General features: G+C 40.4%; 46 protein-coding genes and 2 long non-coding RNA genes across 104 annotated transcripts; 24 read left to right on the top strand and 24 right to left on the bottom strand.

Annotated features, from left to right (window-relative positions):
- Positions 1–49915: 49915 nt before the first annotated feature.
- LOC103463869 (uncharacterized) lies at positions 49916–55260 on the bottom strand. The gene is made up of 3 exons (XR_533553.3): positions 54626–55260; positions 53878–53980; positions 49916–53520 (listed from the first exon to the last, which is right to left on the bottom strand). It is a non-coding gene; the product is annotated as an uncharacterized LOC103463869 (long non-coding RNA).
- Positions 55261–90975: 35715 nt separating this feature from the next.
- LOC103463870 (chymotrypsin-like elastase family member 3B) lies at positions 90976–95221 on the top strand. Its single transcript, XM_008407536.3, has 8 exons — positions 90976–91403; positions 91506–91594; positions 92487–92584; positions 92691–92819; positions 93704–93840; positions 94578–94720; positions 94813–94965; positions 95095–95221. Exons 1-8 carry the CDS (start codon positions 91361–91363, stop codon positions 95110–95112), a joined length of 810 nt encoding a protein of 269 aa, XP_008405758.1. The 5' UTR covers positions 90976–91360; the 3' UTR covers positions 95113–95221.
- Positions 95222–108136: 12915 nt separating this feature from the next.
- On the top strand, positions 108137–114889 carry slc34a2b (solute carrier family 34 member 2b). Its single transcript, XM_008407537.3, has 13 exons — positions 108137–108793; positions 109898–109945; positions 110036–110167; positions 110254–110382; positions 110532–110675; positions 111336–111447; positions 111529–111724; positions 111806–111901; positions 112155–112266; positions 112715–112882; positions 113146–113262; positions 113344–113468; positions 113904–114889. Exons 2-13 carry the CDS (start codon positions 109900–109902, stop codon positions 114447–114449), a joined length of 1923 nt encoding a protein of 640 aa, XP_008405759.1. The 5' UTR covers positions 108137–108793; positions 109898–109899; the 3' UTR covers positions 114450–114889.
- An 11005-nt stretch (positions 114890–125894) lies between these two features.
- On the bottom strand, positions 125895–147731 carry LOC103463872 (protein sel-1 homolog 3). Of its 3 annotated transcripts, none has more exons than XM_008407539.3 (24): positions 147500–147731; positions 143609–144124; positions 142338–142464; positions 141663–141784; positions 141365–141480; positions 141012–141061; positions 139245–139368; positions 139011–139149; positions 138715–138861; positions 138436–138641; positions 136584–136763; positions 133929–134051; positions 133605–133745; positions 133391–133453; positions 133124–133300; positions 132888–133015; positions 131281–131364; positions 131091–131172; positions 130766–130841; positions 130543–130664; positions 130235–130356; positions 128815–128929; positions 126512–126575; positions 125895–126345 (listed from the first exon to the last, which is right to left on the bottom strand). In XM_008407539.3, the coding sequence occupies exons 1-24, from the start codon at positions 147585–147587 to the stop codon at positions 126107–126109; spliced, it is 3351 nt and encodes a 1116-aa protein (XP_008405761.2). In that variant the 5' UTR covers positions 147588–147731; the 3' UTR covers positions 125895–126106. The 3 variants fall into 3 exon arrangements, with proteins under 3 accessions (XP_008405761.2, XP_008405762.2, XP_081462715.1); XM_008407540.3 differs by having other exon boundaries at positions 143609–144128; positions 147500–147695; XM_081606589.1 differs by lacking the exon at positions 143609–144124.
- Positions 147732–148013: 282 nt separating this feature from the next.
- Positions 148014–149881, top strand: psmb11b (proteasome 20S subunit beta 11b). The gene has a single exon (XM_008407542.3). The coding sequence runs from the start codon at positions 148271–148273 to the stop codon at positions 149429–149431; it is 1161 nt and encodes a 386-aa protein (XP_008405764.2). The 5' UTR covers positions 148014–148270; the 3' UTR covers positions 149432–149881.
- Positions 149882–153540: 3659 nt separating this feature from the next.
- cdh24a (cadherin 24, type 2a) lies at positions 153541–199201 on the top strand. Its single transcript, XM_008407543.3, has 14 exons — positions 153541–153875; positions 158964–159709; positions 169778–170072; positions 173677–173796; positions 174132–174299; positions 181766–181947; positions 184094–184350; positions 184473–184609; positions 184758–184879; positions 186616–186733; positions 186868–187176; positions 187369–187561; positions 187673–188072; positions 195155–199201. Exons 2-14 carry the CDS (start codon positions 159089–159091, stop codon positions 195959–195961), a joined length of 3729 nt encoding a protein of 1242 aa, XP_008405765.2. The 5' UTR covers positions 153541–153875; positions 158964–159088; the 3' UTR covers positions 195962–199201.
- A 3686-nt stretch (positions 199202–202887) lies between these two features.
- On the bottom strand, positions 202888–208435 carry cltrn (collectrin, amino acid transport regulator). Its single transcript, XM_008407545.3, has 6 exons — positions 208162–208435; positions 207706–207764; positions 205052–205134; positions 204819–204935; positions 203406–203600; positions 202888–203317 (listed from the first exon to the last, which is right to left on the bottom strand). Exons 1-6 carry the CDS (start codon positions 208226–208228, stop codon positions 203194–203196), a joined length of 645 nt encoding a protein of 214 aa, XP_008405767.2. The 5' UTR covers positions 208229–208435; the 3' UTR covers positions 202888–203193.
- Positions 208436–212038: 3603 nt separating this feature from the next.
- On the top strand, positions 212039–239770 carry reps2 (RALBP1 associated Eps domain containing 2). Of its 2 annotated transcripts, XM_081606590.1 has the most exons (19): positions 212186–212659; positions 218828–218951; positions 219986–220152; positions 221503–221611; positions 221715–221821; positions 221913–222054; positions 222141–222204; positions 223163–223334; positions 223406–223465; positions 223679–223757; positions 225004–225078; positions 225645–225693; positions 226397–226533; positions 226808–226869; positions 226958–227047; positions 232686–232772; positions 232878–233014; positions 235077–235182; positions 238693–239770. In XM_081606590.1, exons 1-19 carry the CDS (start codon positions 212480–212482, stop codon positions 238759–238761), a joined length of 2016 nt encoding a protein of 671 aa, XP_081462716.1. In that variant the 5' UTR covers positions 212186–212479; the 3' UTR covers positions 238762–239770. The 2 variants fall into 2 exon arrangements, 1 of the variants encoding a protein (XP_081462716.1); XR_014087353.1 differs by lacking the exons at positions 235077–235182; positions 238693–239770 and having other exon boundaries at positions 212039–212659; positions 232678–232772.
- Positions 239771–243136: 3366 nt separating this feature from the next.
- On the top strand, positions 243137–311397 carry nhsa (Nance-Horan syndrome a (congenital cataracts and dental anomalies)). Of its 5 annotated transcripts, none has more exons than XM_017304493.2 (9): positions 243137–244014; positions 294432–294584; positions 295393–295505; positions 296924–296974; positions 299497–299689; positions 301364–301495; positions 302457–305276; positions 305696–305819; positions 308161–311397. In XM_017304493.2, exons 1-9 carry the CDS (start codon positions 243705–243707, stop codon positions 308780–308782), a joined length of 4518 nt encoding a protein of 1505 aa, XP_017159982.1. In that variant the 5' UTR covers positions 243137–243704; the 3' UTR covers positions 308783–311397. The 5 variants fall into 5 exon arrangements, with proteins under 5 accessions (XP_017159982.1, XP_008405769.1, XP_008405768.1 ...); XM_008407547.3 differs by having other exon boundaries at positions 296927–296974; XM_008407546.3 differs by lacking the exon at positions 296924–296974 and adding an exon at positions 297152–297214.
- A 5932-nt stretch (positions 311398–317329) lies between these two features.
- rai2 (retinoic acid induced 2) lies at positions 317330–329694 on the top strand. Its single transcript, XM_008407557.3, has 2 exons — positions 317330–317547; positions 325750–329694. The coding sequence occupies exon 2, from the start codon at positions 325756–325758 to the stop codon at positions 327358–327360; it is 1605 nt and encodes a 534-aa protein (XP_008405779.1). The 5' UTR covers positions 317330–317547; positions 325750–325755; the 3' UTR covers positions 327361–329694.
- Positions 329695–335701: 6007 nt separating this feature from the next.
- LOC103463879 (Scm polycomb group protein like 2) lies at positions 335702–349084 on the bottom strand. 3 transcript variants are annotated; one of them, XM_017304213.2, is made up of 15 exons: positions 348813–349084; positions 346973–347055; positions 346469–346543; positions 345833–345903; positions 344107–344341; positions 343930–344018; positions 343609–343852; positions 341303–341565; positions 340528–340621; positions 340200–340403; positions 339953–340114; positions 339743–339871; positions 337888–338109; positions 336662–336819; positions 335702–336579 (listed from the first exon to the last, which is right to left on the bottom strand). In XM_017304213.2, the coding sequence occupies exons 2-15, from the start codon at positions 346992–346994 to the stop codon at positions 336454–336456; spliced, it is 2094 nt and encodes a 697-aa protein (XP_017159702.2). In that variant the 5' UTR covers positions 346995–347055; positions 348813–349084; the 3' UTR covers positions 335702–336453. The 3 variants fall into 3 exon arrangements, with proteins under 3 accessions (XP_017159702.2, XP_081462719.1, XP_081462720.1); XM_081606593.1 differs by having other exon boundaries at positions 346973–347065; XM_081606594.1 differs by having other exon boundaries at positions 336662–336816; positions 348813–349078.
- A 2492-nt stretch (positions 349085–351576) lies between these two features.
- On the top strand, positions 351577–400974 carry LOC103463880 (cyclin-dependent kinase-like 5). Of its 2 annotated transcripts, XM_008407560.3 has the most exons (18): positions 351577–351725; positions 355529–355740; positions 359316–359350; positions 378848–378893; positions 379540–379676; positions 379773–379893; positions 380381–380440; positions 381980–382070; positions 382171–382360; positions 386767–386847; positions 387777–387943; positions 388815–389859; positions 391044–391145; positions 391494–391599; positions 392889–393012; positions 393229–393334; positions 395369–395530; positions 396589–400974. In XM_008407560.3, the coding sequence occupies exons 2-18, from the start codon at positions 355647–355649 to the stop codon at positions 396946–396948; spliced, it is 3027 nt and encodes a 1008-aa protein (XP_008405782.1). In that variant the 5' UTR covers positions 351577–351725; positions 355529–355646; the 3' UTR covers positions 396949–400974. The 2 variants fall into 2 exon arrangements, with proteins under 2 accessions (XP_008405782.1, XP_008405783.1); XM_008407561.3 differs by lacking the exon at positions 391044–391145.
- Positions 400975–400976: 2 nt separating this feature from the next.
- On the bottom strand, positions 400977–405746 carry LOC103463881 (retinoschisin). The gene is made up of 6 exons (XM_008407562.3): positions 405353–405746; positions 405018–405043; positions 404712–404928; positions 402373–402514; positions 402088–402283; positions 400977–401404 (listed from the first exon to the last, which is right to left on the bottom strand). The coding sequence occupies exons 1-6, from the start codon at positions 405405–405407 to the stop codon at positions 401252–401254; spliced, it is 789 nt and encodes a 262-aa protein (XP_008405784.1). The 5' UTR covers positions 405408–405746; the 3' UTR covers positions 400977–401251.
- Positions 405747–407031: 1285 nt separating this feature from the next.
- Positions 407032–427958, top strand: LOC103463884 (AP-1 complex subunit sigma-2). 11 transcript variants are annotated; one of them, XM_008407570.3, is made up of 7 exons: positions 407034–407169; positions 408926–409104; positions 410850–410958; positions 411644–411781; positions 412762–412792; positions 419000–419062; positions 422842–423622. In XM_008407570.3, the coding sequence occupies exons 1-6, from the start codon at positions 407113–407115 to the stop codon at positions 419050–419052; spliced, it is 567 nt and encodes a 188-aa protein (XP_008405792.1). In that variant the 5' UTR covers positions 407034–407112; the 3' UTR covers positions 419053–419062; positions 422842–423622. The 11 variants fall into 11 exon arrangements, 9 of the variants coding, with proteins under 9 accessions (XP_081462724.1, XP_008405792.1, XP_008405790.1 ...); XM_008407568.3 differs by lacking the exon at positions 422842–423622 and adding an exon at positions 420331–421424; XM_081606598.1 differs by lacking the exons at positions 412762–412792; positions 419000–419062; positions 422842–423622 and adding exons at positions 427519–427704; positions 427818–427958 and having other exon boundaries at positions 407032–407169.
- On the bottom strand, positions 427629–431120 carry LOC103463882 (synapse-associated protein 1). The gene is made up of 9 exons (XM_017304465.2): positions 430783–431120; positions 430561–430679; positions 430404–430470; positions 429807–429880; positions 429572–429711; positions 429331–429452; positions 428237–428289; positions 428001–428130; positions 427629–427902 (listed from the first exon to the last, which is right to left on the bottom strand). Exons 1-9 carry the CDS (start codon positions 430973–430975, stop codon positions 427775–427777), a joined length of 1026 nt encoding a protein of 341 aa, XP_017159954.2. The 5' UTR covers positions 430976–431120; the 3' UTR covers positions 427629–427774.
- Positions 431121–432111: 991 nt separating this feature from the next.
- shroom2a (shroom family member 2a) lies at positions 432112–478274 on the top strand. 7 transcript variants are annotated; one of them, XM_008407575.2, is made up of 13 exons: positions 432112–432618; positions 434097–434298; positions 446551–446699; positions 458055–458156; positions 458462–458479; positions 459000–459122; positions 460534–462889; positions 464689–464762; positions 471926–472441; positions 472972–473526; positions 475727–475910; positions 476005–476277; positions 476949–478274. In XM_008407575.2, exons 2-13 carry the CDS (start codon positions 434101–434103, stop codon positions 477219–477221), a joined length of 4821 nt encoding a protein of 1606 aa, XP_008405797.1. In that variant the 5' UTR covers positions 432112–432618; positions 434097–434100; the 3' UTR covers positions 477222–478274. The 7 variants fall into 7 exon arrangements, with proteins under 7 accessions (XP_008405797.1, XP_008405799.1, XP_008405800.1 ...); XM_008407576.3 differs by having other exon boundaries at positions 432117–432618; positions 475742–475910; XM_008407577.3 differs by lacking the exon at positions 458462–458479.
- Positions 478275–478378: 104 nt separating this feature from the next.
- cldn34a (claudin 34a) lies at positions 478379–482898 on the top strand. Its single transcript, XM_008407583.3, has 2 exons — positions 478379–478489; positions 480031–482898. Exon 2 carries the CDS (start codon positions 480098–480100, stop codon positions 480824–480826), a length of 729 nt encoding a protein of 242 aa, XP_008405805.1. The 5' UTR covers positions 478379–478489; positions 480031–480097; the 3' UTR covers positions 480827–482898.
- A 3844-nt stretch (positions 482899–486742) lies between these two features.
- Positions 486743–489310, bottom strand: cldn33b (claudin 33b). Its single transcript, XM_008407585.3, has one exon. It carries the CDS (start codon positions 487792–487794, stop codon positions 487096–487098), a length of 699 nt encoding a protein of 232 aa, XP_008405807.1. The 5' UTR covers positions 487795–489310; the 3' UTR covers positions 486743–487095.
- Positions 489311–491235: 1925 nt separating this feature from the next.
- Positions 491236–530443, top strand: wwc3 (WWC family member 3). Its single transcript, XM_008407586.3, has 23 exons — positions 491236–491682; positions 507088–507197; positions 507854–508054; positions 509213–509289; positions 511451–511530; positions 513925–514054; positions 514769–514918; positions 515672–515745; positions 517924–518172; positions 518289–518378; positions 519275–519840; positions 520523–520643; positions 521394–521474; positions 521570–521656; positions 522640–522835; positions 522926–523075; positions 524783–524901; positions 526134–526281; positions 526368–526532; positions 526642–526734; positions 527784–528014; positions 528576–528703; positions 529773–530443. The coding sequence occupies exons 1-23, from the start codon at positions 491537–491539 to the stop codon at positions 529837–529839; spliced, it is 3459 nt and encodes a 1152-aa protein (XP_008405808.1). The 5' UTR covers positions 491236–491536; the 3' UTR covers positions 529840–530443.
- A 615-nt stretch (positions 530444–531058) lies between these two features.
- On the bottom strand, positions 531059–541049 carry traf3ip2l (TRAF3 interacting protein 2-like). 4 transcript variants are annotated; one of them, XM_008407589.2, is made up of 11 exons: positions 540832–541047; positions 540555–540621; positions 538595–538703; positions 535090–535733; positions 534965–535007; positions 534031–534095; positions 533860–533957; positions 532629–532697; positions 532334–532450; positions 532175–532249; positions 531059–532078 (listed from the first exon to the last, which is right to left on the bottom strand). In XM_008407589.2, the coding sequence occupies exons 3-11, from the start codon at positions 538657–538659 to the stop codon at positions 531932–531934; spliced, it is 1323 nt and encodes a 440-aa protein (XP_008405811.1). In that variant the 5' UTR covers positions 538660–538703; positions 540555–540621; positions 540832–541047; the 3' UTR covers positions 531059–531931. The 4 variants fall into 4 exon arrangements, with proteins under 4 accessions (XP_008405811.1, XP_008405809.1, XP_008405812.1 ...); XM_008407587.2 differs by having other exon boundaries at positions 540504–540621; XM_008407590.2 differs by lacking the exon at positions 540555–540621.
- Positions 541050–542416: 1367 nt separating this feature from the next.
- On the bottom strand, positions 542417–559187 carry chd1l (chromodomain helicase DNA binding protein 1-like). Its single transcript, XM_008407591.2, has 25 exons — positions 558969–559187; positions 558652–558764; positions 557948–558054; positions 557754–557865; positions 557634–557665; positions 557365–557446; positions 557091–557253; positions 554677–554832; positions 554482–554574; positions 554299–554395; positions 554036–554109; positions 552819–552929; positions 551555–551669; positions 550083–550236; positions 549806–549995; positions 549095–549240; positions 546559–546722; positions 546257–546465; positions 546030–546128; positions 545854–545924; positions 545384–545498; positions 544151–544259; positions 543823–544074; positions 543635–543716; positions 542417–542784 (listed from the first exon to the last, which is right to left on the bottom strand). Exons 1-25 carry the CDS (start codon positions 559060–559062, stop codon positions 542665–542667), a joined length of 3060 nt encoding a protein of 1019 aa, XP_008405813.1. The 5' UTR covers positions 559063–559187; the 3' UTR covers positions 542417–542664.
- A 5160-nt stretch (positions 559188–564347) lies between these two features.
- LOC103463892 (vesicle transport protein SFT2B-like) lies at positions 564348–568854 on the bottom strand. The gene is made up of 8 exons (XM_008407593.3): positions 568109–568854; positions 567930–568019; positions 567369–567454; positions 566700–566781; positions 566489–566524; positions 564881–564939; positions 564761–564790; positions 564348–564672 (listed from the first exon to the last, which is right to left on the bottom strand). The coding sequence occupies exons 1-8, from the start codon at positions 568172–568174 to the stop codon at positions 564633–564635; spliced, it is 489 nt and encodes a 162-aa protein (XP_008405815.1). The 5' UTR covers positions 568175–568854; the 3' UTR covers positions 564348–564632.
- A 308-nt stretch (positions 568855–569162) lies between these two features.
- LOC103463893 (vesicle transport protein SFT2B-like) lies at positions 569163–574748 on the bottom strand. 3 transcript variants are annotated; one of them, XR_014087356.1, is made up of 10 exons: positions 574352–574748; positions 574209–574250; positions 574032–574118; positions 573696–573781; positions 573497–573578; positions 572632–572667; positions 572462–572520; positions 572352–572381; positions 569654–572255; positions 569163–569449 (listed from the first exon to the last, which is right to left on the bottom strand). XR_014087356.1 is itself a non-coding variant. In XM_081606603.1 (9 exons), exons 1-9 carry the CDS (start codon positions 574634–574636, stop codon positions 572219–572221), a joined length of 744 nt encoding a protein of 247 aa, XP_081462729.1. In that variant the 5' UTR covers positions 574637–574748; the 3' UTR covers positions 569163–572218. The 3 variants fall into 3 exon arrangements, 1 of the variants encoding a protein (XP_081462729.1); XR_014087357.1 differs by lacking the exon at positions 572352–572381 and having other exon boundaries at positions 572382–572520; XM_081606603.1 differs by having other exon boundaries at positions 569163–572255.
- Positions 574749–575873: 1125 nt separating this feature from the next.
- Positions 575874–585511, bottom strand: tmem45a (transmembrane protein 45a). 3 transcript variants are annotated; one of them, XM_008407597.3, is made up of 7 exons: positions 585288–585511; positions 584330–584430; positions 579195–579402; positions 578896–579108; positions 577758–577942; positions 577530–577672; positions 575874–576246 (listed from the first exon to the last, which is right to left on the bottom strand). In XM_008407597.3, the coding sequence occupies exons 3-7, from the start codon at positions 579388–579390 to the stop codon at positions 576150–576152; spliced, it is 834 nt and encodes a 277-aa protein (XP_008405819.1). In that variant the 5' UTR covers positions 579391–579402; positions 584330–584430; positions 585288–585511; the 3' UTR covers positions 575874–576149. The 3 variants fall into 3 exon arrangements, with proteins under 3 accessions (XP_008405819.1, XP_008405818.1, XP_008405817.1); XM_008407596.3 differs by lacking the exon at positions 584330–584430; XM_008407595.3 differs by lacking the exons at positions 584330–584430; positions 585288–585511 and adding an exon at positions 582002–582185.
- Positions 585512–591648: 6137 nt separating this feature from the next.
- On the bottom strand, positions 591649–600556 carry lnp1 (leukemia NUP98 fusion partner 1). 5 transcript variants are annotated; one of them, XM_081606604.1, is made up of 5 exons: positions 599733–600556; positions 596057–596290; positions 595552–595650; positions 595109–595311; positions 593547–593633 (listed from the first exon to the last, which is right to left on the bottom strand). In XM_081606604.1, exons 1-4 carry the CDS (start codon positions 599940–599942, stop codon positions 595144–595146), a joined length of 711 nt encoding a protein of 236 aa, XP_081462730.1. In that variant the 5' UTR covers positions 599943–600556; the 3' UTR covers positions 593547–593633; positions 595109–595143. The 5 variants fall into 5 exon arrangements, with proteins under 5 accessions (XP_008405821.1, XP_081462730.1, XP_008405820.1 ...); XM_008407599.3 differs by lacking the exon at positions 595109–595311 and having other exon boundaries at positions 591649–593633; positions 599733–600555; XM_008407598.3 differs by lacking the exon at positions 593547–593633 and having other exon boundaries at positions 595019–595311; positions 599733–600554.
- A 4680-nt stretch (positions 600557–605236) lies between these two features.
- On the top strand, positions 605237–614502 carry tomm70a (translocase of outer mitochondrial membrane 70 homolog A (S. cerevisiae)). The gene is made up of 12 exons (XM_008407602.3): positions 605237–605564; positions 608526–608699; positions 608871–608997; positions 609083–609192; positions 609699–609847; positions 610758–610965; positions 611072–611206; positions 611895–612002; positions 612141–612257; positions 612507–612604; positions 612683–612805; positions 612886–614502. Exons 1-12 carry the CDS (start codon positions 605331–605333, stop codon positions 613037–613039), a joined length of 1737 nt encoding a protein of 578 aa, XP_008405824.1. The 5' UTR covers positions 605237–605330; the 3' UTR covers positions 613040–614502.
- Positions 614503–615694: 1192 nt separating this feature from the next.
- tbc1d23 (TBC1 domain family, member 23) lies at positions 615695–629269 on the top strand. Of its 2 annotated transcripts, XM_008407603.2 has the most exons (19): positions 615695–615835; positions 616735–616846; positions 617911–618016; positions 619123–619327; positions 619410–619533; positions 619614–619738; positions 619816–619862; positions 621009–621112; positions 621215–621337; positions 621901–621993; positions 622078–622248; positions 623068–623110; positions 623277–623383; positions 624014–624156; positions 624329–624373; positions 625663–625751; positions 626058–626193; positions 626326–626520; positions 627627–629269. In XM_008407603.2, exons 1-19 carry the CDS (start codon positions 615801–615803, stop codon positions 627709–627711), a joined length of 2088 nt encoding a protein of 695 aa, XP_008405825.1. In that variant the 5' UTR covers positions 615695–615800; the 3' UTR covers positions 627712–629269. The 2 variants fall into 2 exon arrangements, with proteins under 2 accessions (XP_008405825.1, XP_008405826.1); XM_008407604.2 differs by lacking the exon at positions 624329–624373.
- A 1269-nt stretch (positions 629270–630538) lies between these two features.
- On the top strand, positions 630539–635448 carry nit2 (nitrilase family, member 2). Its single transcript, XM_008407606.3, has 10 exons — positions 630539–630649; positions 630813–630931; positions 631099–631219; positions 632237–632325; positions 632427–632520; positions 633192–633266; positions 633336–633414; positions 633522–633620; positions 634531–634586; positions 634897–635448. Exons 1-10 carry the CDS (start codon positions 630622–630624, stop codon positions 634995–634997), a joined length of 861 nt encoding a protein of 286 aa, XP_008405828.1. The 5' UTR covers positions 630539–630621; the 3' UTR covers positions 634998–635448.
- Positions 635449–635543: 95 nt separating this feature from the next.
- LOC103463898 (ICOS ligand-like) lies at positions 635544–643574 on the bottom strand. Its single transcript, XM_008407605.3, has 5 exons — positions 642166–643574; positions 641759–642082; positions 640414–640686; positions 639520–639684; positions 635544–636874 (listed from the first exon to the last, which is right to left on the bottom strand). Exons 1-5 carry the CDS (start codon positions 642347–642349, stop codon positions 636807–636809), a joined length of 1014 nt encoding a protein of 337 aa, XP_008405827.1. The 5' UTR covers positions 642350–643574; the 3' UTR covers positions 635544–636806.
- Positions 643550–647179, top strand: LOC103463900 (uncharacterized). The gene is made up of 6 exons (XR_014087358.1): positions 643550–643650; positions 644105–644279; positions 644427–644896; positions 644992–645166; positions 645256–645750; positions 646622–647179. It is a non-coding gene; the product is annotated as an uncharacterized LOC103463900 (long non-coding RNA).
- Positions 647180–647929: 750 nt separating this feature from the next.
- gtpbp6 (GTP binding protein 6) lies at positions 647930–650916 on the top strand. Of its 3 annotated transcripts, XM_008407613.3 has the most exons (10): positions 647932–648418; positions 648498–648635; positions 648707–648777; positions 648856–648986; positions 649254–649324; positions 649404–649562; positions 649638–649846; positions 650193–650341; positions 650447–650599; positions 650690–650916. In XM_008407613.3, exons 1-10 carry the CDS (start codon positions 648067–648069, stop codon positions 650814–650816), a joined length of 1560 nt encoding a protein of 519 aa, XP_008405835.1. In that variant the 5' UTR covers positions 647932–648066; the 3' UTR covers positions 650817–650916. The 3 variants fall into 3 exon arrangements, with proteins under 3 accessions (XP_008405834.1, XP_008405833.1, XP_008405835.1); XM_008407612.2 differs by having other exon boundaries at positions 647930–648418; positions 649404–649846; positions 650447–650593; XM_008407611.2 differs by having other exon boundaries at positions 647931–648418; positions 649404–649846.
- plcxd1.2 (phospholipase C, X domain containing 1, tandem duplicate 2) lies at positions 650864–656194 on the bottom strand. Its single transcript, XM_008407608.3, has 6 exons — positions 655944–656194; positions 654502–654638; positions 652562–652690; positions 652336–652491; positions 652070–652253; positions 650864–651297 (listed from the first exon to the last, which is right to left on the bottom strand). Exons 1-6 carry the CDS (start codon positions 656023–656025, stop codon positions 651026–651028), a joined length of 960 nt encoding a protein of 319 aa, XP_008405830.1. The 5' UTR covers positions 656026–656194; the 3' UTR covers positions 650864–651025.
- A 1245-nt stretch (positions 656195–657439) lies between these two features.
- plcxd1.1 (phosphatidylinositol-specific phospholipase C, X domain containing 1, tandem duplicate 1) lies at positions 657440–662788 on the bottom strand. 2 transcript variants are annotated; one of them, XM_008407615.3, is made up of 7 exons: positions 662401–662788; positions 662096–662228; positions 661127–661269; positions 660914–661042; positions 659557–659712; positions 659228–659408; positions 657440–658624 (listed from the first exon to the last, which is right to left on the bottom strand). In XM_008407615.3, exons 2-7 carry the CDS (start codon positions 662202–662204, stop codon positions 658380–658382), a joined length of 963 nt encoding a protein of 320 aa, XP_008405837.1. In that variant the 5' UTR covers positions 662205–662228; positions 662401–662788; the 3' UTR covers positions 657440–658379. The 2 variants fall into 2 exon arrangements, with proteins under 2 accessions (XP_008405837.1, XP_008405836.1); XM_008407614.3 differs by having other exon boundaries at positions 662096–662244.
- Positions 662789–664033: 1245 nt separating this feature from the next.
- jade3 (jade family PHD finger 3) lies at positions 664034–676996 on the bottom strand. The gene is made up of 12 exons (XM_008407616.2): positions 676784–676996; positions 674174–674238; positions 673523–673582; positions 673337–673419; positions 673113–673270; positions 672846–673036; positions 669971–670182; positions 668823–668990; positions 668619–668735; positions 666915–667367; positions 666424–666541; positions 664034–665415 (listed from the first exon to the last, which is right to left on the bottom strand). Exons 3-12 carry the CDS (start codon positions 673569–673571, stop codon positions 664619–664621), a joined length of 2346 nt encoding a protein of 781 aa, XP_008405838.1. The 5' UTR covers positions 673572–673582; positions 674174–674238; positions 676784–676996; the 3' UTR covers positions 664034–664618.
- A 135-nt stretch (positions 676997–677131) lies between these two features.
- Positions 677132–684410, bottom strand: rp2 (RP2 activator of ARL3 GTPase). Its single transcript, XM_008407617.3, has 5 exons — positions 684101–684410; positions 682298–682966; positions 680896–681010; positions 678733–678818; positions 677132–678615 (listed from the first exon to the last, which is right to left on the bottom strand). The coding sequence occupies exons 1-5, from the start codon at positions 684257–684259 to the stop codon at positions 678532–678534; spliced, it is 1113 nt and encodes a 370-aa protein (XP_008405839.1). The 5' UTR covers positions 684260–684410; the 3' UTR covers positions 677132–678531.
- Positions 684411–697202: 12792 nt separating this feature from the next.
- Positions 697203–730232, top strand: slc9a7 (solute carrier family 9 member 7). Of its 2 annotated transcripts, XM_081606613.1 has the most exons (17): positions 697203–697482; positions 704950–705152; positions 705226–705303; positions 707681–707757; positions 707850–707962; positions 708064–708169; positions 709283–709424; positions 709558–709663; positions 710424–710512; positions 711857–711970; positions 713247–713358; positions 713446–713599; positions 717462–717530; positions 720319–720382; positions 722128–722210; positions 723395–723500; positions 726528–730232. In XM_081606613.1, the coding sequence occupies exons 1-17, from the start codon at positions 697203–697205 to the stop codon at positions 726789–726791; spliced, it is 2160 nt and encodes a 719-aa protein (XP_081462739.1). In that variant the 3' UTR covers positions 726792–730232. The 2 variants fall into 2 exon arrangements, with proteins under 2 accessions (XP_081462739.1, XP_008405842.1); XM_008407620.3 differs by lacking the exon at positions 717462–717530.
- chst7 (carbohydrate (N-acetylglucosamine 6-O) sulfotransferase 7) lies at positions 729831–740848 on the bottom strand. 3 transcript variants are annotated; one of them, XM_081606611.1, is made up of 4 exons: positions 740749–740848; positions 739091–739207; positions 735627–738231; positions 729831–733288 (listed from the first exon to the last, which is right to left on the bottom strand). In XM_081606611.1, the coding sequence occupies exon 3, from the start codon at positions 736931–736933 to the stop codon at positions 735662–735664; it is 1272 nt and encodes a 423-aa protein (XP_081462737.1). In that variant the 5' UTR covers positions 736934–738231; positions 739091–739207; positions 740749–740848; the 3' UTR covers positions 729831–733288; positions 735627–735661. The 3 variants fall into 3 exon arrangements, with proteins under 3 accessions (XP_081462737.1, XP_081462736.1, XP_008405843.1); XM_081606610.1 differs by lacking the exon at positions 740749–740848 and adding an exon at positions 740593–740695; XM_008407621.3 differs by lacking the exon at positions 740749–740848 and adding an exon at positions 739820–739947.
- tubgcp5 (tubulin gamma complex component 5) lies at positions 739226–753850 on the top strand. Of its 2 annotated transcripts, none has more exons than XM_081606609.1 (23): positions 739226–739936; positions 740043–740096; positions 741569–741677; positions 741910–742006; positions 742094–742173; positions 742246–742381; positions 743142–743259; positions 743561–743650; positions 743845–743938; positions 745226–745478; positions 745932–746134; positions 746914–747029; positions 747318–747586; positions 747676–747874; positions 748653–748841; positions 748941–749123; positions 749690–749774; positions 749851–749971; positions 750844–750986; positions 751960–752085; positions 753164–753252; positions 753354–753454; positions 753563–753850. In XM_081606609.1, exons 1-23 carry the CDS (start codon positions 739803–739805, stop codon positions 753607–753609), a joined length of 3036 nt encoding a protein of 1011 aa, XP_081462735.1. In that variant the 5' UTR covers positions 739226–739802; the 3' UTR covers positions 753610–753850. The 2 variants fall into 2 exon arrangements, with proteins under 2 accessions (XP_081462735.1, XP_008405844.1); XM_008407622.3 differs by having other exon boundaries at positions 739228–739936; positions 750835–750986.
- Positions 753851–754328: 478 nt separating this feature from the next.
- On the top strand, positions 754329–787722 carry cyfip1 (cytoplasmic FMR1 interacting protein 1). Its single transcript, XM_008407624.3, has 31 exons — positions 754329–754632; positions 765415–765536; positions 766710–766799; positions 767189–767266; positions 767824–767925; positions 768016–768197; positions 768747–768843; positions 769153–769281; positions 769749–769853; positions 770765–770856; positions 770972–771089; positions 772407–772529; positions 772642–772767; positions 772848–773014; positions 773523–773670; positions 774444–774597; positions 774690–774846; positions 776574–776670; positions 777039–777115; positions 777489–777597; positions 777681–777800; positions 777906–778105; positions 779730–779817; positions 784486–784629; positions 784714–784804; positions 784913–785043; positions 785126–785198; positions 786010–786104; positions 786227–786465; positions 786563–786710; positions 787088–787722. Exons 2-31 carry the CDS (start codon positions 765420–765422, stop codon positions 787250–787252), a joined length of 3762 nt encoding a protein of 1253 aa, XP_008405846.1. The 5' UTR covers positions 754329–754632; positions 765415–765419; the 3' UTR covers positions 787253–787722.
- Positions 780950–782952, bottom strand: fndc9 (fibronectin type III domain containing 9). The gene is made up of 2 exons (XM_008407623.3): positions 782845–782952; positions 780950–781768 (listed from the first exon to the last, which is right to left on the bottom strand). Exon 2 carries the CDS (start codon positions 781693–781695, stop codon positions 781090–781092), a length of 606 nt encoding a protein of 201 aa, XP_008405845.2. The 5' UTR covers positions 781696–781768; positions 782845–782952; the 3' UTR covers positions 780950–781089.
- nipa2 (NIPA magnesium transporter 2) lies at positions 787671–794043 on the bottom strand. 3 transcript variants are annotated; one of them, XM_008407628.3, is made up of 6 exons: positions 793819–794043; positions 792990–793211; positions 791385–791441; positions 791045–791135; positions 790662–790822; positions 787671–789838 (listed from the first exon to the last, which is right to left on the bottom strand). In XM_008407628.3, exons 2-6 carry the CDS (start codon positions 793126–793128, stop codon positions 789183–789185), a joined length of 1104 nt encoding a protein of 367 aa, XP_008405850.1. In that variant the 5' UTR covers positions 793129–793211; positions 793819–794043; the 3' UTR covers positions 787671–789182. The 3 variants fall into 3 exon arrangements, with proteins under 3 accessions (XP_008405850.1, XP_008405848.1, XP_008405847.1); XM_008407626.3 differs by having other exon boundaries at positions 793828–794040; XM_008407625.3 differs by lacking the exon at positions 793819–794043 and adding an exon at positions 793314–793799.
- Positions 794044–795046: 1003 nt separating this feature from the next.
- On the bottom strand, positions 795047–798990 carry nipa1 (NIPA magnesium transporter 1). Of its 3 annotated transcripts, XM_081606612.1 has the most exons (6): positions 798727–798990; positions 798549–798629; positions 798390–798480; positions 797728–797885; positions 796742–796977; positions 795047–796612 (listed from the first exon to the last, which is right to left on the bottom strand). In XM_081606612.1, exons 1-6 carry the CDS (start codon positions 798848–798850, stop codon positions 796469–796471), a joined length of 834 nt encoding a protein of 277 aa, XP_081462738.1. In that variant the 5' UTR covers positions 798851–798990; the 3' UTR covers positions 795047–796468. The 3 variants fall into 3 exon arrangements, with proteins under 3 accessions (XP_081462738.1, XP_008405851.1, XP_008405852.1); XM_008407629.3 differs by having other exon boundaries at positions 795047–796977; positions 798727–798984; XM_008407630.3 differs by having other exon boundaries at positions 795047–796977; positions 798549–798596; positions 798727–798978.
- A 523-nt stretch (positions 798991–799513) lies between these two features.
- Positions 799514–861035, top strand: herc2 (HECT and RLD domain containing E3 ubiquitin protein ligase 2). 4 transcript variants are annotated; one of them, XM_017304349.2, is made up of 91 exons: positions 799514–799658; positions 802503–802611; positions 805250–805343; positions 805443–805574; positions 808520–808742; positions 810115–810215; positions 811570–811711; positions 812199–812303; positions 812397–812568; positions 814238–814411; positions 815408–815596; positions 816047–816198; positions 817157–817314; positions 817436–817549; positions 817632–817883; positions 818583–818776; positions 819679–819879; positions 819963–820191; positions 820503–820627; positions 820787–820965; positions 821047–821231; positions 821717–821872; positions 821956–822141; positions 822265–822441; positions 822802–822905; positions 823017–823167; positions 823822–824036; positions 824128–824260; positions 824424–824551; positions 825137–825332; positions 825421–825554; positions 825978–826154; positions 826252–826388; positions 827120–827271; positions 827878–828069; positions 828152–828339; positions 829009–829201; positions 829289–829471; positions 829555–829739; positions 831264–831411; positions 831508–831704; positions 831798–832028; positions 832112–832250; positions 832721–832867; positions 833207–833349; positions 833458–833725; positions 833812–833954; positions 835704–835802; positions 835890–836058; positions 836147–836272; positions 836350–836458; positions 836736–836875; positions 836972–837162; positions 838141–838246; positions 838972–839063; positions 839149–839324; positions 839427–839538; positions 840834–840915; positions 840990–841224; positions 841302–841479; positions 842089–842170; positions 843040–843211; positions 843314–843458; positions 843584–843809; positions 844553–844724; positions 844856–845042; positions 845179–845322; positions 846153–846344; positions 846423–846576; positions 847024–847131; positions 847212–847343; positions 847910–848068; positions 848202–848320; positions 848647–848772; positions 848845–849000; positions 849535–849849; positions 849939–850153; positions 850470–850647; positions 850725–850886; positions 852284–852375; positions 852472–852611; positions 853766–853953; positions 854058–854255; positions 854346–854429; positions 855195–855336; positions 856763–856957; positions 857113–857225; positions 858813–859003; positions 859091–859196; positions 859295–859507; positions 860143–861035. In XM_017304349.2, the coding sequence occupies exons 2-91, from the start codon at positions 802540–802542 to the stop codon at positions 860413–860415; spliced, it is 14490 nt and encodes a 4829-aa protein (XP_017159838.1). In that variant the 5' UTR covers positions 799514–799658; positions 802503–802539; the 3' UTR covers positions 860416–861035. The 4 variants fall into 4 exon arrangements, with proteins under 4 accessions (XP_017159838.1, XP_017159836.1, XP_017159837.1 ...); XM_017304347.2 differs by lacking the exon at positions 799514–799658 and adding an exon at positions 799747–800064; XM_017304348.2 differs by lacking the exon at positions 799514–799658 and adding an exon at positions 799747–800064 and having other exon boundaries at positions 829292–829471.
- A 2318-nt stretch (positions 861036–863353) lies between these two features.
- Positions 863354–921830, top strand: oca2 (oculocutaneous albinism II). Of its 2 annotated transcripts, XM_008407632.3 has the most exons (25): positions 863354–863717; positions 866040–866133; positions 876738–876972; positions 881355–881456; positions 882191–882382; positions 882526–882583; positions 883483–883555; positions 883955–884112; positions 884767–884849; positions 885705–885858; positions 889613–889684; positions 889936–890001; positions 890314–890370; positions 891073–891197; positions 891811–891949; positions 895295–895427; positions 898134–898281; positions 898552–898609; positions 898812–898920; positions 907111–907238; positions 907870–907929; positions 909855–909959; positions 911266–911359; positions 912347–912440; positions 921011–921830. In XM_008407632.3, exons 3-25 carry the CDS (start codon positions 876746–876748, stop codon positions 921096–921098), a joined length of 2523 nt encoding a protein of 840 aa, XP_008405854.1. In that variant the 5' UTR covers positions 863354–863717; positions 866040–866133; positions 876738–876745; the 3' UTR covers positions 921099–921830. The 2 variants fall into 2 exon arrangements, with proteins under 2 accessions (XP_008405854.1, XP_008405855.1); XM_008407633.3 differs by lacking the exons at positions 863354–863717; positions 866040–866133 and adding an exon at positions 867428–867749.
- Positions 921831–928820: 6990 nt separating this feature from the next.
- gabrg3 (gamma-aminobutyric acid type A receptor subunit gamma3) lies at positions 928821–983178 on the bottom strand. Its single transcript, XM_081606614.1, has 9 exons — positions 979851–983178; positions 979521–979666; positions 964705–964772; positions 954428–954648; positions 950554–950636; positions 943903–944040; positions 942087–942239; positions 939431–939630; positions 928821–937156 (listed from the first exon to the last, which is right to left on the bottom strand). Exons 1-9 carry the CDS (start codon positions 979901–979903, stop codon positions 936878–936880), a joined length of 1341 nt encoding a protein of 446 aa, XP_081462740.1. The 5' UTR covers positions 979904–983178; the 3' UTR covers positions 928821–936877.
- A 1679-nt stretch (positions 983179–984857) lies between these two features.
- On the bottom strand, positions 984858–1018587 carry gabra5 (gamma-aminobutyric acid type A receptor subunit alpha5). 3 transcript variants are annotated; one of them, XM_008407637.3, is made up of 10 exons: positions 1018444–1018587; positions 1016597–1016681; positions 1016361–1016485; positions 1013729–1013796; positions 1012889–1013109; positions 1005647–1005729; positions 995240–995383; positions 988646–988798; positions 988151–988362; positions 984858–987295 (listed from the first exon to the last, which is right to left on the bottom strand). In XM_008407637.3, the coding sequence occupies exons 2-10, from the start codon at positions 1016677–1016679 to the stop codon at positions 987005–987007; spliced, it is 1380 nt and encodes a 459-aa protein (XP_008405859.1). In that variant the 5' UTR covers positions 1016680–1016681; positions 1018444–1018587; the 3' UTR covers positions 984858–987004. The 3 variants fall into 3 exon arrangements, with proteins under 3 accessions (XP_008405859.1, XP_081462741.1, XP_081462742.1); XM_081606615.1 differs by lacking the exon at positions 1018444–1018587 and adding an exon at positions 1018120–1018365; XM_081606616.1 differs by lacking the exon at positions 1018444–1018587 and adding an exon at positions 1017977–1018069.
- gabrb3 (gamma-aminobutyric acid type A receptor subunit beta3) lies at positions 990458–1051728 on the top strand. Of its 2 annotated transcripts, XM_008407635.3 has the most exons (11): positions 990458–991814; positions 1021264–1021311; positions 1024902–1024993; positions 1025123–1025190; positions 1038783–1039003; positions 1040184–1040266; positions 1040695–1040832; positions 1042063–1042215; positions 1045097–1045341; positions 1046600–1046683; positions 1047849–1051728. In XM_008407635.3, the coding sequence occupies exons 1-11, from the start codon at positions 991720–991722 to the stop codon at positions 1048194–1048196; spliced, it is 1575 nt and encodes a 524-aa protein (XP_008405857.2). In that variant the 5' UTR covers positions 990458–991719; the 3' UTR covers positions 1048197–1051728. The 2 variants fall into 2 exon arrangements, with proteins under 2 accessions (XP_008405857.2, XP_008405858.2); XM_008407636.3 differs by lacking the exons at positions 990458–991814; positions 1021264–1021311 and adding an exon at positions 1023275–1024820.
- Positions 1051729–1080044: 28316 nt separating this feature from the next.
- atp10a (ATPase phospholipid transporting 10A) lies at positions 1080045–1124144 on the top strand. The gene is made up of 21 exons (XM_008407639.3): positions 1080045–1080977; positions 1085001–1085205; positions 1086209–1086294; positions 1090749–1090855; positions 1090933–1091064; positions 1092429–1092559; positions 1094441–1094693; positions 1094775–1094992; positions 1095069–1095263; positions 1100002–1100557; positions 1107382–1107485; positions 1107859–1107985; positions 1108907–1109091; positions 1110332–1110683; positions 1113615–1113691; positions 1115327–1115452; positions 1115553–1115753; positions 1116763–1116843; positions 1116960–1117064; positions 1118642–1118817; positions 1118997–1124144. Exons 1-21 carry the CDS (start codon positions 1080553–1080555, stop codon positions 1119568–1119570), a joined length of 4416 nt encoding a protein of 1471 aa, XP_008405861.1. The 5' UTR covers positions 1080045–1080552; the 3' UTR covers positions 1119571–1124144.
- Positions 1124145–1125475: the final 1331 nt, after the last annotated feature.

The raw sequence follows: 1125475 nt of genomic DNA on the forward strand, positions 1-1125475 counted from the left end.
GCCAGTCTGTGACATGTCTGAGGAAAATGTCCCAGAGTTTTGAATTGTTTTTGGATGAGAAACAATGTGTGGTGTAGCCGTCCTCATGGTTCACAAATGTCCTGAAGCAGCAAATGCACCACGTTAGTGCAGACTGCCTTGATTAGGCTGATGAGCTTCACCTGTGCTTAATGTCATACAAACATGGACAGACAACTAAAGAGACCACAGAGAGGACACACAGTATTTGTGTTTTGGAAGAAAACCATCTTTAGCTAAACCACAAATGTTCTTACCTTCAGGAAAACCCACATTTTAAATCGAACTCTACCGATCACCATCGATTAGGCTGGCTGTCCAGTGAGGCACTGGATGGAGCTGTTGGGCCAACCAGGTCAGATGTTGTTTTCAGGATGACGAAGTCAATAGAGGTCAAGGTGAGCTAACCACACCATTGTTTTCTCTTTCCTCCCCAGACCAGTTCACGTAGCCGTCATTGCAATTCTGTTCGTTTTCACACACACGTTAAATGTAATGTCTACTGGCGTTATTCTAACCACATATAACACAAAAAGACCATTATAGAGCGTCCACCAACTTTCATGTGCTTGGCATCCCAGGGTTACAAAATTCAACTCATAAATAACATAATAATGATGCTATTTGCTGTCAATCTAAGCTATTCAAAAGCCTAACTCTCATCAGCATGCTGGATGCTTGAAACTCAAAAGCTAGACTTTGACTTTTTTCACACCTGATAGTCCCGTAGACTCGGTTCGTTCGGGGAACAAAATTGCAACATTTGTTAGACTTCCAGCTGGTGTGGTTCAGTTTCACACTGCACTGTGTCAAATAAACCAAACCCTTTTTTATAACCTGTTCCTCCTCTCGCCTGTGGTTCCTTCAAGAACCACTGAAGGAAACGACATGAAAACCATACAAGAAGAGCTCAGCTTTCTTTCTTCACAAAATGTAAACAAAAATGGAATATTGTCATGTTTTGGGGTTGTAGGATTTCTCTTTTGCCTTTGTGAGAAAGACCACAAGCTATTTCTTCCACTGGCGTGTTTGTTTTGGTTGTATTTACCCAGAGTTCCCTGCGCTATGGATACATTTGAACTGCGCCAGAGTTCACTTCAACCGACCGAGACCACAGCTCACTTTTTTTGGCGTTCACACTAACAAACCGGACTTTCTAGGCAGGCGAACTAGAGTTCAATTAAAGCAGGCTAACCACTGCTGGTGTGAATGCACCCTTAATTTCCAAGAGTTAAATACTTTGATCAAAATACACATGGACTAGAGCAGCAGTGCATCTTCCACACAATGTTCACAAACACGACAGGACTTCATGTTTCTCCAAAACCCATTGATTTCCTGATGTTTAGACCTGAATTGTGAATTTTCTTTCCATTCACCAGCAAACTTATCCTGACGTAACAAAGCGACAGCAGCTTAAGGCAGAGAATGTTACAGTAGATATCCCAAGGTGTGAATGTTAGCTTAGCAGCATTAGCCTTCTTATTCTCAGTCCCATTGTTCATTTCAGTCTCTCCTTTCTCAAACTCATGTGTGCATCCCGGCCTGCATGTGTCTCTTCCATCGTGATGGGTGTATCATGCCAAGGCTCCCAGTCAATGTGTTTCTAATTACATGTTTTTACTGGAAGCCCCGGTTTCCTGTGTTGCCTCCCCGTTTGTGAGTGCGGGCCAGACTGGGCTCCGACCAGCGTCCGCGGAGGCGAACGCCGGCCCTGCCCACTGCGCAGGAGTATCATTACCACGCCAGTCCGGGTTTCTGGTGAACCACTGTCACGTTAGGAATTGCCCAGACACGCTTGTCTGACCCCTGTGTTTGGCCAGCGTTGCGGGGCAACAGGTAGGTTTCCCCCCAGATGGACCGGAGTGATGTGGAATGTGTGTGCCCAGCGTGGAGCGCCATGTCAAAGGATTTCAATAATGTGGGACAGGGTGTGTTTGGGTATTCTGGGCTTTCACCTTTTTTTTTTGCACTGCCAAACATTCTGTCAAAAGTCTTACTTTTGGACCTAAATAATAATAAAAAAAACCTCTGACTGATAAATAGGCGATGATAAAATGTCTGAGACCAAACCGGGGAATCCCTCATCTGAAGATAAACATTCATTCTCTCTGTAAATATCCCCCCTGTGCTCTCTTTTGGTGACTTCACAAAGATTGTTCTTATCTTATCTGATCTTCAGACTGCACTTCAGGCCAAAACAGCAAAGGAATTAGGTTAGGCAGACGAAGATTATTTCATTAGGAGGAAATTGGGAGAGGAACTATCATCAGACAGCAGCTACAGTGGGGCAAAAAAGTATTTAGTCAGCCACCAATTGTGCAAGTTCTCCCACTTAAAAAGATGAGAGAGGCCTGTAATTTTCATCATAGATATACCTCAATTATGAGAGACGAAAGGAGAAAAGAAAATCCAGAAAATCACATTGTCTGATTTTTAAAGAATTTATTTGCAAAATAGGGTGGAAAATAAGTATTTGGTCAGCTACAAACAAGCAAGATTTCAGGCTCTCACAGCCGTGTAACTTCTTCTGTAAGAGGCTCCTCTGTCCTCCACTTGTTACCTGTATTAATGGCACCTATTTGAACTCGTTATCAGTATAAAACACACCTGTCCACAACCTCAAACAGTCACACTCTAAACTCCACCATGGCCAAAACTAGAGAGCTGTCAAAGGACACCCGAAACAAAATGATAGATCTGCACCAGGCTGGGAATACTGAATCTGCAATAGGTAAACAGCTTGGTGTGAAGAAATCAACTGTGGGATCAATTATTAGAAAATGGAACACTTACAAGACCATTGATAATCTCCCTCGATCTTGGGCTCCATTCAAGATCTCACCCCGTGGGGTCAAAATGATCACAAGAACGGTAAGCAAAAATTCAAGAACCACACAGGGGAATCTAGCGAATGACCTGCAGAAAGCTGGGACCAAAGTAACAAAGGCTACCATCAGTAACACACTACGCCGCCAGGGACTCAAACCTGCAGTGCCAGACGTGTCCCCCTGCTTAAGCCAGTACATGTCAAGGCCCGTCTCAAGTTTGCTAGAGAGCATTTGGATGATCCAGAAGATGACTGGGAGAATATCATATGGTCAGATGAAGCCAAAATAGAACTTTTTGGTCAAAACTCTACTCGTCGTGTTTGGAGGAGAATGAATGCTGAGTTGCATCCAAAGAACACCATGCCTACTGTGAAGCATGGGGGTGGAAACATCATGCTTTAGGGCTGTTTTTCTGCCAAGGGACCAGGACGACTGATCCGTGTAAAGGAAAGAATGAATGGGGCCATATATCGTCACATTTTGAGTGAAAACCTCCTTCCATCAACAAGGGCATTGAAGGTGAAACGTGGCTGGGTCTTTCAGCAGGACGATGATCCCAAACACACCACCCGGGTAACGAAGGAGTGGCTTCGTAAGAAGCATTTCAAGGTCCTGGAGTGGCCTAGCCAGTCTCCAGATCTCAACCCCATAGAAAATCTGTGGAGGGAGTTGAAAGTCCGTGTTGTCCAGCGACAGCCCCAGAACATCACAGCTCTAGAGAAGATCTGCTTGGAGGAATGGGCCAAAATACCAGCAACAGTGTGTGAAAACCTTGTGAAGAGTTACAAAAAACGTTTGAACTCTGTCATTACCAACAAAGGGTATATAACAAAATATTGAGATGAACTTTTGTAACTGACCAAATACTTATTTTCCACCATATTTTGCAAATAAATTCTTTAAAAATCAGACAATGTTATTTTCTGGATATTTTTTTTTCTCTTTTTGTCTCTCATAGTTGAGGTACATCTATGATGAAAATTACAGGCCTCTCTCATCTTTTTAAGTGGGAGAACTTGCACAATTGGTGGCTGACTAAATACTTTTTTGCCCCACTGTTGGTGCTGCCCACCCTGACTTCAATCACAGCCTATCGGGTTTCTTTGCAGCTTGTTTCTGCTGCCTCTCTGTGGCTAAAAAAAATCTGTAATTACTACATACTTATACATGTTCATGATGACATGCATAACCATATATCTAGTGTATTTTATAATAGTGTAACTGTGGGATGGGGTAATGTCATGCAGTGTTTATGGCACCTCTGTCAAAATAACACAATTTCTGCACCTGCTTATGAGAACAAAACTTTTTATCTTTGTAAAACATTGATTATTAGACACTTAGAAATACTGAAAATGTCTCCTTTAGGTTTTCAGAGCTTAAGAGAAAAAGAAAATGCACCTATGTTTTCTAACTGCAGTGCCTTCACTTTATTGTACTATTGGGATTTTATGCACTACCAGCACAAAGTGGTGCATAGTTGTGAATTTGGAGGAAAATAACTAATGGGTTTTCAAAAACTGTGACAAACAGAAATCTGAAATATCCTCGAAAAAACCGCTTTGCTTCGATAACATTAACTTGCAAAGACGTGTGACGAGGTGGGAGGTTGACTTTCTGTCAGAAAAACGATGCTAAACACGCAGACAGAGCTGCAGTGGAATGGTTCAGATTAAAGAGCCTTTATGTGTTGAAACGGCCCAGTCAAAGATCTTCATCCAGTTGTGAATCTGTGGCGAGGCTTGAAAGTTGATTGTCTTTGCAGAGAAAGTCTGTAGATTTGCAAAACCGCTGCACATGCCAGAAAGAACCTTTCAACAAATGTAACCAGAGGAGAAAAGGAAAACTTTGACTTCAGAGAAAAGTAAACAAACAAGAAAATACAAAATTCAATAACTTTTTGACTTTTGCCAAAGCTGCCTGTGATGAGCTGCCAGAAACTGAACCCTGGGCTTTTTTTTATTACTTTACATTTAAATAATACTGAACAAATCTGCAGCTAGGATCGCTTTTTTTGTTCTTTCCATGTAGGGATTTGTTTTTCAGGTGAGCAGTGACAACGGAGTCGACTCCACAGGTCTAGTCAAAACATCAGTGCAAATGTGGTGAAAGATCAGACGCAATTCCTTTGTCTTTTTCCTCATTTGTCAGACAGTTGCTCATCCTCCCCTCCTCTGCTCCCCATCCCATCCTCTATTATTGTCTTAGCCCCCATAATCTTTGGGGGGTTGGGGGGGACCTGTGTTACATGCCACAGCACAAATGACACCAAACTCCCGCTGGGTTGGAGAATCAGACGGGAAAGACCGGGGAGAACACACACAGCGTGAACTCAGACAAGGATTCTCTCTGAACACACTCGAGAGCAGGAGGATTAAGTCATTAGGCTGCTTTAAAAAAAACACACGAAACAAATCAAATACGCAAAAAACCCTTCCAGTACCTGTTTTTAATCACGCGCATCGCCGTATTTGAACCAGTAGGCGTTCGGTCTCTGGAAGCGAACATAGCCAGTGACATAACATTGGCCTTATTGTCGTACCCCCCTTTTCACCCCCTCCACCCTGCCCCGCCCCGCTCCGCTCATGCTGCATTTCTGTTTTAAATTTCTGCAGCACGCCTTAAAATCGAGTCCCGGGGAAACCGTACACCGCTGCTGGCGCCTGTTTCCTGTCAGAGCGCCGGGAGAAAGCGGCGACACTGGGATGCACACCTTTCATGTGCTGATTTGGGTTTCGGTCCAGTGAACAAACACACACATGCGCCAAACTCGCACAAGGATGCAAACTTCACTGAAAAAAAGAGCGAGAGAGAGAGAGAGGCCTCCAGTGTCTGTTGGCCCTCCTGAAAAGTGTTTGGTGGGATCATGGTGTGTGTGTGTGGGGGATGTTTCTGTCTGGGCCCTGTGAATCGGCCACACACACACACACACACACACACGCACACACACACACACACACACACACACATAGCTGCGCATGTATAAGGCAGACATGCTCAGAATGATAATCTCTGGATGCACGGACGTGATGCAAGGGAAGCGCCTGTTTGTCAGAACAGCTGCTGAGGCCTGAACGCATCCATCTTCCACAGGAAGTTATTGGTCAAACAAACGTAGTGAATCTATTGTTGTTGGCCTGCTGACCGTGACACCGTCTGTCTGCCTCCCTGCTCTCACATACAGTAAACAACGAGCGCTCACTCTCTCTTCCTCTCGTTAACAGGAAGCGCACCGCGGACAGATGATCGAGGTCTAGAGAATAATAGACGGCCCAACACTCCCACACACCCGTTTAGGTTCAGCACTGGATAGTTTTGAGGATGGATGGATGGATGGATGGATGCGTGCACGCATTCACACACTGTTGTTTTGGAAGCAGCCCGTAGAATTGCATAGAATTAAATTGGTTCTGATTGCAACTCTTAAGCGAGGCAGAAGCAGATTTCACTCTTGGATTCCTGAGGTCTGTAATCTGAAAGGAAGAGTCGGGCGCGCTGAGGCACGAGGCGTGTCCCTTCCTGCTCAGCCACAGAAATGTGAGGAAAAGCTAGAAGGCAGCCGCAGAAGGGTGAAGAGAATTCACACAGATATTAATGGAATACCGACTTCTTATTTGGTTGGTTTTGTTAATTTATTTTGTACATTTCATGCAGTCAGGAAGCACTCGTGTACAGTTCTATAGTCGCATACTGGCTGGGAGCTGCAGCGGTAAATAACTTTTATTAAAAAAATGTTTTCTACATATTTGTTTCAAACTGTAACCATGTTGTGACCGTATGATATGGGACAGATAATCTGTGAAAAAATCAAGTTCCCCTTCCTCGTAGTACTTCTATTGCCGTCTGAAGAAATGCACTTCCTGTTCAGAAACAACCAGAGCCAGGAGGAGGGACTTAGCGCTGTCAATCATGCCTGTGTACTGCTAGGCAGAGGAACAGCTAACTGTTGCTTAACAACTGTTTTAGCTGTCATCATCAGTGGCCATGCTAACGAGCCTTAGCATTCATGACAGGCTCTGCTATCAGGACAAAGCAGCCCGTACACAAGCATCACCTCCTCCTGGTTCTGATTGGATGTTTCTGACTGAGCTGAGGCAGAGAAGCTCTTTTTTATTATTATTTAAGATTATTTGTCTCATACTATACTTTCACTGCATACAGTTTTAACAAATATGTTTTAAAAAGCAACATTTTAAAATAAGTTACATACTGCAGCTTTAACCAAAACAGCCCCATGATTCCCTGTACTAAAAATCAGACAACTCTAGGAATGTAGCTAATTATTGATGCTTCTGTACTGAAAGACTCTCATTCACTTCTCATATTTTCTGAGTTTCCTGCTGTACTTTGATGCCTTTAATACATCGGAGCTCTTTTCACAACCAGAGGGAACCTGATGCTAGAGCAGTGGCCCATGGCATCACCCTGCAGCCAGTCTATTGCAGGTCAGCACACACAACTGGGAGGAAGTCAGAGTACCCGGAGAGAACCTACGCATACACGAGGTAAACATGCGAACCTGCAGAAAGAACCGAGAACATTCCTGGTTCAAGACAAAACGACTGCAGCGCTGCAGAGGCGCTACGTTTACTGTCTGTAAAGAAACCGAGTCTGTACAGGACTGTGACAGCAGCCCGGCCCGTCGTCCTGTATTTTATTAAGAGGACAAAAACAAAAAAAAACAAGATGGCACACATGTACTACATCAGCCGGCTCTGCCTCCTTGCCTGTCGACAGAAGCCAGTGATTTATAGGAGGCTGCGTTCATGTTCACTTGTTGGGAAACGGATAAAATAGGGAAGAGCAGCTACCTGTCCCGCCCTCCTCCCATCCCCAAGCGGTGCTGTGTCAGGCATCAGCCTTGATCCCATATCTCCAGGAGCCGGGCCCTGTCACTCTGAGGAATGAGTGAGTCCGGCCCAGTCGGACTCTCCATAAATTACACTCTTGTTATAATAAAAACGCTGTCTGTGGAGCTGAGCGGGTGGAAATCTAGCTGCCGGTTAGCACAATGAAAGTCAAGGCGGAACAAGGCAGAGAACCGTCCCTTTGTCTAACATTACAGCAGAGTTTTATTGTCGTTTTTTTTCAGGACAATATCTGGACGAAAAGCATGAAAAAAAAGGAGAAATGAAAGACTTTGTTTAAATTCTCAGGTTTCATGTGGCGGTGGGTCCGTCCTTGAAGCCGTCTTTGATGCAGCCGCCCTCGGTCTGTGTGCTTCAGTAGCACACAATGGTGTTTGCTCAGGGCTTTCCGCTCGTTTCTCCTGGTAAATGTGGGCAAGCCCGTATGTTTAACCTCTTCGCCAAACCTCACATCTCGCCCTCCGCCTACCACACAGCTCAGGCCGATGTTATCGCCGGGCCACTCATGCGCAGCGGCAGCGGAGGGCCCATCGCGCTTCGTGGCCGCTCTTTAACAGCCATTGTGCTCAGAGTCGTTTCAAACACTCTTGCGGTAAATGATTGAGGGCGCTCTTAAGCTCCATTAGGCTGAGGGGGAGAGTTATTTTCCGTATTTGTTTTCCTCAATCGGGAACACAACCAGATGCAGGTGCAGACTGAGCGAGAAGACTCCCCGGGGGGACGGAGGACCACCAGACGGAGGTCACAGTGGAGAAGCTGACCTGGCCTGGTGGAACAGCGGAGGCAATGAATAAGATTTGCACTTCTCAGTGATTTTTCTTTTTTTTATACTTTTTATTTTTTTTAGGGATAATCTGAACAGATAAAAGTTGTTTGAAGGTGAAAGTTTGGAACTCGATGACATACAAGCAAATGTTTTCATGTTTTGTCAGCAAACCTCAATGTGTTTCACGTCTTAAGCAGTCATCCCACAGGGAATAAGTGTGAAGTGGAAGCAGATTGATGCTTTTCAAACTATTAAAAAAAAAAAAAAACTGCTCCAGAAAGTGTGGCTCAAGTTTTTATGATAAATCCTTGAGTTAATAGTTTGCACAGGGACCTTTAGCTGCAGTTACAACTGCATGTCTTTCGGAGTGCTTGGCTCAGTGGATGTTTCTCTCCAACTCTTAGCGAAACAGTCAGATTGGATGCAATCTAAAAGATTTTCTTTGAGGATTGTCCTGTATGTATTTCAGTCCGTCTGTCTAAACTCTGACCAGCTTTCCTGTTTTTACTAAAGAAAACACAACTAGCTTTCTCTCTAACTCCTGGTTGAGTTTCTCGGGGTTGTTTTCACGCCTGGTAGTCTGGTAAACTCAGTTCAGTTTGGGACCAAAATTGCAACATTCATTACATTTTCAGCCGGTGTGGTTCGCTTTCACACTGCACCGTGTGTGAAAGCGAACCGATGCGAGCCTTCTGGAGCGCTGCCTCGATCATCTTGAGGCAACGGGTTAGGGTTTTCGAGACGAACCCTTTGAGAAACCTGTTCACCTCCTCGCCTGTGGCGGCATTGCACCAACAACTTCTAAAGGAAACGATGTAGAAACCTCTGAAGAAGACACAGAGCGCAACTTCCTTCATAACAAAACGTAAACAAAAATGTAGTAGTGTCAGAGTTTAGCAGTTTGGCAAAAGACCTCAAGCCGTTTCTTCCACTAACGCTAGACTCACTGTTTAGTTGTATTTACCCAGAATGCACTTTGATATAGTCCACTTCCTGCTTTTGGAGAGCTTTATATTCACTAATCCAGGCCCAACTGAGAGGGCATCGGTTGTATAGGATTTTTATTCAGGGAAATCAGATTCATGAAAGCTGAAAGTGTCACTTTTCAGGCTTTCATGAGAAACTCAAAAACTTTTTCTTCCACTTCACAATTACGTCTGACTTTGTGTCTGTCTCAAATCTCTATAATTGAAACAAACAAAATTTGAAAAATGTCTAAGTGTGTGTGTGAATACTTTGCAGCTTCTAAAAGAAGACGATGAAAAAAATTCAGTTGCGAATCCTGGAATAATGAATCTGAGTTAGAAGTTGTTTTTGTATCAGATATAAAGAGCAATTTGAAGGATTAGTTCTAAACTCCCAGTAAACACAGCACTTAACAAATATTAACTTTCACTCCAGAATCTCTTTTTAGACAGGAATGATCAATGCCTGTGTTTCAGTGTGCACAAAGCCTCTCAAAAAGACTGTCTCTACGTGCGTCAGGTAATAACTCTTACCAGCTAAGATGTACACGTTTCATGAAAGAGTTGTGGCTCATTCAGCTAATATTTATAATGCTTCTTGTCTTCAAAGCGTTTCAAGGTTTCAGTAGTTTCAGATTTTCGTCCTTACATCCCTGAAAGTCCCAAACAAACCAAATTGTAGTTTACCTACATGTCACGGACTTTTCAAAACAAATTAGCATTCCGCATCGCAGCGGCATGAGGGCCGGCTGCATCCGTCGGATTGTTTGGCGCTCTTTTCGGCTCAAACACGGCCGCGTTTGAAGTGTGCCCTTTTCTCGTGAAGAGTCTGTGTTTGGAGTTGGGAGCACGATTTCGCCCAGGTTACCTCTGCAACAGCTTTTGATTCTGGCCCTTTGTTCTCCAATCAGAAACGTGTTTCTGTTTGAGCTTCATTAAAAGCACGTCCTGAAACCGGAGCCGCTCCTTTGTACGCTTGCCGAACAGGAACCGAGCGGGGCTCTAACTGGAAGCAGATCGTGCCCAGGTTTCGGTGAACTGGCCTGCAGATGTACGTGTGTCTTGAGAGCGAGTCTCGTTTGCGAGCAGTGTGTGTGTGTGTGTGTAACACATCTGTCCTTGTGTAACGCTATAGCCCAAAGTGTCAGTCTCTCCTCGAGAGCGTCCCACATGGCCTCACAGCAACACATATTCACTGGGAATGACATCATTCACCCCTCAGACATATTAATGATTATTTCATTCGCTCCTCTTGCCAAGGAGACACCCTCGCTGCAACACAGCAGCTCACTTAGCCTACATTTTCCACAGGAAACAGGCCTGAAGTGGCTCTGTCACTGCCTGCTGAGCTAACAAGCTTCTAAAACACACTTCAGACATTTCTGGATTTGCTTAAAACCGATGCGTTTCGCCAGAAAGCCCCTCGTCCTTGTCAGCAGGTTCCACTTCTCTGACCTTTCGCACCAAACGAGGTGTTAAAGACTCCGGGACACAAAGCGGTTTGCTACCATCTTCATCTCATTTTTTCTTTTCTCTCTTCCCATCATTAAAGGAAAAGTGATCCCTGCACAGCAGGTGGAGTAATGCGACTGGTACCGATTCTTTCTTGCCCTCAGAGGAGTTACAGAGACACCTCAGAGCTCTTGCGTTCCCATCGTTGTCGAGGCTTCTCAATCTGGCCTCCCGGGAGAGAGAAATGTCCGCGCACCAGACGCGGGGAAGAGCTTCCAGATGTGACGTGTCAGCGTCAACGACATTCGATGTCGAAGTGGGGATGTCGGGGTTGGGGAGCGGGGAGGTTAACTTACCGATTGGCTACAGAGTCAGCAAGAGTATCACGAATAAAACCTCCCATCAGCAGAAGATTAGGTTTACGTCCTCATACATGGACTCTGGATTGTGTCCATGTATTACAAAAAAACACCAAATCTGACTACGCATTTTTGGAATGGTTTCTAGTGCAAATATCTTGGTGCACTTGAAATAAGACAAAAGTAACTTATAAGTAACTTTTAAGCAAGAAACGGAAGCTTGTTTGAAGTCGATGTTTCCTTTAGTATTGATGGAAAAAGTGCTAGTTCCACTAGCAGATTATTTAACTTATAACAAGACATTTTTCCCAATTCCTAAGTGAAATAATTTGCCAGTGGAACAAATACATTTTCATCAAATTTAAGGAGTTATTGACTTAAAACAAGCTCCTAAAAAGTGCTGCACACTGTTGGCCAGTTGGCAGAAAAAAAGCCACAACATATTTCCCTCAGACAAAGAATAAGACATCAAAATCTGACCATTTCAGAGAGCACCAAATAACATTATTATAGCAGGAATCGCATTATATTGTTGTAACATTAACATGATTTTTTTTTTGTAGCTTTTCTGTTTGAAATAAAATAATTAGATCGTGTTTTGTATTTTTGTTTTAAATGTGCTAGCGCCATGGCACAGTATATTGTCTGGTAGTATAATATCAAGAATTTTACTATAGGGTAATCATGCTGTAAGAATTTCATGTCTATGCAAAGCCAACATTTGTTATTGCTGCAAAGCTGCTCTGCATCCAACAAAAAGAACACAACATTCTATTCCTTTTTCTGTAACAATTTATTTTGTCTCTAAAGTCAGTATAAAATGTGATTTACCGAGAAAGACAATGGTGGGATTTACAGTCAGATGACAGCCTTTGGTTTGTCTTTGAGCCAAGGAAGGAGCAGCCTCATTGAGTTGTTCTTACGAAGGATTGATCGCTACGCTCGCTACTTCCCTCTTCCGACGGTAATGAATTTGACTTTACTAAATGAGGCCGAAAGGAAACTGCATCCTCTAGAAAAAGCACTTCGTCTCATGCTAGACTGACAACATGCTAAACACCGAGACGCGCCAATCCATCTTGTGGGAGCGAGCGACCGTGAACAAGCTAGCTAACGGGCTAACGTCAGAACTCTTTGCTACACAGACACGTTTAACTTCGCACCCAAACGTCTGTTTATATATAAGCTGTTCAAACATTTTGTTAATATTTCTCTGGCACATTTTGTAAAGTAAAGAACCGAACAGATTTAACTGTGAGCTGTTTCCACTGCTCTGCCTCGGTATGTTTTGTACCTGCGGGCGTTGAAAACCAAATTGGAACCAAATGTAGGGTTCAGAACTGTCTGTAGCGAAGAGTAATAAACCAGAAAGTTAATATGATGTCTTATTAAATCATGCAACTTTGTGCATTCACAACAAATGCAGGCTACTGTGTAACTATGCAAGTGTGTGTGTGTGTGTGTGTGCGTGTGTGTGCGCGCGCGTGTGTGTGTGTGGTGGCAGGTTTGTGGGACAAGTAAAAAAAAAAAAAAAGCACCTAGTTATGGGGACATCTGGAAAAGATGTATGTAAAAATACTTAAAATATTTTATTGCAGCAGCATGTAGTCACCAAAAAAATGTAGAACAAAATTACACTTTACCTATATTTATTCAATGGAGCAAAACTCAGAAGCTAATAAGCCTTTACCTATTTTTTTTTATTTTATTTTTTTTTTAGAAAACTTTTCCTAAACGTGTTTAATACAGCAACACACCTACATCACACAACTAAGAGGAAATTGTCAATTTTCCTCTTAAAATCCCATATTTCATTAATGAAACACAAACTCTGTATTTAAAAACACAATGTCTTTCTGATAAGGTCACCCTTTATTAGTCCAAGTGGGAAATTTAAGCTCGATCAAAATACTAGAGATTAGATTTGAAAATGAATAGCACTTGTTTTCAATTCCTAAGATTCATACATGTGCACCGACTTTCACAAATAGCAAACATGTGGCATAATAGGACTTTTGGTGTTTTACGGCAGTTTGCGTACGCTTTCCCGCAACGGGAAAATTGAGTTTCTAGATCTTACAAAACGGTTATTGTTAGGGATATGGATTGTCATGGATAGCTCACAGAAACTTCACATCTGATTTTCCACTGAAAACATTGGACATGAAACCACTTGGAGTCGTGATGGCCGTAGTTATGATGACCGTAACTCCGCACATTCTTGCACCTCTTCTATCCTTTTCCTGACCCCCCCGTCTCTTTCCACTCTCTCCAGACGGTTTTCGTCTTCCCCTGGTTTCTGTTTCCACACCGTCGTTTCAAAACTCTGACTTTATGTGTGTCAATGTAATTAAAAGGATTTCAACGCCAGCCTTTGTGTTGAATTCAGATTGGCCTGGGATCAGTTGTGTTTTGCCCAGTTTACCCAGCAGGAATCAACTATGTGTCAATTACTGAGTAATTGGTTTGCACTGTAACCAGCTGTTATTTCTCGAACATTGAGAATGTGCTCCCGGACCGGCGCTTCTCTGTTCTTTGTGCGCCTGCTGTGTCCTCTGAAGGGCCAGGTTGGCTGCTCTGGTGGGTCTGGTTCCACTGGAGGGTTCTTCCTGTTGAAAGAAAGCGCTTCCTTTCGCTTGCCACATGCTTTGCTCAGGAGGAGGGATTGCTGCAAAGTCAATGACTCAAAGCGACTCCAGACAGTTGCTACAGATGTGTAGTATAAGATTAATTTCACTGCAATGTGCTAGAACTAAATAACCAGTTCTGCCACATTTATTTATCATTGCTATGTGTCCTGTCCTGGGATCAGAATTGTTGTCAAGCTGAGGCCCAACAGAGGTACTTTCACAAGCCGATGCTCCATTTGCTAGAGTTATAGAACTTTATTAGAAATGTGTTTGTGTTTATTTCAAATGTAATGGATGAAATGGAAAGGTGGGGGGAATGTTTAAAAGGAAAGGAGTAGAGAAAAGAGAGAAGCATAGAGCGAACACAACCTTGAAGTCTGCCCTTAAACCTATAGAAAGAGGGAAAACAAAACCGAAAAACCACACCAAACAAACATATTCATATATAATAGTAATAACATCACTGGAAAGTACCTGGCACATGATAACACAAGATCTATTTAGTGGCCTTTTCTGTTCTACCATCACTTACATGATCACGTGGAGTTTAGTAGCCTCTACTAGGGCTCTGACTACAACTGCATGCATGTTTCACACTAAGCTTTTTCTCCACAAACAGACCAGGTTAAACAAAAGATGAAAGGTCTTTTGCATATCTCTAAAGAATGGTGGAGGACCTGGGGATCTGCTGTTTCTCTTCCAGAGACCCAAGGGACCAAGAGATCTTTGAAATATGAGCAGATTCTAAAAAAAATCCGGTGCCCTCTACCTGTTAACTGAAAATGGGCAATCATTGAGTCTTTCACCAAAGTCATGATCTAAAACATGTGGCCCAACGAGCACAGGAGTAGTTTTAGAGGCAGAGGGACGGAGCAAGACTAGCTGCTTTTTCATTAGAAATGGGCACAAAACTTTCTGCTAATGTCAAAAAACCAATTTCACAGTTGGAGTGTTTCCATTAAATAAGAAACACAATTAAAATCCCACATGATTAACTTTGTTCATGCAATAAGCCGTTTAGAAACACGGTGCCCCATTGTTCTCCTACCACTTCCTGTCGTCTGCTTCATCTTTTCCGCCGGTGGCAACATCCGGTTGTTGATCATGTGACTCGTGTGATGCAAAAAAAAAAAAAAATCTTTCCATTGCAGGTTTGCGAAATACAAAATAATTGATAGTTGAAAAGTTTTTTTCTAGCGCAAAAACTTTTTATAGAAAAATGTGAGTTTTTTTTTTTCAAAATTGGCATGCTTCCATAAGCCTTCCCGTGTTCCTAAGAGACGAGGTCCATTGGACCTCAAGAGGTTTTTACCCTGTGGGTCGCATTGACTAACAAGCGTTTTATTGTTGGTGTGGTTTCGGGAACTGACAGTCTGACAGGACAACTCCCCCACGCCCCTTCGCTGTTGCCGACCGTGACATCTGCTGCTCTCCTCCTGAGCGTCGCGCTAATTTATTTTCAGAATTCCAATTTGCTCAATTACACGGTCGACGGAAACGCAGCTAGCAAACACATTGATGTTACTAACTTTCCAAAGGAGAGAAACACTTGTGTGGGGCATCGCCGTCCTCATGTGTTAGCCGTTACTTCGTCAGCTGCACAGCCTGGTCTGCCACACACTCTGGGTAAATGGGCTGTATAGATCAGATCAGGTCCACAGTCGGCTTCCTGCTGGGCACAAAGTCTCTCTCACAGGCATGAGGCCAGATGTCCGCCAGATGCTGTCGGCTTTAGCCCCCTTCAAAGAAACAATTAGGACCAATTATCGCAACATATAAATGAATTTCATCCATGATTAAAATGCGCGGTGGGGGGCTGGAGGGACGAGCGGGACGCCCGGCCAGGTGGTTGTAATCTTGATGGCGGTCTCAGTGGGGCTTCGCTCTGAGCGGGGTGAAGGCAAGAAAAACCTGCAGAGATGTTTATTCAAGCACTTGTGAGTCAGGACAAGTGCTCCCCGACTCACAACAAGTCCCAGTTCACCCTGCTAGTAAAGGCATCTGTCCCTTAATACCAGTTTAATGAAGCTCATTCATTTTAATGGAGCCTCATTTTAAACTCCCTGCAATTAAAGCGTGTGTTGCACTTGACTGAGAGGTTGTTGAGACAGTTGCGAGCGCCCGGTTCTGCAAATAAGCTGTTCTCCCCCACCCTTTAATCAGCCGGTGGGGTGTACGCAAAACGCCATAATCTCCTCCACAGCGGTGGAAAAAAACAAAAAGAGGAGAAGGCCCCTCAGCTCGGGGTGGGAGAGATCAAAACCACGTTTCAAGAGATGAAAACCACATTTAGCTAAGTGGCGGGGAGGACGACAGGTGGCTCCGGCATGTTCGAACCGTAACAGAACAATCAGGCATAATCGGGTTTGAAAGGTCGAGAACACAAGGAGGAACTGCGGAGTGATACAATGAGATGCTGATGTCAAGCGTTTGTCAGGCCGCGACTGGAAACCGCTCGTATCGGTGAAGGATCAAACTCGGGGTAAGTGTCCGTGAGGGCGAGCTGCCGAATGTGTGTTTCTGGTATCCTGCAGAGAGAAATGGACGTGCAGAGGACAGAAAGAGGGAGAAAAAAGAATAGAATGTGAGCTGAGGTGAAGGATGAAGACCTCTGAAGTCGTCCCTCTGTGCCTCCCCCCTGCAACGTCTCCCAAAAAAAGAACCAAAATAATAATAATAGTTTACAGTGAAGTCGATCGTTTAAAGCAGGGCTGTCCAAACTATTCGTCACGTGGGCCAGAATTGTCAACTACAGAAATATAAAAACTTACAAAGTGTTTTTGGTCTAATTTCTAGTGCAAATGTCTTTGGGCATTTGAAATAAGACAAAACCAGCTCATAAGTAACTTTTCAGCAACATTTACGAGCTTGTTTTAAGTCAATAATTCCTTAATATTGATGAAAAAGTGCCAGCTCCATTGGCAGACATTTTTCTCATGTTACATATTTTGCTGATGTTAGTTTTTCCCTATGTGACGTGTACGAAGATATTTCAACTAGAAACTAGACCAAAAGCACTTGGTAAGATTTTACGGTTTTGCAGTGCAAATATACTTGAGCGGCTAAAAGAGAGATAATAAACAATGTCCTGGTTACCATGACAACAGAAGAAAACCAGAAACCTTGAAGAAGACCATCACTTTGTTTTCCATCCAACATTTTTGTAAGTGGATTTTCATTTAAAAGTCGTAGTTTCATCCTAACGTATTAATTCTTGAATTTAAATCTCTGTTTTGAGCATTTTTAAAGGGACACGCACGCACCGCATGTGGGAAAGACGCCGCTGTGACGATGATGCGTTCTGACGCCCAGATGACGGCTGTGATGAAGGACGCTGCTATATGTGGTCTCTGGTCCCAGAGGTTCACAGAGGTGATGACATGATGTCACACACAAACCCTGCAAAAAGTCCCACCAAGGGGTAAAACAGCCGAGAACGTTTTTGGCTTTGAGTTCATTTCTAGATGTTATATAAAATCCAAAATAAACATGAATGTAAAAGATTTTTTACCAAAACACAATCGCTCAAATGAAAATGAAAATAATTTTTAAAAAATGACTTGTGCATTTGTTTTTGGATCTGGTTTGAAATCGTTGCCTTTGCTTTCTTGGTCAGACTCGGTCAGATTGAACGTGGAGCGACTGCAGTCCTCCTGCAGATACTCAATTGAATTTAGGTCTGGGCTTTGACTGGGCCATTCTAACACATAGAACAGCATGAATAAGCTCTAATCTAAACCAGATCAGAAGAATTGAACTGTTCAAAGCTGCAGTTTTGTTTTAGTAACCTGTTTTAAACGTCTCCAGTTTTCTCCCTGACCTTTAAGATGCTGTTTGTTCAAATGTTGTCTAACAAACCTTAGATGCCTTTAAATCAGAGGCATCTTCAAAAGCTGCTGCAATACGGACTGCTACAGGAGATCCCTCTTGACCACAGCCATCACCATCTATAACAACTCTGAAGAATTTTTTAATTAATATGAGCCACATTTAATTTTCCTTTAGGATCAATAAAGTATTTTTGAATTTAAATAACATTTAAATTTAAAGGACAGCTGGATTTATTGTGGCACTATATATAGAATATGTAGAATCTTTTTTTTTTTTTTTTCGGTGACTTTCAAAGGCAGTCCGTCACATTGGCTTTTATTTTGGGGGAACATATCTAAGAGTTTTAACTTTAGATACTTTCCAATATATTGTTTCCCTCCCACTTCATTACTACGTGACGCATGAATAAAATTTGTGAATTTGAAATGTGACAATAGTATGAAACGTGTACAGGTTGTAAATTTCTTTTTTAAAAATCAAACCAAATTATTGTTGGTTCACCTCAGCTGGAACCAAACCATCCTCCTTGTGCTCAAATGTATTCCCTGAAGATTTATGCGTTCGCTAATCAAGATTACAGAAATCCATCTTTCCGGGTGTGTCACTTACCCAGCATGCCTCGCTGCTTCCTGGCGTCAGACTGTATAACGTTGATGTACGATCTGTGAAGCGCAGCCTTGTTTTATGTGCCGCTCGGTGACACGGGACGGTTGTTTTATCTCTCGGCGCAGAGTCGGCTGATGCTCGTTCTTCTCCCCTGAACGCCTCCCTGCCTGCCCGCCTGCTGAGGACCTGATGAAAGCGCGGAGCCACCTTCCCCAGAAGGTGAACATCAATCAGGAGAGCAACATGTCAAACCAGGAGGGCAGCGCAGAGTCATGCTCTGGGTGGAGGAAGGCCACTGGCTCCGTCAGATTCCTACGCCTGACGAATGTTTCAGCAGTGCTGCTGCTGGTGGACAGCATTTCATCGCATTTTGCATATTTACAGTTTTCATTTAGAGCCATCACAGGAGTACAAAGGATGCGTGCCACATGATGATGTCTTCTTTCAGGGTGGAATAATTATGATGTTGAACTTGAACTATGCAAACATGTTCACCATGCCAGTCTGAAAATCCTGTGTAAAACCACTAAAGCTTCACTCTGTCACAGTTCGGCCTTAGAGATTTAAGAGCAAAATGTAAAACATGAACCTTCAACCTGCAGTCTACTGCTTCCTAAACTCTCTGCTTCTAATTTCACAATAGTTGTTTTAAAGGGGCGGTATTATGTAAAACTGACTTTTTCGAGCTTTGCATCATGTTATAATGTTATTCCCTCACCAAAAACAGATCTGGAGTGTTGCCTTGATTGTTTCATGCAAGTTTAAGAAATTCTTCAATCTCCATGGCAACCGTTCAGCTGTGGAAAACGCCTGGTTGGACCTACAGTAACTCCGCCTTCAAGACGCAGCTCTGAGCTGCAGTTTCCAAGATTCAAAACTTGAGCCTCATAGAGCGGCCCCTCGCCCCACTCAGCTCCTTCAGACTAGCCAGCAGCTAGTCTGAAGGAGTGGAGCTGAGCATCAACTGAGCTAATTATAGGAACTACTGCTCAGTGAAACGCTCTAAAAACGTTGTTAAAGTGTTAATAGAGGAGCCATATTGTGAGGACTTCCTGAAGGCGGAGTTTCAGAAAGAGGAGTTTTTTAAAGAGACAGAGGCCCATTTTCAAGGTTTTAAATTATTTAAATTATGAAATCTAATTTCATTAGCCATATTTTATATTTTACATATATATATATAACATATTTACAACAACTGAAGTTAACTTAGGTACTTGATTGTGCTGTAAAATATGTGGCTGTAAAACGCATAACGGCCCTTTAAGGTTGTTTTCATGATTTCCATTCATGATTGTGATAATCAGTGTTTACTAAATCTATATAAAAATCTTTATTCCCTGCTCAAATAAATACACATGATACAACATTCTTTCTACTGTATGTCTTTATTTGTGCGTACATTAAACTGCACAAACGGGGCACTTAGTTGCAAACCAACCCTTTATTGGCCCGATGAATGAAACCAAGAGGACACGCACGAAAACACTCCAGGTATTTTCTTGCGTTTCACCAACACACTCGTACTTTGAAGAGACTTTTCAGAACATCGACACGCTGACAAATGATTCTGTTTTAGCTGCCATCTCCCTCCTTTTATTTGAAATACTTTTTTGATCATACAAAGACAAAACATCCATTTGGAGGCGATCGCATCAAGCAAATCTAACATTTCAATTTGGCTTTTTATGCATTTCTGCACTTCATCCACAGAGCTTATAGTTACTTTCAAATCTGTGAACACAATTTCTCTCTTTCCCCTCCCTCACTCTCTCTCTCCGTTTCCTGATTACTTCCACACACACGAAACAAGCCCAGCTGGAGACTGTAAAAATAAACTCCATGTTTAAAATGGGTAGATTAGCCCTTTTACTGTAAAAGGTCTAATCACTATATTCACTCAGATCGACAATCTGAGTGAATATAGTGTGGTGTGTGTGTGTGTGTGTGTGAGCCTTGTAAGGAAACGTATAGAGGAGTGTGAGGAAGCACTAATTGGTAAGAGAAGACCTGTCGCCATGCCGCCAGACGTTTCTGTGAAAGCACTTAGCTCCTCACACACAGAGGTGTTGGAGGCCTGCGTCAGATCCCCGGACCAAACCAGACTGGACCGGACCGGCCCGCTCTCTGCCACCACACCTGGCTTCCTTGTTTCACGCGCATCTGGGCACAGCTGCACGCTCACGTCTTATCCACGTCGGTCCATCCGTCGTACGCAACAGAAGTGAAACGTACATTAAAAACAGTGTTTGTTTTTTCTTATTCCCAGAGTTTTATTGCATAATGACTCGACATTTTGGAGATTCCCTGCGCACGTTTTGACGTCTGTGATTGAACATCCAGAGCCAGTGTTTCCAACCACACGCAAATTGTTTCTGGAATTCCAGACTGAGCTTTTCTACCACCTTGTAATCATTTCGGTCGGTGTGCTTTCCCCTCGGAGCGCTTTCCTAGGATCTTTCAAACCGTGCCATTGGTGGGATAAGATCTACATGATGATGATGATGATTGCCCGTTTGCCTTACTCAGATTTTCAGAGTTCGCGTTCTCAAGGCCAGCTCTCTCTCTTTTTTTTTTTTTTTTCTGTGGCGCAGTATGAAACCTATTACTCCTCACTCATCACTTCTCAGGAGGCAGACGGGGGAGAAAGAGAGAGAGGTGGAGGCCTGGAGCGAACCTCTGGCGAAACCCATCTGAGAGGTTTAATCACAAGTAAAGTTTTGTTTAATAAGCAGTGGATCGTATATCTCTCAGAAGCTGTTGGTGCTGGCAGTCTGATCCCCTCCTGGCAGAAGAAGAGGTCTGGCCCACGGCTCCCTCCCCTCGTCAGCGCCCGCTGATGATGAGGTGCGCTCCTGCAAGACACCTTTAACTAGGCCAACAAAACGCCAAGAGGCTGCTGGGTAAAGTAAATGCAGCAGGCGTTTATCGATCAACAGGCCTTACCAGTCCACCGGTCCAGCTTCACGCCAAATGGTTCCCCGTTTGGTGTGAAGTACTAGTTCTACTAGCAGATTTGTTTCACTTATGGGCCGGGGGGAATATATTTATAAATTTTGTTTATAGAAGTATTTTTTTTTTTTGCAGTGTTATACAAACCACCTAAGATGTTCAGAGGTTTGTGGTTGCCAGGGTTAGAGTTGGGTTGGAGAAAAAACAACTCCAAGTGTATCGATACCTTTCTGAGCTACCAGACCTTTTTTTTCTCTCCTACTATGAGATTTTTCACTCTGCACTAAAATGTGCACAGAAAGATTTTAATCATTAAACTCTTCTTCTGTACAATTTCTGTATGTGATTGTCTAGAAATATCAGATAAGTTTTTTCTCTCTCTTCCTGTCCAGGCTGCACAGCTCAGCGTCCTTCTCACAGCATTTGCTTTCTCATATTAAGTTGTAAAAAAAAATAAAAAAATCTGAACTCAGTTGTTGGCTTCTCCAACCAATCATCAGGTTACATACACAGTTAAAAAGAAAAAAAAAAGCTCCACACACAGAGAGGTTGCTTTTACTGGTGTCACAGGAGTTTGACCTATAAATACATAAAATGGGTGATTTCATTCTGCAGAAATACTCCCAAGGACCAGCTGTAGGTTCACAAGCAAGACAGGATCTGTAAAACAGAACCGTTTGGCACAATGGAAGTTACATGTGCACTTTCACGCTCAACTGTATTGTTTCTGCGGCCACATCCGTCCGTCCGTCCATCCTGTCAATTCACACGTTTGGTGTTGGTAGCTCGTGTTCCCAGATTTGTTCGTGTTTTCACTGAAAGCCGATACGCTCCTGCTGGTTGTTTTGTGTTTAATGACATCATCCGCCCGGCCACTCTCTGACGCTCTCAAAACATCAGCGGGGGTTTTCGCTCGCTCCTGCTAAACCCAAAAACCCCCCCGACCCCCACACCCCGCTCCGCTCCCGAGGTCACGCATGTCCCGTCGCTCCAACACAAACAAAGACCCGGGTGCTCCACAGCCACAAGCATGACTTTACGACGCCGCGTTCATTCAGTTTAATCTAGCAGTAAGTTTGGCGAGAACCAAGCAAAAATTTTAACGTGCCTTGACAGTCGGAGAGGAACGTTACCCTGAAAAGTACACCATGCAGGTTCTATAAACTGCAGCTGATGTGAAGTGTGACCTCCGCTCTGCACTCCGCATCTCAGATATCAGATGCCCCCAGCACGATATTGAAATATAATTCATTTAGGCAGTTATATTGTTGTGTTTTTTATGCGTTCTCCTATACATAAAGTGGCGAATGAGGTAGAAAATATTGAACAGAATGTTATTTCCTAATCAGTAGCATGTGCTAGCAAACTCATTTTCAGCTTGAAACACATTACAGTGAAACAGTGACTTGCAGAATTCTTATATTATTTCTTCATACTAACATCTTTTAGCAATGTAAACTGAAAAGTATGTATTTTAAGCCATGTTTTCTGCTCAAACTGTAGAGGATTACATTCACATGTTGTTCCAGTTCACCCATAACAAAAAGCTCGTTTTAAATCAATTTCAATCTTTGATCGATTTAAATCCCGTTGCCTTTGCTAAGATAAACTGTATTGAAATGATGAAACTTCAAAAACAGCGGCTGTCATCAGAATATTGATCAGTTGAAACTTCAACTGAAAAGCAGTCGCATTGGGCTGCCTTTTGTGGTCACTTTTAAAGCACTATACATGAGGTGGCTGTCCATCTTTAAAAAAATCCTGCAAATATTTTAAACAAGATATTCAGTCATCTCAGTGTCCGCCTGAGAAGTCGCACTCTGACAACGGTAGCATGTCTTTGCTCACATGGAGCAAAAATCAAAGATGTCGGGATGAACTGCGCTCACTTTCAAGTTTGTCGTGTAAAAATGGATCACTGCTCAGTTCAAAAATCTTGAAAACGTTATCTCTACTTTTTGTGTTTATGCACAACACTGACCTGTAGTTTAATGTAATGCATGCTCAGTAAGTTCTCATATTTCTAACTTGCAGTCTTCACTATATTTCATATGTGGCTGTCGTGTTGAATACTTAACTAGTGGGTGTATGACCAGGTCCATCTTCCAGACTTTCGTCTTAAGGAGGTATTGCTGTAATTCCTACCTTGAATTCAGAAAATCCTACAGAAGAGTACAAAGTGAATGCACCAGTAGCTCTTTATGATGCATTCAGTTGTAACAGCTAATCTCTGTCCCTTCGGTCATGATCGCTGGAGCTTTCATTTTATTCAGTCTTGTGCTTCCCATTATGTCCTATATGTCTATTTAGACTCTGGTTTGTGTAGCAGACCTTTTTCCTTGCAGGTTTTTTGTTTTAGTTTCCATAGATCCTCGTGTATTTTTTCTGTTTAACGTTCAGCTTCCCTCATTCTCTCATCGCTGCTCCCCTCATTGGCTGTCATTGTGAAGCGTGTCAGTGATCACTCCTCAGTATTTAAGTACTTTTTCTGTCATTACTTGCTGGATTCTCTGTGGCTGACCCATGGTTTCTCTTCGTTCCAGAGTTGTCTCACTAACAATTCCCAGCTTTCTGCACCGTTGTCATTTCACACAACAGAATGATGACTCTCGCCACAAACAAAGCTGAAAAACATTGGTAATCCATTTGAAAGTGGGAGAAATTGATATCAGCAAAGATAACTTATTCACAATCCATTCAGAATAAAAAGGTGAGCTGCTTTGGCTGAGTTGTTTTTTTTTCTTTCCCCAGTTTCAATATGTTGTAGAACGAGTTATTTCCACGTTGGCAGTACAGATATATTGTTACGCTTATTAAGGGAGAATATTTAATAAAGTGGAATCACAAAACTTGATGCTTTCACTAGTATTTTTAGGAAAACTAAAAAGTATCCCATAACGCACCTTTGCAAACGTTATGACAAATACCTTTCCAGTGGAAAAATTCTGACATGAGAGAATCATGGACTGAGCTGCTCTGGTTTCGGGCTCGAAACTTTTTGTTTTGAAATGTGCCTTGAAAATTAAGAGTTGAGACGCCTCCACTCCTGAGTACAAACACGAAACATTGAGGTAAGACTAGGTTATGAGGGCAAGTAGTGAAATGGAATCCAAGCAAAGTGCCAAAACATGAGCAAAAAATGTAGGGGTCAGTTAGGCTTGATTTGTTGCTGCTCAATGCACTGAAACATTGAAATGCTGTGAATTTTATGTAACCATAGCAATGGGGTGAGAGCAAGGTGGGCTGAGAGATTAAATTATTTTCCTTGCAATCACCGTGTTAAGCTGAGGTATTCGGTTTCATCCCAGAAACGGGGCAAAAAAACAAACTAAAAGGTTGTTGGTTATTAACAAAAAAAGTGAAAATCCAAAAGTTGCAAGTTATTGTTGCTACGTGTTGGTCCCATAAGTGTGTGAATGTTATTGGGTGAATGTGTCTCTACAGTGAATTGTTTTGAGCTTTCAGCATTCCTAAGAAAAGTGTCGCTTAACTTCAGTCCGTTTATCACATTTACATTCTGAAACACATCAATTTCCAACAATGTCAAACTAATTCTACATTCATATTTTATTTTACCATCACTATGTACTATCAATTGGGCAGAGAGAAGGTTGACAGATATTGACGATGTAAAACACATAAATTGCAGCTCGTCCTTCACCAGTTGGTTGTACTTCATTTGTTGAAAGGAAAAAAATTGTTAAACATAAAAAATAAATCAAATTGTTCAATGAAGTGAAACTCTAACTCGAAAAATCCCCAAAATATTTTTTTATGAGCTATAAAAAAAATAAAGGCCAAGAAAATAATCTTAGCTGCACTTAGAGGTTGTTGGCAAGACCTCCTTTGCTCCAAACTTTAATATTATTAAGTAGACGGTGGAAGAAGTGAAGCCTAAACTGAACTACCATTCTGAACCGTTTGCACATCCTCAGAGAAATACTAGAGACGATTCGACACGCAGAGCAGAGCCGCTCCTGCCCACTCCACTGGCTGGAGTGGACAACCCTGACCGTCCTCTTCATGTCTTGGGAAGGTAGAGAGTCTTCAGTCAGAGTCTTCTTCAAATTCACTGTGGTATAATCAGAAACTTTCTCATTTATAAATACAAAGCTCAGAGCCAGAGCATTTCTTGTTTTAACAAGATATAAAAACCCGTCATGCCATTCTCTCACCATTTCCTCTGGACGACACCTAGACGTCCCACAACGTGCTGCAACTTCTCTCTTTTAAACAAGAACATATTTTGATTTCAATTAGACATAAATCTCTATGTGAGTTACAAATCTCAATGAGAGAACTTTCTTGTTTCACCTTCACACGTCTGTCAAACCTTCATGCACGCAACATACCCCCTCTGGTATCTAGGATCTTAATGTGGCTCGCTATTCCCGGCTGCTGCGGGTCATTTCACGTTGTCGACTCTTCAATTAAAGTTCCGTTGTGTTCAAGTTCTGCTGAAGGAGAGATGAAGGATGTTTGACTTGACTAATAGCCTCGCCGCTAATCTGCGCTGTTGACTGACGCTGTCTCCAAAATGCATGTTTGCACGAGGTCCAGCCGTCAGCGTCTGTCAGTCAGTCAGCTCTGATACGCGTCACGAGGCGACATGCGTCCCAGCGTTCAGGCCCAGAGTCGCTGCAAGACACACAAACACAGCTTCTGTCGTCACTGACTAAACTTTAGTGTTTTCTTGAAGTCAGCAGAGACGATGCCACGGTGTGTCGCTGGACCTTTTTTCTACGACCGTTCTGTGTCGTGTCAGACTTTAATACGGGGCTTGTTCTTCTGATCCGGCTGATTTTTAGAAATGTTGAACTTCAACTTAGGACAGTATGATCAACCATTGATTTTTATGAAGCTATGCCGACACAGCTTTTTATAAAAAGTGGTGCATTTTAGACAGCTCTGCTTTTTAGCCACTAAAATACACGGATGGTAATTCGAATTTATGGGGAAATATGTAGAAAAAGATCTAATGCACTCCACACCAAAGCAATGCAGGATTGGGAATACTGAAACACAGGAGCTAATCGGTTAACCCTACTTTTATTTACTCAGTGCATTTTTTTTTTTAAAAGAGGCCATTTTTCAAATCCTTCCCTCATTTGTCATTTAAAAAAAAACCCGTCTGATTTTCTCATCTGTGTGGTGACATTGATACAGTGTGTGGGGTCTGAGTGGTGCGCTGAACGATGTGTTCCACTCCCGTAATTACACAGTACGAGGTTCTCCTCTGGACCCTCAGGATACGTCGCCGTACCTCTCTTGACGAGACGGGAGTTTCCCATTACTGCGAGCAGCCTGCTGTTTCAGGTGTTCAAAAATGCTTTTAATGGAGAATGTGTTCCCTCAGCTTTTCCCTCGCGTTGTTCGAACAAGACGGCAGGGTTATGGGTCTGCTGGGAGCCTTTGATGAAGGATAGAAGCCGTCTGATGGGGGAATCTGCGGCGTTGCCTCAGTCGTAAAGAGTCTGTGCTCAACAAGCAGAAGAAGAACCATAATGGTGGCTGGTTAGTAATTGTGCAGCAGAGTTGGGGACGGGAAACAGCTGCCTGTAAGAGCAGCGCTTTTATCCGAGCTGGCAGAGTTGAATATAATTGAGGTAGTGATGACAGGGCAACAGATGGAGCTTTGTGTGGGAATAATTTAAAGGAGCAGCGTTATGAAAATACACTTTTTTTGAGCTTCACATCATGTTATGATGTTATTTTCTCATCAATAACACACCTGGAGTGTTGCTTTGTTTCCTTCGTGGATGTTTGAGAAATCCTTTAATCTTCCATGGCAACCATCCAGCTGTGCAAAACGCATGGGTGGACCTAGCTCCGCCTTCGAGGACTAAGCTCCTCCTCTGAGCTGAAGTCTTCGAGCTTCCGCCTCACAGAGCGGCCCCTCCCCCCTACTCAGCTCCTTCAGACTAGCCAGCAGCAATTAGCAACACCTGGAGGAACTGAGCATCTGCTGAGACCATTATAGGAGCTACTTCTCAGTGAAACACTGGTAGAAATGTTGTTAAAGGGTTAATAGAGGACTTTAAGAAAGAGCAGATGTTTTTAAAGAGGCACAGATCCAATTTTAAGACCCTAAATTATAGTCAAATTTCTCTTAAGTCATGTTTGATATATAGAGCATTTTTATAACAACTGAAGGTAACATAGTTACTTGATTGTGCTATAAAACGGCACTGTGGCTGGAAAACGTATAATTCTGCCCCTTTAACTCTCCTGGAGCATTTCATGTCCGTCATAAAACATGGCAGTCCTCCTCTAGAGGACAGTTTCGTTACCTGAACTTTGCCCTCACAGTCCTGCACAGCAACAGGGTGGCATTGAGTGGTACAAAACATTTTGTGGGTACTTTTGGACTTAATCAGTCTTTATGGAACCCTGGCAACATAACAGCAGGTTTTTCCATCAACGCAGAGTCCAACAGAGCTGACATCATGCTACAGACTGTCAACAGGCAGACATCCATGGGTGCCATTACGCGTCTCTTTCTATTACCTGCTGCCGAATTTTGTTTTACTTCTGCTCAGTGTGTTAAAACTATGCTCTCATTTTGAGTGAGCACCAAATATTTTGGTTTAAGCATTCCAGCCATGTTGAGCAAGATGGTTGACAAAAAACTGACTCCAGGAGTCCTGAGCAAATTTTGTAAGATTATCTTCTCGGATTAATGATCTAAAGGATTTGATGGTCTGAGATTCTGTTCCCTTCTGTTTGTTTCCATTTATTTCCATAAGGACGACTTAGCAGGAGGTCATTACCGCAGTTAACACACAAGTCAAGACTCTGACTGTGTGCCGTCTCGGCTGTGACTACGACAGGATACCAGAGGGGAAAAAACAAGAGTACATTTCAGTCAAAAAAATTCTGAAATTGAGATTCATCTCCAAAATTGTCTAGAAAAAATAAGGACATTTCAGAGTTTTAGGTCAATAAGTTTTGATTGTTAAAGATTGTTCCAAAAATATATGGAAATTTCGGGAGGGGGTTTCTAGCACATTTTTTGACTTTTCAAATTCAGAATTTTTGAGAGAGACTGCAAAATTTTATGGTTTTTTTAGCAATAGTTTATTTATTTTTTTTCCCCCTCTTTACGATGGTGCCAATACACCAATGTACTGCCATTGACACATCTTTGCTGTAGTTTATTAATTAAACTGAAGTTATCCTTTTCTGGGACATTTAAATCCACATCCAAATTTTCTTAAACAGTTTTAAATTATTTGAATATTGTATGAAATGTTGTTGAATGAAAAAGTAGATATATTAAATCACCCACTGTTTGACATGTTCATTCAGTAATTATAAATGTACATGTTAACCAGCCACAGGAGTCTGGTCATCTCTCTGAACAGAGAGAAATAAAATGGAGTACGGTGTCTTTTTAAAGACATTCTTTGACGAAAATGAATGAAGCTATAATGTCGTTTTGAGTGCCAAGCGTTTTGAGCCCTGTTCTAAAGAGTTGCTTTGCTACGAAAAGATTCTTAATCTTCTTTTAACTCAATAATTTTATATTTTCTTCAAGAAAGTTAAAACCTTTTGGCTCCGTATTCCCTCGGATCTGAGTGAGCTTCATCCACTCACTGAGGTCTGTTTGGCGACTCGTCGTCTTCGCAGCCGCGAAAACCCTTCTTGTGTCCCGGCCTCGCTCTGTGACAGGGGCTTTTAGCACCGCGAGAGCAGTGAAGCATTAATGGCTCTGTTCACAGAGTTCAGAGCGGCTCCGCACCGCGCTGCCGACGGCAAAGTCAAACCGCCCTTCCTGTTCCAAAGATGGAAATCGGCACCTGAAAGAGTCCGGCTGAAATAAAAGAACAATGAAACACGAAAGCTCGCGATGGGAGAACTCTGGGGAGCACATTGCGCGTCTATGAGTGTCTGGAGGACAAGGGGATGAAGGACGCGGTGCGGTCCAAAAGGCCAATCAGTCACGCAGTGGGTCACGATCCAGAATTCCTCTTTTGAGCACACTCCTCCAGACTCGGACCGAAAGCGACTGGTTCTGTTTTAGTGCGCGGGTGTGTGGCTGTCTCCGTCTGTCTGTGTGAATCAGTGAGTGTCTCCAGGCTCCAGAGTAGATAAGAAAGGGCAGCGAGAGGCACAAGGGTATCCATTACTCACCGGACGCCTATGGAGAGCAGGAGAAGGCGCACCTGAATCGGGTTTAATGGTGGAAATGGATGCACGGTTCCCCCACAGAGTAATCCCCTTTATGGCCGGGGCTCACCTGTGATATATGGAAAGAGGACAGATGCCAATGAGGGAAGCAGTGGGATGCAGAGGTGATTGGACAGATTCTTCTGGGTGAAGCAGGGGTTGTGTGCAGCTTTGAACTCGCGCCACTGTCCGGGGTCATGCTGAGGGTGATTAAGTGCTGCTGTGTTCCCGGAGGAGAGGGAGAGGGGGAAAAAATAGAGAGAGAGAGAGAGAGAAAGAGAGAGAGAGAGCTCGTTCTCAGAGCCGACTGACAGGAGATGGTCTTAATGACCAGAGTTGTTAACTTGACTTCTGCTTTAACTAATCAGACAAGAATGCTCTTGTTATGCACATTTTTGTTTTTATATACGTCATAAAAATCAAAGCTGAAAACCATTTATTTCAGGATTTCCTAAATAACTAAATAGTGACGGCTTTTATCCTCAACTGCATCTGGATTTTCTTGGTTGCATGAATCACAGCATGAAAGGAAAACCACACATCATCAAAGAATAAAATCAAAGTTGTTTGTAGTGTTCATCCGTCCTTAAATGTTGCCTAGTGTAACACCAGCGTGACCTGAGCTCATGTCGGCTTTTTCTAACGAACAAAATATTAACGCCGCAACAGGCCAGCTGGATAAATGTCAGTAAACTGCTGCCGCCACCGTTTCTGCTCCTTGTTTTTCTCCTTTGCCATTTCATTCCCAAGTAGCTTTGGTTGCTTCATTACAGATACAAAATGCCACACGCTGTGATACATGTTGTTCCGAACGCACTCCAGCACGTACCAGATAGCCGGACCGTTTGGCAACTCCTCCGTTTCTCTTTCAGACTCATTTTCTTTCACTGACTTTTCAAAACAAGACCACACAAATGCTTGGTTCAAATCTTCCAAAAGGGTTAGAAGTGTCAGCAGATGTTGCGAAATGGGAGCGTTTGTAAAAGCAAAAATATGCCAAAAAATAAGATTAAAATTTATCTTTCTGTTCTTTCAGATTTGGAACCGAAGTCCAAACAAAACAAAGATGCTAGCTGCTAGCTTACATTCTACATCCAGCTAGATTCAGAGATGTTGCTTTAAAGCCAGACAAAAACAAAAACCAATCTCTTTCCTGTCAGTAAATGACTCACTATCCTTTTCTCGTGATTGTAGCACATGTAAGAAAAGAAAATCATACTTTTCTTGGTAGAAACTCTAAGGGTAACAAGCGCAGATTTAACACGAGAGTAGCAAACCGATGGCACTACGAATATGTGACTTGCAGAGACAAAGACACGATATGACGGTAACATCTGAGAGCCTTTTCTTCCCGTCTCCGTCTGACTGCAAATATAGAAGTCAAAAATATTTAGAATTTAGGAGTCAAATGAACCTACTATGTCTGCTTGGCTCTGGATTTGAATTGCTATGGTCTGTTGAAGATGGGCGGCGTGTAGCTTAGCTTTCCTCACTTTAATGTGGCGTTGGAATACATTTGAAATAAGAAAATGTCCATTTGAAACAGTAAAAACGTTTGTGTCACTAGTTGGTTACAGGTTTAAGGGAGAAAGGAAAAGTTTCAAAAACATTGTTTTGGTGTTTAAAAGAAAATATCTGAGCAAATTCCTTTGAAAGTATGAGATTTTATCACAGACTCATAATCCAAATCACATCAACAATTAAGGAATAAGTGTATATAAAATAAGTATTGGTGCCTTTTCTTTTTATCTTTTAAACTTTACCATTAAATATTTCAGTTTTACTCAGAAGTTGACGCCTCAAAGACTTCCAAAAAAAGATTCAGAAAAGCCTCTTGGAGTTGTTTATTTCCAAACACTTTGTGATCATATTGTCTCATGAAGAATTTATGACAAAGCAATAAGAAATGTAAGAAGGCGTAGCTGGTGTAGAGGCCTTCGCTTTATTTTTTAAATATTGAGACACTTCTGCTGGACTGCAATAAAAAGATGAATATCTGGAACCTGCAGCTCTCCTCACATGCAATATTGTTTGTCTACAGGGTAATTCATACGCTGTTGAAAATGAAACCTGACCTTTTTTTTTTTTTTCTTCTATTAGTAAGGCATTACTGCTTTGGTTTCTTCATAGTGATGTCACAAGCTTGTTTAATGGTGGATACATTTAACCTGCATCTCTGTAATCGTATAGAGTTGCGTTACGGCTTTCACCGTTACTTAAATAAGTCAAACACTTGTTCAGTTCAAACCCACAGAGGCCTCGTAGTGATGATCCTTCACACCGACCCGAGCTTCCCCCACCTGCAACTCTTTACCATCGGCACGGAGGGGGCAGTCACAACACCGGGGACCTCTACACTATCCCTTTTTACCATGCGCTTTAGTGCTTTATTGCTTCCTTCGAAAGAAAAGAAGCACAACAAACTGTAAAACCCTCCCCTCTTCTCCCTCCTTTCAGCCTCCTCACCACAGCTTTCACTGCCTCCCTCCTCTTCCTCCTCTTCCTGCTGGGAAGAACAGGCCTGTGGTTGGTAGGTGCCCCCCTCACCCCACCCTGACCACCCTTTCTCTTTTTGAAGGCTGCTTCTGCTGTGAATAATTGGCTGCGGCCATCGTTATCCTCCCAATTAACACTCGTTTGTCTTCATTGAATTCAATTAGTGCCATATTCTTGGGTGACCAGCAAGGGAGTCATGCCAGTGGGAGGCTGGGTCACTTCCCTTCACCACATCGGAGCGCTACAGGTCAGCTCTTGTTCAGGACAAATCCCCATACATATGCAAGATGGCTCCTTTCTATGTCGGCAAGAACAGAGCAGCGAGAAGCTAAGTAACCTGCAGAGATCACATTTACATGATAGCTTTTTGTTTTCTGGTGAGCCAACAGTAGAGTTAACTGAGAGGAGTGATTTATGTTTTCATAATATTTTGAAGGACATCTCGGACATAAAGTGTTAGGCTTCTGTGGTACAACTTATGACCCTTCAGGGAACGTCAGCTTGCCAAATAGCATTCTGGGGATTTTATTGAAAAGAAAAAAGTATTGGTATTGATTGTCGGCCTTTGTTTCACGGGAACAACCGGTTGGTGACTACATCTCTGGTAGTGAAACCTTTGGTCCTAAATCAGGTAAGTCTATGGATTCAGAATATGTATTGTGGTTCCCAAACATCTCTGCATGTCAAGATTGCCACCATGTCAACAAATGACAGATGGGGACATTTCATCATTGCCGAGGCAAAAGAGAAGCTTGTCACTAGTTGTTGTTGACCTGCTTTTCTACTACCTGCCACTTACCACCATATGTCCATTTGCCCTGTCTGTAGTAATGACCACTCAGTGTCATTCAGGCCAGAGTTTGCTCAAGTCCCTGTTGCCAGAAGCTAGGCCTGTCGACTTGTTTCTAAGGAAGCAATGCTGCTAGAGTGAAGGCAGAAATGTTGATTGTCAAAATACACCATTGCCATACCCATCCATCTGGACAGGACAAGATAGATACCCAACATATCACTCTAGTCAAGACATGTCAAGACTTTTTTTTTAACAAATTCTGATGCACATATCCTGAAGTCCAACCCAGCTAATATTTTCTTCATTACCATGTATAAATCTTACGCTACTAAAGGTCGGTCCCCACAGGAATGTATTTTATTTTGAAAATACTTGGTTACAACTTCACACAATGAGCAAATGTATACATTAATCTAACAAGGTTACCAGGTGTAGCAGTTTTACTGATGTTGTATTTGGGTGGAGCAAGACGTCGCCCTTAAAGCCATGCAGAAGCTGTGGCTAAAAGCAAATCGACTTAAGCTAACTGCATTTTGAGCGCCAGGCAAAAAATGAATCAAAATGTTAATTTTAAGAAAAATCATGAATTTTAATTTATTCTCCAACTAGATTCAGTTGGCTAAAGCTAGCAAAACCTTAACTAACTTTCAGCTAACTGAATGTTAGCCACATTTCAGCTACTTAAAGCCAATTGACTTGAGTAACTGAAGTTAGCTAAGTGTACTTAGCTAATTTAGCTAATTTTGAGTTCAGAATTGAATCTAATGTTTCTGCCTCTTTCTGCTGTTGTGCAAGGCTCTCTCTAGAATGCAGATGAAGTCAAAACCGAACACAACACATCTTAAAGCACATAGTAACACCCCTCACACTGGCAGCTCTTCAGTCTTACCTCTTTCCCCCCACAGGGAGAAGAAGGGATGTTTTTGTGAGGAGGAAGAGGAGCAGAATGACCGAAGCTCTTACTCCTCTGTGAGTCTGACAGCAGGGAATGATGGGGAAACCCGATAAGATCACTGAGCTTTAACAACCCTGACGCTTCAACTGAGAAGCCTGGTTTACTGTTGGTCAAATGAACCATGAGATGAAGCCAGTTTATGAGATTTTACTTCCTATCTTGGTGTAAATCTACACTCCAGACTGGAACCTGTAATGAAATCATGAAGTCAGTTGTGTCTGTAAGGTCTGACATGCATCACATCAGAGACTTTGTTTTTTTCAGTCAAGACTTGACTTGGACTTGTTGAAGATGACTCATGTGCATCTTTGCTTCATTAGACAGAGTCGAACATGCAGCAAAGCAGCAAAACAAACAGAACAACAGCTGATGACGATAATACACCAATGCTGCCTTTTACACTTTGACCTGAGGATGTTTTTGTTTATTGTTCTTCCAACCGTGAAATAAAAATGCAACACACTCTGCTTCTAATTCTCTGCAATTAAGGTGCAGAAAGTAACACTTCTCCTTTTTGTTGTTGTTTTTAGCACCTTGGAGCACTGCTTGCGTTGTGTGTGTGTGTGTGTGTTTATGTTTGTGCGTGTTGTGAAAATGTGTGTCAGTGTGGTAAATGAATCTGCCCTGGTGGCTTTCTCCGCTCTGCCTTCTCTCCAGCTTCTTCTTGTGATTATCTCAGTTTTCTCTCTGTATTTTAACCATCTAATTTTACCCCTCCGACTGATCCGTTGCCAAGTCAGACTTCCCAAGTAATTTGAGAAAATCAGTATTTTTAGCTTGTTCTTTTGCGGAGCTGTTGATCCTTGTGGAAGAAGTGCATTTCTGGTTTGGGTTTTTTTTGTTTTTTTTTCGGAAACCTCACCATCACACAGAAGTTTGAGTTTGACATCGTAAATGAGAGTAGGAAGAAGAAACGTTTTCAGCTGCTGTTGAGGGCCTTCCTGCCGAGGCGGCAGCGCAGCCAGCGAGTTCCCTTAATGTGATGCTAAATCAAATCATCATGCTCTGTAAATTCTGGGATTATCTTCTGGTCTCTCTTAGAGCTGGGAGCGCGATCAAGTCGCCCTGTGGTGCGCGGGTCTGCGCCTGCACCCTGAAGCTGGTGAACGTTTCTGTCATCAGGAGTCCCAGTTTGGCGTTGGGAGCGTGTGAGGTCCGCCAGGCCCCCCGGACAAGCCCCCGCATCTCCTGAAATCACCTTCAATGTGGATTGACTTTTTTGCTCCGCTGGCGACAGGGCAATCCCACTCTTCATTTAATGGCTCGTAATTACATCAGAACAGTTTAACAGTCGCACTAAATTCAAGCTGAAGTGTTTAGGCCTCTCGTCTCCAGGATGCAGGAGACACGGGGGCCCCCTCGGTGCTGAAGTGGAAGAGTTTCTTCACAGGGTTCCCTCAGAAGGACGGCCTGTCGGTGTCTTTGCAAGCGCAAACGGTGGAAAGAGGATCTGGAAAGCGGCGTTATTCGCAGAGCATATTTGATTTCCAGAAGACGTTGAAATACCGACTCCCGACGTATCGCCCTCCAAACACGGCGTCGCTTTGGAACAACTTTCTCAAACGGCGTTAAAATTTCATGACTTGCATCCAAAGAAATGAAATAACACACCCAGTGGGATATAAGTGCCCACAGTCGAGAAAAGACGAGACGGGTTTTAAGGGACTGGAAAGTTTTTTTTTTTATGAAAAGGAATATATTTCATTCTGACAGACAGGCCTCAGCGATGTGCTTTTCTATCCTATAACCCCCGAGTTATTTTATTTCTCAAATTTGCCGTAACAAAGCCAGGAAATTTTTATGAAAAAAAAACAGAACTGTTCTTACATTATTACTCAGCCGAGGAGCAGATGTGATGAGGGTGAAAAATGAGCAGAGAAAACAAAGTGCTGGTTGACCAGAAACATCACTGATGGCTTCACATGCAGTTCCTTGCAAACGTCTTTGTACCGCTTTTACATTTTGTCGTTTTACAACCTCAAACCTAATGATATTTTATAGTCCATTAAGAAGTAATGTTTATTTTTCCATTTGAAAAAAAAAAAAATTATTTTCTTTTAAGGGACAGCATTTTGTAACTTTTTTTTAAAGCTCTGCATCGTGTTATAATGTTATTCCCTCACTAAAAGTATACCTGGAGTGTTGCTTTGTACCCTTCATGCATGCTTGAGAAATCCTTTAATCTCCATGACAACCATTCAGATGTGCAAAACGCCTGGTTGGACGTAGCCCCGCCTTCGAGGCACAGCTCCTCCTAGCAGCTTCAGTTTCCAACTCAGAAAGCAATCCCCACCAATCAGCTCCTTCAGACTAGCGGCAGCAATTAGCAAACATCTGGTGGAGCTGGGCTCATTATACGAGCTACTCGTTAGAGTAGCGATGTTGCGATGACTACCTGAAGGCGGAGTTTCAGACAGAGCATGAGTTTTTAACGAAACAGCGGCCCAATATCATGATTATGCTATAAAATGGCACTATGTGTCCAGGAAACACATAATACTGCTCCTTCTTTTTTCAAAAGAAATCTGAAAAGTGTGGGTCATATTTCTGTTCAGATTTATGGGAATACTTTTGCCCTGGTATTATGGTATGTCTCCACTCCTTTTACAGAAAGTTTATTTTTCGCCATTCTTTGTTAAAACAAAAATAGCACGCAGTTTTTGAGCTTGTGCAATTTTGAAACCTCCCAATTCTTAATTTATTTCTGTACCTTGACTAGGCCATTCTAACACATGATGACGTTTTGACCTAAAAGCCTGTCGGCTTCGGTGGACAGCCAGGTCTCGTTTGCGGTCCAGTCACTGCTCTTTTCAAATTCAAACAACAGATTGAACGGAGTGATAATCGAAGCCTGAGATATTGTCTTAAAACAACATGGGGTATCAGTGCGAAGGAGGCTGAACACTTTCTAACACGTACGTTGTGTTTTTGCGAGGCGTAATGTCTAAAAGCGTGAGCTCACCCCATAGCTGGTGGACATGCACCACAGTCAAAACACGAGGAAACAGATCTGAAAACAAAACAAGCTTGCATTCAGACCTTTCAGGGGATGTTCACTGGATCAAACACCATCTCCTCTCTAAAGGTCACAGGGTTTTTGAAAAAAAAAAAAAAAAAAAGCCCATCTGGAGGAACCTATGACACAGGGGTGCAGAATATCAGGTAACACTCGGGTTGTATTTATTTTTTTTCTCCACGTGTCAACTCTGGAACCGTTAAGCTCTTGTATGTGTGTTCTGTCTCTGACAGGCTTTGATTCATAAAGTTCCCCCTCCACTCTGTTGCTTTTGATTTTTCTTTTTGACAAACAATTCAGTCTTGGGGGAGATTGATGCAAGATATGGTTTATACGGCAACGACTTCATTTTCAACAGCTACTTTGGGTTTTTGAGACGGCCTTCCCTTCTAAACAACAAAACTGTTCAAAACGACAGCAGCTCTATCTTTGCTGGCCGTAAATGTTTCTCTTACCACCACTGTGACAAATGGCTTTTGGTAGCTTGTGACAGCTCAACAGGACACTTTGATTGTATGGAATTAAATGCAAGCAGCTGCAAGTCTAATCGCGGAGCGTGCCATTTGGCTTTAATTACCGAAATGTCATGAAGGAACCACAGCCAGCGCCGCGGAGCTGAAAGAAGGGACAAATGTTTCAGGTTGTCCCAGAGAGGTTGTGGGAGTAGAGTGAAAGACAAGTCGGTGTAGGAAATCTTTATTATCCATATCGGTGATGTTTGAGGTAAATGGCTTCACTGTTTTCAGGCCGTTGGTCCTGTGATGAAACCGTTTCACGGACAGATGGCTTACAGTTTTAGAAGTTCTCTGTCGGGAGAAGTTTGTCTTCGCTGTGGGCTCCTAAGTCCAGAAATAAAGCTTTGCTGCGACAAGTTGGGTCAAGACAGCATCTCCATGTTGTATAGTCATGTCTTTACAAGTATGGAGTTATATCCAAGGTTTAGATGGCTAACTAAAAAAAAGCTACAACTTCCCATTATACCATCCAATGTCATCTTTATTTGTTCTGTTGTATTCTAAAGTCCTACTGTAGCTCACTGTAGCTCAGAGAATACAATTTTTAGGGTTAAAAGAAAAACCTTATTTCTCTAATAATTCCCCTGTTTTCTACTCGGTCCACCACACTATGTTGTAGTTGGTCGACATCTTTAATTTCCTCTGTCATGTAACATTTTGATTGACGCTACAAAAAAAAAAAAAGAAAAAAAACGGCAACATTAAACAAAATTTAGTGTGTGAATAAAACAAGCGTGGTTGCGGAATCGCCCTTCAAAAGACGCAGCGGATTAGGCGTGGAGCGCAGCCCCACCCTGCAAGCGCTCCGGTCTCATTACACTTGATTGATTAGTGTGTAATTAGGCCGGTCGCTGATCACGGGGTTGACAAAAATATGGGTCGCGTCCTGCGCGCTTTCGGACCAGAGAACCGCCGCAGCCCGTAATGACACGACGGCCCGTCCGCACAGTAGCTTTCCCTTCTCACAGGCGACGTCCACCCCCACGCCCCCTCTCCCCTCGAGAGCGCGGGGGGAATTCCACGCGGTTTTCTGGCGACAGCTGCGAGTGGGAACAGGTCACATAACGCCAAACGGGAGTGGCTCGGCGTTTCGGGATGGCAGCGTCAGAGCGGGAGGCTGATAATGGAACCAGACTGATTGTGAGACCTTGAAAGACCGCATCCATTAAGAGGGGTTTAAATGCCCAGGTCGGTCGGCACGCCGTGATGAATGCAGGCGGTTCGGTTCCGCCAGCGTGTTGACTGCAGGCAGCTGCGTCACAGATGGTCACAGTTTCCTATATAAGAGCTGCGGCTTTGGCAGTCACTTCTACAGAATGGTTATTGTTAGGCAGCACAAACCAGAAGAAGCAGAAGAAGAAGAAAAAAAAAAAGGTCTACTCTTATTGAGCTCACTTTTCTTCTAAAACTTTAGCTTTACTCACCCAGTGGGGGAGAATTCATTCCTTTCTGCTCACTACCTATTACCAGAAGTTAGTCAGTCTGGTCTCAGGCTTCCTGTGGAACCCTCCCAACCCAGAAGGTGAGATGGAGGGGAGTGCCGAAAGCCCGGAATCCGACATCATAAATAACAAAAAAAAAAAAAAAAAGTCTAAATGTTTCGGACCAACGAGACTCTGTTGACTGACCGGAGTTTTCCACATTCCTCCGCTTTAACTGATTCCGTCTTCTCCCCAAACGGACTTTGTTTTTACGGTGGAGCATAAACCATTGTAATGGCGTGCTGTTTTACCGTGAAGTAGTATATCACACAAATAAACATCTTCAGAATAAGCCTGACTGTAGGCCGTTCATTGGATTCACTGGGTTAAAGTTACAAAAATGTTTCCATAAGTAGATTAAACTGTCAGCGTCGGCTCTGCCGGAGTCTGGGTAATGTATTCTCATGTTGGAAATAAAACCTTCCTCTCCCTTTTGGAACTAGATTTTGAATAACCTATTGGAGATATCAGAATTATAACAACGTGGATGCCACAACCTGTGAGAACCGGGACCGATTTCTGGGTGCTCTCGTATATCAAGTAGCTCAGGATTTTTCTTTTCTTCAATAGAAATTATGCATGGAATCAAAGACTCATAGATTTTTGATGTGAAAGTAGACAGTGGTTTGAAACTTTGAAGCCTCTGAAGTGTCAGAAGATAAAAGAAGGCACAAGGAATGAGGCTTGTAGTTCACTGCATGAACCTCATTTAATGACATCCTCTCTTAAAAGCCTCAAACTCCCTCATGTTCTCACCTTGTGCTGCAGTTTCCTGCAGGTAACGTTTGTTTCCTTTGGTGTTTGGAAGGAGCAGCATCTTGAAACGGCTCGGTTTCATCTTGCACAGCTTGACGTTTCTAAATCTGTCACTGAGGTATTTCAGGAGTCTGCGTTGCTTTATGGCCGCTACAATTTCTGAAAGGCGCCCCAAGTTGACCCCAGCTTCACTTCCTGTCAGTCCCCACAGGCCTGTGAGCAGAGGAGCTACGAGTCAGGTGACTTCTGTACGACCCAATTAGATGCTGACCTCTAAGGGAGAAAGTCACTATGTGGAAATGTTTAATTTTTCCAAGTTGAGCCTCAAGTCTACAACAACAATTGTCTTTTAATGTAACATTTATTTCACCGTCCAAAAGGTCTGCTATAGGCTGCTTTGTAATATTATGAAAATTGATCATGATATTTAACAAGTTGTTGTTGCTAGGTAACCAAAGAGTTGGCTGATGCCACCAACCGAGCCAAGTCGGCCGTGAGAGATTTAGCAACCATAGCATGTCTTCTGCGTACGGTTCTGGATCGGAGTTCAGGGAAATTATTGAACATTTTATCAGATGGATTTTGTTTGTATTCACAAAAGACCAGTTTAGTTGGCTTTAATCAAACTCTACTAGTTTGCTTATCTAGAAGGTCCTTGGGGAGGTGTGAATGCATAATCGAACTCTTCATACGGACTATCATTGGTCCGTATAACATTGGTCTCGGTTCGGTTGAAGTGAACTCTGACACAGTTTGAATGCGAGTGGACCGGCGGCCGCTCAAAAAGCAGGAAGCTAACTGCAGCGCAGGGCATTCTGGTCAATATATTACGCCCTCCTGTGTGGGGTTAGCAAAGGTGTTATTGGTTACCATGACAATGGATCTGCATGTAGATTAAAACTGACACAGTGAGTGAGGAAAAGCAGAATATAAGCAGCCTAAAGTTGTTTTATGCCTGTTTATCAGTTTTATTTTCCCTTTCGTGTGGCGCTGTAATTTTTTTAGATCTTCAATAAATGACAATAACATTAATCGCATTGTTTGTTTGTTGAACATGGCGATGTTCATAACAATCAAAAATTTATCCCAAATCAAACCAAGTCTACCAGACTATCAGGAGTGAAAACACCCTTTCTCTCAATATTGATCACTTGTCTAGCCAGGGCACAAGTCTATGTCGAGTCTCAAACTTGAGTCGCCATCTCTGTTTTGAGACCAACTCTGCTATATGTACCTAATCCCACAAAAGTCCCTCAAGAAATACACCAATCTGCCAGCAAAGCAGTGGTCCACAGCTGAAGCATGCAGAGAGCGCCAGCGCGTGCCAGTGAGACTTTCCAGCTCCTGCAACCAAGTCAGTGTTTGCCACCGAAAACCTTTTTGCGGCTGCTCTCATCCCCACACCGACGTAATGTCAGTTCCCGTCGTTTGCTTTGGGGGCTCTCAGACATCGTTTAGCATAAACTGAGGGCTGGCTGGTTAATTAGTTCCAGTGCGCGATCCGGAGCCACTGAAACCGAACCGTTCCATCCCTCTGTCTGAGGCTCTGCGGGGAAGAAGAGAGAGCCGCAAACGAAAGTGGAACATGAATCCCGACAATGCCGAGGAAGGAAGTCTGTGTCACTTTAATGAAGAGACCAGAGGAAGTCCTCTCCAAGTGTTTTAATCATTCTTCCATCTTGCTTTCTTTCTCTTGACTACTTAAAGGTAAATGAAGTCTTCCCAAATCGGTAACTGCAGAGTAAACATTTCTGTAAATTTTGAGGTTTCAAATATACTTGCACTGAAGCAAAGACGGTGATGCATGCTGTTATTTCCAGGTTTGACGTGAAACATGTGTGATGGATCCGCAGTGCCACATATGGTACAGGTGGAGAGATGAAGTCCTTCAGCTTTCATCTCGCATGCAATCGCAATGCTATGGATGGGTAGTGATGATTAATGCAGCCCTGTGATATATGGCACCGAAAAATGGAAAGGCATATTTATGAGGTCCTTTAATCTCCCTTGACAACGGCCCTTGTGTGAGCCAACGGGCTCATCTCCCGTGGCCGCCGCGTCAGACCAACTGCTCTCCTCTGCGCCGTGAATTACGGCTGTCACCTGTCGGGGATTTCACAGGACGGCACCTCATTTGAGGTCAATTTCTGTCTTTCCCAGCAGATCAGCCGGTCCGGTGGAGAGAGGCAAGCCGATAGAATTTGGGATTTTTGAGGAGCATGGATTATAGGATCAAAAGCCAGTGGCGCTAATCCCTCCCTGTTATTAAAGATGATCGCGCTATAAATGACAACACATGCAAAAACTTCTCCCAACTCCAAACTCTTAGCAGCGTATGTAAGTACTTAGCCGAACCAGGCTCGGGGGGAGAGGTGGAGGGGGCTCGCTTGCTTGCTGCGGAGCTGGATTAATCATGAGAGATGAGATGTTGAGCCTATAGTTACACTCTAAGTTCCTTAAGGTTTTTTTTTCCGTCTTTCTATATGAGGAAGTGCAGACGTCACCGTTAAATAGAAGAAGGAATGAAGAAGCAGCGGCAGCAGCAGCAGAGAGGTTATGGGAGCCACTGTCTCTTCCCAGTACACTGCAATTATCTCCTGGAGCTCTCGGAGCTAATTGGAAGAGATGTGGGATAAATCCCTGCCTGGGGGGATTGTGCTAATTCTCCACTTTCAGCTGACCTAATAAGAGGGACATCTCCTGGATCTGGAATGGTGGTGGAACAATGCAAGACAATATCATGTGTTAACATGCATACCTCATGGCCCTCAAGATGCTAGGAAGTGCATAACACGCCGTCTGTGTTCAACGGCTTACAAGCTTTTTTTGTTTTTATAATATCCGTGCGTGCGAGGGTGTTATTTCTGGGCAGTCAGCCCAGTACCTCTCCAGCTGACGCTGCCCTCGTATTACTTTGTCCGATGAACATCCCTAACAGCACAGACACTCACTTCACGGATTCCTCCCGAGCAGCGAAGTGAGGACAACCACAGCAAGGGCTCCTCTGCGCATATGACAAATCTAATCCTTCTTCTTCTGACTTCTAACGGGGAAATCTCTATCCAGGCGCAACTTTAATCACATTAACCCCCCTTTTTTGTCCTGCTCTGTGCCAGACCTGCGACTTGAACTTGGTCCCGGGGCTCTGCTGTGTTGGGTAGAGCCCAAACGGAGGTTGTCCAAGAATGTTAGCTCCGCTGCACACTGCCAGGTTTTTGAGACCACAATGTGTCACGGAAATTTTCTAGGAAAAACTCCTTTTATTCTTTTCTTTTGTGGCAGATAAAGAAAATGGGACAGCAATGAAATTCTGAAATAAACATCTGCGTGGAAAAAACCCCCAAAAACTCCATGGCATAGTGTTTGTGTTATGGAGCACTCTTGAAGAGTTTCCACAGTTGCATCAGCACCAACTTTAGAGTGACTTTAATTGTTTCCTAACACCAATAAAGTGTAAACAGCAGGATGTTTTGTTATTTTTTCGTATGTCATGTCCACTTCTCTGCGTTTTTCAACGCGACTCAAACAGCATTCTGAATAAACTCTCCGTGGCTTTACATGCATACAGCTCCATCTATTACAATTTGCTCTCGTAAAGACGGAAATTCAAAATCGTTGCTCGTTGCATCCAGTTTGAGCCGTTTTGACTCATTGATCTGAATGTAGCCATTGCCAAGTTTATATAGGTGAAGCTTTTGCTATTTCCTGACACATCGGCCTTACCTAAACAGAATTTCCGATTGTCTTTCCTATTTTGAAGAGTGACTAAGAGAAATGGGTGTCATGTCATCTTTACACACTACAGAAACAGGAAGTCATGGATAAGTAAAGTTTCTTAGACGCTCTGATCCAGGGGCGGAGCCAGGAGTGACCCTAGCCACTCATTGGTTCCTCTCCTGCAACGTGATTGTTCCCATGGTGATGTAACTCAGAAGCAGAGCTCATCTCTGGAACATGCAGTTCCCCTCAATGAACATGTGGTGGCAGCAGTGAAAACATTAATTTACTCCTGTATGTATTAGTACAGCAAGGCCTTCAAGAAAATATTAGCAGTCTTCAGTAAATTACTTTGAGAATATGTATATTGTGGTTCTGGCACGATCCGTTGCTGGCCACCGCCGTGAGGAACGGTCCCAGCCTGGCCACCTCTATGAAAGCTTTCTGGCTCCGCCACAGCTCTGATCTCATTTTTTTTTTTTTTAATTTTGAAAGGGATTTAGTTACAAGTTAAGTTTCTAATTAAGCTATTGACAGAAATCTGAATAATGTAGCAAGTGGAACAACTGCTCCTCCATTTCTAAAAGTAAAGGACCGAGTTTGTATTTCTGCGCCAGTGGTTTTTGATCCAAAGAAATCTGATGACTCCCTGTATTCTGACAAATTTACAAAGTCTCTGTTAATTCTCATTGTACAAGCTGCTGTCAGCTCAGACCTGTTTGTTGCTCTCCAACGCTTTTAGAACTGGTATCCTGGAAATATAAATCTGTCTTTAAAAGGGATTATTAATCAGCATATGGTCAACTTGCCAATAAAAAACAACAAAAAAAAACTATATTTGATCTGCGGCTAAAAAGAAAGTGTTCTAATAATGTTGCACTATAATACTACATCCCATTGTCCGTTAGGAGTATAATAATAGTATCCCACAAACTTTGTGTAATAAGCTTTAAATTATTGGTTTGTATCTGATGTGAATCGGATCCACTTTTGCTCCTGGTATAAAATAATTACTGACCACTCATGACTGGGGAGGGGAGAGTGTGCAAGAAAAGGTTTGGCCACAAGGTGGAGTTACTTGTTCACTGTCACCCATGAAGCTAAATGCAGTGTAATGGGAACACCTCTAAGGTAAGCACTGTCCCAAAAACGTCCAACTCGGTCTGCATGCTAAAAGCCGCACTACCTCTGTCTCTATTACAAATGTACGCAAAACTTTGTCAATATTCAGCTAATGTCGAAAATACACAATTTCGCAATTGCTGTACTCCCATTAAAGAAGAAACGCAATTAAAATCACATGTGAATAAGTTTGTTCAAGCGATAAGTCATTAAAAACCCCCATGGTCCTCCTACTACTTCCTGTCGTCTTTCTTCTTCATGGTTTGTGCCGGTGGCAACATCCGGTTGTTGATCATGTGACTAATGTGATGCGAAAAAAGTGTTTCCATTGCAGCTTTGTGCGATAAGACATCTTTGATAGCCACCTCAAACTTTTTAATGACAAGTGTTTTCAAAATTTGCATGTTTCCATAAAGCTAATTTATTTTTTGAAATGTCAAATTTCGTAAGTATGTGATCAATAGAAACGCCAGGCTGGCGGGATGTGTACAGAGAGGGGCGGAGTGAGGGCCGCAGGTTGGTTAGGGCTTGGAACCCGTTCATAACTGCTTGCAGTTCTAGTAAAATTAGTAAAATGTTGTTTCTATGTTACACTTGACTCAGCAGGTCACTGCTTTACAGACACCAAGGATCAGAACCTGTCCAGGATTACTAATCGGTGCAGCACTCATAAAAACACCAACCCTGGATCCATTGACAACGTCCCATAACAACAAAAGTATAGAGTTCCTTAAACGTCTGGACAGGGGAAAAAGGCTAATGTGATTACCTGATAATTACTGTAAAGATATCCGACCCACAGATCCAGTGATCTGTCAAGCTGCTGACCCATGAAGGAAGGATGTTATGAGCTCCAAATCTCTCTCAACCTCCTAATCCAGCATGTGATCAGTATTTGGGTTTTGTGTATATGACATGGCTCTGGATGGCTCAGATCACGGGATGTGCAGCGTGTTGGGAAAGATGCACTTTGAAGCCACCCTGAGAAACGTCAGTTCTGATCTCCATTCCTCATCCTTTCACTGAGCTTGTGCTGGCTATTTATTGTCAATAAACTGTGTAATTCGATTATAGTTATACTTTTCGAAAACGAGAAAAAAAAAACACAATATCTGATGTTGCCTGGGGTTTGTCGGATGCTTTCATGCGTTTTCTCGTGTCGTGGCTTTCCTCCGCCGCGTTTTCTCTTTGGCCTCATTGTTTCCACTAACCTCCGCAACACTCGGAGAGCAGATTTACGGCATTTTAAAATAATCAAAAGAAACGCGAAACCCAGAGACGCCCTCCAACAGATGCAAGCAATGACACGCAAAAAAGCCTTTCCAGATACCGGCGCATAATGCTTTTTAATGGTCTTGTTTAACAAGCAGGGGAAGTGGTTTCCCCCCCCCTCGACTCCCCGCTCCCCCCGTTTCCCACAAACCCCCAGAATGCTGCCCGACTGAGGATGGGGATATCCTAGAGTTCACTGGGAGCAGCATCAATCTTCCTGCCCCCAAAAGACATGTGATTATTCAGTAAGGAAGGGCCGTGTCAGAGCTCACTAAACATGCATCACTCAGGATTGGCTTTCCTGCTTGTGCCAAACCGCCGCGCCGAAGTCGAATGCCTCCAAAACAATCTGCAGTAATTTGATGTTTTCTTGAGCGCAGGCCGAACGCAACGCATCGCATGAAGACGAACGCTCGGATGGCTTTATTCCCACAGCGTCAGCCGAAACTCCGCTCCTCACTGTGACGGCTGGAGTCAAACAGATGAACTTGGAACCAAAGAGAAGGCTGATGCACTGCTGAAGGATCTGTTTTGCTGTGCACAGAGTAGACGGGAAAAGGTCGTATAAAATGTCTTTAAAATGTTGTCACAACCACAAACTTCAATCTTTTTTTTTTATTTTTATTTTTAATGGGATTTTATGCGATGGATCAACACCAAATAGTTAATTGGTGGAAGGAAAAAGGAGCATAGCTTTCAGTTAGTTTTTTTTTAAAGGAGCAGTGTTATGTGTTTTCCAGCCATATAGTGCCATTTTAAAGCACAATCAAGTAAATATGTTACCTCCGGTTGCTATAATTATGCTGCATATATCAAATATGACTTAAAAGAAATTTGACTTGTAAATGTAACTCCTTGAAATCGGGTCTCTGGCTGTTTAAGAATCTCCTGCTCTTTTTTGAAACTTCAGGAAGTCATAACATCGTTCCTCTATTAACTCTTGTACAACATTTTCACCTGTTTCACTGAGAAGTAGTTCGTATATGAGCTCAGCAGATCCACAAGGTGTTTGCTAACTGCTGCCGCTAGTCTGAAGGAACTGGGCAGGACAGTTGCAGGGAAGGGCTATTTTGTGAGGCAGAAGTTCCAAGGAGGAGCTTCGTCGTCGAAGGCGGAGCTAGGAGTACTCACACGTTTAGCACAACTGAATGGTTGCTACGGGAGATTAGAGGATTTCTCAAACATGCGTGAAAGAATCAAGGCAACGTTCCAGGAATGTTTTTTCATGAGGGAATAACATTATAACATGATGTAAAACTCAAAGACATTGACTTTGCTTAATTCTGTCCTTTTAACAAACTCTAGAAAGTGTGTTTTCTGCACATTACTGTCGATATTTTGTAGAACTACTTCTGCTGCTGAAATGTTTACATCCAGAACTAAATCATAGCTAAATGGTGGAATGATGATATACAAAGAATATCAGCAGAAACGTGAAGCTGCAGTTTGAAGTAAAGCATGAAAAATATATACTTTTACTCATCAGCTGGAGCTCTAACAGCAAAGCAGTGAAGTAAAAAAAAAAAAACAAGCACATTTTCAAAAATGTCAAAAGCTTCTGACTCGCATACGTGAACTATAGGTGAGATGTTTCTTCTTCTTCTTTGGTCTCCAGCGCCCTGAGGCTGCTCTGTTCCTTCACATCCAAAAGAACCAGAACCAAACTTCAGAGCTTTGTTCAAGCTAAAGTCGTTTTGGTTCAGCATTTCAAAGTGTGAATGTCACACTGCTCATAATCGGTGTGAGACGCTCTAAACTCCCTGTATGCTTCCAATCTGCAATATCCGCCCCTCTGCAACGCAGCAGAGAGGAAAGGAAACATTAAAGCAAAAAACCCCCCGAGGTTCCTATAAGACGCTGTGAACATTATTGCACGGCGAAGCTTTTTCAGAACTCAGAAGGTTTTCCAGCTCTTCTTTCAATTCCCTTCCTCAGGCAATTAAAATGTTTACTGTTTATGTGAGATGCTTTTGTAGATTTAAGACGGTTGTTCACATGTTCCATTTTCAGTACGTGTGTCAAACAGGAAGATTATTTTTGACGTTTTGGAAACTGGAGGCTTAAGATGGTGCAAGACAAGAGCACTTTGGTCTTAAATCCTCCCGGACTAGTCATTAGCTTCCGCATTCAGAATAATCTGGGTTTATACTAAAACTCCCTGGGTTCTCAAACTATGGTGGAAAAACCACTGGAGATATTTTGGGATTTAACTATTTAAGATATGAACATATTAAAAGTAACTGAAACAGAAAATGTCTCTGGTAGCTGCTTCTGCTTGCCTCTGAAAACTTCAATAATGTTGGAGATAACGTTGAGTCTTCTTCAACTGTGGTCAAGTTCCAGGCTCAAAGAAACCGCAGAGGATTTAATAATTAATCTGTTAAGTAACCAGGGTAACCAGAGTAACAATATATTTATTTTGTACTTTCAAATACCGGAGCAACATTGTTGCAACTGGACAATGTATAGTTCAGCGTTTGATGGATTTGATGAGGTTCAGGTGGTCAGAAAGTGGAAATAAACATTTTTTAATTTTACTTCTGCTTTCACCAAAGTTAATATACATGGCAACTATACTGGAACTTAAAGTCAAATTTAGAGAGAAATCTCCATCTTTCTGACTCAGAATTTTAGCTTATTTTTATCTTTTAAACTTTAAACCTTGACATGTTTAACTTTTGAATAAAATCACTGCGTCCTTTAATCAATTTTACTTACTTTGGTTGCTTCATAATTTGTTATCGTATGATTTATTTATTTATTTTATTACGTAAAGCACTTTGAACCGGCTTGTTGCTGAAATGTGCCACACAAATACACTTTCCTACAACTTTTTAGCAGATTTTCATGTCAAAGATCATGAACTATCCCTTTACTTAAATGACAGGCTAGTCAGTATTTTGTAATTTGACTTGTGAAACAGATCTGCAGGATAATATTCTGCTTAGCTTGAGCAACATCTTACAAAAAACCCTTTAGAGCCTTTTCCACCGGTCTGATTCAAATTTCACTAGTAACAGCTCTCTTTCTTTTTTTTCCCCCTTATTCATTTCACTTCCTTCTCCTCTTCCTCTTGTGCCCTCTCTTCCTCCTCCCCCAGCCATGTTAACGATCCTCCCATTTGGGGCTTCCGATATCCCGGCTCCTCTGAGTGGATCCTGCTCGGCAGAAATAGAGTTCAGAGCAGCAGAGCCGTTTCCCCATCGATCCCACGTCTGACCTTCCTGTAACCTCATGTAAAACAATCGCCTGGGTGCCCGAAGTCCCGCGTAAGCAGGAGGAGCCCGACGGTTAAACATAGACGGGTAAAGAAAAGGAAACTTTATCACACTTCCCTCCATGACGGCCGTGAAAACAAACCGGAGACAATGAGGACTAAACGGGTAGTATTAGATAAAACTGACTTTTTTGAGCTTTACATCGTGTTAAGTTGTTCCCTCGTCAAAAAATGTACCAGAAGTGTTTCCCTGATTCTTTCATGCGTGTTTGAGAAATCCTTTAATCTCTCATGGCAACCATTCAGCTGTGCGAAACACCTGGGTGGACATAGCTCCGCCTTCGAGGATGAAGCTCCTCGTCTGAGCTGAAGTCTCAAAGCTTCTGCCTCACAGAGCAGCGCTCAACCGCTCAGCTCCTTCAGACTAGCCAGCAGAAATGAGCAAACACCTGGTGGAACTGAGCATCTGCTGAGCTCATTATACGAGCTACTTCTCAGTGAAACGCTGGTAAAAATGTTTTTAAAGAGTTAACAGAGGAGCCATGTTGTGATGACTTCCTGGAGGCGGAGTTTCAGAAAGAGCAGGAGTTTTTAGAGACATTTCTTTTAAGTCATATTTAATGTATATAGCATTTTATTTTACATAGCATTTCAAATTATTCAACAACTGAAGTAAACGTAGTTACTTGATTACGCTGCAATATTTCACTAAGTGCCTAGAAAACGCATAACGCTGCCCCCTCAACAGCCAGAGCAGGCGAGCGGCCGCTCCACTCAAGAGCCCCTGGATCTCTGCGAAGCATCAATCAGGAAAAGTCGATGCTCGTTGAGTTAAAGATGTCCTGATCTCTCAGGGTAAACTGATGGATTAACCGAAGGGTGAAGAGGTGAGGCAGCAATATGCCACTGTGAGGCGGTCTCTTAAAGCGCGACTGTGGCCGACTTGAAGATGACAGACGACTCGAGGGTCATCACTCTGTGACTAAACACTGTAAGCACCACAAGTCAAACCCTGGGGGGCTGGGAATAATAACAACACGCCAAGAATTCATCGCGACCAGCGGCCGGCCTTCCCCTCCTTGAACCCTGGGCTTCATGAGTGATTTCCTCCGCGAAAAAAACCTGGATAATTAACAAAGGTGTTTGCTCACCTTTTTCATTTTCAGCACGCGCTCGGGTCACCTTTGCGCACATCTGTTTCCACGCTGTCTAGTTATCACGGTCCATGACCGCAGCGGGAAGTTCGCGCCATAATAGAGATCACAGTGATGGATGAGCATGGGTTGTGAGAGGCCCGTGGAAATAACTCTGGATCCGGCTTATGAAGTTTGACAGGAGTCCAAAAAAGCCTCGGAGAACCGAGGCAGGAAAGGTGAAACCAGACAGGTCGGGTCAGCAGAAGAAGAAAAGAGTTAGCCTCTCAGTTTCTGACTCGACTGTCCTCACAAAACTATTTAAAGCTTCTCGCCACTTGCAGTCCTCATTAAGCTTGAGCAAACAATTGGGTGTGTCTTAGCAGGAAGTGGTTAGATGCTGCGTTAGACCAAGAGTTGGGTTTAGGGCTGCGTTCCAGAGCACTTCTGAACTTCCTCTTTACTATCTCGTTGCTAAGGTTGGACAATTGTTCCCTGGAGACTTCTTTTCACTCCGAGTTCATTAGTGTCTGTGAGAAGGAGACATGCAGACGCTGACAATTTGGTTGGGTCCAATTACAATAAACAAAAAAACAAAAACAAAAAAAAAAACCACAGCCATCTCTGACGTAACTTTAAACCAACAGGTTGTTGGCATCCTTAAGTTGTTTTTTTCGGCATTTCTATTTACTTAAAATTGCAGAAATTATAAATTCAATAGAAATACACCAATAAAAAAAAAAAAAAGATGTATTAGTGTGTTCATTTCTTTACTGAATCTTTGGCTATCTCTTTTAGCTCGTTCAACAAAACAATTCAAAGTTGAGTCTAAGAGGCCTTCCCTCTGCCTGCGATAGTTAAACGACTTCTAAATCACAGAGCGCCATCTTATCTCACAGAGCCATATTTTCACAACAATCCTCCTGCTGTTCCTAGAGAATGGACAGTACAAACTCCAGTTATCAGGCACATCTCTTGTGAACCCGGTGTTTTGTCTACGGGGTGGACACCCTGTCCATTTTTAAGGTCACTTTGAGTCCAGTTTCGCTGCAGGTTACTTCTGGTTAAAACGAAGACGTTCCTTCCTACTGTCCACCCCATCCCTCATCAGAATGACGGGCTGAATAAAGGCACAGTCAGAAAATGGTGGGTTTTTTTGGGCCGTTTCAATATAGGTGTATTTAGCAAAACTGCGGTGGAAACACTTTTTCGTTTCATACGAGTCATCTGCAACAACCCAAAGTTACTACTGGCAAAAATGACAAAGACGACAACAGGAAGTGGTAGTAGGAGGATGATGGTTTGTGCGTTTTCATACAATGTGCAACAGCTCATGGATTCAACAGAACGTGCTCTTCTGTAAAATCGCCGACTACAATTTCCCCAAAACGCCACATACATACCATCACTGCCTTGTTTTATTTTAGTGACTCACATTTGATGTTAATTTGATTCTTTTACTGCAAACACGGCAATTGCGAGTGTGTTTTTTTGACATTAGCAGAATAGAGACAAAGATTTGTGCACATTTGTTACGGAAATGGAACTAGTGTTTTTCATCTTTTTTTTTTATAGATTAATAACATCAATAGAAATCAAATAACGAATAGGGAGAACAAACAAACCAAACTAACAAACATGTAGGTAAACATTAAAAAGGGCACATTCAAAACAAAACACAGAGCATAGTGAATTGGCGTCACAACAAAAATGAAACTGATTAATATGTGAATTAGGATATGCTTTTTTTCTTTTGATCTTGGCAGCTATTTTCTCATTTCAATTGTTTTTCTATTCTCTAATTAATCTAGCATCACACATATTTTGGAAAAAAGTGGAGAAAGGAGGGAAGAAAAAAAAGGAGGAGATAAGCAAACAAAGAACAAATAAATAAATAAATAAAAGTATATGCCAGAATAAATAATAAAGGATAAGGATGAAACACTATAAGTCCTATTATTTGGCTCTCTCAATTCCTAGTGTTTTTCTAACCCTCTAGGAAATTTATTTTGAATTGCTTTCATCAAGTACACAATTACAATACAATAACAATACTACAGCTTCAAAAAAAAAAAAAGAAAGCACCGCTTTGTATTATTAAAGTCTATAAAAGTTTAAAATTATTGCTTTGACACAACCACTCCCCACGAAGAGTCCAAACTCAAGTTAATTACCAATACTTAATACAGTTCAGAAATAGCAACAGAGTCAAAATTATTGCTTTTCTTCTTCAACCCCAGTATAATTTCCTCCTTTGTGAGGCGCCCCACCACGGCTGTCAGGCGTCTGTAATGAGGAGAATTAGCACCCCCTCCGGCTGTTAATTGGTTTCCTTTGTTAAAAGTAAAGGCTGGGAAATTGCTCACTCTGCACGTTTCAGATAGCGTCGCCCCGTTCGCCTCTTTCTCTCCGGGCTGATTAGCGGGCCATGCCGTTGGACATTCACTACTTCTCTGGGACCGTTAACACATTAGCTGCTGCCTGTGACCGGGGGACACGGAGGAGCTATCAACAGGCTGCAGTAATCCACCAGAATTACACGTAGGACGACGCAATGTAAAGTCACAGGGTGAGGGTTCAGTGCGGAGCCGAGCCAGACTTTCCAGTCGTTCGTCAACGCTGGCAGCCCAGCTGTGACAAGCGGGAAGGGAGAGGCGGGACTTTGACTCCGAGCGAGGTGTCCTTAATGCCCCCATCCCCAGCTTACTGACTTATAGCTTCAGCCTTACATAACAAACTAGATAATGATGTCATGTCATGTCATTTTTATTTAATGTCTGCAACTGATTCTTATGCAAGAATCAGTAGTTGCACAACACTTTATTGAAAAGTGTTTTCAATAAAAAAAAAACACTTTCTTTTTTTACATATTTGTGGAAACTGTCGTGACAGTATGGTATGAGATGAACAATGTGTGAAAAAAATAAGCTCCTCCCCCTTCTAGTGCCAACTAGAAATAACCAATCAGAGGCAGGAGGCAGGTCTTAGTCACCCTTCCATGTTGCTGCTTATTCACCCCGCCTCCAACTTCTCTCTGCTAAGCTGCAGCTAGCACAGCCTGTCATGAATGCTAAGGCTAGTTAGCATGGAGACCAATGATGGCGGATAAACGGTTTTCCTGTAATGGCAAGTTGTTTCTCCGCCATTAATTTATGTAGCAGCGAGTGCACGAGGCTGGTTGACAGCATCTCTCCTCTTGGTTCTGATTGGTTGTTTTTGGTCGGGACGAATAAAGAGCGGTGCATTTCTCCGAAAGGAAGTGGAGGAGATTCTCTCTTTCACAGATTATCTGCCTCCTAACACGCTGTCACAACATGGAGACGGTCTTAACGACTATATTAAAAACTTTTTCTTTTTTTAATAGAGGTGACGTACTGCACTTTTAAGGAGGTAAAATGTATCACCTGAGTGCTGATATAGGACCTCCTTTAAGTTTGCACTTAAGAGAGACAAACTATCTTAAAATCTTTCCATCCATGATCTGAACATGCTGATCCTTGCAGGGTGGTGAGGGGGGCTGGTGGTGCCCATCTCCAGCAGCCATCAGATGGGAGGCGGGGTTCACCCTGGACAGGTCACCAGTCCATCACAGGACCCTGAAAGCTAACAATGAATACAATGTATGAAAGAGAAATGGTGGATTAACAAGGGGAATAAAGTCTAATTATTTTCTAATTATATTTATTAAGCACTTAGTGTTGGGAAAAACACCAGTTAAAACTGAACAGCTGCTCAAGTTACGTTTATGAATAAAACTATATTAAATTGCAAAAAACAAGAGCCTCCATGCAGTTATAACATGAAGTTGAATGATTGTTATAATAATAATAATAGTGATCATAAAAGTCACAATAAAATTGATCAAATAACTATTTCTGAAACCAACGGAAGTTTGTTTAATATATGTACTGCACTGTTTATAATTAAACGAAGATAATTAGCATTTTGAAGCAAACTTACCACCAAGTGTGCATTACCGCCACCATCTGGTCTGGAGTGTAAACTGCTGATTGGGCCTGTAGAAATTCTACCAGAGGAATTCACTTCAATTGGCAGAAGTCGCCTAGGGAGAAGTGAAGGGAGATGAGAATCCAGCAGAACTCCACAGGAAAGCAATGGCCTCGCTACAAATATTCACCACTTGGCGTTTATTGCCTAAAATCCTAATGCCCGATAAAAAAAAAACTAAAAAAAAACTGATGTAAAGTGAAAACAAGGCGCTGTAAGTTACTGTTGTTTTCAAATGTGTTGCTCTAGATATCAGCCAAATCCCGCTCTGTGTCAACAATTGCTGGCCTGCCAACAGTAATGATGTGCATCACTGTAATGCAAAGCCTGGGAACAATCCGATATTCCCGTTGAAGTCGGCAGAACCGACGAGTCTGTCATTCTTGGTAGCTTTTTGTTTCGACTTAATTTACCACTTAATCTTATCGCCACAGGGACTTGGAACTGTGTCCAGCACTTAGGTGTTACTGGCCAGAAGTAGATAAATGCTGTTCACTATCGGAGCCAGAGATAACAGGCGATGGCAGGAGAGCCGGGCTCCTGAACGCAGCTCAGCCACGTCTCAGGCTAAACGCAGCGATTAAACAGATCAACTTGTAGCGCTTTTGTATTTTTGCTGCGCTGTAACATCCGTTTTTATGACATGAACACAAGCAAACACATACACACACACACACGCAGGTTACAACCCCAACTTTACCAGGTTTTATCTCGAGCAGACCGTTTTGCGGGTCACTCTCGCTCCCCTCTCTGACGAATGAAGCCGTGTCGAGGGTGTCGGCTCCCGCTGCGGCTCTCAGGGGAACAGCTTCGCTCATAATCCACACGAGAGTCATTTGAAGTAGATTACCGACGATTCTGTAACAATTCACATCTGCAGAAACATACCCCTCGGCTCTGCTGTATGTTACAGGAGCCTCTTTCTGCTCTCGATACACAAACACGTCTAATTAACACGTGCATGGGAAACGCTACAGACCGCTAATTCCTTTCTGGCCTCTGCTCCGTATTCCTGAATAAGACACAGCTGTCTTCCCATTTGGGACTTTCAAATCTGCTCAATCAATTCATCATCTCCTCCCCGTTGCTGTTTCGCTGCCATCATCGACACACCCTCTTGCTTCGGGTTTTTTCCCTCTCAAATAGCTTCCTATGGCTCCTCTCATTGGCCGGTTTTTGTTCCCGATTTCGATTTCCACCTTTTTCGTTCAGCCTGTTCGACCATTGGATGTTTCTCCGTGCGCGTGCGTCACCTGTAGGTATTACGTTTTCATACAAACCCCTGAAACTTTCGCACGTTTTGCCATTCCACAACCGCAAACTTGGGTGTATTTTATTCAGATTTGATCTGACAGACCACTACAAAACAGTGCATAAAAAAGGGAAAGAAAAATAAATAAAATGTCTACTTTTTACAGAAAAAAAATCTTAAAAGTGTGGTGTGCATTTATATTTTAGTAGCACTTTGGTAAATATAAACTTCCCCACCTTACAGAAACATATTTCGCTGCGATTCAAGTTGGATTTTTTCATTTTTACTTTACCGGTTTCAGACATATAGACACAGGAATTTTCTCATCTTTGCGAATCTCAGCCGGTGAGAACTTCTGAACACCAGTTCTCACAACTTTACTTTGACTGGGCCGTTCTAATACAGAACATGCTTCGATCTGAAACCAGGGAGTGTCAAAACTCATTTTCATTTTGGGCCTTATCCATATCACAGATGTCGTCAATATGGCCGGTTGTGGCAGAATGTATTGGTAAAACTACCCATTAGCAAACTTTTAAAAATATTTATAATTATCTGTGTCTGTTCAATAAGTACACCTTAAAGATGAAATAATATCAAACATCTTTTCACACTGATGTATCTTGGCAGCATGCAGAAAAAACCTGCTTTGATTTTTCATGGATAAAATAATAGTTAAGCACACAACTGTTTATCTTAAAGGCTTTCTTTATGTGGCCCCCATAAAGCCTAGAGTTGATACATAACTTAACGATATTACATCTTTTACCTTCCCCAGCTTTCTCATAGACCTGTCCAGTATTAACTAGTAATGTTGCAACCAGTGGAATGAATTGAATAGTGTGCAGAAATGAAAATCTCCCAGAGAGAAGGCAGAGAGCAGGCGGCATTTACAAATACCAAGCCAAAAGAATTTGTCTGGCTCCACCCTGTTTATGAAGACAGATTAGCCTTGACCTTTCACCTACAATAAGAGCAACCGCTGTCTGTCCTACCAGGCTTCTTTGCTGAGTTTTAACCAGGATCAGTCAGTTTCATCGGCCCCTTTGCCTTAAACCAAGCCAGACCACCTGAGGCCACGATGGCAGATAGAGGCTGAAAGAGCAGATGTCTTGAGTGGGAAGCAAAGCGACACACTGCCACCCAATTTGGCCCTGGCTCGGCCCTGAGAATCCGGGCCCAGACCCCGTCGAACCCGAGTCGGAGCGGTTCCAGTGGCCCCTGGGCTCTAGTAAAAAATTGAAAGCAGTTGGAATGTGAACGAGAAAGCTGCGTCTTGTTCGGGGCCGGGGCCTGCCGGGTAGCACCTGTCACCGGACCGAGCGGGCCCCGGAATCCTTCTGAGCCCACGTCGTAAACAAGATTTTGAGAATGCGTACATATGCGCTCAGCTAAACCCGACTAAACGGTTAAAAAGGGGGATTTTGAACATCTGTTCAGGATCATGTAATCTTCACTTGTTCTTAGATTTTTGGCTTGTTTTGGTGTGAAGGATTAAGTTGGTCCGATGTTGTTCTGTGAGAATGATGTCTCATTTTCAGACCACGGAACTTCCTCGGTCGACCAACATGAGCCGACCGAAAGGCACGACGCACGAACCGGACGAGTCGATCGGAGCGTTTAACACTCTTCTCCCCTCTCCTTTTTACATGACTATAAAACATCATTTTGTTTTTATGTTTTATGTGTGCTTCTTATTCCCACTTTTATTTTCTTGCATATATATTGTTTTCTGATGTTTGTTTTTCTGGTTTTTACAAGCAAACAAAAAAAATCTGAACGAATATTCCATTTGTTTTTTTTTACAAGTCAGCAACGTTTTTTGTTCAAAGAGCCACTTCTGACCTCACAAAACTCTCATAGAGCTGCAGCCAGGGGTGAACGAAGTTTTAAATAATTGGGGGCACTGTGATGCGCCACAGCAAAGATAAACAAAGTTAAAACAATCCGAACAGGTGATCAACTCCAAACCACTCGCACCTTTTTACTCTCCGTCTCTCTGTAATTTAAGCACACCCGTTGCCATGGCAGCCTCCTGCGCTCCACAAGCCGACCAGAGATTACGTTAAAACATAACATTTAGTCCGTTACGATATTACGTTTTCAGGCTTGATATTTATTTTGCGATCATTAATAAGCCTCCCTGAACACAGCGGTGGACGTGCTGCTCTCAGCCTCCTGGCAGCGTTCAGTTTGTCACCTAAAGCCGAGATCGACTCAAAACCACGTGTTGCACCGCTGATCTAACAAAGCACAAACAGTTCCGAAACAATATGAAATGGGAAAAAAGTTATTTATTAACTGATTAAGTCTGTTTTAGATTGTTCTTGAAAAACGAATCAGTCACGGCTGATTAGTGGGCGCAGTCACGGCTGCACAGTTTATCCCACTGATTTTTTACAGCAGACAGCCGCTCCCCTCTCTTGCAGGTACTGCGTACCCCCTCTAAATCTTTTAGGGGTACGCAGTACCCTGCCGCTCCCCCTTACTTTCACCCCTGCCTATGACTGCTGCTCGTGGGGAGAGACATTTCAGTAAAATAAAACTAATAGAAAAAAATTAAGCAATCTACTTGCATACTGCATGTGGACTGTTGCATGTAAAATAGATGAGCAGTAAATATTATGCTAGTATCAGTCTTGAATCAAAGAAAGCAAGTTGCAAGCCTTTAAAATTGTAAAATTTTTTAATGGGTCAAAAAAAGACTTGTGGTGGCGCAGGGGTTAAGCACAACCCACATATGGAGGCCTTAGTCCTCGACGCGGCCGTTGCCAGTTCGATTCCCGGCCTGGCGACCTTTGCAGGGGGGCCCAATCTAATATTTTGTCAGGAGGCCCAAAATTTCTGGCGACGCCTCTGGTTCCAGCTGTCGGCAGAAGCTCAGAAGTGAAGTTAAAAGCTGAATGAAGCTTCATATCAGGCAAAGGAGTCTGAAAATAAAGAATCAAAAGAACTCTGTGAAAAAGGGGAGTTTTAAATACAGCACTCATCTTTCAGAGAAGCAATCAACTAACTGCAGTGCATTATGGGTAAAAGTGGCAGACAAGTTTGTAGTTCCCGTCTGATTGAACCATTCCTGCTCTTGGCAGGGCTCAGAAGTGAGAATAAAAGCTGAACCAAGTTTCAAGTCAGAAAAACTGAGTTATAAAATAAAGAAATAAAAAAAATAAACGAATGTGATGGAAAAAGGGACTCCATAATCAAAATGCCAATCTTCAGAATAAGATACAAGCAATAATCCTGCATCCAGTGGAAGCGATCTGAAGAAATAAAATAAAATATGGCCATGCTTCTTATCCTTTTCAAAAAAAGTAAAGCAAGTAATTAAAATGTTCTGAAAATAAAATAAAATACTGACCTTTTATTTATTGGATGCCATTTTTATATTTTAGTTTATATAAACTTGCATTTTAGAACAATGCAAGAACATAAATGAACCATATATTTGTTTAAAACTGTATGTAAAGCTCAGTTTGATTAACCATCTGTAACAACAATAAAGAGATTTGGTAAAACACAATGGGCATCAAGGTAAGGTCAGTGTCTGGCAAAAAACAAGTTCCTGCAAGGAGGAGCCAAAATGTTACCGCTTGGGAAATTCCCACCACACTTTCTCAAGAACTAAAACACGACAAAAACAATATAACAGCAGAACTAGCATGACCTAGATTAAACATATTTCAATATATATGCAAAAAAGAAAACCATATAAACATATTTTATAAAATGCATAAATATATGCAAGCATATGTCAGTTATGACATCACTCTCTGTGATGTCATAATATCATTCTCTTGTTATGACATCATAAACAGTCTTAAGTACTTGAACTTTTTCCCCAAGAGATCATTCAGTGGAGCATTGAAGAAAGACAGTGGAGCATTGAAGAAAGAGTGGCTACTTGTGAAACTTTTATGATGGAAGATCAAGAATTTGTTGAAGAGCTTGAGGAATTTTATATGAGGATTCAAAGAAGGAGGCTGCGAGGTTTAAATGCAGAAGAATTATTGACTGAAATGGCGGAACTAATGGAGAAAATTAAAATATTTTATGATTTGGATGAATCAGAAGAAAGTGAGATATTGGAGGCTGCAACAAAACATCTGAGACCTGAAGTGAGGCAGCAGGAGAGTCCACCCTGGAGTATGTGGACTTTCTTGTCTGATTGTGGGGAGTCTTTTTTGAGCAGCTTCACTTTTGGTTTGGGTTTTGGTACAGCAGCAGGCATTGCTCTGGTTGTGTGTAACAAACTCTTTTCTTAAACACTTGTGAATATGGATGGTGCTTGCAGAACCTGGCTCTTGGGACGTGGAATGTCACCTCTCTGGGAGAGATTGGGAGAGGGGTTCCTGCCTCAAGTGGAGGAGTTTAAGTATCTGGAGATCTCGTTCACAAATGAGGGAAAATGGGAGCGGGAGATCGACAGGTGGATTGGGGCAGCGCCTGCTGTGAAACAGGCGCTGTACCAGTCTGTAGTGGTGAAGAGAGAGCTGAGCCAAACAGCGAAGCTCTCGATTTACCAGTCGATCTTTGTTCCCACCTCATCTGTGGTCATGAGCTGTGGGTCATGACTGAAAGAACGAGGTCCCAGATACAAGCGGCCGAAATGGGTTTCCTCCGCAGGGTGTCTGGGCTCTCCCTTAGAGATAGGGCGAGAAGCTCGGTCATCCGGGAGGAACTCAAAGTAGAGCTGCTGCTTCTCCAAGTTGAGAGGAGCCAGTTGAGGTGGCTCGGGCATCTGGTCAAGATGCCTCCTGGACGCCTCCCTGGTGAGGTGTTCCGGGCACGTCCCACCGGGAGGAGGCCCCAAGGAAGACCCAGGACACTCTGGAGGGACTATGTCTCTCGGATGGCCTGGGAACGCCTTGGGGTTCCTCCCGAGGAGCTGGAAGAAGTGGCTGGGGAGAGAGAAATCTGGGCCTACCTTCTGAAGCTGCTGCCCCATGACTCAGAAACAATAGAGGAAAATGGATGGATGGACAAAGGTTTTTGTTACCATGCAGTTTCTAAGGGCTCGGCATGTAAGAGGATGAGGAGGTTCTACAAACAACTCTACGGATGATTCTTCACTTTCACTTGTTTTGCGTGACCTGTGGAGGGTCAAACAGAGTTGTTTACTCTGTTTAATTCCCTGAAATTGATTCACTTACCTGGAGATTACATTGTTTCTTCGGTGGAAACTGAAATCCTGGGTACGCCTCGTTGTCTTCCTGCAAAAAAGGAGGACAAAGGTTACTTATCTGACAAAATTAATACAAACATGATAAAAGAAGAAACTAAATAGATTCCTCAAAGTGAGGTCCTAGCTTGGGGCCTTGGGACTTTCTGTTTGGACGTCATCTACTGGGTCTTTTGGACCTTCTTTCCTGCAATGAAGAGAAAAAAAGACATTACTCACCTGGTATGTATTTCTTCTTTTTGTAATGGACAACCAGGTTGTTTACTTGTGATTTGGGGTTTTTGTTTGGTTACCTGCAGCATCTCCTGAATTGGGTGGTTCATTTGCAGGTACTGGTTATAAAAAGTTTTATATACTTTGATTGTAATGTGGGCTGCACAGTGGTGCATGTGGTAGCACTGTTGCCTTGCAACAAGAAGGGTTCGATTCTCGGCCCTGGAAGACTCCATGTCTTTTTGCATGGAGTTTGCATGTTCTCCCTGTACATGCATGGGTTTTCTCCGGGTACTCCGGCTTCCTCCCATAGTCCAAAAGCATGACTGTCAGGGTTAATTGGTTTCTCTAAATTCTTCCTTGGTGTGTGTGGATAGTTTTTTGTCCTGTGTCTTGGTTTTGCCCTGCGACAGACTGGTGACCTGGCCTCTTGCCTGGAAGGTTAAGTTGTTGCATGGACTCATTGAGTCCATGCAACAACTAAAATAAAATAAAAAAGGAAACTATTTGAAAGTGGTGAGGATTTCGGCTGGTAAAAAGTTTAACATTTTAACATGTCCAGACACTACGCCATTTCTATGGAAGCAAACCGAAAAGTTTTTAACAGTACTACTATGTCAAATAATGACAGTCTTGTGTATAGTTAGTATATTGCTGCTGTTGTATGCAGAAAAAAACAAATACATTTTGCTGACAATATCTTGGGTGAGTTTAGGAATATTGTTTACCGTGGAAAAGTCTTGACCAAATACATTATTCATATAGAACTTTTAATGTCAAGACATTTTTTCATTTATGTTGCCGCATGTTACGCAGAGCGGGCTTGTAATGTGCGACTCACCTACCGGTCAGGGATAAATCCATTCTCCTTTCTCTTCTTTGGGCCTTTTCCCCTTTGCGAAGAAACTTTCCAAAGACATCTGATCTGTTTCTTACTCATTTTGCTGCTTGTGGGCTCAGTGTTTTTTTTTTTCTTCAACCCTGGTGGTATATATATATATATATATATGGTAGCTCTTGAATTGTTACAGAATGGAGCTGTATTTCTTTCAGTCTGCAATGTTGACACCTTGAGATGCCATGAGACCTAAATTCTGAACATCATGGCATGGAGTGCATCCCAGTTTTCCATGTCTGGCATATAACCATTCATTTTAGCTTTTAAACTGGTTATATTGATCCTATGTCCAGACAGAGGGATAATCAGTAGCCCAGCATCATGACCTGTTTGTTCTGAAGATCCTGCAGCTTCCACTTCTCTTCCTAACATGGCGCCTCCTCACCTTGACTCTCATACTGATAGGAGGAACCACAGAGCTCAGTTAGGTTAAAAGCACATTTTCTGAAGTAGAGATATTTTTCCTCCAACAGTTTCCAGAGGAATCACCTCAAACCAGATGTTGGACTGGATTTTATTTCAATGTCATTTGTGAATGGTAGCTCTTCATTTTCAACAGTGGAGCTATAAAGGTTGAAAAAGGTTATTTTTTTTGGAGAAAGTCTCATCAACATCAATATTTCCACTAAATAAGAGGCAAAAAACAAAATTATTTGATAAAGGAAAATCCTCTCAGACTCTGAGCCTGACAGCACCAAACTATTTTTTTTATATTATACAATTAATTTAATTTCACACAATTATCGCGGTACAAGCCATTTGTTTGTTACTCAATGAAACGTATTTACCGTATTTGATGTTTGTTGTATTCACAAAGAACGAGATAATTAGTCCAAATTTGTCGTTTATTTAATGTTCAGAAACTACAGGCTGTAATGAGCCACAGCAAATATAAAGCAACCTGATGACCAGATGATCAACTCTAAACCACTCGCACCTTTTTACTCTCCGTCTCTCTCTGTCATTTAAGCACACCCGTTGCCATGGCAACCTCCTGCGCTCCACAAGCCGACCAGAGATTATGTTCAAAACATAACATTCAGTCCGTTACAATATTAGGTTTGCAGGCTTGATATTTATTTTGATATCATTAATAAACGCTCCTTGAACACAGCGGTGGTTGATTAGTTAATTTTAAACTCCTGCTCTGCTCGTTTTGGTAATGGAACCGAAATGCACAGAATTGCACAACACCTTGTTGAAACAATAATCACTGAGATTATTATTATTTTTGTTGCGTCATTCATTTGAACACGTTTTGTTGATTTTTGTTGGTTTTCTTTAATAAAGTTATGAACGTTTTGATAAGGAGTCAGAGGAGGACGTGCTGCTCTCAGCCTCCTGGCAGCGTTCAGTTTGTCACCTAAAGCCGAGATCGACTCAAAACCGTCCGCGATCCACGTGTTGCACCGCTGCTCTAACAAAGCACGAACAGTTCAGAAACAATATGAAATGGGAAAAAAGTTATTAACTGATTAAGTCTGTTTTAGATTGTTCTTGAAAAACTAATCAGTCACGGATAACTAGTGGGCGCAGTTGCGGCTGCACAGTTTAACCCACTGATTTTTTACAGCAGACAGCCGCTCCCCTCTCTTGCAGGTACTGTGTACCCCCACTAAATCTTTTAGGGGTACGCAGTACTCTGCCGTACCCCCTTACTTTCATCCCTGGCTGCAGCGAACAATGTTCCTAACTATGGACTTCATGCAACTACATATTTTGTTGAAAAGCTAACCAAATTTAGCTTAAATGTATTTCCTTTTTCAGATATTAGAACAAAATCAAGCCTCCGCTGTAAAAGAAACACAATTTTCTAGAATGCGGTGAGCATTTCCTCTACATATAGAAAATGAGAAAAGATATGCAGCATAGTTTGAATCTGTCATGAGCTGGTAGGTTGTAGTGAGGAAGTGGACGCAGCTTGACCCAGGATGTGATGAAAAAATGATGAATTTAATGATAATGATCCCAACAGAGAACAGCACGGGGAAACAGGCATCAACGGGAACAGACGACATCAATAGACAAGGACCCGACGAAGAACACAAACAGGTGAGACTAAATACACACGGGGCAATCACGGGAACGAGACACACCTAGGAGACAATCAACGGGGAAAGACGCAGAGACGGGACTAACAGGGAACAGGATCACACAGAAACTCAAAAATAAACACATAGAAACACGGATCACGACAGAAGCCAGTTATTTCAAAGAACCTGTTGTAGATATTAAAGTTGTTTTGCATAAGAACTCCTTAATAAAGGTGAGCAATACTGCAGAGTTTGATACAAACCCGATGGCCGGTTTTGCCAATACTGATACTTTTTTTTTTTTAATTGGCTCTAGTGGCCTTTATTTGACAGCTAGTTGACAGGAAAGTGGGTAATGAGAGAAGGGAAAGACATGTGGCAAAGGTAGCCAGGCTGGGAATCAAACCTGGGACAGCCACGTCCAGGACTGAAGCCTCCATATGTGGGCTGTGCTTAACCCCTGCGCCACCACAGGACACGTTTTATTTGAGTTGATCATATCGTCAAACTTCTTGCCTTTTTAGGTGTTTTGGGGTTTTTTCCATCCATTTTCATTTCATCCATTTTCTTCCGCTTATCCGGGGTCGGGTTTTTTCCTTTGAATTATTTTGTTCAAACCTAAAACAGAATTTTCAGTTTATAAAACACTTTAATGCTGTATGCACATGATTTGTGTACACTTTTTTTTTTTCCTAATTAGAGTGCAAAAAACAAAAAATCGTTTGAGAGCAAGTCGAACCAAAATCTTTTTTTGAGGTCTAGTTGATAAGCAATACAAAAGTAAAATACAATTTTAAAGATTGAACTATCTGTCTTACACACGGGTTGTATTGAATCCGGTACCAATACAGACATCGATATTGTCGATATTTTTGGATCAACTCGCCCACCTCTACTAACAGAGAAACGTCTAAAATGACTGCTTCTTTTTGCATCCACAGTCAAAAACATTTCCTTTTACTCTCTGGAGCTAGATGAAAGAATATTCATGTGTTAGAATGGTCCAGTCAAAGTCCAGACCTAAACCCCAAATGAAAATCTGTGGAAAGACAGGAGAACTGATGTTCCGGTCTGACTGAGCTTCACCTGTTCACACAGAAGAATGGGAGGGGGGAGTAAAAAAACACAATACGGTCTCCAGATGTGCAAAACTGGTAGAGACATTTCCACAGTCAGTGGAAATGTGGATAAAATTTCTGATTAAATCTGCCATTGAGGTTTCCTATTTTGGGTTTATTGGATTTGTAATGGGTGTTGTTTCTTGCCTGAAAATGCTTTAATAGACCGAAGTCAACGTCAACAGGAAGTAAAACCCAGCAACCATAAAATGCTACAACAAAAAAGAAAAAAAGATATGATTTCCTTAACACTTTTCCAGAGTTTTTAGTGGTGACGGTTAAAAAAAAAAAGAAATTGCTGACGAGAACATTGATGGACTCAACTTTATGGGCTGACGTCTCATTATCGGGCACGCATCTGGCTCCCGCAGCAGCAGTTCCCGATTCGTGAGTGATCTTTTTTTTTTACTACCTGACGGTTCGCTTCATCGGCTTCCAGCAAATAATGACATCTGCAGGGCGCAGAGCGGCCCGCACGGCAACCCCCGGGTTAAAGCTGTAACCAGGGCCGAAAATATTTAAAGCTCAGTTTATGTTAGTTTTGACGGAGATGTTGTGTGTGTGTGTGTGCGCGTGCATGCGTGTGTTTATTATGTCACATTCTTTCACACGTAGTGAAAAAGCAGAAGTTTGGGAGTCCGTGCATCCATTCAGTGGAGCATTACCATGTTCTTTGATGGACTTCATTGGGCCCAAAGGAAAACGACGTAACTCTGTTTATTTAAATGCGCAGCTTTGTGGGCCCTTAAATGCTCCTCTGTCTTCATTCCTCGGTCATCGTTCCTCCATTCACGGCAGGAAACAAAAAACCTCTGACCCCCATTTGTGTGCCTTATTTGTTGTCCATTCGACTGCAGACTTTGTGCTTCAAAGATTTCTCGATTTAACAATTTTCCAGTAAAATGAGTTTCTCTTTTTTCTTTTTTTTTCCTCCTCCCTTTGGCTTCCTGGGTTAGGTTTGTATGCCGTCCTGGTGGGAATCTGCACCTAAACATCTTTTTTCTTCTTCTTGGGAATGCTTACCTGATTGACACTAGAATAATACATTTCAGTCCATCTCCTTTCTCTTCTTAACTTGTAGCAGTTCTGACTGTAAGCAGAGGCAGAGGTTCCCAGCCCGGGGCCCCTGGGGGACCCGGGGGTCTCGTCAGCTGTTCCTACTGCTTCACATGACAGGATTTGGTCTTTCAGAAAAGTTAGAACATGAGAAGAACAACTTTCTCCAATCTCTTCTGTTTCTGTCACACTTGAATGTTCAAGATCATCAAACAAATTTTAATATCAGACCACGATAAACTAAAATAAGATCTAAAATCAGGCTTCTCACAATAACCGATGAATCAATTAATTGATCGCACAATAAATTACAAAAGACTCAATCACTTCACTGTCTACCAAAAACTAGATGATTAAAGTCTTGAGTCTGGTGATTTGGTCTCAATTAGTCCTTTTTTTTTAAGGACAATTTTGCTTATAGAGACTTTATAATTCAATTTATTTGTTATTTCTGTTGTTTTATTTATTTTGGATTGTCAAAATGTCTTCCAGTTCCAGTGTTAAATGTTCATTGCTTCTACGTGAAACCGATCCCAATATTATCATTTATTGCAATAATTTCTGGGGCAATTTATCCTCCATCAGAATTAGTTATTGTGACAGGCCAATCTAAGAGGTTGTTTTCTGTGGAATATGTCATTTACTAAAAACTCTTTAAAATGCAACCACCCATGCGTTTTAAAGTAAATGCTCTCTAAAGAGCCTTCAGTAGCAATAGTTGCCATCAATCTCTTACCAATAACTAACAAAGAGAGATTTTATGGATAAAATTCAGCCCACTCTTCTCTACAAAGTTTTAATTTTTGAGAATTAAAACTACGTTTCAGGTCGTGCCACTTCATTTTAGTCGGATTTGGGCACAATTAAAATGAAGTCATGGTTCCCTCAGCTTCTGCAAGTCTTCCAGGTCTATAAACGGCAAACCAAATCCCTGACATTGGCACCACCATGTTTCACCGCCATATTAGATCCCGTTTAAAAAGTTGGTCGTTTTACTCCAGATGTGCTGAAAATGCCTTTCAGTACATCGGGTGTTAAAACCTAACTTTGTCTCAACAGTCTAAAAATTATTGGTAGGGTTGGGCGAAATGGACTTAAAAAGTGTTATCACAATATTTTTGTTGTATTATTGTGATAATGACAAAAGTGACGAGAACTATTTATTGCTTCTTTTTTTAGGTGATTGTATGACTGTGACTTGGTGGCACAGCGATTGTTGCCCCACAAGCGCAAATACTGTTTTAGAAAAACATGTTCATTTCTAATACACTTCTTTAGGAAGTCAGTCACACAAAGAAGTGTAGTTTTTATTATTAAACTTGCATTTAATGATACTTTCAAGTGTACTGATGTTCATTATTGCTCAGGATGAACAAACAGTGGAGAAAATAGTAAAACCGACATCACAGACAGCTTAGACATCATTAATTAGAATTTATCATGACAACAATAAATCAAAAATTCCCACAAAAATTCATCACGATACATGATAAACAATACAATAAGTCAAACAGTTTGTGTGTCAAATGTCTGTCTTTTTGTTCTTTCCGGGTTTCCACTCAGAACACCGACGCCATTTTGGCCCATTGTCTTCCTTACTGTTGAATCATGACCTCTGACCTTACTGGTACAAGTGAGGCCTGCGGGGGTTTCATTGTTGTTGGTGGGCTCTTTTAAGCCTCACTGGTAGAGTCGTGTTGTGTAATGTGTTGTAATGTTTATCTATAAACACAAAATCATTAATTCAGATAAATGGGAATTAGTTCAAGCTGGACATGTAAACTTCAAAATGTGTGGGTGGTAAACTATGATTATGAAACAATTCATTTTAAGCTAACTGAACTGCATTTAGAACTAGTTCTTGATGAGGTGAATTGGAACAACATCATTTTTCCTTAATAAATTCCACCATTGTTTGGATTCAGCTTTTATCTGTGTGTGTTTTTAGCATTTATTGATGATCTGAAACATGAAAGTGTGACAAAAAGAAAACAGGAACATCAACAGAACCACACCTCTAGTGCAGAACTCCCAGTTTAAATTCCCTCTGCTGTGTGAGGCAATTCATCTCAAGTTTTTATGTCTTAATTCAGCTCTTCACTTTATGTCTTTTTTTTAATTATTTTATTTGATTTTCATCTCTGAGCCAAATCATATTAACGTGATTCAGGGGGTCACATCCTGAAGCAATCAGCATAATAAGGTCAGAACTTTAAGACTGGAGTTGCATTGAAAAAGATAAAACACTTTTTAATCTTGTGAACAATGCTGGCTGTTATTAATCAAATGAAGAAAAAAAAAAAGCCATGAGAGTTTTAGACCTTTCTTTAAAACTTTACAGTGAATGTAGCTTTTTAATTTTGCTGTCCCTTAACCTTCTAAAACTTAAGTTTAAAATCTCCGTCTGGATAGTTTTTGCTTACCTTAATTGTACGCAGTTCTTTAAATGTCCTGTGAGTAAATATATTTGCCCATTTGTTCATAACAGCAGGAACTTTCGACATCTAGCAAGTTATTTTCGCAATTTACCGACTATTTACCGTTGGAATTTTTCACAAAACGCAACGTGTGGCCGAATTACAGTACTGCAAATTCAGCTGCGTCGACAACGTTCAGCCTCGACGGGTTAAAAAAGGTCCAACCAAGGACTTTGCAGGTGGCTAGAAAACCTACAACACATACCGTTGCTTAATCTGTTGTCCTTGATGGGGGAAAAAAAAAACAAACTTGAATTGAAATTGGCTGCTGTGTCCTCCTGTATCTGCTTTGGGCATGTGGGAAAGGCAGCCTCCGCTGGCGTTGCTATGTGGGCAGCTTTATGAGGTATAGCCAGAGCTCTGCTTTCACAGGATGATTGAGAGACCTTGAGCGGCGACCATTTGCCGGCTAATTCCCCCCACAAACAGCTAAAGTCAACACCGGTATTGTGCAGCTGAGTGCAAGGCCTTCCAGTACGACTCTTCTGAGAGGAAGTCTTTTGTGGGCTGACCCTTTGCGACCTCTGACTGTCAGGAAAAAACCTCCACGAGGGTCGACTCTTAAAACGACAACAAATAACGACAAAAGGAGAGCCTTTTTTTTTCTTTTTCTATTTAACCAACTCCTCCTTTTTTAATGATCCTCGACGTTTGCCAGTTTTTGGGCTTTTGCAAGAAAATATGACCTAAGCTGTGACCGAACCGCAGAGAGGGCGTTAAAAAGGCCCGAGCAGAGACAGACGTGGAAGTGCGGTAATATGAGGTGTTTTATGACACCGTCAGGGGATGGCCCCGATAATCGTGAAATACTGTAGCAGCGCCGGGGCCAGAAAGTTAGCCTTCAATAGCCTGGGCAGTGTTTCCCATCACTGGGTTGTAAATTATTCTGGCAGGTGGGCTCTAAATTGAGGGCCACACAAGACAAAAGGCTGAAACTGAGAATTGGCCTCTACCAATAAACACATAGCGTGGCCATAACTTTCCAGAGCATTTTCACAAATCAGACCAGTTCATTCGTTGAAGGTTAACCACAATGGAAAGACCAGGAGTGCTGCTTTAGGTGTCCACGTGAAGACAAGAAAAACTGCATAAGCTTAATTTAATTTCTGGGTTTGCTGGAGTAGATTTACTTATTTGACCTTCAGAAAACCTTTTCTTTTTTCTTTTTTTTAATCAGACTGTCTTCTGTCAAAAACAGTGAAGCAACTACAATCCCCAGAAAACTCGGTTTGTTCTGACCTGTCAAACGATTTATTTAAAAAATATTTTCTACGTTTTTATAAGAAAAGTAGACGACCCTTTGATTTCCACTTTACATGTTGGGGGGAAATTTCTTCAATCTGAAGACAAAAGCTTCATTATCTGTTCTTTACATAATGTGGGAATCTGCAAGGAAGAAAATCACACTGACACACAAATTCTGTATTTTCTACTTTTTTTCTTAGATCTCAACTAAACTTGAACCCATCTTAATGTTTCATTCAGTTTTTTAGTGAACTATTCCCAGTGAATACTAAATAATGCCAAATGAGTGAATAACTGCAAAACCACAGTAAAGTTTATTCGTTTGAACATTAAATATTTGACCTTTGTAGCGTATTCAATTCAGTGCAGCTTGAAAAGTATTCCGTTTATGTTTTACACAAGGTCCCAACTTCATTGGAATTGGGGTTGTATAATAATAAATTAACAAAATATTCTAAAAAAAAAAAAAAAAAAAAAAAAGAAGAAGAAGAAACTAGTGAATGGATATGTAGGTTTTCTGATAAATACCTCGGCTTGATTTCGGTTCTGTTCCGGGTTCTTTAAGGCTCTTAGCTTTGTCACTTTCGGCTGGAAAGTGTCATCTGTCACGATTCACACATTCTCTGTCCTCCTGGTGAACTTGTTCTCATTCTAGATGCCTGCTGGATGTTTTTTCTGTTCCTTTTCTTTGGAAGTCAGGCTGGAATTGTGAGTAATGCAAAAAAAAAAAAAAAAATTTAAGGTGGATAAAACAATGCAATCAATTCTTTATAAAGTTGATCCAGACTTGGTCAGTCCGCTTGTGGAGAAGTTCTGGGCTCTTGTATTGTGCTGGTCACCAGACGGTCGTCTTTGGTTTTCCCTCAGAGGGAAAAGACACAATTCAAAAGAATAAAATCAGACAACCAGCACACTACGTGCAATGGAATATTCTTCGCAAAGTTAGCAAAATCCTCTTAGTGGAGGATTTTACATTTTACAAAATGGTATAAAACATTTCGAGTAAAACATCTGGAGCCATATAACTGAAGCCAACAACACAATTAAAATGAAAACAGAGCAAATAGTCTCACTTTCAGCTCATTAGCATCTATAGCAACACTCTGCTCTGTAAGCTAACAGCTACTGCGGCGTACGCAGAACCTGACTTGTCGTTCAGGTAAACTTTATCCAGTTGTGATTTCACAACAAGTAAATCGGAAGACATTTTGTCTTGTGGATCCTTCAGTCTGCCTGGCTAGCTAAACTAAAACGGCAACCAAAGAGGGTTTGACGAGGCAGACTGGCGAGAAATATGTTAGCATTTCAGTTTTTGAAGAAGTCACTGCACCTCTACTGGACAGACAGTTGCAAATTTCCTTATGATGAGCGACTTTGAGGGAAAAGAAGAGAGGAAATGTTGGGTTTTTGTTACTTTGTTTAGACATTTCTTCTTGTAAACAGCCACTGTTATGATCAGGTGAGATGAGACCCTGCATTTGTTGTTGGAAACAGAAAAGGTGCAGCTTTACCTTTGGGTTATAATGGCAATAAAACCAATGTGTCCATGTGGACTGGTTTGTGTTACTGTACTAGTATATTCAGCAACCTTCTGAAGACCAGTGGACCTTATGAAAACCTAATGTTGTCTAAAAATGTGGTATGATCTAAATTTAGGGAGAGGCTGGTGTTATGGAAATGTGCCGATCCGATGTTAATATCTATATCAGTCTAGATACTGAAAAAAAAAAAATTATACATCTGGTATCAGTGACAACGATCCACCCTTGTCGACCCATAAGGGTGGATCTATTCAGTCTAATTCTATGCTTGGTGCTCTGAGCAACGTCATGAACCATTTGAAAGAAGGTTTGTTGCAGTTTATTTTTTACATGTTTGACCAAAGAAATGAAAATTCATCTATCAGATTCTTTTTCATTTACTTTACATTGACTCTTAATGTTGTGTTGTTTTTGTTTACACATTTGACCCAGCTTGTGAAGCTATTGGTACATTTAAATGTGCTGTACTGGTGCAGAGTTGTAACTCGGTTCATTTCTGTTTAAAAAAGAAACACCTTGAGTCAGTCCAGCTCTGCTCCTCTGCATCAGCCAAACCTCAGATATCGGTATTGTATCGGACAGAATAAAAAAACGTGGATCGGCGCGTCCCCGGTTAGGAATTCGCTGGTCGTGTTCCAGCGGGTGCCGGCCCACTGTTTAGGTAGAAACCAAGCAGAATATTTGTTTGTGTCTGTGCAGGGCGGCAGCTTGGTGTCCTTATGTCTGTGAGCTAAAAGTTAGACTTTTCTCTGCTTTTTATGGCTGTTGTGATATTAAGCCAAACATGTCAGGGAATCAGGATTTTGAGGAAAGATGATTTGTTGGGCGGTTCTTTGTCCAGTCTGCTTTCTGAGCATCACTGTTGTCTGTTTGTTTCTGTGACTTAGAGGAAGATTTGGAAAATTGTGGGGGGATCAAGGGGGGTTAAGTTTTAACAAATAATATAGTTTGTATTCCAGGTGGTTGGGCTTTGGGTTATGGCTTGATTACTCAAGTGATATTTTTGGAGTAATCATAACCCTAGAGATGTAGGAAGAGTGAGGTTTTTGGTGAAGGATGATTTCCTTCGACTTGTATTTTTGTGGGTGGGTGTGTTTGTGTGTGTGTGTGGCCTGTTTGGAACGCTAACCCTACAGCATAAGCCTGCCCACCAACACTGCTGTCATCAACGAGACCAAAAAAAACGGAGGGCTTGTTTTTCTGGGTTAACATCATCAGAACATGTTAGCATTAATTATTCAGATAAGTCTTATTCCTAGTGGTAACAGTTAAGGTAGGCTGCCACACGACATGCTTTATATCAGCCAGTGACCCCGCAAAGAGTTTTCTGGTTTCAAGTGTGTGTGTGTGAGCGCACATGTTTCAGTGTGGGAGAGCGGGACAGCTTTTAGAAACCAGGGGCTCATAAAATGAACAGGATTTATATGGAGTGAACAGTATGTCCAGAACCACTTCTGAGTTATGTGTCCAGTGGAGGCTTGTTCTTGGTCACAAAGCAGGGAGGGGCAGCAATAAACTTCTATACTCTGGCCTGTGTTTAGCTGTTCCAGGTTTTTATTTTGTTCCTTTGAATTTACAAACAACCTTCAGATTGAATGCGAGGAAAGATTAAGGATCGCTTCGCTCAATGTCCAAACTTGGCGAAACTGAGCTGGATTCGCATGTAAAGTATGGAGGAAAATATAAATCAAGATGAATTTTGATCAGACAGCAGAGACGTTGAATTATTACTGCCGAAGTGAAATGCTGTGGCTTCTTCTGGGTGCGCATAAACAACACAAAAGCTCAAATGTCAGTGATTGTCACGTTGGCAGCGAGCCAAAAAGGTGATTATATGTTTTGGTCAGGTTTTCCGTCCAAACTCCAAACAAGTTGGTTAAATAACATAATTGTGTATTTTATCCCCTTTTACCTGCTAATGGGCGCTATTTGACTTTGACTGGTTTACATAGCACATTTTAGCAATAATGTGATTCAAAGTGATGACTAAAATGAAACGAAGAAGGAACAAAATTTGGGGACGTAATTAAAAAACTGGACAGAATTAGGAGGTTCTTAAAGAGACAGAGGCCCAATTTCAAGATGTTAAATTGCAAAGTCAGATTTCTTAAGTCACATTTTAAGGTAACATAGTTACTTGATTCTGCTATAAAATGTCACTATGTGCCAGGAAAACACAAAATCCTGCCCCTCTAAGGTTAAGTGTCATAGTTTGGAGTGGCATTGCATTATGCAATGTTTTTAATCTGTTAGCATTTTTTAAATTTTATTTTATAAGCTAATTTACAGATGCCCAGACGAAGGTGACTTCATAGCTGGCTGCGGGTGCATGCACTTAGGTTATTACCCAGATTCGTCTGCCAAAAAAATTCATAGCATAGCAAAAGATGTCATGTTTGAGCAATAAACGTTGCGTCGCTGTTTTGACAGTCGAGTCTGTAGGCAAAACAGGACATTTAACCAGAATGAATAAAAATTTTATTTATTCCACAGAAGGTGCCACACCAGGAACACCAAGCTGGATTCTGGCTGAAAGCTGATCTCATTTTTTTTATTTATTTATATACATAAAGGCTCTTACTGGGAAATGCTTCTTTTTCTTCAAAGCGAGTGGGCTGATGGGTGGATTTGTGTTGAGCGGGGGGGTCAGTGACAGTGAGGTGGAGCGGGGTCACACAGAGGTCAGCGGGACAAGCCCGGTGGTCTCCAGATGCAGAGAGTGACGGCTCTCTCTGAGGGCGGCCAGAGGCTCGGAGGTTATCGCCGCGGCCATCGCCTGGCTCTGGTGACATGTTGTGACTATCGCTGACGGGCGGCTCGAAAGCAGCGAGTTGCGTAAAATAAGAGCGGCGGTCACGCGTGTAAAGACCCTTTTAGTGCTGCGTGTGAGCCACGTCACTTCTCTTCCAGGTTCGCTCTCCCTCCGCCAAGAGGCTTTGTGTGGGTCCTGAACACGCTAGGGAAGTCTACCTGACAATGAAAGGGCCTTGGACGAGGTAAGTGATATCCGATGAAGGACGTGGTGAAATTTGCCAGAGCTTAGGCTTTTCTAATTCAAAATGGCTTCACACACATGCAAATACACACACACACACACATCAGCTGAAGCTGATCCAGGAGGGGTTTTTCCTCCGCCCCCACAACTTTTTAAATCCTTGGGACTCTTTTAAGGCTGGTCCCCGAGTTAAGAATGAGTCATGGGCGCTCACAAAGGGCCACAGTGACAGCCGGGGCTCAGCAGAGCTCCGATAGCAGCAGAATGCCACTCTGGGAGGGGGGTTAGGCACTTTATATTCCCTCCACGCCAAGGTCCTAACCCCTTGTGTCGGCCCCCTCACCCCTCACCTAACGTCTTCTCTAATGTGGCTTTATTGACTGTGACACTCGGAGCAAAGAGACGATGACCACACAATCAAAAGTGCGCCCTGAGAGGAAGGGTCGTTGGGAGTCGGACTCTTCCAGCGAGCTCCAAGAGCGTGACCAAACGCACCGCTCGTTTCTGTGAAATTACCAGGAGATCAACTGAAGATCGTGTTATAACATTAGACCATCGTTTGGTTTAATGAACGCAACTCGGCCCTGAACTCCTTAAACCGTCCGTTTCATGGAGCTTTTTGTTCCCTGAGATCACTTTCCAACACTTTTTGCTGCACATCTAAGCCTCCAGAAAGTGGGTTATCAGTGAAATCGAGCTCACTAATGCTCCGCAAGCATTGCAGAGATCAGCTGGATTATGGTGAATCTAAGACTGTGGTGTGTTCAGCTGCCTCATAAAGCTCCTTCCCTGCAGATTTAAACTTTATTGGTGTGTGTGAGCGTGTGTGTGTGTGTGCGTGTGTATGTGTGTGTGTAGAGCAGACAGACACAGTCGCTGAGTGTTTCCGACGGCTTTGACAGCTCTAATTGTGCGTCTTTCTTTATCCCAGCTGTAAATGCCAGGCAACCAATCCCTTCCCACTCCCCCATAATGAGACTGCTAATGGTCTGCGTGACCTCTGACCTCATGTTTCTGGTGGGGTCTTCACCGGGCCACAGGCCGGCATCATAATCGCTTCCATGAACTACTCAAAGACCTTTCAAATGTGACTTTTAGCCCTGCCACAGAGGTAAAAAAAAAACGTTCTTTTTTTTTTTTTCTTAAAACAAGCCAAGCCTTGTCGTCGGGTTTGATTATGTTCGTGAGCCGTTGTTTGTTTTCCTTTATTAGTTTACGACGCGCTGAAATGATCTGTGTTTCACCGTGGCCTTCTGGAAACAATCCCGCTGCCATTGTTGCAGCCCTGTGTACACAGAGTCGCATTCACACACACCATACAACGATCAGAACATGGATGAAAAAATAAATATTCTTCAGATTTAGTTTTCTTCACTTTCCTCTGGCTTCTTTAGTTGTTTGTATTTGAAAAATAAATAAAAAAAACGTTGCAGGAGCCTCTAAAATCTTTCATCTCAATGTTTTTTGTTCCACATCAAAACCACGTAAACTATTGCTGTTACTTTGATTAATCATGATATCGTCATAAAGCAGGACATTTAATCGTAATCAGGACCTGGATCAGTAGGAGTTGCTGCTGTTTGACGTCAACTGGACAAATACGAACATCAAGCAGCGAGAAACTGAGGCATCAACATACAAAAGCTCAGACGTTAATATTTCACCTGAAAATGTTAAGGTTCATATTTCTCTATGAAGACAGTGCTTATCTGCTGAGTCATAATTCTGTGATCCAAACAATTGACACACTTGTTGAACCTGCCACCGTGTCGTGACAGTGTGATGTGAGACTCATCATCTGAAAGAAGCTGAGCTCTTCTGCCAGCGCTAACTAGAAACAACCAATCAGAGCCAGGAGGCGGGTCTTAACGCTGTCAATCACAACCTTGTGTGGCACTCCCCCCCCTGCTACGGTTACAGCTTTTAAAACTTTGTTCACATGGAATTTTTTTATTACATTTTTTTCCCAGAGACCACCATCTATGTCTGCAATTCACCAAAACATCATGTTTGTTAGTTACATCTTTATTTATCACGTCATATTATTCAGATTCTTCCTGGTATTGTGCAGCTCCAATACACTCACAGTGAAATCCATTATATGTGCAGTGAAAATTAAAATAAAATGACACATATCTATTTTGATCTCGGATAAACTCTGTTACGTTCCCAAGAGCTTCGTACCTGCCTACATCATATATATCTTTCCTGGTTGCAGTCACGTAAAGCGGTGTCTTTAGTGTCCTTGTCGTGACCCCAGATGACCTCAATGTCTGCTTCCCCACACAGTGACTAGCAGCAGCATGGGAAGGCAACGGTTAACACACGTCTCGACGTTATTTGCGGTAAACAGTGATTCAACATGAATTCGTGTCACCAAGTGCAACATTAATAAAACTTTGACTTTAACATTACATCATGTTTCGCCACGATTTATGTGAAGTCACATTGACGACAGCTTCCATTATTTCACCCTCCTCCACTCCATGACATCACAGCGCTACGTCTTTGGTTATTGTTTTTGGAGGATGTACCCATTGGAGAAAAGATGACACACCGAATGCCATAAACAGACCTAAATATGAAGAAGTTTTGGCAACTATAACAGAGGATAATTCACTGCCTCGATAAAAAAAATAAGCCAGACCACCTTGCAGCAGTAAAATGGAAGGAAAAGTTTAGAAAGGCTTTTAAAAAATGTTCAGTCTTCGACCTTTCCCTGTAGTCGCAGCTATAAATCATTTTGCCATGTCTACTGCCATGTTTTAAAATGAGGGTGGTGGGTTTAGGGTAATGTGCAATACATTTTATCTTTTTTAATGCATGCAATAAAGCTGTTCGTTACGCTGCAAAAATACAAAATCTTACCAAGTAATTTTGGTTTACTTTCTAGCTCAAATGTCTCAGTACACTCGAAATATAACAAAACTAACTTACAAGAAAATGTTCTTATTGATTTAACTCAATAATTCCTTAATATTGGTTTTTGATAAAGTATACTTGCTCCATTAGCAGATCATTTCCCTCAAGACGTTTCCCATCGATATGAAGCTGTGGACTTAAAACAAGCTCCTATATTATTCTGAAAAGATACTTATAAGTTAGTTTTGTCTTATTATTATTTGTCTTATATTTCACTTGAATTGCTGCATCTCTCATAAAGTTGCCAAAATTCTCTAGGTTTCATTTAACAATATTAAAAAAAGGTTACATTTTCACATTTTTCCTTCCTGTTATGCACTGTTATGCACTACTTTGTGCTATTCGATCACAAATATTAATAATAATAATAATAATAATAATAATAATAATAATAATAATAATAATAATAATAATAATAATAATAATAAAAACAATAACTAATACAGATGTTAGTTTTTGTAATACAATAAAAATGTGAAAAGGTTCAACGGGTGTGGTTACTTTTACAAGCCGCTGTAAGTCAATCACATGAGTAGCAAATGAATTAAAACGACTTCTGTCCACCTCCAGAGTTGCTCACTACTACCATCTAGCGGCGGCTGCTGTGGTCGCGTCCTCCTCCGCAGAGAGGAGCAGCACCTGCCCCAGATGGTGGCTGCTTTTTAGACTGAGGAATCGCTTTCTTATGTTTCCATTTGCTGGAAACACTCTGAGCTCCACAAACAAGAAATCTGAAACCCCACTCAAAAAAACCCCAAAAAAACAATAAAACACGGCAAAAAAAAAAAAAAAAAAAAAAAGCGTTGATGATTTTCAGCTGACGCAAAAAAGCAAAACCTCCCAATTAAACCCTCGACTCGCAGCGGCAGGAGGATCGTTACTCCCTCGTCCAAATATGATCTCACAACAGTGGTGCGAGAACAGAGCGGCCGGCGCCAGAAAAACAGGAATAAAAAGCAGCAAGTGTTTGCCATATGAACACAGGAGCTGCTTACTCTGATGAAGTCAGGCTTCTCCGGTGTTTGTCCAGCTGCCAGTCTCATTAAACAGAAAGTCGGAAGAAAAACTCTTCTCCAAAGACGTCGGACATCTTGCAGGCCTCTCTCCGTGTTGGCTGTTGACGATTGGGTGACAGTAAAAGAGAAATGTTCAATTGCTCCTCTTTATTTGTCAACACATCTGTTTGCCGCTACACAAACACTGATTTGTGTAACAATTTCCTATATCAGAACCGAGAGCCTGAAACACTGAAAATCGGGTGATATATTGCATATTTTGATGACTTTTGAAACACTGCCCCCTTCTGGATGAGCTTTGAAAAATCCCCTAAGAGGATCCTGAAGTCCTTAAGGTTCACGCAGAAACACTCTCATACCACCGGTGTACGCTTGAGTGTGTCAGCGTAGTGCAACGCGTCGTCAGAAGCCCCCGGATCACTGGAACAGGTGCACGTCTGCGGGGGCGATAAATCTCGTCGCTCTGGATATGAGCGGCTTTTGGAAAATAAATAGCCTGAGCCATCATAATAAATCCAGTGTTTTAGTGGAAGTCGCTGTTCACACCTTTCCCCCCTTACCCTTCCTCCCCGCTCCTACAGGAGATTAATGCCGCTCAGAGTATAATATAGAACATCTGCTCAGCACTAAAGAGGCTGTCATAACATTTCTCAGACGGCCGGCGTGTCATTCCCCTGATCAGATGACTCTGCGAACGATTTGGAGACGACCTGAGGATACACTCTGCCCTTAGAGGAACTGCGTGGAGACGAACGTGCGAGTTTGGACCGGATGATCCAGATGAACGCCGGAGACGCCTGGAGACGGACAGCGGCACTGTAGGCCCACTACCGGATCAGAGAGCACCTGCTTTCTGATGGAGAGCAGATCAACTTTAAGTCATCTCAGTGAATGGAGTTAAAGGAATCACTAGAAAACCACTTTAGGCTGAAAGGGCTGTCTCACTGACGTCTTTGGTTTGCTTGCCTTCGGGAATATTGCATCACATTTAAAGAATTTTAAGCAGTTCAAGCCTCTCTGGGTAAATGCAAAGAGTCTGTTGGCCAGAGCTAGAAACGTGGGCTGGAGTTTTAAAGGTAATATCTCGTCAAAGATACCAGAAACTGCGTAATGTTAGCGGGGCAGGATTATGTACACAATCGACTTTCTTGAGCTTTATATTATGTTCCATTGTTATTTCCTACTCAAAAATGTGTCTGGAGTGTTGATCTGATTCTTTCAAGCAAGACTGAGAAATTCCTTAATCTCCCATGGCAACCATTCAGCTGTGCAAAACACCTGGGTGGACCTAGCTCCGCCTTTAAGGCAAAGCTCCTCCTCTGAGCTGCAGTTCCTAAACTTCCATGCTTCTGGTCTCACAGGACTCCCCTCCTCCGATGACCTCTTCCCCACTCAGCTCCTTCAGACTAGCCAGCAGCAATTAGCAAACACCTGGTGGAACTGAGCATCTGCTGACCTCATAATAGCAGCTACTTCTCAGAGTAATGCTGGTAAAAACCTTGTTAAAGGGTTAATTGAGGAGCCATGTTGTGATGACGTCCTGAAGACGGAGTTTCAGAAAGAGCAGGAGCTTCTTAAAGAGACAGAGGCCCAATTTCAAACTGTTAAATTATGAAGTCAAATTCCTTTGAAGTCATATTTAATATATACAGCATTTTTAGAATGACTGAAGTTAACAAAGTTTCTTGATTGTGCTATAAAGTGGCAGTATGTACTTGTATATGGCATCATACTTCCCCTCTAAGCACAAAAAATGTATATTTTTTAATGTTAAAACAGGGTTGTGCATAATTGGGAAGGACAGAATGCATGTTCTTCAATTTCATATTAATCTTTTTTCTTTTTTACAGATGAATAATCATGTCCATGTTCGGAATCAGAGGGCCTGTTGACGACAGCTACATTTTCATCACAAATGTTTGAAAAACTTTGTTGATATTCCACTAATGTCGAAAAAAACACAATCTCCCAATCATGACGTTCCTACTAAATAAGAAACAGGATTAAAATCACACTTGAATAAGTTTGTTCACGTGGAATGCCATTAAAAAACACACCACTATCGTTCTGCTACCACTTCCTGTCATCTTCTTTGTCTTTTACGCCAGTAGCAATGTCCAGTTGTTGATCACATGACTGTGGTGTGACAAAATGGCTTCCTCTGCAGTCTCGCGAAATACACACATTTTGATACAGCCAAATAATCACCTCATCCTAGCACGTAAATGTTTTATTTATTTATTTATTTTTGCGTTTCTCCAGTAAGCAAATATGTTTTCGTAATTCCGACTTGCGCAATTATATGGCCAGTAGCAACTCAGGTTCTGACTGTGGCGACACCTGGCTGCTCGGACCCTAACGCTGTCATCCAAGTGTGTGTACGGTGGAGAGAGGCTGGGTGGGGAAATCACTTCCACATGGGCTCTAATGTAAACACACACTCTGATTGTGTTTGGGGTGGGGGGGAGAAGTAGCATGTTAATCTCCACAATCCTGACCTCCACTCCTTGATTTCCAAAAATAAAAATAAAAAACCCAGAGAGGCAACGAGACATTGTTTAGGACGGTGGGTGGAGGAATGAACACTTTCAAATTTCATTATTCCTAACATTCATATCCGCAGCTTCCTGACACGTTGTGTGTTTCTGCTGTTTGGGTCGGAAACGTCGAAGCGTGAGCCGCTCGTGTTAATGTTTCTGCACGCTACACAGAGAGCTCTTTGTGCCTGAATCCAAACTTCAGTGGGGGGGTGGCAGACTGCGAACCCCGCGCCCCCAACCGCCCCACGACTTCATGTCAGCGACTTTGTGGCAATATTTACTTAATGTTCAGATGACGTTCTAAATATACAGGTGTATTTACCTGCAGTGACGAGGGAGCCGGGGGAGGAGGGTGGATCAGGTTGTTGAGACGCTGGCTAGGCGGCGTTGTTCACCAGCGGGGAGGTGATTTGTGTGTGTTTGTATAAGCCTTGGGTTTCAGACCCGGCTTAGTGTGTGTCATTTTCATTAGCATGTTGGCGCTCCGGTCCAGGCCAAGGAACTGGAAGGCTAGCTAAAGTTACAGACTTTTACCTTGTGGTCACCAGTAGGTATCCATTTAATGTAATAAAAACTACAGCTGTACGTAGGAAGCCTTTAGACTAGACTGGATGATAACTTTCACGCCATGTGTTTTTACCTGTCTTCGTGCATCTTTTCAATTTTTCCTCTCCAAGAAGTAATGATGTTTTTCGATGCATGACATGCGTGAGCACGTTTTTTTTTTTTCACAGTGCATCTAAAGTGGCCTCTTCTTCCTCCGTGGCCTCGAAGCTGGAGGATCAGCCAGCTTGCAGGAGATTTATGAACTTCTTGCAGCGCCGTATATTAAACCACCTCCGCCCGCGGCTCTGCAGGGGTGTTGGAGGTGTCAGGAAAAGTGTGAGGAGAGCTCCAGCTGGTCAGTGGCCTGATTGTGAACCCAAAACGAAGTAAAAGATAAAAAATTACATATGAAAAACATCCCCAAATGTCTCTTAAAGCTGCAGTCTGCAACTTTAATAAGAAATATGTTTATTATATATTTGTTAGAACTGTCACAGTAGCTCTGTCTCCTCTACCAATGTGTGCAAAGCTTTGTCTATATTGAGAAAACACAATTTTAACAAGCTTGTTCAGGTCATTAAAAATCATGTAAACAGCTAGCGCTCATCATCAATCAGCCATCAGAGGAGACGTTGGTGATTTTACAGAAGAGTTACGGATTCAACAAGTTCAAATGAGACACAACTTTTTATGAATGCTGCGAGAGCTCCTGTGGAGCCAGCTGCGCAACAAACTTTCATCCTCCTACCACTTCCTGTCGTCCTCTTTGTCGTTTTTGCCAGTAGTAACATCTGGCTGTTGATCGTGGGACTTGTGTCATGTAAAAAACGCATTTTGGTACGGCTGCAAAAAAAGTTTTTGGCAAAAAGTTTTTTTGCGGCCGTACCAGAAGTTTTAATAAAGTTGCTATAAAGAAAATTAGAAAATCCCAGACGCCGACGAATCGCTCTTTAAGCTTCTAATACGCTAATTCACGACATCTAAGTTAAATGAAAACACGTTTACATGGTCAGTAATAGGTTTGTGATTATAAGGCGACAAGAAGCAAAAGCGGAGTTTAACCAGAATGAAGAGTCTTGCAAAACTCTGCGTACTGTAACATATGTCTGCTCTTTCTTCCTGCACTAACACACACTTCCTGTGTTTTTATAGGCAATGTTAATTCACAGAGAAACACAGATCATTTATCAAACATTTTCAGCAGAAAAAAGGGTAAAGATCACACATGCAGCCTCATTAGCAGTTCTCCACCACTCTTCCTGATGTATTTATATGTTAAGCCCTGAGGTGTGTGTGTGTTCCCATTTACAGTTTCATATCTTCATTCCTTTCTTTCCCCTCTTCATATATTTCTCTCCATGTTATTTGACATGATAATATGCCATCCTCCAGGGTAATATAACATTATGCTTTGGCTCCACTTCTAATAATTGTTGCGTTTCTGCCAAGACTCCCACAGCATTGTGTTTGGTGAGATGCTTCAATGTGTAAAATGGGAGCCGTTGTGAGGCACAGAGTGTCTTAACTTGGCCTGAAAGCTGTTCAGGAAAACGTTTAAAGATGTGCTTTAGTGTTAAGGAATCGATACATTTTCTTTTCAGATGTGGAATTTTAAATTCAGTATGTTTGAAAGCTGTATGTTGCAGATTTCTTAAATGTTTCAGATCAAGCTAATTTTAAGATCAGACAAAAATGACAAGAGTAAATGCAAATTGTACACTAAAAAAGGAAACGGGTGATCCAACTTTAAAAAAATGGAGTCAAGTAGTCAAATTAAGTTTATGAGTAAATGTATTACGTTTATTAAGTTGTCATGTTAAATCAGGTTTGACAAATTTAAAGCGATTACATTAACTGAATTTTTTATATTTGAAACTGAATTCTCTTTTTTTCTGTGTATTTATTTTTTATTTTTTTTATCTCTCTAGCTTATTTTTCCAGCCATATTGGTTTGTTTTTGGAAACACAAATAACTTGTTCAAGATCATTTCACTGTGTTTCAACTGTATTTCAATCCAAATTTTGACCAGACCACTCCACAATCTTTATGGTTCTGTGTTTTAGAGCAATTTAGGGTTGGACTTCCTTGTTCTTGATCTTAACACTCCTTCCAAATGTTCTGGTAGAGCGAATAATCTCTGGTTCCATCAATGACGGCATGTTGTCTATGTCGGTCTATATATTATGTGTTTGACTGGACAGATAATGTTCATTTTCTGAAATGCTTTGTTGGTTTTACACCAGATGTGACGGGAGCCACACCTTTGCAAAAGTAACATTTTTTTGTTGTGAGTAAACAAAATATTTTCTCACAACTCTCAAATGTGAGACGAGAACAAATGAAGAACTCTGCTGAGGAAACCATGGAAACCAGACGGTGCAACAGACGAGACTACAAAAGGTTAGTGCTGGCCGTATGGCATAATTTGACATTTCAAAAATAAATTTGCTTAGTGGAAACATATTAGTTTTTGAAAAAACTCGTCTTTTGATAAAAAGTTTTGGCGCTAGGATGAGGTGGTATTGAAATTGGTTTATTTTGGAAAATCGCAATGGAAACACTTTTCCCCATCACGAGTCACATGAACAACAGGATGTTGCCACTGGTGAAAACCGCAAAGAAGACGACGATACACACAAACATACACGTATGTTTGTGTGTATGTTTGTTATACACACAAACATACGCTGTTTGTGTGTATAACATAAAAAATTTAGAAAACTTCAAGAAAGTGGACGAATTTGGCTTCTGAAATCAATTCTTATCCTGTCTAAAAAAGTCTTCTTCCCCTGTTTCTGAACAGGGGAAGAAAAATAGAGCGCCTTAAAACTTAACTACTAGGATCAACAAAGTTCTTAGATTTCATCCAAGTATCTTTAAGAAATTTAAGGCAGCGACAGATGTAGAAACATTTCACACAAAAAGCACAAATTTAATCTCCCTGAAAGACAATGAGATAAAAAAAAGAGAGAGAACGAGCGCCTGATTTAAAATGTCATCTTCTTACAAAGCCTGCCTGATACGTGAGACGCCTCCATGTGGTTTCTTCATTTCATTTCGAGTGAAACAACAGAATTTCCGTTTTCATGAGAGCTAAGAAAAGTCCTATCATGACAACGTAAAACTGTGAAATATGGGCGAGCTGAGTCGATGTGAGGCTTTCTTATTATTAAACAATAACAAGAAATTTAAGCCTTTGTGGCGAGAAGGGACCAAAGAGGACGACTCCCTGTCTGTCTGTCTGCTGTTTTCCTTTTTCTTGTTTCTGTCACTGCCCCTCTGGAACTTTAAGAGCTTCTCTCTGAAACCTCAAACTTCAATCCAGCGGCATTTCTTTTTTCATTTCGCCTCCGTTAGGTTTGTGTTAAACGCCGTGCCGTCTAATCCGACCCGACAGTTCGTTTCGGGGTCATTAGCCGGCAGAAAGTTAAAGATTAACCCTCATTATGTCAACGTCCCTTTTGATGTTCTCGACCCTGAATTACGAATCTGTTTGGTCCAATTAACTCTTACAATCACCAGGTGGCACCCCAGAAAAGTTACTGCCACAAACCGTTACCCGTTAGCTCCCCCCTTACGTACGAGCAGAGCTCATTTCCAATCTATCCGCTTTTTTACCGCCGCGGGTTGAAGTTGTGCTTCTTCGCCGGAATCAAACCCTGATGTTTCGCCTCCACAGTTCTCATTTTCACTCCCACCCCTCTCCCCGCCACCAACAAACCTAATGAAATGCTTCTACAACATCGGGAGCCTGTGGCTAAGCCCACTGTTTGATTTGTGATTTAAAGGAGCACTGATAATCACGGCGCCTCTTGTTGTACGTGACCGAATCGATTTGTGTTTATGCGCCGCTGATGCTGGCCAGCGCGTGGGGCTAAACTGTTTTTAATCCGAGCAGGGAGTCTCCGGTTTGGACGGCTGGCGAGTAAATGGAATGAGGAGGAGGTGAGAGAGAGAGAGAGGGAGAGAGAGAGAGAGAGAGAGAGAGAGAGAGAGAGAGAGAGAGAGAGAAAAATAGGAGGCCCTTATTGAATCAAGCTGGAAAGTGATGCAGCAGGAGTCCAAACGGAGTCAATTACTGGTAAAAAAAAAAAAAAAAAATCTATTTCTGAAGCGGCTGGTGGGGGTCCAAGGTGTTAAGGTCGGACATGGTGTGAAATATAAGATGATGATGGTTGGAGAAGATTCGTCTTTGATGAACCTGTGGAGCCGTGGCTGCTGGGGCTGCGCCTATTTGGATTTAGGTTTCCTCTGTGTATCAGACCGGGGTTCTTGTTATGAATTTTTTCTCCTCTCATACGTTCTCTTGACCTTAAAGTTCACGACAGACGACAAAAAAAACAAAACAACCCAGAGTCGTCCCTTCCTCGGACGGTGACCTGTCAATTGAATCAAAAGGGTTGAGGGCAGAACACAAATTTGTCTCTTGGTTTTATTTAGCTGAATTCGACCTTACAGCAACAAGCTGGGATACGTCCGTTTCCATCTTTGACATGAGCCAAAATTTTAAAAAGGCCTGAATTTGAGATGTTTGGCTAAAACAAGCCCAATATGGCCTTTTAACATCGTAATACGTAACAGACAGCAGCGGGCATGTTTAACATTCTTCTGCAGTGCCTTCCAGAAATGAGAATTTGTGGACATTTGCTGTGTGTTTGAATCTGGCCCGTCTGACCTCGAACCTTCGCAGAGCCGCCTTTTACTGCAATTGAGTTTTTTCTGGAGAACATCTCCACCGGATTTGCATTTAGAGGCAGATATTTCTTCGCTAAAAGCTGGAGTTCAATGAGATTGGACAGAGGTTGTCCAATCTGATAATTATACTATTATTATTATTATTTTACTTTTATTTGATCAGGAAATTCCCATTGAGTTTAAAACTTCCTTTTCAAGGCAGTTCTGGCTGTGTGGACAGAGCTGAGTAAGCAAAAAACTGAAGGTAAAATTCCCCAATTCTGCGTGGGAAAACAGAACCGAGAGCAAGAGATGATCATTTGAATGTTGGGAAAGTATAAAAACGTGGTCGGCTTCAGTGGTACAGCTTACTTAGTGACGGCGACCCTGATCCTCCAGTATCTTTTTTTTTTTTTTTACTTTTTCTGCTCCTGAAAACCAGCCAATATTAACATTTGTGTTAACCTCTCAAGTCTGTAATAACTGCTGACCGACTACACGTAGAGTCAGGGCTGCTGCTTCATGCTGCAGACGTTAATGGCAGGACATCGTTTAGAGGTCAATGCCGTCCGGCTTCTGCATGTGGGCCTCGATGCGGATCAAACGCAGAGTAAGAAGCTCCTACGATGTTCTGAAAAAGAAAAAAAAACCGTCAACTGAGGCTCTGGGCCTTGTCGTTTGTTTCTAAATCTATTTTTTTTCCCTTTACTTTAGGAACTTGTCAGTTCGTTTTAAAGTGCATAAAAGTTAGGGGCCAGAGGAGCTGAGTGGAAGATCACACACACACACACACAGTCAGGAGCTTCAGCAGACTCTCTGACACCAATTAAGACATGATATTTAAAAGTTAGATGTCAAGAAAAAATGTTGCTAGGGTGCAGATCACATAACCGCAGACCTGTATGTGTTGGAAGCAGGCTTTCTTACTGCAGTCATTAAACACACCCCACACTAAATCTCAGGTATCGGTATCGGAGGTGAAAAAAAGCGGAACAGCGCTGTTTGGTGTTGGTCTAAACAAATCAAAAATTGAGGCTGTGAAGTGACAAAATGTGGAAAAGACGGAATGCTGCACCTTATTTTTGTTCAGTGAAATTCTTTGTCTGGCTAAATCCCACCAAGCGAGCCACTTGCATCCGGAAGAGGAACGCCGTGCAGCAGAGTGTGAAATGAGGCAGGGCTGTGGAGGGGAAGCAAGAAAAGATTCATACAGCAGAGCTTTTCGTGGCTGAGTAAATGTTTCAAAAAGTGCTCAGGAGGAACATCTGCTGCAATAATTAGATTAATCCCGTCTCATCCATCCCATCCCAACCGAGAGGAGGATCAGCAGTAAGGACGGAGGAAAGAGGCTCAGTTAGAAAACCGAAGGCTCAGAAAACACATGCTGCTCTTCAGCTACCGGGCGCAAAGTACAGGAACCGGAGAACAAGAACAGGAAACGGAAATTTTAAGTAATTTGAAAGAATTTGCTTCTTTGTTCCGAGTTTGACAGCGCAGTCACACCTCCCCAAATGAACCGGACCTTTTAGACAAATGAACCAGAGATTGATTAAAGCAGACTGAACAGGATTGGTGTAAGTGAACATTGTACGCTGTTTGGTTGGTGAAAAGGATCTGACAAAAAGTTAGCAAGCTGGGGAACTTGTGATTTTGTATTAAAAAAAATCCTGATGGGAGTTATTTTTCATTTTTTCATTCATTTTGAATAAAAAAAAAACAGTTATTTAAATTTTTTAAATGATGATCCTGTTGCAGCCAAATGGCACATTTATTTGAAGCCAATTCATACATCTTCACCAGGAGGAACTAACGGTAGATGGCACAAGAAAACCTGGTTTCAGTACCCAACTGTGTTTCTTGATTTAAAAGTCAATGGTCACACTAAAAAAAACACACACAAAAACACACATTGCATTTTTGTCTATTACTTTGTGAAAATGATAGCTTAACCTGACCTATAAGTAATGAATTTATTGGGCAAATACATCTTAACCTAATGGCTGTTAGTAACTGGAGACCAGCTTTTTGGTCACTGAATGTGACGTAGCTCTAAAATGTGATTTATGTCTCAGAGGCTTAATTGGCAGCATTTCCTGTGTCTGCGGCCCCTCAGCAGATTTCTGACATATCTGAAAACCATGGGAGATGCATACTCGGCTCTTGAACCACGCTGCCTGGTCTCAGACCATTTATCTCTGTCTGGAGACGCCACCGAATGAAAGGCAGGCCCGCTTCTGTGGGCAGCCATATTTCTCCCCTGGAAATATCAGTTTTCATACCTTCAGCAGAACAACGGACGGAACGAAACAATCAAAAGACATTCTGGAGGTTTAGAAAAGGTTATGACTCAAGACGCGGTTGAGGAAAAACTCGCACAATTTGGAGCAAATTGTTGTTCTTTTTAATCATGAATATGTGCAACGGACCTGTATGTAAGAGGAAACCTTAATGATTGTTACTGGTAGTTAAAAACAGAGCCTCGCTTACTTGAGGTCAAGCTAGCAAAAGTAGCACCTTAAGTCTCTAGTCTTTAGACATGGCAGATTTCACCAACATTATTCAGTGACGATAAATGCAGCCAACCTTTGTGTTGATCTATCACTTAGTTATGTAACATTGACGTTTTTTAGCTTTACATCATGTTATAATGTCGTTCCCTCATCAAAATCAAACCTGGAGTGTTGCTTTATTTTACGCATGTTTGGGAAACCCTTTAATCTTCATGGCAACCATTCAGCTGTGGAAAAACTCCATGGTGGACCGAGCAGCGTCTTCGAGATGCAGTTTCCAAGTTTCCTCCACTCAGCTCCTTCAGACTAGCCAGGAGCAATTAGGTGGAACTGCACATCTGCTGAGGAGCTGGTTTCACTGAGAAACCAGTGAAACCAGTGTTGTTAAAGAGGAGCCATGTTGTGATGACTTCATGAAGGTGAAGTTTCAGAATGAGCAGGAGGTTCTTAAAGAGACAGAGGCCCAATTTCTAAAATGTTAAATTACGAAGTCAAATTTCTTTTAATTCTTGGTTGATATATACAGCGTTTTTATAACAACTGATGGTAATATAATGATTCAATTGAGTTATAAAATGCTACCGCTTGCCTGGAAAATACAAAGTACTGCGTGTTTAAAAGTCTTATGGAGTCAATAGAAGTTTGTAAATGTAACATGAAAGTTAAGGGGGTGCAAATACTTTTACAAGGCATCATAAATTTAGTTTTCAATGCTTTACTATTCCTTCAGCATTGTGAACAAAGCAGGCAAGCAGAAGCCCTGGCTTCAGCCTATTCCTTCTTTGGTAAATTATGGGTTTGTGTAAGCCGTATTGTTTTTGTTTTCTGTGTTTGTAATTTACCAAAATAAAGTAAACCTGAACTGAAATGTGGTTCTTGTTCTCTCTCTGCGTGGCTTTCCGGCTTCCGAGAGTGGAAAGGTTGATGAACTTTGCTTAATGAGAGTCCCGTTGTGAAATATAATATTTGTATTGTAAGCAGCGGTCTATCATCAACATGGATACGATTCAGAAAAGTGCCACTAGTTCTTTTCCATGTTGTTGAGCTCTATGGGATTGATTGCTCTTTAGAAACCCATTCATAATAAAGAGTAACTTCCACTTGAGTGAGGCTCCCGTAAACGGCGACGGTGACTAATTCATTGTCAGCTATCCGTTTCCCCGGCCCTAATCCGAATTATTCACAGCTCTGTCACTGCCGTGTTATGCAAACATGCAGCACATGTCTATTCCATAAATCTTCTCGCCGTCTCTGGCGGAGGTGGGAATTATTTGGACATGGCAGGAAAAAACAAGCGAAGCTGCCGAGGCGCTGTTGATTTGATTTGCCCCCTGAAAGAGGGGGAATTTATAGACGTGCCGCGTCCTCTCCAGAGAGCGACGTTGGTTTCCCTGAGGAGGAGAGGAGACTGTCTGAGTGGGGCGTGAAGAATCGGCCCCAGACTCAGCTGGAGCGCCGGCCCCTACCCCTTTTTGTGAATGCATAACCCGCTATTAAAGCAGAGACGGTTGTTACAGGACCGGTTCTCTCCAAGGTAACCCAGAAAGCTGCGTGGTTCTGAGAAAAAGGTTGTGTTTTGCTGCAGTTCAGGCTTTCAGTCTTAAGTCTGTTAGTGAGAGCTCTTTTGTTTTTTACCACTTGGCTTGCTTAAAGTGCTCTGCACACAAATTGATAGAAATGGGACAGTATCATGGATTTTCCAGCCGCTTTACCTTCAGTTGTTATAAAAATGTTGGCTATATCGAATATGACTTAAAAGAAGTTTGACTTCATAATTGGGCCTCTGTCTCCTTAAGAAACTCCGTTTCTTTCTGAAACTCCGCCTTTAGGAAGTCATTGCAAACATCACTTCTCTATTAACCGTTTAACAGCGATTTGACCAGCGTTTCACTCAGAAGTAGCTCCTATAATGAGCTCAGCAGATGTGCAGTTCTACAAGGCGTTTGCTGATTGCTTCAGGCTAGTCTGAAGGAGCTGCGCAGAAAAGGCGGTGTGTTTAGCACAGTTTGAATGGTTTGAATGGAGATTAAAGAATTTCTCAAACATGCATGAAAGAAAGAAAACAACACTCAAGGCATGTTTTTGGTGATGGAATGACGTTATAACGAGATGGAAAGCTCATAAAAGTTGGTTTAATGGTTTCTCCCAAAGCAAGTTTATTTTATTTCTTACATTTTGCTTCTAAATTACAAATAGTCCTAAAATCTTAGTTGTGCATACAAAGAACAATAAAGGTCTTTGACATTTGTATCTGAAAATGTTATATTTTATGAAAGCACATAGCTGTTTTTTTCTGCAAGAACACAATAACGTTGTATTTCGCAACGTTTGAGAAAATATGAATTTTTCTTAGAAAGATGATCCTATTTTCTTGTGTATTTGGAAAAACTTGCATAACGGAAAAAATTGCTTGATAGACAAATGTAAACGTTCAAAAACGTAGCTTTTTAACAGCTCTTTAAAGTGAAGTTCCCTTCAAAGAGTCATAAATCCCATCATCAAACAAGATGTGCTCTTCACCTGCAAGTAAATGACTTACACAATATATTTGCGTCATTATTTTGTTCCATAGAAAGAAACTGCTTCAGTTTACAGAACTTCCTGTGCAATTTCAATGTTTTTAAGCATCTTATTCCATAAGAGATTTCCCTGAACTTGACCCAACTTACCCAGCAGCCTTGGGAAATGTCCCATGTGTCGAGTCACAAACGGATAACCGTTTTACTGAAGTGGATTAGATTTATTATTTGCCCAGGGAAGCTGGCAAACACCACCAACATTTCTGAGCATTTTTTAAAATTAGAAAATGGGATACTTTTTGTTCTGCAATTCACTTTAATTAGGCATTGATTGTTAAATTAGTCACCAAATAACTCAATTCTGTTGACATTTTCTGGCTTCTGAGAACTGAAATTGAGTGGAACGGTGTAGTGCAGAAATGTCGCCTTTTTTTATAATTTGCACAGGAAACCAAACTGAAACAACAAACTCAATAGATGTTGGATGTTCAAAACATTACCTGACAGACAAGGCAGTCACTGAAATGGCTTAGCTGAGTTATGAGTTTTTGGCTGGAAAGTTGACACATCTGTGGAAGTGGAACTTTTTCTCAGCCGGTTGTGATAAGGCTGCGTCTCAGTTTTTATTCTCAGAACAACGGCGATATAAAAGGAGCAGAGCGGGACAGAGCAGGATTATTTTTCCTGTTACATTGAAAACATGCTGCAGACTCTAGTCGTCGTCCTGCTGCAGGTAGTGTTTGGTGAGGTTTTTTTTATTTTTCTTAAATTATTCTCTCATTTTAAAATACAGTTGTCATTGTAGACTTTATTGACAGAATAATTTGTTCTGATGTTTTCCATAGTTTTTGGGTGTGGTTCACCTGCAGTGAAGCCAGACACCAGTAGGGTTGTGAATGGAGTGGACGCTCGTCCCCATAGCTGGCCTTGGCAGGTAAATCATACGGCGCCTCGCAAAAGTATTCACACCCAGGGTCTATTTGTCTATATTCACAACCACAAAAACAAAAAAACAAACAAAAAAAATTATATATATATATATATATATCTATGTTTACCTTATTAAGTAAAAAAAATGTGGTGCATTTTTATGTGTGCCAGTCTGGATTTGGCCGTTGTCAGGCCACCAGTGCTTGCCTAATGCATTATTTACAGCGTAAAGTTTTATGTAGATGAGGTTATTGTATGGGACTTTTTTCCATGACTTTGACATCTCCCCTTAATTTTAGTAAAATAAACTCTTCATGCTTCAGCATTTTGGACATTATAATGCTCCTGACTCTTAGAGCAGTTCAGAAATTGTCACTTCCTGTTTCAATGCGACTGTAGGCCAACGCACCAAGCGAGATCCATAAATACACGGCTGAGTGACTTGGTGGTGTATCAGAACTTCACAGAACTTCACTGGCCTGACCCCAACCCGATAGGATGCCTTCAGAGTGAGTTAGAGCTGAGACTGGCCATGCCTCCTCATCCAACGTCAGTGTCTGACCTCACAAATGTGAAAAAATGGCAAAATTGTGTTTTTACGTACTATATTTGCCAATTTTTCATTGCAAAGTAAGATGAGTTCAGTCAGACTCAAGTATTTTGTAGACTCTAAAAGGTTTTCTTCTAGGATTGACCTACATTTAGCTACATCCATCTAAGTGCTAAGTGATGATGGTCTGACATGCGACTTTATAGTGACTACTTTGGCTAAAAGTAGTCAACTTAGTAGCCACTCTCTACTAAAATTGAGTACTTTCACCTCGCATTGTCTTATTCATGCACCATCCACCATTATCTGACTTGTTGGAACATAAAATAAGGCATAACTTTCACAGATCTCCCTGCAAGTGCAACATGGCTCCCGCTTCCATCACACATGTGGAGGAACGCTGGTGGCTCCTCGCTGGGTGCTGACTGCTGGACACTGCATCTGGTGACCACCTACTCACAATACCGTCAATACAATGTGACATAATAACGCCAGGTGAAATGGTGCTGCCACATATTGATGAGAAGTGAACGTGTTTTCTCTTGTGAAGGCCAGGAGATGTGTACCGCGTGGTTTTAGGGGAGCATGACATGAGCCTGCAGGAGGGCACAGAGCAGATCAGAGACATCCTGCGCATCGTTGTTCATCCTGAGTGGGACATCGACCACGTGGCCAACGGGTGGGTGTGTTCGGTTTGTTTGGATGAACCAAAGAGTTCGACCACCTAAAACAGATTAACGAATTCATGGACGAGATGAAGCAGCAGAGGGCTATTTTGCCGCACAGCAAATACATGTCGATATCGCATGCATATTAATTGCGTTACGTATTTTGACCTAGAAGCCTCTCTCTGGCAGAGGGTTACTAGCTCAAAAAAGCACGTTTAACGGTCTTGTACTGCAGTCAACAATGCTGAGTGGCAAGCGAAAAGATGAGTAAGGAGCAAATTTTGGCAAATTTCACTTTAACAAACACTGCGGTTCAAGCGAACACCCCGTATACAAAGCATATAGACCTCAGTTCCTTTGCCATGTGTCTTCTTACTGCCCCTTTCCTGCCAGATTACTGTCAAATAAAGTCCATTGGTGCCAAAGCAATCCTTAAAAACAGGTGTAAAAAAACCCAACCAAAACATAGTGAAGGACGTTTGGATTAAACCAGGGTAGTACCAACATAATGCAACGTTGAATTATCCTTCCACCAAAGCACAAGCAGTTTATAGTTAACATTTCTAAATTACATTTGAAACAAAGTTACTTCTTTTAAACTCTCCTGACTATGAAAACCTAGAAAACTGAGAATCTCCATCCAATTCGGTTTGTGGCAATAAACATTTTCTTAAACATTTTTTGAAAATGTGCATTTCAACACTTCAAGCTTACAGAGTTAAACATAACGACTAATCGCAACTGATCACAGCGCTTGAGTATGACAAATCTGATCCCCTTCTAATCGATTGACTGCAGTAAAAGAAACACACATGATCAGAACAATAGACGGCACGTCAAAGTGCTTACCTTCCTGTTTAGACAAACTCTTCATGTGACAATGCTTCTCTCTCAGCAATGACCTCGCCCTGCTGAAGCTGGATAAGAGCCCCATTATGAACGACAGCGTCGGCGTGGCTTGTCTTCCTCAGGCAGAAGAGATCCTGGCCCACGGGACCCATTGTTTCATCTCCGGCTGGGGCAACCTTTACAGTAAAGTCCCTGCTATTCCTCTGGACTAGACTATTTTGAACATACTGTTCGATTTGTCAGAACTTTGCTGTATGTGCTAGAGAGTGTGCACCATGCAGGGCCAGACTGGGACTATAATCCAAGACAGGAATTGAATGCCGTCCCAGGCCACAGCCATAGAATTAACGCAAACCATCACGACTGAGTTGAGTTTTAAATCAAATTGTGCACTTTACCATCAACAGCAGATGTAAGTTCTGCCCGTACCAGCGGTCAGGCCACCGGGAAACGTCCCGGTGCTCCCGATGGCCGGTCCGGATCTGGTTGCATCCACTGGTGTAACTCCAGTCAACGTGTCCCAGTGATTAATCCCTCTGACGTTGAGGAGGATGCAGTTCTAGTCATGGTCAGCATTTTCATAACAAAATTATTCACGTTTTGGAATTAGTGGGAGGAGCTAAAGTTAAAGAGTTTTCTCCAACCTCAAAAACTGGGAGCTCAGCAACAAAGAGAAATCTTCAAAATGCCAATCGAAATATGCAAAAAGCTGCTCAGCAATTCTAAAAACAGGTTTAATTGAGAGCTGCAGTTTCCAAGTCGAGCTTCCTTCTCACAATGCAGCCATCAGCCGCGACTTCCCCCACTCGGCTCCTTCAGACTAGCCAGAAGCAATTAGCAAAGTTTGATAGGTTTTTCCATAATATTATCAGCTGAATGCTGAATGTGTTTACATATCGATGTTCTCTGTGAATCATCAGCCCACGGCCCCATGCCTGACATACTGCAGCAGGCCTCGCTGCCCGTGGTGGAGCACAGCGTCTGCAGCCGCAGTGATTGGTGGGGCCACACGGTGAAGACCACCATGGTGTGCGCAGGAGGCGATGTCATTTCTGCGTGCAACGTGAGTCAACGCATCAACAGAATCCACCTGTCTGAGCTTCAGCAGCTACATCCGGACTCGGTTTGAGGCTCCATGCTGTGTTTGTGTCACAGGGTGACTCCGGGGGTCCTCTGAACTGCCTGGGTCAGGATGGTAGGTGGTACATTCAGGGCGTGACCAGCTTTGTGTCTTCCGCCATGTGCAACGAAGTGCAGAAACCCACCGTCTTCACGCGCACCTCTGCCTTCACCGAGTGGCTCAACGAGGTAAAGTCAGCGTCTGGCCGCGCGTCTGTCCGTCTGTAGAGATAAAAAAAAGTTTTTTTTAAGTACTGCAGCTGGTATCAACAATTAGCAAGACACGTGCAACGTCTGTTTTACCTGTTGTTTCTGCAGGTGATCCAGAATTACTGAAGTCAACCAGGAGACCGAATAAAACAAATACGTTCAAGGAATTTGTAGGCGATCTTGAAAGACTTAATAAAAGCTTCCGAAATCCTCAATAAAAATAAAATAAAATTGATTCGATTCTTCTGATGTTTTCAGTATGCTAACCCGTCAGCTGCCACGACCTTTCGCTGGCGTAACAAAGTTTAGCGCCGCAGTTTTCCGCCAAACTCTCTCCTAAAACGTCCAGAGCAGGTGTACGCAGCTTCCCAGCCTGCTCTACCTCTCCACACTCCATCACTCCTTGCTGTGTGATAAAACAAGAGACGGACGACCGACCGCCTGGTGGGTGGAGGACTCATGAGTCAGGAGATTCTATCAATCACTGCCAAGGTCAAGCAAATGACTGCGCAGGTGAACGGACTGTCTGATGCCTTCCGGCAAAAAAAAAAAGAAAGAATGCTGCAGAACCTCTTCTCAGATCAGATAAATCGTAGCAACGGGTTACCTTGATGGAGAGACGTAGCGGTGCTCTGCATGCTCGAGCTGATTTTGCCACAAATTTGATAAGATTAAGGGGAATTTCAACGCTCTTTTCTTTTCTAACAATAATCAGACACAAGTATTGAAGTACTTTTAGGTCAGTGAAGGCTAAAATAACTACAGTGTCTTTCTCGCACAGCATTCAAATCTACAGAACTCGGTCACAGTTTGTCACAGTGCTGCCTCTAGCTCTGATGTGTTTGATTTAGATTTCACTTGAGACAGTGAGGCATTGATGAACACGGAAATAAAAGTAAGAAAAATTTGTGGGGTCTCAGTCAGTACCCTGTGGGTCAGTCAGTAACCTTATGCTACAATTACAGTCACAGGTTTTTCGGAGTACGTCCCTACCAGCTTTTCACGTCAGCAGTCAGTACATTTTGCACGTTCTTCTTTGCTGGAGAGCCTCTGAGATTGTTGAGTATTGAAATCTTGTTGCAGATGCTCAGTTGAGTTTAGGTCTGGACTTTGACTGGGCCGTTCTAACGCATAAGTATGCTTTGAGATTAAGCCAGACGCCATTTGATTGTATCTCTGGATGAAACTCCTGGAAATCGAATCAGACACAGAAAGCTTTGTGTGTAGATTTCTGAATCCTCTTGCTGAAGACTCCGGGACTGCGGAGGCCTCGGTCATGACCTCACTTCCTCCATTTTTTTCTGATGCGCGGGGGAGTCCTTTGATCACGGCCACTTCCTGTCTTCTCTGTTACATTGGTAAATATTGATTTCAGTCTCATCCCTTCACTAAACGATGCTCCAGACAGATTAACATCACATTTACAACCACTTTGTCGTCTAAATCGTGATGCCTTCAAAGCCTCGCAAGGTTTTTAACCTTTCAGCCATACTTCAGTTAAGAAGCTCCCAAAACTAAAACTTTTAATCAGGTTGCACTTGCTTGTATTTCTCAGCTAATATTTCAACTGGGAAAACTTGAGCATAAAACGTTTTTTGTTTTTTTTTCCGTGTGCATTTAGAATACACTGAATTAAAAACAGACCCTAATATAATATAAACGAAATAATCATCTCCCAAAATATGATAAGGAAATTTATCACCTGCTAAGTCGATGAAAACAGCTGCTCCCTGTTAGTCGGGGTCGTGGTTAGGATACTTTAGGTCAGTGAGGACGATTTGGAATGTTGTAGAACCTTGGATTTTCCCACAAACTCAAACCAGTCTGGAATGGGAAATTCCAGACTCTGATATAAAATATCAGTCAAGAGGTTTTTTTTTTTTTTTTTTGCATCGGTTCATTGCAGTATCACATTTTCACATAATTTAAATATACTTTGTATTTAAGTTAAGTTAAAAGAGTTCTTTAAATCTAAATCTGCCAGGGGCATGAATAATTCTGGACGTGGTTATATGTGTTGGACTTACCTTCAAATGAAGCTGCTGAACTGACTTTTTTTTGCATATACTTCTGTCTCCATCTGCTGGTAGGTGATGGAACTACACAGAAGAAGACACTGAACAAACACACTGCAAAAAGTGTGTTTTTGTAAAATATCACACACATAGGATTAGTTTTTCTGTGTGTGTTAGCTTCTACTGGTTGTACGGAGAAGCCAGAATGCAAACGCATGTCGTGAAGTGAAATGTTACAGCGTTTGTTTAAAACTAATGAATGTTTACGCAGTATTTCCCAGCACTGCAGTTGTACAATCTTTGTACATCTTAATTAAAAATCTTTTATGCGAACCACAAACAGGAGCCTTAAAGTAGCAGAAATACTGGATTAATTATGTTTTTCTATAACTAAACTCTTAATGAAACACTTGGTCGCACTTAATGAAAATTCTCACCATCAAACAGGATCACAAGGTTGCAGCCGAGACTCGGCGCAGATTTTTATCGTTCATGTTCCACGCAAAGCTTCGACAGGAAGGTTTCAGCAGCTTTCTGCCCTCTAAATGTGTACAGAAGGCTTAATACGGCTTGAACCTTTTCACATCTGATCACATTAGCCACAAGCTTTGGTAGGATTTTACTATTTTAGTTTTTTGGGGGGTTTTTTGGCAATAGTAAATCTAAAAATATGGCATGCATTTAGTCTGATATCCAAAATAAAATCCAGAGAAACTGAACTATCTTCAGAGCCATATTTCAGAAAACAAATTCAGAGCAGAACGCAGTTACTCTGAATAAACATGCTCTATGACCTTTGGACTAATTGATAAGTGTCAAGTCAGCTGTCCTCCTCATAACTGTTTAGGCCATAACACAACATTTTTATTTATTTTTTATCCATCATTTGTAAAATTTAATTTTACAAAATGACAGATGAAGCTGTAAGTATAATATATATGTGTGTCACAATAATATATTGGATTTATTCACTTTTTAGTAATATGTTAATTTATTCAGCTGTGTTTTGTAGTAACCATGTTTTTCTAGGATGTTTTATTCTCTATACTTCATCTGCTTAATAATAAAAACAGTGGGAGGCTTTATTTGATTGAAGAAAATATTACTCTATTTTCACTTGCGAAGTGAACGCTTAATAAAATGAAAGGAGTCAGATTCTGACTGGGTCCCGACGGAGGGACTGCCATCTAAAAAGCTCAGTTTTTAAAATAAAATTTGAGCAAAACTGAGCAATTTTTGAGTAATGGAGATAAATAAAAGCAAAAGAGAATAGCTTTCATCAAGAACACCTGCCGGGGATTGAACCCCAGCACCCCATGCGTGATGCGTGGAGACGCTAACCACTGAAGCTAAAGTGGACTTCATTAGATGATTAAATGTATGAATGATAGTTTCGCATCCACCTCACAGGAAACGCTGCTGCAACAGATTAAGTGCCACGGTAACATTCCTGACAGCATCCTGTTGGCACTAATGTGAAGCGCAGCACAAATAATTTGTCCAGTTTGTGTCATGTGAACGATGTGTCATCTTATTGAGATAAATTATTGACCGTGGCGAAAAGCAGTAACACAAGGAGAAGTGTCTGTGGAAAATGGACGTGACGGCCTCAGAGGTTTTAATAGGGAACATTAGTTAGCCTTCAACATCTCGTAGTTAAATATGTTGTGCCAAAATGTAAAAAGTGTGGCACAGGTGGAAAAATCAACTGTTGGTTCATGGACTTTATGCAAAAGAGTCATTGCTGAAACGGACCACAAGAGGTCCTGTTTGCAGCTTGAAAACAAGGCCTGACAGGGAGACAGCAAACATGTGGGATGAAGTGGTCAAACCTCAACATTAATTATTGCTTTGATCATTCAAATCAAAGCATGGTTACAATGGCCCAGTCAAAGTATAGGCAGAAAATCAAAAATTATAATCTGGGATTGAGTTTGGTGTTTACAGACACTTTCCATTCGATCAGACTGAGCTTGAGTTTTGTTTTTGTTTTTGGAAAGAAGGTACAAAGCATAAGCTCAGAAAAAAAACAGCTGTCAGCACAGCGCTGGAAAATAAATGAATAACTATATAGCAATATATATCGCGATAGGCACATGATCAATATCAGCAGATTATAAATCTGATTTGAATATTCAATAATTCCACTGAATTCCGAGCTAGAACCGCACTGCATTCTGGGGGATGTAGGCAGAGGAAAGACTTTAGCCGCTCAAACTCTCAAGGAAAGCTAAGCAAAGCTGAGTGGCATTAACTAACTCAATTTCTCTTTGGCAACAACCTGTTGTGTAACTTGCGCAATAGCAATTTCATATTTCGCCACCATGATTCATAACTGCTTAAAAAAAAACAATAATAACATGGAGTAACAACTGGATGAAAAAGGAAAGATCACGGAACCAATGTGGCAGAATTTTATCAATTTAAATAATAAAAAAAACAACTAATCAGTAATTATCGATTTTGACGGATATGAAACGCTTATATCGCGATGCGTTTGAGTCAATTTGTCCGGTGTTCTGTTCTACGTCAGCACCTGGAAAACCGTGTGTCTGTTTCCTCACACTTCGCAACTATGCTCCATTTTGTGAAACCCAATTCAAATACAAGGAAGTTTATCGTTTTTATGTGAAATGAATGTGAAAAATGTACTTTTCTAAACGGGAACTGCTTTTCGAGTGCTCCGTTTTAGTCTACAGTGTCCGAATTTGAGCTGTGTCCTTTTGACGGCACCAGAACGGTCCTCTGTTCACCGGGACACGCTTTTAGCAACATGTCCTCCCTCCGTTAAACACTGTCTACTTCTGAGTTAGTTGAAAGGATTCTTCTGGGCCACACGTTTCCAAATAATACCCACAAAAAAAAAAACTCCAGCAAACTGAGCCTCGAAACACAGAATGACACTGAGATGTTGTGTCATTACTACCGTTGTTACCGTTGTTAGTGTTTTATTTTATTTTATTTTATTTTTTTCGGTTCGGCCTCTTAGGACAGCGGAAGATAAAAGCGGCAGAAACACACCGACCTCCTCCCCTCCGTCTGTGGTCATTTCTGTGTCAGCCTGATTGGAACCTCGATAGTTGTTCCGCCACCCGCAGAGATTCAGCCAGTTTGGACGAGTTCCACCAGCCAGAGTTTTATGGTTTTTACTGCGCGGCCCACGCACGGCGTGTGTATAGTACTACAGGGCTGGCCGAACACGCGGGCGAAAACCGTTTGACCCTCTGTGGACTGTGCCAGCATGGCAGCACGGCAAACAGCTCAGCCTCCCCTGCAGGCAATCATTGACTTATATTCGATAACTGCACGAAAATAAAACAAGGAACAGAAAATGGTCCAGAACTCATTTGGAACCGTGTGGGGGAATGAACGCATGATTATGTGGGTGGAGAGGCGGTGAAAGCAGCATTCCAAAGGTTACAGGTAAGCCTCGACTGATCCTCTTCCATCATATGTGGGTCTTCCCGAAGTCACATGGAGAAAAGTGCTGCCTCCATTCTAATGGGTTAGTCAATAAATAACCGAGGTAAATGTAAAATGTTTCCTTCTTTTTAGATGTATCTTTATGTTTAATTGGTTCGCCACACAGGGGGCTGTCAGTCATCCTCGCGCCACGTTATTGGGAAGACTGCGGAAAGGTCAAGGCTGGGTGGGGGGGATAAAAAAAGATAAAAAAGCTTTGAAGAGAATCAAAACGCCCATTACGAGACGGCTCTACTGTTCGTTACTGCACAGAAGCTGCTGCCCTGGGAATCGGTACATACGGGCAATTATCAGAGAGATAAATAAAGATATTTAATCAATGTTCAGCCAGAGATTGAGTGCTCCACCTTGTGTGTATCTCCTTTATCTGTGCAGCTAATAAAGTCACTTAGAATTGTGCCCCATAAAAATCCAGTAATAGTAATAAAGTTTTAAACCACAACAGAATGCATTTGTCAAGCATTGATTTTTATAAACAATTATACAATTATACATTCCTTGAACATTTTAAGGTTTTGTTACATTACAGCCGCAAAATGTCATGTATTTTTAGGATTTAATGTGAAAGACCAACACAAAGCAGCACATAGTTGTGTGATATATATATATATATATATATATATATATATATATATATATATATATATATATATATATATATATATATATATATGTATGTTATGTAATACTTGTATCTGTAGAAGTCACACAGAGAGACCTTGTGCTACGCCAACGCATAATAAATTTGCCGTAGGAACTTTATAATTATTAATCTGAAAAGTGCGGCATGTATTTATTTCTCTCCTTCCAAATACGCCTAAGAAAATTCAACGCACCCAATTTTCTGTAGAATTTAATACAGACATCGTCGATATGGACACGAGGTTTCATCACAATATTTTGTGGTAATATTGCGATCGCGATAAAAGTGACGATGAGAAGTATTGATTACATCTTTTTTGGTAACCGTACTACTGTGCATGTGTGTCACAGTAATTGTAGTCCCACAAAACCCAAATACTGTTCTTGAAAAACATTCCCATTTGTATTGTGCTTAATCACATTTCCACACTTGTTGATTCTTTTATTGAACGTTGTACAAATAGTGAAAATATCAATCCGCACATTACAGACAGTTTTGCAGATGGGTGTTTTAAACATTTTATTGTAATTTATCGTGACAACAATAAATCACAATTCTTATCTTGACAAGAAATGTATCACTATAAATGATAATCGATAAAATAAATGCCCGACTCTAATATCAGTTTTACGACGTTAGAGAACATTAATTAACAAACAAACGGCGTCATGAACGCCAAGAAGCAGAACAGAAGGGTCTGACAGAAAAAGATGTGGAAGAGTTTAATGCAGTTTGGTTGGACAACAATATCCCAAGCTTTAAAAATGTCACAGAAAACTGTCCAGTCCATCATATGAATATAAAGATGCTCACATGTCTGGGTCAGTGTCAGCCTTGAATAGCACCAAGCTGATGATTTAGATATTATGTCAAGATTATTACCAGATGGTTTACATTTGACACTTTCTGAAAAACATAATGGAGTTTAATGCTCATACTATTTTATTTGCCTTAATGCATTGTCACATATGCATTGGGTAATTATTAACACAGAAGCTGTTATTATTATTATTATTATTATTATTATTATTATTATTATTATTATTATTATTATTATTATTATTATTATTAACACAGAAGGCAATCACCTTTAGATTTGTGTTTGAAATACCTTTGAATTAAACAAGTAAAGTGTTTGAAGTTAGCATCTGAAACCAGAAATATTCCATTGAATAATATTCAGTGAGCACTACTGTATTTAATTCTTCCACTGCCTCTTTGAATGTTCAGTATCAACTTAAATGTTTGTTTTTGGTATGCGTTTCACACAGGAAGATCATTACTGGTGCACCTATTTAACAATTCAGGGATTTTGAGCTTCATCCAACTCTGCTGGAATTAACCTCAGTAATATTAACATGAACGGCTTCTAACCTTTTAACAGGACTTGTAATATCCAAGGAAATCTGGGATTTAAAACTTAAATTGATTCATTTGGGGGCCGGGGGGTTTATGCCTAACATCTTCTGTTGCAGTAATAATTTCTCCTATTTACCCAGTCACAAGACCCAAGCAACATTTTTAATCTTATGTTTTGGTTCTAGAGTGTTACATGAGTCTTGAATCTGTCATTCATGACACTTCCTGAATGAACGAATGAACATCTGCTTCTGTTAAAATGCTGTGGTGGTGTTTTGTAGATGTCAGTTAAAATGAGGCAGCATCACACTTTCCTCTCTTGCTCATGGCTAGAGGGCCTGATTTTTTGTTTCAGTCTTGAAGTTTTCCCATGTTTAGGATAAGTTTGGCCCTTTGTGTGGAGATTTTGCTAAACGTTAAGCGTCATCCTGTTGGGTTTCATCAATTAGTAATATCTTTCATAGAGACGGGTTTCCTCTGATAATGTTTCGGATATGAAAACACATAAACGCTGGAAAGTATTCACACCATTTGAACTATTTTATAGTTTGTCATTTGACTTTTGTGTGCTATGTGCAACAGACTAAAATACAGTAGTTTGCAAAAGTATTCACACCCCTTTAACTTTTCCTCTCCTTTTAGCATTTAATTTGTTTTCAAAAAAAGTTTTGAATCATGTATAATTTTCTCTCCCGACCCCACTAAGGGACAAGGGTGCAAGAAAATGGATGGATGGATGGATGGATGGATGGATGGATGGATGGATGGATGGATGGATGGATGGATGGATGGATGGATGGATGGATGGATGGATGGATGGATGGATGGATGGATGGATGGATGGATGGATGGATGGATGGATGGATGGATGGATGGATGGATAATTTTCTTTTTACGTTATAATTGCGTACCACTTTGTGTTGGTCGTCCACATAAAAATCCAATTGAATATTTTTATGTCTGTGACAAAATATCTAAATACGTGCCAAATTGTGAAAAAGCAATACATAGTATTTTACAATTTTCCACAACAATGCAAGGTCTTGCATGATTTCTGCCCCCAAAAGACATACCTTTCGAGCTTTTTTCTCTCCCATCTTATTTTGCAAAACAGCTAAAGATGAGTCAGATTTTCATAAAATTGTCGCTCTGTCTGCATGTCCAATGTTGTTCCCCTACCGGAAGCCTCTGCCCCAGCCTCCAGTCTTCTGCAGCAGCGTCTCTAACAGGATTGCATTTAGCTCGGCCCGTTATCCGCTGAACTCTGAGCAGCTCAGCTGCGCGCTCTGGGGCTATCGGAGTAAAAGGCAGCAAGATACAAATATTAGAATTATACACTCATTTCTTTTTTTGCTGCCAATGTCACATGAAATCTAAATAATCCCCAGTGAAGTTTGAGGCTGTGGAGGGAAAAAGAGGAAAAAAAAAGTGAGAAAAAGTTCAAGGAGTTTGGACAATGTTATTACCTAAAGGAGCTCAACGCAGCGTTAAAAAACAAACAAGGAGACATATTTTTAGTCGATGTGTCATGTCTCTACTTCATCTGCTTCTCAGAACACACCTCATGACTTTTTTTTTTTTCCCTTGTAGATATCTTGTAATCATCCTCATGTGTCCCTGTATAGTTTGTCTTCTTTGGTCTATTAACATTATGGGAGGGTAAAAGGGGAGATTTTCTGATTGTGTAATAGGTTTTATGAGATCATACAACCTATTTTGATTTTTTTATTTTTATTTTTGAAGTTTCATAACGTCTAACCCATACCATAATATTTCTGCTCGACTCTGCCTTTAGTTGCAGAATGCACTCATCTGATTGGCAGTTTAGGGCACAGCACGGTGTAATCATTGATTTCTGGTCGTGAGCTATTGTTTTGAAGCTAAAATGGGGGAAAAAAACAAAACAAAACAAAAACAATCACATACTGTATTTAAGCCCCAAATCTAGCAAGATTAGTTTATTTTTGGTGTTGCATTCAGGCACGTCTGCAGTCTTCTGACTCATGTTTTTTTTAGGTCTTACAGCGTAGAGAAATTATTTTTATTGAAAACTATTAAACATATGTAAAGCCTGGCGTTTTTGCAAAACAAACCAGTTATGTGGAAACAGAACCGGTAGCAACGTTACTGCATCATAATAATCACAGCATTCATGTATCATTTGAAAAGTATTTTTTGTCTATTTAATATATATATCTGTATATACACTTTTATTTATCTTATGTCAGATGTTCAAAGATTTTTTTCCCCTTCAACTCTGTGAACTCGTTTTATTGACGCCACATTAAATTTATCACGATTATTTTACAGCATTTTGGGAGTAGCTGAAACACGACCAGGGTTTAATCATTCACTTATACACACAGCGTTTATTTCAGATGTAAAACGATATGTTGTTACAGTGTAATCGGCGCAGTATCTCACTATGACCATAAGACAAATTCAGGGAGCTATAAACATATATGTGTGTGTGTGTGTGTGTGTGTGTGTGTGTGTGTGTGTGTGTGTGTGTGTGTGTGTGTGTGTGTGCGTGTGTGTGTGTGTGTGTGTGTGTGCGTGTGCGCGCGTGTGTGTGTGCATGCGTTTGTGTGTTGTTAAATAGTGTGTGTTCTGAAACAGTGCAGTGAAAAAAGTTTTTTAAACTTACTGGCTTCTTCTGTTTTCCATGTTTTGTTGCACTTAATCTTTGAAATGACGCAAAAAAATTTGATTTTTCATCCGTATCTCATTCAGATTTAATTCCAGACTTTGACTATGCCCCTAAAATCTTTCCCTTTTTTTCCCTTTAGTCTTTCAGTAGAGACATAACACATCGACTAAAAATATGTCTCCTTGTTTGTTTTTTTAAATCTGCGTTGAGCTCCTGTAGGTAATAACATTGTCCAAACTCCTTTAACTTTTTCTCACTTTTTTTTTGTCCTACTTTTAAACCCAAGTGGAGTTAGACTTTAGGTCACAAAATGATGGACAAACTTTCTGTGTGGTTCTATTCATTTTTCTATGATATTTACTGAACAACATAAACAAAAAGTCAATATCTACTATTTAAAGACAGACATTCAGATAATAAAACATGTTGAATACAGCAGTTATAAAGCTAAAAAAAATAAAACTGTGGAAGAAGAAAAGACAATTTAACTTAAAAAACACAAGCATTGAGTTGTAAAAAAAAAACATCTTGTCAGAGAGTTACTAAATAAAATTAAGCTTTTCTTTCAGTGTTATTAGTTTGAATGAAAAAAGAGAGAGTAAAATTAAGTTGTTTACTAAAATTGTTCCATCAGTTATGGCGAGTTATTTATGTCTTGAGGCCCAGAGAGTCACATTGTGATGCTGGTTTTATGCCAGATGTGATGGGAAAATTCAATTTTTATCTATATAATATTACCCAGAAGCCTTAGGGATCATTAATATGTTTTTTATTTAGCTAACGTGAAACATTTTCTGTGTTCTATTAGGTCAGCGCTGTTTTACTGCATTCAAACTCGCCCAGGGATGCAAATTTTTGTTCATTTCTCCAGAATGAGTTGTTGATAAGACGGTCTGTCAATGTCAAATTTATTTATGTAGCACTTTTGAAAACAGGTTAAAAGAAACTGCACCAAAGTACTGTACAAAAACAATAACAGAATAAATTGATGAAACATTATAACTAATGCTAATTTTCATAGGTGGTTCACTCCTTCGAGGTTCTCCACTGTTCCATATTAGCCATATTTACTACACTGAGTCTTTTACTTTTATTTAGATTATTGTTTCAGCCTTTCTATGTGTCAGAGTAAGATGGATGTGGAGAGATGTGGAGTCGGCTCAGAATGTTGCTGCAGGACTTTAAACCACCAGAGACGGTACATTGCTGCAGTTTTAAACCTGCGACATTGACTGCTGCTGCATTTTATAACTGAGTTAAACCCTGTGTGGTCAAGCCACAGCCTCGATCACTAAACTCCCTAAAAGTTGATCATCTCCGACCTCGGAGATGATCTGGTCAGCGGCTGCTAACAAATCAGTGAACGCTGTTAAGACCAGAGCAGATAAATCCTCCAGATTGTGGAATAGTTTTGCCTCCTCCTTTGTACTATCTTCTTTTAAGAAACAGCTAAAGACTTATTTATCCATAGTGGCTTTAAAGTTTTATTTTCCACTTTTATGTTTTTATGAGCTGTGTGTGTGTTTTTTATGGCTTTTGACCTGTGAAAGGTATGCTGTCTGATAATAAGCTTAGTTTTCTACGAACAAATGCCAAAGGCAGTTATTAGCAAAGTTAGTTACTAGATCAAATTTTTCAAGGCCACCAGCTGATTATGAGGAAAGAATAGCCAAATAGTTTCAGCCTCAGAATGAATACCTGCCTGCTCAGGCTGTGGCGTTTAAAATGCAACAGATGAAGGACTTGAGTTTATCTCTGACGTTCGCTGAATCAGAGACAGCGTCTCTGTTTAAGGAATCCATAATTTAAAGATTCCTTCTGCAGAATTTCAAATAAGCCGGGGTCAAGGGTTGTTTCTCAGCCAGGATTTAGTCACTGAATACACCGAGACAGTAAACGGAATATTTACTTTGGATCCAGATTTATACATCTCTCTTCGGCAAGCAAAAAAGAAAATAAGTTTCCTACGGTGCAGGATAAAGGGACGGCTTCCTTTAGGGCAGAGGTTTTATTAAAAAACGTGATGTTACATGTTTGTGCAAAGTTCTCCTCTTCCCTGTAGAATTGAAAGGTTATTGCAGAACATTCTGGGATTAATATTCAAGTCAGGTTTATTCGTGTAGCACATTTCAGCAACAAGGCAGTTCAAAGTGCTTCACACCATAAAAACATAACACCGTAACCAATTCTGAAGCAAGCGATAAACATTTAAATTTGGTCAAAATCCTCAAGCAAATACACAACATTATATTCACCAATGTCCCACTTGTTATTAATCAACTCTAAAATGGTGGGTTTTTAGTCTTGATTTAAAGGAGCTCAGTGTTTCAACAGTTTTGCAGTTTTTTGGAAGTTTGTTCCAGATTTGCGGCGCATAGAAGCTGAATGCTGCGTCTCCATGTTTGGTTCTGGTTCTGATGCAGAACCAGGAGACATGAGAGGCCTGGGAGATTGATACAACAGCAGAACTTTCATGTATTGTGGTGCTGAACCATTCAGTGATTTATAAACTAACAGCAGTATTTTAAAGTGGATTCTCTGAGCTACAGGAAGCTCAGGGTAATATATATAAAATAAGGTTTTCTTACACTGAAAACCTTATTTATATATATATATATATATATATTACAGATGAGGTAAGGTAATTTTATTTATATAGCACATTTTTGGCAACATGGCAATTCAAAGTGCTTAACATGAGTTAAAAGGAAATACAAACAAAATAACAAACCAAAGGAAAGAAAAAAAAATACTGTAAATGAGAAATACTTATCTACAGTATTTCTCATCTGTTCTTTCATTTTCTCCAAATTGGGCAATGATATGTCACTTTTGAGATCATTAAACCAGCTTCATGATTATTTCAGTTCCACTGCTGTCTTTATTCCCAGCTACCCAAAACGCATGGTTAATTATACATTTTATTTAACAAGGTGGTGGATTACATTTTCACATAGAGCCACACTGGTTTGGATAGCTTTTTTTTTTTTTTGCTCAATACATAAAACCATAATTTAAAAATGATTGTATTTAATCAGTTTTTCTTTGTCTTCTTCTTATTGTTGTTATTTGTTGAAAACTTGTAAGTGTGACAGTAAAATAAAATCTGAGGGAATTTATAAGTGAAGTCACTGCAGGGAACTCAGCAAGAAACCTTTCTTTCAACTTTTAAGTATTGAAAATAGTTCCTTTTCCAGCAACCAGAGGGCAGCTTCCTTTATGACACCACCTGAGGCTCCAAACGTTTCCAAGCTACACTAAACATTTATAACTGCTCCGTGTTGGTATTTTTTTTAGCCTTATTAAGAAGCAGTAAGGTCTTCTATGAAGGTCATTTTAATGGAAGATGATTCAAAGGAAGTCCCCTGTGTCGTTTTTGTCAGCACGCAGCGTCAGTGTCAGCGAAGTGAGTAACTATTATTAATCAGATTATTGGCTCTGTTATCAGCCAGGCGGCGTACCGTGTGCGCTGCTGCTGCTGCGGCGCAAAGTTTTTCCCTGCTTGTACTCTGGCCCAAGGTGCGCGACCTTTGAACCGAGCGCGGCGGGCGCGCGCGCCGCAGCTGTCTCTATAAAAGCGGCGCGGCGCCTGGGAGCGAAGCGTCAGGTAACCCAGGTGAACACGACGGCTCCAGACACACAGGCGCTCCTCTGCAGGTGAGTACACTCTGCCGTTTCTTTCGCTTAAACACATCGAAACGAAACGGGGTTAAGACGTTTAGAAAAGGAAACTTCCTTATTTACGATTCTGAGCTTAAGCGATGCACCTGCGTTTTAAAATGCGAGGTGATTTCTTTGATGATGATTATGATTGTTTTTGGTTTTTAATACCGTTTGTTACAACATAAAGAGCCTTTCGTATCTCATACTCCTGAAGTTGTCACGCCTTTTACTCTTGAATTGATCATAACTGAATCATTCTTCTTTAACGACGTATAAGGTTAAATCAAAATACAAGTTACTGATTTATTTATTTTTTCAATTAATTATAGTTAAACGTAACAATTAACCATTAAGGAAACTCTCACACTTTGTGACAACCAACCCCAAAACAATGTTGGTCATCACTATTAGTAAGATGTTTCAGGAGAAATTGGGATTTCTTTCTTTTTAAAATCACTCTGACTGATGACAGATTACTTTTTATGTGAACAGATTGTCCTTTTTTACTCCAGAAAAATATTTTAAAGAGTTGAATTTATTTAGAAAATGGACTGAGATAAGCACCAGCAAGTTTTGATGGCATTTAGACAACATTAGAGACTTTAGTACAAATATCTTTTCACTTAAAATATAAAACTGTGTTTCTGGTGGAAGAGGTTTATATTAAAATCTTCCCAATTCATAATAAAAACGAGTCAAAATCTGAATCAGAAAGTCAAAGATCAGCAATGCTATTGGAAAAGCAGTATTGTAACATTTCCCCCCAAATTTTTCTTACAACTTTAAATTGAGATTTTTCCAGATAAAAACATGAGTGCATTTAATAATGGACACCTGGCTAACGGTGGTAGTTCATATCACAACATTAAAAACTGCATGGAAAACAACTTGTGAAAATGACAAGATCACCTCGTCTGGATTTTTTTCATGTTTCACAAAACAACCACTGCCAGCTCAACAGGTTTTCATATCGCTCGAGTGTAGCATTAATAATGAATGTGACGACCAAAACCCCGGTCATATCAGGTCTGCTTTGTGTTTCTTTTAAATCCATTCATTCGACTTCATTCTGTTAACTTCTCGTCATTTTTCCAACAGTCATGGCACCGAGACCACAAGAGGGGAACGACTCGTCCTCCACCATGAGTAGGCTCTTTTTTTCTGGGATACGTCTAAAGTCTTCCAAGCTGTCATTAACACCTGTGATTTCCAATCCCTCTGCTTGTCTTTCATTAGGTGACAAGTCTAAGGGTAAAGATAAGGAAATGCCACCACCTTACTCCACCTTGGACCTGGAGAATGAGGAGCCTCCTGAGGAAGATCCCTGGGATCTCCCAGAACTCAAAGACACCGGGATCAAGTGGTCAGGTGAGGCAGCTCGCCATTCTTATCCCATTCCTTCTTCTAAAAGCTGACTCTGACTCAGTGTTTTGTTTTTCTTTCCTGCCGCACAGAGCTGGATACACGAGGGAAGATAATGAGAGTGCTGACTGCCATCGTGAAGCTGATTCTGCTGCTCGGATTACTCTACCTGTTTATTTGCTCGCTGGATGTTCTCAGCTCTGCTTTCCAGCTAGTCGGAGGTGAAAACCAAATTAGTGCTGTGGGTCACTATGACTCATTGTGTTCCGTCTTTGCACATTTGTGCTCTATATTAGACAATAGGGTATTTTCGTGGTGTGTAGCCTATGAAGTACTTCCCTATTGAACCTTGAGGTTTGTGTATGTACAGGCAGAGCAGCTGGGGACATCTTCAAGGACAGCGCTGTGTTATCCAACCCTGTGGCTGGGCTGGTGATCGGGGTGTTAGTCACAGTGCTGGTGCAAAGCTCCAGCACCTCCTCGTCCATTGTGGTCAGCATGGTGTCTTCTGGATGTAAGTAAGACAAGGACCGTCGATATGAGGGTCTCTCTGAATGACAATGTTGAGCTAAAATGCCTTTTCTCTTAATAAAGTGATACTGGGCTGATGTCAGTCAGGCTGTCTGGACAGGTAGACTCCGCAGTCAGCTGTGTAACACTTTAGGTTGTAATCTTGGTTTTGGACCACCATAAATATTTCTAAACATCCACATTTAAAAATAAAAACTTTCTCGTTTGTGTGAAGCACCAAGTAGTAGAGGACCAACGAACGCTCAGAAATATTCCATTATTAATTTCACTTTCTCAGACATCTCATGAAAAGGACTGGAAAGTGGAAAACTTAAATAGCTTTGAAACTGTAACTTTGTTAACTTTGTAAATAGCATAATAACGGTCAAACTGGCTGATTTAAATTGGAAAAGCCCTGTGAGCAAAATAACAATTATGAAGTAGTGTTATAATTTGTTACTTGATTGGTTTTTATGAACAAAACCTTTTGGTAACATGTTAGCCCTGAAAACACTTGTTGGTCACATGATCTTGCTTCTGAATCTCAGAACATTGAACTTATGTTCTGAACTTATGTTCATTGAACTTATGTTCTAAGCCAAAAAGTATTTAACGCCAGCAGGATTATCGATACCTATCAATTAATGCTTCTGCTTTTGTTCAGTGCTGGACGTCAAATCTGCAGTACCGATCATCATGGGGGCCAACATCGGCACGTCAGTCACCAACACCATCGTGGCTGTGATGCAAGCTGGAGACCGAAATGAATTCCGCAGGTAAACAGGAACCAGGACGTAATAAAATACAAAGGGTGACCTCCAGCAAAGTGTTTATCGCGTTGTTTTCTTTACCTTTAGGGCGTTTGCCGGCGCCACCGTCCACGACTTCTTCAATTGGCTGTCCGTGCTAATCCTTCTGCCTTTGGAAGCAGCGACGGGCGTCCTGTTCAAACTCACTGACCTCCTGATCAAGTCCTTCAACATCGAGTCCGGAGAGGACGCGCCCGAGTTGCTGAAGGTCATCACGGACCCCCTCACTAGCTCCATCATCCAGGTGACAAAATGAGTCGAGATGGGAGGGCTTGGATTTACTGCTTAAGATTCGGGCAAATGAAACACTTCCTTGTCCTCTCAGCTGGACAAATCGGTGATCAATGAGATCGCAACGGGCTCTGACGCTGCTAAGAACAAGAGTCTGGTCAAAAGATGGTGCAAGATAGAAAAAAACACGGTAAGAAATCAACAATTGCTGCAGCACATGAAGAAAAATCAGTTGCAAAAAATAGAGTCTTGGAAAGATTATAGAGTCTATTATCCTTCCTCTAAATCACTGATATTGTCCTTCCCGATCTGTGACCAAAGTGATTCCATTGTGTGAGGTCATGTTCTTTAAAAGGAATTAATGTTGTTTGCTATAACAGGAAGGTGATTGTCTGCTGCTGGATTGCTTACTGTGTTCCCTCCTTTTTTTGGACATGTCTCAGACTTTCTGGAATGCCACCGTGGAGAGCTGCTCTGCAGGTCAAGTCTGTTGGATGGAGGGAAACGAGACCTGGACTGAGATGAACCAGACATTGACTAACTACCTTGAGAGATGTAATGCCTCCCTGAATGTTTTTTTATTCCCTTCTTTTTGGGGGGGGGAGGTGGTTGAGGGACTACTACAAAGCAATCAGGACAACCTGATCCACTAAAACTCAGTGAAACGTAAGCGGGCCATTTGGTCAAAAAAAGGCTCCTCTGATGTCTGGACAATGCCAACCTTTGAGATGCTGCAGTGGCTCGGTTTATGCCCCAGATTCAGTATCTATCTTGCTGAATAAGTCTTTTCATGCAGCCTTTCTCTAGCACAAGTCCATTACGTGGATCACTTACTCAAAGTATTCTGCTCACGCTTAAAGTAAATCACTTGTTTGGTTTTGTGTGCTTCATTTTTACTGCTTTCTCTTGCGCAATACGCACTTCCAGTCGTCTCAAAAGTTTGAAATGTCTAAGAGAGTTTACAGTGAGGTAGCTCATTGTAAATGTTCACACTTCTTTGCAGGCAAGCACATCTTTGTCTATGCTGACTTGCCAGACCTCGCCATAGGCCTGATTCTGCTGGCTCTCTCTCTGCTCGTCCTCTGCACCTGCCTCATCCTCATTGTCAAGCTGCTCAACTCTATGCTCAAAGGACAGGTGGCTGTGGTCATCAAGAAAGTGCTCAACACAGGTACAGACATTAAGCGCCACACTTTCACATGCTTTGTGAAGCCTGTTTGATAGTCAGCGCACCTGTGTCGTTGTGGTGATGCTTGATGAGCAGCACAGGCATAGCCCTCCTGTTGCTCCTGGCTGGACTCCAGGTCCGACGGTACTGGAGCGTCGCTCAGAGAGCTCAGGCACAGATTCTGCTTTGCCAAAGTACTTTTCTTTTTGGTGCTAGTCATCATACGCTACCAGCTCATTAGATCCAAACTTGTCGTTCTGTTTCAGACTTTCCCTTCCCCTTTGGTTGGGTTACTGGCTACATTGCAATTTTGGTGGGAGCAGGGATGACCTTCATTGTTCAGAGTAGCTCCGTCTTCACATCGGCTATAACACCTCTTGTCGGTAAGTCGCCTCAAATCCACTTAAATTCTTTTTGTTTAATTTTACATCCAAACTTAAATCTTGTCCATCTTCATTTGCCAGGTATTGGTGTCATTTCCCTTGAGAGAGCTTACCCGCTGACCCTGGGATCAAACATCGGCACAACAACAACCGCTATACTGGCCGCAATGGCTAGCACTGGAGACAAGTTAGGCAGCTCGCTGCAGGTATGCTGGCTGCGCTGATGTCATGTTGGTTTATGCTTGATTTTATTGTGACTGGCAAGGCAAGTTTACCAGAGTGATCAATAATAAATATGATCACATCTAAAAATAAGAGAAAAGAAATTAGTGTGGATAAAGAGTGCTTGATCATAGGATATTTATTATTTCTAGAAATGACCACAATAATGAGAGTGAAATGCCTGTGTAAAAAACCATCAAAATATTGCAGCAAAAGTAATGGCATTTCTACCCAGCCATTCTGGATAGCATTTTTAAACAACTGAAGGTAACAGTTACTTGATTGTGCTTTAAAATGGCACCATGTGGCTGGAAGACGCACAATACTGCCCCTCTGATCAGCTTCTCACACTTATCTTGTGCTTAATATCGCTTATTTGTTAACGTGTGTATGTAATGTGTGTGTGTTCTCTTGCCTAGATTGCTCTTTGCCACTTCTTCTTCAACATCATGGGGATAATCCTGTGGTATCCAATCCCCTTCATGCGGGTGCCCATCAGATTAGCCAGAGGCCTGGGGAACAAAACTGCCAAATACCGCTGGTTTGCAGCTCTCTACCTCATCCTGTGCTTCTTTTTGTTCCCCCTGACCGTGTTTGGACTGTCCGTAGCCGGCTGGGAGTACCTGGTCGGCGTCGGCGTGCCCATCGCGGCCCTTGCCATATTCGTGATCGTCATCAACGTGATGCAGTCGCGATGCCCCCGCTTCTTACCCAAGGTTCTCCGCAGCTGGGACTTCCTGCCCCGGCCCCTGCACTCCATGGCGCCGTGGGACAAAGTGGTGACGACCTCCATGTTCTTCTGCAGCAAATACTGCTGCTGCTGCTGCAAGTGCAGCAGCTGCTGCCGAAAGGACGAAGAGGCGGAGAGGATCTCCAGGGCCAGCAGGAAGAGCCTGGCGACGTACGACAACCCCGCCATGTCCAGAGACGAAAAGATGGAGCACGAGAGAGCGACGCAGTTCTGATTTTGTCGGGGGGTTTTCCTGTGAGCTGGTGCAATATTTAATGCAACTGTATTCTCGTGACACATTTCGTAATTGTTCATTCCTTCTCAGGTTGTGGTAAGGTGTTGATTATCCAATGACAAACTGTAATATACACTGCCTGTCGCCATGGAGACTACGGACAAAACTGTCACACATGCTCTCATCAGGCCCGCTGTGTTGGGGCGTCTGATGTTTATTTAATGTTTCCAAAATCATTGTACATACTAGCTGTCTTCTATAAGTTCATATATAGGTTTCTGTGAATACAAGCTTTTTTTATTATTTGAAATTATTTTCACATCTGAACATTTTGGATTCCAATGTAGCATTTTAAATTTATTATTATTTGCCTATGCTAACACTCGGTGTTTAAAGCTGTGTAATATTTGTACATTTAAAAAATTGCTATTTTTAAAGTACTACTTTGTCGTCTTTTGAATATGGTTTGTCTGTTATGTTCGGGTATTACAGCTTGTGATCATTTTTCTGCTCTACGTGACATATTTAGCTAATTTGAGGGTCAGACAGAGCTGCTCCAGCAGGTTTCACACGACTGATGAGGATGTCACACTGAAAAAGAGCAATGTACTATCTGTATTTGGGTCTAAGTTCTGCTGCAAATATCTTAGTACCACTTGAAATGAGACAAAACTAACTTACTAGTAACTTTTAAGCAAGACTTAGGAGTTTGCTTAGAGTCAATAATTCCTTAATATTGATTAAAAAGTGCTAGTTCCAATAATTATTCCACTTAATACAAGACATTTCTCCCATGTTATAAGTGAAATAATCTGCTAATGAAACGGATCCTTTTTCATCAATATTAAGGTGGGTTTTTTTTTACTTAAAACAACCTATATCTCTTGCTGAAGTTACTTGTTAGTTTTGCCTTCTTTCAAGTGCGCCAAGATATTTGCACCAGAAACTAAACCAAAACTACTTGGAAAGACATGGTGTTTTTGCAGTGTAGCATTGGTGTGCTGAACGAAGTCATGAACGCATTCCTGTGTTCGCAACATTCCTGTGTTCACTGATGTAACAACAGGTTTGTAGAGAGATGAATGTCATTCTGAAACCACTTAATTACAATGCAGGCAAAGCAACAAAAACATGCAGCTGAAGAGGTAGAATTTGCCCTCATATTACACTAGAGACCATTTTTATATGTAGAGAAGGCATAAAATATATATAGACAATTCAGTTTTAGATGAGACAAAGGTTGCCAAGTTCTTAAAGCGGTAGTACAGATTTTTTTTTTTTTTTTACAGCTGGGCTTCGGTTGGAAGGTTATGAGCAGTTGGCTTTTTGTCTATAAAATACTAATCTGTTAGCATATTATATTTCTATGCACACTTATAAGAGATTTTAGAGGCTAAAGCTTATTGATAGATAAAGTCGGGGCAATCTAAAAGTACGTCTATGCTTTCCTGAATACCTGTAACCTTTCACCCCACTTAAGGAAGTTTGGTCAAACTGGCACAGGAGCACATTAACCATTAGCCAAATTATAGCAAATACCCTGAAGGTTAAACAGACTTCAGCAAAGCTGGCCTGTTTTTCAATTCTTTTAAACTTTCAGTCTTTTCTTTTTATGGAGCTTGCTGGAGCTGGGAATGTCTTTTAAACATTCTAGAAAAGGTAAGAGGAAACGCTGATGTTAGCCGTGGTTAAATATGCTAATTCTGCTAATCGCGCTGATGTTCAAGACGTTTTAAAACGTCGATCATTTCTATCCATTTTAAATGAGTGAAACCTGGTTTTAAAGTAACTGTTGTCGCACACAAACGGTTGGACTTTGCGTCAGGTCCGAATATAAATAATTAATGAACAAAGAACATATTGAATGCTGTTTATTTTAGTTCATAAAGTGAATGAAATGAAATCTTTGTCACCAGTTCAATTTTACACAATAAAAGCAAAAAAATGGAAATTGGGCTAATCTCTCTATAAAATACCGTAAAAGACATGTCACACATAACTGACTGATTATGATATTGTGACACTTTTTGATAACATGCATTAACTTTCCCTTTTAAAAGAAATTACAATTGGCCCTTTAAACAAGAGAAGTCGGTGACCCGAGGCCCATAATAAACGCTCTACCACCCACACTGCCACACCTGCACACCTTCTGCTCAGGTATTTCTAGGTGAGACAGATTTGCTGGACTTCGTGTACATTACATTCAGTGTGAAATCGCACTCTGTTCTATTCACATAGCCATAATGCAATCATAATTAATTTCTAGCTATCAGTTTCAGTGCAGTGGAAAAATCTCGGGTATAGGGGAGCAACAGCTGAGTGGCTACAGTGTATTAGCTGTTCCACATGAGCTATATGAAAGATTGTAAACGCGGAATTGTTCATACTCATATTCCCAAAACCCGATGCTAAACAATTGTTGATTTGTCACTTTATTGGTTAACAGCTATCATTTATGCCTGTAATAAGTGTGTAAAACAAATGCAACTGGTTATGAACTCAGGCTGTGCGCGCTGTGCTTATCAGGGTTAAACTCAGGACTTCTGTGAAGGACTTTTATCATCTGCAGAATTCAACCATAAAACCTACTGGATCACGTAAAAAAAAAAAAAAAAAAAAAAAAAAAAAGCAGCTGCAACGATTCAGTGCAGAAGTGTGGAAAAATGCCAAGTGCAAATATTCAGCAGGACTTTATCAGTTAGCGCACACAAAAAGCCAGTATGGTCCGGCGCCTGTGTATTGTGTATTTAATTTCAGATGCTCTCCGGTTTCACCTCAGAAATAACCGGAACAGTTGGCTATAGGGGGCTTTTATTATGAAAAGTTCAACAAGTCCGTGTCGGCATAGAGGACTTTCTTTATTTGATGTCAGGATTAAGTGACGGTGTGACATTCAGCAGGTCAACTTTTAAACCTCGAAATGACAAATAAAACTTTTGACCGCGTGGCTCTGACTGACTGCGTTTGGGCGGACGAGAAATGGGTGGGGGAGGGGGGACCAACAAAAATCAAATGGATCAGCTGATGAAAAAATATATATAATTTATGGTTTGTTGGATGTGCAGCCCTTCAAATGTTTCACGGCCTTTTAAGTGAGCCGTGTCGCGCAATAAACTGAATAACTAACACTCAAGGTCAGTCGCGCTATCAGCTCATTAAAACTTGGCAGCATAACTGCTCAGCTGGGGATCATAAAGCGCTTTTAACTCCATAACCACTACAGATCACTGTTTTTATTTTTTATTTATATTTTGTTCACGTTTTCTCAAATTCTCAAACGTGCAGTAGTTACATTTTTTTATTTGATAACTTAGTTCAGCTTTGGAGACGATCTCAACTCGTTTTATGATTTTGTTAAACATGTACTGGAACATTCCTCATAATCTTTTTTTGGGGGAAAAAACTTTTTTTACTTAAGAAATTAGTAGCAAATGAGTACATTTCCGTCATTTACTTGTTACATTTGGATAATAAACAGCAAAAGTAGCATTTTGGTAAGCTGGAAACAGTTACAGATTTGTTCCTATAGAACGTTCCTGTTTGTGCTGTTTAAAGTCCTTTAGAGTTTTTTTTTTCTCTGTCTGAAGCATTGAGTACCTTTGCAATGAACTTTATTAAAATATTGCTGCACACTGCAGCTCAGCTGGCTAAAATCACGCTCCCATATCTTTCTCTTGCTTACAAAAAATACTAATTCAGCTGTTTTCAGATATATCAAGTGGCAAAGAAATAGACTTTTTGATTACTTAAAGCAAATTCACCACCAAGTATCGTCCTTTTTAGATTCTCATGAGAGCTGAAGCGTAAAAAACATACTATTCTACAAAACAGCGTCTGAGTTCAGTGGATTTTTTTATGTTTTTCCTTAAGATTTATGATCAAAATAACAATAAATGAATGCCGTAGATAGTATTATATCTGCAACAACTGATGAGTCTCATAGCCAGCTGCTGGATGAAATATTTACGGTCGGATTAAAACAAAAGTAATGAGATCATGTGACACAACCCCGATTCCAATGAATTCGGGACGTCGTGTAAAAACAGAGCGCAGTGATTTGCAAATCCTTTTCCAGACAACATTCAGCTGAAGTCGCTACAAAGACAAGACGCTTAACGTTCAGGTGGAAAACTTTTGGAAATATTCACTCGTTTGGAGTTTGATGCCTGCAACATGTTCCAAGAAATAAAAGAATAAAATAAAACCACTCAGTTCTTGGTGTGTGGTTTCCATAAGACTGTTGTGTTGTTATGTGAAAAGACCAAAACAATGTTTTTATTGTTCAATTATTAAAATAACAAATATGGTATTTTTGCCACAGATGTTCCTGTGAAAACAGGTTTTAACAGGTTTTGTGTCAAGTGAATAATGCTGTTGAATATATTTTTACACATTCATTTTAAAAAATGTGGAATGTGTAAATCCTAATTAAACATAATGCAGAATCTTTTGTGAAAAAAAAACTGACTAATTTTCCTAATAAAACCATTGTTTTATTATGACACTGTTGCGTCATGATGTAAACTGTTAACATATTAACAATTTAAATCATGTTTGAATGTAAATTTTTACTATATTTGTAAAAATAATTTTTTTAAAAAGTTACATTTCTATTTCCCAATAAAAATAAATAAACAGTTGTGTACATATAACCCATTTCTTCTGTCTTTGGAATCAGACATTCTAAAAATAGAAAACTGTGTCAACTTACTGTACAAGTAAAAAAAAAAAGAAAACCTTTCCAACTACAGCAGATACAGGTTGTATCCATTTGCATTTTTTTTTCTTATTATTATTATTATTATTACATTCTTGACTCCAGGAGAATTTGTGCTGTCGCGGCGGCAGCAATTCGCTCCATCAGTAATTAACGGTGTTGGTCAGAGCATCCAGATGGACAATAAACCAGCTACGTGGGCTCCTATAAACCAATGCATGATGGGACAAATAAAGTTGTTTTATGTAAACAGGTGCCATAAAGCAAAGGCAGGAGGACTCGGGGAGCACATGACCCTGAGAGCGGCTTGGAGGTTGGAGAATATGCTAATCAGCTAGCAGCATCCCTCCAGCATGCTGATGTGGGACCCGCAGTCCTTGTTTAGTTGTAAATCCGACGCGGGACTTTCACCAACACAACCTGGTACTTTTGTAAACCTACAGCGGAGCTTTAATTTGGCACTAAATTATAAAGTTAGCTGCTCTTCACCTCCCCTCAGAAGAGCTGGCGGTATCACCAAAAGCCTGCGCTTTGCATCGTTTGCTAATCTGGCTGACAGGTTTACAGCAGCGAGCTGGTTAGCGTGAAACTGCTGTCGACATCTGAGGGTCCGCGGGAGCCAGGTGACAAATAAGCACACGATTCCTCCCCTCTCTTGTTTTTTGGTAGGGAGATAGTATTGGTTGCAACATGTGGGGAGAAGCACAGTAAGTGCTTGCTGAGTCATAAAAACTGTCATGTTGCGTCATTTCTACTCCTCTTTTTCCTGCTGTAAAATGCAAAAATATAATCTGTCATGAACAGTAATATGACAGAATGGTGACTTTTGGAGGGGGGAAAGTCGACAAACTACTCCCTGCTTATGTTGTCTGTTTTGATGGATTTCATACTTGAAGTATGCGGAAATCTTTCTACATAAAAAGATATCCACAAGTCAGAGTGTTCTCCTGTGTTGTTCTCTTTGTCTTTCTTGTGTGTGACATTGAAGAGGAAATGGTTCCAGTGGTTTGGAGGGAAATGTCTCATCTTAGCAGGGGTGGCCCCAGAAAGGTTTGGTAGGATGGGGGGCCCGATGGGTGGCACACCATAAAGAAATTCAAATTCAATTTAAATTCTGAAATATTTTATTGATCCCAAATGTGACGCATATTAATTCCAGGTTCTCCGGTACAAATTGGAAAAATGAAAGAAGCTCCTCAACATTTATGAGACGGGTTTGATAGAGGCAATACCAATAACGATTATTCTATTGATTGTTATAAAGAGTGTGATAGCTCTAGTAGTCATGTCTCTTATTTTACCCACAATCCCTGCGCATTTACTGTCGGAATTGTATTCATAGATTGTATTAAGCTAAACGTAAAAGTATAAATTGAGAAGAAGCAGAGTTTGTAAATATACCGGATACTCGGACATTTGTCTGTATTTATTTTTATTTTTTGCATGTTGAGAGAAGTGCTTCTCTTACCTCGAATATTTTTAAAAAAAGCACACATTTCTAGGAAAAACTATTTTTGTGCTGAATTCTTGTGCTGATGTGGCCTTAAAGTGAAGCTGAATACTCAGGGTTTGAATTAATAACGATATAAATGTGCGTCATATCCGCAGTATTTAACATTTGTATAATTTAATACTACATTAACATGATTTGCGTTCATTTTTTCCCTAAATCAAAGTGCAAAAAATTATCAACGTATTGAGAGTAAGCAGAATCTGTTTCAACCTGAGACACTACTTTACGAAAATAAGTTAAAATTTCAAGAGGGAATCTAAAACTAAAGCATCGATTTTACCACCCTAGTATTGATCTGATAATGATACCGACTTGGTGTCAATATTATTGATATTTTTGGATCAATACGCACACTTCTAGTAGCGATGCAAGTTGTTTTTGATCTGCTGCTGTTTTCATAAAGACAGACAGATTTATTTTAGATTTATTTATTTAGATTTATGATTTATTTCTGTGGTCCAAACTCAACTAAAGCTTTTAGATTTGCAATGTAAATCCACTTATCAATACCTGAAGCATAAGAAATGTATGATAATTGAACAAAAAAAAAACAAGTTTCTCAATTTTTCTGTCGAAGCTAACGTAATGGTATTGGACAAGTTCTGAACATTTTAATATAAATTTGATTTTTAAAAAAAGCTTATTTTATTGGCGCAGAGTTATTCCACCTCTGAGTCAGGCTCTCCGCACCCTGCTGGGACATCAACAGACCAACACATTGAGTCCATATTCACTTCAACAGAGTGATAAACGTAGTACGAGGGAGGGCGGATTCATTCTGAATACCTCCTTTATTCGCGCTCGCGCTAAGTGATGACAGCTCAGACTGAGTAACCCAGAAGTCCAGCAGCACCAGTGTGACCTCTCCTCCCTGGGGACCGACTGGCTCCCTCTCCCTGAGGAGCAGAAGTTACTCTCTAACTGATGACCTGAGTTGTCTGATGTAGCAGAAAAATCCCCTGATGCAGTCTGTGTGGGCACAGCACACAAACACAGAACATTTTATTCTTCATTTTAGCTGATGACAGATTTGTGGAAAGTGCTGTTCTGACCTCGAGTCAGGCTGGGAGTTGACGTTGTATCATTTTGCGAAGAAAATGTCTTATTTGGCTGAGCCGCAGAACACCTGATAACATTCCCGACTGAAACCAGATTACTGACTCGCTCGCTCGCCCTGTGCAACATTAGAGAGCAAACGTGTTAACTTCTTCCTGTGTGTAGGGGGTCAGAGACGGACCTCGGGACTCTTTTGATCCCAAAGAGCTCTGAGGAACACTTTGGGATCAAAAGAGTTCCTCAGAAAGGAATGTTTCCAGAAACAAACCCGTCTTCAGGCAGCTAATTAATACAGAGAGACAATAATCTCTTAACAGTTATTAGATAGCAGCCTGTCTATTCTGGGGTGTATTTTCATTTGAATTGCCTTTTATCACATCACTATCAGCAGTGAGTATTCTTCCCAGATGTTTCCAAAGTCCAGCTGAGGTTGGACAATCTTCTTTTGAAACGGTCTCTCTGGAGGAGTGATATAATGAGATGGCAATTAAATGATATACGGAGCACTTGCCGGGAAAATTCTTCCCTTTGAACCTTTTCGCAAGTTGTAAAAGGGGCGGAATGATGCAAAATTTAGCTTTTTGAGCTTTATATCAGGTTATAATGTTGTCCCCTCACCAAAAACGGATGCTGGAGTGTTGCTTTGATTCTTTCATGCATGTTTGAGAAATCCTTTAATTTCCTGTGGCAACCATTCAGCTGCGCAAAACGCCCGGTTGGATCCAGCCACGTCTTTGAGTCAAAGCTCCTCCCTGGAGCTAAAGCTTCTGAGCTTCCACCCCACAGAGCAACCCTCCACACAACTCTCCCCACTCCATTCCTTCAGACTAGCCAGCAGCCATTAGCAAACCACCTGGTGGGACTGAGCATCTGCTAAGCTCATTATAGGAGCTACTGCTCAGAGCAACGCAGGTAAAAACGTTAATAAAGGGTTAATAGAGGAGCCATGTTGTGAGGACTTCTTGATTCAGAAAGAGCAGGAGTTTCTTAAAGAGGCGGAGAACCAATTTCAAGGCCTTAAACTGCAACGTCAAATTTCTTTTAAGTCGTATTTGATATATACAGCATTTTTATAACTCTGTTTATAACTCTGCTATAAACATTGTGCTATTTTTCAGTTTCCCTTCTTTTCTTCCGTATTCTTTTCTTTTCTTTTTTTCTTTTCTTTTTTTTTTTTTTTGCAAATTATAATCTTAAAATGTGGCAACTGTTCAGCTCCCTTGAGTCCAAACTCACTAGTATCAGTTTTATTGCAATTACAACTGCAGGTCATCCCACATCCATGGAAAAACAACAATAAAAAAAAAACAGCTAGCATCAACTTTCTGAACGGGTTTCCCCAAAGGCCTCACTTAGATTCTATGGAAATTTTATTCATTACACTTTTCAGCCTTATGTGTGCCAAGCAAAACAAAACAAAACAAAACAAAAACCTAAAGGAACAAAAGAACAAGGTCAAATATAGGAGCAAAATTAAAGTGGCAAAAACGAAGCTGGTTTAGGTACAACGTGTTATGAGACACGGATTCAAATATTACTAGGCTTCTATAATAATATTACTAGGATCAGAAACCTCCCACAATAAATCCAATCTGAATGTTATTTTTAAACCACAGTGCAGGTGTCTGATACATTAGCAGTCCCTCCATGGAAAACGAGACATTCAGAAAGTAATAGCATAATATCTGTGCTAAAAAGAAATCTGGAAAAAACTGTAATCATTAACAAAAAAGGGGGGCTTGACTTCAGATAAGAAGGTAAATAAATAATTTTTCAATCTGTCCATAAAGTGATGATTACGTCCACATGGACGGATGATGGGATCAAGAACTGGTCTGGAAGAGGTGTGTAGGAATAGTAACATGCTTCTGTTTTACGTACCCGTCTCTTGTCCTCTAATGAGGAACAGATTTCAACCGGGATGTCGGAGTTTTCCTGAACGCCACACCTGTCGCTAGTCCGAGTAAAGAAAATGATGAGAGCTGCTGCTTTACAGGAGATCCTCAAACGTCCAGGTTTAATGTAAACATCCTGTAATTAATCACTGAATATTCGTCTTTCACTAGTTTTTTAGGTTCTCTGGTGGATTGGAACCAGCTGAAGCTGTAAGAACAGGTACACTCTTCTCTCTTCTTAGTTCAGATTTAAATATTCTAGTTTTACGTTCTCGTGTTTTATTTTTCCCCAAAATAAAACTCAGTAAAAGTAAAAATATTCCAGAAACGTGGAACATGGATGAAGTTCTTGTAAAATAAAATTAAAAATAAAATAGCATTCATTTAATTGGGGACATATGACATGTTTCTTGTTAAATACAATTAATTAAAATGAAATCAAATAAGGCACACGTCACTCTTGTTTCTTGTTAAATAAAATGAAATGAAGTTAAATAAGATCAAATAAAATTATGGACGTATCACTCAAGTTTCCTAATTTAATTTCAATAAGACGAAATAGAATTAGCGACACATCACTCTCGTTTCTTGTTAAATAAAACAAACTAAACTAAATCCAGTGCTCTAAAAGAGAATAATCACAGCAATTAATCAATTTAAGTGACTGAAGTCTTGAAGTGAAAAGTACATGTGAAACTGTTTGCTTAGATTCAAAAACCTGGGTTTTGGGTTCTCAGATATTGTTTAATATAAATAAATAAAAAATGAAATCATAAGTAGATCACCCGTTTTCCAGCCATGAGAAGGAACAGTCATAGTATTTGCTATACAAAGACAGTTTAAGGGCTTACACTATGTAGCTCTCTTTAGCTCATAATAATTTAAGGTTTTAATTTAATTTTCTCCATTTTTTTAACCTCTTCTGTAGCCATTATGAGCAGCAAGTCTGAACTTCCAGTTGTCACTGTGGAGCTGTTTACCCTGTTAACTATTTTTTATTTGTCTTTAGCTCTTCTGCTACAACACAAGCAAAATGTGTCTATAGTCTTTGTTTCATAACATTAAAAAGCTGAACTCATATCTTGAACAAAACAAAACAGTCAGATGACTCATGCTTTAAGACAATGGAGGCATAACATTTTATTAATTTAAATTACACACAGTCAGTTTTAGGTGAAGCTGCTCCACGTCGAGTTGTTTACACGGCGCAGCTCCTAATTTAGCTAATGACGGCTACCAGCTACAAACTGCACATTATCACATCCTAGACACTCAGACGTGTAAATAACTGTTAGAAGACGTGACATGCTCCGTCCCTTGTGCTGGCTGGCAGGCACAACAACAAAATTACAGGGTATTTCCCGTTGCATTTGTTTTACTGACACACTGGATTAACAGATATGGTTTGTTTTATCATCCCTGGCAAAAACACAAACTCTTGCCAAGTGGTTTTGCTGTTTCTACTACAAACATCCTGGTTTACTTGAAATAAGACAGAACTGGCTCACAAGAAGCTTTTCAGGAAGATGTAGGTTTTTTTTTTAATTCCTTAATTATTTTTATTCCACTGGCAGATTTGTTCACTTATAACAAGACATTTTTTCCTCATGTTTAAGTGAAAAAAAAAATCTGCCCGTGGAACTCTTACTTTTTAAAATCAATATTGAGGAATTGTTGACTCAAAATAAGCTCCATACATTGCTGGAATGTTGTTAGTTTAGTCTTTCTTCAAGTGTACTAAGGTATTTGCACTAGAAAGTGAACCACTAGATTTAGTGTTTTCGCAGTGTCGCCCAACCCCAAAAAAATCACCTGTTGCTATAGTTACCTTCATTTCCAGCCACTTATTACCGATGAGTACAGCTGGTATCTCCTTATCTTATTGACCCAAAGCACCTGCACAGAGACTGGGTCAATAAAGAAAAATGGGAAATTCCAGCGTTGGGGTTTCAGACCAAACATCAGGTATTTGTGCCCCACATTCTTTCGCCGTATTTCCTTGTCTCCTCCTGAGCAGCGTTTATCATCACTGATAGGACCAGGGGACAAGCCTTAATAGGTGACTCATTAGAACGAAGCTGGTAAAACATCTCCCCACATTATCATCTCTAAGGTTGAATCTTTTTTTTTTTTTTAATGCACAACTATTGACTTTATATCTGTTTCTGACTTGCATGCCGTACAACAGAAGGTTCAAACTCCTGCCAAGCATTCACACCATAAAAAATACAAGCAGCAACATGAACCCAGGGACACTTGACTGAACTCTGTGATAAGTGGTTTATTTTCCATAAACATAAAACAGTTGATACTGCTACTGAGGAGACATTATCGGCCATCAGATAAAAGCTGCTCTCTTTCATCATGACTCGTATCTTTATTATTATCTGTTATTAAAAATGAGTCACACATGAACAGTTTTCCGAAAAAAAAAAAAGCATTTTTATTTTTTCTTTCTTTTTCTTTGCTGAGGTTATTGAGTCGCTGTGCTGGGAATGGTCTGTCGTAGGAGATGGTAGAGCAGCGTGGTCCAGAAAGCGGTGAGGCACGCGCCCGATAGAGTCACGGCCAGATCGCCGGCCTGGCTCAGCCGCCATCGCTCGTTTACGGTCAGCCATGAATTCCCCGCGGCTCTCCCCGGGTCGTCTGCCCGGTCCGCTTGGCTGACAGACGGCGTCCTCCTCCGAGGAGCAGATGCCCTGCCGCTCCGCTCTGCAGCGCGCACACGTACACAGGTAAAAGACACGACAAACATGACATTAACAAAAAAAAGAAGGAAAAGGAAAAAGAAGACATAGTGAATTAATAGGTGGGAAACTCTGCCATCTTGTGGCTACTGTTAGCAAGTGGCTGCACCAGTGAGCAAACGGCAACTTACCCAGACAGCCCTGCAATGACACGACGACTACGAAGACAAACATGGAGACAATGGCGGCGTACGCCTGTGGAAAAGACAGATTAGTCATTAAAATGCGCCGTGTTTTATCTCGCACAACACTGCAAAAACACTAAATCTTACCAAGTATTTTCTATCTAGTGTCCACAAAAGCGGTTTTGTTTCTGTTGCCGTAAGCTTCCAAAGTTCACTTTAGCATATTTTTAATATAATTTTATTTACTTATTTATTTTAATCTTGTCCTAATGAGGATAAAGTGCTTGAGTTTTTTGTTTCACTGTTTTCATGTTTTTTTAACATTTTAAAGTATTGAGCACCTAGCAACTTTGAATCATTTTATATTTATTGTGCTCAAAGTTTTCTGTAACTGTAATTGAATCTACCTAGTGGTAAAAATAGTGCTGATTGATTTGACTGACTAGTGTTAAGTAACCTTTCAACAAGATGTGCTTGTTTTAAGCCAATAATTCCTTAATGTTGATGAAAAAGTACTGGTTCCATTGTCAGATTATTTCACTTGGAGGAAAAATGTCTTATTATAAGTGAAACAGTCTGCCAATGAAACGAGTACATTTTTCATCAATGTAAAGGAATTATCGATTTAAAACAAGCTAATATCTTGCTGAAAAGCTGCACTGAAAAAAGAGAACAGGTGATCCAACTTTTAAAAAATTATTTGTTAAAAGTAATCAAATTAAGTTTTTCCAAGAAAATATATTGCGATTAAATTTTTGTGTTGAACAAACAAAGTTTGACAAGCTTAATGCAATTACTTGTAACAAATTAACTCTTTCTAGGTTAGTTTTGTCTCATTTCAAGGGCGCTACGATATTTGCACTAGAAACTAGACCAAGATTACTTGGTAAAATTTTGTGTTTTTACGGTGGGAAAAAAAATCTGTAATGAATTTAATGTCCAATTTACAGTGAAGATTTCAGACCCCTCCAAATTCTCCACCTTGCTCTAGAAATGAAAGTCCAAACCATCTTACTGGACCAATGCAAAGCGGCCCGTCATTGTGTAGGGAAAAGAAAATGACACGTTATTTTTGTTGCTCATTATTTTTTCCCAGATAGCTCAAGCTCAGACAGATTGGATGGAGCGTGTCTGTGAAAAGCAATTTTCAAGTCTTGCTGCAGATGGATGTAGTTTGATCTAAACATTTCCAGTGTAGGGAAGGTGGAAGACTTTGCAGGTTTTTGCAGTCTCAAGCCTCCCTGTGCACCTTTTCTCCCTCAAGGTGACACACAATGTTAGGTTGTTACACAAACATAGCATGTAGGCTAAAGATAAGAACCGTGGTTTAATCTGACCAGAACTCCTTCTTTTTACATGTTTGCTGCATCTCCCAGATGGCTCGTGGTAATATAAAAAGTCAGAGAAGACTTCTTGTCGCCTACAGCGATGCACTGAGAGTACTTCTGAAAAGACCAACATGCAGGCTGTGCTTAGAAATCTGATGTATAAGTTCATATGCAGTTTAAATGAATCTGAAAATAAATTTCTCATGGCCTTAGTAAACCATGATAAATTGTTTACACGATACCATTCACAGCTGTGGAGACACTGGTACAGGTTTCTGTTATTACATTTTGATTATGTAGCTTCTACATTGTAGATATGAGTGTGTTTGGCTGTTATTTATTTTGTTCTTTTTCTTAGTTGGGCTGACTAGCTAGCTGGCTGTCTGACTAGCTACCAAGCTGGCTATCTTGCTAGCTACGTAGCTATCTGTCTATCAAGCTAGCTAGCTAGCTAGCTTCTCTAAAGGTCTTGGTGAACGAACAGGATGTACATATCAAGTGGAGTATTTGTGGAAGTGAAAGTGTTGGGCTTCTCTTGGCACTCGGACAGTAATTGTGATTACTATACAAGAAAAGAAATGAAACAAGTTGTATTTCTATATAAGATGTAATTCAGTCAGAAAAACAATCTTTACTAATTAAGCGGCTTCAGAAGGCCGTTGGCTGCACATTGTTTTAATTTGATGTATCAGAACAAAGACGGCTAAACAAAAATGTACGCCGCAGTTTTCAGACTTTGATTTGAAAACCATACAACATTTCCTTTTCACTTCACAACAATGTTTTATTCTACGTTAGTCTGCCACACAAATCCCAATAATAAACAATAGTGTAAGTAAGAAAATGTGGATGAAGAAAAAAAAAACAACCTGGCTATAATTAAAACCTGAATTATTCTGAGATACAGTAGGACAAAAGCTTGAGGTGTGCTACTTTTCTATTCTTGCTGCACACAGTATGGGACGGCTGTCTCATGCTCACCAAAAGGAGCTGTGCTCGGCTCTGAGTCACGCTCCTCCAGGCTCTTCCCATCTGGAGTCCGAGCAGAGCTGCAGAACAGGGCGTAACGGCCTCATCATCCTCAATCTCCGCACATCTGAGCAACGAGACAAAACAGTGCGAGCCGTGTTACATCATCATGTAGCACAGACCTACCACGGCACATTAAGGCCACTGTAGATGGAAAAGAAAAAATGGAGTAGATTTAATTTAGATCAAATTCTAGTAGATCAAATTCTAGACTCTTAACAGGTAAAAATAGTGCACAAAAATCCGTGTAGGACGGCGAAGTCCTAGCGCAAAAAATTCGCGTGACAGGTGGACGGAGCCTGGTGCTGCAAGGTTGGAGACCTTGTCCTGTTAGGCGACGGGGCCTGGATAATACCCGTGTAAAATGGACGGTGGAGTCCGGCGACGACAGGCGCTTAAATTCCATAACAAAAGTGTGTTTTTATCTTTAATCTTTTTTTTTTTCAAAATTTCTTTCTCTTTCTTACTGTTTATTCAATGTCACATGCTGTTTTTATTTTTTCTTTAATTATGTAAAGCACCTTGTAATGCCTTGCTACTGAAATGTGCTATGCAAATAAAATTTGATTGATTACGCAAAAAAACCCCCGAAATTTTGAGATTGAGTTCAGAAAGTTTCTAGAAAAAAAAAAAACATTTCTGAGATTGAAGTTGAAAATTTGCTAGATAAAATGGATAAAAGCATGAACATTTTCTGAGCTTCAAAAGTCAAATATTTGCGAGAACTAGCTCAAATTTTGAATTTTTGAAATTTCTTAGATGAAATTCCTAAATGTGTAAAAACGCAGACATTTTGAGACTAGTTTCAGATTTTTTTTTTTTTTTTAAAAGAAAACAAGAAACTTCTGAGCTTCAAAAGTTGAATATCTGCTGGGAAAAAAACTCAAACATTTTGAACATTTTTGAAAATGTTCCAAACTTTTTTTTTATTAAAATTCAGAAATTTTCTAGGAAAAGCTTAGAAATTTCGTAGTTCCAAAAGTCTACAAATATCCCAGAAAAAAAAATCAAACTTGTTTATTTTAAATATTAAAAATTTTAGATTAATATCAAAAAATATTTTGAAAATATTTTGAAAATATTTTTGTAAATTTCTCAATTTCAAAAGTTTAAACATTTTTGAATTTTGAAATTTCAAAAAGTCACAATTTTTCTACTTTTAAAATCAGAAATTTATACATTTGGGGGTTTTTTTCCCAGAAAATTTTTGATTTTTGAACCACGGGACATTTCTATTTTTTTTCCAGAAAATTTCAGTGACTAATCTCAGCATTTCAGAATTGTTTTGGCTGAAATGTACCTCTTTCCCCCCCCTTCTCTACAGTGGCCTTACCACGCCGTCGTATCAGATAAGAGCAGACACTTCCATTACCTGTTTAAAATCTTCTCCATCACGGCCTCCACTCCGTCGCCACGTGACGCATTGAAGAAGTCAAGGACGCTCCGTGGAAGGACGTGCCCCTTTTGAGCCAAAATGGCTAAATTGAACATTCCCTGCAAGCCAGTGTGGAAAAACAGAAAGATAACAGTCGGCTGATGCCTTATTCACTCAGAACGTCTCCAAATAATAACGGCATGTAGCGCCGTTTGTTGTTTTTATTGCGCCGGGCCTCAAGCCTGTGAAAGTTTAATTAAGTTTATCATAGGGTGATGAGATTACAGCTCAAGTAAATCTGTCACCTGAGGGCTGCCCGCCAGAGCTGCTCTGCTATACATTGATACGGCCTGCTCAGCCAAGGATAATGAGTTCCCCCGTGTGCCGGCGGAGGAATAGTAGTAGTAGTCTCCTATTTCCAGCAGGGCTATATAAAAAAAAAAAAGACACATATTTGCTTGTTCAGTGACCAGACTGGCAGAAAAAGAGACGGAGAGGTTGGAGCAAAACGAAACGAGATGAACTCACTGGATGGATGAGGATCAGAGTTTAATATAGAGTGGTTGCGATATCTCCACCGACAGTCATAACCGACGCCCAGCTCCTTTTTGGTCGGGAGAGAGCAGAGCAATAACGAGGGCGTGTTATCAACCGCTAATAATTTCCCTCTGGGATAGTCCTCTTCATTTAGCGTGTGACTGGAATTGTGAGCGATTTGTCCATTAGCTACAATCACAACTCCAATTATGATGCATTAAATGCGGAACTGAACCAGAGTGGGATTAAAAAGGCGGCGGCTGGAGCATCGGAGGAGGCGGGGGGAACAGGAATTAGTGTGTGTGTGTGTGTGCACCTCACACAGGTGAGCAGCATTACTCTGGGCTAAAGCCAGGCCGGTTTCAGCGGCCAGGATGTACTTCACAAGCGCTTCCTCCCTGTTGGCGGCGCCGCACAGCACAAAGGCGGGAGACAAAGAGCTCAGATCAGAGGGAAAGGATTGCATCAACACAAGAGAAATAAAAGTGACATTTTTTTTTTCCTACCAGGCTCCCTGGAGGTGGGCCTGAAGAGCCTCCCTCATCATGAATCCAAGGTGGCCGTTCTGTTTGCAGATGTTTTGCAGTAATCTGTGCAATGAGTTGTATGAAAAATATGATTTAGAACTCAGCAACAAGGATTTGAATGTTTTTTGCTGAGATCGCATGTGACGGACCAACACAGCGTAGCGGACGATTGTGAAGCGGGAGGAAAAAGAATGCTCGCTTTTCAATTTTTTTTGTTCTTTTCTTTTCAACAAAATGTCGTATAAATATAATTTCATCCCCCTCCAGTCAATATTTTTGTATAACCAGCTTTCGCTCCAATCACAACAGCAATTCTTCCGGGGGTAATGTCTCCATCAGCGTTCCCCTTCTAGAGACTGAAAATTATTGACAATTCCTCTTTGCAAAATAGCTGCTTGCACCGTCACAGGCTGGTGGGAAACAATATTTGTCTTGTGTATTTTTTTTTGCTAAACACCAAATGAAATGCCGGATTCATTTAGAAAATCTTGACACTTCAGTCAGATTGCAATGGGAGTGTCTATGAAAAGATTTTCTTTTGGTTTTAGAACCAAGCATTAACTTGCCTATCGTAGTTCTGGCTTTGTGTTTGTTTTCGTGAGGGCAGAAGATGAGTTTGGACCAATCCATGATGCTGCCACCACCATACTTTATTGTGAAGCATGGGTTTCCCTGTCTCGTCTGTGTGCCGACTCCAGCCTCAACCTGAATGGATTTTGCTGGACGATCTTCGTTTTCGGTGCACCATTTCCTGTACCAAACGTTTTTCTCATACTCAGTTTTCTATAAATATGCTTGGATGCAGAACTCTGAGCAACTAGCCTACTGACTCAGAGTGAGAGACCGTTTAAAGGCTCAGGAAACCTTTGCAGGTGTTTAGCTGTTGACGGTGTGACATCGTAAGTTTCTAATATTTAGCTTTTTCACAATGTTACCATATATAGAGACACTGAACTTTGAGTTTTCATAAAATTTCCAATAAGTAAACGTTGGAAGTGCTGCAGCCTACGTTTATTAAACGTAAATTAGTGAGCAAAATATAACATTTTTGAATGATGTACTTGTATACACTGAGATGTACAGGTAATTCAGTCAAACTACTTTTGATATCTATTAGGTGACCTCTTATGCACCAGTTACTACACTTCTTTATTTAGGTCTTTCCGATGACACCAGGCTAAATACTGAAACGTCCCAATTCTCAGATGTTAATGGCTAATAAAAAGTTGTTGTTTTTTTACTTCTACTTCACCATTATATGATCATTTGTGTTGGTATATCGCCTATGAATTATGTTATTTGTGATTGTAATATAAAATGTGAAAGGCTCAGGGAGTAGATCAGTTCAAAAAGCAGCAGTAGCAGCAAACCTGCTCTTTGTACGCTCACTGGAGTTTGGTTAAACAGAACCTCTCTGTGCCAGACAACAATGCAGTGGCAACAGCTCATATTTTTAGATATGCAAATTCTGCTTTCTGACCTTGAATTAGCCACCGTCACTGAAATTGGATGGCACCGAGCTGCAGGCTACGGTGCAACAGCCCGTAACGACGCTTCCTACACCAAGCTAATGAAAAGCCCCTTACGTCACGGCCCTCTCCACGTCCCGAGAAACCCCCCGCAGGCTTCCTGTCGAAAGGTACCACGCCACCTCCACCGACGCAGCCGCGTGGCCGAAGCGGGAGGCGTTCAGGAACTGCTTGAACGCGGCGGTCTGTGGATGGAGGCAAAGGCACGGATTAGAAAGAGACAAACGATTGCATCTGAGCTGCGGAACCGATTGTAAGGGTCTGAAAATCAAAAAGGAAAAAAAACAAAAAACCTCGTTCTTCCACGGCTTGTCTGGGTTTTCCCCGGTGAGATGATAAATTCCCAGGTTGAACATCCCATCATCGCTCCCATTCAGGGCAGCTTGTTCAAAGTATTTTGCCGCATTTCTGTGGTCCTTCAGCACAATCCCATGGTACCAGCCTAAGCCGTTCAGGGCATTAATTGAGCCCTGAAGCGTGGGGGTGGGGGAAGCAGACAGTGGTTTTCACAGTGAGCTCCTATATGGAGTAAACACACCGATTGATTGCTGTTCCCTCACCATCGCAGCCGCTTTCTTCAGCAGCTGAAAACCTTGAGTGTAGTTTCTCTTCACTCCCTGGCCCTGAAGGAATCAACATCAATCAGCAAATCAATAAGTGTCAAAATAGAGGTGGCGCGCGCACAGAAACGCAAACCCACACACACACGCATGCACTCAAACAGTACTGTGTTCAATTCAGTCGTAAAATAAGGTCCTTATGATTTTGCACGACCTTCATTAGCAGGATGGAGTAGTCGTAGACCGCCTCGGGATCCTTCATTTGCATGGCACTCCTCTCAAACCACTTCACGGCGCTGGCGATGTCTTTGGAGACTCCGTTTTGTCCCCAGTAAAGCATCGTTCCCAGACGTCTCTAAAGTTAATAGAGTTTTTATTAGTCTGTTCTGGACGCAGACTCCACCGCTGACCGCAGAAGAGACGCTACACTCCCATGCTTTTCATGCACCTTTCCACCAGACAACCACACAGAACTCATTTGACTAATAAATGCCGTGAATTTGGACTTTTGGTTGGGGTGGATATGCAGCCGACATACCTGAGACTCCAGGTCTCCCCTTTCCGCTTGGTACTGTAGATACTGAAAGACGTCGCTGGACTCGTCCGTCAGGGAGTTCAGATCGTCTTCGTTGCCTAAATAGATAAAGTGAGGTGTGTATTGCTGTAGGGAAGAGAAACACGGTGATTACGGTGGTTAAACTTGTTAAAGCACAAAGTGGGTTTTTGTTAATAATCAAACTTCCCCTGTAAACACTCACAGCCATTAGATATGACACATCTCCCTCGCTGATTGCATCATTATCATTAATTAGGCAAATTTAATATCCAATCAGTGTGAATCAACCGCAGTGTTCATTTGTCTACCAGCTACTGAGATACACACCTGGTTGGACGTTCAATATCAAGATGTACATCGTATAGATTTTAGGTTTTTTCCGAAGCAGTTAAACTTTTCCTTTTTTTAAGGTTGAATGATAAAAATAACGTATACTTTTTGCGACTAATTCTAATTCTAGTTTTAAGAAATGGTTGAATCTGTTGTCTAATCATTCATCCCCCAACAAAGAGTATTTGAAATCCCCGATGAGTTTAATCTAAGATTCTGATTTCCTTTTATACCAAATGTGAAGATGCAGCATTAAATTACTATGCATCACAAATCTGGAACAAACTTCCAGAAAACAGCAAAACTGAGAAAACACCCATCTGTTTAGAGTTGCCTTTGATTTATAGTTACTGAAACCATTGGCCAACATGTTTGATGTATTTGCTTGATGACATAACATTTAATGTTCATTGCTTGTTTCATAATTGGCGACTTTATGATGTTTTTATGGTGTGAAGCACTTTGAACTCCCATGTCGCTGAAACGCGCCACACAATCAATCTCGACTCGCGCTGAAAGAGCAGCAACATCAGAACAAGCCGATTTAAAAACGTGCGAACTAAACCACAAGCCGAGGAGTTCGGGGAAGTGCAGAGCTAAACAGAGACCCAGATGTGTTTTTAGTTGCTTTGAATATTCATGATTTATTCCACAATTAGTTTCGAGCACAAAAATATCTCTCCTCTGAATAATGAGGACAGCGTGGGTGTGGTTTGATCCGACTTGACTGACAGCTCTGCAGTCACAACAAACATCGGTACAGAGTTGAGCTCCGACTGACATCCCTTTTTAAAAACACATCTCTGCATTTTAGTGAGTTGTTGAAAACGTTTCTAAACAGTAGATGACTGTTGCACTTTGATCTAATTTTGTCCTTTGGGTCAAACTTTTAAATACCTCTTTTTTTTTGTGTCATCATTACTGTTTTCGTGCTGCATCGATTCCCCGTTCAGGCTGAAGCAGACAGACGGGTCTCTCTGGTGTTTTCATACACCTCTCTTCATTAGATGGAGCTTATTGAAACACTGATAGAATAAACAGGAAATCAGAAGGAAGCAGGCTTTTCTCTCGTAGCGGGGCCTCTTATCTTCTGAGTGCTCTTTGGCATTCATCAAGACGGCTTGATTTCTAAATGAAGATTTAGAGCTCATCCATTCTCCCTTCTCCTGTAGCCTCCTCTCAGTCCAGCTGGCTGGACAAACAAACATGCAATTAATCATATTTTTAGAGTCGGTGCGTTTTAGAAACCCGCCGCCATGTGTGACGCACGTTTTATCTGCCGGGAAAGTAAAAACTCCCTATTATCGCTTTTGGATTCTCGTTCTAACCAAGAGATGAGAAGCAGATCGATGCTCAGATCAGTTTGAACGAGAGACGGGAAGCTTAGGTAAAATTTAAACTGTGTTAATCACATCTGCTTTGCTCATTAGGCGTCGAACCGAATGGCAATCGCAATTTCTTACGGGGTGTCACTTTAAGTTGTGGTTTTCTTCAATTAGAGTGAAACGGACCGGCTGCCGGGTCTGGTTTTAGAAAGAGCCGACAGACTGACAGCAAAATCAATTTCATCTTCTTTCTGAAAAAGAAACAACAGCAATACGCAGAGAAAAGGCTGTGCTGACCCAAACATGCCGGACTGCTCGGCCTAAATAGCAAAATGATGAAACCGTAGATCATTTCTAGTAACGACCACGGGTTATGATGGTTTTGGGTTTTTCATTCGAGTTTAGTTTTGTTCTGTTGTGACTTCCGTTGTGAGTTTTAATTCATTTTTAGAGTGGCGTTGCTAGTTTTTATTAGTTCCCCATTAGTTAAATATTGTTTTGTTCTTATTAGTTATAGTAGTTAGTTTTTTCCTGCGGTGGTTAATTTTTAGGAGCAAAATTCAAAAAGGTCAAAGTATTGTATTATGACTATGCATACATCGACTGGGTAATGATTGATCAACAGAAGATACAGTTTTCAAAAAATGTATTCAATTATTGTTAAACAACCAACTGACTGGAATTTTATCTCGACTTTTGCTGTAGACATTTTGCGGACCAGCATTAGCACTGCAAGGAGAAGTAGCTGATGTAAATTGTTTAAAAGGCTAATGAATAGATTCATAAACACAAGAACAAAGGATATTACATATTTCAGTATATTTTAGTTAGTTTAATAAACACACAACATAATTCCAGTTATAGTTTTTCTTCAGTAATCACCATTTTGACTTTTTTCCGTTAACTAAAATGTTTCAGCTTTTGTCATTTCGTCAGGTTCTCATAATGCTAACGATTTAACAAAAGTCACAGTGAGTGTTACCTTATGTTCATGCATTCGCGATCTGTCGGTGCTGCTCTGCGAGCCGACGTTGGAGTAGTAGCCGTAAGCCACGTCCAAGTCTTGAGGAAAACCATCGAGTCCGTGTGCGTGCTTGAACCCCGCATGCATCAGGGCGAAACGGTCGTCACCAGCTGCACCAATCAAACTGTAGGCGTGACCCTGAAACAGATCGAACATTAGGTGTAAAATCCACTCTTTCACAAGTAAGTGTAATATAGAAAGTTCAAGCTAAAGTATTCATAGCCCTTTAACTCGATTCGCGTTTTGTTGAGTACAAAACTTTATTGGGATTTACTTCAGCAGAGTAACACAAAGTAGAGCTTGACTGTACAATGGAAGAAAAATGACACATGGTGTTTTACTTTTTTTTTCTTTTTGCAAAAATATTTAGCTCCCTTCTTTCTCATATACCTAAATGAAATCAAGTTAACAGACAAAACATTACTTGGTAGACAGAATCGTTAAGACCAAGATCATGGAGAAAGTTCAACAGAACTCAAATTTAAGACTTTTAAAAACCATTATGAATTACCTATGTCATGACGGAAACGAACAAAAAGAAAATCTCTTATGTTGTAATGCCAAACTTTTTTAGCATCATACGACTTGGCAGCAGAAGTGAGCCAGTGGCGAAGACAAACATCGTCCAGCCACCGGGCAATAATTGCTGTCCGAGTCACAAGGTGAGAAGAAGTAAGAGTGGAGGAAACAAAGAAAGATAGAGAGAATTACAAGAAAACACCCGAGAAGTCTGCTTTTACACCTGCAGAAAGTAAGAGAGAGAAAAACAGAGAACCAAGAGACCATAGAGAAAACCTACAACATCACTGAAAAGTTCACATTACAAGTTAATACAAGATAGTGGCAACTACAGCCCCAACATAGAGTTTATCTGAAATCACCTGAATCACAGTGAACATGAGCTGAGTCAGTTTGACCAGGGTGAAATGAATTTCTAGCAGTTCTTGTAAAGGATGAACTGACATTGGGGTAGAGCTTCAACTTAAAGAAGAACCTGTATTGTAAACATGCAGACGGACTCGTAATGGTCTAGATCAAACCCTTATATCTCATAATGGCCTAGTCGAGACCTGAATCTAAAGCCGTTTTCGCACTGCAAGGAACGGAACGGTTCCAGCCCTGTTGTGTTTGCATATACACCGAGAGCGCCATCGAAGCTGTACCTGATATCATTATTTTTGAAACTAAACAATGGTTTCGATGTAGCGGCCGAAGCCTTTTCCTCAGAAAAGCGGCGGAAAACTCTCTTTCCTCCGATCTAGCTCATTCTGTACTCATTCATCAGCGAGTAAGCGGAGGAAAAAAATTACCTCATCATTAGACCAGGTGATTGCACTATATTGAAACAAATCCATTGCTAATTAAAACTAATAATAAAAATATTGAAAAGAGCACTCTTTACAAAATAAAATACAGTTTAGTGAGAGCCAGCTGTCAACGGAAAATCAACGTCTGACTCCATAACAACCAGCGGCCAATCAGCTGCTGGTTCTAAGCAGAACCGCTTGGCCGGCCAGATTGGAACCACAGCTCTCGTGATTCCAAGGGGCCGGGTGGAACCGGTTCTAATGCAAACACGGTCGAAACCGTTCCGTTCCGTACCGTTCCGTACCGTACGGTTCCTTGCAGTGCGAAAATGCATTAAACATGTGGCAGTTTGAAAAGAAAATCTAAGAATTTAATTTTAATTTAAGAACATTTTGAAAATGACGCATCGTTCCCTTCCACTTCACCTGAGAGCTCTACTTTGTGTGTGTCCTATTAGATAAAATGCCAATGAAAAACACAGTGTGCAGGGCTTGGATTTGACCTTTTCTCGATCGGCTGGGTGACCCAGGCCAGACAGGTAGATGGTGGCCAACAACAGAGACGCTCTGTGATTCCCAAAACAGGAGGACGCCTGCAGCAGGACCATCGATTCGGACGGGATCTTTATCTGCTTCCCTTCCACCAGGAAGACGGCGCCAACCGTCAGCTCGAACAAAACGCTTCCGATGTTCTTCATACTCAAATGTTCTGCAGGAGCAGATTAACGCCGTGAACAGCTGGATAAAAACGTGTCTTTACTTGGCATGTAAATCTCTGTCACCTCTCTGGATAATCTCCTCCACTCCCTGCAGGACACGAAACAGCATGTTGTGTATCTGCTGCGTTTCCACGCTCCACGTCTGTGTGCACGTCGGCTCTCTGTTGTCAAACTGACCCCAGCGTCTCAGAAGGTCGTTGGAGCAGACGGCTGAAATAAAGGGGGGGAGGAGAAGAAGACGTTCCCTGTAGCTGTGCACTTGGTGTGTTCGCACCTTTAAAATCAGACTCGCACAAGGTGTTTCTCTGTAGATTGGCTGCAACGTCACGTTTTCAGGACGGGTCAAAATAGTGTCTCACCTTCGTTGGTCGGGGACAGACGGCGACTCTCGGCTACTTGGTGCAGAAAAGCTTTTGCAAACGTTCTCGTTTCCTGACACGCCATGTGAGCCCTGTCCAGCTCCTGTGCTGTCGACATGGGGTGAAGTTGATTTCTTATCTGGAACATGAAAAGCAGTGGAAGTTAAAACAGGAACGGACAGTCGAGGAACGGAACAAACGCCCGTTTGTGATTTGCAGAGTGGAAAATGTCACCTCGTCGGTTCCGAGACGATAATACTTGAAAGGTCCAAAGTAGCCGGCGAAGCCTGGCATGTACCTGCCTCCTCCAATCACAAAGTATCCGTCTGTGTCGTCGAAGTGGATGCTGTTCCTAAATCTGAAAGATTTTTAAAAGCATTTAAAGCTGTGTGTAAATAATGAGATACCAAACAGATTTTTCCCTCAGCGCCTTGCTAAAGAAATCACACCCTCACCTTCCTGAAACAATGGGCAAACTAATTTTTTGCCAAAAGCAATTTGTTCTTTTACCTCAAGTAGAGGCAAGTAAAAGGGACAGGGTTTTATATGTATATATATTTATTTATTGTGATAAATCACTGGTGACAAATAATGACTTAGGCCAATAGGAAGGTGAGGATATTTATGTTACCTACTGGAATTTTGTTTAACAAAAAGTAAAATTCTGAAGTGGAAGATTTTCTTTTTTTTCTTTTTTAGAAAAACTGGCATGTATTTGTTTTAAGCCTCCTGAGTCATTCCCTAGGTGCAGTGTTGGTTTTCCACCAGACATCGCTCTTTGAATTTAGTTCAATAAGCTCAACTTTGGCTTAACCTGGGCAAAGTAAAGGACGCCATGTTGCTTTATTTTAACAACGGCTTCCTTTCTGTCCAATCAGGGCCTGATTTAAGGAGAATAATTTAGTAATTGATTAATAAGTAATTATTTTAGTTGTTGATTACTTAATCAGTTATTCTCACGTTGAATTGCTTAATTTGGGTTAAAAAAATGGCACATTCTGTAGTGTGTTTCATTTAAGCGTTCTTTACGTTCTTTATACTATTTCAGAAACACATTAAAAATGCAAATAAACAAATTAAATTTTACTGTCTAACATTCAATAACAGCATTGCTTTAGGGAACGCCTGGTCATTTGTAGCAAAGGATTCATCTGCAAAATAAAATACTTCTAACATCAACATGAACATTTTTTTTTTCTTTGCAGAATTTGAACCGGGTTAAGCCAAAACTAAGTTGCCCGATGCGTTCTGGGTAAAAAGCATTTTCAGATAAAGATGTTTTAAATGCAAATTATATATTATTTTGTACAATTTTAGCTTAATTGATGTGGAGTGTGTGATTGTCTCTATTTGAGTCTGTATGCGCCTGTTAATGATTAATCAATTACTAATTTACTCAACGATTATTTCAGTAATTGATTCATCACGATTAATACAATTAATCGTCTGAGCCCTAGTGGAGTGAAAAAACTATTAGTTATGCTTTCAACAGATTCTTCCACCTGAGCAGCAGGTCTCTGGCGCTCCTCCATAGATACCATCTTAAGGTGTGAAACAGTTCAGGTGGACGATCATCTGCTGGTAGGGGCTGCATTGTGTTGTCATATTGATTAATAACGTTCAAAGTTTGGATGTTTGTTTTAACTACATAACCCAGCTTAAGTCTTTAAACCCTTGATCTGTGTGCTGTGTTCCTCCATGATGCCGTTAACCCAGTAATGTTTTCTAAGGCCTTCACAGACTGGATTTATTGATTCTGAGATGAGAATTTACTAATTTAGTGGTTGAGAAAGACTTTGGGGCTTGGTTAAGGGTGTCGGATTAAAGGGGGATGCTAGGCATATTTTTTCAGAAATAATTTGAGATCTTTTTCAGACCATAAAAGATTTTATCTTCTTCACAGTTATGCACCGCACTGTGTTTGTGACCTCATGACAAAACTTAAGGGCAAAATTTGTGCTTTTCCCCATTGATTTACATAAACAAACTTTTTTTGCTTACACGTATTCAAATCTGTGGCTCTTGGCGTCCCAAGTTACGTTCAGCAGCACCTGAAAGTCCAACATGACAAGGTAAAAGCTCAGCAAAAAAACAAAAAGAAAGCAAAAAAAAAAAAAAAACTACTGAACTGTGGACAACTTCAAATTGAAAACACAGACCACAATTGCTTTGAACCTCCCAGTTGGAAAGAAACCATCGTTCAAAATCTTACAGCAGGAAACAAAGAGCCCGACCAGCAGACGTGGCTCAGGAGGAAACGGATGATTGTGCTCGCTCAATTTCAGCTTCAATTCCTCTTCCGCCCACCCAAAACCGCATGTTGGTGCTTGCTTTTTTTTTTTTTTTTTTTTTACCTTGGAGTCCAGTATGTAACAGTCCAATCTAATCCATTTCCACAGGGGCAACATTAAGTGGGTTCGAAATGCTTCATCTTCCCCGGTTGTCAGGCGGGCCTGAATTATGATGTCTCCTGCACAGAAGATATGACAGTCATATATTTCGCCAGAGGAAATCCAAAGCTCTTTATTAATACATAACACAGTCTGTTCCTGAGTCGCGCAAAACACACATCATCACTCGCGATGGTCTCCCGGCAGCCCGGGCCCAAATCCTCCGTGGCGGGATGTGTCGACACAAGCCGCTGTGACCCACCTGTTTCTGAGAGCTGCATCAGCACCGAGTCAAAGAGATGTTCCTCATCCACATGATGGATGATCCCACAGTGCTTCTTCTGACACCATTTTAGCAGGTAGATCCACACGGAGAAAGCAGTGCTGGGAAAAAACAAACGACAAGGCATGATTGGACAAATCATTTCTTCACCCAGTCGGGCGTGAGGGTTGAATTTAAAAACACTCTGCTTGTCTGCTAAAAAGAAAAAAAGAAAGGCCTGACCTTGCTTTCTTGCACTGACCGTAAATAAAAAGCTTATATGCTTGGGTGAAGAGGCTTGGCGGAGCTCATGAAAGTCATTTAGAAAGATGGCGAATTACAAGTGAAAGCTGCGAGGGCTTTTTGACAGAAGCTGAAAGAGAAACAGCCACTGACCTGTGGCAGTCGACCTGCTGCTCTCAACACACACCGCTGCGTTAGACACACACCGTCGCCACCTGAAGCGAGCGTCTTTATGGTGTTTGACGCGTAAAATAGAAAAAAGGCTTGCTTTCTATCTTTTATTTATTTATTTTTGAAGCATTTGCCACAGTATGTGCAGAAGCAGCATGCGGTGCTGAGGGGAGGTTGTGTTGCCCGCTGTGTGGGCGAACCTGGAGCAGAACAAGCGTCGGCTAGAATGAGGTAAATTAGGAGTCGCTGAGCGAAGCCCACCTGGGCTCGGTTACGGCACGAAGACGGACTCTCTCCAGGGTGCCGCTGATGAAAGGCCGGAACCGGCGGACCACCCCGAAGTGCTCTCCGGTGCTGGCCAGGGGGAACTTCAGCAGATCTACCACATCTGTGCAGAAACACGGGATTTTAAAGACTCAGTTAGGAACACATGGTCCAAAGCAAACATTTGTTCCAATGCTAATTTTCTTCTACTTTTTGTTTCGTCACACTTAAATGTTTCAACATTTTAATTTTAAATGCAGAATATTTATTGAAGGAAAAACTATCCAAATGAACCTCACCCTAATTGAAAATGCCTGCTTTGCTAAATCTTGCCATTTTTTAGTCAGTCTTCACTTGGATTACCAGCCTAATAGCTGCTAGGCCTGTAAAATCATTTAAATAAACCCTGTTGACAACATGAAATAGGTTAAAAGCCCTCAAAATGCTACTTTGTGCTCAGATCTAAAAACGTCCAGTGTAGACATCTCGGTATGAGTGGATTATTTGTTAGGTAAAGGTAATTTCATTTATATAGCACATTTTCAGCAGCAAGGCAATACAAAGTGCTTTACAGGAATTAAAAAGAAATGCAAACAGAATAACAAACCAACCCTAAACAGGAGCACCTAGTGCTCCTAAACACTAGGTGCTCCTGTTTACATACAGGAGCACCTAGTGTATGTACTCCTAAACACTAGGTTTAGGAGTACATACAGGAGCACCTAGTGCTCCTGTATGTAAACAGGAGCACCTAGTATGTAAACTAGGTGCTTCTGTTCAGGGTTGATGAGTATCCTCTGGTCTATTTCCATTTCTGGGTTGGAAGATTAGGAGTCTAAAAAATAGTCTAATAATGTTGATCCAAAGTAAATAAACTAGATACTCCTGTTCGGGGTTGGTAGTTAAGTATAAATAAGTATCCTCTGGTCTAATTCCTTTTCTGGGTTGGAATATTAGGAGTCTGCAACGTAGACTTTGCTAAGGTCGTTTTTCTGGATTCTAAATTTGTTCTAATCCCTGTTCTGGGTTGATAGATAAGTATAAGTAAGTAATCTCTGGACTTTCTAAGTGTGCTCTAAATTTGTAAAAGTGATGAGTACTCCTCAGTTTCTAAGTAATAATAAAAACTGTTGGCATCTGCTGCAATCTTCAGTAGCTTCACTGTAAAACATTGCTGCTCAGAACAATGTTGACGTGCTCAGTGCCTGCTTTCCCCATTGTTCCGGTAACGTATTGAGAGAAAACCACAGAGTGATTAAGGGTGCAACCTGACTCATATGGACACTGATGGATCCTGTCGTTGGACGTCAGCCACGCCGCGAGTTGAGCAGACCATGACGGGCACCCAGCGGGGGCCGTCCCCGGCCACAGCGAGAGCCGCACAACCCGCTGCACTTTATGAATTCCCGCCACGGAGCCGATTTCACTGCCTTTTGTCAAATAATCCAACCAAGCTTGAAGTGTCACGTTCTGGGTGTCTGCCGCGCTCCCGTGGAAACGGCGGCGGTGGTGATGGGACACGGACGGAGGCAATCTGAGCAACACCTGCTGGACCCGGAGCGTTTGAGGTGTGCTGCTGATCCATTTTCTCCTGAAGACCACCAGATCCGTCTTCCTTAATGTTGACAGCACGACTTCCACCGCGAGCTGACACGGCCTGGAGCACTGATACCGCACACGGACCACTGAGCCATCTGCCACTTTGTCAGGGACCGAGTCGAACCCTATGAAACTGTCAGGTGCGGCGGCGTCCCTGTGGGTCGAAACGCCTCGTAGCACAGAAGCTGCCTTGGTGAAGTGAGGGGGAAAAAAATTAATCAGTGTTGTACAAAGAAAAAAAAAGCTGTTTTTAAGTTATTCCACTTTAACAAAGAAGACAAATTACATACTGGACCATCTGTTGCTTTATTCTGAGTCAACGTGACAGATTTGACAAGATCTGGATCCATCTAACGATTATTTCAGCAATCGATTATTCTGACAATCGATTAATTGGATAAAAATATGGCCGCATTCCTCCTTATTTAACCACTTAAGTCTTTTTTTTATACACTAAGAATTTAAACATTTTATTGCCTAGAATGCAGTAACATTTTTTTTAGCTTGCGCATCATCATTTGTACCAAAGGATTCATCTGGAGCAGAAAAAATACTTTCTTCATCAAGATGTGAAAAGATCCTTTCTGCTTGACTTAACATCCACAAAGTTACCTGTAGGTTTTTGAGTTGACCAATTAATACTTGGATAGCAAAAGGTGCTTAATAAGAAATTTATTTTATTTTATCTGTATTGATTCTCAAGGAAGTATCATTTACATGACCTTAGGCCTCTACATCACAAAACTAACTTCAGTATTTGAAATAAGGTGGACAAGTAGACCATTACATTAGAACAGTCAAAACAAAAATACAATTTCAGTTCCCTGAGAAGATAATCATGCAGGGAGTAAAAGAGAGAGTGGAAAAAGAAACAAAATAAAAAAATAAGTTAGAAATGTAAAAGGCAAGCCACAAAAAAAAACCCAAATACACCAACGAAAATCATAGTATTAAATAATTATGAAGTATGTCTGTTATAGGAGAGTGGATTATCGAGGAGATTTTATCAGGTTTGGCCTCTAAAAATGAAATCAGATCTTGTAAGTTTTACATAGTCTACCCAACTCTGCCACCACTGACAGAATTGTTCAGTCTTGTGATTGACAGAGGCTGTTATTTTTTCCATTTTATATGTTAAATGTTACGTCGATCCAGTTGTCTAAGGTTGGTTTGTCCTGTGATAACCATTTTCCTGTAATGTTTTTCTTACTTGCTATTTAATAAAATAGTCATCCGATATGTTTCTTTTTGAAGCTTCTTGAGGAATAATGCCAAAAAATACGCAAGTTTGATCTCTCAAGGAATGTTCTGTTTGCTTACCTTGTAATTCTCTATTTATCTCTTTCTGTCATGATCCGTGGTTCTATGTGTTTATTTTCTAGTTTCTGTGTGATTCTGTTCCCTGTGGGTCCTGTCTCTGCGTCTTTCCCCGTTGATTGTCTCCCAGGTGTGTCTCGTTCCCGTGATTGCCCCGTGTGTATTTAGTCTCCCCTGTTGTCTGTATTCTTCGTCGGGTCCTTGTCTATCGCTGGTCATAGTTTGTCTACTGAATGTCTATTCCTTGTTGGTTGATGTCACCTTCTCCGTGCTATCAGTTTCCTCGTGCTGTCTCCCTGTTGTTCCTTTTGAGAAGTCCTTATCATTAAATTCATCATTTACCGCTACATCCTGGGTCCTGCCTGCGTCTTCACTCACCGGTAAACACCGCTCCCTGACACTTTCCAGTAATCTTTTATAATTGAGCAGTCCCAGAAGACATGATCATGGTTTGCGTTTTGATTTCTACTTTTTCTCCCACATGTAGGAGGATTTCCATCATCGTAGCATTTCTGAGCAGGTGTGATGAAGAATCTTAACAGATTTTTCCAGAAAATAATTTTTAAAACAGAATTTGAACCAAGCGAAGTTATGCCAGTTTATGTTTTTGTCTTGTATGCAAAATTTATTTTGCACAGTTTTGACTCAATTACTCCCAACTATGTTGTTCTTTCAGAAAATGGCCTGTCTTTGAGTCTGTATATTCCCTAAACAGTCAATTACAAAATTTGTTATTATGTCAATTATCGATTAGTCACGATTAATCTATTAATTGTTTCAACCCTAGACATATTCTTCAACTTTAAAGATCAGCCTGTTTCGCTACGACTTTCCTTCCTTACTCTAGCTGTCCACAAACAAAATAAAGAACAAGAACATAAACACTATGAAGACTTTTAACTACAACTTTAACTTTGTATCATGTCATAGTTTATATCAGTTTAAGTCTGTTATAGGCATGGACAGATCAATTGGCTCCCTTGGTAAGCATCTGCAACAAAAAATCTTCAAATAAATTCAGAATTTACTGCAGCATGTTGAGAAGAGTTTGATTTTAGCAACACAAGTTGCATAAATAATGCAACCATTAACAGCGAAATATAAATGACTATTGTCTGTGATGCATAACTATAACAAATTGAATCTTTGCGGCTCTCTGAAGTACTGAAGCAAAGAGTGGCATCTTGTGTTGACCAAGTCTCCATGACAACCTTTTGATATAATCTTAATCACTCTTGATTAAGAATTTTTTTAGAGCTGTTTTAGTCTGTTCTTTCCAACATAAACATATTTCTCTCTCTTCTAAAGGCTCAGGAAACATTATTAAAGGTCATGGCATCGTGAACTCACCAGGAGACTTTGGAAATCTCCACCAGTAAACTCAAAATAGGTCATCATTACATCTTTTTTTTAAAAATTAATATTAAAAAAAATATGGCCAAATTGACAGAAATCATTAAATAGTCCAAAACCAATCTTTCATCACACATGCTTGGTTTTTCTGGGTATTCCAGCTTCCTCCTGCAGGAGGAAGGATTTTATTTCTTCACCAAATATATGTGCTCAAAAACAGCATTGTATTTTCATACAGATGTAATAAAAGATGCATCTGTTTTAGAGCTTTTGATTCATCTTTACCTAGGATGGAAACAGACTTTGAGCAAAAATTAGACAAATTAATCCTGCAAACTAAGTTGATCAGATATCGACTAGTCATCATCTTGATAAAATGGCCTACGTTATTTTTTAGCCAAAATTGATTTTGGCAAGAAAATCACCACCTCTTTATTTCCAAAATATGTTTTAGGCACCAAAAAAAGAAGTCACTTTTGACAAAAAATTACTTTCGGCATTACTTTAGGAAGGTAGTGACATTCAGCTGGGCTCTGACAGCAGCTTTCTGTAGTGTAAAATAACACTGTGGACAGAGTGACAGTAAACCAACATGTAATGAGGTAAAAACAAATTAAGAGTTACATCAAAAAAACTTTTTAAAGTCATAGAAAACGTTTAGATTTAAGAATACCAACACATTTAGGTGAATGTAAGGTGAACCTATTATTATTTAGTCACTTTCACAAGTGTGTTTACTCATGACTGAATGTAATATTATTAAAATGAACAGTTCTGTCAAAGATGCTTTAAAGAATATAACATGTTTGTGAAGAAACTGATCAAATCTAATTATAGTTTCATATTCAGCAGCTAACGTCAGGGAGGTAAAGTGAGACAAAGTTGCTTACCAAAAAGAAACAAGCTGTGAAGGCAAATCCAGAAACGCTGGTGTGAAACCAAGTCATTATGAAAAGGGATTAGAGCAAAGTGGGACATGAAAATAAATATTTAAACTTTCGGTTCATTGTTTCTCTAATAAGCAAATGTAGCTTCCTCTGGCTATCCGACACCTGCCGGTTGCGTCTCGGACAAACAGCAGTTGCGCGAGCACACTCCCTGCAAAATGCGGCTCTACCTGATATTCTGGTGTGGCAGGTTCAAGGTTCAGTGTGAATCACCTTTATAGAGTGCTGGAAAGGGCTTGTCTGTGCAGCGCTGCCGCGAAGCTTTGCATTGACATCGTGTTATTCGCACAGGAATTTGATCCGTAGGACTGCTGCATCAAAGAGTCTGAGTTAATTTAGAGTGCTCGAGCCAAGGCTTCAACATCACCCCACGCTCTCTCTGGCCTACGCCCACACAAGACTTTGAAGCAATCTGATGTGAAAAACAACCTGATATCACAGCCAAAATTAATTACCCATGGGCTATTGACTTTATGTGTTTCAAAGAGAATGAAACATTGGTAATGATGCGGATGGGTTGTTTGAGTGACCACACAGAAACATGAGCCCGACCTTCTTGTCTATATAAACGATGATTACTGCAAGCATCGCCGCGGGCTTCAGATGTACAGTCTCTATTAGACGGCTGACATTTGACTGAGGGCTTCAAAGCTCTCGCAAGTTATTTTAGAAGAGCATTTTCAAGACATTCAAAACTTTGAAAGTTTTTATTCAATGGCTTTGCAGGACTTGTGCAATTTTGGAGATATCTTTCAGGAAAGTGTAGGCACTGCAAGAAATGTAGCGGCAACTGGAAAAAGGAAATCTTGTAGCTATGCAACTGGTGTGGCCTTGAGCAATAGCACAAGCCTATTCCATTTTTATATTCCAGAAGTGGGTTATCTGGATGAAAGCCCGATACAGTTTGGGCAAATCAGCACAATGCAGAGCTCAAGTGGAATCCCATCTCCAGAAACGCTCCCAATACCATTCTCTTTGCCTGAAAGAATTCCTTTCACTTCCTCTCAAGCCGTGCCGCTTCCCTTCCCCATGGCTCATGGGACCACCACCCTAGCTTTCATGTTCCAGGGTGGCGTCCTGGCTGCGGCAGACACTCGCTCCAGCTGCTCGGGCCTCGTGGCGTGCCCGGCCTCCCAGAAGATCCTTCCCATTCACAGCCACCTGGTGGGCACCACTTCGGGAACCTCGGCCGACTGCGCGCTTTGGAAACGGATCCTCTCCAGAGAGCTGCGTCTCTACCAGCTTCGCTACGGACGGCGTTTGTCCACGAGGGGGGCTGCCAAGCTGCTTTCACACATGCTGCACCCTTTCAAGGGGACTGAGCTCTGCGTGGCTGCAACGCTGTGTGGGTGGGACGGAGGAGAGCCGGATGATGAATGTCGTGACCATGGAGGCTCAGAGACGGATCATGGTGAAAGCAGAGAGACTACAAAGGCTCACCTGGAAAAGACTGCGGGTGCCCCTGGTGAAAAGGTCTCTGTTTCCAAGACTCAAAGCTCTTCTTTCACAAAGCAGCAGTGTTCCAGGAGAAAAATAAGTTTCTCTGGTCCCAGTCTGTTTTATGTATGCAGCGATGGCACTCGCCTGGAGGGATCGCTCTTTTCTGTTGGCTCAGGATCACCCTACGCCTACTCTATCTTAGACCAAGGGGTTCGGTGGGGCCTGACCGTGGAGGAGGCCACATCAATAGCAAGGGAAGCTGTGTACAGGGCCACCCACAGGGATGCGTACTCTGGGAACTTCGTGGACGTCTATCACGTCACTTCAAAAGGATGGACTCGTAGGACGCGCGAGGACTTGAAAGAGGAGTATTACAGAGAAAAAGAGAGACGAAGACTTGAGCGAGAGAGACGAGGCACGGCTTTGTCAGGGTAAAGACGAGAAGCAAACAAAAGGAAACATCAGTGGAAAAAGAAAAGCAAACACCGAGCTGTATTTTGGAGAAACAAGGCTGTATCTTTGGAGGAAATACTAAATTAATGAACAAGACAGGCAGTTGCATCCTCCAGGCTATCTCTCCGAAGATTTGGGCATGCATATCATTCCATTTAATAAACAGCTGATGTTTTGTTTGCAGTGATGATAAAAGTGCTCTTACAGCGTTGAGCGCTGCTGGCTGCCATTTTGATGTAGATGTTAAAGGATTATAAATCATTTCATCTGGGATAATTACCACCTACCTCTTAATGTGCTTTAATCACATAAACAAGAGAGAGAAGCAGACAATGAGTAGTGTGAGGACCTCAAGTTGAGGCTCGTGATGTATTGTTGTGTGTGGGGAAACACATTAACTCCAGCAATAAAAGAGCAGCATCAGAAAACTGATTTGTGCCTACTGTCGGAACACTTCTGAATTTTCGTTGACGCGTCAATAAATTAATGAATAAATGAGATTTGGCTGAACTCGCCTGTTCGTTTTGTGTGAGAGCCGTGCTCATAAATACAAGTTATTATTCAAATGACAATGACTCTGCGGAAAGACGGGGAAAGAAATTGGGTGGTTAATCCCATCGTGAAACCACATCTTCTTGAATTTCTAGTGAAAACACTTGCCTAGAGGTTCCCACATGGGAGGTGTTTTATGGTACGTGGGCAAGCGTTGCTTGGAAATCTGTTTTCCCATGAAGATGTGATGAGCTAATTCATAAGTATTTTGATTTATTGTGTGTGACAAAAATTTAAATGGTGAACACATCCATATGTGTGCAGTCAGCGTGTCTATATGCTATTAACAGTGTAAAATAAATCACACGCAAGGATGCCTGACAGCAGCATGAGCAGAGATGTCCTCTCCAACCAATGTCTGATCGACTGCGCCTGTGAGAGTGAGAAGGAGAAGCATTATTCACCCATCTGATCTATGATGACCACCATTGGAAGACCAATAATGGAGGGATTATTGAGCACAAGCAAAAAAAAAAAAAACAAGCAAAAAAAAACAAAACAAAAGGAATACAGTGGCTTGCAACAGCATTCGCGCCCTTTGAATGTTTCATGTTTTGTCACATTACAAGCACAAACCTCAGCAACTATTCATTCTGTATTGCACAAAATTTGGCCTTTTTTTGAGAAAAACCTTAAGAAGTCTTGTTTGCGGTTTTCCAAGGGGATGCAGCAAAAGTGAAAGAAGGTGCTCTGGTCAGATGAGGCCCATATGCCACCTTTTGGCCTGCATACAAAGTATAATATACAGTATGTGGCAGAAAACACACACTGCTAAGTACCCTGACAATATAATCCAAACTGTAACACAGGGTGGTGAACATCATGCTGTGGGAGTGTTTTTATAGAGCAGGATAAGAAAGATTTTAGTTCATTTAGCTCCAATTCGCAACAAATGCCATCTGAAGGCAAGACGGAGCAGTTACATTTATTTACCGAAATATAAAAGAAAATCAAATAACAAAAAGATTTAGGTAAATCTAGAGCGGACACCTGATTCTGGCAGGGTTAGGGACGACAGCCACCTGTGAACAGCTAAACCTCAGTCTGAATGATAATTTGTGGCAAGATTTGAAATCTGATGTTCGCAGACACTTTACATCCAGCCAACACTGAGAATGTTACGATTCAGAGAGCCTTAATGCGATCCATAGAGCATAATAGAGCAAAATAGGAATAAGCTCAAGGGGTATGGATACGTTTGGAAGGCATAGCAACAAAACAGATGGCTCAGACTTGAAAGCTGGTAGGGAAAGACTCATTTAAAGACTGAGAAAAAGAACACTTAGGTTAAAAAAATCAAATGAGCAGCAGAACTCTTCCAACAAAAACGGAGGGATGAGCTCTGAACATGTTTTGCGCAGTCCACTCTCAAACCCTCCCTACTGCTCCTTGACTTCACTTTGTGCCTGCTCTGTACTTGGCATTAATAAACCTCTGCACACTGCTGGGTACAAGAGATCTGACAAGTGCCCTTAGGGTTATGCTATCTCTTTGTAACTTCCTTTGAGGATCTCTAGTTTCCCAGTTACCGCAATGACTCAATCAGTCTTGACTGGTCGAGACTGCACTTTCTAAAGGTACAGCATTCTTAAGTAGTGCTGCTCCGAGGCCTTTTCATTGGTACCCAAATGTTTCTTCATGATAAAAACACAAATATTTCATTATTGATTAAACATGAAGCAATCCAATATGTTGGCAGACATAAGCTGCAGATGAAATGCAATTGAAAAGCTGATAATCATCAGTGTGATTAGGTCTGTAAAAGCATACAGGTGCGGTTTATTTAACACAGCGCCCAGAAGGAAAGGTGTTGGCTATGAATTTAGAGAAGCAACGGTTGCTGCCCATAAATCTGGGAAGGGTTAAAAAGGTCATTCTCCTACAATCCCAGATTTCTACAGTGAGATTATTCACAGCTGAAAACCGTGAAATTCACACCGAAGCTATGTTGCAATAGAGTGACTCAAAAATCCTCAAATTAACGTAGGAGCAAATAGCCCTTGAGGAAACGGCTACTTCAAGTTATAACAGCTAAATGTGTCTACGGGGTACTGGCGTGTACTTAGCTTTTTACAGTTTGGGTTTCAAATGTTTACTTCATAAATAATAACATGATAGTATCTTTTGGGCAATTTTGATAAATTTGATAGCTTGGTAATTTTTAGAATCTGGTAAAGATCAACTTTATGCCTTTAAATTTGAAAGAGGGTGTACTTTATCTTTATCTGTGCTAAGATTAACTAAATGAATCATTTAGATGAAATAAATCGGTGTGGGCACCAGATATTATTGCCACAAGAATATACAGCCAATTGTGCTGACAATCTTCCCCGTCTGTTCCTGAGTCACGGCGATACTGAAGTGTCCACTCCTAAAATAGGATGCAGCACAAAAGCTTGACAAGGGGGATAATTAGAGTCAAGCAGATGACATCTTTTAAGCAAATTCAGAAAGCTGTTTGTCGTATGGTGCCCTTAAATGTAGAACTAAGTGCCAATTTTCTGGCGACGCTTGAGAGGGGTAGAAATAGAAGTACAAAGTTTCTGATTATGATTTTGTGCACGGGTTGCGCTCTAGTGGATTATAAGACACAGAAGAACATTAAAGAAAACATACACCAATCGGGCCAAACAGCTCCCTGCTCCCACTCTGTTGCCAAAAAAGAAGAGTACCTTCAACACTTGTTTGGACTCTTGTTGAAACTTGTTGAAGGTATCAGCAAATCCATGAAGTCCCATAACTTGTGAGTTGGGACCTTTAGGAATCGCACTGGTTAACCTTGCTGGTTAACCGAAGATCAATTGGTTTGAATTCTGGGAAATCTGGAGGGCAAGTTGACAACACATCCTCATTGTTGTCCTGCTTAAACCATTCCTGAAATGTATTTTTGCTGCAGGAAACATTTTCCTTCTGAAAGGACCTATGAAATTCAGGGAATACTGTTCCTGGGAATACTGCACGCAGTCGGCAGCAATGCTTAGATGATATGTGTTGAGGCAAAGGGAAGGACAGACACGGTGTTTCCCAAACATTGCCTCTGCCAGCTTGCCTTTTTCCTCATAGTGTGTATCCTGGTGCCATGTGTTTGGCAGGTAAAAGCAGAAGAAAAACTTCTTCCATTGCTGCTGGTCCAATGGTTAGCAGTGACATCCTGACAGGTCTGTCAAAATACAATAGCCACTCTCCGTTCTGACACTTTTCTATGAGAACCAGCTTCTTTCCCAGCAATTTGAACTACGGAACAGAAGCTAATCCGGGTCAGGCTTCCTCAAGTTGCTTTTGATGGACCCTGACTGCTGCGGAGCTGGAACATCCCACAAGAGTTACGGCTGGTGCTTTGAACGGGATGTCTATCACAATTTAGACATTGTCTGACTCACTCAAATCCTTCTGCTAGCCCATTTTCCCTCCATCTATCACATCAACTTTCAGGACAAGATCCTCACTGCTGCCTTATATATCTGATTCACAAACAGGTTACGGTGATGAAGACCTTATAAGTGTTATCAGATAAAAAAAAAATGAAACCTGCAACCAATTAAAACGGATATTTATGGGTGTCGAGAGACAGTTGATCCTGTCTGTGTTATTCAGTGGTCACATCTGTCAAAAATAGAAGGCTTTTAGTGTAACTACGGCTCTTTTTCTGTGGCAGTTACAAACTAATGGAGAGCGGGGAAGAGAGAAAGGGGTAGAAACGCACAGCGAGGGAGGAAGCGAGGGATAGACGGAGCGTGAGGGAGACTGGGCTAAGTGGACAGACTTCACGTTGAGCTCGCATGAACCTCAGCATCATTCCCCCTCCCCACCCCCCACCTTCGCTGGACTCATTTCAGCTGCGTTAAACCGCAGGAACTCCGCCGCGGAACACACGGTAAGCTCTCCCTTACCCTAATGAATCACTTCTTTAAAAAAAATAAAAAATAAAAAAAAAACAGAAATCTTCACAGTGAGGTGGCAAGTTTCCAGCAGTCGCTCGTCTAGTTTATCGCTCGCTTGTTTTATCTGCGGGGGCTCCCATCTTAAACCAGGAGGCGGTTTACAAGTGTTTGACTGTCAGTTTGAATTGGAGCACAGATGCAGCGTTTGTTTCCACGAACATGTGCGAACTGTTTAGGTGAAATTTCAGGCGGCTGGGTGAGGGGTTGTTGAGAGGACGCAAACTATTATTTTTGGTTCAGTGAACTGAGCGCCAGCGTCTGACAGACGGCTCGATTTCATTATTCATTTATTTATTCATTGGTAATGTTTGTGTGTATGTAAGCGCGAGAGCTTGCCCGCCGTGCACGCGCGGTACTCTCACCTGCCGCGTGCGGAGACGCTCACTTTCCTCCAAAAAACGCTGCTGCTGCCTCAGTGAGCGCGTGGACGCCGGCTATCTGCCGACAGCTGTGTTTTTAGGACGTCGCGTTCATTATAATAGTTAGCCCAAGTGTGTTTAATCACATTAACATGCATCAAGTAGGTCATTTTCCCGGTTTGCTCTAACAAGACAAGGTCGCGCTCCGGGGGCTGTTTATTGTATCAAGATGCTAATAATGGTTCACAAGTGACTGCGTGTTTGTTTTCGTGCGTGTGTGGGTGTGTGTGTGTCAGGGGGCTTTGGTGTGTAACCCAGAGCAAAGAGAGGCTGCAGTGAGGCATCGTGTGCTGTAGGATATTTAATGTCCTTTGTTTTACTGTTTATAAAAAAACCCTTAACTTTTCTAAATTTTGCCACATTATGACTACAAACTTTTATGAATTCTGTTGGGATATTATGTGCTAGATCAACTCAAAATGGCACCTAAGTGCAAAGCAGTTGGAATCATAAATATGCTTAAACATTTTCTTCAAATAAAAATCTGAAAAGTGTGGGATGCAGAAGAAGTATTCTGACCCCCCTCAATGCTTATAGGACCACCTATTGTTGCAATTGTTGGTGTAGGTCGTCTAGGTTTTGTCTCTTTCATCCTTCATATAGATTCTTCAAAATAGTTCAAGAGCAGTCAGATTGGACAGATAGCATCTATATATGTTTTCAAATTGTACATCTGGACATTGACTTTTCCATTCTTGCATAGGTCTGAAACGATTAATCAACTAATTTAGTAATCGATTAACCGATAACAGGCGTATGCAGTCTCTAAAAAGGCCATCTGATGAAAGAGCAGTAATTAAGCCCGAACTGAACCAGAATATTCACATTTTGCACTCAAGATGAAACCTTTTTTTTCTGTAAATATGTTCTGTGCTGCCACCACCATGCTTCACTATAAGGACGTTGTACTAAAACTCCAGAGTTAACGTTCCTCCACACATACTTTGCTTGTAGGTCAAAAAGTTTAATTTTAGTCTAATATGAGCAGAGCACCTTACTCTGATGAGCTCCATACAGCTTATTTGCAAACTGCAAATGTTTTTCTTCAAGCTATGGAGTTCTTCTTGCCACTCCTCCATCAAAACTGGATTTGAGACTTGTACAAATAGTCGTCGCGTCGACTGAGTTGGGGGATTGTTGGCGCACCTCTTGAATTGTGACAGGCCTCTTGGCTGCTCCTCTGATTGACGCTCTCCTATCCCGGCTTGCTGGTTTAGGTGGACAGGCTTGTCCTGGTAGGGTTGCAGTTGCGTCATACTCTTTTCCACTGCTGGACGATGGATTGATCAACTCTCCGCAAGACGTTCAAAGCTCCGTGTTTACTTAGAACAAAGCCTCGCTTTAAAATTCTCCCTGATTTGTCTGCTTCGTTCCTCGTTCTTCAGGTTGTAGTTTCTTTGTACTTGTGTTCACTAACAAAACCTCTGAGGCTTTCAGAGAACAGCTAGATTTATTCTACACACAGTTGGACGATTTACTAATTAGGTACTTCTGAACTCAGTTGATTGAGCTGGATTTTATGTAGGGGCGTCAGACTGAAGGGAAGATGAAAACACACACAAAAAAAGAAATTACACTTTTTACATTTTTATTTGTATAAAAAGAGAGAGAAAAAAGCCATTCATAATTTTCCTTCCACCCCAAATGTACTCCGTATTACTGCGTTGAATTGATTTATCACATGAGAAACCCAATAAAATACATTGAAGTTTGCGAATCTAATGTTCGGGGATCAAGTGCAAAGCGCTGTAGGTATATCATCCTTTTAGGTGTGGAGGCGGTTTTATTTGACAAATAAAGTACACGACTGAACACTTCGTCAGCACAATGAGTTTGCTGTTGTATCACTTAAGCTGTCTGAGTGTCAAACCTTGACAATAATGAGGAGACTGATGTGCTGAGTACAGTGTGGCTCTCTTCACCCGTCTGATTTGGATGGACTTAAGAGATTTGCCCGTGTGCACTGAGAAGGGAAGAGACTGTGGGGATGGATGAGAGGACTGAGGGCATTAAGACGAATGGTCGAGGCTGGAGGAAAAATAAATAAAAAAAGCAGGAGATGTGCAAATGGAGCAGAGCTTGACCCCCCCAACACACTCCTACCCCCATTCCAAAGTACTTTCACCACCACTCGCCTCCTTTGCTCCCTCCATGCCTGCCATTTCCCCTTTTTCTTCCCCCCCCCACCCTATGTAAAAGGCCTGACATGCACAGGCTATTTTTAATAAAAATGAAATAGCCTTGTTGCAGTGAAGCGACTCAATGCAGAGTGGAAGTGAGACTGAAACAGCGATTTGCAATTTGGAGCTATGTCACCACTCATCATTCCATTCCGAGCCAGCAACAGCAAATCGTCCTCGCGCTTTCATCCTCTTTCCTTGCCTTACACTAGACACACACACACATCTCTAAAGACTTCAAACAACGTTGAATGACATGTACTGCTGGCAACGTGGGCTTTGGAGTAAAGCTGGCAGAGAGGAACGTACGCCGCGAGCTCAGTCTCTGCTAATGCACAATAGCTGGTGAAGACAAAAGTATTTTGGAGGAGCCACTTCTTGGATTTTTCAGCGTTTTTTATTTTTTTGCAAATTATTTTTTAAGATGCTGGCAAACAGATGTAGAACATCAGGCATTACATATGGACTGCTTGTGTAATTGGTGTGCGTAATGAAATGAGATGTACAAAAAAAAAAGAGGAACTGGAAGGTGGGTTTCCTTTAGAGAGAATTCAAAGCAAGAAGGGCGGAAATTACTTTATATGCCTCATGATCAAATGCCTACTTGTTTCAAGTGGGTCAGTATCTGGAGAAAGGGAGGAAGAGGGAACAAAAAGCATGTTTCATTTCTACGTGTCCTTCGTTTAGTATGGAGAATATCAGTGTGGATAAATCGGACCGTGTTATGGTTCTCATTATGCTGTACTATCAAAGGCTGCTACACTCGTACAGGGACGCTCGGCCTTTAAGTGAATCAAAGCACATGCTTATCTGGACATGAGAGGAACTATGTTTTGTCCTATGTCAGTCTTTGTTGCTGCTGTGTTGTGGGAAAGTATTTGTCATGTTATAGTCAACAGAAATAACCCAAATGAATACAAAAACTGGTCTTTCAAATGATTAGCCATTCGTGAAAGAAATGAAGCAATAAAAAGCAACCTGGTCCTACATAAAGTACTGCCCACCCTTTAAATCTTGAATTAACTTATAAATATTCTACTTTTATGAAATGCTTGGTTCAATTTCACTATATAGTCACACCTTTCAACCTGAGGTCTGGAAAGTCAAGAATAGGACCTGTCTGGCAGCAGGAAGTATGCTGAAAAAGCTCGATATCACGCCTGAGCTAAAATATTTAACCACACATGAGAAACAGTCTGGATTGGGTTACAAAGATATTTCTGACAGCCCTGGAAGTGATTCTGTTTTACAGCATCAAGTGACGCCAAAAGCAACAGATCGTGTGCCATTCTCAAGAAATTCAAGAGATTAACCAGACGAAGCATCCCCGGAGAGTGTGGCCATCCAAAATTACTCCTGAACATCGCAGCACATCAAACTGACAAAACACAAAGAAACCCACGATGTGACTGAGTAATACAATCCTGTGAAGAAGAGTTGATGTTGACTTTGTAGAGAAAAGAACCACAGCCATGCAAAGAAAACAATGGAAACAACGTGCCTATGTGTATATATATGACTCATATGCTTCAGCTGTGTGGAAATTATAGCGCACGCTTCCATGTGTGCACAAAGGTGAAAGCAGACGCCAGAATTATTCTGTTCATGCCAGGAAAAAGTAAGGCAGAGTGATGGATGCACGTGGAACAAAATGGGGTAGGGGGAGAGAGAAAGTGCAATCATGCATTTTCAACTGAGTCTAGTTACTGACACCTTCCACTGCATCAAGCTTTCACAGATCAATGGCCCGCTCGTATCTGACTCGTATGCAAATGAAACTGAGATCATTAAACTTTTGGGAAATAAGAGCAAGTCATCGATTATATTATTTATGAGCCTAATTAATCTCTGAAGGGGGAACTTCTTCGTCTGTTGGGCATTGTAGCATGTGGGGGGCCGTCTTTGGGGACGGTATGAATCAATTCCTGTCCAGGCAATTGTGTGTGACAAGGTGCAGTAAAGTACCTGAGCTCCACCTCTTCGCTGGGCCCTTGGGCTCTAAATTAATTGAAAAATTCAAAGTCCTCACACTTATCTCTCTTGTCTGCCGTTGAGATCAAGAGCGAGATCCACCTGCGACAGCACGAAGTAGCTCTTCCCCTTTTTTCTTGTTCGTAAGAGTGGGGGGGGGATACGTTCTTATTGCACCACTCTAGAAGAAAAGCACTGCTATTTTTACTGCAGCTGGCAGAGTGCTCAGATGAGCAAACAAAGCTGCTCAACAAACAGCAGAGAAACATTCATGTAGAAATTTGTCTTAAAATACCACCCCCCTCTCTCCACACCACCCTCTGCGTTAGATAATGAGTAAGATGTCAACTTTTATTCGTCTTTTTTTTCCTCCTTCCGTGTGTCTCGAAGCACTTGCGAGCCATATTAATGAACGTGTTCCACATCGCGCTAATTATGTCTCCTCTCTTAGGTGATCCTGGGCAAGTATGTGCGCCGCATGGAAATGTGCGAGGAAAATCTCCGAGATGAAGGCGGCGCGCTCTGAGGAGAGGCGAGGCAGAGAAGTCAGGAAGAAGCAACTGTAGTAAAGCTGTCATGATCCGTGAACGTCTCGCTGCGGCGCCGCACGTGGCGCTCCTCTTCCTCTTCCTCTGTCGGGGGGAAGGCTGCGGCGTCCCGCAGGCCACCGGCCTTTCAGAAGAAGATGAGGACTTGCGAGTGACATCAAGCAAAAAGCAACAAGTCTTACCTCACCCGGAGTCCGCAGACGTCTTACTCGAGCGAATCAAAGAGCCGGGAAGACACGGCCACGATGCCGGGGCTGACCTACCACCAATGCCAAGCCTGGCCTTCCAACTAAGCAGCAACAACCTGGGCGACAAAAGGGACACGCTGAGCCGCCCTGAAACTTCTGCTACATCCTTCATGTCTAAACTTAGAACAGAAGTGACTGATATTGGTAGCAAAAGGAGCAGTTTGAGTAATGGGGATGATGGCGGCGTAATTGATGGTCACTATCCAGGACCAAGTTCAGAGGAAGAGGCGTACTCTGTCAACGAAGTCGGTGAGGTTCAGCCTGGAAGGAGTTGGGGTGGGCCTGAACGGGTCGAGGACCCTCAGTGGGGCCGGAGCCCCCGCCGCCGCAGGAGCTGGCTCTGGAACCAGTTCTTTGTGATCGAGGAGTACCGAGGGCCCGAGTCGGTGCTCATTGGGCGGGTAAGCTATTGTTGTAAACACTCTGCATGCCCATGTGAATCTCCTGCATCTATTTGTGTGATATTATGTTTGTAGTTTACTCCTCAGGGCATTACTTTTTTTCTCTTTTTTGGCAAACACATTCTTGTCATTGATATAACTCACGCTCAGAGTAATTTAATCAAAACAAACACAATTGGCCGCTGCGCTTGGTAGAGGCATTTGTATGTTTGCATTATCCATGCTCTGGAAGTGCACAACTTTTCACTCAGTTTCACTCCGTGTTCACTCACAGCGCGTCTTGCACTCAACGTCTCTGCTTTTACGCTTCGAGGTTTGCCCGATGGACTGTGACATTTCTAGCCAGAGTGGAAAGGGGAGATTGTATCTATGTACAGTTCTGTGGAAAAAAGTGTTTGCCCTCATTACAAAATTCTTCTGTCTTTCTTTTGTGCCACTTTTATGTTTCAGATCATTATACACATTCTAATATCAGACAAAATAACCTCAGTACACATAATGTGACATTTTCAAATGATTTATGCATGGAAAAAACAATCCATACCAACCTGGTGCCTTGTTGAAAAAGAAGCATACTCTGTCACCTCCTGTTGTTCAACAATGACTTAACTGTGATGAACCACATGTTTCTCTGGGTGCATTCACATTGAACTTTATTCCGATTTATCTAGAAAGTCCGGTTTGTTTGGAAAGGTGTGAATGCGTCATTGAACTCTGATGCTTACCAAAAAAGCAAACTCTTGTCCGCCTACAAACCCAGGTCTCTATCCGACTGAAGTGAACTCTGATGTTGTTCCAATGAATATGTGGATGCAAGTGGACCGGGTACTGCTCCAAAAGCAGGAAGTGGACTATAGCACAGGGCATTCTGGGAAAATACAACAAAAACAAGAGTCTAGCGTTAGCAGGACAAGTGACTCGTGTTTTTTTTTTTACCAAAGACAAAAGAGAAATCCTACAACAATCCCAGTTTTGTTTACATGTGAAGAAGGAAGTTGCTCTCATGTCTTTTGAGATTTTCATGTTTTCCTTCAGTAGTTCTTGGTGCAGCGCCACAACGGGAGAAGAAGTGAACAGGTTATTTTAAGGGTTTGAATTGTTTGCATTGGGAATGGGAACCACATCAGCTGATTTTGGTCCCCAATTGAACTGAGTCTGTCGTACTAGTAGGTGTTAAAACACCCTTAAAGAGTTCAGTTTCACCAGGCACAACCAGTCTCAGAATATAGAATAAACCTGTAGAATCAGGAAAGCACCTAAATAAAACTTGTCTCTCAGCATAAATGATGCTAAAATATCACAAAAAGCAACACATCATTCCCAATTCTAAAGAAATTCAAGATTAGATGTGAAGACAAACTCATTGGCATTTTTGAAATTCAAAACATGGAACAAACATAAATCTTCTCAGGAGTGAGCAGCCAACCAAAATTACTCCAAGAACTCAATATTGATTAATGTAGGAAGTCACAAAAGAACCCAGAGCAACATGTAAATCACTGCAGGCTTCACTTACCTCAGTTAAGGTCAGAGTTGATGACTCACCACAAACATAAATGCTGCTCCTGAAAAACATTCCCCAGTAAAACAAGTTTTTACTGGGGAACAAGTCCAGTAAATTCGAATGAATTGGAATTTACTGGACAATGATACATCAGAATTCATATCCTGATGAGAAATGTATTACGATAAGTGATAAATGATACGATAAATGCCCACTTCTATCTCTAAGTGCCCAAAAACCAATTTTTTCCCCAACACTGTATGTGATTTCTCCTCTGTTTTATCTTCAGCAAGACTGCATTAAAATAAACAGCTAAACTCGACTTGTACATTAGGAAAGAACCCTGAACTGTCACCCAGACGTTGTTAGCTATGCTTGGCTGAAGTGGTAAAATTGGTGTGCCAACACGGGTGTCATTTAGACCAGGGCACCCTGGGAGCACATCCCCACCACTCTCCGAAATGGCCCATTTCGTTTCCATTACTTTTTAAAAGCATAATTTGTTAAAAATGCTCTGAAAAAATGGCTTGTGAGAAGAAGCGGGGTTTTGAGTGGAAGCACATCTCCCCTGGGTGTGTGAGAGAGGAGGACCTGCATGCTATCTCAGCTGCGGCAAAGTACATGCCACAGGCAGCAGGGTATAATAGCTGATGTCAGAGTGTCCAGAAGCACTCATAGGTTACAGAATATTGGTGTTAGAAGGACTACAGAGAAAGTTTGGTGTTTACGAAACCCCTGCAAAAGTGATTTTAAACCCCCCTTCCTCCACTCTTCATCGCCAGAGCAGGCTGGAAGCTCGTAGCCAGAACATTCAGACCTGCAGTTTGAGGATGGAAAACAGGAAAAACACACAACTGCTATCAAATACGGCTAATTAAATCTTGATTGCATTACATTTAGTCAAGCGCTCCTGAATTCATTCTTGTTAGTCACCAATATAGACGGTACAAGGACAAGGCAGTTTTTTTTTAATAGCGGTAAAAGTTAATGGTAATTTATTTTTAGAAAGAGACAATAAAACAGGAGGCTCATTAGAATTGGAGGATTTTAGAAATATTAATTGGTAATAATTGAATCCCTGTGTTTTAAAGGTTTAACAAACCACAAACTCTTTCAATAGAACTCCTAGTGTTCCTAATGCCAGCAAATATAAAAATCTCCCTTTTTTAATTGTGTTTTTGTATATAGAATAAATGTTTCATAAATATTAAAACTTCTTTTGAAGCATCTTTGATCATCATTCGGCCTACGCTGTATATTAACAGTGATTAAAACACAACAGAATCACAGCATTTGCACAAATATTAATAGAAAAGCATGACATGATTTCATATTAATCTGTTAACTGGCGGTACAAAGGGGGCGCGGTCAGTTAACAGGTTAACATATATTGACATAACATGTTGATAATTTAATACATGAGCACATGCAAAACAATTGGATAAACAGCCTCTATGTGTAGCTTTACTGTTCAACTATAAGTCTTATTCTTTTTGTCAGTTTGTTCTTTTCAGTGCAGGATTGTGGCGCAGCAGGTTTGTTGGTTCATTAATTAGTCTTGCTATGTATTCGGGTCGTAAAGTTGCTGTTAGCTGTTTAATGGACATGTCGAGTGCAGCTTTAAAGCAGATTGATGGGTGGAGGTTCAGATAGTTTCTGTGCCGATGCTGTGGAAATATTTCAAAATGGACAAATTAGTCTCACCTATGAAGCGAGGGAAAAGTCTTCTTTCAGCCAGCTGTCCAGCAGGGTGTGGCAACAGGTGGGGAAGGGGTTGCTAACATTCAATGGATAATCAGATGTATGCTAATTGTTTTAGCTGACCGTAGCCATTTAAAATAACTAAAACTGAAACTGTTCATATCAGTGCCATACAGTGCTACGCTAGCAGATATTTAGTTTTAAATTGTGCTAAATAAAAACTGAAATAATCAAACTGGTCACATTCAGACTGTAAATGCAGACATGACTGTGGCTCTGTGAATAGTGAGGCTTCATTTAGCACGAAGCTAAGCTAAAGTTCAACACTGTGTCACTAAGAAGCCAGAGGTGACCGCTGTGATGCGTGCAAACTCTGACCAGAATACACGCCTCCAAGGTTTAATATCTATTTAAAGGATTTAGTATAATTCGCAGCGCACTGATCAGAGAAAAAGAATCAAGTTGGTGACATCATGTTGATGTCTGGTGACTGTAACCCAGGGGAATCGCTGCTTTTTAAATAGATCCCTCTCGGAGTTTAATGTTTGACAGCAGTAACCTTGCGGCCACTGAAAGTAACAGCTACTGCTTCTCTTACACAGATGGTTAAAAGTCCATGTTAAATGCTATATGTAGCATAAAGTGTTTTTGGTTTGGCTCAATCATGGCGTTCTACAAAAAGATTTATTCACCACAGCCTTAAACAGGGTGATAATTCAATAACGTTGTAGAAAAAGAATAATTATCACCAGATATCAACACATTGTTAGCGTCTTTTCAGCCCTCGGATAGAAGTTATCCACAAGAACACGGCAGCTACTCTCCCTAAACTGAAACTCTTAAAACCAAGCGCGATTATAAATAGTTTTCTTTGGTTCTGACGATCCGCTGCGTATTTAGCGGTGCTCTTTAAATGGGAGTTCCTTTGTCATAGATGATTCAGTTTGCACCAGCTTCACCGTCGAGAGGATGGCGGTGCGGACTGGGAGGTCTGAAGTTACCATAGTGACACACCAGTCAATCTGGCAGTGACTGAATGGTGACTCACTATTGGCCAGTTTACTCCCTGAACAACACTTGCATGCCTGTTTCCACAAGAGGCTAACTGAATTTTACTTGGTAAATAAAAATTTGTGTAAATGTAACAGTAAAACTCAAAATAAGTCAAATATTGCAGAAAGTAATTCACCAAAATACATTTTCACTACAGTAATTGTCTGATGTGGCAGTATGTGATGTTCAGGTCAGATATTTAAATGTTTATAGTTACAGGAACTCGAATGATTCAAAGGTCAGCCTTAAAGGGTTGACCCTTTGTGGCCTAACATGATATACAATGAAAGGTATTTATACCTCTTGAACTTTTTGACATCAATAAACACAAACTTTAATGTGTTTTACTGAGTTTTATGCTACGGATCAAGGGGCCTGCAAACTCTGTAAGAGCCATTTTGCCCTCAGCCCAGCAGAATAAAACTTTAGGGCCGCAAATGTTGCAAGATCTTTCATAAATATCTACCAATCTATAAAAAATGTGTCCTCACGTTTGCAAAAAACATCATTGTATTTCTATTTTTAGATTTTAAAACAAAGAAAAACATTTTTAAAAAAACTGGAGCAAAATGGATGGACACATTTTCTTTGGGATATTGATATTTTTGGAAAATACAACCAAAAAAATCCTTTATTTCTTCTAAAGTTGGTCTATTTATATCTAATGTCCATATGACTTTTTATATGTGGTGTTTTTACAATGTGAAGCATTTTGAACTGCCTTGTTGCTGAAATGTGCTGTGCAAATAAACTTGACTGATTGATTGTTTGGGCACATAATCTGAGCCTGTAAATCTGACTCAGATTCTGAAAAAAGTCTGTTCGCCCCTGTTTCAGAGCGACATGAAGCATAGCTATGAATATGAACTCCCCAAAATTAAAGACAAGTAGAGTCCACCTGTGTGTAAAATAAGGTCTACACAGACGAAGGCCAACATTGAAAGAAACCCGGTCAGGAAACGTTTCACTGTTGGTGTGAGGATGGATGGACAGTCCTGAAAGTTACCTCACAGAAAGTTATGAGAACATTGTGAGGAGAAAGGAGGATGAAAAGAGTCAGGAAGAGCACTTTAATGCTCTTTAATTTTTAATGATAATCAGACGTTTTCCTACTACAAAGCAGCCCAAACTAATTGACAAAGCCACTAACACAGAGGTGGGAAATATGGACTTTAAGTTTTATCACGATATTTTGCGGTGCTATGATGATAACAATAAAAGTAACGATAACTATTTATCACTCTGTTTTTAGGTAACTGTGTGGCACAGCAGTCATAGCCTCACAAACACAAATATTGCCCTTCAAACACAAACTAATTTGAAATACACTTCCATAGGACACCAGTCACATAAAGGGATACATAAAGATTTTGTATCCCTAACAGTGTAAGCCGCGTTTATTTACATTTTTGAATTTATAGATACATGTTGATTGAACAAACTGTGAAGACAAATAGTAAAAAAAAAAATAAAAAATAGCAATCCTGAAAATATGGGCAGTTGTAGGGGTTTCTAAACATCGCTATTTTTAATTTGGATAAATTTATCACAATAAGTGATAAACGATATGATAAATTTCCCAGCCCTACTCTGAAGCCATCTGATAAAACAAAAACGATGACCATACATGTTTACTCGTCCCTGACTGCATTCCTCTCAGCATCCATACTGAAAGTCACATTTTCTAGTTCAATTGAATTGCGGGCCACATAAAACAGGCGGCGAAGCAAATCTTTGCCTTCAGTTATTTTGACATGTCTATCTTCTGGAATGCTTTCTATCCAAATTGGCAACATGAACGCTAGCAAAAGAAAAAATAATAAGGCCAAATACCATCTTGTGTATCTCTTAGGTCCTGTTAGCCGCTGAAATGTAGCTCAGATCTTGCATCTGAGCAGCTGTGCCCCCCTCCCCTACCCAACCTCCACTTGTTGTATCCCACACTTTAGCTACGACAATAGCCAGCACCGGCAGCCTTCGTCTGCCATCAGCGGTGGAGATGATTTAGCTCGGGGCGCACGTGAACCGTGCGGCCCCCTGGGGTTGGCCTGTATTATTTCACAGCGAGGACCTCTTCTCTAATGCGGCTCCTGGCAGCCTGACGACACTCGGAGCAGGCCTCCATCAGCCGCAACGCTAACAGGGACCGCCGCCAAACACTTTGGAGCTCCCAGTAAACCATGCAGTGACAGTGGAGATTGGATCCTCACCAGGGCCGTGTACGCCTCATAAATGTTTAATTTCCCTCTCTGATTGTTATTGATACAGGCGGGGAGGGGTGGCGGGGCGATTGGTGGCAACGCGAGGCTGCTCTTGCCTTTTGTCTTTATTTTTAATATTCATGTAATAAAATGCTGCTGCTGCTGCTGTGGAGGAGTTGAAAGCGCGAGGTTTCCCCTTCGCTAAAGCGGCTCACTTTGTTTTGCCAGAAATAGATGGAAGATGTGAGGAGAGTTATCAGCAGCTCAAATCGCAGGTGCCTCAACCTGGGTGAGAGAGTTTGTCTGCCGGGAGCAGAAATAAACCCGGAGGCGGATGCGGCACACCAACACCAGTCGACTGGGGAGGGAGGGATGAAGGAGGGTGGGGGTTACAAAGAGGAAGAGAAAGTGACATAAGAAGGTATCCTCCTTTTCCTCGCTTTGTTTGGACTGGGACGGATAAATTTCCTCCCAGCCGCGAGAGTGTTTTTCCATGCTGACTGAAGCGCAGCGGGACTGAACCAGCAATTAGACAGTGAGGAGAGAGGAGGTCTGGATTGGAAGTGGGAGGTGGTGGATGGGGTTGGGGGGAGAACGAGGCTTCGACAAAGATGTCTCTGGTGGAGAAGAGTGGGATCAAAGCTAGTTTTAAGGAAGAAAGGATGGAGAGGATGTGGGTGCAGGGATGGATAAAGAAAGCAGCACTTTATCTTGCCGTTTGTTGTGCGTATGTAGCGTTTGGAGTGTATATAATCCCTGCGCTCAGCCCCATCAAACCTACACATGCAGTTTGTTTGCCCTCTGAAGTACGCACACTTCATGTTCAGTGAGCACAACCTGCCACGAAGAAGTCTTCAGACCGCTTGTTTCACTTTTTGTCCTTACCACAAACGTGATGTGTTTTATTAGGATGGTGTGCAGTAGGTTCTGATAAAGTAATTCAGAATTATGAAGTGGAAGGCAGGATATAGGCAAACCTGTCACAATACGCAATTAATCACATGATAAATTGAAAATGAGCTCGATAATTTCCATTCTGACGATTAATATTTTTTTGAAGACACGTTATAATCCATTTCATTTATGGTTTTATTTTTGCTTTATTCTCTGTTTTTGGTTGTTTTATTTGGGATATTTAAAATATACAGAAGTGTTCCTTTATTAATCTTTGAGAGGGGCAACTTGCATTGTTGTCGATATATCACTTGAAAATGATCTCGAAAAGACAATACTATCATTCACAGCAATAATTAATGGGGCAATTTATCAGCCAGCAAAACTAGTTGTGCACAACCCTTTTTAGCCTGATGCCCCTAAATAAAGTCCAGAACATTCTTAAATTGGTGTCAAATGTTTCTGCTGCTTTGTGCAGCAAAAACTTTTGTTTGTGCCGTTATCTTTATTAAGATTTTAATAAAATGTTTTTAGAAGTCATCAGCGATCAACCTGCCCTCCGCTACCCACATGACCAAATTAATTAATTGTGTTACAAATGTGCTGGTTTGTGCATTTTGTCCTCTAATTTTTGTTTGTTTTTTGTAAATATGGAGGCTTTGGTTGACCTTTGATATCTGTGATCTCTGGAAACTATTTTTATTAACATCTTCACAATGATCGAAGCACAAATGAAAATTTTAGTTGTGCAAATGTTTGACACCAAATTTGATTGATTTGAGGAAGGCAATTGTGTCCCTAATTATTTTATCAATCATATCACAGCAGGTTTTATTTGTATGCTGTCAAATTGCATCAATGTGAAAAGATGTTCCACATTATTTAATTTTACAGACTCGTCTACTGCAGAGGCAGCTATTTATTTAGAATCTAAGTTTAACAGGAAGTTTTATTGGCATTTTCTGCCCCGACTGGACATTTGGGGACATTTGCATTCTCTTTGAGACCCAAAATGAAGATGAGTTTGACGCCCCCGCCCTAAGAAGTGGTTCTACAAAGTATTGACTCAGATGAATAAACTAGGGGTGAACAGATTGCAGTTTACGGGCGATCCCCAATTCCTTTTTTGTGTGTGTTTTTTTCCTGAAATGTTGCAAAATATACAAATAAAGTTGCTGAGTTGGCAACAGTGGAGCGACTATTGCAGACATGACCTGGTGGGCCGTCAGCCAAACTGCTTTCACAGCACAGCAGAAGAGAACAGCGGCTGATTTTTAGACCTTTGCTGAGGTAGATAAGATCATCTTCACATGTAATTATCAGCTGATCACAGATCTCCCAAAATTAAGGAAATCGATGCCGATTTATCCGTGTATCCCGAGAATAAATGTAACACAAATGTAAAGACATTAGAAAATCCTTTTCCCTTCCTCTGTCACAGTTTTGCCTCTACATTGTGTTGGTCTTTCCCATGAACTGTAAATGACAAATAAGATGACCGAACGTGGGAAACGGATGGGAATACTTTTGTCAGTCATATTAGATATTACCAAACAGGTTGATCTATTAATAGGTTTTCCGTTGGAGTAGGAGTTTGCCTGCGTGGTCGTTTGTGGTGATGATGCACCGACTGTTCTTTGAATCCACTAATTCTACCCTGGTAGATTTATTTTTGTTCACCAGCACGTCTCCTAGCTGAAAATATAATAATAATTAAAAAAAAGAAGGCTTGAATAAATATATGCAAAACTTGCCACTCACATTTCAAAACAGGCTGCAACTTAAAGTCAAAGCTTTAGTCGTCTTGAGTATCTGGGGTCGGCAGCAGAGGTTGCGAGTGAGCTTTGTGGATTATCAGCATGTGCAGATATGCCTCGAGGACGGAGAGACGCGAGAATGTGTGGTCAGAAGCCTGGATGTGATGAAGGCTGAGTAATCTCTTTCGCCTCCTATTGCTGTATGTTTGGCCTTTTACCTATCTATCTATCTCGCTAATATCCTCTCCCTGCCATTAAATGCTGAACCACAATTCTGCACCAGAGAGCAAAATAATAATAATAAAAAAAAAAAACAGGGGACAAGAAAATAGAGTTGAGAGGAAGAGAGAGAGAGAAGAGGGTGAGTGGGGAGAGAATAAGAAATGTGAGCAGATGGGCAATCTGTGTAAGCGAGGTAACTTGATGAAAGGAGCAGAGAAATAAGAGAAAGAGGTGGTTAAAGGGTGGAGGCAGATGGATGTAGAGGCAGGACAGGGAAGAGGCAGATGGGTAGAAAGGGCTGAAAGATTATACAGACGGATAGTGGCTGCGTTTGCAGGATGTGTCTGTGATTATACGTAATATGACATTTGCAGGGCCACTGTCCGCATCAACGTTGATTTTTTTTTTCTTTTTCTTTTTTTCCCTCTCGACGATTCCGCCAGTGGCGTGTTTGGTCCAGTGAGTTAATTAGCTGCATGCATCAGTACTCACCCCTGGCCCCTTATGTATGTTCCACACCTGGTGCTATTTCCTCTCACATTCACAGATTCACATCCTCCCCACACTCCCACCCTCCATCTCGACACGACTCACCCATTTCGCAGCAGTCTGGCGTTTCGCGTGCCAGACCGCCGAGGAGCGTTGATGAGTGATACCTGGGTCGAGCAGCCCGTGCTCGGTGTCGCCCCCCAAGGTGCTGCTTGGGATTGTCGTCTGTCTGTGTTTTGTTCTCCAGCTGCACACCGACATGGACAGAGGGGACGGGCGCACCAAGTACATGCTGGAGGGGGAGGGAGTCGGCTCTGTGTTCGTCATTGACGGCAACACGGGCAACATCCACGTCACCAAGGCCCTGGACCGCGAGGAGAAGGACGAGTACCGGCTCACGGCGACGGCCACCGACAGGGAGACGGGCCGGGCCCTGGAGCCCTCCTCCGAGTTCATCATCCGGGTGCAGGACATCAACGACAACCCGCCCATCTTCCCCGATGAGCCCTACGTCGCCGTGGTGCCGGAGATGGCCAACATAGGTATGGCACCGGAAGGGGAAGAAACGTGATTCTGGGAGTGGCGGAAGATTGAGACCATCTGAAATACGTCATCACTTTTAGTCACTTCTGCCCAAATCAGTAGAGCTAGAGATCCCTCTGTGGTGAATGGTAAACTAAGAAGTGATCAGTTACCCAAAATAAACTTTAAAGCTACAATATGTAGCTTCTGATGTTTGCATATTTGTTAAAACTGTCAGCGTGTCGTGACAGTATGAGACAGTTAATCTATAAAATCGATCTCCACCTCCTCCATGAACTGCTTTAGCGATCTGCAAAAATGCACCAGACAAAAACAACCAATCAGAGGCAGGAGGAGAGTCTTATCGCTTTCAATCACCCTCATATAAATGCTGTTAAATGTGCTAATGAGGAGAAACAACTCACTGTCAGGAACACTGCTTATCCACTGTCATTGACGGCTATGCTAACTAGCGTTAGCATTCATAGCAGCTCCTCAACTGATGGGGAGAAGCTATAGAGTAGCAGAGCGCAAAGGGAAGGGTGTGAGCAGCACTACATAAGCATGATTGACAGCGCTAAAACCCTCCACCTGGCTCTGATTGGTTGTTTCTGCCCAAGTTGTGTATTTCTGTAGTTGACACAAGTGAGAGTTTTAACAAATATGTAAAAACATATATATATTCTAATAAAAGTTTTGTTCTGTAGTGTTAAGTGATTTAAGTGATGATGTGTTCTGACCTAATTGCTTTTCTTTAAAACACAAAAGCTTGTAAACAACAAATAAGTGTAGGTGCTTTGTTTCAGCCAGTTTGCTGCAACAAGTGGGGGAGGGGGAACGCTGCACTACTCACTGACCCTTACAGACATTCTAAAGGTCATTGTCTTATTATTAAAATGGCTTTGATGATATGACATAAAATGTGATCTGTTTTGAAACTGGATCTAAAGCCTCAGAAAGCCTTGGTACCAGTGCTAGTACTCGGTCAATACCCAGTAGAAACTACATGTGCTCCTGCTGGAGGTCAGATTCTAACATTCACCCAAGCTAGCTCGCCATTAAGCAGCAAGTACAACCTGAGCTAAACCTTGTGATGATATAAGGATCTTCTTTTCCTCCACATTTGCTCATGCTAGTCGACGTTTCAGTTGTAAACATTTAGATTTAGACTCCAGCCGTTTTCTTGTTGGTATATTCTGGCTAATTAAAATCTCCACACATCTGCCTTACTTAAATGACATGTTCTCTTGTCTTTCCCTTCTTGATCAGGAGCTTCGACAAGAGGAGAACATCTTGTCATGTTTTCACACCAAGGAAACAAAAAGTCTTGAATTAGTAACTAGACATTCCTGAATTTTAAGCTCCAATTACATTTATTACATTGGAATACACACGCCTACCGGCAATTGTGACATTTTTTTCGTTGCTACTCCATTATGAGGGTTTTCACCCCGATGATTTTTCTTATTTTCCTCAGTGCTGCAATAAAAGGTTAATTCCTTTTAAGACGGGCAACAGATTTATTTTTTTTTTATCAGAGGTGCCAATTAGTCTGCAGGGTGCTGCATCTGATCACGGACTCTGCATTAGAATTCATCACACATTTCATCTGAGGAGCATAAGATTATCTCACAGCCCGTCCAACAGCAGCTCGCGCATTTCAGCCAGGATTAAGTGGTGGACTCAAAATCAAACCAGTTGTCGATTTTCAGATAGCCTGGAGAAAAAGTCATGTGTTTAAACTTTTCTATACAAAACTTGAATATCAACTTTTACTTCAAAGAAATTTTATTCTGGTCTCTTAAACCGATATTAATTACAGGTCTGCTGTAACTTGCTGGGTTTTCTCAAAGCCTTTTCATTTGATGAATTCGTTCTTTGTGCTTGTCCCTGACTTTGGCAGCATTTCGTCGATGTCTTCAAGCCTAAAAAAGCGTCTACGTCAGAAAGATGCAAGTTTTAGGGTAACATTTTCTACAAAGTCGGTGAACGTGTGAACCTGCATGTCCTGGTTAATCGTTTTTACTCATTTTATTGTAAGTCGTCCTTTAATCAACTCTCGTCCCAAATTTGAGATCTCTACAGAACTTTCAGCTGCGTTTTTCTCCTTTTTAATCAAATTTCTCTGTTTCAGTTTGACTGCAGCAAAAAGAAAAAGAAAAACGTTTGAGCCAGATGAAAGAGCAACGCATAAACTCCATAAAATTTCTGTCGCTCTAAAACTCACAGAAGAGGTTTTTGTAAGGGGAATTGATGCAGAGTGGAATCGCTAGGTTTGATACGGGAGATCTTCACCGATAGTTTCATGCGAAGTTGTTCTGAAAACCATTTGCTCTGGCTGATGAGCTACATCAGGATGATTTTCAAGCCCCAACAATGTTCCCTGCAGAATTGCTGCATCCTGCTACCTCTGCTAATAAAAAAAAAAAAAAACAATTCCCAGGCAGACCGACTTACAATACCACCAAGGGGGAAGCTTTGAAATCAAACTCTGTCTCAAATATGGAAAGCTGAACCCCTGGCGACCTAAATGCAACTACTGTAATTTTGAATCTGATCGGGGAGGTTATTTGGGAAAAGCGAGGTTCAAACAAACTCGGAGTCTGTGTGGCAGACTGGGTTAACATGTCTGGTCCAGAACGGCTGGTAGTTCAGTTAACTCTGAGGAAAACTCAAGTTTGTAAAAAGTGTCAGACGTATCAATTCACCATGGCAACTGCTGGAAGGACAAAATGACAATGCCGGTGCGGCTTGACGTCATCCAGCTAGCTAGCAGGTTATCTTCACAGTTAGTTACCACGGTGATATGTTCAGAGTTATATTTAGTTTTCTGCATGTAACTAAAACTAACACAACTAACCAACTAAAAGTTCCACCAGCAGATTATTTCACTTATAGGATGGGAAAATGTCTTGTTATAAATAAATAAAAAAATCTGCCTGTGCAGCTTGATATGAAGGAATTATGTGCTTAAAACAAACTAATATTTGCTGAAAAGTTACTTGCATGTTGGTTTTGGCTCATTTTCAGAGCAAAACCAGACCAAAATTACTTTGTAAGATTTTATGTTTTTCTTTTGCAGTGAAATAGCTTCTTTGCGACAGACTGTTAATAACAAAGATCTAATTTAAAATAACACCGGTCAATCCCCTCAGGGTTTTTTTTTTTTGCCTTTTTATGCCAGAATGACTCTTCAGTGTTAAGTGGCCTTTAAAGCAACAAGCTGGGCTCAAAGAAAGTGAAAGAAAGCTGTCAAAGTTCGAAGACAAGCTTTAGAAAACTTTCAGAAAGCCCAGAGGGAACCGCTGATCATCACCGCGCCACCAGTAAATACAAGGAAATCTGGTTCTGCTGAGGCTAAATATAAAGAAATTGGCTTCAGATTGCTGTAAAGTACTATGTAGAATCAAATTTTCACTTGACACATTTTCTTTCCACACTTGGGCTAAACACACCGCTCCAAGCATGAGATCAAGGACGACATTCGTAACATTTTGTGAGCAACAGAGAGGCAGGAGGAATTGCATTATCCCATTTGGCCTAACAGATTTAACCAGATTTGGACCTAATAATAATAATAATATTCAGATTTTAATTTGGAGCGTTGCCTTTTGCGCTTCACAGGCACTTCCATAACCCGGGTCACGGCCACAGACGCCGACGACCCGACGTACGGAAACAGCGCCCGGCTGGTCTACGGGATTTTACAGGGCCAGGACTTGTTCTCCGTGGATCCTCAGACAGGTTTGTTCACCGTCGGCAGCAATTAGCGCCGTTTCATAAACGGTTTCTCCAGCTGATGGGAACACTTAACAAAGTTAATCCTCATCATATGGTTATGTTTTATCCGTTCCCACCATATGTTCGGCAGAAAACTAGATTTCTCTCTCTCTCTCTCTGAGTCAGTTTAGGGAAAGAGCGGTGGCCCGGAGTCACATGTTCGGAAATCTCTTCATTTTAAAATGTATGACTCGCTTTGACGCTAACGCGAGGAGACGGCGTGTCACTGTGAAATCTGGAGCTGTTGTGATTCTTCTTTTTCTTTTTTTTGTTGTGCTCCCCACTTCCTTCTCCACCAGGCATCCTACGGACAGCCGTACCTGATATGGACAGGGAGACACAGGACGAATATCTGGTGGTCCTCCAAGCCAAAGACATGGGCGGACATCTGGGTGGGCTGACGGGGACCACGACCGTCACCGTGAAGCTGAGCGACGTCAACGACAACCCGCCCCACTTCAGACGCAGTGAGCGCACCAAGCCTTACCGGATCGCCACGTCAGCCGCAGTGGCTTCCGATTGTAGCCGTAGCGACGAGTGCGTGAGGATCACTGGACAATAGAGCGTCCTGCGATGACAGAGAGTTCGGATATTTTCTACCTCGTTTGGGTTCAGGATGAGAGATGAGTGTTTCTTACCGAGTTGTTGTTATGGAAACTCGCTCTCGCATAGCGTGAGCTGCAGAGGAAGTGAAGTCACAAAAGTATTGATAACCCTTTGTCAGATTACAATCATAAATATGAACGTACTTTAATGGGGTTTTATATGATCGGGCAGCAAAAAAACAAAAAACACATTTTCATCATTTTGAATATGAACTGAAAAGTGTGGCATTCAGTTGTTTCCAGCCCTGCTGAGAAGTGCAGTTAAAGAGGATGGTAGAGCCTCTGTGGACAGCAGCTTTTAAGTCTTGCTTCAAATTCTTTTTCAGATTGAGATCTGGACTTTGACTAGGCCATTCCAGCACATGATTGTGCTTTGATCCGAACCATTCCACTTTGGCTTTGGCTGAATGTTTTAGAGTCGGTGTACATCTCGCCCACAGCTTCATGGGTTTTGCTGCTCCTCGCAGGTTTTCTTTCATGATTTCCTCCAAATAAAACAGTTAAAGGGATCCTTCACTGCGATCTCTTACAATCTGAAGCTTCACTTGTTGGTTTGGAAGCACAGCTTCAACACTATTCCTTCAGTTTTCTGCTGTTTGTGGACTGGAGTTCTCCGTTAACTCTTTGGGGTCTCTTAAAGGGGCAGTATTATGTAAAATCGACTTTTTTTGAGACAGAGGCCCAATTTCAACCCGCTAAATTACAAAGTCAAATTTCTTCTAAGACTTATTTGACATATACAGTATTTTTATAACAACTGAAGGTAATTTTACTTGATTGTGCTATAAAATGGTTCTATATGGCTGGAAAACACACACCACTGCCCCTTTAATTTTGTGCTCCATGTGTTTCCTTTGACTATAAAAATTGCCTTTAATAATATCCATAAAATAATATTTATTGACATCATTTTTTCTCTGTCATCTGACCAGAGCATCTTGTTCGACTTGTTTGCTGTGTCTCCTATTTATCTTAAGGCTAACTGTTATCTGACTGGTTTTGATCAAAACGTTGGTTGCGGTTGGTTCTTTTCTGCTCTTCCCTCGTTCTGATGAAGAATTGAACTCTGATCTTTAAATCTCAGTACGTTCGCTGCTCTAATCTGCTCCACGAGTTTGTCTTCGACATTCTCACTTTACTTTTTGGTTTTCCTGATGCCTTGTTTTTTTTTTGTGTGTGTCTGTTCATCACATAAAATCCCAATAACATACACTGGGACGTTTGTGGTTATAACATGACGAAATGTGGGAAAAGGTTGTGTGTGGTCGGGTGTGAGTACTATTTTATTTTAGATTATTTTGTTTTATTTTATTTTGTGAGACACTCTATGTAAGCATCCCATAGTGGTCCCTAAAGTTTGCACGGACTGCGTCTTGATGCAGAAGAGTGAAAGATCATGTCCCTTTTTTTCCATCAAAGCTTTTTCCCGGTTCCCCGCTATTAATATTTCATCTTATAGTTCAGTGCTTTCTGCTTCAATAGACAGCAAAATCAGTGCAGAATGTGTCCAACACTTTCAGCAAAACCCTGCATTTCTTTATATACTACCTCTTCCCTGTATGCCCCCCCCGCCTCCACTCACTGCCATTCATCTTAATGTTTAAAGCCCCCCACACCCCTCGCTCTTTTTTCCTTATGTTGATATATTGTGCTGCAATACAGGCGTTTTATGGAAGCGATATTATAATTCCAGACAGCACCAGCATGTTATTTATTTACTGATATCTGACGATATATCCCCACTTCACTGCAGGGTGTTATTTTCACTTTGACAATAACGCCACAGTTTTAGCGAACGGCTCATTTGGCATGCTCTTTGAAAGCGAAGGGTGCGTTTTTATTTATTTTTTTATTTTTGGTTTAATGTGCCTGTTTATGAGGAAGAAGCGCCGATTTGATTAAGGTGAAGTCTTTCCTCTGGATTTTTTGCTACCATGCCGCATCAAAACGAGCGGCGCTCATTACGGGATGCCAGGTAGACAACACGACCCGCCGCCGGTCGCTAGCTGGCCTCTCAGCGCCTGCAGAGCGGATGCTGCTGCCTCAGTTAAACAGCGACAGCAGAACAGATGAACTCTGTCAGGCTGCGGATCTCCGTTTGAAAAGCTTCAGTGTTGTGCCAAATACTGTAAAAGCTACATTTAGGTTGACATGCAGTGGGGAAAAAAAAAAAAAAGTTTGCCCATTAAAAATGTCAGATTTGTCTCTTAAATTTGAATGTCAGTTTGAATTTAAATGTCAATCTGGTCAAAGTACGGCGGTGGTAGCGTGATGTAATTGAGGCGTTGCTGTAATTGAAGAAATTCCCAAAGGAGAAAAGAAAACCTGCTTCCTTTGGGTTTCAGTGCAGTTCACTGATCTGAAGCAGAGGTGGGCAGATCATCCAAAATATCAATTATATCGATACCAAGTCAATATCGGTATCGGATCGATTCCAGCGTGATAAGATTCATGGTTTAGTTTGTGTTTGTTCATTTATTTCAAATTGACTATGCATGACATATAATAGTTAGCCAGTATATAATTCATATAAATATAATACATTGCAATGCAATAAAGACAAATTAACAGAACTCTTCCATAAAAAAGAGATTTATAATAATGGGATAGAATAGACTTTATTGATCCCCAAGGGGGTATTGCTTATTCGTTGACAAGCCAGTCCATGTGAGGTAATAAATATCAAAAATACAAAAATAACCATATGAGACAAAGTTAATAACAAATGACAACCATTTTTATCTAAAAAAAAAAGGTTTTTTTTATTTCCTTTTGCAGTTTTGTTTTTATCTTTGTATTGTAATCTCTCAACTCTACTTCAAAGAAGATTTTGCTCTCAAATTATATTATTTTGCATTTTAGTAAAAAAAATCCACAGAAAGTCGTTTTGTTTCTTTTTATCATAGAAGTACATCATTAAAGTATTTTGAAGCCGCCTATAAAATTAGTCAAAATTCTGCCTTAGGTTTCAACAAAATACTTCAAAGGAAAAACCATAAACATACATAATGAAGTTTGATGATGTATCAAACTTGGATAGTAAAAAGTATCGGTATTGGCGATACGGAGCTTGTATTTACCTGGAATCGGATCAATACAGAATCACACACCTCTAAATCGAAGAACACCAACAAATGCATCTCTGATTGGCTTAAAAGTAGCAAAATTAAGGTTTTGGAGAGACCTAGTCAAAGTCTAGATCTAAATTCAATTGGCATGCATGAACACATGCTTTTCATACTTCATAGAGTGTAGCTAAATTGAAACACTGTTGCAATGAAAAGTAGGTCAAAAGTCATATGCAGTGATGCAAAAGACTCACTGCAGTATCTTTGCAGTGTTACAACCAGTTATTAACTTTAGAGTCCAATAACTTTATATATATATATATATATATATATATATATATATATATATATATATATATATATAATATATATATATATATATATTTTTTTTTTTTTTTTTTTTTTTTTTTTACATAGAACAAAGTTAGTTTGCATACTTTTTTCCTTAGGTAAATGTTAATCTTTATCTAAAAACGTAACGTTTTGACATTCAGTGGTTTTAACTCTCATTGTTTGATGTTCTTCCCTTATGAAGTTAATTTAATGTCAATGTCCATTAATAATTAAAGAATTTAGCTTTCTTTACAGTATATACATATTGTCAGTCGCAGAAATGTAAACATTGCAGATGTTTGACACTTACGACTTCAAGCTTCAGTTTAAATTCATCTCCATGTTAACACAGAGCGATCATCATCCTCATGTCTGTTATTCTTAGCCTGTTCAGTTTCCATTTCCTGACCAGAACCACAGAAACGATGCTGAATGTTTGAAGATAATTGGTCTGAAACCAGAAGTTTTTCAGAGTTTGAGGACGGACATCCCAGAGGAGCTCCGGGCTTTTTAAGAGACGGCACGCCGAGCGGAGATCAGAAATCATTACAATAATAGTCAAACAGAATGGCTCAAATGTTTAAAGTGATTTAAGAGTTCAGATAGAGTAATACTGCAGAGAAACCAGAAACTGGCATAAATTATAGAACATAGCTTTTAAAGAGCCCTGCAAAGTATTTAAATCCATTGAAATCCGTCACATTTTGTCACATTACAGCTTTAGTGAGTTTTACTGGGATTTTAAGTGATTGCCTGACACAAAGTAGAGTGTAATTATGAAGAGAATTTGTTTATTGTTATACAAATGGTAATTCTGGCAAGCATTTGTACTCAGCCTTCATGTGTCAATAATCTGTACAGCCGCTTTGTGCTAGAAGACGTTTTTGGTGAATTTTGGTGATTCTAGCTTTGCACAGCAAAAGAGTAAACGAGCTCAAGTGAGGTTAGATTGGATGGAGATTATCTGAGAACGTCTGTCTAAGACTCCAGGTTAGATATGTCTGTACTTTGACTTGGCCGTTTCCGGCGCTGGATGTACTTTGAGTTGACTCGCTCCATTGCTGCACCGAATGTTTAGGGTCGTTGTTTCCCAAAGCAAAAACGCTTACAAAAAAACAAAACAAAAAAAAGGTTGTTTTTTTTTTGTTTTTTTACAGACTTGCTTTTTAAAATTTTTGCTACATCCCTCCATCATGGCTTGTGGTAAATTGCAAATGAATTTCCTATTATTTTCCTAACGGCTCTTCTCCTTCATGAAATCCAGATTTGTGAAACGTATCAACAGACACGTCGCACACCTGTAATCTCACCTAACCCGGAGATCTCTGCACCTCCTCCAGAGTCACCATGGGCCTCTTGGTGGCTGTTTTTATACTTAACGCTCCTCCTACTCCTGCTTTAAACCTCCACCCACCTGAGGCCATCACATGGCTACAAAAGAGGATTAAAAACATAAAAATTAAATTAAATTCAGACGGGTTTTTTTCTCAGAATTCTGACATTTAACTAAAGAGCTCTGATACTATTTATGTCCAAATCCAAACCCAAACATGCTTAGCATGTTAATTATGTTGTTAGGAAATAATCACATGCCACACTTTTTAGTGTCTTCATTCATTATAAATTTTGAAAACCACCTTTAATTTTCAATCTGTTGCATAAAATCCCAGTCAAATTTACAAGTCAGTTTGTGGTCGCAGTGTTAAAAACTTTCAGGCGTATGAATGTAAACAATCCAATTAGGAAAACAAAATAAAACAATCTTGGAGGTTTTTTTTTTTTTTTTTTTACTGAAATATAGATTATTGTTTTAACAAATGAAAAACTCCTGTTTTCAGGAACTGTTAGTTCAGGTCAAGTGAAATTTACTTGTACAGCACATTTCAGCAACAGATACCAATTATGAAACAAGCTGCAAACAATACAATTTGAAAAATGACATCAGAATTATGAAGCAAATATTCATCAGATACATTGATCAATGTTCCAGTTATTGTGAATCAAACGCTGACCAGCCAGGTTTTTAGCTTTTAGTTTAAAGAAACTTAAAAGTTTAGCAGTTTTCTGGAAGTTTGTTCCAGATTTGTGATGGGTAGAAGCTGAATGCTGCTTCTCCGTATTTCGTTCTGGTTCTCTGTGTTATGTGTGAACGTTACGCTCAAAGGGAAAACTCCCATGGTGCTCAGAGTCTGCAGAGTTAACTCCATGCGTCTCTGTGCACCATGATGTATCCATCTTTCTCGCTTTAAGACACAATTAACACATTTTTTATGCATCCATGCCACACAACGGCCCTGTGAAGCTGTGAAAAACCAACATCTGATGATATCGCAGTGAAAAGACGAAGAGGGTCAGAGCCCGCGCTGTCCGGGGCGTTTTTCTTTTTATTGTCAATAAATTACAGTAATAGCTCCACATCTCACTCCCTTTATCATAAAGCTGTTATTGTCTTAAACTTTAATTCTGTTTTTTTATTGAATACCTCTTTGCAGTTGTTACAAATTAAAGAAATATATTAGGTCTTGTATACCATAAAACGCTTAGAACAGCAATCAACAGGGTTGAGGCAGCATAGTTGGGTTTTATTGTCCAGACTCTTGGTGATCAAACTCCTCAAGGTCATTCTGGTGGACTTCAGCACAAACCTGAAATCTGTCGTTGCGTTTAGCTTCAGGGCTGCAGCTAACGATTAAACTAAACTAGTGACAAACATCGGCACATTCTGCAGAGTTTTCATTTAACCACTAGAGCTTCTTTTGTGCAATATAAGAAATACATTTAAAAATATTTAGATAATAAGTCCTTTTTTAAATAAGAAAACTAAAATAATTTAGCCTAAAATGCAGTAACTTAGCATTTATTTAGTAAACGCTTTATTATTTGTAGCTAAAATATTCTTCAAGTATCTGAAAAGCTCATTGACTTTACATCAATACAATAAATATAACCTGCAGATTTTTGGGGGGGATTAACTAATTAATAACTGGACGGCAAACGGTGATTAATAGATTTGTTTGTCCAGATTTTTGAACCACGTGAAGCTAAAACTGCCACTTTAGATCACAGAAGTTTTCTTTTAATCTTAAATGCAAAATTCATGTATTTTTTTGTACAAGTTTGGCTTAATTAATGCTCCAAATATGTTATTGTACTGACCTTTTTCTGAGTCTGCGTATTTCAGTTAATGATTAATCATTGACTAAATTAGTTGATGATTATTCCAGTAGTGGATTTGTCACAATTAATCTGTTTAATTTTGTAACCATTTCATGTCCAGAAATCCTGTTTTGTGCAGGAGCAACGTTAACAGTCGACCAACAGCATCTATCAGAAATGAAAAACATTTATTTGGATACTTCAAGCTTCATGTATGTTGAAAAAGCTACTACAAGAACCAAAAATACTTTATTAATATACACAATATGTACCTAAATTAAAAATCACAAATAGCAGTCTTTTTTTCCATTTGTTTCATTATTTTTGGTTAAAGTGAATACTTTCTAAATTTTTATTACTGCCTCATAAACATGTTTACTCCCCTCCTCTCCAACCACAGCAGCTCTGTATAATTCATTTTTTCCCACAGAAACAAGGTGCTGTTTACCTACATTAGCATCGCCTCGAGACAAAATGTTATTCCTCGAATGATTTACTGCGATTGTCGCACCGACCAATCGCTCCTGCAACACAAGCAGACCTGTGATATACTGCGAGAGCCGTGATAGAGAGCGAACAATGCTCCAAACTTCATCATGAAATCTGCGCAGGAGGAGCAGCTGCATGCATTAGCGTAATGCCAGCTTTGTTTTGAGCCCAAACGGAGCCAGACAGCGTCCTCATGAACATTCAGTGCCAGCTCTCAAACTGCTCCATTCATTGTGACCTCCTCCTCCCCCCTGCCGCCCTGCGCCCCCTCCTCTGCTGCAGGTGCGTGGTCGTTCTCTGTGTCTGAGCTGGCTGCACCAGGTGTGGAGGTGGGCCGTCTCACTGCCACCGACCCTGACCTGGGAGAAAATGCACAACTGGAGTTTACCATCCTGGACGCGGAGGAGGCGGACATTTTCAACGTCACCGGCAGAGCCAGGGAGGCCGTCATCGTGCTGAACAAGGTGAGCGGCGACGCGGACGCACGCACGCACGCTGAATGCGCGAGAAGCAGCTGAGGTGTATCATGGGAAAACGGGCACCAAAAGCTTTTATGGTGCCCTGGCAGGGTCATTCGTACCCCACTGACCTCTCCACAGTTTGTCAAGCTGTAACCACAGAGCTTTGGGTGTTTTATTGTGGTATTATGTTGTAGACCAACACAAACTAGAGCATAAATATGGAGAAAGTTATGCATGCAAAGCAGAAATGTGTGGCACACATTTTATTAAGCCCCCAAACTTAGTAGATTTTCAGAAAGATAAGCTAAAAAGTTAGAAAATAAAACCCAGTAAATAATTCCTTATTATAGATTTTTTAAGTACTAGTTCAAATGGAAAATTATTTGACTTATAAAAACCTTTTTCCTTGTCTTAAGTCAAATAATTTACCAATACTAAGAAATTATTAGCTTAAAACATGTAAAGACATGTTGCTGAAATGTTTAGTCTCATTCTAAGTGAGCTGAGAATATCTGCAACAGAAACTAGAGCAAAAATTCTTAGTAAAGTTTTGTGTTTCTGCGGTGAGCAAATGAAAATAGTATGGCAGACATGGCAGTCCACCTAAATTGACAAACAGGCAAGAGGCCCCGTGGTGACTCTGGAGGAGCTGCAGAGATACACAGCTCAGGAGGGAATATGTCAACAGGACAACTGTAGGTCATCCGCTCGTCAAATCTGGTCTTTATAAAACAGTGGCCGCAAGAGACAAATTTCTTTTACAGACATCTGAAGATGATGAGTCCAATTGTGAGCCTCCATGCAAAATGCCGTGTTTAGTAGAAAAGACTCAAACCAGACTGTAAAAATGACAGAGGCTCTTGCTTTACAACGCTATCTAGGTAGCCAGCTAGTTTTATCTAGCTAACTACACTGCAAAAACACCAAATACTTTTGCCTAGCTTCAAGTGCAAATATCTTATTACACTTGAAATAAGACAAAAGTAACTTACAAGTAACTTTTCATAAAGATATAGGAGCTTGTTTTCAGTATTTCACTTGTAACATGGGAAAAATGTCTTTTTATAAGTGAAATAATCTGACAGTGGAGCTAGGACTTTTTAATCAACATCAGGGAATTATTTAGTTGAAACAAGCTTCTACATATTGCTGAAAAGTCACATGTTGGTTAATTTTGCTTTATTTCAAGTGTACTAAGATATTTGCACTGGAGACAAGGCCAAAATTACTTAACAAGGTTTTGTGTTTTTGCAGTGTAGCTAGCTTTTACGTACAACATGGGTAAGTGTAACTTTATCGCCCGTTAGCTGGGCGATGTTCGTCTTAACCATTGGCTCCTTTCTGTTGCCAGCCCATACAATTCATTTATTTGCAATTTTTTTGTGTGTATTTCTGTTGTTTTACAGGCCTTAAACTCTGTAATGATCTATAAAATGGCTTAAAATTTTTATATTCTTTGTGACAAGACTTTAAAATCGAGGTTGAAGCCTGAGCTCATTCACAAAGAAGAAATGTCCTGAATTTCTCTGTAGATGTGCGAGGCTGATGGAGACATACACCAAAAAGCTCGCAAGCGCAATGGTAGTGAAAGATGGTTCAATAAAGAATTGACCCAGAGGAGCTTTGTACATATTTTTAAAGCATGTAATATTTTCTTTACCCACAACTTTGTGTTGGTTTACACACAAAATCCCAATAAGATGCACAGATGTTTGTGGTTGTAAAGGATGAAGCTGGAAAAAGCTGAAGGAGTTTGAATAGTTTTTCAAACCATTGCATCAGCAACACTTTAAACACCTTCTGCTGATAGTCTTAGCCTACCGGTGTCCTGAAGGGAGTGATAATGATGAACTGGACATCAGCTGGTCAGAGGCTCACTCATTGAAAGTGAGGCCCTGTTAAAAGAACACGATTTTGACTTTTAGGGCTTTTGACAACATTCGGTGAGATTATCGAAGAAGGATTGAAGGAGAAGATGAGGCTCGTCATTAATTAGACGGAAAGAAAAAATCACCCGAGCCGCATAAGAAAAGTATGAATGGAGGAAAATTCCGTAAATGAATGATGAAGTCTTCGGCTGAATCAGAACCAGAGCAAAAAATAATTTGCCGTCTCATTTTTTCTTCTTGTTTTAAAATTTTTTTTACAGCTTCTGGATTACGAAATGCGCAATTCGTATACGTTTTCCGTGGAAGTGGCGAACCCGGTCGTTGACCCCCGGTTCATACAGAAAGGGCCCTTCAAGGACCAGGCGACGGTCCGGGTGATGATCCTCAACGCTGACGAGCCACCGCGGTTTTCCCAGGCTGTCTACCACCTGGACGTGTCTGAGAACTGCCCCCCCGTCTGCGCCGTCGGCCGCATCCACGCCGTGGACCCGGACACGGGACAGAGCAGCAACATCAGGTAGTCGACTCACCGTCGCTCACACACACACGGGCACGCACGCACACACACACACGCCACTCACACACTCATTAGCTTCTTTACACTTGCGATTCCTGACTGTACCTTGTCCCGTATCCTAGGTACTCCATCGATCCACAGTCGGACCCCGAGGCTTTGTTCCGCATCGCCTCCGACAAGGGCTTCATCAGCGCTGTGGTAGAGTTGGACCGTGAGCAGGAGCAGTGGCATAATATCTCAGTCATCGCCACACAGAGGGGTATGACAGACTGTGCCGCCGCGGGGCACCTGGAGCGCCACGGCGACACTGACTCGTATTTCACCCAGTGGAGAGCAAACGGTGGATTTTTCTGTAATAACTTGAACATTAGCGTTCATTTCCCCCCCTTCTCTTGTCTCCCTTCCAGACAACCCAAATCTTGTGTCGAGGGCTGTGGTTGCCATAGAGACACTGGACCAGAATGACAATGCGCCGGAGTTGGACAGGCAGTACGCAACATCAGTATGTGACTCCAGCGCCCCGGGTCAGGTCTGTTCTTGTTCAGCCTCGGCCTGATAATACACTGCTCTTCGTTTTATACGCTCAGTCTCTACAGCCACTGTACTTCCTAATGTTTTGGTTTTTTCTAACTACACAATTAAAGCCTCCACATCGTTCACTCCCTGCTTGGCTTTATAAATTATACTAATAACAAGAGCTAAACATTTATCTAGCGCTGCAGTTTCCGAAACTGAACTAACTCGGGTGCAACATGCAGCCACTCCTGGACTCTGCTGATGCAATTAGATACTTTAAAGCGGAGGCAGAAATGTTGGGTTTGCATCAGCAGTGCTGAAGAAAAAGCTTTCTGTGGAGATGAGAAAGGGGGACTGTCAGCTCCTGGAACGGCTTTTTCTGCGAAGAAGTCAATCCGTGAGCAATCAAACGACATGATTATGGGATTGTTTCACAGTTTGTCCACATTGCTTTGTTTTTTTGGTTTTCATTTTCTCACTTTGACGGATTTTTATTGTTATTTAGTGTGACAGACCAACATCAAGAGCTGCATATTTATGGAGTGAAATAGAAATTAAGCAGATGTGGGTCCAAACATCGACTAAGAGTAGCTTTACTTCAATAGTTTTACTGACTTGTTGTGCGTACCATTTGTAGTCGAAGCTCAAACATTTTAACTTCCCAGTCAGAAAAGTAAGCTGGAGCACTCAAGGAAGTCGGACTTCCCACTCCGAACAGTGGGAGGAACTCTGGCTAGTCCCAGTTACGATGTCCAAGACTTGTCGTTTCAATATGGCGGCTCCTCAAATCAACAGCAGTAAGGTGTGCTGGAAACATTCTCCAGTCTGACTGAGCTACTTTGAGAAGAAGAATGTCTGTGTGAAGTTGGATGAGACAAACTCTTCTCCTGTAACTGCAGCAGAATTTGGTGCTGCAAAATGTTGAGCTGGAGATGAATAAGAGCACATTAAAGGAAGCACACCTTTAACAGATTATGAGTTTGTCTGGGCTATACAAAACATGTTTGTTACGTTTTGGGTTTTTTTTGCAGAAAACCAGTGTTAGATAATGAGAATCGGTTCTGCCTGTTCCTTTCTGACTGATGTTTTTTAGGGCCTCTTGTCACTTTTAACGCCCCCTCAACTAAACCATTTACACTCGCACATGAAAATGGCCGCAAAACAAAAGATGCAGTTATACAACTGTACATCTTTGAAAAGCAGAAGTGGAACCTCCTGCACAAACAAGAATGCAGCAAGTGGTTTCTAAATGATAAGCCAACAACAAAACACTAGTCTACTCTAGCAGCCATTGTACACAGTGCATACAGTGGTAAACTCACATTGGAAAAAAGAAAATGGAGGTCCAGCTTTAAAAAATTTTTGTTCATTTGTGACATGTAATCAAGCCAAACATGCTGGAGCTCGTTGCTCTAGGTAACGGGGTTGGGCTCCCCTGGGGTTGCTAGGTGACGGCAGTGCCTACCTATTGGTGTTTCAAACATCCAGACACCAAGAAACATTAACTTATTTTTTAAGTTTTTGGGTTGTTGTAGAAGCAGTAGAAACTCAAATGGAAGTACAAATATGTGCAAAATTTGAATTTTGCATCCTAGGTTCCCTTTAATGCTTGTAACTTGTAACAAGACATGCAGAAGTTCAACTTTACTCCATATAAACAACAGATTACACTCTGCCGGTCTGTTAAACTACTGTTGGGGAATCCCCCTCAGCTCTATTAAAATGATTCTCCGGCTCTTTGCTCTGCAGGTCGTCCAGGTCCTGCGAGCGGTCGACAGGGATCAGGGAGGACAGGACTCTCCAGTCCACTTCAGCATCCCTCCTGAGTCCAGCTCCGCTCTCAACCTCTCCATCAGAGAATCTGGAGGTCACCTCCCCCGCTTCACCCTACAGCTGCTTTTCACATTTCACGCAGAAATTCGACGCCCGTCGATTAGCGACAAGAGAGCGCTCTGTGCTTTGCTGTGCAGTGACATGCTTGATGTGTTGTCACATCATCAGGTGTGACAGCCAGCCTGGTGCTGCAGTCGGCCTTGGAGCCACTCCCTGGCTTCTCTTCCTCTCCGCTCGCCCTCGACGTGCCGGTGGTGCTGCGTGACGGGGCCTCGGGGCTGACCAACACTGGCACCGTCACCGTCACCATTTGCCCATGTCTGCAAGGCGGCATGCAGACGGAGAACCGGGGCAGGCAGCGGGACCCGCGGTGGGAGAGGCACGTGGTCTGCCTGCCCGCGCCGTCCGCCTCGCCGTCGCTCATCTTCAGTTTGGTCACGCTGCTCGCCATGCTGGCCTGTGTCACCACTCTGCTGGGTGAGTTCTGGGGGTGGGGAGGATTTTGTGCGACATTTCTGGGAAACAGAAAACCTCCTAAGTATGTTTTTTTTTTTTTTTTTTTCATTTTTGAGTGACTTGTATTTCGAAAAGACGCTGAGAGGTTGTGTCAGGCTTGCTTCTGGAACATCAGTGGAGTATGTGGGCATGTGTCTGTTCTTTGCCCTTTAGTGGTGTGTGCTCTCTCGCTGTCATTGCGCCATCAGAAGCGAGACTCCCACTCGCCCTTTGAGGAGGATGATGTCAGGGAAAACATCATATCCTACGACGACGAGGGGGGAGGGGAAGCGGACACGGCCGCCTTTGACATCGCGGCGCTGCAGAGCATGCACAGGATCCAGCACATGCACAACAGCGGGAACATGTGAGTCGCTCGCTCGCGCGCCGCCGTGCCTCTCGGCTGTTTGCGTGCGTGGTTGTTCTTCGATCGCTGTGATTTTTCTCTCTCTCTCTCTCTCTCTCCTTCGGCACGCAGATGGTACACCCAGCAGAATCCGCCCCGAGCCAGGACGTACAGCTGGAGCCGTCACCCGCGCCCAGCTCTGGGCCCCCAGCAGCGGCCGGGCTCAGCCCCTCTCTATGGGCGCCTCTGCTACGGCGTCCACACGCTGCCCGTTCTCAGAGACTACCCGCTCGGGCCGCTGGAGGCGGGCCTCCAGCTGGGTCGGGTGACCCAGGGCTTCACGGCAGGTCACGGCGCCAATTGTCTCCTCGTCCCCGGCCGGAGCACCTTTGAGCCTCTGCTGCGCTCGCCCGAGACGAGCCTCGGTGGCTTCGAAGCGGAGCATATGCTATCAAAGAGCGCGGCCGCAAACGGGAACCAGATCGGCGTGGTGAACGCGGCTGGCGCCAAAGGGAAGGAGGAGCAGGCCAAGGTCAGAAAACTCTGCGGAGCAAAACAGTTACTCACACCTCGCTGTTTATGGTTTGGGGGTTTTTTTTGTTTGTTTTTTGTCTTTGAACAAGTTCCAACATTATTAGGCCTGTGAGAGAGAAAAAGCAAGTAAAGTAAACTCATAGAAAAGTTACTAAAAGGTCAGCGTACCTTACAGTGTCAAACATTTAAAGCGATAGTTCAGGATTTTTGAAGTGAGGTTAGTTTTATTTGGTTGTGACTTTTTCTTAGTCTAACTCATTTTTAGTTAGTTTTTAGAGTGTGTTTGCTAGTTCTTATTAGTTATTGTTTAGTTTTAGTGTAGTTTCCATAGTAATTTCAAGTTTTGGTGTAGAAATCAAAAAGGTCAAAGTATTGAGATTATATGTGTACATCAATTGGGTTATGAATAATCACCAGGAGATACCATTTTCAAAAAAATGTATTCAATTATTGTTGAACCACAAGCTGACTCCGGAATTTAAGCCCAACTTTTGCTGTCGCCATTTTGTGGGCCACCTTAGGAGGAGTATGGAGTGCTGTAATTTGCCGACAGAAGCTTGTATTGGGAGAAAAAAAATCAATTCCACGACAGTTTAAAAGGCTAATAAATGGATTCATAAACAAGAAAATGAAGGATATCGTGTCTATAATTTCAGTACGTTTTAGATAGTTTTATAAATGTACAATACAGTTCCAATTAGTTTAAATTTCTCCACATTAATTTCAGTTCAAATGTTTCCTCAATTTAAGTTTTTGTTATTTTGTTAGTTTTAGCTAACTATAATGACCTCGGTTAGAAGCAGCTAATACCTTACCTGCAGGAGATAACCGTTTTATCATCTTAATGTAGTTTAGATCTAGATTAGTTGCAGAGGTCAGAGAAGAGACTAGACCAAATCGAACTTCCACCATCATACAACTATATTCTAAAAAAATATCACAGCAGTTTATGCCAACTCAGTTTTATGAACTTTGAAACATTAGTGGGTTATTTGCGACAGAAAGAAAAGGTCAGAGGTGGTGTGCCAATGATAGCATTCCTGTTGGAAACATGTACTGAGCAAAACAGATAAAATGTTTCTTATCCAAGTGTAATAGAAAAACAAGGGAGTGTAAAAGTTAATAAAAACCTTCACACATTGTTTTCAGAAGTGTTGCACATAGAAGTAGCTCCTATAATGAGCTCAGCAGATGCACAGTTGTTAAAAAAAACTGCAATATATAAATATGACTTAAGAGGAATTTGACTTCAAAATTTAATGCCTTGAAATTGGGCCTCTGCTCTTTCTGGAACTCCACCTTTAACAACGTTCTTAGGAGAGTTGATTGGAGAAGTAGCTCCTGTAATGAGCTCAGCAGATATCAGTCCACCAGGTGTTTGCTAGTTGCTGCTGGCTAGTCTGAAGGAGCTGAGCAGAGAGCTAATGGGGGTGGGCTGCTCTTTGAGGTAGAAGCTCAGACGCTCAGAAACTGCAGCTCAGAAGAAGAGCTTTGTCCTCAAAGGCGGCGCTAGGTCCACCCAGAATGGTTGCCACGGGAGAATAAACCATTTCTGAAACATGTACGAGAGAATCAAGGCAACACAGCAGGTATGTTTTTGATAAGGAATTGACATTATAACATGACATAAAGTTGAAAAAAAGTTGATTTTACCCAACATAACCTTTTTAATAACCTTTTTGCAAATGTTTTACTAAGTAAGTTTTTCACTCAGATTGATTACTGATGACGCACCGCCTCCCACCGCCATTCCCCACATAAATAAAAATCAGCTTCCCTGTAAATAACCGTAAACTGCAACAACCTTCTTGACACTCAAGTTATTTTATGACAGTGAAAGTCTGTCCACCCTCTGGGACGAACTAATCTGGATTTATACTGAGTGAAAAGTTAATCTGGTGCAGCTCCAACATTTCGTGCTTATAACCCTTTCACAGAACCTGCCTTAAAACTCGTGAGCTGCATCTGTTTAAAATGCAACACTTTATCATCAAATCAATACACATCGTTTATGTCAGGTATATAGTGTGGCCCACAGTTATTGGCAAAGATAACTGCGGCTTTAAATAATTGTATTTTACTGCAATGAATATATATCTATATATAAATCTTAAGTGCATGTATTCAGTAGAGTAGAAACATTTATTTTAAGAAGTTGTTCAATTTTAGTATTACACAGTTGATTTATGAAATGTAGTTCAAGCATTTTTTTATGCTTTACGTTTTAGTTTGATTAGTTTCTATGGTCTTCTAACTAGAAACTCATATTTATACACAGTGAGGATATGAGTGGTAGAAACATACAAAGCCAAGTTGCCATAACAACCACTGTACGCCATATACATGCCAGCTAGTTGTTTGAGAGGCATGGCGAAAAAACCCCAGCATAAATATAAACATGTAGAGTTTGCTAAGGATTACGATCCTGTGATTTGGTCGCATGAAGGTTGGGTCAATACTGACTTTTTGGCCCATATCAGAACCACTTAAATACAGCTGGATGCATATCTGCTGTTGTTATAGAGACCTATGTTTTTTGGTCTTTAGCGTTTAGTCTGGGGACGCACTGATCCACTTTTGTCACTTCCAATACCGATATTTGAGGTTTGGTATCGACTGATACAGATCCGAAGCAGAATAACAGTTCTGAGTTGACTTAAAACAATTTTTTTTAAAACACAGTTGTAAATGTACTTAATTAGAAATGTATTAGATAACTCTGCACCAGTACAGCACACTTGAAAACACCAATAGCTTCACAAGTTTGGTCAAACATGTAAAAACTAATTTGTTCAGTCAGAACAATTAAGAGTAGAAGAGCCTACGTAAAATAAATGATAAAGAAACTGAACCTGAAAATAATAGGTTGACTACTTTGGTCAAACGTAAAAAAAAAAAAAAAGAAAATGCAACAAATGCATTTGAACTTCACTTTCAAATGGTTTAGAAAGTGAAATCAGGAATTTTAAATATAATGTAAAATACATAATCATATATCATGACGTCATTCAGAGCTACAAACATAGAATTACGCTGAATAGATCTGACACATTGTCACCAATACCCGATCTAGAATTATAATTTTTTCAATATCAGAGCTGATACAGATATTAATATTGGATCATGTATCACTAACTTTATCCGAATTTGATGTTATAGAAGTATAAAATTTGGCCAGATCAAATGTAACTGTCATGATCCGTGTTTCTGTGTGTTTATTTTTGGAGTTTTTTGTGTTCAGTTTCCTTCCTGTGAGTCTCCGCCTCTGCGTCTTCCCCATTGATTGTCTCCCAGGTGTGTCTCGTTCCCTTCATTACCCCTGTGTGTATTTAGTCCCACCTGTTGTCTGTGTTCTTCGTCAGGTCCTTGTCTTTGCCTACATCTTTGTCTGTGTCTACGTCTTAGTCTTGGTCCCTGTCTATGTGCGCTTATCCAGTAGAACTGTGAAGTCCTGTATAGCGTAAGCTTCTATTTCCAGTCCTGCTTATCAGTTGCTACCGGTGTTTAGCTGTGTGCTAGTCTCTCCGCCGTGCTGCCTGTATTGGACTGTTCCGAGCATCATTATTATTAAACATATCATCATCTTCACCATAACCTGGGTCTCTGCGTCAATCCTCACCACTACCAACCACCATTCCTGACAGTAACCAGTGAATGAAACATTGATGGAGCTGGTCATAATTTTTCCGTGCAAAGATTTCGGGATCCCAAGAAAAAAAATCTGAATTGATAAATAAGAATTTAAGTGTTCTAAGTTCTGTGATGTTGTGGGCCTGTTTGTTTTGTTCCTCTCTCTCCAAACTCCCTGGGAGTCTTGTTGCGGTGCACGGCATCAGAGACTCTTTCTGACTACTTAGATAAAATATGGTCGACTCTGTCAGACAAATGAAAATAGGTTGTCACTGGGTCCATCAACAGAAAAGCGACCCGAAAGATTATGGCCAAAATCGATCCCAAAATGGTTCACCAGAGGAAAAGCCCACTTTCTTTCATGGCCACCTTCAGACCTAAATCATTCGGAAAACCAGAGGGGTGAGATGAATAAAAAATAAGATTGGAGTCTGAACTCTGGTTGATTTAGAGAAGTAAAGGTTCAGATAAAGGCTCACATTGGGAAATAGTTTAGGGGAAAGTCGAAGAGCCGTCCTGTTGGCGAAAGAGGCATGGACAAAGTATGGGTTCAAATAAATATACCAGGAATGCGTTTTTCTTCCATTTGCAATAAATCACAAGATAAGACAAAATTTATTTTAAGCCTTTTCTTTTACATTCTTAACAGGAGTTCCCATGAATGTAATGAGCGCCGCATAAAGACGGCTTTGGACTGATTAAAATTTATGAACCCCAGGCGTGGCGAAGCTTCACGTTAATGCAGGAGCCTGTCTTCTAGTCGTATTTGCATGTCGGCGCTGCCATAATCAATCATTTGCATATAGGAGCATTGTTTATTGCTTGATGTGGCAATAAAAACAACAGCCGGGGCAAAAGCACTTCACCAGCCGTTAAACTGAGGCTGTCGTTGGAGGAAGTGAGAAAATAAAGTAGGTTTTATTAGGTGGCCTCAGCTGTGAAATCACAGACAGACGAACGGAGAAAACAGGCTTGTGGCAGCAGTATATAAAAATAAAAAAAATCACAAGGTCTTCAATATCGTTCTTATGTGTGTCTTCAACTATTTATAGTGCATTCCAAATAAAATCCACATAGATAAAAACAAAAAACAGAATAAATAGCCTGATAAGATTTTTGTACCAACTCAATTACTTACAGTATAGTTTGTGCATACTGTAGTGTGTGTATTTATAATTAAAAAAAATTATACCCTTAATAAGAAATGCAGAGTCTGTGAAATTAGCTCTTTCATATTATGGTAAATTTTTGTCGCTACATATTTTTCATTTTAACTTTCACGTCTCAAGCTTGAGTGCTCTAAAAAATGTGCTTGCATGATCAGGTGTGTGTATCAGACGGGCGACGTCGTCACAACACATTCGTCTCCGTCAAACAGAAAATGTCGGATTATGAGGTCGGTGCACTGGGAAAGGTGAAATCGCATACGAGGCATGAAAACAAAAATCCTAAAGTGAAGGGAAGAAAAACGGAAACCAAATGCCTCGGCCAAAAAGATGTTGTCAGATCAAAACATGAAGGGATCAAATTAGATGTGCATCTTGATGAATTCCAAAGTTTCTGACAATCATCAAGTGTAACGGTTTATTGATTAAAAGGATTCTGAAGGCAGAAATGTGGGCTCACTGTAACGCATGTCCATGTGTACTACAATTTAGATTCAATGCCAGAGTCCAACCCAAAATTCAGACCAGGTTGGGCCAAAATTGTCTGCTTGATGATTGGCTCGGGCTGCTACACAGCTTTTTTATAATTATTATTATTATGTAAAATCGACTTTTTTGAGCACTACATCTTGTTATAATGTTATTCCCTCATCAAAATCGTACCAGGAATATTGCTTTGATTTTTTTTTTATACTCGTTTTAGAAATCCTTTAATCTCCGTGGCAACCATTCAGCTGTGCAAAATGCCTGGTTGGACCTAGCCCCGCCTTCAGCGATGAAGCTTCTCCTCTGAGCTGCAGTTTCTAAGCTTCCGTCTCGCAGAGCAGCCCTCCCCCACAACTCCTCCTCTCGGCTCCTTCAGACTAGCCAGCAGCAATTAGCAAACACCTGGTGGAACTGAGCATCTGCTGAGCTCATTATACGAGCTGCTGCTCAGTGAAACATTGGGAAAAAACGAGTTTCAGAAAGAGTAGGATCTTCTTAAAGAGACAGAGGCCCAATTTTAAGGCGTTAAATTACAAAGTCAAATTTCATATATAGCAGTTTCATAATAACTGAAGTTAACATAGTTACTTGATTGTGATATAAAATGGTACTATGTGCCTGGCAAATACATAATTCTGCCTTTTTTAATAAGCCGACAATACTTACAGCACACACCAAACTAAGCAAGAATGCACAGTAATAAGTTGTGTTAACCAACTTATCATAGTCTAAATAGAGGAGAAAGTATTTACCCTGCTGAGTAAAGAAAGCAACAAACAAAGAAAGAATTAAGATGCTGAAGTTTATTAGACTGTGACAAGTGCAGCGCGGTGCACAGCACACACATGGCCCCGCCCTCCTCCGCTCTCGCCAATCACACCACCCAGAATATTTAATCTTTGATTCACCCTGCTGTTACAACAAGCAACAAAACAGAGCTGGAAGATGTTAAGCAAAATCTAAAAACAAGAGGAGTTACACTGCAAAGTCAGCAGAGTCTGGAAGTATTTTCAACTGGTAATTGATGACAACAGGACATGAGTTGGCTTGGTAGAGTGCAGCAAATGTGTCACTTCGTCTTTGTCCTTTTCCATGGATTACTGCATCGGTGCAGCATGTCATGGAGGAACACAGCTTGCGATTCTGCTGGGGTGTAGGAGGTCCTTTAGTTTGTCTGCATTGTTGGGTCTGGTGTCTATCAATATCTCCCTGTTCTTGACAGTGCTTGACAGTGTGGGGTTCAGGTCAGGGTTGTCCAAAATTTTCTTGACCTTATGTAAAAGTCTTCTTTGAATCGTCATCTCCAGAGGTTGGAGATGAAGACCCCCAACCACTGGAGTGGTTCCTGGAACATAATCGATTATGTTCAAGCATAATCGATTATGTTGGACTCTAAAACATTAATAACTTTTCCTTTATTTTTACAGTAAATTGCCACAATAATCGATAGAATAATTGATTACTAAAGTAATCGTTATCCGCAGACCTAAAATAAACAAAAACTCTTGAAACCTAAGCCTTTGTGTTTGACAAAGCTGTATGTTTCAATACGGCCCCACAACATGGTGCAGCCACCACCATGCTTCACTATTGACACAGTCCTCTCAGGTTTGAAAGCCTCACATCGACTCCTTCAAACATTCTTGCTGTTACTGCAGCCAGCTTAAATCTTCACTTCCTGTGTATTTAACTTGCTGAACTGAGTCAGCCGATTGACAATTTAGTTTATTGAGATGCGCTGACGTATTTTTTTCTCCCTCTGACTCGTCTCATTGCAGCCTTTCCTTTCCTTCTCCAGCCAAACCCAACAGGCCCAGAGTCGACAGCAGCCAACGTCCCAGCAGACCTGACCTGCGAGTCGTCATGCCAAAGTCGCGCCAGCTTCTCGTCGAACCAGCAGGATGGCCGACCAGGGTCGTCCCAGACCCAGGTCAGCACCGGCGCCACCAGCACCACGGCAGACGACATTGACACCGACTCCTCCATCCCCTCCATGTCGGAGCAGAACTACTCCACCAGCAGCCAGATGAGCAGCGTGAACTCCCCCGCCTACGTCAAGTTAGACACGTACAGCATAGTGGGCTCACTGAACCCGGGCGGGATAGGGGTGTGCATCAACGGGACCGGCGGCGGGTTGCAGTTGCTCAACATGGCAACGCTGAAGGCTAGAGACGCGCCCCCGCAGACTTTAACCGCACCGGCGGGGTCGCTCGGCAACTGCAAAGCCGCGACGTCCGAAGCCCCGAACCCTCAGCCGCTCCGGATGGAAGAACTCCTCAGCATCCGTTTGGACCGGGTCACCTCGGACTTGTCGCAGCCACCCTACGACTCGCTGCAGACTTACGAGTTCGAGGGTCGCGACTCCAGGGCCGAGTCGCTGAGCTCGCTGGAGAGCGACGGCGACAAGGAGGGCGAGCGGGCAGCAGGGGGAGGTATGGACGAGCTCAACCAGAAGTTCCAGAGGCTGGTGGAGATCATCCGCGAGAGGCAGAAGGAGAAGAAGAAGAAAACGACGACGACGCAGAGCGGCGAGGCGACGGAGACCACAGAGACTCGGAGACAGAGTGAGAACACAGAGAAACAGCAGCAGAGATGGGATTTCTAGATCCTCTGTACCAGACGAGCGTGAGAGAAGAGGAAAATCTTTGATAATGACAGAGCTTAAACACACACACACACAAAAAAAATTTCTCTGACACAAATAAGCTTTTATTTTCTCCCTGACGTCAAGAATCAAGGCAACCTGGTGGCAAAGATCTGTGATCAGTGTGTCGCTTTCACCTTCACCGGGTTTAGAAACACGAACCCGTCACTTTTCACTCTAACTATTAATAATGTAGACATTGCTTTAAAAGTTAAAGATATAAATGTTTATATATATATATATATATATATATATATATATATATATATATATATATATATATATATATACTTATTTCAGTCAGTATATGACGTTTTTGGCTCTTCAGGGATCCGCTAGAATGTAAACTGGAGAAGCCACATGAGTAAAATGATAAAAAATATTCATATCACTTAAATCTTTCCACCTTACAACAGGGCTGGATAATAAATCCATAGCAATATCACAGTAGACACCTGATCAATATCAATAGATAATACATCTGATATTCTATTCATTCAAATTAAAGGATATTCACTGAACTCCAATCAAAAACCACAACATTCTGTGAGATTTAGGCAGAGGAAAAGCTTTAACCACTCAAGCTCCACAGCAAGCGAAGGCTGGTGGAATCAACTGACTCACTCTCTCGTTGGTTACCTAGCAACAAGATATTTGAACCAAAAAACCTAGTCAATAATTATCAATGTTGACAATTATCGATATCGGCTGATGTGAAACGCTTATATTGTGATACGTCTTTCAGCCGTATCGTCCAGCCCGATCTTACGGTAACAAACTTCTGTGTGTTTTATTGAGATTTTGCGTGATAGCTAGACACAAAGCAGTGCAGAATTGTGAAGTGGAAGGAAAGCGATGCATAGTGTTGAAAGGTTTTTACTAATGTTGTTCTGCGAAGGCCTCAAATGTTTGTTCAAAAATAGAAACGAACAAGCAGCATCATCAAAACCAAGTACATAAAGCATTACGCCAAGCTTTGAACATCTGACAGAGCTCTAATCAATCAATTATCCAAACTTGTCACAATAATGTTTCCTGGACAATATATTGTCCCAGAAGTTATTGCGATAAACAATAATATTGTTGTTTAGAGACTTTTTTCATGTAATACTGTGGCAATGGCATAATAATGCTCAAAGATCAACAAACGTTTCATTTCTAACCGTTGGGGGTGATGTGACCTGGTAAAACCATCCACTTTGGCTTAAAACGCTTATGTAGTAGGAAAGGGACACTGCAAATCACCCTGAACGCACCGACCCAGTGTTTAAACTTGGTCCGGACAGTCAGGGTCAAAGTTCATAGAGAGATACAGAAGCTGCAAAAGAGTTGAGATTGGAGGCAGTAGAGGTTCACCTTCCCTAAATATACAGCTATAGGGACAGTGAAATGGTTTAGGTCAAAGCATGCTCTTTTGCCATAATGGCTCAAAGTCGAAACCTTAATCCAAGAATCTGACAAGAAAATTGCTGTGTAAAGACCCAGTATTTCAGCGCTTTAGAAAAGAACAGGAGAAAACATCTGTAGATGTGCAAAGCTGGTAGATTTGTGAGGTATTAACTCAACATTAGTGGACACTAAACTTTATTATTTGCAAAGAAATGTGAAAAATAAGTTGTATTTTCCTTTCACTTTACAGGTATGTGCTGAAAAAGAATCACACTGAAGTTTGTGGTTGTAAGGTGACAAAATGTAGAAAAGTTTAAGGGATGGATACTTGTGTAAGGCATTGCAAATCCAGTTTAGTCTGACATCATACATTAACTATGTTAAAAATAATAATTTTCCATACAAACCTGTTCACTTTGAACGTCAACGATCAGTAGATCGAGACTATCAATGATGCTTTTGTTCTTGCTAAAGTAAAAAAAAAAAAAAAGGTAATTAGCATCCAAATATATAGATAAACATCAAGCTCAGCTGTGGTTGTTCTTGACCAGAAAGGGTTTTTGGGCCCCGGCTATTTACTGGACACAAGAAGCGGTAACGAAGCGCTCGATTTGTAGCTAGCGAAACGTCGAGAACCTGCACTAAATGATGTTCACCCACACAAGAATTATTTATATTCCTCCCTATTGTGTGTCTGGAAGCTTCCTCACCTTCTTGTAAAGAGATTTATGCAACACGGAACACGGAGACATTGTTCTTGTGACGGCCCCAAGACGCAGAAAGAAAAGAAAAAAAATCTTCATTTGCTCAGAGAATACTTAGATGTTATTCACGCCTTTGACAGTGAGTCATTTTTAAAGCAATTTTAAAAACGCATTCATTATTTAGAAAGGTGCTGGAATAAGTTATTAAAAATAATGACATTATTTTTCAATAATATGATAAAAAATGAATTTGGCTCCCCGCAATTGTTCCCACTCTTCATCCGCTGTGGGAATTCAACCCTTAATCATGTCGGTCTAATAGGATTGGAAAGCTTTCAGACTCATTTTGAAGGCACTTTTTTCATGTTTTTGCATCCTTACGTTTTTGTTTTTTTAAAATGAGAATGCAGAGACAAGGATGAGGGCCAAATGATGACACAGTGATCACCACGCAGCTCATTGTCAGACTGCATGGGCATCTAGACATAATGCTGCGGATTGTGGATGGAAACATGGCTGGAAATGATCAGCCAAGCTCACGACGGAAACCCATTTAATATAAAACTGGACTGCTGTTGATCTTAACCATTCCTGTAAATCACATCAGCAATCATCAGTAGAGAATAAAATGCCACAAAATAGAACCACTGAATTTCAAACGTATTTTAGAAAAATGTGTTATGTTTAAAAGGGAGAAAAGTCCTGGTTATCAAAGCAAGTCTTTGTCGGTTCAGTCGATGTAGGTCGAGAGGACAATGCTGCCACCTACAGGTCAACATATAGAATACCTCGTTGTGTTAAAACTGCTAATCCTTCAGGCGGAAGGGACGCCATGATGGATTTAACCTAAATATTCCTGGCATACGGTGCATACGCTGGAGAACCTGAGGAACAGGGCTAAAATATGGAGGTAGGAAGGCCTGAGGGCTCAGTTTTTTTCTCTTTGGAAAAAAACAAAGTATGAATTTTTGTCACTTCAGCTCATAAAACTTCATTTTGCTCTAACAAAACAGTTGTGGTTGTGATTTCTTGCGCAGCCTTCAGCGACATTAAGAAATGTGTTCAACGATAAAACGTGTCTTGAAAATAAAACCTGTTGGAAAGTTTAGCGGACAAATGCATTTATTCATGAGTTTATGCTACAGTTGGTTGTTTTTGGTGCCATCCGTTCCATTTCACCCAGACGGAGGATTCTGGAATATCTTCATCTCAGCACATATTGAAATAACATGATTATTGTTGCTCCATGCAGATTGGGAACCAAAGTTTGTAGAAATAGGGTGGGGGGAAAAGATTTTGATGTGAACCATACTGAATGTTTTGAAGCCAAAAATTCACAAAACGAATCTTCACTGCATTAAAGAAACACGGATGTATTTTTTACTTTTACTAACATTTATGTATAGTCATTCAAATCACAGTTGATAAAGTTTAGATTTAATCTGCAGGATTTTTCAAAACTTCTGTGCTTTTAAAGCTCACAAGAAAAAAAAACTGCTAATCCAGTGTTCCATGTTTTTGGGACAATGAAGTCACAGGAGACGCAAGCAATTTTAGAAAGGTGTCAAAAATCGATTCTAAATGAATGGAGTTGATAAGGAGTTTTAGTTGGACTCAAAACTTTGAAACTCTCCCTTAACAACAACAAAAGTCTTGCCCACTAAGGTTACCTTCAAAACCCACCCCATTTGGAAAACTAATTAAACCAACAACCTAATTGAAATAATACCCTCAAAATATCATACACCAGAAGATTCAGAAATAAACACAATTACTAAAAATGACCAAATTGTGACACATAAACACCAAAACACGCTACTGCACCAACAAAAGTCAATAAAGTAATCGAAACATGAATTGCTCAATAGCAGTGAAGATTTGGATTTTATTCAAACCCAATGGCTAAAATGTCAATTTCAAATAAATATGGATGTTCTGAAACATATGGATGGCATTTGTAAGTCCAGTGATCATTGTTTTATAATTGTCTGTCACTGTTATCCCAGACAATGTCCTTTATGTCCTTTTAAAAAGAAATATGAAAAACGGTCAAAAGACCGTTTTTCCGCGCCTATCCCGCCAAAGAGGCGCAGTACACAGGCCACACTGCTCACTCAGACCCCGAAGCCGAAGCGATCACCGCTCGTTCAGTCCCAGAGGTGAGTAGGTGTCCAGCCTGGCAATCCAGATTAAGACCGCTTTGGTTCTCTGGCCCAAAGTCCAGGTAGGATTGTGTTCCAGGACCATGACCGTGGAACAAAATCCGATTCAGCACAGCTGGAGCTGAATAAAGTGGGAGCTCAGCAGGGCAAAATGCTTCCTCACCAGCCGTCGGGAAACGTCTCGTTCAGTGGTTCTTAACCTGGGTTCGGTGAGTCGGTCTCAGGGGTTCGGCGGAGCCTCTGCCGCGAAGGTAAAAACACAGTTGTGTAAAGTCGTGATGTCGCCCCGCTTTGCCATCATTGCTGCAGAGGATCACGTTACATTGCTTAGCCAATCAGTGCTGCGTAGTCGCATCTTTTCGGGCCTGCTACTGCCTCTAGTGGCGTGAGGGAGGGTAACACAACTAATATGACATTACTAAATCAGAATACGGCAAAGTCTTTATTATTTATTATTAATTTTTCATTCTCTTAAGAATGTAAAGCTAATTAAATGATCTAAACAAGACCTTAAAGTGGTTCCAGTTTCTCTCGATGTCCAACCTGTTGAAATTGTGGAAAATTGTAAATACCTTGGGTCGTTCCTGGACAGTCAGCTCAACTTTGCTGAAAACACTGACTGTATTTTGAAGAACTGTTCTCAGAGACTCTACCTTTTAAGAAGACTTGGTGATCTTGGGGTGACCCAACTAGACTCTAGTTGTGTCATTCCTATGTCTTGAATTTGGGGGGGATCATATTTTATTTATCACTACAGAAGGGTTCAGTGAATGCGCATATGAAACTGGTGGGTTCGGTACCTCAAAAAACGTTAAGAACCACTAGTTCATACAAAAGCAGTCGAGCCAGCATTGTATTTACCACCAGAAGGGGGCAGTGTAGTTAAAGACATATTTTAGGTTTTTCACTAACCCTACTTGGACTCTTTCTGATGTAGCGCTTTACAAACGTATTAATATCCCTTCAACTTTTTCACTCTAAAAATATGAATTAAATTATTTAACCCTTTAACTAGTTAAATTAATTGACAACCACAAACATTTGTTTTGGAGATGTGATTTTATGTGATAGAAGTAATAACTAAAAGTAGTGCAAAGTTGGGAAGCGGAAGTAAAATTATGCTTTTTTTTTTATACTCCCCCACCCAAAAAACAAACAAAATGTGGTGTACATTGGTACACAACCCCTCCAATACTTGAGTACCTCTAAATGTAATTCAGTGAAAGCAGCTATCTGCCTTCCACCTGACCACATGTGCGTAATTGAATCAAAATAGTCTCTAGAGCAGTGGTCCCCAAGCTACGGCCCGCGGGCCGGATCCGGCCCACCGCCACATTTGGTCCGGCCCACTGAACAATACCAGAGAGCGTTCAGATTTATTTATTTTTTTTTCATATCTTGTATTTTCCGATTTTTCTTCAACCACCAGGGGGCTCTTTAGCAGGAAGTGTGTCCTGTAAACTGTGGGTGTTTTGTTTTGAATGGTGCATTGCTGCCATCTGTTGGACTTTTAGGGAACTCCGTGACTTTTATGTTCAGTACGGTTGTTTGCTAGCGGTAGAGCGGATGAACACACGTGCATTCTAGGTGTCCCTCAATGAAATGCATACTAGTCAGTCCCAGTGACCGTTTCACTAACGGTTTTTGCCCATGTGCTTTCTGGGTAAAAATCAACCGAGAAACCACTGCTTTAGAGGTCTAAAATGGATAAAGACGGACCCCAGAAGACCTGTGTACGGAAGCCGAGAGCGAGTGTTATGGTCATATACTTTTTCCAAACTTTTTTCCAAATAGTTTTCTCGATATAAGTTGTGGCATACATTTGAAGGATGGAATCAGGTTTAACACAAACACCAACCAACTAGTGATCTCAAGAAAACAGGCTTTGTTATCTTGAGAAAACCGTGGGGAAATTAACTTATCGAGAGAAAACCGTGGGGGGGGGAAAGCATGTGCAGAAAACATCTGCTCTAGACTTCTGTACCTGTGACGGTAACTGCAGCCAAAGTTTGATTTATAAAGTGCTGACACAAGAAATAAAGTACATTGAGCACTGTCATATAAAAATACAATACATTAAAGTTTGTTGCTGTAACATGAACAATGTGTAGATGTTTTCATCTGAAAACTGATGAAGTGCCCGTTTAATGTAATTTCTTCCTCACCTAAAAAAACACAATCTCTTTATTCAGCTTCCTGCAATAAATGGTTATTGCAGTTAACTGTTTTCCTACATGGCAGAAACAAAATCTTACATATTTTTAGTCTAGTTTCTCATGCAAATATTTTAGTACACTTGAAATAAGACAAAAATATCTTACAAGTAACTTTGCAGTAAAGTACAGAAGCCTGTTTAGAATCAATAATTTATTATTGACAAACAAATACTAGTTTCTCTGGCAGATTATTACTTCTAATATTTAGAAGTAACAAAAATCTGCCATTTTTATCAATATTAAGTCAATAAGTCCTTAAAACAAGCTGCTATATTTTGCTGAAAAGTTACTTGTAAGAGTTTTATCTTATTTCAAGTACTAAAATATTTGTACTAGGAACTACACAAAAAATATTTCGTAAGATTTACTGTTTTTGCTGTGAATATAGGGCACTTTTTGTAATAACAGACGCTACGTTTGAGAGAAATCTTTAATTAAAATTCAGACATCACACATGAGACAACATGTTTGAATAAAGAACAGGTATAAAAACAAAAGTGTGCTTTATGTGCCGGGTTTGGCAGAAACAAAAGTACATGCTTTGCAGAGACCATCTGAGAACAAAAATTAAAGCATAAAGATCATCTCTGTAGTAATATTACAATTTTGCACATTATTAAAACATTACTGTTTCCAACTTGGTTTTAAACAAAGCAGCTAAATATTTTCCCATTACATCTGTTTACATGGAAGACTTATGTCGCAAGATTTTATTTTTTCTTTTACATTTGTGTATTTCGGTCATATTCTGAGAATGAAGTGTTGTAAATGCCTTCATTTCCAGCCGTCCTCTTCATCTGCGCCTCTTCATCATCGTCCTCCTCTTCTGCCACCTCGTTCTTCTTGCTGGAGCGGAGACCAAACAGGATCAGGCTCAAGTTATCAGACTTAATTGCAACGATTGGCACCAGTCCATCCACAATCAGCAACATACCGTTTCTTCTGGACCACCGTGGACACGAGCAGAAAGACGATGCCAGCGCCAACTATGCCTATCACCACCCCAAACACAATGAGCCACGAAGGGGTCGCAGGTTTAACAGGGGCTGTCAGGGTGGGCAGGACGCCAACAAACTCCAGAGTCGCATCATTGAGCAGGAGGATGTTGTTGATGCGGCTCCTGGACTCCCTATTGGACAAAGAAGAAAAGAAGTTTCAATGGATACTTTTCCGCACAGTGATGACATTGTGGACAGTTGTAGCAAACTGAAAAGGTCATAGGTCTCCTTTTGATGTACAGTAGATGAATGCCCAAGGCAAACACTATGCTCCACTGAACAGAGCAGAAGTGGTGTCCAAACAATCTTCAGGTTCTTAAAATTTCCGCGCTCTCTTCTAAGTAGGATGTTCATTTATGTGGATTTATGAAATACTCTTGGAAGACAGAGGACATTGTTGGCCAATGGATGGGGTCACAATGTCGCAATGGCCTCTGTGGTGGGGGTAGAGTTTGAGGACTTGGGAAAAGACAAACTACAATTGTTTAAGACAAACTTTCCACTCCAGAAGAGCAGTGTAGCTTACAGTCAAGGAACTGTCTTTAGACCTGGGGCTAAAAATGTTCCTGTATTCTCAGTACAAAGTCGAGCTTGTTCCCAGTGCAGGTTTGTCCCTGCCTGAGATGCTGATTCTCAGCAATCGTGTTTGTGGTGTTTATGGACAGTAGCTCAAGTTGTCATTGTTGAGAAAAGAGTGTCTGGTTTGGGAACCTCGGGATTCTGTCATTAGCTTTTTGTAGACTGTATGGTTCTACGGGCATCCAGGACATCTTTCCGGTTGCACAGAAGCAGTTGGGCAAGGGTGAACTAACCAGACTGAAAGACGGTTACTGGAAACGTAAACTACTGCCTCAGATGTCAGTGCTTCCCTTCAAGGGTTTAAGTTTTGCTCCTTAGTGATTGTAAGATGGAACGAGACTGGGATGGAACGGTGGAGGCCTCGTCTGTTATGCCAGCGATGCTTCGATCTTTTCTGATGGAAAAAAAAGAGATCCAGGACAAGTAAAAATTGATCTCCCGGTCTGTCTGCGCTACGACTCTCAACTACGCTCAGGAGGTGTGGATTACGGCTAAAAGAACAAGATCCTGGGTGGAAGTGGCCGGGATTAGCATCTTCACGAGAGCCTGGAGGTAGGGTGGCTTGCTTCTAAGGAGCTCTTGCTTAACGGTTGGGGTTGCAAATTAAAGTAGTACCATTGTTCCTCTGCCTTGATCACGTTTCTGACCACATCCAATCAGAGGAAACCTTGGGGCAGACCCAGAACACCCTGGAAGGTTCTTTCATGGATGGATGGACTTGATTTAAAACAAACCAACTGCATCTCTAAATTGTGTGGTTTTGTGATTACCTGACAGCCAACTCCACGCTTTCTTTGCCTACGAGACGTGAGGGGTCGCCAGGTGACGTGACCACAAACCAAAAGGACACTCTGGGAGTCTCATCACACACGAGGATATTTGACACGCTGGACACAAGACAACAAACATGACGTCACCTGCACAAACCACGACTCGCATATCTAAAAAGTTTTTTTTTTCTTTTTTTAAATGCCTAAAAACAAACATATGGGCGTTTCCTTACTTAAATTCTAGTTCCAAGTGATGGCTCATGGCAAAAGCAATGGCTGCTTGGAAGAGGAACCGTTGATTTCTATTCCACTCATACTGTAACATAAACCAGATTTTTAAAAAAAGAAAGAGCTGTTTTTTTCCTTATTACAGACACAAAGGTTTGTGGGTGACAGCATGGACCTTGTCCTTACACATGATGACCACATCTATTTTATGAGCATTTTGGATAAGCCTTGTGCATTTCTGTGTTGTAAAACTTTGGACAAAATGTTCAAATAGTTTTCACACAAGTTCTGTTTTTGGAAGATGCAAAGAAAATGTTGCTAATTTGAGAAATGATGTACATATTTGATTAGTCTTTTTAAAAAAAACAACTTGATTTTGAGTTTGATACCAGCTAAACAAACAGGTAAAGCTGTTGCTCTCTTAAAAAAAAAACTCAAAAAGTTTGGCACCTTGGTGGAAGACAACTTGCTTTCACAACAGACTTCATTTTCTCTCTACTTCCTCTGACATGGTTTTATTGTATTTTTTTTTTTCATTTTCTTCTGCTTGAGGGCCTTCATTGGCCATAACACGCACTCCTTTCGAGTTGTTGTGTTCGTGTCGTGTTTATGACTTCATATTGCTCAGCCTTAATGGTCTATGCACACGTGTGCAAATTAACCAGGCCACATGCCTGCATTTATTTATTTTGTCACATCATTTCACAAAGTGAGAGACCTAAAATGAAAAGGCAGAAGTCATTAGAAACATCCCTCTAACTCATGGGCTGCCTCCACCGAGGGACGTTTCTCTCTTGCGCAGCCCGATCCTTGCTCTAATATTTGGTTTTGAACTGCGTGCAGATAACAGGACAGATGGCGTCTTTCCAGATGGATGCCCCTGCTGCGATAAGCGATAAGATTTTGATCTGCTGCTGAGCCCAGCGGCCTTTTTTATTGGGTGGGCAATCTGAACATGAGCAACCCTGTTTTTTAATGTTTGGTTTAAACGGTAAATCACCACCAGAACTAAATATTACATTGTTGGTTTAATATGTGCAAAATGTGAATGGAGTTCAGTCTTTGAGGCTGAGTTAGCGCAAATAAGAAAATCTTTAAAAAGGAAATGACCTGACAACGAGGATGGCACACTTTTTAAATTATTCCATAAGACTGAAACTTTTCCAGCATGCCGTGGATAAAAGGTAGTTAAAAGCTGATTTAGTTTCAGATTTAGATTGATTTATTCTTAACAAATGAGACAATGCACATTAAGTAACATGAATACAACATGTAAATATTTAGCTAGATTTAGCCAGAGAGGCTAATTTTCATCTATAGTTCCCTAGAAGGTTGATGAAGGAGATTTTTTTTTTTAATTACAATTTAGGTGCATAACGACATGCATGGCCTATGATTTATGACAGAATTCAATGTAGTGCTAAAAGTAGTGTAATTTACAGAAAACATTAATAATAAAAATAGAAACCAGTCACAACCATTAGACGGGAAAAAGTAAAAACAGCCAATTTAAAATTTATTCAAAACATGCTGTGATTCCAGCATAGCAATAACAGACCCTCAATGAATCATCTTAAAAGACTATATGAGAGATGCAAATAAAGCACTAAAAAATATAGGGCCAAGAACAGAACTCTGTGGAACTCCATACTCAAGGCTACACAAATATAATTTAAAGGTTTGTCTCTGTTGTCTTGCATCCTCGTTGGTTATTCAAATAAAAATCCCTTTAGACTTTTAGTGGAATAAAATGGTGAGATTGAATTAAAAGAATAAACAGGGTAAACATGAAACTGAAATGTGGTTTAAGGTATGATTTAAAGACTCAGTCACAGTGAGAGTCGCGATGTTGTTTTGACAAATCTATAAAATGTCTCTTGAGGCTGATGGTGGAAAACCAGTGAAGACACTCCCTTCCCAGGAGACTTTGAGCCACGACTCGTAAAAATTATTGATTTGCAGAGGTTCTGAAAAGAATAATTTTTCAGATCTGACTTCCTTGTTGCTCAGACAGAAGAGATCCATCCAAACCTGAGTTTAGAGCTCTGGAAGTGTAGCCTCTTAAGATGCTTTTCAGTACCTAAATCTTATTATAAATGGTAGAAAACATACAGAATACCTTATTCAAATGAATTAAAGCAACATTGTGTGCAAAACACTAACTTTTGTGTGAAGATGCTGTTACTTTTTCAGCTTCAGGAACTGAAAATCTTTCAAACCGGTGGTCTAAATGACATTAAAATGTGTCACTAAAGTGCAAAAAGAAAAGTTGTTCGATTCAAGATGTTAATTTATCTCAATATGCAGCTTGAACGGTTGCTGGGGTTCATCAAATGGACCTAATATCTGTTTGTATCGAATTCGGAGAGGATTAATGACTGAAAGATGTCAAACTGCAGCAGATTTTGGATCTAAATGAAAATAAGGACTAAATGTCCTGAAAGAGTTGTGAAAAAGGTAGACGAGCTACATAGGCTGATCAAATGACACAAATGCCTCAAGATTAAATTATTTTTAATCTCAGGATCAAACAGATTAAAAACTGAAGTTCATGAAGTCACTTTGGGAGAGCGCCATATTTATATTTACATACATTTTTATGTAATCTGTGGAGGAAGACTTTTTAAGAAGATGCGGTAAAACAAAAATATATACATACAGCTTTATCTCCCAGAGCGGTTTTGATGCTGAGTCGAACTTTGAAGCCCTCGGCAGCATCTGAAGCAAAAATAAATAAATAACAAGAATAAGAAGAAAATGTATTTTTAACAGATGTTTGAAATTTCTGTCCCAGATTTGAGATGAACTGCTCAACTTCAGAATAACTTTTAGATTAATTCACAATATTTTACTAACTTCTGCCGCTGTGAACTAATGAGAGTTTTGCTATCACTGTAGATAAATAATGTAACTGTTTATTACGAGGCAAGAATCTGAGTTATGTCCCTAATCTGACTGCGTTCCAGTAAAGGGAGATTAGAAGCTGAATGCCACTCTGACCGCAGGAAAAAAATAAGGCAATAAAGTCTGAGAAAGGGGTTCATTTCACAGAGCTTAGTGTCAAATTCAAATGGATATTATTTAACTAAGAGTGAGAATTGAGCTAATCACTTACTTGGTTTGCAAAGCTGTGCAGCCAAAACAGATGGCAGGCAGAGGAAGAAGACGATCCTTCCCAACATTTTTCCCAAAGCAGGTGAAACTTCCCAAGCGTTCGGCGTTTTCTAGTCGTTCAGCAGGAACGTTCCTGGATAAAGCTGATGTTTAATGGTTAAACCAGGACACACCTGCACTCATCTGTCCGCCTGCGAGGTAATGGCAGCCTCTGCTCTGTCCTGCGTGTGGCTAAAGAGGGCTTCCTAGAGAACCTGGAGAGAGACCCACCCACTGGGAGGAAAAATGTCTACTTCAGTTCACGTTGGTCAAAAGTGTGTATGTGCGTGTGTGTGTGTGTGTGTGTGTGTGTGTGTGTGTGTGTGTGTGTGTGTGTGTGTGTGTGTGTGTGTGTGTGTGTGTGTGTGTGTGTGTGTGTGTGTGTGTGTGTGCGTGTGTGTGTGTGTGTGTGCGTTTGTTTGTAATACCTTGTGGGGATCATTTTCCTGACATATACGATGTTGTGGGGACCGAAGCCTGGACGCTGTTTTTGGGTCAGGGGTCAGATTTAGGACTAAGGTGTGAATTGAGTTTTGGTTAGGCTTAGGGCTAGGACAAGGGTAAGGTTTAGGTTGTAGAAATTAATGGAAGTCAATGGAAAGTCCCCACAAAGATAGCCAAGCAAACGTGTTTGTGCGTGTGTGTGTGTGTGTGCATGTGACTGTGCGTGTGCGCGCGCGCGCGTGTGTGTGTCTGTGTGTGTGTAACCCAGAGCTCCACACCTTTTCACAAAAAGTTGCAGTATTCAGCTTGTTTTCTGGAAACTACATCCCGTCTCTATTGAAGCATTTGCTTACTAGTTCTTAAACAAAATAAAAGTTGTGTTTCTAACAAAGTAAAACGCTGGTTTGCACACAGCTCGATATCTTGAGTCAGACTCTGCTTTTTTTCTTTCTCTCTCCTGCCAGAGACAGGTTGTACTGTTCTGGTTCTTCTCTCTTTTGTATTTCTCTGTTTCAAAGCTTAGACCTCACTATTTCAGTGAGCTCTGCAGGTTCAAAACAGCCCAAAAAAAAAGGAAAATTGCTAGACAGCAGAAAAATCTCAGTGACTCATTAAAATCTCTTACAGCAAGAGTTATGTAAATGTAAGGTTAATTATCCATCTCACCCTGATGGCTTTTTGGTTAATTTTTCAACTACTTTATCGCGATTTCTGCTTTTCGGCCATTAAAAGCAGTCTACGTTGACACGGGGGCCCGGTTTCTGCCTCACAGGCTGCGTTCCAGCGACAGCAGACTGTACCCTGAGTGTAAAGGTCAAACCATAGTTAACTACCAAACTGTGACCCTACAATAAATGACCTTTGCTCCTATAATGCTTTACGGGAAAACAGGAAACACCCGGGGATGACGAAGCAGTGCGAACGTTTTTTACTGTACTTGTATCATTTTGAGTTTTGTCACGTTCCAGATACAAACTTTTATAGGGATTTTACGTGATAGACCGACGCAAAGTTGTATGTCAATGTGTGGAAGAAAACTCAGATTGCTTGGAGAGTGAACATCAGTTCTCAAATCTTAGCACAAATTTGAGTTTTTGACTAATCTAAGCCATAATTTGCCTTTTAATCTAAGATATTTAATTGTATCTCTGTTCAGTGTTGTTGTCGTGTTTCATCTAAACATTTTACCACAGGGGCCAGAATTGTCAGGTTTGAAGTCATCACAAAAACTACTGTTTTTTTATGAATGAACCCTCCTGTTGTCCTCATTTTCTGTGTATAGGGAAAACACATACAAATCTCGGTCATTTTGACCCAAGGACAACAGGAGGGTTCAATTTTTGTCCGGTAATCGATATAAAAAATATACAATAATGTAATGAAAGGAGTAGGAGGATTTCTGGTGAAAAGTGATCTGTAATTGACAACATAAAAATGACTTGTTTAAAATAAAGGACAAATAAAACACAAAGTCCCAATTCTTTTTTTTTTCTTCATCTGCATTTGTTGTGTGTATTCCCAGCAACAGAAACAGGATGCGGGTCGTTCTTGAGTCAAAACGTCCTGCTTTATTTAGCCCGGCGTAACAAACAGGGGAGGTCAGTTTGGCTCTTGAACAGAAGCCACTGAACGTTTTCGTTCTTTTTCACATTCAAGTTTAAATGAAAGCAGAAAATGTGGTTAATAAAAAACACATCTTGGGTTTTCCATATGAAGCTGATTTTAATTTGTGTACATCCTTGCATCATGATAATGTCATCCAAAACAATTTTTTTAAGGAAGCTGCCTGTAAAGCTGAGCTATATTTTTTGCCATTTTTGTCAATTTGATTTTCTTCTGGGTTTGTCCTATCAAGCTTCCATATCCCCGGTGAAGAACGGTCCCCACAGCATGATGTTAACACCTCCACGTTCAATGGTGGGGATGGATTTATACTGAGGTTAAATTACAGAGAAGGAGACTCTATTACCACTGACATTTCTGCAGGCAATTGGGTAAGCTAGATATCATTTTGGGGTATCTCAGTTTTCAGATTTTTATTCTTGAAAAAACATTTGAAAATCATGTAACATTCTTCTGTTTGTGTGCTTCTTGATGTTGCTTTATAAAATCCCTAGAAATACAGTAATTTCTGTGGTAATCATGTGACAAACTGGAAAATTTTGGATTCCAACTGTCCAGCTATTCTGCTCAGCCTGTGGAAGTTGTAAGTTTTATCTGCATCATTTGTGACTCTGTTGATGTCATTGCCTTTAGGAATACATTTTTAATTATGCTAAGTGTCATATTAACTAAAAAATGGAAACCATTGTCTATAATTCATCTCTGGTCTTGTTGACCATTTTATGTGTTTTGTAATCCAAACAAACCATGAGCTATTCTTTGCTTTCTTGTTTCCACAGCATTTGTTCAGCATACACGGCAGAAGGCCTTAATATACCCAGAGACAAATATATTGTTACACAAAGCATTTTTTTTTTAAATGACAGATTTTAAACTGTCACATTAATATTTATTGGTGGATAGTCTAAACTTCAAACGGCAATACATTAACGTTTACAGTTTTAAAAAAAATGCATTTTTATCTCTCTTTTCTAGATTAAACCAAAGACCGGTCAGTTTTCTTTTACACTGCAATACACAATCACCCATCCACACGCAAACACACACACACACGCGCACACACACACACACACACACACACATTCACACACCGATCTTTGTTTAGCGTAGTGTGGTGGAAGCCAGCTACCTTCATGATCACATGTGACTCATCTTCTCTCCTAGCTCTGTGTTTGAACACATTTATTTACAAAATACAGACTATATTTTAGAAAATAACGGTTTGCTATAGTTAGCAGACTATAAATTATTATAGTTTGACAAGTTTTCAAGTTTCCTGTTAACATCTATATTGCAGGTTCCGTTTCTCTTTAAGTTATGATTAGAATGACATAGTTGACTGCATGCCAACAATCTGGCTAAAAGAATCAATTTGCATCTGTTACATATCACATTATTTTTAATTTTAAGAATTATGACTTTTTCCCTTTTTTCTTTTTTACATTAAGCAGTTGGTCACCCCACTGCCTCCATCTCTCTTGAGAATCAAGCCCGTGTCATAGCAAGGTATACATATATTTGTTTGTTTAGCTGTGCCTAACTATGATTTTTTTCTGGGGGTTGCCACTCTAAGAGAGATATGACCAATAATCATTTTTTAATGTAACAAAAATACACAAAAACAAAAGTATGTCTATGACTTGGGGAAAAAGGATCAGGGGAATGCAGGGGAAAGGCAAATAAACAAGCCAATATAACGATGAATAATAATAATTTTAAAAAATTGCTTAAGCAAGTCATGTAAGTCATACAGATTTTTTTTTTTCGGAAGACATCAGGTGAACAACATGAAGAAATTATGTTATTTCTATCGCCCTTCATATTTTCTCTGCGTATCAGAGTGAAAATACACGTCAAACACAGTACTATTATGAATTAATACACTTTAAAATGTGTACCATGGCAGCAGAACAAAAAAAAAATCCTTATGTTGGAGTAAAAAAAATAAAAACGGACATTTATTTCCTGTGCTCTGTCGCCCCCTTCAGGCACAGAGCGGTATTACTACGATAGGCCACAATAGGCGGTGGGAGTGGACAAACCCGAGCCGAGCCAGCAGCTTGGCGGTGCGTCCTCACGGAGAATCACTCTTGTTTGGTGCTGATACCATCCGTTGTTCGCCAAACAACGAGCCGCTGGAAGGATGTATTGATCTGTTCGCCCGCAGAGTGAGCGCTTCCCCCAGCGGATCCCTCCATGCGTCACCCCCGGGAATGGATCAGGAATCCGCTGCGGCGTCTGGGGCCAGTTTGATCTCCCTGACCGAACATGAGCAGAGGTATTACTCAGGTCTCCACGCTCTGTGCCAGGCTGACGCTCCGGGAAAGCTGTCGTCCTGCAAAGTGGCGGAGCTGTTCAAGGCGTCTCAGCTACCTCCAGAATCCCTGCATAAAGTGAGTGATCACATGTGGCGAGGTGAGAGGAGCTGCGGCTGCATTGGCGAGAGGAGCCCGGGTGGCAAGCTGTGCTCAGTTAGGGTGTAGGTTTTATAGGTGATGAAACAATCTGTCATCATAGCCAGGCATCTGGATGAATGTCTTCACTATCAGCTGCTCCTCTCAATTCGCAGTCAGATGTTCAGGCCTTACGTTTTTTGCTTTAAGTTGTGATGTTGAAGGCGATTCCGCATAGGGCTGGGCATTTATCGGCTCTTTTGTCATTTATCGAGATACATTTCTTATCACGATAAGAATCTTGTTTCCTCGTTGTCGATAAATTCCAATTAACTGTAGTTTAACCCCTCCCCAAAACGGTCCGTATTGTCTGGGATTGATAGTTTCACTATTTTTGTCCCATTGTTTGTTCAACGAAAGCATCAATAAATACAAATAAATCTGAAAATACAGTTGTGGGATGTAGTAATACAGACCACACTTCTTTACCTAAAAACAATTTACGTGACAAATGGTAATGATTTTCAAGGGCATTGCTTGTGTTTGTGGGGCTGTAATTGCTGTGACACCAAGCCACATTGTACAATTACCTAAGAAAAGAATGTAATAAACAGTACTTTTATCGTTTTATCGTTATCACAACAGTACCGCAAAATATCGTGATGAAACTGTAAGTCGATATCGTCTACCTCTAATTGTGCTTGTGTGAAGGTCTGGACTGAGCTGATACTGGGTTCAGCCATAGTAATCAGGGCTTCTGTCCCTTTAAGAGGTTCCGCTAATGCCTACAATTTCTCACAGCTGTGAATGTGAAACTTGCTTCTGTTGAATGAACCATCTCAGAGAACATTGACCATGCAATTTATTACAGTCATGTTGTTATTGGGAGCTGCACAGACTGATGCTCACAGCCTTATGTTATATCAAATGTAACATTTATGATTTTGATATTTGTGATAAGGCCCAAAGCTTTTTGTCACATTACAAGTGCACACCTTGTTGTATTTCATCGTCATTAAACGTGGCAGACCAGCTCAATTGATAACCATAGAAGTGAAAGAAAAACGATTAAGTGACTTTAGAAATTTGTTACACATAAAAAATCTGAAAAGTGTGGCGTGCTTTTCAAAGTCACATTTACAACTGTTAGCTAATTTGCGCGTCTTGACATCATTCACCATTTTTCTTTAAATGGAGTTGATGTCCACAAACATCAGACGGAGACAGATTTCTAAGCATCAATTTTTATTTATTAATTCATTTGACAAATTCCTTATTGGATTTTGGTCTGGGTTTTAACTGGGCCATTTTAGCAAATTATTACGTTTTGATCTAAATCCTTGTCCTGCTGGGAGGTGAACATATTTTCCTCTAGCATTGCGCTTTTTGCTCCCATCAACACTGAGCAACTTTACTCTCCCTGCTAAAGAAAAGTACAACTTTGACCTTTGAGATTTTAACTCATTCTGTTGCATGAGAATGAGTTTGTACCTCATTCTTATGACCAGCAAAGGTACATGATACCTTTACATGATATTTAGAGCTTGCAACACTTTTCAGTTTTATTTGTAACAGGAAAAACAAACATAAGTTTATGGTTGTCGCATGATGTGTGGAGAAGTTCAAGGGATGTAAATACTATTCTAATGCACTAAAAACTACAAAAAGTCATTTTTTTAAAATAGCAAAAAATCACATCTTGTCGTTTACCCAACTTATTTTTTTGATGTTGCATAAAACAAGTTTTAAAGCCTGATCCCTTGATTAAAACACATCATCAGATCCTTTTGCTGAGCCATCACAGAAACAAAAATAAATAAATAAAAAATGTTCCTGAGCCCCGATGAACACAACGCAGCATGTCGCTGCCGTTTCATGCCCACACTCTGTCCCAAAAGCGCCGACACTCCCATTGTGTGTCTGTGTGGGTGTCAGGAAGTTTGGCACAGAGCTGCGCTCGCTTCCTTCCTGCCCGTCCTGGAAAGCCGCCACCTCTCGGGGTGCGGCAGAGTGCAGTGGGTGGGGGGGGGGGGGGGTGATTGACACAGAGCCCTCTGAGCCGCCGCTCGGCCCTGCTGCAGGATGCCTGCAGGATCACTCTTGGACTCGGTGCGTTCTTCTTCTCTCATCATGTCACACATGGGGGGTTATTTCCTCCTGGCTGTAAACGCCCAGATAGATCTCAGGTTATAGTTTTACATTAATATTTAATGCTCTGTTAGGACATAAACAAAGAACCATTTTTGACAGGTCCTGTGTGAATGTTTCATGTCTGCACTATGATGTCGACCCACATTACTGAGGAAGGATCTTTTCTGTCCGACTCGTGTTCACAGCTGATAAGTGGAGAGGCATGACACTCCCTCCTGCCGCGGGGAAACGAGCCGACATGCAGACGGACTTTGGGTCCCGCTGCTGCTGGCTGAGATCATTTCATTATTTTCACCTCCAACCAGACAAAAAATCCCCAAAGCATTTCATCAGGGCAACATAAAAACACTTATAACGGCCAGAGTGTGTGTGTTTGTGTGTGTGTGTGCACGCTCCAAGGCATGTTCAGGTAAAATACCGTTGTTCAGAGATCAACAGCTGCCAAACTGGTCCGACTGAACGAGGTGTGAGTTTAGTTCTGGTGGTTTGATCCTTTTGCTGTGTTTGACTTAAATATGCATCAGTAAGTCTTTATGCAGTCATTCAGTTCCAGTAGTTTCCAAAATACAACTTGGACCTCTGCTAGGGGTCAAAAGATAAGTGTAAGGGGGACCCTTCTATCTTGTATCTATGGTACTTTTTTGGGGGGGGAAAATGCATGAAAAACATTGAATTTTTTTTAAGCGGCAGCATGATGTAAAATCAACTCTTTTGAGCTTTGCATCATGTTGTAATGTTATTCCCTAATCAAAAACAGATCTGAAGTGTTGCCTTGATTCTTTCATGCATGTTTGAGGTTAGGGTTAGGGTAGGGTTGGGGTTAGGGTTAGGGTTAGGGGTTAGGGGACTAAGGGGTTTGAGAAATCCCTTAGTCTCCATGGCAACCATTCAGCAGTGCAAAACGCCTGGGTGGGTCTAGCTCCACCTTCGAGGACGTAGCTCCTCCTCTGAGGAGTTTCCAAGCTTCAGAGCTTCTGCCTCGCAGAGCAGCCATTCACCGTGACTCCCCCAATGGGCTCCTTCAGACTAGCCAGCAGCAATTGGCAAACACCTGGTGGAACTGCACATCTGCTGAGCTCATTATAGGAGCTGCCACTCAGTGAAACGCTGGTAAAACGGTTAAAGGGTTAATAGAGGAGCCATGTTGTGATGACTTCCCGAAGGTTGAGTTTCAGAAAGAGCAGGAGCTTCTTAAAGAAACAAAGGCCCAATTTCAAGGCATGAAATCACAAAGTCAAATTTCTTTTACGTGATATTTGACATGTAGAGCATTTACTTGATTGTGCTATGAAATGATACTAAGTGGCTGGAAAACACATAATACTGCTTCCTTAAAGTTTCAGAGTAATTGTGCCAGGCATTTAATCCCAGGATTATTTTTCATTAAACAAAGATGTTTCTTTCTAATAGTAGGACATCACTTTAAACTTTATAAAACCATACTAAAAACTATTAATTAATAAATAAATAAATAAATAAATACAATTCAGTTTTCGTGTACATTTTAATACAAAACAGGATGTCAAAAATTAGTTGTACCCATCTCATTCAAAAATCAGAAAACTCTTTATTGGCATTACAACAATGGCACCCTAATCTTTAGCTTCCTTCTCAAATTCTACACTGATATTTAGAAGAGACATGTTGGTGAAATTAAAAGACAGAACGATTCCTGCTGAAGTTCAGGAGGCTTGTTTTAAGTTCTGCAACATATGCTGTTTTATGCCTTCTGTGTGGTTGCCAATGGAAAAGCTTAGTCTGAAAAACAATTAAGAGCTTTAGCTGAATAGAGTTTAAAAGACTTCCCTCTGAGTTTTTGGAGGAGGAAAAGGACAATGCCGCATGTCTCTGGCAGCTTGCAGCATTTCTTTCATTCAAAAATCTAATGATTTCCTTGTGTTTGAATTCATGGGTGAGAATTGCATGTTGTTTTTTTTAATGCCAGTATTTGGTTATGAGTAGTATAAGAATCTAAAGCTGCTTTCTACACATGTATCTTATATCAAAAGCTCTGTCAGGCTTAACATGTGAGGACATGGATATTTTGAGGAAGTTTTAACTAATTTGTTCAACTTCCTACCTGAAATTTGATCCCAGCCTACTTCCATTTCATTCTCTTGTTCTTAAACCTTCAAAGACTGAGACAACAAATAATTGTCAGCAAGATTTTGTTTCTTTAAGAGCTCAATTGTTAGCTCAAGGAAATCTTCTGTTGGTAGATTTCATTCATTGGGAGCCATTTTACTGCAGTAGACTATAGTAAATTATTTTAAAATTGGTTGGCTGTTGAAACAGGAGCAGGAGCCACCCGAGCAGCTAGCTTGTGCAAATGTTCATCAGAACGGACAGAGCTATCGCAAGATATTAGCATTTAAGCCAATATCTTATTAAGCACAGTAAGTGCACAGGTGGCACTTAGCTTAATGGTTTGATGTATTGTATTACACTGTGTAGTGTTTTTATAATTATGTACCAGTTGAAAGGTGCTACAAATAAATAAAACTGCCTTGCCTTGGCTAATAGAAGATGCTAAAGCTAGCTTGGAATATAAGGCGTAATCTTTTTATTTTTATTTTAAAACAACAGAAAATCGCCGTCGTGCAGTGACCACTCTCTCATGTCATGGCAGCAAAACTAAGACATATTTTAATGCTGTTCTAACATCTTCCTGTATTGTAGTTCGGAATCAGACAAAACTAGCACTAGCTGTTCAAACAAAAGGCTTATGGACAACAAAATAAAGTGATGAAAATGTAGGAACCAAAGTGCTGGGGGAACATTTAGAAGGGAAGAAGAAGTGAACTAAAACGTTGGCGTTGTGCCATCTGCCTTGAATATGTTTAACCTCCTCAGGACACATCAGGGACTTGTCAGTCTGGTTTGTCAAGGCCTCGGCCGTCGCTCCTCAAATAATCTCCTCATCAGTCCTTCTCACACACGCATGCACACGCACACACACACACACAAATAGCGCAGACTTGACCTCCGCTGTGTGTTCCGCTTCTGACTTGTTTTGGATGTCCTGTCCTCCTGTTGTATCAATACAATGCAGGTCAAGCAGAATTAATCTCTCAGGCAGTCCTGTACTCAACCGGACCTTTCACGTCATTAGGCAGGAAACACAAACTGTCTTGTTCATATTTGCATAAAAATAAAGTTTAAAGAAAGAAAGCAGTATTTCTGTAAAATGCCTTTTTTTAGGAAGAATTTTGCTAAAGTAAGTTTTTTTCAAAGTTATTTCTAATGATGAATTTAAGTGTTATGAAGCGAGGGAGCTAGAGTTGATCTGTTGTTGCCACAAGAAAATGGATGCCCTGGAATATGCCTTTCTGTTTGTTTTGGTGATAAAAGTTGGTTTTAGTTTTCAGGCAGACTGGGCTTATTTCAAACATTTGTTGGGAAGTCTTCAACAATCACAAAAACGCACGTTATTGTCCGTCAATTGTGCTACAATAGGATTCTGGAACAAGGAGGAAAAAATAGAAGTTTATGATTTGTTTAGGTTGCTGTGAACAGCTATGGATTATGTTTTTATTTCTTTATTATTTCTTTTCTGAAATGAACATTTCTTTAATGAGCTAAAGTACTTGTATGAAAACTATGAAAAGACATTTAATCATCAGTTTTTTAGTGTTTCTTGACCGCCCTACATACACCCTAATCTTCTTTGCTCCCCTCAAAGCGGCCATTGTCCCTCTAATCATGAGAGTGCCGCATAAACCAATCCCTCTGCGCTGCTTATCCCTCACACACCTTTTGCTCTGCCTTTATTCTGCTTCCACAGCCTGTAGTATTTAACTACCCCTTCATTTAATCCCAATCTAAAATGACCACAAATCCCTAGCCATACATACCGTATACGTCCAAACATGCATACGGTATACTGTAGCTTTTACGGTATAGCCAAGCATAAAACCATGCTTTTCACAGTATGTTTGGCCAAGCATTTATGCTAAAAACTCCATTTTGTTTTCATTTGAATTGTCTTTTTATTATTATTATTTCTGTCTTTCCCAGGTGACAGAGATATGTGGCGCAAAGCACCTGGGTTACTTCGGTACAGCCCAGTTCTACATCGCCCTGAAGCTGCTAGCGGCCGCCCAGTCCGGTCTGCCCGTCCGCCTGGAGAGCGTAGCCGGCAGTGAGTGTTGTTGTCGCTCCGAGAGAGAAGGCGTCTTACGGGAGCAAAAGGGGATCAGGAGATTACCTTAACGTGGCGGGATTTCGGTCTAATCTGGATGAACAGGGGAGTTGCTTGGCGAGCGCTAAGTGGGTTTGCCCTCGTTTGAAAATAGCGAGCAATCAGTCGCACCCCGACTGCAGAGGGAGGGTGTTTTCCCTGCAGCGTCACAGAGATTTCTGGATTAGAAGGGGAAGTGAACACACACGCACACACACACACACACACACACACACAAGCACACACACACTTTGGCCCGCAGCAGACCTGTTGGTTAATATCCCCTCCCTGATAATTCCCCTCATTAAATGACTGTAGGTTGGAAAATATTTGCGAATGAGCTTTATGTGCTTGAAATGTCATAATGACAACACGTAGCTAACAGGGTTGGAATCCTTGAAAATGCTTCAAGGTTTGGAAAGTGCTGGAAAGTGAAAGTGCTTGAAATTTAAGCTGCACAGTTCAGTAATGAAGTTGTAATAAACTATTAAGAGGCCCGAAAAAAAACTCTTTAGGGAAAATAAAGTGATTATTTAAACTGTCTATTGATTTGAGCAGGAAATCAATAAACAACCCAATTTGTTCAAAACAGTAAATATTTATTACTCCTCATGGCTCAATGACTTATTGATCTGTGTAACTGGAATAAATGTTGTTTTGTATTTTATACGTTAAATTACATTATTTAAATTAGGGATTTTTTGTGAATTTTTTATTCTCGATTTGAGACGTTTCAAAACTTATTATATTTTAGTTTATCTTGTCCCTGCTGTGGAATGTGGAATAGTACCAAAATACTTTATTAATAATAGTAATACAAGATGTCATGTAATAGTGAATTGAAACTGTCTCCTTTAATTCATTTGTATTATTTTTGTCTCTAAATTTTGGAGCTGGGCTGGAAAAGTTTGAAAACTACCTTGAAAATGCTCGGAAAGTGCTTGAACTTTACTGTGGGGAAATGTGTCCAAACCCTGCTGACGCCGTCTCTGCAGATCTACCTCTGCCCAGATTCGCTGGGCTTAAGAATGAGCCGGAGATGCGATACGCCGCGGCTCCTCCCGCCTCCGACCCCCAGGGGGCGCCGCCTGGTTCTGTGGCCTGGAACGCTGCAGACAGGAGCTCCTTCAGACACCTGGAGGCCAATGCAGACAAGAAGCCTGTAAGCGAATATAAAACACGTCCTGCCGATGACGGTGATTTTACCAAACACAGATATATTTACTATCAACAACATCTGACTTTAAAATCGTTACTGCTTTATATCTAAACTGTTTTACAGCCAAATTGTTGGTGCCCTGTTGGGCGAAAGACAGTTACGCTAGCCTGCTGATGTTAATTTTGTATTTTATGGCTGGATTTGAACTGTTCTTTTTTTTTTAAAGATTTGAATGAATTTCTAAACAAGTCTTTTACTGTGCAAGTTTAGACTTCCTCTACTCTACGCACGGTCAAAATTATACATATAGGCTCAATGTAGTGAGCCTATATGTATAAGGCTCACTATATAACCTTATAGTACAGGTTGTATAGTGAGCCTATATTAGGCTCACTATACAGCCTATAGTGATCAGTATAACTGATCATACTGATCAGTTATCAGTATGATAACTGATACTGATATCGGTTATCAGTATGATAACTGATACTAAAAGCTATCAGTTATCATTCTGGTCGAGTTTGTTTAAATTGCCAGTTTCAACCATCTCGCTGCAAAAACACAAAATGTTAACCAAGTATGCTTACAGATAGTTTCTAGTGCAAATTTCTTTGTATTTTTGAAATAAACCAAAACTGACGTACAAGTAGCTTTTAGCAATTTTTAGAGTTTTTGTTAAGCAAATAATTCCTCAAATAACTTGTTGAAAAAGTTCTAGTTCCACTGGCAGATTATTTCACTTATAACATGGGGAAAATGTATTGTAATAAGTGAAATAATCTGCCAGTCGAACTAGAACTTTTTAATCAATATTAAGGAATTACTCGTTTAAAACAAGCTCCTATGCCTTGCTGATAAGTGAGTTTTGTCTTATTTCAAATTTACTAAGAAATTTACACCAAAAATACCTTGTAAGACTTTGTGTTTTTGCAATGTTCAGTAATGTTTTATTTATTTATTTATTTTGCCAAAAGAATATTTAGTCAAAAAAAAAAGAGTTAAGCCATTATGTTAGGAAGGCGACGATATGTTAGAAATCCCTCCACTTTCGACCCTGTTTAAAAGTAAACACACAGCCTACATTGCTTTCTCTGCTTCACTTGAAAACACCCACAATCCTCCGCTGCGTCACCATCACAGTCACAAATATGACACGGTCAAGCCCCTCCCCCTCCAGGAACACAAACTGTAACAAGATGTTAATTAAAAACGATTATTATCGGCTATCGGACCGATACGATATGTTTTATCGGCCTGGCTAACGTCGGCCGATACAAATACTAGAAAAATATCCTAAAGTGAACCATACGAGGGGAATCTTCACTCAGTGTTTTGTGCTGCTTCTGTTTGAAGGAGCCGTGGTCCCCACCTCGATCGCCGTGTGGCTCGCCGCCTCGCTCTCCTTTGGCGTATCGCAGCTATCCCTACTCAAAGCAGAGGAACGGCGTGGACGCGCAGATCCGTGAGACAGCTTTCTTCCAAAGTTTCTTTCTATCAAACGTTTGCAATCAGTCGGTTTCTGTGTGTGTGTTGTTTTATTTATTTTTCCTCTCCTCGTCCTGCAGCCTACGACGGCAAACTCTCCTCACGGTCGATCGTTCAGCTGGAGCAGCACTCCTCGCCCGGCCACTATGTGAACAAACCCGCTGCCGAACATGCAGCCGTGGCTCAGGTAGAGTCCTTTTTTTTTTTTTTTTCATTTTTAAATAGAAGCGTTATAGCATCTGTGAAGTTTGACCTAACAGTTTCACACATCTGCTCAGGCTTCTTCTGCAGAGAGACTCAACCAGCCGGCCACGCTGAGCTACTCTGACGACGACCCCTGGAGGATCACAGCGGAACAGCTGGACTATTACACCAACCAGTTTAAAACCCTCCAGCCCGACCTGGGGGCTCTAATCATAGGTATGGACTAAAACCAAACTTTTATGTCTAAAAAGCGTTTCATGAGGCTCTATTGTCTCTCATTTGCTTTTTTTTTTTTTTTAAAGGAGCTGTAGCGAAGAACTTCTTCACTAAATCCAAGCTGCCTATCCCGGAGCTCTCCCACATTTGGTGAGTGCTGGCTCAGCGCACCACCTGTCCTTGCTCTGCCCTTGAGGTCACGTTGTGTGTGTGTCAGCTGAGTTTGGCCTCTGAGGCACACGGAGTCCTGGTTTTGAAAGTGTCAGGACAGGAAGTGCACTCGTCCTCCTCAAACTGGTTTCAGCGCCTGGCAAAAGTATCGGCAGCCGCTAGACGTTTTCCACATTTTGTCACATTCCTGCTTCAGTGCATCTGAATGAGGTTGCGTGTTTTCTTTTACTTTTAATTCCAACAAAAATATGAGAGATTTAGACATCATGGAGCACAGCAGACAGGTCAGAGTACGTAGGTTTCTGTTGTGGAAGTTAAATCATGAAATGATGCAAGCGAGGAACTAGTGGGTATTTCATTTTGGGTTTTTAACAAAGAAATTCAGGGTTACAAGTGTAAATATCTTTAAATTGATACTTTTATGTTGTTTGGGATTCTTTTATTTCTTTTTTACGTTTCTGCTTAGTAATTCCTATAAGAAAATTATGTTTTAACTTTATATATGTGGATATATGTTGTAGAGCTGAAAGGAAATGATGCAGCAAATTATATTAGCTAAAAACATAAATAACATTCTTGAAAGACATTCCCATTTGGAATGCACTTTTTTTTAGGACACCAGTCACATAAAAAGTGTGATTTGTGTCATTAAGCTGCACACATTTAATCATATTTTTAAATGTTTTGGCATTTACTCATATTGTCATTGAACAAACAGTGGGGGAAAAAATGTTAAATTAGCAATCCCGACAATACAGACAGTTTTTGGTTTTAAACATCATTAATTGCAATGTATTATGACAACAGTAAATCAAAATCGAATGATAAATGATACGATAAACGTTCAATCCTCAGTATCTTTGCAGAAGCTAACAGTTGTAAGCTTACGGTGGTTTTTCTCATCTTTTCAAGTCTTTCCGTTCTCTTTCTTGTTAAGGGAGCTGAGCGATGTGGATCGGGACGGAGCGCTGACCTTCACCGAGTTCTGCATAGCCTTTCACCTGATTGTGGCCCGGAAGAACGGCTACCCGCTTCCAGAGAGCCTCCCCCCGACCCTGCAGCCGGCGCCGGCTCAGCACCAAGAGGAGCAGATCCCCGACACTCCCGAGGTAGAGACGATTCCCTGCGACTTCCGGCTCTCATCCCGCGCGGAGCTCTTTAAACTTTACTTTGCCTGCAGAGTTCGGAGCCTCTGATTGTCTTCGAGGATGCGGAGCCGAGGTCCTGTCAGGTGGTAAAGGTAAAACACTTTTCAAGGATGCTGATTTGGGGTTTTTTTGTGTTTTTTTTTAGTGTGGCCTGTAGAGGGCACTAGCAAGCTTAAGAGAGGAGATTCTGAGTCTGGGTTGCAGCATGTTGGCTCCAGGGAGAAAAACCTTTTAGTTCCTTAAATGCACTGTACATAGAGAGAACGTATCGGTTTTGTCAGGGGTCTGTCCTGTTCTTTGTCTAGGATCCAAACAGCGTAGCAAGGCTTGACCCAACCCTGGCCTCAAGGAAACAAGAACTGCAAGAGGAATCCCTTAATCAAGGTAAGTATGGTCTAAAATGTTCTTTTTTTTTTTTAATTCAGAGACTGGATTTTGCACAAAAAAAAGCTCTGTAAATGTCTACATGGTTTGTGTCCAGAATGTGTGGGGTCTGCAGACATGTTAACTACCATGTTTTTTTGTTTGTTGAGGGAAAGTCAGCCCTGATGATCCTCTCTACCAATGTGATTGTTCACTGCAGTCAGTGTGCATTATTCACTTTTTCATAGAAAATATAAGAATTCTTCTAAAATTGAATAAATTTGTCCGATTTACTGAAAGAGCTGCACACTGGTATTTTTAATGTTGTTTTTCTGAGCTTTATTTTCCTTTTTTATTTTCAAGGTTTAGATGAGAAATGTTGAAAGTCAGAAGCAACAAATTTATGTTTACGTGTTTGACACATTTCAGCAAGAAGGCGGTTTAAAGTACTTTGTTTCATAAAAAAAACACAAAAATAAAAGGTCATAACAATTGACAATTATTATTATTATTGTTGTTGTTGCTTTAAGTAACTAAGATGCTGCAAAACTGGTGGCGTGCCCATAGTTCTTACTCTTCGCCATTTATTATTTTTAAGCTTTTATGAACTGTGGTCAAATCTTAACTTGCACAGGTTACTCAACAGATTGTTGCTAGGTGAGTGAGTGAGTGAGTGAGTGAGTGAGTGAGTGAGTGAGTGAGTGAGTGAGTGAGTGAGTGAGTGAGTGAGTGAGTGAGTGAGTGAGTGAGTGAGTGAGTGAGTGAGTGAGTGAGTGAGTGAGTGAGTGAGCGAGTGAGCGAGCGAGCGAGCTGATTCCATCAACCTTCTTTAACTAGCTGTGAGAGGCTGAGCATCTAAAATCCATTCTCTACCCAAATCCTCCCAGAATGCCGTGCAGTTCGGGATCAGAGTTCAGTGAATTTATTGAATATTCCATCAGACATATTGATCACATGTCGGTCGCGATATAGATTCTTATTGATTGAGTACCAGTCATAGCGATTGAGTCGTAACGACTTGCCAGATCTGAGCAACAGATTTGTGAATCGGTGTGAATAATTTTAAAACTGAGTTTTATTTTAAAAATGGCCAGAAAACCATTGAAGCTGTGTGGGTTATTTCATCAGTCAACCTTAAAAACGAATGGTTCAATCAATGACTTATGCATGCGAAACCCTGATCGGTATTTTATAGTGCACAAAAAAATGTGCCGTCATTTCAACACTGAGCTGATGAAGGGTTTATTTTGTCTTGTCGTCCCTGCAGACGGGAGCGTGACGCGTTTGGGGTCGTCTCGAGAGAAACCCACTCTACAGCTGGGACCGTTTCCCGAGAAGCCGGGTAATAATGACTTAAAAAAAACAAACACAGGGTTTTTCTTTAAACACTGTTAAATATTAGTCATATGTAATATTCTGTAAACTGATTTTTTTTTTTTGGGTGGGGGGGGGGGGGGGGGGTTACACAGCAAAAACAAAATCTTACCAAGTATTTTTTGGTCTAGTTTCTAGTGTAAATATAGTTTAATTGAAATGAGACAAAACTAGCTTACAAGTAACTTTTCAGCAAGATACAGCAGCTTGTTTTAAAATCAATAATTCCTTAATATTGATGAAAAAGTGCGTGTTTCACTGGCAGATTATTTCACTTACAACATGGGGTAATTTTCCTCGTATAAGTGAGAATAATCTGCCAGTGGAGGCAGCACTTTTTCATTATGGAAGCATTTTGCCGATACGTCTTATAGTTATATGTATTTATGAGTGCTGATTATGTGCAGGTTTGACTGAGCTGCCTAACCCGAGCGCTGGCTGGTGGCTGAAGCAAAGTAACTGCTTCTCATTAACAAAAGCACTTAACCAAAACTGAAAGTGTCACTGCTGTGTTTCTGTTTCATGTCGCCTCAGAGTCGCATCAGGAATTAGACCCGCAGATGAGAACAAAAACGAGACAAAGGTAACGAGAAAATTAGAAAAATGGTTGCACTTTTAAAAGAAACACGCTTGAACTTTTTCACACTTTGTCATGTTATAACAACAGAATCTATTGACGAAACCCATTACCAAACTGTTAAAATATCATCAAATAGCTGCCTCTGCATTCAGCGAGCCCTTCTTACAGTTAAATATTACTATTACTGAACATCTTTTCATATTGACATAATTTTTCACCGTACAGATAAAAATTACTTTGGTTTGACTGGTAAGCACACAATTGTTAACTTGAAGCAGAGGTCTGCAGCTTTTAACAATCCAAAGAGCCCTCACCACGCTTCGCCTTCCACGCAGCTCCTCTAGACTAGCGGCAGCAGCAATTAGCAAACAGCCGGTAGAAGTACAGGTCTCGTTATACGAGCAACTTCTCAGTCAAATGCTCTGAAGAACGACGTTAAAGTGGAGGAACACTGTTGTGAAGAGCTCTTGTCTCTTTAAGAGCAGGAGCTACTTAAAGAGACAATGTTTCACCAATATGTATATATACAGCATTTTTATAACAACTGAAGGTAACATAGTTACTTGATTGTCCTATAAAATGACTACCGTCCCTTTAAATGATGATTTAGTTCAATCTGAGGTCATCCAGACACTTGTAGGTGAAACTATTGAGACTATTTTGTAGGTTCACTCATCGTCCGGCTGTGCATTTTGTCCGCCTGCAGGTCGTACTCCAGCACTTCCATCGACGACGCCATAAAGAAGGTGGAGGAGCCGCCCACGCCTCCGCCCCGCCCTCATAAGACCCACTCCAGGGCCTCCTCGCTGGACCTCAACAAGCTCTTCCAGCAGGGCGCTCCAGGTATGACCTCGCCTGGCTCCGCCCACAATGTTCCCCCCGCCGACACGCGGAAGGCGAAGCAGCCCTGTGCTGCACTACGCCCGACTCGTCAGGTTTTCACCAGCAGTTCTCTTTTCGAGGGGACAAAAGCAGAAGCGGTGATTTTTTTACTGCTCCGATAGGTGGAAGTCAGGTTCTGGATGTGAAATAAATGTTTTATTTTAGTCCTGCGTCCAGAGAACAAAGACCTTGAATGTGGAGCTGAGCCCTTTGGTTTTTTTTTTGTCTTTTTTAGGGGTGAAAAGCGGATGGCTGCTGCCTCCTCCAGCTCTGCCTCCCAGACCGTCGGCCTCACAGGTGAGTTCCTCTGTGCCGATGTGGGAATTCTTTTCTTGTTTTTTTTTTTTTTTTTTTGGAATCAGAACATTACATTTTCTCTTTTCAGGTTCCTCATTTCCTCAAGGTGTCGGAGCAAGCTTCCCAGAGTAAAGTTCAGCAGCCGAACTTTGCTGACTTCAGTCACTTTAGAGAAGAGGTGAGTTTTCAAAAGATCTCATTTCTCCGTAAGCCGGATTTGGTTTTGTTTTTAAATGGAGCAAACAGAACCGGAACCTGTTTCTGCAAAAACACTGAAGTTTACCAAATATTTCTGGTCTAGTTTCTGGTGCAAATATCTTAGCACTTGAGATGAGATAAAACTTGATTACAAGCACTTTTAATAAAAAGTGCTGGTTCCTGTGGCAGATTATTTAACTTATAACTTAGTTATAAGTAAAATAATCTACCAGCGGAACTAGTACTTTTTAAACCAATATTAAATGATAAACAAGCTCCTATATCTTACTGAAAAGTCACTTGTAAGTTAGTTTTAGGTGGAACCAAGTTATGTTTTTTTATTATTAGTCATACTGTAATATACTGAAAACTGAATTTGGGGTTTTTTACACTGTAAAAACACAAAATCCTACTAAGTAACTTTGTCTAGTTTCTAGTGGTAGACAAAGTCTAGTGCTAGACAAAAGACATAGAAATTTGTTTTAAGTCAATGATACTTTAAAACATATTAGTTTCACTAGGAGATTGTTTCACTTATGGGAAAGAAATATTCTTACATATATAAAATAATACGAGAGTGGAACTAGAACATTTTTAACCAACGTTAAGGAATTGTTGTCTTAAAACAAGCTCCTACTGAAAAGCTACTTGTCAATAAGTTTTGTCTTATTTCAAACTTAATAAGATAATTGAACTAAAAGCTAGATAAAAAATACTTGGTATGATTTTGTGTATTAGTTGTGAGCCTTAATCATCAAATTTACCGCTTTGTGTGTAATTAATCTGGATACTTGATTTCTTTTTATTTTTTTCTTTTTATTTTTTTAGCTGAGTTACTGAAATCAACTTTTTAAGGATATTTTATTAAACATGTATACTGATGATCGCCTCATATCTTGGCTAAAGTCGGCACTCCTCACCCCCAGCATACCAAACCACAGGAGACGCCGGGAAACAAATGAGTTATCCATTACTCACCTGAGAATCAGGCCGCCTGACATCATCATAACTGGCTTCATAAATTTCTTCAGTGTTTAGGAAACGAATAACTCCAGATAAATTTTTCCCCTGGGTCAATCGGCGAGCGCAGCCTCATCTGTTTATCCCATATGCTCGCTCGTGTTTTCCATCATTCTCCTGGTTTTTTCCCATTATGAAGCATTCGTCTCCGTTCGTCTCATTTAATCCCGACTTTCTTTAGTTCCCATGGAGACGGCTCCGCTCCTCCACCGTACAGTTGACGTTTAGCTTCATAAAAGCCAGCCGCAGCGGATTATCCCGCAGATTCGTGTATGCTGTGTGTGTATGGTTTTTTTCACTTGGTGAGATAAACTGTAACCTGAACCGGCCCCGGGTCCCGGGCCCCGAATCCTCAGAGAGAAATGAGAGATGTGGGAAACAGGCAGGTAAATCCGAGAGGTGCTGATGAGTTTACAGCCTCATACTAAATCCTTTATTCAAAAAACAAAAATAAAAAGTCCAGTCCATATTTTCTAAAACTCCTTCACATTTCATCCAGGTCTCTAAAGTGACCAACAGGTTTGTACAATGGAGTATTGGAGCTAAGAAATAAAAAAGATAAAACTACAAGAATAAAATAATAAAAATATAATAATATGGTCAGAATATTATGAGAATAAAGGTATAATATTCTAATTTTATTCTTGTAATATCACTTTATTATTTTGTTATTGACTTAATTTTTATATTATTTTGACTTTATTTTCGTAATATAACATTATTTTTGTAGCGTAACTTTATTCTCATAATACTACGACTTTGTCATCATGACTTTTTTCTCGTAACTTTATTTTTTAAAGTTTTCTTGGCTTGGCCCTGATACTCCATTGTAAAACCCCGTTGTCGTCACTTTAAAGATGAACAATCTGGATGAAATGACTTTATTCTCATCATTTTTATTTACTTTCTCTGTCCCGCTGTGCAGTCGCTGCGATTCTGAAGCGGTTGGATTCGGCCGTCAGGACTGCTAATGTCGTCAACTTTGCACACATTTCAGCTGCAGTGGATCGATAAGATGAAACCTCACAGAACCTTGCAGTGATATTTATACCACTTCATTTTTTCACTTAGAGCCTCAAAGTGTTTTAATGGGATTTCATGTGACAGACTGACACAAAGTAGTGCATAATTGCGAAGTGGAAGGAAATTGATTCCAGGTTTTTAACATTTTCCACAAAATAACATCCTACAAGTGCAGTGAGCAAACCCTCTTGGGTCCATACTCTGTAGAAAAACGTTTTTTTCAGTTTAAATTTCGGCCCGGACTTTGGGCCTCTCTAAAACATAAATATGCCTTGATCTAAATCCTTGACAGCTGACCTTTAAATGCATGTCTACTCCAACACGCCTGAATCATCTCTCAATGTCCTCATGTTGTGCAGAAGCCTGGTGCCGGACCCGTTCATTTAATTCAAGTGTGTCCAGAACTCTGATGCCTTTGAAAATGCACTTGGACTGAAGTTGGACCATTAATCTAAACAATTCTGTTCCATCTCTGGTTCCGTGTCCTCTAACCGGGTTTCATCCAGAACCTTCCTTTGTTCTGCTCCATTCTGCTTCTCATTCAGTCCAATCAGCTTGGAGTGAACGAAAGGAAAAACATCATTGTTGGTTTAACACCACACAAATACACACACACACACACACACTTCATTTTGGATGCAGGCCGAAAAGGTCAAAGTTGATCCTCGTGTACCCAGAGCACATACCACAGACTGACTGCTCCCTCTACAGGAATTGGGGCAAACTGCACTTCCATAAAGACCTGGTGCATTGGAATAAAACAAAATCTTGCAAACTATTTCTTTTCTAGTTTCTTCTAGTAACGAATTCTCAGTACACTTAAATTAGGACAAACCTAACTTACAAGTAACTTTTCAGCAAATTGCTAGTTTCACTAGCAGATTATTTTACTTATAACAAGAAATATTTCATGCTAGAAGTGAAGTAATCTGCCAGTGGAACTACTGCTTTATTTTTATTTATTTTTTTATCAATACTGACTTAAACAATCTCTCATATCTTTCTGAAATGTTACTTGCAAGTTAGTCTTCTCATTTTTAAGTGTACTGAAAATGTTTCACTAGAAATAGTTAGTGGGATTTTGTAAGTTTTGCAGTGCGACTTCTTACGACAGAGCATTAAAGCCACACCAAGAAAATAAAAACATCATCAAATTACGAGAATAAGGATGAAATGATACAACAATAACACTTTATTATTGTACTGGTTTATTCTGGTAATATTATGACTATTTTTGTCATTTTATTTTAGTTTTCTTCTCTTTATGGCCCTAATACTCCATTGTAAATAAGATACCTTTTTTGTTTTTTTTTATTCAGGAGTTTCTGGGCTAAAAACAGACCTTTGTCACACTTTTCAGAATTTTTGTCTGTAAACTTCTTTCCTCCTACAAAATTCATTTTATGCAGGAACGTGGCATAAAACACCTTCAGGTTTTTGGTTGAAATGTGGCAAAATCTGTAGCTGTTGAGGGAGCAAGGTGTTATGTGAAGCAAACTTTTTTTTTCTTTTTTTCTTGCTCCTCTTCAGTTTGGAGGAGCTCTCTATTGGTTTTTGCACCTCATTAGTCCAGCTGACCTCGTCTGCTTTTTAAAAAGCGACTCCTCTCACAACGTGACAGTGACGGCGCAGCCAGCGGCTGTGACCTGTAGCTGAGGCGACCACACATGCTGCCCCTGGGGCTAATAAAGCTCCGCAGCTACTGCACCAACCGCTCCGGTGCATTAAAATGTTTCCAGGCTGCGGTCGTGTTTCACATGCAGTCAGTGGGAGAGTCGGCTGCATTCTCTGCTTAATATTTCTTGAGGTTTCTTGGGTGTGTTTAGGAGCAGAGTCAGTTTTTTTTTTTTGTTTGTTTTAAACCTTTTGAGAATTTTAGCCAGGTCTAAAATGGCGGCAGCAGCACTGAACCTTTAGATTGCAAGTGCAAACTCGAGGGCTGGGGGCCGAATGTGGCCCGCCAGCGCTCTTCACATGGTCTTCTAGATTCTGGAAGAAACACAAATGGAACCTTCAAGATAACAACTGTGTGCAAATCGGTCTCTAAGGATTTTTGTGGAAATTCACTAAGAATCAGATTTTTTCATACTGATGCATAATTGTTAGTTTATTACTAATTTTCTGGAACAAAAATTGTCAAAAACATTTGATTAAAGCAGCGTTTCTCAATTCTGGTCCTCACGCCCCCCTGCCCTGCATGTTTTAGGTATTTCCCTTCTGCTACACACCTGGATTGAATATTTTGGTGATTAACAGGCCTCTGAAGTACTTGATGGTCATGCAATCATTTGAATCAACTGTTCTGGAGTAGAGGCACATCTAAAACATGCAGAGCAGGGGAGCCTGAGGACTGGAATTGAGAAACGCTGGATTAAAGTGATGCTAACTCCCACCTGTAGGTGGCAGTACCTTTTACCTCTACTACACTGCTGCCTCAGCCTTACTTGAAGTCAATTTATAATCTGAGATTGATGTGGAGAGCAATAAAAAAAAAACAACACACATTTAACCATCACACATATCACAAAATTCCCTGCACATATTTCTAAAGTAGTGCCATGAAATCGGTCATTTTGACTGCAAAGAAAAATCATTTAAAAAATCACAAATTCCTGGAGGGAAGAAGTACTTATTTATTTATTTCTTACATTTGTGTTGAAACAGTCAGTATATCATGAGACAGATAATCTGTGGGGGGGGATCACGCTCCTCTGCCTTCTCCCAGTGCTAAGTAAAAACAACCAATCAGAGCAAGGAGGCGGGTCTTAGCGCTGTCAATCACCTCCATGTGACTGTTCATTCTGAATGCTCAGTCCAGTTGGGATCATGGCCACTGATAAGGCCAGATAATTATTTTTTCTGCAACGATACGTTGTTTAGTGCGTATACAAGGTTGATTGACAGCTCTAAAACACTCCTCCTTGTTCTGATTGGTTGTTTTTTGACCGGGAGCAATGCAGCTCAGGGAGGAGGCAGTGGAGCTCAAACTGTCACAGATTGTGTCGTATTATGACGACACAACTTGATGACAGTTTTAACAAATATGAAGAAAGAAAAAAAACATCAATTTTTTTATCTTGCTTTAACCGGTTCATCAACACTTTCCTCAAACTGAAAACTGAGTGTGACGGCCGCGCTTTAGATGAACTCGTCCGCGGAAAGAGAAGAAATGAAGAAGTAGGACGCGTGAGGCCCTTCTTTACACTTTTGCACTGTTAACCTCTGCTAACTGAAAACAGGTGGCGATAAATCAAACATTGCGTCTGCAAGAGAAGAATGGCTGAAATGCAGCAAGTAGGTGTAGTAAAAGTAAGTTAATCCATCATGGCTGCCCTCCTTCCCTAAAGCTCCTGGAGAGCAGTACATCACCTCCCCGGTCTTTCACCCCCGCGCCCCCATCCTGCAGGGAAGGTGCTGATTTACCGCTAGTCGGAGCAGATGCATTTCATCCTGCCTCTTTTATAGCCGCGCTCTCATGTCGTCTCACCCTATCATGACATCAACACTCCCGTCCTGCAGGAAAAGTCCCTCCATCATTTTGCTTTCTCCTCTGTTTTTTGGGGGGAGGGTTACAGGAGGAGAGCGGCGTGAAGCTGGAAGAGCAGGGTCTGGCCTCCAGGTTTGGACTGAGTTCTGAAGACCTAGGAAGCGCTTCCCAACAGGTGGCAAAAAGACAACAAAAAAAGAGACTGCACTGGTTTGTGTATTTTAGTGTTGTGTTTCAGCTGGGAGGAGCTGATTTATTTTTTATTTTTATTTTATTTCAGGACGTCTCCGGCACGCCTCACGGTCAGGCGCCACAAAAGCCGATTCGGAGGAAGTACCACCCGGAGAGCCAGAACCTGGAGACCGGAGCGCCGCCCCCTGCCATGCCGCTCCTACCGCCTGCCAAAACCAGCCAAAGGTTAGTGACGGATTTTCAATTCTGACGCTTTCCCTGATTCAATCAGGCAGAAGTTTGAAGTTTGAGAAGCGGTTACGAAACTTTTGCCTTCCACGATTCACGACTCTCGGATTTTTCCACGTTTTGTCACGTTTCTACCACAGATTCAGTGTGAGTTGGGATTTAAAGTGACATAGTGAAGTGGAAGGAAAATTGTACCAAATTTTTAGTTTTTTTTTTAACTATTGCTGTGTGCACATTACAGTGCCTATAAAAATTATTCACCTCTTGGATGTTTTACTCTTATGATTGTGTTTACAAATCAATCATAATGAACAAAATGTGTCCCTTTTCATAAGAAATTACCACAGAAACCAGATAGATATAGATCTATACTCAACTGCAAAAGTTGAGTATCAATGACTCAACTTTTGAGTCATTGATACTCAAAACTTTATCACTTTTGCAGTGATAAAGTTAAGTCAAACTGAGGATCATGTGATGATGACATGTAGATGAATAAGTTTTAGTTCCTCAAGAGTCAAAACAAAGAAAAAATCTGTCAAAAATTATGTGTTTTTGTGACCTGAATGAGTAAATAAACCTCTGTTTGTCGTCGTGTTAACATGTAGCTCTTGTTGCGCTGCCATCTAGTGCTCAAAACATGTATTGAGCCAAAAACACGTCCATTTTTTTCACATTACATTTAAAATAAATGCAACAAATAAATACAACTTGATTTCCAGCAATAAATAGAAATATTGTAAAACTGCAGAAAAAGTGTTAACAATTTTAACCTTTTAATTGCAGTGAATTTACCTTACTGTAATAAAATGTGAATACATTTATTCCTGTGGAAGAATCCCACATTCAGAATGAATTCAGCAGAATGACCAGTTCTTCACTTACCGGAAACCATAACAGAAATATGACTTAACATACATGCCCATTTCTGTTAGCTACTCTCAACCATGGGAAAGATGAGAGAACAGCCTGTATAAGTTATACAGATGTGTGTTGAGCTTAGAAAATAGCTGCTCCCATATCCACATTAAGTGTGATGGCTGCATAATTTAAACAAACTGGAAATGTGACAAACAAGAATGAGTTTGAACCCATGTTTATGAGAGGCTTTTCTTGCCTAAAATCAGAAATGTTACCTTTCTAAGAGTGAATTCACACCAGCCTCGTTTAATCCGCTTTAACTTGACTCTATAGTTTGCTGTTCTAGAAAGTCTAAGTGGTTTGGGCCATAAAAACCTATGCTTTGGTTTTGTTGAAGACCGCTCCAAAAGCAGGAGGTGAACTATGGCGCAGTGCATTCTGGGTAAATACAACCAAAACAAACTCGAGCGTCTAGTGTTGGCGGGAGAAATGGCTCGCAGTCTTTTACCAAAGACAAAAGACATTTGCTAAAATCGGACAACGCTCTATTTTCGTTTGCATTTTGTGACGAAGGAAGTTGCGCTCTTCTTCTTCAGAGTTTTTTATGTCGTTTCCTTCTGTAGTTCTTGGTGTAGCGCCGCCACAGGCGAGGAGGGGAACTGGCTTTTCGAAGGGTTTGGATTGTTTGACCTAAATCTTCATTTTGAAATTAAATTACTCCAGTGAAAGCTAAAAGCGGGTTTTTAATACACCTTGTTACCATAGTTACCAGTCAGTTTGATGGTTGCTTTCCGAATGCGGATAATTGGCTTTAATAACTTGCAGGTACTTCATTAACTGATGGAGATTTTGTGTACTGGGGCAATGTTTTCAGGAATCTGGATAAGTCCACACTCGGTTGTGTAATGTGGGAGAATCCATGAAATCCACCCAGAATGGACACTTTATCTGATATTAAAAAAAAAAAAAAAAGACATAACGACTTTAGCATGTGTGTCCCTGTCTCCTTGCTGTAAAGTAGACAGCGGCTATCAATAACAACGCTGACTGCCTGCAGACGGATACGGCGCTTTTACTGCGCAATGTTTGGAACAATTCGTTCCATTTCCAAACTGATTAAAGGGACTTTTTATATACTTTTGTACCTGGAGAGTGTGGAGCGTAAAGGCTAATAAATCTGACTAAATCCCTCCGTCAGGCTGCTGTCCCGACAGAAGAGAGAAATCCAGATGGCGATCCGTAAGAACCGGGAGACCAACGCCGTGCTGCGGCGTCTCAACAGCGAGCTCCAGCAGCAGCTGAAGGTGAGAGCCACTTCACTCAGCATACGGTCGCCTCGGTTACCGCACACTCCAGACAACAACGAAAAGAAAATTCAATAATGAAAAAACATTTTTTATTGTCCTATATTGTAGCTGCTGTGTCCTTTCTTCCTCGTCTATTTTTTTGCTCATATACTTCAATTCAATATAAAAATAATAATAATTTGAACATAAAGTAAAAAACATATCTGATCTTAATTAAACAGGGAATGCATATACTTCCTCTTTCCCTAAAGTCCTTCCATTCCTTCTTGTTCCTCCTTCCTCTGTTTTGTTGCCTTCCTTCCTCTCTTTATTTCCTTGTCAATTTTTTCTTCATCAATTTTTTCTTTTTGTCTGACCTCTCTGACACCCCTGTTTTTTTCCTTCTTTCTTTCCTACTTTTATTTGTTTTTTTCTTTACTCATTTATTTCTTTTTGCCTTCATTCATTCTTTCTTCCTACCTTCCCTCCTTCCTTCTCTTCCTTCCCTCTCTGGTTCCATTCCCTATGTAAACCCTGACCATAGTAGGAACATTTGTCGTTTATTGGTAATGAAAATCAGTATTTTGTATTGTAACATAAGCATTGCTAACCTAAAACATTTCCAGTTGAGACTAGAAAAGTCTCTGCCTCCTTCATGATGAACAATCTGGCCTGGGATCAGTGGTTACCCACGGAGAGCTTTGCTAAGGGGAGTGTGCGTTTATCTATGTGAACCTGACGACATTCCAAGACCTCCACCTCCCCCGGGGTGGTGTAGAGGGAGACCCGGAATGGGAAAACTGTTCCCTCGGGAGATTAAAGGCAGTGACGTTTGAATCTTGACAGTTCAATCCAACAACGGGGACAGAGGCTTACACCCTGGTTTACCCACGGACGCGCTGTTTGTGTGAATCCTCCTTGTTTTCAGCCAACAGCCAGCACTCCCACCGGTCCAATTCGGTGAAAAGTCCCCCCTACTCCCACCCCACTGAACCCCGACCTCTCTGCTCCGTCACTCACGGCAGAACGAATGGCAAAGACTCGGCTGTTTGCGTTAGGGATCTGCCTGTGGCACACACGGCCTCGCTGCCAACACATGCTGCATGCCTGTCATTTTCCCCTGTAAGCGATCCGAGAGTGAAACCTTGCGGCGCTCTTTACGACAGAGGCTGGGGAACACAAAAGAGGAGAGGGGTGAGCAACAGGCGCTCCCCTCCCCTCCCTTTTTTTTTTTTTTTTGAGATCCAGTTGGATTCCTCCAAGAGTTTAAGCTCTTTAATAATCAGATTTTCGGTTTTGCTCAAAAGGTCACCTGGGTATGATTTACGCTCATTCTAATTCCACTGCGTCCCCAAAGCATTCGAGAAATTCTGCAGAGACAGGCATACGTGTCTTTATATAGAGCCGGGCCTTATTGGAATACCGAACGGGCCCCGGCACAACTGTCCTCTCCAAATTAGAGCCAGGGCCCATCAGGCATCTCCACTGCAGGGACACTGCAGGATGGAGAGAAAGCTTTATGTCTGACTTTACGGTGCGAAACCTTGCCAAGTATTTCTAGCCCAGTTCCTAGATCAACTATCTTAGTACAGTTGAAATAACCTATAAGTAGCTTTTCAGCAGGATATATCAGCTTGTTTTGAGTCAATAATTCCTTAATATTGATGAAAAAGTGCTGCTTCCACTGGCCGATTGTTTCTCTTATAACAAGGGAACAATGTTGTGTAATCAGTGAAATAATCTGCCATTGGGACCAGTTTATTCATCAATATTAAGGAATCATTGACTCAAAACGAGCTCAAATATCTTGCTGAAAAGCTTCTTGTAAGTTAGTTTTGTCATATTTCCAGTGTGCTGACATATTTGCACTAGAAACTGGACCAAAAATACTTGGTTAGGTTTCGTGCTTTTGCAGTGGAATCATTTTACGGCCCTCGCAGAAGGAAGTAGTTATATTACGTCATTCCGCGTAGCGACAACCAATAACGGTTATGAGACACCTACTCACTCAGAAAGATTGGGTCGGTATTCCCTGAACGTCGGCTGGTGCTGGACATGAAGCAAATATTCCAGCTTCACTTCATAATTTATTCCATGTGTGGAGATATTACGAGGGAACCCACCCTGGACTCTTTCTTCAGGACAAATCCATGATCCCCTCAGCATTTGAATTCGGAACGTATCCGATCTTATCTCCGGGTGTTTGACAACTTCATATTCTTCACGTCATGGGGATTTTCCTGGTTGAGGTAGTTTTTTGTAAAAAAGACAGGTTCTTAGAGTGTAAATTTTTCCACATTATTTATGGAATTTTACGTAGACCGACAGCTGTTAGTGCATGGTCACAAACTGGAGTGAAATCACGTAGTTTACAATATTTTTTTGCAAATAAATATCGACATTTGATCTCATTCCCCTCAATAAAATTCCTTGCAAAAAAACTGCCTTCAAAGGTCATGTAAACACACTGCAAAAACACAAAATCTTACGAAGTAATTTTACTCTAGTTTCTAGTGCAAATACCTTAGTTTTGTTGTATTTCAAATATGCTAACATACAAGTATCATTTAAGCAAGATCTAGGAACTTGTTGTAAGTCAAAAATTCATTAATATTGATTTGAAAAAGTACTAATTCCGCTGGTAGATTATCTTATTTGCGACAATATTTTTTTCCCCACGTCGTAAGTGAAACGATCTGGCATTTTCATCAATATTAAGGAATTTTTTACCTAAAGCAAGCTCCTGTAACTTGCTGAAAAGTTACTTTTAAGTCAGTTTTGTCTGATTTAAAGGGAACGAAGATATTTGCACTAGAAACCAGAATGACGAACACACTTATTTATAACCAAACATTCACCAGATACAGACACCCACCTTCAGTTTTTGTTAATGTTTCAGAAGTTTTACATTGAAAGAAATTGATTTGGGAAAAATTGCCTCCTTTTCCTGATTTTTATTTTGTAATTGTTACTTACATGAAATACTTTCATTTTGTTCTTCAAAATACCAACATTTCCAAGTATCTTTTACATTTTGGACCATCTGATGATGTAAGTTTTAAACATTAATTGATGTTTTGATCACTAACATCAATTAATTGACGTATGTTTGTTGTTTTTTTACTAAATACTAATTTATTCTTGAGTAATTTCATGGACTGTTACTTTCTACTTTCACTTGAGCAAAAATGCACTAAGCTAATGCTATGTACCCACCTGGTTCACCCAGGAGATGAACCTGCTTTTCTTTTTGAGTAAGCGAGTGTAAAAAGAAGTGACGGGATCAGATTGTTGATATCGCCGCCACATTACATTTGTCATCACATCAAATTGAGCTTTTGGCTCAGTGTTACTTTTCCGTTTTGTTCAACCCTGTGGGTTTATGAGGGAATAAACAAGGCAGCCTTTTGAGTTCGCTCCTGTCGTCACCATGGTAAACAAAGCAAACAAGGGTAAACGTGCCCGAGGTGGAACTTTTGTTCCGTGTGAACTTGATCAGAGCTCGTGCTTCCTTGTGTTTGACTGCAGGTGGTTCACCAGGAGAGAGTCACCTTGGAGTCCCAGCTGGAGCTCCTGCGGCCCCTGGCCTCGACGTGACGGGTCGCCGAGGTCCGGCTGGGGTCGCCGAGGTCCGGCTGGGGTCGCCGATGTCCAGCTGGGGTCGCCGAGCCAGCATTTGCGTCAAAACCCATCAGCTCGGATTCGGTTAAAGAGAGCAACGTTTTGATGCTGAAGTTTAGGTTTTTCTTATAAACGCAATGTAAATCTCAAAGGGCTCAGACATTTTAGAAGCAAAAATCGAATTGTTGACTTGACAAACGGGGAATCCTTGTTTAATCAGGAACCCCCGAACCCAATCACTATTAGATTTAATGATGTGAAGGAAAAAATAAAATTGTGCTTTTTTTTTTTAAATATCATTGTATGTCAGCACATGTAAAATATGACGACTAACTTATTCTTTCCTTTCTGATGTCTTGTTAGTTTCTACATGTAAACGTTTGCACCACATGTAGTAGTTTGCACACACTCCTGTGAGTCTGAATGTCCATTTCCTGTGGCAATCACGACAACTTGTGTTTTTAAATTTACAGGGCGTCGCATTAGTCCCAGCATATATCATATGAAGCAGATAAAGGTGCTACAGATTCCATTTTCCATCTTAAAAATATAAATACAGCGGGAAAAGAGGTAGGCAAAAAAAAAAAAAAACTTGAGTATGTGAGACTAAAATGCAGAACGACACACTGAAGAATGTTAACTGATTTTTATCAGATCTGCACAATTCACTTGAAAAGTTGCTGTTTTTGATTTAAACCAGTCTTTTTTAATATATTCTTGTAATTTTTGAACTTTGATGCCAGTTTTACTTTACCTCCTCCTGACGATATCCCATATGCGCTAGATGAGTTTGAGCCCACATCTACAGCTTGCTTTCTGCCATTAGTTTGATTCACAGGATGATCGAGGAGTTGGTGAGCTCCATGTTGGCATGTCTGTTACTGCATGTGTGCTAAGATGTTGTGAACTGGATTGTGAAAATAACTTGAAGTCATGCACCGACGAGATGCAAATCAGAACAGTCAATAAAGATGTCTATTTTTAATGCCTGACTGATCCTTTTTTTCATTGCTGCAAAGCTTATGTGTAAATCTGACTCGTTACTCTGAACGATGCAGATGTTGGAAGAACCAGCAAGAGCTTCCAATCGGATGCTAAAACGATTATTCTGACAGAAATCTCAGGAGTTTTCTTCTGTTAGTATTTACAACCACAACACAAGCAGTGGAGGATATTGTTTCAAAAGTAGTTGTGAGCTGCAAAAATTTTATGAAAAACTCAAATTGTCAAATTCAAATGTATTTATTTGTCAAGAGACATTAATCAACATCATACAACGCAACTGTGCACAATTTAGCTAAAATGAGCAAATTTTCATCTGTAGTTTCTTCAGTTGTTAAAACCAACCTAAAATTGGTTATTAAAAGATTAATAGTATTTTTAGGAATATTTAAATTTGTATGTATTGGGGGCTTTCACTTTTTTAATTTATGGTGATGATAAATCCTGTCACATACCCTTTCACATTACTTCAAATGAAGCAAATTTTTTAAAACATTCTTAACATAACCAACTGCTTAAAGGGGTTAAATCCAATTAATTTATTCGATTAAAGTCGACATTGTAATTCGCTATACACCCAAATATTCACTGGACCTAGCTTAATTGTTAGCAAAACCTTGACCAACGTCAAATTATATTCACTTATCTATTTCAATTAATTACAATGTTACAGTTTACACTGTTCAGATTTAAAGTCACAGAAGATGCGTTTCCATTAGCCATAATATTGCCCAAACTGAAATTACGAAAATAAATTTGGAAAACGCGCGCGCGTGCGCACACACACACGCACGCACACACACACACGCGCACACACACACACAAATAAAAAAACACGTTTTTCGATGAAAAATGTATATCGAAAAAAGCGAGTGGTTTTTCAACGGTATCGAAATAGATGTATTTCGCAAAACTTTAATGGAAACACTATTTTCGCACCCCACGAGTCACGTGAGCAACAACCAGACGTCACCACCGGCGGAAACGACGAAGAAGACGACAGGAAGCGGTAGGAGGTGGATGTTTTTTTGTTGTTGTTTTTTTCTGGATAATGTGACGCTGGCTCGTCGCTCGGAGTGAGCCGGAGTGGACGAACGAGCCTAACAGCTTGCTGTTCCTCCAAACTATAACCAATATTTACCTGCTGCATTAACCTTCAGGGTCTCCTCTTATACTCATAGGTTTTGTTTCTTACGCTTCACGAGAGAGCTGCAAGTATTCATGCAAACAGACAGCTTAGCTGGGGGCATTTCTCACTCAACTATAAATACCACTTAAAAGTGTTCGCTTTGCATCGCCAGATGACAGCTGCACGGCAAGGGGAAACTACTATATGCCAGTTGTGTGTGTGGGCTCTAAGTATACGCCTGCTTAATATAATTGCAACCCCAGCTGACTCCCACTTAGTCTGCTGCTGGGTTATTACCATTAATGAAGAATCAAGCTGGAGACGGTGAGACTTGACGCTCTCAAGCACCAATCCACAGTGACAGAAAGGTCATTAAAATGTGTCGAAGTAGCTTGAAGAAGTGGAAAACATTGCAGTAACTTGACGCTTTGTGTCTGTTCGAGCCCACACGCTGAAGCCAACTCTTCTCACAATGTAGATTACCAGCTTTTATGTGTTCAAGTTTGCTCTTTTGTGGCCGCAACATTACTCTAAGATGACGACATACGCCACGTCTCTCGTCCCTCCTTTGTCCCCAAGCCGGGCGTTTGCAAAGGTTGCACTTCTGCTGTGGACATTAGCTAGGCCACGGGGCGCGCTTTCGGACCGCCACCTCTTTCCATTCTGGCTCCGTCAGCTGGTGGGATTTAGCTAAACACTCATTCAGCAAAAGTGAATGTGGTCCAGTCCAGGCTGTCGGTCCTCCACACCGGGGTGAAAGCAACAATCGCCTATTAGAAAAAAAGGCAAAAAATGCACTGAGGTGGGAAGGAATTCCTGTTAATAAGAGGAAAAACTTAGCATAAGAATTTAAAATCTTTTAACTGCCAACATTTGTGAGAATTGGGATTAGTAACTAAATTCTCCTTGAAGGTGTGTCTAACATTTTTTTTTTTTTTTTTTAAAGATTTTTACATATTTGTGAAAATCATCTGCCGGTCTGTTTCTCTGCCAGTAGCTCACCAAACTTGATTGACAACGCTAAGGCCCGCCTCCTTTCTCTGGCTGTTTTTGATCAATCATTGCTTTCATCTTTTATCTATTTTTTCTTTCTTTTTTTTTAAATTGGGGATGCACGATATATCGGCTTTAACATCAATATCATCCGATGTTGGTTGTTTTTTAACGTATTGGTATCGACCTCTTAAGTAAAACCAGGCCAATTTTAATAACCAATATTTATTTCCATGTTGTTGCCCTTTGTGTTTCAGGAGGGAAGGGGTTTGGTCATGTGATACTGATTATAGGAGCTTGTTTTGAGTCAACAATTCCTTAATATTAATATTTTTAATTCTACTGGCAGATTATTTCACTTATAACAGGACATTTTCCTCATGTTTTTAGTGAAATAATCTGCCAGTGGAACCAGTGCTTTTTAATCAATATTAAGGAATTATTGACCTCTTAATGCTCCTAAATCTTGCTGAAAAGTTATGTAAATTACAAAACTTTAATTTTGTAAAGATCTCGAAAGATCTTCCTTAACAGAGGCGGCCCAAGCCTTTTTGGGGCCGTAAGTGCATTTTCATTTGAGTCCCCCCAAGTCAACATATCAACACCAGATTCTTTATCATTCCCAAGTTATTTTATATATGTGGTATAGCTACGATAATTAGCATTAGCATCATTTGCAATTAGCTGCATCATAACAGTGTTATGGTTGTTGATTTTAACATCACAGGAGTAGCAACCTAAAAAAATTATTTAGATTTTAAAATTCAGAGTGGTGTTTAGGTGTGCCATAATACTTTAATTATTTGAAACTCAAAGACTAAATTTACAATAAACAAATGAACAAGTTTGATATCTTACAAATATTTCCCCAACAGTGGCAGCAGCTAATGGCAGGAATAATTAATTAATCTATTATTTGTGTGAAAACTATAAAAGAAATATAGAAATCATTTCTCACAGTTAGTTTGTATTATTCTTTATTATTCTAAATATTGATTTCCCCCCACCCCCATTATGGTGCCTCCACACCACCAGGGAGGCCCACATACAAAGCAGCTGCTTAACCCTCATATGCCTTGGGCCAGAATTGTTCCCTAACAATGTTTTACTTTAACAACTTTTCACAGTAATATTTTTTTCCCTCATTATTCAGTTTGGATTAAATATCTTTTTCTCCTTATGAATAAATGTATTCGAAATGAAGGTCAGATTTATCACGTTTCAGTTGGAAATGCTGCTGTTACAATAAAATATAATTTTACTTTAAGGCATTTTGTATGTTGCTTTTAGGGGTTTCAACCTTTTTTTCCCCCCCACCAAAAGTGGCACTATACATAGCACTTAAGAATGGTTAATACTCAACACTGAAGGAGCGGCACTTAAGTAAATACGTTTAATAAACCTGTGATACAAATAGGTTGTCTACGGTTATTTAATTTCTCCTTAGTGAACTGGACTGACCGTAGTTTGCTATCTCTCTTCATTACACATTCACACTTCAGACTCCGGGTCCCCTTGGAAATCCATTCCAGGTTTTACCCGCTGCCTCTTTTTTAAAAACCACCTCTAGTTTAGAGGAGTGAAAAACACACCAGGATTAGGGCAGCAGATGACCCGGCGCAGCAGCCAGGAGCACACCAGTCCTCTCCCTGACAAGCGAAAGGGATGGGGGGCATCAGCCGCAGCTGAGCTCCGAACGGCTGGACCAGGGGGAGCGAGGGGACACAGCAGCTTTTTGCCCCCACTTGGGTGACTTTGCTGGATTTCTTACCCCCTTACTCCTCTCCACAACACCATGCCATTTGCCAAAAGAGCCGTGAAGCCCCAGTTACTGTGCAGGTATCGAAGCCCAAGCGAGGTGGTGGTGGAGCAGCAGCAGCAGCAGGAGGAGGGTCTGCTTTTCGAGGATCTGGTCTCCATCAGTAATGTGGCTCTGTCCCGGACCCTGCGGCAGCTGTCGGACCTGGCCAAACATGCCTGCTCCATTTTCCAGGAGCTGGAAAACGACCTGGCGTCCACCAACCAGCGGGTCAGGGGGCTTCAGGGGAAAATTACCCAACTCCAGCAGTGCTGCTCCGAGCTGGACCCCAAACAGGAGGCAGTGCGTGAGTATAGCGCTCCACACTCGCACACGGCGCGCGCGTCTAGCTTCTTTCTCTCAGGAGAGCATGCACGAGGACGCAATTTTTTCTTTCTTTTTCTTTTTAAACAACTTTTAGACTAAACTTAAAGAACTTTATCTAACAAATATAGCTAACTGTAAAAAGCTTCAGCTCGCTAAGCTATGTTTATTTTAATATATTCGGAAACACGTTTCCATTTTTAAAGTTAATTTTCGTTGTAGCAGTCTTCAAGTTTGGCTCAGTGGTAGGGGCGTATGACGTTGTCTTCACCTCATGTCAGCAGCTCTGTAAAACCAGCTATTACGCTGTTGTTTCTCTTCCAAAGAACGTCCTTCAGTAGCTCTGTCATTGTGACTTTATAACAAGCATGTGTCAGCTAACACTGCCAAATGACGCACTTCGCTCCGTGCGGGGAAGCGCTTCCACTGGTCCTGTTTTCCCCTCTAACTTCATCAGAACTCAGAGCCGGCCCAATAAAACACGGGGCCTTGAGAAGAGTTTGATTCTGCCCTCTCCACCCCCCTAATGTTTATGAACATAATTTTCCAGCTATATGTTTCAACTCTGAGCATTAAAAAGTAAGGATGTTATGGTGCATTGATTTGTACTGACAAGTCAGATTAAATTTTTTAATTTTTTTTATTTCTCAGTCAAAAAAACAACAAAAACACTGGGGGAAAAAACCCTGGAAATGATATCATTATCAATAGGTTTTCAGAGTTAGCTAAAATGTTTTTGCTCCATTTTTTTTCTTTAATATTAATAAAACACAATTGCAGAGGTCATCAAAAGACACAGACACATGCACAATTTCTTATTTAAATCAAGAAAACATGGTGTCAATCAGTTGTGTTTTAAATAGTGAATTGACATGTAAAGGTCAAAAGGTCAGTTCCCCTCCTCTAAATGCTCACACAATGACAAGTCAAACAAATACAAGTCAGTCCATAAATACCCGTTTGTTTGGTCCGGCAGCCGTTTTATTTGGTTATATTCACAAGCAGAACCGCAATCTAAATTTTTTATTTATAAAGTTTTGAGGCTCATCCTATGTAGCGCCAAGTAAAAGTTGAAGGTTTTCTGTGTGAGAAGTTGAGCGATCTTTGGGGCTCCTCTGCTGACCTGGGATGCTAAACAGCAGCTTAGTTTGCTTCTATCTCAGGCTGGCTGCCCAAAGTCAAACTCTGTAGTGTTGTAGGAGTTAATCCTCGCATAAATATATATATTTTTTCTTTCTTCCTGCTTCATACGGTAAAGTTCGATTGGCCGATTTGGCAGGAACTCATTACCCTGATACCATGGGAAGGCGGTTGGATATTTATAAAGGTGTGTATTTGTGTGTGTGTGTGTATGAGCGCGGCGTCCACAGCTTTGGACACACCCCAGCAGATTTTAACCCACTTCACTTTAGGTTCAGCAAGTCCTTGCACGTTCCCCCAGACCCCTGCTTCCTGTGGTCTCTAAATGGGTAATTTTGCCTTGAGGTATTTATGTGTGGCATGGATAGCTTTCTACTGCAACCCCCCTCCCCCAACTTTGAAAAAAAAAAATAGAAAGAAAAGCCTGACCCCTTTTAAAGCCAATTTAAACACACTGCAGTACGCAGTCTGCAGAGATTCTTTATTTCGACAGCGAGTTGCTGGTTTGTTTTGCTTTCATGCATAGTTGTGCTGTGATACGCAGGCTAGCGTTTCTGTTCATTCTTGCAGACTGTTTATGTCTGATTTCAGAGCTGTCAGTTGTTGTTTGCGAGTACTTTCCCTGTGAGGAAACTTGCAAAATTATTTCTAGAAGAGCATACATAAATATTATGCAACATCAGGGTGTGGAAAGGTTAAGCCTCGAATTTCTGAATGGATTTCTGGATGCGATAGTATCTTGCGTGCCATGTTTTCTTTTTCTTTCTTTCTTTCCTGTTAACCCCCTTTTGCTTTTAATTGCTCTTAATTGTTCTTTTCGTTGTAACGGTGTCAGGCGCAGTCTTTAACAACAGAACCCCGGTCCCATCTGAATGACAATCGGTGTAAATGGAGCAGTCCAAGGCACGGAGGGGTGGGTTGGGTGGGACGTCCACGAGGTGAAATCTAGAGGAATGCACCGCTGAGGAGTTGTTTGTCACGCTGAAGGAGCAGGCAGATGTTAAACCTGCTGTTAAAGCCTTGGAGCTGCTCGTTGTCATAAACAACCTGCAGGTAACATGGAGTTAGCCTGGGAGTGCATCAGATAAACAGCATTTGAGGTGACGTTAAATATAGCCGAAGGCCATGAGGTAAAATTTACGTAGGCGAACGTCGTTTCTTTTTTTTTTCTTCCAAGATGTTGATTTATGTAGATTGTCACAACTGCTTCCCCGCTTCCGCCGGATGCACGGCACCTTTTCAAAGTAAAAGCAAAAGCCCTTTTGAGTCAGAACTTAACGAAACACTTTTTGCTGAAGCTAGAGTCTCTTTGGAGTGCATCTCTACCAGCTTTGCTCGTCTAGAGTCTGAAGGTTTTTGATAAAAGTGGTCAAGCTGAGTCAGATTGGCGAGAGATCATCTGTGAAGGTTATTATGCAAGTCTTGCCACGAATTCTCAGTAGCGTTTAGGTCTGGACTTTGACTGGACCATTCTAAACATAACAATTTTTTGATCCAAACCCTTCATTGCAGCTCAGATCAATGCTCCCCTTAACTGGCCCGTAAACAGTCTTAATAGTGTTGGAGTTGTGTCATACCGGATGTGTTCTGGGTACATTTTGCTTTAATCGAACTCTAGTCCGTTTGTCTAGAAAGTCCGTTTTGTTTGGGGAGATGTGAATGCGCAATTGACCTCTGATGAGGACCAAACCAGAACTAAACCTGGCGCCTGGCAAATAGCCCCCCCGCCCTATGTTTGGACAGCTCTCCCATGACACCCCATCGACATCTTCCCAGGACTACCATCAGATCTCATCAGGCAGACTGTCCCACCTTGGAGTTTCTAGCCGGGTTTCATGTTACCCCGGCTCAGTTTGGAGGAGTAGCTGTAATGCTGGAAGCCTTCTGGCTTCTCTGGTCGCGCAGCACATGGCTGGCACTTTGAGCGCATTCCTCATGGCAGACTGTGCCCCAGGAAAACAGTAGTTACGCAGCTCAAACTGAGTTAAACTCAACAGCAAACAGGAGAGCAATAATAACTCATCATCCCTCTCTCGCGCTGTCAGATTCTGCACAGCCATTAAGAAAAAAGAAGAAGCAGAGTCTAATCTTGTGATAAGACATATCTGCGGCGAAACATAAACAATCCATAAAACTGTAAAAGTCAAGATGATACTGAGCTGTTTCTATCTTTGCAGGATGAGTATAAATATGTCCTTGCTGTGTAATTTTTGGAAAGAATTCATGACCTCACGTTTAAGAATATAGCACCAGAAACATGCCTCCTCTTTTGTAAGAGTATTCTTCGATGAACTCTTAAGAAAACTAGACCTTCTTGAAGAAATATATATAAAAAAATTAACCAAACGATTGAGAACGTTGTCCTGAAGTCACTTGGCAACACCTGTAGTTGCCCATTAATGTCATTCGGTGGTTTTCAACACGTAGAATCAATGATTTACACATGTGGGGGCCGGGAGCAGGAAGTTTCTCACTCCATTACTTGAAGGTATTTCAGGGCATCCCTTTGCACTGTTTTCCATCTACCAGATCAGCTCATGAAAAATGACTGAACCTCGTTAAATAATGCGCTGCAGTTGCTCTCTACCCCATCATTAGCAGTTCTGTGAGCTTCAGCGCCCTGGAACTCAGAGTTTCCCCGTGTGGACGGCAGTAGCTCTGCTGCTCTCCGCTCCACAGGAAAGCACGCTCGCTTGCTGACTCTGCCTGCTGAATTTGATTGACCCAGTCCATCCATTACTGGGACTTTGATGTGCTAAGTGAGGCCGTATCGACGAGTCAATGTGCATTTTATCCGAGGCCAGTGTCGGTCAATGCTGGAGTCATCCGTAGAGCTACGGTTAATGTATGTTGTCAGTGCGAAATTAAATTTGCATTTAACGGCGTCATATCGGTTAGTAAATAAAAGTCAAACGATCTACACATCTTTGCTATTAAAAGACACCCATAAGTATATTTATACTTTGCCACAAGACATGTAATAAACACACGAAAGTGTGTGGAAAATGGTCAGATGAGACCAAAACTTTGTTTTTGGCCTTTATGCAAAATACCGTGTGTGGCAGAAAACACAATACAGATCACTCGCAATAAAATACTAAACTTCAAAAAGCTCCCACATACTTCATCTAAAGCCCAACAGTCTTACAACCAGGATACGCAGTCGTGATTACGGGCCATTTGCATTCACACACACCTTTCATACTATGATATGAAAGGTGATGAGCCTTCTGCTTCAGCGTACGTCACGCCCCTGTCCAGAGACATGGGCGTAGACAGACTTTTTGTCACTCAACTGTACATTTTCAAATGTACATATTGAGCAAAATTTCTGCTGGATTCCCTCTATCTTCCTGGGTCATCTATTTTGGTTTTACCAAATATCAAAGAGCACGCCACACTTTTCTACAGACGAGCCTCCTCCCATTCAGTTTCTATCCAGGGGTTTTTATTCATTTCACAGTTTTATTGTTGTAGTAGTTATTTTGTGAAAAACTGTCCAAATGTATAAGTCAGACAAACATTCCTCAATCATATTCGTGTCTCCTGCAGATAGAAAAACCGAACAGTGGAAGCAGACTATCAACACTGATGTTAGGGTGCATTTTCACATAAAATATGGTAACAAACTTCTGATCAATCATACAACACTCACACAACGCAGCTCTTTCAAAATAATTCGATTGAGGCCTGGTGTCGAGTTCGGATGGCGGATGCCTCTCTGTGAACAAAATGACGCAATTTCTGTCACGGGTCTACGTTAGTGGTAGCCGATTTCTAAAGTTGGAATAAAGTATACCGAGGCCTCAACGGGGACAGGGTCACTGGTCGGATTTTTAAAACCAAAAGTTGTTTCTGGAGCACCAGAAGTGAACCCACCTTCACAGAGAAAATCCTTCACAGCTTAGAGACTGCAAAATGTCTGTGCAGACCTAATTATGAAGTTCAACAGATACAAAGACTTCTAATAACTCACACCAAGAAGATGATAAAGGTAACTTGGGTCTGCAGCCTCTAGCTCTCTTTTCTCTTTCATTAACAGAACCATTTGCATACTTCTGCAGGTCCAGGCAACCAGCTATTGATATACTAGTCTTGCTAATTACAGTGCAGATTTCAAAGTCTTTGCTCAGTCATTCCTGCGCCCTCCCTCTCCATCCTCCCTTTCCCAGGCAGGCAGCGAGAAAACCTCAGCCAGCCTTGATGCTGCAACTTGTTTCCTTTCATCTGTCATACGGCTGATGTCACTCCTTTCTGCTGCCTTTTGGCATTTCGTTTTGAACTAAAGCACATGCATTGATGAAATATTAAAAGTGCTGTTGGTGTACCATGCAGGACTGAAGATCTCCTACACAACCGGGGTCTCTGTACCTCCGGTGGATCCCTGGGCAGCAAATCCAGGCGGTTTCTGCTGAACTGCTCTGTCAGGTCAAGCATTCCAGAAAGCCAGTGGCCAGGAAACCACACTGCTGCTTCTTCACTTCTGGGACCTGTTTCCCCTTAATTGGCCCTTAGTGCTTGTGTTATTAGGTTGGAGGGGGTAGAAACGAGAGGCCAGGGTTCGTTTATTGAAGGAGTCATTCCCTTCAAATGAAGGGTGAGGCGTTTCAGTGCTTGAGAGAAATGTGTGACTTATTACATCTTGCGTTCCTGCGGTGAGACCATTGACCAGAACAAGTGTTCCTGAGTCAGTTCTAATCCTTTGGCTCGCAGCCTGTATATTTTCAGGTGAGTGTGCTAACATTTGGACAAAAGGCGCCTCTCTGCCGGCGCCTGTGTGAGAAGAGTTTCTGCTTTTGTAACGTCAAATTCCCTTAGAGGACGACGAGTCTTAGTTTGTTGTTGGAAATGGGAGATTTTTTTTTTGTTTGTTTGTTTTTTTTCAAGGTTGCTGAATTTGTGGGTCGTGACAGGTTACCTCACCGCCCTGAGGTGTGGAAGTAAAATGTCTCCCCACACATGTAAACTTAACCCTTATTGGAAACATTTCCCCATCACTCATTGTTTATGTAGTTCTGAGTATGGGACTGAAACACCAGGGGTATAATTAAAGTCCGCACTAAAGTAAAAGGCTGTCTGGGGGGGCTAAGTCATCTACCCACTGACCTTAAAAGCCTGTCGACCTCCTCACCGCCTCCACGCCCCCATCTATACACACACCACTGAAACAAAAGCTCCAACACGGCCACCCCCATTTTTTTCTTATCACCGGCCTTTTAAAGACCTGCTCGCCCAATTAAGAGTGGATTTTGACATGATATCGGTTGACCACAGGTCAGCAAACCTGCAAGACGCAGAGCAGGGTCTGGTCTGACTGAACTGCCACCGTTAACTAAATAAAGTAAACAAAGCCTTTGGTTCAGGTTGTTACTCCTGACTGGAGACGAAGTGAGCCGTGAAAAGCTCTGCGGCTACTTTTTTGAAGTCTTTCTCTTTTTTTTTTTACTTAATAAATCTGCTGCCACACTGTTTCCTTTCTTACCAAGTATGTTGGTATCTTGGTAAAAAAGATGCCAACATCTACATTCATCTTTTATCCATCCCAAATGTTGCTATCAACCAATGTTCCAAGCTGCAATATCGGTATTGTATTGAACGTGATAAGGCTGTATCTGCTGAACACCTGTAACATTAAGCCATGTGAAATAAAACCCTTTTTTTTCTGTTTTTGGCCGCTCGCCATCTGCTCAGCCTTCAGTCCAAGCCCCATCTGGAGCCGCTATTCCTAATGCTGATGCAGAAACGACTCTTGCTTTGCCAAAGATCAAATTTATTTGCTCTCCAGATCTTAACTTCAGGGAGTTTGTGTTTCACCGCCTCTCGCCACATTCCTTTCCTTGGCAACCTGGAGAAATATTGACAGCTGAGATGGACCAAAGAAACCATAAAAAACTGTCTGCTGCTCTTTGTTTCACCGCGGCAAGACAGAAGCATTTCGCTCTGCTCGCGCCAGCTTCTTTTCCTCCCTCAGCTTCTGTACTTGAGGTCATTCGATATCCCCCTCGACTAACGGCTCCGTCACAAAGGCATATTTAAAGGTTATGTAACAGAACTGCGAGTGAATACGCATCTCTGGATCAGGAAAAGGAAGATTAAAAAAAAAAAAAAGAAACGAAGGAAGGCTCTTATGATCTCTCCTGTTCCTGACTGTTGGAGGAGATTAGTAGGAAGCAAGAGATAAAGGATCTTACATTAATTGATGAGTCACAGGTTTTAAAGATAAAAGCTTTATGGTAAGCAAATCCCCCCCCGTGCTCTGTTTAAAAGGCTTTACTCTTTCCAACAGAAACTTAAACCGGAGCAGTGAACCATAGAACGTTTTACGTCCGCAGCTCTCGTGTGATTTTAAACTCTTTTGAAAGACACCCTCATGCAACTCCACCGAGCAGACAGAGAACAGAAACTGATATTGAAGCTAAATCCCAGGAAGGAAGCACATGTGGATCTGTAGTCTCTGCCATGCAGGTGTTTAGACTGGGATCTGGGAGGAATGTGAACCCCCCCCACCCCCCCATGCCGCTGCGTACAGCCACACACACCAGCCAGGTTGAGTCTTTTAAAGTTGAAAGAGCCTCTTCATCCATCATCTTGCCATCATGTCAGTGCTGCAAAAATGGGAAGCACCTGTTGGATATCAGGGTATGTGAACATAACTTCACAGGTTTAGGGTTGGTTTGGTTTTTTTCCCCCTCCTCTGGCACTTAGATTTTCTTTCCGTCTAAAACCGCCTGTTCCCATCTTAATCCCGTTCATCCGACTGGAGCAACAGGTTCGTCCAGATTTGGATTACTGCACACGATGAAAACAGGCTTACGAGAAACGTTCGACCTCAGAAAAAAACACGTAGTAAACGTTACCACGCCGACGCCACACTAACACACTCACTTGCGGCGAAGGTTGAATTATTTATTCATTACATTAATGGATGAAGTCGCATAAAAAACGGTCAGTTTAATAGGAAATACTCTCCCCACAGTGTGGAAGCAGAGCCTGGGTGTTTCTGGAATTTGAGTTTTTTTTTGTTGTTTTTTCCTCACCAAGGAGCCATTTAAGAGGGAAACGCTGAAGCATGGGGTGGAGACAGCGGTGGTAGCCATGTTGGCCACAACTGTCACTGAAATGTTTTACTGCTGTCTTGCCTTTCCTTCTGCAGTTTCTCTGCATGTGGTGCTGCATTAGCCAAAACAACAACAACTCTAAAACAGGAGCCTCAGTTAGTAGGGATCTTCAGTCGAGTTCAAATTGCCCCTACGGAAAAAAATCCGGAACTTCACTCACTTAAGGCCAAGTTCTTTTCTTTTTATTTTTTTTCACGCTGTTATCTGCTCTCCGCTGTTCTAGTGGCATCCTGTGGGCCTTCTGTTGTCACACTGATTTGTGCTTTTAGCTCCGGTGGTTTATGTAGGTTGGGACTGACTGGTGGAGTGTTTGTCAGTGAGCATCAGTGACCTGGATACTGACGTCTCGGCGCGCCGGCTTTTGTCACTTTTACTCTCTCTCTCTCTCAAAATATTTCTAATTTTGCCTGTAGAGCCAGCCACAGTTTTATATTTCCACTTCTCAAAAGTTCACCAGAGTGTCGTCACTGGCACGAGCGTGACGAAGAGCATGTTAGGCCTAGTAAAAGTCCTTTAACCACCTCCGCCGAGAGAATATTTAGCTCTCAAGATTTTATCAGGCAGTAAGTGAAAGTGGAAGTTAAACAACATGGAATAAGCCTCATAAAAACAGATAATTTTACCTTTGAATGTGAAGAAGTCTTTAAGAATGTGAAACGTTGCTTCAGTGACTGAGTATTGAGGATTTTGTCTGGAATAAGAAAAATAGTTTAAGTCCAGATTTACATAGTTTTGATTTTCTTTGCCTTCCAGTCCTCTTCATTGTGCTTAAAAGCCCAAACATGTTCACCCTTGTTTGACTTTTGCTTCTTCCTTCATTGCCTTCCTTTTTAAGGGACCAGTTCCTCACCATCTACATTCATCTTTTATCCTTGCCATTAATTTCTGTGCCTCTGCTCCCCCGGGCATTTTTTATACTCTGTTCTCACTCAAAGCTCTCACTCTCTGAGCTTCTGGGTCTCTATCATTTTTTTCTTTCTCTCTCCCAGTTTCTTATTTTGGGAATCAGCCAGTCCTGCTCCCAGCAGCCCCACTGGCTAGAGTGCTGGGATATAAAAATGGATGACCTGCCCTCCATTATGCTCCTCGTAGTGTGCTCAGCTTGAAACATTTAGCTACCCTAAAAAGCGGTGCTTTCATGCTCGGCGTGAAGATGCGTTGATTAATATTTGATTCAGTTTCCCCAGGCTAATGCGTACCTGAATCACACACCTGCCGGGCGCCTTTCTAAATCCAGAATCCAAGCTTTTCTGTTTTCTTGGCTTGTGGCTCATCATGGCAGTCAAAATGCCACCAGCTCAAAATAAAGAATTCATTAGATTTCCCAATAAAGCTTTCAGTTTCGGTCTGACCATTTTCACTAAGCTCATGACACAAACTTCCACAAACAGAGAGAGAGAAAAAGAGAGAGAGCCTTTATAAGAACAGGAAACTTTTATCACCAAGTCCGCCACCGCGTTTCCAAGAAGTTGTTTCTCAAGATCCAGTTTCCAACATACAGACTCACTGCTCACTGGGGAGCTGGTGGGGACTTCCACCGACATCCGAGCACTGGAAACACTGGACTGAATGAGGCGCTGCATTGTTGCGAGGCATGGTGCAGAAACGGTTAAAGGCCCGCACCCCATCTGTTTAGATTCTGACATACCACGGCATTTTGGCACTCCAGAACCATCCTGGTTGGCAAACTGCAGCGTAATCCGCCATTAGAGACTGCAAATACGTTTACTGGACACCCGAGAAGCCAGGGGATAGAAAGTCCGTCAGTCATCAAGAGCAGGGATAACACCCACTTGATGAGCGGCATTGATGGCTGGGAAGAGGAGTAGAGGAAAAAAGTAAGACGATATTTTTGGTCAAACCCAGATTTATATCATCCATCAAAATCTGCTGAATGGTTCTTGTGATGCGTTGCCCAGTCTGTGTTGGCAAACCCCTCTCTACACCAGGATTCATTTATTGTAGAACATGTCGCTGCGAAGTTTAGACTTCATGTCTGGCTTTGTGTGACGCTAGATCACATCAACGTTTATCAGGTTTTCAACTCTTCCTTCAAAAAGCAATCATAAAGTCTGATTAGTGTAATTTGTCCCAAACATTAACTTTACAATACATTTACACAGTGCTAAGCCCCTTTTGGTCACTCGCGAGTAAGTCGCGATATTTTCCCGCCCGGTCTCAGGGTTTCGGCTGTCTCCACTGCCAGACCCCATGAGAAATAATTGCTGGAAGTAACGTTTTATGGCGAGCCATTCATGGGAAAAGCGAGGGCCGGTGTCTGCGGTTGCGTCACAGGACTCACGGACGGGTTGCCCTGTTTTGGATTAAGGACTTTGTGGAGTCTGAACGGAGTATTATTTCTCTCTGGCTGCTCTGGAGATGGCAGCCGGTTGGGCTGAATGAGGAGGAAAGCACCCAGAAGGTGCGCCTGGGTCCTTACTAGCCGAGAAAGTCCCCATGTGTTGGCTGCCAGCCTGGAGGCTCGTAAGCGCCGTGGAAGGTGTCTCTCATCAGAGGCACACCCTGTTCATTTAGGAATCCTGCTAAAATCCAACCAGATGTGTCGATTTGTTTCGTTTGCTGTGATTCTTTTTTCTTTTCTTACAAACGAACGGCCTGCAGCTCTTGGATTAAGCAATATGTTATTCAAACACACTAGAAGATTTAGACCAGGGAAATTGTTTTTGATACAGAATGAGACAGGCATATCTCAAAAGATAAAATCTTGTAAGTTAAAGGAAAAGTTATATTATTTTGTTAAAAAATATAAATTTCTCTGTAGTCAGTTGAAAAATGTTTATTGGCAAAAAATCAGTCAGCCTTTGTGCATGTTTTTCACTGGTGTTTTGATGATTTATCGTCGGTGGTGAACTCTCTTTGAGGTTGGAAGGTCTCCTGGCCATCGCCCTCATCTTTAGCTCCCTCCACTGATTCTCTAAGCTGATTCTTTAAGTTTGCACTCTGGCCTAGCCGCTCCAAAATCCTAATATTAACTCCATTCAGAAGAGAAGTATTGATCAATTCAACCCTATTGGTACTATAAACCTACATATGTTAGGGGGATTAATAATTAACTCTGTTTATTAGTATATTTCCTTTAAGGATACACACATCAGTGTGCTGCTGGCCTTCTTTCTCCAATTTTTGAAAAGCATTCACCTGCCGATATTGACTTTAGCTGATTCTCATGCGTCTTTAAGAACTGTTTGCATAAACAATGTAAACAATCTTTGTAGCTATGCTGTTGCATCTTCATTATTTATATTGGGAGCAGGGGTGATGTCACACTGTGTGCCAGAGAGGGCAGGTGCTGTAAAACAAGGTTTTACTTCTTTAAAACGCAGCTAAAATAATTACAGAGATGACATTTTAAAATCCCGTTAGCATTTTATTTTAGCAGCTAGCTGGATTAGCCTGGTTGCCACATTGAAAATGCAGACCTTTAATTCTGTGTTTTCCAAAATCCAACATGTTCCTTGACAAGCTCGAAAGGATAAAAGCATCCTTAATGTAATACATGAATCCTTCCTGTTATCTGTGGAAGTACTTCTTGTTACTTTTGTTTCACTGTTTGCCTCTTTTCCTTTGGCAACAGCTCGGCTCAACTCGACTCGGTTCTTAGGCTTGGTACGTTCACTGATCAGAAAAAAACCTGGATTATTTCCGACCGACCAGTCACTGCTCAGGCCTGAAAATCAGCCTTTCAGGACATATATATATATATATATATATATATATATATATATATATATATATATATTTTTTTTTTTTTTTTTCAAACTCGTTTGCATACTTAGTGGCTCTTTGTTACTGTAGCTTACACCACTGAATAAAGGTGTTTTTTTATTTATATTAGGTAAATAATCCACATTTATCTATCTTTATTTGTATTTTTGCAAGGTCGTTCCTCCTCTTTGAACACTATAAATTTGACTAGACATCCTTTCAAAGCAGCCCGGGTGACATTTGCATTTAACCTCTGCTACATGTTGCGTCAAATGTGCTCAAATGCAACTCGGCCTTTCCCAAAACCGCAGCACACAATCCGCTTTGCACGCAGTTGCGTCTGTATTCACAGCTCCGAGAATGGGAGGACATGCAGGGATTTCCGTCCTGATGAGTTTCCACCTGCCACGTTACGGAAGCAGGTGAGCCCTGAAGAGAAAGTAAACAGAAACATGCCTGCATTATGATACAGACTATAAAGGCAGATGAAATGAAAAGCGGGTTCTGAATGACTGGCTGCCTTAAGCAGCCCGACATTAGAGGTAAAGGTCTGGCCTGCACACCAGCTGGCTGACTGGCTGGCTGCTGAGTTTCTTTCGGGGGCCCCTTTACCGTTCCAGAGTGGGGTGGGGGTGGGCACCTGTCCATTAGAGCTGGGAGTCTCTCTCCTCCACCTTAACACCAGCCCCAGTGTCACGGCTCTCCTGCTGGGCCGAAGTCTGGTACCTTCATCACCCAGCAGCTCATTACTAACAGAGTCCTCTGTGGCGGCGCTCATTCATCAATGGGAGGTCTCTCCATTCACTTTAATGTCCGCGCTGTTACCTTGGCAGCGCTTTGTGTGAGGGGAGTAATTTCCCAGCTACAGCCACTCGGGGAGGACGCATTCATGACTAGTGGTTTGAATTCTTTCACTACATTGTGTCCTCAAAGTGTGGCTGGCCCCCGTGTCTGTTTTATAGACCCTGCCACTCTTTCCCTCAGACTGAGCGCCACTGTGGCACCGGCCCCTGGCGGAAACGCCTCGTTTAAATCATTTCCGTTCGATTCCCATCGTAAAGCTGTTGTGTCGTTTGGCCCATGATGAGCCAGCCATTGTTAGCTTGCTCAGGGTGGGCTGAAGAGGTGAAGAATAGTCGTAATTCCTGGTTCTGATCACTGAATAGATCTAAAGGGTCAAAAATCAATTTCAGAATGCATTTCAGTTGTACTTCTTTGCCGCTCCTACTTAATGTATATTGCATTATGTGCCAACATGGTCACCGTATAGCATAGCTAGCCAGCTCCTTCTGTCTGAATGGAATGAGCTAGCATGAACATGAGGAGAGCGTGATTGTTGAAGATTTAATATAAATGCACTTTGGTTAAGACAGTCTGTATTTTATTTTCAGTCAGAGGTTAATACAATATGGTTGAATGAATTCTGTTTAATTTTAGGTAAAATTATATTTTGAATAATTCTTAAAGAACCAAGCAGCTAACCCAAGCAGCTAACATGTTTAAAACTAAATTACCATATTTTCCGCACTATAAGGCGCACCTAAAAACCTTCAATTTCCTCAAAAGCCGACAGTGCGCCTTATAATCCGGTGTGCCTTATATATGAACCAATATTGAGCCACAACACATCTAGCAACTACGGTAAGCAGCCGCCGACTTCATTTTCCCCCGTAGAAGAAGAAGTGTGCGGTGCATGCTGGGATAGTTGTCAGAACGCTGGTTTGTTAATAAAGTTTGATAATACATTTAAAGCCAGGGGGGAGGGGCGGGGGAAGAGAGACAGACTGCGGCGGCGGCGTGTCGGTTGGTCTGTGTTACCCAGAAAGCAGTTGGGCACAATATCACAATATCACAACACCAACACCGTGAGTGAAACAGTGACTGGGGCAGCCTACTATATAAAGTACTCGGGGACTACTTCTTTACAAATGTGGATGTGTAATAATAGAGTACGGAACACATTGGCAACCCAAACTGAAGCGTCTATTCTGTGTGCCTTATATATGAAAAAAGTTTTAAAATAGGCCATTCATTGAAGGTACGCCTTATAGTGCGGAAAATACGGTCGGTAACATAGATACTTGATTGTGCTATAAAATTACACTATGTGCCTGGAAAATACACAACACTGCCTCCCTAAATAAATGTTATATTTGTTTACATGATCTTTTCCTCTAGTCAGTCACATCATTTCAACAGAATCTCTAGGCTGTTTAAATAGAAAACAATTGGTTTCCAAAATGAAAATAATTTATGACTCAAATCGTGACCCAGAATCGAGTCAGAATCGAGTTGAATCACCCATCCAGTGGAATGTCAGGTTTGAGGAGTTGCTCGTTGTCAGAGGTTGCAGCGGAAACCGGGAGCAGACAAGGTGGATCAAAGACGGCTCGGTTCTGATGGAATAACACTTTGTAATTGGGAGCATATGCTGCAGCTCTCAGGAGATCCATGCTGCAGACAGAGAGCTAGGGGTGAACAAGGAGATATGCTGTGAAAAAAAAATTTTGCTGGAGTGTTTTTCAGAGCTTAAAATCACAATAAATACCCAGCTGCATACCCGGGCAGATTACAACATCTTAGCAGAAGCAACAACAGCTTTCTGTGTTTGTTTTTTTTTCTGCCCTCGCTCCGTGTGTGGTTTTCTTTTTCAGCTCACCAGCTCCCATCAGGTTAACCCTCCGTCTGAATGTGGGAACCTGTAAGATGCGACCCGGCGCAGGGGGCCATCTGTGACTCTGCAGATGGCCCCCGGCTTGTTAAAGTGGGCCACTATAGATATGGCCCTGTCATCAAACCCGGGGACGGGACAATGAGAGATTACGGATGTCTGATCTCTTAGTTTAAACGCGGTCTGAGGACTGCGGGACACGGGGAGGGGCCCGGTGCTGTGATCTTTGTTTTTTTGTTGTTGTTTTTTTTCTATTATCATCAAGGAAATATGAAGGCACAAAGTCACAGAGAGCAAGCAACGTCTCACTCTGAGAAAACTCAGTTGGACGATTTGGTCGGTTGTTTCCATGTTTCTCATGTTGCTTTCTTTTGTTTTGATCTTTTATGGTGGCTTTCAAGAGAATGGTAATCATTTACAGAAGCCTGAGCAGGAAAGTGGAGGTCCAAAAGAGAGAAAAAAATGCTTTGCCTGTTTTTACCTCTTCATTTTCAGCCTTGCATCAACCTTTGCTTCTACTCTTTCCTTCTCTTCGCCATGCCCAATTTAGTGTTTCTTGTTTTTTGTTGATATTGGTCATGAGCCAGAGGCCGATCTGCGTTCTCATCCTGCAGAGCAGCCAGACGGAGATGTTGTACCCTGGTTCAGAGTGTGGTTAGCAGGCAAAAAAGAGCAGATCTAGAAGATAGTGGTAACAGAAGAAAGGAATTTCATGGATCTTTTATCAGCGTGCCGACTTTTAAGGACTTTTATTGATGCAGTAATGTAACTCAATCTTGTTTGGTAGTCATTAGTTTTGGGGGGAAATCTCCTTGGTGTACTTTTTTTTTTTTTACCTTTTTTCTAGCTTTTTTTTACAGGCCTCGGAGGTTTATTAGAGGATATCAGTGAAATAACGGTCTCATGAAGACCAAGCGTCACACCAAACAGGACAGGGAGAAATTTGTTAAGACGTTTACAGTGGCAGTAGTCTATAAAACCATATCATCTCTTGCTTTTATCATCTCACCGTTTAGTCCATCTTCGTACAAATTTACAAGGAAATGACAGGCCACCTAAACCACCAGGGTTTCCCCCAGAAAACCTGCTAAGCCTGATGGTTGAGGCGCGATGGCGGTCCAACAGAATGTTTTTGTAGATCGGTGATTTGCCAGAAAACTGCAATCAGTGCATTTCTAACACTGATTGCTCAGGTGTGTCCAGCACTAGTCTTCAAGATCTACTGTCTCAAATCATATAATTGAATCGTACCATCAAGTTTGGCAAAGGCCTGCTAATAATCCATTTGGTTCAGGTGTGTTGAAGCAGGATTGACTCTATGACCTGTAAGTCAGTAGATCTCAAGGATTAGGGTTGGAGTCTCCTGTCCATTCATACACACAGGACTCAACCTTGTATTCAGCTCCTGGTTAAAAGACTGCTGGATCCAGGGTGTATTTAGAAGGTGTTTATTAGCCACTGAGCATTAGCTTCAACAGGCTGAGGCAGGTTCTGTCATTCGTCTCATTTAGCATCGCCGAGGCGCTGACTTCATACTGTTTAAGATTATTTATCTCTGCTGGGGAAAAACAACATGTGAATATCTGTCTCTTCATCTGTTTTGTAGTATCATCGCTCAGGGCCAGATCAGTGTCTACATTGGCATTGTGTCCAATTCTGACTTCTTGCACAATAATCACTTGACTTGTCCCCCTCCTCCCTTAGCTTTCGTGACCTCTGCCTCGACGATCCTTAAGAAATCCGAGATGTTGGGAAGGTTTCGAGAAGAAGGTTATCCCAGAGTGATTTACCTCTCTGTGTAAACCTCCCCCGATCCGCGGAACGCCTCTTAATTTATGTGCACAAACGTGGGAGGGGATAAGCCATTCTAAGGAATCTGTCAGGAGAATTTTGAATCCAGATCACCGGGTTTGCTTTCATCTGCATTGTTGCGACACTTTACTACACCACTGCAAGAGTGTGAGTCACTAATTGCAATTGTTACTTATTTTTGATTATGTCCTCAGAGCCGGATGTAAACTGTGACAACTGATAAGTTTTCACTGTGTAATGTGGTCTAGACTAGGCCTGTCAACATAAGCAATAAATGAATCGCATGATCAATTAATAGCATATATTTCCAATAGCATATCTTACCATTTTTTTCTTCTTTCTACCAAAACCTGGATGACAGAAGTCTTGAGTCTGATGCTTTGGTCTCAACTATCTAATTTTTTGAAGGACAGTTTTGTTTTACAGAGACTCCATAGCTCATTTTATTTGTTGTTTCTGTTGTTTATTTTGGATATTTAATGTCTTCCAGTTCCAGTGTCAAATGTTCATTAGAATATAAGTTTATTGATCCATGAGAATGCACTAAATGCCATTATCATTATATTAATTGAAAATAGCCTCAAAACAGCAATACATCGTTTATAGGAATAACTTCTGTGACAATTTATAGTCCAGCAAAATTAATCATCGTGACAATCGGTCTAGTCTAGACCAATATTTTCAAAATACTTGACAATTGCTTGACTGCGACGTTTATTGCCCTCCGATCATGTGATGTGGCGCCACACACACTGACTCAGGTCTCCTCCTGTACAGTTAGAACGACTCTAACCTGACTTCAGCCTATGGAGACGTCACCTTTACAGACGTAATTAAAGGGGTCGAGTCTGCTGTTCATCCCCTCAGTCACCACGCGTTCAGCGCTCCCATTATGTCACAGCCCGGAGATGCAACGCTCCTTCCCCATAAGTGTCATTTCTGCAGTCGTAACAGCAGCACGCAGGAGCGCATGCCTTCCCGGTGATGTAATACTCGTCCGGTCATGCCAATAAGCGAAGAACTACAGCGAGGTTCTCCTTTGAAAGGCGCTGGGGCAGCTGCGCCCCTCGCTCTCCATCTGTGAAGTGTGTACGTTCAACGCAGGCCTTTGTTGCGGGGTGCTGATGGAATTGACCCGGGGTCATGCCGCTGCGGCTTCCCCCTCTGTGAAAATATACACACTTTGCTGGCATTTCAATACAGTTTGATTTCAACCAGGTGTCTCCGTCCCTCAGCAGCTTGAGGAACGAGAGGCGTTGGCGTCGGAGTGGATCGTAGGGAGAAGCAGAAGCAGAGATGCATGTTGACGGAGGAATAAGGAGCGGCGTCGACAACGCCATCTGTCTGTTTGAGTGCGTTGAGATGGGGTGTCAGGCGAGCAATCTGTTTTCTTCCTGTCTGTTGTGCTGTTTCACGGGAAAGCGGGTGTTTATTGTTTGAACCTGAATGGCTTCACTGCTGTGTATTACCACTCTCGCTCATCGGCCTTGAACTTGTTTGGTGCCTGGGTGATACATCAAGATTGTTTACCTCATAAAAAAAATCACCTTCCGCTCCGACCAGATCTGTGTCGCTCAGGAAACCAGAGCCGGTTTGACGCGTTCCGGAGAGATTTAACGCTTGTTTGCAGTCGAAGGAGCACAGGTTTTAATGTAAACAGTTACCAAGCATAAATTAAAAAGATCTGTGGTGTGATTTGAACAAATATTTCAGTCTCAACATGTTTTTTGTTGTTGTTGTTGTTTTACACATCTTAATGTCCAGTACTTTTACTTCCTGTGCGGCGTTTGTCGGTTTGAATGTAGTGTGTGAAGCCCTGATCTGGTATGGTTTCCATGACAGCAAGCTCACTTGTTAGAAATGTGGCACCGATCAGATTTTTGTAGCCAATTTCCAACGTCCTATTTTTGTAAAATCTTGACCCTTTGGTAAAACTTTTGAAGCTGAAGATGTTTTTCTAGTCTTTATCATTTATAGTTTAGTGGAAGTCACTGACTAAAAACAAAAGGCAGATCTCTGTTACACATAGAACTCACATTGTATGAGTTCCTGGATCAGAAAACAGTCTGATCTTTACATTTCCAACCAGCTAAACGGAGGCAACTAAACTAAAAATCCTCCACTTTCGCTTCTCTGTCAGTTTCTCTGTGAATGTCTGATTTTTACCACAAAAGCAAATATTTTTTCTCAGTAATTGCTCAAAATCAAATCTAGTCAGCCTTGCTCATCTGAAGATAATTTTCTGTTTTCACTTCCAGTTTCTCACCAGTAATGAGCTTACTGCTCGATTGTATTGGCCGTAGCTGTTTAATAAAACCCCCCAAATACACATTGAAGTGTTTTGTAGCTGTAGCGTGATTTATTCAGCCGGTTCCATTTGTTGACTAACACTTGTAAATTAGTAGCCATTAAAAAGCACAAACAAAGTGATTTACACATGTGTTACTGTTGCGTTACTCTGGGTGTTTCATGGGTTTAATGAGTGAGTGGGTTGTTGGTGCTGCAATATCATGTTGCTCAAATGGTCATAGGAGGATGTTTGTGGGATGGGCCCGATCGCCGAGACAAAGGGCCTTTTCAGACGCTCTCTGGAGCAATTGGAAAATTTATGACAAGGTTTCAAAAGGTCAGTTTCCTCGTCAGATAGTGAGAGCTCACATGTAGCTTTTAAAATGTGAGGATGGATCAAGTATCTGCATGTTGTAAACTTTTAAGGGGGCAGTATTATGTATTTCCCAGGCATATAGTGGCACATTATAGCAAAATCAAGTAACTATGTTACCTTCAGTTGTTATAAAAATGCTATATACATCATGTGTCATCATGGGTGACTTAAAAGAAATTTGACTTTGTAGTTTTGCACTTTGAAATTGTGAATCTGTCTCTTTAAGAAGCTCCTGCTATTTCTGAAACGCTGCCTACAGGAAGTCATCACAACATGGCTATTAACCCTTTAGCAAGATTTTTACCAACGTTAAAACTGAGCAGTAGCTCCTATAATGAGCTCAGCAGATGCATAGTTCCACCAGGTGTTTGCTGATTGTTGCTGGCTAGTCTGAAGGAGCCTGGATGGGCTGCTCTGTGAGGTGGAAGCTTGGTAACTTGTGCTAGGTCCACCCAGGCATTTTGCACAGCTGGATGGTTGCCACAGGAGATTAAAGTATTCCTCAACCAGCCATGAAAGAATCAAAGCAACAATCCAGGTATGCTGTTATAAGGGAAAACCCTTATAACATGATGTAAAGCTAAAAAAAATTGATTTTTCATAAAAAGAAATCCCATCTAAGAACTCTAATGATTGCTTTATATCCCTAATGTTTTCTATGGGGATTTTGCTTATTGAGATTCCTTGTTCTATCTCTGCAAAGTGGTTCTTGAATGCCTAAAACATATGGTTCATCAGCCATTGCCATCATTCTAAAAAAAACTTTAAAAAAACACTTGATTTTCAAACTGCAGGGTGAGGGGGAACAGGGGCGATGGAGGACTCCCTCCCATTTGGATTTTTGCTTTCTGCGGACTCACAGCTACAGGAAACTGGAGGTGTGATTCAGTCACTCTGCTCATGCTCCTCGTCAGATATCGCACCACAGATAAGCTGCCTTTACGCCACGGAGAGTGACAAGCCTTGGAAACCCCAATCCACTGAGACTTCATTTCCTTCCACAAACAAACTGCGGAGGACCTATAGGGGGGGGTCCCAGTTACACCATGATTACCCCGTGATCTTAAATGCACTTGAGGTTCGCCATACAAACACACACCACACACACACACGCAGGCGTGTGTAGATTAGATCCGGGATTGTGGCAGGGGTTAACCAAGGTAAACATCACAATGACCCGCCTGTCGCTTCCATGTCATTTGAGTGGGATCCCACTAGGACTAGGGAGCGTGTATACAAGCTCCCTAGTCTCTCTGGTATTCCTCATTCTGTTTGAAAGTCGCCTGACGTTTTCTACATTGTTTGCAGTTTCCATCCACCCTGTGGGCGTATGATTGCGTTGGAGCCAGATTCTACGAGTCTGTTTGTAACGTTTCAGCAGAAATCACCAGTTCCACATGAGCATCTTTATATTTGTTCAGGGAGACGTTTTGTCCATTTTCTTTTGCAAATCAGCTCAAGCCCAGTCAGATTGGATGGCAGATGTCTCTGAACAGCTATCAGTCTTAACACAAATAAATTCACAGTGGGTTTTAGGTCTAGACTTTGACTAGGCCAATCTAACGTGAACGTGTTGATTTAAGTCACATTATTGTAGTTCAGGCAATGGGTGGGCGATATGGACTTAAAGTTTTATCTCGATATTTTGGGATACTATTGTGATTACAAAAGTGATGAAAAAAAAAATCTGATTACATTCTGATAACACAGTCACATAAAGCAGTGTGATTTACCATATTGGAGTGTAAGAATCCAATATGGCGATGCCCAAGTATCCATTGTTCTGTACCTCTTACAAATCTTGTTTTAAGCTGTAACTTCCACACGCAAACATCTCTTTAAATTTGTTCAGTTTAGAGTTGATTTTAGAAGTTCTCTTACAAGTGCGTGTTGTACGATACACGTTTTCACCACACTTACTGTTGTTGATGTGAGGAGCGGCCATATTGGATCTCGAGGTCAGCATTTAAAAACAGGGTTTCCCCCCGAAAACCTGCTAAGCCCTGTGGTAGAGGCACTGGAACAGTCATCCAGCGACCTATCAGGTTTTTGAGTTAAAAAATGTTTCAGGTTGACAGAAATTTTGAAAATATGATTAGGTCATTGTAAATGTGTTACTGGAAGACATTAACAAAACTCAAACAGCAACTTAGAAAAGGCAGACATGAAAAAATTAATAAATAAGCAATGCTTAGGGTGTAGTAAAGCCTGGTGGTCCGCCAAGCTTATAATACTCTCGGGGAAACCCTGAAAAATATTCTTTGGGACACGTTCCAGTTGATTTTTCTGACTCTGTGAAGTCAGAATTTCAAAGTTGCAGCATAACTCGCCCTCGGTTATCTGAGTATATGTCTTTTAAAAGTAACATCTTATTTAAGGATGTCAGAAAAAAGGGGGATGGACACAAATGTCTGGCAGTTAGTTTCTGTTTCTAAAACTCATTGAAAAACATTATTTTCCTTTTCTTTTCTTTTTTTCACCAAAGTACCCTATTTTATTTTGGTCTGTCAGATGAAAACTTTTTTAAATGCGTTGCAGTCGTATAACATAGATTATATCAAAGAGGAAAATTAACCTGAAATCCATTTTTGATTGAGATAACTTATTTACGTGACATCGCAGCACCGCAGTTAAATTTTTCCCTGTTTTGTTGTTTGTGTTTATGCAAATAACCAACACAGATCCTTTTTATCTGGGACACTCCTCGTCCCTAATCTGCTGGGGGGTTTTTTTTTAAAGGGGATCCCGCGTTAGGTGGCATACTTCTACCCCTGTAAAGTTCACTGTCAACCCATTCAGAGACAAAGCATGTGGGGAAAACCTCATTTCTTCTCATTAGCATTCAATCCAAATCTCAAGCCCCGCCCACGCCGGCGTGCGACTGACATCTGGTGTGTGGTTGACTGATGTCACCGACTCAAGCTGGCCTTTAATCGCGTTTTTGTTTAAAATATCTGCCGAGTCAGACGCTGGCCCGTTTCAGTCTGGGTAATAGTCTTTTTTATTAGGATTCACTTTCAATTAGTAGTTTCTGCATGAAACCCGACATGACTCAGCTAAAACCCTGCAAAAACAAAACAAAAAAAAATCCTTCCAATTATTGTTTTGTAGTTTCTAGAGCAAATAACTTACAAGTAAGTTTTCAGTAAGATATAGGAGCTTCTTTTAGGTTCATAATTATTGAATATTGATTTTTTAAAAAGTACTAGTTCCACTGACAGATTTTTTTCACTTAAAACATTGGAAGAATGTCTTGTTATAAGTGAAATAAGCGTGTATATCTTAGACGTTGTAAGTTAGTTGTCTTTTTTCAAGTGTCTAGTAAAAACTAGACCAAAACTACGTGGTAACATTTTGTGTTTTGACATTGCAGAGAAGAAAATCCATCAGTCAATGACAGGAAGTTGCTCTTATTAGTTGATATAAATCACACAAGTTCCTCTCTTTTTAAATCCAAGTTTCTTCCAAATCTATAAAAATATTTCCTCGGGCAAACTGTGTGTGCAGACTGCTCAGACCGAGCATGTTCGCCAAAACACCAAAGGCTTTCTGAAGCTCATCCCCCCACCGATTCGAGTTTAGCTTTTAATGGCAGGGAACGGGTATCGGGAGTGATGTTCGAATCTGAGCCTCTTGAGCTTCCTTAGAGCGTTACTCTGCATCTCCCGGCCCTCTGCTGCGTGATTAGAGGTCCTGTGGACCCGCAGGCTTCTGCTCCGCCACTGGATTTCCACTGAGGCCTGCCAGGGCGGGATAAGCTCGCCGTGATGTCACTCTGCTTCGGCTACAAAGTTGATGTGATTACCATCTTAGAAATCACTGTCGGGCTGCGGCGAAGCAAATTACCGAGCTTGTTCGCGCTCTCTCTCTCTCTCTTTCCCTTCCTCTCTCTTTCTACATCTTCCTTGTTCTGGCGGGCGGTGGGGTTGGGGGTCAGGTTCACCCTGCTCTGATACATCACGTCCACTGGAGCCAAACTAATCACAGTCACTTCCCAGGATCATTCCCACACTCAGACGGGGGATTGTCTCTCATGCTTAGTGAGGAAAACAGAAATGAAGGCAGTTTCTGCCTTCATTTCTTTCCCTCCTTGCAGTCAGCCTAATTTTTTTTTCTGCCTCTCTTTGATCTGCGAAACATGTGCCAATTATAAATCACTTGTTTTACAGCGTTCTCCTCTTCAAGGGGAGCTCGGCCTGCACTCGTGGAGCTCCAAAAGTGGCTTGTACGCAGGCTTTTCAGTGCTCCCTAAAAGCATTGTTGGCTTTTCAGCGCTCTCGCATTCCAGCTGCAGCTCTCCTGACCACACAAGAAGGCCAGCGGTGATGAGTCCAGGAGAGACGCACGAGTTTGCCGGTTATCGAGCACTTACTGGTTGTTCTGGTGCTCGCCCTCTTGGCTTGGCGCGAGGATCCGAGGCATCGGTGGGGGTTCTGGGGGGGAGCAGGATTAATGAACCCCTGACAAGGTTTTGACTCTCGGAAGTCGAGGAATTACAGTTTAATTTACGGCTGGAATTAGTAAAGCCAAGAGAAATGGCTTAGGGGAGGAGAGAGGGGCGGTTTGAAGATGAAACCACACTAACAAACCATTTTATCCATTTATGAGATAAAAGAAAACCCCAACTCATCGTGAGAGGAGAAGCTGGAGGCTACGCATAGCTGTATGGCAGTTGCTGAGTCTGGGGTCTTTATAACATGTGGAGAAAGGAGAACCCAACCCTTTTACCCTTAACCCCCTCCTACACACACACACACAAATGGAGTCCCAATGTTATAAATATGCACATTTTGCCTTCTGCAACATGTAAACGAATCTTTATTCTTGGGCTTGGTAGAGTTTTTCTGTTTTAAATCATTCTTTACTCTGGGACTCCGGCACTCCAGCAGAGACTTTACCGACTGAAAGAAGAGTTATTTGTAGAGTTACACTAAAAAAAGTTTTTTTTTAAATCATCTGGCAACCAAAATGAAGCTACGTTTACTCAAGACAGCTGCCAGGAAACTGCCGGCATTTCAGATGTTGATTGAGGAAACGTTCCACGTTTAGACCGCGCCGCCGAGACACCTCGAGTCAACGAGTTGTCATGCCAGGCCACTGTAGAGCACTGTAGTTTAAGAGCACCATCAAATGCGCTAAGTGTAGGAAACCACACAGACTGCTGTTACTGTTGCTACTAATACAAACAGTGCTAACCCACTTGTGATGCTTACTGCTGTTTTAAAATCGTAACAGTTAAAATGTTGCCTATGTTGTCGTCTTGCAACTACGTTACCTAATCACACCTAGGCGCTGGAAGTGTGGCACAGGAGTATTGCGATTGTTTGCCCAAGTTGTTTATGCCTGTACACCAGGGGTGGGCAATCCTCGTCCTCGAGGGCTGGTGTCCTGCAACTCTTAGATATCTCTCTGGTCCAACACACTTGACTCCAACAGCTGAATCACCTCCTAAGTGCAGTCAGGTTCTCCAGAGTCCTGCTAACGACCTCATTATTTGACTCAGGTGTGTTGAAGTAGAGACACATTGAAAAGTTGCAGGACACTGCCCCTCGAGGCCTGGAGTTGCCTACCCCTGCTCTAGACATTATCTTCTAATCTGTCACGTTTGGTATGCTCAGCAGAAACTCCATGCATCAGTTGCAATATTTGTATTGATAAACTGAATACATTGTAGGACAGATCCCATTGAGACTTCAGGTTTGTGCAGCACGCCACAGATAACCTCAGATGTGTAACTTTGAAGCTTCTAGCTGAGTTGAGACTCCGGTGTTTAAAGCCTGAGCAGACGTTAGCAATCACATCAGAGTTGAAGGTCAGTCGTAATTACATCTATCCTTCCAAAAAAACATTCATTATGAAATTAAAGTGGGCGTAATTGTGCCCAGGTTGCCTCTTGCTGCTAACATAAGAGTTTAGTTTAGACTGTAAGGTTGCTCCCTGGAAGTCAAGTTGCAGGAGATTTCAGGAGAGAGCAGGAAACTCCGGCTGGGATTCATGTCTAAGTCGGAACGGAGCTGCCAGATCTCCAGAGCGGGCGCGTTACCAGGCAGAGCGAGCTAAAGCTGCCTTGTTTGTATTTTTACTGCCCCACTATTTGAGCCTGGGGGGAGACAGCTCGTCATTCTGTAGCTACACACACTCTGGAATATTACGGACACTAATGCTGCCTCTGGAGAACGATGATTTCCTGCAGACTGAGACAGAGAAAAAAAAAGAAATGAAAGTCTACCCCAGTCAGATAAAATGAGAAAAATGTGCTGATTTATAGTGGGGTTTTTTAAATGCGATGTCATTTGGGTTGAGTAGTGAAAGTGCTCACGTGATGTGCATGTGTGTGTGTGTCACACTGTCAGCGCTGTTTATTTAACAGATTATGTCTGTAAATGGGTAGGAGCAGCGAGGAGGAGAGGAGAAGACAATGAAATCCTCTTGCTTGGCTGCCTTCGGTATTGAGGTCGGCCCCGCCGTTCTCTCTGCTCTGCTCCCTCACACACACACAAACACACACTGACTCCACCGCACACGGACGAGGCGAGCCGAACACACGCGCACACACACACACACACACACACACACACGCACAGACACACAGGAACAATGCAGAGCAGCACCATTGGCTGCCAGACCACGCACTTCTGGCCAATGGGAGCACATGTTGATTGTACTGTATTAAGTTTTTCCCTGATTGCCTTTTCAGTGGTTTATTTGAATTTGGATCAGAAACTGTGGAGGTGTGTGCTGCCTAACGTTCAAGAAACAAATGTCCAGTGCTTTGCAAAAGTGCATCTTTTCTATTTTTTTTTATATTTTTGTCCCATTAGAAACAGAAACGTCTCTGTGTTTCAACAGTACTTTGTACCTCTGGGTTTATGTTCAGCGCCGTCGTCCTGCTGGACGGTGAATCTCCACTCAAGTCTGAAGCTTCCAACCAGTTTATTCACCTTTATTTACCATCATCCAGCTTCTCATCAACTCTGACCGACTCTCATGTTCCTGCTCCAGAAAAATACTCCCATGTATCATGCTACCAGCACCGTGTTTCACAATGAGGATGTTCTGCTTAGTCCTTTTTTTTCTGTAACACATGGTTTTTTTTGCTTTTCGGTTCAAATTGGTCATCTTTGGTCTCATCTCATCAGAGTACTGATAATAAAGACGCAACTTCTGATCGTTTTCTTTTAGCATTATTCCTTCTTCGACTTGATCTTCCACCTTAGTTAGGAATTTCTTCAGTTTCTTCTCAGAAAAAGAAGCAACTCTCTTGGCTTCTTTTTCTGATTAAAGCTCTCCTTTGCTGAAATGTTTAATCAGATTAATTGTGACCAGTTGGTTATTGAAATAATCGTAAACTAATTTGGCAATCCATTCATCATTAGCTGGAGCATACAGACTATGAAAAAGGTCATTTGCTAAAAGAGCAACACTCTCAGAGCAGTACATTAAGTCAAATAGTGTAAAAAATATGTAAATTTTGCAATAAAGTAAAAAAAAAAAAAAAAAAGTTTGTCTGTAAATTATGTTCAACCCAGAACTCCTCAAGTAGCAGTTTTAGCTTCACCTGGTTTCAATTCTGTGCAATGTTATTGCAATTCAGGCATTGCAATGTTTATTTTGTTACTTAAAAAAAAAAAAAAAGAATTGAATGATTTGTTTAGTGTATTTCAAATATTTTAGTGGCTAAGTGAAACATCTGCAGAATGTGCCCAAAAAAGGTTTTATTCGATTGATCGATTGATCGATTAATCGTCGGTTACAGACATTGACCTTAACAAAGTAGAGCTACTTTGTTAAGGTCAATGTCTGTCTCTCTGTGGGTTCAAATACTGGATTCGAATGTGAAATGAGCTTCAAAAGTTAAGTTGATATTTTGCATCAAATCCTAATAAAGAAAGTTGTAATTTTGGTGGCTGTGATGTGATGCAATGTGAATTATTATGGAACTGGGTATGGATACATTTGTGAGACTCTTTAAAAACATATATATCTTGGCTTAAAGTGTCTCTTTAGCTCAGGTGTCGGTTCTCTGCTGTCAGCTTTTTTCTGATGGCTTCTGAAGAAGCGCGGGGCGTCGTTTAGAGATTTACCCCGGCCTCCGGTTGCATAACAACCTCCTGTCATGCAGAGCTCAGGTCCTGGTGACTATTTTTGCTGCTTTTCTTCAGCAATTGTTTGGTGCTTTTGAAAGACAAGAGCAGCTGAAGGACAGGAGCGTGCAGAAAATAGCCCCTAATTGGTTAAAATATCCTGAATGCATTTAGTCTGTGACCTCACGGCGCTTAAGTAATCATGGAACCATTTTCCAAATGGAGGGAGATTGTGCTGCAGCACTTCAAAAGACAAAGCTCGGGTTGCTCTGGCAACGATCTGAGTTTACGTTAAAGGGATTGAATTCTGCCCGTGTTATGATGTGAACCAAACATCACTGCAGTGTGCGATTTGCCCCAACTGCTTCTCAACTGGTGTGTGTGCAGGCGTGCGCGCGTGCGTGCGTGTGTGCGTGCGTGTGTGTGCGTGTGCGTGCGTATGTGTGTGTGTGGTGGGGGAAAGTTGTCAAAAGTCTCCACCGGGTGTGAGTTTCCATGTTTTTTCCACTATAATGCTTTAATTGATGATATTAGACGCAGTGTTGTACCACTCAGAAGGAATGCAAGCTGCTATTGATTACTGAAACATGTTGAATGAAACGTAAAGGTGATAGGTCATCCCACTGTTGCATTTCTTTGGCGTTAATGAGGTTTGGCTAAAGACAGTATTCATATTCTCCAGTGTGTGAACAGAGTTGCACCCAGATAATAAAACACACACGTAGTTAATGTGCAAGTAACAAACAGTTCCTTGCCAAAGCATTCGTGCCTTTTTGAATTTTCCCACTCTTTAGGACGTTTACAAACTCCCAAATGGATGCTGGGATTTTATGTGACAGACCAACACATAACTGTGAAGTGGAAGGAAAACGATGGATGAATTTAGATATTTTAGACAAAAAAACAAACATCTATGAGACATGCTTTGGTTATGAAGACATGCTTTGGTTGCTCAAGAGGCAAAGCGTATCTTCATGAGGCCTGGTAGACTTTTGGCTCGTCTACCCAGAAACATCGGGCGGGCCGCGTTCAGTTCATGTCAACACAGATTATATTCAACCTCTGCAAAATGAGAACAAACTGGGTTGCATCATAGCAGATCGGGGTATTAAGTTTTGCCCCTGCTCTTTCCTCGGCCACGGCTTCCTGTTGCTCTTTCCACCTGAACACAAACTCCCCCGGTTCCTTTCAACTGAAGAGAAAAGATCACCAGGCCGTGAAGCTGAGTGTGCTTTAGTGAGGAAAATGTCATACAGACTGTATACAACTACCTTCCTATGTGGGTTTACATGTCCCTCTGTCGGATATGAAAACATTTAATATGTAACGATGGTGAGCCGGTAAAGACCGGTCATGTCCTTGCACAGGTGGAGAGCAGGGAAACATTTTAGGGAAAAGGGCTTGTAAACAAGATGAATGGATTCTGTTGGAGTTTTGTTTCCTGGTCCATGAAACAAGTGGAATATTCTGACATCGATGAGAGAGGACAGGTCTTTGTTTTCACACCCCTCTCTCCTGGCAGAGCAAAAGTTGGACAGTGACTGATTTTCAGAAATGGATGTGAAATGGTTTGTTTACAGAGTGGAAGGAGGAAGGGATGAAATGGAAATGCAAAGGTACCAGGCACCCTTAAAAAGTTTTCAAAAACTAACGCGTTAAATGTCCTAAATTCAAACACGTAAGTTGTTCTTAGACACATTAATCACCAGTCTTAAATTTTGTCATGGTGGAACTTGTTAATCTTGTTTTGATTTTTTTTGTCAGGCAAAGGTCACCGCTAATTTACCCTTGCTAGCTAGCTGGCCAGCTTTTTTGCATCTACCATGTGTAAGAGCAATTTTATCGTCCGCTGGTTGGAGGATGTTCCTTTTTGCCATTGACTCACTTCTGTTGCCCTCCCATACAAGGCTGCAGAAGCCTCTGTAAGCTGGTTTGTTGCATTCTGTGCAACAACAACAAAAAAAAAACTTTTAAGCTAAGCTCTTTGGGTGTTAAGGCGGCTGCAGAGAGCAACATGCAGCGTGAGAAACACAAAACTGCTGTCAAGAGTCACAAAGACCCCAAACATTTTTTTATTTTTGCTATTTTTGATACAACCATCCCTTAAATTTTTTTTCTCTTAAATTTAATTTAAGGTAGCATTAAAAAGATCTTTAAAAGACTTAAATTGGCCTTGCTGAAACATGCAGATACTTTGAGGTACGCAATGGCGATTCAAAGCTCGCCATCGGTTTGAGTTGCAAAAGACCTTTTTAAACGAAGTGTCACTCTTCCTCCTAAATTATTTTTTAAGAGTCAATCTGTTGTTGTTTGTAAAGCTTCCTGTTCCATCCCCAACATCTTCGCCGCTTAGGAAACCAGGAATGCCTTCCGTGTTGTGACACGTCTCCATCGGCGCAGAAATGTGTGGCTAGACCGATCCGCAGCCGCTGGCCGCCGGTCGGCACTACACCCCGAGTTTAAGGGATTCATTATAACGCAGCGTGTGTTCGTCAACAGAAAGAGCGAGAGATGTAAAGTTGTTTTTTAAGTTATGGTTCACACAGTTGGGTTAATGTGTGAATGCTACACAAAGCCACCGCTAACCAACCACAAACCGTCCAGCAGGCTTTCTTGGAGCGTAACACAGAGCAGAGCTTATGAAGTTATGGGAGCATAATGAAGAAATTCCTCTCTCCGCTCGGCCTTTTGAAGATGCCCCCTCCTCCTCTCTTTATTAGCACCGTATGCCCACTTCTCTCCCAAATCCGCCCTTATGGGAATAGACAGGCAACACTCCTGGGAGCATCCTCCAATCCCCCTGGATCCTGCTAAGGCATGCCTATTGGAGAGTGGGGCTGCCGCGATATCTATATAAGGTCAAAAAATCCTCTGATTATTGAGAGAGCGAGCACGAGGGGAGCAAACTGATCGTCAGATAAAGGAAAAAAATGAAACATAAACAGGAGCTGTGAGAGCCGGCTTTGATGTGCACTGCCTTGCACTCCTGTACGTCCCGCTGGTTCGTCTGCTTAGGACAGCTCCTGACTTTAAAGCCCCGTTCCCGTGGCGGCCTCCATGTTGCACCGCACCAGACATGTGGACGCTCGCGCATGCTGAACACACACAAAGAAACACACTTTCCCTCTCTCGCCTATTGAAAACCCTGCTGCCCAGTCGAGTCTCCGTGGTTATTTGTTCACTTATTAAGAAGCCCCCTCTTCCTCACCACGTCCATTAACTTTCAAGCCTGTCTTTTTTCTTTCTTTCTCTCTTTCTTTCTTGTAGTTCATCTGTTTTAACTGCAGCTGCTGAGTAATTCATCATTAAACATCTCTTTTGTTTGTCTTGTCTAATTCATCAGCTCTAACTGATCCGTTTGCTAATCGTTTGAAGCGGCGTGGCTCGCCGTCAGTTCAAATGACGGCGCGTGATTTAAAAAAAAATAAAAGGGGGGTTTGTGTGGCTTTCGCTCGGTTCGACGGAGCGTCTTGCCCGTCTTTCACAAAGCTGCGCTGGACCCATTGTGAACTCTGTGCAGAGGAACAATCAGACGGGGAGACAAACTGGGTAATTAGCTGCTGAACGGAGCAGAAAGCACAGCTACCAAAACAACCGGGTGTTTTTTTTTTTCCCCTTAGGTGTCAATGGAACCAAATAAGGAAGCTAAGAAAGTTATAAAATAACAACTAAATAAAGTCAACACTGTGATCATTTATGTGTCGTCATTTTTCTTCAAGCTGCTCAACAACAGCTGTTTTGTTTCCAGGAATGGTTCCACTTAAGCTTAATTGCCGAACATTTACAGTGCCGACAAAATACTGCATAATTGTGAGGATAAATAAAAATGAAATGTGGTATTCACTTCTTCCATTTTTCTTGCACATAAAAATCTCTGCCTCCTTCATCCTGATTCCTTTAAAATCAAGTGAAACCAATTGGCTTCAAAGGTCACCGGTTAGAGGTCGGTATTTATCGTATTGTTTAAAATTTATCGTGATAAACAGTAAAAGATTTTGACGTATTGTTGTCACTGTACATTCTAATAAATAATGTTTAACTATTTTTGTTTTTAACTATTGATGTTTTACTATTTTCTCGACTGTTTGTTCAGTGAAAGTATCGATATATTAATAAATCTGAGGCGCACCACTCTTTAGATTCTTGTCAGCAACGCTACTTGAACACCATGTTTGTTTTTTCCTTCCATGTTACAGCTACGCCCTTATCTTTTCTCACTTAAAGTCCCAGTAAAAGTTTGCGGTTGTGACAAATCTGTTAAGGTTGAAGGGATGAGTAGTTTTCCACAGCCTCTAGACACACGGCAATTAGCTTGTTTATCTGGGGGGAAATTGGACCTCGTGTTGCTCTGACTGGACTGATCACGACGGTCAGTAACTGAGTGTTTGATTTCATTAGGCGATCGGAAGACTCAGAGGAAACCTTTCCGTCGTACATACATGTGATTAGGTGGAGGCTCGGCTTCCAGGAGCTGTAAACAAAAGGCTCAAAAAACAAAACGCCAAATGAAACTCTACACCCCTGGGAATAACCGCCACCGGGAAATCCTATACGCTTTCACTTTAAATCGTTCCGATTGGGTTTACTGCTTCTGGAGGAGCTGGGTTTCTGCCTCCCGGCTGACTTTTGATATCGGGAGGGGACGAGCGGCAATAATAGCCAGTGTTACAGAAGGGTTATCTCTCTCTCTCTGTCTGTCTGTCTCTCTATCTATGTCTCTCTATCTCTCTATGTCTCTCTATCTCTCTTTCTCAAAAACACACGGTGCTTAGCGGCACCAGCACCCACTCTGATGTGATTACTAATTTTAATGAGAGTCAACTGTGTTGCATTTATAGATCCATGAGAAGTGATCTCTGTGCCATGAAGCTGGACGAGCATATCCTTCACATTCACACTGCAACTCAGTCAGCAAGAGCTATTCATAACCTTAATGTAGTTTTATTTAGCTTTTTCTGATTATATCTGTCATATTATCTTGGAGGACACTGTCTGGGAGGGGTAATCATATGACTTATCGCCTTGAAATAACTTCTCTGGATTGTTTCCTTGTCATTGTGGATGCTCATAGTGATGGTCAAAGATGGCAGCGATTTTGCCCAGAATGACTACAAATTTTTAGCTTTATGTTTTTGCTTTGTGTGACGTTTTTATAGCACACAAATTTAACATCTTCACCAGTTCCATATCCTGTATTTGCAAACTTGATTCTCTTTTTCTTCTCCACATTTTGTCACACTACATCCGCAGATTAGAGGGAATTTCACTCTTTCACTTGTAAAGTTGGAGGTAAAGAGTTCTTTAATATAATTTTACAAATTAAAATGTGAAAAGCAGTTGACATGTTTGCCTGCATCAAAACGTAATGCAGTCCCCCTTGAAAGTTGAGACATTCTATCGCAGCCATCAATGCGCATTCACGCATCGTTCGCAGATTTTGCGTGGACTTGCGATTTTCGCCAGTCGTTGCAACTTTTCCACAAATCAGACCTTGAGGTTTCCTTATTCTCTGTCCAATTCAGTAGCTCTGCTGAATTCTGGCCAATCCTCTCAGCCCATTTCTAATTTTTCTTCCTGTTTCATGAAACGTCTTGAAAGTCAAACCTACACAATAAGACTTTGTGACATTTGCTTCTCTTCTCTTTTTTTATTTATCTTTTTTTTGTCTTGGCATGTCTGCACATTTGCATTTAACAATAGCCTCCCCCACTGTTACCAACTCAGCTATATGTTGTGACATTTCAGACAATAAAAATCTGTATAGGTCAAAATTGGAACCGGCAGGTCAGGATTTTTAAAGATTGATAATCGACGATTGGCCATAAAACTGCAATCGGTACAGTTTAATTGCCTCGTAATTATGTATATTTTTCTGTATTTGTTCTTAATTATGACAGGATTGGTCCTCCAAAGTTTTGTGAATTCCATAACCTTTAGCTTCTTATCTTAAAAAAAAAACAAATATAAAGACTAAGTACCATTTTTTCCACCAATTTTACAACTATTCCCTAATGTGTTTTGATCTATCAAAGTTCATCGTAGTTTGTGTTTGCAACCTGTAACATGAAAGCATTTAAGGGGTGTGAATACTTTTCCAAGCTATTTTAATGTCAGTGTTTCTCTCCATCCTTAATTTTCGTGTTTCTTTTTGCTCCTGTTGGTGTATTATCTGCACTGCTGCTGGCATGGTGAAATGCAGAAGGTCAGGGTGAGGCTCACCTCTATAAACAGCCATCCTCTACACACGCGCGCACACACACACACACACACACTCTCAACGCAGCCACTCCTGGCTGTCTGACAGCCACACCCCTCCCTACGCCACTCTGTGCAGTTCAGCTGTTTGTTCAGCTGGAGCAGCAGATCCTCCTCTGGCTTCAGCCGGGAAGTTCGACTCCATACTTCCACGGGAATCTCTCCGGAGCGAGGCGGCCGGCAGCGCGCTGCAAACACATGTTATATTTTTCAGCCCTGATTTGCTCTCCTGGGCTGAGACCTTTGGGAAGTGATGCAGAGTAGATTTAAGGGCTTGCATGTTTTTATTAGTTGGCTGCAGCTCCCACAGGTGCGTTAGGGGGGGAAAAGAGCCCAACTTGCTTGTTATGATTACGACCCAGCTCTTGGCTCCAGCATGATTTCTTTCAATGTTTTTTGTTTTCTTTTTTTTTTTCTCACGTTGTTTTGCTCATTTTTCCCGGTCTAGCCGAGACCCGGCGTGAAATGACAGGAAACGTAAGGAAGTGTTTCCGCTGTTAAGCCTGAGAGAATCCAGGATCGGTGATAACAGTTCTGCCTCACTCGGGGGGCCAGTTGTTATCTTAACGGCGTATGCTCCGCTTCACAGCTTCAGTTCGAATGTCTGCTGTCGTTCCTGGAAAATGTAATGGTCTATAACCCCGGCCTCTGTGCTGACTCTGCAAAGCGACGTGTGGCACTAAAGTTGAAGTGTAAAACTTCGGACCTGATCTCTGGTTCTCAGCCTCGGTCGAACTTCCTCTGACTGCCATCTGACTAGAAAAGACGTCTGGTGGAGGTTGGATTCCATTAGAAACAAGCAACAGTGGATGAAGATACGTTTTTTTTCTCCGATCAAACTGAGCTGGTCTAAAAACTGAATTCACTAACTCTGGTTGTGTGCTTTTTAGAGAACGTATTTTTCTGCTCACAATGTAAAGGAAACACGAGTAACAGTCTGTTGCAATCAGATCCACAGAATGCACCCCAACATCAAACTCATTGTTAATGCTGCAAGATAGGGAGAGAGAGCAAGACGTTATCAATTCAACAGCAGACAAAGTTGTTTAAATCTGATGCTGTCACTGAGTGACGAAGTCAGAGTGAACTGAAATCACCAGGTTTGAGCTCACAACAAGATTACTCCTATGACAGATCTTGGTTTTACAGGGAACGTTTTTGAAGGCTGTTCTTACATCTTGCACTTCTACTGAAGCAGCTCAATCTGGCATTGGCAGGTCAGAGCTTGTGAAAACCTGACGACTGGAAATCAGCCAACAAATCCAGATGCATCCACCTCCCAATTAAACGGCATCTTGAAGACCTATGGACTCCCACCGGCACCTCCAGACGTCTAGCGGGCCCTGCTGCGTCTTCGTTTGTAACGTCTCCGTTTGTCAAGAAGTGGAGAGCGGCTGGTGTAAAACCGTCGCCACGCATCCTGCAGAGTGTCACGGGGTGCCTCTTCTCCGTGCCCACTAATTGTACATCTTGACCGGAGACCATGACCTGTCATTACCAAAGTGCTGCTGCTGCAGTTCGGTGCAGTGGGCAGAGTTTGTCAAGTCTGAGCGTAAGAAGTAAACCAGACGTGCTGTACGAAAGAAAAGACCTGAACAGCATGGAGGAGTTTACAAAGAAAAGGATAAAGCAGTTTCTCTCTGTAGGGCAAAGCTGCTCTTTAGCTCCAGCTTTATGGCCCCAAAAGCATATTTTGCTCTTTGAGCTGGATGGCGCCTGTCTTTCGTAGCATAATCACCCAATGACTGCTGTGATTTCAGTGCCTATTGGTAGCCATTCCTTTAGTTTACCATTCACTAAGCTCTTGGGGAAAAAAAAAAAGAAAAGAAAAATCCCTCCAGGGCAAGCGGGGGCTATTCAAGAGTCAGGCCTACTTTCTCCTCTCTGGACCGTTTCTCTCTTTGTCTCAGTGAACTCCCCTTGGGGGGAAAAAAACGTATTCAGAGCGAGGCGGTCGGCGCGCGAGTGAAGCCCAAGTATGGCCTCCATAAAGTTCCGTCAAACACCCTGGGGAGTGGGAGAGGGGATTTTTGAGATCAGAGGGAGGCGGAGGGGTTTTGGTTCCTCTCTCCGACTTGGAAGATAAGATTTTATCAGGGAGCAGAAAGCAGAGCTCTGGTTTAATGTCATGAAACACGACGCCGCCTCTCGTGCGCTCTCCTGAGGTTTAGCCTGAGCAGGTAGAAAAACTGTGTTTGGTTAAAATGAGACGTTTAGCTGATATCCTGCCTGCAATCAACTAATTGTGTTTTCTTTGTCTCTTTTTTTCCCTTTCTCCTTCCATGTCCCCTCCACCCCCTGGTGCTTCCTGCTTATGATCAATAGGTAAGTACCAATAGAACTTAAAAGTACATCTGGAGCCAATCTGTTTTTCATTTAAACATTAGCTTGGTAATTTCCCGGCGCTGATCTCACACACACACGCACACACACATGCATAATGTACAGAGGACTCACGGTTCACTGCAGGGGTCCTCTGGAGTTTCCTCTCCACAGCTGAGGCATGAACTGTGAAAGAGCGAGCGCACACCTTCACTGGAGGTTACGTCTAATTGCACTACAAAAGGGTTTACTCCCCTTGAGATATTTTCATATTTTGCTACTTTACAGCCACAAAACGGAGTGTTCTTTAATAGGAATTTTATGTGATCAACGTATTGTGCAAACTGAGAAATACTCAACATTTTTCTTGCAAATAAAAGTGTAAAAAGCATGTGATGCTGAAGATTAACTGCAGATGGCTGCACTGTAGGCAGGAAGTATCTCCAGCAGCAGTCAGTCTTCCAACTTGTTTGAAAAGGCCTGTGACTGAAGAGGCCAGAGTCAGACGTCCTGGATGACATCATCAGCTGTTGACAGGCAATGCTAATCCACCTCACTTGCTTTTGCCGTTCCGCTTAATATCTCTGTCTGGCTGTTCGTTTTAAACAATAATGCAGGATGTTTTTTTAACGACTTGTCACGTGAAAATAAAAACTTACGTGTGATTTTAATTGTGTTTTTTATTCCTTAGTATTATACGGCAATAGCGGCATTAGAGGAGTACCGACAAAGTTTTGCGTACGTTTGTAATGGAAACTCAGTCAAGCGATAAGTGGAGTTTTTCCACAGTTAATTCACATCCAGGTCACCATTTCACAGTAATTTTCTGCAGCGGTGTGTATCTTTTTGGTATTTTTTTGTTTTTGCAGCAGTGTGCTGACTCAGAGAGGCTATCAATAGACAGTCTTGTTTATTTCCAGTCTGTCTGGGAGCAGAGGGCTGGTCGAGGGCTGATCTTCCCACTCAAACCTCCCAGTCAGCCTTTATGTAACAAACCCAAAAACACGTTTTAACGTAGACTTTGACTCGCCAGTTTCCTATGAACAGCTTGTCATGCCATCTGGGTGTGGCGTTGGGAGCCACCGGGAGCTGGTACGGTCTGATCCCCTCCATTGTTTCCAGTGAAAGCACTGCTGGATTGGCTCCATCCCTCCCCCTGATAACTGCCAGTCGTCCAGTTCATTCTCCCTCCTGCCTCGGCCGACTCGCTGTCAGGGAGAGACGTGTGAGGGACGGTTCAACCCCGGACCAATGCCATTCCCTCCTAATGACTTTCCCACACACACACATACACATACACACGCACACACACGCACACACACACACACACACACACACACACACACACACACACACACACACACACACACACACACATAACGGGGTCAAGGCTGACCTCAGACGGTTAAAGGGAGGTTTCCACTGCAATCCCACCGTCGCAAACCGGGCCCTCGTCTTTCTCCTTCCCAAACCGCAGCGTTCCCCAAACGTCTGCGTGCTCCACTTCCTGTTTGGGTTTCCTCTCAGTCTGTCCTGATTCTTCTGCTCCATGCGAGCGATGACTGATGCCTCTGAACTGGAGAAACCAGAGTCTCGGGTCGACACAGCTCAGTGTTTATAGAGGAAACAGTGGAGGAAATCTCTAGAGACTAAACCCTCCAGACGCTTTCAGAGCAGTCTGCGTCTTCCTCTCCACCTGGCAGCAGGTCACCAAGCAACCGTCCGAATGTATGAGGGGACAGAGACAGTGTCCCACTGTGGACAGAGACACCTGAACAAGACAAACACTCTGCCCTCTCTCTACCCTCTGCGTGTCTCCTACTATGACTGAAAACAGTCGTGACATACCTTCCTGTAGCTTTTGACCTTTGACCTTTCTAAGTTCTTGACAACAAGCTGATGAATGAACTGCTGCAGATTACATGGTCCTATTGTTTTTAATGGGCAGTCAGCATTTTTCAAGCATGATGTTGACGATGTTGTTTTGCACTTCAACGTGTTTTTCTTTTTTTGAAGCATACCTAGTGTTACTCTGCATACAGAAAGAGTTTAAGTCAAGGAAAACTTTAACATGAAGATCCAGTTCGGCTTTGCTCAAATAGAAATCTTAAAAAGTTAAAAAGAAATATTTAAATGAATCAAATGCCAATTTATTGTTGTCCCTCAAGACACGTGCCAAACTGGAGATTAAAGACAAGTCAAGCATCAAAGGAATTAAAACAATAGAATACATTTTAAAATGAAATAAAGGTGTTGGCTTACCAGAGGGACTCACAAAATCTCACAAAAGGTTCTGCAAAAGACTCCAGTCGCACTTTGCTTTGTTAACTTCTAACGTCTTGTAAAGGATTTATGTCCCATACTTCCTCATCAGCGCCACTTGCAGGTCTGGGAGAGTAAAAGCAGAAATTTTGAGCCATTCTCGTCGTTTCCGTGTGAATGAAAACATTTCTGGGAACGGTTCCATGTTATCAAAAACAACAACAACCTGTTTTAGAAAAAGACGTTGCTTAGATACATTATAATTCCTTAGTATTCATTAAAATAGGTACTATTTCCTCTGGCGAACTATTTCACTTATAACAAGACATTTTTCTCTCATTATAAGTGAAGTAATATACCAGTAGAACTTTTTAATCAGTATTGGGGATCACTGACTTGAAGCAAGCCGCTACATCTTTCTGAAAAGTTGCTTGTAAGCTAGCTTTGTCTTATTTCAAGTGAACTGAAATATTTGCACCAGAAACTAGACCAGAAATGCTTGGTGAGATTTAGTGTTTTTGCAGTGCAGTACAGTGAACATGCTCATTGTTGGATCAAATTTCTTTAACAAATGTACATTCACTCAAAAGTGTCACATTACTCTTTTTAAGTTTAGCATGTTAGGTATGTGTGCTCCTCTTCGTCCTGGGTGGGATGAGTATTCTCAGCATATCTGTCCCCCACATACCCCCACCCTGTATACCTCACCCCTGATCCTCTATTTTAAGGAGTGCGCTTGAATTCCTTTAAATGTGCAGATGAAAACAAGAATGACGTCAGACTCACACCCACAACAACGTCATGCTCACGGACCTGAATCGGTATCGCGTAGCTTCAAAAGCTTCAGCTGAGCGTGTTGGTTTGGCCGAGGCGGGACTTGATGAAAGATTAATCTGGTTTGTTTGTTTCTGGCTTTGTTTGGTGGACGGCTAAAGTCGCTGTGCTCTCGCAACATCCTGGAAAAACAAAAAAGAAAGACAGAAACGCTTTCCTTTCGCCGTTTTGAATCCTGCGGTCTTCCCGTAAACGCTCAGGCTCCCGCCGGTGGAGCGGACCGTGAGGCTCATGTTGCTGTTTCTCCTGTTCTGACTTCAGGCTTTTCCGTTATACTCTGCCTTGTGGTCGACTACCTTTATTTCCAGTAAATCCAGGAATGCTCTTTTTTTTTCCCAATTCATTCTCAAGAATTCCCGCTTCCCTCGGAGTGCCAGCGAGACGGGAGCGCAAACCAAACAAAACGCCAAAGAAATCAAAGGCCGCTGTGAAGCTAATCGGTGTACCTGAGAGCCCCTTTGAGCGCGGGCCAGCACCCGTCACACCCCTTCCTCCTCCTCTGTTGAGGTTTCTGCATAAACGTGCGCGAGCACTTCAAAGGTCTAACTGAAGCGGGCCGAGCTCGGCGGGAGAGCCATTACGTCCCAATGGGAGTCAGCTGTGACCTCAAACGGCGTTAAATGATGTGAGGGTGTGTTTGCAGAGGCTGCGGCAAATCGGCAGGACGGGGCTGTAAAGTGAGCTTCGTGCTGATTTAAAGGCCGAAGAAATTTAAAAACTCGAGAACAGGCTGTGACTTTTTTTTTTTCTTGCTTTGTTTTGTTTGTTGCCTATTTGCGATGGATCAAGACCTCAGAATCAGTTCCTCGTGTTGTCGAGGCAAGATTTTTCACGTCGAATATATGAATATATCCTTACTCAACATCTAGACTTAATTTGTTTTTATCATGTCGTCACCTTCCTAAAATAGTCATTTTTCAGCCATTTATTTAACCGAATTCCCTTTTGGCAAGAAAAAAAGAGACATAGGCCATTGTTTTCAGAAGGTGATGATATAGAGAAGGATACGGGTAGTGAGTGATTTTCCAATGAGCTGGTGATTTACTCGAGTGTTTAATGACGTGAGCTGACCTCCCTGTCTGTATGCAGACATCATAATGAGGTGTGTAAAGGTCAAAAGGTAAAAAGGTCGCCCCTGCTGAGTGTGCATGTAGATGACCGAAATTTAAAATTTGCTTCCTCTGTGGGCTCAATGTCTGTTCCTTTCCTTTCCTTTATTTTCTTTTTGTTTCTTTCTGTCAGTCAGCAGCCACAGCAGTGAGTCACAGAGTGGTAAACAGGAGGCGGGCCGTGCGGGAGTGAGAAGCGTTGCAGAGTGTTTGTATTTCCGACTGGCTGCGAGGTCATTCAGAGGTCATCCTCAGATGTAAAGGCCAGGTTAGAATTGACAGAGCGGTTATGTAGTGAGGTAATCGTAAAGCCATGTGACTTTTCCTCCCAAACATTAGAAGTCCCCACTGTGAAAATGACTTTTTTTTCTGCTTGTGCAATGGCTACAGCAGTTGTGTCCATTTAAAAATATTTTGCTCGCTGTACTGATGTCTTTAAAAACAGACGTACTTACAGGTGCCTTCTATTTTCTTCTGGATTTTGCGGGCGTATTTATGCAGGGCTACTCAACTTCCATGAGTCGGTTTTTCGGCCACAGAGCAGAACAGATGGTTTTGAGGCGCTGAGGCCATGAAGATGTACGCACTGAAACATTAGCCTCCCTCAGTTTGGTTGCACTTCGATACAGCAGGTGAATGTCCCAACGACACCTCCTGCTCTTATTTTCCGATAACATGGAAAATAAAAGCTCATCAATTGTTATGTCCTACAAACTTGTGAATTCGTAATTGTCGATCGCTGTCTTTACCGTACTGTTGTTGTACACCGTACAACACCGTGACATATCCTGCGGCCAGAGGCATTTCACAGGAGCTTGGCTCGGTTGGTCTTATGGATGAAGCTGAACTTGGTTTCCGATTCCAGCTTCTGATTCGGGAAATGGCTAAAGGGCGATTCCACCTAATTTTTCACTACCTTCCGCATCTTTAATCTACTTTATTTAAAAAAAACTACACCTGTCCTAGACACTTCAAACTTGGACTGGATTATTCTGCTCTAATAGCAGAATATTTAAAACCGTGTTTGGGATTTGTGAAGGTTTTTTCTTTCTAGGTGTTGTAGTTTTGGAATTAGAGAAGTTCTAGTGTGATCCAGGTGCAGAAAAGGGTCTGAAATCGCACTTTGAAGTTTCAGAAATCGGAAAAAAGTTTCACAAATCACAAACATTAGTTATTGTACTATTAGAGCAGAATAATGAAGTCCATGTTTGAATTGTCTAGGGTGTTGTAGTTTTGGAACTGGAGCAATTCTAGTGTGATTCAGAGGCAAAAAAGTGGTGAAATCAACCTTTATTGAAGTTTCACAAATCAGAAAAAACCTTCACAAATCCCTAACACGGTTTTAAATATTCTGCTATTAGAGCAGAGTAATCCAGTCCAAGTTTGAAGTGTCTAGGTGGTGTAGTTTTTTTTAACTAGAGTAGATTAAAGATGCGGAAGGTAGTAAAAAAGTAGGTGGAATCGCCCTTTAGCCATTTCCCGAATCGGAAGCTGGAATCGGAAACCAAGTTCAGCTTCGTGTCTTATGGGCTGTGAAAGGTATGTGCAAAAACAAACATACAGAAACTTAGTGTCCACTCATGGACAGTTCTTCGGTCCGACTATGCTGGGCCCTCGAGTCCTTCAGTGTGGAGGAACAGCTTGTCTCCCATGGATGACAAAGTTCCTCTCCCTGTTTCTTAGGAAAACCCTACAGAGGAAACTCATTCCAGCTGCTTGATGCTAATTTTAATCTGGAGTAAATATTCAGCAGCAATTTTTGCCAGGAGATCACTAGGAAAACACAGCATCTTGCTACATCGTTTTTTTCTTTGTTTGTTTTTTATGCTGCTTCTTCGTCTTCTCTCTCCTCCTCATCGCTGGTCTCAAACTTTTGTTTAAATTCAACGTAAATCATAAACGTCTTATAGCCCTCCGACAAAATAGCGCCGCTCATTACTGCGCAATAAACCTCCACCGCACACTCCCGTGAACATTACACAGGCGGCGTAAGGTTTTTACGAGGGAAATGTTTCTGAGGACGTCAGACATTTAAACGCCTGCCGTTCTCTTCCCTCCTCGTGGAGAAACAGAAATCCACTCGCTGGCATCAAGCCCACTCAACAATATGCCCCACTCAACAATATGCCCCACTCCAGAGGGTTCAGAATGGAAAGTATTTCAAAGCGACCGCAGCCTGCTGTCAGACTTTGTAGCCGTAATATGGAGCAGCTGAGAAAGCAGACCCCGTTCACACAGCGCCCCTCATCTACAGCTGGGAGCAGCGCTGACCAGCACCAGGCTCCCAGAACCCAATCAGGTTCTGTGTGTGTGTGTGTGTGTGTGTGCGTGTGTGTGCGTGTGCGTGTGCGTGTGCGTGTGCGTGTGTGTGTGTGTGTGTGTGTGTGTGTGTGTGTGTGTGAGTGCGGGCGGGCGAGCGGGCGGGCGTGCGTGCGTGTTTTAAATATCGATGGCATTAGATATTTTATAGTCCAGTGCTCTTCAAACCAAAGAGCCGTTCAGGCCCTTGGTGCACTAACTAAAACACATTCATAACCCCAAATTTTGTGAAAGTACAACTTAAAAACTGTTCAGTGAATATCTACCATAGGACACTTTTAAACAGCCACCATTTTATTTTAAAGCATTTTGTTCTATGGGATGTTTGTGGAAAATAATTTAGAGAAACGGCAATAAAAGAAATGGTTTCCAACATAATAGCGAGAAGAAAATAATAATGACTAATTACTGTCTCGGCCCAGACTTTATAAAAGGCTCTAAAGGGCCTCAAGTTTTTGGGGGCCACAAAACTTTTTTAATTTTATTTTTTATAAAAGCATATTTTACAAAAATCGCAAAACATGCCATATTTTATATCATTAACATTTATATTAAGTTATATCAATAACTTGAAATAAGTTATATGTCAATAACTTATTGATATAAATCATCATTAAGTTATTGATATGACATCTACCCATGTCAATAATAATTCATTCATATGAATTATTATTGACCCATATCAAGTGAGGTGTTTTAAAACCTCAAGGGGAAAAACTTGCTAAAATCTGCATCTGTTTTATCTATTTGAGAAATTTGATGTTTCTTGAGCCTCAGCCAGTTGGTGTACACCCCAGCGACCCCTCAACCTTTGACCTTTTCCACAGATTGGAAGCTTTGAGCTTCATGTCGGTAGTAATGGTGGACCAAAATGTGCTCAGCTCTCTCTCTCTCTCTCTCTGTCTCTCTGCGGGCTGCTTGTTGGAAGGTTGTGTTGATAGACTGAATATTTATAGCTTAACATCTGTCTCACTGTTTGACATCAGCAGAGCGTTCTGTTGAAGGTGAGGTCATGGCAGCTTTCCCTCATTCTTAATGGAAACTGTGATATCTGATGGGATTTCCCCACACACACACACACACATACATACATTTCCTCACTTCCACTCCTCCTCTTTTACCTCCCGGCACACGGGCAGACAGGCAAATTGGAGGTCCCGGCACTTGCCCAAAAAAAACCCGAGTTTAAAGCGCCGTCTCCCGCGGCGCTCGTGGGATCTCGCTGCGCCGCCAGACGACTTTTCGTGTGTGGGCTTGCAGCGCTGCCAGCGGCGGCCATCCTGACCTCCAGTCAGGAAACTCAAGCAAGCCTTCTTTTGTGCGAGAACAATTATACACACCTGCGTGTCTTTTTTTTTTTTTTCCTGCTGTGGTAATGTCACGCCCTCATTTCAAAGGAGCGGTCGACTGAAACGGCTCTAATTTTTTTTGGCCACACTGAATAAAATCAGCTGTGGAGGGAGGCGGGGGGGCCTTCTCTCTGCCTCTCAGACGCGTAATGACCGGCTTCTTTCTGAGCTCTTCAGGAAGTCACCTGGTGAGTTGATTACAGCTGTGCAGTGAGACCTGCGGGCTGCTGAGGGGCAACATCAGGCCAGGTGAAAAAAGAAAAAAGAAATACAGTCCATGTTTGAAAAGGTTGAGTAGAAAACGAGACAGGGATGTTGGCAGACTTTTACGCTCTGCTTTTCTACTGCTCTTTTATAGCCTTATCTGGGTTTTAGTATCTAAAATCATTTTCCCCTTCAGCTGATACAAGAACAGTAAAGTTACACTTGGCAGCGGCAGACGCCTTCAGTAAAGATGTGTAAAAAAGCCTTCAGATAAAATAACCTTTTATGGCAGTGCCATTATTTAGTGTGGGGAAATTCACATGGAGAAATGTTTTTTTTTTTCTTTTTCTTTTTTTTTTTTACAAAGTAATCCACGTTTATTACCAGATCTCAAAAGTCCCAATAAATCAGAAGTATCTGATTTATATACACAGCTGCAATAAAATATCAAGACTTTCTACACGCCTCTACCAGAGGAGCCAATAGACGTAGAGGAGCGCGACATCAGCCTGTAAGGCGGTCCAGTCTCCACTGTCATCGTTGCATCTTCAGTAGCTGCTTCATGAAACAGGAGCTCTGGCTGAACGCGTTCGCACTCATCACTTCCACGATGAACATTTCAACATTTCACCAACTTCCATCCCAAACAATGCCGCTGCATTCGTTCCACTCAGGCTTTCCCGTCAGCAGATTACCCAGAGACCCGACTCCTTCCAGAGTGTAAACAATCATGCAGCCCACCTGCTGCGGCCGCTCATCATCATTATCATCATCATCAGTAGCAGCAGCAGCGATCAGCTGGCCGGATGACGGCTCAGAGCGGATTAGCGAGCAGACGGGTATTATTGTGTGTTTACTGGCATCAGGACTCTGGTCTTTGTCTTTTCCTGATCAGACGTCAGAGTGGACTTTCTCCAGCAGCTCACTCTCACCAGGCAGGATGGGTCAGTTCAGGCTGTGACATCAGATTGCAGCTTTTTATTCCGGTTAGTGTCTGTTGGGTGTTTTTCTGGGCTTGTTGTTTTATGTCGGCGTTCAGGTGAGTTTTACAAGCTTTTGAGCGACTTCAATCGTCATTCTGTAGAAATCCATCTGACTGTTTTTTTCCTAATAATGTTAAAATTTACTCTCATGTTAGGTTCAAAACCAGTTTGTAATTGTTCAGTGTGCATGTAGATTAAATATTGTCGTTCACGTGAAGGACGCCAGCGTCCTGCATCCTGTGCTGCCTCTTCAACCTCCTGGTTGCGGGTTAGGCGGTCGGCGGCTTGGATTAACACTCCTCCTCTCCTCCAGCAGCACACTGCGTTCAGATTAGCGGTCACCCGAGTCAGGCCCCGACCGGACCATCTGGGTGGGGAAGGCAACGTGGGGGGAGGTGTGTGCGTGTGTGTGTGAGCAGATGTTTCAGAGAGGTTGAAGGGTAATGCAGCTACAGAGCTGAGGGCGACATTTCTGGAAAAGGAAGGAGGATTTTTATTTTATTTTTTTCACTTCCTACACTGCAAAAATACAAAATCTTATCAAGTATTTTTGGTGTAGTTTCTGGTGTAAATATCTTAGTGAGCTTGAAATAAGACAAAACTAACTCACAAGCAACTTTTGAGCAAGAAATAGGGCCTTGTTTTAAGTCGGTGAGTCTTTAATATTGATGAAAAATTTCTAGCTATAAGTGCAAAAACACAAAATTTTACCAGGTATTTTTGTTTTGTTTATAGTGCAAATATATAAGTGCCCTTGAAATAAGACTAAACTAACTTACAAGTAACTCTTAAGATAGATAAATTCAGATATTTTTTCTAGATGATTGAAAAGTTACTTGTTAGAGCTTGTTTTAAGTCAACAAGTCATTAATACTGATAAAGTACTAGTTCCATTGGCACTGATAACAATGAAAACCAGTCTTATAATTTAAATCATCTGCCATTTGAACTAGTATTTTTCAAATGGCAGATTTGAAAAATATCTGCCATTTTAAACAGGAGCCTGTTTTAAGTCAGGCAAAAATATCTGCCTGACTGAAAACAGGCTCCTGTATTTGACTAAAAAGTTACTTGTGAGTTAGTTTTGTCTTATTTCAAATGCGCTAAGGTATTTGCGATAGAAACTAGTCACTAATACTCAGTAAGGTTTTCTGTTTTTGCAGCGTGACACGGGGAGACTGTCAGCCTGTTCTCGTGGCGTTTCCTTGTAATCTGTGCGTAAGGCGTCTGTGGCCACCTTTGCCCAGGCTGCTGGCAAATTGTAGGTGTGTGAGAGTGTAAGTGTAGGTGAAGAGGCAGTGGGGGTTGAGCCGGCTCCTGTCTGGACCAGTACCGACTAAATTACAGGACGGAGGCAGTCTGGAGCTGCGGGATCTCAACCCCCATCAGCAGGTTATCGGGATGATCCTGCTTCCAGATGATCGTGAGGAGGAAAAGGAGAAAACTGTGGTTGATAGTGGTGTGATTTCAGGAAGAAAATGTGAAAGAACTGGCAAAAGGAAGCTTTTTTCCCTCCCCCTCATCATCCTAAAAAGGGCGATCGGTCAGAGTGAGTGAAAGCTTCAAGGAAGGGGGTCAATGAGCTGACAGGAGCCCGGTCTGTTGTCTTTGGCCTCATGTGGCACAACAGCTGAGCTGTAAATTACCTGTAAAGGTTTCCCCATATGGGCTTCTGTCCTCGCAAGCATTCCTGTAAAAGTAAAAGGAAATGGATTAAAACTCCTGAAAGGTTGAAGGTGTAGAGTCGGATCATCCCTCCTCCTCTAATCTCTGTTCTTGTCTCTTTATGCTTCCTTATTTTCATTCTTTCGTTGGTGTTTTATTCAGATCATCTTTGTCAAACTCCACCCACTGCAACTTTTTCTTTTTATGTGGCCGTCTAGACTCCACAAGCACACGTAAATACAACATTCAAGATAACAGTTATGTGCTTAAATCTGATTTTATCCATCAGATCAAGGACATTTTTTTTATATTCCCAAAGCTGCATTAGTCACTCCCTCCAGTCTTTTGCGGAGATTCACGTGAAAATGATATGCATTCTGCCCCAACCAGCCCTTTAAAAACATTTGTGATCCTGATACGACCTAAAATGCTGAAAATGAGTTTGAATCTTCTGATTTAGATGGTTAGGGTCGATTAAGACCCTCAATCAAACCACTGAAGTAACTCTAAGTGACTTCAGGCTTGTAAATATATCCTATAATCACGTTTTGATAAAGTATCAGTAGATTTTAGAAAATGACAAACCTGCAGAGACACTAAGCGGAGGAGAGAGCAGCAGCTCCTGCTCTACTGCCGTCCTTGTTGTTAAATAGGTTGTTTGCATGGTGGAGAAGTGGAGGGTGTCACTGTAGGGCCAACAGTTCATTTCTCAGCAGGGTGGAGAAAGGATGGCTCATTTCCCCCCCTCTCCTACCACACACACACCACTTCTGACTCCGTATCTCTCTGCAGCTCTCATCTGAACGTTGTTACGCAGTCATGTGTCACTTTTGAAATATCGCTGCCGTTTGTTGGGGTTTGTGTTGCTCCACTTGTGTGACACATGATATGAAAAGCAAAACAGGAAACAGGGTGTTCCCCAGTGTTTTTATTAAAATCAAAACCAGAGCCAGATGGAAGCACTGACTCATTATTTACAATAAAGATGTGATATGTATTTAATGAAATTCATTATTGCAGTCGTAGTTTTTACGCTGCAGAAGTGTTAAGTGTCATAATGTCACTTTGTCACATTGTAGCTATTGACCTCAATGCATTTTATTGGGATTTTAGTTGTTAGGCCAACACAAAGTACTGCATACTTGTTACATAGATTATTTTTCTTACAAAAACATTTCGGTTTTTGTAAGAAAAATATGAAACCCCTAAATAAATCCAGTGAAACCGATAATAGAAATTTATCAGACTAAATTATCTAATTTGTTACAATGTTATCAAAAACATATCTGAAGTGTTGACTTAACTCTTTCATGCATGTTTGAGAAATCCTTTGATTGCCATGGCAACTATTCAGCTGCTCCCACTCAGCTCCTTTAGACCAGCTGACAGCAATTAGCAAACACCTGGAGATGTAGCAGCTACTTCTCAGTTCAACGCTGATTAAAATGTTGTTAAAGGGTTAACAGAGGAGCCATGTTGTGTTGACTTCCTGAAGGCTGAGTTTCAGAAAGAGCAGGAGTTTTTAAAGAGACAGAGGCCCAATTTCAAGGCATTAGATTATGAAGTCAAATGTCTTTTACGTCATATTTGATACATACAGCAATTTTTGCAACAACTGAAGGTAACATAGTTTCTTGAATGTGTTACGTAATACGTAATACTGCCCCTTTAATTTTGGGTGATTGGTGAAGGGCTGACACTCGCATGTGAAGCCGATCTTATCTTCCTCCACGAAGGTTTGAAAATCCAACTTAGCGACTTTGTCATTGTATTTAGTGAGTTTTCAGGCAAAACAAATCGGAGCGGTCCAAAATCGGAATCGGCAGGTTAGGCTTTTTAAAAATCAGTGGTCGGCCAGAAAACTGCAGTCGGTGCATGTGAAGAGGCCAGACCTGCATTCCTAAGAAAGTCTGTGGGAAAAACCCACGAAAATAAACTGAGGTTTGAGGTTGTGACATGATAAAATGCTTAAGGGGGGATGAAAACCTTTGGAAGTGACTGTTGCTCAGATTAAAATACTCAAAACGGAACAGAAAAAATGCAAAGCCTTGCTAGTGTTAATTTATGTCACCACAAACTGGAATTATCTTCTAAAATGTAAGTTTTATTAATATCTAAAGTAATAAAATGTGAGTTAAACATATATACTGTAAATCTTAGCTTTGATATGTTGATAAGCTGCCAAAGTTAAGTATCACGGTAGCTTGTGGTGTAAATCAGCCGTTTTCATTGAGCTCCATCTGGACTGTTTACTCTCTGCTGCTGGCGCTGAGCAGGAGACACAACACAGAGCCTTCTCAGCCCAGCAGGGTCAACACACTGAGGCCTTTTCAGGTCAACCAGGGCCGGCTCATGGAAACCGTCACCCTGTCTTTGATAAACTCAATACCTCTACTTGCACTCATTTCCCTTTGTTTCTTCGTCTGAGATTTAGCAGCGCTGTTAGCAAATCACTCAGAGTACTCAGCAGTCGGGTCCACGGCCACAGGCTAAGGTTTAGCGGGTCGCCCTGACCTCTGCTGCTGAGCTATGTCTTTCTTAACTGAAAGAGACTAAAGTTAGCTCCTGGCTGCGCCACAAAGCAAACCAGGAGCGCGTTGAACCAGGACTGGCCCTCGTCGGACACGGGGGTCACACAGAACGAGCTTCAGCCGAGCCGGCAGGTCAGAGACGAGGCCGGGAAAATCCACCAGGTGGGAAAAGACTCAGAGATGTGTGGCTGAAGAAAGCAGGCTAAATGATTCACAGGATTTCTTTTCTGTGATGAAATATTGATAGACATAAAAATCCAATTCTCCACAAATAAAATCTTCAAAGACCAAAATTTTGATTAATTGATAAAAACAATTCATCGCCCAGACCTTTATAGAAAGTTTTATCTCGATTTCTTGTGTTTTTAACATTTTACACACTCACATCTCATTGCTCTGCTCATTTGTCATGTCACTGCCCCTCTGTACTGACTCACCTCAGTTTGCATTTCATAAAGAAACGGCTCCTGTCAAAGTGCTGCCTTTCATGCAGCACCTCCTTGGATCTGCTGTAACTTGAGCTCTGTAACTGGAGGTGGAGGTGGGGGTGACGTTAGTGGTCACAGTGCAGGTACTGGTCAATATTTGCAGGATGAAAGTCTCACTATCTGGTTGCGTTGAGACCAATTGTTTGGCCTGAGGCGGTGGATGCCGTTGCCTTAGTAAACAGACCATGTTTGCCCTGGACCTGAGTGGCCTGAGTTAGATCAGATGTTACTTAATCTCCTGGAAAACCAAAACAATCATCTTTGTGTTCGTGCGCCAAAGAATGTGGCGTCTCTTCTGTCAGAAGCTGGGCCAGGCAGTAGGAAAAGCTGACGGGCGGTAGCCCAGGGCTGCACTATTTGGGAGTCGGCTCAAAGATTTTTATTTTATGTTACCTTTTTTAATGAATGGGTGTTTTGCAAACATTGTACGGTATGTAAAATCCATAAGCTCAAATCATGTGAGTTGTATTATTTTATGATTTTTATGTATATAAATAATATAAAATTATTTGAAATTATTATCGGTGATGAAGGCAAAGAAGTTGGTTTGCGAATTGCCTGTTGGTTTGTAGTTTGACTGGCTTGCTTGGTCTTAGTGAGACCAGAATAATGGATTATCAGACATTTATGTAATTAATTACTATAGTGAATTTTCACCAACTTGTGATCTGTTAAATCGTTCCTGTTTATTATTATCCCAGATTCTTGTATATCTGGCCCTGGTCAGAAGCTGTGACGTTGAGTCAGTGTCTACCCTCAAACTCTGGGAAGCAGCTCAAACTAATAGATGTTTTTTTTTTTCATTGCTTCCTATAAGAACAGAACAATTAGCGACGTTTCCACTGTGTTTGTCTCTCCGACAGCGGTGTCCGACCTGGACGTGGAGAGTAAGCTGACGGCACACTTCAGAGCGCCGTGGCGCCTCCAGAGGAATGTTTTGCACCACTCCACACGGCCAGCATGTGTGGAAGAGCTGCACAGGCAGGCCAACCACAGCCTATGGTCGCTGAACCAAGGTGAGATGTTAGCGCCTGACTCATACTTCTGCTGCTCACCGCGGCCCTTGTTCAGGACGATTTTACGTCATTGTTCAATTTCAGATTTATAACTTGACATTAAACGCACTTTATTTATTAACTGGTGCTCAGTTAATAAATAAAGTCACTTTTTTTCACATTTTCAACTTTGATTTTCTTTCATATCTTCAGTTTTAATATGTTCTCTTTTTGCTTTGTTTTTGCTGAATGTTGTCTATCCAACTTACTCTTGAGATGCAATGAAATCTTTATTGATTTCAAACATGGAAAATGTCAAGGAGAAAAAGATTAATAAGAACAAAACAAGAAAAAGACTTAATAATCAAACATATACAGCAAAACTTTCATATCCATTTGGAAAAGGATCAGGAAGAAGCCAAAGCTGATTCAATCTCCCAAATATACTCCACATTATACATATTTTCACATTTGGTTTTTACCCCATGTCACAATTTCTACTCTTTCAAAATTACAATTAATTAAAAAAAAGTACAAAATTTTTGTCTTGTGTTTATTTTTGATTTAACATTTGAGGCGACACCTTGGCAAAAAGTCAGATTGTTTTGAAGTCTTCCTGCTTTCAAGCGTCTGCGATTCTGGTGTTATTTTGCCCCCTGGTGGAAAATGCCTGTAAATGCACCCTCAAAAGTTCAATCAAAAGCTTCCCGCATCAATAATTCTCACAAAACCTGTAATCACAAGTACATCCATCTTCTGCCTTCTCTCATAATCATGTTTGTTGCATGCTGTTATTAAAGTGTGTATGTGCGTGTGTGTGTGTTTTCAGATCACCAGAGGAGGGAGCGAAGAGTGACCATCTCAGCCCTGCCCCCCATGCCCATATCCCCCTCCCCTCTCATCGAGCCGACGCAAGACGGTCGGGGCAAAAGTCTAACAACGGTGAGGCGATTGTTGTCGTTATCTTTTCCCGTTAGTCTGCAAGAACAACAATCGATACGTCAATGCGTTAGGCTTTGGACGTCCTGCCAGTCAGCTTGTTTTATCTCTAAATGCCTAATCTGTGGCGTTTTAACCGTAAAGTCACAAAAACATCTGATATTTAAAGTCAAGTAATGGCTTTTCTTTACAGATATGCTTATACCTCTAGATATCTTCCTAATCTTGTCACGTTTGGTAGTCCTTAACTGGGGAAGTGGAACTTTGGTTTTCGAAAATTATTACAAATACAAATCAGAAAATGGTGCTGAGCTCAAAAATAGGTTGGAGAGAAGCTTCTGAAACAACGGCAGAAAATGTAACAATACAGTACAGCGTTCCCAATGTGGGACCTGGTGGTGGCAGAATTATAGTTTGGGGATTTTATTTTCCCCCTCAGCAGGGAAAGGAAAACCTTTAAGAGTTGATAGGATGAAGCTAAAAACAGGACAAACTTGAAATAAAAAAATAACAATAACAATAGAGATAAGTAAGTAAGTAAGTAAGCTTTATTTCTATAGCAGTTTTCACAGACCAGGATCACAAAGTGCTGCACAAAGTATAAAAAATAAAACAAATTAAAAACAACATACAAACAATAAAACACAGTAGTACACTAAAAAGCAAGATTAAAAAAGTGGGTCTTAAGTTGTTTCCTGAAAGTGTCTATGCAATGTAGAGATCGAGTGCAAGGTAGCTCATTCCATAGGCGGGGCGCCACAGCTTTAAAAGATCTGTCTCCACGAGTCTTAAAAAAGGTCAGAGGAACCGTCAACAAGTTCAGATTCGACGACCTGAGGCTCCTAGTCGAAACATAAGGCTGTATGAGGTTCTTAATGTAGTCTGGCGTCTGTCCATGAAGAGCTCTGAAAGTCAGTATCAGGATTTTGTAGTGCATCCTATAAGACACAGGCAGCCAGTGCAAGCCTTTGAGGATGGGTGTGATATGTTCCCTCCTGATACCAACGATTTGAATGAAACAGTTTTTTTGTTTGTTTGTTTGTTTTTAAGAATGGCCCAGTCAAAGCCCATACCTGCATCCAGTCTTACTGAGCTTGAGCTGTTTTCCAAAGCTTTAGATACCTCAGCAGACCTGCATGGACCACACTTTTCACATTTTAAATACTTTTTTTTTTTTTAAACGTTGCTCTGTTTTGTGTTTGTAATGTGATAAAATGTGAAACTGCTGTGAAACATTTTGCACAAAAACCAGCTGACATCTACAGATTGGCCTCAATTTAGTAATCCGGCTAAATGTGTATAACTTTCCACCGGCACATGAAAGATTTTGTTTAGTTCTTTGTAATATAGTGAAGTTTAGCCATAACTCTATTTTTAAAGTGACGGCATCTTTTTTGTTCCCCCTCCTCCATCCATCCAAGCAGCCAGAGAGACACTTTAGAGATGCATCCACTCAGTTAGCTGACGCTCAGGTAAAGATGGGAACGGAGACATGTTTTTGTTTTCATGTCACTGCCGTGTGTTCCGGCCTGCGTCATGCCCCTCCGCGTCCTCACCTTCACTCGTGTCATTGTTTTTAATTTTTTGTTGTCGTTTGCTTGTTTTCTGTGTGTCTCCGTTTGTCGTCGTCTCTCCACCCTGTCGTTCAGTTCGACTCCACCCGCTCCTCCTCCCCCACCGAATGTTGCAGCCTCTCTCCCTGGAGCAGAAAGGTACTGATTCCGGTCCTAATCCCACCGGTTCCCTCCCGTTTGCTTTCCACCTGTCCTTTCATCTGATTTGCATGACCAGTCTCTGCTTTAGATGCATGAACTCTCGGTTTCGCTGCCCTCTTGAGGTGATGAAGTAAAAAAATAAAAATAAAATAACAGAGGGTGTCGGTTTGATGTTTTTCTGTGAAGTTTCAGTTTGAAGTATGTGAGGAATGTGTGTGTGTGTGTGTGTGTGTGCGTGTGTGTGAGCCATATTCACCCTACGTTAATGAAAGGGTTGACGTTTTGGGAGCTTGTGTCTGTGATTACCCATGATCCTCCTCTCTGCACTAGCCGACAACCTTTGAGCTTGTTTGTTTGACCAAAAAGGCCTGATGCGCGCGGACAAAGACAAACACGAACCGCCGCTACTCCTCTTCACCTTCCTCCTCCTCTCCCCTCTCCCCTCCTTCAAAAGGCTCATCCTTCCTCTCTGAGCCTCTTCGAAACAAATCAGCTGTAAATGGTCCCCCCCTTTGATTTCTTCTTCTTCTTCTACTCATTGCGAAAAGTTTCCAAGGAAACCGGTTTCTTTTGTTGGGCCCGTTGGTCTGCTGGGAACCGGGAGCACAAAGGCTGGAGAGGCGGCTTTAAATGGGGGCGTGCGGGGTGGGGGGAGACTTTGGGTTGCAGAGGTGGGAACCAGTTCGGCCTGAGAGTCACTCCCAGTTTCACATATTGGAAACTCGAGCGAAGGCAGAGAAATCCTCAGCTTGCTAGACATCGGAGTCGGTTTCCAGCGCGTGTCGGAGGTCCAGGAGGTTTTGCTGCAGCACAGAAGAATTTGATCCTGACGCGTTTTTCCCGGAGGCTCGCCTGCTGCCGCCGCACATTCTCACAGTATGACTGCAGGCTGCGTGTCGACTTCAGAATTCATCTTGTAGTCTAGAGATTGTGACATGTGTGTGGAGTGAGTGCCAAAGTTTTTATTGGTCTGAGCTTCCTGCAAGCTGGATCGTTTTCTCTTTTACTTTTTTTTGCATGAAAGTCTGTTGTGTTTCTTTGAATGCTTCTCTTGCTTCCTGCTCTCACTTGCTATGAAGCGTGCTGTTCATTTCCATTACTTAACGGATTCTTTGCACTGCTGTATGAAACTCAGCTACTGGAAGGGTGGGTGTGTTTACTGATGTATTCTCAGTGTTCACACTCCTAGCGACGTGGTTCTCAAACTTTTCTCAGCAAACGCCGCCTCAGTACCGGGTTTTCCAAGCATCACCACCGTCCTGACCGACATATTAAAACAGCACACTGCAAAAAAACAAAATCTTACCAAGTAATTTTTGGTCCAGTTTCTAGTGGAAATATGTTAGGACACTTGAAATAAGACAGAAGTAACTTAAAAGTAACTTTTCAGCAAGATGTAGGAGCTTGTTTTAAGTCAATAATTCCTTAATATTGATGAAAAAGTCCATGTTGCATTGGCAGTGTCCTGAAGTATTTGCACTAGAAACTAGACCAAAATACTTGGTCAGATTTTGTGTTTTTGCAGTGCAGTACAACAAATCAGAAGATCTAATTAGGAAAATCTGAGGTTTCTTACCAACTCCAATTTCAAAATTAAATATGGCTGCTTTAAATATGCAACTCGGTGATAGCTGCGCAGTACAGAATCTGTTTGTTTGGAGATTATGTGTTTCATGAAAACGTCAGAAAATATTCTCTTCCTTCACTACTTTAACTCCTCAAGTGAAATGTCGCTGGTGTCGCATGTAAATGCGTTTTTTTTTTTTTATTAGCATGTTTTGCTAATAGCATCTACTCCAGCCTCTGAACAAGTCACTTAGCTAATCTCACTCATTTTTTAATTTTGACGATGAATATAGTTAAATTGTATTCATTTTTATTTCCTACATCTGAATTCTGACTTCTAATGTAAATGAGTGGCATCATATTCTGTTCTCGGTGGATCTTGGTTCAGACTCTGTTTCCGTTGTGGTTTTCTTCTGATACGTCTCTGATGAAGCACTTGAACAACTTATTCTTTTAGACTTTTTTTTAGTTCTGTTAATTTCAAATAAATAATTGATGCCAACATTTCACAGTACCGATTACCACCGGTGGCATTTGCAAAGCAGTTTGAGAACCGTGAACATAGAAAATAGCGGGATAATCACAGACTTTGTCCACACTTTAACCTCTCTGAAGCTGAGTTTTTTTTCCTTCTTCTTCTTTAACTCTGCTGACCCATTTTCCATGTAATCCCACCATAACAGTCTAACCATGCAAATATCCATCTGTTGCAGGCTGCGCCTACTGACCCCGACACTGACGGGGTGGCTCTAGGTCACCGGTCTAAGTTTCCCATCCCTAACATCCCCTCCACCCTGGACAAGCAGACTAACTGGTCTAGAGCTCTGCCGCTGCCCACCCCAGAGGAGAGAATGAAATGCAATTCCCAAGTCATCGCCTCATGCATCATTCCTATTAATGTGACCGGTAAATTGAAATCACCAAGATATCTCAGTTGTCATCTCTTTGTTTACAGAGCACTGGAAGCTGTCTTTACATCTTTTAAAGAAGATCTATGATGCTATTTTTTTTATATTTAAACATATTGAAAACTACCTTAATATTAGCAAAATGGCATTTTCCAGGAGAATGTGAACTTGTAGCTGATTAGCTGCATTGAATGTAAAGTAGGAGTATTTTTTTCAACATTAAATAAGAGCAGAATTGTTATGGCAACAAAAATTACTTTCAAAATTGAATCACAGAAGTTTAACGTGTTAGCATAAAAAGCAGAACAGTAGAAGGCCTCATGCTACTATTAACATGCTAACATACTTAAGTTAGCAACAATTTTGGGTTATTTGATAAATTAACCATTAAAATAATTGTGATGTTTGTTTATGATTCAAAAGACTATTCAAAAAGTTTATAAAATCTCTTCTTTGGGAAAAATAGAAACCTGTCTTCTTTTTTTAATACTTGGTAGAAAACAACCATGCTAGCTGTCGCCCAGTTAATTTATTCACTTTGAAATCCTCATAACAATATAGCTTCTCACTAGCAAATTAAAAATAAAAGTCTTATAGTAACATTATTAAAAAGTTGTAGCAAGGCTGGAGATGGAATATTGAAATTTTTCTACTTTTAAATAAAAAGTCAGCCATGCTAGGCTAATCGTCTTGTTTCCTGTTTAGCGAAGTGGTTAGCACACAAATGTTGAAGGAAAAACGATTTCTGAATTAATTTTTACGTCTCCAATGAGTTATTAGAATGTTTCCAAACACCTAGCTAGACTTTGCTAAAGCATAAAACTAAATTACTATGCATATTATTATAATTAACCCTTTTAGTTTTGACCTAAGAGTTGAGAGGCAGAAGCAAATTTACAAGAAGCTTCAGTATATTTCACATTTTGACTCATTTTATTTCAATAGGGTAACCTTTTTGGTTCAATGTTTCAGAAAAATCCTCATCCTCAAAAGATCCTGGGTTGCGTGAATTACGCTCACAGACCCTAACTATAAAAGTCCGAGTCATGCTTTGTGCTCGGTGAACTCTGTTTCTCAATGACTCTTTGCGTTTGCTAAGAGGCCAGGTGCTGTGACATGAATGGCAATTAGTTTTGTTCAAGCGGATAGAAAGATCTGCTTGATGTTACTTACTCTCCCTCTCGCCGACTTGAAAACAGGAGGTTGTGTGCCAACATGGGCCGGGTCAAAGACAGTTGAAGGGGGGAAGAAATGCACATTGTAAGCAGAGTCCTGCAATCGCTATGGTGCTGAAAGCCCCAACTTGTTGTCACATGATGGTCATAACATGACGGAGGGGCAGCAGGAAGGTTAGTTGGTGAACTTAAGCAGAGGTATTCAGAGTTTACGGCGAGATTTCTTCCTTTTAAACGCTTGTTTACAATTTCTGTCATAGCTGTCAGAAAATATTATACCTTAGCAACCAAAAACTCCAGGCAGACACTGTGGCTTTATGCCTCTCTCAGATCTCAGACCGCCTCTGCTATTTTTGTACGCCACCTTATTTAGTTCAGTCATTCGATATATTTATTTCAACTTTTGCCGTTTTATGTGACAGCGTGAGAGTTAAAAAAAGGATTCTCTGCATTTGGGACCAAACAAAGATTCCTCACATGTCCTGTCTCCGCTGCAGGGGTTGGCTTTGACAGAGATGCTAGTGTGCGCTGCTCACTCGTTCACTCACAGTCTTTGCTTCAGAGGAGACGGAAGCTGAGGAGGCGGAGGACGGTCGCCGGTTTCCCCAGACAGGTGCAGCAGGATTTTGGTATGTATCTTTTTTTTTTTTAACCTCATGTCATGTTGGGGATCTTTTTCCACAGCGTCTTGCAGTAATTAGTAATTACTACTGCAATAATTACTGAACTTCTTGTTTTTTTCCACATTACAAAATGTGTTTTATTTGGATATTTCTGTGATGGCCCAATAGAAAGCTGTGCATAATTGTGAAGTGACAGATAAAGCCTGTGTGGTTTTTAGGAATTTTTCTAATTTTTTTTTTCTTTTTACATAATTGTACAAATGTTTAAACCTTTTTGGATGCTGCCATTTTAACTTCATGTTGCTTCTTGTCTTTACCAGCTTTGACCGTCTGTAGTCTGATTCAGTTGTTTCATACCAACGCATTTAAATTATACAAACTTCAGTTCAGTCTTTGTTATGGGACAATACAGTTAAATTCAGTGAGTAATGACATGTAAATAAAAAAAAAGTTATCTATTTATTTAAATTATTGACTAAAAGTAAAGGGGGCTGAATGAATGCCACTCTTTTCAAATTTTGCTGAGAAAAAATCAAAGTAAAAATTTTGTATCCATTTTCTTTCACTTCTCAAATATCAACTACTATGTCTTGGTTTATCACATAAAATCCCTGTAAAATGTATCAAAGTTTTACAGAATAACGGGTTCGTCTCCATTACATAAAAATCTTTTTTATTAATTATCTTGAAGACACTGTATTCTTTAACAGACATATTTTTTAAGTCAATACTTTAACTCAACAATTCACGGCAAAAACACAAAATCATACTTTTTTTTTTTTTTTAGTTTGTAGAGCAAAGTTACTTTTTACTCATTTTAGACGTAGTACGATAGTTGCACTAGAAACTAGACAAAAAAATACTCTGTAAGATTTAGCGTTTTCCCAGTGTTGAAAGATTATAGAAAATAAAGTCTGGATTTAAGAATCTGTAGCTAAAACTCTTTCAATCCTCCTTTCTTTTCCAGACTCTGATGACTCCCCTGGTTCCAGGGAGCGGACTGTCATTGTTCACACCACAGCCGATATAACTCCTTCCACTGAGGAGCTGACCAGCCATCTGACCACCAGAGACTCAGGTTGCCAGACCGAAGACTTTTTGACGTCGGGAGTGCCGTCTCGGAGGAGGCTCAGGGTCCAGAGAGGTCAGGGCGTGTCGCTCCTGCTCTCCCATTCGGCAGGCAACATCTCCTGCCTCCCCGACACCGCTGACCCCATGTTCTCCAGTTCAGTGGAGGCCCGTTTGCGGTCGCGGAGTCTGCCCAGAGACAGCAGCAGGATGATGATGATCCTGATGGATGATGAGCGCAACGACAGCGACGATGAGGAGGAGCTGGCACCCTTCGACTCCGAGGGTTTTCTTCCCGGGCGCAGAGAGAGAATCCTGAAGGAGGAAGAAGAGAGTTCCGATGATCGGGCCGTGTCAGAGCGGCAGCTGGTGGGGCTGAAGTTTGCGCAGCTGTCAGAGAGTCCAGAGCGCAGCTGGATGGAGCGGACCGGCGCTCAACTGCCCAGGAAAGCCGACATGGGTAGCTGCGAGATCTCATCCAGCTCGGACACCTTCAGCAGCCCCGTTCACTCCGTCTCAGCCGCAGGGGTGCTGGGCAGCCAAATGGACCATAAGGACGACCACCAGTCTTCCAGCGGGAACTGGAGTGGCAGCAGCTCCACCTGCCCCTCCCAGACCTCAGAAACCATCCCCCCCGCAGCGTCCCCTCCACTCACCGGCTCCTCGCACTGCGACTCTGAATTGTCCCTCAATGCCGCCACTCACACTGCCGAAGACCAGACCAGCTTCCTGCTGGACAACTACCAGGGCCTCAGAACCCAGCGAGCTGGCTCCTTCTCCTCAGCAGCTATGGATATATTAGAGGAGGTGGGAGTGAGTACGCCCGTGGAGGGGGAGTGGGATTTCCCCAACGCGGAGCCGTCTTCCTCTCAGGGGTTCAGCCCTGAACCAGGCAGGGAGGCCGAGAGCAGCCTGGGCTGCCCCAGCTTCACCAGCATGGCTACCTGCGAGAGCAGCTTCTCCGACAAGCCGCCATCAGAGAAAGCAGACACCGTCTCTTACTACTCTGTGGACACCGAAGGGTACTACACCTCCATGCACTTTGACTGTGGTTTAAAAGGCAGCAAAAGCTTCACCTACAACTATGCAACCCCAAGTTCTGATTGCGGTTTGTCGGACGCGAGCGGCCAGCTGACTCTGGGGAGACGCTGCCTCTCCTTGAGAAAGTCAAAGGCCAAGCCCTCCCCACCAAAGAGGAGTTCCTCCTTGAGGAAGATATGCAGTGAGGGACACATCCCTGAAAAGAGAGAACCAAAGATTATCGGTACTTACAGACATCCAGCATCTCTGTCCTCTAAAGAGCGGAGAATGCAACTGGCTCTGTCCGGATCACAAGGACTCCTGGAGAACTCCTCACTAGGGCGAGAGCCCCTCGAGGTCTGGGCGATGGAAGGCACGTCGGATCTGACGGATTTAGGCATTTTAAGCTCCAAAGACGCACATTCATTTAAGGACAATGGCATTGTGCAGTCAGACTATGCAGATCTCTGGCTTCTAAATGATTTGAAGTCCAGTGATCCCTACCGATCTCTATCAAACTCCAGTACAGCCACGGGTACGACTGTGATCGAATGCATCAAGTCACAGGAGAGCTCAGAGTCCCAGACTTCCCAGTCTGGCTCAAGAGCCACCACCCCATCACTTCCATCAGTGGAGAGCGAGTTCAAGTTGACGTCTCCAGAGAAGCTGGCCGGACTGGCGAGTCCGTCGAGCGGCTACTCCAGTCAGTCTGAAACCCCCACCTCCTCATTTCCCTCCACTTTCTTCCCAGGACCTCTGTCCCCAGCCACTGGGAAGAGGAAGCCCAAAGTCCCAGAGAGGAAGTCGTCTCTTTCCTCTCTGTCTCTGCAGGCACGATCTTCCAGAGACGTAGCGACCTCAAAGAAAGATCTGGAGCTGCCTATGATTCCTCCTTCTCACCTCGACTTAAGTGCCCTTCACAGTCCAAGCAATAAAGGCTCGGCTTATGGGAACCAACTACCAAACCTTCTCCAGATCAAGCAAAAAGATGTGCCAACCGCCAAAGCTGTCACATCTCCGAACTTGGAGTCCTTCACTGCCCACTCTCTGTCTATAACACCCTCAATTCTTCAAAAAGTGCAGCTGCGGTCCATCAGCAAGCAGCCTGAAGACCTGCATGAGAGCAAAGCAGCCTTGAGACTCCAGTGTCCATCTGAGAACTCAACCAGCTGTCAATCGCGAGATCTCAAGAGTCCTTCACCGCACAATTCCCATAATCATCATATTTCATCAAACAACTCAATCCATGCCTCAAACGAAGGGCTTTCAATGGCAAATAGCCAGGGCACAGAGGTATTGTCAGGGAGCGCGACAGCTGTCGGACTGCAGTCAGAACCGTGTTTGGATGGTTCTAACATCCCCAAGACATTGACTGTTCATGAAGCAGAGCAGCGCTCAGAGTCACCGGTAACATCCATCTGCTCCAGAGAGTCTATCCCACACGTAGACGCTTCAGGTCAGCAGCAGACCGAACTGCCCGAAGCGGAAATGTGTCCTTGCCCTCCGGTTTTACACAGCTCACCCAAGAGGTCCAACTATGTGGACAAAGTGCCTGCCGTTGACAGTCCTCTGGAGACGTCCCAGGAGAGCTCCATCAGCAGTGAAGGGGAGAACGACTCATCAGGGGTTTCAGCCGAAAGTGCCTCACAGGACAGGAAAGAGGAATCCGCAGAGGAGGCAGACGATTGCTTTAGCAAAGGCAGGTTCTTCAGGCCTTGTTCACTACAAACTATTATGATCTATTCCAGATTGATACATGGATCATTTTAATAAAAATAAAAGCATAAGAATAGTAAAAAAAAAAAAAAAACATGTAACGTAGAGGCTATATATTAAAATCAAAATTTCTCCGTTTTTTTATTTCTGTAAAAAAAATTTTTTATTAAAATTAATTTCCAAGTTTTTTTTTATTATGCCAGCCATTTTTTTACTTAATTATGTACACTTAAACCGTTACATATACTGTTTATGTTTAAACATAACCTATTAATACTGTAGATAGTCAATTTTACCTCAATAGCAATAAAGGAATTACAAAAAATATTAATATTTTTGCATATTATGGACTTGTTATAATCTGCTAATCACCGTATTAAAAGTTTTTCTCTTTTTTTACAGACTATACAGAAAGTGATAGCTCTGTGTCGTCACAGCTCGAGGAGTCAAAAAAAGAGGATGACAGCGTGTTTCTGTCACCCACCAAGTCCCGCACCACTGAGGATCTGTTCGCTATGATTCACAGGTGAGCGTTTGGACAGAAGCCCTCTCAGTCCTGGTTCACACAAAGTGACAAACCAGTAGCTGTTTGTGGCGACGGTGGTAGGAGTCAGACCCGCAGTCCGTGGGTCGCCGGTTAGATCCCTCCTCCATCATGTTTTTGCTATCATCAACGCTATATTCCGCTGATTCCATTTAAAACCAGGGATGTCACGCACGGAAGCTTCAGCTCCCCCTGCTGGAGAGCATTAAAAGAACCAGCTCTCCAGTAGTGATGATCACTACCATTAGTTTTAGTTGTCAGCATAATGCACTAAATCTTAAATATATGCGTGATATATAAAAGAAAAAGGGGGTAAAAAGGGTGCTTTGCTGCTAATTCACTAGCAAGGACCACGCCACAAAGGTTTAAAGATTCATTGTAGGAAGGGGTGAAGAAGACAGGATGTAGGGATGAATGAGTTTGGGGGTCTGGTCTTTGGGGAAATTTGTTCCGCTTATTTTTCCGAGCCTGCATAGATGGCAGCTGCAGCAAAAAGGAGTAAAGCATGGTTATGAGATGGAAGGAAGGAAAAGGGGAAGAGGTAATGGGATGAAGGAAGGAAAAGGGGGAGAGCGGTGAGGTAAAAGAGGTGGAGGGTGGAGTTGACGTAACAGACTGAGAAGGATGGGTGAGCAGAGTATAAATAGTCTGCTTGTAAAATTGGAGGTGTGGTTTTGGGCGTGGCCCTGCTCAGTGGCGTAACTACACATTATTCAGGTGGATGCGAAAACATAGATCGGCGCATAGATTAAATAATTGATTATTTAATAATCAAACCATAATAGTCTACTAAAACCACAATAAGAAACTTAATTAATCAATCAAAAATAAGTTCTGTACCATATCAGCCTCAGGAGATGATTGAGGGATGAAGAGACAGATGTCTGGTTCTTTAGGTTCTGATGGGTCTGGAGTTCCTCTCCTGATCCATTCTGTTCATCATACAGCAGCACACCACGCCAGGACGAACACATTTGTTTAAATTGCCTGTGTTCATCCTCACTGACATAATTCAGTCTGGGATTTGCGTCTTCCTTCTCATGTTTGTATCTTTGCGAGAGGTTTTACTTCTAAGGGCGGTGGAGTATCGGGTTGAGGACGGTTTAAAAAGACACGGGTCATAGCAGCTCACTGGGCTGTGTAGAGTCCGTCTCTAGGTGACAACAGCGTCGGTCCGTAGAGTTCTGGGGTCCTTTAGCTCCCGGCACGAGAATTTAGCTGACCTTAATATTTCCTGTGTTTAATTTTGGTCATTATTGTTACAGTTAGTGTTGATATGTATGTGATAGGCGTGTCTGTCAGACATTTATAGAATACGGGACGCAGGGTCGCAACTACATATTATTCAGGATGCAAACATATAAATCGGCGCCCCCTTCCCCACCCAAAGGAAGGTACGTTAAGGTGAAGGAGCACACGCGCTCCATTTCTCAGGTGGATGCGTACACAACATATGATCGCTACACGAAGGTACATGAAAGGTAAAACTCGCTACATTTACCCCATTATGGGCGCGAGGTGAAGGAGCGTAAGGGCACTGAAGAGTATGCGAACACATCATCGGCGCGCCGCCCTCTCCAGACTGGGTTTTGTCGCCCCCTCTGGTGCAGCGCTCCTATGCGTTGCGTGCACGGCATGCCCACTTTTTGCGTCCCATCAGGATGCAACATTTAACAGCCAAATACGAGACGATTCCATATTTTAAGTGACGGGTGGCAACCGTACCCTGCTCCCAAACTTAAGTTAGCATATTCATTTGATTTGTCAACACTATGACAAGTAGATAACAAGGTCAGCAAAACGTTTTAATTAAAAGAAAAAAGCGAGTACGTCAGCTATGCTAGCTTGACTTTGACCACCTGACATGTAGATTATGGTGCAGAGTTTGGTCTGTTTTGGTTCAGTGGAAAAAAGAAAAAAAAAAGTAGCTAATCTACAACAGCGATCACTTAATGTTCTGTTCTTTATGTGGGAAATGTTTGCGTGTCTTTTAGTGTTGAATCCTAAAACATAAGTGGTGTTGTCAGTTGCTATGGCAATGCGTCTGAGTGTAGCATAGCCAACATAGAGAGTGAGGAAAAAAGAAGTGCTTTTGAGTTCTTCAACAGTTTTCCTGTGCTATTTTTCCTTTGTTGCGGCGCATTGCGCTACATCGATAGTATCTATATCTCCTGGTTTCAGTTTGGTAACAGAACTGACTGACTATGGATGACATGTAAAAGAACAGTCTTTTTCCCCTCCAGCATTACATTTCCAGATGTAAACAACAACATCCAACACGTCTTTACAGCTTTGACTTCATGTCAATTAATTTCATTCGTAGATCCAAAAGGAAAGTGTTGGGGAGGAAGGACTCCAGTGAGCTGGCAGCGAGGACCCGCCTCAGCGCCTTGTCAGGCAACACCCCGCCGCCTGGCAGCAGCGTCTCCTCCCCGGTCCCTGCAGCGTCTCCCTCCTCCTCCCCCGCTGTGACCCCACCCGCCCCACACAGGGCCTCAGGGCCCATCTACAGGAACGCGAAGAAGTCCAGCACCTCCAACGAGGAGTTCAAGCAGCTGCTGCTTAAAAAGGGGAGCCGGTCGGACTCCAGCTACCGCATGTCGGCTGCTGAGATCCTGAAGAGCCCCGTCACTCCGAAGTCGCCTGGAGACTTTCTGACCGAGTCACCCAGACAGTCGGAGGAGGCCCCCTCCCCACTGCAGCAACTCCTGTTGGACCAAGAGCAGCTGTCCAGCCCATACCCCAAAGCCAACGTCGAGAGCTTCTCCCCGAGACCCTTTCTCGCATCTGCCGCTTCCAGGCAGGGCCGCTCGAGGATCCCGCCGCCTGCCAGCAGCAGCCGTTACAGCGTGCGCAGCAGGCTGTACTCCACGCCGATGCAGGCCATCTCTGAGGGCGAGACTGAGAACTCGGACGGAAGTCCTCACGATGACCGCTCCACGTAGGACACGGAGCACAGCAAGGATAGATCTATACGTTTACAAAGACAACTGATGGACCACGATGAAATATAATACATAAATATATCAAATATGCAGAAGGCAGGGGAGCAGATTCAATCATTTTAATAGTAAAAAGAAAAATCAGATTTCTAGCAATTTTTATGGATGAATTTTTAAACATTTTTCTTTTTATATTTCAGTCCACAAAATGTACACTTACTAAACTATTTTTAAAATAAATCCCTGTTATTACAAAATGCCTTTATTAAGAAAAGAAAAAAACAACAAAAAAAGAAACATCCGAAACCAAAATATTCATTCTGCCCAATTTAACTCTTTGCAGTTCAGATTATAGATTTAAATTGTTTACAATTTTTGTAAACCGTGCCAACACAGATTAGTTAGCACAACTAGCATGACATAGCTCTGCGTATCCCTTGATAGATTTCTGAAAAAAGCTGACAACATTTCAAAGTTTGTCCTATGACTGGCAAAAGTGAAAAACTCAAAGCTAAAAACAGAGCAACTTAGATCCCGTTTAGTGAAAGTCTCAGCCTGATTCTACATTAAATAGCTCCCCATATCTCAGTGATTCATCTGATCTCCCTAATAATGTGTTTTAACAATGTTAAGACTTCTGACAGTAACAACTTCCACACCGAAGAGTTGTTGTCAGCGGGATGTGTCGGGGCTTATGTTTGATTATCGATTATCTCTAGTTTTAAAGAGATATTTTGTTTGGTTATTTGAAGACAGGTAAACCCAACGCCTCATGACAGCACATGCGCTTCGTCTTATCTGTTCTGTTGTCAGATTTAAAAAGAACAAAAAACATAATAGTTGACCTTGATTTTATATCCTAGAGATGCAGATTTTTTTACCTTTTATGTATTCTGTGAATACCTATGCAAGAAAAGACACAAAACTTGTACATTTCCTCAAGCCACTTTAACTTTCCCGCCAATCAACACGACACAACTAGCTTCAGAGAAATTATCCCTCCGTCTTTCCACTCATATCGTTAGCAACAGCAGTTGGAATACTTCAACTCCTAACAAGGACATATATAACGAAAGGCAGCTACTTGTTACAATATTTCAGAGTCATCATAGAGAGTTACCAGTGACAGACGGTGGAACGGTCTAAACCGAACACCAAGCCGACCATCTCTGGAGACAGGAAAGACGCAGGTGTTATCATGGGACACGAAAAAGTGCTCAAAAAGCCAGAGGCGGTGGAAACGCAGCGTGGAAAGATACAATGAGAAGGTCATGTGTTTAAAAGAACAGTGGTCGTTTGTGGCTGATGATGTGGCATGTTTTTGAATAGTCGAAAGAGGCGATAGGAAAGTGCTCAGTAGGATCAAATATGCCTTACTTTACTCGACAGGAAACAATACGTGACAAAACGTTTTCCCGGGGGAGGATTTTTCAGGTTTCTAACCAGAGGATGTAACATGTGGGGCCGGGTTATCAAGAATGGGAGGAATCTGTTGGATTCTGGGGCATTTGTTGCTGTTGTATGCCAAATGTTCTTTGGTGACTCCATAAAATATTTTCTATGTTGTTAACAACTTAAACATTTATTTGTTTTAATCCGATTGTTTAATCGGATGGCCCCTGTTTAGTTTTTTTTGTTTGTTTGTTTTCTTTTAACAAACTAAAAGTGACATTTTAACAATGAATTGCTGGAAATAACAAAGAAACATATTCAGATACCTACTTTTATTTTGAAAGACACATTTTAGTTTTCTGATTTTCAGGCATCGCATTTTGATATATTATAATAGAAACAATAGATGATTCAAAGAGCTATAAGCTATGCCCAACCAGTATGCAACCGACAGAATAGGTGTCGGTGCAGGTAGATTTTTGGCCTTAATGACACTCCGTACATGTCGCAGCCATGTAACAGGGAACTCAGTGAGATTAGCCTCTCAACTTTCATTCCACCTAATCCCCGCACCCCCTTTTTTGCACTGACGGAGAGATTTTTGTGAGGTTTCATTTGTCCCTGGCTGCGTGCCGTACCTGGAGCTATTTATCAACCCTTCCACTCAGCTGTATAAATAACTCTTCCTGAATAATTTTGTCGTGATGTAAGAGTGGAGTTGTGTAGATGCTTCTGCCAAAGGCTGCAGGACATGTTACAGGACCTGTTTGGAGCATTGGACTGTGCTTTTCTCTTGTTACTTGACTGAAATGTTCTTGAAATCACAAAACAGTACTAAAAAAAACAGAGCCACAGCTTATGGTACTAGATGCATAAAAAAAATTGGACATGAAATGAACCTATACAAACAGTACTGTGTTTGTTTTTTTTCTTTCTTCCTCTCTTTCTTTTATGTGTACAAAACTGTAAATACATGAACTGTTCAGAACGATCACAAAGGTTATCTAATTGTCTCTAATGTAAAAAAAATAATAATGTTTTCAGAGTTTACATTGATTTCAGACCTTTGTATATTTTTGAGTTGTGGAACACTTTGTCTTGTATTTATTTTTAGTAAGCATTGTGGGCATCCCATAGAAAGTCTTTATCTACTGCTGAAGCACAACAAACTGCTTAGCAAAATGTGTATGAACAGACAAATAAATGTGACTGCTTTAAAAATACAACTTTTGAGTTTGTGTGGTCAATTCCAAACAGCAGGCGGTCACCTCAACCTGTTGCTAATTTTTACCAATTTCATCCCTTCCTTCTGTTATTTTGCTAACATGTGGTGCCTAAAGCTGCAGTATGTACGTTTTACAAAAAAAATATATATTAAAACTGTCACTTTGTCGTGACAATATAAAATGCGACAAATAATCTGTGAAAAGACCGCGCTGCACCACTACCGGTCAAAAACAACCAATCAGAGGCAGGAGGCGGGTCTTAGCACTGCCAATCAAACTTGTATACATTACTCCGGGAAAACCGTTTATCCTCCGTAGTCAGTGGCTATGCTAATCATAGATGCTAGGAAATCAAGAAAGAAAGAAATGGAGAGATGGCAGAGGAGGAGCTCGATTTTATTTTCACAGATTATGTCTCATACCATGCTCTCACTATAGTGGCTACTCTAAAAAAATATGTAAAAACATATTTTTAAATATAAGTGAAATGCTCCTGCTTTAAACCATGGAATCTAAATTTTGATTTCTTAGTATTTGTTGCATTTTCATGGATTATTTAAATAAATAGAGAAAAAATGCTCAAATTTGTCAGCAAGCAAAATTCATTTTTATGTTTTATTTCAATTTATTTTCGTTCTGATCCCTATTGTTTCTTATAACATATTAAAAAGAATGACCACTGATTAAAATCAAATGAAATAACCCTCTTGCAGATGAGATTCTTTGGCCCCAATACAAAACCTGAAATAAACTGGCAAGAAACAACCCAAATTCCAAAATGGCAATTATTAGCACATTTGTGGAAGTTAGAGCTGACAAATATTGCCGAGCCAATATGCTGAATGTGAATCAACAGGTGCTTCAATGACGTGTTAGTTTAAAGGATGCACTCATGTGACCAGGACTTTCCAGCTTTTAAAATTTTCACATTTTCCCCTCTCCGCAGTTTTGTTTGCACCAAAACCGAAAACAAAACCGACTGATATTAATAACTTTGGAGGAAATTTGTTGCTTTAGTCGTAGTAAGGATAAACTGAATCGCTTTTGACCCGAGTAGAACACTAGAGGGCGCACTTCAGGTGAAACCACTCAGCATTGTTTTCCAGCTGTAATTCAATGCAAATTGATTACACGTTCCTTTCCGCGGAAGACCTACGTTTCTTTCTGCACATGTCGTTCTGTGTTCCTGCTGCACAGCTGGGACAGAAAATTCCCTTTGTTGTTCTGGCTGATGTCAACGAGGCCTTGGGATGCACAAAAACGCCTTGTTCACTGGGTCCTTGCATGTCAGCTGAGCGAAGATTGAGAGGGAGCGGTTGGGGGGGCAGGGCGCGGACAGGCTGTAGTGGTGGAGGAATCGAAGGTCATCTCTGCTCTCATGAGGAAGCATCATTAATATAATATAATATTCAAACATTTGAAGCTTCCCTCTGGAGACATGCTGCTGTGGTTGGTGTCCCAATCTAAGCGTCTGCCTCACCAGATGTGTCGGTGATAATCCAGTGTTACAGTGACAGCCCATGTGCTTTGATAGTTTTCATGTGTTTGATCGTCAAGGGAAGGGGCAGATGGGGTTCGCCAGTCATTCCCTACATGTAGATGTAAAGAGACGTTTGGAGATGAATTGATAGGAATTAAAATGTTCATGTCATCATTGATAGACTTTCTTCTTTGCTGTAGCAATGCCTTTTGGCAACAATTCTGAGACTGATGGGAAGTCTTTATGTATTTCCCTTTAAATGCTGCCACATTTGTATGGAAAATGTATTTGTTGGTGAAGCAGAAGGGCTGAAACTGTTGATGGTGTCTATAAAAAAAAAACTTGCCAGATTGTCTCCAGCAGTGCTAATCTGCTTATTCTGCTTGATTGGCTTTCTTCATTACATTAGATTATAACAATTTGAAGAAAGAAGACATAGAGGGGTGTCAAAGGTGTGTGAGAGAGCCAGAAAAAAACTGGTAGCCCCTCCTCATTCTGGTCACCTGCTTGGTCACTCACTGAGGAAAAATCTTTAATATAAAGCAAAGCGATCACTGACTTCAGACTGAGATTTCTATTCATCTTTCAGTTTGATTAACGAGCAAAGTAGAACAATGGTAAACTTTATGAGAATTCTCAAAGATAATCTCTGTGGGGACAAAATATTCATTGCTACACAATGCAAATCATTGGGTTTTTTTTAAAGTTATTTTATTGCTTTTTTGCAAAGTTATTAATCAAAAAGCCTAAAAAAAATAACATAATCAGATTTTAATTACTTTTTTGTCATTTATAGTTTAAAGATTTGTGTCCAGGGTATTCTGCGCCAAAAAAAGAAGAAAAGCTTCACATTTTCTGCAGCAATAATAATTGTTCACTATTCAAAGCCAGACATATACATTAAGTTGTCCCTGAAACTCCACTTTGAGAAAACATAAGAAAAATGTCAGCGGGTTGGTGTTAAATCTTGACTGTTGGAGTCAGATTGGAGATTCTTTGCTGTTGAGACGGCCTGCAGGTCATTGCACTGAGTTCATCGTGTCATGAAAAAGTATCCCACCCTCAAAAAAAAAACCACTTTAATTATCTTGGCTTGTCATACAAATGGCGATATCAGGCAGAGGCAATATGAGTAAATGTAACGTCTTCCAGTCAAGGGAAAACAATCTACCCAAACCGATTATGTGAAAAAGCAATTCCTATCATTACTAAATCAGGAACAAACAGCAATTAGCCACATTTCTGGCTCAATTTTTTCTTTCACACACAAGCTTGATTGCTACCAGTCCCTGAAGAATGAAGACGTCTCAGGACACACATACACGCTTGTCTATGGAGTGTAGTCAAAGATCTCTACAGGCATCATCACATTGTGACCAGGTCTAAAGAGATTCAATAATAGATGAGAAACAAACTCAATTGGTCTAGAAAGAGCCACAAAGCCATTAAGGCTTTGGAACTCCAACGAAGCCAAACAAGAGTCATTATCCACATATGGAGAAAATATGAGGAGTGGTTGGCCTACCAAATATATTTCAAGTGCATACCAACAACTTCAATTTAACTTGTAACAATATGGGTTTGTGATTCTAAAATAATAAGAAAAAAAAACTGGGCAAAAGTGCGAGAATGTCCAGTGATGTTCAGTATGTGAACTTAAGCTCAGGCGCACTTGTGATATGCAGTTGGAAGATCCACAAAGTCCAATCTTAAGTACCTATGAAAAAAAAGGACAAAATTGCAGTTTTGGACTGATCTAGTCCAAATTTAAATCTTCTTGAGGTGATCTTATGTGACCTGAAACGATTAATTTAGGCTTGGCGAAAGTAAAACACGTAAAAGACTCATTTCCAGTAATTGGAAAACGATTGATGATAGCTGCAGTTGCCAAGTGCGGCACGGTCACGTTTTAGGTTTGAGGAGTAATTACTTTTACTCATTGGGCCAGATTGTTTTGGATACCGTTCTCTCCTCAATAAATGAAATAAATTGTGTGTGTGTGTGTGTTTAATCAAATCTTTGTTGCCTGTTGATAACATTCATTTGGTCTGAAGCATCTCCCCAGCCCCCGCTTTTGGTTAAAGAAAACCTTAAAGCAAAAAAGAATGTGAACAACACATTCAGCGCATACCTGAGACGTGTGTCTTCAACTGAGCGATGCTGACTCCATAAAGCGATTGGGGGGGAAGCACACTGCAGACGTAGCCACACCAAAGTCACCGTCGTGCCACCCGGGTATACCGCGTGGCTCATTATAGTGTATTAAACAGCGTCCCTGCGGAACAATGAGAGGCCCCGGGGCCCCCGAGGCAGGGCCTGAGGCTGGCTGGAACCGATATGGAAACCCAGGGGACCTTGCTCGCTCAGGCCGATCACCAACAGAGTCACATCATCAGCTGCCATACTCCATTCTCCTCCGCCACTGTCATCGGCCCGTCAGACCAACATGGAGCGCAGAGAAGTGAAGGCGTCACAACTAAGCGGAGGCCTGTCTGCACTTCGAGCAAACATGCTGTTAGCTTAATACGCTTCAAATGTCTCTAACTAATCCGGCATGGTTTTCCCTGCAGCTTGTTTTCATTAGTACACAGTGGGTTTATATATAAAGCTGAGTCACAACACAGACTGCCGCACATATTTTGTTGTCATGTCCTGATGACAACAAAATATGTGTGGCAGCTCTTGATGTTTATTATTGGGAATACGCGGTTATTAACCTATGAATAATATGAAGTAGAAAATTATCTATCATGCACCAATCAGGTATTATGACCAGTCAAGAGAATAAAATGATTTTCACTTTATTGGGTGGGATGTGGCAGCAAAAGAGCATTTGTTTCCTTTAAGCTGATGTGTTAAAACGCAACAAAAAATGGGGAAGTAGGTAAGAAAGGGGCCAGAGTGAAAATGCTATGAATGACTTTGTCAGTGTATCTCAAAAATTGCAGCTTGTCTGTTGTGTTCCTGGTCTGCAGTGGTCAATATCTCAAAAAGAAGAAATGGTGAACCTTTAACAGAGCCCTGGGCAGCTGAGGATTAGCCATTGAGGTAAATGGGGAGTGAAGGCTGGTCCAACCAACAGATGAGCTACAGCAGCTGTAGATTTTCTTATGAACTTCCACTTCCTGATAGAAAGTCCCAGAATACACAGTGTCTCTCAGCGTGTTGTCTGTATGGCGCAGACCCGTCAAAGTGAAAGCGGTACGTCCCGATGGCCGTGGTCTCTTTCAGTTGGATAATGCGTCCTTCCACAAAGTAAAGAAGATTCAATACAAGTGCAACAATAAGATAAAGGTGTTGTCTTGGCCTCCCGTTTCCAAATATTTCAGATCAACCATCATTGGATGTTGTTGACAAACGGATACCGTCTATAGAACCGTCCCTTCACAGAACACCTTCAGGAGTCTCATGGACCTGAACTGGTCAGCACTGTTGGCAGAAGCAGGGTATTGGGTAAGTGGTCACACTGTAGGTGGAGATCAGTTTATATGGTTTGCCAATAACCAGGTTTTATGTTTGGTTTCCTCATGATAACCCAGAACTATTCAAGTTTACAGTATTGAGACCCCAAGGATGACAACCCTATAGGTAAAGTGCTGAATATACTGAAGGTTGGTGACTGGCAAAGTAGATCATATTTATACCAAGTCAGCTGGTAAAATAAATGTTGTTCGTCAAACTCCAAACCTATTTCTATGGGATGCTGCCTAGCAATAGCTTACAAAGGAAACAACAGTTATTTAACAGATTATCATGGTACACTGCCACCCAACTCGTGAAACACCCAACACTGATGTCTCTCGTTGTAAGTTTGATATAAGTAAATGTTTTGACAGTGAAGAAAAGAAACAGAAATTACAGAATCAGCTAGAATTTTGACATTTTTAAAAGAATGTCAGAATTCTGACAAAGTGGAAATAATTTATAAAAAAAAATGTAATTCTGAGATTAAAGTCAAATTTTTTTCAGTAAAAATAAACTGCTCAAGCATAAGAGTCTTGTATTTGTGTACTTTAGTTCTACTGACAGATTTTTCAGTGAGTTTGGTGACTGATTTTTTTGTTAGTTTTTGTTACAATAGTTTTTGTGTTTAGTTTTGCTTTTTTTTTGTAGGAAATGCTTTCTGTTGAAACCCCCAGTCTAATTGTAGAAGGTAATGATAATTGTAGAAGGTAATGAGGCCCGTATTTTGTTAGTTACTTATGTTTTAAAGGCTAAAGGTATATTTACTGTCCACTTAAATGAATAATACACAAGTGTTGAAATTAACACCATAAAGGGGGGGTGAGGGGGAGGAACGCCTACAAATGGTGGAGGACAAGTTTGCTTGAAAGGACAGCAACAAAATATTGAAGTTAGCAAAGAGTTACAGAATTGTGCAATTAGTTTTTTTTTTTTTATTGGTTGTCGCTGTCCTCGTGTCCTTTAGGCCCTTCCTTCATTATTCTCCTCTTCTTTGTGGAGGACAGAGCGGAGGAGGAGGGGATGGGGAGCCGCTGACGATGCTGCGTGCGCAGCTTCAGTCTGGAGTCGCTACGACGGAGCCGCAATGAAGAGATAAATAGCGACGATATCTATTTATTTTTGGAGTATTACGGTTCTAATTTCTTTATTAATTGGAGCGAAGCGGTCCGAGGCGAAAGGCACTAATGTACTCTTCTGCTTAGCGGGTGAGTTACCGCTGGTGTTTGGAGCAAAACTATCACATGAAGGCAGAATGACATTAGAGGGACGAGGGGGGGATAAGATGAAACGGGGTGAGCTATGGCTTTTCTGGTTTGATGTCTCTGGCAGGCTGTAATATGAACTGACATTAGCATTTTTTATTGAACAATAGTCACCAAGCTAATGCTGTATTCTTTAGCTTCTAAGCGCTAACACGGCTCAGTTCATTTCGTTATTTCAGACGGTGCGGACAGCTAGCTTGTGCTGGGAAATAAGGCGTACAGTGTTTGACGGCTGAGAGGGAGAGGAGGGAGGGTTTCGCTCAATAACGCGGTTATTATTATTCAGGACGGAGACATCCTTGTCTTTGATAAAACGCTTAAAGTCCGGGGGAGCCTCAAAGCGACGTGCGGAGATGTGCGCAGACACGGCGCTCCGTCTGCCCTGCTTTTCACGACAAGCCGTCGGCTTACGGACCAGACGCACCAGGGTCCGGGTGCAGACGCACCAGAGACCGGGCTCAGGGTTGTCTCTGTCTCCCTCGGGGAAATTGGAGCTTTTATCGTTCAGAGGGAGAGGAAATCTCCTCGGATGAACCCGACAGTGACACAGTCGGGGTCTGTCGCAACAGCCAGCCTTGGGGTTAGCTGTGTTTGTGTTCTGACAAATTACAGTCACACGGCTGGAAAGAGAACAGCACATCCAGGCACCTTCTTTGTTGACTTTGTCACGACACAGCCACTAATTTCAGTATGTTTTAGTGTAATTTTATGCGACCGAACCAACTAAAGTAGTGCTGTGAAGTTAACTGAGTTCTGTCCCATTTACATTGATACCAGGAACGGAAAGAGTATAAAGATACGGAGCAAAGATACTGGAGCTAGATTCCCCACACTTGCACTCCAGACATCTGACCTTACAGCATAATGGTGGGAGTGTCATGATGTGGAAACCTTGGGAGAGAGTAAGATGAAGCTAAATGCTAAAGAAAACCAGTCTGGTTCACCTTCCGGCAGGGCAATGACCTAAAGCCTACAGTGAGAGATACAAAGGTATGGTTTAGATTAAAGCATATTTATGTGTTAGAATGGACCAGTCTACCCAAAGCTATTAGAGACACACCCTTAAAGACTAACAGCTGTAATTACAGCAAAAGCTGGTTCTACAAAGAGAAAAATGCGCTCCACACATATTTAACTGTAAAAATATCTTAAAGATCACATATCTTCCCCCTTCGCAATTGCGCGTTGAAGTTTTTGAAAAAGGTTCAAGAGTTGTGATTCGTATGTGACATATTGTAAGCAATCTCCAATATAGCGTAGTTCGCTTACGAGGTTTTTTTGTGATTGTTGTGGCCTCAAATTACTGGTTTTGCGATTACTTTTTCAAAAAGTTGTGGTCAAAGTTGCAATTTTCTTAAGCTTTTATTTTTGCACATAACATTGTCTAACAAAACAAATTTAAATTACTGCACGTAATCCTTCCAAATAAAGACATAAAGTAGTTAATATTTAAAGTGCACATAACATTTTCTGGTACTTTCTTGAACTAGCACCCTTAATACAAATAAAATCATAATCTGATTAATTGTAAAAATGCAAAAGAAAAATTATATAATGGTCATTCAAGTTAACACAAACTGTATATACAGTATAGACAAAATCATACACACATTTCAAAAATGTTTTTCCTCAGAAAAAACAAACAATAAAGGCAAATATTACTGTTTCATTTTGCAGGTCAAGATAGGTGGCAGAACAGGAAGTTAAATTAGAAGAGAGGCTGAGTGGATTGGTCAGAATTTTGCCGCGTTGCAGCGATTGGTCAGAAAATACGGAAATACCGAAAACTTCAAGGTGATTGGTCAGATTTGTGGAAACTTGGCCAAAATTGGAAGACCGTGCAAAATGTGCAAATTATTCCTGAATTAACGTTAAGAATTTTGATCGTAACTTCCTGGAGGGACTGCTTAATACATACAGTTTTATTTATCCACTTTTAAAAAAGAAAAAAAAAGAAAATGTGTGCAGAGTCGCAGGCCTGACTGACGGGCAGTTACACCGATCGCAATGATGGCTATTTCAGTTGTTTTAAGTGGAGGTGTTAAGTGATTATCATAAAACTGAAGTCGCCGTGGCATTTAGCGGATCGACCTGGGGAGAAATGAATAAAACAGAATCTGGGCTGATGTGAAAGGAGATGGGAGTCCGCGTGTCTCTCTAATGAGGGATAATTGGCTAGTGGAGCAGAGGGGGGCGTTGATGGAGGTGACCTTTAGATCGTCTGACGTCCTCCGGCCATCTCCGCTGCTTTTGTTTCCTCTGGCTCAACTCAAGCACAAAGCCGGAGAGAGGTCTGTCAGAGAAGAAGCGGCATCTGCAAAGCTCTCAGACTGCAGCGTTAGCCTAATGCAGCCGAAGCTGAAATTAGTGGAAGAGGGGGAAGCGGGGGAGGCCGGGTTGTTGTTTTCTTCCTGCTCTCGACTTGCCAATGGCGTACATTTCATCAATGAGGCGAGGAGAAAGGAAAAAGAAAAAAAAAGAGAAAATGTGGAAATGATTACAGTAAAGGGGACATGGGAGGGGTCTCATTTGGCTCTCTGTTTGGTCTCTTCTGGCCTATTTACTCATTTAGCTGCCTCTGGCGTAGGAACACAGACCGCCTGCAGATGACGTGTGAGGTTTACGAACAAAATGTGCCGCTGATTTACTCCGCGCTGAAGGAACACTCTGCAATCACTCAAACGTTTTTGACTCCAGGTTCGCCTGGCGTTGCGTGCTTGCGCCGTTAGCTCACGTTTTTAATTGAAGCCGCATCACGCTCGGACTGTTTCAAGCAGCCCGACCTGCAAACCCTGCTATCGTGTGGCAACGGGGGGAAGACTTGTTCCAACAGCACATCGGATTTAGGGAAGATTAGGAACTTGACTTGGAGCTTTTCAGGGAGATAAAGTTAGGTTGAGCTCGGAGAAGCCGCACATGGGGCCAGGTTGTTCTTTTCTTAGCGACAACAAGGACATGCATGTTTGCTCGGACAAGCAGGACAGGAAAGAATAACACAAGTCATTTAGCTAACTTGTCTCATATCACTAGGAGACAACATGTAAAACGAGGCTTTGCACAGGCCTGTCACAGTAACAAATTATACCGGATGATAAATCGTTCCAGAAATTATCGCAATAAACGATAATGTTGTTTTTAGAACAAGTGTTGATATTGGCATGATAATGTAAGTTTGCCCTCTCAAAGACCGATTTTGATCAGAGCACTCTGCACCGAAGACATTTTAAATACCCAAAATAAATAGATGAAACAATCACAAGCAATAATTAAAACGGAAATTAAAACCACACACAACAGAAACCATAAATAAAATGGATTATGAGGAATCTGTAAACGGCATTGTTTTTCAAACAATATTCATCATCATAATGGGAGCTGTCGAGCTCATTTTATCATGTGATTATTTGCTTATTACAAGCACAAACTTGAGTGTATTTCATTGGGAAATACACTTTCTTGGACTGGAAAGTCCAAGAAAAATCATAAATATTATAAACACACACACATATATATATATATATATATATATATATATATATATATATATATATATATATATATATATATATATATATATATATATATATATATATATATATATATATATATTAAAATATATATTAAAATCCAATCTCATCATTTGTGTGAAGACCTCAGAGGTTTGGTAAAAGATTTTTTGAACAAGTAGGATAGGATAGGAAACAAACGGCACAGGTCAGGTGTAAAGTTACACACTCCCTCCCCACCATGAACATGTTAGCAGCAGCAGTGAGCTTCACTTTTGCCCTGTATTAGGTTTCTAATAATAGGTTTCGGATAATCGGATAATAAAAAATAAAAAAAATCGGCACATTCTGTGGACTTTTTTTCACTTGAGCCTATTTTGCACAATATTAAAAATACATATAAATGTACATAAATAAATTATTCAATTAATTTTAAATAAGGACATACACGTTTTATTACCTAAAATGCAATAACATAGCATTCCTTTGGTGAATCTGATCATTTGTAGCAAATAATGCATCTACAAATAAAAAGAAAACACATATTTTTATTTGTAGATGTCACATGTTGTCAAAGCAACATGTGACCATCTCAGTCCTTTCTGCTTGACTTGGCATCAGCACAGTGTAGGACTGGTCTGTTGGTTGTTATTGTTGTTTTTTGATTAACCAATTAATAATTGGACAGCAAAATATTATTAATAGAAATTTCTTTTAAAGAACTTGAACCAAGTGAAGCTAAAATTATGCCAGTCAAGGAGTTCTGGGTGAAACATATTTACAGACAAAGAAGTTGTTTTTTTGTTGTTGCTTTTTTACCTGAAATGCAAAATGTTTTTGTACAGTTTTTGCTTAATTACTTTTCTGATGGTGTTCTTTCGGGATGTGCAGTCTAGTTAACCATTAATTAATTGCTAAATGAGTTTACGATTAATTTGATTAATTCTTTCAGGCATACGTAAAGCACAAATAAAGTTCGTGGTTGAAACATGACAAAATGTGAAAGGTTTATAGGGGTATATTAATACTTTGCAAGGTGCTGTAAATAGTGCTCATGTCACATCTTTGATCTTCTCTATCTGAGACAACATTGACACAAAGAGAAGGCAGTGAGGTGGATAAAGTGATAAGGAGGGGGGAAGCGATGAGCACAGCCTCTCTGTGTACTTTGGATCGCTTGAGCAAGCTGGTTAGACTTCCTACTTTGAGTTTGACATTGTTCTCACATGATTCAAGTGAACTGGAGGCAAAGCAGTGACCTGTGAACAGACCCAAGGAGGGGAGAGCAGGCAGCTGATAACGTGTCACTCGAATGGTGATTACTTTTCTGCATCAGGTCATGTGATCTGGACTAATGCTAACACAGCTTTTAAATTTTCTCCCAGAGCTGATTTATCTGAGCCTGAACACTTATTTAAAAGAGGGTTGTTTATTTCCTCTCTGTCTTTACTCTGGAGTTTAGGACTGTGTTAAAGTCCCAACCGCGAAAGGCTTCTTTCTTGGGCATTATCGTGTAGGCCTCATGGCCGTCTTATCAAGCAGGAAATATGTTGCCTGAAATTTCCTGGAATGCATGCGAGGCCAGGGCATCTAAAATAATGGAGGAGGGAAGCGTTTCCGATTCATATTCCTAAATTAGATCAAATTTTTTTTCTCTGTGTGTGTGTGTGTGGGGGGTGTGCGTGTGCGTGCGCGCGCGTGTGTGTGTCTGTTTTGCGCCTTTGATGAAAAGGGATCGTAAAATGAAAGTGATGAATGAACAATAAAAGGGTCTTGCCCATGGATTTTATTCAGCAAATGTGTGGTTCCTTGAGTCAACAGTCTGTCCTTCTGGCCCTGGCTGAGATCCCATGACTTGCACAATGAGTGAGGACATTATGAGGACAAAGAAGAGAGTGTGGCACATTAGTCTGTTAGTTGCATGTGTGCTGCCATGACAAGCTGGCTCGTCGTTCATACTTTTTTTTTTTAATGCTCAAGTACAAGTTTTGTCTTGACAGTGTTTTAAAAAAAAGAGTTTTGAACATGCAGGACATTGTAAAAAATAAAAATAAATATTCTTGTGCCATGACGTTTTAGATTTCTAGATGATGGATGTGTAAAGCTTTTTATTTTCCTTTATAACCTTCTTTTGAAACTTGTTTATCTTTATCTTCTTTGGTTAATGTAACTCAGACGATTCATTGGTATCATCCAACGGCAGACATCAGGGGGCTCTGTGCTTATGATAAATAAAAAAAAAGAAATAAATTCCTTGCACACATTTTGCTCTGTTTTACTGTATAATTTAGACCAGATCATTATTTAAATAAATGATCACAAAAGCAGACAAAAAGAAAGATAAAAAGAGGAAACTATCGTAGTTCTACCAGCACATACTTTCACATCAGCTAGATACCGGTCCATCAGAGTTAAAACATTTACCAAGAAAAGGTCACAAAGGAAAACCTGACCCAGTTCCGATCAATACTTTTATCCCTCAGTCCGAGCCGATATCTCAGTGGCTGCTGCGTTTTAACACTCTTATCCTACAGTGTGTGCTTTGTCTCACTACATGACACCGCTGTACAACACATGTCCTACCTGCGCCGACTCCCATCCCCCGTCCGTCCCCCCTGTGATAATAAAACGTCCCTTGGGTGCTTGGAGAGATGATCACTCCAATATCAGCAGAGTCAATTATTCATACAGATGGGTGCAAGCAGGATAATGGTCAGCTCTGGAGAAAAGAAAAAGAGGATGGGAAAAGTTTGATGTTTGTGACACATACCAACATAGGCAGTACCTTTATGGTGCATAACTCCATTAAATACATTAAATACACCCACGCAGTTTCAATTTTCTAATAAAACCGTGACCCTTCTCTTCCTCCGTGCAGCTTTCATGTAGTGTCGTGTTGCCTCAGTGAGCAGAGAGGAGTAGGCATGTTTCCCTTAGGCTAGTTTTATATTGTTCTGTAGCATAGATGAGACATTGTAATAAGGCTCTGATGGATTACTCTGGAAGCAGATGGTGGCTCGGTCATCTTGTCCTGCATTCATGCGTGAAAACATCCCTGAGCATGCTTTAACACAACCCAGTAAAAGCCTTTTGAAAGTTTTCACACCCTCGAAAGTGTAGCTGCAGTAGATTTGCAGCTAATGATTATTTTAGTAATAGATTATTCTGGAAATTAATGTATTAATCGGTTAAAAAAAATTTTTGGCACACTGCAGATTTTTTTTAACCACTTATTTTAGACAATATTTGAAATACTGTTAAAAAAAAAGTGCTATCAAATTATGTAAAGAAAATAGGACAATCTATAAGAGCAAGTGAGTTTTTATCACAATAAAGGGATCTTTAAAATGTTCTGGAATAAATATTTCTAAGGAGAAAAACTCAACATTTTGATAACTTTTAAACTCCCATCCCTCTTTACTGGCTGAAGGTGGAAACAGTAGGTAAAAATCCCTTGGAGGAGTTTGTTACCGTTTGAGGGGAGTAAAAGTGAAAAATGGCCAAAAATTCCCCTTTGACTCAAAATGGCTGCCTCTGTATATTTTGGGACATACTATAAAGAGACTTTTTTCTTGATTTAAGCAGGGTGTGGATCACCTACATACCAAATTACAGATCTCTACAAAGTACTGTTCGGCCTATCTTAGTTTAGGGGGCGCTATAGAGCAGTTTGACCACGCCCACTTTCAATTTCACTAAAACGTTTGATTTGTCGGGATTCTGATTCAGTTGTGGAGCTTTTATCCCTACTAATGTTTGGATAAATGTTGAATCTGACCACTCTTTCTCGGGATCTTGGTCAAGTTCATGTGAATTGGGTGATTTCCTGCCATAGACTCAGCACAATCCACAATAGGGGCCATTACAGTATAATCTGCTTTATCTGTTCTAAAACCAGTTTTAAGTTGTGTTTTAGTATCGTTCTCTCCTTGGAACACAAAAGTGTAAAGTAAGTTCAACAGGAACCACCAAGGAGTGAGTCTACCATTACATGAAAACAAACCACCAGTGTAATGGTCACAGTGAAGCAGTTTAACATTGTCTGCTTCCCTGGTGCATTGGCAAACAGTGTCTGGGGTATTGCGGGGCCTCTACACCTTTTACCTGAACAGCTAGGTGGTTGAAAATTGGACACCTGTACAAACTTGTGTTCCAACACGACAATGATCCAAAACACACACCAAACCACTGGGTTTTAGAATAGATGTAGCTGGCTAACTTTGAGCTCAGCTAGCTTAAAGTTAGACCACGTCTATGCCAGGAAACAAGTCCATTTAAATTAAACTGCATTTCCAAAAAGAAATGGGGTCAAATATGTAGTCAGAGTTATGCCAATCATTGGCAATAAAACTGCCTACAAAAACTGTGTGGAAGATACGCATTTTGTTAAGGGACGTCCATCCAAATTATTACTGAGAGTAAATGTTTATATTTGAGCCTTTATGTATGTATGATTTTGCTCTGGTGTGGATTAGAGACAATACACAAAAAACTCTACTGAGTGAGCTTCCACATTGATCTACTGACCGAACACAAGTAGTTCTGAAGCTCTGCTCATGATCATCAAACATTCAGGTTTTTGTTTTTCTGGATTAGCAGGAAGAACTAACTAACTTCATGATATTTTTCACCTTTTTAGACCATCATGGAAGGCAACGATGATGTGCATCTGAACGCAGCACAGCCGCAGAATGATGCTGAGGAGGGAAGAGGGGAAGTCCTCGGTAAAGTGGAAGGTGGAGCAAACCCTCTCGCCGGTGACTCCGTGACCAAAGGAGGGCTCTCTAACCACATAGATGATCCATCGCCATCGGTGGTCGGTCCCGCCGCTGAGTCTCCTGGAGGAGTGGCCCTGAAAGTGGCTACCACCGTCCTCCACCCGGTGTGTCTGGGAGAGAGTCCGCTGATGCTACCCATCCACCTCCAGATGGCCGGAGCGGCCGCGCCTCAGCTCGGACAAATAGGGGCGGCGCCATTTTTGATAGCAGGCCAAAGCCCGGTGTCACTCCCATTGGTCCTGGACCAGCAGGTCCTCCAGCACATGAGTCCGACCATCATCCCTCAAAGCGCCACCTGTGCGCAACTGCCCCTCCAGAACAATGTCCTGTGTCAGAATGCTCTGTCGTTCAGTTTGCCTCCGGCTATAGACCCAAAGGCAGCTGGACAGACACAGGAAGCCAACTTGCTGTCCCTCCTGCAAAATCCGGCATTTGCAGCCATCCTACAGGATCTTTTCCCTCCCCAGGCAGGATCTTCTGCCTGTCAGTCCCCAGGCTCTGCCTTTTTTCCCCTTCCTCCCCTTACACCTCCCTACACCTCCCCCTTGGCTCCTCTGGTTCCCCCTGCCACTCTCTTAGTCCCCTATCCCGTGATAATTCCCCTCCCAGTGCCTCTGCCCGTCCCTCTCCCCATCCCGATCCCCATTGCTCAAAGCGAGGACTCAAAAGGGAGCATGCCAAAACCAGTTTGCACTGTGAATAAAAGCACTCAGACGTCACCAAGAGATACTACCTCTCCCTCTTTATCTTCAAAGAAGTGCACACCTCAACCACAGCCACAGAACGCGTCCCTGTCCTCACCGCCTCTAGAGGAAGGACAGGTCCTGGACCTTTCCGTCAGGGCGTGTCCGATCGAACCAAAACAGGAAAATCTCAGTCCTCACCAGGACAACGTGCTTGATCTGTCCGTGCCCAGCGTCAGGAAAAAGTGTGTCCAGTCAGAGAAGAAAGTAGCTTTAGAGTCTGGGCAAGGTGCCACCAATGCCGCTTTGTCACTGGGCGTCGAATGCACGCCGGGTTTAGATTCCAAACTCCTGGGCAGCTTGACCTCACTGGAGTTCAGCCGGCAACACAAGTGGCTGGTTGACACTGGCGTCACTGGATCCAGCTCTCTGAACCAGGAGGCGTCTCTCGGCGGAGCCGGGAACCTGGAGATAGTCAGCACGTCGCAGACGGCCAAGGTCATCGTCTCCGTGAAGGACGCCATTCCTGCCATCCTGTGTGGGAAAATCAAAGGCCTTTCAGGGGTTTCCACCAAGAACTTCTCCATCAAACGGGATGGCAGCCAGGGGGCCTCCCTGCAGCAACTCTACGCCATGCCGTCATCGTCTCATGGGGAGCATGACCCCAACAACCCCCATAAAAAGGTCACTAAAAGCAGAGCCATCAAGCTAAAGAAGGTCAGCTCCCAGGAGATCCACTTCCTCCCAATTAAGAAGCAGAGACTTGCTGCGCTGCTGCCTAGGAAGTGAGAGGGCTCCCAGGAGGGAGGAGAGGGGAGATTAATGGCTGCATGGCTCCACCATCTCCCCTGATAGTATAATATAACACTCACATGAGGGGCATTCTGCACTGAGAATCAAACATTCATCTGTCCAATCAGAGAGCAGCTTTGGCTCAAAAAGCAAAGCTTTGTGTGAGATATTAAATTTCTCTGAACTGCTGTGTTTTTTTCTTTAGTAATGCGTGAGAATACGTTGTGTTATACTGAAATGTGTTGTGTATGGCAGCTTCACTCACTCATTGTGTGTGTCTCAGTAAACGGGAGACGTCGATTTTGTAACACGTCACATAAACCCAAACAATCCCTTTCAGACGCGGCTCCCAATTCCTCCGTCCAAGCTTTCCGTTCCACATGTACGTTTTTCATGGAAGTGCACTGAAAACCTGGAAAAAAAAAAGTGTATACTGGGTTGACCAAGACTGTTCAAACATGTCACTGGAAATTCCCACTGACATCGAAGCTCACTGGAGCGAAGCGCTCCCTCCTGATTGGTCGGGGTGATTTAGCACGACAGGCTAACGAAGACTTAGCAAAGACCGCAGCCATAAATTCAATGGACAAATCTTGCCAACAGCTGACAGTCGCAAAGCAAGATGGCTTCGTATTTTCCTGAAAAGCAAAAGCTTTTGTAATGGTTTTCACTTTTAATCCGTGAGTTGATCGGAACGTAGGGAAAACTAATGGAGTGGGTGGGAATAAGAGCTGCTTTTGTTGTGTCACGATGCCTTGCGAACATATTTGTGTTGTTTTGTTTTTTCCCCCACATTTTGTCCGTTTATCACCACAAACTAGAGTCTGTTTTATTGGGATTTTATGTGATCAATCAACACAAAACAGCTCACAGCTGTAAAGTGAAAGGAAAATAATATTCCTAACATAATGGCCATTTTTTGCCAGGAGATTTTGGCAACAAAATAAAGAAATATAAAGGGTTCTTTTGAAAAGATAAAAAAGACATCACTTTTGACAAAAAAAAAAAGTCGACTTAGGCCATTATTTTAGGAAGGTGATGATATATTTTACAATAAAAGAAATCTGAAAAGTGTGGCATGCAGATATCTAAAGTCACAACTTATTTAAGTCTTTGACCCCATTTTGTTCTCAGTTTGTTTCCCTATTAACCTCTGACCAGCTTCCCAATCACATCACCACATCATGATGCTGCCACCACCATGTTTTATGGTGGGGAATGTATGTTCAGAGTGATTGGAAGAGAGTATATTTGGTAAAAAAGAAAAAAAAAGAAAAGATAATCACAATGTAAATTTTCCTTTCATTTCACAATTTTGTATTTATTTGTGTTGGTTTATCTAATAAATAAATAAAACCCCACTAAAAACAAATCAAAGATTGCAGTTTTAACTTGATAAAATGCGGAACATTTCAAGGAGTTTGAATACGTTGCAGATCCTGTAGCCAAAGTTGATAAAATGCCTCACAGCATACATGTAAAAGCCTGTAACACCTTACTGTTTGTTAACTTATTAACATTTATTTAACCTCCACAGTACGGAAAGTATTTCCTTTACATTAGTGGAGAAAGAAAAAAAAAAAAACTGTATGTGTTTGTTTTGTATTTGACTCGTCTGTTATTAGTATTAATCTGACATCCTGCTTTCTTTTACCCTACAGGTTGTGTAAAAGTTGCTTTTTTTTTCTTGTTTTTGCTGTTTCTCTCAGTGGTAAGGACCAGAGTTGTGAATGTGGAGCGAGTCGTTGATTTCAGTGCACTTTGTAATAGCTTTCAGTTGAAAAACGCTCCGCTGAAACGTCACCCTTGTCGTTTATGATGAGTTCAAGGGGTTGTGTAAAACGGACGAGCAGCAGGCCAAGAACTAACAGCAGCCACATGCAGACTGTCTGGATGAGCTGAGATGGAAAATACCTTGAAGCTCCACGTTTTTCCGTTTCTCTATATTTATGCCTTCGTTCCTCAGCAATCCCAGAATATCTGACGCCTGCGTTTCTCTCCAGAAGAGAGCGGCTTTGAAATAATCACTTTACATGGACTGGATCTCCCTCTAATTTATGATTTGTGCACCTTTTTATTTATGCAAATGTGTGTTTTTTGTTTGTTTTTTAAATGTTCCAGATGGTCAAGCCAGGAGACCAGAAGTGAGGGATTATCAACAGCATTTTTATGTCAGTGTCTCTACGTCTCCTCATGGCCGCAGTTTAAAAAATAATAATAATAATAATAAGGGTGAAGGATCACATGTGGAAATGTGTATTTAATTATTTGCTATGTGTCGTGTGTGTGAGCTTTTTTTTATATGAGAGCAAACTAAATTTTTCAAGCCGTTTCAGTGTGTCGACTTGATTCTTTGGGATTTCTCCTCATTTCACCTGTCGACATGCCCAAATGTTCTTAGTTCATTCATGTTACATTTTAAGTGTGAATCAAGAAGTTGAGGAAACTAAAACAACAAAAAAAAACAAGATGTATGGATCGCTAACAGACAACCAGATGAGGTTAACAATATAGCAACCTTGAAAGACCCCAAACAAGATATATAAAAATAGAAAGTCAAATGTAGCAGACACACACACATGAACAAAAAAAATACAGGAGGGGATTTAGGAACACTTTTTAATGTCAATGAAAAGTAAAAAGTTCATAGCAGGAGAGGAAGAATGTTTAGAGGAAGAATCTCAGCTGTTACCTTCCTCCAGGAATGTCAGAGCTAAACAGAACATCAAGCCAGACGGAGAGAAAAGAAAAAAACTGAGAAAACATAAACACTTGAAATAACAGCAAGAGTGATCAGAGAGCAGATGCGACTCATTGAAATTCAGCTTATTTTTGGCTTTCGGAGAACATTAGTTGGTGCAGATGCAAACACTTAATACACTTTTAGAATATTCTCTACAAAATGTTCTTAACATGGAAGATGTTAGCTAACTGCAAAGGACTAAGACATTGCTAGTTAAGCAGGTAGAAAACATTCCAAAAAAAATCCCTTCAAACGGTTTGGACATTAATGCTTTAGTTGAAGATGTCGGACTAGTTGAAATTTCTCTGACAGTCAAATTAGTGGGTCGATGGAGATAAAAGGGAGGTAGATGTACTTAAGGTCATCGTCTCTTAGCAACAGTTTCCATCAAAGCAAAGTGGGTAGCTATAATTGTTTTGCACCGCAATGGCCTCTCAGTCGTCATGGTTATAACAACTGATGCAAGACTTTTCCAGTTTAGTAAGAGCATCGAGCTGAACGATTGAAGGATTTTTCAAACATGAACCAAAGCAACACTCCAGGTTGTTGATGAAGGAATAACATTATAACATGATGTAAAGCTCAAAAAAGTCGATTTAACATAATCCTGCCTCTCTAGTCTCCCGTGGCAACCACTCAGCTGTGCAAAACCCCTGGTTGGACCTAGCCCCGCCTTCAAAGACGAAGTTCCTCCTCTGAGCTGCAATTTTCAAGTTTCCGAGTTCCTGACCACTCTCCCCCTCAGCTCCTTCAGACTAGCCAGCTGCAATTAGCAAACACATGGTCGAACTGCGCATGTGGTGAGCTCATTAAACGAGCTACTCCTCAGAGAAACGCTGGTAGAAACTAAAGGGTTAATAGAGGAGCCATGTTGTGATGACTTCCTGAAGGCAGAGTTTCAGAAAGAAACTTTTAAAAAGACAGAGGCCCAATTTGAAATTAAACTACATAGTTAAATCTCTTTTAAGTCATATTGGATATATATATATATATATATATATATATATATATATATATATATATATATATATATATATATATATATATATATATATATATATATATATAGCATTTTTATAACAACTGACAGTAAAATGATACTATGTGGTTGGAAAATACATAATACTGCCCCTTTAAGGATTGTGCTCTGTTGATTAATGTGCTGCAGAAGCATGTTGCCACCGGTGCAGAGCTTTAATCCACATTGGGCAACATGTGCGATGACTGTTAAGACCAGACTAACATGCTGCAGGAAATACAGGGATGGACAGCAGATAAACTCTGCAGAGATATTTTTCTCAATAAATCCTCCAGATTGTTGCATTTGGAAGACATCTTGTACAGGAAGTCCAACATCGAGGCATCCCAATGCCGTCTCCATCTCACACTGTCTAACCCATTATCCCAGACATGAACGAGATTTAGAATCAAAACATCCTCCTCAATGAACTTCTTGCAACATTCCCAAACTCCACAATCTGGTCCATGACGGAACACCGTCTGGTGATACTGCAAGGACGGCCAGGAAACGTTTGTGAGTTTCACAAAGTCCTCGTGTCAAAATAAATACAGTTCATTTGAATAATCTATTAAAGCTGCTGATTTGTTGTCAAACTGTTTAGACGCGTGTTTATATTGACGGTGTCTTCAGTCAGAATGCGAGACGGGTGAATGTAATGTAATCAACGTACTTCTCCTGACGCTGCAGATGAGTTGATCCCCCAACAAGTACAAGTATTTACATTAGGCTAAATGGCGGATGACATGCTTTGATTAATGGGGAATTTCCTTACTCTATTTATCATGTAAAGCACAGATTTCTGGCCACGTCTCTGCATCTCAAGCTTGTGTTTCCACAGCGCTACTCAGAAGTTTACAGACTCATCATCGGCATTGCAGATGTCAAATTAATTTGAGGTTTTTTAATGCATTTGAACCGTTGTTTGTTTTTTTTCAGGGTGATCAGTGATTTCTGAATACATGAATTTGGTGCACAAGTTTGAGCTCAAATATATACATACAGCCCCACCAGTGTTTGGGTAAATGCCACATAATACGTTCTGCCTTAAAAACATGCTTTAATGAGCTTTTAGCATAATTCTGGCTGAATATTTTACTTATCTTCCAATCAGAACTGGTGGAGTTCATTTTAATGGATTGTTTTCTTTCATTAACCTTTGGTTAAAAGGTTGTTACATAATCTTAATGTTGGCCTGTTTTATTCACTCCAGAACAAATTTTAAAGAGTTATTTTGGACTGTTGTCCATTGGGAAATCCAGTCCTGTCAGATGTTTTGAAGCATTGGAATAATAGAGATGGAAAATTCCTAAACATCCTTCAAATGAACCTCAACTTGAGTCGACACTTTGACATAATTGAGTTTTCCCACAGGACCATGATCTGAAATGCATCAAATCCGATGGCGGAAAAAATAAAACACAAATGTGTCTTACGTCCATAGACTCCAAAAAAAATAAAAAATCAGCCATCTTGGATTGAACTCGCAGTTTTGAACTCGTTCTGGCTGTTTACACTCTTCATTTCATCAAACTCATCTTAAAGGTTTTGATCTTGAAACTTGGTGGGTTTGCTCATAAGGCGTGGGGGATCTAAAGTTATCAAAAATCCTGACGTTTCGTGCATGCTGAAGGGGCGTGGCCAGATCTTAAACTTTGACTGTTTGCTAAAAAATGTTTTTAATTCTGACAACTCCAACAAAGAAAGTCACAGAGGCACAAAACCTGCCGTGACTGACCCTGGTCCCAAACAAAACTCAGTGGTAAAATGGTGACATGTGACCCAAGCCCCGCCTCGTGACAACAGGAAATGTAACATTTTGCTATGAAAGGTCCTAATTTGACCCTCTTGTTCTAATCAACATGATACAACTTTGAAGCGTCAGACATGATGGATATTAATCAAACACCTAAAAGATGTTTATACACATATTTGTTGAGCGTGGATAAGTCAAACACAGCGCCCTCTAGACGCAATAAAATGGGAAGCCCCAAGCCATGCTTTGACTGAGGATTATGAAATTCGGTACACATATGTAATTTCTTAAGACCTACAAAAAAGTCTCTTGAAACCATGGTCCAAACCTCCCAGGAAGTCGGCCATTTTGGTCCAAAGCCGCCATTTACTTACGGCATAGCTAACCAAACTCATCTTAGAGCTTTCCACTTACAGACTTAAGGAATAGGGAATCAAAAAGTTGATCAAAGAAAATTTTACCTTGTGTCAAATTCTTGCTTAAAAAAAAAAATCATAATTCCACTCATCAAAAAGAATGATTTATAAACCCAAATCAAAGACATCCAGACCGAGACACAGTAAATCAAAGCCTTCTCCTTTCTGAATATTCCTCATTAGTCAAAACAATCCCTTGTAGCTATTAAAAGCACATGTAGTTAATGGTTGTAATTTCTTTATAGAAAAGAAAAAAAAATACACATTGTAAGCACATCCTTTATCTACTGTGACATAATAGACAAGTGATGTTTTGCAAAACCGATTTTTTTTCAAGTACTTTAGAGAAGATGCGAGAGAGAAAATCGACAGCACTTCCATCCTGTGTTGAATATATTATGGCACAAGTTTTAAGGTGGGGGGTTGGGTAACGGGAGAAAAAACTTTTTTTTTTAATAGGTGTATTATAAACATTATGCTACAAAAGTTTCTACTAACAAAGACCACATGAACCTGAGAAATGTCATAGGTAAAGCAAGGCAGGATCTAGAACTGGAAGAAAGTGAACTAAAAGCACTGCGTTAAGTATTAAAAAAAGACCGGAAACCACTGTTAAATACTCGCCCTCTTCCCCTTTTTTTAAGCTTCACATTTCTATCTTATGCATATGATTTCCTTAAAATATTAAGTTTCTACAAAATGTACATTCTGTTGCTGATATTCATGGTTAAACCCATAAAACTGTACAGATCTGTATACATAGCTAACAGTGATTGTTGTGGTCAATAGTAAAAACACTGAGGTTTCAGGCAGACCAACAAGCTTACATGAAACATGACTGATTAAAAACACACACACACACTCACTCACTCACACACACACACAAAGAGCAAAACTTAACATAAGAAGCCCTTAGAAATGTCTCAAATCTGCATTCTTAAAACATTCTGCTTATTGAAATTGATAAACCAAAGCTTGTGACTTAAGAGTTTGACACTGAACTACACGAAAAAGGTAGAGATGCTCCGAGAAATCATGGTGACCAGAATCCACACGCTGATCTTTTTTCTGTGAGCACACCATTGGTAAGAGTTGTTGAAAACAACACTCTTCGGTGTACAGGTCATTGCTGAGTGAAGAAGACAGAGTTGAGAAGACAAGAGTTATAAACGGTGAGGTGGTTGAAATCAAGTCACAGGAAGCGCAGAAGTTCAAGAGACTCATTTAAAGCGAAAACGTATCGTCTACATGTCGTCAGATGAGCGTCGGGCTGCGGTGGAGCGAGAGAGAGCAAGACTTTCAGGAAACAATTTAAGGCTGCATTCTCATAGGCGTGAAACACATTGTTCTGTCTGTGTTAGAGGGGAGCGGATCAATGCTAAATATCGATACTAAGACAGTATCAGTAGCGCATCGACACTAGTGTAACAAAATCGATACTTTAGTTTCAGATTCTCTTGAAATTTGATTTCTGTATTATAGTTTTTCAATTCTAAAGTAAAAGATTTGCTCTCAAATTGTAATCTCTTGCAGTTTGTTTATTTAGAAAACAAAACACACACATTTGTTCTGTTCTTCCATTGTTTCTGTTTGTCATGTAAATATGTAATTCAAGTATTTTAAACACTTATAATTATCAAAAAAAATTTTGTCCTAAGTTTAAGCAAAAATAATTCAAAGGAAAAAATCAAAAATGCCTATATATATATATATATATATATATATATATATATATATATATATATATATATATATAATACCTATTAAGGTATTGTATGCCTTATGTAGATATTGTATTAGCATCTATATCTGCAATTTTGAAATGATATTTGTGTTTTTCTAAAACAAAAACTGTTAAACACAACTGACTTCTCATTTCATAAATTTACTCGGATTTTAGGGATGTGATGGGGAATGATGACGCTTTCGTCAACAACCAATAACATTTCTGTTTTTATCAGTTCTTAACTGATAAAAAAAACCTTCTTGCAGTAACATTGGCCACTTCTTATATAAAAGCAACATTATCCTTTTCAGCCTTCCGACTTTTTTGCGATGGAATAATTTGGATTTGTAAAAGTTGGCATTTTGGAAGACAAGAATATACCTTCTCTCAGAAATGCAGAGCCCGTTGTCACAGGTCATGCTAACCGAGATAATACAAGAAGCTAAAGCAATTTTAAAGTTAAACTTCCTGTTTTACAGCAACTGCTCTCTCACACACATGGTGTGACGTTGCCTCTGACATAAATAGCTTATAAGCAGGAACTGTAGAATAAGGTATATTATACCTAATAAAGAGAGATTGACAAAAACTGAAGATCAGACATTGGCTACGGGATTCTGATCGGAGCATCTTTACCAATGAGAGGCAATTTCGAACCCGCTAAGACACAAAAATATAGTTAATGATTCCAAAACCATCCAGCTCATTAAAAAAAATAAAAAATAGATAACGTTATTCCTGGCAATGACACTGACAGAATCTGTGAAAATGTCTGTCTGCACAGCGCGGCATCCTTCAGGCAGATGATATACTTATAGGCAGATAAGTAGGGAATGAAAATAACTAACGCAACAGTACAGACAAAAGCATAGAAATTCTCTTCTGGAGTATGAAGAACGTTTCATGTTTGCTTTTTGTTTTTCTCAGTATACGAATCCTTTCTCATTAGGTAGAAATTCAACAGTAATAATAATAATAATAATAACAATAATAATAATAAAAAACATTCTCCATCTTTGGGGATCCAAAAATCAGGATCAAAACATTTCAGCTCCATTAAAAAAAAAAAAAAAAGGGGAAAAAAGTCGTCGCCTCTGTGATGCAACGTAAACACTACAGGGATCATTCTTGCTTTGGGATTTCTTAGAAGTCAGCGTTTGTTTATTAGACTTGAACGGCTTTTTATTCGCTGATGAGGGGGGATGAGGTAATGCGTCAGCGATGCACGGCGCACTTCTTTTTTTTCCTTCCCTCCGCCCCTCTGCTCTGGAAGTCGCGTTGAAGTCGTAACATCGAAAAGTGCCCCTTCTCCTCCAGAAGGAGTCTAGTGTAACATGTAACCCCTGCGTGGCCCCATGAGTCAGGATCCAGAACCGCTGGCTCTTTCTGGGCTTATTGCTCACATGTCTGATAGAGAATCACAGCTCCTGTTTACAGTTTGCCTTGTTTCAGCCGCTCTATGTGGTGGCAGAGCTTCAGAGCCGGCCCCAGTTTCAGACCCATGTACTTCATGATCATGTCGCTCCGTAGAAGCATCAAGGCCTTTCCATCGATCTCCTACGGAAACAAACAGAGAGACTCGTTACTGACGTAGACAAACCGTCACGCAGACTCCCAGAGTTTCTCCCTGTCAACTTACATGTTTTCTGAATAGCTCTGCGTGAGGCGCCAACGCCGTGGGGTCTGCGTCCCGGACGAACTGCATCACCTCCTCAATGGACCAGCAGGAAGGGTTTTTACTGGGCAGCTGCACATTCTCTCGATCCATCGATTCGGAACTGGTGGTGGAGCTAGCTGCTGCCGAAGAACGAACACACACACACGCACACACCCACACACACGCAGACACACACACAGAATACATGTAGCGTTCTTGCGGAACAATGTCTAAGCAAATTTTGCTGGCCGATTAATTACCCCAGAAATTATTGGGATGAAAGACAATATCGTTTGTTAACTACTAGCATAAAAATGGCATAATAGTGCAAGTGCAAACTCTCAAAGATCAATAAACTAATTTCTGAAGAACATTTAAGACAGGAACAGGCAGAAAATGTTAAATAATCAATATAAATAAGCAAACCAAAAACAAATAAGATGGTTTCTGAAGTGTCTGTTCTTTAGCAATTATGGATTCTGTTTGCAGCTGCGCTTCCATTGCAAACGTGTGCAAATTTTTGTGCTCTGCTAATGTGGGGGGAAAAAACAAAATAAAAATGTGCAATTGTTGTGTTTCCATTACATAAGAAGTGAAATTAAAATCTCGCATAAGTAAGTAAGCTTGTTCATTAAAAATCATGGCAGTGACCATACATACGCAGCGTTTTGGGGAAATCTGAGATTTTCCAGAAGAGTTATGGATTCAATATGTTTGAATGATGCACAACGTTTTATAAACTGTGATTCTGTGAGAGCTCTGGTGGAGCTGCTGCACATTATCCAAACAAACAAAAAACAAAAACAAAATCATCCACCCAACATTACGGAATGTTGGGTGGATGGAAACGCCATAAAATTGGCCATCTACCATTTTGGCCTTTTTGTATTTTGTTGATTAAACATCTCAGTGCTCGTGGACTGTCGCGCCTGTGTGCTGGATTCCCCCCCATGGCTGGTGCCGTTTGTCGCTTCCTGCGTGTTGAGCCCGATACTAAGGAAACGAGAAGCGGCGGAGCAACTTGATGCACCAGAGTGAAGCTTTTTGTCGTCAAGTCTCTTTGGTAGAAAGAGAGAGAGACGCGACAAAGACAAACAAGCACGCACCTGAAAACGATCGCCTTCACTTGAATTATTAATGCGATCTATTGATTTACTGCTTATCGCGACACGTTTACGTGTAAAGCAGCGACGGGACTCGTGGCGTACCTTCGACTCGTCTGAGAGGCTGCGTCGAGCTGAGCTCTGCCGAGTTAGACGAGTGGCGGCGCATCGTGGCGCTGCCGCTGTGATGGTAGAGGCTGCTGGCCTGAGGGTGGTACTCGGAGGAGCTCCGCGCCGTTTGGGGTCGGGGAGTCATGGAGTTGGAAGCAGAGTCCATGTATCGCTGCTCCTTGATGTGGCCGTTCTCTTCGTGTGGCAGAGTCTCTGCTGAAAGGGGGGAAAACATAAAGAGGTTTTCAAAACCGTCGGCCTTTTCACGGTGTTTGGTTTCAGTCCGCGTGCGCTTCTAATCCTGAAACTACACGCAAAGGCATTTCTGCTCCCGAAATAGAGCTACTGAGCAAAAACAGCAGCTCTCTGCGCTGACACTTTGCAGACGCTTAAACGCATTTCTGACACACGCATTTATGGGGGAATCTATATTTAGGTAAATTACAGACAGAGTAAATACCAGAGCTGTTTGCGTCACATAGGTTGTGTGAGGAGAAAAAAAAATGTCTGGTGAAATGTTACTGCAGAAGAAAACAGCAGATCTTTCATTGACCTGTCCTGATCAGTGATCAGCTGGGAAGCCTGTCGCAGTAAGCAGTTTCTCTCATGATAAACTAAAATGAGCTCGATAATTTCCACGCTGACGATTCATATTTTTTGAAGAGCTCTTTTGTTTACAAAGATTTCATTTATTGTTTGGGCTGTGTGTGGTTTTTATGTTTTGGTTCTGGTTGTCATGTTTTATTTTGGACATAGAAAATGTCTTTCAGTCAGTGTGGTGTGTTCTGTACAAAATTAAAGTTTATTGGTCTCTCAGAGGACAAGCTTGATTACGCCGTTATCAATGTTAATTGAAAATAGTCTCCAAATGATAATATCATCGGTTATCGCAATAATTAGTGGGACAATTTATTGTCCAGCATAATTTGATATCTTGACAAGGTAATGCGCCTGAACCTAAAACTCTACCAGGTCACAGTGATAACAACAGCCTTCAGTGTAGAAGTCCTAAGTAAAACTCAAAAGTTGGCCATTTTCAGAATCAGCTTGGTTTTATTGACATTGCCGATACCGATACTTATTAAGTATGATATCGTCAAACTTCTGGCATTGAGGCGTTAATGTGTGTTTTTTTTTTTATTTTATTTGTAGAATTATTTTGTTAAAATCTAAGAAACAATTTAGATAGTTTATAGGCGTCTACAAAATACTTCAGTGACATATTTACACGATAAGCAGAAACAATAGAAAAACAAATAAAATTTTTGTGCTTTTTTTTTCAAAATAAAGTGCAAAAAACTATCGTTTGAGAGAAAATTCAAGCAAAGTCATTTTATGGTAGAGTTGGAAAACTGTAATACCAAAATAAAATAAAAACTTCAAGAGAAGTCGTGAAAGAAAAGTAGAAATCTTACCAGGCTAGTATCGATGCGATACAACGATATTTTGGATCAATCTGCCCATCTCTAGTTTTTCTACTAACAGGAGGGCTGAACATATTCAAGAAAAGTTGCTCAGTTTAATCATTTTGATCTTCCACCCTGAACATGGTGAAAGGCTGACAGGCTTTTAAATTAATAAGCTGGAAATGCCAGGCAATTTTTTCCCATAAAGATTTTTATTTACCCATTCTTTGTTAATGAAAATAAAAAAACTGAAATATCTTTCAGAGTTTCAATGGTGAGAATTGGCTACATCAGCTGGGCTTACAGCAATCTGCTTTCTGAATTCAGCGCAGAAATACAGCAAACGGAAAATGCTAAATTGTAGCAGTTTGCAGCATTTCCTGGATTTCCTCTAGGCTTTTTATAGAGTGAAATAAAAAAAAAATTAGAAATATGAGCGGTACCTTCAGATGGGTGAGCCTCGGCTCGTAGATGTTTGGGGGAGAGAGGGGCGGCGTATGGAGGAGAGACCCCTGAGAGGCTGCGTTTACCATCCCGGGCCAGAGAGGGAACATCAAGCGCCTCTTCTTTCACTGGAAGCCAAGAGATTTAGGAAAAAACTCATTTTATGAACAGTACAAGACCGCTGCGTGCAGCTCGGCCGATTAATTTACCAGACTTGTTCCTGTCGTAGGAGGCGTAGTGGCTGAACGGCTGGCTGCTGAACAGGTTGTCACACTGAAGGTGACGGCACATGCTCTCTAGGAAGCGTAACACGAAGGAAGCACTGGAGGCAGACGGCAGTTTGATCACACGGACACCGCCGTCTGTTCTCACTTTGAAGACATTTTCAAGCTAAAGTCATTAAATATGCTCCTTTTTTCCCTCCCCATGATGCAAAACCTTATCTGTATTTTTTACCTTTGACAGCTTCGCCTCCCCCTGAGTCACTCTGCAGAGCGCTGAGAAGGACTTTTGGCTGGTAGGCGCAGTCTATACATGACTGGACCACTTGTTGGAGCACGGCGTTCACTGGCCCCGGCCCAAAGTGGTCCGGAAGGCGCTGCATCTGCTTCCTGTCCAAGTGGGGGCCGCAGTTCCCGTGCTTATTCACGTACACGCACACTGAGGGCGGGACAGGAACACAAAGAGGCGCATTGAACGGATCGGGCCCAGCTGAGCGGAGTCTCTAAGTCGAAGCCAAACGTCCAGCGGCGCCGCAGGGAGGCAAACGACGGTGGAGCCGTACCTGTTGAAACCACCGAGTTGAGGCAGGGAGGGTTTTCTTGTGGAACCTGGATGCCTGGCAGCTGCGTCGGGCTCTGCAGAAGCTTGGACTTTCGCTACAGAAACAGTAGAAATGCTTTAGAATTCAAATAAATTGTTGGAACTGCAGAACAGGGTATCTAGAAATCTCAGAAAGACACATTTAAGACTTTTAATGCCACTATGAATGACATTTAAGACCGAAATATGTATAAATATAGGAGGTGATTGGGGGATCCTGATATATTACAATAAAGGATAGTAACATTTTTTTAAATTCTGCAGTCTCTTGTTCTTCTCACACTGCATGTGACTCTCCAGAGCTGTAACACACGTTGTGACCTAGCTTAAAAGTTGAATTTTTGCACAGAATGCATCTATCTTCATGTGGATTGGCAACAGAAATGAGCGAGAGTCGGAAACAAACATCGTCAATCAATAAATTTAAGCCTGAAAGAGTCGACACACGGATGGTGACGTCGCTCCCTCTTCGTTTATCAGCGGCAGTAAAACGGGCGCTGACATTTTTGTCTGTGAAATTTTGCGCTTGTACGACACAAGAAAGATGAAAACCTTTAAACTTTTGATGCTGTCTTTTGCCTGACGGGGGCGGAAACTACATTTATAAAAATAAATACTTTCATGATCAAATTTAAAACCTGTAATTAATGTATTTATGGTCAACTTAAATTAAGACACCAAATAAAGAACTTAAAACATTTTAAGGCTTTAATTGATATGATTCCGGGTTTGCTCACCTTACTTCCTGATTTGGGTCCTCTTTTCTTGTGAACCCGGGGCATCAGCGGCGTGTCGTTGGGAACCGCTCCATTGTGGGAAGCCGCGGCCTCCGCCACGGCTTTGAGCAGAGCGAGCGTCTCGCTCTTGGGCCGACGGCCTCTCACCCCCTTCCTCACGGGCAGTGCGGGTAGAGTGGGGTATCTGTAGGGCAACTGCATGGAGCGCCTGCTGGGTTTGGAGGGCGACGACGGCAGGATCTGCAGGTTCTTCGGAAGAGTAACTGAAAGCACAGCGGAGAGAAGACGAACATGAGGAGAGAGGACAAAACTTCTGTCACATTTCAATTTATCTCTCGGTTTTGATCAAAACACACACAAAAAAAGTCTATCAATTATCAACTATAAAACAAAAGTGAAGACAGATTTACTAAATATCGTAGAGAAAAAAAACAAATGTACTTTTTTCAGTTTTAGCAGAATATCTCTTTTTAATAATAGGTCTACATTTTCATTTGATAAACCTACAAATTCATCTAAGTTCATATTTAGTTTGTCAGATTTTGAACCCGTTTCAGGCATAGTTTGGAACTGTGCTGTTGTGAAACTCTGAAAACGTAAAGCTAGTTATTTTAAGAAATTATCTGGAAACAAAGATAGACGACTAAAAATTAATTTAGCAATTTTTTCCCACCATACAGTTCTGGGAGTGAGTCAAAAGAACATTTCTGTTGTTGTCCACTCCAAACCTGTGGCTTATTCCTGAGCAGAACGTTGTAACAGAAACATAAAACCCTTCAGTGAGGATCGTAAATCTCGATGTATTTTGTTGGAGAGTCTTCTGCTCTCTCTACCCACTCAGTCTGAGACGCGGCGTAACAGACACAGGACAGACCTGCCTTAATGTAAACGGGTGAAATGTGAAGCACATAAATTGTCCTCCTGCTCCGTCCCACCCAGACAGCCACACTAACACACCGTCAGAAAGCGCTGCGTCGTTTCTGCACATCAATTCTCTCGGCTCAGTGCTTACCATATGCCTTCCTGCATTTCATCCAAACTTTCCAAGACATCCAAAAGGAAATCTGAACCTTCAAACTCACACAGACTTATTTGGAACTTCAGGCAGAGAGAAAAAAAAAAAAAATACTCATCCAGAGCAAACAGATGGTGTATGAAAATATATCACCGCTTTTGTAGAGCAAATCTGACATGCTAAAAGCAACAATCTTGTTTGCCTGTTCTCTATGCAGACAAAACGCATTAAAAAAATGAAGCTCTGCTGTTTTTTTCAACCATCTACCAACATAAATCAATACATTTTGACATTACATAGGTGGGATTGTTAAAATGTTCAATATAAACAGCATTCTCAGTTTCTACAGATAATTTATTCCAGGCTTATACTTTTTCGGTAGGTCAATGCTGAAATTGTTGGTAATTTTCAGAAATCTTCAACCATGCATTTGCTTAGCAAATATTAATAAAATAAAGGTAAATTCTTTGAAGTACAATTTGTGACCTTTTTTCTGCACAGTAAACAACTCTGACCCAAATGAAGAACCTTCTGGAACCCCACAAGTAAACTTCAACAAAGGTTTTTCCACAAACCATGTTTTTTTACATTTTATTTGGAATGTGATAAAATATTACATTTGTTACATTCGTCTAATAATGTATTATTAGACGATTGCTAATAATACGATTAGCAATCGTATTATTACGATTGCTAATCGTACATTAGCAATCCTATTATTACGATTGCTAATCGTAATAATAGTTACGATTAGCATCGAGTTGTCAGAACATAACTTAATGGTTGATCAGAAAGGATCAACAATCAATGCAAAAATCTTTATTGACACGACAGTCAACATATCCTACTTCTAAATTGTTGAGCAGCTTTTTATAATGTTTCTACTGGCGTTTTCAAAAATATTTCAGTTTTTTGTAGCACTAAGGACAGGACCAGTTCAACTTGATTTGATGCTCAAAAAGTCCCCAAAAATTTGTGAAGCTGCCTTATTTTTTATTTTTGAAAGAGTCAAAAACAAAAATACTGACATGAAAACAGTTAGAACTCAGAGTCTGATGTGTCACAGAAAGCTACAAAAGCACATAAAATAAAAGCACAGAATAAAATAGGGAAATGAATAATTTCCCCACACTTTCCCAGACATTTAAAGGACTGTAAAGGAAGGTTTAAGTTGCTGCGCTGCAACTCGACGGGGAAGATTGAATCAAACACTGTTTACAAACAACAACTTCCTCCCACAACCCTAACATCTGACGCAAATATCTGCTGCCACCTAGAGTCCAACACTTACCACTGTTGCCTGGTGGCTGGAGACTGTGCTTGGTGAGGGAGCACCAGCCCACGGGGAAGATGTCCCTGGAGTCGTACTTGCACCAGTAATCAAAGGCCCCCCTCCAGCCGTCGAACATGATAAACACCTCGTCGCCTCTCACTTCTCCGATGGTGGCGGGGCAGATGAGGTACGGGTTCTTCTTGTCCACCGCCTCCAGCTTCATGCCTGGCTTGAAGCCGTTTTGAGGAGATCTCAGAGGTTCCTAAGGAACAAAATTAATATGTTTAAAACGTCGGAGCGCCGCTGTGATTTCAGAGTTTTTAAGGAGTCGGTACAAACCTTTTTGAAGGCTGTCACTGGTGCCATCTCTGCTCCGTTCAGGGTTCTCAACAGGAACATGGGCCAGGAGGAGGCATTCATACGAAATCCTGCAGGAGAGAAGAAGAATCTAGGACACGAGCAGCTGCAGGACGCTTTTGTCTGAGGTTCAGCGATGCGTCGCAGTGTCGGGCTTACCCAGCGGCGGCTGCAGCATGTCTCCGTTCTTTTCGCAGGTGCCGATAGGCTGGATGTCGGACGAGTCCACCAGCCTCCAGAAGTCGTTGCTGTTGTCGCTGCCGTCCAGGCGGAGACGGAGACGAACCCCGGTTAAGCCCATCACCGTGGCGATACAAACCGAGGTGGAATTGCGAGGGTCGTGAGCCTCGAGCTTCATGCCCACTTTGAAGTCGTTGGAAGGAGGGACGCTAGCCTGCAGACGCAGTGTGATAGGTTTACGACACTTATACCTCAGGCAAAAGAAGCACAGTTTAGGTTAACAGTATAAAGTCACCCAAATAAGACCTAGATAAATCATTCATCAATCTAATATGTTAGTATCTTAAGAAGTGTAATATAACTTTGATAACTTATTTTTGTGTTTTTCAAGCCAGGCCTGATTAAATATTTTTTTTAGTAAATGTAAAAACAAAGAACAAATTACACCTCGTGAAGTAAAACCTGGACATATTCAGGACGTTTAGGGACTAAACCTTATACATCAGAGAATAGATTTTAAAATACTTCTGTTAGTTTATAAAACACTGAATGACAAAGCACCACAATACATTAACCCTCCAGCAGTCAATTTGACCTCACAAGCTTTTTACACAGGGTCTGATCCAGCGTGCGCTTTTATAAGGGTTTTTTTTTTGTGTGGTTTTGGGAACTGACGTTCTGACGGGACAACATCTTGCTTCCCCGTTGTCCGACCGTGACGTCTGCTGCACTCCTCCTGAGCATTAAGCTAACACTTTGCTGGAGGGTTAAGGATCTGCTGTTATTGCATAAATCTTCCAGACCACTCAGGTCTTCTGGTTCTGGTTCCGCTCTGCATCCCCAGAACCAGAACCAAACATGGAGAAACAGCACTCAGTTTTTACGCTCCACAAATCTGGAACAAATTTCCAGAAAACTGCAAAATTGCCAAAAAATTTAGTTCATTTAAATCACCTAGAGTTGTGATTTATCAGTAAGTTTGGAGTATATTTGCTTGATGATCTTGGAGTTGGCTTTTGACAAAATGTGATGTTTATTTCTTGTTTCATAATTAGTTTCTATGTGATATTTTTTATGATGTAAAGCACTTTGAACTATCTTGTTCCACAAAAATGTTACACAATAAACTTGACTCTGCTATTAGATGTAAGGCTTTAAGTTATCAAAGCAATTTTTCTAGACTAAGCTCAATATTTATAGAGACATGAAATAATAACAAATATCCAAATCGAAAGCCTTCCAAGACGCAAACGTCTAATTTCAGTCTGGATTCATATGGGTCCCTCCGTATTTCAGCCGTTTCTGTCTTCAAGTGAGACGTTTTAAAGAAAACCTGTTGAAACCGACCTGCTCTGGTGTCATTTTCCCCGCACTTTGACAACTTACTGTTCAAGGCTATTTTCTATAATCGTCTTGTAGGAAAATGTGTTTACACGACATAAATAAATAATATCTACTAGCAGCAGGTCACATAGCTGGTTTGGTCTGTTATATTTACTATCTCTCACAATTTATCAAAATTACTACAAAGAGGAATAAAAACCAAATGCAATAGTTAACTACACGAGGCTGAAATGTTTTCTTTACAGGTAAGAAATGGAGGTGTGAATTTAGTGAAGAGCCAGTCATATCTGCAGCTTTTTAAACTGTCTTGTTTACAGACGTTTTTTTCCAAAGATCAAACTTCAGCTTCAGTAAAGCTTACCTGACGAAAGCAGCCTGCTGGCGCCGGTGTGGACGAGGTTTCCTTCAGGTATTTTTCCCAGCTGAACACATCTAGATGAAAAAAGTCAAAGTGCTGACGGTAATAACAGCTGAAAAAACCTGAATGAAACATTTGTAGTCCATGAAAGATTCCACTTCATGGCTTTAATGGATTGGTTCGGATTGAATTCTTAAAATTTAGAAGCTAACATGCTTCCCCACAGTAAATCCTTTTGAATAAATGACACACTTGTATTTCCTTGTACTTATTTTAATTATGAAAAAAGGCACCTGCTGGTTAACAATAAATATATATTAAAAGAAAAAAAAAAATCAAAAATACTTCAGCAATTTTATGCCGTATGCTATATCTATATCTCAGTCAGATTCACGAGAGGGGTGTTTTTTCTGCTCATGTTTCGGGTTCATGATTATACAAAAACCGACGCACCATAACCTGTGCCGAAAAAAACCCACATCTATTATTAAACTAATGCAAGGAGACGAATGTTTACCATGTCATACTTAAAAGAACTTGACTAAATAAACACATTCAAATGAAGCAAAATCAAGTTGGAAATAAGACACGAGAGAGACATCAAATCTAATAATGAAATGTCAAAACAGTAACGTTTACCTTTAGTTGCTGCAGGGGTCGTACCTGGCATTGGGAGCGGCTTTCCCAGTTTCTCTTTTTTGCCATCTTTCTGGTCTGAACAGAGAAAGTGCAAAAAGAAATGATGCCTTTATCTGGATGACAAGTTAGAATAAAATGTGTAACATATCAATTTCAATGGATTAAATCAATCAGGTAATATTATATAATCCTAAATTTGAAGATTTTGTTGGAAAAAAAAAACAACGTACATTCTAATATGTGAAAATACTGATATGAATACAAAGCACATACAGACAATATTTAGTTCTGAAGTGATTTTAGTGACACAAAACTACATGACGTCTTAATAGCAGTTAGTGAAATTGTTTCCCACACACTTTAAACTCAACTGAAGCAGCCAGGTAGATGTTTCCCAGCACCTAACGCTTCCAAAACAACATTTTTAAGCTCAACCCTGGATCTGTAAAACCTCCAGCATACTGTTTACATCAAACAAAGTAGGAAAAAAAGCCAAATTCTTGCCTTTTAGTGGAGTCTTTCCCATGTTGACGGATGAGGATGCCGTTAGGACGATAAACGGCGTGCGGGATGTTCACCCAGTTTGTCTGCGAAAATCGACAAACACAAGAGATTAAAATCAGAGATACTTAATGCTTCAAATCAAATCCATCATCCGAATTTCAAGGTGCGCAATGTCGCAATCGTTTTGCGTAAATGCAATAATGAGAGGTACACTGCGTTGATGTTCATCATCAAGTGGACAAAATATGGTGCAAAAGTGGCATCAGCAAGAACTGGACATCTTTCCAAAATGGATGAAAAGACAGGAGGAAAAAAATCTGTCATTAAAAGTCCAAAGAAGCCTCCAGTGAGACTAAGTGAGCTGCAAGAACATCTGGCAAACATTGGCTGTTTCACATTACAATAACCTGTTTTTCCTCATATCTCTGGAGTCTTTGTTAAATTTGCAAATAATAATACAAAATCTCATTTGAAGTCTCCTAAAGCTTGTGGGAAAATGTGACGCTATTCCTGGATGTTATGGCCACAAACAGCAGATTAAAACAGAAACACCACGCCCACATTTTGAAGCATGGTGGTGGCAGCATGTTGCTTTGGGTTTGAACCATTGCTAATGCCTGTCAATTTCTGCTGGAAAAAAAGAGCTTAGTATGAACTTATAATAATGTTTTGAAATAGAGCCCAGAACTGAATCAGAGAGAATTTCTCTGATTTGAAATGACTGGAAACTGTAATAAAATAAAATAAAGTGCTTCAACAATGTATTAGTTTATACAACTCAGACTGCAGTTCAATTAATTAAGTTACACATAACTGAAAATGCTTAACTTGATGTTATTTTTTTACATCACAAAAACTTGAAATTTCAACAGGGGGGATGAAGATTTTTTTTATTTCCACTGTAAACCTAAAAAAGAAAGTATAAATGTGCCGTTTAGCGGCTACAGTAGTGTGGTTTTCCAGTAACCCACTCCCACTGAGACAGGAAGCGTGCAGCGGACCGGGGCTTTTTCACGAGCTCCAGAGGCCAGGCCCGTGGGGTGTGCTGGGACGGCCCGTGGGGTGTGCTGGGACAGCCCTCGACTCTGTGTACATTCCCTCAACTTCTCCATGTTTCAGTGAACGTAACTCTCCTCTGAGACCAAAAATGTCACAACAATGTCTGCTGAGAATAATAATAGTAATAAAAATCTCACAACAACTAAAGTTAAGCTTCTATGTTTTTTTAACTTTTGAGTTAAAAAAATGCTAAATATTTCACGTTGAAGGTAAAAAGACTTTGTATTGATATTTTTTTGAAGTCAAATTCATGTTACTGATATCTAGGTACACTGTTATTACTAATATTAGTAGCTAAAGTTACAACATAACCGAAACATTTCACCACGTAGAAAAGCACTCTTTCGGGTTTGGCATTTCACAATATTTAACTCTCAAACTTGTTGTTCCTTGTCCACCGTCGGTATGTGTCACCCATCAGCAGCCTGCTAGTGTTTACTTGGTACCAGACTACGGGGATAAATATCGAGACGGGTTTACTTTCAATTAATTATTGCGCTAACATTTATTTCTGCATTACATTTGTGCTTCTAAAATACGTAGACGACGCCAACATGAACCACTTGCAGGTAATAGTCTGGGCCCAATGTTGACAACTGGAAGCGCTCGGTTGGCTAGCCACGGCTGCTGGCTAATAACTGGGCAGGCTAACCTTAGCCTTAACCTTCTTACAGCAGTTTCTTCCACATCATGAAGCAGAATTACGTGTTTTTGGACTCGACTAGCTCTAAGTTTAAAATTTCTTAAAATGTATATCATTTACTTTAACGAACGAACTTACAAGTGCCGTCTTTTTTTCGACTGAAGATCCACTTTTTTCTATTCGTCAGCTGCCATTTTTCGCAAATGTAGTGTATGCTTACACGCATGTAATTTATGCCGAAGATAGTATTGTAGCGAGGAAGAGTCACGAGACGAGAAACTGGACGACGCTGTGCTCAACAAGGGGCTTCTCTACTCCAATAAACACATGTGTGGTTCACGAGCCTGTCCAACCAGAGAGAGGTTTACTCAACTTGTCCAATCAGCGTCTAGACTGCGCCGGGCAAACTTTTGGGATGCGATAAATAAATTGGAGTTATCCATCTTTCTTCGATGTTTTTTTCATACAGGATCTTTGTCATGGATTCTCCTGCTGTGGTTCAAAACAGAAAAAAATGGAAACATGGATGTAAATTACATTTTGGCAACTTTAACAACATCTTCGTGAATGAAAAAAATCCTAATAATTGCGCTGCTGAGGAAATACGTCACGTGACGTGATGGAAATTACATAACCCGTAAAAGCGTAACAGTTATCTAAATATATATATATTTATATATAAACACCCACACAATAAATTGTAATAATATAAAACAGATATTTTCTGTCTTTGGGAAACATTAAGCATATGGAAAAACGTGTGCTAAACAATCACACTCTGCGTAAGAGCACAGTCGTTACATTTCAACAGTGAATGTTTGGAAAAGTTTCCACAGGTCACAGTGCAAACTTTCATTATTATAAGAGCTAACGGTGCGTCATCACATGAACCAGTCTGCAAATGATTCATAATCCAAGTCCGGTTTCTTTTCAAACTGCCGTGGTTTCCCCACCCACCTTTTTTCCGTAAGAGTTTACATCATCTGCCCTATTAATCAAATTGATAAGTCGAAAATTATCAGTTCAAATCTGCGAATCCTTTCTCAGAAATCTTTTATTGTTTGTGGAAATGGACATGAAGCACAAACTGACAACAATACAAGTTGAAACAATATCTTTTCTCTTATATGTGCACCACGTTCAGTTAAATCACAGTTTTACAACACAAAAATATGTTTACTCAATATATTTTTCTACAACTCTTTTGTGTTTTCTATATTGTTTTCAGTTTTCTGCATTTAAAATACCTGTCTGCCTGATTTTCTTTTTAACTACTCTTCTGGCTAATCACTTACTATTTTATTTATTTTTTATAATAATTGAAGTATTGAATTTAAATTTAATTTAATTTAATTGTATTTGAGGTTACCTATATAATGACCAGCAAAAAAATCCATGTCAAAAATGTTAATATTTTACACCTGCAGCTTACCAATCAAACAAGGTTTTGTTTCTCTATTGCTATTGCAAAAAAAAAAAAAAAAAGAGAGAGATATGCTCCACTTCTACTTATTGGTTTTTTTATACTTGGATGAAGTCATGATTGTTTCACTGGACTTTTTGCATTTTCATCTTGTTGCATTCCCTGCAGGACACGATGGCTGAATTATTTCATAATTTTTCCATTTCATTGCATTAAAATGCTTTTTCGACATCATCAGCAAAGCTTTAGAATGTGAAATTTACAGAATGTTGACAAAAACACTCCTAAAATTGACATTTTCAAGTATCAAGTTTGATTTTTAAAAGTTTGCATTTATTTTTCAGTTTAATGTCTACTGTTAGATGCAGTCAATAAGACGTCACTGCAAATTTTCCTAAATTTCCAACATTGATTGTTTTGTATATAAAATGTTAGACTGATTATTATTATTATTGCAGTATGTAACAAAAATGCACACATAATAGTTAAATGTTTTTTCATGACTTTGCAGCAATTCTCCATACTGTCCTTGCATGTGGCAACGGTGGAAAGAAATGAAACCTTTGAAACAAGGAAGGAAAAGCACTTCCAGCAAAACCAAACATGGTCCAAAATCTAAGCCCATAAAGTTAGCAGTGGCAGCACCTCAGTTGACAATCCCAGAAAATACATAAATATACAAATCACTGGTCCAGTTAGTTGTAGCTCCTTCAATAGTTCTGCCTACTGAGTGTAAGCAGAGCTGTTTTTTTTTTTTTTTTTTTTTTTTTAGTTGTTTGTTTTTACTTTTATACCTGCCAGCGTTAATCGTTTGTACGTAGGATATTATTTTCCCAAACGGACAAATAACAGGAAATTGCTGATTTTATCTCTCAGTTACAGGTCAAATCCTGAAGGTGGCAGCATACGCCAGGAGAAACGCAGAGAAAGTTTTCCAGAGTGCTAAAGTTGGCATGAGACATAAAGATAAACACAGATGCTGCAGAGATTTAGCTTGTAATTTTCCCAACTCTAACAATAACTGGGAAGTTCTACCTATTCACAACTATGAGCTCAGCATAGATTGAGTGTAGTGTGAATGCCGGGGCATTCACACTACAAAGTAAATAGTTAATAAGCCAGCGCAAACACCTGCCCCTGTCTTTTGTCATGTTTTATTTCACACTGAAGGAATTTATGGCCCCCCACATATTTTTTAATGATATACTTTTCCTGCAGCTACAAGCCCTCGGTAATGACCCCTGGGTGAATTATGTTATCATAGTGGACGCAGGGTGTGATTTTGTGAATTATGTAATAGAGAATTTGGAATAATCATTTCCCACTTCACACGAAACACCCTCACAGACCGCAACACTGTTCTTTCCCCCTCTCTCCCCGTGAAGCCGTAGAACTCTCTCTGATTGGCCCTCACGGAGGGGGCGTACACATAAACAAGCGCTCGGACGTCTCTCATTGGTCGACGGCGGCGCCCGTCAAAGCTGTTGCCTGGGCGATGCGCTTGCAGCTTGTCAACCGCACGATCCAGTTACTGTAGCCGCTTGCTGCAATGAAAACATCGTCGTTGGTGGGTGGATATAAGTATGGGCCTGGTTCCATCATTTTTTGCCCCCCAAAACACTGACTGAGTGAGTAGTTTCTGTTATCTTATCGAGACGAGACTTGTCAGCTCTTTGTGGAGCGAGAATATTTTAAATACCAAAACAAAAATGGGAAAAGCTTGCGGTTTGTTTTGGGCTAATTTGTTGTAAGGTATGTTTGAGGGAACCAGAATAGACACAAGTGGTTCTGTGAGAGCCCAATTAGAGCGAGACCAGGTTAGAAAGCTGCTAATGAGGCACTTCATATTAAGTTATCCTGATAGCCACTGTCTGTTTGACTTGTTGGATTTTATTGCTCTGCATTAAAAATGAGGCTGTTACATTTATCCTGTGGGCAGTCGCTGCTGCTAACACACATACACCACACAGGCTCCCACACACACAATTTGCCCTGATGTTTAGTGCGTTGAGAATGATAGAAAGGCGTCAGGACGAGTCCATGTGAAATACTAGTATCTGTTTTTCTTATATCTTCATTATTATGTTGCATTTGTGTTCTACTTTCGTGGAGCCTTCAAAAAATATTTTGTGACGTTGTTATACAGAGAGAAATACTCATCAGTTTGTCTAATTTTAATGAGCACAGATCCGTTTCAGCGTCGGTAATAACTGTGATGGCTTATGGAGTCCTAATAGTGCCAAAAATTTTATCAATAAATACGTCAATAATCACTTTTTACAGTGCCTTTGCAAAACTATCCCCACCTTTTAATCTGTTGAGTGTATATATATATATATATATATATATATATATATATATATATATATATATATATATATATATATATATATATATATATTTAGTGGGTGTGTGTGTACGTTTAGATTTTGTGTGTTATACCATCACAGTAGAAATGGGAGGAAATTGCTGAGTTTTCAAAATATAACATATGTAAACAGCTCAATAGTGTGGCATGCATTCGTTTTTAATCTCTTTTACTCAAAATAAGTCAGACAGGTTATGAAGAAAGCAGGGTTAGAATTGAAAACAGCATTTCAAAGAGCACCGTTCAGTCCAGAGAAGCAGCCACAGTAACTTTGGAAAAGCTGCACCAACACAGAGCTCAGGTGAGGGAATCTGTTGACAAATCTTTAAATTATTGAAAATATGACAGAATTTTTCAAATGTAATAAAAAAAAATTCTCAGAACTTCTCAGAAAAATATTAGACATTTGGTTAAATTATTGTCAATAAATTAAGGAGAGCAGGTATTGCCAGTTCTTGGATTGATAAATGACAAAAACAATAAAACCACCTGAAAAAGAACAGAGCTGTTATTTAGAGTAAGACCTCTGACATTTGAGAATAACGAGTTTATTTATATAAATGTTGATATAAAAGTTAGTTTAATTCCACTGAATAAGGAACATTAACTATCCTTAAAAAGCAGACTTTATTGATAGCTTCCGGATCACACGGTTTTGTTTTCGTCTTGCGTTTCAAAATGACACAGCGGCTGGTAGCACTGTGCACTTCTGCATGTTCTGCTTTAAACTAAACTATGTTTGTGTACAATTTCCTGTATGTCATTAGTTAAATACGGTTGAGAGAAAATACAGAAAAACCTAACTACAGTATACGCTTACCTAAATATGCCTTATTAATCCAAAAATAACTTCTTTTTTTTTTTAAGTTCCTTGTGTTTATTTTTACATTTTTACCATAATGATTAAAGTTTATGGTCGGGGTTACAAGTGACTTTATCAGTATAATTGCCTGCTAACCAATCAGAGGATACATTTAAACAACTTAAGTTTGAATAGGACCAACTAAACAACAATAAATGCCGAACTGGTTTTCTACTTACATTAAATTTGAACAACGGATACATTCCTTTATTTATTAAATTATTGCTTCCAATTGGATATTAATGAGGACATATGCAAATAATCAATTGCTGATTTATTTATTATTATTATTATTTTGGCACTTTTGGCACTCGATACACACCACATGTATAGGCTTTGCCGTCAATTTGACACATTCCCTCCATTACCACGCATGAGTCATTCTGTTTATACAGACAGAAATATAAGGTCCAAGGCGATGCTCAGTGCCTTCCTGATCATATAAGCCTTCTGGATGTAAGGAAATGGTTTAAATCTGCTCTAAAACCTAAAGGTTGCATGCCAAGTGATACGATAACACATGACTGCAGGTGACTAAATTAAATGTGTGTGTGTGTGTGTTTAATAATATGTCCTTCTTTAAAATTGGCAACAGTTGCTGTCAGTTCACCCTCATCGATGCTTCGCTGGCTGAGTGAGATAAGACCACACAGCAATATTTAGCGATCGGGGAGACAGAGTTTATTTTTGGTGCCAAGGTTTTGCATAGTGATGAGCGGCCCCAGTGGCCACAGCACCGTAGGAGACTGGGAGTGTGAGTAGGCAATGGTTAAGTCCTTGAGCTCTCCAGCAAGGGGAAGATGAAATGGGGAAAGTGGTATCTGGAGCCTTATCTGATTCAATAAGCATAAAAAGAGTGCGTGGATATCAGAGGAGGAGCTTTAATCACGTTAAGGATGTGTGTGTATGTTTCTGTTTCGTTCTGCTGAAAAAGTAGGAACAGTAGAAGAAGTCTGATTGCACATCTAAAGCTCAACATTTTCTTATTTTGTTAATAAAGTTCTTGTCGGTTTTTGGTACGTACGCAATCTTTAGAGTTCCCCACAGTCTGTGTTGCGTGGTGTCTTCAGTTGCTCCTGAGCTGTGTTATTTATGCTAATATTCCTAATAATATAATCAGTTATAGTCTAATGGGTAATACTTAAGACTTAAGTTATGAGGCAGAACGTTCGCGGTATAAACTGGGAGCGAGGAAATTGAATAATTAGGGCATTTTACAGGCGAGGGAGGTATGTTAAAAGAGGATTATAAATGGTGGGATCCACTGGTTTTGGGACTGTGATTTAAAGCCTTCGCTGTGCTCATTTAGATCCTTCTTTATGCCCATCTTCTCACCAGACTTCAGCTTGAAAAGGGGGGCAGAACTGAACTGTGTGAAGAGTTCACTTCATTTCTGACAAAGATACTTGCAGTACGATAACAGCAGTAAAGGCGCCATGTGGTTTGGAGGGGTAGTTTCTCAGTTAAGCCAGCCAGCAATCCCTGGATGTCATACTGTAGGTATTTATTATAAAATCCATTGGTCTGAATGGTAATGTCTCTGCGTTAGGGAGCCTTATATGCAAACATTAAAGGAAGTGAGAGAAATAACACGTCAGTTATAAACAAGGTTTTTTCCACTGAGGGTTTATAATCTGATTATTTCACTAGTAGTTTCTCGTTAATATGAAGGAATTATTTACCTAAAACAAGCTCCTATAACTTGCTGAAAAGTTACTTGTTAGTCAGTTTTGTCTTTTTTCAAGTGTACTGAGATAGAACCAAAAATAATTGGTAGGGTTTTGTGTTTTTCCAGTGTAGAAAGTCTGTTGTTATATAACTTTATAACAGAGATAGGTGGCACTTTGTTAGTTTTTGCACCATGACTCCAAATTTACCCCCTTATTTTGTGTTGAGTGAACCAGAGGTTAGTTAGGGGTGGTGCTGAGTTACTCTATCCTTAGTTCAGTTGAACAGATTTTTTTCTGGCATCTCATTTTAAGGATTTTGAACATTAGGAACGGCATGATGGTGAATTTAAGCAGTTTTGAAAACTGTGAAGTGTAGTATGCATTGGTGCTAGTAACTGCTCCTACTGTAGATAGTAGTTTACACCATGATTTTTGTCATGATGATGGTTTAAGCAGTTTTCCCTAGTAATACTGTCTGCTACCATTAGAGCTGTTTACGCAGTTTTAATCTGGTGCTGTGCTTTTCTGCAGGTGAAGACGAGAAGGCATGAGGTCCACATTATGGATTATAGCAGATGTGGCCGTCTGTGGGGCTGCCAGCTGGCCGCCGCATGCCGTCTTGTAGCCAGGGCCCCCGTGCCTCAGCTCCATGCACCTCACACATCATACCTTTGACTTGATGAAGATTCCTGACATCTGTGATGTAATGAATAAATTTGAAGTCCTTGGAATTGTGGGTGAAGGTAAGGTTAACTATTTGTTTTTATTAGACTTGTAAAAAACAGTGAGTACAAACCAGAAACCAGATCAAGCTTTTTGTTTTTATTTCTGGTTACAACCATGATTAACCTAAAGATACTCTGCATCTAATCATGAGTCTGAGCTGTCTTTGCAAAGAACGTTCAAAACATCCTTTAGATGTGCAAAACACAAGTAATATCGACACACATAATTTTCCTTCTACTTACCAATAATATGCCGTTTCCTGTTGGTCTGTAATATAAAATCTTAATAAAATACAAATTATTTGTTTTTAACCTGTAAAAAAATATGAAAATGTTTATTGGGCACTCCAATTGCTTAATTTATTTAAATCATTGAACTAGATGTCTACAAAGAAGTTTAACAGAATTGCGTCTCACAGTGTCGGAGTAGCTGTTTGACTTTAGTCCTATTTTTTGTAGACATTCGCTCCAATTGTTTTTGGTTGAGGCGTTTTCACAATTATTCCCTCTGCTTTTGGATGCTGCGGGCCAGTTGCTTTTTCACGTTGTTGGTGCGTAACCGTAGCAACAAGGTAGCGTTTTCTTACAGCCAGGAGTATCTGATTAGCATCTCAAAAGCCAAAATAATACCTGAACTGCGACCGCCAAAATCCCAGATGAGATGAAGAGGAGGGTTCATGGACGCGGGGCAAAACCAGAGAGCAGAGACAGAAGGAGGAAGTTCAGTCCGTCTCTTTCATCGATAATAATGGGCCGTAATCAGAGCCCTGACTCAGCCTCTTTCTGCCCGGCATCCTAACCACACCGACCAGAGATACAAAGAGGAACAGCAAAAGCAAACCAGGTGGATTAGCAGAGCTCGCCAAATACTCACGGTGTCACCCAGGATATGTTACAGTGGAACATCGTTTCTGCTGCCAGGAAGTTGAGCCCTTAGCATGTTATGATGGTCATGATGCAGCAACAGTCTTCAGTCAGAGGCCTCTTCTGATTCACTGCAAAACTGACTGCTACTGGAGAGTCTTCCTGCCCACAGTGTCACCATCCACAATGACTCTGTGAAGATTCTTGCATAAAATGAGTTATATCCAAATATCCAAAATAAATAAACAAAAACAACAGAAAAAGCAAATAAAATAAATGACGAATTCTCCGCAAACAGAATTGTCCTTCAGAAGAAAAGAGCTGGTTGAGACCAAAGCAGCAGACTTTTTGTATCCTGTTCTTGGTAGAAAGAGAGAAAAACAATAAGTCATGCAAATGGAAATCAACAAGCTCGTTTTCATCTGTCATGCGATTGATTGATTTGTTGCTTATTGCAACAGGCCATGCAGCAAGTTTTATGCAGTTGCTTTACGTTGCAGTGAGTTTTGTATAAAACACGCATTCCGCATTTCCAAAGTGTCCTCAGCTTCAGTGGACCACCGTGGTCCGAGAGTTCGGTCCCTCTGAAAAGCTCCTTCTGGCTCGTCTTTTGCCTCGAGCGGCTCACTCAGTGTAAAGTTGCAGCAGCTCTGAAGCGAGGCCACCCACTTGTCCCGGTTTTCAAGCTCCTACACTGACATTTAGAATGTGTGTGTAGCGTGCCGCTAGAGGACACGGGGAAACTTTGAGTTAGAGATTTAAAAAGCTGAGTGCCTCTCCAGCGATGAGTCGCTCAGGAAGGAAGGAGCCCTGCGCTTTTAGGGCCACATTAAAATATAAAGCTGTACAAGTTTGTCTGTCTCACGTCAACTTCAGCCTCTGCCTTCGCGCTTGTGGTCCAAACGTGTTCCTCTTGGTTCAGCGCTATTGATTTTGTCCTCCATTGATCGGGGGTCCAGTCAATTTTGCTAATGACTTAGGGCTAAGTGCTTTATGTAGGTTCACCCCAGCAATTAAAAGCTCTCTTATGTAACTATCTCTGCTATTTATTTATTTTTTTAAATTTTTTTTAAGAAGATGGTCGTGAGTAGGAAATACATTAGTGGGGTTAGCGTCTTTTAGCACACATTCTAAAACGATGCTTTTGTTTTTCTTGCTTGGTGTTTGGTGCAAAGTTACAATTCCTCACAAATGTGTTCATAACTCCTTGAACTTTTCTCATCGCAGGCACAAAATTCAAAGTTTTCCTGTCCTTTATATTATTTTGTTACAAAATATAATCTGAGGAATTTGTCACGCATTTGTATTCCCAGAGAAATAACGCTATCGTGCTGTGGGGGCGATTCTTTTCTCCAGTTTTGATTGAGCAGTGATAATCCATCAGGATAAAAACTCTTTTTTTGTGTGTATTTTCTCCATCTAATCCGACTGACTTTGAGCTATTTTGCAAAAGAGAATGGGGAAAATTTTGACAAATGTGAATTTTAGAGACGATATAAATGCTTTAGAGACTTATGTTAGTAAAACATTTTCAAAGCTATGGTTAATTAATTTTCTACGTCAGATGATGTACTACTTAACAAATCAGTTACTATGTGAAACTCACAACTTAAACTCATGGGTTTTAATATTAATGCTAGAGCAAGGTATTGTATTTTAGAGCAGAAGCTTGCTAATAATGAAGAAGCAGTTTATCTCATTTTACATCATCAATTAATTTTTATTTTTTTTTTATAAAAAGAAACAACTTTGGGGATAAACTTGAACATAAGAATTTACATCAAAAGAAAATTATTCCATTAATAAAATGTTTCTTTGATGCATTTGATTTAAATTGATGAGTACTAAATATTTAGCGATTGATCACAAATTAACAAATAGAAACTTCTATGCACCACAAATCTGGAACAAATCGTGAAACAGCCGAATCACCTTTAAGTCTAGACTAAAAACAACCCACATGTTTAGAGTTGCATTTGTGCCACAATAAATGAAACACTAACCAACAATTTGATGTGTAAATGACGAAAATGTGATGTTTCGATTGTTGATTTTTTTTGTGTGTGTGTTTTTATGATGTAAAACACTTTGAACTACCTTGTTGCTGAAATGTGCGACACAAATAAACTTGACTGATTGATTGATAGAAGCAGCAAAAATATTTGTGGTGTCAACAAGCACAGGGTTTTGTCCTCAGCATGTTAAAGTTGTCGGCGTTTTGCTGTTTTAGATTTGCAACCCTTTAGCCTGGATGTATTTACTGCATATTAGAGCAGCTTCCTGCTGAGACGGACGACCAGCTCACAAACTGGAGAAGGAGCACAGAGCAGTTTGTCATGTGCCTGCTCAGTCCAAGTCTGGTGTCCCCCAGGGGACACAAGTTTGGGACTGCCAGGGTCGATAACGTCAGAACCACACCAGCTCGCCAACACTCTGTCCTATTACTGAACACCCTGTGCTTTTCCAGGTTAAAGATGTTCTTAATGTAATCACATTTAGGTGTAAGAAGTTGACAAAAACAAACAAAAAAAGGTTTAAAATACTTTGTTGTTTTTAGACACTTGCTTCGCTACCTTGACCGGTGCATTAGAAGTTACATATATGCACTTATAATTATTTCTATCAGCTGGAGGATGTTACTGCCCGTTCAGTTAATCTGAATGCATGACTGGGTGTGAGTAGAAATAGCTGTGATAAGTCATTATTAACATGTTTTGCTTTTGTTTCAGGTGCTTACGGTGTTGTTCTGAAGTGCAGACAAAAGGTAAGATCAAAACTTTGATTGCATTCATGTCCTTTATATTATTATACACATAAAAAATGGTTTCAGAATGATTGCTTAATTATTACTTTAGGACGGATGTTCCAATCAGGACTTTTGGTACATTGATACCTTGTATATGCTACAAAATAACACAACATTTCACCTGTATTACATGTTTTATGTTAGTACTTTTTAGATTAAGGATTTTGTAGATCTTTTTCTTTACAGGAACTGATATTTTCCTCCAATTTGACCTAAAATAACATACCAAAATAAGGTTAACGAAGCTAAGAAAGCTGCTATAACATCTCGTAGCATGTCACCTGAAACGCTCCCATCTGAATCATTCATTCTGAACATATATTTGACTCCACACTTTAGGTTACATGCATCTCCATGTGAATGAACTGACAGTTTTTGAGATTATTTAAAGCTTTCGCAATATCCGGTTTCAGATTTATTGGTTTGTTAAAAGGGAGCCATGCTAACAGTTTGCACACTCTCACTCAATGATTCGTGGGTTCGATCTGGTCTTCCGTCATACTTTATCGAAGCACAACGCTAACCTTAGCACATTTAGTTTTTGTTCTAATATTATTCATTGATAATGTGTTCCATGAAATATTTCAGTGCTGTTGCAGATACTGTTGTGCAGACAATACTTTGTTTTCCTGATTCATAAACGTAGCACTTTTTATTGAACATCATAAATGTTAAGAGTAGAGTTTTGGCTGCTCTCTGTGCAGTTCTCCTGGGACACCTCTGCTGTTGTCCGCTCCTTAGTAAGGAAAGTGGCTATTTGCTGGCCGAAAAGTCACCAGAAGTTGCTAGATGACCTCAACACCTAATTTGCATAATTCATAGTGTCCCTAAAATTGCAGCAGACGTCGTGGGAGAGATGAATAATATTTTGAGCGTGACAATAAGGGAGTAAAACCTCAAATTTATCTACAAATGAACTTTCTTTTAGTTGATCGCTGATCCATCCATCCTCAAGTGGATCAATCCATCACTTACTTGAGTCAATTTTGTTTATTTTTTGTACATGATTTTCTATTTTTAGAATTCTTTGTCAGCTTTCCAATGGGGGTGCTTTTATTTTCTTTTTAAACCTATAACCATAGTAGCGATTGACAATTATATATACTCTTTTGTGCACCATCTATATTTCATTAAGTCGACCAAAAGGAGACAAAAAAAATGTAGTGATTTATTTTAGACAAAAAATATTGCACATTTTCATTCTGCTCTTCGCCAATGCCCGATCTAGAAAGTTTTTATATATCGGACCGACACGGATATTAATATTGTATCGGTGCATCTCTAGTTATGTAAGATGAGGAATGTTTTGAGTGAGGCATTTAGAGGGTTCTGTGACCTGACCCATTAGTCTTGATGTAGGAAAGTACCAAAAGGCTTCTAAACGCTGGAATACTGGTTGTAATCATTTTGCGTGAGACGGAGCTGCGCTGGGAAAATGTGTCTTTTAATTTACTCCTTCTGTTTTCGTTTCTGCCAAAATGGCTCCCGGTTCGTCTTGTTGTCGTTTATTTTGTTTTTGTGTCCCCTTTTTTCGAGAAGCAGGGACACAAACACTGCTGCATAAAAGAAAAATAGGAAGCCCATGAAAAGTAAGACAGCCCACACTGCAGTAACAGCCCTGTCATCTTAGCTCGTTTAAAGGAAGATGCCGTGGCAGAAATTGACAGCAATCCAATATGAGTGAGAGAAATTGCCTCCTACTTACAGAAATCTGTAAAAAAAAAAAAAAGGAGACAAAACATTTTCTCAACCTCCTTATTCAAAGTTCTTGATGGTTTTGTTCTCGCTCTGCAAACTGTTCGTCTGCCCTCATTACGTTGTCGAATCAGCGATATCACTCAGTGCCGCCGCATTTTTCAATGCCAGGGAGTTGAGTTTAAACCTAAGAAATGTAACACTAGTTTTTCAGCAAGCATTGTGAAACGATTGAGGAGAATTTAGGGGTGGGTAAAGAAAAAAAAGGACAGTGCCGGGGCAAGCCGGAAGCACAGCCTGTAATTACTGGGCTTTATTATTCAAATTGATTGATCACTCAGCCAGGCAGCTGCAAATGCCAATGTCTCCATTTTAAACAACAGGACGCACATCAATAGACCTCATTTCGGTTCACACAGCAGATGGAGTCTGCTTTCTGCCGCGCTTCCTTTGTTGTGTTTACTTGGGCAAAAATCCATCACCGGCGATCGTGACGGAACTGTTCAAAATGTTAGAACCGAGTAAAGGCCCCTTCTGCTTGATAGAAAGATAATTTCTCCACTAAGTTCTGCCCTTCTTTGTCACGTTTTCTGTGTTTTATGGGGTGTTTAAAAATACACTGCCTCGTATAGGTGGCGTGTGAAAAGCATGCGGCTCAATTCTCTGGCCGCCGATCAATATGGACCGCTGCCATCTGGAAAATCTTTGCATTGTTTGTGTGAATGAACTGCCACGTCTTTCTAAGAGCTAACTCGCCAGATCCGGCCTGCATAATTACGTGTGCACAAAAAGCACCGCAGAAATAGCACGCGTGCTTTCAACACGTACAACCAGCTGACGGTTAGCATTGCAGCACAACACGTGAGCCCACAGAGGAGGGTTCACGATGCTGCGACTCTGAACCAGGAAGAGCTCCAGGCTGGAGAAGTGAGTTCACTGCATGAATCTGCAGCTGCTCGTCTAATCACGATGATTAGATGCAAAGAATGCGCGGATTTGGATGTAGAAGGGAAGTGAATACTCCAACACATACTTTCAGCAGTTTCCTCCTGGTAATCCGAATCTATTTGCGGACGCCGCATCTGCTGCACGGGATGCGTGCATGAAGAGAGGAGGCAGCTGGGACGATTATGGCGTGAAGATGGGAACAGGACGAGGGGGCTGATGCCACAGTGTGGAGGGTTCAGGTGTAATCTTTTGATTGTCTGCGTGGTAGCCCTCGCTGATGCTCACTAGTCTGGACATGGTGAAGGTGACCAGGTTCAACAAACATAATCAGATTTTCACACGAAGAACTCAGCTGGAAAAAAAAATGGAGGGGAAAAAAATGCAGTAGATAAATATTGCAATGACAATGTTTGTCGCGATTCATAAAAACAAACATCTTGCTCTCTCCCTGCTTCCAGTACTCTCTTGATTTTCAGCATTTTAGGTAAATCTGTGTCATATTCCGGGATGATATTGACATGAACAGTGAGATTTAATAAATATATATATACTTATATAAGTGAAATTATTGCACTTATAGCTGTTCTTTTAAATATTAATTTTGCGCATACACACTACAATGATGATATATTTGTGATTTGTATTGCTGCCTTACCAAAAACACATACAGATCAAATTCAAAGGCCTTTATTTGTTGATATATAATTTGGCAAAACCTTTTTAAAGCACTAAAACTTTGACATTTTCGTAAAAGTAAGTAACTTTGTTTGCCAAAAGTGATTTTGAAAAAAAAAGAAAGAAAAAAAAGTCAAACAAATAAAGGAAAATGATGGCCTCTTAAAAAAACAAACAAAAAAAAAAACAATAAAAAATTGAAAATCACTTTTGACAAAAAATTACTTAAGCCATTATTTTAGGAAGGTGACAATATAGGAGAATCAAAAGAACTGCATTTAACCTTTTGTATGATCTTCCTGTCTTTATGTACGCTAGATGTGTCATTGAGAGAGCAGTAGCTGTAAAGAAATGATGTTGGGGGTGAAGGGTTTAAAGAGAAAGAAGTATAGAGAGAATACAAGACAACACCCTAGAAGTCTGCTTCTACACCTGCAGAAAGAGAGAGAGAGAGAGAAAAGAAAAACGGAGCAGTCCAGGGTTTCAACTAACATTTCTAAATCCAGTGTGTTGCATAACCAGCAAAGAAGCTGGAAGCTTTAAATGCTAAAAAAGAGCAGATGTGCAATCTGTTCAGCCTTCCTGTTATCTGCCAACTTTGAATCTTCAATCTTTGTCACTCCCTAAAGTATGGTGCATATACACTGATTAGTAAAATGACTGATTTTTGAGTTTCTAACTGTCAAGCTGAGAATAGCGTTCTCTGTGCATCTCCATACTTTGATATGTGACAATTTCATGATTTAATATAAGTGAGGGCAAAACGTGTATAAACCTACTCTTTAACTTAAGCTTTGTTGTCTTGTTGCATGGTCCATTTCTTGATGTTTTCTTGAGAACATGCTGGGAGATTTCAGAATCTATCCTTCCTCTGACTTATATTCAGCAAAAGGAAACTTGACCTTTTACAATAACAGTATTTCGCCAATTCACAATGAATCTTTGGGGATTGTTTCTCTAAATCCAGACATTTATTCAGTCTTCCACCATGGTGGACCCACAGAATTAGCCAATATAAAGGACAGAAGATTTTATTTGCATTGTGACTTTACAGACGGTAACACACTTTATTCTTGGACCTCTCTGTGTTGCTTGAATTTCCTTATTCTGTATAGAGTTTTCTCTTTTGCTCTAAATATTTCAGGAATGATTCTATAACCTTTGCATGCCTGCTGAATATCAGCAATTGTTTAGTTTTTTTCCAGAAGTCTTTTGAAATTGTGTTTTTGTTGTGTGATGATGACTCGCACCCCGAAACGTTTGACCTGGAGGTCAGACTTTTGTAGCTCTTTATTCCTTAAATGAAACGTGGCGCCCACTCACAATGCTTGCCTTTCCATTGGTTTTTAAAACTTGAATGTAGTTTCAAGCTTGAACTAGCGTTCTCTAATCGCGGAGGTTTGGATACTTTTGTCACAATAATATAACAGTAAAAATTTGTCATAGTAGAGTCTGTTTGATATAACTTTATCCACAACAACAACAAAAATAAAGAACCTTTTTATACTTGGATGAGAGTTGATCTATAATGATTTACGTTGAATAAAATTGAGTTCTAAGGTGCTCTACCTGCTTTGACTTCCATATACAGAGTAATTAGTGTTTTCATCATTTGAACATGTTCACGTTTTGTCATGTTGCAACACAAAACTCAGTTGTGTTTTATGGGGATTTTATGTGGTAGTGCATAATGGTGAAGTGGAAAGAGAAGGATACACAGTTTAAAAAATATTTACTAACCAAAATGAGAGCCATGAATTAAAACGAAGCTCCCAAGATGACCTTCCAGAAACATCTGTGATGGAACCAGTTTTTCATATTTATTTTTATTTTTGGCTGTTCTTCCAGTCAAATTAGGTGAAGAGTGTCTCTTTTTCATTACTTTTCTGGATTTGGGTTTGGACTTTGACTGGGCCATTCATGGCATTAAAATTAGCCAAGTGCCTCAGAGCGTTTTTTTAGGAGTTACTGTCGATGATAAACTAACTTGGAAACAACATACTGAACTTGTATGTAGAAAGACAGTAAAATCAATCGGTGTTCTGTGTATAGTTTGTTATTTTATTAACCGGTCTTGTATGTTTACATGTTATGATAGCTCGATATATCTAATAAAACAATGTTTGGAGTGCTACATGTCAATAACATCTCCATACGAGATATAAGATTCTACTAATTCTGAAGAAATGTTTACGAATAATGACTTTTTCAAACAGACTGTCTTCATCTGCTCCTCTTTTTTTTTTTTTCAAACTTAAGGTTTAGTGTGATTAGATTTAATGTGAACATGTATTGTATATTTATTTTTATGTATTTGCCAATAGTTTTTCAAATCTATTGGCAAATAAATTAGAAAAATTAAGCAAAATGCACTTTGGCATAGATGGGCTTTTTGGATACATACACTGAAATGTGTACTTTTAGAGAGACAAAAGTGTGAAAAAAAGTAGAAGTGAGTATGAATACTTTTCCAGAGCGCTGCATTAATGACTAATGTTTTCAGCCACTCAACCATTCCATCTATCCTATTGCAGAATCCATTTAAATATGGAGTTAAATTCTTCATGTGCTCAAAGTGTTACTTTGCACACAGATGAGATTTGGTCTTTTCTCACCAGAGCATATTTTATCACAACTTTTTGGTGCAGAAAGTACCCAGATTAAAAGTGCAACATTCTGCTAAAGTACATCAGATTGAGTCGAGCGCACTGGAACACGAAGAAGCTTTTGTTTTACTCCTCATCTTTAATTAATATTTTTGTCAATGTAAATTATAGATACCAACAAAGAGGATCCGGCAGTTCATTTGTGACACAAAATGCTGTGAACTCGGTGTTCTGTGGTGACGTTCTGGTAGGAAATGAGACACTGCTAGATTGAAACACTGAGAATGTTGTTGCCAAGCATGGTTTCCAATACAAATGCCGGCATGCAACAGGAACGTGCACACACTGAATTCTCGCTGTGTTGTAGCAGCCTGATTGAAGAGCTGGCATGACCTCAAAGAAAATAATGTTGCCTTCGAAACATTGTCTCATGACTTTTTGTGCTTCCTCAAATTTCATTTTTAAACTTTTAATGCTCCCTTTGAGTGTTCAACCTCTTGTGACAACTTCCTCACCAAAGATTGTTCTTGTTAAGCGTTGTTGCATTTAGGTCCTTCCTCATTATCGCTATGTGAAATGAAATAGAGGTTAATAACCTACCTCGAGAGTGAAAATTCTCAAACTTAGTTATTAGCTAACCCTAACCCTAATGGGATGTTCACTCAAAGAAAAAGGAGAACTTTAAAAATGTGAGGATTCCAACCACCATCTAAAATCTGGTGAAACTTTTAAAAGTTTCACCAGAAACATCACATCAGCCACATCAGCCACATTGGATGATGTGGCTGACAAACGCACCACAATAGAAGCGGTTCATATCTGTCTTTATCGATAACTATTGATTTGTCTTTTGTTTTAAATATCTGAAGTACATCCAAACTGTTGCTGTTACCTTTTCTGTTTGTTCCACCGTTTTCACTCCAGGCTGTTTTTTATTTATTTATTTTTTTTAAGCAGTTATGAGGCACGGTGGTGAAACCTTAAACTGCTGCTGCGCAAGTTACTCGAAAGGGTTGTTGCTAGGTAAGCACAAGTTATTCAACAAGTTGTTGCTAGGCAACCAGTGAGCAAGTGAGTTAGTCGATGCCATGAGAGGTTGAACGGGTGAAGTCTTTCCTCTGCCTACATTCCCCAGAATGCTGTGCAGCCCTGGATTGGAGTTCAGTGACATTATTGAACATTTCATCAGTCATATTATCTGTTGATATTTATCAAAGTATGTAAGCAAAACTTTTTTCTTTTTTTTATTGAATTTGAATGGAATCACGTGTCTATTGCAATATGTTATATTGTTATTGATTTATTGTCCAGATCTGGTTGTGTTATGTAAAAAACAAAAATAATAAAAATAAAAGTTTTGCTTGTATACTCTGGTAGAACTTTGTCAGTTCTCGATCACAGTAAATCATTTTCAGATCTTACTAATTTGTAGCTTTGAAATAAAAAATGGATCATTTTGAGAACATGTGGTTCTGGAGATTTGCTGTAATTAAACCTTAGATATAAGTCCCAGAAGCGATACCAACTTTTTGCTTGCGTTAGTTTCATCTTGGTTTCAGTGACTCACGTTAGAAGTCCTGTTTAATCTGTGTACGCCACAGAACACGCTTCATTCATCAGACGTCTTTGCAAACATTTTTTTCCATCGACTAAAAGTATGTGACACACTTTTCAGCCGTCTCTCTGCGGTATGTTTGCATTTAAAACTGTCCTGGCCAGGTTTGGTAAATCTCGACCTAACAAAATGAGACCCTTTTTTATTTCCAACAAAGAAGCCTTTGTATTCACAAAGGCTTCTCTCCAGCAGCTAATCTAAATCCTAAATAAGTCTTCAACATGGTCACTGGTGGTTCCGTAGCATGTGGCTGTATGTGAGCTGTTTAAGTGAGTGGGTAAACATTAGTTGGTGTGAGTATTTGGTGTGAGTATTTGTGTAAGCGTGGGACAGCCCTTAGGAATGCACACGGCGGCACCCTGAATGTGCTGGGCCTCTTATGAACTCGTTCCCAAACCCACTTCATATACGCAGAGGTAAAACATTAACTGTTCCTCATATGCGTGCCATTTAGACGATCTGTTAGGCCCTTTTGTTAGTCGGACTAAATGTATCAAACTGAGCATCATGTGGAAGACCAGGAGCTGCAAAGATATTCCTCGGCCCATCTGAGCTGGGACATCCACCAGATTTCTGAAATACATCCAAACTGTTGCTGTTACCTTTTCTGTTTGTTCAAGTTTGTCCATCCCTGAAAAGCTGTCTGCCAACAACTAAAAACAACAACTGCTGCAGATCAATATGCTATTCATCAATACATTTCCATTGGGAGCCTGTGTATTTTACATTTTTAAATATCCAACCTGAATAGTAACTTTACTTTTTGGTGACGTTATTCCTGGTATGTCTGGTTATGTAGAATTTGTGGATTTGAAGCCAGCAGATAACACACCTTTTGAAAACATCTACTCAGTGCAATAAGGGTGGGCAATATCGACTTAAAGTTTTATCGTGATACTTTGTCGTGCTTTTGTGATAACGATAAAAGTGACGATAAATATTTACTTAATTAGGTAAATCTAGGTGTGGTTGTGACTACATGGCACTGCAATCAAAGCTCCACAAACACAAAAACTGGACACCAGTCACGTACAAAGGTGTGATTTGTATCACTAAACTTCACCCAGTAACTGCATTTAATCACATTTTCAAATTTATGGATATTTACTCAGTGAAAAAAACAGCTGTCAGTCCCAACAATACAGACAGTTTTTGAGGAGGTTTAGACATATTTGTAATGTCTAAACCTCCTCAAAATCTAGAATTTATCATCACAACAATAAATCGTCACAATGGTAAAATCATGGTAAAAAATGTATCACGATAAATGATGATGCTAAAATGCAGTACTGTCAAAAGTTCAACATATCTAAATTAAATGAATAAATAACATGTGAGGTGATTCAGTGATTTGAATTGGCAATGCTGGAGCAGAAACTCATTTAAAACGTTTTGACAACTCAGACTAAACACAGTCATAAATCTATTAATTGTTTCTCATGATAAAGGTTTGCTGCAAAGTCAATGAATGTCCTGAATCTGGTTGAATTATTTTTGTAATGACTTGCATTGATTTTATTTGAGTCTGGATCTGATTGGATATGAATCAGACCAGTCCAGTTGGTCTGACTTTTAATTGGACCAAATTAAAAGTCCAATTGCTGCTACTGTAATAAACTCCTTTCAAGGGAAGTATATGTATGGACAGAGTTGGAATAAAAAGACAAACATTTTTTTTCTCACCGTCTGAAGTCAAGTCACACTGAACTTTTCTTGTTTTAGCTTAGGTTGAATTTCCAAAATTATTTCTGCTTGCTAAATGCAAGACGAGAAATTTTTTTGTAACTTTCCTCAAATTCAATGTTTTGCATAGATTTTGGTCCGCATCGGGAAGCTTACAAAAAATGTAGGACACTTCAAAAGAAAAATAAAAAAAAATGTTCTTAAGTTTTCTGGCATTTAACAAATAGAAATAATTTTGGTAATTCCAACTAAGCTAGAACTAGAAGAAGTAAAGTTTGGTCTGATGTGACTTCACAGTGAGAAAAAAAAGGCATTTGTGTCTTTGTATTCTGTTAATGTAAATATCTTGTTTCACCTGTATATATACAGTTTAATAAAATAATGTAGACAGTGTCTTATTAAGAAACACAGAGAGGCGCATCCTGGTCTGTTGCGTGCGCAGACCCTCTCGGTTCACAGTGTGCATTTTAGCTGTCATGTTCTCAAGTCGTGCGTCTTGCTGTGTGCTCCTCACTGCTGATTCTAAATTGCATGTATGAGCATGCATAGTTGTAAGTGTTAGTATTATCGCTCTGACAGAGTGTCAACCTGTCCAGCGTTTCCACCGCCTCTGGATAATATTGGTATATATACTAGATAATAATTGTTTTTTTTAAAAGTAGCGTGCAGTGACTAAACCTCTAATATGTCACCCATGGTTACAATTAACTTAAATTTTGGCTGCAATGAATGCTATAAGCTATACATAACCAAAGCTATGTCCTTATGGGCTGGTTAGTTTCTCTTTCTTATTTCATGTCATGTAGTGATGATGAGGAAGGACCTAAATCCAAGAGGAATGAGTTGGTGAATGGCAATCCAGTGGGAGGGGAAAGAGGCCATATGTAGGGGAAAATGTGCAAGGCAGAATAATAATAAGTACTGAACATAGTAAAGGAAAACAAGTGAAGTTTAGTGTGATGCCAAAGAAACCTTCAAATCTTAAAGACTCGAAGCTCAACACCAAAGATAAGTCAATAAAACACCAGCAGAAAAAGATTACTGTAATGTCAATAATGATGTTTCTCTATATTATTGAGAAAGCTCTAAAGAATTTTTGATATGCTGGTTAAATAAAAATGTACATATATATATTATTGTTTTTTTTGTTGTTTTTTTTTGTCCTGACATTAAAAAATGCTTACAGGAGCAGTAGCCCAGAGCCCCGAGTTTTTGGGGGCACCAACAATTAATTTAAAAAAAAAGATTTTTTACAAATACATGTTTTACAAAAAATGTACTCTACATGAAACTTAGTGACCAAGCGAGGTGTTTTAACAATGGTAGTTTTTGTTTTTTTTAATATATAAGCAATTACTGCGACAGACTGGCGACCTGCCCAGGGTGACCCCGCCTCTCGCCTGGAGATGGGCACCAGCAACCCTCCCGACCCCACTGAGGGACAAGGGTGTCAAGAAAATGGATGGATGGATATAAGCAATTAAATCAAGAGAATTTTGAAATGTTAAAATTAAGGTACATCTTTCAAATTAATGCAGAAGATGCATTAATTTGTACCCACCGGCGTGCCGGGTTACCTATTAATGTAAAAAATGTGTTAAACGTGTAAAACACATATTTGCTGGATAGGGCAACAGTATATCCCATGTCCTTTCAAATTTCGCTCTGGTTGTTTTATTCTTTTATGAGAAATCTTTGTGTCATTCCCTACCAAAAACAAATTTATTGGTTGAGGAAAAACTTTATAAATCTGAATCTTCCAACTGTAGGAGTAACTATGGGCTTAACTGTTTGAACAAGCATGAAAAGTCTCCAATACGGGGGTTTAAAATAACAGCAACAGACTGCGGTTTGACGGTTCAGGCTGATGATATGCAGGCATGAAAATTAAAAAGAAAGAACATTAGTTCAAGTCGGACGGAAATACCTTTTGACAACGACGCCCCTGATTTACATGACATGCAAGAAGAATGTCAGCAAGATCATCAATTTCGCTCAATAGGGGAGTTGGGACTTTAATTTACTAGCCTAGAAGAAAAACTTGGGAGACATTAATATAAACTATTTAACGGCTGACATGATAAACAAGTCATTGTATGAGTCGTCGTCTCTGCGCATCAGAGCAGCAGAGACGACGAGCACATGATCACAAGTCACACTATTATTAGGAAGTGAGCAAGAACATATGTGGCACATGCCAGAACTAGTCTGCAGGCAGTGCTCGCTCGTTGTGGTGAACACTCCTGGCAGCTCCGCCGTGGCGTGGAGTGGTATTTTCCTGGCGCGGGTTGAGTTCACAGAACCCCCGAGGGCTGACGACACATGCCAGCATGAAGGCTTTCTATATGAACATGTTGAGCCAGTGAGGAAGCGGCCGCTGCCATCTAGTCGGAGCTGTGTTTTTCAGAATGATAGCATCAAGTACAAAATATACCACATTACAAACTATATATCATTAAAAAAAAGTAAATCAGTCAGTGCAGTAAGTGTCATAATGGGTGGGATTTTAAAGAGTTTTTGTATTAAAATGTATTCAGTGTTTATATCATTTTCACTTGTGTTAAATTGCTTTCAGCCTAAGGCGTATGACTAATGCGCATGCTAGCTTGGCGCAAGTACCTCTGCTGTCAGTCAAGTTGATGAATGGAACACATACAGAGAAATGTTGTCTCGCTTTTACCACTTTAGAGATCGCCCTGCTCTTAGAAGTTTATAGGGCCTTTTGGAAATTCATTCAAATGTAAGATTTTTAGGCAAAAAAAAAAAGTTTTGTTCTTTGTTTTCTATGTTCACGTTCACGTAGCAGCAGAACATTAAGGAAGAGTTTGGTTTTTATTTCAGACTAATGGTGCATTCACACCAGCCCTATTTAATCCGCTTTAATCGAACTGTAGTTTGTTTCCAGGCAGTCTGGTTTGTCTGAATCGAACTCTGATGCGGACCGAAAAGGCGAACTTTCACTAAATACCTCGGTCTTGGTTTGGTTGAAGCGTGGTTTGAATACATATGTGAACGCAAGCAGACCCACGGCTGCGTTAAACACAGAAAGTGGACTACAGCGCAAGGCATTCTGGGTAAATACAACCAAAACAAATGTGAGAGGTTAGGGTTAGGCTTTTCAAATGGTTTGGATTGCTCAGTTGAAAATCTGAACTGTCAGCTGAAAATGTAACAAATGTTCCAATTTTGGTCCACAGAGGAAAATTCTAATTTGTAGTCTGAATTTCAACTAAAACAAAATTTGCCTTATTTTATTATTACGACGCTATAACATAAAACTGTTGCTTACATTACATAAGAAGTATTCACCCACTTGGATGTTTTACCCTTCTTGTTGCTTTTACAAATCAGTCATGATCTACAAAAATATGGATTTTTTTTTTTACCAAAAATGAAAATAAAAAGATGATTTCTACAAAATAATGTAATCTAAATAAAACATTTATATATATCCTCAGGTCCTAATAATACAGTATCTTATATCCTCAGGTCTTAAATGTTGTATCCTGTAACAGAGCGGTGTAGTTAAAGAGTTATTTCTGTTTCTTTCTGCTTCATTGTTCCTCTCATATTGTTCTACTTTCCTCCCCTGAGAAAGAAGTCTTATAATTCCTATAGTTTGCATTGCTTTTGTCTGCAGGTTTACTCTGTGATGAAAACAAACACACTACAATCTAAAATGAGCTATCATATACCGACTGGATCTCTTAATCTCAGAACGTTCTATGTGAGATCCAGTGAGTCACCCTCCATCTGTGGTCAACTGTTGTTTGTCCTGATCAAGAACAAGACAGGATGTTTTTATTTCAGCATCACTCGAAGCTATTTTTGTTTCACAATCAATCTCCCTTTTGCAGCAAAAAAAAAAAAAAAGGAGCTGATTCAATCGACATAGACGCCGTTTTCTTCCAAATAAGACGTTTATTTAGTTGGAGGAGAGAGAGAGAGAAAAATGGAAAGATTGCCACCTCCTTTGACGGGAGCAGTTATTTTTGCAGCCTGTGAGTAGAAACTGGGACAGAAGAGAGAGAAGGACTTTTACATCTAGCCTTAAATGGGTCACCTTGAGTGGAAGAGTTGCAGACGAGTTCCTATCAGGAGTCTGTGAAAAAGAAAAAAAAAAAAGAAAAAAAGATGGCGAGGGGACTCGTGTTTGCTGTCTGTGTCGTGAGGTTTTGCTTGTCCCCTGAGAGACACAGGCTATTTAAAGTCCGTCTTACGCTGAGGCCTATCCCACTTGTTGATGCTGCCTGTTGTACTGGTAAATGCTACCAAAACAAAACAGGTGAGTCTAGCAGGGGGAAATGGCTTGAAGTGTTTCGCTAAAGACAAAGGAGAAATCCTACAACCGCTAAAATCTGACGCTGCTCCATTTCTGTTTGCATTTTGTCAAGACGGACATTTTTGTGTCGTTTCCTTCAGTGGTTCTTGTTGCTGCGCCACCACAGGCGAGGAGGGAAACAGGTTTTTCATATCGTTTGGATCGTTTGACACAGTGCAACGTGAAAGAGAACCACACCATCTGAAAATATAATAAGTGTTGCAGTTTTGGTCCTCGATCGAAGCGAATCGTCTCGACTATCGGGCCGAGAAAATACTAATCATACTATACTATTACTAACCTTATTTTGCAGTGAAGGGGCAAAACTTTGTGTGTTCAAAAATACATAAATAAATGTTCAACTGGAGCACTTTGTTAATAAACCGATCCATCATGCTGCTCTAGCAGAAACTCCGGTACAGATGTTGCCAACAGGGATGCAGATGGAGGAACATGGAGGGAAAATGTAGAGACAGGCGGTGTGCTGCAGCAGCCCCAGCTGCTCTAAATCCACCCATCACTGTCTTTGTGTATTTTGGTTTGAGAAACCATGCTGTAACATCAGCACTGCATCAGATATGAATAAAAACTTTTTTTTTTTTAAAGCAGCATATGGTTTCTCCATGAACCCAAACCTATTCTGTGCCTGTAAATGAAAACAACACTGTCATTTCCATGTTGTTAGTACATCATCTTTTCTGAATGAAATTTTTCCGCATCACTGTGTTTTCCTTTTTTTGTTTTTTTGGCATTGTTGTATACAGCATTGTGGTATTGTTCAAAACTAAAGACAGATATGGTTTCAGTAATCATTTGAAGATGAGTGATATTCTGTTAACGCTGGCAGATCTGGATCTAAGTAAACTGCTCCAGCTTAGATGAGTTTGTCCTAATTGAATGAAAATGTAAAATAATAAAAGCAATCAGCAGCTGCTTAACAACAATAAAGCAGTAATGTTGTGATTATTCCAGCGGTATAAACTTGTCACAGAGTGTGTGGCCTTTGATCACTGCTTATTAACTATCTGGGAAGCTCTTGAAGCTACGCACCAATCAGTTTTAGAATTTCTAAACTCCAGATTTTTACAAAGTTTTGACTTGGCAATTTGGGACAATTCAGATTTCTCTTTTAATAAATGTTTCTAATTAACAGAATTAAATCTTTTTTTCTTTCCTGCTGTGTGAGATCAATAATTATGGGAAGAATGGTTCAGAGCGATTTATCGCCCAGGTCTTTGACATCTGGGCGATAAATTGATTTTATTGTTAAATTTTCTGTTTTTGAACATTTTATTTTTGGAAAATTGGGATTTAAAAAAGATTTTTTTTTTACCAATGCACTCCTTGATTTTCTATACTTCTATAGTTCTTGTTTGTTAGCTCAAACAACAACCACCATCTTTTTTGTTTTACATTCTGTATTTATTTTGGTCATCTCACAGAAGGATTAATTGAAATAAAAGCCTATTTTTAACATATTTTATATCAATTGTATATTTTTAAGGAAAACATTAGGAGAAAAAAATATTGATTAAAATTGGAATTTGAATCGTAATTCTGAGATTTTATTTTTAAGTTTTATCGCCCGACCCTAGTAGCATCTTTTATGAGAGACGAAAGACCACCTACCTTTAATTTTAAGATTTCCAAATGGCTGTCAATATTTCCAAATCCCTCATGTTCCATAAGAGAGAGACTTAAAATATAAACAAATCAAGATTTATCTCCAATATTAATGTTTAAAGATTTGTGAAAAGGTCCTTTAGTCTACATAAACTGCCTTTTATGTCGTCAGGTCTTGTTACCTTTGCGCTGGATTTACATCGTCTTGTAGAAGTATTCACATTTTGCCACAAATGTGGATTTTATGTGACAGCCCAGTACAAAGTGGTGCATTATTGTGAAGTAGAAGTAAAATTGTGAAGCTCTGGCCCAGTCTCAAGTCTTTTGACGCCTCTAACAGGTTTTCTGTCCATCACTGCCTTCTGTTTAACTCCAGTCAGATTCTTCCACATTTCCACCGTGTACTTGGTTTTATTTTTTCTTTATTCAGACATCACTGATTAGAAAGTATGCTTTGTCTTTGTAGGGACAGATTAACATAGTTCATATTTTTGAAGTGAGCTAGTAAATCTAGCAGAGCATTCGGTTTGACTCCAGGGGCTGAATCTTTACTATTCAGGTCATGGAAGAGTGACAGAGTTTTTATATTAAATAATAATCCAACCCGTTTGGTTTTTTTCTCCCTCATAAATTAGCCACACGGTCTCCCACATGGGAATTCCCCAAGATCTTAGAATAAATTGTTCTACAAAAAGGGTCAGAGCATCTACACTGGTCCCTCAATAGGTGTGTGAATTATTAACAAACGTAGAAAACCAGTTTGTCTGGCATGAGACGCTTGTCTGTTGAGATTAGCGAGCGAAACGTCTGCAGGATCTGCTTCCTGGCTGCAGCTCGTTCTACGGTTTGCACTTGAAGCAGAAATAGCTTCAACTGTTACACATAGATGATGTAATGTGCTTCGTATTGGACCAAATGAACTGGACATATGGGGTTTCTAAGGATTTTTAAAGTGACTAGCTGTGAGGTTTGGTTGGTTTTCTGGAAATTAAAGTTGAATTTTGGTGCATTATGTCACTCAAACCATAGACATTTAGGTTGTGTGATACGGAGCATATTCCTTTTAATTGTCTGATAAAAACAGAAATGAACCTGCAATTTTAGAGAATGAATTTAATTAAATTTGTTTTTGTTGATCTCAACACTGGGCTTTTTTACATATATATCAAAAACATCATCAGAATTGATTGATTGTGTAAAATAATTTAATGAATTCAGTTTAGAAAGCCATATGCTACCTTAATTTGCATTCATAAATATAGTAGCTAAAGTACTTGGCATGTACTCTAAAACTTGCTGAGTTTAAAGCAACCCACTTAAGGTCATTTTGCTAACCTAGCTCTGCATGTGTTAGCCTGATTCTTGCCTTCCTACACAATTCTGCTTGAGAGTCGTCTTTTTTCAGGGCTCGGTCTGGGAGTTCAGCGAACAGCTATTTGGAGAAGCTGTAAATGATGACATTGATTTTCTGCGCTGCTTTAGAATTGCCTGTAGTTTTAGCAATGGCAACGGAGGAAGTGAACGGAACCGTTCAGTTCATGTTGGCCACGATTCCAAATGTTGAATTAACATTGACAGCCGCCTTGTCTGGCTCAGCATTTTTCTCTGCACAGTGGAGGATGGTTGTTTCTGATAAGCGTCATAGCGTTGAACTGGTGTGTTACATTACGTCATGGCTAAATGTTAGCGTTAGGGTTGATTTAGCTCAAGAGGGTTAGCCCCAGCATGCTAGTCTCGACTTTTACATTCCATAGAAGGGTTTTAAAAATAATTTTTGTTGCTTGCTGTGTTGTTCTGGTGGCGGTCTGCAATGCTAAATTGAAGTACGTCCTGGGCACGATGATAGTCCATCACTGGACAACACAGACACACTAAACAATTATAACTGATCCATCTATGTTTGTCTTTCAGAAGAAGACAGAAAATCCGCTGATAATATGCAAATGCAACACAGAAAAGTTCCTAAAAAGATTTAAACTGATGACCTTGTTGTTGTACATAAACAACGCCAATGGTTGTCACCATGGGGCATTAAAATGAACGACTCTGCATTGCAAATGATCAAATTTAAGAACAATGAACTCAACCACCTCAGGTTGTCCAAAATTAACTTATTCACAAACAACTGAAGCAAATAGTAGTACTGACCTGTGGCCAATGTTTTGGTCAAAATGTGAATGTTAAATATTTATAGCTAACACTAGCTTATGCAAGTGTTATTTAGCACAGCTTAGTGCTTGCTAACACTAGCACACCAGCTAGCATTGTCCATTTTTCTTAGCAGGAAAATGGCTAATGGTATAGTTATTAGGCAAAATATTTTTACATGAAAGAAAATCTCTGGGTTTGAGCTTGAATCTGTAGTCTGCGGTGTGATTTAGTGGCCTGCTGACCAAAGACCTCCAGTTAAAGAATCAGACATTTGAAGGGAAAGTGTTCCCCTTTGACTCCTGTTATGACTGAACATTGTCATGTTTTCTTCATGAACACCTTCCACAGCTCTTTGCTTTTTCTCTTCCTTCAGTGTGAACTAAGGTAATAAAACAGGCCATTGAGATTGCCATTATCCTTTCACTATCTTGCATCGTCTTACTTAATGGTGTGGAACCATTAAAAATTATCGTCTGTGACGAATAACGAGGCTCCTTCTGGTCTCTTCTTCAGCCCAACAAACTGGGTCATAATTTCTGACCCAATATTTGGTTAAAATGACCCAGCTGTTGTCCCCGACAACATAAACACAACATTTGGGTTACAGAAATATGATGTATGAACACAAACTTTAACCATCATTTTTTCTCTTTCACACTAACAGGCGTGCAGTCATCTCTCTTCATTAAATTGCAACTTACAATTAAGTTTGTACTTCACCCTTATCATTAATGGTGTGATAGCCAGATTAAATGTTTTTAATGATACAACATTTTGGAGTTTTAAAATGTTAGAAAACGCTCTTTGAGGCATTTCGATGAACAGAAACATGGAAACATTACAATGAACGTTTTCATGAACTTTCATGTAGCGTACATGCAGTACAGCATGTGTTATGTACTGCTCATAATGTATTATGAGCAGTACAGCTCATATAATGTAATCCAAGCTAAGTTTTTTTTTCAGCCTTGCTGTGCTGCTCCCGCACATCCATTTAAAGCCCGATGTTTCAACGTGCCGCATCCAGAAATCTTGATTGCTTGTTACCTACTGAGGAAGTCTATTTTTTCCTCCATTAGTGAGTAAAGGTTGGATAAAACACAGGTTATTTCGCTGTTCCTCGTTTCTTCTCTCAGCCAGGCTTGCATAAGGACAGCGCAGTGATGCATACGCAGCTCTGACCCCGCAGTGTGTCGTCTTATATCTCTGAGTCGGTAGGAGGGCTCTCTGTTCTCCCTGATCCGAGCTGGAGCGATCCGGTGCTGCCGTTGGCTTCGTTTGGAGGGAGGGATGGAGTGCTGAACTGGAGCACAGCTCTGAGCCACAGGCAGAAATACCATGTCTAAATAGGACATGTCGAGAAAACGGGGCTGCTGGTGGTGGGGCATAGAACTTTGTGAACCGATAACAAGAAGTGACTTTAGATGACAGAGGCAAACTGCTGGCATTACCTCATGTCTGCCATACCTACGACAGACAGTTTCTGTTTCTATACCACATTTCTTCTGTGAGGGACATTTTAATGTAAAGCAATGTCTGTTTAATGTATTTCCATCTGTGCATCAGGTGTTGCTGAAAAAGACAATTGTCTAGTTTTGTTTTTCCTGGCCATGCACTCATGAGGACAGCACAAAATTTATGGCTGGTATATATAATCCTGGTGGCAAATCTAGACTTTTGCCACGCAGTAAACCATTTGCTCCGCTTTGCCTGTAAAGGCACATTATCATGCTTTGAACACCATAAAGTTTAATGAACCATGTTTCAGCTGCCGTCTGTGCAGCTTTCCCCTCACACTGACTGTTCTCGTAATGTGACTGTAAAGCTACAACAGTGAATACAGTTTCTTTCATCATGGCTCGCTAAGCGTGCAGCTGACATAAGGTGATAGAAGGTAGACCAAAACCTGAAAATGTGTAGTTCAGTTTGTCAGGGACACCAATGGCAACCATTGATCAGAAAGAACCGTTAGCCAATACAAATTGGACTGGACATCCCTGAGATCTAATATGATAAATGCTGGTAAAAAAACACTTTTTGGTTTGTTTCGTTCCAATGCTCTTGTTGTAACTATATATGTCATATGCTAGGATAAACAGCATTGATTTCTCACAGAGTGAATTTTCTTTCTAATGCAGGAAACCAATGAAATTGTGGCTATTAAGAAATTCAAGGACAGTGAAGGTAAAAAAAAATCCAATTAAGACTATTTGTTGAAATTCTTGCAAAACATAAGTTCTATCCAATATATATATATATATATATATATATATTTTTTTTTTAAATGTAACAATATGCTTAAGCTAGTTTGGCATCTAAATTTGTGAATAATTTGATCACTTTTAGACCCTCCCATTAAGTAATCAGACATGTTTTCTTTGTCAAATGTCAGTATGGACTATAAGAGGCTTCTTTAAGTGGTTTGTTGACTTAAATGTCACAAACTTTTAAATTCCAAAACAAAAATACTCTGCAAAAAGGCCAGGTGTGACAACCGGTAGTTTGTTACTGGACACACTTTTTGAACTAGTGCGATCAGATTAAGTTTAGATTAATTTACATCTGAACTGTAAGCAATGACCAGTTCATATTTGGTCTATGTTTTTCAAAGAATCTGTTTCTGGAAATGTGTTCCAGAAACAGACTACCTGTTGCTACCCACGGAGAACCCATTGGAGTATTTTTGTTTTGGAACTTTAAAGGCTGGGAGGAGAGTCGTTATGACAGAATCCCCTTAAAATAATATTTCACCCTTTGCTTGATTTGTCCCCCAAATGGAAGTTCTTCTATACAATGGATTTGTTTCCCCCTCTCCCTTCCTTTCATGCAGAAAATGAGGAGGTTAAAGAAACAACACTACGGGAGCTTAAGATGCTCCGCACCCTCAAGCAGGAGAACATTGTCGAGCTCAAAGAGGCCTTCCGCAGACGAGGGAAGCTCTATCTTGTCTTTGAGTATGTGGAGAAGGTAAGTTTCTACAAACAAGACGTGGTTTTTAAACATAAAAGCCCACCTGATCTGACCTGACGTGGCGTTTTTTTGGATTTCCTTGTTCTCTTTTAGAATATGCTTGAACTGCTTGAGGAGTTACCCACCGGTGTCCCGACCGACAAAGTGCGCAGCTACATCTTCCAGTTAATCAAAGCTATTCACTGGTGCCATAAGCACGACATTGTCCACAGAGGTAATGTCCAGATTCACCTTAGGTTTTGGGCTTTTTATGTTTTGGTGATGAGGCAGCAAAAAGGCCCTCCAGTCTGAGAGAAACTCATGAAGCCACCAGAGAGCAGATCACAGTAGAACTGAGCTGTAAATTTCATCTTGAGTGAAGTCTAGTTTGAAAAGGTTAACTGACGGATCCCGACGCCATTCTGTATTGTTCACGAGTGAAGCTTTGGGTGAATGGCTGGCAGCAGATCAGGACACCAGATGGCCCATGTGAGCCTTTGGCACCGTAGCAACAGAGTAGGGATCCAAAGGCCTGTCGTTTACCCGGCTGCAATCTGTCCATTTTTACTTGTAGAGGGCTTTTTTGTTGTTGTTGTTGTTGCTTTTTGTTTCCCCCTATAAAGACGAACAGTGCTGTTTTTCTTTTGAATGAGATGAATTCAAGCAGTGACGCAAGCCAGTCCAGGTCGTCTCACTCCCCGGTCTGTTTTCTTCCTCTGCAGACATAAAGCCAGAAAACCTCCTCATCAGCTCCGATGACGTCCTCAAGCTGTGCGACTTTGGTGAGACACCTCTCGTTAAATCCTCACGTTCGGTGCAGCTGCGGGAAAAAGTTGCCATACAGTCAAGAGTGTTTCCAACAGCGGCCATATTTGGCTGACATATCAGTGCTTGAGGAGTTCAGGCGAGCTTCGTCTGGTTGTCTAAAGCTCCGCATGCGGCCCTGTCACACTGCTCTACTTGCTGTCTTCGCTCATCTCAATTAATGAAACGTGTTGGGGAAACAAGAACCTAATCAGGCTTTTGATTCAGTCTCGTGGCACCACAACAAGCAGAGGGGAGGGACGTAAAACATGGCAAAGCTGACACGACGCAGGCAATCTGGAGTGAGAGACTGACGGCCTGCTGTTTGCTCTGTGTCAGCCAAAAGGCATTGAGAGAACAGACATAGGGCAAACAGTCTCCGCTGCGAAGGTTCATGTTTGGGCGCGCGTTCTCCTGCGGTGTCGTTCTCACCGTGCTTTGTTTTGATTGCGGAAGAGACCAGCAAGCTTCCAGAACATTGTTGTTAATTCTCCAGTCAAGAAAGTAGCTTTTCGTTGTTCTAAAAGCTGCTAGAAACAACTAAATGATGTAACAATCAAACCTGCGTGGTTGGCTGCTGTTGGAAGACACACTGCACGAAAAGTGGCATATTTGACCCCGTGTAATACAAATGTATTTTTAATGTCACAATTCCTATTGACCCTTGACCCAGGCTTTGAACCAGTAAAAATGTGAGAGTTACTTTTTTGTGCTCTGTTTTGTTTTCTTAACTGTTTAGGATTTTTTTTTTAACTTTCTATTTTTACCCATCATTTAAAACATAAATTCGGTAAATGGCCTGAATTTGTAGTTGAAACAAGTTACATACACTGAATAATAAAGACATAGGCCTTTTTTTCCTTGCTGTCTGAAGTTAAATCAGACCAAACTTCTGTTGTTTGCACTTAGTTAAAATTTCAAAAATTATTTGTATTTGATAAATGCCACTATAATTATTTTGTTCTTTTGTTCAAAGTGAAACAATGTAGAGAAAGCCTCTTTCTGCATTAGTAAATTTATTTTGTTCTGTACATGCAGAGCGAAAAGCAGTTTCATTCTCGTTTCCACAACAATTCAAACCTATTGAACATTTTAATATTTTGTCATGTCAAACAAAAACTGTGTAATTGGGATTTTATGTGATCACCCAACACAAAGTAGTGCATACTTGTAAGAAATCTGAAATATGAATTTAAAAAAGGCATCTAATCTTGAAAATGTGCTTAAACGTCATGATTTGAAATGTACATGAATGACGAAAAACATTTGTAAAAAGTTGCCAGGAACACATTTATGACTTTCACAGTCCTATTTCCAATTCAGCCAAGCACATCCTCCATGTCAGTGCAGCATTTATTTTAATCATTTAATACATATCTCACTTTCTCACTTACGTATTAGCACGGAGGAAGAACCTGATCTTGTACCATTTAAAAAAAAAAAAGAAGCTCATCCGTGTGTAGAGCGTATTAGAAACCTTCCTTAATTACATCGCTCACCCTGTCTTCACTTTGCAGGTTTTGCTCGTAATCTCTCCGAAGGGACGGACGCCAATTACACCGAGTACGTGGCTACGAGATGGTACCGCTCTCCAGAGCTCCTGCTTGGGTACGCCCGCCGTCTCGTTAGCTTTGCTCGGCGGTCTGGTTCAATCGGCCGTTGTCGAGCCACGCCTCCGTTCATCAACCCCTTAAATCCTTGCTGGCAGGGCTCCTTACGGGAAGGCGGTGGACATGTGGTCGGTGGGCTGCATCTTGGGCGAGCTGAGCGACGGGCAGCCCCTGTTCCCAGGAGAGAGCGAGATTGACCAGCTCTTCACCATCCAGAAAGTGTTGGGACCCCTCCCTCCAGAGCAGATGAAGCTCTTCTATAATAACCCCCGCTTCCACGGGCTCAGGGTAACTACCTCCATCTTCTTTATATATATATATATATATATATTTGCCTTCAACTGCTGCATCTTTTTTTTTTTCTGGCTGAGTTTTCTGTGCCATGACCGTTTGGATCACTGTGACTCATGGTGTATCATATATCCTGTATGCACTGTGAAGGAAGGCTGTGATAAGTCTTCTATGGCAGAATGGCGGCTCATCAAACCTCTGTTGTCCTTTCCTTCTCCTTCCCCTCTTTGCTGCAGCCGGAGACATTTTGAATTGTTTTCAAACCGATCCTCTTGAAAAGTGATGTTTTTCTTGAAAAAAAAAACATCTATAAATTTCTTCAAAAGCTTCCATGAACAGATTAAGATAAAACATGTTCATGATTTTTTTAAAAATATATATTAGATAACAAGATTTCAGTTTGCACAGTTCTGCCTGTTTTGATCTCTGTATAAAATGAGCTGTTTTAAGGCTCTGTCACTTTAAATACAAACCGGCTGCTGCTGGCCACGTCCCCCCAACTCAAAGTTTACACTCGCACTTAAAGATGGCTTCAAAAAGATACACAATCACACCATTGCACATCCTTGAAAAGCAGAAGTGGAACCTCCTGCACAACAAACAAAAATGCAGCTCTCCATACGTGCTCAAGCTCCATTTGTGTTGCTAGGTAACGGTCTGGTCTTCCCTGGGGTAGATCTGCCTGCTCATTTGTGGCATTACATTCGGAAGGTTTTTGAAACGGCTCATTTTCGAGACAACAAAAACCATTAACTTATTGCCAAAAAATGGCTGGGTGTTTTTTTGGGGGAGGGTTTTAAGCACTTAGGTTGTTTTTAGAAGCAGTAGAAACCCAAATGGAAGTATAAAAACATGCAAAATGTGCCTTTTGCATAACAAGTCTCCTTTGATTCTTGCAAAAACATTTTTGTCATGTTGATCCTGAATTTAGTGTTAATATCAGGTCATACTCTCCAATAAGACGTGTTTGTGTTTGACATTGAGATCCAGAAATTGTAGTATTTGCTAAATGGAGAGAAAAAAAAAATCTCACCCTCCACCAGATTTCTGTGCGCGTTTGTCGTCTAAATGTGCGCCCACTCATTTAGTCTATAAGCCTAACTCATCAGTGGACGTTAGTTTTTAAGCCCCTCTCCTGCAATTATCTTAACAACACGAGGAGATTAAGAATGCAAAAGAAAACAAAAAAGGGAACTGCTTTCGATTCAAACATTCAGTGTTTGTAAAATGATAATTAAAAAAACAAACAAAAAAAACAGCCAGAAACACAGGATGTTTGATGGATGTGTCGCGCTGGCCGTCTACTGCTGCTTTCAGACGTGTGATTTGAAAAGAGCAGCTTGTGGATGTGAGAAGCACTCACAGTCGTGACGTCTTCTGTGGTGTTTAAAAAAACGTTTAAAGCATCGTTTAAAGCAGCATCCACTGGCTTCCATTACATGCCTGTAAAATGTACACAGAGAAGATTTACAGGGACGGGGAATAACTCCACCACTAGTTGGCTTAGCAGGAAAACCAGCCCACTTAACCTTTTTTCATTTTGTCATTTTAGAGCCCCAGACTTCAGGGGGTTTAATATACATGCATATATATTACATTTTGTCACATTAAGATCGTAGACTTCAATCGTTCTTTTGTTTGTTTTTATTTTAGACAAATACAAGTTGGAAGGAAACTTATATGTTTGCGACATATCCCATATTGTCCCACAGTGAGGAAATGCAGATGTATCAGTAGCAAGAGAAAGATGGACACAGACATGCAGATTCACATAAAAGTAAAAAACATATGCACATATAAAAACAGAAAAATAAGAGTAAGAGACTGCACAGTAATGGCAAATTTACAACATATGAAAAACAGTGCTGTGCAGTCTTTAAAAATAGCATAGTTTGTTTAAAATTCAAATTCAAAAATACTTTATTAAATCCAAAGGCAAATTAGATGTTGTTGTAGGTCATTAATTCAGATTCTTCAAAGAGTTCAAAGAAATTTTGAACTCTTCAGTATTGCATCAGCTTTGTGAATGTGGACATTTATTTATTTCAATAAGAAGTGATAAAGCTGGTAGAGACTAAAATATTTGCATCTGTCATTACAGTAAAAGCATCAGGGACATTTTTCTTCCACTTCCTGGTTATGTTTCTACTGGCCTACCATGTGAAATCCCAACAACATCCACTTGAAAGTTGTGTTTACGCCGCCGTCAAACTTTGAAAATCTTTAAGGGGAAAGGAAATAGTTTTTTTTATTTCATTTTTTTTTTCAGATGTGGCCACAAGTGACACAATCACTAGAAACATATGGTAAACGTGGCCAAAACAGCACAAAAACACAAAGAGGTGTTTATGTAACCATTTTCCTGCCAGACTGACCAAACATGTTTAAGGAAGAATAATGCCTCACAAACCGTGGCTAATTAAAGACAACAACTAAAAAGCTATTTAATTATATTTTCTATTAAAATTCAAATCAGTCTCAACAAATGATATTCGTTATTTCTTATTATTCTTAAAAATCTGTTTAAGGTGCATTTAAAAATCAACTGTGTCAGGGAGTCTAAATTGCATACATCCCATAGATGAATGGGAGGAATATATTATGGAATTGTATTTATTCTCTGAGTTACATTGTTAATTTGTCCGTTGTAAATCGAATGGTTGGATCTGGTCAATTATAACCAACAATTAATTTCCTTATTAATCACACTAACATATTTTAACAATAAAATTAAGAAAATAAATAAGCAAGCATGAAAGCTAACTACTTAAACGAAGGTTATTAGTGGAGTGAAGAGTGTTTTACTGTTTATACTAGAGATGTGTTGATCAGGTTTTTTCCTGCCCATACCGATCACCCATGAGGGCCGATCACCGATACCGATCACATAATTATTTATTTTTTATTTTTCATCATAAACACTACCGGTTACATTATGTGGAAAAAGGAACCATGAATTCACCTTAATTTAGACAAAAACTTAATTTAGACAAAAACTTGTTTTTAATAACTTTTTCCAAGAACTAAACAAAACAGGCATTGTGCAAATTGTACTGCTATCGGTAATACTATCTTTAACAGACTGATAAGAGGCTAAATAATGCAAAGAGCAAAATAAAACCTCTCAACTTTGCCAAAAAAATTCAAGTATAAAACTTAACATTCAAAGGTGAATACAGGTTCCATTACAATAAACAACCCAGAGTTACTGAATGAAAACTTCCTGATAGCATGGCGGCTAGCTGATTACTGCTAGTTCTGAGTGGCTGTTTCTGACTGAGTGGAGTAATTATGCAGAGCAGGGAGGAGATCGATTATTTTTTTAGAGATTATCTGTCTCATGTTAGGACAGCGAAGGTTTTAATACGTATGTAAAATGTATTTTTTTAGGTTAGATGCTGCAGCTTTAAACAGAGGTTTGGTGTGAGAGTCACTACCAGGTGGAGCAGAAGCAGCGCTCCGTCTGTGAAATAAGACTACCTGTAGCGCGTAGCAGCGTCTTACATCGCAGCTCGAAGACTTAAATAATTTTGCGGGTTATTTGTTTAGCTTTCTGACCGTCATGCTAATCCGGGTGAGTGTTTGTAGCTGTGCACTGCTTTACTTGCTATCTGATCCTCCATATGTATTTTTTACTCCAGTGAGCCTCGATGTAGCCAAACTCCTTCAAGTATGGCATTGTTTTTATGTTTTATTAGCTGCATTGTGTTGATGCATTTTGACGTGCTTCAATTTTCCGCCACAACACGCAAACTTCCCCATTCACTCAGTGCGTTATAGTTCCACATCGCTTAGGATTTGTTGCTGCGCGTTTGCGCAGTGTGAAGGAAAGAGGAGACCAGCTGCACAGGCAGGCTGTGAAATGAGATGCAGGTGATCGGTATCGGCAACAAGAGCCAATGATCGCCGATCACCAATCATGCACTTTTTCACGAAAATCGGCCGATTATGATCGGTTACCGATCGACACACCTCTAATTTATACTTATTTAGCTGTTGGGAAGAAAATATAGCACACTTTTTCCAGACTGTTTGCTTACATTTTCAGAGGAATATCACCACCAGCCGGAGCGAGTTTACTCCTTCAAGGGCTCACATGTATGCACTGAGATATTTTTAGAAAGACAAAAGAACAGCGGCTGTTCTTCTGTCTTGGTCAGAGTGTGAAATCTGTGCATCTGTTTGTGTGCGAGGTCAGTTTTATTGTGTTTTTTAAAAATAAGCTCACGTGTTTCTAGATGTCCAGAAAGGAGAAAAATTCACCAAACTGTTAAGATTCTTTGTTAGATAGTATTTGGTTTATCTTATGTCTAGTCCATGGTGTCTTCCTTGGAAATAAACAAATTGTGGGGTCTATTCAGTCAGTGGTCTCAAATAACGTTCTTTAAAATACTGTATTTTAGTTTCCTGCTGTAAACCACCCCCAAACTTTGGAACGAAGGTACCTGGGGATCATCGGCGGAGGCCTGCTCGATCTGCTGAAGGTAAGAAGAAAAGGGCTGGCAAAGATCAATTCTGCCTTGCTGAGCTGGTAGATTTATTTTTAGCTTCTTGCTTTCACCTCTTTGCCAGTTCCAGTCAATTCCTCCTTATAGTAACATTATAAAAAGAAAAAAAGAAGCAGAAGGACAAAAAGAAAATCCTAAATTTCATCAAAATCCGGTTTTCCTAATAACTCGATCCTCGCTCTGGTGTTTACGTCGTGACTGCAGGATGCCTCCACGCCGCTCCGGCCTCTCTCGGCTCATATCCTGGTCCTTAGCCCTGTTGTTATTGCTGCGGCTGCACTGTAAACAGGAGCTCTGTGTCAAGAATGTGGACTGCGCTTTTTTGCACCCGGGTGTTTTTTGTTTTTTTTTAGCAGATAAATGACTCACCACTAACACGATGTCACCCCTGGACCGACTTCACAGAGGACACACACGTCACCCTCGTTAATAATCAGCCTTTGGAGATGCGGTCAAACATTTATTTTGCAAAACTTTTCATCGATTCCTGCCACCGCATTACCGAAGAGAGTTTTGTTCTTTGTCTGCCTTTTTGAGAGAAGCGAGAGATGTTGCTGTCAAAGTGAGTTTTAGTTACGTAGAAGCAGGACGAGGCGAGTTCACGAACCGTCCTCACGTCCATGTCTTTTATTAAAGGCTACAAAGATAGGTTATTAAACATGCCGATAAGAGAAAGAGAGAGAGAGAAAAAAGGTGTCATAAATCATGTTTTATGTCAATGTTTTGCCTGTTTAGTGACTGTAAGACACAATTATGTGCAGCAGCAGCTTGACTTTCATGATAATGAAGATGACTCATAAAAAGGCATGACTGGATGTTCCAGCTTGTTTGTGAGGTCTTGATGTGCGGTGTGTGTGTTCGGAGGACTCATTGGCTCCCCCCCCCATCTCCCTGTCCCGCATCAGAACCTGCTCCTGCTCAACCCGACGGAGCGCTTCCTCACAGAGCAGTGTCTGAACCATCACGCCTTCCAGACGCTGCGGCTGGTGGACCGGCCCGGCCCGCCCACGCCCACACCTGTACGCTCAGCCAAGAGGAAGCCTCACCACGGCGACAACACCACCCCCAGCAGGTCAGCGGCGAGAGCCGGAGCTGGTTCAGGCGTGTCAAAATCTCCCGGGTGTTCAGCTGTTTTAGAGCTGCAATATGTCACTTTTTATTTTTTTACATATTTGATAAGACTGTCTATCACTATGTTGTGATGGTTTAATATAAGACAGATAATCTGTGAAAAAAATTTAGTTCCTCCAAACTCCCTCTAGTGGTTCTAAAGTCATCTGCAGAAATGCCCTGCTCCCGGTCAGAAAGGCCAATCAGAGGCAGGAGGAGGGTCTTAGCGCTGTCAATCAATCTCGTGTCATGTCATGACAAAGTGACAGTTTTAACAGATATGTAAAAAAATATATTTTTTAAATTAAAGTTACATACTGCAGCTTTAGTTGACATGCTATTCTCTTTGCAGTTCTGTAGAAGTCACGGTCAGCTAAGAGCTAACAGTACCAATAGGAGTCAGCGCCACATCACATTTTAGCTGTGTTTATCCATTGGAAGCATTTTAGGAACAGTTTGTTATGACACTTATGTCCCAAACTGAAATGACTAACTATTTTGTAAAACCTCTGTGGGCTTTTCTTTTTTGTAAATTGTCTCTAGATCATGCAGTTGGGTGCAGTTGGGATGTAGACCATCTGAATAGAAATACTTAAGCCTTGCCAGAAATTATGACTTGAATTTCGGTCTGGAATTTGGCCTAAATATTTTCAACATTTTGAAAACCCGTTTAAATTCCTTTACAGGCCTGAATTGTAAGAGTCACAAGTTTGATATTTTTTTCTAGATCAAGAATGCAAATATTTCAATCTGTGTTTGCCAATGCACCAACGACTCTTCAGCGTATTGGTTGAGTTGTTAGCTCTAGATGCTCACGGTGTCCTTTCACCCAGGAGCCATGGCGGGAAGAGCTCAGGAAGCCACCGGTCCAGCAGCAGGGAGTGCTCTAGCTTACCCCGACAGGAAGACATCCTCCCGGGCAACGACAGCTTCCTCAACGGCAACATGTCGGCGGCCATCAACCTCAGCCCCACCCTGCATCCCAAGAACTACCAGCCGCAGATCTTCAACCACTCCACTGCCTACAGCATGGACCTGGCCGGCAGCAACCTGCCTCACCTGCTCAGCCCCAGCGAGGCCAAGGGCAAAGGCGACTTCGAGATCAGCCTGGGCTCCAAGGTGCTGGACGGACCCGGAGCCAAGTACCTCAAATCCAACTTCCGCTCGCAGCAGAACCGCCACTCCTTTGTGGAAGGCAAGACCAACACGCTGCAGTCGGGGGACAAACACAGCCGACACAACTACGTGGACTCCCACTGTTCAGCGCCCTCCTCCTCCAAGTTCGGTTACCTGAACCTGTCCAAGAGCTACGGCACGCTGAGCGACGCCAAGTCGGTGGGAAACCTAAACGACGTGCACCTGTACGCCGACGAGCCCACGTCGCGCTACTTCCCGTCCAGCTGCCTCGACCTGACGGCTCCGAGCAGCCCGGCGTCCCGCAGGTTGGAGCGGCTCGGGCCCGGCACGACCGGCCGAGGGGGCATGCGCTCGGAGAGAGAGAGCAACACGCTGGACTCCTCGTACAGGCGCTCATCCACCCGCCACAAGGCCTCGGAGGAGGCCAAGTCGCCCGATTCCCTGGACCCGGGAGACGGCAGCACGGAGAGGAGCCACGGCCACTCTCTGTCCGCACCGCGCGACCCTCTGTCATACGGTCAGGGCTACACCAGCCCTTTCTCCTCGCAGCAACGGCCGCACCGCCACTCCATGTACGTGCGGCGGGATCACCAGAGGACACACGGCGGAGACGAGGGCCTGCTGGTCGGCCAGGGAATCCCCACCAGAGCCAGCAGCCTCCAGCTCCTGTCGCCCCAGCTCCAGCACCGCACGCTGCCGCGCCACTCCGGGAGCTCCTCCAGGGAGGACGACATGAGCAGGGTCAGTGATCCGCCCACAGTGGACCTCTCTTGATCTAAGGAAAGCCCACACCCACAGAGGCCGTTCATATCACACACCTACACCAGATTGCGTTGGATAACTCTGCCTCAGTCTCCTGTTTGTCCAGCAATGCCGCGCAGGATTTCTTCCTGCAGCATTGCAGCACACAGGCCTGTCACAATAACTAATGATGAATTGTCCTGGCGATTGTTGCGATAAGTGAAGCTGTTTTTTTTGTGTTTTTTTTAGCTCATTTAAAGCTGCACTATGTAACTCTTACAAAACATATGTTGTTTACATATTTGCTAAAACTGCCACTTTGTTGTGACGGTATAAAATGAGACAGCATACACACAGCCATGATGACCTTGCTAAGACCCGCCTCCTGGCTCTGATAGGTTGTTTCTAGTTAGCACTGGGAGAAGGCGGAGGACCTGGATTTTTTTCATAGATTATCTGTCTAATGACAAAGATGTAAAAAGCATGCTTATAAAAGTTACATAATGTAGATTTATGTTCACGTTCAAGTTTCTTTTTAATACGTATTAATGAACATTTACATGTAAATACCTGAAATTATAGCCAGGTGGTTGATGTTAAATCACAATAATAAATACAGGGATAAAAACGGCAAAATAATTAACAATGGCTTGATAATGCAAGATAGCTTCAGAAAAACCAGTAAACTTTAATTTTCCACACTTTACACTGGAATTGGAAGATATTTTACATATAAAAAAATAAAACACAACCAGCAAAAACAGTAAAATAAGCAAAACCATATATAAAATGTATGATTAAGTCTCTGAAAACATTACCCTTCAAGAAAAAGAATGAAATCATCTGAATGGAAAAGATCAAGCTCATTTTAATTTATCATGCGATTAATTGATTAATTTATTAATTTATTATTGCGACAGCCTTAGCTGCATTCGAAAAAAGTCAGGATTTGTCCTTAGAAGTGAAGCTGGATCTGGTGACCCACTTAATTGCGTAGACAGAAAAAAGCAGCAAAACATCTAAATAAAAAAAAACAAAACATGTTCTTGTTAGGATGTAGGATGAATCATCCGATCCGTGTGCTTACATACACAAATGGCATAAATGGCTTTTGCGCTTGTGTGTATTTGCATGTGCTGTGATGCTGAGCTCGTCTTCATGCTTGGCCGTGTCTCCATTGACAGAGCGAGCAGGCACCCACTGAAGTTCCCCACAGCAGACCCCCAATAAGGGATTCCACCAGGGACAACACTGCATCTTTTCACACACAGCGGCAAAAAAGCGAGGTCCGACATTCTGCTTCGCACCCACCATTCCCCACCCACATCCAGGCTTCCGAGAGAGCGGATGTGGGTGGATGCTGCTGTCATGAACTGCTCTCTGTCTCTCTTTCTCCATCTCTCTCTCTCTGCATCAGATGCCTCTTTATTTTTCTCTGTGTGCTTTGCTTCCATCTAATGTGACTCCTTATGGTAGCACAGTCAAGTTCGTCACTGCAGCTGTTTTATTATTATCAGTGATTGTAGGTAAAAACTCCCCCACATTCTTTTCCAATAAAAGTTTTTTTTTTTTTTTCTGATGAGACGCTTTGCTCGGCAATAGGTTTTATATTAGTGTTTCTGCTGTCAACTCAGGTTGGCCTGTATCATGAGCAGCAAGCAGAAGACGGAGGCTCTTCCAAGGAGAATCGCAACATCTACAGTGAATCCATGCCCAGGAGGGTGGGCAGCTTCTACAGAGGTTTGTTTCCCACTGCTGCACCGTGGAGGCAAACATGGTGGCTTAAATCTGTACCCCCTGGACCTTTTTTTTAGGGAAGTTTAGTGAAGGTGCAGTAGTTCATATTTCCGGGCATTTTGTGTCATTTTGTAGCATAATCAAGTAACAAGCAAGTGTTAACTTCAGCTGTTAAAAATAAATCCTGTATATATCAAATATGACTAAAAATACATTTGACTTTGTAATTTAACACCTTAAAATTAGGCCTCTGTCTCTTTAAGAAGCTCCTGCTCTTTCTCAAACTCCTTCAGGAAGTCTGCTTCAGGAAGTCATCACAGCATGGCTCCTCTGTTAACATTTTAACCAGCGTTTCATTGAGAGTTAGCTCGTATAATCAAATCAAAATCAAATCAGATTTTATTTGTGTAGCACTTTTCAGCAACAAGGCTTTTCAAAGTGCTTTGTATCATAAAAACACGATACAAAGTCATAGAGCACACAGTCAACAACTGAAACACATCAGACTGTTTAATGTTTCACTGATAAAGCTTCAAAAGCAATTCTGAACAGCTGGGTTTTTAGTCAGCAAATGAGCTAAGCAGTTCCACCAGGTTTTTGCTAATTGCTGCTGGCTAGTCTGAAGGGACTAGCCAGCCTGCTGTGAGGTTGAAGCTCTAAAAAAAACCCAAACTGGATTAATAATAATGATAATAGTAATAGTCATAATATACTATACAAAACTCTAACAGAACATTCTGTGCAGTTATTAGGAATAAATAGGAATATCAACACAGGGTCATTAACATTCATTCATTAACCCATAATACTTTGTTTTCTTTTATTTTCCAAAGTGCTGGACTGCTGTAAATACATTTAACCCAGAACTCCTCAAGTGGCCTAGTTTAACTTCACCTGGTTCAAATTCTTTAAAAAAAATCTCCTATTAAGCATCTGATGGTATCCAGTTATTTTTACTCCGAAAAATAATCAACAGACATCAGAAATACATTATATTGATGTTAAGTCCAGCAGGAAGGTCTGAGCTTCTCACATGTTGATGTTAAAAGATTTTCTTTTTTTAGCTGCAGATGCATCCTTTGCTACAAATGACCAAACGTTCACAAAAGAAATGCTGCTACCACATTTTAGACAACAAATGTTTTATTTTACTATTCAAAAATGAATTGTATTATTTATTTGCATTTTTTATGCATCTTTAATATATAACAAAAAAGATTTAAGTGGTGAAATGAAAAATCTTGCATTTTGCATCTGTTTATTCTGCTTTCCGTCATTTGTTTGCCAAACAGTGCCATCTCCCCGGCCAGACAACTCTTTCCACGACAGCAGGGGCCCGGGTCGGGACTCCGGCTTGTCTGGGGACGGCAGCAGTTTGACAAATCACTCCAAGCGCCAGCCTGCCTTCGACCCCTGGTACATAGATTCTTTCTTCGCTGAAGAACGTTCTTTTGCTGAAGAAAGACAAATTAATTTACCATTTCTAATGACAATGCTGCTACATTCAGTTAAATCATCCCCGAATTACATGGCGGCTTTAGCGCAAGTTATTAGATCTTTGTTACTTGTTTTTTCTTTCTTTTTTTTATCTCAGTTGGGATTCAACCTCTGTGCTCTTTGTTTTATTTTCAGGACTGGCCCAGATACTGTTGTCCTGAATGCATCGGAGCCATCCAAAGAGAAGGAGAAGCAGGGTTTCTTTAGAGCAATAAAAAAGAAAAAGAAGAAAAATCAAATGGTAAGTGAAATTCTTTAAAGACATTTCATGTCAACATGTCATTTCGACAACAAATGACATGTTTGTTGTCGAACATGTCATTTGTTCATGTTCGACATGAACAAATGATGTTTGTTCATGTTTGTTCATGTTTATGCTGTGCATATGCTGTGCATAAACAGCATAAACAGATCTGCTGTTTATGCACTGACTGCATTGTTCAGAGACAACAAGGATTAAAAAAACTATAAATATAATCTGGGGAAATATTGCGTTATTCTTTCGCTTCAGTTCTTTCCTGGTCCTCCAGTGTAAAGTATGAACCAGCATGTCATCTTCTCCTAAGAGGTTGTAGTAAGACGTTGCTCAATTAAGTATGTTCAGGAGGACATGTCCATGAAGTTCAAGCAGCTTGCTGTTCGCTGACATGGAGGGGAACTAAAAAGAGTTCTTCATTGGATCCTTCAGTAGCATAATGATCCAAATCACATGTCCAAAAAAAGGCAGAAATGGCTGATCAGACACAAAAACAATGGACATCTGAGGTCTAATCCACATGCAGTCAGATACCTGCAAAAATAAACACATTTTCATGTGTTTTGACCTTTCATTCACATGAAAATACTGTTTAATATCTCTAAAACAATTATTTATAGAAACTCATTGTTTTCAAACAATGTGTCATGAATAGTGATCTTTATAAAGACCTGGCTGCGTGTATACAAGGCCTCTGTCCCACAACCTAAATAAAACCTAATAATCCAGAGAGATTGTTATCAACATTCAGAGGTCCCTCTCTGCACTCTCCACCCTTGTGAAATCTAAATAGAAATAGAAAAGTGCTGCACTGTTGGTGGTGCAAAAAAAAAAAACTCTATTCCACTTAAGTTAATGTATCAGACAGGTCCCTTTTTTGTATTTGGCTCATCTAAAAGCGATTCAAGAGTGCTTAGGCTTCGGCTGAGCACATGTGATTCGCTGCTTATCAACATAGCGCTAAACCATGAGATCAAGCTTTGCAAACCCACTGACTTGATAACAGAGTATAGATCAGAAAGGGAGTGGGGGCGGGGGAGGAGCTGCGGGAATAGTTCCTAAGCCACCATATTTTGACATATTAAACTGTCTACCACCTCTGCAGCGCTAATGGTGCAGCATGGAGCCAGTGTTTGAGACTCCATTCACATTTCTATTTATAATCGGCAGTTTGTTCAGATGCTGACAGTGGGTGGGTGTGAGTGGGGGGGAGATACTGCTGATGACAGAGCACAAATAAACGCAATCTGGCCTCAGGGAATCAGGCACCCAGAGCTGGTGGAAAAAAATGTATTGTTTGGAAATAATTTCTCCGCTGGGTTATTTATTTCATGGAAGAGAGAAGAAGTTGGCACGTATTTTGCTTTTTAGATAAACAAATATTTTAGATAAAACTTTTAGATTTAATTTCCTACAATTAAAGAAAATCAAAGCAGAGATGAGTAACTAATGAATCTATATTAAAGTGAACTCACTGTAGGCTAGTATGTTATGTGTTAAAATATTAAGAGTTTCTATTCACTATTAAGTATTATCTGTACTTACAGATAAGTAGTAAACCAAAGTTTTAATCATTTAAATTTTTTGTGGCTTTTCGTGCAGGGTTTTCATAATATTACTACTGTATTCTGGTAATATTATAACTTTATTGTGGTAATGTTATGACTTTATCCTTGTATTATTTTGACTCTATTGTCATATGATTGTATTCTTGCAACATTATTACTTTATTCTTGTAATTATATAAAATAAAAAGAATATTCTGCCGTAGAGTACACCGAAATTCAAAGTCCAAATAAACAGAACTTCTGTAGAACTTCTCAAACAAGATGATGACCACGCTGAACTATTTTTGTCATATTAGTGACAAAAATATCCCCTTTCCAAACATTAAATCTTCAAAAACATTCAAAAATTTGGTTCATGGTTGAAACCAATTTGTCGCCCAGCCCTACAGAAGGCTCTCCTCAGTTTGACCACTGTGCATTTTGACTTGCACCTCTGCTCTCTGAATGCCAGGTGGCCAGTGAAGGCATGGACGCAGTCATCCAGAAGAGCTCCAGGTCCTCTGGTCACCAGAGCAGCCGCCACAGGAGCCGCGACAAGAGCAGAGACCGCAACCAGGAACGAGACCGGGACAAGGACTGGCCACGGGAGAAACTCTCCGATTCACACTCTCCAGTGAGTCTCCCACACACACACGCACACACACACAAAATGTGTTTTTACCAATATGTACTGCTTGGTGATCTATTTTTTAATGTCACTTTTTTATAAAACTGTTAATTAGTTTCTGTAAAAGCAATCAAACTTCTTTTAAGGAAAGTGTGTTGTGGTCAGTTTTTCACTTTGCTATTTTGGTTTCTAATCAAGATGTTCTCTGTCTTTATTTGCATGTTTTTAAATCAAATTTATCAAATTAAATTTTGAGTCTTAAATGAGGACAACGTATCAAACTTCCGGAAAATTCAAAATTTCCAAACACAAGAGTGGTTTGTAAAGAAGATTTAGGCAAACTGGTAGATGTATGGGCTGGTTACTGATTTCAATGTATACCACAGCTTTAAAAAGTTACGATTAAATTCTTTAGAAGTACAATTGAATTTTAAGTGGCTAAAGCAGAATGTGTGTAAAGCAGCAGAGTGCAGGCTAGCTAACCAGTAATCTAGCTTATTGACCAGCTAATATCAGCTTGTTAGACTCTGACTGTTACTCTACGAAGACCAGAATGGCAAGTAAAACCTACATTCACTTAAAAACTTAGTAAAAACTATGTCTAGAAATGTGGGAACATCTAAAATCTCCTGATTGAAATGTAACAATATTGCTATCTGCTGTGTGTGTGCCTTTTTGCCATCCTATAGAGAGCAAAAAAAGAAAAGGATTTTGTGAATGAAATGTAACAATACTGTCACCAATGCAAAAAATAATACAATAGGCAGTGCCATTTATCTTTTGAATAAATGTGAAGTGGGAAAATTAAGGAACTCCTGCAATTTATTGTGAATGGCAAGTTGTTGCTTCAGGCAAAATATTTAAAACATGTTTAAAGTTCAGTGTTGCTATTCATATTGGGGGCTTTGTGAAACATGGAATGTACACAGAATATGAGGAACACAGCAGAGCTAAGGACATGAAATTTGAGGGGGCTGTTGCCCCCTTTTATCCCCCCTGTAGATCCGTCCCTGCTCTGCACTGAAAAACCCCATCGCTGGGTGGTTTCTTTGTTGGTCTTTCAGAGTCAGCCCCTGAAGTCCCTGCGTAAGCTGCTGCACCTGTCCTCCTCCTCCTCCAACCAGACGGCGTCCTCCGACATGCGCTACCAGCCGCTGCCTAACTCGGCCTCCGCTCAGGGCGGTTTCTCCGAAAGCCGGGGTCACTCAGGGGTCAGCACACCCCAGCTCAAGAGCCGACAGGGAGCCTACCCGCTGCCGGGCCAGCTGGAGCCAGGCTGGCACTCGTCCGCCCTCGGGCGGCCGGAGGGCAACCCGTACCCGGAGCAAATGGGCGTGAAGGGGGGCCAGAACGGGCACGGCTTCGGACGCCCGTCCCGGTCGCGCATGCCGAACCTCAACGACCTGAAAGAGACAGCGCTGTAGTCGTCGGTCCCTCGCACTCCTCCCACCTTGGCATCCCGCTTCCCTTCTGTTGCTCCTACACCTCTCACCTCTCCACCTCTCCCTCCTGAACCGGACCACACTCAACACACACACACACACCAAAACACCAAACCTTCTGTCGTAAACACTGCTTGCAAACGGGCCGAAAGCCTTTTTATGTCGTAATTTTTTTAAGCTTCCATGTTTGATAGACTTTATATTATTATTACTTCTGTAATTCTAAAATCAGATTTGTATTATAAAGTAAATATGTTACAAATTCAGTATATATATATACATATAGATATATATGTATGGATAGGTAAAGTGTAGATTTTAAGTGCAAGTATTTTTTGCTTTTATTAAATATAGAAATATGGTACATTTTACTGTGTAGTATTAACTTAAGATTAAACTAAAGCATTCTGAACACATCAAGTCGAGCCAGTTGTTACTGCTCACGTCAGACCCGATGTCCCTCTCACCCACGATCCTAATTCCTTTCAGGTGTGTCGCCTTTTGGATGTAGGTACTCTGTCATTCTTTTGCTACTAAAAAAAAAAAAAAAGAAAAAATCACAGCTACACCGACAGTGAGATGGTCTAAACATCTGACTGCTCATTTGTAGGACATTAAGGTTATTGTGTCTTTATGAACTGCGGCCATTTTAGAAATAATGTAACCGTAAACTAAACTTCTATACTCTGACCTACACCGCCCTCTGTGGGTCATGATAGAACACTGCATTGACTGTTTCCTAACAGTCACGTCGTTATTCCTGCTTCAGATCATGAATCGGTCTGACGCAGTTCAAATAGACCGAAACGTCTGATAAATGTTTATGAGCTCATTTAGGTAAAAGTGTTTAAATTTGATCAGTTCATTAAACTTGCTGTGCTTTGTGCACATTTCATGGATGCAGCTAATGGTAGAGGACATCTGAAGCTGACGATGAAGTTTTTTTTTTTTTTCCGGTGAATAAAAGAACATTCACAGTGGCTCGACTTCAGTCCATTTTAGAAATGCACAAACTCACTCCAAACCCTCAAACCCCTAGCTGCCGTAGAAATGAGAAAAACGTTTCTGACTCACTGTAAGAAAGTGTTTTTACAGCAGCTAGAGGATCATAAAAGCCATTTATACTGGTGCAGTGACACTCAAAAAACACTTTGTGTTTTTTATGTGGATATTATCAGTATTTTATCTTTTAGCATAAATTACTATGAACCTTTAGTTATTAAGGTCTGAGCAGTTTATTTACCCTTATTTGCGTCAGTTTTGTCACATTCTGCTAAAAGTAGCAATGTGTGTGCTACTTCCAGCCTCGTTCAGCCTTTATTACCACGACTTTCTGCTCTTTATTATTATTATGTTTTGTTATTTATAATTTCAAAATTATTTGAGCAACTATTTCATCTAGTTATTCAGCCATAGCACCCTTATAGTTGTTGGCAACCTGGGTAAAGATGTGTAAAAGGTCTTGGAATGAATTATGTCCCTTTAATGGCATAATCTTACTGTGAATTGTTTTTTTTTAAGCCAACTTTTACATTTAATATATTTATTCAGAGTGAGGAAAAGTCTACAGTAATGCAAAATAGTTTTTAACAAAATTGTCGTTATTACTGCTGGCACCTCAGAATTTTATAAAAATCTTTTAATATTTATCTCTCATCTTCATGGGATGACACACAGGCCCATTTCCTTTTAACCCACCCAGAATAAATCTCCACTGTTCACCTCTTACAGAGCATCCAGGAGCGTCATGTTTTCAGTCTCCACGTCTCCATGACAACCATTGTACGCTGTCCACACACCAAACTGTTATGTGTGAGTAATGCCAGAGAAAAAAACATTTCTGGCGAAACATATCAAAACTGGCGGCTTCACCTGGAACCACTTGTTTATGTTGGATGAAATTAAGGTTAGGATTTTCACCAGTAAACACTCCAGATGGGGTGTGGTAGGAAACAAAAAATTAAAATAAGCACCTCATACTCTCTCTGTATGGTATATTGGAGGATCTGAGATGCTGTTTGCTGCTTTTGTCCTCCCAAGAACATTAAGAGTGCTTGGGCAGTCTTCAAAATGAGAACTAGCTAATTGCATTGAAACTAGAGACACAAACAATCAATTGACTTACGATTAACTGTCGATTAAAATTAGATCAAATGGATTAAATCAGTGTTTCTCAACCCTGGTCCTCACCGCCCCTTGTCCTGCATGTTTTAGGTATTTTCCTTCTGCCACACACCTGAATTGTATCTCTGGGTGATTAACAGGCTTCTGCAATACTTGATGGTCATGCAATCATTTGAATCAGCTGTTCTGGAATAGAGGCACATCTAAAACATGCAGAGCAGGGGGGGTGGTGAGAAACACTGGATAAAAAAGTTCAGATTACATAATTTATACATTAAGCAATACACAGTAAACCTTCATAGAGGCAAATAAGGTGGTGAACAATGACATCTGGAATGACTTCACAACTGACATGTTTCACACATTCACACCGCCAAGGATGCCCTTAGCTTCCTGTAGACCATCCACTTAGACCTTTTTTTTAGTGTTGTAATTTGGCCTCCATCCAGCAGAGGGCGATGCTGGTGAACCCTAAGCGGAATCAGTCGAAACAGAAATAAAAATGGCGGTGGCACACCAGAACGGGAAAGAGAAACGTTGTGGAGTGTGGGATGCAAAAGGAACTTCACGCGGTTCTGTTTTAAAATATAAACACATAGTAGCCGACACAAAAATAATGCTAACGTTTAACATCGTTTTTCTTAAATTCAGCATATTGTGAAAAATGTAGCCCTTTATGTTGACACGAGAAAAACTCAAGTTTTAAAGAAAATGGTCGCTCATCAGCTAATCGTTATAGTCGTTTGGTAACTTCAACTTTAGATTAACTCATTATTTTTGATAACTTGTACTCCTAATTGAGGCCTAAATTGCCCATATCTACAGTCAGAGCAATAATCAAAAAGTGGGTGACAACCCCAATTTACCTGGTGAACACACAAACAGTAAAGGGAGGTAAAAAAAAATTTAAATACTTTAAAGCTTTGGGAAACATCTTTACCTGGCATGCCAGTCATTTTTAATGTAACAGTTCGCTCTTGTTTACAATATTCCATGTCCTTTAAATTGCAAAGCATGCTTTTATTTTACTTTTTTTAATATATGTATTATTTAACCCATTGCGTTTCAATGCAGCGTTTTCAGGTACCGACTCTCTGACCTGGCTGGGAGTTTCTGCACTGCTGTGTTTCTGGACTGATTACCCACAGCTGAACCATTTGGTAGGAGCTTTTAAGATAATCTCAGAGTGAAGCCCACTGACAGGACGACGTGTACTGTAACACTGTTTTGTTTCCTTTGTTGTTGTTTTTTTTTATTGTTGGAAATGAAGTGCCATGAGAGCAGCTCTGCAGAAACAAGTCTTAACCCCTTTTTTTTAAATGTTGCACCTTGAAGAGCTGTCGTGGCTCAGCAATATTGTCCTGACTCATGTAAATTCTTTCTCACTTCCTTTTCATCATATGCACAATGTGTGCGTGCGTGTGTGTGTGTGCGTGTGCATGTGTGTGTGCGTTTGAGAGAGAACCGAGACGTGTAACACACCGAGTCAGAGACGCGGCCGTGTCGTGTTGTGCGTCCGTACGGACTGTACTTGTCACGGTACGTCGCTCTCTTTGAAATTTACCGTTTTTTCCGAAGGAGCACCATGTATTATATTAATACTGACGTGTGACTACTTGTTTGGTAATATTTATAACAGAACAATGTTTTATCAGCTGTTTAAACGAGATCAAGTGTTAAGTTTGTGCTTTTTGTTACAGACACGATTTAGTAGCATAGTCTGTGTTGACCTGCTTATTATTGTTTTCCTTTATCCTTTATTCCCCCCCAAACAGGGAGAATACAGATCCCTAACTTGACATAAGCGTAATGACTTTAGAATATTCATGTTTTACATCTGTGACTGTAAATCTCCAATAAAACAAGCTCATTTGATTCAAACAATGCAAAGCTTTTTCAAGTTTTTAATCCTCAAAAGCGAGATGCGACCATGTTTCCGGGTTCTCAGACCACTGATCCAACACTGCCTTCATTTCGTTGGCGATTGAAAATGAGTGGATGTCTCCAGCAGGCGTGTTCAAGGACAAATGTGAGATACTGAGTGTGTCAGTATTGGATCGATGCCCTCTTTTTTTTCGGGCCGTTTTCTTTCCCCCCCTTTTTTTTGGGTTGTTGGCAGGAAACGGGTGAATGTGGGACGAAAGAGCGGATCCGTTCGTCTTCAGATGCACTTGTTCATACACATCAGCAGCTCCATCCTGACGGCGATGCGGGTGTGCCAGCCCAGAGGCAGCAGGCGGATGTAACGCGCTACGATGGGGGGCCGCAGCAGGTTCTGCACGGTGGAGGAGCGGTCAGAGTTCCCGTAGAAGACCTGAGGAAAAGAGAAGCGAAATGACTCGTTTTGCTGTCGTTGTTCCACACATTTTGTTGCAGAAAAGACAAAAAAGCATCTTGTAAACCTTTGAACATTTGGTCACATTTCAGCCACAAAACCTCAGGGTTCTTTGACAGACTATCTCAAACTAAGCTTGCAAATGTGAGAGGAGGAGAAATATTAGCTCCTATTTACGACGAAAATGAAATCCAGCCCAATCCGGTGCTTTCAGATATCAGATATCTGAGTGAACCTCTGAGTGAGGGAAGAGAGGTAGAAATGATGGGAAAGTGAAAACAATCCTGGAAGTCTTAAGACCTTATTTAAGTGTCCGAATGGCCTTGTCAAAGTCCAAACCTTTATCTAATTTATCTAATATGGCAAAACCAGAGTTATTTTTGCAGAGACGAATGGTAATAAGCCTCAGTCTGGTTTAGACATCCCTCCATCATAGCTGTTTTTGCAACAAAATTTGTTTCTCCAAAGTGTTGAGCTGAAGACAAATGTCTATAAATGTCTTGTTTCTAATCCTTTTTTGCAGTTTCTATGGCTGAGGTGAGGTGGCAGAACCAGTACCTTTATTATGCACTGCATTAGCAGCATCACAAAAAGAGGTAGCTCTTGCTAACGTTGCAGTTGTGGGTCACTCTTACGACCTGACCGGCATCTGGTGGACCCACCCTGTTGTTTCCTGTTTGGTCTTTGTAGTAGATCCAGTTGAGCGTCTCCACGGTGCGATACTGGATGCTGTATTTGGTGATCCACTCGTCCGCGTCGCAGCGGCCCTGGCTGAGGATCCCCGAAACCACCCCGACCTCCTGCAGGTCGATCTGGATCCACTGGTGTTGGTCGTTGAACTTGGACAGCCAGGCACACCTGTAGCAAAAAAAAACAAACAAAAAAAAAAACCGGATCCTGTTTCTGTTGCAGAACGTGCAGCGTAAGACGCTAACTGGGTCACTCACCCGAATCCTTGGTTGTTTAGGCGAGCCTTGCTGGGGGTCCAGGAGGAGTACCAGCTGGTGTACTGGTCCTGGCTAGAGCAGCTGATCTGGTCGGAGGACACGGATCCCGATTCGAAACCCAGGGGTCTGTGGTACGGGCATTCTGTGGAGGAAAAAGTTTGTTTTTTTTTCTTCACCTTCCAGCTTTAAAACTACAGTATGTAACTTTTATTAAAAATATATATATATTTTTTTCTTATTTGTGCGGCCGCACACAGTCATAATTTAGAGCGCTAAGACCCGTCTCCTGATTCTGATTGGTTGTTTGCAGTTATCACTGAGAGAAGGCAGAGGAGCTTGATTTCTGTCTCATATCATTCTGTCACAAAATACAGACAGATTCAACAAATATGTAAAAAAAATAATTTCTTCAAAAGTTACATACTGCAGCCTTGATACAATTCAGTTTGTTTATAAATATTAACAACACATCAGAACAAATAAATCCCATATATACACAGTGACATGTAGTCAGTTCAAAGGTCAGTGACATGGATGTAAAAAAAGCAAAGAACTTTTTTTTTTTTGACTTGTTTCTAAACAGAATCAAAATCGAGAATTGTTAGGAACTGGAATCGGAGCTGAAACTGGAATGTTCAAATTCAAAAGTTGCCCAACTCTATTTATGCTAGTTTTGCCCAAAACCCATTTTGTTTAATCGTCCCACGCTCCCCCTGCAATCGCTCTGGAACTAACATGAAGTCAGTTTAAAAAAGCTAATATTGAAGAAATATTTCTCTTTTACATTCTCAACAGAACGCTCTCTTCTGCATTTTTCGGTAAGCTGAATACGTTTTTGAACTTCTTGATAGTAAAGAAAGGGTGCAGTCTTGAATAAATCTTATGGCGTAACGGACCAATATGATTGGTGACCAAGATTGGTCATTTACAGAAACTGTTAATATATCAGAAACTTTCATCCATTTTGTCATGTTTTCACCACAAATCTGAATTTATTTTTGTTTCATCGACTAAAGTAGATTAAAAATAATTCAGCCACTTGATCCTCAAATCAAACCTAATTGATTTTCTTAAACAGTCACCTAATTAGTAAGCAGTAAATTCCCTGTGTGTAATTTAACATCAGTATAAATCCAGTTGCTCTTTGAAGAAGTTTGTTAAAGAGCAAGTTACTGTATCCAGATTTACAGTGATCCGGCTTACGCTGAGCTTTGATACCGAAAGAATAGCGTGATGAGACAGGAGAAGATAATTGGGGCATTATCTGATGCACGCTTCCTGCGTACAGGGCAGGCCTTATTTTGAGCTCGCTAATCTGCTCACCACATTCCCGCACAGGTAATGGGATTACCCAAACAGCGTTTGTCATGCCAGGCTTGTTCAGCACAACGGCTCATATCTACATCTGAAACTCATTGTTGATCCCCTTTCATTCGTCATCCTGCGAAAAAAGTCGTAAAATTGTAAAAGGTGGCAATGAAATCCACTGGAAACAACTACCGGTCTGGATGGGGTGTTCGTCATTAGCATGTGTTGGTCAGGGGCGTGTCTAGATTTTTATTTTTTATTTTTTTCTTTAGGGGGCCAAAACTTGTATAACAGATTTAACACCAAACAAAACACATGTATCTGTTTAGTTTGTGAAAACCATGTAGTAGATTTGCTTGTTGCAGAGGCTTAGGGCACAGGCTAATTTTCTGGTCGCGCGGTTAGCTAATCTATGCTAACCCTAGCTTGAATACAGCTGTATTTTTAGCACCGTTACGCTAACTCTATTCAACTGATCAACTTAAAAATCTAAATTATTGAACTGGTACAGACTACAAATTGCAAACAACTGTTTGCTTACCCTCTTTTTCTCCGTTATAGTGATTTTGTGTGTGTGTGTGTGTGCAACAGTCTGAGGCTGATTTTTCTTATTATTATTAAACAGTATATACATCAACATGCCATTGGGACTAGAGATGGAAATGATCCACTTGGCTATAATCTCCTGTATTTAGATGTAAATGTTAATTAACATGTATTGTCCCATTTAAAAGAAAAACATAAACTTAAAACAATGAACAAAAAAAATCACTAATTGCAGCTGTAAAACAACAAAAGGCGCATTTCTGTCATTTACTGTCATGGAGCGTGGAAAAAACGCTAAATCTACGAATGATATGACATGAAGAAACTGATTGACAGCTTTGGTCAGGGTGGGCAAATTATATTTCAAGGGTAAGGCGCCCCCTTAAATCTCCTCTGTAGCTACACCCCTGGCGTTTCTCCTTCAAACCCTCCTAATAAATGGAGGATATCCAGCAGAAGCCAGAAGAGGCTTGCAGACTCCTCACCTGGCATACAGTTCAGTATGTGACCCTGAGGTGGTGGCAGTGACGTCATCGACGGCACGGGCGAGATGGCAGCTGGGGTGCGCGTGGGCGAATCCACGGACTCGCAGTCACAGGTGCAGGCCTTGACGTTCCGCGTCCACGTCTCGATCACCTGCTGCTCCTCCTCCTGCAGCTCCTCCTCCTGCAGCTCCTGCTCCTGCTGGACGGCCTCCTCTTCCTGAGGAGCGCACGGGGGGAGAGAGGAGTCAGTCCAAGGTCACTCACCTTAAATCAGATCTCAGCCTTCTAGTACAAGCCCAATCTCACCTCCTGTGATCTAACCGTGATCACGGCTGCACAAGTGTTAAAAAAAAGCAAAAAAAAAAAAAAAAAAAACAGTCAGAAGAACGGCTTGCGTAAAAATTCAATATGCAAAGCTAAATCTCACAGAAAAAGAGAACTAACCCATCAGAGAATTTTTAATTTTTTGCAAATAAACATATCTTATTAGTCAGTGTGTGTGTTAATAAAACAACATAAAGCAAAACTGCACAGTTCAGTCACAAAAAAAAGTAATCGCTTGTGTCCTACAACATAAGCAGTGATTGATGCAATTCTCTAAAGAAACATGAGGAAAATGTTTCACGTCCACAGCGACTTACCCTGAGAGAGGAGCAGGAGGAAGAGCGCAGCAGCACAGTGAGCCGGGACCTCCATCTTCTTCTTCAGCTGTGCTGGAATGACATGTGTGTGATACCCAACGCTGGTGGACAGGATTACTATAATCCACGGGCCTGTGATGGCCTCATAATACTCTTTAGTGGCACTTAGTCGCCTCCCTTTGGACAGCTCTGTTATACAGCCTCTGTGCTTGTGCGGACAGCTTCATGTCAACGCTGAGCAGAGAAAGACCCTCTGATAAGCGGTCATCAGTGGCCTGAGGAACACGTTTTTTAGTTCAACACTGGTGACAGTTTCTGGTTTGTGTTCTTCGATCGCCTGCTGCCGTCCAGCAGGAACGGCGTAGAAAAACGTCACTCTGTTTGTGACATACAGTGCATTTCAAAAAAAAAAAGAGTTCCTCACAGGATTGTAACAGTTAGTTTTTAATGTCTTTTGTTTTATGTTTTAGTCCACATGCGTCAAACTCATGGACTGGAAGTCTGAGCTTTTTATGTGGATCCTTAAAGGCTAAAGGTGATAAAGAACCAACTAATGACTTGAAATACACATAGAAGTTTAAATGCATTTTTTTAGCAGGTTTTTAACAATTTCATCAAATTTCCACAAGGTAATGACACTTAAAGTACCAGAAGTATTTCTAGATGTATTTTTTGTCATTAGATTGGAAACTTTGTGCCTTTTTTTTTTTTACATAGGTGTCCACAAAAAGTTGTTCATGATCTTTTTACAAAATGTTTTTTTTATTATTATTTGTTTTAAAACATCAAAATAGACATGAAACAGTAGCTATTTAAAAATGACAAATTTCTAAATACATATCCAAAATTATAATTGTAAATGTTTTAGTTTTTTTCAGTGCGTCATGTAACATTTGTGGCATGTTTTATTTAGCTGAACTGAGAGCCAAAAAGGCTCTTTGGATGGTAAAAGTGGCAGCCCACACAGCTCTAGACTCATAAGGGACGGATAAATAAAACCTTCAAGGTAACAACTGTGTGCTTAAATAATAGTTTATGGGTCACATCAAAAGTAGTTTTTATCTGTATATGTTTTTAATGCTATGAATGTCAAAAAGTGCAAGGTGTATGAATATTGCGCTAAATAATCTCAGATGTTGATTGTTTTTATTGAGGCCAATTTAGGGAACTAATCTATCTAATTGGAGATCAGAGTTATCAGCATTCAAACACATCATTCTTGTACAGGAAAAGATCCAAATTTTCAAAGCAGTCAGTGAACTAATCTTTATTAGGGCAATAAATGTTTCTCTTCTGACATCGGTTTTTAATTGCTTTTTACTGTTCCACTTATATTTGTCACAGATTATTGTATTATTGTATAGAAAATTGTAGATTTGAGGAAGGTTGGATCTGAGATTCACCCATTCACAATAGATTCCAAGCTGACCTAAATACTGGTCGATGCAGACCTGATTCTCGTTTCTTTCCCTTTAATATATGCTTAATTAAAATGTCATTGTCAGTGTCCTACATTAAATAAGCATTACTTTCGTTAAACGTAGTAAAATCAAAGTATCCCCGGCGTTTTTGGTTTGAAATTTGATGCTTTTAAGTCGCAAAGTCGTGATTTGATTGCTGTCAGAAGCATCCAATAAGATTTAGAGTATTGAATTGAAGCGCTTAAAAGGTGGGCACTGTCGACACGTATTAGCCAATCACAGCCATCACCAGTTTGTTGGTAGCCAATCGGAAGCGAGGTTTCACCTGCCTGTGGGTATATGGTGGAAGTGAGGCTGCTCATCTCTTCAGACGGAAATACAGTGCAGTTATTCATGGTGAGTCGCTTTAAAGCTGTGTTGTTGGAATGTGAAATTAAAATGGCTTAAAATTATGGGTGGAATGTCGTGTTTTAGACGGTGTGTCTGACGTGAAAACTTGCTAGTGCTAACCGGAGAATAACGGCGTTTAATGGTACTTCCGCTCCGCTGTGTTCATAACGGTATGATGATGTTTAACCAACTGGTGATAATTGACCGAATAGTTTGGCAGCTAGAAGGACTTTGTCATAGAAACACCGTGAATGTGCCATGTTTATTTTAGGGGTTATTATCTTAACTGTTTAGGTAAAGATTAAATCTATACTAAAACAGCGTTGTGAAAACGGTATAAACAGTAACCTGGTGTGACAGTTTTTATAATAGATATGTTTTTACTTTTTTATAGCGGGTTACTCTTTTGTACAAGAAAAATATATTTTTTTAATTAATGAATTAATTAATTTAGGTCACATTAGTTATTGATCTCTCTGCTTCTCCTGGTGGCTGTAGTTGCCTCCAGAGACGTCACTACAATTGAATATACGGGTGGTTTTGCCCCAAGGTCTAGGTTTTTTTGGGTTTTTTTTACACATTTTCCAGGGGGTTTTTTTCTCCTGTTTTTTGTTTCTCTCTGAACTGTAAACGTTTCAAATTAACAAGCAGATTTTTTTTCCAGACAAAGATACAATGAGTAAAGACAAAAAGCAATTTGCAAATGATTCATTAAGTAAAAAATGCACACAAAAAATTTTTAAAAAATCAGGAACAGTTGGGGAAACAAAGTCATTGGCATGTGTCAGTCTGGAGAGAGTCCATTATCTACAGAGCATGGGAGAATGTTAAACTTCCCCAGGAGGGGATTACGCAAATTACTCCAAGAATTCATTTAAGAAAGATTCCCAAATTCTTGATGGGAGTTGTTGCCAATGGGCAATTAGTGATTAGTTTTGCAAAAATACTTGCAATTGGATAGCAAGTGAGTTTTAATTAGGTTTTTTATACAGGGCCAGGTTGGTTTGGATACGTTTTTTTTTTTCTATCAGAAAGTGAAAACATGGTTTGAAAAATAAATGTTGTATATTTAAGCAGATTATTTTTGTCTGATATCAGAACTTGTTTCTGATCTTAAATATTGTGACACAAAAACCAAAACAAAGACATTTGTAAGGGGGGAAATACTTTTTCACAACTCCATTATGATGAAATTTTAATGTATTTATTTTAATACTTAAACTAATGAAAAAAATGTGTCTTGATTCATTACACACTGATTAATATATTGTTTTTCCAATTTTTTTGTTTGGATCACAGCTCAACCCCCCTCAACCCCAATAAATTTAGGTTAATAGAAAACAAGAATACATGAGGTCAATAAAATTATTTTTAATACAGAAATGCTATGTTGTAGCTTTTCAAAGGCTTGATTGAAAATACTTTGTTTTTAATCAGTTTTATAAATAACTTGCTCATTTTTAATACTTAATTCAATCTAGTATTATTTACATTAATCCATAGTCTTTATGTAATTTTTAGTGAAATATAGAATTATGGATTGGCATCTTAAACATAACAGTCCATGTCGACGTTCTTCATTTGGCATAACTTGTCAGAACCAGAATGGCTTCATTCTCCTTCACATAAAAAGAATTGGCTCCTTTTTTTTTTTTTTTTTTTTACGTTTATTGTTGTATTGAGCGACTGTGTCTCCTTGCCACCCACTCCTTCCTCTCATCTTTTCATTCACTTCTCTTGTTTTGTCATCCCTTCATTTCAGATGCAGTTCATGCTTCTGTTCAGTCGTCAAGGCAAGCTCCGGCTGCAGAAATGGTACGTGCCTCTGTCTGACAAAGAGAAAAAGAAGATCACCAGAGAGCTGGTGCAGACCGTCCTGGCCCGGAAGCCTAAAATGTGCAGCTTTCTGGAGTGGAGAGACCTAAAGATTGTTTATAAGAGGTGGGTGGTGATTAGGGCTTGTCCAAGAACACTGATCTTATCTGAACCTTCTTTGACTAATTGGTTATGTGGTTCGGTCGGGTGGATCAGGAATGGCTGCCAGCAATGAGATAAAACCATCATGAATAGACTACAAGTAGGAGGAGTATCAATTTTCCCCTCATTATATCCTGTTGCTGTGCCAACGGACGAGCAGGCAGACTATTGGTGAGACTGGGTGGCCCAGCCTCAACAGATTAACATGGGACCGAAGGTGCCTAAGCAGACAGGTTTATTTACAAGCTGTAGTTAAGTAATGAAAAGGTTGTTTTTTGTTTTTTTTTTGTCACCACTGTTTTTCTGGACTGCCAACTTTTCTTATTAAAGTAGCTCAAACTCAGTCAGACTGGATGGAGTGTGTCTGTGAACACCAGTTTTTAAGTCTCGCCTCAGATTCTCGATTCAAGTTTGTTTCCTGAATACGCACGGAGTGAAATGAAAGGGAAAAGCAGGTTTTGATCCCTTATGAGTAAGGTTGAACCTGCATTGAAAGATTAAGGACGTATGAAACATGTTGGCTGTATTTCTACATTTACATAAATATATTATAAATTAATGCAGTACAGTCACCGAAGTGGACTTGAAATACGACAAAACTAATTTCCAGGTGACTTTCCAGCAAGATATAGGAGCTTGTTTTAACTAAATAATCCCTTGATACTGATTTAAAAAGTACTAGCAGACATTTTTGGCAGACTTTTTTTTTTTTTAAACGTAATGTAATCTGCCAGTGGGACTCATACTTTTCATCAATTTTAGGTAAGTTTTGACTTAAAACAAGCTCTCATGTCTTTGTGAAAAGTTACTTGTGAGTTAGTTTTGTTTTATTTCAGGCTTACTAAGATGTTTGCACCAGAAACTACACAAAAACTTGGTAGTATTTTGTGTTTTTGCACTGGCATGTCTCCTTTGTCTTCATAATGTTTGTCTGGATTAATGCTGAGATTACATTACGCACAGCTGGACTATATTTAGTAATTAGCTCCTTCAGGGAATCAGCAGTATATTGTTACTAAAGCTAAACGTTTAAGGACATAAATCTTTATAAGAATTATTTTTATGAAGTAAAGCATCCTATTTATCATGTATTTTTTAATGCAATGACTTGCAAAATAGAGAAGTAATGAAGTGCACAAGGAAAACCCCCACAGAGTTGAATAAATGACAGGAAACGTACAAGCAAGAAACTGCCTTTTTGTTTCTGTAAAGCAGGCAACACCTTTATTCTTGTCTGAAACCAACTCTGCAGACCGTCGTCCCTCGCCGCCTCTTGCTCGCCCCGCCCTGTGGCTGGAGGGGACCAGCTGACCAGCTTCTTTATTAGCCAATCATCACATGCTTAAAGAGAGCCTCTGGGATTATCGGGGATAAGGATCTGTGGCAGGGGCTTAACTGATTCAGCATCCTCCTCTGGCTCCTGGTGTTTTAATGAACACGCTGCGCACAATAAGCAGCCATCTTTAATAACGGCCGAGGACTCCTCTCTCAGCAGTATTTAAGTGCAGAGGGAAACCGTACTGTATATCACTTCTGTGTTGCGTGTAAACTCATCTCTTCCTACCAGGTGCTGCACTATGTCAAGAACATATTGAAAGTTTACCCTTTACTACTGTACTGATGTTGTAATGATGATTGTGATTCTAAATATTGTGTTTTTATGGTAAAAGAGGTTTATTTGAGCGCTTTGTGTTCTTGTTGTGTTGTAGATATGCCAGCCTGTATTTCTGCTGTGCCATAGAGGACCAGGACAATGAGCTCATCACACTGGAAATCATCCACAGATACGTGGAGCTGCTGGATAAATACTTTGGCAGTGTGCGTTTGAATCTCTTGCTCAGTTTCCATTCATGTTGTAATGTTTTTAGCCCCAGATATCTGGGAAAATTGACACATTTTAATGTGTTTTGGCCTTTCAGCCACACAAAAACTTTGTTTGACATCATTAAAAATGATTACTTATAAAAGTTCCGACCAAATGGGGATTTAAGAAAACTTCGTGTTTGTGTGTGTGCATGGGAAAATGGATATTTGAGGTCCTGCGCACTGCAGTCTGCAACAAACAAAGAACCAATATATTATCCACATACTTGTTTGACACCAATCGACATCATCTTTGGTTTTATTCACTTCCTATTCTAACACAATTCTTAAAAGTAGTTTGATCTATATGTCCACACACACAAACCTCCTGGTGCTGTGTTTAATTTAAGTTTTAAGTCGTTTTAAAGCAATCTGATTGGCTAAGAGGTGTTAGCTTTGCGTTACACTGCCCTCTATTGGTTTGGCATATTTAAAACAAAGTTCACGAACCCTCTCATTTGTGCGGGTTCACGTGGACAAAGTCTCTTTTGAAACCGATCCCATGCGTACAATGTTATTTTTAAACAACATAGATATTTATTTTTATAAAGACGCAGCTACGTCTGTAAAAGGCCTAAGGCTGCCACCAGTTGAGCTTAGCAATGACCACAGCGTGTACTGTGTACATTTACTTTTTCAGGTTTGTGAGCTTGACATTATTTTCAACTTTGAGAAGGCCTACTTCATTCTGGATGAGTTCTTGCTGGGCGGTGAGGCTCAGGAAACGTCCAAGAAGAACGTCCTGAAGGCCATCGAGCAGGCGGACCTACTGCAGGAGGTAAGACCTGCACTCACTGGTAAAGCAGTAATTATTATAATTAACATTTTAGCTTATTTCCATTTCATTTTTTTACATAAGTGACAAATAAAATGCATATTTTACATTATAGCATTGCTGCATTTTAATAATGGTTAAATTGGTGAGAAATTTGGTTATTAATGACGATAGTAATAATAGGTCTTGTTTATAAATGATAATCTCCTTTTTATAGTTTTTGCTTTTTCATTAGATTTGAATATAAATTTTAAGTGTTTGTCAATCGAATAAAATGAACAAGCTTTTAAAACGATGACGGAAGTGTTACAGGTCACTAACTCACTGTGAAAGGCTGTAAATGTTGGTGAATGGGAGTCGGTGTGTGTGTATAATGGTTTCTTGTTATAATCATTTATTCTGTCTAGAAAAACTGACTTGGTGTCAAGATTGAAAATTCACTTTCCTACGTGACATCAGACAGGATTTTGTCCTAAAACAAGTGCAGTTGGAGTTGTGTGTGCTGAAGCACATTACTGTCTTCGTTAGTTTTGTTGTTGAGAAGCCATGTAGTTTTGAAAAGACTATCTAGAAGTGCTCTGCCACCACTTTGTCTGCAGGATATCCATTTTTAAAATCTTAGAGGAAGTCACAAATATGGCAATGTATATCATCCAAACAAAAACAGTAAATTTGGGCTTTGACTTTTTTTATAAAATCTAACAATCTTTGTACATGGTCAGTGAGTGCAAAGGCATAGAAATACCCCACATTTATAACCAAACAAATGTATATGGTGGTGTAAATACACCACCACATATCTGCTGTAAGTTGTGGTTAAATTCTTTCTGGTTCTTAAATATTTCCTCATTTTATTTTTTGTAATTTGTCTTGTCATGCTCTTCAGTGTGCTATATGTTTCTTGCATTTAGGTCGCTTCATCTCGATTGAAACTGACATGTTTCTCTCTGTGCTTGTGTATTCTTTGCTGTTGTGATTTACAGAATATAGACTTTCAGATGCGTCTGTTTGCAGGTACAGTTTGTTAAACTCAATGTAGGCCTTCCTGTAGTCTTAGCTCGGTAGCCCTAGATAGACTATAGCCATCAGAATTAACACACCAGCAATGGACAAATTTGACACCTGGATTATGACATAAAAATGAGTTTCTGGTGTGTTATCTGCTTCATACTGACCTCATAGCAAAGCTTATATGTCTGATGGAGTCACAGATTTCAAAGGGCAAATATCATCATAGCTTAAGGCCAAAAAAAAAACCTACAAATCTTGTAAATATGAAACGTAAATAAATTAAAGTTGGTATAATAATTAAAATTTAGCACTAGCTTGAAATTGTATTGCACCAAAACATATTTTGGTTAATATTACTCACAGTTGGAATAATCAAGTTGACTGAAATGACAGACTGCGTTCTTGGAACATTTTGCCAGATGCATTACTGTAGTGTAGCAAAGCCCTGGTAAGTAAGGCATATTCTGATTACATGTTATTTAAAAAGTGACACTTTCAGCTGCTTCTATTCACTCCCACTACGTTTTACACATTAACAGGATAACTTTGGTAGTAGAGTTATCCTGGTGTCGCAGTAGATTGTTAGAGACATCACCAAATAAATAAATGAATAAACTTGTGTTTGAGCAGGTGGTTTTGGGTCAGGGTATGTTATAATTACCATGGAGTTCAGTGTTCACACCTAAAGTCATCACTCTTCACAATATTTTTTATTTTTTTTTGGTGAAGTTCTTGTTTGCCTTTAGCTTGGGTGTCTTTAAAAAAAATAAAAATACAGTTCTCCCTAAATGCAAGTGAAACTAAAAAAAGGTAAACATGATGATATATGCCCTTTAAATGTTAACTCTGTAGCATGATGGAGCTTTTGTTCACATGTTTAGAGGGCACCAGTAGGTTAACATCCATAGTAGTTCTGGGATCAAGGTTTCACATATTACTACAAGAAAACTCTAAGTGGACAATCCAACTTCACTGTGATAAGGGACAAGCATATTTAGCACAAACATTGGGAAAATTTGTGTTTTCTTTGTAAATGGTGGCTCATTTGTGGGTTGAGTAAAGTACATGGGTTGCACCCAAATAAATTTGCCAAATCCTTTCTGACAATCCTAAACACCATATTCTGCTTTTTGACTCTTGTTTGGTGTTCTTTAAGGGACTCGATGATTGAAGTTTGAAGAAATAAGACATATTCAAAAGCTTATTCAGGGGACTCAGTGGTGCGTGGGAGAACTATACACAACCACAACAGCATGACGCCTCTTCCTCCTGCTGGTAACCAGCTTGGTCACACACTGCTGTAGTACGTAATGCATTTCTTTAACCAGAATTTGTGGGAAACGACCAGCTTGGTTGTGTTCATCATTTTGAGATGAACAGCATTCCAGAGTTTGTCCCACCAGTGTTCAATGGGGATCAGGCCAGAACAAAACTGTATCCAATGTATTTCATCTTCTCCACTCACAAATCCTAGATGTAGTGGTGCAGGGATGGTACCAGGCCAAGGCGGATGTTGCGGAGAAGTGATTTGATTGACAACAGAGTGAATTCGTTGATTGGTCTATGAATTTACGTCACTGTAAAAGTGAATGTTGTATTTAAGGAATGGCACATTCATCGTCAACTGGATGGGGCAACCTACAATAAACAAATGTACTAAGATATTTTGGAGAAAATGGTCGCCCAACGGTACACACATAAATGACATCTTCGGAGCATCGACCTCGGCTCCTGACGCTCACAGCCCACTCACATTCCCATATTTACACCCACGAAGAGGCCCAATGGAGACGCACCAAACTTTGCAACAGCTGAACCAGACATTAACTCACTGGAGTGAGACCTTACAATGGAGCAGGGGCTTTGGAGGGTAGTTTGGTGCTTTATAGACAATTTCAGACAGATTCAACTGACTGTCCATTAATAAATGGACACATTAATAAATGGACTAAGTTTTGGATATTAATGGACTTATTATTTAAGTCGGACAGAGAAAAGAGAGATTTGAAGCAGGAGGGAAGGGAGACAACCGTAGAAGCGCTCATGGAAACGATTTGCCAAGAAAATATCACACACTACTTGATATTTGCCGCAGGTCGTCTTTGGTCATGGAAGTTCCTAATCGGCGCTCAATGTATCTGTAACACCAAATGTCCACAGATCACCGATTCAAGCTCATGACCAGAGATTTTCTTTCACGACAAGAGATTTTGGCTAAGACGTCTGATAATCACCAAACATGAACCCTGCTTAGCAGTGGAGAAATGGAATTGCTAATGGTTGCAGTATTTCATGTCAATATCACTCTGCACAGAGATTGCCTCAAGTGATGACGAGCCTTGTTTTTTCCAGTGAGAGAGATGCTGCCTCATAGCATCACACTGCCTCCACCAATAAGATGTTTGGCAAGGTCAAGGTGGATTTGACAAGCTTTTCATGAGCCTAACCCACATACTCAACTCGACTGCACAAATGCATTTTGCAAAGAAATTATGGCACCATTTAGGGTGAAATATCCAACGGTTTAAAATTTATTGCCAAGAAGCATTGCTACGACAAAGACGTGGTTGATAAAACCCAATTTACAATGAATGTAACCAGTTAGGCAGCAGGCTGATGGGTTTGCTGTATGTCTTTCCTCAACATTTGGTGAGAGAGCGCTCCAAAAGGCCCCAGCTAATGAGTTCTTGGAAGGGAAATCGGGTCACTGCTGACCAGCCCATTAACATCCACCAGAGAAAAGCAGTGTTATTTAGAGAGAACACAGGGATGCTCTTTTTCTTTATACACTGTGACGAAATGCTACACGGGTTTGGCTTTTTGGTGACAGAACCCCACAATATGTTACTGGCTTAAAATATACCAATAATGCACAAACATCCTCCTGGTAGACTGCACATGAATTAAAGATGTCCATCTTTAGTCATTTATCTTGAACCAATTCTATCTCATGGTGAAAGTAATTGTACATTAAAGTATAAAAACTGGGGGCATCAAAATATCTCCAATTTTACAAAGTGGACCAAATTCAACTATGAATTTGGTCCACTTTGTGAGGCACTTTGTGAGTGTGAGGCAGTTGCTGCCAGGCAAGTCCAAAATGCCAGAGGACATAATGGTGAAGCAGTCTGTGTGTTTCCAGACAGCTGGGCTGTCTGTGCACAGACTGTCCTCTGATCCTTAGAGAGTTGTGGTAAGTTCTTCCTCAGCTCTTTCCCTTTTAGTGTATACAGTAGATCAGTGGGATGGTGTGTGATATTGGCAGACATGGCGTGAAAACAAGATGTCCATTTTAATCACCCCGAGAGGAGCAGAAAAAAATTGATCGGCTCAATTCTGTATTTATAGAGCCAGAGTGAAGACTGGGGAAGTTTGCCAAATGAGGAGATCTTGTAAAGCCTATCTGTGCCTCCATCCATTTAATTGGTAACTAGACTGGTGAAGTCAGTCAGCCAGCATGGGTTTTTGCAACTCTGCGTGCCGTGAACTTCTTGATTGCATGCATCTCTGTCAGTCTGACTGTCTCTTACCTCTGAGCAAAACGTACATCAGCACTAAAAGGGTTATAGCTGGCATGAACACGGCTATACATTTTTCCATACACACACGCAGCCCTACTAACGGAGATTAAAATATAATCCAACACTTTTCGGCTATAGACAATCTTTTTGTAGTTTACTTTTGAAGAAGAGTTGAAAATCAGATAAATTGGAATGTTAAATTATATAAATGTTGGTTTTTAAATGTGGAGCTGTGGAGACCAGGGTTGATCTTTATACTGACGGCAGCAAATAAAATTGGTTAGCTTTCTGATTATTAAACAGGAAAATGATGTTGAAACTACTTATATTTATGACATATTATGTTTTGGTCTGAGATTTACTATTTTACTTTTGATCCTCAAAATCTGCAACATCAAATTATAGAATTAAAAAGATGGACCTGTTCATTTTCTTTCCACTGCACATTCTCATTTCCTGCTTATTTTTAAGGGTCTCTGTTGCCCATGTTTGAACTTTCTGGACCAATACATTTTTAAAAAGGTCATACTTTATCTATTTGTTTTGCAGCCACTGAATTTAAAAATAAAAAAAATTAAAAACTTTTTCTTAGAAATCATAAAAATGAGGATAGTAAATAATGAACTTTGGTGCATTCAAGCTGCTTGGCTGGCAATGACGTTGGCCCCAGCATACTTTTTTCTGGCAGCAGAGTCTAGAACAGGGGTCACCAACTCTAGTCCTCGAGGGCTACCATCCTGCAACTTTTAGATTCACCTCTGCTCCAAAATGTCTGGATTCCCTCACCAGCATGCATTCCTCTCTGCAATAGGCTGGAAACTAGCAGCTTATTTGAACCAGGTGTGTTTGAGCAGAGACGCATCTAAAAGTTGCAGGATGGTAGCCCTCGAGGACTGGAGTTGGTGACCCCTGGTCTAGAATGTCAACTTACTGGTAAAAAGATGGTTGTGTGAGGCTGAGCGATGCCAGCTAGAAATGGTTGAACTCACCTATACTCTTCAACATCATGAAACTTGAACTGGTGATGACCATGCCACACTTGACTATACCTTTACCCTTGCAAAGCTGGTGACATTTGTCCAGTTCAAATATGTTTTGTGTATTTAAAAGACTTAGGACTTTGTCCCCCCAGTGGCATTTTGTTGGAAGGTGTTATAGGCCTATGGATACTGGGTGGGGCTTTAAGGTTAAAGGACCTCAGCATAAAGTCCAGCTGGTCTCAATGCATGTTGGGCTCCACCTTGTCCCCGCTGCTGTCTGTGGCATTCGTGGCCCAGAATCGGGTGGCGAGGACTGTGTCTGGTTTGGAAACTTCAGAATCTTGTCATTGCTTTTTCCAAACGATATGATTTTTGTTGGTCTCTTAAGAGCCAAACTTTCAGAGTGCATGAGGAAAATTCACAGTGAAGCTGCCAAATGAGAGTTGACTCCTCATGGCCTATGTCTGAAGGCATGGATCTCTAACGGAACCAAGGAAAAAAGGCCTGGGGGTCAGTAACTACATGAAGCAGAAAAGTTTAGGTGTTTTGTTCATTGATGATGGTGGGATGAAGATGAAAAGATGAATTGGGGCCTTGTCTGCAGTAATAGAGGCACTGCTGCTGTCATTGCGATAAAAGAGCTGAGCCAAAAAGTAAAGCTCTCGATTTGCAGGACTGTCTATCCTCCGACCTCTAATTACGGTCCTGAGATATGAATTACAGCACAAAGAACAGGAGCAGTTTCCTTCTCAAAGATACTGAGAGGAACTCAGATTAGAGCTGCTGCCCCACCACATTAAAAGGAGTCATTTGATATAGATTAAGCATCTGATCAAGAAGTTCAGAGTTATATCAGCTGCCCAATGATCATACACCCTGGAAAGAAGTGAACCAGCGTCAAAACCCTGAAGTCCTTGAAGTAGAACATTAAGTTGCCTATCTCATTCTGCACCATTACAAAATTGAGCTCTTTACTGGGTTAAACATTATATAAAACCTGAAAACAAAAATCTATAATGCAATAAAGAACCTAACTCATTTATCTATAAATTGTTTTTATTGTGGTGCCTCCTCTTGTTATGGTTGTTGTATAATCAAAGCAGCAATCAGACCACATTAAAAGAAGACCTCCTGTGGCGAAGTTGCTGCAAGTTATACAAGAGGAAAACAATTTAACTAGCAATCTGCTTGACAGCACAGCGTAGTAATCAGGGTACACAGCTGGTGTTCTTAAAGCACTTCTATTACAATGAAGTTGTATAAGACAAAAAAAAAACAGAGGAGAAATCAGAATATAAGCCCTGCATGGCTAAAACAGTGCAGGGGCAGTTGGGGCTTATTTTGGACCCGTTGCCTTGTGTTTCTAGGCATTAGTAAGGACATAGCCCAGTAATTAGAAAACATACCACAGAGGATTTGGTGTAAGCTATTTTGATAGGGGCTGTAATGAAATTTTTTCTCAAGACCTGACCCTTCCTTTGCTGCCAGCGGGCAGATATTCTTTAGGATTAATGAAGACTGTGAGCAGACACCTGAGAGAGATTGAGAAGAGATGAACGGGGCGTAGATGTTAAAGTGGTCCACACTTGATCCCTTTTTTTTTTCTTTTTTTTTTTTTTTCCTTGAGCACATTCCCTAGACGAGTTGTAGAGTAGGTTGGTAGATTTGATCAAACGGTCTTTGTCCTTATGGAAATGTTTGCCTCACAGGTGTGATGGTCCCAAATATGGCGTCAGAAGCCTCTGGTCTTTTCCAGAATTAGGCCAGCTAAGGTGAATACTTTGTGTCTGTGGGTATAGGTTGTCTGTACCACTAGAGTCTGTAGGTTTTTGTTATTTTATTTTGTATGTCTTTTACAGTTTAAGAATATGTCTGTATCTCAGTTTCTAGTGCCATCCCTGGTAACTTGGTAGTGGTGTCTTCACGGTTGACAGTGTACAGTTGTGTTGTGAACAAAAATCTGTCTTTCTGTGTATTTTTTGTTTATGTTGCCATCATTACTGCCACTTTCCACTGCTCACATTTGGGTTGCCTTTGTATAACGGACCCACTCACTGATGGAGTTAAAGCATTGCAAACTACAAAATGTTCATAATGTCTGATTTCATGGAAATGACTTGCGTTGCAAATATATTACAATATTAACTTCTTCCCATTTTGTCAGATTACAACCAAAGGCTTCAATGTAATTAATCTGGACTTCTATAGAAATATACGTCATCAGGACAACTGTTGAGTTGAGTCTTGTACAAAGTGATTTTTCCATGATATATTGTTTGTTGTAGAGTCAGTTATTGCATAATATTGAATGCAGTGTCTGTAAAAAGTATTCACACACCTTAGAAGTTTTAGCCTTTACATTTTTTGTAGACAAATTAACGATGATCAACAAAATTTGGCTTTTTTTTATTGCAAACATAAATTGTGAAATTGAACACTGATTTCTACCAAATGACAAAAAGGTTCACATAAAATAAGTGCATAAATATTCACCCCCCTTAAAAATGCCTGACCCAATTGAATAAAGGTCTAGCCAATTGGTGTTGGTCTTACACTGAGTGGAATGTAGAGTAGTGACTGTAGTATAAAGACAAGGGTCAAAGTTCACCTTACAACAGAACATGTATTCTAAACAGACCAGTTAAGATTAAGACTTTCTATTTTTTTTGTTTTGTTTTTACTCTACATCACAATTCATCACTACTTACTCTCAGGCTGTTACATTGAATCCCATTAAAACACATTAAAACATAAAGGTTGTGGTTGTAACCTGACAAACGTTTAAGCAACAAGAAAACATTTGTTAGGATTAAAGCTAAGCTAAGGTACCCCACTTTACCCTGAAACGTATCATGTAGACGAGGATATTGTGTGACACCTTTGTCTAAATGGATAATTTAATATGAAGGAAACAATGAAGTCGTTAAATGCTGCATTTTGCCTGCTGCTCCTTGTCCTGCATGTCCTGCTGCTGAGGAGCAGAGTGTGAACGCGGTGGAGGCTGTTACCACTGAGTGTTGTCTTGTTTTCTCTCCCTCAGCCCTGTCATGAGTACTTTAATGTGCCTGTGTACTGATTGGCTACCATCTGCTGCTGCTGCCGCTGCCGCTGCTGTCCGCTCTGCATGCTGCGCTTCTCAGTGCCTGGCACCTTTCTTTCTGGCCTCTGAGCACCTGACGTTATGTTCGGGGGTGTATCGTCGGTCTCACTTTCAATTCCACTCGAAACATGACAGCCGGGCTAAAGTGTTGTCCAGGAAGTAAACCACAACTAAAATTCAGTGGTGGATTTTTTTTTTTTAACTGCTCCTCTGGAACAAGAAAACATCACTCTTAAATTGAGCTAATATATTAATGTAGCTATTACAATTGTTTGTTTGATGCAATATTGCATGTCTGTCAAAGGTCTGCTAAATTTTGTATAATATTTTTCTTTCTATATGTGGCACATTTGTGTATTTTTCTTGCTGTAAAGAACAAAGTTTGCATCTTGTGTCGTCATAATCCATTGTCTTTTTTTTTTTTTTTTAATGAAGCTCAATTTCCTTTTATTAGACATTTTTGCTCCATCTTTTTCTTTTTGAGAAGCTCTGACTAAAAATCTAAGTGAAATTCCTGGTTAATTAACAGGCGACATTCTTGGAACAAGAAGACGTGTTTCACACTCATTGATTTTTGGTTAAATAGGACACGTTAGCTCAGTGAGTCACGGGAGTCGCTTGTTCTGCCCGCCTGCGCAGCTCCCCGTCACTCCGTAGGGAAACACTGCCCCCTGTTGGAGATACGGCAGCACGGCCATGAAGGGAGTTCTGTGTTTCGGTCTTCTATTTGCTCTCAGGACCGGAGTGTTTGCATTTATAGAAAAATATTTAAAAAATGAATACATAACATCTCACTGTGTACGGTCATGTTTGCATTTATAGAAAAATATTTAAAAAATGAATAAATAACACCTCGCTGTGTACGGTCATGCCAACTCTGAAGCTACTTAAACACAGACTGGAGGTTAACGTTAGTTATTTTATGCACAGATGTAGTGTTTTTTTGTTTGTTTTTTTGGTTCACAGAAGATTGTTTTTTTTGTCAGATTTTAATTCATGTTATCCATATGAATATAAAACAAGTTATTAATTTACATGTTTTGGGGTTTTTTTCTGTCAGACTTGTTGCCATGCCTAGAAGTTGTGTAACATTAAAATAAGTCTGAGACAATAGCAAAGACTAGCAATAATCTAGATTCTTCTGTTTCACATTACTTATTTTCTTATTTTAAAACACATTTTTTAAAAATCGCTAATCAGATGTGAATAGATATGCAATTTCCACTCTTAAGGTAAGTGTTTATAGATTAATTATATTAAAATTTATTTTGCACTATATAAAAGTTTTGGATAAATCAAGCACCACTTATTCTCAACAGAAAAGTGTAATAACAAACGTAACAATCATAATTGGACCATTATGATGAGTTGAGTGATGCAATAATTGATTTTAAAAGTATATATAAAAAAATCACATATTTGTGACCATTAAGTGAGTTTGTTTTTTTTTCTAACTTTTAATTTAAAATTTGTGATGCCATGAAACACATTTATTAAACACTCAGGAAGATGTTTACAAACATAGTCATATTTTTTTGTTGGGTGTTGGAAAGAAACTCAGTTGTGCCAAACATTGTGTAAAATATCCATACTACTTAAACTTTTTAAAAACATTTTTATGAGATTGCATATTTTATCTGCACTTTATGTGAAAGACCAACTTGAACTTTGGTCCATTCCAACAAAAAGGTGTTGACAGAGCTACATGTAACTCTTTATATCATCCAGTGAGGCTCCAAGTAATATTTGACCACAATGCTAAAGAATTAATGTTTTAAACTGTATAAGTATTTAAAAAATACATATTTTATGTAATGTATACAAAGCATTATCAGAAAAATACCAGCAATAGTCAAAGGAATATGTTTTGTAAAAATTTACTTTTTTTTGTCTTTTGATTGCAAAGTATGCATCTATTCAAAAGAATTATTTTCAATTGAAAATTTTGTGTTCCTTTTGTGCAAAACCAGTTTGATAACTTTATGTTGAAACCTAAAAATAACAAAAAATAAAAGTGCTTTTCTTTCATTAAAAAAAATCAAACTATTTTTGATAAGCCAAGCTCAATCAGCTCATTGGTTTCATGTAGTTTGTTTAGCTGGACCAAAGTCCAAAATGGCTGTCTGGGTTGTAACGTTAGCTGACGCCTGGTCTGACGCATAAAATCCAAGATAGAATTTAGTGACGTTTGTAGTTCTAGTCTGATGCAATGTGGAAAAGACTTAAGAGGCATAAGCATACAACATGCTGTAAAAAAATACATTAAGAAAAGTTCTTGTGTAACATGCTTCTCCATGGTGTAAAGTTTGAGCTTTCTTCTCTCAAAGTGTAATGTTTTTACAGATGTATCCCAGTTGAAATGTTAGATCCTTGTTCTGTGTGAAGTCAATTTTCTGTCTCACTGCTCTGATGAACTTCCTCTCTTTACCTTTGTGCTGAACGCTGGTTTAGGACGCCAAAGTAAGTGTCTCTCCTTCTCCTTCTTCCACAAACTGATCCGTACGAGCCCGAGAGCACAGCTCTGCAGAGTCACAGTAACCTCTGACTTCGACGTTTCAAAACATGAACAATCGAGAATAAAAAAAAGACGGGCCCAATTTTAGGAAACATTTTACTGCTACGCACGATGACACGAACGCCAACCTGTAAGATGGGTATTTGTTGCATGTTCTTGGTTTTAGTTATGGCAGAAATGTGACTCAACATGTCGGAAAGCTAAACAGAGAAAAATTACAATATTTCAACATGTAGAGTTCTTAAATAAACACTGATTAGAAAAATATTAAGAGACATGCATAAACTAATGAGAAGTTAATCCAGCCCAAAACAGGGGTGAAATGAAATAGAAAAGTCGACTTTTAAATCACAAAACAGTCTTAAAGGGGCAGTATTATATATTTTCCAGGCACATAGTGCCGTTTTATAGCACAAGTAACTAAATTACCTTTTAATTATAAAAATTCTGTATATATCCAACATAACTTAAAAGAAGTTCAACTTTGCAAATTAACACCATGAAATGAGCCTCTGTCTCTTTAAGAAGCTCCTACTTTTTTCGACACTCCACTTTCATATGCTCCCCTTTTACGCATTTAAAATCGTTTTACACCTTTAAAATTGTTCTTGGGAGATTCAAGGATTCCTCAAACATGCACAAAATAATCAAAGCAATGCTCCAGGTATGTTTTTGATGAGAAGAATAAATTTATAACATGTAGAGCTAAAAAAAAAAGTTAATTTCACATAATACTGCCCCTTTAACACAGATCAGAAACTTCTGAAACTCCCTTACTTGCTTACTTGGTGACATTTTGGTAGCAGTACCTGCAAGGATGTGGTGAATTTAGAAGCGCTTCTTTTTTGCACAGCAGCAAATAAAATAGATAGGATCCGTTTATTGTAACATGAGAAACCGTGTAAAAGTTCAAGAGGTCAGAACGTCTCTGCAGGGCGCCGTGGTTTCAGTGTTTTCTTACCGCTCTCCCCCTACAGGATGCAGAGACCCCTCGCAGCGTGCTGGAGGAAATTGGACTCACATAAACACTTTCTCCATCATCATCATCATCCTCATCATCACGCTTTGACCTCAGATCCCTGTCCTGTTCTGGCTACTGTTCTTCATAGACCTGATAACTGATTCACCCTCCAGCTAACGCAATCACACATTCTGACTGTGAAGTCATATCTAGCAGTTACTGCTTTCTTTTTGTTTTTTTTTCTTTCTTTCTCAGTTCTTTCAGTGCGCAGTGTATTCATATACGGGGGGGGAAAACTGCAATTTATTATGCTTTTTATGTTTTGTTCTTAAATAAGGGAATATATTGTGTCATGTTATATAAAGGGAAGTCTAAAGTATTGCATTAGAACCAAAGAGTAAGAGCTCATCATTGGGAGGTTGTCAATAGCCGATAAGTTTTAAACTGAAGATTTGTGTGAATTAAAACACACTCACTGTGATCACCCAACAACGCGTCACTGTTCAGTCCGGAATAAATGCTGTAATAACTTTGTTTACAAGCTCATGCCGTTCTGATCTGTCAAATTTTGGCTTTACAAAAATGGTAGATTTACAGTCGAATGCCTTAAACCACTGACTAGTATTTATGTGAGGTTTTTTTTATGGCAACAATGTAGCAGGTAAACGCGCTGGGTTGGTTTTACTGCACGTAAAAGTGCAAGAATCAAGCCGACTGTTTTTCATTTCCATGTTTACAATTGTTTCAACTAAAAGTCAGAGACATGCAGCAACTGTTAACGCCGCCTGAAACAAGAACTATCCATCCATCCCTGGTTCATACTCACTTGTTCCTGTAGAGGGCTGGTGTCTAACTTTAGACCCCCACATTAATTTAGACATAATTTCCTACCTCACAGCTAATAAAAATATCTGGAACTAAATGTGGCAGCCAGTTGCCAATGATGCTCTAATGTGGTTTTGTAAGACGGATCAGGATGCCGTCAAAAAGTGAACTGATCCAAGTAACTTAATTCAAAAGTGAAACTTGTGTTTTATGTAGATTCTATAGACACTTAACGATGTTTAGTTTGATAGTGACAACTAAAAGCTAGCAGAAACTCCAAACTCATGCAAATCTTAAACATTATCTCAAATTAAAGTTAATGGAAAGTTGATTAAGAAAAAAATGTGGTAGAAAAAGGCAAACAAGCACCTGAGTGAATCCCCCCCCCCTTCTTCAAATTAAATGTTTGTGCAGAAACAAATTTTAATAATCAAAGTTCATAAAGATGCGGATGACTGAGTTTGTTGAGGGAAAGCTCGACTGGTCTGCTCAGAGCCACAACCTCAATCTGGAAGGACATTTTTCTGATTCATCAGAACAGAGTCTGCAAGTTTTGCCCAACATCAGTGTCCGACCTCACAAATAAGACCATTGGGGAAATAGTGAATTCCTCCTAAACTCAAAGCTTTCCTACAAATATTTGAAGCTGGTACTGCTTCTACCATATCTGATGCCAAACGAATCAATACTTTTGGCGGTATATTGAAATATTTTTCACTTTTGAACTGAACTACTAAAATTAATTATCATTTCAGATATTCCTGTTTGCTAAGTTGCACCTGTAAGCAGTAGAGTCCAAGAAAGCTGAATTGTGTACTGCCCATACTTTCTAAATGAAGAGAAATCTCACCGTAGGACTAAACGATGACACACTGTGGAAACTTCCTACTGACTGTGATCATAAAAATAATTTTTAAAAAAACCTTACGTGGTGAAACTTTGTTTATAAGAAGCAATAGAAACATAAACCTTCAGAGTTTTTATGCATTGAAACTGTCATTTTTAAACATTTGATCCGAAAAGTAAAAGCTTGACACATAAAATGCCTTGGACGCAGGACTGTACAAATTCCTTGTTATAAATGTGCATTCTTGTGTATGTCCTATTTTGATTTATATGCTGATAAAATCCAAATTGTGCTGTTTACATCTTTTCTATGCCTCCTGATGAGCGGTTTCTTGTCTAAAGAGTTTGTGTGACATAGAATCTGTGGCACTTTGTGTTGTTTACAGTGAAATAAAAGCCGTTCATTACCAGAGTCGTGTTTATTGCTCGGTGTGAAGCAACTTGAGATGCTTTCTTGTTGTGAGGGAGAACGATGCCGTCCTGAACAAGTTTACACTCAATCGTCTTTTTTTTGTTGTTTATCGATGACTTTTATAGGAGTGATAAAAAAGAAAATGTAATTTAAGGGGTTGATGGAATTTTTTTTTTTTTTTACAAAATTCATCGGATGGATTGTTCTATTGGTTATTCTGTCGATCAATTAGTCGGGTAAAAATAAATTAGTGGACTATGCAGATTTTTCTTTTAACACAATACTACATACTTGGAAATAAACTTAAAAAAAGAGGCAAACTAATTACTATAAAATTTCTGAAGAAACTTAAATGGGGCCTGCCAAAGTGTACCCATTGATTGGAACCCAGCGTTCTGGTGTTGAAAATTAGCGTCAATGCTAAAGTAAGCTACAATGTACTCAATAACATGTGGAGAGTCACAAGCATGTTAAGTAACATGGACCTACTCCATTCAGTATGTTAAAATGAGTGTTTAAGCTAAAATTAGCCAGAATGCTAATGTTAGCCTAAATTCTGCCAGTGGCATGTGGGCTATCACTAGCATGTTGTCTTACATTGACTTCCTCCATTCAGTGTGCTAAACATGGCTAATAAATAAAATAAAAATAGCTAAAAAGCTTATTTTAGGGAAAAGGCTAATGCTACTGTTTATGCTAATGTCAATGCTCTGTCTTCTAATTTTTTATTTAACAAAAGTAAAAATCAGATGTTTACTTTGTGGCACTTGGTTACCAGAAAAGGCGCTCATCTCTTAGCAACAGATTAACAAAATATATTGTCATTGTTTAAAAAAATACACAAGATTTCTTCTGCTCTTTTTATACTACTTATCTTATGCTACTTAAGAATTGTGTAGTGAATTTTGCAGAAAAGTCAAAATGTTTTTGTTTTTGTCATTGGTGGTGAATATATTTTAAAACATTCAACACAAAAGTAAAAATCGGATTTATAATTTGTGGCAGTTCATTACCAGAAAAAAACGCAGTAACACTTTATTTGAAGGGGGGTGAATAAGACTGTCATGACACTTTCATAAACATGACATAACACCTGTTATGAACATGAATAAGCCTTCATGAATATTTATAACTGTCAGAAAGCTTCATTCGGTAAATTAAGACACTTTTAATACAAAGTTGACATTGAAAATGTCTTTATGACAACTTGACATTAACCAAGAAATTATTACTGTTTAAACTTTACCTTTAATAACAAAGTTACCTAATTTTTAAAATGCAATCAGTAATACTTTTAGAACACATTTATATCAGTAATGATTTCTTGGTAAACATGAACATGAAACGTGAACATAATTTTTATTTTTTTGTCATTGGTGGTAAATAGAATATAAAAGACATTCAACACAAAAGTAAAAATCTGATATATTCTTCGTGGCAGTTTTCAGAAAAAAATGCTCATCTCTTAACACCAAATTATCAACAAGTAATATTGTTTATAAGACATAAGTTCTTTTGAAATACTGCTTATTCTGCTGACTCGTCCCAACTCGACTTTTTCCCCGCCAGGAAATTCTGGGTAAAACACCTCACAGAGTGTCTTCAGCGTTAGTCACTGCGACTCCATCAGAATACAAGCGGTTTCAGGTTGGAGATGAAAGGAGGAAACTGAAACGGCAACAACTTCCTGAGCTTTATTGTCCAAACGAGGTCAGGACTTTCTGATAGTCACGGCCTTACAAAGGACGTTAGCCGGTAAGTCTAGACTTCTTAGAGGATAACTAATGTGTTGGTCGTTCTCATCGTGATGCTGGTCAAGCCGTTATCACAGTTCCTCGTTAAGCAGCTCTTCGATCTCTCTGTCCCAGGTTTCATTGTGGATCTTGGTATCGGCCAACACGTCATACTCCTCCAGCTGCGCCTGCAGCTCTCTCGCCCACTCAGGAATGATCTCTGAACAAAAAAAAGACAGAAAAAAAAACCTGTAAAATAAACTCTAAGCAGAAATGGTCTAGAAATTTTTTGTGCTCCGGTTGAAGCCAAAAATTTACTGTGTTTTTTCGGTTCCATTTTGTCTAAAATCAGACTTTTGCGCATCTCCTCCTCATTAATCGTGGACGACGTTAAAGCATTAATCACAAACTCGGACATGGGCAGCCTGGTGGAGACCGTCCCTTCGACCTTCGCCGGCACAAACAAAATGTGGGATTAGTTGTATTTCATATAATTGTTTCCAAAGAAAAGCTTCGGCTATGTTCACGCTTTGAAAAAAAAAATTATGAATTACCTCATTCTGTGTGGGTTTTTGGGCAGTTGGGGAGCACGGATGTTTAACTGCACCTGGGAAAATGCGACATCAAACTGTGAGTGTTTTTGCTTTTTCAAAGTAACAAACATGCATGAGAAGGTGTTCTGGCCAGATGAGACTTAGAATATCACTTTCCAGATGGGAAGCTACATGGATGTCACCCTGAACACGTCACTCCAGTGGGACCGTTATGAAGTGGTTGTGCTTTCCTCCATTGATCGAGGAAAACGCAATAAAGGAGGAAAGCCTTTTAGCGACTAGGAAAGACAATTAACAGACACCCAGATCTGCAAGATCAAAGTATATTCACGTGTTTGAATTGTTTAGACCTTAAGTAAGTGAAAGGGAGAACAGGAAATGTTATTTGTTAAGGTGTGCGTCATAAGACAGGTATCCAAACGTTTTGTCACATGGGCCAAAATTGTCAAGTCAATGTGATTTGGGGGGTGAAAACAGAAAAAGAAAAAAAACTATAAAGAAAAAAAAAATATATATATATAGTGATTTTTTTGTTTTACCAACTCAATAATAAACTAGATGAGACTACATTAAACGAGTAAAGTAGTCCCACTTTTTGTTGGAAGGGGACGTGTGAATTTTTGTAGATCCAAAAAAGCGTGGTTATGCTGAATATACTGAATTTCTATTGTAAGACTTTAAACTTGTAATGAGTTCACTCTGACTGAAAATAAAAAGTATCCTTCTGCATCAGCAACCTGAATTAGCAATCGTGGGCCTCATAAAAATCAGTCCAGGGGCCGCAAATGGCCCCCCAAGGCCACACTTTGAACACCTCAAGGGTTGCTTTCGCTTTGGCTTTTACTCAGATTTGAGTGAGGGGTGATTACAAATGCACGCCACACTTCTCAGTTTTATTTGTTAAAAAACAAAAGGAAAGAGAAAAAACCCTCAAATGTCTAGTCTTAATGTAAAAACAATTACATTCAAGTTTAAGGAATATGTATTCCTTAAACTTGAATGGATTGATTCTGTTTTAAATGTTAACCAGTAAAAAAAAACAAACAAAAAAAAAAAAAAAAAAACTTAAAGCTGCACATGACGGCGGATTGTACCTGTCCGATCAGAATCCAGACATTTTGGGTCCCGCTGTAACGTCAGAGCTGTGAGCTGAGCCGATTGTTTAATCAAAGACACTCGATAGAAGTAATTCCTCCAGAAGTTTTCCTCCTTCAACCTAAACCCAAAAAGATATTAAGAAAATAAAGCATACTCCATTCACTTAGGTTTTTTCTTCTTCTTTGAAATAAAACACTCCAAATATTGAACAGTAGGCCACCAGTGAAGAATTCTCACTCTCTGGGGACCAGATGGAAGCGCATCTTCCTGAGGAGCTCGTCTTCCTCCAGCATTGCCAAGGCGACGGGATACGTTTGCTCAAAGTCGAAATGAAACTGCACACCAGCGGGAGGGTTTCGTAAAAAATTACTTTTGTTCTGCCGTCCATTGAAATCAAACAACAGGGTTACAGTTATTTTTTGTTTGTTTGTTTCATCACTACGATATACTGAAGTTTTATGGCGGTACTGACAGATGAGAGGGCTAAGATTTGCTCCTGTATGAGGTCCTCTTCATCGTAGCCGACCCACGGTGGCACAGGCACACCTACAAACAATACCTCTGTTATTTAGACTGTGAATACAGGCTCTACGAGCTACCATTTTTAATTCAAAAGGTACAACAACGGCCATATTCATTTAGCAACTCCAGTGAAGATGTGTGAAAAGCCATAGCGTAAATCCATCTTTTTTTGATGGATTTAGACCTTCATTGCTATAGTTGCTTAAATGGATACTAATGTTACTATTTTTTTGTTACTTGATACTTTCATTGCTACAGTTACTATTTTTCAGTAGGATTTCATACGAAAAAAGAGCGAGCTAAGCAAGGCTGGTGGCATCAACTAACTCACTCACTCACTCACTCACTCGCTCTTTGGTTACCAAGCAACAACCTGTAAACTTGAAGCAGCAACTTAACGTTTAGCCACCATGCCTCGTAGCTGCTTAAACACACACACACAAAACACGGCTTGGCGTGAAAACTGGCTAGAACAGGAAAGTTTACACTACCAGTTTGGTTGTATTTGAGATATTTACATATCTAACCACTAAAAGTGGCTACTTACCAATTTTTTTAGTTTCTCTCTCAAGAACAAACTTGTCCTGCTCTTTCTGAAAATCACCCAGGATGGTCTGAGGGCAGGAAGATAAATCGCAGGTTATTCCTCCAATTATTACAAACAAACAAACAAAAATCAAAGGACACACAGAACGAGTTCTCACCTTGTCTATAAACTCGTTTAGTTTGCTCTCCTCCATGCTTTTCTTGAGGCGTTGTGCCGTTTCTACAACAGACTCCGTCAGTTTCTTAGAAGCTTTGCTGGCAAAGTTAAATATGGAGTCTGCAAGGGGAAAAAAGGTAAAGCGTATTCAAGCTTACAGAAAAATAAACGAGCACATAAAAATAACCAGAGTAGAAAAGCCCTCTGCTATAAGCTAACTTACCACTTAAACTGTGAGTTTTTTGAAGAAGCTGGGATAGTTCAGTGTCTTTTTCGGCAATATTCATTTGTTTTTCTTCGTCATATTCCAACGGATTATCGTCCCTCCTCTTTTCACCAACAACACGCTGCCGTTTTTCTTTAACTTGATCATTTTCGTTTTCTTTACCCAGCCAGGCTCCCCAGTTCTTTAGCATATCTTTAAATTGAAGGTTCACAAAATAAACTCCCTCCCAGATAAACTTGTGACTCTTTTAGTTCCCCTATTGGAAGCTGACTGCGTCTGGTCGCTAACTTATTTCCGTGAAACGGATGGAAACGTTACCTGTATGGCAGGCCGTTGTGATATATAATTGTGTTTTTATACGTCAGTTATTAGCGTGCCTCCAAAGCATTAGTTAAACAGGGGGACTCTTTATGGACTAAAACCATAAGTCCATAAAACTTCTTAAAATGACAAACGTACACACTGTGGTGGATTTCAATGTGGCTTTCTACTCAGGGTGATACCCCACAGGTGGATGGCAGGGGGGGGGTAATAAGCAATCTCCTGCTACTTCATTTTCGTCTTGTTTTCTAGCAAACGTCAATTTGTTACATTGACGTTTGCTAGACGTTTGCTACATAGACCTTTGCTATAAGAAGTTTATTTAATATAAACTTCTTTATAAGTTTATATTATAAACTTATAAAGAATTGGGTAAGGAGGCTAAACCAGAACAAGCAAGCTGAAAAAAATAAACAAACAAAAAACTACAACCAAACTGTGGGGTATTCTTTTAATTAACCCGGTTACAATAAAATAATACAAAAAAATAATTTTAAAGCATCTATGAAAATGACTTTTTCTTCAGAGATTTAAGACTGTACTGTTCTTTTTCATGTTCAAGACTGTATTGGGGCCCACCATAGAAATGCTAATGTAATATTAAAGTATTAATATCGGTTATCAATTTGCCCACATTTTCATAGTTCACTTTTTAAGTCAACCTGGACAAAAATCTTTTACAAAAATCTATATTATAAACTTATAAAGAATTATATTTAATTTAATAAAAAAAATATTAAAACAGTCATAACAAAGTAGCAAGCTCACAAAGACAATAAAATATGTTTTTAGTTTATTCATCTTCAATCTATTTGATAGATTAACTCTCACTTTCCATTATCTTGTCCATGTGAGCGACAGGATCTTTGGCACAAGGCAGTCCCTGACATTTTCATCAATTAATTTCCTCAGAAGCATACTTTAGCAGGCTCCTTTTAATTTTCTTCAGAAATGTTCTGGTTAGTTATGTTCATAGAATAGAATAGAATAGAATAGAATAGAATAGAATAGAATAGAATAGAATAGAATAGAAAGCGATCCTATTGATGGTCAGTGGTTTGTGTTGTTGCGTCTGATGTCCAGTAGGGGGTGTTTCACCCCAATCCTCGCCAGAGGTCCACCTGTAGCTATCCAGTGGCTGGTGTTAACTAACTAACTAACGGTAGATGGCACGCGTGTGCCGCTCGTGCCACACCGGTTATCCCTGTTGTCCATGGATGAGAGCTAGGTTTAGCTTAGCTCATTTAAACTCTTAGAAGTGTGTCAGCGTTTCTTTGTGGGACTGTATGTATGAAGCAGGAGACGGACTGAACTGTCGCGGTCCGAACTGGACACATTCTCGACTGGAAGTACCGCCTGGCGTCTAATTAAGAAGACCAAGGAGTCGTTTGGTCACAGAAACTGTTGGGAGAAGATGAAGTATGCGTAAAGAGGTAAAGCTGGGATATAGCTGCCTGCCACCCGACGAAGCTCTCCTGTTCACCCCGGTTTATCCATAAGTTGAATTTCCAGGTAAGTCCAGTCGTACCGCTGCGAGAGTTTGGGAATAATATTTTTCGCAAACACAGCCTGCGAAAAGGGAAGTTTACCTTTTGGCAGAGCTTGTTCTTTTTTCTATAAGGCTTTCTTTGGTAAACAAGTAGGTCTGTGTAACTTTATTTATTCGTCTAGCCGAGCGTGTTTTTTTTTTTTTTTTCATTGTCAGTCGACGACAGTGATAATGTGTTTAATTCTCTCTCATGTAAGAGCATTAAGTTTAATTCAGAGCGTCTGGACTATGACAGCAGCTCTGTACTTACTGCCACACATTTACATCCGTCCTGCACAACTGCGTTTTATACATAAAAATAGCAACAAAAAAAAATCATCCCCCTCAACAAGGGAAGTTACTATTTAATTAGAGTATTCGTGCTCTTTTCAGATTAAGAGCTCTATAACTTAATGCAAATAAAAAAATACTCAGCTATGCTCAACTTTCTGTATTTTTAAAAATTTATCTAACTTAAATTTGTTAAAAGTATTTTAACGCTTTGCTTAAAACTATTGTAATGTATTACTTTGTAGTTACCTTTAATTATTCCAAGGGGTTAGTTTTACTGTTGTTTTCAGGATCCTAAGAATACAATGCAAATTAGTTTATCTCTTAAACTGACTGTACAATATAGCAACATTCTATTTTATATGAATGAGTTGTTACAATTGTTGTCAGAAGTTAACAAATGTATTTCCCTTTCAGTTTTCAATGCCCACTTTGCCATAATAACTCACTGTTTAACCCAATAGTGACATCAGTTTTCCATTGTTTGTCACAGATAGGGGTTTATGGTTGCATTATGGAAACAATCACCAAGAAACCTCTGCTTTAGATGCAGTTCAGTACACAGCTTGATTTCTAACCGAATTAAAACCGTATAGCATACTGGAACATAATGACATGTTTTGATGTTATTTGAAAACTTCAGTTAAATGGCATTTTTGTCCATAACAGAGACTTGCCAATGCCCAGCTTTTATCCATTTACTGTGTGGGCATAGGAATAACAAAAACAAAATCTTGCCTAAAGCAGTCATTGCAAATTGGGAAATAATGGAGGAGAAGATGGAAGTGCAACATGTGTATATAAAGAAAGCGTGATTTATATAGGCAATTACAGACACAATGCTTGAGATTTTTTATCGGTTTATCTAAAATGATTGCGGCGACTCTTGTGTTTTATTGTCAACATCTTGACGTCGAGTGAAACTCTTCAAAATTTGTAGCTGGTTTTAATCAACATAACACCGAAGCTGAGGCACAACAGTAAACAGAAACCGGAGACTGGGTCAGAAAATAAACCTCTTAAACCCCGTTCCTTTGGTAAACATCAGTTTGTAGTATTTGTACTAGAACCGCTTTGAGTTATGTGATCTGTGTCTGCTTAGTGGACATGTTTTAATGTTCTTGTTTTTTTCTCCCTTTTTCCTTTTTTTGTTGTTGTTTTTGGTAAACAGTATAATGGACGCCGAGGGAGCCACTCGTTATCCGGAAGCAGAAAGTTTTTGGCATGCGTCGCAGAAATCTGCAGATTTGGATCAAAGGACGAGAGATGCGGAGAGCTGGAGGCCGGTGCATGTGTTTCTGTCGGGAGGCGCACCGTGGGGGTTTACGCTCAGAGGAGGGCTGGAGCATCGGGAGCCTCTGCTCATAACAAAGGTAAATCCCAACAACACACACACACACACACCATGCCTTATACATTTCAGAGCGAATTAAAGTTAAAGCTTATTGTCATATGTGGTACTTTGCAAAAGTAGCCAATTGCTATGAGATTGTTTTTTTAAATTTTGTCACACTGCAACTACAAACTGCAATGTGTTTCAACTGGATTTTACGTAATAGACCAACTCAAAGTAGCGCATAGTTATGAAGTGTTAAGTTGATAGTATTGTCAGGAGTTCCTCTAGGTCTTGCTCCAACATTATATTATATTGTGTTGGTCTAAAGTAATAAGTACTCCGCAGTTTTATAAAAGTAGCTTGTGGAAAACTAAGTTTGCGCTTCACCCCAAACACACCATCTCCAAGAGAAACACGGTGGTGGAAGCATCATGCTTTGGAGTACAGTTTCTTCACCAGCGATGGGGAAACCGGTCAGATTTGGTGGGAAGGTGGGCAGAGCTAAAAACAAGACAATTATGGACGAAAATCTGTGAGAGGCTACAAAGGGTTTGAGACTTTGTCTGGTATCTGTGGGTGATGTCGGGATAGTCAAAGCCAGACTTAAACTGTGGCAATGCTTGAAAATCAATGTTTAAACATCCTCCATCCAAAGTAGTTATGCTTTAAAGAAAGTGAGCTAAAGGTTTGTCCTTTAGTTGTACAAATCTTGTAGAGACACACTGCAAAAGACTTAAAATCAGAGCTGGGTAGTAACTAGTTATAGCTACCCTGTTTGTTTGCTATATTTACTAGAGTATCTTATTTTGGAGAGAAAAATACTTTTTGTAGTGTTACTGCACCATAGTTGGGTAAAATTCCTGGATAGTTTACTCACTGCAGGTAACCTCCCCAATGGAGAACAAACATATTTTAAAGAAAAATGCACAAGACGCAGACAGCTGCAGTTTGCGTCAGAGTGAGACTTCTTGCTTGTGCACAAGCTTCATTTTTCTAAGGTTATTTTGTTTCTGCTATATGATCAACACTGTGTTTTGTATTGAAATAAAACCTGATTGGAAAAATGTTTCTTCTTCTTTGAATTTTGTTGTATTTGTTATCTGTACAATGACATCATTGTAAAAAGATCTAATCAGATTTTATGACCAGCTACTGAGTACTCCAGTAGTCTTTATACAGAATACGTTTTTAGTCTGGGAAGTAATGAGTGAAGGTATATGGGGGTGGGAGAGGTGTTTCTGAATACCAAATCAGGCAATATTTTTCAAGTTTCTGTTTGTAAAATATAGAAAACTATCATTTTTTTTCTGCTTTAGCAATGTATTACTTTGTATTGCTCCATCACATAAAATCCTAAAGGAGTAGGGATGCTTTTGCAAGACACTTTTGTTGCAAAACTCTGAATGTTCTGATTTCTTTACAGCTGACTGTATTCGACAAGCAGAGTTTTTTCCCCATGTCACACATGGGCAGCAAACAAAAATGTGAAAGTGCACGGCAGAGATGAGGATGACTAATTTTAATATGACGAACACAGAGCTCTCTAGTGGGATCTCTGACATGAACCAGTTGTTTATAACTGTAGGAGTGAAGTATAATGTCAGCCTGTAACCTGTAGGTCACACCTCATCAACTAACACGGCAGTTATGCTTATGCAGAAGTCCAGACATTTTTGTAATGAAAAAGAAAACACAAAGAGAAAAATAATCATGGTTTTGAACTTTTGAATTTAAAAGCTGAACATCGTGATCTCACCATGTCTTTTTAATTCATTCATGCATTTGGACGTCTTTGTTGGAGTAGGCCTGAATGACTCTTGTCATGTGTGATTTGTGGAAGAAAAGCTCATAAACATAAAGCGAAGCAGAGGCTGCAGTTTGTCACTGCTGTATGTCGTCACCTTGTTAAATCGCTGTGTTTGGTTGCAGAATGTGCGCAGCGCCGGTGAGAGGGAGACTTCCTCAGAAATCTCATGTGGCCTCACTTCTCTGCTGCGTGTGTAATGATTTACTACGAAAGACCTTGCTTGTTAATTTGACACAGTAAAATACCAGCAACTGTTAGTGAGGAGCTTCTGGTTCTCTTGAGGTTTTTTTTTTTTTTTGCCATATCTGCATTGCTGCAAAGGGGTCCAAAGTTCACTACAGATGAGTAAAACTCCAGCATATGTACACGCAGATTTTTACAGTCTGGTTTGTGTTGGTCTTTTGCAGCATGATTAAATGTGTTTTTAAGTTTTAACTTTTTAACTTTTTGCAGGTTTAAAAGTATAAGTGGAGGCAGGTATCAGTGAAAGGTGGATGTCAATTATTGACTGCAGCTTAGTGGTTGAATTCAGACTCAAAGTAATTGTTAATGTTTGCTCTCTGAGCAAAACAACTAAGCTCCGAGAGCTGACAGAAGGCAACCGTTTTGCATCAGATGATAAGGTTTGGTTTTTTCCACGTTCTTATGCAGATCTTGTAAAAGTATTCACATCCTTTCTGATTTCTTTGCTGTATAAGTAGAGAATCACCGATTGGATATTAATATTTGTATCAGTCCTGATATTGGAAAAAAATTGTAGATCAGGTATCGCTAATAAGGTGTCAGTTATATTAGGGCATGTCTATTTAGGCCCTGTTTACATGACAATGATGAAAATGGAATTTTTGTTCCATTTCTGTTAACACATTTACATGAAGACATTTACATAATTACACTCTTTGTTTACACAGTAACGGTACGCATTGAAAAGGTGCCACTAGTTGGCGCTAGGTTCTTTTGAAAGTCAGTGCGCATGTATTTAAAAAAAAAAAACGTTCTACTTGAAAGCACATCGATTCGCGTTTCCCCATCAGATGCCGTTCTCCCAGATATTGGTGGAAAACATGCACCATGTGTGTCTGATTAGGGCGCAGTTGGAAAAAGGTGGGATAACTTTGCTGAAACGCGTTGTTTGAACTTTCACGGTGTCCCTACTTCTTTAGATAAGCACACATGTTTTGTCACCTAGGCGGTGCGGAGCGGTGAAGAGACGCTGGGGGAACCGTATCTGATGGGAAAACACGAATTGTAGTAACACCAGCATTGCCAGTAGTTTCTTCTTCTGTGGATTGTAGGAAGCAGCTATATTTTGCGTCATACTATGCATGAGCTAGGGATTACCTGAAAGAAAAGATAAATTTGTTCTGTTTTCAAAACAACGGACACCGGTTTGTTTCAGAACCATTGCACTCTGGAACCTGTTCTCAAACTGTGCTGTCGTCAGAGAAAACATCCGGTGGTTTCATGTAAATGCACAGTACACAACAGAATTCTTCCATTTTCACCAGAAATTTGTTGTCGTGTAAACGAGGGCCTTAGTCTAGTGTTAGGGTTAGAGTAGGGTAGGGTATGCTTTTTCCTCTGAATGATGTTACGCTTTATTTGTTTTACATATTATTTGAATTTCTAATTATGCTTTCTGAACCATTTGAAAGAAGGTTTGTTCCAGATTATTTTGACAGTTTCCTTATTATTTATTTTACATTGGCTGCTATGCACCTAGTTGCACTGGCTTATCAGATTAAAATTTGTGAAGACGGTCTGTCATATCTAGACTTCGCACACATTTTTTTTGTTGTTGTTTTTGTTAAACACCACAACCTTCCTCTCTGTTACTGTTTTTTGAGTTTTCTGTTGGATGTTTAGCCTTTGTGGCACTTGGTGTAACTTCAGCCTGAGGAGTATAGCTAGCGGTACCAGGAACAGGGAAGGAATCTTGGAGTTTCGTTGGATTTTCTGTGAATTATCAATGGCAGCCAGGAGCCTGTTGGAATGACAGGATGGGATGAATTAAGCGAAGCTTGGCGCTATGCATTCTTTTAGTGTCTCTCAGATAAGAGTTAAAATGAGTTTGATTTAGTATGCTGTCGTGAAATGGATTTGTTTTAAAATGTTTGAGGCCTGTTCTTTTCCTCTTTGATTTATGATGATCTAGAACAGCTAGAGGATGATGTTTTCCCTGTAAGATGTCGGCAAATTTTCCAGCTTTATGTAATTCTAAGTGTTATATTCAGGTAGACTGACTGGATATAACTGAGTAAATAAGGTTTGCAAACATCTTTGCATTTTAGCATATGAACATTCCTTGAATCCACATTTCTGTCTGTTGCATTCCCACTTCTTTGCATATTTTCCAGCTCGATTCAGGGAAATGTAATAACAAAGGTCCAACAGTCTGATGACAGGTTCACCGTATTGGTTAAAAAAATATCCTGGATCTAATTAAAATTCTCCAGATTCCTCTCATAGCTCAGGTTATGCTCAAGGTCCTCGTGGACTTAAAGTTCTTAGTCTCAATAAACCTAAATAATCCTGTTTTACACGAGACATCTGGGCACGCACCTCATACATGTGTTCCCTCTGTGAGGAACAGCCTTTATAAGGGAAAAAGCACTGTTGGCTCATTCTGAACCAGTACCAGACGACGTACTGCAGAAATAACTCTGTTCTTACACGCTGCGATAAATCACCCCCAGGTAAACAGGTTTTACCAATTATTGAAACTTTTGTGTGGCAACATTGTGGGCTAGTTTTGAGTGCCGCAGGCCTGCTCAGCCTCCAGAGAAAAAAGGATTTAAAGAGCACAGTATGTATGCTGATGGCTCAGATAAGATTCAAAATGGATAGCTGTTGTTTTGTGTGTGCGTGTGTGTGTGTGCGTGTGTGTGTGTGTCGCTGGAGGCAAGTCCTCATAAAACAGAGTTGTACTGCATGTTAAGAGAGACTTGTACTGCTTAAAGTAAACAGGTTCATTCATTATCAGATACAGTGAAATGGTAGCAAAAATTGGATTAGCTAACATTAGCATGAAGTTCAATAAACTGCTTTGTGAGTTTAATTTAGTTGAATTTTCAAAGTGATTTTAATGATACGTGCACAAAAAAGTTAATATCGATAACCACAAACAGACGTTACTCACCATGGTTACACTAAAATCTGGACGCTAATCAAGGGAAGGTGGGCAATATTGCAAAAATGTCATATGAAATAAACACTGCAGGTAAAGTGCATTCTTGCTACATGAAAGCTGACGTAGTCAGAAACTACACTTTTCATGCAGACGTATGCATGCCTTTCACTCTTAAAAGTTCTGGACAAAGTGCTCATCATGACTTTAGATCGAGGGAAAATACTCTTTTACCCCACAGATGATGTTCACAGTATTTATTAAAGGGGAATGTTCTTGTACTGCTAGTTCAAAAGAACTCTATGCGCTCTTAAAATTATCCCTTTTAAGGATATTATACACTTCTAAAGCTTCCTTGTCTTTTTGTCTATGTAGATTATAGTTCATGTTAGTGACCTTGAGCAAGAACTGCTTCCTGGTAGAGATATATCTAGTTTTGTTTTAAAACGTCTCTCCCTGAATGTGTTTTTCAACCTTGATGGTGTACAAACACACATTTTCTGACCTTCTCTGGTGGGTTGACTTACACCTGATGATGTCACAATGGTAGTCTCTTCTTTGAGCCCTTCGTCCTGGCTCAGAAGAACCCAGACCAACTTAGAAACTCATAGAAGAAGCCCAGTTGGGCTTATCAATCCTGATTCTAACAGACTCAGAATGTCTGTTAGAATCAGACAGTATTATGGCAGTATTATGTAAAATCTACTTTTTTGAGCTTTACATCATGTTATGATGTTCTATCATCAGCAACATACCCATACTGTTACTTTGATTTTTTTTATGCATGTTTGAGTTTGACTCCCCCACTCAGCTGATAAAAACACTTAGTACCTCCTACGAGATATAGTTCCTCCTCAGTGTTGCAGTTTCCAAGCTTCTGTATCACAGAGCAGCCCTCCTCTGCGACTCCACGACTCAGCTCCTTCAGACTAGCCAGCAGCAATTAGCAAACACCTGGTGGAACTGAGCATCTACTGAGCTCATTATAGGAACTACTGCTAAGTGAAACATTAGTAAAGAGGTTAAAGGAGCCATGTTGTGATGACTTCCTGAAGGTGGAGTTTTGGAAAGAGCAGAAGTTTTTTAAAGAGACAATTTCATGGTGTTAAACTAGAAAGTTAATTTCTTTTACGTCATATTTGATAAATACAGTATTTTTTTTAATAATAACTGAAGGTAAAAGTTACTAAAGTTGCTATGTTCCTGGAAAATGCATAATACCGCCCCTCTAAAGAATATACAATTACTGTCAAAACTTAAAAATCAAACATGAACATAAAAATGTTCTCGAGCTTCATTGATATGACACTTAAATAAATGATGGTAATCAAAAACCTTGATGTCCATAGCAAAGTATACATGAAGCTATGAGAGAATCACAAATATTAACCTGGCTGCTTTTATACGCCTAGGAGTGAAAGGCAGTTTTTAGTGTGGAAACATTTTTATTTTTATGAACCACAAATGAGCAGGAAGCTGGTTCAGCAGAGCCCTACCTCAGGCAGGGAAACGCCAAGAAGCAGAAATGGATTTTAATGACGGGTAGAACTGGAACCAAATCACCCCCCAGTGTTCACCGTCATGTTTACCTTTCAAAATATGAATCTTTTTATAGCAATGTAAAACAGTTACCTTTTTTATTATGTAAAGCTTCTTACCAGAGTTGCACTTTTTAAATTAATTTTAAAAAATCAACTGGATGATAGAGAATTACTTTTTTTATTCATTATTGAAAATGTAGTTCTAAAATGAGCTTACAAAGCTCATCTTAAGACTTTGATGAATTTTATTTTTTATTTAACCTTTATATAACCAGGTTAGTCTCTTTGAAATCAAAGATCTCTTTTATAAGGGTAACCTGTGCATGACAGCAGCAGCATAGTTACAATAAAAACAAACATGCCTTGAAATTTGCTCACAGAAACACTCACACACCAACCAAGTAGTCCGGAATCTCCATATTTTTAAAAGTCCTTCAGTGTAACATTTGAGACATGGATCCCGAAACATTGTCTTCTATACTCTTAGGCGTTTTCTCAGAATACAGAAAGGATTAACAGCGAAGGTGTGCGCTGGAATTGGTACAAACTTATTTGTTTGTGTCAGAGTTTGACTGTGACTAACCCAAATCCCTGTTGGATGCTAAGACGAGAAGAGGAAAAATTGTATCTTGTTTTAAATAGTTCTTTCCAGAACTTAAAAACCAAATGCTAACCTCAGAGTTGTGAGAACATATTTATGGAGATCTTTTGGTCTTTGAGACCTTTATGCCCAAGGACAAAAATATTTTCCTGCTCCCCATTTTCAACTGAATGCATTAGCCAGATTACATAAATTTTTTTATAACAGCTTGGATCAAAATGATCTCTGCCAATGTTTGATAATGAAATCTGTTAGAGTCCTTCTTCATTAACACTTCATTTATACCCTTTTGCAATGCATTTTGTGCATCTGGATTGCTGTCTAATTATTCGTACATCTATGTAGTGTTTTTTACCTTCAGCTTTGATCTTGTCAGCTGAACCACTAATGGATTCATAATGGAGTAATGGTGGAGTTATTAAGCCTTACTCTGATCACTTCACCTGTATCAGTGATTATTTGTTTGGATGTTCAATCTTATCTGATTAATTTATTTAAAATAAAAAGCCATAATGAATTGAAACAATGTGGCAATGTAATGTTGTTTTATAGGTGACGGATTATATCTCAAAATGTAGCTAAATCTGTATGTTTAAGTAATTGATATAGTTCCTGTTTAAATTTGGGATTTTAAACAATGACATTTTCCTTGGAACCAGGAAGTTTAATTTATTTAATTACACTTTATTCTGTTAAGAAGAAACACTGAGAGCTTACCGCAACGCAGATACTGGTTTTTCCATCACTTACTTTGGATTACAAAATACTTCCAAGTCATTGTAAGCTTTGTTTCTACATGAACAAAGGATCAAATGATTGTGTAATACGCAGTAAGAAGTCATTCTAGTGACAAACCCACAGAGAATTATCAGCTTGCATTGTTTCATTGCTCCCAGCCTTTTTGTTGCAACCCAGTGTGGGTGTCTGAGAGTTTAAGACGTTACTTCAAATAAGCAATGGGCAGAAGATAACAGAAAAGACTTTGTATTTAGCATTTCTTTCTTAAAACTTGTTTGTCAAAATATTTCCGTATATTTCCGTAGGATGTTTAAAGGAAAATCTCATTTACTTCTACATCTACCCTCCACTCCACCTCATTTGGGTGGTTGCTAAGGTATTCTTCTAAGAAATGGGACACTCCTTCAGGAAATTCATACACAACCTTTCGTCTCTAATTCCTCATTGTGTTCAGATACAACGTAGCGTGCCTGAATGCGCCATGTAAACAGTTAATGGTTGTTGGCAAAGAACAACCACTACCAACATGATGCATCTTAGGCCTGTCAGGATAGCAAAATTTGCTGGATGATAAATGGTCTCAGTAATTATTACTAGAAAAGATTATGTTGTTTTGAGACTGCCTTAAAGTAATGCATTGATAATGACACAAAAATGCAAGTTTGCCCCTTCAATGACCAATAAACTTTAATTTTGTAAAAAAAACACTTGGTACTGGGAGACTTTTTAAATATTAAAAGTCAAACACAAAACCACAAGTAACAAGTAAGATGGAAATAAGTACCACACACAACCAAAACCATTAAAAAAATGGATTATGATGCCTCTGAAAAAATATTAATCATCAAACTCCTGTTAGTTTATCATACAATTAATTGATTTATCGCATCAGACTTAGTCTGGATGTGTCAAATGCAACAGTGTTTTTGTTTCTAACTACATATTTTTTTCTTATCAGAGTTTACGTGTTTAAGTGTTGTTTTTTTTGTTAGTTTTTTTTTTCTTTTTGTTTTTTTTTCCTTGTATTTCAGTAGATTTGTGACTAAATTTGTAATCTTTTAAAGAAAATGTTAGAAAAGCTCTTCCCCTTCACCCACCCACACAACCTCAGGTCACAGGATGTCTGAATCAAAGTGTTGTGTATTATTCCTTTTTTTTTTTTTTTTTAAACATTGTATTCGGATTATCTATTATCATTCTTTAATCTTACTTTCAAGCAAAGATCAACTTTGAAAAGGGAGGCCAGATTTACTTCTTAAATAGCCATGCAAATGCAACACGTAATTATTGACTGTCAAGTTAGTGAACAACTCACTTGAAAGAGCTTAACATCCGCCTTACTGCTTTATATACACAATGCTTGTGAACTAATACAAACCTAATGTCTGAAAGGTTGCGTTTAGGTGATAACCAATAATGTCAGTCAGCTTAGTGACGTGTCAGCTTGCTGCCCAGGACATCTGTCAGTAGAAATGACACATTCCTCACCCTCAGTGGCACCACATCCTTCCCTTCATGACACAAGGCAGCTCCTTTTTGAGGATACGGTTTAGGATACAGCTGCTTTTGGACTGATTACAGCCTGGAGGAAGACTGACAACAAGGGAAATGCTCAGGCCTGTCAGGAGTCCGGAGGAGGGAAAACTGTTTAGAGAAGCAGACACTCTCCAGTTTTAACATTGAATGAACTTGAGCTTCATGTTTTCTTTAAAGAAGCTCCTGCTATTATTTAAAGTGTCTTCTTCCTATTGAGTAATGCTTCCTGTAAAAAGAACAGATTAACAAGTAGCTCTGGGAATGTTGCCGAATCTTTTGTGCATATAATACAGTTTCTAGAAGACTCTTTGCACTGCACTGTTGATATGGCATGATCTATACTTGAGCATAAGTCAGGGCTGTCCGTTTCACACTTATTAAGCTAAAAACTAATATTTATTGTGCCCATTTGCTTAGTCTGCACTGTTCAATTAAACATAACCTCCATCTACTGTGCTAACACAAGCAATACTCTTAAATTTTTTGGAAAAGCTGTGCCACAAAGTATAGTTCTGTACAGGGCAGCAAAATAATGTTTCCTTGCTTTTTCTTTATCTTTATATATTGTGTCTAAGCATACCTGTCAAGACTCCCGTTTTGACCAGGAAACTACAGTTTTTTACCCCCCTTATTATTATTTTCCCATAAATATCCCGTTTTGTGCCCCCCACTCTCGTGTTGGTTGCTCTACCTCCCCACTTTTATGCTAGTGTATACCATCTATCCCCTCCATTATGTCAGTCCCCCCTCCTCTAACAACGGATGGCGGCACTTCCCATATTCTCAAGTCCAAAACTTGACAGGTGTGTGTCTAACCTAACCATAAATGTGTCAGTTGCTCTGTTATTGTAAGCTGCAGTCTTACAATAAGCACAGTGGTAGCTACAAAAATCTGAATGATCCAGGAGGAAGAAAAACTTTTGGTCAATTCTATCAATTTTATTTTATCAGGACAATAACACACACAAAAATAGGAAGCAGTTTAAATCCTACATCAAAATTTATGGGAGTGCTTAGTCTTAATGCGTTGAATTTTTCATCATTTAACATGCTAATGATGAATCAGAGCTGATTGAAGGGAAAACTGGCCAAATCCACCATTTGGCTGGTCAATACTGCTCTAGTTGTACTATTGGTTTCTGGAAAGTAAAAAAAATGTAGGTGACAAGAGATAAGGAAACAAAATAGTGAAAGTAAATTAACTGCTATCTTTTTAGACAACTTAAAGGCTCTCGATTACTAAATGAGTCAACCTTATAGTTAGGCCAGGTGAGAAAGACACCTTTTTCTAGGCCAATAATCAGTTGTTGTTGGCATTTAAATGTGGACAAATGCATTTGTCATGGTTATATTTCCTGTCTTTTTCACATAGATAGTAACTAGTAATTTTTAGACTAAACTTTCATGAAACCTAAACAGATGAGCCTACTTTTGCTTTGAGTGACAGATTTGGATCACCAGATGGACCCAAAAAAATTTATGAAAACATTTATTCTTTAAGCAACTTTCTTACTTTGCCTCTTCACTAATATCTTATGCTTTACTTTGATTATGTCCTCTGCTTCACTGAAATGTATCTCACGGCTTTGTTGAACAGGAATACTTTTCCATCTTGAGTAATCCCAGGTGTTTTGTATCCGTTTTCAGCATTGTAACTATGTGAATGTTTCAGGCTGTTTCTCCACAAAATCCACTACCATATCAGGACGAACTCAGGAATCTTGCCAGCCAGCCTGAAAACTGTTTGTCCAACCTCACTTACCGCTCCCTTATAGAAAAATGAAAAGAACCATGGTTTGATCTCGGCTGCTGGAGGTTTTTCCTTTTTTTTTTTTTTTTTTGCAGTGAGGGTAAAGGCCCAATAAGATATGAGAGTTGGTAAATCTACACATACTTCTCTGGTTGAGTCACAGCACCCTGTTACAGGTTGAGAGAAAAACTGATAATCAGCTGCAGAGCTGAGCTTTTTGTGTGCTAATGTGCCAGCTGCCAGGCAACGTCTCACGGCCTTTCTTTCCACGCCGAGTAGTTGTTGTTTTTTTTCCTCGTCTCAGATCAGGCTTTCTGCGTCAGTGTGAGGACAGCGATGACCTTAACGATCAGCACTTATGACGCTTCAGAAATACCAGGCTGTAGCTGCCATCAGCTTTAAGATGTTCTATCTCAGTTTGTTCAACCTTTGTGTCAGCGTGTCCTCTGAGATATTCCAGCAGCAGAAGTTGTGAGTCCAGTGTGCTGTGCTCTCTTCACTGTACATCCCCTTGTGTTATTTCAGGTGTCTGCCTTCAAACAAACACAACGCTGTTTGTTTTTTCATTATGCCACAGGTTTGGAGTGCAGCTTTTTGAAGAATTTCGCTGCCTTTGATTCTGGTCCTTAGAAGCTCGCACGCCTGCTGCTTATTTTGGGAAACAGCATATTTTGTCTGTTGTTCATCCATAATATGGAAACGCATTTAAAATCACAAGTGAATAAGTTTGTTCACACAGTCAGTCATTAAAAAACATGACGCGCCATTATCCTCCTACTACTTCCTGTTGTCTTCTTTCTTTTCCGCCAGTAGTAACGTCACTTGTGTGACGCGAAAAAAGTGTTTCCATTGCAGTTTTGAGAAATTAACCACCCGAAACACCGCCTCATTCTAGCAACAAAACATTTTATCGAAAAACAAGGATTATTTTGAAATTACCGTGTTTCTATTAAGCAAATTTATTTTTGTAATTCCAGTTTGCACTATTATCTGGTCAATAGAAACAAAGCTATTGCCACTTTTATCGTTGTCACAATAGGACCTCTAAACATCGTGATAAAACTTGTATCGCCCACCCATGCATCCCACATATACACAAGTTTTCTTACTTTGTACTGACGTATTTCAATTCATTGAGTTCCAATGTTGTCGATTTATGTTTAGGTGCATTTTTATGTTTTTGTTCCAGGTGGAGGAAGGCAGCAAGGCAGCAGCTGTGAGTCTCCAGGTGGGAGACGAGCTCGTCAACATCAACGAGGTTCCCCTGAGTGGCTACAGACAGGAGGCGATCTGCCTTGTCAAAGGCTCCCACAAGACCCTCAGTCTAGTGGTGAAAAGGTAGGTGCTCAGTCTCCTCCTGGATCTGCTGCCATCATCACCTAATAAGCATAAAAGTTCACCATGGCAACAGCTCCAAACACACCTAGGCGACGGAGAAGCAGAGATCCTGAGCCCAGCAGCTGCCCATCTGTAATTCAGTCTGTTCGTTCTGGGATCCGCTTCACAGAGCTCATGTTAGCTGGATGTTCCTGTTTAGCCAGGCTTGCTCTCAACTCTGCTTCCTGGTTTGTGGCAGAGTGTAAAAGAAGGAAGAGTGGGTGACATCATGACTGTCCCACGCAGGCAGGTGTTGGGACACACAAGGGGAAGTCATTTTATTATGTGACTCTGAGATTTTTTTATTTTTTTTTAAGTTCAGCACACCCTGTCAGTTCGTTTTGTGCTCTGTGTGATCAGGCAATACAGGTTTGTATAGTTTTGTCTGACACCAGTATCTTAACTAAACGCCTCGCTTGTTTTGCCCAGAAATATTCTAAACCCATACAGAATAGTAAGCTACTATTGTCACTAGAAGACACTTCTCATAGTGTGCTGATTCTTGTGTAATTCTTTAGGTTTGATATGTGGGTTAAACTGATGAATCATTTGTCAACAGAGCAGCCGTCTTAATATTGGCCTTGTGTGCGTGTGAAACACTGGTGGCATTGTCTGTCATTGCCATCCGCATTTCTTTTTGCATTCTATCATATCATAGCGTAATCTCTGAACAAATTCACTCGTACAAGGAAGTCCACTCACCATTTGTCTCTGCAAGGACAAGGCTCGGATTCTCACTTATTGTTTTAGTCTTGAGAGATACGTTGTTTGTAGGATCTGGAAACAAGTATGAGGTATTGTCTATTTCCATCTCTGGTCCTTTATGTTTTAAGAAACACAGTCTAAATTTTACTAAAGAAGGTTTTTAGATTTGCCAGATTGTCTGTAATATTACATTTTAGTTTTAGAAAGTATTTTTAAACCATTTTTAGTTGAGATACACTGATCTTGCTGTCTCTTGCCGATGTCGGATTCCGTTTTTTTTTTTATTGTTCCACCTGACAATTCTGTCAGATCCTAGTTTTTGATTCTAAAGACTACCTTTCATCTGATATTTATTAAACTCAGAGTGTATCTAACTACAGGTGATCTGCTGAGGTGTTTTTCAGGCTGATTACTGTGGGAGTTCTTATCTTAGATATATTGAATCCAAAGGGAAAAGAAATTAACTTTTTCAGTGTTTGACCTTCAAATCAGAGCAGATAAAGAGAAAATTGTTTGATTCTAACTACTGAACAACTGAGTCATATGTGTTTGTAGGCAAGAAGATTAGATTATTCTGATTTGGTAATGATGATGATAATAAAAATACAATGTAATTATAAAACCCTCCTAAATTTGAAAGAAATCTCAAAGTGCCGCATTAAAGGTAAAATGAGACATAATAAGAATCAAGCAAACAATAAAATAGTAATAGTTTTGTTAGTAACCTTTGCTGAATAGAAATGTTCTTTGAAACATTCTTAAGTCTTCAATGGCTCTCTGGCGAGGGTGTTTCAGAGCCGTGGGGCAGCGACGGCAAATGCTCAGTCATCCAACATGTGAACTTTAGTCCCAGTTGGTAGAGTTGGTGAGTGTTTGTATAATGGATCCCAATGAGAAGGATATTATGGTTGTCTAAAGCAGCTGAGGTCCAGGAAGATGAGGAGTGATGGAGAGCCCTGCTAGCAGGTTGTTGGTGACTCTGATCGGAGCCGTTTCTGAACAAAGTGAAGACCAGAAATCAGACTGAAATTTTACAAGCGAATTGACTTGCTTGAGTTGGTCCTTAACTTTTCCAGAACCCTTTACAGCACAAGTGTCAAACTCCAGTCCTGGGGGGCCACTGCCCTGCAACTTTTAGATGTGCCTCTGCTGCAGCACACCTGAATAGAATAAAGTCATTAGCAAGGCTCTGGAGAATTGATCTACACAAGAAGAAGGTAATAAAGTCATTTCATTCCAGCGTTTTGTACCTGTGGCACATCTAAAAACTGCAGGACAGCGGCCCTTGAGAACTGGAGTTTGGCTTTACAGAAAGGATTGGAAATGGGATTTGTCACATCAGACAGGAATTTGAGATTGTTGGCTCCATGGAGATAAAAATCCATACAGAAAGTTAACAGATTTAATCTGTTTCAATTACCTGCATTTCTGCCGTCAGAGATCACAGCTGCATGTCTTGGAATGAAAACATAGATTTTGCAAACAGATAGAGAATCTATGTGAAACCGAGTAGCTCCCCGTACGGGCGGACCTTTAGATAAGTCTCACTATTTTGGCAGTCTAAAATATTCAAGTAGATTACAGGAAAATAAAGATATATTAAAGAAAGGTATTGGTATTTTAGTATTTTGTACTGACTCTGATGGTCCATGAAACTCTTCTAAAGTGGCATTAATCCCCCTTTCTTGGAGGAATGTTACATAATCCCACATCAGCTTTTGAAAGCTATGGCTACTAAAGTTTTAGCTCAGGGTGGTTTGAGTAAATGTTCTGTCTGGCTCTATCAGGGGTCTCAGTCAAGGAATTATTTTTACTCTCGGTGTTACCAAGAAATCTTGGTTAATGACTTTCTAGACAGCAGAGGAATCTTGGTTTTCACATGATTTTTGCCTGACACATTTTTCTTTTGAACCTGTGGGAGGAAATGGATTACCTTCACAATACATTAAGCTGCTGAAAAGCAGAAGGCACGAGTGGGGGATTCTGGATATTTTTACTTTAATATGCTTGTAATTCGTAATGGAGTGAGACATTACCTTTCAAGGACAAGTCTTAATCATATTGTGTTTAGCAGTTTCTGAATCCCACAGGCCTCTCCATTTGCTCAGATTGTCTGTGTTGAGGAATTCCTTTGTTCGGCTCGTCTCAAATAGCATCTCGAGTCAGTCATTTCCCAAGGCCATAATAACAAGTCTGGGTCACATTTAGAATACTGCGAAGTGATAGTGGGTCATTACTGAACCTCAAAGCTTCACTTCAAGTCCAATTTCTCCTACTTGTCATTCAGTTGTGGTCTGCTTGTTTGCTTGTTTGTGTTTGGAAATGTTCTATCCTCTGGCGTTCACATCGCTACCTGTAGTTTTCTTGGAGCCCTGTTGTTTTTTTTTTTGCTCTCCACCTCTACCTGTGCACGTCAAATGTTATTTGTTAAACACCTTCCCATTCAGCTGAAGGATAATGTTGGATGGTTATCGGAAAGCTGTCAGAACCTGCCCCTGTGTACAGGTGTGGTTTCTCTACACACAGCATAAGGGCGGAGCTCGGTTTCTACACTTGTGCTTTTTGCACATGGTGACTCATGCGCTGTGGTTGGTGCAATGTCATTTTTGCAAGGGGACGGGCAGAACTTGTCGCACGTCACATGGAGATCAGATAGGTGTGGCTATATGTGGGAAAGCATCTCACTCTCCCGAACGCCTTTTCAAAACTGCTTTGATCTTTTTGCTGTGTGAAGTTAAGTATCATTTTATAGGGCCTTGCAAACGTAATGATACCTCTTGGACCTTATCACATTTACATATTTACCTTTACAGTCACAAACATTGAGCTATTTTATCAGAATTTTTATTTGATCAACACAAACCAGAGTATAGCTGTGAAGTGGAAGTAAGATCATTTTTAAACTTTTACAAAATACAATCTGTGTGGCATACATGTTTAGACAAAATGAGCCAAAAAGAGAGATTTAACCAACTGTGACGAGTAAAAAAATTACCAAAAATCTCTGAGGGATGGAGTACTCGGGCATGATTACAGAGCCATCAAGTGTTTTGTTATTAATAATCAACAGGGTCGCAAGAAAAAAAAAGACACAAACGCACTGCCAAGAATGTGAGTAGAATCAAGCTACCATTAACCTGTTATCTTCCAGTTCTGTCATATTCCAGAACTGCAACCAGATGTTCAGAGACATGGGCAAGGTAAGAAAACCCGACAACCACTGAATAAGACGCGTCAGCTGAAGCATCTAGACGAGGCCAAGAAATATCTGAAGACAAATTTTTGAAAGGTTTTATCGATAAAATCAGATTGATGGACTCGGTAACGGACACAGAGCTCTACTTTGAGTCAGACACCAGGAAGATGTGGATTGGGTGCTGGTAAAGGGCTACAAAATCAACTGCCAAACTTACTGCCAGTTTTCAGAAGACACTTTCTTCATCAAGAGGTCGAGGAAGAAGTCTGCATCCTTCAAGAAGAATAATCTTTATGCAGGACATAGTCTATCACATGCATCTAAGTATTTCTCTGTGTGGCAAGCCAGCAAAGGCATAAAAGATGAAAAATCTATTAGGGATGTCACAATCTTTTTTTTTTTTTACCCCCTAAGTCTGAGTCATTTGATTTTGAGTATCGGCCAATACAGAGTCCCAATCCGATGCATAGGTCTCCAGTGAGTAGAGAAACGGGCTTAAGAAGCAGCCCTGTGGTACACCATTGTTGAGTATGATGGTGGTTAAACCATCATGGCCTGACATAAGATATTAAGATCTGTAGGTCAGAAAGTCCATGATTATTCCAAGATTCCTACCTTGGTGTTTACCTTGGGAATGGGCAATGACTTAAATCCTAAAATATTCAAAACTGAAGCTGTTTTGAATGTTTCATTTACATTCCACTTTACCATTATGTAGCTCTACACTTTGTCACATAAATCCCATTTGAAGCTTTTGCTTGTAAATTGAGAAATTCAAGAAATGTTAATATTTCTGCAAGGCAATATGGATAAACTACCTTTAAATCAAATTGATTAAAGGTGTTTAGCATAAACATGAAATATGAATAGCTTGATTGTACTGCACAATTTAAGGCGTATTGTCACAATACACTTGAATTATCCTGTTGGATTTGGAGTGAGTTGTTTACTGTTGATCTGGCTAAGACTAGCTATTCATTGCTAAAACCTTGCAGAACTAGTATCAGTAATTTAACTTACAAAGATATCTAAACCTGATATTGTTAATTTTTACTTCAGTAGACCTTATAAAACAGTGACATTTCCTTTTCCTATGGTCGCTAAACTCAGACAGTTTATATTTTGTGGCAATGCTACACACCCATACCCTCATTAGACATTTACTGCCGTATGAATGATTAAACTTCACACTCCTGTGGCATTGTGTTTCCCCCTTCTGGAATCAGCACAAAAGTACCAGAGTGATTTCTGGGTTTCACCATTTTTCTGCTGCTGGCACAATCATCTGCTGCTGCTAAGTTCTGTTTTAATGTTGTTGTCCTTGTAGCAACAAAATAAACATTCATACACACAGAGTTGCTGTTTTAGATTAACAAAAGCTTCAGCATTTCAGAGCAAAATCCAGTTATAGCAGGAAAAGATTACAGGGGTATGTTACAGTGTAAGCACTCAGTAGGGGTTCTGGGCAGTGGCTTACATTTAGCGAGCCTTATTTTTCTAATTAAGCCTACGCAATACGTTTTGGAATGCAGATAACTAAATTCCTTTAAGTAGATTTCTTAAAATTGTTTGTATCTCAACATAAATTATAGTTTAGAGACTAAAACTTTTGTTTTTGTAGTTTCTAGTCTTGCCTTTAGGGAAACTTTGACAGTCTACTAATAGTGGCTGCATTCAACTTGGCAATGTACTGTTTTACTTTGTACATGAAGCCATACAGAGTCTTTAAGGTAGAATTATAAATTATACAGATTTTTTTTCCACATGAATTTTCACAGAATCCAATAGATTTATGAGGAATTTACCAAAGTTGTGGTAGATTTTTTTTTCACTGCTTTTTATCATTCTTTGATCGACCAATGCTGATTTTAGTCAATTTTGATTCCTCTTTTAACCACTGTATAATGATATATATTCATATAGTTCAGTACATTTTCCTATCCTGCTGTTTTGATCTGGCTTTAGTTATTTATGATGGTAGTACGCACAACTCTTGACTATAGCATCTTGCATTACCGATTTACCCTCTTAGCATCACCAAAACAATTGTCCCCATACGTATTCTCCCTCTCCTTCATTATCATCTCCCTGATAATGAAATGGCTAGCTAGTTTGAAGCTTACCCTCGGTCACAGCTTCGACCTGGAAGAGTGTTGTAACGGTGAGTTTGGGAATGGTGCACAGATTAGAAAAGGGCTGGATTTTGAAATGCTGCGTGTTACGAGGTGTGAGTATGTGAATGTTGGACACAGTGTTTTTGGAGTGTGTAAAAAGCTGTTTCAGAAATGGTAATGTTTGGACTAGTTATGTCGAGTAATTGTGTAGGTGATGAACTCTGTTGTTGAAGGGTTGTCTATGATTTTCTTTTTTGCCATCTTCAGCCATGTTTTTGACTCATGCTTCATGTGTAACATTAGAAATGTTCTGTCATCAGGTAACGCCTATAAAAGATTCTTAATGGGGAACATAGCCCTCCGGGATCCAGAATCAGAGCCAAGTCCTGGCTGACTTCGCATATAAATATTTCACACCTTTTTGCCATTTTGACAGGTTGCTCACACTAATTATTTTATTTTAGGTGCACTCCTAAGCTCTAAATAATTACTTGTTGATAAATTTATGCCTATTGTCATAATCCAATAAAATTTGAGGTGGCATTTAAAACATGTGTAATGATACCGCTGGAAGCGTCGTCCTCAGTCTGAAGGTTTCCAGGTGTTTCTGGGCCATGGGTCAGCACAGGCGGCTCGTGACTCGGCAGCTGGTATGCCACTCAGCCCAGGAATGTGCTGATCATTGCATGGTGCTCACAGTTCACCTCTCTCACCTACACCATGACTGGTCTGATTGTGGGGTTAGCTGAAGAAAGGCCTTTGTGAGCCTCCCCAGGGAGCAAACGGGTCCCAGCAGCTCACCTGCAAAGTGCAGGTTTGGCAGTTTGAACCTTAGCTTTTTTTTCTTTTCTTTTTTTTTTTGCTGCCGTCCAATACTGTACATGATGCTGCACTTTCCTCCGTCACCGCCATGCTTTTCAAGCTGGCTGATAATTACCAGCTGTCTATCATTTTTCTTGACAGCATTCCCCCTTTCAGCTGAAACTAATAGGTTTAGGAGTGAAAATATGTGAAGGTTTAGAGTCTGACTTTCCGTAACATCTCAGGGGATACAGTACAAGCAATGTTTCTAGATGGATTGCCTTTTGTTATTTTCTTACTTCACAGTATTGAAACATAATGTTATTGAGGTTCTTGAAGAAAAATGCTTACAATAGGTTTTTGTGAACTTTAGTGCCTTTTATGTCAGCTTTAGGTTGCAGTATTTCTACACTAATCTGCATCCCATAATTCTAATTTGTTTTGTCCATTAGAAAACAAAAACTATGAACTGGAATGTTTTCCACTTTAAGAAAACAAGAAGATAAAAACATGGGAAAATTTTTAACTTCTTAGAAAAACTGTTCTGTTTTGTAATTTCTTATATAGTTATAAAGGAATATAAATTAAGAATTCTGAATAGATATTTACCTATTCGGCATGAGCACTTGAGGAGTGTTTTCTTGTTATTGGTCAGGTTCAATTTGCACGAAAAATGCAAACAAATCTGTAAACAATGATCCAAGCATTTTTATTTGAAACTGAAAAGCAACAGTTACTCCTTCTGCTCCTGGAATAATGTTGCATTGATTAAGGAGATATAGAACACGGAAGGTTATCTGTAACCTTTTAGGATGTTAATCAATTTTTAACTTAAGGAAAAACAATATTTTGAATAAATAATCTGATATATTGGTCAGACTATCTTCAAGAATAGTCATCCTGCAATCAGCTCCTTTAAAAAGTTGCCATTTTTAGCTTACCAGCTGTAGTTTTAAATGGTATTGAGATTCTTTCTTTTTCAGATCCCGACTGTTTTTAATTACCAAAAATATCCAAATGACATTTTTCATCCTGCTGACCAGCAGTATGCAGCAACAAGTGGCAACTGTTACTCTGTTCAGAAGATTTCAAACAGTTAAAAAATGTGTCCAATTTTATTGTGGTTGCTGCACCATAATTAGTTTACTTGAAACCGTGTTCTTAGATTAAAAAGTTGAATTTGATCGTATCTACAATTACCAGTCAATACTTTTTGATATTGATCTGTGTTGACCAAGCAGAGGTAACAATCCCCGATGGTCAGCAGCTCCGCTCTTTACCGGATACTTTCAGGAAACCCAAGCGCTCTCACACACTATAGATAAAGCCGTTGCCATGGTAATTGTTGAAATGCATGTGTGCCTCACAACAGGGGTGATGGCAAGACAAGAGTCTGGCTTTTCATCCCCCCATTAGCATATTAGCCCCTTAGAGCCAATGAGACGACGCAAGGAAGGGGGAATACTCACAAGGGACTGGCTATGACAATGACCCTCCTCCCTTTTGGTGCACTTTTCTACCCACTCTCTGGGGGAAAAAAAGCCCCTGAAGAAAACCTCCCATAAGTTGTATCTACTTCTGCCAGGAGAACTTGGTTTTACTTTCAGTGTTGCCCATTTCAGGTTGAAATGTCTAAGTCGTCAGACAATGTGAGTTTCTAGGTAATGCCGGTGCTCAGAAGTCTGTCCTTTTTATCTTGGTCTGTCTTTGAAGTACTGGGACCATTATGCCTGACCAGCACATGGATGCAGCTGGTCCCACTTTACAACTCAAACTAAATTCCACTTTGATATTAGTGGACTGCTTTTAGGATTTACATTTGTTGTGGTTATTGTTGTTTCTGTTCATCCACGTGTTTGGTGAGTCTGACTTCAAAATGTATTTATTCATTTACATTTTAACATTAAATAGTTGGAATCTATATCTTTCCTTGCTGATGTTTTAGTCTGCCTATTTATACATCAATGAATAATTGTGGATAACGGGGCCTTCTTTGGTGTCCTTTGACCCTAATACTTTGTTATTGTTGTGAAAACCTTTCGTTTTACCTCTCGGTCTGAGGCCATCAGTCATTTAGGTTAAGCCGTGATCAGTAAGAATTAACATTTTAAAACAAAAAGACAAATTAAACTTTAAAGAATTGCACATAAAACAAATGATAAAAGTTTTTTGACTTTTTTTGTTGTATTATGTGATTTTTTTTATTTTTTATTTTTTCTTGACTGCTCAGTCGAGCGTACGCTCGGTGTTCAGTCGGACTTCAAACTGGTCACTCAGAAAGCAATCTCTTCCCCTGCCCCCCACTGCAGCCATCCAATTCACTTTCCTGACATATCTGTGCTTGCCCAGCTGTAGCCCTGACGATAGGCCTAATAAAACCAGGTTCATTTGCATACCAATAGCATGCGCCATGTGTGGTTAGCTGCCCCAGAAACAGGCTTGCGACAACACAAGGACGACTTGGACTCCATGTTGGCTTGTCTTTGTTTTTTAAATAGGCCTTATCTCTAATCCTCAATTCATTTTAGGGAACTGACCCACTTTGCAGAGGCTTTAATCTGTCTGTCTGAAAAAAGATCATAGGGTGTCAAAACTGTATTAATTTGATCCATAAGCAAGAGTCGTGTTTCCAAGAGAAACAAGCTGTTGGTTTTGGACAGTTCCTCATTACTTCAGTGAAGCAGCAGGTCCTGCTAACCTCACTTTTATGAGCAAATCTTCTCTTCAGTGAAAACCAAGGCAAGAAAACCTTTGTCTACACATCTGCACTATTATGTTAGTAATGTTTTATATTTATTCAACAGATTTATTGGCTGAATATACTTCAGATAATGCCATTATAGAAATTGGAACCTGATACCCAGTAAAAGAATTCAAATGTTTTTGATACCGATTATTATTCTTTTGGTTAGCGGTTCACCATTTGTCCACCACAAACTACTGCCTCTGTGGCTGCCAAACTGTGTCAGTTTTGAGCTCGAGTGGGGGCAGAAAAGATGTCTGGCATGCAGACGACAGCTTGAATAAAGCGGTGAAGTGGCTGATCTGATTGTGAGCGAGATTCTCCACTCTAAGCCCCCCTGACTCATGCTGGGCTTGTGTTCCCCCAGGGACCATATGGCCGTCTGATTATAGCTCACCTCAGCTTCACCCTCCTCTGACGATGAGAGATGGTTGCTGCAGTTTTGCAGTTGCCTGTAAATTATCCTGTCCGTCTTACCTGGGCTTTCTCATTTGTTCCAGCGTCATTAACTGAACACCGAAGTGTGTTTACCAGAAGGGGGGGCTGTTACATAGAGTATGAGTTAATTACTATTCAGAAATACTGCATGTTCCTTTGAATTACAATCATTTGTACTTCAGTGCGATATGTCTATAACCACTGTTTTGTTGAGTTTGAATCTTCTGTCTGCCAAGTTCATACAGGTTTTCTGTGCGATCTAGAAAAGCATGATATTCCGTCCAAATGTAACGTTTTGGATAGTTATGGAAACCCAGAAGAAGGAAAAATGTTATCTTTTGATGCAATTTTCTCTTTTTCTTAAAGAAAAGCAGCCAAACTTTTTCACAAAAGCAAGTGGTTCAAATTCCCTGTATGTGTCAAGAGGAAAGTTCATATAAACATTGCATGACCTTGGCTTACTTTGTAAATTTAGAGTGATCTATGAAAACTTAGAAAAGAATAGTTAAGCAGCTATGCGGAATACAAAAAGTTGAATATTAGTAATATATTTATTGCAGTTTTATTTAAGATTCTTAAAGAGATAGCTTAGTGAGATTTTCTGTTTTGTTTTTTATTAACGTGACTTTTGTCTTGTGGCTATGAGCTATTAGTATCTTGTACATATCTGCTAACTCTCTTGGCATCCTTAATATAAAATAGATTGGAAAGTAGAAATTAAAATGGGTTGATTATTCCCAGAGGGTGAACTTAACTAGTCTGAACGGGGACAGCTCCAAAGTCGATTTCTGTAATCCTTACAGATTAATAATCCTTTAAACTCCTGTCTCATTTGCATAAATAAATTATTTACATATTAGTCAATAGTTACAAGGAAGGCAGTGGTAGGTCTGCAGTTCATGCCAATGAATTTCCCACGGGAAACGCGTAAGAGATCAGAGGAAAATTTCTAAGTTCCTGTTACAAATGTCTTAAGTGGTGAAATGATTTTACTAAATGAACACCATGTTTGATTGAAGAAGCCTTTTCTCTGTGATTAAAACCACAACCCTTTCATGTTCCAAATCATTTGTTTAGTTTTCCTTTTACAGGTGCGCTGTTTATCGCACGCATTTTGCAAAGCATCATCCAATTTTAGTTTTTTATTTTCCTTTAAATGGCTGCAGACGTTAAAGACAACCAAAAGTATAGCATCTTAAAACTGAAGCTACGTTCAACCTGTTCAGTGTTCACAAGCATATCAGTATTTCAGAATGTAAAATGGTGTTTGTGTTGTCCTGCTGGTGAGCTCTGTGTGTCTTCCTGCCCTTGCTGCCCAGGAATTTGAAAATGGTGGATATTGTAGCTCAGAAAATGCCCTCAGAGAATGACGTGCATGTGGCGAGAAGCTTTCTTACGAAGATTTTGCGAAGTTCCATGAGGTATGATTCTGTCACTTCACTGTAAAGAAGTAGTGCATATGTCCTGTCCACTCCCCCCTTCATCATGTCTGCCTTGTGTACGTTACCATAGAACTCATTTGCTTAGTAAAGTTCTTTGACATCAGCTTTCTGTCTCTGGCCGATCATCACCTGCATTGTCCTGTGATTCATATCTTTCAATAAAGTTCATTCCATTTGTGCAGCATGCATTTTCATCCAGTTAGACATAGAATGCGTTTTGTTTGTAATTCTGAGCAAATGTGTTAATTTGTGTTTTGTGTTTGCCTTGTGACATGCTACCTCAGAAAGAACGGCTTTCAAGGGTATGTGACTTATGGCTAACTATCATCTGCACAAAGCTTCTAAGAGCTAAAACAAATCTAAAATATGTCACATTTATTCCCACTGTGACTGATGGAGTGAATAAAAAATGGTTTAAAGAGTTTGTTTGGATTTGTTTAAAAAGTTGAGTCCTTACAGTGCAACATACCATTTACTTGAAACCTCAGCTCCAACGTCTGGCCTTATGAAATATCCATTTTCAGAGCTCAGACTGCTCAGGTTTGCCAAAGACCTGTAGGAGTGTACCAAAGTTTAAGATACTAACACACACATCATCTGACACCTCAAAGCAAATGTGTTTTTAATACATACTTGTGTGCTCAATTTAAAAAATGTAAGTCAAACTCATGCTCAGACTTCTCACAAGACAACTATTGCCTTATTTTTGAACCTTTAAGTTTGCTGATAAAGTCGACATGGGCTGGTTTATAGATGGAAAAACAGTGTTTTTCATCAGAGTTTGGTCTGTAACCCAGTCTGTGTTTTTTGCCCTCTCTGCAGACGGAATGAACCCATAAGCAGGCCTCACTCCTGGCACTCCACCAAGTTCAATGAAAGCCAATCAGAAGCTGGAAGAAGACAGTCCCCGCCCACCACGGTGTGGCACCCCAGATATGATGCAAGGTAACTGGGATTTAGTTGTTTTGCTGCCGATTCTGATTTTGGGGTGTTTTTTCATTTACAGTACATAATTTCATGATTTTAGTTTTCAGAACTTAGAGTTGATTACTTAACATTTAATCGTTTTACACCAACAACTACTGCCTCAAACATGTATATTTAGTTTGAGATTACATGTTTCACAGTATATATATATTGTATAAAAAATATGAATGTAATTCAACTGTTTTTATTTAGAAAAGAAACTCAACTATCATGTATCCTAGTGTTGCTAAAACATTCTAACAAATAGATTATTACAGGTAGAATAGTTTCTTTGAGAGTATTTATTTATCATTATTTTTATTTCGATGCATACATGCAGTAAAGAACCAAATAAACACCCTCTACATTTTGCGATATTTTACAAATCAATATTCATTATACATGTTTCAACAGATGTTAGCTCTAATAGACACATGCTCTAATAAGGTGGTGATGGTGGTGTGTAATTACAACCAAAAATAACAGCCAACATTGTCTCTGCCAGCAGTGTGCAGAAACAGGACAGGCAGCGGTCAAAGTAGCATTAATTAATGTTCCATATCATCCGATTACTCAGACATATTCTCTAATGGAAATTCCTGTTAAAGTAACTCAAAACAGTTTGAAGGAAAATGTTTGTGGGTTTGAAGGTGTATCTTTGTCAGATCTTAGGTTACCTTGATACCAGTGACTGGATCGTGTCCAGATCTTAAATGAAAAAGTAAAATGCAGGGTGCCTGCGCATCCTTCAAAAGTTTAAAAGTTTAAATTCATGTATTTAAATTAAGGCCTTAAAACATCTTGAATTCATGAAATATAAGTCCGCCTTAAATATATTAATTACATGTCTTAAATTTTGCCATATTTGTAGTTTTCTGTTTCATTCAGATTTTTCTGTCAGTCCAAAGTGTGAGTTGTGCACAGACATCTTCATTGCATTCTGTCATTCGAGACAGTCGGTAATTAGCTGCTGGCTAGCTTTTTTAAGTGCAAATTTACCCCCAGCTGGCTACATGGCTCTCTTCTGTTGCCAACCCATACGAGGCTAAATGTATTCTGTGCAAAAAAAAAAAAGAAAAACTTTTAACTTTGGGATTATGGGGGTAAGGCTACAGAGAAGTATGAGAATCACACAGTCACTGCCAAGAGCCCCGAACAGACCCCAGAAATGTCAGTTTTCATTAAGATCTGTTGATTGCAATACAACAGCGCCCCCCCAACCATCTCCTGTATTTATAGTTTGTAGTTTGTTTTTTTTTGCCTTAAATTTTATTCAAGATGGCATGAAAAAGGTCTCAAAAAGTCTTAATTTTGACACCCTGGAACCTGCACATACCTTGCTATAGGAAAACCTCATTACTCATATGTTGTAACGTTTAATTTCTTGCAGCTCCAGCTCATCAACTACAGATCTCGCCTCTGGCTGGGAGCAGACAAACCTGCGCAGAGTGTCCGACCAGTTCAGCTCTCTTGGCAGCATGGACAGTCTAGAACACGGTCACATGTCGCCTGCTAAGTCAAACAACAGCATGGAGCACCTCGGAGCAGGGAAACGAGACTCTGCCTACAGCTCGTTCTCAACAAGCTCAAGCACTCCAGACTACTCGCTCTCAAAAAGCAACGCTGCCTCGACAGAGAACGTGGCATATAAGGTCGGTCAGTGGGATGCAAAGCACAGCAATGGCAGAAACAGCCAGAGTCTGGCTGCTGAGGGAGGCAGACAGGATGAAAGACTTGCATATTTTCAGATGCCAGGAGTTAACTCGGGCCACGGTGGCCCACAGGTTGAGGATTTGCCTGGGTCCAGGCACTCTTCTTCAAGCAGAACCGTCTTTGGACCTGTGTGGAATGTCCCAGAGAAAAAGAAGACTGTTTCAGCCTCTCCCCCTCCTCCACTTCCGCCTACACGTAGTGATAGCTTTGCTGCAACCAAGGCGCATGAGAGAGGGAAGGTAAAAATTCACCCAGAAGTACCTGATTCACACCTGGCCTGTAAGGTTTCTGCTGAAAACCGTCGCAGTCACAACATTTCTCCAAAGAATGACAGTGAAAATGTTTATGGTGCATCTGATAAATACAGCCATTCCCAATTTAGCTCCAACAAGCAGTATTCCCCCTATTGCACTGATGTTGGGCAACAACAAGCTCCCCATGCTAGCCAGCTCTTCCATCCAAGACAACATAGTGACAAAAGCACTTTCCATCCTCAACCCTGGTCTGTATCCGTGCCAAAGCAACAAAGTGTAGGTGGGTACCACAGCAGCTCGCAGGAACCTCCCACTAATGGTTCTGCTCAACACTCGACCCAGAACCAGAGAAGAAGTCTAAGCAGCTCGCTGTCTTCTACAGCTACTGACCAAACCACAGAGGTCACTGGACCGAGCCGATATTACTGCGTCACCACATCCAATCCGCCTAACGCCTCACCATGGTCTGATGCACCAAATGACCGGAGGAGCGGTACCGGTGCAGATCCACCACAGGCTGGAACAGTCACCAAAGTCAAATATCATCTTCCTCAACAACATCAACTCCCCTCTCACAACAAAGACAGCAATGCCTACAGCAAGCACCAAGTGACGACTGTTCCGGAAACTTCTGTACTCCAACACTTCTGTGACGAAAGGGAAAGCCATAGAGGACACGGCACTCAAATGGCAGACCCTCCGTACATCAGTAACCTTCCTAGGAGGCATCCTGAGCAAAGACGGTCTCTGCCAGCTCAGCTCAAAGACTCTCACCAAGACATTAGACTTCAAACTCATGTGAGCAACAAGATCTGCCCTCAGACAACTCCGATGCTTCACTCTCTGTCCATGGATACAGGAGGTCAAGAGGAGAAAACCAGTGGCTCAAACTCTGAGGAGTACTTTGAAAGCAACCAGGTAAAACGCAGTGAGCGGTTTGCCACCACACTGAGAAATGAAATCCAATTGAGAAGAGCAAAGCTGCAGAAAAGCAAGAGTGCTGCTGCTCTCCCCGAGGCTCAAGGTGAAGCAGAAGAGCAAAATTCTTGGAAATCTACTGAAATTTCCATCCCAGCTTCTGCAGATGTGTCCTTGCAGTCTAACTGCTACAAAGATCATGTAAAGGAAGCTCAAGCCAGGGTGCTTAAGGCGACCTCTTTCAGGAGGAGAGATCTGGAGCCTGTTTTGGTGGACCATGCTGCCACTGAGGTCCAGTCTAACTACCCGGCTCACAAAGATGGAAGTGCTCTGGCAACGGTCACGGAGTCAGGAACAAATCATTCCACACTTCACATAACTCGCATTGGATCCCGAAAGCGTTTCCCTACAGAAAAGAAGGTCCGGTCGTATTCTGAACCAGACAAAATCTATGAGGTAGGGGCTAGTGAAGTCCCGACTCTTACTGAAAACACAAACTCTTCACTAGACCAACAAAAACTCTTAAATGAAACTATGACTCCAGGGTTTCCTGATTACATGCCGCCTAAAAGCCAATTGAAGTATCAGGTTTCTAGCTGTGCAACAGAAAACACAAAGAAGGAAATCAAGAGCACTGAGGTTTCTTATTCCTCACCATCTTCCCAAGACAAGCAAAGACTCGGTACATTTGCTGAGTATGAAGCAAGTTGGAAAATACAGAGACAGCATCCAGAGAAAAAAGCCTCTGGACGGTATCATTCGGCCGAGAACATCCTAGATCCAGGACCAGAGGACCTGACCCAGACGACGTGTTTCCATGAGAGATCCAGATCATCGCCCTCAGCAGACATATACGGCCAGGTAAGTTAGAACGCCTGTAATTTCAGATGTTCATTAGTTGATAAAATCAATTAAGTGAATTCTTGGTTTATGAAGTTTTAATTTTTGGAAAATGTCGATTTTTTTTTCACTAATGCATTCCTTGAGTTTCCATAGTTCAGAGCACATGTGTCAAACTCCAGTCCTGGAGGGCCACTATCCTGCAACTTTTAGATGTGCCTCTGCTGCACCACACCTTAATAGAATAATTAGGTCATTAGCAGGACTCTAGAGAACTTACCTACACAAAAAGGAGGTAATCAAGTCATTTTATTCCAGTGTTTTGTACCTGTGGCACATCTAAAAACTGCAGGACAGCGGCCTTAGAGGACTGGAGTTTGACACCCCTGGTTCAGAGTGATGTCAGCACGCCCAAAGCCCACCATCTTGTTTGACAAGCGAGTTTTAGAACTTCTATTGATTTGGACTTTGAATTCAGGTCAACTCTAGGACAAATATAAGGGTCAGGCTAAGATTTTTATTTATTTTTTGACAATTATAAATTAATTCTTAATATTAGCAGAATAAAGTCAATTGTTGGAGAGTGAAGTAGTAATTTTCTGAAAACTCCAACACACAAAAAAGTCCTCTTTAATTACATATTTATTCTGGCAATATTATGACAAGATTCTCGTACCCTGGTCCTCATACTGTGCGATATAATTCACACAAGGTATGATTGAAATAAGTCGCTTTTTGAAAATATTTTATACATATATATTTTTCTAATAAAGAGTGGAAAAAATGTATCTGAAATGGAAAAAATCTGAGATTTTTTTATTTAAGCCAGTGTTTCTCAACCCTGGTCCTCACCACCCCCCTGCTCTGCATGTTTTAGATGTGCCTCTATTCCAGAACAGCTGATTCAAATGTTTGCATGACCATCAAGTACTGCAGAAGCCTGTTAATCACCCAGAGATACAATTCAGGTGTGTGGCAGAAGGAAAATACCTAAAACATGCAGGACAGGGGGGCGGTGAGGACCAGGGTTGAGAAACACTAATTTAAGCCAGTGTTTTTCAACCCTGGTCCACAAAGCACACTGACCTGCATGTTTTAGATGCTCCCCTGCATCATCAGCACACATGATTTCAATTGTTGGCTGATTAACAGGGTTTTGCTGAATTGCAATTATCTGAATGGGGTGTGTTGAAGCAGGTGAACATCTAAAACATGCAGGTCAGTGTGCCTTGAGGACCAGTGTTGGGAAACACTGATTTAAGCCATATTGCCCAGCTATCATAAGAACAAAATTGAATTGCTAGCAGTCATTATTAATTGTAGGAACACTTGCCTAGTAAAGTTAATGCACTTCCTGGATTGGCTGCTTTGCAAACACCATTCAATACCACTGGGCACAGGTATTTCAGCTTCCAAGCTGCATTTTCTTCTGAATACTTTATATATGCTCTCCGGAAAAATTCCGCGAATAGGCAAATTTTCTGTGACTAATTTAACTGAGTTAACATTTCACAGAAAAATTTATGAATACTGAATCCGTGAATAGGTTTGATTAAAGCATGACAAATTCATCACGCCCTTCTGATTGACTGTAGAGAAAGCACCAGAAGAAACGAGCCAAGTTAAATATTAATATATTTCTGTTTGCAAAGACACACCCTCATACTTGTAAATTACCTTGTAGGCATGAACCTGCTTAGTTCTGTACAGCAGCAAGAAAACCACAAAGCTGCAACATGAGCTGGTTACAAGACGTTCATTTGAGTCTCTGGGATGTTTGAATGTTTTGCATAAGACTGTGTTTGTTCATCCTCTTACAGAAGATTCCAAAGCCCAACACAGGATATTCCATGAAGAAGAGCGAACCTGATGAAAAGCTCATCACAGACACAAGGTAAGTCTTGTGAGCATCAGAATAATTCTGCCAAAATACAATGTTGTTGTTTTTTACATGTATGTGCACATGGGAATGTCTCTTTAAAGTTTTTATAGTCCCACTAGAAAAGTTGCACTACCTTCATCAGATTATCAGTAAATACCGTGTGATCTGCATCTTACCGCTGTTGCACTTTTCCTTTATCAATGAAAGAGGCCTTCAGAGGAACACTGGAGTCTTTATAATGTATAAAGGCATTAACGGTGGCAGCTGTGACAACAGAAGCCGTCTCTCTAGCCGAGCTTTGTGTCGATTACTGTAGGCTCAGCGGCGTAGGCGAGGCATCTGAATGTCTGTGACAGTGAGGAAGTGTTTCTTCAGCTCTTTGGGAATTTAATAGAGGGCCCAAGTTCACAGAAGCAGCCAAGAGGCATGACATTTTTACCAATAAGGTCTGTAATTGTTTTTTTGTGCTAGTGATTTAGTTCTTCAGAAAGCAGCATGTTGTTTAGGACTCTGCTTTAGTTCACGCTAACACAACTGTGTAAATGCAACTGTGTTGCAGTAAATTTGTGCAGTAGATTGATCTGAATTCATCATGATTCACATTTTATTCTGCTTGAAAAGTGCTTGTATTTAAGTCTGTTTGGCACAATAGGAGCGATAAAACAAATAGTTTACCATCTTCTGCATTTTATATTGAGACTTGCTGAGCATACATTAGCAATGAACAATTGTATATACTTACTGTTTTGTTATTTTTGTTTGTAAGCGTCAGAAGTACTTTAACTTATCTTCACAATAATAAACTTGATAAAATGATGCTGAATATACAAACCTACAAGTAGCATGGGGGTTATTTGACAATATTCCCACTGTTGGCTCTATGGAAGCAGCTAATATCAATATCTTTATAAATATTAAATGCAGTTATTGTGTGTTGTTTAGTTGTGAAATTACACTACTTGATGTCACTGGTGTCCCAAAGTAGTTCCCTGTTCTTTATTAATTTATTTTATTAGTTTGGTCCTTGAAAGAGTGATTGGTGATAATAGCCAACACAATATTACCACTTTTATCATTTTCACACTAAATGCCACAAAACACTTACACTTTCTAGCTCATATTGCTATCCCTAACATACAAGTACAATTGTAAGTCTTGGCATTTGAATATTTTGCTTTAAAAAAGTTGAAATGTTAAATCCGAGGCCACCTGTTGTCAGTCTCCTGACATTTATGCTCTTTTGCACATGTATGTTTTTCATTTGTTTGGTATTTTTCCATGATTTCATCATTGGATGTTGAAAGCTAGGCAAATCCATCCTTGTACCAATCAGGCTTGTCATGTGATTGTGGTAATTAAATAGCCACTGTGTAAAACTCCCAAATGCTTCACATACCTATAGGTTAGAGTAGTTCTTGGCATAACTAAAGCACCGGCAGGGTTAGGTTGATCTTGGTTTACAACCCACAACTTTTAAGAAGACATAAACATGTAGAGTTTGAAGAGAGGTTAGCAGACAGTCTAAAAAAACACCTAACTACATGAAAAGAAAGCCATTTTAGGTAACGGTACCCTCTATGTTCAAAATAGCTTCTGTGATTACACAAACTAATTCTTCGACTGAGTATCATGATGCGTGACTCACGACGTGACATTTGCTGCCAGTTTTTCAAGAATTATCTGAAACTAGAGTGTAAAGTAACTGATATTGAGCAACCTCATTGTTGAAGCAACTGCATACCACCCTCACGTTTGGGTTACAACAGCAGCACAGACAGAGGATGTTATTGTTGTGGCAAGGTCTGGTGGATGAGCTCATAGGCCTGCTCCACCCAGATGGTGATATTGATACAGGTGGAAAGTGATACCAGCAGGTGGCTTCAGTCACTGAGCGCTGACAGGCAGGACGCTCCCTTCATACTCTGTGGGATGGAAATTTAAGTCACATAAGGTGAGGCGGTTAATTTCCTGACAGATATTTGGCTCATTTAAACTTGCTGACAATTTTAAGAGTTGTTTGATTTTTATAATGTCAGTTTAGCCTGAGCATTCATCTTCAGCCACAGGTTGTGCCGTCCCTGGCAGAGGTAACCTCCATCACCGGTTTGATGCCTACCCAGCTAGCACTGGGTTTTCCATCACTGCGGTTTACTCTTCTTTGCTCGGTTGTTTTAATTCAGCCATTGTGGGGAGTTTTCAACCATAATCAGCCTGCTGTGCTTGAAAAAGATTGAATTCTCTGCTCTGACAAGCAAACGTGAAGTAATAGATTTCTTAGATTTTTCAGTAAGATTATTCTAGTAATAAAAAAAAAACCTTTTTTCACTGCAGATTTTTAATTTACCGTATTTTCCACACTATAAGGCGCACCGGATTATAAGGCGCACCTTCAATGAATGGCCTATTTTAAAACATTTTTCATATATAAGGCGCACCGCATTATAAGGCGCATAGAATAGACGCTACAGTAGAGGCTGGAGTTACGCTATGCATCCACTAGATGGAGCTGCACTAACGGAATGGCAACAAAACAGTCCGACTCCGGTTGGCGAGGAGAGCCTTCCGCGACTGGGCCAGGGCGTGGCCGGACGATGGTGACCCTTCTCCGTTCGCGCACAGCATGTTCATGGAGAACGTGGTGCTAAATGACCTGCAGACCTGATTCTTGATGGTCAGTAGGTAGATAGGTCAGTCAAACTTTATTAACAAACCAGCATTCTGACAACTATCCCAGCATTCACCACGCGCTTCTTCTTCTACAGGCGAAAATGAAGTCGGTGGCTGCTTACCGTAGTTGCTAGACCTGTTGTGGCTCAATATTGGTCCATATATAAGGCGCACCGGATTATAAGGCGCACTGTTGGCTTTTGAGGAAATTGAAGGTTTTTTGGTGTGCCTTATAGTGCGGAAAATACGGTAATCATGTAAGCTTTTTTTATACAATATTTGAAGCATAAGAAATGCAAATAAATAATTCAGTTCCCTTTTTTAAATAAACATTTTATTTCCTAAATGTAGTATTCGTTTAGTGAATGTTGACCATTTGTAGCAAAGGATGTATCTGCAGCAAAAAAATACATCCAACATCAGCATGGGAAGCGCTTAGCTCTTTGTGCTTGACTTAACAGTGTAGGGATGATCTGATTGTTTCTTTTGATAAAGCATTTAATACTTTGATAGCATAATGTGCTTAGTTGCATTTACTTATTTTACAGAATTTGAAACAAGTGAAACTAAAACGATGCCTCTTAAGGAGTTGTAGGTAGAAAATAATTACAAGTGTTTTTTTTTTCTTAAATGTAATTGTTTGTAGTTTTCACTTAATTGCTTCGCTGTCTGTTATTTTAGTAAATTGCATGATTAAGTCTGTATACTCTAGTACAGTGTTTCTCAACCTTTTCTGGGCCAGCGCTCCCCTAGCCTTTATCCAGGTCCCTCACCGCCCCCCACCAAAGAATTTGTGGGCTACTTTGCACTGACCATTATTTTATCATTTATATTACTATCACTATTGTAGATGTTTTGATTTTTATGCTTGTTTCTGTATTTATCATCAAAAATAATTTCCCAGAGAACAAAAAAGTCATGGGAATAGAAATTATTTTCACAAGTGTCTATGAAAAATGCAATGAACATTCAAGTTAAAATCTGTAGGCCTAACAGCAGCCAATCAGACTGGAAAAAATATTATTTTGTGCCATTTTCTAGTTGTTAAATGTTCCACAAAATGACCAGATAAGATGTTCAACATGCCAGTTTAAACTTTGAACTATTTGCAAAACGACTGAGCTCTGCAACATTAAAACATGGATAGAACTGTAACTACATTAATCATAACTCTTCTTTGTCTTGGTTTCTGGTGGCGCAGCTCTGTGCTGCCTTCAGGAGAATGGGACATCAGAGTATCATCCATAAAATTTCACCCACATGGCATTTATTGTGCAAACCAGACCTTTCAGTGGAAAAAAAAAGTTTCAGATCCTTTTAATGTCGTACAAATATGAGATAGAAACATAGATTATATCTTTATACAGACCTGTCCATTGATTTATAGATTAATCGTTTTACTGGACATAAATTTGGACTGGTTTGTAAGATACATTTATTCTCAGTACTAGATGTGGTCTCAACAAACCCATGGCACTTCAACAATATCATTTTACCTTTCATCTGGAAATAGTGTCTATTTATTCTTGCCATACAGTCTCTGTATTAATTATTGCTCGAAAGGTCTTGCCATGCCAGTTTATTCCTCCGTATTTACTTTAGTTTCTTAGTTTATTCTTGCATTTTGTTCTTCATTGATTTCCATTTAGTTTCCTTTGATTAATATTATCCTCTCCTGGTTTATTGCTATGTCCACTTTAGTTTCTTTCCTGTTGCTAGATTTATTTTATCATTTATTGACCATCAGTAATTTTCACTCATCACCTGCTGCGCCGCCTAATCGTCATGTTTCACATCATGTGTTGATTTTTCACTATTCAGCGTTGGGTTCTCTGTTTTTATGCCACAATTCACATCTAGTTCGTTGCTCCGATTTGTCCCGCTTCTCCTGTTTCAGAGTTTTGTGCAATGTGTGCGTCATTTTATTTATTTTTTTACCCTGTAAGATTCAGGGTGGTCAAGAAACGTATCGATGGGGAAAAGGCAGACTGACATATACCTTTTAAAACAACGGAAACAATTTTGCCCGGTACGCTAGCTGAAGATAGGCACCAGCACCCCTCCCGACCCCACTGAGGGACAAGGGTGTAAGAAAATGGATGGATGGATGACATTTAAAAGTGCTGTGGTGCCGTTGTTCTATCACACCCGTTTCATACCGGACCACTTACAGCACCGGTGTTAACGCTATAAAATATAAAATGAACGCTCCCTTTCGTGGTATCCCCCGTGGATGGATTTCTTTTTCATTTTTCAGAGGGATAAGTGAGTGGATCGTGATTTTAGTAATTACATGTTTATAAGAGCGATTTTCTGTTGTCCTTCCATGGAAGCGTGCAGCATCCAGACGGACAATAAAACTCTTTTTAATATAAGTTGCTGCTTAACATGATCACAGAACTGGCAAAATATATGTACAAAAATACCAGACAAAGTGAATCTCAGCAACGTCATCAGCCGGTGTAGCAGGAGAACGGAGCTGCGCCAAAAGCTAACAGAAGCTACAAACACTGAAGAGAAGAAGAGCTGCCATCGATAGTTGCAGCCAAGCATGGTTTAATGTTACACAATACAGTTTTACCAAGTTGCTCAAAGTCTAAACTGGCATTGTTCTGCATTTAAGGTGTAAAGTTTACCTTCGACCAAACGCCCCCAGAGGAATCCCAGCGCCCCCCTTCCGTAAAAATTTCCGCCAGCGCCCCCTGCCGTCCTCTGAACGCCCCCTGGGGGCGGTACCGCCCACGTTGAGAACCGCTCCTCTAGTAGATCAACGAAATTTGATTTCGTGTATTTTTGTTGTTAAAGGACAAACGCTTACAAAGCGTGTTTTAAGTTTAAATAAATCTGACTGTATTCTTTTTGTAGTTCCACTGACAACCAGAGGTCCCCTATAGCTCAGCGCCTCATTATGACTGCATTTAATATTGGTTTCATGCTTCCCAATTGAAACCTCCTCACATTATGTCACAGGACAGAGGGAGGCTCTGAGCTCCACCAACAAACCTCCTTCAGAGCGACCTGTTGGAGCTTGTAAGGCTTTAAATCAGGAGCTTTGAGTTGTGGCGTCAGTCTGCTCCCGAGTCGCCATATTTGATCTTGTGACTCCAGAATCAATTGAGCCTTTTAATCACGATTTACCTGTTAATGACTCTGAGCGAAATTTGTATCAGAAGACGCAAGGAAATGTAATCTGTGTGTGTGAAACCATGATATTAGCCTGTTTGCTTTTCTCTTATGCACACAAAGCAAGCTGCAAGGATCAGTTAATGACTGCTTTTAGCTGTGCTGGGTGCGTAAATTATGCTGAATGATTGAACACTTAAAGGTTTACGTCTGTTTACAGTTCAGCAGCAGGCCTTTAATGACTGCGCTTCCAGTGACATTTGCCTTACGGTGCACACTGCAAAAACACAAAATCATACCAAGTATCTTTGGTCTAGTTTCCGGTGTTAATATCTTAGTTTTGTCTTATTTCAAGCGCACCATCTTATAACTTTTCAGCAAAATATAGGAGTTTGTTTTAAGTAAATTATGTCAAACTTATGTAAAAAAATAAAAAATAATTTTTTAATATAAATTTAACTGTCAGTCTGTCATAACGGTGTGATATGAGACAGATAATCTGCGAAGAAATTGAGGTGCCCCGCTGCTCCTCCTTTTTCCAGGACTAATTACAGAAATGTATAGCTCTGATCGTCATCAGAGAAGGGCCTTGGCAGTGTCAATCATCTTGGCGTATGTGCACCTCAAACACTCCCCCTTTGATGACTGTAAATAAACTGTTTTCAATAAGTTGTTTCTGAGCATATTTAGCAGTGCATACACAAAGTGATTGACAGCACTAAGGCACTCCTAATTGCTCTGACTGGTTGTACTGTGAGGAGGTGGAGGAGATTGATCTTTTCACAGACCGTCTCATTTAAATATGTAAAGAACTTTTTTTTTTTTAATAAAAGCTACATACCCCAGTTTTAAATTAATTTTAAAATGTACTGGCTCCACTAGCAGATTTCTTAACTTATAAAAAGACATTTTTCCCACTTTGTAAGTGAAATAATCTGCCAGTGACATGAGTACGTTTTCATCAATCTTAAAGACTTATTTACAAGCTTCTATTTCTTGCTGAAAAGCTACTTGTGAGTTACTTTCATTTTATTTCAAGTGCAGTAAGATATTTACACTGGAATCTACACTTTAAGATTTTGTGCTTTTTCACTCTGACCTTTCCTATAAAGAGTTAAATCTGGGACCACAATTCAGGCAGGAAAAAGTGATCTGCTCCGTGCAGACTTTGCGGGAACTGAAATATTCCTCTCCGTGCTGCCAGCTGAGCCGCTTGCTGAGCAGAGGAAGACGTGTGTCTTGTCATGGTGGCATAATCACAGTGGCTGATGCAGAGGGAGGGGGTGAACAAGACCCACTCTACAGTGTATTATTTGAATAAGGTGCAGATGATAGGCTCTGCCTGCCCGCCTGTGTAATTAAAAGCTTTCTGCTGTGTTCCTCAGGTTCTCCAGCAGCAGCAGTCCAGGTGACTGCAAAGTGGGAGAGCAGCCAGCAGAGATTGGGAATGACTCAGCGCCACCCCCTGCACTCATGACAGGAGCCAATCCTGACTGCAGACAGAAGTCTACTGCTGCTGCCACCAAGAACCACAAGTCTGTTTCTCCCAGTCCCACAGAGTCTTCCCACACTCAAGAAATCCACTTCACCGACTCGCAGAGCGACGACGACGACGTCCTCGCCCAGCGTCCTTCAGACTTTGAACCGAACATCACTTTTTGTCCCAATTCCTCTGCAAAGACTGACTCTGAGACGGGCAAGGGACTTGTGGACAAAGGACAAGAGGCAGTACATCATCTATCAACATCCAATCCCCACCCTGCCTCCTCTCCCCCGGCTTCCTCCCACAGACCCTCGGGGCTTTTCAGCATGGAGGGGCAGCGCTCTCCTTCTCCACAGTTCTCTCCACAGAGACTCAGCGACAAGCCTCCAGTCTCTCTGCATGACGACGAATCCCACAGGTAACGTTTGGATGAACGGTTTACTCTAAAAGAGAGAGAGTTTGAGTTGCCGCACGCACAAAGGGAGCATAATGAGTCACTGTTTCTGTCCACGCAACATGTGAGTGTCATCAAGCTGTGGGGGGATTCTCTTTTTTTTTTTTTTTTTTTTTTTTTTTTTGCCTTTTTTTTAATTAAGGCTGCCACTAGTTTGGGATAATTCTAACTACTTAAATGTTTCTAAGACAAACACTGTTCTGTTTGTTCCTTTTTTTGTTCTTATAAATCCAGCCAAATTAGTGTCATCTGTTGTGAATTTCAGACGGCTTTTTAACTGCGGCTAGTTGAAACCAAGAAATGGGTGGGAGGAGTCTTGACTCGTCCTGGATGTTCCAGCACATTGGGCATGGAAAAAATTCCAGCTGCCAGCATGCAGCCAAAGTTTGAAATCAAATCATTGGCTGCAGCGGTTGCAAGAAGAGACTTCTTTTTTTTTTTCCACACTGAAATATCTTTTTAAATATCTTTTTGTTTGGTTTTCTTTGTTTCAGGGTGGAGCACTTGATAGGAAACCAGAATACAGCAGCGAGGAAAGTTCCCATCAGGATTGTACACTCGGAGGGAAGTGAGAAGGAGAACTCTCCGTTCCTCCAGCAGAGCGACCTTCCTCACGGTGAGGCCGAGAGCCGGAGCCCGGTCGGGTTTGGCGCTCCGCCGGCTCTGGGACAGGACTCCGTTTTCTGCGCCTTTACCCGGCAGAGGGAGCCCGAAACCACGGCGGGTACCGAGACACGGCAAGCTGCCCAGAGTGACCCCTACATAACCACGGTGGGAGATAGCCCAAGCTCCAACATGAAGGAGCCCGGTAGCAAGACGGAAAGCACGGAGCTGAGCGAGGAGGAGGACCAGAAGAGAGAGGAGCTGGCGAGGGACATCATGGGGAAGGACAAGTCACTTGCCGATATTCTGGATCAGAGCAAGATGAGGACCACCATGGACTTGATGGAGGGGATTTTCCCTCAGGAGGAGCAGCTGTTGGATGGAGCCCACCAGCGCAGGAAGGTGCAGACGAAGCAGAGCAACCCAAACCGGCCCGTCGAAGAGAGGTGAGAGTCACTCTGTCTTTCATAGCGAACGGAGTCAGACCAATCAGATGGTTTTCACCTGATATGCTGTAAATCAAGGCTGTCCAAACTTTTTGTCACATGGGCAAAAAAATGGTCAGCTCAAATGTACTACTTGTGGGCCAAAAAATATAATTTTTAAAAGGTAAAATCACCTGAAATGTTGATTTTGACCTACAAAAAGATAAATTATGCATGAACAATTTTAATTAAACAAAATAATTAAATTCATTTTTCAGGATCTTGGATCCATAACTTCAGATATTTGCATGTTTTCCTTGTTAAATGAAAGTTTGCTTATTATTTTGGTGCCAGGAAACCTCCCACAGTCTTAGCGCTATGCTCAGGAGGAGTGCAGCACATGTCACGGTCAGACGGTGGGGTGGGGGCGGCTTTGGGCAGCGGAGGACGGAGATTGTTCTGTCAGTTCAAAAAACGACTCAAAAAAGAAAAATTCAGAAACGTACACACAAGATCAGTGCAACTCCACCAGAGTCAAAAACCGCTGGGGTCCAAATGCACCAGGCTCTTAAGACCGCGGGTGAGTTGAAGAAAGCTGAAACAATATTTTGTCTAATCTCAGCAATAAAAACAGACTCTTGGTCAGTATTTATTTGAAAGCTATTTTTGTATTTAGCCAAATTTTAATACAGCAATTGAAATCAGATTTGGGTACACACAGGTGTACTTTCAAGTTTAAGTGAATAGATGGATGCGGTGCTAGTTACCATGACAACAGAAGGAAAACAAATTATCAACCTATTAACAAAACGGCATTGAACTTGATACATTATTTTTAATAAAATTAGACACAGGTTAGGGTCATGTTTTCGTGCAGGGATGGGGATGGCCTTGTAATTCCTTCATTAAACACTGCTTTTAAAAAAAAAAAGGTTTAATGTGAATTAGAACATGTAATTTCCCTTTTCGGATTAAGAAAGTACTTTTGAACTGAATTGGACTCTGGAGTTTGCACAACTCCAGAGTCCAAACAAAATGATGGGTGCCCAGTTCAGAAGAACTATCTCAGTCGCCTTTATAGTCTTGTCACTTATCAGAAGATCACCTCTGTTGATCTGTTCACATGTTTGGTCTTTTTAAATCGGACCGTAGAGATTGTTCCTTCTTCAAATAACTAGCACCCGCTCCTCATCTGATCAGTCTTGCTTGATTGCTAACATTTTTGTATTCATGAGCTCAAATTTTGGTGCCATTATGTTAGGATCTTAAATCTTGAAGGTTAAAATTGTTGTTGTTGTTGCTAAACTTTGAGTAGAATTAACAAAACTGTCAGTCTTAGTAAAAGGGATTGCTACCGTTTTGGCAGGAAACTGATGCAGCCACACTTGTTGGCTTCCATGCTAATGATGTGGAAGAAGCTTTCAAATTAAACTGTTTAAATTAATCTTTGGTAAATTTTCTTACACTCCTATGTGATAAAGATGCAACCATCACTCAGGCAGCAATGGTCAGCAGGTCAAAAAGCTTCTTTTTTTTTTTTATAAGTTCAAAGAAATTAAAATTTCAGAACGGATGCACTGATCTATAAATGAGTAAAATTAGAGTAAACATCAGTTTGTTTAATTTAAAACTACATTAAAGTTTTTCAAAATCACAATATGCAGATCAGACCTCCCCAAAAAATGTGAAATGTTATCGATATTACCAAAAAAGTAATTATTTTCCTGCTTAACGCACCAGTGTTGATCCATTTTCCTGCAGAATCTCTTGAAAGAGAAACGGGCCCACATCATCACATTCTCCACCGTGCTTCAGAACGGGCCTGAAGCATTTTTTTTTTTACATCTAAATGGTTGCTATGGAGACCTACTAGCCCCAAGATGACACCTTTTGTTGCTGTTTAACAGTGAGATCTGGGGATTTTATGACTTTCCTGCTGACTTTGCAGTTTCTCATCATCCTAATAAACACTAGATAAAAGAATTTGACCGATAATTGCCACTTGTTTCCCCACTGACTAAATAAACAAAAGATGAATAATTTTAAAAATATGGTTGGCACTGTATTTATAGTTTTTTTTTTTTTTTTTTATCTTATGGTTTGAGGGCAGCTGTAATTATTTTCCTCTGAATCAGTTATGGCTTGGAAAGCTGCTCTCCTCTAACTAAAGGAGGTTAAATATACTGCGGGTTGTTTTTCCTCTTTGATCAATTCCAGCTAGTATTTTTCATTTCAGGGAAAAAGAGGACAACATGGCAGCGGCCGTCACCATGGTGACCAGTTCAACGTACTACAGCACCTCTGCCCCCAAAGCCGAGCTGCTTATCAAAATGAAGGACATGCAGGACCAGGACGAGGAGGAAGACTCCGAGGACGAACTGGACATCGGTTTGAACAATAAAAAGGTACAAAGATGTTTTTCTGATTCTTGCAGGATTCTAGAAGAACTTTTTTTTTTTTTTGTCCTTAACGTTGGTGTTTTGGGACACTCCGTTGCAGCAAGAGCTGATCGACAGCCTCAGCAAAAAGCTGCAGGTGCTACGAGAAGCTAAAGAGAGCCTTTTGGAGGACATCCTGGACAACAACGCGCTGGGAGACGAGGTGGAGGCCCGCGTCCAGCAGGTGTGCCGACCCAACGAGCTGGAGAAGTTCCGGATGTTCGTCGGCGATTTGGACAAGGTGGTGAGCCTGCTGCTGTCCCTGTCGGGCCGCCTGGCCCGGGTGGAGAACGCCCTCAACAACCTGGAGGAGGACGCTACGCCTGAGGAAAGGGTGAGCAAACCGCTCATTACTGATGTCACCGTCCTAAAATGACGGCCTGAGTCAGTTTCTGTTCAAAAGTGATTTCTCCCCAAAAAAATAAGTAAATAACCACCCCGTTACTGCCAAAAGAGGATTTGGACCAAAAAAAATCACTTTTACTTGGACCATTATTTTAGGACGCTGACTATATATTCAATGACGGAATGAACTTTGTACGGCCGCTGACTGCAGTTCAGGAAGAATACAAATTTAGCCAACAGAACAGGTTTTATTTTTAATTGGGGCAGAAAGATTACAGAAAAATGTTATTAAAATACAAACCGTTTATCTGTAAATAAACACACTTTTTGCATTCAGACTATCCAGCTCCAAACAGTGATCTAATTCCTGTTTTTATTGCTCTGAACTGACTACAAATACTTCCTTTAATCAGGGAGATTTGAAAAACACCTAAAGTTTTGCCACTTTCAACAAAAAAGAAAAATCTGACTACTTATTGTGCTTAATTAATCTATCACATTATCAACTTGATTAAATGTTAATATATGTGTGTTTTTATTAAAAATGACTTTTTTGGGCCTCAAGTTTGTTTAACCTGACAATTTTGGCCCATGTGACAAAAAGTTGAAAGTCTGAAACTGTATTACCTGATTTTTTTTTTTTTTTTTTTTTTTTTTCAGCGCACATTGATCGAGAAGAGGAAGCTTTTGATCCGGCAACACGAGGACGCCAAGGAGCTGAAGGAGAACCTGGACCGTAGGGAGGGCGTGGTCTGTGACATCCTGGCCAACTACCTGCCAGAGGACAGCCTCACGGACTACGAACACTTTGTGAAGATGAAGTCGGCGCTCATCATCGAGCAGCGAAAGCTCGAGGATAAAATCAAACTCGGCGAGGAGCAGCTCAAATGTCTGATAGACAGCCTGCCCATAGAGCAAAGACTGGCCATGTGATTAAAAAAAAGGCAGAAGAAGAAAGGATGGTGGTCATTTAAGGAAAAAAAACTGACCAGCTATGAAAAGTTTCGTCATGTATGCTCAGGCGTCAGTTCAGTCCTGTCACCAGCAGAGGGAGACAGAGATCAGAACCTGCAGATGAAAAGCCAGTCCAGAACAAAGGAGTAGTGTTCTCTCTGCTTCGCCGCTTCACCTTTTCCTTGTACCGTTTTGGACCGGACTGCATCGTCTGCACCGTTTGGACTGACTTCCTCTCCACCAACCACTATACCCAACTTTCTGAAGACCATTTTTACATTTTGTTTTACTAGTAATTTATTGTAGCCTTTTGAATCTGCAAAGTAAAGAAAAGAGGCGGGTGGGAGGGGAGTATTTTGTCCGTTAATCCGAGCAGCCATGCTACCTGATGCGTGTTACAGTATTTATCGTGTTCTGAGTTTATTTTTTTGTCACGTGATCTATTAAAAATCCAAATATTTCAGGTAACTTAATGCAACGCCCTTTAGCAGATCAACTAGGAGCCTTTTCAGCCGACTTCTTGTGGCCTTGCTTTCCTCTCTGAAGAAACGTTTTTTCACACGGCGCCGCTGAACAGAAGGAGCGTCCGATTCAGACTTGAAGCAAATGTCCTGTTTGCAGTGGAAAACGTCACCATCATCACCTTCACTCACTGCTGCTCTTTTTATTTCACATTAACATGTTTATTGATTATTACCACTTATATATTTTGACCAAGTGTTTATATAATGTTTTATGACTTCACTGTGTTTTGTTACACACAGTGTCGAAACTGAATGCACAATTGCAGTTGTTGTTACTTGAATAGTACTATAAGAAGTTGTTTAGGTGGAGCCAAAAATCGCAAAGTAATTCAACCGTTCAGACTTTAAAGCTGTTTGGCTTCTTATGGTTTAAATCAAGCTGCCGGATGTTTTGAAGGTACACACTTTGCTGCAGTTTTACACACTTTCATGCACCGCTGCATCCTGACACTAAACACTTCATCAGCTGTGCTCCCTCGTATAAAATAAAGAGTCTGCTGAAATCACACAGCTGTGGGAGGATTTCTTTGCTGTTCACTCTCCGGAGTTAACCATTAACTCCACCACACCCCTAAATCCACTGATAAGCTTGAAGGTGAAGACTTTTTCAGGAAGTAGAACATTATTAAGTCAGATGTTGCTCATAGCTGAAGGAAAACCAACAGCGTTGCTCTTGTGAATGCAGCGTCTATGGAAGCAAGTCTGAACTACAGAATCATCCAGGTGAGTAAGAGGAGAAAATGTAACTCTGTCGTCTTATTTAGCTGTGTGACCTTCAAAGATTTAGATAGAGAATCATTGACACGGTTCAAACAGACTGTACCTGAAGGTGCGCAATTTTATTCTGGATGGAAAATTCAAAATTCCTCTAAATATAACCTTCAAACAAGCAAAATCATACTTTGAATTTTGAAATGTATTGCTAGCTCCTTATTGTGATTCATAGTTTACTCTTTACATGACAGTAGGAAATGTATTGACAGTAGCAGGAACAGTACAAAAGGTGCTCTATATTAAATATGTACATAGGAATACAATATAATTAAAGCTGAACTTTGGCCTTGTTACATGATGACAGGTGGAAGATTTTAACATTTTAGAACCACGACTAAACATTTTGTTGGAAACTGGTAAAAACAGAACTGGGGAATTTCCTTTGGCTTTCAATCCATGGCAGAAAACATTTTATGTTTTATTGCGTGGACTTCATTTACTTTGGTAATGAATGCGGAGAGTGAACTAGGGCTCATAAATGGTCAGCAGGACACGGCCTGTAGAGCTGTGGTTCTGGAAGGCCCGGTTCTCAACTCGTCGGATAGTTTTGTGCCTCTCTTGGCCTCAAGGCCACGACTCGTTGAAGGCACTGGGTTTAAGCAGTTTGGACTAGAACATGTATAGATTCTGCAGTTGTTTTCTTGCATTAACAATAAAGGTATTTAAAATTTTGTTGCATTTTTTTTTTTCTTGGCAATTTTGGAAGTATATTATCGAACACAACTGCAATCAAGTCCACACAATTACAAATATTGCTCTTAAAAAAATCTAAGAACAACCTGCTATGTTGAGACAACAGTTGAATTAAATAACTACTTATTTCACTATGAAACAACATATGACTCCAAGTGACAAAGTTTTATTGCTCCTCATTTCACCAATAGTTTAAAAGTAGCCACCCGCACTACTTTTAGTTTTTAGGGGTTTGTTACGAATATCAAGTAGTTTATTATAAATTAAAGGTCTTATGACAAAGTCCATCTCTCGATAAGCTAATGCTACAATCATTGCTTTTCCTCGGCGTCTTCATCAGAGGTGTTACATGAGCATGGTTCTTTTCTCTATAATTCAAAAAGGATGCAAGTTTTGCGACAAAGTTTACAATGGGATGGCTTAGATCAAACCATTTGCATGCGTTAGAATGGTCCAGTCAAAGTTCAGACTAATTCATTCGGGAGCTAAGCTTGAGCCGTCTTGCAAAAAAGAATGGCTAAAAGATATTAGATCAGCAAAGCTTGTGAAGCTTGTAGTTCCACCATCCGTGTTTCTACAAAGTCTTGACTCAGGAGGGCTGAACTGTGCGCCACACGTTTCCCCTCCTTTCTATTCCACTGTAACGTCAAGCACAGCTTCTTGTCGGTCGATCACCACAAATCCCTAAAACTACATTGGCGATTGTGGTTGTAACCTGAGAAACAGTTGAAGGAGGTCTGAAGAGTCCACGTACCTGTGACTTATACAATCTCGCATGCCTTGTTTTTTCTGTTTAGCAGAAGTAATGGCCCCCTGCGGCCTCTCGTCTCTTTGAGCATCAGCAGCATCACCCCGGGGGCAGGAATGATCTACCTGGCTCACACAGCACACCGCCAGTTCCTGGGTCTCGTGTTCGGCTTTCTGGCGTGGCTCTTCATCGTGACGACAACCGGCATCAACGAGTGGCGCCTCTGGTACGTGGACGACGTGTCCGTCATCACGTCAGGCGTGGCCTGGGTGGGGATCTGGAGGGCGTGCTTCTATAGCCACGTCCTCCCGGAGGCCGAGTACTGTCGCGGCATCGGCGTCTCGGACAGCTTCGTCCCTGCCGAGATCCCCTCGGCTCAGGTCCTGATGATGCTGGCGGTGATCACCGGCCTGCTGGGGAACGTCAGCGCGGCGGTGGCCGTGAGGTTCGCCTACTTCTCAGTGGAAGACCGCAGAAACATGAGGCTGAGCTTCATGGTGGCCGGGACTCTATATTCGGTCACGGCGGTGTTGTCCTTGGTGCCTCTGGTGTGGAACATGGCCTCCGTTCTGAACAACAGCACCATAGACTTTCCTCCGGAGTTCAACCTGCCCGTCGCTCCGGTCCGGCAGAGTGTGGGAGCGGCCATCGGAATGGGAATGTTTGCTTCCATCCTGATGCTCATAAGCGGAGTGATTTTCTTCTGCTACAGGCATTCATCGCAAACCGCGGACTCGCTCAGCGGCCACTGGACGGTACCGACACTGCCGAGAAAGTCTGAGCTGCCCAAGGGTGACAGTCAAGCGATGGATAATCCGGGGTTCTACAGTGAAGAAAGATTGTGATGGTTCTACACATTTTAAGAACATTTCTGAACTACCAAGCAACCATGCCCGCATGTGAAAGATCATAACATTCCTCCTCAATGGCAGGTGCCAAAAACTCAACAAAGACATAGCAGGAATCACCCTAATGGACGCCATCTCATGTGCTACACGCTCTCTGTGGCAGGAATCCAAATAAATATAACCACCAATAACTAGATTATTCAACGTTTTTTGCAGGAGATGACATTTAAAATGTTATTTCCGGTTAAGTTGACATGGCCGTCTTGTTTCCAGTGACCTTTCACGAATACCACCTGACCACCTGACCCTGATTTGTCAAGCTAGAGACTCCTGAAGACCAGCAATGGTCTCCTGGACCAGGCTGGTTGGAGAGGATACCCTGAACCCTGGAAGAACGCAGACGAGACCTCTGTGAACCCAACTCACCTCTAAAGTACATCCCACATGCAACATCTGGCAGAAATATTCTCAGACTTGGAACTGTTCTAGTTTGTTTTTTTTACTCTAAAACCACAAACTTCAGTGTGATGTCTTGCTACTGTATCTGATGGCGTGAATGCTATTGTTCCATTAAGTTCTCGGAGGTTTTTTAGAGAATAAATCCTGAAAGATCTAATAAATCTGGCAAAAAACTTGAGATTGTTGTGGAGGTTCGTCCTGTAGCACTATCCCGACAAAAATCAGCCACATTTGCAATGTCATTTTTCAGATCAAAGCATTTTGATATCTTAAAACAGAAGGCAACAAAATGATTGTGCTATGGCACCACATGCCTGGAAAATGCATAATACTGCCCCTTTAACAGAGGAGCTGGAGGATCATCTGACCCCTGATGATCGCTGCTGGCCTTCATAAATAAGGTGTTAAAATTATAATTAAAAAATAAATAAATAAAAGCGATAGAAAAAAGCCAGAATAGCTGACTTTAATATGTAAATAAAAGATACACGAGACATCATGTGCTGCTCGTTACGACTGGGGTGAAGGTCTCAGACGGATTCTTATCCTCGGATGGTCATAAACTGGATTTCTGCTCCGTTATCACACAGCGCCCTCAGCAGTCGGCCAGCCTCTGGGCCCATGACGACAAATCGGTGTCATCACAGCTCAGGCCGGGGAGGGAGGCCGAGGTGTGGGCTTCTGACGGCCTCCGTGTGAGGACGGGTATCAGCGAGTCAAGTTGACTGGGGGCCTCGCTCATTTGACCTGTGTAGGACGACAGCGGACATGCGAGTACGTAGAGGGGCCCGCCTTACTGGGGGTGATAGTTGCAAGGCAAGGCATGCTCTCTCTCTCTCTCACACACTCCAGAGTAAGCACACACACACACACACACACACAAACACACACTCATGTGCACACACATTGGTCCAGCGGCTTGCTGCACCTCTCTGGAGGAGGCAGGCGGGTGGGAAAACAAAAGCTCTTCTTCTTGACTTCACTTCATTAGAACTCGGCTCACTTTAAAATCACAAAGTGGACAACAGCTGTGAGGTACTTTAAGATTAACACATTAACACTGACATAATGGATCAAGAACACTCCGGTAGACTACATATTTAAAGAGGAATTAATACAATCCTGTAGTTCCCTCCCTGTGATGAACACACACACACACACACACACACCTCTGCAGATAACGCTTGACAAACACACACGGTCCGTCCAGGTTGGGTTATCTAATCTGTCTCGCTTTGTCATCAAATTCATCGGTTAGAAATCATTGCCAGAGCACTAAAAAACACAACTCTGATGATTGATGCAGATGTTTCCAGTGTTTGTATGTTTTGTTTTCCTGTAAGCCAGCTGACTGGATGACCCTTTTGGGTAACACTTTATTTGAAGGGGGGTGAATAAGACTGTCATGACACTTTCATAAACATGACACAACACCTGTCATGAACATCAATAAGCCTTCGTGAATATTTATGACTGTTGTCATAAAGCGTCATTTGGTAAATTATGACACTTTTAATACAAAATTGACATTATTCAAAATGTCTTTGTTATGACAACTTGACATTAACCAAGAAATCATTACTGATATAAATTTGTTATAAAAGTATTACTGATTGCGCTTTAAAAATTAGGTAACTTTATGTTATTAAAGCTAAAGTTTAATCGTTTTACATTAGCAGATCTGATTGAAGATTGACCGTCCTTTCAGATCTGTCACTACAGGAAGAGCAGATGAAATCTGTAAACGTAATTTTAAAAAAAATCTCCTGTTGGGAAAAACTCCATTGATTATGTATAAGAGATTTGTATTAGCTTTTCAGAAAGTACATTTTTTATCCAGTGTTTTTCACCAGAAAATGGATCTAAAAATCTTACAAACTATTTTCCTTGATCTAGAAAAAAAACTTTTTACTTTACTTTCATTTATAAGAATAATATTTGGGTCACTCTTTCATGATTAATAGCACTAAGTACTTAGTGTGTCTTAACTTTTACTATTTTAAACGGGCAGTATTGTGCATTTTCCAGGCATAGAGTGAGATTTCTAGCACAATCATTGTTACCGTAAGTTATAAAAATGCTGTATACATGACATAAAAGAAATTTAACGTCTTGAATTTGGGCTTCTGTCTCTCTAAGAAGCTCCTGAAACTCCACCTTCGGTACGTCATCATAACATTTCTCCAAAGTCCCATTTACAGACAATGTTTCACTGAGAAGTAGCTGCCATAACGAGTTCACCAGGTGCAGTTTCACCAGGTGTTTGCTAAGGCGTTAGCAACGAGCTGCGTTGAAAATGGGCGCTCTTTAAAACATGATTCAGCTTAAGCAACTTTCTTTGTTGTGTCATTAAACTGCGTTCCATGATTTAATAGTTTCTGTTGTCTAGGGTTAAAAAAATACAACTAAATATAGATATGTATAATTGACGTGCAATGGGTTAATTTCCAAGTCTTAAACAACGACATTGGGAATGTTTTGACCTGGGCTGTGTCTCAGTTAGACAATTCCCCAGCTTGCGTATGAAAACTGTTTATCAAGCCCTCAGAGTAAGTTTGTTTGTTTGAATTCGGATGTATTTAGACATAATCTGTCAAGACGCTTTCATGTCATTTCCTTTGAGTTGTGTCACTGCCCAGACTCGCAGGAGCTAGAAGCATACTGCAATCCACAGGAGAATCTCCACAGTTGATTTTGGACCCTTCCTACAGCTAATAGCTTTCAAAATGGTGGACTGCAGTCCTTCTCTGGGGCCTGTAATGTATGGAGGATCCAAACTGCCAAAATTAAAAACAAATGCAAAAGTTAACGGGCCAACAAAAGCACCTTTTTCTTTTTAGACATTCCAAGTCGATGTTCTTTATTTGGGAAAGATTGTACCTGAAATTGGCGACAGGGACAAAATATTTTAATTTTTGTCCCTGTAAATTCAATTAGTGACATCAAAATCCACTCCTGATTGGCTAATCACTCCCTTGTGACGACTCCTCTTCTTTTCCGTCTGAGAGAAACGAGGGAGGGCGCGCTTTGTGTTGGTAAAGGAACAGACAGATCCAGAAACTTGTCCATCAAAGTAACCAAACTAGACTGAGACAGAACCAAGAATAATCTCCTTGTTTGGACTGCGGTCGCGCTGAATGTTTACAACTGACCGAAATGGGGTTTTTTTTCTAACTCATGCTTGTCAGTAATATGTAAATGAATTAAAAGATAATAGATTGGAACAAATGTTATGGTAAAAACTGAAATGAAAATCTTTAGACCACTTTGTTGGTAACCCGCAGAAACATATAAATAAGGCTAATCAAAGTGCAAACATATAATCTTACAGAGTATTTTTGGTTTAGTTCCTAGTGCAAATATCTTAGTACACTTGAAATAACACTAAACTAACATGCAAGTAACTTTTCAGCAAGAGATGGATGCTTATCTTAAATCAATAATTCTTGAATATGAGAAATAATCTGCCTGTGCTTGTTCCGCAGGCAGATTATTTCACTCACAGCTTGTACTTTTCCATCAATATTCAGGACTTATTGACCTCAAGTATGCCAGGATACTTGAACTAGAAACTAGACCAAAAACACTTAGTCAGGTTGTGTGTTTTTGCAGTGCAGACATTCTCTCACTCTGCTCCAAGCGCCTGTGGCTCTGGGAGTCTCAACAGAACCACCGTCAGTCAGCCAGTCCCGTCTCAGGGCCCCTCGGGAGACATGCTCCTGTGACAACATCATTATCTCTTATTAACTTCATTCTGGAAGAGCCCGCTCCTCAGAAAGCACAACTGATATAAAGGAAAGGTTTTACGCAGCGTACGACGCGTTGTGCACCGCTCTACCTGTGTGCATGCAAAGCCACGCGGGCCGGCTCGGACCGCGGTGAGCGGTGACACACTCTGACCCCTGGCAAATTTGTGTAATTATGTCAACGTGTGCTACATTCTTCGGCCATTAAAGTATTCATTAAACACAGCTTAGCTCTGTGAGTGACCAGGAAATCTGATGGAATTAGCCTCAAGCTGTGTTTCCACCGCCGCAGACACACCTGACGGCTGTTTTTAGTCCCTTCGGCCCCCCTCCTGACCTGACCGGTCGTCTGAGGGTGGCTGTGGTTTGGCCGGTGCCTAAAACCTCTGACATAACAGACCACAAACCAAGACACTGCTGCACACGGCCTCGGGTCTTTCAGCATTTTACCAACACAAAATTAACCCTTCGGTGACTCCTTTGTTTTGTATTTACCTTTTTTTTTTGTAACAATTTGTTTTGTTTTTTTCTGTGCTTTTTATCACACACATATGCTTCAGATCATCAACCTCATTTTAATTACAGACAAAGGAAGCCTGACTGAACACAACATGCAGCTTCCAAATGGTTTAACTTGTTTTGGGAATATATTCTTTTCTTGTTAAATCACAAATTAGCTCTGATGATTAGACTTGTAGCTTAAGGTTTGCTAAAGACACACCCAGCTCTGACAACCGCCAGACCCGTATAATCAATGAAAACACTTAAAGAGTATCTGATAATAAACGTAAAGCAGGCTAAACGGTCGCAAAAAGCAATAAATTACATTGTGATGCAAAGAAGTTCAAGGACAAATGAGAAACAGAGTCAGTGACAAATGGGGAAAACCTGGAACGGCAGCGGCTGACCAATCAAAATCAGTCCAGAAATCATCAACATGTCATCCAGAACAACATCAACGGCTCTGCAGACCTCCTCTAGCCCGGCTCAGGTTAGTGTTCATGACTCAACAATAGGAAAATAGACTGGTCAAAAATGGTTAAAAACTAAATAAATAAAAAGATCCCCAATAGTTTGGGAAAGTAGATTAATAATAAGTATGATGTAGAAATGAGCAACAAAAACAGAAGGAATCTGTTTGGGAGCGCAAAAACCTTTGAAGAGGCTAGTGCATCTACATTTTTCTTTTTCTCTTTTTTTTTTTAATGAATATCATTATTAACCGCTAACTTTTGGTAGTTTCCCTCTGTCAAAAAAACAACAACAAAAAAACAACACAAGTGGATTTTCTTTCCATCTTCTGTGGGAATTATTACATTTACAGCATGCGTGTCTTAACTCGGAGGGAAACAAATAACTATGAAATTTTGACAATATTTCAATGTTAGATTATTTTAAAAAGTGCTGTAAATTGCTCTTTTTAGTTTGAAAGGCATATAAAAGTAGATGAAGAAAAAAAAAACAAGCCAAAATGTATTAGCACATCAAAGGTTATGCAAAAAGAGGTTTCAAAAACACAATCAAATGTCCAGGTCACAAGACAAAATGAAAGAAAGGCTATATTTCTTGCATGGATCTTATAAGCAAAATGCTTACCTTCAGACCCGATCCGAATCAGACGATGCACCTCACCAGAAAACCAGAGCGAACTCACAAAAAAAGTGGTTCTAAGAAACGATCTGAGCTTCAGAATTAAGAATAACAGACATTAACAGAAAGCCTAACAAAAGCCTTTAATAGTTTATTTTTCATTTTGAAAGTGATAAATGAAAGCCAACCCATAACACAAAGTATATTTTATAAAACCTCCCTTTACAAAAAATATTCACTTGTACTAATCACAGCAGGTCATCTTGTAATGCGACGTCTGATTGTGCATGTGAGTGTTTAAAAGAGCTAAAACATTACAAATTAAAGCCTGTGTTTTTTGTTTTTGTGTTTTTTGGGGGGCTGGATCAGCTATTACACATTATCTTGCATTTAATATATAAAAATCAGTGACGTCATTGGTGCAAAGCAGTTTGAAGTGCACCTCTACAGGTGATCGTGCTGTTCCGTTCGTTAAACGTACTCAGAGCGTTTTCTGAGGTCACGGTCTCTCTTGGCGTGGCACCTTCTCTGTGGCGCAGGGTGGTGTTCCGCCTGGGAGCACCAGGTGGAGGTCACCATGATCAGCCCAGCCACCACCAGGAGGAACCCTGCTGCCCAGCCGCAGAACAAGGCGTCTCCGAACTCCCACCGAGGCACCACCTCAGGAACCTTCTCGTCAAAGAAATGCATCACCGCCAAATGAGCGACGTAGGAGACTGGGACCAGACAGAGCACCCCGGACATCATCCCCAGCACCCCTCCAGCGATGGTCAGAGTCCTCTTGGTTCGGTGGCCTTCATAGTCTTTGCAGATGTTGATCAGGTGGAGTCCAGGTATGGCGACCACGATTCCCACCAAGCCCACGGCGAGGGCGGTGCACATCAAGATGCGGGCCAGTTTGAGGTCACTGGAAAGGCCCAAAAGGCTGTCATAAGACCTGCACTCCATGCCGCCAATGTCCTGGACCACACAGGTCTCCCACAGTCCCAAGTCGTAACTCTCGGTGGGCAGCAGAGAGGTGGACTTGGTCAGCCACTGCGGCAGGATGGTGCTGCCCAGAGCGCAGAGCCATGCCCCGACGTAGACCAGCAGACCCAGCAGTTCCAAGACGCAGGCAGGCGAGTCCATGCGTCTCCTTGCCTCTCCGGCCTCCACGTTCAAGAGATCCATGAGAGTTCCCCTTCACCGGCTGCGCCTGGGATGGAGAGGCCTCTCGGAGTCCGGTCGGGACGGAGGCTGCTCAAAGCGCCTGGTAATTAGAGCTGACTGTTCTGGCTCAGGGCTCGGCGCTTGTTCACAAACACTTTCCACTCAGAGGAGCACACATCTTCTGATGCAGGAAGGAGAGGGGGCTTGTTTGGACCTCCCCCTTTGCTATCCCGCCACCATGCCAATGGGCAGCAGGAGCAGAGGCAGAGATGGCTTCGTTTAGATGAAGCCATTGTCAAGCATTTCCCCAAGCTCCAAGCCACAGGAGAGGTCATTAGACGTAGACAAGATATCAATCTATGTTACGGCAGAAAAAAAAAAGACTTCTTTCATGTTTGTTTTTGCATCCTGTGTGTTTTATCCTGAGATATGTCAATGCATGAGGACAGAAAGCCAAGCAGTTTGTTCTGGACATGTAAGAAGCAACTATTTCCAGATGTAAAAGTCCTTAAAATGGAACAAAGACATGCAAAATGGCGTAGAATCAGAGAGAAACACACACAAACAGGCTTCCATACATTCAAGAGAGCAACAGAACTGGGTTGCAAATTCTGTCGTGTTCATCAGTTTGGGCTAACTGCTTTTAGATTCGGGCTGCATGTGACTGAATGTGAAACAACAGAGCAGCTTATTGTCTCGTCTCTTACGAACACAGCAGAGCCTGTGGGAAACAATCGTAGGAGGCTGCAGATCAAAGTCGAGATGTGAGAAAATGTTTCCCGTTCTTAAGAACATTGTTCGAACCGCAAACAAAAAGGCAATAAAATCCCCAGCTGAGAGTTCTGATGTCCGGACAAAGACTCAGACAGAACAATGCCAAATCAATCTCCTCGTGGAAGAGAAAAAGGAAGCTTCTGTTTGTATTCAAACAGTGTGAGAGGGACAACTTCAGAAGAAACTTCCCATGCTGTTTAAAGTAAAAAAAAAAGAAAAAAAAAAAGAAGAGGAAGCAAAACCCCACTTCTTTGTTAACTTATTTTCCTATTAAATTGCTTTTGTGTTGTTGCTGTAGCAGACACTTGTTAAAAACTGAGGAAATGGGTGGCAGCAGCGCCGCTGCAGTTCCTTCATTCGGCCGCATGAGGGCGACAAACACGTGGGATTTCTTGTGTTCCACTTCAGTCAAGTCCAAATACACCCAAAAATCAGACTCTAAAAAACATACAGGAAGAACTATATTGGAATGGGTTCGGGTTTGATTTTGTTGTTGTTATATTTAAGGTATGCAGGAAATGAACAAATAAATTCAGATGGATAAGTGAATTTATTGTTGTAATTCCGTTCAGCCATTTTTGTTAACTATGGAAATATATATGGAGACTTTACCGACCAACTGATGCATTTCAAGTGTTTATTTCAGTCAGTTTTAATGAGTTTGACTGAGAGCTGTTCAAAACACCACATTCTGCTTCTCTGAAAATTTGAATACAAATGGCAAAAAAGAGAGATTTTTTTATTACAAAAATATCAACTGTTGGGAAAAAAAAGAAATCGAGTCGCTCCTTCACCCTGACGTTCCTTCCCTGGGGGGGAGGGGGGGATCTATGTTTTCGCATCCACCTGAATAATGTGTAGTTGTGCCACTGCGTATCAGCGCATTTAATCGATCATAACACGCTTTTTTGTTACTGGAAACCATATTTAAGCATCTATCAAAGCTACATTTATAAACAATTGTATTTTTTAAGTATGTTTTTAATACATAGTTCAGCATATTTCAATATGCTTAGTGGCTATAACAATAGAGTAGGGATGGAATATTCTGTATGATGAGCATATTACAAAGCACACAGTCGTTCATAATTTATTTAATAAATCATTTAGTAATATCAATACATATTAATATAACTATACAAACACAAATAAATGATTAATGATTAATAATGACACAAATAAATAATGATTAATACTGAATAATATATATTGGAGATATATATATATATATATATATATATATATATATATATATATATATATATATATATATATATATATATATATATATATATATGTTTTTCAGCCGACGAGTTCTAGCTTCAGAAAGATTCAGCAGATTGAGTCCAAAATCCGATGCGAGATTCATCCGTGCTGCAGTGAATCCGTCTCTCTTTAAAAATATCTCCCTCTTCTTCCTCACGTCGTGTCTGTATGAAACCTTCAAAACACAAACGGAAGATTTGGGATGTATCTTACTTTTGACAGAGTGAAAGAATTACATAATAGTCTTTACCACCTGTGTAAACTTTGCTAATGAATGTTATAACACATAATATAAGTTTTATAATATATGTTACATTGTTTAATTTCTAATGTAGGCTCTTATGTCAGATAATCTAAGTCAATGTTAGAGAATAATTAATTTTTTTTAGATTTACGGAATCTCAGTTAGCCTTCGTAGCGGGGCTGAACCCCGTATTACACCAAGCACTATAGCTAATATTAGCTGGTATCTCGCGGGTGGACATAAATACAGTAAAGTAATATTCTAATCACAAAACATACACAATAATATGTCCATCTTACTTGTGAAATGTTGTTTGTGGAGCCCTCACATCAATAGTCCATCGATCCTAACAACAATACCCCGCAGTGCTGAGGCATCTTCTGCTGTTTTGGTTGAGCAAAGTAGGAGGGACGACCGTTCCAAGATGGCCGCCGTATTTCCTGCGCCGGAGCAGCCAATGCGGGGTCTACTCTTATATTATGTCTATGGTGTCAATGAATGTCTGCTAGAAAAACTGTCAGAGAAATGTGTTCCCCACTGTTTTGTTGTTGTCTTTTTTAAGTTTTCTGAGAAACTAAATTTTCCATTTCTTGCTTGAAATATATCACTGTGTGTGAAATGAATTTAATCGGTGTCTGCAAAGAATTTAATTTGAATTAAATTACTGAAATACACTGAATTTTGTTGACTAGCAGCAGAGAAACCGATACACTTCACTGAGATGCTATTTGGATAATAGACACAAGATGGCGCTGTTGTACCGCTGCCACCGCAATCACAGCAGCAAACTTAGTGGGAGGAGTCCGTGTGTTTAAATCAAAGTTTTTCCTCGTCTTTATATTAAATATATTTACTGTTTTATCTTAGTTATAAAATACTTGTTTTTAAGTCAAACTAAAATGTGGTAGTGTCCTACTGACCAATACGTGAAAAGTTTTTCTTTAATTTTTTTCTGCTTTTCTTAGCTACTCTTGGTGTGTTTATATCTTCCACTGGTGTAATGATAAAACTCTGAAGTGGCGCGACATTTTAAAGTCACTTTAAATCCCCTGCTCGGGTGGTAGTAATTAGTTCTAATGAGAGTGCTGATTCGCAGAGTTTCCCCATTGGTCGGAGGAACTCGCTCAGTCGTACGTCCGAGCGTTTATGCAAATCCGCCCCCAAATATGGACCGACACGAAGGAATGAAATATGGTGGAGAGGCGAACATGGAGGACCGCGAGAACGCCGCTGGACTGTTTTTAGGGGAGCAGTAGTGGAAGAAAGTGGATGTTCCTCCCGCGGGACTTTTTCAGCGGAGAACCTCGGTGGAAACTTGCTATTTTCGCGTTTCCTTTCCCCATCGCGTCGAGGTGGAGTCGCTTTGTAATGCAGTGAAGACCGACGACTCTCTTTTTTTTTTTCGGGGGAGATAAAAAAAAAAACAAAAAAAAAAAAACAGGGCAGGGGGGCTTCTGCCAGACTCACCGTCTCGACACTATGCCGTGGGTCAGCAGCGGTAAGCGGAGAGAGAGCTCGGAGCTGCCGCTGCCCGCGGGCTGGGAGGAAGCCCGGGATTACGACGGCAGAGTGTTTTACATCGACCACAACACCCGGCAAACTTCGTGGATTGACCCCAGAGATAGGTAGGTAGGCTGGAGGCCTGGGGGTAGTGGGATTACACACGCTCACAGAGGGTATGTTAATTCAACAAGTTAACTTTCTAAACTATGTGCGCACATGTAAGGGCTGTCTGAAAACGAAATGTTTCCCCCAGATATAGAACGTGTGTGTGTGTCAGTGTGCTCATTCTTCCCTCCATTTAATCAGATTCCAGCTTGATGTGGCTGAATTAGCTGGGAATCTCTGATCAGCTGAGATTGAGCAGGAGTTGTGACCTCCTGAAACAGGGGTGTGTGCGTGAAACGCCCATCATATCAATGCACCATGCTGGCTACTTTAATGTGTTCCCATCGTGTCCCTCCACACATCAAGCCTGACAGTGTTTTGACAGGGAGTTGGGGCAGCAGCAGCAGCCTCAGCCTTTCCGGTTTGTTGTGTTTCAGAGGAGTTTGGTGTCACCAGACCAGCAGCCTCTGTTGAACCAGTAGTAACCCAGTCTGTCTGGTCAACCAAGGCATTAGTCCTGAGCCTCAAGGAAGCGCGAGCTTGATACTCCAATCACCTGAACTCATCAGTTCACTCTTTGACTTGATGACTTTCAGTGACCTGAAACATTCCTGGCTGACGAATCTCAACAGAGAGCCATTGTTTTGCAGCTCTCCCTCTCCTCTTTCACACAGACACCTCCTTCAGATGAGCGGCGCGTCAAGAACTGGCCTAAAAAGTCTGCTTGTTTATGTCAAAGTGGTCGTGATTGTGTGTGTGTGTGTGGTTTTTTTTTTTTTTTGACTGGGGTTAAGGAGTGGAGCAGCAGTAGTAGAGTAGCGAGCTTGAGACTCCAACTCCCAGAAACCTTCGTGGAAATATGTGAAGAATGCTAGTTGGGCCAGTGGGAAAGCTGCAAGGATGTGCTTTTGTGGGGACTTGGATTTCACCAGCCCAGAAACGGGCTCAAGCGGGGGAGTTGAAGCAGATTTACGAGATTACTGGGAATTATTGCAAGTACTTTACCTCTACTGTAATGTAAGGGAAAGGTGGAAATCATCAAAGCAGCCCTTTATCGTACGGCTAGAGACAAGAGTCTTGTCTTTGTAGCTCATTTGAATCCTGCAAGGCGCAGAGTATGATAATGGGGGGGGGGGAGAATGTCTTTCACCAAATCCATACATGGAACCCATGTTGACTTGTAGACATTTAAGTAGTAGTAATTGATATTTTCAGAGTTCATTCTGTTTTTATTTAAACTCTGGCTGCTTTTTTCACTCACTTTACACCTAGTCCATAATACCCGCAGGTTGTTCTTGGAAAAATGCCGCTTCATTCTGTTCGTGGTACCCTTTTTTTCTTTTTGGTCCCCACGCAAAAGAAAAACGATGATTTTACAAAATGAAACGATGGCTTAAGCAGTCTGAGCAGAGTAAAATATTTTCATCTAGGGGAGTTGTAATGCTAGAAAAACGAGTAAACGTGCTGTTTAGTGTGTATTCAGAAGTGGAACAAAGGTTTCAGAAATGTCAAACTGTTTTTAGAAAATCCATGTTCAGTGCAAAATAAACCAGGTGAGACCTCTCGATACTCTGTATTTAGAGCCATATGAAAAGAATAAAATGGTTTTGTTTTTAGCACCAAATGCTAGTAAGAAGCAAACACTTGATTTGTGTTTTTCTATAGTGTGCAGCCATGCTTTAATTGTAAAAATGTAAAACTCATTAGGGGAACAAATTCCTTTTTTTTATTTTTTTTAACCCCAAGTGCGTATGCCACCCCGGTTGGAATAGCACCCTGGGCAACAATACCTATTGCCCATACTTGAAAACTGTTTCAGATCTATTAATATTTTTATTGATTTAACTTATAACTTTGCTTATTGCCAAAGTATACATCCTTCTGTAGAACAAGTTTTTGACTTAAAATAGTTTAATTTTTTTATTTTTTATTTTTTGCAAATTAACTTTTTGGTCCAAATGCTTGTAATATCCAGCATTTATTTTTCTTTGAAATGGGTCAAATTTTTTTAGTTCTGATCTCATCTGACCACAGCACCCCAAATAGAACAGGGTTTTTTTTTTTTTTTGTGATGATGGATTTTTAATGGTTGTCATGCCAATGAGCTCTCCTACCTGAACTGTGGATCTTTGCAAATCTGATGGACTTCTTGGCTGCTTCTCAGATGAATGTATTATGTTTTAATAGGCTTTATTTAGGAGCATCAGTGTTGGGGAAGCCATGAATGTAGATGCACGCCACACATTTCAGATTTTTATGTGTAGAAATTTCTGTAAATTTTTTTCCTTCTGCTGTGCTGCTTTGTTTGCATAAAATCACTGAAATATATTCATCTTCGTTGTAGTAATCAGGGACATTTTGGAAAAGTTCACAAGGTAAAAAAAAAAACAAAAACTAAGAAGGTAGTGACACAAATCTGCAGTTTTGCCGGCAAAGGGAAACTTTCAATTCTCAAATTCCCAGGAGATCACTGCCCAAGAACTTGTGATGCAGGTCAGAGCACAAGAAAGGTGGAAGCAAACTGAACCTTCATCTGTCACAATGAGCAACTGAGGACTTGAGCAAAGAAATGCTCAACATTTCTGGCCTCTGATTCCAGCAGGAGGGTGAACACTGTAGCTGGATGTAATCTAGAAAACCCAGATTTTCTTGGAAGAACCCCCACCCACTCCTCCCTGCTTTTTGATGAAGCATTGTTGCACAGGGTTCATCGCCGTTTCACAGCTTCTTCCAGCAGTGGGCGTCTGTTGGGGGGAGTTTGTAGGTTTACATGACTAAAGGAATGTTTCCTGCATTTGTTCTGGTGCTGCTCGGTGATTTATTGGCTATCTAAGCAGAGGAATGTCTTCTGTCGCCACCTGAAACGGCCTTTCCTATAAATTTCTCTTTACCTGCTACTAAATCTGACTGGCAGACATGCATCAGATCAAAATGTTGTCGGGCTTTGACCTAATGTTTTTCTCCTTCACTTTGAAAGCTACTCGAGCGTAATGTAGACTTAAAAGCCTAGTTTGACAGCTCTTCTGTTTAAAGCTAATTAAGGAAGCATACATCATCCGCTCGCTCACTGGTGATTTATAGCTCTTTAGATGAGATAACGTGTTATGCTGTCATTGGAGTCTTTAAAGATGGCATGAAGTCACCTATTAAGATAAAACTGTCCTAATGTTGGGTGTGTTTGAGTCTGGCTAATCAAAGCTTTTTCTCTCGGTTTGTTTTTTTTCTTTTGAAAGCAGTCTGAAAACATTTAAATTATACTGATCAGGTGTGAGATTCTCATAGTACTAAAACAGTTTCACTGCATTTGCTGAAAGTAAACGATTTTAACATAATTGAATAGTTATTCCTGCTGGATGATATTGTGGTATGAGTCAATATAGATGATTATTGATCAGTCTAAATATCCAAATTACTGCCAAAATGGTGGCATGACCTTTTGTTGTTTTTATCCCCAGGTTTCACTACACGCCTTTTTTTTAAAACTGCTATGAGGCACGGTGGCGAAATCTGAAGCTGCTGCTGCGCAAGTAACTACATGTTGCTAGGTAACCAAAGAATGAGTTGGTTAATGCCTCTAACCTACCCTACATCTTCTAACCTCATCCTACATCCCCCAGAATGCTGTACAGTTATGGATTGGCATTCAATGGAATTACTGGATATTCTATCAAACGTATTGTATATTGATTTATTGCCAGGCCTAGATGAAATGCTATTGAATATCGTTTATTATAATAATCCTAATTGATATAGAATTTATTATTCTTTTGATCACTTGACCTAAACAAAAGTACTGCTTGAACCACGTATGTGTATGTAGTCAAATGTCTGTTAATGTGGAGCTTGGAGATGAATCTGCGCCCTGTGCTACAATGGACACTGGAATTATATAAGCGCCACTTTTGCCAAAGTTTTTAAATCGGAACATTTGCCCAGCTAAAGTGAATAGAAGTCAACCAGGTTCTCAGGGGATTTCCTGAAGTTGTTTTGCTCCAGCAGGTAATTCCCACAATCTGCAGCAGTAGTTCAGCTGCACCAAATGAGAGTTCAGATCAGAGAAGGCAAGAAATGGTGTCCTAGGTGGTGTTGCTCTTAAATGACTAAGAATCGCATACGCAAAGCCACTTCAGGCCTTTTTTTTGAAGCGATTAATCTACACCACTGTAACGTGGTAGCATGTCGTTTTCAAGAGTAAACTCAAATTCAGATTTTCCTGTGAGCTTCTCCATTTTTCTTTTTTTTTTTTTTTTCTTTTTTTTTTTTTTGAGCGGTTGTTTCAGAGAGCGTTCTCCTGCTGGGATCTAATGTCTCCCATCTGGATGGCGGAGCCGTTCAGAGTGCACTTGCCAGTTCACAAAGAATCAGCGGCAGATCATCGTCTAATCTCTGAAACACAAGAGCCATTCATCGCAATCGTAATTACCAGAGATGATGGTGATGTGCAGTAATGGAGTTGCGTAGACCAGCCAGAGTTCAGGCTTGTTCAGACGGACCTGCTTTGGGTTAGGTGGCGGCATGTAGTGAAAACTTGGATGGAAGTGTGAACGGATACCTGCGGTATACCTAGACCAGGGGTGTCAAACTCCAGTCCTCAAGGGCTGCTGTCCTGCAGTTTTTAAATGTGCCACAGGTACAAAACACTGAAATGAAATGGCTTAATTACCTCCTCGTGTAGAGATGTTCTCCAGAGCCTTGCTAATGACCTAATTATTCTATTCAGGTGTGGTGCAACAGAGGCGCATCTAAAAGTTGGCAGGACAGCGGCCCTCCAGGGGTTTGAGACCTATGACCTAGACAAACTCGTTTGGCCTTCAGCATCAGGGATGTTCACGTCTCTACGGATGATGGACGCCTCTAGCAACGCCCGGCCAGCTCCCGCAGATAACCCAGGCACTTCTGTGGGGCTTTTTTTGTTGCTGTGGAATGAGTGTTATGCTAGGCATGCCTACACTTATGCTCCAGGGGGGTGAATGGGGGGGGCTCTTTGCTCGCTCGCGCCCCCAGACAAAGCAGCAGGACGGAGGCAGTTCCCATGTGTCTCCCTCCTCTCATCCCGGGGCCCGCAGGCCTCCTTTATTAGCTCTGTTATGCAACAGTCATGGTCGTCCTGCCGCTCGGCAAAGGGAGGCCTTTATGCTTGGTCACAAAGCACACCAAATTAAATTATTCTGGAAAGGGTGAGCTGTGTTTCCAGCACTGAAAGGTTATTCACATGCGCTGGACCCCGCTGTTTTGCTTCCCCCAGTGTTTTCATTATGATTTTTTTTTTTTTTCTTTCGCTGCGGAGGCTGTTGCTGAACATCGACTGTCATTTTGCCCTGTGTTTGAAGTGAATCGACAATAAGTGTGTTAACCCACTTCTTGTTATGGACCTCTTTCCTCCAGCTGACATCAGTTTGATGTCCCACTTCCTGTCTGCCTACCTCAGATTTATTTACTACTATAAAGTTGACTATTAATTGCTTAAATTCTGCTTAGCATTCATCTGTTTGCCTCTTTGCCCTTTCATCATCAGCAGCAGCTGTGTGTTCTTTCCCTGTGTGTATAATGTGAAGAACACTACCTAAACAGGACATGCCAGAGTCGGTGGACTAACCTCGTGCTCAGGGGGCACCATTGTGTTTTTTTTCCCCTCTTGTCTACACATCTGCACAATTCTCATTCAAAAAGAGGGGGGGGGGAGCTTGTAGTCGACAGACTAGAGTAAAAATATTACGAGACTTGCCCAAAAATTTAAAGTCAAACGTGTTTTTTTTTAAGTAGGAAAAGCAACAATTGACACTGCCACAAGAAAACCAGCATTCGTTAAGATTTCTAAAAATTCCACGTGAAATGGGTTATGCATGTTGCATTTAGAGTAAACACAAGCCGAGTAGTGTCTTTCAGGTAAATATGCTCATTGCTCAGAAAAGTATAAGTTTTGTGTTTTAAATGGCACTTGAAGCATGATTAGCCGATATCGGCATATTTAGTCAGGCTGTCTTCTCCGACTGCTCGCCTGCAGTCTGCTGCTTTACAAACATGATGTGTGGCACTAAGCCTGCCGCAATAAGCAATCAATTAATCGCATGATGAAATGAGCTCATTAATTTCCATTCTAATGATGTTTAGAGACTTGATGATCCAGTTGGTTTTAGTTGTTTGCATTTTTTATTTTGGATATTTAAAATATCTTCCAGTTCTATTAAGAGTTCTTTAGAAACGTAATGTTTATTGGTCTCTGAGGCGGCAATATACTACTTGAAAATGGTCTCGATATTGCAGGTTATCACAATGATTACTGGGACAATTTAATAGTCAGAAATGTCATCGCAATATTATCGCTAAAGTAATTGTTGGATTCCCAATGGTTTGGGTGGCAGACTAATATCTAGCCTGTTGCATGGAGTCTGTATTATGCTGATCCCTGATATTGAACAAAAGTTGTAAAGATAAGTGTTTGAGGCTGAGCAAGAGAGCAGTGTGGAAAATGTGTAACTTGTAAACGATCTTGCCATCTTAATATTTTCACATTATGAACACAGATGAGTTTGTAACATGTGTGAGATGGTCCATCAGAACAAAAGCCAAAATGGCAGCTATGACCTCAAAGGAACTTTTATCAATCTTTTTCCATTTGTTAGTGCTAAGCTAACAGTTAGCAGGGTGGCCTTGCAGTCATACCAAATGTGACAAGATTACACTGCAGACATCTTACTTTTGTCAGTAAAAGCAAGAATTAAAAACAAACGGTTACAATACATGGATTGCATAACTGAGTCATAATTAATTATTCCGCTGGTATTTAGGTATCGTCTCGGTTCAGTAGGGACAAACCCTTCATCCCCGACAGCCGAGCTGCTTTACTTATGCCTGGTACGCTCCTGTCCGTGTGTCCAGACGCCGTCTAAATGTGCAGAGACGGGACATGTCGGTCTACTTATAGAGACCTACTTCTATAAGATTCAACATATAATGGGAGAAGCGCATGTGTCAGCTGCTTGTTCTGAAATGCAGCGCCAGAGAGGCTGGACATAAATGACATTCCTCCCAAAGTTGTTTTCCACGTTTCTTTTTTAACTCTGACAGGAATTTTCAGGCCGGCGACACTTGTGGCCCTTTTGTTTCTGATTGCCTGTGTCATGCTGTGGGACTTGAAGCAGGTGACATTTAGGGTAGAAGGAAAAAATGCGCAGAATTTGATGTGATCGTGTTGTCTAGGACGTCCGTTGTGGCATTTGCTGCTGTTCCCGGTCACAATTATGCAGAGATTAAGCTTTGCTTATTTCCTTAGCTTTTTGTCAAGTTTGGCAGCTTGTTTAGGGCGATGATGGGACAACGAAAAGGTTTTGATGGTTGGATGAGTTTGTTATGATTTCGACTTCAGGAATGCAGCGTAGTAGGCTCTCTGCTGTGGCTGACATGAATTACAATATTTGTAGCATTTATGTCATGAAGATACAGATTTAAACCTTGCCTTCAAAACTGTCACATTGAGCTTTAAGACATCTTTATATTAAAACATTTAGAGGAATACTTTTCAGGCTTGGAAATGGAGAGGTTCCTGTTGGCAGCATGAAATAATTTTATAAGTTTTTGTAAGATTATGGTGATTTCTCGATTTAAAAAAAATAAAATTACAAATTAATATGCACATTCAAATACACAAATATCCCATCATACAAACAAATATGCAAGGGAGGGGAAATGTGAAACAAATCAAAATTTTCAGCGCTACAGCAATATCTTGTCGTGTTGAAATAATTGCAGCTTTACAAGAGACTAAGGGTTCATTCACACAGGCCTGTTTAGTTCGCTTTTGTCCAACTCTAGTCTGTTTTTCCCAGAAAGTCTTTCTTTTCAGGAAGTTTGAATGTTCAAACTCTGATGTGAACCAACAAAGCTAATTCTGGTTCCCCAAAAATACCTGGGTCTGGGTTTGACTGCAGATGCAAGCAGACCAGAGACCACTCTGAAAGCGGGGAGTGGACTATAGTGCAGGGTATTCTGGGTAAATGCAACCAAAACAAACTTGAGAGTCTAGCGCTAGCGGGAGGAATCGCTTGTGATCTTTTACCAAAGACAAAAGAAGGTTACGGTCATGCCTTTGTTGGAGGTTTTCCTGAGAAAAATGATGAGAAATTTAAACATGATTCATCTATGAAAATATGTAGAGTAGATGACCACAAAACTGATGGATCCCCAAGATTTAAACATGTTCAGTTTATCATAAATTGCTTCACATCTGTGCTCTACCAAAAAGGGTACTAGTTGCAATAATGGAGAACCTAATTTTAAGAACTAACATTTTACATCCTTGACATACCTTGATGAAAACATCTTATTTGGATCCCGTGATGACATAATCTCTCTTTTGGGAGATCTGTTCCCTTTGTGGAGAATTGCTGTTGCTGCCCAGGTGCAGCATCTAGCTGTTGGGTACGACCCAACTTCACTGGCCGCTCAAGACTCCAGTTTCACATGCCTTTCCCATGCAGCAGCGTGTCGCCAGGCGGGGGGCTGTGGGGAGGGAGCTGTGGAGATAGAAATATCCTCTGGGACGACCCAAAATGGCTCAGATTATTCTAGAATTAGCAAATGTCTCCGACAACCAAATGTGTTTATCTGAGACACGAGCAGACCCCGGAGCATCTCGTCCCTCCGTAGCTGAACATGCTTGTCATTTTCACGTTCTGCTTTTCCTCTGTCTTTAGATGACTGAATCACTTTCAGTCTTCTCTGTGACCAAAGAGATGATGATGATGAACGTGAAAAGCATTGAAAATAAAAACATCCGTACCTACTTTCAATGAAAATTAAACTGCACAGAAAAGCCTTTTATTTAAATTGTGTGTAAATTTGGAAGAGGAGTATATTTATCTGTAATTTCAATGTAGCAGTTAACATTTTGGTGATCATTTGCTTGTGGCTTCAAATGTGGATCGGTTATCGGTACAGAACCCTCCACAGTTTGCAAGCGAGCATAAAGTTACTCAGCTTCACCTCTTCCTGTGCACTGCTGCCCAGCTGGCTGATGAAGCATGTCCTACTTTGTTGTAGGACTGGGTAATGTGGTTAGAAAAACATTTCATGATATATTGTATCAGTGTATTGATGATTATTGATTAGTTTTGTTTTAAAATATTCAAAAGGCTGCTTCCTCAAGTTTATGGACCAAAATATTTGTATTTTGGTGCATTCCTACTGCTATATTTTAGCAGCAGTAAGAATAATGGTTGCTTTTTTGTTTTTAAATATTTGTATAAATGAGGTGAAAACACTGCATTTAATTTTTTTTAAAAACTATTTGTCCAATACGTATTGGTGTTTGAACGACTCCTGTTTTGAAAGTTTGAGGCATGATGAGAGGGAGGTGATTTATTTAGGAGTTGGGAGTAGATGTAGTTTGTTGTTGGTGCAGCCAACAGGCCAGTCACTACATTATCCTTCATAAATGGCAGGATATGTAGTTTGTATATGATGGGCTACTTTCTAGCAGAAAATTGTATGCTGCTGGCAAATAAACGTCATCAAACGGATTAACCAGGTCAAAGACGGTCGTCTGAGCTCTGATAACTTGTATTTATGTTTTTCAGTGAATCTTCCAGCTTCCAAACACATTATATTTGGCCATGGTGTCATGTCAGTGAATTTTTTTTTTTTTTTTTTTACAGATTTAAAGTATCCTCTACACTGCTGATGGCGATGAATAAAAATGGCAGATTTGCAAAATTAGTCAACTGGAAGTCCATGACCTTGTTCAGCAGTTCCACAGCAAATACCATGATGTAATGGGTCAAAAACTGAACAGATTAAAAAAAATATGACCCAAACAAAATGCAAAGATATCTACGCAGCTCTGGAAGACTCCAAATTCAGCTTTTCTGCTCTCCTTGAGACTCTAAGTCTATAACAAAATGTATTTGAGAGCTAAAAAAAAAGCCACAACACAAAAAGATGATGAGCAAAGAGAGTGGAGGGTAGCCAGTCTGTCTTCTAGCTCATGTTTGCTGCAGTTCTAGCTGTAGATCCAGAGGCTAATAATAATTACAAACTTGTCATTTTTACCCAACGTTTCAACCAAAAATATTATAAACTTCAAAAAGCCTAAAGGAATTTTAGGAACTAAAAAGTCGGTGATGGTCCTCTGGAAACCAGAGCCATTAATGCTGTGCTGCATTATGTCTTAAACTGCTTTAAAGACTGCCTTTAAATATGGACCGTGAAGATGTGGGATATTTCTATAAGCATCGGTCACCTAATGACTCACACGGCCAGCAGGGCAAGAACCTTCCTTAATGCTCCCCTTCTGACTCTAGCTGTTGCACTAATCCTGCAGCTGCCTTTTATAATGACAGCTTATAAATATAGTTATTATGAAAAGCCTTTTATAACCCTAAAAGCCAAAGGCAAGTTAATTTGGTGTTGGCCGTTTCACGCTGTCAGCACTCCCAGGTTTAGTCCAGGTCACCGTGCCAGCCTGACAGGAGAATGACTCAAGGATTTCTCTCCCAGACGCAGACTGAGGTTAATCTCTAAAAATATTTTCGTAAACCTTTCATATGAATTGGCTGACACCCGCTCTTTAAACGGGTGTCATCATCACACACACCTCCGCTCCGTCCTGCTGTGCGCCCGTCTCTTTAAGAGACCGCCCGGCAGCGGTTAGACTCTCTCCCAAGGCATGAGTTGGAACACGGACAGCGCTGTCACAAGACTGCGTAACAAACCAAACATTCAGAGCTGTGAGCGGAGGACATGTTTTTTTTTTCCTCCCCTTCACTCTTTGTCTCTGTCGCTGGGTCAGAGGGCAGTTTGGGATTAAACTCCCGCTGACGTCACATAGCTTCCCACATCCCCATGCGTCTTCTGAACTTTCCTCTTTTTCCTTTGTTTTTCTGTTTTTACTCCCAAGAATAGCACAACTCCTTCATTTGAAACTCCTGCTTTATTTTGGAGTTTTTTTACCTCTGTACTTGAGAGTAAAACCTCCAAGCTAAAGTATTTATCACGCTGTGTGATTGGTTCTTGTCCAAGTATTTAAAGAGCAGTTAGTGTCTGGACATTTGTTTGCCTTTCACAAACACTCAGAGCAGCAGCAGGTAAGGAGCGTGGCCTTGTTTGCTTTGTCTCCAAACTCCACTTGTGCGGCTCCTTTTAACCCACTGCTGTCATGCCACCAGTTGTCTGTCATGGAGTTGTATGAAGCATGTCTTTTCTTATCTTCTGATCATTGTTCAATAAGTCAAATAGTGGTTGCTCAAACTTAAGTGAATTATTGTGGGAAAAAAATATACATTTTTAATGCAACGTCTTGGAGAAGTAATATAAACATCTTTGTAGCTGAGATTTAAACTCTAGACATGGATTCAGATTTGATTTTCTCCAGATTTGTTATGTTCTGACTGAACATTAACAGGTCAGGTTTACAAAAGAGAATTGGGGCCACTGGGGAAAAAAAAGACTTTAATCTCAGAATTTTTACTAATATTTTGAGGTCAAAGGTCAGAATTCTGAGATCAGAATCGATTCATTTTTTTTTTCCATGACCCTAATCTTCTTGCCCAAAATAAGCCATTAATAACCATGAAGGACTTTTTTGATTAGTCTAAATATGCTGCAGCAGTCACACGGCACATTAGACTTCTCATGGCCTTGTTGTATCAATGACTTTCTTTCTGTCAATCTCTCATAAAGCCAGATTTGTGGAATGCACCAATAATACTTGTCCCTTTGACAAATTCTTCCATTTGAGCTGCAGCTCCTCCAGAGCCACCGTGGTTAAAGACGGCCATGTTTCTGTAGGAGAGCCATCCTTTCAGTTTCTCAAAAAAAAAAAAAATCTTAATGTTACATTAACTCAGTACTTCTCAATTCCATTCCTAAGCCCCTCCTGCTCTGCATGTTTTAGATGTGCCTCTATTCCTGAACAGCTGATTCAGATGATTGCATGACCATCAAGTACTGCAGAAGCCTGTTAATCACCCACAGATTCAATCCAGGTGTGTGGCAGAAGGGAAACGCCTAAAACATGCAGGACAGGGGGGTCTGAGGACCGGAATTGAGAAACGCTGCTTTAACTGAAAGTTGTCGATGCAGGCCTCCAGTTGTGAATGAATACAGCGTTGTTCTGTGCGAAGTGCATGGCGTTGCAGTTTGTCGAACGACTTTAAAAATAAAATAAAATAAAAAAATCAACTAAACAGTACAGAGCACTCCCAGCCGTCACCAACATCCTCCGTTTGAAAGCACCAGGGTTTCTCATGTGATTTGCAGCAGCGATGAGGCATTCGCTGAAGCTCGTTTTACACTAAACTCAATTCCTCATGCCGGTGCAACCTGACACGACGTCAACCTGGAAGTAAACGTCACCGCTACTAGAGAAGAATCGGGTTCAGTCCAAATGCAGCAGCGTTCAGTCGGACCAAATGTTGAGAAGCATGTGAGAAAAGAGTTCATTCAAGGATAACGTGGACAGTGGATTGTCTGTTTATCAAGATTGTGATTTAAACACGTTTTACAGTCTTGGTTAAAACACTTTTATTGTGCATGATCTGTCTGTCCAGGTCCCTGTTCATCCTTGGTTGGAAAAAAATGTCTAAATATCCCATCACTGAAGTATTTTCAGCATTTTTCAGACTTCTTTGTCTAATGCTGTTGGCTGGTTGGCGTCTCTCAGAACAGCTGTACGCCAAAACTAATGAGTCCATTAAACAGGTGGACTCAATGCAATAATTACTTTTAAAGGCATTTAGTTGCACTGGATTTATTTTTTTTTTCAGTACATGTCACATTGCAGAAAGCCATATTTGTCCCTTTTCTTCCTCACATTTGAGGACAAATGTTTTTTATCTTATCAGAAATGTGTTGGTCTTTGACTTAAAATGCCTGTGTAAAACCTTAAAGCTTGTGGTTGTTGAAGCGGTTTGAAGCTTTTTACAGGTGTAGAACATGTTTTATGCTATTACTCGATTGCATAATTTTCTTACCCAGACCTACCGATTTCTGAAAGTTTGTATGTTTAACTTTAGTGAGTTTATTGTTTCATCGGCATTTGAGGAAATAAATGAAAACATGATGAGGAAACCCACAATCGTAACATTCTGGACTGCTGCATTACATCTCTGGAATGTCAAGAACAAACCTAACCTGTTGAATTCCCCAAAAATATGTGAAATGCTAAGGCAGTTCATTGAATTTGAAGCCCTGATTGTTTTTGGCAAGCCCAACTCATTCATCGCGGCGTGTGATTCAGCACCGCTCCTTGATACTTTTATTGGAACATCAGACATTTTTATGAGTACGCCCTCTTTCGTAATGTCCTTTTTTTGAGGGAGAGAGAGAGAGACGGTGGCTGACTAACGCGGTGCCTTCTAATTTGAATTGGCAGCATGTGTCTCGGCACCGACGGCGTTGTCTGAAAACCATTTTGTTGACAGAGAAAAGAAAGTGGAAGTGAGATCCAGTGCAGTAGGTTTTTGGGAGAGGAAAGCTGAAGCGTGTGTCTCCTGAGGAATGCAGAGCAGAATGTCTCGGCTACTCTCGCTTTGCAGTCCCGTCATTGTATGCATACCTTTCCGGTTACCAGGCCTCACGCCCACAGTACAAGGATCTCTGTGATTGATGGTGATCAGCTACTGGTTTTAATTCCATTATCCAACCTGCTCACCGTCATGTGGACTGGTAGTTGTGGGTAGTTTGGTGATTAAAATATAAATTTCTTTTTGTAGCTGGCATTGTGAACAGGCTTCAAAATGTTATTGAAGAGTTCATAGTTCTCATGCATTTTAATGAATGGGAAACGCTTAAAAAATATTTCACCTCAAAAGCAATCGTTTGTTGTTGAACATGATTTGATTTTGTTAAATTTGAGGGCCTCTGAATGCATCTGCTTATGTGATGCCTGTCATTTGATCTCTGAAATAAGAAATCCAGAATGTGAAGAAAATTATCAAATGTTGACAGTCTTATTTGCCACCAATCCTGACCCCATAATCCTATGACAAGAAAATAAAAGTTTTATTTGCACTTCTGATTATTTTTAGCTCATTGAATCAATTGTCAGTCATTGTGCTGTTAAAATTGTTTTTTTTATCTTTATATACTTAGAATGCAGAGAACATTCAGCTGCTGTTTGTAGTAGTCGCTGGCTTGTCAATCAGCATATTGCTCATATTTTCTGCCACGTGGTTCAGATGGGCATTACCTTATTCTTGTATTTAAATGTCTTTTTGGCTAAATTAAACTATAATCTGTGTAGTTGATTAGAAGCTACAACATTGTTTAAGCTAGCCTGGTAGCTCTCATTAGCAACATTTAAATTTAACAGCTAGCTTTATTATGTGGGATGCTGATGGCCAACTAGGTAGACACTAGGTTAAAACATAAATTGTCACACTGAAAACATCTAGAACACAGAAATGGTTGAGGTTTAGTGCTGGTCAAGGCTATCGCTTTTTTTTTTTTTTTTTTTTTTTTTGCTGCATTTAGCTTGTTTTGAAGTTTGTTCATTGGTGTGCTTCAGTGGTTTTGATGAAAGTTTGTCTTGCTGTCCCAGAAGACATTCACAGATTTTCATGTCCAATTCTGGTCTTGTTTTTTTTTTTTTTTTTTTTTTCCCTAAAAATACATAGTAGCTTCATGTGTGCTGGTACTAAAAACAAAAGGTTGTTTTTAGTACTGTCCTGAACTTCTTCAGACCTATTTTGGAGGATGGTGCCTTGAGTTTCTATTCTTCATTCTTCATGCCAAGGGGTTCAGTTCTCCTTTGAATTAATCTAAGGTAGTGCGAAAACACAAACGTCCATGATTGGAAAGAGCTGGTAATGAGGCATCCTGAGGTTTAGCAATGTTGTTGGTTAACTGGCTGAAAGAAGGTTACTATTTAAAATGCCACAAACAAAAAATGGACATAAAAAAGATTGATGCATGACAATTTTTTTTTTTTTTTTTTTTTTTTTGTGAATCATGAATTATTTCTACCAGCAGTTTTATACCAGCCCATGCCTTCAATGTGCATACTTTACGTCTCGTGTCCCAAATCGGCCAAATGTGGATCTTTTTACACTATGTTCTATGTTGAAGCCGGTAAATTGTTGCTGAAATAACATGTTCAACCTGTGGTTGAATGTTGACTTTTTATCTCCTTCATTAACTGACTAAACTCAATTTACATAATAAATGAGGCAGAAAACCCTGCAGGTGTCTTTATGCTAACGGGGGGGAAAAAATTACATAATTGGGTGGAAAAATGCATGTTTTGATACTTCTCTGCTGCTTTGTTCATCATTATGCCAGAATCTTTAGTTTTTAAGGGCTCAAATAATGCTTCTCTGTTCACTAGGAATAGAAGAAAAAAACTGCTTTTGTCCTATGTGAAACAAAGTGTAAGATATGTAATACCATAGCTAAATGTTCTCCATTTTTGTAACTTTTCATTCCAGGATCACAAAACCGCTAACGTTTGCTGACTGTGTTGGAGATGAGCTGCCTCTGGGGTGGGAGGAGGTTTACGACCAACAAGTGGGAGTTTACTACATCGACCACATCAACAGTGAGTACATCTCTTTGGTCTCTATTTCCTATTGTAGTTGTGCAGAGGATGGTGAGAGGAGCTGAAAGCGTCACTGGAGTTTCCCTGCCCAGGGTACAGGATCTGTTTCAGAGATGCTCCTGGAAATATGCTTTATTCACCAGCTGGGTTTCCATTACAAATGTGCACAAAACTTTGTCGATATTCAACTGTCAAAAAAACACAATTTCTCAATTGCAGCGTTTCCATTAAATAAGATTGTTCATACAATAAATCGTTAAAAACATGCCATGCCACCATCCTACCACTTTCTGTTGTCTTTGTCATTTCGGCCAGTAGTAACGTCCGGTTACTACTGAATTTAATTTCATAATTCCAATCTGCGCGTTTATCTGGTCAATGGAAACGCTACTGTCAGAGAATCCTCAAACCATCTTGAACTTTTTCTGGTTAAATAGAACTTTAGCAAACAGAGCTAATGTTTTTCTCTTTCCATCATCAGTCATGTAAATATTTTTATTAACACCCAAGAAACACCATTTAGGTTTGCTATGTGCTATTTTGGTACACAGTTATTTGATTTGAATGATCAAATTTCACAAGAAAATTATTTTGAAGTATTTCTTAATTTTAAAACTATCAATTATCGCTGATGAATCTCACTTTCTTTTTGCCAGAAACCACCCAGATCGAGAACCCGCGGACACAATGGCGGCAGGAGCAGGAGCGCATGTTGAAGGAGTACCTTGTGGTGGCCCAGGAGGCCCTCAACGCCAAGAAGGAGATGTACCTGATCAAGCAGCAGCGACTGGAGCTGGCTCAGCGGGAGATGCTGCGATTGGACGAGCTTTCTGGGGACAACCACTCCACCACCAGCAGTAAGGATCACCCATGTCAAGACTGGATGGAGGGGAGAGAAGAATATATGAGGATCCCACGTAAACAAACGATGACCTGAGCTCATAATCGGGCATTTATTGTGACGTTTATCATTTTTGATTCACTGTCGTCACGATGAATTTCAGTTGTGAATTTCAGTAAATAAAAAAACTAAATTGACAGTATTATCTGAAATGTTACTTTTGCTACTTTCTCCACTGCATCAATAAATATCAAATGTGAAAATGCAGTTGCTGTGTGCAGTTCAATGACATAAATCACACTACTTTTAGTAAGATTGGGTCCTGAACAGTAGCCAGTTTCAAATGGGAATGTTTTTCAAGAATTATATTTGTTTGTGGTGCCTCGAATGCTGTGCCATGCAGTCACAGTAGGCCTGGGCGAGAAGGATTTCGAATTTTATCTTGATATTTTGTGGCACTTTTTGTGATGAGAAAAGACTAATAAAAAAAACATTACATCTTGGGTAACTGTGTGGCTCTGATGGCATGGTACAGCATCCATAGTGCCACAAACGCAAATATTCTTGAAAAACATTCCCATTTGAAATGAGATTCCTGCCAGTTAAAGTGATTTGTCACTAAATTGCAGCAGTAATCATACTTTTGAATCTACCAATATTGACTGATGCTCTTGCGAAACACTGGAGAAAATGGCAAAAGTAACATTTCAGATGTCCGTTTTTTTTCTTAAACATCAGTGACGAAAAATGTATTGTTACAACGATCAACATTTTTATTGTGATCAATACGATACACGCCCACCTGTAAGCCACAGTCATTCAGTTAGCTAAGAAATGAGTAACATCTGTATCGTTGCCATAAAATTCTAAATCTATATAGCCCACCCTTTTGTGAGCTGTCCTCATTATCTGACCTGGACATGCTACACTCATAACTCCTCACTCACTGCTGGGGGAGATCTAAATCTATAGAAATTCTTCCAAATCCTCATTTCTTTCCTCACTCCACCCTCTTGTTTTAGCACCTCCACCCAGTTCACCCGCTGACCCCCTCACACAACGCTTCAAGGAGGGCTCGACTCCCAGGAAACGCGAGGAGACCTCACTATCACAGCTCGGCCCTAAACCCATAACCACTAACTCTCTTCTCTCTCTCTCCTTTATGCGTCTGCAGCTTTTTCCGGCTCGTCTTCAAGTGCGAAATACGACCCTGATCAAATCAAAGTGGAAATAGCCTGCAAACGAGAGCGGGTGAGTTGCTATCGATGGAGAACAATGGGATGTGTTGAGGGGGGCTCTGGGGTGTGGACCCTGCAGGATACCATGGCTCTGGTCTGGGGCCTCAGGAGGACGACTGAGATCATCAAAGGGTCAAGAGAGACCCAGGACTCGCAGGGCAAGGTTGGATGTTAACCCTGAGATCAATAGCACGGGTCAGGGTATTTCCTGGATCGGGGTCATTTTAAAGCAAAGAGTTGTGCCTCAAAAAAATGAGTGGGGGGTGGGGGGGTGTCGCTGTGTAAATCCGTCTGCTGAAGCGAACTAGAGCCTTGTTAAAACACGTCCAGATAACGAAGAAATCCCAGATTTTAAAGCTGCATAAGAACTGATTATTATTCCAAAGCCATTCTTCAGCAGGGTGGGGTCAGACGTTCAGGTTTTTGCCAATTTAGGTTTTTAGCTGGTTACATTTTATCAGAGACGCATCGATCAATCACTCAAAAATCAAAATTGGCCCAATTTTCCTTGATCTGCTCAGACCAGTAAATAAGACAAAATGTCTCAAAACAAAGAACTCCCACTTATCTGGGGCAATAAGTGCCAGTAACAAACTACACAGTTGGTCAGAAACAGGTTGGTAATCTGTGCTTTGTTGCATAAATTTACATTCAGTTCAATTAAAACATACTTTATTTATCCCAAAAGGAAATCAAATGCTGCTGTAATTCTTAATCATTGAGTTTTCTTCAGAGTTGTTGTAGATGGTTATGGCTGTGGGCAAGAAGGATCTCCTGTAGCAGTCTGTATTACAGTGAATCTGAAGAAACCTATGACTGAAGACGCTGGTTATCTATGGTTTCTGCTTTTGCGATGTTGATCAGTTGTAAACCGCCCTGTTGCTATGGTTACACATCATAAAAAATGAGGAAAGTGTAAAAAGTATTGACCAAAAACAACCCGGCTGCTCAGCATCCAGAACAGAAAAAAAACGTCAGAGTAAACGATCCTCTCCAATGTGCTGCCAGCCTGAGTGACGCAAATCTAGATCTTCTATTTGATTCATAAACGACCTGAAATGTTTCTTCTTTGTGTTTTTCTTTGGGGAAATAAATTTGTTCAAAATTTCAAATCGACCAGTTGGACACAAGGAAAGTGAAAACTTACTATCATCCGATTGATGCATCTCTATATCTGCTTGTTAATGTGGCAGAGCGTTACTTTAATTATGTTGTTTTTGCATTTTAGTTTTGCCTACCTGTGGCAGTATTGATGCCGTTTGACCACGTTACGCGTTTTAGACTGAAATTAACTTTGAGTGATTTGGTGGTAACGCTGCGCTCCACAGAGCTGGAGATTCCTCCGGTCACACTTTCTCTACCGTCTCATGGCTTTTAGAAACGCGGTGATAGAAAATTTGTAGTTTCATCCTTTGCTAAGAAAATACGGTCAAAAAGTCATGTCCGATTCCACCGTCAGGATGTTTTCAGGGTTACCTCAAATATGTTGATCAAAGTTCCAGTTATTATGAATCAAACTCGACTCTTAACATGTGGATTTTTAGCCTTGATTTTTAGTAAGTCAGTGTTTTAGCAGTTTTTCAGTTTTCTGGAAGTTTGTTCCAGATTAGTGACACATAGAAGCTGAATGATGCTTCTCCATGTTTGGTTCTGGAGATGCAGAGCAGAACCAGAACCAGAAGACCTGAGAGGTCTGGAAGGTTGATAAGCCGTTCAGTGATTTATAAACTACAACAAATATGTTTTAATGTCTGTTCTCTGAGCAAGGACTGTAAAACTGGATAGGTGTTCTCTTACTTCCTGGTTTTAGTGAGAACTTGATTGGAAAATCACTTCTAAGTATGTTCTATCTCAGTTTTTATTTTGAGTTTCTCTTGCAATGCTGAGCAGTGCTAAATAATTTTATTGATCCGTTCCGATTTGAATTTCAAGACTCTTAAAGCCGGTGCACGTTTGTCGGCTGGTCGGGGTCAAGATTTCCACACTTAAGTCCAAAACCTCTTCAAGAGAGGTGTGTGTGTGTGTGTGTGTGTGTGTGTGTGTGTGTGTGCACCTCTGTACAAACAGTCGAGCATTCCTCCGTGCCAGTAGTCATGATTCGGCAGTTTTTGTCTGTGGCGGTGAGAGGAGTCCATTGTTCACCATGGTAACCCGGTGCTTGCTTGTGTCCACAGCTTTCCAGACTGAAGCAGGAGCTGGCCCAGGTGAAGCAGGAGCTGCAGTATAAGGAAATGGGAGTGGAGACCCTGCAGGAGTGAGTGTTTCTCTGCTTCTGTGTGTTTGTGTGTGTTCGTTCCCGGTCCACCCTTCCTCCCACAGCCAACCTTCTCCTTCCTACACTTGGCCCGGCTGCTCCCCACCCAGCGGCCTCTTCCCTCTTTTATTCCCTCTGTCCACAAAGTTCAGCTTCATCCCTGTTTGTCTCTTCCTCTTCTTCTTCTCCTCCAAATGATTGCAGATTTTTTTTTAAGGTTTAAAGTGGCCCTTTAACATATAAAACACCCTTTAAAGTAGTTCCAATGACTGAAAGGAGGAAGGTTCTTTCAGAAGATTTATGAATGTGATTCTATTTTTTTCTTTTAATGTTTTGCTTTCAGACTCACACACACACACACACACACACACACACAAACCATCTCTCTGTGCTGGGAAGATTTCTGAGCCATTCCAAATTTCATGTTAGAAATAGAAGCTCCACCTCGCTGAGCGAGAGGAGGAAAAGAGAGCTTTTGAGAAAAGCCAAATGGAGGGAGTTTTTTTTTCTTTTTTCTTTTTGATGGAAAAGGGGACTCCACCTCAGGAAGAGGATGCACCAGTGGAGTGCAGGGAGCCAAGGCTCAGCCTGGAGAGGAAGTTGTTCCACGGAGGGGATTGGGGGGAGGGGGGGCTCTAAAGCGGCTTTCAAAAACAGAGATATCTGGCTGCAAATTCCTCTGCACTTCCTGAGTCCTGGCAAAGAAGTTCCTTATCTCTTAGATAATACGCAACTCAAGTGATTCCCAGAATAGCCGGGAAGAATACACAGCTTGCAAAAAAAGAAACATTGAGTGCTGCGATGTGTATACGTGCTCTAGGCGTGTCTGTGACTTTGTTTGCTGGTCTGTGCGTGTCCCATTGTTCTGTGCGGATTGCTCGGGTTCAGAACAGGAGTGACCCTTCAGGCTGTTGTTGTGTTTTTGTTTTTTCTGGTTAATTTTAGCTGTGATCAGCAATAGAGCAAATTGTTCACCACATCAGATAAGCTGATAAACAGTTTCTGGTGTACACCCACCCCCCAAACCAAATCCACTCGATGATGATCGTTACTACAACCCTTAAAGAAGTCAGGAGTTGGGGTTTAGGCTATCTTTCATCTTTGCACCTCCTTATCTTTGCGAGTTTCACAAACGCTTTCACGGCTTGTCCAGCCGACATCCTGGAGGACTGTCGTCACGCCTCGGCAGATTGAAGGAAATGCGAGCCTATAGGGTGGTTGGCACCGAGCGGTAGTTTTTAAATTTATTTAGTTTTTTTGTTCTGGGGACATAAGTTTGAACCTCGCAGGCTCCACCAGAGGGTTGGAGCGGAGAGACAAAGCCAAGCCTGTTTCTGGGTCAGGATGGACAGAACCTGCTTCTGAAGGAGAATGAAGTTAGCAGGAGAGCTAACCACGCCGCGCCTTATGCAACCAACCATTATTTTATTTATCGATTACTCAGTTAATTGGATTTATTTTTAAAAATGGCATATTCTGCAGATGTTTTGTTTTTAACCACATAAGCCTTTCTTATGCATTAGAAAATCATTTAAAAGTGCAAATAAATAACTAAATCCTTTTCGTAGCATTTCCTTTGTAAATGTGAACATAAAACTATGCCACTTTAGGAGTTCTGAGTAGAATATGTTCCCGAGGTTTTTATCTTAAATGAAAAATGTATATATTATGCACACAGATTTAGTACTGCTTTGATTGTCTTTATTTCACCTAATGGCATTTTTTTGAGTATTTAGTAAACGATGTTCAGAAGTTTTGGGAAATGCCTGCTTAATATGAAAAATGCATGACACATTTTTCAGATTTATTATCTTGAAGTTAACTTGATTTCTACATTGTCGGCCGCTTGCGTAAAAAGACTTTCTAAATATAACAAGTCTAATGTGAAAAAGCGCAATGTCTGCACACATGAGGAGCCTTGCAGTGTGATTGGACTTATTCACTTCCTGTTGGCGCATTGTGAGTGAGCTGGCTGTAAAAATCACATCTCGCTTACTAAACCTGGGAAAGCCTGGAAGAACGTCTGAAAACAAGAATCTCACCTCCGGTGTCTCATGACTGAAACGACCCAAAACCTAAAAATAAACCGTTGCGTTATTGATGAACGAAACCTCCCACAGAAATTCTTTCTCCCTTACAGATTCCTTTTGTTTTTGATTTTCTTTGTCAAGTTTCACAAAATGACTTGCGAAAATACAACGGTTAAAATCAATTTGAAATAGTTTTTATTTATCAGGTAGGAAAAAAATACGCAATTGTATTTTGTCACAAAACTGCAAATGTAGCCTAAATAGTGATTCACTGCCACCATCTTCAGAGATACTGGAAGTGAATCAAATGAAAGCTTAAGAGCTACTCGTCTGCTAAGCGAACATGTTTGATGTTTTCCTTCAGGATTGATAGGAAGATGTCCTCCAGTCAGACGAACTACAAGCTGGACGAGGCTCAGGCCATCTTCAGCGAGCTGCGCAGCATCAAGAAGTCCATCAGCACAGGCGAGAAGGAGAGGCAGGACCTCATCCAGGTGACTGCCTCCTCCTCACTCCACCCACGGCAGGCGCAGCAGCAGTTTGCATATTTGATGCTGACCTCTAGTGTCCGTTTCTGTCTACTGTTCTGCTTCCACTGAGTGACGAAACCATCAGACATTGTTAGCTCTGATAAAAGAACTGATTTTAATTGGAGATGAAAACAAACAAGAAACTATCTTTTTTTTTAAATAAGTAAAATGTATATTTAAAAAAAAGCAGCATAGGAAAACTTAGTGATGTCAGTATTTGGTTTATGCCAAACATGTTTTCTGTCCAGAGAACAATATTTCAGAAGCTCCTGTCTTTAGTTACCGGTCTGACCTTCATGTTTCTTTTAAAGATTAAAACTTTTCTACTTTTACACGTCTGATGAAGGTCAAACAGCCTCTGGAAGTCGTTTAAGGGCAGGGGTGTCCAAAGTTGGTCCTCAAGGGCCGGCATCCTGAATGTTTTAGTTCTCTCCCTGGTTTAATGCACCTGGATCAAATGATGGCTTATTAGAGGCCTAAGAAGAACATTGACAAGCTGAAAAGGTTGTTACCACTGGGGAGAGAACTAAAACGTGCAGGATGCCGGCCCTCAAGGACCGATTTTGGACACCCCTGTTTAAGGGTTTCGTTGATTTTTTCAGTCTGCTTTCAGGCTGAAGTTGTTTGAATGTCTTTCTTTTGAATGTGAAGATTTATCTGAATATTCTGTTTTTCCAGAGCCTGGCTAAGCTGACTGCCAACTTCCAGAGCAGCCTGTCCATCGGCGACGCAGCCAGCGAGGTGGCGATCAGCGCCGCCACCACCAGCAACCTGTACAATCCGCAGCAGTACTGCGAAACCGGCTGCCAGACGGACATCATGGGAGAGGTCAGGGGTCATGTAATTTCCTTAATATCTGATTTATACGGAGGTCGGCTGCATGTATTAATCTCATAATGTCTCCAGCGAATAACTTTGCAGGTTTGAGTTGTGCTATCAGAGCTGCAGCTTATTGATTTTTTTTTTTTTTTTTTTTTTTTTTTTTGTAATCGATTGTTCTATTGATTAATTGAACGGTTAATCAGCTAAAATAAAATGGGCAAATTCTCCTGATTTTTTTTCATTCAACCATTTAAGTTAATTTATACATAATTGTAAACATGTTAAAAGATGCAAGTAAACAAGTGATTTAAGTCCTGTTTTAAGAAAAAGTTTAAACCTTTGTAATTGTTTAAAATGGAATAACAGCACATTTCTTCATTGTATGTTGATCATTTATGGTTTGACTGACATTTTCTTTCAATTAATCTATTAATAATTGGACAGCAAAAGATGCTTAATAGGAGATTTTGGTTTGTATAGAATTTGAACCAGATGAAGCTAAAAACTACCAGAGTTCTGGCTAGAACATATTCAGATATTTATTTTAATCTTAAATGTTTGTACAGTTTTGGCTTAATTACTGCTCTGAGTGTCTTGTTCTTTCAGCAAATGGCATTTTTTTGACTCTGTATGCTCCAGTTAATAATTAATCAGTAACTAAATTAGTTGACAATTATTTCAATAATCGATTAATCGTTTCAGTGCTCATCTGAGTTGTCAGGCCATGTTAACGTTTTACATTTTCCTTTCTTTCTGAAGTACGGTTCCCAAGATTCTTCCCATTTGGTGGACAAAGTCAAACTCAACTGGCAGTACGAAGAAGCCAAGAAGAAGTAAGTCTGCCCAGCTGTTTGTTTTGTCAGGGGTAGCACTGAGACGCAGAAGCATGCAGCACCAAATCACTAACCCCTGTAGCAACGCACCCCCCTCCCCACCACCACCTCCGAATACTGCCCCCTGGAAGGGTGGGAGGACGAGTTATGAATAGTATTTGGGTCCATCGGCCGCTGAGGGATGTCTGGCCAGCAGAAAGAGCTGGGTGGTCACATTCTTTGCTGGCCTTGCTGCTGCTGACTGTGTGCTGCCTTTGTGTGCTCAGCCAGAATAGGACTGCCCACCGCCCAGCCGCAGCGCACAGCCTGGTCCTCCACAAGGTGGCCCAAAATACAAGCTGTACTTTTAAATGACGCCATTAGACCGCGCTTGACACTGCGGTGTCAAAAAAAGGGCTTGTGTGTCGTCTAATTGGGGACACAAAAAGAAGGCCGTGTCATTACACCGGCTCAATTGTAATCGTTTTTATGAGACTCATGTTTCTGTGGGGACCCACCAATGGCAGCGCCAAGCCATGACATCAGAGTCAGAGCAGCAAAGAAGGGAAACTTTCATGCTGAGTCACTTCTTCTGAAAACCAGCTCATATAAACCAATAATTTTATCAGCTGATAGAGCGATTCCTGAGATTGTTTCAGATCTGAGTGAACCTCCCAGTCGGTTTCCACCTGCAGGAGGACGGGCTGAGGCAGCAGGTCGCAGCGTGGAGGACGAGCGCTGTTGACTTCCTGTTGCCATAAATACTTGTTCAGAGTAAACGCATGTTGAGTTCTGCCAGCAGAGTTAATATTACTCTGTGTAGATGGTTACAAGTGGCTTTTTAAAAACTTTTATTATTAAATATTTATTAGAAGTTGATCAGTTAAAAAATGTCTGTTGCTTCAGTCTGTTTTTACCATTTTCCATGTCTGGATTTGTTTAGATAAAGGAAGAGTTACTTTTACAAAAACCTGCTACCTAAAATATTTTTCCTACTATTTTTAAAATTCAACAAATTGAAAATTAGTGGTGGACTTAACTAACTAAAAAGGTAGTTTCCCTAACCTTATAGCACTACACCAATATGGTATTTAGCCATAGCTAAAGTGCTAACTTCAGTTCAAATTATATCTGACCTTGAAAACTTTTCTTGGAAGAGCTGTTTTGTCCAGCCGTCGTTTTTCTTCATGGGGATGTTTTATGAGCAGCACGCGGCTGTGAAGTTTTGCTTCACATTGATCATCAATTGACATTTCACCGTTTTTAAAGCGGGTGAACCACGAGTAAACTTGAGCTTGACACATGACGTCATCCTTGTAAGCGGTCTTCAACATTTGAACGGTTTCCGATGCTTTTTTTCCTGAGCAGGAAGCAAAGCTTCAGCCACGTGCTGCTCATAAAACATCTCCATGAAGAAAAATGACTGCTGGACAAAACAGCTCTTCCAAATAAAATTCACTGCGGGTAGACGAAACCTTCCACATCAACGCCGCTTGGCACACTGATTGAGAAGGCGTGGTTGAACAAATACCTGGCGGCAGAATCCTGTACTACGAAAACTGCGCGTGCAACAGCGTCAGTCTGAAAACCTTTGGGTACCCCCTCATATATTATAATATTTTGCAGTATGGAAAACTTAAAATGTCATATACTAAATTTAGTTTCTGGAAGTCTACCTGTTTTTGATTTTTCTGCACCAACTTAGATTGTAGAGGCTTTTGAAACAAAACACTAGGATTTGTATTGAGCTAACCGCAGGTCTGAAGGGTCAGCTTTGCACATTTTGCCAGCTTTCTTTTTTCTTTTGTGCAAAATAACTCGAGCTCTTTCAGATTGGATGGGAAACTTCTGTGAATATCACTTTGTAGCGTTACACTGGCCTGTCAATTTTTGCAGTCGTCTGTCTCGGATAACCAGAGACACTAAAGTTTGTGGTAACACGACAATTTTCATCATAGCTGATTTAAGTATATGGAATAACTGCACAAAACTGAAACCGTTAGCTTGTTAACATATCTAGTATTTAAATAAATGTTTGGTTTCTTTTGGTCTCCTTCTGGACCTCAGCATGTGAACTTTGCAACTCAAATTTTTCCTTCCAACATGACTGAAAAAAGTAGCTGTACTTGGCCACTCCTGACTACAAGTCCCAAGTATGAGGAGTAAATGAGAGAAGTGACTGTCTTGCTGTCCTGTCAGGGTGCAGAGCATCCAGCACCAACTCGCGCAGCTCGACAGCGAGAGCTGGTCGGGCCGTGCCGAGGCTGACCGCGACAGGGACTTCCTGCAGCTCCTGCGCGAGAAGGAGGCCCTCCTGCAGGAGCTCATCCTGGTCAGCAAGCAGCCGCTTGCAGCCGAGACGCAGCAGCAGCTGGAGGAGGAGCGCGCCAAGCTGGAGGAGGAGGTGCAGAGAGCCCACATCATCCAGAGCCAGGGAGCCAATCAGAGGTAAGATGGCAGGAAAAAGAACACAAATCCCTCGAGGCCGATTCTGCTTGCGTGTTTGACAACATCAACCAAGTCGGCTGATGTTGTCATTGCGCTTTGGTTTCTCCTGCCGACAGGTTGCTGCAGCAGGAGAAGAGGAACGTCCTGCTCAGGCAGCTGCAGGAGGCCACGCGCATCACCACCTACCTTCATTCCCAGCTGAAGAGGTGAGCCACACGCTGCTGCTTTCCTGCAAAAGCAGGCAGCCTCACATGAGCTACTCAGCCGTTTAACAACTTCGTTTCATGGCCGTTGCTTCTGTTTGTGTTCGAAGTCAATATTTCACCAAGAATCCTCCCAAAAACAAACTTCCACTCAAAAATACCTCTGATCAGGTCACTTTACAGGAGATCCTTCTTAAAGGGACAGTATCATGTAAAATCCACTTTTTTTAGCTTTAGATCACGTTATAAATATTGTTCTCTCATCAAAAACATACCTGGAGTGTTGCCTTGATTCTTTCTTGCATGTTTGAGAAATCCTTTAATCTCCATGGCAACCATTGGAAAACACCTGAGTGGACCTAGTCCTGACTTCGAGGGCAAAGCTCCTTCTCAGATGTTTCCAGCATCCCTACACCTCTCCCCTGGGATTCCCCCACTCAGCTCCTTCAGATTAGCCAGCAGCAATTAGCAAACACTTGGTGGAACTGCTGAGCTCATTATAGGAGCTACTGCTTAGTTCAACACTAGTGAAGAGGTTAAAGAGTTAATAAAGGAGCCATGTTGTGATGACTTCCTGAAGGCAGAGTTTCAGATAAAGCAGGAGTTTCTTAAAGAGACAGAGGCCCAATTTCAATTATGAAGTCAAATTCATTTTAAGCCATATTTGATATATATATATAGCATTTTTATAGCAACTAAAGTAGCATAGTTGTGCTATAAAATAGCATTATGTGACAGGAATTGTCATTCTTCCCCTTTTAAAGAGCTTTTCTAGCTCATGTTGTAGTGGAAATCCATACTTTATTACTAAGCTGTGTTTTTACAGTCAGTGAACTGAGAATAGAGAATAAAAACCACTCTGGACAGTGTCTTCAGAGCCATCTCTGGTCTGTCCCCAGCCTGTCTGCCAGCTCCCTCACGGTCTCCTCCAGCAGCAGCCGCGGCTCTCTGGCCTCCAGCCGAGGCTCCTTGACGTCCAGCCGCGGCTCCCTCAGCTCCATCAGCTTCAGCGACATCTACGGCGTGCCGCAGTACGAGCGCCACGAGGGGACTGCGGAGCCCCTCGACCCCCACATCCGTTACCTGCTGCCCCCAGAGAGCGCGTCCAGAGACTGCTCAGTCTTAAACACCGAGCACCTGGCTCAGAGCAAGAGCAAGCGCTCCCACGACACCCCGCAGTCCCTGGCCTCCCTCTCTTCCCGCTCCTCGCTCTCGTCCCTGTCTCCGCCCAGCTCGCCCATGGACACGCCGTACCACTCTGCGCCGCCGGATTGCCCCCTCACCCAGATGACAGAGGAGTACATGGAGCAGGCGGGGCGCGGCCTGCTGGAGGAGCTGAGGGCGCAAAGTGTGTCGCACGGCGTCCTGATGGGCGGCGAGGACATGCCGAGCCTCTCCGCGCTGCACCAGCTGGACATCAAGAGCCAGAGAGAGAGTGGGGCTCAGACGGCCTTCACCTCCACAGGTAGACGCAGCGCAGCCCTCTCCCCTCCTATAAACTATAGAAACTAATCTGGAATATTTTAGAGCTGCAACTAACTATTTTAGCTTTCAATTTTTCTATTTATTCTGACGATTCATCGGATAAAAAATTTGGAACACTCTGTAGATTTTATTTATTTTTTTATATTTTAAGCCTTTTTTTGTACACAATTAGAAATGCATTAAAATATGTGCATAATTAAAAATTAATTGATAAAATAAACATTTCACTTCCTGAATTGCAATAAGAGAATATTCCATTAGTGGATGATTGATCATTGTGAGAAGCTCAGCTCTTCCTGTTTGACTTGCCATCTATACAGCATAGTGCTAACCTGCTGACACTTCTATTAACCAATTAAAAATCGGATTGCAAAAAGTGCTACATTTTTGTTTTTACAGAAGTGAAGCTAAAACTATGCTGCTACTAGAGGAGTTCTGGGTTGAACATATTTACAACCTTTTTTTCTTCCATCGTAAATACTAAGTGTGTTCTGCATGTTCTGTACAGTTCTGGCTTTGTTGCTGCTCTCCTTGTGGTGTTTTTGTTTCAACAGATTGCTTTTTTTTTCCCAGTCTGTATACTCCAGTTAACAATTAATCGATTTACTAAATTAATCGCTTCAGCCGCAGCATATCCAGATTTTCTACTCCTTTGTTGCTAGGGGTGACGCTACGGGGCAACAGCGCCAACCGGAGCAGCAGGAGAGCCAGGCGAGTCTCGGCGGGGGTTTCCGAGGACGCTCTAGCCACGGACAGCGGCGTGTTCGAGGCGTGGGGTAAAAGGTGAGAGAGCTGTTAAACAGAACATTAACGGGAGCAATATGTTGTTGCCTTTGAATTGAAAGCTACAGCTAATCCCCACAGGAATCACTTTAGTTAGAAATTGATTCAACTACTGCGTGTCCTGAAGTGATTTCTGCAACTTGTTTCAGCATGGAAAGAAAACAGATTTTCCTTAAAAAGTCTTTAATTCAAGGGTCTAAAATTAATTGCTAAAAAATGTCTGATTCATGAAAGATGCAAGTTGGCCTTGAATCACAGGTCTTAAATTTTGTTGTGGCAGAACTGTTTAATCCCGGTCATGTCGTATTTTTTTTCTTTCTCTCAGAACTTTTCTATCAGACAGAAAAGGATGCTAATCTACCCTGGCTAGCCTGCTAGCTAGCTAGCTTTTTTGCCTCTAAACCAAAGATCAGTTTGAGCTCCAATTGGCTCGTGTTTGTTTGTTTTCACCGTTGACCGACTTCTGTTGGCAAACCTGCTACTTTCTGTGCTAAAGCAAACTTTAAAGCTCCGCATTATGAGGGTGAAAGCTGTAGAGCTACACACACGCAGGGTGAGAAACACAAAACCAAACAGGCCCCAGGAATGTTCATGTTTTTGCTGCGTTTGATCGTAACGCAGCAGAATCTCGCACGACATCAACAGAGTTTTATGTCTTAAATTTCATTCAAGGAGGCATCAAAAGGGTCTTGAAAATACTTCACTTTGTCTTACTGAAACCTGCGGATGCGTTGTCTTTTGGTTCCACAGGCCAGAGGAGTACGACGAGGTTTCATACGCCAAAGAGGCGTCCCCTGCAAGCGAGCCCACCCAGATCCAGCTAGGACTGCTGTAAGTCTGTTCTGGTCGAAGAGCGTTTGTAGACGGCAGTCGGGCTGGGATCAGTTTCCCACATGACCTCATGTTTTCTGTTTGTGTTTTTACAGGTGGGAATCCACCTCTCGGTCTCTGCGGCTGCATGTGCTGCAGCTGAAGAATCTGAACTGTTCGAATGTGAGAGAAAGCTATAAAGTGTGAGTATTTTCAGCTGTTGCAATTAAAGTGACTATTTTCTTTTGTAAATGCAGAATAGAAGGGAGCTCAAGTCTGTGACTACAGAACTGGTTTTCTTATTGAAATGATAAAATCTGACTCTGAGACACTGGATGGTTTTTCTGCTCTGATGAGCTGCCAGTTGGTGCTCATGTAGATATCAAGCATACATTTTTTGATTTTTGTTTCTTCTCACAATTGGTAACTTTAAACTGCAATACATACAGAAATATTCACACCCTTTCAACTATTTCACATACCAATTTTGTGTTTGACAGACCGACGCACACTAGTGCAGAATTACTTTTTTAGTTTCCTTTACTGGCATAAGTGTTGTGCACATTTCTATTCACTCCCTTTCAAATAGTCCAGTTCAAAGAATTGAATCTGAAAACATTACATTTTTCATTAATAGCTTTCTGTTGTCAGATTCTCCCAGCATAGCTGTGGATCTCCACTAATTAGTGTCCATTCGTTCTTAAAGTTTTAATTTGTATGTCTAAAATAAGACCTCGAATAATTGAGAAGAAAAATAAAAAGTAATTTAGTCTTAAATACGTTAATCATGGGTCTTAATTTTTTTTTTGTGGAGTTTTTTTCCCCGTGGGGACTTTTCTGTCACGCAAAATGAAACATTTACTTAATGTTAAATATGATCTTTGATACTAAACAAATAAAAATAAAATGGATGTTTTGAGCCACACTCCATACCAGTAGGTGGCGGTAAAGCATACCGAATGTTTCTTACCAACAAAATTAAGAAAAGAAAATCTTCAGATTTTCTTCAGAAACGCCATGGAGATGAGAAAAACAATCCAGTCTGTCAACCTTAGCCCAAAATGAAACATCAAACTACTGAGAATGCTTTCTTCTTCTTCACATGTTCAGCATGAACCCTGTTTAGATCTGTGTGATCCAGATGCCTGAAGCATAACCCAGCCTTTCTTGTGCTGTTTGCCTGAAGGTTTGTGAAGGTCCACTTGATTCCCCTGGACGCCAGCAGGGCCTGTGCGTTCTACTGTTGCACCGCGTTGGAGCCGCAGAGCCAGATGACTTTCAACGAAGGCTTCCGCATCCCCGTCCCCGCCAACGCGCTGGCGGTGTGCGCCCTGCAGCTGTCGGTCTGCTCGCTGGGCCCCCAGGCTCAGGAGGAGCTCCTGGTGGGTCTGACAGGAAGCTGTCGCTGCTGAAGCCGCGCGCCTCCTCAGACTCCCCTCCTGAACCGTGTCCCTCCGTCGTTCCCCCCGCAGGGCACGGCCAAGCTGAGCCTGGCGGACTGCGAGGGAAGCGCCGAGATGGTTTACCACTGTCTGCGGGTCCAGATGCTGACAGACTCGCAGAGGACCCTCAGCCGCCGGACCCATGACAACCAGGAGGACGAGGCGCGGTCCAGAGCCACGGTAAACGGTCTCAGCCACGCGGAAGAACGGCGACTCGCAAAACTATTCACACCCCTTTAACTTTTCTGCGTCAAGGCCACAAATTTCAAGCAGAGTTGTGCATATTTGAGAAGCGGCACATTAGTATTCGACATTTATCATTTTTATGGTGAAAAACGTGTTACTTGATTTATCACCTCATAAATTTCAATTAACAGTTTAATCGTGTTTTAAATGATTAAACTGCATTAAATAATTTAAAACATGATTAAATGTGTGCAGTTTAGTGATATAAATTACACATTTCTGTAAGCTGCATCCTGTTTCAAATTGGGGTGTTTTTCAAGAACAATATTTGTGGAGGTATAATTACCGTTTTTACAGTTATAAAGTTGAGCAAAAACACAATAATTTATAATTTTTATCACCATCACAAGAAGTATTGTGATAAAATCTTAAATCCAAACATTAGTTCTGATCATATGAAGCTTGAGTTCAACATTTGGTCTACATGGAGGTTTAAATTTAACACTGTACACTGTTCCCACTGTGGAGAACAGCAGCAGCAGCAGCAGCAGCCTGGTGGTGGTGGGAGATGAATGGAGCCAAATGCAAAAATACTGTAAAACACCCGAATGATTCCGAGGGTCGCCTTCCACTGTGTTCGTGTTGGAATGGTCCAGTCAAACTCCGCACCTAAATTTAGTCTGTAGATATGCAAAGGCTGGCAAAACGTGTAGTAGTTGGAGCTACTGAATACACACACCTCGCTTCTCTAATTTTAAGTTTTTTAAAATAAAAATTAAAACTGACCTTTTCATCCACTTCATGATCACTCACTACGTTGTGTCGATCGCTTCCAGCCCCCAAAGAAATGCACTGAAGGTTTTGGTTGTAATGTGGCAGGATGTGAAAACGACTGAGTGACTTCAGTACTTTTATACCAATGGCAACAAACTCTGCTGTGTAATATGACTCACCACCTGCAGGGGGCGTCGTGAGCGCGAGTTCAGTCCACCACAGTCTGTCCGTTTGTTGCAAAAGACTGGCTTTTCAAATTTTTAATTATAACAAAGTCCTAATAATACAAGAATACAGTGGTACTGATCCGTGAATAAAGTTCTGATGACACATCAGTGAAGTTCAAAGAATCCAGTCATATTGTTAGGAGAATGAAGTAGAACCCCAACCCGAAAAATAAAATAAAGCGGAGCATCCTGTGAAGTTATACTTTGGTGTCAGTTTTACAGTTAAAGTAATACTTCATCTTCTGACGCTTGTGTCAAACTCGAGGCCCGGGGGCCAAATCCAGCCCATCGTTACTCTTTATGTGGCCCTCCAGACTCTAGAGAGCCACATCAGTACAACCGTCAAGATAACAGTTGTTTGCTTAAATACTGTTTTATCAGTCAGATCAAAGCAGTTTTAATTTCTATGCTGCCAGGTTGCATCTACGTGAAAAGATGCTCCATGTTTAATTTTAAAAAGCACATCAAATGAACACACAGCTGTTTATTATGCATTATCTTAATGGGTTTTATCAGTGCATTCTGACCCAAACCAGTCAAATGACAGTCTGTTGTGGAGCTTCTTCTTTTTTCTTAGTTTTCCTCGTAATTTTAAGACGTCCTTCTGGTGAAATCGCATCTTTATTGTGCTAATATCTTCTCGTCACTGACATGAGGAAGAAGAGTTTGTGTGACGATGGCATTTGCTCTCATATCACAGGACACCGTTTCCACCCTGTTGTCACGCTCCTCCACCTCCACCCATCCGGAGGAGCGAGGCTCGGAGCTGGAGCTGCAGCGGTCAGAGAAGGACGCGTGTGGAGAGGCGACGTCTGAGAGGTGACTGTCTGAGCGTAAAGTCCTTCTGCTCCCAGTGTGTGTGGGGGGGGAGACTGTTTTGTTTTAGAACTAAAGAAACATTCAGACTTCACTCAAGTCTGAATGGAGACCTGAGTGAAGTTGCCCCACCAGTCTTCTTCAGATTAAACAAAATTGGTGCCAAAAGTTTAATACTATAGTATTACAGTCTGTGACAGACTGTAATACTAATAATACAGACTGTTTTGTGGTGTAATGAGTTGATCTCTAGTTTTTTGTTTGTTGTTTTTATGCAATCCTAAAAATTATAATGCCACAAATGGAAATCTTTTGCTGCGCAGCTGATTGGTGCCATATTTCACTTGATTTTGTAAATGTGGACGGGCTGGCTGACCTTTGATGACCTCTGGAAACATTCACTGAAATATTTAAAATGACAGCGGCACAAACGGAAGTTTTATTTGCTGCACAAACGTTTAATTTGAAGAAGGCGAGTCGAATGGAGTCGTTTGCATCAAATGAAGTGTAAACTGGGCGACACGTTTTGCTTTGGATGGAGACGGTCATTTAAAACATGAAGCTATGAAACTGGACGAGTCCGTGACTGGGTGTGATTTGGTGGCTTTTCTGTTGCCTAGGAAACGATCTACAGACGTAAAAGCACATTTGAAATAACTGGAATGCAAATTTTTATTTTTTTTTCCATTTGCGCTCTCTTTATATAGAATTATGTTCATTTATTATGTAAGGATAAAGAAAAAGAAATCTAAACAAAAGAAGGATGTAATCAATCAATCAATTGATCAATTAAAACGAGCTCGATACTTTCCACCAAAGCTGGATGACAAAAATCTTCAGATATCTCATAATTCATTTAATTTGTTTATTTTTCTTTATTTATTCTGGACAATTAAGATGTCTGCCAGTTCCCGTATTAAATTTTCATTAGAATTTGAAGTTTATTGATCTTTGAGAATCTTTTGTTGCTATATTATGCTGTTAATATATTACATAAAACAGCGTTATCGTTTATCGTAATAACCTCTGGGACAATTTATCGTCCAGTAAAATTTATCACAATGACGGGCCTACGTTTTGAATTTTAATCATGTTTTTGGGTTTGAATTGCTTGAAGTCTCCTCGAGAAAATTATGCATCATAGATGATATCGTATCATTCATCACCACCTGGGATATCAGGTTAAAGACGTCTCTTTGTAATTTGTTTTCATGACAAGTGTGTGTGTTCTCCAGGGGCTGGCAGGCAGAGTTTGCGCACAGCGACTACAGCAACATCACAGCGTTTCCAACTCATTCCTCGGAGGGTTTGTCCACCGAGGGCATCTACCTCCCCACCGGGGGGCGCTGCGATCAGACTCCCAGCAGACACTTTTCAGTAAAGGTAAAAGCTGCAGCTGTGTCGAGGTTTTTTCTTGAGCTTTCTTCCTCCATGAACATGAGAATTCAGCAACTCCGACGTGTTTCCAGGTTGAGAAGGCCACCATGACGGAGGCGCCGTTCCCGGAGCCGGTTCAGGTCCGACCCAAAGAGAGGGGGGGTCGCTGGGGTCACGCGTCCCCTTTCATGCGGGGCAGCACCATCGTTCGTTCCCACACCTTCTCGCCTGGCGCGCGGAGTCACTACGTCTGCAGGGTGAGTTCAGCTCCGAAGTAAAATGAACCGAACCGTAAGCTGTGTGTGAATTATTCTCTGGTCCTGAACATTGATTTAAATGTTTTTTGTTTTGTTTTTGTTTTTCCAGTTATATCGCAGTGACAGCGACAGCTCCACTTTACCAAAGAAGTTGCCTTTTGTCAGAAACACCCTAGAGAGAAGAACACTCCGATACAAGCAGGTGCTGAAACTTTACAAACTTTAGTGTCAGGTGGATTTTAAGTGGATGTTTTTGTTTTTTTTTAATGAAAGAAAAAGTTTTAAAATCCTTGGTGGCAGGACCATGCTTCAGCAGGAATACATTAGAGTTGATGGAAGAAAAGATGGAGCTAAATGCAGGATAATCCTAAATAATAATAATTAAAAAAAAAGAAGTTCTGAGACTCAGGTTTGTTTACTTTCTGGCACGTTGTTGTCTTTTTGTCCCATGAGCCAAAATCAAAGTTGACGGGACTCACTGACCATAAATGTTCAAACTAATTTCTTATTGTGAACACCTAATTAATTTACTTGTAAAATGTTTCATTTTTAATTCATCAATAAACTACACATGTTGTGTTCTAGTAAAATGTCCAAAGTAGCCAGATGTGGGTAGAAAAGGAATCTAAACGATAAAGATCCTGCGCTAATTAGCCTAATATAATGAACACATGCATAAAGTAGGGCTGTAACTAACGATTACTTTATTAGTTAACCACTCGATTATTCTGATGATTAACTGATTATTTGGATTCAAATATTTGGTACTGTCTGCCAAATTTTCCATTTGAGTCTTTTATCTAATAGAATTGCATTACAAGATGCAAAATTCGACTCGATTTCTTTTCCTTTACAGAATTTGAACCAGGTGAAGCTAAAATGACTTGATGTGTATTTAGTAGAGAATGTTTACAAAGCTTTCCCCCATTTTAAATGTAAGAATATATATATTTTTGTACACTTTTGACTGACTTACTGCTCTGTGTGGTTCTTTCAGCTGTTTTTTTTTGAGTGTGCATGCTACATTTAACGATTAATCAATTAGTTGACGATTGTTTCAATGATCGATTGATCACAATAAAGCCGATTAATAGTTTCAGCCATAGAGTGAAGCTTGTTGGATGTTTCTTATCCAATTTGCTGTGAAGTGAAAATTCAAGCAAAATTGTAAGCAGGTTTTTTTGAATAAATCCTTCCAGCATCTTTGTAGGCTGTATAGTTCAAGACGTGTGTTCGTGTGTGTGCCAGCAGCAGTCGTACCGCTCCTCATTGGCTGAGCAGCCAACGCGGACCTCTCTGGACCTGGAGCTGGACCTCCAGGCCTGCAGGACGCGCCAGCGGCAGCTGATGGAGGAGCTGAGCGCCCTGAGGGAACTCAAGCTGCGGCTGGAGGAGCCGCAGGCCAGCGACGCCAACGAGCTGCCCTCCTGGGCCCTGAGGGACGAGCGCTTCCGCTGCCTGCTCAGAGAGGCCCACAGACAGGTAAAACCGGACATGGCGACGTTCACGCGAGACCGCTGCCTGAAAACTGACGGCTATTTTCGGATATTGAAAAGGGGGAAAGTTCCAGGTTTAAGACGCCTTGAGTCAGATGTAGTTGCAGTCCATTTCCGCTGTGGTTTAGTGTGTTTTATTTGCCGTTTCCTTTAGCTTACATCAGAAACCTGTCTCTCATGAACAAAGTGTCCATGTAACATTTATTTCCTTGTCAGGAAATGGGCTACCCTGAACAGGTTAAGTAGCAAAACACAACACAATGTGGTCCGCCATTGTTTTTAACAGGCCGTTCATTCGTTGCAGTGCGTACCGTTTACACGCGCTGCTGCTGTGCTCGGTGTACCATACCGCATGTGCGCTTTCATAACCGCTGCGTACTTCACACCAGCGCCATTGAAGAGATTTTATTTTGAGGAAGAGCGTGAAATGATGCTTATGCTTATACGGACTGCTTCTCACCTCCGTGGGGATTGTTGCAGAAACGTTTCACTCGGGGGAGCTTTGCTTGCCCCTCAGCAGCAAGTTGACTGGTGTCGCCCCCTGCAGGCCAACCAGAGCAAGCAGGAGCAGCGTCAGGAGGAGGCAGCAGAGAGGAGACTGAGGAAGGCTTCCAAAGAGGTTTTGCAGATGAGAGGGCAGAACCAGAAGGAACCCCTGCCGGTGCAGACATTCAGGTTGGAAAACAAATCCACATCTCTTCACTTTACATGAATTTTAATGCATTCTTTTTTTTTTTTCATAAAACTTCTTGCAAAAATAGCTTTGTTTGCCGAGTTTCCAACAATGTCTGCTTGCAAGCAGCTACAATTTCCCTCATTAAAGCAGCAGTAGTTTTTGTTGGCACACCAACCCTGCTGTAAATTATTGGGATATGACAACCATTTTCAGGCATGCCACTGCAAGAAAACAAGAGACCAGGAGTACTGCTTGGCTTCTGCTGCTTGTTAAAAACAAAAATCCAGCACTTTAATGCTAGCAAATTAGCTTCACCGTGTAAACAATGTGCCAAATGAGCATTTTAGCCAAATCATAAGTGTTTTTCAACTCTAAACTGTTGTAAATTTGAAAGCCAATAGGTTTTAATCATATCAGACGATGTATGTTTAAGTAGGGATGATGGCCTGAAAAGATCAGCACTTTATACGAAGGTGTCCATTGTTATTGGGCAACTTTTATTCCAAAAGGCAGGTTTGACTGAAAAATGGTGAAGTTTGACAGAGATGCGCCAATCTTAAACAAAACATGATGCTGGGGTGTGATCACAGATCAAGTGAACGCTTTCTTGCATAGTCAACAAGCCTCATGTTAAGAAAACAGAACGCTGCCAAAACGGAACCAAACATGAAGCTGACACATTTTTCCAAAGTTTTATGGGAAGATGAGAAGCTGCGTTGATTTCCTTTATTTTCCCTTCTTGTCACATATCCAAAAAAGGTCAAAATAGTTTAGTTTCCTGAGCTTTTCATCTCTGCAGCTCCTCCAGAGTTACCACGATCCTCTCGGCTGTTTCTCTGTTGCTCTCAGATCTACCATATCTGATAAATTGTCACAACTATATCAGTGTTTGCAACAGCTGCAGAAAATAGGCTCAGTAAAATGTGTTGGCTAAACTCCAAAAGCTCACATGAATTGTTTGGGTAAAGGTGGAAAAGGAGGATATAAAAATAAAGGGGTCAACTATAAATGCACGCTGCACTTTTCATTAACAGGTTTTGCATTAATCTGCTTAATTTTTTTCTGCAGAGAGAAGATGGCTTTTTTCACCAGACCAAGGTTCAACATACCTCCTTTGCCAGCTGATGATGTATGAGGCTCACCAATGTATTTTGTGACTAAACATGAAGTATTTGTCCTTTTTTTTCCCCCTGAGCTCATGAAGTACAGAACAGTTTCTGTTAACGATACCAGACATGTGACCTGCAGATGAAGACCTGAATGTTTTTGACATTTTCAGAAGCCTTTGTGTGCCTTTTTTTTTTTTTTTTTTTTTTTTTTTTTTCACAAACGCCACACTGTTCTTTACCACCTGGCTGTGTAATTCCTTTTTTTCCCCACGGGTGAGACGACGATTTTCAGACCTGGTTTCTTTCTGATCCTACTTTGGTTTGTGCTTACAAAAGGGTGTAAGACGGGAACAAAAGTCAGTTTGGACAAATTTACTGTACTGTAACTTATTTTATAGTACTTTTTTTTTTTTTTCCTTGAAGGAAATGAAACACTTCCTGCTTTTGAAATGTATTTTGTAGCTTTTGAACAAATAGCACTCCAGTGTTTTTACAACCAGTAAAATGAAACTATTGTCTGATATTTGTTTGTTACTTAAATCTTGAGAGATATTTACATGAAAAATGTGTGTAACCATTTATTATGTTGTTTTGTCCTTAATAAAGTTAATATTATTATGTACCTTTCAATATATACGAGACTGTATTCATATCTTTTTAAATTGTAGAAACATTTTGAGTGAAGATAAAAGCCCATGAGTCTGCATGTGAACACCTGCTGTCGTGCATTTCAGGTGCAGGAGTTTTTATTTGTTCGCTGGGATGAACAACACCTAACACCTATTCTGCCGACACAGACGTTTTTATTTAATTAAATTTTTTTGCTTCAAGTGTGTCACACAGCGTTGCATGCAGATTCGTCTCAAACCGCACATGGGTTTTGATGACCCCGTTTTGAGTGCATTTCTGCCGATTCTTGAGAAATCGTACCGCACAGCTGCGTCAGCTGCTTATCTCAAGACTTCCTGTCGAGGCGTTTTTCTACGCGAGCCGATGAGAGGAGCGCCGCCGGCCCTGCGGAGGAGGGGAGAAGTGGCGAGACTGGATTTCTGCTGCATTCCTTCTGCAGTTTACAATAAACACGATGTTCCCATAGCTTGCCACTTGAAGGAAGAAAGGGGGGGATGGGGGGGGGGAAATGCCAACATCCCTCAAGGCAAAAAACAAAAAATATCCAGGCCTCTGCTTGTCTGATCGATGGTAACGAGACGACTGCCGTCGCTCCCAGAGACAAATGTACACAAGTTATCTTTTCTGCATCTTAATTTAATTTATAGTTAAAATCAAAACAATTGTGTAAACGGATGTAAAGCAATGGTTTAAAAAGTAAAAAAAAAATAAAAATGAAATTTTTTAAATGACTATAAAAACAGCAGGTGTTTGAAGTGATCAGGCTGATATGAGATCCTAGAGTCACTGAGTGAAAATAAGAAAACCAATCTAAACATGATCTGACTGCTTTGATTTGAAACAAAAATGATCCCTACTGCTGCAAAATAAACATCTCTATAGTGAAACTTTAGTTTTTAATCAAACTTGAGAACTGTAAAATTACGGGGGGACTGGATTCCTTTTGTAACTCTGTAGGAAGCCTGTCAGCTCTGGTTCTGACATTCCTCTAGTTGGACTATGTGCTTCTCTTTTTTTGCAACAAGAAATTTCTCCTAAGCAAGAGAAAGTGTATCTTCTTTCAGCCAGCTGACAGGCAGTGCAGGAAATAGAAGCGCTTACAAAGAAAAATCCTGCACTTTCTCTGTCTCTAAAGAAAACCCCTACACTTTACACAACCTGAGAAACTGCAGCGATTTTGTCTTTCTGTACCAGACGTCACTACAGTTTTTACTTTGTTTAACCAAGTTGCACATTTGTGACTTGCTTATAAAAATTAATGAGATTTTTAAACTGTTTTTAAAAAACAAAGGCAAACTGAACAAGATGTAGCAAATAAAAAAACCTCCCCAATCCACGTTTCACGTCGACAGTTTTCTCTTTGTAAATAAAAAAAAGTTAAAGAATCTACAAAAGCACCTGAGAGTCTTTACAATCACAGACTAAATGAGGACAGGCGCGAGGACAGCGTCCCCGGTGGACGGGGGACACTGTCCTCGGGTCAGCGCTCTAAATGGGGATGGAAACGATGGTCGGCAGTTCCCCGATGGGGGGCGGGTTGTACTTCTCCACCCTCATCAGGCGTCGGAGGATGTCGTCCCGATCACGTGGCCAGCCGTAGACGTGAGTGTTCTGGAGCCAGTTGGGAACGTGACACTGTTAAAAAACACAAATGGAGGCGCCACGTGGTTATTTTTATTTTTCTCCTCTCAACGCTGTAGATCCATGTTGCGTTACGACTGCGGCGCTTACCTTTTTAGCCCCGGGAAACAAAATGGGAATAAACCTGAAATTCTTGCTTCCGTTCTGGATGAACTCATTCTGAAGCTGAGCAACACACACACACACACACACACCAGTGAGTCTGGGCTGCGTTTTAAAGACGAGCTGAGAAGCGGAGGCGACTCTGACCTGCTTGTGGATGTAAACGGTGTTGAAGGTTCTCTCGTCGTTCTCCAGGTCGAAGGGAGACGTGGTCACCGTCTCGTAGTACTTGGGGCTGATGATGATGATGATCAGGTACTCTTTCTGAGGGAGCAGATAAACATCATTAATCATCAAACTCCACCGGAGGACGGCTTCCAAAGGCAAGTTTACTCTTGCTCCGGATGATGCAACAGTCCATCAAAGTGATGAAGAGATTTTTACCTCTGACAGGTTTTTAATGTGTTTCCATTTTGTCTTAAAGGTGTTGATCTGCTCTTACCTCACTCAGGTACCGCTCCATGAAGTCGATCTTGCTTATGCTTCTGTACTGCTGCTCAAAAATGTCAATCTAGAACAAAGACATTTGTATGTCAAGCTCTTAACTAATGGAGGTTCACACAGTCAGAAATGAGCATTTATTGTTGAAAAGTGTTGCTATAAGCAGGGTTGCAGTGCAAACTTCAATCTAGAAAAACTGGAATTTCACTTGGGTAAGTCTGGGTAAGTGTTGATCAAAGTCCGACTTTCTTGAATTAATTTCATATTTAATTACAAGAAAGATAAAAATTGGAATTTCCAGAAGATGAACTCCTAATCAACAATCATTGTGGTTTTGGAGCTGATGACAAACACATTTAAAGGTTAAAAAAAGGGTAATTTCACTTTATTTGGTCCAACTTCTGGTTGTTAAGCTAGACCCAAAGTCTCCAGCTGAGATGCCAAGCAAAGTATTGATCTTCCTACTGTTTATATTTTATTTTAAGACAGTTTCAGCACAAAAAAATAAAATAATGGTGGAACACAATTAATATAAGTGGTTGTGTTTTAAGCTTCAAATCAAGGAGGGAATTATTAGTTTAAGATTTTCTCATTTTTGTATCGTTTCCTCCCCTTCATCGTTTATATGAATTATTATTTCAACTTTATTTTCATAATTTTATTTTTCATAATACTTCATTGTAATCATCAGGTTGGGCCTGGGAAAAAACTAAAACAAAACACGTTCCTCATTTTGGTTAGAGAAATGACAAAGTAAATTTAGTAACGCAGAACCTCAGACTGAGTGAAGCATAAGGTAGACATGAAGGGAGCATGTTGGCATGGCAACATTAACAAGGTGTGGTCAGCTGTGTGTCGTTGGGACGTCCCGTCCCACCACATGTTCTCTGATCTTAAATGTTGGCGCTCTAGTAAAGTTGGTCCGCAGTGTGTGTAATCAGGTAACACCATCACCGCTGCTTAAAGCTCTGATCATTCTGCGATGCATTCACTTGCACTCAGACATCTGATGTTTCCTCATTAAGAACCAGTTCACACATGTTTACATCCAACAGAGCAACAATATGTGCTATTAGTTACTAATAAATTGAACATTTTGAGTTGGGATGTTTGGACTTGTCTGTAAGGGATTTCTAATGAGTATTGAAGTGAACAGGTGCTGCTTTATTTTCCATTAGGAAAGTCAAATAGTCTAAAGCGTAACCACAAAAAAAATGTTGGTTGCCACATACGTGAGTGTCGAAGCCGTTGTGTCGCAGCAGAGCCACAAACTTGATGATCTCGTTGACGTGTTTGTCGTTGTCGTTTTCGTACGTGACGAAGACCCGCCCTGCGTTCAGAGACGGACAGTTAGAGGCAGCTCTGCAGCGGCGCCGGCTGCTGCTGCGGCCGCCGAGACTTACTCTGCTCCAGAGAGAGCGGCGTGCTGTACGTAGGATGTCTCTCTTGGACCGGGATGTTGTGGCCGCTGCAAGGAAACACAAAGCACTTCAGGGCCAAACTTTGTGAGGCTGGTTTAAAACTCGAGCAGTGGTGCCAACGTAAAGGTGTCTGAACGTTTCATTGCGTAACGCAGAATGATCAAATGATCTGTTTTGGTCTAAAAGCCAGCAGAAAGTTTTGGTCTTGACACAAAATGACAGCGAAAAGTGAAAGGTTTCTGCTGCAGCAACAAAAGTTGAACATTGTTCGACTTTCTTGTGTTGCGTCTACACGTTTGAGCTCGAAATTTCCCATGCACGAATTATGCCATCGCACGAGTTCCACAGGAAGTGAATGAAGACGGACGTTTCTAGATTAATGTTTATAACAAAATGACTTCCTTTAAAATTCCCTGAATATAAAAACCTGAAAAACAGGAGAATCTTCAGATGTTTGGTTTGAGATGATAAAATATTTCCTGAGACATTTTTTAAACACACATACGGTGGGGGCAGTTGCCCAGGGCGGCCACTGAAAGGGGTGGGACACCCAAAAACCGGAAAATAAAATGTCTGATCTGTCAGATGTCCCCTGAACAAGTTTCCTACTCTTTGTATGCATGTCTAATGGAGAAAGTTTCCCTTGATTGTTGCTGATAACTGAGAGACTACCTGCGTTCTACTACAAGAAAAACTAACAAAACATCCAAAACAGATAACTGCTTCCATTTTAATTGGTTGCAGTGCAGCAGGAGGAAGGGGTTGCCAGGGGCAACATTGCTGCAAAAACCACAACTGTGTGCATATTCATATTTCAAGCATTCAAAGTCAGGCATGGTGATTAATCATGATTAATCACAGCATCAGAGAGATTAATCAGATTTTTTTTTTAATCAAATGCAGGCACTAAACTCACATGTGTGTGAATCCAGCTCCAGGGATCCTGCACTCTTCTGGGTCTAACAGACAAAAGACAGAATCAAGCAAACCTGCCAACTGCACACTGAGCGAGGCTGTCAGAGAGCGGAGGACCAGACTTACAGTACGGGCTGTAAGCTGGGTTGTACTGAGGCCAGGCGCGGTTGTTGGCCACGGGCCGCCTGCTGAAGGCGTCCGCCGGGCAGTGAGCACAGCAGGGGGGCCCCTGCGGCGGGCATGAGTACGGAGACAAGGTGTGGTGGTAGAGCTCGGCCGAAGGCGGGTTGGAGTGCAGCGACAGCGGCTGCTCCAGGCTCATGTGGCTGCCGTGGCGGCTGGGGAGGGAGGCGGACTTGTCTCTGGACAGGCAGCTGTCCTGGGAGCAGCTGGAGGAGTAATCCTTATGGCCCAGGCAGGACGGCAGGCTGCTGGGGTAGCTGGTGCAGCTGCTGGCCAGGCTTGGGTGGAGCATGTTGACCTGGCTGGGGAACGGGGTGGGTTGGCTGTACCCGGCAGGGAGGCTGTGGGGCAGCTGGGAGGAGCAGAAGCTGGAGGAGGGGAACAACAGGCCCTGCTCCTGGTTCCACCCTCGCCGGCTGAACATGGAGTCGTCGGGGAAGGGCGCGCGGTCCAAGGGCCGGTGGTGGGCGTCGAGGTCGGACGCGGGGTCCGCTTTGTGGACTGTGCTGCTTTTTCTCTCCTCTGTGTTCATGGTCTCATCGTCCTCTTCGGGCGTGTTGTGGCAGGTGCTCAGCTGGCTGACATGACTGAAAGCAGAAATAAACACTGTAAAACAAAAATACTTTTAAAATTTTACAGTAAATAAGACTGTTAGACTGTGAACTACAAAACATTGTCTTACTGTAGAGAACACATCAAATAAAAATAACTCAAGAAAGATCAATTTCAAGTAATTTTTACAGTTATGAAATGTAGAAGATACAGAAATTTATTACAAAAATCTTTTTTTATTATTATTTAAAATTCAAAGAATTTTAGAAATGTACATTTTTTAATTCATAGAAAAATGCCATACTACTGCCAGCAGTAAATCATGCTAAAATTAACTGCACTGACGGACCGAAATGACAAATTTAGCTGATGTTTGCATTTAAAGCTAAGGTGTAAAACTGAAAACAAGACTGAAAACGTCATTTTTACAGAGCATGGAACCACAGTTCTCAAACTGAGACAATTATTGTTGTTTTTGACCACATATACAGGCTAATTAACTTCTTTGCAGAGCAAATCAATAAAAACAGGCAAAAAAAAAATCACTGATCTTTGTTTTAAAAAGCTAAAAGAATCAGACAGATCAGTGTTTTCACCGTCTGATACTCTCTCCCCTGTTGCTGCTGCTCACTGCTGCTCTTTTGATTGCTTATTGAAACATTTGTTGAGATGCATTTCCCATTACAAAGCAGAAACTGTCACGGTTTTGAAAACTAAAGGAACACCCCTGTAACCTGTGATAAAAATGTAGCTATTAAAACAGTTGCAGGGCAAGGCGGGCGTGTTCAGCAACGCGCTGCAAACTGGTTATCCAAGAAAACAGCCCGACTCATTATGCAGCTGCTTCCATCTGTCCTCCACTCTTCACTCTGATCACTATAAACAAAAGCCCACAGACGTCCTGTGCACAGTTACACTGTAGCATAAACAAATGCAGTAAATGTTAGCTGCAAAACATAAAACCAGCTATTAATAAATGTTGGGCATAATTATTATTAGTATAAAAATCTATATTAAATTATTTTGCAGCTGTAAGAACAACAAATTGAAATTATTTTATGTTTTGATTTATATGTTAGCGTAAATACCATGATGCTATTTTTGGGCTGAACAACGTGTCGTCATAGCAATATGAGTGTGTGCCACATTCATATCGCAGAGAGAGACTGTTTGGAGTGTGAAAATTCTTGGCTAATATAGTCAAAGTTTTAACTTTTAAGCTGGTTTTATGCTAACATTGTCATGGTTATATTGACCAGTTTTATCACAATCACAAATTTTGCCAACGTCACACAGCTCAACTATTTTTACAAGATATCATAATGAAGGAAATGTCACCCTGGGAATAGCATCAGATCCAGCTTAACAACGGTCTGCCAGGAAACTAGTGGGATATGCTAACCTCTACTAGCATTACTGGCTACTAACTGAGTAGCTTTGCATTTCAAATACTAACATGATATGTTAAATAATTGATATCCATTACACGTGTAAGTGTTTAATATGATGAATAATACCACCAGAAGTGTAAATAGACGGTTTATATAACAGCCTGCATTTTAATCCCACGGCTGCTGTGTTGGTTTTACTGAGAAACACCAGACTTTACCTCTTCAACTTTTTGAGACTTCCTGTCTACCTTTTGAGTTTGAAACATGGACAACTAAACTTGAGAGACAAATCTGGAAGCGTCATCCTTCAACCATACTACAGAGTAACTCAGACAACAGTGATATATATACTTTTTGCCTTCTGGTTTGTCGTTATTAAAAAGCAGCAAGTCAAGAAAGTCCAGGTTCTGTTGCAGTACCGTCTACAAAACGTCTCAGCTCGGTGGCTATCTGGAAACTTTAGTATTTTACTGAACTTCCCACAGAAAGAGTGAGAATAGCTGTCCTAGGTCACCGAGTGAAACTAAGCCATGATGCTGAACAGAAACCTCTGTTTTAAATCGCAATGGGTTTCTAAATGTCCCGAAAAAAATTTGATGATTGGACTGTTTAAATCAATAAGGGATAATCCTTTGTTTACGAGAATAGTCCTTTTTATTTAGGGTTTGAATGCAGGATCATCCTAACCATATCAAGACATTCTCAAACTATTTTAGAAAAGACATACATTTACAAGTAGCTACACATGTATAGTTTACTGTTTTAAATGTATTTTTTTCATATAAATCACTTGTTTGAATTGTGCACTGGCATTAATCAGCAACTGAGAAAACATTATGATGCAATCTATTAATTCATATTAGGAAAAACAGAACTCAGATGTATTACTGAGTCCTTTTTAATGGTCAGTGATTATACAAAAGTCAGGACCAAAGAAGTGAAGAAATAAATGAATAAGAAGGTGATAAATATTGTGATTCCTGTTTAAATTGCTCACATTATAACTATTTTGTTCTACAGTTATTTTTTGCTGCGACAGCATTTTTCATTCAGTTCATCTTTTTGTTTGTTAGTAATGAATAACTTTGGATAATTATAAATTTCATTTCAAACAGGTTTAAAAAAACAAACAAAAAAAAAAACAAGAGAACAACCAGGACATAGAGAAACATAACCAAGAACGGAATAATTAGTTTGCTATTACTGTTCTGTTTGAAAAGGAGCAGGAAGAGGTGAACACTTATTTAATCAATTTAATTTTGACATTATTTCAGCTCCACTAAACCACGGTAGTGCGACTCGTCAGCTGGAGGTTGTTTCTCCAACAGCAGCAGGAACCACAGGCCCCAGGGCGCTTTTCATTTCTCTGCCTGAAACGCGCCGACGTTACGCTGAAATGTGTCCTGCTTCCCTAATTTCTTATTACAAAGACCCATCTACTGACGCTCGCTAAAAACAACTTCCTAACAACACAATAAGAGCTCGCAGATTCTCGTTGTTCTCACCTATTTGGGACAGGTACAGAGCAGACCGAGGTGGGCAGCATCGTTGGGCTTATTCCATCTGACATCCATGTGTGTGTGTGTGAGCCTCCTTTAAGATGTGTTTGTACTTCTGTAAAGGATAAAACAAACACAGATATCTGATCCAAAGGTCAGTACAGGCAGAGCTGTGGTGTCTTGCTTTTCTTCTCAGCCCACACTCGTGTGAGAGTGTTTGATTTGCATGCGTGCGCACCGGGACATGACAGCGTTTCTTCCACACAGGGGACTTTTCTCTAAGTGAGTGGAGTTAACACATGGGAATCAGGAAATGATGTTGGTCATTTGCGCAGGGGGAGAAATCAAACCATTAAACAGATAGAACAGATATTCACCCACTGACAGATTTCTCGTTTTTGTGATTCGTCACCACTTGGATGTTTCAGATCGTCAAAACAAACTCTTCAAATGATGATTTTGCTCATTAAAAGTTGAAATTTCCCCTATGTTAGAATGTAATCACACTCTTGTAATGATGTGTAACGATGGCACTTGACAACATGTAATGTTTCAGTTGCTGACTGTGTTCTCTGACTTTGCGTTTTTGTGTTTTTATGATCTAAAGCGCTTTGTTGCTGAAACGTGCTATAAAAATAACATTTGATTAGATTGACTTATTGGTGATTACCCACAATGCTCTGTTCGGGTTCACTCACTGCATCTCGACCTGGTTACGGCCAGATCTGCAGAATCAAGAGGCGCGTCCCAGAGCAGGCGAGAAACTAATTTATCAGCGTCTCAGTCTTCCAAGCGTTACAAACCCATAACGAAGGTTTTAGCCAACCAAAATTATTTCAAGAGTCCTTCAACAGGGCCACAAGGAACCCAGAGACAACATCTAAAGCACTGCAAGCTCATTTAAAGTCAAAGTTCATGATGTAACAATAAGAAAAAGACTGGGTGAAACAGCATTTTAGAAAAATAATACCACACCAACAGTTAAACATGGTGGTGGTAGTGTCATGGTCACAGTTGAGTTAAACAGCAATAAAATAATCAAAACACACCAGCATGTTCCCTGCTGAGCGGTTAAAAAAAAAGAAAAATAAGAAGGCTCCAAAGTGGCTCTGTGAGCAATGTCATCTTAAATAGGTTGTAATGTTTCTCCAGTGTAGCGAAAATAATACGGCAAAGGAGCGGGCCAAAATTCCTCCAGAGACGAAAAAGATTGATTTCCAGTTATCATTAACTTTCGATGGTGGTTGCTGCTGTCGAGAGTGGTGCAACTAGTTATTAGGTTTGAGTGACAATTACTTTTCCACATAGGGTTATGCAGTTTTGGAAATTTACTCAATTTATCTTACCTGTCCGCTACTAAAATTCGATCTAAAAGGGCACATATTTCTTTTTTTCACAACACCGTATAACTAATACAATTCTGTAGCACTGCTTTTGCATTTTAAGGCGTCTCTTAAAACATTGGTTTAAAAACTTTACGGCTTCCAAGCAACAAAGCAGCACTGCAACCCAATTATGATCATTACAAGTCCATGACGACAACAAGAGTCATAACAACTGATATTCTATTTTTAGACAAGTGGAACACAAAAGTTTGGCTAGAGCTTCTGGTAGAAGTAATCATGAAACGGATGTTTGGAGGTAATTTCAAGACCCCAACATGGGTGTTTAGTGGCCCGTTCTGGGTTCCCGACCCCACCTTCGGAAAACACTAGTTTAAAGCACCATCTCCTCATGTTTAAATGCTCCGTGATGTTACAAGCATTTCTGTTGACGGGGAAATAAAGTGGAGAGCTCTCTCTTCAAATCTGCATATAGGTTATTATCATAAGAGCCGTCTAAGCTAGTTTTAGGTTCGACGGCTCTAACACCCCCCCCAGAATTCCCGTAAATGAAAATAACGCTCGCTGATAACCTCTATGTGGTCGCACAGATAAAGCAGCTCGGTCTTTCCACTGAGGCTGACCCAGATATCGCTCCGTCAACTCGGACTCACTGCTCAACCTTCATGCATCCGTACACCTCCAGACACTCTGTAAGAGAATTATACGAAAAAAAAAAAAAAAAAAAATTATATATATATATAACCCTGTCACCTCCAAAACGCTTGTATGTTATCCAAGGGTCCATGAGGACACCGGTGTCCTCGTGACAGTTACGGGGGCTTATTTAAAAACCTTGAGCTCAATTATCCAAAAATAACAGACGGAATAACAACATGACGCAACTCCAAGTTAACTTACCGTCGGTGCTTTAGGTGAAAAAGTCTCATTTGAGTAGCTTAGCCAAAACTAGAAAAAGTGTGTCGCTACTCCGGAACTGAGAGTAAGTGTACAGTTTTCAGTACCGTCGTCCCGTCATGCCAGGTGGATGCTAAAGTGAAGCTTCAACTCGAGGCGAGGTGTTATTTAGTGCAGCTTTACCGCCCCGACACTGAAACCCCACCTTCCACCTCTTCCTCCTCCTCCTCCACGCAGCATGGGCGACACCGGGGACAACTGCTCAGCTTCCTCTTCTAAACTACACCAAACTAAATTTATCTTTTAACATTATCTCATTATAGATTACATATGTTAACAATTTATCATCCAGGCAGGGGCGGATCTAGCCTTTTTTTTAAGTAGGAGGTTTTGGGAAGGGAAATTACCCAGCAGGCAAAAATATATAGCAATTTACACAGATGAAAATCACTGAGTGTTTCTAAAAGACGCAGCATAGGACAGTGCAAAGAAAGCTTGCTGCACAGAAACGGTCCAAGTGTTGAGAACCTTGAGTTGGAGTGAGTGGGTTTAACTATTTAGTAAAGTAAGAAAGGTCTTGGTAACAGTTTATTTGAAAGGATGTTCATAAGACTGACATAACACCTGTAATGAGCATGACGGAGTCTTCATAAATGTTTACAACTGTTGTCATGAAGTGTCATTCGGTAAATGATGACACTAATGCAAAGCTGACACTTTTAATCGACTTTTAATACAAATTTTAATAGAACTTTGCATCAAATGGGTAATTATTAACCAAATAATGCAAATTTTACACTTTTAATTAAACTTTTATTGCAACTTTGCATTAATAGTGTCACTATTTACCAAATGACACTTCATGACAACAGTTGTAAACATTCATGGGGACTCCTTCATATTCATGACTGTCATGTTTATGACAGTGTCATAAACCCCTTCAAATAAGGTGCTACCAATGTCTTCATCATTGCAGAGCCCTGAAGGTTTAAGGCAGGTTTTCAAAATGAACTCTAAAATGAACTGGTAGCTATGATTTTAACATGTGGAAAGTCCATTACAATAGCCTGGAACGACAGGAAATGTGAGCATGAATAAGCATGTTAAGTTCCTGTTTTGACACAAACCTTATAGTTCAAATGTCCAATCTGCTGCTTGATCGGAGAAAAACCACGCTCTCCAGCTAAAGGGAGATATTTTTTAACCTGACTAATTTCTTCGTTTAGGCTCTCAAGTAAGCCAGACAGAATAATTCAGAACTTTGGAAGGCACAATACAGCTGAATGTTAACATAATTACTTTTTTTGTGCTTGCTTTTTGAACAAAATTTAATACCCTTATTATCCCTGAGAATTTACACTGAAATGAATTGTGATCATGTTGATTAATGTGCATTGTCCTAATCAAATAAATGAAAGATTGTTTACATCACTTTTCCAGTTTATCCACACCCCTTCGTTTTGGCACTATAGAGTGTGCTTGTATTTTATTCATTCAAGCACTAAAGGAACATGCTTACAAATAAATGTTTGTCCTGTATGCATGTGTAGGAAAGACGTTATGAGGGGAAAAAAACAACTACCAGATGTGCAAATAAACTGTTTATTCCTGCATGCATCTACATTTAATAAAAGCAGCAGCCATATTGAACTTTGAGTTAAGTGCAGGTGAGAAAACTTCATTTTCTTTTCTGGGAATTGAGTTCATTTATGAACTTTATATTCAAATTTGAATAAATCATCAGATTAAAAATCATTGAAATGTAGTGTACATCAGTGACACAATTTAAAAACGTGATTTAATAAAATCTAATAATAATAATAACGCCATGTGTCCTCAGAGCTGATGTTGGAAGTGTACGGTGTTGACTTGTTGTTGTTTGGAGAAGCAGGACTCCAGCCAGGCCGTCTTCACAGGAACAGCCTGGTGGTTCTGATGGACCAGATCCAGCAGCTCCTGGTTCACACAGACCAGAGGAAAATTTCAGCGTTTAAGCGTCTAAAATTACTGCAGAATTGACACAGAAGCTTGCAGAGGTACTCTCACCCCTTGAGTTTCCCCCCCTTTACAATAACAAGCTTCAATGTATTTTAATGGGATTTTGTAGAGCAGCACAGAGTGAAGAGTGACTGTGAAGTGAAGGAAAAAATATGTTTTTCTAAATACGCAAATATGCAAAGAATGTGGCAGTGGGATGTTTAGAGTCCATTCAAACAACGCTTTATTGAGTCACATTAGCTGACAACAGCTAATCCTGCAAGTCTTTTAGCATACTCAAACTTTTGTTCTGGAAATTAATTTAGCCATTATATTCCTTATTATGGGATGCTCATACTCACCTACCTAACAAACAAAGTATTACTTTAGTTATTTCTTTACATATTTGTTTTTTTGTTTTGGTTAAATTGAACAGAATACATGTCACATTATATATTCAAAAATGTTTGAAATGACTTTGTACTTGCTCTAATAACCTGGCATTTTAATAGCTGTGCACCATTTTGAGGCCGTTTTGGATAAACTACAAACAGGTGGTCTCTGTTTAATAATTAGGTGGTTTCTGAAGGAGATTGGCTGCACTGCATTTCATTTAGAGGCACCAAAGTGGAGAGGGTTGAATTCAAACACATGGCAAACTTATCAGATTTTTATTTGTTAGAACTAAAGCATCAATAATTTTCCTTCCACTTCACAATTAAATGCTGTGTTATGATGGTTTATCGCAATAAAATACTTTAGCTCTTATGTGACAAAATGAGGAAAACCTTATGGGGTGTGAATACTTCTGTCGTAAACCTGAGCTGACCTGTATTTGGATGTGATTCTCCACCTCTGCAACAATGTGTGTGACCTCTTCACTCATGACGTCCTCCTCGTCTCCGTCATACGTAGACTTCAGCTAAGGGCTTTCTCACTCTGCTCTCTATTACAAACCTCACGCATTTACGAAAAAAGCTGTCGAATGTTTACACCCAGGAGTTAGGAAAAGGATATGTGATAAGGTAGCGGGCCAGCCTCTTCCGTTCTGATGCGGGAATGTTGTAGAAAAACACTCGGACTCCCTTCATGAAGCTGGGCAACTCCGCAGGGCTGAAGTCGCTTGGCAGAGCGGACGGACCCGGGCCCTCGGTTTCTGTCTCATCCGTTGGCCCGTCTGAGGTCGGTAAAGATGCTTGACGAGCAGCACCTGATGTTACAGGTGTCTGATGGGAAGCGGTTTTCTTGACAGCTCTGCTGTGATAATATCTGCCATTCAGGTTAAGTGAAAACTGCAGCAGTTCTGCTCAGTACGGGCTCTAAGCAGGGGAACAACGAAGGATACATGAACGTGGGAATGCCCCTGGAGGCCAGGTGTTTTCTGATGAGCCGCTCCGTCCCGTACCAGTTGAAACCTTTGGTGGAGTGACCGATGCGAGGAAGATGAACACTGGCTAAAGATACAAAAAGAGCAAACATGCTGAACTGAAGTCTGAACAACATAAACCTGAGAACTAAACAAGAGATGCTCAGGTTATGAATATGATCTATGAGCTTATTTGACACCATGTTGCACTACTACATGTCTTTCTTTTTGGAGGCATAGGAAGACATGATGCCTCAGAACCTTCACTGAAAAAACACAAAATCTTATCAAGCATTCTTGGTGTAGTTTCTAGTGAAAATATCTTTGTACACTTGAAATAAGACAAAACTACAGAAGCTAGTGTTAAGTCAATAAATCCTTAGAATTGATGAAACACTACTGGTTCCAATGGCAGATTGTTTCACAACATAGGAAAACCTGTTGTGAAACTAGACTTAAAATACTTGGTATGATTTTGTGTTTTTGCATGTTTTTATGTTTTGACATGTCCAAACCTTCAGACCCTCATGCAGATTTGCTCCTCTGGAACAAAGTAAATCCAATCGCAACACAAACTTTACACCACTGACCCACATTAACATTAGGTGCCTGCATTCCTAAAGATGTACTCACTTCAGAATGATAAATGCTTGATACTGAAACTAATGGCTTGCCCTACTTTATGATTAATTTGACTAATTACTATCTAACTTTTAACGGGGGCTTCCACAGACCACTGAAATATCATCCAGTCGACCATTAAATGAAAACAAAAAACGTTTTAAAGTAAGATGGTAACCTTACTTTAAAACGTAAGGTATCTAACGTATCAACGGTATCTAACCGTTTCAGGCCATACTGAAACGGTTAGATACCGTTGAAGACTTACACACCTTTCATCTCTGCATACATGCACTATTCTGAATAGAAGAGCTCATAAAATGTCACCCATTCTTCAAAGACATGACATCACTTGATGTCCCACAAATATTGGTGTACCTTACTTGCACCAATAAGTAAGGTACACCAATAAGGTACACCAATAAGTAAGGTGTACCTTATTGGTGTGCCTTACCTTAAGGTGCACCGATACCTTAAGTAAGGTATTGTGTTGATTAATGCGTAATGCATTAATCAACACACTAACAAACCAGACCACAGGAGACAAAATTCATAGTAAACTTGATAAAACTGTTCCGTTCTTCCCCACACCGTTGTTTTTCTTAGCTGCAGAGTAAATCTTCTTCAGTCCTTCGTCCAAAGCACTGAGGAGGATCCCAGACAGGTTGTTGGCTTTGTCTCTTTTCTGTGCCACTGTCAGGGCTAACTGGGGTGACAAGAAGGAGATTGAATCATGTTACCTTGTTATCTGATCACTGCTTGCAAGTCTGCAACCACACAAGAATCCAAGCAAGGTGCATCTTGTCATAATGAGCTCTAATATTGCAAAGATTTTGCACATGTCACAAAACACAAGCATGCATTTTCCAAGCAGATTTCAGCAACTCAGTTTGAAGGTTTTAGATTAAACAGTCCTGCCACAACAAAATTTAAGACATATTTAAGGTCAACTTACTTTTTTTTAAAGAATGTAACATACTTTAAGACTAAAATTTTAGATACAAAAATAAAAAATTTTTTTAAGCAGTTTTGAGTTTTACAGATTTCTCTGCAAACAGAACCTGATCTCGGCCGTCCAGTCTCGACTGTTTGTCGTCAATGGGAAAGAGAAGCACATTTCCCAGCTCCAAATCTGAAACAAAGATCCGCAGGGAATTCCAGTCTCCACCAGACCACAGAGACGAAGACGTCTAGTTGAATTGCTGCTCATTTTCTTCGTCATTGCATTTATCGTTACCTTTCATTTTCCCTGCCAACTCGTAGTGCTTTCGTGGCTCGTCTGATCTCACCTCCAGTGCCGTGAACAGGCCTCCTCTGCCCCACCGCCCTGAGTCATCTGCACACAAATTAACACTCTGATAAGAGGAAAACACTGCCCAAGACACGCTCCAAAGATACTATGTTTTTGTTTAGCGATTTCGTCACACAAACCATCCCGTCGCCATGGCTACCTGGAGCCCTTACCAACACAGTGGACGATGATAGCATCTCCCCTCGCAGTGTGGGGATGAGTAACATCCCCCAGAACGTAGCGGATATCCGTGGAGGTGGAGTCTGTAGAGCACACACTGCTGTTGTCCTCTTCCTCCTCCTCCTCGTCTTCCTCCTCTTCTTCACTGTCTACAAGCTGCAGGCAAAGTGACTGGTAGCCACAGGACTCCCACCAGACTGTTCTGCATGGTTAACCAAGGATCAAAAATAATTTATGAGTAACAAAAAACACAGACATGTCAGAGCCCATGATGAAACAGCTACAATATCTTCACTTTTTTCTGCGCTTCTCCTCTTCCTCCAGCCTCTTTTTGTCCTCCATCATCTTGGCTCTCTTGGCTGTAGCCTCCTGTCTCCTCCGCCGCCTGAGCTCCAGCTCTGCCTCAGTGAGAGGCTTCCTCTTCCTCGCTGGGATCGCAAACGTGACTGAAAGCGAAGACTGGAAGAGAATTGATCGATCAAGGACAAACGCCTCTCTAAATAATTCCTCATAGTTTTTAAAAAATGTTTAATAAAAACCCAGATAGTCAGGAGTATCATATTATAAATAAAACTGTACATGTTTGTATTTATTTATACTTCTCCGTGTTGTAGACAGTACAACAGCAGGACAGGACGTTTTCTGTCTTAGTAACTTCATTTTATCTGCTCCATGTTTCACGTTACGTCATTTTCAACTGAAGAATCTCTGAGAAGTGTGAAGTATTAACTGCTCATTTCTACCTCCCTGGTCTCAACACTTTCTGCTGCAGTTATAGGTAACCTTATGGAGATGATCAATAAACCAATCAATTGCATGACAAATTTAAATGAGCTTTAGAGAGTCTTTATAATTAGTTTTATTTATGGGTTTGGTGTGGATTTTATTTCAATTTATACTTATTGTTTTTGGTTGTTTTGTTTATATATTTTGGATATTTAAAATGTCTTTTAATTCCAGTGTTGATTGTTCTTTAGAAATTAACGTTTATTGATCTTTGACATGGTGTTCTTGCATTTTTTTTTTGTCATTGTGTTTATATTACTTGAAAATAGGTCTCAAAACGACAATGCTTGGACAATTTATTGTCCAGCAAAATTCATTATCTGCCTTTGTTACTACTGTTGTTTTTAATCTTTATTACTGTAAAGCATCTCTGAGTGTCTGGAAATCAAGTTCAGAGATTTTCAATTTGGATTTAGATGTTTGGACTTTGACTGGACCATTTACCCAAGAATATTGTTCTGTTCTTTGATCTATTATATTATAAATCACCTTGTACGTTTATTTGTGTTGTCGTTTTGGAAGGTGAAGCTCATCAATTAGTTTTCCCTGCTCAAGAGCTTCATCATCTCCACAGCATGATGCTGCCACCACTATGTTTCATTCTGGGGATGGTATTTTATTGAAAGTTTTAGTCTCAGCCAACCAGTTCCAAATTTCTTCAAAGTATTTTTCCCTTCACTACAAGACATTGTAAAATTCAGAGTGACCCTACAAACAAAACTTGGTTTGTATTTCTGTAATGTCTTAATCTACACATATCTAGAAATGCTAATTACTTTTCTTTTCTTTTTTTTCTCAATAAAGGTTTCTAAAATATGGGAGACACAGAATGTGGGTCATGAGATCAAATCCTCATTGATCTTTTTTTTTTTTTTTTCCCCTGTCAGCTTTGGTGATTTTATGAGTTCACAAACTTCATTTCCTTTGCAGCTATTTCAAGTTAACTGGGACAAAACATCATCAGTTTTTCACTAAAGGAAACTGATCTTGTTTTATGCATCCGTGGCAGGAAAAGTAGAGCAAACCTCCAGGTTTCACATTTCGCTAAATGTGAAAGCTGGAATGAAACGCGTTTCATTAAACAAGTCAAATCAGTCGGTGAGGCGACAGTCAGCTGAGAGCAGGTTTGTGTTTTCAACTTTATTAGTCCAAGTGGGACACCGACATCCTGGACTCAAAAGTGGAAGCAATTAATGCTTTTTCTTTACATGCTAAGCAAAAACTAACTTAGTGGTTTGTCCTTACGCTATAATGACTGAAATAAATAAATTATGCTGATTTTCTGATGGTAACTGTTCAATGGTCAGTGTTTGTTTATGGAACAGACAAAAACTGCATTGACTGACGGAAACAACTTTTAATGGGAAAATTTCCTGGAATTACAAATATTTTTTTCAAACTTATCTAGAGCTGAAATGATTAATCGGCTTAATCGATTATTGAAATAATCGTCAACTAATTTAGTAATCGATTAATCGCAAACTGGGGAACAGAGTGTGTTAAACATGATATCTGGAGAGACGACCACCTTCAGAGCAGTGCTCTACAAACTCTACAAAGAATATACACATTTTGCATTGAAGATGAAAAATCTTTTTTGGCGGTAACATTTTCTGTCCAAAACTCTTTTAGAGACATAATTTTAGCTAATGCAACTGTTGATGTGAAGCTAAGCTAACTGGGTTTATATTTTCCCATGTTGACGTTTGAAGTATTTTTTTCTAAAGTGTACAGTAATTTAAAGGAATGCTCTTATTACATTTTAGGCAATAACATATTTATCTTATTATTTTAAATTAATTGAATTATTAATTGATTTGCATTTTCTCATGCATTTCTAGTATTGTATTAAATAAGATGGTTAAAAATGCAAAATCTGCTAAATGTTATTTGATTACTTGATTAATCGATAGAATACTCAATTACTAAAATAATCGTCAGCTGCAGCTTTACACTTGGAAAAAAAAACTTTACGAGATAGCAAAATTCCCAAATACCAGTGAAACATTTCTGTTAGTTGGAAAGTGAGAGTGACAGAGTCCTACTCCAGCTTTGCGCCGCAGAGCTCGTCCCTCTCCTGCCGCTTTCTGAAACTCGGCCATCTGCTCTTCCAGGATCCGGTCAAAGCTCCTCTGGTCCTCTGAGCTTGGATCCTTACTGTAGTCTTTCCCCTCAAAGAAGTACATGTGATCTGCAGGGTGAGACGACATGACGGTCAGATTAATCCAGGGCTGGAGATAACGATTATTTTAGTAATCAATTGATCGATTACTCTGACGATTAATCAATTTGACAAATTTTTCATTGAAGCAATATTAGAAATACATTTTAAAAAATGCTAATAAAGAAAAATAACTCAAATCCTTTTTTAAATAATAAACATTTTGTTGCCTAAAACTCAAAAACAGCATTCCTTCAGTAAATCTGAACCAGATGAAGCTAAAACTATGCAATGAGTTTTGACTAAAACGTACTTATTTGCGAGTCTGTATACTTCAGTATACGATTAATCATTTACTAAGCTAGTTGACGATTATTTCAATAATTGATAAATCATGACTAATCGTTCCAACCCTACATTAATCAAGCCAGGAGGTTGGGTCATTAAACAAACTGATGAGTAGAAACTTGGACTAAAAAGCTATTTTTTAAATTTTTTTAATGACATTTGTAGACGTGTTTGAGATTAAAGATAAAAATGACAGAAAATAAAATGATTATTCATTCAGACTAATTGGTGACTTAAAACCACTTACTCTGCTCATCAGAATCAGACTCGTTCTCCACCTCTTCTTCTAGTGGTGAGAATCCATCATCATCATCATCATCATCCACCCACTGACCATCCCGTGACGGGCCCAGTATCTTCTCCAGTCTTACTTCCTGTATTGAGCTCTCGTCCGACGATAAAAGCTTATCTACTCCGAACTTCAAGATCTCGCTCAGCTGTCGAGGAGAAATCAACAAAAGAGCTGGAAGAAACACGGGGGGGGGATCATGTTGACTGCGCATTTCTGTTAAAAGATCACCGACCTGCAGACCCGCCGCAGCCGACTGCGCCTGATCCAGCAAAGAGAAGCGGCCCTCTTCGATAACAGTGTTGGTGAGTTGCAGCTTGGACACGGCTCGAGAGTACATGATCTCCTCCACGGTGTCTCTCGCAAGGAGGCGGATCACTTTCACAGGCCTGGAAAACGTCAAAGGTTAGAGAGACGAACCCCTAAAACGATGGTAAATATCAAACCAGACGACGCCGCTTCCACATTTTACCATGGGAGGGTCAGGTCCGCTTTTCAAATCTCAAAACCAAGCTCAAAATTTGGTAAAAAAGAAAAAATATTTTGCATCATTAACGAATGCGTTCAAAGCGAATAGACATGCTTAGATCTGAGCAGGGTCTTTTTCAGACCACAACTTCCACATTTATATAACCAGACAAACATTTCTAAGGCTCTTTTTCTCTTGAAAATTCTGGACATTTTAAGTGCAAAGTCCGAACTCTGACGCTGCTTGAACAATAACAGAGTCTTGTTGTGTTTTGATGCCAAAGATAACAAATCAACAAAATTATGAAAGTGGCTTCAAATGTTCAAACTCGCTTCTTTTAGTGATCTGGATCAGTTTAGATGAGCTTTATTTCAACATTCGCGGTTCTTAGACTTTTCAAATAAGGAGTATCAAAGACTACAAGCAAACTCTTTAAAAAAAGATGTTGAACATTTTCAGATCCATTCCTAAAAATAGAAACCTTAGTGATTTTGTTTGGCAGTTTAGTCTAGCCACTGGTCGAGTTCAACCAGATTTAAAATTGGTCTAAAAACTAAACAAGGAGTAAACAGTTCATTAAAAAAGCATCTAAATATAATTGGAACTCTTTAAGTACTAAGATTTTTGGTTAGAAAACGTGAAAAGTAACCTTAATTTTCCTTTTTCCATACTTATCAAGATTTGGAAAATTTTTGCCAAAAGTAAATGCTATATGTTCACACACCTTTCCAGGCTGCATAGGAATCCTGTGAGTCTAAATAATTTTCGCCATTTGCTGTGAACCTAAAAAGTATGAAAAAATGGGGAAGTAGATCAACAGAGAAGATAACTTAATTATTAAACGTAATTGTTTCAGCGCTACGCTAGTCGTGTCTCATTTGAATAAAAACTAAGCTTAATATAATTGGTGTACCATAAAAGCATTAGTCTGAAGAGAAAAGTCAGAGTTTTAGATGACGTTTCCTTTAGCAGGTAGCCTGAATGTTTCTAGTAGTTTCCATCAAGGTTGTCAGAGCACAATGCTGAGCTGTGAACAGGAAGAGCTCTTTCACACCAAGAGGCAGATAACACTCCTGGCAGCTACAGATAACCTTACTGGCATGAACTTGCGAAAGCAATATCTGAACAAAAAAAAAAAAAAAAGGAAGTCTTTCTTATGTAGAGTAAAATGCATTAATGCCAGTAACCAGATAGATAGTTTGCTATGCAACTTCGTTGGAACTTTCAAAGTGCATCACCTGTTCTGGCCAATCCGATGGCAGCGCGCTGCAGCCTGCAGGTCGTTTTGGGGGTTGAAGTCACTGTCCACGAAAATAACAGTGTCAGCAGCTGTAAGGTTGAGGCCAACTCCTCCTGAAAGGACGGCGTTGTAAAGAGAAAACAGAGATCATCTAGAAAGTCCAAACTTTCAGGTCTGAACGTTTCTGTGCTTCAGGATGTACAGCACAAAGCGTCAAAAACACGCCATACTGTATGGATTAAAAGGCCATAAAAACTGGAACTTGTTTTTAAAGATCCTTCAATAAGCTGCTAAGTGATTACATCAGCTTTTTAAAAATTATTGTTATTATTTTTTAACATGCCGTTTCAGCAGTTGCATACTTTGAGCTAAGTGTGACTGTAGTGTACAGATGGGACATTTATAAAGCTTGAAGAAAGTGAAAGCCGTGACAGGAAATCGCCCTTGTTTCTCCCCGTTGAAAAAAAAGAAGAAAAAAGAAGCTTTTGGTCTTGTTAGCGCCAGACTAACATTCTGCTGCAGATCATATCGTTGTCTGATCCGTCCCTTTTCCTGTCTCTGCATATTCTATAGACTCTGCATTTACAGACATGGTGCCTTGCACGAGACCTCTTGAACTTTTTCACCATTCTATAATTTTGCAACCGCATACCTCAGTGCACTCTGTTCAGATTGTGAGAGATGAACCAACAAAAAAAGTAGCACATGATGCTGAAGTGGAAGAAAAATTGACTTATGGATTCTCCAAATTTTCAACTTGTCTTAAAAATAACAGTGTGGTCTGCAGTTACATGCCATACCGAATCATAATATCAGTATGTGCAATATTGCACCATGCGATATTGAGGAGGATGTGTGGTAATTCCAGTCCCTTGATGTGTAAGGCTGAAAACATGCATAGAAATAACGAAAGCAACGTTTTACTTTCCTTAAACTTTGGAATTTTTAAAAAAATGTTAATAAAATTGACAGCGGTTTTATGTTTATAAAGTTCACTTTTGCAAGGCACCGTATGCAGAAAGGCTCACTGTTAAAACAAAGAATTTACATGAAGCAGAACGATGCAATCTGCAACCTGCTCACTCACTCACTGACTCACTCACTCACTCACTCACTCACTCACTCACTCACTCACTCACTCACTCACTCACATAATGTCAAGTTACTATGAAGCAAAAGGTGAAACTTCAAGACATGGAACATTTTTCTAGCTTTTCATCCTGTATTTTAAACGGATAAAAACTAAAATAAATGCCAGTCACCTGCTTTAGTGCTGAGCAAAAACACAAAGATGTCTTTGGTGCTGAAGTTCTTCACGGCAAGGTTTCGCTCTTCCCCTCGAACCGACCCATCCATGCGTTCATAGCTGTAACCTGAACAGAAAAACTCATTATGGTGAGTGGCAAGGATTAAGTATAGAAAACTGTCATTTGGCGAGAAGCGAGGCAGATCCTGTGTCGGTTGCTAGGGAAACATAGGACTAACAAACTTTTCAGCCTGTGATCCCCTATTAGCAACTTGGTAATATGAATTTATTTTATATAAATGACACTAATCATTTAATGAGACACTTAATGGGACATTAAATCAACAACAATATATCTTGCAATAGACAAGTGATCAGTATCAACAGATAATACGTCTATTGACACCTTCCTAAAATAATGGACAAAAGTAGGGTTTATTTTGTTTGTTTTTTGCCTAAAACGTTTTTAGGAAAGAAAGAGATGGTGACTTGTTTTTTTTGGCAAAACATGACATAGGCAATTATCTTAGGAAGGTGACGATTTACAGAATATTCACTAAACTCTGATCCGAACCGCACAGCATTCTGGGAGATGTAAACAGATGAAAGTCTTTAACCTCTTGAATTTCTCATGGCCACAAACTTCTCAAGTTGGTGGCATCAACTAACTCGCACACTCTGGTTGCCTAGCAACTCACTCACTCACATAATGGTAACGTGCACAGCAGCAGTTTCAGGTTTTGCCACTGAGACTCATTACAGCTTAAAAATTAAAAAAACCAATTGCATGGAGTGAAAACTGTTGGTAAAACAGAAAGGTCATGCCACCAGCTTGACTGTATTTTAGTTATTTCAACATAAAACCAATCAATAATTATTGATATTGAATGATGTTAAATGCTTATATTGTGATATGTTTTTTAGCCATATCATCCATAAATATTAGGATATTAATGTACTTATTTAATTTTGACCCAGTTGTCTCTACGTTTACCTCAGGGGGTCAAATCATGATTCTGAAAATCCTTTTGCGACCCCCCACTTGGTGTCTCACAGCCCCGGAATCAACACAGCAGTCCTGCTTCTTAGTGCAAAATAAATGAACTATTAATGTTGAATGAAGTTTTAAAATTATGTTTTAGGGTGTTGATACGCTTGAAAAGGCAAGTAACATAAGTTGTGAGAATTACATTGAGAGGTGATGTCCAGACGTGTGTATTTTGTCCCACTCACCTCTGAACTCCATGTAGTCCTGAAGGATGTCCAGCATCCTCGTCATCTGGGAGAACAACAGGACACGGTGGCCCCTTCGTCCAAAATAAAATGGAGAACTGTAAAATTATGTCTGCTGAAGGGGTGTCCAGACTTTTCAACTCAGATTAAATGTGTTGCCTTCGTATTTAGAAATGCAGAGAACATCCCAGCAAACACAGATCCGACAGAGCTCAAACTGCCACTAGGTGGAGCCAAACAATAAGCATTGTGGATGTGCCCACCCTTTGTGTAGAAAGGCCAGCATGCTGTCCAGCAGGCACAGCTTTCCACTGGCTTCGATGAGGTGTTCCCCAATCTGAAAGGGCTCTGGTTCCACCCCTAAAAACAGGAAGGAGGGACAGAATCACTCAGACTCAATTCCAGCTCCTATAGCCGAACCCTAGCTGCTTTTCGCCATGTCTCACCGTCAAACAGGTATGGGTGGTCGACGCACTTTCTCAAATTCACCAAGATGTTCAGCAGTCTGTTCTTGTTGCCTTGCTCATTTACAAAAGCATCTGAAATTTTCCACACAGAGAGAGATAGGTTGATTTTTTTTTTTGTTTGTTTGTTTTACAAATATCACCTTTGTTGCCAAGTTTCAGAACGCAGTGACTCACCATAATCCCGCATTAGGATGGCTTTGTAGTATTTCTTCTGCAAAGCTGACATGCCGTGGTACACCACCAGCTCTGTCTTCTTGGGCAGATCAAAAGCCACCTCCGACTTTACTCTACGGAGCAGAAAAGGCTCCAAGATGCTTTGAAGCTCTGAAGCTAGCAGACACAAAACATTGTATTATACTTATGTATCTTTTAACATGTCTACCTGAATCCTTTGTAGATAAGAAATAATATTTTTTTCAAACTAACCCCTTGAACCTCTTCCACAACGTACAACATGTGATAGGCCAACACCAAGTGGTGTATGTTATGAAAAGAAAAAAAAGGCTACATGGTCTCGACAATGGAATTAGAAATGGTTTTTAACAAAGAAGAACAGGAATTGTGTCAATTGATAACTTCTTATCAGAGAGGACAGAAGACAAATGCAGGTTCAATCTTGGGATTCCTCACCAGAAGTAGGAAGTAGGAAGCACATTTCTACATGTGCTTCCTACTTCAGGTTATAACGAGTAATAAGATCCGTTATCATAACTATGCAACACAGCTCTACAATACGATGTCACCAGATAATTCTGAATCCACCTAGAGTCAATGCGCAGCTTCAGTTATTACAAATAAAAATGAGCAATCAGCTCTGAAACCTGGGAATAGTGATGGACTCTGACCTGAACCTTCAGAGACACATAAAGACAGTTGCAAAGTCGGCCTTCTACCACCTGAAGAACATCTCCAGGATTAGAGGACAGCAAGAATTAGAGAAACTTAACCATAAGTTTATGCTTAGTCACACTGATTACTCAAACAGCGTCTTTACAGGTCTGCCTAACAAATCAATCCTCCAGCTGCAGCTGATCCAGAACGCTGCTGCTGCTGTTCTCACTAAAACCAGGAAGATAGAGCACATCACCCCAGTTCTACAGTCTTTACACTGGCTTCCTGTAGCTCAGAGAATAAACTATAAAATACTGTTGTTAGTTTATAAATCACTGAACGTAGCAGCACAATACATTAAAGATCTGCTGTTGTCATAGCAACCTTCCAGACCTCTCAGGTCTTCTGGTTCTGTTCTGCATCCCCAGAACCAGAACCAGAACCAAACGAGGAGAAGCAGCATTCAGCTTCTATACACCACAAACTGGAACAAACTTCCAGAAAACTGCAAAACAGTTTTCTGGAAGGAACACTGAGTTCCTTTAATTCTAGACCAGTGGTTCTTAATCTTTTTTGAGGTACCGAACACACCAGTTTCATATGCGCATTCACTGAACCCTTCTGTAGTGATAAATAAAGTATGATTTTTTTTCCCAAATTCAAGACATACGGGTGACCCAACTAGAGTCTACTTGGGTGATATCTAAGTCTTCTTAAAAGGTAGAGTCTCTGAGAACAGTTCTTCAAAATACAGTCAGTGCTTTCAGCAAAGTTGAGCTGACTGTCCAGGAACGATCCAAAGTATTTAAAATTTGCCACAGTTTCAACAGGTTGGCCATCGAGAGAAACTGGAACCACTTTAAGGTCTTGTTTAGATCATTTAATTAGCTCAACATTCTTAAGAGAAAGAAAAATTAATAAATAATACAGACTTTGCGGTATTCTGATTTAGTAATGCAATTATACTAGTTGTGTTACCACCCCCATGCCACTAAAGGCAGTAGCAGGCCCAAAAAGATGCGACTAATTGATTTAGAAGTACACCGAAAGCTACAGAATTTGGTAAAAACGGTGAGCTTTGCTGAAGTAATTAAAGACACAAGTTCAAATCCCTGCTGAGAGTGGAACTCCTTCAATTAAGCAATGTAACGTGATCCTCTGCAGCAAGTGATGGCAAAGCGGGGCTTGTCATCACAACTTTACACAAGTGTATCTTTACCTCCGCGGCAGAGGCTCCGCCGAACCCCTGAGACCGACTCATCGAACCCCTGGGGTTCGATCGAACCCAGGTTAAGAACCACTGTTCTAGACTAAAAACCCACCTGTTTAGAGTTGCCTCAGATTAGCAGTAAGTGGAACGTTGATGAATATTGACGTGCATTTAGCATGTCTGATTGGCATCAGACACCAATCTTATAATGTTATGACAAAAAGTCCTGCTGCTGAAATTTACTACACAACTAAACATCATTATTATTGTTTCACAAATAAATGCCTGAAAAGTATGGCATGCATTTGTGCTCAGGAAAAATTACTCCGATGATACCTCTAAATAAAAACCAGTGCGATCAATTGGTCTCAGAACTCACCTAATTAGTAAAGAGAGGCTGCAATACTGAGGTGGAGATTCACTTTCCAACAGGACAATGATCCTTTGTGTCGGTTTACCACATAAAACAACTTTAAAGTTTATGGTTGTAATGTGGAATATGCTTTTACTCTGTATACGTGAGTCGTATTGTAATTTTAAAGCATACCCAGAGCAGGTCGACTTCGCACATTGGAGTAGGAGCTGACAAAGCTGTCAGCCTCTTCCGGTGTGAAGATGCTGGACTGAATGAAGCTCAGCAGGGAGTAGAGCTCCTGCAGGTTGTTCTGAATGGGAGTCCCTGTGAGCAGGAGTCTGAAACCAACTGAAAACTGAGCGAGCGAAAAACACAAAAACCAACTGAGCTGACGTTCAGAGAAAGTATGAATGAGAAACATTAGAAGACAAGCAGTGAAGAGGCTCTTCAAGACATGATGTAGTACCTCTGTCAAGGTTTTGTGCAACACAGAGTTATGGTTCTTCAGCCGGTGAGCTTCGTCCACAACGAGCACCTCCCACCTCCACCTGAGGAGGAGCAAATATGAGAGGAAACGGTGGCACAAAGTGATCGCACAAGCAGGCTTTATAGATTCACTGGTTGTCGGCAGAAATTGTTTCATTCACAGCCTTTCTTTGGTCTCTTTAACAATCCATACCCACCTCAGTTACAACTCAAAATTTAACAAAGCCATGTGACTGAGAACCCACTGACCTTTTCAAGAACGATGCATCTTTGAGGCACAGCTGCGAATGAAATAATGACATATATACGTGTTCAAGGTTCAAGCCAACGAAGCTTTCAGTCATTTTGTTTTCGCCAGCAGAAGCAGACCTCGTATGTGGTGAGCAGAACCTGGAAGTCCTGAGCGGTTTGTTCCCTCTGGATCTCAGCCCGTCTCTCTTTGTCTCCTTTGTAGCACAGCACAGTCAGAGACGGGGCGAAGCTGCGAAATGAGTTACGACTGGAATAATTTATACAGGAAGCATTTATAGATGGGACTAAAGCACCGACAGAGTTGACTCTACCTTTCCAGCTCCTTTCTCCAGTTCTCCATGACAGACAGGGGGCTCAGCACCAGAAACGGACCTTTCTTCCCCAGAGCTCCTGACAGGTACACCAGCAGAGAGATGGTCTGGAGAAGCAGTTAATTAAGTGTGAATAAAGGAAGCAGAAGTGGGAATTGCTCCTCCTGTTTCCAAACAACATATTTAATGTCTTGACATTCTGCACTCTTTTGGGCGTTTCCACAGAAATTCAAACTGAAACTTTAACAAACTGTGTGCAGTTTGGTGATAAAAGTCACATTTCTTTAAATAAGTGGCATCCCTGCAGAAGCTTATTTCAAATAGGAATAGCAGCATTTGTTTTTGTGGTGCTATGAATGCTGTACCATGCAGTCACAGAGAAACAGTTAACTTTAAAAAATTACTAAATAGTTTTTATTGTCACTTTAGCACAACAGAATGTCATGATAAAATTCTAAGTCCATACCGCCCACTTGTATTACTGGCACCACAGTCTTTTGCAAGCGAGAATAATGCACGCAATGTGTATAACTCACAAACGAAATAAATGACAAACTCTGAAACATGCAAACAATTGTCCCACAGTTTTGATATTGTGTTAAGACATACCAAAAATTGCACTAAGGAGATTCATATCGTCTAAAATTGTTGCCCAGGCCTTACATAACCAATATGGAAGGTAAGTTGATGAATCTTAAGCACACCTGGCAGGTTTTACCCAAACCCATCTCGTCCCCTAAGATGCACCCTTGGTGGTCGTGGAGGCTCTGGGTCAGCCACTGCACCCCGTCCAGCTGGTAGGCTCTCAGCTGTATCCCTGGAAACAAGCAGGTCACCTAAAGCTGTCACTAGCAAACCACTGGTCTACAGACATATACAGGTTTTAAAAACTACAGAACTTAGTTCTATCAACACATATTGACAATAGTTTATAACGAAAAGGAACGCTGGGTCACTGTTTGAATGAGCGTATACAAAGTTTGTAACTTTTCTACGACAGTAAGTCAACAAGCCTCCGTACCTCGTAAACCAAACTTCTGCAGGTCGCTCTGACTGAGAGCCGTCTTCTTTTTCTCGGTTATGGTGTTTCTTATTTTCCTCAATATGTCTGACATGTTGACACACTAAAAGGAACAGAATGCGTATATGTGTTACAATGTTGCAGACATGTACAGACAGATAGCTCCCTCTCTATTTTTGTCAATGGAAGACTTCCTGGTTGGGTCACGTGACGGTGAAGAAAGCGCGAGCGCGCTTTTTAAAGGGGCAGTGTTGTGTGTTTTCCAGCCACATAGAATCACTTTATAGAAGGGGTCCCCAAACTTTTTCCTGTGCCACATAACTTTTCCCTTCTCTGGTGGGGGCCGGAGTCAGTTTGTATCAGAAAAAGTGTGACGATTGCAGAAGTGCCTAAATGTAAAAATATATTGTTTTCCAGAAAGCACAATGAAAAAACCCTCTCTGGGTTCTTCACAGAACAAAAGTCAGGAATAACACTATTAATGAAATAAATAATAACCAAATAACCCTCTCTGGGTTCTTCACAGAATAAATCAATGAAATAACACTTTAAACTATTACCAAGCACTGTTCGGGTAAAATCACTCAATCAGGTTTATTTATGAAATGTGCACAAGTAAGACAATCAATCATGAAGCAATTCTGGATGGAAAGCTCTGCCAGGCAGAGACAACATGAGTCTTATATAAAAGGACATTTCTACAATTTTTATAGTGAGAAGTTAAAAATTATCCCATACATTTTAAGACATTACATATTCATTCAGTCATTGAAACATTATTCTGTATGATGAAACAAAATCATATACGCAGGATACAAAAAACCCACCGGCATTCATCCATTCATCCCTTTATCGTTTCACCTCTGTTAAGTAGGAAAAGTTACCCTGCAACCTCTTCTTGCCAGGGAGAAGAGGTTGCATAAGTAAGACAATCAATCATGAAGCAATTCATGATTGATTGTCATGAATTGCTTCATCACAATTCATTTTTCACAATTCAAGTTTTCACAAAACTTTAAAAGGATGAATTTGAAATAATGTATTTGGAAGTAAAGTACCAGCAGGATACCAAACAGTTTTCTAAGTAATATTTCCAATTGTTTAAATAAGTAATTATTTTAATCCCAAATTATTCTCTACAAAATAAGAGCATGCATTTCAATCCTTAGACATTCCTAACACAATAATTATGAATAATTTCATTTTACGTTGCTTATGTTAATGAAAATGTAGGTTTTACACTAATTTTAAATCCAATTTTTTTATTTAAATCCTAAGTGTAATTTAGGTGATATTAAGTCATCCTCCTATAAAAATCTAATTAAAATTTAATGTAATCTCATCCTCTTTGATTTTAATATAACCCACGTTATAATAAACAAGTAAAATTTTAATGTTGCCCCATCTGATTCTAATGTCGACACTTCAAATTAAAACAAAACAGTTTCAAAGTGATCTTCATCCTCTTTGATTCTAAATAAACCCAAGTTATAGACAACCAGGCAACATCTGATTTCATCGTCTTTGGTCAAAATTAAACATATAAAAAACCAAGTAATTTCTGAAGTTGATTTTCTCTTTTAAATGCATATTTAAGGATAACAGGACAGTGTAAATCTTCACTGACTCTCCTCTTCGGTCACTCGCCAGTGGACCAGCAATAGTTCTTTGAGTGGAGAGCCTTTCAGAAACATCCAAACTAGCTGTTGCTCTGGACGCTGTCCTCTTTGGTGTCAAAAGTTGAAGTACTTGATACTTGGTAGAACAAAGTTTTGCTGCTCACTCTCTTGCTGTGTCAGATTTAAAGTCGTGATCTAGATGGACGTTACAGACAGGTCGTCCTTCACAGTGGTTGATGTGGATCCAGGTTGTTCCTTCCTTCTCGCCCCTCTCTCCCACTCGGTCTCGGCGTTGCTGCAGCCAAATCCTCCCCCGTCTCTCTCCTCTGGCTTCCTGTCAGTCCAACTGGTTCTGGTGTTGGATCTTTGGGTTGTCCAGATCGTCCCTTAGGAAATGTCCATGTTGTCCACAGATGAAACAAGCGTCAACAGTTCAGATTCTTCTTCTCTCACAGCTCCGAAGCATGTTTAGCTTTTCTTCCTCTACGCTGATACTGGACAGTAGACCAGCGGAGGTTGTTAAAGCTCAGTCTCACACAGTTTTCTGCCCAAATGCCCAACAGGAGACTGACAGTTGTCCCCTGGAGGTGATGGAGGTCTTTTTTGTCTTCTTGATCCTCCTGATCCTCTCGATCATTTTCATTGGCTGGTTTTGTAGGAGGGACATCATCTGGTCCATGGGAGGACAGATGGGAGGAGTTGAGGTCAGAGGTCAGATGCACCGCGCGAGGCTCAGACAGAGGGAAAGAGAAAAAACAAATAGAAATCAATTAGGGTTTGTTTTGTCATTTTCCTTGTTGTTTTCTATACATATATATTTATATTTATGGATTTTATTTTAACTTTTTACGTGATCGTATAGTTTTAGTCATTTATTATTCATCCAGTATTATGGCTCCTGTTTGTGGAACAGTTTGTCAGAGAAACCTGAGGGCTAATTGTTGGTACAGCTCTTAGAGCTGCTTTTAGTATGAAAGGGTCCCTTATAAATAAAATTAATTAATTGATTGATCCTTTTAATAAATAAACAAAATAATTTTTGGAAAAAGGCTACTGTTAATGTGAGCAGTAGTTACATTAGCAATGTTTGTGATAATGTTTGTGCACTGCTTTCTGATTTTAACTTTTGCAAAAATAAACATTAATTGTTTACTTCGTGGCACTTGGTTACCAGTAAACACACTCATCTCTTAGCAACAGATTAGCAACAAAAATTGTTATTGTTCAAAAAACATAAGATTTCTTCTGCTGTTTTGAAATGCTACTTATATTACCTTAACAAGAATTGTGCAGTTGGTGATTTTTGCAGAAAAGTTCATTCTTTTTGTCATTAGTGGTAAATATATTACAAAACACACATTCAACACAAAAGTAAAAATCTCAATTTATACTTCGTGGCAGTTCGTTAGCAGTAGAAAACGCTTATCTCTTAAAACCAAATTAACAAGTTATATAGTTTATAAAACATAAGCTCTTTCTAAATAATGCTTACCTTATTAGATACAAGACATTTACCGTTGGTACATTTTGCAAAAGTAAAAATCTTAAGTTTACTTCGTAGCACTTGGCTACCAGAAAACACACTCATCTCTTAGGAACAGGCTAGCAACAAAAATTCTTATTGATCAAAAAACATAAGATTTCTTCTGCTCTTTGGAAATACCATTTATTTTACACTTAAGAATTGTGTAGTTGGTGGATTTTGTAGAAAAGTTAATTCTTTTTGTCATTAGTTTTAAATATTTTATAAAACAAACATTCAACACAAAAGTAAAAATCTCAATTTATACTTCGTTGCAGTTCGTTACCAGTAGAAAACGCTTATCTCTTAAAACCAAATTAATAACAAGTTTTATAGTTTATAAAACATAAGCTCTTTCGAAATAATGCTTACCTGATTAGATACAAGACATTTACCATTGCCAAATTTTGCAAAAATAAAAATCTGATGTTCACTTCGTGGCACTTGGTTACCAGTAAACACAACGATCTCTTAGCAACAGGTTAGCAACAAATATTGTTATTGTTCAAAAAATTGATGGCTGATTAACAGAGTTTTGCTGAATTGCAATCATCTGAATGAGGTGTGTTGAAGCAGAGGAACATCTAAAACATCAAAGGTCAGTGTGCCTTGAGGACCAGGGTTGGGAAATACTGGTGTAGAGCAATAGGTGTCTTACATGCATTGCATGGAAGCATTGAAAAACAGAGTAAACATTGGTGTTTATGCTATGACAAAGATGGACTTTGTTTATTACAGATTACTTCTGAAAGTGCTTGATTTCACTCAATTTTATTTTGGGGTATCTGAGTAATAATGCTGTACTCAAATGCACCCCAGATTTTTAAATAAAAAAATAAAAAAATAAAATGATAAGATTATTTTGATTCCCCAATAAAATATCACGCTGCAGTGATTTGATCTACAAATTAAACTATAATAAATAACCAATAGGTGAAACATGACAAACTATGGCTCAGTTCACCCTGGTGAAAAAAGTATACTTTAGTATATTTCAAACATACTTAAATTTATGAAAGTACACTTTAAGTATACTAAGTATTAAGTGTACTGCCTATAAGTATATCTGAAGTATACTAAAAGTATGCTTGTACCAATTTCAAAATTAGAACTTTAAACACACTTAAACATAACTGTACCAAAATACACTTTTAATATATTAAATAAAAGTATACTTTAAGTGAACAAAATATATATTTGCCCAAGTGTAAACATACACTTTCTCAAGTATATTTAAAATATATTTTGTGTATATTTAAAAATATATGCTCAAAATATTTTTTTTTTTAAATTCACCTTAACACTACTTTAGATAATTAATTTCAGTATGTTTTAAATTACATCTCAGTGTACATTTTAGGCTTATAAAGTATGCCTTAATTTTCTTTATTTAACCAGAGATCCAGATCTCATATTTTATTTATCACTACAGAAGGGTTCAGTGAATGCGCATATGAAACTGGTGGGTTCGGTACCTCAAAAAAGGTTAAGAACCACTGTGCTAAATGAAAATGGGCGCTTATTTCTTCTTTAGATTTCAACGGCAGCTTGCAACCATTATTGTTGCACTACTGCCATCTATTGGATCCTAATGTCTATGCCTCAAATTCTCATAATGATCCCAGTATTATAAAAAAAAAAAAACGAAAAATCTTCTTTTTCCCCTGTTTAACTGATCAACAACATTCTCAAATTTCAATTCCCTATTAAAACCTAATTCCGTTTAATGGGCGCTTTCTTCTTTTATTTCCAATTTTGACTTCCAATTATTCACTTCCTGCTAAAGAGCCCCCTGGTGGTTGAAGAAAAATCCACATATGAGCCACACTGGGCTATAAGCCGCAAGGTTCAAAGCTTAGGAAAAAAGTAGTGGCTTATAGTCCGGAAAATGAGGTATATGAAAAAAAATCTAAATGCTCTCTGGTATTGTTCAGGGGGCTGGACCAAATGTGGAGGTGGGCCGCGGGCCGTAGTTTGGGGACCACTGCTTTATGATAATCAAGTAACTATGTTACCTTCAGTTGTTATAAATATGCTGTATAGATCAAATATGACTTAAAATAAATTTAACGACTTGAAATTAGACCTCTCTCTTTTCCAAGGTGTTCATTTGTGTATTGCTTGAATTGACGATTCTGGCACCTTCAAACATCTGGAAGTCAAACCGAAGGATGAACCAGAGTTGCTCAGGTCCACAATTCTCTCCCAGAGATCAAAATAAGCCTGCAGCCATTCATGAAAGTTTTAATGTATTTATTTTATTTTTTTACAGATATTTACACATAAAATAATTAAAAGGCCACCATTATAAAGATTTAAATCAAGATGATCATCAGACTCGAGGGAAAAAAATAAAAATCAACTGGATTCATAAGGCAAGAAATGGGAATCTGTTGAGGTAAAATTTGATTTTTTTTTTTTTTGCCACTGGAACAGGAAGTTTTGAGCAGCTTCATCCATCCCGGTCTTTAATATCCTACATTTATCCAACAGGTTTTGCTCCAAACAGCAGGGGTTTGGGGGTCACTTCATGCAGATAGAAACAGCTTTCATGATTGCCTCCCTGGAAAATAATCACACCGTTTAGAAGACAATTTAATGTTTATGTTCATGCAGAATATTTGAACAAATAGGGTTATAAGCTGACCAACCTGACACAGGGGATGTATGAGAGACTGTACCTGCAAACAAAACACGGTTCCTGTTACAGCAATACTCTGATTTCACACAGAAACCAATGAGCTGCAACAGATGAGAAATTAAGAGCTTACCAGGAAAAGGACAAGATCTGCAAAATGCAAAATAATAAAGCAAGTCCAAAGTTCTTCCACTGAAAGAAACACAAAAACACTATAAGTGACTACGGAAAGTTTTTTAGCTGAATAGCAGTATTGCTGTTTTGTGCAAAGTTTGGAGAGATCATGCAGATTTAGTCTGAAGTTAATATTAACTCCAAAAGCATAAATGTAAAAAAAACATTAACAATGATTTTATTTATAGGAAGGGAATCACAAAAAAAATTGTTGCGCGAACATATAAAAATAATGACAATAATTGGAAAATTCTTTGCAGTTGGGTATTGTGTTAACAAATCCTTAAAGTACGGTGGCTGACAGGTGCAAACGCGCCGCAACAGAGAAAAGATGCAAACTAAAAAAGAGACGCAAACAAAAAGCTAATGCAGCAAACAAAAAAAGAGGCGCAAACAAAAAACACTACAACCACAAATAAAATGCAGCAAACAAAAAGAGATGCAAACAAAAAACGAGACGCAAACAAAAAGCGAATGCAGCAAACAAAGAGAGACGCAAACAAAAAGTTAATGCAGCAAACAAAAAAAGAGACGCAAACAAAAACGAATGCGGCAAACAAAAAGAGAGATGCAAACAAAAAACGAGACGCAAACAAAAAGCGAATGCAGCAAACAAAGAGAGACGCAAACAAAAAGTTAATGCAGCAAACAAAAAAAGAGACGCAAACAAAAAGCGAATGCAGCAAACAAAGAGAGACACAAACAAAAAGTTAATGCAGCAAACAAAAAAAGAGACGCAAACAAAAACGAATGCAGCAAACAAAGAGAGATGCAAACAAAAAAAGAGACGCAAACAAAAAGCGAATGCAGCAAACAAAAAGCAAATGCAGCAAACAGAGAGATGCAAACAAAAAACGAGACGCAAACAAAAAGTTAATGCAGCAAACAAAGAGAGATGTAAACAAAAGACAAGACGCAAACAAAAAAGACTACAGCCACAAATGAAATGCAGCAAACAAAAAGAGAGATGCAAACAAAAAGCTAATGCAGCAAACAAAAAAAGAGAAGCAAGCAAAAAAGGCTACAACCACAAATAAAATGCAGCAAACAAAAAGATGTCTATGCTTCGAAGGATCAGTTTCTCTGGCCCTTGGAAGGATGCAGAGCCTAAATTTGGACACAGCTGTTTTTTGTTATACTCCCCCTAGTTGTTTGGAGCACTTCCGTTTTCAGCACTTTTTGTTTGCATCTCTCTTTTTGTTTGCTGCATTTCATTTGTGGCTGTAGTCTTTTTTGTTTGCGTCTCTTTTTTTGTTTGCTGCATTTGCTTTTTGTTTGTGTCTCGTTTTTTGTTTGCATCTCTTTTTGTTTGCTGCATTTTATTTGTGGTTGTAGTCCTTTTTATTTGCGTTTCTTTTTGTTTATTGCATTCGTTTTTTTGTTTGCGTTTCATTTTTTGTTTGCATCTTATCTCTGTTGCTGCGCGTTTGCACCAGTCGGCCACTGTATTAAAGGACAGTTTAAAATAATATTTCCAAGACCAAAATGAATGAGTTTCATCCCTACGGAGAGTACTGCATGTAAACTTTAGACAGGAAATGTATTCGCTGCTTCAAAATTCACTTACCCAGAAAGCAGCGCACAGAGTTAAAACAAGGCAAGTCTGGAGAAAAAGCAACAAAAACAATAAGCGATTTGTTGTCTTTTTTTTTTTTAGCTGTTATGTTTTTAATTGTTTAGATATTTATGAAAACCTCAGTTTCCATTTTATTGAAGGGTAAAACAACAGTAGCATGCTGCATATAACACTGTGTGTATATAACTCTGCACGCTCTTACAAGCATGATAGTTGTGGCCAGTGCTCTGGTTTTGTCACACATCCTCTTCAGCTGCTTCATTGGGCCCATCAGAAACATTGTGCTGTTAGTTAAAATAAAAATAAAATTTAAAAACAGTGGGTTAAAATACATTTTAACATTCTGTGACCAATTAGATATCCCCTTTGGTAACACTTTATTTGAAGGGGTGTGCATAAGACTGACATGACACTGTCATAAACATGACATAACATCTGTCATGAACATGAAGAAGTCTTTATGAATATTTATAACTGTTGTCATGAAGTGTCATTCGGTAAATAATGACACTTTCAATGTAAAGTTGCTCTAAAAGTTGCATTAAAAGTCCATTAAAAGTGCCAACTTTGCATGATTTTATAAATAATGACAATTCAGTGCAAAGTTGGCATTTTTAATGGACTTTCAATGCAACTTTTAGAGCAACTCTGCATTAAAAGTGTCATTATTTACCTAATGACTTCATGACAACTTCATAAAGACTTCTTTATGTTCATGACAGTTGTTATGTCATGTTTATGACAGTGTCATGTCAGTCTTATGCACACCCCTTCAAAAAAAGTGTTACGCAGCCCTTTTTTAGGAATGCCCAAATAAGTGAATGCTAACAATGAAACTTAAGCATTGTTGTGTGTTTTTTATGATTCTTACCTGCAAAGGGCACAAATATTTCCAAATGTGTAGAAGACGATGAAGAGAGTGAGACCAACTTTGGGCAGAAACAGCATGCATACTCCCTGTAAGACACACAAATGTTGATTTTAGAACAATTTGAAGTTATTACATTAAGCCATATTTAAATATTTCAGTGTTTAATTATTTCATTTATATGAAATAATATATGAAATTATTTCCTCCAGTGGGTCAATCAGATCCTAACATCTGATTAATTGTCCAGGACAACATGACTTACACGTCAAACCAATTATGTTAATAAAAACAGAGGTAACAGAGGTAATAACATATTTCATTTATTGCATGTTATTTAATATTAATATGCTTACATATAATTTTTTTAAAATAAATTGAGGCATATAGTGTCACTGTTGGCCCAAAAGTTCAAGTGAAATGAAGAGACGCACACATGCATCACATCTTCCACATTCCTCTAAAACCAGCATAACCAGTCAGGCCACACCAGCGCTGAGCTTCTTTAAAGAGCAGGCGAAACTAATCTGTTGTGAAAATGATCGGACATCAGAATATAATTACCAAAACTGTGCAGGAGGCTCCCACAACAAAACAGGCGATGAATCCCTTTATGCGGGTCCCCCAGCCTAAAGTGGAGGCTTCATCCACAGTCTGCGGTCCAAAACCAGCGCAGATCATTATTAGACGATTAATTAGTGAAATATTTGCTCTGATAGTGAAAGGCAAGGTATTAGATGTACCTGTAAAATGGTGCGGTCCTCTCGTCGAGACTCTTCCCCGCTAAGTACAGATTTTAATTTATCCATAATCGAAGATCCTTCGAATGCCAAAGGATAAAAAAAAAAAAGAAAAAGAAAGAAAGAAGAGAAAATAAGTCTGGTAGTTTCCTGGACGGAAATAAAGTTTGTTGGGTTTCCTCAGTGCGGAGTGGATGGCTGACGTCACATTCCTTACAGACAATCAGCCGAAGTCAGAGCCTCACCTGGACAAGTGTGTGTGATTCACATCGTCACACCTGGGAGCAGCAGCAGAGGTCTCACTCTGATGTATTTCGTTGTTGTCGTTTGTTTGTTTTGTTTTGTTGTTTTATCCACTGGTAATGTTATGGATTATGAGCAAGCAATCATTGAGGTTTTTAAAAGTAATTTTAAGATTATTTCCAAAAAGGTTTTTAACCTAATTCCATTAGTCTACTTAGTGGCCTCTACAGATATGTGTATCTCATTTTTGTCTGTCACCATGATTACGTTTGCACAACATTTTCATCTGATATTTCGCCGCATCACATTATGGACATTCTGAGCATAAACCTTTCAAAGGAAACACAAAGTCTTAGTCGCACATTTCTTAAGACTGAGTGGTTAGTCTTTTGGTTGTAGAATATCTTTACTGCTGGCCAGAGGAAACGAGATCCACTTGGACATTTAAAATATCATTTACTGTTTATAAATACAAATGTTATGATCATTACTATTTTCCAAATACATTTTTATTCTTAATTGTATTTTTTTTCACTCAAAAACAAAACAAAAAAGTATTTGTACCAAGTATTTTTGGTCTCGTTTTCTAGAGCAAATATCTTAGAACACTTGAAATGGGAGAAAACTAATAAGTAGCTTTTCAGTAAGATGGTTTTTTAAAGCCAATAATTCCTTACTGAAGAAAACTTATTAATTCCACAATCAGATTATTTCAATTAGAACAAGGGAAAAATTATTGTCATAAGTAAAATAACACTGGGTCACAAAAAAAAAAATAATTTTTTTGAAATTGTCTGTTTTTTTTTTAATCTGAATTAGGACTATTTTTCACCGCTGAATCCAAAAAACGACATCCATTTTTCTCAACTCCGATCTTCTGACTAAATTGGTTACATTTTTGTGACATTATCAGTTCATTTCCGTTAATATTTCACATCCAAAAAAAGGTCCCATCCATCCATCCATCCATCCATCCATCCATCCATCCATCCATCCATCCATCCATCCATTTTCTTCCGCTTATCCGGGGTCGGGTCGCGGGGGCAGCAGCTTCAGAAGGGAGGCCCAGACTTCCCTCTCCCCAGCCACTTCTTCCAGCTCCTCCGGGGAAACCCCAAGGCGTTTCCAGGCCAGCCGAGAGACATAGTCCCTCCAGCGTGTCCTGGGTCTTCCCCGAGGCCTCCTCACGGTGGGACGTGCCCGGAACACCTCACCAGGGAGGCGTCCAGGAGGCATCCTGACCAGATGCCTGAGCCACCTCAACTGGCTCCTCTCGATGTGGAGAAGCAGCAGCTCTACTCCGACTCCCTCCCGGATGACCGAGCTTCTCACCCTATCTCTAAGGGAGAGCCCAGCCACCCTGCGGAGGAAAACCCCACGACCGACCGGTACAGCGCCCGCTTCACAGCAGACGCTGCCCCAATCCGCCTGTCGATCTCCCGCTCCCTTCTTCCCTCATTCGTGAACAAGATCCCCAGATACTTAAACTTCTCCACTTGAGGCAGGACATCCCCCCTGACCCGGAGAAGGCACTCTAGCCTTTTCCGGGTCAAGACCATGGCCTCGGATTTGGAGGCACTGAGCCTCATCCTGGCCGCTTCACACTCGGCCGCGAACCGCTCCAGCGAGAGCTGCAGATCACGATCTTATGAAGCCAACAGGACCACATCATCCGCAAAAAGCAGAGATGCGATCCTAAGGCCAAAAAAAAAAACTTAGGAGAAAAAAATTGTTTTCTAACAGAGTGTATTTAAATGTTACAAACTTGGATTTCTGTAAATTGAATAATAACCCTGATAAGGGTAAGTAGATGTAAATGGAACATCACATCTTCATTGTGTAAAATCCTCCGTTTCCTTTGTCCTGATGGAGTCTCTCCTCCTGCTCATCACTCATTGATCCTCAGGAAATCGATCCAGATGTGAGAACAAGTCCTGCATTTTGATGCTCATGTTGCTCCATCGCTCAGAAAGTTGACCTGATTGAACAAAACCAATGTGACATTTGGATTCAGCACATCAAAATGACTCCAAAACAGTTGAAAAACCCCAGACTATTTTTTTTGGCTGTTGACCAGTGTAATCTGCCAACAATACTAGAACTTTTAAAAATCAATAATAAGTAATTATTTACTTAAAACAAGCTCCTGGATAGTGCTGAAAAGTTACTTGTAAATTAGATCAGTCATATTTGAAGCCTGCTGAGATGTCTCCACTACAAACTACAACAAAAAATATCTGCTAATATTGTGTTTTTGCAGTATGGCTACTACTTCACCCACTTCCACTGTATCTCAAGGCCTCGCTGTGTGCATGACTCGCAGTTAAAAAGAGAAAATCTCAGAAAGCACTTTGTCTTATTTGACTCTAATGGCTCCTAAAAATAATGTTGACTTGAGGAGAGTGATCAAATTAGAGCCTGACCACCACTCGGATCTGCGCAGGACTTTGTTTTCACTCTGGATAATGACATTGTTGACTGGCGAACAACTCTGACCTAACCCTGCTCCCATTTAGTCCACCGATGAAACCGGACGCAGCATGCATGTGGTTGCATTCCCTTCAGACCAGAGAAGGGTTTCTGAGCGCGTCTCCCTCTCAAGAGCGGATGTGAATGTGTTTATTATACACACATACACAAAATAAAGAAAAAAAAAGTTGATTGCTTGGCAGTGGGAGACATTTTGAAGATATTTTTCTGGCTCAGAGACTCCATCCATCCATCCATTTTCTTGCTTGGTGCCCATCTCCAGCAGGCGTGCTGGGCGGGGGGTGGGTGCACCCTGGACAGGTCGCCAGTCTGTTGCAGGGCAACACAGAGACACACAGGACACACAACCATGCACACACACACTCACACCTAGGGGCAATTTGGAGAGGCCAATTAACCTGACAGTCATGTTTTTGGACTGTGGGAGGAAACCGCGCATGCACAGGGAGAACATGCAAACTCCATGCAGAAAGACCGGGGCCGGGAATCGAACCCAGAACCTTCTTTCTGCAAGGCAACAGCTCTACCAACTGTGTAGCCCCTTCAGAGACTCTTAATGTTTTTATTACTTTTATTCAGAGATTATTGTGGAGACTGAGTGGAATAAGTTGACAAATAGCGCAAGCACACATCATCGCAGGAAAGGTTTTACAACAATTTCCATTATTTAGTCAGAAAGAAAAAAATCTGATAAAGTTTTGCAAACATTGAATCTAGCGATTGTTCATTTATTTGTGGTATTATTTAGTAGATATAAATTAACGATTCTGTAAACGACACTCAAACAATTTATATGTGAACATTTTCAAAGTCTTACGTTATATCTCTTTCAAACTTCCAAGGTAATGTCGTCCAATTTGTCACAATTAAATCACAATCACAGTGAGTTCACGAACAAATGAAAATAGTGTTTTTCCACAGCTGTTTTTAGAAATGGCTGCTGCTATATCACTGAAGTCATTTTCATTTTAGTACCACATTCTCCAGGCATTCGACCAACAAGCTGACAGAAATAAAAACACTAAAAAGGAAGCAGAACAAATACCAGAGTTTAAACCACCAATCAGAAGGGCTTTGGTTTGGAAGATTTCCAGGAAAACCAAATAAAACGCAGTTCTTTAGAAATCTGCCGATGAGCTGATGAGCAAGATTCTCATCAGCTGATAAACAAACCCACATCATCACCCCTCCTCTGCGTGCTTGTGAGTAAGTGTAGAGATTTGCTTAAAATAATTCAATAAAATCACCATAATTAAAAAAATAAAGGAATAAATACAGAAGTGAAAGATACAAAAATGATCGTGGAGGATAAAAGTTATGAATTTTCTATTAAGCCCGTCCCAGCGAATCTCAAACTTTCCCCCCAAAACACATGGATCTTCATAGCTTGATAAGAGAGAACATCTTCAGTATCTTCCTGAAATGTAAAGCACATAAATCAGATATGCAGGCAGCGCTACGACACTGTATCACTGTGCAGAGTTTTCAAATAATTGCTTCTGCAGCGACCAACCTGACGCACGGTGTGAATGACAGACTGTACCTGCAAACAAAACTCACTTAATGTCACAAAGTGACTGTTGCTGTAAAGACTGAAGAACTGGAGGCGGAAGAGCAGCTCACCAGGAAAATGACAGTATGTGCAAAGCGCAAAACAGCACAGTAAATCCGAAACTGTTCCACTGAAAGAGAAAATGAATAATTATAAATGACCTGAGCTGATACACGGTTATCAGTGTAGAGAAAACTAGGATGTTATAATTAGGGTCTGCTTTACTGGGACGTTCACTCACCCATAGAGCTGCGTAAGGAGTCAAAATTACGCAGGCCTGGATAAAGCATATAAAACAATGAGAGTAACAGCAACAAACTGTATATTTGTCCTTTTAAAACTTGGAACATTACATTACACATGGTAGTGTACAGCATATTTTTTTAGCATGTCTTTTTGTTGTATTAAATGCTTCAAAATCTAAAGAGACACATCATAATAGGCTTGCTTAATGCCTCATTGTTGGCCAGATCACTCAGTACAACAAACATTTTTCCTCAGAAGTCATAACTTGAATTAGAGAATAATGCCACGGGTCGATGGGTTCCAGTTAAAAGCTAGAAAAACCACAGGAATTTCCTCTTTCACTCTGCGTAAAGGCTGTCAACAATTAACCACAAAAAAAGCCAACAATAATGCATCTTATGCATACAAACTTGAATGGAGAATGTTCAGGAAAACATGTGATGCTGTATGAGAGACAGTCAGTCAGAAGTTCATATTGCTGTTACTTTTTATCACTTTTTGCACCTTTCTATATAGGGAGAGTGCAAATTAATATAAGTCAGCAAATCCCACTGCTTTAGCAGACATGTAAAAAAAACACATAGTACATTGATGCAATAGGATTAGAATATGTTCCCCAAAAAAATTATATGGAGGACCAAAAGTGGTTTAAATTTTAAGTAATAAAAGCAGACTTGACTGGAAGATTAATGACATCCATGTACTTAGTTATTTCACTTTGTGTTATGCTCTATATCTATAGAATGGATTTTTTTGTTGTTGTTGTCGCTTACGTATGTATTCATACGGATCTGAGATAAATATATAACAAATATTTTAAATGGAATAAAAGCATGCTGTTTGCATTTGTGTGCTCTTACAAGCATGGTGAGGGTGGCCAGTACTCTGGACATGTCGCACATCCTCTTCAGCTGCTTCACTGGCCCCACGAGAAACAATGTGCTGTATGACAAACAAAAAAATATTCACTTATATTACTGTGCTTTACTGTACAGAAGTATGCAATAAGTGTTGTTGCTTTGATCAGAATTTTTCCATTTATGCTGTTTTAGTTCCTACCTGGAAAGAGCAAAAATGTTTCCAAAAGCATAGAGACCAATGAAGAGATCAGTTCCAAAGTGAGGAAGGAAGCTCACATAAACTCCCTGTTAGACACACAGGACAGCATGCATGTATTACACATCTTTTACTGTTCTGAAGCTGAATCTTAACTCGGTCTGTCATGATAACAAATTTTACTGATCAATAAACTGTCCCAGAAATAATCGTGATAAAAACAATAATATTGTTGTTTCCAGACTATTTTCAAGTAACATATCGATAATGGCTTAATGATTAACATTTGCCCTCCCAAGTGGGTCTAAAATATCAATTCAGTTCTGATTAATCACTTACCAGAATTATAGATCCAACTCCCACAAAGTAAGAGCAGATGAATCCCTTTAGTCCCCAGTTTGTGGAGGATTCCTTCAGTTTCGGTGGCTTGAGCAAATTACAAGAACGTAACTAAACGGCCAATTAATAACTCGGTTTAATTATTAAAAGGGTAAAGATTTTGTTTTTGTTTTTTACCTTGAAAACCTTCGGTTTATCTTTTTGGTCGTTCTCTCGATCCTTAATACAAAAGTCACGAAATAGTCATTTTGATAATCCAGCTGGACTCAATTTAAACAGTAAAAGTTAAAGAGGTTTTTTTTTCCTTCTTTTTTTTTTACCTGCAAAACCTTCGGTTTAGGTTGATCATTTTGGTCCTTCTTTCGATCCTTAATTGACTGAAACATAGCTGGATCCTTAAAAATTCGAATAAAACGAAGAATACAACAAATTTCTTCAGGAAGAGAAACCTCGCAGGGCTTTTGCTCTTCTGGATGGATACAGTAAAACTGAGAATCAGTCAGAGGAGCTGTAAGTATTTCACCTGGCCAGGTGTACGGGTCCATGTCACTCATATCCGGGCACAGCAGAGAAGAGGTCTCACTCCAATATATTTTTGTGTACATGCATGTATATCACTTTGATCAAACAGGTTAAAATATAATATTCTAATGCATCTTTTGTTACATCATTATCTAATTTTGCCTTTTTGTTAATACAACTCATATAACTGACGCTTTTCTACATTTCATGATTTTTAAACAGGAATGCAGTTGTTTGTTTGAAAGGCTTTGCATAATTTTTTAATGACTTGAGTGTTTAGTCTTTTAGAAATAGGAGATCTTTACAGACTATTTTTTTTGCGAACCAGTCGCATGTTTTTGTTGTTTTTTTTATCGCGCCGTGAACACGGTAACAGTCAAATGTTTAGCACAGAGATACAAAACCCGCTACATCAGCAAGAGTGTGTGAAGTCAAAATCGATTGTCAAAATTCAGAAATTCATGCAAAGTCCAAACTTTAATTCTTTTTTGATTAGATTCATTATAGCAGCTCTATTTGGTTAATAAAGTTACTTGAAGTGATAACCACTACACATTTTCAACATGTTACTTGCGATGTTTAAATGTATATTAAATTTTATGATACCCTTTAACCTAGAGTCTAGTACATTACAAAATAAGATATGGAACTGGATCTGGTTGTGTAGTAATATGTGCAACATGAGCCACAAGACTTAACTTTAAAAATAGACGGGTTTTTTTATATTGACAATCTGACTCACTGCCCAGAGCGCAGTCAGTCAGAGGGCGCCACAAGCACCCTCTGACGGTGCTTGTGGTCAGAGGTGCTTGTGTACACTGCTGTACACTGTACAGCAGTGTACTGCTGTACACTATAGTACTGAATTCCAACTAACATATATTAGTGTTTATTTTAGGAAATATGAGTCACCTTTGATTGTCTGTAGTTCAAAATCTACAAAATACTTAATACTCAAACTTGAACTCCTCAACACAAAGCAAAGATGAGTAAAAACACAATTTTAGTTTTATGAAATCTTTATTCGTCACAACTGCACCCTAAAATGGGGATTCTTCGTAACCTCAAAAGCATTGTTAAAATCTGGGCCCGTTCTCAAAGATTTTGTGTTTCGATTTGAGTCAAAAATAAAAAAACAACAAAACAGATTCAGATTATATTAAACAGCAAAACATGCCGTTTGAAAAACATAAAAATCGGCCTTGGGTTTGGGTTCAAATCACATGCATGCTCTGACATTCTCGCAAGAGGAAAAGGACACAATACCAGTATGCAAAGTATGTAAAGGCAAACTCTTAGTCATACGTCTTTACACTGCAATGAAGATGACTGTTTAATCAACATGTTGGCACAGACAGAGATGAAAACAATCCAAATAACAGATGACAAACTATTGTACAGATAATAAAGATATGGCAGAAATCAGTTTCCTGTCACAGCAAAAATAAATTACAAGTTAGGCTAAAAGTCTTTAAAGCTGATTAAATAAGGCAGAGAAAACAATATATCTCTAAAGCATTCTTATAGCCCTGTTTTGTGTCCCTGTGTGCACCCCTAGTTGTACTGCTTTGTTTTGGAAATATCGCACAACAGTCCTCATAAAATCTCATCCTCTGACTCAGCATCCCGCTCCCGGGGCTTCAGAAGTCCCATTTCCATCGGAGGAGTCCTTTTCAGTCTGGAGCGAACCACGCTGAAGAGAAAACAAAAATAAATACCACTTAGGAGTAACACAAACCAGTGTGTTTGATTGCTTTGAAGGGGAAATACCATGCAAAGTCCATCCCCGCTGTTGTATATATTTTATTGTGTACTTGGACGTCTCTAGGAGCACAGGGAAGTTGAATTTAGCCTCTTGTGGTGCTACATAAACATCTTTATATTCTGTATGGATCATATTATTCAATCCAACTAGTTTTCTCTGTTACCTATTACGTTTCTGGACGACGGCGTCACAGTATTTGCTGCAGAGCTGCTAAAAAAGGCTATGGACTTCTAGCTAAGCACAGTCGTGGATCCACCATTTTTTATTTCTCGCAACGACTTTGTGTTCCACGTTCAAGGATGCGAGCGCTACACTTGAATGAGTCAAAATGTTCGACTGTTGGGTGTATTGACCCACACAATTCATTACACCATCTACAAGTGTCAGAAAATCTTCAAAGTCCCTGGTAAATGTTATTTTTCTTGGACATTTATTCCCAGGAGTGGGGAAAGTTTGCACACACCACTTCAACGTCAAGTACTCAGCAACCTCTGCTGGTATCAATAAGTATTTGCCAAAAGACTTTGTCTGATCCTTCTGCTAAGATGCTAAGATGACAACAAACTTTATTTTAGACACAAGTTTATTGTGTGTTGATATAAAATCCTGGCCATTGTTTTGATAGCATTAGCATCGTGGCTTCCGCTTATGTTAGCGCTGTGCTAGGTGCTAGGTTCTTAAGTAGCTGTTGAATACCGCATTGTGTATTTTGAATAGTATAGTTACATAAACTGGCTTTTTTTGCCTTGGGTAACACATGATTCAAATCCAAATACAGTGGCGTTCTTGGCACTGCAGCGTTAGCTAACTTACTAACTGTATTGAGGTCTTGTTTACAAGACATGTTCATTCATATTGTTGTATCATTTTCTTTTAATTCATTTGAAAATAAAAAGTTTTAAATTTGCTACATAATTGTATCTATCAAATTACAGAAATGGCCAAACAAAGAGGAGTGGAACACTGTGCGACTTAGAGGTGGGCGGGGTTTACAGATTTAAAGAGACGGCACCAGAACGACTTGCTTTCAGAAAAGGGGATGAAAGAAGGACCTGTAAATTCAGACCAAAGAGTTGAAGCTTTACTCTGTATAGATAATAATTGAATGATTTGAAAGGAAGAATTTAAAAGCATGATGTGTCCGCTTTAATCTGGAAGCGTACCAGGACAATCAAACAGTTCATCATATACCTAACGAAGCAGGTTCTTACCAGCTGACAGTGCCGTACACCACACCGACGACTAGAATGGCAAAAGCTAAGTGCCAGGAGAAGCACATGGTGATAAACATCATGGTGTTGTGGTCTTTCATGTCCCACACGGTGCCGTTGCGAGGGTACAGCACGAAACCGATCTGTGAGCGAATAGGAAGGATAGAGTGAGAGGAGCGCTCACCGATCTGAGCTTCTGCTTCCATGGGAACCAGGCAGATTTATTACCTGCCAGAACCAGCTGCCTTGCAGGAGGGTGAGGGTGCAGCACAACAGGTCCAGGATGATGTTGTCTCTGTGGAAGACCTCCAGGAAGAAAATAAGACTCTCGCCAAAGATACCGTAGAGCAGGAGCTGATGCACATGGACGTCCAGCATGGTCCGTCCATGGAGGTGGTAGAGGAAGAGGAACCCTGACCAACAGAAAACAGATTTAACTTGATAGAAATAGAGGAAGGAGTTCAATTTTATGAAATTTGTTACTGTATCAGCTCATGGGGTCCTGAGAACTTCCTGAGAATTTCACATGTCCAATATACTGTATACTCTTACGTCCGACTCAATACTTTGTAAAATTACTAAAATTACAGCTTCCTGTCCTTCCAGGGACGAATCTGCCATGTTTATGATTGCAGATCAAAAATTATTTTTTGCAAAAAAAAACAACAAAAAAAGATCAAGCTCAGCTGGACCGAAAATGAACATGAATATTCAACAATTCTGAGTTGTGTTTAGGTGCTGACTTTGACTGAGCCGTCCTAACACATGTCTATGCATTAATCCACACCTGGAATCTCAAATTTCAGTTTTTGAGGACACACCTCATTTAAATGAGCATGACATTAAGTTCCACAAAATTCTGCTAGCGATTTAATCATTTGATTGTGGTGTGGTCAAGCAGAGACAAATCCAGAAATTGCAGGATACCGTCCTGCTACTCCGCTGTGTCTCTGGCTGCGTATTTAAGGTCATTGTCCAGCTGGATGGTAAAAACCTCCACTCCACCTCTTTCTCAAGACTTTTGCTGTTTCAAAAACATTTCTCACAGAATGGCCTGCCTGCCTGTTGCTGTTGCAAACAGGCGTTTCTAAAGCCATATATCCTGCCATCACCATGTCAGAAGGTGGGAACATCATGTTCATCGGCGAACAATTTCAATCTTGGAAGTAAGAACGTCTACCCAAGGGAAGAAATATGACGCTTTTTTGTTTGATTGTTTCAGAATAGAAGAAGATTAAATAAATTATGGCTACCGAAGAGTCCAGATGTTTCTCCAAGAATTCTGACTTTTGACTCTAAAAGATTGAAGTCATAATTCTAAGATTAAAATTACAGTTATTTCCACACAGAGGGACACAGCACACACCTTCGACAAAGAACGCGATCGCCAGCATCAGCTTGTCCAGGGCCACCGGCAAGGCCTTGGTCGTGTGGAGAATCAGAGACACAACGGCAGCCAGGAAGAAGAACAGGTACATGGTTGTGTGCTGCCAGATGTGCAGCTGCTCCCAGTGTTTCTCTGCAAAGTCATACAAATGAAGCATCGGGCCATTTGCAGCGTACTGCTCGCAGATCATACCTGGGGAGCGCAAAGGAAGTGTTAGCCCACCTGCATTAGGACAATTAAAATAAAAAACATTGCAGAAGAAACAGAGGGCTGCTCACCAATAACAGAGCAAAAGAGAAAAAAACAGTTTTCAATTATCTCCAGGCGTCGCTGCAAGGTCCTGCTGGCGAGCCGGGTGGAGCCAAAGCTTTTGTTCCTGCGGGTGGTGTGCCAGAGGGAGAACTTTCCCGCCCACCAGATCCCTATTATCAGGAATACGGTCCCGGGGAGAATGTGGCCCTGGAAGCTGCCCATGACCCACAGCACCTGCATGACAACAAACCAGAGCAATCATCGTCCCGATCCCATGGGTGGACTGGATTAGCCTCCTCTCTCTGTGTGATTTAAGAGAAGTTCGGCAAACATCTCAACTCAGTGCAGCTGTAACAAAGGAGATGATTCTTCTTCTTTCGTATTTTACTAAAAACACAAAAGCAGAATGTTGTGAAAGTATTCAAAACAGCACATTTTACTGGACGATAAACAATAATATTGTTGTTTTGAGACCATTTTCAAGTGATATAACCAAGGGATTTCTTTTGCCTTAAACATGTTTTGGAGAAAAAGAAGTTGTCATTTTGTTTTCCAAAATCCCATAAGCCATCATTTTGGGAAGGTCACGATATCGGCAACAGGTTAATATTGCAAGTTCGCTCAAAGACCAATTAACTTTTTTGCATGGAACACTCCACACTGGAACTGCGAGGCATTTTAAATATCTAAAATAACACACAAAAAACAAAAACAATACATAAGAAGGAAATAAAAACCAAGAATAAAATAAACAATGAAGTTTCTAACCAAGATTGCCCTTCAAAAAGTATTAACCATCAGACTGGATATCATGGAGCTCATTTGAATTTAATCTACGACTTTCCTCTGCAATTACCATTTCAAGCCCTTTGATCCAACTCTTCCAGCGTTGTCATGGCTCCGTCTCTGATTTTCATAAAACCGTAGCCATCTCCTTCAACACCGCGGTCCTGCCCTCACCTCACGCTGACATTTCAAACAAAATCCCAATAAAACGTGCTGCAGTTTTGCTGCAGCAACGTGATAAAACGTGAGGAAGCTCAAGGAGAGCGAACACTTTCACAAGGAGCTGTACATAATTCAGCGAGACGGGGGAGGCGTGTAATAAAATGAGATGGAAAAAGTGAAGGAGTGGCTGTAATTTGGGTAAACAGCAGCAGAGCAACATCTGCTGGAGAGTAAATTATGTCGGGGGAGAGGGCTTGAACTTTTAATAGCATAGAGCCAAAGATTATTTATAAAAAGAAAATAAAACCTCCTTACACGGAATGAAATAGCCTAAAGAGGAAAAATACAAGAGAGCACAAAAATACCCCCAAACACCCCAGCTGTACTCTCCTTTGTGATAGAAATGACAAAGGGAAGCTTTTGAACATCGACCCCTGATTGAAACAGAGCGTTTGAGATGTTAAAAGGAGCTCATCTGTGTGTCAGATGGCTCCTTTCCCTGTGTGAGCTCTTCAGGCAGAGGGAAACCCTTCAGCAGCAGACATGGCAAAGCCCTTCCTCGCCTCACTGCAGTGTCGTAGGAAGAGCCATCAGAGCCTGGGCGGCCTTAATCACAGAATAAGCAACAACAACCAGTGGCAGCCAGCTGCGGCCGAGACGCTGGTTAACTTCAAGAAAACCTGAACATTTGTTGTACTGAGAGCTGCGGCGAAGGGGATTTATTCACCGATGTAGTCTAAGCTACATCACGGAACACTGTTAGCATACTGCATTCACCTGCTTAAAGATTTTTTCTATTTTTACTTTTATTTTATGCTTAACCCTGGTGACAAAATAGTATACCTTAGTAAATATACTGTATTTTTCTGAAGAACACTTATCATGTGGGTTCACTTATTAAGATTATTAAAGTTTAAAACACTTTTACTAGAAACATGCTTCTAGTACTCTTTTTGTAAATGTATTTTTGGTACACTTTCTAAAAGCTTTTTTTTTCTTTTCTAAAATACGCTTGATTTCAAATTAAATATATTACTAAAGTTATACTTTGAATAATCATTTTGAAAAATACACTTTGCCTGTATTTGTATAAAAGTATATTTTAAATGTACATTTTTAAAATATATGAAAAAATTGACATTTTTAATATATTTAAAAATAGACATTTTTATTTAAAAATATACAATTTTTTTACATATATATTTAAAATGTATATATTTTAAATATGTATATATTTAAAATATATACATATTTAAAAATGTATATGTACATTTTTAAATATGTATATATTTTAGTAAACATGAATAAATCTCAGAATAAATACTTTTCAATATTATTTGTAAGAACTTTGTAAATAGTGCCTAATAATTAGACTAAATATGTTGCAACGAAATACTTTCAGTGTTTATATATGCTACTTTATGCTAACTAAGCATGCCTTGCTAGGTGCCTTCATAATCTTTTAGTATTTTGTTAAAAAGCCAAAAGAAAAAAACTTACTATAACATTAATAGAGGTGAAAAATTAAAACATACCTAACAAACTGGAAATCGAAATGGTGGATAACTTCAGTCCAGTAGCTTATGCCTCTATATACATTAAATTAAATTAAATTAAATTAAATTAAATTAAATTAAATTAAATTAAATTAAATTAAATTAAATAAGTAACCAAACCACAAAGCGATAGCTCCCAATGAGCAGTTGTCAGCAGTAGACAGCAGTTAATAGCAATTAGCAGCAGTTAGCATAAAATTAAACGTAGCTAAAATGGATAACATTAGTAATGCCAAGTTAAAAACATATACAAAACATAGCAAAATTACTCGTGAAACGCTGTATGTTATCAAATTGGTCTAAAATATAAGTTAAAATATAATACTTACAAAAAACAGAGCTGATTCTAATACATACCACGGTCACCAAAACGAAAGAAAAAAGGGAGAGGAGGCGTCGGTTACCGGTGTTACTATGCTAACCCCAACTGCCAAACGCAACATAACAGAACTTAAAAAAAAAAACACCAATAAATATCTGAAGAAACCTACGGAAGAGGATTAGGGACACTGGAAAAAAACTGTTCTGGCTTTAAACTCAGAATTCTGAGATTAAAGTCAGAATTCTGAGAAAAAAGTAAGAATTCTGAGAAAAAAGTAAGAATTCTGACTTTAATCTCAGAATTCTGACTTTTTTCCTCAGAATTCTGAGATTAAAGTTAGAATTCTGAGAAAAAAGGCATAATTCTGACTTTGAATTCTGAGATTAAAGTCAGAATTCTGAGATTAAAGTCAGAACTGTTTTTTTTTCCCCCAGTGGCCCTAATCTTGTTCCGTACAATCATCATCAGTTCACAACAGTCCACAACATCCTAAAATTGTAAGTCGTACAGGAATACTGTGACATTGTACTAAAACAATACTCTGTCCTTTACTCATTTCCTCTAAAGTGTACCTATTATTTTATTATTCTAATTTTTATAATCATGTTGTGTGTAAACTCTTAATATATTGACAGTTTGTATAATTCTCTGATAGTATATTGGCAATGTAAATGTGAATATATTGAATGCACAAAGTACTTTGTTTCATCTGGAAAGTGTGTTGTAATTGATCCTTCTGTGTACTGGTGAAGCATGTAATGTACAAAGTGGCAAAGAATAATAATAAGACATTAAGTAACTGAAAAGTGTACTTCATTTGCACTCATAGTGAACCAAAAGTTTAAGTGGAGCATACTCTGATCACAGTACTAATATATAAAATGTATAATATTTAAAATATATTCTAAATATCTTTAAATGTAATTCATTCACAAAAATAGTACACTTAAGATATACTAATCAAGCACATTTATGTGGCTTAAAAAGTTGTGTACGTAAGTACAACTTGTTGCAAAAGAGCACATGATAATACACTTAGTACACTTCAAGTTGTGCTTTGCTACAATTGAATTACTATTAAAACACACCAAGCACAAAATTAGTTGTTCCAAAATACCATACTTCAAGTTAACTAATCCTTAACTAACTTTAAGTACTGATGATTATTCTGACTTCAATATGCTAAGATTTAACATACTTATTTTTATTCTTCACCAGGGTAAATATTCAAGGTCAAACCATTTTTAATACCCAACTTTGACAAGCTGAGTTGATACAATTTTATTTTGTAAAGACCAACTGAATGCTACTTTGTTACTTGTAGTTGCTGTTAATGGTCCAGGCTTTTATTTGGGCAATGTATCTATGCTAAGAGAACCTCAGAGCTACTGAAGAAGATTTACTGCAATAAAAGAAAAGGTTAAGAGCAAGGCAGAGAAACACATAAAAGGCAACTTAATTTTAGCTTCAGTCAATAAGGGAACAGGGTAATGGCGATTAAAGTTTATTTAAGTTATTTAATTCTGTGACTGATTGATTAATGATTCATGAAAGGAATTGCATCAATGTAACAAGCTTTGCTTCACTAACAGTAAAAAAAACTATTGTAATTTTTATTTCTTTGATTTAGTTCTTGCGGTGGTTGATTTGCAAGGATGGCTTTAATAAATCATCATTTCACCATCAGTTCTGGCCTTCTCAAAGTACAGATTTTCTTTTATCAAGTTTCAATCGATCCAATACCCATAAAACACAAGGTCAGTATCGCCGATACTGATGCTGATTCTGATGCAGATGCATTTTGTTTAAGTCATATCATCAAACTTCTGACCTTTAGATATTGTTTTGTTGTTGTTTTCTTGTAATTATTTTTGTTCAAATCTAGGACAGAACTTGGGCAAAATGTAGAGGTGTCTACTGGATTTCGTAACATGATAAACAGTAACAATAGAAAAAACAAAACAATTTACAAAGGGCAGAAAAATATAATTTGAGAGCAAATCAAAACAAAGTATTTTTATGTTAAGGCTGAGAAACTACAACTCGGAAATAAAATACAATTTCAAGAGTGATTCTGAAACCTAAGTATCGATATTATCAGAGTGGTATCGATCCGATACTGACTCCGACTTGGAATCGTTATTGTCGATATTTTGGATAGACCCCTCCATCTCTAAAGATCAGATTACTGCCACCGTCACAGAACAAGTCTGACAACAAGAAGTAGGCGTCTTACAAGTGACTGACCTACCAAAATTAGATCACACATTTGTGTTTTTCTGCTTTAGATAACAACGCCAAAACAAACGTCCCGTTTCATTCAACATAAACGTACCACAGAATTTCAGGAAAATGAAGATCATATGGCAGTTGGACACGGTGGTGGTATTGTGATGCTCTGGGGCTGCTTTGCTTCTTCAAGTCCTTGACAGCTTTCTGCAGGGTATAGAACCATGATTTTCTTTCCATCAGAAAATCCTGATTGAGATTGTCTAACCATGAGTTCTAAACTGAACCGCAGTCGTGTTATGCAGCATCAAAATGGCCAAAAGCACAAGAGAAAATCCCCCTCCAAAAAGCTAAACTAGGGTCATTTCTCACGTACAATGCTGTTGTACGACTTTAAATGGGTCGTGCATGAAAACCCTCCAATTAAAACAATTCTACAAATAAAATCCTCGGGGATGTAAGACACTTATTGTGAGTTATCACAAATGCTTGATGAAAGTCCTTTTCAGTAAGGGTGCAACTGGTTGCTATATTTAGAGCGTGACTTTTTGTATGCGTGACAAGTTGATTTGTATGGCGTTTTTTTTTTCTTAAAAAAAATCATATTTTAAAAAGAGATTTGGGTAACCTTATCACTTATTATTTGGGTAACCTTATCACAGCACTGTTGTTTGTTAAATACATAAAAAGAATAAATGTCCACCTTAGTTCTGGGTTGAAATTCGTCCTGTGATTTTTATGAGGAAAGTTATGAGGCTTTTTTAAATAGAAAGTTTTAGACTAAAACATAGATTCAGATGCGCGCCAGTAATTTGTATTAGTTTAGTTTTTCAATTTTACAGCATCTGGGTACATGCATGAAATCATTTTAACAACATAACTAAAAAGTCATAATGCTTACAGAGTTAACAAGGTTAGAAAAGTAAGATCTATGTTTACTATTCGTCTGTGAAGATGAAGTTTTCCCATCTAATAATTAGAAACGAGTTAAAAGCCACATCTCCATAAGTTTCCATAGCTCTGGATTCTCAGACACGGGGAAAGGCAAAGCAAAACAGTCTTACCTAAGTTAGCTCGTCTCTGGAAACTAAAATATCGCACAAAGTATTTTCAGGAAGAAAAATGTATTCCTTTTCTTTTTCCCATCACATAGAGTGTTGTTCCCTTAGAAACGAACAAGGATGTCTAAACTGTTTTTCAGCTGGACACAGAGTAAACATCAGCAGTCTGCGGGCTGAGCCAGATTCCCAGCAGCCAGATCCGTCTCCCAACTTTTTCATGCCACCCAGGATTTTTTTCCCCCTCTGTCTTAAACCCAGCAGGCCAGCGCTGCTCGGTGAAAAAAAACATCCCATTGGAGAAGAGGGGGTCGCTGACGTCACAAGCTCTCGCTCTCATTGGCTTGCCGAGCCGTCGGTCAGCGGTGTCCACGTGTGCACTTTCTCTCCGCCTGCTGGAGCTCGTGCCCGGTCGGTCTCTTCTCACAGGAAACCGTTACTTTCCGTGGCGCGAGGGAGGGCAGGGCGTCCCGAAACAAGAGCCCCGGCACGTACACTGCAGCTGGAAGAGGAAAAGCAGGACGTCCCTTTCATTGAGAACATTCATCCCTAACTAGTAACTACACTTTACATTCTCCTCAAAACCTCCTCACATAAAGGAGTATTATTATGGAGGTATTTTTGGCGGAAAGGTATTCAAGTAACTATGAACTCCTCCACAATTATCTCAGCTCTTTCAGCAAACCACTGGCACAGCAGCAATACACCTACATGTATATTATATTGGACAAAACAGGAAATTTTGATTTATATTTTCAAATATTTTTCACAGTGACTGTAAAAGTTCATAACATTTGCTGTCACAAAATAACACGTATTTCAACATTATTACGATATAACATAATTAACAAACGTGTTAATTACATTGTATAAACATGATAATGTATTATATAAACTTAATGTTACCCAGATTTCTGGAACATGCATTGGGAATTTTAAAGTACCAACACATTTTTTTTTCCTACAGCTTTTTCTGTGTGAATTATAAGTAATAACAAATTTTCCTGTTTTGGAATGTCTGTGTGTTTTATTCAGTTACTTAATTTTACATGATCTGGTCTTTAGTGTCTGTATTTAAACTGTTTTGTGTTTTCCATGTAAACCAAAAGGCCCAACTAGATGGTGCCCTGCAAATTAGCTTGAGCTATCCAATTTAGGCCCCACCCACATGGAAACCTGTGGACATGTACAATATTTTATTCACATGAATTTAAAATAAGAAGATGCATGATTCGATGTGAAACACGTATCACAAATATACAACAGTATCATAAAACTCCTAAATCTCTTTTCTGGCTTTCGGTTTTTACATGCTCCTCCTGACTGGTCATCCTCTGGAAAAAAATGTTTTTTGACTCACCCTGGCCTTTGCGTGTCCAAACCAAATAGATTCCAGCAGCCATACAAATGTGCTGACGTACCTGTTGAGCCCATGCAAAATTAGGACTGGAAAACAAAGCCATTCGAGGACACAAAAGTTATTGCTTCACTCTAATTTCTTCTTTATACCTGGAGTTTGACCATGTCGTAGAGAGACCACCTTATTATTTGTCACTACTCAGCAGCAATGGGTTTTCTTTTTTTTTAAAATTCAGACTTATGTGAACAAACTTGTAGAAACCTTTCAGTACTTTCACTGTTAGCACGTAGCTACTGCATTGCTGACACATGTAAACGAAGAGGCAGTATTTTTCATAAGATTTGCAGCACCTTCTGTTTGTGCTTTAATCGCTAACTCAAACAGTCTGGCTTGAGAAGCTCGTTCATGTCTGTGCTATTATGGGATTTTAGCAACTGTGAAAGCATTTTATTTTGTAAGGGCTGGGTCAGGATTATATGATTCAAGGCATTTAGTAAATACGAAAAGCAGCTATGTTGTTGCTGTTGAAGAGAAACAAAACCACTATCTTGCAAGGCCAGGTCACCTTGTTTTCTGTCAGATGTACAGGAGCAAAATGTCAGCGTGAGTTCTCAAAAAGACAGAATGTCGAGATGAATGCTGCCATTGTTTTATTGTTGCGTTTGAATCACTAAACTAGTGTAAGGATTTGAGTTTTTCTGTGTGTTTATTTAGGATTCTGTCAGTTGAATTTCGGTGTTGTCCTGTCTACCCTTGATTGATCCCAGCTGTGTCTAATTCCCTTGATTACCCCCCAGGGCTGTGCAAAGACCACTAAAGGGGCAGGTGCTCAAAAAAAAAAAGGGCACATCTAACCGCATTCTAAGACAGAATATAAACAAAGCCACACAGCTTTCAGTGTTTAATAAACAATGGTAAATAACACAATTGTGAGATATACAATCAAAGCTAAGGAAAATCTATATAAAACATACAACTGTGCATATATAAGATATTTTATTAGTAATTTCTGTCTGCAGGTCTATTTTGTTATAGGAAAGTATTGCAATATTCAAACCTGCAATTTAGCAGGACATGTAAATCAGAAATAGACATATTTTGACTTTACATGATTACACTATTAAAAATATAAACAAGGGCACAATGCAACCTTTTAGTGTACTGTAATCTACAAAAAAGAGCTGCCTGTTTGCTGTTTGTACACTTGCAGTGGAGATGAAGACGGTCCATTCAGGAAAGCAGAGCTGCATCAAACTTTAATGTGGAACTGCAGAAAAAAAAAGCAAAAATTGAAACGTTAATACATGTCACCATGAGAAAACCCTACTGAGTTATCAGTCATCTGTTTAAAGGGCTGCTTTCAGTTCCGTTCCATCTGAGCCTTAACAGATATAAACATGCAGTAAATAAATCGATTTTCAATCAGTTTTCTGCACCAAAGCGTTAATAATAACCGTATAAACTTACTTAAAGTCTGGGTTGAGTTTTTCCCCTTCATTAATGACAAACTTTTATTACATTCATTATATCTATCATAATAATTCAGGGTGAGTTATTTTTAATTCTAAATGAATATCCTTGTTGGACTTCTCCTTCAAGATAAATTTACCTAACGCTAGAATAAATGCAATGTACATTATGCAGCAAAGGAAATTAGAATATCGGACATGTATCCATTATGGAGATGATCGGTTTTGGACGGGCGATGTGCCCCTATTGCATAAGTGATACTGAAGAATGACCGCTATCATTAACGGTACAGGGAAGAAGCTTTTTAGTTATCTTGCTTTGCTAGCAAAGTCGTTAGCTAGCAGCTAGCTAATAGCACAACAACAACAACAGCCTAATGTCTGTATGATAAAAATACTGAAAGATAGATAAGAACAGTTTTTCCTCACTTGGCTGTCTCCTCCCGCTCAGTGGTTCTTAAGAGAAAGGCAGATGCAGAGGCCTGTCAGTGTCTGTTGTATTTCATTACCTCTCAGCTTAAGCCGCTCCGAGCTGAAGCAGAAACGATACTTCAACGTTTCCCGTCATCTGACAAGTAGCAAGTCTACTCCACTTTATTCACCAAAAACGTTTTTTTTTAATTCACCAAAAACTGTTCCGTAATCTGGAACGTTCACTACGTTGAGCTCCAGTTAGCCGCCTTATCTCACTGCGCGAGAGGCAACTACGTCATGCGTCACGGTCAAAAGGTCAAAGGTAACAAGGTGACCGGCTTATTATATTGTAGAAAAAACAAAATAATTTTAGTACATGTTATTATGTGTCAGAAGAGGGCTTAGAAAATAATACCAAAAAAAAAAAATTGACCAAAAGGGCACTTGGGGGCAAGGAACAAAAGGGGCAGGTGCTCAAGCACCCCCAGCCCCCCTCCTCTGCATGTGCCTGTTACCCCCTGTGTATTTACACCCACCTGTGTCTTTTGTTGTCTGTCAGGTCCTTGTCTATACTGTCTTGTTGTAGTGACTATTGTCATTGTCTGTTCAGTGCTACCAGTGTCAGAGCCATTGCTGTTTTCTCCCCAGTGCTGTCTGTACTTTAGTCATTTGTTTCACCCTTAAAATCATAATTTCTCAAAAGCCTGGGTCCACCGCATCTGTCCTCACCTTCTACATCCTGCCAATCATGACAACTAGGGCTGCGACTATTTTAGTAATGATTAATCAGGTAACAAAATTGGTAGATTTTTCATTTCACCACTTAAGCCTTTTTTCTTTTACACATTATTAGAAATACAAGACACAAATAAGCAAATTTTTCAGACAAGAAAGTAAGCGTTTCATTGCCTAAAATGCAATAACATTTTTATTTAGGGCATATTTAGTGTATTTTTTTTTATCTTAAATGTATTTCTTTTTGCATTCATTCTTTGTACAGTTTTGGGTTAATTACTGCTCTGACTCAGCAAATGGCCTTTTTGTGAGTTTGCATACTCCAGTTGACGATTAACCGATGACTGAATTAGTTGACAATTATTTCATTAATTGATTATTTACGATTAAACCAATCAATTTTTTTTTCTCTACACTGTTTTCCTTATATTAAACCTTTCACTGATGTTTCATGACATAAAATAGGATGTGGAGATGTGTCTGTATCACCTTTGGTAAAAGCAAGGTGGAGTTAGGTCGAATCACACACATAACATGCCAGTAATCTGGCTACTTCTGTAGCCTCTGTTATGATTATTGTAAAGTTCTACCAATGTGGCTATGATCGTGTTATTGAACTCTGGTGACCATGAATGCTTCTTGAGGACTGTTCTCAGTGATGAAACTCATGAAATGAACGCGCCGGGTTATCTAGTCACACTGCTTCATGATACATTGATAGTTCAGTCAAAAATAATCTTAAAGTGTTTCTTGTTAAGACACTTTTTTGAGATTATATATGACTGAAAATATACTTTTTGGTTTTTAAGACACGGACAACTTTTAGGAGCTAAAAATAAAAATGCTTTGAGTATAATTGCATGTTTATGTGCTAACTGGTGCAGACAGATGCAGAAGTTTATTCTAGTTGCACACCCTGCAAACGTCTCATTTGGTGGTGCGGGGCACACAGTGTAGTGGTTTTTAAAAGCTTAGAGATGATAGCGGGCTTGGCTTTATGTGTAAAAACCTTCACTAACGAGGTTGGAGATGGCCATTGTTGATTTGTTCAATCTCAGAAACTACCCTGACCTGCGACAAGCCCATGCAAGTTAGGCGACTCATAACGGTGAGCACAGACAGACAATCACAAAGGAAGGAAGGTGGTGCTGATCGGAAATGAGATGTTAAAGTTTATGTGGGAGCAGTTTGCATGCATTTAATGGGATCAAATAAAATCTTAACCTTTAAAAGTGAAGTCCTGGTCATGAATTTTGTTCACACTGAGGCACATTTTACAGTTCGTCCCAGCCTATTTGTAGTTCAGTGACCAAGGATTCACCTAATTGTTCTCATTTGCAAAGTAGCCAGTGAGGAGTGGCTGTACCTCCCAGAGCGCGTATAGGAAGAGCTGTAGATGTTAGCTTCTTCTAAATATTTGGTGTTTGGACTATTAAAGGGTCAGTGTTATACATTTTCCATTCACGTAGTGCCATTTTATACCACAATCAAACTATGTTACATTCAGTTGTTATAAAAATGCATCATATATCAAATATGACCTGAAAGAAATTTGACTTCATAACACCTTGAAATTGGGCCTCTGTCTCTTTAAGAAACTCCTGCTCTTTCTGAAACTCCGCATCCAGGAAGTTGCCACAACATCGTTCCTCTCTTAATGTTTCAAAATCGTCTCAAATGAACAGCCAAACATTTGCAGACATTTGAAAATGTTTTTGGAATGGATAATAAAAACCAATACTGAATGACCTCTATAAATAGTTTATAGTTCTTTTTTTATACTTAAAATCAAGAGCCAGGCCAGAAAACCAAACTACTTTAAATGGGATCTACAAACCCTGTTGTGGAACCCCTTTGCCAAAAAACTTTCTGATGACTGTGTTAAGGAAATAGATTAATTAATCTTAGCTTTATATGAGACACTGTTTCAATGAATAAGCGAGTCAAGATTAACACAGAAAGCATTCTGATTTGTATTTCAATCAAGGGTCAAGCAGAGAAAGAAATAACCGTTGAGACTCCCGGCAGAAACCGGGAGTGAAGAAGAGATGAAAGAAAGCACGTCGCTTTTAATATTCACCAGCCCTCTTACAAAGAGGGGAGAAAAAGGGAGCATCCCACCAGTTTCGGTTTACTTCACAACTCTACTTGCACCTGCAGACTGTGACCCTGGACGGTCCATTACGTGTTTCCAACGAGTTGTCTCCAAAATGAAGGTGCATTATAGATAAATTGATTGATTGCTTGTTTGACTGATAACTGTTAAAAATATGCGACTTGCAAAGGAACATTGAGCAAAAATATTGATGAGGTGTGTGTAGATGCTTGTGCTGGCATGTTAATAATAAAATCAACAGAAATCCAGAAATAAATTCACTTAAACAGAGAGTTCTTGTTTTATTTTTATTATAGGAGGTTGGTTGCTGTACATTTTCATCTTAGAAAAGGAAAAAATTCAAGTAAATCATGAGTATATGTAAACTTGTTTCCTTTTTATCTGAAACGTTAAGACGTAAGTCGATTATGGCATTATTTGAATATGCAATTTACTTAGTGTCAGATTTAAAGGCGCAGTTTAGCAAAATCTTTCTGTTGTGAGTTAGATGAGAAAGATACCAGATTTCATGTGTGTGTATGTTAAATGTAGAGAAGTGGGCAGCGGACATTAAACTTAACTTAGCATAAAGACAGAAATCTAACCGACCACAGCCCACATCTGGACTGGAATTAGTGCAACTCTAAAGATGTGACTGAAGTGAGAGAGCTCCATAAAAGAGCTTAAAATCAAATCATTTACCTCAGAAAACAGATAGAAACACACGGTTATTTATGGTTATTTATGTCTATGCAAAGTCAGTGTCTGAAACATGTCACCTTAGTGATAGCAGTGGTAGTACTCTCTAAAAACTGCTTGGCTTTTTCTTTTACCTGAATTTTGGGCTTATCTTTTTAAAACAAGAGTTGGGCAGTTTTAAATGATAATTAGTTTAAAAAACTTCAATTTTGTTGTAACAGGCAGGTTAAAAAGCTGCCTTTGGTCTGATCCCTGTGCAGTTGAACGATTTTAAAAATAACTGTCTTGCTCTAATTTCCCGTTGGTTGGACCATAGACTCCAAAATGCCATTATGTGATGATTTAAAGTAACAAATTGTAGCAACTTTCAGAACAGCCGGTACCTTCTTTCCTTACTGAGGAGTTACCAGTGGGTAAAGAAAAGTCTAGAAAAAGCCTCATTATTCTTCACAATCCGCCATATTGAAATGAACAACAAACTGATCTGAAACTCTTCCAAAGGATAAAATAAGAGTGTAGATGATAAAATACTGCTGATGTTAATGTCACTTATTTTTGTTGTTGACTTTAGTTCTTACAAGATGTAAGCTAACCAGCTTACCAGCTGGGTGATAAGCACTAGCTAGCGCCAGCTGTGACTATCAATTTGAGCAAACAACTGGTAGTAAAGTCAATATAAACAATAATAATTGTTGTGTGTGGTTATTACACATTATCCCTGTGCATTTATAGGTTCTTTCTTCCACAGATTAAAAACATGCACATTAGGTTAACAAGCTCCTCTAAAGTACCACTAGGTGGGATCATGTGTCCAAGCATGGCTGTCCATCTCACCCTCTCTCTGACCCATCGACTGCTGGAGAGCAGGGTTGATTCATTTTATTGTTTGTTTAGCAATTCAGGTTGTGGACTTTTTTTCCTGCTTACTTTTTGCTAATCTTTCCGTTTGATATTATCATCTTTAATTAAAACCACACCCAGCATGCTGTTGTGGCAAATCAGCCCAGTCATGGATCAGCTGTTCTTTGGCATTAGCAGGACTGAGACATCAAAATAACCCAAATTATATTGTTTTTCATCCAGCCAACAATTTTTAGAGTGTACTTTTATGACAAATAGAGGTAAAACCCTTGTGAACTATAGCCTCCCTCATAGGAGTTTGTTTCATCTGACATTACACATACAAATAAGCTGCCTGTTGTCTGGAGCTGAATTCGCTTAGTGTGTCCTTTAGTTTTGCTGTGAGCAGTTCAGACCGACCGGTATGGCCACAGGTTCTCCCAAAACATGGGCTCCTCGGATCTCATTGCTCAGCAGCAAAGTCTGTCTGCTAGCTGGAGGATCCGGGCCGTTCCGAGACGAGAAGACAATCTAGAAGTGGGTGACCATGCAGAGGGAAGGGGAGGTTAGGATGTGCTGGAGGCCTCTGGGGCCGGGAGGTCACAGGAATGAACATGCGAGCGCAAGGGTCATCATGGGACAGTGGTGCGGGACGAAGACCAGTAGAGAGGCTTTATGATGGAGACGTGGACACGGCACGTGGGGCATGTCTGTTTCTTCCACAGCCACTGCTCCATGCACTGAAACACACCACAGAACAGACGGGAACGTCACCCACATTTATTGGCTAACTGAGTCGGTGATTTATACACATAATGATTTTCTGTTCTCATGGCAGCATGTCATTTCCCACATGTAGGAACTACATGCACAACAAGGTCATGTGGTAAGGACAACAGTAACACGTGTTTTGTTCATTTCCTGTGAGATCCTCAGAAGACAGTTTCCTGTGTTTAAAAACTGATATAACCAGTGCTGACCATCAGGGGGGTCAAGAGGGGCCCATGGCCCCCTCTTGAAAAATTCTGGCCACCCCAGAGAATCCTGTTCATGTCATAGAAAACCAAGCAGAGTCATCTTCCTCAAGGGTATATAAATCCCATTAAATAAATAAATGAATAAATATTGGGAGCATCACTAGAAAAATAATCCAAAGTTTTGAGAAATTTAACACAAAATCAACTCTGGTTTTAAGGTAAACACTTGGATTGTAATAAATCAAGGTCACCTATTAAAGTAAATTGATGTCTGAACATATTCATATATACATACACACATTTGCAGATGTTTTACCTACTTTATACATTTCTTAAATGTAAAGTTTAAGTTGACAGACTATATTTACACCAGAGGTTGTAGCTTGCGGCAAGGAAAGATTTCACAGTAACTCTGTAGGAGCAGCACAGACTGTACACGCCATCAATCTGGACTTTCAAGGAGAAGTGGCAAAAAGGAAGACATTGTTAAAAGAAAACCAATACTTGTTTGCAGCAGTTTGCCACAAGCCATGCAGGGGACGCAGCAGTCATAAGAAAAATGGTGTTCCAGTCAGAAATTACCAAAATGAGGCTTGCTTCATGCAAAATTCTTTCTGAGGTGAGAAACTATCACTGCACATCACCCTGAATGTTGTTTTCTTTAAATGGCGTCAAAAAAGCTGCTAATATTGATGAAATGATGAAGTGAGACAAATACAGGGCAACCCTTCAATCATTATCGTTTTCCTTCTGCTTCACTTTTTGTGGGCCGACCACACAAAATCCAAAGAAAATACATTTAATTTTGGGGTTGCAACTTGACAAAAAGAAAAGTTCAGACACTGAATAATTTTGCAAGGCTCTCTTCAAGCTCATAGACTATAAAGACCTCTGGTACAACTAATACTGCACTAATACTGCACATCATTAAACTGACTGAACTACATTCAGTCACAAAGACTACGATATTCTCCAACAATTTAATGTTCTTAATTATAAATTCAGACCTTTACACTACTATAGCTTTAGTGCTTCACTGTGAGGGTGAAGAGGTTAACTGGAACACCAAATCGGACCATATATATATATATATATATATATATATATATATATATATATATATATATATATATATATATATATATATACAGTATATATATATGTGCCACATAGAGACATTTTCAGGATTTTCAGATTCAGACATGCCACATTGCTGAAATAAAGCAAGAAGGAATCACTAAAATAAAAAAAGATGGCGCCCTTCTGAGAGATTTCAGCGATGCCTTCGCAGAGAAAGTTGTCGACGCGGCGCGTGCTGCTCCTTCGCTGAGGAAATCCACCCATCCGCAGACTTTCTCCTCTCCTCCGTCAGCCTCCTGAACAGACAGGCCGCCGTGTCGCTGCTTCTGCGCAGCACGCTCGCCTCTAACCGCCGGGCTTCCTTCAGCACCCACCAGAAGGAGACATCAGACTCAATAAGTGCCAAGTTGGGGGTCAACGGTTCATGAGGAGGCTCCATGCATTTACAGAGTCATTTGCTACTGGATCATTGTTTTCATACCAGGTCCCGTCATGCATGTGCAGGAATGAGATTTAAGACCTGATTCGTGGCGTGCTTGGGGTCACGTTGGATCACAGACAAGAAGTATGCGGCGTGTCTGACCTGAACACGTTCTCTTACCTCTTTGTGGAAGCGGTGTTTGCAGTGAAGTTCTTGAACTCCCTCTCCGTTCTTGCACATGTCTTCATGGCAAATCAGGCACATCTTGTCTTTATCGCTCTACGAAACATCAAGAGGAATGAGATTTTCAGTGTCACTGAGAGCGTCAGTGTCAACAGTTCTTTTGTGTCTGATACTGTTACACAAAACTACAAAGGGACATGTGAGTGATTCCATTCACAAGGAGGGGACGATAATGTCACAGATCTGGATCAGTGTTACAGTGTTACATTTAGATTCCCCACAAACTCCTTCTTACTTACGACTGAAAGTTCTGCTAACAGGAGATTTTTATTGTTGCTGTTACGTCATGCAGATCTCACATGTCTTCTATCCTACGTGCTCATTAAGGTAACACAACCTTAATGCCCCCTAAGCACTCCTTAATCCCGACAGGCTTCACCAAAAGCGACTTATCAAGAAGTTAAAAAATAAATCTTTATGCAGCATAGACATCAGTTCTCACCAGACACATGGTTTTCTTGTCAGTGAAGCACAGCCTCCTCTGGAAGGACTCTGTGAGCTCTGGGATGGGGGTGATGCGGCTCTCCGTGATGGCCGTCTTGGGCCGGTTTTCGTCTGAGGAGATGCGATGAACCCTCTGGTGAGGCCTGACCTCCCCCTTGTCTTCCCTCGTTTTGGGAATGGGCGCGTTGGTCGCCGTGTGGGTCTTGTTTAGCTTCATGGCATCCAGTTGTGTCTGTACATCACACAAATAAAGAGAAAATGGGTGTCATTGTGGGGTTTGTTCTTTTTTTTTTGCTGAAAATACAAAGAGCCTCAGTGAGAGTTTTCAGTAAATGAGTAAACCACTCTACCACTAATGTCCATAGGTAACGTCAACTAATTATAGCTAATCTCTTGACTCAGTTTAGCCAGTTAATTCATTAGCTATAATCTGACCGGTGTGAGAGTGAGATGCAAGGCAAGTATTCCTCACGGTGATGTAAGGTGAATATCCTATGTTTAATTCGGCTCCCCAATGTTTTTCTGTGCGACTAAAGCTAAGTTATGTCACAGCTCAATGATGCTTTACTTCCAAACAAAATTAACAAACTGCTTCTCAGGAATTATATCACACAACCACTTTTACTGGTTAAAGCTAGAGATGCACCGATCCGATATTCAATCTAATTCTATGCTTTGTACTCTGAGCAACGTCAGGCTTTACTATTTATTTTATGGTACCTTATATTTAAAATTACTAATTGCATTTTTGTCAGTTTCCGTTTTTTTTTATCATTGCTCTTAATTTCACTAACTGAACAAATTGAAGTTGTGTTGTTTTTGCATGTTTGTGAAGCTATTGGTGTGTTTAAGTTATCGAATAAATTTGTAATTCAGTACATTTACATCTGTGTTTAAAAAAAAAACAGAAAAATGTCTTAAGTCAATTCAGCACTGTTTTTCTCTATTGGATTGTTATCGGACAATACTAAACCTCAGATATCTGTATTGGTATCGGAAGTGAAAACATTGTGGCGATGCTTCCCTAGTTAAGGCAAAATATACATTAAAACATATATATTTATGTGTTATATGAAAACAAATTTATTCAGTGGAAAGTGAGTCCATGTACTTGTATTTCCTTTGTTTATGGCTAATTCATATAGCCCGTTAGTTTACATTTAAACGTTTTTTGGGCTGACAGTCAAGGGACTAAAGAAACACCGCCTACTAATTCATAACCTGACAGAAAGAAGGTCATATTACTCAGGCATCTAAACATTTCAAACCAGGTTATACAGGTTGTCTCATTGACATCCAACATCTCACTTGTAAGATAGACCAGTTTTTATAAAACAAACAAAAAAAATTACAAACACAGCAACAAAACAAGTACTTAAGAATTTGGACTCAATTAAATGAGCTAACAAAAATATGAGCTAAAACCAAGAGCAAAGATTTGGTGCTTTAACGTAGATGATTTCATTAACCATGTGATTTTTCAATGTTTTGCACTCTATAACATCTTTTGTGTAGTCTTAGTTTTGATAATAAAAATATTAAACATGATCAATAAAGAAAATAAACCCCCATTTTTTATGGATGGGCAGAATATATATATGCCAAAAACCATTTCCCTGAATGCTCCATTGCAGATTTGGACCATGAACGTGTCAGATAACACACAGCAGCTCCCTGTTTGACAAAAACATCATTTAATAAGGCTCATCTGTTATGGCAGGTAAAACAGAATGATTTATTTAGGCAAAGTCTACTTGCTGGGACTGAGTCGTTGAGAAAAATGTCCTGCACATACACACACATGTAGTAAAAAAAAACCTTCGACCAAGTCCGAGTTGACATGCACAAACGTAATAAATCAAATCATTTTAATATTTCATTCAGAGATGGCCCAGTCGACCAAACAACAATACGAATCAGACCTTTTTTTTTCTCCACCGCTTCTGATTGCTGATCGAGTCACGTACCGAAGCAGCTGGAGGGGGTTTCCATTGATTAATTTTCATAAAGCATCGGAATCAGTTGAAATGAGGATCAGCAGACCAGAGGTCAGAGAAAACTGTAAACCAAAACCTGGAAATGAATGAGCGATCCGTCTCATCTTTGTTTTTCTCATTTTATGTTACATAACGGTTCATTGCTGCCATCCAGTCTGATCCAGAATTAGCCACCATCCCCCACGAACACAAAACAAAGCTCTACGTATTTCATTAATTTCTCCTGTATCTCTAAATAACTGTAAGCATTAAAACTTTTTAAGGTTTCTCTTTCATTGATGAAACTTTAATAATATAGACCAACAAGGTGCCAACTGTGATTTTCCAAAGCAATATAATATAGTTTAAAACACAAACGGATCAGGTTAAAAAATAAATAGATATTCTATGTGCTACTGAATGAGCAACAAACCCTCAGTTTATTGTTAATATCAGCAATGTTTGCTACATTATCTACTGAATGCACGCAGCTATTTTGAATTGTAGACTGCAGGGGGCGTTCTTAGTGTTCTCACAACTGGGATATTAAACTTTGACTTCTGAATACCAGGAGAAAACAGAAAACAGGTTTAAGCAGAAATCAATTTAACAAAAACTATAAACATAATAATAACAAAAAAGGGATCAGTTTAGCAGTCAGAAGTGGAACAAACGCATCCTACATTCTAAAGACCCTCTCAGTTCCCTTCACTATCTTCAACAGGGCCCAGTGTTCCACAAAAATGCATTAATACCTGCTATATGCAGAGTCAGACTTTAAAAAGGGTTACTGGTGGCAGTAGCCCATGGCTTCAATTCATAGTGGGCTCCCACAGATTTCTAAGCTTTTTTAAAGAATTTTTTTTTTTTTCAACAAATGCATGTTTTGCAGACATTGCACTTTATCTAAGAGTCATTAGTCCATATCAGGTGAGTTGCACAAATATTTTGGGGATTTCTTATCACCGTAAACAATTCTCAAGTATTGGAAAATTATAAAGTTATGATCATTCTTTTTTTGGAACCACATGTTGAGCTAATGGCCAGGAGATGTACACTGCTCAAAAAAACAAAAGGAACACTTAAACAACACAATATAACTCCAAGTAAATCAAACTTCTGTGAAATCAAACTATCCACTTAGGAAGCAACACTGATGGACAACGGGGACCCTCGTCGGGTCAATCAGTGTTGCTTCCTAAGTGGACAGTTTGATTTCACAGAAGTTTGATTTACTTGGAGTTATATTGTGTTGTTTAAGTGTTCCCTTTATTTTTTTGAGCAGTATATTAAACCTACCACTACCCAATTATGTATAGAACTACCTATTAATATACTTTCAGTTGCATAAGCAAAATATTTTTTGGTACATTGGGCACCAAAACAGCTTCCAGCCCAGGGGCCCACATCCTTGTAAATACAGCCCTGACTATTTGTTACACAAGCGGTATACATTTTTTAAAAGGCACATTACAGGTCAGGACTTCTTTCTACAACAAGCCATAAAATATTACTGCATCAGGCGTTCTCATGGAAGGGAACAGTCCAGACATGTAACATTCGACTGAATAAAAGTCACATCTTTCTGTAATAAAATAGCACAGATATGAAGAGCTGTTTTTCTGTGTGCATTATGCTGCTCTGCAAAAGTCTATTCAAGTGGACCTGAGTGCATCCGGGTGTTGCTCCCGTCCTTACCACGGTGGGGAGTGATGCTCTGCGGTCGAGGTTTGTTTTCGAAGGCCGCCTAAAACTTCGTTTTCTCTCTCTGGAGCGTCCGCCGTCCGTTCCATGACCCCAGTAGCTACTCATCCAGTTGGTGAAGTTTCCATCATCGTCCTCGTCGTTTTCCATCACGATAGCGGGCAGCAGTCTGAGAGACATGATCACTGCTGTGTGTACGCACATACACAAACACACAGGCACAGGCAGCCTCTTGGTTCAGCAAACCCAGCAGGACAGATTCAAATGAGATCCCAGCTCAGTGGTGCAGAAAGCAAAGACCACACTCAGCTGACCCACTAAAGTGTCTGACAGCCCCGCCACACACGAATGTCCCACAGGGGGAAGGTAACGTCTACTGGATGCCACTACGGAGCCTCTGGGTGCTTTTCGTCTGTGTTGTTGTTGTGTTATTCCTGGATAAGCCAAAAATAAAACAGCAGAGCTTTTGCTTTAGTCTTTAAATAAGAGAATCCTCTGTAATCTATTTACCATGTGGCTGGCAGAGTGTTAAAAAAAGGAGATGCTGGAAGACATTGAGTTACAGCTAGTAGTTTTTTTTTGTTTGTTTTTTTTCATTGGGTGGCTGATGTGGCCTCTGCTTTAAATCTTTCCATTGCAGTGGCGGGCCTGTGGGTAAACAGCCGATACTCCAATTTGCCCATACTTTCCACTCGCAGACCGCATCAAACCTGTCAATAATTATGGAGTGCTGGGATCTGTGTCTCCCACACGGCACGGAGAGCCCCGGGCTCCCTGTGGCAAATGGGACAAACCACAAATCTCTTAGGGATAACCTGTCTACCGCTGCACACCTCCCTGTATTTTTTTCCCATAGTGTCTTTTTTCAAGACACTCGTGAAACTTTACAAATTAAACTACAAAGTACAAACTTTAATTTGTTATATTGGGAGTTTATGTTGATAAATGTAAATCTAAAGTCTCAGTTTTCTATACCTAACGTGTAGTTTGCATTTTGTTGCATTTTACTAGATAGATAGATTAGATAGATAGATAGATAGATAGATAGATAGATAGATAGATAGATAGATAGATAGATAGATAGATAGATAGATAGATAGATAGATAGATAGATAGATAGATAGATAGATAGATAGATAGATAGATAGATAGATAGATAGATAGATAGATAGATAGATAGATAGATAGATAGATAGATAGATAGATAGATAGATAGATAGATAGATAGATAGATAGATAGATAGATAGATAGATAGATAGATAGATAGATAGATAGATAGATAGATAGATAGATAGATAGATAGATGTTTACCTTCTGTCACTTGTGGCCATGCTAACTGGGGTTAGTATTCATGGCAGGCTTTGTTGTGATGAACCAGCTGTACCATAGTAGAGAGAAAGGGGGAGGATGTGAGCAGCACCTACACAAGCATGATTGACAGTGCTAATGCCCTCCTCCTGATTCTGATTGGTTGTTTCTCTGGGAGGAGGACCATAGTGGGGAAAGCAGAGGAGCTCAATTTTTTTCCCACAGATTATCTGTCTTATAGTATACTGTCACACAATGGTGATAATTCTAACATATATGTAAAAATAACATCTTTTTTTGTACAAGTTACATACTGTAGTCACAAAAAGCAAAGTTATTAGACACACGCACACACACACACACACACACACACACACACACACACACGCATGCACACACCCACACACACACACACAGCACACTTGTTTTTCAACAGGAAGAAATTAAACACTAAAAACCCCATCCTTACTTAACAGATAAAGCTTCAGTATCCTAAAGCTCAAAGAAATTCCTAAAGTCTAGATTAAACGTGACCAAAATATAAGGTTGTATCTTTTCTACAGAGCGTTTCCAATTAATTTAACAACATCCAATGAGATATATCCTCCCCTCTTGCCTGTGGGACGTGTCTTTGTAGATCATTTTATCCAAAAAGTACACAGAAAAGCTTAAAGAAGGCCAAGAAATCCTGAAGGGAAAACTCAAGGCAACCATCAACAAACTGGAGAGAAAAAAAGTAAAAACAAAAAGTTTAAGCACATCCCAGATGTGTGTTTAACCCAGATGATTAAATTATGCAGCCCTAAAACTAAAGTTCATGCTTTTTAATGTGAGGCTGGGGACTAGTAGTTTATCTGTTGCATTTATCCTTTTTGACTGGGTGGATAAAGTTGCAGTTTTTCTGTCATTTCACTGAGTATCTCTTAAGATTTTAAAAGTTTACATGGACTTAAATCTAAATTAGTGTTGATTCATGACTAGTTTCATCTTGAAAAGTACAACTGACAGCACACCAATGCTGTGCTAAAATGTTTTGTTTTCATTTTTAAGTTTACATGTGACTGATGAGAATTAGATGTTAACAGTGAAGCAATTTAACTTCCTACTTCTAGTGAAGGCCTTGTTATTCCAGGTTGAAACTGAAAGTAGATCAATACGAGGAGGTGGAATTTCTTTTACTGTACGATGGGAGCAACATAATCCCATTATGTTATGCCAATGTGAGCTGATCTTTTGAGTTCTATATTTTCAAACCTAAAACATTGAGGTTTAAAAATGTTCTCTGGTCAAAGTGCCTCTCAGCGGAGACCTCAAACACACAAATCTAGACTCTCAAGCCCATAAGAGAGGATTGTTTTTCCTACATTGTCTCCATTTAGCAACATGGATCTTAGGGAGGAGGACTAGTCTGGGCAGGCAGGCTTACGAGACATGCCGGATGTCTTAAAAACTTCCACATAGCACAAAGATTACAGTCATCTGCTGTTATGTCGAAGATGGGAGTGAGTTAAGGTCAAACCGAAAGTCAAAGGGCTCTCCTACATGCAAACTAGATGCTAAAACACCAGAAGATTACTATGAGATTATCCAGCATTCAAATCACATTTTAATGACTACACAGGCTCAATAAATGTTTGGCAAATTAGATGCAGAAGTCAATCCAAATCAATTTAAAGACAAAACAAGGAAGAAGATGTTTATTTGTTAATAGATTTTATGAATGCCAAACTGAGAAATTCATTAAAAAATGTACATCATTGCTAGCTGGAACCAGAAGCTGTCTGACTCTGCATACGCTTAAAGACAAATATATAAAATTAACAGAAATCATAGGCGTCATGAACACAATACGCAAACACTTACAAAATAATTCTTACCCTGAAAACCTGGTTTTATTTTTTTGCATTATGTCACGTTGCTGGAGTTTCATTGAAAATTTATGATATATTAAATGTAATAAAACATGGCTTCTACATTTTTTTGAAATGTAGCTGTCTAAACTCTATTTGCATAAACTTCTCTTTACTTGAATACCAAAAATAAAATTAAAATAAATAAAAACTGTACAACAGATGCCACCTGTTTTATAATCCATTTTATAATAAACTAATAATAAAGATAAAGCTAATAACTAATAATAAACAAACGCTTGGAGCACAGAGAAAAGTGAACACATCATAGAGAGAGAAAAAAGTAGTGATAATATCAGATATCAGGTATCAGAATGTGTAATATCAGATATCTGACATCACATATTCTTTATGATCCCCCCTCCCCCCCCCTTTTACCTTTACGCAACAACAAGGTTTTATTGTGCTCCACACTTTACACATGTAACCAGACAGCTGAGTTCTTTAGCTGGGTCATGATGTGAAAAACCATAACAAACTCAGCTGACAATTAAAATGGATCAGAGCTGCTCTAGGTTTGAGAACAGACGGCCGTGGGCACATATTGAGTTTTTAGGTTCCTGTCCTGACGTGTCCTGACACAGGCTGTCTAAACTCAGAAATGAGAGGCAGAGGTAGCAGAAATAACAGCTTTTATGATAAATTACAAACATTAAAACAACAACAAAAACGGTTACTTTTTTTAAGTGCATCTCCAACTTTGAATAAGAACTGAAAAGTAAAACATTTACGTGATTGTTTTTAGGGTTAGTTTAGATTGTGTACAGTTAGCAGTATTTAAAACTGCTAAATGCTCATTTTCAACGGCGCCCTACTCCGCTACTTTCTCTGAACAAACCAGAACGGGACTGATTAAAAGACAGCAACACCGCCATCTAGTGGCTTCAGTCAAACCGAAGCTGTACACACACTAAAACAATACCAAACCTAGCATGTAAAAGATAGTTTTTCGTAGTAGAATATTTTTTCTCACATTTGACAACTTGATGTTTTCAATTTAATTAAAATTGAATAAAAATATGAAATAAAGTAAATTCGTTCAGAAATTACCAAAGGAGGTGTTACAGGTTGCTAAAAGGTGACGATGACGTTTCCGGTGGACCGCTGTCCCTGAAGTAAACACGGCCACTTCACATAATCAAGACTACGAGGAAGAGTACAGCAATTCAAGTGACTTAGGTTAAACAAAGTTTCAGTTTAATTGCAATGACCTAACTGTTTAAATAGTTGGCCATAAAAAGAATAGAAATTTTGTAAACACAGTTTAATATCACAACTTCTTAACAAAGGCTAAAGGCAATTTTTGGCAGATTTTGCGAGTTCCCAGTTAGAAAATACAAGAGGTGGGGTTTTCCTTATTTCAACTTATTCAGGATGTCACAAAGAAAACCCATAATGCAACAATAAGAAACAAAGGACAAAAATGTCTATAGAAGAGCTTCAAGGCGTAAATCACTGCTGAGCAGTAAGAACACGGCCTATTTCACATTTCCCCATAAAATTATTGAAGATACCAAGACAAAAGTAACCAAAGTAGAAGTTTTTGGAGGATGTCCCACCTATGAATTGCATTTCAGGCCATTAGTTCTTGACACAAGTTCTTGGGTAAATGCGACAAGACAATAGTCGAAAACACACCAAGAAGTCCGCTTCTGAAAACAAATACAGAATGAAAGTTTTGGAGTGTCTTTGAAAGGCCTACCCTAACTCTGAATGACATAGCATGACTTTTCTTGCTCGAAACCCTTCCAATATGGCTGAATTAAAGTAATGGTGCAAAGAGGAGCAAACCAAATTGCTTGACAACCAATTGAAGTATTTTAAATTGCTCAGTTGTTTTTAGCATGAACATAACCCTTTTCAAAATTAGCCAATTTTTTAAAGTATTTTATTCAATTGGATTGCCAGTTGAGCAATGACAGTTTCATCTAATTCCTGCACTGTACTTTACATTTATCATCAAAATTATGATCCCATTCTTGCCGTAGTATGGATCAGTGGGTAAAGTAGTCGTCCTACAATTGGCAGGTTGATTCCAGCTCCCCCTGGAAAAGACTGAACTCCAAATTCTGCATACATCCCGTTCACTCTCACTCTCACAAATGAGGAAGAATAAAGCTCTTGTTCACCTTTTCTCGTGGACAGAAAATCAAATAAAAGCAACATTACGTCTGCCTGGAATCACGTCTGTCTTTAAAACAGACTTAAAAGTCTCTTTTAAAGAATCAGTAGCACCGTCTTGCCTGCTGGGGGCAGCATTACATTTTCCGACCTGCTGCGGTGCCATCAGCCAAAGAGAAGCGCTCAGCGGTTTCCTCACGCTGTGTGCTGATGGTAGCGTCTGGCTAAACATTGCTAAGTACAGTGTGGAACATGGCCGCTTCAAAGCCAGTCGAGCCCCAGTCTGGGAGCGGGTTACCCCGCTGGCAGCTGGCGCTACTTGTCGGAGCTCCCATTGTGCTCGGAGTCGGAGCGGTTTACTTTTGGAACCGAAACAAAACTAAGGAACCGAAAGGGACTGGGGAGCGGAAGACTCCTGAAGGCAGCGCCAGCCCCGTTCAGGGACAAGACGGCGCTACTCGAAGCAACCGTGAAGAGGAGAACATGGTACTGTAGCCCAGAGAGGAATCTTGTCGTCTCTGCGGGTTATCCCAACTCTCCTCACGTTGACACAATTAATATTGCTGCTGGCTCAGCCAGTCGTCATTGTGTTCAAGTCCGGTCAAGGACACCTGACAGAGCCCCTGTCAGTAACAGCAGGAAGACAAGGCCGACCGCCGGTGGCTCGGTGCGGTGGATTAACCTGCGCTAACTAGCTGTCTGCCAAGCTAACCTTGTCTGTGCAGCTAGGTTAACTACTGTGACTGACGTATTAAACCAGTTACATCTAAAGCATCCATTGGTGATGAAATGTTCTTTATTGCCTCCTATTTTTTAAACCAACCTAATGGAAAGCAACAAAAACATCTCCCATGTTTAATCTTAGCTGTTTAATGCTGCACGAGTTCCACGCTAGCTGGCTAACACCGGGGTCAGAAAGTCAAGGTGGGCGGGAACGGCTGTCAAGAGTAGCTTCACATTCATGGAGTTAAAAGCGGAGCCTATCATGTCATACAGGACGGAGTGAGCTAGCTGGACAGTCTCATTTTTTCATTCAGTAAATCTACAGTGAATCCCAGACAACCTTTTAATGTAGAGGGACACCTGTCACACCTGTCCCAGTAGGCGTGTGTGTGATCCCACGTGTTGTGAAGGGGTGTGAGGAAAGGTACATTTTCTATTCAAGATTCGTCCTGTTTATCACAATTATAGTCAGTTTTATTGAAATGCGAACTGTTTTTGTAGCAGGTTGTCGGTAATGTGTTTCTTCGTGTTGCTCACATATTGCCTATCTGCGCGTCATTCACATGGTGTCTTCTGTTTTGCTTGACTTTTTGAGTATAAAATAGTCTGCAGTCCAACCACACAGTGCACACATCATTCAAACAGTGTCATTACTTTCACTTTTTATTCCACAGAACAGACTGTAGCTCATGCTTGCATGCAAACAACAAGTAAATACAGACTTGGACATCTTTAGAGTAGAAATAAAGATAATGGAAAAGGGAAAAACCCCAAAGAATTAATCAATTGACTTTCAATTCCTGCTACTTTAAGAGACTTTTGATTTACACTGCCTGTTTTTATAAACATTAATATTTCCATTTGAAAAACTGCAATAGAGTCCACATTTTCATAGTTAAAATCTTTTTCAGATGATTGTCCCCACTTTTGGAGGCACTTCTAGGTCGAATGTAGACTGTTCAACTAAAAACGACAAGTTCAGCTTGGGGATGAAAGGTCCCTCCGTTGTCTTTAGAGGACTAGTTAAACGTTTAACCGAAATTCACTGAGTGAGACGAAACCAAGACAGAGGCTCTTATTAGAGAGGTTTGAAACAGGTCAGCTCATTTGATGTTTTCACACTATGGACAGAATAAAATGTCGACAGACCCAGATTGCCAACATTATTCATGTGAACTGATTCACTATGTATTCTTTCCTGTAGTGTAAGGAGACTGCTGGATAATGTAGCTGTAGTCCAATAAATTTGACATGGTTTTAACAAGTTAAATAGGCTGAGAACTACTTTCTGTTTATTTATGGAGGATAACAAGAGAAAATGTCTTCAGAAGGCTTTCCTTAAGGAGTAATAAAAGTCCAGACTACATCAAAGTTTAACTCTTGGTGCTTCTTGGTTAAAATATCAACTCTTTGCTTTCATCGCCTTCTGCTTGTGGCTGCAGCAAAGCGTTTGATATGTAACACTTGACAGGAAATAAACAAACCTGGAGTTTTATTAGTGGAGCAAGTGAATATAGGTTTCTTAGGTGTGGTACAATTATACACCCTATGCATTATTAGGGATGCAAAAAATTTATTAACGTACAATTGTCGATTAGTGGTGTAGTAGATTAAAATTAGTTGCAATTAATTCTGATTGCGCTGCTTTGTCCTTCTTTTATGGTAGTAGTTTGGCCACCATCCAGACGAGGGCGCTGATGGTCATTTTTAAGCAGAGCCAGTTGATACAGAAAAAAAAATGGCGGTGTCGTACCAGAATGGGAAAGAGAAACGGTTCAAACAGAGTCGAGTGCGGGATGAAAAATGCACTTTTATGTGGATCTGTTTTGAAAAGCACTTGACAAGCTCCTTAAGGTTTATACTATTTAAATTCGGCGTATTATTAAAAATTTTGCCTTTGTGCTGTGGAAAGACGGTCGACCCTTTTCATACAAGGGGAAACTCAAGTTTTTGAGAAAATGGCCACTTATCAATTGATCGTTAGTTGATCGATGCGTTAGATTAACTCATTTATCGATAACTTGCATCCCTAGTCTTTATAACTGAAAAATAGTTCAGCATCTGTCGTCATGTATTATCAAGGATATAGTTAATGTTTACAAACCCAAGAACTGGCAGAGTGAAGTTTGGATCAATGCTTTTTCAGCTTGAACTACTTTGTTTGTTCACATGGGAACGTCAACAAAAGCCCCATTTAGGTTTTAGGATGTGGGATAATGCAATCCTTGTGGGCTTTTTGGCGGCACACTTTCACTACTAAATTGATTAGTTTTTATGAAGTGGCCGGTTTGGCAAAGGCTGAATTTTATTACACTAGAAGCTTTTGTGAGACTGACTGTGTGCAGTGATAGATTTTTGACCAGAAAGCATCTGATACTTCTCTTTCAAATAATTTGTTAATCACTTTTGTGAAAACCTACAAAATAAAGTTTGAAGCCCATCTTAGCCTTCCTGAGTATAGCTCTCTCTAATGCTTGGAAAATGACACATTACTATTAAATATTTAGTTGTTTTCAGCAGAGATGGCTCTCTCATTAATAAATAAACACCATTCTTTATGTGTCAAAGTATTTTGTTTTAAATTGTCCATAAAAAAAAAAGTTCAACATGTAAAACAAATTCATGCATCACTTACTCTTCAAATCAGACTCCTCATGTTTTTGTTTTGGTTTTTTTTCCCCCTCTCATTTAACTCTCGTTTACTTTGCCCATCTTTTCCTTTAGAGCCCTCTGGACCGAGCCCAAGCGGCAAAGAATAAGGGCAACAAATATTTTAAGGCTGGCAAGTACGACAAGGCGATCCAGTGCTACACTGAGGCCATTGCTCTCTGCCCCAAAGAGCACAAGTCGGATTTGTCCACGTTCTACCAGAACAGAGCAGCGGCATACGAACAGCAGGTTGGCACCTTGATGGCAGCCATTTTGTTTTAACCCAAAACAACATGGTGGAGAATGGTCTTCTACAGACCGTAGGGGTTGTGATCTGTTATGTTCACGACCTTCTCCAACACGTTTGACTCTGCTTACTTTAGTTTGGATGCATTAAACGAGGTTATCCTGTCGTTTCAGCTGAAGTGGACAGAAGTGGTCCAGGATTGCTCCCAGGCCGTCGAGCTGAACCCGCGTTACATCAAGGCTCTGTTCAGGAGGGCCAAAGCTCTGGAGAGACTGGACAACAAGAGGGAGTGCCTTGAAGGTGAGCTTGTTGTTGTGTCTTAGATTAGATGTCCTTCAACCGTTTTCTGTAAATGTTTGACTCTTGCTGACTCTTTCCCTCACAGACGTCACAGCTGTGTGTATTCTCGAGGCCTTCCAGAACCAGCAGAGCATGTTGCTCGCTGACAAGGTCCTCAAGCAGCTGGGGAAAGAGAAGGCCAAAGAAAAATACAAGGTATTGGTTTAGTTTGAGTCATCTATGAAAGTTGTGTTTTTTTTTAAATGTATTTATTTAAGTCATGTCCCAGTCACAACATTTTAAAATAATAGACTGTACTGAATTCTGTACTGATGTGCTGCCGGGGTCTGCAACTGAGGTCCTTGAAGGTGCTTAAATTTAAATGAAGTATTTTCAAGGTTTGGAAAGTGCTTGATATTCAGACTGCACAGTTTTGCATTAAAGTACAATTTAATGCTTGATTTAAAAGCCTAAATTTGGAAAATGTTATTTACAACTGAAACCAGATTATTTCATACGCCTAATAAAAAATGTCTTTTTTTTTTTCCTCATGGTCTGAAGCAAAACTGAACTTTGTTTTACATAAGTTAGAATAACCTAAATTATTTCTGTTTAAATACCAGAGTTAGATCTGTCTTTAAAAACGTGAGGCCGAAGCTGCAGAAACAAAACTAAACAGGTTGACTCGGGTATCTTATTGTATTTTATTTTTCTCTCTGCAGAATCGTGAGCCGATGATGCCTTCCCCTCAGTTCATTAAGTCCTATTTTAGCTCGTTCACTGATGACATCATCTCCCAGCCGCAGCAGAAGGGTGAGAAGAAAGACGAAGATAAAGATAAGGAGGGGGAAGCTGCCGAAATCTCTGAGAGGTCAGTTTGATGTATAAAATCTGTTTTTTGGGATGTTTTTTTTACTAACCTTGGAGGATGTTGTTACAAATCATCTTGCTGAAATGTTCCAAATAAATAATTGATTGACAGGATTTAAAAAGCTTGAGTCATTTTAATGAAAAAAGGAATTAAACTGAGTCCAACCGGGCTTCTCTCATTGCTTTACTAAACGATTCTGGTAGGATTTTTTTATTCCATAATCTGCTGCTTTTTTTGAGAACTTTGAGTACAAAGTGACAAAACTACAGGCCTCATAATGGAAATCAAAGAGAAATGCATCTGCACACTTTAAGCCTTTAGTCTAAACCTGCACAAACAGTTCTGCTTTAAAACGTGGCTGACTGTTGCATTAAGTTATTAAAATACAAGGTTCTTATTTTATATAAGTATCTTTTTAACCAGGTTTGGCTTGAAAATAGTGTTTTAGCATTCAGATAAAAATTGTTGCAAAGCTTACTGTAGGGATTAAAGTTTAGCGAACATTGGTTAAAAAAACAACAACAAAAAAAAGCACCTATTCGATGGTTATTTTTCATGACTTTGTTTAAAATTTAAATGTAGAAGGCCCTTTAAGTTTTCTGAAATCTTCACCACAAAAAAAGCCATTTTCATCCCCATTCTAGATAAAAATAAAATGTAAAAAAATACTCTTGTTCCTTTTAGTGTCACTTTGTTGTGAAAATTCACTGAAATTATTCACTGATAAAATTAAAAGCTGAATTTTTTTTTATATCTACCTTTTGAAAGCATTAGTTGGTTCTAAAAAGTTTTTAAGAGCCATTGTAAAAGGTCCAAAGGGCTTCAGCATGCAAATGAGTTGATTGGATGGCAACATGTTAATTAAACTGCAGCTTTATTTAGATTTTGTTTGTCATCCATTGTTTTCCAGCTCTGGCTACTTGAAGGCCAAGCAGTACATGGACGAGGAGAACTATGACAAAATCATCAGCGAATGCACCAAGGAGATAGAGTCGGGGGGCCGCTACACGGCAGAGGCCCTGCTGCTGAGGGCCACCTTCTACCTGCTGATCGGAAACGCTACGGCCGCCCAGCCTGACTTGGACCAGGTCATCAACATGCAGGAGGCTAATGTGAAGGTACACACTGTTGGTGTTTCAGTCAGAAACATTTAGCAGCAACAAATTCTCAGAGTGCATGTTGGTGAAGCTAAATGTTGGAACCTGCTGTTCATCGCTCCTGCAGCTACGAGCGAACGCTTTGATAAAGCGTGGAAGCATGTACATGCAGCAGCAGCAGCCTCTGCAGTCTACGCAAGACTTCAACATGGCCGCCGATATCGACTCCCACAACCCAGACGTGTATCACCACAGGGGTCAGGTAGGAAGAAGTCGAGTCGTCATTTCTCTCCCCCCTCGCCCCCAATTTACTGTTTAGTTTATCATCTAAACAGTGGTTTGTTGAGAAAAACATAAGATCACATTACTGATTAGAGTTTGATAACATTGCTCTTAATAGAACTCCAAATACATTAGTTTATTTTTATATTTTTATGACGTGTAGCCAATTTAGACTACGGTTTTCAAAAGGTGTATTAATTACTTTCCCTTTAAATTAATAGTTTAAGACTATGAGGTTGGATGAGTCTTTATAGCCCCTGAACCTCCTTTTAATTTTTGTCACAACTCCAAACCTGAAAAAAATTTATTTGGATTTTGGTAGACCAACGCAACGTGAGCACAATTGTTAGGTTTATAAAGCCATTTGCCTTCAAAAGTCAGTTAGGAAATATATATATATATAAAAGTACTTAATTAATCCTTTTTTTCTTCCCTTTAATGGGTGACGGGTGAGAAAAAAAATGGGCTATTTCAAGCATTAGGGATCCTCTGAGTTACTGCTGAAGGAAGTGCATGATACAAGTTCTGCAAAACTAAATCAAATCAGCTTCACTTTCTACTGCTTTTCCTTCAAAAGGTGTTTAATGTACTGTTATCAAGAAATGTGAGAATGTGATTTGGGAGTTTCTTCGACATTTTGCTAACAAGACCTGCATCTTTCCTCTCAGCTGAAGATCCTGCTGGACCAGGTGGACGAAGCAGTGGGAGACTTTGACGAGTGCATCCGCCTCAGGCCCGATTCTGCTCTGGCTCAGGCACAAAAGTGCTTCGCCCTTGTGAGTAATCGCCGAAAATGAACCCAGGAGCATCTTTAACCTGATGCCGTTTTTAATTATTTAAACAAAGATTTTGGATTTTTTTTTTTTTGTATCTACTGTATTTTAATGCTGTTTGTGAATTCTTGTGTTCCTCAGTACAGACAGGCTTATACTGGAAACAACCCGTCGCAGGTACAGACGGCCATGGACGGCTTTGAGGATGTGATCCGAAGGTTTCCAAAATGTGCTGAAGGCTATGCGCTTTATGCTCAGGTAGGATTGTTTTATTCTTTTGGGAGCTAACTTAAAAAAAGTAGTCTAGCAATCATAATCCAGCAAAACTGATCAAATTAAATCCTATTTTGAAAAAATGCTATAATTAAAAAGGTTTTTCTGCTAAATCGCATGTTAGACTAATATGCGATGCTTAGCCTGGTAGGGGCACAAGTAAAGCCTGGTAGCCCGCCAGGCTAAGGGAAAGCCTGAATTGTGACAGACTTGATGACTTTATGTTCTTTTCAGGCTTTAACTGACCAGCAGCAGTTTGGAAAAGCTGATCAAATGTACGACAAGTGTATCGAACTGGAGCCAGATAATGCTACTACATATGTTCACAAAGGGTGGGTGTGTTTTCATTATTTGACATGTTGGTAATAGATTTTTGAGATTCTTTTAGTAATTGTTAAATGTATGTTCAGTTTGCTGCAGCTCCAGTGGAAACAAGACCTCGACTTGGGTCTGGATCTTATTAGCAAGGCAATTGAGATCGACAACAAATGCGACTTTGCCTATGAAACCATGGGAACCATTGAAGTTCAAAGGTAAGTTTAAAACAAACAAACAAATAAAAAGTAGAATTGTACTTTAACGTTTGCAATAACTGGAGCGTTTATCTTTTCAGGGGCAACCTGGACAAAGCGATAGAGATGTTCAACAAAGCCATTAACCTGGCCAAGTCAGAGATGGAGATGTCCCATTTGTACTCGTTATGCGATGCGGCGTACGCTCAGACTGAAGTGGCCCGGAAGTACGGCCTCAAACCCCCCACGCTGTAACGTCTCCGCCAATTCGTCGTAAAGTCTTTGCTGCAGAACCCAACTGTTTTACCGTTTCAAATAAAACCTGATTTGTGGGAAGAGAGAGAGGAAAAAAAATACTGGTTGTTATAATGAAAAGAAGGAACCCTGAGTTTGATTGTGCGTTTTTTCACATTTTAAAGGGTTTGTCGGGATAGGAAAAGAGGATTTCTATTTCTGTCTCCGCTACTCTCGGTGTCGGGAGCGTGATTTGACCAGCGCAGTCCGTTGCCAACACCTAACTCAGCCCAATGTAATAGTGAAATATTTTCATTAGTCAGTGTAGAGGTGAGAAAAAATGCACACAAATGTCCATGTACAGCTGTTCTAAGTAATACACAGAAATGTGCTGTTTTGTTGAACCTATTACTGACTTTATGGCTTTTGTAACATTTACGTCTGCAGAAAATACTGTGAGTTCTATGAGGTTCTAAAGGACTGTTCACTTGGCAATTCATCCTGATCCGAAGGGTTTTTCTCAGCTGCTTCCATTTTGCAACATAGACCTTCAGTTCTGAATGCGAGATAATTATAGTCAGTCGTGAAATGTTTGTATTTGCAATGCTGGAATCGATCCCATGGGTACTGGGCCTAAAAGAAGTCTATTTAGTCTTTTTTTAATAATAGGTTTGCCTGTTAAATCTTATTTTTAAATATATAATCTTTGTGCAGCATGCTCACTGTATGAATGTAAATGCAATGCTCAAGCTGTCTTGAACACTAGAAAAAAAATCTTAAAATCTGTGGTTTGGGCAAAACCCCTCTGATCAGACAAACTTAGCCATCTGTGTTGTGTTTTTTAATTTTATTTTTAAGTTGCCTCTAGTCTCCGGAGATATCATCTGGAATGTGTTTTTTCTTTTTCTAGCTTATTACTGAACAGAGATTAATCTTTTTTATTATGGTCATTTGTCCATTTCTGATTGATTCCAACAGTTTGTCCAAGTTCGTAAGGAATTGCTTTGCTACTTTTCCTCTCTCATTTTCTAAAAGTATTTTCACAACGCTGACCTTATGGGTCCCATTTATGCTGCCTACATGAAGCCCAGACGGCGTCTGGATCTAAGAGACTGCGAGACTGCTTCCCAGCATGACTTATTTTTTTATTAAAGTAGTCAACTGTTGAATCCGACATGCAGAGCGTTCTCAGTTTTTACCGAGCCGACTGGGACCTCTTCTACATCTGAAGACCTTTCAAAGCAGTATGGCAGAGTTTTAACACATTGGTTATACTAAAGAATCAGAACCACTGCTGCTGTGTGTGGTGACTCCCCAATGTCAAAAACAAGATTTAACCGTTTTTTTTTTTTTTTTTGTTTTTGTTGTTTTTTTTTTTTTTGATGTAACCTAAGTTATGGCTGTTTGGTAAAAAAAAACTTCAACAATGTTCATGGTGACCAAAGTGGAATGAGTCCTAATAAAGTCATAATTCTTGGAATGAAGTTTACCTCTAAAAGGTTTCTTTGTTTACACTGACCTCTGTTGTTTTTGTAGTTTTCTGAAACTTTTCTAGCATAATTCATACTTCTAATCTAATACTGGAATTAAGATGCACATTGCGTTCTGGTGTAATGTTAGCACAGTGTTTTTTGGTGTTTTTTTTTATATTGGTCACCTATCCCTATTTTGACTTGGTAACATTGTTTTGTCCCTTGCACTGTCTTGTTGCCCAAATCTAAAAGTGGTTTAAGTGGTCAGACTAGCATATCTAGCAACTAAAGAAAAAATATTTTGGACACCACTGACTTGGACATATGTAAACGTCCACAACACTAGACGGATACTGACTTCTTAAACAGAAGTTAAGAAACCTGGAAGTTTCTTTTACACAGCAAATAAAAATAGTTTTATTTGTATTCATTGCATGTTTAAACTTTGGCACTCAGAACACTGCAACCAGTTCTCGGATGAGGAAGCGGATGACTGAAGAGTTGACCTAAGCAGATACACGGACAAATGTAAAAAACTAATACACAATCTGGTATTTGTTTAGTAATTAGTTGGTCTAACTTCTCTGGTGCTTGTGTTACTTTCTAAACAGCAAAAGCTTTTTTTAGCTTTCTTTTTGTACAGTTCAAAACTGAAGATTTATCTTCAATTGTATAAATATAACATATGTCTCCAAGTCAGTGGTGTCCAAAATATTTTTAAGTTGCCAGATATTGGTGGTCCTATTTAACTTTAAGTAAAAGAGATAGCAAACGGCATGATTAAAGGATGAATATGTGATGTTGTTCCTCATGTTCCATTTTAACATTTCAATGTCAGTAAAAAAAAATGGTGCCAACAACAAAAAAAGTTTCCATCTGTATCTGTGTCGGGGCGGGGGCGTCTTACAGTACCTTTGATTTGCAGTATTACCTTTGAATTTCAAGGGTTCCCTTATTTGCTGGTTTAGAATTGCAGCCTGGGCCTCACAAAATCAGCCCCACGGCCACAAATGGGCCACGGGCCATATCTCGAACAATCCCTCAAATCATTCAGTACTGCTGCGCTTGTCCCGTTATAGCAAACCAAAGAAAAAAAAAGAGGTGTATATTGTATCCAAAAACAACAGAGATAATCAAGTTCCTTTTGCCGCTATGGCGTTAAAGTTGTTGTTAATGTGAGTATCCGGTTTTTACTCAAGTTTCTGTTGAACTCACTGAGCTCTCCGGGTAATCTCAGCTGCTCATTAGCGACAGCTGTGCGTGACGTCTGCCGTGGTGACGAGACGTGACGTGTCTCTGTCAACAGAACAATGGCGGATACCGTGGAGGAAGCTCAGGGCAGCTGGTGAGTCGATTTGTTGTTTAGATGTTTGGCGAATATTTGTCGGTCGCCAGGAAGCGGTGAGGGCTTCATTTGTTTAGTTTCCACTGTAAAATAATTAAAAATGATTTTGTGTCGCCGCTCACCCGACGGTAAATGGTAAATCTGAATCCAGTTCAGTGGCCGCAGCTAGCCTGCTAATATAATAACAATTAGCCAAGTTTCTTACCAGAACAGCAAAGATTGAAAAATTTAGCACAAAAATGAAGTGTTTCTTTAGAAAAAAACTGTCTGCGGTTCATGTTAAAATCATTTTAGGTCTGTCACAGATATGGTTCAGTGCATGTACTTGTTAGCCAGCATGCTAGTAATAAGCCCCATTTCCTTAAATCCAATATTTACAACCTCACTATCTTTATTCTCATTTGAAATGTTTAAACTACATGGTGTAATACTATCACCACAATGTAAAGATTTTTTTTAAATCCATGTTATGAAGTAGTGGTTGACTCATAAAGTACTTTGCCATCAGAACAACTTCTGTTAAATTATTTTACTGTAAATTACCCTATATAGACTGCTATTGAAGATTTCCTAACAACTGTCATACACAGGTGTAAATAGTCTTGTTTTTGTATTGATCAATTACTAAAACTGTCTACTATCAGCATTTGATTCACTTTCAGCTCAGAAATTAAAAAGCAATAGCTACCATAGAAGAATAACACTTTACTGAGGTTATAAAGAGGAAAAACTTTGACTCTTCCCACACTTGATGCTAGCAATGTACAAGTGTTTAGGACTGGATTCTGTAAGAATATCCTAAGTTTGTTTTTAGCTATAGAAGAACTTCACAAGGGTTTTATATAATCCATCTTATTGTTCTTGTTGTTTTTTGTTGTTTTTTTAAACTGTGTGTCCAGGGACCAGGATTTAGCTGAGGCTCTGGACTCTGGTGGGTCAGACAGTGAGATGGAGAGGGGCATCATGCAAATCCAAGAGCATTCAGTTGAACACAGAGCCAAAATGTGGAAGGTAAAGAGTCCGTCTTTTATGTCTAAGATGCCTCATGTGCTGTACTTCAAAAGTATTGCCTTAAAATAATACAGTATTAAGACCAAAGGGGGGTTAGAGTAAGTACGATTCTGACTCTTACCGCTGTATCCATACACCTAAATCATTACATCGCCAAATATTTTTGTGATTTATACAGATTTTTCACATTTACCAGGGCACACAAAACCATATGTCTTTTTCATATGAGTTTTTACTGCCATGTCCACAAATCTGCTCAGTGATGTAAAATCCTGCAGTCACTGCAAAATAGACAACAAGGAGTTCTTGCGCACAACATTTTAAATCTATATCGCCCCTTTCTAGGCCACAGACGAGCATTTCATGTTCAATTGATGTCACTTATACGCCTCTTTCTGACACACCTCCAGTCTGTTGTTTTTAAAACAGCATTCCTAACATATTTATTATTGTGTTAGGTATGCAAGTAATTACTGAAAGACAAGTAGTTTCAGTTTAACCTTTTGAAAGTTTTGTGTACTATTTAATAAGTCAAAGAAAAGAAAACTCAATCATGTTAAATAAACCTTAAACTTTCGATTAAAGCTAAAATGCATTCTAAAACATGGGTATTATTTATTACATTGAACGGTCTGGTCCCTACAATCTTTATAGTAAAGCAGAGAGGTAACTATTGGCCTTCATTTATGCACCGTGAAAGACGGCTCTCAGTGGCTTGGAACCCTTTCATAACTGCTTGCTTCTTTGTTTCACCAATAGCCATTTAATCGACATGGTTCTGCAGAACTTGTTTGAGATATCTGTAGGATTATCCACAGAAGTCCAGTAGTGTTTGATATAAATATCATAATTGTCTGTAAACGGAGTGCTGGTTATAATTTTGCAGAGAAGCATCAACAACTGAGAAAATTCAGAACATTTTTGGAGGAAATTTCAAAAGTTTAATTTGAAGAATACAAGATAAAATATCAAGAACTTAGATGAAATTTGTTTCTGTCTTTGCTTCGTGCTACATTCAGCTGATTGGCTGATTTCTTCACATTTAATCTGCTTTGTGTCAACAGATTGCTCTGAACGTCTCCGGAAAAGGAGACAGCCTGTCCCCGTGGGACGGTGTGCTTGATTTACCAGAACAGACGCTCATTCACAACCGCAGTCAGCAGCTGATTGGTGAGTCAATTCACATGAACATCGCAACAATCCTTATCTATAAGTAAAAAAAAAACAAAACAACAAAGACAACAAGAAACTTCTCTGCAGATAAACATTTACAACATTCTGGGTTCTGATCATATTCAGATTAATATGACAAATGCAGAAAAAACAAGTCTAAAATGCAAAAATATTGTTATTTAGACTTTTAAATGGAATATAAAAACAAATGTTTCAATGGACGCAGCGATCTACTTTTTTCACTTCCAATACTGGTACTGATACGAGTTATCGGCCGATACTGACTTGATACTGAAAAACGACTGAACTGACTTAAAATGCTTTGTTTTTTTAAACACGGACATAAATATAGTGAATTGCAAATGTATTTCATAACTCTGCACCAGCACAGCACACTTTAATGACAAGCTTGGTCAAATATGTAAAGACAACATTAATTTGCTACGCCAGTGCAGCCAGCAGTAGAACAGCCAATGTAAAATAAATCCTAAATAAACTCACAGAAATAGTTTCACTACCTTCATGAACCACACAAAAACGGCAACAAACCTTCTTTCAAATGGTTCAGAAAGTGCAACTAGGCGCTCTAAATATAAAGTTCAATAAGAAAGGATGAAGTCGATCAGAGCACAAAACATAGAATTGGACTGAATAGATCTGTCCTCATGGATTGGTTACGTTGTTACCAATGCCCAGTCTAGATTTTTTTATTCAATGTCCTCACCGATACAGATACAGATATTGGTATTGGATCGGTGCGCTGCTAAAATTTTCTGTTTAACGCAAGACGTCTGAAGGCTGTTCTTGAACGATGTGTCATTATCTGCTGAACACGAGATTATTATCTTAGAGCACGAGCTGAGGAGTCACCTGGCTGCTGTTTTATTCTGAGTTCATAGAATTAAATTTCTTCCGTGAGTCTCACATCCTGACATCCGCCGAATCTGGCGAGGTTCAGAATAGAATCTCTTCTAAAAACGGATCAAAATAAAACCAGACAGAGATTGTTCTCCTGGGACGTTGTTTTCGACTGTAAGACAACTTGTCGGTGAAGATGTTAACCAGGCTTATGAGTGACCGCCCTCCTTCCCCGCCATGTTCAGACCAGCTGGGAGTTTCAGAGGAGGAGGGGAGCGAGATGGTGTCCGACGTGGAGTCGGTTATCACATTCTACTGCAAGTCTCGCAACATCACCTTCACCTCTGAGCTCAGCTTGCCTCACCTGCTCAAACCGCTGCTGGGACTGAAGTTGCCCCGCAGCGACCTCTACAACTGTTTCTACGCCATTATGAACAAATACATCCCCAGGTAGAGCTTCCCTGCCATCACCCCGTCTTCACATCCTCACTTGCCGGCGGGTTTTAACATCAGCCGGGCGCTTTCGTTTCAGGGAGTGCATCCCGAAAGGACGACCCTTCCACCTTTACAGACTGTTGCTGCAGTACCATGAGCCGGAGCTGTGCTCCTTCCTAGACACCAAAAAAATCACACCCGACTCCTACGCAATCAACTGGGTAAGTCAGGACATTCTGACAGTCGGGTTGAATCGATGCTTTTTCTGAAGTGTGACTGAAGTGCGTTTTTCTTTTTTCAGCTGGGGAGTTTGTTTTCCAGTCACTGCAGGCCCGAAGTTACTCAGGCCCTGTGGGACTCATACCTCCAGCAGGCAGATCCTTTCCTCATCTTCTTCCTCATGCTAATCATCCTCGTCAATGCCAAGTGCGTATCCGTTATCGGGAGTCGTGGGATCGTCGACACCGGTTGTTTTTGTTCTGATTATGTTTATTCACCCTCAGAGAAACCGTTCTTGCAGAAGAAGCAGAGAGCAAAGAGGACGTCATCAGTCAGTTTGTTTTACCTTACACTGCAAAAACACAACATCTAATATTTCTGGTCTAGTTTCTAGTGTCAAACATATCAGAATAGGACAAAACCAGGGGTGAAAGTAGGTTTATTTATTTCAACTCCAAAGCTTCTTTGTGTGCTTTGGAGTTTCTGTGCTGATGAATTTTTTTACGAAGCGATAAAAGCTGGTTAGCTTTTGAATTGCTACAAAATATTTCCATGTTTCCATTTTGTAGCAAAATGGAAACATTTTGCTACAAAATGGAAACATGGAAACATTTTGCTACAAATGTTTCCATTTATGCCATGAGACCTAAATTCTGAACATCATGGCATGGAGTGCATCCTAGTTTTCCATGTCTGGCGCCTCCTCACCCTGACTCTCAGACTGAGTTACCACAGAGCTCTGTTAAGTTAAAAGCACATCTTCTAAAGTTGGGATATTTCTGGGGTGCTGTGGTGGTGCAGGGGCTTGGCACAACCCACGTATTGAGGCCTTAGTCCTCATGGCGGTGGTCACAGGTTTAATTCCCGGCCTGGCGACATTTGCCGCATGTCTTCCCCTTCTATTATTACCTTGTTTCCTGTCAGACTACTTTCAAATAAAGGCCACCAGAGCCAACAAAACCTTGTTTTAGATTGTTCTTGAAAAACTTATCAGTCACGGATGATTAGTGAACTCATTGATTCTTTACAGCAGACGACCGCTCCCCTCTCTTACAGGTACTGCATACCCCAGCTAAATCTTTTAGGGGTACGCAGTACCCGACCATACCCACCTACTTTCACCCCTGGACAAAACTAACTTACAAGTAACTTTTTAGCAAAATAGAGGACTTTGTTTTAAGGCACTAATTCATTATTATTATTTTTTTAAGTACTGGTTGTTATAAGTGAAATAATCACCCAGTTGAAATAAAATCAACACTAAGGAATTATAGACTTAAAAAATTCCCAATTTGTTGCTTAAAAATTAACTGTAAATTAGGTTTGTCTTATTTCAAATGCACCAAGATATTTGCACGATAAACTAGACCAAAAATACTTGGTAAGATTTGTTTTTGCAGTGCATGTTTAGATTTGTTCACTATCTAGCCAGTTTTTTCTTGTAAAATACACTCAATGGAGAATGTCTTTGTTCCAGAAATGTTGGAGACGTCTCCTTCTCTGCTGGAAGCAGAAGACATTGAAGATTTGTTTTCATTGGCCCAGCATTACCAGAGCAAAACCCCGCTGTCACTTAGAAAGGCAAGGCTTTGTGTGCAGATTAATGAAGCATTTTATGTATGTTTGTCATCTTGTTAAAGCAACTTATGTTTTTTCCATCTTTGTCATCATTCATCATGTTAGATGAATCAGAATCTGTTTGGTAGCAGCCTGGTGGCTCTTAAAGAGGAAGATACTGACCTGAGTCAGGCTCTGTGTCTCCCCGTGTCTGTCCCAGAGATCCTGCAGGCCAACCAGCTTCAGCAGGTCAGTGACACACACACACGCGCGCGCACACACACACACACACACACACACACACACACACACACACACACACACACACACATGATTTCAGCTAGACCTGTCATAATAGTGAATTTAACTGGACGATAAATTGTCCAGTACTTATTGGGATAAACGATGATAATGTTTTGACACCATTTTCAAGTAGTATATGGATAATTACAATATTAATAATGCAAGTTAACCCTCTCAAAGACCAATAAACTTTAATTTAGTAAAGAACACTTAGCACTGGAACTGGAGGATATTTTACATTTCCTAAATAAAACACAACAACCAAAGGAAAACTCAAAGAAAAACACACAATCAAAAAAAAAAAAAGATGGATTACTATGTCTCTGTAAACACAGTTGATCTTCAAAAATATTTTTCATCAGAATGGAAATGATCAAGCTCATTTTAATGTATTAGTCAATTAATGGATGAATTGCTTATTGCAACAGGCTTAAATTTAGCCAGAAAATTTCCAAGCAAGCAGTTATTTTTTCTTAAACAGTCCGATAAAGATGCGTTTGGTGTTTTAGGACGGGGTGCGCTTCTTTGTGGTGGACTGTCGGCCTGCAGAGCAGTACAACGCTGGACACCTGTCCACAGCCTTCCATCTGGACTCTGACCTGGTGAGAGACGCTGACGGTGTTGCCCATTGCATGCGGATGCTTTTGTTCTTTCTTCCTGAAACATTTGAACTTTTCTTCCTGCAGATGCTCCAGAACCCCTCTGAGTTTGCACTGTCTGTGAAGTCCCTGTTGGAGGCTCAGAAGCAGTCTTTAGAGTCGGGCTCCATCGCCAGCGGAGAGCACCTGTGCTTCATGGGCAGCGGGAGAGAGGAGGAGGACATGTACATGAACATGGTGCTGGCCCATTTCCTACAGGTGAAGAGCATGGCCCATTTTTAAAAAACGCATTCAGATTTCATTCTGTTCACAGTAGAGTTTAGATTTATGACCCGAGCCCTACTGGGCCACAATTATCTGGTTACCGTCTGGGTTGGGTCGGGCTTCTGTGGCGCATTTAATAAACCTGCAAAACATACAGCACAGAGAAAACCACAAGAGAATGCACAATTTAACGTTGTGTTACTCCACATATTATGATGTTAATAGAGGAGCAGATAGTTTAACCTGCAGAGGAAATAAAGTTAAGTAGGGGGCAGAAGTTAATCAGACTGCAACAAGCACAACAAATTACAAGATGCCTCTACTCTACACATCCCGGATGATTTGCACTTCACTCACCCTGCTCTCACAACAAGACGTTAAAGGGGCAGGGTTATGTAAAATCAACTTTTTTGTGCTTCATATTATACTATGTTTTTCCCTCATCAAACACACATGGAGTGTTGTCTTGATTTTTTAAAAAAAATTTCATGCATGTTTGAGAAATCCTTTAATTTCCCTTGGCAACCATTCAGCTGTGCAAACGCTTTGGGGGACATAGTGCTGACCTTTGACGATGAAGCTCGTCTTGAGAGCTTCCGCCTCACAGAGCGGCCTTCCCTCATGACTCCTCCACTCGGAGGCTTGGGTCAGCTCTGGCGCAATGCCTATGGGTTTGGGCTGGATTTTCTTTTTTTCTTTTTTTTTTCTTTTTAGACCCGATCTAAACTCTAGTTCACAGGAAACAGGAACATGTTTCATTGTCTTCCTGATTTGCAACCTCAGTTCTGCATTTTTTTTGTTTCCATATTACAGAAAAACAAAGAATATGTGAGCATTGCTAAGGGAGGCTTTATGGGTAAGTAGGTTAAAGTCATGCACATGCAGTTTTCAAAACATTTTTTACGGTTGTATTTTACAGTGGCATAAAGGCTGCAAAAAAATGCTGTGCTTTCAGTAGTGTTTCCTAAATATGCTGCCGTGAAAGCTTCCCAGCATAAAACTAACATTTTGTGCCGTTTCAGCCCTCCAGAAGCACCTGGTGGACATGAACGTCGAAGGCCTCGACTCTTCATACATGAACTGGATAGTCAGCACATCTGGATCTCACAGCAGCCTCAGCTCTGTGGATGTAGGTGGAGGAGAAGGAAGGAAACAGTTTCTCACAAACGTCTTTACGGTGCCTTGCAAAAGTATTCACACCCTTTGAACAAACCTCTGCGTCTTTTAATGGGATTTTATTGTAATGTACAAAGCATATTGAAGTGGGAGGAAAAGGATAAATGGTTTTTAAGTTGTTTTTTTTATTTCAACTCTTTGTCTGTGTTTTTTTTATTATTTAATGCCCCTAAAAATGGATGAGAAGTATGAAGAAAGGAAGTGTTGAAAGAAAGTTATGCTAAAACATAACTTTTTTTTTTAGGGACTTGAATGCAGTCCCTTTAAAAAGACATATATACATTGCACACTTTACTGATTTTTTTTTGTTTTATGTTTTAATTTTTTTTAAAGACAACATAAAGTTTTTTTCCTTCAGCTTATGAATGATAAACCACTTTTGGTTTGTTCTGTCACATAAAATCCCAATAAATTAGACTGTGGCTTGACAAAGTGAGACAGTCAAAGTGATATGAATACTTTTTCAATTCACTGACCTATAATAATTTAATTTTATTTATTTTTTGCATTTTTGTTGAAGGTCTGTCGATTTGTTTTTTTTCTTTTTCTTGTTTTTTTTTATTTCATTCTTCCAACAACACAGGGAGAGTCTTTGAGCAGCCCTGGAGACGGCAAAGGCGTGAAGTCTCTGGTCAACAAAATGACTTTCGCTCTCAAGTCCAAGTCTGTTAACGTGAAGGAGAAGATGATCAGCTTCATCGAGAACACATCCACGCCTGTAGACAGGTAGGAGCCCGGTTTGTTTGTCCAAACGCCTCTTCTCCATTAACTCCTAACACACTCTAACAGCTCTGGTTGTTGGGGTGCGGTACATCTGAACACTGAACACACGATTGTTTGATGAAAGTTGTTTAATGTGCCAGTTTTGTTAAAGTCCCTGTGCCTTATTCTACACTAGAATATCTTTCAATCTGCCTTGGCCTGAGAAGGTGATTCCAGATCGGTAAGAGCTCCAAACATCCAATTGTCTGTCACCAGCATGCCCACTGGCTATAGAGGCGCACTTGTCCCCCCTCCGAGATGCATTAAAGCATGCCTTAGCAACCAACATCTCTGCCTTACTCTGCTCACTCACTCATAACGACACATTCCCCATGCAGCGAGGGCAGGCTCTGTTTAACGTGGTTTTTATTTTAAGGTCTGTTTTTCATGCTTTCACTAACGACATTTACAGAAGCTGCAGCCTTTAACAAAGTCTCCAGTCATCCTTACTGAATCTTAAGGCATTTCAGGGTCAGCTTCGCTGTTTTGCAGGCGCATCTCAATATGCTTGCAGTTTATCTCAGCAGTTCAGTTCAGAAACGATGTAGTTCAAGCATTTATTTCTGTTGTCCCCATGTGCTGTGCAGAATATCCACTCAGTGCTTGGTTGGGGCTCCTTTTGCATGAATTTCCTCATCAGTGTGGCCTGGCATATATATTAGTGCACTTGAAATAAGACAAAACTAGTAACTTTTCAGTGAGATACAAGCTTGTTTTAAGCCATTGATTCATTAATATTGTAATATTTCACTGGCAGATTATTTCACTTATAACAAGATTTTTTTCCCTCCACGTTATAAATGGAGTAATCTGTCAGTGGAACTAGTACTTTCTCATCAGTATCGAGGAATGCTTTGTGGCTTACCCTCCTTATGGAGGAAGTCTGTGACTGTCTGCTGAACAACTGTCGAGTCAGCAGTCTTCCTCATTTCTCTATCGAAGCTCCTTTTTTATTGGACTTGTGTGACTTTCAAATCCTGAGGAAACAGAATTTAAACTTTTCATGACCTGTGAGCGATTATTTTTCAGAAATAAATGCATGAAACACATCTAGTTTCCATTTCTTTAATATAATTAGTTAAATTAGTCCATGCTGCGATGTGCCTGACAGTCCGTTTTTCCATTTCAGTGTCTTCTTGCATGATAGTCAGGGCTGCGCAGAATTTTGGAGACAAAAGCGACGCTGTGATTCGTTGGTCGGTAGCCCTGAATATCATGCCAATCTGTAAAGTAGAACTAAGCTGCAAGGCTCTCGCTTAACTTCTTCTTATGTCCACCAGCGTATAACCTTTTTTCCCAGCAGTCTGAGAGTCTCCATGTCATCGCTTTTTGTGTGCAAACTTGGACGTCTTCTGTTTCTGAAAGCGTCTCTTTCACAGCCGTTTGATATGTTTGCTTTTTTGTTGTCGTTTTTTTAAATTTTGGGGTAATGTCACAACGTTGCACCGCTTTGTTTCCTTCTGCAAACAGACACGTGAGCAGCAGCGACCGTGTTGGGAAACCGTACCGGGGCGTGAAGCCGGTCTTTAGCATTGGCGACGAAGAGGAGTACGACACAGGTAAAGGCTGGACCCGATATTGATATCTGTATCGGTTCTGATATTGGACAAAAATTCTAGATTTGATCAACATAGTGAACCTGTTGTTCTTGTCAGTTTAGTATTCATTTTGCTGTTATTCTCCTAATTGCACTGACTGATCAAATGAGTTGTTTTTATACATTTAACCAAATTATGTATTTAAATGTGCTCTAATAAGTTATCAAATAAATGTGTTCTTCAGTACATTTTGTATATGCGTTTTAAAAAAAATAAACATTTTAAGTGAATTCAGCTGAAATGAGCATCACGTGTTTTTCCTTCCAGATGAGATCGACAGCTCCTCGATGTCAGACGACGACCGAAAGGAGATTGTGAACATTCAGACGTGGATCAACAAGCCCGACATTAAACACCACATTCCCTGTAATGAAGTTAAAGAAACAGGTCACATGTTTCCCAGGTGAATTAGTCTTTTTTTTGGGGGGGGCTCATAAAAGACATCGAACACATCGGAATAAAAAAAAACAAAACAAGGAAATGAGAAAACGTGCTTCTTGAACTCTGACTCTGTGTGTTTTTGTGTGTCTTCCAGTCACTTGTTGATCACGGCGACCCACATGTACTGCCTCAGGGAGATTGCCTCCAGGAAAGGATTTGCTTACATCCAGTCCAGACAGGCGCTGAGCTCCGTGGTGAAGATCACATCCAAAAAGAAGCACCCAGAACTTATCACCTTCAAATTCGGGACCAACAATTCAGCTGGAGTGGAAATATCTGCAGTTGAGAGGTGATCATCTCGTTTTGATTTTAAATTTTCACAGCTTACTGAGACGACAAGATAAAAGTTGCATTATGAACACACACAAAAAGAAGTTCTTATGTCCTCCTTTTAACAGTGTCTTTCCTTGTGTAAATTGCTCAACTGAGGTTGTTGATGATGTGCGAGATTCTGTCTGCAGTCAGTCTCTGCAGTTCATTCAGTTTTGAAATGTTGAATGCCTGAGATCCTTTTTGTAGGTCTAAATCAATTAATCATAATGAATTGGTTGTTGAAATAATCGTCAGCTAATTTAGTTATTGATTAATCATTAACTAGAGCATAGAGACTCAAAAAGACAAATTGCTGACAGACAAACACACTAGGAACATAAAAAATCTTAGATTTAAATAAAAGTACTCATCAAATTGTGCCAATTTTTTTTATCCAATTGTGCAAATAAATGATATATATTAATCAATTACTATAATAATTGTTAGTTTCAGCCCTATTAATATTATTGCGGGATATTATTGCATAAATTGGGTTGAATACAAATTTAAGGCCCAGTTTTCAGATATTTTTATTTCTTTACGTTTAAAACTCTCACCTTTCTTCTGCTTTAATATTTGTTTGTTAGGTCTGTTGGACAAACGTCCAATGAAATGCATTGAAATTTGTGGGTCAAGTCTGAAATTTATAAAAAATTTCTGACTTTAACCAAAAAAAAAAACATCCATTCCTTTCTTCTTTTTTTTTTTTTTTTAGAAATTATAAAATCGACAAAAAATATTTTGAAAAAAATTTATTTTTTATTTTTATTCCAATCATCCTGTATGTGAGTTGAGTTGACCTGAATTCAAAGTCCAAATAAATAGAAGCTGTAAAACACGCTCGTCAAAAAAGATGACGGCCCTGGGAGTGCTGACATCACTCTGAACTGAGAAAAACAGGAGTGGAAAAAAAAAAAAAAAAATTAAGATTTCCAAAAACTTTCAAAAACAGAAAATTTGATACAATTCAAAATTGAGAAAGCATATTTGGAAAACTTTTAATCACTCCTATCAGATAAAATAATTTGGGTTTTTTTCATGTTTTCATGAAGCTTATCAAATATTTTCATTCTTCCTCTCCAGATATTTGATACCAAATGCAGGCGACGCCACTAAAGTCATCAAGCAGCAGATCATGAAAGTATTAGACGCTCTGGAGAGCTCGTAAGCGGAGGCGGCGGCGGTGTCAGGGGGGAGGCTGCGGTCACAGCAGCAGGTGACACAAACTGTGAGAAGACTCGTCTCCTCCCCCTTTCCTGGGCGTCCTCCCTCCTGGACAGTGCAGTGTTTGAGTGCGACGCCCCCCCCTCCCGTGTCTCCCGTTCCTGGGACGTTTTGGGACGCTCCTCCAACAGCAGGCCTGCGGGTCAGTGCTGCCCGTGTCCTAATAACTTAGGTGCTCTGCAGTCATCCAACCACTTTCCTGTGACTAATTTAAGAAAAATCGGTTATGTCGTGTGTTCTTCCTTTTACAGTGCAGTTTGGCTTTGATGTTGCTCTGGCCTTAACGTAGCATACTGGCCACCCAGTGGCAAATCTATAAACCCCATGCATAACTGACCTTTTGACTTGTCTTAGTTTTCTTGTGATCTTTCTTTACATACTCGGTAAATTTATTATTCATCATTTTTAGTATGTGTCAGCTAAGCTGCATTTTGGCGACGCTGGCCGATGATTCCTGCTTCTTTTTTTTTCTTTTTCTGATGACATTTCTCCTTTTCCATCAGGTAGCCTTAAACAGAAGTTATTTGAAGGTGTTTATAAATATCTAATGTATATATTGTGTGAACTGCTCTGTCGAAAAAGAAATGTCATTATGAAAGCACATCCTGATGGAGAGAATACAGGAAACTGGAGGTTTGAAACATCCCTTGTTCCTACAGTAAACAGTTTGCCTTTGAGTATTTCTGTGGGCCAATTTATTCTCATTTATCCTCTTTAGCTTTCGTCTCTAAGCAGTTTGTAGCTCAAGCAGCCCCACCCAAAAACTACGCTAGGATCACTCCAGGAGGTTCGGTGATTGTAGTCGACGAAAGCTGGAGAAACTCGCCCTCATTCAGTTTATTATGCAATTCTCTTTGTTCACCTCCTTGACTCGCATAGGAAATGTTTCGCTTCAAATAGGAATGAAATATTAACTGACTGGTTATGCTTCCAGACCAGTTTGGTGTTTTTGGTTGTACTCATCCAAACCGAGCAGCTTTGGTCGGCCTCGTGGCTCTGATGTCATTTTTGGGCACCAGCAGTAGCGGCTTCGCCCATCAACATGCAGTTTATGTTCTCGTTTTCCTACATTTGCTTTTGCTTAACGACGCATTTTTGCTTTAAGGTTACCTGTGCAGGCAGCATGGGGATCTGTTTAAGTGGAAATTTCAGTTTCTACAAGCACTCTGTAAATTGTATTTATTTCTAATCACCCGTATAAAAACTAAAGAATCTTTTGAGAAATGGGAAGGAGAAGAACGCAAAACTTGAAACAGAAGGTCTTAATCGGGTTTGTCTTTTGGTCCGATCCATTCTTGTCACCCCGTTTGCTGTGTTGTCGGTATTCTCTCTGACTGGAACATCCTCGACCGGGAGGGAGTCTTTACGTCACTCTGTAGCATCAGACAGGACGCCGACCACTATATTGAAATGAAACAAGTATAATTTACTTTGCACCTTACTGTACTGCTATTGTTTTCTAAACATTTCTGTTTTTAATAAATGGAGATTATTGGACCGCACCTGTAGACATGTTTATTAAAAAAAAAAAGTTCTATGTACTAAACTAAATGTGTGTGTGTAGTAAGAAATAATACAATGCATTATAAACTATTTAAAGGTCACACACATCCACAATGGGAAACACTTTCTACTAGTTGGAAACATTCAAACTGTCCGTCAGCCTATCAGCTTTAGACATCACATGGACTTAGGTTTTATCACATTATTTGTGGCCCCATAAACAAATGCTGCTCTTGATTACCATTCTCATTTGCAATGCATTGCTTTAGGACCGGTCTCATTTAGTGTGATTTGTATCTATAAACCGCACACAATAACTCTGTTTGTGTATTTATTGATGCTTTTATTGAACAAGCAGTGGAGAAAATAGTAAAACTATCAATCCCAACAATAAGGAAAGTTCTGGGGTGTTATAAACATCACTGATTGGAATTTATCATGACAATGATAAAATTCTTATGAGAAATTTATCACAATAAATGATAAGATAAATTACTGCCCCTAATCCCACATAAGGCAGTTGGTGCAATGTTAAGATGTTACATCAGATTCAACCTCAGGATCTAGTTGTTACAGTTCATAACTGTAATATATATATATATATATATATATATATATATATAAAATAAGTTTTATCTAACAAGCTCTAACACTTTGGTAATGTTATTTGTAAAGATGAGACTAAGGTAAAGATGTTTGGCAATAATACACAATGTGTTTCGAGAAACGTCAAAGTAGGTTGACTTCAATTGTCAAGCAGGGCGGCGGAAGAGTCATGATGTGGTCTTATAAAACGCTGGATTTTATTAGTTTGAGCAGAGAAATGTCAGCAGGCTCAGTCTGGGATCCTTAAAGGGGAAGATTATACTGAAGCATTTTAGCACCAGCTGCATCAATTTATAAAAATGTCTGAAAACAGCAACTACAGTTTAAGGCCATGTGCTGACTGGTGTTAATCTTTTTCAACTCTCTTACTGTTTTGTTCAAATTGATTACCAATGAGTAGTTATACTTTGGACTAAACTCTGATTGGACACCAGTTAACCACCCACTGTGACGAGAACCTCAGCTTTTTCACAATAAAAGACCACGGTTTAAGGTCAGTACAAGAGTTTCCTGAATTTATCTCAAATAGCTCATTTGTGTGCTGTTTTTATATTTATTCTTTATCCAACAAACACACAACGTACACATAATTATATAATAATACAGTTAATGAATTTCTTGATTGTTGTTGAAATGGGGGAAGAAAAAAAAAGGTATACTCTTATTTTGAAAAGCAAACATCCACCCGGAAGTACTCAGAGCCCTGCTTTGCTTTTGATTTGGGGCTGAGCCGAGTTCTGCACATATGACCGCTGTGACCAGAGTAATGTTGAGTAAGTATGAAAGTATTTGTGTGAGTTACCATATTTTAACGTTATTCGTAGTTTAAATTTAGCTGTGGTTTGATAAAAATAATAATAATAAAAAAAACCTCAGTAGTTTGTAACTTATGCCGTGTTGTAAAATCTCCGTGCTGACCGGGTTCTGTTGTCCCAGAGTTCCGCCTGGCTGTGGTCCAACTGCAGGTGAGCAGTGACAAAGCGAACAACCTGAGCAAAGTGCGGAGGCTGGTGAAGGAGGCAGCGGGACAGGGCAGCAAAGTGGTGCTGCTGCCGGTGAGGAGGTTATTTTTATTATTATTTACTGTATAAAGTGACCTTTAGGTTTCTTATCACTCTCTCATTGAGAGTATGAGGAGTAACAAAATGTGGAACACATTTTTAAAAGGGTCTGAATATTTTTTTAAGGCACTCTGACAGTTGTCCTTCTCACCTCGATTCAGGAATGCTTCAACTCTCCGTACGGAACGAGCTTCTTCTCCAAGTATGCTGAGAAGATCCCAGGAGAATCCACCCAGATGCTGTCGGAGGTGGCGAAGGAGAACAAGCTGCATCTGGTGGGAGGTATGGACTCATGCGTCGCCATGGTCACCCACATTAAACCTTCACATTTGAAAAGAAAGTTGCCTTTTAGGTGTTAATTTACAACCTTGTCAAATAGCTGTTGATGTCTTGTTAGAAATTGCAGCTGAATGAGCTGGAGTTTATTAGAACCAATATCGCAAATTGACATGCACTCACACCCTGTGTCTGTTTATTCTCAGCAACCTGGTTAAGATAGATTTACAAATGATTTTTTCACCCAAAGAAATTCTAAAAAGATAGAAATATTCTGCCCCTTTCTAATCCGATTCACCTGGATACAACCCAATGCATATAATTACCTTCAGAAGCCACCTAATTTGTAAAAAAAAAATAAATAAAATAAACTATATATATATATATATATATATATATATATATATATATATATGGGGAAAATACTGGTTAGTATCTGCATTAGTGTATCAGGAAAACAAATAGTGAACACAAAAATTGGTCTTCTAGATGCATTTGAAATAAAATCACATTATATTAATATAATGCATAAAATAAAGAGCAAAGCTCTCTTATGGTGTAGCAAATTTATAATTAGACATAGTGGAAGTAAGTTCATATGTTTTCTCAAGAAGCTAAATAAATTATTCTACACTTAGGGCAAAGTATGCTGCCATCTAGAGGATGTTTTATGTATAATCCAAATTGAAGAGGGAAATGGTATTATATGGAAATCCGTTTTTTCTTTGTTTTAGTTAACTTCCTCTTCCAGAAAATACTGAATAATAGATAAGAAGATTGCAGCTGATCATAATTTTTAAAACTTTTTCTCAGAGTTGGTCAAAACATCTCTGATCATCATCACATTTGAGTCGCTGATAAAATAGAAAAGAAACCAGATGAACCGGATAACCTGGAGCAGCTGGGTCAGTGGAAAGACTGTGGGAAAACAAATGCAAATTAAGAAACAATTGGCAAACAATCCAACCATTTTCCATGTTCATATGAATGAATGACTGAAGCCTCCTTGTTGTTGTTGAACAGGCTCAATCCCTGAAGAGGACAGCGGGAAGCTGTACAACACCTGTGCCGTGTTCGGTCCTGAAGGAGAGCTGATTCTCAAGCACCGGAAGGTTTGCGTGTTCCTCACCTGCGCAGGTCTCCTTCACAGACGGAGCCGTGCCCCAGCGCCCGCTGCGTTTGTGTAAACCCCTCTTCCCCTCTCTCCCAAAAGATTCACCTGTTCGACATCGACGTTCCAGGGAAAATCCGCTTCCAGGAGTCTGAGACGCTGAGCCCCGGGAACAGTCTGTCCACGTTCGACACACGTGAGTGGCAGATGGGGACGGCTGTCTTTATGCACCTGGAGCTTTTCCACATCTATCACTGTTAGAATCGCACGCCTTATGGTATTTTACTTGAAATTAAAAAACAAAACCTTTTTTTTTTCATATTTTTCTACAACTAAAAATCTGAAGAATGTTTGGGGGTCAAATAACGTAATCATTGGTCTGCGACCTGCGGTTGCAGAGCCACAAGAGGCTCTTTGGACCTTCCATAATTTCCTTTAATAACTGACTTAAAATGATAAATAATTAACTGGGTGAGCTACGATGCATCTGCCCTGATTTCTTGAATTTTGGGAAGCTTAGTGATCAGCCGATAATTACATGCGACGCTGATCTCATCTACCTCAGCAAAGTTCTAAAAATCAACCTAAGTCTTCCTCTTCTCTCCAGTGGGAGACGTTTGGCCAACAGTCCGGCCCACCACGTCACGTCTGCAGCTAACAATCGTCTCCCCGCTGTTGCCAACTCAGCAACTTTCTTGCCATTTAAAACCTCAAAGCAAATGGAACTGACGAGCATTTCCGTCTCTAGGGTTGCTCTTTCACATAAAATACAACAAAATCTAGAACTTTCATGTGGTTCGACCAGTTTTAAGTAGATGAATCTTGTTTTGTTCAGATTTTCTTCCCCTGTTCTCTTGGCTGTGGCAGCGTTCTGTAGGGTGGGAGTCGGAATCTGCTACGACATGAGGTTCGCGGAGCTCGCTCAGCTCTACAACAGGAAAGGTAAGCGACTGAAAACGACTCATTTGGACTTGCCTGACAGAACGGCTGAAGAACTTGTTCTGTGCTCAGGCTGCCAGCTGCTGGTTTACCCCGGAGCCTTCAACATGATGACAGGCCCCGCCCACTGGGAGCTGCTGCAGAGGGCCAGGTGAGACTGGAGCCCGCCTGCAAGTTTGCATCGGCCGTCGAGATCCACCGCCGCGTTTAATAATCCAGTCAAGATTCCTTTGCGTCATCTTCCCGTGTGTGACGCAGGGCCCTCGATAACCAGATGTACGTGGCCACAGCGTCGCCTGCCAGAGACGAAGCTGCGTCCTATGTGGCCTGGGGTCACAGCACCGTGGTGAACCCGTGGTAAGACCGCAGGAGCACGGACAGACAGACGGCCGGCAACGGGAATGGCCACCTATTCTGAGTTTATCTTTATCTTTAAAAAACAAAACAACAAAATCATTACAGTGTAATTCAGTTAGATGTGACGAGGCTGAAGGTCAACGTTTTGAAAACACTTGTGCTCTTATAAACTGAGGCTAAAACTGTTTTAGTAATCGATTAATCAGTCTACTCTACTGAGTCGTGTAACCGGATCAAACAAAATGGCACGCTGTGACGGTTTTTCATTTAACCACTAAAGCGTAATTTGTACAATGTTAAAACTGTAAATAAACCAGCGACTCAAGTCATTTTTTAAGTAAGAAAAGTAAACATTGTAATGCCTAAAATGCAGTAACAGCATTCATTTGGTGAACGTTTCATTTGTAGCAAAAAAAATACCCATGAAAAGCTGCAGCCCGTTCTGCTTCATTTGACATCAGTACAGTGAAGGACTGAGCTGTTGATTATTTTTATTTTATTTTATTTTATTTTGGATTAACCAATTTAATAAGTGGCAATCAAAGATCTCCTGCTTCATAGGAGATTTAAAATAATAATAAAAAAGAATTTGAACCTACAAGTGTCACTTCAGGAGTTCTGGGTGGAACATATTTCCTGGTAAACAAGGGCTTTTTTTATCTTAAGATAAAAATGTAAATATTTTTTGAACAGTTTTGCCTTCATTACCGCTCTAACTGTGTTGTTCTTCTAGAAAATGGCCTTTTTCGAGTGAGTGATTAATCGGTTACTAAATTGGTTGATAACTGTTCGAATAAGAGATTAAACGCAATATCAATCTAATTTAATTGTTTGAGCCGTATTGCAAACCGTTGCTGATGCTCTGTGTGGCCGTTTGATCCGATCTGAACGTGTTTGGATGTTTTTACAGGGGAGAGGTCATCGCCAAGGCTGGGCATGAGGAATCCATCATCTACGCCGATATCGGTGAGAATCAGAGGTCTTTCCCTCCATCTGAGCTTTGATCTAGGAAGCTAAGAAAAAATTATTACTTGATACACAGCACTTCCAAGCAGTCTGGTAAAACTGTGGAGTAGTTTGGGATTTGATTTCAGGATTTTCCACATCTGGGCTGGAGAAAGGAAATAGTTTTGTTTCTAGATTTTATTCCCCACCATAAATGTCGTCCCTCCGATCGTCTTCCCTACCTTCCTCCCTCCCACATGTCAGACTGTGTTTTCCTCTGTGATGAGGTTCTGCATGTTCTGACTCTGCATGTTGTGTTGCCCGAATCCAGACCTGCAGTACTTGGCCGACATCCGGCAGCAGATCCCAATCAGCTCCCAGCGTCGGGACGACCTCTACGCCGTGACGGCCATGCAGCAAGGATCGGGCTGAACGTTCCAAACGGGATCACGCTCCTCTAATTATGTGATTTTGGAAAATCCCAACGTTAAATAATCTTGGTTCTTGTCATCGAGGAGACTGGCTGTCAATATTTAGTGCTTGATGGAGCCGTTGCGATAGCCAGCCAGCTCTAATTCAGGACCAGCCTTCATGTGAAGAACGACGAACTGGGAGGGAAAACGGTCGAGGACAACTTTTCTTTTCTTTTCTTTTTTTTCCCCTCCTGAACAGCTTCTTAAATTTAATTAGATTTGAGCTTGTGTTTAAATTATGCAGTTTTACGTGTGTGTTTCTCATCCAAATCCAGGTTAATTTAAAAAAAAATCCCAGACTCACTAACAAAAAGTGTTGATTAACTCAGAGATACTAAGTAACAGACGGAGCTGTACGACATGTGATTCAGAAACAGATTCAGGAGTTTTTTAAATAAGTTACCAAAGCACCTGTTTGTGGTCCTTCCTTCAGCCTCTTGTGGCTTTTAAATTTTTTGAAAAAAAAGGAAATATCCTATAAACCTTCACTTATGTAGATGCGTCATTGATTAAATCAGACGAGCTTTATTCAGAAAGAATCCCTTCTAAATAAAGGGAACTCTAAAATGCTTATGGACAATTTAAAGTGCTTCACAAAACAAAGAACAACACACACAATAAAGAAATGCATAAACTCCATGGCCAAGAGTAGCGCTAAACATCAAAGTACTGCATTGCTCTTAAGAACATTTGCAGCTGCGTTCAAAAAGCAGTACCAGATTAGCCAGTGCTTTGTTTTTTTCTCCAATAGAAATCATATTTCTACAAATAATTTAATAGAAATCAGCAGTGGTGACAGTATAAGAATATTAGTTCTTGAGGTTCTTCATTCCCTGATCAAACAGGAGGGTTTTTACTTGACTTTAAAGGCAGATGGGGTGAAAGTGAAAAATACAGAAAAAAACGTAACATGTGCGGCTAACATGGTTTGAAAAGCTTTAAAGTGTGAACCAAAACCAGGAGGATTTGAAGGAAAATGAAAAATGTGCGATCCAATCGAAGAATAAAAGAATAGTCACAGTGGAAAAAAGACACAGGCGTTGATGGGAGAAGTTTTTCTGTTACCTATGAGTACTGTAGGAATTTATCAATGTCTGTGTGAAGCCACATTTTTGGCAAAAAGCAATAATGTCCCACAGTTGGAAAAGTAAGACGTTCTCAAGAGTTTGTGGTTTGCTGAAGAGAAATAATTCCAACAATTAACCCCAATATTTGAATTCAAGCTGCACTACACTATAAGCATGATGGGTTTGGGATCACAATATGTGGAAACTTCTCATTCTACACCATCTGGTCTGTTTATTGCGTACCAGGAATTGGTTCCAAATACTCGAGATGGTGGTACTGCGTTATACTGAAGAGAAAATTGGTGCTTTAACAGGATGATGACCACCCAAAACACCAATAAGTGACCAGTAATAGCATTACATTGTGGAGTTAGCTGCCCAATTTTTGGACTTCACCATCAAAAACCCATTTTTCCTCCCTTCCTGTAGCGTGAGGGCAAATTAGACGCATGTTCTCATTAAGAACAGAATGTACCGTGCCACTAGTGTCCTTGTCATTTCCGACTGGAATCAATCAGCCGGCACATTTAAGAAAAAAAGAAGGCAGCAAGCTTAGGATAATAAGCATCTAGAAAATGCAACACGTAATGATTCAGAACTATTTACATATCAGTGCTTTTTTTGTTTGTTTGTTGGGACTGATTATAAAAAAGTGGCGGTGGATCCATAGATTAACGTTTCTCTTTTCTTGTCCTTTTCTTTCACACGTCAGTCTCTTTTGGCTCTGGCATCATTCCCTCAGTCGCCTGCTTGTACTGATATCGTCGACCTGATGGACACAAACATTCAGTCAGACACGGCAGCAAACACAAGGCGGCTCACTGTTGTTAGAGGAGCTTATTGTTTACACATCCATACTGTGACTTACAAAAGTATTTACACCCCTTTGATGTTCTTTTTTTTGTCATGTTATGTATTTTATCGGGATTTCTTGTGATAGAAGTGGAGGAAAATTATATGAATGAAGAGTGTTTGTCAGCATCGGCCAAATCTTGCCATAGATTCTGAAAAAGTTGACTTTTCTACCAAATAATTTTACGCCACTTTTGCCTTCGTTCCTTCTAAATGAAATTATTGCTGAATCGCAACAACTTTCCAAACATCTAAAATCACTTAAAACTGATTTTTGTGGTTAATTTAACCACATTATTAATCATGTTTTTAGGCTTTAAAAAAATCTAAACGTCATTACAGAATAATATAATCTTATTTTTAATGAAAATATAAGAAAAAAAGGCTCACAACACAGTTAATAATTGAACCAGCAACTGCTGCTCAAATTCTAAGCAGGTGTGTTGCATACAAACTCTTAAAAGACTAACATGCCAGAAACTAATATGTATATCTAAGACCAGTTTGATTTTATCTTTGACCAAAACGATTAAGAGCCTCTCCCACCACCTTCAGAATAATTAACATGATCTAACAGATAATGTATAACCTAAACCGCTCCACATCTTTATCCCTGACCTATCTGCTGGTCACTAACAAAACTCTGGACTTATAGGAAAAACAAACCACACTCTGGGCTCCATTTATTAATTAGGTGATTTCTGAAAGTAGCCACTTTCAACAGATTTTATTAAGGGGCATCAAAGTAAAGAGAGGTAATGTCACACGTACTTTTATTTTGGAAAAAAAAAAGACATAATTTTGCTTTTTGTGGTTGAAATGTGACAAAAATGTGAAAACGTTAAAGTAGCCTGAATAACTTTTCAGAGATATAAATAAACCTGGCCTGGTTCAGCCTGGAACAGCTGTAGCCAAAACACATCAAGGTGGAGTCAAATCTTAGTTTGGACACTTTGCATGCTGGATCTTAATGGATTCACCGTCAGAGGGAATTTATTTACAGTTATACTGAAATTAAGGAGTAATGAGGTTGTAAATAAACAGATCCAACTCAATGCACATGATGAATTTCCTACAGAGCTACATTCTGTACTGACAGCCCCCAAAAGACAAAGGTACATACATTGATATTTAAAAAGAAGAGGCAGGAACAAAGTTATATAAAACGAACTTCTGTATTAGAGTTTTACACCTAGCTTTAGAGTTTTGTGAAACATACAAAACTTATTAGTAGAGGTGTGCCGATCGATCGGCCACCGATCATAATCGGCCGATTTCCGTGAAAAAGTGTATGATCGGTGATCGCCGATCACGGTCTCTTGTTGCCAATACCGATCACCTGCATCTCATTTCTCTGCCTGCCTGCGCAGCTCGTCTCCTCTTTCCTTCACATTTGTTGCTGCGCAAACGCACAGCAACAAATCCTAAGCGACGTGAAACTATAACGCACTGAGTGAATGGGGAAGTTTGCGTGTTGCGGCGGAAAATTGAAGCATGTGGGGTGAAGCACGTCAAAATGCATCAACATGACGAATCTAATATGGCATAAAAACAATGCCATACTTGACGGAGTTTGGCTAGATCGAGGCTCACTGCAGTAAAAAAGACATATGGAGCAATCAGATCACCCAAATTAGCATGACGCTAAACAAATGTGTACAGCAAAGCTAAACAAATAACCCGCAAAATTATTTTAAGTCATCGAGCTGCGATGTAAGACGCTGGTTCTGCTCTCGCTGTTGAACCGCTGCTACGTGCTACTGGTAGTAATATTTCACAGACGGAGCGCCGCTTCTGCTCCACCTGGTAGTGACTCTCACACTGAACCTCTGCTTAAAGCTGCATCATCTAACTTAAAAAAATACATTTTACATACGTATTAAAACTTTTGCTGTTCTAACATGAGACAGATAATCTCTGAAAAAATAATCGATCTTCTCCCTGCTCTGCATAATTACTCCGCTCAGTCAGAAACAGCCCATCAGAACTAGCAGTAATCAGCTAGCCGCGATGCTATCAAGAAGTTTTCATTCAGTAACTCAGGATTGTTTATTGTAATGGAACTTGTATTTGCCTTTGAATGCTAAGTTTTATACATACATTTTTTTGGCAATGTTGAGAGGTTTTAATTTGGCTCTTTGCATTATTTAGCCTCTTCAGAGACTTCATATGTTATCAGTCTGTTAAAGACAGTATTACCGATAGCAGTACAATTTGCAGAATGCCTGTTTTTAGTTTTCTTCTTGGAAAAAGTTATTAAAAACAAGTTTTTGTCTAAATTAAGGTGAATTCATGGTTCCTTTTTCTACATAATGAAACCGGTAGTGTTTATGATAAAAAAAAAATAATGTGATCGGTATTGGTGATCGGCCGTGATCTGCCCTCATAGGTGATTGGAATCGGAATCGGCAGGAAAAAACCTGATCGGCACATCTCTACTTATTAGTCATACAGCTATCAGTGCAGATTAAATGCCGTTTCATGCTAACTCCGACGGCCTGAGTTGAAAAGCATTCACGGGTTTCCTCGCTTCGCTTTCCGGAAAAGTATCGATTGGCTCACCTCTCCGTGGTTCCTCGTACTCCTTCTTCCTCATCTTGCTTATCTTGTCCAGGTGAATCTGATAGTAGATCCCGGAAAGCACCATTATGGCGACCACCACGCACAGGACTGTGCTGAAGATCCACATGCCCTGCGACGCGCGACTCCCACTGCTGCTGGCTCCCACTGTGAGTCCAAACAGCGAACAGAGTTACGGCGTGTTCTGGCATCCCACTGAGAAGACCTGACAGAAGGTCTTCTTTGAATTAAATAAAATTGGCGCCAATAAAATTTTGCTGCACAAAATTGTGCAGCAATTTTTTTTTTGTTTGTGCCACTATTTGGGATATTGGTAAATGTTTCCAAAGGTCAACCAGCCTCCCTCCCCTGCATGTACCAAATCAAACAAATTTGGCATCAATCAACTGTGCTGCAATATATTTGCTTCACAAACCAGCACAAACATACCACAGCAAATTTATATCAATTTTGTTAGATTTTGTAAATGTTGCATTTATATTGAAATCTTAAAAATAATAACATAAAAACATTTGCTGCACAAAATTTTTTTTGCTGCACAAACAAGTTTATATCAATTTTGTTAGAATTTTTAAATCTCATTTATATTGAAGTCTTAAAAAGTATAACAGCACAAACAAACAGAAATGCAGCACAAAACGTTTTTTGCTGCATAAACTTATCACAGTTGACGGACCAAATACTTTGTTTGATTCTGTAAATGTGGGCTGACTGCTTGACCTTTGATGGCCTCTAGAAACATATCTTAACATCTTCAAAATTATAGCGGCACAAACGAAAATGTCTGCGGCAGAAAGATTTCTGCTGCACGTTTGACACCAATCCCGTTTAACTGGAAGAAGGACCATCTTCACTGAGCGCCAGTGTTAGACTCACATTTGACCGTCAGGGTTTCGTTCGTGGACGGGTTCTTGATGGTGCACGACACTGTGTCGTCTTTGGAAACGTTGACGGTCAGCTGGCTGGTGACGTTGTATAGATGGGAGTCAGGGAGCGCCTGGGCCCAGGTCCTCACGGAGCCGTTGGGGGGCTGTCGGCCGTCGTTGATGAGCCAGTAGACGGCAGGCTCTGGGTAGCCCCCATACGACCGACACAGGTAGGACCATTCTGTGCCTTCTTCCTTCCTCACCTCAGGGATCCTAAAGCTGGCTGCGAAAGCGACAAACGCACAAACGTAAGGCTTTTTAAATGATTTTGTGATTATTAACTGTAAGTGCATCTGAATAAATTGGGATATAATTGAAAAGGTTAAATTGAAAAAGTAAAATTTACTATGTTGATTTTCCGCTTTTGACAAGAAAAAGAACATCTTCGTTAAGCTTGTCAGTAGAAAGCAAAAAGCATGAGGTGCTGTAAAATTTCTTGGTAAAGATCTGCACGGAGTTTAGACTCTAGTATGGATTGCTTATGCACCTTTTTCTACATCATTTTTTTCCTTCCACTCAACTTTCCATCAACATGCTTGGATACCACACTAACAACCAGTTTCTTTGGTGGTGACACATAGTAGCTTACCCCCGCTTGTGCACATTGACTGTGTATGTCCAGTCACCAGCCTTCAAGGGGCAGTGTTATGTGTTTTTCAGACACATGAAGCCATTTTATTAACACAATCAACTAACTTCAGTTGTTATAAAAATGCTACATATGTCGATTACAACTTAAAATAAATTTTACTCCCTGGTTTAACGTCTTGCAATTAGGCCTCCGTCTCTTTAAAAAGTCCTGCTCTTTGGGAAGTCATCACAACATGGCTCCTCTATTAACCCTTTAACAACATTTTTTATCAGAGAATTAGCTCCTTTTATGATCTCAGCAGATGCGCAGTTCCACCAGGTGTTTGCTAATTGCTGCTGGCTAGTCTGAAGGAGCTGAGTGGGGGCGTTGCGGGGGGAAGAGGAGGAGCTTCGTCCACTCAGGCGTTTTGCCCAGCTGAATGGTTGCCATTCAGCTCAAACATGCATGAAATAATCAAAGCAACACTCCATGTATGTTTTTGATGAGGGAATAACATTATAACATGATGTTAAAGCTGAAAAAGTCGATTTCATATAAAACTGCCCGTTTAAGTCCGGTAGACCAGATCACACATGTAAGGCAGAATCACCAAAACTAGGAAAAAAGGGTTCACAACGTAACACAGTTTTTGTGGCGCCTCTCTGTTTTCGTTTATTATGTCAAGTCATTTTAAACTGATTTATTTCAATGTTATGGAACTAACCTGCGACCCTGAGACACCTGGTACACGCAGGCGCGCTCTGGTTCTCCCCTGACAGCAGGAACAGGCTGTATCGGCTCCTGTCGTGTTTGGGCTGAGCTGACGGCAGCTCCAGGGAGAAGTTTCCACTGGTCGCTGCGTCTGTGGGAATCCTGGCATAATTCACGCTCCACGTCTCCACGTTCCCATCCCCGTCCCACAGCGATCTGAACACGGCTTTGTCGTGGTTCCTCCACTCAACGGAAAAGTTCAACAATCTCCCAAAGTTAGGGTGGCAGGGCAGCAGCACCGGCTCTCCCACTTCACCGAGGATGCAGTCTCGCGGCTCTGTGCAGAAAGAGAAACAGAAAGAGATGAATGAGGTCGGTCGGTGCGACCCGCAGCGTGGGCAGAAGGCCGGGTCAACTTACCCAGAGCGGCGCACAAACACACGCAGTAGAGCAGCAGCGCCGCGCCGCGCCACGGTGTCGCCGGCATCGCGCCTTCCCTGGCGCACAAGAGCGCATACAAAGACCGCGGAACGGCTCCTACAGCGACTGGCTTTTCAGTTGGGAAAAGCGAAACTCGTCCATTATTGGCACACTCCACACGCATACACGAAAAATATGTCGGTTCTGCCTCACTTCCTCGTCCAGCGCCGCGCCGTACGCACACTTTTCCACAAGTTCAGTCATGCTGCGGCTTGTTCTGCCATACCTGATCTCCTGTTTTAGGTCAGCAAAAATCAAAAATAAATACCGCGGGTAGGAGTTAATGAAGGAACAGTGCAGACTCCAGGCTCTTCAGTGTGGGTCAGTAAAGATCAGGTGAGGATCCACATTATAGGTGGAGTTTGGTTTAACCTGCTAGACAGCTTTTTAGACCACACACACACACACACACACACGTTGGTAAGGAAGTATGAAACAAACATGTAGCGAAGTATTTAGAATAATTAAAATAAAGCCTGGAGAGTTGACAAGAACTGTGGCGGTAGTAAGTGTTGGTGAAATTTTATGAAGACAAAAATGCTCCAACATGTCAAGTTAGTACACACGCATGCAGCCATATTCAATTAAAGCTCATTTTATAAATTAAAAGTTCCTTTAAGCAAGTATCAGACATACTTTTAGTTGAGGATACATTTCTGATTTAAAAATTATTTTTTTATTGTTCTGATGCTATATTGTAATTCTGCATTAGAGTATAACAAGAATCAATACAAATCAATAATATTAAAATTTATTAAACATATATATTCCACACATAAAAGGAAATTAAATATGTGAGAGTCTGTGGGAAACCATTAGTCAAATTGTGGAGGCGAAGTTCTAGGCATGTGAATATTTTCCTAAGACATCATGCAGTATTAACCAGCCTCTATTTTAGGAAAGAAAAGCACAAACTTTATGGGCTTTTCTACGTCACGAAAATGTTCATATTAAAGGGTTAATGATGTTTATTCGAAGGTGGAACCACGTATTTAATTTACAACACAACTATTGCATATTCGATGATGAGCCTGCAAAACATCTTTTCATTCCCTGCTTCAACAGTGATGCCTCTTCATATGAAATGCAATATTTTTAAATAAGAATGTAAAAAAATATATTTTAAGAAAATATCTGTTCTAAAACGTCTGATTGATTATTTGAAGTTTCTTTCTTTCTTTTTTTATTATTATCTGTGAATGTTAATCTAAAAGCACACGACTCACCGAACACAAAACAATCCTCATAACTCGGGTTCAGGACCCGAAATTTTGCGCATGCGCATAGTACGTTTAAAAACGTCGCAACCCCTCTCAGAAACACACGCTCTCCGGACCATTTTCACGCATGCCCAAAACAAAGATGGAGGCGTCTGACCATGATTACAGTTACCCTCTCGCCAATGCTGAGGCTGAACACCAACAAGTAAGCTAGCTTAAACTTTTTACATGTAGCCCTATTATAAAAATACGTCTTTTGTATTAAATTTTTGTTGTTGTTTTTTTATTTGGCTGTATCGAGTTGCGTTTCCGCGAAGTATCCAGCTGTAAGCGTCGCTCTCAGGCTCCGCCACTGTCAGGTCTTTTCCGGTTTATATGTTTTTTTTACGTAAAAGAAAAACTTTATTGAAAAAAAAAAAACAAATCCTGAAACAGTAAATGAAAATGAAATAGTTTTACGTTTGGTCAGGTTTTAACCAAAAATATGTATTCTATCCACTAGGATTTACATTAAGATTAAATTTAATTAAATGCAGATGATACGTTTTTACTTATTGAAACTTAACTGGTTAGATAAGATCTAATGTAGGAGTATGAATTGGATGAAAGCCACACTTTTAGTTGAGCTTAATCTGATTTCCTGTTCCATCTTCCTCCAGCTCCATATAACAGTTCAGACGGGGCGTTCACTGCCGTCTATGAAAAAGTGTCACTGCTGTCCATCTCCACAGTATCATTGTCCGTTTTGCGGGCCAGGATTTTTTAAGCCCACTAAACTGTCAAAGGTCAAGATCCACATGGACGGTCATTTTAATAAAGCAGTTTCCTATCTAGGTACGGTGTTTTTATTTACAGTCGTTTAAACTGTTATTGCAATTTTTCCCCGTCTATAGGGTGTGTACTTATATGTTTATATTTGTATGTGGTAAATTTTAAGATGTAAATATTGGATTCTAAATCAAATTCCCTTTGATATTTCAGATTACACCATTCATAGATGTGGACTCGGTTGCAGGAAACGGCAACACTTTCACTGCTTGTACTGCACGGCTACCGTACTCAGGAAAAGAGACCTTAAAGTCCATCTTTCATTCTGCCACATGAAACACACCCGAACACCGTCTGTTCAGACCTCAGACTCTCCAGCGCCGGCACAAGACCCAAACCCCACACGGTCTGCCTGGGACTCAAAACCTACACGGTCTACCCACATCCCAAATCCTACAAAACTTGCTTACTGTGCAAAGTTAGAGGAAGTACTGCCTTCATGGCTTAACAACACTCTCCTCATTCTCCGGGACCCTGTAGTTCACACACGCTCAGAGAAACCCTCCGAGCTCCAGCCTCTTCCCTCTCCGGGCCTTGTTGGTATGAAAGAGGATAAAATAAAGATGTCCAAAGACCATGACTATGGTTCCAACCTTGCTGAGGCTGAACCAAAGGAGAACAAGGTAAATCTGTTTATGATGTTTTTTTAAGTAAAGTTTTCAAATAATTTCCCTTATATTGGAGAAATTTGGCTTCATTTTCTTTTTACATTTTGCAGCTCCATATAACAATTCAGACGGGGCGTTCACTGCCCTTTGTGAAAAAGTGTCGCTGCTGCCCATCTCCACAGTATCACTGTCCGTTTTGTGGTCTAGAATTTTTTAAACCCACAAAACTGTCAAAGCTCAAAATTCATTTGAGTGGACATATTAAAAAAGCAATTCCCCATGGAGGTATGTTTCTATTGTTTTTTTTTTTTTTATTTAATATTTAATGGATTGGATGTTAAATATCTAATAAATATCACCTATTTATGTTTCAGATTACACCATTCATAGATGTGGACTCAGTTGCAGGAAACAGCAACACTTTCATTGTTTGTATTGTACGGCTACGGTGCTCAGAAAAAGAGACCTGAAAGTCCATCTTTCATGCCACATAAAACATACAAGAACTCCTCCAGCTTCTGACCAGAGCTCAGACTCTTCTTTTGAGATGCCTACCCAAACCCTGGCCCCTACATCCTCTGCCCAGACACCAAGTCCTGTAACATCTGTCCTGAGCCCAAACCCAACATCACTTCCCCACAGCCCCAAAAAACGAGCTTGCAGCACTAAGTTAGAGGAAGTACTGCCTTTAAGACCAAACAAAATTGACCCGTATAGCCTCCCTCAGAACCCTCTAGTTCAAACGTGTGTCAAACAACTTTCTGTGGTAAAACCTCGCTGCTTTCCAGATTGTGGTGGGACACAATCTAGAGGCTCAGGACCATCTATGATGGTTTCAACATTGGTGAGCAATCATTGAGGAAAGCAAAGTGAGTTTTCTGTTTTTTCCTTCTTTTTATTCATATAGTTTTGCTTTTATTATGAAGCTTCTTTTAATTGTACTGTTGAGAAGAGTTTCTTACCATGATTTGTTAGCTAAACACTAATGGAAAAACGTTAGCGGTTAGCTGATGTTTACTATTGTAAATGGCAAATAGTGCGGGCAGCCGTGGCTTTTCAAACTTTGCGCATGTGTTCACATAACTACTACATAATCTGTGGGACTTAGTAGAACGCATACATTTTTTTTTTTAGTTTGATCAACTAAACCAGAACACTGATTGGCTTCAAGTTAAAAATAAATGATATTGAAAAGTCAAGAAGATGTCACTTATCTCACATTGTGCTACCTTGTGATCAGTTCCAAACCGTCCTGTTGGTAAGAAGGAATGAATCGTAGTCTCCGCATCGTAGTCTAAATTAATCAGATTCCCTGCTCCATCTTCCTCTAGCTCCATGTAACGGTTCAGACGGGGCGTTCAGTGCCATCTTTGAAAAAGTGTCACTGCAGTCCATCTGCACAGTAACACTGTCCATTCTGTGAGCGACGATTTTTTTTTTAAACCCACAAAACTGTCAAAGACCGGGATTCGTTTGAGTGGTCATTTTAATAAAGCAGCGTACTAAAGAGATTAATTGATTAATTGTGAAAAATTTGTTTTTTCACCATATCTGGGGTACATTATTTATGTGTTTGTATTTTTATATGGTCAATAAAGAAAATGTAAATGATTTATACAAAACCATAGTAAAAACGAAAAATTACCCTTCGTGTTCTAGTTTTTTTGTGCATTTATATATTTTAATTTTTATATGGTTAATACTGCATATGACTATTGAATTTCAACTTTGATATTTCAGATCACACCATTTGTAGATGTAGACTCAGTTGCATGAAACAGCAACTGTACGGCTACGGTACTCAGGAAAAGAGACCTAAATGTCCATCTTTCATTCTGCCACATGAAACACACAAGAACTCTGTCGGATCGGAGCCCAAGCTCTTTTTCTTCATCCAAGGAATTAAGTTTTGAGACTCTTGAAGACCATATCCCAGATCCATTTCCAGACCTCACGCCATATGTGACTCAGAGCAGATGCTCTCTACATATTTTGATATTCACATTATGATCAAATTGTGACATTCTGTTAATTCAATGCAGATTTTCAAAAATAAATGTGCCTTTTATTCACACAACAGCAACTTTATGTTATGTTAAGATATAACAGATGTATCTTAGGTTGGCATCACAATCACCTAAGACATAGATATTTGAATGCATACTTGTTAAACCAAGTCCAGTGTGTATGTATGTTTGTATTATTGGTATTACATTATAATAAATTTATTACATAGTCATTAAAACACCGTTATGTTATGCACATTTTGTGAAAGTAAAAAATAGGAGTACCAAGTAACTGATCTAAACATCAACATTTATTTTAAAAATTGCATCATCACATGGACCAAAACATGAAGTTATGTGGAAATGTTGCTGTTCTAAAGATCAAAATGAAAATAATTCATAGAAATAATTGGAAGAATGAGATGGAAATATTTTTTAATTAACTTCTTTCAATATAAAACTTAGGAAATGTTGACAAAAACTGCAGTTGTGTGTCTGTGTGGAGAATTTTTGGTTAAAAGAAGCTTGCTGTGAGCAATTTGGTGAAGTTGCTCACAGTGTGTAGAGAATCCAGAAATTTTACTCAAGAGTAGCAATGGATCATAATAGTTACTCAAGTAAAAATACGAATAAAAATGTACCTCTTCAGCACATTAAACAGTTATTCAATTATGTAACTGAGTAAATGTAACTAGTTGCACGCAGCGTTCATTCAACAAATTCTGTCCCATCCATCCATCCATTTTCTTACACCCTTGTCCCTTAGTAGGGTCGGGAGGGTTGCTGGTGTCTATCTCCAGCTAACGTTCCAGGCGAGAGGCGGGGTCACCCTGGACAGGTCGCCAGTCTGTCGCAGGCAAATTCTGTCCCGTGTCTAAATAAAGAGCCGCCACGCCAGTAGGTGGTAGTGCAGCGCCGCCACGCCAGTAGGTGGCAGTGCAGCGCCGCCACGCCAGTAGGTGGCAGTGCATCACCGCCACGCCAGTAGGTGGCAGTGCATCACCGCCACGCCAGTAGGTGGCAGTGCATCACCGCCACGCCAGTAGGTGGCAGTGCATCACCGCTACTATGAAAGCGCCGGGAGAATAAGTGTCAGCTTGAAAGAGGTAAACAGTCCACGCTGACCTGCAGCAACAGCGCTTCGCATCATGTGTCGGTGATAAAACCTCCCGAGGCAGAATGAAGACTCTGAGGTTCGTTCATTCGCGCCTGCTTCTCTTCCCACGGAGCTGTCACAGACCCGCAGCCGCCTGCAGGCTTCTCCCCACGTCTCACCGAGGACAGCCGCCCGTCCTTCAGTCCAGCAGGTCCCTGGCGCTCTCCGCCTCCAGCCTAAAGAACTGGAAAGACCTCGTCAGCAGTTCACACACAGAAGAGGAGGAGGAGGAAGATGGAGACCTCCTGGAGGAGACGGAGGTGGAGGAGCTGTTCCAGCAGCATGTCCCTGCGGGGATCGGACAGGGACAGCACAGGGTGTTCATCGTCCACCCGGATGTGAAGTGGGGGAGCAGAAAGCAGTACCTGACCACAGGTATAACGAGTCCAACACGCTCAGTTGAACAAGGCGGTTCCTCGGAGGGTTTTTACTTCGCTGTGTGTTTAATTTACAGCCGAGCTGATGATGGCCGAGGCCGAGGGACTGGTGAACACCTTGGACAACTGGACAGTGGTGGACAAGATCATCCTCTCCACGAAGACACCAGAGAAGAAGAAGATATTTGGAAAGGGAAACTTCCAGCTTCTTACAGGTACTACCGGCCTCTCATCAGCCCTGACCGATGGGAAGTCTGCTCTGAATGAAAATGTGTTTTCTGTCCAGAGAAGATCCGGCAGACCCCGGGAGTCACTGCTGTGTTCGTGAATGTGGACCGCCTGTCCTCTGTGTCTGAGGTGAGACTGCGTGGAGCTGACCATGCTGAGTGGTTCAGTAGACTTACCGATGCCTCTTGTCTCCAAATCCAACATCAGAGGGAGTTCGAGGAAGCCTGGGGGGTGAAGGTCTTTGACAGGTACTCTGTTGTTCTCCACATCTTCCGCTGCAACGCCAGAACCAAAGAGGCCAAGCTCCAGATCTCACTGGCAGAGATCCCCTTACTAAGGTGATATCACACTTCATGTGTTGTCGGGGTTCTCACGCTGAGGGATCGTGAAGGTGGAAGAACTTTCGTGTTGATAACAGTGGGTGTCTGTAAATCTGTTTGTCCATTATCAGTCAATCTGGAAGTTTGGAAGTTGGACAGGAAAATATAAAGTTGCATTTAGCCTCGTTGTCTTTGTTACACACTTAACGTCTTAGTGTGCCCTGTTTGCCGTCTTTCTGCGGTAAAAAAAAACAAAAAAAAAAACACTTTCTGTTCCACCTGCAGGTCTCGACTAAAAAACGACATGGCGGATTTGGATCAGCAGGGCGGGGGAGCGAGGTACATCGGAGGCTCAGGTGATGCAGCCCTGAGACAGCCCGCGATCCGCCGCGTCGACTAAAGACCCGACTGACCCTTCCTGCTGGGTTCTTCCAGGGGAGACGCTGTATGAAGTCCAGCAGAGGCTGCTGAAGGAGCGGGAGACGAGGATCCGCTCGGCCCTGGAGAAACTTCGCAAAAAGAGGCACCTGCTGCGGTCTCAGCGGAAACACAGGGAGTTCCCCGTCGTGTCGGTGCTGGGATACACCAACTGCGGTGAGAGCCTGGAGACGCCACTCGGAAAGTCTCGGGCACATCGTTCTCATTCGTTTTTGCTCGTATCCGTGTCAGGAAAAACCACTCTGATCAAAGCTCTGACCGGCGACAGCGGCCTGCAGCCCAGGAACCAGCTGTTCGCCACCCTCGATGTGACCGTCCACGCCGGCCAGCTGCCCAGTCACATGGCCGTCCTGTACGTGGACACCATCGGCTTCCTGTCCCAGCTCCCACACCAGCTCATCGACTCCTTCTCCGCCACCCTGGAGGACATCATACACTCGGTAGGGAGTCCGGTTTCTTCTTCTACACCCACCGGAATAAGACGAGCTTTTTTCCCCCCATTTTTTAGACTTGGCTAAATATTAGGAAGCATTTTGGAAGAAAGGGATTGTGACGTAATTAGTGCTCTATGTTGGGGGTTTTTTCCGGTAAATTGCCGTTTTTGGAGTCTATGCTCCAGTTATCATTAATCAATTGCTAAATTTAAGGATTATTTCAATAATCGATTAATCGTTTCAGCCCTGTGCTCATTTATTAGAATGATTAAAGTCTCCCAGTAAGCTTATCACAGTCAAAAAAATCTATATATATATATTAAAAAAAACTCTTTCCATTCTTGCTCCCCAGGATCTGTTGGTTCATGTCAGAGACGTCAGTCATCCAGAGACGGTGAATCAGAAGGCAAACGTCCTGAATGTCTTGAGGAATCTGCAGATCCCACACAGGCTGCTGGACTCCATGATCGAGGTTCACAATAAGATCGACTTGCTTGACAGGTAAGAGTCTATGCTTCCCCAGCGGAGGAGGACCTGCTTCGGTTTCTGCTTTGGAAATTTTGCAATCTGAGATTACATCTTCTCCTGTCTGTGTGTGTGTGTTAGTTATGAGAGCTCGGAGCCTGGTGCCGTGTTCATCTCTGCCCTGCAGCAGCGAGGCCTGGATGAGCTGAAGAGAGCTGTGGAGCAGCAGGTCGTCAAGTCCACCGGAAAGCAAATCCTGGACCTGAGAGTAAACCTCAGCTCTCCTCAGTTAAGGTTTGAACGTGACGTTCGGTCAGCTGGTTTCATGTTCCGTTATGGACATGAGGTGAGCGTGTGTGTGTGTGTGTGTGTCCCGGTCCACAGCTGGCTGTACAAGGAGGCCACCGTCCAGGACGTGCAGGTGAACGCAGAGGAAGGCTCAGCCGTCGTCAAGGTCATCATCAGCGCCGCTGCTCACGGACGCTACAAGAAACTGTTCGAAAGTAGATGAGAGAGGAAAGGAGGAAACAAATGACTGAACTCAGAACCACGAAGAGCTTAGGAAAATACTGTGTTTACTCTGCAGCGATTAAAAGATCTGAGCTGACAAATCCGAGAAAGAATGAGACGTTTTCTTGTAAGAAACATAGCCTTGGCTTCACGTAAGAAATGCAAACTGTTCTCGGGTAGAAAACAAAACGACATCAGCTGATTTTCTTTTTAAATCTGCTGCTCCTTCTTGGAACAGGCGGAGGTCTTCGGTCGCAGTTTGTGGTTCAGTCCGATCACCAGGGAGCAGAGCGGAAGCGGACCCACGAAATCCCCCGCTATGATGTTGAGGCTGTGGGGGTCCGACCCGGGTCTCTGCTGCTCCACCCACTCCCTGAGACACTCCCAGTTGGTGAAGGTCAGCGTCCGCAGGGATTCCTTCGGGTTCTTGGCGATGTACGACCTCGGAGCCGTGAGGTTCAGGCCGGAGATGAAGAACCCCTCTGTGGAGACAGGAAACGCCGAGTGATGCCGCATCTCTCCAGCTGGAGGCGCCACTGATCAAAGTCAAGAACTAAATCTGTGGCGAAACTTGAAAACTGGCTTCTCTGTTCCCAATCTGACTGAAGGTGTGAATCTTCACACCTTGAGAAATTTGGGAATGAAGATAAACACGTGAAACCAAACAAAAATCTTAAGAGAGAGTTGAGATTTTAATGTGACAAAAATGCGGCTGGTCGAGGAATCTGCAGTCTGTAGAGATACGATGGTTTATGTCACAAACGTCCTAGAAAAACCTCAGACATTTTCAGACTAATCTCAGAAATTTTGTAGACACAACAGGGAAATTTCAAATTTTTTAAAGTCAAATAATTTAAAGAAAAAAACTCAGAAATTTTCAGATCAATTTTAGAAAGTTTGTAGAAAAAACAAGGATATTTGAGCGTAAAAGGTAAAAAATTTGCCAAAAAAAAGAAGAAATTTTGAGATGAATCTCAGAACTTTTCAAGAAGAAAAACTTGGAAACTTTTAGGTTTCAAATGTCAAAAATGTTCAACTTTTGGAAGTTTTGAAAAGTCAAAGTTGCTAAATTTGCTAAAAAAAAAACAACTGAAATCTTCAGATTAATCTCAGAAAATTTCAAAATAATAAAACAAAAAGATTTCAATGTTTTTTCTGGAAAGTGTCAAAAAAAAGTTGGCGAAAATGTTCTCCCCTCTGCTTTTGTTTTCGTTTATTTTGTTTTCCATCTCCAAAGTCCCTGATCCGACTCACCTGGTCGTCCCATGTCTTTGTTCCAGTCCAGGTAGCGAATCACTTCTTGTGCCGTTGTTTTATTCGCCCACCAGTATGGTATGGCGGGCCACAGCTGCGGGTGTCTGGCCACCAGCTGGGATTCGTAGGACAGGATGACCTGGTAGCCGGACGCCCAGAGCCTCCGCAGGCTCAGGACCGGCGCCTGTTCGCAGGACAGAGGACACGGTGAGGCAGCGTCTGGTGTTCAGAGCCAACGTCAGCAGCAGCAGGAGGAGGGAGCCCACCTTCCGGGGACACAGCTTTGAGCCGAACAGCTTCTTCAAGTGGGAAATGAACAATTCGTGGCACGTGTCGTCCATTCCCTCAAAATGGCTGCAGGCCAGGATGACGACCTCCTTCGGGTGAGAGTTCAGCCAGTGCTCGACGCATTCCAGAGTTTTCTGTGGAGCGGGAGCGAGTTATGGTGGGAAGCCACGATGAACGACAGCGGCCGATGTGACCGGAGCTCACCAGAACCGTCAGGTGTGTGTATATGACGTGTGTGAAGTAGAGGTCGTCGGACGGGTCGTTGGGTTTGTGCGCAACGCGGAGATCGAAGTACCGGATTCCCTTCGACAGCTGCTCCTCGATGCTCTTGTCCTAAACACAAGAAAGAAACTCCACGGTTGAATTCAGCCTCCTGATTGGATTTAGATCCAAAATTTTTAAGTAAAATCCGATATATATATATATATATATATATATATATATTTTTTTTTTTCCATACTAGAAACATTTCCTACGATCCCGTATCAATAGCTAAAAACTAAACAAACTAATCAGTCAACTCTGCAGTTTCTCTAATCTCTGTGGAATGTCCTCTCTCGCTGTTGTGGTTCTCGGCCTGTGAACTCTGACCTCTGGTTTTCAGCCCCTGCTCTCTCTGAGAACATCGAACAAAATCACATTCTGCTCTATCTGCGTCTTGTTAAACTTTGGACCATCTCAGCTTGAAAACCTTCATGACAGTCATGTGACTTCTGACTCCAAAACGCCGATATCAGCAACCCCATCATCTCCGTTCTGCAGGTAAGATCAGTTAAAAAAAAAAAAAAAAAAAAAAAAAGGTTGTTTCTTGATGAGATCAGGGCAATTTAAATATTTGCACTAATGTTTTTTTTCATATTTCCTCACCTAACAAAGATAAATCTATTCTGTCAGGTTTTTCTGGTGCAAATAGACGCAAAGCAGTGCAGGAAATCTGAAAAGTGCGGCATGCTTTTGTAGCAAGGTTACTTCAGTTTTTGTCAACTGATATAAAAATTTTAATGAGGGAAAAACTACAACAGGAACTATATTGTGCGTTTATAAAACTAAAACTTACTAAAATTCTGCTTTCATGTTTATAAATCTATTTATTAGCATTTCAAACTGAAGTGAAAATGATTTTTTATTTTTTTTGTCCACACACAACCAGTTCAGCACTTCATACCTGCCTGTGCTCCTGTCTGGTAGTTAATATTAAACGGTAGATACCATCTTCAGAAAATTGATCCAATTATTATTATTGATCATGTTTTCTCCCAACTGTTTCTGTCGCCATTTTGTGGACTTGTCCGCTGAGGTGAATATAGTTTTAGTTACCTACAATTTGCTGTGCAGTCTTTTGACTAGTTCAAATGAAATAACTTAATTGGATTAAATAAAATTTGAAGTGATGTGCCAAACGGGTGGAGCCATGGTTACCGTTGCCAGGAAACCAGCCACAGGGCATTCAGAGTCAGTCCCTTTACTGTAACATTCCCTCTGCCTGGAGAACCTGAAGATCCTGTCCAACCAGAACCAGAACTGAGCCCAGTGTCTCATCCACCCAGCCAACGCCTCAGATAACCCACTTTTGAGCGCCTTCAAGAGGAAACAACAGAGTTACTGATGGGACCACCAGGAAGGCTTGGTCTTGATCCAAGAGATTAACGGTATTAAGATCTCTGGGACTGAAAGTGTTTGATTCATTAAGAGTCTCAGTGAATGTGGAGAAAAAAAGACCCGTCAGAAAGAGATTCCTCTGGGCCGTAAAACGTCTGGAAGAAATGATGCGTCTGACCTCTTAAAGCTGCGGCGTGTGGATTATTTTACCGTTTCTTTATTATCAACAATTAACAGCAAGATGTGTAAGAAAAAAAAACTTTTGTTCTGAGATTAAATGGCATCTCATGTTTTTTTTCTGGGGGAAATAAGGCATTATTTATTTGTAATAAACTTTAAAAACCTCAATCCTTTTCCATTTCATAATTAAGCACTGCTTGGAGTTGCTCTTCATAAAATCTCCATTAAACATGTTGAGGTTTGTGTCATAACATTTCTAAAACTTAATCTGGGTAAGGAGAAAATGAAAACCGAGACGTCCTTTCTTGAAGATGAACTCAACATGTTGACTGGTCGTCTTTTTGTTACTCCACATTTCTTCGTACCTGTGTGGTGGCCCATTTAAAGATGAGAGGCCTGGTGACGCAGTAGAAAAGTCCGTCCAAGAGCCAGAAGCAGTCCGACTCGGACGGGAGCAGGGGCGACGTTATGTCCAGACAGTAACTCATGGCGTCATGGCTGCCTGTTGTGAAAGAGACGCCAACGCAACTTTTGAGACTTCCAGGAACGAGAAACGTGTTTGTGAAATGACGTCACCTCAAACTGGAACGGCAGGATGAAAGAAACACCTCTGTGTAATTTTTAGTCTCACTTGGAAGTTATTTTTGGTGATGTCTGACTGCTAAACCATTATATTATTATAAAATGTATAATGGGCTTCAAAACAAAAGGTCATTTCTATTTCCTTGAATGACCAAGAGTTCATCACTTTCAATTTTTTTTTGTGCAAATGACATTTGGTGCTTTTTTTTTTTAGAGCACAATTCTCTCTCAATAAAATTACCCTTAAAGATAACACCCAGTGATGTTTTTCTGTTTATCCTTTTGTTAAAAAAAAACCTTAACCTAGCAGCAGATAAACAGTTGGGTTTTTATGTATTTGGTTATATGCCTGTTTGAATCATTAAATTTGATTGGTTGTGATGTATATCTTTATGAACACTGAAGAATTTTGATAAACTTTGGCCATTCCAGTCTGCCCCGATTAACTTGACAAGCCTCTTCAATGAGTTGACAAAGTTTCCTAAAAACAGCTACGACGAAAACGAACATTTTGTTTCACCCGTACCAAATACAAGAGGCTTTTGATTTGATATGTAAAAAAAAAAAAAAAAAAAAAAAAAAACGCACAACAACATGCAAATAAGGAGCAAAAACAGGATGAAAAACACAAGAGACATTCTGGGAAGAATGATAATCAGATGCCAAGGTCATCACGTCATACAAGGTTTGTGGAAACCTGTTTTTTGAGAGCAAATGTTATCTTTGTTATATGAATATTGTTATATGAACAGAAGAAAAACAATGGAACAACTTATCAACATACAACTAAAGAGACTAATACATTTCAAAGATGTCTGAACGGGCCTTGTATCTTTAATACTCCATAAATGTCAGCATTTAAACACCACCGGATCTAGTGGATGTCTAGTAACAAAATGAACAAACTTCAAAATAAATGGCAGACTACGACAGTAATAACCCTTAAAAGATAAAAATAAATATAAAACAGCACAAGCAATTCAAATGAAAACTTGAAACAAGGGATGTTTTATGTTCAGCCATTTAGTAAAAGGACTTTCCATTCCTGAACGAAGCTTTGTAAAAGGAAGAATTTTGTATCGATAGCAAGACGATTAAATTCAAGCATATAAATAAAACTGTTATATATATATATATACGGATTAACATTAAAAATAATCGACAACATCAGAGGCTAACTCCTACTGCAGCCTGCGGGGTTCCGTGTGAAGTGAGAGTGACCTACCGGGTATCGCCAGCTCTGTCAGCGGAACGTCCCACAGCTCCTCCGGCAGGGCGGACATCCAGTCCTGGTTGTTGACATCCATGTCGAGCCGTCGGTGTCCGAGCTGCGGCTCTGAGCAGCCACTTTTACCGTGGGTCACATGGTTTATCTGCTTCCCTCCACCTGATTCCTCAAAGCCATCGACCACAAACAGCAGCGGCGGCAGGACGAAACCGAAGGAGGGAGGAGAAACTCGCAGTTTCCTGGTTTTTACTGACCAATGGCAGAAAAAGCGCCGCCAGAGGGCGCACGTTCAAAAATAATAATATAAAACAGCTGGAACTGGGTTCGTAGGTAGTCGGCCATTTTTCCAGAGGAGTCAGTGTATCGAAAAATATGATAATTATATCACATTATAGCTATATAATGTATAGTTTTAATCCTTGGTGATCCCAGGATAAAGTTAATTATCACATTATTGGTGATAAAATTATCACCAATAATGTGTTTAGGTCATCCTAATGTATTTTTATTTAATGATATATGTACAAATATTTTATATAAATCATTTTTTTAATCCCTTTTACAATTTGTATTTGCATTACATATTGAGAGACAGATTAATATACATTAGTCACCAAATGTGGCTGATGAGTAAAAATAAATGTACAATTCTAAGAGAACATGACATATGATGTTTCTATCCTCCATCTTTATGTAAGCGCATAACCATTTATAAGAGACACTCTGTATCTCTTATAAACATTGTGCACTGAGAATGTACAATTTTTTGCAAAGTGCCATTTAGAAAATCATTCTCACTCTGGTGATCCCAGCATTACGTGAAGCTGCAGAGGCGCCTCCACTAAACTCTTCTAAGAGATAAAACTGTCAATCTTGGTTCAGCACACCAAACCCAAAAGCCATCGGAGGACTTTGGTTATTTTTATTAAGTTATGATGCTGTGGCAGAACTTGAACTTTCTTGTGTAAAAAATAACAAAACAGCCACAAGATATATTTCAACAACTTACTACTCTATAAATTCATATTTGTGACCTCCCCCTGCATTGTTTTTTTCTTTTTGTAATTATTATTACTTTTTAAATTTGTGATCTTAAATTCAATAAGGTTTGTATTATGTTTATGGGTTTGTGTACAGACTTTGCTGGAATTCCTTGGAGACATGTTTTAGTAAACCATACAGGAGACATTCTGCTGCTTTGATTTCGAAGATGCTTTATGTAGAACAAAATGAAAGTATGATAATCTTGTCCTTTCATCTACATTTCTTTTGGTCTACACTTTTGTGTTCTTGCCAATGATGAAAATTTAAATATTGTTCTGTACTTGTTTTGACTTGTGTAAGGAAAAGTTAAAACTGACCAATAAATAAATAAATAAATAAATAAATAAATAAATAAATATCTAGATCAGGTTGAGGTCTCAGTCTGTTAAAAGTCAGTCCTTCCATCCCACCGGCGCCACATGCTTCCTCAAGACGCTTCCTCACACAGATCACTTTCCACCTGCTTTAATTATACATTTCTGTATGTAAAGTGGGTGTTTGTCTTACACAAGTGCCTTGAGATGACAATTGTTGGAAACTGGTGCTAAATAAGCAACAACCTAAATAACCAAGAGGACAGAAATAATGCATCTTAATCTAAATAAATTAATTAAGAGACATAAATAAACTTCATGGATTGTGACATAAATAATCAGCTCTCCAACAGTTCAATAACGTTTTTTAGTTTCCCCTTCACTTATTCCAGACCGGAATGTTTCTTTAGGGATTATTGAAGTTTGAACAGCTCGTCTCCACAGGCACAGCGGTGCAGCGTTCACTTCCGGAGGTTAAAAGCCATTTTTTAAAAACAGAACAATCAGTGCCAGGTTCATGCAAAGAAATCCTTTTCATGCATTTTTGCATATAAACTTGCATAAATAGTTTCCACATTCCATGATGCAACCACAGGTCTTACAGTCGACGTGTCAAAGCTTTGACCGGCATAACTGCTCAAAAATGTTATTATTTACCTTTACGATTCCTTTACGGTGACAGCAGAGTTTGTGCTTCCTGCGGTGGGGAGGGAGTTCAGTTGTGCAGTTATTGCTTCGGTCAGCAAGTCGTCAAACCCGCTGCTGACTTGTGAAAACCGATACGGTGCGTTGCATAAAGCGCGAACAGAATGTAAACAAAGAAGTTCGGGTCAGCGCATTAAAAAAAAAAAACCCCAAAAAAACAGTCTGCTTGAACTGAAATGTGCACGCCGCTGCATCCCCGTAAGTGCATTTACGGTCATATAAATAATTCAAGAGGTAAAAATAAATAAATAAAAATGTTTTCATCAATCCGATCAAAACAAACTTGTGTAACGACTTTTCATGCTCTGATGTCTGCTCTGATGTCTGCCCTGCTTCTGCAGACGCTCTGCGCTTTTTCTAGAGCGAGAAGTCACGAGGACCACTTCAGCAGCTTCTCGTTCAGCGTGACGATGGTGGGTGCGAAGTGGCTCTCTGTGATGAAGTCCCCGGCGATGATGTTGAGGGAGCCCGCTCTGGGGCCGGGCGTCTGCTCCCTGACCCAGCCGAGCAGCGCCGGGTACGTGGACATCACCAGGTCCTTCAGGGACTCGGTGGGGTGGGTGCAGATGTACTTCAGGTCCTCCGTCAGGTTGATTCCGGTGACGAAGAAACCGCCTGGAACAGAAGAAAAAAAAACAAACATGCATTAAGCGCTTGTTGTGCGGGTGCTGTAAAGCACTGTGAAATTGGGCCTCTGTCTCTTTAAGAAGCTCCTGCTCTTTCTGAAACTCCGCCATCAGGAAGCCATCCCAACATAGCCCCTCTATTAACTCTTTTTTACCAGCAACGTTTTTATCAGCTCTTCACTGAGAAGCAGGTCATGTAATGAGCTCAACAGATGCTCAGTTCCACCAGGTGTTTGCTAATTGCTGCTGGCTAGTCTTTAGGAGCTGAGAGGGGGATGTACGAGGCAGGACTGCTCTGTGAGGTGGGAACTTCAAAGCTTAGAAACTTCAGTTCCAAGGGGGAGCTTCGTCCTTGAAGCGGAGGCTATGTCCATCCAGGGGTTTTGAACAGTTAAATGGTTGCCATGAGAGACTAAAGGATTCAAGAGCTCAAAAAAGTAAATTACATAATTCTACTCCTTTAATGTTTTCAAATAGTTTAAGCTAAATCCTTCAACTGACATTGTTCACATTGAGTTTCTGCAGAAAATGCCATCTTTCCAGCATTTTGCAAGCGTTTTCACTCTTGCAGGATTAACAATCGGCAGGTTACCTGGTCTACCGTGTTGCTTTCTGGCCTCAAACTCCTCGATGAGCGCCTCGGCTTTGCACTTGTTGGCCCACCAGTAGGGAATGTGAGGCCACAGGTCGCCGTGGGAGCTGGAAATGCTGTGTTCGTAGGACACAATCACCTGGTAGCCCAAAGCCCACAGATTTCGAAGAGTTAGCACCTCCTGAAACCGAGAAGTTCTCATCAAGTTCCTGTGAAGGAATGGCGCTTTGGATTATGTAGGCAAGCAATCAAAAGAGAAAACACTGAAAGAGTATTGAGCTATCAGGGGGGAAAAAAAAAACCAAAAGCATGAAAAAAGTTAACTGTACCGTTTTGGGGCAGAGTTTGGAGGCGAATGTGTCGCGAATGTTGGTGAGCAGCCGGACGTGGAGCTCCTGGTTCAGACCGAGGAAGTGGCTGAAGGACAGAAGCACCACCTCTTTGGGATGAGCGTCCAGCCATTCCTTTATCTCCGTGAGGACAGTCTGTCAACGAGAAGACGTCGTTTAAAGGGGCAACGCTTTTCTGTGAAAGCTCGGTAGCGGTAGCATCATGTTGTGGGGATGCTTTCTCAGGCAGAGACAGGGGGAGACGGAGTTCAAGGTCCACACTTGAAAACTGGCGAGTTTATTTTTCCCAATACATTTTAGTACAATAAGATTACAATGTAGTGATATTATGGTCATATATTTGTACTGTTAAAGAGACAGTACAAAAAAACTTGTAAATTTCTAACTCAAAACTTAGCATTTTGTCAAAAAGATGGTTTGGCAACAAAAGGGAGCCGATGGCAAAGACAAATGTCCAGCCAATTTGCATTTATCCATGATACAAGTAAAAAAAAAAAGCCAACTAGCTAGCTAGCAAGGGTTTTAGCATCTAGTTAGCAGTAGCCTCAAACGTTAGCGTGACAGTAAAGCCCGGCAAGAAAATAAAAAAATTGTTGAAATATATTGAAGATTCCTGCTGCATAATTATTGTACTGAAGGTTGACTTAAATTTTTTTTTTAATTTAAAACATTGGGGTTTTTTTATTTTAGATGCGTGAATTAAAGACTTTTTAAGGACGTGTGGACACTTAAAAAGTCACTGCGTTAAAAAGTCACTGCTTGGGATTTCTTCTATAGTACATTCACGGGTCAAATGTTTGGACCTGTAAATGAGAAAACGTGTCTAAAGTTGTGCTTTATACCGTGGACTAATTTCCAACATTGAAAATATGGGCAAAAATATGCCGACGCTAAATTCCTCGATGCTTTTCGTTTCAACTCCGGCCCCTCGGCTATTTGCTGCATGTCTTCCCATTCTCTCTCTCTGTCCTTCTTCCTGTCCAGTCTCTAATGAGTGCAGGTCACTAAAACCACAAAACTGTGAAAAATATTAGTAAAATAAAAGAAAAGAAAAAGAAAAACCTTCAGGTAAAAACCGCAACGATGTGAATAGAGAAATGTAAACCCTGCAGATTTCCTCGGCGGAACATTCAGCTGTTGGGTGTCGATAAATCCAGCCTGCGGGGCGGAGGAGCTAGTAAAACCAGGCTGACGTCGCGCTAAGAGGCTCTTCGCTTCCCTTATCTTTGGGTTTTTAGGGCAAACTCAGCAAGCCTCGGCTCGCTGGCGGTGGTTTACAACCCGAGGGGCGTTTTCGTACCAGAACTACTAGAATCTGTGCGCCTCTCGAGGTTACCTCGACGGTGAGCGTGGTGTAGACGCCGTGGTAGAAGTACAGGTCCGTGGAGTGGTCGTTGGGTCTCTGTGCGATTCTCAGGTCGCAGTATCTAACCCCGCAGTCCAGCTGCTGCTTTATGGGGAACTCCTAAAAAAACACACACACAGGATTCTCAGTGCTAGAGCTGCTGCACACCTCTTAACACGGTGCGCTACATCCCAGCTTTATTACCTGCGTTATCGCCCACTTGTACACAAAAGGGCGAATGAGGGGCTTCATGTATTTGTCCAGCTTCTGGAGCATGTCCGGCTGCATGGGGTCCACTGGAGACCGGTCGTTCATGTCCAGGCAGTATGTTACGGCGTTGTGGCTGCCTGAGTGGGAAAACGGAGAAATGCTTTGGGCGTTTGGCTCGTGAACAGAGCCCTGCAAGAACTGATCTTAACCTTTGGACTTTGCCATGTTTAAATCGCATCACAGGAGCGAGATTTTTTTGCCAAATAAAATTCTGAAAAGTGTGGCGTGCTTATATGGATTCAGTCAATACTTTGCGCATCGGCAGACTGAAATATAAAACATGCTTTCTTCTGTTCTTCTGTCTCAGATGTTTGGCTTGTCTCACTAAGTACTTAGATGATGGAGTCAAGCCGATGTCCTTATACAATTGACTTGTTGAGCTTTACATCATGTTATAAAGTTTTTCCCTCATCAAAAACACACCTAGAGTGTTGCCTTGACTCTTTCATGCATGTTTAAGAAATCTTTTAATCTCCATGGCAACCGTTCAGTTGTGGAAAACACCTGGGTGGACCCTGCCCCGCCTTCAAGATGCAGCTCCTCCTGCAGGCAATTAGCAAACATGGTGGAAATGTTCATCTGCTGAGCTCATCATAGGAGCTTCTTCGCTGGTTAAAGTGGTTGTTAAAAGATTAATAGAGGAGCCACGTTGTAATGACTTCCTGTCTGAAGGCGGAGTTTCAGAAAGAGCAGGTGCTTCTTAAAGAGACAGAGGCACCAATTTCAAGGTGCTAATTTTAAGTCATATTTATCACACATGGCTTCTTTTTTTTTAAGTTAACATAGTTGATTGATTGTGATATACAATGGCCTTGTGTGTCTGGTAAACACATAATACTGCCCCTTTAACACAGTGTTATCAGCACTGCAGAGAAAGAGGGGGCTTCCTGTTTATGACCCTACCCGGAATGGCCAGGTGGTACAGCGGGGTGTCCCACAGGGCGCATGGCAGGTGAGACATCCAGCTCTCCATGGGCAGCTCCCTCAGGCTCAGCTCGCTGCATCCGGACATGCTGAGCTCCGCCGCTCACTCTCCCTTAGAAAGCCACACGCTTAGAAACATGCATGACAAACAGGAGCACCGTGTAAGGAAACTTATCTCCTCATTTCCTGTATAGGAGCTAGGGTCAGTATTAGACTTTAATGAGGCGGAAACTTGTGCAGCGCGTGCTCCGGTAACGGGAGCTCTGCTCGTCTCGCGCACTTACTTGTTCAGACCGCAGCTGCCGACTCCCGACCGGCGGAACCGGCCGAACCACTGGACAACGGGACAGGCTGACTACAGCAGCACCAGCAGCGAGGTACCAAGACGAGCCGCCCATCCCGCAGAGCCCGGAAACAGAGCTGCTTTCTGCGCGGCCATCATTTCACAGCAGCACGTCCGAGAAGGGGGAAAAAAAAAATCTGCCGCTTCTGTTTTTGCATCAGCTCACTTTTTTGCATTGAGTGCGCATTTTTAAAAAATTTTATTTTAAGATTTTTATCATCGATCACCGATGGTTTAGCATGACTTCCTCCTCCTCCTCAGGTGCACGGGGCGGACAGCGCTGTTGTCCCGCCGGGAGTTGCAGCAGGATGATGCAGCCGGCTGACAGATCAGCAGATACGGAGAGGCAGTTCTCTTAAAGGAGCCCTCAGATTTAAATGGCTCTGCAGCGGAGCCCCCCCATACCCCCCTCTCCCCCCACATACACACACTACAGGAACAGTTTTCTTCCTCAAGACGGCGAAGGTGGAGAGTGCCAGGTGAGAGCACGTGAAGGGGTGTGGCTTTCAGGTACACCATGTTCCAAACTCAGAGGTCAGAGTGATGGCGACAAAATAAGCTTTAAGAAGATACTTTGAAAAGGATGGAGTGAATGGTTAGAATTTTTAAATAAAAAAAAAAAAACATTACTATAAAAGTTATATGATGCATTTGTACTTTTTTCCCCTCTTTTTTTTTTTTTTACCAGACTTGGAAAGATGCTGGACCTTTTCACCAGAACCATGTCTGACCACACAGATGTCTGCTTAACCCCCCCCCTCCAAGTGACTCTTTGGACCTTCCACAATAACTTTGCCTAAATTAAAATTCAAAACCACTGCATTACTCCCAAAGTGAAATTAAATGTCGCTGTAACTCAAATGATTCAATATTCCTGTTCTGACTTCTGTAGTACTTTCAGGCAACATTCATGAACGTATGCATAAATAAATATTTCCTCTTTATACACATCAAGCAGAACAAACTAATTCAGCTTCAGCTTTGTACTAGAACAGGTCCCCCCCCCATGTAAAAATTGATGGAAGTGTCCGTTGTTGTATTTGGTTTGCTCAGATCTCAGCAGGTCAAACCCTGCTGAAGAAGGGTTTGACCTTCTTCAGCAGGTCAAACCCTGAAGCAGCACCAACTCCAACCAGAGAGGGGAGGGAAGCAGCCTGGACCATGAGATAGTAAAATGAGAACATTGTGACTAAAATCCCTCTGGGTTTGGTCTTCAAAGTGTTCTGGTTCCGTCTTTGCTCGAGTCAAAAGGTAACCAGTTCATTTTCTCTTCTTCCTACAGCTGATATTCTAACTACATCTTCAAGGCAGATCAGAAAACCATGAATCTGTGGTTTAAATCTTTAGGTTTGACAACGCTGCCCTCTAGTGATCAATTCAGGAAGCTGAAACGGATCACTGACCAGACGAGTATCGGCTTTGTAAAGCCCACTTCTGTGCTCCTTTTAAATTGGTATCCACTTGGTTTGTCGATGCTTCTGAGTGGGTTATGGTTTTCAAAGGCGAGTTTTTTAATATATAAATTAGTAAAAACTTTAGATTTGGCCTTTATGTAAAGAAAATAACCCAGCATGTTTGAAGCATGTATGCCACGTTTAATACTGAAACAGGACGTAGAACAGTAAAGATGGTTGTTTCACAGCTCGTTTTCACATTTCAACTCTGACGACAAAGGCTGCTCACGAGTCCCCAGGAAACGAGGCGGTTGGTCCGATTGCCGCCTCATAATACTTTTGCTGCCACCACTTTCATTATTGAAGGATACTTCGGATGTTGGTGCAAACTAAAACAAATAAAATGAAATAAAGACACGTCTCGTCCCATTTTGAGACACACATGTAGTGTTTTACTCACCGGAAACAAACTATAAACCAGTCGAGTGTGGAGCATTTGTTTTCAGAAAAGGCAGCTGTTGTGGAAAACAAAAACATAAAAACAAAACCTTACTGGACAAATGTAAAAAAAAAAAAAAAAAAAAAAAACATTTTGTAGTTGATTGTAAAAATCTCTCTCAGATGAGTCGATTTTGGCCGTTTCCATGGTCGGGTTCAGGACCATGTGTGGTCCTGAACCAGACACACTGCGTCCCGTTGTTGCAGCGCCGTTGGCGCCGTGGCTTGGTCCCTGATGAGAGGAGCTGGAAGCGTCCGCCGACGGCGTCACCTGGTCACCGAGTGTCTGGACCCCGCCGAGTGCTTCCCCTTACGCTGGACGTTTGGCTGCGGCAGCCCCGCCTGCTGACCGAGCCGACCTTTGGCCTCAGGTTCAGAGTCGCTCAGCTCTAAGTCGGGGCAGTACCCGTCGCTGTCCTGGTGTGGCCGTCTGTTTTTGGCTTTGTGTTCTAGTACGGGTTTGGCCCACTGTTTCTCCTTGGCAGTGCTCTTTCGGGACAGTTTGTCCGAGACCCGCAGGTCCTCCGTCGTCCGTACCAAGTTGATGGTCGCCTCCTTGAAGGATCTGCCGAAACGCTCCATGGCAGACTTGCAGAAGCTACTTTTGTCCAGGTCCTCCTTGGAAACGCCCCGGGTGCCTTGCGTCTGGCGGGAGCCGTCCTTCTGAGCCGCTGCCTTGTCCAGGGCGCCGTTGCACTTCACCGCGCACGCTCGGTCCTGGTCCAGTTTGCCATTGCTGTTGGAAGAGTGAGCGTGGTGCACGATGTGCAGGGCCAGATGTTTGCCGGCGGGCTTGCCGGACGCCGGCCCGCCGCCGGAGGACGACAGGCGACCGTTGGGTCGGTCGTCTTTGCGGGCGTGCAGCTGGGGCTTCCCCTGGCCGAGCCCCTCCGCGGCGTGTTCGTTGACGTTCCCGCTGTTGTCCGGGCACAGTGGCCCGTTGCCCAGCTTGGAGCTGCGGTTTCCGTTTCCCAGACCGGAACCTTTGGGCATCTTCAGTTTCAGGGTGATCCTCGGAGGAGGCCGGAACAGCATGTTCTCCACCGGGAGGGAGGCAGGAAGACCTGCAGGGGGTAAAACAGGAAAACATGGTTTAGACTGTGAAACCAAGCGAGACCGTATGAAACCCGACCCAACAAGTTGGGCCACAGCGTCAGGAAGCAGTGTTTCTGACGGAGTGTCGGGAGTTCGCTCAGATTGCTAAACGAGGAGCGAGACTCTCGGCAGATACCACGAAGGCCGAAGGTATTTCAGCAAAACTGGTTGAAAAGCGAGAGAATCCTTGCTTTAAGATATTTATGCCGTCATGAAAAATGATATTTAAGGAAATGTTAGCAAGATTTTAACAACATTTCAACTGAAATAATGCTCTACAAGAGGTTTAATAGATTTTTTCCCCCTTCGTGTTAAAAATGCAATTTTTCCAGATTAAATTTTCTAAAGTTCTAGGTTTGTTTCAAGATATATATTTTTTTAAATAAACCTCTCTGTAAATATGTATTATATCAGTAAATATCAGTTATTAGTCATAACAGCAATGTTAATATCAGTCCAAATGTTTCTACCGATACATAAAAACAAAAAAAAGAAAAGCATGAAAGGAAAATTAATTAATTGTGATAGAACATAAGGTAGGAAGCAAGTAAGGAACGAAGGAAGGAAAGGATGTTTAGTAAATATACCAGAAAAGAAAATTTAAGAAATGCAAGGAAAAAAAAACAGGAGAGAGAACATACAGAAAAACAAAAAGATGGAAGTAAAGACACAATATTTAAATATTGTGTCTTTACTTCCATCCTTTTGTTTTAAAAGAATAAAATCTGGAAATACAAAAATTTTTTCCAAAATCCTCATTTTCTAATCTTATATGGCTCTAAAAAATACTGAAATTAAATTTCCTTCTTTTCCAGACAGTTTAGAAACCCTGAACATCCTCCTCCAAAGACGACAGTAATGCAAGATTTAGGTAGCAACCAACTCACTAAAAAAAAAGTTAAACTGTAAGTTATTGACCACAAATGCGCAGAAACCACACAGAGATATAAAAATAAGGAAATGCCTCTTGTCCTCACCAGTGGACATCTCCTGGTTGAGCAGCTTGACATGCAGATTGAACATTTGCTCCTGAGCTTTACTCTGCAGCAGCTTCAGCTTCTCCCGCCGGCTCACCATGTAGCAAAGATTCCTCACCTGCAGACAGGAACGAATGGAAGCCGGCATGAAGACCGTTAAACAGCAGAAAGTGAACTGCATGTAAAGAGTCGTTATCTAGCTGGAAAACAACATCAAGCATGTTTAATATGCATATATTATGTGTGTGGCGCAAAACGAGCTGAAGACTCCAAAAGAAACGTTGAATAAAAATCATGTCAGGTTATAGTAAAATGTCGCAACTTAAGAGTCTGCTAGACTGTCTGGTTTATAGAGAAGTGACTAAAACCACTACTGGGCAGAGGGAAATGTTTTGTTTTTTGCTAAAAATACACCGACTCAGCATTATGCACTGCTACACTGCAGTAAAAATGGAAGTGAAGAAGAACAAAAAGGAACCAAAAGCACCCACCCGCTCCAAATCCTGTCGCAAGTGCATGAACATGCGCATGCGCGTGTGGATGCTGTCCTCCTGCGGCTGCAGCACCAGGTTCTCCTCCTCCTCCTTAGGGGGCAGCAGAGGCTTGTTGAAGCTGGACTTCCTCTTCAGCTTCCAGTACTGGTAGATGAAGTCCAGCGGGCGCTCGGAGAGCCCCAGCTCCTGCGCCAGCTGGTCCAGCTGGATCAGCGTGTAGAACTCCTCCTCCAGCTCCTGCAGCCTCTGCGCGCGCTGGCCCACCTTGGCCGCCTCGCCGGGGGCTTTGGAGCGGCCCGGGCTGAGGCCGGTGTCGCCGGGCTTGCTGTGCTTCAGGCAGAACGACTTGAACTTGACTTCGTCGCCCTCGTCCAGGATGGTCTTCATCTCCAGGCTGTGCTCAAAGGCGCAGGTCACGTGGAACGGGATGGTGCAGTTCTTCACCGAACACTGCGAGCAAAGCCGAAATGTTAGCGGCGCGACGGTTTTCAGTGCTGATGTCATGTTGAGCAGTGATCAGGGCTGAAATGATTAACTGTAGTTGTCTAAATAATCGTCAATTTAGCAATCTTTTAATCGTTAGCTGACATACGCAGCTCTGGAAACAAAAATGGAGACACAAACTTAAAATGATCAGTCCGTCTGATTTCGCTTTTTATAGGTTCATGTTTGAGTAAAATGAACATTGTTTAATTTATGAACTACTGACAACATGTCTACGAAATTCCAAGCAAAATTGTTTTATTTATTTGCAGAAAATTAGAAATGGGTGAAATAACGAAAAAGATGCAGAGCTTTCAGACCTCAAATAATGCAAAGAAAACCAGTTCATGTTGATTTAGAAACAACAATACTGATGTTTTAACTCAGGAATAGTCAGAATATTTAGTAGTCATATTTGGTGGAATAAACAGGAGGTTTTCAATGGGGTTCAGTGCAGAGGGCTCTTTTTTTCCAGAGATATATATACACTCACAAAAAGACATTTGCTGAAAGAACACAATCAGAGCAGTAATTAAGCCAAAATTGTACAAAATATATACATATTTTGCATTTAAGATAAACAAAAAAAAAACAACCTGTAAATATTTCTTTCCAAAACTCCTCAAGTGGCAAAGTTTAAACTTCACCCGGTTCAAATCTTTTTATCTAAAAAAAACGTAAGTCACATTAAGTATTGATATTCGGCCAAGCAGAAACGGCTGAACTTTTCACATGCTGGATGTCAGAAGTATGTTGGGTTGTTTTGCGACATCTCCATCCTTCTCTACAAATGATCAAGCATTCACTAAATGAAAACTTGTGATTAGGCAATAAAATGTTCATTTTCTTATTCTAAAAAAATGTATTCAATCAAATGTGTCAATTTATCTGATTTAATCGTCAAAGATTCGACAGATTAATAACTAGAATATCGGTAACGGTTTATTTGACGGGGTGTCCACAAGACTGACATAAACATGACAACGTCTGTCATGAACACGAAGGAGTCTATGAATATTTATAGCTGTTGTCATGAAGTGTCATTTGGAAAATGATGACACTTCTAATGAAAATTTGCATTAAAAGTGTAATTAAAAGTGTCAGCTTAGAATTAGCTGGTAAATAATGACATTTTTATGCAAAGTTGCATTAAATCTTACATTAAAAGCAAATTAAAACAGTCAAATTTGCCTTAAAAGTAAACTGAGCCACACTCACCTGAATGCATGCCCCCGTCTTCAGTTTGCACAGACTGCAGATGAGCGACCAGCGGCTGGGCGGGATGTGGGACACTTTGGTGATGGGCTCCATTCGCTCCGGACAGGCGATGCTCACCTGGAGCGAGAGCCACCATTAATCAAATGCCTGCTGCAGGCAGATGTGCAGCTATCAGGGGGCACTGGTGTAAGGTCTCACACACACCTCAGGTATCCATAGGGCGCAGCTGACATGAGCCCATTTGGTGCCGGCGCGCGTGGCCTTCATGGCGCCGCCCTTCTTGGGGCACAGCAGGCACTGGGGGTCGATGCTGAGGACACACGTCCTGCAGAGCCAGTTTCCCACAGGCACTTTGACTATACCGTAGCAGGCCTGAGAAGGAGGCAGAGGCTTAGAACGGGATCCAATTACGGGATCATCGTGACGTGATGCACAGCCAGTTGAACACTGGAACCACGCTAGGGCTGCAATGATTTATCGGGTTAATTGTGATTAATCGATCATTGAAATAATCAACTAATTTAGTAATCTTTTAATCATCAGCTGAGGTATACAGACTCCAAAAAAAGGCCTTGTGTTGAAAGAACAGCAAAATCGATTAATCAAATTATCTATTTTGGAGATTTTTGGAAAATTTACTTGTTTTTTCCCCCCATCAAATCATTTCTGAGGTTTCCAGAGCGAAGTCACTGAAGAGCAACCATCCTGTTTGACAAGCAGGATGGAAAGCTTCGCTTTATTTGGTCGTTGAATTTGGCTCACAGAAGGAATTATTGAAAAATAAAAGACAGGTATTTTTTAAAGATATTTTTCTGTCATTTGTACATTTTTTAAGGACAAAATGTAAAACCAGATTAAAATCGGGAACTGAGCTTCTCTTGGTTATTTTCTACAAGACATTTGGATAATTTTAAAGTTTGGGTGTACGCCTATGTTGAAATTACAATTTCAATTAAAAACTGGAAAAAAAAAAAAACACACTGGAAATCAAATTTGATATATTATATAATATATATATATATATATATATATATATATTTTTTTTTTGAAAGTCATGTTGCTAGCACTAGGGAAAAACTACAAGAAACTATACAAGAAACATACGGTTTATACATTTTGCATTCAAGACAATAAACGTTTTTTATCCGTACTTTTGTTCTACCTAACGTTTCTCATCTTTTGCTTCTGTTAAGAAGAAAGTGCCAAATTCTTTTATCCGATTAATCAATTGTCAGATAGAATAATCGCTTACTAAAAAAGGTTTCTTGCAGATCTAAACAACACAAAACAAGATTTTTTTTTCTTTTTAAGGAGACTTTATCCTTCTAATACAGGTGTCTGTATTTCTTCACCTGGTGCACGCAGATGTTGCACTTGTCACAGAACACCATGTCGTTCCCTTCTTCGCTGTCCGGGGAGCGGCACACGTCACAAATCACATCCTCGTCGTACTCAATCCCCAGGCCTTCCACTGTCTCTATGGCGTGCTTCATGTTGTCATGGCACTGCCTCTCCAGGGCCTCCATGACTCGCTCCATCATCAGCTCGTCGATGGGCACCTCCCCTGAACGACGGATAGAAACCACCAACACTGATGAAAGGCACAGCGCAAATCTTTAAAATCAAACTGAATCGAGAATGAACCGATTCAATCCCGAGTATCGGATCGGGACGGTGGAACTTTTTGAGTGACTGTACTTTAGAACCTGCACAGTATTTTATTGATGCAGCAAATATTGATTTTCCATAACAAGGTAAGATTTTCTCTCCCTTCACCAGGGTTTCCCCCAGAAAACTTGCTAAGCCCCGTGGTCAGGGCGCCGAGGCGGTCCACCGTGTTTTTGTATTAAAAGATGTTAAGTAGACAATAAAAATAAAAATATCTCTGGGTAATAATATGTTATGGGAAAACATTGTCAGTGAACTGCTATATAAACCCACAACCAGTCTTAAAAACAACTAATCAATAAAAACAACTAATCAAAAAATACAATGAAAATGAATATCAATTATGTCCACTCCTGTTAAATTCAAATTAAGTCAGAGGCTCCATCAGGCCCCACAGAGCTTCAGGGGCCCCATAAATGCTAATATTTTAACATAGACCACAGATATATAAATGTAGCATTTGTTTATTGAGATTACCATTGCTGCTAAATTTGACAAAATGGTTTCAGCATATATAAATTAAAAGACTTTAAATTGTTTAACATTTATATGTAAGATTTTAAGGAGCTGGCAAGTTTACTTTGTAGAAGTTCAAAGAACAATACTCATAGTCAGATTGGTTTGTGCACAGCTACAATCTGATGCTGTATCTTTGAGTTTCAGCTCCGTTTGTTCACAAATACAAATTGGTAAACTGCAGTTATAATTTATTGCTTTTTAGGTTTGCCAGCTACTCCCCCTGTCCTAGGTTTTACTAAATCTAACACAGAAGGTGTTAGAGGTGCTGATGTTTTTAACAACAAAAAGTCATATTCTGCTCCCGGCCTCATACATCCTTGGACCGGCCCTGCATGATGTGGTAATCCGCTGCACTAAGCAGAGATGCGCAAAAAATGGGAGATTTAATTCAATGCTGCTAATGTGGCTTTAATAGCTCTTTCATTTCGTGTCTGTTGAGTTTTTAACAAGGGGACACAGAAACTATTTTGGTTGGTCGAGTTTCTGGACAAGTTTTTCAGATGTCCGGCATTAACTCTGTCTGACTAAGTGGGCAAAACATTTGATACGGTTTGGTGCTTAGTGTAACCGGAAAAATAATACTAGTAATAATAATAAAATAATATAAAATCAGCGTGATGCGTGACTGCGAGGAGAGCGCCTAAGCTCCTCACCGGGTTAAACCTGCACGATGAGTGATTAGCACTGGGTCGTTAACCACTAACGCACCGACCAACCGGGAACACAGACCTAAACTTTACAGGGAAGACAGGGCCAAACACTGGAGAGCGTGTTGAAATGTAAACGCCGCTTAATGTTTTGTTCACAAATATACATCATTCTCACTGCTCGCTCAAATCACCACTGAAAGCACGACTACAAGTTATTCCTGCGGTTCACGTAGAGCTGCGCAACCAGAGCTAACGCGGTGGGTTCAAACTCTTTACCTTAATCAATAACTCCTCATAACTAATCATAATTCCACACAGGGGGTTGATGGGTTGATGTAAATATCCATAGTGGTCAGCCTTTGTCCGGTTCGAGTGAAAGGAGGAGCGTGATCTGTGCTGAGATTAACTTTAGACATCCAGCTGCTGCAACGCGCAGAGGCCCAGCGGTGTGATTGGTCCGGATTTAAATGCATAAACTATAACATATCTTCTAGGAATAAATCTGCAAGGTCTGAAAGGTTTAGCCTGGTGGTGGCGCTAGTAAAGCATGGCGGGCCGCCAGGCCTATAATACACTGGGGGAAACCCTGCTTTACACAATGACGTTTACAGCTAACGAACGGTTGCATCTGTCTGTATCTGTGACGAGAACAGCTGAAACGCCAGTCATTAAATTTTATGACGTTCAAAGCAGAACAAATTTTTATGAAACAATTTTTTTTTTGTTCTCGCACAAACTGGAACTGTACCGACATACAAATTATCAGTCACACTGTTAGCCTAGCTTCACAGCAAATCTACTTCACAATAAAATATTAGCAGCAGCCAAACGCAAATTTATTGAAAACCTTAACTGGACGTGTTGAGCCACAACAAACATAACAGAGTTAACTTGTACTGGAATGTCAAAGTTATGCAGCAGAAAATCTGATTGGCACAAAATGTCTGCTGCTCTCACTTCAAACCAAGAGATGAATGCAAAATTAACATTTACTGCATTTAGAAGCTACTGAAGATTCAAAGAATATTGTTAATTTATTTTCCAATCAGTAAACATCTTAATGTAGGTGGCTGATCAGCTTTTTTTTTTTTGTGAAAATGTAAAACTTTTCAATCGTTTTAAAGACCATCTTAAAAAGTAAAGATACAATGGTTCCATGTGAATTTAAAGGAGACATTTTCACATTTTACATTACTTCATAATATTTATTATGAAGTAAATGAATAAATCTAAAATGCAAAGTGGATGGGCCAACAGATAAGTGGGCTACAATGAATGGACAAAAACAACTTTAAAAATAATTAAAAAGTGTGGAAATTTATAAGAAATGACTTACCTCGGCAGTCTGGGGGCATAAACCAAAAGAGCCAACATTTCTAGATTTTCTTACCCATGTGACTCAGCTCACTGTTGAGCGCGTGCAGCCAGTACAGGTCCATGTCGTCCAGGTCGTAGCGGCACATGGCCTCCGCCAGCTCCTTGATGTTGACGTATCCGGGTTCAGTCGCTTCCTGGCCCGAACACTGGATGTACTTCCTCTGGTGGGTGTAAAGCACTTCCTTGGACTTCTCTGCGGTGACTCTGAACAGGAGAGAAGCGAGGAAAACCCTTTCAGTGCCGAGCGGAGAGCTGAGCGCTCAGACGGGACGCGGCGTACCTCATGGACGGCTCGGGGATGGTGTCCGGACTGGCCAGCACCTGGACGCCCTTCTCCCACTCCTGCTTCCAGCTGTCCGCCAGCAGGTAGTAGTCCTCCGGCGACACGTGGTGGGAATCGGGGATCTTCATGGCACTGATCAGGTCTTTTCTGAACACCTGGAGGAGAGAAAGACAAAGTCTAGTGCGAGTCCTGATGTTTCTTATTGTCCTGATGTTTCTTACTTCAGCAGGTTTTTTCGGGTCCGAGGCCGGGGTTCCAGATTTACTCTCATATTTGTTGGAGGAGCAGAAAGAGGTTGAAGGACCTAAAATGAAAAAGGGACGAGCGAGTGTCGATTACAGAGAAGAGAAACACAAAGGAAGTCCAGGTTTTTGTGTCAGCAGGCGTCTCAGACAGGCGGGACTCACTCTCGTTGTCGGAACTGTCGCTGCTGCTGGACGACCTGAGACGTTTCATCCTGTAACGTCCTGCAGGAGCAACAAGGCGGCTTTTAAAACCATCAGTCGGGACTCTAATTTTAGCAATCAATAAATTTTTTTTTTAAGATTTTATTTTTGGGGGTAAAAAGAAAAAACAAATTCAGATTTTTTTTTTTTCACCTGAGCACTTGTTGAGTTTCCAGAGTGATGAGAAGTGCCATCTTGTTTTACAACTTCTATTTATTAAAAATTTTCATTCAAGTCAACTCACGGAAGAAGAAAAAAAAAAAAAGATACTTTTGTACTTTTGTCATTTGTAATTTTCCAAAGAAAAGAAGTGAGGGGAGAAAAATATAATGAAAATCTATTAAAATTGAGCTTCTTGGTTATTTTCTGTTTGAAAAAGTGGAATATTGGGGTGCACACTATTAGCGAAATTCTGATAACAGAAAAATTTTAAATGTATAAATTTAAAAAAACTGCTGAATTTATTTATTTTCTGTCATTTGTCTTTTTTTTTTCCAAAAAAGTAAATAAAAAAAGGCTGAAAAACTGGAAATCAAATTTGGAAAAAAAAAAAATCTAAAAATGTATTTTTAAGGCTAGAATTGGTTGACAGAGAGGATGATGGGTACTCACCATAAACATCAGACTGCAAAGCATGCCAGTGGAGTCTTCTGATAACTAACCTCTTTGTTTCATATCTGCAGGAGGGAAGACGCAAGTCAACTTTGTGTTTTACGATAATATGTATGCTCCTGCTAAACTTTAAATACATAAATAAATAAAGTGTACATGCGTTATTAAGATTTTATGTGACAAACCAACACAAAGTTAAGCATCACTGCTGTACAAGTCAACAGAAGAGGACGCAAATAAAACTCTAATGATTGTCACAGTAAACGGCGGTTGAATGTCGCACCTTTAAAAATATCTCTATTTGAAAAAAAAAATGAAAACCATCAATCACATCTGTCCACCTTACTACTATATTAAACTCTGCGTTGGTCTGCAACATAAAAATACGTCGTGGTTGTTATGGTAACACATCAAACTTCAAGAGGCTCGAACACTTCAGGAAGGCACTGTTTTCCGTTTAGACTACGGCTGGAGAGCCAGGTGAGCTGCAGAACAAAACGTTTCCAGTGAACGGTTGAAATAAAATGAGTCAGACTTCCTTCACTCTGGTTACGTTTCAGCAGAATCGAAGCCAAACAGAAGAAAAAAATATATATAAAAAATAAAGCCAACATCAGCAGAATCGAAGCCAAACAGAAGAAAAAAATATATATAAAAAATAAAGCCAACAGCGTGTGTTTTTAGACCGGGTGGATGACTCATTAAAAGTCCTCAAAAAGCTCACAGGCGAGGAGTAACCTCCTGTACAGTAAGCTGTTTCAACAGACAGGACATGCCTCACATTCCCCATGATTACAGGACGGCAGCAGGAGGAGGAAGACGCATCAAACTAGTTCCTCTTTTCACAGAGAACGGAGGAAATCTGCCCGGGCTTCCGACTGATTTCATTCACACGTTTTTCCCACAGCGAAGCTCCTCGTTTGCCCTCAAACTCTGGATTTAATCAACTCAAAATTCAATTTTAGTTATTTACAACTTTGTCTGAGCTAAAAATCTGACTTTTGTGCTTAACCTCGGTGAATTTCAGTGACCCACTCACTGAGAAGGGTAGAAGTGGGGGATTTCTAGGTGACTTCGCCATGCTGGAGTGGAAACTAACAAAACAGTTGTAATGGGTTGAGAAAGGTTTTGCAAGCACATCTTTTTCTGTTTGTTTTTAATGTTGCATAAATGATAAAAAAAAATTTTTAAGGATGAGAAGTTTTATTAATGTAGCATTTTTTCAGCAACAACGCAGTTCAGAGTGCTTGTTGCTGAAAACGGATGAAATGTACGGTTGAGTGTAAATGTACAGCATGCACATATTTTCATAGACTGTGAATTTCTTTTCTTTATTTTGTGAAGTTACAACAATAATGTGTCACATCAAAGAGAACAATACAAATTGGTGCGTAATTATGAAGTAAAACGATATCAGACTTCCAAACCGCTTCTGAAAACCAAGAGGTGTCGTTTTCTCCAATATCGTGTTTTTAATAGAAAAGGAATTAGAAGAAAGCTACTGGCTAATAAAGTCCTGTTAGCAGTTTGGTACAAACCACACAGGCAAAATGGTAAACAACTGGAAGAAGGTGTTCTCTACTGAACTTCATGGAATACATTTAAACCGGTAGGCGTACACAACAGGTAAACATGGTGGTTCCAGCTCCATGTTTACCTGGACAGGTGGTACTACATATGGGGTGGCCCTGGAAGAAAACAGCTTAAACATTGCCTCTATTCATCCAATCAGATCAAGTTTGAGCTATTATCCAGAGAATAATGGGCAAATGTTTCAGTTTGTAGACCAACACTGCAGGCGAACGCATAACTCACCAGAATTGCTGCTGTAAATATCTATAAGTGGTTCAATACCTTTTGAATTACTCTTCTGCTTCACAATTGTGGGCTACTTGGTGATGTTCCGTAGCATAAAAATCCCAACTAAACCCACTGAAGTAAAGTATTTGCTCAGTAGGCCTGAAAACAAATGCAAGCCACACTTTCCAGATTTTTATTTGGAGTCATAAATGGAAAAATTGTGCATTGTTGGCATATTCAAGGGGACTGAATACTTTTGGAAGGAACTATGAATGTTGGTTTATAGAATGTCTACCTGCTACTCTTTAAGTAGAGTCACTTGGGTTGAGAATACAATGATTAAAGGGGTTTCCTCTGGATTTACTCATTTCCACCGACATAAATGTAACGTGTGGCTGTTGTATTGAGCTAAACGTCAAGCTGGCAGATTTATGTTGTGGTTTCCATTACTAAAAAGAAGAACTAAACGGAGTTGTTGGCGCCAAACACTCCCATCTACAGGCCTACACCAGGCTGCCTTGTAGGCTATCAAGTCAAACATGGCGCCACCTTCCTACAAAGATGTCACTTCCTACAGACATTAAGGCAAGTATTTACACAGCTCAAGTTGCTTAAATGCTCTGCGAAGATAATTACAAGTTTCTAAAGAGAGACTCCTCCATAGAGGAGGTAGTATTTGCGAAGCAAAAGCGCAGAAATGGCCTCGGTATAGCGTGAAAGGAGCAGGCCCCGTGGCCTGAATAAACCATCCAGGGTAAATCCTGGCACCCTGAACACACGAGCATATTGTTCACATTCCTCCCATCTTACCTTCCGTCCACGGCCTTTCTCCGCTTTGCTCCCTTCAAACACACGGTCACACGGACCGAACATACATACAGTTATGAAAATATGGACTGTGGTCCTAATATTAAATTAAATGTAAGCTTTTTGTACCCCACCACAGTGGGAATCTCCAGGCTGCAGTATGTCCACCACCAACACGGCACAACAGCTCTATTGTACCGCCCGTAGCGACGGGTCCTAAAGCCCGCTGCTTTTCCTCCGCCCTGGGTGCGCTCAATTTTGCACTCCGGCGCTTGCTGCTATGGATAAACGCAAACACTTAACCTTATTGGGTGAATAGCCATTACAAGTAAATAATCGCCTAGACAAAAATAATTTAATCTATGGATTTTAATATGAATCTGGCATTTCATAAAGGTCATAGTTACATACTTTCTAGAAATAAAAATCCATATACAGATACAAATAAATTGACAAATTTCACATGGCATGTTTTTATGGGTGTTCATAGAAGTGACTATAAAAACAGATAAATCAGAAATGATGATTAAAAAAAAACAGGTGACATATAATGATTTATATGCTGTTCTTTTTTTGTTGTTTTTTTATATCGCACTGGGTGAAGTGAAGTCTGTAAACAAGGTCATCAGTTTATAATGAGACGTATGATTCATGTCAGTGGAATACATGTGAATTACGGAGGATTTGTTTTTGTCCACGAGCAAAAACTCCAACTCATAAACTCATCATCCAGAAGAGAGAGAGTAAACCAATTTAGTTGGACTAATAGTAAATAATTAATCAACAATAGTGAATCAACTAGTGTGCTTGCAGTTTCAGTCTCTTTAAATTGACCTTTAGAGGCTCTGAACAAAAAAAGAAGACAAATTCACAAAGAGGAAGAAGAGCATTTCCCTTTTAACGAGCGTCTATTTTTTTTTTTACCACATTTGTTATCAGGCTGAGTAACTATGCAAATATTTCTTTAGACATTCCTTTTTTCAACCTTTAAAGTTGTGAAGAAGAAACAGAAATTTTCTTTCAGTCATCTTACAAAATAACATTTTACAAAATACATATTCATATATAGTTGATAATTTTTTTTCTATACAAAAAAGTCCAGTAATGCATATAAAAAATAGATATGTAAAAAAAAAAACAACAAGTTGCCTACTTTAAAAATCCAGCCTCTCTTCTGTGTTTATGTGTTGGCGAAAACAGATATGGTAACTTAAAATCAACTTTTCACAACCTGGTTTGGGCCTAACCTAAACCTAACCTAAACATGGTCATCACCTATACAGCACATTTTTATATACACATTTTGAACAGAGAAAAATCCAGTATTTAAACCACAAAACACACATAATTCTAAGAGAAACAATATGGTTGAACTCGTGTTACCTCCCACCCTCATTTGCTCTCCTTTATCCTACAAATCAGAAAAAGTAACATTTTAAATAAAAAAAGCACATCTATAGAAACAGCTACATTCACAAAAGATAAAAGCAGAGTTGCAAAATACATTCACAGAAACATAAATAATCACAGCACTCTTAGGAACTAACATTCGAGTGGTTTGCAGCCTTTTCTTCCCTCGGCATTAAAAAAACAAAACAAAAAAATTGAATAACTTTTTCATGTGATTGTGAAAACTGACTCATTCGATCCAAGGCAACATCAAACGGTGCGCAGAATTTTCCACTCCCGTCTTTCACCCCGTAAAAAGGAATCTCAATCAGCTCAGGCAGCTTGTTTAACGGCCGACTTATTTACAAACCCATCTGCATGTCGGCAAAGTTGAAGAAGCTGTCGACATCTCGGGTTGACGTATTTTTATTGTCTGAAACAAAAATCTGAAGGGAAAAAAAAAAGAACATAAGTGAACCTACGTGTTTGAGCGTTTAAAGGAGAAAAACGCTCCAAAAATGGAAAAAAAAAAAAGAAAAAAAAAAAGAAGTAAAAATGCCTACCTTAGTGCCACTAAAAACCTCGCTGGCGATGGTCTTGCATGCTTCCACTGCTCCATCACCGTTCAGCTCCAGGGCAGTGACCGGGCCTTGAGTGGTGAGACAGAAAAATTCAGAGTCAGGACATCCACACCCGTGATCCCAGTGTGGGGACTCGGACCGTTCCCAATCGCTTTAACATTCCGCTCACGTTTTTCAACCAGGAAACAGCAAAGCGCTTCCCCATGGAAGCAGAGGTTTCATATTGAGGATTCTGGGGGACTTATGCAACATTTACCACATCCACACACACAAAACAAATGTATTCAAATGAGATCATGACAGAAAAAAAGACCTGTGGGCCAGACCTGGCCCATAATAACATTTTTATGTGGTCCTCAAGATTCCAGAGGGCTTCATAAATAGAACTTATAGATGACGGTTGTGTGCTTAAATATTAATTCAGTAAAACCAAATAAGTTATTTGTATACTGCCAAACTCTAATGTAGAAAGATGTTAAAATATTATTTCATTTCCATACTCATCGAATGCAGGCATTATGACAGCATTAGGACTGTTGTAGATGAGAAAAAAGGAGGTAAATTTTTGCAAAAAAAAAAAAAAAAACCTGTCTAATTTTTAGATTAATCTAATTTTTTTTCTAAATAAATAAATAAATAATCTGATCATCTCAAAATTTCTTAGATTTCCTTACAAATTTTCAACTCAGCTTAAAAATCTTCATGTATTTTTCTAGAGAATTTTCTGAAATTTGGACAAAATGCTAGTTTACTGGCTTCCATCTACAATGGCCCTAACACACCACTGTAAAACACAGCTAAAATACCTAACCGATTGTCAATAGATAGTTTTATTAATACGTTTCAGCACAGCTGTCCCTTTAGGGACACTCATAATCTTGCCGTGGCCCGAAACAAAAATGAGTTTGACACCCCTGACCTACAGTGTCTTGCAAAAGTATTCGTCCCTACATTTTCTACTGTAACCTGCTTTAACTGGCTCTTATGTGACAGACAAACACTACAAAGTACATATTAGTGTAAAAGAAACAAAAATGTGTTTATATTTTGTTACTTTCATTCCAATTCCAGCTTCCAGTATTTTTAATACACTACAGTGCTAAAAGTTTCACCTTCACACACACACGCACACACACACACACACACACACACACACACACACACACACACACACACACACACACACACACACACACGACATTGAGAGGTAATTGTAGTCTGAGAGGTAATTGTAGTCTTAACATGATATCAGCTCACTATTTGCAGCTATTGGAGCTTCAACTCTTCCAGGAAGGCTTTCCATGAGTGTGTTAATTGGATTTTTTTTTTAAATCAAGGTCCCGAAAGCCCATTTGTGAGATCGGACACTGATGTTGGACAAGAAGGCCTGGCTCACAGTCTTTTGCAGGCATCAACAGGTTTTATTCCTGGATTGCCCTGCATTTAGCTTCATTCAGAGCATGATGCTGCCACCACCCAGTCTATTCAGATGGATGTTATATTTAAGTGGAAAAGTCTCTCATCTATTCTCCACACACAATGTTTTGCATATAGGACAGGAAGTTTAGTTTTTGTTTCATTTGGCCAGTGGACAATCTTCCATGTAACTGTGGAACTGACGACGTCCCGTTCGCCGTCAGTTCCAACATGACTGACGGCGAACAGGACTTCTACATAGGTTTATCTTACCAAAAATGATTAGGATGTATTCTTCTCATTTTCAGATGATCGGTATGAAACCAAAAAGAGATATTGATGTTGCTGCTTTTAAAGTAAGAAAATGGGGAAAACCTCAAGGGGCACGACAACTTTTGCAGGGCTACTGTATTTTTATTCTTCCTCTGTCCATAATCACGAGAAAATGAAATAAAGTTACGTTTCTGTTTGTATTTGAAGACATCGGAACAACACAGAACAGGAATTCAAAGAATTGCAGACATGCCTTGTTGTATTTCACATGGATCTTCGGTATAATGCGGGCACGCACAAGTGCACACATATGAGAACCTTTCTATGATTACACCAGGCGTTACAAATGCACTAAATAGCTGCTAGAATTATGAAACAACTTCCTCAAATGACTGGGAGATATTAAGCTGAATTACAGTTCAGTTGAGGAATTAAGATGAAGTAAAATGAACGTACCCTTGTTGATCCACTCCACAAGGTCATCTGCGCTGTTCTGAAACACACGCCTTGCATCCTCAGGCTTCATAGAGACCTCCTTAGTCTGGACAAGCACAAATCCTTTAGAAGTGGCCTGTGCGAGAAGAGAAGAGAAGAGAAGAGAAGAGAAGAGAAGAGAAGAGAAGAGAAGAGAAGAGAAGAGAAGAGAAGAGAAGAGAAGAGAAGAAAAGAGAAGAAAAGAGAAGAAAAGAGAAGAAAAGAGAAGAGAAGTGAGTCCACGACAGCTAAAAGTGAGTCATGAAGCCTCTTAAAGATTCCTCATTAAAAGATGTGCCTTGCTGGAAGAAGTTTTATCCTTCCTCGCATGAGAATCCGGTCTTATGCTTGTGCGGTGATGAACTTTCTTTTAAAGTGACACCAAACATCTCTGGAATGTTTACACAGACAAACTTCCACTGTAGCCTGGTGGCTGGCATTTGTAAAAAAAAAAAAAAAAAAAAAAAAACCAAGAAACAAAAACTGCCATGGAGACAGAAATGTAAACCAAAGAAAGCTACAAAACAAAAAGGTGCAATAATCTGTGGATTGAAAATCTCAATCTGGATACAATCTCAACTAATATCCAAACATTACTCCACAGTTTTTTCACAATTAATTCGACTAATCGAATTCATGATGATTAATCCAATATGGAAATAATCGACAACTAATTTAGTAATTGATTAATCGAACATATAGACTCAAAAAAAGACAACTTTCTGAAAAAACAACACAGTCAGAGCAGGAATTAAGCCAAACTGTACAAAATACATAAACATTTTGCATTTAAAATGAAAAACCTTCTTTGTCTGTAAATATGTTTTACCCCAAATTCCTCACCTGGTTCAAAGTCTGTAAAAAAAAGAATCTCCTTTTAAGGACATTTTGCTATTAATTTATTAATAGAAAAAATAAACAGGTTATTATGCATCCTTGGCTACAAATGATCAAACACACACTAGGCATTTTAGGCAATAACATTTTTACTTTTTTTTATCCAAAAAGTAATTTAATTATTTGCTTACTTGTATCTTTTAATGCATTTGTAACATTGTGTAGTAAAGGCTCAAGCAGTTAAATGAAAAAGCTGCAGAATTTGCCAATTTGTTTTATCATATTAATTGTCAGAATAATAGACAGAATCAAGCATTTCTGGATGTCTCAATCAGGACCATGGAGGTCCTTCTGTTTCATGCTTTTCTAGGCTGTGTTAGCAATAGGAACAATGATTAATTCATTAAAAAAAGAAGCATCTGACGTAAGCTCTGACAACATTAGCACCACCCTTTCACCCATTACCCACAAAGACTTTCTCTTTCTACACACTTTCCAAAACGACAGGGTTCGAACAAAAAGCACCTTTTCTCCCACCAACACTCACCTCATCGATCAGTTTCCGGGCATTTGCAGTGGTGTAGTCCCCGGCAAAGAAAACGAAGAGGCAGGACTCCTCGCTGTCTTTCCGCCTGCCTCCCTTCGTTAAAGGCACGATGCTCCGGTCGGTCTCAGTAGAGATCCGGACGGACTTGAAATCGGACTCCGGGTCGGGCGCTGGCACAAAGTCCGCCACCTTTGCGTCTTCCGGCAGCAGGCTCCAGTTGTTCTCCCCAGACACGGGCGTGAAGTCGTGGATGTTGCTCCAGTTGTTGTTGAATATGCTCAGCCCAGCATCCTTGAAGTGGAAGGCCAGCTCCGGGTAGTAGTACTGGAAGCAGCCGAACTTCATTCCCGTGGAGGACTCGATGATGGGCTGGGTGGCGCAGCACAGGAAGACGTCCATCTTTTTACAGTCCCTCGCGCGAAACTGTTGGCAGGCCACCACGCACTTGATGTCTTTGCAGTCCCTGAAGAACACGCTGCCCTTCACGGGCCCGAAGACGATGCGGCAGTTGACACAGTCGTCGATGCTGATGGTCGCCGAGTGGTCCAAGACGAAGATGTTGCAGTTCACGCAGTCTTGGATGACAAACGGCTTGCCATTCAGCGTCCCAGGCAGCCGGCCCACGGTGACGTCTTTGAGTCCAGTCAGAGTGTAATCCTTGGGGTCAACCTGTGCAGAAACACATATCTTTGGAATAAAACATTTAAATACACGCCAAACATGGAGAAGCAGCATTCAGCTTCTATGCACCACAAATCCAACATGTTTAGAGTGTTCCTTGATTCACTGGAACATTGACCAACCCTACAATACCCCACTCTGCTCTCATAGACTAGCCAGCAGTAATTAGCAAACCCTGGTGGAACTGCAGTTCTGCTGAGCTCCTTATATGAGCTACTTTTCAGTGCAACACTAGTAAAAACATTGTAACATTATAAAAGAGTTAATGGAGGAGTCAAAACTCTTAAGCTATTTTTGATATATAAAATCTATTTTTATAACAGCTGGAGTTAACAGTTATTTGATTGTGCTATAAAATGGCATCACGTGCCAAACAAATGAATAATGTTGCCCCTTTAAGTAACCTGCATCACAACTTTGATTATAATCACAGCTACATTTGGAGTACATTTATTTTTTGCAACAAAAAATAAATAGTATTTCAGTATCCTAAGTAATTAGGTGCGATTCCACCTAATTACTTGAAAGGTGTCTCATTATGCTCTTTTAGGCCTGAATCATAATGCAGTCGGTGGGGTGACCCTTTTATTACACCTTCAACAAGCAGCGAGTCTAAAGGGAAGTTCATCTACTGCCAAGCCAGCAACATAAGGCTGGGTTCTGTTGTGTAGTACTGTAATCCCATAATGAGATAAGGCTGGCGACATGGGAGCATTTAGAAAAAGGTGGGCGACATCTTGAACATTTAAGAAAAAATAGTGACAAATTCAGGAAATCGGCGTGTATTTCCTACCGTTTTTAATCGGACGACCTGGATGTTCATTTGTTTTATGCTTTTTTATTTTGTCACAATAATTTTAGTTCAGAGTAACAGTTTGTACTGCATTTGTTAATCATTTGTGCTCTTCAAATTTTTACACCAACCCAAAAGTCTAACCTTTTTCCCCTGTCTATAGTAAATGTGTAGCTAGCTGCACCATTAACAAACAATAACTACCTGGAAGTTGACGCAACACACCAGATAACAGCTGAACATCAAGATGATTTATATATACCTACCTACTTTACATTGCGTTTGTTTAGTGCTATTCTACTTGGATTTGTACCGTCCAGTCGCCTCACCTTTTCCCTCTTGTCCCAGCTGTACTGCTTCGGAGCCTCGTCGGTGTTGTTGCCAAGGGGAACCGAATTACCTGCAGAATCAGGACTCGTCGTTGTCGGCGTGAGGTTCTCCTTCTCCACCGACTTTCTTTTGGATTTCTTCGAGAAGAAGCATCCCATGTTGCCTTTTCAGCAGCGACCAGATATCACGACTCCGTCAGCCTGGAAGACAAACCCACGATAAAATGTGAGGCGCGACCGTACCTACGTGAGCTTCAGTTGACAGGGTTTTTTTTTTCCTCCCCCCCTTTTTTTTAGCTTCCTGTTTCGCAGCTTCGTTTTCCAACCTGGTGGTACTTGTAACAGCCAATGACAGAGCCAAACAGCGTGACGTATGTACGTAGGAGTGGTGAATAGCCGTGAAACATTCACGTACTAGAACTGCAAATACGATTTCCGTAAGAACAACATATCTGAACTTTCATTTGAAGCGTCGTGTGTGTAAGATGGGAATACACTCCTAATGCGTTTTAAAAGCAAGCCATAATTTTATGCCCAAACACTGCATATTTTATTCACAAAAACGATGCAGTTTATCAGATTATGAAACATACATTTCCTTTTACTTTATTTCTTTTATTTTGCGTTTGAAAAATGCAGTTTTAAACCGCATGCTACTTTTTGTTTTGAATGCATCAGTTGCATAAAAAATTTTAACAAATTGAAGCAAACCACAATACCTGTTTTTTCAGATGTTATTTTAACTGACTACCCTGAACGCATCACCAGTTCCACACCAGGCACTCTCCGAGTGATTCCTTTGCTTAAAACACATTGAACCGTAACAGAAAGATCAGATGACTCTCAGTTTACCTCTAATGTACTGATAGTCGAAATTACGTATTCGCTAATAGTTGTTTGGCGTTTTTATACATGCTGACCTGGTTCTTATGAGGATGTTCTGAAACTGGATTTAAATATACACATGTACAACAAACCCCAAACACCACGTAACCGTCTGACAACCACATGTCAGATTAGCGTCCTACTTTAACTGCTAGGCTATTCTAATAATAGGTAATCCCTATCACAACTATATTCATCCTGTCTTTTCAGTACTTTCTGTTTTTCCCCTATAGCCACAACGACATATGCAAAATTGAAACACAAAATAGGCACCATAGCAATACTCTCCAGCAGACCAGAGAGATCTGTTAGTGAAAGGCTGATGTTTTCTGCTAGGATCAGCCTGAAAAAACAGGGCCAGCTTGACCCTGTGGTGATATTGCTGAAGGTCATACCTGCTTTCGAGCTGCCAACCTGTTTGACGTGGAGGGCACGAAGGTTAGACCTCTGTCTAATATGCCCAGTTGGGCCTCGGAGCACTCCAACCTAGAAGGCAGGTTAAGAAGAGTCTCACCCCTGCCCAGCACCTTCCGGTTCACGGGTCTCCTAGTTTTTTGGCACCCTGTGCCAGAATGACTGCTGCGGTCGCCGGGGTCCAGTGCACGCTGTCTTTCTTCATGGAGAAGCCCTCAGGGAGTGCTGCGATGACCTGGGCGGGACCTAGTAAAAGAGTTAAGGTGCCTCATCATAGCCTGCTCCTGGTGGCTCAGAAAAGGCCTAAAGTTGACCTCCGACATGAGGATCTGGGAGTCGGGGAACCTGGCAGAAGCGACTTGCAGAGTTGCCTTGAGCTCCGCGATAGACGTCACCTTTGCCCTCTGACTTTTGTTATTGAGGCCAAAGGACAGGATCAGATGCTCTGCCGAGCTCTGGATGGCAGCCGTCTGCAGGAGTGTCTCCGGCCAATAAATGTATCCTATTATACATGTATATAATGTAAACAGCTCTATCAGAGATTCAATAAGTTTATAGAAGGTGTGTGAATGATCTAATGATCGGACTCCTGATTGCTGCCAGTCCACATTGTTAGCAGAACTAGAGGGCCCCAAAACCAAATTTCGCCTAGGGCCTCATGGAGGCTTGGGCCTGCCCTGGGTCTGAACGCACAGTGCCTCATAAATTCTTCCTCGTCGCTTCTGCAGAGAAATCTGCGCTGGTTCATCGGTCAGTTGGATCTGTTTGATCCAAACCAATCAACTGAATATTATTACATATGTGAGAGTTTCGTCAATTTGTCCTGTCATAAACTCTTGGAGGCGCCAACAAGTTAAATTCTGCTAAAATGCACCATCTGCTGAAAAAAAGTTGTACTGCATTCACTTTAGAAAGAGCGAAGTATTGTGGGTAATCCTCAGAGCCATGAGGATCACTGACGAAATCAGAGAGGGTGTCTCTGCAATGTGATAAATATTTATTCATTTTATAAAATGTATATGTGATTCTTTTTTTCATATTATTGAAAGATGTTTAATCCAGGTCATGCTACTAGTTCTGCTATTATATTGTTTTTGTCTTGTTTTAGAAGTGTTAGTCAGGGGTGAAAGTAGGCGGGTACGGTAGGGTACTGTGTACCCCTAAAAGATTTAGCGGGGGTACGCAGTACCTGTAAGAGGTGAGCGGCTGTCTGCTGTAAAGAATCAATGAGTTCACTGTGCAGCCGTGAGTTCACCCACTAATCAGCCGTGACTGATTAGTTTTTCAAGAACAATCTAAAGCACGACTTAAATCAGTTAATGAAGTATTCATTAACTGTGCTTTACCAAATCTCTTTATTGTTGTAGCAGATGGTTAATCAGACTGAGCTTTACACACAGAGTTTTATACGAATATATGGTTAATTTATGTTCTTGCATTGTTCCAAAATGCAAGTTTATATAAACTAAAATATAAAAATGGCATCCAGTAAATAAAAGGTAGTATTTTATTTTATTTTCAGAACATTTTAATTACTTGCTTTACCCTCTTTGAAAAGGATAAGAAGGGTGGTCATATTTTATTTTATTTCTTTAGCTCGCTTCCACTGGATGCAGGATTGCTGCTTGTTTCTTATTCTGAAGACTGGAATTTTGATTGTGGAGTCCTTTTTTACATCACGTCCTTTTATTTTCTTCTTTATTTTATAACTCAGTTTTTCTGACATGAAGCTTGGTTCAGCTTTTATTCTCACTTCTGAGCCAAGAGCTGGAATTGTTCTACCAGATGGAAACTACAAACTTGTCCACCAGTTTTACCCAGAATGTACTGTAGTTAGCTGATTGCTTCTCTGAAAGCTGAGTGCTCTCTTTAAAACTCCCCTTTTTCACGGAGCTCTTTTAATTTTTTATTTTCAGACTCCTGTTGCTGATATGAAACGTCATTCAGCTTTTAACTTCACTTCTGAGCTTCTGCCGACAGCTGGAACCAGGGGCGTCGCCAGGAATTTTGGATCCCCTGGCAAAATATTAGATTGGGCCCCCCTGCGCAGCTGCTGTTACAATTTTTTGAGGTTTTTTTTACCCATAAATTTTTTTTTTTACAATTTTAAAGGCTTGCAACTTGCTTTCTTTGGTTTAATTCTGATACTAACACAATATTTACTGCTCGTGAATTTTACATGCAACAGTCCGCATACAGTATGCAAGTATAGGTTGCTTAATTTTTTTCTATTAGATTACTGAAATATCTCTCCCCACGAGCAATAGTCAAAAACAATTAGCAAAATACATATAAAGCAATACAGACTTCTCAAAAAATGCTATGTAGTTGCATTTTATTCAAGCTGCAGTACATAACTTTAACAGAAACATGTTTTCTCCATATTTGTTAAAGCTGTTCCCATGTCGTGACAGTTTGTTATAAGACAGATAATCATTATAACAATCAATATGCTCCACCTCCTTCCTGAACTACTATTGCTATCTAAAGTAATGCATCGTTCTGATCAAAAACAACCAATCAGAACCAGTAGGAGGGTCTTAGTGTTGTTAATCAACTTCATTCACTCACTGCTAAATGTGCTAAGGGTGGAGAACCAACTTAGAATTTCAGGGAAATCGTTTATCTGCCGTCATTGGCAGCTATGCTAACATTCTTCTATGAAACATGCCTCGCTCATAACGCAGTGGCCGACTCAAGTTCAAATTCATACAATTAACATTTGGGTTTAGAGTCCACATCTTGTAATGAAGAGAGCTTCATTACTGGGACTGTTTTTACTTAAGTCAATGTATAGCACTTTAAAAGCACTTTTTGCACTTTATTAACAAGCACTTTATTTAGCACTGCACTTTAAGCAGAGATTTGCACATAAATAACAATTTGCACACGAGAAGTTTTAATTGTATTCATTGAGTATTTTAGTAATTAGCATGTAGCCTTTTGTTCTGGACTCTGCCCAGCTGCTCCTCATTGACAAGTGAGGTGGTTACCTGTGAAGGGAGGATAATTGTTACTCAGAGCAATGAGCTACTGGTGGGTCAAACTGAGCAAATGTTTGTGCATAATCTGTTAGGTAGTGATGGGTCCAGCAACACCGACGCGCCGGCGCATGCATCAAGCCCATAAACCAACACCCGTGTCGGTCCGCGTATAACTACTCCGGGGGTCCAGACACCATTCCGGGAGAGTGGGGGCAGGAAATTGTTTAAGATAAAATATAAAATATTTATAAAAAGTAAATTTAAATGTTTATATTTAGTAAAATGTATTTTATTTAAATAGGTGGAGATTTGTTAAGTGAGATCCCCCTGTGAATTGGAGGTGGTTGGGTCCGTCACACCTGAGACTATTTAAGCCTGCAGTTTTACCTGTGAAATGAGTTGTGTGTTGATGCTGTGAGAAGAATAAACCCACTGCTGTTTCCACCTGACTCTGCCTCAAGTAGTCTTCCTCACTGTAAAATCCAACGCCTTGTTGCACATCTTCTCGGCATCACACGTGGGTATTCCAGAGTGAAGAGTGTAATGCAAGAAACATGAAAATAGAAACATTTGGGATGAATTAACCTGTAGCTCTGAATTCCCCGCCCTTTGCACACATGCTCTAAGAGTGGCCTATTTCTATTATCGACTCACTGATGAAATACAAACATATTGAAGTGAAAGGTGTTTTGCAAAAGAATTCCTACCCTTTTGTCTGTTTCACGTTTTCCTCACGTGACAACCACAAACAGGTATCTCGGTTGAGATTTTAAGTGACAGACCAAAACAACAGTAGTGCATCACAGGTAAATGGAAGACAATTTCACAGTATTGTGCAAAAATCTAATAGTTTTGCAGCTGTAAAGTAGAGAATGAAATATCTGCCCATTTTTCCTTGGAAAGCAGGTCAGTCTTTGTTGGACTGGATACGTCTGGACTTTAACTAGGCTCTTTAATTTCATATGTATATGTTTTAGGTTGTTTTCCCGCTGGAAGGGAAACCTCTGACTCATTCTCAAGCCTCTTAAAGTTTTTCTTCTGATATGTATTTAGCTACACACACTTGCAAATGCACTACTTTGTGTTGGTTTATCTTATAAAAACCTTATATAAGAACTTTTGGTTTTAGAAATATATCTGGTTTAACAGTAAAAAAAAAAATGAAGGAAACTGATTTTTTTTAATGACCACTAGGGTTCAGTGCAATAACAGCTTAAAGCCTTAACTAGCCCTGAAGCCTCACTCATCCTGACTCAAAAGCCACATTTTTCCTGTATGTTAACACCACTTCTTTGTTTAAAAAGATCAGCAACTGCATAAGGCCCAAATGGTGACACGAGACTTCTGTCGTACATTCACCAGATACCGCTCCAACTTCTCCGCCCAGTGATAACTTTATTTTTACAGGTTTTATGAGGCGATTTGGATTTTCTTTTCCAGGTTATTTTTCAACAAAATTCAAAATACAGCAATCACCCTTTAAAATAGTTTACATTCCTTCAGTTACTTAAAGCTGTGTGACCTTTCATACTAAGGGTTTAATGAATCTGTTCACTGACAAGAGTCCTCACTCCGAAAGAAAAGCAAATGTAGCCAAAATCTGAGAAAATAAACTGAAGGAATCAGGTTGAAATTCAAATTCTTCATTTTAAGTCAGCAGTGGTTTTTTTATTTAATTTTTTTTATATATATAGCAACCAGTAGTGCTTCTTTGATAGTGGTGCCCTGTGTGATATGGATCTTCACACAATACACAACTTTTCAAATCGCTTTTTCAGTTTTGAGTAATACTTTTTAGTGCCCTAAACAGCATTATGTCAGGGTCTGTTTGTCCTCCCCTTTTCCTAGTTTCTTAGTTTGTTTTCCTTAGTTTTATTTCCACCTGTCCCTGGAACCACCACTTCTCAAGACATCCAGCAGATGTCACCCATGCTCCACCCCTGAGAAGTGTCCTGGTTCAACCCGGACACACACCTGCAGCTGGTTTAGAGGGCGTGGACCTGCGATATAAGCAGCAGCTACACTCCGTCTCACCGCCTGAGTGTTTGCCTACCACGGTAACCAGCGTTCCAGAAAGAGGCCTTCTGTGATTACTCTCGTCTAACCCTTGTTGTCTCCCTCGCCAGATTCTCCCGCCGTCTTCTAGTTGTTTCCCGGAAACCAGCTGCCCCCGCATTCGTGTAAGTCTGTCTCCCCGCTGTGGATCACCTCCCTCCTGTGTGATTTCCCGACGCTGCCGGTGTTCCCGGTCAGACGCCACTCCCTGTGTGTGTGTGCGTGATCTCCCCTCGTCGATCCCTCCCCGGGATTTCCCCTTCGGGACGCTACGGGCCAGGAGGCCCACGCCCGAACTTCCCGGAGGACCGCCTGGACGGATCAGGCTCCAGGCCGTGCCCGACATCAGAGCTAAGCATCGCTCGTCAACGGACACTCGGCTCGCGCTCCGCTTCGCCCCTAATACCTCCACGCCAAGTAAGCTCACCTCAGTCATTTCCTGGAGAAACTCCGCTGAGTTCTCGCTAACCCTGCTTTTTCCCGTTGGCAGTAGAAGAACCGGTCCGCCGATTCGGCTTCGCCACCAGCTCCCTGATCCTTCAATAAACATTATTGTTTCTGACTCGCTCTGTCTGACTGTGTTCTTGCATGTGGGTTCGCAACCTTAAAACCGACATGACAGAACACTCAGGCCAGTTCGGAACCTCAGCAGACGCTATCAGACGGGCGCTGTCCGAACAACACGCGCTAGTCCAGTCACATGACTCCGCATTACGGGAGTTAGCTAGTCGTCAAGCCGAGACTAACGATAAACTAACAGAATTAACCACTTTCCTACGGAATTCAGTTCAGCAGGCTCCCAGCTCTCAACCTTCCCCGACAGTGGCTCCGGATCCACCAGCCCGCTCCATGTTTTCGGACGTCCGACCCTCAGCGCCAGAGAAATTTTCAGGTGACGTCCGGAAGGTCAAGGGGTTTATTCTCCAATGCAATATCATCTTTAATCATTCACCGCAGAGTTTTTTGCATGACAGTGCTAAGATTTCCTACGTGTTATCCCTGTTGACGGGCCGAGCCCTAGAGTGGGCCGAAGCCCGGTTTTCTTCAGCCTCTAACTATGGGTGTACCTTCCCCGAATTTTTGAAGGAGTTACAGCAGGTGTTTTGTCAAGAGGCTGAGAAGACTTCAGCCTCCCGTGAACTACACGGATTGAAGCAAGGCCAGAAGACTGTGTCAGACTTTGCCATCGATTTTAGAATCTTGGCCGCTGCTTCAGGCTGGAACCCTGCTGCGCTTAAAAGCGCATTCTTTCATGGGTTAAATGAGCAGATAAAGGACCAACTGGCTACTCTAGATGAACCAGAGTCTCTGGATGAATTTATTAACTTGGCCATAAGATTAGACAACCGGATTCGGTCAAGGATGAGTGAGCGATCCCGCCGCACCGCCCTTCCGTGCTCCGCACAGGTCAGTAACCAGTCGACTGTCCAACCTCCACCCACCTTTCCCTCATCTACAGGACCAGAACCCATGCAACTGGGACACGCTAAGCTAACCCCAGAGGAGCGGCAGAGGAGGATGCGCTCCCGGCTTTGCCTTTACTGTGGTGAACCCAATCATGTAATCGCTAACTGTCCAATACGTTTAAACCCGCAGGTCCGGCAGTAAGGACGGGGAGACTGCCGGAGACTACAGCAGTAAGATCTCGCTTAATCATCCCTGTCTCCATAATCATTAACGAACCATATTCTTTATCAGCCCTCATTGACTCAGGGTGTGAACAGAACCTCATTAATTCAGACATCGTCGAGCAACTGTCTATTGAAATCGAGCCGCTTCCAGTTCCTCTCCGGGTATCAGCCCTCGACGGAGGGAACCTGCCACAGATCACCCATCAAACCAAGCCAGTGCGTCTACTCACTTCAGGTAATCACACAGAAGAGATTACTTTCCTCGTGTTTCCTGCCGCCAGTGCCTCCATCATCCTTGGTTTCGACTGGTTATACAAGCACAACCCGCACATAGACTGGGCCGAGACCAAGATTGAGTCGTGGTCCACAAAGTGTCACAGTACCTGCCTTCATTCCGCCTTTCCAGTCGTCACTACGCCTACAGAGCCAGCTGAGATCGACCCATCTGACGTCTCCTCCATTCCCCGTGAGTACCATGATCTAGCTCCTGTTTTCAGTAAGGACAAAGCCCTGTCTCTGCCACCCCACAGACCGTATGACTGTGCCATCGATCTACTGCCTGGCGCCCCATTACCCAACAGTAAGCTATATAACATTTCTAGAGCAGAAAGGCAAACCATGGAGGAGTACATAAACAAGTCTCTAGCTGCAGGGATTATCCGCACCTCATCCTCTCCCCTCGGAGCAGGGTTCTTCTTCGTGGGGAAAAAGGATGGCTCTCTCCGGCCCTGTATTGACTACCGTGGACTCAACCAGATCACCATCAAGAATAAGTACCCGTTGCCATTATTATCCTCAGCCTTTGAGCCCGTCCAAGAAGCAACCATATTCACAAAACTAGATCTCAGGAACGCTTACCACCTCCTTCGCATAAGGGAGGGTGATGAGTGGAAGACGGCGTTTAAAACCCCCATGGGCCACTATGAATATTTGGTCATGCCGTTTGGGTTGTCTAACGCACCTGCTTTCTTCCAGGCCCTGGTGAACGACGTCCTGAGGGATCTCATCAATGTCTTTGTGTTCGTCTACCTGGATGATATCCTGATATATTCCAAATCCCTCGCGGAGCACAAACAACATGTCCGTCTGGTTCTCCAACGCCTTCTGGAGAATAAGCTGTATGTAAAAGCGGAAAAGTGTGAGTTTCACCGCCCTTCAGTAACCTTCCTAGGGTACATCCTCGAAAGGGGACAGGTTAGAGCATCCGAGGACAAGATCAAGGCAGTACTCGACTGGCCTAAACCCGAAAACCGCAAACAACTACAGCGCTTTTTGGGGTTTGCAAACTTCTACAGGAGGTTCATACGCAATTACAGTCAGACTGCTTCACCCCTCACCGCTCTCACTTCCAGCAAGAGAGAATACGTCTGGACCCCTCAAGCGGAGGCCGCCTTCGAGGAGCTCAAGTCCCGGTTTGCACACGCTCCCATTCTGGTCCAGCCTGACCCCAAGAAGCAATTCATTCTGGAAGTTGACGCCTCCGACACCGGGGTCGGCGCGGTTCTTTCCCAGATGTCTACCCACGACCATAAGCTCCATCCATGCGCCTTCTTTTCCCGTAGACTCTCACCAGCTGAGAGGAATTATGACGTGGGCGACAGAGAGCTTCTCGCGATTAAACTCGCCTTGGAGGAGTGGCGCCACTGGCTGGAGGGCGCCGAACACCCCGTACTGGTCTGGACCGATCACAAGAACCTGACATACTTGCAAGCAGCCAAGAAATCCAATCCCCGCCAGTCTCGTTGGTCTCTGTTCTTTTCTCGATTTAACCTATCTATCACATTTCGCCCAGGTTCAAGGAATGTTAAACCCGATGCTCTATCTCGAGTCTATTCCCCAGATGACGCTGAGGTGGTCCCAGCTCCCATCCTGCCTCCCAGTTGCACCGTGGGAATGGTCACCTGGGAGATCGAAGACATCGTCCATCAAGCTCAGCAAACAGAACCAGCCCCAGAGTCCTGCCCACCGGGTAAGGTGTATGTTCCGTCCTCTGTCCGATCCCGTTTTCTCCAGTGGATACACAATTCTAAGTTCTCAGGTCACCCCGGCGTTAGCCGCACGATTGGGCTAATAAACAGACGGTTTTGGTGGGCCTCCGTACACAAGGATGTCAAGGAGTTTGTTTCAGCCTGCCCAATCTGTGCCCGGAACAAGTCATCCAATCAACCCCCCGCAGGACTCCTACAACCACTACCCATACCTAAGCGCCCTTGGTCCCACGTGGCCATAGATTTCGTTACCGGACTCCCAACCAGTAAAGGTATGACCACCATCCTCACCATCGTCGACCGTTTCTCCAAGGCATGTCACCTTGTTCCCCTACGTAAGCTGCCCACGGCTGCCCAGACTGCCCTGTTATTAATTAAACATGTCTTTAAACTACATGGCATCCCGCAGGAAATCCTCTCGGATCGCGGCCCCCAGTTCATATCACAGGTCTGGCGTCAGTTCTGCTCGGCTCTGGGGGCTAAGGTATCCCTCACTTCTGGCTACCATCCACAAACCAATGGCCAGACAGAACGTATGAACCAAGAGCTAGAGACGACTCTGCGATGCCTGACCTCCACGAACCCCAACGATTGGGCCCAATACCTCCCATGGGTCGAGTATGCACATAACAGCCACATTTCTGCAGCCACAGGTCTCTCTCCGTTTGAAGTGGTCCTGGGTTACCAACCACCACTCCTCCCCTCTGACGAGGAGAACCTCTCGATCACGTCGGTACAACACCACATCCGACGAAGCCATAAGATTTGGAAGGACACTATCACTGCCCTCAACAACACCTCCGCTACCAATAAACGCCTGGCTGACCGTCGTAGAACCCCTGCACCTGCTTATATAGTGGGACAAAAGGTATGGTTGTCCACACACAACATTCCCCTCAAGTCTATGTCTAGAAAGTTGTCTCCAAGGTTCATTGGCCCCTTTGAAGTGCTGGCAGTCATTAGCCCCTCAGCTGTACGCCTCCGCCTTCCCCCGTCTCTGCGTGTCCACCCAACCTTCCACGTTTCCCAAATTAAGCCAGTGCTCTCCAGTGAACTTTGCCCTCCGGCCGAACCCCCTCCACCCGCCCGGGTCATCGATGGCCATCCGGCCTTCTCCGTCCGCCGGATTGTCGCCACTCGGCGACGAGGTCGGGGTCACCAGTTCCTTGTCGACTGGGAGGGTTATGGTCCTGAGGAACGTTCCTGGGTTCCGGGATCATTCATTTTAGACCCCTCCCTTATTAGAGACTTTAGGGACTCCCAGACCCCGTCCTCTGTTCGGCCGCCAGGTGGCGTCCGTTGAGGGGGGGGTACTGTCAGGGTCTGTTTGTCCTCCCCTTTTCCTAGTTTCTTAGTTTGTTTTCCTTAGTTTTATTTCCACCTGTCCCTGGAACCACCACTTCTCAAGACATCCAGCAGATGTCACCCATGCTCCACCCCTGAGAAGTGTCCTGGTTCAACCCGGACACACACCTGCAGCTGGTTTAGAGGGCGTGGACCTGCAATATAAGCAGCAGCTACACTCCGTCTCACCGCCTGAGTGTTTGCCTACCACGGTAACCAGCGTTCCAGAAAGAGGCCTTCTGTGATTACTCTCGTCTAACCCTTGTTGTCTCCCTCGCCAGATTCTCCCGCCGTCTTCTAGTTGTTTCCCGGAAACCAGCTGCCCCCGCATTCGTGTAAGTCTGTCTCCCTGCTGTGGATCACCTCCCTCCTGTGTGATTTCCCGACGCTGCCGGTGTTCCCGGTCAGACGCCACTCCCTGTGTGTGTGTGCGTGATCTCCCCTCGTCGATCCCTCCCCGGGATTTCCCCTTCGGGACGCTACGGGCCAGGAGGCCCACGCCCGAACTTCCCGGAGGACCGCCTGGACGGATCAGGCTCCAGGCCGTGCCCGACATCAGAGCTAAGCATCGCTCGTCAACGGACACTCGGCTCGCGCTCCGCTTCGCCCCTAATACCTCCACGCCAAGTAAGCTCACCTCAGTCATTTCCTGGAGAAACTCCGCTGAGTTCTCGCTAACCCTGCTTTTTCCCGTTGGCAGTAGAAGAACCGGTCCGCCGATTCGGCTTCGCCACCAGCTCCCTGATCCTTCAATAAACATTATTGTTTCTGACTCGCTCTGTCTGACTGTGTTCTTGCATGTGGGTTCGCAACCTTAAAACCGACATGACACATTACCGGAATGCCCGAATTACTCGAAAGCATTTGAGTAATGCCTTAAAAAGCATTACTGAAATGCTTTTTAAGGCACTAAAAACATTCGAGTAGTTCAAAATCTAAAATACCTATCAAATCTGAACTGAATTACACTCCGTTCATAAACTCTGTAAAAAAAAAAGTCTGCAAAGTTTTTATTCTTTGTGTAAATATGCAAAAAGTAACCTTTTTTGGCATTCAGATGAACAGCAATATAGAAACTTGTCAAATTTGGACTAAAAGGCTAAATTAAGATCTTATTGGGGGGAAATACAGCTTAAATTGTAAAAATATATATATATAAAAAATAAAATAAATAAATAAACCTTATATTCTTAACACTGAAGGAACCCGTTTCTCAATATTCCACATGCACCATCAGGTGCAGAGGGAGGAGCTTTGCCCGGGGCCGCATTCATGCAAGAACCGCCACTGTTTGTTTTCTAGTCCATTTCTCCTCCGAATGCGTTTCGATCTGCTGCCATCATAACTACTACAAACTAATGCAGCGTATTTGAAAGCCACTCCCCTTTTTTCCAACATCTCCCTCTCCAGACCAGACCATCCCAAACGGGATATCGGATATCTACTTCTCGTTTGTCCAGCGACGGCTCAGATTTCCTGTTTTCGAGAGGAGTGACCTCCGAATTGCACAATCATCCAAATCTCGGAGCAGTGACTCAGTAGCTTGCTGTTCGGTTCGGGTGTGCAGGTGGGCTCCTCCTCCACAGTGAGAGCGGAGCTTTTCGTTGCATTGCGCTGTGTACCTTTAAAAGGTTAAATTCTTCGGTCTGTGAGCGCTGGATTGTGTCTCCACTCGACTTGGCATACCCACTCGGCTCAGCTGTGTGTTTGTGCGCGCGCGCGCTGTTCTTCCAGCTGTGACATGGCACAGAGGCTGCGTGTACTCTCAGCAGCAGCAGCAGCAGCAGCAGCATCCTAAACCATGGACGCTCTCGGGAACGCAGCCAGCGCGGCTCGGGGAACCAGGACGATGCTGCTGCTGGTCTGGACCTTACTGAACGCGGTGTCGGGACTAAAGGCGGACGACGGCGGAATGGTGGAGGAACTTGTAACTGAGAAGGAGGCAGAGGAAAGTCACCGACAGGACAGTGTCAATTTGCTGACATTCATTTCGCTGCTGACTCTTACCATCCTCACTATATGGCTCTTCAAGCACAGGCGGGTTCGCTTCCTTCACGAGACCGGGCTGGCGATGATTTACGGTGAGCTTGTTTTCACATGACGCTGGTTCTCCTCTTGCAGCTACATCACCACCTTCCCGCAGGCTGAACATGATTCAGTCTCTTCTGCCTCCCACGCGCTCATATAGCCTCTAATTGGTTGGGCTCGTGCTAATTTCTAGAAGGTGCTTTCAGAGGCTCATCCTCATAGACAAAACTCAATGCACTTCAACGTGGTTTCACCAGGGCCGGATTTAGGTGGATATGGCCCCCTGGGCTAGAGCGAGTTTTCTTGCCCTGCCCACACAAGTTTCCTTTAGGCATTCCAATCAGGTTGATAGTCAGGTTTGTTTTGTTTCGTTTATGCCTTATCTACTTAGTAATCATTTCTCTGAAATGGTGTTAGTGCTTGTAATTTCTAAAAAAGTTTCTCATACACGCTGCATAATTTCTTGAATTTTCTAGGTTTGCATGTGGTGTTGGGATGCAGTGAATGAAATGCCCACACACTCAAAGGGGAAAGAAGGCAGTCAAAGCTTGAGGTCAAGGGTTAAGTTAGAGGCGTGGCTTTGACCTTTAAGTAATCATGAGGTTTTTTTATTGTTATTATTCGACAGATATAAACCTCATCTCAAAACAATCCGATGCCTGCACTGAGGCTTGACGCAATAAGCAATTAATCAATTAATCAATTAATCGCATGATAAATTAAAACAAACTCAATCATTTCCATTTGTATAATTTATTTTTTCCCCTTTTTTTCTTTCATTCCACCAAAAACTGGATGACAAAAGTATTCAGTTTGGTGCTCTGGTCTCAACTATCCCCTTTTTTGAAGAATAATTTTGTTCACAGAGATCTCATAATTCATTTTATGTGCTGTTAGTGTTTTTATTTTGGGTACTGAAAGAGTCTCCCACTTCCAATGTTAAATATTGTTAGAATTTACAGTTTATTGATCTTTGAGAATGAGTTGTTGCATTACTAAGCCATTAACGTTATATTACTAGAAAATGGTCTCAAAAGAGCAATATTATTATTAATTGCAATAATCATTCAGAAAAATGTGTTATTGTGACAGGCCTACTAAACCTTGAATGATCTTTAACAGTTCTTTTAAATGGAAAATTAAGAATAACAGGAAAAACCAAAAATGATCAGAAAGAAACATAAAACAATGTCTTCAATACAACTTGGTCAAAATTACAATATCTAAAATACACGTGTCAAACTCAAGGCTCAGCCAACTTTTTGGCCAAATATGGCCCACAGTAGCTTTTTATGTGGCCCAAAATTACATCAATAAGTCCCTCCAGTTTTTCAAAAAATTAGCAAAACTGACTCAAAAGTTCACACCTAATTCACACAAAATCTACAGATTTCCACACTTTTTGTCTGATTTTTAACACACATTGTTCTTCAAATTTGTGTCTGGACCAAAAGAGCATAGATTAAAAATACTGTTAAAAGGAGTTTATACCCACCTTCAATCTATTGGTTTAAAATGCTCTGACAAAACCAAGAATCTGGGGGTGATCATGGATCCTGATCAACATTTTGATAACCACATCAAATCTACCATAAAATAGCACATTATCATCTAAACAATATTGCTAAAATTGGATGACTTATCCCCACAAGACTCTGAAAAACCAGTTCATGTCTTTGTTTTTAGTAGACTCGATTACTGCAATGCCATTTTCACTGGATTATCAAAAAAAAGCAACAAGACAGCTCCAGCTTCTCCAGAATGCAGCTGCAGAGTCCTTACTAAAACAATAAAAAATCAGCATATCAGTCCAGCTTTAAGATCCCTGCACTGGCTGCCAGTTGCTCAAAGAATAGAATTTAAAATCTCCTTAATGGTTTACAAAGCTTTAAAAACCCAGGCTATATCTCTGATCTTCTTCAGCCCTACATACGACTCAGACCTTTAAGATCATCAGAGTTAATTATTCCGAGAGTCAGATCTAAACATGGTGAAGGAGCTTTTAGTTTTTATGCTCCAGCTATCTGGAATAAGCTTCCTGCTCACTGTAAGTCTGCCCCCTGAGTTTATTTAAAACAAGGTTAAAAACCTTTTTGTTTGAAGTTGCCTACTCTTAAATTCTTGATTTTTTTTCTTAATTCTGTTGATTCACTATATTTGGAATTCTGATGTTTACTTTGTCTAATTTTAATCTGCTTGATTTTTAAAAACGTTTTTCCCTTTCTTGTTGTATGTTGTTTTTAACATTTATTGTAAGAGCACTTTGAATTGTCTCCGGCTGAAAGGTACTATATAAATAAAGTTGCCTTGCCTTAAAATTTGAAGAAATTTTAACACACTGATGTTGGATGTTCTCAAAGAATGGCCCTTTCAGAACATTCATATTTTTGATGTGGCCCAAAATGAAAATGAGTTCGACACACCTGATCTCATATGAGTACAGTTCAGGTTCATCTCTCTGGCTCATAGAGCATGGAATTGAACATTTCAACATCAATTATGTTCTTGTAAAACACAGATTTGAATGAGTTAGAACTCTTAACAGAAATGTCCATCTGTCCAAAGGTTTTCCTGCTAGATGGTATTTTACAGTCATGATGTGTGCTGCTCTAGTCACTGTCATGCTGTTCTCTCTCAACAAATGGGTGCAGTGTCTCAGGTAGCTAGCTAGCAGTCATACCACTTGTAGTTTTAAAATTTCTTTAACCTGGTATAAGGGTGAGACTGATTTAATTTTCTATTTGTCTTCATCTCCAAGCAGCTGACTTTGACTTATTTTTTCCAAACAAGAGAAAAAGTAAAACTGCTGTTTTCAGCCAGCTGAAAGGGAAGAACAGACCTGTGTGCTTTATACAGCTGAAAATAAAACCCTCTGGTCACTCTGGCATCTCAAAAAAATGAGTTTAAACAGCAGATATGTGTTTTTTTTAAATATTTTTTTTTTAATCCTAACTTCTGCAGTTTAGACATACATTTCCCACTGATGTAGCTCTTGTACATCCTGACTTGTGCGACAGTTCTGGAGCCTCCCATGTTGTTTGAGGAAGCTGAGCATTCACTTGGTCTGTTTGTGCCCTGACGCTTACAGAGAGCTGTGTTTTTGTCTCATGTTACATCCATTACTATGGAAGAAAATGCACCAAATGTAGCTACTCAGTGTAAAACCAGCCTTAAATGGATTCTAATCAAATGTACTCTTCAAAGCAATCTGTCAAAATTTTTGTGTGCCGGTCAAGTACCAAATACTAAATGCAAGTTTATTGTCCACTAGTGGAGAAATTCAGACGTACCGGCAGCAAAATGTGGATCTACAGCCACTAAGCATGTAGAACCACCTGAAGATAAAATTATAGAAACAGAAAGCAAGAATAACACCCGGTTCGGTAAGGCCAAACTTGGAACATAAAAATACTACAATGTTGTATTTATTTATTTTAAACATGTACAACTGAGTAGGATCATTTAAAAAATGTCCAAAATGGTTATGCATATTTGTTCACCATTTACAAGAAGTAGGGGAGAACAAAAGTTCATGCAACAGAGATGTGCCAAATTAAGCTGGAATGTTATTTGCGCAGCTTTTCCTCGTTTCAAATAACAGCAGGGATGTAAACATGTGTTGACTTTGTTAGGAATTAAATCTAGTGGTTTTGCCGTTTAACAGCTGCAGTAATGTTCCTTTGTGCATCTCGGATGAAGGGGATCTGTCACTGAAGGAGCTCTCTGATTTTGTAACAGCTTAATGCATGTGGTGGATGACGTTGTACAACAGTGACGTTACCTAAGCTGGAGGTCTTCTGTCACTTTGTTGGAAGGGGCGACCAGACATGGGCTCCTGATGACCTGTGTAAATTTGGTAGCTTAAAGTGACAGCATTATGTTTTTTTCATCCACCTAGAATCATTTTTAGCACAATCAAGTGACTCTGCTACCTTCAGTTATTATAAAAATGCTGTATACAACAAATGTGACTTCAAAGAAATTTGACTTTGTAATTTTACAGATCAAAATTGGGTCTCCGTCTCTTTAAAAAGTCCTGCTCTTTCTGAAACTCTGCCTTCAGGAAGTCATCACAACAATTGCTTTATTAACCCTTTAACAACATTTTTACCAGTGTTTCACCAAGCAATAGCTCATATAATGAGCTCAGCAGATGTGCAGTTATACCAGGTGCTTGCTAATTGCTGCAAATAGCTCTGAAGCTTGGAAAATGCAGCTCCAGGGAGGAGCTGTGCCTCAAAGGCGGAGCTCGATCCAGCCAGGCATTTTGCACAGCTCAGTGGTTGCCATGGAGATCAAAGGATTTCTCAAACATGCATGAAAGAATGAAGGCAACACTACAGGTGCATGTTTTTGATGAGTGAATGACATCATAAACTGATGTAAAGCTAAAATAAAGTTGATTTTATATAATACTTCTCCTTTAAAGCAAAGAATAACAGCAAGCTAAAGGACCTCAGCTGTCAGGAAAGTGATTTGATCTGTGTAATAATATTTGTACTGATCTCTGTGAAATGCTCTTTCACTAAGACATGAATGTTATTTTTTATTATTATTTCTAATGTGGATGCACATAGATGAATTGATACTCTTTGAGAATTCTTGTGCTTTTGTTTCCACTTTACTGCCTAAAGTTTTTGCAAACAAAAATCAGTTCAGTTCATCTCAGAAATGAAACCAACGTTCTTCTGATAATTGGTCACAAATCTGTGCCTTGGTTATTGTCGGGTCAAGCTGTATGAAGAACAATATACACCTGCACTGCATGTTGGCCACACATTTTGCTGCAAGACTTAAGAGACAGAACTTAGGCAGTCCAGTCGGGGCTACAAATGTCACTTATTAACCAGAGAGGGGAAAAAGGGCAGACTTTGATATGTTTTTTTTGCTTTTAATTTAATCATTGCTGTTTTTCGACCCTGAACCGTGGGCCCCAGTTAGACATGTTAGCGAAGCAGATAATCCAAAATAGAAAACTGCCACAATAATGCTACATTTAAACACTTGGAGTTTTTGTTTTGGGAAATGCAGAGACTATGTGCACAAGCATGAGCTGTTTCTCCTTTTCACTTTTCTGTGTGACCCTGAACAAAGCTCTGTAAGATCAGAAGGATTATTCTGTAGCATGCTGAAAGTACTGATTAGCAGCATAAAAAACAGCCTAAAGAAAAAAGCTCTTACGGTACTTTCTTGTCCAGATTTAAGGAAAGCACCTAAAACTCCCTCTATCTGTGATCCAACCTTTTTTTTTTCTTGAATGTTTTTGTCTTCTTTTTTTTTTCTCTTTTTTTTACAAGGAACCAAAACAACAGGTGGTTTGATCTAGTGTCTGCACAAAACCACAGTGTGTATGTGTGCCTGTGTGGTTGGGCCAAAGCGTGTGAGTGTAATGTTCATACTTAACCCACCGGCAGAGTGAACCCGCCAGCCTGTAGAGCTCTGTTTTACTCTGTCCCATCACAGGATTTGTGCTCCTCTAACAGCCTCTCTCATCATTTTCTTCCCGACTCCGACTCTCATTTTTCTATCTTTGCTCTGCTGCAACTTGATCCAGTCTTCTGGTAAACAAGAAATGCATGGAGAATTACACTCACCAACCACGTTCTTAGGTAGAACTTAAACAGCCCTTGCTTACAGCAGCAACTCAAAGCATTTTGGGATCTAGGTGAGGTAAGTTAAAGTTAAAACTAGGCTCAGAATGTGGAACAAAAGGGGCTTTAGTGGCTTGATCTGGGATTTTAATGAAAAATCACCCCTCATGTCTGGAGACAGTGGTGGGAAAAAATGAGAAACTATTCAGGGATTGACAGTGGAGTGGACAAAAACGATTGACGATGTCAGAGGTTAGCAGACAATGGTTTGGGGTGATAAAAAGACGAGAGCTCAAATACCTTATCATTACAAGGTTTTCAGAATCCTATATCTGAATCCAAATAAAAATGTTGACCTCTGGGTGCTCTGGGCCGCTAAGAACGGGAAACTGGCTAAAATTCACACAGGCACAGCATTATCAGATAACAAATTAGAGAAAGTGTTGCCTATTCTCATGAGTCTGAATTATTGCAGCAACATTCACACGGTAATGTCAGAATAAGGTGTAACCAACACCTCGGTTTGTCTTGCCTTCTGCGGTTCAGGCTGGTGGTGTAGTGATGTGGGGTGGGGGTGTCAAACGCATTTTCATTTTGGGTCATATCAAGAATGTCCTTAAGGGGCCAGTTGTGCCAGAATGGATTGATAAATATTAACAAACTGTTAAAATATTAATATCTATGTCTGCATTTGATGAGTATTGCTTAAAATTAAATAATAGTGAATATCTTTTCACACTAATCAATCCCTCCAAGATTTAATGACTTTTTTTTCTTTTAGTAATTAAAATGACAACTTTTGTGGAGCTAATTTAGAAATATTTGCAAGACATTTTGCAATATTTGCACATATGTGTGATATTAAACATCTGCCTCGAAGCTAGTTTCGAAGCTTTGTTCTTCCGCCACACAGAGAACCCACTTCTCCCCCACTCAGCTCCTTCAGACTAGCCAGCAGGAATTGGCAAACACCTAGTAGAACTGCTCATCTGCTGAGCTCATTTTAAGAGCTACTTCTTTCTCAAAGCTGGTAAAAACGGGAGCACTGTTGTGATGACTTCCTGAAGGCAGAGTTTCAGAAACAGCAGGAGTTTGTTAAAGAGACAGAGGTCCAAAATTACGAAGTCAGATTTCTTTTAAGTCATATTTGATATATCAGACAAGTTTATTTGTATAGCACAATTTTCAGCAGCAACACAGTTCAAAGTGCTTTACATCATAAAAACACAAAAATAGAAGTCATAAAAGACAGTCGACAACTGGAGCTTTACATTTTGTCAAGTCCCATCGTTACACATCAGAATGTCGATTAATATTTTATTATGATTCATATATACAACACCTTTATATCAACTGAAGGTAACCTAGCTAATTTATAGTGCCTTTTTATATCATAAAGTACCTGGAGAAAACAACACTTCCCCTTTAACTTCCTCAGCCTTCTTGAGGACTGTTGCTGACCACGTCCATCCGTTTACCACCACTTTAAAACCATAGCGTCATCTCAATTTTCAGCTAGATCCTGCACCATGTGACAAAACTCAGCTAATCTCATACCAGGTTCTTACATATGGCAATGGGTTCACTGTATTCCAGTGGCTCCAGTCCAGTTGGGCTCCTTGGTGACGTGGTGGAACAGGAAATAGACATCATGGATGTGCATCCAAAGAATCTGCAGGAACTGCATGATTGGAGTATGGCCTAAAATCTGATGGATGTTTCTGACACCTGTTGAATCTACATGGCACGAAGAACAAAGGGAGTCCAGCCCCGTATTAGCATGTGTAACTAATACGATGGCTGTTGATCACATATCGTCACCAGTTTTAACTAGAGTTTGGTTGCTTGTTTGGTTTAGTTGGTTATGTCTATGTACGTGTGTCAAATGTTCTTATAACCCTCCTTCTTTGTTCCGATTGGATTTATCAGGCTTGCTGGTCGGTGTGATCCTGCGTTACGGCATTCCAGCCACCAGCTACCACAACAAGACCCCCCCAAGCTGCTCGCTGAAGGAAGGACCTTCCAGCACCCTGCTGCTCAATGTCAGCGGCAAGTTTTTTGAGTACACCCTGAAAGGGGAGATCAACTTCAGGGAGATCCACAATGTGGAGCAGAACGATATGCTGCGCAAGGTAAGCAAAAGAAAAAGCTGTCTCCATTCTGCTAGTTTCACCAATCAATTGGGAATTTCTTGTCCCTCTCCAGGTGACCTTTGACCCTGAGGTTTTCTTCAACATTTTGCTCCCTCCGATTATTTTCCATGCTGGATACAGTCTGAAGAAGGTAAGATATTGCGCGGTCTGGCTGCTTCTGAGATTAAGTGAAGCGACACAGTTACGTGAGGTGAGGCTGAGTCCAGCCGAAGTGTCTGCTGACACAGTGTTTCATTGGACAGAAGGCTCGCAAACTAAACCTGTCATTGGCCAGACTGTGAGGACAGTCATAATAAGTGTCTCTTTGAAGGGAAGTCCAGAGCAGATGTCTTTCGTTTCCTCTTTGACATTTTTGCTGGCTCAGAAAAACGGCTGACTGTAGAAACAGTTTTTGCTTTTGTCTTCTTAATCCTCCTGTTGTCCTCATTTTCTGTGTATAGGGAAAACACATACAAATCTCGGTCATTTTGACCGGAGGACAACAGGAGGGCTGTGACTGGGTTTTATTTGGAGAATGGTAGTTTGGATTTAGTTGCAAACATTTTCACCATTTTCATGGGGTCAATTTCTAGTAAAGTTTATTATGCTTTTCATAGCTGTCCATAATGTTTATTACATTGGAACTAGGCATGGGATGGGACAGTGTAAGATTCAAGCTGCTGGAGAAAACTATGGTCAATCTGACACTTTCTTTGGCATCTCATTGAAAGTGTAGGAACAATCAAATATGTTTTTGCAGTTTGGAAACCTTACCCTTTTAAAACCTTGGTGTGTGACAACTCTATTCCAAGATGCAGTATCTAAATATTTATGATTCACAGACTTTGGTTAACTGGGAATAAAGCATTCAATTCTAATTCTGAAATACTTTATTGATCCCAGAGGGAAATTAAATAATATGGCAATATTGCCCTTGTTGCCCTGGCATGTGACACATGGCAGGGCAACAAGGTTAATGGTTTACTTTGTAGGGTTGACTGAAAAAATTCAGCAATCTTGCTTGCAAATGTATTATGCTGGACAGAACAAAAGCTTTTGGTTTTGTAATAATAAAAAAACAGTTTAATTGCCTCTCCTCCATGTATAGGACTGTGCGCTTATTACCAAATCCTGGCAAGCTTATTTTAATTACTTTTGGGTGCATGCCCATCCCTTCAAGGTTTTGTATATTACCTTAGCTTGGGATGCTGACACTAGTTCTGGAAAGTAAAACCCAACATCAACGTGTTGCAGTTGGACGAATCGAGTGCCAGTTTTTGTGTGCAGTGACCAGGCTTGTCACTGTTAGCATTACAAGCATTTTCCTGCATCCTCTGCAGTCACATAGTAACTGTACTTTGACTGAGTTCTTACAGCCATTGGCAGTCATATTGGAGGCCCAGTTTGGTTGAGGGCCTCCAGTGTTCCAGGAATTCTCACTGAACATTCATGGTGGTATCTTTTGGTTTGTTTGTTGCCAGTTTTAAGCAGTTTTGCCTTATCTAACATACTTAGTTTGTACTTTTAAGGATTTCAGGAACTAGCAAATACTTTGCATTCTTTATCTACCTTTGATTACCAATAAAATTGTACACCGTCTCAAAAAGACAATGACAAGAAAAGCGAAGGCTAACTAGCTATCACAGTTAGCCCTCGTTAAAACAACCAAACTAGAACATCTACAGATGATGTTTATCTTGGTTTTTTACAAGATACTGTGTTCATAAATAACTATTCAAAAACGTTTTAGAAGGGAGTACAACTGAAATGAAAACGCAAAGTACTAGTTAGGTTTACACTAGCACTTTAGCATCAGACAAATACCCTAACCTTATTATTTACTATCTAATCGGGTTTAGCAGAACTTTTTAGGTTCCTACTTAGTGAATTTTGAACGTTTCGTGTTTCTTTCTTCATGTCAGAATTTGCTGAGTCAAATGATAGTCCTCAGGAAAAGGAAGAACGGGGTCAGGTCAGCTAGAAAAGCTCAGTTTTTTCACACTCACGAGTATAATTTTTGTTTTTGCTCATTTTAAGCAGCATTTTAAACACCAAAGCCACTCAGATTTGCAACTGATGTGTCCTTTATATATATATATATATATATATAAATTAGCTCAACATTACTAAGCTGAGTTGTCACTGATCAGAATGTCAACAATTAAATTTGATCAGTGGGACTGTTCGAGAGGAAGACGCATATTTCCTGTTACAAAAAAAAGCAAAAAACCCCTGAATCAGCTGTTTTCATGTTACTTTGCAGGGACAGTCAGATGGGCTTGATTTGGAAGTCATCTGTGTTTCGCTGCTTGTTTGTTTTAAAAGTGGTCAACCAGCTGGATGTGTGTTTGTGTGGCTGACTGAGCCGTGGCAGTCACTGACCTGAAGGTTTCAGCTAGAAGGCGTGTTTATTTATCAGCATGATCAATGCTGTTCTCAAGCATACAGATGTTTTTTTTTGTCCTCACTCTTGCTCACAAAACAATTACATTTGTCTTTAGTATATTCCTTTCCCCCCCCTTTTTCAGAGACACTTCTTCAGAAATCTTGGCTCCATCATCACCTACGCCTTTCTCGGCACTGCAATTTCATGCTTTGTTATCGGGTGAGGTTATCCTCTCTGTTCATCAATCTTAAGAGGTAACTCTTCCCTATCCCCCCCAACTGAATGCCTCTCCTCTGCTTGTCCAATCCCAGGAATCTGATGTACGGCGTGGTGAAGCTGATGAGGGCGGTCGGACAGCTGACTGAGAAGTTCTACTACACTGACTGCCTTTTCTTTGGGGCCATCATCTCCGCCACAGACCCAGGTACAACTCAAGAGCAATGAAATACGCGTTCCAGCTGTGAACTAATTGTGAATGTGGCTGTTTGCTCGGATCTCATGTTAATAGTTGACATGCGCTTGCAGTGACTATGTTGGCGATTTTCAACGAGCTCCATGCAGACGGGGATCTGTACGCTCTGCTGTTCGGAGAGAGCGTCATGAATGATGCTGTGGCCATTGTCTTATCCTCGTAAGTCATGTTATTAGTTCAGTGAAGCTATTGTCAGAAATAGGGTCCTTACCTTTGGTGGAAAAATATCATATTGTAGTGAATTTGTAGACATTTCTGATTATGCTTTTAGTGTTCCACTGTTTCAAAGTTTCAACTCATGTTGAAAAGTAATGTTTATTGGATACAATGCTGCTTCAGTAGGTGCAGCACATGCTCACTTTCAGAAGAGTTGCTGTATTAATCTGCATGATTAGTTGCGAGTAGTCACTCCACTGTATAAAAATTAGATACTTAAGTGATATTTGAAGTTTTCCACTTGATGCTCACAGTGACACACAACCCAATCCATCATTTTCTAGTAGAGATCCATGGCCTCAGACTTGAGCATGTTCAGTTTGAGTTGCTTAAGATGGGAAAACATAAAGTAAAATGGTGGCTCCTGTCCGACTAACCCCTTCCTGTACACATAGGATTTCTTCACTTTTCCATATGCACCCTAACCATAAGGTGTCATATTGAAGAGACTTCTCAAAATGTCATTCCAAAAAAAATCCAAACTCGCTTTTTAAACTGAGCAGATTTGTGCTACATATTGTTTAAGGGGAAATATTATCATCTATCTGCTCTACATAATAAAAAGAAATGTTATTTCTAGTCCAGTAAAGTATTTGAAGAGATTTGGTTACAAGTTACTTTGAAAATCAAACTGTTTTCATGCACAGCATGTAAGCACTCTGCAGTAGAAGTTCACCTCTTTTTCGAATGTCATGTTTCTCCTGAAACCAGTGTATTTTATTTATGTTTATGTTCCAATTTAGTGCTTACTGAAATACGGGTTTCAACCAAAACGTTTTTTCAAATTGTTGTTGAATTTCACACTGATTTGTGAAACCTGCTTCCTTTCACTGCTGCTCCTCCTTGACACATGGCACTCTATCGCCCTCTAGTGGAAGACATGAACCACTTGTTTCTATATAGGAGTTTGTTGGTTATCTATTTTTCAAAAAGACACTTGTGGTAAAAAATTTTATGCAAGCTCAGTGATACCAAAGTGAGTGTTGATAGTTATGATTTTGACCCATACCAGAATTACACTAACTAAGTATGCCTTGTGTGTTTTTCATATCTCAGCTCCATCGTGGCCTACCAGCCTGCTGGTGCAAACACACACATGTTTGACGCCTCTGCCTTTTTCAAGTCTGTGGGAATTTTCCTGGGTATTTTCAGCGGCTCGTTTGTGATGGGCGCAGCCACAGGCGTCGTCACAGCTCTCATATCCTGCTCTGTGCGCACACTTTCAACTCCAGCCGCATTCTAGACCATTTCTAAGAGCCTGGGTTGTGTTGTTTCTGTTGAGTGTGGTTGATGAAAATGCAATGCCTTGTTGGCCTTTAACTGGACTCTACGTCACCAAGTTCACCAAGCTGCACTGCTTCCCTCTGCTGGAGACGGCGCTCTTCTTCCTCATGTCCTGGAGCACGTTCCTGCTGGCCGAGGCCTGCGGCTTCACTGGTGAGCCGTCTTCATTTTATTACATTCAAAGAGATTTCCTTAAAAAGTTTGGAACCTGATTTGGACGTTTTGGATCATTTTGGATAAGCATGTTAAAGAAAATTAGGTTTTGAAATTGAACTTGTCAGGGTCTGGCTTAGGTGTCAAACAAAGCACCGTTAGGCATCTAAATCGTCTAAATAAACAAACTGGACACTCCTCTAGTTTTTGTATATTTACAAGAAAAAGTATCTGAGAGCACAATTTGTGCTTATCACAGAAACTGAGTGCGGACGTTCTCTGCATACGCTTCCCCCCCTGGTTTTCTGGTCATGTTGAAAAAAGAAATATTGGGAAAAGTATATGTGGAAATTGTCCACTCTCAGCTTCCGTAGATTACTGTAGGGTAAAAACCGGTCAAGCATAAAATCACGTCTCCCTGTTTTTACAAGAAGTTTTATCATCTAAAAAAATAATTTTGTCTTAGTTTTCCATAAATATATGATTCATTTTCCCTGCATTTTAACAAGACAATACCTTTGTCTGCTAGATCATCATGAGGTATTTCAGCACTAAAAAAAATTTAATAATGCCCTAAAATTACAAGTTAAGGTTTAAAAAAATAATACTGCAGAGACAATTAATCCTCCAGATACGCAGTGAAAGAACTTGTTGATTTATCTTTGTGATGAATTGTCCTGCTGCGTGTTGAAAATCCGCTAGCGTGCCTGTGCGATGCAGCATGTTGGTGGAGTAACATGTGTGTGTTGTTCTCCAACAGGTGTTGTGGCCGTGCTGTTCTGTGGCATCACCCAGGCTCACTACACGTGCAACAACCTCTCTGAGGAGTCTACAAAACGCACCAAGCAGGTAACATCTGGCCGGGGGGCCTCCATCAAGCAGGTTCATAATTCTGAACCCTCTATAGCAGGGGTCCCCAAACTTTTTCCTGTGAGGGCCACATAATTTTTCCCTTCTCTGGTGGGGCCGGAGTCAGTTTGTAACAGAAAAAGTGTGACGATTGCAGGAGTGCCTAAATGTAAAAATGTATTGTTTTCCAGAAAGCACCTCTCTGGGTTCTTCACAGGAAAAAATCCAGGAAATAACACTATTTATTAAATAAATACCGTATTTTCTGGACTATAAGTCGCAGATATCTCTGCCGCTATAAGTTTTCCACAACGATGCAGCAGCTGCAGAGGGGGGGATCACCCAACGTTTGAATCATAACAGGCCAATTGAATATCACATTTATTAGGGTTGAAAAAGAAAAGGTTTAGATTTAACTGAACTGATTACGGTAGTTTCCGAACGGTAACTGTAACAGTAAAAGTGCTGATCCTTCGTGTCTGCTACTAGCATGTGCTAAATGAAAATGAGCGTCATCTTCTTCTTATTATTATTCTTATTCTCCTTCTTATTCTTATTCTTATTCTTCATCTTCTTTAGATCTCAACGGCAGCTTGCATCCATTATTGTTACACTACTGCCATCTATTGGATCCTAATATATATACCTCAAATTCTCATAATGATCCCAGTATTATTTTTAAAAAAAGAAAAATCTTCTTTTCCCCCTTAATGCGATTTAACTGATCAACAACATTCTCAAATTTCAATTCCCTATTAAAACCTAATTCTGTTTTAATGGGCGCTTTCTTCTTTTATTTCCAATTTTGACTTCCAATGTTTCACTTCCTGCTAAAGAGCCCCCTGGTGGGTGAAGAAAAATCCACATATAAGCCACATGGTTCAAAGCTTAGAAAAAAAGTAGCGGCTTATAGTCTGGAAAATACGGTATATGAAAAAAAATCTAAACGCGCTCTGTTATTGTTCAGCGGGGCCGGACCAAATGTGGAGGCGGGCCAGATCCGGCCCGCGGGCCGCAGTTTGGGGACTACTGCTCTATAACTTCCCCATAATCCATCAGGGTGTTGGTTCCAGATGGCACCACGATCAGCCCCGTGTGACCTTAATCGGGGCTGTCTGAGGACATCCGTCCTGACATGACTGCTCGGTTTCCCAGAGGGAACTCAGTCTTGCAGATTAGCATGTAAACACCATGCAGTGTGACACATTTAGATCGGTACGCAGCCTGACTCTTGTTGGTCTGTTTCAGTGGCAGTCACGCTGAACATGCAGGGTAGCTGTTTAAAGCTCATTGTGCTGTTTATTATGTCCAAATCAAAACACTAAAATTGTTTTTCATTCACAGCTCTTTGAAGTTCTTCACTTTCTGGCTGAGAATTTCATCTTCTCGTACATGGGCTTGGCTCTGTTCACCTTCCAGAAGCACATTTTCAGTCCCATTTTTATCATTGGAGCTTTTGTATCCTTTCACTTTTGTGGAAAAAACAATCCTAATAAAGATGAATAAATAATATATAACTCTTCAGGGTTTACCACGGCAGTCATCCAGCAGCTCACTGCGTTTCTGAGTTAAAGATGTTTAAAGTTGACGGGAAATTTGAAAATATGACTAAGTAGTTATGTATTATTGGAAGACATTATTAACAATGCCTAAACACCAACTGTAAAATCTTAGAAAAAGGCAAACATTAGAAAAATACAATTAAAATCAATATAAATGTTTTGCACTGCTGTTGTTTTATCCTAGTTGAAGTGTCCAAAAAGGTTTTATCTTTTGTCCTGAGTTGTCAGTTTATTTGCTGAGGTTGTTACTGGGTAGGCTGGTACAGAGAGGCAGTGGTTATGGAGTGCAGGTGAATAAAAAGACACCTGATCTGAGTCTCTCTATGTCACATGTGTCAAACTCCAGACCCGTCGGCCAAATCTGGCCCGCCATAGCTTTTTATGTGGCCGTCTAGATTCTAGACTAAACACAAAGTGTGCTTGAATATTATATGTCTAATCAAATCAGTGCAGTTTTTTTTATCTGTTTACTGCCAAATTATATCAATCAGTCCCTCCAGTTTATTGAGAATTATTATGAAAATCAACAAATTCCTGCACTTTTTTGTGGTAATAATTTGGAGTTTATTGCAGATTTTGCTAAAAAATTATCAAAGACTTTCGTACTTGTACTAAACGGCTGCCTCAGCTATAATTGATGTCAGATTATAGTCCATGATCTATGCAGTGAGTAATAAAAAGTAGTTTTTACCATCATAAAGCACAAATATTTCCAAATTAGTACCACAAATACTTTGATTTTTATTGCAAATAGTATCACAAAATCCTGGAGGAACTGAAAAGATGTTCAATAATATTATTTAAATTTAAAAATTCATTGATGTTTTAATGGTTTCTGAACAAGTTTTATCAATACATTCTGGAACAACCGGCCCTTTAAGAGCATTTGTGATCTTGATTTGGCCTAGAACAAAAATTAGTTTGACACCCCTATTCTATGTGTTCACATACTGACCATACTGTGTCAACAAAGAGACTCTTTAATCTGTCTTTGCTATCATTGTTACTGTAGGTATAAAAAAACCTATTGTCAATAAACAAAACATGCTTAGCCTGGTGGTTCAAGTAAAGTCTGTTGGCCCGCCAGGCTATTAACACCATGGGGGAAACCCTGATTCCTGGAAACACTCCACAGTTTAATAGCATTGGACTTCTTAACCAACTTGTGTCAGATAGCCATATTTATCGGCAGAGCTCTCAACATTTACCCGCTGTCCTTCCTCCTCAACCTCGGTCGAAGGGACAAGATCAGGGGAAACTTCCAGCACATGATGATGTTTGCAGGTGCAAAATAAAATCAAAAGGTTCAACTAATGTTGCTAATCTCAACAGATTTAGTGAGCAACAGTTTTGGCATGGCAACCTTTGCAGGTTTACGCGGGGCGATGGCATTTGCCTTGGCTATCCGGGACACTGCCACCTCCGCCCGGCAGATGATGTTCACCACCACGCTGCTCATAGTTTTCTTCACCGTCTGGGTGTTCGGTGGGGGAACCACACCCATGCTCTCCTGGCTGCATATCAGGTGACAGAACCGCTCTGAAAATAACGAAACCTCACATACACACACACACACACACACACACACACACACACATATATATATATGCAACATAAATCTTGCTTTTTATGTTTATTGTATCTATCTTTATTCCCTTTTGACTGACTTGTTAGCAACTACAGTCCACTAGTTTAGATGTTTGCTCACACCAGAAGAAGCTCTTAGGACTTGACATGGTTCCTCTTGTCCGTGTACGAGAACGACTTGTACCTTCTGGATAAGGACCCACTCATATTCATACTATTTACACCCCAGCTAATCAACTGTGCTCTATTTAAAGTTTTATTTTATGGTTTGTGTTCTTGTTCTGACCCTTTGTTTACTTCATCTTTTGTGAGTTTGGCACCACCCTCTGACTTAGGCCGGTTTTATTCCATGCCTGCACGCACAACCAATACAGCCACAGAGGTCCCGGCTGCATGCAGATGTCTGCCGAGTGGGCATATACAGATGATACCATTTATGCAGACCTGGACGTATGCCTTGGGGTTTACTAACATCACCATGTTTGTGTCACACTTGCAGGACTAGTAGTAGTCTCCAGAAGTACTGTGCTAGTCTCACAAATGTCTTAACTTTCAGTTAAGTTCTGTTCGAAGAACTTAACTGAAATATTTGACGACAATCTTGTCCGACACAGTGACACCTTAAATATGGTAAACCAGTTCACATCGAAGGCTCTACTACGTAATAAATGTTCAATGTTCATTACTAGTAAACCAGGACGTTTTTTTGGCACATTGGTTTACTAGTTAGCATGTTAAGCTACTTAAAGGAACTAAAACCATAAAAACCTCAACTAGTTTGCTTCAGCAAATCAACCACTGTGCATTTAGGCTCAAGTAGTGTGTGAATTTGAGTGTTACTGAACTACTGCGCATAAATTTGCATTAACTAAACATGCTATCATTTCATGTCATTTAATTAATTAGCATGACGTGGCCTGATAGCATGGACATTTGTGCAACCAGTGCAGCTAGCTTAAGTGTTTCTGTATTGTTGTGACTGTCAACAGCATTGAATGCGTACACAACGCATTCCATAATCCATAATCCCCTCAAACTTGGCTTGAAAACGTATTTCAGTCGTAAAGCAGGCTCCGAGTTTGTAATTCAGTAAGTCATGGGCTGCCAGGAGATGGGGCAAGAGTTCTCTGCTGTTCTCTAAGAAATACCCCAGGAGCTCTGTGGGGAGGAACAGATTTCTCCTCCAGTACAACTCAGACTACTTAAACCTGAGCCTGAGAAGAGAAAATTAATTTCATCGTCAGATTGCCAAGACCAACCGAGCCTACGCCAACTGTCTGTGTTCTGCGTTGTGCCACTGCTGTTGCTATAATTTGATTTGGTCCCTTTTTTTGGGGACATCTGGGTTGAGCACTGCTTCACTTCTATCCGTTGTCTGCCCATGGTGCACTGAGAGCTTTGCATTTATCACGATAAACCGGATTATCTCGTTCCCGGCAGCAGCGGCCTGAGCTAGCGGGCTCTATTTAATATGAGTAATGCCTCCTCAGACCGGACTGGAGCCATTGTTCGGCAGGGGCTTTAGAGCACTGCCAAACGGACCCCCCGCCCCTCCTGTGAACTCAGCGCAGTGAATACTGGGACATGTGCTTTACCGCATGCAAATATCAGCTGCATGGTTTCAGTGTAATCTTAAATAACTGGACAGTTAGAATAACGGCAACCTGTTACTCAGCTCCATCTTCTCCTCTGTTTTATTAATGAGGGTCACGCTATCTGTAACTTGTTGCGGCAGAGCATCTGGTGAAGCTATTAAGATCATCAGGCTCTTGGGTGACGACTGAAATGCGATGTGGGCCTGCTGCTGTGTTGCCTGTAAAGAGACGCTGCTGGTGTTTTGGCTTCAGATCAGGGCCTGTAAGCAGGCGAGCGTGCTGCTTACCTCGATGTTTGGCAGGGGAGGACATCAAGAGGAAAACGAGATCCTTGTTGCTTACCGCGGTTCAGGAAAGGTTCTGCTAATCCGTTTGAGATTTTTATTTTCAGGGTAATCCTATTGATAGTTCACGCAACATCTTTTTTTGGCTGTGATGGAGTTTTTCCTTTGACTTTACTCTCAGATTAACGATTTCTGTCAATCGTCTGAGGGTACAGAAATGATAGTTTAGTATACTTCTTATCTACTGTGCTTTATATTTGCAGCTGTTTTCACAGTTAATGCCCCTCGCTTGTAAAGATGTGTGCAAAATGATTTTTTCACATATCTTCTGACTTATGATGATAAGAACAAGGCAGATGGACAGAAGGAAATGACCTTCCGTATAGTTTCCTGGTTATTGCAACCCTACAGAAGGAAACTCATCTTTTAGATGATCTTTTATAGATATAGAGGTTTCAATGTCATTCCCAGTCTAACTCACTTACTCTGAATTGTCTTCGTACTGGTTTACCTTTACATTAAAGTTCATGCAAACATTAACGGATGATAGAACGCAAAGATGCCAGAATATTGTTTTATCTTTTTATGTGCAGTTGCCATTCGTTAATTTACTATATAAGCTGTTTTATATAATTAACTTCTACTCTCCCCAGTTGTAGCTCGCCTTGGCTCTTTGTTTCCATAGATACAAACCACATTCCCATCTTTGTTAATATTAGTAGCTTAACAAACACTATCAGAATCATTTGCATTGTGACTATTCTTCAGCAGATTCCTGTGAATGCTTTGAGAATCTGATGTATTAAGAATTATTTACATATGTTATAGTGAATACTCGCCTCGAGTTTTTCACAGACTTCTCAGTGAAAGCAAATACAATGCAGAAACTTGATAAATGTAACTGAAACGCCATTTCAATGTAACACAATCAAGCCAAAAAGTCAGTTTGTTCAAATCTGACCCAAATTAAATTGTATTTTCTGGCTTTTACAGAAATGAGACTTCGTCTTAGTGTAAGAACTGAGGGAGGATAAGCTGTAAACTGAGACGTCATATTCCCAAATGGCCAAACTCCCAGTTGCAAAGGAGTGGAACTTGTTCCAGTATAAGCACTGGTTTCTGCTCATTCATCAGCTGAAGAGTGGTGGTGATGTCATCCGGCTGTATTTTTTATGTGTACATGTGAACATCTGCAAAGACTCGGTGCCAAGTGCAACAAAAAAGAGGATTATGTTTAGCCCACACTGTTGCCACCACATTTCATTTGTTTACTTTTTCTTTTTTTTTATACCCTGTGTGGTGACTTTTTAGTCAGCTTTACAGTAAAATGTCACTGGCTTTGACTTGTTTTGTCACATTTTGCAACCGCAAAGTTCTGTGTTTCTTATGTGACCAACTTCTGTAAAGCAGAGCAGAGCGTAATGAGGAAGCAGAAGAAAAATAATAAATGCTTTTCAAATGATTTCCTATAACAATCTAAAAAAAAAAAAAAGCACACTGCATGATTCTGCTACCACCGTGTATCATGGCAGGGTCCAGGCTATGACCTCCAGAATGGGATAGAGTCAAGTAATATTACTTTAATATCATTCACAGTGCAGCATTTTCTTTCCTCACATCAATATTTCTTTCTTTTAATCATTATTATCTGATTTTCCCCTCCAAACAACTGAAGCTTATGAACGAAAAAGTCTAAAATGTTACATGTGACTTACTTTATCATCTTCTTTTCCTATGCAGGTGAAAAAAAAGACGTTTTTGTATCCAGAAATGTCACGTAAATAAAAAACAAAACAGTATTCCCTGAGGTTTATGATTTATTTTAATTCCCTGTTTCTATCCAGTGTTTGTTACTCCACCAGGTTAATGTCTCGCATCTCCGCCTGTCTTTAAATGTTCTCAAACCCTGTGTTTATGATAGCTATAGATATTGGAACTGCAAAAGATTTCAGGACGAGCGCCGCCGCCACGGAAAGTGGGAATACTCCAGGTGCCGTATACGAACGCGAATCGGTTTGCTGGTGCTAATTGGTGTTGGGGGAGGAAAATCTCCTGGTGTGTTTTGGTGGAGGGGGGTAAATGTGGGCATCTTCAAAAATTGAATTGAAAGCACCTGAGCGTGGAGCTGAGTGTGGCTGAGGTCGAGGCTCTGCTGCCGTAAAATGCTCCAGTCAAGGCTGCTCTTTGTATTGTGAAAAAAAATCTGTTCCTTTCTTTTTCCTTTAATTTCTGTTGACTAATCACTTTTTTCTTTTCTTTTTTCTCCTTTCCCCCCACACAGCATCATAAAAACCAACCCGCTCTACTTGGAAACGTCTGTGTAGGATAACATGTAGGAAAAAGAAAAAACCTGAACTGTGATTGCTCCGGCTTTTTTTTTTCTTCTTCTTCTTCTTCCTCCTCACTCTTTTCAGGGTTTGCTTGTGGACAGAAACAAAATTGCTTGCAAGGAATATTTGATGGATTAGAAGGAGAGGAGTGGGTTGTTCGAGATTAGGATTACAGGGTGTAATGAAGTGGTTAGAGGATTCCCTCACAGCCTGGTCACGCGGAGCCGTTTGTTTCTCTTTATACTGGGAGATGTGAGTCAGGCTCCATGTGCTCCTGGTGTTTTCTTATTTTTATTTCAGAAGGGGAGCATTTACTGTGTCAAGTTTGTTTCTCCCAGATACTTCTCCACTGCACTTCCCTGTATTATTTGAATCATTATGTCGTTTGCATGCCCCCTTCAGCTTCCTCCCTCCCCCGATCTTGTCTGGCGTGTGTGTGTGTGTGTGTTTAGTTGAGACGAGGGTCTTAAAAGACAACCGGATGCTTTGGCCTCTTCTTTCGAAACTGCTAAGGTAAAGAGAGGGAGAACCTCTTACCCAGAAAGCCCATTTCCTCCCTGACAGTCATGGAGGGGTTTTAAAGACAACCACACACACCAGTCGAACGTTCTGCTGTGCAGGCTTGGTCGGGTAGGATTTAAAACATATCCATGACAGGCTACGTGTCTCTCCCTTGGCACCCATCCAAGATGTATTGGAGTGAGCTGAACCAAAATAAAAGCGCCCTCTTGAGAATCGGCCTGCTGGGGTTGAACACTTTTCAGCTGTCGAGAGACTTCGTTGTAGAAATATACCACGAGCGGCGAGAAAGACTGAAAATGGGCTCACGCTATGTAAATAAATCCTTTCTGTTTGACTTTTTGGAAGTCACTTTGTCTTGCAGATAGTTATGCAGCAGACGTAAGTACAACAACATTATCTGCTGGTTGGCTCAGCTTAATGGAAAGAAATGGCTAGAAAGAAAAAGTATAGTTAGCAGCGTGACTGTAAGGCGTCTTGGTGAATTAGAAAGCATGTAAAAGTTGAAAAACTTGCACTGCGCAGATGAATTAGAGACAGTGATATGTTTAGCATTTGTTTCATGGCTAATGAAAACCTAAAAACAACAGAATATTACATAAGCAGACCAATTAAAACTTTTTTTAAAATTACACAATCACATGAATCACGCTGCTGATGGTAAACAGTCGTTGATTTTGAGCCCTTGGTCACAATGAAATAAATTTGGAAAGTTAAGTGGAAGGGAAAAAAAATAGGTAGAAATAGATGCACAAACAACTGACTAGCTGCAGCCTTACGAAGACCAAACCAAACTGAATTCAAGAGTTTTTTTAGGATAATCAAAAGGTTTGGACTGAAGCTGGAGATGTGCTGCGTTCCAGTTACGTTGCACGTGGGTTTTGACGTTACATCCAGGTTAACAGCTAATGGGAATCATGAAAATAAATTTGTCTAAGGGAAACGCAGCAATTAAAAAAAGAAGTCAAATTTTTCTACAAAAAGGTTTTGCGCTTTTTTTATTTTTATTTATTTCTTGGCTGCATAAAAAAAAAATTATTTTGCAAAACTGCCATGGAAACACTTTTTTCGCATCACACAAGTGACGGTTATCAACAGCTGCACATTACTACTGGAGGAAAACATGAACAAGATCACAGGAAGTAGTAGGACTTTAATTTGTCCTTTTTTGGATTTTGCAGGCGCTACTCGTTACATTGATTTTATTTGTTTTTTTTACCCCCACCTTAATTTTTTAATCTAAAAAATTAAATAAAGTTTGTAAAAGTTTTACAAGTTTTGTAAAATAAACATGTTTTCATCACAGCTTGCTGCGATATGGGGCAGCCATATTGAAACTCAAAGTCCGAGCCAAGAAGTCGTTCCAGTTAATTTATTCCCCCGACTGGGAAATCGAAACTGGCCAGAAAGTCGGACTGACTTAAACCTCACTGATAATCTATTGAGCGTTATAGCATTTAATAGCTTTGGTTTATTAACTATCCTTCATTTACAATTGAGATGCATTAGCCTACACTGATTGAAATGCTTTAATTTGGGAGCAGAAATCTGTTTTGGCTTTAATACTTCAAACTGTGGAAAACCATTGTTCATTAAGCTGTTTGGTTGCGCTTGAAACTCACCCTTCTCTCTTTGGGTCAGGGGTGAACGGGAGATTTTCTGCACAAGTTAAAATGTGACTTGGGTCTGAGGTTAATAATTTATGCTTTCATAGGGAAAAAAATTGCTAACAGGACAAAACACCCTCCACGTCTGTGTCACACTTACCCCATGTCTCTAACTTGCTTTGGGTTAAATCCTGATGCTGGTCGGCGTCTTGGGGAACGAGGTTTAGCAGTTCAGCACTTTCATGTGCTGGGATATGATTACGTCTTGTAACTGTTGCTAAGCAATAAGTTAAACCATGTTGTTTTGTCTCCCGTGTTGCAGGGTCGGTGTGGATCCAGATCAAGACCTGCAGCCCTCTGGCGACAGCTTCCAAGTCCTCCAGGGGGTGAGGAGCTCACTCACATCCACTTTGGGAATCTCTGGATCTCTGCCACGTTCCGAACACGTTCTGTTCCACGTTCTACTGGGGTTTTTTTAGTTGTTATTTTTTTGTAGTTCATGTGATCCAAACTCAGGTAGTCTAGACACTGAAATGTAGTCTCAGAAAGAAGAAGACAAAAGTAGACTAGGGAAGCTGTGTGCTGTCAGATGTTATTTTAGGACTGCTAGTAACTGGTAACTCTTGTTCAACCTGTTGTTGACTCACAGTGACGTGTAAAACAGGATGTGATTTCTGTTATTATACTCTGCTGCTATGGCAGCAGAGTATAATAACAAAACATCTTCCCAAAACATCTTCCCAGCTACAGTGAGAGCAAATCTGGTTCACATGCCAGCAGCTTTAAAGTTTTGTTTTTGATTGAAAAATACATGGATGAGGCATGACATTATGAGCACTGATGGGTATCATGAATGACCAGTGTTGTATAAAGTACTGAAATCTCAGAGTCAAGTAGAAGTATAGGTACCTCTCCAAAATATGACTTTGGTGAAAGTCCAAGTCACTGACTGAAATGTTACTTGAGTTAAAATCTTAAAGTATCTGAAACGTCTTGTACTTGAGTATGAAAATTACTGTAAAGATAGATGTACTCAAGTAATGTAATGAAAAGTAGAAGAAAAAAGTAAAACAAGGCAAATGCAGTTTGAATTACATTTTTATATTTTGGTGAACTTTTCAAATACACTTAAAATAATGTACACAACCAAGTGCAGGCAAAATTAAACCTGCTAATAGATACACCTGCAGGCATCATTTAGTTAAGAAAATTAGGTGCTTTACCTGTACCACAAGGTTAACTTAAACCTGCTTTACAATTGAACCAGCTTCTGACATAAACCACATATGCATATGTGGTTCATGTCGTATGGGGTTCCATTTGTGTCCGACTTTGTTGCAGTCAATCAGTAGGTGGGGTCAAAACACTAGCGTTTCTCTCTCTCGCCTTTTTGTAACAAGTAACTAAATCACACATTGAAAATGTATCGGAGTAAAAGTATGCAATTATATTTGGAAATATAGTGAAGTAAAAGTGAAAGTTATCAAAAAATTTTATACTCGGGGAAAGTAATAAGTACTTTACTTAAAATATACTTAAAATATACTTAAGTAAAGTAGTGAAGTGTTTTTACTTCGTTACTATACAACACTGTGAATGACACTGATTGTCTATTTGCTGTGGCATCTGCTTGTGGTGCAACCATAAGTAAAAATGGTAAAAAAAAAAAAAAAAAAAAAAAAAAGGTAAACTCTTCCGGGGATGTGCACAGATAGACACTACGACATCCTACAGCATCTGCATTTTTCTTCTGGACAAAAAAAGAAGTGTCCTTCTGAAATCTTTGTTGCTTTTAAGCATTCATAGTGCATGTCCCAAGGTAACATGTCTGGATTTAGCTTATGCTGTCATAGCTCCAATTCTGTCCGACAAAATTTTGCTACCAATTTTCAAGGCTTTTAGCTGAGTTCATTAATCATAAGTCTCTAAGAATAATTTCTGTCCTATATCTCTCTGCGAGTCGGATCCACACGTTAAAAAGTCAGATAATATTAAACCGATTTGCATGAGTCTCCTTATCAGTCACTGTAGCAGGAAAAACAAATGACTGGTGCTGTTGTCTGATTGCATTCACTGTGAAAAAAGCAAAATGTCATCTTTTTTTGTTTTTTTTCCAATCGTGCTTCTCTAGGATGGAAACCAGGATGAGGGCCAGAGTAAAACCCAACAGGAGAGTGCCTGGCTCTTCAGACTCTGGTATACATTTGATCACAAGTATCCTTTTTTTAGTGTGTGTGTGTGTGTATAAATCCCATGTGATTCAGTCACAAGGTAAATATCTCAGATAATCCATCAGGATGACTGCCTGGTCCACATTTGCTATGCAAATTGGTTCCTCCTGGATTAGATAATTTGACATGATTGTGAAAAATGTTTTGCTTTTCACTCCCACCGGGCTGCAACAACAGACTCAAGGTAATGCCTTTAGCGACTCATCCTCCCATTTCCTCCAATCTTCCCATCTCTGCTGAACAATTGCCTCTCCCAGGTGGCTGATTGTGTTTCTGTCTCTTTAAACGAAGCAACTGCGTTTCCCAGAAGGGGAACACCCCCCCGTGTTGCACGCCATTTTGGAGCCAAAGAAAAGCAGCAGACCATTTGATATACATCAGGTTGTTTCTCCCGAGTGCAACCGACCGCGGGTGTAAATATCCAAACGTGGTGCATGGGACCAGCGGATTCCAGTCGCCACCATTTGAACGCGCCACTTAGTTTTCCAAAGCAGCTTAGCCTGGTTAAGCTGAGTCCTTCACTGCAAAATCACATAAACTCACTGAGGCGTTTTGGTCTAGTGTCTAGTCCAAATAACTTAAAATGAGACAAAACTAACTTGCAAACAAGTTATTTAGAAGCTGTTTTTATGTTGATAATTCTTTAAAAAAATATTTAAAAAGTACCAGCCCACTGGCAGATTATTCCACCTAACATGGGAGAAATGTCTTGTCATAAGTGAAATAATCTACCAGTGGAACTGGTACTTTTTTAATCAATATATTAGGGAATTATTGCCTTAAGACAAGTTTCCATATCATGCTCAAAAGATATTCAGTCAGTTTTCTCTTAATTCGAGTGTACCAAGATACTTGCACTCACAATAAGACCAAAAATACTTGGTAAAACGTTGTGTTTTTGCAGCGTATAAAAAAAAACAATTATTTGTTCTCTGCAGATTGAAGAATCCAGATCAGGTGTAAAAACACCAAAACGATCTCAGCAGCACACATCCCTCTAAAATATTAAATTTCTGTTGTAAAGTTTTACTAAAACCTTCTATAACTTTTGTTTTCCAAGTTTAAGTTCAACCTTTTTATTGAGATTTTTTTTTTTTCAGATTTGCAATGTGTGCCTCTTACTAATTTTTGAATGTTTTCTCTGGATTTCCCTTAATTACTTCCCAGTTACCTTAAGCCTATTTTGACACACAGCGGTCCACCTCTGACCTCCACTCTGCCCAGTTACTGTGGCCCACTGGCGAGTTGCCTTACCAGTCCACGGGCATATGAAGTGAGTATTTGTGAAAAAAAAAAAGTTTGTTTTTATATATAATATGTAAGCTTAAAATCTACATTTGACGAAAATATGCACATCTGTTTTGCCCCACTTATTGTTGCACTAATGTGTGGAAATACCTGGTTTGTAGAACATGTACAATGTGAAGCTGGTAGACTTTCTGTGTAGTACTTGAAAGATAAATACCTTATTTGAGGGTAAGAAATTAAAAATGAACTTAATTAAAAATCCCAAGGTATTAAACTCCAATTACTCACCATTTAATCTGCTGTTTTTTTAAAGCTGGTAAATGATTCTGAAACACTTTTCTAACACTAAAAGAGCCTTCAGGGGCCTGCCTTTCTAAAACATAAAGGCACAGCTGGAATATGGAGAGAGTGTCATTATTTACAAACATCTAAGGATATTAAAAAATTATTATTATTATTATTATTATTATTATTATTATTATTATTATTATTATTATTATTATTATTATTATTATTATCTAAAAAACCATTTTCAACAGGTATGTATTGATTGGATTGATTGGATGTGTAGTTGCTCATTGGCAACAGAGAAAAAAACAGAGAGTGAGGACTTTCGCTTTTCCCCAAAGATCTTCTATGCAGGAAAGGTTGGTGAGAGTCATGAAAATAAAACCAAGAGAACAGATTCCTCCTGATCTAGCAAACTCTTCCCTTCTGCTGCTAATAGTTTTTACACCAGGATAGGAAAACATATTTTGGCTCTAAATGGAAGACACAATATAAAACTCAGGGACAAAAACACAACTATATATAATTTATTTATTTTTAGAAAATTGAAGGATTTCTTGATTCTAGCCTTTATGAGAATTGTGATTTAATTTCTGCTCCCTTTAAAAAGGGGAAAATACTTTTTCCCATAAATTTTACATAAAACTATATTTAATCTGTGGTAAACTGAAAGATATACAACAATAAAGAACCTTTTTAAAAGCATTTGTTTTTCAGCTTTAAAGAACGTAATAAAGTTCAGATCCTTAAATGTGATTTTATTAATATTTTTTTTTTATCAATCTAGGGTTATTCTGGTGCTGTAGATTTAAAACAAACAAACAAACAAACAGCCAAATCGGTGTGACAAACTGTCCTCAGAGCCAAGACTGTCCCTGAATGCTTAAACTGGTTTCTTCCTCTCTGAGTATCCACAGAGCCGAGGCCTTCGGCAGGCAGCATTTTAAAAACGGAGGGATGAGGAGGGGGTGAGCATTGTGTTGGCACAAAAGAAGCTTTTCAGCTCCGGCTCAAAGATGACCAGTGTTCTGACAGACTCTGCCCTCTGATATTTAAAACACAGAAATGCCCATTGAAGCTTCGGTTACACTCACTTCACTTTCATCAGGGCTCCTTTTTGTTCTCTCTTCCACAAAACATGCGGGGGATTTATTTATTTTTTTCCCCCCTCCCACTGAAAACGATCAGTTCCAAACTGGATTCCTGCACATAAAAGTGGATTGTATTTAATTTGGTTTCTGTCATTTTCAGCTGTAAGCGATGTAGATGAAGATGTTTTCTCCCTGCGGTCAGGAAGCTGCAGCCATGCCATGTCCAATCTGGACGTAGGGGGCTGTCAGTGTAGCCAGCCACGTGGGGAGAGCCCGGATTAAATAAAGCTCAGTGCCTAGTTCCTCTTTAATTATGGATATTATGAAATGCCTCTCTACTGAAACTGATATGAGACCTTAAAATGCTGCTGCAATTCATAATGCCTCTATAGCTGGCTTAAGCTTTTTTTTTCTCTTGTATTTTATCCTTAGAAGTTGAAATTGCAAGCTGACAGAGGGGAACAAATTGAAAATCCATCAGTCTGCCTTTTAACAACCCGCCCCCCCCCCCCCCCGCCCCCCCCCCACTGTGACGACCTGAATTCAGACCTTAATCTTTACAACTGGGCCACGAAATTTACAGTTTCCTGTTCTAAAAAAAACCCCACCCCAGCTACTTTGTTGACATTTACTGCTCGAACGGGACTAAATTCAGGATTTGTTTGGGCCTGTTTTGGGCCAGATGTTAATGCTCTTTGTGCTCACGTGATTGCTGCAGCAGCAGCAGCAGGAGGAGGAGGGGTGTGTGCACGATCAGGGAAGGCTGTGTGTTTCTACTTTAATTTGGAGGGAGCTTCTGTTAAACTATTTAAGAGCACAACCGATTTCAGTGGATTAATTTCCAAATGCTTCTTCTCTCCCCTTAAAAATAGTTTCCCAGTAACACGTAGTTATGTAATTTTTTGTTGTTGTTGTCGTATCCAGTGAGCTGAAAAATCCTTTCATTGACTTGGCATTGACTCCTTTCCACCCCCGGTGGACATGGGGTGGCTATTGAATTCCAGCTTCCCGATCAGTCCGGGTTGTTCAGCTGTTTGTCGTTCAATCAGAACGAAACATGTGTTTTCTTTTGGATCTGGGGCATTTGTGAGTCATCTTTGTGCCTGTTACACTGGGCATATGTCTGATTCAAGGCAGCCTGTGGTTTCCTGTTTTTATCTTAGCGCACTAGTTGCTGCTGTAGTGGCTACCAAATGAAAGTCCCTCTCACAACTCATCTGAAAAAACCCTCTCTATCTCTAGTTAACTAACATCTCTAGCTATCTCAAGCTGATTAACATGTTGTTAATTAACTAACATATCTCTAGTTTACTAACTGGCTAATGGACATATCTCTAGTAGCTAACTGACGTAGCTCTAGCTAACTAACAAATCTCCAGCTATCTGCAGCTAACTATCATATCTCTATCTATAGCCAACTAACATCTCTATCTGTCGCTCTATTGATTTATAAAGACTTGGCTTCTGCCTTTTTGTTGGTTTGTAAAATAGGGTTTTATTTTGTTTTCTTCTTTTTTTCTTTTTGCAATGGTGTGTATTTACCAAAATAAAGCTAATCTGAAATGAAAGCTCCTCTCAGATGGCTGTAATCCAGTTTCCCTCGTGAGTATTTATACTGTTGATGTCCATTCATCTGTTCACACCTCATGTTTCACTCTGGGTTCTGATTTCAGAACCACGAACAGCTAAGGGATCCCGACACTGACTTGATCCACAACGACTCCGACCTGACCTTCACATTTGGCGACACCGCCATCACCGCCAACGGGGCGTCCGCCAGCAGGGCGGACGCCGCCGGGGGGTTGGGCTGGAGCACAAATGGAAAGAGGAGCGGCAGCACGTCAGAGGAGGCCCTGGAGCGGGAGCTGGACTCCCGCGAGCAGGAGCTGCTGAGCCGAGGCACACGCCTGGTTTTCCCCATGGAGGATCACATCTGACCTCCCCGCCTCGTCCGAGCCAGCCGCTCTCCCTGGCCTGACCCTCACCCGCACCATCTTGCCATCAGTTCTCTCCACTTTCACATGGGCAGAGTGCCCAGCGCTTCAGAGATGAGACGGATCTGAGATATGGGATCTGACAGGAGGGGAAGGGTTCATCGTGACCTGTGGCTCCATCAAAGCCAGGGGAGCAGAGCTCCAGGAGCATTTTATCCTCATTAGATAAGAAGTTTATTCCAAAGAAGACACAATGCCCCTGTGGTGTTGAGGGAAAAGAAGAAGAAGAAAAAATCTTGCTGCTGCTGCTTTACAGACTGTGTTCTCTACAGAAGAGGATTAAAAACTTTTTTGACAGAAAATGGAAACAATGTCAGCCCATACAAGACTATCTGCATGTTCAACACTTTGTAGTTGTGCTGGAGGAGAAAATGGGGCTCATGGTGGGATGTGAGCAGTGTGTCTTCATAGTTCAGAAACCACATAAAAAGACTTTGACTAAAGAGTTTTTTGGTAAAAATCTACCTGAAGACATTTACTGCTAAAACCACAGTTTCTGGTTATCTTGTGAAACATCTACTGCTGAGGACGTAAAGGGACCGTGAAGGTGTTTCCAACTCAGTCATGATTCAATACAAGCATCTTAATACCTATAGAGCTGGGCTTTGTTTCTCATTGGTTGAACTGTTCATTGAAGGCCTATTGCATTTACAGATGGTATGTGAACAACTTGTCATTCAGTTGACTTGGATCATCTTCTGTGTTAAACTGTATCTCATGACACAACTTAGAAACCCTGACATCTTTAAATTCCATTAAGGAATAAAAAAAAGGGCATGAGGATTTATCTAACATGATTAAAGACCAGCTTACACAGTGAAGTAAAGAGCTGGTCGCTGTAGCATTCCATCTCAGCATCGTCTTTTGAATGTTTCAAGCACTTATCACAGCTGCAAAACGTTTGACAAAGTGCGTAAATCTTTACAAGGTGGATATTAGAATTTTAAAGTGTTGGAATATTTATATTTTATAACAAGTGAAATGAATTATTCCAGTTTGCTAACTTAACAGTGTTTTAATGGGATACCATTTCCACTACTGCAGTATGAATATCACTATAAATACTTTTTTCTTTTTTTACTTTAGCGGCTCACTATAAGGCCAAAATTTTGTTGTGAAAAATGCCATCAAAATTAAGTAGTGCCCAACAGAGGTTGGCTTAGATTGTCCTTAAAACATTGACACTTCAGATTTATCAGAATAATATTTTTTTTCTTTTTTTACTTCTTTTTTATTGATGCGGCTTATTTTAGCTTATAGGCCAAGGAAGAGCTAGCTCAGGTAGCTTAGACAGCATCTTTAAGGCTTCATAATTAGCATGTAGGTAGTTTGTTACAGCTGAAAAAATAAAGTGTTAAGCAGGGGTAGCTTCTAGAGACGCATGTGTACAGGTTTCACACAGAGTAAAAATGTGTTTAGAAAAGGAAGGAAATTTTACTGCACGTTTACCCTCGCATCCCAGCTTATTTAACATGAAAACCCATAATAAAATCAGAACACATTTCCATCTATATAAACACAAATATTTTGAAGTAAAAAAAACATTTAGAAATCATATTCTTGATTATTGTTATTTTTTTAATTATTATCTTTAGAGATGGGCTGTATGTTTCATCTTGAGGATTTTTTGTTATTTTGGCCTCTGGAGGATTATGCATCAGAAAAATTATTGTTCAAAGTAAACATTAGTAGCATTTCCTCTCTAGTAAATAATTCCCAATCACTTTACACTTAGATTGGATTATTGCTATGACAGGACAGAACCCAGTTAGCGATCTCCCTTTCCCGCTGTACACACACTTGGGAAAGTGTGTGTACAGCCTTGGAAAAGGGGGTTTGTGGTGTTGAAAGTGTAAAATAAATCTTGTGTATCTATCAATTGGAAATTGACGACAGTACATAGTCAAACAGTCAATTTCTAATTTCATAATTAATTGTATAATCTATACTAATACATAGATTTCACCACGAATATTGATTTATTCTTTTTTTTTTAGGCTGACTTATTAAAGATGTAAATTTTATTAAACGGAATCTCAAACTGTTTTCGGTGGTCATCACAATGAGCTCAGCTCAATGCAATCGAATTATGATGCTAGTAGCATCAAAATTCGATCGCAATGAAATTTGGCACAACAGTGGCCGAGTCGTTCCTCCGCTCTTACATCATTGGTCCAATTTCAATGAGATAAAGGACGTAAACAGGATAACGGCATATAATTACTCGTTTTTAGAACTAAGAAATTTCATCTCAAAGATTCTTAGTATATTAATATAGGATCAGTTGAGGTTTCTGCTGGTTTGCTACCGGCGAAAACTTCCCATTTGCACATTTTCCTTCTGAAGATGGTGTATAAAACTCCTGCCCCCCCCCCAAAAAAAAACAAAACACGAGCAGTGATTTGTGTTAAAGCACTCTTGGCTCTTTATAGCCTGTGGAGGAGCCTGAGGACAGACGTTTGTTTTCACTTTTACACATATAACTGAGCTGCTTCCTTTTTTTTTTTTGTTGGTTTGTTTTTGTATTCACCACACAGCCCTGTCTAGCCCTTTAAATCCACCTTTCCACCAACACCAAGTAGCTGCTGCATTTATGCATGAGTACACGGGGGCAGGTGTGAAAGGCATGACTGTTGGAGTTGAATACAAGGCCTTTTACACCGGGGGACAGTCTCAAAGCAAGTTTTACGGCTCGCCAGAGACGTCCGGGAGGAAATGAATCTGGTGGAGTAAGCTGTTGCCAGGTTGTGCACAGAGCAGGCCTTTTAAACCGAGCTGCTGCAAGAAGAAGTGCTGCGAAGCAGAAATAATCTCAGCCCTTCACAGTCTAGTGATTATACACGACTGTGAAAACTTGTACAATTTTAAACAATCACCTGTTCATAGCTACTAAACACAGCTAACGCTTATACTCTGGAAAAAAGTGGGATGAAAACCTTGCAAATTAACTTGTGTGCATAAAATGAAAACAGACAACGGAGATGTTTTCGCTTCGTGATGAAAACGTCCCTTTCGGTCTTTCCTTTATTTGAAGACAATTCACAGAACAGGAACTTGCATGGATTGAGACATGATGTAGTGTTGTCCCCGCAAAAGACAAGAGGGAGTACTTAACAGACAAGCAAACCCAAGAGAGTCACACAGTACGGCAAGCAGAGGACACTTGTTGGACTCTTTGCTAATATTTCATGTGCACTTTTCGCCCTCCGCACTGCTGTGCTGTCAGTTGTCCTGTCGGCTATATTTAAACCCTCTCTGCACCTGAGAAATATGAGATGTAGCCAAAGTGTCAATATGTGCACCTGTCGTTTCCAGCGGTGGCTGGTGACAGGTTCTGTGTGCCGTGGTCTGCATGTCAACATGTTAATAAAAATCTTGAAGTTCTGGGTTCCCCAGTGGTGTGCTCCACTTAACTCGGAAAGCCTTTTAAAGAAAGGGTCTGAAGCTGCAGTGTGTAACTTTGTTTTTACATATTTGTTTGTCAGTATGATAGAAGGCAGAAAATCTGTGAAAAGATCCATCTGCTCCACTTCCTAGCTGAGCTAAGATTGCTAGTTGAAGAAACGTAGCTCCTCCCGACCAAAAGCGGCCAATCAGAGCTAGGAGGAGGGTCTTAACGCTGTCGATCAATACTGCTAAATGTGCTAATGGTGAAGAAAGGACTTACTGTTACAGAAAAACCACATGAGATTGATTGACGGCGCTAAGGCCCACCTCCTCGTTCTGATTGGTTATTCCTAGTTAGCACTGGAAGAAGGTGGAGGAGCTCGATCTATTCACAGATTATCTGTCTCATATACCATACTGTCACGACATGGTGACAGTTTCAATAAATATGTAAAAAAAAAAAAAAAGAAAAAAAGATAAATAAATTACACACTGCAGCTTTAATAAAATCCACCATATTGGTGCTGAAATGTGATCTTCCTCACTAACTCACCTTGAGTTTAGACATTGTAATTCCTAACAAATAAATACATCAGTCACATACTAGAATGTTAAGTTATAATGATATCATAATAATAACAAATGACAACCAAATTTGTTGTAAATGTTTTTAGTGATGACTGTAATGGCCCTAAAATAATGGCCTTAACCCGGCACCTAATGCTTACTTTATGAACTAATACGTCAATATATACATACATATACAATGCTTTGCAAAAGTATTCATGAATCAAGCCTGTAAAAAGAAAAAAAAAGATTGCTGTGATCATATGGGAGCAACACTGCAGAGGCAGAATCATTTCTTGAGTGGGGACAGACGGGGAAGCTGGTCATTGATGTGGAGATGGATAGAGCTAAAACAAGGTAATAATGGAAGAAAACCTGTTTTTCTTGCATGAATATGACCTTAAAAAGCTGCAGTCGATTGGTTTTTAGATCAAATCGTATCAAAAAGGCACGTCTAAATCAAGACAATGCAGATTTTCAAGACTTGAAAATCTGCATTGGCAGATATTCTTTGTCTAAATCTGACTGAGAATGTCAGCTTTTTCGCAGAGGATGGGAAAATTTCAGTCAATCAGATGGGCGAAGTTGGTAGAGGCGTACCACAAAAGACTTGCAGACAATTTGCACTGAAAGGTGCTTCTATAAAGTATTGACTCAGAGTGGCTGATTACATCTGGATGGCAGAGGATTAAGAGAACAGTAGTGAACAAACATTAAGGTACTCGCTATTGGGAAGTTGTTGGCGACGGTTGGGTGTGCTGCGTCAGAGGGGGCGCCAAAATTACACCATAAAGAATATTTAACCAGCATTTTCTGTATTTAACAGCTATTATCATTTCAGGTTCGAGTCCTGCTCCGCCCGTCTTGGTTGCTGTGTCTTTGGGCGAGACACTTCACCCACCTTGCCTGCCCGTGGTGGTCAGAGGGCCCGGTTGGGGCCAGCACATTATAGCCTCGCCTCTGTCAGACGAGGCAACGGTAGCTACAACCCAGTAGCCTGCCACCATCAGCGTGCGAATGAATGGGTGAATAACTGAATGTAGTGTGAAAGCACTACTGAATGTACAAGTGTTATAAAGTGCTATACAAGTACAATCTGTTTACCATTTGCTGCTCAGACACAAACATGTCATTTTTTGGCCTACATTCAGAAAGCTAACCCAGCCCTCACCATCCCCAGAGTGAAACACGGTGGTGGCTGCATCATGTGATGGAAATGATTGGACAGGAAGGCTGGCCAAAGTTGATTTGAATGTAGATTTCTTTGTTTTTTTTTTAAAAAAAAGAACATAATTCTTCACAGTTATGCACAACTTTGCGTTGGGTCTGCTAAAAAAAAAAAGAAAAATCCCAACAAAGAACGTTTGATTACTTTTGCAAAGCATTATACATGATGATCAGCTGTGGCTGGCTGCTATTGAAGAATGTCCCATTTATGAGTCACGTGTTTTGTGACTTTGCATTAAATTATCATAATTAACAAAATCATGCAAAGTTGGCACTTTTAATGGACTTTCAATGCAATTTTTAGAGCAACTTTGCATTAAAAGTGTCATTATTTACAGAATGACACTTCATGACAACATTCATGTCCGTCTTATGCACACCCCTTCAAATAAAGTGTTACCACAACAGCCGTGGGCCGTTGTGGATTAAAGGAAACGAAGAGGTCCACCACTCAGAGGACAGAAGCAGGACTTCAGGAATTCTACGGCTGATCAGAAAATTTCACACCCACGTGAGAGATTTGTCAAAGAGGCTCTTGCAGCTGTCCGGATTCCTGAGAGGGCCCAGGGGCGGAACAATAGCTCCTCAGTGAGAGGGGTTTTTGGGCTTCCCCTTCCCACCCCAGAAAAATACTGTAGTTTCTTCTTTCAGCACTGTTAGTGAGCCAGTCTCTGTTTAACATCACTAAGTCGGTAATGCTGGGGGTTGCTGCCGTGCTTAGTCACAGGCCGGATGGATAAGTCGCTCCAGTAAGGCCGAACTTAACGCTGCCACCCTGGATCCATGTCCCGAGAAAGACCCCCCATCTCAGGTTTTTTTATGGCCCCGGTTTGAACAGGATTTGAGGAGGGATTAGTGCTTCTAAAAAGGACAGAGGTCGGTCAGAGTAACGGCAGCACAAACCAGCCCCCGTCTCTTGTTTTTTCCCTCCCCAACTCCTCCACATCTCCACGGGACCCTGCTGGTGTCAAACAGGCAGCGTCGTGAGAAAATAAGCTTCCTTCTCCTCGTTTCAAATCCAACTGAGTCCGATTGGCAGCGCTTTCTCTCTCTTTTCTCCTCCCCCCCCCATTTATCCCCTACACACACACCTCCTCCTCCTCGTCTTTTCAGTATCACCATTTCTCCAGGTCATCGACCCAGCTCGGGTGAGGATAAAAACAACCCAAGAGGCACGCTTGAGAGGTCCTAGCGGACTGCATTCCTTCAGCCTGTTTTGTTATTCCACCTTCTGCCCTTCAGCCTTGATTAGGAGGACCCTGCAGGAGGGGAGAAACAGAGAAGTTAAATATTTAAGTCATGCTACTGCTGCACAGTGAATCAGAGGCATTCGAGTGGCGCAAAGAAAGTGGGTAGGTGCGAACGCGATGCATAGGGGCGCCACGCTAAAAGGGGCGTCATACGTCGGTATACCTTATTTCTAGGTTTCTGTTGAAAACCTGCTTGGAAGTGCATATATAGAGTATCTGTGTAGACCTCAGTACGGACACCGGGACCCCGCTCTCCGGCTTGTTGGCCTCACGGCGGTGAAGGACCTCACTTTGTACGAGCTGCTGGTGACAGCGTGGTTGTAACCCCGCTGGGAGCTTCTACCCCCCCCGTCGCAAACCGCCACAAACAATGGCTCTCTTCTTGACAGCACAGTGACTCACTGCCAGCTCCCTCCAGCTAACCATGAGGGGACCGGGCTATGCCAGGGACACAACAACGAGCCCTCTGTGGAGCAGCAGAGCTGCTGGTCGGAGATATTTCTGATGGTCTCACTTTGAAGGCTCCCGTTATTCACTTACTCTACTCTCTTAGAAATGGTTGTAAATTTACAGTGGAATTCCAGCAGTAATATACTGTTATTCCAAAATATGGTAGGATATTGTCAATTTGATGTCTTCTTCTGTTGTCACAATCAAGACTGACGACTGCCATCAATCAAGACTTTGATCTATGCGATCAAAGCTAAGCCAAAATGTTTTTGTCTCTATAAATAATAATTCTAATAAATAATGACATTGGCTGCCTCTTTTATTCTTCATTAGTACGTCATGTTGGCAACTGAAGCCTGTTATGATGACTTCAGCACATTTCTTCTGACAGGTTGGCAGAAGAAATCCTCTCCAGAATGTTTCTATAAGCTGACTAATTTCTATAATGCCTAATGTCTGAGTTGTGTTCATGGTAATTATTTCTGACATTTTTATGCTTTACGTTGTAGGTGGTGAAAAATACGAAAAAAGGGTTGAGAAACACAGGTATAGATACTGTGAAAAAAAACGGTAAACTACTGGCAGCTACAGACGCCAGAAGTATCTACCGTACTGGCATCGACGGTAATCTGCTGTCAGGATTAATTACGGTACAGCTACTGTGCATTTACAGTAAACTTCTGGCATCTATAGCTGCCAGTATTTGACTAAATTTACAAGATTATTTCTTAGTGTAGTTGAATATGAGAAAATGATTCATGGTTTCTAAAGGTTTTTTTTTTTTGTCAAAAAAAGAGCATTCACACAGCATGATACCACCGCCGCCATGTTTCACCATAGGGGTGATGTGTTCTGGGTGTTAATCAGTGTTACTTTCCCATCACAGAAAGCGTGAAAAGAAAAGTTTTTGTCCCATCTGATCAGAACACCTTATGGGTTTCCTCTCAACCCAACGGGTTGAGAGGGTAACCATTAGTGATGCAAGATAACCATTAGTGATGCAAGGTGGAGGCCAAATCTCCACCTTGCATCACTAATGGTTATCCAGCTAATGGATTCTTTCACCTGATTTGTGGAAAATCTGCAGCTCATCCAGAGTTACCATAAGAAGCCTCTTCAATGCTTCCTGTCCTGTCCGGTCTGATTTAAGCTGAGACTAAATTACACATAAATACAGTCTTATTTAGTAATTTTGGCAAAGGCGGTGTATACACAATTTGTATTACTAAAACAATTTCAAAAGAATTGCGTATCATTTTCCTGTCACTTAACTTTCCACTCCTTTGTGTCAGAAAATCCTTAAGAAAATATACTGAATTTGTGGTTGCAACAGATCAAAAACGTAGAAAAGTACAATACTATGTAACAAGGCATTGTCATTCATTAGCCAGGACCGGCTAGTAACTAAAAGCTAAAGCCTGATCTGATCAGTAAAACTGTAACACAGTAAGATATTTTTTATCTATAACGTTAAAACAACAGGGATCAAAGTGCAAATTACCAAACTGATATCGCGGGTTTTATGACTTGAGATTGATAAAAAGATCAAGTGGATCTCTGTCTAGCTCTTCGTTTTGGGCGGCTCAGACTCCGTCCCTCATTGGATACAAGAACAATTCGATATGGCTTTTAAATGTTCACACAGCCATTGTGTGAATCAGTGTTCGTCCCCTTTTCTGTGATCAAAACGAGCGAACGTGTGTTTTTCTGGGGCTCTGGTTTCAGTCAAGTGAAGGTCATGAGTTTTAACCCAGCAGCAAGCACTTACCCACTTCCTGTGCTGATGGAAACGTAAATATAACGCAAGGTAGAGAGAGAGAGAGAGAGAGAGACCGCACTGCTGTTTCTCTCACTGAGATAAAATCTCAATCTTTGCATTGTTTTTGCACGCTCTTACCCTCCGCCCCCGACACACACGCTGCTTTCCGATCCTCATGTGGTTTTCTCCACCACGCTGTTCCTCTCGTAGCCCAGCTGCCTCATCACTTCGCTGCAGTAGGCCTCCACCTGGCCGATCTGCTCCACGTTCAGCCGCTCCCGCCATGCGTAGATCGCCTCCTTCGCGTCCCTGGACGATATGAGGAAGGGCTTGTCCGACGAGTAGCCCTGGCCGTGCGTCATGTTCAGCGCGAACCTCTCCAGCGCCGGGAAGCTGGAGAGGTTGGAGAAGCGAAAGAGCCGCTGCAGCTCCTCCATGGGGCGCAGCACCAGGTCCTCGTAGCGAAGGCGCAGGTAGTTCCTCCTCATCCACGGCGGAGCGCTCATCACCAGCATCATGTCGCTCAGCCAGTTGTCGCAGATCAGCTCCATGGCGCTCGCCACGTAGCTCTCCGCCCGGTTCATCCTGTTGCTGGGCACCAGCAGCCGCTTGTACTTGTCGGTTTGCTTCTTGCTGCGCAGCACCTGGATGCTCTCCTTCACCAGGGCCTGCTTGGACTTGAGCCGCGAGTTGTGCACGGCCCGCGGGTCCCTGAAGAGCTGGATGATCTGCAGGTTGATCGCCGGGTCTCTCATCAGCGGGACCAGGGTGCTCAGGTCCAGAACGCGCACCCCCTTGATCACCATCACCGGGTACTTCTTGCACTCCCTCTCCAGCTCCCGCAGGTCCCGCTTCTGGCACTTGGCGCACTGGTCCTCCCTCACCAGCCCGATTTCGTGGCGCCGGTGCGCGTCGCACAGCGGCTCCGAGCAGATCACCTTGTTCATCTTCCAGCCGAAGATGAACGCCGTGGTGATGTTCTGCGAGCCGGCGTAAAGTTTGAGGACGGAGAAGTCGCAGCGGTACAGGGAGTTCATCATGTCGCGCACCGCGCCCTGCAGGCTGCCGGCGTCGCCGGGGTACAGCGTCTGCCAGATGTGCCACATGGGCTCGTACAGGTAGAAAACGTCCGGGTGCTGGTTGAACAGCTCCCCCAGAAACGACGAGCCGGTCCTCCAGGTGGCGTGCAGGTAGATGTGCGTCCGGGACTGGCTCTTGTTCGTCGGCGCCGGGTTCTCCGCCGCGTCGCTGCCGTTTGCTTTGAAACCGTTATCCCAGAGGAGAGCCACCGTGTTCTCCAGGTCGGGGCATCTGGGCTGTTGCTGCGGCAATTTGGCATTCCGGGCGGATTTATCCCCGTTATCTAACACGTAGGGGATAAGCAGAAGTAAGCCTGAATATGCCAAAATCAAAACTAAGTACTTCTTGTGGAGCCTCCTCTTCATTTCCTTACGCCGAGATGGGGGACTGGAAGCTTGTTTTCACAAGAGTCTGCGGCGCAGCGGTCTGTGGAGCGCCCCGGACGCTACTGTAAAGTTATTCCTCTGTGTGTTAGTGCGGGTGTGCATCATTTGTCATCCGGCGAGGCAGAGCGGCGCCTTGCCCCCACCGGGAGGCGGTCCGACATTGGAGAACAGACCCGTTCCGTGTTGTTGTTATTTTCGTCCGGAAATTTCGCGCATGCGCACAACGCTGGAGGGCAAAAAGAATGTTCTTTTACATAGAGGCGCTGCCGAGGTAGAGTAGTTCTGCTAGTAAAAAGGAACCTGGAGATGTAGGTATTGTTATTTATTTTTAGTACAATTCACCACAGCAGAGGGAAAAATAATGCAGAAAAGCCTTTGAAGAATAGCTAAAAACCACTCATAATCTTCTTTTTTCTCGCTCTCAGTGTCGGCTAGGAAGGCTACACGCAGACTCGTTGCCCACAGCAACTGACAACCACTAATGCTAGAAATCAACACACAAGACAGGCAAGATGGATACTTTTCATAAATTGTTTCAGGTGGAGATTTCCATGGCAAGTTTATATCCTAAATGGAAAATGTAAAAACAATTTATTTTTTTGCTCTTTTTTGTTGTTGCTTTATTTCTGTTGCTAGAAATGAACTAAAATCATTTTATATATAGACCAACAAAATAGAAAAAAATAGGCCCCCAAAAAGTTAAATGACTGTAAACATTCAGGAAAATGTCAGACTACTCTTGGTTTCATTAAAAATATTACTTGTTTATTTTATTGTTGTGCAGGTAAAGGAGAGAACAAAAAATCCCAATAATATTTATGCGTTATCGATTGGGGAAAAAGAAGAAGCAAATTTTGGCCCCAGAGGACTTTCTACTCACGGACTTTGGCCTTAGTTGAAAAAAAGTTTGGGCACCGTTGCTTTAGATGATTTATTAAATATCGTCATGTTCCTAAAATAATGGCCTATGTCTATTTTGTGTTGTTGCCAAAATACTTTCTACAAAATTTTAAAAAAAGTCACAACCTCTTTCTTGCCACGAGATGATTGATGATGTTTTAGAAAGGCAACAATATGCAGCATAGTGGGAAAAATGCAAATATATATTAATTAAAATTTTTTCTACATTTTATTTATTGGTTGATTTTTTACTGTTCCTGAGCTCAGAGGATAAGGATACATGTTTATCTCGTTTCCTTCCTACACCCTGCTTAACTGGAAGCAGGAAGCAAACAGGCAAGGATGTGATCCTCTGGACTGGAGCTGGTTTTGGTTCCCTATCCAAAAAGAAAAGAAAAAAAAAAAATCTTATTCCAACGTTCTCTATAGAAACTTTAGCAGCTTGACATACAACATCAATCGTTGCTATGACAACAAAACAAGCACGAGACAAACATTAAGCAGAGATCGAGCCCCTGTGACTACACAGTAACGCTACATTGCGCATCTGCCCATCCACACATATGTGTAACACTTGGCACTTCTGTTGTTCTCTAGAATATTAAACCAGTGGCACATAGTTCCATCCATCCATCCAAAAAACAAAAACAAAGAAATTGCTTCCTTTCTGGTTTTGATACAAAAAAGGGAACTATGTATGTCAACTAATAACTAATAATAATTAAGACCATAACAGTTTGACAATTCACTGGTTTTCTGACTTCGAGGCTGTTTTCTATTGGAAAAAAATAGTGTCTTCAGTCAGAGGCTTCTTCGAATCTGTTCTAATACAGACTGTTACAGTCTGCATTAGACTGTAATACAGACTGTTCATGCATCAGTAGCAAGGCAACATGGCACTCTGGAGCACCTGTGGCTCTGATGGCTTCTTTGCTCGCAGCCCTCACCGTCTACAATAACTCTTTCATTAAATGATTTACAGCAACATTTAATTCCCCTTTGGGATCAATATTTTTAATTACATTTGATTTGAATTAAATGTGCTCAACTCAACTCAAAGGTGACTTACTTCCCAGATCTAAGCTCCAGTTTCAGCAACTAGAAGGCAGATTTGAATTTTATTGTTGCTCTTAGCAACAATAAAAGAGCAACAATAATAAAATAGTAATAAAGACCTGAATTTGTATTACTCGATAAAATGTCATCTCTTTGTCGAATAATGCATTTGTCTCTTACCTACACAAAAGCTTCTTCCACACCGCCTCAACATCACTACTACCCGAGTCATCCACCGGTTGACTGTAAGGGAACGGGTCTTGTGTTCGTGCGTTTGTTCGGGCAAGTCACGCCCCGCTACAAATAAAAAAAGAAACCAGGAGATAAATTTTGCTCATTAATTTAATATTTTAAGCACTTACTAAGTAGCTTAGCTTAGCTTGACGAAATAATCTATTTATTTTCCTCTTTGTGCAGCTGTTCAGAAACTACTGAGAGTAAAGTAATGGTTAAATCTGTTTGTGGGCGGAGTTTAGTAAACTTAGAAAGAAAATGACAACAAGCACCATGAACATGTATTAACAGGCAGATACAAGTGCACGACCTCTGGAGAGAATGAGCACAGACTTATTTCGTTGTGAAAGATTAATTATATCCGTAAATTTAGCCGCTATTAGCATTAACCTTGGAACCATTTAGATAAAAAAAGAAAAACACGTCTCTACACCTTGCGCATGCGTACTTGCTCTTATTTCCAGAGAAACGGAGCGCGGTAATGTAGAAAACGATTATTAAAAACAACTTAACGTCCCCCCTTTTTTTAGCAAATAAACACATTTCGACCCACTCCCGGTTCTCGCAGAGCCACCAAAGCGACTACATGTCAACGACTGTCAGTTGTATGCAGCCGTAGTAGCCTGAAGCTAACTTCAGCATCAGTAGCTGCGGTAACATGGCACACTGGAGCACCTTCGAAAAGGAGACGGAGAGCGAGACGAAGAGGCTGATCAGGTGCATCAGCGGAGTGCAAGACGAGGAAGACCAGAACTTCCAACTGGCGCTGAAGTTCGCTTGGTCAAACTTCAAGTGAGTTCGTCCTGCGCTGGTTGAGTCGGGGCTAGCCCGTCAACAACGCTAGCTAGCTGCAAGAAGGTGATGGGAAGCTTGGCTAACTGTGTGCTCCCTCCGGCAGATTTCATCGGTATTTGGATGCTGACAGTCATAAAATTCAACGCACAATCAATGGGTGAGTAAGTGTTTCTAGGGAGGTGTCGTCTAATTTTCTGCCTTCCCTTTGGGTACGGGGTTGTTTTCCTCTAGTAGTTCGTGCTATTCACAGTTCCCAAGCACTCTGAAATATTTTGATTTAATCAATTTCCTGCTCTGGATTAGTATGGAAAAGAAAGTAGAGTCTGGAAAATATGTGTATTTTTAGACTATTCCCAGTCTTATTGTCTAAATGTCCCATCCATCATTGGACGCTGCGGGTTTTGTACGTTCTATATTCCAAGTTTGGCCTTGATAAAATAAATATATGTATTAAATTTATAGTGTACCTTTTTTATTTATACATAGGCAATGAAGCAAAAACAAGAAAAAGAAAAAAAGTCAAACCTTTAGTATCAAAATAGATAACATTACATATTAAGAGCAAAGCTAGTTTTTGTGATAGCGTGAAAATATTTAAATTTGTAAAAAAATCCTGTAATATAATAATTGTGTCGCTCGTGGTCAGAACTAACCTTGTAATGTTAGTTCAGATTTTTCCTTTTTCTAGACTTTTGATCACATTTTACTCCCCTCCACCCCCATTTTCGGACCGTTGTTATGCTGCGTAACCGTGGCAACAATGTGTTGCTCTCATAACTGATTGGTATCCCAAAAACCTCAAATCCTACCTGAACTATGAGCCCAAATCCTAGGGGAGTTGAAAATGAAACTTTATGGATGCAAAGAGCGAGAAGAAGGAAGCTCAATCTTTCTCCTCTAATCCACAACCCTAGCTACTTTCTGACTGCCGAACAGATTAAAAGAGAAGCAGCAAATGCAAATGAGGTGGATTAGCAGACCTTGCCAATAACTGATTGCGTCATCCATGTTACTATTGCATATAGTCTCTTCTGCCTGGATATTCTGCCTTTTAGCAAGTTGTCACCGTCAGTGATGCAGCAACAGTTTTCAGTAAGAGGCCACTTCGGATTTGTTGCGTGACTGACTGCTACCAGAGATCCACAATGACTCATGACACTTTGAAGTTATGACTTGTGACTTTCCCTACGTTCCCTTTTGAATAAATAAAATGTTTTTGAACTGAATTTAATGAGCTAGTTGTTAGATGTGTTGAAGTCCTGGAATAATAGTAATTTATTGTATTTATGTTCATACTTTACAAAAAACAACTTATTTGATTATTTTATTATTGCAACAAAGTTTTGCTCAGTATGTACATTTTACATGTTTAGTTGAATGACAATAATCTCTAAGTGAACACACCTAATCAGGTAGATTCAGACTAGATTTTTCAAACATTTCTTTTAGTGATCTAAACATTTATTTTTTGTATTTAGTCTATTTCTCAAATTGTTCTTTTTCAGTTAAAAGTGAATTAGAAGCGTAAGAATTTGTTCTATAATAATGAAATAAATGATCCATGTTGCACAATGCTGTAATGCATAATCTGTTTTCTTTTTTCTTCTTCGTCATTTATTTTTTTTTAAGAATCTATGAAAAGCTGATGGTCCACTCTGACCTGAGTAAGGCGGGCAGCTGGAGGAGACTGACAGAGGAGTTCCTGAACTCACCACTACCCAACACCAACGGAGCGAAGGTAATGAACCGAGCGTGGAAATTGAAAACATGAATTCTCATACGAGTCGACACAAACAGCGTTGGCCAACACGTTTCATCATGTCCTGCGTTTCTTTTCTCTCTCTTTTTTTTTAAATGCCACAACATCCTGATGGCAGATGGAGAAAACAGCAAACAGATTGCATAACCTTCCACTAAACTTTCAAACTCTTCCACTCACCTTTTTTTTTTCTTTTCTTTTTTTTTTTTAGACAGACACACACTACGGGATCCTGTCACTGCTGCTTTTCTTATCAGATTCTCCCTCAAACACAAACTTCACTGAGAGACCCAGGGTGAAAGATGCCGGTGAGCTTCTTCTGGTATTTTACACTTTGGAATCATTCACCTCTTTCCCCCCCTTTCCCCCCAACAATTAATCGCATGTCCGTTCAGAACCGGAAGACGAGTTCGACTGGGCCAAGTACCTCATGGAAGGGGAGGATGTGGACGCCAGGCCGTTCCCGGACACGCCGGTGGGTCTTGGAACGACGGCGCCCTTTAAGCGCGTTTCAATGGCCATATGTTGTCACCTCTCTCTTCCGTAGGAGTGGTCGGAGGACGAAAGCGAGGACGACGACGGGCAGCAGCCACTCAGCAGGGAGGACTCTGGGATCCAGTTGGACAGAACCCCCCAGGAGGACCAGGACACCACCAGCAAGACGGTGCCAGTCGCGTGGACGGGTGCGTCGAAAACGCAGCAACAATCGCAGAAATTATTCGCAACTGGAATGTGTTTAATTTTCCGTTTATCGTTGCCGCAGCAAAGGTTTCAGTCTGGAAAGTGTCTGTGAATATCACCTTTTCCAGTCTTGCCTATTGGATTCTCAGTTGGATTTAGGTCTGGGATTTGATTAGGCCGTTCTAACCGAGGGCACGTCATTGTAGCTGTGGCAGTATGTTTAGGGTTGTCTTCCTGGAAGGAGAAATATTAAACTTTAAATTTTGCATCCTTCCATCCAGTTTTGTCCTGTATCTAGTTTATTTACACTTCCATGTCCCTGAATAAAAGAAAAGAATCATCAGCATGATGCTGCCACCACCATCTTTCTTTTTAGTTGGGATGGTGTGTTCAAGGCTATGTGTTAGTTTCTCCTTCGCACGGAGCCAAAATGCAATGGTTTATAAACTAACAAAGTTATTTTAAATTTGTATCTCTATACATATGCATTGGAAGTCTTTCAAATTTTTATTTGTAAAAAGAAAAAAAAGTACATTATAATTTTTTTTTACATGTACTTGCTGTTACTTCGTCTGTCTGATACAAAAATCCCAACAGAACACATTAAGCTTTTTAGTTGCAATCTGACAAAAAATGTGGGACATTGCAGGAGGTATAAATCATTCTGTAACATACTGCAGGAATAGTGTGTCGGAATAGTGTGTCATAGCTTTAAAATAACCACGTTTTGGTATGTATTTTTTATTTTATTTTTTTCCGCAGTGGGGGAACCAGACGCCCGGTCCTGGCTTGAACAGCATGTGGTGACTCCGTACTGGGTCGCTCATGCTCCTCGTTTCTCCCACAGCTTGCATTTACACTCCAACCTGCTCAACGTTTGGTAAGATTTCAGACTCCTTTTAAGATAAAATTTGACTTTAATCAGTAACGTGGATCTGAACTCATGGGGGAAATTCTATTTTAATATTGGTATCAAATTTTAATGTGTTATAAATCATAAAAGTGAACTTTGAAATGTCACCAAGTTGCAAATTACACATTTGGAGCTATTACATAGGAAGTGAATCTTAATACTATGCAAATCAATGTTTTTCTTTTCTATGTTCCACATGACATAAACAACTTTTCCTCTTATTCCTGAGTTGAAAGGTTGTGTGACGTTCAGGTGTTCTCGCTTTCAGGGATCAGCACTTGTATAACACAGATCCTCTGTATCTGCCGGAAGAAAAAGCCTTCATCACCGAGACTCAGGTCGTACGGGAAACCTTGTGGTAAGAATCCGGTGACGCTGAGCGTACTCTCACTCGCTGCACAAAAGTACACAGAAAACGATCTTCTGCTCCTCTCACACGAGTTTAAGTGTCTTGTTTATCCTGGGACTCACGGATCCTCGCCGGATCGATGAGGTAATTATGTTGGCGTATTGATTTTGTTTTGTCACGGGTATGATCTGTGTTTTTTTCAGGCTTTTCTCTGGGGTGAAGAAACACTTTATATTCCAGCATCATGATGGCAAAGTGTCGGTGAGGAATAACGTGGTGGTAACCCATCTGACAAGTGTACGTTTTTTTTTTTTTTTTGTTTGTTTTTGTTTTTTTGAAGAGGGGAAAAGAAAACACAAACATTACCGACAGGGATGCAATCACTTAATTGAGTTAGAATTAGTTGTCGATTAAAGGTTTATAAGTTTAAAAGTAGTTCCAAATCTATTAATAATGTCCGCTGAGACCTTCTTCTTTTTAGTGTTGTAGTTTGCCCTCCATCAAGCAGAGGGCGCCGCTGGTGGTCCTTCAGCAGATCCACTTGATACAGAAATAAAGATGGCAGAATGGCAAAGAGAAACGTTCAAAACTGAGTCCGGTGTGGGATGGAAAATGCGCTGTATGCGATTCTATTTTGAAATAAACACTCAGCAAGCTCCTTAAGCTATCACCTCGATATCGCTAAATACCTGCTGTCATCAAAGTAATTTGTAATAAGTTTACATCGTCCCGGTGTTACTATTACTACTGATTTTACCTTTACCGGTAAAAAAAATTGGAATTTTGAAATGCAGAGTGGTGTTTAAATGTGCCATATTATTTCAACTTTTCTAAAGTAACATCACATCAGCAGACAAACGCTGAATTCACAGAAAACATTTGAACAAGTTCAATGTCATATATTTTCCCCCAACAGTGGCAGCAGCCGACAGCAGGAAGAGATTAACCTATTAGTTGTGTACCAACTATAAAAATAATATAGAAATTTTTTTTCCACATGTATAAAGCAATTAGTTTGTATTATTCAGTGTTTCTTTTAAAAAATATATATGTTTTTTGTCATACTGGCGTTTTGCTCTTGGGGGCCCCCTGGTGGTGTGGGGGGGGTCCCTAAGCAGCCGCTTAATTTGCATGTGCCTTGGGCCGGCTCTGTGTGACTTTGTGCACTTCATGGAGGGAAGTTTTAACATTCTGAACATCTCTCTGTTCATTTGGAATTGAGTGTTTTTACATATTATTTTCATCTCTTCACCTCTTAAGAGGGTTCCTGTTTTGTTATATTTTATAACTGTCTAAATTTACCAGGCTGAGAAAACCATAATTTTACGTTTATTCCGTCCAAATTGAATACCGCTGGCTGACCCGAAACACTGTTAAAATTAAACGAAGTTTTAAGATTCAGCTTGTGGAAAATGCAACCCTTTACGTTATAGAAACGCGGCGCAAGAGAAAATGGCCGTTTATCAATTTAGCGGCCATCGATTATAACTTGCATCCCCAATTGCTGATATTATACCAGGTGCTTTTCCTTTTTCTTTTTTTTTTTTTTTGATCAAAGGATGTCGTCGTGTTTTTGTTCTGCAGAACTGCCTGCACTCTGTGCTGGAGCACGTCGCCGTGTACGGACAGGCGGTGTTCCGGCTGCAGAGGTTCATCGACGAGGTGACGGGCCACAGCTTCGAGCCCGGCCCGCCGGGCTCCGCCTCCTCCCATGGCTACCGGAAGGGCTCGGAACCACCTTTCAGGACCTACCAGGCTTTTGTTTGGGCTCTCAACAAATACTTTGCCAGCTTCAAAGAAGAGCTGACCGCAATCGAGCGAGAGGTCATCAGCAACGGTAAACACTACGGCAAGCTTCGAGTTCATTATCGTAAAGAGTTTGTTTTGGATTTTCTTTGACAACAGAGCCACAGCAGAGCTTCGCCACCGACTGTGTAAACAGTGAGAGGTCCTAGCGACGCCTGGGTCTCATTTGGTTCCTTTTATTTTCAAGTCATTTTTCAGGAGTGAATAAATACGACTTTAAATGGCCGTAGGCTATTTATGTCTAAAACCGTTTAGAATCGCTGATTGTTCCTGAAATTGGCCTAAAATGTATGAGCTACACAAACACAGATGCATATATTCCGAGGGACAAAATCTTTTGATGATCACCATGATGACATCTACTGCATTACTGTTTGCGCCAATCTAATCCTAAAGGGAAAACCTGTCCATGTTATTACTGAGTATTGATGTGTTTCCTGAGGTGCAGCTTTCATGCTTTGTATTAACTGTTGTCTGTTTGCAGATGAGACGGTGACCTTGTCCGGCGTTCTAGAGCGTCTCAGCCCTCACCTGGCCCAGATCAAAGTGTTGCACAAAGTCTTTTGCACGGGAGTCGCTGAAGTTCCCCCGGCAACCCCAAATGTTGTGCGGGCCTCTCACTTGCTCAATACTCTCTACAAAGCTATTATAGAGTATGACAGTGTTGGAGATGCATCAGAGCAAGCGGTGATTATTATTATTATTATTATTATTATTATTATTATTTATTATCCTAAACCTAAAGGTGGAGTTTCTGGTTATTAACAAAGAAACAGTTATTGAAAATTTTTTACACACTTCCGCGAGTCCGCTACTGTGCTAATAGCGGAGCAAATTTTTTTTTATTTATTTTTTTTTTGTTTAGCGCTTTTGCTAACTATGAAAACTTTCAGCACACTTCTAAAGCTACTCGCCTGTGTTGTAATCTTGAAGTTGAATAAAGTTTGTGTTGGAAGTTTAGGTTATCGACTATCAAGAATTCTTCTAGTAGTTAAACGTTTATATTCATGCTCTTATTTTGAAAGTGCTGAAAACTGTTTAAGCAGCAGTTGGTTTGCTCTTTTCTCTTTTGTTCTTTTCTCCCAACGCCATTATCTTCATAACATAAAATAAAACATGGAAAGTAGAGAACAACATGCAAACATAAATACAGTATATAGGGAAATTATAGAACATGTAAATGGCAAAATTAAATTGGTGTTTGAAGGTTGTAGTCTTTCAAGACCAGATATAGTTTGAATTGAAGTCAGTGCTTTATTATTAGCTTCCACTAAACACAAAGCTGATATAAAGCTTTAACATTAGCTCTCACTAAATGCTTCCACTAAATACTATGTTGGTGTAGTGCATTAGCATTAGCTTCCAACAAATACCGGCTTGTTGCAGTGATTTAGCATTAGTGTAACTAACGTTTTAGTTAGCGGTGTCCACCACTGGTTAATGCGTGGCCATTCTTTCTCTACCAGGTGGCTCTGCTCTTTTCTCTGTGGACTGAGACGGTCAGGCCGTATTTGGAGATTGTGGATGAGTGGATTGTTCACGGCCATCTGTTCGACCCGGCCAAAGAGTTCATCATCCAAAGGTTAGCTTCAAGGAATCCTTACACACACTACTTAACACATATTTAGCAAATTTTAAGCACAAATTTGAAGATGACTATTTTTTTTTTTATTTTCAATAAGATTAAAAAGAATCATTCACCATTCCATATCCTCAATATGTTCTGCTTTGTGTCTCGATAAAGTGTGTAAGTTTGTAGTTGTGAGACACTGTTCAAGCAGTCTGAATATTTGAGGAAAGCCTCCAAAGCAGAGTCACAACCGTTAATCTTATGAAATCCAGAACATCTTTGTTTTGTTTTGTTTACTAGAAATAAGGACGTCCCAGTAAACCACAGGGACTTCTGGTACGCCACCTACACCCTGTACAGCGTCTCCGAGATGGTGGACAGCGAGGAAAAGCTGAACGACGCAGCCAGCGGGAGCTCCGGCGGGGATCCGGGCTCCAGCAACAGGCAGCTCACCATGGTGTCCTTCCTCAAACCAGTGCTGAAGCAGATCATCATGGCCGGGAAGTCCATGCAGTTGCTCAAAAATCTGCACTGTAAGGAAACCCAGGATTCCGAGAGGTCCTCCAGAGGTCGGTGTTTGTCCTGGCAGTGCGTCAAAACAGTTGTGTGTTTTTTTTTTAAGGAATACGTTCACGACCTCAGAAAAATAACATTGCAGATGCAGAGAGGAAGAGTTTGTACACGCTGTTTCTGGAGTCTGTGCAGTCCCGCCTGAGCAGCCCAGAGGAATCCCCGAACGACAAGATGACCGAGCAGCAGGCCACGACCAGGAGCCTCGTAAAGATGCAGTCCATCATGGCGCAGCACCTGGAGATTGACGACGTCCACGATCCACTCTTAGCCATCAACTTCGCCAGGTAGCAACAAACTGAATCACCTTTTTCGCTTAACTAATGGTAACTGTGGCTTTGCTGGGAAAATGAAAGTATTTCTGTGAAAGCTACAAGCATTGGAAGTAATAGTATTTTTTTCACATCTGATTTAAAGGGGCAGAATTATGTAAAATTAACTTTTTTGAACTTTACATGTTATAATGTTATTCCATCATCAAAAATGGACCTGGAGTGGTACCTTGATTTTTTTTTTTTTTTCATGCATGTTTGAGAAATCCTTTAATCTCCCATGGCAACCATTCAGCTGTGCAAAACACCTGGGTGGACCTAGCTCTGCCTTCGAGGACAAAGCTCCTCCTCAGAGCTGCAGTTTCTGAGCTTCTACAGTGCAGCCATCCCCCACTCAGCTCCTTCAGACTAGCCAGCAGCAATTAGCAGACACCTGGTGGAACTGAGCATCAGCTGAGCTCATTATAGGAGCTACTTCTGAGTAAAAACATAGTTAAAGGGTTAATTGAGGAGCCATGTTGTGATGACTTCTTGAAGGCCAAGTTTCAGAAAAAAAACACGTTTTTAAAGAAACAGAGGCCCAATTTCAAGGCATTGGATGTTGAAGTCGATTTTCTTCTAAGTGATATTTGATATATAGCATTTTTATAAAAGTAAGAATTGCGTGATTGTGCTCTAAAATGGCACTAGGTTGCTGGAAAACACATACTGCTGCCTTTTAAAGACAGAGTGGGTTCAAAGAAAAAATTAGAACCCCAAAATGAATGTGGCATTCATGCACGTTCTTCTTCAGACTCTACTTGGAGCAGAGCGACTTCCATGAACGTTTCTCTGGCGGCGACTTCATCGTGGACCGCTCGTCTCAGTCGGTCACCTGCCAGACCTTCGAGCTCACCCTGCGCTCCTGCCTCTACCCCCACATCGAGAGGCGGTACATCGAGTGCTGCGGCAACCTCATGAAGACTCTGAAGAAAGACTACAAGTAGGCATCGCTGTGTTTTTTATTTATTTATTTATTCTTGTTGCTCTAAGCGCTTTCCGTTGTGCAGGTCGTATCTATTATGTTGTTGTTTTTCGGCAGGTTGCTGGAATACCTCCAAGCCATGAGGAACTACTTCCTGCTGGAAGCCGGAGACACTATGTATGACTTCTACACCGCCATCTTTGACAAGGTGCAGGAGAAGGAGAGCTGGCAGCAGCTTTCTTTTCTCAACGTGCAGCTGCAGGAGGCAGTGGGACAGCGCTACCCCGAGGACAGCAGCAGGTACTGCATGTCTTTGCTTTCAGATAGATGTAGCAGAGTGAAAACTGTGCAATTCCGCCCCCCACCTCACACCCCCCAAAAAAAGTGTTAGAGAAAATTTCCTAGGAAAAAAATTTAACACTTTCAGATTAATGTAAGATTTATTTATTTAGAAAAAGACTTGGAAATTCCTGAGTTTGAAAATTTGACAGAAATAACTCAGAAATTTTGTAGAAATAAGCGTGGAAATTTCTGAATTTCAAAAGTTGAAAATTCACAACTTATAAAACTAAATTTTCAAGTTTTTTCTTGTAAATTTCAGAGATTTGAAAATATCAGAGTTTTTTTTGTGCGTATTTTTGAGTTTTCCAACCCAGAATCTAAAATCTTTGTGAGTTTTTTTTCCTCACAAATGTTTGACTTTTGGAGCTCACAAATGTCCTTATTTTTGTTTTGTTTTTTCTAAAAAAAATTCTGAGATAATTCTCAATAATTTTTTTGGCGGACATCTACTCTGGCCATAACACGTTGGCGTAAATCTGAGAATTGCGAAGCAAATATTTCCTTTAATATTTTATATCCTACAGGTTGTCGGTCTTCCTGGAGCCTCTGGACGCGTCCAGGAAGAAGCACCCAGTGAATAATTTAGAGGTCCTGACCCTGAGTTACAAGGTAAACGGAGGCGTTGCATATCTTTCATGCCTGGTAAATGTGGGATGCTGACACTTGCTTGGTTTGCTCTCCTCAGGTCCCTTGGCCCGTAGATATTGTGATCAGCTCTGAGTGCCAGAAGATTTACAATCAAGTGTTCCTTCTCCTGCTGCAGATTAAATGGGCTAAATACAGTCTGGACACGCTTCGATTCAGCGGTAAGAACTGAGACCAAAGTGGAGACGCTCACATCCACCACAGCTAAAAATGATTAAAATGATCGTCTTTGTTTTTTTTGTTTTTTTCCTAAATATTTTGGTATTAAGACGTCTTACCAAAAAAAAAACACTTTTTATTCTCCATTATCATTAGAAATGTTATTAACATTAGATATGTCTAATACGTGAATGTCCTCAGTATGGACCTCTAAGTAATCCTGCTCCCTTTGTAGAGGGGAAACAAAAGAAGCTCCAAAGCATAATGGTTCCACTTCTGTGCTTCACTAGCTGCCTTTCCAATGCAGATGTCTGCAGAACTTTGTCGATATTCTGCAGAAAAAACAAAAAACAAAGCAATTTCCTATTTGCGCTGTTTGCATTAAATGCGAAATGCAGTTAAAAATCCCACATGAATAGGTTTGTTCACGCGAAAAGTCATTAAAACAAACGCGCCAAGCCATCGTCCTGCAGCCACTTCCCTTCATTTCCTTCATCTTTTCATCTGGTGTCAACATCCGGTTTTTGATCATGTGTCTCGTACAATGCGGAAAAAGTGTTTCCATGGCAACACACGGCCATTAGTATATTGCAAAATCTACTAATTTTGATTCAGCCAAAACATCAGCTCATCCAAACGCAAAAACACTTTTGTTGGAAAAAAAAAAAGGATTTTTCAAAACTGGTGTTTCCACTAAGCAGATTTATTTTTGTAATTCCCATTTGCTCAATGGAAATGTACCCGGTGTGACTGTGGCGTTCTTAGAGCGACACCGAGATTGTGTCTTCCTCTAAATGCGGCGGGTCAAGTTGATACCAAGGAGCTTGTGTTGTTGCTTAAATGCTTTTCCTGTGTTTTTATTTAGATTTTGCAGAAGTCACAAAGAAACTGGAAGGATCTCCTGCTGAGGAAGCGAAGCTGAAAGAGCCGATAAGCCAGCAGATTCACAGAATGTGTCTGCTGCGCGTTAAGCTGATGCACTTCGTCAACAGCCTCCACAACTACATCACGACCAGAGTAAGAGGAGGCTCCTGTCCACAAGGAGACTGAAAGTTTTCTCAGTTAAAAAAAAATAGTCCAAGCTCAGTCAGATGTATGGGGAGCTAATTAGTGAGTTTTCATTTCCTTGCACAGATTCTCAATAAGATTTAAATCTTAACTTTGACTGGGTCATTCTAATACAGCGACATGTTTTGATGCACTGCAAAAATACAAAATCTAAGTATTTTTGGTCTAGTTTCTAGCACAAATATCTTTGTACATTTAAGAGATAAGATCAACATAAGATCAAACTAACTTCCAAGTAAATTTTCAGATAAAGGAGCTTGTTTTAAGTAAATAATTGCTTACTATTGGATTTTAAAAAGTGCCAGTTCGACTGGCAGATTTATTTCACTTATAACAAGACATTTTTCCGTCGTTAAAAGTGAAATTACTCTGCTGGTGGAACTAACGCTTTTTCAGGAACTGTTTCTTTAAAATAAGCCGCTAGATCTTCTGGAAAAGTTGCTTGTAAGTTAGTTTTGTCTTATTTTAAGCGTATTAAGATATTTTCAGCAGAAACTAGACAAACATACTTGGTAAAAATTTTGTGTTGTCACAGTGTGCGCATGTTAGATTTCCCCCAGCTGATCTCTGAAGCTCCTCCAGAGTTGACATACGTCTCACATTTTGCTAATTTCTCTGGCTTTCCTCGCAGAGCTTTCTCCCCTGCTGTACAAACGTCACCTTTTTTTTTTTTTTTCTTGCAGAACAGTTTCAATAGCGGATGTTTGCAGCAGGTCTCTGTCGTTGAGCAGTTTCTGATCCAAATTGTCTTAAAGCTTTGCAAAACTTTAGCAGCTGATTGTCGGTAAACCAAAACAACCCTTTTTATTTCCAGAGTCCGTGAGATGACCGCATGAGCTCCAAACCACCTCAGCCTTTTTTTAACGTAATCTTCTCATTTGCAGTCTGAAAAGTGAGAGGTGTCTCCTCTGTGTGTTGGCAGATTCTGCACAGCACTGGTCTGGAGTTTCAGCACCAAGTACAGGAAGCAAAAGACCTGGACCAGCTGATCAAGATCCACTACAGATACTTGGCGACCATCCATGACCGCTGTCTGCTGAGGGAAAAGGTGAAACGCGCTGTGCTCAATTTTGAAAGCAATTATTCAGAGGTGGAATGATCAACAACCAGTGGCACAATTATTGGTGTTGACGGTACCACATTAAACCCAATAAGACGTCACCGCGTTTTCAAAAGGAGTTCTTGCACAGAGAGTGAAACCCCGCCGGTTTTCCGTAGGTTTAGGACCCGACACCGAGGTGGTAATTGATTTAAGATGAGTTTTTTGTGTCTGGTGAACCCATCCTGTGCCGATTTGATCAGATGCTTTAATTTATCCTGATTAAAAAGATCCAGCGAGGATCCATTTTCAGTTTACTGCCAGAAAGTTTTTTTTTTTTTTTTATGTATTATTCATGTAAAATATACTGGTAATTGAAGGAATTTGTGGTAGAAAGCATTCCAACAAGTTTCTCAGGACCTTTGGAAGAGAAACGGGCCCACAGCATCAGAGCACCTCCACCGTATTTAACAGCAGACATGTGGTTCATTTCCAAACATTCATCCTTTTGTTTTACGCCACGTCCAAGAAAAGTGTTTGTAGCCAAAAGATTTAACTATTATTAAAGTAGCATATTCAAAATATTTTATTGAATTTTAGCTGTAGTTTTTCCACTTTGACAGACAGAATAAAAGACAGGAAAAAAAAACTTGAGGCGATTTTAGTCCTAAGAGCAAAGTAAAAAGATAAAACTACAAAATAAAGCAAGTAAAAGGCCCTTCGCACCTTGTTACTCACTACCATTTGTAACAAATCCAAACTGAATTTATTTTATTTTTCAAAATCTTTTGTAAACACCTGTCTGCATCTTTTCATACGTCACAAAATGTGACAACCTGCGATGACGGTTTTGATGTTTCAAGTTCTAACGGTTCAACTCTGCAGTCTTCCTGGTTGAGGTGATTAACTTGAGTAAATTACTTCAATGTAACGCTCTCTTTAACGGCTGTAGACAAAATGCACAGCACATACAGCTGTCACACAGCTCTTTAGCGCTAGACCCGTAGCAGGAAATGGACAGAAATGAGGAACTGAGCAGAAAAAGAAACAAAAAAAGTCTCACTTCTAATGCGTTTCGTTCCCTCAGGTCAGTTTTGTGAAAGAGGCGATAATGAAGGTTCTCAATTTGGTCCTCATCTTCTCAGACCGATGGCAAGCTGGATTTGGCGCTTGGAAGTAAGGCCTGAATAAAACACGCACTGCAACTTTGCTCAGTTTTACCTCAAGGCTGTTTGTCGGAAATCTCCATGGTGACCCCATGTTTTGTCTTTGTGCAGGATCGAGTCTATTGATAAAATGGAGTCTGATTTCAAAAACTGCCACATGTTCCTGGTGACTATACTTAATAAAGCTGTCTGCCGGGGATCCTTTCCTCACCGTAAGCCAATCCTGTTCATTTGTGATTCCCCAATGTCAAATACTTCACTTTACACAGACAGAGATAATGATTTATTGTTTGTTTTCTTCTTTTTTTTTTTTCCTGCAGTGGAGTCTCTGGCCCTCTCTCTGATGGCAGGGTTTGAGCAGTGCTGAGCCACCCTCCATGTTTCACTCATTCATCACTTTGCCTTTGACTGTTGTCATGTAACCTGCTCAGACTGATGGGAGTGTGACAGTCATTGTTAGTTCATCAACAAACATCAAGATGTTTATTTAAAAAATGTTTTTTTGTAAGTTATGATTTTTTATTATGAAATGTCATGTTTATTGTAAATATGTCATGTGTATATGCGTAAGCACAAAATAAAGTTGCAGTTTTTCTTCTGCATAGAAATGGCACAAAGGTTCAACAACAAATAAGGAAATTGAGCTGCTAAATGTGCAAATGATGGAGAAATAACTCATCCTTACAGAAAAACAATTTCTGTCATCATCTGCTAGTTAGGATGGCTAGTTGGTCATGCTAACTAGCTTTAGCATTCAAGATGCAAGTCAAGACAAAAATAATTTTCCTTCCCAAGTGACATACATGGAATATGGCAGTTTATCAAACAGGTTTATTTACTGAGTTAAACAATTAAAGTGACAGAAAGTGCTATATTTTGTACATCTGAAAATGCATGCCTATAACAATTGATTTTAAAGCAAAGTTTGTACAGTTTTAATATTTACTGGTAATTTTAAATATCTTAATTTCTTTATCAAAGTCCAACCTGATGAGGCCTTCTTTTTTTTTTTTTTTTTTTTGCACATTTGTTTCGTGAGGGTGTCACCAGGACTGGTATATTTTTGGCCCTAATGACCTTCCATACATGCGGGCTTACTGTACATTCCTGCGTCTCCCTGCCCTAGTGGAGGAGGCCTGAACCGCAGCTCGGAGCACAGTTTCCTGTTGAGTTTCCCTGTTTGAGGGACAGGAACTCCCTGCTCTGCTTCTCTCCCCCGCCCATAATAACACCGAGCGAGGAAAGACTTCACCGGCCGACGACAAAAAACAGTCCAAGGACCGAAAACGTTGAAGCCCGGGACGCCCGGGGGTCGCGAGACAGATTAAACCACCGGCTACATGGCGCAGTAGTGGAGTGTATTCACGCACAAGTTTCCCAACAACTCCGGGTGAGTGGAAATGATTGAAGTTGGTTTCAGTGTGTGGACTTCCAGATACCTCGCCCACGACTTGGGAGAGAGAGAGAAAAAAGTTGTTGCACGGCTTTGGCTGTATTCTTTAAACCAGCGCTGTGTGAGAGCAACCAGTGGGGGACACGATGATTTTAGACAGACTTCTGATAATTAGCTTGTAGAGGTGAACAGCTTGTTGCTGCGCAAAGCCATTTTCCTGGCTCACAGGCCCGAGCTGTGACTAATCTCAGGCCGAGCCACGGAACAGGGATAGAGCCATTACAGGTTGGAGGCAGGACTATATACACACACACACACCAAAGAATTCGCAAGTTTTCACACTTTTCAATCGATGTATCTGTTGTTTTGTACTACCTGTTACCTTCTGGAGTGAATTCAACTGTCCGACACACTATCTGGAGCCGAAACGTAGAACTTACTTTAAAGAAAGTAATTTAAATAAGCCAACAAAACCATCTGCAAATGTCGAAAGTTAAAAATAGATCTGTACTTTTGGAGTATCGTTGCCTTTTCCAAATTGTTTCCTCTTTTTGGCAACATTTTTCCTGAAGTTTAGTGCGCGAGTCATCCAGGATTGCTGCGTTCAGGAACTAGATCTCACGAGGCGTTCACTGCCCATTCTTCCACTGTAAGCAGCACGTAAAAGGAGCCACTGTAGAAACCTTTCAAATGAACCCTAGTAATGTTTGAAAAGCTGAAACGAACACCACATTTTTAAATGGATACGTGATAAAATGTTCAACAAACCATCTTCAATGAACAACCTTTTTGACTGGTTAGAGTGAATGTTACTGTTCAGTATGGGTGTGCAGCTTCTGCCCTGCCAGTTTCCAATGTGGTCCAACTACCTCCTAAAGTTCTGCTAATGAACTATCATTTGATTCAGGTGTGTTGAACCAGGGTAACGACTAAAACCTGCAGGACTCAATTTGGACACCACAAGCTACGGTTTCAGAACTTCTTGCTTTAAATGTTTTCTACTTTATTGGTCCAGAAAAGTATTTTAACATAAAATAAATACAAGAACTTCCTCAGACAACCTTTCTTGTACTTAGCCAAGTTTAATAATTGCGTCTGTTTTACTCAATAAAGTCACCGGGTTTCACTATGAAACTTAAAGGAAAGCAAATCGACATGGCCAAAAGTAGAAAAATACTTTTTGTTCCCAACAGTCTCTGTTTAAGAAAATATGTGTAAACTACTCAGTGGAAAAAAATGACAAAAAAAAAGTCCACCTGCAAGCCTGTCATGACAACTGATTTTGCTGGATGATAAATAATCCCAAAATTACTGTGATGAACAATAATTTTATTTTCAGACTATTTTCAAGTGATATGTTGATAATGGTCTAATAATGCAAGTTCACTCTCTCAAAGAGCAATAAATTATAATTTTGTTAAGATCATGTAACTGGAAGATATTTTAAATAACCACAAAACAAACACACACACACAAAATGCCATAACCAAAAAATATAAATGAAATAAAAACCACACAGAACTGAAACCATAAATGAAGTAGATTATGAAAGCTGTAAACAAAATTGCTCTTCAAAAATATTAATAATCAGAATGGATTTCATGGCCATCATTGTAATTTATCATGTGATTAATTGGTTACTGTGACAGCATCAACTCCATTTGATATATTTGATTTGCTTTTTGCCCGATTCCAAATATTGTAAACGTCGCACCTCGGACTCCCCTCATGTACACTGTAGTAGTTCACGTGATATGAGCTTGGAAACGTTTGGAAACGTGTGCATATATATTTTTTTGATGTTCATTTTGCCTCTGCTGCATTTTGTTGAGTTTGAGATGTTTTCTGTCAGCTTTGAAGTCACGAAAGAAGGAAGGAAGAGAGGCAGGAAGGCGATGAGGCATGAAGATGCGTTTCTAACCACATCTGTTAGTGTTTTTGGTGAGAGTGGTGCATATATTTTCCTTTTTTTTCTTCTTCTGTGGTTCTGTGTCTTTACTAAGGATACCATAAAGCCAAGTTAGACCAACCCACATTTCAGTTTGTAGCACATTACAACCACCGAAACTAGCCAGGTTTAAATTAGCTGCCGTTGCTCCAGGTGAGTGGATAAACCTTTGTGTTGCTTGTTTGCTATTTTTTACTCCAGAAGGTCATCAGCCGCAAATCATTTTCAACTCAATTTTCTTGAGTTGAGATTTGATTACACATAAACTTAAACTTAACCCTGAATTCTCCAGAACCCAACCCTCCTCTTGCAGATGTAAACATTTATACATTTATAAAATGTATTTCTACATTTTTCATAGCATGCGCTTTGGATGAGCGTGGTTTTTGCACTGATACGCGGAAGCTGTGGTTTATTACCCTGCAGCATGTTAAAGCTAAACGTTTTCACACCTCTGTCTTGAGATCGTTGTGTTGCTCCTGCCTGGCACAGTTCGACGCACCAACCTGCTGAAGTGTGTTTATTCTGCCACACTTATAAGAGTGACTGTCGACTGTCGTTCAAGGCAGTGTTAGATTCTTGCTTTTGCATCAGTTTCTCACTTAAGAGTGTTGATGACTTTACTCTGTTTGAACAGAGGGTTTAAAAGTGTCAGACATCTTGCATTTTGTTATGCGTGACTGTAAATCGTTCTGTCCAACACAAAGTTGGTTCCTCTTTTAGAAAATGTTCGACATCTGTTGGATTTATTTTATTACCTTGAAATGCTTCTTCACTTTAGTGGCAGACTAGACTAAGTGGGGATGATACAGGTGAACAGATTGACCTGTTTTTGGTTGGTCAAATACTTAAAAATAAGCTCTTTTTCCTGTTTAGTAAATGAATCATACTTGAATTCACTCTTATTTAAAAAAAAATAATAAATTAAATTGTCAGTTATTTGGGTAAAGTTTAGAGGCATAAGCTTTGTCACACAAGTAGGGATAATTTTGCAAGTCTTTCAGTTACTGTTGGATTCAAAACTTTTGCATTTGTCAAACAACCAGCAGCACATTTGTTTTTCTTTTGTTGTCGGGCTTTATTACATTTATTGCATGAATTGTAGCAGGTTAATGTTACATTAAGTTTAATGTTATTCATATAAGGTATTTTTTTATAAAGTTTATTATATAAAAATATGCTCTTTACATATTTGTAGCATGACTCACAGTGCTAAGATCCTCCTGGCTCTGATTGGTTGTTTTTGAGCATCATATTTCTTCTGATGGCAGTAGGACCACAGGGAGAAGGATGATATGTTTATTTATTTATTTACTCTCCCCAAACATTATTTGTCAGGACATAGTGACAGTTTAAACAAATATATATAGCAACTATCCGTCCTTCCAACCAACCTCTTGTCCCTTGTTGGGGTCGGGAGGGTTGCTGGTGCCTATCTCCAGCTGACGTTCTGGGCGAGAGGCGGGGTACACCCTGGACAGGTCACCAGTCTGTCGCAGGGCAACACAGAGACAGACAGCACAAACAACCGTGCACACACACACACACCTAGGGAGAATTTAGAGAGACCAATTAACCTGACAGTCATGTTTTTGAACTGTGGGAGGAAACCGTAGTACCCGGAGAAAACCCACCATGCACAGGGATAACATGCAAACTCCATGCAGAAAGACCCCAGGTTGGGCATTGAACCCAGGACCTTCTTGCTGCAAGGCAACAGCTCTACCAACTGTATAACAACTATATTTCTACAAAAATATAGTTTTTTTTAAATAAAAAAAAAACAACAACTACATACTGTAATTTTAAAAGAAAGCTTTGATATTTGAGAGTTTTGTATGTGTTGTCAACTTTAGAAAAGAAATTCAGAATCAATCAAAATCATGTCAGATCTCAGAAAATCAGAAAGAATCAGCATTGACCCTTAAAAATCTGATCAGTACATCGTGTCCTGCAGTGTTTCCTGTTGTCTCATTTCAAACTAAAGTTACATTAGAATGGGACATGTTAGAAATAGATATCATGGATTTTGAAGCACAAATATTTGATCCAAATTTCCAGTAAATGTTAAAGCCACAAATGTAAAAGCAGTCGCAAGAGGCACTAAACTAGAAAATCTTATGGTGCAAATGTCTGAAAGTTTGAAATGGAAAACCTGTAGGAACCCTGAGCTTATTTCTGGTTTATTTCTGATTCTCACCACCTGCTGCTGCAGCATGTGTGCTCCACCTGCCTCTGCATGCAAAACATTCAAACTTCATTCGACTAATCTTTATTTGAATTTATTTTTTTTCTCTTCCTCATTTCAATATATTTGGACTCGTCTCCATTTTTAGTATTGTTGATAAAACCAGAAAATAATTCTACTGAATATGATACTTCTTATACAAAGAGTCTAAAACTGCTAAATGTTTACGCTTTTCTTTTAATTTGTTAAAAAAAAAAAGATCTTGGAGGAACTGAATCAGAAAAAGATGCCAAATACGGTAATGGTTATGAGTTTTGGTCGTGTCACAACTGGGTTATTTAGATTCTGCTGATAATGGCACGCAAAACCTTCCGCAATTAATCAATTAATAGCATGATAAATTAACATGAGCTTGATAATTTATTTCCATTCTGATGATTATTATTTTTTGATGAGCAAATTTTGTTGACAAAGACTTCATTGCATTTTATATACAGTTTGGGTTGTGTGTGGTCTTTATTTCTATTTTATTTATTGTTCTTGGTTATTTTCGTTTTTGGACACTTGATCACTTCCAGTTCCTGTTCAAAGCGTTCTTTACCAAATTAAAGTTTAGTGGTAATTGAGAGGGCAAAGTTGCATTATGATTCTATTGTCACTATATTACTTGAAAATGATCTCAAAACAACATTTTAATTTATCTCAATAAATTACTGGGACAATTTGTCCTCCAGCAAATATATTTTATTTTGACTGATGGAAACGTAAAAAAAATTTTCACTGTGAAGTTTATACATATTTTCTTAAATGGAGACTGTTGGGTACAAAGAGTATTTTCTGTTATTGACCCACGCCTATTTTTTTAAAAAGGTTTTTAGCTTTAGCTGTACATTAGCAATCTCACCAAATAGTCACAATCTTCGTGTTAAAGTCTCATCTTTAGCCCAGGTGAGGCTGTGAAGGAGTCCTGCTGAAACCACTCCATTCATCTAAAAGTAGAAAGTGTGATCCATTTTATTGGGTTTTTCTGCTCCAAGGAAAATTAAATGTGGAGCCTTCGTTGCTTTATATACATATAACAAAAAAAGTTTCTCTGAAGAAGAGTGGTTCTATTCAGGAACAGAACCTGAAGAATAGACTAACGTTCTGAGTGAGCTCCGCTATCTGTATCCTGACCCGGTTAGCATCTTTTCCAGACTTCAGACATGGCTGCCCTGCCAAGCTCAAAAGGAGAAATAATTGGACCTGATTCAAATATCACACACACCGATGGGTTATGATTGCCTTTTGTTTGTTTGTCTGAACACCCGAGCTACCTCCTTTATTCTGGCTTAAGCTCCTTACTGTGTATTTACTCGGAGACATGTTGTGCTGCTTCAGCAGACTGATTTAACCCTTAAAGAGAAACGACTTCCCGTATTTGTTCCTTGTCAAACAGCAACAGGAACTGGGTTAAAGTAAAAACCCACCAACGTTCCTTGTTTTAGACAAATAAAAGCATGGCATCTTTCCACAGCTAAAGATCGCTTGTACTTTATAAAAGTGGTCTCTGTTCTTGATTTACCAAGAATTTCTGTCTAGGCATCAGGAAGTTGTAAAAAGGTTGGACATTTCTCATGAAAGAAAAGCTGGACTTGTCTTGAAGCCGGCTGTGCGTCACGTGCTCGTCATCTCTGAGGTTCGTACTTCCCATTTGCAGTCAGTGACGCTGCGTGGAGTTCATTTTACCAAAGTGAAAATGCTGAGACAAGTTGGTAATGCTGTCTTTTTTTTATCCATCCTCATCATTCTTTGTTACCATGTTTCCTTGTGTCCTAACCACATCTATTATTAGGTTTGATCATTTTGAGCACTCTGGGGTAAACACCCTGATGATTTCATCAAGCACTCCTACCCAACCTCAGTCACATCCAGTTCACTGTACGGGGTTACAGTTCTAGAAATGAAAGCAGACATCAACCTGATGTCAGAAACTGACCAACATCGTTCATACATTTATTATTTGACTTGACTTAGCTTCATGAGAGCAGGTCCTTCAGAGCTTTAATACCACAAAGTAAAATCAAGCATTTTGTTTTGATTTACTGAAACTGTCAGCTTGTTGTTGTTAACCCCCTGAACAAACTCAGACACTGCAGTCTCAACAGAACAAGGAAGTATTTAAAAATAGTTTACACATTGGGTAATGCATGAGGAGTTTTTTTTTTTTTTATCTTGTGCGGTTAACAGTGACTGCCATTAGTTGAATCATGCATGCTAAGTTTGCATTGAACCAGTCATTCATGCAGATACAACGTTCTTACAATCCTAATTTAAAAACTTTTTTTTAAAAATCACCTTGCTGCTGCGGTTCAGGTTATCTGGGATTTCTCTGTATTTTACTGGAGCTTTTTTTATTATTCACATCATGAAAACACCATCTGTACTTTTGGTGACCAAAGATATTTCCAAATAGCTGAATTCATCTTTGCTGTGGTTAGCAAAAGTAATTTGCTAATTTTTCAGCCAGGTAAGCAGCAGTGCACAGCAATAGGTGGGGGAGGAAATGGCGTTTTAGTCACTGCTCTGTACAGTCAGATTTCTAGGCACTCTGGAACTTTCTCTGCCATCTTATTTAAAACAGTGTAAACTAGGAATGAAGGGTTTTATTTCTTTCAATTAGCATGAGTATCATCTTTGATGTTATGGCAAAAGATGCCCAGCAAACAAGGTTTCCAGATTTAGCTAACTGTGTTGCCATTGACCACATAATTTAGCAATTTCACATTTCAAAAATAAATGTGCTCAATGGAAACATGGAAAAAAATAAATAAATAAAGGGAACACTTAAACAACACAATATAACTCCAAGTAAATCAAACTTCTGTGAAATCAAACTGTCCACTTAGGAAGCAACACTGATTGACAACGGGGACCCTCATCGGGTCAGTCAGTGTTGCTTCCTAAGTGGACAGTTTGACTTCACAGAAGTTTGATTTACTTGGAGTTATATTGTGTTGTTTAAGTGTTCCCTTTATTTTTTTGAGCAGTATATATTTAGTTTGTTTTTGCTTGCTCTTATTGCATTTAGACCAGATCCAAAACCTACTGGGAATCCAAACTCTTGGATCACTGGTCTTGTTCTTCTTTGTGGCATCACGTCCTTTTAAACCATGAAGTTTATTTCTGGGATTTTTTGTTTTATAATACTATAGGGACACTTGATTTACCAGTTACTATTAATCGACGCTTTTTGGATTTATTGCATTAAGAACAAAGTTTTGCGTCCTACTACAGATTCCATTTTGTCTGTCAGCTCTGAAATGTAGCTTGAATTCAGCGACAATGTGACAAACATTGACTAATAGAGAGAGTGTGCAGCAAAAGAAGGAATAAGATTTTCCATTTTTTATGAAGTCATTAATCTTTAATCTTTCAGATATTTACTACATTCATAACAAAATGCAGCAAAGAACATGTTTGTAGTATTTATAGACTAAACAAAATGAAAGTTTTTTTTAATGAATGCCTTAAAATGTTTCGTTATCAACCCTGCTGATTGCTGAAAAATTGACCAACTTTCCTCACTGTGGGTAAATTGCTAACTTGTTTGAGTTACTGGCTGTCAAGTGTAGTGAGTCAGACATTAAAAGCCTGATGTGGGTAAAACAGATCTTTTATCTAAAAATAGCCAAAGTTTCCCTCAGCCAGCTGTGAGTCAGTAGGCCGGGATCCTCCATCTTTTTAACTCTAACCCTTACACTACAGCTCAAAAATGTCATGCGGTCTTCTTGCAACCTGCCGTTGGTTCTCTTTCCTTCACTTCCCTCTGGAGATCCGGTGACCTGCGCTGACACCGATCCTCCTCCCGCTGACCTGTGAGGTTTTCGTCGGTTCTTCTGTGGGATGTGGTTACGATTGCTGCGGGTTTGTGTTTGCAGATTGTGACGTCCGCATGTCAGCAGGACTGTGGGAAAGCAAACTGAATCGTATCACATCACACCTACAGCACTACTGTAGCTAGCGCTAATCTGGTGGCTACATCACTGAGGAGAGTGACACTAAACAACACAGAAAGCTGCCTTCTCTTTTATTGCTGATAGCTTTTTCAATGCTTTGGATTGTGAGTCTGATATTTTTATTTGTGGTAACTTCTTTTGTCGTCTTGCACAGTATAGTATTATTACCATTGCTACTACTGGAACCTACAGAGCCCCTAAAGGGACATTGAAGAACAAAAATTAACTTTCTAGTGCGCATCACATACTATATTGTGTGCACCAGATGGTATCTGCTGTCCACGAGATACTGATTGGTATGCGATAGTTTTTTTTTTTCTTTCTTCAATGCTGCTAATTTTCGCTGTTGCAATCTTGTTTTTTATATATTGTCTTTTTAGGAACTATTTTTCTATGAAACTTAATACCTGATGATGCTGTAGCACCTTAATTTCCCCTTTCCATTCTATTTTTCACTGTGTTTTAACTCTATCACATTCTAGATGCTTTGGAAACGGTTGAGTGATTAAAAATGAGCTTCTCTACGTTTTTGTGCTCACACGCTTGTCTGTACATGACTTAAGCAAAAAAAAAAATAGTCTGGTATGTTGTTGCCAAACTGCGGCCAGGTGACGGGGTTGTGTCTAAAGTGAAACACAGAAAGATGTGCAGAGGAATGAGAGGGAAATACCAAACCGGTGAGACGTTCTGTTCAGCGGCCCACGGGTCAGGATTTAACCCTGACCCGGATTCTGAACCTGCATGGACAGGAAGCGTTGGGCATTTACACAGCTGTTTGCACAAGAGGAGCCTAAAATTTAGCTTTTCTTTTTCTTTTCTTTTCTTTTTTTTTTTAGCTTCCTGTGTTTGGGAAGCTTTAACACTCCTCCTCCTCCATCTATGAAGCTGCTCTAAGGAGAAGCAGGGACAAGTCGCATACACATTCAGTCAATATTCAATAAATTAGAATATTATTGACATTTTATATATTCATAACAAACAAATTCTATTCTTCAAAACCTTTATTTCTGTTAATTATGATGATTTTCCACTTGCATGACAACATGACATTTAAATCGGATCAATTAAAAAACGATTTTTAAAAACAGAAATGTGGACTTAATGAAAAGTGTGTTTTATATCTGCTTAAAGGTTATTTTTCAGAGAATATACTTTATTGATCCCCAAGGGGGAATTGCTTATATGCTGACCGATACTCCATCCAAAGTGTTCAATATTAGTAAATACTAATATAACCATAAGCCATATAAAATTTCCATCCATTTTCTTTACACCCTTTTCCCTTAATGGGGTCGGGAGGGTTGCTGGTGTCTATCTCCAGCTAACGTTCCGGGCGAGAGGCGAGGTCACCCTGGACAGGTTGCAGGGCAACACAGAGACACACAGGACAAACAACCATGCACACACACTCACACCTAGGGACAATTTGGAGAGGCCAATTAACCTGACAGTCATGTTTTTGGACTGTGGGAGGAAACCGGAGTACCCGGAGAAAACCCAATACATTCATCTATAAATAAATGAGTCCGGAAATATTTTCAATCTTTTTCATATTAAAAGAAAGACATCTAGTTTTCAAATTGTTTTGGGCTCAGTTGAATAAATTTATTCTCAGTTATAAGAACCGGATTTGGGTCTCTTTTGTTCAAAGCACTTGCAAATATTTAGCCAAGTTTAATAACTTGCATAAAAGCTGATTAGAGAGCAGCAAAGTCTCTGGATAGAGGTGGTTCTACTTATTCTAAAAGCTCAATTATGAAGGGACAAATACTTAATATTTTCCATTGTAAGACATTTATGTCTGTAATAATTTTATCCTGATTATAAATAATAAGTCTCCATCTGTGTCAACCACCTGCTCTACAGATCAAATTTATATCGTTCTTGAACTGCAGTTGGGAGCCACAAATGACCCCTGGGCTCTGATATATAACACCCTGCTACAGTGTTCATGACCCTTGACCTTTTGGATTTTTGAAGGAGCTCAGTCCAGGATATTCCTGGAAAAAAGAAAACCCTATTGGAAGCCGCCAAAGCTAAGATCAGAGTTTTATGTTCCAGCAGGACAAAAAACTTAACGACCAGCCTGACCTACAATTACAAAGTTTAGATCAGAGCAGATTCATGTGTTAGAATGACCTAGTTAAAGGCCAAGGCTAAATCCAAATGTGGAACTGTGGGAAGACCACAAACTGATGTTCAGACATGCTCCATCCAATGTCGCTGAGCTTGAGACGTTTTGCAAAACAGTATTGAGTAAAGGTTGAAGTTCCTACAGTTTATACTCACCTCATAGTTGTTCATTTTCTTTTGTTTTCTGTTGCTTAAAACCATTTTGCAAGGCACTGTGGCGGCTGTTCAGATGAATGTACAGCTGTCAACATTTTATCATATGGTTTGAGTGACTTGGCTCAAATAGACTCGTGTTTCACGTTCCTCTTCTGGTTTTTAAAAAGCATCTTGGTAATGTGCATCAGAACAGTATCAGAATCTCCTCTGTGTCTTTGGACTGAACAGAAATTGAATTGACGTTTGAGTTTGTTCCTCCAGGTTTCAAAGTTCTGCTTTAATTCTGCAGCTATGGCAGCATAGAGATGTGTTTCTACACTAAAGTTTTAAAGCCTTTCTTTCCTGTTACTTTACAGCAAATATGGCGTCCACTGTAACGCTAGAAGATGCTCTGTCCAACGTGGACCTGCTGGAGGAGCTACCGCTGCCCGATCAGCAGCCATGCATCGAGCCGCTCCCCGCCTCCGTCATGTACCAGGTCAGCGCTGGGATGGCTCGTTTCTACCGCTGTGCTTGTTCTCTTTAGGGCGAGATGGTGTCAAAATAAAATCTGATATATATATATTTTTTATACCAGGTTCAATTCTAATATTTTTTCTTGTTTTCTTTTCCAAAAAAGAAAAGAAATTACAAATGAAAGAAAATATTTTCAAAAAGTGATTTTTATTTCAATCATCCCTTCTGTTAGTTGTACGACGAAGTATAAGGGCCAGACTACAGGACTCTTTTTTTTTTTTTTTTTGTTTAATTACAGGAAAGTTGTCACACTTTTAGCAGAATAAAGACGCAGTTTTACCAGAAGAATGTCTTGAAATTACGAGAAAAAAATTGTTTTAATGAGAAAAAAGCTTGGATAATTATTTTTTTGTTTCAGTTTTCATACAATTACTACTTAATTCTCCTAAAATTAAGACTTTATTCTCAAGTTGTTTTGACTTTATTGTCATTTGACTTTATTCTCATCTTACTACAACTGCATTCCTGTAACATTATGCAGGGTTTCCCCCAGTGTAAGCCTGGCGGGCCACCAGGCTTTACTTGTGCCCCCAGCAGGCTAAGCATTACTTATTTATTAAAATGTTTGCACTTTTTTAAGATTTTATAGTTGGTGTTCAGGTATTAATCTTCCAATCTTTCAGTAACACATGATTATCAAGTAACATTTAAAAATTTCCTGTCAACTTTAAAACATTTTTAACTCAAAAACACGACAGGCTGCTGGATGAATGACTGCCCTGGCGCCCAACCACCAGGCTTAGCAAGCTTCCTGGGGGAAACCTTGGAAAAAAAAAAAAAATATATATATATATATATATATATATATATTTATTTATTTATTTTTTGTTGTTTTGCCTGACCCTTTTGCCGTATAGTTGATCTGAATTCAAAGTCTAAATAAATAGAAGCAGTAAAACATGCTTGTCAAACCAGATGGTGGCACTGGGTGTTCTGACATCACTTTGGAGAGCAATGGTGAAAAATTTATAAAATTATATCTTAAAAAAACGAAGATTCAACTAATCGATAAAATTTATTTCTGCATTTTTACTTTTTTTTTAATGGCAACCTGATCTCTCTCTTTGTTAAAACATTCATAATAATTCTCCATATCTGTTGCTCCATATTCACTGTTGTTTCATTTTCCCAACAGCCCAACTTCAACACCAACTTCGAGGACCGAAATGCTTTTGTCACCGGCATCGCCAGATACATCGAGCAGGCCACCGTCCACTCCAACATGGTACGTCTCTGCTCTGCATCTGTTCTCTAGCTGGGGGGAACAAAAACGCACACAAACTCACCAGAACGGGTGAGTGGGTTGTGGGACTTCGCCGTCCCTGCAGCACATTTGGTGCTGTGAAGCAGGCGGCTCACAGGATCCAAACCCTGGAGCAAGCGGCCCAGGGACAAACAGCAGCTCTTGTCAGGAATAGCAGGTCTTTGTCTCTAATTAGTGATAGATAATTGCTCTGGGTGGGGATCAAACCGGACTTTGTTTGGAGGAAGGGCGGGTTCGCACTCCTGCCCTCGGGGAATAAACTCGCCGCAGAAGCAACCATGCATGCATCTTGTGAGGTTTTGTTTTAGTTGAGGCTGTTTGAAGTGACTGAATATTTTTGTTTGGGTCAGAATGACATGTTGGAGGAGGGGCAGGAGTATGCCGTCATGCTGTACACCTGGAGGAGCTGCTCCCGTGCCATACCGCAGGTAAACTGGACTTTTCTAACTAGGAACGCACCGATTCACTTTTTTCACTTCCAATACCGATATCTGAGGTTATTATTGGCTGATGCCGATCTGATTCAGAAAAACGGCGCTGAATTTACTTGAAACGTTTCTTTTCTTTAACGGACTTAAATGTACTGAATTACAAATTTATTTAATAACTCTGCACCAGTACAGCCCACATAAATACACCAGTAACTTCACAAGCCTGGTTGAACATGTGAAAACAAACCCATTGTCAAAACAGGTTGACCAAGGTAGGTTGACTACCATGGTCAAACGTAAAAATAAATTGCAACAAACCTTTTTTGAAATAGTTCAGAAAGTGAAATTAGAAATATAATGTAAAATAAATAATAAAGCATGATGTCGCTCAGAGCGTAGAATTAGACTGAATAGATCTGCCCTTATGAAGGGCAGATCTATTCTAGAGATGCACAAACTATAGTTTTTGTCAATATTGGTACCGATATTGGTATCAGATCGGTGCATCTCTAGTTCTAACAATGATTCTTTAATCTTCGTCTTTCTTTTCTCAGGTGAAATGTAACGAGCAGCCAAACAGAGTGGAGATCTATGAGAAGACTGTGGAGGTCCTCGAGCCAGAAGTCACCAAGCTGATGAACTTCATGTACTTCCAGGTACCGTCCTAAACACTACTAGGACGGTACAGATTTTTAGCTGATCCTCTACTATTTTCGACTTATTGGAGCCTATCTGTTCTCATCCAGCGCTCTGCCATCGACCGTTTCTGCGGGGAGGTTCGCCGTCTGTGCCACACCGAGCGCAGGAAGGACTTTGTCTCGGAGGCGTACCTGCTGACCCTGGGGAAGTTCATCAACATGTTCGCTGTGCTGGACGAGCTGAAGAACATGAAGTGCAGCGTCAAGAACGACCACTCTGCATACAAACGGTATTCAGAAGCTTTACAGGCTGCAGTGCAGCTGCTGTCCGGTGCCAACACTAGATGGCAGGATGTTTGTTCAGAATGTCCAGATTTAAGCCGAGGGAAGATGCTGGCTGGTCCAGATCTGGAAGAGGATAAAGGACAGTTCAATGTGATTTAAAAGAAAAACTGATATATTTAATATATTAACTTAAAATTTTAATTTTTTGAGTGTACATAATGAACACAACATATGTTTTAATAGTATACAGTTATGTTTTATTCAGCTAGACCTTCCTGTAGTTTTCATCTGTTCCGAGTTGATTACAAGCAGTTGTAGTTTTCTGTGCACATGCGTAGGCGCCCGAACAAGCAGGAAGTGAAGGAATAACTCCACCAGTTTCTCCTAAAGTCACACAGTCGCCTCTGATTCAGATTGTGACTCTTTCAGATTGTTTAGTGGTTGTTAAAAACACTAAACTGCATTTTTAAAATTTTTGCTTTTGCAGATTGTTTTTATTTTAAATGCTGCTTAAAACCAAAAATGGTGTAAAAGGGATCTTTCTCTCTGTCTAGAGCTGCTCAGTTTCTCAGGAAGATGTCCGAACCCGCCTCCATTCAGGAATCTCAGAATCTGTCCATGTTCCTGGCAAACCACAACAAAATCACTCAGGTTTGTCTTATTGTTTTTCACCAAATACTTATTAAAATGGCCATTTAGGACACGTAGACATTATTAGTCTTGTCGTTTTTGGAAAAATAAATGCACAACTAAAATTTTAAGAAACTTAAATAATGTTGCAGAGCAGAACATTCAAATAAAAAGAAAAAAAAATCTTATTTGTATTGGGCTTTATTACCATTATTACAATATGTTTCTTTAAAAATACTGCATGTAGCGACCAACAGTCGAGTTGATATTCATTTTCATTTTATACATATTTGAAAAATATTAATTGCTGGTGGTCTGTCTGCCCATCAGTCGCTGCAGCAACAGCTGGAAGTGATCCACGGCTACGAAGAGCTGCTGGCCGACATTGTCAACCTGTGTGTGGATTACTACGAGAATAAGTTGTATCTCACACCCAGTGAGAAACACATGCTGCTCAAGGTGAATGGAACTGAAATGATATAAATTAGAGCTGCAGAATATTGTGGAAAACATTTGGATAATATTGTGAATATTGTTCGAACTTTATGATTTGCAATAAATAACCAGATAATTAAAAATATGTCATCTTCCTTCTTTGAGTTTAGAGCAAATCTAGACCACAAATAGTGAGTAATCTCTGCAGCTACTGGAGAAAAATAAAAATCTTTGTTTTAACTTCTTAAACATTTCAATGCTACACTAAATAAGCTTGACCTTGTTTATTACAGGCATAAGGAGCCCAAATGCTCTGTACTTAAATGTTTCGCTTCCATTTATTGCAGTTCTTTATGATATCAATTTTGCATCTACTGATATTGTGGCAACAATGTATTGGCGATATATTTTCAATCTTTAATACAAATACAGAAGTGGATCATTGTTGACAGATGTAGACATCCTCTTTATAACTCTTTTCACCTGTGCAGGTTATGGGTTTTGGCTTGTACCTCATGGATGGAAACAGCAGCAACATCTACAAGCTAGACGCCAAGAAGAGGATCAACCTCACCAAGATCGACAAGTTTTTCAAGGTAGAGAGAGACATGCGAGCATTTTATTAAAATATTCTACACTTCATCTTACTTTGATTTGCACTCTGATACTGTTTAATTTTTATATCAAACGGTATCAAACAGTATGGCATACATCTGGCTCAAAGCTCATTGTAGCAACGTCTGTTCAGTTGGACGCTAAAGTCTGAATGGATCAGCGCATTTCTCCCAACATGACTCTGACGCATTATAACAAGATTAGTTTGATTTTCTTTCCTACTGGCGAAACTGTAACATATGTGAAAAGTTCTTGAGCTAGCCTTAAAGCAGTAGTTGATGGTCAGATAAAGTGGTGGGCACTACTAGCTAAAATGTTATTTGCGCTAATCTAATTTCACTAATGCTGTAGCTCTATGGTATTTAACGGAGTCCACTTCAAAATAAGAGCATGAACATAAATGCTTAGTAATTTTAAGACTTCTTAACGATCAATAAGCAAAGCTTCAACACAGAGAACATGCTTCATTCAACTAAAAGTTTACAAAACAGCCATGCTTGGTTTAATTATCGCATTAGAGGAAGTGTCAGATATAAATAGTTCTACTATAGTAAATGACAATAAAAGGGCAGGGATGCAGATTAGCTCATTAGCTTTAATGTGATTCACTTCAGACTAAATATTTATTTGTAATTACAGAATGTATTCAGTCTGCTTTTTAACATCTGTTGAATGTTGCTGCTAATTTGTTGGGATGAAATTTGAGTATAATAGAATTTATATCACATATAGCACATCTTAAGTTGCAGGTTCTCGCTTCACAAGGAAACATCATGCCAACAAAATAACAATTTTATGGTCTAATTTAGACCAAGTTTTAAGTTTCTGTTCAACTGTTGAAAATCGATCTGGGATTATAAATGCAGCATCTTTGTGTTTTTGGGATTAACAGCAACTGCAGGTGGTGCCGCTGTTTGGCGACATGCAGATCGAATTGTCCCGGTACATCAAGACCAGCGCTCACTTTGAAGAGAACAAATCCAAGTGAGACTAAATCTGCATCAGAAACATGGAAACAATATAGTGCAGATCCACAATTTACAATTTGTTGTACATATTTTCATGTGCTTTTTTTTGTTTTGTTTTTTCCACCCTCCAGATGGACCTGCACCTCTATATCCAGCAGCCCTCAGTACAACATATGTGAGCAGATGATTCAGATCAGGGAGGATCACATGCGCTTCATCTCTGAGCTCGCTCGCTATAGCAACAGCGAGGTTCGTATGGGAGACGCAGACCTGATGGTCATCTGCTCAAGTGATGCATCACACCTTTGTACTTAAAACTGTGAGCCCAGTTAAAAACAGAAGTGAACCCTACATCCACAGTCGGGCTGTTTTCTGTTGCAATATGATGTAAAAGTCGATCGTTTTGGTTACATGTGCCAAACTCGAGGCCCTTGGGCCAAGTTCAGCCCACCGTAGCTTCTTATGTGGCCCTCTAGACTCCAGAGAGACGCATAAGGAGAACCTTCAAGGTAACAGCTGTTTGCTTAAATGTTATTTTATCAGTCGAATCAAAGCAGTTTTTGTCTATATACTGCCACATTACGTCAATCAGACCCTCCAACTTTTTTTGTGATTCACACAAAATCAACATAGCTCTGCATTTTGCTGTGCTAATGCATAATTGTAAGGTTACTGCAAATTTTTCTCAAAATAGATAAAAAAAATTTTGTTAATCAATCAATCAAGTTTACTTGTATAGCACATTTCAGCAAAATGCAGTTCAAAGTGCTTTACGTCATTAAAACACTAAAATAGAAAGTCATAAAAACTTCACCAATTGAGAAGTGAGTAACAAACATTACATTTTGATTAGCACCAAGTCATCAATACACATCAAATATGTTGGTCAATGTTCCATTTATTACAGTTAAAAAGCAACTCTAAACAGCTGAGCTTTTAATCTTGATTTAAAGGAACTCAATGTTTTGGCTGTTTTGCAGTTTTCTGGACATTTGTTCCAGATTTGTGGTACATAGAAGCTGAATCCTGCTAAAGTTATGCGAACTTGCCACCTGTAGGTGCCAGTATCTCTTATTTCTACTCCACTGCTGCCTCAGCTTTACTTGGTCTCAAGTTACAGCCCGAGAGCAGTACGATGAGTAGCAAAAAGTCACATCTACCGTCACACATAGGTGCAACATTTCTTGCAAATGTTTCTAAAGTAGTTCCAGAAAATCTGTTATTTTATGTTTATGGCAAAAAAAAAATAAAAAATCCCCAAAAACGATCATGAATTCCCAGTGGGACTGATTAATGTGAAAAGATGTTCAATATTATTTAGTTTCAGGAAGAACTCATCACATGCAGACAGTTTTCTGACTGTCTGCATGTGATGAGTGCCTGAGACACTCGTCACATGCAGAATGTGTTTTATCAACATATTCCTCAATGTAAGAATATTCATGACCTTGAAATAGCCCAAAATGAATTTGACAAGTCCTGGTATAGGTGGAAAATTAAAATTTTCCTAGAAATGTAAATTTCCTGTCAATTTTTGTATTTATTTATTTTTGTCCTTGATCGCAGGTTGTGACCGGATCCGGGCGTCAGGAATCCCAGAAGACGGATGCAGAGTACAGGAAGCTGTTTGACCTGGCCCTGCAGGGCATGCAGCTGCTCTCCCAGTGGAGCGCTCACGTTATGGAAGTGGTACGAGAGAACAGGCCGTCTGCTCAACACGTGATCGGTTCTTCACAACACAACTGATGCAATTTGCCCCTTTCAACCATTCAAAGAAAGTCTCCGTCTCTCTCTCCTACAGTACTCATGGAAACTGGTTCACCCGACGGACAAATACTCCAACAAGGAGTGTCCTGACAACGCTGAGGAGTACGAGAGAGCCACCCGCTACAACTACACCAGCGAGGAGAAGTTCGCCCTCGTAGAGGTCTGTCACATCGTCACTCTGAAAACATGATGTCAGACGACTGGCAGCCTGGTGGCTCATCACTGTTGTGCTGTTGGCAGGTGATGGCTATGATAAAGGGGCTGCAGGTGCTGATGGGACGCATGGAGAGCGTGTTTAACCACGCCATCCGTCACACCATCTACTCAGCTCTGCAGGACTTTTCTCAGATTACCCTGAGAGACCCGCTGAGGCAGGCCATCAAGAAGAAGAAGAACGTCATTCAGAGGTCGGACCCAAATGACGCCCGGTTTCACATTGTGCTTAAAGTCTGGTGATCAGAAGTGCAGAAAAAACAAATAGATTCTACAGAGAATCGCAATTCCTAGTCCTGGGAATTCTGGATCGATTCAAAATGCTCAAAAGTTGTTCAGCGTTGAAGTTGTACGTCTTTGCTGCATATCGCATACTGGCCACCATATAAATTTTGAATAATTCTTTTTTTTTTTTTGTGAAAATGCCTGGTGGCTAAGCAAACCCAATACTGGTAACACAAGAACTTTATGCACAAACCTATTTTTGCGTTTAAATATAAACTGATTGTATTTAATAAAATAAATTGGATTATGAAGTCTCTGTAAACAAAATTGGGCATCAAAAAATATCAATCATCAGAAAGGAAATAATTGAACCCATTTAAATTCATCATTAAATTTCTTATTGCAGCAGCATTATTGCTGTCAGTTATTTTTTTTCTTATGCACAGGCTAATTAAAGTTTCTGACCCGTTGCTGCAGCGTCCTTCAGGCCATTCGTAAAACAGTGTGTGACTGGGAGACGGGCCGGGAGCCACACAACGACCCCGCCCTGCGAGGAGAGAAGGACCCAAAGGGAGGCTTCGACATTAAAGTCCCGCGGCGAGCCGTGGGGCCCTCCAGCACTCAGGTCTGTCTCCATTTCTACCTTTCTAGTCATGGAGCTGGTAAGAGTTTGACTAAAATAAACTTTAAACAGATGAATCTGTGTCATTTACGCTAAACTGAAATGGTGCTATTTTACTGTTGGGCAGACATGATCCCTTATCATCATCCCAGCTATAATCCTTTCCCACACCTTGAAGGCGTCACCAGATCAGGCTCCGCCAGTTTATATTAATCAGGCTTATGAAGCTCATGGAGCCGATGTGGCATCCGATTAGAGAGCAGGTCTGCACTGTTGTGTCAAAACTAACTCTGGGCGAGATGGATGAGCCAAAGTCTTTGGGTCTTAACAGAATGTTGTGTCCTGTAGTTCACTGTTGTGTTTTTTTGGTGTTCAGTTGACTTCTATTGGAGCTTTTTGTCCTGCATGAACCTTAGGACTTTAGAAATGGCTGTCGATTAAAATATGATCTGTGTTCAGGAGTTTTGTTGCTGAGCAACATTTCGGGAAATAGTTTCGTCCATTATGTTGCATAAACCCCGCAGATTTATCAGCTTAGAGCTTTGCTCTTAGAACCAATCTACTGTCCAGATTGCTTCCAAGAACAGATTTCAACACCTGCATTTTCAATGCTTCTTAGATGAAGAGATAAAAATGTTAGAGGATGACCCAGAACAGAAGAGATGCAGTGAACTTCCAAACAAGCCAATTTCCTAAAAATCATTGTTGGTGCATTCAACTGCCACCAGGCTGCTGACCTCACTTTCCTTTTCTCTGTTTGTTCATAAACGTGGCAGCTCTACATGGTGAGGACGATGCTGGAGTCTCTCATTGCAGACAAAAGTGGCTCGAAGAAGACCCTGCGCAGCGGCCTTGAGGGCCCCACCATCCTGGACATTGAAAAATTTCACAAGGAGTCCTTCTTTTACACACATCTGCTGAACTTCAGTGGTGAGGAGTTTGATTCTGTAATGGCAGAAATTTGGATAAAAAAAAAAAAAACAGAGCCCAGATTTAAAACCCTTCTCCGTGTCTCCATGCAGAGACTCTGCAGCAGTGCTGCGATCTCTCACAGCTCTGGTTCAGGGAGTTCTTCCTGGAGCTCACCATGGGCCGCCGGATCCAGTTCCCCATTGAGATGTCCATGCCATGGATCCTCACCGACCACATCCTGGACACCAAGGAGGCTTCCATGATGGAGTAAGTCTTTCTGTCATGAAACATCTTCTGGAAACTCTTCTTCTTCAAACCCAGACAGTCGGCGTGTATCATATATCATGATAAATTCATTTTCATAAGAATTTTAATTAAGTTGCAAATTACAATTAACAATATTTAAAAATGCCCCAAACTGTCCGTATTGTTTGAATTGGGAATTTTACTGTTTTCTTCGCTGTTTCTTCAATGAGAGTAAAAATACATTTGAAAATATGATTAAATGCAAATACTGCATGCAGATCAGTGACACGAATCGCACTTTTTTTATGCGACTGGTTTAAATTTGGTAATGTTTTTCCAGAGTATTATTTGTGTTTGAGGGACTATAAATGCTGTGTTTTTGTTGTACAGTTTTTTAATAAGAAGTAATAAATATTTTTTATCGTCTCTTTTATTGTTATCATAATAATACCACAACATATCGTGAACATCGCCCCCCCTACCTGACAAACTGACACTTTTTCTGATTGCTTTTATCTACATAATATAATGACCCACCAGTAAAATAAAGTCTGTTTTACTCTGAGTGTTAACTAGACACAGTGCTTTTGCCTTTTTCATGTCTCTTGAACTATTTTACATGTGATGTTTCAACTGCAAACTTTATTTTATCAAGATTTTATGTAGTAATTTAAAAAAAATTAGAAGTGTGGCTTGTATTCATCCTCCGAGTTGGTTTATAAACATCTATGAACATAATTTTTCAAGCTATACCCTTGATTCCCTGTTGAATTTAAGTCTGGACTTGAACTAGACCATTTTAACGCATTAATATGCTGTCATCTGCACCATTCTTTCGCGTCTCTGACTTTATTTTGAGGGTTGTTGTCCTACTGTAAGACAAACCTCTGCCCCATTTGAAAGTCCTGTGCAGTCTCTGAGGTTTTCTTCGTCCATTGTCCACAGCATAATGCTGCCAACACCATGTTTCATAGTGGGATGGTGCGTTTACTTTTCCGTAGGGTTTTTGCTTGTAGCCCAGAAAGTTAAATTCTGTCTTCAACACCTTCTTCCAGATGTTTGCTGTCACAGACGTAAAAACTATTCACTAATAGGGTGACATAAAACTAAAACAAGTGGCTGCACTAGATGTTACTTGGGCTTAACAAGAAGTTTGGAGAGTCATAGCAGTGGAAGACTCTGATATCCATTTATCGTGTTTATGCCACATTTAAGCTCTTTATCTGTTACAATCTCAATTTAACACATTGACGTTTTCAGTTGCAACGTGGCTGAAAGTGGAAGAGCTCAGGGGCGTGAATACTTTCCCTGTGCACCGCATGTTCACCTTTCTGACCAGATTCTACAGGGTTGCTCTGCAAAGCTGGATGTTGTTTCTTCATGTTTCCAGGCCTGTTTTCATGTTGGCTACTGGATTACCGCGGTACGCCACAGATTTCCATAAGCCATTAAGCACATTTTCTGGCACCGGCCAGAACTCTGTAATTCTTCAAACCGACACCAAAATAAATCAACTTTATTCATTTGCTTGTGTCATGATGACGTCACCATCGTCTTTTATTTTTTATTTTTTTAAGCATTCACCTTGCAGGAGTAGTGTGGCAGAATGTGTTCATATTTTATCAGTCAATGGTAGAATTAGATCTTAATGATGTGCAAACGTTTCTGTGTTGCATCCTGGAACTTTTTCAGGCACATTTGTAGCAAACTTTTATGAGTAACATAAAGTCTTCCTCAAATGTGTGCAGGTACGTGTTGTATCCCCTGGACTTATACAACGACAGCGCACACTACGCTCTGACCAAATTCAAGAAGCAGTTCCTCTATGATGAGATAGAGGCTGAGGTAACGCACTGTAAATGTGTCCTGGATGATGTGATGGTCCTTTAGAGAAGCTTAATCTTTTATATTTGGTGTGGCAGAGCTTCATGACGAAATGCACTCCCCTTCCCCCCCACTTTAATACTGCATATTGTTTGTGGTCATGTTGTGCACTATAAATCCATGCTTCAGCTCTCTTCAATAATCTCTGTTGCATATCTCTGCTATATATGTAGAGCCATTGCATAACAGTTTATAAATGGTGAGGGTTTTTCCTCTTTTCTTGAATCAAATTGAAAAATCGCAAAGGACAAATCGCTGCCTTCAATTAAAACTTAGTTGTTTCATCGTCTGTGTTCACGAGGCATTCTAACTTTATTTTGCTTTTTCAGGTCAACTTGTGCTTTGATCAGTTTGTCTACAAGCTGGCTGATCAGATATTTGCCTATTACAAGATTCTAGCTGGAAGGTGAGTGCTTCTGTTTCCACTGTTTGTCTTTTCCAAATAAAACCACCATGTGTGAAACACACCCTCAGCATGATACTATCACCATCAAATTGGTCTTCTGAGAAATTTATTTTCATCTGAAAGATCCGATGGTTGATGTTTGGACAAAAATGTCTTTAAACTTATGAAACACAAAGGTGCTTCAGTGTTTTTTGTCTTCCACAATCCAGATGTTTGTATCTCATTTGTCGAGATAATAGATGAAGAACTTGGCCGTAAATTTATAGAAATAAGAAAAAATCTTGTAACGTTCCGAAATATTTCAATACGTCAGAATGAAATCTTTTTAAGCGGTCCTTCATCCGAGTCTTTTCACTCTGTCTGAATACCTCAGTCTTCTCCTCGATAAACGCTTGAGAGCCGACTGCAAGAACCAGGGCGCCAACATTCCCTGGCCCACTTCCAACCGATACGAGACCCTGCTGAAGCAGCGCCACGTCCAGGTGTGTCCCCTACCTGTTACTCCCTTCCCTCCTCTCCCCTTCAGGAGCCCTCCTTCCCTTTACTAACAGAGCATCTGCCTCAGCTCCTGGGCCGCTCCATCGACCTGAACCGACTCATCACCCAGCGGGTCTCGGCGGCGCTCCACAAATCTCTGGAGCTCGCAATCAACCGCTTTGAGAGCGAGGACCTCACCTCCATAATGGCACGTCAACCCTTTGGGTTTTTTTTGTTTTTATCAGAAAAGCAAACAGCTTCTTCTGCTGCCCTTTTCTGCGTTGTTTTCACTGTTTTCACTCCCCGTTTCCAGGAGCTTGAAGGTCTTCTGGAGGTCAATCGCATGACGCACAAGCTGCTCAGTAAGTTCTTGACCCTGGACAGCTTCGACGCCATGTTCCGCGAGGCCAACCACAACGTGTCGGCTCCGTACGGCAGGATAACCCTGCACGTCTTCTGGGAGCTCAACTACGACTTTCTGCCCAACTATTGCTACAACGGTTCCACCAACAGGTGGGTCGGCTGCAGTAGAGAGGCCGCCGCCTTTAGTTCAGCTGCAATTAAATTCTCTGGGATTATATGCAAATTATTTTTTTATTTGCTTAGAAATTATGTTTCACGGAATGGCCAGCAATACATAAAAACAGTAAAAAAAACAGAAAATGAGGTCTCCATGTTGTAGTTTTACTAAAGTGAGAATGCATTTACACAAAACGAAATGAGAACCGGATGCATTGAAGAGTCCATTTTAGCAGTAAATTCCGTTTTGTGTTTATTTTCAGTTTAAAACAACAGACGGATCAGTGAAAGGTCATAAGGATCAGCTTGGTTTTAAACAAATAAATGCAAATGACCAGCTCAGCAGAAGCAGAGCACCATGCCAGCTGAGCTGAGTTTGCAGCTGCCACAATTGTTCTGCTCATATTTCTCAGATTGACTCAAATAAATAAATGATGCCTGTCTGTATATTTTTTATATTGTCCTAAATTTTGATTTCCCCTTTCTTCCTATTGAATTTCAGTTTTTTCTGGCTTTATTTTAGTTCCACTTAAAGATTTGTGTCCATCAACAAAAACAGAACAAACCAGAATCCAGTTTTAAGGACTGAATAAAAGGTGTTGATTTAAAAGGGAAAAAAAACTTTAATCAACATTAACGTAATTGGTACATAGACAATACCATAATGCTCATTTACCTTGCAATAAAAGCATTACAGAACAAATCAAACTATCACTGATGACTGAAACTGCTGCTGTTGAATCAGCAGTCGGATAAGTACGTTTTGAATTTTGCTTCATGACCCAGGTTTTTAAAAATGATTTTACTTTAAATTTTGCACTCTTACTACAACTCTGGCGTGTTCACTGATTAGAAAGGAATCATATTTTTAAATGTCCCTCCAGTCATCCACTGGTCAGGGCAGATCAAGGTGAAACCCGGCCAGCTCACATTTCCAGACTCATCAGCATCGTGTGTTTTCAGCCACATGGTGCCACTTTATAGCACAATCAAGTTACTATGTTACCTGCAGTTGTTATAAAAATGCTGCATTTAACACATTAAAATTTGGTCCTCTGTCTCTTTAAGAAACTATCCTCTGGAAGTCATCAGAACATCTTTGCTCTATTAATCCTTTAACAACGTTTCACTGAGCAGCAGCTCCTATAATGAGCTCAGCAGATGCCCAGTTCCATTGGGTGTTTGGTAATTGCTGCTGGCTAGTCTGGAGGAGCTGGTATGTTTTTGATGAGGGAATAACACTACAACATGATTTAAAGCTCAAGCAAGAACAGTTTCCATAACATTTTCCCTTTAATGTCCATCATCTGGTTGTCCCAGGTATTCATTAGCTTGGTTTACATTTATTGAAATTGCGTCTCTTCATTGTACTTCTTCAGGTGCTGCATTATTGGACACGGTATTTTCTCTACAGTTACATAAAATCTGCACTCCTGAAAGTGCTGAAAGTTTCAACAAAAGCTTGTGCATAAAGAGATGGGATTGTGGCTGATAGGTTGTAAAGTTGCTCCTGATGGCTGTGTGTGTTCATTCTTTACTTTTCATCTCTGTGTAATGTACCCAGCTGTTTATGTTGCGCTGTGACGGGTATTTGAATAATCTCCATCTGTGCGTCCAGGTTTGTGCGCACCATCCTGCCCTTCTCTCAAGAGTTCCAGAGGGATAAGCCCCCCAACGCTCAGCCCCATTATCTGTACGGGTCAAAGGTCAGTGCATTCCTCTGTTATCACCGCTCCCAGAGAACAACTCGCTTTATTTCTTTGGATTCCATAAGCAACAGATTTTTCGTGACCTTACCAGCTGTGCATAAGCACATGTTAAAGCTACATGTTTACTGCATGATAATAAAATCTAGGGCTGGGCCAGATGGCTTAAAATACAACCTCAGAAATGTTTTCTGATTTTAAACTTTTTTTTTTGTTCTTTTTGCTTTCTTTTCTAAAAAATGTATTGCAAATGATGGAAAATATTGTCAGTAAGTGGCTTTAACTTCAGTCATTCTTTCTGAGTATTAGGGTCAGGCTGCAAGAATTTCTGTTTAATAACAAGAACATAGTTATAATAGCAGAATAAAGACACAATTTTACCTGAAAAATGTCTTAAAATAATAAAAAAAACTATTTTTAGTAATGCAAAAAAAAAAAAAACTTGGACTAATAATTTATTTTTTTGTATGTTGGAGTTTTCCTAATATTACAACTTAATTCTGGTAATAACTTTATTCTTGCATTATTCTGACTTTATTGTTATATAACTTTATTCTTGTATTGCTACAACTGTATTCTTGTAGCATTTACTTTATTTTTGTTAAAAAAGTAAAAATCTTTGCCTGACTCATATTTTGCTGTGTAGTTGACCTGAATTCAAAGTCCAGATAAATAAAAGCTGTAAGACATGTTTGTCAAACAAGATGACATCACTGAACTGTAAAAATCTAAAAAGCGCATTTGTGGAAAAAAAAATCCGGATTTTCCAAATATTACATTTGCAAAAGCTAAATATTTGATTGATCAATTAAATTGATTTATTGCCCAGCCCTAATAAAATCCCTACAGAAAATAAAGGGAAGGAAACTTTATTCAAGGAAACATTGTGCTGAGTTTTATGTCTCTTATGTCTTGTGCAAAATGTTTAGCAAAAACGCCTCTCTGCAAAAAATAAATAAATAAATAAAATATTGGTCTAAAAGGTTAAAGCTGAAAAGCCCTTCAGTGGGAATGGGTGATTGGTCCCATTCCCACTGCTGCCGTCAATGCAACTTATATATCAGCTTGTATGTTTAAGTTAACTTACTTAAAATGATTCAAACTGTCTTGTTATGAATGGTTGCTATGACGATATCCCTGTAAGCACAAATAGGATTTTCATTGAGCGGGTAAAACGTTCGGTGATAATTCATTCGGGGTCGGCGGGGGGCGCGGAACAATACCGTGGTGACCTCAATCCGCTCGATTAATGCCGGCTCTCTGTCAGCCGGCTCAGCCCTCATGCTCCGGGGTAATTACATGGCCGCCCGGCTGCGCCAGCATCAGCGACGTCTGCATGGCGGCGGCCCGCTTGATGCTCTCCTCGCTGCTGCTGCTCCTGGCCTGGAACAGATGTCCCGAACTGGACATGTCCCGGCGGGCGGAGGCCGTCACCACGGGGCGGCTCTCGGCGGCGCGGCCCGGCAGGGAGCACATGTTGTGGAGGCAGCCCCACAGCAGGACGCTGGCAATGACCAGCAGCAGCAGGCAGCAGGTCAGCCACACGCCCACCGCCACCTCCCAGCCCGCCCGGTCGTGGCCCTCGCTGCTCTCGCTCGGCGTGCTGAACACCTGGCACTGCTCCCGGACGGGGTCGGCGGCCTGGCACGTCACGCACAGGAAGTAGGCGGTCTGGGGCAGCAGGTTGCCCAGGTAGGTGGCGGTCTGGCTGACAGGGATGCGCTCCTCGTGCTTGAAGCTCTTGCGCTTGTAGCCCATGATGAGGCTGTTCCAGTTGGGGTCGTACATGACGCTGTAGAAGGTGTCCAGGCAGGCGGGGGAAGCGGGCCACGTCACCCTGGCCGAGGTGGACGAGATGTTGTAGACCGTGACCACCATGACGACAGGAAGAAAAGCTTCCTGTTTGGTTTCGCTTTATTTTCCAGATGCAGGCTCACAGCATTAAGTCAAACTGTAAAAGAGGCGACGGAAGTACAGAGTAAGAAATGCTAAACACTCATTAAATACAATTAAAAAAAACTCCTAAAGAAACTGATGGTGATTGGTCCCATTCCCACTGCTGCAGTCAATGCAACTTATATACAGCTTGTCTGTCTATGATCCAAAACTGCATCTTAAAGTGGAGGCATGAAACCACATCTATGCCATTTTTCCATTATGCTGCCTCCATTAAACCTTATTTGGTTTTTGTTGTAGTTTTTGGATTTTAAAAAATCACCACGGTAACTCAATGCCACCAGAAGTAAATGATGCAAATCTCTCATCCGAGCCACTCATTTTAATGTATATTTCAACCAATTGATTTTCATCTGTTGCTAAAACAGGCTTCAATTATTGAGCCTAATGAAGGCTCATTTATTTTTTCTATCTTTAAATAACCGTTTAAAAAAAATAAATAGTGCAAAAAACCTATAGGAGCGACAGAGTACTGTATGATGGATTATCTGTGAACCGCTGAGAGGCAGATGAAGATGTGTGCAGATGTTCACTAAATTACATAATACAGGATTGTTAGTGGAGAGGCTTATCTTTACTCTGTCACCTGTTATGTGAAAGGAAAGGTGATGATCTGTCAGCCGAAACCATCGTTAGAAAAAAAAAGAAAAAAAAACGCGCTTTGGGTTTTAGTAGATTGACATGATTTAAAGTTTAAATGTTCTGCACTTCCATTTTTTTAATGCAACAACTAGAGTAAATAAATGATTACACTGATTTTACTTTAATTCTTCATTAACTTTAGGCTTTATTTTCACATTTTCCTCAATTGTTCCTCTTTTACTAATCTCTAACCCTGGCTAGGTGTTTTTAGTCATTTAGTAATTAGAACTTGTAAGTTTAAAGGCAGCCATGTTTAAAACCTTCAACTTGGTAAATCAAAAACATGCATTCACAGGCAACTTTCCTTCTCCATCAGATTAACATTTATCGACTTTCTGTTGCGTGTGCTGCCACAAGATCTGATCTCCACAGCAACCAAAGTTATTTTGAGACAATTCACAGCATAACGTGGATAAAATTCAAGCCTACCATGAAAACACTCCGCTGTGTGACGGTCCTCCCAGTGTGTTGAGCGTCGCTGCTGGTGTTCGCTCACCTCTTCCATTATAACGAGACAGAGACGCTCGATGCAGAGTCCTGCTCCGAGGGACAGAAGCACAGATCAGCGCGTCTTTATCTCAGATTCTGCAACACTAGAGGGAGTGTTACCGGATTAGAGCAAACGCAGGAGAGGGAGCTAAAATCTCCTGTTTGGGATGAAAAAAGTGCATTTTCTCCCATCTGTGGGTCAGTCATAGGTCATACTCTCTACAGGGATTGTTTTCTGTTTCTTTTCTTTTTTTGCTAGCTCCTCTGTCGACATTGTGGCGATGAAGATCTTTAATTTCCTGTTGACCAGGCATGTGGTGCGTGTCGTATCTGGAATATTAAGTGGTGAGATGAAATGTGCTGCAGCCACTTCATCCATCTGTCCAGCTGCTTCTTCCCACAGTGCAACAACCATTGCTGACCATGCTGTTATGGAGCCTGGTGTTCACATTTGTAGTTTTTAAAAAGCTGGTTTAAATGTTTGATGAAGTTGATTAAATTAAAATCTGTTTCTTTGCCGTGTTGTGATCTGTCGACCTCCAACACGCTTTTATTTTTAGCCTCAGAAGTCAGAACTTAATACAGTTGCAAGTTAGAAACCCGGAAGTAGTGATGATAATCAGATAATTTAATGAAGAGCTGTTGCATTTAGCTTTATTTAGTTAAAGATGCTAAACATTTTGTCTTTGTTTTGGTATTTTCTTCTTTTTTTTCATTTTGTTTTGTAAGTTTTTCATTATTTCTTTTTATATTACTTATTTTGTCTTCTTTCATATTTTTCTGGGAACTCAGATTTTTTTATTGTTTTTTTACAGTGTGAATTTTTCATTTTGTGACCAACTAAACTTTATTTGATCAACTTTCACAGGCAAAACCATGACATATAAATGATTCTTGTATAAAATTGGTTTTGTTAGTATTTTTGGGATTTTTCTGACAAAAATTTTGAATTCTCTTTTTTTTAAATGTAGGTTAGAATTGCAAATATTGTTTAAATTACTATTTATTTATTTATTTATTTATTTTTAGATATTTGCTCTTAGGACATGAAAAACACTGTATTGTTCCTTAATCGAACATGGCATCTGGAAATATTTTAGGATGTATATTCAAAATTATGGACTATAAAGGATTTTTCAGTTTTTGCATTAAACCTGACCTTTGACCTTTGGGGTGGCATACAAGAAGCTGGCACCCTTTAATAACTAAAAATAGTTAGTTTTAGGTTTTCTTTTTTTATGCTTCCATCGTTTTTAGCTTATTTTGTTGATTATATTTATCTTTGAACCTTTTGAATTCGATTTGCTGTGAACAGAAGTAGAAGACACTCCAACTCTTATAAGCCAGTTTGTCTGTGGGGCTATAAGTATTTTATATACCGACATTCAGAGCATTTTGACACATAAAATGAAGTGTTTGTGAAATATTTTCGAACTTGTATTTGAAAAAGTCCTTAAACAGATCAGATGTGGCTGAGTTTGAAATGATTTGCATGACAAATGACTTTTACATTAAAATAATTAAAAAGCAGAAGGTTTTTCCTAATCATCACCTGTCTTTTGTGTGTTTGTGTGTGTGCAGACCCTGAACCTGGCGTACAGCAGCACATTCACCACCTATAGGAACTTTCTGGGCCCTCCACACATTAAGGTCATGTGCAGACTACTGGGCTACCAGGGCATCGCCGTGGTGATGGAGGAGCTGCTTAAGGTCGTCAAAAGTCTGGTGAGTGTAATCTAGAAGACTATGGATGGAGCTTCTGTCATTTGTCTTTTCTCCATCATCATCATGCTCTGTTCCGTCATTCAGCTCCAGGGAACCATCTTGCAGTACGTGAAGACGCTGATGGAGGTCATGCCCAAGATTTGCAGACTTCCACGCCACGAGTACGGCTCCCCTGGTAGGTGGCAGCGCACTGAATCTTAGAAGAGAGCATCATATCTCAATTCAGCATATAACCCAAATGTTACAGATTATTAAGCACAGATGCCTTGTGTTTTTGTTCCAGGCATCCTGGAGTTCTTCCACCACCAGCTGAAGGACATTGTGGAGTATGCCGAGCTCAAGACGGTGTGCTTCCAGAACCTGAGAGAGGTGGGCAACGCCCTCCTGTTCTGCCTGCTGAGTGAGCAGAGTCTGGTACGGATCGGCCCGCGTCGGGATGCAGCTCCGACTCTCTGCTCTGCAGCCAGCTGACGTTTTTCATGTCCGTGTCTTACAGTCTCAGGAAGAAGTGTGCGACTTGCTGCATGCTGCGCCTTTCCAGAACATCCTGCCGCGGGTGCATGTCAAAGGTAAGCACATTAACATCAAGACACAGTTAGTATTCATACTGCAAAGCAGAAAAAAAACAAAAACAGTATTTCAGATATACATATATGTTTTGTCTACACTAATCTGACTATTCTACATTTCTATCTCTGGATATACTTTTTTAAACTTGCCCTGATATACACATCTTTTTGAATTGAGTTCCTCTCCTAAATTATTCCCTCCCCTTCTCACTCCAAGCAGTTTCTATTATTTTATATGGAAGTAACTAATGTCATTCCAAGAAATTTTATTTTAGTCCTTCTGTTTACATTTACATTACCTTTTGTTACTTTTCAAAAATTAAAAACGTTGAAACAGAAAAGATTTGTCACCTGCACACGGCACCAAATCAATATCTCTGATACCATTGTTAACGTACATTAAAAACAACATTTTGGGCATTAGGATATGTAATATTTTTTGAATTTGGATTTTCCTTTCAAAATAATACCCTGGAATAAATACATTTAAGATTCTCTGAATCAATATATATCTGATGTTGTAGAGTTACTAATAACAGTCCAATTATGTTTTTCTTTGTTTTTGTGCTGCAAAATTGCATTATTTTTAGATAACTCTTGTTTATTTAAAAAAAACCCTGCTGACTTTAAAAAAAGATGTTTTACATAAGTCATCTTCTCCATAAGACAGGCTCCAAAGATTGGAGGTCACTTACTACAGATGACTATCAGAAATCAAATCAAAATAGTACCGATAAAATGTTTCTAAATCTTCCTGCACCAGTCAAATAAGTAGTACCAACCCATTCTTTGTGTTCTCCTTGCTGTTCAGATGGGGAACGCCTGGATGCCAAGATGAAGCGTTTGGAAGCTAAATACACGGCGCTGCACATGGTTCCTCTGATCGAGCGCCTCGGAACACCGCAGGTAGAATCAGGCTAAACGTTTCCGTGGTTGCAGAGTCGACATCGCAGCATCGTTGATTGTGCTTTTTGAAATCCTGCCAGAGTGACCTTATGACCAGAAAACTATCGCTCCCTTTCCTTCAGCAAATAGCCATCGCGCGTGAGGGCGACCTCCTGACCAAAGAGCGGCTGTGCTGCGGCTTGTCCATGTTCGAAGTCATCCTGACGCGCGTGCGGGGCTTTTTGGACGACGCCATCTGGCGTGGCCCGTTGCCCAGCAACGGCGTGATGCACGTGGACGAATGCGTGGAGTTTCACCGCCTGTGGAGCGCCATGCAGTTCGTCTACTGCATCCCCGTGGGAGCCCACGAGTTCACAGTGGAGTGAGTGCAGGATCTCTTCCTGTCAAACACAAAGCAAGCCGCTAAAGTCAACGTGTTTATCTGAAACGTGCGTCCGCTTCCTGCTCCCTTCCTCCAGGCAGTGCTTCGGAGACGGCCTCCACTGGGCGGGCTGCATGATCATCGCCCTGCTGGGACAGCAAAGACGATTCGACATACTCGACTTCAGCTATCACCTGCTCAAGGTGCAGAAACACGACGGCAAGGACGAGATCATCAAGAACGTGGTGAGCTGGAGAGCGGATCAGTAACACAACCCGCAATGCACAAATGAATTTTAGTACCGATTTCCGGTCATTTATTTTGTTACACTCATTCTCCATTTACTTCTGCTTTACTTTGACTAATGACTTAATAAATTGCAGATACTTCACATTTCTATCTCCATCTTTAGCAAACATGAGTAATTATGAGGGAAATCAGAACTATTTATTACCCCCATTGACTGTCTTCAAATAAAATATGCTGCAACTCACATCGCTGATTCATCATGACAAATGAGCATGTAGGAAGGCACCATGGGAAATCACTAGTTTGTCCTAAACGTAGGTGTGTATTGATGTTAAACATATGTTAACGTGGGGCGTATCTGTGTTTCCTTCAGCCTCTAAAGAAGATGGTGGACAGAATCCGCAAATTCCAGGTCCTGAACGACGAGATCTTTGCCATCCTGAATAAATACATGAAGTCTGGAGATGGAGAGAACATGCCGGTGGAACACGTCCGCTGCTTCCAGCCACCAATCCACCAGTCGCTCGCCAGCAGCTGAGGCGCTGCTGCTCCTCCACTCGTACTTTGGGTCCGCTTGTGGGTTCCAAACACCGTCAGCATTCTCCTCTGTTTTCCTTTGGCCTTCAGTAGCTAAGGACCATTAACTGCGATAAGGGGCCACTGTTTGAACGTTTTGATTTTTGTTTTTGTATTCACTTGTGCCTTATAAGAATAGATACCGACCTTTTTTGAAAGAACTATTCTTTTGTACTTGCAGGTAGCTGTAGTTCAGGGAGGGAAATTAGTTTTATGAGTATTTAAGGGTTTGCTGTGGTGGAACATTAAAAGGGTGAACCTATTTTTGAGAAAGAAAAAAAATGGTCATTTTGTACTGTCTACATGCATGCTCAAACATTTTAAAGATTAATGAGAAATAACCCTCATCCTTATTATGTTAAGCAAATTATTCACTGTGCCTTGTTTGAAATCTTTTAATCATTTTAATTCAATAAATATGTAACAAATCTGTTTTTTGTCAAGAGGTTTTTTTTTTATGTAAAAAGTTTCCCCACCTACCTCCAGATAAGACTCCAAACATAAATTACTTTGAAGTATCACAAAAAAACGTCAATTATAGTGACGTTTTTGTCAAAATGTCATTGTCAGCAGGTCCTCAAACCAGAATATATTAGCTTTATATTTTTGATTCATAGAAAGAAGGTCAGTGTGTGAAAATCCATGTACATATAACAAAGCATTTCTTTAGAAAATATTTACAGAGCTACAGAGGAATGCAGGTCAGTTAAAGCCAGGGTAGGTGACTTTTATAAATGTTTTTGTTTTGCATATTTATTAAAACCATCACAGTCGTGACAATATAGCATTACAGATAATCTGAAAAATAAAATGGAGCTCCTCTGCCTTCTATAACTAACTACTGACTTACACAGCTCAGTGGTCCAATCAGAGCCAGAGGGAGGCCCTTATCGCTGTTATGCTACAGCTTTCTGTCGTCAGCAAAACTTGTCATAAATGCTAAGGCTAGTTAGCATAGCCTCAGCTGACAGATTTTCCTCGAATGGCAAGTTGTTTCTCCACCATTAGCGCATTTAGCAGCAGCGTGTTACGGCAGTATGATTTTTTTTGCTTGCTCTATTATTTTATCGGCTGCACGCTTACATAACCATAACCACAACAGATCAACACCCTTAACAAGGGTACAGAATAACGCATGACTTAAAGCAGAGCTTGCGCTCCATTATTTGCCCCGGTGTCACACATAAAAGGGCAATATGTATTTACCAACCATATAATGTCATTTAGAGCTCAATAAACTATGTTAACTTGAGTTCTATAAAAACGCTACATGTGTACCACTTAAAATAAATTGTATTTCCCAATTTAACGCCTTGAAATTGGGCCTCTTTCTCTTTAAAAACACCTGCTCTGTATGAAACCCCGCCTTCAGGAAGTCATCACAACATGGCTCCTCTATTATCCCTAACTTTTTTTTTTTTTTTTTTTTTTTAAACAGCGTGACAACAGCGTTCTCAAACATGCATAAGAGTCAAGGCAACACTTCAGGTGTACTTTTTCATGAGGGAATAACTTTATAACATGATGTAAAGTTCAAAGGTCGTTTCTGACTGGGAGTAGTGCATTCCTTCAGAGGGCAGCAGTAGCACTAATATGAAGTGGAGGAGCTCGATGTATTCACAGATTATCTGTGTCATACTGCGTGGACCTGGTGACAGTTTTAACCAATATGTTAAAAAAACTTTTTCTTATAAGTTACTTACCCCCAACTATAACCAAATATGACAGTCTGAGTAAATTAAGGCAAATTAAAACAAATACAATCTACTGGTCCATCCGTGTCCCCCTTCCTCCGCTCACAGTTGATTGTCTCATTATTTTAGAAGCTATCGGCACCAACGCAATGGTTGAGTCTGAAGACGAAAAAAAAAAACAAAAAAAAAAAACATTTATTAAACATCTAAAGAGGAAGTCATTGCTCCGTTCCTCCTGGAGATGCTGTCGAAAGGCAAACCCCTGTCCTCCATGTCCTCTGAGGACTCGTCCTGCAGCAGTTCATAGTTGGTGTGCGCGGCCGAGCCGTTGGCCGCCGGGGCGCCGCCGCGTTCCTCCTTCCTGATGGACACGGCCAGCGTCGCCAGGCTGACGCTGATGTCTTTGAAGGCGTGCAGCAGGAAGATGCCCACGATGATGGTGAGGAAGCCGCTGAGGGTGCCGATCACGTCGCCGGCGCCCATGTGCTCCCACTCTTTGAAGAGGATGGCGGAGCAGGTGAGCACGGACGTGGTGAAGAACACGTAGTAGATGGGCGTCACCAGCGAGGTGTTGAAGATGTCCAGGGCCTTGTTCAGGTAGTTGATCTGCGTGCTCACACAGCCCACCAGGCCCAGGAGGAGGATCCAGGCCAGGGGGTTCTTAAACACGTTGACGCCGGCGATGCCCTCCTTGATGGCGATGCCCAGTCCTTTGACGCAGGACACGGAGAGCGCCCCGATCACGGAGCAGATGGTGATGTAAACCAGGATGTTGGTCTGACCGTGGCGTGGGGAGACCACAAAGATGAAGATGAGAGCCACAATGATGACAAGAGTGGCGAAGAACAAAAACCCTTAAAAAAAATGTAAAAATACAATGAGGAACAATCTTTTTAAATAGTATTCAAACCACAAACATGAATGTATTTTATGTGCTAGAACAGGCAAGTTTCTCAAAGATTCTTTTTTTATACGTTCATATGTTAACCTCATATGTCAAGAGGTCTTCTTCTTAATCTTTTACATTCTGGGGTTTTTTTCTGAGGCAAAAATTTGACTTTCACTCAGCCGCAGGTTGGTACCGCAACCTGCAGCTCCGGTGCCACTCTTTACAGCTTCCACAATGGCTCTTGTTAACTTCTGACTAATAATTAAGAAAAAAACAGTTGGTGTTTTTAAATAAAGATATAGCAACAAATGCAAGAATTTTTTTTCCCTGCAGTATTTGCACTGAATCTCCAGAAAGAAAACATATGACACCAACAGTATCAGTGATATGTTTTTGATAGGTTGGAATCTGTGCTTTTTTAATAAAAAAAAAAAACAACCTCTTGTGTTCTTTACTTTAAATCCTAAACAAAAGAAATAAAACACAGCTTTAAAAACAAACAAAAAAAATCCTAAAGTAGATATTTTGTCTAAAATATTGTCTTTTTTTTTTTTTTCAAAAGCATATGTGGCATTTGTGGCTCTAAACCAGTTTTTTTATTTTTTTTTTTGATGTCTTGAGAGCAAAAATGTCTCTTTACATTGCAAGTCTCGCTGTCCCCTGTGCCAGATCAGCAAAAGAGTATTGCATGTGTGAGGCTGTCGAGCAGAAAGTTGTGGAAAGCTTTAAGGCAGCATTAAAGCTCTTGTGTGTGACAGCGCCGTTTTATTCCGCTGAGTCATCCCTACCTGGGTCGACCAGCTTCTTGGCCATGGCCTCCAGGCTGTCGATCTCCTCCTCCTTCGGCGCATGAATGACCATGGTGGTGGAGCCGAGGATGCTCAGCAGGCAGCCCAGCTTCCCGTGCAGGTTTAACCGCTCAGTCAGGAAATATGAGGACAGCACAGCACTGCAACACAAAAAACAACCAATACCCGTCATGGAAAGTTTAAACCTAGGATTGCACATGTTTGGAAACAAACATACAAGGTTCCACACTATGTGTTACTTGAGTTCATTTACTCAAGAACGTACTGAAAAACAAGAAAGAGCTATTTGTTCCAGTTTCAGCCGCACGATGTTTTTTGATAAAACGTTTCGGTGTCGAGAGCACGTGATGAGGCGTCTGTACCTGACGAGCACGCTGAGGGCTCCCAGGGGCGTGACCAGGGTGGCAGGGGCAAAAGCATATGCTGCGAAGTTGGCTGCTTCCCCAGCACCCACTGGAAAAAACCGACCAAAATACCAAAACGTTAGCATGCAGTCAGAGCATGTCACAATAGAGCCAGACGTGGGGAAACAACGCAATACTGTCTGAGGTTTGCCACACTGCAACAAAACTGAGCACCAACACACTGACTGACCCATGTCACTGAAGCCAATCTGCTGAAATATTTTTTTAAATATATATAGCGCTACAGATTTGGAAATGTGATCAAAACCATTACAATAACACAAAGCTTATCACTTACTTGACAGTAAACCAGCCCACCACAACCATTCTTTAAGATACGCATGACCGCCCTGCCCTGTAAAACAGAGAAAACTGGTTTTATTACTGCTTAGCATATCAATAAATAAGAGAGGAGTGAATCAAGAAGCAACCTCACATCTAAGAAGAACTGAGTAAAAGAAAATCAACATAAGGAGGCATCAGAGAAGTTTCCTTCCCCCCCCAAAACCACCTATTTGAACAGCGGCCATTTTGCTTGATCCTTTGCACTTTGTGTGATTTGTGCAAGTTTCCCAAAATAGAAGACTTAAATTCTTACATATTAGATTATTACTAGACTGGGTTTCAATTTGCTAGACAAGACAGGTCACACTGGACCAGCCTGGCCTTTCAAAATAAAGCTTACAGATCCCATCATTAAAAAAGGGGATAGAGTCTTATAAGTCATATCAGGAGTCGGCAACCTTTACAATCTAAAGAGCCATTTCAGCCCTCACTCCAGTCCATCTAAATAAAACTTTAGAGATGCAAATGTTACATTACATTACTTTTATTTTTTTCTGGGTTTTAAAATACACAAAAACATAAAAACTCTGGAAAACGTGAGGATTGAGCCATTTTTCTTGTATGGGATTTTGATATTTGGGGAATATCTGAAATAAAAATTACTACTTATACTTTTAACGTCATTCTATTGTAAAAAAAAAAAAACCCAAAAAAACCACAATGCAATTATTTCCATACATATACATCAACTCCTAAAACCTGGATTTATTACATCTTTATTAAAAAATCAATTGGTTCTTTAGCATTTTTAGTCAAATTTATTATTATTATTAAACCTTGGAAGGCCTAAAGAAACACTCAGAGCTCTATGTTCGGATGTCTGCATTAGATCGCCAATTTTCTTAAAATAAGGCGTAGAAATACTCTTCCAAATAAAAGCCTCAATGTTTCATTGAGACATTATTGCAAAAGTAGGTTCCATAAAACTAGAGTGACTAAACCAGTAATTAAGATTATGTTTGGATCCTAAGTTCTTCAGGGACCTGGACAAAAAAAAAAAGACAGAATCAAGATGATCCTCACACTAAAAGCGTTGCTCTTTTGTAGGTTTGACTATAAAGAACGTTGTTTAAAATTCATATTAGTTCATTTATGTTACACAAATGCTGTTAGACACTGCAAACCATTAAAATATCATCCAGTCTTCATTACACTTGCTGTCTAAAGTGCATTATCGAAACAAACCAAAGGAAGAATCTTCAGATCTGAGGAAAAGGTCAAGTGAGCTATTGATATTAATGATTACCAGGAGTTGAAAAGACTCTGTGACACACACACACACACACACGCACACACACACACACACACACACACACACACACACACACACACACACACACACACGCGCACACACACACGAACATACCCTGCTCCAGGGAGCTGGTTTAAACACGCCTGTAAAACACAGGGCAGGGATTAGCGAGTTTCCTGACTGGTCCGACTTCTGGTTTGGCTGTCAGCGATGCACATCAGCAGCAGGGAGTGCCTTAAGGGCAAGCTGACAAATTCAATCAGATATGTTGTGATCTGGGTGTTACAGAGAGAAAGCGGCCGGTACCTGCCCGCATCGATCCCTTCTTAGCCAGCCTCAGAAGACCTTTCTTCTTCAGGATGAAGCTTCCACCGATGAAGATGCTGGAGCTGATGGCCAAAGCCAGGCCGATGTAGAAATCGTACTTCCCCCGGTCCTGACCCATGGTGATCCTGGATGTGTTGGAGTGATTTTTCACATCTACCACCAAGCAGGGAAGATGCTCACCAAAGGAGCAGCTCTGGCAACCTGGATGGGGGGAGGGGGAGTGGGGTAGTTGAAAGAGCACAATAAGAAACAACAACACAGTTTCCTCACACTTCACGTCCATCCCTTACAGCGGGAACCTACCGGCGGCACAGGACACATTACACAGCGGAAAACCATAACCTGACGCGTTGAAGAAATCCATTTAGGGCGCAGCGCGTTAAAGAACATGTAGTCCCCTCTGCTGCCTTATCCCATACAAAGACATGAGAGACTGAGCATATCCAACCGGTTGTCTGAGTGTTGTGCCGCCACAGACACAAAGCCTTGTGAAACTCGGTCAGCTGCTATGTAAATTAACTTATTTCAGGAGTTTGGAATCAGGAAGTGGCATTCCTCTAATGGGAATGTTAGGTGCACCTTGATAGGAAGCTGAGGAACCTCGGGTTATAATTAAGGCTCTATTACCAACCAATAAGCTGCTTCGGCAGTTGCTCTGACGCGCCTAACCTATAATTTGACTCAGCTACAAATAAGTGGATACAGCGAGCTGAACACGTTAGCTGAACACCATTAGCATCACAGCACTCCTAGCTAAGCCACAGGAGTCATTGTTAGCGACAAGCAGCGCAGTTTGATAAGTCCCCACCTTAATTACCTGCTCAAGGGCGGCTGTATTTCCCCCCCTCTGAAACAAGCGAACAGTGACTGGCCAGCCTGCGTCTCGGCTCTGCTTTGGACGGTCACATTCTGTTTCCTCCTTCTTCAACCAGGTACCGATAGCGGCCACTGGAGGACTGCCGCACCACGAGCTTCTTCTTCTCCTTATCAGGGCAGAGCGGAGACCGTTGAACTGTGTGCCCTCCGCAGGCTGAAACCCAGTACCACAGAGATCACTTACAGACGGACAGGGAACACAACACCGACTCCACTGGGTTCTACATTACAACTAAATGACAGAATCAGTGTAAAAGCAACTTAAACGCTTTAACACCTTAGGAGAAGGCAAAGAAACGAAGAGGCGGCTCAAACGAACACGAGGCCATAAAGAGAATATGTACACTGCTCAAATAAATAAAGGGAACACTTAAACAACACAATATAACTCCAAGTAAATCAAACTTCTGTGAAATCAAACTGTCCACTTAGGAAGCAACACTGATTGACAACGGGGACCCTCATCGGGTCAGTCAGTGTTGCTTCCTAAGTGGACAGTTTGACTTCACAGAAGTTTGATTTACTTGGAGTTATATTGTGTTGTTTAAGTGTTCCCTTTGTTTTTTTTAGCAGTATATTTTATGGCTGCTATAAAGGTTGGTGTTATGCAAAATCGACTTTTTTTGAGATTTATATTTAAAGAAATATGACGTACATATCATACATGACATTATGTCATATAATAATGGCATTCCCTCATCAAAATCATACAAACATACTCCCCCAAAATAATCAGTTCAAAACTTTATAATTAAATACAAGTTATCTGGATGTGTTACGACGACTCTGACGAGGCCTGGAGGGAAAAATCAACCTGTCACTCTCAGATGCTGGTATGTTCAAATTGAGCTTTTTGATCACAACAGCAACAACTGACTTAAAAGTTATGTTTTCGAACCTACAATGGTGGAATCATGCTGAGGATCTGTTGTGCTGCTAGGAGAATCAGTGCACCAGTAGTTGAGGTATGTGTACAGTATTTTTCATTGTATGCATAATTATAACCAGAGGGATCCAGAGTTAACATTTAGAAAGATGAAAAGTTGTTTGCTGTGAGAACATTCCACCCTGGAAAGAGGAATGTTCAAATGAATCAGTAAATGTTGTAACTTCATATGTAGAAATCCAATTGACACTGTAACAAGAAAATCCCACAGGAGAAAGCTTTTCAATTAATTTATTACATGTAAAATCAATAAAGATTACAAAAAAAACCATTGTAATAAAATTAAATAAAAGTGTAAACCATCAGCTTTAAAAATCCCTTCATCTGACTGAAACGATACAGTTGCTCTTCATCTTTTATGCAACACCGGTGCTCAAGAATCATCAGCTGAAATGACTCTGAATAATTCAAAAGGCACAGTTCAAGTCCAAGGGTAGGTAATGCCTTAAGTACCCTGTGGGGAAACCCTGTAGATGAACCAAAGCAGAGTGATTTCTTTAGATACGACTAATGCAGGCACTTTGATAGTAATTTGGAATGAACTGACAGATAAAGTTAGAATAACAGCGAGAATAATGGCTTATGTTTTATAATAGAAAAACTAGGAGTCAATAACAGAATACCAATTCTGCTATTTAGTATTAAAAGGAGCTTTTAATACTAAATATTAAAACTAAATATTCATTGAGTTAGAGGGGTAGTATTAAAAGGAGCTTTTAATACTAAATATTAGTATTTAGACCGACTTATGTTAAGTGGAAGGAAAATGACACATGATTTTCAAACCTTTTTTTAAGCAAAAAATATGGCTGTTGCCAGATAACCAAAGAATGTGTGAGTTAGTTGATGCCACCGGCCCAGCTTAGCTAGACTGAGAGAGGTTGAGCGGCTAAAGCCTTTCCTCGGCCTACATCCCCCAGAATGCTGTGTTCTGGATCAGAATTCAGTGACATTATTGAAAATTCTATTAAAAGACGTATTATGTATTGATATTGATCACATTGTATATATATTGTTATTGGTCTATTGTCCAGCTCTATTTCGCTTGTAAATATCAAACGATTGACAATTTGCCAAAACGAAGGAAATTTGAGCCGATTTCTCAGTGCACCCCTACAAGAGACCCGTATGGGTTTCATAAAAAGGCACAACCCTTTGATTTTTATTTGTGTAAATAGCCACACCCTTAGTAAAACAAGGCAGTGGCACCATCATGATTCATTGAGTTAGAGGGGTGGAGAGTATGTCACGTGTGATCATAAAACATCTTTTTTCCTCTTCCGCATGCTGCATTACTCTACATTGGTCTAGCCGATAAAATGCATAGAAGTTTGTGGTTGTGCTCTATTAAAAAGTAATAAAATTCTAGTTACATCACCACTTCTGCAAGGCACCGTATAAAGTCCCTACACTTCCGTATTCCTGTACAGAACGCCATTTTGCTCCCTAACAAATCCCACCCGCTGTCCGTTAAAATGCTCACAATGTAATCAATGCTTTCCTCCTCACACTTATGTGGTCAAAGGTCACGGCTGACTGTTTCATCTCACAGCTTTGGTCATTTAAAGGGGAGGTAGTGCAGAGCAACAGAGTCTGTGTCCTGCAAAAACAAAAAAAAAAAAGCACCATAGCACAATTAGTCTGTCTTTTTCCCTTCCTTTTTCTCCTTCCAGGTAATCACAGCTTCCTGGGAGATTCGAAGGAGTATCACTCCCACGCACACCGTTGTCAGGCCGCAGAGCATGGCGAAGCTGTCGGTGACCGTGAGTCCCATCCACTCCTTGAACAGAAGGGCAGAAGCGAAAATCACGGTGGACGTGAACGTCACGTAGTATATCGCTTCAAATATGTTGGAGCTGTAGCACTCCAAGGCCTTATTGATGAAGAAGAACTGGATCAGTATGCTGACCGCCAGCGCCCCCAGCAGGCCAAGGAAGAGAGCCACGGTGCCGACGCTTGACTGTCCTTCGCCGAACACATCAGGAGCCACCAGGCCGAGTCCTTTGCTGCTTGGGACGGTGAAGCTTCCCAGAAGCGAACATATGGCGACGTACACCATGATGTTGGACGTCCCGTGAGCTGGAGCGACCCACACGATCAGGGCGACCAGGGTCAGCACCACAAGCAGGATGTAGGTTACAAACACTGCAGGAGAAAAGAGTAGATGATTAGTGACAGGGAACGCCATGTTTCATTAAACAGTGTTAGTAAGAGTGAAAAAGAGAAATGTATGACAGCATTATAGATTGAAAAAAGAGGATTACATTTTTGCCAAACACTAAGAAATTTTTAGACTGAACTCAGTTTCTTTTTCTAGAAAAGACAAGAAAGTTTCTCAGATCCAAAAGTCAAACATTTGGAAGAAAACGTTTTGACTTTTCTAAAGTCAGAATTTTGGGATTAATCTCAGAAATTTAAGAAAAACCTTTGAGATTTTTGAGTTTCAAAATCTCTGACTTTTGAAACTTCAAAATTTCTGAGGTTTTTTTTTTTTCAAAAAGATTTTTAAGATTGACCTCAAAATGTAAAGCAAATTTTCAACTTTTCAAACTCCGAAATTTCCCAAGTGATTTTCTAGGCAATTTCTAATATAAATTAAAAAATTTAAGGTTTATTTTTTCTTCAAATTTTTGACTTTTCAAAATCAAAAATACTCTATTTGACCCCAAAGGGTAATTAAATGTTCTAAATCATCTTAATTGAAATTCCTAAAAGAGTTATTATAGATGGTGATGGTTGTTGGCAGGAGAGATCTCCTCCTTTTCCATTTTCAAGCGCAGACATTTTTTTGTTCTTTCTAGAAATTTTTTTTTTGCTTTTTGGCAGAAATGTATTCCCTTTGTCTTGTTCTATCTACAGTGGCCCCAGTAAGTAACCAGGTGTAGAAATTGTCACCTGGATCTGACAGTCCGTCTTCAAGCTCCTGCCTGGACGTTGCCACCGCTTTAGGGGCATGAATGATGAGCACGACGGAGCCGCAGCAGCAGATGATGCAGCCGAGCTTCCCCAGGACGTTTAGACGCTCCTCCAGGATCCAAGAAGCCAGGACTGCTCTGCATCCCAAGAGAACATTATTACAAACACAGAGTCCAAGTGGTCTTGCAAAGGCCTTTCCATCAATTCCAGTTTTTCACATTGATAGATGTAAAGGCGGACACATGATAACAGATAACCTGTTTTGTTTTGCTAATAGACAGAACTGGTCAATAAGGCAGAAGAAACATTATTTCTTCTATGACATCATGCAAAAACATCGCATGATAACTTGCGATACTATCGTGATGAAAATACTTATGACGATAACTATTTATTTCTTCTTTTTTTAGGAAACTGTATGCAGTTATGGCCCCACAAACACAAATAGTGCTCTTAATAAATATTCCCGTTTGGAATGTGCTACTTTTGAACACCAATCACATATTCAGTGTGACACAAACTGCACACAGTAACTGCATTTTCACATTTTCAGCTGCCCTGTGCCCTCTGAGGAAACCCATCACCACAGTATGATGCTGCCACCACCAATTTGGCCAGCATCACTCATGGCTGATGCTTACCCAAACAGTACTCCAAGGGCCCCTAAAGGTGTAACAATCACAGCAGGGGCCAGGTTATACGCCAGGAAATTCCCAACTTGACCAATGATCACTGAGAAAGCAGACGGGCGTGAGATCACAGGCGTTTGAGGAACAAAACATTCTTAATGTCAGACTCACTGCACAGCGTTCCACTGCACCACACCACATCTGTAAGGTACGAACACCCTGCAAGACATGAATGACCTCTGACTGCGCCGCCTGAGATTGCACAAAACTTTGTAATGCATTTGTTTAGTAGTGTCACCACTTTCACGTATTTTTCCGAGAATATCTATGCTTGCTTCTTGCCCCCTACCTTTGTCACGAGAACGCAGTATTCCCTTTTTCTGAAGCACAAATGTCGAGCCATTAATAAAGCTTGATATTACGGCTATTGCTATCCCCAGCGGAGCTCCAGTCAGCCCTGAGTTATCGGCCATTGCTGTGTGCTTTGAGACCAGGGTTGCCAGATCTGACCGACTGTTTCCAGCCCGAACACAACGTTAAAACACGCTCCACACAAAAAGCAGCGGCTTTTGGTTGTCGCTTTGTATTTTGGACTTAACTCTTGGATCAGGGAGAGACTATTGTTTTTTTTTGTGGTGCTATCATGTCCTTTTAAGTCTTATAAAAGTTGCATTGGGATTTCTGTTTTACAGTGCTGGTGCAGAGTGACATTTGATTAACCATTCACTGATGATGTCATGCTTGGAAGATTTTAGGCATTTCAGAATAGATGAATAATATAAGTGCAAAGCACGGGATTTTATTAAAAAGTTAAAGTTTTTTGCTCTTCTGTCTCACAATGACAACTAGCCCTCATTTTAACAGCCCTCCAAATAGCCTGTTTTTCTCACCCCAACGTGTTCATCAGCCCGATTTCCCAATCTGGCAACACTAATTGAGACATAAAGCGCTTCACTGAGCAACACTGCCACGCAGTGGACAATTTTCCCTCAATCCAGGTCAACTCCACCTCTTCAATGTCCCGCCTCCACTTCAAAAGTGGCGCGTGGTTTATTTTACACCGCTCACCCGCGCGGGCGGGGCAGAAACTGACTGCACACACCCCACATCGGGAGTAGAGGTGAACCAGACCTATCGCATCTAATCTAGCAGTCGGTATACGTAATTGGTTTCCATGCCTCCTTATCTGGTCCAAGACCCGTCAATCAAATCCATTATGAACGTCTTGTTAATGCAGTAAAGCAGCTGAGGGGACCAGAAGAGCTTGACAAGTGACCGCAGGTAATTTATGAATATCTCGTATTGGTTTGCGTTGTCTCGCAAGACTATCCCGAACGCGGTGTTCCGCTTCCTTTTAGCGTCAGGTCTGCAGGGATTCTTGGATGACGGAAGCTAGTTGAGCAAGGGAAAGCTAGCGTTTTGTAAATGTTAGCTGGTTAGCCGGTGAATTGGTTAGCTCCTCCAGTCCCTGACTTGAAGCGTACGCTAGTTAGCGGTGTAGAGCGCCCTACGGCTGCGGTGATGCTGTGTCAGAGGACGGTGTTAGCCGCTGGAGGAGTCTGCTGTCACACTTGCTAGCAAGCGAAAACCACCGTGCCTGTGCTAGCATTCACAGCTTTCCTGTTTTCATGTAGGCTCATAGCTGCATATATTCCTGGCCTTAAATCACGGGGATATTCATGAAGAGGTATGTAGCATAAACAGCTTATAAGTGTCAGTGTTTTTGAGTAAGTTGAAGGTATTATCGCTCATAAGGTTCATACACATGAGGGCTAATGGCTTTGTGTATAGCCATATGTCAGACATAGCAAGTCCATATAATGCTTGTTTGTTTTTTTGCTTATAGCAACGTTTTTAACCCGTGTCAGGTGTCCCTGTATGCATAAATGTCATTGAATACTGACGTGATGCCGTCCATTGTTTTCACAACAAATGATAAATCCTCCCAGTTCTTTACGCCGGTGTGATAATATGTCATGGCCTTTGAGTGTTGGCTCAGGGTTACCAATTCTCACACTTATCCAGTTAAGTTTCACTCCTAATATGGAAAGTGCCTACAGTTAAAAGAAAAACTTTTTTTTCCCCCCACCCAAATTGCTGTTTGTGGAAATATAGTGGTTGTTGGACTATTCTATTTAAAGGTCCTGATGCTTCAGAGAGAACCTGAATATATTGCACATTTTTTTGTTTTGTTTTTCCCCTGTATTAGTATTTTCTAAAGTTGAAGTCATGAGTGTAAGATGTTGGAATACTTTTTACAACTTAATAACAAATCCGATAACTGTGAAGCACATTTGTGATATAAATGTTATAAGAGACTGGAGTTGCTCAATGTATCATATTGCAGTTGTCATTGCACTATCAATTTGTGCAATGTCACAAAAATAACATACTCCTCAGAAGCAATGTTTATTTGGTTATTATATTTCAAGTGTTACCCACTGAAAATCTGCGTGCCAATAATATTTTTGGCCTGCCTTTACCTTCATTTTTTTATTTTTGCAATACTCAGTAATGATTCTGAAAATGCACATTTTCCTAATATTGTTCAACCCTCAACTTTTCTTTTTAATAAACTAGGGATGCACGATATATCGGCATCAACAACTGTATCGGTCGATGTTGGTTATTTTTTAACACATCGGCATAATAAGTAAAACTACTAACAGCTGATGCTTATTTCCATCTTGTTGCTGTTTATGTTTGTGTTTTAGGGAGGGGTTTGGTCATGTGCCTGGTTTATATGACAGTAATGCAGCAGAGGATTGTGGGGGTGTTTTAACTGAAGCAATGTCAGTGGTGTGGTCATTTAGTCATGTCATTCAAATGTATATAATACTGGTTTTTGGCCTTAGATGCAATATTAATATTGGATATCAGCCCTAATTTTCATATCAGACCACCCCTATAATGGATAAAAGTTTCAGGTGCCTTATTACCACTGCTTGATTGAAACACTTGGATACTTGATGATAGTAAAGAGTAGTCAAGTCATTTCTCACCTTTGCCAATTCGTACCCTTGTTCGTAACTACATGCTGCTGTTTCCTCCCACTACTTGTCCTTTTTCTTCTTGTAAAGAAATCGATTTGTTGGGGTGCCGTGGTGAAGCAACCTTCTTAAGGAGGCCTTAGTCCTCGACGCGGCCGTTGAGGTTCGAATCCCGGCCTGGTGACCTTTGCCTCGTCTTCCCTCTCTCTCTCATTTCCTAATATCCTGTCTGTTTCAAATAAAGGCCACTAGAGCCAAAAAAAAACAACAACACGTATGTTCACGCATATTTAAACCTGAGTTTTTTAGTTTAGGTTTATTTGTGTTTAAACGAATCACAAAAGTATGGCCTTTTTTTTTTTTTTTATCTAATGAAATTTTACATGTAGTATTCTTAAAAACTTCAAATTATACCCACTTTGCTTTTCTATTTTTTATTTATTTTATTTTATTTTTTTGGTTCTCTCTCTGTTCCCCAATTTGACCCTCATGACCTCTGATCCAACCAGAATGGACCTCCAGACTTACTGGAACTGCATACTGTGACATTTCCCTAGCGATATACTAGAGGACATGATAGAAATTTACTTTTAAATTGGCACATGTCAAAGTGCCTATGAAAGGTCTCCATGGCGACTGTGAAGTGACACATGTAGTGTATTGAAACATTTCGTGGCGAGCCAACGAACATCGGTTTGTCACGAACAGTCAGTGTCTGATTCCTAGTTGTCTGTGAGGAATCTCTTGATGAAACGTCCTTTAAGATATTTTTATTGAGATCAAACTTCTTCGCCTTCCTTTGAAAACTGGCAGTCCTCTCTGCGTCATCCTCCTGGTGATTAAGGTGTTGTGTCCTCTTTGTCCTTCTGTCCAAAATTATTAATGTTACCAGTGTTAAAGCCAGACGTCGCTGCTTTCCCACCAGCAGACTTCATCAGTAAGCTGCCTAGCTACATCTGAATATTTCAGACTGATGTTGTCCAAACGTCTGTCGGTCGTTATCCAGCTGTTCAGAGGACGCCTCGTACTTTGGGGAAGCGTAGACTCCCAAAGTGAAGAAAGTGGAATAAGCATGCGTATTAAACATGGCATTAATATACGTTTCATGTGTAACGGAGCTCTTCGCATGTTGCAGGTTGGCTGCGTTTGCAGCCGGGAGAGAAGAGGGGAAGATGCCTTCTCCGTCTTTCACCCTGGATGCCCAGCTGAGATTTCATGACAAATGGCTGAAGATAGACTTGCAGGTATGTAACCGTGGCGAGGTGCTGATCGCACAGATCGCCGGACTCGTCTTGAGTGACTTTATCAGCCCCTGGCTGCGCTGTGCCATCTTTAAAATGACCACACAGCCACGTTTGTTTCCCTTAAATCTCATTATTCTGATAAACAATCAGTGGATGATGTCCAGAACGAATTGATTATTACATAAGCAACATGTGATTGATTAGCTCCTGCAGCAGCGCGCTCCTGGCCCGATAGTTTTACTGGTATTCCGGGTTAAGATTTGAGGGGGAAAAAAAGCATTGAGTTAAATTCTGATTTTATTCCAGCAACATAATCTGCTGGTGAAATATTGAATAAATCACAACCTTTTGAAGCAAAATGTTCCAGCGTAGAGATAAACTTCATGTAAGAAATATTATGTGTATGCCTGTGAATCAATTAGTGACATAATAAATTGAAATGAGATTAGTGTGTTTTCTTTTGAAGGGCAATTTTGTTTGTAGAGACTTTATAATCATTTTATTGATGGTTTTGGTTGTGTGTGTTTTTATTTATTGTTTTTGGTTGTTGTGTTTTGTGTATTTAAAATATCTTCCACTTCTAGTGTGAAGTGTTCTTTACAAAATCAAAGTTCATTAGTCTTTGAGAGACTGAACTTTATTGTGCCATGACATTGCTAGAAAATGGTCTCAAAGTGACAATATTATCGGTTATCGCATAATAAACAGTAAACGATAATATCGCTGTCATTTCTGGGACAATTTATTGTCCAGCAAAACTTATTGTGACGGGTTTAATTATCTGTCATTAAATGACTTGTTGCCATGCTGCCTGAAACTCTTATTGTAATTGATTAGGGTGTTGCACAATAAGTTTCTTATAATATTTTCACATAGTCAATTTTAGGTACAATCTGAATTTTGTTTTGTTTATCTGTAAGCCATAATCATCAAATTTGTAAGGATCATAGCAAAAGTGCTACTAGAGATTTTTCTCAAAGCAATTTTTTTACATAGATTTTTTTTTCTTTAACAATTTAATAAGGCCGTGCTTTTCTGTCTGTTGTCATAATAAAAAGTGAGATTCATTTGAAGCAGTTTTGCTCATTTGTTTTTTGACCAGAGTGGCCAATAAGTGCGGATTCCACTTTTGAATAAAACGATCGGAAGGACGACGTGTTTTCCTTTCTTCAGGGCTGTCTTCGCTATACAGACAAGTTTTGGGAATTTGTCTAGTTCAATGTCGACATTTTTGACTTTGGCTGTCAGTCAAATGCAGTGCTGACTCTGACAGCTCATGCAAACCAACACCTAGACTAATCGAGTACCGGAGTCCAAATGTCAGACGGGATTTCTTAAACTCTCCTCAGCTGTTTGTCCACTTGGTTGAATATTGGAGGTACGTAACATTGTGTTCCCTTCACTTAGACTAAATATGGATGTATTTAATCCTCTTGCAAAAGTAACAAAAGGTGACTATTTTAAGACTGTTGAAATTTTGAATATTGCAGAATAAGTTGTTTTCTTTTATTTGTTTAAATAAAACATTGAATATGTTTTATTTTAGGTGCCAGTTTCTGAGGCGCACCAATCAGAATATTGTAGTCAGTTTCTGATTTCTGTAGTTTTAAATGTTTGAGCTGCCAATAATTACTGTAGTTCAGTTTTATTTTTTAAATATTTTCCAGTAATATTTTCATTTCAACTCGCTATGTCATTATTTGCCTTTGGGACAGAATCAGCCTCAGTGTTTGTGTAGCAATACCAGCTTTGACACGCAGTTTTAATATTTAAAATAAGTTCAGAGTTGTGATTTGAAGCAATTTCAAAAGATGGAAAACGTAGATCCTCACGTTAATTGAGATTTCCAAAATGTTGACGACTTTTCTAAGGCTAAACACAATGAAGTACAGAAATCTTTCTGTGATGCATTCAGCCTTTCTGTTACTTATGAAAATTCTTGCTCTCTCTCACCGACTTGTCAGGATAAACTGTTGACCATGAAACTTTTATACCATTTCGACGTTTCTGCCTGGTTTCTCACCAGTCGGGACCAAATGGATAAAAATCATCCGATTCCAGACACGTCCCGTTTCTCGGTTAATCTCCAGTCGTTATGTTGTAACGTCGAGAAATCCTAATTGTGATATAAACATGAATAAATATGATGGTTTTAAAGTTGGCAGTAAATTAAGTAATTTATAATTAAGCCTGTCACAGTAAGCAATCAATTAGCTGCGTCATCAGTTCAAATGAACTTGAAATTGTCCATTCTGATTATTAATATTTTTTCAAGAGTAATATAATTTACAGAAACATCATAATCCATGTTATTTATTGCTTTAATTGTCTGTAGTTTATATTTGTTTACGGTTGTTGTGTTTTATTTTGGATATTTAAAATATGTTCAAGTTCCAGTGTGGTGTGTTTCTTACAAAATTAAAGTTTATTGTCCTTTGAGAGGACAAACCTGCTTTATTATGCCATTAAAAGTATATTGGTGGTAAATGGTCTCCAAATGACATTATTGTTTATTGCAATAATTGCTGTATCAATTTATTGTCCAGGAACATTTGTTTGCGTGGCAGGCCTATTTATATGGTGTTTATTATTTTTTCATATTTAATATATTTTTAAATTGCCTCTTCACCTTTGGTAGCGGGCTTTCTCCGCTGAAGGACTGAGTGAGATGTGGAATGAGATGGTGAAAGATGAAGAAATAACTTTCAATGGGGAAGAATCGGCTCACACAGGTACTGCTCCGTCACGTTAAGGTCAGATTGACTCATGTTTATGTACAAATGCCGTCTGCGTTTGTTTCTTATGATTGTCAATATTTTTGGATATTCTAGAAGATTGCACTGATTGTTTCGGCGGTCAGAAGAAGGATGAGCCCGGCGATAAAGAGAAGAAAGAAGATGAGGAGGCGCCGATGTCTGCTCATCACTCCATCATTGAGACCTGGGATTGGGGGCGGCAGCCAGGTAAAAAGTTTATTTTATTTTATTTTTTTAGCGTTTCCTCTAGGATTTTCTAAAAACTGATTGGTGGGTGTGATATGACACTGCTGATTGGCTTGAACTAAAAATGCATCCTACTTGTCCTTCCTGAGGTTGCCTTTCCTTTTCCCTCCCTCTACTTCAGACTCTTGTCTCTAGTTTTATTTCTCTCCTAAAACCGGCGCAGCGCGCTGTAACCAGCATCGCAGCCAAACAGGCAGGATCTGGTGGTGTTTATTCTTTTATTTATTTATTTTTCAGAACAAAGTAAATTTGAACATTTCATGATATTTAAACTCGTTTCACAAATGCAGGCTGTATTGGTTGCTTTTGTTTTACCGTGGTGGTTTGGGGTGTCCAACTAACTTTCGCTTTGGCCCAAATCTTTATTACTGCAAAGTTTTTGAGAAAAATCTGCAATAAACTCCCAATTATGCATTAGCACAAAATAGTGTGGGGGGATTTGTTGATTTATTTATTTTTTTTGCATGAATTTCCATGATAATTCTCAAGAAACTGGATACATTACATTGATATAATTTGGCAGTAAACGGATAAAAACTGCATTGATTTGATTGATAACATAATATTTAAGAACACTTGGGGTTTAGTCAAGAATCTAGAGGGCCACGTAAAAAGCTATGGCGGGCCAGATTTGGCTCACGGGCCTCGAGTTTGACATGTGATCTAGAGCAAACCCTGGAGTTGGATGATGATGATGGTGACTGCTATTTCCAATCGGTCCCGTTTCCCCGCTGAGCATCTTGTTGTTTTTACGGCTTCCTGATTCCGAATGGGGTAACGGATACCCTGCTGACCACGACTCGTTTCACAACACCTAAATGTCGACCACATCCAGAGCATGGTGGCCGTTTCAACACATCGCTGCTCTGTTTATCTATCCGACTTTGCAGATGAGCGTGTGTTGTGCTGACGCGTCGCTCGTAGAAACTCTGAAATGACAACTTGCACTCTGCCGTTCCGAGGGGTTATTTTTACCCCACAGAGTGTAGTCTTAGCGGGCCCTACGGCAGACTCCAGACGGGGAGGGTGTGAGAGGGGGAGTGTGTGTTTATTCGAGGAACTGGGTGGGACGGTGTTTTGGATAGAGGAGATAACCGTTGCTGTGGGGCGCTGACGGCCTTGCCTGCCTACCCAGAGAGCGCTGGGTTTATTAGCAGCCTTATGGCTGTTTGTCTCTGTCATTTTATTGACTGCGCCCAAGTCTGATATTGCAGCGAGTGTAACCAGATCCGTCAGCGCTCCATTATCGATGCCTGTAGTTCAAACGGCACACTTCCTGCTCTCCCATTGTGTGCTCAGATATGTGAAACATGTTTGTGTCAGCAGATGCGGCTCACATCTAAGCCCCTCGTATTGAAATCAGATCAGCGACGGGCAGCATCGTTCCAAATCCACGGAAAGGACATACAGTGCCTTCTGAAAGTATTCGCGCCGATTGAACTTTAACATTTCGTCCAGTTACAGCGCGCGTTTTGTTGGGATTTTCGACCGAAACCTGTCGCAATAAGCAATGAATCAATTAATCGCATGATAAATGTATGAGTTAAATAATTTCTGTTCTGGTTATTTTTTTTGTAGGGCAATTTTGTTTGCAGACATTATAATCCATTTAATTTATGGTTTTGGTTGTTGGGTTTTATTTTGGACATTTAAAATATCTTGACTATTCCAGTGTGGAGGATTCTTCAGAAAACTAAAGTTTATTGGTCTTTAAGATGGCAAATTTGGTGTATTTTATCATTAGCAAAATAATTACTTGAAAATTGTCTCAAAACAACAATATTATCATTTATCGCAATAATTATTGGGACAATTTATCGTACATCATAATGTGTTATCATGACAGGTCAGACACACCAATGCAAAGTAGTGCATAATTGTAAAGTAGCAGGAACGCACCATTTTCAATTATTTTTTTCTTTAAAAAAAAGGATTCCTAAAAGTGTGATGCATTCACCCCTCTTCACTCTGATACCCTTAAATTAAACCAGCCGTATGGTTACCTTCATTAGCTTCCTAATTAGTAAGTAGTCTGAGTGTAACATAGTCTCGGTAATATCTGATGTTTGAGAATCATCAGTCTGATATTGATATCTGTGTTGGTCCCGATATTGACAAAAAATTCTATCGGTGACGATGCACCTGATACATTCAGTCTATTTCTATGCTTTGAGCAGTGAGTGACGTCACGCTCCATTATTTATTTTATGTTGTATTTAGAATTACTAATTTCTAAACCATTTGAAAGGTTTGTTGCAGTTTATATTTACATGTTTATACATTTCACCAAGCTTTCGAAGCTATTGGTGTACTTATGTGTGCATTGGTGTACTTATGTGTGCTGTACTGGTGCAGAGTTATCAAATAAATGTGTAATTCAGTACATTTATGTATGTATTTAATTAAAAAAAGAAAGATTTGAAGTAAATTCAGCGCAGCTTTTCTGTATCGGATCAGTATCGATCGATGCTAAACCTCAGATATTAGAATCAGAAGTGAAAAAAGTTCATCCTTAATATTTGTGATAATGTGAAAAAGATCAAGTGGTGTGTGTAGTTTTCAAGTCGTTGCATTCGTCCTCTCTTTACTCTGACTCTAGCAGGTACAGCTATCTATGTCTTAGCAGAGTATAGTTTGGCTATATGTCCAGACATCAGAACACGGATGACTTTAGCGCGTCTCCTGCGACCTCAGGTCAGTCTGGCTTACATACGGCTTAAGTAGATTTCAACCATGCTATATTAGAGCATCTCATCTTCCTGCGCTGTGCTGCACTGTGGGTGTGTAAAAGATTCTGTTGAAACACCCCAGACAGTGCAACATTGATTATTCTGTTGGTGTGTTATTGTTGCATTATGTTTTCTTTTTTTTTTCCTTTTCTAATGTTTCTTTTCTTGCGCGCTTAGATGAGACGGAGCTCAAAGACTGTCTGCTGGTTCTGGTCGAGGACCAGCAGAAGCTCTCGGCCCAGATGGCCAAAAGCACCCTGTCCGCCCAGCGCCTGCGCCAGCGGCTGGTCATCCTGGAGCGCTACCTCATCTCTCTCAGCCACAGCATGATGGAGGAGAAGTACAAGGTCCGCTGGAAGATACCTCCCAGCCAGCCTCTGCCTGCTACTGACAATAAGAGGTACACCTCATGAAGCTCTGTGGATGTCTGATGCCCAATAAATAGATTAGATGAATGAAAGAAACTTTATGCTTATTTTGGGTTTATTTTTATGTAGTCCATTACTGAAACTAGGCTCCCATCCCCATGACATACTGGGATAATTTGCGGTTCTTATTGAGTTTGATGGGGAATCAAATTTCTAAATGGTTTGGACCAGAGCTGAAAAAAAATGGAAGGAATTTGTGAATATTAATTAATTACTTGCAGGGTGTTAACATTGACTGCATAGAGTACAGATGTTTGATTTAAAAAGAACGCCTTATGCACTACAGCTTCTATATTACATGCTCTGTTTTAGCATTTTGACCATCTAGCACTTAATTTACTTAACTCTCTTTTCATTTATTGTGACAGACAGGGTTACTAGTCCACATTACTTAGCTTTTAAACTCAGCACTTTATGTTGAATGTCATTAGATGCACTGACTAGTGACACACTGACAGACCAGAATCTGCAGCAGCCAGTAGATTCTCTATTTTACTATTAAAACCCAAATTCATTAGATCAAAGGTTTTGCACGCTGTGCTCATAGAAATTTGGCCTTGGGTTTTAAAACCTGCCTGTGTAAAACACAAACCCACATCACACAAAATCAGCAGATATAAGGAGTTGAAGTTTGTTAGGGAATCTTATAGCTGTCTTTAAAACACAAAGAAAAAAAAAAATAAAGCACAAGCCGACACCTGGGTCAGGCTGGAACCTCTTTGTTACATTTTCTGTAAGTTTCCATGCAACGCAGTGACCCTGAGTTGAGCTGGAGCTTACTGCTGTGCACTCTTTGCAGAAGCTTCTAATTTTAAATGTTTAAATCTGATTTGTTCCTTTCCAAATTCTCGCTAAGTGTTTAGATTTTACCTCAATTTTAAATGAAGTAGAAAGGACCTTTATCAATGTCTGTTTTTAATAGCGGGTTCAGATGTGGTTACTACCCAGAAGCCAAAACAGAAACTCTTAAACTAAATCCGTCACACCGAAGAAAAATAACCAAGTATTTTCTTGTGACTGCTCATGTGACACAAAATGTTCCTGAGACTAATAGAAGAGCGACTCTGCTTTCCTCCACTTTCTCTAATTCTGAACCTCATAATTTAGCAAAGCCACCGTTTTTGTCCCGTTACCCTCCCACCCCCCGTCTTTTTCATGCTGTTATTTAAAGGTGACCTTAATAAGCTCCCCGTCTTTATGATGTGCTATAAAACTGATAAATGTACCCCCAAAGAACCCAAAGGCTGAAACGGTTTAATCAGAATATGGTAAAAGATCATGTTTTCCCCAGTTTGTGGTGAAACTATAGTCAATTTGTCTGCCCATTTCTTGTCTTTATTCAAGTCCTCGTCCTGCCAGTAAAGGGGTGGAAGGCCTGGCCCGAGTCGGCTCCAGGGCGGCGCTCTCCTTCGCCTTTGCTTTCCTGCGCCGGGCGTGGCGGTCAGGTAAGAACGCCTCAGGAGGGGACGGGGCGCCGTTCTTCTGCGGCAGGGAACATTTCTGCTGTCACCAGGTTGAAGAAGCTTCACTGAGCAGCTGCTAATAAGTGACAAATCACTGGAGAATAAACAGACATATTTCATAATAACATGATCTAACTTCAGTTTGTTGTTACTGCTTGCTGAATAAGTGGTGGAAGACATATATATATATATATATATATATATATATATATATATATATATATTATAGCATACAAATAGTTTCTTAACTTTTCACACTATTGTTGAGCTAATATGCAGAACACATGGATTTAGAGGTCTTTAGCTGTTTTATGACTGACTCATTGGTTAAAAGGCAAACTGTTCCATTAATCCTGTTGTAATCTTTGAAGAAACAAACCAAATTAAACGAACGTCACTATTTCTGATAAGTGTTCAAACATTTAGTCAAGGGTTATATTAGCACCTTTGATGATTAAAATGGTTATGACTTCTTAATTGGCAATTAAGAGCCTGTAAACTTCTGAGCTGAACTGTAGGTTTTCTTTAAACTATGGTGGAAGTTGATTGGCTGAGGGACATGAGCAGGCTTCCATCGCTCCTCCTTAATATCGCTTTTCACACACTGCCTTGTGGTTAACCAGTGGCAGCCTTACAATATAAAAAAACAATTAGATTGTCAACTCATTTTTCTAGTGATTTTAAAACAGACGCCCACCCCCAAACTGTACCTCTGTTAAATCAACATGTTGAATTCACTCTATATCCTTTGGATAAAAGGCCACGGCCTCATTTCCACCTCTCATTGTTGGCTTTGTGAGATGAGATGCTGTTGTTTCATGTGTGAGGCTGAGAGCTGCTCGTCTGCAGGGACTGGGTGGGAACAAAGGGGCAGCCTCTTCTTCCTGTAACACGAGAGAAACTAGCACACACGCACACTGTAAAACCTTTGGTTCTCATTTCAGAAATAATCCTGGAATATGTCATGAGAACACCAAAAGCTTTTCAATTTTCTCAAAAAGCACACCATTTTTTTTAGTCCTAGTCAAATTACTATGGGACTACACACACTTGCTGTCCAAGATACTGTTGAGGTTAATAATAAAAAGTAGTAGCATATGTATGATTTAATCTAGAGTCCAATGATGGTTATTCTTCATTTTTTGAAAGCGTGACCCTTATACTGTATGTCCAATTGTACACGCTATATAAAAATGCAAATATATATGCTTCAATACATACTTATTAACATATACATAAATATTTATGTATATAAATGTACTATAAATATAAAAATAAACATATTTATCCATGTCTCCACAGTAAATTATGTCACAAAGCGTTTGTTGTTTTGCAGGAGACGATGCAGACCTCTGCAGTGAGCTCCTCCAGGAGTCTCTGGACGCTCTGCGGGCCCTTCCTGAGGCCACCCTGTTTGACGAGGGGACTGTGTCTTCTGTGTGGCTGGAAGTCGTCGAGAGGGCCACAAAATTTCTAAGGTTGTGTTTTGTTTTCTCAAAGCATCTCTTGTAAGCATCTTCTTATTCTATAGAGAATTACACATTTTCTGCTGTTCCTCTTCCAATAGTTTTTTTTGAGTTTGCAATCAGAAATGCATACAAACAGCTGAATTTATATTTATTTCAAGCTATGGAAAACTGTTCGAGAAGTGTTTACCTTCAAGCAGCTTCAGTTCACGATTCAGTCATATTTGATATGTATAACATTTTTGTAACAACTGAAGGGAACAATTAGTTGATTATGTTGTAAAATGACTGTGTCCCTGGGAAATGCATAATACCGCCCTTTAAGTAAAACTGAAAGCAAAATGACAGATCTTAAAAACATAGCAGCTCCTTTGCTGTTATGATTTACATTTTTATCTATTTTTGTTTTGTTTTTTTTCATTCTTGGCCGTTTCATTGTGACCCATTTGTGATGTAATCTGCATGTAATTAATAAAAGTCTTGTATGTTTTGGGCTCAGTGACGTTCATGGAAGCGCCAGCGTCAAAGGTAACATTCCTCTTCAGGACGAGCACCTCGCCCTGGCCATCCTGCTGGAGCTGGCTGTGCAGAGGGGGACGCTCAGGTAACACCACCACCCTTCCCCATGACCTGATTTATTCTTCCTCTCATCAGCCGTGATGAATCGTTTTCCCGGTGTCTCTCTCTGCCCGTCCAGCCAGCTGCTGTCCGCCGTTCTACTCCTGTTACGTTTATGGGAAAACGGCACCAGAGAGATGGACAATGAGCGCTCCACCCAGGGAACCAGCGCTCCTCTCCTGCCTCTGCTGCAACGCTTTCACAACATACACAGCAGCAAGGAGGAGCCGCTTCCTGAGGAGGATGCTGAGGTAGGAAAAAATCCAAACCAGCATCTAGATAATTAAACCTCAAAACCGCCAAATGTTTTGGAAAAACGTTTGGATAACATGGGATATTCAAATGAAGTGAAAAAATAAGTATTAATTTTACGTGCCGATTATTGAGAACAGGAGAATAAGATTGTTTTATTAGAGCTCCACAGATAAATGGGCTGGTGAACAGAATCCAACATCTGTAAGCTTGACTGGCAGCTGACTATTCAGAAATAAAAACATACATTTTTTTCCCCCAAAGCAGATCATATTAATGTCATGAAAACAAAAAACACACCGTTTTGTACATGATTATGATCAGAATAGACAGAATGATCGATTCCCACTCATTATTCTGATGATTAATTGTTAATCAGATTTTAAAATTGGCACATTTAGTAAATTTTTTATTTATTCACTTAAGCCTTTTTTTCAGATTAGAAATGCGTTAACATATGCAAATGAGCAAATTCAACTGCTTTTTTAAATAAGAACATGAACATTTTATTGCATGAAGTGCAACAATATAGCATTCCTTTAATGATCACTTAATCATTTGTAGCAAAAGATGAATCTGCAGCTAAAAAAAATTGTTTGCTTGTTTTTTGGAATAATAAATGGTCAGCAAAAGGTGCTCTGTAGGAGTTTTTTCCCCCCTTTTTTTTCTTGGACAAAGTTTAGAAGTTCTGTTTAGCACACATTTACAGACAGAAGTTATTTATTTTTTTATCTTAAATGCAAAATGTATGTATTTTTGTACAGTTTTGGTTTAATTGCTGCTTGAACTGTGTTATTTCACAAATTCCCTTCCTCAGGTTCTGTATACTCCAGTTTACGATTAGTCGATTACTAAATTAGTTATTATAAATTATTATTTCAATAAATAATCACAATTAATTCAGTTAATCTTTTCAGCACTAGTAGATAGTGTTACAAGATGAAAGACTCAGTTAGCTTTTAGTATTAGAAAATTGTTTTAAAAAATCAAGTTAAGGGAACCAGAGAAAGGTAAGAAAACGTATTTAGACTTTGAGCAGATAACAGGAAGGCAACGTTTGAGCTTCCGTTCTTGGATCATGCCGGGTTTGGAAATGTTGTCAGCTTTTTCAGCCTTTCTGAGGTTTATTTGCCACACCGTTCAAACACATTGTGATGTGGAGCTGTGACTGGTTCTGTTAGGTATTTTCTGAAACCTACATGGAAAAAGAGAACCACAGACAACGTATATGAGTTTTTAGCCAAACTTCTGCAGAAGGAGAAGACACAGTGAACTGCTCCTCCAAGCCGCTCACCATGTGTTCTGCTAGCCTTCAGTTTGTTTGTCTCTTTTATTAGCAGGGGAGAGAAAGGTGTGAACAGGAATGGAGGGGGTGAAACCCACATCCTATCTTCACAGTAGGATGTGAATTCAGACAGACAGAGGGGAGACACAGAAACTAAATTAACACATAGATAGGTTTTACAGCTCAGGACTTTCCCAGGAAGATCTAAGTCACCATCTGTACAAACATGCTTGATTAAGGAAGATTTAATTTTGTCTCCCAAGTTTCAACAAATTTGAACACTAAACCTCTAAATAAAAACTAGTAACATAAAATTATAAATGTAAGAATGATAACAAACATAATAATTCTAACAGGTTCTGTCCACTAAATGTAATTCCTAGATCCTGACAGCACCGCTCAGCCCCAATGAGAGTTTCCTGCGGTACCTGACCTTACCCCAGGACAATGACCTCGCCATTGACCTTCAGCAGACGGCTGTAGTGCTCATGGCTCACCTGGACCGCTTGGCTTCTCCTTACAGCCCCCCACACTGTAACTCCCCCTCCTCACACAAGGTGATGGCTCCTTTTATTTCTTATCAGTGCATAAGTCATCATCTTTCATGTGCATGATGATGTATTAATTTAGATTTCTCAAGCTTTTCTGATTTGGTAAAATGCATTAAATTCATTAGGGCTTCATGTATTTAGTGAGATTCTGGTGTTTCTTTCTGTAGTTGAGAACAGTGCAAATACAGGTGGGAAATCATGAGCAGTATTTTCAAATTTTTCAATTTGTTAACATATCGTGCATGAATTAATTTGAATTCATCCACATTAGCATTTAAATGTTAAACATGACCGTCTCTACATTGCAAAAACACAAAATCTTTAGTAATTTTGGTCTAGTTTCTAGTGCAAATATCTTATTACACTTCAATGTGACTTTTTAGCAAGATATAGGATCTTGTTTTGAATCAATAATTCCTTAATATTGTTGAAAAAGTGCTAGCTTCATTGGCAGATTATTTTACTTATAAGTCAAGACTAAAAACTCACCTGTTTAGAGTTTCTTTTAAACCATTATAACTTCAACATTGACCATCATATTTGATGTGTATTGTTTTGATGAGTGCCATCAGCAAAATATAGTGTTTGGTCATTTGTCGACTGTATGGTGTTTTATTTATAACTTTGTAATTTTGTGGTTTTTTTGTGTAAAGCTTGTGTAAAGCACTTTGATCCGCCTTGCTGCTGAAATGCTCTACACAAATAAACGTGATTGAAAAATGTCGTCTTATAATAATTTCTCAATGGAACTAGGTAGTTTTTCTTCAATATTAAGGAATTATTTACTTAAAACAAGCCCCTATATCAGGCTGAAAAGTTACTTGCAAGTTAGGACACTTGAAATAAGAAAACTAAGATATTTGTACCACAGATTACACCAAATTTACTTGGTAAGATTTTATGTTTTTGCAGTGCAGTATGTTTGGATTCTGTGTCGATTCTCTGAAGCACGCGTCGTTACCAGATCCTTAGTTCTGTCTCTCACTCTTCGTTTAATTCCAGGGAACCTTGCAGGAGGTGATCGCTTGGGGCCTTTTGGGCTGGAAGCTGTATGCCAACGTCAGCGGCCCCATTCAGTGCAAGGCCCTGTCGAGCCTCGGGGTCATGCAGATCGTCTGTTCAGAAAAGGGATTCCTCATCCTGTCCAACAGCGGCACCATTTACACCCAGAACTACAAGAGCACAACCCTGGTCAGTTCTGCTTGGAGGGTTTCTGTTGGTTTCTGATCAACACGGTCAGAAACCGTCAACGTCCCGTCAACTAAACCACTTCCACGCCATTTCTGGGTTCTGTCCAGTTCAGGGTTGTCATGATGCGATATTGATGTCAGAAACGGTCCGATATCAGCTTACAAAACAAGTATTGGATTATATCGACCCACATGCAAATTGAGAGAAGCACTCCACACCAGCATTTAGTCCGCTCCAACATTTTAGATTTTTTATTTATTTATTTATTTATTTATTTTTAGACTTGGTCAAATTTATACATAATCCCCCATATTTATACTTGATATTTCTGGTAGTTACCAATGTGGTGTAGTTACTAATGAGACCTGACCTACATGTATCAACAACACATTGACTTGTAGGATTTTTTTTTAGCTTTTGTACCCTAAATTTTCCCACCCCTGCTTCCAGGCTCCCATGCTGGTCCACTGCCTGAGCTCCAGGAAGATAGTGAAGCTGGCCGCTCATCCTGACGGCCAGCACTACATGGCCCTGTCGTCCAACGGTGAAGTGTTTTCATGGGGTTGCGGCGATGGCGGCCGCCTGGGACACGGAGACACCACGTAAGCAACAACGAATGTTGAATCGAGGGGCCTCTAACTTGTGATATGTGATCAAATGAAAACAGTAGTAGTCTTGGGTAGAAAAAGAAATGCAACTGGTTTTGTCTATTTAAAGCGGAACATGTTGCCACCGAGGCTGCAACTAAAGATTGTCTTAGTAATCGATTATTCTGACAATTATTCAGTTAATTGGATAAAAAAATTGCCGCACTCCGCAGATGTTTTTAACTACCAGTTTTTTTTGTATATATACAATATTAGAAATACATTAAATGATTCAAATAAACAATAATTTTTTTAATATTAGAAAATAAAAGATTTTTATGCCTAAAATGCAATAATGTGAAAGCAAAAATTAGTGAAAGCTGGATCATTTGTAGCAAAGGATGAATCTGCAGCTAAAACATGATCCTTCCAACATCAGCCTGCGAAAAGTTCAGCCAACTTAAAATCAATACCATGTATGGCTGATCTTGTTGACCATTTTTCTGGATTAGACAATTTATTGGACAGCAAAAGGTGGTTGGAAATATTTCTTAAACAGAATTTGAACCAGGTGAAGCTAAAACTCTCCAATTTGAGAAGTTTTGGTAGAATATATTTACAGGGAAGGATTTTTTTTTTTTTTTACCTTTAGTAAAGATGTATGTTGTATATTTGCATAGCTTTGCTTGGTTATTATTGTGAGCTTGTTATTTCAGACAATGTCATGTTTTAGTCTGTAGACTCCAGGTAACGATTAATCAATGACTAAATTGATTATTATTTTATTAACTGATTAATCGCGATTAATTGTTTCAGCTTTAATTGTTGCTAATGGTTTATAGCTTTGAACAAAGGGGGGGTAAGAGGGCAGATAGACAGCTGGCACTGAAGGCCTTTTAAGACAGGTGTTGCAGTCTGTGCTGAGCTGAAATCCAATTAACCTTTCCTCATTTCAAACGGCTCTTTGCTTTAGTTACCTAGAGGAGCCCACAATGATCGCCGCCTTTAATGGGAAACAGGCAGGAAAGCACGTGGTGCACATCGCCTGCGGGAGCACATACAGCGCTGCCATCACGGCTGACGGCGAGCTCTACACCTGGGGGAGAGGGAACTACGGTCGGCTGGGTCACGGTGAGGTCACACAGATTCGTTCATTTACATTTATCCTTCTCAACATTTAGTGATGGATTTATTAGAACCCATTTTCTCTCCGTTTATATTCTGTAATGCCTTCTCTCCTGTTTGATTTTAGGCTCTAGTGAGGACCAGACGACGCCCATGCTGGTGACCGCTCTGAAAGGACATAAGGTCATGGACGTGGCATGTGGCAGCGGGGACGCACAAACGCTTGCTGTGACTGAAAACGGTTGGAGCAAAATAGTTTTGTCTGCTGTGGCTTCCACCATTTATGCTTCCATATTTATGTCTGCCCTCTTTGCTTTCCCCAGGCCAGGTGTGGTCCTGGGGCGACGGCGACTATGGCAAACTGGGTCGCGGAGGCAGCGACGGCTGCAAGACGCCCAAGCTGGTGGAGAAGCTGCAGGATCTGGATATAGTGAAGGTGTGCTGCGGCAGTCAGTTTTCTGTAGCCCTCACCAAAGATGGACAGGTGTACACCTGGGGGAAGGGAGACAACCAGCGTCTGGGTCACGGCACGGACGAACACGTCCGCTACCCGAAGCTGCTGGACAGTCTTCAGGGTGAGTCGCTGATGGGGAAACAAGAGAGTTTGGAAGGTTTAGGAAAACAATTGTTAATGCATACAGGGTGTTTGTGCATCCTTAAAATGTCTTACATTTGTTTGTCTAAAACTAAGGCCTCAAAATGTTTTAAATTAATCAAAAAATAATTTAAGTTGGCCTTAAATATGTTGATTATAAGTCTTAAATTTTGTCATGTCAGGACTTTAAACTTTTTTCCCTACAATTTAAGTTTTAAGTCACACACAAAAAATGTCATTGGATTCTGTGCAAAAAGCCTTAAATTTGCATGTTTAAAATCAAGGCCTTAAATTGCCTTAAATTAATTTTAAGAAATGTTGGTTATCCTTAAATTCATTAATCACAGGTCTTAAATGTTGTCATGGCAGACATTTCATTGTTTTTTTTTTTTTTTTTTTCCCCCCCCTTCATCAAAAGTTTTAGTTGCACGCTAATGTCTTCACTCCAATCTATGACTCGAGGCACTTGAGGCTAACAATGACTAGCTGCTAATGTACCTTTGCTAGCTAGCTTTTGCCTCTGACATGGTCACAAAACCAGGTTCAGAATTTTGCAGCAATTTTCCCTCATACTTATAGTTTTTATGTCTTAAATTTTATTCAAAGGTGGCACTAAACAGGTCTTAAAAAGACTTAAGTTTGACCGGCATTACCCTTTGTTTTTTCTGTTTCTGTTCAGGAAAGAAAGTGGTGGATATCGCTGTAGGGTCTACGCACTGTCTGGCTCTGACAGACGACGGAGAAGTGCACAGCTGGGGCAGCAACGATAAACTCCAACACTTTGATACTCTCTTTTCCAACAAGAAGCAGCCCAAGGCTCTCCCAGGACTCAACTCCAAGCACATTGTGGGGATTTCCTGTGGCCCAGGACAAGTAAGACGAACACTTTAACGCTCTTCAGACTGCAGAACATTTCAGGGTTTGTGCTTTGACGTCCTTGAAGACGATTGAATTTCAAATAGGTGTTTTCAAGGTTTGTAAAGTACTTGATTTCTGTGTAAAAACTGCAGTTTTGTTATGAAGTGAAATCTAACATTTGATTAAAAGCCTAAATTTAAAAAAATAAATAAAAATACAGATAATCTTACCTAATAAAAAGACATGTCCACCCTTTTCCTCCTCATCGTCCGTGGTTAAATCAGAGTACACTTCTATTGTTTTAAGTCTGTTAGTATCACCTAAATTGTTATTTCAAAAGTCAGAAAACTTGACTATTTATTTTTTTATTTTTGGTAACTGTCTTTGTATGTTGTCGTTAGGCATTCATTTTGAGCAGCAAGGTCATTTACCTTAACCATTAATATGGGATTGTTTTGATATTTATTACACCTAACGGCTCAATGATTTATTTGTGGTTTTGAAATAAGGGTTGTCTTATATTCTATAGCTTAAACTGCTTTATTGAAATTAAGGGAGTTTTTTTATTTATTAGTATTTTGTTCTCAGACTAGTCGGATGTATAAGGTGTGTGACAGACATTTCAAAACATACAATTATCCAAAATTTTAGTTGATCTTTTCCTTTCTGAAAAATGTCTATCGTCACAAAAAATGATTAATAACGGTAATAAATAATATCATGTAATAATGAATTGAAACAGTCCTTTTTTTATTCATTTATTCTTTTATCCTCAAATTTTGGTGCTGGAAATGTTTAATAACTTACTATTATACAGCCTGAAAAGTCCTTGAATTTTACTGCAGAAGCATTGAACAAACCCTGATTTGTAGTGATTGTGATAGAACAAATTCCCTGGTTTGTTCTGTTGCCTTCAGAGCTTCGCTTGGTCCTCCTGCTCTGAGTGGTCTGTCGGGCAGCGAGTGCCCTTCGTGGTGGACGTCTGCTCCATGACCTTCGAGCAGTTGGACCTACTCCTGCGCCAGGTCAGCGAGGGCATGGACGGCGGCTCGGACTGGCCGCCTCCTCAGGAGAAGGAGTGCATGGTGGTGGCCACGCTGAACCTGCTCCGGCTCCAGGTACGCATCCTCAGGTTAAAGCCGTGGAAGTTGCTGCTTTAGCCTGAATCCTCCTAGAATTTTTTTTTTTTCTTTTTCCTCAGCTCCACGCAGCCATCAGCAACCAGGTGGACCCGGAGGAGCTGGGCCTGGGGCTCGGCAGCGTTCTCCTCAACAACCTCAAGCAAACGGTGGTGGTGCTGGCCAGCAACGCCGGCGTGCTCAACACGGTGCAAGCCGCCGCCCAGGCCGTGCTGCAGAGCGGATGGTCGGTGCTGCTGCCCACCGCCGAGGAGCGGGCCCGGGCGCTGTCCTCGCTGCTGCCTAATGCTGGTGAGTCGCAATAAAACAATTAATCTCATGATAAACTAAAAGAAACTCAATCATTTTCATATGCTTGATGAATCATTTTTCTCTTTTATTTCTCTTTTTTTCTAAATACTGAATGTTAATTTACTTTGGTGCTTTGGTTTCAACTATCTCTTTGTTTGAAAGATAATTTTATTTTTTTAGCAGACTTTATAACCCATTTTATTTGTTGTTTCTGTTGTTTTTTGCTTATTTATCTTGGATATTTAAAATGTCTTCCATTTCCAGTGTTTAAATGTTCATGATTTTGAGACATTTACATTTTTCCCCCCCAGCATCTGGTAATGAGATGAGTGTGAGTGCTGGACGGCGCTTCATGATCGACCTGTTGGTGAGCAGCCTGATGGCCGACGGAGGGCTGGAATCTGCTCTGAGTGCCGCCATTACAGCCGAGATACAGGTCAGAGCGTTAAAGCCAATGATAAAACCACTGCTGTGCCACCTCAGCATGTGGTTAACCTTTGATTTGATTCATCCCGTGGAGAAACCCGCCGTCAATTTCAGAAAGAAGCGACTTCGACGCTAAGAGAAAACTGGTTTCTGGTTGTTATGACGACAGGACATCGAGGCCAAGAAGGAGGCTCAGAAAGAGAAGGAGATCGACGAGCAGGAAGCGAACGCTTCCACCATGCACCGCTGCCGTACCGTGCTGGACAAGGACCTCATCAACACGGGCATCTACGAGTCGACGGGGAAACAATGTCTGCCACTCGTGCAACTCGTGCAGCAGCTTTTGAGGTACCTGCCGTTTTCAGCGTTTTCACTCCACCAGAATCCTTCTGCTGTCCTCTGACGCATTCCGACGTTTGAATTCGACAGGAACATCGCCTCGCAGACCATCGCGCGACTGAAAGACGTCGCCCGGCGAATCTCCAACTATTTGGAAGCGGAACACGTCAGCAAGGAGCGATCTGCGTCTCTGGACCTGCTGCTACGCTTCCAGCGGCTGCTCGTCAGCAAGCTGTACCTGGGAGTCACCGACTCGGAGAACGGCAATGGATACAGTAGGTCAATCGGTTCGATGTCGGAGTAGGGCCGGTCAATAAATCAATTTGATCCACTTGTCGGGTTTTTTTTTTTTTTTTTTTTGCTTTGGTTTCCATAGTTCAGAGTGATGTCAGCATGTCTAGGTCAGCCTTCTTCCGTTTCTATTTGTTTGGTCTTTGAATTTAGGTCAACTTTCCGATGTAATAGTAGGGGAACGCTAACATTTTCTTCCAGTAAAATTCTTTTCTTTCTTTCTTTCTTTCTTTTTTTTTTCTCGTGATTAAACAAAAATTGATCCTCCATCGTAAAACTCCCACAAGGGTTGATTGAAATAAAAGCCACTTTTTGAAAATATTTTTTGACTTTTTGTAAATTCTTTTTTTCAAAAAAGACAAAAAATTTTTTTAAAATTGGATCCGAGATGTTATTTTTAAGCCCTACTCCAAAACTTTTCTTTGCCTTTTGGGTTTGCGTTCAGCCGCGTTTCCTTTATCTGTTGCAGATCCCGAGCTGCTGGGTGTCGGCTCCTTACTGAAGAAGTACATTGCCTTGCTTTGCACTCACATCGGTGACATCCTCCCCGTCGCAACGAGCATCGCGTCTACGGGTCGGCGACATTTCGCCGAAGTTTCTCGGGTTATTGAAGGAGACCTGACTGGTAGCGTCCTCCGCTCTGTGTTGATAAGGCTGCCAGGATCTTGTCGAGTTATTTAAAAATGTTTCTGTGGTTCTGTTCATCAGGAGTGCTTCTGCCTGAGCTGGTGGTGTCCATCATCCTCCTCCTCACCATCGACGCCGGACTGATGCAGGAGACCGGCGCCATCCCTCTGCTGGCCGGACTCCTGGAGCACCTGGACCGTTTCAACCACCTGGCTCCGGGCCACGAGAGGGACGATAATGAAGATTTGGCCTGGCCGGGAATTATGGGTACGATATGTCACTTCTCGCCTTTTATTGAAAGAGTTCCTAAATTTCATTGTAAACGTTGTTTTTTGTTGTTTAGTAGCATTAAAAGTTTGAAGGTACTAAACTTTTCTTCTGTTTTGACAGGATCCTTCTTCACTGGACAAAGTTCTAAGAACAACGAAGAGGTTTCACTGATCCGTAAGGCTGACCTGGAGAACCACAACAAAGATGGCGGCTTCTGGACGGTCATCGACGGGAAGGTTTATGACATTAAAGACTTCCAGGCTCAGTCTCAGTCTCTGACAGGAAACAGCGTCTTAGGTAAATAAATTGAATGTTTTAAATTTTTTATTTATTTATTTATAATTTTTTTACTTTGTTTTAGCTTTATTTTGGAAAATGCAAATAATTCCTACTAGCATTGTCTTAATCAGATTTTCTTCTCTTCCTGATTTAGTGACTCATTTGAGATTAGACGAAGCTCAAACTGAGTCCTGGTCGGCAATACAAATATTTAAATCAGCACATAGTTAACTATTTTTGGAAAGTTACTTAATGCTTCGGAAACGCATCACCTAAAATCTTTATAGCTTTATTGTGCATCTAGAAAGTAGTACTCTAGATTTCTTCATTTCTTCTTCTTTTTGTTGTTGCTAAAACAGAATGTCTTTTCCTTTGCAGCTCAGTTTGCTGGAGAAGACCCTGTAGTTGCCTTGGAAGCTGCCTTACAGTTTGAGGACACCAGAGAATCCATGCAGGCTTTCTGTGTCGGCCAGTACATGGAGGTACTCACCGTTCCATCTAGAAAATGACTTTAGACTTTTTTCTTTCTTTAAATATGCAAGAAATTGCTGATTTCTATAGGTTTGAAACGGGATATTTTTAATTATTTCTAGCCTAACCAGGAGACGGTGACGACTCCGGACCTCAGCAGTCTGTCTTCGCCACTCATTGACACGGAGAGGAATTTGGGGCTGCTGTTGGGTCTTCATGCCTCGTATTTGGCCAAAAGCACCCCGTTGTCCCCTATGGAGGTTGAATGTGCCAGTAGGTTGAAGGACTTTTTAAAAAATATTTTCTATTTTATTTTTTTTATTTGTTTTTAAGTCTGTCCAGGGATCCAAAAAGACTAATCATTCACTCGTCTTGGTGTTGAAATGAGCGAATAATTTTTAAAAATCAATTAGAAACTTTAAATTTAATGCTGATTTAATGCAGATTATTTTTCCATTCATGTTGAATCTTATATTAGCCTGGTTTATTTAATTCAAAAGAGTTTGTTTTAAACCGGTTTCACTGTCCTGCAGTGTTCAAAATCAAAATTTGACTCGTAAGTTGTTCTTAAACTTAAATGTTGTGCATACAGAAAAAAAAAATCAAGATGTCTGCACATGCTTAAAAAGTCTTAAATTCACGTATCTAAAATTAAAGTCTTAAAATGACTTTCTAAAAAGAACATTGGCCTTAAATGTAATAATCACAAGTCTTAATTTTTGTCTATTTTATTTGTTTCCTTGTCAAAGTTTGAGTCACAGAGAGACATCTTCATTGCGTTTTGTTCTGTGACGCACAATAAAGCTAACTAGCTAGCTAGGGTGTATGAATCAATCAATAAAAATTAATGCCGGTGACAATTATTTGGAAACAAACTCTGCTGTGAATTGAAACTTCTTTTGTTTGTTTTATCGTCCTCGTGCACAGAATGGCTCCAGTCGTCCATATTCTCTGGCGGCCTTCAGACCAGTCAGATCCACTACAACTACAATGAGGAGAAGGACGAGGACCACTGCAGCTCGCTGGGCTCCACCACTCCAGACAAGGCCAAGCTCTACTCCCGCAGGATCACCCTCAGCGACCACGCGCAGCCCTTCCTCCAGGCTATCGCTGACAACAACACTCAGGACCACACTGTGAAGGTGGACCAGATAAAATAATGATTCACTAGCCTATTGGAAAGACATGAATCCGAATAATAGTGTTTCAATACATTTTTTTTTTCTATTCTAGGACTTTTTGTGCCAAATAGAGCGTTGCTGTAAGCAGTACCACCTTATTACACCCATCACCTTCCCACCGGAGCATCCAGTGGAGGAAGTCGGCCGCCTGCTGCTCTGCTGCTTGCTCAAACATCAGGACCTCGGTAACCTAGCAACGCTGGTTTTCTTCTGACAAATTATTAGCGCTCTTTTATTTCTCTGCCATAAGAATTAACAGTTTATACTAGGAAGCTTACATGGGTAAACAAAGATTTGTAACTGCTTTTGTTTCTGGATAAATTGACAGCGAACCCTCGTGTGTCACAGGTCACGTTGCTCTCTCACTCGTCAGCCCGTGTGCTTTGGGGGTGGACCAGGGGAAGCAGAGGTCCCTCCCTAAATCAATGATTGATGTCTGTCGCATGGTCTACCAGGCAAAATGTTCACTAATTAAGGTAGGAGCTAAACCTCTGACATCTGCTATCAAGTAGTAATAGTATGTTGAAATGGCCACTTTGAGTTATTTCTAATGTATAAAATGCCTTGGAAAAAGTTCACATTTAGTTGTATGTATTTAATTAGAATTTTATGGGATGAACCAAAACAAGGCACTTCAGTGAGATTTGTGTTTTAAAGTTGATTTTTTTTTTTTTTTACTTTACCAACATGTTTCTTCTGGCTGTAAGTAATGCTAAACAGTCAGTATTATGTGTTTTCCATCATTTTATAGCACAACCAAGAAACGATGTTATCTTCAGTTGTTAAAAAAAAACTGTCAAATATGACATAAAATAAATTTTGTTTTGTAATTCAGCGCCTTCAAATTGAGTTTTAAAAACTTCAGCTCTTTCTGAAACTCTAATCTAACTGACCTGAAACTGTTGACCTCATAAAATCACAGTTGAGATTCATTGAAGTTTGACCTTGTAATGCAAAAAAGAGAGAAAAAAGTCAAAGTCGTGGGATATGAATGGCTTATTAAGGCACATTAAGTTGAGAATAAGTGTGTAAAATTTTGCCTTTGCTCTGTCACACTCCAGACTCATCAGGAACAGGGCCGCTCCTATAAGGAAGTGTGCGCCCCGGTCATCGAGCGCCTCAGATTCCTGTTCAACGAGCTGCGGCCGGCGGTGAGCAATGACCTGTCCATCGTGTCCAAGCTGAAGCTGCTGAGCTCTCAGCCGCGATGGAGGAGGATCGCTCAGAAGCTCATCAGGGACCGAAGGAAAAAAAGAGGTGGGACTACTTGAACTATTCTGATAAGTGTCTATTTTGGTTATTTCGGTAGATGCCTGCTAAAGGATTTAGCTGTCCCTCCTTTTAGCGCCTAAGAAATCAGAGTCTGCCGATGAAGAAGAGCCAAAGCTGGAGAATGAGGGGACCAACGAAGAAGAACATAACGTCCACATTAACCCCACTCCTGCAGGCAGGAAGTCGCCCACTGGAAAGACGTCAAAGGTAGATTTCTATGGCTCAGTAAGTAGCTGCGTTTCCATTGATGTTGAAATTGAGCAAATTGGAATCATGAAAGTAAATTTGCTTAATGGAAACACTGCAATTTAAAAAAAATCTCACATTTTTCAGTTAAAAAGCTTTAGCACTAGAGCGAGGTGTTGTTTTTCAGCTTTATCGCAATTGGTGTATTTTGCAAAACACCCTTTTTGCATCACACGAATCATGAGATCAACAACCAGGCATTACTACTACCCGAAAAGACGATTTTGAATGACTGATGGCATGAACAAACTTCTTAACTTGTAATTTTAATTCCATTTCTTATTTGATGGAAACACTGCAATTCCAAAATTAGCTGGATATCGATATGTTTGTGCTCATTGAATTTTTCTGACTTTGCACCTGATTGAAATTACAAATCCGTAGCAGGACAAGTGGCAGCCGCTGCTGAACACAGTGGCAAACGTCCAGCGGTACCGCTGGCTGAAACACAGCGTCCAGGGAGTCTTCTCTCAGTCCAGCCTGATGGGCACCATCGTGGAGTTTGCGCTGAAGGAAGAGCCGCTGGATGTGGAAAAAATGAGGAAGTGTCTCCTCAAACAGGTGCGATTTGAAAGTGGGATTTGTTCAGCACTCCTCGATAATCCAAAACCCTTAATTTAGAAAAGTGTGATTCTTTTTTCCCCCCGTTTCATCGCAGCTGGAGAGGGCCGAGGTGAGGCTGGAGGGAATCGACACCATGCTGAAGTTGGCCTCCAAGAGCTTCCTGCTGCCGTCCGTGCAGTACGCCATGCTCTGCGGGTGGCAGCGGGTCATACCCGAAGGGACCAGCATCGGGTAGCTAACCACATTTACATCTAGGCATAAAAAATAAGTATAAAAAGTTTTTAGAGGTTGTTTTTCATCATAATCTTATCTGGAAATCTCAAAACAAAAACTGTGTGGAAGTATTTGACTTCTAAATAAAGTAAAAAATTATCTGACTTATAGATGAACCAACACCAAGCCTTTAAGCTACGAGGATTTTATATAAAGTCAATGCTGGAGAACATTTAAACACAATAAGTTAATTCCATCAAATATATTCAAACCAAGGGACTTTAAAATTTATTTTAGTTATGTTTAATAAGTTAATGTTTAATTAATTTACAAAGGTTCTTTGTCTTGAGCGCAAGTGACAGAAATAACAGGATGTACCATTTCAAAAGTAAAGTGTGTTCTGCTTTAAAGCAAATGTGCATTTTAGCCCAATAAAATTCTGGCAGAGTTTGGATGAGGAGATGAAAATAATGTTCGAGTATGAATCAAATTCACAAGACTGTAAAGAAAAAAAAAAGAAGTCTTAAACATTTCCGAGTGTGAAAAAATGTCATTTACAACTTATATTGTTAATCTAATGTCTACGGCAATAAAAGTTTTAATAATTGTGAAATGACCAGGTTTACACAAGATTTCTTTTCCTTCTCTCTGCTCCCCTTTCACTCATGTTTATAAGGGAACGTGAGAATGGATTAAATTTGGTAAACGGGGTGAATGAAATGACAGACTGACGAATTTGATCTTTTCAGGGAGCCGCTGTCGGACTGCCTTAAACACGTCGATCTGATCCCTCCCTTCAACCGGATGCTTTTGGAGGTGACGTTTGGGAAGTTGTATTCCTGGGCGATCCAAAATGTTCGCAACATCCTGCTGGAGGCCAGCGCCCGCTTCAAAGAGCTGGGTGAGTGCTGGGAAAAACGTCTGATGGATGGATCGTCATGTTCAGTTACATACGCTCACGAGTACGGCTGCAGCTGATTATTTTTATAATCCACCATTCTATCTATTTATTCTATTAATTGGATAAAAATGTCACTTTCTGTAGATTATTTAATCACTTCTCTTTAATTTAAAACTAATACTATGATTCACTTGGTGAAGCAGAGTTTTAAACTGTGAGTCTTGGGTAGTCGGTGAGTTATGATCAACTGTTTCAAACGCAACATAAAGAGAAGTTAAAGACCCATAACTGTTAAGATGTTTGTCTTTAAAAGAGCTTTTATCAATCAACCCCTCAGGGATTGTGCGTCTGTTTTTTGTGATTGTTTGCAATCAAAATCGCCATTATTATGGTCTGACTGTAGAAACATTTGCAAGGTATTTGGATCATTTTCCCTCATTTAAATACCTTTCCATATCTACACATAGGAAAAAAAAACGCACTGTTTAAGCAAGTTGAATTGCTTGAGTTTTCTTGCGCCATAGCATCATTGACTTTATTACGAGAATCTGTTGATTTACATACTAAACTTCATTATCCAATGATTTGCTGTCAATCCAATGATAGGCGTGCAGCCGGTCCCTCTTCAGACCATCACCAACGAGAACCTGGCCGGACCAAGCCTCGGCACCATTCCACAGGCCCGCTTCCTGCTGGCCATGATCCACATGCTGTCCCTGAAGCACGGCTCCAACAGCCTCAGCCTCTTGCTGAACTCTGGCCTTCTGGCCCTCACTCAGAGCATCCTCAAGCTTATTGGTGAGTTTTCACCAGGTGACCTGGAAGAGGTGGTTTTTTGAACCAATCCGAGTTTCTGTTTTACGCTGTCCGATGTTTGTAGGCCCCAGCACAGACAGCAGCGAGGAGGACCTCAGTTTGTGCGCTCACGGAGGCTCGGCCACGGTCCTGGAAGAGTCCAGGAAGGAGGCGGCCCCCGCGCCCCTGCCCGCTTCTGGCCCAGAACTCGCCGCCATGATGAAGATCGGCACCAGAGTGATGAGGGGAGTGGACTGGAAATGGGGCGATCAGGTAAATAAATGGGTTTTATTTTTTTTTATTGTAGTTAATTTCTGGCTCTTTAATTAATTGTATTTTAATTGACAAAATAAGCAACATTTTCAGTTCAAGATCCATTTTTGCTGCTGAATTCTTGAATTAACAGACATGCAAGATCAATAACAAAGATATTTATTGTTTTTAATCTGTCCAAGTTATTTAACCATCAAGTTGTCGCAAAATGCTTTTGTATCTAGTTGGCTTTCAAGTGTTTCATGATCATTCATGGTACTATGTAAAAAAACATCTACATATGCAAACTTTAGGGACATCTGTGCTGCTGCAGCATGTTTAGCATTGAGATGCTATTTTAGCTTGAATAGCTTCACTGGTCAGCTAACTCCTTTTAGCACAACTTGAACACAGTAGTGTTATCTCAGCGTCCCATCAGATCGTTGTTTTTTTTAAAATAAAAATTAACATCCAGTGGGCCAAGAAAGTGACTGCGTTGTCTGTCACTTTACACGGATGTCACTTGTTCTTCAGAATTATGAGCGTACCAGAAATGCTTTGTATGTAAAAAAATAAAAAGCGATTAATTGCATTAAAATCTGTGATTAGTTCATTGAAACAAACATGTTAGGGCCCCGACCCTCCTATTGTGTTTAGTTTAAACGATTTAAGTCTTCACGGTCATTCCAGGACGGCCCCGCTCCTGGTCTGGGCCGGGTCATCGGAGAGCTGGGCGAGGACGGCTGGATCCGGGTCCAGTGGGACACCAGCAGCACCAACTCTTACCGGATGGGCAAAGAGGGCAAGTACGACCTGAAGCTTGCAGAGCCGCCGCCGGCCGCCCAGCCCACCGCCGAGGACTCTGACACGGAGGACGACACAGGTCGGTGTGCGCGTCTGACCGCAGCTCCAAGGCAACACACGGACGTCAGAGTAGGAGCTGTAACACGGCTTCCTCCTTGTTTCAAAGAAGGCGAGCTTATAGAGAAGAGCAGCCACCCAACAGCCATGATGTTGACCAGCACCGTCAACCTGCTGAAGACGCTCTCTCTGTCCGCCGGGATGTACGCAGAGGTCCTGCAGACGGACGCCATTCGGACTCTGTGCGGACTGCTGAGGATGCTGGTGGAAAGTGGAGTTAACGACAAGTCAAGTAAATAAACTCCTCATGATGATTGCAATTTCATTTCTTTTTATTGGAGATAATTTTAACAGGAATTGATTTTTTGCCGTCAGGTTGTCACTCCCACAGGCTGGTGTCTCGGGAGCAGCACCGGAGCTGGTGCACTCTGGGCTTCATCCGCAGCATCGCCCTCATGCCTCAGATGTGCAGCACCCTGAGCACCTCCGCCTGGATCGGCCTTCTCATCCGAATCGTCGAGGGCCACCAGTCCTTCAACGCCATCACTCTGCAGAGACAGGTTGGTTAGCCAGATGTGGACGCTGGATTAAATTTAGCTATTGGGTGTCGGCTTGGAAAGCAGAAGCTACAATCCATAAAGGTTTTACAAATTTTTTTTTTTTGTTGGCATAGAACTCAATGAAGCGTAAGTGTAGGATAAAATACACACGTGCTTTTAAAATTTGATTTATTGTAAATGTGACCCGTTTGTTTTCTTCTGTGCTTTGGAGTAAAACTGTATATGTTTGAATGACGTCATAACTAACTCCAGGACCGAAAGTTTAGAGGAAGAAATTTGTGGTTGCCCCCTCTTTTTTCTTACTCTTATTTAGTCATTTGTTCTGAAAGCAGAACCAATTTTAAGCTGTTTTTCATAGAACAGTGGCTGTGAAAAGGAGTTTCATTAATTTAAAACCAAATTGTAAAAAAAAAAAAATCACATTTTAGCATGTGTTTAGCATCTTACTTTAGCAATTAGCATGACTAGACATGAACGGCAGTCTTGGTGTGTTCACGTCCTTGAAAAGTCTTAAATTCCTGAATGTGACTGGAGGTGGTTGAGGCTACCACTAACTGCTAATATACCCTTGCTAGCTAGCTAGTTTTTATTTTTATTTTTCCTTTTTCTTTTAATTCTACCTTGGATAAGTGCAAATTTATTACCAGTTGGCTGGACAAAGTTCATAAATTTCTGTGGAGGTTCAGGTCTTAAATTGCATTCATACTGGTCTTAAAAAAGGTCTTAAAGTCTTAAATTTGAGCTGGTAAAACCAGCAAGGATTTCAAACTCATTTTGTGGTTAAATATATTAATAAAAATAACCATTAACAAACTGTTAAAATATTATAGTTTTCTCAGCAATAGATGAGAACTTAAAATGTAACTTCTTTTTTTTTGCATTGATGTAATGTGAGTTCATACACATGAAAACTGGTTTGATTTGACTGATAAAATAATATTTAAGTAAACAATTGTTACTTAAACAATTGTGTTTAAGTAATTGTGTAATAAATTGACCCTCGTGAGTTCAGAAGGTCACATAAATGGTTGACACCTAAGCCTGAGGCTCAGTTTGACACCTAAGCCTCAGAAATGTATATCTTCACCTTAACTCTTAAGATTTTCAAGCTAATTTCTAGATCCAAGAAGTTTCATAACAGATGAAGGTTGGAAAGGTTAAAAGAATAAAACGGAGACACGTTGCTTTAATACGTTTTCCCTTCCTAGTATCTCCTAAAGTCTTGCTCTCTCGCTCTTTCACAGCATGCACATCTTGATGTGTTTTAGAAAACAGTTTCCCCACAACCAGGCAGTTACTGGTCAGGGCCGACCAAGTTGGAAATTCTGTTCTGGTTACAACCCAATGTCTTTTTACATTTCTACTCAGAACTAAACTCAGGAGACGACATGACAAAGACATTTATTGTACATTTTTTTGTTTAAGAAAAAAAACAGGGGAAACATGGTCAGTCTCCTCAAGCACTAAGCTCTCAAAAAAACGTAATCTTTATAACAAACTTTGCTTTCTTTCTGTTGTAAACAGATCCTGGCACTGAGACTCCTCCAAGCAGTTCTGCCTTCATGGGACAAAACCGAACGCTCACAGGACATGAAGTTCCTGGTGGAGAAACTGTTCAGTTTCTTAGGAAGCCTTCTAAGCACCTGCTCCTCAGACCTGCCACTTCTCAGAGGTCAGATGAGCTTCATGTTGAAACTTTTTTGTTCCAATTCTTAGTTTTATTTTTTATATATAGTTGCATATATTTCAAAATTGTTTGTCTCCACAGAAGGTTCCATGAGAAGGAGGAAGTCCCGCCCACAGGCTTCTCTGACAGCCACTCACAGCAGCACGCTGGCGGAGGAGATCGTGGCTGTGCTGCGCACGCTGCACTCCCTCGGCCAGTGGAACAGCCTCATAAATGATTACATCAACACCCAGCTGGGCTCCATCGGTGATATTATGGCCGGCTGCCAGTCTGAAGCTGTAAGAGTTGCTGCTTTCATAGTTTCAGCTGATTAATCCAGTCAGAATAAAAGGGTTTCATAGAACTTTTCCTTCTCGCTATTTACATCCCAGTGTTTCCTGGAAGAGTACTTTCCCGACTCGGACGGGCCCCGGGTCTGCGGCCTGATGGCAGTGCTGGCTGTGATCGGCGGGATCGACGGGCGCCTCAGGCTGGGCGGGCAGGTCATCCACGAGGAGTACGGAGAGGGAACGGTGATGCGCATCACCCCAAAAGGACGCATCACGGTCCAGTTCCACGACATGAGAACCTGCAGGGTTTGCTTGCTCAGCCATCTCAAACCGGTATGAGAGACGTTTAATTGCTTCTCTGTTCGCAGAACAGACAAATTAATAGATTATTTTTATCTGCGGACCGTTTTCCTCAGCTGCCTGGCGTGGCCTTCAGTGTGCAGAACCTGCCTCTGAATGAGCCCATGTTGGCTGTTTGGGCTCAGCTGGTCAGCCTGGCTGGCAGCAAACTGGAGAAGCAGCGCATAAAGAAGTCCCTCAGCCGAGGACTCACAGGTACAGGAGGCAACACTTTGTAGCTGCCTTTCCATTAACTGTAGAATTAGACAAAATGGGGGATCTGTGGTGGCGCAGCTGTTAAGCACAACCCACATGGAGGCCTTAGTCCTCGACACGGCTGATAAATGATAAAAGCTAACGCCACGGCTGAATTATGAATGTATTTCATCCAAGTGTTTACATCTGTCGTTTTTAATGACTTATTGCATAAAATGGCATACTCGCGTGTAATTTTTAATTTAATTCATTTAATGAAAACACCGAAACTGCCACTTTTTTTTCTTTAAGACATCAGCAGAATATAGACGAAGATTTACACACATTTGTAATTGAAGCGCAGTTACTGTCTTTAAACTGGTCTGCTTACATTAATCTAAGTAAGCAGATACTCAACAGGCATTTTTAAAAATAGTTTGATAATAGTAAAGTTTGATTGATGTATTGATTATATCTAATGATGTTTGCAGCTGACCAGGTGGACATCCACCTCCTGCGCTGCCAGCAGCTGAGACTTTACATTTTAAAAGCAGGCCGAGCTCTGCTGTCCCATCAGGACAAACTCCGACAGATCCTCTCCCAGCCAGCAGTGGTTGACATGGGACCCATCCCCACCGGTAACGTATTGATATATATTGTTACTGATTTATTGCCCGGTCCTAACTTTAAGCTTTTTTTTTTTTTTTTTTTTTTTTTTTTTTTTTTTTTGAGAAGATTGTGTTTTCTTTTTGTTTGAAACAATCATTGCTATTGAAAGGAAATCAGGTTTAGTTAACAGAAAATGTGTTTTCATGCGGTGAATTATTTTTTTAATGTCAAACTCAAGCACTTCATTCCTTTTTCTTCAAAGGGCCTGTTTCTAAAGAGTTCTTGTGAGGATAAATACAGGTACATTTAGCCCACCACTGAGCAGAAATGTAACATGACACTGTGATTTTGCTGAATTTTAAACCCAGACGATCCTGTAGCGACATCCCCCGATGTCGGGGACTTGTCTCCTGAGGGCCCGCTGCCCCCTCTGATCCTGCTGCAGCAGCTCCTGGCTGCTGCTACTCAGCCCTCGCCTATCAAAGCCATTTTTGACCGACAGGAGATGGAGGTACATGAGCAGACTTTACTTCAATCAGCTGGTCAGCAGTAAATCTCACCTAGCTAAGTGCGCGGCATTCAGTTTGACCTCTGCTTGTACCTGTGTGTGTGTGTGTAGGCAGCAGCTCTGGCCGTGTGTCAGTACCTGGCCGTGGAGTCGGCCCACCCGTCCTCTCCGCTGTTTGAGGAGAGCAGCTCCAGTGAGGCCACCACGCCCGTCACCATACAGCATGTCAGACCCCCCAAGCAGAAGAAGCAGAAGACCTCCCCTGTGCCTCCCTTACCCATCGTCCTCCAGCTAATGGAAATGGGCTTCCCAAGGAAAAACATAGAGTTTGCCTTGAAGTCTCTGTCTGGCACCACAGGCAGTACCTCTGGTGTCCCAGGTAGAGCGTCACGCCGCGTATAGTTTAATTAAATGTATAAAGGCTTTTAAATATACATCTTAATCGTAACTGAGCTCATGTATCAGGTGTGGAGGCGCTAGTGAGCTGGCTGCTCGACCATCCTGATGTCCATTTCACCGAGCTCTCAGATGGCGACACCGTGTCCGATGAATACTCGGACGAAGAGGTGCTGGAGGAGTTGGAGGAGGCAGAGCCGACCTTCTCCGTTGTATGTTTACTTTTTTTCTTGAATTTACACATCTTTTTGTCTATTAAAGCTGGGATATGTAACTTATAAAAAATATTCTTTTTACATATTTGTTAAAATATCACCATGTTATGACTGTTATGAGACGGATAATCTATGAAAAGATGGAGCTCCTCCACTTCTTCCCAGTGCTACTATTGCCATCTGCAGAAAAGCAACACTCGGTCAGAAACAACCATCAGAGTCAGGAGGAGGGTCTTAGTCAGGGGTGAAAGTAGTTTTAAGCCTCTCAGACTCTGAGCTCAAACAGAGATGCCCAAACTATCCATCCATCCATTTTCTATACACCCTTGACCCTAGTTGGGTCAGGAAGGGTGCTGGTGCCTATCACCAGTGAAATGCCCAAACTATTTGTTTTAAAATATTAGACGATTAATTTAATTCAACATAATTATCGCAGTAGAAGCCATGTGTTTCTTAAATACTTAATGAAACATATTTACTGTGTTTGATGTTTGTTGTAAATGACGTATACTCACAAAGAACGAGATAATTAGTCCAAGTTTGTCGTTTATTGAACTGTGGCGGCTGTGATGCGCCACAGCAAAGACAAAACAAAGGTAAAGTAACCTGAACAGGTGATCAACTCAAAACCACTCGCACCTTTTTACTCTCCGTTTCTCTTTGTCATTTAAGCACACCTGTTGCGGTGGCAACTGCCTGCGCAAGCCATAACATTCAGTCCGTTACGCTATTGGGTTTCCAGGCTTGATATTTATTTTGCGATCATTAATAAGCTCCCTGAACACAGCGGTGGTTGATTAGTTCATTTTAAACTCATGCTCTGCTTGTTATTTTGCTAATGGAACCGAAACGCACAGGATTGCGCCACACCTTGTTGAAACTATAATTACTGAGATTATTTTTGTTGGGTCATTAATATGAACACCTCGCAGAGTTTTTTTTTTTATTCGTTATTTAATAAAGTTACAAACGTTTTAAGCGAGCCAGAGGAGGACGTGCTGGTCTCGGCGTCCTGGCGGCATTCCGTTTGTCACCTAATGCCGAGATCGACTCAAAACCTTCCGTGACCGACATATTGCACCGCTGCTCTAGCAAAGCACAAACAGTTCAGAAACGATATGAAATGGGGGGAAAAGGTATTAATTGACTGATTAAGTCGTGTTTTAGATTGTTCTTGAAAAACTAATCAGTCACGGCTGATTAGTGGGTGAACTCGCAGCTGCACAGTGAACCCATTGATTCTTTACAGCAGACAGCCGCTCACCTCTTACAGGTTCTGTGTACCCCCACTAATTCTTTTAGTGGTACGAAGTACCCGCCTACTTTCACCCCTGGTCTTGGTGCTGTTAATCATGTTTATGCACCTTTCACATCCTCCTCCTTGCTCTGTTTTATACTGCAGCTAGTTCTCCACAGAGAAGCCTGTCATGTATGCTCAAGCTAGTTAGTTTGTACAGTTGGCACATACACAGGATTGATTGACAGCGCTAAGACCCTCCTGCTGGCTCAGATTGGTTGTTTTTGATTGGGACAGGTGGATTGTGTCAGATGGCAATTGCAGCACTGGGAGCAAGTGGAGGAGCTCCTTTTTTTGCCTGTCTAAAATTATCCTGACATTGTGACAAATATGTAAAAAAAATAAAAAATAAAAAAACTGCTTATTTTTTAGTAAAAGTGACATACTGCAGTTTTAAGTGCTATTTATGACAGGAAGCACTGACAGATTTCTCCTCTCTGCTACATTAGCCTGCAGGGGCTGTGGTGACTGAAAGCCAGACTTTTAAGAAGAGGTCAGATTTCCAAACCAACGATGATTATGCCGTCTACGTGAGAGAGAACATTCAGGTAATGTTCTCCCTGAGCAGAGTTGTTTAAACTACATCAAGGGATGAATTAATCTAATGACATGGATATTTTTGATTTCCCCCGCAGGTGGGGATGATGGTGAAGTGCTGCAGAACGTATGAGGAAGTGTACGAAGGAGACGTAGGGAAGGTGATCAAGCTGGACAGAGATGGACTTCATGACTTGAACGTGCAGTGCGACTGGCAACAAAAAGGAGGAACGTACTGGGTTCGCTACATCCACATTGAGCTGATTGGTACGCGCTTGCTTATTTGAAGGAAACTTAAAAATGGTTAAGTATAACAACGTGTGGCATTTTTTTCATCCTTCGCTTGTATTTCCAGGTTTCCCACCTCAAAGTTCACCCTCTCACATAAAAATTGCCGACAAAGTTAGGGTGAAGCCCGCAGTTACGACGCCAAAGTACAAATGGGGCTCGGTAACACACAGGAGTGTCGGGGTAGTAAAGGGTAGGTCTGATTTGGTTTTATGGTGTGTGATCTCTGTCTGGCATCGTTTCGAACTAAACTCTGTTCACCTCTCACAGCTTTTAGCGCCAATGGAAAGGATGTGATTGTAGACTTTCCACAGCAGTCCCACTGGACTGGTCTGCTGTCTGAGATGGAGCTGGTGCCCAGTGTTCACCCTGGAGTGAGGTAACTTATAGTCCAGATAATCCGGTAATAGCACTGGAATTTCTTCAGGAGCTGAATACAAATTCGGCACACTTTAAAAACATTTGAAAACCATGTATCATTTGTATTTTCTTTCACCATTATGAACCATTTTGTGTTGGTCTGTCACATAAAATCCTGGTAGAATACAAGGAATTTCTTGTATTGTAATTTAGGAAAATGTAAAACAGTTTCATACTTTTTTCTCTTACTGCATCTCTCCGCACTATTAAAACGTTAAACGTCTTGCTGCCCGCAGGTGTGACGGCTGTCAGATGTTTCCCATTAACGGCCCGAGGTTCAAGTGCAAAAACTGTGACGACTTCGATTTCTGCGAAAGCTGCTTCAAGACGCGCAAACACAACACCAGACATTCCTTCGGCCGGATCAATGAGCCCGGTCAGTCCAGCTTTCCTGCCGACGCAGCACCCGTCCTGCACGTTGTTCGGTGTTTGAGTCGTATAACTTTCTTCCTGCCCCTCTCACCGCTGCCAGGTCAGTCTCCAGCTTTTTGTGGCCGTTCGGGCAAGCAGCTCAAAAAGCACCACAACAGCCAGCGCGGGATGCTGATCGATGACTGGTCCCGCGCCGTGAAGAGCCTCAACGTGTCGTCCTCTGTCAACCAGGCGTCTCGCCTCATTGACTGCAGCGATCAGTGCTGGCAGTCCTCCGGCTCACAGGGAAAGGTAAGCTGTGGCTCGACATTATTACAGTTTTTCAGTTTAAACTTTGTCCCACTCAGGATTTTTCTTTTGTCTGAAAAATATTGGAATCAATTAAGAGTATTTTAGTCAATTAAGAGTACTTTTACGTGACCGATTGTCATGTCGGTCATACAATATGAAAATCAATGCCGTGGGTATGCATCGCCATTCTGTAGCTTTGAAGGCTAGTATATATAGAAAATATGTTTATTTATATGTACACATCTGTATTTATTTATTTATTTTTTTTCATATATTGATATTTTAATATTTATATTTATAATTTAGCATGTTTGCTGGGGGGGGGGTTCTATACTGTTTTTTTTGTTGTTGTTTTTTTTCTGTTATTTTGTTGTCCACTTTCTGCTGTCACAGCTTAAATGTCCCACTTTTGGGACTTAAAGGAATATCTTATTTTTCCTTAATTTATATTATAATTAATATTAATTAAATATAATTTAATTTATATTACCTCATATGATCAATATTAGTTGATCATATAGCCAAATATGATCAACTAATGGTCAAAATCATGTAGTTGATCATGTAGTGCTAAGCTAATGCTAGCATTTAATTCTGTTTTGATATAACTTGTTGATAATTCAACATATTGGTGCATTTTCAGATAACCTTTTTCTGGCAAAACGACTACAGAATGTTTTTTTTTTTTTTTTTCCTGCTTCATGAACTTTGAACGTCATACAGTTTAAAGACTTGGGGTCTCAGCTGCTTTCTGCACATCTCTTTATTACACCAATAACTTTATCCAGATAGCTGTGCTGAGCTGATAACATCAAATTTAAAAAAAATTTTCTGATCAAATCAGATTGCACCAATTACCGATGCCAGGGGTTAATTTTAATCGGGGATACTGACACCGAACATTTAAATTTGACACGATGTGGGACATCTGCAGCTTAGAACATGTAGGATTTCCCGTGTATTTTTTATTTTTTGCAGCACTGGATTCGTCTCGAGCTTTTCCCAGACGTTCTGGTCCACAGACTGAAGATGATCGTAGATCCAGCAGACAGCAGCTACATGCCCTCACTGGTGGTGGTTTCAGGTGACTTCAGATGAATATTAAATACAAATAAATACTTGCCTGTTTAGCTTGGAACTGTTTCCTGTTTGATTTCTCTTCACAAATGTTAACTTGGTTATTGTGAGGGGCGTCTCCCAACTGTCTTTGAAATACATTGTTGGAATTGAAACGAAGAATAAATCATATGTTGACACCAATACAGATATCTGAGGTTTAGTATCGGCCGATACCGATCCGATGCAGAAAAACGGACAAAAATGTGCTGTATTACAAATTTGATAACTCTGCACCAGTAAAGAGCACTAATATTTTCACAAGCTTAGACAAATATGTAAAACACAACTTGAATTTGTTCATTCAGTGCAATTCTGAGTATAACAGCTAATAAAAACATAAATTAATAAAGAAATTGAAACTGACAAATACAGTAGATTTACGCCTGTGGTCAAACATGTAAAATATAAACGGCAACAAACTTTGAAATGGTTCAGAAAGTGGAATTATGAATTCTAAATTTCATGTCGGATAAATAATGAAGGACGATGTCACTCAGAGCACAGCATAGAATTAGACTGACTAGATCTGTCTGTGTGCATCAGTCACCTGATCAGGAATTATTTTCAATATCTGGACTGATACAGATATCAGATCGGAAGCTCATTTCCTCTCCTGCCCCCTTTTTGTTGTAGTTTAAGATGGTGTGAGCAGCAGCGTTTGCTGATCATTTTTATTTGCTTAATTACCAGGTGGAAACTCTCTGAATAATTTAATTGAGCTGAAGACGATTAACATCAACCCCACAGACACCACAGTCCTCCTGCTTACCGACTGCACCGAGGTTGGTAATCTTATCGGTCATTTCCTTGAGTTTTGTAATCTTTTTTTTTTTTTTTTTTTTTTTAAAACCATGTCTCGCCCATCAGTTTCACAGATACATTGAGATTGCGATCAAGCAGTGCCGCAGCTCGGGTATAGACTGCAAGATTCACGGACTTCGCATGGTGGGACGCATCAGAGCCGAGGATGAGGACCTGGCCACAGTGCCCTTCCTGGCGTCCGACAACGAAGAGGAGGAGGACGAGAAAACCACAACTGGAAGGTGAGACGGCCGACACTTCTTACTGACGTAGCCAACATGCTGCTCTTATTTATTTGATGATTGAGGTTGTGGTGTTTTTTTTTTTTTTTTTTTTTTCTGCAGTCTTGCTCGGAAGAAGTCACCAGGCCTGGAGTCGGCAGCCACCATCAGGACCAAAGTGTTCGTTTGGGGGCTGAACGACAAGGACCAGCTGGGAGGACTGAAGGGCTCAAAGGTGCAGTTAAAATAATCAATAATCCTTACACTGCAAAAACACAATCTTACCAAATATTTTGCGTCTAATTTCTAGTGCAAATATGTTGGTACACTTAAAATAAGACAAAGCCCACCTACAGGAAATATAATCTTGTTTCACGTTAATAATTCTTTAATTCTGATCAAAAGTGCTGCTTTTAAGTGAAACAATCTGTCAGTGGAACAAGACATTTTTCCCTTATTGTGAGTTATTGTATATGAAAATGTCTACACTCGCTGGTGAAAAGTGAAAACTCAGATTTATCAACATTTTTATCTTAAATACAAATGTGTTGTAAAATAGGCTATAATTTAAATATTAAGCAGTATTGCTAAAGAAGTAACAATTTGTCTGTTTATTTAAGAATATCATAGCATCTTCAGTGCTACGACATTGACAGTATTTTGTTTGATAAACTCTTCACTGATCATTTTCAAACTGTATTGTGATCAAGCAAGGTTTGTTTGAATTGAAAAATATTAAAACTTCAATTTTAAAGTGAAACATATTTTATAGGTTAACGGCACAGATAAATGTTTGAAAGACTTTATTTTTTGATGATTATGATTTTCCATTTACAGCTCATAAAAACATGACATTTAAAGTTAGAACATTGCATCAAACCAGCAAAAAATAAAAAAAACATTTGTTTTTTTCAAAGCTTTCCTTAACATAACTAAACACACATGAACAATCTTGCGTGGACAAAAATGCGATAATATAAACATAAAAAATGAGTACACAGAGTGACGCAAGTTCTGGACAATTGACCACGATAAAGTTTTCCCATTTAAACCAGATGTTTTCAAATTTTGCAAGCTCAAGTCTACCTGAAAACATAATTTTTTTCCATTATATATAAATCATACATGATCTGGAGCCAGTCATCCAGGTATTGAGCTTCTGCGCTCAAACGTTTCCTTGTTATAGCTTTTCAGGCCTCTAAGCTTAAAATACCAAGTAAGCGTTTAGACCCTGAGTCCACGTCCACTCAGTGCAACAATCCAAATAAAACTAATCCCACTTACAAGGAATTTGCATGCCTATGATTAAAAATATATTTTTAATACAGAAATTTGGACTTAAATCAACACATGTTCAACGCTTAAAAATTTTAATTTTTATAAAGTTTTTTTACTCTGATAATCCAGTCTCTGTACATTAGTTTGTTGCTGTGACAAAATGCCGAACATTTCAAGTGTTATAAATCAGTTTGCTTGGCATTGCGTGTCTCTTTAAGGCCCTTTAACTCGTGCTGTGTACTTTCTTTGCAGATCAAGGTCCCCTCCTTCTCTGAAACCCTCTCTGCTCTCAACGTGGTGCAGGTAGCCGGTGGTTCCAAGAGTCTCTTTGCAGGTAAAACGGGGGGAAAACCTTTATTTTCTCTTTAGCTCCTATATTATGTTTTGACTACTGATCCACATTCGCAGTGACCGTGGAGGGAAAGATCTACGCCTGCGGAGAGGCCACCAACGGCCGACTGGGTCTGGGCCTCTCCAGCGGGACCATCCCCATCCCCCGTCAGATCACAGCGCTCAGCAACTACGTGGTGAAGAAGGTGGCCGTGCATTCTGGCGGGCGCCACGCCATGGCGCTGACCGTGGACGGGAAGGTGTTTTCCTGGGGGGAAGGAGACGACGGCAAGCTGGGGCACTTCAGCAGAATGTGGGTTTTTATTGGAAGCGTCATTTCTGTCTGTGAGGGATTCAAAACGCTGAAGAAGCATCTGACCTCTCCCTCAGGAACTGTGATAAGCCCCGGCTGATCGAGGCTCTGAAGACCAAGCGCATCCGGGACATAGCCTGCGGCAGCTCCCACAGCGCCGCCATTACCTCCAGCGGGGAGCTGTACAGCTGGGGGCTGGGGGAATATGGCCGCCTCGGACACGGGGACAACACCACCCAGCTGAGGCCCAAACTGGTACGTACGCCTCCTTTACTGGGCCGTCACCTTACAGGGCCTTCTCACTCAGCTCTGATGTCGAAATGAGTCAGATTTTTGTAGATTTTGTTTTGCACAATGTGTATTCATGCATAGACCTGTCGCAACAATCAGTGAATCAATAAAATATGAATCGCAAGATAAATTAAACTACATAATTTCCATCTACATGTTGTTTTTTTCTCTTTTCTTATCTCTCCCTCTCTACTTCCCGAAATGAATGATAAGTCTTCATTCTGGTGATTTGGTCTCAACCAGTCCATTTTCTGAATGACAATTTTATTTACAGAGACTTCATAATTTTATTTATTGTTTTTATTTATTTTAGATATTTAAAAAGTGTTACAGTTCAAATTAAATGTTCATTAGTATTTAAAGTTGATTGATCTTTATGAATGTGTTCTTGCATTATTGTGGCGTTAAAATTACATCACTTGAAAACAGTCTCAAAACTATATTATCATTTATTGCAATAACTTCCGGGACAATTTATCATCCGGCAGAATTTGTTATTGTGACAGAATTTGTGTGAACGGGCAGCGTTCACACAATGAACGCTGATGATGTGCTTGTGTTTTTGTCGTGCAGGTGAAAGTGCTGCTGGGCCACAGAGTCATCCAGGTCGCCTGTGGGAGCCGAGATGCTCAAACTCTTGCTCTGACTGATGAAGGTATCCCTGTTCAACACACCAACCCTTTGTCCACTTTGGCCAAATGGATGATTGAACTTTTTAGGTGTAAGATTATGTAACATCAGTCAGAGACCATGCACTTTCTTTAGCCACTAAGAAGCTCCTAGCATAATTATGGCTTGATATCTGACCACTCTACTTATCTAAAACAGTGAAGTTTGATCCATTTCTGGACATAGACATGGATTTTATCATAATTCGTAACATTTTTAATAGGGTTAGGGTCCAGGTCCAGAAACTTGACATTGGCTTGTTTTATCAAGTCCAAAACAGGCAGTGGAATCATCGTTTGGTATTTACACCATACTATGTCCAAAGTTTCAATTATCTGACCCAAACTGTCCCCTCTAATGATATGAAATTGTTCAGGACGTTTAGTGAATCTTTGTTTGTTCCTTAAGGAGCAGTATTATGCATATTTCAGGCACATAGCGCCATTTTACAGCACAATCAAGTAGCTATTAAACAAGCAGGTGTTAAAAAATGCCATATCTAATTTCATGTTGGATATGAAAATTTTTTTTCATATCCAACATGAAAGAAATATAACTTCACAGTTTGACTCTTTGAAATTGGCCTCTGTCTCTTTAAGAAGCTCCTACACTTTCTGACAATAATCATTTTAACCTTGTGTGGATGTGAAAGAATTTTCATCAAATTCAAACTTGGTCACCTCGTTTTAGTCATTAAAGTTGACCAAATTTGTACGTTCTATCATCATCCCAAACTAGAAAAAAATTTGTTGCTATTCCATCGCCATGGAAACTGCACACATTTCTGCATCACTTTTTTTTTTAAAACTGACTTGGAGAAAACAAGCTGAGTTGCGTTTGCATCTGTTTTGCCAGGCTTGGTGTTCTCCTGGGGCGATGGGGACTTTGGAAAGCTCGGCCGTGGCGGCAGCGAGGGCTGCAACATTCCCCAGAACATAGAGAGACTCAACGGACAGGGAGTCTGCCAAATCGAGTGCGGGGCGCAGTTTTCCCTGGCTCTGACCAAATCTGGAGGCGTCTGGACCTGGTAAGACTACCAAACGTTACTTAGAAGATGAAACATCATTTATCCATATTGACGGGGAAAATTCATGTTGCCTTTTTTTTTTTTTTTTTCTCCATCAAACAGGGGGAAAGGTGACTACTTTCGATTGGGCCACGGTACCGATGTCCACGTGCGGAAGCCCCAGATGGTGGAGGGACTGAGAGGGAAAAAGATTGTCCACGTCGCCGTTGGAGCTCTGCACTGTCTGGCTGTTACAGACACAGGACAGGTTGGTAGTAATCGCTGCAGATCTGCTTCCGTCTCGGCTTTACGCTGTACGGTCCTGCATGAGGTTTAAATGGAAATGCGAGGCATTCAGGTGCTTTGGAATAAAGTCTTGTGTTTCTGTGTAAGGTGTATGCATGGGGAGACAATGACCACGGCCAGCAGGGAAACGGCACCACCACCGTTAACAGGAAGCCCACCCTGGTTCAGGGCCTGGAGGGACAGAAGATCACTCGAGTGGCGTGTGGCTCTTCCCACAGCGTTGCCTGGACAACCGTGGATGTGACCACGCCCTCTGTTCACGAGCCGGTCCTCTTCCAGACTGCCAGGGACTCCCTGGGAGCCTCCTACTTGGGTAATTCCTCCTTTCCATGTGTGAAGCTAAGAAGTCTATGGGGATAAAAGGGAACAGTCGTCATCTGCTTCTCTTTAGGTTGCATTTAAAGTAGTAGTGAGATTCAGTTAAAATTTTTAATTGAGTTAATGCCATTATCTGTAACTGTGTATTGAGAAAATAAGCTACATGTTTAATTTAAAAACCCTTTTTGCTGCTAAATTATTGGATAAATGGACAACAACCAAGATATTTATTGTTTCCAATTTATTTAGGTTTTTCAACCATCAGATTGGTGCAAAGTTTTATTATATCCACTTAGCTTTCAAGTGTTTGAGGAACTCCTGATCAGACATGGGTCTTCTTTAGAAACATGGACTGTAGACGCTGACATTGGGGACGTCTGTGCTGCTGCGACACGTTTAGTATTGAGATGCTATTTTAGGCTTGAACTTTTAGCAACAACTTTAACAACAATAGTCTTTTCCAGCATCTGATCAGATTGTTTTTTTGAAGCAAGAAATTAGACTACATGATACTAAAATTACAAACTCTGAGTCTTTTTTACTCAAACACAGCTTTGTAACAAAGGTGCTTTCACTCAGTAAAGTTTTCTTTAAGCTTCCAACAGATTTACCAGACATGGGTCAATCTGAACATTGTGATTTGGACCACATTTAGTCCAGCCCTCCAATCTGGTGCAGCTGTTCCGTCCTCATAAAAATCGTCGTGCCTCGCTTTGTTTTGATTTTCCAACACTGCAGGCGTCCAGTCAGAATGCGACTCGTCGACGGTGAGCAACAAGATGAGCGGGCAGAGCAGCGCCAAGCCCAACCGACCCTCGCTGGCCAAGATTCTCCTGAGTCTGGACGGCAACCTGGCCAAACAGCAGGCTCTGTCCCACGTTCTGTCGGCTCTGCAGATCATGTATGCGAGGTACGCTGTCTCCAGGGACCTAAAACTCCCACAAACAACGGAAGTCGGCCGTACTTCCGCCTGTTAGGGGCGTAGCATCCCGTCAGAGTTATTGTGGACTCTAACGGGATGTGCGGTGTTGTTGCCCACAGGGATGCGGTGGTTGGTGCTCTGATGCCAGCCAGCATGATCCTGCCAGCAGAGTGTCCGTCCAGCTCTCCCATCCCTCCACTGGACTCCTCCTCATCCTCCTGCGTCAGCGACGAAGAATGTCCCCCTGTTCCAGCTGAAGCTGAAGAGCGAGTCAGCCCCAACCCCTGGCAGGACAAGAAGGGGGAGGTCAGGAACACCAAACCAGAACGCTTCATCTTCATTTCATGCGAATAATTTCCTGTTTAAAGCACGGAAAGGTTTCTGATTGGACCAAAGTTCAGTCTTTGAGAGCGGGACGTTTTCTGTGTTTGTGCTTGATCAGGCTCCGTCCTCGGAAGACGCAGTGACCCCGTCGTCAGCGGTGACTCCGTCAGCCTGCGGAGCCTCGGCCCGTCCCTTCATCCCCGTCACAGATGACCCAGGAGCCGCCAGCATCATCGCCGAGACCATGACCAAGACCAAAGAGGTCAGCTGCTATAAATGTCTTCCTCTCTGTTTATCCTCCCTTCCGTTCGTTTAGTCATCGATTCATTCATCCATTTATCAACCAATCCAATTGCATCGACCTGCCTCATCAGCAGCCATTAAAATCCTATGTGAATTAATGGTGGGCAACATGGACTTACATTTTTAGCATGATAAATTGTGGTAATGTTGTAATGGCAGTACAAGTGACAATAAGAAAAATTTTTATTATTACTTTTTTTAGGTAAGCGTATGGCTCTGACCTTTGCTGCATTTTCTTTACGCAAACTTTGTCAGTGTTGTGCTAATGTCAAAAACACAATTTCGCAGTTGCATTTTTCCAATAAATGAAAGCAATTAAAATTACACGTGAATAAGTTTGTTTCTACGATATTTCATTTAAAACAACTTGCCACCGCATCATCTTACCACTTCCTGTCATTTTTTTCGTGGTTTGCGCCAGCGGCAACATCTGGTTGGCGACCGTGTGACTCGTGTGATGAGAAAAAAAGTGTTTCCATTGCAGTTTTGCAAAGTAAAATGTCAGTGCAACGGAATTTCCATTAAGCAAATTTACTTTCAAAATGTCAGATTGCACAATCAGGTGGCCAATGAAAATTCAGCTCTTGTGATATGATGTAAGGATTTAAGGAAACTATTACAAATAACTACGCAGAACCCGACTTCAGGAAATCCAAGCAAAAACTTTCAGTATCGACTAAAATGGGAACCATGAGAACTGTGGACATCTGAATCTGGAATTTTATCATAAACGTGTGTAAACCCTGATTTTTTTATTTTATTTTTTTTCTGTTGAACGTTTTCTATCAGGACTCTGAGAACCAGAGTAAGGTTGCCGGTCCCGAGCCTCAGTACCTGGACGAGTTCACCAGCCTCCTAGTTCCTGATGACACTCGGGTGATTGTGGACCTGCTGAAGCTGGCTGTGTCCTGTCGCTCCGGGGACAAAGGGAAGGAGGTTCTGTCGGCCGTGCTGTCTGGCATGGGGACGGCTTATCCACAGGTAACGCGGCGGATCCTCCCAACTCAGACGAACGGGTTTCGGGGTTTGTCATCCTCACGTTCTCGCTGCGTCGCTCAGGTTGCCGACATGCTGCTGGAGCTCTGCGTCACCGAACTGGAAGACGTTGCTACAGACTCGCAGAGCGGCCGCCTGTCCTCCCAGCCGGTCGTCGTGGAGAGCAGCCATCCGTACACCGACGACACGTCCACCAGCGGGACTGTCAAGATCCCAGGTACAAACTCATCCCGAGGAGAAGATACACTTTAAAGGAGGGCTGCAGCAATTAATTGGATTAATCGCAACGAATCAATTAGCGAAATAATCGTCAGCTGATTTAGTAATTGATGAGTCGTTAACTGGATTATACACTCAAAAACCTGCCATTCAGAGCAGAGCAGACATTAAACCAGGACTGCACCAAAAATTCTGCACTGTATCGATGTTAAGTCGAGCAGAAAGGCCTGAGGTTTTCACATTTTGATGTTGGCATTTCTTTTAGCTGCAGATGCGTTCACCAAAGGAACACTGTTGTAGCATTTTAGGCAAATGAGTTTGTTTTTCTTATTTAGAAACAAGTTAATGTGTTTGCACTGTTTAAAAAAGACTCAATTACTAAAATAATTGTTAGTTGCAGCGCTACTTTTAAAGCCTAATAAACCACCTCCACTTTGTTTGGAAGGTGCTGAGGGTCTAAGGATAGAGTTCGACCGGCAGTGTTCAACCGAGCGGCGCCACGATCCGCTAACCATCATGGATGGAGCCAACAGGATCGTCTCCGTCAGATCGGGTAATTGGAGGACGATGCTTCACCTCAGTGCAACACAAAAGAGAAGAATGAATCAAAAAATAATACTGCACATATTTCAGGTCGAGAGTGGTCTGACTGGTCCAGCGAATTAAGGATCCCAGGAGATGAACTCAAATGGAAGTTCACCAGTGACGGATCGGTGAACGGTTGGGGCTGGCGCTTCACCGTCTACCCCATCATGCCGGCTGCTGGTGGGCGGACATTTTTATTTACCAGTTCAAACGACAAAAGATTTATTCATGAAATAAGATTAGGGCCACTGAAAAAAACAAACTGACTTTTTGTCTCAGAATAAGAATTATTTTAAATGTGTGCGCATTAGATAAACGTAGTTTTAAAACTGGGACGAGCTTTTAGCAGGGACAAAGAGCAGCTTAACAAATCCTACAGCCAGGACTTAACCTGCTTTATAACAAGACATGCAAGTCTTGATATAAATGTCAAAATTGTTACAAATATCGTCATTCATAATATGTAATATGAATCGCATAATGTGATTAATATTAATCATATACTATGTGATATTTTTTATATACGTTATTAGTATGTGATCACATATATATATATATCACATTATTTTTTTCAAACATCTTGACTGACGTTCACCTCAGATTCTTTGGGGGATTTATTATTTCAGTTTTGACACAGATCAACACAGAAGTAGAATTCTGAGGAAAAAAAGTCAAAATTCTGAGGAAAAGACCTCAGGATTCTATTTATTTATTACTGTGACTGAACTTGTTTTTTCTCCTCTCAGGCCCCAAAGATTTGCTGTCTGACCGCTGCATCCTGTCCTGCCCCTCCATGGACTTAGTCACATGCCTGCTGGACTTCAGGCTCAACTTCGCCTCAAACCGAAGCATCGTGCCCCGCCTCGCTGCTTCCCTCGCCGCCTGCGCCCAGCTCAGTGCGCTAGGTGAGCACATGATGATCCTACAAATTCATAATTGTCTGAATGTTTTACATAATCTCATAGATGCACGTTAATATTTGGAGTGTTAAAGTGGAAAACGAAGGTGAGATTTAAGTGAAGTCCGTTTCCTGCACAGCTGCTGGACACAGGATGTGGGCGCTGCAGCGTCTCCGTAAGCTCCTCACCACAGAGTACGGTCAGTCCATCAACATCAACAGGCTGCTGGGGGACAGCGAGGGCGAGGCCCGCTCCATTGTGAGTAAAGCGTATTGTTAATATTATTTTTAATGTTTTAGTTTGGCCACAATAGACGTACATTTTATTTTTTGTGTACTACATTATATTGTCACCTTCCTAAAATAATGGCCTAAGGCATTCTTTGCCAAAAGTAATTTTTTTTAATCCATCCTTTGAAAAAAAAAAGAAAAGAAAATATATAATTTATCTATATTTTAATAGCATAAATAAGCAAGATACGTCAGCTATCTTAAATCAAAGGCTGCTGTCTGGCCCACTAGTCTGCTAGCGATGCTACGTCTAATGATGTATGAAGTGTTGTAAATATATTTCAATTCTTTCAGAGTTTCACAGGCAGTGCGCTGGCCGCCCTCGTGAAGGGCCTCCCCGAAGCTCTGCAGAGGCAGTATGAGTACGAGGACCCCATCGTCAGGGGAGGAAAGCAGCTGCTTCACAGCCCGTTCTTCAAGGTATGCTGCGGCGCCTGAGATATCGACGAGTATAAATGTGTCTGTCAAACTAATTCTGACTCGTTTCTCCAGGTCTTGGTTGCTCTAGCTTGTGACCTTGAGCTTGACACGCTCCCCTGCTGCGCCGAGACCCATAAGTGGGCCTGGTTCCGTCGGTACTGCACCGCCTCCAGAGTAGCCATCGCCCTCGACAAGAGGACGTCTCTACCTCGAGCCTTCCTGGATGAAGTGAGTCCACCGAGGCTGTGGGGACATTTAAAATGTTTGAATACAAAATGACAAAATATTTTCACAAAGTGAATTTTATTTCAGTCATCTCTGCTTTGATTTGTACAATATCAACAAGCTTACTGATGTGTTGAGATCATTTCTATTAAGCATTAGCTGTAAAATTCGCACGATGCTCATTATTCCTCATTTAAATTTTTTTCATTTTTCATGTTGGCGTTCTCATAAAAATTATTTTATTCTGGCAATATCACAACTTTATTCTCAGTTAAAAGAATCAGAAGATAAAATCATAAACCAGCCCTAATATTGTGTTATAGAGATGATCTGAATTTAAAGTCCAAATAAAAAGAAGTTGGGAAACATGGTTGGCCATGAGTCACTCTAAACTATGGAAACTCAAAAAGTGAACTGGTGGGGGTAAAAAAAAGTCCAGAAATTCCAAAAATTAAATCTTCCAAAACCACAAATTCGATTCATCGCATGGGCGAAACCTCAAAATGTCCATAACAAGTGATTTTCTTCCCTCCGAAGGTGACAAAGAAAATCCGCGAGCTCATGGCGGACCACGAGAGCATGAACGGACTTCACGAGAGTCACGACCTGTTCAAGCGGGAGCACGACGAGCAGCTCGTTCAGTGGATGAATCGGCGGCCCGACGACTGGACCCTCTCCGCTGGAGGCAGCGGGACCATCTACGGCTGGGGCCACAACCACAGAGGCCAGCTGGGGGGCATCGAGGGGGCCAAGGTCAAAGTTCCCACGCCCACCGAAGCTCTCGCCACGCTGAGGCCGGTCCAGCTCATCGGCGGAGAGCAGACTCTGTTTGCAGTCACGGCTGACGGAAAAGTGCGTCTGCGCCGCTTTATCCTGACCTCGCGAAATGTTTGCGAACGGCGAACATTTTGACACTAATCTACTTTTATCTTGATCTTCAGCTGTACGCTACCGGATACGGAGCAGGGGGCAGGCTGGGGATTGGTGGCACGGAATCAGTGTCCACGCCAACCTTACTGGAGTCCATCCAACATGTCTTCATCAGGAAGGTGGCAGTGAACTCCGGAGGGAAGCACTGCTTGGCGCTCTCCTCCGAGGGGGAAGTGTACTCGTGGGGCGAGGCTGAGGATGGAAAACTGGGTCATGGGAACAGAAGGTGAAAACTTTTTAAAACTTAAGGATGACTTTAACTTCAAATAGCTGGTCTTAAATAGAGATGCACCGATCAAGATTGGTAGTAAATCAGAAAGCTAAAGAATACAGGTTCTTTAGCGTTTTACATCGTAATAAATGAAAATTGCCATTTTCTTATTTTGTTTTTGGCCTGCCTTTCCTCAACTGATTCTGTCTTACCAAGTTATTGGTGCATCTTTCATCATAAAGTGAAAACTAACATTGTTTCCTGATTGAAGACCAAGCCGGTATAAAAGGTTTTGCTTCTACCGTATCTGGGATTGCTCCTCACTCCCCAGTCCCTGCGACCGTCCTCGTGTGATCGAGTCTCTGAGAGGAGTGGAGGTGGTAGACATCGCTGCCGGCGGCGCGCACAGCGCTTGCATCACCGCCAGCGGAGAGCTCTTCACCTGGGGCAAAGGTCGCTACGGACGTCTGGGCCACGGCGACAGCGAGGACCAGCTGAAACCCAAACTGGTCTGTTTTGTTCTCGCTCTCCTCCAGTTGTTGCGGACCGAACGATAAATAATCCCCCGCCTGTGTTTGCTCTCCAGGTGGATGCCCTCCAGGGTCACCGAGTGATTGATGTCGCCTGTGGCAGTGGGGATGCTCAGACGCTGTGTCTGACCGATGATGACATGGTCTGGTCTTGGGGAGACGGGGATTATGGGAAACTGGGACGAGGAGGGAGTGACGGCTGCAAAATCCCCATGAAGGTGAACCGGAATTACAAATGAAGCTTTTAGTGTTTTTTACTCTAAAATCAACCTGTTCTCTGACATATCATAAAACTTCTGACGTTTTGGTATTTTTGTGGTTTTTCTCTCAAATTGGTTTGTTTTAACTTAGTACAGAATTTAGACAAAATGTAAAGGAGTCTGTAAAATATTTATAGGGTTAACAGTGTTTCCCCCAGTATATTATAAGCCTGGCGGGCAACCAGGCTTTACTTGTGCCCCCACCAGGCTTGCTTATTTTTTTTAAGATTTCTTTTTTGTTTGTTTCTATTTTTTTAAGGATTTACAGCTGGTGTTCAGTTATTAGTCTTCCAATCTTTTCATAACACGTAATTATCAAGTGATATTTTCAAATGTCTTGCCAACTTCAAACATTTTTTAACTCAAAAAGACGAATGACTGTCCCGGCACCCCGAGCACCAGGCTTACCAAGTTTTCTGTGGAAAACTTTGGGGTGAAGGTTCACATGATCAACAGAAACAATAGCACAGCAAATGTGTGTGTATTGTTTTCTAAATAAAGTGTCAAAAATATACTTTGCAAAGCAAAATCCATTTTACGGTTGGGTTGAGAAACTGCAAAACAAAAATAAAATAAAATTTTCAAAGGGATTTTGAAACTAGAGTATCAATCTCACTGGTATCAATCCAATACTGATAACGACTTGGTATCAATGTGATCAATATCTTGGAACGGTCCACCCAACTCTATTAATTAGAGTGCAGTAGGACTGCAAAAAAGGGAGAACCAGAAAAAGATCCTCACTTATATTTATTCTAAGTACGTTAACTAGTATTTAACCAGTGTTTAAACAAGTTTGCCCTGAACATTGTGATTTTTATTTTTATTCTCATCTTGCATTTATCTCGCACTGTGTATTTCCCTGGATGTGTTTTCCAGTTTTGTAAAGTCTTCCCATGCTGGATATCTCATTCACAAAAAAAAGGTGTTTTTTAAATGAGTCGCCGTAGCAACATCATACATCTCATTATCAGATCAGACAGCTTTAGTCTGCTGTTTGCCGGCCTGAGATAAGGATTCATTGGGAGCTCAAAGACAGACGATGCGTCCAGGGTGAGAAAAATGGTGCCTGCTGTCACGGTCTTAATAAGTGAGCGCAGACAGAGTCTGGTGGCTGTGGGTAATAAATCAGACGCTCTTCAGCATCAACACCAGGCTGTTTTGTGGAATGCTTCCCACCTTCTGTCTCATTGCGGCACAAAGATGCAACTAGAAGAAAGCATCTCTGCTTTCATTCAACATGAAGCCTGTTTTTAATGCGTGAGCCACATGAATAATCCGTTCTCATTTACAAATGCATAACATTACTTCATGTTGATTCTAAAACTGTTATTTCAATGATGTTCAACCCTTAGATCGACTCTCTCACCGGCCTGGGAGTGGTGAAAGTGGAGTGCGGCTCTCAGTTCTCGGTGGCGCTCACTAAATCTGGAGCCGTCTACACGTGGTATGCACGGCAGCTGTCGCACACAGACCTGCTTGGTCTCTGTGTTGTTGTCGTTCCATGACTGAACTCGGTCCTGTGTTTGCGTTCGACTGAAAGGGGGAAAGGGGACTACCATCGACTGGGCCATGGCTCTGACGACCACGTGCGGCGGCCCAGGCAGGTTCAGGGGCTTCAGGGGAAGAAAGTCATCGCCATCGCCACGGGGTCTCTGCACTGTGTTTGCTGCACCGAGGACGGTAAGACCATCTACCTTCCACACATGTTTTGGTCTGCCCACACCAAGGGTCCGCGACATTTACAACACTAAGGCATCATTCACATCAGCCCTGTTTAAACTAGAGCTTTAATGGCACTGCAGTTTGTTTGCCTAGAAAGTCCGTTTCATTTGGTGAAGTGTGAATGCACAGTCAAATCAAAAAAAGCAAACTGGTCCGCCTAAAGACGTAGGTCTCAGTTTGGTAGAAATAAACTCTACCGTGGATACAAGCGAACTGGAGACTGCTCCAGAAGCATTAAGTAGACTAAGCACAGGGCATTCTGGGTAGATGCAACCAAAAAGAACATGAGAGTCTAGTGCAGGGGTGTCAAACTCCAGTCCTGAAGGGCCGCTGTCCTGCAGTTTTTAGATGTGCCACAGGTACAAAACACCTGAATCAAATGGCTTAATTACCTCCTCAGTTCTCCAGAACCTTGCTAATTACTTAATTATTCTATTCAGGTGTGGTGCAGCAGAGGCACTTCTAAAAGTTGCAGGACACCGGCCCTCGAGGACTGGAGTTTGACACCCCTGGTCTAGTGCTAGCCGGAGAAACGGCTCGTTGTCTTTTAGCAGAGAGAAAAAAGAAATTCTACACTAATATCTGATGCTACTCCATTTTTGTTTGAGCTCAGTGTCTTCTTCAGAATTTTTTGTGTTGTTTCCGTCAGTAGTTCTTGGTGCAGCGCCACCACAGGCAAGGAGAGAAACAGTTTTTCTTCTGAAGGGTTTGGTTTATTTTCACATTGTGTGTGAAAGTGAACCACTGCAGCTGAAAATGAAACAGATGTCCCCAGTCGAACTGAGCCTACCGGACTATCAGATGTGAAAACACTCTAAATCACGCACAGGATGGCTCTATTTATAAACCCGGTTACTTTTGAAACTCCGATTTTATTTGGGGGAAAAGAATGAAAGGAGCTCTATAAATGTAAATACATTTGCAAAATTTTCTGAATTTTATAAGGAAAAACCTTTAAAACAAAAGTTTTTCTTGGAATTAACAATTATGCTGAATTTTGCGCCGTTCTGTCACCGAATACCCCCCAAATAAAACATAGAACGTTACGACTAGAACATCAAAATGTGAGTAATTCTCAAAAATTACTTTGTGTTGTGTTGCGGCCCCTTCAGGAGAAGTTTACACATGGGGCGACAACGACGAGGGCCAGCTGGGAGACGGGACCACAAACGCCATCCAGAGGCCGCGGCTGGTCGCCGCCCTGCAGGGCAAGAAGATCAACAGAGTGGCCTGTGGCTCGGCTCACACCCTCGCCTGGTCCACCAGCAAGCCCACCAATGCTGGGAAGCTACCCGCACAGGTGCCGCACCAGCTCCGGCTGTCCACCGGGTGGCGGTAAAAGCTCTGCAGTTCTCGTTTGACACCCTGAAATATCTGCTTTTTCTTCGCTTTGTGTTTTTGAAGGTCCCAATGGAGTACAACCACCTGCAGGAGATCGCCATCATGGGCCTCAGGAACAGACTCCTCCTGCTGCATCACTTCTCTGAGCTGTTCTGCCCCTGCATCCCCATGTTCGACCTGGAGGGCCGGCTGGGCCAGACTGGGCACGGTCCATCGGTCGGCTTTGACACGCTAAGGGGCATCCTCATCTCCCAGGGCAAAGTATGTCATCATGGAGATTTATCCAGCACAAGTGGAGAGTATTTTAGATTTTTTATTAGTATATTCATTTAAAAAATTTTCTGCAAACAGGAAGCAGCTTTCAGGAAGGTGGTCCAAGCTACGATGGTCAGAGACAGACAGCACGGCCCTGTGGTGGAGCTGAACAGAATACAGGTAGCCTCCGAGTTAAAGTTTGCATTCGATGATTCAGGGGTGTCCAAAGTTTTGGTCACGTGCATCAAAATCAAATCATAAATGCTTGCAGGCCAAGAAAACTATAATTAAGAAAACAACTAAAACCAAGCAAAAATAAACTGATTGTTTTTGTTTTTTCTTTTTTTTTTCCCCAGGAAAGTATTTTTTTTATATTTTATACATGTGTTTTAAAAGAAAAGACTAGTTTTCAAATGTTGGCCTTGGTTGAACAAAAATGTATTCTTACTTTTGAGAATAAATTTCAAAGCGATAAATTTCAAAGCGCTAGCTAATATTTATCCAGGTTTAATAAATCACAAAAAGCTGGTTTAGGTGCAGTGAATTCAGCTTTTCATTTTAAAAAGAAAAAAAAAAGTTTGTCTCCTTTGTTCTGCTTCCCTCCTCCTCTTCTCCCCTAAGATACTTCAGTGTTTCATGTGATGTCTTTCATAAGAGGATTCCCCCCCCCCCTTTTTTTTTCCTGGTGTGTGATCTGCAGTCCTTCCTGTCTGTAGGGAGTCCTGTTGTAACTTTAAGCCCCACCGCATGTGCGCACACACACACACACACACACACACACACACACACACACACACACACACACACACACACACACACACACACACAGAGTTCTGTACTGTTGTTGCCGTGTTTCCAACAGTACATCAATTACATGCACAACCAGGAACAAGTCAAACCTTTTTTTTTTGTTTGTTTGTTTTCCTTCCGTTTTCTGCTCTGCAGGTGAAGCGTTCCCGCAGCAAGGGGGGTCTGGCGGGCCCCGACGGGACCAAGTCTGTGTTCGGTCAGATGTGTGCCAAGATGAGCTCGTTCAGTCCGGACAGCCTGCTGCTCCCCCATCGCGTGTGGAAGGTTAAGTTTGTAGGTGTGTGTTCATGTCCACAATGGGGATGCAACAGCTGCTTCCTCAAATTCCCCTGATGAACTTCCTGCGCTGGGCGATCCGTCCTGACGGGTTTTTATGGAACAGGCCAACAGAACGGCGCAAACTGCTGCTGCTGATGGAAAACGATATACGAGTTTCAATAGTTTGACCAAAAAAAAAAAAGCATTTATATTCAACCCCCTTTAAATGCAACCAACTGCATTGAAAAACCACGTCATTAGTCAACAGAACCAACTTTTGAGTAAGTTGATATAAATCCAGCTGTTCATCACAGAACATCTATAATAGCGGTACAACAACCAGCAGTCTTGCATTCTTAAAGCTACAGCTAATTTTCTAAATGACTACTAAATAAAACGATTTATTATGAAAGTTAACAAAATTAAGCTCTAATTTATTTCTATTTTCAGATTTAAGAAGTAAAATTAAATGAATCCATTTATACAAAATACAAACTTTTTTTTAGAATGAGATGTGCCTTTATTTTAAAATAAATATAGAAAATGAAGGACAGTTAGCATAGTTTGAAGCTAGTTACGTAGGCCTGTCACAATATCAAATTTAGCTGAACGATAAATTGTCCCAGTAATTATCGTGATAAACGATATTGTTGGTTTGAGACCTTTTTAAGGTAATATAATGACCTCTTAAAGACAAACTTCAATTTTGTAAAAAACACGCTGGAACTGGAGGATATTTCAAATACCTAAAATAAAACAACAACCCAAAGCAACAATAATAAAAAGGAAATAAAAGCCACACCCAACCGAAACCAGATGTGAAATTAATTATGTCTCTGTAAAAACAAAATTGCCCTTCAAAAGACATTAATCACCAGAATGGGAATTATTGAAGTCATTTTAATTGATCATTCGATTAATTGATTCATTGCTTATTGCAACAGGACTAGTTTTAGATGTTGAAAGCAGATTTTGCATGAAAAACTCCTAAAATGACCATTTCTTGGTTCATACATAATCAAAACCATTTCCTGTGTGTTTTTTGTGAGAGCCTCAGGAGTCACAGCTTGCAGACTCTTCGTTTAGCTCAATTCATATCCATGTGCTGGAATGGCCTAGTCAAAATCCAGATATAAATCTAATAAAGAAACTTTGTCCTGGAAGACTTTCACGTGAACTCTCTTCATCTAGTCTGTCTGAGGCTGCCCTGCTTTTCCATAGTCTCGAAATGTGCCAAAAGATGGTTTTAACTCGGTGGTTCTGAATAATTTTCAGCTCTTTATTAGTAAAATGTAAAAAAAACAAAAACAAATCCCTACAAAATAGGTTTTTACAATGAGAGAGCCAGAAATGCCAGAGTTCGAATAACCCAATTTTTCCACGGATCTGGCCTGGTTTGATGCCATTCTCTATCTCTGTGCCCCTCTCTCTCTCTTTTTTATCAGGAGAGTCCGTGGACGACTGCGGCGGAGGCTACAGCGAGTCCATCGCCGAGATGTGCGAGGAGCTGCAGAACTCACTGACGCCGCTGCTCATCGTCACGCCTAACGGCCGCGACGAGTCAGGCGCCAACAGGGATTGCTTCCTGCTGAATCCCGCTGCCAAGTCCTCTCTTCACATGAGCATGTTTCGCTTCCTAGGTACCAATCCTCCTAATCTCCTCATGAGCAAATCACGGAAAAATAACACTTATGCTAAAATAAAAAAAAATAAAAAACATGGTGTCTGAAATATCTTTGTCACTGTTGGACATTTTCTGCAGTGTGTTTTGATGTGTTTTTTATGGTCTCTGCAGGAGTTCTCCTGGGAATCGCAATCCGAACCGGAAGCCCTCTGAGCCTGAACCTGGCAGAGCCTGTATGGAAGCAGCTGGCAGGGATGAACCTGACCATCGCTGACCTCAGTGAGGTGTGTGTGTAATTGTGTGTGTGTGTGTGGATTGCCTTGGTGAGGACGAACACGGAGTAGAAAATGTTCTCCCAGGAGCAGAAACATTCACACATATAGTACTGCTGGGCGATGAATCAGTTTTTTCAAATTTTTTGCTTTTGAAGAATTTATTTTAAATTGGGGTGTTTTTCACCAAAGCATTGTGTCTCCATAGATCAGAGTGACATCGTTTTGTTTTTACAAGATGTTTTACTAATTCTGTTTGTTTGGAGTTTGACTTCAGGTCAGCTTTATGACAAAATATTAGAATTAAACTAAGATTTTTTTTTTCTTAATATTACCAGAATCATTTTTTTTTTTAAATTAACATTTGTAAAAAAAAATTCATAAAATTTTTGTACACATTTTTATGAAAATTAAAAAAAAAAAAAGAAAAAAAATGGCTACAGAATAAAGGGTCTCAAAGTTGTCATTGAGGGGATTTCAGAAATTCCTCATCTGAGACCTTAAGTAAGAAAATACGAGTTTTAAACTCATGCAAGATTTTTTTGATAATGGCAGCCTAATTAAATTTTGTTACATATCAGACATGAAGGGAGGACTTTGCTTTTACAACCTCAGAGTCAATGAGTTTATTTATGTTTCTTAGCTCCTCCAGTCCACGTGATCCACATCACAACGTCGCTAAAATCACATTCCTATACATTCCACCTCAGATTAAAACCTGAGCCTGGCTCTTTGCTGGTACAGAACTGTCCGAATGTTTCTGGAAACTTCTCTTGAACTCGAAAGCTAAAAGCATTTTTGGTTTGGTAAGACAGTTGCCCCCGCTGTGCTTTTGGCTGGTGGCGTGAGTCCACTCCTGCCCTCACGCTCTGATCATACGCTCCTGCAGCCTCCTTGGGAGAATGGAGGAGTCAGAGGAGAGGGGGGGTAAAGAATTTTCCCTCTCAAAGCTGCTTTTGTTTTGTAGTTTTCTCCCCCGAGATATCGCAAAAGGTTAGATGGCAGAAGAATGTTTTAGCACAAGATGGAGAGGACCACCGTGAATCTCACGGGACGTGTGTTGTGGTCACGACTGCAGTCACGTACACACAGACACACCCAAGCTGGAAAACACTTCAAGTAATTTATCCTGTCAGTTATTCTGACAATTAGTTGAGTAATCAAATAAAAAAAAATCCTCCCATTCTGCTGTAGCTACTTAACCAGTAAGAAATACATGAAGGAGGAAATCCTCCGGCCCAAACATTTTTTCACCGTGGATTAAAATCCAATTTGAAAACCCTCAGCGGCCACAATTATTTATTAAAAATGCGAAAATAAATCTGACTTCTTCTCTTTTTACCTGTTTTTAGACGAAAGGACAGAATAAAGAGCTTCAAAGTTGTACAGTTTCCTAACTTGTTGCACCATTTTTACTTTGTTCCTATCACTTAGCATCCATTAGCAGCTCACAGTGCGCTAAATAGCAAAACATAGCTTAACGAAGCTTTGAGGAAGACGATTTGAATCTAGGAATGGTTAAAAACGGAAATCATTTGCTGAATCGTTGCATCCCTGAGCCAGACTCTGTGATAAGCAGGGACTTTGTGTTGTCCTCAGGTTGATAAGGACTTCATTCCTGGGCTCATGTACATCCGGGACAACGAGGCTACAGCAGAGGAGTTTGAAGCCATGACGCTGCCCTTCACCGTGCCGAGCGCCAGCGGACAGGACATCCAGCTCAGCTCCAAATACTCCCACATCACCCTGGAGAACCGGGCTGAATACGTCCGCTTGGCCATCAATTATAGGTTAGAAAACTTTCTGATGGCACAGATGGGAATTTCTTTAACCTTTTTTTTTTTTTTCTTATCTATATGGTTTTACTTTTTGTGCAGACTCCACGAGTTCGATGAGCAGGTCTCTGCTGTGCGCGAGGGAATGGCTCGGGTGGTTCCAGTCCCTCTGCTGTCACTTTTTACTGGTTACGAGCTGGAAACCATGGTGAGGGAGAGCATGCATGGCCTCCAGAAGTCGCTCTGTACTGCAGCTTTGTGCCGATTCTGATGGAAGTATCTTCTCTTCACCCTCCTCTGCTTTAGGTGTGCGGCAGCCCGGACATCCCCCTCCACCTGCTGAAGTCGGTGGCCACGTACAAAGGCGTGGAGCCGACGGCGCCGCTCATCCAGTGGTTCTGGGAGGTGATGGAGTCTTTCTCCAACACAGAGAGGTCTCTGTTCCTGAGGTTCGTCTGGGGCCGCACACGCCTGCCCCGCACCATCGCCGACTTCAGGGGCCGAGACTTTGTAGTGCAGGTGAGGAAAGGTCCTCTGATCATCAATCTTATGATCAATCCATCCAGTCAATCAGTTTGTCCAATCAATCCAACAGTCCATCCATCAATCTCTCAATTTATCCATATTTTTACAGTCCATCCATTCAACAACCTTAGTCTTTCTTACCTTCCATCGATCCACCTATTGGACGTCTTTCTGACCATCCATCCATCTGTACTTTCACAAACTGTCCAGTTGTCCTGTTTTCTGTCTGAACATGCTATAACAGATCTGTTACATTTGGTACTGTTTTTTTCAGCAGGGCAAATTTCTGTGTTCCTATGTAAAGTTAGGATGGTTAAGCATTTTAGTTCAATCCGCCTCTTCAGCTGCTACTCGTTGCTGTGTTCCTTACTGTCCTACCGTCTCTGTTTTTGCAGGTGTCTTATTTAATGCATGACCACTGCGGAAACATCCGCCATTATTCAATTAGATCTTTTGTGTTTAAAAAAACAATAGCTACAAAGAATAAAACTATGAAAATGTGGTTTTTACATGCAAACGTCAGCATCTTTCAGTCTTTTGTTGTGTTTGTTGTGTTACGTGTTGAAACAAACAAAAAAAGCTAAATCTTCTATCTCCTTCACTGAAACCTCGGTTTCGTTTGTGTTCAGGTTCTGGACAAATACAACCCTCCCGACCACTTCCTGCCAGAGTCCTACACATGTTTCTTCCTGCTCAAGCTGCCCAGGTACTCGTGCAAACAGGTGCTGGAGGAGAAACTCAAATACGCCATTCACTTCTGCAAGTCCATCGACACGGACGACTACGCCCGCATCGCCCTCTCCGGGGAGCCCGCGGCCGACGACAGCAGCGAGGACTCCGACAACGAGGACGCCGATTCCTTTGCCTCCGACTCCACGCAGGACTACCTGACGGGACACTGAATTTTCTACAGACGGCGAGGATCCTGTGTCAACCCCACTTCATGGCGCACACGTTCATACGGACGGTCTACTGAGGCACAAACGTCTGTTTTGCGGGGGAAGGGGGGGCGTGCAATGACATTAAAAAGAATTATAAGCTAAATAAAGTGAAAAACACCCGTTTGTTTTTAGTTTCTTTAAAATGAAGCGGAGCGATCAGCTGCACATGTGATTGTTGTGTTACATGGAAATAAGTATATTACAGTTACAGCCTAGCACTGTGGTAGATTCCTCCCTTTTGGTTTGTGTGAATTACCTGTCCTTAGATTGTATATAGAAACTGATGTGTGATAATACTAGGATTCCTTTTTTGTTCTTTTTTAGTAACAACCATGTTTCTTTATAAATATATATGTATAAAAACATTTTTAAAGTCGGCGTTTCTCACCCAGCTCACTCCAGTCAGAGCCCACCGAAGGATCATTTGAAGATTTCTGTATTTACCCACCCACCAAGTTTGTGCACTGTCTCCTTAAAGAATGTATATGATTGTGCCATGTATTCACAGGGGTCATTCCTGCATATTAAATGTTAATACATTTCTGTTAATAAAGTTAAAATAAATCCTGCTTATTTAACAATGAGTGTTGCTGTTTTATATTTTAGTGAGTGTACCGCTAAGCCTGCTTTTGTTTTATTTTTTATTTTTCTGGTACAGTGAGATAATTAGCCTCTTTGTAGATTTTTATTTTTTTTTTTTTTTTAGATAAGCGAAAAAATTTTAGTAAGGCTAAAAGCATATACACTGCTCAAAAAAATAAAGGAACACTTTAACATTTAAGTGAACACTGAAGTGTTCCCTTTATTTTTTGGAGCAGTATATTTGAATAATCATTTTAGTATTGATGGAGGATGTCCTGAAATGTTTTTTTTAATTAATTAAAACAATTTAAGCTGGCCTTAAATATCACAAGTCTTAAATTTTGTGGTGACGTTTAATTTCTTTCTTTTTTTTTTTCGATTTTTGTCAGGCAAACGTTTGAGTCACCCACAAACAAAAATGGCGTCCGTGACTTCGCCACTGGCTTCACTTATGTTGCCAACTCATTCGATGTTGCATCCTTTCTGTAGTAAGCTGGGGACTACTATATAAAAAAAAATCTGTTGTACTTTTCTGTTGTGATATGAGTCTTAAATTTAATTGGTAATGGTCTTGAATGTCTTAAATGTTTATTGGTGAGCCCTATTAGCTTATTAAGTAATCAATTATAAGGCAGCTTTTGTTTTTCAAAGCTGCGGTATGTAACTTTAAAACTATATATATATATATATATATGTAGCACCCCACTGCTCCATCACCTGTTCTCAGGGGCAGAACTTTAACTCACTTGTGGGGTGGCTACTTGGGTTCGTGATTTTCAGGTAGATACCACGCAGGTTTACCTCATATGAGTAGCCGTTACTCCACTACTGTTGTCATTCTTTTACCTTCCCAGTAAAATAATCCAGACATCCACGCACAAAGTTGTTTTTTCTTATTTATCTTCAACACACAAACCTGGCTTCTTCTATCTACCCTGAACGTTGGTAGGAATTTAACACACATCAGTCTCTATAACCCCTTATATATATTTACAAACATTAACAGTTCTTAAACTTACACCAACTTCACATTTCAGCATATAACTTTACACATCTCCGCACACAGGGCCCACTCTCACACATACAGTCCAATACCCGTTGACGCTTCCGTTGCAGGCCTGATGATGTTCGAGTTCGCTGACACGAACGCAAAATCCTTGTTACTGTTCCTCTTGTTGGAACCGGGTGGACCCCAGAAACCGGCTCGCTCCGCCGACGTCCTCACCGTCACCGCTGCTTCGCGAGTCCACTTTCTTTTTTTTCCGTCTCCACGCAGGATTCCTGTAGCTTTCTTTATCTTCAGGGAAACGTCCCCGCCATCTTGCTGCGTTACCCAAAAACGGGCTCCGCTGTAGTGTCCTCTAATTAGTAACAGTCCTCGCTTCCCATTACTCAATTGTGAACTATACTTATAATCTTATTTCTAACTCACCAACTATGTTTTACACAAATTCTTTTTCGTAAGGTTCCAATCCCTCTTTCCTTTTTTTTCTTCCCCTCTCTCCTTCCGCTCTCGTTCTCCTCTCGCTTCCCAGAATCCTCTCGTCTCTCTCTTCCCCCCCGTACACTTCACTGCACCTCGTAAATCTCAGTTACTCTCGGACACAGGAAATCATCCCTCTCCGTACTTTACAATAGGTAAATCACCAAAATATACATTTATGTAACTCCATTACCCATTCTTAACCCCAGTTACATATCGGAAGACATAAACCCCCACTTCTTATGGTTCTCCAAACCCCAGGGCTACATATATAATATACTTTTTTATTTTTACTGTATTTGTTACTATGTTGAGACAATCTGGGAAAAAAATTGAGCTAATCTGCCTTCTCCCTTAGCTCCTATCAACATTTTTTGGATGATCTGGATCAGGGGCCACCAACGCCCTTGTCGCCCGCAGGGCAAGTTCTAAAAATAGCCATTCTCATTAGGGAGCATTGCCAAATAAATTATTTAATATTTTTACATTGAAGTAGTAATATTTGTTTATATTCAGAATTTTAAAAAAAAGCCTATTATAAAAAAAAATTTAAATGTAAATTGTTATGCATAAATGTTATCGAAGGGCAGCAGCGCCTGCAGTTCTGCTGCTCCCTCTCTGCCGACCTTAGAGTGGGAGCAGCTCTAAGGTCTTTTTTTTTTTTTTTTTTACTTTAAGTAAAAAAAATAATTTCTGAAATTTTAATTATCGAACCCTCTTTACAATTAACAAAATTGTGGAGAAAAAAATATATATTATGCGTCAAAACATCTTGTACATAGCGCACACCCGAGTCTGTGGGGGTCAAAGGGCACCCAGAGCTTAAATCTTATTGGTCAGTTTGCTTTTGTTTATTTGGCGGCTCGGCGCTTTTTCTGTAAGCTAACACTGAATGAGCGGAGTTTGAACCTCCCGCAGTTCTAGGAGCGGTTCGGATTCCGGTTGAGCTTTTTTACCGTGTTCGGTTCTGACGGGTCGCCGGTTATGAGCTTTTTGATGTTTCCCGAACCGGACAGTTAGCGGGTCACCCGTTACCTGACATCTGCCGCTCTAACACTGTGTGTTAAACAATTGAATCTAGTTGAAACGTTTTCCAAAAGAGTAAAAACTAAGCAAACAATGTTGCTTCACCTTCTCCTCCTCTGCACGTCTGACACCTGAACCTGGATCAACATCCTCCTCTTTCCGTGGATCACAGGTCGGCTCCGCTTCCATGTACTTATTAGTATCGTTTGTGTTAAAAAAGGGTTCGCTGCTTTAGTGGTTTAAGTTTGCGCTGGTTTTGTGCGACGCGCACATGATGCGCATTGGAGACATGCGCACTTACAGGTCAGGTGCAGGGATAGTTTTGTGCTACCTTATAATCTGTCGGACATTTTTTTCTCTGCGCAATTTGTTAATAGTAAAGAGGGTTGGATAATAAAAATATGCAATAACTTTTCTTTTTTTATTTAAAGGAAAATGCGTCCAGCAGCTGCAATAATCCAGACTGCCAGTCACTTGTGGGAAATTTAGAATCACACAGAAAAGCTAAGAAAGGGAATCAAACTTAAAACTGAACTAAGAACTTCTGATCACATAATAGCAATTAACCAGAGCTGCCATGGTAATAATTACTGATTACTATTGTGAATAGTCCCCAACATTAATATTATTAGACGGCATGTAATCATATGTATTATTGTTATAAAGGCTGAGCCAAGAAAAGTAGCCCTTCGTGTTGCTCTGGACCCGTGAAGCAGCTCCCAGGCTCGAAAAGGTTGGTGACCCCTGATCTGGAGCAATTAAATGACAAAAAAGCCAAAAACAAGATACTTTTTTGTCACTTTATATCCTTTATGACTTACTACATTTCTATTGTGGTGAAACATATTTATAGACTTATGAAATTAGTGACTGAAAGGAACTGAAAGACCAAGTCAACTCACCAGTCATTACACATACTTTGTAATTATGTAATTATAAGGTAATTATCCCTCTCACTTTCTCTTTGAACCTTTTATGACCACAATCATGAATTGTGGTCATAAAACCATTCAAATCTCACATTATTTATTCACTTTAAATTCTCGCATCCAAATGAGGACAGATACATGAAGTCTGAGAAATTATGACCCCTGATCAAACCAAATTAGCTCCTAATAGATTTTATTTATTTGCTTACATTGAAAACGACTCTCAATTACAGCAGCTATACAAAAGTTCCTCTAATAACTCCAGGAGATATCCCATGACAGACGGCACTATTTCATGTCAGAAATTGCCAGGATGCAAAACAACCTAAACTAAAAAATGTACTAAATATCTAAGAAGCAAGATGAATCCCAATACGATTCCCTAATAAGGACGGAAATATTAAGTTGTGTAATACCTGCGAGCATTAGTTTGGAAAGGCAAGTGCAAAGCAAATTGACACCAATAGTGATCAAAAGCGAGATTTATATCCTGGATTATTGGGTCTAAATAATTCTGTCAAACATGGTACTCCAGATTAGACCTGATTTTACAATCGAAAATAGTCTTCCAACTTTTGACGATGTCGTACATTTTTGGTTCTAATCGCTGTTATCTGACATAGCTGGGATTTTAGAAGTGACTGCCTTTTGTTCTAGAACAGAAGGTGGGAGTAGGACAGGTGGGAGTTTCAGCGCTGTGGGATTAAAGAAATCCCTGCTGATCACCTGTGTGACATCAGCACTGCGCCTCGCTCTGGAGCCGAGGAGGCAGAAGGTCAAATAAAAACTCCTCCTAAAAACCCTGCGTAGCGTTTCAGTTCGTAAGAATTTCCTTTAAGAGCGCTTGTGTTCGCTCATTATTGGATCTTGAAAACCTCGGCTGAGTCACGAGAAACGTAAGAGAAACGTTTTTATGGCGGCTCGATTTGGTTTTAAAATCATTTGCATTCCTTGAGGATTTGGTGACCTTTCCCCCTGGAATTATTACAGACGGCGTTATTGTGGCGTAAGTCAGGTGCTGCTCAGATATTAGAGCCTGGAGGGGGGAGGGTGCGGGGGGGCTCATTTACAACACTTTCTTATGGATTCTGTCACACAATACAGTGAGAAACAATAATAATACACTGTGGGGAATCCCTGTTGCAGATCAGCAACCATCACACAGCAGCAAAATATATAAAGTTTTTCAGTGTCCATCTTGGTCTTGGGTTGCTGAGTTCGACACGTTTTAGTAAAAATCTTCTTTGTGTTTTGAGATGATTAAAAAAAAAAAAGTTTCCAAGTTGAGTAGTGGGATGTTTTCTGACTTTAAATCTGCTTTAACACTGTAAGATGGTGCTAGATGATTCTCTCCAAGCCTCTTCTACTCTCACTAAGAACATTTTTTTTTAACAAATAAAACTATTCCAGCCTACATTTGTAAAAAAAAAAAAAAAAAAAGACGCCTTTGATCGATAAAATAAGAAAAAAACGAAGAATCCAGCTGATCCTGACTTCACACAGCTCTAATCATACTTTGCTCCAGGCCGTGTTTTTCCATGTGATTTCTCTTTTCTCCTTGATAGCTCTCACAAACGCCCACAAGACCAGAGTGCGGTCAGCCCCCCTGGACATCTCTTTAATCCCGCTCTGTCTCAGCCGGCCCTCGCTCCAGACCAGGTGACTCCAGTCAGTCGGAAATCTCGTCTCCACTGGTTTCTGAGAACGAGGGAGGCGGACGCTGCGAGCTCCTCCGACTGGAAACATCGTTTCAGCAGGCAGAGCCAATGGAAATGTAGCTTTGGCCGCTGATCTGTGGGGAAAGGTTTTGGTTCTGATAACGTCTCATTCCTCAGGTTCTGCTTGTCTGCTTCAGCTGACAACATGTTGTGGGGGTGGAGGGGAATCTCTTGTGAAATGTGAAGTGGAGAAAAACTGGTACATGATTTTGAACACACACACACACACACACCTTTTTTGTTAGATTCATAAGTTTTACATTGAAAAACATTGGATTTGGGAAAATTAGTATTTTGTTATGGTATTTATATGAATTATTTTCATTTTGGTCTTTAAAGTACAAAAATTTCCACATAAATTTCCATTTTGTTCCGTCTGATGACGTAATTTTTAAATATTGAAATGACTGATGTTATATATATATATATAACTGGATATATTATATCCACCTCTGTACATAAAATCCCAACAAAATACATTAAAGCTCTATTATAGCCAGGTGTGGAGAGTTAAAGGGGTGTGAAAAAAAGTTTTTGCAAGGCACTGCACTGCAAAAATACAAAATCTTACAAAGTAATTTTTGGTCCAGTTTCTAATGCAAATATCTTAGTGCACTTAAAATAACACAAAACTAACTTTTCAGCAAGACAGAAGCTTGTTTTAAGTCTATAATTCCTTATCATTGATGAAAAAGTAATAGATCCACTGGCAAATAAATTCACTTATAACACAGGAATATTGCCTTGTTATAAGTGAATTTACTGGAACTAGTACTTTTTCATAAATAATAAGGAATTATAGACTTAAAACAAGCTTCTATCTTGTTTAAAAGTTACTTGCTGCAGTGTGTAGAAGCTGATTTAGGTATTTGTCTACACTGCAAAAAACACAAAATCTTACTTATTTTAGTCTAGTTTCCAGTGCAAACATCTTAATACACTTGAATTAAGACAAAACTAACTCCAAAGTAACTTTTCAACAAGATACAAGAGCTTATTTTAAGGCAATAAATCCATAATATTGATCAAATAAATAAATGACCAGTTCCACTGGTAGATTATCACTGATAACAAGATGTTTTTCCAAAGTTTTAAGTGAAATAACCTTTCATTTGATCTTTTTACTACAAGTTTTCTGAGAGGAAAGTTTCCTTTTAAAGCCGCTCAGACTCTGCACCACCCACTCCCCACCGCCCCCACCCGGCCCCCTCCACCGGCCCCGCCGCCCTCAGAGGGCTCAGGAGCGTCGCCCTCTTTCGCTGGGGAGAGCGCAGGAGAGAAGAAACTCCTCACCTTCTCTTGTTTTCAACCACGCCTCTGTGCTCCGACGTTCCTGCAGCCTCCTCATCCCACCCCCAGCAAAAAAAAAAAAAAAAAGGAAAGAAAGAAAAAAGTAATAACCCAACAAAAAGTTTAAAATAATTTGGATTACTGAAAAGTAAAGTTTTGCAGCAGATTTTTTAAATATATATATATATATATATATTCGGATCCAGCACGTCTTTGCTGCCTGCGCCTTCAACATCATCCAGAGCGACTTTTTTTGCATCTCTCCAGGTAAGTTCATCTGTTTTACTTCATCAAAATCTGAGTTAACCTTGAATGCAGCGTTGTGGAAAATGCAGAGAAATACCTTTACCTTTACTTTGAATAAATGATTCTTTCCACCACCCATCAAGTTAGTTTCTGTTAAACAAATGACATCCATCGTTTTGCAGAGCACTGCTGACAGATTACGGAGCAGGAACCTGCCGATTAGTCCCGCTTTCAGGTTCAGTTCGCTTTCAGCCTGCAATCTGTTAATTGCTGTGAACGGAGCTGGAAAAACCGAAAAGAAAGCAGTTTGTTTTTTTGACGTCACCCGGAGCCTGCGGGGCCCGGCGCCCAACAAGCCCGTCATTGTCCTCCGGGAACAACGGAGCGCTTCCCGCGTTGCACAGGGCTGGACTGACAGCAGGAGCCGCTTCCAGGAACAGTCAGATCTGACATCATGGATGTGTTTATGTTTGATTGTTTGGATAATTGAGAAAATTGAATGTGAAGGTTGTGTTAGTTGGGGATCTTTGCTTGTTTTCAGCTGTAATCCAGCTGTATTATTATTTTTGACAGTACTTTCAGCTCACTGCTTAAAGAGCCTAAATGTCATGTGAACTCCTGCTGCCTTTCACATGAGCAGTAATCCTGCTGGCTTCATGAGGCCTTTGTTCTTTTAGAGCGCTGCTTTCGTTCTCGTAACTTCACTGTTTGTATTCTGTCATAACGCCTTTTCTCCTGTTTTATTTTTGAGCATAAATGTAACAACATAGATACATATCAACCTGCTGCATACACTTTATATACATTTCCCCTAAAATTCAAATGTTTTCTTTTAAGAAGTTGGAATAAATCCAAGTGACATCAGCTCCTGACATTCACAAACTTCAATAGCCTTTATTTTTATTTTAAGTACCAAACGAAGCTGTTGTGAGTTGGAAGGAAAATGATGCTTGATTAAAAAAAGAAAAAAAGAAAAGTGTAGCACTGAGATTCCATGGTGGTGTCAGCATCATGCTGTGGGGAGGCTTTTCTTCAGTAGAATCAGCGGCTCAGTCAGATCAAACTGACTGAATTTACTCAACTGGATTAAACTTGAACTAGGCCATTTTGACACATGAAAATGCTTTGATCTACACCAGTGATTTACAACCTTTTTGCTTCATGTGCCACATAAAAAACCCCAATAAAATCCCAATAATGAATGATGAATATGCGAATGAAACAAACATTTAGTCAGGTTTGTGACAAAAATAAAAGCATCTAAATGACTGTAGAGCTGAAACAAAGAAGATGTGTAAGATTTTTTTAAAAGAAAGGAATGCAGTTTATTAAATGTTCACAGGTTGGTTGTTTTCTATTTCGCTGGTTTATAATTTCTAGGCTTTATTTTCATCCACAAGACCAAAACACGAGCCGCTCTTTCCTCTTGCTGCATTCAGACAAGTTTAATAATTGATCGCTCCTAAATCTGCTGGATCTACATCATCCTGTTTATTGTCTAGGTTTTATTAGTTAATTAAAAAAAGGTTTTGCAATGTAGCAACTTATTTAACATTTTCAGAGAAAATTAATTTGTCATTAAAAATGTCGCTAACAAGTTTTAAAAAGCGTCTATCTGCATCATGTACATGTTCACGGGTCATTTGTGCCGACAGGCCAAATTTGTTACTTTTCAGATTTTTATTACTTGAAAATTTTTGGGAGACCAAACCTCCAGTTTCATGAATATGCATTACTTTGTGTTGGACACTTTTTCCATGACAAAATGTGGAAAGGTCTAATGGATAGGAGTGCACCAATATTACCAAACTTATCCAGCAATTATTCCTGGTACATTGAGTTCTGCTTAGAGCCAAGCAATTAAAATCTAATTGTAGAATTGAAGAGGAAACTTTTCAGGCAGAAATGCTCCCAGCCTTCGTCGTCTTCATCCATGCAGTGGATCACATGACTGCTGGCAGTGAAGCTGCAGCAACGTAGCACCTTACTGCAGAATCTTCTTACTCCACGAAGCCTTCAGGGCCTCTCCTCATTGTTTCTTGTTATTCTGGTCTGAACTCTTTCTAGTTAAATCACGCAACTCTGATGGAGTCACAGTAGCAGCAATCAGTGGCTTTGTTCTTGTATAAGTCAGTCGGTGTCCTGCAGACTTTATGACAGTATTCATGCCTCACAGCGTTTAAAATGGGTTGTTGCATTGCAAAATTAATCTTCAGTGCATTTTACTGGGTTGGGTCCTAAATAGGGCTGTAGCGATACACTAATCACATGATACTGTCAGGGTCTGTTTGTCCTCCCCTTTTCCTAGTTTCTTAGTTTGTTTTCCTTAGTTTTATTTCCACCTGTCCCTGGAACCACCACTTCTCAAGACATCCAGCAGATGTCACCCATGCTCCACCCCTGAGAAGTGTCCTGGTTCAACCCGGACACACACCTGCAGCTGGTTTAGAGGGCGTGGACCTGCGATATAAGCAGCAGCTACACTCCGTCTCACCGCCTGAGTGCTTGCCTACCACGGTAACCAGCGTTCCAGAAAGAGGCCTTCTGTGATTACTCTCGTCTAACCCTTGTTGTCTCCCTCGCCAGATTCTCCCGCCGTCTTCTAGTTGTTTCCCGGAAACCAGCTGCCCCCGCATTCGTGTAAGTCTGTCTCCCCGCTGTGGATCACCTCCCTCCTGTGTGATTTCCCGACGCTGCCGGTGTTCCCGGTCAGACGCCACTCCCTGTGTGTGTGTGCGTGATCTCCCCTCGTCGATCCCTCCCCGGGATTTCCCCTTCGGGACGCTACGGGCCAGGAGGCCCACGCCCGAACTTCCCGGAGGACCGCCTGGACGGATCAGGCTCCAGGCCGTGCCCGACATCAGAGCTAAGCATCGCTCGTCAACGGACACTCGGCTCGCGCTCCGCTTCGCCCCTAATACCTCCACGCCAAGTAAGCTCACCTCAGTCATTTCCTGGAGAAACTCCGCTGAGTTCTCGCTAACCCTGCTTTTTCCCGTTGGCAGTAGAAGAACCGGTCCGCCGATTCGGCTTCGCCACCAGCTCCCTGATCCTTCAATAAACATTATTGTTTCTGACTCGCTCTGTCTGACTGTGTTCTTGCATGTGGGTTCGCAACCTTAAAACCGACATGACAGAACACTCAGGCCAGTTCGGAACCTCAGCAGACGCTATCAGACGGGCGCTGTCCGAACAACACGCGCTAGTCCAGTCACATGACTCCGCATTACGGGAGTTAGCTAGTCGTCAAGCCGAGACTAACGATAAACTAACAGAATTAACCACTTTCCTACGGAATTCAGTTCAGCAGGCTCCCAGCTCTCAACCTTCCCCGACAGTGGCTCCGGATCCACCAGCCCGCTCCATGTTTTCGGACGTCCGACCCTCAGCGCCAGAGAAATTTTCAGGTGACGTCCGGAAGGTCAAGGGGTTTATTCTCCAATGCAATATCATCTTTAATCATTCACCGCAGAGTTTTTTGCATGACAGTGCTAAGATTTCCTACGTGTTATCCCTGTTGACGGGCCGAGCCCTAGAGTGGGCCGAAGCCCGGTTTTCTTCAGCCTCTAACTATGGGTGTACCTTCCCCGAGTTTTTGAAGGAGTTACAGCAGGTGTTTTGTCAAGAGGCTGAGAAGACTTCAGCCTCCCGTGAACTACACGGATTGAAGCAAGGCCAGAAGACTGTGTCAGACTTTGCCATCGATTTTAGAATCTTGGCCGCTGCTTCAGGCTGGAACCCTGCTGCGCTTAAAAGCGCATTCTTTCATGGGTTAAATGAGCAGATAAAGGACCAACTGGCTACTCTAGATGAACCAGAGTCTCTGGATGAATTTATTAACTTGGCCATAAGATTAGACAACCGGATTCGGTCAAGGATGAGTGAGCGATCCCGCCGCACCGCCCTTCCGTGCTCCGCACAGGTCAGTAACCAGTCGACTGTCCAACCTCCACCCACCTTTCCCTCATCTACAGGACCAGAACCCATGCAACTGGGACACGCTAAGCTAACCCCAGAGGAGCGGCAGAGGAGGATGCGCTCCCGGCTTTGCCTTTACTGTGGTGAACCCAATCATGTAATCGCTAACTGTCCAATACGTTTAAACCCGCAGGTCCGGCAGTAAGGACGGGGAGACTGCCGGAGACTACAGCAGTAAGATCTCGCTTAATCATCCCTGTCTCCATAATCATTAACGAACCATATTCTTTATCAGCCCTCATTGACTCAGGGTGTGAACAGAACCTCATTAATTCAGACATCGTCGAGCAACTGTCTATTGAAATCGAGCCGCTTCCAGTTCCTCTCCGGGTATCAGCCCTCGACGGAGGGAACCTGCCACAGATCACCCATCAAACCAAGCCAGTGCGTCTACTCACTTCAGGTAATCACACAGAAGAGATTACTTTCCTCGTGTTTCCTGCCGCCAGTGCCTCCATCATCCTTGGTTTCGACTGGTTATACAAGCACAACCCGCACATAGACTGGGCCGAGACCAAGATTGAGTCGTGGTCCACAAAGTGTCACAGTACCTGCCTTCATTCCGCCTTTCCAGTCGTCACTACGCCTACAGAGCCAGCTGAGATCGACCCATCTGACGTCTCCTCCATTCCCCGTGAGTACCATGATCTAGCTCCTGTTTTCAGTAAGGACAAAGCCCTGTCTCTGCCACCCCACAGACCGTATGACTGTGCCATCGATCTACTGCCTGGCGCCCCATTACCCAACAGTAAGCTATATAACATTTCTAGAGCAGAAAGGCAAACCATGGAGGAGTACATAAACAAGTCTCTAGCTGCAGGGATTATCCGCACCTCATCCTCTCCCCTCGGAGCAGGGTTCTTCTTCGTGGGGAAAAAGGATGGCTCTCTCCGGCCCTGTATTGACTACCGTGGACTCAACCAGATCACCATCAAGAATAAGTACCCGTTGCCATTATTATCCTCAGCCTTTGAGCCCGTCCAAGAAGCAACCATATTCACAAAACTAGATCTCAGGAACGCTTACCACCTCCTTCGCATAAGGGAGGGTGATGAGTGGAAGACGGCGTTTAAAACCCCCATGGGCCACTATGAATATTTGGTCATGCCGTTTGGGTTGTCTAACGCACCTGCTTTCTTCCAGGCCCTGGTGAACGACGTCCTGAGGGATCTCATCAATGTCTTTGTGTTCGTCTACCTGGATGATATCCTGATATATTCCAAATCCCTCGCGGAGCACAAACAACATGTCCGTCTGGTTCTCCAACGCCTTCTGGAGAATAAGCTGTATGTAAAAGCGGAAAAGTGTGAGTTTCACCGCCCTTCAGTAACCTTCCTAGGGTACATCCTCGAAAGGGGACAGGTTAGAGCATCCGAGGACAAGATCAAGGCAGTACTCGACTGGCCTAAACCCGAAAACCGCAAACAACTACAGCGCTTTTTGGGGTTTGCAAACTTCTACAGGAGGTTCATACGCAATTACAGTCAGACTGCTTCACCCCTCACCGCTCTCACTTCCAGCAAGAGAGAATACGTCTGGACCCCTCAAGCGGAGGCCGCCTTCGAGGAGCTCAAGTCCCGGTTTGCACACGCTCCCATTCTGGTCCAGCCTGACCCCAAGAAGCAATTCATTCTGGAAGTTGACGCCTCCGACACCGGGGTCGGCGCGGTTCTTTCCCAGATGTCTACCCACGACCATAAGCTCCATCCATGCGCCTTCTTTTCCCGTAGACTCTCACCAGCTGAGAGGAATTATGACGTGGGCGACAGAGAGCTTCTCGCGATTAAACTCGCCTTGGAGGAGTGGCGCCACTGGCTGGAGGGCGCCGAACACCCCGTACTGGTCTGGACCGATCACAAGAACCTGACATACTTGCAAGCAGCCAAGAAATCCAATCCCCGCCAGTCTCGTTGGTCTCTGTTCTTTTCTCGATTTAACCTATCTATCACATTTCGCCCAGGTTCAAGGAATGTTAAACCCGATGCTCTATCTCGAGTCTATTCCCCAGATGACGCTGAGGTGGTCCCAGCTCCCATCCTGCCTCCCAGTTGCACCGTGGGAATGGTCACCTGGGAGATCGAAGACATCGTCCATCAAGCTCAGCAAACAGAACCAGCCCCAGAGTCCTGCCCACCGGGTAAGGTGTATGTTCCGTCCTCTGTCCGATCCCGTTTTCTCCAGTGGATACACAATTCTAAGTTCTCAGGTCACCCCGGCGTTAGCCGCACGATTGGGCTAATAAACAGACGGTTTTGGTGGGCCTCCGTACACAAGGATGTCAAGGAGTTTGTTTCAGCCTGCCCAATCTGTGCCCGGAACAAGTCATCCAATCAACCCCCCGCAGGACTCCTACAACCACTACCCATACCTAAGCGCCCTTGGTCCCACGTGGCCATAGATTTCGTTACCGGACTCCCAACCAGTAAAGGTATGACCACCATCCTCACCATCGTCGACCGTTTCTCCAAGGCATGTCACCTTGTTCCCCTACGTAAGCTGCCCACGGCTGCCCAGACTGCCCTGTTATTAATTAAACATGTCTTTAAACTACATGGCATCCCGCAGGAAATCCTCTCGGATCGCGGCCCCCAGTTCATATCACAGGTCTGGCGTCAGTTCTGCTCGGCTCTGGGGGCTAAGGTATCCCTCACTTCTGGCTACCATCCACAAACCAATGGCCAGACAGAACGTATGAACCAAGAGCTAGAGACGACTCTGCGATGCCTGACCTCCACGAACCCCAACGATTGGGCCCAATACCTCCCATGGGTCGAGTATGCACATAACAGCCACATTTCTGCAGCCACAGGTCTCTCTCCGTTTGAAGTGGTCCTGGGTTACCAACCACCACTCCTCCCCTCTGACGAGGAGAACCTCTCGATCACGTCGGTACAACACCACATCCGACGAAGCCATAAGATTTGGAAGGACACTATCACTGCCCTCAACAACACCTCCGCTACCAATAAACGCCTGGCTGACCGTCGTAGAACCCCTGCACCTGCTTATATAGTGGGACAAAAGGTATGGTTGTCCACACACAACATTCCCCTCAAGTCTATGTCTAGAAAGTTGTCTCCAAGGTTCATTGGCCCCTTTGAAGTGCTGGCAGTCATTAGCCCCTCAGCTGTACGCCTCCGCCTTCCCCCGTCTCTGCGTGTCCACCCAACCTTCCACGTTTCCCAAATTAAGCCAGTGCTCTCCAGTGAACTTTGCCCTCCGGCCGAACCCCCTCCACCCGCCCGGGTCATCGATGGCCATCCGGCCTTCTCCGTCCGCCGGATTGTCGCCACTCGGCGACGAGGTCGGGGTCACCAGTTCCTTGTCGACTGGGAGGGTTATGGTCCTGAGGAACGTTCCTGGGTTCCGGGATCATTCATTTTAGACCCCTCCCTTATTAGAGACTTTAGGGACTCCCAGACCCCGTCCTCTGTTCGGCCGCCAGGTGGCGTCCGTTGAGGGGGGGGTACTGTCAGGGTCTGTTTGTCCTCCCCTTTTCCTAGTTTCTTAGTTTGTTTTCCTTAGTTTTATTTCCACCTGTCCCTGGAACCACCACTTCTCAAGACATCCAGCAGATGTCACCCATGCTCCACCCCTGAGAAGTGTCCTGGTTCAACCCGGACACACACCTGCAGCTGGTTTAGAGGGCGTGGACCTGCGATATAAGCAGCAGCTACACTCCGTCTCACCGCCTGAGTGCTTGCCTACCACGGTAACCAGCGTTCCAGAAAGAGGCCTTCTGTGATTACTCTCGTCTAACCCTTGTTGTCTCCCTCGCCAGATTCTCCCGCCGTCTTCTAGTTGTTTCCCGGAAACCAGCTGCCCCCGCATTCGTGTAAGTCTGTCTCCCCGCTGTGGATCACCTCCCTCCTGTGTGATTTCCCGACGCTGCCGGTGTTCCCGGTCAGACGCCACTCCCTGTGTGTGTGTGCGTGATCTCCCCTCGTCGATCCCTCCCCGGGATTTCCCCTTCGGGACGCTACGGGCCAGGAGGCCCACGCCCGAACTTCCCGGAGGACCGCCTGGACGGATCAGGCTCCAGGCCGTGCCCGACATCAGAGCTAAGCATCGCTCGTCAACGGACACTCGGCTCGCGCTCCGCTTCGCCCCTAATACCTCCACGCCAAGTAAGCTCACCTCAGTCATTTCCTGGAGAAACTCCGCTGAGTTCTCGCTAACCCTGCTTTTTCCCGTTGGCAGTAGAAGAACCGGTCCGCCGATTCGGCTTCGCCACCAGCTCCCTGATCCTTCAATAAACATTATTGTTTCTGACTCGCTCTGTCTGACTGTGTTCTTGCATGTGGGTTCGCAACCTTAAAACCGACATGACAGATACAACACGATATGCAATATGGTATACATCACGATATTCAGCGAGCGATATGATTCTATGCATTTTTAAGATTTTTTGAAAGATTTTAGATGGACAGAGTGAGTGTGACTGTTCCATAGACTTGGATTGAATTAATTGAACTGATGGTGTAATACTGGTGTAATAAATGTTTCTGTTCTACATATGTTATCCGTTTGCTTTGTTTAAATGTTAATTGTGTGACTTTGTGTATTTGGTTGTGCAGAAAAAGAACCTTTTTTGTCTTATTCACTTATATTAAATATTGTAATTGATCTGTTTCATTTAATTATTTAATTAATTGTAACTGGTTGTTTCATTACTTGTCATTTTTAATGTACATGTGCAACTGGGTAAAAAATGTAATTTGTGACAGCTGTCATTTAATTCATGTGGATTTGACATAAAACTCAAAGTAAGATTTAATGCATCGATACCCGTGGATGAAAAATCGATACTTTCTGAGGAAAAGAAAATATCGATAAATATCGCAGAATCGATAACATTACACAGTCCTAGTCCTACCTAGGTGAACTTGTTAAAAACATCTTTAAAAAATTTTTTTAAACATGCCTCGTTTTACTTTTTGTCATGACATCAGTCAGCCACATCGACTGAAGGAGCTGCATTTTTCATCAGGTAAAACGGAGATAACCTCTCCCTCCTTCTCTTCTCCTCAGGCCTCAGAATGTATCTGGAGAACAAAAGCAACCTGGAGATTGAAATGTCTCAGACTTCGGCCGCGGGCCATCAGGGCAGGAGCGGCCTGAGGTCGCCGGAGGCCGTGGCGGGGAACTTTGGGGAGCTGCGCCTGCTGCAGGGGATCTCAGAGAGAGGAGACACCCAGAAGATGCAGCCTGCAGGACAGTGTGTCATCCATGCTGAGGACCTGGTTCCGGTTCGGCAGGAGAACGGGTTTGTGGCCGCACCGCTTTCTGCTCTCTCTCTGTAGCTGGCTGGCAGCTGACGTGAACTCTAGCCCTTTCACGCACAGCGGTCAGTACAGTGGACAGCTATCGGAAAGACATTTTTCTGTGTTTCTTGTGGATTTCATAGACCACTGAAGTGGACACCAGTGCATTGTGCAACACGCCGCCAACTACTGGCCATCCACTGAAATTGTCAGAAAAATGTTGCTAAATCCAATATGGCAGACAGACAAAGAAAGCAACCAGTCCCTCCTTCCACATCATCCCCTAAAGACTAATACTAGTGATGTAATTTCCAAATAACAACTTTGTATTTGGAGAAAATTACATCTGATCATATAGAAAAAAACTCTAAAAAACCCCCCAAAAAACACTTTTTTTATTTGACTAATATTTTTCCCTACCTTTTTTATGATGCCTCAAGAAAATCAGAAACACTGTGAAAAAGTGTTCAATGTAGATATTTGGAGAAAAATTTGAGAGCTTTGTATTAAAAAGCAGGAGCCGAACCGTCTCCAAAGGAGCATGTTTCCTGCTCTCATTTGCTTCGTTTCTTGGAGAAAAAAGCTAACAAGATTAACGGCCTCTCTTTCTTCTCACTGGATTAGAGACGTAACAAGATTTCAAATTACACATGCAGAAAAACATTACAGTTGACCTCCTACTAGGTCAAATGTAAATCGTTAAATCCCGCGGGGATGAGTGAACATAAAAAAATAAAAAATAATAATAACTCAACATTCCTTGAGATCTACAAACATTCACACAGAAAGAAATGTGTGTGAAGGTGGCTTTCTATCCCAGGAAAACTCCCTGGGCGGAAAAGAGCTAATCTGAAGCCCGAGGCCGTGACATCATCGGGATTACACTGAGGAATTTGTGAACTAATTCGAAGCACAAGCGATACCAGTGTGTCTTCTCGACAGACAGGTGCATTTGAATCTTTACTATTTCACATAATCAGATGCACTGGAATGTGCCTCAACAATCACACTTTAACCAAATAAAAATGTCACACATGCAGAAATGTGAATTAGTCCTGGAGTCAAACAGAACAGGATAAGAGAATAAACAAAGTAAAATGACATCAGAATACAGAAGCCTGGTTTGTGTTGACTGCCCATAGTTTCCTGTTTGAGGTGTAAAAGCAACGAAGGGTAGTGCTGGGAAATAATGGCTTCTGACAAGATGTCAGGTTATGGGTCAGAAAAGCACTGAAACATGACAGGAAAAAATCCTAAGGCTCAAAAAGGTGTAGGCATTAACAGTGCTCTCAACTTAATATGATCAAATCCACCATGTTACACCGAACATCTATTTCTACAAACTCAGTTTATGTACAAAATCTGCCTAACAAGGAAAACAAGTGATTAACACACGGTGAACTTACAAGTTTGTTCTCAGTAACAATGAAAATATTCATTTCCATGTGAAGAGTTTGAATTTTGACTAAATATAACACGACTGAAGCCAGACCTTGATGAAGGTTGGCAAAAAAAAAAAGCAGAACGTTGGCAATCCACCCACATCATTCCTGACAAGGTGATGGCAGCATCATGGTTTGGGTTTTGGAGGTAAACCAGTGGAGACAGAAACATCTGGTGCATCATGTGACCTTGAAACAAAGAAATACTTTAGGAATCCTGAACAACTCAGAGAATCTGCAGGAGATGTGATAAAGTTAACCTCCCTCCTGATCTTCATCATCTGCTCTGTCTTATTCACCTTTCTTCCTCACTTCCTGTTACTTTGAACACTTTCTTTAAACCATCAGCACATCTACTCCCTACAACTTCAGCGTTCTGCTTTCCTTTTTTTCAATCACAAATTTGAATCGTGTCTTGCTTTCACAGATGTCCATTTGTGTTTTCGCTAAATCAAACATCCGTCACTCCAGATTCTCTTCCAAATGTTCCTTATAGGTTCACCAGAAGTCACATCATTGTCTAATTCTACCAAACAGTATGTAAGAAACTCCCATAGGACGACTTAGAGAGAAAAAAAAAAGGTTTCAAAATGAAATGCAACACTTAAGTTTGTCCACAGCAAAGAATTCAGCAAATCAAGAAAATAGCAAAACACACAGAACCCTGAAAGCTCTGTGAACATTTTCGGCCGGCGCTCCGCTGGCAGCAGTTGTTCAATCAGACTCACTTGGCAGGAAACAGTTGCTTGATTCCATGTTTGTTTCTGTCTCCTGTCCAGTATTTGCTGTGCTTTTAGCTCCTGTTGGCTATTTGCTGTCGTCTTCTGGCTCCCGATTTGTTTCCGTGGAGCTCTGCAGAGGGACACAGTACTAACCTGAGGCAAATCCTCTGATGTCGGTGGAACAAGCAGACATCACCAGACACACTGTTCTTAAAGTGAACTTGAAATTAGGAAGTTGTGCTGAGGAAGACCTGTTGTTGTCTGTCACAAGTGTTCAATGAGGTTATAGCTTTAAGGAACATTCAAAAACTGACCGTGATTCACTTCCTCTGACCTCCTTAGAGCAACCCATTCTTTCACAAAAGTTTTTTTTGTTTTTGAAGCAGTCTTCATTTTTAGGTGTTGGATTTATTTGTGGAGGACTCACTAGGTACGGCATATCTACGAGAAGTCATTACCCCCAAACGAGCCAGGTGATTCTTTCCAATTTCACTCTTCTGTTCTGTCCAGCACATAATCTGCTCCTAAACGCTTCATTAAAGCTCAGTCTCTCTCTGCTGAGACGCACTTTGCCGGAGCTGGACTGGGACATCCGAGGGGAGGAAACACTTGTAGACTTTTGCTAAATCTCTCTATAGTTGTGTAAGTGTGTCGGTGGGAGATTAATGGGGCAGACCTGGCCAAATGTAATCTAGTTCTCTATCCCACAACCTTCAAACACAAAGAACCGTAGTGTCTGCAGCACAGTCGGTAACGCCTACCGGAGTGGATGCCAGGGGCATGAGCAGGACGGATAAATGTAGCTAAACGTCAGGTTTGTACTCCTTAATGTAATGCCAAACAATCACCGAAATACATTTGTGGAACTAAAAATACAGTAGAAAATGTTTAGAGACTAGAATAAGTGGATGTTAAACGACCTCAACGGCCACTGTCCTAATTCCTCTGACATTCATTGGTTGTCATTTAATAAAGAAGAGTTGGATAAAAACTTGGACATACTTTTGGTTGTTAATACCTGTTTGTTTTAGGGTTATTTTAAACTTGAACACTTTACAATTTCAAAAAAATTGTGAATGTGTACATTTCAACTTTACACAATTGAACACCTTACAATTTAGTATCAGTGATTGTAGTTTGAGGCAAATATGTATCGACTGATCATAGCACCTGTTACTGGGTAGGATATGTTAGGCAACAAATGAACACGTAAAGTGAGGATAAGAGGCCAAGAATCATAGATGCATTTAAATCAAACTTACATAATGTGTTTTTATGTTTAGTAAGTTTACACATGCTACCATAGTCAATCTAACAGATGATCTACTGTAGATCAGGCTGCATCGGAATCGGCTTTATTCTCTAAGCTTGTGAGCACAAATTAAGAATTTGAGTTTGGTTCCATTTTGCTCTCAATGAAGAAAGTTTTTTCTTTCTTGTAAATATGGATATGTACATACATACAGTGCTTTTGCAAAAGAGGGCGACATGGTGGAATTAGTGCCGGTTTTATCAAAAAATGCGAGTAGCATAGCACTGATCTGCAGGTAAAAGTTTAAACAGACTGTGTCCAGGATGTGTGTGGTCTGCAGAGGTGTTAGCTGCCCTGTTCCAGACCCTTTACCAGTAAAAGTTCAGGACGGAGGGAAGGTTGACGCTCAAACTGCTGAAGTTATATATTATTTTCTATTGGTGACCTCGGTCATTGCGAGGATCAGAACTGGACCACAGGACAGAAAGTGGCTGAGTCTGTTAAACTGTATTTTCTTTTACATTACAGGAATGGCAGGGAGTGTGTGAATGTGTTTCTTTCCTTTTTTGGCACTAATAGAAGAAGGCAGGCTAGGTGTGGGATAATGTCGGCCATGTTTGGCTTGGAAACCTCGGAAATCTTCCATTTACCAAAATGCTACATCTTCTTAAGCATCTACCTGGATTGTTGTACCAGGCAACTGCCAGCATCTCCAACATGCAATTTAAGTGTTGAGATTATTAGACAGGCACGAACACACATTTTAAATAATCCCGTTAAACAAACAGTAGATATTGTAATAGTGTGTGAGGTTGTGATAGTCCAGTAGGTTAAGAACCAACTGTTTTCTGATCTGTTTGTTTTGCGTTAAGCCACTAGCCAACAAAGAGAGTTTGTTTTGTGCTGTTTAAGTCAGCTCAGCTGTAGTTCAGGGTATTTCAACTCACTGTGCCCTTTTGCTTTATTAGTTTCAGGAACAACTTCAACGCTGTAAACTTTCTCAGAGGAAAAGTCAATTCAGCCAACCTTACAGAACGGTCGCCTCTGCTGCGATTCTCCCAAGATGACAGGTGAGCGGTTCATCTGCCTTTTGCTTTTGGATATTTACCTGAGGGTTAAGATTTCCATATATTACATGCATGTTTATGTGGCATCCGTAACAGCAGAGAAAGCCGTAATAAATTAAGAAATCCTGTGAAAGGTTCAGCAACTTCAACTTTTGCTACGCCAGAAAGCCGACTTATTAGGACACAGCTTTGTTTTTTCCTCTTCCCATCATCAGAATGCAGTGTTACAAGCCTGAGGAACTGTTGAAAGTTAAGACACAGCTTTAATCGTGAAGGCAACAGACAAGGTTTTGACCAAATACCTTATTGTTTTGGCAACAGAGAGAGATAGTCCAAGCTCATATCCAAGTCAGCCACTGAATTCCTTTAGTGACCTAAATCGGACACTAAATGTGTGGCGCTGTGGACGGGAGATGTCAAATCGTGAGGAAGAGTCCAAACTGTGCAGGTTGAATCCAGAAATTGAATCAAACAGTGCATCAACAAAGCACAATTATGCAACCAGGTTATCGCTGCATTTTGTTTTAAATGTCCTATATAATATATATATATATATATATATATATATATATATTAGTTATAGTTGTACATTTTACTTGACAAATACTTGGCATTTTAACAAATGTGACTGCATTAAAAAAAAAGCTATGTCCTTGGGTTTTTGATCCCAGAACTGTCCTTTTCTTGTCTGTGGGACTGAACGTTTGGTGATTGGTATGGGCTTATTGTTCTTTAAGTATTACGTACATGGCAGTACATGAGCCCAGCTTCGTTGGAGCAGAGGAGCCGTGGGACAACTGCTGCATGGACACAGAGAGACGTTACCGCCTGGGCAGCGAGGTGGCCAGCCTGTCGCGCTCCAACTCCTCAGAAAAGTACGAGACGCTGGAAAACCTCAACCGCAGCTTCAGACTTGCCAGCAGTATAAAGTACGACTCTCCATCTCTTCTTACATCATTTATTATTCTGACACATCACATTCTGAAGTCAAATCTACGGGGTTTGAAGCCACTGACATACAGCAGGCTTACACATCACTTATTTCTCTGTCCTGTCTTTGTTTTCTCTCCAGATGCTGCCTCAGAGTGTCCAAGGTTGTGGCTATGTTTGCGATTGTTGTCCTCTCCAGTGTAAGTTAGCTACAAAAAATAAAATAAAAGTAACTTCAAGGAGACTAAAGCAGCGAACTGTAAACAAATGTTCTGTAATCCTTAGTAATCCTTTCAGCTCTTATTTGCTTGTATTTTAAAAAGTTTCATTGAAATCATTCCATTGGTTGAGATCTACAGCTAATCCTGGGAGATAATTAGCCTAGCATAGCACGGTCACTGAAAGGTGATTCGAATCTTTTCAAAAACACTTAGAGAGGAAATTTGATTGACCTAAAGCAGCCAAACAATTGGTTAACTTAAACTCTTTCTTTGAATAAACTTCTTGTTTCTCTTAAAATACATCCTTTGTAGCTATGAGCTGGCCCTGCTTGGCCCTTCTGACTCAGAAAATGAGAAATTAGCCATGATCCCTGTTGCCGTCACACCAGACTGGGAGTTTACCAAACAATTTAAAATCCACCAGAGTGTGGGTAGAGGTCTCCATTACAAGTGATGGAGCAAAAACAGTGTGTGTGTCTTAACGGCAGTGTGGAGGAGTCCGGTAGCAGTGTAATCTACCGAACCTCGCTCTCGGTTTCGAGAGCGAGGTTCTATGACGTCAGTCCTCAAGGGACCTTTAGACGTGTTTTTGCTTCAACACACCTGAGTCAAATAACCAGGTCACTAGCAGGACTCTGGAGGACTGTACTGCAAATAAAAAACTGAGGAGGGGATTCAGCCGTTTTATTCAGGTGTGCTGGACTAGAGGAACATCTAAAGGTCGCAGGACACCGGCCCTTGCAGGCTGGAGTTACAGATCCTTTAGATATCTTGTGTCACATTTCACAATATCTATTAACTCAGTTAAAATAACTTGCAATTTGCAACAATTTTTTTGTGACTGACTCATGCTGCTGATGGTTTTCATCTGGTCTCAGCTGTTCTTCAGTATGTACCCGGATCGGGACAATCCCTGGAGGATGCTGGCAGTCTCTCCGACAGACAGCTTCTGTATCCTTTCTGCTGTTCAGTAGACGCTTTTTAAAAGCACTTTTTTTATCTTTATTTGACAGTGAATTGACAGGAAATTGGGTTGTGAGAGAAGGGGAAGACAATGGGGGGAGGACTTGAACTTGTGGCGGCCACTTAGAAGACCAAGGCCTCCGTACATCAGTCTCTAACTCGCCACCATCGCAGTAGCCCTGTGTGCTGAAGACACTTGCTGCTGTTACAGTCTTCAGTCAGAAAGAAATAAGCACATCAAATATTGAACAGAACTTTATAGAAACGACAGTGAAGAGGACAAGCGTGCCGCTCAGCACACGGGGCATGGTGGATATTTTCATCCTACAAAAGATTTACTGTCAGCAAAGTGTCTGCCTTTTTCTCTTGACGGTGCCAATCTCTCAGCCATGAACGTGACAGACTTTCGGGATAACGCCTTGCTGAAGTTACAAGTGGCGGGGCCTTTTGCAGGAAGGGCCGCGGACTCCACCTCCAAGGAATTCATCCTGATCCAGGTGGAGCAGGCCGAGGAGCCGGGGCAGCGGAGGAGGAGTGCTCAGCAGGTCAGAGTGGCCATATTGGCAATATTGATTTATGTCATTTGAAAATGTTACCTGCTAAACTTTGGTTTCATTACTATCTGAACTTATCCAGTTCTTTTAAATCAGCACTAAACTCCCATCTGTTTAGAGTTGCCTTTGATTAGTAGTAGGTGGCACATTGATCAATTTGATGCGTTCTGGCGATTTTGATGATGACATTTGACAACATGTAATGTTTATCATTCGTTTCATAATTGGTATGACGTTCTTATTACGTAAAGCACTTTGAACTGCGCTGCTGCTAAAACGTCCCGTACAAATAATCTTGACTTGTGATTTATGTTCTGTCTTGGTCTCAGTTATGGTCATGAGCCGTGTGTAATGTCAGATTACACACAGCTGTCACAGTTGGTCTTGTAAATATTACTATGCTTTTATCATTGACCATAAAAAGATATGTATTGAGCTCTGTCAGAGCTGACACTTTGACGTAGCGATCCTCACACTCTCTGCTCTCGTCTTGCGCAAGTTTCCCAATTAACTGAGTGATTTTCACCTTAACAGTACTCGGATAAATAATATTTTACCAAACAAAATTGTTTGGTCATAAATCATGATCATTTATGATCATGATTTATGAACATTTTAATTATTTGCTCTGCTGTTTGTTACCAGGTGACTCATAACTGGACCATTCCCCTTCATCCTGAACGAAGTGACCAGAAAGTGTCAACAAGAACCTTTGAGATGCTCAGCAGGTAACAAGAAGATTTACTGTGGATTGCAAAAGCTTCCATACATCTCCGCTATAGAAAACAAACTACACAGTGTCTCGATATGTACTTATTTGTTTTCCCAGACGACCCAATAGGAGTCTCTCTAACCTTATGTGAGATGTCATGGCGACGAGTCTGTAGTCTTGTAAATAGAGAAAACCTGTGCAGAACTTTCTTTTGTACTGCAACAAGGCAGGATGTCTTCCACAGCACTGGAACCTTTTCCTGAGTCAAACTAGAGCTGAAGAGCTGGTTTGGGGCAGCAGAGCGGCTCTCACCCTGTGAGCTGGTGAGGGCTGATGGGAAGATGGATGGAGCCAAACACAGAGCAATCTTTAAGACGGGAGCGGAGTTCAGCTGTTCTGACCTTACTCCGAAGTAGAATTTGTGGCAAGACAAGAAAAATGATATTTTTCACTCTGATAGAACGTGACCTGCTTTTGTAGAAGAAGAATTGGCAAGAATTTTATTCTTAAAATGTATAAAAGCTCTTTTACGCAGTGTTGACTAAAGGAGCTGGAGACTTATTACACTTTTCAGATTTTATTTGTTAGAAATTCCACAGACGTGTCACATTTTCTCTAGCCTGTTACATAAAATTCAAATAAAACTCACTGACATTTTCAGAGCACTATATTCTGACATTTTAATGCTCCTCTTTCCAGAGAGGCTATCTTTAACATGACAATAATGACTTTTATGCTCCTTTTAAGAAATTGCTGTATATTTTCACCTGACCTTGAAGAACAGCCTGTAGCCACATTTATGGAAACATGCAATGAAAGAAAATGATCCTCCATTTTCTTTGCTGCTGTGCCGTTTCATTTCCGCACCCAGTGACCCCATCGTCATCACGATTCAGGCCTTCCTGCAGGATAACGACGTGGTGCCTCTGTCCATGACCCACCAATCGCTCTACGTTACGAAGGAGACGCAGGTGGCTATCGCGGGAATCATCCTGGCCGGGGTCTATGTTCTCATCATCTTTGAGGTAAATGGCCTGCTATGCTGCCGGTGATGAACGGGTTTTTGTCCTCTGTCTGTGGCACAGTTTGCAGAATGACATCCTAAAGTATTTATACCACACAAGACGTTGTTACAGCAGCGGCAGGAACACACCTGTGCTTCTGTCTGGAGAGACATTTACTGTTTGTTATGTGGCCCCAATCGACAATTTATCTAAAATGCAACATGTATTTTTCTTTTACAGTTTTGGCTTAATTACTGCTTTTTTCTGCAAAAGTCCTTTTCCTGAGTCTGTAAACTCCAGTTAACGATTTATTGATGACTAAAATAATCGGTTAATTGCGATTAATCAGATTAATCGCGATTAATCCAATTAATCGCGATTAATCCAATTAATCGCGATTAATCCAATTAATCACTTCAGCCCTAATCAGTTGCATTAAGTTTTATGTGAAGATTTAACTTTACTAAGTAATGATGTACAACAAAGTAGAAAAATAATAATAAAAAAATCTCTGGGATTTTGTTCCGTTTGGTGGGAAAACGAGTTTGATTTTACAGAAAAGTCTGGCTTCAGCTTTAAATTACATGAAATAAAATACAAGCTGGCATCCATGATACTTCGATGCTTATGGAGTTTTATATTGCTCCAGGTATTTCCGTCATGCAGTTGTGGGCTTGTTGACAACAACGCAGTCCTCTCAGAAACATCCTGGAAGCACTACTCGTCTCTAAAGGAGTTAATACGGCGTTACACTCAGGCTGTGGCCATTCTCACTTTTAGCTTATTAGTCAAAAATACCAAGGGAAGCTCTATTGATCACTTTATGCATGTCTGACTATGGCCAACACCAATGTGACTCATGGTAATGTAACAGCAGCAAAGAACTGATTACAAGTGGACATTTGTTGTAGTTTAGGAGAACTGTGTGAGAGAACAGCTCCCTCTACTGATGACTTAGTTACTAAGGTTTTCTTTCTTTTATACACAAAGAAAAGATCACTGAACCACAGAGGAACTTTTTTAAAGTGAAAAAAACAAAAAAGTGGTCTTACACCAGTGTCCAGTAGAAGTTTTTAAAGGGGGCAACGGGACAAAAAGAAAGTTAAAGTTACGTCAGTCTCACTCACTCAGAAAGCTCAGCTGGTTAGCATGGCCACCCATGATGGCAGATGAACAGTTTCTCTGTAGCACTAAGTGGTTTCTTCACCATTAGCACGCTGAGAAGCGAGTACACGTGATTGATTGACAGCGCTAAGACCAGCCTCCTGGCTCTGATTAGTTGTTTTTGGTTGGGAGTGGTGCGTTTCTTCAGACCCAGCATTAGGTCAGGAAGGAGGCGGAGGAGGTCGATTTTTTCACAGATTATCTGTCTCATGACAAACTGTTACGACATGGTGACAGTTTTAACTAATATGTAAAAAAAACACAAAAAAAAACGTTATAGTAAAAGTTGCATACTGGAGCTTTGAATGGGTCAAAACTCAACTCAATTATGTTGCATTAAACAGATCATTTAAGCAAAAAAATTCAGATCTTTGAAATCTTTTATTGGTAAAAACAAAAACATTTTCAATACTTTCCTGGCAAGTATTGAAAATGCCCTGCTATGCTTAGTCAAGCATGTCCTGACTAAGCATGGCAGGACATGCTTAGTCAGGGGGGGGAGCAGGGATGCCTGTTTGTGTGTTGGGAAACAGACGATAACCTCTGGGCACCGTTCACTTGTTTCGTCCCTGCGACAGACACTTTAACTTTCCCACATGTGCATCAGTCATTTTTTCTTTCCCCCTCCCCAGTGTCAGTCCGCTTTTGGATTTAATTAAAACGAGGCCGTCTCCCTGATCCTGGCAGGGCGTGAACTCACACAGCTGTTCCAGGGAGAACAGGAAGAGGGAAGGAGAGGGAGATGACAGCACAGTTATGATCCGCACAGACGCCGTCGGTGTTAATGACGCGTCCACCGTCGTTGAAAGTCTCTGCCTTTGCGCCGTGCAGATGGCTGTGCGTTTTCGCCGAGCCGCTGCTTTATTATCCCCATTAGGTCTCAGGTTTTGTCTCGGCCTGACACGACCGTCTTAATGAGAGAGCCCGCGCTGCTTGGTCATTCGGGACATCACAAAGGAATCCACTGGTGTTGGTAATTGGACACTAACTGGGTTCTCTATTGAAACATTCATGGAAGACCGACGTAAAGAGCCACATTTCCATTTTATCTGCCGTGACAAGAGAAAGAGTAGCTTTTGTTCTTCTTCTCCTCATTCATTATTTCAACAGATCTGTCCAGACAGACAGTTTTCAGACTGTCTGTAGATTTTTATCATTAATAAAGCCTAATAAGGTTCAGTTTAATTTGGAGTATTCAGGAGGATTCGGATTAAAGACTGTGAATATTACAGTAAAGATATTTAAAATTTTTATAGTGGCAGTAATATCAATGTTAAAACGTGTGTGCTATATTTAAATTTAAATTAAAGCTATTTTTTTATGACATGTATGATAACAGGACACATTTTTGCTGTATTCACATTGCGTTTATTTTGTGTCTTGAGGTATTGTCTCAGGTAAACACAACAATCTAAAACAATCTGTTAGAAACCAGACATGGGGAACATTTTTCACTGTTGACAAGTAAAAAAAATAAACCAGGAAGTAAAAGTGGCAGATCTTTGTTTTTGAAAACACGACGTTAAATAAAGAGGTGGTTTAGTTTACTGCTTTCCAGCCGTTCCTCACAAGCTGTCTGCTTGGCTGTCATGATGGATGCTGTTAAAGGAAGACGACTTTGAGAAGTGATCTTCTGCTGCTGTTTGTCCTTGAGAGCCACAAAATGACTGACTGACTTTGATTAGATCCTGGTACTGAACAGGATTTCCTCGGTGTGAGCTTCCTAAATGATCCTGAAGTAAATCAGCTCCTCTACTGAGGATGTCTAAAACACCGACGTTAAATATGCATGCAGTTTAATCAAAACAGATACAGCAAGGACAACAGTAACTTTGGGAACCAAACACCCAACTGGTATCCAGCACAAAACAAATTATAAGAGACTGCAAAAGAAAAAAAACAACAACATTAAATATACCATCAGTTCTTAACCAAAATAGTTCCTCTTACAGAAATCTATTCTGGAAAAGAAGACACTAATTGGCACGAATGTTTTTAAGATAAGAAATCGCGTTTTCATGAAAAAATTAAGCTCAGCCCTGATTCATTAGTCAATTATTATTTTCATAAATTCAATAAAGGCTCCATAAATCTCAAATAATGTTTAAAAGATGTTGGTCAAGTGCAGTGGACCACCATGTAACCTAACCCTTACTTACCCTAACTTACATGGTTTCTTACCCTTACCTCCTAACCCTATCAATAATCGGTTTAGGTTTAATCAGTTGTTCTAGATTTTGATCAAGTAAGGTCCAAAAAAACTTAAATAACTCTTTAATTAACCCTTAAATATGAAACTATGACACATCCATTAAGATGCCAACTTCAGCATAATTCACCAGACATGGTTTAAGACTTTAGTTCCTGAAACTGATTAGGCTGTTGAGATTATAAAGGAGGAGCCCATCACCCCACTGCCTGTGAAATATTTCTGCAAACACGCAATGCAAAACTTTAGACGGTTTATTTTTTAGCAATAAACTTTTATTAGCAACTGCTCACTAAACCAAGCAACATTCTTGGGTAAGAAAGGTCAATTACCTCTGTTTGGAATGTTGCTAAACCGTTAACGCTGTGCATGTCTTAAGGTGCGCATCTTTTCCATTTTCAGATTGTGCATCGCACTCTGGCTGCCATGTTGGGATCGTTAGCAGCTTTAGCCGCCCTGGCCATCATTGGTGATGTAAGTCTCTTAAAAGCCTTCAGATCAGCCACCTTGTTGAGGTAAAACTCAGTGAAACCTAAAACCTGCTTGTTGAGATCTACAACTGCTGGTCATTGAATGGCTGTAAAGTAAAATGCTTTCCACTTTGTCATCGGTAATACAAATACCGAAGACCTCCAGCTTTTTATCGACATATTCTCATACTGGTTGGTGAAAGCCAGTCAAACACCAGATCAGACTGAATGATCTTTAGTGTGTTTTATTCACAGAGGCCCAGCCTGGTCACTGTGGTGGAGTGGATCGACTACGAGACGCTGGCTCTGCTGTTTGGCATGGTGAGATTCACAAAATACATCAAGACGTCTTTTATGGAGAATTTAAAGGCTGTCACAGCTCAGATCAGATGGAAACTGGTATTAAAAATAAATAAATAAATAAAAATGCTCTTTTTAGACAAATTGGGATTTTTATTTAAATTGGAATCCATTGTAGCTGCCACGCAGTTAACCTTTTCCTGATTACATATATTTTCGTCTTTCAGCACTTATTAAGCTCGCATCAATTTATCATCCATGGTGACTGCATTAAAAAAATGAAGGTGACGTTGTTGTTGTTGTTTTTAAGCGGTGTGACCTTTTTCCTCACAGATGGTGCTGGTGGCCATTTTTTCAGAGACAGGCTTCTTTGATTATTGTGCGGTGAAGGTGAGTTCATGGAATAATGAGGACGATTAGAAATGGTTATTGTGTTAATGAAGATAACCAACACAATCAATCAATATGATGTCCATTCAGAGTTGCTGACATTTAAGTGCATCAGTGTTTTTGCATTTAAAAAAAATTTTTTTACCTTTTACCATGTGGTGTCTTTGAAAATAGCTGCAAAATAAAAAGCTGCTGTTAAAAAGTTTCTTCTGCTTTTTCTTTTTAAACTTACAACCCAGCAATTAGGGTTCGGGTTTTAGTCGGGGTTTGGTTTGGGTAATTGTTCCCTTTTTAGAAATGAAATCGTGTTTTGGAAACTGCCTTTTGCATTTGCTCAGGTTATCTGTGTTGAATGTTTATTTCACAATATATAAAATTAACTATTTAATGATATATTTATTTCCTTAACTGTGTCGCTTTTAACCCTCCACAAAGGTGCAGATGAAGACATTCTTATTCAATACATTTCATTAAAAGCTTGTTAATATTATCTTTGGCATATTTTAATTTACTGTCTGATTTGTGTTTTTTTTTTAAATTTAATCATATTTTATGGTTCAAACTTTGTTTTTGTGAAGCTTTTTGTGATTCTCATGTGTGAAATGTGATAATTTAACATAACTGGGCCACTAGTCATAGCAGAATAATCCATTATTAGTTAACCTATTGCATTAACCTTGTCTCATTGTGATATTTCTTCAGGCCTACCAGTTGTCCAGAGGGAGGGTGTGGCCTATGATCATCATCCTGTGCCTGATTGCTGCCATCCTGTCTGCCTTCCTGGATAATGTGACGACCATGATGCTTTTCACTCCTGTCACCATCAGGTAGAGCATAGAAACAAGTAAAAAAAAAAGAGAAGCTTTTCCTTCATGCATGAAGTTTTAAATTGTCTCTTAAAATGAAAACATGTCCTGCAACAACAAATAAGTTTTAACTACCCACGGGTGAAACAATTAATTGGATTAATTGCGATAAATTGCGATAAATCACGATAAATCGATTATTGAAATAATTGTCGACTAATTTAGTAATCGATTAACCGTAAACTGAAAAATACTGACTCAAAAAAAAGGGTAATGAAAAAAAAAAGGCTTGAGTGTTTAAATGAACGGTTTTCAGAATGCACCAGTTTTTTAAAATTTTTTATCCGATTAATTGTCAGAACACTGGATAGAGCAATCGATTACTAAAATAATCGTTAGTTGCACCTTCCGCCCCAGCAGGGAGATTTTCAGAATGAGCTGGTCGTAGAGGGTCACAACATAAACAACGCTCAAATATCCGTGTCCTGGTTCCTCAGCTTTGAAACAGTGCCAACATGAAGGACGTAACACCTTCATCTTTACATTTCCGTTTTTTGTTTTTTTTTAAACTCCTGGGCTGCCGTCCGCTGCTCCACGCAATCTAATCAAGCGCCGTTCTGTGGTGATTTTGCAGGTTGTGTGAGGTGCTTAATCTAGACCCCAGACATGTCCTGATTGCAGAAGTAATCTTCACCAACATCGGAGGGGCCGCCACAGCTGTCGGAGATCCACCCAACGTGATTATCGTGTCCAACCAGGGCCTGCGCAGAGAAGTAGGCACTTTCACAGCTCTGTGAGCTTAAACATGAAACACTGAAACAACCCAGCAGCTCGGCTCAGCGTAATCTGACACATAAACCAAACACTCTCTGAGAACTGCTTTAAGTCTTGTGTGTGTGTATGTGTGTGTGTGTGCGCGTGTGTGTGTGTGTGTGGGTGTGTGTGCGTGTGTGTGACATGGTGAAAGGGAAATTGCTGATTTATCCGTGCAGATGGTTCAGGGTTGAAGAATGACGAACCCGTTCGGAGTAAATGTAACACTTTCGTGTCACATTTTCAATCAACTTTCAGTTTCTGTTTACTCTGCTGAGTTAAGTGAACTGGTCCCCGTCGTTTCGGAGGCCAGTTCAAACACCGACACGGGTGACATTAGAGGAAAGTACAATGGGGTTGAGTCGAACCAAAGCATGGCTGAAAATGAGCAGACAGTCAGAGACCGGGTGTGATCAAGAGGCAGAAAGCTGAATAAACCAGGCAGGAATGGTAAACTAAGACTGTTTTCACACCTGATAGCAATCTACCTGTGATAGACTGCACATCTGCAGTCGGCACATCTGTCAGATTACGTAATCTGACAGATGTGCTGTGTCAGCGTAATCTGTCAGATTACGCTGACACAGCGTAATCTGACACAGGTAGATTGCAGGTGTTTTCTTTAGCCAGGGACAAGAAGCTGGTCAGAGCTGACAGGAAAAGGGGTGAAGCTAAATGCAGGACAGTGTTGGAAGAAAACCTGCACTAGACTTTAGACTGGGCGAGAATGGCATAGTCTAAGTTCAGATCCAAATCAAACCGAGAATGTGTGGCGAGACTCGAATTGATGTTTGGAGACGCCGTCCATGCAGTCCGACTGAATTGGAACCATTTTGCAAAGAAGAACGGGCAAAAGTTAAAAGTTAAAAGTTCAATCTTTAGGCTGGTTTACAGAGCAGAACGGTTCCAACTGCTTCTTCAAAAGCACTGAAACCGAGAGGGGAAATACAAAATGGATGCAACGCTTTTTTTCTTTCTGCTCCATACAATCAAATTCAAATAAGACACACTCGAACAGATCAAGGTTGACAATCTCCTGCTGACGGTTTCCATTCCTTTACATGGCGACGCCTTTAAGCAAATCGCTTTCCCCTGATGGACTTGTGTGTGCTGACGTTCAGCGAGGCTTGGAGTGGCCTGCGAGTGGCACATCCTCAGGACCCGTCTCTGATTACCGGAGATGCTGTCACTTCTGGTGCTAAGCGTAAATCAGAGTGTAATCTGCTTATTTGTTACATTGATTGAGTGCAGAGTGCTCGTAGTGACTCTGAGATCCGCAGAGGAAAAGTTGTTTTTCAAACCGCATCAGAAAGTCCCACTGAGTCTATCAGCAGTTTGTCACTGTTGGAAAATGCCACGGACCTGTTGCCTCTTTGTAAACCACACCGCTCTGCTTTTTATACTCAGAGGTCCGCAGTGCCGCAGCCCTGGAAGACGTGACATTTTGCCAGCTGCTTGGTTTGGCGTCAGTGCAGAGCGTGTGACATTTTGACCCTTTGCGTGTGTGGCGGTGTGAGGTTGGTTGCAGTGCGCCGCGGCGTTCGTGGTCCACTGTGGGACTTGTTCTTTCCCAGGTGTAACGCGGCAGGAAAGGAGCAGCGGCATGCTCGTTCCGTCATGTCTGGCTCAGCATCCAGTGGTTACACTGCTGCACATGGGACAGGGCCGGTCCCAGACTTTTTGGGGCCCTAAACTGCTTTTTTTTAAGGGGGTTGGGAGGACCTACCAATGTGTCTATGTGTGTGACACATCTACCATTGTTAGTATCATTTGTAATTAGCATGCGTTATACCAGTGCCATTTTGACTGTTGATTTTAACCTTGAAGGAGTAACAAAGTAAAAAAAAAAAAAAATCATTTAGATTTTGAAATGCAGAGTTGTATTTAAGTGTGCCATTTTATTTTAACTACTAACATCAGCTGATAAACCCTAAATTTAATATCTTATTTTTCCCCAACAGTGGCAGCAGCTGTCAACGGGAAGAAATGAATCCTTATTATTTATAAAATACTAAAATACTGTAATAAACAATATCTGTAACAGCATTTAGTTTGCAATATTCAATGTTATTTAAAATGTATGTATATTTATCTATCATGCTAGTTTGGTGCTCCTGGGGGCCCCCTGGTGGTGTGGGGGGTTCTAAGCAGCCGCTTAGCTAGCACTGCCTTGGGCCGGCCGTGCGTTGGGAGAAATGTAACTGCAGGATGCATGGGCTCGTTAGTGTTTTTTTTTACTTTCATATAAAAACAAAAAAATTCCCACACTGCAAAAACATTAAATCTTACAGATAAGATCTAGTTTCTACTGCAAATATCTTAGCACACTTGAAATAAGACAAAACTAACTCACAACAATGGTAACTCTTCAACAAGAAATGGGTGCTTTTTAAGCCACCAATTTTTTAATATTGGTGAAAAAGCTACTGGTAATAAGTGAAGTTCACTGCCAGTGGAACAAGACATTGTTTCCATATTATAAGCTAAAATGTCTCTGGCAGATTCCTTCACTCTGAACTGGTTCTTTTTCATCAGTACTAAAATGGTAAACGAACTGAACTTATAGCGCTTTTGCAATCATCTTGACCACTCAAAGCGCTTTACATCCATCCATTCGCACACAGTTACACACTGATATGCAGATCAGTAGACGGGTTGGGGTTAAGTGCTTTGCACAGAGGCACATCAACATGTGGCTGGAATCGAACCTTCTGACAATACTCATCCCACAGAGCCACAGCTCCTAAGTTGTGCTGAAAAGGTATTTGCACTACAAACTAAACCAGAAAGACTATTTAGTTTTTTGCACTCTCGGATCTCAGCAGACAGAGAGCAGCTTTTGTTACAGGAGTGAAGCAGTAAGGTGACACAGTGAGAGGCTGTGTGACACATCGTCATGAGCGTCATGTGAGAGGGCCGGCAGATCCTCCAATACGTCGCATTTGATTTTTGCCTGATGGTCTCATTTTCCGCTTGGATCCTGCAGGTGTCACTATTAACCAGTTTTAAATATTTCGGATTGTAAGTATTCAGAGTAGACCAACTAAAAACAGCAGGTTTCTTGTTTTGCTTTTGTGCTACGAGGATGAACTTGACCTGACATGGACGTATTTGAAAAGTCACTCAGACGGATAAAATCTTCTCTGAGCTTTACTCTGGACTCTCTTTTTTTTTTCCCCGCTCATCTCGCACATCATCAGTATTTTTTTATGTGCTACAATTGATTGCAGGACTCAGTTCGTTTCACCAGGAGAGATCTGTGAAATCCTAACCATTTTTTCCCCCCCTTCCTTGTCGTGTTGCAGGGAATAGACTTTGCCGGCTTCACAGGCTACATGTTTCTTGGAATATGCCTCGTCCTCCTCACCTCCTTCCCTTTCCTCAGGATGCTCTACTGGAACAAAAAACTTTACAACAAAGAGTCCATTGAAATAGTTGGTGAGTCACTCATTTGGACCACAGAAAGAGTTTGATGGGCTCTGAGTTGAGGGCAATAACCTCAAAGGAACGTTGCTGCTTCTGTGTTTCTGCAGTAGTTTGAACTATTAAAAAAACAGATATATTCAGCTTTTAGTCTGGTTTAGTTTTTTTTTCAGTATTTGTGACAAACTAATAGATGTTATTGTGACAGGTTTGCGCAAGAGAAAGTATTTTTTTTATGCTACATGCAGCAGATATTTATTTATTTATTTATTTTTTTAAGTTTGCAGCGACAGCATCACATAAACACATAAACACAGTCCTTAAACTTTTTGACTCTTAGGTTCAATGTGTCTTACTGGCTTTTCAGGTAACAGACCAACACAAATAAGTTAAATGGTGAAGTGGAATTAATTACACAGGATTAATTAAACTAATTGAAAATATGCTATAATTTGTGATTGCAGTGCAACGAACTTTGAAAAACGTTCTAGAAGTAATTTAAAAACCATTTTCAAACACTGCTGTTGTAGCCTCATGAAAAAGAAGCTGACCGTAGCATCAGTAGCTGGTGTCCAACATCGTTTGCGTGTTTTGCCTCGGCTCACCGCCCTCAGTGGAGTCTGGTGACCTCACGGCCCTGTCCAGGGCGCCGCCAGGCCGGAGTCAGAAGAGCCTTTTCACTCTGACGCTCAGCTGTTCATCATTCCCACTAGCTGGCGGTAACAAACGATTCGCTCGCCCAACGTGCAGCCTGAGATCAGCACGTAACTCTCCTCTCTTATTGTCCTGCTGTCTGAACAACAACTCTTCTAATGCGCTGCACCGCACTTGTTTTTATGTATCCTTTTAATTATCCGGCAGCGGATGCGTTCGTCCGTCCCTGAAGACCTGCCGTCCGGAGTCAGAAGAGGCTCATTTAAAAGGAATTAGGAGCACAGAGTATATTTGCTTTGCAGAATGACTTTGTCTTCCATCCAGGAATCTATATTTTCTTGTGCCGTAATCCTCTCCATTCAAGGCCCTGTGGACTTACATAATGGGGACACTAATAAAACAGACATTTGTGGGAGATTCTTTTTTCTTTTTTTTTTTAACAATTCTTCCCTGCTTTGAGAGAATCCCACCAGGGGATCATTAAAGTGGAGACCACCAGGCTTTCCTGTGGTGACCTCAGCTCTCTCATTAAAGGAGAGGCAGGCCGACTGTTTGCTGCCACACTGAGCTAAAAGAAGCCGTTCCCACTCATGAGGGGCCCGTCCCATTTGGACCCGATAACCTATCTGTAAATCCCAACCCCGTGGACTCTCCCGCTTCTCCGACAGCTTGACGTTCAGCATGTGGGTAAATCGGCTCCGGCACCCCTGCCACTGCTGGTAATTGTGTGGATTTGCTTACAAGAAGTGTTTTTTTTTTTTGTTTTTTTTTTACTCCTCCACTTAGATCCTGTTCAGGTCACCTAGCAACCTTCTAAAAAAAGACAGCTCCCACTGATGTTCGCATGAGAGTCCAGCACCCTCAGGCTGTATCTCTGTTTCAGCGTTGGCTGTCCCCAGGCTGGTCAATATGCTGCATTAGTCCCTCTATGGGGGACAGTGTAGCATATTGACCACCAGTGTCTTCTCATTCGGTCTCAGCTGTCAGCCGTTTTGCCCTGTGAATGTACCGAACTTTATGGCTGTGTTGCTGTGAAGAGCAAAACCGTGAAAAATTCAGCTCAGTTCAAGCTCTGTTGAAGACAGAATCCTGGTCCTAAAAGATGAATCATTACATATTTAACGCGCTATTTAATCGTGGTTCAAGCTGAATAAAGTTTTAAACAAGTACAGAACCTTCATGATGTGCTGCAGTAGGCGCCGTGAAACTAGCAATTGAATTGTATTTAGAATTTCAGTGACTGATTTAATTCCTCCACAGAAAGTGTTAGACACAAAGCACTTCACTTTTCATATGTTTTGTCTTTTAAGTTTAACTTACTAGTAAATAGGGGTATAAACATGCAGAAAATTATTTTTTACTAAAGTAAGCCACTTTGTGTCAAAAAAATTGCATATTTAATTTATTACAAAGCACATTAATAAACACACACGCACATACACACACGCATATAAATAGTTACTCCACTTATATGGAGTAAAAGGTAAACACATGGGATTTTTACCTTTTGTATATATATATATATATATATGTAATTTTTTGAGCATCATATATTATTATTTAAACAACTTTCTCTTAAGTCGTATGGTTACTTTCCATTTTCAAAGAAACACTGCATTAAAATCATAATAAACCAAAGAAACATCTAACAATTACAACAGATTGAGATTACATGTAGTGCAGAGTTCAGTGCCACTCCAGATCGTTAATATGACTTGCAGTCAGAAGAAACAAATTGGAAAAGCTAATTGTTATTTATTTACATTTTATACCTTCAAGACAGTTGGATATATTTAATCTAAAATTTTATGCATCTTTAATTTGTTGATTTTTGGTACTTTTGGTCCTCTATATATGATGTAAATAAATAAGAATACCCTTTTGCTATTCTTATTTATTTTCATTTAACAGTCAAGATAGTCGAATATATTTAATCTAACATTGAATGTATCTTTAATTTATTGACTTTTGGTGCTTTTGGTCCTCCGTACATCTCTGTAGGACTTGTGCATTGATGCCTTTGTGTTTTGCCTCCCCTAAATGTGTCTGTTTGTCCTCTAACTCCAGAACTGAAGCATGAGATCCTGGTCTGGAGGCAAACGGCTCAGCGCATTAACCCGGCCAGCCGGGAGGAGACAGCTGTGAAATGCCTCCTGATGCAAAAAGTGCTCAACCTGGAAAATCTGCTCCACAAGATGATGAAAACTTTCCAGAGGTTAAACGAAAAGCCCACACTGCTCTTCTGCGTCACTCTCAAAATTGCGTTTATCACATATAACAGAACTTGTTTGGGTTTTTTTGTTTTTTTTTTGTCTGTATTTTTTTGTCAGAAATCCAAACATACCTCATTTTAAAGTTTCACACATCCATAAAATAATCACAAAATTCAGTCAGTATAGTTGTTAGTATGGTCACATGCCATTCAATTATTTAAAATTTTCTCTCTAGATTAACACGTTATTTCTGTTATTTTTTTTTCAAACAGACAAATTTCTCAGGAGGATAAAAACTGGGAACAAAACATTCAGGAGCTGCAGAAGAAGGTGGCGTTTTGATTTTTCCCTTTTAGAAATATTTCTCTCTGTAGGAGTTGTGCATTGATGCTATCTGGGTAATGAAGTGGGCCAAGTCTTTGAAAGTTCACTTGAGACAAATACCACCAGATCCGTGATAAAAATCAGCTTTTCAAAAGCCAAGGAGAATATGCATTATATAAATATATCTTCTTTTTTTTTTACTCCACAGCACAGAATAACAGACACAGTTCTTTTGGTGAAGTGTGCCTCCGTCCTGTGTGTGGTGATCTTCATGTTCTTTCTCAACTCCTTTGTTCCCAGCATTCATCTAGAGCTGGGTAAGTGCTGCACTGTCTTCATTAGGCCTACTCTCGCCTTTACAGACAAATTCTACCAAAATGTGAACTTGGTTATGTTTTGTTTTCAAACCATAATCTTGACAAAAACCCTCTGCAGAGGGATGAGATGTTGCAAAAGGCTACTTTGAAATATCATTTCATGTTGAATCTTCTGTGTATTCAGTCTGAAACACTATCTACACACTTTCACATGCAATATGTGTGGTCAGCCAATCAAGCGACAGGAAAGCTCTCCGGCATCTGAATGTGGTGAAGATGACTTCCTGGAACTTGAACTGAGCATCGGTTTAAGATGCTCAGTTTAAGCATGAGCATAAACTGAGCATTATATTATATTTATAATATAAATCTCTATATTTATGTTATATTTATAAATCTCTATATTATTTAGAGAATGGTCTGATTTAAAGGGGTTATATATATATATATATATATATATATATATATATATATATATATATATATATATATATATATATATAGTAAGATCACTTCAGCTCATGCTATGTTTTGCAAATGCTCAGTTTGCACTGACAAAGATTCGCTCACTTCACCTCAGCATGCTGAACGCTTGGAGTGCCTTCAGCTGAAAGCAGCTTTGCGTACTTCCTGATGAGTTCAGCTTCAAATGATTTGACTAATTGGGAGAATCTGTACAGCACAGACAATTCACCTTCAGTCAGAATAGAGGCTGATGAAAGCTGGCCCTGGGAATTTTATACCAAATAGACATCATCAAAATGAACTAATGAACTGAATAAACATACAAGGAGTTGATACTTTTCCCCCACATCTAAACTAAAGTAACACAATTTTTACTTTTCTTTTTAGACAAGCCTACTCCACTTTTAAATTACTGTCTTTTTTAAATTTATTTATTTTTTTATTGTTTTTGATTGTTGATTTTATCTGTTTTTAGCTGCACCATGTAGCACTTTGAGATTTTTATTAATGAAAAGTGCGCTATAAATTAAATTTATTATTATTATTATTATTATTATTATTATTATTATTATTATTAATAATAATTTTTGATACGGAGGATAACGCACTGGGAGAGAGAAAACAGTCACTTTGACAGCGGCTTCAAATATACTTGAATAAATCTATATTGTTTTCTTTTTTTTTTGCTTTACTTTTTCTCTTATATTACAGTGGCCCTGATCCCATCTTCAGGTGTTCAGGTGTTCAAAATGTCCCCAGAGATTAGAAAGGCATCTTAAAATTAGTTACATTTGAAAATAATTTTAAATAAAATATGCAGCCCTCTTTCTTTGAATCTTTCAGCGTATTTTTTCTACATTGCACTCAAATTAAACGGCCTGGGTCGGCTGGATTTGGGTCTGTCAGATTCTTAAGCACCTTTCTGAGTCAGACCTTCACAAATAAGCCTCTTTTAATGAGTTTATCACAGGCGTGTTTTCATCACAAACACCTGAAAAGATTAAAGCCTAATGAGTCAAAGTGGCTGCTGTAGGTTTTTACTTCTGTTTGACATGCGCATGATTGTGATCACCAGTGTTTTGGGTCATTATTGGAGCTATAGCTGAGCTTAGCGTTAGCGTAGCAACACGCCTGTCGGGTTCTAAAGTTGAGTAAGAAAATGACTCATCACTCAGTCAAAATGCAGCCTTTTGTAGTTTCCATGAAGTTGATGAAACTGTGTTTGTGGCGTGGAAAGTGGAAATTGTCCATGAAAATAAACATCAATATGTATATTTTGTTTTAATTACAGCTGCAAGTCGTATAAAGTAAGTCTTTGTGAACTTTTTTTTTAACTCTTCAGAAATCATTACTGATATAAATTTGTTATAAAAGTATTACTGATTGCACTTTAAAAATTAGGTAACTTTATGTTATTAAAGGTAAAGTTTAAACAGTAATGATTTCTTGGTTAATGTCAAGTTGTCATAACAAAGACATTTTGAATAATGTCAACTTTGTATTAAAAGTGTCATAATTTACCGAATGACGCTTTATGACAACAGTCATAAATATTCATGAAGGCTTATTGATGTTCATAACAGGTGTTATGTCATGTTTATGAAAGTGTCATGACAGTCTTATTCACCCCCCTTCATATAAAGTGTTACCAAACTATGTGTGGTGCTTCTAAAAAAAAACTTTTGCTAGATTCAGAATGTATTTTGTCTTGTATTAATTGTCAATGTACAAACATTTTATTACCACTATTTTGTTGCCTTCCTAAAATAATGGCCTGGTGTTTTTCATTTTTATGTTCTTGCTAAAAGTAATTTTAGTAAAAATAAAAAAGAAAACCCCCCAAAACACCACTTATTTCTTTCCATAGGATGTTTTAGACAAAACAGTACAAATAAAATAAGATTTTATTTAATATTTTATTCTAGGAAGGTGGTGATATTAAAATAAAGTTTGCTAATTTTATTTAACGTTTAATGGATAAAAATCCACTGAGATCAAATACTTCTTTTTCAAGGGAGTTCTAGCCAAGAGGCAGCAACAAACACAAGACAAGACAAGACATACTGAAACAGCTGCAGAAAAAATGTCGAGCTATGAAAAACAGGTACACGTCATTGAATTGGCCTCAAGAACATTTAGTTTGGATGTAAAAACACTAAAGAAGAAGAATTTAATCCGTCTAGAAGTTTCCAAGAAGAGGGAGCAGAGTGAACAAAAGCGTTCTTACTCAGATCAGTACGAGCGACAGGGACAGAAAGAATCAGCAAATAATGTGAGTCAAAAACACAAGAGTCAAAACGTCCCAGTGCAATTATCAACAGGAAACTATTGTTGCACTTCAACAAAAGCATTTTTTTAATATGCTTTAAAAATGGTCTTAAATTTCACTTTCTTAGAGTGCAATTATAGTCAAAGGAATTCATACAAATTTACATAAATTATTTTCTTTTACACTTTTTGTGAAAAACAGTTTTGTAAATTCTTAAAAAGACAAATTACTGATTGAACGCACATTGAAAGTACATTTTTTAAAATCAAATGTAACACGCCAAAGTATTACTACATTTACCCTGCACTTAATTATAGCATTATCACTTTCATTCATGTTCCAGCAAACACCATCCAAGTCAAAGACGAACTCCGTGTTCTCCATTAAACGGACACAAATATGTTTCTGCTGTCAGCTGCACGCGGTTTTCTGCACGACGTTGTCGTCAGGTGTCTGTGTCTGCCTCGGCGGCCGCGCCGAGTTAATTACAGCCACCGTTTGGGTGACATTCATCAAAGGGGAGCGACCCCGCTGCACTGCGTTTCCTGTCGCACTGGGAGGGGGGCCGGCGGCTGTTCAAACACACATCGCTCACTGCAGGCGCGCCGCCGGTCGGAGTCAGGGTTGACTGCAGCTGCAGGTCGGCCCGGCCTGTTCGTTCACACACTCCTTCAGAATTAAGTCTCATTAAAATGTCATTAGCTTGACATGTTAGGATTTAATTGCTGCTTGATTGTTCACCAAGTGATTCGACTCCGGTGCGGGGAGTCAGATCTACTGAAATTGCCATGTTTGCGTTGCCACCACTGTGCTTGGAATGGACCAAATGCAAAAAATGGACGCTTTACAATTCTATCTTATTAATCTTTACAGCATTTGGTGTTAGATTCCTCTATTTAAACAGTTCTAGGATCTAGAAGGAGTATCTGCCCCCTTGCTCTTTTTTATCTTAATTTATTGTATTTCTTTTATTATTTCTCATAAACGATAAGCCATTCAGACATTCCTCAAATCCATCTTAGTTGGAATTTTCTGGGTTCTCTCATGCTGACTCCTGGTTGTGTACAGAAGATAGCATTAAAAGGATAGTTCAAGTTTAATGAATTATTGTGCTATTATAAGGATAAAACAACTCTTTATCTTTACTTTTCGTCAAAAACACACCTGGAGTGTTGCCATGATTCTTTCACACATGTTTGAGAAATCCTTTAGTCTCCATGGCAGCCATTCAGCTGTTCACAATGCCTTGGGAGACTTAGCTCCGCCTTCGGGATGCAGCTCCTTCTCTGAGCTGTAGTTTCCACCGCATACCTAAGGTGTCATCTTTTAATAATCATGCTTTTTGCTTCTCTTCAGATAGATTTTATTGCAGACTCATTGTCCAAATCACATATAAGTTTATAGTAAAAAGACCTCAAATATCCACCAATCTTTACGTAAAAGCAGAGCTGGGTGCGCTTAAATTTGTGTTTAATTTAATTACAAAACTTTGCTCAATCAAGCAAGGATTTTTGAAGAAAAATGACTCAAATTTTGATGTTTACTCCTCTGCTGAGGTACAGCCTTCTTTCATAAAACAAAAATAATTTGACCTTTCCCACATAAACAAGACTGTTGGTTTCATAAAATGATTGCATGTTTAGTTTGTTGTTGAGCATAAAAATAAAATAAAAAAATCACAAAATGTTTTGCAGTACCAATAATGAAAAGAATTATATTTGTTGTGAAGCACAAATACTTCAAACTTGATGACTTTTTCCGGTGTGGGCCAAATCATTGGACACCACTGGGTGAGGCAGTGTAAAAATCTGTAAAAATGCACTCATAATATTTTTTCTTTTTCCAGACAGTCACTCAGACTCGAGGGGTTTGGATCAATCCTAATGTCTAACCTTAATCCCGAACCCTTTCACCCAGGAAGACAATGACAGGCACACTGCCAGCTACTGCATTGTCCCATCTAAATAATCACAGTTTCTGTACACACACACACACACAAAAAAAATAAATTTTATTTATATATATATATATATATATATATATATATATATATATATATATATATATACGAATGCATGTATGGTACAGCTGCATAAAATCTGACTTCCTCATTCCAGAGGAACTTCACTTTGGTTCAGGTTACCACGGTTCTGAGAAAAACGTTAAAGATTGACTCACGCACAGCGCTCTGTTTTCTCATGCTGTGTAAAAAAAAAAACCTTAAAGGAAATGTTTCTAGTAATGTAGAAGCATAACCTCATCCCGTTCTTATGAACAATCTGTCAGTTTTAGCACATTTATTGAAAGAAAAACTACATTTTGTCTTAACAATTCCAACAAAGTAAATGCAACCAAAGTATTTTTGAATTACCTTCTCGTTCTTCAAGGTGATCAGAGAGCGATTCTAATGTCCCAGTTAGTAATTCATTATCCTGGTAGATGAATATGACGTAAAGCAGAGTCTTGTTTGTTTTTTATTTGAGGAAGATGTTCTTGTTTGCATTTACGGTAAAATAAAAATAAAATAAATATCCACATCTGGCAAAGACTAACTTCTTAGCCGACATGTCCAGCACTTGTGAAGGTGAAAAAATATTTTCCCGATACTCCTAAGAGCATACAATCTTGGCTTAAACTCGGAACTGTACAGAAACAAGTATATTCTGTGTTAATCTGCCATGTTAGGTCCTAGTGAAATACACTTCAGTTTGTGGTTTCAGTGTAACAAATTATGACAAAGTTCAAGAGGTGCAAAGAAGATACTAGCAACAGAATGGCAGGAATTGGTCGTATTGTAGCTCCATCTACTGCCACTAATATATTGGCTCAATTTATCCTGTTTAATCTTCAAAATAAAAAAATAAAGCGGAACATGAGTGAACTGTTAAAGTTCTGATCAGCAGCAGTGGGAGCCTTCTCCTTCTTGCCCGTTTATGCTGAAGCATCTGATGGGTTCAGTCCTGCAGCAGTTCTTTAGGTGTGTATAAGAGAAAAAGCCCCGTATATTTTGGCCTCATATACTGTGACACTGGCTGTGACATTTAGCTGCTATTAGGAGTTAATGGGAGACGAAAACAGCGCTGGTGTTTCAGGTAAATCGTGGTTGTCAGGATAATTCATTCAATCATTTGCCATTACACAATTCTCTCTGACATTTTCACTGGAACTCTCCGCTTTTGCGAGATATTTGGAGTCAAAAGAAATACATTTTCTCCCTTGTGCTGTTGAACTGTGGCAGGGACTAACAGCTGTGGTTAGCTAAGGCTGATTCTTGTAAAAATGCCCCAAAGTACCATTGAGTTTTTACATTCTAGTCTGTACAATATTAACTACGTCTCCTCTATCCTCACTCTGTCGCTTTCTTAGTTTGTCCTCCTCCTCCTCCTCCTCCTCCTCCTCCTCCTCCTCCTCCTCCTCCTCCTCCTCCTCCTCCTCCTCCTCCTCCTCCTCCTCCTCCTCCTCCTCCTCCTCCTCCTCCTCTTCCTCTTCCTCTTCCTCCTCCTCCTCCTCCTCCTCCTCCTCCTCTACGTCCCTTCAGTTGTGAAAGCCGTTCCCAAAGGTCTGAGCCAGGCCAATTACTGCTGCTTACCTGTTTAATCAAATTTTCCCCGAGTGGATGCACATCCATTCCTCTTCCAGAAACGCTCTCTATCGGCACCAGCTCATGTGCTCCAGCTTAGAACATGTTGGTGTTGTTTTTTTATCGGAACGAGTTAGCATTGCATGAAGGAAGTAATTTATGTAGCGTCACTTGAAAGAATGTAAAACCATGGTGACATTCTGGTTTGCTTTTGGCATGCTTTCTTTCAAACCTTTTATTATCTCTGGAAAAGTGTGAATCATTGTGAATACATGTCATAAAACAAAGGACAGACGCAGGTCTATGTTCTAAAAACAATTTGATGCTTTAAAAGCAACATTTCTCTTGTGATCAGATATTTACGGTCATTGTACAAACCACAAACTTAATTGGTTTTATTGAGATTTTAGGTGACAGATGTTGAGAATAAATAATTCTGTGTTTTCCTCTGTCTCTTTTAGCTATTTGCATGCACATATACACACACACACACACACACACACACACACACACGCATGCATGCACGCACACAGAGCACAAAGCTGTATTTTAGTCATAATAATGGAAATCATGACTTCAGCTCACTGACTCTTCTTCAACCTCATACATGAAAAAAGGATAATTCTCCACACAGACCAACATAAAACTGTGAAAATTATAAGGAGTAAAAAAAGTTCACCTGTTTTTACCAACATGTTGGATGAATTTGTATGAATTTGTATTCAGTTCCCTTTTGTTATTCCCTTAATATTAAACCAAAATGGAAATTTAAAGCTTGCATATAAAGTGCTGTTTGTGCCAAACAACTAACACTGCACATGTCATTGAACGCACCCTTCCCAAAGGGGAACATGGTGGTGGAAAAATAGCAAAATGTAGCAAAATTCCTTGCAAATATACCTAAAAGTAGCATCAGACAGTCAACTGGTGAGTTTTCCATTACAAATGTGAGCAAAACTTTGTCAATATTTTTGCTAATGTCGAGAAAACACAATAAGAAACGCAACTAAAATCACACGTGAATAAGTTTGTTCATGCAGCAAGTCATCAGATCCTCCTACCACTTCCTGTCGTCTTCTTGATGTTTTCCGCCGGTACTAATGTCAGGTCGTTGATCGCATGACTTGGGAGATGCGAAAGAAGTTTTGCAAATTAAACAAATTTCGATACGGCTGAAAATCACTTAATCTTTTTTATCAAAAAAGTGAGTGTTTTCAAAATTGACATGTTTCCATTAAGCACATTTATTTTTGTGACTCTAATTTGATTTGTGATTTTGACTGAAAAAGGGACTGTGTTGAATGAGTCATGCATTAGAATGATATAGTCAAAGTCCTGTCCTGAAGTCTAAAAAATTAGAGAATTAGAAATTTGAAAATGTACATTTCCAAACACTCTCTGTCTAAACTAACTGAACTGGGACTGTTTTGCAAAGACGCAAGCACTTTGAATTGCCTTGTTGCGGAAAATGTGCTATATAAATAAAATTGCCTTGCCTTGCCTTGCCTTGCCTTGCCTTGCCAACTGACGACTGCTTCAGTCTGGAGACTACTTAGTCGTCCCACAAGGACCACTAAGACGTGTAGCTCTTGCTGTAGCAAAATGTGGTTCTGCAAAGAATTGATTCTGACGGCCTGAGTACAGAGCATCCCACTTCATGTTGGTTCGCTAAATAAAATCCCAATAAAATACACTGATATTTGAGGTTACAGACGGAAAAAGTCTAAGAGGTATAAATATATTCAGAAGCTACACTCTTATCATCATAAATTTAAAACTAAAATTTGCCTTGGGTGGAGATTTTGTCTTAGTTGCAGATGATCATCAGGTGATGTTTCTCTCTCTCTCTCTCTCTCTCTCTCTCTCTCTCTGTCAGGTTGGATCGCCATCCTGGGGGCCCTCTGGCTCTTAGTTCTGGCCGACGTCCAGGACTTTGAGATCATCCTGCACCGGGTGGAGTGGGCCACTCTACTGTTCTTCGCAGGCCTCTTTGTTTTAATGGAGGTAGTGACCACGCAAGTCCTTATGTGTGACATTTAATAAAAAGAGCGTGTTTTTGTTTATCCCTGCTAGAATCTAAAGAGGGGATCAAACATTGATACCTAAGAAAAGAAAAATCTTAAATAGCCTATCTTTGACAAACAGCTTCACCTGATGATAAAAGAAAGCGCCTCATATGTTAGCTTAGCCTCACTGACAGCCCGCTTGGGTGTGACCTAAATGCAGTTTGGCAGTGAACTCACATTGTGAAAAGTAATTACCTTTTTCTTCACCAACCAGCCGTGCTGCGTGGGGAAAAGAAAAGGTTGTCGTCACAACGGGATCTTTTTGTTTTTTGTCTTTTCGACTCTTGGGCACGAATGTGGCCAAAACTATTTGCTGGAATCATTGAAGTCTGTATAGTGTTAGACAACCATCTCCCACAAGATCTACCTTCCATATGTGGATATATATATACATTTAATTCTCAGTGTCGGCTATGGTAACAAGAATGCATTTATCTCTGTCCGGTTAATGACTGCTAAATAGAAGCCAAATTGCTTTTCTTCTCTTTCTTCTCACCTCTAAGTTGTTTTCTCCTGACTTTTTTTTTTTCTCTCCCCTCTTTATTATTGATCCCCTTTTCATTTTTCAGGCTTTAGCTCAGCTACAGCTTATCGACTATATTGGAGAGCAGACGGCGCTGCTGATAAAAGTGAGTCCTTCTCCTTCTTGATTCGCCGTCGTGGCTCAGGTATCTGTTCGGCTGGCATAACTGATAATTGGGCACAGGTGACTTGATATTGCATTTTTATGCATATTGATCCTTTGGCTCCGCACAAGCTCCGAATTCAATTATTTTGTTTACGTCTCTCTCGCTCCTGCCGGCGGTCGACCGAGCTCGCTGGTAATTTTCACCCATATTCTTGCCCCGGCGCGGGGGGCGAGCGAGTTGTCTCTTAGCGGAGAATTGAAGCAGTAATGGGGACGTCAGCCCACGTTTAGACACGGGTCCTGTCTGAGGCTAATAATCACATATGACAGGCGGAGTGCCATTGTGGATCCTTAAGTTGGTGAGTTTCCTCTAACGATGGGACAGCGAGCCAGGTGGAGCCGCGCGGTCTCTCTGTCATGGCCCAACTGGAGGCAAAGCGAAAAAAGGGAAATAGTTTCTTTTTATCCCGTTGAAGGTGGGAGAGAAAAGAGAAGCTCGGGAAGATTCAAACCAGAGACCTTTGCAGACCTGAACATCTGCTGCTGAAGTCCTAGAAGTATGGGGTGGGCGATATAGACTTAAAGTTTTATCATGATATCTTGTAGTCCTATTGCGATAGAGATAAAAGTAACCATAAGAACTGTTCGTTGTAATTGCATGGTGGTGATGGCATGTCACAGCAATCACAGCCGCACAAATAACGCTCTTTAAAAACATTCCTATTCGTAAAAGCAACATTCAGCTTCTATGCACCACAAATCTAGAACAAAGATGGTAAAACAGCCGAAACACTGACTTCCTTTAGACCTAGACTGAAAACCACCAGCTTAGAGAGGCTTTAGTACAACGATAAATGAAACACTAACCAACATTTTGATGTGTAAAGACGGCACTTTGAAAACTGTAATGTTTCAGAGGTTTGTGTTTTTATTATGCAAAGCACTTTGAACTTGAATTTGATTTGGTTTAGTGAATCAGTCACAAAAGGAAGTGGAACGTGCATCACCAAATTGTGCACAGTAACTGCATTTAGTGATTTTTTTTTAATTAATAAAAAATTCTTAATAATTATTGATATGTTCATTGAACAAACGGTGGAGAAAATAGTAAAACTCACAATCCAGGCAATACGGACAGTTTTGTAAAGTTTTAAACATCATTTTTAAAATGATGATATCGTGATTACAATAAATCAGAATTATTATCGTACTACGAAATGCGTCACAATAAATGATAAACAATGTGATAAATGCGCACCAATACCTGGATGTTATCTGGACAACCAGACTTTTCATCTCTCTCATTGGCTGAAGGAGTTTCATCTTGTTTTCAAGCTCTTGCAAAGTTTTTCCTTGGACTTTTGCTGCTTTTTTGCTCATTCTTGTCCTGTTTTCATAAAAACAGTATTCTTAAATGTATTTTTAAAAATACCAAAGCAGATACCAAACATACTTAATACAAAGCCAAAGTACAGGAAAAGTTCATGCTTCAGTAAATTTATTTACATTGTGTCTCAAAGCTTCAGGATTTTATTTTTTTATTTATTTTTTTTTTTCATGTATTAGCATAACTGCTAACAATCTAAAATTGATTAGCGCACTCAAACGAGTTTACTTTACATTGGAAAAACCCAGAATTTGTAGCTGACATTGTGATTGTCAGCTGCTGTCCAATGAAAGATGTGAATGTTTCATAGTTAATCCGCTGCCGTTTCAGGATCCAAACATTAAATATCATCAGGTTAAATGCAGACAACTGGAAGAGCCATCAGGACAAAACTCAAACCGACCTCCTGACTGACTGTCACCAAACAGCTTCAACTCAAAGAATGAGCCTATGTGGTTTATTTAGATCCCAGACTGGCTGATGTGGGAACACCATGAACCGTACTGGTTATGCGTCGCTCTGATTGTTTCCCCTCCCAGGCGGTGCCAGAGGACCAGCGCCTGGCTGTGGCCATCATCTTAGTGATGTGGGTCTCCGCTCTGGCTTCTTCTCTCATCGACAACATTCCCTTCACTGCCACCATGGTAGGCCTGGTCAGACTGGCTCCTCAGCGATCGGCTAAAACCAGTAAACGTTTCAATTTAAAGATAAGTCTTTGAAGGTGGACTTTAAGGAATCTTTAGTTTAAAATTGTAAGAAAAATCTAATCAAGTTAGTTTTATCTTACAGATGTGTTTTGCTTTCTGAAAACTGAAACTAAATCACAAAAAAGACGTCTCTGTTCTTCCTCTCGTATCACCTCGTGTTTTGCTGCAACGTCAGACGTAAAAGTCCGAGCAGTTTTGTTGAAAAATAAAGCAGAACATTTCCAAGGACACCTGGTAGAAAACAATAAAAGCTTCTGAAACCTTTCATCATGTGAACGCTGTCCTTCGATGTCTCTCAATACATTAAGATTGCCAACTGGAATAAAAAAAAACTTTAACGTTACTGTTTAACTTTGTTGATGAATTTCTGCTAAATTAAACATATTTTGTATCGTTTAAACTTTTAAGTTTTTCCAGCAATACCTGATTTCTACTACAAATAAACCGATTTGCATAGAAATACTCATAAATATATATTAGTCTTCATTCAACCGCAAGTAAATAAATATGTCAATAGAATCGTTATCAAGATCTTTTTTCACTTAAAGGGGGAGTATTATGTAAAATGTACTTTTCTGAAATTCGCATCATGTCTTAATGTTATTCTCTCATCAAAAACATGCCCTGAGTGTTGCTCTGATATTTTTCATGCATCTTTGAGAAATCCTCTTATCTCCCGTGGCAACCGTTCATCTGTGCAAAACCCCTGGTGAAACCGAGCGGTGACTTTGATGACTCCTCCTCGGAGCTGCAGTTTCACAGCTTCCTCCTCACAGAGCAGCCCAACGCCCCCTCTGAGCTCCTTCAGACTAGCCAGCAGCAATTAGCAAACACCTGGTGGAACTGAGTACCTGACAAACTACTGCTCAGTGAGATGCTGATGAAAACCTTTTTAAAGGGTTGATAGAGGAGCCATGTTGTGCTGACTTCCTGAAGGTGGAGTTTCAGAAAGAGCAGGAGTTTTTAAAGAGACAGAGGCCCAATTTCAAGGTGTTAAATCAGGAAGTCAAACTTGAGTCATATTTGATATATATTATATTTTTATAACAACTGAGAGTAACATAATTACTTGATTGTCCTGAGAAAGAGCACTGCGTGCATGGAAAATATATAATACCGTCCCTTTAAACACGGTATTAGCTTTTTATTTCAGAAAAAAACAAAACAAAACAGATGTCTGTTTTATTAATTAAAACCTGTGTATATTTTATAGTGATTTTAAATGTACGTCTGATTGTCCCAGATCCCAGTTCTCCTCAACCTGAGTCAGGATGCGGACGTCAACCTCCCTGTGAAGCCTCTCATCTTTGCCTTGGCCATGGGGGCCTGCCTCGGTGGTGAGTTATCAATCTCTAATAGGAACGGAGCGCATGTGGTTCGGGGTGACACACCACCCAGACAGCAGGGGGCTTTACAGTTTGATCCCCTTCCTCAAAGGTGTGGATCTATAAGCATGGCCTCTGGCATCAGACGCTTTAGGTGACAGCCACAGTTTCAGCAGCTGTGCCTCTAACCTAGGAAGGCAGGGTTTTTTTCTTTTTTTTTATTATTATTATTATTTTCATTTTTCAGAGAGAGGCTTCAAGGTCCTCAAAGTACAGCTGCTTCAGGCTCTGCTGCGCCAGGCGTTGGGCCCTTCGTGGCTGTTAGGGTGGGAAGGACAAACAGAAGGAGCTGTCAGAGTGTTTGAGTTTAATCAACTGCAGTATGACAGATTTTGATGGAGCTGCTGTCCACTTCCACTCCCACTCCAGCACCTTTTGGACACTAACACACTTGAGTCACACGCTGATAAAAACATCAGTTTTTAACATCAATGAATTTTAAAAACAGTAATTAGCTACTGAAGGTTTTCTTTCGTAGACATGGTGGAAAACTTCATCAGAACTGGAAGCTGTTATCAACGGGTTCCAAGCCCCTCCCAGCAAGTCAACTGGATATTTGAGATGCACATAATTATTTTTTATTGTTTTGTTTCCTGGTGTTAAAATTTGAAATAGAATCTGGTACAAAAAAAAAGGGAGATACTTTTTTTTTTATGTCATATTACGTTTTCATAATGTTAATCCACTTCCAGCAGACTTAAAAACGGCAGGTTGAGCCCAAACAATAGAGAGATTTTGCATCGGAGCAACGTGTCATTACTGAATGACGTTTAAAATGATGCACCATTTTCTTTAATAAAAACGCAACGTTAGAGACGCTCGTCTTGTTTTCTTGCTTTGCCCTTTTAACCTTCATGCTTATGGTGCACAGGACGCTTGTTAACAAGGAGAAATATGTTAAATGTACCTTTGATTATTTTTTTTTAACAATCCTTTCAGGAAACGGTACGTTGATCGGGGCATCAGCCAACGTCGTGTGTGCAGGCATCGCCGAACAACACGGATATGGTTTTTCCTTTGTGGAGTTCTTCAAGTAAGCTTTTCTCCTCTGTCTTTTCTCCTGATCCCATGCTTAAAAAGTTGTTGCTTTTTTTTATTTTATCTGTTTGGGAACGCTGTGCCATGGGCAACTCTGCTTGAAGGGGATACTTACATATTAATATCTGTCATATGTCGGAGTCCGAAGTGCCAACAATGTGCAGAAACTGCAGTTTTTTCAAAATGTGATATTTTGATCCCTGGCCTGCCGAGAGTCATCCCGTTCTCAACATTTTACAAAATAACTTCTTCAATTTTTTCCACATTGTAATTCCAAACTTCAAGGTAATGTGTTGGTATTTTATTTGATCGAACCAAGCAAAACAAAAACAAGCACCACTTTCTGCTTGTTTTTGCACAATGTTTTTGGATTCCTCCGCATGGAGTAAACACTGTTTCTCGTTAGCGCCATTTCCATTCACCATATAATTTGACATTTTGAAAATAAGTTTGCCTCATGAAAATACGTAAAGTCTCTTTTTTTTGCTAAAAAGTTTTGGCGCTAGTATGAGGTTGTTGTTTTTTGGGGTTTTTTTTACCGTATCGAAATTGGTTTATTTTACAAAACTGCAATGGAATTTTTTTTTTCACATAACACAAGTCATGTGATCAACAAGCCGACATTCCCACTGCGCAAACCATGAAGAAGAAGGCGACAGGAAGTAGTCGGAGAAACACGGGCATGTTTTTTACTGACTTACTGCATGAACGCGCTTATTAATGTCTTATTTAATGGAAACACCACAATTGTCTTTTTGACGTACTTCTACAAAGCAGAGTGTATGGGGATGTCTGCTGGGTTCTTTGCTGTACTTCAGGGAGTTTGTGAAACTGAATTATTGTTCAGAAAAGAAATCCACAAAATGTGAAGCCGGGCTCGCTGATGGCTTGATTTGAGAGCTCGCTGATGGTTGCAATAAAAAGCAAAATGCCGTTTTATCTGAAGCAGGCTGCCTCCCCAGTTTCCACCTGCTCACTAGTAATTTCCACTCTACTGATGTAACAGCCAGACATACCTGAGAAACAAGCGATCAACAATGATGAAAGGTTGATAAATACGAGTCTGATTAGGCCTAACTTGCAACCATCTGGAAATACTTTAAAAGTTTGACTTATGGGACCACAAAATGCTCCGAGTAATGATGGAAAGAGACAGACAGTGATATAGTGGCTGGAGTGAGACTTTGATATCTGTCAGTGGGATTTACTTTAACTCCCTAAAAACCACATCAAACATCATTACGCTCGTGTATCAGCAGCGGTGTCTCCGTTACAAATGGGCTCAAATCTTTTGTCTGTGTTCTTCCAACGTCGAAAAAACACAATTTTACCGTTGCCGTGTTTCCATTAAATAAGGAATGAAATTAAAATCACATGTAAATGAGCTTATTCACATGATAAAGACCGTAAAAATCATGGCAGCGACAGATGTAAAGAGTTACACGTCATGACGCTAGCACTCATTAGCCAATCAGAGGAGACGTCAGTGTCTTACTCAGGCTTTGGAGCGACAAGCCCCGCCTGCTATTCCCATTATAGTGGATGGGTAGAGTTATAGATTCAACACATTTGAATGACACACAACCTTTTATGAACAGTGTGATTCTGTGAGAGCTGCAGTGGAGCTGAAAAAAAACAAAAAACCAAACCATTCTCCTGCTACTTCCTGTCGTCTTCTTCGACGTTTTTAACTGCAGTAACGTCCAGCTGTTCATCGTGTGAGATGTATGATGCGAAAACAGTTTTTCTATTGCAGTTTTGATACGGCTGAAATAACACCTGATCTCAGTGTAAAAACTTTTTATCGAAAAATTTAATTTTTTTTTTGTTTTATTTTATTTTTTTCAAAATTGCCATGTTTCCATTAAACAATTTCTTCATAATTTCAGTTTGTGCAATTCTATGGATGATGGAAACACAACTACAGTTGCCCTACGTAACCCAGATCATTTCATGCTGAACATATTTATTTTACATTGTTTTCTTCCTGTTCATTTAGTTTTTCAGTGGCAGTAAAACCAACAGGCGCTACACGTGCCCCCTCTGTTTTAGGTGTGCTGTTTTTATCCCTTTCCCCCCATGCCTCCTTACTGGAGGCACATAGGAACAGCCATCTGCTTTGAGTCTCATTGATAGTGATAAAAACGTGGGAGCTGTCAGTTCTTCCTGCCCCTCCATCGTAGTCGTGTTTGCAGTGGCTAGATAGAAGCGTTGCTCTTGGCTGCAGCGCTGCCTGTAATTGGCCGTCTGCAGTGAGGGTCACAGCTGCTTGGGTTCTGGGTTGGGGGTTGGAGAGAAGTGTGTCCGAACCTCCAGACAGCTGGGACTAACTAGTGCTGTATCAGGTGGTTGAGCCGAGGGCCCAGATCAGCCCACGGGGATGCGGATGCCTCTTTGATGGGCCATCGTAGAGGAAACTGAATGACTCTCAGTAGCTCAGATCGTCTTGTTGTTCCTTATTTCATGCCTTTGTTGCTATTCTTTATCTCCTCAAAGCTACGAAACATGGTAAAAGCATCAGATGTGTGTGTAGCTTATACTCCAGTTGGAAGGGAAGTGACTACGTCCAGCTGCTGAAAGTGTTTGGTTATCTAGTGAAATACGTGTCAGGCAGGTTAAATGGACGTCTTGATCGCGGCAAGATCTGATCCGTTAGCTCATCTGTGCATGTGCTGAAGAAATACTTATGGGTTATTCCTAAAACATACATCAACAAAATGTAACATTTATCTATATTAATTGAAATACTACTTGTAGTATTTTGAAACTACAACAAGTAGCAGTACTTGTTGTATTAATACCACTCGGGAAAAATTATAGTGGATGAGTGGAGTTATAGATTGAACACATTTGAATTACTACAACAGGTGCTTTCCTACCTGTTGTAGGAAAGCACAACACAAGGACTTTTGTAGACTGATATGATTCTATTAATGAATAATAATTGTAAGAATTTAGTTCAAAGATAATAATTCAGTTGAATATTGTGTGTTGGACCCATGGGACTGTTGGCTAATACATAGATCCCACCAGTCTGAACTGGTAGTGAGCCGCGCCATCTTGGTAGGCAAGCGCCGCGCAAAGCAAAGAGGAACCATGACTTCAAGACCAACCAAATGAAAATAAATGCTGGGGAAAAAAAAGAAATGCAACAATAAAGTAGGAATAATATGAGAATGAAGTCGTAGCATTATGAGGATAAAGACAGTTTTACAACTTTATTAAGTTGTAAAACTTAATAAAGTTTTACAACTTAAAACTTGTAAAACTTATAAAGTCATATTAATAAAGATTAATATGACTTATAAAGTCATATTAATAAAGATTAATATGACTTTATTCTCATATTAATCCAACTTTATTCACGTAATATTACGACTTTATTTTTGTCATTTTATGACTTTATTCTCTTAATATTCTGACTTTATTCTAATATGACTTTATTTTGGTACTATCATGACTTTATTCTTATAATTTTATGACTTTCATCCCATAATTTTATTTTATTTTTTCTTGTAATGCTGAGATACTCCATCATATACACATCTGTACTGAAAGCAGTGCAAAGAGTGGAATTCAAATGAGTGCCTTAAAACGCTCCATTCTCATCATCTGGACGTGTTTGCCGGTGTCCTCAGTCCGGTCTGGGGGCGTGCTTCTACCAGGAGCGGCTCTTGAGCAGAGCATGTCGGCCATTATCTTCGGAAGCGGCAGCGCTCTTGTTTTTTCTCCGTCACGCAGCCTCCACAGTGAAAGCGAGTGCATCCCTCGGGTTTATCTGAAGAGAGTCTTTGAGATTGCATCAGGACTTTCAAAGAGCTCCCATCAAATGCAATTAAGTCAGCATGTGAGTACGCAAGGCAGAAAGGAGAGTTTTTAGAGAAGGTGAACCGTGTTCCTCTCTGTGCCTGTATTGTGGCAACTACCTCCCCCCTTCGCCCTCTGTCCCTTCACACTGTGCCTGTGATGAGGAAATGGCTTTTGCTCAGCAGAAAAGGATCCAGTGTGCAGAGGTGACCCTCATGTGTCTGACAGTGATACCAGGTTAGATTTCCTCCTCCATCCATCTTAACTGGACAGTCGTTCCACAACCGGCGAGCTTTGACCTTGTGAGGCTCCTGCTTCAACATGTTGTTTTTGTTATGAAAAAAAAATGGCAACACTTTATTTGAAGGGGTGTGCATAAGACTGACATGACACTGTCATAAACATGACATAACACCTGTCATGAACATGAAGAAGTCTTTAGGAATATTTATAACTGTTGTCATGAGGTAAATAATGACACTTTCAATGCAAAGTTGCATTGAAAGTGCATTAAAAGTGCCAACTTTGCATCAAATTATCATAATTTACAAAATCATGCAAAGTCAACACACTGCAGACTCTCCTGCAACAGCGGCCAGTTGCCCCTTAAAGCTTCCCAACAGACCCAACGGGAATGTGGCTCGGGAACCAGTTAAAATGACCTTTAGGAAGCTGAGACGACCTTTTACAAAAACAACCAAAAATGTTGTGAAATGTTCCCCTTCTTTTTTTTTGGAGAAAATCTCTAAAGGGACCAGAATTTTCAGAACAGCTTTTGTATCTATCGAAAGTTGATAGATACAGCATAGTTCTGTAAATACTTACACATATTTGTAGAACTTTGCTGCCTCAGTTCTACAAATGCTGAAACAATTAAGATTCACTACGTATTTCTACTTATTTTGCCAGACTTATGAGAAAGTTTGCCTTTCTTTTTCTATTTAAATGAACCTCCAGCTGCTACAGTCAGTGCTAATATGTCCCAGAGCTTTTCCCGCTCTCAACTCCTGAGATAACTTGACATTTCCATGTGCATATTAAAAAGGGAAATCCATATCCATAGGAATTTAAAAATAGCCGGAGCAATAGGGCGATATTACTAACTTTAATTAACTTTTTGTAACAACAGACTTTTTAAAAAAAATTTTAATCAAATCTTCTTTTGCCTCTGGAGTTTGTTTGACAAACTAACAGGAGACATGCAAACAAACAAAAAAAAATAAACAGAATTTCTAAAACCTCCAACCTTTCTAAGCAATTTTAATATATTTTGCATCTTATTTTAATTGTAGAAAGAAAGCAAGAAAATTCTCTGGGGCAAAATACGCTTCTGTACATGCTATAGGTCTAATTCAGCTGATTAATTTCAACCGCAGCGGACATTAAGTCCACAGATAAAAGGTAATTCCAAATAATCAGCAACATGTAAAATATGAAAAAATAAACATTGCATTGAGACATTACTTCCCATCATCCTGAATAAGCACGGGGGGCCAGTGGAGAGGAAGAACTCCCCTCTAATGGGAAGAAAACTCCAGAAAAATCAGGTTCAGGATGTTTTTACCAGCAGAAGGCTGAAAGTTTGTTAGACATTTAAAGGGACAGCGTTACGTAAAATAGATTTTTTTTTAATTTACTTTACATCATAATGTTATTCCCTTTTCAAAAACATACATGCTGTGTGTTGTCTTGATTCTTTCATGCATGTTTGAGAAATCCTTCAGTCTCCCATGGCAACCATTCAAACCCCTGGGTGGACCTACCTCTGTCTTTGAGGACGAAATTCCTCCTCTGAGCTGCAGCTTCCAAGCTTCTGCCTGACAGAGCAGCCCTCCTTCACTCAGCTCCTTCAGACTAGCCAGCAGCAATTAGCAAACACCTGGTGGAGCCGAGCATCAACTGAACTCATTAAAGGAGCTGCTTCTCAGTGAAACGATGGTAAAAACATTGTTAAAGGGTTAATAGAGGAGAGATGTTGTGATGACTTCCTGAAGGCGGAGTTTCAGAAAGAGCAAAAGCTTCTTAAAGAGACAGAGGCCAAAATTCAAGGTGTTAAATAAATTAGAAAGTAAGTCGTATTTGATGTAGATAGCATTTTTATAACAACTGAAGGTAACAGTTACTTGATTGTGTTATAAAAGGTCACGATGTGCCTGGAAAACGCATAATACTGATCCTTTCAAATTTTAGCATGTGGAGTTCAGATCATATGCTAACACTAAAACACATTTATAATCGCATCTCTGCCAGAGTTTGGACAATAGTCATTTCTTAATAAACTTTTATATTAACACACAAATAAAAATGATATCATTGCTTCTCATTCCTTGTAAAACATTTCTACTGTTTCTATTTAATCCAAGAATCTCTCTGTTTTGTTGTTAACATATCCAGCCAATAGATGCTCATGCACAGATGCCTCCTGTTATTTTTATAACCTCATGTTAGCCATTACTAAGTGGGCTGCAGGTAAAGATTTTAATTGACTAAAATCTGCATAAGCATTATGCATGTCCCCCACTATTCATGCTCCTCTAACCACACACAGGACAACTGGAATATGAAGTTGTGTTTATGTTGATAGGTAGTCCATGTTAGAAATATTCATCATCAGAATAATTAGGGGTGCATATTTTTAAAGTCTGTCAGATATAAATTTACAGAGCTCAATAGAAATAGCAACAGAGCAGCAATGCTGCGTCGTTTTCCTGCTTCCTACACTGCCCTTGAAACATTTTCACAACTTTTTAACGTTTTTGTTTATTTTTTTGTCACATTACAAATACGAGCGTGAAAGTATTTTCTGGGGATTTTAAGTAATAGAGCAACCCAAAGATTTGCCTAACTTGGAAGGGGAAGGAAAATGACATGAGTCATAAAATGTTCAGCATTAAAAATGTGAAGGGTTTTCAGTCCCTTTGATTGAACTAAAAATCAACATAAAACCCAGAGACACCAGTAGACATCAGATGTCACCTAATCTTTAAAGGACGACTGGTTGTGTGCGATTTAATGTGAGCGTGAATATTTCCTGAAAGACTCAGAGGTCTGTTAGAGAACGCTGACATAAAGACAGAGAAACACAAAACTAAAACCAGTTAGAAAGTTGTCAGGAAGTCCAAATCAGGATCGGGTTATAAAATATCCAAAGTATCCGACATCCCAGGGAGCATTCTGCAATCAAAATAGAGAGAGTGATAAAGCCGCAAGTATACAAAGACATGGACGTCCACATAAAATGAGTAAAGAATGTGCAAAAAAAATCAGTCTCTAGATAAATAAACAGAAACGCAACCGTAATGGCTGGCAGCTTTTAGCTCTGGAAGATTTTGCAAATTCTGGACTCCGGGGATAAATATAAATGTGTGCCACACTTCCCAGATTATTATTTTTACTGAAATATAATCACCTACCTTCCACTTTACAGTTATGCACCACTTTGTGTTTGTCAATCACATAAAATCCCAATAAATCCCAATACAGTTAGTGCTTGCAAGGTGACCTAAAGCGGAAAAGTTGAAGGTGTATAAATACTGTAGTAATGCACTACACCTCATCTCACGCCGCATCGGTTTGGTTAGGGAAACTGGCAATATGGCTGCTTTCGTTTAAAGTCACGACGTTTAATTACCGACATAAAATGCAAGTTTGTGAGGTTTTTTTTGTTTGTCTGTTTGTTTTTTTTTGTCCTCCAATACTGATCTGTGTCAGAGGCTGGAGGCAGCCAGACTCCTGGCCCTGAGAGCAGCCATGTGTTCATCTAGGACATGGTCCACATCCAATGAGAAACCATCTGCAGCGCTGCAGCCCAGTGAGGCAGCGTGTGAGACTGACCATGCTAATTCAGGAATAAAAACTGACACCAGCTTCAGTTGGGAAATAAAATAACTGCAAGTTATGCTACTGTGTGGATTAAACGGGGTTCGTTTTTTAAAGATGTTGTGTGATGTGGAAAGTTCTTTATGCCTGAGGCTGCTGGATAAAAAAAAAAAGAAAAAAAAAGCTGAAATTGTGTCTTTTGAGCATTTTAATGTTTGTGTTTAACAAGATGGTGGAGAGCAGAGGAGCGTTCAGACTGCTTTCACAATTTCCACTCTGACTGGATTATGTTTAGTGATCGGAAGCACCAATGAAGGCTAAACAAGACTGAACCTGACACAGTCTGGCACTCGGCCCCGTCTCTTTTGATCAGCAGCTTTTACGTTCCTGAGACCTTTGATGACTTTGACTATTCTGCTTTTTCGCCTGTCAAGTCAGAGAACTTGCAGCACTTCCTAGTAAAGTGCGGTAAAAACAATTATTTGCCACCTTACAGATGTTTTTTTTTTTGTTTTTGCTGTCTTGGCACACAAAAAGAAATAAGAGATCCTTCATCAATACAAATTACAGTTCCTAAAAGAGGATTTTTTTAAATTAATAGTAACAATGTAAAATAAACCAGAAATTGTGTAAAAATGAGCAACATTTTCAAATGTTTTTTAATCACTTGAATAAAATTATTCACTTATTTTACTTGCATTTTTTTTATTTAACGGAAACTTTGCACCTGTGGAATTGCGTTTTTTCGACTTTAGTCGAATATCGACAACGTTTTTGCGCAATGGAAACACAGCTACTGACAGATTCTGAATATGAAACACTCAGTGTTGCTGTATGAGCACCTATTTGTGTGTGTGTTTTTTTTTTTGTTTTTTTTAATTAAATGTGATGACGTACATTTTCTGGAGCGTTTTAACCACTGTACTTCCTGTCCTCCAGGCTGGGGTTCCCCATGATGGTGATGACGTGCCTGGTCGCCATGTGCTACCTGCTGGCCACGCACATCGGTCTGGGATGGAACATGTGAACCGCGCCGGCCAAAGAGACAGAGTGTGTTGGCACACATGCGTGTACGTGCGTGTATCTGTGTGTGTGTGTGAGTGTGTAGCCACTCTCTCTAGGAGTTGCAGCTCACTGTAAATGTGATGTGTAAGCTGACCGACCAATCAGATTACAAGTAAAACATGAAGCACTGCAGCCATGTTTTTTTTTTGTTGTTTTTTTTAAAGCGTGGGGGATGTGGGGAGCATCAGGGACAGATTTACACGAGTTTTGAACAAAAGCCGACTCTGAGAGAAGCGTTTCTTGGCTGCACATCATGTCTGTGTTCGTGGTGCTACAACGACAAGAGGGAACAGCAGCTGCTCTCTGCCGTCTCTCCTTTGGAAATCTGTTTACAAAAGACGTCAAATCATTTCTTCAATCACTTATTGCAACCCTTTAATGAAAGATACAACTAGAGACTGCTGATTGTTTTGTACCAATTGAAACATCTGAAAAAAGGCCCAGTGAAAGGGATTTTATACCAGTTTATGTCTGTATTTCACTGTTACGATCCCCAAATTTTCAAAGCAATAATTAGTTTTTCAGATTTTTACACATTCTCCGATTGTGTCCGGTCATTTTAATTGTACTGATTGGTCCCAGACTGGGCCCCTTCACCCTGTATTTATTGTACGGCTCAACAACACGAACGTCTTCTGTGTTCTCTGAATAAACGTTTCAGAAGACGAATAATAAATGGTGCCATATCTCTGGAGTCTACTTTACTCAATGTGTTTTTCTTAAGTAGATGGAGGATGATGATGCAGCACGGACAAGCTAATTAATGTGTGAATTTAATTGTGTTTCTTATTTAATGGAAACGTCACAATTGCAAAATTCTGTTTTTTTATTTTCGACATTAGCGAAATATTGTCAAAGTTTTGCTCACGTTTGTAATGGAAATGCAACTTGAGACTTCCCAAAAAGTCCTGTTTATTTAATTAACTAATCTATAAGTTATGAATATATCTTCTTTCTTCAAACTCTGATTATTCAACGCCATAAACAACACCAAAAATATTCGGTGGCAGAATAATATGTTTGGCATTAGCAGAGAGAATTTGCCAAGTTTGAATGGGCACAACCCACAGACTGAACTGAGCTGGTCAACCAACCCAAAAATGAAGAAATGAATTTTTTTTTTCAAATGTGGCACCATTTAATGAACTGCCTTTCTAGTTTCACAGGATTTCCTGCCAAGAAGCATTTTTTGACCTAACCAAATTGTCCTACTTATTATGCAAAATATACATTAAAAATTGTGTTTAAGAAAACAGAAGCATCTCCTTGGATGTCAAACTGACTTTTTAAAAATTTGACAAATATACACTGAGTTTAGTTTTAAAAAACAAATGAAAAATAAAGTTATTCACAACAACCTGGACAAACTAGCAACTGGTTGAAGGGAACAGACGCTGCTGAGGATTAAATAAAAACCTGAAGTGGGGAATCACAGAAAGTCACTCAGCAACATTCTGCTTTTTATTTCAATTTTATGCAGGTGTTGAAAGGAACGAATCAGTGAAAATATTTCAACCAAATTTACTGTCAGAAACTATAAAAACACACATATAAAAAAAACAAAATGGTTCCTTCGTTTAGCCAAATGTCTTACATGAACAAACCCTCCACAAATCCCAAACAATCCAGCGCCAGCTTGTTGGCTCGACTATTTCCTGTAAACTAAATAAGCCACTCGCATTATGGTGGCCTAAATAAATAGCTAACCCATTAGTTAAACAAAGCAGGCGGAACTAATTGTATGGTAAACAATTTGTGGGCATGTGGTAATGTCTTACTTTTATGGTCCGAACATAGATAAGCGGTTCCAGACACAAAAAGGTTGGGCGATGCAAAATAACGATCTTCAATAGATGGGGACATAATTATTTCAGGGAGAAGGTATGTTGTTCATGAATACATTTACCGCTGTATTTTAATTATAATTTTAGAGTATCAGTAAAAATGGGCTACACTTTCTTCCGATTTTTAAAAGTTTTGAAAAACACGTAAAATATCCCTTTTTTTATTTAAAATCCACATGAATTAAATGACAGCTATCACACATTGCATTTTTTACCCAGTTGCACATGTACTTTAAAAATGACATGTAATGAAACAGTTACAATTAACTAGATAATGAAATAGATCAATTACATTATTTAATATAAGTGAATAAGACAAAAATCGTTCCTTTTCTGCATAACCAAATACACAAAGCCACACATTAACATATAAACAAAGCAAAAATATAATAAATGTATAATAAGAAAATTTATTACACCAGCATTACACCATCAATTCAATTAATTCAATCCAGCTCTGTGGAACAGTCACACTCACTCTGTCCATCTAAAATCTTTCATAAAATCTCGAATCGTATCATTTGTTTAATATCATGATTTATATCGTGTCGTGATAATTTTTGCTGCTTAATTAAAAAAGGTCATAGTATGAAAACAAAAACTACGACTACAACAAATAAAACTAAACTAAAACTAAATATTTAACTAATAAAAAATAGCAAACACATTCTAGAAACTAGAACTAACTGAATTAGGCAAACAAAAAGTCACAGTGAAGTCAAACTAAAATAATCCTGATCCCTTCCTCTTCATAATCACACATTACTTTGTGTTGGTGTATCAAATTAAGTCCCAAATTTGTGCTTGGAGTGTGACAAAGTCATGAAAACTTAAAAGGGTAGGAATACTACAAGACACTAATCAGTGAGTGTGTGTGTGTGTGTGTGTGTGTGTGCGTGCGTGCGTGTGTGTGTGTGTGTGTGTGTGTGTGTGTGTGTGTGTATTGAAACTACTTAGAAACCAGACCAAACTCATTAATCTGCGTGCAGAAAATGTGGAATTCTGATTACTGTCTGATAATCTGACTGCAAGAATTTATTAAAAACTGGTTCAATGGGAAAATTCATTGGGGTTTCCTCAAACAAGTGTCTTCTTTTCCGTGGCTATAAGACTCCTGCTCATTAAGTAGGGATTAAATGTGTTCTGGCCTCTGTAATTAAGACAAGGAGTGAAGGAGCTTAGTGGGATTCACTTTAAAGGTTATTTTAAAAAAGCCTCACCTTACACACACTCTTCCAACGGGGAATATTTGTCTTTTTCTGTCGAGGTTGTAGTGAAACTACGCCGTGTCTTTGTGAAGCAGCGATTGGAACAATAAAGTTGTCTTCAGAGTGTCGTTAGGGGGCGGAAAGTGTCACAGCTGTGGAAAACATAACAAAAACAGCCAGCGTACCGAGAGGCCGCAAATGAGAAAAATGAATAACTGCGCGCTCCGGTGCAGATATTAGAACACCTCAGGCTATTCTTAGACAAAATAACTCTCAGACAAACCACGTGAACAAGCTCCACTGGAGGAAAACAGCAGGTACAGCGACGGCGGCTTTAACGCCGTTTTCTCCTTGTTTTATGTACGAGAGACTCAAATTTGGACTTTATCGTTCATATTTACCGTTTATTCACCTGTAAAGGAACTTTTGCATTTTTAATTAAGTCCAAATGGTCTCTGTTTTGAATCTGCCTTACCATGTCTTCAGTTTTTTTTTTTTTTTTTTTTTAGGGAATAATGCCCAATCCAGAACAATGATAAACCGCATCGACTTGGCGCCTTATCAGCCCGATCTCCCACTATTTCTCCCCAGTCAAGATTTGGTTCCATCTGTCTGCTGCACTTTTCATTTCCTCTTCTCCTCCCGTCCACCTCCCTTTCTTCAGTAGCAGCTCGTAAAAAAATGTTGCAATCGCATGCCAGCCAAAGTTTAATTAAATCTTTTTAATTCATTTTTTTTAGTCTGATGAGTATGCCAGATCATAACATGACATTCATTAACTGATTTTCTTTCATTTTCTGTGTTCAGACATGGTACAGTTGGTAAGTTTTAAAATGAGATATATTGTCGTTATTTCCACCTTTTCCAACCCTCTGACTTTTTCTCTCTTTTTTTGCAGCATTGCTTACTGGGGCTTTAAGGTGCTACTATTGTTGGAAGGTCAGGATTTCATCTTGAGTTTTTAGAAGAGGTATTTATATCTCTTTCCATCTCATTTACTCTCACAGTCTCTTAAAGATCAAAGGTCTGCAGCTGGTTAAAATTAAAATATCGAGGGTAGTTATGTTTCTGATTTTTGTTTTTGATTTGTGTCTAATATCTAATATATCTCAACATTTAAATTACATTTGGTGATGTGGTTGATGACCATTGCCTACAATGACCAAACTGTAGTCAGTGGTCTACATTGACTACATTTGGATACAAATTGGATACATTTGGTATTGTATCCAAATGGTTGGATACATTACCTCTTAATTAATGCATCCAACCATTTGCAATAAATTAAATAAAATCATCGGAGCCAAAACACCTGAAGTATGTAAATGGCCTACATGGTAATATATGATGACTGTAAAAAGAGAAACTATGAAAAACATTTCTTTATAAATATGATGTGGAGATTACAAAAAAAACTTAATAACCCTCCTTAGTTTTAAAAGCGCACATACAATGAATTATGACAGTCATAAACTGAAAATAGTCCATTTTACATAACACTGCCACTTTAAAAGTCTCTTTATTGGTGAAACCGACGCTGCAGTTACTTAGTATCGAATCCAGACCACATGTTTACAGCATTACCCACCACTACTTTTGGGCCTACATGCAAATCGCTAAATTGTGGAGAACTAACACTGCGCATGGCCCTGAACACACCATCTCCACGATGAAACATGGTGGTGGCAGCAACATGCTGATGGATGGAGGTTCATACAAGACAATCCCAGAGGACGACATGTTAGAATCTGCAAAGGACTTGAGGTTAGAATGGTCCAGTCAAAGGGAGCAAAGATTGAGCTTCATGTGAATTCAAATGGCATCTAAAGACTTCAGTCTGATTCGCGGGTTCAACCAGACAGGAGGACGTAATCTGATACAACACCTCATCGTGACGCCTTTAAGGCCGTAAACTCTTAACGACTGCTACTCCACTCTGCTCAGAAACTTCCCAGAGCTGTTTGTGATAATTATGTTGCTGCTCTTGCCATTCAGGCAGCTTTCCCTCATTGTTTCCATTTCAACCCACCAGACAAGACATTTCACAGCTAATGGCTGCCGTGCCTCTTCGTGGTCGGACCGCGGTCTCGATCAGCGCCGATCAAAACTCGCACGCTTTGTGCTGTTCTGTTCCGTAATAACGCGCCATTTGCATATCTGTGACAGAAATGTATTAAAGTCTTTATGCCTTATTGTTTATAAGAATGTATGAGGTGATGGGAAGTAAGACTGCCTGGCATCGACTTAATTGGATTTCTTATCTCAGCATTGTGTGCTTGATGAAAGAGACTAGGGGTGCGAGCACAGAAGTCACGAGTCAAGCGGGGTTTAACTTTTCAAAACTGTTTTCTTCGTACTTGTGGTCAACGGTCGTTCAGGCAGGTTGATGTAATTTATCTGCTGATTAGGGAACAGGCACAGGCCTGCTATACGGGTCAGTTTTAACTTTAAAATGTTTCTACAAGCTATCTGATGAGATACAAAGTCAAGCTACTAATTGAGTCGACTTTCAAAATCTGTTTTTGCAACATTTGTTCTGCGGTACAGTGGTGTGAAACATAATTTTTCCTCTTTGGGATTTCCTCATTTTTTGCGCATTTGTCCTACTATTGAGTTCGGCACATCGAACCAATTTAAATATTAGTGAAAGATAACACATGTAAACACATAGTGTAGTTTCTAAATGAAGGTGCTTGTTTTTAAGGGAGAAAATCCAGCAAAGAACAATGAAAAGCGATGAGCTTAAACAGTGAGGCAGCGGTGGAAAACAACTGTAGAACAGATGGGCTGATCAGAGGAGATGTGGAACAGCTGTGACCGGGAGAAAACTAATTAACACAAAGGAAGCTGAAGAGCTACAAACCTGGCAAATATGTAAGAAAAACTAAATGTATAAGAAACAGAAAAGACTAAAACGTCCAACACTAAGGAAAAGAAGCTGTGCTTCCATTGTAAATGTGTTCAAAAGTTTGTCAAAAAAAGTGTTGAAATTGTGTCCAAAAAACACAAATTTGCAGCTTCCATTCAATAAGAATTGAAATAAAAATCACACATAAATAACTTCACACAATAAATTATTTTAAAAAGTATTGTGCCATCGTCCTCCTACCACTTCCTGTTGTCTTTGTCTTTTTCAGCGGTAGTGACATTTGGTTTTTGATCATGACTTGTGCGATACAAAAAAAAGTGTTTTACAAAATAAAGAAATTGGATATGGCCAAAAACACACACGCACACACACAAAAAAAAAACAAATACCTCATCCTAGCACCAAAACATTTAATCAAAAAACAAGATTATTTTTATGTTTTGAAATTGGCGTGTTAACCAATTCATCTTTGATATGTCAAATTATGTAATTGTACAGACAACGGAAGCTCAACTACAGAGAAATGAACAGAATGTGGTAAAATCTCTAAAACAAAATGAACAAGGATATGATGAAAACACAAACAGAATCTCTTCATCAGCCTGGAAATTCAAAATGCCAGTTTCATCTTGCTAAACTCCAAAGCTGAAAAAGTTAACTAAAGTGCTAATTCTTCTTTACATGAAATACGTCACACAAATAAAGTCCTCTGGTAATCAGAAAGTTGAGTTTGATACCAGCTTCCTTTTGGTGCATGATGTGTGTTTGTGGATGCCACAGGTTAAATGTAGCTCCGGCGTTCGGCACCGAGGAACCAGAAAACCTGTAAATTCAGTCCATTTACCATTTATGATGTTTGATTTAATAATGGCTCATTTCACAGAGGCACACTGTGATAAATACCCATTTACTTTCACTCTGCAGTTCGTTCAAAATGGAGGCATCCTGTTGTCAGGAAAAGCGAAGCACTGTGAATGATTAGCTCGAGGTGATGGCGGTTTTCATCCGTGGCTTCACACATCTTGAAACACTCCGTCTCCACCTGAGCCTGGTTCGGCCTCGGATGAAGGCTTTACGTCTTTATTTCTGACATGTAAGTGTAATTCGGAAAAATCGACCTTTAGATGCAATAAACGGTTGTGTTAATCCTGGATGTTTCGTGTGGCTGCAAAACACAAAGCTGGGACTCGTATTTTGACCTGCGGGAAAACAGTAAGAAAAAACAATTTGTTGATTTATTTATAGGTGTTTTCCCAGGGACAGCCAATCATGTCGCTGCTCTGTACTTCTGGACTGAAAAGCCTTATTGGATTTCAGACACGGGGAATTAAATTTAAAGGCAGACGTGGCGACACTTTGTTTCAATTTAAGACAAACCCCCCCCCCCCCAACAACCTTTAATAAATGTTTTTCTTTCACTATTATGATTGTTTTTGCTGAGAATCAGAGGTTGAAGATGACAGTCACTGCATTATTTTTTGACACATGTTGTAAACACTGAGTCATGAAGGGGACAGTTAACTTTTAAATCTGTTTTATGAATTGACTGTCAGCGCAAAGGGAAGAAATTCTCAGAAAAGTGGAAGGCAGATGGCCAACAGCAGCCTCCTGTTTTGGCTGATCTGAGCAAGTAAATGAGAAAAAGTCCTGAGATAAAGAAGCCAACGTCTCCTGCTCATCTCAGGTCCTCAGGAAACTAAGTAAATGCAGCAAATTTACTTTGAATAATTGCTTTAATTGTAAACAATAATTGATTACACTCCTTTATGTTTCTAAAAAAACACTTTTAATTCATTTTTTTAATCATCATTATCACACATTCCAGATATAAAAAGTGACAGTAGTAGGGGGGGGGGGTAAAAAAGCAGGAACATTGGGAATGAATCAGAAAAGCTTAAGCCAAAAGAACGACATGTAAAAAAAAAAAAACACCCCCACTCACAGGACACTCTTACACTTGTACTCCACCGTACCACTGGATGACACATCTACTGTACTGCATGTTACACTGATGTCACAGGTATGAGCGGATTGAAGCAGATTAAGCGAAGTATCAGTTGTATAAGAAGAGAAAACGTGTAGACAAAAGAAAGACAGAAGTTGAAAATGTGTACACCTTTCAGAAGTCTTAGAGGACTTTAGCACAAAGATTGTCCATCGTTACACGAATGGCTAGGGTTAGTGATAGCCCTAACACCTTCAAGAGTGTCAGACATTGATATTTGTTACTCTGTAAGTTTCCGCTCCAGTGGCAGCTACTGCAACAGCACGACATGCAGAAAACAAGGCTCCGGCATGGCAGAGTAAACTGAACAGAAGAGTCTTTGGCTTTTTCATTCTGACAATACTCACCGAAAGCGGAGTAGTGTTTGCACTTAAGTTTGTTGAACGTCAGTCAACAACAAAAAAGAAAAACAAAAAACGCTCTAATACGCCGGAGATTGTGTCTGCTTAAGGGCCAAAACAAAGGCGAATCACGAAACACGCATTGTTAGTTTTAGAGATGTTGACAGGGAACATCGGCGACAGAGGGATGAGTTTACCGCCTCATCGCCAGCTCGGCGTCATGGATGTCTGGGATCTGCATAAGTCGCGGTTATCCTCGGCGCAGATGACGCGGCGCCCTGAGCCGGTATTCTGACTATCTGTTCCCAGGCTCAGCCTTGGAGCGACAAACATGAGCTGGGACCCGATCCCAGACCGAATCCCTCTCTTTGCTTCCCCAATGTGTGCTGTCTGGTCGAGGGACACGATGGGAAAACGATCAAGAAAAATGATCGGATAACAAATGCTGGTCATGGAGAAGCGGCGACTGTCAGAGGAAAATTATTTTTGCCAGTTTGACCAACACAACTTTGTCAAAAATGTCATATTTCACATTAAAAGGTAATGGATTTTTACTTGCAGAAGACTTAGACTACAAAAGAATCATTGTTTTAGCATTCTGCACTTATTGGTGCAAGTACAGGTCTGCTGGAGAGACTTTGAGAACAAGAGATTTAATCTGTCTTACACTGCAAAAACACTAAATCTTATCGCGTATTTTTGTTCTAGATTTTAATGCAAACATTCTAATAAGCTTGAAAGAAGTCAAAACTAACTTACAATAAACTTTTCACTCCATAGAAATAGGAGTTTGATCCTTAATGTTGATTCAAAAGTAGTAGAACCAGTGGCAGATTTTTTTCTCTAATAAAACATTTATTCCTCATTATAAGTGAAAAACAGACAATTGAGATAGTACTTTGCATCAATATTAAATGATTAACTGAAAACGAGCTCCTATCTTGTTGATATGTTGCTTCTCAGGCAGTTTTATCTTATTTCAAGTGTACAAACATGGTCTCACTGGAAACAAGTCAAAAATACTCAGTAAGGTTTTGTGTTTTTGCAGTCATATATCTTATAATAGTGTCATGTTACAAGAGCCAATATGTCTGACTTTAGTGCAAGCCCCCCATCTCAAGTAGCTGCCAGTATCCTCTTTATTTCATACTTGGTTTATCAGTATATGTAAAAAAAAAAAAAAAAGGAAAAGAATTTTCTTTTTTGTTTTCTCTGCCTCTGATTCATCCATTGAAAGCGTCTCAATAGTCTCTGAATCACCAAACTATATTCCTCTTGACAGAGGGCATCTTCACGTACCTTCTGAAGTAAACCACAGTGCCTCAACACAGAACACATTTATAGAGAAAACTAGGCTGATGCCTGTAGGAATTTTTTGACATGATGGTTCTTGGGGTTAATAATCAAATGTATTAGTAGTTGGGAAGCATTATTCATGATGATAAAGCGTCTTTGCAGGATGGTCCTCTCCTGTTGTGTTTACTGATGTATCCAAATTGTGTGGTAAATGTTTCTAAAAGTGAAGTAAATGAGTTGTGGACCTGTCACATCTGTACTGATCCTGTTTTGTATAGTGCTTATAGAGGAAAGATGTAGGACTTACTTTAACTGCGTCAAAACAGATTATCGTTTTTTTTATGTCCATATTTGGTGATCAACTGACCTTCAGGGACTTACAGTGTGACGCTAAATGAGTAGCTTTACGTTGAAAAATGTTTGTAGGTTGTATGTATGAGAAAGTTACTTGGGCTACTGGTAAACAAAGCCACTCAAGTGCATCTTCGTCGGCGCAGACAAAACGCCTGCATAGATTAAGTAACTGATGGGTTATTGCGCCGACGTTTGAGCAGAACAATGGTGGATGTGTGCAGAATCAGAGTTGGGACAGTTATTCTGGTCAACCTTTTGACATGTTCAAGTTTATTCTCTATAAAAGAGGTTTAAACTCATTTTCGTTTTGGGCCAAATCAACATCGCAAATGCACTTAAAGGGCTGGTTGTGTCAGAATGTATTGATGAAACCTGTTCACAAACTGTTAAAATATCAACAAATTCTTAAACTTAAATTATATTATTGAACATATTTTCAGTCCTTCTAGGATTTTGTGATTTTTTTCTGCAATAAAAATCAGTTTGTGGTGCTAATTTGGATTTTATTATATATTTTTTTTTAGCAAAATCTGCAATAAACTCCCAATTAAGTGTTCACGCTAAAATTTCCATGATAATTCTCAAAAAAACTGGAGGGACTGATTGATATAATTTCGTAGTATACAGATAAAAAAACTGCATTAATTTGACTGAAAACCTAATATTTGAGTCTATAATCTAGAAAGCCACATCAAAAGCTATGGTGGGCCGAATTTGGCCCACAGGCCTCGATTTTGACACACGTGAACAAGATACATTGGAGGTGGATGCTGGAACATCATTGTCTTAAGTTGGATTGAAACAATATTTTTGGGTAAAATATGTTGAGAAGTGTAGATTCTCAGGACAGAATGTGTTGAGAGACGTGTCTTTAACACAAAGCGTTCCTTATTAAGACGAGGGATTAGGCCTTTGGCTTCTTCAAGATACTCAAAAGTCTTTTTCACAAAACACTGAGGCAGGATTAAGAGGCCTTTTGCTGCCCCTGTGCTGTTGCCAGGTAATAGAAGAGTATTAGCCGCGCTGCGTAAGGGTGAGCCGGTGTTGCAGGTCAAGTGTGTGACTCGGCGATCACCGAACTCTTCGATACGTTGTTTCCTGCCGTTCAGGCAGTGGAGTCTACAGAGACAGAGCAGATCGCTGCTCTTCAGTCTGGTGTGTTTCAGTTTTGGTGAAAGTGGATGTATTTAAGAAACAGATTTCCAACACACACCGCTGAGGTCCACTTGCCACCGTCATTCGTTTCATGACGCAGGCTCAAGCTTTTGTGACCAGTGGCGCCCCCCAGAGACGGGGCTCGTACTGCAGCCTCTGTTTTGTGAACAAGGCAGCAGAAACTACAAGGTAACTCGCAGATGAACTTCTTTTGGAATATTACAGGGAACTAAAAGCAGAAACGGTCTCTGTCGTGTTGCACCAAGTTTCACAGCTTTCCAGGCTGCCAGACGCAATTTACACTTGTGAGAGTAGAGAATCATCAGTGGCATCAGCAGTGACTGCTGTGGAGGAAATCCTCCAGCCAGAGAGGCTCAGCCTGTTAAAGATGTTTCACACCATCCCGGTGTTAAACTGCCAGCGCTGCAAACTTTTTGGCTCCTGTGTTAATCGAAAATATACGAGGTCAATTAAAAACCCAAAAAAGATTCAATTCTTTGGTGGGAACCTGCAGACACAAAGATCTTGTAGTTCTGCACTAAAACTTTTTAGGAACATCATTTTCAAATCTGCGTGAGGGAAGTTTCATGTGCTTTAAGAACAACAACTCAGTTCATCATTTGGTTATTTTACTTTGATTAAGAATCCTAATCTAGATTAGCTCCAACCTAACTGAGTACCAGAACCCAAATTACAAGATTTGATGAATATGAGCATTTATGATTATCTTTATAACTTGTAATACTTTACTACAAAGGAAAATGTATTGATATGTGCTGCAAAAAACCACCCCAAATATTATTGGTCTGGTTTCTAGTGCAAATATCTTAGTAAACTTGAAATAAGATAAGACTAACAAGTAATTTTTCAGCACAATATAGAAGCTTGTTTTAAGTCAATAATTGCTTAATATTGAAGGAAAAGTTTTTTTTTTTCCCATTGGCATATTATTTATTGTTATAAGTGAATTAATCAGTCAATGGACTGTACTTTTTCATCAAGTATAGAAATCTAAACCAATAATACTTGGTAAAATTTTGTGTTTTTGCAGTTTGGAAGGTCTTTAGGTAATGAAAAAGTTTAATTACGGTTATGAAATCAAAGTAGGAAGAGACCATATACAGGTACAGAGCTGAAGAGACTAAAATTGTATCTACAATATTGACATATGGACAGTGTTTCTGATGTGTATGTCACCCCAAACCTCCATTTCCTGTGTGAATAATCATTGGCTGCTGTGATCAACCAATTTAAATGTTAAAGTAGTGTTAGCATAAATTATCAATGTGTTTTTTTAAAAGACTGGAGTTGTTTTCAGTCTGCTGTGGTTTCAGCCGTTATCAGACGAGCCGTTAGCAACGACCTCTGGGTCCAATTAATCATGATTTATATTCTGTAGAACGAAGATAAGATACTGCAGACACCTTTTACCCTCATTTCATAGTTTCTTTTTTAACCATCTCTCTAACAACAAGCGTAGCACCTCAAAGGACACCTTATTGGACAGATCCTCATCCTATAAACACATTTTGAAGACTAAACATCTGGACGGTTGTTAAAGACAGAGTCTGACTAACAAAGCAAAACGCATTAAAAGCACAGTGTTGCATTCAAATAACAGCCGTGTAAATGCCTAATGTGAAGGGTTATGCAATCTATTAATCAGCCCGAATGCCAAACAAAGGAACAAAACAGAAGTGCTGCTGTCAGGCTGAATGAGCAATCACACTTTCATTACACTTTTCAGCATCTTGTTGATCAGCAGCCACTCTGCACTCCTCTGCCGGTTCGGCGATTTCCTCCAGTCACGTAACAGTGACCACTCAGTTTCACATCGACTGCATAATGTTACAGTTTGATTAGTTAATCAGTCTCCATGCAGTGATGCTAGCTCTAGGAGTAAAAAGAGAGGCAGGGAGTCGTTAGCTTTAAATTTGCCACGGTAACCGGCCGCTGCGCACATCCTGTACTGTGCGCAGTACGGGATGTGCTGTACTGCCAGGTCCTGTTTGAGTTCAGACGTCGGGGTTTTAAGACTTTCCTCTACCAGCAAAGAAATGACATGGCACTTGTGTGAAACAACTGACAGGAAAACAAAGACAGTCTGAAACAAAGTAAAAAAAACATGAAATCCTACAAACTATTGTTGATCTAGTTTCTAGTGCAAACATGTTAGAACATTAAAACAAGACAAAACTAACTTAAAGTACGTTTTCAGCTAGATGTAGGAGCTTGTTTTAGGTCAATATTTCCTTACTATTTACCAATAATAAAGTATTAGTTCCACTGGCAGATTAATTCACTTATAACATGGGAAAAATGTCTTATTAGTAAAATAATCTGCCAGTGAAACTAGTACTTTGTCAACGATATTTAAACAGGCTGAAAAGTTACTTTTAAGTTAGTTTTGTCTTAAGTGTTCTAAGATTTTTGCACTAGAACCTAGATCCAAAATACTTAGCAAGATTTTGTGTTTTAGCGGTGTGATAAAGTTTACATTAGCAAAAAAAAACATTAGCAAAAAACACGATTTGTTAAAAAAGACACTCGGCTCCCTACAGTTATTTTCAGAGGTAAATCAGCTGAGTGGGTTACTTTAACTCCAACTTTAACCCACTCAGAGTCCAGTGAGAACATAGGAAAATTAAATTACTATATAACCAGCTTATATTAAAACAATCATTCAATCTCCAAATGTGGCAAAACCTCATCAGGATAATTGTCAGTTGTTTGCATGCAAGCAAATCAGGAGGCGACAACGATGAGGCCCAATAAATGTGATTGGGCCCACAGATAATGTATAATCCTATTAGATTTAACCTAAGATGCTGAACAGATTAACATAATTCCTTACTTATTTATTTCAGTGTGTGTGAGTCTCTGTGGGTGTGTGTATGTTTGTGTTACATGAGTTACAATTGGTATACAATGAAAACACAATGTGAGATTGTGAAATAGGTTAAACAAGGTTTGAACTTTACAGTAAGGAGGTTTGCTTTTGTAAAAAAAATAAATATTGAAGGTGGCTGTAAGTCACAAGTGTGTTTTTGTACTTCTTGGTCACATTTGATGAGAGGAACTGAGTGATATTAAACAATTTTCAGACTAAACATTTATATATATTTGTTTTAAGGCAAATTATCCTTATTTGAAACGGACTCAACTAAATAAATGATCCCTATAAGAAAACAAGCTAGAAAGAAACTGACGTTACAAACCTAAATACACTGAAAACCTACATCAACACCTCACAGAATGAAATATAGTCGACACTAGCAGGCGTCCATCCAGCTGCCTTAAATTAACACGTTTAAAATCAATATGCCTTAAAAATCCTAACCTTTAACCTTTCAGAAACAAACCAACAAATAGAGCTAATAACCTGGATTATAATCGAGAGTAAAAACGGCAGAAAGCGTCATTCATCGTTGTAGTAATGTAAAAAAAAAATAAAAATTAATAAAATGTAAAACTTGACATAACTGCTTGTGCGTAAATAGAAAAGCAACAATTATTTATACTTCTGCTGAAGTACTTATAATTATGAGTATTGTTTATAGAATTAACACCCAATAAATATATCAAGTCTAACAAATGAGGTGCTAAAGTTGGGACGCCGAGCGGATCATATGGTGTTGGGTGTTTTTCAAGTCCAGAAATATTTCCAGCGGTCGGGTTTGTCTTACTTGTAGGCAGAGGCAAAATGGTAGCAGCCTTCGTTCAACCAACTGCAGTGTGCAGTAACAAGTGGGGGAGGGGACAAGCTGCATTTTTCTATGATGCACATAGTCAGAGAAAACACACATTACTCTGGAACTTTGTCTGGCATCTTAATAAACCTTTAAGTCCTAAACGGAGTGCTGGTGATCCAGCCAAACTTGCAGTACCGTAATCCCGCCACACGTAGCGCTATCTGACAAAATTCCAACGGTTTCTGAAAGGGGACACGTTGCGCTTTCCAGCCAATATCGGGTTACTACAATAATTGTTTTAGTCACAGGACATTTAAAGAACTGCGTAGAATTAAAATAAGTAAAAAAATATCCAGGTGGACATTTTAAATTTAGAGGTAAAAGGTTTTAAAAGGACTGTAAACCAAATACAACTGCAAAAATGTAAAACCTTGATATGAGTAACACCTCATAGCTAGTCCCATCAAATAGCTGAAAGTAACAGTGAAAGTATTCCAATAATACGTGTGTTTATTGTACCACGTGACTACTTCATAAACTTATTGATAATCAGTCAAAGCCAGGTTCTTCCGATCTACTCTATAAATGATAACTCCCTGATTATTGTTACGGATGGCATCTACCCCTCCAAAGGAAGGCACTAGGAACGGTTTGTGTGTCCTTGGATTTTCATCGGCTCGACTCGACCAACGGCTGGATAACAGTATTCCTACAACACAGAGCCGTCTACCTGCCTGAGCAGACTGGGGTCCCGGTGTGCGGCTCGCTGCCCGTTTGTCCTCACAGTCCTTTCAAACTCTGCTGTGTTGGATTCTCACGCCTAATGTCCCCACAGAAGAAACCTCCACCTGCAGAAACAGGCTGGATGTTGCTCTCTTATCCAGGTAGCTCCTTCCAAACAGCTTATTTGCTGTCACGGTTCCTTACATCACTACTGAAACCCATTACTTTCTGACTTTTCTGCCGAGTGTGTTGTACTAAAGGTAGAGATATCCGACCCAGTACACAATGTTGAACAGCAAGAAGGACGTGGGGAAAAACACACGCGAGTAAGCGTCCAGTTCCAGTAGGTCTATGTGGACTCTTCCTCTTCTCCAGGCGCCTCCTTTGCATTCTTCAAAGCAGCAAAAGAAGCTCTGGCAGTCTTTCCCGTCCAGACACTCATAGACGCAGGCGTCCTCGAACTCCTGCCAGTACATGGCATTGTTTAGAGCGATGACGGTGTGCGGAGGAGGTCTCACATCCAGCACAAAGTTCTGAAACACAAGATGTTGTGAAATTAGATTGAATGTTTCGCAAAAAAATACGTTGAATTTCCAGGGAAATGGACAGTTCTGTTATACGCAGTGCCAACTCCCCTCCTCGCTTAGCTAACACTGGACCAACTCTCCATACAGTAGGTCCTGAGGTTCGTTAAGTCTGTAGAGTTTCATCCTGGTCAGGACCGTCACATGGTTTTCATGGAAGTCCAGCGGACCTGGAGGTTTTAGCTGATCTCAATCTTTAATTTTAGTGCAACAGAATACCAAACCAGACCAACCATGACCAATGAATGACAGACTGCTTAAAGACTGCTAGGTTTCCCCCAGAAAATTTGCTAAGCCTGGTGGTTGGGTGCTAAGGCAGTCATTCATCCAACGGGCTGCTGTGTTTTTGAGTTAAAAAATGTTTAAAGTTGACAGGAAATATGAAAATATCACTTGATAATTAAGTGTCCTTAAAATATTGGATGATTAATACCTGAACAAAAACTATAAAGTCTTAAAAAATTGCAAACATAAAAAAACAACAACTTAAAATAAATAAGCAATGCTTAGCCTGGAGGGGGCACAAGTAAAGCCTGGTGACCCGCCAGGCTTATAATACACAGAGGGAAACCCTGAGACGGGTAGAACTAAAATTGGAAAATGATGAGCAAAACAAGGATATTTACCGTACATTAAATGAAGAACAAACGAAAAAATACTTTATTTACAAATCAGGACAGATATTTTAATTTAATCCCTTTAATTACTCAAAGCGTAACAACAAAAAAAGTACCCAAATTATGAAGCACACCTGGTGTGGTGCAATCCCAGAACTAATAAAAACTGAATAGCACTGAATTCTTAGAGAAAAGTTTCAAGCAACTGAGACACATTTATTTGCATTCATTAATTTAATTTGAGATTATATTTTATGCCCACTTTACCTGTAGTCTTGCTTCAGTGAGAAACAGCTGTAATTTGGAGTTGCATTTTATCTTGACAGAATAATAACACGATTCTGCAGCTTCAACAATTGACGTTTGTTTACTCGTGTTGGAAAAACTCAATGCTGACTGTATGCTACAGTCTGTAGTGAATCCCCAAAGGACAAGTCCTCACGGACCGGACACCGACACCGACAAGATGATAAATCACTACATGCACTAATGGCATGAAGCGGTACGGCGTAGACCTTGTGTCTCCTAAGTGGGCGGGGTTTCATTGTTGTAAAAGTGGGGCTGTCTGGGTGGATGACGGAGGAATTTGTGCTGTATGATGCTACAGGTGGAAGTCTGAGCTAAAAAATACATGTCTAAATGAAATGTACGTTCTACTGGGAATATAGATTCATGTTCCCCTTTGCTTTAAGATGTTCTCATCTTTGCAGAAATATAGACTTTAAACTGAATGAATTTGCTCTGAATTAATTGAGCTTAATGACAGTTTGTGACAAATGATTATTTATTACATTAAATTATAAACCAAAAACTTGCTGCTGATCCAAAAACGAATGTTGAATGTTTCTATTTCAACTTTCTTTCTTTACTTAATACATAAAATTATCCAATCATTGAATATTTATTTATTCATCATATTTTTTTGTTGAAATCAGTTTTCACTTTGACAGTTTTACGCCATTTCCCTTTTCCCGGTGGTTTTCTCAAGATAACGTCCTAATTTCCCGATGGTTTTCTCGAGTTAATCTCAATAACTCAAATGACATGAGTTTGAAGGATGGAATCAAACTCAACATACACACCAAGCATCTCATGATCTCGAAAAAACAAACTTTGTTTTTTTTTATTATCTCGAGAAAATCGTCGGGAAATTAACTCAACAAAACCGTTAGGGGAGAAAAGTACGAGGAAAACATACTTTTTCAACTTCTGTATTAAAGGGGATTTTGTTTAGTTTTTTGTTGTTGTTTGTTTTTGTCCTTAAAGCCAAATTTTGTTGATTGATTTTAAAAGCAATACAAAGGTAGCACATGCAAGGGGGTTAGTGCTTTTTATAGACACTGTAAATGAAATAAATGAATTTTTGTTTCGGCTCGGCGACTGGCTCCACGTAAGGAGAGGGGCCCTAACATTTGGGGTTTGAGTTATGCTGTAATTCTATTTTATATATATAAATCTCCCTGTTGGGCTGTAACACCCACAACCTCTGGGGAGTCAAATTAAAGGATGGATGCTTAAGTCACAAAGTCGTTTTAATCCTAGTTGGAAACCGCAGAATAAAAGCTTGACTGACACACATAGAGAATCACGCTCAGGCCGAACGCACCAGCCTTTTAGGTTCCATGTAGCTCGGCCTCCGAATGCTGTATGAGTAGTAATTTAACGTTGCGTACTCCATCAAGGCAGCAAAGACAAACAGAAAGCAAACGGTGACGAAAAGGTCCATGGCGGTGACGTAAGACACTCTGGGTAACGACGTCCTGGCCACACTACTCAGAGTGGTCATGGTGAGGACTGTGGTGATCCCTGAGAGAGCAAAAAGGGAAGAAATGCATTCAGTTGGAGCAAAATAACTTTTTATTTTTTTATTTAACATAATCACAGTCCAAAGAGCTGAGTATCTTTTAAATGTACACCTTTTCGGGTCGATCTGAGTTTCCGGCTGCGGTTTCGATTAAAGAGCTGAAAACTGAAAATCGTATAAACCTCGATAAGCTCGTATCGACGTACTTAATGAGAACGTCTTTTAGTTTCTTACACTCAAGTTTTTCCATTCAAGAGTTTTAATGCCAGTCAGGATGGGAAAAAAATTAATAAATAAAACATCTGTTATTGTTTTACTGGCGTTCCCACGGTAACCATCTGGCATCTCACACTTTTCCATTATCCCTGGGCTGCCGCTGTGATTGCCCTCATCCTCCTTTCTGCCAATGCTGCGGCAAACATTTCAAGGTGTTGCCATAGCAGCAGGTAAACACCTGAGGAGCGTCCATAATGACTGATTCCTTACTGGAAATTAATCATTTTCCTCAGTAAACCTGTTGACCTTGGTCATTTTATGCATTCATTGTCTTTCTCCTGCATCCTCATGTCATTGTAATTGATGAACATCCTTTAAAGAGATTAGGATTTTTTTTCCCACCTACAATCAATACTGTCAGAAGAATTGTGATAAAAACTAAATACGACATCGATTTAATAATTTAGCCAGTCAGTCAGTCAGAGGTCTGGACTTTGACTGGGTCGTGACAACGCCTCTGTTCTTTTGTTGTTCAGGAACTGAGCAGACCGGAGACCGCTCCAGAAGCAGGAAGCGGACTGTAGCGCAGGGCATTCTGGGTAAATACAACCAAAACAAATGCCATGAGTCTAGTACTAGCGGGAAAAAAGATGAAAGAGAAATCCATACAAACACTAAAACCTGACACCACTCAATTTTTGGTTAGAATTTGTGAAGAGGGAGGTTGCGCTCATGTCTTCTTCAGAGGTTTCCGTGTCATTACAATCAGGCGTCCCTGCCGCAGCGCCACCACAAGCGAGGAGGTGGAACAGGTTTCTCTATCCTTGTGGATTATTTCACACAGCGCAGTTTGAAAGTGAAACGCAGCAGCTGAAAATGTAGCAAAAGTTACAACTTTCGTCCCCAACTGAGCTGAATTTACCAGAATATTTTAGAAAACGACGTTAGAGGCAACTTCTCACACCTGAGCTGTGACGCCACATTTGAGATTTTCTCCTGGTAACTCAAAGCAAATGGTGATATTTCAGTCTTTATCTGATACAGACGTCAGGAACTTAAACGTTTATCATGCAAACTAAGTCCTATAGCGTCAGAGATGGAGCTCCTCCAGACGTACACAGTCTGATCTGTGGGGAATTTACCAAAAAGATTACCAGCCAGCTATCTTAAATGTTTTCCACTTAAATAGCGTCCAACGATAGACATCAAATAGATTGAAGAATGTCTTATAACCCTTCCAGGATTGATGGGCAGCAACAATTTTTCCTCCAAGCCATTTTGCTAATGTTTTTCCTGCTGGCATTTTGTCAACACACACCTGTACGCTGCAGAAACTCCTGCTGGTATGGAGTCGGTCACACTTGCTGATGATTATTTAATTGAGTGCATCCGATTAGCAGCACATGGATGCTAATTTGTCTCTTACATCCCAGGATGGCACCAAGGTTCCCCCTTCGTTTTTTCCCAGTTTTCCCAGTGTTATATAATGATGGAGCGCGGTGACAGATGCCACAGCGTCAAGGCAAAACACAACACACAGACGCTGGTACTGGCTAATGGAGCAAACGACAGAGATCAAATTCAATTCAAATTCAAAAATACTTTAACGATCCCAAACGGAAACTAAATGTTGTTGTAGCTCGTGTTAATTCAAACTCTTCAAAGTGTTATTGCAGATGGTGATGGCTGCTGGCAGGACACAGCTCTTGTATTATAGCAAATAATAACAATAAATACAATCACACATAAACTCATCTTCTGAAAACACACTGAAAAAAGCAAACAGACGATTCAACTTAAATATATTGTGTTAACTGGTCATGAGAAATAAAATTAAAAAGTACATTTATTACGTCGTTTAGGTTGTTATGTTAAACAAACATAAATAAAGTAAATTTGACAAACTTACTTTGATTTTATGACAGAAATGAACATTATTATTATTATTTTTTAATTGGAGCTCCATTCTCTTTTCTCGATGCAGTTGCAAATGAGCATAGAAATTAATTATATGATTAATAAAGTCAATAGTGAGGAAAAGTAAAATTATTTACCTTTATAAATGCCAGTGGTCTGCACAACAACAGAGCATGCACAGAAATAAAAACGGCATAACACGACAGAAGCAGCGCTAGAAAAAACAAATTAATTAGAAAAAATATAAAGTGATATGAGTTGATGAATAAAATGCAAATCAACAAAATGTAGAAATTTTGCAATTATGTTCTGAAATATAAATGACCTAGAGCTGTTCTGGCCGGAGTGGCGTCCTTTTTGATCCAGAAGGAAACCCAGGAGAGAACCACGGTGAGGATGCAGGGGATGTAGGTCTGGATGGTGAAGTAGCCCATCCTTCTGCTCAGGTCAAAGTACACCGTCATCACCACGTAGTCACCTGAGGTTACAAATATTACGACAATTACCAAAAACGAGAAAAAAACATTTGCAAATTACACACGTTGAAAGTCGAGCAGCACAGTTGAGTACTGAGTTGCACCTGAAAAACCTTCCCTGTAACAAACCAAACACATATTTTCTTACCGTTTGTGTTAATCTAAACCATTTATATGAATCTTGTCATTTCCGTTCCGCATGCTGCTGCTGCTGCAGCTTCCAGATGTGTCGTTCTGATTGTGCAGATTGCTTGTTTTTCCTAATGGAAAACGTGAGCCGTGTCCGGCGCTGCGTCCAGAAATGCAGCGCCCTAATAGAAAAACGTGCTGTGCCCAGTGTGTTGAGTCACTGTGAACGCCAAAACACCACAGAGCAGATTAAGACACGAAGATACTGGAAAGTCACCGGATCAGAGCCGCCCACGTCGGCTCCTGTCCTGCTGTGTCTTGAGAAATAAGTTCGGCAACAGGAAACAAAAGGGAATTTTGACGCATGTGTGTTACTAATTATGCACTCCTGTTCGAAATATGAATGTTTTTTGGCATCAAGGATGTGTCCACTATCCACAACCTTTTCAGATTATTTTAATTTTTTTACACTCAAGCCCTCTAGTGGTCAAATAATTGGCAGCCTGGTTTATCTTGTGAACAAATTCCATAAAATACAGAGTTAAATGTAAAGAAAGGAGATGCCAGGTCGTTGTTTCCCTTCGGCTTCGGGGTCTTTCTGCACAGAAACCACAACTAAACACTAAAAAAGTGCGACAGATGTATGAAAGTAAATGTGTGGTCAGAAGGTTTTGGATCAGGGTTTTACAGAGCCGTCATTTAAACCTTTAAACTCTTAAGAAATAGATTCAGAGGGAAAGAAAATATTCATAACGCTTTAAGATTTCTGTGAAAATAAAATGAGAGGAAATTTCAGATAGTCTGAACACAGAATTATGTCTAGCAGTAGATGGCTCTATTTTAGCATGCTTAAAAAAACACCTTACTGCATCGTTGCTAAAGTCTTATTTTCATATGTTACTTCCTCTTGTATGTTTTTCTTCTTGAGTCTTATGTACATAATTTTTCTTCTTTGTCTTTTTGTCAACAACATAAACAATGCTCTACAATGGAAAAGGAGCGAATGAAAATCAAACAATAACTAAAAGCACATCATGATTCATGTCATTCAGGATCAGACAGAAATAAACTTGATGCAACCACTTTCTAATTTAGTTAACTTTAAAGTATTTACACATGAATGGAAGTCTACTGAGAAACCACTGAATTATCTGCAGCCTTAGATTAAATGTGAAGCTCAGAATTTCATCACTACGTTCAAACTTGTTTTATTCTCGTCTCTTCAAAACCAAGAAGAGAAATACGGCGGCGGCCATTTTTATGCAGTTCCTTAGACACCAATTGTTTTTGTTAAAAGGTGAATGTTGTGCAAAATTATTTAATTAAACTCTTTTTATTTTATTTGACATACAGTTCTGAAAGTGAACCATCCATGCTAATCTTATCTCCTTCATATTTTTGGTTTACATCTACCCATATGCACACATTTCTGCTCATAAATCTTTACAACTTGAAGGAGCGTTTTGGTGTTCAGATGGAACCGTCGTCTCATGCTTGTCCACAAAACGTCTCCAGTTCATAAGCGTCGGATTTTACCTGCCGTCGTCTTTATGACGTCCGTTGTGTTTCTGAGGCCCATGAAGTCGAACTGGTACAGACGCCAGGACTTCTGGTCGGCCGCCTCCACCGAGTTCTTCCTCCACTTGTAAATCATCTCATCTTGCGAGTATCCATCTGGAATTACACATAATTGCACATCCTAATGATCGATCCCCCACAAACACGCACACCCACACGCACACACACACCCACCCCCACACACACACACACACACACACACGCACGCACGCACGCACACACACACACACACACACACACACACACACACACACACACACACACACACACACACACACACACACACACACACACACACACACACACAGACAGAACTGGGGACAACCAGAGCTACATTTGTCTTGAGCTGGAGACTGGCTTAATAAAAAGCCCAGCCTGGAATGAAGACAAAAAGAAGAAAAGTGAGTTAAATGGAAGCTTTGGCTCAGTAACGTGGCGAGTCGGTCTTGTTGTGGGGCTAAGACTTCGCACAACGCCAACCGAGCCTTTGGAGGATTTTTACAATCAAGTCATTGCAGGTTAATGTTGGGGTTTCTTTGCCAAATTCCAAGTGGAGATATCATCATCTCCAATAGGATCACTGACAGAATTATAATCCTGCTTGATAGTGATTTAACGTAATCAATTTTAAATAAACAATGTGAATTGTTGGGAAAATGGTCCTCTAATCGGTCATAATTAATAAACTAATAACCATTTAACGCTAACTATTTGATTAAATCAATATTCAGCAGGTCATTTGCATAATGTTCATGAGAATACTCCTGATTTATAAGTAAAAAAAATTCAGACGACTTAATCATCAGGACCAAACGTCACGTTCACACGCCTCGTCTCGTCTGATTGTACCTCTCTGGAATCAAAGAGAGTTGACAAGACGATCACAGTCCCTTCAGAAGGCGACTTGTTCTCCTCAAACTGGGTCAAACACAGGAAACACACTCTCTTCTCTGCACTAGCACTCAAAGGTGTACACACACCTGTTAAAAATTACAGGCTTTTAAGATTGATGAAATGTTCAGCCGCATATATTATTTCAAACCTTTTTCCTCCAGTAATGCAGGATATATCTTAAACTGAACAACAACAAAAAATCTATAAGAGGGAAGAAATCTAAAAAAAACAAAAGAGCTGCTTTGATAAAATGTGCAAAAATGAACACTTTGAAAACCCAGATTTATTCTTAATCAGTTTTAATCTGCCATCAATTATACTGGATCCAATTCATTTGTCATAGAGTTCAGTTGGATCATTTGGCTGAGACAATGTCGCACCAAACGCGTTCTGAGCGTCAGGCGCAGCCAGATTTGAACTGTTTGTGGCGTTTTGAGCGTCCAGCATAAAACAACGACTGAAGCTGACGCGCCCTCTACACGCCTCAACATCAAAGTAAAAAGGAATCGAACTGGAAGCGTCGGACGCGTTTGGTGTGAACGCACCATTACAGTGAGGTTACACTGGATCAAAATGATCTCATGTTAAAAAAATAAATAAAATAAAAAGATCAAAATGCATTACTTATTCATACCGTGGCTCAACATACAGGCAGTCATCTGTAATTGGAGAAAATATGGGACAATAGTGACATTTCAAAGAACCACTAAAATGCAGCCTGGCAGCACCAAGTAAACAAAAAGAGCTGAAATCATTCACCGATCTGAAGAAACTCAAGAACAGATGAGAAACAAAGTCACTTACATCTATCAGCTTTGACAGTTAAAAGATCATCTCAAGCTCAATTCATCCCTTTAAATATCTGTCAAAAATACACAACAGGCATCTGTAAACCAGTTATTTTTATTAAAACATTAGCTGAGATTAGGTATCAATTTAGAAAACCTGGATTAAAGTATCTTTTATAGTCTCCCTACTTGGAGTAGCCTTTGCTTTAGATGTGATTTTTAAACATGTTTTTGTCTGCCGTTTCTCCACATTTAACATGAAGTATCTGTGTGGCGTTCTGATTGTTCCAGAGCCCAACAGGTACGGCGGCTCCAAAAATAAATAAAACTTTTTCCCAAACGAGAAGAGAGACATCGCCATGGAAACCCGCGGACTGATCTTTGGGTAAGGAAATGCGTCTAATGGATCTCAGCGGGATGCTTCCACAGACGAGGCAGTCTAGCAAGTAGGTTTTAAGCCCTAATAGGCTGCATGGGGCGCAATCACACCGAATGGCTCTCTGATGCCACAAGATGACACATTATCCACACCTCACGCCTCATTTTCAGCCCCGCGCTTCTTTCTTCAAAGCAGCGCTGAGATCCCCGTCAGATGGACGGGAGAGCCTTTAGGAAGCTGAGCAGCAAAACATAGGAAGTAAACAATCATGTCACAGAAGACGACAGCAGTGGACGGAGAATGAGACACAATCACAGAGCCGTTGGACAGTAAGGACATTGCATCAAAGTCTGGGTTTTTATGACACATTTAAGTGTGGATATGAATTTTTTATTTTTTTATTTAGGTGATATAAATAAATATTAAGAACTTAAGGCATTTTTCTTAGAATTACAATTTGTATTCTTGTAAAAAAAAAAAAAAAAAAAATTAAACTTCAGACAAGCGTAAAAGATAATAAAAAATAATTAAATTCCAAGTCTTTCTGTCCAAGCAAGTTCAGTCTGAAAGCAGAAAACAAGATGGTGAAAAATGTCTCCAGAAACCTGAAAATGTCCACATGGGATATTGTAGGAAGTTCTTCCTATTTGTTATTTAGAAATGATTTCTGAGTCTAACAAATATGCAATGATATGTAATGATGATAATAATCATTACCATGTAGAGGTGTGACGATCGATAGGCCACCGATCATAATCGGCCGATTTCCGTGAAAAAGTGTATGATCGCTGATCACGGCCTCTTGTTGCCGATCACACAAACCGATCACCTGCTTCTCATTTCGCAGCCTGCCTGTGCAGCTGGTCTCCTCTTTCCTTCACACTGCGCAAACGCGCAGCAACAAATCCTAAGCAATGTGAAACTATAACGCACTGAGTGAATGGGGAAGTTTGCGTGTTGCGGCGGAAAATTGAAGCACGTGGGGTGAATGAAGCACGTCAAAAAGCATCAACACGACGAATCTAATATGGTATAAAAACAATGCCATACTTGATGGAGTTTGGCTACATCGAGGCTCACTGCAGTAAAGACGATCAGATAGCAGGTAAAGCAGTGCACAGCTACAAACACTCACCCGGATTAGCATGAAAGCTAAACAAATAACCCGCAAAATTATTTAAGTCATAGAGCTGCGATGTAAGTCGCTGGTTCTGCTCTCGCTGTTGAACCGCTGCTACGCTACAGGTAGTAATATTTCACAGACGGAGCGCCGCTTCTGCTCCACCTGGTAGTGACTCTCACACCGAATCTCTGCTTAAAGCTGCAGCATCTAACCTAAAAAATAAATTTTACATGAGTATTAAAACCTTCGCTGTCCTAACATGAGACAGATAATCTCTGAAAAAATAATTGATCTCCTCTCTGCTCTGCATAATTACTCCGCTCAGTCAGAAACAGCCAATCAGAACTAGCAGTAATCAGCTAGCCGTGATGCTATCAGGAAGTTTTTATTCAGTAACTCAGGATTGTTACTGATACTTGAATCTTTTGGCAATGTTGAGAGGTTTTATTTTGACTCTTTACATTATTTAGCCTCTTTAGAGCCTTCATATGTTTTCATATTGATAATTATCAATAGCAGTACAATTTGCACAATGCCTGTTTTGTTATGTTTTTTTCTTGGAAAAAGCTATTTAAAAGCTTTTATCTAAATTAGGGTGAATTCATGGTTCCTTTTTCCACATAATGTAACCATAGTGCTTATGATTAAAAAAATAATAATTATGTGATCGGTATCTGTGATCGGCCCTCATGGGTGATCGGAATCAGAATCGGCAGGAAAAAACCTGATCGGCACATCTCTATTACCATGTATGAACACGATATTCAGATTGCTGACGCCGGAATCAAATCCACAACTTTCTAACTCAAAGATTTCTTAAGAGTTAGAAGATTCACTGCAGCCTGCATTGACCCAATTCAGTTGTTTCTTTTGCAGTAATGTGACCTGTATCTGATCTTTTCATGACAATCTGTACAACACAGGTCGGACTCTTTTCAAAGGCGATCCGGGCCACTTGGATATCTGATACGTATCCGATTCAAATGCGACCTAACGACCAGGTGGGATGAATGAGATACTCGATAAATGTCACTATTCAGGGTCCTGATACGCAGAATAGAAAAACAACAAACATGGCGGACTATAATGAGGATTAAGGTGTTAATATGCTGGCAACAACTCCAATATGTAAGCTATGCTCCACCGTTAGCCTGCTTGTTTACTTCCTCAAACACTGAGCACTTCTTCTTTTTACAGCGGTTGGCAGAACACTGAGAACGCTGAGTCTATTGCGCCCTCTACTGCGCACGCGTGACACTTTCAGATCGTTTGCAGTTCACACTGGAGATCGCATGCAAGTCGCATATATTTGGACGTGTGAACGCCCAAAAACATCTGATTTGACAAAAAAAATTGGAATTGGGTCACTTTGGGCTGCAGCCTTATTCTACCTCCTGAGCCACAATCGCCCCTAAAATGACTTTAAGTTTGTCTGATATGAAGGATCAGCTTCTTGTCAGATGTGTTTTTATAAATTTAAGAACAAAACCTACAGATAAGAATTTACATGAAGTACCCATGGGGCATACATAGAATTTCTTTTACCTTTCTTTCTGGGTTGTGATTGATTGATTTAATTAAACTTTTTTTTCAGGGTGACAGGACTTCAATTAATTTTAAAAACAAGAATTCAGGAAATAGCTTTGAATACATTGTAGACTGTCCAAAGTGGGTCAAAATTAAACATACGGGCTTAACATAACCCAATATTTGAATGATTGTTCCTTAGAGAGCGGCAGCTAAGCTACTTTTTGTAGCCATCAACAAGATCCAGGCATAATCCTGGCTGATATTTTACCGGCCTTTGTGTTCAGAAGGGTTCGATTTAAATTGGTTGGTTTCCTGCCACAGATTCGGCTTTTCATCATGACCCATAAATTTTGAAAAAGGGGTTGAAAAGGCAATTCCATAATTTTAATGTAGTCCTGCTTTATTCATTACAAACTCAGGGAAGCAGCCAAATGAGATGAACACTACCAATTCTGATTATAGGAGTGAAAAAAGGTAAATGCCATATATTATGTAAATATATATCCACATCTGGCCAAAATGATGCATACACAAAATAAAATAAACTCAAATTCAATTCTGTTTTTAAAAAACATTAAAGTTGCTTGTTGAATATAATTCAGTGATGCGGAATCTAAATCAACTTTGTGTTTAGTTAAATACATAATTCCTTTAGGGTTATAGATAAATAAATGCTATATATGTTTTCCGAGCTTTCATAAAGTCTCCCAGTGACGGCTTGCAGATAAAGCACCTCCTGTGCCGCTTTTGACAAATGAACAGTAGTGGTTGAGCGCGGCGTGTGGATCTCCATAGTGGCTGGCAGCACAGTGATCCATCTTATTCTGCCAGGTGGGTGAAAGCATCTGTTCTCTGGATGGAAGATTTAAAGGGGCGGTATTATGTCTTTTCCAGGCACATAGTGCCATTTTGTAGGAAAATCAAGTAACTGTCAATTTCAGTGGTTATAAAAAGGTTACATTTTGAATATGACTTAAAAGAAATTTGACTTCCTAATTAAACACCTTGAAATCGGTGCCTCTGTTTATTTAAAAGTTCCTTCTCTTTCTGAAACTCCACCTTCAGGAAGTCATCACAACATGGCTCCTCTATTAGCCCTTTAATAATGTTTTTTACCCGTCTTGCTCTGTGAAGTAGCTCCTATAACGAGCTCAGCAGATGCTCAGTTCCAGCAGGTGTTTGCTAATTGCTGCTGGCTAGTCTGAAGGAGCTGAGTGAGGCCTGCTCTGTGAGGAAAAAGCTCAATAGCTGGGATCGGCCGCTCCGAGGAGGAGTTTCATCTTGAAAGCGTCACAAGGTCCGACCAGGTGTTTTGTACAGCTGAATGGTTGCCATGGTAGATTTCTCAAACATCCATGAAATAATCAAGGCAACACTCCTGGTGTGTTTTTGATGAGGGAATGACATTATAACATGATGTAAAGCTCAAAAAACATCATTTTCACAGAATACTGCTCCTTCAGAAAAGTGGGGACACAACACATGCACACTTTCTGCAGCCTTTTGTCATACAAAAAGTCATGTCAAGTATAATGATATTTTGTTTAAAATGGCAAAATATCAAAGTTTATAAATAATATTGTCACCTCACTAAAATAATGGCTAAAGTCTTTTTTTTTTTTTTTTTTTGCCAAAAGTGATTTTGGCAACAACAAAAAAAAGAAGTCACCAGGTCTTTCTTGTTCAAAGATAATTTAGGCAACAACAAACAAAAAAAAAAACAACACTTTTTGCAAAAACTGATTTAAGCCATTATTATTTAAGCAATCTAGATATTGACATGCAGTGTGTATAACACACCGATGGTTTTAAAGAGTATTGAATCCTTGCAGCTGTAAGTAAACATTAAGACGTTAAGGATTTATTGAAGCGCCACCTAACGAGGTGTTACTCACAGCTGGAGAAGATGAGTGGGCACGAGTGTTCATCCATTGGAAAGTTGTGCAGCTGCAGCTGGCACTCAGCATTTATAGTTAACCTGAAAAAAACAACAACAGGGAAAACAGAACCTCAGTTCATTAGAAACCTTTCATGATAATGGCATAAAGACTGTTTATGCTCTGATTGCAAGAAAACAAATGACAGGAAAAGTCAAGCAATGCAAAGCAGCTTATGGTATACATTTTGAAGCGTCAAATGTCTTTTGAAAGTGAACAATTTCCCCAAAATAACAAAACAAACAAAAAAAAATTTGAACAAATAAACATGGGTACCATGGTGGCTATTTAAGTCCATATTTATCCATTTTGTATTTTATATGGAAAAACTTCCAGGACATGTAAACTTTGGTTAGTCATTTGTAACCCCAATCAAATAACCTTGGTTGTAAGACATTTTTTTTCTATCATTCATATTCCCTTAATTTTGGGTGAAACAAGGACACAAAATAAAATACTGGACAATAACAATTATGGAAAACGATTTATGACAAAATTATAAAAACTGAGAATGCGTGGTGGCAATGATCTGGATCGATTTCCTGAGGATCAATGAGTGATGAGCAGGAGGAGAGACTCCATCCGGACAGAAAGGCGACGGAGGATTTTACACAATGAAGACGTGATGTTCAATTTACATCTACTTACCCTTATCAGGGTTTATTATTCAATTTACAGAAATCCAAGTTTGTAACATTTAAATACACTCTGTTAGAAAACAATTTTTTTTTCTCCTAAAACCTTTTTTTGGATGTGAAATATTAACAGAAATGAACTGATAATGTCACAAAAATGTAACCAATTTAGTCAGAAGATCAGATTTCTCTAAATCAAGTGAGGCTGCACTTAGTCCGGATTGTCTGGACCTCCTTATGATCATGATAGCAGCCTGCCTCCTCTCACATCAAACACAACCACAATCAGGCAGGACAGCATGAAAGGAAGTAAGTAGATTCTCAAGCATGAGGCGTGTTTCCCTGATGTGGCTTTCTCCACTTTGTTAGAAAGGATGCAGGATAAAAGCAGCAAATGTAAAGCCTAGGGAAGGACACATAGGAGTGAGGAGAGGAGGTAGGAGTTGTTTAAAATAAGTTTCTTCTACTTCTTTTTCTGCTTTTCCTTTCGGGGGTTGCCACAGCGAATCATCCATCTCCATTTAGTCCCATCCTCTGCATCCAGGGGCGGATCTAGAAAAATATCTATGGGGTGGCAAGAGGGGGGCAGGGATTTTTTCAGGGGTGGCAGCATATGCCTATATATATATATATATATATATATATATATATATATATATATATATATATATATATATATATATATATATATATATATATATATATATATATATATATATATATATATATATATGCCCAAACTCACTCTGGTGAGTTTGAGATGCCCAAACATGTTTGGACATGTTTAACATGTCCAATGTTTAACATTGGACATGTTAAACATTGGACATGTTAAACATGTCCAATGTTTAACATTGGACATGTTAAACATTGGACATGTTTAACATGTCCAATGTTAAACATTGGACATGTTTAACATTGGACATGTTTAACATGTCCAATGTTTAACATTGGACATGTTTAACATGTCCAATGTTAAACATTGGACATGTTAAACATTGGACATGTTTAACATTGGAGATAAACATGTCCAATGTTTATCTCCAAAACATTGGACATGAGCTGTCCCTCTGATGAACTCGTTCCCCAATCTTATCCGTTACATCCACTTTGTTCCCAAAGAGAACCTGAACGTCCGTAAATCTGAAGCCTCCGCTTATTTCTGCCTCTTGTCACTGCCACCGTCTCTAAGTCAGACAATATCACTGGTCTCACGTCTTCAGTCTTATGCAAATTTAGCAACAATAACTTGTCATTTGTCAACCGTGCAACTTATCAGTGAAAACATCAGAAAAGCTTCCTGTTATGTTAGTGAAATCCTTCCTTTCAAAGAATAAATGTGTAAAATGTGTTCTCAGATCATCAGGCCAAGGATGGATACAGTTAGCATCAAAATACGTAAATGGCAATAAATGATCTGCTGGTGTTGTGTCAATGCTCCAGACCTCTCAGGTCTTCTGGTTCTGCACCCTCAGAGCCAGAAGCAGCATTCAGCTTCTTCTCTGCACCACAATCTGGAACAAACTTCCAGAAAACAGCAAAACTGACCGAAAGGAGCGCCAACGACACAGCCGACTTTGCAGTACCGTAATCCCACCACACGTTGAGCTATCTGAAAAATTCCAAAGGTTTCTGAAAGGGGAGACATTGCGCTTTCCAGCCAATATCGGGTTGTTACGGTGATTTCCCTCCCGCCGCAGCAGAAGGTGACATTAATCTGAGGGGCAACTCTTTTAATAGACGGTAAATTACGAAAATAACTTGGTAGATATTGAAAGTTCCACTTATTATGAGTAAATATATTTACTAACAGGACATTTAAAGAACAGCGTACAATTAAAATAAGCAAAAATATCCAATAACTACTTATTTTATCTTAGGATCATGTAAATTCTTTTTTCAAGTAGTATGAACAAAATTTCTGATCTGATATTGAATTTTATTAAATATCACTATGAATTATACTCAGAAACATTTAGTGTGAACAGGACATTATCTTCAAGCATTAAAATATTAACATTTTCTCTAAAACACAAGAGTCAGATACACTTCCATCTCAGGATACAGCTGCTAAGCACTCTGGGTAATAGTTTCCACTCCTGTTTTTTTTTTATTTTTTTTTTTAAGTGATAACTTAAAAACTCTAGTTTATTGAACTCTTGGAGGTTTGACAAAATTAATAACAAGTTAACACAACTTCCTACTGTATGTTTCACAAACTCACACATTTAGGTTTAAAATGTAAAACTTGCTAAAGTCATTTGACTTAAAGAGCAGAAGGTGGTAGTCACAGTGTAGGCGGGAAATAAACAAAGCGTATGTTTTAATTTTTTTTTTCTGGACAATCAGTTTGTCTCTGAGCAGAAATTTGAACTTGGTGATCATCAGCCAAGAAAAAGTCCATATAATGCTAACAAGATGGCTAACAGTTAGCTTTCTGGGGAGAAAGTCTTCCCATCTTCACACACCTGCTATTTTGTTTACAGAGATAGGGCTCACATCTCACATGTCACATGTCCAGATGTTACTTGTAGAGAGATAAGATACAATGTTGGAACAAACAAAACCCATGTCAACCACAAACTATCAAGCAGGTGGAAGTAAACACAAATTCAGGCCTGGAGTAGAAACCACTTTCTCCCCCTCTTAACTTGTCTAGAGTTAGCCATGCAATTGAATCTTTCAATACCAAAGTTTTCAACAGAGACAAAAAGCAACCAGGAGCAAATATTTCCTCGTCGAAGTCTTCCTCATTCTGACAGCGGACGTTTATCTTGAGGAAAACTACGAGGTAAGCAGCCAAGTCAACAACAGAATATTTCCTTACGCAGCCCGTCAAATGAAATCCATTAAAGCGTCACCTGATGATATCTGAGGACGGCAGCTCAGATGCTTTCAGTCCTATCTGACGATTTGACATAAAGAACGGCTTGAGCATCAAAACAGACCGGCGTCAAGCTTTCCCCAATACGACTCTAAGCTTTACCTGCTGCCAAAGAAGCTCGAATCACTCATCAATCTGAATCTGTCCGTACGTCTCCACAAAAATTGTGATAAATTATTAAATGTTCAGAAATGCTTTATAAGCACTAAAGTTCAGTTTCAAACTCAAGAGTTTGATTTCACCAATCTTTTTCTTTCCGTATAACACAGCAATGCTTTTTTTTTTTTTTTTCCGGCCAGATTACTGTCATTACCTTAAGGTGTAAAGTATTTTTCCGTCGTTCCATATCCTGAGCAGCTGGTTCGGCATCGTGATCCAATGGGAGTCTGCGGTCTTGGAGTTTCTAAAGATGGTGTCTGGCAGCCAAATGAGTCCAACCATGTTGCTGTTCAAGGTCAGTATTTTCATTGTGCTGTTGTATCTGAGGCGGCTGTCTGTCCACGTCTGGGCAAAGATGATGTCAATTTGGTACTCCTGTCAAAAAAAAGAAGAGGAAAGGAACACATAAAAATCTATTCTTCCATTGAAAAACTTCTTAAATGCTTTGTTTTAGCAACACAGAACACAAGCTACCTTCCAATTACAGTATTGTGTGTTTGAGAAATATTTCTCTATGCGATCCATCAATCTCAGCTTTGACTGGTCGAAGTGTTTATCATTTTCCTTGTTGGTTGCTCTTTCTGTCAACTCATTCGTTTCTATGCTAAGTGTAGCCTCTCCAGGGATCTTTTCAGTCAGTTTGTTTTTTTAGCTTTTGCTGACAGAAATGAAAAAAGGTTGAACAAAAAAGAAAGTAAAATATGAGAAACATGCCACAATTAATCATTCATGCTAGATTTGTCTCTTAGCCCAGGAGATTGTAAAAAGAGAGCATCAGATGACTGATGATTGATGCGACCCAGAGCCTTGCAAAGGTATTCATAACTCTTCAACTTTGTTTTTTTTTTTTTTTACAACAAACTTCAATGTACTTTGCTGGAATTGTATTTGACAGACCAACACAAAATAGTGGATAAGAAAACAATAAGTAATTTGAGAAGCATGGCATTTGTATCCAGACCCCAGAGTTAAAGTTTCTGAAAATACGATGTCACTGTAAGGCCTTTCAGGTAAATCTTTGCTGACTTTGTTCAGCTGAAGACAGAAAATGTTGCATGTTTTCTTTTTTTTCCAAACTCAGTCAGATTGGATGGAGCAACCCAGTGAATGCACATTTTTTGTGCCAACATATAAATATGTTCGATTCTGAACGACTCCATTGTAGCTCTGGCTGTATGTTCTTTGTCCTGCTAGATTAAAACAAAAAATAAAATAATAATAATAATCTCTGCCCAAGTGTTTTGCACTGTCCATCAAGTTTTCATCCAGGATAGAATTTAGTTCCATCAATCTTCATATCGACTTTCACCAACTTCCCCATCCCCAAGAGGAGTGTCTGCCATTGCCATGATTCACTCTGATAAGGGTTTCTTTAAGATAATCGTTATTGTTTTTCTTGAATAAAAAACAGGGTGAAGAAGAGATTTAAAAAAAAGATAGAAACAAGTTGTAAACACGCTAGGAATACCACAACTCGCTAGCTGCTAGCTGCTAATGATACCAAAATCAGGATCTTCTCCATAGCTTTCAGCCTAAAACAAAACATTTTTTCACTCTTTTGGAGGCATTTGATCATTTAAAACACCTAATAAATTATTATTTTTTGTCTTAAGAATATAATCTGTAATAATGATGAGGAAACATGACTGATCATTCTACACTGAGCAGATATTCTTAGCTTGCTGTTGTTACATCCCTAGTAAATATAAATTTGTGCATTCACCCGTATTTCCATAACTTTAAACACGATTTAACTTCATTGGGATTCAACAACATGGATGGGAGTCCTGTAGGTCATGACATGTTACTGGGCTAAGTGGAGCTAAGTGAAGCAGCTGCTAGCCGTGGCAGAAAAACACCCGACGCAGCCTTAGCAACAGTCGAGTCACTTGGGTCATTTCTGGCAACAATTCACAGAAGGATGTACAGCATAATTAAAATAATGATGTGTTCCTCTCTCCTTCGCGCCCACGCATTTGAATTCAGCTGCCACCGCCTGAAATGTTTTGACCTTATGCTCATTCTGCACAGTGGCAGGAATGGCTCACCAATTAGAATAAAGTCTACATTCACAGAGCCCGGCGTGCGGGTCATGACCTTTAATTGTTTCGCACTTAGGAGGGGAAAAAATGTAAGAATTTTATGGCTGTGAAATAAAAGTGTTGCAGATAAACTCATTTAAAAATAATTTGAGGTGATCGACTCTGACAAGTAAATCTTATCTAAGACATTTGTTTGTTTTTTTTGCAAAGCTGCTTAATTAATTTCACATTACAAGGTGTTTTCATTATAATGAAGCGTTATGTTCCTTCGCTGCCCTTCCTTGTGCTGTTTCTAGTCTGTATAGGTGGCATTGCTGTAAATAATTTTGACTGTTCACTTTCAATTATTATAGAGAATTTTTCAGTAAAGTCTGCTGATGTAGAGGTTCTGCTAAACCGAAAGATCCTCCTGTGGAAAACAAAAAGACACATGATTTAAAGAAAACGACTGATTTATGCTAACAAACGTGACAGTAAAGAAAAAAACGGAGGGATTTGAGCCAAATAATAGAGACATGGATTACCTAAATTGGTCAAAACAAGAAATGTGGGATGTAGAGTTCTACGTTTCCTCCTACACAATAGCCATGGATTCGTACATTTCACACATCTGAGCTACAAATAATCCGATACTGTAAATCCACAAGCATGTTATTGTTAAACTCATTCTCAGACACACTTCAAAATGGAATACATTTAAACATCAGTCTAACCTAAATCCAAGCAAGTGTGAGAATTTGTGCAGCGTCAAGCTAGTGTTTGTAAGTCAGCTGGTCACAATGCCAAACAACACCAACAGTGGCTAACACAGCAAGAAAACTATATCTGTGTATTTTCAGCACTGAGACAATGTGTTAGGCTTACATTATCTATGTTTTCTAAAACATTAGCAATTTTCTGGTATTGGTTTCGTGTAGCACAAGAGTTGAATGTCATTTGGAGCACTGGGTTGTTATTGTAACTATTTTGACTACCTTCGAAAAACAAAGCTATTGTTAAACATTGAACACATTTAAAACAGTCACATCAAACAAATATTAATGTCAGACACACAGAGATTTTAAATGATCACTGAGATTTATTTTGGAGGGGGAAGCTACTAAAACCAATTTGACCCAATATGTGAAACACCCTCTTTGATAAATTATGTAATAATTGTGATGAATCAAGTTTTGATTAAATTCCACCAGTAAAGCGCCAGCCCTAATTACTTTCACACCTCTAAAGTCAGGAAATCATTTAAATAGAACCTGTGGGACAACACGAAGTAGGCTGAAATATCACAAAATGATTAAAAGAAATTTAAGCAGTAAAGTCATTTACATCTGCCAGTCTTAAACAGATTACAAAACCACTTCTAAAGCTTTGGGACTCCACAGCAAGAGCCGTTATCTCCAACTAGAGAAAACATGGAGCAGTGGAGAGCCTCCCATGAGTGATCTACCAAAAATACTTCTAGAGCACAGCAACGACTCAACCAGGGGGCCACAAATAAAAACATCGTCTAAAGCACAGCAGGCCTCACTTAGCTCAAAGTCAGACTTCATGATTCAATAATAGGAAAGAATGGGTAAAAAATAGGAAAATCGCAAGGAAAAATCCCCCACTAGTAATCAAACAGGACTCATAATCTTGCCTCACGTTTGGTATAAAACATCCTGATGACCCCCAAGATCACCAAGGTGTTTTATAGCAAGAGCACAACCTGAAGCTGTTTGGATAATATAAACAATAGGGAACAATAAACAATATAAAAGACTCATTGACTGTTATTGAAAGCGTTGCTAAGGGTGACAAAAATAGTACAGGTTTGTGGGGTCATTACACTTTAACACAGGGTTGGATTTTCTCCCCCTGAATAAATTAAATTACAATTATTAAAAAAAAACAGCTTTTTGTATTTACTCTATTCAATGTGAAAATTTGATTAGTGATTTGAAACATTGAAGTCAACAGTTGAAAACGACGTTATGCGCTCTATGCAGACAGCAGACATCAATCGATTATCCTATTCCAGTATTTTTGTCATGACATGTTACAAACAGTAAGCAGGTATAAAAAGTTGGTCAAATCTGAGTCAACTCCTGTTGTAATGATCTGGACGGTCAAAGTAACAGTTCTCAGTCTGATTTGACTTGCTGAAGATTTTTTGTTGTCCTTCCATAAGTTCTAGGTTTGAATGTCTATCGCGCTGTACTTACATTTATTTCTCAAACAGCTGACATCAAGGAAGCTTTACCACATCGACTCCTCTCTTCCAAATATGTTGGTGAATTTGTTGTAGCATGTAGGAACGTTGCGATCAATCACTCACATCAAATGAAGTTAAAATGGCCAACCGCTTCGCAACAATGCTCTCTATTGACAATCACGACTTTTTAAAGAAGCCTTTATTATTATTTCTCAATCTCTTCTAAACCTCAACAAAAACAGCAAATCAGAATTTTGCATTGATATGAAAAGTTTGGGTGTTTAATCGCATACAAAGCGCCCTATAGAGACAGTACGTTAAAACCCAGTCTGTTGCTTCCTCTTTCACTGCCCCAATTTTTTGTCGATTCTCTACTGACGTATCTAAGGTAAAGTATCTAAATATATCATTTCCTCCTGTCAGTCTGACTGCTAAGTGGAGTCACAGTTAGAAGATTTAGGCTAATGGGGACATATATCTGCCATTACAGTTGGAATCATGTGGCCAGATGGGAGTATCAATCAGGAGAAAAAATCTGCTGCTCATAGCTTAATGTCAACTTTGATGTAAGAAGAATTTTTCTGCAACAGTTTTATCCGTTGCTTAAATCGAGCAGAAGATGGATTAAAAAAAAACGATGGCTGGAAGATGCAGTCAAGTTGTGGAGCAGTGTGGGGGGAGGAAGACCGTCCAGACGGAGGACAACACTGCTGGGAGGGAGGGTGGGGCAGCAACTGGGAAACTCAGGGTTTATGAGGCAAACGAGCAGACATGAAATCTGCTGACACACTAGTCACTAATACAAGTAACTCCTTATTAAGGACATTTCAGATTTAAAGAGAAAAAATACTTAAGCACATCGTCTCACTCACTAGCGGAACAAGTCAGCGGGGGAGGGGGGGTGCAGTGCGGTTTGGGCCGTGTTTCTCGTTTCATTTTTACCCAGGAAGCACATTGGCTAAACCGTGAGTCAAACAGTCACTGGGACTGACTACTATATATTCCATTGAGGGACAGTAACTTTAACATCACATACACCTTTCTGAACAGGCGAGGGCGCACTTTCTCCGTCTATAATCAGACATTAAAGCGACTTGAAACCATTCCTCCCTCTCTGGCACCTCCAGACCCAAAGAGGGTCCGTGCCTGGTCTCACTATACCCTGGGTCTGACCGCGTTTCATCCGCATCACAACCTCCCCCTTCATAACATAAATGGACAGTATTGTATGTTTTAAAGCCACATAATGCTATATTAAAGCACAACCAAGTAACTTTCTTACCTTCAGTTGATATAAAAATGATTATATGTCATGTCTGAATTAAAATAAATTTGACTTTCCAATTTAATGCCTTGAAATTGGGCCTCTGTCTCTTTAAGAAGCTCCTGCTCTGACACTCCGCCTTCCATTATGCTGTTTACAAACGTTCTCAGGAGCTTTGGACCGAGAAGTAGGGCGTCTGAAGAGCTCAGATGCTCAGTTCCACCAGGTGTTTGCTAATTGCGGCAGGCTAGTCTAAAGGAGCCGAGTGACCTGCTCTGTGACGCAGAAGTTCAGCTGGAGACTGAAGGTTCACGGAGAAGCTTTGAGTAAACCGGCGGTGCTTTGTATGAGGAGACGTTTGTCTGCCTAAAATGGTTGCCAGCAGATATTCAGGAATTTCCTCAAACATGGATGAAAGAAACAAAGCAACAAACAGTCCAGGCATGTTTTAACATAACATTATAACATGATAAAAAAAATAAAAGGCAATTTTACATAAAACCTTTATTCATTCCTTGGCGTTCGCCACTTTTCCATGTTTTCTGTATTTGTGGATAATGTCTCTGGCTGTCGTTAGCTTGAGTAAAAAACCCTTTGAATTGGTTTTTTAACCATCTAGACTGAACACAGGTTATTGACTATTCTAATCTGTTCTTGAATTTCCTTTTACATATATTTATTTTCCTTTTAGCCCACCTCATCTTGTCAGAAAGTGTCTATTTAATTGATTTCCTGATTTTACGTACTGGGCATCGATCAGGAGTTAGAGTGGCTTGTAAAATTGAACCAAAAACTGGTTAATCATGGTTATTTTATGATTTAACAATGGGGATTTGTTCCCTGTGATAAATGAAATCACCTTTTGAAAACTGCTTTTTAGACAAAGCTAGTTTTTAGCTTTGTCTATTAAAATTAACATCTTAAACATCTAAGAAAACAACAGACACAAATGTTCACACCTGTGTATTGGATATATAGTGGAGACATTCTAGAAAACGTCAGAATACATGTTCATATAATCTCATATATTTATTATCTAAGAACCCAGACAAGTTGTGCACCAGAGAATCTTTTGTTGGTTTATTTGTAGCTTTTTCAAATTGTTTTGTAGACAATAAATAGATAAATTGTAATTTCACATTCTGAAAAATAGACAACAAAAAAAAATCAAGGGAATAATTTTTTTTTAATCAAATTTAATGTAAAATCTACACTATAAAATTGTTTATTTTGTTGGGTTTTTTTCACATGGAGTTCTTTGCCCTGCACCAGGTTCTGTACTGTAAGTGGGGCAGAGCGTACATCTCCTCTGCACTGAGCTGCCACACTGATTATGCAGGGAGATGTGGGGACACAGTGCATACTGTATATGTGCCATCCTTTGGGAAATCTTGTCATGCTCCTTTGCTGAATCCGAGTCTCTCCTTGAGCCCCAAAAGGTTAGAATTTAAGAGAGGATGAGAGGAGGGAAACTTTATGATTCACATGGTGGGGCCGACGGATCGGAGCACTAGAGTTCTGCAAAGGTTGGAAGTGAAGTGCTTAGAAACACGTTTCGGTTTTAAAATGATTGAAGACTGAAACTGGAAGGTAAAATTGTGGAGGACGAACACACAGCAGTCAAATGTTTGGTGAGACCTCATCTGTTTGTAGCCTGTTAGCTGTAGCTTTGTGATACGACAATTCACATCTGAAAGGTCAGAGAAATAAAAACAGAACAAACTTCCTGTTTTAGCCGAGTTAAAACAGGAAGCAAGACAAATCCCCGCGCTGTAAGAACGCTAAACCTGCTCAACTTTACTTTGTGCAAATCTGGAACAAACTTCCAGAAAACTGCAAAACTGCTGAAACCTTTGATCAATATGTTTTTAACATTGACCAACATATTTGATCTATGTTTGCTTAAAGATTTCGATGATGGCATTTGACAAAACGTTGTGTCTAATGTTTGTTTCATAAATCAGGGTTTCACCCAGTGTATTATCAGCCTGGTGGGCCACCAGGCTTTACTTGTGTCCCCACCAGGCTTACCATTACTTATTTAAGTTTATTTTTAAATGTTTGCATTTAAAAAAATGTTAAACAGTTGGACACTAACTTTATAGTTGGTATTCAAGTATTAATCTTCCAATCTTTCAATAATACATAATTATCAAGTGATATTTTCACATTTCCTGTCAAGTTTAAACATTTTTTAAGTCAAAAACACAATGGACTGCTGGATGAATGACTGACCTAGGATTAAAACCACCAGGCTTAGCAAGTTTTCTAGGGGAAACCTTTTTAATTGATAACTGTATGATGTTTTTAAGATGTAAAGCGCTTTGAACTGCCTTCTTCCTGAAAGATGCATCGCAAATAAACTTGACTTTAGTGAATTAATCCCTGTAAAGTAATTAAGAGAAGACAAGTTGGCAGGGAAAGATCAGAGAATCAGTCAGTAGAGAGGCAAGAAGAAAGCTGCTGTTGACATGTCCAGATATTTATTTATGAAAAAATTAAAAATAAATTTAAACCTTGAATCATTTTTCCTTCAACTTCACAATTATCCAAGACCTATTTATGGTCTGTCACATCAAATTCCTTTAGAATAAATGTAAGATTGTGGCTGTGGTGTTATCTCTAAACATGGATACGCCTTTATCAACCACTCATACAGGTTTTGATATGAAGATGTGCAAAAATTTGCCGACACTAACTGCAACAGCTGCCTATGTGGATGTACAGAATGTCGAGTATTTATAGAAAATTATAAGTGAGATTAAAAACCATGTTCTTGCAAAACGAAACAAGAGTCTCTCTGTGTATTTACCCTATGTTGTGAAGTTTTGGTGCTTTAATTATTGTTTACAGTTTTACAGCTAACAGTGGAGACATGACGCTTGCTTCCCTCTGACAGGCAATTTATGAGCCCTTGGAGCCAGGAAACATCCTACTCAGCTACTTTACAGACAACTTGGAGAAAGTCCCACTTTGTAGAAGAGTGTTACGCTGTGTCTTAATTTTGGATACGAAGAGGTTCCAAATACAGCGAGGAGGGCAGGAAACAAGCAGTAAGCAAGAAGAGCTGAACTGAGAGAAATCTCTTAAAGGGAAAGTACCATGTGTGTCCTAGACACATAGTGCCATTTTATAGCACAATAAAGCAACTATGTTACCGTTAGTTGCTATAAAAATGCTATATATCAAATATGACCTAAAAGAAATGTAATTTAACGTCTTGAAATTGGGCCTCTGTCTCTTTAAGAACTCCTCCTCTTTCTGAAACTCCCACTTCAGGAAGTCATCACAACATGGCTCCTCTTTAACAATGTTTTTACCATTGTTGCACTGAGATGCGCTGTTCTACCAGGTATTTGCTAATTGCTGCTGGCTAGTCTAGAGGAGCTGGGTGAGGGAGTCGCCGTGGAGGGCTGCTCTGTGAGGAGGAATCTTAAAAACTGCAACTCTGAGGAGAAGCTGCACCTCGTAGGAGGGTGTCTGAATGGTTGCCATGGGAGATTTAAATATTTCTCAAGCATGTATGAAAAAAAATCAAAGCAAAACTCCAGGTATGTATTTGATAAGGGAATAACATTATAACATGACCTAAAGCTCAAAATAGTCAATTTGACACAATACTGCCCCTTTAAAACAAAAATAAATTCTAAAAACATACCAAAAATAAGGAATAAAGGAAGTGAGGACACAGGAAGAGCAATGAGATCTGACTAGAAATCTGGGGCAAACAAGAGAGCCTGACACTGAGCTGAACATACATAAGGACTGGATGGCTAGATGGATGGACGGCAGTAATTTATTATGAAAAGTTGCTGCACTTGTCTCTTTAACTGTACCCCTCCAAAGCACTTCAGACAGACCAATAACATTTTCTAATAACCATTACCATTCTCATTTCATTTGGGATTTTTCCTCATACATGAACATAACGAGTCTCTTATTGAAAGCCCTTTGAATGTGAAAACCATCTACTTCGACTTGTAGTGAATCTGTGCAGGAAGGAATGAATCACCACCTGTTGGCCCATGGAGTCATGACACCCTGAATTATACGGCACATTGCAATTAAAAGCAGTGCAAGAATGACAACGGAGATTACTGTAAGTGAATTCATGTGCAACAAAGGAGCTTAAAATAGGGCTCAAACTAAAAGGTCGCTCTATGTAGTACTACTAAATATGTTTTAAGTACTTTAAGTAATCTACAGGCACGTTAGTGTCGCTGCAAACACTAACTGGTTATAAACCTAACCACACCGCTCGTTATAATTTGTAGATGCAAAGCAGACTAGAACATTAGAAATATAATAGGAAATATTATAATAAATATAATGGGAATAATATTAAATATAATGTGATTCATAAGGTAAATTATCTTATGAATCCATTTAGTTACACATATCACCAAAAATCAACCTCTACATTTTTCAAAAATAATAATGACAGCTGGTATAAAACAATATTGTACTAGACACACTAAAAAAAGAAGCAACTAACAAAGGAATCCAAAACGGTTTTGAAATATGAAAAGCATGGCATGTTTCTCAGATTTTATTTTGCAAAATAAAAGAAAATTCCTGCACAATTTGGTGTGGATCATAAAAATCATAAAATTTTAAGACAACAATCAATGTCTGACTTATTCTCTCTCATTATTGTGGCATTTAGCAAGCAGGAACAATTGTGGTTTGCTCTGATGTAACCCTGCGTGTCAATTGCTGAGCTGTATTGTATCATAACTACGATTCAGATTTTTGTGAATCTCTCCAGGAGATTAAGATTATTTTAAATTGACTGGAAAGCTTTCTTTATTTCTACATGCAGTAAAAATTGTGTTGAAATAGATTTGAATAAATGACCAAAGTTGGTCCACAGCATCCCATTCTTCCATTAAAACCTCCAGCAAACCACAAGCTACTAGTGAAGTTGGACTTACCATGTTGATTGAAGACACCGGTCCGATGCTGTTCACAAATATATCCACATCTATGACAGTTGGCTTCACTGAAGAAGAAGAAAAATAACATATATTTTACTCATCAAATTGCTCGCTGTTGCTCCATCCTCTACCTGCTTCTATAAATTAAAGTGAAGACAAAAAAAGGTCCTGAATTAAAGACACTTTGCTGTTCAGGAGCCTCTGAAGACAGAGTGAAGAGGCCCTCAGGGCGTCATGATCACACATTAGTCTTCATCGCAAACTGCTGTGATGCTGTGATGAAACACCTCCATCAGTGTTCGCTTGAAAGAGACAATTATGCATCGATTATTCCCCAGTGAGTCGAGCCCAGAGCCACACTTTTTTAGTCCTTATCCCATTAAGGCCCGACTCTCATTCCAAGTGCTTTCATTTGGCCTTCTTTCTTTAGTTTCCGTCTCCGTGGCAATCAAAGCTGTGCCTTAGTTGTTTTTTTTTGTTTGTTTTATTGTCTTTAAAAGGAGTATTTCAGGGGAAAAAAAACAATACACAAAGAATGGATGCTATTGAGGTGACATTTTCCTATCTAGCTGTGGATTTCAGTTTTCTACAAGGAAAAAAAAGCAAGAGAAAAATCTCGTCAAAAGGCTTTTGCACAAAGGCGAAAAGGCCCAAGCATTGTGGGACAGAGGTTATTGTGTTTCCCATAAATATTTAGCAAAAACTCGACAGACAACAAAAACAACACAATGTTAAACTCGAAGCTTTTGTGATATAGAGTCTAAAGAAAGATGCTGCGATTCCTCATGGTATTAATACACCTTGAACTTTTATGCATTTTATCTCTTTACATCTACAAAACGTCAACACGCTAACTAAAAGTGTTACGTCACAATTAAGCATAAAGCAACTAATAAATGATTTTTACAGTTTTGTTTTCAGATAAAAATCCGAGGCCTCAAAAGTTTAGAGAATATCAGTGAACGAGCAGCGTCAAGAAGATCAAGAAACACATTAAAACATGTCAGGGTTAAAGTTGCAGAGATGTTTAAGGTTTATGCTGAAGGTTTTAAACATTTTACGGTGCACTGATCCATCCATTATCTGAAAACGGTCAAAAATGTGGCCAGGACAAGATCATCCACCTAAAGTAATGGTTGGTGTACACAGAGCGTTTTAAGGGAAGCAGGAAAGAGATCCATTGTTACTCTGGAGGGACTTGGATCCAGGTTTCTACCACAATAAAGACATACAGCTTCCTAACTTTCATGATTTACCTTCAAAATAAGGTTGATAAAACTTACAGAAAATGGACAAAAACACATGGGGGACATCACCTGAAAAAGGCACATATTTCAGAAAAGCAAACTCCATCTAGCAGAATACAGAGTTTAAGAAGCACAGAGATGGTAGATTCCAATGCCAAAGCTTAGGAAACCAAAGTGGCCATCAGCAGAGGTTGGGTGCCACAGCGCTGTGGCCTCCTGTGGCCACAGCGGTCCAGAAGGACTCTGAGGAGAGGTGCCTGATGAGAGAAAGACTGTAACTAGATGAGACAAATGGTCCTTGAATGAATTCGAGAACAGCAGCTGAAAGAGGCCAACCTCAACCTTGCCACTTGGAGAGGATCACAACATGACAGACTCAAAGTGAAAGTTGATGGTTGAAGACAATATCGGTTGTGAACTCCACAAATCGTTTGTGGAACAGTGGCAAAGGCAAAGCCGTTGTTGAAAGAAGTAAGAAGCTCAATTTTCAGTACGCCTTAAGATATGTAGATGTGAAAGAAGGTGTTCTGGTCAGACGAGGACACACGGACATGCCAAAACGTGTTCACAAAACATGTGGGGGTCCGACTGAGTGTGATCGCACTGCGCCTTTCCCCTCCTTGATCTTTCTGATTCCTGCCCATTGTGGATTGCCAGTGCCCACACCGCAAGTTTGGGGTGCTTGGAGGGAGTTCCTCCTCCTCCTTGATAGTGCGGTTAGATATAGGGTATGAGCCTCCATGACATAGAGGTTGCTTCCCCCGTACTTCACTGCCAACCTTGGGCACATGGCTACTCTGCTGGGGTGCCTGGTGTCTACAGTGGCTGCAGCCTCTAGGATTTGAGGCAACCTTCCCCTTGCTACTCTTGGGGGCTGGGTGGTAGCTATTCTTCTCATCATTGCCCTGGAAAATATAGACAACCAACAGTGGGGTATGCCTGAAGTGCCACAACAGGACACAAGAAAAAGAAAGGGTCATTTACTGAAATAGAAATAGATACAAATCTGGAGAAGTCATTCCACTTTTGTCACATGACTAAAAATGAACAGGAGCCACTTGCTTATTTCACTTGATCAATCTGGCCCCCCATTTTAACTCCAGCTTCCCTCGTCTTTGTCTTTAGGTAAGATGGACCTCATAAGCGCCCACACACTCTTGTCAAATCAGATATATGTATCCATCTGTAAAGGAAAAAAATCTCTCCCATCATTTTATATGAACTTTCTTTGTAGTCTTTCTCCACCTGCCAGTTTCTGTGACTGCGTTCACCTTCTTTCTAACAGATGGGACACCAAAGCACGCTTAAGGTGAATCGATGCAGAGAGCTGTTTAGTTGCCATCCACAACTGTTCAGCAGCTGGGGAACAAGCAGAGTAGATCAGAACCCACGCCTTTAAGCTCTAACATTAGAATCATTCTGGGATCTTTTACGATAATTCACGTTTCTACACCATGACTGAGTGAGCTCGTGTTTCATGCTCAACAACAGACACTTCAAACAGACTCCTGGCAGGGAACTCACTGTGTGTAAGCTGTCAGGTAATAATGTCAGCTGCAGAAACAGGACGCGTTTTGCCCTGGAGAGCAGCCACCCAGACAAGCAATTAATTGGAGACAATCAACCCTGATAGCTGGTTCTCAACGCAGTGCATCTCCGATCCTCAGCCCATCCCCTCCTCTACTGACCTAAGCTTCCCTCCCAGACAGAAACCATTCAAATGCTGGTGCGACCCAGTGAATGGCTGTTGTTTTCACAGTCATGACGAGATTTATAAAGTTTTTCATGAAGTCATTTCAACTGCTGCTGAAGCTCCACAAAACACTCTATCATGTCCAGGCTGCCCTGCATAACAAGTCAACATAGATAAGTATTAAATGACTTAATCATAGCCGACGTCTTTTGCTCTGTTGAGGATCTTTCTCATTTACTTCCAAATTTCCGTTTACACAAAGCCACTCTTCAGATAAACTGGAACCTTTCTGTTGCGATCCAGCCGCTCATTTACACGTCAACCTCTCATCGGAGTCACACCAGCATTTTTTGCAACACCAGGTGCAGAGTGAAACTTCCTTAACACCCGTAACGGAGATGTGAAGTAGGTGAAGTACTCCACAGGTGAGATCAGTGATGGTCAGACGACACCAAAACCTCGGCACATCCACCGAGCAAACAAGAATGAAACCCTGTGTCGGTGCGCGTATCACTTTAAGGAAAACCACGTGACCGATACAGTTCCCGTGTCGTTTGGATGTGAACGACATCCAAAGGACTCATCAAATTGTATTGATGAGGGAAAAACTGTGTCGACACGTTTGTGGGTTTTGTTGGAGGGAGATACTTTGTGTTCTTTGCTTTGCGTTTTTCCTAATCAACACCTGAAAATACCGGCAGCTTCCAGGCAGCTATATTGTGCAAACGTTGCCTAAAACAAACAGCCGTTCTTGCTTTTTATTTCTTGGTACCAGTACTTTCACTGTAGCAACATCTTTTTACTAGACGCAGTTTGTCAGGAGGTAAACATTTTTGGCACTTCCACTATAAAGTTTTAAATTCAAGGCAGCCATGTTGAATTTTGAGAAGCTTCCAACTTTCCTTTTTGAAATTATGATTTCACAAGAAAATTTCTATTTCCTCCCTCCCAAAATGAAACACATGCAACTGCAACCTTCAACCGACCAGGCAGTGACAATGGATAAGAATCTTCATTTTATACTATTTCAATTCTGACACGGCATAAATTACTAGTACTGATTGTGTGGTAAATTATATTGGAGTTTGTTCCTACACCACCACTTAGCAGCAGTTCGACTAGCATCTGACAGCTAATGGTGAGGTGCAATTAACCAGGACTTAATTACAGTACCTGCTTGCTTGCTTGCGTGTGTGTTTATCTGCCTCAGTTCACTGAAACCATCTAAGAATATTGTGCTGTTCATGTTTACTTTATTTCACATTTTTAAAAGAAGATATTATGACCAAGAGATATACCAATTGGCTACTTAAGTAGCCAGTGGTCACCAGAATTGAGTGATATTTTTTTTCTGAACCAGCCCTGACCAGTGACCTTCCTGTCAGAAATTCAAAATTTCACTTATTTTATGAATGCGGTAGCAGTACCAGGCTACACTTACAACACCACTCTTGGGTGCGGATGTTGTTACTGAATAAAAAAGACCAATTTTGCTGTTTTCGGCATCAGAAATGCTTTTAACATGAGGCCACAGGAAGCACAAAAAGTTTAAGAGGTTCAGTTTAAGAAAACTGTTCTCTACTGAGATGTGTTGGTTGTTTCCAGACTTCAGGGTTGGTGACATTTTGCCCCTTTTTGAAATTTTGTTCACCTACTACCCATCCTTTACAGGTTCCCACTGGATGACAAAATTCAGATGTTGAAGAAGGTGCAAACTGACCAGGAGCTGTCTTCAGCAGATAGTGAGAATGTTGTAAAATGGCTACTTTTTAAATGGTCTGTCCTAAATCTGAAGATGTTGGAAGTCATTTTGAAATCTCAAAGTCAAGGGAAGAGTTAAAATTTTTGAGATAGTAAACATCAAGACTGCTGTCTAGCCTCATTCGTCACCCAGGTTACTAAGATAAAATGGTCAAACAATTTAAAATAACACCTCGTAGTTATTGCATTATTGTTTTAAATTGCTAAAATCTTGCTTGACTGTGTTTGATGCACTCTCTCTCTGTCTCTCTCTCTCTCTCTCACACACACACACAACAGGGTGTTCCCTTTGCAAAAAATAACCTTGAGCACCTAAAGCTGAAAGCCTTAAAAAGAGAAATTGCAATTAGCTAAAATCGCAAATTTGAAGTTTACATGAATCAAATCTCTTGGAAGAAGCTCAAGGCAATAAGCAGTGGGAAGCTAACACTCGGAGAAAGCATCCAGAGGCAAGAAAAAGGAGATCCTGGAACCAAACCTTCTGTAACATTAATGTGTCATCATGTTGGAAGCTGACAGTGACGCATTAGCTGTTCTCTCTCCAGGCTGACATCCGAAGAGTCCGGTTCTCTGACGAATGGACAGCTGTGAGCCAGGAGGAAACAAACTGCTCTGTCTGGCACGCCGCTATTTGTGATAAACATGGTCATGTGACCACACAGCTGGACGGTTTGCCGTTTCAGGGTGAAATATAATTAGAAACACCCTTGTCAGAACGGATTACCAGGTTAGCTTTACTCGGTTAGATTGAGATGGAACAAAAAAAATATCAATAGCTAAACTAATAAAGTTTTCGCTCCTATATCTCCCACCAGTTAACGTTTTCACATCTTGCGAAGACTTAAAATATCCAATTGGACTGAAAATGTGCCAGATTTAAGGAGTTAAACTGGTTATTTTTACCTCCATGCTGCATGTCCCTTTGAGGCCTAAGCTATCACGTTCAAACTCATAACCAAGGAGCTGGTGCTAAGCTACCGGTTTTACTCTGAAACAGATTTGGTGGCAAAAGAAGAAGAAACTTTTTGCTCTCATGTTTTTTCTCCATTATGTATTCTTCTTTAACCACGTTTTCACTTAAATTTTAACTTTTAATAGCCTAATCCCTCACACATTATCTTGGAGATGATCCAACTGAACATTTATTTCAGATTTACCAGAACTGACTGCCTTGGAAAATTTTGCATTTACATTTTTATATTTTGTTTGTTTTATTTTACTTTAGCCAGAGATTGTGATTTTTTTTTAGCTCAGTTTCCCCTGAAAAAAAGTTTAATTCATGTGTATTTCTGGATAAAAATCTTGAAATATCTAATTAATTTACAAACAAAAAAAAGAAGACGTTTTACTACAAGACTCAATTAACAAAAAAAAAAAAAAAAGAAATTCAGAACGCTGGGATTAAACAGATTTTTTTCCCCCAATGGTCCTAATGCTACTTTTCTCTGTGGGACGACAGCGTCATTCTTTTATTGGCGGTACTCTATTACCTTTATCCACTAAAAGAATAAAGGAGTTTTTATCATGTTTTCAATTATTTTTCCTACCTTCCTACACGACTGCATGAATGTGTCTCTGCTGCTGCCCTTTCCAGTCAACTCATTAATCACATTAGCTCACAGGAACTCCCCGTGACACGGCTTCACGACGGAGACTCGCCACCTATTCTTGGTGGCTATCGGAGCGGCGGCGCAATGACTGATGGCACCGAGACCTCAGCTTCTGCCATCCCGGTCCGGGCTCAGCAGCAAAAGGAACACCAACGGGCTCTGAAATATTCAAAAAGCAGAACAGATCGCCCACCTCAGGCGATCATCTGTTAGCCGGTAAGCAGACCCCAGAGCCGCTTCGAGACGGCTCCTTAATGACCCGAATCAAATAACTGCAACAAAGCTGCAACAAAGGGGACTTAACGTTCAGGTGGTTGTGTGTTTATCCACTTTATGTTGCATAGTTTGACCTTCATGAGATCAAAAGACAGATCTACTTAAAGTGAGACATATCTTCATCAACTTTTGATGCAGCCAGAATCTGGAAAAATCATCAAGATAAGCTGCTGGTTTGTTTCCAACATTTCAAGGAAATGTTTTTTTTTTTTTTTTTCCCCTCACCCTCATGGTTCTGAGCAATTTTGCCATGTGACAGAGAAGAAAAACCAAATCAATCAGTCATTATGATTCCACTGACAGATGCTGACAGTAACTGGCTTATTTACTAGGTAACAGTGTAAACAAAAGAGCAGCGCATTTGTTTCCATGCGGGCTCTCTGTCTCTTTTATGTCATCTGATTTTGAGTGGTGTGTCATCGCTTTTAGCAGGTCAAGTCACAGCGCTGCGCACAACGGAGACAAAGTAAAGTTGGTAAATTATAAGATGTCATTCTGATCTTCATCTCCGCACATTTCTCAGTGGAAGTCGCCACACTTACTTCCGTAGATTTCACTAACTTGAATCATGATCCCGCTAAAGCTAGAGACCGACCGAGCCACTTTTGTCACTTCCGATACACTGATCCCGATATCTGAGGTTTCGTATCGGCTGATAACCGATCGGATACAGAAAAACAGCGTTGAATTGACTGAAAACTTTTGTTTTTTAAAATCCTGACATATTTGATAACTCTGAACCATTACAGCACATTTAAATACACAAACAGCTGCAAAAGCTTGGTCAAACATGCAAGAATAACTTTAATTAGGAATATAACCCAAAATGGAAAATAAATAGTAAAGGAAACTGATGATAAAAACAACATGTCAAACAGGTAAAGAAGAAACTGCAGCAAACCTCTCAAATGGTTCAGAAAGAGCAAACAGGAACTCTAGATAAAATGTAAAAATCAATCATAGAATTCAATCATAGAAAGAGCCTAGAATTAGACTGAATAGATGTGTGCTTATGGATCAGGCCCGTTGTTACGTTAAACGATCTGTAATTGTTTTCAATATCAGGACCGATACAGATATTGATGTCGGATTGGTCAATCTGTAGTTAAAAACCCAGATGGAGATTCATTTTCACCACTCAGTTTTTTAAAACAGGCCCCTGATTTCTATGTTTTTCATTTTAAATATAAAAAATACCTGAATGAGTAATTAAACTCGAGATGAAAAGCCTGACTCAAAAATGTTTTCCAAGGAATTTTTCCGATCACCCCTTTGGGACGCCGATGGTGACCTCGGACGGCGCTCTTTCCTGCAGAGTTCTAACAATGAGCTCCAAAGATGCTTTTTTTTTCTTCTTGTTTCTACCGTCCTGCTTCACTTCAATCCTTTTTTAGCCTTCAGACTTTGTCACACATAATTTGAAAACTTTTATTTCTTCGTTCTGACTGTAGATAAGTCGAAGCAGTTGGCTGTTTTCTTGTAGTCGTCCTGATGCATGAGGGTCGACAGACGTCTGCCTCACAGGAGCGTTTAACAGCTGGAGCTTGGAAATAAATCCAGGATCTCGTTATAACGAGAGAACCTTCTCGCTATAGCAAATTGCGAAACTCGATAAAACGAGAAATGTAGGGTTATGACAGGGCGAGTTTTATATCTGGTAATAGTGAGATAGTTTCTTGTTTTAATGATGTAAAAAAAAAATGCCCCTCTGATGGATTGCAGCATAAAGAGGCTCTCCTTCTCATAGTGCTGCTTCTAGACAACATCTAAAAATCCCAAAAGGTGTTGCTGCTTTTCTGCTGCCACTTTTCTTATTTGAAAGGGAAAATATTTTGGATTTAATGAGAAATAAATCTCCTTTTTTTTATTTCATTGAACGTTTTCTCTTTTGAATAATATTCTGCTCCTGAATTTATTTCCACGTTCTTGCAGTTTCAGTACTTAAATTCTCGAGTCTTTCCTATTTTGCAAAGTACATTATTAAAGAAAATGGAGTCATGTGTCACATAATGATTCTGTCCCTGGGAAACAGCAAGTCATAGATTAGCAATTATTAGTTCCTAGGACCTCTGATCAACATTAACAGAAAAACATTTAGAAAAATGACTTCAGTTACATTTATTTGATAGTGATTTAAAAAAAAAGATTTCTATTTCTTAATCATTATACGTTTCCTTCCATAGTAAACACAATCCAATTAAAGATTAGATTTTTCCTAAATTACCCATAAAATATCAAGTTACTGCAATGAAAGATACATATATTTTATATGTTTTAGAACAATTTACCAGACGACTTGCATAAAATTTGATTTCACTTACTCTTTTAGCAACTCAAGTATTTTGCGCAAAATACAAAAGCACTGCACACGTACAAGGAAGCTCGAATACAACAACAATTACTACTTCTGCGTTCTCAGTTGTATCATCAGCGTAGAAATCCATTCGTATTCGAGCAACGCGTTCGGAACGGCCCTTGTTGTTCAAATACGAGCTTTAAAAGTCACATTCATTAACGCAGAAAGGACGAGTTCAGATGACTTTAGGCCATCTGTCATCAAAAGGCCCACGAAACAACAAATGGCTCTCTGATTTACTTATCTGCGGCCCGTGGTCGGGGGAATTAAAAAACAAAGGCTAATTGCCCGCGCTGTGTTTCTCATTAGTTCTTTGAAGTCACCCACACAAGTTAATTTTGTCCATTTTGGCCGGGCAATCAGCAATGAATACAAATCTGCGATGCACTAGAGGCTCATAAATTGTGACTGTGTTTGTGTGTGTGTGCGTGTGTGTGTGTGTAACATAGTTGCTCCCTAAAGTAGCTCAGTGAAAAGGTCATCGTTCTTTTTTTTTTTTGTTTATAAATAGTCACTACATGACTGGACAACAACACCTGAACAGTGCGGCTTAGAGCGTGTGTAAACGTTCCCTCAGGCTTAAAATACCGCGACTCGTTTTCTTTATCTGCTTCATCCATCCCACGACAAGATCCCACCGATTACTGGGGACGTGTGTGTGTGTGTGGGGCGGGGGGGTTGGATATGGGTTGGTACACACTGGAGATCCAGACCATCGCTGAATTACAAGACAAAAAAACAAACCAAAAACATGTGCATCCGCACGCATAATTTGGACTCGCTAATTAACCTAACATGTATTTGGACAGGAAGTTGAGTTACCCAGAGGAAATAATTGAATACACACTCCAGATGTGTAAAGAACACAGTGAATGTCCCTGACAAGAATCCAAGGCTGTGGACTTCAGCTGTGCAGTTAAAGCTGCACTTGGTAACTTTTATTAAAAACTATTTTTTTACATAATTATTGGAACTGTCTTAGCGAGAGAGGTAATCTATGAAAAGAGTAGAGCTCCTCTGTCTCCTCCCACTTCTAACAAAAAACATCCAATCACAGACAGGAGGAAGGTCTTATCGCTGTCAATCATGGTCGTGTATATGTGTCGCTCTTCTGCAGTACAGCTTCTCACAGTCAGCAGAGCCCGTCACGAATGTTAACGCTATCGTGAAGGAGGATAAACTGTTTTTCCGTAACTGTAAGCTGTTTCTCCACCATTAGCATATTTAGCAGCGTGTTCACGAGGTTGATTGACAGCACTAAGGCCCTCCTCTTGGCTCTAGTTGGTTGTTTTTGGCAGTTTGATAGTACATTTTTACAGTTTGTCAGAATTTTACTGAGTGAAAATGCAATAACAACATTCTTTCTCACTCTATAAAACACTGCCTGTCTGTATTGACTAACACTTAAAGGTGACTGTTGAGCTGAGCTAACATTTGCTTGTTTTACCTTAAAGGTCAAAGGTTATTTCTGTTCTGACAAATCTCAGCCCAGCACTTATGGTAAATATTGTTTCTCTCACATTTAAATTCTTGTCGTTATTTGTGACATAATAACCTTTCCTGCTCTTCCAAACATCAAACATGGAGTATCTGCACATCTAGTTTGATGTAATGCGATTTTCCACTTCGGAACAAAATCAGTACAACTCTCGGCTGTGAAACAAGTTTGACCTCCTTTTGTTTCCTTACAAAGTCACATTGACATTGAATCCTGAAGCCCAGTAAACACTCCAGTATTTAGAAACAAACTAATGTTAAGTTTTTATGTGATTTTTTTTAAGTCCATCACATCAGTGAAGGTTTTAATTAGCATAAATTACCAGAGTTAATTCAGGTTAATAAAAAAAAAAAGCTAACTCTGCTGTAACAGTTATATTTTAATATGCTGATTTAGTTGTTGAAACATACAATTAATGTATGTTCCAACATACATTAGTTGTATGTTAATGTATGTTAACATACATTAACATACATTAATTGTATGTTAATGTATGTTAACATACTATTTCGAGGTACAGCTCGACTAAAACATGCGAGCTGTACCTCTGTAGGCAGCATTCATTTTGATTTTTATTCACCAATTCACTTCAATTTCAACTTCTGTTTTTAAACTCTTTACATTTTTCTGTAAAGCTCTTTGTATTGTATTGTAAACCAAATGTTTTATACAAATACATTTTCCTTGCCTTTTGTATTTCAATGTAAAGCTGACTCTTTATATATATATATATATATATATATATATATATATATATATATATATATATATATATATATATACATTGACATAGCATCCTACTGCTCCTGTAGCCTTGTTTTTATTTTTATTCTTCACATCTATTTCAGTTTTAATTGTACTCAATGTTAGACAAAGAATATAGTTTAAAATATTTGCCACTGCTGCTTTTGGAGAATCTTTATAAGTATTTTTGGTCTAGTTTCTGCTGCATATACTGAAATAAGTAACTTTTCAGCACAATATAGGAGCTTGTTTTGAGTAGATAACTCCTTCATATTGATGAAAAATATGACATTTTTCCAATTTAACAAACAAAATCATTCTTTTTCATCAATATTAAATAAGAATCGACTCAAAACAAGCTCCTATTTCATGCTGAAAAGTGACTTGTAAGTTAGTTTTGTCTTATTTCAAATGTACAGAGAGATTTCCACCAGAAACTAAACCAAAAACTGTAAAATTTTGTGATTTTGTGTTTTTGCTGTGTTAGGAATTCATCCTTTCAGTTCTGTGTTAAATCAAGTATTTAATGTCCTACTATATTACAATGAAATTATTTATTTTAGGGATTTCATGACACAAAACTTTAAAATGATCACTTCATAAAACTGTAGCTCAGTCGTGTCTTAGGCATTCCCGTGTTTTTCTGCGTCCAGACTGCTGTAGTTTGCGCCACATTTTGACAGGAAGAGGTCAGGCGGGGCCGATTTACCGACGACTACGTTAGCGCTACGTATCACTAAATTCTTCACGCTGCTTCTTAACAGTATATTTGGAGGAATCTCTTTTTTGCAAAAGCAGATTTCAGTCGAGCTCAAAGGGTTTAAAGAGGATTTGGGCATGGATCACTGCTGCGTAGTCTGAAACAATGCATCTTTTCATTTTCTATTCAGTCTTTTGTGGTGTCAAATATGTGCTTTATCTAATTTTTCTGTAAAAAAAAAAAAAAAGACCTTCACATTATGTCTGACAAGTACATTTTCCTTTAAAACACCTTTTCAGTCCTGGGATTTTATTGACTGGTCTGATAAATGCATGTAGGTGAAAACTACAAAGGGGACCTTTGCTCAGCATCTGATGGGAGAAAAAAAACAGACAAAAAAAAACAGAACGATCTGACAAGCAAAAGAAGAAACTGACTGACTTTTAACAACCCAGGAGGTGATTGAGCAGTGAGAGAACCAGATGGAACAAATTGATGCAAGACAGTCCAGCTGGGGAAGAACCTGAACCAAGAATCTCAGGCAAAAATGACACACAAATGAACAAAGATGGAGTAAGAGGACTCAAATGACTGAACTGAGTAAAAAGCTAAAGACTTTCATTAAACCCTTCCAGACCGAACGTATCGGCAAAGACACAGCCAAATTTGCTCTCAGTTACGGTAAACTGAGAGATGCCCATCAACACACTGAGTTTACAGGCCTCACAGTCCAGCCAGGCGTTAACGTCTGTTGATTAATGCACTGCTCCATGGTTCAACGCGTATTGTGGGACTGAGATGCGGCTTCGCTTCTATTCCCACAGAATGTTTTTATGTGTTCCAACCTTTACAAACTGAAGAGAATCTATACCAATTTGTTTCTATATAAAAAGACTCTCTGACAGTAACCTTTAAAGGTAAACTATTATACTTCCTTAGCATAGGTCTTTAGGCTGCAAAACAACACTTTTTGCGCAAAATCATTTGTAAATAGTGAGATCTCAGTTTGGTCAGTTCTGCCTATTTGAGTTCCTTTCAGATTGAGCTTTAAGTCTAAACGAGCTCCTAGCGCTGACTGCAACTCTATGTCTACGTTCACACGTGAAAACAGCTGCAAACCGACGCACAGTTATACAACCATACCTCTTTGAAAAGCAAAAGTGGAGCCGCCTGCACAACCAGCAAAACTGCAGCAGGTGGTTTCCGGATGTTAAGTCAACAACAAGAGACTTGTCTATTCCAGCAGCCATTGTACAGCACATACTGTGGTAAAGCCAGCTGATCAAATATGCTGGAGCTCCGCTTTGGTTGCTAGGTAAAGGGGGGGGGATGAGCTAGGGTTGGGACTGCTAGGTAACATCGCAGGTTTTTGAAATGGCTCCTTTTCTATAGACACCAAAAACATCACATGAACTTATTGCCAAAAACGCCTGGATGTTTTTTTCTTCTTTTTTTTTTTAAATAATCTTGGTCTTGTTTCTTTGTTTAGATCTTGCTGTTTGGTTTGACCCGTTTCTTCTAATGGTGCCGGCTAGTGCATTTCCAATTCTGGAGAAAACCAGAAAGATTTTGGCTACAGGGAGGATAAGATGTCAGAAAACAAAATCCACCAACAAGGAAAAAAAAACAGAGAAAATGTCTGTCGACGCTGTTTCCTCGTCACCTTCCTGGATACTTTGGCTACACTAATGCACAATCGGCACCAAGAGATACATCAAAACTCGCTTTTACTCAAATAAAAAAAAACGGAATGTAAAATAAATTTTTGCTGTAGATGTTGAACAGACTCAGCCTGTAGAAGGTGCTGGAAGAAAATAAGTGTCTTTACAGGCAACATGAACAGACCAAGAGGTGAATACGGTAACTATAGTTACAGTATACTAGTATACTACAGCAACGTAACCTTCTTTACTCTTACCGCTTTGGTAACATCCATCTGTCTGTAAACTATTATCTGGTTGAAAAAGATACTAAATTATGTGAATGCATTTATGTAGTGAATATTCTATTGTATCTTCTTCCAAACTGCGCATCCATTTTTATTTATTATTATTATTATTATTATTAATAGTAGTATTTTTGTTCAACATGTTTTATTTATCGTCCTGGTTGAGAACAGAGATGGTTTGAGCTTCCTGCTACATTACCTCATTTACTCTAAGTTTAGGGTCCTAGTCCAAGTATAAACATTTTTGAACAAACAGCAAACAAAAACCTGAAATTCAGGTTTAAAACATATCAGAATATGACATGAATCGAATGAAACTGAACAGTAAGTTCAAGAAGTGCTCAACAGTTGCATGAATAGTTGTTCATGGCTCCTTTTTTGCATTAATTAGTGCATCGCTGTGGCATTGCATGACCTTAAGGCACCATGATTCTGTTTCTAAACAAAATACACCTGGTGCTTTAATTAGGACGTTGGAACACAGAAAAAAAAGTGCAGTCTTTGTTTTCCTCAGCCCAGTTTGGATGCTTCATGGTGTCATCACAAAGAGGGCAGCACCGGGTCCAGGATACGTCTGTTTCTCTTCCAGCTGCTCTGATTTTTCCCTCAAACACTTTAGAATCCTCTCACAGCTGCAGTTTTCCCTGCTGCTTAGTCTGCCACACTTTGTCCTTCCACTCATCTTTCTGTTGGTATAATTAGGTGCAGCTCTCACAACTTGTTCTGCAACGACCTTTTGTGAAGTCCATGCCTTCCTCAGGCATGAAATTCTTTATATTGAAAATCTTTTTTAAAAAATTATTATTATTATTTGTCTTATGTAAAATTCAAATTTTCTAATAAGTAGACATGAAATATTTCAGTAGTAGAATCCATATAATGTAAATGTTCAGTTTTGGAACGGATTTTCAGAACCATAATTAACTTTTTTTCCCCCCCACCCAATTTATTTTGATGCGCCCAAAAAAAGCGGGTCTTACCTCCAATGTCCGGCCTCAGCTTCTTGTCATACTCTTTGAGTAAATTATTGAGGATTTCCGTGGTGTCCGTTTCCTGGGATTTAGGAGCCAGCATTTGGTTCACAGTGACATCCTCGTAGTCCTCCTCATACTGCACTGCTAAAGAACTGGAGAGAGGGGAGGAAAGAAGCTCATGTTTAACCGGACGAACGGAGAGCGTGCGTTTAGAGGAACTTAGACAGAAAGTTTCAAAGCCTCCCGGCAGCGAGGATATGGAAATCCGTTTCTTTTCTCTTTTTTTTGGAAGAAAACGAAAAAGAAGAAGAAGAAGAAACAAGGTGCGCCTCTTACCAGGTGAAAAGGACCGACAGAAGTCCGACGCCAGCCAGGGAAGCGCGCGTCATGTTTCTCGGAGGGAGAACAAGTAGACAGAGACGTGTCAGCGGACGGTGCCTGTGCGCACTCCGCGGTCACCGCAGCACTGAGCGGAAACAGGAGCGGGAGGAGGGGGGCTTCATAGTTTCCAATCCAAGCCGATATGTCTCTCGGTGTGAATAATAATAATAATAAAAACCCATTCATATCCTTCCGTGGTGGCGGGTTTCCCCCCCACCAGACACAAACTCGGCAGTTTGTCACCGGTGAGGACTGCAGCGCTCCTCCACCCACAGCGGAAGGCGCTGCGCCATTTACGCAGGTGCGCACGGTAGCTGCGTTTTCTGAGAGGCGAGAATTCATCAGCTGAGAAAAAATAAAAAATAAAAAAATAGAGAACTCCTCTGAGGCGAAGTCTGCGTCACCCAGGAGTCGTTACACCTGCACGGAAATGCTTTTTTGTTGAGCTTTGTACCTCCGGTCCCCGATGTGTTTCGACACAGCCGATAAATATTACATAAGAAAACAAAAGTCTTTATCGATTCTCTTCGAATGCAAAGCCTGAAAAACTGGCCTAAATACTCTACGGGAACAAGCAGAGCGCCATTCAAAATCCTCAGCATGATGATGCCACTACCCTGCTTCATTGTTCAGCGTTTATTTGCCATATGCGCAGTACATTTCCCTTTATACAATAAAAAAGTTTACTTTTGTCTGCAGGAATGTCATTTAAAAAGTTTTTTTAAGTACAAAATGTAAAATAACCGCACAAATTCGAGTTTAGATATAAGTTTTACACAATAAATACCGCAATTAATATAAAATATCGGTAATGCGAATAAGATATAGAAAAGAAAGAAATATATATTTGATAAGGATGAGCAGTAAAATGATGACAGGAAAAATCCATCCATCCATTTTCTTCCGCTTATCCGGGGTCGGGTCGCGGGGGCAGCAGCTTCAGAAGGGAGGCCCAGACTTCCCTCTCCCCAGCCACTTCTTCCAGCTCCTCCGGGGGAACCCCAAGGCGTTCCCAGGCCAGCCGAGAGACATAGTCCCTCCAGCGTGTCCTGGGTCTTCCCCGAGGCCTCCTCCCGGTGGGACGTGCCCGGAACACCTCACCAGGGAGGCGTCCAGGAGGCATCCTGACCAGATGCCCGAGCCACCTCAACTGGCTCCTCTCGATGTGGAGAAGCAGCAGCTCTACTCTGAGTCCCTCCCGGATGACCGAGCTTCTCACCCTATCTCTAAGGGAGAGCCCAGCCACCCTGCGGAGGAAACCCATTTCGGCTGCTTGTATCAGGAAAAATCCGTAAAATATAAAACAATTTAGAATTAATGTAGATTGTTTTAAGGTTCATTTTAGAGAAACCTTTTTTTTTGCCCTTTAAGTTAAAACATTTTCTTTTACAGTGGATATTGACTCCAGCAGGATTTTTTAACAGTAAAATCAAAAATCACACTGCCATCTAACCACAAAAAGAAAAACAAATCTAGTAATTTTTAATTCTGGCAACCACAGCTGCCGCCGTTTTACCATAGAATTACCATAGTGATGATGAAGCACCTGTTTCTATATAAATTTAAAACACTGAAACCCTGAATTGAGTGAAACAGAAATGGACACGAATCAAAGTCACCTCTTTGCCGATGTACTTTGAGTATTCCTGGGTTTGCAGGTGTGTGTGAGAGATGCTACACACGTGGAGCATCTGCAGCATGAGAGGTCAGAGGGCGCTTTAGCTTTAGCATCTCAGCTGCAGAGCCAACACGTGCGTTAGCTCTGCAGCCTGAGCTGCTCTGGTCGTAGACTGTGGAGCTTCGCTGCTGCTGCTGCCTGACTTCTATCACCCTCTAGTGGCTAAAGTGAGAACTGCACAGACCTGAAATAAAAAACAAAAACATATCAACCCTCAATGTTGTGCTGCTAACATGTAACTTTTTTCTTGAGTTTCTTGAGTTTCTGAAGTCTGCACATGCGTTGTTGTTTTTTGTTTCCTATGGAAACGCAATTGTAGGGCCTCAGCGTCGCTTTGAAGGACAACTTTGAAAAGCGGTCGAGCTGGGAATGAAACCAGCAATCATTTCCACTTCCCCACTTAGCCACATGATCACCTACTCACAGCCATACATTAGCATAATGCAAAAGATAAAGCCCAACCTGACGGGCCCAGAAGGAATCAGCAAATGGATTTAATGGGCTGCACTCAGAATAAATATGAGCTTAATGAACTTATAGTTGTTTTTTTTTAAGTTTTATGTAAGATGAAATCACCCATGAGCCTAATTTGTGCTGTTACCTGCCCTGCATATTTAGCATGTGCACCTATACACTCTGCATGCTAATCCCACAGTCTGCTCAATAGAAAAGCTTGAGTGTGTGCGATGCATTCGCTCTCTTAAAGAAATGATATGCTAAAATAGTATGTGACCCCCACCCCTTAAAGAGTAGAGTTGATCATAATCGCTGCATAACTCCAACCGTTTGGACCAAATTCAAATGGGTTAAAGTACATTTTTAATGTGTTTCCTGGAAAACATCGTGCATTACAAACGTGTCCAGACCTTTCCAGATTGTGACGTTTACAGCAGCGTTAATGTGTTTCATCCAGATTTTAAGATAGAGGGGAGGGGGAAACCATTTAACAAGAAGTAGTGTTAAATGGTTTTCAAACCGAATCTAAAAAGTGTAGATTGCGTTTGTCTTTTCCCTTCTTTGATGCTCTTGAATAAAACATCAGGCAAGAGCTGTGTGCTCCTCAAATTCATGCAAAAAATGCTCAGAAGAGAGAAATTGTTTTTGAATAAAAAGCGATGGTCTGGTTCAAATTTCACAACAAGCCAAACATTGGACACGTAAAGCTATGAAAGAAGAAAGCGCTCTGTTCAGAAGAAAAAAAAAAAGGAAATTTTTGGCACATTTAAAAAGAAACTAAACAAAACAACAAAAAAAGGTGTGACATGTGGCAGAAAGCCAACACCGCACTTGGCCCTGAACATACCGTCTCCACAGTGGAACATGGTATCATGGCAACAGTATCATTCTCTGGGGATGTTGTTTCTATAACCGTGTGTGAACTTCCTTCCACTAAACTTCACCCTGAAGTTAAGTTTCTATGAAGCCTGCTGGTGGCAACAACATGATACGAAAATGCTTTTTTATCTGCAAGATGTCCTCGTTTTGATTCCAGATGTCATTAATATATTTTCTTTTGTCCATTTTCATGTTTATTTACATTTAATTCTGGTGGATTTTTTTTTTTATCTTTTCAGTTTTTGCTGTAGCTATGTAAAGAAAACCTATTTTTACACAGTTTCTTTATGTATATATATATATATATATATATATATATATATATATATATATATATATATATATATATATATATTTTTTTTTTTTTTTCCCACAATATTAGCATCATTCTCTCAAAAACATGGTAAATCAACTCAATCCTCCTATTCTAACCTTGCTTATCAACTTCCAAACTTGGGCTATTCCTTTAAAGGGACAGTATTATGTAAAATCTACTGTTTTGAGCTCACAGAGCACCCTTCCCTCGCTACTCCCCCACTCAGCTCCTTCAGACTAGCCAGCAGCAATTAGCAAACACCTGGAGGAACTGTGAAATATATGAGCTCATTATAGGAGCTACTGCTCAGGAAAATGCTGGTAAAAATGTTGTTGAAGGGTCAATAGAGGAGCCATGTTGTGATGACTTCCTGGAGGTGGAGTTTCAGAAACAGCAGGAGTTTTTAAAGAGACAGAGGCCCAAATTCAAGGCATTAAATTACAAATTGAAATTTCTTTGTTTCATATATAAAGCATTTTTTTTAACCACTGAAAGTTCTTGATTGTGCTACAAAATAACAATATTTGGCTTGAAAACAAACAATACTGGCCCTTTAAATACTCCATCACTTCTAAAGCCTGCAGCATCATCTCCACTTTTTGGTACGTCTCCCAAGATTTGATATTCACTCCCCTCTCTGTGTTTTTCCCTCTGATGCTCCAATCTGTGACTGATGTCATTTGGTGCCATCAGCGATGGCTTAATTTGACGTCAACTGCGACCCCACCGAACGGAAAACAGCAACTTAAACGGAGCTAAATCCTTGACCAGCAGATGTGAGCCAGATGTCACTGCAGCAGAGAGACCCCCTCCACCAAGATGGGTTTAGCAGTCCAACAACTGCAGACGAGGCGTCTGTGTAATCAAAGGCCGAGCAGAACAAGCACAAAGTTGTTTCTATCAACTAGGATTACGTTTAGGTCTTGTCACGTCGAGTTCCGCATATCCACAAATTTGTAGACTCACATGCAGTTAAGCAGCATATTTTTGCATATGTTATAGAATGAAAACACTACCTGTTCTTCAGACAGCGTGAAAGTTCTTGAATCAGTTTTGCTTGACAATCGTCTCAAAGTTGCAGTTACACCAATTTCCAGTGCGTCTTACCTATCACACTTTTTCCTTCCACCCAACTTTCTATGAAAACACTTGAGCCAGCAAAGAGCTTTTATAGCTTCAACAATTGTCTTCTGGACATCTGTCAAAGTCAGTAGTCATATGGTTGTATAGGCCATAATAACTATAATATTTTTAAAAATATGTTATGTAATATCACAATTTTCTGCAACATAGAACTTTGGGTGTTTTTGTTATGTGTAAGTCATAAACATAAAAATTACACAAAACAAGTCTTAAAATATTTTACTCTATGTGCAATGACTCTATAAAATATGCATACAGGTTTAAACAGGGAGAGTTCAGTTTGATTTCATGATGCACCGTGAGAAAATGAACAGATTATTTTTATTTTTATTAAGTGTAGACAATCTGGATTCACTTGTTTACATACCACTTTTCTTTCAGTGTGGAGTAATTCAGAATGAATGAAACATCAGTTAGCAGCCCTTCATTAAGGCTTAAATGTCAGCAGCCACATTATTGCTTTATTATGACTGAGCACTAAGAGCCGGAAGACAGTGCGAGTGAAGCTTTATTGGAATCAGGTACAGAACAAAGTGCACGTTCTTGACATTAGCACAGGCCTTGACATTTGTCACATGAAAAATGGGATAAAAAAACTAAAGCAATGCATTTATTAAGAAAGATGACTGGCAGATTGATGAAAACCTAATTAAATACAGGTAAAATGTTGAAATTTTTAGCACGAGCACAAAATAAATTGTCATTCACTTCAGCGTTATTTATTGCTTCAGGTATTTGCTGTTAAAGCACAGACAGTTTCTGTTTACTTCAATGTCATAATACAATATTTCTAAAAAAAAAGAAACTGTGCTAAAGCAGGCATTAGGTCACATGATAAAGTTTGGACATTAAAGCAAATTCAGCTAAAACTAACGTTTGTATTTTCTGAGATATGGGTGGAAAAAACCCATTACATTCCATTATTCTGTTAAAGTGATTTCCCTTATTGGAAAAAGAAAATATGGGTACAATAAATATAGCTTTTGTTTTTAAATACGCTGAAAAAAAAACATCATGGCCACTCATATGTCGAATGCAGATATGAAATGGTAAGGCTCAGTTTAAAATGAAATAAAGAAAGCATGGCTGTATTTAAATGTCTAAAAATACACAAATATGAAAACAAAACTCCAAATCTAACAATTTATGTTTTTCAATGTGTTAAAAATCTTAAATTTACTACATTGCCATAAGTACTGACACATGCCATCAACATGCCAATCACCTCGAAAACTGTTAAACTGCAGTCGATTAGCATTTAATATGAGCCAGCTTGCTATCAAGCTAACAGTTTGTGTTTGTGGGTCACTTGAACTAAGAGTATTTTAAGTAACTTAAAAATAAAAGCATGACACATGAATGGAATAAAATGAAGCAACAGCAGGCTAGTTGTTTTTCCCCATACGCTTGTCTTTATGCTAAATAGGGCTAAGCTAAGCTAAACAAAGCTAAAGACATCAGGTAGTAGCTGTTTTTTTTATTAATATTGTTAAATATTTCTATTTGAACCAAAGTAATGTGAATTAGTGTGGTCATGGCGCTTTTTCTTAAATGTCCCAGCACATGTCCGTCTTATTTTCATGCCAAAACAGGATTTTTTTTCTTTTTCTGAAGGCTAATCATCAAGTATGCTAGCTTGTATAAAAGACCAAAGAAACAAACTTATATCTATGAAAAAAACTGAATGTTTTTGTAAGCATAAAACCTTTTTAACTTGCCAGGGTTTAAACTACTTGGCTCATTTTCTTTTTAAGCACTAAAACTAGCAACTAACAATGCTGTTGTGTAAGCGTTACATCGATATAAGTGCAAACTTTACTGGCCTAGTGGTGCTATTCTATGAGCAGGGCAAATATACTACTGTTATAAGCTACTCCCGTACTTACATATATACAGAGTTTAACCTCACAGTTTAGAAACACACCACTTTCGCTTTAAACGTTTCCCGCTTTCATCTCCACTTAAACAAAAACTCAGACTGACTAAACTCAATTGAGGACAAGCCACCGTAAATCGAAAAGTAAAAAACATAAAATAAATAAAAAAAGAAAACGTGAACAAGTAGAGTCCACTAAATGAACTTTCTGAACCAGGTTTCAGAGTAAGGTTGAGTGCAGAGTTCAGTGCATTCATAAGGAGTTATCACACTCTGAAGGCAACACATTCAGCATGGCTATTCGGCTGCTTTTAACAAGAAAGCAAAGTTACATTTGCCTTGGTCCTGTTTCACATTCGTGGACCTCAAGGTTAATATTTACTGTACAAAGACTTTACAAAGATAAAAAGCGGTTTTGAATGATACAGTACAAATTTTTTACTTTGCATAGCATTTGGCCTTGCTGTTCCATTTCCAACTCAAAACTAAACGACAGAATACAAATGCCAAATGCTCAAAATAAAAAAAAATTTAAAAAAAGTATAACCAAGTTCTGGATGAGCAATCATAAGTTAATCTTTTAGGTCGGTAATCATACATGTACTAACTCAAGGCAAACATGGCAGCACTTACCCGAAGCAACACACATGCAATAACTTGTAAATATCTTAAAAGAACAACAATTATGGTACAAGGACAAAGTGCTTGGCATTATCGTTTGTTGATTAAGTTCTCGTCATCACTGGCCCTCAGTCTAGAACTCACTCGGCTCCTTTAATCACTGGCTCTCTGTTGAGGTACGTGGCCCAGTACACCAGGTTGAAGGTCCCAAAAAGCACGGGGAACACAATCCTGGACATCTTGTCGATCTTGCTCACGCTATTGTAAGTCTTTTTGGGGTCCGGAGCCTTGCTTTCAGACGGTTTGAGCTGAATAGTTGTGCTGTTTGAAATGGTGGAGATGGACGCGTCCTTGGTGAGGTTGGCTGTGTAGTTCACACCAGTGGAGCAAGTGTTGTTGGGCTTCATGGACAACGCCAATGGGTCTTTTTTCTGCGGTGAAAGGAACAAGCTGTGGTTCTCATAAAACTGTGGTGGTAAATATTGGTAATATAAGTTAAGGTGATATATGGAACAAAAGTAAAACCTGAAGGTTTTGCACTTGGTTTGGACTAAGGGTCTACTGGACTAGTCTTCCTGACAGTCCGGTAGGTTCAATTGGGGACCAAATTGCAGTGTTTTACATTTTAAGCTGGTGCTGCTCTCTTTCACATTTAACTGTGTCAAACAAACTAAACTCTTTGAAAAAAAACCGTTCCCCTCCTCACTTGCAGTGGCGCTGCATCAAGAACTACTGAAGGAAATGACACAAAAACATGAATGCAACTTTCTTCCTCACAAAATGTAAACAAAATGGAGTAGCATCATTTTTTTTTTGCAGATGTAGGATTTCTATTGTGTTATTAGTAAAAGAAAACGAGCCATTTCGCCCGCTAGTGCTAGACGCAAGCATTTGTTTTGGTTGTATTTACCCAGAATGCCCAGCGCTATTGTTGTGGAGCGGTCTCCGGTCCACTTTAATCCACATAGGCATTCGAAACACGCCAGAGTTCACTTCAACCGAATAGAAAGCGATGTTTTTAGGCGGACCAGAGTTGGGTTTTTTGGTCAGCATCAGAGTTTGATTGCAACTCTGATGCAATCGAACTTAATCAAACTGGACCTTCTAGTTTGATTAAAGCAGTGCCAGTGAACCTTAAAAAAATGAACATTTTCAAGCATTTTCCACAAATGTTTCTCCTGATCATGCTCATTTTCTAATAGCTCAGCAAGTTTTGAACAAACTTTTCAAACGTTTAGCTCTGAATCCCTATCTTCATATTTTGATACCAAACCCAGCGCACGTACCTTGGGCTGTTGGGCCTCCATCGCTTTTTTCCCGTCCCAGGCCCAGCTCCTTTTGGTAAAATAATTCACTGTGGCAAATTCAATGAGAGCTGAGAAGACGAAGGCATAGCACACCGCAATGAACCAGTCCATGGCGGTGGCATAGGCCACTTTGGGAAGGGAGTTTCGAGCGCTGATGCTGAGAGTGGTCATGGTGAGGACCGTGGTCACACCTGGCAGTGAGAGAGAAAACTGGGTCAGTCTTAGATATCAGAGTTGCAGTTCTGTTTCTATTACAGCAGATTAAGGCATGGAAAACAGCTGGCTGCGTAGGAGAGTATTATCAACAGATCAAGCAGTAGTAGTAAGAAAAAAAAATCCCTACAGAGAAATATTCAGCCTCTAATCATGGAAAGAACAGCTAAATGTCTCTCTGAAGCTGTGGGAATCCTCCTACTGCCGTTTCAGCTAAAATATTTCAGCCGTCGCACGGCTCGACGCGTGGTCCAGACTCACCAAAGACGGTCCTTGCTGGCACCGACTCTCGGTTGAGCCAGAAAGAAACCTGGGACAGAATCACAGTCATGAAGCACGGCATGTAGGTCTGGATGACGAAGTAGCCTATCTTCCTCTTCAGGTAAAAGTGAGCCATCATCACCGTGTACTCGCCTGGAGACAACAAAACAGATGGATTGTCATTTCTCCATGTGCTTTTGCTGTTTATTTAAAACAGTACATTCAGGTAGAAGAGCTGCTGGGAACAATATGAGAGCTTTGTCAGGTTAGACAGGAAGCTTGTCAGAACTTTAGAAAAATATAATGGAGATATTTGTTAACTCGGCTCGCATTAATTTTATAGTGAGAAGATGGCAAATGCTTGAAAAGTTATATTTAAACTGTATGGACATGTTGTAATGTCAGGTAGAGCTACTACAACCTTTATTTTAAAAAAATCTAAATATTAGTTACAGTTTGTTTGGATTTTCAAACTTTCGTTAAGACTTTTTCCTCTCTTTTCTTTGTTTTTTAAGTACTCGTTTGACACGATTAATCAGATTAACTGTGATGTTTCGATTTCGGGAATAATTATCAGCTAATTTAGCAATCGGTTAATCGTTAACTGGAGTGTAAAGTCTAAAAAAAACACTGTTTCTGAAAGAACATATTCAGAGAAATAATTAATCCAAAATTGTACATAAACACATCCATTTTGCATTTAAGAGAAAAAAAACCAACATAGTTTTTTGTCTGTAAATATGTTCTGCCTAGAAATGGTCGTTTTAATTTCCCCTGGTTCAAATATCAGTACAGCGCTAACAGACAATAAAAACAAACGAAAAAAAAACTCCCTTTTGATATACAGTCAATCGGTTAGTCCAAAAAAATAGTCAACTGATCAGCTATAAATTGTATTGACTTGTTAAAGTCAAGCAGAAAACCCTGAGCTTTTCACATGTTGATATTAGATGTATTTTTTAGCTGTAAATTCCTCCTTTGCTACACATGATCAAGCATAAACTATAGAAATGCTACATTATTGCATAAAAGGCAATAAAAATGTTCACTTTCTTATTTAAAAAGAAATTTTATTGTTTGTTTATTCGCATTGCTTAGTGTATTTTCTAAAACTGTTCAATGAAAAATTTGTAGAAAGTGGCCATTTTAATCTGATTAATCGATTGTCAGAATAACAGATAAAATAATTGATTCCTGAGATAACAGATAAATGTGGCCCTAATTCGCTGTAAGATTCTCACACATCTTCCCTTCTCGTCACAACAGGTTTACGTTTTGTCACTTAAAGTTTTGCTTCTGCTTTGTGAAGAATGTAAAATAAAAAAGCCGGCGGGCCCGAGCGACGTTTAAATCCAAGAAATAACAGTTTGCTGTCGTAAGAAACTTGAAACTTTGATCTGATGGCTGATGAAAACCACTACGCTGTGGTTTGTTTGTTTTAAACTAAGAGCACACTCAACCTGTGACATTTCTTTCTCTTCCTCTCATAAAGCACCTGTGTGCTGCCCGGCCCGCCCTGCCTAATAAACCTCCTCTTTCTGGGTCATCCCGCCGGTGAACTCTGGTGACTCAGACACAGCCTCGCACTGCACGCCCTCTCTCTGCGCAGTTTCTGCTTTTCCATTCAAATGAAGCGCAGATTAAAAAGGGACTTTGAAAAAAAATGGGCAGATTTCAATCCTCATACAAAACCATACTTTCAGTAACTTCCAGTAGAAATAAACATGACTAAGACTGGTGTTTACTACTCTTCCCACACTCTCTGTCTGGGATTTTCTGTTTTTAATCACAAAATTATATAGTAATTATTGTGATTTGGGCTGCAACTAACGATTATTGTAGTAATGGATTAATCTAATAATAATAAAAAAGGCACAATGTGCAGATTTTTCACTTGACCACTTTTGTACATTATTAGAAATACATTAAACGGCACAAATACAAAAATAACAAAGTTCTACTTTTAATTAAGAAAATATGTGTAAAAAATATCAACACATTTTTCTTAGTACCATCGCTTACAGTGACGTTTGTGATGTTTTCCGAGTGCAACAATGACAAGACCGCTTTATCTTGTATTATTATTATTATTATTATTATTATTATTATTATTATTATTATTATTATTATTATTAGTAGTAGTAGTAGTAGTAGTAGTAGTAGTAGTAGTATTAACAATAATAATAATAATAATAATAATAATAATAATAAATTGTAATGCTGGCTGCACTTCCTGCCGTTAACTATCTGCTTTTCTGTCATATTATCTGACATTGACCAGAGTTCCCTCCTTTAAATAATTCATGTATTTATTTTTACAGGGAAAGAGAAAGTAGGTTGTTGGGTTGGGGAGAAAATCATCGTATCCTGTTAATCAAGTGAAGATTGCATTTGAATGATTTCCTTGTTTTGTGAAATCCTGTCGAGCTGCCGAGTCTGATAAACTATGGAAAATCCACAGATGACTGCTGCTTTCTCCTGGCAAAATCGGATTTTTCTGTCTCGCTAATCCCTTGTCACAATCTGCACTCTCTCTCTCTCTCTCTCTCTCTCTCTCTCTCTCTCTCTCTCTCTCTCTCTCTCTCTCTCTCTCTCTCTCTCTCTCTCTCTCAGTCTCTCCTTCTCTCTCTTTCTATGTGCAAGCACCACGTACGTGTGTGTGCGCGTGCGTGTGTAACACAGTCCATCCCATTCTGTCAAGCCAGGCCACTCTTGATTGGGGACGTTCATCCCCGCCTCGCCTGAGCGAGAACGCCGAATTGGACCTGGCTCGGCGGCCCTGACTGCATGCAGGTGCAAAGTGGAGGGTGAAGGAGGGGGGACGTGACGGGACGGGAGCAAAGTTTGTGGACGGTGCCAGCGATGCAACAAGCGGCATCATGCCGTCGGTGAAAGGAGTTCCCGGGTTGCCTTCACTCTGTGGACTGTTGGCCTGCAGCCCTGCTCTGAGGGGGCACGGCGTGGGGGGGTCTGCTGTGATCTGACCTGACCAGACTGCCTTCTGGGACTGAAAGTGGATGGAAACCTCCCGGGTCTAAACAAACAAACAAACAAGCAAACAAACAAACAACAAAATGCGGTTGTGGTGGATTTTACTGTTTGGGTTCTGGAGCGTCAGTGGGGAGCTACCATTTATAGCGGAGAACAACGCGGCCATGCTGGTCAACTGGTGAGTACAGATCCACGCCATCTGTTGATTGAGCTGTGATCTGGAAGCAATATCATGCATTTAAAAACAAAAACAAACAAGCATAAAAAAAAACAAAAAAACGTTTGTCTATCACAACTTATGCTCCTGCAGCCGTATTTGCATCCAGTGCGGTTCAACCGGTGAGACCCGGGGGGGTCAGTTTCACCACGTGTGCGCCCAGCTCACTGCTGAGCTATTCTGGGCCCGCTAAGGAGGGTCTGAACCTCAGATTAGCTCGGCTAATTAAGAGCGTGCTGGCTCTGGGTGACTCGCCTTCCCTTTTTAGATAGCGTTTTTGCTACGTGTGAAAAACGGGCCGCACCCTTCAGAACTTGCTCTGCTCCAGGATTTCCCACCCCAGTGAACGCGCCCGGATTTGTCTCCGATTTAATGCGTGTGGTCATAAAATTTAATGCGTGTGGTCATAAAATGCTTTTCTTTCACACATCACCCGGCGAAAACAGGGCATAGCACCTCTGTTTACATCTTTGGGAAGCCCCTCTTCCTCTCCCCTCCTCCTTTGTGACAGAGTAACAACCAAAAACCAAAAGTATTATTCTTTACATAAGGGAATTAAGCAGATGCCGTCCCGTCCAACCCTTCCGTCGCTTCCACAGCAGCCAATCCCTGCGCTGTGATGTCACTCGGTAAAAGCACAACTGATGGGCCTGCATACGGATTAACCCTACAGACCCAGTGGCTAAGACCACGGATAAGTGATTTTTTTTTTTTTGTCCCCCTCCCCCTCACCCCACCCGCTCTCCTCCTGACAGCCCCAGAGACAGCTGGCTGTGTGTGGGAGGCGCACTCAAATCCTGGAGATTCATTCATTGTCCCCCCCCCACTGCCTCTTATCCAGCTTGATTTGAAAACATTTCCTTTCCACAGCAACTTTAGCGTTGCAGGCTGTAATAACGCTGAGCGTAATGATGATGATAAAAACCACGTCCAGGCTGGAGCTGCTGTGTTGATTCCTCAAGGTTCTCGCCCACTGTTCCACATTTTTGAATAAAGGTGGTGACCCTAAATGACTTAGATTTGATCACATCCAACATGTGGAACAACTGAATCCATGTTAAAAAAGAAAGCGCATTCTTACATTTGGTATAAACTTTTGCTTCACGGTAGGAGTGTCAAACTCATTTAGCGCGTCACGATCATAAACAGATCATTCCTGCTTGTATCCATCAGACTATAAAATTCTGAATGTCTTTATGTTGAAGTTTACTCTGAACTCGTTTATAGTCAAATATTTCCATTTTGTTTATTTTATATTTAGGTCATTTTTAAATCATTTCTAATTTCACACCTGTGCTATACACTTTATATTACCAATTGCTACGTTTGTATTTGCCAATATTTCACACTTTGGATGTGAAGAGCTTGTCAACAAATAAGCAATTTCCTCTTGAGGATCAATACGGTATATTCTGAATGTATTAAAATTATGGGTTGCGGCAGACTGTATGGATAAAACCCAGTAAAGTAACAGGGTTTCCCCTAGAAAACGTTCTAAGTCCGGTGGTACAGGCAGTAGGGCGTTCAGCGGCCCATCATGCTTTGTGCTAAAAAAAAGTTTAAAGTTGGCAAGAAATTTTAAAATATGCTTCCAACGGTTTCACCAAAGAAACTCTATAACCCATCTTTGCTATCACTGTTACTTTTGTATATAAAAAAGGAAACAAACAATACTTAGCCTTGTGCGGGAGGTAAGTAAAGCCTGGTGGCCCGCCAGGCTTATAATACACTGAGGGAAACCCTAAATAATAATAAATAGCCGTCTCTGTATTCAGTGAGTGCTTCTTAAAGTTAAATATTACTGAACATCTTTTCACAGTGATGTAATGTGGCAGTATACAGATAAAAAAACCTGCTTGGATTTGACTGGTAAAATAACATTTAAGCAGACAACTGTTATCTTGATAACAATCTGCACAATCTCTCAAAATGACTCTATTTTTATTCAGCCATCTTGTGTTTAGTGGGGCCACATAAAAGGTTATCGTGGGCCAGATTTGGCCCAGGTGCCTTGAGTTTGACACATGCTTCACACATGCTTAGGGCTGGACAATAAATCAACAACAATAGATATATACATCAATATACCAATAGATAACGCATCTGATAGAATGTTCAATAATTTCACTGAACTCCGATCCAGAACTGCAAAGCATTCTGGGAGATGTAGGCAGAGGAAAAGCTTTAGCTCCCAAGCACCCAAGTCTTGAAATTCATTGAATTTGTACACTGTGCCATGATTCAGCTCTTGAACTGGACCGACCCAGTAAACCAGTTACCAGACATGAGCAGCTCTGTATGATTTTAGCTCACTGTTCCAAAGCAAACAATGAGATGTTTACGGGTCTTCTGGTGTAAAAATGCTCCTTTTAGCTTCTTAAGGAAAATTTCTATTAGATTGAGGTCAAAGCTTTGATTTGCCCTCATAAGAATATAAACTGTATTCTTTAATCATTCTTTGGCAGATTAAACTGTGTGCTTAGGCCCACTGTCTTACTGCTTGGCCTATTTTCTCCAAAGATTTGTTTCAGTGTCTCAACATTTTGCTGTAGAGTACAGTAGTATAAACCCAGATGTGCTGTTCCTGCAATGGCAGCAGGTTATTGGGGCCAAGCAGCAGCAAAGCAAAGTGAAAGGTCAAGGAGATTCTCCTCTCTCCTAACATGACACATCCTCTTTGGTTTGTTGTGTGCTGGGTCTATTATTATATACTTTATCTGCATTTCACCAAACAAAAATGTTGAATTTTTTATTTTTCCCCCCCCCCACATTTTGACATATTAAAGCTATATAAGTATGGAGTTGTATCAGATTGACCAGCACAAAGAGCCTCGTGATTGTCAACTGAAAGGAAAATATATAATTTTAAAAATGTATCACCAATGTAAACCAGAAAAGTGTGGGGTGCATTTATATTCATTCTTCTGTCTGATAAATGAATCCGTTGGCACCAACAGACTTCAGAAATCCCCTCATCAGTAAGTGGAGATCACCTGTGTGCCGTTTAATCTCCATGCATGTTCTGTACAGCGACACGGAGACAGAGGAACGCAGCAGACACACCGGGGAGAGTTGTGTTTAAAACAAAATATGCTACAAAACGACGTCCCGCACTTTGAACATCTCACAGAACGCCGATCAATCCGTCCGCAGACAGGGAGCGGAACGGTGACCAACCCACCAAAACATGGCCGTCTACCTAAACTGAGAAAAAGGGTGAGGAGACCATAAACGCTCCCACCTTCTTCATCCAACGTGCCGTTCTCGTTAACATAAATGCGTGATGAAAACTGTGTTTGCAGAGCTAGCGTGCGCCCACTGAACTGGGCCCCAGGCCCGGGTCTGTGCTCTGCAGCCGGAGCGGGTTTACGGTCTGTCTGCTGTACCCCGACTGGTGTAGATCTCCTCTGTTCCTGCCGTCTGGCCGATCAGGTGATACTGGTTGAGCCTGGAGCCTTCCTCTGCCACCACCACAGACTTGGCTGCGTCCTCAGTCCACTTGTAGATCACTTCTGAGACAGGGTAGGCATCTAGGAGAGAGGAGACGTTTTTACAGGTTTATAATCAAATATGTATAGATTGCACAATGTCAAATCCATACAGAAGCATGGAGCCAGTGAAGATTGTGTTTAGGCTAAGGCTGTCGACGTTAACGCATACGACTGATCTGAAGAGCTTAATGCCTTAACATTACATAATGAAGATTAATTGCGTTACCTATTTTGACCTAAAAGCTTCTCTACCGCAAAGGGTTACCTGGTTTACAGCAGCGCGGTCTTGTACTGCGGTCAGCAATGCAGAGTCACAAACACAAGTGAAAAACTGAGCAGGGAGAGTCAGACTGGTGAGCTCAGCGGCACAGTTTTCTTTTAAAAACACCTTTATGTACGTTTGGATAAAACCATTATATAATGTAGTGTAATATTGTGCTATGCTACAATATTATTGCAATAGTTCATCATTATTGCAGTAATGAATAACCCTTCCACCAAAGCACAACAAGTTTATAGTAAGTCTGTCACAATAAACAATTAATTAATTAATAAAATGAGAAATTAAAATAATCATGATCGTGATTTTTTTGAAAGACAATTTTGTTAGCAGAGGTTTCATAATCCATTTTATGTATGTTTGTGGTTGTAATGTTCCTTGTCCCCCATTTCATTTCTTGATCTTTGGTTGTCATGTTTTTATTTTGAATATTCAAAATGTCTTCCAGCTTCAGTGTCCAATTCTTTACTAAATTAAACCTTATTAATGTTTGAGGGGGTGACTTTGCATTATTATGCCCATTATCAATCTATTACTTGAAAATGGTTTCCAAACAACATTATAATTTATTGCAATAATTAGTGGGATAATTTGTTGTCAAAAAAAAAAAAATCTTATCGTTACAGGCCTGGTTTATAGGTAATATTCCTAAATTACGTTTGAAACAAAATGACTTTTATTAAACCTTCCTGCAAAACATGGAAAACTTTGATGTTTGGTTTGAGGCAAGAAAAGATTTTCTTGAACATTTTTAGAACAATGTGCATATTTGAAGTTTATAAAATTAAAAATGCTGTTTAATCACTATTAATCACAGCGCTGGGGTGTGACTAATCTGATTTAAATTTTTAATTTGCTTACAGCACAAGCTTAGGCCATCAATTATCAAGACGCAAAATATTTAAGCTGAACTTCACAGCCTAAATCCCTGGTAAAGATTTGTTGAAATTCTTGAAATAATTTACAGTCTTTGTTCAAGAGGGTAAACTTCCACAATTAGAAACAATTGTTTTTAAAAGAGTTACGCTAATTGGTTTTGCTTACCATCAAAGTAAAGAACTGAAGCTTTGTTTATTTCTATTTTACCCTTTTGACTTGATCAGTGTTTCTTGACATTTCTGACTAACAACCCATAACTTCCTGAAGTATAAATTTGACATGACTGGAGGCAAAACGTCTTCAAGTAACAAGAGAAGTTGTCCAGTTGTCTTTTACTTTGGATTATCTTGTCCTGCTTCTCTTCCAAATATCCTAAACACGTTGTTGGAGTACACGGCATAATTAACTCTTAAATAAAACATTGAAAACAGGTTGGCATTAGAGATGCACCAATCCGAAACTAATATCTGGATTGGTACAGATATTGAAAAAAAATTCTAGATCTGGTGTAGCAACGTTTTATAATTCACTTTGCGCTATATTTAAAATTCCTAGTTGCCCTTTCTGAACCATTTGAAAGACGATTTGTTGCCGTTCTTTTTTTTTATTTTTTATGTTTGACCAAAGTAGTCATCCTATTGCTTTTGTCAGTTTCCTTATTATTTATTTTACATTTTCTGTTCTACTCCTAATTGCACTGACTGAGCAAATTAAAGTTGTTTTTACATGCTTGACCAAACCTGTGAAGCTATGGGTGCATTTATGTGCTTTATTAGTGCAGAGTTATCAAATAAATGTGTAATTCAGTACATTTATGTATCTGTTTAGAAAAATAAACGTCTCAAGTCTATTCAGCACTGTTTTTCTGTATCGGCTCGGTATCGTCCGATACTAAACCTCAGATATTTGCATCGATATCAGAAGTGGAAAAAAAGGGAATCGGTGCGTCCCTGGTTGACTTCACATCTTCCAGTAGAATATTTACCCAACAGTATTAACAAATCAACCTTCTTCCACGCTCAGTAAATAAAACACTATAATAATATAAAACTAAACTAAACTTGTGGGTTTATCTTATGAGAGGATGCTCTTGTTATGTTGTGGTGGACAGTTTTTACAAGCGGATAAATCTTAACGGCATCTAAGATTTTATTCTGGATCTTTCCTTGTGTCAACATTAGCTTCACCTCCTCCTCCACTAATAGACGTTACATAAAAACTGAGCTGCAAATCAAATGTCAGAATGTGTTCACTATATATCTACATGCTCCCTAGAAGCATCCTTTGAGGGAAAACAAAGTTTGATGAGTGATGTATTACGTGAGTGTCATTATGTAACGGATATGTTTCTCACAATTTTCAAATACTACAGGTGTGCTGTAATATTTAATCCTGTGTTCAGCAGATGAATTAATACCGATCCATCCTTCTGCCATGACCTGGAGCTTAAAACGCACTAATGTCAAGGATATTTACTCTTAGCTTCACAGATATACTCATAACTACCATAAAAAATACCCATATTTTGTCTAAATAACATTCTTACATCCTCTGACTGTAGGAACATTCAGCTGAAATGCTCTGTTAAAATACTGAATTAAGAAAAACAGTTAAAAAAAAATATATATATATTTTCTTTTTAAATCACTAATGCTGGCCAGCTGCATTACTTACAGAAAACCTTCAAAGACCAAGGAAAACAAAGCAAGAGGCTGTAAACTTTTAGGTTGGAGGGCATCTAATTCAAATAAAACAGCACAAAAGTAAAACGGTCAAGTTTTCATTCATTTTCCCTCAACTTCATTCATGGTAAAAAAAAAAATAATAATAATACTAACACCTACTATTGCATTTTACATTATAATAGCCACTTATTCTCTATTGTTGTACATAATGTGGAACCAAAACCTTTCCATGTGGCTGAGAAAAACTAAACCGGCACATTTTAAAACAACCTGTACATTTACCAGCTGGATTGGCATTGCTTTGGTGTGGAGTGCTTTAAATAACGTCCTGAACATTTAATTTGCTGTTGTAGCGACAAAATCAAATGTTTATTCCCTCCTCTGAATGAAAGTGCTGACTGTGTCCAGCCTTCTTTGTCGTATTGAACTGAACTGTGACGTCTTTAATGTGACGGATTAGAGCAACTGCATGTACAGTAACATAGTGTGTTAGCGTTGCTGTCGATTTGCTAAGATTGACCATCTTACTGAAAAAGAAGCTGTAGCAGGACTTAATGAAAAAAAATGCAAAATGTCTACAGCAGACCTTGAAACAATGTTTCTACGTAGTGTCATGTTTATTTTGCCTCCTATTCCCAGATTGCACAAATTGAAGTTACACCAGAATCCTCAAGGATCTTAAGGTGTGGTCATTTTTATTTATTTATTTTTTTTTACAAAATAATTTAAAAAATACTTAATTTCATGCCAATATTATGGTTATGAGTCTCTTTAATAAAATATCAGAGAAAGTTCCAAACTTACAGCCGTTTTCCACAATTTAATGCTGCATAAGAAAATGTTTTTTAGTGAGACATTTTAGAGGCTGAAACAGTGGATGTTACCTAACCACGCCCAGAGCTCCTCTAAATCAGTGGCGCAACTACACATTATTGAGGTAGTTGGGAAAACATAAATTGAAAAATTATAAAACACACAACCATGCACACACACACACACACACACACACTCACACGATTTAGAGCGGGGGTCACCAACTCCAGTCCTCGAGGGCTACCATCCTGCAACTTTTAGATTCACCTCTGCTCCAAAATGTCTGAATTTCCTCACCAGCATGCATTCCTCTCTGCAATAGGCTGGAAATGAGCAGTTTATTTGATCCAGGTGTGTTTGAGCAGAGACACATCTAAAAGTTGCAGGACGGTAGCCCTCGAGGACTGGAGTTGGTGGACCCTGATTTAGAGAAACCAATTAACCTGACAGTCATGTTTTTGGACTGTGGGAGGAAGCTGGAGTACCCAGAGAGAACCAACCACCCTGGACTGGGAATCAAACCCAGGACCTTCTTGCTGCAAGGCAACAGTTCTACCAACTGCACCACTGTGCAGCCTGCTTCATGTACCTATACTACATAATGTTTGGCCAAAGTTATTAATAGCCACTGAAGGGACGGCATTAGAGCTGCAGGTTGTAGGCCCCTGGATTAAGCAATTACATAATGCGTCTTCAATCTGAACTACAAATAAGACGCAGTCTTGACCTACAAAGCATTTGGACCTGTTGAATGGTAGACCAGACAGATAAAAAGCAAAACATGATTTAATTTCCCTAGTTTGTGTTAGGAGATCATCATTGAAATGACACGTTTAGGATAATCCGTGAAAAGTTTTGTTTCACCACAAATTCTGGACGAGCACAGCAAAGTGCGCCTCAGAACCGCTGGGACAGAAAGAGGTCAACGCTCATAGGTTTGGAGCATGTTCATGAGGAAGCGAGTCTCGTTTCGCAGACTGCATCGCTTGCTATTTTTTGCCATGAACTTGAGAACAAAAGAGTCAAAGCGCAGCGTCAGCACAGCGAGGCAGGTGCAGCGGCTCCTTCACAATCAGCCGCGCGCCGTAGCGGCAGAGTCTTTTGCAGCCTACGTTCTATGAGACACTACGCTGCTCATGAGAGAAATGCTGTTGCAGGCACTGTTTTAATGCAGGACAGATTTCAGCTACCAGCAGATAGAGGCAGATCAGTATTCGAGTTGCGTTTGATGTGTGCTAGATTTATTTTCTTCCCTCAGCTGCCCTCTTACGCGCAGACTAAGAGGGAATAAATAGCGGCGACTAAAATAAACCACGACAGTAAAATTTGACGTAAACGGAAGCATTCTTCACAATGTGTGTGGGGCCGACCACTTCCATCCCTCTCAAACTCTGCCTTATAAATCACTAAGTAGTTTGACAGACACAAGTTACAGCAAGAAGAGAACGAGGCTGATAGAGGCAGAGTTCAGTCCATGACAGGTGATTAACTCAGCGCCAAAGGACAGGTCTACTTTTGCTTTGAAAGCCTTGAGCTCCTGGGTGAGTGCTGTCCATTAGGTCAAAGGATTAGCTGAGGTTAATGGAGTTTGAGGAAACAGGATATACGGCCAAGCAAATTTTACAGCTCACAACCGCAGACTGCCGAGGTATCTGTGCTCAAAGTGAAGCTTACACGTCCTTTTATGGCCAATACAAGACGTCTTGTGACAAGACATGTTGGTCCCCACCTTCAATGTATCAGAGTGTGCACTTGTCTCAAAGCTGCAAGGTATAAATGTAGTGAATACGGCTGTGAATGCAGCTCAGAGTGTCTTGCAAGTCTTTCTATCTGTCTCTCTCATGAATATGCCTTAATCCAAGCCACTACAATTTGGGTCTGTGTGTAATGTTTAGGGTCTTCAGCAACGATAAACCGCTTCCTTCCAGGATTGCTCTTAGTTCCACCAATCAACCTGCTTCATGATGCTGCCACCACCATGCCACACTGTGTAGCCTTTAGGACGATGTACAGTGTTTGATTTCAAGCACACAAATGCCTTCTTTGAAATGTCTGCAAAATCTTACAACTTGCTTAAGACGACAACTTTCTTTCTGCTACTCTTTTTAGAAACGCCGGATCTGCGAAACACGGCACTTATAATTGTCCTTTCAGTTGATTTTCTCACCTGATCTGTGGATTTCTATAAGTCCTCCTGGTCATCATCATGGTGCTCTTTGCTGCTTTTCTGATTAATGCTCTACCTGCCAGTTTGGGTCGACCGCCATGTCTTGTTGGGCTTGTACTTGTGCCGAACTCTTCCAGTCTTTGGTCGACTGCTTGAACATCGTTCTGTGACATTTTCCCTCTGATTTCTTCCTCCAAGCGCCAGTCTTTTGGATGCTGCTGGTGAACTTTTCAAGCCTTCACAGTACAGCTGAATTTAGTTTGAAGGCAAATTGTTGAAATGGATATTATTTAGGGATAACAAGTATGCCAAACCTTTTAGGGTTTACAGTTGGGCACTAGTTTTTGTTGGTCTAACGTATAGAATCAAAGTTAAATAGCTTCATGTTTTTGTTTTGTAATGGGACAACATGCGATACAGGTCAATTTGCAAGTCGCTGTGCTCAGAAGGATCTTTGGCTCCGTGTTTATCCACAGTTCTGATGAAAACCACAAAGACCTACATAAATGAATGAAAATTATGTCAGTTTCTTTCAAGAACATCATGCGTAGACTTGAGATGTCATTAAAACTCCGCTGGATGGAAATGCATTCGGTGAGTTCAGATCAGCTGAAGCGGCACCAAACTATGGTAAAAGTCACCTCAGGGCGACACACAAAAAAGGGTTTAATTCAAATCCAATTACATACAGTGCAGTTCAGTCCATTTACAATCCAATCCACTACAGTCATGGCCAAAAGTTTTGAGAATGATTCAAATGTTAATTTTTACAAAGTCTATTGCTTCAGTTTTTATAATGGCAATTTGCATATACTCCAGAATGTTATGAAGAGTGATCAGCTTAACAGCAATTAATTGCAAAGTCAATATTTGCCTAGAAAATGAACTTTATCCCCCAAACACATTTCTACTTCATTGCAACCCTGCCTTAAAAGGACCAGCTAACATCGTTTCAGTGATTGCTCCATTAACACAGGTGTGGGTGTTGATGAGATCAGGGCTGGAGATCAATCTGTCATGATTAAGTAGGAATGACACCATTGGACACTTTAAAAAGAGGCTGGTGCTTGGCATCATTGTTTCTCTTCTGTGAACCATGGTTATCTCTAAAGAAACACATGCAGTCATCATTGCACTGCACAAAAATGACCTAACAGGGAAGAGTATCGAAGCTAGAAAGATTGCACCTCAGTCAACAATCTATCGCATCATCAAGAACTTCAAGGAGAGAGGTTCCATTGTTGCTAAAAAGGCTCCAGGGCGCCCAAGAAAGACCAGCAAACACCAGGACCGTCTCTTAAAAGTGTTTCAGCTGCGGGATCGGGCTACCAGCAGTGCAGAGCTTGCTCAGGAATGGCAGCAGGCAGGTGTGAGTGCATCTGCACGCACTGTGAGGCGGAGATTCTTGGAGCAAGGCCTGGTCTCAAGGAGGGCAGCAAAGAAGCCACTTCTCTCCAGGAAAAACATCAGTGACAGACTGATATTCTGCAAAAGGTACAGGGAGTGGACTGCTGAGGACTGAGGTAAAGTCATTTTCTCTTATGAATCCCCTTTCCAATTGTTTGGGACATCTGGAAAACGGCTTGTTCGGAGAAGATGAGGTGAGCGCTACCACCAGTCTTGTCTCATGCCAACTGTAAAGCCTCCTGAAACCATTCATGTGTGGGGTTGCTTCTCAGCCAAGGGAGTCGGCTCTCTCACAGTCTGACCTAAAAACACAGCCATGAGTAAAGAATGGTACCAGAATGTCCTCCGAGAGCAGTTTGGTGATAAACAATGCCTTTTCCAGCATGATGGAGCATCTTGCCATAAAGCAAAGGTGATAACTAACTGGCTCAGGGAACAAAACATAGAGATTTTGGGTCCATGGCCTGGAAACTCCCCAGATTTTAATCCCATTGAAAACTTGTGGTCAATCATCAAGAGACGGGTGGACAAACAAAAACCTAGGAATTCTGACAAAATGCAAGCATTGGACTGGGGTTATTGACCATGTCCTGACTGCTATCAGTCAGAATTTGGTCCAGAAGTTGATTGAGAGCATGCCAGGGAGAATTGTGGAGGTCCTGAAGAAGAGGGGACAACACTGCAAATATTGACTTGCTGCATTAACTCATTCTAACTGTCAATAAAAGCTTTTGTTACTCATAATATGATTGCAATTGTATTTCTGTATGTGATGAAAACATCTGACATACACACATGAAAACCAGAGGGCAGCAGATCATGTGAAAATATAATATTTGTGTCATTCTCAAAACTTTTGGCCGTGACTGTACACACAGATTGAGCAAATTAAATTTTCTAAGAAGTCTCTTTTACTGTTGCTATCCCCTTTTTCCCTGTAACAACCATAAACCTCCTGGATGAGCTGGAAACAACTGGGACAAAGTGAACTGAATTGACCATAATCAGTCAGAAATTACAGCCAGACCGACTCTAAAGTCCACCAGGCAAAGCCCTGTGTGCTTAAAGTTAAGACGAAGGGCAAAGGCGGCGTGGTGAGGGGTCTCGCCGTTACAGAGAGCGTGTGAAAAGGAGCCTCGGTCGGCTGTCCCGATTATCCCCGCCGCTGCGTGGTGTCAGCTGTGGGGTGGAGGTGAGCAAAGTGGGCGTGGAAGGGGATAAACGTGGTGTGATGCTGTTCCCGTGAGGCCCGGGATCACCCTCCGTACGTCAGAGGCAGGGAACACCTTAGATGATCGTCTTAAGCCTCCCAGGCAGGAACTTCCCAGATTGTTTCGGAGCTTTGTGAATCGAACCGAGGAGACGTTGCAAAGTGTACAGCTGGAAGTTTAAAGGTTGAGTGTTAGGCTCTTTATGCTTCCGTTTTGTGAGCGTGTGTATATTTGCTTTTACAGATAGAGATTTTTTTTTGGAATACAGCAAACGGGTCAGGGAGAAAGACAGAGTTAAGTTTAAACTAGTGGTGGAAGTCAATTTTAATCAAGATAATTATTTAATTGAATTTACTTTATTTAGTAGGGACAACACACATTGACTGACATTTCTGTAAATGCGCCAGAATTTACCAAAAGAACATTTTGGACAACTTGCTCAGTATCTTGTTAAAAATAAAAGGCTACGCAAACAAGATTAAAATGATGAAACTGCGCTAATTTTGTCAATAAAAATAAATAAATAAATAAATAAATAAATAAAATTAAATGCAATCGTTACAAATAATAAAGACAAAACAAGAACACAATTAAGAACACAAAAACCACATTTATCATAAAAAGTATAAGAAGTAATTAAAACTAAATTAATCCATTTAGGTGAGAAAACACAGGTGGTCACGTGAAAGAGAAGATACGTATTTAAAATATTGAATAACAACAAGCACAGGCTCTGTAATTACGCCTGTAACTCATTACATTTTAGTCCAAAACCATATTTTGACAAAATAAGCAATATTTTTGATTAAAAACAATTTTTTTTGCTGCTAAGTGATTGAGTAGATAAACATATGCGCTCAACAACAAAAATATTTGTTTTAAATTTGTTATTTAGGCTTTTCAACCATCAGCATCATGTCTGTGCTGCTGCGACATGTTGTAGCATTGAGATGCTATTTTAGCTTGGAGACTAAATCTGGTTTCAATTAAAAAGCAAAAATAAAGAGAGGCTTGGACCATGCCGAAAATACATCTAAAACGATTTACAGAGTCTAGTATTTTTCTTTTAAATATTGTGTTTTTAGATTTGTTTTTGCATTTTTCATAGCAAAAGAGATACAGTTTTTGTGGCCAACGACTACTTTTAACTTCATCGTTACGGTTAGTTCGAATCTTATCCATGTGTCAGAAAGGCTCAGTCAAAGTCCAACTCTAAATTCAACTGTGAACCTATGAACATTTTTCAGAGTCTCCAATCTGACTGATTTTGACCTTCTTGAAAAGAAAAATGTGCCTGAATTTAAATTCTTTAGATGTGGGAGGTTGGTAGAGTCACACCCCACAGGACCTGCTGCTGTAATTACAACTCTGAATGCCATTCCTTCAGTTTTTACCTGGAGAAAAAAAAACTGTATAATTTTTCGTCCACTTCAAATTCCTCAACCATCACTTAAAGTTTGCAGTTCTGATGCAGCAACGTGTGGGGAAAGCATGACGAGTTTTCATGCAGTAAACAGAGCTGAGGTGGGATAACGAAGGAGGCCGAGCCGCGGCGCTGACATGTTGATTAATGGCTTAATCAGGAGGAGTGTGTCAGAGTCTAAATGGTTGTCTCCTGCACCACCGCAGCAGCTCCGCACCTGAGGGATGAGGGCTGTCAAACACTCTGAGCTGCGTCACGGGCAGCGCAGCACCTTCTGTGCTGATAAAGACCCCGAAACCGAAGCAATGTCAAATCAGCTCCTGTTCCGTTGTCCTCATGCATCCAGCTAGGGCTTATATTTCTATTTCCTTTCTTTCATCCTGTAAAGAAACAGTTGCTCATCGTGTGTGTGTGTGGCAGGAGGTGTGTTAACTTACAGCTCCCAAACTTAAGGGGACAGGCGTGGGCATCCATGGGGAAATCTTCCAGCTGCATAGGGCATTCTGCTGAGATGGTGAGCCTGAAAGAGGAAGCCCAACACCCAGATTCAGAAGCTGCACAGAGATGTGACATAACATGACTGCAACATTTTTAAATAATAACGACCTTGTTTTTCTCTGAAATATATATAAACACATTGTGCAAAACTATAGAGAAATAATCCTTATTTTTCTACTCGGGAGCAATAAATAACCACCAGAGGAACTATTGTACAGCTATAAATAACAGGCTGATGCAGCTTTGGGTGTGTGGAGTTTCATTTGGTGGGAAAAAGACACCACCTATCTGCGGAAAGAAAAGAGATGAGCGCCAAGCCTTGTACAATGCCGCCCTCTGCTGGCTGCGTCGAGAACAGCTGCAGTTTCTGGTGTGCTGCAGACCTCCGAGCGAGTCAAAAATACAGCGGCTTGCAAAAGTATTCATACCCCTCGAACTTTTCCAGATTTTTGCCACATTACAACCTAATTTTATGTGAAAGACCAACACAAAGTAGTATACAATCGTGAAGCAGTAAGAACGTTATACATGATATGCACGAGAAAAGGGGGCTGGATACTTTTTCACATAACACGGATGGATGGATGGATGGATGGATGGATGGATGGATGGATGGATGGATGGATGGATGGATGGATGGATGGATGTGACTGACTTTAACAACAAAGAGAGTAAGAAATTAGATGTTTTGTTAATGGATTTTATAGATATTCTGGTATCAGACCAGTTATTAATTCATAGGTGAGCTCTGGTTTGATCTTAAACTTTTAGCTCAGTTAAAATTACAAAAAATATTTCAAATTCTTAAATGCCAGAACGTTGACAGAAAATGTCAGAATCTTTTTGCATTACATACATTCTCAGTTTTTGGCAGCATTTTCCTTTAATCTGTAAGTCTTGGCTTCAACGTTCTGGTTTCCTTCCTCCAGCTTCTCACCACAGTTCTGGCCCATTCCTCCTGACAGAACTTTGTAGGACTTTTTACATTTTTTATTTTATTTTTTTTTATCTTTGCTCATGAAGTTTCTATGCGACTAAGATCATGGATTTTTGATGCCCTGTCAAAAACATTGACTTTTGTGTCATTAAGCCTCTTTGCAACTAGCAGAATGCTTGAAATCATCAATCATTTGTGGCTTTGACTTCCTGGCTGATGTATGCTGCAATATTTCTACATAATGTTCTTTATGTAGTGCACCAGTCCTTCTAGCAGCCAAACAACCCAGCAACCTGAGCTACCACCTCTGTGTTTCACCACTGGGACTGTGTGAAAACAGTCAAACTGACAAACCATTCAATATCACTGTCATCAGATCGTCAGGGCATTATGTCTTCTGACAATCAGTTTTACCTCTGAGTGCATTATCTAACTGTTTTCTAGCTTTTTATGTTGCTTTTTGTAGTAATGGCTTCAACCTGGCTGAGTGACCTTTCAGCTCAACGTGTTTCTCTCTTGTGTCTCTGGAATTCGTGTTTATACTTTAACATATGACTCTTGAAAGAGATGAACTTTTAGAAATCTGGAAATTGTACTTAAGGAGGAATCAAACTTTCTGATTCCTTTGAATGTTTGTCTGATTTGGCATGAGAACGCTGTGGGTGTGTGTGTGTGTGTGCGTGTGTGTGTGTGTGTGCGTGTGTGCGCGTGTGTGCGTGCGTGTGTGTGTTTGCCTTGACGGAAACAAACAGGACAACGGATCTTACGTCGGAGAGCTTGTAATAAAAAATTATACTCAGGTTTTCAACACAGAACGTGGTGGATGCATATCACAACAAATTCTGCAGTTAAATCAACACTCTGCCGAGTCTATTTGGTCCTTATCAGAATTGGTGTTAATTGAACTTTTACAGAATAATTTCAAAAACAGTTTGAGTAGTTATAACTTTTTTACGTGTTAAAATCACTCAATTTCTTGTTGAAACAACTCTGAAAAGAGTTAAATTAACACAAATTCCAATAAGGACCAAGTAGACTCGGCATAGTGTTGATTTAACTCTGCAGAAAAACGACAGTAGCTCAGCTGATGTTGGACTATATATCAGGTAGAGCTATAACCTTTAATCCTGTTTTGTTTAGATAATAGGGATGATTAGAAACTGAGTGTTTGAATTAAGTGGATTAAGATGAATTTATTGAACTGGTGTGGTATAAAAGACATATGAGACTGGATAGGCAGGACGATGTGACACGAGACTGAAGTGATAGCTGCTATGGGAAACATATGAAATTAAAATAACTAGCTCAAGTATTTGTCAGGGTCTGTTTGTCCTCCCCTTTTCCTAGTTTCTTAGTTTGTTTTCCTTTAGTTAGTTTTTATTTCCACCTGTCCCTGGAACCACCACTTCTCAAGACATCCAGCAGATGTCACCCATGCTCCACCCCTGAGAAGTGTCCTGGTTCAACCCGGACACACACCTGCAGCTGGTTTAGAGGGCGTGGACCTGCGATATAAGCAGCAGCTACACTCCGTCTCACCGCCTGAGTGCTTGCCTACCACGGTAACCAGCGTTCCAGAAAGAGGCCTTCTGTGATTACTCTCGTCTAACCCTTGTTGTCTCCCTCGCCAGATTCTCCCGCCGTCTTCTAGTTGTTTCCCGGAAACCAGCTGCCCCCGCATTCGTGTAAGTCTGTCTCCCCGCTGTGGATCACCTCCCTCCTGTGTGATTTCCCGACGCTGCCGGTGTTCCCGGTCAGACGCCACTCCCTGTGTGTGTGTGCGTGATCTCCCCGGGATTTCCCCTTCGGGACGCTACGGGCCAGGAGGCCCACGCCCGAACTTCCCGGAGGACCGCCTGGACGGATCAGGCTCCAGGCCGTGCCCGACATCAGAGCTAAGCATCGCTCGTCAACGGACACTCGGCTCGCGCTCCGCTTCGCCCCTAATACCTCCACGCCAAGTAAGCTCACCTCAGTCATTTCCTGGAGAAACTCCGCTGAGTTCTCGCTAACCCTGCTTTTTCCCGTTGGCAGTAGAAGAACCGGTCCGCCGATTCGGCTTCGCCACCAGCTCCCTGATCCTTCAATAAACATTATTGTTTCTGACTCGCTCTGTCTGACTGTGTTCTTGCATGTGGGTTCGCAACCTTAAAACCGACATGACAGAATTGAGCCTTGGGCAACACCACGGGTTGAGCAGAAGAGTAGTTCTAAGCTTTTAAAGTCAAACTACTACTCTGAAGGACTTTTACAGACTTTATAAATATAGGCACCAACCAGCCAGCAGCAGCTTCGGAACTAGTTTAATGTTGTTAAAGGGAAGACAACTGACTAACCTCATGGTTTGATATTTGTAAGATGGGGAAATTTAAGTCTCAAATTACTTTTTTTTTTACTATTTTGTGACCTTAGGACATAAAGACTTTTAATTTTTCGAAGCACAAACACGGTGCTCTCATCACCTCTAAGGCTGACTGTAAAGTCGAAGTCTGAAGTGAAGATGGAAAGCTGCTGTTTAATTCTCTCTTCACAAAGTTAATAATGCAGAAAAATATTATCATGTCACTTTAAATGTGCAAAATTAATATTTCAACTCTCTGAGTGTTGGTCTTGATTAGAATGATTCAGCTTCCATTAGTCATATGTACAGAATTGGCCTAAAAAAAACCCCAATCAGAACAGAACACGCTACTATGGGAGACAGAATTACAAAAAAAAAAAGTGCAATTTCTGTTCCAGCACATGGTGTGTAGTGGAAGGTGTTGCACAGCATCAACTGGAACTGTATGTTTCCTTAGAGGGAGATTTTCACGCTAGAGCAGTGACGGCGCTGCAGACGACAGTATTTGCTCTCTGAAGCAGCGCAGGAGAGCAGGAAAGAGGAGAGTGATGCATGCGTACCATGTTTCTGTAATAACCTCGCTCCCAGAACACAAACCCTTTGGTGGCCCATCGTGAGCTCATTTGTTCTTGGTTGCCTCACTGGCAAAAATGTAGTGAAAGGGGGGAGTCAGTCGTCATTTTTGACACGCAGCCCATTTCATCTGCTCATGCTTCCCAAAGTGAATGTTTGACTTGGTCGGTTTCTGGTTCTGAAAGGACGACGACCCAGCACTGAAACGCAAGTGGATCTGAGTGACACCTGTGTTAATTATGCTTCTCCTTCTATTATAATTGTAGGTTGGAGCGCAGCGCTGCGTATGGCGTTGTTGTGTTTAGGCCTGTCGCAATAACACATTCTGCCGGACGATAAACTGTGCCAGAAGTAATAACGATAAACGACAATATTGTTGTTTCGAGACCATTTTCAAGTGATATAATGGTAATGATGCAAGGACACATTCTCAAAAATCGATAAACCTTAAATTCTAATAAACATTTAACACTGGAGCTGGAAGATGTTTTGAATATCTAAAATAAATGAAGAGAAACAACAAATAAAACAAGATTTTATAGAATGATGAAGAATCTGTACGCAAAACTGTCCTTTCAAATGACGGGCTAATTGAGATCAAAGCACCAAACTGAACACTTTTTTAATCCAGTTTTTTGTAGAAAGAAAGAAAGAAAAGAGAAAAAAAAACATGAATCATGCAAATGTAAATTATTCAGCTCGTTTTATGATGCAATGCGATTCATTGAGTTATTACTTATTGTGACAGGCTTAGTTGTGTTTGTATAAAGCCTTCATAGATCCAACAACACATTCACAGCGTCCGCACCTGTCAAATCGTTTCACTGTTTGTCACGATACAACCACAATTCGATACATTTTATTCTGATTTTATGTAACTTGGACCAACACCAAATAGCGTGTAACCGTGAAGTGGAAGGAATATATGCTTTTCTGGTTTTATGACTAACAAAATCTGAAAAGTGTGGTGTGGACTTGCTTTCACTGCAATTACCTCTGCAAATCTCGACGAGCTTTGTACGTGTAAAAACTGATACTTCTTGTTCAAATTTTCTCTACCAAACCTCAAAGGCCTTCAGAGGAAAGTCGTTTTATCGAGACTATTTACTAATAGCTTGACTTCTGAATTAGGGGTTTATGATACTGTTTATCAATTATAGTATATAACTAATGATGTTTTTTTAAAACTGTCCATATTGTTGAAATTGTAAGTTTGACTATTTTCTCTACAATGAGAGAATCAATAGATGTTAATAAATTTGAAAATATGATTAAATGCAGTAATTATGTGTAGCTTGGGGATGCAAATCACACTTCTTCTATATGTGTGGTGTCCTAAAGAAGCATTGGTGTCTTTTTCAAGAGCAGTATTTGTATTTATGAGGCTATAATTGCTATGAGTAACTTAAAAAAAGGTAATAAATACTTCTTGTCATCATTTTTATTGTTATCGCAGTAGTACCAAAAAATATTGTGATAAAGTTTTCAGTCTGTTTGCCCATATCCTGAAGGAAAATTAGTTGCGTTGGACTTTAGTTTGTAGTATCGGAGTAAAGAGGAACAAAGATAAATGAAGATCTTATGTGTATAGTTTTTAAAACCATGCTTTGTTTTCCTCTCTAATTTATGGCTAAGTGCTAGTTTGTTCTGATCTGTTAAATAAATATAAGGATTATTTTCCAAAGGACTGTATTCCTGACTGCTCCTGAGTTTCCACAGCAATATAAAGAAGAAGAAAAAAAGAATATATGTGTTAAAAAGGTAACTATGGTGGCGCTACAGAGAGTGAAGAAGGTCAAAGCAAACATTTGAAATTCGCCTGACCCCTCAGTTCAGAGTACGGGGACAAACACGATGCTGCGTCAGTGCCGGGTCGGCGAAAACAAGTGTGTGGGCTGTTTTCAGTGCAGCGGTGCTCCAAAAAAAAAAAAAACACTCAATGAAAAGAAGCAGCAGGTCGAGGTTTTAGTCATACCGCTGATGCTAATTGGATTGCACAACATGTTTCACTCGGCTCTAACCAATCAGTAGCTGCGTTTCCATTACAAACGTGTTGATTTTCTGCTAATGTCGAAACAAAACATAATTTCATGTTTGTGGCATTGCCGTTAAATCCATCCATCCATTTTCTTACACCCATGTCCCTTGGGGGTCGGGAGGGGTGCTGGTGCCTATCTCCAGCTAATGTTCCGGGCGAGAGGCGGGGTCACCCTGGACAGGTCACCAGTCTGTCGCAGGGCAACACAGAGACAGACAGGACACACAACCATGCACACACACACTCACACCTAGGGACAGTTTTAGAGAGACCAATTAACCTGATAGTCATGTTTTTTGACTGTGGGAGGAAACCGGAGTACCCGGAGAAAACCCACCATGCACAGGGAGAACATGCAAACTCCATGCAGAAAGACCGGGGCTGGGAATCGAACCCAGAACCTTCTTGCTACAAGGCAACAGCTCTACCAACTGCGCCACTGTGCAGCTAGTTTGCCGTTAAATAAGAAATGCTATTAAAGTCACACGTGAATAAGTTTGTCCACATGGTATTGTCATTAAAAATCATGCTGTGGCATCGACCTCCATCTGCTTCCTGTCGTCTTCTTCTTTGTCTTCTTCAGTGGCAACATTCGGCTGTTGATCGTGTGTCTCGTTTGATGTGGAATAAACAGCACCCATTGCAGTTTTGCAAAATAAACCAATTTCAATATGGCCACAAAACCGCTTCATACTAGAGGCAAAACTTTTTATAGAAAAACAAGATTTGACCGAAATTGCCGTGTTTCCATTAAATAAATTTAATTTCGAAATGTGAAATTGTGCGACTGCGTATTGAATGAAAACACAGCTAGTGTTGTGAAGCACACGGCCTGATTGAAAAAGAAACAGTGGCTGCTTTTCCATTGACTATGAAGTTGGGCAATTTGAATTTTCAAAAATAAATTTGCTTGGTGGAAGCAAATCAGTTTAGAAAAAACCTTCAATACGTTTTGGTGCTGGGATGAGGTTTATCTCATAAAACTGCAATGCAACACTTTCTTCGCATCACACAAATCACATGATCAAAAAACAGATGTTCCTCTGGCGCAAACCATGAAGAAGACAGGAAGTGGTAGGAGGATGATGGCACCCTGTGGTTTTTAATGACTTATTGACTGAACAAACTAATTTCCGTGGGATTTTAGTTGCGGGTCTTATTCAGTGGAATCACTGCATTTTTCACAATTGTGTTTTTTTCCGTGTTATCAGAATATCGACAAACTTCGGAGCACATTTGCAGTTGAAACGCAGCCGCTGATGCGGTGGCAGGACGGCGGCCTGAGAGCCCACCTCATGGTGTAGAGGAGCGTCCCGTCGTCTTTCAGCCGCAGCAGCTTGTTGGGCGTGGTCATGTTGTGCGCAATGGACTTTTTCCCGTTGAGGAAGAACGTGTCGGGGGTCCAGATGTTGCTGGCCAGCAGGTTATTCAGGGCCAGCATCTCCATCGGGCCTTTGAAGCAAAGCCTTTCGTCTTTCCAGCTTTGACGGAAGAACACGTCAATGGTGTATTCCTGCAGAGAAAGCTTCAGCTGCATCAAACTAGGACTTTATGTAGACGTAAATAATGCAGTCTCCCCTCTGATTGAGCAGATTTGTTCGGAAGCCGAGAGCAGACATTTTTTGCGATGTTTTTCTGGAGAAAGCAAATTACTCTTGAGAAAACAAAGATTCTTTTCTCAAGATCACGAGACGATTGGTGTGTGTGTGTGTGTGTGTGTGTGTGTGTGGGTGTGTGTGCGTGTGTGTGTGTGTGTGTGTGTGTGTGCGCGCGCGTGCGTGCGTGCGTGCGTGTGTGTGGGTGCGTGCGTGAGTGTGTGTGTGTGCTAAACCTGTCTCTAATGTCAGGTTCTCCTTGATCTGACATTGTCAGCTTGAGTTTGTTCTCGACAAGGTCTAAAGGACACTGAGAAATTGATCATGAGCATTCAGGAACACATCATCGTCTCCTTATCTTGCAAAAACGGCCATTGTTACTTTGTGATAGAGACACAAATATCTCATTAAATCAAGAGCAAATGCAACTGTGATCAGCTTTCGTACATTTGAATCATAATTTCCAGATAATAAACCTTTTAATAACTGTGTAAAAGATTCATAAAAAGAACTAATCCGGAGGAAAATACTGCGTACCATTTCCGTGTCAGAGACCGGACCGAAGCTTGTGACAAAGATGTTGGTTTTGATCTCTGTCACCTTCTCTGTTGGAAAACACAGGAAATTATTAAATTGAAATCTTAAGTATACAAATAATTATTATCCAATTATTAAAGTCATGGTCAGTAGATTATTCCTACTGAGATAAATCTGTATATTTCACCTACTCCACAGGCGTAAGTTGTGGTGTTCCTCTAGGATCTATCTTGAGAACTTTTTTTTGTGTGTGTAGTACTATGTATTCCTCAAACACTGCATATCCAGAGAAAGTTATTTTGAAACTTTTTAAAATTCCTTGTTTTAAGTAATCCCTGAGAAATACATTTAAAAATTTGGAGTGCTAATTTCTACAACAATATGCTCCTTTGAGGAGTGACATTTCATTTCACCGTTAAGCAGATGACATGCAGTCCTTAAGTCAAGTAAGATCAATTAACGAAGAAAAAGCGTGGTCAGTTTTAATCTGGTGCTGCTCCAAAACACATCAACTCTACGTCAAAAATATGTTTCTTACAACTCTTAAGCATGGCAACCCTAAAATCAAGGCTCAGGAATGAAGACAGCTGACATCATCCAACATCAGGAAGTACTGTGTGTTTTATTTTTTGTTTGTTTGTTTTTTCTGCAGCTGGTTAGGAATTCAGCAGCCAGAAATCCTACTGGGACCGGAAAAAAGCAACAGAATCACTGATGTTAGCCTCTTGTTAAGCACAGAATCAATTAAGAAAAAATCCCTAGTAAAAATATATATTAATGAATTAATGCATTTAAAGGTTTGATTTTTTTTTTCCAATTGACCAAATTTGGTGACAGTATTGTCATAAATAATAAATGAATAAGTAATTCCAAAATAGAAGCCGGAGCAAGTATATTTAATATTAAATATACTTATGGTGAATTCATAATTAGCCTGACTGCAAGTATAAAAACTGTATTATGCTTAGTACATAACTCAAGGTCCGGGGAACGAATTCGGCCCACCATAACTTTTAATGTGGCCCTTCAGACTCTATGGCCACATTAAAAGAACTTTAAAGATAAGTTGTGCTCTTAAATATTATTTTATCAATCAAATCCAAGGATTTTATCTTCATACAGCCCAGTTACTTGATTGTGAAAATATTTTTTTCATTTCAAAAATCGAATGCAGAGACAGCTGTTTTAAAAATACTTTTAGTTTGTTACAAAGTAGTTTTATCAATACACTCTGCCTTTTCAGGAAATCCATGATCATGACATGGCCCAAAGTGAAAATGAGTTTGACTTCCACACAAGTGAATTCATTTTGCTTTCATTTGTTGAGGTTTTGTATGGACTGTCGTTTGAAAGTATTTCCAAACTCCTTTCAGCTTTTTCTGTGCTCGGGTCACCAGAGCTGCTCCTTTAAGATGCTTTCAGTGATGTCAAAACTCTAAATATGGCACTGACTTTTGATTGCCTTAGATTACTCTGGCAATTTAAGTTGTCAGTCATTTATGTTTTGGGTCATATTTTTAACATTTCTTAATCAGATTTTACTGATTTTAATATTTTAGTTTTTCTTTCCTTTAAGATTTTTTTTTTGCCTTGTTTTGGGGTTGGGGATAAGAAACATATTCAGCATTTAAATCAACTACATTAAAAAAAGAAAACAACTTATGGGGTAGTAATGTGTAGCAGTATATGGCGTCCCATATACTGAGACATTAGCCCTCGTTCCAGCTGTCTGGGGCTCAGTTCCCAACCCGGGGGCCTTTGCTGCATGTCTCTCACCTTTTCCTGTCGTATTTACTGCAAATAAAAGTCACTAGTGGCAGAAAAACCTCTACAAATCTAATTTAGTTTAACTGAAGCATGCAGACTTTGGTGACACCTAGTGGTCGCAATAAAAAAGACACTTAAAACTGATTATTTGCAGCACATCGTCGTCACCTTCCTAAAATAATGGCCCAGGTCATTATAATTTAGGCAAAAAAGAAAGAAAAGACTTAGGTCGTTATATCAGGACGGTGATGATATTGAAAACAGACTTTTCCAATTTTCTTTAAGGATTGAAAATGCCAGTTTTTTTTTTCTCCCTAAAGGCTACAGCATTTTCCTACGCATAATAGAAAAATGTCAAATTTTCCAGCAGATTTTTTTTTATAAAGCTTTAGCTTAAAACTAACAGAAATTTAAGGATTATGCCAATTAAGCTGAGTTTTACTAAAATAAAACTGAAAAGTGAATCACAGATAGTTATGTGGTTTAAAATAAAAAGGTTAAAGTTCTTAGTTTTATGTATTTAATAAATATACTGAAAGAAAGCTGATCTTTCATTCTTTGACCACACTACTCACCGATCAGAGCAGATCCAAATCTTAGCTGTAACTATACTGATTCATCACCAGTGCAACTAAGACAAAAATAGCTTCTTTTTTTTTGTTTGTTTGGTTGTTATGATGTTAAATCTCACTGAGAGAAGGTCGGATCAGATCAGCTTTGTCTCGTATCACAGAAACATTTCTTCTTCTGTAGAGATCAAACTGTGGTTTCATAAACACCTCCTTGTCCTTCAGTAATATTCAAGCGCTCCTAATCACAGTTGTGCACAAAGAGTTGTAATGGCTTATTGATCCACCGGACTCACCTCCCAGACCGGGCCGGAGTCTGTTGTCGTAACCGTCCAGCAGTCCGTCCAGGATGCGGGTGAAGATGGTGATGTTGTCATTTATCTCCGCCTGTTTGGGGGTTCCGGCTAAATCCTGGGAGAGGCTGGATGAAAGACAACTTTTTGTTGTTTTTCTTTTTTGGGGGAGGGGGGGTGTTTATGGTAACTCACTGCACCTCTGCAATATGCAAACACGCCAGAACTCGGTTCCTCACCTCAGATGGCAGGTGCTGCTCACAAGCAAGACACAGAAGCATAGACGTCTCATTGCAACGTTGAAGCACATCCCATCGCCCATTCCTGAAAACACACACATACACACGCATATATATACACACACACACACAAAAACAGCGGCGGCTCCAGCATGAATGGTGCAACATTAAGGATTCCCAAAATCAAGTAAAAGATCAAACTGTGCTTTATAATTCAGAATTTAGTGAATAATAATTGAGGTGAAATTAGAACTGTCTCTATGTCTATGGACATTTTTGAAGAAGAAACATGTGGATGAAGTTTAGATTTCCTAAAAAAAAAAAAAAAGAAGCAAAACATAGAACGAGCCCTATAATTTGGCACCGATTAACAAATTGAGACACCAACTTCAGCAGCAGCATCAGCAGTCCCACACTGAACACACTGCAAAATGATTGTCAACTACAAAATACGTCAGTACTGAAAAACCTGCATGTGTTCACCTTAGTAAAATAATGACCCAAGTCTTTTTTTTTTGTTTATTTATTTTTTTAATGATTTTGATTAAAAAAAATTGCATAAATTTTTTTTTAATTGCCACTTCTTTTATGAGACAATGTGATTTTGGTATAAAAAAATGACAAAGGCCATTATTTTAGGATGTCATAGTTGACTAGATTTATTATGTTTGTTGTACACTGTGGCCGCCCCACAGTCCGTGCCGCTCTGGGCAGAGAGCCACACTGACATTGTCCCATTCATACTTTAAGCTACAGTGACTGGGAATTTCACCAGCAGCACATCTTTAAATAAACTACATTAGATTTGATATCTTTGCAAAAATGAAAATAAAAAAATTGTTATGCCCAATTTCAATAAGATAAATGAATTCACACATAGGATTATGATGATTTCAGATTTTTTTTTTCCTTTTTTAATATATATAATCGTGTAAAGCATGAAAAAAAGAGCCAGCATGCACTGAAATCTCCAGATCAGGTGTGTGCAGGTAGCCAAACACAGTCGCCCTCCTCTCTGCGCAAGAAGACAACATTCCTTAAAAAAAAGGAAGAAAATTAAAGCACACATTCAAAAATGCTAAATTCATCCTTACATCAGAGCACCCCTTCTGTTTTGGACATCCCCCCCAACCCCCCCCAACCCCCCGTCACCTCACGCAGCCCACCCGCTTCTTGTCTTCCACGCGCTCATTAGGTTCCTCTCCACTGAGGCTTTCACGCAGGAAAATACCCTCAACCTCAGACTGTCTACACGTCCTGCACCACACCTGGAGCTCGGTGAACTCGGTGAATCATCATAATCATCATCATCATTATCATCCGCCGCACCCCCCCCCCCCACCCCCCCGCCACGCACATCCACGACACATCCCAACTAACCGACGACGAAAATCCGTCACGATCTCGACAGAAAGCTCCCCTCTCATCTGAAAGTCTAACCGACGCAGCAGCGTCTCCTCCTCCGATGCCCCCCCACACACACGCACACACACACACACCCCCACACACACACACACACACACCACACGTCCCGCTACATCTCCCTCTCTGCTGGCGGACGCCGCCGCGCCGCTCCCGCCGCATGTGCCGCAGTTCGCCGAATCTCACCACGACAGAGGATCAAACTTATGCTGCCCTCTCAGACGCAGATTCATTTACACCCCGACCCGCTCCTGTAAAACAAAGACTGCTGCTTTCAATGTCAGCTACAGCTCTCCCCGGAACGATTATAAAAATAAAATAAAAATGAAGAAGAAGGAAAAAGAAAGTAGGCGGCAGAAACGAATAAGGGTCCCCCCCCCACTTCCTCCTCCTCATCCTCCTCCTCTACAGCTGTGCGGACTGACCATCCTTTAGTTGGTCTCCGAGGTGCCGCACGGCGAGCTTTGCACTAAATCCAACAGTGTGTTCAGCGGGAGAGGACGTAGTAAGATCCGGAATCCACTGCGCACTGAGCAGAACTGGGCGAGAGAGCAGGAACAGCAGGAGGATGTGTGAGGGGAGAGAGAGGAGGAGGAGGAGGAGGAGGAGGAGGAGGGGTGGATGGAGAGAGGGTGAGAGGAAGAGAGAGGAGTCAAGAGAGACATGAAGAAAAGATTCAAACCATCTTTATCTTTCTACAACGCAGTTGCTGGAAATGAACGCGCTCATCTGACTCACCTTAATGTTCTTTGACTATATACGCACTTTTAGTACCGCGGTCCCGCAGAGCCAAATGTGTTCTCTATTAGTTTTACAAACATGACTACGACGGCATATTAGGGGCATAAAAAAAATATCTCAGAAATTTTCTAGAAAAAAAAGGAAATTTTGGAAAGTCAAAAATGTGCTAGAGCAGTGGTCCCCAAACTACGGCCAGCGGGCCGGATCCGGCCCGCCTCCACATTTGGTCCGGCCCCCTGAACAATACCAGAGAGCATTTAGATATTTTTTCATATACCGTATTTTCCGGACTTTAAGCTGCTGATATGTGGATTTTTCTTCACCCACCAGGGGGCTCTTTAGCAGGAAGTCAATCATTGGAAGTCAAAATTGGAAATAAAGGAAGAAAGTGCCCATTAAAACAGAATTTGGTTTTAATAGGGAATTGAAATTTGAGAATATTGTTGATCAGTTAAATAGCATTGAGGGGAAAAAGAAGATTTTTCGTTTTAAAAAAAAATAATACTAGGATCATTATGAGAATTTGAGGTATATATATTAGGATCCAGTAGATGGCATTGGTGCAATAATAATGGATGGAAGCTGCCGTTGAGATCTAAAGAAGAAGACACCCATTTTCATTTAGCACATGCTAGTAGCAGACACAAAGGATCAGCACTTTTACTGTTACAGTTACCATTTGGAAACTACCAGAATCAGTTCAGCAACTTGGCAACTTTTTCTTTTTCAACCGTAATAAATGTGATATTCAATTGACCTGTTATGACTCAAATTTTGGGTGTCCGCCCCCCTCTGCAGCTGCTGCATCGTTGTGGAAAACCTGGAGCGGCAGAGATGTCTGCGACTTATATGTGTGTGTTTACTGGTTTAAAAAAAAAAAAAAAAAACTTTGGGGTTGTGGCTTATAGTCTGGTGCGGCTCATAGTTCAGAAAATACGGACTATAATCCTTCCTAGATATTTTTTTGAAGAACCCAGAGAGGGTTATTTGGTTATTATTTATTTCATTAATAGTGTTATTATTTATCTCCTGGCTTTTGTTCTGTGAAGAACCCAGAGAATGTTATTTGATTGTGCTTTCTGGAAAACAATAATTTTTTACATGTAGGCACTCCTGCAAACGTCACACTTATTCTGTTACAAACTGACTCCGGCCCCCAACAGAGAAGGGAAAAAGTTATGTGGCCCTCACAGGAATAAGTTTGGGGACCCCTGTGCTAGGGAAAACTCAGAAATTTTGAAATTCATTTCCGAAAATTTCTAGTAAAAAATAAAAAAAGGTGCATTTCTGGAAAGGAAAAGTCGCACATTTTCTAGAAAACAAAAATCTGAAATTTTCTAAAAAAAAAAAAAACCTCAAAATTCGAAAATTTCCGACTTCTGAAACTCAGAAAATTTCCCCAAAAATGTAACATTTTTCAAATTTTATGGCGGAAATTTCTTCCTCCTCCTCCTCCTCCTCCTCCTCCTTTTTTTAATCTACAATGGCTCTAGTGCGCTAACGTGGTATTCATAGCCTTGAACTTCATGACATTAGTAGCCAGGGAAGCAAAAAAGTGGGTGTGCACTGAATGTAATGCAAAGAGGCGCTGCACTAAAGGGGGCGCCAGACATGGGGAGTGGGGGGTTGGACTATTTCTAGTCAGCATTTTTTGTATGTGTGTATAAATTGTGTGATTAAACTTTAGTGACTCTATATTGGGAACTGGTCCAGTGTTATTTATGCTATTTCATGATCAAGATGTCCAATGAGTCAGCAATGAGTGTGAGGACCGCCTTTTGTCAAACTACATCAACTCGATGTGATACCAATGCACTCTTTATTCTGAAGCACAAGTTTCATTCTGTAGTTTATTGGTTCTGATGCATCTAACGTTGGTGCAAATGTCATGAGAATTTGTCCTGTAGCATCTAGCAAAGTGAAACTATTCCTTATATAGGCGTTTGTTTTTTTCAAATCCACATTTCGTTGCAAAGTAAGTTCTTAAAAAAGAAGATAAATATTGTGGACATTTTCATAGCAATTAAACAAAACTCTTGCTATAAAGTAGTTTATTAAGCTCCACTAAAACAAGCTGGTAAAATAAACTCAAACAATGCCGGCCCTGATTTCTAAAAGGCTACTGTCACACTCTTTCCTCTGTTTTTTCATGGCCTAAGTGGGACACGCAGCTGAAAACTGCTGCTTTTGTTGTCGGTGGTCTAGATTGCAGGAGACGAAAATATGTCACACAGAACCTCTGCACATCTACTTCAGCGCTCTCTGCTTTTCTCCCAAAAATGTGGATCGAATCCCATCCACACGGGTCGGGTGAAAAGACGGGTCGGGTGCCACAGAAAGACAGGAAAGTCGCGGCGATGTTTGACGGTGTGTGCTAAAAGTGGACAAATCTTGAAACGAAGCGCCCTGGAACAAGTCCGAGACAGTGAAAGTCAGCAATGCAACAACAACAGCTAAATAAATAAATAATAATAATAATAATGCTTGCTCTTCTGTTTTCACAGGAACGCCGTGGATGGGAATAAAAAGCTGTACGCCATTTACGATACGAGGTAAGGGAACTCCTCGCTCTCTGAAGGGAAGCAACAATAGGAGGCTTTTTTGCAAATGTTTTGAAATTTGCTGACAAAAACTTGTGCTGATCTCTTGCACAAATCAGAGAAATGGTTTCTGAGGGTCCAGTACATTCCAGCTCCTTGCTGCATTATTGAACCTCCTTCTCTCTCTCTCTTTCTCTCTCTTCCTCTCTCTTTCTCTCTCAACAACAAACGCATTAGCAAGCCAACAATAAAAGCTTAGAAACATTCTCAGGAAATCCTCACCAGTAACTGTAACCACTAGGTTGTTTGTTTTCTTTTGGTCGTGTTCCACTAGTAGAAGAATTTCGCTCCACTACAAATTAATACAGGTAGGAGAAGACAGTATACTGTAAAGCTGCAGTATGTAACTTTTATAAATTATGTTTTTAACGTGTTAATTAAAATATCAGATAGATAATCTGTGAAAAGAGTGATCTCCTCCACCTCCTCCCTGAGCTGCTATTGCCCTCGGAAGAAACGCACCGGTCCCGATCAAAAGCAACCAATCAGAGCCAGGAGGAGGGTTTTACTGCTGTCAGTCAAGCTCATGTACTCACTGGGGAAACAACTTATTGTTACACGAAAACCGTTTATCGATGGCTGTGCTAGCTAGCCTTAGCATTCACGACATGCTCTGCTAGCTTCAGCGTAGCTTAAAGGAAATGGGGGGGGGGGGGTGATCAACCACAGGAGGGTGATTGACAGCGCTGAGACCCGCCTCCTGTCTCTGATTGATTGTTCCTAGTTAGCACTGGGAGCAATGGGAGGAGGCAGAAAAGCTTGATTTTTTTCCTTTTTTCAGATTATTTGTCTCATACTATACTGTCAATACATATCAACCGTTTCAAAAAATATTTGCATTAGTAGAAATTGTTTCTACCAATGCAAGTTACTAGAAATTTGCATTAGTAAATTTCTACTAATGCAAATTAGTAGAAATTTGCTTTGGTATATTTGGTTCTCTACCAAATCTGATCTGGAGTCACCAAATCTGACTCCAGCCCAGGAGCCCACATCCTTGTAAATCCGGCCCTTGGTGCCCAGCCAAAATTTTTCTCTGACTCCAGCTCTCTGTGGGGGTGAAGTATTTAGGATGATTTTCAAAGGTACCTTTTTCCCCCACACACACATTAAACTTTGCACAAGTTCTGAAAGAGTTTATGTACTTTCACTTCTCTGCTGTGTCCCCTATGGTTTGTCCAAACTGCACAAGAACTTCTACTGGCTTTCAACAGCGGACCCTCTTCTTTCTGTTCTATACAGGCAGATTTGTGGAGTGCATAACTCATAGTTGTCCCGTATAAAAGTGGTAGAGATATGCATCAACAAACAAAAAATAATAATAATAATTGCAGATGCAGTTGAAGCAAAGTGTGATTCTGCAAAGTTTGAACTCAGAAAGGCAATATGCAAATGCACAGCACAATATTTTATTTGTAAAACATTTTGAATGTACATCATTTTCCTTTCATCATCACTCACAGTCCCAATGAAATACACTGCAGTGTGTTGCTGTAATGGGACAAAATATTACAAGGAGCAAATTACAAATAAACAGAAATATTAAATCAGTGATTCTTAAGAATAGGGACAAAATGAGTTTTAATTTTCCCCCAATTTTTTTTTATTTCTCAACCTTATGTATGCAAATATGACAAATAATGTTTTGGAAATGTAAAGATGATAAGATTCAGGCTCCCAGTTGCAACATTTAAAAAAAAAAAATTACATTTTTAATCGACCTGACCCAGAACTTTGTCATCACCATCTGACAAAAATAAATATAAAATAATTTATAAAATACACTATTAGTAATATTTTTTACTCATTTTTACGGACAAATGCTTCTCAAGAAACAAAAAAAAAAAGAACATTTAAAACAAAAAACAACCAAAAGTCCATCTGATGGAGTTGACAGAACTGAAGGTGGTGACAAACTAGTGAGTAAAAAGAAATACTTGATACATGTGAAGTAATGCAATTTATGTAAAATACATTAAGATGAATGAATTACACATTTATGTGAGATTTGTCAACAATTTCACTGAAAGAGTCACAAAAACTCTAACGGAGTTGACATCTGACAGAGTTGACAAAATACCAAACTACCTCAATTTATATGACGTTATTCTGAAGGAGGTCATATTGTAGCTCATCAGGTCCATGAAATCTTTACAGTATACTAAAATTAAGCTTTTATTTCACAAAATTTCTTCAAAGTTTTGTAAATTGTCAGTTATGGAGTTGACGCATCATGGTTGTGATGAGCAACATAGGAATAAAACAGAAGAAAAAACTAAAGAATAACATAAGCTGACCAGAGCTAACTAGCCCTCTTGGCAAAGGAAGAGAAAGGAAGAGGTCATGAGGTCCGCAGAAGTTCTGGTGCCCCCCAATAATGCCTGATTTTTTTTTAATACTTTTTTTTATGTCTGACGGTGTTGACAAAAACTATAGGACAAATTTCAATGGAGTTGGGAAATATATAAAAATGATTTTTAATTCAATTTATTGATACTTTTATAATTATTTATATGAATACTTATACTTATTTGTCATAATATATTATTTTAGTATTTCTTTAATTGTTTTAAACTATTATAATGTATTGAGTTCTGCTCCAGGACAAGGGATTTTAAAGACACCATCCACCTACTATAATGTTTAAAATAAAAAAATATTCAGCAAACACCAGGAAAATATACATTGTTGTGCTCACATGACCCAGGTTAGTTTAGTCAGATATTTGAAAAAATTATATTTTGTATATATTTTATTCACATTTTGTGCCTTATCAATAGGACCTGTTTTGTCCCTTTCTCAAGAATCACTGAAATTTAGATACACATGGAGTCGCCTTAAAAGCAGGACCCCAGCTTTTACCGACTTTTGTTCTGAGCCTGTACATTATAAACTGCTTCACTAGCTCTGGTCCACACCGTAAAGAAACTGCGGCTGTAGATTTCTGAAGTCACGTGCTCTAATAATTAGATATGGCTCTTACATCATTTTCTCAACTCTGGAAACTCCTTTCAGGAGCCTTTCCTTTTCCCTTTCGGCTTCGCTCCGTGGTTTTTTACCGAGAGCGACGGTAATTAGAGCATTTTTAACGCCAGACAAAACTCCCCGTCGTTCGAGCTAAAAGTGCTTGGAAGCAGCCTCCACCCAGGATGATGCTGGGAGTGCGGAGCGGCCACCGTAGGGCGGCTGTGTGCGGCTCCGCCGTCGTCTCACACAGGGAAGGACCGTCCAAGTTACCGCGCCTGTGTCTGCTGAAGGCTGGCAACACAGACTGACACAGAGGCAGAAGTGATGGGGAACAACTCTCACCTTAGCTAGAGCTTCACTCGCACCTTCATTTGGTCATTAAAAATAGCCACACACCGAGAGAGTCCATAAGGAATGTGGGGGAGTCAGGGCAGGGGGCTGCTGGACGCTGTTTCACTGCCGCTGGTCGTGGCTGTGATGTGCTGCGCCCAGAGGTGAGAGCCTCTGTGGGGGCTCCAACCGAACACCAGAGTTTTCTCCACCAGGACTGACAACCTTTGTTTGTTGTTTTTCAGCGTCAACGAGCCAGGAAACATGTCGTTTGTCAAAGAAACTGTGGACAAACTGTTGAAAGGATATGATATTCGTCTCCGGCCAGACTTTGGAGGTATGACTCAGGCTATTTATTGCTATTGTTATATTTAGTATAAATGTTTCTCCAACTGTTCTTTTAATTTTAGGGCCGGTAAACCAAATTTTCCTTTATTTTATTGTATTTTGTTTATTTTCATTTTAGGTCCACCGGTTGCTGTTGGCATGAGCATTGATGTGGCTAGCATAGACATGGTATCAGAAGTTAATATGGTAAGTTTATACCTAAGCTGTTTGTGCTAAACTTTTATCACATTCTGCGAGATGGGTTGAGTTGCTTGGGTTGTGAACATCTTAGAACTGAGTTTTAAATGGGCAGTATTATGTAAAATTGACTTTTTTCAGCTTTACATCATGTTATCATATTATCCCCTCATCAAAAACATACTTTCATGCACGTTTGAGAAAGCCTTTCATGTTCCCATGGCAACCATTTAGCTTTGCAAATTGCTTGGCCACCTTCGAGGACGAAGCTCCTCCTCTGAGGTGCAGTTTACAAGCTTCTACCTCACAGAGCAGCACTCTGCCTCAGATCCCCTGCTCAGCTCCTTCAGACTAGCCAGCAGCAATTAGCAAACGCCTGGAGGAACTGTATATCTGCTGAGCTCATTATAGGAGCTACTTCTCAGTGCAATGGTGGTTAAAAAAAAAAAAAAGTAAGTGAAGATGGTCAGTGAAAAGTCTCATTTAGGCTCTGGTTTTCAAAGTCTAAAGTAAACAAACAAATTATCTCCCATATCATTACACCGCCACCATTGATGTAAGCCTAAGGGGAGTCCATGTCTTCCTGTTGTTTATGCCAAAATCTGATCGTACCATCTAAATATCACTGAAATTTTGACTCATTAAAGCAGGCAATGTTGAACAATTTGTCACTTGTCCAGGTAGTCAGGCTGTGTGATCTGTTGATTCTGTGGTCTGTTCTTATTTGGAGCGTAACAATATGAACATCTGGAATGTTCATATTCTAGATGTTCATATTATAGATTGAACATCTAGAATGTTCATTCTAGAATATGAATGCACATATTCTAGAATGTGTTCATAATATTAACATCGTTGTTAATATTATGTTTTTGTTAAAAGAATCAAGAGAGCACAAAGTTACTCGTATTTTCATATGTTCTTGAGGCTCTTATTGTGAAGGTTTCCAGGAAGTTCTGTCTTTGTTTATCTACTGCCTCCTGTTTCCACACTGTAGACGTTTGACAAACTAACAAAAAGTAAATAGTTTTGTCCGGCCAAGTTTAAAAGCAGAGCCTTGACTACAAGGCTGATAGTCCAAGAAAAGTTAGAAACAACTTAAATAAACAAACTTGGTGATTAAAGTCACTTAGAATTAGCTGTCAGGGTGATATGGAGGCAGAGGATTTGAATTGTGTTCTTGCATGTGGTAAGATGAAACGAAATCTTCAAGAAACCTCTCATGATTTGTCAGACTGACAATAAACCAGGTGCATTTAACACTTGGTGCAATTCAGTAGCTGAAATATCCCAGTTTTAATGAACATTAGAAAATTCTCTTTCCTATTTATTGTTATTCCAGTTAATTAGTACGATTTTAATGTACATTTTCGTTTAAAATTGTAGATTTCAGCATTAGAAATGTTATGTTGGTAATCAGGTGATTGCTGGTAGCAGTGGGATGCTGCTGCAGCCCATCTGCTTCAAGGTCACAGTGTTGTGTGTTCAGAGATGAGATTTCTTCACACCTTAGTCGTAACAAGTATTTCTTTTTTTTTTTTTAGCTGCTGTTCATTTTCTGCCATCTCAAACCAGACAGCCATTCCTCTCTGACCTCTGACACCAATGAGGCATTCTCATTCAAATAGCTGCTGCTAGATAATTTCTCTTTTTCAGAGAATTTTCTGTAAACCTGAGAAAAGGAAGAACCCCGTAGATCAGCGGTTTTTGAGACACTCGGGCTGATTATAACACTCTGCGTCCGAAACGACTCGAACCCCCCGTTTTCCTCCAAGTTTGAGTCACCTTTAATCTTCATCGGTGTTCAATTGAATTCTCTCCTGTTGCAATCATAACCCCTGAGCCGTTTATAGCGAGAGCACTACAAAAGTTTATGAATAATTTAGCAACAATTTACAAGTACCAACTGCATGTCCTGGCAGAACATGCTAATACTCGTGCACCAAAGAAAATCAGTGCCAAAGAAAATCACCAAGTCTAAGTAGTTAGCAAACTACTAGTGACCAAACCTCCTCCTCCTCCAATATATGATCCTCTGGTCTGTTTATTCGCTGTAAACATGCGTTACATTGGATTTGCATGTCATTCGAATGACTATGGTTTTGATATGTCACATAACCAGTTGAGGTGGAATCAGCAGATGGTAAACATCACAAACGGCAAACATGCATTAAAGGAAAACCAATGAAAACCTCAAAGAGAAATGTAGATAATTAATAGTTCATGTCCTGAAACCCATCATTATCTTCATTGCCATTTGCTTCACATTAGCGTCCATCAAAATGTCTGGACCGAGAGACGTATTCTGACTCAAACATTGAAAGATGAATCCCTTTCCTCAGGCTGAGAGAGAGTACATTTTTGCAGGTTTTTTAAAAAAAAATTATGTCTATGCATCAGAGGAATTTTATGACAACTTTTATTTGGTGCTGCTCTGTAATCTGGTAGAGTTTGATTTAACTCTTATTTTTAATAATTTTTTTCAGTGTTTAATTAGAGTTTACCGGAATTATATATACACATTTATCATATTGGTGCGTTGCTGGTTAATTGCAGTAAACAGTGCATGATGACTTGTGTGGGATAGAAAAGATACTTATTGGATGTGAGCGGTATTGACTATTGGCACATGTAACCTTTCAAATTCAAAAATACTTTATTGGATCCCAAATAAATATAAAAAAATTATTAATTATATACTTTACGTTTGATTTGATTTTTTTAAAAAAAATTGTTGATTTCTACCAACAAATTAGTTTTAACAGTGATTAAAGTGCAAAATGTTTCATAATGAAAAGGACAGGTAAATGTTACAGTGCTAACTTGCAATAGAAAAAAAAGAGGTCAAAAAAAAAAAAAAATATATATATATATATAAGCATGCTTTGGGGTTTCTGTGCTGATTAATTTTTTTGCGAAGCAATAAAAGCTGTGTAGCTCTTGAATTGCTATAAAATAAAGCTGTATTTCCTCCTTCAGCCCACTGGCTGCAATGTTGACACTATGAGATGCCATGAGACCTAAATTCTGAACATCATGGCATGGAGTGCATCCCAGTTTTCCATGTCTGGCATATAACCATTCAGTTTAGCTTTTAAACTGGTTCTATTGATCCTGTGTCCAGACAGAGGGATAATCAGTAAACCTAGCATTATGACCTGTTTGTTCTGAAGATCCTGCAGCTTCCACTTCTCTTCCTAACATGGCGCCTCCTCACCCCGACTCTCATACTGATAGGAGGAACCACAGAGCTCTGTTAGGTTAAAGCTCATCTTCTGAAGTTGGGATATTTTTCCTCCAACAGGTTCCAGAGGAATTACCTCAAACCAGATGTTGGACTGGATTTTATTTCACTGTCATTTGTGAATGTTAGAGCCTCATTTTCAACAGTGGAGCTATAAAGGTTGAAAACGGTTATCATATTGGAGAAAGTCTCATCAACATCAATATTTCCACTAAATAAGAGGCAAAAAACAAAATTGTTTGATAAAGGAAAATCCTCTCAGACTCTGAACCCGACAGCACCAAACTATTTTTTTTATATTAGACAATTAATTTAATTTCACTTAATTATTGCGGTAGAAGCCGTTTGCTTGTTAAATAGTTAATGAAACATATTTACCGTGTTTGATGTTTGTTGTAAATGACGTATACTCACAGATGAATGGGATAATTAGTCCAAGTTTGTCATTTATTGAACGTTCAGAAATTATAGCGACTGTGACGCACCAAGGCTAAGGTAAACAAAGATAAAACAACCCGAACAGGTGATCAACTCTAAACCACTCGCACCTTTTTACTCTCAGTCTCTCTCTGTCATTTAAGCACACTCACTGCCATGGCAACCTCCTGCGCTCCACAAGCCGACCAGAGATTACTTTAAAAACATAACATTCAGTCCGTTACGATATTAGGTTTGCAGGCTTGATATTTATTTTGCGATCATTAATAAGCCTCTCTGAACACAGCTGTGGTCGATTAGTTAATTTTAAACTCCTGCTCTGCTGGTTATTTTGGTAATGGAACTGAAACGCACAGAATTGCGCAACACTTTGTTGAAACAATAATCACTGAGATTATTATTGTTGTTTTGTCATTAATTTGAACACGTTTTGTTGATTTTTTTGTTGTTCTTTAATAATGTTACGAACGTTTTAAGCGAGCCAAAGGAGGACGTGCTGGTTTCAGCGTCCTGGCGGCGTCCAGTTTGTCACCTAATGCCGAGATCGACTCAAAACCTTCTGCGATTGACGTATTGTGCCCCTGCTCTAGTAAAGCACGAACAGTTCAGAAACAATATGAAATGGGGAAAAAAGCTATTAACTGATTAAGTCGTGTTTTAGACTGTTCTTGAAAAACTAATCAATCACGGCTGCTTAGTGGGTGCACTCACGGCTGCACAGTGAACCCATTGATTTTTACAGCTGACAGCCGCTCCATTCTCTTGCAGGTACTGCGTACCCCCGCTAAATCTTTTAGTGGTACGCAGTATACCCTACCATACTTTCACCCCTGCGTATACCTTACATGAGACCAAATGTGATTCAAACCAGAAACGACTTAACACTCCAGCAAAATGACGTATTCCTGATTCATTGTAGGCATATGTTGAAAATGATACCCGGATTTGCATTCATATCAATCGTCGACTCGTTTATTCTGAAATTTTTTTTATCACGTATCAAAAAAAGAGCGCTTGATGGGATAAAAGCAAAGGCCACCCCCACATTTAACTTGGCTCTCGCTGTCCGCTGGGCCATGTGAAAGGATGCCGTCTCGTCTGTGGTGATCGGATCAGACTGTCTGTGCTAATGGCTCTGGGCGTGCAGATGGGGACCCAGGAAGTGCATCTACCCCTCCAGCCTGAGGAATGGTCTCATCTAGAAGATAACACCCCGCTCCACCCTGCTGCATACCCACAAATGGCACTTGAGCATGTGTTAAAAGCGATCCGGCCCTGTTAGCGATAATGGAGTTGCGTCTTATGACTCGTGAGCCAGCTAAAAATAGCCTCAGCATCTTGATGGGCTATACATTATCAAACACACAGGATCACTGACGGCGTTGCTTTGACTCCACCTCAAAACATAAGCTTTTATTTTTAATGCCTGCAGCTACTGTATGTATGATTTTACTGTAAGTTTTGTTTCTAATGTCAGAAAGGACTGACTGACAGATCCGCCCATCTGCACGTGTGCGGTTAGCAGTAATCACTCCAGCGTTGTCAACTTACTTTGTTTAGAAACTTTTCAGACCAAAGAATCAGCCAAAATCAGAATAGGTAGATCAGCAGGTCTGTCACATTAACAAATTATGTCTGACGATAAATTGTCCCAGTAGTTATTGCGATAAATGATAATATTGTTGTTTTGAAACCATTTTCAAGTGGTATAATGCCAATGGCAAAATAATACAAGAACACGCTCTCACAAATCGGTAAACCTTAGATTCTAATGAACATTTAACATTTAACTGGAGGACATTTCAAATATATAAAGTAAAGTTACCAAACAACAGAAACAACAGATGAAATCAATTATATAATCTCTTCTTCAAATAAATTGGCTAAGTGAAACCAAAGCACCATACTGAAGATTTTTATCATCCAGTTTTTGGTAGAAACAGAGAGAGAAAAGAAAATTATAAATTATGGAAATGGAACTTATTGAGCTCATTTTAATTTATACGATTAATTTGATTTATTGCTTATTGCAACAGACCCAAAGGCCAGATTTTTAAAGGGGCGGTACTATGTAAGCTAATACATAATATTAGCTTATTATGTATTAGCTAATAACATTGCGTTATAATGTTATTTCCTCATCAGAATCCCATCTCGAGTGTCACCTTGATTTTTTTCATGTGTGTTTGACAGATTCTTTCATCTCCCATGGCAACCATTCAACTGTTAAAATATTGTTAAAGGGTTAATAGAGGATTGATGTTGACGAACTCCTGAAGGTGAAGCTTCGGAAAGAGCAGGAGCTTCTTTAAGAGACACGCCCAATTTCAGGTTGTTGAAATAAAAACTCAAATTTCTTTAAAGTAATATTATACGTACAGCACTTTTATAACAACTCTGAGTAACATGGTAAGACATATTTGTGCTATAAAATGGCACTGTACGCCTGGAAGACACATAATACCGCCCCCTTAAGGATTTTGAGTAGCCAGGAACACGAGTACTGCTTCAGGACATCTGACTTTTGATTATGTCCCTTGCTGTCTGATGCAGCCTCTCTGCAGAAGAGTGAACTTCACTGTATCCTGACCAAACGCAGAAAATCCGTAGTCCAATTTAAACATAGCTTATGCTGCAGAGTTAGAACTACAGCAGATTCAAGACGGACAAAAAAAGAAGTCGCCTATACAAGACATTCCATAATAAAAGTCATTGGCAAGAAACAAGCAACTAGTTGTATGTTTCTATACCATGAATAGCAATTTACCTGTTTTCTATTAAGATACCAAAAAAAAAAAACACTTCCAATCTGCAAGAATTGCTACTTATATCTATTCCTACTTCATATTTACTTCACATAATTGGCAAATAAAGGACAAAAGAAATGGGACAGATGCAACTACTTTAGATCTTACCCACAGTGCAGAAATGCCCCCTGTCCATGAAACTCCTAATCCAGTAAAGCTCCCAAAGGTGTTTTTTTACACACCGCCTCAGTATGAGTCAGCTGAAAGACAAATCCATCATGTGCTAAAAACTCCTCATCCATTTTGACACTTTAACATAAAGCAACTTTCTGCCTGAAGGAAGTGTTACCCTTAAAAACTACAGATGTTCTCCAAGATTTTAATGGAGGGGGTTCAGTTAATAAGTCAGACACACAAAGTGGTAAAAAGCTGCAGGCTGCAACTACTCATAAAGTAAGGAGAAGTCGGCTAGAAACCCTGGTGCAGTTCTCTGTGTGCAACATGCAGAGTTTCACACTCCGTTACACAATGCTAAGATGTGAGCCAGTAGGAACAGAAACCCCCTTAACTCCACTCTGTCTTGGTGCTTAATGCTGCAGGATGTAACTTCTACAAAAATATTTTTTTTTCCCCCATATTTGTTAAAACTGAAACCATGTCATGACAGTGTAATATGAGGACAGATAATCTGTGAAAAGATCAAACAACCTTGCGGCCGCAGCTCCGATAAGCCGCCTCGGCAATGGAGGTACGGAACATGGTCCACTCAGGCTCAATGTCCCCTACCTCCCCCGGAACGTGTTTGAAGTTCTGCCGGAGATGGGAGTTAAAGCTCCGTCTCACAGGGGACTCCGCCAGATGTTCCCAGCAGACCCTCACTACGCGTTTGGTCCTGCCAGGTCTGACCGGCTTCCTCCCCCACCACCGGAGCCAACTCACCACCAGGTAGTGGTCAGTGGACAGCTCCGCACCTCTCTTCACCTGAGTGTCCAAGACATACAGCCGCAGATCAGATTAAACGATGACAAAATTGATCATCGAACTGCCTAGGGTGTCCAGAGCCATGCGTCGAGGTGAGGCCGACTATTTCTAGCCGGAACCTCTCATAAACTCCACATTAAAAAAAAAACAAAACACATTCCAACAAAATAAACAGTGGTGCAAGTCACTGGCATTCAAGAAATTATCTGAAAAATTGTTTCTATTTCCTGACAAGGGAAGAGAATATTTTTATTTTAAGACATTTAGTATTCATTTAAAATACATGAGGACATCAGAGTTTTGCACCCTGTTCACATAAACATAGAGTTTAAAACTAGCTGTCTATTCAGGTTATTAACCATTGAAAAAAACAGAAAATCAGCCTTTGCTCTAAATTTAACCATGACTTGACTTTTCCACCCGTTCTACTAATGTAAATGGAAAAATGTGCTTGTACTATAAAAAAAAATTACAATTTCTACTTAGTAGCTTTTGTTTATTGTATAGCCTTCAAATAAAGAAAGAGGTAGCATGCTGCTGACCTTGATCTGCTCCATGAGACCCTGCAAAGACCCAGTTCTATCAGATGTTTAACTTCTGTTTTTATTCAGCGTAATGAGGCTGAGTAAAATTATCCAGCTTTACACCAGGCTGAAAAAGCTAGATTCACTATAAATAGTTAAAACTTGGACCTCATGTGTCCACAATCAGGTAACAGAAAGAAATGTAATGGATGCAGAGATAGAAGTCATCAAATGCACAAAAAACCATCGTCTTGCACTTGAATCCTACAGGGAAGATCTGACTGTCTCGTGAAGTGATGATAGACACTCCTTACACAGGGCAGGAGCACTGAGTGCTATTCTTGTACTCCCAGCAGATACGGCGGTGTTAAGTCGACATAAACAGTGTTTGACTGGCACGCAGGAACCATGTCTGAGTGTGAGATAGTGAACTCTCCAAACTGAAGATGATGGGCTCACCCTCCCACCGGGTCTCATTTAGTCTCTGTAGCTGAAAACAAATGTTTTTCAGTGTCCCCTGTGGCCTGCATAACAAACAGCAGCCTAAACCAAAGTCCGTCTGCAGGCATTTCTACGATCAGCATTTAGAATATCTGTGCTTGTAGGAAATTTTTAGATCGCATGTAGGTTTGTGTTAATGTTGATTTGCAAAGTGAAGGTGATGCTGAAGTATGTGGTAAGTCTTAGGAGTTTTGTAATCAACACTGGTGCTTTATTTGTTGAACACTTAGCTCATAATGCAAAGGAATACATATTTTACAGAAACTACACTCGCATTAGTTTAGGTTTTATCCATCCATCCATTTTCTGTACACTCTTGCCCCTTAATGGGGTCGAGAGGGTTGCTGGTGCCTATCTCCAGCTAACAGTTTAGATTTTATGTTTGTCCATTATTCTTTAGGACACAATCACACCAGTCTTGTTTAGTCTGCTTTAACAAAACTCTGGTTCGTTTGTCTAGGAAGTTTGATTTGTTTGGGGAAATGTGAAAAAAAGTTAACTCTGGTCTGGGTAAAAACCAAAGTCTCTCTTTGGTTGAAGTGAATTCTAGTGCAGTTTGAATGTATATGTGAACATCAAGTGTATCAGAGACCACTCCAACAGCAGGAAGTGGACTATAGCAGAGGGCATTCTGGGAAAATAAAACCAACAGAAACGTGTGGTTCAGCCATTTCTCCCGCTAGTGCCAGCGGGAGAAATAGCTTGTGGTCTTTCGCCAAAACTGCTCAAATCTGATGCTACTCCATTTTTGATTACATTACATGAAGAAGGAAGTTTCGCTCATGTCTTTTTCAGAGGTTTTTGTCGTTTCCTTCAGTGGTTCATGTTGCAGGTGAGGAGGGGAACAGTTTTTTCAAAGGTTTTGCCGTTTGGAAGCAAACCACACCAACTTAGAATGTAGCAAATATTGTAATTGTGGTCCTGAATTGAACCGAGTTCGTCAGACTATGAGGTGTGGAAACACCCTTAATCTTCTTTATGGTTTGGCCACATTCATGTTAAGGCTTGACCCTTATATGGATTTCTCTGGTGTTTTGTTGTCCCATTTGAATGTTACAGATTATGAAACAAGCATCAATATCAGATAAAGATAATATGAGTAAATACAAAATGCTTATTTTTATTAAGAACAACATTTCTAAACTAACCTGGTCCTACTGTATGTGAACATGTAACAGCACCCTACATCTAAGAACCTTTGATAGCAACAACTCCAATCCACAGTCATAAAGTCCTGGTAATGTTCACCTCTGTTCCCTGTTCTCTCCCTTTGTGGATAAAGGCTCTTACTGTGGTTCCCAGACGTCCCAAAGCCTTAGAAATCACTTCGTAACTCTTTCCCGATGTCAATGTTTATGTTTCTTATCTTGAGTTCTGGATGTGTTGTTTTTTTTGGCATGTCTTAGCTGACTTCCTGTTGTCAAACAAGTTCTGTTCAAGTTTCTTAATTCTAGAGGTAAACAGGTAACCTGTAAAATTAAACTCAAAATAGTGTGGTTCATGTAGATAATTCCAGTTAAAAGATGAAAGTCTAATTTGTAAACTGCATTTTGTATTTACTCAAACTATGTTTGATGGTAATAAAAAATGTTTGTTAATCAGAAGCAGTAAATTTGAACTAATAAACAAAAGCGGCAGACATCTGCAGGGCGTAAGTGTGTTTTCATTGCACTGTGTTAACAAGGGCTGCCTCTCTGAGCAGAGGGTTTGTTGCTCTTTGGACTCTTGAAATCTGGTTACAGATCAGTTTTAATACAGTTGTTGTCATTCACAGTTATTAGTTTGTGAATTTCCCTTTTCATTTAATGAAATCCATTTATAGTCATCATTCTCAAATGTTGCTTGAGTTAGAAGTAGAGATGAAATTACAGCAGTCAAATCTAATTTACCACCCACTAAGATACTTCTATTATAGGAGTTTAGCACCTAAATGGGCACTACCGTTTCTTATACTAATAATTATAATACAGAATAAGTTAATAAGGATATTCTAAAATAAAGGAACATCGATGTTCGTCCCTGCAGTGATTGACAATACACCATTATTAACAGTGCGGCCGTTGCCTCTTTTGACCCAGCTAAAAGGCCTAATTTTAGTGTTTAGCTGTCCTACTTGTGTGGCTGCAAGAAGTGCATTGTTGGACTTCCCACTGCGGATCTCCGTCTCAGGTTCTCGCTCCATGTTTTGCCAAGCTTCATCATTGGTCCTTTTCTGTTTTTTACAGGATGCTGGGTACACTTTTGTAATATATTTGGAAAATATAAAACTGGAAAGTTTGGTATAAAAAATTCCATTGATGCATTTCATATTATGTTTTCCCATAATTAACCCCAACATGGTTTTAATAATAACCACGTGCAGTTAGACGCTGTCTGAAGTTTCTTCTTTATACAGCATTTTATGCCAAAATCGGTTGAGTTTGCCAGGGCAGAACAAAAACACAGGAAGCAGAAGGAAGCAGAAACAACGGGGAACTAACCCCACTCTTGCTCCTCGCTGGAGGAACCAGCAAGGAGAGCAGAAGAAGTGTTTAAATTCTGCAAGGCCGAATGCTGGAACAAAAGACAGGGGCTGATGAGCTAACAGGATGCAGGTGTGAGGGGAGCCAGTAGAAATCAGACCAAGGAGAGAGAGAGAGGCAGCAGGGGGCGAGCTAATGAGGTAACTAAGAAAAAGAATCTAGGAGACACAAGGAAGAAATAAACATGATAAACCTATCACTAGAAATAATAATGACACAATCAAAACCCAAAACAACTGCTATAAAATAAAATAAACTTGACTCATCTAGAGACTGAATTATTCACCCCACATACCTGCAAACACAGATTATCAAGTGTTCCCAGGATTGTTGTGATATTCTGTAGTTCAATCTAAACCATTCCACTGTAGCTATGGCAGTGTGTTTAACTAATTCCCAGCCTTGTTCAGATTTTCTTCCATTATTTCTGTTTCACACCATCCACTTTTCTTTCAACTGATGAAAACCATCATAAAGCCTGATAAATGCTGCCGTGCTCTACTGTGGGATGGTGTCTTCAGGGTGTCTCGTCTAATCTGACCAGTGTACCTTGTAGTGTCTGCACACCCTAAAATTTATTTAGGGATTTCAGAATAGACAAGACTGGACAGAGATGAAGGGAATTTGTGGAGAATAATTTCAAAACACACCCACGTTTATGAAGTTAGAAAATTCCAACTTTTGTACCTTGTGTGTTAGGGGTGTAAAAAGTGTTTTCCCCCTTCCTGATTTATTTTTTTATTTATTTTTTTGCATATTTATCACATTTAAGTGTTAACTATCACACAAGTAAGCTAAGAGTGCATTTTTAAATGAAACTGTTTGGTATCAAGGGAGGAAAAAAAATGCAACCCTACATGGCTCCCTGAGAAAAAAGTGAATTTTCGGTGGTGACTAACCCACCGAGGCCTGGAATGTATCGAACCAGATCAGTGAAGAGAAATGTTGGAGGTTCTGCTTCGGAGAAGCTAAGGTATCGCTATAGGAGAGCTGCTGAAGTGGGATCTGAAGATCTTAAGCTGGTTAAAATAGCCACAACCCAGACGTGGAAGGAGTGTGTTGGTAGAACTTCTTTGCCGTAGCGTAAGAGCTGTTGTGCAACGCTGATTCATCAACCCACATATGCAGAACGGCATCCTGCCTTTACAGAAGCCGTGAGGGAGTCACGAGGGGGAAGAGTATCTCTAAACAAGGAGGAAAAATAACCAAATAACCCCATCAGCATGAAACGGGTTTTGAGAAAATACGGTGGATCCACTGCACAGCCATCATCTAGTCTGACAGATGAAAATGCCCGCTGTGTGGTTTAATAAAACAAATGAATCCTGGACAGTAAACCGGGACAAGCTTTCAACACACTGGAAGAGACACTTATTGTACACAGGCTGAATTATTTATAGGACTATATCTGGATCATATTACATTATCAGATCGCAGAGTGTAATTCATTCAACTCAAAACGAGCTGGAAGTTCGTCAGTCCTCCCTGGAGAGAACGGGCTTTTTACGCCCGGGTCGTTTCGTCCCGACACACTGCTTCGGTGTGAGATTTTTGCCCGCTTTTGCAACACTTCATCCTGTAAATGTGCCACTTCAGCGAGCATTTTTGTGTTTTTATTTATTTCCCGAGACCTGCTTATTTATTTAAGAGAGCATTAGTCAGCAGAACAAAACCAAGAGAGCTTGTAAAGAGCTCCATTAAGAGCCAGGAGAAGCTCTTGTGTTTGATGGATCAACTTATGGGAGGTTGCTGCAAATGAAAGCTGAATGAATGATTCATGCCTCTGCAGGTACGGCTGGTAGTAATTAATAATAGCTATCAATATAAAAAGAAAAACATTATTGATCGGCTTCAAACTGAATTTCAAACTGAATTGATTGAAGCTGATCAATCAGCTGATCAACAGCTTCCCCCAGAAACTGATGCAAAAACTGCATCAGTTTCCCCCAGAAACCTTGTTAAGCCAGGTGGGGCAGTCGTCCACCCACCTTATAGAGAAATGTCTGTTTTTGAGGTAAATTTTTAAAAGTTGACAGGAAATTTGGAAATATGACTAGGTAATTATGTGTTACTGGAAGACATTTTTAGCAGTTCCTAAACACCAACTGTAAAGTTTTAAAAAACACGCAAACATAAAAAAATACAATTAAAATAAATATACATTTTTTGCACTTCAGTTGTTTCATCCTAATTACAGTGGCCAAAATTTGTTGATCCTTTATCTGTCATTTGTCAGTATATTTGCTGAAGCTGTTGGCATGTAGACTAATAAAGACAGGCAGTGGCTATGGAGTTAGTGGTGTATAAAAAGGTGTAATAAATAAATGATTCTTAGCCTGGCGGGGGCGCAATTAAAGCTTGGTGACCCGCCAGGCTTATAATACACTGAGAGAAACTCTGATTTCTTATTGTGTTGGTTCTGAAAATATGATTGCTCTTGGCAGATTGTACTTATTCCCATAAATATCACTTTTGTTTCCTGTGAAAAAAAGCTGCAAACATGACATGCTGAATTTCTGCAATTCATCTCTACGTTTTTTTCTAACAAATTTACTCCTTTTTTTTTTTTTTTTTAGTCTACAATGGCCCTTATATGCCATCGTGCTGTCTTATGGTACATGACTGCATTGTTTATTTTCCACAGGACTACACGCTGACCATGTACTTCCAGCAGTACTGGAGGGATAAGAGGCTGGCCTACGTGGGGATTCCCCTCAACCTGACGCTGGACAACAGAGTAGCAGACCAGCTCTGGGTCCCAGACACATACTTCCTCAACGATAAGAAATCCTTTGTGCACGGGGTCACGGTTAAGAACCGAATGATTCGACTCCACCCGGATGGAACCGTCCTCTACGGACTCAGGTGAGAACTGTTAGGTCTTTCTGTGAGAACGCACGTCTAATATTATTTAAAGTTAGCAGTTTTTACATGTTTGTTCAGGATAGAATTAGCGACTAGCTTCTCAGTCCACTACTCCTAAGTATGTTGTTAAAAGTTTAATGGAGAAACGCTGTTTTGATCATGTGCTGAAGGCGGAGCTTTGGAAAGAGCAGGAGCTTCTTAAAGAGACAGAGACCTAATTTTAAGGCATTAATTTTCTAAGTCCAGTTTGACATTGCACTTTTATAATAGCTTAGGGTAACATAGTTTCTTGATTGCACTATAAAATGGCACATGTGCCTTGAAAATACATAACACTTCCCTTTTAAAATGATATCAATTAAGAAATATTTCCATTGCTACATATTTTTCTCTACGTCTGGGCAATGAATTGATATCATTAATAAACTGAATTTTTGGTTCTTTGAAGGTTTAATTTTTGGAAAATCAGGACTTTTTCACCAATGTGCTTTTTGTGTTTCCATAGTTCTGAGTAATGTCAGCGCATGTAAGACCTGTCATTTTGTTTGATGACCATGTTTTCCTAATTTAGGCTGTAATTTATTTTCCAAGTCTGAGAGTAAAGTCATAATATTAGTAGAATAAAGTTGTACATTTATGACAACTCCAACGCAAAGAGAGTTATGCAAATTAAACTTTGGTATGAGTTTTACAGATAAGGAAATACTTAACTTTGTGGAAGCATTGTTGTCATTAAAAGCAACTTTTTATTCTCTTAATTTGAAGACATTCTAGTTAAATTGTGTCTTCATTCTTCCAATATTATGACTATATTCACTATGGTCCGGCCCTTCTACTCCGTTGTTCAACTCACAGAAGGAATGACTGAAATAAAAGCCACTTCTGAAAATATTTTCTATAATTTGTATTTATTTATTTATTTATTTTAGAAAATAAAGCAAGAAAAAACTATTAAAATCATAATAGTTGGATCTGGAATGAAAATTTTTTATTTTTAAACCATATGTTCCAGCTGTACTGTTCTGACTTATTTTGGTGCAAACCCAGAACATGTTTCCATTCTAATTTTGGAAACATGTTCTGTTTCCAAAATTAGGAAACACTAACTCCATTCTAATTTTGCTGTGACTCGAGGTCGGATTTTCCTAATCACTTCCCCACTTTTCTGTTTTTGTGTCAGAATCACAACGACGGCGGCCTGCATGATGGACCTGCGGCGATACCCGCTGGACGAACAGAACTGCACTCTGGAAATCGAAAGTTGTACGTCTCAAGCCTCTTTTGCTTAGTAGAAGAAACAGGGGCAGATGGCCTCACTTTCTCATCACTTAAAATTATGAAGAGCGCAAGGAGTCTCATAAAGAAAACTCTTACACTCATCGTCTCGCAGAGGGGACGGAAACTGCACAGGCAGCTGAATTGCTCTGGATTTATGAACCTGTCATATATGGGCGATATTACTGGCAGCAGCCTCTCTAGCTAAACTTTGTCCATGCAGACTGGTTTTAGCATTAGCAAGCTCTGCTATCTGAGGCCGCCATCTGAGCGGCCATTAAAGTATTGACAGCTATAGATCACATGCAGCCATTTTCATCTCAGTCAATCAAGAAATCACTGGACTAGCCAGGGAACAGATTCACTTTGTCCGTCCACTTCATGAGAATCACACCTTGTTCCTGGTTTTCCTTCAGACGGGTACACCACAGACGACATAGAGTTCTACTGGAAAGGGGGAGACACGGCCGTTACCGGGGTGACCCGGATCGAGCTTCCTCAGTTCTCTATAGTCAACTACAAGCTCGTCTCCAGGAACGTGGTCTTCTCCACTGGTAGGTGGAAGGGAGTCGGGACAACGGTGGTCCAAGGTCGCAGATCAGATCTTACATCGAGTCTCTGCCAGAGGCGAGTAGAGAAAACAAACATTGTCCTCGAGTAAGAGTAGCACTTCAACAAATTTCTACTCAAGTAAAGGCAAAAGGAGGAAATTTTACTCAAGTAAGAGTAGCACTGCTTTGTAATAAAGTTGCTGAAGTAAAAGAAAAAAGTAGTAATACTCCTAAAGCTAAATGTAACTAGTTAGTACCCAACTCTGGCGTCTGCGTATAGCTTGAAGGATTAGAGACAGCATACAGAGGCTGCGTGTGTCCCTGTTTGTCTTGATGAATAATAGAGTATAATCAGTGGCGCAAAAAGTGGGTATGCAGGGTATGCAACGCATAGGGGCGCAGCACCAGAGGGGGCGCCAAAACCCCGTCTGGAGGGGGCGGCACGCCAATGTTCTCCCATACACTTCAGCGCGCCTTACCTCGCGCACATAACGAGGTAAATGTAAATGTAGCGAGTTTTACCTTTCACGTATCGTCGCCTCGGGGGGGGGAGGGGGGGTGTTGAGTGAGCGTCGCTCCTTCACCCTGACGTTCCTTCCCTCGGGGGGAAGGGGGGCGCCGATCTATGTTTTCGCATCCACCTGAATAATGTGTAGTTGCGCCACTGAGTATAATATAATCACACTGCTTTTACCTTAAGCAATAAATTATTTTCTCTCTCTTATTAGAAGGAAAGGAGAGCTTGTTCTGCACAGTTAATTAGAATGTATTATGTACAGAGGGCTATAAAATCGTGCTAGCTCTGTTATGTTTACAGATGCATCTCAATAAATTAAAATATCATCAAAAATGTATTTAGCAACACAGGGAAACTTTATTGTGCTACATAGATTCATTACACATAGAGCGATTCATTTCAAGTGTTTATTTCTGTTGATTTTGGTGGTCGTGGCTTACAGAACATTAGGTTTTCACCCAAAATCTCTGTTTAATAAATCCATATTGTATATATGTTTTCCTGTTTGAGCTGATTTAGTCGTATGAATAAACTTTTTTAAGGATGTTCTTACCCGTGTAAAATAACGCCCAGCTTTCAAACGCTTCTTATTTGGTCAAATCTCCTTTTTTTGTTTTAAATCAGAGTATTCTGAAACTTTGACACCAATCCTCAAATCAAACCAAAGTGACTGGCGAATCAAAGTCAGCTGCTTCCTCTTCCGCCTTGTATTGCAGGTGCCTACCCCCGCTTGTCACTGAGCTTCAAGCTAAAGCGAAACATCGGATACTTCATCCTACAGACGTACATGCCCTCCATCCTCATCACCATCCTGTCCTGGGTGTCCTTCTGGATCAATTATGACGCCTCGGCTGCCAGGGTGGCTTTAGGTATGATGTGACCCGAGCAGGAAATGTTAACATACTGGTGTTTGTTGGAGAAGAAAATAGACTGATTAAAATATACAGTAAGTAGAGAAAGGAATGCCAAGCAAAAGCACTCGCATACGTTGAAGTTTTTGCGCATTCTGTCATATTGTAACTGCAAGCTGTATTTTATTGGAATTTTATTGCTGGCCCAACACAATATAGATCATCACTGTAAAATTGAAAAATATATAAACAATATTCAATGGTTTTACATATTATATGTGAAACCCATGTCATAATACATTCATCGTTCATTTGCATTTGTACCGAGGAGGATTAGGGTCACTAAAACACAACAACAACAAAAAATTTGTCTCCACATTCTGACTTTTTTCTCAGAAGATCAAAGCCAGAATTCAGAGATCAAAGCCAGAATTCAGAGATCAAAGCCAGAATTCAGAGATCAAAGACATAATTCAGAGATCAAAGACATAATTCAGAGATCAAAGACATAATTCAGAGATCAAAGCCAGAATTCAGAGATCAAAGTCAGGATTCAGAGTAAAAAGTCTAAATTCTTTCTTTTTTTTTTTTTCTATTCAGTTGTTCGTTCCTATCAGCCTGTCTGAGGTTGCAGCCTTGTTGTGTAATAAGATACTCATGTAGATCTACTGATCTACTGGTACTCGGAGTAATGGTCCTTTCAGATGGGAACATCCTTACAGGAAGAGTCTTTATAATAGTTAGAAATTTACTGAAAGCTCAAAGTCATCCAGTTACGGAGTGAAAATTCAAGCTCAGCTCTTTCCATTCGAAGCACAGTTCCAGAATCGGTGTCAGCTATGCTTTCTGAAATCACAGTACTCCTTCTAACTCGATTGCCTTAATGGAAACCCTCATTCAGCTTCGCTGCGCTCTAAGTGCTCCCCGCGTTAGGAAGAGCACATTATGGCAAGCGATCATTAAATCTCAGCTATGCGTACAAAGTGATGAGACGGTGTGGAGTATTTCAGGAGGTTCTGTGGACAGCCGGGTTTGGAAGCTCCTCCTCAGACTTGTAGCTCTGTAGGAAAGCAGACTCCTGCCGTTCGTCTCCTTCAGTGGCATCTACTGGCGAAGGCTGCGCTCTGAGGCGGCGCAGGATCAATGAAAGTTAATCACTGAGCCGTCTCAGTTCAGTCACAGTGTGGGTGATGATTACAAATTCCTTCTTTTCTCCTGCTGGTGGGAACTTCCTGGGTAGTTCTCTGGCATCATATACATTACATCCACTCATCATCAGGATCATTATCATATTAGGTGTGAGCTTTTAATGATGTATTTGAAAATATATTTTTCCCATGTTGGAATAATGACGATATAAGAACTGAATCGGACGTACAAGTTTGAATTTCTTGTGGGTTTCTTTTTCTCTGCTCCCAATGCATTCAAAAATGTATATAGAATATATATATATGTACATATATATATATGTATATATATATATATATGTACATATATATATATATATATATATATATATATATATATATATATATATATATATATATATATATATATATATATATATATATATATATTACATACTGCAGCTTTGAGATAAATTACAACTGACAAAACATATTTTCAAAAACTGGCTCCTATTTCAATCATTCCCTCTGCGAGTTGACCAAATTCAAAGTCCAAAAAAATGCAAACTGTTGTCAAACAAGATGGTGGACCTTGGAGACCCACAGAGAGCATTGGTGGTGGGGGAAAAAAATAATGCAGATCTTCCTAAAATTAAGACTTCGAAAGCAAAAAAAATTGACCAATCAATAAAGTGGATTTATTGCCCTGCAATACCAGTAGCATTTGGAATAATGTCCTTCTCCAAGTTCCAGAGAAATATTAGAGGGACTGTTTTATGTGTACTTTTGAGCCTGTATGTATAATTTTGAATATATAATACATTAAGCACATTTACATCAAATACGACTAGATTAAATTTAGACATGGACCAGTTGTTATTCTTAAAATCATAATAATAATAAAATAATTACGTTTTATAATCATTCCACCACAAAAAAGAATAGCTTAAGTAAATGATTCAAAGCTCTAGATGAATATGATATTCATGACATTGATGACAGAGCTGTTGCCTTGCAGCAAGAAGGTTCTGGGTTTGATTCCCGGCCCCGGTCTTTCTGCATGGAGTTTGCATGTTCTCCCTGTGCATGCGTGGGTTTTCTCTGGGTACTCTGGTTTCCTCCCACAGTCCAAAAACATGACTGTCAGGTTAATTGGTCTGTCTAAATTATCCCTAGGTGTGTGTGTGTGTGTGTGTGTGTGTGTGTGTGTGTGTGTGTGTGTGTGTGTGTGTGTGTGTGTGTGTGTGTGTGTGTGTGGTTGTTTTTCCTGTGTGTCTCTGTCTCTGTGTTGCCCTGCGACAGACTGGAGATAGACACCGGCAACCCTCCCGACCCCTCTAGGGACAAGGTTGTTGGATGGATGGATGGATGGATGGATGGATGGATGGATGGATGGATGGATGGATGGATGGATGGATGGATGGATGGATGGATGGATGGATGGATGGATGGATGGATGGATGGATGGATGGATGGATGGATGGATGGATGGATCTTGCAGCACTGTATGAGCTGTAAAAAAATATCAAATATTAGATATTAATATAATATTAATAAAAAAAATTTTTTTCTTTTTTTAAGAAATTGACTTTTTGCATCAAGTTGGATGCTTAAAAAGTGAGGCTTTGTGTTGGCGCAGTCAGCGCTGTGAAAAGGTTTTCAGAAAACATTTGACGGAATGGGAGGCGCAGTGACCAGTGGTAAAAGCCTCCAGGCTGACATCTTTCTTTGTGTTGGGGTTCCTCTGCTAACCGGACTGTGATTCCCTCCAGGGATCACCACTGTGCTGACCATGACGACCATCAACACCCACTTGAGGGAAACCCTCCCCAAGATCCCATACGTGAAAGCCATCGACATGTACCTGATGGGCTGCTTCGTGTTTGTTTTCCTGGCGTTGCTGGAGTACGCCTTCGTCAACTACATCTTCTTCGGACGCGGTCCGCAGATGCAGAAGAAACTGGCTCTGAAGGCGCTGAAGGCAAATAACGAGCGTGGCAGGTTTGACCGACCCAAGGTGAGAAATACCAAATTGATGACAAAGTGGAAATTCCCAATATCGGGTGACTTGTGTTGTTGTTGTTTTGTTTTTTTTGTACTTTGCATGGAATCCAATATTGGCAGCAACAGAAAAATGAAAATGCATTTGATTGTACTTTGTTCTGCTTCAGCCTGGAGTCATTAAAGTTAATAAAGTTACAGCAACTTGCAGTTAGATTAGATGTCATTTTTCCAAAAACAAATAGACAAAAAAAATAAATTAAACGGTAATGATTTGATTCATTTACAATTTTAACTTACTGCAGTCTCTGCTGTGGGAGAGTCCTGACTGCGTTGTTTTTTTTTGTTTTTGTTTTTATGGTGGCAGAGCTTTAGCAGCAAATTATTTAAGCTGCTGATTCAAGCTTTGTCATCACTGTTGATTGGTATTTACTGCTGCAGGCAGTCAGCCTCCATCTTTACAAGTCAGCATGGAAGCAATAACCTTATCTGAAGGTTTAGACTTTCAGTGTCACTTTGAGCCAAAGAGACAATGGAGACTGCACACACTTAGTTATAACGGAAGGGCGGTCTATCATACGGTTCTGGTCAGAGGTCAGAGGTTTATATCCATCTCAGGTTATTAATTATGTATTTGTGCCTTTCTTTTTTCCTCCAGTGTGAAACACCAAACTTCTATAAATTTTAAAAACTACGTTTCAGTGATTGAGTTTTGTCTCATATCCTCAGGGTCAAAATTATGCATTCATGCTTAAGATCTACGTACACCTTCACTATTATCTGCTTAACTAAATGTTGCAAGCTTTTTACCCTGTGCTTGGTCTAGTGGGGGTTGCACTGACCCCGCGTGAGCTCTTACGAGGTTTTTTGTGTGTGTGTATGTGGTTTTGAAAACTACGTTCAACCAAATATGATGCCTTTGCGTACATTTAATCCTGTACGTATAATTTAGTGAAAATTCACAACTTTTAAATCTGATTCTTGTTTCATGAAAGTAGTTTGTTCAAATAAATGCACCAGATTGAATGGGACTCTTGTCTGTGATGAATCTATGTACATTTCTGTCTGTAAGTACATTATTCCTAAAAAGAAGAATTTTAAGGAATGAGCTTTTAAACATTCGACTAACAGTGACTCTAGTTCAATCATCCCAGTGTGAATCTTCTATTGAGTGACCTTTCTGACTCCTCTAAAGCTGAAATACTATAAGAACCTTCAGCGCCTACCTGATCTAAACTCAAAGGACATTATTTCTGTTTCTTTCTTCTGGCTAGTCCATTCTGGAAGGAGTCAACTGGAAGACCTCGTCATCTCTTAAACAGTCCAATCAAGTTCAGAGCCGCCGTCACTCACATCAGGTGAGCGTCCGCCCCAGCCAGCTGGATTTTAAAAACCATCATTTAAAAACATGTTTCAGTTGTAATTTAAAGCTGCATGATGTCACTTTTACCTGCCTTTCTCTCTGTTCAAACTAGAAACAGCCAATCAGAGCCAGGGGGCGGGTCTTAGTGCTGTCAATCACAATCTCGCTTTCTGCTACGCTACCGCTTCTCCCTGTCTGTAGAGCCTGTTGTGAATGCTAAGGCTAGTTAGCATGGCCACCGATGATGGTGGATGAATGCTTTTTCTGTAACAGCAAGTTGTTTCTCCACCATTAGCTCATTTAGCACCGTGTACCTGAGTTGATTGACAACGCTAAGATCCTCCTGGGTCTTCTTTTTGTTTGGGAGAGGTGCGTTTCTTCAGATTTCCTCCACCAGGGAAGAGGTGGAGGAAATCGTTCTTTCCACAGATTATCTGTCTCATCTTACACTGTACCTGTCATATTTTAACAAATGTGTAAAAAACCGCAAAAAAATTTTCAGCTTTCAGCCATTTTTTTTAGTGTTGTCAATCATTAAAGCTATTTTTTTCTGTGTGGTTATTCTTCATTGAATTGAATAAATTGATGTTCTTGTTCACCTTTTTTACCCACCAAATTGGCCAATGAATGCACTAAAGTGAATCAGTTATTACACATTACTAAATACATTTGTATAAACTTGAGTCATACCAGATTGGACTGGAAAGAGTGTCAGTTTACCTTGTCTTATATATCGTCACCTTCCTCAAATAATGACCCAAGTCATTTTGTGCCAAAAGTTATTTTTGTCAACAAAAAAATAATCACCATCTCTTTTTATCCAAAAGATGTTTTGGGCAAAACAAAAACAACACTTTTGGCAATTATTTGAGGAAGGTGACAGTATAGAATTTGTTACGTTATAACGTTGTGCCCTTTGTATTTATCTCAGCTTCCTGTGATTAATCTCTTCCTGTGTGGAAAGCCGCAGTCGCCATGACAGTAGTAACAGGGGCATCCTAGTGCGACCTTGATCTGATTTGTGTGAAGTAATTTAACTTTGGGACAGAGGACCCTTCTCTCCGAAGGCCACTCTGCGTTTTATCCCATCTGTGATGTCATCAAGGCCATTTATTTTATTTTTTTTCTTAAACCCGGCTGCCGTTTGCATTTTCTCCCAGGTTGACTCCCGCGGGAATGTTCTACTGACGTCCTTGGAGATCCACAACGAGGTGGGAAGCAACGAGGTCACCACCACCCTGAGCGAGACACACAACTCCACCTCCATGACGTTCGACAACTCAGGGGTCCAGTACAGGAAGCCCAGCGCACCCAACGAGGTGGGCCGCCACAGTCTGGACAGGAACGCGCAGTTCAAAAAAACCCGCCTGCGGAGACGATCGTCGCAGCTCAAAATCAAAATCCCCGACCTCACCGACGTGAACGCAATCGACAGGTGGTCGCGGATTATATTCCCCTCCGCCTTCTCCCTATTCAACATCATCTATTGGCTTTATTACGTCCACTAACACACTGTGGTTTTGTTTTGTTTTTCTTTTGGTTTTTTTTGTTTTTTTAAACCCATCTTTGTCTCGTTCCGCTTCTGGAATCGGAGAGAACATTTCGATGCAACACACCTAACGTGGTAAAAAATCCTGAACGTTTCTGGACATAGCGAGTGAAGACTTTGGCCGAGAGACCCGTCACTCAGACTGTGCGACGTCATGTGGGTTTTTACTGGGGGGGGGGAGACTTTGAACAGCTGGGAGACGAAACATCTTTGCACCGCTGGAGATCTGTTGCTAGGACACCAGTGTTTTTAACGTGATCGCATTATCGCAGGTCTCTTTATGGCAATTATATTATTTGTCTACAAGTCTTCACTTTGGCTAATGTGGATGCTCAGATTTCTACATGCAGACTAAAATCTGTCTTAATCGTTGGATGTTTTGGAGAAATATGGTTTTTAGCTCAGTTCAAGTGAAATCACTGATGAGTCTTACAGTGCCTTGCAAAAGGATTTAAACCCCTTGAATGTTTCCACGATTTATCACATTTTAACCACAGATTCGAATGTTTCAACATTTATTTTATGTGATAGACCAACATGCGCAACTGGGGCAACATTTTAGGCGTGAGATAAACAATTTTGAAAATCTACATGATTGCATTGTTGCTCTGGCTGAATGTTTTAGATCAAAGTCCTACTAGATGGTGAACCGCTTTTCCAATTTCAAATTTTCTGTAGCTTTAACCCTTGTGCGTGTGAGGACTGAGGCAAACGTAGAGGACTGTGGCAAATGATACAAGTTTCACGTGTGTGGGGTCGGTTGGACCCCATTTCTAAACACAAGGGTTAAACAGATTTTCTTTTTTTTTCAGGATTGGCATCCAGATAATCTCGTGTGCAGTGTTCCTTGGTGTTCATGACGTTGTTTGTTCTCTAACAAACTTCTTCACAGAACAGCTGGATTCATACCGAAGTTAAATTACACACTGTTTACTAACTAAGACTGCCAAATTTCGTTTAGGGCATTAGTGTGTCGATCTATCACATAAAGTCCCAATAAAAACAAATAAAGTTTGAGTTTGGCATGTGATAAAAGGTGAGAAGTTCAGGGAAGTTTGAACGCTTCTGCAAGGAAAGGAGAGCCAGCAGCTTGTTGGGTGAAAAGTGGAAACGGGTGAGAGCCGGCGACAACGTTGCCAAAGATGCAAACGTCTGCCGTTGCTTTACTTTGGAGTTGATGCCACTAAGTGGTTCTCTTCCTCTTTTGGTCGCTGGAACCTCTGCAAACTTTCTGAAATGCAATGTACCAGGGTAAAAGCATATTCATTGTTACATGTTACTACTTTACCTTAAAATTCCTACAGTTGTTACTGCAAGAAAGGGTGATCACAGCCACCACATTACTGAAACCTACTTTTCTTATTCTCAGCCCGTCAGACAAAGAAAGCTTGGAAATTTGTTTACATAAAAAAGAATAACTGATGTTGGTGGATTATTTGTGTGTTTGTAAAAAACAAACAAAAAAAAAACCTTAGGTTTAATTTGGTCTGTCTTACCTGAAACAATTGATGTCATTGTGTCTTTGATGCTAACTTACATTATCTGACATGTTTATTCAACACCTGGCAAAGTATAGCCTATGCTTTTGCTTTGTGTAACATACAAAAAACAGGTGGAAAGGCCAGGTATTCATTATCGAAATAATACCAAGTCAACAACAACCAAAACTAAAATGTTTAGCTAAAGGCAACTGGTACATATAATTAGGCAAATATTTTTTTTTTCACCAAGATTTTTTTCTGACAATCCAGTTAAGTAAAGCGGGGCGCTGTTATGACTTGGACAAAAAGGATAGGTAATAATTCACTTAGATGGATAATAAATAAAATGAGCATTGTCTTCCTAAGACCTTAAAAGTCCATCAACTTCAGTGTGACCTGTTAATGAAGTCGAAACTCTGACTAACTCCCTGCGGTGACGTAGCCTGTTTTATAGCCACAGGCTCCGCCCACAAGACGAGAAAACAAAACAATTACATCTAACTCAAGTAGGCTCTTTTCAAAGTTTAAACAAATAAGAAAATAAATAAACAATAATAGTAATGAAAAAAGAAACATGCAACAAAAACGCAATACTCATTTTGATAGAAAACAATTAATTACAACGTTTTGATTATGTTGCTGTTACGTCATCACGTAACTCCCTCCCGGCGCCCTTTAATCCGGAAATAACTTTGTTTGAAAATCTGAACCGGGAAAATGTTTGACAAGCTAATTACAAGCTAGGAGGGATATGACAACTATGTGCACCCACGACGAACCGCGCCGGTTTGGCTGAAACCAAAAAGTAAGTTCTGTCACGTGTGTGTGCGTGTGTGTGTGTGTGTGTGTGTGTGTGTGTGTGTGTGTGTGTGTGTGTGTGTGTGTGTGTGTGCGTGCGTGCGTGCGTGCGTGTGTGTGTGTGTGTGTGTGTGTGTGTGTGTGTTTGTTTGGGTGCGCGTGTGCTTGCGTGTCAGCACGGACTTTGCTGTAGCACTATGGTAAAAGGTCGTGAGGGCTCCGTCACACTTCCAAAAGAGAATTAGGCAAGACAGCAAGAAAAACCAGGTCCCAATGAATGCTTAGGCACCGATATGGAAATTTGGGCCGACATCAATATTCGATATAATTTCTTGAATATTCAATATTATTTTAACGCATATATTTTACATCCTTTCCGACACCTTAAAAAAACCTCTCTGCTGACTTCACCTTCTGTGCTTCAGATAATTTTGAAAAATGTAGGTTTTTTTTATATTAAGCTGGCGGGGCTGATACATTACATAATGACTAATACCAGCCGATGCCGATGTTAGTGCCGATGTATCGTTCAAATCCCTACTAATAATGGAAGTAAATAAAGACAAATTTACTCCTTTCCCAAGTCAAACAGAAAAAATTATTTCAATAAAACCTTTATTGTCTTTTGTACTGTTAACAACTCTGGACAAACAGCTGGCAAAACATTAAAAGCTTTGATTAGACTATGAAAGAGTTTTGATTAAGTGCTAAGCTGACTGGTCTGTCTTTATATTTGGGCTGAGCTTCCTGTTTTAATGTGAAGCTACATAAACAATCATCTGGCTGTAAAAAAATTATCTTTTTTTTTTAACCAGATATAGGGTTCATATGAAAAAAAACAACTAAATGGTTTCCCGGTTTTGTCATCATGCTTTCTGTACCAATCTATTCTTGATATTTCTGGTGAAACTTATTCACAGCGAACTTCGCACTGGACTTTTCTTTCTTTTTGTATCATTACATGGCTTTAGAGCTGTAACCGGGGTTGTCGTTTAAAAACTTGCCATCAAGCCGTTTTCCTTGAAGTCTGGATGTACATACTGTCACAGAACATTTTCTCTCAGCTCAACTTAACTCACATTGGCTATGTTGTCATCATTGTTTTGCTCAGTGATTTCCAGCCTTGCCTTGTTTCGTTTTTGTTAGTCCTCGCGAAATATAAAAATTTCCTGTTTGTGATTGAAAACTATAAAAGTCGAACAAACAGCTTGAGATGATTTTTATTCTTTTCCTGAAGGCCCAGCCAGGAAGTGAACTCCCCCACTGCCGCCCCAAATCCTCTCCCTGCAAAGTAAGGAAAGGCCAAGAAAGTTTTTACAATAACTGAAAAAAGGGGGTAAAAAAGAAAAGCTGCTGGCAGACACAGCTTGCAACGCACCATCTGCACTGCTTGCCTGAGCGGCTTGCAGCGCGTAGGAGTGACGCCACCTGTCAGAAGTCCACCGAGCTCTGCGACACGCGGTAGCTCCTGCCTTATGGAACACTAGTCTCTATAAGAAATCAAAAGAAAGCAGAAGAAGAAAACACTCGTGAGTTTGGAAAGGTTTCTAATTATTTAACAAACGGCTCCTTATGAAAACTTGTCTACCTCATGTCTTCACAAATGAAAATCAGTCATCAGTTGAGCTGTACATGGAATCCACTAGCAGGAGCTAAACTCGCTTTTTTGCTAGTGACGATATGCACATTCATGTAAGACTTTCGTGTCAGAGGAAAAGTACAGTGGACTATTTCTGGAGTTTACGTTTTTCATTTTTCTATGACAATTAGGATAGCCTTAGACTGGTCATTGTCGCCCTATATAATTTCACTAGATTTTAATCTGTCCTCAGTTCTCAAATCCAGTAGACTTTCAATCGGGCGAATCAGCGAACAGAAGGACAAATTGTGAACAATGACACAGATTTTCTTCACCATCTTCCAAATGTAGGCCCGGTTCCAGTACTCGCACTACGTTTTACGCCACTCTACAAAGAGTGTACTCCGCCGAAGTGAACATCAGGTTTTCGAAAAAGTAGCAATTTCCATAAGTTTGACCAAGTTCTCCTTACACACAAAAGTGGTAATAGCACAAAAAAGTGTCTAACCTCAACGTTCTGGGTTCAGAGTTTTAAAATAAACCATGTGGACTGGCAACCAGTTCTGTGACGGTGAAAGAACACAGCCTGCCGCGTAAACGTAGGCGTGCAGTATGTTCAGAAGCGACAACTTCTCTGGGAAATAAAATAAGCTGAGGATGCAGTACTCTCTACCAAAAAAAAAACACCCAACAACCCTGCTTTTAGTATTTGACTGTATAATTAGAGTTTTTAAGGGAAGCTGTCAGATGGGTGGGTGAGAAAATGTCAGGCACACAAAAAGGCAAAATAAATAGCCTGATAATTAACATTCAAACCAGCGCTCCCTTAAAACGGGGATCCAGAAGTGTTGGACTATGTTAGACTGCAATGAATGAAATGAAAATATATATATGGAGGTACATTTAACCGCTAGGATCAGACAACAACGAGAAGCAAAAAGAACCTTAACTCCTTGTCTTCATATCTTCTAATGGCGCCCAGGACGTGTGTGTGTGCAATAAAAAAAAACACCAAATGGGAGATTTGATTGAGTTTCTTTGGAAAGCTGAGAAGAAGATAATTAGGCCGTGGCAATAATACATTTCTTGGTGTAATGAGACAGAGCTGGAATATCTGCACGCTCGCCCACAATAATGAATCGAAATGAGCGATATTAAACCTGGAGGCGGATGCAACAACACAAGCTTCCAAGAGTGAACCCCCCGCAGCGACTTGGACCAATAATGCAAACAGTGATATTACCAGCAGCCTCCCTTTGCTTGTTTTTAGTGGAGCCTTTTAGCAATAATGCTTGAGAGGAACAAAAGGCAGCTGCTCAAAATACCGAGGCGGAAACACTCCCAAGTAGGATCGAATTACCGTCGGTCTCCACACCAATTCAACAAACGAAAAAACTTTTTCAGCTACCTGAAAACGCCACATTTAGTTTTATGATGCTCTGTTTTTGTTTAGGCAAAAAAAAAATCTTTTTTTTACACAGATGTTTCATCAAATTATGTTGATAACTATTAGTTTAGAGAGCAGGATCACTGAGTCTGATATTTTTCCGGTCCTTCCAGAAAATCTCTTCAAATCACATGAGAAATCCTCTCATTCATTATAACTCTCTCATCTTTTCTGGCACTCTTTCACTTTCAGGTGGTGCATAGTCAAAGTTCGGCAGGTAAAGTTGCCCTGAGATCAGTCAAAAGAGGACATAAGTCAAAAACACAGCAACAAAACCCCAGTTTTATGTTTTTTTCCATTTATATATATTTATATATATTCCATTTTCTATAATTGAAAACCTTGAAATTGGGCCTCTGTCTCTTTAAGAAGCTCCTGCTCTTTCTGAAACTCTGCCTTCAGGAAGTCATCACAGCATGTCTCCTCTGTTCACCCTCTAACAACATTTTCACCAGCGTTTCATTGAGAAGTAGCTCCTGAGCGAAGCAGATGCTCGCTCCCAACAGGTGTTTGCTAATTGCTGCTGGCTAGTCTGAAGGGGCTGAGTGGGCAGAGGGCTCGGAAACTGCAACTCTGACTGAGTCAGGAGGAACTTTACCCTGGAAGGCGGGGCTAGGTCCACCCAGACGTTTTGCACAGCTGAATGGTTGCCATAGGAGATTAAAAGATTTCTAAAAAAGAATGAAAGAATCAAAGCAACACTGTTTTTGATGAGGGAATGACATTAGGCTTAATGACAAAAAAAAAAAAACAACAACCAAAAAAACCCTTAAATTTTGCATAACATCCCCACTGGCAGATAAAAGAGTCCATGTTTACCTATTGTTTATTCAGTAGAAGAGTCCCGAGTTTGTGTTGGCAGCTGACCTCAGCAGGCTGTTGGAGTATTGCTTCTGAACTGCTGTTTGTCCAGATGGCTCTGCTGCACCAACCCGGAACCAAGCAGGAAAGAAAAACTAAAGTCACTTGTGTTCATATCCAAGTTAAAATAATAATTTAAAAAATCTGCACATAAAACCTAAATGCTTTTCCATCTAAGAAAATGTGAAGTATCATTCAGTAACTACATTTTAAATAGGTAGGTAGAAGTAATTATGGAATATTTCTTTTCTTTTTTTAAAAATAAGTAACGGGCAAAGGGACTGAATGATTCAGCTTCCTTTGTCGCTCTCATTTTAGTGTTTCTGAAGAGTTTATGCAGAAAACATTGGCTCCGGTTTGAAGCGCGTGTCCTTCCTAACGTACTTTTAGAATCACTTAAAGCGCCCAGCGTGGCACTGAAAACCTTTTTTGACCCAATTGCCCCATTAATGACCTTAATGGCCCAATTAGTGGGATTGTTCTGCCTACAGGTTGAAAGCATGCTGCTTCCCACCCTGTTCAGAACCTTTTGGATCAGAGGTGGTCTTCAAGAAACCAGGGAAGTCCAGCTGCCTCCACTTAAGCACTTAAAATGATTGTTTGTTTTTTTTACTTACTTTCACTGTGAAGGTCACACTTCAGAAAACCTCTGCCATCTCTTTAATCAGTTCATTTTTTTTTATTTGTCTCAGAACTTTGCACTGAAGTAGAAAGAAATTTTAATCATGGAATTTAATGTTTTTTGTATTACATCATCCTATAAAAAGTAAAAATGTTTCACCAACTGCAGCAAACATTTTGATTTTAGCAGTAGAAATTGGCGAATCAGTTCTGAAAGCACAGGAACGAGGTTTAAAACGGTGAAAACAAAATTTTAAAGATTTGTCAATATTGTCATTCAGTTCCAGGACAACCAGTGCCGGTGCGCCACGAGGGTGAGTGTTTGCTCCACTGCTCTTCAGCTCTCTAAGTTTTCAAATGACATGTCAGTCATTGGCCCGATCCAAGATGGCAGTTGGAGGATGGATGACTTTGCAGTTTGTAATGATAAAAAAGGTTTTCATGCCATTTCCTTGTTGTTTCATGCTTTTCCTTGGAGCGGAGAGGAGCCCCAGCTTTGAAACCCGGATTCCCAACACTTCAGAACTAGCTCAGAGCAGCCGACCTGTTGTTGACGGTGTGTCACTCAGACCCGTTTCACCACAGAACTCTGGAGTTTTCAGGTTGGCACAGCAAAAAAAACCCATCAATGCTTAAAAATCACAACACAAGCAATTTACATCAGCTGTTTGCAAATTACGGCATTCCATACTCCTGACAATAATTTACTATATATTTTTTTTAATTGTATTTGTTGTTGAGTATTCATTGCTAATAAAGACTAGCAAACACATTCTAAAAACGAATTGAGATTCAAGACTAACAAAAAGTCACAACAAAATAAAACTAAACCATAACCAAAAACTCCAAACTAAACTGGTCATTAAACACTTTTTTTGCCTTTCAGATTTAAGCTGATAGAGCAAAGCTTAGCTTGCAACATCAGCTTTCTTTTATCCTCTCATATCGTCTGAAAAATGAAAGTGAAGTGGTGTGGAATTGTAAAGAATGCGAGCGTTGCACTTCGGCTGCTTCGCAGGGTTAATTTTTGTGGGCATTTAGATCATTAAGCCTAAATATCACTGGTTTTCAGGCGGATTTAGTCGAGCACGCGTTTAGCTGAAAAGACCTTGGTAAGCAGTCACTGCGCTCCAAAAAGGCTCCATGATTAGTGCAAGGTCAGTAACCATCACAGACTGTGGACAAGATGCTTCTTTTTGTTCTTTTTTTAAAATAAATAATTCTATTCACACTTCTTATAGATAAAGTGAAGCTACATCAGAAAAAAAACCCAACTGATTGTTGTTGTCATGTTTGACCTTCCTCTGATTTCTAGTGTTTGTGCAACAGTGCTCCAAACGCACATCTCAGTTTTTCTCAGTCTTCCCCCCCCCCCAGCCTTCCGCTCCTCGTCTAGTGACCAAGTGTGTTTTCCCTCTATGTTTATGTCGTGTTCGCTGGCAGGAGGTGAAATGGATGTGATTAGTCAAGTGTGTGAAATGAAACAAATTAGGCAGCCAGGGAGCTCACCCACATAGCTCACCAAGTTCAATTATCTTCTGTTTTGTGTACAGTGGGAGCCGCTGCAGCTCAAGGTAATGGAGATTAAAGTGGCCTTTAAGTGTACATTTTTATTTATACATAAAGGGTTTTTTTTTGTTTGTTTGTTTGATTTTTTTTTTTAGCACATTTTGTTTTGTTAAATGTTTTCATGTGTGCAGGGGACTGAAAGCACAAAAAATGTTTATTCATTCAACCTTTTCACATTTTTTCACCTTGAAAGCACAAACTCAACTAATATTTTTTTTAGTTTTTTCTGTAGTGAACACAAATTAGTAACTATAATCTGATGGAAATCTATTGCAACCAAATAACATCAGAATGTTATTTAAATTGTAGAGGTTTGTAGAAATGACTAAATGTAGATCAAATGTTTTACTGTGTACCAATCAGAGGTGAGTAGAGTACCAATATGTTGAAGTAGTAAAACTACTTCAACATATTTTATTGAAGTCAAAGTAAAAAGTAGAAATTACTTTAGTAAGAATTTGAAAGTATTTGGTAAAAAGGCGATTTAAGTGCAGCGTAACTGATCAAAATATAAAAATTACATCATGAGATGGTAAAATTACATGACAATGTTGATATTATGAGGACCAAAATGAAAATAATTAATATAAGTAGTATAATAACAGAATTAAAGAAAAAGCAGGATAAAGAAACTTTTTCTTTTTTTTTTTACAAATCGATATCTTTCAAATGAAACTTTTGAGACTTTAACAAAAACTGCACAAACACAAAAAGTTGGTGTCTGTGTTTGGTGAATTTTTGTCTAAAACAAGCTTGATTTTCATTCAGCGTTACTCGGCGAGTAGAGGATTCAGAAATTTTACTCAAGTAATTGTAGCAATACTTCATAATAAAATTACTCAAGTAAAAATAAAAAGTACAGAATAGTACTTTTAATGAAAAAATTGCCCCTAAAAGTAAATGTAACTAATTAATAGTAAACTCTGGTACCAATGTCTGCATGGTTGAACTGTGTACTTGAGCTGCTTTGAATTTTCAGCCAGTCTGACCACAACGTTGAGGTTACTGTGTTTTATGCGATAGCTCAGAACCTTTACACAAAGTGTAAAAATGTAGTTTTAATCTCCGTCTTTTCTGCGCGCCATGATCAGAGCGGTGTCCCTTACGCCACGGTGTCACTTCAGTGGTTTATTCAGCAGTCTGTGTTGTGGCGTCCTGACCTTACGCGTCAGCACGGCAGGAGTCAGCCAGCCGAGCAAAGTCATCGTGGCGCGACACCCGTAACGACACGTGTAACGACGAAGCCGTACATCACAGTCGCATTTCTACAACTTGTTTCCTCTTTAAGGCTCATTACCTTCCTCCTGGCAGGACGCCTGGAAAACCTTTAAATTAAAGAGATAACCATGCATTTGTTGAGGTCACCTGATTTATTTATTTATTTATTTTTCCTGAGGCTATACCCGTTGCTGTCTTGCTCTAACTGACTGGGCCTTTAAAATACAGGACACACATAGATTTTTGTTTGTTTTTTACGCAGAAACGTCAGACAGATGGTTAATTTATGCAATGGCATAGGGGCCAGGTTACAATAATAAGAGTCCAAAGACCCTGTTTGTTTTTGTGTTTCATTCAAGCGTCTATAAAAACGAGACGCCCAGTTGAGATTATTAAAGTATCATGTAAAATCGACTTTTTTGAGCTTTAAATCATGTTGTAAAGTTATTCCCTCATCAACAACACACCTGGAGCGTTGCCTTGATTCTTTCATGCATGTTTAAGAAATCCTTTCAACTCCCGTGGCAACCATTCAGCTGTGCAGAAAGCCTGGGTGGACCTAGCTCCGCCTTTCAGACGCAGCTCCTCCTCACTGTAGTTTCCAAGCTGAAGAGCTTCTGCCTCACAGAGCAGCCCTTTCTCAGCTCCTTCAGACTAGCCAGCAGCAATTAGCAATCAGCTGAGCTTGTTATACAATGAAACGCTGGTAAAAACGTTGTTGGAGTACAAAGAGGAGCCATGTTGTGATGACTTCCTGAAGGTGGAGTTTCAGAAAGAGCAGGAGTTTTTATAGAGACGGAGGCCCAATTTCACGGCGTTAAATTAAAAAGTCTAATATTTTTTTAGGTAATATTTGACATTTGCATAACAACTGAAAGTAACTGTTACTTGACTGTGCTGTAAAATGCCATTTAATGCCTGGGAAATTCACAATGCCGCTTTAACAAATGTGTGCTGATGTAGAGGTTGAGGTTCTGACGGGCAGCATGAGGAGACAGTGCCTCGTCTGATCACTGAAGGAAACATGCAGGAGTGGCCCTTACCCCTTTTTATCACTGATCAACCCAGGATCATGATGTTGGACACTGAGAAATGTAAAAAAAATAAAATAAAAAAGCAAACTCAATACTTCACCACAAGAGGTCAAAGGTCAGAGGACGAACAATTAAAAACAGAGTGAGGAAGTTTAACCCGACTCAGTCTTATCATTTTTGACACGTGTAATATCTATTGGAAATATTGCTTTATTTATTATTAATATTAAGTTTGACATCATACCAAAAGTTTACATACACCAAATAAAAAGACAAATGCACTCTTTCTCCTCACTACCAGATTTATAATTTCGTTCCATCTGTAGGTGCTTTATTGATATACAGTTGTTCACATTGTTTTAAGATATTTTCATATTCAATGGTATATATTTGGTTATCATTCTACTGTAACAAGCGGACCTACCCACTGTGGGATAAACTAATGAAGGACTGTTCTGTTCTAAACTTGTCTCATTTTAGGTTAACTAGAATTATCAAAATTATTTCTGTATGCTAGATGCCACAATACGCACTCAGCTTCTATGCACCACAAATCTGGAACAAACGTCCAGAAAACCTCAAAACTGTCGGAACCCAAAGTTTCTTCAAATCAAGTCTAATAACCTATTTAGAGTTGGCTTTGATTAATAACAACTGGAACGTTGATCCACATATATTGATTGATATATATTTGACAAAAGGTAATGTTTAATGCTGTTTTATAATTCTAATGTTTTTGCACAGCACATTTGCTGAAATGTGCTTCATAAATAAACTTGACATTACTTGTCTTTAAGAGTTTGTACACATATTATTAAAGTTGCCCTTAATTTTTTAGGTTGAGTAAGTTCTACTAAATACTATAGAATAATTGTCCTTTTCCAAACTCGCATTCTAAAAAACTCAAGGGTTCAGAAAGTCTGTCAAGTTGAAATGTGACTACAGAGAAGCAAAATTTGTTTTAAAACGGCATAATCAAAGTCATCCTAGCCCGGTGCCCTCAACAGTCTTTTAGATCTTCATATCTAGATAAAAACTTTCATCTAATCTCTATTTTTATCAGAATCTTTATTTTTTTTATAACCATAGCAGGCCGATTAGTCAGTGGTAGAGAACAGATCTTGTGTGCAAGAAGCAGCTGAAGGGGCAGCTTTGAAAACAAAGAGCTGATGGGCCAAAAAAAAGAAGATACAGAGAGGAGGAGAGGCTGCCAGCTTCAGCAGCAACATCAATACGCTGCTGTATCTCCACAAGAGCACATCACTGCTACTGTACATCTAAAATGTAGGAACTGTAACACACACACGATTCGAATGTAATCAAACTGTTAAATCATAACAGATATGTCAGGGTTTACTCCGTCTTTCTTTGTTGTTAAAAATAATAAATAACATTTTTATTGTTAAAAGTAGAAGACGTCCAGAAAATCCCTCCGGTGAGGAGTGAGAGTCGGAGCTCGTTTCGTACAGAGGCTACCGCATCAGACACTCTGCTCTCACTTTGACGCAGCACCAGACTTTTTTTTTTTTTTAACTCTGAGAGGTGTGAAAGAGCTGCAGTCTGCTGAGAGGAAGCAGAACCCCACGATGGCCACGTCTGTCCTTTTGCTCCGCACAATCGGTCCGAACATTCAAAAACGTGCAACACAGCAGTGGAAACGTATCCTACGTTCAGTAATTTACTTGCTGTTTTTCTATTTGAATCAAAAACTCAAATGGAGTCTGGCTTTTTTTTTTCTTTTTTTCTTTTTAAGTGCTCCTTCACATCAAATGAAGGGAAAGGATGGCAAAGCAGGAAAACGGTCAGGTCGAGTTTATTCAGCGACGAGGCAGTTCAAAGTGCTTTACATCATAAAAACACAATGCAGTGAAACAAGCCATTTTAATTATTTCAAACTGTTTTTTTTTTATAAGAAAACATGTAATCAGTAGGACAAGAGAAAACACGTGCATACATAACCAAGAAAAAAATAATTAGCTTCCCGCCTCCTTTCTGTTTGAAAAGGAGAAGAAAGAAGCGAACGCTTATTTAATCCAATGTCTTATCTCAGTTTTAATGAAATATAACACCTACAGACTCAATGATTATCAGAAATTTGTAATTAAAATCACGCTCTGGTCTTCAATATACTGTGCTAAAGAACCGAGACAAACTTGCATGAATAAAATGATTACAAACTGACTCATAACGCGACAAGAAACTCTACAAGCCCGTAATAATAATAATAACAATAATGGCAATAGTGAAAATTGTAAATAACAACAGGACGTACAACATCAGAATAATTATCAACTCCTTTCCAAAGTACGCCATATAAATGTAATTTTTTAAGAAATATTGCACCAAAATCATCCAGCAAAAATGTTGATCACCAGCTGCATTTTGTCTGTTGACAAAGTTTTGCATTCCACTAATGTAAAAAAAAAAATAAATAAATAAATTGCAGTTGACGAAGACGAAGGTATGCTGTCGAAACATGTTAGGTGTATCGGAAGAAGAGACACAGGAAATAAGTGTCTGATGGAAAAAAATCGAGAACATCGAAGTTTGGAGTTGTAACAAAACGTGAAAAAGTCAAAGGGTCGTGAATACTTTTGCAAAATTTTTTCCAGGGTTAAACTCACTCAGTCATTTACCGGGGGAACAGATTTTCACAGGGGAACAGAATTTCTCACAAGACCGGTTTCAACAGCAGCCGGTGGCTCCTCCGTCCTCTCACATGTGACGTGTAAATGTGTGACTGATGTGCGAGACTGTGTTCACGGCACACTATAGCGTTAATTCAACGCTATAGTGTTGAATTAACGCTTTGCTTTGTCATCAAGTCCATACATTTTACACACAAAACATTAGCAACTGCTTTTATTTAGAGCAGCTGGTCATTCATTATTTTTGGGCAGGAAAAGTCAAACTAAAGAGCATTAAAACACTTCTGTGCGTTTTTATTACCACTGTCCCATAATTAGACTGATCATAGCTGCTCCCTTCAGGTTGTCGATCTTCTTCACCTTCTGTCGTCACTCTCTCTGCCTCAGAATTAACTACAAATCTGACCCACCGTAGCTTATGTGGCCCTCCAGACTCCAAATTACATCAATAAGTCCCTCCAGATTTTCACAAATCTGTAAAGTTTATACAAAATCGGCACTACAAAATCCCTACTTTTTTTTTCTTCCTAATTTTACTGCAATGGACAGAACTTCTAGGCGCAGCCGAGGTGTTGAGGGGATCCGTTTTGGTGGCCTTAGGATCGCATCTCGGCTTTTTGCGGATGATGTGGTCCTGTTGGCTTCATCAGATCGTGATCTGCAGCTCTCACTGGAGCGGTTCGCGGCCGAGTGTGAAGTGGCTGGGATGACCATGGCCTCCAAATCCGAGGCCATGGTCTTGAGCCAGAAAAGGGTATTTGAGGTGGCTCAGGCAGCTGGTCAGGATGCCTCCTGGACGCCTCCCCGGTGAGGTGTTCCGGGCACAAGAGGAGGTCTTGGGGAAGACCCAGGACACGCAGGAGGGACTATGTCTCTCAGCTGGCCTGGGAATGCCTTGGGGTTCCCCCGGAGGAGCTGGAAGAAGTGGCTGGGGAGAGGGAAGTCTGGGCCTCCCTTCTGAAGCTGCTGCCCCCGCGACCCGACCCCGGATAAGCAGAAGTGGGTGGGTGAATGGATGGATGGATTGATTTTTCTTTTACAAAATTGGCCAAAAACATTGGGTCTAAGTGACTGCTGCCTCAGCCTTACTTGAAATTATAGCCCGTGTTTGATACGGCAATTTAAAAAAAGTCACATTAGTGCAAAAGACGTAAAAATTCCTTATAAATATTTCTAAATTAGCGCAACAAAGTCTGTGATTTTGGTTGCAAAAATACACAAAAACAATCATGGAATCCTGGATGGACTGATCAGTGTGATTAATATCATTTAATTTTAAGAAACACTTATTGAATGCTAATGATTGTTATGTTACAGTTTAATGGTTTTATCAACACATTCTGGCACAACCAGCCCTTTAAGAACATTCAGATTCAAAGTGAAAATGAGTTTGACACGTCTGGTTTAAATGGTAAATGTCACATGTGCTTCAGGTTACGCTCATGATTACCAACTCAGTTAGAAAGGTTATATGAAAAAAAAGAAACTCATCTTGCAAACTCATCTATGGGTCTCCTGGCCGACCTCCAGGGTTTCGTTGTGTGTCCCGTCGGCTTCCAGAGCCTCGTCGTGGGTTCCATTGGCCTAACGGTTTCTGCTCTGCCGCCGGCAGGTACTTGCTTCACTGCCAGTGTTTAATTTTTTACATCAGATTATTTCACATAACATTTCATATTCTAAATGAAATATTCCACCAGTGGAACTAATAGTTGTTCTAATCAATATTAAGGAATTATTTACTTAAACAAGTTTCTATATCTTGCTTTATTTATTAATTTATTTAATAAATTATTTAGTAATATCAATATATATTTATATAAATATACAACCACAAATAAATAATGATTAATGACAGATTAATAATGATTAATACTGAATAATATATATTAGATGTTTATCAGTGACGTGCGGTCAGGGGATGCAGGTGAGGCTGAGCCTCACCTGTCATCATGGAAAAATAATATATAATAATAAAATAATTTATTATATTTTCACCCTGTGGTTTGTACTATAAAGTACCCATTTTTTATTTAATTTAACCAAATCTGATTATTTTTTTCCTTTATAATTGCTGAATTTTTGTATTTTCCCATTCAAACGGTTAGAAGCGAAGTCGGTGAGGCAGCAGTGAGCTGAGCCTCACCTGGGATTGCGCAACCTCTCGCTAACTGCACCGGTTGCCATCCTATGAGAGCATGCTCCATGCTCTTTATTAAGTCGGTGCCTCACCAGCTATGAACCTCACCGCACATCACATATATATATAAACATGTAAAGCCTAATATATATTATCTGTCGGCTGTTTTCCAGCCGACAAGTTCTAGCTTCAGGACCTAGCTTCCCTTAAAGCTGAATATCGCACTTGCCCTATTTTCCATTCCAAAAAAAATATATTTTTTCTTCACAGGAAGCTGCCCACTTGCCATTGGGCATTGTGTTCTGCATTCAGTCTGAGAAAGCCTGCTATAATACCGGCTGCAGACCTTCTCCTTCCTCGCACTGTTTGTAAAAATAAATATGTTCAAAATAATTTGATAGGAGATTTTCAGGTTTTAATTAAGAAACACTTAGGCTCACAAGAAAATTAAAAAAACAAAAGCAATTCAAACAAATTGCTAGGTTTTTTCCAAACTAACACTGCAGTGGGATAACTTTGCCAATCACATTTCTTCTTGTAACTCTTAGGTTTCCTCATTCTGAGGTATTAAAGAGAATAGACCAAAACATGGTCCAGTGCATCCGAGGAGGTGTCGCAGCAGTGCGTCAGCTTGCTCAGGTTGAAGCATTGCTTCCATAGCCTCTCTCTCTCAATCAGTTGCTGGTTCTTATCAGCGTCCACCAGTTTCCTGAGCTCAACACGCATTGCATTCATCTCTATCTCACTGACTCCTGGGCAGAGTATAGGGAAGAGGACTGAAGTCACTCACAGATTTACCATTATCGTGTGTACTTGCACACTGCAGGTACTGAAGAAATACTGAAATACTTACAAATAAAATTGCTGAATTTGTGTAAGAATGACAACTCAAATGAGTTTTTCATACATGCGTTCATAGTTTGGTTGTATCTTTACAACAGTGGTCTGATTTGGTATTAACTTCATTTTTGACATTAGAGTCATAACAGGGTTTTTTTTTATTATATATGATTAGGCATTTCTTTACTTGAACCTCATTACACAGTTTGCAATCCAACCTTGGAAAGATTTTTTTTTTAATTACAATTAAGGTCAGTACCTTCCAAACAAAAGCATACAGGAAGCCCACCAGAAAGTAAACTATTAATATGAATCTATTTGGGCAGCAATGACCCAATGCCAAGAAGCACGCCCGTGTTTGCTTAGCATTACTGAAACCCAAATCTCAATACAGTGTATGATAAATTATTCAAAGGTTTTGCTAGGATTTTCTGAAGTGAGGTTCTACGAGATTACTATCAGTGATGGATTCTTTTCCTGCAGTAGAAAGATCTCAAGTCACTGTGTGCTTGTTGGAAAAGTATATATTCTGATTTAGTAATGTAATTATATTAGTTGTGTTACCACCCCACGCCACTAGAGGCAAGTAGCAACCCCTAAAAGATGCGACTAAGGGGCAAATTTAGAGGTACACCGAAAGCTACAGTATTTGGTAAAAACTGTGAGCTTTGCTGAAGTAATTAAAGACACAAGTTCAAATCCATGCTGAGAGTGGAGCTCCTTCAATCAGTGCTCCTCCGCAGCTCTGATTGGTTAAGCAATGTAACGTGATCCTCTGCAGCAAGTGATGGTAAAGCGGGGCGTCATCACGACTTTACACAAGTGTGTCTTTACCTCCGCGGCAGAGGCTCCGCCGAACCCCTGAGACCAACTCATCGAACCGAACCCAGGTTAAGAACCACTGGTATAAACTCAGGGTAAAACAACCAACAGCTGACTCTAGCCGTTGGTTGTTTTGCAGTCAGCCGTTAATCGGTTCTAGCTGGCTCTCACTAAACTGTTCTTACTGTATTTTGTAAAGAGTGCTCTTTTTGATTATTATTATTATTATTATTATTATTATTATTAATTTGCGATGAATTCCCCTCAATATTCTGCTGTTTCCTGGTCCCATGATGAGGTCATTTGTTTCCTCTGCTTACTCCCTGATGAACAGTTCAGAATGAGCTAGATTAGATCGGTCAAAGAGGAAAAGAGAAAGTTTTCCACCGCATCTTTGAGGAAAAGGCTTTGGCCGCTACATCGACATTGTTGTTTAGTTTAAAAACTAATCACGTCAGGTACAGCTTCGATGCTGCCCTCAGTTGTACGCAAACATGGCTGCAGTACGGGTGGAACCGGACCGAAGCGTTCCGTTCCGTTCCTTGCAGTGCGAAAACGGCTCATTTGATTTAATAGAAGGTTCCAGAATCCTGTCTGTTTTATTTTGATAACAGGATCAGATTATTTCACATAACATTTCATATTATAAATGAAATATTCCACCAGTGGAACTAAAAGTTAATCAATATTAAGGAATTATTTACTTAAACAAGTTTCTATAGATATAGAAAATGCTCAAAAACTTCTTATTAATCAGTTTTGTCTTATTTTAAGTGTGCCAAGATATGTTCACTAGAAACTGGACAAAAAGAATACTTGGTAAAATTTTGCCTTCAAATGATAAAAATTAAACTTTACTGATTAAATGTTGTTATAACTCATATACATTTGATTAATAAAATTACCCTAACTATGAATTTCAGTAATTAAATTCAAACTAATCAAACTCAATTTAATAGAAAATAATCCTAAATAATAACTAATTAAAATGGATTTTAAACACAGAAATAGTCTAATTATGGTAAGGCTGAACAATATTACAATATCATGAAATAAGCATCTTATATCAGTCTGTATCAATATTTTTTTCTGTTTTAAATATTTGGAATACTGTTCTATCCATAGTTTTCACACCACAATGTTTCTTAAATTATTTTTTTATTTCTAAGCAATTATGAGTAATGAAGGCAAAACCAGAAATTGCTGCTGCACAAGTGACTCAACAGGCTGTTGCTAGGTAACCAAAGAGTGAGTGAGTTGCTAGGTAACTAAAGAGTGAGAAAGTTAGTTGGTTTCACCATCCTTGCTTAGCTAGCCGTGAGAGGTTGAACCATAGACATAATAAAAGAATAGATACCTCATGGACCGCTCTTGCATGCTGTTGCAAACGTGACGTAGGGCCGCCATCTTGCAGTGGGCGCCAGCTCCACTCAGCGTTGTACGTTTGAGGCACGATGAAGTGTCAGCGCATTTAATTAATTATATCTGTAACAAAAATACATGGCCCTGGAGAAGGAAAAGATCGCCCTGGAGCAGAGAAACGCCGCCCTGGAGCAGACAAACATCGCCCAGGAGCAGAGAGGCAACGCTCTGGGGGTGGTAAACGCCAACCTGGTGCAGACAAACGACGCTCTGGGGCAGAGACTCACCGAAGTGGAGCAGAAATGCACGGCCCTGGAGCAGAGAAACACCACCTTGGGGCCGAGAAATGTCATCCTGGAGCAGGGAAACGCCATCCTGGGGCAGAGAAACGCCGTCCTGGAGAAAAGATACGCTGCCCTGAAGCAGAGAAACGCCGTCCTGGAGCAGAGAAATGCCCCCCTGGAGCAGAGCCCCCCTGGAGCAGAGAAACAAAACACTGTCCTGGAGAAGGAAAAGACTGAACTGGAGCAGGTGTACACCGAACTGGAGGAGGATTATGACCAAATTCTGGAGAAAACCAACGAGCTGCTAGAGAAACACAACATTCTCAGACAGGAAAACAACATCTTGGAGGAGGAAAACGATGCCCTGAAGGTTAATCGCATAGTTCTCCAGCAGAGAAGCCTCGTCTTGCGGCAGCAAAACACTGCCTTGGAGCAGCAAAATACCGCGTTGGAGCCTATAAGGACTGATCTGTAGCTTGAAATGGAACAGCTGAACAACAGGCTGAGGGACAGAGAGGAGCAGCAGAACCAGCAGCCATCTGAAGAAGAAACCCACGAAGACAAGCCAGTCGGTTACAGACCAGCCACAGGAGCAGCCATCTGTATTCAGACGAGTGGTCGGAGGCCTCACCAATACACTTGTGAAAATGTATAAAACAGGCACACTGAGGTATTGGGTTCAGCTTTAGTACTTCTAAAAAAAGAAGTGTCATGAGGGCCCAGGCTTCATGCTTGTTTGTCGGTGGCAGAAAAGCTTGAGGACAGCAGGACTGCGGTGTCAGCAGAGCTTGACACTTGGGGGCTGATGGTGGAAGAGCTAATCACTTGAAAGATGTTGGCAGGAGAGCTTGAGGCCTGCAGGACTGCGGTGCTATGGGAACTTCACTCCATCGAACTCAGGTCATTGTGATGATTGAATGAATTATGTTTATGTCCACTAGGTGGCGAGCATGAGTTTATGTGAATGCATAAATGTAACGAATAGAAGAGAAGAAGACGGTTACATTTTTTGATATTGAAAAAGCATATGACGTGCTTTAGAAGGAGGGCTTATTCATTAAGATGGATAAAATGGGAATAAAGGGAAAAATATTTAATTGGATTAAGGATTTTTTAAAGAATAGAACGATAGAAGTAAGTGTTGGGGTAAATTGTTCATGATTGCTGCTGGCGCTCTGTCCTTCTCTCGGATTTCCAGTTACTTAGCAGTGGGTGTCAGGTTACATTGTGTTGCATTCAATATTGTCGGAAAAAAGAGTTTCATGCGCTTTATGTCCGATTTGCCATAACTATTTATTGAATTCATTGTCGCCAGCTGGGGTGGCAACAGCAGTGGCAAGACTCTCGTTTGGGGTGGCAACTGCCACCCCAGTAGATCCGCCCCTGTTTGGCATTTAGTAATTAAAGGTGCTTCACCTTTCAGCCGAATGTGCAAATAGTTCATGCCAGACTTCTCCTCAGGGCGAATTTCCCCTGAGCCCCCAACGGGCTGTATGTTTCTGCACACTCGGCAAAACTGTCTCCATTGTGTAGGGAGATTCATCAAATCAATTATTGACTTAATTACTTTGATTTATCGGGGGCCTCTCTGCACGGTTAGCATCCGAGCATATTATGCATTCAAGGAGCAGTCGGCTAAATCTTTCCATGACTGGATGACAAAGCGGATCACCTGATCCGCTTCGTCACCTGAGATGACAAAGCAGAGGCTCTGTGGAGTAATTACGCGGCAGGTGCACAAACCCAGGGTCATCCAGAGGAGCGCTAGTTAAAATAAAACCAAAAAAAAAAAGACAAAAAAATTACTGTTAATACATCTGACTCCGGGCTGTACAGTGGCGCAGTCGGTAGAGCTGTTGCCTTGCAGAAAGAAGGTTCTGGGTTCGATTCCCAGCCCCGGTCTTTCTACATTGAGTTTGCATGTTCTCCCTGTGCATGCGTGGGTTCTCGGCGGGTACTCCGGTTTCCTCCCACAGTCCACAAACATGACTGTCAGGTTAATTGGCCTCTCCAAATTGTCCCTAGGAATGAGTGTGTGTGCATGGTTGTGTGTCTCTGTGATGCTCTGCGACAGACTGGCGACCTGTCCAGGGTGACCCCGCCTCTCGCCCAGAACGTTAGCTGGAGATAGGCACCAGCAACCCTCTTGACCCCACTAAGGGAAAAGGGTGTAAAGAAAATGGATGGACATCAGACTCTTTTAAAGATTCGTCTGTGGATCTTTTAATGAGGTCGAAGGAAAGCGAAGGATTATCAAACTCAAAAACGGGGGTTGTTTCACTGTGCTGCATGACTTAATGCACTACAGCAGCAAAAATACAAGCAACAGAACGAGCAGTGGGGCTGTTCATTATTTAAATAACAGATATTTCAGAAGAGTGTGTCAGCAAGTAAAGAGGATACATGGAAAAAGTCCACTTAGGTTATTTAAGCCATCTCAAAAAGCTCATTCAGTTTATGTATGTGGAATGACATTCAAATCAATCTAATCTTTCAGACTCATTCGAAGTCGGTTACATATATTCGAATATGATTGTCCGTATTCACCATTGTTGTAAAGGTAGTTTATCATTCAAATTGGTTAACAGATTTTTCTATCCAAACAATCCCAGCCAACTACATGGAGTCAGAGGTTTGGCAGCAATCCCCTACACTGAGCATGCATGTGGCGACCCTGGGAAGGAAAATTTCCATCTAAAGCTGCAGCATGTCATTTTTGTTTTAAAAGTTTTGAAATATTTGTTAAAACTGTCGCAATTTCACGACAGTATGAGACAGATAATGTGTGAAAAAGTTGAGCTCCCCCTATAGAACACCAACAGAGCCAGGAGGAGGAGGGTTTTAGCGATGCTAATCATCGCTTGTGTCCGCGCTGCTAAATGTGCTAGTGGTGGAGGAACAACTTGGAGTTACAGGAAAACCGTCTGTCCGCTGTCATCGGTGGCCATGCTAGCCAGCCTTACCATTCATGACGGGCTCTGCTATCTGAAAGAAGCTGTAGGTAGCAGAGAGCAAGGGGGAGTGTGTGAACAGTGAGTACACAAGGGAGATTAACAACGGTAAGCCCTTCCTCCTGGCTCTGATTGGTTGTTCATGACCGAGCGGCGCGTTTCTGCAGTTAGCAGTTAGCACAGGAGAAGGTGGAGGAGCTCCACCTTCTCCTGTGGAGCTCCTCCTCCACAGGAGGAGCACGACAAAACGTTGTGTACAAAACGACGTTTTGTACACGCTCAGAACAGTTCTCGATGCATTTCCAGAAGAACTTTTCTAAATGCTTAAGCGGATTTAGTGTATCGTCTTTTACTTTCACTGAAAAACTAAACACCAAGATAATGGAAAACTCTTCTCTGTGAAACGCCCAAGTCTTTTGCTATGTGTTTACAACATTTATAACACAGTGGATCTCGTAGATATCCATAGAAACATCTTGAAACTTGCTTGCAGCTGAATTAGTCAGAGTTTGAACGTTCCAGAGGACGCTACGGTTCTTCCCCCCAGCCGAAGAAAGAGTGTGATGAAGAACCTGGTGTTCACTTAAATAACACCTACTTAAAAGAAACTCAGAGACGTTTTTACGGTGTGTGTTTGTGTGCTTTTTTATTAGCAGAAGTGAGGAGCAACAGCAGTGTGTGCAAAGCACGCAGAGTCTGGCTGGCGTTTAATGAGAAAACTAATTGAATGAAGGTTTCTCCCGTGAGTTCATGAAGTGCACACTGGTCTGGTTAATTAAAGGAAAGCATGTTGCAATTCCGATGGAGATGAGTTTAAAATGATTATCTCCCTGAGCTTCCTAATTATAAGATTCTGCTCCTCACAGAACGTGGGCCGGTGTGACGAAAACGACAACGTTTAGGCGGGAGTAGTGCTTAGGTTTTGTTGAACGGGAGAAAAATTGGCCTGATTTAAATTGGCTTTAATTTGCTACAGAGAAGACATATCCAAAGGCTCATTGGGGTTAACGAGCGAATATTTGCGCTGTGAATGTTCGACTGTAATTCTGGCTTTGCTTGAAGAATAACGTAACGGATCAATGTTGTAACATCCACTTGATTCTCTTTACTTGAAAGGCTTTTTGTGGCAAATCCCAAACATTCAGCAACCCGATCTCATTGCCACCAGCAATAAATTATACTCAAAAAGAAAAAAAAAAAAAAAACTCAGTCGATTGTTGAACTAAACAGATTGAGCTGTGTCCAAATGAATTAATATACGAGTTGGAATTTCAAACCTGGTACATTTTAGTAAGATTAAATTGACTTAAAATCACAGAAATTCCCTGTTTTTCTTTGATGCAACATAGCAGAGCTGAGTGAATTCAACAACCCAATCTATTCCTTTGCAGAGTCCCGTGTCACATTGTGTTAAGAAGATACAGAGCCCCCTAGGGGACATGGAGACAATGTTGTACCTGCTTTGCTTTTGCAATTTGCACATAAGTTTGTCATGCATTTGTATCCTAACGATAAACATTCGGATATCTCACTAACGAGATATCTGTTAGTGAGTAAGTCATGGAAAAGACTTACTAAGTCCCCATATCACAGCAGAAAGACTTTCAGTCAACTGGTACATTATTATGAAAGAACGCAAAACAAAAAGGTGCCCCATATTTTGTGCAGCACTCCATACAAAATATTGACCATACATGGATGGGAGAAAATCATGTGCACCCAATTCTAGCTTTTAACAATAACTGAAGATTACTATATATGTGCGTGTGGATCAGTACAACATACAAAAATACTGAAATGTCTGTCGATTACTGTTGATTAAACTCGCACTAAGGAGCAGACCAGGGTTAACTGTGGATTACTGTACACTTTTAGATAAATGAGTGTAGATCCAATGCAATGTGTGCCACAACGTTGCTGAAATGCAAATGCAGAAAACCCGAGTACGGAATAGCTCAAGCAGCGAAAAAAGGCAACAATCGGCTGCTGAAATGTGCTGCATGAGCAGAGTCACAATCCATTCAGAAACGGGTGGGGGAAGCACAAGAAAGTACATCGAAACGAAACAAGCTGGTTGGGACTAATGACAGGTCTGCAGAACTGAAAGCATGGTGAAAAAGGAAAAATAATTGTAACAATTCAAACTCATCCCTCTGGTGTTGCACTGAATCTAAAACAAATGTTTGGTTGTGAGAATAGGAGCTTTTCAGTGTTAATGGAAAACAAACCTGGAATCGAAGCGCTCTGTAAGGACACGAGACGGGTCTTAACAAATTATTTCCCGAGCCGTAGCATCTGCAAACTGATCACTTTTGTCACAAAGGCCCCGAGCTACTGTTCATCAAACCTTAGAGTTATCTGCAGCTTCAACAAAGTCACCAGCTGTATTGGTGACTCGCCTAGACAGGAACACACTTTACTATTGCTTATCTATGTAAAAATAGATTACACAAAGCATCCATCTTGTGTATTCTTTGTAAGAAGGGGGGAGGACGGTGTTTTTCAGTCGGTTAGACAGATGCTTTTTCACATTTTCTCTCGCGCATCCATCAGAGTCGACCTACTTAATCAGAACACGGCGATTCAGATGCTGACATGTTACTGACACGCAACCAGTCAAAATGAAGGACCTTTGTTGAGTCATGTCGGCACATTTGCTTTGATTTATGAAAACGAGGGCTACGCGATCCATCCTGGTGTGTTTTTCCTTAATTGTGTTGCATGGAGACTGCAGGGGAAAAAAAAATGTTTGAAGAGTGTAACGGTGAACACATATTAGCATAGCAGGAACAATAGGTTGACTTTCTGGCAAAACTTGGAACTGAAAAAGTGTGTTTTCATCACCCAGGAAACATTGGGCTGACAAGAGTAACCTGTAACCTGTGTGAACAAATAAAACAAACAATTTGGATTTAATTAAATTACTGTATTTTATCCATCTACAAAAGCTGTTGACCATGAGTCACCGATGCATCTGGGGAGTGATGTGTAGCTTGTGTGGTCCAGTCAAACAAGCAAATGACTCTGGCTCAAAATGAATGCTGGTTCTGATAGAAAGAGGTCAGAACAGACATATAACTTTTTATTGTCCACCGCCACAAAGATGACAATGTTGTAGAACGGCAGAACTAGACCTAGGAACAATGGAAGAAGGTGGCCTACTCTGTTGGATCATGTGGATAGTAAAAGAATATCACAATGTTCTGCTTGGAAATCTCTGTGTTATTTTGACCCTCATTTTGGCACAGGAATGGTTTGGGGTAGGAATGGATTTATGGTCAATATACGTACGATATACCGCTTATAATAAAACTCACTTGGCTGATAATCGATACCAATACTGATATTTATTAGAAGCTTGTAGAATGGAGGGGGTTTTTTTTCTCTGTGGTTAACCGCTCTCTTGTTTTCCCTTTTGGCCACCATGACCTCATCATAATGGTCAGAACGGTGATTCTTGAGATAGTTATTTAGGTTTGAAGTACTGTAGGACTTCATTGTTGCTCCTCCTCGCTTCACTGATGCTGAGCAGTCATTGCAAATAAACATTTTCACTTGGTCCTGCTCTCCCGCCGTGATCAGATTAGGTAGGCGTATGCGACATCATGATGTTGTGCCATGCTGCAGGCATCATTGTCACTGGTTTGTCGTATACAAACAACCTTTTATATCGGTGAGTTATTTTGACGGAGTGGCCTGTGTCCAATATGAAATTTTACAGCTAATATCAGCCAATACCAATTGCATGCCGATAGTATCGTGCATCCCTAGTTTGGGGGACGCAATATGAAGCTCGAGGAGTTGACTTTGGCCTGTAAATTCCCCCAATTTTTTGTTTAATCATATATCTGTGAAATGTGATGGAGGTCAAGTAAAAACTGTTGAAGACCTACCTAATATTGGAGCCAGGTTGTGTCGAAGCAGAGAGACATCTAAAAGCTGCAGGACACCGGCCCTTGAGGGACTCAGTTTGACACCACGGCTCCAAAGGGACATGACTGCTTTGGCAGCAAATGTTATGATTGGTGTATAAGCCTGTAATCCCATAATGTGTGTCTGTACTGACTTTATGACCGGTTCCTTGATCACCTTGAATGTTGAACTTACCTGGCACTAGCTTGCGCAAACTGCTTAGCAGGTATGAACTGCAAAGGGGCAGCAAGGTTTCTAACGAAGCTGTGAGTGAACCTGCCCACCACCGTGGAGTGGAGTCCCACTTTGTCTCAGTGTTACGCTAAGCCAAGTAGTCATAGAGAATGACAGACATTTCTTCTTTTTTTTTTTTCTCCTTTTCTCAGCTGCTGTAGCTGTGAGAAGGTGGGATGGTTTCAGTTTGGCTGCATTTCATCATGTCATTACAGGCTAAAACTCACAGGATGGAAAACCTTTAGGTCTCTCAGGAAGATCTATTGCCCAAATGCAGCAAATAAAACATTTTGTTTGTTTGACCTTCCTAACATGGAAATGGTATACACTTCCGGTTTCCTAGACATTCCAGTCCAGACATGTTTATCAAAGGGGTATATGATGATATAGGCTGTAGTTAGAGACAATAAAAATAACTTTTTTTCTTACAAGTGTACCCATTCTTGCTGTAGTTTAAAGATTACACATGTGGTAGAGTGCCTCATTGGAGTATCATGCCCTCTTCTGGCAGGATGCATGATGTCTGCGTCTGTTGACCTCTTTTCTTCTCAGAGGCAGTAAGTCAGCTGCCTTCTAAGTAATGTTATCAACCTTTGTTCACTGAAATAATTACATTAAACATGTTTGAGACTGTGTTGTGTCCAAGCAAGATCCAGAGGATAGTATTGGATTTTTTTATTATTATTTTTTTTTATTCTGTGCTGGTTACAAAGTAGCATCTCAAGCTTTGAACATCTCATAAAATTTGGAGTATTTCTCAACAGAACAGAGCAATGGAATAGAATAAAAATATAATTTAGTTTACTATGCGTTTACATAGTAAACACATATGTAAACACATAGTAAACTATAATTTAGTTTACTATGTGTTTACATAGTAAACACATAGTAAACTAAATTATATTTTTATATAATTTACGCAAAAGAGCAAAAAGTGTTAAAGATATATCAATAAGATTAAGAATATGTGGTACAAGATTGTCAAATACTGTGCAGTTATCAGAAAATAAAATAGTGTATGCCATTCCAAAGGATGTTCAATTTAGTAGAAAAACCTTTTTATTTTAAAAAGTACATAATATGAACATCAAGAAGACAAATTATTTATATAATGCTGTTTTATCATGTAAACAGTATATTTTATGTTATCTCATAAAATACAATCTTGGATCTGAATGGTAATGTCAAAGTCCAGAATTAAATCCAAATGATAATCTGGAGCAAGAAAAATGTAAATTTGGCAAGTACATTTGGGGATGTCTGAAAGAGCTTCAGCTACTTTGGAAATAATAATGGGCCACAGCTTCAGTCTCTCTGTCCTGTATGGCAGTGTAGTGATCAGAAGCCTAACAGATTCACTTTCACAAGTGGAGCGTTACAACTTTAGCTTTAATGGAAATTGCTTTGAGTTTTGCTTTGGGATTTCAAATGCCATGGACGCAGAAACAAAAATGAAAGGGCGGTGGGGGACAGGGGGGAAGGCGGGGTAAAAAGTTAAAAGCGGAAGAGGGCGAGAAGAATAGAGAAGAGAAAGAACGATAAAGAGAATTGGAGAAAACACCCCTGACGTCTGCCTCTACACCTCCAGAAAGAGAGAGAGATAAAGAGAACCATGAACCCACACTGAGAAGCACACTCTACTAATTAACACAAGGTCGAAATGTTTCTGCATATGAATGTTTAATTGCCAAGCTTCCGAGCTTCTGCCTCACAGAGCACCCATCCTCCATCAGTCCCTCACTCGGCTCCTTCAGACTAGCCAGCAGCAATTAGCAAACACCTGGTGGAACTGAGCATCAGCCGAGCTCATTTTTCGAGCTCAGTGCAACGCCAGTAAAATAGTTTTTAAAGGGTTAGAGGAGCCATGTTGCAATGACTTCCTAAAGGCGGAGTTTCAGAAAAAGTGGGAGCTTCTTAAAGAGACACAGGCCTATTTTCAAGGTTTCAAAATTACAAGGTTAAATCTATTTGAAGTCATGTTTGATAAATACATAATTTTTATAGCAACTGAAGATGATAATTTGTTGTGCTAGGATATTGCACTACATGCCTGTAAAATAAATAATACTGCCACTTTAAGAAAAAGGGGGAAAAAGAGAGAGAGCTACGATTTGCACCTATAACTCCAGTGGTTCTGCAGTGACTCACAGCACTAAAATACAAATACACATTTAATACCACTGCAATGACCAGATAAAATTGTTTCTGTCCTGTTTAAGCTGAAGCAGACAAAGTGTACAAATCTGTCTCACCTTAGAATCATTTTATTTTCCTTGAGGGAAAAAAAAAATCATAACCCTTTAGGGTTTTTTTTTCTGTAGGCTACTTTCTTTCAGCTGGGCGTTTGGAGGCCATACTCAGCCGATTCTCTTAGCACCAATCTCTCTCCACTCATTCATCATGTGGAAATTGAATTGTTCTCCACGCCAAGACGCCGCAATGTACAATCAGCCATTATTTTTTGGCCCAACAGCTGGACGGTACTGTAGCAAATTGCTGGAGACCGCCCTGCAATAAGGCCTTTGATTTATCACCTCCAGTGAACCTGCTGGCTGAGAGGCCAGTCAGCCTCAGGAGGTGCTAATATTTCAGCACTTTCAGAGGTCCGTCCTTTGGGTTTATAGTGGGTGAGATGGGTGACTGGTTCCTTTTGGGGTGTTTTCCCATAACGTAGTAGTTCATGGTATCGGTCAAAGAGGTTTTTAACACCTGGTAGGAAACAAATTACGTCTTTTTACATCTCCGTGGAGGAATGTTGGGCCATTTTCTTTAGTTTTTTGAGCATGAATTGCAGGTCTTCGGTCATGTCACAGTATTTCAGTCTAATTTAAGCCCAGACTTAAACCCACTCCAGAACCTTCACTTTGTTTGTATATAGCTATTCAGAGATGGCCTTTTTGGTTTTCTGTAGATCATTGTCCTCCTCTGTCATATAAGTGCGTTTGAGATTAATGCCACAAATCTATGGCTGGACAATGGACTTCAGGATTTTTACTAGACAACAAAATGTATGGTTCTTTCAAGTACTGCAAATGACCTTTGACTTGAACCTGAAATGTCCTCAAGCCATCAAACCACCATTGTATTTCACAATAATTACAGGGGGGTTTTGTAGTTTTTTTTAGTTCTGTGTTTGTGTAAAGACAAATACAAATGGACTGACATCTTTCTTATTTTGTTTTTAAGTTTGCTTAAGTTTCACTTTAGCCTTGTCATCACTTGTATAAGAAACTTTGGTTGATTATCTAAACACAGTGTTTTTCAAAGTGCGGGTCACCAGGGGGCGCTGTGTTGACCTCAGAAAGTTGGTGGAAAGATCAGAAAAAAGAAATATGCAAAAATAAAATAAATTTCATCTCCAAATTTTTTTTATCTTAAAATTTTCATTGTAATTTTGTTGTTTTTCAGTCACGTTCACAAAAATAGAAGTTAAAATATTTGATTCAAATGTTATATCTGATTCTTATTTTCTGATTGTCAAATTCATAAAAACTGCTTTGTTCCTCAAGCAATAGAAAAGTTTCTGACAAGAAAAATACCAAAGGAACCATCCAGCAGCCCTGCTTTGGAGAAAAATAGCACTAAGAACCATGGGAATTAAATTGAATTTGATGTAGATGTAGACAATATTACATATTTTCTTATACTAAGAAGAGGGGATCGTAATAAAAACATTGCATTATCATATCACATTATCTGATAATAAAAAAATGTTCATGGCAATCTAAAATCACAAGGTATAAGGTAGCATCTAAGTTAAATGAATGTATTAATTATTGAATAGTGAATTAAAAAAACATTCTGAAAGTTGTTTCTTTACATATTTTGTAGCTTTGTCTGTGGGCTTGTAAAGAGGGATCTTACTCGGAGGTTAATGCTGCTCTGCAAAGAGAAGTTTAGGAAAAATATAATCTAAAACATTTAAGTGTGACAAAAAAAAAGCAAAAGCAGAAGAAATCAATAACAGGAAACTACTTTCTCCCAGCACAGTGGGTAGAAGCAGCGACTTAGTGCCATTCTTACTCTCCATTTCTACGTCTCAACCTTTCTACCCATGTGCTCTTCATTTCTTGCATTAGACACACATGTTTATGTTTGTCAGCCTCTTTTATAGCATTTCAACTAGTATCTTCTTTTCTTTTTTTTTCTTTTTTTACAGTGAACATTGCATCTTCCTTACATGTAAAAGAGTTGTCTGTTTAGAGACCTGAATCTAGCAAAGTTGGTTTGTCCAGACGTGGCACTTTTTAAATGTTGTACTTTAAGGCTGAATGTGTACAAACAGTGTATCAAAGGTTTGTCCCGATTAAAGATTTCTCTGAATACAGTTTGTAGCAATGTTTCCTTTCTCCGCCAGCCTGAATGGAGCTCCATGGTTGGATACTTTGAGAGGAAACGTGGCAAGAAAACATCCAGACACTATGGTGGCCGTCCCAGGGAAAGAAACACGATGTCCTCTGGAAAAGAAACATGACATCTTTGACTGTAGCTAAGCTGTGAAAATCTTGTTGGAACAAGTAACAGTGTTTCTTGGAAATGGTGGAGACATTAATGGCTATATTTAGTTCAATAAGTTCATGGGCCACAGTCAATAAAAAAACAATATAAAAAATAAAATGTAAAACTAACATCCAGCTGCATGCAGGGTACCAATACATTTACATTTTAATCAAATGCTGGTAACTATGGTATTTATTTTTCTTTTATTATTCATAGAGGCAATTTGTGTTTGCAAAATATCTACAGTAAGGAGCAACATTATATCTTTCCCAGGCTCATAGTGCCATTTTATTGCATAATCAAGAAACTTATCTTCAGTTGTCGTAAAATTGATGTATACATCAAATATGACTTAAAAGAAATTTGACTTTGTAATTTAATGTTTTGAAAATGGGCCTCTGTGACTGTCTCTTTAAGAAAGAAAGTCCTGCTCTTTCTGTAACTTATAATAGTAATAAAGGTGAATTTGTATTTTAGCGCTGAGTCGTTGCAGAACCACTGGAGTTACAGGTGCAAGTCTTTTGCGGTATCTCTCTCTTTTTCCATTTTTTTGAAGTGGCAGTATTATATATTTTCCAGGTATCTTGTCATTTTATATTCACAACTCTGTAACTCTGTTTACCTTCAGTTATTAAAATGCTGTACATATCAAACATGACTTAAAAGAAATTTGACCACGTAATTTTAAAGCATTTTGAAATTGGACCTGTGTCTCTTTAAGAAGCTCCTGCTCTTTTTGAAACTCCGCCCTCAGGAAGTCATCACAACGTGGCTCCTCTATTAACCCTTTAACAATGTTTTTACCAGTGTTGAACTGAGAAGTAGCTCCTATAATGAGCTCAGTTAATGCTCAGTTCCACCTGCTGTTTGCTAATTGTTGCTGGCTAGTCTGAAGGAGCTGAGTGGGGGAACCGCATGTGAGGCAGAAGTTTGGCTCTTTGACTGCAGCTTTGTGAAAAAGGCGGTGCTAGGTGAGCCCAAACGCTTCTGCTCCCAAAATGGCTACCAGGGAAGATTAAAGGATTTCTCAAACATGCATGAAAGAATAAAGCAACACTCTAGGTGTGTTTTTGATGAGTGAGTAACATAACATGATGTGAAGCTCAAAGAAGTCGATTTCACATCATACTATCCCTTTAATTTTTCCTTTTTTTTGCATTTTGTGCAGTACATTTAAAAGCCCATACATTTGATTTTATTACTATTATTATTATTATTATTATTATTGGTAGCAGTAGTATAGAAAATCCCACAAACTTATATATACAAATGGGCTTTTACGCTTTTTTTTCTTTTTTTTTTTTAGATAAAAATGTTCCCAATCGAAGCGATTTACACTTGCTTTATCCCCCCCCTTTTTATTTCAGTCGTACAAGCTGTTCTGCTCTAATGCATCTGGTCCCCTAACATCAACTGATGACGGAAACTTTGGGAAGAAAAAAACTTTATTACACATTTGACAGGAACAATTCAGTTTTTTCCAGTCTTCCTGTTGGCTGTGTAAACTAAATTATACCGCGTGGCAAAAAGGAGAAAAAAAAAAAAAAAGGCTGGGTCGAGGAGGGGCCACCGGGTCAGATTTCCACAAGAGTGCGACCCCTAACCCACTCACAACCATCCCATTATCCTAAACTGTGCGCAGTCGCTGATCTGTAAGCAAACCGTCAGCTCGCGACCTTTGCCTGTGACCCATCCATGTGTCTTGCAGATCCGTGCTCTGGCTACGGAAAGTCCAAGCCCTCCCTCCCTACTCTCCGAGCATCCTTCCAAACAGGCAGGGGGGGGGAAAAAAGAGAAAAGAAGAAGCCAAACACGCAAAAGTTTTCCTGTCGCCAAAGCAGGAGTCGACATGGATAAAAAGGAGAGGTTTTCGTGATCGAAGCACACAACTTGGGTTAACTTTTTTTTTTGTCCTTCGCTAAAAGAATGATAACATAGTCTCCGGTTTTTGGTGGTGTTTTTGTGTGTGAAGACGCGAAAACGGTAACAGTGGAAAAGTTTGAGGCAGCGTCAGACTATGGCGCGAGACGGCGAGGACACCGGGATGGCCAAGGCTTCAAAAGCCAAAAGGCAACGAAAGAAAAAGTCAAAGGAGAACAAACCCAGGATTGTTCACGCCAACATCCATTATGACAACGCCAAGAGAGAGGAAAACCCCAACAGACACTATGCTAGCAACAAAATCAAGACCACCAAGTACACCGTGCTGTCATTCCTGCCCAAGAACCTCTTCGAGCAGTTCCATCGTTTTGCTAATGTTTACTTCGTCTTTATCGCTTTGCTCAATTTTGTCCCGGTTGTCAACGCCTTCCAACCCGAACTTAGTCTGGCTCCGGTGGTTTTCATCCTGTCTGTCACTGCCATTAAGGACCTGTGGGAGGACTACAGGAGACACAGGTCGGATAAAGAAATCAATCACATGGACTGCCTGGTCTACAGCAGGTAAGTCCGGCCTGGAGTCCAGCTGGCAGCCAGCAGCAGCGGTATCCAGCTGGCTCCTTAACCTGGACACTTGCTTCATTTCCCCCCCTCTTTATTTCAGTCGTACAAGCTGTTCTGCTCTAATGCATCTGGTCCCCTAACATCAACTGATGACGGAAACTTTGGGAAGAAAAACAACAAAACAAAACGACAGTCTTTAAGATGCTTGCTAACTAGTCATGCCCATTCAGCTTTTTTTCCCCCTGCTTCCTCACTGTAAAAACACCAAATCCTACAAAGTAACTTTAGTCTCGTTTCTAGCGGAAATATCTTAATACTATTGAATTAAGGCAAAACTAACCTACGAGTATCTTTTCAGTAAGATCGAAGAGCTTGTTTTAAGTAAATAAATCCTTAATATTGATGAAACGGTACTAGTTCCATTGGCAGATAAATTTACTTAAGACAATGAAACAATCTGCCAGTGGAACTAGTATTTCATCAATATCAATAACTTATTTGCTTTAAACAAGCTTCTATGTATTGCTGATAAGTTACTTTTAAGTTAGTTGTGTCTTCATTCAAGTGTACTAAGGTATTTGCACTAGAAACTAGGCAAAAATACTTGATTGTGTGTTTACTACCAAAGCGGTCTTGTGTACTTCAGTAGGATTGTAAGTGATTTACCAAATTAAAGTAGAACATAGTGGTGAAGAGGAAGGAAAATGGTAGATGGAGTAAACACAAGCTCAGTCAGATTTAAAACTTGTGAACATCAGATTTCAAGTTCCATCCATCAATTTTCTTTACGCCCTTGTCCCTTAGTGGGGTTGGGAGGGTTGCTGGTGCCCATCTCCAGCTAATGTTCCGGGCAAGAGGCGGGGTCACCCTGGACAGCTCGCCAGTCTGTTGCAGGGCAACACAGAGACGCACGCACACACACACACACACACACACACACACACACACACACACACACACCTAGGGACAATTTGGAGATGCCAATTAACCTGACAGTCATGTTTTTGGACTGTGGGAGGAAACCGGAGTACCCGGAGAAAACCCACGCATGCACAGGGAGAACATGCAAACTCCATGCAGAAAGACCGGGGCCGGGAATCGAACCCAGAACCTTCTTGCTGCAAGGCAACAGCTTTACCAACAGTGCCACTGTGCAGCCCCAATTGTAAAATTGTCTCTTTTTTTGCTAGTGAATATATTCTTGTAATTAGAAATTCTGGCCCTGATACGCCAATCTCACAGAAGGGATGATGGAAATAAAAGCCACTTTTTTTTTTTTTTTAAGAAATTTGGACATGGCATAAAAACAATCTGAGATTGTATTTTGACGCCCAGCTCTGGTGTGTGCCATGTCGGTTTTGGATGATTGATCTCTGTATGTTCAGAGTTTATCCCTGACCTGTCTGATGCTGTTTGCTCAATTATTTTCTATAACAAATCTCCAAAGCCTTCAAAGAAAAGCCAAATTTACTCTGAGATTAAATTACAAACTGGTTAGGTGATCAGTCTAGGTTTGAGATTTCTATCTGTTTTAAAAAATGTTGAAAATCACATATTATGCTCATTCTACCTAACAAGTTTGCACCATCTTGTGCTGGTCTATCCATCACATAATATTTTTATCAAATACATTGATGTTTGTGGGTTTTAATGTAATCAGCTGGGGGAAAAAAGAAAAAAATCAGTACTTTCCATAGCATGGTATAACGCAGGCTGGCCTTCATGCACGTCACCTGAATCGTCACTTCCAGATCCGACTCTTCCGGCCTCAGGGCGAAAGCTCAGACATAATAAAGTCCTCCCCAGATGTCCATCAAAGAGATATAAAAGATTGTTTCTGCTGATGCTGCAGCATTTGCTTTTGGTTCCGACTCTATTAAGTATGAATAGCTTTCCAACCTGACGGCCCGTTTCTGACCAGTTTCCTGACTATGTGTGCCCAGACTGTACTTCCCTAATGAAAAGCAGCACTGTCGTCCTCCCCCTACAGTGCATAATTCACAGCCATCAAAAAGCCTCAGTGCTTGGCGGCTCCAAAGTGTTCACACACAGACTTGACCCACGTCGTTGTCAAGTTTGGAAATAATTGGATTGTCTTTTGTGGTGGCAGCGGTGTTATGCTAAACACCCCGACCTATGGAGTTGCTTACCCGACTGAACTCATACAGTACCCTGCACACCTCTGCTCATGCATAAACATGACCGACTACCAATCAGCGTTCATATGTTGGATATTGTGTAATGCAGCTAAATTCCTGTTAATTAGAGGGTTAATCTAATGCAGTTGGACATAATTTTTTTTAAGGAATCTGAATATTAGCTTTAAAGTTTTGAACCGTATTGTTTTGTGGCTGCTTAATATGTCGGCGATGGCTCAATCGGCCGGTGACCATAATGGGCTGTGACTGAAAAACATGGATGGTCCCTGTTCACTACAAGCTTCAACAATGAAAATATCCATGGTTCAGTGTGTGTAAACGAAATCAGAAGAGGAATATTCTTTTTCTGCTGGGTTTAAAAACTCTAGCTCTAAGAAGGAGCCAAACATTTACAGACCAACTAAGGAGAGTTTTAATATTTTGATACATAAAAAGTTGAAACCAGAAGTTTTACATACACCGATTGAAAAGACGCATTTTTTTACTTTCTTTTTTTCCCTCCGCTGTCTGTAGTTAAATTAGACCAAACTTCTCATATTTTCTGTCTGTTAGGATAACCAAAATTATTTGTATTTACTAAATGCCTAAAGATTGGCACATTTTCCAAAGATTTCTTCTTGTAACTTTCTTCAAATTCAGAACTTTACATACATTTGGTCAGTATCAGGGATAATTGTCCTTTATATCACTTTGAAACCCAATTGGTCAAACCTTTTGGGTTTCCTTCCAGAAGCTTCTCCCAATGGATTTCTGGAGTTCTGGTCCATTCCTCCTGACAGAGCTGGTGGAACTGAGTCGGGTTTATAGCCCATCTCACTTTTGGATCTGTCCTCAACTTCTCCATAGTAATCTACCGAAAAGTTAAGACATTGACTTTGTTGTCGTTATAAGTGACTTTATAACCCGTGGCTGGATGCTGAGGATCATCGTCCCTTTGGAATAATTTGAGCAACGTGTTTAATTTCTGGCTTTCCACCTTCTTGTTTTTCCTCATGAGCATTATGTTTGTATTTTATGAAGTGCACCAGTTCCTCCTGCTGCAAAATAATGGAGGTGGCTCCATCACAAAGCGATGCTGCCACCACCATACTTCACAGTTAGGATGGTACAAGCATCCTAACTGTTTGGAGGTTTTTCCTCCAAATGTAATGATGGTCATTATGACCAAGCAATTCCACTTTAGTTTCTTCAGACCACAGGACATGTCTCCAAAAATGAAAGTCTTTGTCCCGGTGTGCATTTGCAAACTGCAGTCTGGCCTTTTATGTTTCTTTTGGAGTGGCTACTTCTTCCTCACGGAGCGACCTTTCAGCCCACGTCAGTCCACAGTTTCAACGTGGATAATCACACTCTCACCAGCTTCAGCCGGTATCTACACCAGGTCTAGTTTTTGGGTAAATCTGCATTTTGGACCACAATTCATTCACCTCTGGGACAAAGAACCCGTCTAATTTCTGAGCGGTATAATCGTTGAACATTCCCATCAGGTCTATACGTGCATATAATTGTTCGAACAGAAGAACGCCGGGCCTTCAAGCATCACTAAATTGTTCCCAAGGATGAACCGGGCGTGTGAAGGAAATTAAACTCCATATCTATTCAAATTTTGCAGTGTTATAAAAATAGCTTGTTGTCATTTTTTGGCAGGTAAACATGATCTATAAGACATGGAGAAAATTTAATCAAATGAAAAACATCCAGTACTTAAAAACTTTTTGAAGACCTTAACGTCGAAGGCCAATCACAGGAACAACAAATCCCAACCTCCCAGTTTGGGCAAATCAGCAGTTGCAGCTTGCTTTCTTAGAAGTAGCACAAAGCCTGTGTGAAGTCGCACACACCTGAGTGTATGCTGTTCCGGCAGAGAGGCCAAACTCTACGTGGAGAAGTACTGGAAAGAGTTGCGAGTCGGGGACTTTATCCGGCTGCGATGTAATGAGATTCTCCCCGCCGACATCCTGCTGCTGACCTCCAGCGACCCGGATCACCTGTGCCACATCGAGACCGCCACGCTGGACGGAGAGACCAACCTGAAGCAGAGGCACGTCGTCCGCAGCTTCTTTGACCTGGTGAGACCGAAACGAATGTTGTTCTCAACCTCGTTTCATCATGTGCTTGGTGCTGTGTTTTGCTGTGTCGTATGATGATTCATTTTGTTTTCCAGTTTAATTTCAGGTTTTATAACAAACAAAAAATTTATCACAAATTGCAGGGAGAAGCAATCACTGCTCACTCCTGTCAGTGAGCAGTGGCCTAAAGTGTAATAGAAATGCTTCTGAAAATCTTTACAATGTACAAAAGGCGGTTGTGATGGAAACTCAGGTGAAGAATCTCAGTTATGGCTAAAAAAATAAAAGGGTTTTCTCTGGTTGACATTCCTGAGATTCTTTTCAAAACCCACCTGACAAATAAAAAGGAGATAATTTTCAGCTTTTAAGAACAATCAGAATTTAAAAAAGGGCAAAAATATTAACCAAATAAATACAGGTTAAGGCAAATAATAAAGTGTATGACTTTATCAAATGTTTTCTTTATATTGGGTATCCTTCCATAAGTTTCACACAAGTGTGGAGGCAGAATTAACCAACTCCTTCGAACTCAACTGCAAGAACAAAATCAGACAAAAGTCCGATTTTTATACTCTGATGTGAAGCCAATTTACCTATTATATGAATATAATGCATAAATTACACCTTTCTCCTGAGAATAGTTGGCTTTTTCACATACATCTTTTTAACTCTGTCTATACATTTCAATGGGCTTTGTAATGGCCGTTCCAAAAAACTTGTTTACCTTAACTAATTTGTCTGCTTAGGTTTGGAAAACCCATTTGTGTCCAACCTTCAACTTTCTGGCTGAAGTCTTGAGATGTTGCATCAATATTTCCATATAATGTTATTTTCTTATGATATTTTGTAATTTTTTCCCCCTGCAAAATGATATGCTCTCTGTCTTGGGTCATCTGACAGTAGAAGTTTGAATAGAGCAAATATTACACACATCTTAGCATCCATGACCAAAGTGAAGTGGGGGCTCCATATGTTTTCTCACTGGGTGTTTTTGTCTTCACAGGACTGTGATTTTGACCCATTAAAGTTCAGCAGCACAATTGAATGTGAAAAGCCCAACAATGACCTGAACCGATTTCGAGGCTACATGTGAGTGTTACTTCTTTTTTTTTAAAAATCTTAATCATTTTTAGAACTTTTGATTTTCAATTGCTCTTGTACCTCACTGCGGTTCTATTCATTTCTATGTCCAAGTGAAGCAATTCGCAGAAAATAATCAACTGAGACCCAAGAAAAAAGTACTGATAACACCTCCAGTTTTTTTCAAGATCTTTTATTATTATTCGTCTTGGAGGTGGTGGAAGATGTAATTTCTCTTCGAGGAAGAAGGTTAGAGACCTAACAAACTGGCACCAAACCCAGGGATTTAAAATGTTACCTTAATATTCTTTCTGTTTCTCACCAGTATTGTTACTCCAAAGCACGTGGGTGTGTGGCAGAACTGTACTTAAAATAACAGTCCCAGGATGTTTATGTTAGCAATCCAAGCAACTGTGTATGGAAGTAACTGAAAACCCCACATTTTAACACAATCGAGTGTTTTACTTGTGACGACAGACCAGCACTAAAGGAATGTAACCTTCAACATTTTGAGCACTCAGAGTCCCTCAGGGGGGTTTCTCCTCTTATCTCCTTCAATATTAATTATTTTGTACTACAGTTTTTGCAACAGAAGAACAACTTTTATAAGCTGAGGAACATTCAAAAGTTGTTCTGCTTTTGAACAACTACTTACTTTCACATATCTCAGATGAAGGCTTTGCGATATTAATTTATTCAACTTGTTGCGGATTGTGCCACCTGCGATGTCTAAACTGATGATTTTTACATCATGTTACAATTTTATCCCCTCACCAAAAACATACCTGGAGTGTTGGATGTTTAAGAAATCCTTTAATCTCTATTGCAACCATTCAGCTGTGCAAAATGCCCGGGTGGTCTTAGAGCCGCCTTTGAGGACAAAGCGCCTCCGGATAGTTGTAGTTTAGCTTCCTAGCTTCCACCTCACAAAACACCCGTCCCCTGCAATGCCTCCACTCGGCTCCTTCAGACTAGGCAGCAGCAATTAGTAAACATCTGCTGAGCTCATGATGCAAGCTATTTGTCAGTGCAACGCTGGTAAAATATTGTTAAAGAGTTAATAGAGGAGCCATGTTGTGATCACGTCCTGAAGGTGGAGATTCAAAAAGAGTGGCAGTTTTTAAAGAGACAGGGACTCAATTTTATTAAAGGACATAAGAGGAGAAACCCCCCTGAGGGACTCTGAGTGCTCAAATATATATCACCTTCCATTTCATCTGTTTTCAGTGTTTCTCTGGCTTGTCATTTTAGGGGATTTCTATAAATTTCTTAAATTATGAGTTATGGCTTCTTTTTGCAGATGTGTTAACCAGTCTTCTGTACTGTTTTTTTTTTTTTGTTTGTTTTTTTCCATATGTACAACCTTGTTGGCGGTCCCACTCTGCTGTTAAATTTGCTGCATCATTATCCATACAGTGCATGGTCACAGTGTTTTCATCTGAAAGAATGACTTATCTGCTTCAAAAAAACACTCAAAGGCACATTGTGATTTATTTGTGTCATGCATTCAATTTTATTTAATTTTTTTCTGGAACAAAGTTCTAACATTTTTTTTCAGTGCCTGAATGCCAAGTCTTTGACTTGTTTGCTTTTATTAAATTGTTACATTTTCTCTGTAAATAGTCTTAGATGATGGTTTGTAGACCAGTCAAGAGTTTCAAAGTTAAACTTGGGTTGTGCTCAAAACGGAAACAGAATATCTAAGCAAAGAATATAGTCAGCCTTGTTTGGATGGGAGTTATGTGCAAACCTTGAGGTTTGTGCAAATTGCACAAACCTCAAGGTATGTAACAAAAAATACATTCCTTGATTATGAGCAGCTGTGTGTCCTCAAGCTTCTTGAAGGGTCAAGTTCAAGTTCTGTATCCAGTTTTCAGTATTTGTACTGGAAATGATTAGGGTTGTTCTCCTAAGGTTTGCTTGCTACAATAAAAGTAAATTGAGCTTTTTCACTTTTCTTTGCTTAGTTCATGACTGGTTTGGATGTCCAGCTGTAATTCAGTCAGTATAGATCATTTACTAAATGATGCTGTTCCCAGGGAAAGCACTTGTCCTTTCCCAGTTTCCAAACATATTTCTGCCTGTTTCATTATTACACTCCGCCTCTGACGTTCTCTCACTTCCTGTGTACGTTTTTATGCGAGAACGACTTATCCGGGGTCAAACCAGTGGCTCTTTTGTGATTCCAATCTGTTGAGTACAGCAATGATCCCGAATGCAATGATCTTAAAACTGTAATATCCCAAGAGCTGGTGATTGAAAGTTGACCGATAACTGTGATCAAACTTTCATCAACCACCTAGATGTTAGTTGCCCCTCCACATGTTTACATGTTTGCTGTAAAAACAAAAGTTGTTGACGGGTCCCCTCCCTCAAAAGAGCCCGTTGGCTCTGATTGGTCTACTTTAGTTCAACCCCATCAGGTCAGGTCAGTTCTGTTGAAATCCAAACATGAAATGATGAGTCTTTGTTCCCTTTCTTAGGTGAGAGGTGCACATTTGTTGTGAAACCAGCACTTTTTTTTTTCTTTTGAATGACAATTTTGTTTTTTGAAACTTTGTAATTCATCTTTTGTCGCTTCTGTTGTTTATTGATCTTTCAGAATGTGCATTTTTACCGTCACATTACATTAATGGACTCAAAACAACAATACTATGGTATCTGGGACAATTTATCATCCAGTAAAGTTTTGTCAGTGTAACAGGCCTGCCTGGATCCCTGCCACTTCTCATGATGTCACCACATTAACACACTGGATTTGCCGAGCTCCCTATAAAGGATCCAGTGCGACTTGTCTTCAAACTATGACACGTATTCTTTGCTTAGAAGCACACCAGATGCTGCAGGTATTCAGTTGCCAGGCTACAGTGGAGCTCAAGGCTCACCGGTGCTTTATTACATTATGGTCAGTGACACCCGGTCTAATCTGGCTTCCCTTTCAGGGAGAGAGAGCGAGCTCAGAGGGGGTTATCTCCTTTTCTAGCAGTGCTAGCTGTGAACTCCATTAAGCTGTGTGTGTGAGCTGACTGCTTAGGGATCGGGGAAACTCGTGTTAATCTATAGACCAGTGGTGATGTGTCGGTCGGCTTGGTGTCAGAGGTCAGAGCATGACCTCTGTTGTTGGTAAGCATTCTGATAGTAGCATCACAGTGTCAGTAATGTTTCAAATTTATAAGAGCTACAGGAAACTTTATGAAACATTTGTTAAAAAATTGATTCAGCTTTTTTCACTTTTAATAAGGTAAACATGCAAAGCTTTTTTATATATATCAGCTATGGATCTACAATGATTTAGACATTCTTTTCTATTAAAATATCTTACAACAATATTTAAAATATTTCATTCTTTATTTTGGCAAGTAAAAAAAAAATCACTATATAATTTTGAATTTTTTGTTAGACTTGGCTGAATTTACTTATTAATGGAATTCTGGATGTGTTATATGTAGTGGTGTCAGTTAAAGGTTGATGAATACAAATGCAGACAACACTCAGATATTTAATATGTTGTTTTTGGCTAGTGCCGCACAGTGGCGCAGGTGGTAGAGCTGTTACCTTGCAACAAGAAGGTTCTGGGTTCGAGTTTGCATGTTTTCCCTGTGGATGCGTGGGTTTTCTCCGGGTCCTCCGGTTTCCTCCCACAGCCCAAAAAACATGACTGTCAGGTTAATTGGTCTGTCTAAATTGCCCCTAGGTGTGAGTGTGTGTGTGCATGATTGTTTGTCCTGTGTGTCTCTGTGTTGCCCTGCGACAGACTGGCGACCTGTCCAGGGTGACCCCGCCTCTCGCCCGGAACGTTAGCTGGAGATGGGCACCAGCAACCCTCCCGACCCCCCGATGGATGGATGTTTTTGGCTATGAGAAAATCGGTTAAATACCTGGAATTTTGTGATTGAAATGGGACATGAAGAAGTTAAAGTGGTGTGGATACTTCTGTGAGGCTTTGCCTTCATTCAGGCTTAAAACAGAGAAGCTGTAGGTGACAATTGAGGGAAAGCAGCAAGACGTGAAAAGCCTCATTGAGTCCAAGCTTGAGAGGTTTTATTTAGGATCAGTGGGAATTTTGGCTTAAATCGGCGCCTACTGTAATGGTTCACAGCACCTTGGCAGAACAAATGTATGTAGTCTTTTATCAGGGTTCTTGCAAGGTCTTAAAAAAAAAAGTCTAAAATTTGAAAATCAACATTTAAAGCCTTAAAATCTTAAATGCCCAGATTTTCATCTACAGTCTGAAATGAAATTTCATCAAGGCTTAATATTTAATTTTGAGCATTCGTGATCAGAAGTTATGTGTCGCGCTGATCTTAAAAAGTCTTTACAATGTTTTAAATTGTGGTTGGTGAAACTTACAAGAACCCCTGTTTAATTATTCAGGAAGGAATCAAATCTATAATTACTTTTCATCTGAACAATTATGATTTTTTTTCTTTCGTCCGAGTCATTTCTTAAAATGAATTTTCCAGAATCCACCCAAACGGCAAAAGAGAAGCACTTCACAAAGAGAACCTCCTCCTGCGAGGCTGCACCGTCCGCAACACGGAGGAAGCCATGGGCATCGTCATCTATGCAGGTCAGTCTGACCCAGCGCCGCCTCGTCGCGCTCCCCTTAAGACCTGCGACCAACACGCCTCGCTTTTGTCTGTGCAGGTCACGAGACCAAGGCCATGCTCAACAACAAAGGGCCGCGTTACAAACGCAGCAAGCTGGAGAGACAGATGAATGTGGACGTGTTCTGGTGTGTCGTCATCCTGCTGGTGATCTGCCTATTTGTTGTTGTTGGTATGAAGAACTTTGTTTCATATGCACAAGTTGAAACATTTTGCCCCGTTAGAGGCCAGTTTTGTTATATTAAAATGTTTTTAGCTCAGCAAACAAATGTTTATAAATGAAAAACAAAACCTGAGGAAAGGTAAAAAGTAGACTTCAAATGATGATTTAGTTGTTAAAAAGAAAGTCAATGCTTTTCATTTTTGATAACTTTCAACCACACACTCATTTTTTTAAAATTGTAATGAAAAAAATTTGCTTCGACTTATTGTTCCTGTCACCTTGTTTGCACTTAAAGTCACAAACTGCTGGCTGGACATTGTGTGTCAGCATTGTCCAGTAAGGAGCAAAATTAATACTTCCATTAAAGCTGCAATATGTAACTTTTATGAAAGATTTTTTTTTACATTTTTTTTTTTTTTACAGAATTGTCACTATGGTGTGATGGTATGCTATGGGTTAGGTAATCTGTGAAAAGATGGAGCTCCTCTACCTCCTCCCAGAGCCATTACTGCCATCTCACCAAAAACAACCAATCAGAACCAGGAGGAGGGCCTTGGCGCTGTCAATCAATCTCATGTACTCACTGCTCAACATGCTAGTGGTGGAGAAGCAACTTACTGTTAAAGGAAAACTGTTCATCCCCAGTCACCTATGGCTATGCTAACTAGCCTCAGCATTCACTGCAAGCTCTGCTATTATGAAGAAGCTGCAGCTAGCAGAGAGGAAGGGAGACGGGGGTATTGACAGCACTAACACCCGCCTCCTGGTTCTGATTGGTTGTTTCTAGTTAGCGCTGGGAGAAATCAGAGGAGCTCTTTTTTTTCCTCAGAGTTTCCCAGTATACATATACGTCACACTGCAGCTTTAATTACAGGAAGTCTTTCAGGTCCTGACACTTCCAACAAGTTCCAGACCATCACACTACCACCACCATGTTGAACTGTGAGACAACAGTTTGTAGAAATTAATTTCTTAATGTTGTTAAATAACAACATTATTATCAGACTGTTGTAACTCATGATGATAAAAAGCTTTGAGTCAACAATATAGGATTTTAAAAAAGATTAATTAAAACCTTTATTATGTGATTTATGTGATTGGTTTCTATTTTGTGAGGGCTTTTTTATTCTTACCATATGTTTATTTATATACACGTTTATTCATATATAAGTGAAATTGGAATCCATACGAACTTGGCCTATTTAAGCGTACCTTGTATTTGTACTGTTATTGAGAACATAACCAATAAATTAATGGTTCCTATGAGGAATTCAAAGAAAAAAAAAATCATTAAAAAAAGGAATACATTTTTTTTTTTTATGTTATTTTTATGTTCGCCGTCTTTCTGCTGACCTTTGCTGTTGCTGTTCCAGGTCACGGGCTGTGGATGTTTCAGTACGGAGATAAGAGACCCGTGTTTGACGTTCTTAGTCCAGAAGGAACAGACTTATCACTTGTGATGTCAGTCATTTATCTCTTCCTCACCATGATCATCATCTTTCAGGTACAAAACTGGGAGAGGTGTGGGGGTGGGGGCACAAAAAACCAAGTGAAACCCAGATAACACGTGCAGGGACAAACCGTATCAGTATTTCTAAAAGATTCTCTTCCACTGTATGCAGGCAGCTCTGTAAATCAAATTGTTAGCTGAAATTATTGCAACCTCTGAGCATATGACCTCTAAATCTTTATCTCCACTTAGAAAAAAAAACAAACCCTCAGCATGCAGTGAGGATGTATGCTCTTCATGCCTCACACAGCCTCTCTGCTGTGCAGGATCAAGTTGGGGAGGGAAAAGCTATCACGGAGATCTATTGATCTGTTTGCTTGTGACCTGGATCATCGGTGAACGTGTCACGCCGCTCCGTGTCATTAGCAGCGGATCGGTTTTGATCTGCAGGGTTTCTGTAGAAAACGGTGGATGAATGTTGGCGTGGTCGGTGATGTGTTTTAGCTGTGTAAACAGTGGCTGCATTTGCCATGCGGGGGAAGAGCGGCAGGGTGAAAGCGTGCAAACTTAACTGCCTTCCCAGATGTTATGACTCAGTCTTCTCAGCAAAAGTGTTAATGGAAATGTCCCATCATGGCTCACGCCAACCTTTCTCTGAAACAATCAAGCAAATGCAGAGCACACTTTTTAAACAGTCTTCCTCCCAGACCATGTGGTACTCTTCTGTTTGTGTATAAAACTGCACAAAGCTTTTTTTATGTTTTTAAACTTTCTTTTTTTTTTTTAAGAAGAATTGATGAAACTCAACCAATTTAAAAGTCTGATATCAACTTTATGTGAGTCCATGAAGCATTTTTGAAATATTTTCTTCAGTGGCTTAAAAAAAAATTATACCATCTTTTTTTCATTTATTCTCGGTTTCCTTTCTAAAAAAAACAAACAAAAACAAAACGATGTTACAAATGACAGAAAATATTTTTAAAATTCTCAGTTTTACTACAAAGTTTCAGGACCTGGCTACAAGAATTTTTATCTTATTATGACAATATAATCTTAATATTAGTATAAGATGCCACTGTACTAGATTAAACATCTTAATATTACAAGATAAAAGCTTTGATAAAATTAAGACCTGATGTGACCAACGACTCTTCAAAGTGGTCTCAATTGTTTGCACAATGATATTAATTTAATGCTGATATGTTAAAAGATTAAATATTTCTATTGAAGTATCATCTATAAAACTTAACAAGATGCTCAGCATTCTGCATTTTAATATTTTGTTTTTTCATGGTAAAGTTCCCATAAAGTACTACTTCATTCTCCTAGTATTACAAATTTATTTGTAATATTATTATTTTATTCTCCTAATTAAATAATTAAAATTGTAGCTTGGCCCTAATATTCCATTATAGAACTGACCTGAATTTAAAGTCCAAAAAAAAAAAAAAATCATAGTTCTTATGTGACGTCACACTTTCGTAAACCTTGCAGCTGACAATTGTCTTGGTAGGTATCTGTAGCTAGCTGTCATGACAGTTGCTATGGAGTTATGTCAACAGTAAACAATCTGCATTCTCTGTCTCATACAGGTCAAATCTGAAAGCAGTAAAAATGTTGTTTATGTCATTCTCTTGCACATTGGTCAAGTCTCGAAGCCACGGTTCATCTATGCTTTACTCTGCGCTTGCCTACCAAGATGGCGCTTCAGTGGCACGGATCACTTCCTGTTCAGATTTGTAGGAGCTGCGCATAGAAGCAGTAAAACTTTGCTTGTCAAACAAGATGGCGGCCCTTGGTGTTCTGACATCATTCTGAACTACAGAAACCCAAGGAGTGCATTAGTGGGGGAATACCAATGGCAAAAAGTCAAATGTTAAGCTCTGAGAAGTGGTTCAGACTGTCTGTCTCTGTAACTTTCCTTTCCTCTCCCAGGTGCTGATACCCGTCTCGCTCTTCGTGTCGATTGAAATTGTGAAGATCTGCCAAGTGTACTTAATCCATCAGGACTTGGATCTGTACGACGAGGAGACGGACTCCCAGCTGCAGTGCAGGGCGCTTAATATCACCGAGGATCTGGGCCAGATACAATACATCTTCTCCGACAAGACGGGCACGCTGACGGAAAACAAGATGGTGTTCCGGCGCTGCACTGTGGCCGGAGTGGAGTACTCGCACGACGCCAATGGTGAGTTCAACCGGCCGATGCGCAACGCTGGTTTCCCCTTTAAGGTCCTTCCTAACAGCTGGGTGTCTTGGCACGACGCAGCTAGAAGGATCGCCATGTATCAGGAAATCGATTCCGAGGAGGAGGAGTTCATGTCCCACGGAGGCACCCTGCCCAGACGGGACAGCGTCACCAGCCATCAGAGCGGACGCGTCGTGCTGCGCTCCCACAGCACCAAGTCCCACCGCAGGACGGGCAGCAGGGCCGAGGCCAAGCGGGCCAGCATCCTCTCCAAGCACACGGCCTTCAGCAGCCGTATGGTCAGCTCACCGCTCCGTCCAGCGCCGTCCTCGTCCGCTCCAGTCCCCCCTTATGCGTCCCTTCTCTGTCCTGTAGGAGAAGGATGTCACCCCCGACCCTCAGCTCCTGGACAGAGTCAATGAATCCAGCAGTCAGCTGGACTTCATGCGCTTCCACCGCCAGTCCATGTCCCACCTGCCCTCCGGCCTCTCTGATATCATCGATTTCTTCATCGCTCTCACAATCTGTAACACCGTGGTGGTGACCTCACCTAATCAGCCCAGGCAAAAGGTAAGGCGCGGCGGCTCCCACAGGCCTTCTGTTTGCTTTTTTGAATTTTTTTGTATGCGTCCTATAGTTCTCAACTTAAAAAAAGAATTATTTTTATCAGTGGCCCTAATCCTCTTCTGCACATTTCCTGTGGTGTATTAAATAAACACAGAATTGAAGATGAGTAACTTCACTGAATGAAGATAAAACATGTTTCAACCAAAAATACACTTGCCGTTTTTGTTAGTTTCATAAGTTTTTTTTTATTTGAAAAAAAACTGATTTGTAAATTTTTTCTTTTGCCTGATTTTATTTTGTATTGCTACCTATATGAATTACTATCATTTTTATCTTTAAAATAGCAAAATTTCCACCTAATTTTATGTTTTGATTTGATGATTGATAATTTGATCATTTACTCAGTACTTGAGTAAACATTTTACCAAAGACTTTTTACTTTAACTTGAGTCATTTCTGGCTACTGGCTATTATGGCTACTTTTTACGGTAACTGGAATAAAAATATGTCAAGTAGTTCTACTCTTACTTGAGTACAATGTTTAGGTATTCTTGTCAAGTGAATGTGCATAGCCTGTAATTTAGTTTTCTAAGTTCCAATTCAATGATTGGTTCAGAAAATCACTAATATTTGTGGCATTATAAGCAAGTTTTTCATCTTTTAGGTAGTCAAAGGAGTTTAAAAGTTCTCAGTCATCCTTCCCAAGCTTCCACTTTCACTAGTTGCGCTTTTCCTAAAACTTTCCAAAATAAAGCAAAAATGTCTGTGTGCACGTACCTTTCACTGCAATTCTTTGATGTTCTGTGTCCAAACACAACCGTGTATCCGAGTTTTGTTATGCTCCTGCGTGAGCCTGGGTGTGGTTGTCCTGTTCTGTGGTGATATCCTCCCCACCCATCACACAGCTTCTCCCCCTCCACCTCCCGTCTTGTCTCCCACCTCCCCACCCAGAGGGATGGAGCCGTTGCGATTAAACTGCACAAAATGACACATTATTCATGCGAGTTTGTCCTTCAAGGTTATCGCTTTAGATGAAGAAAAAAAATACAAGCCATGCACAAAACAAAATCAGCAGCTTTGATGCAGCCTCCCTCCAGCTTTCGTTTCCGCTTGTCTTTATTGTTGTGATTTGTTGTTCCCCGTGCCGGTGCGATTGTTGACATTTTATTAAGATGCCCTTGTAGCTAACCCAGCCCATTGAAGGATTTATACTTGTGTATTTGTGAGAGCTGTGAGTTCTGCAGTCGGACACCGCGGAGTGAGTCACCCTCCGTGTTGTCGTACAGCACCACCCCGGCATGAAGGACTGGGCAAAGGATTTTTGCCAGGAGAGGCATTTTCATCAGTGCAGGAGGGCGTAGTGATGGATTTATGCTAATTAAAAAGAAAGGAGGGTAAAAATTGCTCTGAAAAAGTCCTAAATTTAACCCACATATAAAATACCTTTAATCAATTTTCTAAAAGTTAAGTAAATTTCTCTATCACATTGGTGCCGTTTAATATAATTTAAGTAATACACTGATTGAGAATGCATCGATACTCGATTTGTTTGACTTAAGTACTTCCTGGACTGGGCCTGTCATGATAACTCAGAATTGTCCCAGACGTGATTGCAATAAACAATAATGTTTCGAGATAATTTTCAAGTTATAGAATGATAATGACGTGGAAATGCAAATACACCCTCTCAAAGATCAATAAATCTTTATTTCTAATGAGCATTTAACTCTGGAAGTGGAAGACATTTTAAAAATCCAAAACCCTAAACTTTTTCTTTTCTTGTAAGGAAGACAAAACAGAACTGTTTGGAAATATGTTCATTAAAGAAAAACATAGACCCTTTGCTGCTAATTTATTGAATAACTAGATATAAAAGTGCAACAACATACATTTTTGTTATGAATCTTATTTAGATTATTCAACCATCAGATTACTAATTTATCTTTCAGAAGCCCCTTGTCAATCATGAAACTTCTTTGCAAAACATACTTTAGAAATGTGAGCTGTGGACGTCAGTGCTGCTGCGACATGTTTTGCATTTTGGACTAGAATAGCTTTAGTGATGCCTTCTAGCACAACTTGAACACAACAATATTCTTTTCCAGTGTCACATCGGATCATTTCTAGGAACAAAAATTAACCCCCATGGGCCTAGAGAACCGACTTTTTCCATCAGTCGCTGTTTGTGAGTGTCGCTTGTACGTCAGAATTATAGACGTACAAGAAACATGTGAATACAAAGGTTTCTCCAGTGATTTTTGTATTTAAAAAAATAAAATATAATAATAATCTTAGCCCAACTTTTTATTTTGAAATGGGTTCTTTTATCTTTTGTAACTCTGAATTACTTTCAAAGTACCTCAGCGGTACTGAAAGTGAAGTTCTATTCTTGCAGTAACAACTTCCACACTTGAGGGGCGTTGTGGTTAACATGACCTTTTCCCAACAAGCAAACAAACCATTCTAAGTGCTGCACGGTTTGTTTACTTGCTGGAAAAAGACCCGATTTCTCAGTTTCCGACAATCCGAACTGGATAAACTGCTACACATGCACTCCCCCTGAGTGCCTAAACTGGTGAGTGACTTCAGTTTCAGCATTACATCTCTATTGATTTGTTGGGTTCTTTTACTTTATCGCAGGCCATTTGTTGTTGCCTTTTGTTTGATCTCCTGACAAACTGTGCAGCATAGTGTTCAAATTTAGGTGGTAAAATGCTGATACAGAACCAGCAATGCTACTCCAAGGGCAGCAGCTGTTTCCAGGCAGTATTTACTAGCAGTTGCGTACTTTCAGGCTGAGTGTACCAACCTGATGACCCAACCTGTTTTCCTTCAACAAGCCTTCCTCTGCTTAGACTCCTGTCTTTCCCAAAATTAGCTCAATGTTTGCTCTCCTCGCTGATCCTCATAGTTGGGTCACATGGGGGAAAACTGCTTACGATTGACTGCCAGGAAGTTCTCAGAGTTTTTTTCTGTGTGTGTGTGAGAATATAAAAGTCCAAAGTATTTGAGTGCTGTCAGAAACCAGCTGTTTGAGATCCTACAGTTTTGTTAAATGTTGCAGCTGCAGCTTGGTTTTATTTTAAAAACCTTGAAATATTCTCCCTTTTTATTTCACTTTTTTTTTGGTACATGTACTTGAAACGCTTTTGATGTGGCCAGGTTTTGGCTCAAACTGCGTATCAGTGAAGATCATCATGTTGCCTGTGTGAAAAGTTTTGGTTTAGTTCATCAACACCTAGCAAGTCCAGGTTATCATGACTTGGTTAGTACTTGTACGTTGCAGGGTTGAAGATTTATTGTAAGCAATGTAGTTACTATCTGCTTTAAATGAAAGGGAGTTGTTTTATTTTATGCTCTGAAATTTTGAAAACGCTATACTAGGTTGTTTTTTGGACTGTGTGTTGCAAAAATATTGATGTATAAACCTTTTGCCCTCTTTTGTCATGTTACATCCACAAATTTATTATAACATTTCCAGAGTTTCCCTCTGAAAACCTGCTGATAGAGGCGCTACAGCAGCCCACCATGATTTTGTTTAAAGAAATGTTAAAAGTTACAAAAATGCAAAGGTGCAAAAGTAGACATCATAATAATTTGGAAATAATGGTGTGAGGTCAACAGGCATGTGCAGGGACCGCACAATTAATGCACACCCCTTTGCTTAATCCATCTTTAAAGGTAAAAGTAATTTTATTTATATAGCACATTTTCAGCAACAAAGCAATATAAAGTGCTTTAGAGAAATTAAAAGGAAATACAACACTTTACTGTCACTGGTGTATTAAAAGTCCTATTTGAATTAAACCATGCTCAGCCTGGTGGGGAGGCAAGTAAAGCCTGGAGGCCCACCAGGCTTATGATTATGATTCACTGGGGGAAACTTGATTTCATTGAGATTTTATGTCATAAAGGTCATTCAAACAAATAAAATGACTGACTGGTCTGATCAGTGACTTTGATTGGGACATTTCTACAAATAAACCTGGTATGATCTAAACCGTCCCATTTGAGCTTTGCCTCTATGCTCAGCAGTGTTGTTCTGTCCTCTTAACTGTTTTTTGTCCAGGATTGTCTTCTACTTAATTGAGTTACTAAGCATTTGCCAGTGTTATTATTGCAGTAGCTATTTGGTGAAAAATCATACACATGTAATGATTCCTCTTTGCGCCAAATAATGTTCCTGAAAAAAGTACCCCTGTATATTCTAGATACAAAAACTGGACAGTGGAAACGTACAAGTTGAAGAGAAACATCAACATTGCTGTTTGTTGGCATGTTTCATGCAATGCGCTGAAACTTCTGACCAATTACGCAGCACTTCGAGCTCTTTGGAAATAGTTTGGCCCGGACCTGGTGTCGAGTTTGGCAGGCACTGAAATGGCGCGATTTACATCATGTGCCTACATCAATGAAAGCCGATTTTGGCACTTCAGGGCCTTACTGTTCTCAACTATAACACTGTAAAGACAAGATAATACTGATAATGGATGGATGAATGGATTGACACACACCTTGCAGTTAAACAATTTAATTTTCAGATGTTGGATTGAACAGTATTCTGATGTCCAAAAGTCTGGGATATTATTCTACAAAGTAACTATACTTCAACTTTTCCAAAACATTCTCCCTGCCCATTGATGTTTGTGGTTGTAAAGGGATGAAGTAAAGTTGAAAGGGATATGAATATGTAACCCTCGTACCGCAGAAGTGTCTTTATCCTCTAATCTGTGTTTTCAAGGTCCGAACAAGATTTGAACTAAAGTCTCCGGTGAAGACCATCGAAGACTTCATTAAGCGCTTCACCCCCAGCCGCCTGACCTCGGGCTCCAACAGCAGCAGCTCTTCCAGTCTCAACCGCTCTTTCAACAGGGGATGCTCCAGCCTGCTCTCCTCTCCCTCAACAGAGAGCACGCTAACAAAGCTGAACGAGGAGCAGCTTTCCGGCACCCTGGAGCAAGCCTTCAGCCCCTTTACACCCCGCTACGACGAAAAGCCGCCCGGCAACCCTGAGGAAGGAGAGCTGCGCTACGAGGCAGAGTCGCCCGACGAGGCCGCGTTGGTCTACGCCGCCAGGGCGTACAAGTGCTCCCTGGTTGGACGCCTCCCTGACCAGGTGACGGTGGAGCTGCCTCACCTGGGGAAGCTGACGTTTGAGCTGCTGCACACGCTGGGCTTTGACTCCACCAGGAAGCGCATGTCGGTGGTGGTGAAGCACCCGCTCACCGATCAAATCACAGTCTATACCAAAGGAGCGGACTCCGTCATCATGAACCTCATCAAACCTCCCGACACAGGTAGGGAACTAAACGTTCAGTCATTTCAAGCTGTTGTCTGGGTTTGTGTAGTTTGAAGAGAAAGATGGTAGCAGAGGAGGGCTTAAAATTTTATCACAATATTTTGTGGTACCATTGTGGTAACGAGAAGTGTGAAGATAATAACTATTTATTGCTTTTTAGGTGACTATAGCTGTGACTGCATGACACAACAATTATAGCCTCATAAACACAAATACTGTCCTTAAAAAAACATTCATTAGTAATTCACTTCTTTAGGGCATCAGTCATATAAAAAGTGTGATTTGTATCACTAAATTGCACACAGTAAGCATAGCTAGAAGGAGAAGGAGACCGTCCTGATCTTAAATTGTTTTGCATCCTATTCTTGTGTTAAACTCTACAACACAACAGACTTTATGATGCCACTTGTTGTTTGGGCAGCATAATATGCCAATCATGTCATTGCAAAGACATGATTGGAGTACAAAACTCCAATCATGGAGTGCTAATGCATTTGATAGCATTAGCATGTCAAATGCATGTCAACTTGCATTTGACATGCTAATGCTGTATTTATTCAGTCGGACAGTCTCATAGCAACAGAGGCTCACACTGGACACAGACAACTGGCAATGTTTACCAGTAAACATCGCAAGATTTTCTAATACCATGAAATCCCACTGCTTGTGCACTTATGAAAACCTCTGATGCCTTCCAAAGCACAAAGCCTGTGTTTTGGCTTTGCACTCGTTCTTTTGGAAATAAAAGGGGCTACGTAACTACAGATGCAAGTCACACTTGGTATTTTTGTTTGTAAACCAGTATCATTTGTGCTACATTGCTTTGTGTTATCTCGTTGCATAAATAGTAATACAATTAATTGACATTTGAGGTGGTAATGTGACCAACTGTGACAAGGTTCAAGGATGTCTAAAGATGTTTTCACACCTGATAATCTGGTAGATTCAGTTTGGAACCAAAATTTCAACATTTGTTACATTTTCAGCTTGTGCAGTTCACCAGCTGAAAATGATCAAAACCAATTGGCAAAACCTTTTCCCATCTTCGCCTGTTGTGGCGCTGCACAAAGCACTGCTGAAGGAAACAACACGGGAACTTCTGAAGAAGACACCAAGCACAGCTTCCTTTTCACAAAGTGCAGACAAAAATGGAGTGGCGTCAGATTGCTGTAGGATTTGTCTTTTGTTTCTGATGAGACAGCAAGCCATTTCCCCGACTAGCGATATACTTTCACATTTGTTTTGGTTGTATTTACCCAGAATGCTCCGCGCTACAGTCTCTTTCCTGCTTTTGGAGCGGTCTCCGGCACATTTAGAGATGTTCCAATACGTATGTGGATGCCAGCGTTCACTTCAACCGAACAGAGACCTAGGTTTGTAGGCAGAGCAGAGTTTGCTTTTTTCAGTGCACATCAGAGCTCAATTGCGCATTCACACGTTCCCAAACAAACCAGACTTTGTAGGCCAACAATCTAGAGCTTGATTAAAGTGAGCTAAATGGGGCTGGTGTGAATGTACCCTAAATGTTTTCACCATCCACCTAATACTCACTATTAGCATGTCAGCCCACATAACCACTCATTGTTGACTGCTCAGTTCTACATTTATTAGTTTCTCTCTCTACCAACAGTCAAATTTCTGGAGAACAAATCTACCTCAGCCTTTCAGCTGCAGCGCATTTGTTGGATTCTTTCTTTCTTTCATAACTAATGTAATATTTCCTCGCTTCCATCCACTGAGCTTTCCTCAGAATCCCCGCCTCACGCTTTGAAAACCTCTCCCTCAGAAGATCCACCTCTTACCTAAACTCTGCTCCTTTCCACGTCAACAAACAAGATCGCAGGTTATGCAAGAACTCACTTTGAGCTTAAAGACTGCTTTCTGCTACCTTCCCCAAATAAACTTCCTTTTTTTTTTTTTATTTTCCTTGTTGCATAATCAAGGCGCTCCTTTGTATTCTAATGGTAAAGGCGCAACAGGTTGTTAGTATTCCAGGCACACAAAGAAACACTTAATTATGTTTTCTGCTAAATCTGTAGACACGGTAAGGATTCTTGGAAAGATTCAGTCCACATTAAATTCTGACGTTTGCATCTGAAGTCCTGCTTGCTACACCACAAACACTTTCATAACCGATGAACGACATAGTTATTTGTCATCATGTGGAGATTCAGCAGATAAGCCGAGTTTGAAAAAAACCCAAAAACGGTTTTTTGTGTTTTATTTTAGGAACGGATCAGAGAGAATGGCAAAACTGTTGGAGGCATATTCTTTAGCCTTACTTGGGTTTGGTCACATCCCTCCACAAGATGTAAGGGTGAGACCGTCGAGTAAGCAAAACACAAAATAGAGACTTTTTTTTAATGTGTCAACAGAACACACACAAGCTGCATTCATGTCAGAGCATTTTCTCTCCACATAAATACAATTCTCCCCCCTCAAAAATTTTTTTAAGAAATCATTTTCTGATTCCTTGTCTTATCTCTTAGAAGATCTGCTGTATCGTGTTATAGGAAGGTATGTAGTTTCTTTTGGAGTTTTAGGAAGTGAAGGTCTTCCTTACACTGCAAACATCTTACCCATGTCCATGTTCACACAGTACAGCACTCTGCAAGATGGTTTTGCTGGTAAAAAGGTAAAAGATGCACCTCAATAGTCCTTTCAGAAGCCACAAATCATATTTCCTTCAACTCCATCTTGTCATGGCAACAGAAACCTCTTCATAACTCTATGTAGCTAAGCTTAGGAAAAATGTTCAAGGCTAGCATTAACCTTTCCCCTTAGACACTTTGTAGAATATAATGAAGAGAGACGATAAATTAAAGTGACATTGGTTAAAAACTCTTTATCCACTTACTTTAAATGGGACTTATTATTCAAAATTAACTTTTTTGTAGTCCACAAATACTTTTTGTTGTTAACTTGGAGTCTGCAGGAGTGCAGAAAAGTTGAATTTAGTCTCTTCTGGTTCTTTGTAAACATTCTTATTTTCTGTTTGGTTCATATTTTTCAATCCGTTCAGTTTTCTCTCTTCCCATCACTTTTCTTTGGGGGGTTTGGTATGTCTCAGTATTTACCATGGCAAATACTGAGACGTAAACAAAGTAATGACAGTTGGTTAACAAATTTTGTGAATTGGCCTTTTATTTTTCTTGCAGTGACTTTGTAGTTCAAGGAGGCTGAATAAGTCAAAATGTTCAGTTGCTGTGTGTGTTAGCCCACACAATTTGTCGCACCGTCCCCAGGCGTCAGAACCTCTGCTGAGTAGCAGTTAATATTGGATCGCTTTAATAACATCGACTGACTTTGGCACTTGCTTATATAAAAGACATCTGTGCCTCTCGTCTTGCTCATACTTACCTGTACAATAGATAGAGAAAATATTTTGAGAGAGAGACTGTGTTGCAGTTTAATGTATTTAAACTTGAGTTTAAAGTGAGGGAATACTATCAACTCTCCTGAGCATGAAGCAGTCCTGTTCAACTATGAACACTGCAGTGAAAGTAGGAGTATGGCTGCAAAATATGAATATAACAAGACAATAATAAGTTACTCTTATCCAGAGAGCTACAACAATTTAGTGGTAGTTGAATTTCATTGTCTGCTATCTTGGCTCAACTCTTGACTAATGTTTGTACACTTTGGCATTTTTCTTTCTTTTTTTGGTTTTTATGATTCATTTGTTGATCTTGTTTTCTATTTTTCATATGTTTTAGTGTGTTTTCTTCATCCGAATAATTTAATACGAAGCAACCTGTGCACCGCTTTTCCTTGGCCTCCTGTAAGTGAATGCCTGCTATTATGTTGTTTTTACATTTTATACCTGTTCATTAGTAGCAGGAAGTTCCAGCTTCACAGAAAAATGAGTCCCCAGATATGTTATCCTCCTGTCCTGAGTGTAGATGGACACTCCTGTTTCACATGTTTTTAGACTGGCATCCCCACATTCTCTCAGATAAGGCTGGATTACAAAATAATTACTCAACTCGGCTTCCATTATGAGAAGAATGCAACTCTTTGGAATGAACACTATGTGGTTTGTTTATCATTTTAGGGGCATTTATGCAGATTTCTCTGTGAAATCCAGCAGAGTGGTGAGATTTTGGTTTCATTCTCCCTCCTTTAACAGATTTGATGGTTAATAGGTTGGGTTGATGCAGGTTGGGCTTCACCATAACACTGATCTGTATAGTGATAGCTTTGACCAGGCTGTTATTTAGTGTTAGTCAAATAACATCACACATGAAGGCGCTGAATGTGGTCTGAAGTCCCTTGAGCCTTTAGAAATTGCAGCACGACTTGCGACGAAACTCCAGTTTCACCACTGCTGCATGGTCTTGTGTAAGAAACTCTTCATCCATCCATCCATTTTCTTTACACCCTTGTCCCTACTGGGGTCGGGAGGGTTGCTGGTGTCTATCTCCAGCTAACGTTCCTGGCAAGAGGCGGGGTCACCCTGGACACGTTGCCAGTCTAATCACATGATAAATTAAAAGAAACTCCATCCATCTATTTTCTAACACCCTTGTCCCTAGAGGGGTTGGGAGGGTTGCTGTTGCCTATCTCCAGCTAACATTCCAGGCGAGAGGCGGGGTCACCCTGGACAGGTTGCAGGGCAACACAGAGACACACAGGACAAACAACCATGCACACACACACTCACACCTAGGGACAATTTAGAGAGACCAATTAGCCTGACAGTCATGTTTTTGAACTGTGGGAGGAAACCGGAGTACCCGGAGAAAACCCACGCATGCACAGGGAGAACATGCAAACTCCATGCAGAAAGACCGGGGCTGGGAATCGAACCCAGAACCTTCTTGCTGCAAGGCAACAGCTACCAACTGCGCCACTGTACAGCATTAAAAGAAACTCATTAATTTTAATTTGCTTGATTTATCGTTTTTCTCTTTTCTCTCTCTTTTGAGTGTGTGTGTGTGTGTGTGCATGGTGATTTGTCCTGTCTGTCTCTGTGTTGCCCTGCAACCTGTCCAGGGTGACCCCGCCTCTCGCCTGGAACGTTAGCTGGAGATGGGCAACAGCAACCCTCCCAACCCCTCTAGGGACAAGGGTGTTAGAAAATAGATGGATGGAGTTTCTTTTAATTTATCATGTGATTAATTGATTTTATTGTTTAATGTGACGTACCTAAACATTATAAATATGAAACTAAGAAAGAAATGTGTGTCGCTGGAGCGCATCACGTCACAGTCCCACCACTCTTGGTTCTGACTACACATCCAAACAGAGATGTGCAGTCGATGCTCCACAAATGGCTATTATTCGTTCTCTCTTTTTATCAGCTTCATTCGTGTTATGATCTGTTCTGTTGCTGCATGTTGTTTGTTTTTTTAAATCAATCCATAAACTCTGGCATCCATTATTACTTCCATAAATGTTGTGCCGCTGTGTGACGTCTAGGCTGTTCTTCTGTACGCTTGAGGCGTTTTGGGGTTGTAAACCGTTCTCACAGAAACCTGATTGCTGTCACATCATTCAGTAGCATGAACAACCACACAAAAAAAATTAGGATTCTGCAAAAAAATTAAAAAATAAAAAAATCAAGGCCTGCCTCGTGAATGCATCTTAGGTGTTATTTAACCTCTGAGACCTTCACAGAACAACAGAATCAAATCAAGTTTACTAATCCAGCAATTTCTGGAAGCAATATCGTTGCACTGGGTTTTATTTCGGAGTTTTGAATACTAAATGTAAATTGATGCCACACTCGGGTCCTTCATAACATATTTTGCTGGACAATAAATTGTCTAAGAAATTATTGTGAAAAAAGACAATTTTTTAGTGGTGTATTGATAAAGGCTCAAACATTAATGAGCCGTAACTTTGTACAGCAAACTTTACACTGGAATTGGAAGATATTTTAAACATCCAAAATAATACAACAACCAAAAGCAATAAAGAAAACGGAAGTAAAAACCACACACAACTATAAATAAGATGGATTATGAAATTGTCCATCAGAAAATATGAATCAAGAAGGAAATTATCGAGCTCATCTTTATTTGTCCTGAGATTAATCACTTATTGCAACACTTTTGTTGTTTGTGCAATATTTTGAAACCCATTGTTTCTCCTTCCACTTTACGGCTGTGGTGCTTGTCGTGATCTGTCTGCATTTAGTCGCCATCACACGCACTGATGCACTGGGGTCGTACTGTGACAAAATGCCAACGTCCTGTAGCTGGTCACCTAAAGGACCGGAGGTTTTTGCCGAGCCGATCCAACAGAAAGGGAAACGCTTTCCTGGCGTTTGAAGCCTGAGGCCGCCGCCAGGATGCAGCCCGTTTGTTCCTTTAGGTAAAAATAATTTGCTACGGCGGTTTGTGCGCGGCCAAGCTGGGCTGTTATTAGTGAGATTGTATGACTGGCAGTCAAGAGTACTGGCTGGTGCATCTGTGTCAGGAGAGCCATAAAGCCAATCTGTTGGTGCGCCGTTCCCTCTGGCCAAGATTCGGCGCCGCAGAGTCACGTCGGCGACGTTCCGTTACCAAACATAAGACCCAACATCCTCAGCAAACCGCACATGCTTGTATTAAACCAATTATGTAACGCGGCTGAAATAGGATGGTTTTATTTTTGTGAGACGAAGAACTTCTGCCACTAAGCTGTGTCTGCTTGATGAGACTGTGACGTTTTTGTGAAAAACATTGAGATGCATGGTTACTGTAGGTGTGAGCACAGATGGTGCTCATGTTTCTGTTAACATCTCTGCTAAATCCCCCTCCCCCCTAGAACAAAGAGTATTTGATCTTTTCAAACCAATTCTTTCTGTTGTCTTTTTATTTTATTTTATTTTTTAAGGTAACACCAAAGGAAAACGTCAGAAAAAGATTTTCTGTCGGACGCAGAACTACCTGAACCTGTACGCCGCAGACGGCCTTCGCACACTCTGCATTGCCAAAAGGGTAAGCGATAGGGTTGTGCGTCTCGCTGGATTCTGGGCAGGCTGCGTTAGTAGTCCAGCACAGATGACTGCGCGGGCCAGCCCTTCCAAACGGGACATGCTTCATGACTCAGCTGCAATCTGTGCCTCGTTCCCAGGCTGCTAATTTATGCTTTCACAGGCCGGGCTCCGTGTATTCCTTGCTTGTGCTCAGCCTGTCACCAAAGCCGAGTGATGAAACACCTTGTCAAGGTTTCACATTACTGCTGTGCAGGAATCACAGCAGTAAAGTTCCGTTTTCCCACAAGAAACAGAAAAGCAGTGATTCTTTAGATGTGTGTGTGTTTGAGTGTAACCTTCTGGTGTGCTTTGTTTTGTGTGTGTGTGTGTGTCAGACTTTGAGTAAAGAGGAATACGCCCGCTGGCTGCAGCGCCACCTGGAGGCTGAGACGGCCATCCAGGGAAAAGAGGAGCTGCTCTTTGAGTCGGCGTTGAGGCTGGAGACAAACCTCCACCTTTTAGGTTTGTTGGGTCACTTTTCAGTTTTAGAACGACTTCCTTCATTTTTAGACCAGAAGAAAACGTCATTCTTCTGGAGAAGCGTGGAGTTTGGTTTCGGTATTTTCTAGATGCGGATAAGTTTGGGAAAAAAAAAACATTTTGTGTCAAATGTTGTGCCCTTTCCATCTTTTCTTTGTGTTTTTTGCGTTATGTCCTACCTTCTAACCCTCCTTTGTTCCCGTCTTCCTCCTTTCTTTTTTCTTCCTTCCTTTTCATGCTCCTCCATCGTTTCTTCCATGTGTGCTTCCCTCTATGCTTCCTTTCTTTTATGTGATATTCCTTGTGTTCTTTTCTCTGTTGTGCTATTCCTCCTTTCCTTCCTGTCTCATGTCTTTCTTTCTCTTTTCCTACTTCCTGGTTTTCTTTGACTCATGTCCTTTACACTCAAGTTTATCCTTAATTTCTTGGATCTTTTATGTTTGTCTTCCTTTCTTCCTGCTCCTTTGTATCCTTTATTCCTGGGATCCTTCTCTTTCTTTCTTCTCTGTCCTTTCTTCTGTGTTTTTCATTCCTTCCTTCTTTGTCCCTTTTTCATTTTTTATCATAAATCCTTTGTTTTTTCCGTGTTCCCTGTATTCTTTCCTGTCCTTTCTTCCTTGTCATATTTATCCTTCCTTGTGTGCTTTCTCCCTTAATTTATTTTTTCGATTGATTCTTTTTCTTATTTCCTTTCTTTCTTTCCCCGCTGTTCACACTTTCTTTGTCTCTTTCTCTTTTTCCCTCTTTCTTGTCTTTGTTCCTGTCTGTCTAATAGCATAAATGACAGAGAATTGTGGGAAGTTGAGTCTGGAAAAGTGTGAAACATGTAGATGAGAAACGCGTCTGTATAATACTGCCGGTTGTGCAGCATTGCTGCAGACGCTGACATGCATCCGTCCACAGGAGCGACTGGCATTGAGGATCGGCTGCAGGACGGCGTCCCAGAAACGATAGCTTCGCTGCGGAAAGCTGGCCTGCAGATCTGGGTCTTGACGGGTGACAAACAGGAAACGGCTGTCAACATTGCCTACGCCTGCAAGCTGCTGGATCCGGAAGAGGAGATTATAACGCTGAACGCCGACTCCCAGGTGGGCCGCAGCACCCAAAAGCTCATCTTGTTTGCCTAATCAATTCCGCATGCTGAATAATCAATATATTAATCATGTACAAACCAAACATTAACGTAGGCTTCATCCAATTCAAAGAGTCAAGACTTACTGTGGTTTTACACAGCTACGGTTTCAAGACTGCTAAAATCCTCCATCATACCGTTGCTATGGTGTCGAAGCCTTTTCATGAGAATCCAGAGGAAGTGAGAGAGTTTCCTGCTGCTGACTGAAGAAACAAAGGGACTTATATTTTCCTTCACTTCTAGGAAAATGCACACTAATCTAAAACAGTTAATCGACTTCATTTTGATGAATCGTTTTTGAAATAATCAACCTATTTAGTAATTGATTAATCATTAACTGGAGTATGCAGACTCAAAAATGTAATTTTCAGAAACAAAAGAACACAGTCGGAGTAGTAATGGAGACAAAGCATAGATACATTTTCCATTCAAGACTCAAACTTCTTTGTCAGTAAATATTTTACCCAGAACTCCTCAGGTTGCATTTTTATCTGGTTCAAATTCTGTAAATAAAATCCATCATACACCCTTTTGCTGTGTAATTACATATCAGTTAATCACCAGATCAGCTCTAAGCTGTATTGATGTTAAATTGTGAAGAAATGACTATGATTTTCACATGTTGATGTTAGTCGTTTTCTTAGTTTGTTTTGGGGGTTTTTTAGCTGCAGATGCATCATTTGCTACAAATGTTCAAGCATTCTCTAATGGAATACAGTTGCTGCATTTTGGATAACAAAATGCTTCTATTTAAAAATAGAATTGAATTATTTGCAACTTTTAATGTATTTCTAATATTGTTCAGAGGGAGGCTTAATGAAAAATCTGCAGAATGCACCAATTTATCAGATTAATCGTTCAAATAATTGTCTAAAAATTAATTGATTACTAAAATAATCAGACGTAGCATTACGATCGCCTTCCATATGGGGTGTGGGTCCTGCAGTTGCTGCTAAAAGCAGCGCTGAGCTGTCAAATGATGGACTCCACTAGACATGTGAAGTTGTGCTCTGCCAGCTTGCCTTCTTCTCTTAACGCATCCTGGTACCAGGAGTTTTCCAGGAAAGATGATGTGATTCATTGGAATCCGTTGCTGCTAAGGCATGTGGTTTTCAGATGCAAAGCTGCTCAGGTGGTTTAGACATCGGCGTGTTGGTGCTGACTTCTACCTGATCCCATACTTCTGCCTAATCCAGGAGGACTGCGCTGTGTTGCTGGAGGAAAGTTTACGTCACATCCAGTCCAAATTCCTCTGCAACTCCAGACATTCATCCACCAAGACGTTCCCGCGTAACATGGCGCACTTCGAGATTTACCCATCATCCTCCCTTTCCTCCTCCCAAACCGCTCACTTCATGGTGCACCAGCTGGGCTTGGTAATTGACGGGCGGACCTTGGCCTACGCCCTGGACAAGAGCCTGGAGGATAAGTTCCTGGCGATCGCTCGGAGCTGCCGCTCGGTGCTGTGCTGCCGGTCCACGCCGCTGCAGAAGAGCATGGTGGTCAAACTGGTGCGGAACAAGCTGAAAGTCATGACTCTGGCAATAGGTGAGCACCGAGTGAGTGATGGAGTGTGACAAAAGTTTAGATTTCAGAGTTGCCAGGTTTTGCTTGAATCCGATGGCCCAGCAGTTTTCCTGAAACCTAAAAATTGCTCTAAGTAGAACAGAAGCAAAATGTTTACAGTGTTACTGCAGTGTATTAAACATGGTTCCTAAGAAGTCGGGAATCCAAATATTTTTCCATTCTTCCTCTAAATGTTCAGATTGTATTTTTTGTCCTATGTTCTAAAAGTTTGAGTGGCTGGAGATGCATCTTTCTGTCCATCCAGGTGTCAAACTAAGAATATAAGGTATATGGTAGAAACAATAGAAATTGGGTCTACGATAGAGATCTGTAGTCTAACCGCGTTAATGCTTGTTAATAACATAATCATCTGGCATCAAAACGGAGAAAGCAGGAAGCAGCGTGGCTGAGAGCACAAAGGAAGAGCTCAGTAAAAAGGCAGGTGCAAAAACGTCAACTATCCGGACCTGGTTCCGGTTTAGCCTCTGACAGTCTTGGCGTGACGCTCAGGAGAAGTGCGGCAAATGTCACGGTCCGACAGCGGGGAAGTGGGGTGACACGGTGACGGTCTCACAGTCTTTCCGAAACCACACCAAAAAAAAAAAAAAACTTGTAAAAACACACAGTGCAACCAATCCAAACTGTACTGAGATTAGAGAGCCGCTTCCAATGCTTTGGTTTGACATCTAGTAACTTGAAACCTAGCCCTAGTCTGATGACATAACGTGCTGAAAGTTTTAGAACCCAAAAAAGTTTTTCTGTAACTTCTCCTGAAAGTACCGTCACAATAAATTGAATCATTATTGCAGTTTTAATGTTTGTAAATGTTACGTCCACCAGGCTCATTTGATGGGGTAACATTAAAGGAGACCACACAAGTATTTAATGACTTAATAAAAATTTATCCATCCATCCATCCATTTTCTTCCGCTTATCCGGGGTCGGGTCGCGGGGGCAGCAGCTTCAGAAGGGAGGCCCAGACTTCCCTCTCCCCACCTGAAAAAAAGGAATGCCTGAAATGAGAAACCAAAATAGATTAATGCAGAACCTATAGTTGACCAGAAATAAGCAAATGCAAAACAAACCTAACAAATCTCAACCATAAGATACAAACCAAACGGGGTTCTGAGGAGGGAGAGGGAAAACCCTCCAGATTGCTGCATGCATGGCAGTTTTAAAGCTGCAGAGCATCAATCAGGGCAACACATATCACATGCAGAGACCTGTCTTCAGATCCCTACCAGGAAAAAAGGGCAGAGACCCACTGAAGCCGTAACAGTGAAGGAATGCAATATATAGTTGGCTCTAATATTTCATGTGCGCTGCATTTCAAATTCAGCTTGCTAATAAAGAAATTGCCCATTCAGATGAATTATTCTCTGCCTTTTATGCCTTTGCTTAAGAATAAACCTTAAGAACAGAGGTGCCGTTTTCAGCATCACAACATTTGAAAATAATATCACAAATGAACATTGTCCTAATGCAGCTCTAATCGGAATGGTCATGACCTTTTTGTAATTGGATTGCTTCAGGCTTGTAATTTTTTTATTTTTTGCTTTAATCATCATCAGCTGTGATTATACCTGCTGTGGTATCTGGATCATTAAAAATAATGACCAACATTATTGAAATCTAGCAGTGTTCCTCGGGTGCGGGTACAGCTTAAAGTCGGGGCAGGAAATGATTCTTTTGAATGTAATTTTTTCTTCAAATCGTTGCCTTTTAAAATCCACGCTGAGCAGCTTGTTGTTTTGGACGTTTGGATGCAAGTGACGTAACCGGCTGCACTGACATGCAGGAGCGATCAGAATCCTGCGTTGCGCCACATGTGGGGAAAGTTTTGGTTTCATGAACACAAGCCCTCCTGGGAGACTAGCTGTAGCCAAACAATCCAAAAACACTTTGGTGTCTGTCTGGCTGGGACTCATCATCAGATTGTTTTTGTTTTTATTACCATTCGTCTAGAAAGTTAAATTATCAGTGCATTTTGTTACGTCAAGCTTCAATTGTCCAATTCAATAAATCACACCAAACACAGCGACAGATTAATTAATCTGTTTGCTATCGACAAAGAAGATTTGACGGGTTGGGTTGATGCTCTGAATTAATGTCATATAACTGAAAGCGGGGCGGTTTCTGTGGGATTAATCAGCAAAAACATGAAATTTTACCAAGATACACTTGAAATAAGTAACGTACAAGTAGCTTTTCAGCACAATATAGGAGCTTCTTTTAAGTCAATTATTTCTAAAATTGATGAAAAAGTACTTGTTCTATTGGTAGATTATCTTACTTTTAACAAGACATTTTCCCCGTGATGTACGTGAAATAATCTCCCAGTGGAACTAGCGCTTTTTACCAATAATAAGGAATTATTGTCTTAAAGCAAGCTTCTATATCTTGCTGAAAAGTTGCATGTAACTCTTCTTATTTGAAGTGTAGGGAAATATTCGCACTTGAAACTAGACCCAAAACTCTTGGTAAGATTTTGTGTTTTTCTGAGGCCGTATCAAGCGGCTAACGCAAACATTCATCAGAGAGTGGGCCAAAATGTTGTCTCCCTCTGCCCTCCATCGCTGCTCCCACTCCCACACCTGAAGGAACAAAAACAAATCGTTTTTCTCACGGTAAAACAAAATCAAGACGTGCTTGTTAGTTCACCTCTAGCTACACGGGGACAGAAGAGAAACTATCATACAGCACCACACTGCAAAAACCACAAAAAAAACTGCACCATCATAAATCTAATCTATCCTCTGTACGCTTGACCATCTGAGCATCATCTTATTTGATGACGCAACTTTTTACAGCCTCCAGGCTGTCTGCTTCTCCCTTCTGACCAATTATATTTTCTGCATCTTTCCCGCTCTGAGGGACTGTTTTCTGTCTGTCTCCCCGACTCATTAATCACAGGTGACGGTGCTAATGATGTCAGCATGATCCAGGTAGCGGACGTCGGCGTGGGGATATCCGGACAGGAGGGCATGCAGGTAAGGGCGAAATAAGTCCACGGCAGATGGAGAAAGCAGCAGCATATGGGAGATCTTGTCAGAGGTGTGGAGGTAGAAAGAAAAGCAGGTTTTTTTGTTTTTGTTTTTTGCATGTAGTTAAGGACGGGGCTATAAATAGAATTGCTTTTGTTGTGCCGAGTCAGGAGACTGAGTCCTGCATCCTGCAGAGAAGCAGCACAGCTTGCGAGTGCCTCTGTGTCAGATTCAGATCTAAGGTCTCAGAGCGTCTTTGCAGTTAGCAGTGAGGGATTTAAAACGAAGGTCACGTCCTTCCTCTTGTGGACTCATTCAGTGTAGCGTCCAGTTTCAGAACGGTTGACTCTCAATTAGAGTTAAGATCGGGCCTAAAAAATCCAACCCGACCCAACTCCACCAATTAACTATAATCATAGACCTGAGCCCAAAGTAAACCGGACATATTGTTTTAATCACAATTTTACTGCTTTTGCAGGCTGTCATTTAAATTAGCAGTGTAACTTCTTCCATCTTCCAGCTCTGTTTTGTTGCTTGTTTTAACAGCAGGTGAGTCGAGTTCAAATTATCTGGGATGTGTGCTTGATGGGAGCGGAGCAGGGCAGAATGGCATGTTCCTGTATTGGGCTGCGCTTGTTACAGAATGACTACATCATGCTTACTGTCTTTAATTCCTCAACAGGTTGATTAACACGTTCTTTCACGTTTGGTTTTCTCTCTGCTGCATGAATAGCAGGTTTATTAAACAAGTCCAGCTATCGAGTGGGTAGTTGTGGCTCGACCCGGCCTGAATTTAGGTTGGGTTCAGACCCGGGCCATAAATCTAAACTCTCCTCTCACTGCAGCAGCAGAGGTTCCCAATTAACTTCCTGCAGAGCCTTCAGCCACATGCTGCTGCACAGCACATCCACTCGCTCCTCTGTATCCTGACGTTAGCTGAACTTCTAGCTGAACTGGACTTTTATTGAATTAGGCCAGTCACTTTAAAAGGTCTGAATATTTATGCAACCACTTTTTTTATGCTTTAGATTTTTTATTTATTTTTTCAGAAATTAATTGGTCTAGAAATTAGACCAAACAGCCATATGTTAGCCATGACTGATTTCTAAAAACAAATTAAATGGGTAAACATCGAAGTGGATGAATATTTTTAACAGGTGCTGTACTTATTCTGTAACTTTGATGTACGGCGGCTACGCTTAGGGAAATCACAACATTCATGCCTCATTTTGTCTCATTTTTAATGTATGTCTAATACAGTAAACTCTGGATGTTCCAGCTCATTTTGAGATGCTCGACCGCATTTCCTACATTAAGACCAGCATGCATTTACTTTATTGAAGCATAACCCAAACCAAACAATGTTTCTGCTGTTATTTCTGCTGTTGACGGATAGTCTCGACGGTTGAAGTGCTAGCAGTGTCGTCTGGGAGGGTTTTAGGTGCTGATGGATGAGACTGACACTTCCCTACTGCTACAGCAGGGGAATCCCAATAAGTACACGACTTGTTTAAGTATTATTGCTTTGGAGAGATTGCACCCATTAGAGATTGATTAAAAAGAAGCGGCCGAGTGGAGTAGGTCCAGACGTGTCGATGATCAGAGAGTCAATCTGGGCCGCCCGCCTCTGGTGTTTTGCAGGCAGTGATGGCAAGCGACTTTGCTCTTCCTCGTTTCCGGTATCTGCAGAAGCTCATGCTGGTGCACGGACACTGGTGCTACTCTCGGCTGGCTAACATGATCCTGTACTTCTTCTACAAGAACTTCGTAAGCAACTTTGTCCACCGTGGGGTTTTCTTTTACTTTTTATTTTGAACGAGGATCAAAGTTTCTGACATCAGTCTGTCCCGTTGTCGTTTCCCCGCAGATGCTTGTAGCCCTCGTCTTCTGGTATCAGTTCTACTGTGGCTTCTCGGGTTCATCCATGATCGACCAGTGGTATCTCGTCTTCTTCAACATGCTGTTCTCCGCCTTCCCTCAACTTATCACTGGTACTCTGGACAAAGACGTGTCGCAAAAAACGCTCCAGCAACTACCTCAGCTCTACATGAGCGGCCAGAACTCTGAGGTCCGCTTTGACGTTACACCACACCAGATCTGAGTTACTCACAGCTTCATAAGGGATTTTCACCGAGTTTTTCTGAAAGTAACTTGTAGATTTTAGTATTTTTAGACAATTTCCTATGTCTGATTTTTTTCCTTAAACTTTAACATTCAAATACAAATAGTTCACAGCATTAAACATAATTTTCTATCCTCCCTTAATTATTTGTATTGGGTCAGAAGCGACATGCCAATGTGTGTGAGAAGCGTCACTAGTCAATTTGCAACTGCTGTGTTTCCAATAAATAAGAAACGCAATTAAAATCATGTGATAAGTCATTATAAGTCATGGCATTGACAGAGATGTAAAGAGTTCCATGAGATATGTTCATAATTCAGCCATAACTATAGTGCTAATAATCCATCAGTCATCTGAGGAAACGGGGTTTTAAATCAGATGGTTAGAGATTTTAAATTCTAGGCTTTCTTTAGCATCTCCATACAAGCGAGTAGCTTGGCTAGCATTAGCAACTATTAGTGTGAGTGTTGCCTAGCGATGTAGACCCTTACCTTAACTCTGACATGAGATTTTTTTTTAACCACAAATTTATACTTTGCGAATAATAACGACAGGGAGGCTGCGAAACGCTACTCAGAAGGCCAACAACTGATCTTTTGAGAATAACCGAGCTATAAACCAGACGTCATTTTATTTTTCAGTTCAGCCATTGACTAGTAATTTCATATCCCATTCACAGTTTTTTTTTATTAAATTGTTTGGTTTTATTTCTGTCCCCATGTTTGAACTTTAAGATTTTAAACGTTATCTCTCACTGATAGCTGATCTGGACAGCCTGGATTAGCAAACAGCGATTGTTTATCCTTTTAGTGCTGCAGCTAGTGGCTTTTTTTAGATTAAATTGATAAATCTATACAAGAACATTGGACATTTTCCTAAAGCAGAAGGCTACAGCAAAGCTGTCACTTCTGAGAGAGGAGCCGACTAACTATGAATGCTGGGATTTATTTTGCAGGAATATAAGCCATACATGTTCTGGATGAACATGGTCGATGCCTTCTACCAAAGTCTGGTGTGCTTCTTCATCCCTTACTTTGTAAGTTTGGGCTTCGTTTCCATCAGCTCGCGTCTCTCAGTGTTTTTGTTTGTTGTTTTTACTCAGTCATGGTTTCCTCTGTCCACACCCTGATCCTCCTGCTAACCGCCCCTCAGGCCTACGCTGACTCAGACGTGGATCTGTTTACGTGGGGAACTCCCATCATTACCATAGCTCTGTTCACCATCCTGATGCATTTAGGGATCGAGACCAAAACCTGGGTAAGAGAAATGCCTTCACCTCCGGTGACCGTCCGTCTTCCGAATCTATTCAGCTATTTGCTTTTAGTCACATCCTTACTAGCGTCCAGGTTTTATGTGAAAACGGATGTGAAACCAGAAATTCAATCAAAAAAGCCCAAGATTTCATAATTGTTCCTGATCCAGAGTCCTGCCTTTTTATTCCACTCTCTTTCTGCTTTTCCTTTAGCTTAATTCTCTTGGATTCTTGTCAAACTGTCAGGTTACAAGCCCCCCTTTAAAGGTATTTTAGGTGATGGCAGACAGCGCTCTTTTCACTTCCCCCGTACAATAGCTGTGAGCCTGTAATTAATTGGCCGTTTTTGTACTGGAGTCCAATTTAATGACCCGTTGTAATTACATACTGCCAGATCAGCCAGTGTGTTCAGCTGCAGCTCAGCAGCCGCCTGCTTGTGTGTGCGTGTGTGTGTGTGTGTGCGTGTGTGTGTGTGTGTGCGTGTGTGTGTGTGTGTGCGTGTGTGTGTGTGTGCGCGTGTGTGTGTGTGTGTGTGTGTGTGTGTGTGTGTGTGTGTGTGTGTGTGTGTGTGTGTGTGTGTGTGCGCGCCTCCTACCATGTGCTGCATGGTGACATGCACCTACTGGATTTATGTACAGAAAGCCTCAAACATTCAGTGTTCTTTAGCAGCCATTTTAAATCTGTAAATGAGAAACAATCAGATTAAATTATTGAGACAAGAGAGCATATTTAAATTTTGAAAAAGAGAAGAAAAAAAACATCAAAATTTACTTCTGGCTACATTTTGCTACACAGAGACAAAAGGGACATGCTATTGTGTAAGCAAGAGTAGAAACTGAATGCAAATGTCATTTTAAAAAAAGCTTGTATTCTGAAAAATTATACTGGGAAACATGTTCCCTCATTAAAACAAATTCATTTTTGCACAACCGACATCACAGCTTAGTAGTTTTACTGATGGAAATTTTTAGAGTGTTGCTTCTTTTTTTATATACTCCCAAGTATCACATCAGAGCACATTTCCATTTTCAGTTGGCATTACTCCCATGTCAGGTAAAGAATGAAAAATGACGAACCTAAAAACAATTGGCATCTCCTTGTTGGTGTGAAAACTGAAACAAGAAACCTGTTCATCTAAGACAAACAACCCCAACTACCAGCTAACTTATTTATGAACTAATTTACAGTTTCAGTCACTTCGTCCAGTTTCAGTAAAATGTATTTGTTCTGTAGATACTGAGTGTTTTTTAGCTTCTTCTTTTTTTTAAGCCATTGTGTGGCTCACACACCCTGTTGGCAATCATACATACTCAATTAGATCACTGATGATGTCTGGTCTTAAAATCAATCTTTTAATTTGTTCTACCTTTTTTTTCTAAGGAGTTGTTCCACCTTTTAGTTCTAAATAAAGCTTTTAAAGTATGAACTGATTTTTGTCCTGATGCCTCTCCTCCGCTGACTTGGATTGTGATGAGACAGTGTGATTTTTTATGTTTTTTTATTTATTTTTTTTAATTGAGGCGTATTGATCCCCATTAGATGAGTAATTGTTTCTTCTCCTTACTCTCTCCCTTCTCTGCAGACCTGGATGAACTGGCTGTCGATAGCCTTCAGTGTAGCTATATTCTTCACCACCGCTCTCTTCTACAACGCCTCCTGTTCCACCTGCTACTCCTACTGGAACATCCAGAGGCTGCTCCAGGACCCGCTCTTCTACCTGCTGTGCGTCATCACCCCCATGCTGGCGCTTCTTCCTCGGTACGCTCTGGCTTCTGTTTCGCAGACATCTGAAAGCACAAGTAGTCTGAAATATTTATGATGCATGCCGTGAAAACTATTTCTGCTATTGACACCAGATGGTTTCGTTTATCCCGGCGTTCATCGCAGGAGCAGAGCCGAAGTTTATCCTGACGTCTTGACTTGATTTTCTTTTCCAGATATTTCTACAGGGCGTGCCAAGGCACTCTGTTTCCAACCCAGGCGCAGGCCGGGAGGCAGCTAGATAAGCTCCCTTCCGACACTCGTAGGAACGTCCTCGATCGGAGCAGGTCCAAGATGAGGTTGCTGCTGGGTGCCGGACCCAACTTCCTGTCGCTCAGCAAGCCCAAAGTTAGCCAGGCGACCACGCCCAGCTCCAGTCAGGACAAACAGAGCCCTGTGAAGCAAACTCGTAAAGAGAAGGGCCAAAAAGTCCCGTTGGTGCTTACCCGCCCGCACGCTCCGTCACACGCCAGACACAGCCCTCGGCTCCCCGGCAAGCCAAAACCTCATTCCACCAAACACTTGGATGAGACCTTACCACGGCCGGGTCCGAGTTCGTCCGGCCGGTCAGCTTCTGCGACGCTGGTCACACAGATGGTCAGCATCCACCTGAACCTGCCCCCCGACGGAGCCTCGCAGTGCGTTACATACACACACAGGTCAGAGGGAGGACTACGCTCCGGCCGCGTTGCCGAGCCGGCACACAGGACCGTCCCGGCGGCAGAACGGGCGCCGCACACGTCCTTATGATGTCTCACCGTACAACTCCTGGCAAAAGCTTAGGGAACCACTGGTCTGGGGGAGGAGGGGCAGTCGGTCTTTTTTACTTTGTAAATGCTGCAGATACACACACAATTATTTCATTGAACAATTCTCATTAGTTGATGTGAAAATTTCCAAAACCTGCAAGTTGTGTTTAATAGCCTTTTTTTTCTAGATGAAGTAGAGAAAACAAAAAGGATGAAACTCCTCGATTATTGCTTGAACCAAAAAAAAAAACCTCACTTGGAAATAAATATATTTATCAACTAAGTTCCAGTATTATATAGAATAAGCAGATCAGCTTCATGGACACTTGAAGCATCTATTGTCTGTGATCCAGACTTTGCTTCAGTTATTTTTTTATATCAAAATTCCTATTTCAAATATTTAGTTAGTTTTTCTTTCTAACACATTGGCATTAAAAAAAAATTTTTTTTTCTAATATCTCTTATTCTCATATATATGCAAGAGCTGACATTAGCCGTTTATTGTTGATTATTTTTATTAGTATTTTTAGTAAGAGAGTCAATCCCATGCTGCGGATTTGAGAAAAACCATCAAAAAAAGATTTTAACATGTCAATACAAACTCAGAATTATAACTTAGTTGTCATCCTTAGCATCTTACGTTAGCATTTAGCATTGCTAAAATTACATTCTCCTTGTGTTTTAGAATCTAAATTCTTTAAATTTTTTAAAAGCTGCCAGCATTTCTAAATTCTAAGCTGTCATAAATAATTTTTTCTTCTTTTAATCTTTATTCTTCCTAAATGGCGAACATCCGTTTTATGGCATCATTAAATAATAGCTTTGCTTCATATCTGTTTTTTGTTTTGTTTTTTTTGGCTCCGAACGACCGACTGACCATCCTCACAGAGCAGTACATCCATATATTTTGGCAGGAGTTGTATGTTACTCATTCTCAATTTTGCACAATATATTTTTTTTATCAATTTTATTGTATTCTTTTTATACCATTATTTCTTTAAAGCATATGCAGAAAGGTACTTTATTTAGTTTTTTCCATGTACAGTTAATGTAATTTTGCTTTAAACATTTGGGAGAGGAAAGAACTGTAAAATCAAAAAAAAAAAAAAAATTCAGCTTTCTCCCTTGGAAAGTTGTGACTTCTCAGAGACGCGCATCTCGTTGTTGATCAGGTTCCGTTGTGCAGGGACAGAACCAAGATGTTCCGCTGTCAGCTCATCCTGTGGGGGCATTAAAACCTGGAACACACACTACAGTGGCCTTGAATCCTCACTGCAATGACTTCCAAAAACAGAAGTTTTAAGAGAAATCTCCTGCTTTTAGTTTGTTTATCCCAGATAGAAACCACACTGCTGAACCAGTTTGTCCATTTTGAAAGCAAAGCATCTTTATAGTTGGCATGTTGCACAGTAAATTACACTGAATTGTGACTTTTTTTTTCTCCTCATCTGCACATTCAAGATATAATCTTTCTCTTGTGAGAGTTCACAACAGATGTGTACATAGACTTTGCCAGGTGTTGTTCTGTGTGACTGTACATGTATATATTTTTTGGAGCTGAGAGGTTTTAGTTTAAAGAGTAAAAAGTCTGAAAGTGTTTTCATGTTACATTGCAGGAGAATCATTTCCTGTTTTTTTGTTTTATGTTTTTAATCCAACCTTTTTAATTTCAGGACACACATTAAGTAGAGAAATAATCATTCCTTATCTTTTTTCAGTTTTTCTAAAGACCAAATTTCATCCCATTTTCAGTGTGCTGGCATCCCATTAGAGTTTAGTAACTACAACGCAAACACCTGGGTGGCATGTCGGTGGCTTTGAATGGTTGTTATTTTGACCCGATGACGCCGAGGTACCGCCATTTGCTCCAGTACCACAGCGGTGACCTTTGGTGTTTAATTGACCTTGCCATCCTCGTCGCTGCGTGTGGTGGACAGGTGAACGCGGCTCCTCATCAAACAAGTGGCCATAAAGAAACGGCCCTCCTTCATGCTGTTAAAAGCCCAGAGAAGCAGGAAGTCCTGATTTACCAATTAGACGTTGCTCGGCGCTCAAATAAACAGTGCCATGGAACCAACCATACAACACCGGCATGAAAGGGAGGTGGATGAGACCTTCTTCAGACAGCGCTTGTGTGTTTCAGATGACTCACCGGATATATATATATATATATATATAATTTTTTTTTTTTTACCTCCTGGCTGATTTCAATTAAAAGTAACTTTTTTTTTTTTTTTAATGGAGCGTTTGTTAACTTTCTCATCAAAAGCTCAGGAATTATGCAACTCCCATAGTTGTCTGTTTTAGTCTGGAGTTTGGATTGAAAAGCCAATTTTTATTTTTTGTTCTTACAAAAAAAAAAAAAACGTTTTACCTCCTTAAACGCTCCTTTTGTCCTGGATACAAAAGCGAGAGTTTATGTTGGAGTTTGTCAGTGAAAATGTCTCTACACTATAGCTGCTCCAAGCCAGTAATTTGAATGCAAGACATTGCCAAGATACCGAGGCGCTGTCACTGCCACAAGTAGCCATGTTGTCCAGTGTCGTTTGTTTTACTCTGACTTTACCAATGTTGAGCTTTAACTCTGGTTCAATAAGTTTTAGATGAAGCTGAGCTATTGAAATGTTTCATTGCCAGCAGTAACATGGAAAATTCAGAAGATATTAAAATAAGCAAGTTTCTCATTTTGGCATGCAATTTATGGGTGTTATGCTGTCATAATGAGAAATCGTATTTAAATGAGACACTTTCTACGAAATTCATTCCCTAGCTTACTAGCTATCTATGATGAGAGCCAGCTGGTAGCTAGCAAGGAAATAGTGTCTTTTAAAGCTAAATTGTGTTGTTTTTTTATTATTATTGTTAAAATTCCATGCAACTATCTGGTTACTAATTTCAGTGTGAAGTAAACTGCTAAGTGAACACTTTAGCACGTTTAGCAAGCTTTGTAAGGGGTTAGAGGTTAGTTCTAAACCTGTGTCTATAGCTAATACAGATTTAGAGCTTTTTAAATCCAGTATTAGACTGGATGCTAACACAGGTTAGCATCCAGTCTTTAGTGCTAAGCTAGCTGTTTTTTAGCTGCTAACTGGTACTCGGCAGACAAACAGAACGAAGTTCAAGCTAGCAATCACTTTTCTTTGCAAAATGGATATTTTCAAGGGATAGCCTGGTCTTCAAAAACGGATTTCAACCACCAGCACGGTGTTATGAGAGTTTTGAAGCTGTATTTACTTTTGTTCTGCCCAACAAAAGTTTACATTTACTGGTTAATGCAAACCAGTAAAACCTCCAAAGAGTCACTGCGCTTCACCCAAAAATTGTCTGGTATTTAACAACTGGAAAAATCACAACATTTAGTTGCTTTGTTTAGTTTTTTACCAGATGGGCTATATTTATTATTGGGATTTTGAGCCTCTGGGAGGCAGCTTTTCTTCTCAGTCTAAGCTAAGCTAAATTGACCTTTGTGGTTCTCTACTTTATCGTTAAAGCAAGTGTGCAGATATAAAACTATTCGCTTGAAGCAAAGAGCCAATTTGTTGCTCCTTAGCATGTTCTTACTTGCTAAGGGCCTCATGAGAACTTCTATCACATGCTGGTTTTTAACTAGCCAGGTGTGTTTCGCTGTAAACCAAATCCCCAGTGCTGAACCGTCTTTACAATCGAGTCAACAATAAATTTGCACTTTAAAGCATTTCATCAGACCTGTCATTGAGAATTTCTGTTGCACACGTTTATTCACTCAGTATAGCAATACAATATGCAAAAAGAAATGGGAGGTATTATTTTGTTCAACTAAAACTATCTTCTTCTTTTTTTTAAGTCTGTAGAAACTAATGGAAAATTGGCCAAACTGAACTTTTTACTGGGAAGCTTTGCATTTACTTTTAACTGTGTTCAATGCATTTTTTTTTAAAGCAAACCTAATACCAAAAGTGATTTATATCTATCTTGTTTTTCTTAGTAATAGTAAGTGCCTTGACACTGGATAAGAAATTGCTGGATATGTTTGAGTAAATATGATTGAGCTTTTTATTTTGGGGGGTTTTGTACAGATATTTATGAGGATGTGTGGCATCTTTGCCCCCGACTCCCCCATCCCTCTTGTTTTCATTGCCTTTGCACACAAATTCCTTCTCTGGCATGTTGTTTAGTTTGAGACTCGTCGGTCTGTTTGCTGTGTTTCATCTGTTCAGTTCGTCCTGTACCCTCCGTGTGCCTGAAAGAAGCTCCATCATGTTCTGCTGCATTCCATCGTGCTGATTTCCTCTAAATACAACATTGAGCTTTTGCACAACAGATATCCATGAGTATATGTGGTAATTGAGATTTTGTTTTGGGGGGGTGTTGGTGGGGGGGAATCATCGACTTTTTGTCCTTTGTATTAATACCAAGTTCTGGTAAGCAAAACGTTGGTGAGGAATCCTGAATCGCTTCAGCTCAGTGAAGAAGGTGGAAAACTACACAAGGTTCAGTTCCACAGTTTTATGTCAAGTTCATGTTGTTTTTAGTTGTTCCAAATGTTCTGTATATGCCTGCTTGTGATCAAAATAAAACTGCAAGAGTAAAGTATAATTTTTACGAAATTACTTTTTTTTTAGTGTAAATCTCTTTCCATAGCAAAATGTAACCCTTTCACCAGGCTGCACACTTATTTTAGTGTGTTTCTGTGATAATAAACCTGTCAAAATACATACCAAAGTCATTTCCTGTCAAAAGTGAATTTGGAAAAAATAAATAAATTACTTTTGGCAAAAAAAAAAAAAGCAACTTAGGCCATTATTTAAGAAGGTAATATTTAAGAACACAGTTTTGGATTATGGATTATATGTATATAGCAGTGGAAAGTAATTGATGTTAAATTATACAATAATGTAAAAAAAAATCCTGTCTTAGTGCAGGTGCATCACAACAACAAATTCAATCATTTTCTTTTCTCATTGATCAATTCTACTTTTAACAAGCCTGAGAATTAACCTGTGTCTTTGCACTGTAATCTAAAAGACGAGTCTATCGTCCAATGACAAACCATTCAACTTTTAATATACTTTATTAATGGGGCAGTATCATGTAGACTCTGTTTTATAACGCAACTATGTTACCTTCAGTTGTTACAAAATTGGGCCTCTCTCTTTAAAAAATCCTGCTCGACCATAATCTACCTTCAGGAAGTCATCACTGCATCTTCCCATTAACCCTTTAATGTTTTTTTTTTTCACTGAGAAGTAGCTCGTTTAATGAGCTCAGCAGATTTTTTTTTTTTTTTTTTGCAACAAAACAAGGACAAAACAGCCAAACCAGAGCTTTCAAAACTTATTCAGCTGCTTTTAAGACAATTTGAGCTTACATTTTGGTATTTAGAGGCTTAAAGGTCTATCGAGTTTTCGAATTCAGAAAAATGGGCTTTAGTGGCAAAGGGTTATGTAGCGGCATAGACCAGCAGTTTATCAGCTGAAGAGGAGCTTTAGACGAGTGTAAGTGTTGAATTTGTCTCTTTCTCCTGTTCAACAGAGACTTAAAACGAACTCGGAGTGGGAAATAGAAACAGTCACGGTGCTCTCTGTATTTCTGCTTGCTGTTTTTCCGTTTGCCGTTTTGCTGCTGCATTATTATGTTAATGAGGAGAGCTGCCTTCTATGTCTCCTATTGGCCAATAGAGCTTTGGAACCAACGCCACTGCGTCAGACGTTGTGGGGCGTTTAGGTGCAGTCGCTCGGTGCCATCTTTGCAGGCCACAGACCAAAACAAACTTTATCCTGGTGGTTTTATTGTGTTACCGACTGCAGTGAAGTGAACCTCCGAGTCCTTGAGAAGGGAGCTGGAGAACGGCTGGCCGAAATTAGTGTTCATAAATCGGACCAACCTTGAGCTAAATGCCGCTTGCTTGGCGGATATTGAAATATCCA

The sequence above is a fragment of the Poecilia reticulata genome, chromosome 4, assembly GCF_904066995.2.
Source record: "Poecilia reticulata chromosome 4, P_reticulata-male-v2, whole genome shotgun sequence".
In the NCBI taxonomy this organism is placed as follows: Eukaryota; Metazoa; Chordata; class Actinopteri; order Cyprinodontiformes; family Poeciliidae; genus Poecilia; species Poecilia reticulata.

Excerpts from the sequence above, each read along its gene's own strand:
- psmb11b (XM_008407542.3), top strand. The coding sequence starts at position 148,271 with ATGGCTTTGCAGGACTTGTGCAATTTTGGAGATATCTTTCAGGAAAGT.
- jade3 (XM_008407616.2), bottom strand. The coding sequence starts at position 673,571 with ATGAAACGTCTCAGGTCGTCCAGCAGCAGCGACAGTTCCGACAACGAG. Across the intron at positions 673,420-673,522 it reads CGACAGTTCCGACAACGAGA|GTCCTTCAACCTCTTTCTGC; the intron begins GTGAGTCCCGCC and ends TTTTCATTTTAG. Across the intron at positions 673,037-673,112 it reads ATCCCCGAGCCGTCCATGAG|AGTCACCGCAGAGAAGTCCA; the intron begins GTACGCCGCGTC and ends TCTCCTGTTCAG.
- LOC103463884 (XM_081606598.1), top strand. The coding sequence starts at position 407,113 with ATGGTGGAAGTGAGGCTGCTCATCTCTTCAGACGGAAATACAGTGCAG. Across the intron at positions 409,105-410,849 it reads CTAAAGATTGTTTATAAGAG|ATATGCCAGCCTGTATTTCT; the intron begins GTGGGTGGTGAT and ends GTTGTGTTGTAG. Across the intron at positions 410,959-411,643 it reads TGGATAAATACTTTGGCAGT|GTTTGTGAGCTTGACATTAT; the intron begins GTGCGTTTGAAT and ends TTACTTTTTCAG.
- nit2 (XM_008407606.3), top strand. The coding sequence starts at position 630,622 with ATGACCGCTGTGACCAGAGTAATGTTGA. Across the intron at positions 630,650-630,812 it reads TGTGACCAGAGTAATGTTGA|AGTTCCGCCTGGCTGTGGTC; the intron begins GTAAGTATGAAA and ends CTGTTGTCCCAG. Across the intron at positions 633,415-633,521 it reads GAGCTGCTGCAGAGGGCCAG|GGCCCTCGATAACCAGATGT; the intron begins GTGAGACTGGAG and ends TGTGTGACGCAG.
- chd1l (XM_008407591.2), bottom strand. The coding sequence starts at position 559,062 with ATGTCAGACATATTGAGGAAAATAAGAAACACCATAACCGAGAAAAAG. Across the intron at positions 557,866-557,947 it reads TGGAGAAAGGAGCTGGAAAG|CTTCGCCCCGTCTCTGACTG; the intron begins GTAGAGTCAACT and ends CTCATTTCGCAG. Across the intron at positions 544,075-544,150 it reads AGGGGCATTCCCACGTTCAT|ATATTATCACAGCAGAGCTG; the intron begins GTATCCTTCGTT and ends CCTGAATGGCAG.
- cldn34a (XM_008407583.3), top strand. The coding sequence starts at position 480,098 with ATGATCTACCTGGCTCACACAGCACACCGCCAGTTCCTGGGTCTCGTG.
- LOC103463893 (XM_081606603.1), bottom strand. The coding sequence starts at position 574,636 with ATGTACACAAAAATATATTGGAGTGAGACCTCTTCTCTGCTGTGCCCG. Across the intron at positions 573,782-574,031 it reads GAGTTGGATCTATAATTCTG|GGAGTTTATGTGAGCTTCCT; the intron begins GTAAGTGATTAA and ends TGTGTCTAACAG. Across the intron at positions 572,382-572,461 it reads CACATACTGTCATTTTCCTG|GTACAGTCTGTCATTCACAC; the intron begins GTGAGCTGCTCT and ends TTTTGTTTGCAG.
- wwc3 (XM_008407586.3), top strand. The coding sequence starts at position 491,537 with ATGCCGTGGGTCAGCAGCGGTAAGCGGAGAGAGAGCTCGGAGCTGCCG. Across the intron at positions 515,746-517,923 it reads TACGAAGAAGCCAAGAAGAA|GGTGCAGAGCATCCAGCACC; the intron begins GTAAGTCTGCCC and ends CTGTCCTGTCAG. Across the intron at positions 522,836-522,925 it reads AGGCTCAGGAGGAGCTCCTG|GGCACGGCCAAGCTGAGCCT; the intron begins GTGGGTCTGACA and ends TTCCCCCCGCAG.
- LOC103463882 (XM_017304465.2), bottom strand. The coding sequence starts at position 430,975 with ATGCTAAAGAACTGGGGAGCCTGGCTGGGTAAAGAAAACGAAAATGAT. Across the intron at positions 429,712-429,806 it reads AAATCTTAGCCCTCTCATCT|AACAAAAGTAATTTTTTACG; the intron begins GTCAGTACCGCC and ends AATGGACGGCAG. Across the intron at positions 428,290-429,330 it reads TCTGGATTCTGATCGGACAG|GTGCAGTTAAACATCCGTGC; the intron begins GTACAATCCGCC and ends GCATTTTCCCAG.
- slc9a7 (XM_081606613.1), top strand. The coding sequence starts at position 697,203 with ATGGACGCTCTCGGGAACGCAGCCAGCGCGGCTCGGGGAACCAGGACG. Across the intron at positions 709,425-709,557 it reads CAGGCGTCGTCACAGCTCTC|GTCACCAAGTTCACCAAGCT; the intron begins ATATCCTGCTCT and ends ACTGGACTCTAC. Across the intron at positions 717,531-720,318 it reads GGAAAGTGGGAATACTCCAG|GGTCGGTGTGGATCCAGATC; the intron begins GTGCCGTATACG and ends CCCGTGTTGCAG.
- LOC103463879 (XM_017304213.2), bottom strand. The coding sequence starts at position 346,994 with ATGGGAAAGACTCCACTAAAAG. Across the intron at positions 344,342-345,832 it reads CAGCAGGCTGCTTTCGTCAG|GCTAGCGTCCCTCCTTCCAA; the intron begins GTAAGCTTTACT and ends CTGCGTCTGCAG. Across the intron at positions 343,853-343,929 it reads CAGTGACAGCCTTCAAAAAG|GAACCTCTGAGATCTCCTCA; the intron begins GTTTGTACCGAC and ends TTTGTTCCTTAG.
- LOC103463870 (XM_008407536.3), top strand. The coding sequence starts at position 91,361 with ATGCTGCAGACTCTAGTCGTCGTCCTGCTGCAGGTAGTGTTTG. Across the intron at positions 91,404-91,505 it reads CCTGCTGCAGGTAGTGTTTG|TTTTTGGGTGTGGTTCACCT; the intron begins GTGAGGTTTTTT and ends TGTTTTCCATAG. Across the intron at positions 94,721-94,812 it reads ATGTCATTTCTGCGTGCAAC|GGTGACTCCGGGGGTCCTCT; the intron begins GTGAGTCAACGC and ends TTTGTGTCACAG.
- rp2 (XM_008407617.3), bottom strand. The coding sequence starts at position 684,259 with ATGGGATGCTTCTTCTCGAAGAAATCCAAAAGAAAGTCGGTGGAGAAG. Across the intron at positions 678,819-680,895 it reads TGTGGAGTGGATCAACAAGG|GCCCGGTCACTGCCCTGGAG; the intron begins GTACGTTCATTT and ends TCACCACTCAAG. Across the intron at positions 678,616-678,732 it reads AGGTTTTTAGTGGCACTAAG|ATTTTTGTTTCAGACAATAA; the intron begins GTAGGCATTTTT and ends TTTTCCCTTCAG.
- LOC103463898 (XM_008407605.3), bottom strand. The coding sequence starts at position 642,349 with ATGCGTGTGGAGTGTGCCAATAATGGACGAGTTTCGCTTTTCCCAACT. Across the intron at positions 640,687-641,758 it reads CAGGTGTCTCAGGGTCGCAG|CCAGCTTTAGGATCCCTGAG; the intron begins GTTAGTTCCATA and ends TCGCTTTCGCAG. Across the intron at positions 639,685-640,413 it reads CGAAACCCTGACGGTCAAAT|TGGGAGCCAGCAGCAGTGGG; the intron begins GTGAGTCTAACA and ends TTGGACTCACAG.
- nhsa (XM_008407546.3), top strand. The coding sequence starts at position 243,705 with ATGCCATTTGCCAAAAGAGCCGTGAAGCCCCAGTTACTGTGCAGGTAT. Across the intron at positions 295,506-297,151 it reads GGGGCAAAAGTCTAACAACG|TTCGACTCCACCCGCTCCTC; the intron begins GTGAGGCGATTG and ends CCTGTCGTTCAG. Across the intron at positions 305,277-305,695 it reads AGACGATTGCTTTAGCAAAG|ACTATACAGAAAGTGATAGC; the intron begins GCAGGTTCTTCA and ends CTTTTTTTACAG.
- nipa2 (XM_008407625.3), bottom strand. The coding sequence starts at position 793,374 with ATGGATTTCTTCAACGCGTCAGGTTATGGTTTTCCGCTGTGTAATGTG. Across the intron at positions 791,136-791,384 it reads GTGGGCTGGTTTACTGTCAA|TGGGTGCTGGGGAAGCAGCC; the intron begins GTAAGTGATAAG and ends GGTTTTTTCCAG. Across the intron at positions 790,823-791,044 it reads GCCCTCAGCGTGCTCGTCAG|TGCTGTGCTGTCCTCATATT; the intron begins GTACAGACGCCT and ends TTTGTGTTGCAG.
- tbc1d23 (XM_008407603.2), top strand. The coding sequence starts at position 615,801 with ATGGCGGATACCGTGGAGGAAGCTCAGGGCAGCTG. Across the intron at positions 619,534-619,613 it reads ACTCCTACGCAATCAACTGG|CTGGGGAGTTTGTTTTCCAG; the intron begins GTAAGTCAGGAC and ends TTCTTTTTTCAG. Across the intron at positions 621,113-621,214 it reads CCCCGCTGTCACTTAGAAAG|ATGAATCAGAATCTGTTTGG; the intron begins GCAAGGCTTTGT and ends TCATCATGTTAG.
- shroom2a (XM_008407575.2), top strand. The coding sequence starts at position 434,101 with ATGGACGCCGAGGGAGCCACTCGTTATCCGGAAGCAGAAAGTTTTTGG. Across the intron at positions 464,763-471,925 it reads AAGCTCATCACAGACACAAG|GTTCTCCAGCAGCAGCAGTC; the intron begins GTAAGTCTTGTG and ends TGTGTTCCTCAG. Across the intron at positions 473,527-475,726 it reads AACCGGCCCGTCGAAGAGAG|TATTTTTCATTTCAGGGAAA; the intron begins GTGAGAGTCACT and ends AATTCCAGCTAG.
- plcxd1.2 (XM_008407608.3), bottom strand. The coding sequence starts at position 656,025 with ATGGATGTCAACAACCAGGACTGGATGTCCGCCCTGCCGGAGGAGCTG. Across the intron at positions 652,492-652,561 it reads ACACACACCTGACGGTTCTG|AAAACTCTGGAATGCGTCGA; the intron begins GTGAGCTCCGGT and ends CCCGCTCCACAG. Across the intron at positions 652,254-652,335 it reads CAAAGCTGTGTCCCCGGAAG|GCGCCGGTCCTGAGCCTGCG; the intron begins GTGGGCTCCCTC and ends TCCTGCGAACAG.
- cltrn (XM_008407545.3), bottom strand. The coding sequence starts at position 208,228 with ATGTTGGGAAGGATCGTCTTCTTCCTCTGCCTGCCATCTGTTTTGGCT. Across the intron at positions 207,765-208,161 it reads TGCACAGCTTTGCAAACCAA|ATGCTGCCGAGGGCTTCAAA; the intron begins GTAAGTGATTAG and ends TTTTTGCTTCAG. Across the intron at positions 205,135-207,705 it reads CCGCTCTGGGAGATAAAGCT|TATGAGTGGAATAGAAATCA; the intron begins GTATGTATATAT and ends TTTATGTTACAG.
- traf3ip2l (XM_008407590.2), bottom strand. The coding sequence starts at position 538,659 with ATGTCAGATGGAATAAGCCCAACGATGCTGCCCACCTCGGTCTGCTCT. Across the intron at positions 532,698-533,859 it reads ACAACGGCTTCGACACTCAC|ATTGACATTTTTGAGCAGCA; the intron begins GTATGTGGCAAC and ends TCTTTGTTCTAG. Across the intron at positions 532,250-532,333 it reads CCGTTTACATCCACAAGCAG|CTTCAGAATGAGTTCATCCA; the intron begins GTCAGAGTCGCC and ends TGTGTTGCTCAG.
- LOC103463880 (XM_008407560.3), top strand. The coding sequence starts at position 355,647 with ATGCACCTCACACATCATACCTTTGACTTGATGAAGATTCCTGACATC. Across the intron at positions 382,071-382,170 it reads TCTCCAGAGCTCCTGCTTGG|GGCTCCTTACGGGAAGGCGG; the intron begins GTACGCCCGCCG and ends CCTTGCTGGCAG. Across the intron at positions 391,146-391,493 it reads CACAGCGGCAAAAAAGCGAG|GTTGGCCTGTATCATGAGCA; the intron begins GTCCGACATTCT and ends CTGTCAACTCAG.
- cyfip1 (XM_008407624.3), top strand. The coding sequence starts at position 765,420 with ATGGCGTCCACTGTAACGCTAGAAGATGCTCTGTCCAACGTGGACCTG. Across the intron at positions 774,598-774,689 it reads ACATCTGCTGAACTTCAGTG|AGACTCTGCAGCAGTGCTGC; the intron begins GTGAGGAGTTTG and ends GTCTCCATGCAG. Across the intron at positions 777,801-777,905 it reads AGGACCTCACCTCCATAATG|GAGCTTGAAGGTCTTCTGGA; the intron begins GCACGTCAACCC and ends CCCCGTTTCCAG.
- nipa1 (XM_008407629.3), bottom strand. The coding sequence starts at position 798,850 with ATGGCCGATAACTCAGGGCTGACTGGAGCTCCGCTGGGGATAGCAATA. Across the intron at positions 798,630-798,726 it reads ACTGCGTTCTCGTGACAAAG|GCGGCGCAGTCAGAGGTCAT; the intron begins GTAGGGGGCAAG and ends GTGCAATCTCAG. Across the intron at positions 798,481-798,548 it reads GTGCAGTGGAACGCTGTGCA|TGATCATTGGTCAAGTTGGG; the intron begins GTGAGTCTGACA and ends CTGCTTTCTCAG.
- lnp1 (XM_081606604.1), bottom strand. The coding sequence starts at position 599,942 with ATGTGCGTACACACAGCAGTGATCATGTCTCTCAGACTGCTGCCCGCT. Across the intron at positions 596,291-599,732 it reads GAGCATCACTCCCCACCGTG|ACACAACTGGATGCCATGAA; the intron begins GTAAGGACGGGA and ends TGTGATGTACAG. Across the intron at positions 595,312-595,551 it reads AACACCGCTTCCACAAAGAG|GAAGCCCGGCGGTTAGAGGC; the intron begins GTAAGAGAACGT and ends TGGGTGCTGAAG.
- gtpbp6 (XM_008407611.2), top strand. The coding sequence starts at position 648,067 with ATGAAGACTCTGAGGTTCGTTCATTCGCGCCTGCTTCTCTTCCCACGG. Across the intron at positions 648,636-648,706 it reads AAACTTCCAGCTTCTTACAG|AGAAGATCCGGCAGACCCCG; the intron begins GTACTACCGGCC and ends TTTTCTGTCCAG. Across the intron at positions 648,778-648,855 it reads GCCTGTCCTCTGTGTCTGAG|AGGGAGTTCGAGGAAGCCTG; the intron begins GTGAGACTGCGT and ends ATCCAACATCAG.
- tmem45a (XM_008407596.3), bottom strand. The coding sequence starts at position 579,390 with ATGGGCAGCTTCCAGGGCCACATTCTCCCCGGGACCGTATTCCTGATA. Across the intron at positions 577,943-578,895 it reads GATCGCGTTCTTTGTCGAAG|GGTTCCTCTTCCTCTACCAC; the intron begins GTGTGTGCTGTG and ends TCTGTTGGTCAG. Across the intron at positions 577,673-577,757 it reads AAGGCAGCTGGTTCTGGCAG|ATCGGTTTCGTGCTGTACCC; the intron begins GTAATAAATCTG and ends ATTCGCTCACAG.
- plcxd1.1 (XM_008407615.3), bottom strand. The coding sequence starts at position 662,204 with ATGTCCGGATGCAGCGAGCTGAGCCTGAGGGAGCTGCCCATGGAGAGC. Across the intron at positions 659,713-660,913 it reads ACACCACGCTCACCGTCGAG|ACTGTCCTCACGGAGATAAA; the intron begins GTAACCTCGAGA and ends TCTCGTTGACAG. Across the intron at positions 659,409-659,556 it reads CCAAACTCTGCCCCAAAACG|GAGGTGCTAACTCTTCGAAA; the intron begins GTACAGTTAACT and ends TCTCGGTTTCAG.
- tomm70a (XM_008407602.3), top strand. The coding sequence starts at position 605,331 with ATGGCCGCTTCAAAGCCAGTCGAGCCCCAGTCTGGGAGCGGGTTACCC. Across the intron at positions 605,565-608,525 it reads ACCGTGAAGAGGAGAACATG|AGCCCTCTGGACCGAGCCCA; the intron begins GTACTGTAGCCC and ends CTTTTCCTTTAG. Across the intron at positions 612,003-612,140 it reads CACAAAAGTGCTTCGCCCTT|TACAGACAGGCTTATACTGG; the intron begins GTGAGTAATCGC and ends TGTGTTCCTCAG.
- LOC103463872 (XM_008407539.3), bottom strand. The coding sequence starts at position 147,587 with ATGTCCCACTTTGCTCTAATCCCTTTTCATAATGACTTGGTTTCACAC. Across the intron at positions 141,785-142,337 it reads CGTGCCGTAACCGAGCCCAG|CACTGCTTTCTCCGTGTGGA; the intron begins GTGGGCTTCGCT and ends GTTTTTTCCCAG. Across the intron at positions 139,150-139,244 it reads ATCGTCTCGGAACCGACGAG|ATAAGAAATCAACTTCACCC; the intron begins GTGACATTTTCC and ends TTCATGTTCCAG.
- fndc9 (XM_008407623.3), bottom strand. The coding sequence starts at position 781,695 with ATGGTGGTCACGGTCTACAACATCTCGTCCACCTCGGCCAGGGTGACG.
- cdh24a (XM_008407543.3), top strand. The coding sequence starts at position 159,089 with ATGATCCGTGAACGTCTCGCTGCGGCGCCGCACGTGGCGCTCCTCTTC. Across the intron at positions 174,300-181,765 it reads CCCGCCCCACTTCAGACGCA|GTGCGTGGTCGTTCTCTGTG; the intron begins GTGAGCGCACCA and ends CCTCTGCTGCAG. Across the intron at positions 188,073-195,154 it reads GGAAGGAGGAGCAGGCCAAG|CCAAACCCAACAGGCCCAGA; the intron begins GTCAGAAAACTC and ends TTCCTTCTCCAG.
- slc34a2b (XM_008407537.3), top strand. The coding sequence starts at position 109,900 with ATGGCACCGAGACCACAAGAGGGGAACGACTCGTCCTCCACCATGA. Across the intron at positions 110,383-110,531 it reads TGCTTTCCAGCTAGTCGGAG|GCAGAGCAGCTGGGGACATC; the intron begins GTGAAAACCAAA and ends GTGTATGTACAG. Across the intron at positions 112,267-112,714 it reads GACTAACTACCTTGAGAGAT|GCAAGCACATCTTTGTCTAT; the intron begins GTAATGCCTCCC and ends ACTTCTTTGCAG.
- chst7 (XM_081606611.1), bottom strand. The coding sequence starts at position 736,933 with ATGAAGAGGAGGCTCCACAAGAAGTACTTAGTTTTGATTTTGGCATAT.
- cldn33b (XM_008407585.3), bottom strand. The coding sequence starts at position 487,794 with ATGGATCTCTTGAACGTGGAGGCCGGAGAGGCAAGGAGACGCATGGAC.
- atp10a (XM_008407639.3), top strand. The coding sequence starts at position 1,080,553 with ATGGCGCGAGACGGCGAGGACACCGGGATGGCCAAGGCTTCAAAAGCC. Across the intron at positions 1,092,560-1,094,440 it reads CCATGATCATCATCTTTCAG|GTGCTGATACCCGTCTCGCT; the intron begins GTACAAAACTGG and ends TTCCTCTCCCAG. Across the intron at positions 1,116,844-1,116,959 it reads GCTTCTTCATCCCTTACTTT|GCCTACGCTGACTCAGACGT; the intron begins GTAAGTTTGGGC and ends ACCGCCCCTCAG.
- rai2 (XM_008407557.3), top strand. The coding sequence starts at position 325,756 with ATGGAAGGCAACGATGATGTGCATCTGAACGCAGCACAGCCGCAGAAT.
- LOC103463881 (XM_008407562.3), bottom strand. The coding sequence starts at position 405,407 with ATGGAGGTCCCGGCTCACTGTGCTGCTGCGCTCTTCCTCCTGCTCCTC. Across the intron at positions 404,929-405,017 it reads TCACGGTTAGATCACAGGAG|GAAGAGGAGGCCGTCCAGCA; the intron begins GTGAGATTGGGC and ends TGCGCTCCTCAG. Across the intron at positions 401,405-402,087 it reads ACCAAACAGGAAACAACAGG|GTCTTCTACGGGAACTCTGA; the intron begins GTGGGTCCACCA and ends TCTTTTCCTCAG.
- LOC103463892 (XM_008407593.3), bottom strand. The coding sequence starts at position 568,174 with ATGGATAAATTAAAATCTGTACTTAGCGGGGAAGAGTCTCGACGAGAG. Across the intron at positions 568,020-568,108 it reads AGGACCGCACCATTTTACAG|ACTGTGGATGAAGCCTCCAC; the intron begins GTACATCTAATA and ends TTTGGACCGCAG. Across the intron at positions 566,525-566,699 it reads TGGCCACAACTATCATGCTT|ACTTGCCTTGTTTTAACTCT; the intron begins GTAAGAGCGTGC and ends CTTTTTCTCCAG.
- tubgcp5 (XM_008407622.3), top strand. The coding sequence starts at position 739,803 with ATGGCACACTGGAGCACCTTCGAAAAGGAGACGGAGAGCGAGACGAAG. Across the intron at positions 742,174-742,245 it reads GGCCGTTCCCGGACACGCCG|GAGTGGTCGGAGGACGAAAG; the intron begins GTGGGTCTTGGA and ends TCTCTTCCGTAG. Across the intron at positions 748,842-748,940 it reads ACTCTGAAGAAAGACTACAA|GTTGCTGGAATACCTCCAAG; the intron begins GTAGGCATCGCT and ends GTTTTTCGGCAG.
- gabra5 (XM_081606615.1), bottom strand. The coding sequence starts at position 1,018,180 with ATGCGGCGGGAGCGGCGCGGCGGCGTCCGCCAGCAGAGAGGGAGATGT. Across the intron at positions 1,016,682-1,018,119 it reads GAGATGTAGCGGGACGTGTG|GAATGGGCGATGGGATGTGC; the intron begins GTGTGTGTGTGT and ends GTGTGTTTTCAG. Across the intron at positions 1,013,110-1,013,728 it reads CGGTCTCTGACACGGAAATG|GAATACACCATTGACGTGTT; the intron begins GTACGCAGTATT and ends CTTTCTCTGCAG.
- herc2 (XM_017304347.2), top strand. Across the intron at positions 822,142-822,264 it reads GGCCTGGCCGGGAATTATGG|GATCCTTCTTCACTGGACAA; the intron begins GTACGATATGTC and ends CTGTTTTGACAG. Across the intron at positions 822,442-822,801 it reads GACAGGAAACAGCGTCTTAG|CTCAGTTTGCTGGAGAAGAC; the intron begins GTAAATAAATTG and ends TTTCCTTTGCAG.
- oca2 (XM_008407632.3), top strand. The coding sequence starts at position 876,746 with ATGTATCTGGAGAACAAAAGCAACCTGGAGATTGAAATGTCTCAGACT. Across the intron at positions 890,002-890,313 it reads TGGCTCTGCTGTTTGGCATG|ATGGTGCTGGTGGCCATTTT; the intron begins GTGAGATTCACA and ends TTTTCCTCACAG. Across the intron at positions 912,441-921,010 it reads TCCTTTGTGGAGTTCTTCAA|GCTGGGGTTCCCCATGATGG; the intron begins GTAAGCTTTTCT and ends CCTGTCCTCCAG.
- gabrb3 (XM_008407635.3), top strand. The coding sequence starts at position 991,720 with ATGCGGTTGTGGTGGATTTTACTGTTTGGGTTCTGGAGCGTCAGTGGG. Across the intron at positions 991,815-1,021,263 it reads GCGGCCATGCTGGTCAACTG|GAACGCCGTGGATGGGAATA; the intron begins GTGAGTACAGAT and ends CTGTTTTCACAG. Across the intron at positions 1,040,267-1,040,694 it reads CACTCTGGAAATCGAAAGTT|ACGGGTACACCACAGACGAC; the intron begins GTACGTCTCAAG and ends GTTTTCCTTCAG.
- reps2 (XM_081606590.1), top strand. The coding sequence starts at position 212,480 with ATGGATCAGGAATCCGCTGCGGCGTCTGGGGCCAGTTTGATCTCCCTG. Across the intron at positions 222,205-223,162 it reads CCGGAGCTCTCCCACATTTG|GGAGCTGAGCGATGTGGATC; the intron begins GTGAGTGCTGGC and ends TTTCTTGTTAAG. Across the intron at positions 226,534-226,807 it reads CTTCCAGCAGGGCGCTCCAG|GGGTGAAAAGCGGATGGCTG; the intron begins GTATGACCTCGC and ends TGTCTTTTTTAG.
- gabrg3 (XM_081606614.1), bottom strand. The coding sequence starts at position 979,903 with ATGACGCGCGCTTCCCTGGCTGGCGTCGGACTTCTGTCGGTCCTTTTC. Across the intron at positions 979,667-979,850 it reads CTGTCGGTCCTTTTCACCTG|TTCTTTAGCAGTGCAGTATG; the intron begins GTAAGAGGCGCA and ends CCCTCTCTCCAG. Across the intron at positions 939,631-942,086 it reads TCCGGCCAGAACAGCTCTAG|GGATCACCACAGTCCTCACC; the intron begins GTCATTTATATT and ends TTGCTCTCTCAG.